The sequence below is a fragment of the Rhopilema esculentum genome, chromosome 4, assembly GCF_057945365.1.
Source record: "Rhopilema esculentum isolate cy_ngs chromosome 4, ASM5794536v1, whole genome shotgun sequence".
NCBI lineage: Eukaryota > Metazoa > Cnidaria > Scyphozoa > Rhizostomeae > Rhizostomatidae > Rhopilema > Rhopilema esculentum.
In genome coordinates, this window is record NC_142818.1 from 2,538,894 (window position 1) to 3,598,611 (window position 1,059,718).

At 36.4% G+C, this 1,059,718-nt stretch overlaps 67 protein-coding genes and 3 long non-coding RNA genes across 102 annotated transcripts; 37 read left to right on the forward strand and 33 right to left on the reverse strand.

Moving 5' to 3' along the window:
• Window positions 1–641: 641 nt before the first annotated feature.
• Window positions 642–28,470, reverse strand: LOC135691242 (centrosomal protein of 72 kDa). The gene is made up of 15 exons (XM_065209053.2): window positions 28,316–28,470; window positions 26,398–26,525; window positions 25,925–25,962; window positions 25,330–25,393; window positions 23,874–23,964; window positions 21,079–21,140; window positions 19,496–19,551; window positions 19,053–19,108; window positions 18,377–18,478; window positions 17,445–17,938; window positions 10,385–10,461; window positions 9,648–9,903; window positions 7,299–7,413; window positions 6,397–6,523; window positions 642–4,681 (listed from the first exon to the last, which is right to left on the reverse strand). The coding sequence occupies exons 1-15, from the start codon at window positions 28,377–28,379 to the stop codon at window positions 4,540–4,542; spliced, it is 1,872 nt and encodes a 623-aa protein (XP_065065125.2). The 5' UTR covers window positions 28,380–28,470; the 3' UTR covers window positions 642–4,539.
• Window positions 28,471–39,652: 11,182 nt separating this feature from the next.
• On the forward strand, window positions 39,653–84,374 carry LOC135690552 (uncharacterized). Of its 5 annotated transcripts, none has more exons than XM_065208138.2 (18): window positions 39,653–41,654; window positions 68,022–68,355; window positions 70,499–70,690; window positions 71,841–71,954; window positions 73,085–73,212; window positions 73,879–73,938; window positions 75,106–75,441; window positions 75,799–75,951; window positions 76,250–76,628; window positions 77,285–77,373; window positions 77,737–77,791; window positions 78,331–78,497; window positions 79,169–79,220; window positions 79,612–79,697; window positions 80,262–80,711; window positions 81,345–81,420; window positions 82,222–82,325; window positions 82,751–84,374. In XM_065208138.2, exons 1-18 carry the CDS (start codon window positions 39,780–39,782, stop codon window positions 82,850–82,852), a joined length of 4,752 nt encoding a protein of 1,583 aa, XP_065064210.2. In that variant the 5' UTR covers window positions 39,653–39,779; the 3' UTR covers window positions 82,853–84,374. The 5 variants fall into 5 exon arrangements, with proteins under 5 accessions (XP_065064210.2, XP_065064209.2, XP_065064212.2 ...); XM_065208137.2 differs by having other exon boundaries at window positions 39,654–41,654; window positions 80,259–80,711; XM_065208140.2 differs by lacking the exon at window positions 39,653–41,654 and adding an exon at window positions 47,014–49,099 and having other exon boundaries at window positions 80,259–80,711.
• On the reverse strand, window positions 55,602–59,849 carry LOC135689440 (uncharacterized). The gene is made up of 2 exons (XR_016145314.1): window positions 57,334–59,849; window positions 55,602–56,444 (listed from the first exon to the last, which is right to left on the reverse strand). It is a non-coding gene; the product is annotated as an uncharacterized LOC135689440 (long non-coding RNA).
• A 1,306-nt stretch (window positions 84,375–85,680) lies between the features above and the next one.
• Window positions 85,681–104,421, reverse strand: LOC135690554 (uncharacterized). Of its 2 annotated transcripts, none has more exons than XM_065208141.2 (10): window positions 104,215–104,421; window positions 101,030–101,202; window positions 99,825–100,623; window positions 94,794–94,966; window positions 93,284–94,082; window positions 91,618–91,790; window positions 90,757–91,027; window positions 88,356–88,907; window positions 87,425–87,597; window positions 85,681–86,802 (listed from the first exon to the last, which is right to left on the reverse strand). In XM_065208141.2, the coding sequence occupies exons 1-10, from the start codon at window positions 104,287–104,289 to the stop codon at window positions 85,890–85,892; spliced, it is 4,101 nt and encodes a 1,366-aa protein (XP_065064213.2). In that variant the 5' UTR covers window positions 104,290–104,421; the 3' UTR covers window positions 85,681–85,889. The 2 variants fall into 2 exon arrangements, with proteins under 2 accessions (XP_065064213.2, XP_065064214.2); XM_065208142.2 differs by having other exon boundaries at window positions 104,224–104,419.
• A 5,630-nt stretch (window positions 104,422–110,051) lies between these two features.
• Window positions 110,052–114,321, reverse strand: LOC135690923 (uncharacterized). The gene is made up of 4 exons (XM_065208620.2): window positions 114,189–114,321; window positions 113,295–113,318; window positions 110,932–110,974; window positions 110,052–110,369 (listed from the first exon to the last, which is right to left on the reverse strand). Exons 1-4 carry the CDS (start codon window positions 114,252–114,254, stop codon window positions 110,281–110,283), a joined length of 222 nt encoding a protein of 73 aa, XP_065064692.1. The 5' UTR covers window positions 114,255–114,321; the 3' UTR covers window positions 110,052–110,280.
• Window positions 114,322–128,279: 13,958 nt separating this feature from the next.
• Window positions 128,280–137,049, forward strand: LOC148960302 (uncharacterized). Its single transcript, XM_089115965.1, has 2 exons — window positions 128,280–128,379; window positions 135,767–137,049. Exons 1-2 carry the CDS (start codon window positions 128,373–128,375, stop codon window positions 136,756–136,758), a joined length of 999 nt encoding a protein of 332 aa, XP_088972091.1. The 5' UTR covers window positions 128,280–128,372; the 3' UTR covers window positions 136,759–137,049.
• Window positions 137,050–142,531: 5,482 nt separating this feature from the next.
• Window positions 142,532–146,630, forward strand: LOC135690855 (pyruvate dehydrogenase [acetyl-transferring]-phosphatase 2, mitochondrial). Its single transcript, XM_065208534.2, has 2 exons — window positions 142,532–143,939; window positions 144,942–146,630. Exons 1-2 carry the CDS (start codon window positions 142,874–142,876, stop codon window positions 145,541–145,543), a joined length of 1,668 nt encoding a protein of 555 aa, XP_065064606.2. The 5' UTR covers window positions 142,532–142,873; the 3' UTR covers window positions 145,544–146,630.
• A 2,301-nt stretch (window positions 146,631–148,931) lies between these two features.
• On the forward strand, window positions 148,932–149,931 carry LOC135690888 (uncharacterized). Its single transcript, XM_065208576.2, has 2 exons — window positions 148,932–149,075; window positions 149,645–149,931. Exons 1-2 carry the CDS (start codon window positions 148,932–148,934, stop codon window positions 149,843–149,845), a joined length of 345 nt encoding a protein of 114 aa, XP_065064648.2. The 3' UTR covers window positions 149,846–149,931.
• LOC148960303 (uncharacterized) lies at window positions 149,068–164,937 on the forward strand. The gene is made up of 9 exons (XM_089115403.1): window positions 149,068–149,779; window positions 152,158–153,286; window positions 153,729–153,851; window positions 154,965–155,036; window positions 156,849–156,923; window positions 158,993–159,156; window positions 159,444–159,459; window positions 159,710–161,982; window positions 163,082–164,937. The coding sequence occupies exons 2-9, from the start codon at window positions 153,151–153,153 to the stop codon at window positions 164,798–164,800; spliced, it is 4,578 nt and encodes a 1,525-aa protein (XP_088971529.1). The 5' UTR covers window positions 149,068–149,779; window positions 152,158–153,150; the 3' UTR covers window positions 164,801–164,937.
• An 8,333-nt stretch (window positions 164,938–173,270) lies between these two features.
• On the forward strand, window positions 173,271–202,454 carry LOC135690906 (AP-1 complex subunit gamma-1). The gene is made up of 25 exons (XM_089113609.1): window positions 173,271–173,427; window positions 177,212–177,440; window positions 179,297–179,421; window positions 180,797–180,853; window positions 181,525–181,609; window positions 182,674–182,770; window positions 183,612–183,688; window positions 184,398–184,493; window positions 185,717–185,797; window positions 185,998–186,096; window positions 187,404–187,459; window positions 188,046–188,159; window positions 188,689–188,829; window positions 190,985–191,039; window positions 191,358–191,480; window positions 192,128–192,217; window positions 192,694–192,821; window positions 193,808–193,912; window positions 194,436–194,545; window positions 196,675–196,703; window positions 197,237–197,405; window positions 198,219–198,416; window positions 199,607–199,770; window positions 200,547–200,645; window positions 202,061–202,454. Exons 2-25 carry the CDS (start codon window positions 177,219–177,221, stop codon window positions 202,160–202,162), a joined length of 2,622 nt encoding a protein of 873 aa, XP_088969735.1. The 5' UTR covers window positions 173,271–173,427; window positions 177,212–177,218; the 3' UTR covers window positions 202,163–202,454.
• A 9,531-nt stretch (window positions 202,455–211,985) lies between these two features.
• LOC135690907 (uncharacterized) lies at window positions 211,986–226,350 on the forward strand. Its single transcript, XM_065208596.2, has 8 exons — window positions 211,986–212,636; window positions 213,154–213,301; window positions 219,967–220,136; window positions 220,822–220,990; window positions 221,355–221,553; window positions 222,164–222,559; window positions 223,413–223,596; window positions 224,096–226,350. Exons 2-8 carry the CDS (start codon window positions 213,206–213,208, stop codon window positions 224,163–224,165), a joined length of 1,284 nt encoding a protein of 427 aa, XP_065064668.2. The 5' UTR covers window positions 211,986–212,636; window positions 213,154–213,205; the 3' UTR covers window positions 224,166–226,350.
• Window positions 226,351–227,529: 1,179 nt separating this feature from the next.
• Window positions 227,530–275,062, forward strand: LOC135690904 (uncharacterized). 2 transcript variants are annotated; one of them, XM_089115979.1, is made up of 44 exons: window positions 227,530–227,705; window positions 230,216–230,368; window positions 231,011–231,114; window positions 231,543–231,590; window positions 231,908–232,024; window positions 232,925–232,980; window positions 233,464–233,564; window positions 234,946–235,006; window positions 235,654–236,948; window positions 238,103–238,628; window positions 240,089–240,295; window positions 240,729–240,859; window positions 241,476–241,628; window positions 242,169–242,233; window positions 243,042–243,126; window positions 243,462–243,697; window positions 244,254–244,314; window positions 245,735–245,836; window positions 246,062–246,124; window positions 246,438–246,499; window positions 247,337–247,466; window positions 247,826–248,043; window positions 249,093–249,215; window positions 250,553–250,679; window positions 250,939–250,987; window positions 251,642–251,712; window positions 252,034–252,177; window positions 252,834–252,881; window positions 253,126–253,176; window positions 254,358–254,419; window positions 255,247–255,369; window positions 256,118–256,178; window positions 257,185–257,249; window positions 258,703–258,778; window positions 259,626–259,678; window positions 260,190–260,315; window positions 261,023–261,098; window positions 262,466–262,566; window positions 263,100–263,276; window positions 264,254–264,367; window positions 265,524–265,587; window positions 272,537–272,632; window positions 272,833–272,896; window positions 273,687–275,062. In XM_089115979.1, the coding sequence occupies exons 1-44, from the start codon at window positions 227,655–227,657 to the stop codon at window positions 273,830–273,832; spliced, it is 6,042 nt and encodes a 2,013-aa protein (XP_088972105.1). In that variant the 5' UTR covers window positions 227,530–227,654; the 3' UTR covers window positions 273,833–275,062. The 2 variants fall into 2 exon arrangements, with proteins under 2 accessions (XP_088972105.1, XP_088972106.1); XM_089115980.1 differs by having other exon boundaries at window positions 227,531–227,705; window positions 256,118–256,177; window positions 257,193–257,249.
• Window positions 265,588–269,544, reverse strand: LOC135690908 (uncharacterized). The gene has a single exon (XM_065208597.2). It carries the CDS (start codon window positions 269,356–269,358, stop codon window positions 266,734–266,736), a length of 2,625 nt encoding a protein of 874 aa, XP_065064669.2. The 5' UTR covers window positions 269,359–269,544; the 3' UTR covers window positions 265,588–266,733.
• A 2,773-nt stretch (window positions 275,063–277,835) lies between the features above and the next one.
• LOC135690909 (multidrug and toxin extrusion protein 2) lies at window positions 277,836–293,584 on the forward strand. Of its 2 annotated transcripts, XM_065208599.2 has the most exons (16): window positions 277,836–278,146; window positions 278,826–279,267; window positions 279,512–279,554; window positions 279,802–279,846; window positions 281,374–281,471; window positions 282,340–282,437; window positions 284,093–284,206; window positions 284,467–284,534; window positions 285,938–286,046; window positions 288,251–288,326; window positions 289,664–289,733; window positions 290,659–290,791; window positions 291,351–291,388; window positions 291,985–292,041; window positions 292,420–292,609; window positions 293,281–293,584. In XM_065208599.2, exons 1-16 carry the CDS (start codon window positions 278,029–278,031, stop codon window positions 293,466–293,468), a joined length of 1,887 nt encoding a protein of 628 aa, XP_065064671.2. In that variant the 5' UTR covers window positions 277,836–278,028; the 3' UTR covers window positions 293,469–293,584. The 2 variants fall into 2 exon arrangements, with proteins under 2 accessions (XP_065064671.2, XP_065064673.2); XM_065208601.2 differs by lacking the exon at window positions 279,802–279,846.
• Window positions 293,585–293,663: 79 nt separating this feature from the next.
• On the reverse strand, window positions 293,664–306,441 carry LOC135690911 (solute carrier family 22 member 15). Its single transcript, XM_065208603.2, has 8 exons — window positions 303,675–306,441; window positions 302,422–302,525; window positions 299,555–299,878; window positions 298,324–298,539; window positions 297,705–297,839; window positions 296,990–297,090; window positions 296,047–296,155; window positions 293,664–295,443 (listed from the first exon to the last, which is right to left on the reverse strand). Exons 1-8 carry the CDS (start codon window positions 303,984–303,986, stop codon window positions 295,206–295,208), a joined length of 1,539 nt encoding a protein of 512 aa, XP_065064675.2. The 5' UTR covers window positions 303,987–306,441; the 3' UTR covers window positions 293,664–295,205.
• Window positions 306,442–306,583: 142 nt separating this feature from the next.
• Window positions 306,584–317,633, reverse strand: LOC135690913 (solute carrier family 22 member 15-like). Its single transcript, XM_065208605.2, has 8 exons — window positions 317,322–317,633; window positions 316,069–316,172; window positions 311,247–311,570; window positions 309,997–310,212; window positions 309,176–309,310; window positions 308,462–308,562; window positions 307,518–307,626; window positions 306,584–306,926 (listed from the first exon to the last, which is right to left on the reverse strand). Exons 1-8 carry the CDS (start codon window positions 317,631–317,633, stop codon window positions 306,704–306,706), a joined length of 1,524 nt encoding a protein of 507 aa, XP_065064677.2. The 3' UTR covers window positions 306,584–306,703.
• Window positions 317,634–322,558: 4,925 nt separating this feature from the next.
• On the forward strand, window positions 322,559–354,158 carry LOC135690910 (multidrug and toxin extrusion protein 1). The gene is made up of 16 exons (XM_065208602.2): window positions 322,559–322,857; window positions 325,899–326,340; window positions 327,534–327,576; window positions 327,777–327,821; window positions 329,907–330,004; window positions 331,037–331,134; window positions 331,802–331,915; window positions 332,667–332,734; window positions 333,681–333,789; window positions 335,207–335,282; window positions 335,794–335,863; window positions 336,538–336,670; window positions 337,142–337,179; window positions 338,289–338,345; window positions 339,699–339,882; window positions 340,560–354,158. Exons 1-16 carry the CDS (start codon window positions 322,779–322,781, stop codon window positions 340,745–340,747), a joined length of 1,842 nt encoding a protein of 613 aa, XP_065064674.2. The 5' UTR covers window positions 322,559–322,778; the 3' UTR covers window positions 340,748–354,158.
• Window positions 342,105–354,158, forward strand: LOC148960304 (uncharacterized). The gene is made up of 4 exons (XR_016145284.1): window positions 342,105–342,244; window positions 343,362–343,439; window positions 344,569–344,625; window positions 345,062–354,158. It is a non-coding gene; the product is annotated as an uncharacterized LOC148960304 (long non-coding RNA).
• A 1,178-nt stretch (window positions 354,159–355,336) lies between these two features.
• On the forward strand, window positions 355,337–367,403 carry LOC135690920 (saccharopine dehydrogenase-like oxidoreductase). 2 transcript variants are annotated; one of them, XM_065208615.2, is made up of 12 exons: window positions 355,337–355,561; window positions 357,577–357,683; window positions 358,045–358,125; window positions 359,165–359,294; window positions 360,192–360,241; window positions 360,537–360,658; window positions 361,032–361,269; window positions 363,054–363,110; window positions 363,722–363,783; window positions 365,549–365,589; window positions 366,486–366,561; window positions 367,040–367,403. In XM_065208615.2, the coding sequence occupies exons 1-12, from the start codon at window positions 355,393–355,395 to the stop codon at window positions 367,149–367,151; spliced, it is 1,245 nt and encodes a 414-aa protein (XP_065064687.2). In that variant the 5' UTR covers window positions 355,337–355,392; the 3' UTR covers window positions 367,152–367,403. The 2 variants fall into 2 exon arrangements, with proteins under 2 accessions (XP_065064687.2, XP_065064688.2); XM_065208616.2 differs by having other exon boundaries at window positions 355,338–355,561; window positions 365,549–365,595.
• Window positions 367,404–370,571: 3,168 nt separating this feature from the next.
• Window positions 370,572–391,251, forward strand: LOC148960305 (sperm microtubule inner protein 8-like). The gene is made up of 10 exons (XM_089115981.1): window positions 370,572–370,728; window positions 376,797–376,931; window positions 378,311–380,834; window positions 385,692–385,750; window positions 386,006–386,052; window positions 387,963–388,030; window positions 388,409–388,482; window positions 389,756–389,820; window positions 390,325–390,357; window positions 391,002–391,251. Exons 3-10 carry the CDS (start codon window positions 380,678–380,680, stop codon window positions 391,033–391,035), a joined length of 537 nt encoding a protein of 178 aa, XP_088972107.1. The 5' UTR covers window positions 370,572–370,728; window positions 376,797–376,931; window positions 378,311–380,677; the 3' UTR covers window positions 391,036–391,251.
• An 8,228-nt stretch (window positions 391,252–399,479) lies between these two features.
• Window positions 399,480–438,629, forward strand: LOC135690890 (uncharacterized). 3 transcript variants are annotated; one of them, XM_089116094.1, is made up of 37 exons: window positions 399,480–399,640; window positions 399,885–399,961; window positions 406,848–409,677; window positions 410,235–410,460; window positions 410,825–411,046; window positions 411,301–411,339; window positions 411,455–411,510; window positions 411,697–411,814; window positions 412,168–412,254; window positions 412,748–412,813; window positions 414,169–414,240; window positions 415,106–415,233; window positions 415,714–415,789; window positions 416,423–416,535; window positions 416,716–416,770; window positions 417,606–417,669; window positions 418,954–419,228; window positions 419,397–419,477; window positions 420,205–421,035; window positions 421,270–421,458; window positions 421,850–421,957; window positions 423,259–423,452; window positions 423,684–424,279; window positions 425,047–425,170; window positions 425,631–425,800; window positions 426,175–426,305; window positions 426,706–426,779; window positions 427,094–427,192; window positions 427,482–427,603; window positions 428,265–428,347; window positions 429,048–429,163; window positions 429,933–430,069; window positions 430,422–430,654; window positions 431,185–431,439; window positions 431,749–431,809; window positions 432,047–432,312; window positions 432,765–438,629. In XM_089116094.1, exons 3-37 carry the CDS (start codon window positions 406,910–406,912, stop codon window positions 437,361–437,363), a joined length of 12,834 nt encoding a protein of 4,277 aa, XP_088972220.1. In that variant the 5' UTR covers window positions 399,480–399,640; window positions 399,885–399,961; window positions 406,848–406,909; the 3' UTR covers window positions 437,364–438,629. The 3 variants fall into 3 exon arrangements, with proteins under 3 accessions (XP_088972220.1, XP_088972221.1, XP_088972222.1); XM_089116095.1 differs by having other exon boundaries at window positions 426,178–426,305; XM_089116096.1 differs by lacking the exon at window positions 411,301–411,339.
• Window positions 438,630–441,498: 2,869 nt separating this feature from the next.
• On the forward strand, window positions 441,499–451,555 carry LOC135690916 (protein LSM14 homolog B). Its single transcript, XM_065208609.2, has 8 exons — window positions 441,499–441,754; window positions 445,217–445,383; window positions 446,889–447,364; window positions 447,733–448,019; window positions 448,291–448,484; window positions 448,696–448,838; window positions 449,893–450,128; window positions 450,349–451,555. Exons 1-8 carry the CDS (start codon window positions 441,631–441,633, stop codon window positions 450,354–450,356), a joined length of 1,635 nt encoding a protein of 544 aa, XP_065064681.1. The 5' UTR covers window positions 441,499–441,630; the 3' UTR covers window positions 450,357–451,555.
• Window positions 451,556–454,720: 3,165 nt separating this feature from the next.
• On the reverse strand, window positions 454,721–466,002 carry LOC135690917 (heat shock factor protein). 4 transcript variants are annotated; one of them, XM_065208611.2, is made up of 14 exons: window positions 465,799–466,002; window positions 463,216–463,324; window positions 462,023–462,147; window positions 460,831–460,946; window positions 460,098–460,173; window positions 459,749–459,804; window positions 458,983–459,085; window positions 458,204–458,258; window positions 457,451–457,829; window positions 456,670–456,775; window positions 456,134–456,181; window positions 455,695–455,760; window positions 455,194–455,269; window positions 454,721–455,079 (listed from the first exon to the last, which is right to left on the reverse strand). In XM_065208611.2, exons 1-14 carry the CDS (start codon window positions 465,904–465,906, stop codon window positions 454,982–454,984), a joined length of 1,521 nt encoding a protein of 506 aa, XP_065064683.2. In that variant the 5' UTR covers window positions 465,907–466,002; the 3' UTR covers window positions 454,721–454,981. The 4 variants fall into 4 exon arrangements, with proteins under 4 accessions (XP_065064683.2, XP_065064682.2, XP_065064685.2 ...); XM_065208610.2 differs by having other exon boundaries at window positions 460,831–460,949; XM_065208613.2 differs by lacking the exon at window positions 455,695–455,760 and having other exon boundaries at window positions 455,194–455,266; window positions 460,831–460,949.
• A 2,105-nt stretch (window positions 466,003–468,107) lies between these two features.
• On the reverse strand, window positions 468,108–474,336 carry LOC135690914 (RNA-binding protein 28). The gene is made up of 5 exons (XM_065208607.2): window positions 474,144–474,336; window positions 472,691–472,864; window positions 471,128–471,781; window positions 469,800–470,580; window positions 468,108–469,087 (listed from the first exon to the last, which is right to left on the reverse strand). The coding sequence occupies exons 1-5, from the start codon at window positions 474,307–474,309 to the stop codon at window positions 468,220–468,222; spliced, it is 2,643 nt and encodes an 880-aa protein (XP_065064679.2). The 5' UTR covers window positions 474,310–474,336; the 3' UTR covers window positions 468,108–468,219.
• Window positions 474,337–474,338: 2 nt separating this feature from the next.
• Window positions 474,339–494,258, forward strand: LOC135690915 (conserved oligomeric Golgi complex subunit 4). The gene is made up of 30 exons (XM_065208608.2): window positions 474,339–474,546; window positions 476,094–476,176; window positions 476,668–476,782; window positions 476,939–476,989; window positions 477,164–477,214; window positions 477,508–477,583; window positions 477,872–477,989; window positions 478,412–478,487; window positions 478,839–478,893; window positions 479,189–479,290; window positions 483,507–483,544; window positions 483,806–483,874; window positions 484,269–484,333; window positions 485,237–485,333; window positions 485,839–485,878; window positions 486,606–486,664; window positions 486,966–487,025; window positions 487,654–487,739; window positions 488,154–488,210; window positions 488,499–488,567; window positions 488,733–488,823; window positions 489,130–489,192; window positions 489,672–489,728; window positions 489,879–489,932; window positions 490,433–490,525; window positions 491,130–491,213; window positions 491,657–491,758; window positions 492,013–492,141; window positions 492,321–492,412; window positions 492,858–494,258. Exons 1-30 carry the CDS (start codon window positions 474,448–474,450, stop codon window positions 492,898–492,900), a joined length of 2,274 nt encoding a protein of 757 aa, XP_065064680.1. The 5' UTR covers window positions 474,339–474,447; the 3' UTR covers window positions 492,901–494,258.
• Window positions 479,303–482,517, forward strand: LOC148960306 (transcription factor Adf-1-like). The gene is made up of 2 exons (XM_089116098.1): window positions 479,303–480,187; window positions 480,440–482,517. The coding sequence occupies exons 1-2, from the start codon at window positions 480,010–480,012 to the stop codon at window positions 481,135–481,137; spliced, it is 876 nt and encodes a 291-aa protein (XP_088972224.1). The 5' UTR covers window positions 479,303–480,009; the 3' UTR covers window positions 481,138–482,517.
• On the reverse strand, window positions 493,355–498,684 carry LOC135690918 (tubulin beta-1 chain). The gene is made up of 6 exons (XM_065208614.2): window positions 497,998–498,684; window positions 496,846–496,960; window positions 496,137–496,247; window positions 495,327–495,784; window positions 494,323–494,817; window positions 493,355–493,494 (listed from the first exon to the last, which is right to left on the reverse strand). Exons 1-6 carry the CDS (start codon window positions 498,052–498,054, stop codon window positions 493,366–493,368), a joined length of 1,365 nt encoding a protein of 454 aa, XP_065064686.2. The 5' UTR covers window positions 498,055–498,684; the 3' UTR covers window positions 493,355–493,365.
• A 2,388-nt stretch (window positions 498,685–501,072) lies between these two features.
• LOC135691299 (nucleolar protein 9) lies at window positions 501,073–512,509 on the forward strand. The gene is made up of 7 exons (XM_065209120.2): window positions 501,073–501,876; window positions 504,135–504,408; window positions 504,993–505,182; window positions 509,312–509,602; window positions 509,949–510,179; window positions 511,781–512,194; window positions 512,372–512,509. The coding sequence occupies exons 1-7, from the start codon at window positions 501,174–501,176 to the stop codon at window positions 512,465–512,467; spliced, it is 2,199 nt and encodes a 732-aa protein (XP_065065192.2). The 5' UTR covers window positions 501,073–501,173; the 3' UTR covers window positions 512,468–512,509.
• LOC135691300 (solute carrier family 66 member 2) lies at window positions 512,398–515,758 on the reverse strand. The gene is made up of 4 exons (XM_065209121.2): window positions 515,499–515,758; window positions 514,671–514,804; window positions 513,939–514,155; window positions 512,398–513,714 (listed from the first exon to the last, which is right to left on the reverse strand). Exons 1-4 carry the CDS (start codon window positions 515,756–515,758, stop codon window positions 513,528–513,530), a joined length of 798 nt encoding a protein of 265 aa, XP_065065193.2. The 3' UTR covers window positions 512,398–513,527.
• A 1,055-nt stretch (window positions 515,759–516,813) lies between these two features.
• On the forward strand, window positions 516,814–528,502 carry LOC135690891 (geranylgeranyl transferase type-2 subunit alpha). The gene is made up of 16 exons (XM_089115411.1): window positions 516,814–516,954; window positions 517,967–518,077; window positions 518,374–518,498; window positions 518,952–519,139; window positions 519,708–519,905; window positions 520,484–520,567; window positions 520,988–521,076; window positions 521,565–521,712; window positions 521,995–522,096; window positions 522,767–522,821; window positions 523,470–523,558; window positions 523,943–524,071; window positions 524,935–524,984; window positions 525,801–525,833; window positions 526,065–526,263; window positions 528,312–528,502. Exons 1-16 carry the CDS (start codon window positions 516,952–516,954, stop codon window positions 528,464–528,466), a joined length of 1,758 nt encoding a protein of 585 aa, XP_088971537.1. The 5' UTR covers window positions 516,814–516,951; the 3' UTR covers window positions 528,467–528,502.
• Window positions 528,503–528,798: 296 nt separating this feature from the next.
• Window positions 528,799–545,226, forward strand: LOC135690892 (uncharacterized). Its single transcript, XM_065208581.2, has 14 exons — window positions 528,799–528,938; window positions 532,944–533,030; window positions 533,596–533,784; window positions 534,090–534,164; window positions 534,790–535,035; window positions 535,834–535,917; window positions 536,545–536,609; window positions 537,823–537,827; window positions 538,508–538,584; window positions 539,998–540,186; window positions 542,241–542,315; window positions 543,666–543,905; window positions 544,223–544,306; window positions 544,823–545,226. Exons 2-14 carry the CDS (start codon window positions 532,968–532,970, stop codon window positions 544,883–544,885), a joined length of 1,455 nt encoding a protein of 484 aa, XP_065064653.1. The 5' UTR covers window positions 528,799–528,938; window positions 532,944–532,967; the 3' UTR covers window positions 544,886–545,226.
• A 178-nt stretch (window positions 545,227–545,404) lies between these two features.
• Window positions 545,405–547,304, reverse strand: LOC135691302 (6-phosphogluconolactonase). The gene is made up of 2 exons (XM_065209126.2): window positions 546,572–547,304; window positions 545,405–546,206 (listed from the first exon to the last, which is right to left on the reverse strand). The coding sequence occupies exons 1-2, from the start codon at window positions 546,795–546,797 to the stop codon at window positions 545,716–545,718; spliced, it is 717 nt and encodes a 238-aa protein (XP_065065198.2). The 5' UTR covers window positions 546,798–547,304; the 3' UTR covers window positions 545,405–545,715.
• Window positions 547,305–547,456: 152 nt separating this feature from the next.
• LOC148960307 (ATP synthase F(1) complex subunit epsilon, mitochondrial-like) lies at window positions 547,457–553,122 on the reverse strand. Its single transcript, XM_089113829.1, has 3 exons — window positions 552,986–553,122; window positions 550,858–550,997; window positions 547,457–547,636 (listed from the first exon to the last, which is right to left on the reverse strand). Exons 1-3 carry the CDS (start codon window positions 553,015–553,017, stop codon window positions 547,620–547,622), a joined length of 189 nt encoding a protein of 62 aa, XP_088969955.1. The 5' UTR covers window positions 553,018–553,122; the 3' UTR covers window positions 547,457–547,619.
• A 1,502-nt stretch (window positions 553,123–554,624) lies between these two features.
• Window positions 554,625–581,320, reverse strand: LOC135691298 (integrator complex subunit 8). Its single transcript, XM_065209119.2, has 31 exons — window positions 581,165–581,320; window positions 578,965–579,038; window positions 578,393–578,493; window positions 577,818–577,881; window positions 577,050–577,126; window positions 576,336–576,395; window positions 575,222–575,270; window positions 574,025–574,309; window positions 573,119–573,205; window positions 572,627–572,791; window positions 571,025–571,249; window positions 570,484–570,551; window positions 570,112–570,193; window positions 569,510–569,600; window positions 568,904–569,037; window positions 567,901–568,011; window positions 566,932–567,095; window positions 566,368–566,426; window positions 565,819–565,937; window positions 565,045–565,132; window positions 564,376–564,481; window positions 563,906–563,939; window positions 562,453–562,512; window positions 562,058–562,119; window positions 561,196–561,317; window positions 560,943–561,046; window positions 560,188–560,238; window positions 559,977–560,053; window positions 556,045–556,109; window positions 555,423–555,466; window positions 554,625–554,818 (listed from the first exon to the last, which is right to left on the reverse strand). The coding sequence occupies exons 1-31, from the start codon at window positions 581,283–581,285 to the stop codon at window positions 554,699–554,701; spliced, it is 3,069 nt and encodes a 1,022-aa protein (XP_065065191.2). The 5' UTR covers window positions 581,286–581,320; the 3' UTR covers window positions 554,625–554,698.
• LOC135688418 (uncharacterized) lies at window positions 556,309–559,806 on the forward strand. Its single transcript, XM_065205259.2, has one exon. It carries the CDS (start codon window positions 556,435–556,437, stop codon window positions 559,675–559,677), a length of 3,243 nt encoding a protein of 1,080 aa, XP_065061331.2. The 5' UTR covers window positions 556,309–556,434; the 3' UTR covers window positions 559,678–559,806.
• A 57-nt stretch (window positions 581,321–581,377) lies between the features above and the next one.
• Window positions 581,378–611,123, forward strand: LOC135690894 (uncharacterized). The gene is made up of 23 exons (XM_065208583.2): window positions 581,378–583,837; window positions 586,309–586,701; window positions 587,543–587,630; window positions 590,833–590,946; window positions 591,290–591,403; window positions 593,591–593,704; window positions 594,237–594,350; window positions 594,743–595,108; window positions 599,988–600,430; window positions 600,663–600,750; window positions 601,191–601,304; window positions 601,806–601,919; window positions 602,591–602,704; window positions 602,943–603,056; window positions 603,316–603,689; window positions 606,446–606,886; window positions 607,124–607,211; window positions 607,321–607,434; window positions 608,189–608,302; window positions 608,669–608,782; window positions 609,122–609,235; window positions 609,479–609,592; window positions 609,801–611,123. The coding sequence occupies exons 2-23, from the start codon at window positions 586,348–586,350 to the stop codon at window positions 610,172–610,174; spliced, it is 4,098 nt and encodes a 1,365-aa protein (XP_065064655.2). The 5' UTR covers window positions 581,378–583,837; window positions 586,309–586,347; the 3' UTR covers window positions 610,175–611,123.
• A 6,550-nt stretch (window positions 611,124–617,673) lies between these two features.
• Window positions 617,674–622,933, reverse strand: LOC148960308 (uncharacterized). Its single transcript, XM_089113780.1, has one exon. The coding sequence runs from the start codon at window positions 619,146–619,148 to the stop codon at window positions 618,063–618,065; it is 1,086 nt and encodes a 361-aa protein (XP_088969906.1). The 5' UTR covers window positions 619,149–622,933; the 3' UTR covers window positions 617,674–618,062.
• A 4,869-nt stretch (window positions 622,934–627,802) lies between these two features.
• LOC135691353 (inactive serine/threonine-protein kinase ULK4) lies at window positions 627,803–645,849 on the reverse strand. The gene is made up of 7 exons (XM_065209192.2): window positions 644,080–645,849; window positions 638,825–640,594; window positions 637,550–637,765; window positions 636,851–636,993; window positions 635,989–636,505; window positions 635,219–635,718; window positions 627,803–634,407 (listed from the first exon to the last, which is right to left on the reverse strand). The coding sequence occupies exons 2-7, from the start codon at window positions 640,527–640,529 to the stop codon at window positions 633,511–633,513; spliced, it is 3,978 nt and encodes a 1,325-aa protein (XP_065065264.2). The 5' UTR covers window positions 640,530–640,594; window positions 644,080–645,849; the 3' UTR covers window positions 627,803–633,510.
• LOC135691356 (uncharacterized) lies at window positions 640,603–646,731 on the forward strand. Its single transcript, XM_065209196.2, has 6 exons — window positions 640,603–640,793; window positions 641,459–641,484; window positions 642,472–642,668; window positions 644,143–644,217; window positions 644,928–644,971; window positions 645,846–646,731. Exons 1-6 carry the CDS (start codon window positions 640,624–640,626, stop codon window positions 645,979–645,981), a joined length of 648 nt encoding a protein of 215 aa, XP_065065268.2. The 5' UTR covers window positions 640,603–640,623; the 3' UTR covers window positions 645,982–646,731.
• A 217-nt stretch (window positions 646,732–646,948) lies between these two features.
• Window positions 646,949–657,346, reverse strand: LOC135691355 (uncharacterized). 3 transcript variants are annotated; one of them, XM_089113793.1, is made up of 2 exons: window positions 656,840–657,346; window positions 646,949–649,254 (listed from the first exon to the last, which is right to left on the reverse strand). In XM_089113793.1, exon 2 carries the CDS (start codon window positions 649,229–649,231, stop codon window positions 648,512–648,514), a length of 720 nt encoding a protein of 239 aa, XP_088969919.1. In that variant the 5' UTR covers window positions 649,232–649,254; window positions 656,840–657,346; the 3' UTR covers window positions 646,949–648,511. The 3 variants fall into 3 exon arrangements, with proteins under 3 accessions (XP_088969919.1, XP_088969921.1, XP_065065266.1); XM_089113795.1 differs by lacking the exon at window positions 656,840–657,346 and adding an exon at window positions 653,958–656,824; XM_065209194.2 differs by lacking the exon at window positions 656,840–657,346 and adding an exon at window positions 653,789–653,931.
• A 476-nt stretch (window positions 657,347–657,822) lies between these two features.
• Window positions 657,823–668,911, reverse strand: LOC135691357 (uncharacterized). Its single transcript, XM_065209197.2, has 5 exons — window positions 664,654–668,911; window positions 664,181–664,264; window positions 663,816–663,907; window positions 663,330–663,441; window positions 657,823–663,008 (listed from the first exon to the last, which is right to left on the reverse strand). The coding sequence occupies exons 1-5, from the start codon at window positions 664,654–664,656 to the stop codon at window positions 662,757–662,759; spliced, it is 543 nt and encodes a 180-aa protein (XP_065065269.1). The 5' UTR covers window positions 664,657–668,911; the 3' UTR covers window positions 657,823–662,756.
• A 661-nt stretch (window positions 668,912–669,572) lies between these two features.
• LOC135691354 (uncharacterized) lies at window positions 669,573–674,762 on the reverse strand. Its single transcript, XM_065209193.2, has 4 exons — window positions 673,969–674,762; window positions 672,822–673,081; window positions 671,198–671,927; window positions 669,573–669,909 (listed from the first exon to the last, which is right to left on the reverse strand). Exons 1-4 carry the CDS (start codon window positions 674,234–674,236, stop codon window positions 669,740–669,742), a joined length of 1,428 nt encoding a protein of 475 aa, XP_065065265.2. The 5' UTR covers window positions 674,237–674,762; the 3' UTR covers window positions 669,573–669,739.
• A 2,496-nt stretch (window positions 674,763–677,258) lies between these two features.
• Window positions 677,259–679,663, forward strand: LOC135691337 (uncharacterized). Its single transcript, XM_065209176.2, has 3 exons — window positions 677,259–677,478; window positions 678,086–678,186; window positions 679,123–679,663. Exons 2-3 carry the CDS (start codon window positions 678,105–678,107, stop codon window positions 679,647–679,649), a joined length of 609 nt encoding a protein of 202 aa, XP_065065248.2. The 5' UTR covers window positions 677,259–677,478; window positions 678,086–678,104; the 3' UTR covers window positions 679,650–679,663.
• A 1,342-nt stretch (window positions 679,664–681,005) lies between these two features.
• On the reverse strand, window positions 681,006–681,901 carry LOC135690895 (putative histone-lysine N-methyltransferase set-23). The gene has a single exon (XM_065208584.2). The coding sequence runs from the start codon at window positions 681,899–681,901 to the stop codon at window positions 681,095–681,097; it is 807 nt and encodes a 268-aa protein (XP_065064656.2). The 3' UTR covers window positions 681,006–681,094.
• On the reverse strand, window positions 681,874–684,571 carry LOC135691338 (trafficking protein particle complex subunit 2-like protein). The gene is made up of 6 exons (XM_065209177.2): window positions 684,427–684,571; window positions 684,081–684,174; window positions 683,368–683,446; window positions 683,112–683,199; window positions 682,579–682,658; window positions 681,874–682,013 (listed from the first exon to the last, which is right to left on the reverse strand). Exons 1-6 carry the CDS (start codon window positions 684,457–684,459, stop codon window positions 681,968–681,970), a joined length of 420 nt encoding a protein of 139 aa, XP_065065249.2. The 5' UTR covers window positions 684,460–684,571; the 3' UTR covers window positions 681,874–681,967.
• A 1,139-nt stretch (window positions 684,572–685,710) lies between these two features.
• On the reverse strand, window positions 685,711–692,776 carry LOC135691334 (homocysteine-responsive endoplasmic reticulum-resident ubiquitin-like domain member 2 protein). Its single transcript, XM_065209171.2, has 8 exons — window positions 692,595–692,776; window positions 690,244–690,321; window positions 690,025–690,099; window positions 689,232–689,341; window positions 688,754–688,915; window positions 687,788–688,230; window positions 687,510–687,538; window positions 685,711–686,952 (listed from the first exon to the last, which is right to left on the reverse strand). Exons 1-8 carry the CDS (start codon window positions 692,724–692,726, stop codon window positions 686,740–686,742), a joined length of 1,242 nt encoding a protein of 413 aa, XP_065065243.2. The 5' UTR covers window positions 692,727–692,776; the 3' UTR covers window positions 685,711–686,739.
• Window positions 692,777–694,181: 1,405 nt separating this feature from the next.
• On the forward strand, window positions 694,182–699,902 carry LOC135691339 (nuclear envelope phosphatase-regulatory subunit 1). Its single transcript, XM_065209178.2, has 6 exons — window positions 694,182–694,370; window positions 695,809–695,880; window positions 696,475–696,548; window positions 696,997–697,106; window positions 697,499–697,553; window positions 698,666–699,902. The coding sequence occupies exons 1-6, from the start codon at window positions 694,310–694,312 to the stop codon at window positions 698,702–698,704; spliced, it is 411 nt and encodes a 136-aa protein (XP_065065250.1). The 5' UTR covers window positions 694,182–694,309; the 3' UTR covers window positions 698,705–699,902.
• LOC135691333 (alanine--glyoxylate aminotransferase 2, mitochondrial) lies at window positions 698,716–753,915 on the reverse strand. 2 transcript variants are annotated; one of them, XM_065209169.2, is made up of 20 exons: window positions 753,663–753,915; window positions 736,869–736,996; window positions 736,331–736,423; window positions 734,951–735,042; window positions 734,268–734,391; window positions 733,461–733,555; window positions 732,289–732,382; window positions 731,644–731,709; window positions 730,752–730,779; window positions 730,236–730,336; window positions 727,321–727,413; window positions 725,842–725,914; window positions 725,078–725,137; window positions 724,233–724,321; window positions 723,446–723,595; window positions 722,344–722,442; window positions 705,097–720,062; window positions 702,857–702,897; window positions 701,703–701,751; window positions 698,716–699,019 (listed from the first exon to the last, which is right to left on the reverse strand). In XM_065209169.2, the coding sequence occupies exons 1-17, from the start codon at window positions 753,703–753,705 to the stop codon at window positions 719,961–719,963; spliced, it is 1,530 nt and encodes a 509-aa protein (XP_065065241.2). In that variant the 5' UTR covers window positions 753,706–753,915; the 3' UTR covers window positions 698,716–699,019; window positions 701,703–701,751; window positions 702,857–702,897; window positions 705,097–719,960. The 2 variants fall into 2 exon arrangements, with proteins under 2 accessions (XP_065065241.2, XP_065065242.2); XM_065209170.2 differs by lacking the exon at window positions 753,663–753,915 and adding an exon at window positions 747,317–747,471.
• LOC135691335 (histamine H2 receptor) lies at window positions 714,358–716,986 on the forward strand. The gene has a single exon (XM_065209173.2). It carries the CDS (start codon window positions 714,358–714,360, stop codon window positions 715,567–715,569), a length of 1,212 nt encoding a protein of 403 aa, XP_065065245.2. The 3' UTR covers window positions 715,570–716,986.
• Window positions 753,916–757,362: 3,447 nt separating the features above from the next.
• LOC135691336 (dehydrogenase/reductase SDR family member 4) lies at window positions 757,363–763,360 on the reverse strand. The gene is made up of 9 exons (XM_065209174.2): window positions 763,173–763,360; window positions 762,066–762,243; window positions 761,613–761,690; window positions 760,871–760,894; window positions 759,999–760,069; window positions 759,619–759,667; window positions 758,489–758,623; window positions 758,029–758,084; window positions 757,363–757,617 (listed from the first exon to the last, which is right to left on the reverse strand). The coding sequence occupies exons 1-9, from the start codon at window positions 763,319–763,321 to the stop codon at window positions 757,503–757,505; spliced, it is 855 nt and encodes a 284-aa protein (XP_065065246.2). The 5' UTR covers window positions 763,322–763,360; the 3' UTR covers window positions 757,363–757,502.
• A 4,396-nt stretch (window positions 763,361–767,756) lies between these two features.
• LOC135691032 (uncharacterized) lies at window positions 767,757–777,538 on the reverse strand. The gene is made up of 12 exons (XM_065208760.2): window positions 776,213–777,538; window positions 775,082–775,279; window positions 773,760–774,115; window positions 772,979–773,066; window positions 772,306–772,539; window positions 771,296–771,369; window positions 770,779–770,952; window positions 770,436–770,606; window positions 769,826–769,969; window positions 769,343–769,423; window positions 768,584–768,764; window positions 767,757–767,893 (listed from the first exon to the last, which is right to left on the reverse strand). The coding sequence occupies exons 1-12, from the start codon at window positions 776,267–776,269 to the stop codon at window positions 767,834–767,836; spliced, it is 1,818 nt and encodes a 605-aa protein (XP_065064832.2). The 5' UTR covers window positions 776,270–777,538; the 3' UTR covers window positions 767,757–767,833.
• Window positions 777,539–777,686: 148 nt separating this feature from the next.
• Window positions 777,687–785,806, reverse strand: LOC135691046 (protein AKTIP homolog). Its single transcript, XM_065208785.2, has 9 exons — window positions 785,616–785,806; window positions 784,112–784,335; window positions 782,591–782,655; window positions 781,336–781,436; window positions 780,634–780,722; window positions 780,041–780,139; window positions 779,721–779,831; window positions 778,970–779,030; window positions 777,687–778,557 (listed from the first exon to the last, which is right to left on the reverse strand). The coding sequence occupies exons 1-9, from the start codon at window positions 785,643–785,645 to the stop codon at window positions 778,420–778,422; spliced, it is 918 nt and encodes a 305-aa protein (XP_065064857.2). The 5' UTR covers window positions 785,646–785,806; the 3' UTR covers window positions 777,687–778,419.
• Window positions 785,807–787,333: 1,527 nt separating this feature from the next.
• Window positions 787,334–808,356, reverse strand: LOC135691028 (bone morphogenetic protein 1 homolog). The gene is made up of 12 exons (XM_065208754.2): window positions 805,440–808,356; window positions 800,629–800,763; window positions 796,828–796,942; window positions 795,777–796,008; window positions 794,959–795,157; window positions 793,911–794,303; window positions 792,704–793,060; window positions 791,915–792,049; window positions 790,962–791,081; window positions 790,346–790,468; window positions 789,223–789,527; window positions 787,334–789,002 (listed from the first exon to the last, which is right to left on the reverse strand). Exons 1-12 carry the CDS (start codon window positions 805,546–805,548, stop codon window positions 788,592–788,594), a joined length of 2,634 nt encoding a protein of 877 aa, XP_065064826.2. The 5' UTR covers window positions 805,549–808,356; the 3' UTR covers window positions 787,334–788,591.
• Window positions 808,357–808,503: 147 nt separating this feature from the next.
• On the reverse strand, window positions 808,504–829,741 carry LOC135691040 (flap endonuclease 1). The gene is made up of 17 exons (XM_065208777.2): window positions 829,547–829,741; window positions 828,400–828,502; window positions 827,735–827,794; window positions 826,696–826,738; window positions 826,007–826,070; window positions 825,290–825,327; window positions 824,761–824,832; window positions 823,798–823,848; window positions 822,325–822,410; window positions 821,127–821,193; window positions 818,156–818,207; window positions 817,189–817,268; window positions 816,677–816,709; window positions 815,323–815,376; window positions 814,117–814,181; window positions 809,581–809,701; window positions 808,504–808,834 (listed from the first exon to the last, which is right to left on the reverse strand). Exons 1-17 carry the CDS (start codon window positions 829,626–829,628, stop codon window positions 808,760–808,762), a joined length of 1,146 nt encoding a protein of 381 aa, XP_065064849.2. The 5' UTR covers window positions 829,629–829,741; the 3' UTR covers window positions 808,504–808,759.
• LOC148960309 (uncharacterized) lies at window positions 820,329–823,225 on the forward strand. Its single transcript, XR_016144944.1, has 2 exons — window positions 820,329–821,292; window positions 822,113–823,225. It is a non-coding gene; the product is annotated as an uncharacterized LOC148960309 (long non-coding RNA).
• Window positions 829,742–832,467: 2,726 nt separating the features above from the next.
• LOC135691030 (uncharacterized) lies at window positions 832,468–850,239 on the reverse strand. Of its 3 annotated transcripts, XM_065208759.2 has the most exons (19): window positions 850,104–850,239; window positions 848,928–849,111; window positions 848,347–848,380; window positions 846,879–846,974; window positions 845,447–845,497; window positions 842,493–842,652; window positions 841,741–841,878; window positions 841,186–841,293; window positions 840,913–841,035; window positions 840,228–840,287; window positions 839,354–839,424; window positions 838,744–838,792; window positions 837,827–837,936; window positions 836,537–836,648; window positions 835,972–836,031; window positions 835,069–835,145; window positions 833,690–833,899; window positions 833,058–833,169; window positions 832,468–832,649 (listed from the first exon to the last, which is right to left on the reverse strand). In XM_065208759.2, exons 5-19 carry the CDS (start codon window positions 845,491–845,493, stop codon window positions 832,524–832,526), a joined length of 1,563 nt encoding a protein of 520 aa, XP_065064831.2. In that variant the 5' UTR covers window positions 845,494–845,497; window positions 846,879–846,974; window positions 848,347–848,380; window positions 848,928–849,111; window positions 850,104–850,239; the 3' UTR covers window positions 832,468–832,523. The 3 variants fall into 3 exon arrangements, with proteins under 3 accessions (XP_065064831.2, XP_065064829.2, XP_065064830.2); XM_065208757.2 differs by lacking the exon at window positions 848,928–849,111 and having other exon boundaries at window positions 850,104–850,236; XM_065208758.2 differs by lacking the exons at window positions 841,186–841,293; window positions 848,928–849,111 and having other exon boundaries at window positions 850,104–850,236.
• Window positions 850,240–850,266: 27 nt separating this feature from the next.
• Window positions 850,267–874,070, forward strand: LOC135691034 (uncharacterized). 5 transcript variants are annotated; one of them, XM_089116045.1, is made up of 8 exons: window positions 863,624–863,953; window positions 864,734–865,165; window positions 865,525–865,578; window positions 866,163–866,255; window positions 866,904–867,047; window positions 867,485–867,652; window positions 872,656–873,324; window positions 873,954–874,070. In XM_089116045.1, the coding sequence occupies exons 1-7, from the start codon at window positions 863,890–863,892 to the stop codon at window positions 873,309–873,311; spliced, it is 1,611 nt and encodes a 536-aa protein (XP_088972171.1). In that variant the 5' UTR covers window positions 863,624–863,889; the 3' UTR covers window positions 873,312–873,324; window positions 873,954–874,070. The 5 variants fall into 5 exon arrangements, with proteins under 5 accessions (XP_065064838.2, XP_065064837.2, XP_065064839.2 ...); XM_065208766.2 differs by lacking the exons at window positions 863,624–863,953; window positions 873,954–874,070 and adding an exon at window positions 850,267–850,377 and having other exon boundaries at window positions 872,656–873,830; XM_065208765.2 differs by lacking the exons at window positions 863,624–863,953; window positions 873,954–874,070 and adding an exon at window positions 863,427–863,586 and having other exon boundaries at window positions 872,656–873,830.
• Window positions 874,071–874,736: 666 nt separating this feature from the next.
• On the reverse strand, window positions 874,737–879,275 carry LOC135691043 (regulator of microtubule dynamics protein 1). The gene is made up of 8 exons (XM_065208783.2): window positions 879,090–879,275; window positions 878,541–878,930; window positions 877,532–877,621; window positions 877,110–877,165; window positions 876,648–876,735; window positions 876,288–876,318; window positions 875,845–875,978; window positions 874,737–875,286 (listed from the first exon to the last, which is right to left on the reverse strand). Exons 1-8 carry the CDS (start codon window positions 879,240–879,242, stop codon window positions 875,248–875,250), a joined length of 981 nt encoding a protein of 326 aa, XP_065064855.2. The 5' UTR covers window positions 879,243–879,275; the 3' UTR covers window positions 874,737–875,247.
• Window positions 877,615–905,004, forward strand: LOC135691027 (uncharacterized). 2 transcript variants are annotated; one of them, XM_089116043.1, is made up of 20 exons: window positions 877,615–878,135; window positions 882,109–882,562; window positions 883,471–883,542; window positions 883,965–884,451; window positions 885,009–885,166; window positions 885,902–886,190; window positions 886,471–886,570; window positions 888,676–888,841; window positions 889,622–889,848; window positions 890,711–890,968; window positions 894,003–894,327; window positions 896,306–896,684; window positions 897,283–897,606; window positions 898,543–898,772; window positions 900,417–900,718; window positions 901,686–901,755; window positions 902,260–902,385; window positions 902,689–903,134; window positions 903,938–904,127; window positions 904,356–905,004. In XM_089116043.1, exons 2-20 carry the CDS (start codon window positions 882,127–882,129, stop codon window positions 904,787–904,789), a joined length of 5,019 nt encoding a protein of 1,672 aa, XP_088972169.1. In that variant the 5' UTR covers window positions 877,615–878,135; window positions 882,109–882,126; the 3' UTR covers window positions 904,790–905,004. The 2 variants fall into 2 exon arrangements, with proteins under 2 accessions (XP_088972169.1, XP_088972170.1); XM_089116044.1 differs by having other exon boundaries at window positions 902,263–902,385; window positions 904,356–905,002.
• Window positions 905,005–905,470: 466 nt separating this feature from the next.
• On the forward strand, window positions 905,471–946,004 carry LOC135691023 (uncharacterized). Of its 3 annotated transcripts, none has more exons than XM_065208745.2 (50): window positions 905,471–905,709; window positions 906,336–906,543; window positions 907,478–907,573; window positions 907,885–908,045; window positions 909,586–909,703; window positions 910,064–910,237; window positions 910,336–910,467; window positions 911,625–911,711; window positions 912,413–912,540; window positions 912,811–912,966; window positions 913,547–913,632; window positions 914,452–914,494; window positions 915,185–915,302; window positions 915,868–916,029; window positions 916,769–916,822; window positions 917,648–917,709; window positions 919,205–919,342; window positions 921,907–923,868; window positions 924,270–924,347; window positions 926,605–926,757; window positions 927,023–927,148; window positions 927,316–927,456; window positions 928,050–928,113; window positions 928,895–928,969; window positions 929,589–929,662; window positions 930,131–930,286; window positions 930,680–930,732; window positions 931,195–931,293; window positions 931,922–931,984; window positions 932,845–932,932; window positions 933,065–933,130; window positions 933,660–933,758; window positions 934,650–934,739; window positions 935,374–935,461; window positions 935,885–935,967; window positions 936,479–936,600; window positions 937,373–937,473; window positions 937,688–937,891; window positions 938,423–938,527; window positions 938,847–938,904; window positions 939,293–939,358; window positions 939,703–939,808; window positions 940,213–940,405; window positions 940,597–940,772; window positions 941,862–941,921; window positions 942,125–942,181; window positions 942,880–943,025; window positions 944,275–944,404; window positions 945,156–945,214; window positions 945,332–946,004. In XM_065208745.2, exons 2-50 carry the CDS (start codon window positions 906,372–906,374, stop codon window positions 945,477–945,479), a joined length of 7,176 nt encoding a protein of 2,391 aa, XP_065064817.2. In that variant the 5' UTR covers window positions 905,471–905,709; window positions 906,336–906,371; the 3' UTR covers window positions 945,480–946,004. The 3 variants fall into 3 exon arrangements, with proteins under 3 accessions (XP_065064817.2, XP_065064819.2, XP_065064818.2); XM_065208747.2 differs by having other exon boundaries at window positions 907,903–908,045; XM_065208746.2 differs by having other exon boundaries at window positions 905,472–905,709; window positions 912,811–912,963.
• Window positions 946,005–947,310: 1,306 nt separating this feature from the next.
• LOC135691048 (ciliary microtubule inner protein 1) lies at window positions 947,311–950,007 on the reverse strand. Its single transcript, XM_065208788.2, has 3 exons — window positions 949,678–950,007; window positions 948,542–948,623; window positions 947,311–948,403 (listed from the first exon to the last, which is right to left on the reverse strand). The coding sequence occupies exons 1-3, from the start codon at window positions 949,731–949,733 to the stop codon at window positions 948,128–948,130; spliced, it is 414 nt and encodes a 137-aa protein (XP_065064860.2). The 5' UTR covers window positions 949,734–950,007; the 3' UTR covers window positions 947,311–948,127.
• Window positions 950,008–951,108: 1,101 nt separating this feature from the next.
• Window positions 951,109–962,668, forward strand: LOC135691035 (uncharacterized). The gene is made up of 6 exons (XM_065208768.2): window positions 951,109–951,253; window positions 957,033–957,085; window positions 958,181–959,327; window positions 960,235–960,497; window positions 961,564–961,824; window positions 962,443–962,668. Exons 1-6 carry the CDS (start codon window positions 951,226–951,228, stop codon window positions 962,527–962,529), a joined length of 1,839 nt encoding a protein of 612 aa, XP_065064840.2. The 5' UTR covers window positions 951,109–951,225; the 3' UTR covers window positions 962,530–962,668.
• A 2,166-nt stretch (window positions 962,669–964,834) lies between these two features.
• On the forward strand, window positions 964,835–971,861 carry LOC135691045 (regulation of nuclear pre-mRNA domain-containing protein 1B). The gene is made up of 7 exons (XM_065208784.2): window positions 964,835–965,079; window positions 965,737–965,866; window positions 966,119–966,225; window positions 967,181–967,275; window positions 968,650–968,776; window positions 969,771–969,946; window positions 970,929–971,861. Exons 1-7 carry the CDS (start codon window positions 964,929–964,931, stop codon window positions 971,079–971,081), a joined length of 939 nt encoding a protein of 312 aa, XP_065064856.1. The 5' UTR covers window positions 964,835–964,928; the 3' UTR covers window positions 971,082–971,861.
• A 94-nt stretch (window positions 971,862–971,955) lies between these two features.
• Window positions 971,956–978,393, reverse strand: LOC135691039 (uncharacterized). The gene is made up of 5 exons (XM_065208775.2): window positions 977,796–978,393; window positions 974,835–974,949; window positions 974,317–974,558; window positions 973,593–973,830; window positions 971,956–973,120 (listed from the first exon to the last, which is right to left on the reverse strand). Exons 2-5 carry the CDS (start codon window positions 974,929–974,931, stop codon window positions 972,468–972,470), a joined length of 1,230 nt encoding a protein of 409 aa, XP_065064847.2. The 5' UTR covers window positions 974,932–974,949; window positions 977,796–978,393; the 3' UTR covers window positions 971,956–972,467.
• Window positions 978,394–982,617: 4,224 nt separating this feature from the next.
• On the forward strand, window positions 982,618–988,721 carry LOC148960310 (uncharacterized). Of its 3 annotated transcripts, none has more exons than XR_016144827.1 (2): window positions 982,618–984,555; window positions 984,873–984,918. XR_016144827.1 is itself a non-coding variant. In XM_089113464.1 (1 exon), the coding sequence occupies exon 1, from the start codon at window positions 982,823–982,825 to the stop codon at window positions 983,906–983,908; it is 1,086 nt and encodes a 361-aa protein (XP_088969590.1). In that variant the 5' UTR covers window positions 982,618–982,822; the 3' UTR covers window positions 983,909–984,918. The 3 variants fall into 3 exon arrangements, 1 of the variants encoding a protein (XP_088969590.1); XR_016144828.1 differs by lacking the exon at window positions 984,873–984,918 and adding an exon at window positions 985,776–988,721 and having other exon boundaries at window positions 982,621–984,555; XM_089113464.1 differs by having other exon boundaries at window positions 982,618–984,918.
• Window positions 988,722–988,868: 147 nt separating this feature from the next.
• Window positions 988,869–1,003,637, forward strand: LOC135691041 (calretinin). 2 transcript variants are annotated; one of them, XM_089113470.1, is made up of 12 exons: window positions 988,869–990,287; window positions 994,305–995,548; window positions 995,953–996,023; window positions 996,828–996,917; window positions 997,908–997,994; window positions 999,190–999,246; window positions 1,000,486–1,000,566; window positions 1,001,407–1,001,462; window positions 1,001,637–1,001,679; window positions 1,002,090–1,002,146; window positions 1,002,576–1,002,647; window positions 1,003,184–1,003,637. In XM_089113470.1, the coding sequence occupies exons 2-12, from the start codon at window positions 995,443–995,445 to the stop codon at window positions 1,003,319–1,003,321; spliced, it is 858 nt and encodes a 285-aa protein (XP_088969596.1). In that variant the 5' UTR covers window positions 988,869–990,287; window positions 994,305–995,442; the 3' UTR covers window positions 1,003,322–1,003,637. The 2 variants fall into 2 exon arrangements, with proteins under 2 accessions (XP_088969596.1, XP_088969604.1); XM_089113478.1 differs by lacking the exon at window positions 988,869–990,287 and having other exon boundaries at window positions 994,115–994,381; window positions 995,390–995,548.
• Window positions 1,003,638–1,006,770: 3,133 nt separating this feature from the next.
• On the forward strand, window positions 1,006,771–1,013,255 carry LOC135691029 (phosphoenolpyruvate carboxykinase, cytosolic [GTP]). 2 transcript variants are annotated; one of them, XM_065208756.2, is made up of 7 exons: window positions 1,006,771–1,006,946; window positions 1,008,704–1,008,958; window positions 1,009,654–1,009,838; window positions 1,010,229–1,010,617; window positions 1,010,940–1,011,255; window positions 1,011,678–1,012,154; window positions 1,012,392–1,013,255. In XM_065208756.2, exons 2-7 carry the CDS (start codon window positions 1,008,750–1,008,752, stop codon window positions 1,012,679–1,012,681), a joined length of 1,866 nt encoding a protein of 621 aa, XP_065064828.1. In that variant the 5' UTR covers window positions 1,006,771–1,006,946; window positions 1,008,704–1,008,749; the 3' UTR covers window positions 1,012,682–1,013,255. The 2 variants fall into 2 exon arrangements, with proteins under 2 accessions (XP_065064828.1, XP_065064827.1); XM_065208755.2 differs by lacking the exon at window positions 1,006,771–1,006,946 and adding an exon at window positions 1,008,383–1,008,540.
• Window positions 1,013,256–1,013,399: 144 nt separating this feature from the next.
• On the forward strand, window positions 1,013,400–1,041,839 carry LOC135691036 (uncharacterized). 4 transcript variants are annotated; one of them, XM_065208770.2, is made up of 6 exons: window positions 1,013,400–1,014,946; window positions 1,015,561–1,015,639; window positions 1,016,351–1,016,379; window positions 1,020,981–1,021,064; window positions 1,039,052–1,039,203; window positions 1,039,612–1,041,839. In XM_065208770.2, exons 2-6 carry the CDS (start codon window positions 1,015,588–1,015,590, stop codon window positions 1,040,726–1,040,728), a joined length of 1,434 nt encoding a protein of 477 aa, XP_065064842.2. In that variant the 5' UTR covers window positions 1,013,400–1,014,946; window positions 1,015,561–1,015,587; the 3' UTR covers window positions 1,040,729–1,041,839. The 4 variants fall into 4 exon arrangements, with proteins under 4 accessions (XP_065064842.2, XP_065064841.2, XP_065064845.2 ...); XM_065208769.2 differs by having other exon boundaries at window positions 1,013,400–1,014,752; XM_065208773.2 differs by lacking the exons at window positions 1,013,400–1,014,946; window positions 1,015,561–1,015,639; window positions 1,016,351–1,016,379; window positions 1,020,981–1,021,064 and adding an exon at window positions 1,028,052–1,033,041.
• On the reverse strand, window positions 1,023,310–1,026,272 carry LOC135691042 (uncharacterized). Its single transcript, XM_065208782.2, has 3 exons — window positions 1,025,996–1,026,272; window positions 1,024,040–1,024,488; window positions 1,023,310–1,023,621 (listed from the first exon to the last, which is right to left on the reverse strand). The coding sequence occupies exons 1-3, from the start codon at window positions 1,026,270–1,026,272 to the stop codon at window positions 1,023,310–1,023,312; spliced, it is 1,038 nt and encodes a 345-aa protein (XP_065064854.2).
• A 3,196-nt stretch (window positions 1,041,840–1,045,035) lies between the features above and the next one.
• On the forward strand, window positions 1,045,036–1,056,906 carry LOC135691047 (anamorsin homolog). Its single transcript, XM_065208786.2, has 10 exons — window positions 1,045,036–1,045,405; window positions 1,047,300–1,047,440; window positions 1,048,333–1,048,397; window positions 1,048,917–1,048,961; window positions 1,050,275–1,050,335; window positions 1,051,635–1,051,711; window positions 1,052,484–1,052,553; window positions 1,053,023–1,053,068; window positions 1,053,493–1,053,568; window positions 1,056,494–1,056,906. The coding sequence occupies exons 1-10, from the start codon at window positions 1,045,252–1,045,254 to the stop codon at window positions 1,056,605–1,056,607; spliced, it is 849 nt and encodes a 282-aa protein (XP_065064858.2). The 5' UTR covers window positions 1,045,036–1,045,251; the 3' UTR covers window positions 1,056,608–1,056,906.
• Window positions 1,056,907–1,059,718: the final 2,812 nt, after the last annotated feature.

Here is a 1,059,718-nt window from a genome sequence, read left to right on the forward strand (position 1 = left end):
TATGAAAAATTATAAGGCATAATTTGATCCATTGCAACTTGTGCAAATGATCTCTCAGGTAGCTTATGGTACTAACAAAGGGTATCGTGTAATTGTGTGACTTCTGACAGGTTATCAGAAGAAACTAGCGAAGAAAAGGATTGGAAACGGTGTCAAACGCAAATCTACCACCTGAATGGCGGAGAAACATGTGCTCTACCTTGCTCTAGCCATGACAATATCTACGAGCCTTTGAATTTCCAGACTGCTCACCCTGTAGGGACTTTTATTTAATTGTCCCCAAAACTCTCTTTCAACCACCCAGTTAGCATTTGCCAATCGCAAAATTTGTCATGGCCACTTTGATGACCCAAAAATTGTAAAGAAGCTTTTTATGTAGCGTTTGAAGAACGAATCTATTAGTTTGGAGTCCAACTAACTCCTTCAGCCATTGGAAAAGTTTCCTTGTTGAGAAAAATTGCATAAGGTATGACACAACTTTGAAGGATGATTCAATAGACTATGTTGTACAAAGGTGGCCGTTTTGTAGCGACATAGGGAAGTTCAGGTAAAAAAGCTACAAGCCATTCCTTGATAGCTACTTGTCCTTAAGGCCGTAAGAGAAGAATTCTAAAGAATAAGCAAGGAGTACGTTGTCTCACCAAGTTTATCCAACACAGCTTCCAGGGCTTTAAAGTAACGATTCGTGAGGTTTTAATGCATATTTGAATGATATGGAATGCATGAACGCAAAGATGCCGCCATGATCACTCCAAATACGTAGCTATTTCTATTGCCATCTTCCCCCAATATGCCGTGGTATCAAACAATATAATCCTCTCAAAATGTTCTATTTATGCAACATAAAAGGGGGTTTACTAACTCTCAAAAAACTGTCTACCTTCCTTCTTTTGTTTTAATGAATGGACAACAAGATTGAGCTTACTTTATAAAACAAAGACGACGATGAGCAATCTTAGACAAGATCACTGTGCAAAATCTCTGAATTAATAGCATTTGCTAGCAGTCCCTCCATGCTCTTAATAAATAGTAATCTTTAACGCCAAGGGACCGCTTGGTATTGCTTTGGGAATTAGTGGCAGATACAAGAGTGTTTTTCTAATATGCAAAAGTGTAAGTTTACATTAGTTTTTAAAACTCATAATAAGGGAGAAATCCCTATAGATCATCAGTATGTATCATGAATGCACCACTAGCAACCAATTTATTAATACAATATGCGGGCATCTCTTGAGCTGCATCAGCCTTACAATTAATGCACAAGGGTCAAGGGCTGCAACATTGTCAATACTGGGGGGGGGGGGGGGTCGTTATTCGTTCGTTGACCATCAAGTCCAGCTAACATTGGTCTGTCTTAGAAATAGACCGATCTCATTATTACGTCACAAGTTTTGCCACACGCTATGCATTCTGGTAGTAATTAATAGGTTAACAAATCTTGAACAAACAAAGTAACATTTTGATAACAAGCTCAAATAATCATCAATATGACAACAAACATATACAGATAAGAGTTAAAAAGGATAAATCTTTTTGATAAAATACCAAACTTCGATATAGTAAACCTGAACCTTAGAATTATATATTTATATGATATAATCATTCTAGCAATTATGTCAATTATAGCAATCTGTCAGATCGGTACCATCATGTCTAGAAACGAACGCTTAATCAACGTACCAGATTTGGTACGTTTTGCCATGCCAGAATTCACGCATCTATATGAAGAAAACAAGTAGAGACTTTGAAAAAATAGACTTACGTAAGCTCCAGACTCATGACCAGCTACCAATTTATGCAGAAATCTCAGAAAAAATTCTTGGAACAGAGTGGCCCTTCAATTAAGCTACTATAAATCTGGGGAAGGAAATAGGAGCAGCACGTAGCGTTATACCAGGGTTTTAAAGCCATCCTGACTCAGATAATTCATTCCATTTTAATAACTTGACATCATTATGCCTTGAACTTCCGTGTTTGCACCTTAAGAGGGCTTCCAGTATGACTGGGGCAACTATACAATAGCCAGCCTGGATTGGCAACACTTTGAGTTAGGCTCTTCAAACATAATCAATAGAACAAATCTGGTCTGGAAGCCTTTGTTCGTGTTTATTGCAATCATGTGGCCTAAGTAAGGGAATGCGTGTTGAGTTTTGATTGTTTCTCGAGAATGTTGGTAATTTTACAATCTATTCTGTGCTGATATTATGAAAATGGCAAGCTCATAATGTGCAGTTCAGGGCTGTAGGCATTTTAGTCATCACTCTTACTCGGGATAAACGGTATAAAAAGAAATACACGACTGTAAACAATTATTTATGCGTCAAATTGAATCTGAAGATGTTATTGTTTGTGAGAACATCGGCGTGGGGAAAAATGGGCTGGGATAGTTGCAGCTCCCCTTATCAGACAAAATTTGTCACATTTCGGGCTCCATTCGGACAGTTCTATCTCAATGAAGAAACGATTTTCGGGGAGATCCATGCTTGGCCCCCCAAAACTTTTACATCCGCTACGCCAATGTGCAAGAACCATTACCAGAGATAATAAATTATTTGGCTTAATAAATTAAGAAAGAGTCAACGAAGAGGACAGAACAAAAATATATTCAACGAAGAGGCATTTAGTCGAAAATTTGATAGATGAAAAAGCAATAGATCAATCAGTTTCAACTTTTTTGCACCCACATTTAATCAGCTATCAGCTGTTTTCGGGTTGAGAAATGGTTTTTTGAAAGTAAGTATTTCAATCGCGAAGCCAGACTTTGAAACGGAGAATATCTTTGTCTCTGACCCGTGTAAATGAGCGACTTTGTCAAAAGCCAAAATATCATTGCTTTTGAAACACATTGGTCGCCTAAGTGAGCTGGGCTTAACGAAACTGTCTGCATCTGCCATTGCGAGGTTAGAGAATGTTTCATCTTGCTCTTTTACTTAGGTCACGTGATTAGAATAAAAATCTAGATGAGAACAAAAGAACAGAACAATAGCCTTCCAGACCAGAGTTTTTTTCTATTGATTATGCTTCAAACAACTGCTCGCTAATTTTTGTTTACGTGTACAACAATATAGGATATATGAATTTTACATCATTATTACAGCTGGATTGTTCAAACGTTAGAAAAGCCTGGCATTCGAAACAGCACAAGAAATTTAAAAGGAAATTGAAGGACAACTGTCTTTAGAAGTGACACACTTCAAAACATAAAGAAATGTAATGTCACAGTTTAATGAAACAGCCTGATTAAATGCTCACAGAACCAACATTTCATTACCGTATCTCCTCTAATGAACGCCACCCTCTATTGAACCCGGCACCTTCAGCCAACAATTTGTGAAAAACACAGCTCTCTGATAAATGAATGCCCTCTTTTAAACGCCGCCTTCTATTTAACGCCGCATTCAAAAGTCGGAGTGCGTTCTGTAGAGGAAATACGGTAAGTGTAGTGCATTTTGCTTGCTTACGTAAGTAAAGGAATTACCCAGACTCTAACTCTCAGAAGGTCATAGTTCCCTTGTACTAGCAATATTGGACGGTTTTAGATGCAAAAAGTTTTTAAGATTAGTGATAGTTCTCATTAATAGCGGAAGTTCATGTCAAGCAGTATTGATCTGTGGGAGGCTTAGGTTTAAGAATTTTATAGAAGGGGCAGCAGGTTTGTGAAAACCAAGTCGAAACAGGTGGAAAGTTGCATAAGCTCAACCCTCTTCAAAATGTCGAAAATAACATAAGCAAGGCTCTTGTTATATAATATTTGGTCGAGAGTTTCAGCGCTACAGTGTACATAAGTGGGTACAACCAATGCAAGGTAGTAGAAAAATGTCTCAAGTTAACAGCCCCAGGCTAATATTGACAAACAAAGTATGGGATCATCCAGATTAGTTTGGCCAAGGCTCTGAGAAAGTCTTTGCACAGGTTTAGTCAAAGATGGATAGTAACTCTGGCCTGGCCTTAATTTGCCATAAAAGAGCGAATGTGTAAAACACGGAAATACACGCCATATACTGTAATTTGAAGAAGGTGGACGAATTTGACGCATCCATGATTTGTTCAGGAAAAAATGATTTCGCGACGATTGAGGTGTTTCTAATGGATAGGCAACCTTTTCTCAAAACAAAGCATTTTTGCACGTTGGAAAGATTAATGGAAAGTGAGCTTTTAATCAGAAGATCGTTGCTATAAATCTCTCAATCACTACGGCAGTTTTAAACTGTTTTGTCAATCAATATTATTGGAAAAAATAGCCAGCAAGCGCTAAAATACAAGTTTCACCTAGGTTTGTAGCGTGGGGATGCTGGGGTTCGGCCTGGGCTAGTTCACCCAGGGTTGAGCCTGGGTGAGTTCTCGTGATACCTCTGTTATAAAATCTAAAATAGGCTTTTGGTGTGCCTTGCGGCAATTACGAAAATTCTAAGATACAACGTATAATAACTATGGTTTTCTGTAAGATATATTACAATTAAAAATAGAAAACCAAATATACAACAGAAAATCGCAGTACGATTAGGGACAAATTACAAGGCATACTGCCAGAAATCCGAGTTACTTAACTGATCTTGGCAACCAATCAGCTGTTTTCTTTAGCTGCTCATAACTCCAGTGCAACTGCTGAACTTCTTGCTGGTGTCTCTGTCTTGTCTCGTCCAACTCTTGGAGAAGATGGTCATTTGTCACGACTAGAGACCTGAAATAAGACATTTTGGGCGTCGTTAAATGGGATCAACTATTAAGAAGATTTCAGCTTAAGCAGATATCGATTGACCTAATAAATGCACGTGACTAAGTCAGTCCGATGGCCATTAGTAATATCTGTTGACTTTGCATTAGTATGATATTTAATGACTTCGACACTGTAAGGATTATAAGTTGGTCCTTTATGTACACGTGAATTAATGAATCAGAACACACTGGGTCTTCTAAACCCGTCTAGCAAACACACAAAGAAGACTTTCAGGTCATGCATTCGTTTGGAGAAGCTTTCGAATGTGCAATTCCACGAAGATCTGTGTCAAAGGAAGTCCATTCAGATCTGATCTCTTGCAAACACCAGAGAGACAAAAAGTTTAATTACTAAATAGATTCAAAACTCAATTTACAATTGGGCTTGAATTGTCATCTCTCAGGGATGTTGAATACGTCATAGAACAGCATAGAGCTCGAGGCGAGCTAATGTAAACCGAGCTGCATACCATAAACCATTTTTCTACTCGGCAGCTCGCTCGATTATTATCTATACACTGGCAACCCTTCAAATCAGCTGTCGATAACGTCGATACACTAGTGCCACATTAGCCGGTCATATGCCAGCAAATTTTGCCTACCTGGGAAAATGCCGATGTGACCGATTCTATAGGTTGGCGTTAACATAGTTTTTTCTATTGACTATATTGCTAAAGAGTTGGTTTATTCCTGGATACCAAAACATCGGTATAGATGAAAATATTTCTAGACGAGTTAGTGATAAAAAAGCAGTGAAAGAAGACACAAGTTCAAAATATCATTTCAACAATCTTTGATGCCTGTCATCTGGACCATAATCAGACTCTCTTTTCATTGGGACCATGGTATTTGTCTTTCATTGCCATTTCTAAGTTCCTAATGTCAAGAGATTTACCATACTTGTTCAAGTCTTTTTCGCAAGCTTATTTACGTTAAGTCTCTTTGAGCCTCCAGAAGATCTGAGGTTGAAGCTTTCAAAAAGATCTGGCACTGAAACCCTTGAGAAGATCCAGTACTAAAACCCTCTAGAAGACCTATCACTGAAACCAACGAAAAGATCTGGCACGGAAACCCTAATAGAGATTTGAATTTAAAACCTTTGAGAAGATTCAGCATTAAAACCCTCCAGAAGATCCAGCACTGAAACCCTTCAGAAGATTTGGTACTGAAAATATCTGGAAGCTTTGGCACTGAATCTTCAAGAAGATCCGGTACCGGAACACTCAGGAAGATCTGGTTCTGAAACCCTAACGATAATCTGATACTGAAACACGCGAGAAGATACAGCAATGGAACAAACGAGAAGGTCTGATGATACTGAAAACCTCAAGAAGATCTGGTACTGAAACATTCGAAAAGATGTTGTACAGAAACCCATAAGATGACCCAGTACTTGAACACACGAGCAGATCTGATACTGGATCCTTTGAAAAGATCTGATACTTGAACTCTGGCACCGAAGCCCGCAAGATACACTCTAATTTACGCCATAGTGAAGCATTATACAAAGGCGTTAGGTAGCTGTTCTTTGAAGGTAGCTTCTGCAAGGTTATAACCGTTGGAAAGCATTTCAGAACAATATCTATTTGCGTCTGTTATCTTGCGTTATCTGTAGATGAAGGTTGTAGGGTATAAACAAGAATAAGTAACAAATAACACGAATGATATTTATAGACTTGCCTGTGGCTTTCTTGTAGCATTGAAGTGAGTTCTTGCAGTTGAGACAGCGTTGTTGTCTGCTGTTCACACTGCTGGGTAAGTGTTCTGTTTTCTCTTTCGAGAGCATCTTTAACACGCCGCAGTTCGCCTAGGGAAAGCAATTCAATTTGCTTGAGAAGCATTCAAAAGATTTTACTTATAAACCACCATGATTCATATGTCCACCATATTGTGCAAATCAAAATATTATCTGCTTGGCAGCCTGAAACCTGTCAAGGTACATACCTTGACAGGCAAATACTTGTCAAGACAGATTATGCTTTTCATGAGGCATTTTGGCTCCTAAACAGCCTTTCAGTATTTTCCTTGCACTCTGAATCAAAATAATGTTTTGCAGAGCTGATTGTCTTTTATGTTTCCTTTCTCAACATTGGGTTTCGCTTCACGCTTATAGTGACTTATGGACTCATAGTTATTCTAGGACCTATTGTTGGCTTGGCTATAGCGAAGTTGTGTCCTCACACATTCTCTGTGTTACCTGTTTTGTCCTTGTAATCAGGTTGTAGTCTTATAATATTGTAGCATTGTAGTAATTCAGTATTTGAATCATTTTTAATATTGTAGAGTCTATTATTTGTATCTTGAAATTGAAGAAACGTAGTTTTTGACATTGTTTATAAAATAAAATGTCTTAAGACACTATTAATCATAACGGTGACAAATTTTCCATCGAAGAAAGCAGAGAGACAAAAAACACAAACCGGGGTCAGTCGTTGACAAAGTGAGGCAGAGCCATTGCCAAGGGATTATTTATCATAATTTAGAAAATCGCAGGAAAACAAAAGTCATTTCCCTTGGAAATTGTCGACACAGGTTTGTTTGAAGTGGTACTAGCCAAATATGATGCTTAACGAAATTCTTACCAATTTCAAATTTGGTCCTTTCCATATTTTTTCTTTCGGCATCAACATCGTAAGTTCTTGCTTTCAACTCTTTGTTCTCTGCTTGAACCTCTTCTATGCGGACTTGAAGACGTCTCTATAAAGGAATTGAAGAAAATACAACGGTGTTGGATAATGCATTAAACCATAAAGAATAACATAACTGGCAGAGATAAGGTATCTGGGCAGAGGGCCCAAACAGTACCCTTGACGTACACCAGATTTCACAAAGAGTAAGGCTTACAAATTGCACTAGATGTACAAAGTACGCGAAGGCTTTAATTTAAAGACTTTCGAGACTGTACTCAGATTCCTCCTCAAAGTCGTTAAATATTTGTGAAAATAGATGCAGCATATAGTGAAAATGATATCAGTAAAACAAGGCGGTTCTGGTCAAGGATTATTCAATGTTTATGAAACTCTTGCCATTTTCTGATTTAAGGAAGTAGAAAGATCAAAACGAAAATATAGGTTTTAAGGTATTCATTGCAATGTGTCTTACGAAGCCCGGAAAATAAATGAAAATTTGAAGGATCTTCATAATTTATGCCTAAAAACAGATTAGCGAGAATAGGAGGCGGGTCTTATCAGTCATGAAAAAATTTCCTTACTTTGGAACCAACTACATCAATAGTTTTTTGTGAAAAGCAGGGTATTTTTTACGGATTTTTCAGTAGTGGGGCATTATTCAAAAGGGGCCATGCTTACGACAAAAGATTGAACAGTGCTTCAAATTGCAGTATGATTTCGTTTTCTCTAAAAATTCCAGATATTGTTGCAACAGCTAAATGGGATGTTTCACGCGTATTTCTTGAAGACATCTTTTTTGTTAATATTTGCTCTTACTAAGGACATAGCTGAGGGATGAACAATGTAGCTTAGAATGAGGAATTGTAATCTTGGTGCTTGGTATTCATAACATAATGATCATGCTGTTTCGATGCCGAGTTATTGTAGGATTGAGTCTTAGGTTTTAAGATTTTACTCGAACTACTATAATTTCTTTATAAGTTTCTTTAAAAAGTTCTTAGAGATTGTTTAGAAACCAATTAGAAACTTTTGTTTATGAAATGTTTCAGATCAGGAACCAAACTAGAAAGATACTCTATTAAAAAGTTTTCAGTGAAGAATCCGGATGTCCATGAGAAATTTTTTAACAAAGTTTCCAGGAAGGTTAAAAATGGCTGTTTCTAGAAGCCTGGCTACAATGATATTATTCTCTGTTTAGTTGTGAACAGTTTAGCCGATAGGGTTTGGAGACCCTGTGGCCCTCCCACTCTCTTTGCTCATTTCGTATGGCACCTAAATTTTACCTGAAGTTTTAAAAAGTGGAGGGGGCATATTATCTCTATGTCCCCAATCCCTACTTCTATGAGGCAGGACGACAGAACTATTCAGGAATTAGACAAAGTTGACAAATCCATTATTAAAACAAAATAAGTATTACGTTGGTCATATATATTGCAAGTGTAAGTGCGCCCGGGCCCCATTTCACCAAAACACCTCATTGATATATTTACCAGCACATCTGCATTATGCTCGTTCTTTTGAAAGGGCCCCACAATGGCCTAGGCCTTTGAAGGTAAAGGAAGCATTTGGTCGTCAGTGGTGGGGGAAGTCAGAGCCCCCACCAATGCGTAGGTCAAAAAACGCTCTGGTAGAAAGTTATCCGAAATGTAAATTGGAAATTTTCTTGAAAAAACAGAAGCCTTGATTTGGAATTACTACAACATAAACAAATTTCCAATGCACCTTAAAATGATTTAATAGGTTCAAACAATGAATACCATATTAGGTCAGTGTTCCTAGATTTCGAATCGAAACATCTAAATATTTTTCAAAAAGGTGTTTTATGTATTGGTAAACATTTTTGGGAATAATAATTGAGCTCCAAATAATAGAAAAAAATGTAGTAAGTGTCAGTCTTCAAGAGGCATTGAATCCAGAAAAAATTATCAGGAGAAAGAATTTAATACAAAGAAAACTGACATAGTTTAGACATTGGAAAGATAAAGCGAGGGAAACGATGGAAAATTGCCATTGATGAAAATCTTATATAAAAAGTCGAGTTTCGAGATTGATGCACTCGTCAGGCAACTTGAACATACTTCGTTACATTAACATTATAATATTTAGTCATTAAACCACTGAGATATCGTCAATGTTAAGTATCAGGTGATATTTATTCAGGCTAATGGGTGTATACAGTGCAGTACAGATCCAAGCAGAAGTCATGCTTGATGACATTCATTATAGAGTCGAGCAGCGGTGAAACAAAATTCGCTGCTATCTGGCATTCATTCGTTTAAGAATAAATCAAGTACAACTTACGAGATCTTGATCTGCCAATTCAATAGTACGCTGGATTTCTTCTTCGTTGTGTAGCCTCTTTTTGAAACGCTCATTCTCTGCCACTTTTTGGCTCAGTTGGCTGCGAAGGTCTTCTATCTCACTGTCACGCTTTGAAATGTCTGCGTGTACGTTGTTGTTAGCATCCCCGTTGTCTCTTAGATGCTTAGTTATCAATTTAATAGCAGTGGCTTGAAATTTGGTATCGGTTTGCAAAGACCCAGAACCATTCCAATACCTGTGAAATTATAACAGAGAGTACAGTTTGGACAATACAAGAGAAGATGTAGAATAGCATGACGATGTAAATCCAGAAGATGCAGTTTGATTAAATGAAGACTGTTCGGAGCTTTGCAACAAGGGTATTACAAATATTTGAAAATATCAGATCAGCTAGATTTTGCAAAGGTTTTTTACTCGTGGTAGTATCTGTTATAATCTCAGTTCTCTGACCAGAAGGCTCATATGCTGGGGCAAAGTACTGGGCGCTGTTTTGTTTGTTCAACAAATATAGAAATGATGAACATTCGATTAACCATTATTTTGGATTTTCTGGATTTTCTGAATAGTTTTTTATAAATTTGCATGTATACGAGAAAGACCATTTTGAAGGTGTTTCCAAGTTTTAGGCAGCAGAGAGATAGAGATAGAGGGGGAAAAGATTTTAGTAAAAACTTTTTAGGGTTTTCTCTTAGCTATAACCAAATTTAATAGCTTACTTGTCGACCAACAGCAAAATGTTTTGTAAGAAATCTTGTCTTCCTCCACGGGAAACTTCTTCTTGTGAAAGTGCGGCCTGCAAATTTAAAGAAAATAAATCATAGAAAAAATGTTTAAAAAACCAAATACTTCATCAAAAGCTAAGCTAAGAATGAATTTCTTACGACCAGATTCATTCTAGTTTTTGACCTTAAATCAATTTTTTAGCAGTCTGTAAAAACAAGAAAGTCAGTGATGAACTGCTTTTAAGCTGAAAACGCATGGGCTTTCAGTATTAAGCTTTTGTAGAATTCTACAACCACTATATTCTCATTCATGACTGAGACACTTTTAGAATCGCAATTCAATAATGAACTCATTTTGATAATGAACTTACAAATTTATGAATTATTAATTGCGGTGTTTTACTAATAAAACTCATTCATTCACAGAAATGAAAGGCTGCTGCTGAGGCCTGTTTTAAAAATTTCGCTTTGCACATATAGGTTAAAATCAAAAAGTGCTCTTACAAATTTATTGCATTTTTGAATGATCCTTTTATAAAGAAACTAATAGTTACAAATTAACATTTAAAATAAGACGTTGTAAAATATTCTCAAAAATAAAGGAAAATGAAAATACCAGATTCATGGTCAAACAAATTGTCCCATAACATTTTGGAAAATCGAAATTATATCCCTAATTTCGTTCATTTTCTCTCATCTCTTTAATCTTTGACTATTTGGCATTGTTGTGGATTTTGCTCCTTGTGGACATTGTCTTTAAAATGTTCAAAAATATCCCTAAAAATCATAGAGTCCTGTCGCCATGAGCTGGTGCACTAGTCGAATCTTGTTTTTTGAACCTCTCGTATTAAAGTTGGATAAAGAGGCGATAACAATTTAGGTTTGCCAAAAATACGCGCGAAAACGATTTGCTGACGCCATTTCAATATTTTTTTCTTCCTCGCGTTGTTTGGTTTACAGGCGATAATTTTTGCAAATATTTTGAAGTTTGGCTGCAGAATTTGAAAAGTGAGTTCCGCTTCATTTTTGACTGTATTTTCCGGCAGGGTAAAATATCATAAATCAAATTGCAATACTTCTGCAGCCCTGTTAAACATTGAACATTAAGAATTTGAAAAAACTTGTATTTTATTCAATATAGGCTACCTTGAAAAAAGGGACTTTTTTCAGACCACTTTTTACTTTCCACACGTCGCTATAGTGGAACGCCTCGGGAAATCCACCCCGGGTCGTCTGTAAGGGCGTCAGCGCACGGGCAGAAAAAATCTAGAGGGGCTGCTCGACAAAAGTTCCATTGTTTACAAAAAAATTTGCCGGACTAAGAGAAGACTATTACCTGGTTGGGGTTGGTTTTAAACAAAATTCAAACGTTGGGGGCTAAAGCCCCCCTCCCCAGCCCAATGGCTTGTATCCCCTCTAACGATCCCCTTTTACAGGTTTAGAGTATTAGAAAACCAGAACTATATGTTATTATTTTACAAAATAGTGCTGTTCTATGCTGTTAATCAAATGATTGCAAATAAACAAATTCTTACACCCCAGTCTTTGTAGCGGTGCTGGCGCACTTGATTTTGGCGGTGCATTTCTTTCACACAGTGTTCTACTTGTTAATGTTTGTTGTACGGAAAGCAAATTGGATAAATCAAAGAATGATTCAAAACATCGTTTTGAGGATACATCAAGGTGTCTTTTAATAGTGAGTATATTTTTTATAAACTTTTGTTCAAACAAGATAACACCTATTTGCAAATAATGCACCAATTCATGGCGACAGGACTTTAGATGTAGACGCTCCACTGGATTTTTTGACGTTGATATAATAATAACAACAACAACAACAAACATTAGGTAGGAACAGCAAAAACGATGAAACAATCCAACATAAATGAAAGATTATTTCAAAACAAAAATACAAAAACAAAAATTAATTGCAAATACTAGAAAAATAAATAAACGAAAGTAACGCAATACAAAATCATAATGAAACAAATAGACAAGCTTTAATGAGCAAAGAGCAAAAGAGAAGTAATTGGAATTTTAGCAATGGACTGCAACCCTCACGAAAGAGGAAGATCCTTAGTATCATCAAAAATTTTCACTCAAAGTAGGGCTGACTTTGAAGAGAAGATATTTTCTGGCCTTCCAACAACCTCTTCGATGTACGGGCAGGCTTCTCATGAATTTAAACATCAATTAAGTTCAGAATTACGTTTCAAAACTATAGCTCTGACTAAAATGATTATTAGAACTAAAACCAAGAAGCTTTGTGATACGCCATCAAACAGGAAAAATGAATTTGACAGTGTAGGAAAGACTACACGACAACAAACATCGAACAACAATTTAAGTTGCTAGGATGACTCTGTGGTTTCTGACATAACCAAACCTTCACAAAAAGTGAGGGGTGTCACAAGCTTTCTTTAATGCTAGTCAAATTAATAGAAATCCGGGGTAAAGTCACATCGAGAAGAAGGTCCGGGACACTGCTCGTTGGTATAACTTCTCAGTGTTCTGAAATCTACCTTAGGGTGTTAGGTAGTACGTTATATCCGAAAGTACGTAATAACCGAGTACGTTATAACATGATTCTACTGTAATAGTAAATTGAACATTTTTTCGTAACTTCATTTGTTGTTTCTGCACGGGAATATGAACCTAGGTTTTATCATAACACATTTTGCTGCAGAATATTAAATGTCCAATCCTTGCTTCAAAAACAATGTAAAAGGTTTCCATTCAGATGCACAATAGAATGCTTAAACTATTGCCGTCTTCTTTTCTGAAACTTTGATTATCAAACGTTATTTCCATTCCTTTTTAGTTCTGAGAAAGTAAATTACAATATGAATATTACAAGGCTATACCCAATTATATAGCTTCCCTGTGGCGACTTCATCAAAATTTAACCAATCAAAACAAATTGCTACATTCAGCAGGTCGTTATCTTTGGCGAGGGGCATTTCACTCTTGCAAATAGCGTACGAGATTTTCCCTGAAACAAAAGGATTTCCGGAGATTTTCATATAAAACTATTGGATTTTCACACATAGTGTACGAGATTTTCTTGGAGTGATTTTCCCCTCGATCTTTGGTATGGGTGAAGCAACAGAACATAAAATATGTACAGCTTTTTTAAAGAAATGTCGCAATAATACTACAGGTGAAGAGCATTACAGGTGTAGGTAAGGGTGCAATAAAGAGAAGCATTGTAATGTACGGTCGATTTCAAAATACATTATATTGTGATGTACTGCAGAGACCACGGAGCATATTACAGATTGAGGGGGCAAAAACGTTTTGGGGAGTGGAATAAACATGCTAAAAACCAAGAGCAAGGCAATTTTTGGTACGTTTTAAGTACATTTTGGACGGTGTAAGTACATTTTGTACGGTTTTAAGTACATTATTTACATTTTAAATAATTATTGGCAGGGCTAAAGCCCCCTCAGCCCCCCCCCCCGCTTTCGCGGTCTTTGGTGTACGGTGTATGGTCACAGAATGTAATATCGCCGTTACATCGATTTCGAAATAATATTCCATTAGGTACACATGGCAATCAATTACTTTGATTTAAACACAGTCAAGAGAAAGAAGACTATGATCATATGGATGGCTCCTACCAATAGATATACATACTTATAAAAATAAAAATAATGATCTCAGCGCAATAAAACCATGATCAATACCTAGATTGCAATAAAAAAATTTGCTTACATTAGTTGGAGATATGAGCCGTATATTTTTAGCTCTCTCCACTTGTAAAGCGCTTTATGTCCGAACCGTGTTTCGCAATTAATAAACGTGACACAAAGGCATCGCAGGCCGACCTATGTATATATGTATAAAAAATGCGACTCACCCACAGATCAAAAACCCAGTGTGCACCAAAGCGTACAGCGACGACCGTTTTAGAATCATTGGGCAAGCAAGGTCATCTGTTGTTTTAGGAGTTTTGGAATCTGTTCACATCAAAACAAAGGACCCCGACATATGTAGACAGAAAATAGTTCCTCTTTTGGGCTCTTCAACTGTGTGAGAAGCTAACGGTCGCCGATTGCTCAAGAACAAGGGAGCAATTAATTAAACTTCTCACGTTACTTTCGATCCACATTGCATACCTCCTGTAAAGCAGACCGAGGGGTATTTCACTCTTGCAAATAGCGTACAAGATTTTCCTTGAAACAAAAGGATTTCCGGGGATTTTCGGATAAAACAATAGGATTTTCATAAAAAGTGTACAAGATTTTCTTGGAGTGATTTTCTTGGAGTGATTTTGCCCTCGAAGCAGACTAAGTTCTTTGTTGTAGTTGTTGCTTCTTTTTCCTTGTTTGTTTTGGCTAAATTTACATAAATGTTAATAGTTGTCGCTTAATCGTGTTCGTACTGTTACTTGTTGTTGCTGTTAATTAATTAATTTTTCTTTTTTCCGTAAAAAGCTCTAATTTGTCATAGGTCTTATGGTCTGGTTTTTACGGTGTGCCGATCCACACCTTGATACATCTTTTATGCTTACTTTGGTCATTATCAGATATTCTGAAGCGTGTCGGAAGAAAAATACTAGAGTATGCCGTTTTTCTGCTATTTATTGTTGTCTTTAAATTTTGCAGTTCTACAGGCTTTTTGCTTTATATCGATTTTGTTTTATATCGACACGTAATGATATGCAACGAAGCTGCGAAGCAATGTTTCGAGGATTAAGAAAAGGCAATGGGTGATTAATTTCTTACCCGTTTAAAGGCCCTGGGAGAAATCAAGACAATGCTTCGGGAAATTAGGAAAAATGTACAGAAAACTAAATAGAAGTAGACCTATGAACACGGTATCATTGCGACTTAATATGCCATTCTAATATTGCGATCTAATATCCTAAGCTATTATAGCGACATAACATTCCAAGCTATAATTGGGATTTAATACTCCATGCTATTATTGTGAACTAATATTCTATGCTAATATTCCAGCCTAATATTTCATGCTTATATTGCAACTGGATGAATATTACATGCTATTATGCTGACTTAATAGCTATGCTAACGAGAATCTTAAAAATGTGGCGCAAGCGATGTTTTGCAGAATGGTAGGGCTAGAAGATTCTCTTCAGCAACGGACAACTGTGCTTCGTTTTCACCTGCTTGAAGAGCTGCAAATTGCATAATACATTTCGAAATTTGAAATACTCGAGTAACTCTGCCGTGTCTATTCTAGACAGCTTAAAGCGACAGTGTGAAGCGCACAGTCAAAATGAATTGTGTTAAAAACTGTTTTCTCCGTAGCTTCGAATAACATTTTAAATGAGGAACACACTTTTGGGTGTCGGTTAGGCCAAGATCAAAAAACCGATTGTGGAAAAACAGTTCTTATACCATAATTAGACATAACCTAGAATAATGAGTTAAAGCGTGAGTGGGCGCGAATTGTCACTAAAATACAGAAGCAATTAATAGAAAAGTTGGCTCATCGGAAAAAAAAGTATTTCAAAATGATTAGCCGCTACTTGTATTAAATGAAAGAGTAGAGTTCATCTTCAAGGTCATCCTTTGCGGGGGTAGGCAAGCGCAGTCGTGGCTTTAAAAACTTATTCAGTCATAATGGTTTATAGCAATAACTCGGTATATTAGAAGACTTGGAATAATTAATAGTCTTTCCTCCAGCCAAATATAGCAACTGGAGAGAAGACGACCTTTTCAAAGACACACTATTGTAAACAATGATAATCTGTTCTACCCAGCTATTAAAAGGCTCCGGTTAAATTTAAAAAAATTAAATCTCTTCTTTGCCTTAGCTTTGTCTGTAATATCGTTCTGATAATTCAATGTCCCAGTGCTGGGTATAATTCAAGTTGTCTAGAAAACAAGACGATAAGCAAAAAAATCAAAGAAACACAATATGATTTCAATATTGTCAAACTGTTGATTTTTAGCAGTTTGATGCTAGCCAGAATGCAGAGTGAATTGAACAAATTCAGATTGAAATGAGGATTTCGCCATAAATCATTTGTCCAAAATTCATGCCACATCATTCATTGGTTGAAAGACAGGTGAAAGAGATAAGCAAAGAAGATGAAGAAAAAAGGACGATAATAGTAGATAAGAGAACGAAAAGAAGACAGAAAAAAAGTAAAGTTTAAATACAAAGATGATGAGAATGAAAGAGACAAGGACAAAAAACAAGACGAATAACAGAGAAAGAAACAAGCAAATACGAGAAAATCAAAAACATGAAAGGGCGAAAAGGAAAGAAAAAGGTACCGCATAAGAAGAGCATAAAACGTTTATGAAAGTTTTTTAATATGCGATTTGAGGAGAAAAATCGAACTCATTTGGCTTTGGGAATCCTAATAGTAACTATTGACATTAGCCATGGAACGTTGTCTATCAATTATGGGTAATCACTGGCATATGAAATAAGTTATTTTTCAACAAGTTATTATACGAAGAAGATAAACAAAACTTGACGTATTATTTTGGAGAATATAAATGAAATACTGGTAAATATAAATGAAATAAAACGGCCATTTGGCAGGAAAGGTCGTTATTTCATTTAGGATTTTTGTAATCTTGTTACATCTGGACGAAGGATCCTGACTCGAGTAGACAGAAAAAGATATTTTTCTCTTATAGGCTCTTCAATTAAGTGAGAGGTTAGCGGTCGCTGATTGGTCAAAACAAGATAACCAATCAAACGCGTCTTTCTTTCTTTCATTTTGTTTTCGATCCACACCTGAATGTAAATTTTATGCTCACTTTTGGACATTATTCGACGTTTATACTCAGTGTCAGACGGAAAGTATTTCAATATGCTATGTTTATTCTATTTCGCTACATCTTAAAATAAAATTAGATAAATGAAAAATATACAAAAAATTCAATCAGATAAGACTCAGATCACGGTAAATTAATTCATGGCGATCACAAAATCCTCAAACTCCTGACTCGCACTTAGAGTATCAGTAATGTAATTACATACTAAAGACAATAGGCCAAATTGACGATAGGTCAGCTATGTCAAACTTTCGATCCAATTTGACGTAGCCTACTCAATTTCAGTGCCTTACCTTAGGAGATTGGAGAGAACCATGACTCAATTCTTCTGCTGCAAAATCTTTGCTGCTTACATACGACTCTTTGCTATCATTCTCCTTACGACTTTTACGGTTGCTGTCAGTTCCCCGCACTGCTTCTCTTTTCCTTTCTTCATAGAACGGACTATGATACTCACGAGAGTGCAAAACGCCTCTCTCCGGTTTTATCACGGAATTGCTCGATGAATCTCTCCTCCCATAGCCTAATTGGCCAGTATCGGTACCATCTTCATGTGCCAATTCAGAAAAGCTCGATTTGCCCGGCACAGAACCTCGTGGATGGGCTGTAAAGTGTCCAGCAGATACGAATGGTTGGTGATCAAACTGTACATCGTGTGTAGCATATTCATTTCGGGCCTTGCTGTCTGAAACCTGCCTTCGCTGGAACTGCGTCGCTGCCAGCTCCTCCTCAGAACTATGTTTTCTTGCATACTTTTCTGCATGTGGTGATGGTAGCCGCCTTAGTTCTGTTTGGAAGTAAATAAGAACAAAAAACCGTAATAGCAAAACCAGGCAATATTAAACTTCTTATGGATTTAAAAAGAAGATGAAATCGATTGCAAATGAGCAAAATAGCAACACGATAATTACAAAGAAAAGCTTGATCTATACTATGCACATTTAAGATAAACCAAAACAGCAAAATGACAAGAAAAAACATCTTTCAGCCTATTTATTCATAATAGCTCGGTGAAGTGATAATGACATAATCATAAGAAAGGCTTAAATATACCGGATTCGAAGTAGGTGTTAACAGTCATCATATTCTTCTAGGTAGATAATGTAATGTTGATAAAAGACGAGACAAGACAGGGAAAATTGTATGAGCATCCCGGCTCTACGAAGAATCATCTTAAACAAAAATTCATCTTTGCAACATAGAATTGCAAAAAACTTAGTATTACCTGGAACCGCATACGTTTCTGCATGATACTTGCTTTTTGCCTTCTTGCTCAAGTCTGCTTGTGACATGAGGTCGATTAAGGCTACATCATCATCGTCTAGAACTGATCCAGGGCACAAGAAAAAAGCCGGATTCAAAAGCTTTTCACAATATGAAACTTTAATGAAGAGAAGGCGGCAAAAAGCAAGTAGTCAGTCAAAAGAGTGAAAAGTAAAGGGCTAATAGAGCTCTGTAATTTGAAGTGCTCTAAAGAAGTTACAATTTTAATGAAAATAAAGCAGGTAGGAGGGTACGGGATGCACTAAAACAATTAGTAGAATAACAAGAGCAATGAGAATGCAGCTAATATGAATGCAGCAGTTATCTTATTGTTTAAACAATACAAAAAATACACATATGCATATTATAAAGGTGATTTTAAAATGCTTTTTTAACTTTGGGAGCTAACAAAACCATGCACAAAATATAAGTAGCTGCAAAAAAGATGTGGGAAAATTAAACATTTGCTTAAGAGAAGTTGATAACGGGGAGTTTTTCTTTATAAGACTTAGGATTTAAACTTTTGCAACATGCTGGAGTGAACAGTAAGTGGGGAACCTGTCAGTATTTTCTTCATTATATCCATTTTGGATATAATTATTATATTCATATTTAGGATTTATACTCATATAAATTACCTGATGGTCTTGAACCTAGAGACTGGACGAGATCGGCTCGAGAATGCCTTTGCGCTCTAGAACATATAATGAAAAAAGCTGTTCATTGAAAAAATATCCTTATTCTAAATTAACTGTAGACATCTGCTTATCCAGGAATGATGTAAGAAGTATCAAATATACATTTGTTAAATACACTGAAAGTTGAATATAACTTTCCTCTATACCAAGGAATGGGTACAAAAAGGGCTGTGGACCTAGCCTTGGGCCTAATCATTACCTCGAGGAGGAATATGCTGCTTCATGTAAGAAGATATAAATGGTTTATGGAAATGTGTTATGAAAGAAAGGTTAGTAATGTAAAGGAAAACCAACTTAATGAAATGAAAATAAACCCAAAGGCCAATTTCCTAAGATCTTCACAACTCCAAATACAGCAAACAGTGAATATCTATTTAACTTACTTGGTTGATCCCTGTTTTTGCCTCGATACTGGAGGTGATTCTTCAAATTGTGCAGCCTGAAATGTAATCATTATAACTGCTTCTCGTCTCTCATCTTTCTAATTTTTTTTTTAAAATACCAAGGAGTACCAAGGAATAAAAATGCTCTCTCTCTCTCTGTAATGTTTTCATAATAAAGTTTCCACGTGTTTCAGGATTTTCGCAGGACTGAAGAGTTCTTAATAATAATAATAATAATAATAATAAGACCATATTTATACAGGTAAACTTGTTCAGCAAAAATGAGTTTGCTGCTATCAATCAAGGACCTGTGAAACTAATGTACCTACGATATAAATGTTACAACAATATAGTTTAAAAAGTTTTTACAATAATCAAATATTGAGAAAAAGTTAAAAATCAAAGTCCTTGCAGCAACTCTTGAACTTCAGTATAGATGTTTCACTTTGTATTTTGCTAGGGACTTGATGGCGTTATGAAAAAAACTACATTCAGAATCTTTAAACTCGTACCAAATAACCTTTGTACCTAAGAAAGAGCCTCATAAAATACTTTTGAATGTCCCAATTCAGCTAAATATGTTAGGAATTGGCTGGCATGTGGTCACATGAGAACAGGCTCTTTTTCATCAAATTATTTCAATTTGGTTTCTTTTCATAACTTTATTAACCAACCCAAAATAACAGCAATCGGCTAGCAAATCTTTCATTGGCGAAATTCGACCAAATTCTTGACATATTTGACTGATTTTGCATTAATAAAGGTATTTTATGGTGCATTTTTAGATCAATAGTCAAAAGCCTGAAAGTCTAAAAATATATATTTCAATGACGTAATACTTAAGAACTCTAATGGGAAACAAAGAATGGGATGCTAGAGGAAGTTTGTAGAACGCGAACTCGATGTTGGTTATATTGACAAGCAATCAAGTTTTCTACCTTCTTTATCATATTCTACACATGGGATGGGTAATATAAGGTTTACCATTCCGAGAACGCAAACAGCTTCTTTTTTCATGCTAATTTACCATCCTTTAGTGTGTGAAAAAATCAACATCGAAACACTAAATTGTGCAAAAATTTTGTTCATGGCAATAAATTTTATCGAGATGACATGCAAAATTTGAAAAAATATTTTGATATTGAGAAACTAATCGGCCTAACAAATGCTAGGGGATATACAACATGAGCCAAGTTTAAGCTGTCGTATATCATTGAAGCCAAGTGTGCTTTGAGGCATGGAACAGAGGGGAGGGGGGGGGGGGGTGGTGGTGTGATGGATATAAATTGCAACTCCGAGTTTCAAGTTTCAACGAAACCATTGAACATAAAGCAAAACAAACATTCAGGAATATACGAAATTTTTTATACTGTGGCTAATGTTATGAGACAGCAAGCAAATGGTGCACCAAGAACATTCAATGAAAATAATAACAACAAGAGAACAAGCTCTAATAGCTGTGGTTTTTTTAAAAGTTTGTTTTGTTTTACAATATCTAATAGCCTACTGTTTGTTTTGGTAGCTGAGACAGGCTAGAAAAGTGCCTTTGATTATCTTTAGGTAGAATTACATGAGTAACAAACCTGGTCAGTGTCAAAATGTGATAAGGCAGCTTTTCTTTCGCTGTCTCGGACAGATCGATCATCTACAAAGAAAACAAACTTTTACTACCCGACAAATCGACTGCGGTCGAAGAAAAAATAATAGCCTTTTTGGTAAAGCATCATAAGCTATATAAGAAAAAGAAAAAAATATGGCCTCGTGAGACATACGACAGCAAAGCTACAGCTATTGCCAAAACCCCTCGTTTCTGATACCTCAGTCTACCAATATGGAGCAAACAAAAAGAAGCATAAAATATCAATAGACTAATTATCACATTAAAGCAGTAGAAAATTTTAAAAACAAAAAAAAATAAATATCAGGGCCATTCCTACAGTGAGGCGTAGTGGGTGCTTGATCAGCAAAGTTTCAGACTTGGGACCTGGCACCCCCTTGGGGACAATAGCTAGCAATGGCCCTAATAAACATGATATAAAACTTGATATAAAAAACAATACTTTCAGCTTTTAAAATTCAACCATTTAACTCACGAGGCTAACTAATTGAATATGATGGAAAAAATAGACAGTATGAATTAAGTACATTTCATAGAAGTTTATAAAAGTAAGTATACAAAAAAGTTAAAGAAATTTAAAAAAAAGAAATCCAATGAATTCAAACTTATCTACAAAAAAGTTTGTAAATCAAAGGCGCAAATGTCAAATAAAATGTCATGAATAATCAAATGATACAAAACAATTCCAAGAAGAAAAAATGGGTATGTGAACCAGAAACTGATTGTCTATCAAAAGAGTGATTACTTAATTCGTGAATGATTATTTAATTCGTGAAAACGCAAATAAATGCTTAACGAAATGAGAAGAATAAATAAAAAAAATTCTAAAAAAATCAACCAAAATATAAGTTAAAGCAAGGGAAAAATAAAACGCAAAAGAGCAAATGAAAGGAAAATAAAAAAAACAGTAATACAAAGCTATCAAAGATTTTGGAAGGTAAGAATAAACAAAAAGACTACTGCAAAAATCTACAACAGGAAAAGGCAATTCAGAAAGTATTACATGTCGTGTATTAAGTTCTGTAAATAATATGCTGTGTTTTGATTCAATGCAAAAATTTCAAAGAAAAAGTAAAACGAAGTAAAAGGTAATACAAAGAAAGGTAGAAAATAAACAAGAAAGAGTTGCATTCTTCTGCCAAATATGCATGCCAAAAGAATCATGGTTAAAGAAAATGGAGATTAAATGAAGATTTCGAAAAGATAGGCAAGAAAAATGAAGCCAAGAGAAGAAAGCATTGAGAAGTCTTAAGTAAAAATATATAGCAAAGAAAAGTACATAAATTGTGTAACAATTGTAGCAAATAACAAGTAACAAAGAAGGGAATTAAAAACAAGAGTACAGAAATCCAAGTGATCTGCTATCAGAGAAGTATGTGTTTATACATGGCCGAGAGAAAATGGAGGCCCTGGGGCAAACTTGAAACTGAAAGATAAACTTTCGGAAAATTTATGCAGCCATTTTCTCACTCCGGTTTGGATAATCCGATTAACCTCGTGTCGTACATGTCGAGGAGTTTTTTTGACTGCATCGATGAATCACAGGTCGCCTTGGGTCAGGGAACGCTCTCCTAAAAATATGACATTTAGCAAAAAATGATACTTATCCAGATTCTTCATGTCTGCCCAGATTTTGTTACGTTTCGTTATTTCTATTCTTCAAATGGAAATTATTACTTCATAAGCCCCCTCCTAGACTTCGAAGCCCTATGGCGATTTGCCCCCTCCTACCCCCACCTCTTGGCGGCTCTCAGTGTGTAGATAATGTAGGTAAAAGTCATATTGCAAATATTCCTCGTGTTCCTCACCTTAGGAATCATGAATTCAAAAATGCTTAAATATGTATATAAAACTTATATAAAAAATCAGTCTAAATAATGATAAACTATTGATAAAGAATAAAACAATTAGAAAAAATTTGATTAGAGAAAGAAAAACTCAAGGCAAGATATGAATTCTAAACTGCTCTGAATTAGAATTCAAAAATTGACAGAGAAAGGATGAGGATCAAAAATATACGAATCTCATAAACAAACATTTGATTTTAATTCATCCAAACCTTTACAGGCAAACAAACATTTTAAAGAAATAGATAATAATAAAGCAATTCAAACAACGAAAAAAATTAAAGCAAGAAACTGGCATACAAGAAAACATACAAATTTTACCATTTCTTTAGAAAAAAAGTTGAAAAAACGATGAAAAATATTGTAGAAAGCAAAAAACCTACACAAAAAAGATTCAGAAAATATGTTCATATTGACATGCAGTGCCAATTTAAAAGCAACCGTAAGGGTATATAAGCAGTTGAAAATAAACGAAATAAAATAGGAGAAAATCTTCAATAGCTAATGTAATTGATTTTAGGACTCAAATTCAATGCAAAATAGAGATACAAGCGATTAATGTATTACAGATGTTTGCAGGTCGATAAGAGATCATGTTATGTGCTGTTTATCAAAGATTGTCAATTTTAATAGTCATGAGGTCCATGTCCCCGCAAAAAATATATCAATATTGATAAAGAAAATATGTTGCAAAACTCTGCCCTCCCTTCCATAGAGAGACACCGTAATGTATGGCATTTATGTTTCAAAAAACTTGATTGGAAGGAAGGAGTTCTATTCTACAGAATCAAAGAATTTCGTGCTCTATATTATATGCAATAGAGCGAAACACAACTTTTTTATAAGCCATGAACAATGTAAAACATTTGCATTACGTGAAGACTTGAATCTTCACGAATGAAAATAAGCATACCTAGGACTTTGAGTGTTGGTAGCATGTGAATGACAAACAGTCGGTAATCTGGTTCATTCTTTGTTACTGGGTTCAATCGAATGTCAATTTCCTGTTCAAAAAGAAAAGTTATAAATAATAAAGACATAAGTCTATTTTTCTCTCCTGAATACCTTCCAATAATTAACTGATATCAAAATTAAGCTAAAAACTATTCTTCATGCCAATATGATCCAGTAATTACAAATCTCTTTGAACCTCTTTAACAGCAGAGACTCCGATCGATACCACAGCGGTGATCTCAACGACCTTCTCACTCCTCTTCATCAGAAAGACCATATTTATCCAATGATCCTTCCCAAATGTTTCTACTTTTTCTAAAAAGCCTTCCTCCATTACATTTCATCCTCCACTTAATCAGACGGATCGTCTTCCTTTCTTGTTTCATTTATTTGCCTTGTATTTTTAATTTATTGGCCATGTTTTCCTTTCTTGTATATTTATTTGCCACGTATTCTCAATTTATTTTCTGGTGGTGAAATGTTTTTGCAAATCATATCTTATTGTTCTTCTTTGACATAATATAAATACAGTTATATATAAGTACTTTGTTGACCTTATATAAAATTGCATCTGTTTATTATTGGTTTTCTTTAAATTTTCGAATGCTTAAAAGAAGTGAATCAGAAAAACAAGCGTTGTAAACGCTTTAAAGCATGCAAAAGCAGTAGCCACAAGAGCAGATTGTGTACATGCAAGAAACCTTAAGTATAAAATTTTTCAAAAATCGTACCAAAGAAAATCTCTTGTACCGACAGGAAATCGTTACTAGCCATCATCAAGTCATTAAAGAGTTTCTTCAAGTATACTTTTCCTCCACTGCAAAACCACCGATTTCTCTGATCAAGCCTCAAAAAGCTTTTTAACCCACATGTTTCTTGTGCCTCCCTTTTTTATGTCAACGTCGAGAGGGCCTTGCATATCTCTTGTTGTTCATAACAGAGCTATGTTGTGACTCAGATGAAGCGCTGAGATATGTATCAACAGCAAAGGAGTGGATACTGGTATGATCAGAGGAAAGCAGGTCGTTGCTTAAAAGAGAGATTAAAACTAGACTGGGGCTTGTAGCAAACAAGCGGAAATATACCGAGAGAGTAGGGAAGTTGAAAAGATTTCATTGGAGAAGGGCAAGCTCAAAGGCACAAGTCATTAGAACGATTGATGACACACGATTAGGAGCATTTAATTTTGAGGCATAAACAAGTAGAGGAAGTGAAAGAGAGTTGTAACGACAATAATGCCATCAAGACTAGAGAGGAAAGAAAAAACAGATGAAAAGCAATTGGTCTTCACATAAGCAGTGTTGGATTTCAAACATTCCAGCCCCCCTTAGAGTGTCAAAAGAAAATAAAGCAACATATATTGTCAGTATTCAGAGCTAACCAAGGACTACAAATCAAGATGAAACATAGCTTACCTTTAAATTGTGATTGTGCCTCAGCTTATACAGTTCTTTCAAACTGGTAATATTATTATAATACCTGATCAAGAAAGTCAAGTAAAACATCTAGCAACAATGATGACTAAATAAAGGAGCTCAGACACGTGGTTTTCTATGAAGAGACAAAAAGAATGTTTGGTTTCTGAGCTGCAATTGACTTCTAAAGGACAGTAGAACACTTAGCTAATAAACACTAGCTAGCTAATAAATGTCATTAGTTTGTAGTTATATGCTTTGGAAAGAATGGTAGAGCACATAAAATCGGCATTGCTTCAAGTATTCTTCAAGTATTCAAAAGAACCAAGTCTGTTCACAAGAACTAGTCATGCTTTGGTGTCTAGAATGAGAGGGTTTGCAGTGTCTGCTTCAAAGTTCGTGTTTAATGTAATCATCACCTGGGACAACAGCTTAGAAGCATATATAGGTCACTATTTGCTTGAAAATCATGGTTTGTCTCTTTGGAAGTTAAGGTAACTATAAAATATTGTTTTAGAAAAATTTACAAGGTTGTGTTTCTGTTAAATGTGAGAAAAATTATTAAAAAAATCAAGAATTATGATAAGAAGGATACAGATTTAGTGTTTCCAACAGATTCAAATGATCAATACCCTGTAGAAAAAAGACAATGTTATTCTAGAAAAAACATAGCATTTTAAGCTTTAAAACAAACAGGTATCTTAACAATTTTTGAAAGTATAAAAAAGATGGTAAATAAAATAATTGCAACAACAAAGGATGTTAACTGGGAAACTGGTTGCATTTCATGAACACATAGAATCTGTCACAAATACAAGGCTCATTTTGAGCATAATCTTAGAAATTATTTTAATCAAAAAGGTTCCTTGTATATTTCATCAACAAAAGTCTTTCATGCACATAGTATTGAATATAAGAATGAACTTATTATATATATTACAATAAAACATATTATTCTTTGGTAGCAGGTAAGAATTCAAGAGTTGCTTAAAATATGAGACATCCTTTGATGATAATAAATATAGCAATAAAGGGAAAATATAGGAAATTTTTTGTGTTACAGCTTACATCCAGCACAGAAATATCATTCCGTGAAAGATCCAGGAACTTCAGCCTTGTGAAACCTCTAAGTGAATTTCCAATATGAGAAACTTTTTCATGATAGGAACCAGGCAATGACAAGGACTTGACATCATCTATAAAAATATAATGTTAGTCATCACTGATATTGAATAAAAGCCCAAATTTAATATGCACACTTAGTGAGCAAAAATATTTATCAAACAGGTTTAACAAAAGAGCTATGAGCAAATAATCTTTTCATGGCTACTGCCCCAAAAGCCCCGTTAATTCATCATCAATTGATTCATTTATTCCATACCCAGATCTTCAAATCTCCATCCTCACTATTGCTTGGGTCATTGTTTCTAAGTAGTAGCGATTCAATTCAATTTCTGACCAGGAAACAAACAAGTGGGTTGCTAAACTGCAGTCTAGCCCATATTTCTTTAGCGTACCACCCATCAAATTTGCTGGGCAGGAAATTTTCAGCTAGTTCATTGATGGCAGTCAATGTGTTAAAAATGCTAGAAGCACTTTATGGCAATAGCCCAGTGTATTATAGAGCATGATGATTGCACACCCAAGATGAAGAAATGGCAAGGCTGGAGGCACACCTGAAAACTAGATCAAGTTGATAATGCTGGTGTACCTGGCATTTTTTTATGATTGTGTGCACTCTACCATCAACATCTTGTCAAAATCAGCATTACATTGCATTAAACTAGCCACCAACACAACACTGAATCATTATGACTTTTCTTCTTATCATTATTATTTTTAATTTCTGACTTAATACTTCTTAAAAAATCACACGTTTATCCTTCTCAAAATTTGCATTCAGGAAATAATCTATACATATGAACGGATATTTCCATAACGGGACAATTTGGATCATACTCATATGGGGATAATTTGGATCATACTTTGGATCATAATTTGGAAATGCTTGTATGCACTGCACACAAGGTTGCCAAGTCTCACAGTTTGGCCGTGAGACTCACGAATATTCACCTCTTTTCACAGTCTCATGATGGGAGTTACTTTTCTCATGGATTTCTTCCTGGGCCTCATACTTCTTTTAATTCAGATCAAACGCCTCAGTGCTTGCTGAACACATTCCATTCCACTACATTGTTTGTGACAATCACTTGCCCAGACCTGATGCGCGAATGATTGTCAAATGCGTTATTGTATCAGTATTATCAGCATCATACATAATTATTGTTTGTTGCTTCGATTGTTTATTCTTACGTTTAAAAGCCTGTTCTCTTTGTTTTTCTGGAATGTTTTCAATGTGAAATATACAAATGTTTAGGCACTCTGAATGGTTTAATCTTAAGCCATTCGACCACTTCAGATTTACTAAAATTCGGAATTCTTCTGCCTCTAACTCTGGACCCCAGTTCCATTGTTCACTAGCTGCGCTCATGAAATCTCACAGGTATTATTTTCCAAAACTTGGCACAACATGAATCATGAATGCATATTTATGATAAATAATGTGTTGGAGACTCTTAAGGATGCAACTAAAAGATTAATGCGATATTCAAGATGAAAATATCAAATTTTCCACACAAGCATTGAACAAAGAGACATTATACCCTTGTTGGCGTACGCCCCAAAGAATTGAAATGAAAATGAATCTGGAGTTGGACAATCGAAAGTCACCTGCTTCTTGAAAATATTTAGTTTCATTTCAAAAGGAATAAACTTTGGAAACGTAGCTTTTGCATTGATATTTCAACTTGGAATATATGAAGAAAATCAATCAAACAGTGTAAACAAAACAAAACAGGTCTTGCTTCGCGCTTAAACGCTCAATGGTCGATCCACACACTTCTTGCATTAGAATGGAATTCATTTGAAACCATGTGGTTAGCTGTATGCTTAAAAACATTAAATTTTCAAGTTAATCAGAACTTACCAAGATTTTCATGCTTTAAATTAACTTTATCGCAGATCCACTTCTCTGTGATTGTGACCGCCATTTTCAAAATTTGAACGCGGGAAAACTTTCCGTTGCAGAATGGTAACGAGGCCGTGGAATTGAGATCGTTGCTGGGTAACCGATGAAAGTAGACAAAATTGTTGCAGAATTTGTTTCAAATTTCTATTGAGCCATAAAATTCTGTTGAGTCCAAAGATGCATCCCCTCCCCGATTTGTGTTGGATGTAGTCCCCCAGACAGATTGCTTGTCTGCAAGCTTCCATTATGTTACACATTTTCTATAAGAAAGAAGTCTATAAGACTATTGGCAAGGCTCGATGATTCATCAAGCCTTAGAGTGGACAGTGAAGAAGATCACTTCATGGATAACGAATTCTGTTTTGAAGTATCCAAGCTTTAAGCGAGAATGGTTCCTCTATAGCCCTGGTATCCGGGAGCACTTGACTAGGAATGTGACGGGGCTGTGTGGAAAACTTTTTGCACAGTGACTCTGCCATGTTAGAATATGCCAAAAGCATACCCTGTCCTATTAAAAGTTGAAAAGAATATGGTAGAATTATGCCAAAACATACCTGAGTTGAAAGAGGATCTGCGATGTGACTAACGTTTGTTGTTTGTGGGCGCAGATAATTGACAGAATTTCTGTCTTCTGCTTTTATATACCCTGTCCCAAACAATTTCTGTAATTTCAATGCCCTGTTCCTGAGTTTTGATGCAATTTAAAATACCCTGTTCCGTAATTTAAATGGGAAACTTTTACCCTGTTTCGTGGCAAATCTCTTCAGGTGAAGTATGGGAGTGCCTCCCTCGGGGGGTCTAAAGAAAAATGTGAGTGCTTTGATAAAACTCTTGCCTACATATCCTCTACACAGATCCACTCCCACTCATTCTTGTACTTGAGTGCATGGTGGAACGCCTCTACAACAAGATCTCTTTGAGATAAGAATTATGACTCGAATTATCATAAAACAGGGAAGCAGAAGAATTTTGGACTGAGTTTTCCAAAGAGGTTGAAACGACGTTAAATCTAAAGAGTTTCATAAAAACCATAAAATGATAAACGAACCATGAAAAAATACAGTTCGTGCTAGAGCAAAGGCTCATTTAAATTATTCTTTTTAATATTTTACTATCATTACCTCCTTGTAGTCTAATTGGTTTAATTTTTTGATGTAAATTCTATGAAAACGAAGCTTCAATTTTTGCAATGCTTTTCGGTAAATTTTTGGTTTTTTTCATGTTATATTTTCACTATTGTAATCTTACACTTAGAGTGACTTTTTGGAAACACTGAATTTCTATTTTCGCATACTTTAGCATGGCCCACAGTGAACTTGTCCTTTGACTAAGGAGCAATCACAGGGAAAAGGATAAAATGATATAAAAATGTGTCCATCGCAGCAGATTTTTTAATACACGCATCATGTAAGTTTGTTAAGGACTAAAATGATGGTGTCCAGAGGAATGTTTCTAAGAACCATGCTCTTTAATCATTAAAAATCGGTACATGTAAATTTTGCCACAAATCAAATTAGTTTTTTGATAATGCTGTAGTAATAAATTGGAGTTTTAAGTGTTCGCTAAGCAAGTTAACTTTGATAGAGTTGGTCACCTAAATAATAAAGTTACTCGAGAGAACTGGCTCAGTTTTTAGAATCTTAGCTATACTTTGACAAGCAAGACTTTTGCTAGGTACAAGTACAAATGAGAAGATTTGCGACTGCAAGCTCTGATATTTAAAATCTGGTTAAACTTGGGATACGTACATGATTTCCAACCTTATTTCCCAATTTCTACACTAGCAGACTGATTTGCAGAATCATAAAACAATTATTAGTACAAATTCGATCAAGAACCTACTCCATAAAACTATTTCTGTGAACCAAATAATGTTACATTGACCTTTGGAAAGTTTCACACCACAAAGCTCTCCCATATAGGAATTCTTACTTCTCGCTAATAGTATTTTTCTGCTAAAAATAGGGCTGAGCCAACTAATTATTATTATTTATTATTATAAAATTATTTACAGTAGGCGAAGCAAATTTTTTTAGCTAATATAGCAGTTTATTAAAGCCTACTATTTATACTACATTTACACATCTTAAATCAATTACAATGAATGGATAAAATAATATAGAAAATGTACAAAATTAAAAGGATAACTCATTAGATAAAAATATACAATTATTCGAAGACTATTTCAAAAATCCAATCTGCGCAACGTAAGGTTTGCATAGTCTGCAGTTGCATTTTGTATCTTTCCAAGTTTTCATCTTTTTCTTAAATATTGCGAGGCTAGAAGATGTTTTAATGTCATTTGTAAGCTCTTGCCAGAGCTTGGATACCATAAAGGTTGTACTTTCTATACCATAACAAATGAGTTAAAATAAACAAAATGGCTCCTTTTAGATAGAGACAGTCACTTGATAAAACACCTTTTCATATTCAGTGTTTAATTCGTCAAAGCAAGTATTTCTGCCATCTAGGGGTGCTCGGAAAATATAGGAAGGTAGAAACTAGGATAGGCTGCCCATCGAATTCTGTGAATCCTGCTATTCTTGCCATTTTTAATATTGCACTGATACAAAGTAAAAGTCGGAAACAATGCAAAACGACGACGAGAACCCAATGTTGTAAAATATAATTTAAATATAAATTTAATATATACTGATACATCGCCCCCCCCACATACTTCATCAAAGTAAATATAACAGACCAGTGTAGGCTTGCTTAGTCGTTAAACCTTCAAACTTTTCGGCAAATGAAGGATGGCTCACCCTGTTTGCCGGCGAATGGGACCTGGAAACCCCCCTTTAGCACTATATTTAGCGATGCCTTTTGTTTCTTTTTTAAGAATCAAAAACACTTTGGGTCTTTGTAGTGGTGTGGTCGTAAATTTTTAGGAAGTATCACACAAACGTTAAAAAACAAATCAGTGTTTTACTAGTTCTTTTTAAAAAATTTCATATTTTGTGCTTTTTGAGACATCTCTGCGTTGAACATTTTACTGCTTGCGTTATACTTCATTTCTGCAGATCATCTTTTGGTCCCTTTTCAATCTTTTCATCCTCTCGTTCGCGGCGCCATAGGTGGGTTCAGCCCCAAACTTTTTTGCAAAAAAAATTCTTTTAAGAAAATTAGAAAAGAATAAAAGATAAGAATAAAGGAAAAGAAATAGAGGAAATGAAAAGTGCAATAAATCCTTTTATTGCTTGACTTCGAAGGAATAAACAGAGGTCTATGGAGCCTCATAAAGTAATGAATTCAATTTTAAGAGTGGAATTAATCAAACATAACAAAAGCATGTCCTAAAAACAGCAAAATATTTTGAACAATTGCAAGAAAATAACTGCAAGAAATATTCTGGAATGTATTTTAAGCTAATCTTAAGGGCGTTGTCGCAAAAATTTCTTGCTCGCAGGGAAGCCTCTTCTTTCGAATATACCCAGGGCCTCAGACAACCTCTCGCCGGCCCTTCCAATGTATCGTTAGCATAAGGAGTACCAGATAAAATCATAGGCATAACATATCATGAAGTATTTTGGTGCGTTTTTCAAGAGCTGCTTTTTTAGTTAGATTTTGCTATCAACTCGAGAACCCTCCCCTCCCACTTTGAATTTCCTGTTCCGCCGTGATGTTTTCCTGACTTTTTAGATTTGTCCCATAGAGTCGCAAAATGGTCTTTACTACGTATAGTGAACTTTGAGAAGTCAAGCATGAGCTCATCAGTTAAGATTTAGGAACTGGAAAAACGCACAGACAAATATAGTAAATTCAAACATTTTGATCACCAGCTAGAAATAGAAACTGGAAAATAACATAGACAAGATTATGTCAATAGAAGATAAAATACGATAGCAAAGACAAAAACATTGTACAGTCTTGACGCTGTAAAGTAAATGAATCTTAACAAAATAAGGCGTTCGCTAAAATACTATCAATGTATAATGATACTTCAACCATTTTGATAAGATAACCAGATTCATTTATTCAATAAAAAACGACTGAATGTACAATGAGACTATATATCTCTTTACAACCTAATGTTTAGCAAATAATCTTTTACAAAAGAATGACAAAATTCCTTTTGTGCTTTGTTTGTTTCTTTATATTAAACTGTAGCTGTTCTTCATTCCTGTCAAGCATTTCTTTTACTAATTACGCTTTTGGAAACAGAAAGGTTCAGGGAATTTTAAAGGATTTTCGAGGGGTAGGGCGTTTTTACCAAAAGTTGCTGAATATAGACAGTTGCATGCCTAAGTGGAAGGTCGACTGCAAGCATTGTATGGAGTTATCAATTTCTTGAAAATTTAAATTGAAAAATTGAAATTATCAGCAAATATATCACTTTGTAAATAGAATATTTTTATTGCTTTTGTATTTGATAGCATTATAAGAAAGCAACGTCCTATCGATCTTGAATTATCAATCTTTCCTTCAAGTACTAACTTCACGAGACCATTACTCTGATATTGTAGCCGAAAAATCTTAGTTGCTTTTAAGTTATTCTTTTAATCAGTTACCCTGACATTTCCAAGTCCTCGTCATTCTTTACTTTGTTTGTCCAGGACATCTTCGTCATTCTTCAACAGCACTACATTTCCATTGATTCCAATTTCTTTTTCATGTCTGTACTGATTGTCCATGTTTTACTTTCATAAATATAATTGACCAAGTATAACATTAAAAATAGCCTATCCTATTTTCGATTGATATAGCTCTTTTTGTTAAGGCCCTCTTATTTCCATAAATTTTGCATTCTCCATTGCAATTCTGCGCTTTATTTCTTTATAACTTCTTCCATCACTAGTTAGGGTGTTACTTAGATACCCAAATTCATTCACTTGGTCTATTTCGCCGACATTTTTAACTGGAGATGGCACCTAGTAAATATCTTGTTTTCATTGAACAACACCTCCTTTTGTTTTCTTCTTTCTTAAACTTAAACCTTTTCTTAACTCTCTGCTTTTAGACTGCCGTAAAAGTTCTATTAAGCCCCCGACGGCTTATTTATTTTGTAAGTCCTAGAAGGGGTGCTTAAAAGAGAGGAAGGCTTATTAGAGAGAGAGGGCTTATTAAAATTTTGAAGCAAAAAAAGTTTTAAAAATACCCTTCGACATTTTATGTTATGAAAATGTTATAAAAATGTTATCAAAAACTTTGCTAGCAGCTTCAAAAGTTTAATCAATGAATTATAAGTTCCTCTTCTTCATCAACATCACCAGGATAAATTGATAACCCTTGGACATCTTCAAACAAATTTTGACTGACTACTAAGTCACACAAATCAGTCTTTACATGGGCCGTATTTAATGCACACGATCTTATCATCGTCACACCCATCAAGAGACCCACCAAATGCGCATGATTTATATATTTGACACCAAAGGCTAAAAAGGGGGACTCAATAGAGAGCGGGGCTTATTTAAATTTGTATTTATATTTGTTATCATATTTGTTATCTTATTAATATTCATATTTGTCCAATCACAAAGCTCATCATCTAAAAAAAGCTGCAACCTATTTCCAGTATAACTCTTTTAGCAATATTAGGTCTTTTGTAATGTTCATAGGCCTTCATATATACTTCCGATTACGCAACGATTGTGAGCTGCAGGAGACTTCCTTGTGTTTTTAAGAAAGTAGTCAGTTCTGGATTTGGTGAATAAAGAGAAAACACAAACTAACGATTATTCTCTGAGCCTTCTCCTGCGAGCCCTGAAACGCTACACTTTGTAAAGTTATAGCAAGTCCTTCCTTATTACTTGATGCTTTACGTATCAAATGCTGTTTTTGGAAGCGGATAACGTACAACGCCATTTACAGTAGAAACCTGATAAAAGAACCTAGGTTTTTTTCTGGCAGCCTGAATAGGTTCTTATTTAACTATTCTAAATTCCAACAAGGCTCCTATATACGTACAGGCCTTGCACACATTAACAATGTTCTCCAACGCAAGAATTCTAACAGACACACTTAAACCAGCTTTGTTTTTCATGTTAAAGTTCAAGCCAATCAAATGAATTTGTGTTGTTAGATTGTCCAATTAGAATGCAACATACCATAACCTGATTTACTCTAAGCTGGTTTAATTTGCCAGTGTGAATAGGGTGTAAAAATACCTTTTCAAAAATACATATCAGAACCTTTCTAAATAACAGCCTCTTGGGGGTTCTTAATTATGAGGTTTAAAAGATTAAATTTCAGCCTCAAGGTTCTTATAAAAACAAGTTCTTTTATGCGGATTTCTACTGTAATAGATTTTGACCCACCTCATCAGAAATTGACTTAATACTTATTAATATTTTCATGGTATGCGAGTGTCTTGAAGATCATTTCAACAGGTGACGACGTTTAGCGAGCCGCTAATCATTATCTTTTTGCCAACATCAAGCATCTCTTCCCAGGCTAAACGTAACTTTACTGCAAAAGCAATCCTTGGTTCTCCGGCAAAAGTGAGAGTTCAAGTTTTGTACCTCCCATAGCTTTTATGTGAGTGTTTTGAGTGCCTAATTCCTAGCGCCAACTGGCATAAAGTTGAGAGTTGCGCCATACCACGCCAAAATAACTTCCTAAGAGGGGGTCGATGGCTATGTCCCTTTTTTAAGGATAAGTAAAAGCCCCCTCATAAAAGAATCTTTCTTAAAATCAGTATATGAATAAAAAATTTAAGAAAATGGTTCTTCTTAAGGTTTTAAAACATGGTTGAAGCAAATCAGTCGTCACCCACAAAAAAATAAAGTTTAGCAGCGGAAATACATTTTACTTGATCGAAGTTTAGAAAATAGGAAGTGTTGCTTTGCCAAAACCAAAATATAATTAAGATGTAGCTGAGCTCTTGCCTTGCTCTGATTGATGTTAATTTAAGTTTAAACATATGTTTGAAAAGACCAATAATGTGAATAGGTAATACTTTTTATTTCCAAATATTTGCCTTAATATTGTGGTTTCTTTTCTGGCAAAACAGGTGACCAATACAAGGCAGACATATCAAAGTAAATATACTAGCTTGCATGCTGTACAATATAGTTTAATATAACTAGAAATTTAAGTAAAATTATACAAGGAAGCAAATCAAAAGATTTATATCAATAATATTGAGAAGAACTCATTGGTACTTGGAAATAACTGACAGATTTATTGCTTACTCTTTATACACATTTTTCTAATTTTTTCTGTTCAGTAAGCATTGAAAATGGTGTGCTTATCTTGAAAGAACCCTCAAGCTTTCTTGCTGACCTATTCAAATTAAAAATTTACCAGCTAGTAAAAACTTAATTTTTTTGTTAGATATGTTCTTATTTAAGTGATCAAAATCATGCAATTTTAGAGTAAAAGCTCTTAAGATTTGTACTTCTTTTTCAAAATTTTCGATCCATGTTCTGACGTTTTAAACTCTAAAGAGTGTCAGATAAAAAGCTTTAGTTTACTCAAATGTTTGCTTTTTTCAAAACCATTTTCAAGTTTTGAACCACCAAACGATTGTTTACTTTTTTCACTGGTTTCACTGATTGTTTTCACGTAGCACAAATTGTTTTATAATACCGAAATTAACAGCGAGGCCTAGTATAGTCTTTTACAAGCACTGCCTGTCCTTTGTAAATCTAAATAGCCAAAATTAATGAACGAGTTTCATCAAGTGCTTTCTCAAGACTCTTGAGCTGAGTAGTTAGCATCCTCGTATCGTCATAACCTTTCTTTGTACCAGTGAACCATTCATTACATCTCTCTCGTCATTAATCTTAACGAACCTCGACGTTTGTTTATGTCAACCAAATACAGTTCTTTTGCGTATTTTTTATGATGATGAATCTGTAAGATAACTGCCGACTTTGCTTTTGATACCCCTTTCTTTGTCGCATTTGTGGACAAGGTAGAAATCCGTTAGGATAAAAATCGAAAGATAAAAGTTCCCTAGCTCATTGTTTCTGTCATTCTCTCATAGAAAGCCTCAAAATTGCCATTCTCTTCACATTCAGCTGTAGCTAGTGTTTGAAGTTTCACAAGTTTTGTGGACGTGGGACATTTCTTTGATGCTCAACAATTCTCTGAGTTCCAGACCCCTGGCTAAAAGTACAGAGTATGGGGCTCAGGTACTCAACATATGTTCAATATTAACAGACACGTGTCTTCATTTGAACATTGTTATTGATATGTGTGCAACACAATTATATAGCCAATGCTAGTTTTAAGAGCTCAACGGTGAGGTCATTTAACTGTGCTTTCTTCATTTCGGCTTTAGTATCAATTACAGTAACGAATTTAGATTAGAAAAAACCTATCAACCTGACAAACTATTCTTGTTGTAAAAATAAATGAAGTTTTTTCTTAAAATCTTGTCAGTTTTCAAACATTCTTACGTCTTTTGGTAGATCGTTGAATATTTTCGCTTCCATGTAGACATTTTGTGCTAGCCATTTGTTATTCCTAATAATTTTCAAAATGTACCTAAAACCATACAAAAAGTCACCTTGCTCTTGATTTTAAGCATGTTTCCTCCCAAAAACTTTTTAGCCCCTTTAATCCGTAATGTGCTCCGCAGTCCCTGCATATATTCAAGATGTTTTGCACAAGGACATATGCTCGAAGACATGACTGTCATCTTATTTAAACTATACGAAAAAGTTCAAAACATTCCTTACATCAAACTAATAAATTATTTCATTGATGCACTAAAAAAGTTAATCCAAGCGAATGTTTTAGATTAGATTGCTTGTGTCCAGTATTCATCAAACCAGCTCCTTATATGGATTCTTGACTCTTTCTAACTAATTCACTTCAACTAAAACCATATGATAGTGTTTATAGTTATTTGCCAAACCATATACGAGTCTCATGATAAAAAAATCAATATTCTTTTCAAATTAGTTGATGGAACAGTCTTAAAAATAACCTTAGCTTTAGGGCAATGTTAAATTTTTATGGAAATTATTCAGAAAATTTCCAACCTAGCAGTTAATAATTATATCGTGGTTTCTCACTTAAATTTTTACTTGTTAGTTTTTTACTTATACAGCCAATTATTTAATTAGTTTAGATAGGTAGTCAGTAGGCTTCTTTTGACTGATTGATTGATTGAAATGACTGATTTACTTAAAAAACAGTATATCTTTTCTTGGCGCTGTTTACATATCGAAAGGCTGCCAGTTGACACATGTTTACAAAAAAACCTGAATTCTAGTATTTCTATGTTGGCTGTGTCCACTTCAACTTTTGCTACATTGTTTGAAATGATTGATTGGTAGGTTGAAATTTTATGGTATGACAGGTTGGAGTGTTAGTGTAATGATTGATCAATCTATCTATCTGTTTATCTAAAGGCACGCGATTTTAACTGAAAACACAGTAACAATTTAGATCTACTACCTTCTAAAGCAGTAATAAAACGTAATGGCCGGGAAGTTAAATTGATAAACCTTTCAATTTTTAATAAATGTTTTAAACATTAAATTTAAAAAAGGAATTAGAATATGTTAATTGATTAAAGCAATATCTGGTAGAAAAAATTTATCCATTCGTCCGGGCAGCAAATTGGGACGTTTCGGAACACAGATCAGTGGTGGCGCCAAGGGGTGATATGGGAGAAGGTAATTATCCCTATCATCCCCCGACTTTTTTCAAAGCATGGTTTACATAATTTTTCTAAAAATTGATATAAATACTCCACTGGGGAAGGGTAGGTCACGTTTTTTAGACTTGCTTAAGGGGAATACACATAGTATAAAGCACTGGAATAAGGCAAAAAACACTGGATCTATGGGTCACGTCCACTACCCTCTTACTTGGAAGTGACTGGTGCTGCCATTGATCCAGATTGACCAGTAACTATGTTTTCGCCCGACATCGACATATTTTTCCAAACACTCTTAGTCTTCGGTCTCCTCGAAAGTATCAAGAACTCAAGGAACATTTAAGGTTAAGGGTAAAAAGGGAAAGTGTGCAGTACGATGCCCAATTTAAAAAGCTAACACTTTCAAATAGGTATCCCAATCATGTGTTTCTTCATTTTATGCACATATAGCTCCATTGCCGCTGCTTCAATGGGTTGGTAGAAAGGCACCTTTAGCACCAAATGGATGATCTTCATCCAAATTTAATAATAAGCAACGTGTATTTTGTATTTGTATTGGTATTTTCTAGTCTCTAGATTCCGATGGAAGTTCTTAGGACACTGGAAAGCTGCCCTTATTGAGCATTGTCTTAGTGCTTCCTCTCGATGTGAGCACACCTCGACTCTTATTCGCACTTTAATGAATGTCAGTAATTAAAACCGTAAACCCTTGGACTCTAGTCTGCGACCCAAACCACAGGGCCTTCGTTATAAATTATAAAGAAATAATATACTTTTCAGAATTATCAATAAAATTACATTTGTACCAAAGCATTACAAAGTGCGGCATATTGCAGCAACCACATAGCTGCAGATGTCGGCTGGGGTGGGGGGGGGCAAACTCGAGCAAGAGCCATACCTGAGGGGGGGGGGGGGGGGCAGGCTTTAAAACAAGAAAACAGATATAAAACAAACAGAAATATTTGGACTAAATCAAGGTCATGGAATTATAAATATGCCAAATTTTCAAAATATCATTTGGAAAAACTGTAGCCAGAGGGAACAAGTTTTCATTTAGGAGGGCACAGCCCCCCGTACCCTTTGCAGCTACGTGGCTGTATTACAGACGCTACATTTTCCGAAGAAAAGAGTCAAGCATAAAAAGTGAGTTTCCAACCTGGTCCTTCGGTGTTTAGAGGAAAGAGAACTTGGGCAGTGCCAAGCAGCTCCTTTCTTACTGCTGAAGTCTTTCAAATGAAAAAAAAATCTAAAAAAGAGGTCCCTTTGAAAAGCCTTTTTCCCTGATGTTATTTCCTCTTAAAGATTACAATTTTACCAGAAGGGTTGTTTGTCACCACGAAATTGACTTATAAAAGGATGTTTTCTATAAAATGCATATCTCTCATTTAATATAGGCTTAAGGTTTTAGCTTTATTGCAGCCCTACATTTTGGTTATCTTAACTTTTATACAATAGTTTATGTCACTAAAACACTAAGATTGACCAACTTACTGTACTCACGTCTCAATAGATTAAGCTGTCTCAAAAGATTCAAGTACAGCACCAAAATCGTGTAAAAATTTCACCTGTTCGACTTTCCTTAAATCATGACATGTTTCACAAATCTACTTGGATATATTTTCATAAACCCCATTCTCGATCAAGTCTCCCATCGAATTAACCCCCATCCAAAGAGGAACCAACCCCGTCTATCGATTCTTGATGATCAACTGATAGCAACATCAACCACCGCTTGGTCAGAGAAGCCACTTTGTTTATTTTCGCGGGATGATGTTGATCGCCGAACGTGTAGATGAAACTTGTACACAGAAAAAATAAATGCCTGGACGATAATACTAAGTGTTTTTAAGTCTTTTTAAAACAAACATGGTCGAATGTAATATTTGTGGATCAGAACAAGCTAAATGGCCTTTAAGTTCAAAACAAGACTCGAACGGAAAACCATTCTTTCCGTTTCTTGATCACCACAAGGCATCGTCAGATAAGCCTAAAAAAGGAAAGGATGGCGAGTACTTGGTTTGTAACATATGCTACTCGTTTCTTATTCAACAGTGGAATACATACGAGGAGAATGGTACACCTTCAGGGAAACGATTATATTGGCTGAAACACCCGACTGCCCATCAAGACCAGCATTTAGGCCCGGATAGTTTGTTCTTCGACTCTCAAAGTAACATATCAGAAGATGAAAGACAGATCTTGTATGAGCAAACGATGGGATCAAATTCTACAGTACATGTAGATTCATATCAAAATGACAGTGTTGAATGTGTTCTTGAGGATTCCTCAAGTAGTGTTGGGGCTGGGAAAGTGGAAGAAAAATCAACCGAAGCGACAAGTGAAAGTGGCATCACCAGTGATGACCAAAAGGTTTGTCTTCTTTGTGGAAACTCAACGCCTGTGCATTCAATAAAGCCAGTTCATACCAAACCACAGTTGAAAAAGGACACCCCCTTTTTCCCAACACTGTTATCTTTTCATAAAGATTTAAACAACAAAATTGACTCACAAGGCCGCATACTGTCTTGTGAAGAATGTTTTGAAACATTGTTTTTGCAATGGGATATGCATTCACAAAAAGGAACTCCAATTTCTGAACGCAAGTATGTTTTTGGGAGGAGTACATCCAAGCCATTTGTTTGCTTCATTTGTGGAAAAAATGATAATTCTGAAGCAACACTACTGAAATGCAAACTTGTTGCTAATGGTGAGCCATTTTTTCCATTTTTGAAAAATCTTAGAAAGCCACCAGGTGCAGAACCAATCAATGAAGCAAACAATGTCAAATGTTGCAATAAATGTGTTAGTGTTCTTTATAGCCAATGGTATGATTATTATGATGCAGGAATACCTGTCTGCGATCAGCTTTATTCTGTTGTTGGTAAAACCAAGAACTTGAGCAGCCTGTTAAGTCTAATACATGCACAATTGCCAGATGAGCAACAGATTGTATGCATAATTTGTCATCGCAGAGAGATCAGGAGAGAGATGAAAGAAGTTTACTCAAATCCTTTTGCAAATGTGGATTTGAGTTTTCTTGAAAATATTGAAAAAGTTCCAGGATCATACTTTGCTAAAAAACTTGGGCAATCATTAGTTTGTTTGAGTTGCTATAGAAATATCACTTGCCAATGGGACAGGTTTGATAAAAGAGACATTCCCTTTCATTTGCGAGAATACAGTCTTCAGAGATTTGAGGGTGATGTCAATGCCAATTGTGATAGATCTAGCATTGAGACTACTAATAAAAAGGTAAAGTGTGAAATATGTCATACTTTTGTTACTGCAAGGCAGACACAGGAGCTTGACATTGTGCCACATAACAACAAAGTTGAGAACCACCCATTTTTTCCTTGTTTAGCAAAATTGAAAGACAGTGTAGTTGACAGAGAGCCAAAATTGATGGCTTGTGAAGTTTGTAGTCAAAATTTGATGCTTCAGTGGCATCACTATGAAAGGAAATCAAAACCTGATGATGACAGATGGAAAAGAAATTACAAGCCCCATCATTTTGTTTGCTTCATTTGTGGTAGTGCAGCACACTACTCTGATGTAACTTTGCTAGAAAAGAAACTGATAAGATCCTCTTTCCACCAAAAGCCATTACTGGCGGTGGAATTAAATGACATGGTTGTTATCTGTCTTCAATGCAAAGATTTGTTTCATTCTGAAAAGCAGGAAAGGGTCATTGGTATATCTGGTTCACCACATATTACATCTGGAGGGGTCAACATCAATGAGGTTAGTGCTCAGTATTCTTGCTACTCTGATCAAAGTTGGTAACCACTACCTTTCCATGTGTTGATATTAGATTGAATGTTTGGACATTTCTCTGTTTTAAAAATTGATCAGAATATTAATTATTTTGCAAAATGATATGAGAGCTATCTTATTCGGCTACAGTATATTGCCAATATTGAGATATTAAGTGAAATATTTAATTTTAACTTGGTAATTGTATCTGAACCCTCTCCAGCTAGTGCTTTGAGTGTATGAAGTTTATCCAAGAGTGCATGATGGTATCTTCGGGTGCTGTGTCAGTGATATTTCTGAGGATTTCAGTATATTTCCAAAATAAAAAAATTGAACAAAATTAACAGTGTTCTTTGCAAAGATATACCAAAATGCGTGCGGTACAATATGATGAATTTAAATATCGATCAATGTAAGTAAATTGTACCAGGAAATTTTTTTTTAAAATAATTAACATTTTTCTTTGCAAAGGTCAATTAATTACTGGCACATGTTATATCAATGTATTGAAAACATGATAAAATGCATAATTAATGTGCCATGAAATATAAATCCGATTAGGATAAAAAATTGGCAATTTCCACATTTTTTTTATATCCATATAAAATATTACAAACATAGGCTACATTCTACATACTTTAAATATCTATGCAACACTACAGGACGATGGCATGGGAGCAAAAATAAGTACGTCTAAGTATGTCTAATTTCTGCATTCATCTTTTATTCAAAAAGCCTAAAGTGTTATTTGATAATTTACAAGACCTTTGATTTTTCCAAGAAAGCGGTTCTGTAACCTCTGAACCCATTCAAAAACAGCAACAAAAATATTTTGTAGTATCACATTTTGAGGTACTTGAAATCTTCATTTTAGGCTAGTTTCGTATTTAATTCAAGTTTTAGTATTTTCATTGTATATTTGCAAGACCCAGTCGTCAGTTATGCAATCAGTATTATGTTACTATTAGGGAAGGCCATGCATGCCAATGCCCGGGTTGGCGTAGGCCACAGTAGTTGAAGAGAAACTCTCGTTACTGACCTTGATGGCTCATGAGAGTGCTATTATTTGTGAAGATTGCAAAGTAGCTGTGGTTGTGGATAACAAGAGTGAGGGGAGTCACCCGCTCTCTGCAATTCAGGCATATATATATTGCAGTATAACCACATTGAAAGAAAGATCAGGAACTGCTCTTTAATCATAGCTGCCCAGTGTCCTAAAAACTACTTCTGTATGCTTGGTAGAATTAAGAACAAATACAAACAAATACAAAATACAGATGATCTTTAATTTAATGTCAGGGTGACATTCAGTATAGTTTTTGGTATTCTGTCACCAAAATCTGCGCTTTCCATTATTCAACCTGATATTAATTTCTCCTAGTTTTATCAATCCATTTAGTTTCTCACACTAAGCACGTAGCTTGGATTGCAGCTTTGAATGGTCTGTGATAATGGACTTTTTTGCTTATGTTTTTATGTCCAGTGCTTCTTTTAATGGGTAGTCATTTGAGGAGTAGATGTGTAAATATTCTAAGGCTTTATTGCACACCATCTATTTATCAACACAAGGTATCACCTGCAGGGAAGGATTTAGCGAGGGGGGGGGGTTCTGTCCTGACTACTACTAGCCCTGATGCTACGGTCATTTGGTCCGTGTTTAATTGCATTCAAGTGTCGTCACAACTTATCAAGTTGACCCAGTACAGTGGACAAGACCGGTAAAACACATCAAAATAAAAAACACAAAACAATTTCTTGAGGTTTTGTCACCTTATTAGTTTCCAGCGCTTTGGTTAAACAACGTACGAATGATTACAAAAATAGGCGTGTGATTAAACGCACTCTTCGGTGTGGGAAGGCGTGTACCAGCGCGTGCGACTGCGATCGCACGCGTTTCCCGGGAAAGCCTGTAATCTATTCCAGTCAAGGTAACAGAAAATTTATAGTTTAACTCTTTATAAAAAGTCCTAAATGTCATAACGCTTTTTATAAGAAACAAAGGTCGGTGTTGTGTATTCCAGTTTCTTAATGTTCTGGAAATTTCAATACTCACTGTTTCTTAAGAGTTTCTTAATTATAATGTCATAAATGATGTTATGAAATGTTCGTGACCTTTTTTTCATGTCAAGAGATTCGCTTCCGTTCTGACGCTGTATTTAGACGTGGAAAGTATATTTTTATCCCTTGTGTCTTAATTTCTAGGCCATCAGGGCAATCATGTTTTTGGATTTTAGAAAATTAAGTTGTTCTCAGTTTTATCACGATTTAAGAGTTTCTTAATTTATTGCTTCGAGTACTGAAGTTTCTTAATTTTTTTCTGACTGTCCAGTACTCGTTTCTTATAGCCAGTTTCTTATAAAAAATGAGTGTATCAGACTGCTTTTTATTTATATTTTTTTTTCAAGAGATGAGAAAAGATTGGTTATGTTTTGGAAAACAGCATAGAAATGATTATATATTAATCATTTTAACGTCTATAGTCACTCAAATTTCTTTTCTCATATGGAGAAGACAAATCTGCGATAAAGAATTTTAGCAGCCAAATTTCTTGAAGAAGGGTTTTGCTGCCCTCTGAATTAGTAAGAAATCCATATGCAAAGACTCTATTAAAGGGTCCTAGATCCTGCAAATTATTTGGTTTTAAAGAGAGCTCTCGTTCTGATAGATATATTTTACTTCTTACACATAATAATTCTACCGAAAACCATCAGTCTTGTACATTTGAAAAACTTCCTTCAAATGAACTGATCTAAGTGTTCAACTTTCTGCACAAATTTCTTACCTATTCAATTTCTTAGCTATTCAATTTCTTACCTATTCATTTCTATTCAATTTCAATTTCTTATCAACTTCTATCCCCTGACAATGAATGTTTGGAACCTATTATCTTCTTCAAGAACTAAACGGATATCAGAGCCAAACAATGTAAAGTAAAAGCAGATGTTCCCCTTTTTTATTTGTTTATGTATTTCATATTTCATACCTTCGTACCTCGAAAATCCAGAGGACACTCTGTATTTAGGCTTAGCATGCACTTTGGTTTGAAGGACCCGACTTATGACAAGATTTAATGAATTTGCATCATGTTATCCGTTTTTTCCTTTTTCATGCACTCTGAAAGAAAATTTTGTAGCTTATCAGTTTAATAAGAGATGTTATTATAAGGCACCTGACGTTTTGATTTCGGGATATTACCGTCGACGTATCTATTAACAAGAGAAGAACAATCGAAAGTCTGAGGAGAGGCCTCTAAACCTACTACCAGTGCTTTTCCAAATGCTACACTTTGAAAAGAAAGAAACACATGTCCCTATTCTGGATTACTGTTGCATCTAGCTGCTTCTAAGGCCACGGCTTCCAGTTTCACTTCTAGAGCCCTGAGTGATCCGCACCATGTACCACGAGCCATGATCCGCGCCATGTACCACGAGCCATATCCGCACCATGTACCACGAGCCATATCCGCACCATATACCACGGTTTGTTTCGATATGTAGGCCTAGTGGTAAATTATAAGCGTAGAATTAAAGAATTATATATTTAAATCAAAACAGGAGTATGCAATGTTTTTGGAGAATCATGCTAAAAGTTCCTTGAAATAAATCAGGTAATAGGCACAGCTATTGACGGCGTTGATTGCTTCATTGCTGAAACAGGTTCTTGCCGCAAAACTAGTGAATAAACATTTCAATTTTGCCCGACTGTCAGCCTGCTTCAGCCATTTGATTATGCCCTGATATGCAAAACCATTGCTTTAATAACAGCCTTGAAGCTGTGAGCCACCTGCAGTTTAGATTTTCCTGGTCCGTTTTGATTTAAAACTACTTTCCAAACTCTTTGAATAGAAATTAAGATCATCTTGTCGGCTAATATTACACTTGCCTTGCTAGATTCGACAATGTTGATAACACAAATTATATCTGTTTGCAAACATACCTGCTTTGCACTTTGTGTCAGAAAAAGCTTGCAAAAGACATTGCTTAGTAATCAGCTTTCATGCAGAATAGATTATCCTTCATTAAACACAGTCAATTTTTACGAAGAAGTGATTTTGAAACAGACGTTTCTTCAAAATTGTATTCCACATTCTGGCAATAATTGCATACCTGCCCCCAGAGTATGCTACAAGACGCTAATTATGAAAACTACACAATTATAATGTTTTCTTGAAAAATCATTTCTTGAAGTCATTCTTCAAAAATATTACAGCTCCACGCTGCTAAGTTCAATTTCAAAGATGTTATTTAAGATGTGTGTTAAACTATACACGGTATTTTACACAATCATTTGCAAAGCCACCTTGTCACAATTAGCTTGTCTCTGTTGTAACTGGTAGACCCACTGTGGAGATATTCACTTTTATTCGTATAGGTTTCACTTCAAGTACTTTTGACACTAATCTGTTGAATTCTTTGATTTTTTATCGCTTTAGTATGGTCCTTCCCCTTGATTATTTCATTTTATTTGTTTTTCTTATGATCCATCTGGTCCATTTTACTTTAATATAATTCTTGGGTTTGCATTACGTTTTGTTTGAAAGGTATGGTTCAATTTTTGCCTTCATTTTTGTCTCAGTTTCATTTCGCCATTTTAAATTGAATTAAATACCACCCCTTCACTTGCATTTTGCTCTCCATATCTGTTCTTCCATTCACCAAAAGCATTTGTCAGTGTATTTGCTGTTTTCCATCTCATTTTTGTCATTCCAAGTCTACAGTGACTAATTTCCATTTACATTTTGTCTTTGCAGTGCTCAGTTTTTGTAAATTTTATTTAACTTTATCCTTTTTCTTCGTTTTGCAATTTGGGTTTTAACTGTCCTCATATTTTTATTCAGCCTGGATAATTCATCAATCCCCGTGTTGTTCTGATTTCATTTTGCAATTTCAAAACGAAAAGCTGTGATAAACGTCGTTTTTATGTATTTGTTAATAAATAGGCCCCATTGTGCACTTGAAATTATACTTTCCTAGTAAGTCGGTCAGTCTGTAAGTTAGTTAGTCAGTTAGTTAGTTAGTTAGTTAGTTAGTTAGTTAGTTAGTTAGTTGGTTAGTTAGTTAGTTAGTTAGTTGGTTATTTAGGTAGTACATTAGTTAGTTAGTTAGTTAGTTAGTTAGTTAGTTAGTTAGTTAGTTAGTTAGTTAGTTAGTTAGTTAGTTAGTTAGTTAGTTAGTTAGTTTGTTAGTTAGTTAGTTAGTTAATTAGTTAGTTAGTTAATTAGTTAATTAGTTAGTTGGTTAGTTAATTAGTTAGTTAGTTAGTTAGTTGGTTAGTTAGTTTGTAAGTTGGTTATTTAGGTAGTACATTAGTTAGTTAGTTAGTTAGTTAGTTAGTTAGTTAGTTAGTTAGTTAGTTAGTTAGTTAGTTAATTAGTTAGTTAGTTAGTTAGTTAGTTAGTTAATTAGTTAGTTAGTTAATTAGTTAGTTAGTTAGCTAGTTAGCTAGTTAATTGGTTGGTTATTTAGCTATTTCCGACATAAGTTAAAAGGTTACCCTTGCCTTCTACATGGTAAAGTTCTGTACTCAAAATTCTCACTTAAATTTTCGTCTTACTTTATCTGCATTTGCAGTCGCGCAGACCAGCAGCTGTTAAAAGACTGGCATGCTTGCTTTCACTAAAATTGCATTTGATGTGTGTTATATGATGCAATCAACTATGAGATCAATCTTTATCGTTTAATTTACCGCGTATTTGCAACTAAGACGGGTTATACTTTGATAAAATGCTAAAATATATAGGATTTGTTATTTATGTTGGTGTAAATGTATGAAATGCAAGTCTCATAACTATGGATGTAGCGGATGCAACACGTTTTTGGGGTGCTTAGTATGGGTCTTACCCGAATGTTATTGTTTGATTCAGATAGTACTCCCCGAATGGAGCCTGAATGGCGATAGATTTGGGTGGCTGCAGTCCCCAACCTCGGTGTCACCTACGCCCATGGTCATGATTGAACAGAAACCACAAGTTACAGCGATTCTTGAATTGAACCCTTCTCAGTTTTCATAGGCAAATGGACCGGGGCAGAGACAACAGAAAATTGGTTACTCCGTTGTGAACTCTTTCCGTCTTTGGTTACTCTTATCAGTAGATGTCAACCTGTTTTTTAGATGTTATTTATAAACATGTGACTTTGAAGGTTGAGCCACGTGTTCTTATTCTTTGTGATATCCCCCACGCACTGGGGAAGTCTGTAAATCACCACAAATGACGCTTTTGTTCGAATATCTTCACTATTGCCCCCTTTTAACTACTGAGCTCCAATTCACTCCCAATACCAATACCTTTTAATTTGAATTATGAAACAATGGTCTATGGTCTTTAAAAATCAACTGATTTGAACCAAAGCAAGAAGATAAAAACTTGATAAAAATTTGTTCTTGATTGTTTTTTGTTTGACAGTGAAGAAGATGAATCCTTTTTACCACGGCTATAAACTACGATTTACTATCTAAAAAATCTCGCTAATACTCTTCTAACAAGGACCTTTACTACCATGTTTAAATACCAGGCCTTTATCTTAAATAATATTACTTCACAAAGAATCATTCTACATTCTATGTTATCAATTGCCCGCGAAATTTCTCTTTTCGGAAGTATGGATTTCTCCTAGTAACAGGTACACGTTTTGCTTCTGCTGGAGACAATCAATTTCGAATATGTACTCGTGTTTTCTTCCCCTATACAGGTGGCACACTGTGCCCTCTTAGGGTACATCCACACACATGCTGTGTTGTATCTCTTTCATTGTCTATCAAAGGGGATGTGGGCACGCTCGCAAAGGCCTTCTATCATGTTTAAAAGTTACAGCTATTATTTATTAATTTGTGTATAACAAATTCACGGTTTACAAGTTGTAGAGAAAGCTATTCCTCAAGTATTTATTGTGCTATCAAAGAAGATAGGAACAACCAGCTGCGCCCATTCCGGTTTCATCAAAGAGAGTCCTGTTAAAGCCTCTTGACCATAATCTTTTGTTTAACAATGACCTTGGTTTGAATGATAATTGTCTTTGTTACACGAACAATGCCAACATTTGAATAGGCAGGTGGCTCGCCCTTATGTGGCACATGTACACATTATTACTAGATTAATAGCCCATCAGCTCAGACATAAGCATGTCGCATTGTTTAGCCTATCACCTGCAAAATTTCCTCCGGTAGCTTGTTGTTTGATAACTAAAGTAGGATTGCTCTTGCCGTTCTCGCCTGCTGTTTGTTTTTATTTTCAAAGAATTTCGCCACTTCGATCGACTTTCTTCAGCATTTCCTACGCAGAAAGTGGATGGCTTCAGCTTTAAAAGCTTGAATGCAACATCCGTATATATTACAATGTGCCATTAGATACACGAACGAAATCAGCTGCTTTTCAAGAGACTACATTAAACTCGCCTCTTTTTGTTCGAAATCATCATTGTAAAACGTTTGGATAGGTAAGTGTGAATTAAATCTTTTAAACATTCATATCTGCTTAGTTGTACAGTTTGTCAGTAAGCGTTAAGCAAGATCTGTTGATTCATTCATGAATCATTTTGGATTTAATTGTATTCAGTTACTCAGTATCTTAACAAATTTGAAAGGATTGATATCCAGCTATTTCAACAGCATCCAGTAGCTCTTCAGAGCAAATGGATGAAGAGTACAGGTTGTTTGCAGGCATTCATGTCCTCTATATCTTTTTTTGACCGAAAGTTGATGCCGACGTAAAATCTTCTTGAAGTGTAGATGTTATCTCAACCTGCCCTCTCGGAAAAACTACAACGGCATTCGCTATTTATCAAAACATCGAATCTCCTGAAAAGTCGTACAAACTGTCTGAACGAACAATTTGCGTAGGCGGCAGCCTCTATTGAATTCCTTCACCTTAAAGGTCTTTACCTGTAAATATTCTATTAGGTATTAATATCATATACTAAGTTATACATTGATTCTGATAATGTCCAGATGCGTTATCCATGCCCTCTTTGCGTCAAAGGCTACTCCCTCCGCAATTATATAGCTTCAATTATTGATTACATTTGACGAATCGTGTGTAACGGACATCTTCAATTTTCTGGTGGCATTTTGTTTTGCCTTTACAGGGAAGAATTTGTAATGCTTATTGTCTTGTGACGTGATCACCAGCTATTATGCTTACATGCGCACGCTCCATATCTTAGATATAGCCTCATCATGAAATGCGCAGTTGCCGTCTTCTTTCCAATGCTCCGTTCTGATTATCTGGTACAAATATTGTGTAGTGATGAAGGATGAAGACATGCGTGTTTGCCAACGCTCTCTATTACTGCGTGTATAACAAGTGCCATTGTTAACGAGAAATTATTAACACAAAAGGTTTTTTGCTAAAGGCGTACGAGATTTTCATAGAGTGATATGCCCCTCGAGGCTATGTATATCTCAGAGCTTTGTATGACAGCTATCACAGAATATTTCTCCTTTCCAGCTTGTGAGCTTAGAGGGTTTATGTGGAAATCAAGTCAGCGCGGTAAAGTGAGATTCCACTGCATGAGAGGCAGGGTCTCACTGAGGTGGGATAAATTTTTTCATATAAACGCTGGAAGATGGGATGAAGCTGGAAGATGGGATTAAATATTCATACGCGATCAAATTGTGACCCACTTATCAGCACACAACTGGAGGGTGGGATGATTTTCTCCTTATACAGCTGGGAGGTGGGATAGAATCTTCATGTAAACATTCGATGGTTTTATCCCACCTTTCAGATTCTGGGCTGAGAGGTAGGATACATTTGCTCATATAAACAGGCCCTAAGAATCAAAAAAGAAAGAAGGAGAGAAAGAAGAGGTAATTGAAGTTACCGATAAAGATGTCTATGCCCGCAAATGTTGTTGTCGGCTTCTACTTGAAGAAAACTGGACGCAGAAGAGAGCCTTGTCAGAGTAACATTTACTGATTTTTACCAAAATGATGAAAACAAACGGGAATAGCATATATTAATGGATACTTTAATTCAATACACCAATTCGACTTACGGTCTCATTTTGAAGAATTCTCCGAATTCTTTTTTACAAAATTTTTGACCTCAGATTCGGATTTTCATTATGGTATTGCTCACGAAATTGATTTTATGGCGAGATAAAGATGAACATTTTATAAGGGATTAGACCGTGATTGGCGGCTAGGGGGGTAAAGTTTCACCCGGAAACGATTTTTGCGGTCAAATCCTTCACAAGTTTTCAATATTCATTTCTCCGTAAACTCTAAAATGCAAGCACAAACAATATGAAAAATTGCATCCGACCTAAAATTATAGTGATAGAACCAAATCTGAGCTTAAAAGATTCGCATAATTTAAGTTTGGAGAAATTTCCAAAACTAGGCCGTAAGTCGAATTGGTGTATGCAATCCACATTTAAGATGAAGGCAAAGATTTTCACATTGATTTGCAGGATGTGTTTAAAGATGGCAATGTATCCATAAACAAGTAAGGAAACAGGGATACAATATCAAAATCTGACTCCTTTCATAGGAGCCCGAGAGAAAGAATTATATTAAGATCATTTATATTTAATGTGATTTGAATAGTGTTAACTTTAAATGCTTTAAAAGTGGATGGAGGTTTGTAAACAAGCTTTTCCATGGATGAAAATTGACGGTATACACAAAACAGATCTTTAAGTGTGCTTTTACCGCAAATTAACACCAACAAAAAAATATATATTGAGTTTTCTGCTGTTATCTCATATCTGTGACGTTTCTAGCTTGCTTGTAGAATCATCTTGGGGATGATCTGTCTATCTTTACTTGAAACGGTAAAATTGTTCTTTTAAGAAAGAAGTTTCTGTGTCAGAAGTTCGATTCTGAGAAAAAAGTTCTTCCGGTAGACATCATTTCGATTCTGAAGCAACGCTTGATGCGGTATACTCTACAAATAAAATATTCGTGTGATTAGGTGTAAACATTCCTCATATACTAAAGGTTGGGGTCAACCCCAAACCATGTCCTCTTTCTCGGTAACCTTGCTCTTATATGGATACACTGCTGGTTGTGCTGCTATGGCTTTTCTGCAAGGGGCTCTTTGCTTCTCGTAGATACTAATCTCTCCCCGGGTTATATCCACCAGAAACCTTGCCGTAGCCTTAATCACAAACTAGATTGACGGCCAATGACCCCCCTCCCCCTACAACAGTTAGTGCGTTTGGTAGTTATTCGTTTTCATGAAGTAGCGCAACATTCAACTTGTTGCCCAGATTTGCAAATTTTGCGTGAAGCGCATCAGCCAAATTTGATTTTCACATAAATGTCTTATTGTATCGGACGCACTGCCGGGCTAATATATATCGATCTTTTGCAGCGCTTTCAAAGGCCAAGCCCCTAAACCGGCATTAGTTACATGCAGCTGTACCTCTTTCCCATTCGTTGCCTCCTTTTGATGTCGCATCTCATGTTATGCCATTGACTAGAATTAGCACCTGTTTCTAGAGCATTTCATTTTGACTTAAATTCTGAGCATTTCATTTGATTGAAATCTTTAGAAGATTGACATTGCCTCTTTACATTGCACATAATCTAAGCAATTCGTAGTTTTAAGAGGAAAACAATACGCAATTTCCAACAACCCAAACATTGGCAAATGGTTCGCAAGCAACGGAGAATTCTATTAACATAAGCAAATACTATTTTCCTTTTAATGGCTTGAATTTAATTGACTGTTTTCATAATGTTTGTATTAAGTGTTATAGAAACGCAATATTGAATACTAATTGTAAACTATTAAGGCTGGACTATAGAGAATCGAGTCCTGTTAATAAGCAGGACCCTAGACAGTCGGCTGTATAGAAAGGAGCCCTGTTGGACGAAAAAGGCACGTTTGTTTGATATGTCCTTGACTGGCTTTATGGGGAGAGCTTCGTTTGGCGTGCATCGTGTACACACATATGAAGGAAGTAAGTTGAGGAAATTGATGAGCTTTCTTTGTATTTAAGAGACGCAGGCGTTGTTATTCGCTTTTCTAAATGAGATAGGATCACCAATGGCGGGCAAAATATGCCTGGTTGCCAAGTGATTTGTAACTCACACCATTTCTCATTCTTCATTTTTCAATCACATACTATATATTTGAATATTTGCTAAGATTGCAAATTCTTTTAAAGGCCCGTCCCTTACCTGGAGGGGAGGGGGAGTTATGGAGTTATGACTTAATTTCTCTTCCACTTTTCTGCTAAATAAATGTTTTAAATTGACCCAAGTTTTAGTTAGTTAATTAATTAATACGTTAGTTATTTAGTTAGTTAGTTAGTTAATTAGCTAGTTAGCTAGTTAGCTAGCTAGTTGGTTAGTTAGTTAGTTAGCAAGTTAGTTAGCTAGTTAGTTAGTTGGTCCATGATGTTCATCAGTTTTTGATTTGTTACCCCGATATCTTTTCTCAACTCACCTGTGTATGTTCAAGCTGCTTTTCCTTCCTTTGGTTAAAGCTCAAATATTAATGTAGATAAACCTGTAGATTTACAAGAATACACAGAGTACAAGGATACATATACAACATTTATGTAGTGCATAGTTCATAAAATTATGTGGACTGTATTGTGGCCGTCCTTATATCCTATGATGCTTTAGTAATAGTTGTCCATTTGGTTTTGGTGCTTCCTATGATGCCAAATATTTTCAAATTCATAATTCCATAGTTGATTAATAGTAAGATTATCTTTTGTTTCTTTCAAATTTCTGGTGTGATATTCTATTTCAACCTGCATAGCTCCGCAATGAAACTGATTTCCGTAAACTTCCGTTCTTAAATTAAAGACATAAGTAACTTCATTCTGTGAATTTTGCCGACATCGCACCGAGGCATTGTCACTTAAGTGGTAAGCAAAAAACATAGAACAAAAAACTGTTTGAAAGAATTGTTTCTTTTAAATTTCTTCTTCTTTTGCAAGCCGTTGATTCGCAGCAGATGGCGATGAGACTTTTGGCGTAGCCAGAGTTCTCTGAATAAAGAAATGGTTCAAGTTATGAGCCTTGTAGGAAAACAGTTGTTATTAATATTTTGTTGAAATCATTCTACACAAATGAAGGACGTTTAAAAGGGGAATCATTGAGACGGATTATCAAGATATTTTGATGTTCGATAAAAAAATTGCAGTCCTCGTTATTGTAACTGATTATTGTTTTGTTTTTACCTTAATACCATTGCCTCTGCGTATGGTGAGCTCATTTGGTAAGAAGAACCCTTGCCATGTCAGGGGCGGATCTAGAAATTATTCTGAGGGGTTCTAAAACGTAAGGCTTGGTAACCCAGGGTGTTGCTATGCACAAACTCTGTACCCCTGCTAATAAGCCATAATGAAATGAAAGTCTTCCATAAACTAAAAAGCCTGGATGCCTTGATTTATATAGTAATTTTTGGTTTCAGCTTTCATGCCAATTGAACGCAATTTGCAGCTCGCCCCTCTTATATTCACTTAGGGTACAAAAGTATAGAAACTGTAGTCAAATATGATATGATGGCCCGCAGTGGCAAAAGGCCCGAGCCCACAAATTTTCAAAGCAAAATTTAATTTTTGACTCTTTGCAGCCATTTATTAGAACTTGATCAGCTTGACCAAAAAAATAACGTGGCTGGTGGAATGAAGCCCTTGAAGTGCAGTGCAAAAGTTGAACACAGGGATTCAAACACAGCATGCATCGACATATGACGCCGAACCAAACAAAGAAGGCCCTGAATGTTTCGCTATGGGCCTGGCGTTTTGAGTATTTTTATGTATTTGAAATTCTTAGAGAAAAAAGTATTCGCAGGAATATAAGTAGGTATAAAAAGGAAACCCCTTTTGGTCAATAATAGTAAGGGCAAGTTTTTGAGATGTTTTTTATGTAGTTCTTGAATTATTAAAAAAGAATAACAAGGGCTCGGGGCTCGGGCAAGCTTTATCCTCTGAATATAAATCATACCTCATGGTCTATGAATAAGACGTGAAACACGGAGTTGAAACTTGAAACCGTTCTGTTATATAAACCACAGCGTTTACAAGTTCTGCCGTTCCAGCATCGAGCATCAGGTAAAGATCGTCAAAAGATCCACGAAAACATATTGCAAATTTGCGCCTAAGCATTCGTCGCGTGCTGTATCATAATTCAACTCCCCCTGGTCAACCTCAACTCCCCCTGGTCAACCTCAACTCCCCCTGGTCATAAAACCACTTATACATTTGACTGTAGATTGAAGCGAAGAAACTCCCCCTGGTTTGTCGGTATTCTTTGATGTTTTGGATTTTTGAAATCCATGGGTTCTCGCGCCAAAGTTTAGAACCCCTCGACCTGGCACCGTGATTGGCTAGATTCACTTCCACGGGTGCAGAAACTCGTATAATTTACAGGCCACGGGTTCCTTAAAGGGCTACTCCAGCCCAAAATTTTTATTTCAGAACACGATGTAATCAGACCTCCTGAAAACGAATCTGTTATTATTTTTTTCATATCTCTAACCGTATTGTAGTTATTAGCGTTTGTAAAATGGTCATTGAGTTGAATTGTTTTTCAACCGTGTTATCGGAGATCTCCGGATTGACGTCACAGGCATTTTCGGCCTCGGTAAGTTCGCGGCAAGTATCATCGGCTGTCCAAAGGGTCAGCGAGAACCTAGCGAAATGGCAAACAGGGCCTAGCAGCGGCATGCTTTTTAGAAGGCCAGACTTTTATCTGGAATCGATATAAAGAGAGAAGTATCGCTCATCAGTCTTGATATTCTGATTGAATATGGAAGTTTTTTATCGCACGAATCTTTCTGACAGAGAAGTCAAATTGTCAAAGTAGGCCAGCTTTCGTGGAATGTTGCTTTTGAAGCAATTTATATTGGCAGGCCAGTTCCCTGATTTTAAAAAGAAGATTCGCGCTTTTTCATCAGCTCTTCCTTTAGTGCAACAGCTAAAAAACCATCGCGCAATTAATTCGAGAGGAAAGACCAAAACAAAACCAGTATACCGGGAATGAAAGCTGTATGAATTGATACAACATATTCATTAGGATAAAGAGCTTCATATCAACATGACTATGACTTATTAGAAATAAACCAGGACAATCGAGGGCATGGACAAGAAAGTATACAAACTTTCAAGACAAGACTAAAAACCTACCATTAGTCATGAGTCAAACAACTTTTTCAAAAATTATAAATTTGTTTTTATACAAACAAAAAAGGGATTTGAGATTATATTAATAATTCAACTTTTTCAATATACTTGTGTAAATATAATTTTCGTATTTAACCTTTAAGCTATTACAGGGGCCTTGTCAGCTCTTTTAAGCTGTCAGAATTTCAACCTGCTATATTTATGAATAATAAATAATACATGTTTGATGTATTTAAATACTTGGCTACATTGAATTATATATTCAAATATCTATACAATCAGGCCAGTGAACTATCTAGAAATTTGTAATTTCTATTGCACATGAGAAATGTTCTTATAAAAGTATCATGAAACAATAATCTATTGCAAAATTTCTAGAAAATACCTATATGTTGTTTCTAGTTTTAAATAATAGCAGTGGATTTGCAAACATTATATAGATATGACCAAATTATATATAAAATTTTGATAATTTTAAAAATAGTCTCCTTTGTAAAAATGTTAATACAAAAACAGAATACTGTATTGAGGTCTTTGTGGTAACTCTTGCATGGAAGAGAGGGGCAAGTTATCACTCCCACAAAGCCAGTAGCCAGATAACAGAATGCATGTAATCTCCAACCTTCATCTAGCATTTTTTTGCAAGATCCTTTCTGCTGATCCATAAAAGAGTTTGTTACCTTTTTTATGCCTAGAATAATAAGGTTGACAGGGATAAATACTAACATACCAGTGAAATTTACTTTTGAGTCATATTAAAACATAAAATGATCAAAGAAACTTGGACACTCAGGGGCATTCAGAGTATAGATATTTAAAAGGATCAAAGAGAAATTTAGGGGTGAAAGGGCAACCACTGTTACTATAGCAAATAGCATCTAAGGATATTAACTTGAAGTAACACAAAGATGAATTTAAATGATATAGGCCATGCTTAAAGGTAATTTTAACAAATATAAACAATTCTGCCTTTAAAACATTAGAATGAGGATATGACACATCTTTTTTCCAAAACCAAGGGTGTACATTCCATGTTTTTTCTTTGGGGTAGTAGATCTTTTGCCCTGGATATTGATCTGGCAAAATTTTGAAATTGTGCATCAATTCTATGATGAAATAGGCAGAACTCCAAAATTGAAGGCAGAACATGGTTGAACATGAAGAAAAAGGGTTCAGGGAAACATCAGACAAACCTTGGGAAATTTTACACATCTATACCTCGGGCAAAGGTGTAGTGCACAGATCATTGGCAGGGATGTAGTGCTAGGAGGCTCAGGCCCCCTTATTGGTACAAAAAAGTAGCAAACTTCTACTTTTGGTACTATTTTATGTGACATTTTGCTTGAGAGCCCCTGTTGTACTTTTCATATTACCACATTTCTGACTATTTGGGGGACAGTTCACAAGACTGTTAGAAAACTTGTATTTATAGTACGAAGTTTTTCTCAAAGCCCGGCAAATTGCGTTGCTTAGGGGGTGCGTGTCACACCATCCCCAAACCCCCTCCAAACCTCTACACCCTGCAGTTTCGCCTAAAATTCAACATAGTAAAATGATAATAAGGATGAATTGTGACTTACGGGAAAGTTTCCATCTTCTGAATGGGGTTCTTCTTCTAATGCGGTGAGACATCAATTATTATTCAGCTCCCTGGAAATTCCTGAGATGACACGACGATAAGAAATGCCTTCGGTCAGAAATCCATTCACATCTGAAAATTCGTGAAGCATTCCATATCAAAAAGCTTGCTGCGTTGCCAAGATAAGGGCATGCGTTCAGGTTGAAGCTTCCATCTTTGATTTGTCGAATTACTAGTCCATGTTGGCTGGAAGCCTCCGCTGAACATCAATCGCAATGTAGGAAAATAAATAAAACGACAACCGAGATTCCGACATGACTCGCCTCTTCCGAGCCTCTACCGAGTCGTGCGAATTTCAGTGCGAACGTATAACAATAGCGCCGAATGTTGAAACAATGGTCCCTTCATACGTCACAAGGTACTTTTTCCGAAAAAAATTTTGTCGTATTTTTACGGTGATTCTCAACTTTGAGCGTCTATATCTGGAAAACGAGTTAAGCTTTTCGAAAAAAAATTTCACGATAGCTTCTTTTTCTCGACTAACTACCAATTTATGCAAAAATCTCAGAAAAAATTTTTGGGCTGGAGTGGCCCTTTAAGTGGCTGGATATAAGAGGAGACAATGCTTTCCGAGTCTGTAGAATGCTATACAGGACAACCAGGGGGAGTTTCATAACACTTCAATGCATGGACTGAAATAACAATGTTGAACAGTTGTGAGACGGGGCATTGAAGCGGAAATAACAATTTCAGGAGATGTGCATACTTCCCGGTATTATTTAAATGGTTTAAATAATAATAAACAAAATTGCGGTAGAATAAGCTTTAATCCTCAAAAAGTTTGTTCTCAAATCTGAGGGGTGCTCGAGCCCCCTTCGCACCCCACTGGATCCGCCCCTGCATGTTAATCCAATACAGCATATCGAAGTCCGAAATCTGTGAAACTGCCATTGAGCTATTCTTGGTCAATTCTGTGGAAGCTGTGAACTGCTTGCAACCAGTGACTCAAATTTTCTAACCAATAGCTTTATGGTGGCAAGGACTCGCGCGTGCAATTTGTCGAATGTTATCACAATTCCAGCATGGCTAGTTGAGAAGCAAAATCAGTACAAGTCTGAGCTGATTGCAAAAGTAAACAAAAAGGTCGACCACAACAGATGCAGCTGATGAAAGCAGTGTTTAGTACAGGTTATACTTGTCTGCTCTGGGTTTTGTTACAGTGTCAGCAATACCTTTTTAATCGTATTGGGATATCCGAGGACATGACTCTCAAGCTTGGCTTGCATAATGGCTAAACACATGTCTTTAATTATTCATAAATTCCCTATGGTCGGTAACCGCAAAACGGAGATAGCGAGATCATTAATATTTCTTTGCATCGTCAATGTGTTGCCATTGTGAGATTTGGTGGAGTATTTCACTGAAATTGCCTAAGGTAGGGCCTCGCTGCATTGCTTTCAATCTACTTCTTTTTTCAAGATTCTTCCATACAAACACAAAAAAAACCGGTGTACAACTAACTTGCGCTCTATGGCATACGGTATCGAGGAATTCTAAACATTTTGTCGTTACCAAATGTTCTGGTATCATTTTATACACAAGTACCTGCAGATTTATTTTCAGTTGTTCTTATGATAGGTATTTATGCTTGAAGTGAGATGCGCATTGCAATACCAACTGCGTCACTTCATTTCTATATGTTCGAACTTCTCTCCATTGTAATGATAATTTTAATGCATTGTTGCAAATATTAATCTATTAATCTCTGCACCTTATCTCTGCATTATAAGAATCAGAAGCTGCAGTTCTTTTTCACTGATGAAGCCAAGCAGTCTCTTTGATTGCAAAGCAGCGGGTTGTAAAGCATTGTTTTAGAGCTATATGGCGATAATTAACCGTGTTATACTGTAGTATTATAACAAATGTAGGTCAGCTGCAGTTTTATATGAAGAAATTTCAAAAGGAGCCTGACAGCACTAGCTTTTTCCGGATGGTCTAGGTATAGATTACGCATGTGCACTTGGTGTGCATTTGTGCCTGTTGAACATGGTGTTTGTGCACTGTTTGCTTGGATCTCTGTGATTTAGAGGCTATATCTCGCCCTGAAAACTACCCGGCCTACCCAGGAGTGAATGATTACTGTGAATTCCCATACGGCAAAGCTGGATGTTCTTGCACGGATCAATTGAAAAATTTCGTTGTCTTAGCGTTGATATACTTGGATAGCCTGAAGGCCCATAGCTCCTATAGATGTGTTTTGTAGTAGAAATGATCTTAAGATTCTGTAATAGATTGCTGTTTGATTATGGATTTAAATAGAAAACGCATTGAAATTAAGTAAAAGCGTAATTTACATCGATGAGTGAAGAAGTAAAACAGTATTCAATTTAGTTGAGGAATAAGAGAATTTATGAATATTTGCTTAAAGCTTTGCTAAGCCTTACAGCCTTGCAAGCTAAATCAATGAACAGGAAGCGGGAATGCAGAGATGCCTGAGGAGCTTTTATTTATAAAGCTGGCATTTAGCATGAAACTCAGGGTAACACCGGAAACTTGGCGTACTGTTGCGTAATAAAAGTGTGAAGCACGGAATAGCAACTTCGAGCCGTCACTTTCTATACACCAAAAGCGTGTACAGCAGTGGTGGCTCCAGCCTGGGATAAGTGTGGGGGGGGGAGGGGACAAAACGTGTGTCAGGAACAACGCACTTTTGGACCACGCCCTTTCCCCCTGTTTGAAACTTTTCTTCTAGAGGAAACACCTGTTGTCTCCAAAGAACTGTCATTTACATGTGACGATCTAGATAACGTACATACCCCCCCCCCCCCTCTGAAGTTTCTCATCGAGTTTGCAAGAATCTCAAAGACCAGCTTTCTGAAAAAGTGGGGGGAACTAATCCCCCCCATTCCCCCCCCGTATACACTGGTGTACAGCTCTGTCTAAACGGCATCGAACACTTTTTGACAAACCAGTAAACAACATTTTTCATTAAATGTGCCAGTTAGATGTTTTCAGTAAAAAGTAAACTAGAATATCTAGCACGTGTCAGAGTACAGATAAAATAGAGGTAGTATTTTTAGCAGGCTTCAGATTGCTTCCCAGATTTCCAAAAATTGAAAATATGTAGAAATGTTTGGGAGTTTATTCGAATAATAATTTATTAGACCCAACATTTTCTTATCATGCAGTTAGCTGTCAACTGAAATTGTACACACACTGATAGCAATAACAGCTTTTTTTGCTCGCAAAAAGCAGCAGGCATTGGAGACTAAACATTATTAGTAAAAGTTCTTCAGTTCATTAGTTAGTTTTCAAAACTTCATGCATGACAATATCCCTATACATTTGACAAGTTGCTATTTTGGTTGCATTATTGTTATAATAACAACGCAATAAAAAGTTTTGTTTGTTTTTAGCTATTAAATTAGTTTTAAAAAAAGCTTGTCTGTATGTATATGTTGTTTTGACTCCGGTGGTATAAGCAAGATGGCAAAGTGGAATAGTTTATAAAAACATACACACAGTGCTTAAACTGATTCACAACTTTATAAAATGATACTGATTTACAATATATACGGTATATGGATAAGAGATACTATATATATACATTGTTTTGGTGTAATACGACACTACAGCTTGGAAGACTACAAGATGCATTAATACTAAAGCATGAAGCAACACTTACTTATCGTGACACGTTCAAACTGTTGTTGTAAAATCTAACCCTTCATGGGATGCTCAAATTACATAACTGCAAGCTGCACTTTTGGTTGCCTAGCAGTTTGAGCAAGGCCATTTTTGTATAAAGAACTATATTACAATATGACGATAACGAGGTTAATTAAAAAGGGAAATTGATTTGAAAAATCTCTTTCACCTCATCATCAATAACCTGTTGCTTGGAGAAAACGCGTATGTATTTAAAAGATGCAGATCAGGCCCCATTGAAACACGTGTCTATTAATTATATTGAAATGTCGTTTGTGGTCTTTGTGCAGTTAGTTTTTGGTAGCATGGATTGTGCTGTGTCCAACATTCTTGAGATCTTCACAGTTTTGAAGAATGGAATTGCGCCAACGGATGCCTTTGTTAGTGCCGGTTTTCTTGTCTCAGCTGATTTATTTTAGAGTTCATGATAAATAATTATGGCTGTTTCGCTGTTATAAATGAATATTCTTAGCATAAAGTTAGCAGCTGATTATAATGCGAGCGCCGATGACGGGATTCTTCAAAAAGAACATTCATTCTTTCTAATAACCTTCATCATCTACGTTTGAAGCAAGCAAAGCGAAGATGCATAATGCTAGAGACGGCGTACAGAGGTTTTACATCCCTTCCCCCCCCCCCCAATATTTTGTTTCGTTCGGTTTGTTATGTTTTAGTTAGTAAAATATTTTTGTAGTTAATAGTAGGTAAATGACGCAAGCAATTTACTTTATTTACTTTTTGCCTTCTTTATCTTGTATTTGACAATTGAATATTTAGAATTGGCGTCTCCATAATTTTCTAAAGCACAAGAGGGGTGTGGTACCGTAATCCGATATCTAACATCCCTTTCCTAATCCTTGTCTTCAGAATACGTCCCTCTAAAAATCATTTTAAAACCGCGTGTGTGGGAGGGGGCAAATTTAGGCAAAAAGGGTATGCTCATGAGCAGCAATTGGGCACCGTTAATCTGTTTTATAAAAGTTGGGGAACGTGGCTCTGTGCCCATCGGTACATCCATTGGCTAAAAATAACCACCTGTTTATTCCAATTATCTTTCCTTGTATATGGATTTATGTATATTGCATAATCTTAGCTGTTATTACCTTTAATTTTAAAATCCAATTAAGTTAACAACTTCTGGCCTTTCGGTTGGAAAATATTTTAAACTAGAATCTAATCCCAACATTATTTACATGGTTCATGGTTCGTTGTGTGAGCCATAGGAAAAGAATGGTTGGACGGTATTTTGACAATTCTAGTGTAGCTTCGTATTCGTTGTTTTACTAGAGTTAAATATTGAGGTAATTGCTTTGCAAATATAGTGAGTTGGGACATACTTCACAAGTATACAGTTCAAATATATCATTCTTAAAGTATCAAATAGCAATCTATATTTTTCCTTTCCAAGCTTTACTCCGGCAGTCACTTTTTACGCGATTACGTTTATTTAAAAAGCTAATTATTTCCAGCCACAAGTTCATTATAATCTCTAACCCTAAAGGCCTTGAACAACTTTTTTGAACAATTTCCAAACCAATGTTTCTTTCACATCTCGCGCATAATGATAAATGACTTTTTTGTAAGTCGCTACACGTCATGCTAGCAATGTTGTCTGTGTTTGAATGCTGGAAATGGTTGGATTCAATGCAATCAAATTTATCAGTTATATTGTATCTATTTCAGGGGGTTCCATAATCTCGCTTTTTCACAAGCTTTCTCGCATTGTCAGATAGGTGTGTCAACCAGTAGTGCCCGGTCCCGAGTAAAAGATACTTTGCGGTAAAGAGATTAAGAAGTTATTATTTCGTTTGAATCGTATTTGTGGTTGTTTTGCTCGCTATATTCAGCCCTGCAGTCTTAATAATACTGCAGTACACAATAATGCAAAAATTGAGTCCTGAAGGACATTAGGCTCTCTACATGACCATGTTTCTTTTAGAAAGTCTACTCCTTTTTCGGTCTTAGTGTTTAGGACACTGACCCTATGTAAACTCGGTCATTCGATTTAAAGCATTAAGCCATGAGCTGTACATTTGAGCCTGGCTTTGATTGATTTTCATCTATATTGACCTCGAGGCTTTGGAATTTCCAGTAAGATAGCAGGGAGACATCCAGCCTCGTTCATATGAAGTGCTACTGTTGCTCCCTGTGACCCAAATCAAGACGACAATGGGCTGCATGAGAGCTTCTATGTTTAACCTTTTTTTTGTAAGAATTACCGTACATGACAAAGTAATGCATTTGTTCCCGCTTTGATTAGTGTCCTCTGATTGCGACTTCGCAGCCAATGTTGTAGCTTAGCGCGATTCTTTGCTTCGTTTGCTTTGTGGCTTGGACAAGGTCATCTTTCATACAAAAGGCAAGGCCAAGTGGATTGACCCTTGTAATTATAATATTTAAGCCGCATTGTTACATACTTCACTGGTCTTTTATATCACGGATAATGCTCTTTAAAGCTCTCAGACAGAAATAGATAATGACAGACCACAGAGAGATGGTCCTCAGCTTTTCAAGAATTCTAATCTCACTTCATCATAACAGATCGCAACACTCCCTGGAACAACCCTCGTTACTTCTCGAGAGTACTATCCGCAAAACTTGGAGAACCGAAAGGGAGCTCAAGCAAGCCTTCTTCTTCGAATGGTATGTGTAAACAATCGATTCAAGTCGTAAACTTCGTGATCTTTCCGTTAAAACCAACTAGAGCGAACAAGCTAATCCGCTTGCCATCGTGGCCCGTTATTCTGATTGTCAAGCATTTCATTATTATTTTTGCTTCCTTCACAACTCCACTTATCCTAATAGCAAGTCTCATTTTTCAGATAAGTAATTAGTCCAGGTCTTCGTTGAAGAGGACTACCCGAGAGTTTTACCGTAGTGTATCGATTTTCAATGGGCTTGTTTTTAACTCTACACAAAGCGGCTTTCGTCCAGGTTTCCGGGATTTGTTTAGCTTTAGTCCGACCACGGCAGGCCAATAGTACCTGTTTTTAACACGACTGATATCCTAAATGCGGATTTCTTGGGAACATGGACTTCGTTTAGCCAAAAGAATGCGAATCAGAATCTCCCTGCTGTATTTGTTATTGTGTTGACTCAAAAGATTAGGATCCATTGCCGTTCAAGCCTAGATCCAAATTGATAATGCTCTAAACGTTTTAGCTCTTGCTTCTCGATGCTTCCCATTGGACAAAGCTACACCTCGGGCGTTTTCTGTATCCACCTGCGTTGTGTAGCCAGTATTAGGCCTCGTTATATTTTCCTGATGAAATTCTGTTTTCAATTCAAAACAGCAATGTTTTGAATAACAAAGCAATTTTCATTAGCGCTCAAAGTCTAATGTTGGGTTCATAGAGCCAATTAGAATTGAAAACTAGAAAATTATGGAAATAATTCCTAAATTAAGTGATTCAGATCATAGAACTTATGATGAAGTTAATCAGAATGGTGTAATCCATGATATTGCCAAATATTTTGATACATTATTGATGGCTGGCTTTCGTCATGTAAGAACCAGGTGTAGAGAGTTGGTGTCACTACAGAAGATTATTAATCTACTATCAAAATCAGCTGATAGGAGGTGTACGTTGTTTGGAAGTGTCCGCTGATGAGAGGTGTCCGTTGTTGGGAGGTGTCCGCTGATTGGAGGTGTCCGTTGTTTGGAGATGTCCGTTGTTGGCGTGTGTTTGTTGTTTGGAAGTGTCCGTTGTTGGGGTGTGTTTTTTGTTTGGAGGTGTCCGTTGTTTGGAGATGTCCGTTGTTGGCGTGTGTTTGTTGTTTGGAAGTGTCCGTTGTTGGGGTATGTTTTTTGTTTGGAGGTGTCCGTTGTGTGGAGATGTCCGTTGTTGGGGTGTATTTGTTGTTTGGAAGTGTCCGTTGTTGGGGTGTGTTTTTTGTTTGGAGGTGTCCGTTGATTGGAGGTGTCCGTTGTGTGGAGATGTCCGTTGTTGGGGTGTGTTTTTTGTTTGGAGGTGTTCGCTGATTGGAGGTGTCCGTTGTGTGGGGATGTCCGTTGTTTGGAGGTGTCCGCTGATGGAATGTGCCCGTTGTCGGAAGGTGTCCGTTGTGTGGAGATGTCCGTTGTTGGGGTGTATTTTTTTGGAAGTGTATGTTGCTTAGAGAGGTGTCTGTTATCGATGGAGTCTGTTAAAATTTGTTCATGGCAGCTAACCTTGCTCAGTATATGAAGCATTAACTGCTAGTGTCATTGAAATGCTATTTTTTGTGGTCTCTTGAATGAAGCTGGCGGTATGGTTTTTAATCCACTGTGCCGCATGCCCTTTACCAGCCCGGCCAAGTTTGGACAATGCCCTATTGTAGATTCTTGTTTTAAGAGCAATTCTATTTTTGGAAGGGTGTCTTCTTACTGTGCTTTGCTGCCTCCTAATTTCTAAGTTTCAGTTATTTTTCAATTGCACTGAAGAATACTGAAGACAACCTTCCACTAAGAATTGGATAGTAATGATACTACAGATCTGCTTTTATTAGATCACAAATCTACAGAATGGCGATGAAAAATTCTATTGTTTTATATTGTTGGTTTAACATAATACGTATTTTGTTATGATTTTGCAAATGTCAGAGTTCACGAGCTTTCTAGTGCTGTCATTATTAGGTCGCCTACAGTTAAGGTGCTAGTTCCTTATGAAAAGATGACCATTTGTTCTGTATCCACTTTGATGCAAGTACAAAAATCGGTCTGGCATCGTTTGAATATAAGTCGAAATGATTTTTCGCTAAACGTTTTCGGTTTGTCCTCAAATTGTAACAAGATTACTACGTGTTGTTTGAACACAGCAAAAGTCTTCTGTTACAGGATTTCAGATTTTTGTGGTTGCTTGTCATTGTTTGTCGATATGAGATTCTAAGATGTATTTTAATTCGCTGTGTTTATTTAGTTTGGCTGGTACCAATCTATTTCTTGTGCGTTTTTATTGTCCGAAGCATGCTTATTATCTTTGTTTTTGACTCTGCAAAGAGAAACGGTTTACACAAATGTAAACTTGTTTTACAATGAAATCGTTCCACAAAATCCAAAAGTCTTTCCTGTTGCAGCGTGGATTGATCAACTTTGATCCTTTTTAATGGTAAGCGCAAATTGTATGGTAGAATGATTGCGAAAGCCATTTTATTCTTCTTTAAAAGCACCGATGAACTCAATGTCTTCGATAGTCTTTTAAGCCAATATTAATGTCTGAATGTCACGGATAAGGTCGTGCAGAAGGCTGATAAGTCATAAAGACGTTAGGCCGTTTAAAAGGCCAGTCAGCATAAGAATCAACAGGATCTTCTTTGGACTAAACTATTACTCTGTTAAATAATCTTTATACAATTTCAATGGAATTCATATCTTAGATTAATCGTACTGAACTCGCAAAATGTTCTTACGGATTATCTGATGTCAAACAAGAAACCTTTCATGCTGTTCCTGCACGACTTTGGATCAATTTCAACGACCTCTGGTTTACGTAACATATTCTTTAACTGCGAATCATTTGCAAACATCCAACGACTGCCTTTGCGTATCTGGCTTACGCACCTTTGGTCTAGAGAGTCCAAGGTCGGATGATTCGAAAAGTCTCTTGGCAACATGATTTTTGCAGTGCCAGCCTAGCTTGTTCAAGGCATTGGACAATGTAGTTGTTTTGAATAGAGTAGGAGAGTACAGCTTCCCCGTGTCCTTAAAGATTTCATCTTGAGAAGAAAAGTTGGTTATATGTCAAGGTAGTTGGGCATTTCTTGGAGTCTTTTTTTGACAGTAAAGGTTGGGGATTCTATTGCAAACATAGAGTTTCTCGATTTCAAGTTTGTTCGTTTATAGTCGGAAAGGGCCGGAATAATTGCATAATCGTGCACTTAAACACTTTGAAATGATACGATATGTCTAATAGAATTAAAAAGAAGAAACCAATTGACACTGTGACGTTATTAGCCTCGTATTTATGTTATGTTGGGCATGCGCCCGGTTCGTTATGTTATGTTATGCGCGAGAATACAAAATGGAGTATAGAAGTTTGAGTTGGGGTGTTCTTTCGTTGTTATATACCGGATAATCTTACACACACTTTTTAGATGTTGACAAAGCTACTTGATTCAGTAGAGAGAAGTCTGTTTTCTTTGCTAGAAAGATTGCCTAAGATAGCACCCAGACTGCCAAGACTGCCTATCCCTAAGCTCTCCCAGCTGCAAAATAAAACCTACCGCACCTCCGCAATGCCTTCTCTGATCCAGGCTTTAGTAAGGTGTACATTCCGAGCCCATGCAGACATGAAGCTTGTTTGGGAAAGTTATAGTTAATATTTCATCAATCATCCATTGAAAGCAACCCTAGTCTAATTCGTGACCATCTTTTTTCATGTTTCTAACATAGTATCAGCTTGATCTGTCGAAATTTCTTGTTTCCCTAATAAAAAGTTGTAGACTGAAAGTTTACACCTGGGTGCTGATCCAATTAAAAACATGCTTAGAAAATCACCGCGTTTGATTGGTTCCTTGTATTGACCAACCGGTGACCACTAACCCCTCACATAGTTGAATAGTTAAAATGAAAGAACTCCTGTCTATGCAGATTTTAATTTTAATATAGAGAGTTTATCTTGCTTGCCACCAGTTTTCGTCGACATATGTCTCTGCGCATTCTTTATTTCCGAACAAGCCTTATCCAAAGGCCGAGAAATATTTTGTTTTGGCATTGAGACTAAAAATATTGGCTGCTCTTCTCTGGTGAATTTTTTGAGTGACATTCGTAGAACATCAGTTAGGGTTAAAGACTTTGACAAATATGACCGCAAAACAGTATTTATAGAATCTAGAGATAGTAAAAAATTAGTTTTACTTTAGAGTTGATGTAACTAAAGCTTCGAATCAAGAATACTGTTGCAATCATAACAGTGTTGCTACTTGTCATTCCAGAAATAGAAAGGTTTTTGTCACTGCTTTGTTTATGTGAAGTTAAGAATATCTTCTTTTGTTTCGTTGTAGACAGGTGATTCAACTGTTTTGACTAATAACGAAACACTGGAGGAAGACTTGGTTGAGGCGACTGTCAGACATCGGAGATCTTCACCGAAGCCCAAAGATAGCAAAGAGCTTATTGGAATGAAGGTAACAGCCACAGTGCCCCCGCTTCCAAGCTTAGTGCAGAGAAACCAAGATACAGCTAACATGCAAAACCAATCTTCGGGGTCTCGCAATGATGACGAGGGCAGTTTTGCTGCAGCATTGCGGAAATTAGCGCAGCAAGCGATTGTTCCAGCCGCACGAAGGCCAGTAAACAGGGAACGTCAAACGAGCCCATCAAGCGCATACAAATCAGGTACGTAATCGAAGTATGTTTATCATCATTTTGTGACGTTGGTGCATTCTGAACGATCAGTAAAATAGTTATTGAGGATGATAGAAATGACTCAATATAAGGCTGCACGTTATGAACGTACTTTCAAGGAAAAATTCTGTTTTGGATTGACAAGGACGTGTGGTACTATGGCGTCTTCAATATTGAGCAACCAGTTCAGTGAAAAGGTATCCTTGAAATACTCATCGCAGCACACTTTTGTACATCTGCACAATCACCCTCACTAAACATTATCTTATAAACAAACTACTTATTTTTTGCTATGAATGTTGATGCATGCTGCTCTGTTGCTTAACTTATTTATTTGTTATTATTTGTTGTTAAATCTTTGTGTGTTTCTGTTTTTCTTTACATCAATAGAGCCCTCAGTATTGAAGTAGTTGATTAAATTCGTAGTTATAGAAGTAGAAGCATGATTTCTGTTGTTATTCTTGGCGAATTGCTATTTTTTCTATCGGCCTTGCTAATGTTGCTATCTCGGTTACTCCACCATCAATATGTCGACTGCTTGTAGCCTAGCCACATAGACTGCTTTTTATAACGGTCAGTAACTAGTCAAGTAAGTCAATTTCCCTGATATTAACCTTTTACGGAGGCGGGTAGATACAATAAAGATGTCTAGCGATAAGAAAAGGGCATGTTTTCGAAGTTTGTGGAATAGACTCCTCCTTCGTCTTTCAAATTATTTGATGGATCCGGCCCGGCTTACAGAAAGCTTACCTGATTTTTATAGCAGTCCATTATCTATGATCAGACATTTTCTACATCCCTAAGTTGAACCTAAGGCTGTTGGAAGAATCCTTAGTTCCCTAGAAAATTGTAATATTGTGTGGGTACTTTTATTATGAATAGACTACTAAATTCCATTGATCCAAAGCGAAGCGATAAGAGAAAGAGACATAAAAAGGGTCATTAGATTGTTAAAAGGAGTTATCTTTTTATTTTGTCATGTGATACACTTAGTGACCAAAAGTATTGCACAGCCTGAGACAGAAATGGCCGCGCCGCAGCAAAAAATTTAAGCGGACCAAAATTCAAGTGACCAAAGCAAGTTTCATAAAAGTTTTGAGATGACTTTTTAACTGGAATATGTTGAAAAATTTGATGGTGAAAATAGTAAATGCATGAATATTCTTGATTCTTGCCTATTTCTAAACAATATCGACATGTCGCAAAAACACAAAAATTGAAGAAAAGAGTTCATCTTTGCACCAATTTGCGATATCTTATTACAACGAACTCGGGGTACTTACTTTATGCTTGGGTGTCTAGAACTGCTCATTTTCCTCACTTTTGTTGGAGAATATCCTAATCGTTTTGGTCGGAAGTTTTTGGAGCAGCAATGGGCCTAATTGCAGCGGCCGCTTCGTGATATGTTGCAGCAATATTCAATCAATAAAATGTGTCACAAATCGTAAAGTCCACCTTTTCCAACCGGTTTCGATTTTGTAATGTGAACAAATAATGCGGAAAATTACGTAAAGCAACGTTTCGTCTTCTTGTTAATTGAAAATACCAAAATTCCCGCGATAAACAGGTTCACTCAAGTGCCTCAAGAGTTGTAAAAGAGTGGACATAATAAAATGGCTTAGTATATGCCACTTTCCACCAAATACAAGGCCATTCATGATCAACTTGGTACTTCAACAACTAAATGTGATCTTGCAAATGTTTTTCTGAACTTAGCATTTCGCGATTAACAGAACCTGTTACTAAACTTTGATGAAGTTTTAGCAAGTCTCACAAATGTTTCAAAGCTAGGAGACTGTCCAATAAAAATTTTTAATTTTTCAAAAAGTAACTTTTTTCAATTTTTAAATTGAAAGTGTTGTCAATGGTTTGAAGTTTGGTTTGATTAGATTCAAACCATAAAAAGACGCCTAATGGATTCACAAAAGTGGTTTGAATTTCAATCGCTTTGTTGTTGACAACGCGGTCGCCATTACTGAATTGTCAAACCTGTGCAATACTTTTGCTCCTTTGTGGTTTAACCTTTTTGCCATCTTCATAGCTTATTCCTTGTGTTGTTTGGTAAGTAATTTATCTCGGTGTCTTTTTGGTTTTCTTTCTTGGTTTATTTTTACCAAATATTCTTTTCTTGTAGGACCGTCTTCCCGAGAGGCCGTAAAGTCACCCCCCAGAGCAAAAAGTAGTGGGCATCAGGCACGCAGTCCATTTTACCCAAGGGGCAGTATTCATCCCAGTGGGATCAGTGTTTCATCTGTTGCATCAATCGCACCTCCTTCTTCTGCGTTCGATAAAGAGAAGGCAGACCTTCACGTCACTTCAGCTTTCGGTAGGGATTATTTTTAATATTTCTTTGATTATGTTCTGTTTTAGAAAGAAAGCCTAATATCTATATGATTTGTAACATCATAGGTTCCAAATCTATGTTTGGCTGAGCAACCAAAATTCTTCATGGCCCGTTAACCAATCATAATTCAAGAATATGACAACAAACGTGCCTTGCAGCTAGATTTAGGCCTATCTTGGACGTTTTTATCACTAGTCACAAAAAATAAACGTGTAAAATGTGCTGAAGGATAACCTACATTTGTTTTTGAAAATTGAATCCTTGATAAATTTATGAAAAAACTGCCGTTGTACTCAGTAAAAAATTTTCCGCTATCATTAGTTACAAAGGCTTGAAACTGTCTCTTTCGAACCCTTATAATAGTTAGGGGGGAGGGAGCACAGAAAAATAACAGTTTTAACTTTAAAAGTTGTTTTATCCACTTAAATAACAAATATAAGCTTACCCGTTCAAGCCAATGTTAAAATATTTTCTTGTTGGCATTGATGCTTGTGTTACTGACAGAAAAACCGCTAAATTCCACTGAGAGAAAATGCAGCCCATCTTTCTCTTAAAATAACCATAATTGTACAATTTCTTTTCCGCTCAGGTACTTTATATATACATTTTAAAGACTTGAAGATCGATGAGAAGCTCACGTCCGGCCGGAAATTTTTTTACTGAGTACAACGGCAGTTTTGTCATAAACTTATCAAAGATTCAATTTTTTAAAAAAATTAGGTTATATTTCTGTACATTTGACACGTTTATTTTTTTGTGGGTAGTGGTAAAAACGTCCAAAATAGGCCTAAATCTAGCTACGAGGCACGTTTGTTGTCATATTCTTGAACTCTGATTGGCTAACGGGCTATGGAGAATTTTGGTCACTCAGCCAATCAAAGATTTACTGTATCGAGAATCTCACTTAATTGCATCTTGAATCCAGCTTCTTCTCTCTGCTTACTTTCTTGGAATTATTTGTAAGGGTGACGAGCAAGCGAATTTCCTTTTATATTTGAGCCATCCTAGTCTCCTTACAGTCAACCAGTACGCACAATAGCAAAGGAAGGCTCATTTATGAGAAGAATTTCCCTTTGTTGCCTTTACCAATAATTTCCAAACCAGCCTAATAAACTTTATTTTTTGATTGAAGGAACTGCCTCCGGATTACCAAATGAACTCTCTTCAAGACGTTTGCCTCGCCCTGTTGTTCCAGGGATTTTCGGAAGACACGAAGCAGCTGATAGCTCGTACAGACAAAGTAGAGGTTGGTATCCAACATTTTGTCGACTCTCTAACTTTCATAATTTTTTGTGAGGACAGTGTTTCAGTCCTTCCGATTTATTGTTAGAAGCATTTAGATGCAGATCGAATAAATGAAAGTTGAATGTCAGGAAAATTATACAGAATTCTAAAGGACTTAAAACTATCTGCAAATCATTTAACACATTTGCCCGATTGAGCTTTCTAGATGGTTTTTGAAGCACAGCAGTTTAGCAGAAAATATCCACGTGGTATAGATACATATGTAAAGAATCGTGTAAAGATTATGTGCGCTTTTACAAATCGTACTTTGTCAAGCCACTCTGATTCTTACATTGACCAAAATCCCTTGCACTTGACCTGTTTTAGCCTTTGAATTAGTCTTTTAAATCCATTTCTTTGTGTCACGCTTTAGGACAAGATCTCCCTTGGTATGGAGCCATTGATTAATTGACGTCATGTTTCATTTCACATTTTCAATGATCTACTATGCAACAAATTCTCAGAAAACTATGTCCTGTATCGTACTGTAGACAAATACTTATTTTGTTATGTTTGTTTATATCTACTAAAAGATTGCAATATAGATTTACAAGCTACGCTACTTTCAAAATTAATAAACAATTATACGATACAACTTTGTCGATAGCCCGGGGAGCAGAGAGATATGACTACCCCGTGGCTATTTTGACACAGAGATTGAAATCAAAACTTAGTCACTAAAAATATGACCTAAAAATGAATAAAAAAAGAAGACTACTTTATCAAAATGGGACATGGTTGTTGCATCAGGATGGTTTATTACGGAATGTTTAAATTTTCTAATCAAATCGACCAGATTTAAATTTTCTAATCAAATCGACCAGATTTTTGGATAACTTGTAGAGTTAGCAGGAGAATATTTTTATCTAATTCGTCGGGAAAATGTTTATCACCATACAATAAAATCTGCATTAGAACCATATTTTGAAGATTTGTGTATCCGATTGGTCGTAATAAAGCAAACACTGACTGCAGCGAATGGGTCTCTACGTGGTACTGCAAGAACACTGGATATGTCATTACCCTGGTATTGTCGCAGTATATTGACACATTGTGCAGTGAGACACCTTATGATTAACTCTTTCTTATCAGATGAGGGAATGCTCCACGGAGAAAAAGGCTCAGTTAGAGATCCCGGAGATGCGGTATCCATGGGTCATTCAGGAAGTGGCATTGTGAATGGGCCTAGCAGTGGACCATTGAACATTCTTGGTGTTAAAGTAAGATCTATTTCTAAAGCTTTGATAACTAGCCTGAGCTTTTTTATCTCTAATAAGAATTTTTGATTCGATCAGATTCGATTTGAGCAACATCAAGCTAGTTCATCCTTACCTATCATATATAGTATTGCTAGCTCTTTTCAAAAGATGTCAAACTATACAGACCTTCAAGACACAACCTTCATTCGTTTGCTTCAGTTATAACAATTGCCTAGTTATTTTGTCCAGAAAATTTCACCGAAGAAAGTGATACCATTTATTTTGTCGAAATTTTTTTGCTAAGTTTTAAATCATAAGGTCCACCTGTTTGTTTTTCACAATCTACTAAATCTGCCTAATTTCAAAGCAATCAAAATTGTGTTCTATTTTGAGATATGCTGTTGGGTTTTAATTCTAGCAAACAAGATATTTCTGACTTGTTGATAGTTTGCATTAGCAGCCTTTGTAGCGTCACTTTATTTTTTTGTATCTAAAATAAAAGGAATGGCAATTCTGTCTAACTATCTGTCATTGACTGCTTTCATTATAATCAGAGCTGTGCACGCCTCCGTACTATACAGTTGTAGCAACTGAGAAACGTCCGTACCACAGCGCCTGTTACCCATATCTTATGATAAATTATGTATAATCCGGTTTCTATATATCATCAACTCCTTTTTGTTGTAGGATCGTGGGAGCAACATTGGCTTAGTGCATCCCCAACCAGTCAGAAAGCTTCCGGACGAGGTAAAATTTTGTTGTTGCGTTGTATTTATGCCAACCAAAGTGAAACCTCAACTAAAGCAAGTCTCCCGAAACGGATACTTCCAAATAAGTAACTTCGTAACAAAAAGTCTTTCCTGTGGCCTAAATTGTATACAAGTGACCTCTAGACAAGCGACACCTTCCTTAAACTAGAGTTTTTGGGTTTTGAGGTTTTCTTTACTTGCAGATGCATGACATCTCATTCATTTTGTGCTCTTCACGATCTTGTAAACATCATCCATTTATCCTGGAATGTTTACTCAACTTTACCAATTAGTCCTTGGCCCAAAGTCTATTGTCACAGACTAATTTTTCTGTATAGAAGTTATAAATTCACTAAGTACTTTAAGCATTAAAACCGCATTTATGTACCTTTCTTCCTTCTGCATACTAAACCACGGTAACACATAATTTGATTAAATTCTAAATATATTTACGTTTGATAATCGATTTTTTATATAAGCCAGTACCAAAAGCTATATTACTACACTATACAATATTAAGATACAATAATAAATATTACAATATTACAAATACTGCAAATAATGGATTACTACAAGACAAAAATGACGATACTGAAGCTTTACTATATAATTTGTTGGCGGGACAAAATTTGAAAGTGAAGTATGTTGTAAAATTTTTTTCTTTTTTCAAAGTTACTACAAGATCATAAGACAAGCCGGGTTTTTCTGTGTAGAAGTTATAAACTCGTTTAACACTTAAAGCGTGCAAAGCGTCTCGTAATAAGAAAGTCCTGAGAAATAACTGTAGGTCAAATGTTAAGAACTACGATTGAGGTGTTTGAAACTCCGATGCTTTTATGTTCTTTGCTTTTATGATCACAGATCATAGTTATCAAGGGAGTCATAGATGGAGGTGGATGTTATGTAAAAAAATCGAATCCCCCGTTACAAAGCATAACTTTGACTTATACAAAATTAACAGTTACGGGTTTTTATGCTATTTGCATGATTAATTTTTTGTCACCGAAATGAAGTGCTTTATACGAGGTTATTCTCATTCTTCCGCAGTCCAATGCTATTCGGATTTCTTTATGAATAACCTTTCAAATAGTGTTGTCTTCTATTTTCTTCTGATAATAAATGCCAACCTCTTTAGAAGCATAAAAGTTGTGTACTACTCACGCAGGACGCTGTCAAGTCCGGACTTATCAATGGTGTTCGTTGTAATCCGATTGAATCTCCGGCCAGTCTTTTTCGCCCGCCATCACCATCGGACAACTTTTCTCGTTATCAACTTGCTCATGGTATGCATCAGCATAGTGGACAAGGTCCCTGTCCGGTGCATGGCCACGAGTCTGGACATCATCATGGAAGCCCTAGAGACCATGGCTCAAGGCCAGGTCGTCTTCCTTTTGAAGGAATTACTCCAAGGAGTGGTCCGCTCCCTGATTTCAGAGGGATACATTCTCATCATCAAAGAATCAGGGATGAAATCTATGGCATGAACCGAATTCCTGTCGAGGTAGGTCCTTTCTCTTATATAAATGCAAACTTGTCAGAACAGCATGGAATAACAGGCCTATTGTTTATAGATAAAAGCTAGCAAATATTTGAATACAATGGATTTTTAGATTGAAATAGACGTAGCCCTAAATTGCACTTGAAAGGTATTTGTGAAAAATATTTTGCAGTAAAAATTTTGAAAAAGCGGCTATGAATAGAGGAAGCATTTTATAATTTACTCAAGCTTGAGCTTTATAACGACTAAAAGTGATTGTATGCTAGGAAAATAATATCTTGGAAATTTCTTGAAAAATCAAAAAGAAGGTCAGGCCGTCCAAAGCGTATATAAGTTAACTTGGGCTCCTGCTTTTCACAGCGACGCGAAGGTCTGCAAAGTCATGTTTTGGAGGAGGATATGCGAAGACGAGGCTACGACTGGCCATGGCACATGCAACACCCATTCTATGAAGGCGAACAGCACAGGAGACATTTTGTTAATGGCTACAGGGGCAGTGAGCATGCGTACAAGGTGACGTATTATTGTTTAAGTATTCGACTGAGAATCAATCAAGCAGTGTATAAAAAATTATTTCATGTACCACCCAACTCCATGGTAATATTATATCATTTTTCCTTATACGTCTTTAAATTCACAAGAAACTCCCTCTCAAATGTCTTTCAGTTTTTTACGCGGAAGTGCGGGTCAAAAATATTGGGCCAAAAAAGTGTATGGCATTTTTAACAGATTTCAAGAGTTCCAAAAATTTTGCTTTTGTTTGCCATTGCATTGCACGGACGAAAACTAATGCTTTCTATCTTTATTATAGGACATGGTGCACGGGCCCCAATACTTTTCACCGCATCTCTACTACCCACCAGAATACCCTTATGTTGACGGGTATCCACATTCGTCTCTCGCCCACTCGGATATGTATACAAACAGATATGGATCGAATCAACTCAGTCCTAGACTAGCTGATTATTATCGACGAGAGAGATCGTTTTCCGATCGTGCTTCCGAGAGGGAAAGAGGCGATTCACGACGACAAGGCTCGGCCAGCCTAAAACTGGACCCGTCTGAAGGCGAAAGGAGAACTGCCGACAGTATGATAAATGAAAGTCGTGGATTGGATGAGCGCACTGCTAGGAGACATGAAATGTCCGACTATTTTGCGAGCTTATCACGTGATCGTCTTAACTGTAAAGGTAACTTTTTTGTTATTAAATCACCCGTACGACGAACCATTGAGCTTGACCTTGACGCGTAAATACGGAAGACAAATGTTTTGATATGTTACTAAAGTATACAATAAGAAGATCATGGAACTGATAATACAATATAAAAATACTATTACGATGCTATAACGATTGTATAAAAATACAAGCGTGAAAGAATTGTGGCCTGCCTCCTATCTATTTGATAAGTGATTTTGTATAGTTCAACATAGTTACAATTTTTCCAGTTGTGTCTAGTAGCCTAAGTTTGTTATTATGAGGGCAGAGGGTCAAATAATGTTTTGTTTCACAACCAGATCTGAAGGTGAAACGTCTAAAAAGAAGCTTCGAATTGGCTGTTCATTGAGTGGCAACATTTGAGCTAAAATGATAAAATACCTTTGATTTTCGTTTTGTGCTTTGATGTTTGAATTTGTTTTCGATGTCTGTTTGGGCCATTTCTCGAGTTGATCCATTGCTAGGATGAGATTTTTGGTATGAAATAGACACAGAAAGCTGCAATAGGTTTGCGCTCATAGTCATTTGTGGCAAAGTTTTAAGCTTTGGGGTGAGTAGAATTTAATTACCAGAGTCTGTACCGAAAATCGTTGCGTATTTGATTTATTTTTTTTTTTAATTTTCTTTAGACGATATAAAAGATAAAATGACAGTTGAAAGCATAACCGGAAATATTTTATCTAAAAGAACAGGCATAGAAAATGATGAGCCTAAAAGGGTAAGACATTTTTATTCATATTATCATATATTGATGTACCGCTATGAAATTAGCATTGAATTATTTTGTAACTGGAGTTCGAGGTCTTTGTGTCATCTTATCGAAATTTTCAAATCGTTTTTATTTCCCTGTATGTTGTGCCGTGCTGGATATCAGGCAATTTTTTCTGCATAACATTGTATAATTAGGTTGCCTCGTAATAGCGTGCTGCCTCGTAATAACATGTCTCATAATAACATGCCCTATAATAACATACTTCACAACGATGATAGTAACGTGCCTTGTAATTCTTTGTGGAAATCGAAATATTCTAATTCTCAGTCGTTTCAAATATTGATTTCTGTACCGAAATGTCTTTTGCAGAAACTTCGCATAATGGAAAAACTGGATCTTATTGCAAAGGCGAATGATGAACGAGGTACGTGTCAAGATTTTTATTAGCGCGATCTTTTCTGATCTTTCGAAGTTGTGTAAGTCTTTTAACGTGACTCTTAGCAGAGTTGAAATCGCCTGGTTTTTTCCATGGTCTCTTGTATACCAAGTAGTTTTTCAGGGGCTGTGTTTACGTAATCATGTCATCAGATTTGTCATATCTTCATTCCACAAGGCGTTTCATTCTATTCGCGATGAACATTAGATAGATTGGATTCTTGCCTGTTTCTTTATGACAAGCCTCATTCTATTGTTTTACTTTGTAACCAAATCAAGTTTTAATTGAAGACTGTGTTCTTCATTGTATGTAAGCGGTTTTTGATTATTGCAATTCACCGAGGCTCAATAAACTGAAATTGGCTATGAAAAAGCAAACATTCGAGTTGACTAAAGCATTTCGTCTGACACTTTCAGAGCTTAAGACACCAGAACATAGATCGAAAACTCTACGCTATGAAATAGATTTACACAGTATAAGTCATGTTTAAAAAGTATAATTACCTTTTTAAGTGATGATTTTTTCAGGACCACAAATGAATACAATTGTAGTCAAGGAGGAGCCTGTGACAGAACTTGCTGAAGACTTTGCCGTCGAAGCGTTGCCCCAAGACAAGATGGAGCACGACGAGGATCACATGTTTGCAGAAGATTCGAGCGATGTTATGAATGTAGCAACGGAAGACATGGAAAAGGTATCTTGAATTCTGATGTAAATTGATGTTAACTCAAGTTCATAAACATTTTAAAAAATTCATTTAATGCACATAACTAAGAAACATTATAAAATATGTCCTCTTATAAAATTATTTAAGCATGTTAGCTTCAACGAACTGATGTTAGGTTTAGTATACTCTTGTCATGCTGCTTTCGTTCGTATATATTTTGAGTGGAATTTTCTCTTTAATTACAACTGTATGAGACAATTGACAGATATGGAAGTCATCTGTCATTCAGGAATTGGCCAATTGATAAGCGTCTGAGTGGTATCACGGTTATTGATTGGCAAATCTTTGATTGACATATGACTTCCATATCTTTCATTTGCCTTTAACGGTTGTAATTAAAGATAAAATTCCGCTTAAAACAAAGACACTTCAATTTTGGTCGATTACCTTTAATGAGGACTTGATTTTCAAACATTCATAGGACTAGATATTTATATTGATGAAATCGTCTCCATCGGTAATGCTTCTCTTTGATTTTTTCTCCGTCAAGAATTCGCCAATTGTGCCATCAGTACAGCAAGGCATTGTTTTTCAGCCTGTATTCACTATCACATACGCCGCTACATGATCTTTTACACGCCATTTGTCTTTCCATTCCGAACATAAAATTATTGCATTAACCCAATTATTTCCTTTAGAAAGCTGATTTCATGTCATGCATTGGCCTAATTTCTCATGGGAAAAAGAGAGGTTAGTTTATGTCTGCGCCTTCATTTTATTTTGTTCAAGTTGCACATACACCGTTTACTTTTTCCCTGGAATTGTGCTATTCTATACAAGTAACGATGGATAAGACTTCTCACAAATTGTATTTACTCGCAGCATATTATTTTGAGATGCAATCTTAAGATCGATCAATTTTTGTGCTATAAATCACATATGTCCTATCCTGATTTTTAAAGCTAATTTTTGTTTTGCTAAGGATCTTTAGTATTTGCTATATTCTTAAATGTAGATTCTCTCAGCGAGTGTTCAGAACTGAAACCTTTTTTCCTTGTATGCTGTTAATTACTCATTAAAAAAGTTCCCCTGCATTTTTACATCTTTGATTTTTATAAACGAATTTCATACTTTATTTCAGTCCTGGAAGAGGATTTTGAGCGGAAACGTTGGGAAAGAAAGGTTGCAAAAATGCGGGGAAGACCGAGAAAGAGAACCCGGCGAGAGGTATTGCTTCTTTTACTATATTTAGGATTTTATCTGTTTCTATTGATATTTTTGTTTGAAGAGATGAATAAATGCTTAAGAGGTTATTTCGTTTTAAAAATTAACGGTGCCTAGATTCTAGCAATATAAGAAGTCAAGGTCACTTGTAACCATTTTTCTAGAAAATACCCGCCCCCCTCATTGTCACTGTTTTTCTAAATGGGGACACGCCTTGTTCTCGTCGTCTTATAATCAGTGTTTGATTTCAACATTATTTTATCACTCACAAGAATCCTGTTCTTCGCATTAACTGTCGTTTCCTTTTCAACACAAACTACAAAAACTTTAATTTTTGTTCTTTTTAACCAGGCCTGTTTTCATAACAAGTCCATGAAATCTCTTCATTTTAGTCTAAGTTTCTACTTTTAATTGGACTCTTGTTAAGATACGGGCAGCTTCCAGTAGCGTCAGCCATTCCATAGCTAGATCTTTCCTTAACGATCCTACTTGATTAATATCTTATAGTGATAAAGTATTGTAATACCTAACATTAATAGTAATTCTAATTAATTTCCATTTTAGCAGACTGATGACAGTGATGGCAGACCATGCTCAGAGATCGACTTCTACAACGGGCCAATGACGAGGCACAAACAGCAGCTCCTTCAAGAACAAGAAATGCTATTAGAACAAGTCCAGAAAAACAATATGGAAAGAAATGGCGTCAAGGATGCAAACGGCAGTTTAGATAGTAAGAATTTCTTGAGTTCCAACTCATCAAGCCCAACAAACAGCTCTGTTACAAGTACAACGCCAAATTCGATTGGAGAACCGTCTTTTACTACAGTGCCACGCAGCAAGAGACATGACGAGGAAAGAGCGAGCTTTGGCAAATCTCAGAGCTTTAAACCGTATAAAGACGGAGACAGCAGTAAGGAGTTGGTCAATGGAACCAGAAATTTCGGGAAATTCGATGAGCTTTCGTCAGTTAGGGATTGCCAAGAACTCGATAGCTTTGTATTTGGTTTGCCTCAGGTAAGTTGTGTCAATACTATTCTTGCTGTTTTGTCACACTTGAGGTTCTTCCCAAGTTCTTTACATGAAGTATTGTAGCATTAAGTAGCGCAATGTCTGTGACTCGTGCTGTTCATTCCAATTCGAATTTAAATTCATACTGTGACAAAAAATTTGCAATGTAAATGAGAAAGTTTCTGCAGATGCCATTTTTTTAATTCTAAAAGTTACAAGCCATTATCATCTCGAGGTAAAAGACAAGGGCGATGCTTTACAAGGATCACTTCGGGTTCCCTAAAACTACCTCGAAATCACCCAAGAACTGGAATTCCAAAGCATCCTTAAAACATTTGCGTCGACAGACAAATCCAAATTGCGAAATTATTTTTAAGAATCTACTTTGACATTTTTGTAATATTCTTTGCAAGTTTACAATACTATGACTAAATTTATAGATTTTCTTGAAAGACATTTTTGTCAACTAAAGTATTAAGTGTGGTTGGGAAGCTGATTGTGAAAATTCGAAACATTTTTCTCATTTTTATATTTTTTGTATACCCTGGTTCTTTCCTATCCTGGAATTAAAGGTTGTTATTATTAGGCAAATATGTGCTACAATTTCATAATTATCGGTTTTGGTTTTTCTTTCCGCAGCTGGATGTTTCGGCCGTTAAACCACAGTGGTCAGGGATTGACTGTGTTGCCAGATCTTTCATTAGATACGAAAACGGTAAGACTGCCAGTATCATCGTTCATTTACTAGAAAAATTAATTATTTATTTATTAATTTGTTGCTGTGAGATGTTGAATCGTGGCCAGGGAGCATTTCGGCCCAAATCCTCGTGAAGACAGAACAGCCAAACCCGCAAGACAATCAATTTTTAGCTCTTAAGATGAATTAACACTAGACGCGATTTATTGCTGCGATAGGGTCTTCGAGGTTGCCAGTAAAATAGCAGCAATAAACCGAGTTTGCAAGGCTAAAGCCCAATCTCCAGTGAGAAAAAGTCTTGCGAAATTTCGCTGCGAAATACTTCACGCGACAAATGCCTTTGAATGCTTTTGTTGACCTCACGACATTGGAATGTAAAGTTTGGAAGCGTGACAAAGGGATACGGAATATGATTGGCTGTTGAAGGATTTCGCAAGCGAAAAGCGAAAAAAGTTAAACTCATTTTAACTTTTTTTCGCAGAGAAATTCTTCGCGAGAAATCCCAGCAAAAGATTAATGCGCATGCCTAAGACGTATTTCGCGCGAACTTTTTCGCATTTCGCAGTATTTTTTCTCACTGGAGATTGGGCTTAAAACAAGCGCATGATGACGCATTAGATGCGAAGACTCCAATGCGTTTTTGACGCAACACCAAACTACCTATTGTGACGCGTCTAATGCGAGTTTAGCTTTACGTGCAACATTAATGTTTGCTTCTTTTAGCAACAATACTGTAAAAGATGGCTTATCTATCGCACATCTTGCTTAACGTTTTATGACAGAACACAAAAGCCTGAAGTTGAATTTTTTTCATTCTAGAACGAGAGGTAAAGGAAAATTTGGTACGAAATACATGCGACAAATTACAATATGAACGTGAAAAGTTGAACCAACAGAGACAGCAATACCAAAAAGACATTATGGTGAGAAATTTTACATTTCATTTCATAACATTTCATTTTATTTTCAACACCAGTGACAGAAAGCGCTTTCGTGATAGAAGAATTGTATGCCTTCTTGAGATAGTCCCCTGGTAGTACGATTTCCGAAATGTAATCTGAAAGCAACTTTTGCATGTCTGGCCCCCTTTCGGTCCCCGGGAGTTATCAATCCACCAATCAACCTCAACCCCCCCTCTCCCCCTACCCCCTCCAAAGAACAATGCAACTAATGCCAACCCGTTCCAATTTGAAAAGTGTTCACAGCAAATTGCCAGTTCTAGTTTCAAAGCCTTCCGCTGACTTAAGAATTGCTCTAACCTTGGTATACCCCATATTTCTAGCCTTTTGCATCTCTGCATTGTAATTTATGATGTACTCTAAATTTGTCTATCATTTTTAACCAACAGATGCTTCGTGAAAAAAGAGGCCAGATGAATGACAGTATTCGAAGGCAGCAACAAATGGCAAAGAATCTTCGCCATGCTCTCGTGAAGCTCTCGTCTGTTTGAAAGATAACGGTACAAACAAATATCAGTTGTCTTAACAGAGAAAAGTAAAAGAATTATTGAGTTTTATTATCATTATTACTATTATTGTTATTTTATTATTTTATTGAGAGCAAATATATTAAACAACGACATTCCTTAGAACGGATCTTATACTTAAAAAAGTTGTTGAACATAATTATGTAGTCGGATTCCTCGAAACGGCGAAAAAATTTTACTTGTTTTATCTTTGATAAAGTAAAACATTATTTATTTCTACTGTTATCAGTGGTAATCAGACAAAGCAAAAAAAGGTATTATTATAGTATTATTTGAAAATAATATATTATTATAAACCTTTGAAAGCTTTTAATCTGTTGCGTGAGCCCCCTTTACGCTGATCACTTTATAAACTCAGTTCCTTTCAGTGTAGTAAGTCATCCTCAAAACTTTTTATTGTATCATTCAATTTTATTTATTCCAATTTTCTTCCTGCATGTTCATTCGAGCAAGATTTAAAAGGAACGATCTGTTTATATATTTTCAAGTGAAAACCAAACATTTACATTTGCAAGTTTGTTCACATTTATCCGCTGGTCAGAACAAGCCAACAAACACCAACCCTTTTCAGGTTGAGGTGTTTTACAGCAAATTGCCATTTTTGGTTTCTTCCGCTGACTTCACTTAGCTGTAACTCTGTCGATAAAGCAAAAATAGCCCTTCCCCTTAAACCGCATCTCAATCTGGGTTTTGTAAATTCTTCTACCTTATCAATGTTCCTTTACAAGCACCGTCGTTTTCTTTTTCAAGGATCTCTATGAACACGATGGTCATATTTTTGCCTTTTTTAGAGCTTGATTACCTTTATCTTTAAAAATATATTTATGCTTTTTCTTCATTAGCTAAGTAAACTAGCGAAAAAATCTCAACCGCCCATTTACATGACTGCTATATCCTGGAACAACTGTTCAACCCGTTAGACCGGTCTGAACTCGCCCGAAGCGTGATTTTCCGTGTAAATGAGTAGACCTGAAACAAAGATTTTATAGCTGTCGGGCTGAAACTCAGCTCAAGCTCTCTTCTCTCTAGCAAAGGCGAAAAACTTGGTATCTGTTTTAGTAAACAAAAGTTTGAATCCTTAAAGTAATTAAAAGCTGCTTTTATTTTCGGTCTTCAAACCTGATTGCAGCTTCAAACTTGATGCCAAACCTGATTGCAGCTTCAAACTTGATGCCAAACCTGATTGCAGCTTCAAACCCGATGCCAATCGAAATTTCAATTCGACACTGTTCTCGCTGTCTGCCAAGACTATATATTAGGCTATAATGCTCCCAAGAAAATCTCTGCTACATAATTTATTTTTTTGTTTGATATCATCGTCAGACGTGATATCTGGTCCATAAAAATCCTCATTAGGATGTTTTATTAGATGTGTATTTATTTTGACATTACGAAACGTGTAATGGTAGTCGTTTAATGTCTTGTATTTATTCCAAGTGTAGATATAATGAAATCTTAACTTATGAGACTGAAAGTTTTAGCGAAATTTGATGATGGTGTTCTTTTTGCATCCCACTTCACCCATATTTTATGCATATTTTATGTGGCATTTTCAGATTTGTTTTATTACAGATTACTTAGCTAAACGCCGCAGCGGCCGTTTGGTTTTTTGCCAGCGCGCAACCCTGCTATTTCTGAACAGTTTTTTAAATCAACTCAACGTAAAGTTGTAAGTAGACCTACTCCATGAGCCTCTGTTTAGCTACTGCCTCACTTGAAAGACGTTACAACAGAGGCTAAAAGAGAAATTGTAGCTGGTCATGCGTTCCAGTCCTGGGCACAGATCAGCGGTCCTGGGTTGGCATATGACTGAATGCTTCGTTATACTGGCTTTAAAAGATGAATGCCAGAAAATATAGCTTTCGGCCATTTGATAAGCAATATGTCCTAGCATGTGACAAATACCAGGATTTGCTTTCGATTGTGATTGGCCCAGAGTCCCTTATGTCGAGCTAAGTTAACAGAATAAAGGCTAGAGGGGATTTTTTTTCAGAACAGTGTATCATGCTATAGGCTCAAGATCCGGCAATTTGTGCATAGAAAATTAATACGTGGGTCTCTGCTTAGTAAACTGATTGATTGAAGAATCGCATACCCAATCCGTTTGAAAATGCATAACTAGAAAAATAGACGTCAAACAGTCCTATGTAAGAAAATCATATTAACATCGCATTTTCAGATAGGCGAAGCTCTGTTGGTTTTAATAGCAAATCCAATCAATTGGATTCGATCAGCATATCGCTATATAGAATTTTAAAACTTACATTCGGGGAAAAACCAAAACATGCTGCCTAAAAAGATAACATATGCGACCTTTTTATGTCATTTGAAGTTATATGCAAAGCCCATCCAATATTGAAATATGCCTATTGAACATTAATACCACATTGAGACAATATTTTGCATTGCTTATCAGAAGCAAAACGTTAAATACAGGACTATCTCTAATTGTGGCCTGCCCCATTCTGCTCAACTTGCCCCTCTATTAAGGCCGATTTCCACTTGAGCAAACTCTTCAGTGAATTTGCCGAGCGTTTTTCCATTCAGAGGGAAGTTGTTTTTGGCTGGGAAGATGAACTCCTCTCAACTTTCACACTTCGCCAGCGAATTCGCCTATGCAGGAAAAAAATAAAATTCCAATCGCTGATAAATTCGCTGAAGATTTTGCTCAAGTGGGAACCGGCATTCAAGAGACCGTTATATGTTTGTTCGTTCTTTGCAAACTTGACTGCTATATAAAAAAGGTATTGAAAATTTTGCAGATCTGGAAAATGCTTCAAAAACAAAAGACATTTTAAAGCAATATAGAACATCATATCATCTTACATCAAATTATCACGTCAAATCCGAATAGCACTTGATATCCAGTCAAGCAATCTTTGCATTAGTAAAAAGATCAGCGATAAAAATTGCCGGTGTCGAAATAGTTTGAAAAGCGTTTTTGTTCATGTAGTGCGATGTAAAAGTGCTGTGTTTATACTAGTTATTCTTAATAGTTACTTCACAAAATGGAGAGTGCCGTCAGCAAAGTAGACAATGCAACAAGCATAAAAACCGGGTTATGGCCTGCAGCAGTGCCACCAGGATTTCCCTTGGTGGTAACACCCACTCGGACTGTGGTGGGTCTTGGTGTAGTTCGCAGGAGCTCTGTGGAACGCCGGATGAGCGCAACATTCGAGGGACAATTTGCCTCTGCCTGTGCACTGATCTTTAATACACTGAGCTGCAAAGGGTCGCGTCTTAGTGTGCTGCCATTGTACGTATCAACAGGTACGCCAGGGTACATCCATGGATTTTGGCTGCCGAACAACACAGACCACTCTTTTTGCAGTTCGGGGGTCCAGGTTTTACTCGTTCCAGCAAGTGAGCTCAAAGCGGAGTTCAGTTTCGACAGTGGTGTAAGGTAATGCTCAAAAAACCAGGCTTTAGGTAAAATTCTCCCCTTGCCAAAGGTAGACCAAGACTTTCTGAAAGTTTCATTGACTTGGGTCATATTTTGGTCGCGAATAGAGACCATCCATGGCTTTAATGATGCGGGAACGTTAGCGAGATTCGACAAGGAAGCGCCGTACCTTTGAAGGAAACCATTAGCTTGTGACCGTACACGGCTCCATGTGAAGAGGTCGCTTGACCCCAGAGGTGAAATGTCATTAGGTTGTAGCCATGCATTGTGTGTAAACGCATCTTGGTTGCTCTGGTAAACACGATAACCTCTGCCGAACGAAAGCTGCTCCACTACCCAAAAAACTTGCTGTTGCCAATCCAATGAAAAGCTATACAAAACTCTTCCTGGTAAAGCACTGTTGTTTTGAAAGATATCCAAAAGTTGATTGCTGGACACGTTGAAAACTCCCTTTGCAGATAACTCATTGAACTGATTAGACAAGCCAGTGAGAATTTCGTTAATCCAATAACTTGAAAAAAAGAAGCACATATTAGCAGAAAAGACACTGTATGTAATTATTTATATCAATTCTGATACTGCATTAACCTCTGATTAAAGATATGATATTTTCATTTATTTTTAAGATGCGTTTCTAGATGAGTCTGATAAACAACATCAAAGTGTATGGGATTTAAGAAGGTTTGCTCCATAACCTCTTTATTTTTGTTCAAAACCAATTTTTCCTGTCACCCGAAATTGTAGAGGAATAACAAACACGTATCTTTTTTAAATGACATGGGTTTTTAATAAGTTTTCGCCTAAGTACCGACGTGATAGGGAGGCACAGAGCATCGCATACACGTAAACAAGGGTCTGTCGGCAAACTGCTGATGTCCTCAGCAAATCTAGCAAACTTCCATTCAAAAATAAATTAATTCTAAGACCAAACATGTCACGCCAAAATTACCAGCAAATTCCGTAACCTGCAACAACACTCCCCCTCCAGGGAAACTCACCAGTGGCAACCCTATCTCATAAACTCAAAATAACTTAAATGAGGCTGAAATTTCTAGACGTACTATTTCAGTACTTAAATCCTCAAGTAGGACAGCGTTGAACAAGGAACAATGTAAAAATCAAAATAGCCATACTTTGGGTGCCCAGTGGTAACAGCAGCAGTTGAAGATGCTTTGTAACCCTTCATGATTCTGACAAATTCACTTTGATTTGTACCTGCCCTTATTGTCTCCAGCATTTTTTGAAGCCTTGTGCCCAATTTCTTCTCAAACTTCAGAAACTCCTTGACACCGTCAAAGAAACAGTGCTAGAAAGCAAAGGATTTGCAATAATGATAACCTGCTTTTCTATCCATTGCATTCAAGGCAAAACTGATCATTTTGTATTTTAAATGAACTAAATAGGCCAAACTAGAAAGCAAAATATATGCAACAAGCATTTTATTCAATGCAATAAGGTATCAATTACATGTATTAGGGACAATATTAAACAAACTTTATAGGCCAAACCTGAGTACATTTGGTGGTATTTTTTCTATATAAGGACAATACACAGAGCCACAGAACACCACAAAGAATCAAGTTCTTTAAATAAAATTGACTACCAAACTACCTAACAACAATTGAGCTAATATGCTGCTCAAATTCAAATCAAGAACAAATTTTGTGCAGAGATAACTCAATAAACTACTCGTCCCCTAACAAATAAATTGATGAATTCATTAGGAGGGGGTTCGTAATCAAAGCTGCACCGAAACTTTGATGTGGATGTAGGGTTATTGTTATGTTTAGTCCGAATGATAGTTTGAATCCCTGTCGCACGTAGGAAGGATTTCAAGAGATTCAGATCCCAGAGGACAAAGTATTTTGAATACAGATTCTATGGCTACTCACAAAGTTTCATTCGCTTTCATTCCTTCAAACATAATGGATTAAGTTGAAGTCGTTTCAAGGAAGACAGTGCTTGAATTGGCAAAATAGCAACACGTTGTGGTTAAAGTAAGTAAAAACCTAAAAAAACTTTAGAGCGAGTTGAAAAGAAAGATTTAAAACATGCTTTACGTACCAAACTTCTCTCAAGAATGGCTCCATTTGCAGGACAATTTCCTTCAGCCATTTTACTTTCATCGACAGTTTTAGAGGGGTTGATTTTCAAAACCTTGACTTCAAGGGCGTATTTCTGGCTAAAAGTTGCTGTGAGTTGATTGAACGGGAACCCGGGATAGAGAACTGGATTCGGTGAGCCAAACAATGAAATCCACTTGTCGTGCAAGGCCTGGGTCCACGTTTTTTTTGTACTCACTAACGGTATTATTGCCTCCGTCAAATTACCAAGTACATACACGTAATTCTTGAAGAAAAAATCTTGCTGCCAAATCTTTCCTTGACCAAATTTACTCGCTGCAAGTTTGAGATTTGCTTCAATTTGGGTCATGTTATAATCACGAATGAAAACAAGCCATGGTTTCATTGCACAAACAGACGCTGGCAGGTTATCTAAGTCGTTCATTGATCCGCCGTGGGCCTTCAGAAAGTTTGCTGCCATTTTCACAACATCATGCCATACAATAACATCACTGCCAAACATTGGCTTCAAGTCTCCAGTAGCAAGCCAAGCCTGATGAAAAACAATGCCCAAAAATGCAATATATAATCAAGACATCATATCTTTTTCATAACATCATATCAACCAGATCTTCCAACCAGAAATTTTGTAGGCATGGAAGTCCCTTCAAGTTAGCAGATATTTACCATAATTACAAAATATGTTTGTAAGTGTATAATAATAATTAAAACTATATTCAAAAATATGTAATTTAAAATTATAACAATTATGTATAAATGACTTGAGAAAAACTAAAGTGTTGTAGGTCGAGAATCAACTGACTTATCAATTCACAGTTTCACACACATTGAGTAAGCAACTCTGTCAGCAGGGCATTACGCTAAAGAAAATATATATGCATACAAATGCTTTTTAGTCTTATATACTAAAAGGTTCCCTGTACAAAACAGTTTTGTGGAACGCAGTTTTATGTAAATGATAAACAGGAGTAAACCCGATCCTTAAGGTGCATCCGACCAGCAATGTGATACATTTGTTTTTTTTTTGTATTTGTTTCTACCTAGCATCCGAAGGTAGTTTTTAGGACACTGAGAAGCTTATGCTTATCGAGCTTATCGAGCAGTGTCCTGGTCCTTCCTCTCGATGTGACCACACCTCGTGATTCCTGTGCCTGGAATTACAGAGAGCTGGCGACTCTCCCCACTCTGGGTGAAAGTTTGGTCATGCCAGGGACTCGGACCACGGACCCTTGGGTCTGTAGTCAATGCCTCTAACAACTGAGCCATCCTCGCACCTCTAATACGAACTTGAGAACGTTTTGCAAGATGCTTGCTAGGGTGTAATTTCCATAACACCTGCAAAAGAGCTAAACCTTTCTCTTGCCTCAAAGTCTCCAAACGAATTGTGGCGTTACTCATAGTGCAACATGTATTGATATATGCAATTTGCACCCTTGATTTTAGCCAAATGATTAATGCAAAGGTAAAAACACGTCCAACACTTTTATAAAATAGAAAAATTTGTCAGTTTGTAAACATAATCATCATCCCATATCACGAATAAATTTTTTTGAAGATAAGCTCTAATTTTCTTTTGGAAACGACTAAGGGCATTTTTGCGTCATGAAAATGCCGTCTATTCATTTTTTATTCCTCAAGAAATTTAGTGTAAACCGTAAATGACCGGTTAAGCGCCCTGGGCGTTTATTTAATATTCAAGCTGATAGGATTGGCGCTTTTTCGGACAAGGGGCTTAATTGAGCCCAAGGCCCTTAATTTACGGCAAATTGTAAAACTTTTCAATTTTGTAGTATCTTAAACAAATATTTTGTGACCAAATGTTATAAAATCATTCCCAATGACATCAGGAACGATTATAATTGCCAATGTAAAGGTGAACATCAAATATTTGTTTGTATGGTCAGCAGATAAGAACATAGCTGATTTACCATGAACAAGATAAACTGAATGTTTCATTCCCAATATTCTGTAATTGTGAATATGGGTGAAGATGATGGGGTATGAGGTGACGTCACACAACCCGATGTTTTTGAAACTGTTGATCAAGAACACAATTTTGTGATGCATGGCCTCTCTCGATTCGTGTCCGCAGGAGAACTTTTTGTTGACTGTTTGTTGAGTGTTTTTATCAAAAACCATGCATTCTCGTTGAGAGATGGTTTCATTTGAGGTTACACCCCCGTTATTTCTTGTTTGTGGGGATGGTCTGTCAAGAAGCAAGTACTTTTGATATTTCAACCTATTATATGATAAAAAATATACTATGAGCCAGTGAAGGCTTGATGTGAACATTATTTGAATAGCTTTCAATATACACTTTTGTTTTGAAAGTGAAGCAAACAAGCTTAAGTTTATCTGAACAAATCGTGTTAGCACTTTACCTTCAGAGAATATGCATTGTTGTAGCTTTGATAAACTCTGTATCCACCACCAAAAGGTAATTGTTCAACAAGCCACACGTGGTCTAGAGGTCCCATAATCTGGAACTTGTACAAAATCCTCTCTATTGATCCAACGTTTCTTTGAAACAGATCGATAACTTTGGCTCCAGTCACATTGACAAAGCCAGCTGCCGTTGTCCCGCTGTTATTTCTGCTTACCAATTCAGAATACTGCTGAGGTAATCCCTGTAGAATTTCTGCTATCCAGCTCCTATTGGTAAGAGCATTTTATGTAAAAAGAAATATGGAAATTTGAAATCAGAAAAACAGACGCTACCAGCTTTAGTTTGCCATATTTAATAACGGTCTACTCTGACTGAAATGAGGCAGCTATCGTCTAAGAGGGGGCAATCATCAAGTAGCTGCTCTCTCCTTTGATTATCAGTCGACTTATGAGTCCTAGTCTTCATTTTACCAAGCTTGTTATTCTTATTTTCTTAGAACCATCACTCTAAAAGATGTTATTGTATTATGAATATAAGGGGAATGTATATTTGTGCATTGAAAACTCTATCCACACTCCCCTCCCCCGCTCCTTCAAGGATGAATAGAAGTGGTGGCAATTAAGAGCCTTGTGTAAATTCCACCGGCTACCGCTGTTGTGCACGTTTATCGTTCTTTAAGCAAGTGGCATTGGTATAATAGTGTTTTTTTCAATTGCATGATCACCTAGGGGTCTCAATGTGGAAGAGCTAGTTTCAAATTTTGATTAGTTTTAGCCTCATGTTTCTTTCTGCATGAATACCAAAAAACACACGTAAATTGAAACTGTACACCTGTACAATAAAAATACAGTAGTACCTTGTAAAGCCACACGCGAAGGCTTTGCCTGACGATTTGATGCTTCGCATGATTCTAAGCCAATTTTCTTTGTTGGTTCCAGCATTGATAAGATTGTACTTTTCATCTAGACGTGAATTCAGCAAAGCATCGAAGTTGGATAGCTTCTTGATAGTGTCGAAGAAACAGTCAGTCTACAATTGTAGTTTAGAAGCAGTAAGTGTCATTGACATCAATAAGAGAGACACAAATGGCAAGAAGACAAACAAGGTAACATTAATTATTATTTTCGTGGTCTAACACCGTATCAACCTGTTTGCACTTCACCTGTTCTTAGTAATAAAAATGTAATAATAATAATAATAACAATAATAATAATAATAATAATAATAATATAAAAATGATAAAAAGCAGGCGCTGCGCACTAATTATACCAAGCACTACATTGATAAAACAAGTGATACGCCTTTATGTAGAATGTGCTATGACAAGGGGGAAACAGTTAGTCATCTGGTGCGCGAATGTGCTAAACTTGCACAAACAGAATACAAAAGACGACACGACAATGTGGCAAGGTATATTCATTGGTTGTAAGCGGAAAAGTGCGGATTTGAAAGAGCCACAAAATGGTATGAGCAGAAACCCGAAGGGGCTTTAGAGAATCACAAGTTTAAGCTACTATGGGATTTTATGATTCAATGTGATAGGGTTGTTGAAGCTAGAAGGCCAGACATTGTTGTTGTTGACAAAAAAAAGGATGTGAAGATAATCGATATTGCCATTCCTGGTGATAATAGGGTAAAAGGTAAAGAACAAGAAAAAATTGAGAAATATCAACCATTAAAGGAGCAAATCGGAAATCTGCAGAATATGAAGAAGGTGACAGTCATCCCTGTTGTGATTGGGGCATTAGGATGTATATCATATTGTTTTGAAGAGCACATGGAAAAGATCGGAATTTATGTAAAGTTACAGGTGATATAAAAGACAGCACTGCTAGGAACAGCCAGGATTTTGAGACAGACATTGTCTATGTAATTAACTTGAGAGGACAGAATAGGACCTTTGTCAGCTTGTTGCTGACTGCTCCCTCCTATATTATCCGGACCAATTAACATCTAGGTGTCTGTGAATCACTTAATTAGCTATAATAATATGATATTTATAAAGGTTAACTTTGTTCAGCAGCAACGTGCTGTTATCAATAAAGGACCTGTTATAAACATGAAGAAGATAAAATATTGAAATTCAAAGGTTAAATTTTTAGAAAAAGTGTAAATCTTAAAATTAAATTTTTACTCTTCATTTTCTCTATAAATTTATTAAATACCTCTGCTTCTTGAAAGGAAAAGGCATTTTTAGATTGCTTTGAACAAACTACTGATATCGCAATGTTTGTCTCTAATTATAGAGCAAAACTGTCAGCACATGAAGGTTTACCGTAGCAAAAGGGTGACCATGGGATCAAGGATAATTAACTCTATTTCTAATAGCGTTAGGGTCTATGAATGCACAAATCCAGGCTGTACGTATAGAGACGAGTAACTTCCATCAATGACCAAAGCTTTCCGACGGAAGATGATTCCTATTGTTATTGCTTTCAATTTTACTGTTGGCTTTTCAACAAACAAGCCGTCAACCTATATCTATGATATGATAATAGATAATATATGATTATAAGACATACCAAACTAGCAGCGAGAATATTAGCATTTGCCTGACACTGGGCCTCCGCTGTTGAGTTTATCGCCAACGCTCTCACTTCAAGTGCATAATTTTGACTGAATTGAGCTGTCAGGGTATTGAATGGGTACCCTGGGTATAGAACTGGGTTCGGTGCTCCAAATATTGACGTCCATTTGTCATGCAACTCCCGTGTCCATAGTTTCGTGGTGCTCACAAAAGGGATTATGGCCTCAGTCAAGTTTGCCAATACTTGCAAGTAGTTCTTGTAGAAGTAATCCTTCCTCATAATACGACCTTGACCAACAACAGACCAGGCTTTGCGAAATTCGCTTTCAACTTGTGTCAAATTGTAGTCGCGAATGTGAACCAACCATGGCTTCATGCCCAGCAATGCTACTGGCAAGTTGTCAAGATTCGACATTGATGCGCCATATTTCTTAAGAAAATCGTCGGCCATTCTGATTACGTCATGCCAGATGATGATGTCCGTCCCATGCAGTGCTTTCAAGTTGCTCTTTGCGAGCCAGGCTTTGAGAGAATATGCATTGTTGTAACTTTGGTAGACTCTGTACCCTCCACCCACTGCCAACTGCTCCACCATCCACACGTGGTCCAATGGACCAACGATCTGGAACTTGTACAGTATTCGGTTGGGCGAGTTGAGGTTCGAATTGAATAAGTCGATGACCTTGTTTCCTGTTACGTTCAGATAGCCTGCGGCAAGCGAACCACTTTGGCTCCTCACTTTGAATTCGTCGTACTGCGAGGACAGGCCTTCGAGAATTTCTGCGATCCAGCCCCTGGAATTCATCAAGGTTGCAAGAAGAACAGAAAATTAATAGAATATGAATACAAAACATTGTGTTGATTCGGTTAGCTATGATAACAATATGATTTAACACCAGCGTAAATTTGGAGCTTGAAACTTAGGAAATCTAACAACGATCTTTGCAAACATGGGTAAGGACTAATACAGAAGAAGGAGTTAAAATTCTAACTTTTTAAGACTCAGTCTCTCTGGGAAACTTTTGAATACCACATTATAAGCAACTTCAATAGCATGCAAAAATACTGGCTTGAACTTTCCTGGAGAAGAAATTAATTCCTTGAACCACAAACTTCAACAAATATTTTAAACTTCAAAGCAGGTGATGTTTGTTAAGGTATAGTTAAAGTATAGTATTGATTTTGTCTCAAGAATTTGCATGTATCTTCAAGTTTATTATAGCAATCTTTTCAGCAGCTACTGTTTGCATATGAATTATTAATTAGAAAAGATCTTGAAAAATGCTCAAGCAGCTGAAAGCGAAAGTGTCAAAGTGGCCCATTATGGAATGTAGGAACCGATGCAAAGTAAGCCCATTTTCTCCAAAAGCGACGAAAACTATTGTAACATGTGTGGCTTTTAGTCAATATGCAATATGGGAACTGCTTCAGAAAGTTTGAAAAAAATTTTAAAAGGAGTTTGTGTATGAGTTCAACTGGAGTGTTCTATTCGTGACAAAACCCACCTTGTGTACCCGCAGGCAAAAGTTTTTCCTGATGATTTGATGTTAGTCATGATTTCGAGGTAGCTAGCTTTTGATACATTTTTGGAAATCAGACCTTGCTTTTCATCATGTCTTGAATGCAGTGGAGCGTCAGATGATGCCAGCTTTGCAATGTTGTCATAAAAGCAGTCAGTCTAAAAAGAACAGCACCAGAAATGTTTATTTTTTCTTCCTGAAATGATCACATTGTCCTAAATTCGACAAAACTCTAGGGGTAAAACAACATTACATCTCTCTAGAAATTTAATTTCATTATTTGCAATATTCTGTCAAAAGAAGCCTTAAGTCCCACAAAACGGGTTGAGTCATACAGATTTTGATACCAACATGAAACTCCAAACACTTAAACAGTTTGATATGTAAAAAAAGATGAGAATTGGACTGTGGCTCAATTTTTTCCGCTTCATGCTTTTACTTGACATGGGTTGTGGAATCCTTGATAGAAGTATCGTTAGGACCTGATTTAGGGCAAATAAAGCTTTGTGCTAGTAAAGTTATGTGGCCTCTTACTTAGGCCCTGGATTCATACGCAGGCACTTCGCCATATATCACAAAAAGTTTACAGGTATTTAAAACATTATCTGTTTCCTGGAAAATATAATCTTCAATATAAGCAAATGTTTAAAAGATCAGGACTCAGATTTGGAGAAAGCTTTTTGGAATTTTAAGGGAAAATGTATAGACTCTAGGTCAGAAATATACATTGAACCAAACTAGAAAACTGTTTGTAGAAAACTTGAATTTTTCAGATGAGATGAAACAAATTTGTGCTAATCATAAGCGACTACACAAATTCTGCATCGATAAGCATTCACAAACATACACACAGATTTGTTATTTGTATTTGTTTCTACCTAGCATCCGAAGGTAATTTTTAGGACACTGAGAAGCTTATGCTTATCGAGCAGTGTCCTGGTCCTTCCTCTCGATGTGACCACACCTCGTGATTCCTACGCCTGGAATTACAGAGAGCTGGCAACTCTCCTCACTCTAGGTGAAAGTTTGATCATGTCAGAGAATCGAACCACAGACCCTTGGGACTGTAGTCAGCGCCTTTAACAACTGAGCCATCCTCGCACCTAAGATTCACACACAGATTTACACACACAGAAAGAGACAACGCCCACAGGCTGGCCACCGAGAAGTTTTTGGTGGTCCAGGGACAAAAAAAAAGACGAGGTCCTCAACGAGCGAAGCGAGCAGAAAATTTATGCGACCACGCCCTTAAGATTACCTTGAAATAGGTTTTCAGAATGTTTATTGCAGTAATTTTTTGCAATTGTTTAAAAAGTTTTGGCATACTTTCGTCACGTTTGATCAGTTCAATTCCTAAAAATGGAATTCATTACTTTATGAGGCCCCTTAAAACCTCAATTTCCTGTGGCAATTTAACACAGGCTATTTAACCTTTGTCACCTCCCTCTCTTGTGGGCCTTGTACAAACACTTATTGTGAAAACTTTTCACTTGTTAGTTATATATTTTAATGCATTTAAACAGGATTTTGGAAAATGTTTTGAAAGAAAATGGGCCCCTCCCCCGGCCGACGGGGCCCTGTATTTAAGCACACCTTAGCACAATGGTAAATCTCGCACTGGGTATCGTCTTGTAGAGGTTCAATCATGCAGAGGTGTCGTCTTGAAAGAGGAATCCCTCATAGCGGCATCATATAGACCATCGTAAATCCTGGCAACAATACCCTTCCAGGTTCCTTCTAGTTAAGTTTTTGAACAGTTTGTTGAAGGCAATGACTGATTGGGAGAAACAGAGAGAAATAATGAAGGGAATATATAAGAGTCAGTGCAGCCCATTTAAAAACTGAATCACACTGGCGTAGTACGCGAAAGGGGGTAAAGCGAAAGTAATGATCTAATTGGTTGATGATGAAAGAGTATAAGAAAGTGAAAATTACAATTGAGCCTGTAGTTAAAGGACCTTTGAAGAAGATTTCTTGATTCCCTTCAGCCATGCATTATGAAACCGAATTCATCGAGAGGAATCCCTTAGATTCTCTGGTAACTTTGACACATTTTTTTCAAAATTTGGAGATTCTCGCTTGTTTGAAAAATAATGCGTGAGAAGGAAGAACCGCATGATAGGCTGTCTGCTGGATTCTGTGAATCTTGCAATGAGTATAATGTAAATACGAGGATAAAATTCAGAAACAAAGCAAAACGGCGACGAGAATCCAATGTTATGAGCTAAGTTTTCAAAATAAATTAAACTAAACGAATACTAATATTTCGTCCCGGCATACAGGGCTTCATCAGAGTAAATGCATTTTGAAAAATGCCGTTGAAGAACCTCGATTTGGAAAAAAATCTCGTTGACAGTTGTCCTATTTTGCCGAAAAATATTCCCACCGAAATTTTTGGTACTAAATGCACATCTTCTGACATCTTCAACTCTCCCCTCCATTCAGTTTTATACCTTCTGATAATAAAGCTCAATGGTTGGGGTAACGGACTACAGATCGAAAGATCTGGGTTCGAGTCCTTGCCATAGTTTCTCTCAAAATGAGTTTCGAGTTCAGTGTAATTCCAGATGCTGGTACCGCGTGGTATAGTCACATTGAGAGGAAGGTACAAAACACTGACCAATAGCCATAGCTTCTCTTTGTCCTAAGAACTACCTTCAGGTGCTCGGTAGAAAAAAAAAACGAGATTTGTTATATTCTTCTAAACTTCAAGGAACAAGAATGGAGCTGTTTTAATTTCTTCGATATCATTATTGTGCAGATATTTATGCTAAAAGTTTTTTCATAGGGCAAGCGAAACCCGGGGTCGGGAGGGAGGGCACGGCCACTTCGCTTTTCTGCAAAGCAAAATAATTTTTCTTGGCAAAAGTGAACAAAGATAAAGTCTACCATTCTATAGGTCATTGTGCCTAGTATTATCGCGGAAAAAGAACCAAATGAGAAACTATAAAAATGTGCACTTCAACAGGAGCATAAAAGGGGGACTACACCCTTGGCTCGATATTTATCTCATTCTTGGACATCCTTGGAGTAAGCAGCTATGACTTCATTTTAAAGGAGTTTTCAATAAAGCTTAGAAAAAAAGCCCGATCAGCTTTCTACTACACCAATCTATTTTCGACCTTGACAATCTTTGGAAAAACCTTTATATTATTAATGATTTTAACTTTTTATGCGATTTTAAATTTAAAAACAAATGAATCATAACTGAAGCAACTTTGCACCTAGCCGGGCCTGTCTATCCTGAGAGTAAACTCAATGTTTGAGAGTTAACCCACAACAATGTATGATCGTCTTGTTGTTTTCACTTTGCTGTTGCAAAACGAAATCTTTCTCCTTGTTCAACAAATCAAAATTTTACTTTGACCATAGTCAATGGCTCGACTAAACCCTTAAATTTGTAATGAGAACATTGTATCGAATGAAATCGACTATGACCTGAAAAGGCTTGAAAATGAACTAGCAACAGTATTCCTAATTTATCGTAAACTAGGTATAGGTTATCCAATTCACATAATGAAACATCGTCTTTAAATTGATGCCTTTTCGACTACAAGCCAGTAATCTGTTTCCCACTCCACTTAAGCATTATGGTGGTTTCCATTTGAGTGATTCTCAAATGCATCAAAGGCAATTATCTTCACATCAATATGCAAAATCAAATCACTTAGCAGAACGCGAAAAGAACGCTTGTCCTGTTCCATCAAGGGGGGGGGGGGGGTTATGGGAGGTGCCTCCTCATGGGAAGGGTTCAGTCAATTGGCGAGGTATGGGAGGGGTTCAGTATTTTTTGATTTTACACAATGTTGAAAGAAAATGACCTTGCAAAAAAGTGCAGAATTCTGCGCAGCATAAAAAGATGACATGTCTCCTAACATCACTGATGAGTAACTTTTTCTAAGAAGCATCAACCATTGCAGCTGTTGAACAAGTTTAAGCATTTGAAAATAAGCATCAGCTGAAAAATCGTTCAAATTTTCAACCAAAATTTCTGAAAAACTTGACTATGGCTCCATCATTGACCACAAATACAAAGATTTGGAAATTGTTGTGTTAACTAGCTAGAAAATTACTCAAAGCTACTAGCTCTGTATGACAAACATAATGGGGCTATAATAATGTTGCTGCTTCTACCCTATTTCATTTAAAGGCTTTTCCTATTATTTTTGCTATTATTAACAGGTTTTGATAGTAGAGTGGCTGAAATGCTAATTATTATTTCGTTAGTTAAATTTTTATCTATGGGCCCCTGAAGTCATGGGCCCCCGGGTCAGTGACCCCCTGACCCCCTCTCCTCAGCACTGGGGGTAGTTCCTATTTCCTAAGAAAAATTAGCCTGGTACAAAGCACTGAAACGAGGCAAAATGGGCGTGGTCTCGCTGGCCATGCCCATTACCCTCCTACTCTACAGTAGCTGGCAGTTTAAATATTCACTGGCTAAAACACTCTCAAATATTCACAGAGTAAAGCTATCATCCAAGGGGCACGATCATAAAACATTTTTGAATTGCGGTTTGAACATAAGTGGAAAACATACAGAACATGCTTTGAATACCGTTTTTCCTCTAAAGAGCGCCGCGGCGTTTATTCAAGAAAACAAAATTTGGATGCGGCATTTATCAGAAGGCGGGGTTTAATACAAAATAAAAGTTTGTCAAATGAAAAATGACCAGAAAAGTGCGATGAAAAAGATAAACAATGTTTCTATTTCCAAAAAACATGTAATGAAGATTGTGAAAAAAAGTTCACAAAAGATGTTCAAGCTATGAAAATGTGAAGGAATGTCACATAACAACTTTCATAGCTTTCGAATAGTAAGCGAATAATCTATTCGTTACTTCTTGTTGGGTGTGTTTTCTAATGAACGATGTTTTTCAAGATGCGGCATTTAAAAGGGGGCGGCGTTTATCAGAGGGCGGTGTTGATTAAAGGAAATATGGTAGTTCTGCTTTTCAGTTTAAATTTCAGCGTATGATATGACAGAAATGAAACAAAAAATTCATATATAATACTTACCAAACTAGCAGCGAGAATATTAGCATTTGCCTGACACTGGGCCTCCGCTGTTGAGTTTATCGCCAACGCTCTCACTTCAAGTGCATAATTTTGACTGAACTGAGCTGTCAGGGTATTGAATGGGTACCCTGGGTATAGAACTGGGTTCGGTGCTCCAAATATTGACGTCCATTTGTCATGCAACTCCCGTGTCCATAGTTTCGTGGTGCTCACAAAAGGGATTATGGCCTCAGTCAAGTTTGCCAATACTTGCAAGTAGTTCTTGTAGAAGTAATCCTTCCTCATAATACGACCTTGACCAACAACAGACCAGGCTTTGCGAAATTCGCTTTCAACTTGTGTCAAGTTGTAGTCGCGAATGTGAACCAACCATGGCTTCATGCCCAGCAATGCTACTGGCAAGTTGTCAAGATTCGACATTGATGCGCCATATTTCTTAAGAAAATCGTCGGCCATTCTGATTACGTCATGCCAGATGATGATGTCCGTCCCATGCAGTGCTTTCAAGTTGCCCTTTGCGAGCCAGGCTTTGAGAGAGTATGCATTGTTGTAACTTTGGTAGACCCTGTACCCTCCACCCGCTGCCAACTGCTCCACCATCCACACGTGGTCCAATGGACCAACGATCTGGAACTTGTACAGTATTCGGCTGGGCGAGTTGAGGTTCGAATTGAATAAGTCGATGACCTTGTTTCCTGTTACGTTCAGATAGCCTGCGGCAAGCGAACCACTTTGGCTCCTCACTTTGAATTCGTCGTACTGCGAGGACAGGCCTTGGAGAATTTCTGCGATCCAGCCCCTGGAATATGATGATAATGCATGCAAATATGTTAGGGATATCATGGATCTTGGAGATGGATGATTCATTAAAGAATCACAAAGATCTAGTTAAACATTCATGTCAAGACAAAAAACAACACGAGGAAGCTTAGATCTTTCCGATTTCTTATTATTGACGCAAGAAAATCCAAGAGAAATAATAGCTTAGATGGCTAATCAAAAAAAATATTTTTCAAAATTTGACATTCTTTTGAAATGGCTCAAGCCGGTTTAAGTGGCACACGATACTGATTTGATGATCGTTGACTCTGCCTGTTCACTCACGTTTGGATACAATGTTTTATGAAATACAAAAGTTTCTCCAGAAAGTGTTAACCAAATATAAATATTTCATGTGCTACCTAGATCTGCATGGCAAAACCCACCTTGTGTACCCGCAGGCAAAAGTGTTTCCTGACGATTTGATTTTTCTCATGATTTCGAGGTAGCTAGCTTTTGATACATTTTTGGAAATCAGACCTTGCTTTTCATCATGTCTTGAATACAGTGGAGCGTCAGATGATGCCAGCTTTGCGATGTTGTCATAAAAGCAGTCAGTCTAGAAAGTAACAGAGCCAGAAATTGTTAGTCTTACTGGAAAAGTTTGAAAGGTGGAATTTAGAAGGCAGAATCTTAAGAAATTGAACAGAGCTGATACCTTTAGATGTTGCAAAATCCTTACCAAATGCCTTGGTACACTCCAAAGGGTGCACTGCAACTGCACCAACTTTGGCACATTTTCTATTGCATCTCCCTCTGCTGTTTTTATTTCCTTTTTAGAGATGTGAAACATTTGATTCTGGCTATATATTTATGGCATCTAACTCTACAATCAACATTGTTTTTAGGGAGTCGGTTTTTTTTTACCGAAACAGTTAACTGTTGTTGAAGGCAATGAATTCTTATACTTTTTTCTTTATTCCATCGTGGTTGTTACATTGCATTGCCGTATATATCAGTAGGTAGCTAGTGAAAAGTAAGTTTATATATCATAAACGAAAATCCAAACTGGGGCAATTCATTTATAACAAGTCGCAATGGACTGGGGAGGGGGTGGTTGTCACAAGAGCAATGGTAAGGGGAGTGTTGCAAGGAACTCCAATAACATGACAGAATCTTGATCAATCTTGCTAAATATTGACTTTGGTCATGACACGGCTAGTCTGCATCTTCCCCTCTCTTATGATTCTTTCAAAGATGGTTCAAGAGTATTTCCCCCAAATCCAAGAAAACGTTTTCCACTCCTTTGCAATATTCTATCATCACTTTTGCTCACTATTTTCAATGACGTTCTTATCACTATAGAAACTCTTTCCACTTCTTACTACCAAAATGATCCACCTCATCTCATTTCAGTATGGAAACCAGGCTTTTAATACTTCCACGTGTATTTTTGACATGATCTCAGCCAGGGACGTCGCTAGAAATAATTTCTGGTGGGGTATACGCTTAATTTACGCCGATCACAAAGTATTCCAAGTAGGCAGTAATGCCAAATCTGTGAAGTGAAAAGCTACTTTATGACTAGAGGGGAGACATGAAGCACCAACCTTGCTGTCAGCTGTTTATGTTCGTAGGACTGAACACTGTACGCGGGATGTAGATTTAGGGGTACATCCATTGAAAGCTCGGGATGTAGATTTAGGGGTACATCCATTGAAAGCTCGGGATTTAGATTTAGGGATACATCTATTGAAAGCTCGGGATGTAGATATAGGGGTACATCCATTGAAAGCATCCTTTCTCGGCTCTTTTATATGATTTAATAAAAAGAAGGATTGGTACAAAAGAATAAAACTACAGAAATCAACAACTAACAGGCAGTGACCAAGCAAAGAAGGGGCATAGGGGTAAGTAGCCCCCACTTTTGTCAAAACATGCTCCACGTGATTCTTCTAAAAGTTGATAAAGAGGCACTGGGTCTTTTTCGCCAACAGATAATTGGTGACAGCGATAGGTGGTAAAAGGTCTTTGAGACCAAAATTACTTAGAAAGACAGTGTTTCTGTGCAAACTTTCTCATAATTTTGTTGACTGTGTATTTTAGTAGATGTAAAATGCTTCCATTATTATCATTTCTCACAGTTCTGAAGCCTTTCTCTGAAATGTTCAAAGATTTAGAAAATTTTCATAATGTCCTAGGTCCCTGGTTAAAAAATCAACTTTTAGTGGCAAATCGTCCTCACACTTTTATGTCAACCTATAGAGTCCAGAAAACATTACTGTTCCACGGCTGTAAGCCGAATGAAAGTCGTCCAACAAGGATGCAGGGAAGGTCATCCAACAAGGATGGGCAGTGCCCAACTTGACAAGAGTACATAAACTGAGAGGACTTTAATGTTGTGCTTGAACTTTTCTTTTTCATGACAAAGTGTAAAGACCAAAACATAGATGATTTACTTAAATTCCGTTTCAATCTTTTCGAAAGATAGAAGGAAAATTTTGAGGAAGGCAAACAGGGCAACAATTCATCCAGAGGAAGGCTGAGGGGTTTTCTAACTCTGTCAACATATATTTAAGCAATCTGAGAAGAATCATGCACAATCAGAAAACAAACAGACAGAGGTCTTAAAACTTAACTGTTTTGCCGTTGATTAGCCTGATAATCCGCCCATTATTCTAAAGGAAAAAGTGGAATAAATTAGCCTGGTTATCAGGCTACCGATTGGCCTACAATTAGACAGCTGACTTTTTGGCTTTTGTCACGAGAAAAAAGCTTCCTGAATCGGTTGAGACTTTGTTGACATCAATGCAAATCTTTGTTTACATTTCTCTGCCGCTGCATCTTCTCCATAGTTCTGCCATTTCGCTTTATTTAATCGCACTCTGGGGGAATAGCTTAATCCGGTGATGTGTGGCCAACAAAGTGTTTTTCATATTAAATTTTTATTGCGTTTTTATGAACAATGGGCTATTTGATGTACACTTGATCGAGCTATAATTACCAAAACAAGACTGATACAAAAGTGTTAAATCGCAAATGTCCTTTCAATTTTAAGGCGTTTCCCTTATTTTAATACATACCACTGCTCTGTTGGTAGGGTCAGAAATTAGAGGTTTGGATAAAAGTCAACAAATTTCTGCAACTCTGGCACAGCAGCTTTTCTCGAATGCCAAGCAAGCTCATTCCCTTCCATTTTCACGAAATCTTAATTTCCCCTTTATTGCAATGTAATTGCATTTCAGAGGTTGTGTAGCAACTCATTAATGCAGAATATATCGAGATTTTTCTTCTATATCTGCTATTATTTTTTGAGAATTTGTCCTTTTAAAAAGACTTTTTATAGCATCACACCGCTTAAGTGCAATTACATAGCCTGCGCGCAGACTCAAAATTTCCTACGTGAAATTTTGAGGGTACAATGGCTACAATTACATTGCAATAAAGAGGAAATTGAGATGTCGTAATGAAAGGCTGTAGAATTTCTCTAGGATCTAAAAGGACTATGGTGGTGATGAGTGTTGCAATATCGGACGATCACCTCGCTGTCTTGAACTTTGACAACAATATCCTAAAGGTCAAAAACGCAAAAAAGGTTCTACTTCTTGAAGTTGAATACAAAAGAACTTGCCCTACTTACTGCGCACAATGAATTGATGAACCCAGCAAGCACCAACAGCACTGCAAAAGTAAAACCTTTCGCCATGATTGCAGTACTGCAGAACCAGGTCCTGTAAAACTGCTAACTTGTACAGCGATGAAGTAACTGGAATGTTAAGTGTTAATTAAATATGCAGGTATATTGAAGAGATGAGACAGGGGGTTTAAACTCTACCGGCTTTGTTCCTTAGAAACGCAATGAGATGAAATAGAAGCAAACGGTGTTATTTTGTTGCCCTGCTTTGTGTTCAAGCCAGACAAAGAAGTGCATACGATTTGGTGTATTAGGGGGAGGGATGCTAGTAAAAGCTCTCTGAACACGCTCTCTGAAAACTGGAGCTCGCCAGGCCCCCTTCTCCTTCAGAAGCCTCTTACGACCTACACTCTTGCATTCATGTTTTATGTAAAGTGGCTTTTATTTATAAATAAGCTGAAAGCAAGCAAAGTGGCTTACAAATGCCTTTTTATTTTGTTCTTTTAATTATTTTATGATTTGAGTCCTTTTTAATTTTCAGAATTCAATCTTTGACATCTTTGAATTCAACCCCCGGTTTGTTTGGTGCTGTAAACAAAAGCATTAATATTGATTCAAAACCATATTCAAAACCTACTTTGATTTCTGATCCATGGCCTCTGAAATGAACTATGGCGTCGTGCCGCAAAGCCGCATGCCAAATCGTGCAGTCGCTCGTTATCAAATATGGTTACTGAGCGACAAGAGACGGAATTTATTTCAAAAAAATGCACCTTTCTGAGAATCCTAAACTATCCTAATCCTATCCTAAATTTTCTGAGGGATTGTCTTTTTCATGGTAACCATATCATTTTCATGGGCTCCGACAAGGGTTGGAAAATGGGGAGGGGGGAGGCCTTGAAAAAGGAAGCATTTTGCGTCATCCTTAAGCTTCTCATCTCACACTTTATAGTATAAAACGTCAGAACATAGATCAACAGTAAGGTAGAAAATATAGGCCAATCAGAAACGCGAGCACATGACTGTTGAGGTTGCCCAATCAGTGCCGCTTGCCTATTGTACCCTGTGCTCCAGACCCCTAGCTTGAAAGTAGAGGGTCTGTGTAACCGGGAGCCAAGTCCACTGATTAGATCTAAAAAAGAATGACTGAAAGGTTTTAGGTATTTTAAATAAACGTCAAATTGGCATAGAATGTTAAATTCTTAAATTTTTACAAAGTTGAATTATTTCAGTAACGGTAGATTTTTGAGTGGCTGGGCAATTTTAGTGAGTTTTCTTGTTTCAGCATATTTTTCTCTTCTACTTTCTATAAAAAAATATTTTATCCCTTTAAGGAAAATACTTTCGGGATGGGATGCTGTTTCCTCCTACTCAACCTTCATTATTTATACCACTGACATCTAGTGATAATCGATGCAATTTCGATTAAAAGTTCTCCAATCTCAGGTAGAAAAAAATATCTCATTATTGAAGACATTTTCACAACGTCCTAATACGTTTTGAACTGGTCTTTGAGCTCTAGACGGGGCTGAGGTATCTTCACATCCAATGTTTCGTTTCACATGAGTTATTTGCACAAAAAGTATTCTATATTCCCACTTTTATAGCTAGCATAAAGGTTCATAGGCAATAAAACGAGGTACGCGTATTCTTTAAACATACAGCCTTTTAAAGATGTAATTTTCAGATCACCACGTATTTCAAAAGTTAGTTTTTCTGGGTCCAATGATATATATAGTTATTTCAAAAATCATCTAAATATGACTCATCAACTTTTACCAATCACATAATTCATAATTTTCAGTTCATTTTTTCTATTTAACAGAAAAAAATTGATAATTTTGCGATACAGCGTTCTAAAAGTGACAGAAATGATACAATATCCATCGTATATAGGTCAATCCGGTCTATAAGTCGACCTTCCCCCTCTCCTAGTTGGAGACCCAAAAATATACATTAGTATCAGTAAAGGAGAAGCATCTCTTGTATAAGTCGAACTCTGTTTTTGAGACATTTTTCATCTCGAAACCTCGAGTTGCACACCGGTATTTACGGAAGACAACAGAAGCTCTATCCTCCCGTTCTCAGCCCTTGGTTAAGAACATGTATTTCCTGATGATTTAGCAGAGATTTTAGAAGAAGATGATAATGGTGATGGTGCTGCTACAGAAAAATCACAAGGACCTGATAGAGAATAAAGTAGTGACGGAGAGGACAGTGATGTGATTTGAGATAAAACTAGATATATATAATAGCTACATAAGAATAGACCATTCCAGAATAACTTCAACTGACTGGATGCTTGTTTCAGTCAACTCTTTGGTCAGCATTTCACGTGCTTTAAAGTAGGTAAAATGTCGTAAAAATATGTGTCAAGGTATCACGGAGAAGGCTACCCCGAAATCAGTGACAAAGAAAATTCTACCTAAAAGGACTGATTAAAGATTTGATCCCCGTCTTTTAAAGTGTCAGTTTTAGATTTTTTATAATCTGCTATCAGACTGCATTGAAATACTTCTTAACTATAATAGAATCATGTTATTTCGAAGTGAAATAAGGGTAAATACAATAAAGGCTGCAGTGCACGTGATTCAAACTTCGCCGTAACTCTCGGTTTGGGAAAATTCCCATATCTGGTAAACGCAGTAGGTATTCGCCGTTGACCAAAAACTTTCTCATTACCAGAGGATAAGGGTAGCTAAAGATCATAGTCGTTCTTTAGCACTACAGCACGAAACTTCGCGATATAGGGCAGCTTGATACGCTAAAAAAGATAGGATATAGACCCCGATTAAAAATTGCCCTTTGGGCTATTTTTAGACTAGGGTGCTTTACCGCATGACTCCACTAACGACGTTATTTTGATATCTCTTCTGTAAGTAGATACAATAGCAGGAAACTTTGCGATAGGTGGCAATTTGATACGCAGAAAATGATAGGATATAGAGCCCATCTAAAAATGGCCCCCTTGACTTTTAGACTAGAGTACACTGCCCAGACATTAATAGACGGTATAACCGTATTTCAGTCTTATTTTGGTACAACAGTATGAAACTTTGCAAAAAAGGACATCTTGATGCGCTAAAAAAGATTGGATATGGACCCTGACTTAAAATTGTCCCCTTTGGCTATTTTAACTGTAGTTCCAATAGCGAAAAGTAATGAAGTCCGTTTTTAAATGGCATTGGTTAAAAGTAACAAATTTTGCCTTGAAAAGTAAAACCTTTAAAATGTTTGCAAGAAGAAAATGAATGAATTCAAGGTAGTCTTAAGGGTGTGGTAGCAGTCAGAGCAATTTCATTTCAGCCAGGCGTGTCCCCCTCACTTCAAATTTTCAAAAATCTCAAACTTCTAGAACTTTCTGATATTTTTGAACTCCGTCTCTTGACTTTTGTCTTTGATTCTGTCAATAAAACTTCACCTACTTGCTTTCATGACTTTTTCCTATTGAGTTCCTCAGTTCACCAATATTCCACAAGACAGGCCAGTCAAGGTAATTTATATTTGTGTCGTAAAAACAGTCTTCAATATGGGCTAAAGTTGATTCGATATCTTGGTGCTTAATTGTGGAATAATTTACCTTCTGAACTGTGAAATTCTCAATCAAAAAAATCTTTCAAATCGAAACTTAAAATTTACATTTGTTGAACAAGATCAACCAGTTAGCTAGTATAACTGCTAAATTCCCGTTCTGAGTTTTTCCAGCTGATTTTAATTAGCTGGAAAGTCCCCATTTTTATGTGAAAAGAGCATGTGCATTTTAGCCAATTACTTTGTATTGAAACTCGTCAAAAACTGCTCAATTATTGTCCTAGAATAGTAGGGGGGGGGGGGGGGTCTCTCCTCGATTAGTTTACCTATTGAGAGATCTACTCCTTTAAGAATTCCCTTCATACAATTTATTTTGTCCTGTATCTGTATTTATACTATTATGTAGTTTAGTTTAATAATTTCTTTGTGTTAATGATATATAAATTGTATGTTGAGAATTTAAAAATATATGAAACTGAAAAAAACTGTGGTGGCAAAATTTGTCTGCTCCCTTCGCTCGCAGGGGCTCGTCTTTCCGTTTTGCCCTAGGGCCACCAGAACCTTTCGACGGCTCTGGTTATCGTACTAGCATCATTGTCTACTTGTTATTTTCTGTTCGAACTCTGGCACCGAAAGATGTTAGAAATGGGAAATCGTTCACCATCTGTTCACAGCCTTTTTCTCAGCTTATCTATTTGTCAATTTCTACCAAGTTTCATACTGGTATCACAATTTTACGTGCAATTGTAACGATATCTTGCTCAGAAGGCTGGAACCTGGCATCCTAGTCTATAAATAGAAGAAGGGACTATTTTATCGAGTCGGCCTACAGATTATCTTTTCAGCGTAACAAACTGCTTTTCTCTATCAAGTTCCACGCTGGTATCGCGATCTAAAAGTTAAAGTATGACAATTATTGTTTAGCGGTCTGGAACATGGTACCCCAGTCATTAAATAGCATACGGGGGTTTTATAAGCGTCTATTCACACCCTATCTTCTCTAGCGTATCAAACTGACTATCTCTACCAAGTTCCATGCTGGTATCGCGATCTAAAAGTTAAATTATGACAATTATTGTTTAGAGGTCTGGAGCATGGTACCCCAGTCATTAAATAGCATACGGGGGTTTTATAAGCGTCTATTCACACCCTATCGTCTTCAGCGTATCAAACTGCCTATCTCTACCAAGTTTCATGATGGTATCACGTTTTGTACAATAAGCAATTTTTTATGTTTTAACAGCACTTACTGTAGCTGAATTCACTCTGCAAATCTTAATGCGCCACTCGCCCCAGGTTCCTTTCGCACGACCTACTCGCAAAAACATTCAGTAAAACCCTACTTATGAGCCTAAAATGAAAAAACCTAAATCAGCGACGTTTAGTTTATCAGAATTAACTATACAATAATTTTTTTCATTTCAGTGGAACTTTAAAAAACTTTTTATAAAGAATATAAGATACCTGATCCCTTTACAGCTGGGAATGATACTTTAACATGCTTTATTTTTTTCAAAAAGAGAGTTACTTATCAGTTAATCAACACCAGCTTTAACAATTTAACTACACACTTTTTTATAAGGATACTTAATTTTTTCTGAGACTCAATGTTCTTAAAAAATTTCGATTTTGTGCTTAAGGCTATTTAAAAACTATTCTTCCTCGATAAAATGCATTTTCCACAAAGCAGAACAACTTTCGCGCAATATTTGAAATACACTCATTACCCTGGGTGATGAGTCAGTGACTAGATTTTGTATTTTAATAACCATATTTATTGTTCTCTTCTATTATTGCTAAAGTTTATGATGAAGAAACACGTCAAAAAGGATTTGAATTAAAAGGATTTAGTTTTAAACTAATAACTTTAGTTCTACATTTAATTAGATTGAAATTTGAGTAATACTGTAACAGTAGGCATTCATTAGCTGTAAATAAGCTTTGTTTTCTTTTTCAGCCTACATGGAATAATAAACTTTTTAATGTTGCCAATTAATGTATAATTTTCAAAATGTAAAGAACCTTGTCCAAAGTAGGAAATACCCAAATAACAGCAACTGGACCATAATTCCTCAAGAAAGCAAAACCAGACAATTCTTTTAGCATCAACAACACTAGAACCAGTTGCAGTGGCTTGAGAAGGGTGCTACAGCCCCCAAAATCTTCAGGAATCGCCAGGATTTCAAGGAAATGTGAGCTTTAGGACCCCCCACCCCCTAGAAAAATTAACTATCACTTCAAACCTGATCTAGTAGGTAGCATAATAGTTATTTTTGAGGATAGAAAGACATGAAATACAGACATTTAAAGCAAAAAGTTGCAATACATCTATACATCTATACAAAATCACAAAGGGTAACCTATAAATTGACAATTTAATAAAAGTCTTGCACTGCACCTTAATAGATAAATAAAAACTCCCACATGGATGTTTCCCAGCCAAAAGACAGTCATTGGAATCAACATCTTAGTCTTTCTGCCTCATTGCTTGCCATAGGAATCAAATTGTCACTAATAAACTTCTTCTTATGGCTATTTCTCAGGTTCATCCAGCTCTGCTTGTTTCATCAGATCCCCAATGTTCTTTTCTAGCTCATCAACTCTTTTCCCCATTTCATCAAGTAAATTAAGTCAAGGTTAACACAAAATCAAATAGTTAAAAAAGACATTTAAAAGCAGTCTGTCCCCTATTGTGCTCAACTTTCACGGGAGTGCAATTCAGGCACTGTTGAGCTTGATCGACAATTAAACAAATTAAACCAATCAGATACAGCTCTATGATTCCAGAGCTTTTGAATCAAATGGTTGTGTTGAATCAAATGACCCTTGTAGTGAAGCTGTGGCTAGAAAAATTTAGTTCCCTGTTTTGTTTGTGTAACAGATATGTCAACAGTGAAAGGAAATGCTTCCATTATCATCATTCAATTCCTGTAATTAAATTATCTTGCCATTTCTGATAGCTTTTTGTGATAGTTTCAAATGTCATCCACTACTGCTGCCAGGTCAGCCAAGGCAAGCACCGTAATCCATTAAGGCGGGAAAACCCATTGTTCACATTAGCAAATCATTGAGGGGCAAACTGCCTTTAATCAATTGGTTATGAAATCCCACCTGTATATAAAACTTGGAAGTTTCTATTTATGTGTACCAAGCAAATATTAATAACATTTTTGAAAAGGATATTTCTCACAAGGATTTGATCTGACATAGTAGCAAATTTGTCTTGCTGCAAGGAATTTGGTTATTTTGAGATGAGCGGATGTAATCAATAATTATGAAAAGCACAAACATAATTGCAGAATAATTGAAAATTTCTTTCATCTTTGATAAAAAGAATACAAGTTAACATCAAGTGTGTACTGCATCTTTGCCAAAAAGATTTTCTTAGGATTTAGTGCAACAAACTAAAACTTGAAGCAGGGGATGGCAACACAGGAAAGTGACTCAAATTTTTCACATACAGGGAGGTCCATCTGCAGCTATCAAAATTCACCTAAATCAAAAACAAATTTGGCAGACCCATATTATTAGCTAAAAAGTGTTCATAAGACCTAAAAATATCAAAATAATATTGATAAGACATCTTGTTGTTGAGTACACAGGAGACAACTAGTCATGGAGATTTAGACTGTTTCCTATAATAATGAGTTTAAACAGATCTGTTAATTTTTTTTTTCTGTTTTTGATATCGTTATGTGCTGGTTGAACCCATAAGTATCAACATGGTGTGTTGTTAATTCAGGTACCCAAAAGTATCAGATCATAAAGTAAGTTCTTACCCATTATTATCAGATGGACCCACTGTATATAAAAAGTTCAAAGGAGGGTTTGCAATCACACTGCAGAATACCAAAATTGCAAAAGTCGAAAGAAATAGCTGTTAGAAATGTTTTATCCTAACCCTTTACTGACTGGTAACACTGTGATGTCACAGCACAAAATGCAGTCAAATTGCTAAAGCATTCATTGCATCTATATCTATAAAATAAACTTTGTTTATAGCTGAAAATAGTTCAAATGGATACCGCAATTCTAAAGGCTGGTTCTCATATGGTGTAATTTGTCTTTGATTGTTGCCCAACATTGTTTGCCACCCTCACAGACAATCACAGACAATCAGCTTTTCTATCATATTTTTCATCTGCGATCATCACAGGCAATGCTTTAGGCTGATCACAGACAATGACAGGCAACCAGTTTTTATATGATGTAAGTGATTGGCATTGGTCTTCTCAGACTTCAAGAAAAACACAGACTTTTAAGATTATTTGGCACTTTTCAGGAAAAAATGGATGAAAACTTAAATCTCTGTTGCTGTATATGATGGCAACAGGCACCTTGAAGCATTGAAAAAGTGGGGGTCTAAAAGAGTGGAGAGGGGCCCAAACCAAATAAAAAGAGGCTTGACTGGTGGTTCATTTCTTAAAAGTTTGCCACCTCCCCCTCCCAGCCCTCCCCTTATCCAAAGTGTCTGGTCAAATTGTGTCCTTATGCTTTCATGTAGTCTTTTGATGATACTTACATATCCTATGACTCAGTTCAGTTCATTTCATTTTAAATTCACCTACATACAAAGACTCGAAAATTAAACATACTTTACTACAATTTGATTAACTACATAAGACAATACACACAAAATTAAAGAAAGATACACAACACTAAAGGATTTGTATGAAAGGGAATTCTTAAGGCGGAACTCTCTCAATAGCAAAGCTAATCGAGTAGAGAGCACCCCCTTTTCAGGTAGTATTTTTAGAAACTATGGGTTAATTGTGAGCTGTCTATAATACACTTTTAATAATTCTTATCAAAAAAGTAGGTTTTGAGTTTAAGACGAAAGACATTGACAGATAGTGACCTTTTAATATCTACAGGAATGACATTCCAGCACTTTGCTCCATGGTAGCGTACTGATCTGAGACTATGACTCTTCAAGACAGCCTTCCAACAATTTGATTTCATGGAAACCCTTATTGTATCTCTGAAGAAAATCTCCAATAATCTTCATGGATTGCACATGGCTTTCTTTATGGAATCATGTAACTTGGTTGTAGCCATTTAAACAAGCAAAGCAGAGTTGTGCAAAACAAAAATTTTCAATTAACATTTTGATATTGTAGCAGACAGCTGCTGATAGGGTGTTTACATTAACTTTTTTACATTGCAGGCAGTCTGAGACAATCAGGAAAATCAAAGTTCCTCAATTCCTTGAATGCATTGGAATAGATGGCAGACAGTGGTATGTAACAATCACCGACAAATTACACCATATGAAAACCATGTGACACCAGTGAAAGCCGTAAGTCTAGTTTTGATTATTTTGGTTATGACCAGAACCTTGCACTTTTAGAACAAAACCTTTAAAAAATTCCAAAAACCATGATCAGCAGGGCAAATTCAATTAGAGAATGAAGATCTTTTTAAAAAGTCTTTATATGCAATAAATATGTAACAAAAATTAACTTTAAAAAAGACTAATATTATGAAACATATCATGGTCAATTTGAAGTATAAAAAAATTTGGGTTGGGAATGTGATGTACTTACCATTTGCTGCAATAAATTTTGAACCTGCAAAAAACAAATCACAAGTAAAATGACAACTCAAAAAGTCTTTGAAATCTTCAATACAATTTTTTTAACAAGAAACAAAGGTTGAGGTTGAGTGCTCTAGTTTCTTAATGTTCTGGAAACTTCAATACTCATTGTTTCTTAAGAGTTTCTCAATTATGATTTCATGAATGATGTTATGAAATGCTTGTGACCTTTTTTATCATGTCAAGTGATTTTCTTCCGTTCTGATGCTGTATTTAGATGTGGGAAGGATATTTTTATCCCTTGTGTCTTAAGCTCTAGGCAAACAGGGCAATCATTTTCTTGGATTTTACAAAATTTTGTTGTTCTCAGTTTTATCGTGATTCAATAGTTTCTTTATTTTTTGCTTCGTGTTTCTTAATTTTTTCTGACTGTCCAGTACTCGTTTCTTATAGCCAGTTTCTTATTAAAAAAATGAGTGTAAATCTCCAAGAATTTGACCCTTGATTTAGCAGCATGTTATTCGTATTGAAGAAAAACTTTGTTGTGAACTTGTAAGTTTGTAAAACTCTTAAGGTTTTGTACAACATTATGAGTTGTGTTTTGCCATCGCAGTTTGTCCTTGTAGTATGTGTTGATTGTTGAGCGTGTTATATAAAATCTAACCGAAACTAAAGGCCCATGCATTTCATTCGCCTTTCAAAAAGTAACAAAAGTGTAACGTTATTTTGCCTGATCAGGTAACAAAGAAGTGGTTATGGCTTGTTCTAAACAGATTTATCTAAGGTGGGGACGTACCTAATTCAATCAAATTGATTGTGCAAGAATAAGAATGTGTCCAAGAAAATATTTCGATGCTGTTAACGCATCAACGTAAGATAACGTGAAAAGTAATTATTTACATACAAACAAGGTGAGATCTTGAACGTTCTTAGGGTCAGCTTGCTCGCCATCTACCACCTTGTCCGCCATGACTACTCAACACAAATGAACAACAACGGTTGTTGCGTTGTCTTTGTCGGTACCTTCATGGAACTGGTCAGCGGAAACCTTTGAATAGAGGGAGTACCGTGATTACTCGATTATAACCATAGAAATAGTAGAGCTAGAATGCGCGCTCTATTGTTCGCCTATTGTTTTCTGCGTAATACCAATGGGCAGCAAAGATGGTAGCAACATGTTGGCAAAAAGCTTTTGTGGCGTACGTTGTACACAAATAAGAAGTTATGGACTTACCGATTCTGCGTGGTGATATGAGGAGAAAAATTTCATGAAACCTTTCCAGCGCCAAAATAAAAGAAGGTAAAGGACGTTTTTACTTTTTCCATACGCCACAGCGAGTCGTTTTACGGTTTTTCTTCGTATTTTGTTTGGACTCCTTTCTTTACCAAATTTCCTTTCCTAGGGCAGCTTAGTAATTAATTATGGCTTTATTCAGTTCAAGTTCATTATTATTAGACAACCTTTAACCATTATAAATGGGTATGCGATATTATTTTTGAGTAGTACTTAATAAATTCCTCAAGTTTTTGGCCAGCAGAAACGCGGAAGTTACTGGTAAACAAAAGTGTCAACAACAGCGTGATTCAGTGTCTAGAAAGTCTTGTTGAAACTTGATGCATTCAAGACTTGGAACAAAATTTGCTTAAATTACCTTGAAATCAAATCCCAGCCGTTAGGTCTCTGATAAAATTTCGAAGTTTTGAATCAACTTTTTCCAGTTCAAATTAATATATGTAAACAGCGTTGTTGTTTTCAGGTCTCTTTGTATGCTTTCCAAATTCACTTTTTGCGTTAAGCATATCAAAGATATTGTTCATCAGAAGGATAAAGTCGCAGGTTGCTTTGCTGTCCTTAAATTCCTTCAACCCCAGATTTCTCAAAAAAGTTATTGCAGATGCCACAGAATGGCTTAAAGTCTGTGCTGCAACACTGACCTTCATTTTGTGATTCTGCCACTGAAAATCCTTTGCCTTAAGTTTATTTGCAAGATTTAGTATGTCATTTTTTGTGTTCTACAGAGTGCAAGAACATACATCCAAGATATTCTTTGTCCACCTGGGGTACAAAAGATCTTGAAGGTGGAAAAGGCATTTTTTGCAAGCTTCAGCATGTGGCAGATATCAAGAATTACAAAGATATTTTCATTAGGGTTTGATGGATATGGAAATAATGTGCAAAGGTTTTTTATATCACATCCAAGTTTCTCAGTCATGCTAACATTCTTAAGAGCACAATCAAAGATGACTGCATGAACTTTAGCTCCTCTCTCAGCAAGGAGGTTAATTGCTTCACTTATGAGCTGTTTCAATATTTTTGCATTTAGGTTATTTGTTAAAAAGTACCCAATAGGGACATACCATGGTATTTCTTCAGGTCAGTAGTTTTTCGCAACCCACCCCCCCCCCACCACCCCTGCTTATTATAATCTTGTATAAAAAACAGAATAGGAATGGAAATTTTAACCTATCTATGCATTTCCACATAAACTCATTAAATAAAGAGATATATGGTTCCGCATATTTAAGTATGTATTTACTGAAATACATAAGAATACGTTATATGCCCCCCCCCCCTTCCACCAAAATTTGTTAGGAAACTTTGCTACAATGTAAGAAATTGTAGGAAAATTTATCTTCGGCATCCGAGTAAATTCACCTATTGCACCCTCTTTGAAGAATTAATGCCACGAACCATAAGATGACTTTTAATTTGGTTTACTGCCCTCCCGATTTTATGTACCTACTGTCTGTTTGTGAACATAGTAGAAATATCATTAATGAAAATCATTTCGAATACTTAATAAAAGTATCATAGAATTTTTGGAAGATATTTTTTTTCTATTCAAATTCCTATCAAGAATAACGAGAAATACAGTACACACAACGGGCCTACTTACTTGTGTTTGTTTGACCGGGAAGCAAGTCTTTTTTAGGATTCGATCGATTCTGGCAGCCGAAAGCAGCACACGACACTACCATTTCTTTTATCAAAGTTCAATTACCATTCAAAGTTAGCAACAGTGTATTAGATTAATTAGAAATTCAAGCGCGTATACGGTGATAGGGGTAGGCTATACTGTCCGCTGTGATTTCCCGCGTATTTTTTTGCCAACTTGTTGCTACCATTTTGGTTCACCATAGTTCGCACGCGTCACGTGATAGACCACGCATTCTAGCGCTACTATTTCTATGATTATAACCCGCCTTCAGTAAATGGGGCTCTTAAAAAATAAAAGCCGCCCTTTATTTTAAAGCCGATTATAAGCCGCACCAGCAAAACCTTGCAGAGATACTTTGTTTGAAACGACGGACCAAAAACTGATAAAAAATCTGATATGATTATGTACATAAAAAAAATAATAGAAGTTAGAAGTTCAGATCGTAACATTGCTATCCCACACCTGACAGCAATGTAATATGGAAAACTATGTGCACATATTGCCCTTGTCGGTGAAGAAAATTACAAGGAATGATGACATTTGGCGAGCGGCTAATAATTTTCGTTCGTTATCATTTATGCAGTCATTCCAGGCTAAATATTTACTTTTCAGCTAATACAATAATACAATCCTAGGTCCTCCGCATTCTCTCTATTCGAAACTTACAGCGAGGCCCAGCATAGTCTTTTACAAGAACTGCCTGTCCTGTAAATCTGAATAACAACGAAATATCGACGAGCTTTCTCAAGTCTCTTGAGCTGAGCAGCTAGCATCCTTAAATCGTAATAGCCTTAACACGTACAAGTGCTTCTCCACACGTCTCACATTTCCCTATGTTCCCAACGTATATCTGCTTGAATCTCTATGTATCTACCAAAATTCAACTTGCCAATTTGAATATATACGTATTCCTACATTCTGTTGTTGCCACAGCAGCTATTTATGGTAAAGCAATATCATCTTCTATCAATACAATAACGGGAAGTAATCTGATACGTCAATGCACAAAATGGAAATACAACGTTAATAGCAGCGATCGAATGGTAACATGAACACATGGTGTCTAATCATCTTTTTGAGAATTATCTTATTATCTTTATCATTTTGAGTGTTAATTTCTAAATGCTTATGGTGACAAAGATGCGATTACATGTGTGGGGCAACATAACAAAGAAATACAGGTAAACAACTGTGACTAACACGAGAATGAATGATATGGATGAAAGTATTATTAGACCAGGTTCATTTTGAGGTGGTTGCCACCTTTAATTGAAGAAGTTGATGTGGTTATTTTCAAGTACCCACATATATAGGGATTTACAGAAGTGATGGTGAACGGTGATCTGCTGGGACCTAAGGGATTAAGGCGAGGGGCGATTCACTCGTTGCAAGTAGCGTACGAGATTTTGCCTAAAACAAAAGGTTTTCTGGGAATTTTCAGATAAAACAATTGGATTTTCGCAAAAGATGTACGAGATTTTCTTAGAGTGATTTGTCTCTCGGGTTAAAGTTGAGGTGAAACAGTAAGCACTCAGATGTTATGCCTCTGCGGAGGAGAAAATTTAATATTTTCTTTTGGATACAACACAAGTTACATTGATGTCCTAAAAACTTTGGAACACATATTCCTTCTTGCAAATTCTAACACATTTCAACTTTGGCTTATATACAAATCTTTTTGGAATAACATTCTATAAAAAACGACATTACCCTCCCACTCTGTAATAGCTGGCGCCGCCACTGGCTAAATGTATCTTGATTCACGTTTATTACAACATATTTTATAATACATTAACTGTTGTATATTTAGTAGCTCTTCTCCATCCGTTGGAGTAGGGGCGGATCCAGAGCAAATTTGAGAGTACGCTGTACACAGCAATTTTCGGAATAAACAACATAACTTTGAGGTAATCCTGAAAGCAGATTAGCCTGTCAGTTTCAGAATCTTTTTCATTTGGTTCTCATTCTTCAAAAGGGGCGCACAATTTCAAAAAAGGGGCACCAGACTTGCTTCAACTTGTTGAGGGAGGGGCAACTGCCACTTGTTGGAGTATGTTAAGGTAGACCTAGCGGCACAATTATTGTTCTCAGTGTCCCTTCCTTTTTTCAGCTACTGCAATAGAGTGTATGCATACACTCGCAAACTTGAACCCTCGCAGTAGCATTTGACCTTTTCTATTTAACGTTTGAAAGATCTTGACGCTTTGCTTCCTGCGACCATGTACTTTTTTCCCCTGTTGTCATTGCCCAAACTTGGTACTAGAACGATTTTACTCTTGCTGTTTATAACTTCGAATGCCTTCTTTTGATGACAATTGCATATATGATTGATGGAAGGCCGATGCTTAACTTTATCGACAATGAATGTATTGAATTTTGTGCTACTTGTAAGCATGTTTCTGAAATGCTGATTCTTTTCCATTTCTTACTTCATCCAGCGAAAGGTTATTGGAGGCTGTCAAGGAAACTTTTTGTTTCTCTGCTGTCCACTGGCACCATAGGCTTTACCATATAGTGAGTCTGGTACCAAGGGTACATAGGCTTAAACTAACAGATAAGTACATCGTATCTTCACTAAATCTATAGCATAAAATTGTACCAGTGATAGCTTTAGCTATCTCATCCTCTCGCTGACCACAGATTCCCATACATTTTTAATGAAATGTGTCTTTGATATATCATTTTTTCGAAAAACCAAAAGAGGCTTTCTTTGTTGCTAGCATGGAATTGACACATTCAGACTTATTTGTGTAGACCCGTTCTGTTTTACCTTCGATGTCACTTGGCATTCCACTTTTCTCGCAGGCATCCTGGATAACTTTGCGTAGGGCTGGCTTTCCTGCTCTTTCAGATATGCATGAAAATTCGATTTGTATACTGACAAATCTTCAACTATAAAAATTTCTCTATCCAGCTGTGCTAGTTTGCTTCTGTTAGCTTTACCATTAGATCTTTTTTGTTTTTTGCTTCTACAAGACCATCCTTTCCAGAAACAATATTCAGCATATTGTCTTTGCCTCCGCCTTTCACCCCAATTACAGTTTGTGTAAATGTGTCTTGTATATCGCAACATTACTGCTTCGCTGAAAGTATTTTTGCATGCATTATGCAAAGCCTGCTCTCCATCGGTGTCCAATAAATGCAGCACTTTGCCAAGAATAAGGGAGGTTTTCAGATTTGGATTCAATGAGTCGATGTCTGTATGTCAATGATGTTACCTCAATTTCCCAAAGTTAAACATAGGGTTCACAGATACAGGTTTACTCTAACACAACTTTGGATAGTTTACTTTTATGTAGTAGCAGTTCTTCTTGAGTGGAAAACCTTTTTTGTTTATTTTCTAGGTGTTTTATTTTGTTAAATGATATGATGTATTTTCTAGCTTGGTTAGCTTGGTATTTTGTTACTCTCAAGCTAATTTTATTTATTTTTATAGTTATTGATATCTTTTCTGAACCAAACTGTTTATAAAAATTGAGTAGAAATAAGCAAGTATTTTCTGTTAATGTAATGTTGCGTTTCTAAACGAGGCGTTTTCCGGCGTTCTAGAGGGTATGGCCTCAAAAGGTTTTCGGGCACATCCATTTCAGCCCCTCTGCGCGGTCCCTGCGCAGATAACGGTAGACCTCCTTCAGAGCGACGTAAATCAAACAGAATGCCCATATTTGACAAAACCCACAAATCACTAGGAAAATCGCTTTGGAGCAATACAATGCCATCATCTCCAAGCTATTCGTTTTAGGCCAATAAAGCTTCTACTTCATTTTTGGGTTTACTTCTTTCTCTAGAATGGCTGGCATATGATAAATCTATGATTTGCCTCTTTGACCTTGGTACATCTCCGTAATCGTAGTCTATATTAATGACAGTTAGTTACTTCAACGTAATACGACCAATGTTGGTTTTTTCACTTGGACAGATAGCTTGGTGTACACTGTACAGCATCCAATGTCCTTTTTTTCAACGGATGAAATCGGAATCTCCTTTTGTTGTGTCTAGCGTTCCCATGAGCCAGAACAACAAATTGAACTTCTTCAATGTTTCCGCATATTGCTCGACTAACGAAGTACTGAAGCATTATCGTGTCACCTACGCTTATCGAGTCATTCAATTTTGTCATCTGCGCCTAAGAAATACATAAGGTTCAGAACGAACCCCAAATCGTTTTTCCTTCGGTTAACCATAAGATACATGCAGTCTTCTTGAAGCTTTGATTTTTTCGAGCTTTTTCTTGCAATGTGACGCTTTCATCCTATGAGTTATTTTTAATGTAAACTGTTTATCATTTTACTTCATGGCAAATTCTGAAAACCCCGTTAAGATCACTCTTCACATCATTTGTGGTATCTTTCTTGCTCTTGAGCAATTGGACATGAGCAATGCCAGTGCTCCTTCACTCTAACTTCCTCGAAACCTGAAAGTATGCTATGTGACATGGTCCCCATTGGTCCTGGCACATTTTTTCCCATGTTACGGGAACATTTAATGCATCATTTATGCTTGGTACGTTGTTTGTGATCTGCCCCAATATTTCCTGGTTATCGCCTAAATTAGTTTCTTCATCTTCATTGACCGACGATTGGCATCGCATTTCTATTTGATGATCAACTGTTTATCGATCCTTTATAGATAAAAAATACAGAACATTTTTCAAGAAATTTTCACTGCTGGGGAAAATTTGCAAACCATAGAAAACAAGCACTTCTTTATTTATTCGAAACCATAGAAAATCAAGCACAGCTAGGGAAAAAATTAAGAAAAAACTGTGTAATGCCAACCTCAGCCAACCTCAGACTTACACTGTCACTCATCCTTAAACTGTTAAGGGATCAGGGGTCCAGTTACCTTGGGTACCAAAGCCACGTAAACTCGCGCTCAGAAATTGAAGATAGAAACGGCAAGTGGAGGAGTGTCTTTCTGAGAAGAGTGAAAAGTGGCTCTTGGCTAACCCTTTTTCTCAGATAGACCCTCCCCGTTTCCAACTCTTATCTTCTATTTCCATTCACGAATTTATGTGGCTATGATACCGAATTTATGTGGTAGGATCCAGTTTGTTATTTGAGTATTGTGGCTAAGTAAAAGGAGCACATGTCCATTCGAGTAATGTGGCTAAATAAAAGGAGCACAGCATCGCCATAGAGTTATATGTAATGTTTCTGATAAAAGCAATGTACTATGACATCGTAGCGTGAGTAGAAAGGAATAATTTGAGTTGGATATAATGAGATATGCCGTCATCCTTTTTCACAGGACCGGAAAAAAGTGTGATACAATAGGGGATACAATATAAATCTAATCCATAAATTGCAAAGAAAGTACAAAGTCAAGATATACATATAATGCCATTAAAAAGTTTATTTGAAAAAACAACAGAGGTCAATGGAAATCGCCAGGGCCCCAAACTACTGGGGAATTTCTGTGATTTTGGCTCTCGCTCCTGGAAGGCATTGGGCCTACTGGAGAACTTTTCCCAGTAATTTCACTGTTAAAAAGATGCTCTAGGAAAATATTATGTCCCAGCAACCTCAGAATCAAAAGAGATGCTAAGATGATTACCATCTTCGCAGTCGATTGCCTCTAATTTTGTAGATGCAGATCTAAAATTTGCTTCTTCAAAGGACCGATCCCATTGTTACGTCACAGATGTTGCTACACGCAATGCATTCTGGTAGTTGTAGTTACGCGCGCCGTTGCTATCCACTTTGTTCACTGTGTTTCTCACTGCTTCGCCCGTTATCAGAGTATTTATGTCAAAATCATGAATGGAAATATTGAAAATTATGAGATTTTATTGAAAAGAACATCTCTAGTTTTTTTTCAATGGAGCAACATTGGAACGTTGTTAGGCCTATTGATACAGAGAGCGGGCCTAAAAACGCAACAGTGGGAAAAGAGGGTTTACAAGTTGTGTGCCAGAATGTTTCAGCAACAGTCGTATGAATCGGGATTTATCCTTTTACACTATTTCTAATGGTAAAAATAAGGAAAAAACTTTGCCGAAAACACCCTGGTTGCATATGATCTCCAGGAAGGATTTCAACCCCACTGCAGCACAAAGGTTGAATTCTGACATGCAACATGTAAACCCTGCTCTCTGCATTTCACTGGTGAACGTACATAATAAATGCACCAACCATTGTTCTGAAAATTCGAAAGAGGAAGCCCTTTAATGAAAGGGCAACTTTACGCTCAAGAAAGAGAAGTCCTTCAAAGCTTTTTCTTAAAATTGGAAAATATTTTGCCAATGGACCCAATAATTTTCCCATACCCCACTGCCTTTCCCTTTGTTTACCTTCAGTAGTCTTATCAAATACAAAGTTGTTGTACTTGAAACGTTTTAATGGCTGGTGTCCTGTTGGAGGAACGTTCAATCTTTGCCCAACCTGGGTACATTTCAAATCCCCCAGGCACGGCACCACTAGGGGGGCTTGGGTGGCTTGAGCCCCCCACTTTTTCAAAAATAGACATTTTTAACCGTTTTTTTATTATTTTTTATTTAAAGTGTGAAATATAAAGAGAAAAAACTGGTTATTTGATCTATTTCCTAACTTATTTAGGTTTATTCCTTTTATTTGTCTATTATTTGCATCAATTCAAGATAGCCTTCTGTTTCATTCCAATGTCTTCATTTTCGATGCGTAAACATGGCCTACTGAAAATGCTTGGGATAAAGAAGATGAATATTCCTGTTCAGGACGTAAAATTCTCTCAGTCAATACAACAGCTTTTTGTATATCACATCGATGCGTAATCAACGTATCTCACATATTTCATGGATGCATGACCTCTTGCCTTCACTAAGTTTTGACAGCTTTAAATGTGGGTTTTACCAACTTCGTCCAACCACCTTTATCATCTGACAACTTGTCAACATGTAAGCCCACTTCTTCAAATTCAACGACATCAATTAGTTTCTCTCATCTTCTGGTGTCGCTCCATTGACAGCACTGTCAGTAGCACCTGTGCCCATGCAAGTTTTGCAAAATTAAGGATGTCCTTTTTCATAAATCTCTTTGATTTTCAATATTTCCGTTCATGATTTTGACATAAATACTTTGATAACGTGGCGGAGCAGTGAGAAACAAAGTGAACAATACGGATAGTAACGGCGGGCTCAACTACAACTACCAGAATGCATTGCGTGTGGCAACACCGGTGACGTAATAATGGGATCGGTTTGATTTCATCAACACTTTCGATTGCAAGATGGATTTTCATAGTTTGCAGTATTGATGACTTTACCATATTTTCAGCAAGGCGTCTCCATATCCAATGCGCTGCGGACTCGTCCATTTTCATTTCCATTCCCCCCTAACGATTCATCAATCACATGGCTGTCAATGACAATCCACTTCTTAAAGACTCATTGCTAACAATGGGCCTTTGCGAGCGTGGCGATGGTCCAAACAATAAACTTACTTCGGATTAACCAAAATTGATTTCAGACAGTGTAAAAATGCATTATGGGATGCTTGCGTAGCGCAATGGCAAAGAAACTGCAAAGAACATAGGGCCCCAAGAGAGTTCTAAAGTGTGACGTCATCGAAATCCTATTTTTATAATTTTTGAATTTTAACCACATAACATAAAAGATCACCATGAAATACTTTCAAATATGCCAAATTGGCCAAATTTGTCTAAAATCGGTTGAGATGCGGCCAATGAAAGATTTAAAGTTTGCTAACGAATCACTGTTATTTTGGCGCTGTTCATAAAATTATGAACAGAGACTAAAATACAGATATTTGCTGGGGAAAGAGCCAGTGCACATGTAGCCATATTTCAGCTAATCCAAAACAGATTTGACTAATTTTGCATAGTTAGAGGTATTTCAAGGTGTTCTTTCAGGTTATGGGATCCAAATTAAAAAATTCTAAAAGTATATTTTTGTGACGTCATCACTTTAGAACTCTATGGCTATGTGCGAAGAAGGAATCTGGTACATAATAGAGAGGTTTAGATTCAGAACGAGGACGAAAACGCGAACGAATTCTAATCGCAAGGGCTTCTGGGAGCTGATCGTTCTCGTTCTCTCCTTGAACACTGTTTAGATCTTTTCGAGAGAAAATACGCATCCAACGAAAACAAACATGGCCAATGATGATATATTTCTCGCAGCGATGTCTCTCTACAATGATAATATTATTGAAAAAGAAAAATTTTTATTGCTTGTTGCAGAGCGTAAAGAGACAGCCTTTGTATTTCCTTATTGGAAATACCCACGATTCTCGCTTTGTTGTGTAAATGAGGATGAATGCCTATCTGATTTTAGGTTCGAGAAAAACGATCCACCCCGTCTTGTAAATGTGGTGAGAATACCTGACAGAATCATACCTCAGGATCTGACAGGCTCTTCAAATGGCGAATGAGAGAGGGTGGGTGGTGGTGGTGGAATGAAAATGTAATGGGGATAAAGTACTATAATATGAAATAATGATAATGTTCATGCCGTTCGGTAAAAGTAGTAGACAAATCTGGTGTTGCAGAACACTTCTGTAGCCCAGAAAAAACCATCAATGACTTTACTGTAACACCTTTACTGAAACTCAACGACAAACGAGAGTCTCCGACGAGCCAAAGAACAATACCTCATTGGCCTAGCAAACACTCTCACACCGAACGGCAAGAACAGTACTTCATATTATAGTACTTCATCCCCATTACATTTTCATTCTACCACCACCGCCCTCCCTCTCTCATTCGCCACCCTTCCCTCCTCCACCACTGCGCTGCATTCACACCATTCCACATCAGCTAATCCGACACCACCATCGCCTCTTTCAAATGTGTACATTTTTAGCCCGTTAACTTTTGCTCTGATGAAGCCCCGTATGCCGGGGCGAAATATTAGTCTTCACTGATTTACGTGTATTTGCTGTTTTTCATTCTCGGCGTGTTGCGGTGTTTCTTATTTGCTACATTTCTCTTCAGATGTTAACGTTTCCAATCGCCAGTGAAGGAAGATAGCAATAACTCTACAAAAAATTGATTACCGTAAAAGCTCTATTAAGCCCCCTCTCTATTAAGCCCCCTCTTTCTATTTTCCAAGTTTTCCTGTTCTAGGTTTAAGGAAAAGACCATCCCTTTCTCAGATGTCTTCCGAATGAGCTTGAGTACACCTGACAGTGTTGTCGGGATTGTCTAAACTCCGGCCCGCGGGCCAACTCCGGCCTGCGGGCCAACAGCTTTGGGCATTGCACATTGAGACACTCTCATAATTTTTTAATTTTAATTTTTGCGGCTCTGGTACCCAGGGTATTGTTTCGTTTGCAAAAGCTGCAAAACAGTGCTGCTAGGCTTGTTACAAACAGCTGTTTCGACGCACCCAGCCAACCACTTTTTAGAAAACTTGGGTGGAAGACTATAAAAGAACTAATCGAAACGAAATCCAAAACGAACTTGCTCCTCAATACCTACGCAATTTGTTGACAAAAAGCTCACAATATGCCCCATATAGTTTGCGTAACACTCTAACTGACCTCAGGTTGCCAAAGAAAAGCACCACAACGGGTCAGAAGTGTTTTTCTTTCGGAGGTGCTCAGCTTTGGAACAGCCTTTCAGCCACCCTGGGTACCAGCCACACTATATAAAATAATGTGAGTCTGGTACCCAGGGTACCTTTCAGCCGACTGAAAACAAGCAACCTCCCTAAGGATCTTTAAAAATCTTATTTGAGGTATTTTAAAATTTTGGTTTTTGTTTTTGTTTTAGTTTTGTTTTCTAATATCAGGCTATTTATTCTATATACCTTATTTTACGTTATTTTATAAGCAATGTTTGATTGTAAGTAAAAAAGCTTTTTTAAAAAATCAAAAATTTGAAATCATTTATGTAGTATGTAATGTAGATGGAGGGCCCCTTGAAAATCAGCTTTTCCGCTGAAAATCACCCTCCCTAAATAATTCAAATGAATTTAAATGAATGAATCCCTTTAACATCTAGCCAGCATCATGTTCCTAAATGTTATCATCGCCCTCCCTTTTTCTCTCATCCACCATTCCAAAACTTATTTCATGAAATTAAGCGCATGAAAATAGATTTTACGAATATAGAATCTAACAAGAAATAATAGACCTGCCTATTTTATCTCTATATTAGCCTGGTAAGTATGAGATCCGAACTCATACTTACCTTACTAACTCAGTGGCCCCCGGAGAAAATCCATATTTTTTTTCTGGCCGCTCAAAGCAATTAAGAACCCCTGGTCTAAAACCTGCAAGGAGATAACAAACTGACAGTGCCCTAGAAGATACTTGCAGCCTTCAGGGATTCGTCAGTGTGAATTAAACTGAAGATTAAAGGAAGAAAAAAAGAGCTTTCATTCGAAAAAGCAAGATGCAGGTGTTGATCTCCAGATTCTGTTGTTTCCACCTGCACCTGTGTCTCTCAGTCAGTACAACAGATGATGCCATCAGAAGGACTGTCTGTTAGGACTAAATTGTAGGATGCCACAAGTGACAATCGATGGCTTCGGTGAACTATCGCCTTCATCACTACACCTTTTCGATATCCGCGCACATAATTTGCATAAAGAGACTGGGGCAAGAATTTGTGTGACAAATTGCCATGGGCCTATGTTTTCATATCGATGCAGCGTTTACGGGAGACCTATCACTTCTCGAATTTATTTCAAAAATATTCGAAACTTTTTGAATTTGATTCTTAAACACCTATCGCAGTCTTTAATCTCGAAAAAAGCTTTTAAAAGCTTTTGTCAAGTATCATGCACTTACAGGCTACGTAGGGTAAGGCCGGTTTCGAAGACGGTCAATGAATTTGCGCCGCCCTTTCGTGCAGAAATAGAAACAGCCGGCTAAAACTTTGGAGAAAACAGGTTTGCGACATTCATGAAGGGTTGATGAATAATGATTGCCCAATGCTTACCCTCATTTCGCCACTTCACTTTTCCAGGGTCCACGCCACCGGGGGGCCGAAGGGACTGGAGGGGCTATGCCTCCCCCCACTTTTTGCGAAGTAAGTAGTTTTAAAGCTGCAGTAAAAAGGGGAAGCCTTGGTCCCTTACTTTTGCTAGCCTTGGCCTCCCACCTTCAAATTTGTGGCGTAGGCCCTGTTTTCTGAGTTTCATGCTGTTCTGCGCTGCGATATTTGCATCTGCTTCCTCTGCTCCTTCCATAACTGGGGCAATGTTTTAATAATCAACGAAAGCTCTGGAATCTAATTCCTAATTTTCCCCCGTAATTTTGAGTCCTCTCAAACTCAGAAACAGTGATATAGTGGTGGGGGCTCAAGGGGGGGGGGCAAAGCCCCCTTGTTAAAATTTTCGAAAAAAGTAGGGGGTGCAGATCCCTCGTCATTTGTGCTTGGACATAGCCAATAATCATGTAACGCAAAGAAAGCTGTGAAGAATTGTTACTTCACCACAGGTCAGCTACTGACGATTAAACCAGAAAATGAAAAGAGAACAAATGACAGATTTAAACGCATTGCAAACTCTATACACAAAGTTTGAGATACATAGATAGAAAATTCCTATTTTGTTGACACAAGAGAATATGTGTCAATTCAAACCCTCTCAAATCTGCCCTCTCAAACAATCAATGTACCTGACTGCTCAACCAGTGATCGGAAAAAACATCAACGTTCGTCATGTTCAAATTGCCATTATTACATGACCAGAACAACTTAGAAATTTCATAGAGCCCCCCCCCCCCTTGTTAAAATTTTACGACTACATCCCTGCTCAGGAAACTTTTGAGCTCTTTCATTTGCGGAAATCTGTTGATATTTATCGTGCGTCGTCTTTTCGATCAGCGACTTCCCTGGCCTATTAGAGTACGATACTTGATACAAGCTTTTAAAAAAGCTGTTTTCGAGATAAAAGACTACGAACGATGTTTAAGAATAAAAATCTACTAAAATGCGAATGCGAATGTAAACATAGGCCCGTGGCAACTTTATCACCCAATTTTTCGCCCCAGTCTCTCTATGCAAATTAAGCTCGCGGATATCGAAAAGGTGTCTGATCCAGTTATTCTTTGATTACTTGCGCATTTCAACTGTCTTTAAAAAGCAGATCTTCAACTGTGATTCGCATGAAGTAAGCTGACACAAAATCACAAAGCACAAAAGCAGACGAACTCACATTAAAGTTTGGATTTTAACTCGCTAAGGAGACTGCCACGATCGCAATGAACCGTAAGTTATATATTACCTTTTATGTGTTACATTACTGAATTTTTAATGGTTTTAATACTGTCATATCAGTTATTTTATTTTGGCTAAGAGATTCTAGCAGTTAAGATTTTTGTGACTTAGAATATGACCTGCGAATCTTCAGAACTAGATTTAAATCTTTGCCAGAGCCTTAAATTGAATTAATTTTATCTACTTTTATTTTTAATTTGCAGAAATTATTTTCTTAGAGTTTCACTATTTTAACCTGCTTTTGAAAAATTTATTGATACCAATAGGGATTTGTTTTGATTTTTAAGGAAAATTTGCGATATTTTTAATCAATGACTCCTTTCAAAGATAGAGGGGATCAGAAGTGGCGAAAACCATATAAAAGTAAATTGCTAATTTGTCGGAAAACTTCTGGGTTCTTCGGAAATTTAACATGGTTGTCTATTTTTTGTTTAATTCTTGTATTTTGATAGGAAGATTTTAATACCAAATAAACAAAAAGAATATCTGAATACATCAAATATTTTTTATTTCAATTCTGATGTCATCAAGTTATCTTCAAATTTATGTCAAAATATAAATGGTTATTAGATTTTTGTCGGAAAATATAAGTTTCTCGCCCTCCTATGAATTTTCCTATCTACGCCATGGTTTGCGAAACACCTATTAGTCCAGCAGAATGGTGAAATAGTCATGGGTTTTGAGTTAAAAGCAAACAATTTGGCACAATTATAGAACTTGATATGCTGATCATTTCAAAACTCAGACCCACTTTGAAAACTCAATTATGCGACGTCACAATGACGTCACAATGACGTCACAGTCAGAAGGTTTCATGATTAAGTTTATGTTAGCTCAAGTTGGAAAACATGTTAGTTTTGAATAACAGAGGTTTGTAGCTATCTTGGCTGGTCTATGGATAAATTATTGTAAAATAATGAAACAAATTTACGGCCATAGCTATGTCAAAATGACATCACAATGACGTTATGATGACGACATACCTAAAATTTTGGCTGGTCTTCAAATACTTCAGAGGAATTCTCATAGAACGACAATGAAGTTTAAGGAAATAAATTATTATTATTATTATTATTAATTTGATTTAAAGATGGCTGTTCGAAATAGCTAAAAAAAGCTAACTAAGGCCAACTATTTACAAAAGGTGTATATAAAGGAAATACATAATAATTACAAAAAACCTAAACCATATATAAAGTTTTGCAAATCCTACAGTTGCAATGTTTGCATTTTGTTTTCTTAAGATGTTTTTAAAAACAGCCGTACCGTTAACATTGGAAGCACTTCAAAAGTGAAGAGGGGAGGTCTTAAGCAATAAAAGGTTAACCTAAGGTGCGCAAAAGTACTTTAATTTACTCTTTGCAAAGTGGGAGGGCATCTCATCTTGAAACATCTGCCGAACTGATGTTATCGCCAATCTAAATCCCGCCTTTTTTTGTGAAATCCCTTTTGACTTCGCGTTACAATTTTGCTTTGAGAAATATTTGCATTTCTGCAAGGGCGTGTGTTTCTGCGTGGCCTGAATCGTAAATGCGTTTCAAATACTGTAATGTAATGGCGGACATGCAGGGCCTTGCTGTGAATGGAACAACTTTTAGTAAGGGTTTGTGGGCTGAAATGGCCTAGCGCCACAAAAACTTAATTACAAGTTTAAACTTGTAAGTTAGAAAACAGCAACTAGCTAATAATATGTGTAATAAGTTAAAAGAACATTTGATAATATCAGGCGTTATACAAATAAAATCATGTAGATTTTCACAAAGAGCTTCCCCCAAATGATTTTATTAATTCAAAGCCAACAATAAACAATTAGCTGTTGATAAATGAATATTCTTTTGGCTAAAGAACCAGATAAACTTGTCACACAGATTGAGGATCAAATTTTAGGCAATTTTGAATAGATCATAGATAACATAGAATTCCTACCCTTCTAATAAAAAGGTAAACCAGTAGTAGTTGATTTTCATCCTCCACAGCTCTATTTTTAGTATTGCTAATATTCTTTGTTTTAAGGTTTGCAAATGAATTATAGAAAAAACATAAAATTTTCTATTAGAAATTATCTGAGAAATACTTGTTACAATAAACAAACCTAAATTTGAATAAAATATCTAACATTGTCTGATGTTGCAAGCTTTGCATTTACGGGATTTTATAAATATATATTTTGAATATCTAAAGGGAGTCTGAGTTTTCATTTCTTGTCATAGTGTTTCTCATATATTTTCCTATAAATATTTTTTGTATTGACTCCAAGGCTTGTTGGTAATTGTAGTTGATCAAGAAACGTTAGATTGTTAGGAATTTTTTCCACCAAAACTAGCTTTTTGAAGCTAGAAAATAGTAGTGATGTTATTTTGTAGATCTCCACCAAAAGCAACTACAGGTTCAACTGATGAATGGTTAAAGAGCTATCAGTTTCAAATAATTTTTCAAAGCTAAAAGCATTATCAATATAGGCTATTATGAGCCCCTCTCGTGAATTCATTTATTCTTCTTGTTCAAATTTCTTTCTCGAGACATCAACAGTTTTAGTTTATCCGGCTCCATGAAATTTTAAATACGAGTTGAAGCATGAAGACATTGTCTAGCTGTTTTACTGAGCAATTGAACATGTTTTTCAAAGCTTAATTTCTTATTCAGATTGATGCCTAATTGCTTCTACTCATCACCAAGGGTGTCACAACGGAGTGTATGAGGTTGGGGTGTCACATCCCCCCAATTGTAGTTTTAATGGAAATTTCAGGGAAAATCAGATCAATGGAAGTAAAGGTTTTAGTTAATCAAGAGCCCTTACTTCTTCAGAGATGAATAAATAATCAGTCAATAAGTTAATGCTCCGTAGGTTGCATATGTTATTCAAGGACAGATTTACTGGGAGGGGGTATAGGGGTTGCAACCAGTGGCAGTGCCAGGGGGTGGTATGAGGGGGTAATTACCCCCCCCCCCCCCCACTTTTTTCGAAACATGGTCTACATATTTCGTTTAAAAACGGGTTAAAAAGCACTAGGTAGGGGTAGATCATATTTCCTAAGGAAATTTGACCTGGTACAATGCACTGAAACGAGGCGATTAGGGCATGGTCTCACTGGCTACGCCCATTACCCTCCCACTCAGCAGGAGCTGGCGCCACCACTGGTTGCGACACCTCCCAAAATTATTGTGTCCTTTGGTAAATTTTATTTTGATTCGGTAAAAATAATTTCTTTGTGGCCAGCAGTAACAAAATAAAATAAAAATCCATTATTTATCTTCTCATCTTCTTTACCTTGAATTGAAAGCTGAATTGTTGATGGGCTTTCTAATTATTTTCCGGTGACCTGAAGGGTGCGGTACCAAAATCTAATCAAACACCTCACAACCTTTCCGCTTAAATCCATCCCTGGTGATATTCCCGCGAAGGTTCCAGAATTTCTTGTTGGTGCTAAATCGAAAAAACCAAGCCTTCTTCAAAAAATGTCGAAAAATTCCTACAACTGTTTGGAGGATGGCTCAGAAGCTAAAGAATTGCCAGATTTTTTCAAATCAGGATTTTTCGTAGTTAACACCTCCGCCCTCCTCCCCACAGCAAGGCCTGCCTCGCAATGACCCTGCTAGTCACTCTTCCATTTTGCCCTTTCCTAGTGGCGGCTTTCTGAATAAATTCGGGGGCAAACTTTTTACTTTTCCGAGCACCATTAATACTCGATTTAACCCAGGGGGGAGGTCTGTAATTTTGAATGTTTCTGTAATGGGCTAAAGTAAATTCGTTTTTTGACAATTTAGTAGCGCTGCCTGAAAAAATACAGCAATGTATTGGAATCTTACTGTATGCATTGACTTTAAAAAAAAGAAAATTATCATAAAAAGTTTCTTATTTAATATATGAGTGTGGCTTAACGATTTGGGAACTGATTTGTGGAAGGCTTATATGGTAAGGACCCATTGGTGGCTTTTTCTACTCTCTGCTACATTGTACTTGCCTCTTACAGAGAGAAAAACAACAGAATTTATGACAATTCCAAATGCATGAAGCATTCTTACACAAGGAAACAACCAAACTTATAGCTTCCGAAAGCCACATGCAAGGCAAAATATTATAATAACTTTCTTATGCAATAACTTTCTTATGCAATAAAGCACGCAAAAACTAAAAACGGGAAAACTTTTTAATTATTTATCATCTGAGCAAAAAAATTGCTTTTAGTTAATTAGTTCAATCTCAAGATTGAAGTTTCTTTCAAGGATAGATCTTTTTGATAAGAATTTGTTTTTTAAACTCGCTCTGATATACCATTTCAAAGTGATATATCTGTTGTAGAAAGCCTCAACTATAATGGATTTCTTCGGATGGAGTATTTCCACTTCATTTTGAACTTCCTTTCAAACACTTTTATTGTATATTTTACAGATACCATGGATATAAAGTTTTATTCCAACGTTTAGTGAAAGTTGGGTATTTGTACCCGTTGCATTCTTTAATCTTTTTATTGCCAAATTTCAAAGTCTAACAAAACTCAAACTTCATCTTATTTTTCCTTTAAACCTTTTTTATTATTTTGAAACTATTTATCTCAACATTAAAGAACGAGCAAAACTAATTTATCTCGTTTACTCAGAGGGGATACTCAAACATTATTAGGATACGGGTGCTCAAGTTACATCAGGGACGCCAGAAATGGGGGCGCGGTGGAGGGTGACCGCCCATCGATAGGAGGGGCATGGGCGGCCAAAGTGCCCTTTCCATATATGTGCCCTTGGTCTCAGCCTTTTGTAATTATTAAACAGATTCATATGAAATCCTGACAGTAATGTTTTTTTATGACAAAAATGCGCAATACTTGTACAAAAAGTTCTTATGACAGCAGTTAACCCATTAACAAGATGCCTACAGGACATCAAAATAAAATAACGGTTACAAAAGAATTAGTAGAAACTTGGAATTTTTTTTAAACTGTTCGTTTACTGAATCCCGGCGTGTCTTCCTTCCATTCTATGTCTAGAATTTGTGCGAAGTTATTTTTGGGTCAGTCAAATGTACAATTTATTTTTGGGTTAGTGAAGTTCTGAATATTTTGGTTGTGGTTGTGAATATAGAAAGAGATTAGAAAAATAGAAAGAAGAATGAAAACTTTCTTGCGCATGGCGAGAAAAACTATTTTTAACTTAACTAGAGCTGGGATATCAGATCTTTAATTTTAGTTAGCTATTGAGAATCAAGCTATCTTGGCATTATAATCACTGAAAACATGACCTTTGGACTCACATGGCTTCATTGCAGCCGAAAGTGGTAAAAAGAATAGGTTTGATAAAAATACTAAGTTGCCTAACCCCAACTTTTAACATTATTTAGCAACAGTTTTGAACAGTTTAAACCGCTTTTAAGCCGTTTTGTGATAGAACGATTCTTTCAAGAATTCTATACAAGATTTAAGTATTTTCATATTTTTATCTAAACAAATACAGAAACAAATACAATTTTATGTAAATGAGTTTCAACAGTAAATTAAACAGAGGACCCTCATGAAAGCACTTTTCAGTTGTTGAAGCTTTCCTCTTCCAGTATCTTTTTATTATAATTATTGAAAACCCGAATTAGCCAAAAATACCAGGCCATCGGCATAAAAAGGGAACAGACAGTTTTACAACACAATTTAAACCAGCATTAACATCATTAATTCTGAGTCTAAATCATTAAGATATAAAGCAAACATAAAGAGACTAAGCAGGAAGCCTAAAAGTTTTGAAAACGACTGCTTTTAATGTTTGAAAGGACGTGGTTTTTTCAATTTTTCCAGGGGGCCTAAGGCAAATTAATAGATTTTTAAAAAATACGACTTGCGTCTTACAATCTGAACTAGATCAGATCAGACTAGACAGCTGAAATCAGAACATTGATACCATTGGAAGGGCCAGGGGGAAACTTCATTGCAAGTTGGGGGGCATTGATATATTGTGAGGGGTTTAGTGAAAGCCGCCACTAAAATTCTCTATGCGTAGTTAGGAACTGAATGTAGAAGCGGCACCTTTGGCCCCAGTAAGGAAATTTTGTTTGATGTGCATTGAATATGTATTCATATACTGTTCGCAAAAATGAGCGCAAAAATTTGATTGTTTCAAAAATTGTTTTTCCTACTATTGGCCATGACAATCCGTGTTACTTGTATTTCATGACGATAGAACCAGACTTGAGCAATAGAGTCGAAAAATATTGACATCATAACTTAAAGATTTATTTCTGAATCTTCCATTTTAAACGCACAAACAGGAGAAAACGTTTAAGTGTCTGTAAAGGTTGAAAACCAGTTAAATCTGTTGCATATTTTTTTGCGGTACGGCCATTTGAAGTTTGCTGATGGATTCCTGTTAATTTGACTTTGTTCAAAGATTTTAAAGCTGTACCAGGTCCCATAAACGCAAGACGAGATTCAAAAAGGATTTTAAAGAAGAGTTCGATCTCACCTCTCAGCTCATAGGCTGGAAGGTAGGATGATTTTCTCTTGAAAACCCAATATGAGATAGGTGACTAAGGAAAGTATCGTCTATATGAAATTTAAGCTCAAAATCGCTAAAATTTAAGAATAGTTTAAGAATAATGCAAGGCTCAAGCTTTATCGGGAATTAATTTTGTATCGAGAATTGATTCTTTTAGTTTTATGAAAAGCAGATCAAATGGGAGTTTCACGCTATATGTTTTAAATACACGTATCAACCCTTGGCCACTATAGCATTAACACTATAGGCCAGGGCCCACGCCACTCGGGAGGCGGAGGGGTCACGCCCCCTCTACTTTTTTGGTATGCAAAAATATTTCCAAAGAGGCTCTGTTTTTGAAGCACCAAATTTAAGTTCGACTTATAAAACTTGGCCCCTACACCTTGAAATTCGCAGTGTGGGCCCTGTGAGGCTCAGCAACAAATTATAGGGATTCTTATAAACAAAATTTGTATTTACACGGCAGTTGCGCGAAAAGGTTCAGTTGAAATCTTCTTTTAATTTCTTGTGCATCATTTTACCAATCTCCGCTGCCTCCAGTTAGCTACAAGCAGCCATGATAATAGCTAACTCTTTGTCGAAACTTGTACAAATCTGTTGTGGTCCCTATACACCTTAGGTTGATACTGTGCTAGACTTGACCGTTTTGTGCATTTTTATTCCATCCAGCATTGCAACAACCTGATTCAAAAATAAAATATGTCACAAAATTATAAAGGATTGTTTGCACCATGCAATTAATAATGGCTGCTTAATTTCACTATGTTTCAGATATTTTTTGAGCATAAAGGAACGCTAATTCGATTAAGCCCTTCTTTCAATTAAGCCCATCTCACAATTGCCCCCCTCCACAATAACCCCCCTTTTTGCATTTATTTAGCATATACTTTGTCATTTTTTTCAGCAAACATGACGTCAGTAATTTCCAACGGCACCGTCCACGTGAATTCTACCATTGAATGTCCCAGATTCCCTTATCTCCACATACACAATAACACTGCGATGCATAATGGCTTATTGGCAGTCACTGCGATGTATGGTATTGTTTCTTTCATAGCAACAACAACCAACGGTTTAGTCTTATGGATCGTGTCAAAACTTTCTCCGAGTAAGAAGAAAACATTGGTTTTTCTCTCTGCTTTATCATTTGCAGACTTTTTAGTTGGCCTAGTAATGGTACCTTCAACATTAGCAGCATCTCTTCACCATTTACATGGAAATGGATTCTGTTTCTTTGAACGAATTCATCGTTTTTTCCTTGGCCTTTTGTGCGGATGGCAGTTCCTTGCCATTTTGATGGCAGCAGTTGACCGATTCCTGAATGCACGAAGTGAAGATTATGGTTCAGCTCCTGAAAGGTATAAAAAATGCATATTGGCGATTGCATGTACATGGGGGGCGTGGTTAGCATTATGCCTCTTAAATTTCTCTGATACAATCATTGGCGTTTGGATTGTTAAAACACTGTTCATCGCTAACTTCTTTTTTTTGCTCATTGGCACCTGTGTTATCTTTAGTTGTTACAATTATGTTATTAATAAATTACAGACTCCAATAGTGATAAACAATGGTCAACTTGGTGAGACTGGCGAGGAGTCACTTGCAGTTCTAAGTAGGGACTTTGAACGACACTTGATTCGATCTATTCGCATTTTGCTTCTGATCTTTCTTCTAACATATCTTCCTTTGCTAGGTAATCCTATAATCTTGTTCATAACTTCAAATAATCGCCAGTTGCTATACATGTATTCCAGGTGGTCACTGCTAATTTTATATTCAAGTAGTGCTTACGATCCATTCGTGTATTTGCTTAGAATAAAAGATGTTCAACGGTATTTTCGTTTCTTGATTTGCACTTTCTTTTGTTCCAATAGTGTTGTTAGCAGTGAGAGTTAAAGGTAATGTGTCCAGCTAAAGCAAGCGACTCTGCGGAGTTTTTTAGAAACATGTGATTTTTCATGTCATCGCCCCATCGTTTTGTTTATTTTTACTGCTGCGAGATTAGCTTTTCATGTGAGCAGTTTTGCATCGCAAGAATACTAGCCAATCGCAAACCGTTATTTTGATGGGTGGCTTGACAAGTTGGGTACACGCAGTCCTTTTATATGGACACATTACCTTTAATGGAATCAGAGCAGTACAGCAAAGTTAGTACCCAAGCTTTAAGTCGTATCGTTCTGTGACACAAAAAAGTAGAGCAGTAAATAACAACGGGGGCTCTCTGCTTTTCTTGCCAAGATTGTAGAGGACTGTGAGTCTTGACAAAATGAGATTGTACTGATCTAAAATGCAAAGTACATATTGGGACAATGCAAACTACAGTGTAATCCGGAACGCAACCCCCTGAGCATTCCATTTTTTGGCCAAACGATGTGGTACAGTATGCATCTGTCCTCGTATGAACAGGGCTTTAATGGTTTATTTCTCTGTAAATCTCTCTTTGTAGCGTAAACAGCCATCAGTGTTAAATCATCTAATATAAACGACTAAGTTTGAATTTCTTTCTGTGTCTAGCAAGTCAACCTTTGGTTTTTTCCCTATTTTTTGCAAAGCTGAAACTACTCTTGTGATATCACAACGTTCTGTATGCTCTGTTTTAATAGCCTCGTTTGCTTGTAATCCTTGTAATATTTATGTAACCACGTTTCGGGTGAAATTATTATAAGAGGTGATGGACTTACAGAAGCCAGCTTATAGACTCTACTGTCGTCAACTTGGCTCCATTGTTTCCTATTTGCTACTTTTCTGTTCAGTTGAATTGTTTGGCTCAAATGAATTTTTAATTGATTTGAATGAATTTTTAATTCAACTCAACGGAAAAGTGGGAAGAAGGAAACAGTAGAGCCAAGTTGAAAAGAGTAGAGCCTGCATGCAAGCTAGTCTCTACGTGGCCTCTTTGCTTCTATGATGATCCTATTCTCACTCTGACACATTATAACATCCGTAGAATGTAGTCCTTTTTGATTGGTTTGCTTTTAAAGCTGGCATGAATTGTAAATAAATCGAGCTAATCGACGGTTGCTACCAAAAGATAATGTTAAGAGTAGAAAAAAGGTTTATATTAAGTAGAATTTTCCATTAAAATCTTAAACATGATAAGGTTTTGTCAAAGATGCTAATATGAGTATCTGTTAAAAAACAATTCCATTTCGATACTTACACTATATATACCTGCGCTGAAACATGGAAACAAAGGACTGTCTGCAGAGTGTTAGATATAAAAAGACCAATCGAAAATACGAGAAACTCAGGTAGATAAAACAGAGAAGAAAAACGTCTGCTGTAAAAAACTGCTATTTGAGTCATATAGAGTTTTTGCCTGATGGTCGTTGAAGATACCTAGATAAAAGAAACAATCATATTTAAATCGAAGCGTGGATTTGCCACGATTTAAATCAATAGTACGTAACGTAGAGTTTGTGTTCACTAAGTCACTGCAAACAAACAACACAAGTTTAGTTAAAACATCATTTGAAAAATAACAATATGAAAATTGACGAGCAGTGCCAGAAATGCTCCGTGTTGTTCTGTTCTGTTGTTTACTTAAATAATACCCTAGTGTTCTCTTGTATTTGCCAAAAAGAGTGCTGGACACTTCTTATATTTCTAATGAAACTTAGATGTAAATATAACGAAAGGGGAGAGGAGTCGTGAAGTTTATTTGTAAACATGTAAATAGTTTATGATATGTTCTGATTATATGAAATTAATGATATGTAGTCTTTTATTGCTCAAAACCTTTAAAAAACAACACCTTGATTCGTTGGTGATAGGGTACGTTTTGTCTCCAGTGTATTTTAAACAGGGACACGCTGGTCAGTCAGGTGACCGGGCAGCATTCCGAAGGCCCCTCACAGTAGGGGTTGAGCCACTCTGTTGGCAGCTAAGTGTAGCTAATCAATGCCAACATCCGCTACAGTTTAGTCTACAACAGCGCGCGCCTGGTAGAAAGCTTCTACACTATTTTCAGTTGCAATTTTTCCCATTCCATACTTCAATGTTTTGCTTGAATTCCGATAGCGTATTGGAATGTATTATTTCTTTTGGTAAAGAAGGCCAAAAACTGTTCCCTCTGTACTGGACTTTCCTGTACCATAAGCCAACGTCGCAACTATCATTGATCTTTATTTTCTAGTTTTGCACTACATTCTTGCATACCAGCCTTAATTCTTTTTCCTGAACTTGTTCTTTTATCAATGTCTATGCCTTTGAACATTCATTTCAATCGTAATTGTCACGTCAATGTCATTAAATTTCATTTATCATCATACAATTCATACAGTTGTTGGAAAACCAATTACCCATCTGCTTTTAAATTTCTTCAGCTCAATTAAAAACTCGTATTTTTTACAAACACTTTCATGCAAAGCCGTTTTTCCAATGCTTCTTTCTTATTTTGCAATAGCTGCTTGCTGCTACAAGCTAACAGCATATCATCGACATATAAAGCAATGATTATAAATTCTGCTCCCATACGCTTGACATACAAACAAGAATCAGCTTGACATTGCTCGTAGCCGTTATTCTTCATGTATGCATCCATTGTTTTGAACCAACATCTCGATGCTTGCTTCAATCTATGAATACTTTTCTCTTACTTGCAAACATATTTCTCTTTGTAGCTTTCTGGTTGTAACATGAAAATCTCTTTTTCTAGTTCTCCATTAAGAAACGCTGTTTGTACATCCATTTGATGCAGTTCTAAATCCAACTGATTTGCAATAGCAAGTACTGAGCGAGTCAATGTGTATCTTGCCACAGGAGAGAATGTATCTTCATAAGCAATACCTTCTTCCTGAGAATAGCCTTTAGCAACGGGACGTGCTTTATATCTCTCAACTTCTCCATTAGCACCGTGTTTAATCTTAAAGACCCAACGACATCAGCTTTGGGAGTTCAACAAGATTCCAAGCTCTGTTCTTGATAAGTGATGTGTATTCACTATCAAGGGCTTCTGTCCACTTTACTTTTGCAGAGGCATTAAAGCTTCTTGAATTGTTGTAGGTTCTTCAAAATTCTCATAAGTATCAGCATTTAAAGACTCTTTAAATTCCCACCAATCACCAGTAATAAAACCATCTCTTTCTGGAGGCTTTCTTGTACGATCTGAGCGTCTAGGCTTTTGCAAGTCCTCAGCATCTTGACTTTCAGCATTTCGATTATTTTCATCTGTTTCTGTTTCTGTTTCAAGGTCTGCAACTATTTCATCATCCTCAGTTTCTAGTTGTTCTCCATTAGATTTGAAAACTGGTTTAACAGGAGAATCTATCTTCTTTGTTTCCGCTGTTTGATGTTGAATACGACCTCCAAACTCATTTTCAACAAACACAACGTCTTTAGATTCATAATGTTTCTTTGTTCTTGGATCAAATAGATGATAAGTCTTTCTGTAGAGCCTGTACCCAATAAAGATGCACTTTCTAGATCTTGAATCAAATTTATTTGTGAGCTCCTCTGGAATGTGCATGTAAGCATCACATCCAAATACTTTGAATTGTGCAACATCAGGTTTTCTTCCATAGAAACTTTCAAATGGAGTCATGTCCTTCACTGCTTTAGTCGGACTACGATTCCTCAAAATGACTGCTGTTGCTCCCCAAAAAATCATTTGGTAATTTAGCAGCATGCAGCACTGATTTATCATCGATAAAAGTAACAAAATATCGATGTCCACGCAGACTGGTTGTTTGCATGGTCCACATACATCACTGTGCACAATCTCTAGTAGCTCAGTGGCATGTGTAGCTTTACTTCCATTTCCCTTCAACTTTGACCTTAACCTAAACTGACCCTGTACCTTGTGCCAAAACAACTCTGTTAACACCCAAGTTTACTTTCCCTTGTGCAGCAAATTCACAAAAATTCAATATCCTTTCATTACACAATGACATGTGCTGAGATGCACCGAAGTCAATAATCCAGGTATTAGCTTCTTTATTGTCTGTACTGGCTGCGGCCCAAAACAGAGCATGCGTAGCTTCCATTTCTGTAACATTAGCTTGCTGTCTCTGTCCTTCGCTTGACTTTTCAGGTTTCTTACAGTCTATTGCCCAGTGTCCTTTTAAACCGCAGTTGTAGCATTTCCCTTTCTTGTTGGTGGATTTCATTTGGTGTCCAGCGACTTTAGACATCTCCTTCGTGGTAACAAGTGCCTTTTCAATCGCAATTCCAAGGTCAGATGAAACTTCATATCGTTTCCCAAAAGTTTCTGATCAAAGATAAACTTTTTCTTTTGATGTTCCATTCATTCTGTTTTGTTATCGTTTATGCCTTTCCATCATGGCATAAACAGTTCTGATCGATCGTAGTAAAGAGCTATTTCGAAGCTTTTGCTAACAACCTTCATTAAACCCCCAAAAATCACAAAATGCCTCATCCCCGCTTCCAATGTTTTGTCAACTCTCAATAAATAAAATGAAAACTTTGAGAAGGCATACTTTTTCCAAGAGAGGCTCGTGGACCGCCATTTTGGGTGTTTAAAGCGCGGAGCCTATGTTATCTGCCAAACGTGATGTATACCTCCTACTAATATGATATAATAACTTTCTTACTGAAAATTGTCATAGCAAATTTATTATAATACAACATAACTATGGCAACAACAATAAAAATACTTGAGAATGGCTTTGAAAAAAGCAAACATTTCATAACATACTACAGAAAGCTTTTTCGTCTGACACTCATCACAGTGAAAAACGTCAGAACAAGGGTCCGAAAGAACACGATGTAAAATTTATACCCAGATGTGGATCGAAGTAAGCCAATCAGAGAAACTCAAAAAACCTGTCCTAGTCCAATCAGTGATGCGTGCCTGTAGAAATATTAGCACCGGAGTCCAAGAGAAAAAGCGAACTCCTTCTGTCTACATATTAACTCGTTTACTACTTAATGCAGATTAACTCGTTTACTACTTATGATAAAAATACTGTCTAATTTCTTGTTTCTTTTTTAAAATTTAGATTTTTGTGCCAGAAAGGGCTCATTTTTCTCATTTCAAATTTTAATTGAAAACTTTAGCCATGATAATGGTTTGTTGATTGGAGACCTTGTCTCCTATGAAATACCAACATTACAGAAAAGTTCAACAGTATTTATTGATGCAATGTGTTACTAAGAAGTAACCGTGAAAATTGGTAGAGTCTAAATTGAAAAATAGATAGTTCTAAGGCAGAGTTGAAATTGCTTAAAGCTCACAGATTTGAATATCTAAAAAAGTAGCATTTACAAGCTGAAGAGGAAAAACCGTGCCCTCGTTGTTCACATATAAATTAATACAAATTGGAGTACACATGCCAATGTAAGTACAGTAGAGGCTGATCTACTTAACATTGATATGAAGGAAAGGCACTAAAAAGTTTAACATCGATGTTATATATAAGCAAAAGTAACCAATGTGTTGAGAAGTAATAGAAGCTGTGATAGAAGTGTTTAGAAAAATAGCATTGTTAATTCTAGGAGCGTGACGCTGCTTGAAAGACTGTTTATCATCGGTACTTTGTGGAGAGAAGATCTACAATTATTGATAATATTGGGGCCCATCCCATAATTTTCTTTGAATTTCAGAATTAGGGCCACTGTGTCTGAGAACTTACGTAGTTTCTGGTTTGCTGTTTGGTGACTATCAAATCCATTATCTCGTTGCCATGAAAAACTTTGCGATAAAGAGGCTACTCTCCTTGTCCTGGTCCTGGTAATAATGATTCATAATTCATATCATCTGTCGCTTCAGAATTGATGCCAAAGTGAATTGAAACGAGCTGTGTTTGAATTATCGCCGGTGTCACAATTCTTACATGTTCGGTTATTATTAACAGGTCTATTGAACTATTTTACAGTGATCAAATCAAGTTTTAAAATTTTTATGGGACAGAGGGGAAACGCATCGGTAGCCATCTTGAGGTGGTCAAGTTAGGCCGCACCGACATGGCTGCTGGCAAAATGTAATTCAGAAAATGTACGAGAAAGTCGGGACGATCTCTTTAACAAGTGGCACCACAGGCTGGTTTGGCAAATGATGAAGAGGTCGGTTTTCAAGCTTAGAATGCCAGCTAAGGATTGGGTCTGGGGGCCTAGCCCTCATTGGAAAATATACTCCTCTGCCAAGAAGTCATTACAATCGAGAAATGTTTCAGTGCTGAGAGATTATCAAGAAAGTGTCATAGAGGCATACAAGAATATGCTAATCAAAGCAAGAAAAGCGATGAAACCAAAATTCTCTACTCTTCATAGACAAGGAACATTTGGAACAAGTACAAATTTCTTGTGGATTAACAGCAAGAAGAAAGGCGAAAGTTTCAAATCACGAAGAAACTTTATGAGTGAAAGGCTAGAGGTGTTGTTATCTTCTGAGGAAATAGACAAGACGCTACGATTCAAGGAAGAGACTGCATTTTTTAATACCCAATTAACAGCACGAATTGACTTCAATGAGTTGTCATCTAATAGGCCCATGGAAGACCAGAAGTTTGCTTTCAGAAGTGTTAATGATAATGGTATAATTGTAGGCCTTTTAGATGGGCATGGAGGCAACTCATTTGCAGAGAGAGTAAAAAAATATCTACCCTTGTACATTAGTGCAGCACTTGTGGATAGTCAATTTGAAGCTATTGATAGCTTTTGTAGCAGTAGCTTGGTGGAGCCAATTATCACTGGGCCTAACGTTGAAGAAGACAGCTTTATTACCAATTACCTTCTAAATTATATAAAAGAAGTTGCGGAGAAAACCCCAGTTCAGAATGACCCAGGAACATTTTCCATGTATGTACGTCAGTTGCTTGGACCTACAATGCTGTTAAGCAGTGAAGAGATGCTTGAGAAGAAAGACATATCTGACTGCCTTAAGGAGGCATTTGTTAGGCTAGACCTTGATATGGTTAATAACATTTTAGAATCATCAAAGTCAGGTAACTTAAAGCAAAATGATCTAGGGATGACTTCATCAGGCTGTTGTGCTTTGGTGACATATTTAAATGGATCAGATTTGCATGTGGCAAATAGTGGTGATTGCAGAGCAGTAATGGGAAGTCTTCATGATGGAATGTGGAGTGCAATACAGCTTACACTTGATCACACTGCCAGTAAGTTCTCATATTCATTTTTTAAATTAAGTTGATTTTGCATAAAACACTGTACCAGTCTGTATCTTGTAAGCAGTGAAAGTATCATTAAGTAAAATATATCCGTACAAAATGAAGGCTGTGTATCTGTAAAATATTCCATCTGGAAAATTTACATGGTTCCTGTTTAGGTTTAATTTGTTAGCTTTGAACTTCTGGGATGCAGGGTACCAAATGGGTAGCAACGGAGGCTTTGTATTTTCTTAGCCACTCTTTTATGATTTTAATGACTCTAGCCTTTTTGAGGGTGAGTCACAAAACAGGCTAGTTAATTGAAGGCAGCAAGTCAGCTGCACAGATGCCTTCAATTATAATGAACTGTGTATTTTTGCTCTTTTGTGGTTGTAAGAGTATATACAGCCTTTATCCAGGGGGTAACTTCAAAAGGCAGAGGACAGGGTGTGCCATTTTGAAATATGAAAACATACCCTAAAATTTAGATATCACATATATATATGAAATGCATGCCCTTAAATTGAACTTCAAATTTTTTAAAATTCAACAACTCAGTCAAGTAAATGAAGACATATTACCTTTCTTATAAAAATGACACTCCAAAATTTAAGGTCATGCTAAAAATCAACCCCAAAATTTGTGACCATTAAGAAGAAAAATTATTGTGAAAAAAATAACATTCCCAGTGTTTAAATTCTTAAAGTTGTATTTCAACCATTATAGAGCTAGAGATAACAAGAGATCTGTTATATACTGATTATTAGTGGAATGGACTTGCATTCAGTTTCGTTCTCAAAAATGTTAAACCTCAACTCACTAAAGCCCAGCCAATGTTTTTAGAAAGAAGTTTATATTGGAGGTGGGCTGCGAGTCCAAAAGAAATAGAACAAAGTTTGGCAATTATTGAAGGCTACAGCCTAACCCCCCTCCCCCCCCCCCCACTAACCACTTGTACCAGACCAGATCTGCTTGAAATACGTGGTTAGTTGTTAATGTTTTTACTTTCAGACTCAAATCCTGAAGAAGTACAGCGAATTTTGTTAGAACACCCTAAAGAAGAGTCCCGAACCTGCTTTCAATATGGCCGTCTTTTAGGCCGGTTGGCGCCTTTACGTGCCTTCGGAGACATTCGTTTTAAACTAGATGCTGAGCAGCAGAAAATGCTCATTGGAAGCATTGATCCAAAATTTAAAAGCTTTTCGAACTTAAAGACACCGCCGTACCTAACAGCAGAACCAGAGGTTTTCCGATACAGGCTTGAAAAGAGCGATAAATTCGTCGTAATGGCGACTGATGGTTTGTGGGATATGCTTAGCAATCAGGAAGTCATCGAGTTAGTTGGCAGCTATATAGAAGGCCGCGCGGCCGATATGATGCTGAAGCGGGCGGTAAGTGCGTCCATATCGAATCTAGATGAAGTACTGGCATCACAGAATACCTCCGATCCGGAGAAGGACAATGTTGCGACGTTTTTGATTCGCTGTGCCCTGGGTGGATATGACACCGGTAACCTAAGTGCCATGCTGACTTTGCCATATCCAGACGTGCGTATGTACCGCGATGATATCACTGTAGCTGTTATTTTTTTTGACCACGATGTAAACAATTAATTTTTAGTGTTTTAAATGATGGATTTATCGATCATGGTGTGTGATTATTATACGAATTGAGAAACCTGGTATTCATATTGCAAAGACAAGTTTCTTTCTAGGCTGGGTTACATTATCATCTTCAATTTGCTTCCAATTTTTCCTTCGACAACTGAAAGCGAGTTTCAGTGGCAGTTTAATGCCCCTTATTACAAGTTCAAGTTTTTTTGTAGTCGTCAGCTCGAAAACTTCATGCTCCAATTGTCTTTCCAAAAACGCGTTCTTTCAAAATATGGACCATTTGAAGATGATAATGTAATCCGTCCTTTGAACTTTTTATGGTTGTAAAAGAACAATTATTTATTAAGATCGTGGAATTTTTGCTTTTTAATTTTACAAAAGTTTTTATGTATCTTTAAAACGAGTGTCTGTGGTTTGCCTTTGCTCTTAATGTTTGCAAACGAGAAATGTAGTTCATGTTGTGTTTGATAAAACTGCCTACCTCCAACATGGCACAGGTTTGTAACGTGTCCAAATGACCAAGTATTGTTTAAGCAATAGCAGTAGAGCTGTAGAGCTAGTTTTGCACGATGCAATCTTTCTGGCAACTTGCCTCGCAATGATTATTTATGAGGTTCAAATTTCATGGAAGGCCTTTTACACTTAGTAACGATCCCTGCAACTGCTGAGGTCAGAAAACTGTGATGGAGACTGGAGATAGTCTGTAAACAGAGTCGCAAAACCTCAGATTGCAAAACAACTAGTGAAAATCAATGTTACACGGTGCAACGAAGTTAAAATATATGCAGTCATTTCCAAAAGTAGAACTAACTTCTATACAACCGTTGCAAACGCATAGAATCTGCGTTGGCACTAGACAGAAGTGACGTGCTACGCAAGCAGGGTAGACATACCTCGTATTTTGAAGGAATACTTGCGAATTTACTGATTCATTCTGCGAGATTTTTGTAGCTTTAAAATATACCACGTAGAATTTTAAGTTGTGGTGATTGATATTTTTTGCATTTAAGTTATATTTTAACCTGTATTTTTAGGTTATATGTTAGACTTCTTAAGTCATTTATGTTTCATAAAATGTTTCTTTAGCTCCAAGTTTATATTCATTGGCTTTCTTTCTGTTTGTATATTCAAAAAATTAGCTCGAAATTTCCTAGGCTCCCATAAGTGGTTGAATTGCTTTGGCCGCGTCCGTCTCGTCAAAGAACATGCGCAGTAGCGACTACAAGTCATTGCGCATTCTCATCGATCCAGATGGGAGGAGACCGCGGTTGTTCGCATCGCCGAGAAGTCAGATAAATACTCTCAAGGACCGAGATACAACTTTTTGTTTAGGGGGGCCAGGAGGGCCGGCATGAAAGGGGGCGTGAGGGGTGTGAGACACCCTTGAAAAAAATCATATTTCAAAAGCGTAGAGGTTTTGCCATCAAGGGATGCCTGGTCGGCAAATTTTCAAACCTGTTGGCAAATAAATGATTATTTTTCAGCAAATTTGACGGTCCTGGGGATCCCTGCTGAATATATATAACAATAGCTGTCACCGGCAGTGCCCAACCAAATTAATTTTGGTTGTGAGAAAAGTTTTATTACTGAAAAAAGTTTTATTCTTAAGAGGTTAAATGGTCACACATTTTAAGATAAATATCAGAACTTAAATAAAGATATGCCATTAGATTTCTTAGACTGAAAGATCTACGACAAAACGTCTCTAAAATGATTTGTGCTTAGTATTGGAGTTTATAAGTGGTTTCTTACAAAAATATAAGTATCCAAATGACGTTGCAATCGGTAAGTGGGACCTCGATAAGTGGAACTTTTGCAGTATTCATGGGAATTAATTCCTTTGAAATGTGCAAATGATATTTCCGCCAATATTAACTCAATGGAGGTTTTTAATAGCAAATGCTCGTCCTTGCCCCCACTTACCCGGAGTTTTGATTCTTGAATCTTGAAGACTTGAATCCTAACTATTTCTCAAACTACTAAATAGTAATACAAAAGTGTTTTACTTATGGTACAAAAATTTTGGCCCTTGCCTCCCCGGCCCCCCTTTATCTCGGTCCTTGAATACTCGTCAAAGCTGGTTGCATCGAATTCCTTTGGATCATTTTTATCGGCTTTCTTTGTTTCCATCGGAGCTACTAAGAATAGCAATGCATGGGTAATAGGTACTTTTCAGCCAATTCACGTTCAACTCTCATTCAAATACAAAATCAATCAATATTATACAAAGAATTTTGTCCATGTCCCTTATCCTCATACAAAGAAGATTTTTAAACCTATGAATTTATAGGGCAATAAAAGCTTTTGGGCCATCCCTAATCATCAGTTGGGTACAATGTATTTTTTTTAAATATTTTGTGAGATAATATTGAACAATACTGCAGTATAAATGTAAAATAATACTTTCTAAAAGCATCTAGAGGAGGTGGTATGCAAATAATATCCTGAACATTTAACCTTTATATCACCGCTTTCACCTGCTCTTAGATAATCATTCTCTTGCTACGGCCCAGAATAAAATTTCTTAGTTTTTAGCAACCATAAAATTTATTAATTTACCAACATTGGGAGGGGAAAAAACATACAAAACTGTTGAGTACAAGGATTTTTCGTGCCTGCGAAGGAGTAATCACGTATGGCATTTGGCCATATGATTTGACGTAATATTGGATATAAAGCTAAGTATAAAAGACGTCGCTCATTGGAAAACAACTTTGTTGAAGTCAGTGCCCATGCTTTGTGGAAGTTTTTTGGATAAAAAGGTATGTGTTGATAAAGCATGTTTTGCTATTGATTTCTGGGATTTGGGCAGTGATAGGTTGGCTTGATTTGAGCAGTTAATAACAATATATTTTTATCTTTCAAGCTAATTGAAATGCACCAGTTGAGTTTTTATTATTTATCGATAAAATTTATGTTCAGACATTGAGCACTTATCGTACCATCAAAGCCTTTTCGAATGGAAATTAGCTATGGGGACAAGGCTTTGTTTATATAAAGAGGAATATGATAGCCAACTGTTCAAAGCAAGGAGGTCGCTGGGGCTAGAGGGGCAATTGCCCTACCCCTAGTTGATATGTTAAAAAGGTCCTATGAATCATCTTTTTTGTTTGTGCCAAGTAAGGTCGGTTGATGTGGAACTGCCTATAGCTAAACTAAAAACAGTCAACAGTAATCTGATATAAAATTTTGTCTGTAAATTAAAGTTTATTTTTTAAGTATATAAAGCTAACTTTTGTCTCTGGCAGTTTTATTACATGACTCAATGATCAGGTCTCTTGATTTAATATGGCCTTTTTCTAATCCAAGAAAAAATTACTTTTTTAGAACATGGCTGGTTGAGAAAATCTACTGCCAAGTTTCCCCATTCATCGTATTTTATTGACATATGGCATATTCTTTGCTACGCATCTTTATTGTGGGAGTAGCTCTCACCATAATTCTTGATGCCAAGATAATCAAACTAAGCAATATTTCAAGCGGAGAAAGTGTATTGAAACCACGTTCTCTACACCTGAGGAACAGTATTCAGGTAAGCAGAAATTATTTAACTATATTTTCAGTTTCTGCCTTCCTACGATTTGTGGAGGTTGTTCTAGGTCTGGTTTTGTTGGGGAATCGGAAAGTTTTCTACCGAAGTTCAATCAAGTATCTAACCTTTACTGCAGGCACCGCGGAGCGTTGAGAAATGTGGGGGATCTAAAAAATGTGCGGGAGGGGAGGGCTGAAACCGTATAAAAAAGGCTTTACTGGTAGTTTATTACTTAAGATTTGGCTTTTTTTGTAAAAAGTGAGGGGGGAGCTAAAGCCCCCTAGCCTCCCCTGCGGTATCTGTATTGCTTCTGCTCTTTACAGATGCGTGACTTTAGAAGGTATGGAGTGGTTAACTCGGCCCCCGACTTTGGTACAGGTCAGTTTTTAAAAATCGACAATTCTAATCTTTCTTTGTCCGAAATTCCGGTACCAATCATTTTTTACTATTTCAATATTTCAGTGCTATTGTCTGATATGACTTCGCCTTTACCTTCGCCAAATTTAGATGATCCTGTTTTGAGCTAAGGTTCCGTATTTTGTAGTTTTTTATGTCCTTTGCCTTTACAGGGAAATGTGGAGATTGCTGATGATGTACTTTGGAGTCTTGAAGTCAAGATCACGGGTTTCAACGAATTTTATGAACAAGATGTCGCACTTTATTGCGGGGTGGACGAAAAAGACTCGATTCTTGATATCCAAGTCGTGAGTAGTGCTTTTATGACATCTATGAGAACAGGGGAATCGAAACTGAAGGCACAAGGAACATGAAGCGCCTACCTTTTTGGAAATTACCCGCTTTTTTAGAAGTATCCTTTTTAGAACATTTGAAAAGGTACTCCTTTTAGACATGGTGCCCTTTCCTACCTGTGCCCCTATCTTCCTTCCTCCTTTTCTACCTTCCTACTCTGAAATGCTACTGACAATGAGAAGCATTTAAAGTGTGCATGCCATTGGCAGGAATAAAGGAATGCTGAGGGCATCTGCCCCCTCCGTCGGAAGCATTTAGCCCCCCCCCCCCCCCCCATTGGAGGATGTTTTAGGTTATTGTCGGAGCAAATTTGACAAAATAACGTACGAAAACTGCTTATTTTAGTCATTTTAGCCCCCCTGTTGGAAGCTCCAGCCCCTCTGTCGGAAGATTTCTGCCGCCACCTCTGGTCGGAAGTTTTTATGAAAACCTTCCAAAAGTATTTATCACATTATAATGTGTAAACATAGAGATTTGAGTTATGATTCGTTGCGTTGAATTTAAATTGTTCTTAGCTAGGATTGCCACATAGAAACCGTAGAATACAGAATATAATATTTCATGTCCCTTGCAAGGCAGTAAAGTAAAGATTGTGTGAGTCTTAGCAGTGAAAAAATTCCAAATGAAAAAGGTAGGCGCACACGAGAAGCAAAGTGTCACGAATGACAAAAATTTTCAAACATGTTTGATATCTTGACATTGATCGAAAGCGATCAGAATTATGTAAAAGTTTCACCGCACACGGGAGCAAAATGCTTAAGCAAACTGCCACGAACGAAACTTTGCTTCAGCATTTTGCTCTCGTGTGCGCCTACCTTTAGGCACCAACTACATAGGGATTAAAAAAGGAGGCCCGAACCCCTCCCCTAGGTATCGTTAGAACAGCCTCAGCCTTAAAGTAGTATAGCTATTTAGGAAGCAGCAAAATAGCAAGGTAGTTCTTTATTGAAAAACTGGAAAGCGAAAAGGTCCTTTGAGCAGCCGAGATTCTGCATAGAAAGGACTTGTCTAACAGCCGGGGGGTGGGATGGTAACTTCCACATACACAGGTAGAGGATGCGCAAATTTTTGTGTTTTTTTCGTGTAGAAAAGAAATTTTGGGGTATTGATTTTAGCAAAATAAAACATGGCCATTGTGGGATTGATTTTAGCATGACCTTAAATTTGGGGGTGTCATTTTCAAAAAGAGGGTAATACGTTTTCATTTTCTTGATTGAGCTGTTAGAGTTGGGTTAAATTTAAGCGTATGCATTCACATGGTATCTAAATTTTGGGGTAGAGATTTTGGAAAATCTACAAATTTTAGGGTATGTTCTCATATTTCAAATGGCTTACCCCTGTCCTCTGCTTATTAGGGTTACCCACGGGGTCTGATGCTGAGATGTAAATGGATTTTCTATACTTTGCAAAGATAGAAATCCTTTTTATACGATATTTTTCTTTTAAGTTTAATTCAACCCCGGAAACTTTGATGCCAAAAAAGAAATAAAGTGGAGTTTGCTGCTGTATTTTCTTCTCTTTCTTGCTTTCAATCTTCTCCTGTAACCAGCAGACCACCATGTTTTCTAACGCTGTTTTTAAAGTTCTTGATGTATGTCTTTACATAATTATAATGAATAATTATAATGACCCAACCTGTTTTGAGAATAATCTCATTTAAGCGGGTCTCACCTTTTGTGCGTCTCATGCTTGAGAAAGCTTGATTAAATGAAATTTAATCACGTCTAATTTGTGACAAGGTACGCCTTTTCGGTGCCTTTCGGTGTCCTACTCTATCGCCGCGACTATAAATTTGATTCGCGCGAAAGAATTCGCCCTAATGGAAATCAGGCTTTAGTTATTTACCGTCTTTGCGATTGGCGCACCGACAATCCAAAAATAAATGGTCCAAATGATGAGATAAGGCCACCTTTAGTCTTATGATTGACAATGTTATAATATTATGAGGACCATCTTACCCTTATTTGCTAACGGTTTTTGTTTGGTAACCTGGAACAAATATTAATAGAGGATATTAGGAAGGTTACTTTGAAAATAGGCCGTTTGTTTTGATTCGCAGATTTTGATCCGAAAGGCATTCTTATTTTAGACTTGTTTATATAGAATTTGCCTCTTCAAATTATCTTTGTTATTTTGAATTTGAATCTGGCAACTTTATGCAAGAAAAAGCTGGGTGATCTTAGTTTCCAACATCTTTTTCGCTGTATTATTATTTATATTGCCTTCTATTCTTCAGACATAGAAGGTTACATATTTGGTTTCGTCTTTTTAAAACACCATATTTGGTCATTTAAGGAATTCTCTTAACTGTCAATTATCCATCTCTCAACAGTTCCAGAAGAACCCTCCATCTTCACCCCAAGCTGCATCCAAGACGCTGGTAACTGCCGATATAATTTTGAGGGGCCCCGGCTACTTAATCATGCCTGGTTCGAAGATTTTCTTCAAAACCAAGAGCACTGGACGAGTTTTTCTAAAGCACTGGAGTGGATATAAGGATGCAATCGAAGTATATGGTTAGTGACATTTCAAGTTTGAGTGATTTCTAAAACTCTTGAAGCTCAATTATAATATGTTTGGAATCTAACAAGTTTGTTAAGGGCAATTTGCGATAGAAAGTATCGTATTATAAGAATGATGTTCAGATAGCTATATCAGAAACGAAGTAGACATATATCACTCCCCAAAAATCTGGCAGTTGCAACTGCAACGGTCGCAAACGTCTGGATCCGCCCTTGGCAAGAGAATGAAGCAATAACAGACAATAATTAGCGTTAAAATAGCACCTTCTGTCTGAACGGTAACATTCATGATCTCTTTGGGAAATTGTTTACAGAACATGTCTTTCAATAGAACAAGACTTGAAGATAACCCTAGATTATGAGATGAGACGAAGTTATCAAATATTTGGCGGTGTTAAAGGAACTTGTAATATAGTCAAAGCAACGGATGATAAAATTTTACAAAGTTTACAAATGCTAGATTGAACAGAACAACAGCCCGCTCATTCTAGTCCTCTTGTCTCTGATGTGATGCCAAACGAGATGAGTTGCCATTATCATTGGTTGTGTTTGTCAATCTCTAAAAAAGGCATTTCAGAGATAAGTGGTTGTGTTTTGTATTTAGTCTTTTGCCTGAATACGAGGTTAAGAGGTCCTTTTAATGAAAAGAGGATATGCCGTTCTAGGCCAGTCTAGGTTAGGATTAATCCTCTCACATAAGTTAACTGTTTTAACCATGTTTTTATGTACGTATTCTGAAAATCCTGTCTGAATGTTTTGCCCGTAATTCCCTTTCTACTCTAGAGGTGCCGCCGGTATACCGTATGCTTGACATTTCCCATCCATGTTATGATGCCTGTGAGAATGCTTGCGATGTTCTGGATCACTTTTGTTTGCCTTGCAAAAGAGGCTTTGAATTTGACGCTGGGAAATCAGAAAGGAATGACGTAGAATGCAAAGGTAAAACAGCAAGTTCTCTGAATCATGAAATATCATATCACGTGACATATAGCATATGGTTTCCAACACCACGATATTACTTAAAGGACGTAGTCAATAGAAGGCTAAGGAGATTAAAATCTCCCCGCCCAATTTCCGAACAGGTGATAAAAAAAAGATATGCAAGAAAGAAAAAAATTTAAAATTCAAATTTTATACTCTGTTGAACAAAGATAACAGATAGGGTCCTGCCCAGTTTTTTATCTTCCACCAATTCTAGTTGACCTCCAATGGTTGTCCTTTCTTAGGAACATGCTTGTCCTTAATTTTTAGGAACATGCTACTAGATGTCCTTGCCCAAAGTCACAAAACACTACGGCTAAAGTGCAAATGTACATTTCATTTATACTATTGACCATATGATTCACAAACATATAATTGACCATATGATTTACTTTTCTAGATATCGATGAATGTGACATTGGCACGCACACCTGCCCAACAAACACGCAGTGTGAGAACACAATTGGTGGCTACAGCTGCAAATGTCGTGAAGGTTTCTTTGGAGATGGGCTGAATTGTCAAGGTAGAAATTCCATTTGAACAATTCTTGCTCGTGTTCTCAAATCACTGCAGTTAAAATTAAGGCTCTTATTTCTAATTCAAAGTCTGCAAAGAGTCTTTGTCCTTTAACACAAAATACATAGCACCCGTAAGCAAAGTAATACGATGGTCTTTTGCTCCTTCACAGCCACCGCCCATGTATATCATTTTTGTCTAATTTTTTACCTCCATTATTAACTATTATATTCGAAATAATGGCTCGTAAAAATATTGATAACTGTTTTGAAGTTTACTTCTTCTATCAACGTTATCTCATTTTAAAGAACAGTAAGCAAGAGGTAATATTGCGTTTTTCTTAACAAACACGATTAACGTTTATGTCTTCTGTACTCTTGCTGATTTAGTTTGACTTTTGTGATTCTAACTATCCTTTCTAGCAATCTCCTTGAATTTCAGAAAGGTGCAAGTTTCTGCCCTTTTTATCTATGATTAAGTGTTCTCTAGATATATATGTTGTAAACCAACATTGTTTTATCAATCAGTGGTAGACAGTTTACATGTTTACTGCTTTTTTAAATCAACGGCAGTCGACAGATACTAAGTGGTATAAGACATCTGCAATCCTTGCCAAAATTGTTGGAACACTTGTGCAAAGCTGAAGCTTTTTTTGAAAAATCCCCCCCCCCCCCCCTCCCCCCTATCCCCTATTACAATGTTGTTCAATTCGGCTGTTTTGACGCTGAAGATAAAGATTTTTTCACTGGAAGCTGTATGAAAGTACTGAGAAAATAAATCAACATTGTACGTGGGGAGGGAGTCGAAATTTTTGAAGCGGCAGTGATATTTTGGTGAGGTAGTTTTATACTTGCATTGTTTGTTTGCATGCTGCAATGGGAAGGCGTTCCAGTTATTTTTGGCAAGGATTGTGGCAATCAGAAATTGGCCAATCAATAAACATGAGACAACTAAGACGCTTATTGATTGGACGAAAGTTGATTGACATGTGTCTTAAGCCTGCTTAGAATCTGTCGATTGCCTTTAAACGTCTCTATTGAAAGCTCTCTGTGCCTGTGATATTCTGTGTGATCGAATCGGTAATACATATTTTGCCATTGCTGCTTGTTTTTTTTTCTAGCGTGTAAACCTTGCCCATCTGGATGGTACGAGTTTTTGCCATGCAACGCAACACATGATGTAGTTTGCAAAAGTATGTCTGTCATCTTTGAATTTTGCATTTTATCTGATTTATGTTTTCAGGACCCGCGCAACAGTGGTGGCCAGGAGGGTCATGGCTTCCCCAAATTTTTTGTAAAATAAGATATTAAAATCAGCTCAAATTATTTTAGATGGATGAATCTGTCAGTTACAATAAATACATTGACCCAAAGCCCATTAGTGAAACAGCGTGAGAAACAAATTTTCTCCTCATCTGGGGCTAAAGAATGTAAGAAAACCTTCTTTTCACTGCTGACCCCGCCAGTTTAGTATCAGTGGCGCAGGCCCTGGTACTCCTCAAACGATTTTATCATACCAAACCAGCATCCATTTGAGAAATATCCCTTTTGATCGGGTCGGTTTAAGGTGGGTGCTATTGGTGCTGCAGCATAGGTCCATTCTTGAAATAGAGCCAGATAAAAAACAGGCGAAAATTTTTCAGAAGCTGAATTGGCCTAATAATTGGCTACCTTTGTGCTGCAGCATCAGGCCCGATTCGAGCTCAGTTCAGGCTTGACTGTGAATTCTCCTGTATTAACATTAAGCTAAACCGTTGCTGTTGATATTCACTACACACGTCTTTGAACGTTACACAGGTTCCAGATTTGAAAGTAGGTTTTGGAAATCAAACGCCAATATGATCAAAGTTAATTGTTAGCCTGTAAAACACGGGACTAGCTTACTTGCCTACTTTCCTTGTGCAAATAAGCTGGCTCAAAACGATGCAAATCCAACAAACAATTGCGATAATTGAATAGTTTCATCAACATATCGCAAGTTTACCACTATTTTTTTGTTTGGTCACCAAATTTTTTTTCTTGAAAATCAAAAAATTCCACCTCCCCATAAGACCCAATCTTATTGTCGGTGCATTGATTCTCCTAATGTCCCGTTAGTTGATGGGTCACTTTGTATAGTCATTGAAATTATAACTGCATTTAAACCCAATACTTTTTGTGCTGATGTGGAGCTCGGTATATGAAGCTCTGTAATCAGAGATTATTAGACCGAACAAAGCAGAATGTTTCCACAAGCATTAAGGCCGATTTCCATTTGACATTTTTTGTGCGCGCGGGCGTAGCGCCCAATTCTGACCATGCGTAGTTAAAATCAAGTCTCGATTTTGCGTCCTCTGTGAGCGCCAGAAAGTTGATAGGGTCTCAACTTTTTTGTGCGCTCGGCCACTTGACAGCAGCACTTAGCTACGCATGCTCAGATTTCGGCGCTACACCCGCGCGCACAAAAAATGTCAAATGGAAATCAGCCTTTAGACAAGAAACGGTGCCACAAAGAAAACAGCGGCGGCATTATTGCAAAAATCAGAATGTCCAGATCAGATATGATTCAGCCTGGGTCAACATTTATTCGAGCATCCAGAGTTCGCCAAAACAAAATATCGTATTGCATACTGGTCAAAAACGAGCCAATCAAAATCCCTCGGGATTCTTGATTTTGATCAGCACCGGGATATGTAATTCCGCTTACCTTATTGGTTGTCATTCGGCATAGAAGAAAAGTGCTTTAAGATATTGTGTTGCCACTTTCTGTGTTTTTTTCTACGTTTTGCGGTACCAGAGGCCGATTTAAATTGAATGCTCCTTCCCTGCATTTCCAGCAAGTTTTTTACAATAAATGTGGAGCTATTGAGCTTTATCTACCCAGACATTGGTCTACCTAACGTATCTTGTATTCCGAATAAGCCTCAGATATTGTCAGATAGAAATAACTTTAGTATGCTATGTTTCCATTGTTCGATGATATTTTCGTATTTATTTTGATTTCCCTCTTGTCATTATTATCATAGAATGCAGTCCGCCATGTGAACGCTACGCATACGAAGTCCATTCTTGTGGAGTTGGGTATGACAGAAAGTGTGAAGGTAAGATTGCCTAGAATCCGGTATGCGCTTGCTATAAAAGAACAACATCGTACATTTGTTAGTGGCATTCCGTTTTCTCTTCAAGGTGACAATACATACAAATTACCGTCAAAGATTTAATATTCCTTAAACCCTTTCCTGCATAATGTTGTTGCTCAACAACAATCTTTGGAAAAGTTGCTGTCGCTGCACAGGAGACTAGATTTGTCTGAAAACCATGTGGTCTGATTTGCCACAGGTAGTCTATATGAAAAGTTAATAAAACCTTTATTCTGGCGTTTTACATGAAGTATTGGTTAAGTTGAAGTTTTGGCCTAAGGGCAATCGACGGATGCCAAAAGCTCTGTCAATCTAAATTGGTCAATTAATAGGCGTAATACTACTGACACATTTATTGATTGGCAAAAAATTTTGATTATGTTTGTCACATTTTTTGATAATCTATATGAAACTAATTGGATTATATTTAGGTGGTTTCTTTTAGGATCTTTTTGGTTTGTGTTGATATTTAAATTAAAATGGTCGAGTACCTTTGTTTCTTTCTTTATTTGAAGTTGATACAATTTCTAGCTGTGCATACTCAAGCTAGTTAAAACCAACTAATTTAAACTAGAAATAGCTCTTGCTAGTACTGCCCGCAAACAATTAGTTCCTTGATAATGATTGTTCTGAAAATTTAGGACAGGATATTCGAAGAAGACACCATCTTGGGTTTTCACAATTTTATAAAAACAGCTGCTCTAGTTGATGCTAAACTATTCTTTTTATCAAGAATTTTTGGTGTTCAGTTTGCCTTTGATTTAAGTCCAACGCCCTTTTGAAAATCATGAAGTTTTTCTAGGGTTTGACATTTATTTTTCGTTTTCGTGAAGCAAAGACGTATGAAAATGGACACGTGATAGAACGGGTACAGCTAAAATAGATTGCGATAGATGATTCGTACAGCGATGTACAGGCGATAATCACGACAATCATAACTTTTGCTCGTACGGTGTCTAGTTTTTGGGAGAAAGGTGTGGCATTCGACTGGTTTTGATTCCCAAAACTTCGAATCAAAACTTCCATCCATTGCGGAGAACCGAGCTGTGATGCAGCACCGTTTTCGTGCAAAAAAAACCGAAGGCCTTTAACAGAGTCTTGGCAGAGTAACGCTCCGAAGATAATTCCCTTCCGCACAAAGAGGTGGCGGTTAACGACCTCCTCGACAAAGCCGATTGATTGACAATAAAATTGATTGACAGTTGTCATGGCAGCAGAAAAGTGACAAAATCTGCTGAAAAAGTGCTGACATTATGAACTGAAGCTTCCATATGCTACTTATACGCGGGGCAGACTATAAGCCCTTCACTCGCGCGCTATCGCGCGCGAGTTGCGGGCAATTACCAACGCTAAATAAAATGTAAATCAAATATAACCGATGTTGCTAACGTAATCCTTGCAAAGATTACAATTACAATTGAGCAATTGAACAATCGAAATTCTGAGATTTTTTTCTTGAATATTTGTTTGTACTTTATTTCGTTTGGAACTGAGTTCTTTATTTGCCTATATCTTTATGATACGGTATTAAATCCATATATTTTGTAATGTGGCACAGCTATTTTGAATTGGAAGTTTCTTAAGTAATATGGACATTCTAAGTTGATGGTCTAGTGTTACTCCCAAAAGTTAAACATTCTTACTTTCTTTTATAGCAGAACCATTTATTTGAATTTTAGAATTTTCTAAATTAGATCGGTTGGCTTTAAATGTTATAAGCTTACTTTTATCGCCATTGATCGCAAAAAATTTTTTGCTTAATTTTAAGTCGTCAATTAGTTTATTTATATCAGTACTTGACAGCCAAATTGTATTGTCATCCGCATAGTTGCATAAGTTGCTTTTGTTCAAATGCATAAATGTATCGTTTATGTAAATATTAAAAAGCAACGGGCCTAAGATTGATCCTTGACGGCAGTATTGTCAAAAAACAAACACAAAGTCAAATTTTTTCTGGAATCCCATCACCAAATTTCTTTTGAAAACATTCAACTTCAATAAACTACTTCTTAATTTATTTTTCTTAATAGATATTCTCACAGGTCTTCAACCAATCGATGCTTCTTCGATGTTAAAGCCAGCTAAAAGTGAGAGAATATCCTATTTTCCATTTGACCCACCAATTGCCACAGTATTCAGGAAAAAAAGATTTTTAACAGAATTGCTTAGCATAAAAAATTTCATCTGTCTTGATGCTCACTGAAAATAACTATCAGATAGTGATTGTGCGAAATACTCTGTTAGTGACTCTTCTTCGAGACTTTCAAGTTAAAAATCCTTACTTAGTTGAAAAAAGTCTTCTTTTAAATTTCCTTATTTTTCTCCACTTGATGTTTATGTAGGCGTAACCTTTTCAGTTAACAAATAAGCAAAAACGTATCATATTTTCAAAGTGCTTCATGTAACATGCATGATCTTTTATTTATAAGAATATTTATAAGAAGCATAAAGGCTAAGATTCTGAAAAGCTGAACATTTCAGGAAATGGAACCTGGTTGTAGCTCCTTGAGCCACGATTTGAATTTGTAATTGATAAAAACAGCCTCTAGTAATCACAAAATACTTTATTTCCTTTCCGTATCCCATACTATTCGATTCTGCCTTCTTTAGTTTTAGAGAAGAATTTGAAAGCTGTATAAAAATAGTATCAGTGGGTGTTATAATATAAATTAATGCTCGATATATAATTCATGTATGCTAATAAAATTACTTTAAACTGACATCTAATTGGTACGCTGTTATGGTAGTTTTATATGGGTTACCAACAATTTTAGGTTTTCCCGGATCTGAGCTCGCTCCTTTTGCTGGCCTTGAAGAATACATCATAACAGATGACCGAATGCGTTCCACAGCACCCGAGACGAGTCTCGAATTTGCAGAGAACGTGGACAGGGAAGCGACAATATGGCGTTCGAGTTACTTGCAGATTGATTTGAAACTATCGCACGTTAATGTCTTACCAACCTTTGCCGACTCCGCTCCATTGATACCTGAACAGGACAGGTTCTTTGCAGATTTTAGTGGGTTGGTGGAGATAGAAAACTCATACTGTCGCCATCCCATTGGTGATAGCTACGCCTTAAAACACGAGTTTTATAATGATTATAAGACTACAGTGACAAAGAGATATTGCACGACGAGGCAAAAGGATCTATGCCCTGATGAAGCAGCGTTCGGCCAGGTGTATGCAAAAAGAAGTGCTATACCATGTGGCAATGAAAATAAAATCAAGCTCGATCATACCAAGTTGGTTTGCAGTTCATACGTAAACATAGCTTCAGTATTCGGGATTACAAAGTATATGTTTGACGATGCCCTAGTGTGGAAATTTCAGGAGAAATCATGTTCTTATTTATACACTGCGTGCAGTCAGTGTAGGAAAGATAAGTGCACGGGAGAAAAACCGAGGTTGTCCTGCGAGAAGCAATGTGATTACATTTGCCAATGTTATCACAAAAAGCATTGTGCAAAAACAATGGAGCCTTGTGCCACGGGTGATCTGAGTGAATGGACGCTCACACAGAGGTTCGAAGGTAGAGATTTGTCTGAAAGGTTCAATTGCTATTTAAAGAGAGTCATTGCTGACAAGCTTTTTTCAATAAGCTATCGCGTTAAAGTTCCTAATACTGAACTGAAGAGCGATTGGATCCGTGTCAGCGAGAGACAGGTTCAAAAAAGAAAAGATATATTTAAAATTGGCAATTTTGAAGTCAAGTACGAAAGAGGCGAAACACTCACAGACAATATCGTCCTAACTGGGCACAGATCAGGCCAAAGAAGTGCTGCCAAATATTTTTTTGACTTGCGTAACATCAAAGGACTCGTTCAAGCGGACTTTTTGCAAACAAGAGGTGAAGTTAATTTTGTACCTGCACAGCCGTTTTCCCACGCAAGGCACCAGTGGTCGGACGAATCAAATTGCCGAGTGTTGTCATTCTGGGAAACGTATTTAGCAAAGACCGAGTCCCCCATTCTTGATATGGCTGTTAACAAGGTAGGAAAATCTGGTCAAAGTTTTTTATACACAGTGCAAAGTCACAAGGAGAACACGAAAATTAACATTTCGTTTTCAAGCAGTAAACCTGTACTGAACTATCTTGGAAAAGTAGCCAGAATTATAAAGCTGAATTCAACAGCAAAAGCAAATTCTAGTCACTGGATATTACATTTGAAAGCAAATATAACCGCTTGTCCGGCGTATTACGAAATAACGGTCATCGAAAAGACAGCTAGTGCTTTGGTTCTAAAGCAAGATATCTTGGTGCTCTGTCCATCAAATCATTTTCATGTTGTTGCGGTTGTTCCAAAGAAGATGTTACTTCCAGCTTACAAAGCGCGTTTGTTTATGGTTTACATTTCAAATGGGAAAAACGTTTACGAGGTCCACATTGAGAAGTTGGATGAGCTGAAAGTGGAAGGGCGATTTGACTTCAAAAGAGCCACGGAAAAGAAGTCGGTGTCAAAGAAAAACTTTGATGTACGCATGCTCTCAAAGTTTGATTCAATCATTCTTCTCACCGGTGTCTTTATAATTGGAATCATTACGCTGTTAGTGCTTGCGTGTTTGATTAGGCCAAGTAAAGAGCAAAAAGCCCGCCAAAAGGGACGTCAGCATGCCGCAGTGCAACTTGGTCAAAAGGATGATGTGAGGAAGCAGCTTGATAACGAGGACAAACTTCAATGGAGGCATCTCATTCCAATTGTCTTTCTGGTGGCGTTTCGCGTTGCTTATAGTTTTGTGCTCACGGTTAGTTTTGTTGTCATCGTTTTCAACATTGTAAACAAAAGCGATCTTGAAGATGTCCAAGACTTTAAAGAATTTGTCCAGTTAAAAATCAACCAGAGCAATCAGATTTCCCTCGCTTTGGATCTATTTCGTGAGAGTGAGACTAAGATAATGACAGACAAAGCAGCCTTTATGGAATGTGCATGTGATTATCACATGGGAAGAATAATGAGGAACATGCGTGATAATATGACTGCCATGATACAGCTGCACGATTTGATAGCTTTTGACAAGGTAGGAACAACAACAATTTGAATTTTGGATTTTTGGTGTCTTGTCACTGCTAAAAGATTTCCTTCCTTACAAAATGAAATATCAGAACGTTTAATAAATGTGAATCCTAACTTTGTACTCATGTTTCAATCAAACGTACAACAGGTCTTAGGCAGCCAATCCTTGTTGAGTTAAGTGGAGATTTTTGACAATGGTATCGTAAAGAGCCCATGCTGTACCTCCTCAACTGTGTCAAGAGAGCCCATGCTATTCTGCTTCAAAGTCTGAGCAACAATTCGAAATAACGTTTTTACTTCCCAAAAGAGCCATTTATATTGAGACAGCTTTTAACAGTGATGCTTGTGATCCGTTAGCCTTTTTTAGCAGTTTGGATCCCCACAATGATTAACAAGTTCCGGTTTGAAAATTATGAGTTGTGAAAATGGCCCAAAATTGGCACATTCTGCAAAACATAACTTTATATTAGTGCATAAAGCCTAGTCCTGTGTAGATTGATACCTCTAGTCTTCTTTCGATCCTACCATTCTACTGTCAATTTTTGAATAAGTTTGTTCAGTAATTCTTTGTCAAAATGTGCAATTTTATATCTCCCTTCAAGGCTGCATGTCAGTACGCCAATACATAAATTTTTGTTATCCAATCGTTGGTCGTTGAAAAAATGCGATAATTTTCATGTGTCTTTGCAGCTTTGACGTCATCATTTAAGCTGCTTGTCCAGAAAATTATTTCATGTTTGGGACACCATATTTCTTGAGAACAACTTGATTTTATATATTTGTTTCGACTAGCTCCGGCGAGAAAGATGGTGTCCTGCAAGTTGGTATACAGGGCCGCCGAGAGCCACACCGAGCAACAAGGATAGGCCAAATGCTTGGGCCCCTTCCTACCCAAAGCAATAAACTTGAAATACTTTTAACATGGATGTAAAAGGCAAAAAAACATTACTTACTTTAATTAATTATTATTAGTAAAGCATTCTTATAAAGAGACATATTTTGAGTAGTGTCAGTTTGATTACCAGCGGACCCCTCTTTGCTTAACCAAATGAGCTTGTCAAAATAGTCTGCTCAAAATTCTAATCTTCCTTTCTTCATTGCAGATCAGCGAAGCACTGATGAGAGTTGTACTGAAAAGAGTTGCTGTATTGTCAGCTATTAATGGCAAGATGTACCGTTATAAGGGAAGGATCGCCAGGACATTATATCACATTGAGAGCAGACTAAACGGTTACGCTTATAGGATTTATAGGAATAAGTATTTTACGATGGCCCGGGGCTTATGGGGGGCATGGCAGGACTTCAGATCACTTGATTTTCTCAGTTCTATAGGATCTTTTGATTCTACAAGATATTATCAGATTAAACGTGAGATTGCTTGGCAACTGAAGAAGTTGAAAAACATGTTTAAATTTGATTCGATCGTGAAAAGGTTGTTGAAGCCTCTCTACCCTATTGCCAATGCATTGCTGGCACCCTTACGAAACATGAAGAGAAAAGTGAAGGAGGCAGTTTATCATAGAATCAATAGCATTAAAGACAAAATCCTTAGAAACATTCCATGTATAGGCAATATTGATATGAAGAAATGGCAGCGGTATGATGATGATGATTACGACGAAGAGGCCAGGAAGAGGTGTCGTATACAAGCAGCTAATAAATTCATGGAGAGAATTATTGACAATATAAAGTCAGCAAAGAATAGTTCGGGTCAATTTGTTGTCAGTTCTGTCAGAGATGATGCTTCATTCAACATCCTAGAGGGAGACGCGTACGAAGAAGCTCACGAGAATAGACAAGAAAAACGACTAGCAACTTTGAAAAAGCTTGCGGATTATTACAAAGGAAGCGAAGAGGCTAAGGTAGCATTAAGGCTGCTGAAGTCACATTCGGTCATTTTAGTTTTAATTTTTGACGTATTGCTCATCACATACAGAAGCCTTAAAACATACCGATTTGCTTTTATGATGGCATCAGGGTATGAAAAGAAGGTGGAGTATAAACGCATTGGGGAGAAACTCAGAGGCGACGAAATCAAGAAAGAGAGATCAGCTGGAAGGAAAATGGTCGACTGCGTGGCAAAATTCATCTCACTTTTCTTCAGTACTTTTACATTAATGCTGAAACTGATTTTCACGACAATTCTCATACCAGTTTTGGTGATAATTATAGCAATAATAGTTTCATTTTACCTGACAATAGCATTTGCCTATAATGGAATGAATGTAGATGCGTTGGAGAAACTTGGTGCATTCAAATTTCTATCCAGTCGCTTGGATCTGAACTTTAACGTGACAAGAGAAGCGTTGAAAGAGCACGCTTTGTATCTCAACAAATTCGATGTAGGCATGTACAAAGAATCTATTCGCGTGCAGACTGAAGAATTTCGCAACACTGTCAAGGAATTCAATGCAGATGAAATTATACGCGTGCAGCGTTTGCACGCAGAACTTTGTGATACTGAAGATAGACAAGCGTGTAACATAGACTTCAAAAGACTGATGGAGAAGCTTGAGATGAATGTTAAACCGTGCGTTTTTCCGGTAATAAAGGCGCGAATGCCGGACAACATTTACGACAGTGAGGCTTATCGAAAACAACTGAAGCACGAATTGAAACATTATGTTGATTCTGCTCGAAAGATTTGCATCAACACTCTTTATATAATTGCTGGCATTGTTGGAACTATACTTTTAACGGTAGTTGGGTCAAAGCTGATTTTCAAATTTTTAATGAAACTGGGTATGATAAGAGTAAAGGAAAGACATATTTACCACGAACTACCTATAACGTTAAGAAAACGATACAAAGATGGCCTATAATGATGAGAGCTGTAAAAAAGAACTCTACTTGCACCTCTTCACAAACTGCGCTGCATAAAAGAGTCTGGATTGTAAATAATTTTACATTCCTCATTTTCAGTGATGCTTAAAATCTCATAATTGCTTTATTTATTTGTTTGAACATGCCTCCTCGATGAAATTGATTCCAAAATTTTTTGTACCATAACAAAATTTAAATATGTAAAAAGTTTCGCAAAAGAATCAGTTGGAGAGTCGGTTTGTTGTAATTTTCATAATTTGTGCACAGTTGCTGTGCATGTAGGCAATGTTTTGTAAAAATTACGAAGAAAAGTCGTTTGCATAGAAACTATGGTATGGTTGTGTGTGTGTGGAACATGTAGATTCAGAAGAAGTGCGACCATATTTGAACGGAATGGATACTGACGTAATGTCGATGCTTAAAAAGCTTATATCAGAGATATATCAATTAATTTACTATTTGATGCTGAATTTCAAATATCCTTGGTCAACAAGAAAAGATGAGCAAAACAAGAAAAGATAAGCAAAACAAGAAAAGATGAGCATAGAAACTATTATTCCATTTATCTTAGTGCAGACAATAAACCATTGAGAAAGACAATTATTCAGTGGCATCAGTTGGAATTGAAGTCTTAATCACCACCTTCAAATTTATTTATATACAGTAGGCTAGAAAGCAGATACAGCTAATTTAAAACTAATTAAGGCCTACTATTTATATTTTATTTGAACCATAATTGATCAAAAATATAACTAGAAAATTGAAATTTTTGCATACGAGATTGCAACACACTTTAACGTATTTAGCGTCAATCATCTTCATTCTGTGAACATTACCGAACCAAACAGCCGAAATAAAATACTCCTTAGCAAATTTTTTCTTTAAACATTCATTAACAAACGTTTTGTTCAACAAAGAATCCATCCAGATGTCCAGTTAAAACATCATCGTTGTTTACTTGCATAGAATCAATTTGAATAGCGTTGCTAGAAATCTATACGTATGCCGTATACCTTAAATGTGTTGTCTTCAGTAACAATAAACAGTCAGTATACTGAAAACTTCTCATAGCTGAGACACAGTCCTTTGATGCCCAACACCATAACATATATTGTTGGTAAAAGTCAATTTTAAGAGTTGCCCATTAATGATAAATTAAACTATTAGTTGGTCTCGTCTAAAATAAATCAGCCTATTTCATCAAACACAAGCCAAGCAAAAGGCTGAATTTAGCGATTTTGCTCAACTTTTTTAGCCATCTTTTTCTTCCAAAACTCCTCGATTAAGAGCAAGTGAATTTGAGCCCTTTGTTCCAGGAAAGAGTTCTCTTTTCCTTAGGCCAATAAGTCAAAACTTGATGCTTGATGCTTGAAATATGATGGAATAAAAAAGTGATTAAGACGTGGCAGCTGAAATTCTTCAAACATTTCCTCACTTCCTTCTGTCGTGCAGCCAGCATATTTTTGGATTCTGGCAAGATTTAGAGGACACTGAAACAGTACACAAAGGAATCATAGAATGTGTAAGAAAATCAAGTAGAAATAGATACAGAAACCGGGAAATGATACTTTTTGATCACACATGATGGTCTAAGTGCAAATTAAGCTCGCTCATTTTGTTTGAATGTGCCCGATCTAATTTGCTTAGTAGCATTTCTTGAAAAATGCATGTCGATTATTTTGTGCTAGACAGCTTTCTTTAAATTTTGGTTTTGTTTTATTGCTATTTCTTAGTATTCTCTGCAGCAATTCCAAAACTTCCCGTAATTCTCTTGGAGGATATTTCCCTTAATAATTTTGGGTAAGTTCCAAAAGACAGAAATTGTTTTACTGATAGAATTATTTTTTATCATATTTGGTGGAGACGGATTCGATTTGCCGTTTTTTTATGACACCAAAAAACAGGTATATTTTTCTTCCAGATAAAAACTATTTCGGATGCATGAGGCAATTATCGTCTCGTTAAATTGACTGAGAAATTATGATTTTATTTTCTGACTGTAAAATGCTTTATGTACTGGTGGATTATGCAGCAAAACGAAGATCTGAACAAATTTTGGTTTTCACATCTATCTTTATAAGGAGGAGATGTCTAATCTTGCATAATCACAGTGAGTTTGTTTCCTCGCAAACCATTCCAATCATGGCAGAAGTTGGAAGATAGCGATTGGTCAAAAACATGGTAATCAAACGTCATTATCATATTGTCATATTTTTCATTTGACACTAAATATTTAGGCATACTTTTGTTCCTCATCCAGGATTTAATACTCTGATAAATGAAAGCTAGATGAAAATGACTTAAAAGAATGCATCTTCGCATTTCCTTGTGCAGTGCATCGAATTCCATTGGTGTTTGGCAACGAGTAAGCAAATGGTAAATGATTATCATACGCTGAACATTACAGGCCAATTTCTTTTCATTTAAATCTTGCAACCCTTTTTAGACGCAGAGAATTCGCTTATATTCATCTTTTTTGGAAACTGAACGAGAAAAACGTAGCGAATTAGCAACCTGGTGTGCTCAAATGGCTGAATGGCTTTCAAGATGTATCTACCACTTCTACAAGAGATTGAATTTTCATAACGAATTGCTCTCCTTAAAATCATGTCTGGTAATTAGCAACCAGATAGCACTGCTTTGCGGTGAGCCTTCTTTGCAGTTTTCTTGAGTAGCGCTCTGTTAAAACTCTGCGATTTCGAAACAGACAAATCCCTGAAGATCGAGTCATACAGCTCTACATGAATAATTCATCCTCGCAAATCCTGTTTTTTTCGTGCGACTAAATCAAATTACAGCAAATCTAAAGATTCTGTTGTAAACTTTACTAGGATTTTACTAGAAAATGCTTGCATCCCTGGTTGGCACCTTCCTCTTCATTCTAGCAAATTTGCAGGTGTTGAGGCTGGCCTAAAATTGGCAGCTACAAATGTTCGTTTGTCGGAATTCTTTTGTGTGGAGAGCTCATCGGTAAAAAAGCATGAAGAGAGTGTTTGCCAACTGCTGTAAAGAAGAAAAGATCTTATGGAATGAATAATTGCGAGGCGCAACTGTTGGTAATTCGAAATCTGCTCTTCAGAAGAAGACTTGTTCTATTCTACTTCGAATTCTGTTGCGTTGATTTTAGTTGATTACCGTAACGGTTGTCGCACTCGGTGTAGTTGCGTAAACAAACCAATAAAGGCCATTCAACGCTGGTGTTGTTTGTTGAATAAGACCGGTGCCTCTCTGTAGAGACTATACTACAAACGAAGAACTCCAATTACATCAACAGACGGTTGCAAGCAGCTTCTACGTAAAAAAATTATCAAGGCCAAGCATCTTTATACTCGACAAAGTAAGTGCATTTTATGTGCTTTTTGTAAGTAGCCATGTTTACATTTTTCAGATTAATTTCACTCATTTTCGGCAGTGCAAAACAGTCAGGAATAAGAGCGGTCGACCTCAAAATAGTTTGACAGATTAGCAATTGTTTTACGAAAGGGTTATCCTGGTTTTACCTTAGTATAAACAGACTCTAGACAGCTACCGAAAGAGCGATAGGCATGGCACTGTATGAGTTTCACAGATAAATACTAGCATAAAGCAAGCACACACAGATGCCGGGTATTAATACTTGCTCTGCCAGTGAATGGATTGATTGCCAATTCATAAGAATACAGGAGTTTTGAATTCAGAGGAATCGGTATGTTGGTTTCTGAAACTCTTTTTGAAAGAGAGCCTTAATGAGTGTATCGTTAAAATCGCTTCATGCCTTTTGAAAGTCTTTGCTTTTTAAACTTTTCATGTAGAACCGCACGAATCTTTTGAATGTATTCATAATTACATCATATTGCTAGTAGCCAAAATACTGCACGTACGTTTTCTGTCCTGAAAGTGGATAAACATTGATGCTTCTAGCAAGATGGCAAAAATCTATCTATCTATCCGAAATCAGTGGTGAAGAATTAGGTGTCTATATAGTTCATAGTCAAAGTTCTAACCATGAGTCTTGTCTAAGCGAATCATACCTAAAACTGATCTTTCATATCAGAACTCTTTATGAACTATTTACGACAAGCCTATCATATCGTGCGGCATTTTAAATTTTACCGTAAGATTTTTACATAGATTAAAATTTACTAGTCGAAATATCTTTGCGGTTTGGTTGAAATAAAAGCTTCTGCATATGAGGTATGTAATCTATTTCCAATAATTCTAAGACTATTCTCTGTATTTTTCGGGCAGTATTGAATGATCCTTTTGCGCTAGCAACTAGCCAAACAATAATAAATTAGGTAACATCAGATGTTTTTATATTCAATCTGAAATGAACAGATTTGTTGGCATAAATTTGTTCTGTCAAGCTATGTTCAAACTGAATACGCCATTGAATTGAACCTTGATTATTACTAAATTTTCTATGTTAAATTATTGGTTCCAAAGCGCGAAACATAAAAAATCCAACACTTAGAGCATTTAGCTTTAATTGATAAATGATCGATTGTCAGATTACACGATGCCATTGCGAATAGTTTTGGTAACTAATGATTTTGAGTAATAATATAATTGATTCCACCTGCATTTTATGTTGATGATTACTTCAAGTGATTACGGCAGCTGCAAGCAAAGGCAACTATTTAGATGATCTTATAGCAGGCTTTCTGACGTTCGTTTTACACTCTGAAGAGTGTCAGACGAAAAGCTTAAGTCGTGTTGTAAGATTCTTCCTTTTTTCAAAGCCATTTTAAAAGAAGGTTTGGTTGATTTGGTTTTGTTAGTTTAATTCCAATGAAATTTAGCTTAATTTTGGTGAATTTTGCTGCAACAACCGATCGTCGCGGTGCGAGGATGGCTCAGTGGTTAGGGTGTTTAAAGTGAGGGGAGTCGTTAGTGGTCAAATTGAGCGGATGTACAAGGACATTGCTCGATAAGCATAGCTCCACAGTGTCTTAAGCAAAGCATCGCTTACAAACCGAAAACAGCTTTGTTTTCCTGCTTTTGTCTCAAATTTGCCATTATTTTTCTTTTATCGTCATAGATGAATCTCTTGATAGATCACTGATAAACCAACTTAAACCGTCTTTTTTAGGCAAACATTTTGACAAACATATAGCTGAAAGGAAAACATCTTTTGTCTGAGCAAAATTTGTTGCTATTTTAAATTATATTGCTTTGAAAGGAAAACTGCTAAACAATTTTATCTTTATATTCGGTGAAGTCATATCTTTGTCTGAGTGTTGGGATTTTGGTGATCAAATTTGGTTCCAAGTTGCCATAAATACCATCTTAGCGTAGTTTTACCATTAGTAAAGAATCCAGACAGAATTGTTCCAGGTGGTTTCTGTGACTTTAGCATAATGTATTTAATGAAATTCTTTCGTCGAAATCCCATCTTCCTTGATCTGAGGTGCACCCCAAAGTTTAGTGTAGCAGACATTTCTAATTTCATTACTTTATGTCATCTCGATTCGTGGCTGCTTGGTTTCATCACTTACTGAAAATTTTAGAGGCTGGAATTAATAGCTTATACGAGGAATGAAAAATTGATATTTTGCACAGCTAGTTTTCCAGATTTTATGGGTATATGCTGACTTCTATTTAAGACTCATGTCTTGGTTTTGTAGGTCTGTTCAAGCGCCTAGCAAAGATGGACAAGATTGTTTCCATGGGAAAGCAGAAAGTGACGGAGCAAGGAGCCAAGCTTGTTGCCATGGCTAACGACAAGAACTCTCCAATTGGAAAAGGTAAAGAAGCTATTGTCAAGGGTGGCAAGCAAATTGTAACAGCTGCTGTCAAAGGTGCATTGAAGTAGAAATGACAGTTACACAAAGATCGATACTGTAAAATAGAAATACATTTGGCATTCGCTTATATTAACGCTTACGCTTAAGAGCATAGCATGTATCTGTAGAAATTAATCTTCCACATAATTCATTCACGTTACAAGATTGATTCCATGTAAATAATCCATAGACAAAAATATGCATCGTTCTTTTTTTCCAAAATTGCTGCTGAACCACTCATTTTGAGAGTCCAAAGGGGGAAAATAAAATATGCATCTCTGCAGAACGTGTTAATTCAATTTAGCCTTCTCCCAGTTGTAAGGTATTTTAGCTATGATTATAACGAAGCATGGTTTTTTCCATCCCCTGTCCTTCCCTGCTTTGCAAGGCAACGGAGGTAGACTGATACAAATGTGAGTGCGCTTTAGATGACACGGTTACAGGTACTGTAAAAATCCGCGTGTAAGAGCCTAGGGATTTTTAAAACCTTCTGGCAGAAATTTGCTTTTCTAATACTCCAAAAAAATGAACTTGTTAGCCAAACCATTTCCAACAGGCACTTATTTGTGGGGTTTCACCATTTAAATTATATATTTTTTTCCAAAAGCCAAAAAGGTGGCAAAAAATTGAATTTTCAAAATATAACTCAAAATGCATCATGAAACACTTATTGTTACTATTTTATACACAGTATTGTTTCATTGATCAATTTTTGGTGGACTTTTGGGAACATTGTTACACTAGTAAATATCTAGAATGAAGAACAGACCAGATTTAATACTTTTCTTTGATAATCAACAACAAAATCTACTCTGAAGGAATTAAGAACCCAATTAAGAGCCTATTCAGCCTAAACTGTCAATAAGTACCCCATAATACAAAAGCCTGTTTTGCCAAACTCTGATAAAGGAGGCTCTTACACGCGGCTTCTTACTGTATCACAGCCCGATTATTTCCTCACAATACTGAGAGTGTGCATCCCCTTCCATTTATTGTCATCTAAATCAACGAATTGTATATCTCGATGTCATTCATTACATTCCATATTCCGAGTAGCAAAAGAACCAATTTCAATGCATCTAACTGGATTTCCTAACTACAAGTCAAGATTTAAGTTCTCGTATAGGTCCCAACTTAAAGGTGTACACAGGTTCTCCGTCGGAGGGGGTTGGTTGGGGGCTTGACCATGGCCTCCCAGTTCTTGGCAAAGCAATAGAATGCTTTTGTGTACTCCCACTTTCGAACTGGCGTTGGAGCTCCTGGTATAAGTAGTAGAGGGCATTTTGTCCCAAAGGGCCTTTTCCAAAATCTATAGAGAGGATACAAATAAAAAGGACTTGACTCATATGTCTCCGTTGGCCAAACGTTTTCCAGGATATGCAGGCAACAAAGACAGTAACAAATTACCAACATGCGGACCAAATTCTAAAGCTTATTCAATAAACTAACTAACTAACTAACTAACTAACTAGCTAACTAACTAACTAACTAACTAACTAGCTAACAAACTAGCTAACTAACTAACTAACTAACTAACTAACTAACTAACTAACTAGCTAGCTAACTAACTAACTAACTAACTAACTAACTAACTAACTAACTAACTAACTAACTAACTAAATAAGCGATTTCCTCAAACAACAGTTTAACTCAATTTGCCTCTTACCGTTATGCGTGTATTTGATCTTCGAAGCTGGTTGTCTGTTTAAATGTTTGATATGACGGAGCTTTGACATGATAAAGGGAGGGGAATCTGTACATTCTTACCATTCAGTAACAATTCTCTCTTTTTACAAACTAGTTAAATTACAATGCATACAGAATACATAGTTAAACGCTAAAATAAACTACTTTACTATTAAAGCAAGTTCTGGATATATAGAAAAAGTCCAGCCACTAATGAGAAATTAGTGGAACAAGGGTAGTCTAGGGTAGCTAGCGCAGGTTTCATATTCCTCTTCAGCTTGTTCTTGTTTCAGGGTTCGAAATGAGCGCTTTAAACATCATTTTCTCAAAGTTTTCTTATAGCCTTTTGACTCTTTAATCACTACTCTTAGGTCCCGAATAAGCGGGGGTCCTAATAAGCGGGGGAGGGGTTGGAAAATTTCTTGAAATTCAGTAAGTAGGGGGTCCAAATAAACGGGGGGATGGAAATTTGGTGTAATATATTCGACTGCAATAGAGGACGGGCTGCACTGCTCTCAAAGATCTGCTCAGGCTACTAATCTAGAAACTGTTGAGAATGGAAGATGCTCATTTCTGATCTGAGTAAACTCAACCTCAGTTGTTCAACCTTTTTGAAAGGCTCTCCTATTAAAATTGGAAATTTAATTAGCAGAGGGAAGGGGGGTCCTTATAAGAGCGGGGGTCAGAAATTTCTTCGAAAAAAATAAGCGGGGGATACTCATTCGGGACCTAAGAGAACTTGGTTTTGTAGAGGAATAATCTAAAGTATGAGTTTACACATCGCCCTTTACATTCCGATTACGATTCCTTGGTACTACAAGTTTTATATCTCAACTTGCATGTCTAGTATCACATTCTGCTTCATAGATTTACTCTGAAATTTTCATAACGAACTTGCAAATTGCGTGTCCTTACTCTCCCTTCGGGTGGGTCCCACTCCCACGAGCATCTGGCCCTTAGTTCTCAAGAATCTCGTATTGCTTCGGCTGCGAAGGAGTATTAAGTTGCAAACGTAAAGATGATTGCTGCTCATGCGCAATGTCGATTGCTGCGATCACCTCTTTGCAGAGTTTTGAAATGGGCAGGCCGAAAATTTGAAAATAGCTGGGTGTTTGACGATTGTTTGGCACAGTACTTGTCCACATAATACATAGAAGGGAGGTTTTAACCAAAAGGTTTGTTAAGTTCGAATATCTGTATCGTGTGGACACTTTTTTTGTGATTATATTTGCATTGATTAGCTTCGTGCTGGCACATGACCATCTCAAATGATAGCTTAGGCCTGTTGTTTCATGTTGGTAGTCTTTGATTTGCCAGGGATTCTTATATAGAAATAACAGCCATTTCAGTTATGAGTGTAAATTAAACCTCAGATTTTTAGAAAATGCTAAAAATTATCAATTTTCACTATCTTTGTTCCTCGAAAAAGGTTGTATTACTAGTTGTAGAATGTCCGGAAGTAAAATTAGAAGCAACAGATGACGTTTATGGAAACAGCTTCAAGAGATAAGACACAAGAGAGGCAATATAGTTAGAAAAGTTATCAGAAGATGTTCCCAAAATTAGTAAACATTTCACAGAATGTTTTGAAAATGGGTAAAAATGGCTCTACTTCGGAGAAACTTCATATTCAATGACTCAGGATTTTGATTTACACTCTTTTTCTTAGAACCAGTAGATTTAAATTCAGGCTGACTGTTCTTAATTTTTTCGAAATTCCGAGGCTTTGGTTTGTTCATAATTTGTTCTTAATTCAATAGGGTGTAAGCAGTGCGAGTGCTAACTTTTTCACTCTAGGGCCAGATTGGAATTTTTGCCTTGTGCTGGGGATAAATCCCCTGCCCACATCAAGTATCAGCCATTATTGCAGCAGCGCAATTTCTATTAAAGTGATTCATCCAGCTACACAGGATTCTTCTTTAACTGTAAAACGTATCGTGTATATATGTACTAACATTTGACATTTTTAATGAAATTTGAACTTGAATACCCTCAGAGTTGCAGATCATCTGGGACGTCATTACTTTTTGCTTGTGTACACATGAGGCTGGTTTTTGTACACACATATGCCAAATAAAAGCAAACATGTGAAGGGTAATTTTATCATTTCTGGGAGTAAAACACACGTGGGACAGGATGATCAAATTTATTACCATGCACAAAGTTTTCAAAGTTTGAGCAGATTTTGGTTTATGGAAACTATTCCCATCTGGTTTGATCCCCCTCGTTCTTGTTTTTAGGAATTATGAAAAATGTTTATTGTTTGCTATATTGTTTTTATCACCACTAATGATGTTACTAATGTTTTTCTTTGAAATGTAAAACCTAATACCTGAAAGTTGCATACTGTGTTTTTATGGTAATTGGTCTCAGCTACACAAAATCTTTAGCTGTGCTATTTGCAAATGCGCATTTTTCATGGACATGAAACAGATCCTCTGTGCATCTTTCTCTTTCAAAGATTCCAATCTGGCTCTAGGGTGGTAGTCAGGCCTCATATGCCAACAAAGTGAATGAGACAACCTTCATTTGCTGACAGGTTTGAATATTCACTGAAAAACACTCACACATGGCTAAAAATCTTTGATTTTGAGAAAAATCATTGTAGAAGCTCAGCCTCAGCCTGTTCTTAATTTGTTCTTAACCTTTGACCAATTTTGAGGCTCGTGTTCTTTTAAAATTGTTCTTATAAAGAAGAGTGTATTTTCTGCATTTCCAAATCTTGCTCAGCCACCATTTCAGTTTATTTGATAGGTCACAATAATTGTCTAGCATATTTACAGATTAATAACACTGATAACACCATTTTATTTTTCTCAATTGAAATCAGGATGTTTGGGGTTGTGAAATATTTAAAATTGGACAAATTTTAGCAAAAGGTTTCCTCCTTATATTTTCATCTGCAATTTTATAAGTTGTATCAAGAAACATACACAAAATATTCATCTTTAATTGTTGCATATGAATTTGTATTTGGAAGTGCTTCAACTAAAAACTAGAGAATTTACATCTTCACTTGTTGGCTATTAGAAATAACTCTCTTTTTTAAAGTTATCTTCTAAAATGGGAATAGTTTTTGGAGAAAGCACTGATTGCAGAGGGCTGTTAATTTAAGAGAGTTACCAATACAGTCATACTTGTAACTTTTTAATGTACAATTTTTATATTTTGCAAAAGCAATGACTGTTAGAAAACATAGTTCTGAAACTAGAACAGATTTATCCAAATGTAAATGTATGTAAGATAAGTGTAAAAATTAATTGACAAATATGCCCTTATGTAGAGTGAAATTACTAGTTGTAAGTATATCAATCTTAAGTTAATCTTACCCAGGCACACTTCATCAAATTTTATAATTTGAATCTATTTTGCTTTAGATTTTTTTATTCAAAGCCTCTTTGACACAGTGAGATTTAAATCAAAACTGTTTGGAAAACAAAGAGTCTCATTTTTTCAACAGCTAAAATAACTGCCTGCAGTTGTGGGGAAATATTAACAAAAAGTAAAGTGTGCCATGATAGCAAACCTCATCTCTTGGGGCTAATGTGCTCTTTGAAGAAATGAGCTGTAATAAATATCAGAAGATATCTGGTGAACGTATTTAAAGATGTTGTCTCTAGCTGTGGTTTTTGTGATCAATGGAAAATGTGGCTTTTGCAATCTGTTTTTAAGTTTAGGACAGGCTGAGACCATGAACAATTTGATTTGATAGCATTAGACAGCATGTAAAGTTGGATTTTCTTTCATTTGTTTCCTGAATATTTAACTTGAGTGTCAAAAGACCCCTTTCTACTTGAGACTTTCTTTGTTTGTGATATGATTTAGCAGGTATTAATTAATTTATTTTAATCAAATCAGTTTGTATAAGAGGGACCTAAGACCTATGTTTTAAATTTAATTTTTTTGGAAACTCTTTGAAAACATGGCTAGAGTAAAACTAAGTGGGGAGTTTTATTTCTTTCGCTACCAGGTCAAATTTTGGAACAGGACACTGCATTTGATGTTTTTAGCCTTAGATAAGATGCCTTTCAACTTTTTCTCCACTTGTTAAGTTGTATGATTTGGAAGGGGATTCTGTCTTACTCATTGAAAATGGTGAACAATTTAAAAGTTAACAAAGTTAATCATTTTAAGAAGAGCTTTCATGCAAAGAATAAATGAGCTATTAAATAGAACTGGTTTCCAGCTATGTAATTTGCAATGACTTGCTCTATGTCAGTGTAAATATTATGCAGAGGGACAAACATGGAAACTAACTTTTAAGTTCATGATGTTATCATTGTTTGGTTCAATTACAACTGATTTTAATTTTTTTTATCATAGGCTATATTGTTGAATTGATGTCATGCCCTTGAAGTTTTGTGACATCAAAGTGACATTGTCTCAATGACATATTATTTAATTATTTTATCATGAAATGATTATAGTGTGATGATATTTTGCATATGCAAGTCTGAAAGAAAATTGCTAGCTTTGAACGCAAAGAGTTGTTTCTTGAGTTTGATTTCAGATTTAATAATTTAATTTTGTTTATCTGAAGTTTAACAACTAAATGGTTGGATCAAGAAGTTGTTCAGCATCCCTAATTGAGCTTGCTTAATATCTAGAAAACCTGAAAAAGAGACCTGTAAGATGTTTTGTCTTGAACTCAAGAAGTATGATATTAAGTGCCTTATGATGAAATATATATCAACCGGAAAAGTGTTTGGTACTTTCTTTTCAAATAATTTTGCTGTTGCCACATTTCATTTGGTTTTTTGTCTCAATCTTTGTTTCTGCAAACTATCATCATATTTATGCAAAAATTGAAGGCTGTGTTTATTAATACTGAGAATTATTGAAAAATATAATTTTTGGCAGTTTTACACAAGCAAGCTCTCCTAAACAATTTGTGTTTTCTTCTCTCTTTCATCTTTACAATCTCTCATATTAAAAAAACCTTTAAATTATTTTCAACAGAATACAAATGAGTGCGATATTCAATAAAATGCCAGCTAATCAAAAGCTGAAAGATTTGATTCGATCTATAAGGGCTGCAAGGACAGCTGCAGATGAAAGATCTGTCATATCAAAAGAATGTGCAGTCATAAGAAGCTCGTTTAGAGATGAGGATGCAGAAGCCAGATGCAGAAATGTTGCCAAACTTCTCTATATACACATGTTGGGCTACCCAGCACATTTTGGCCAGGTCAGTTGTGGTTTTATTGAATATAACATTGAAATTGATAAGATATTTGCTATAACATTGAAGACTGCTTAGTTTAAACTTTTTTAAAGAGGCATCAACACAGAAAATTGGCATTGCAAAAAGATTTTTCATTGTTCAAGTGTGTTATGTGAACAACAAAGACTATCACAAAAAGACTCAAAATTGTCTGGAATTCAGAAAGGGGGTCTAATTTAGGGGGGGAAAGTTGAGGTGAGCAAGGGTACAAGTGCCTTCAAGCGTAGGTCATCAGGAGGCTGATCCTGGAAGATTTGACTGGGCGCGTGTTTATCGCTATGCTTGCTGACAATTGCAAACCAATTTTGAACAAACATGGCACAGTAATGAGAAAAGAGGAAAAAACGTTTTCTATTCTGGACATGCTCTCACCAGTGAGGGTTAGCAAGTAGTATAATTCTATCATACAAACTTGAATTTACAACAGGAAAGTGTAGCATCTTATGCCTAGTAAGCTTTAAAGAGGTTGGCTGGGAGTAGTTTGAAACATTTTTTTGACTGATTTGATTCTTTTTTGTTTAAATCAATATCTTTTGTTTAGTCTACGTGAGCAACTTGCCTTGTGCCCGAAAATCCCCAGCAACTGAGAGCTTTCATAATTTTTTTACGGATACACATTTGTTGATGACTTTCGGACCGTAAATTTATTAGGTTACCGAAAATTCAAGCATACTAGTTTCTCTCGCTTGTTTGTCGCAACATGTATGTGATACAAAGCATGCAAAACCATTTTTCAGTATAACTTTTGTCCCCACTTCATGCGATGCAAATCTTTTGCAATTTTCAGGGGTCAAAATTTTGCGTTGGTGCTTCTTTTAAGTACCAGGTTAATATGATTATGTTATAAAAGGACTTATGATATCTGGTTGAGTATAGGCTGAATGTTTAACAAACTAGGAATTAAATTTAAAAATCTTTGATAAAAGCAACAGTCTTCAGACATATTTTGTCTGACACAATTGAGAGTAGGAAAATTAGAGCAATGTTTGAAAATGTTATGTTGAAAATACATGTAGATTGAAATTGGTAAGTCAGAAGCACATGGTATCTAAAACTACCATAGACATTTCTAGGCAATCCCGCAGTCAGATTAAACGGGTCATTGCAAAATGTTTCTTACCTGTTCATTCTCATATTGTTAACAGTACAAGGAAAGCCTTTCATCCATTCAAAAATATTGACTTCTCACTGCCTGGAGAGTTTCATCATTTATTAGTTTAAAGGCCCAGTTAAAATCCATGTACATAAACATAAAAAGCCCTTTTATGTGGACATAAGAAGTTTTAACCTTGGAATCTGTTGGTAATATTTTATTACCTCTAATGTGGACATTTCTGATTGGACTTCTTTATCTACTACAGCTAAGTCTGTTTTCTTCACAATTCTTTAATTTTATTCTCTCAAAGTGTAAGAAATGTTAGTATGTCTTAGAAATATTTTCATTTTGTGCTCAGATCTTTTAAGAAACAAAGGTAAAGTGCCTATTTGCAGCTGATAGAGGTGCCCCCTTCTTGCCTAAATGTGCCCCCCCCCATTTTCAAAGTGCTTTCTGTACCTTTCAGTAATAATTCCTCAGTGATGAAACTTATTTTACTAAACATTTTTATCTTGTTTTTAATGCTATTTCACTTTTGCAAATTTTGACAGTAGTCTGGCCATGTCATTCAAATTTCTATTTTATGCATATTAATTTGGGTCAGCTAAAAAGTATTGTTCATCTGACCAGCAACTGGCACTATGTTCTTTGTTTCAGTCCTTTTAATGAATCAGTTTCATGTCCCTACTTTCTCTGTTGTAATTTTTATTGCCTCTTCCAACAGCTTGAATGTTTGAAGCTGATCGCATCCAACAAATTCACTGATAAAAGAATTGGGTACTTGGGATGCATGATGCTGTTGGATGAAAGACAAGATGTTCACCTGCTTGTCACTAACTGTTTGAAAAAGTAAGAAGTTTGATTTTTTAAGCTTGATGAAGCCATCAGTAATTTTGGGCTAGTTGTCAGTAAAAGCTAAAAGTCAAGACCTTGGCCTGGCTATAATGCACAACATACCGGCGGACATGAATAATCCGGATAGGTATCATGTTTTGTTGGATGTCATATTCTTAGGAGAGCGTACCCTGACCCTAGGCGACCCCTGATTCGTTTATGCAGTCAAAAAGCTCCTTGACGTGTATGACACAAGGATAACCTGATTATCCTGACCGGATTCTCCAGTTTCGCCAAATGTACCTTTCAGCTCGTGGTCGCCCTCATGTAAACATCTATAAGGTTAGAGTTTGGGTACGGACAACACTCAAGAGGTACGTTAATACATTAGCACCATCTGTGGACTATTTACCGTCAAGAAAGTCATTTCATAGAATAAATTAGAAGGTGCATGGAGTTTTCCTCTGCTAAAACGTATATTGGCCAGGCAAAAAGCAAAAATATTTTGACATAGACTGCGATGCAGAGACGAGAAAGCTTTAGCTTTTGCAAACTGTCGGTGAATTTTCGAAGCATCTCTTACAGGTGTTGGTAGTTTTTGTTGATGTCAACTCTTTTTTCGTCTTCTTCTTTCGCTGGTTTTAGTTCACACTGTCCCAAGGTGAGCTTCACTGATCCTTGCTCTCCACAGTTCCCTTCAACCTTTATATTTATTACAGTTCTAGCTGCTAGTTCTTTCTACAAAGCACAATAATTGTTTTCAAGCAGCGATAAAAAGAACCGAAGTTTGGCATTCTGTGCACTTTTATAGTTTATTGGACAACTAATCAAAATAACTGAAATTTGCCCAAAATTAATGCTGTTAATATTTTAGATGCACTTTGACCAACCGCAATTTGTCGTTTGACTGGCGGCCTCCACGTAATCCCCGAACAATCCTAACTTTTTGAATTTTATGACTACATTTGCTACCATCTTATGTTGAATGAAACACGTTCTTGACAAATTTGAAACGCCAATGTTTTAGCAAAAAGACAGTAATCTATAAATCCCAGCTGCCATGTTTTATCATTTGCTCCCACTATGTGTCCCGTTAGTTTTGTACAATTTAAAAAGTCCACCTAACATCTAAAGTTTAGTAAGCACAAACAGTATTGCATTCATAATTATCTTTCTCGCTATTCAATCAAAGTCTTTCTTTTGCTTATTTGTACTTGCTACACAGGCAGATCACGGTTTTGTGTTCCAGAAAAGGGTTGCAAGTCACTGCTGACAAATGACATGCCCCTTCATTGCGTGAACAATAGTCTCACCTCCTTGTCGAATTTCCTGTAATGTTTTTATTAGAAATGCTTAGATATCTTACAAACAATTTCTCTAAACATTTTAGCGATTTGGGACACTCTTCACAGTACATCCAAGGCCTTGCCCTTTGTACATTTGGCAGGTACGCTCTTTTACTTCAAATATTTAAACATGAAAACCCTCATTTATTTAAGCATGAAACCATATTTTTTTAGCACCATATAGTTCAGAATATGTACATTTTACTGTACTTTTAGATTATTTTCTGCATGGATAGGTATCCTGTTAGGTAGGCTTTGAAAACTATAGTAATAGCCAAGTTTATACAAGGCAGTCATATCAACGTCAGATAGGTTTATCCGCTTGCCTGTAACCCTCACATCGAAATACACATAATGACCCACAAAGACATTGCATGCCATAATTTTTCATGAATTATTACTATCAAACGAAGACAGCTCAAGATTTGTTTGTTATTTAATTGTATACAGCTGATTCAAAGACGATTAAGAAACGAAGAAATTTGTCTGCAAAAATCACAGCATTTCGCCACATAGTTGTCAAACTTAGCATCTTTTTGTGCAGGAATTTTTGTTTGCACAATAAACTTTTAAATTGATTCAAATTTATGATTAATAATTTAGATGCGTATTGAATGTTATTAATAAGTGATAAATAAATTGTGATTTAGATTTAAATTAAACCAGATTGTATGTCTGAGATGCTTTCCCAAAAAGTGTATCATTTTTTTAAAATCATTTTTCCGTGTCATATCATCGTATTATATATCAATCATAATTTTATTTTTTCCAGCATCTGCTCAGCCGAAATGAGTAGAGATCTTGCTGGGGAAATCGAGAAACTTTTGAAAGGTGCTAACGCACATGTCAAGAAAAAGGTTGGTTTTTCACCAGTTATTTCTTTGCCGCCCTTATCTTAGGTCTGTATTTGCTAATATGTGAAAGGTGTTTTTTTATCTACCAACTTTAACGATTTTTGTGCAATTTTGGCATAATTTTGGCGTGTTTCCTGCCAAAATACCGATCACTTTTTACCGAAGTACTGCAGCTTCTGCACCCACCAAAACACTAGGCCTCACACAGAGCCCCACCAAAACACTAGGGCTCACACAGAACCAAACAGCCCATTAAATAATCATCTTGAATGCTGATCCTCTTTGCTTCCTTGCACATTGAATGTCTCTATTCACGATGACTGAAGGTAGCCAGGGCAGTTTTCTAACTTAGACATAAAGTACACTTTATTATGGGGTTTTCAATGTCTTCTTGGCTAATGAACATTGCTATAACGTTCTTGTTTTTATCACATATGCAACGCCACGATCACGGGGCGCGAACAAAAAGGTAGCTCCGAGCCTCTTTCTTTCCTTTGCTTTAATCATTAGACAATCCAGTTTTTTCGGAGGGGGGAGGAGGGGATATTCCACGGAAAAATCGTTTAAATATCGATATCCAGCAAAGAATATTTTTTTGCCTGGGGAAAACATGATGTGGTACTCTATTACCCAAAACTTGGAAACCAACACTGTAGAAGTCATTTTATTTGAAATCATGATATATCCTATAATTAGCCTTAGAGGGCGTGTGATTTGTAAAACGATGAAACCACATGATTTGTAACACATTGCGTCTCACAATGTTAAACATTTGCACGGGGTACCAAAACGCATATTACACCGGCATTATCGGGCAAGATTTTCAGAAAACAAAGTTTTCTTGCTGTGATAAAAGAATCTGCATTGTGAGTATTTAAGTGGCTTTTCTTATTGAGTGGCCAATTTTCCGTCCTCTTATATTTCAAGTTTTTTTAATACTCGCCCTGCCCTTTATGTAACAAGTTAGCCAAGAGTATTACATATCATGTCTTTATAATAGACTTCATTTCCTTTGCCAAACTTCCGTACATAACTAGTTTCTTCATTGATGTGTCCTTTTCAATCAGGCTTGTCTTTGTGCCACTCGTATCGTGAGGAAGGTTCCAGAGCTAATGGAAATGTTTATACCATTAACAAGGAACCTTATCAGCGATAACAATCATGGTATGTACTCTAAATTTTTCTCTTGTCTTGAAATATTCGTTTATTTCCGTCTTTTTTTATTTGTCTAACTATTCTTCGTAGCCGTTGACTTTTCTTTAGACAGATGTGTTTTCTTCAACTTTTAAGACATGAGCGTGACCTAAGTGTTCGTAAAGTTCTGATAACATTTGTCAGGAGAATCATTTTTTTTTATTTTTCCATTACCTAAATCTTTAGATTTAAGCCATTTAAATTTAAAAGCAATAAAATTAAGCCAATGAAATTATTTTGGTTTTAAATTGCTTTGGAAATGAATAATAAAATGATGATGACCTAGCAAGGCCAAGGATTCACATTTTTGACCAACGAAAAAAGAATTCTCATGATGAAGAGTTATCCTCGAAACGTCACACCCATATTTAACTTCTATTTCACAGTCGTACTTTAACTATGTCAATTTGTATTTATTATTCATACCACGTACAAAACGCTGAAGTTCATTGAATTGATTTGAAAATCACTGTACTAAATTTTGGTTCTGTTATTATGTTCTCAGTTAGTTTGGTTTTTCGCTTAGAAAATATCGGAAGTTTCCGGAGAATGGGTAGAATGACCTGGCCTGCCATAGTCATTAGAAACCTTCTACTTACGTATTTCTGTAAAACAAAACTTGCTGTTTGATATGAACGCTCTGCTTTGGTCGATAGTTTCCAGTCGAATACTCGAAAGACTCTTTTCATTGCCCGGCAGTTCTGAAAACTTTTCTACCTTGCCTGGTTTTTTTATTGCTTAACCTTTGGCGCTTTTTCAAGAGAATCTGCTTCAATTGATCGGCAGTAATTCTTTGTTTAAATTCTTCCAGGTGTTCAACTCACTGGTTTAGTATTGATATCAGAAATGTGCAACATGAACCAAGATGTCATTCCACATTTTCGACGCGTAAGTTTTAAAATACTTCATACTTCGTAAAATTAACTTTTTTTCAATTCATCTGTATTCTTTTGTATCTGCAATTATTTTGTTGAACTTTTGAAGAGTTCGTCAAAGGAACAGCATTGGCCGTTGCTTATTTTATTAAAGTCACAAATTGACCATATGGTAGCAATTGTTCCTAACCCCTTTCAAAGCATCCAGTATTAATCGTAAGTTACAACGCAGCTCTGATATAAAACATTGTAAGCATTGATTTATTATCTTCACGGTGTCCATTATATCGTAATTAAACTCTTTTTGTACCATGTTGTTAGTATTATTGTCATCTATGCATTTTGAAATAGGGACAGACTCTGGCAAGCGAATGTTCAATCAGCTTCCCTGATTTTCAGTGAGCTTTCGAAGGACATTCAGGAAGAAGAATCCTGAATGCGTTTTAAGTACAAACTAAGCCTTAAAAGTTTGGAGCAGTTTTAACTTAAATGTAATTTTTAATTTCTTATTTTATCCTTTTTTGTTCAATAGGTCCTTGGTTGACAATAGAATATCATCCTGAACAAGCTTTTAATTTTCCCCCCTTTCCCCCTTTTTCCCAAGTTGCGTTCCCCTTTTCTAAGTTCAACCAAAGGGATAACTGTGCCATCTGCTCGTCGTATCATATGACATGTATTGATTATTTCTTGATAATTAACCCAGACACCCTCTTTTTCTCTAGTTGGCGCCAAACCTAATTCGGACCTTAAAGAACATGATCCAGTCGGGCTATTCACCAGAACATGACGTTGCAGGAATCAGTGACCCCTTTCTTCAGGTTGGTAAACTTTGCTTGATTACCGTAAATCGCCTCCCCTCCCCCTCGAAAAAGCCCCTACCCTCGAATAAGCCCCCACTGATTTGTTGATTGTTGCCATCTGAGGTTGTTTTCGGTGTTTTATTGAATTACCACAAAAATTCATACTTTTGGTAATAATTAATCAAATGTTTATAAAGAAATTCCTACTGAAACTTACGAGGTCATTTAATAATGTCTTCTTGATGTCTGCTAAGATTTTATAAGGCCTCCTCGTACACGCCCCCCTCCCTAGAATAACCCCCCATCCAAAGATTTAAAGAATAAATAAGCCTTCGAAGTTCTGGATAGGTCCCACCAAGTAGCAAGGCCGCTTATAAACACTTACGTTCAAAAAGTATTGGGACACCTTTGACAAAAGACCATGGTGTTGCGTTGAATACGCTTTTGCAACGGAAACCTATTTAGACATGAGCAGTCTTTTTTCAAATAATCTAGGCCTATATATCTCAAAAATGTGGCTAGAAGTTTAAAAAGCTTTTGAATCGTAACTATAAAAGCATTGCAGTCTTACAGTTTTCCTGTATATAATAGCGAAATGTGCATAAGAGTTGTATGCCCTAAAAATGGCCTTGGCAATTTTTTAGAAATGCCCAAACGTGTTAAATTTTTTAGACAGACTCAATAAAAACGTTTTGAGTGAGTGCTGTGAAGCCCTTAGCGAATAACTTTGTTGTGAAGACTTTTCGATTGCTAAAACTTCTAAAAATATATAAGAAGAAGCATTTGCCTGTTTCAACTCTCGTGCTTAACGTTATCTGATATATAACCCACTGTTAAAGCCCGTTTCAGGCGCTGGCACGCTCGTCTTATCTAAACACTTAGCTGCTTTATATTTGATTTTATGTGGCATTGTGATAAGCGTGCTCAATGCCTGCGTTCAATTTAGGCCCACTTGTTGACCACCTGCGTTTCAAAGAGCTAGTCTTTTGCCTACAAGTTAGGCAGTCCATATTAGTGTTTATCATTGGGAAGATTGATGCTGCTTTTTCTTTATTGCAGTAGTCCTGTTGGGTCTTCTGTAAAATCTAGTGCGAGATTCGCATATGCAGTAGATTCCTGAGTAAAGGGAAAGTTGCATTTAAGACTAAAAAAAATTTTCAATGATTATCGAAAGTGAAAACTTGCTTTTATATTCCTACTATTCAAATTTATCTCATATTTATTAACCTACTTTCCACCAGGTCAGAATCTTGAGGCTACTGCGAATTCTAGGCAGGCTAGATACGGACATCAGTGAATCTTTGAACGACATCCTGGCTCAAGTAAGTTCAAGAGAAACCTTTCTTGTTACTAAACTTTCTTAAAAAGAACTTGCGTGATTGTTGAACTGCTTCTTGCAAGCAACGGAGATTAGAGAAGAGACATATTCGGAACCTTAAAAAGTTCTTTTTAAATGTTTGCCCTTAGTGGGTTTTTGTTCGTTAATATAATGATGCACACCTATTTTATTGAATTCCTGTAGGTAGCAACTAATACAGAGAGCACAAAGAACGTAGGGAATTCAATTTTATACGAGACTGTTCTAACAATTATGGATATCAAATCTGAAAGTGGTCTGAGGGTGAGTAACAATTTAGTGGGAAATGTTCTGCTGAATTCTGGAAGTACAGTGGCATCCTATTATGACGAACTCCACTTGTTTCAAACTTCTCGCTCCAGCAAACAAAGCTTCTGTTCTCTTAGAATACTCCCTTTATATTAAACCAACGGTAGAATGAACTCCAATATTACAAACATTTATTTTGTCCCAACAGAATTCATAATAGTCGGGTTCCTTTTTTTATTTTATTTTTTTTATTTTATTTTGAATTCATAAACTTCTGCCTATCGGAGTAACAATTGTATTTGAGCTGAATGTCTTTGTAGTTTTAAAACAGGTTGATAGTAGAATGTTTTGCCTCACCCGCATTCTTGGTCTCTTGTCTAGTTCCTTCCCGAAACTATCGTGTTAGTCTGTTGTGGCTTGTGAGGGAGGGGGAGCAGGGGGCAGATTTCAGACCCGAGTTGAGAGGACCCCTAAGAACTTATAACAAAGTTTCTAACAATAGCAACAGCAATTACAATCCCAGTTATGCTGCCATCATGACGGGTCCCAACTTTCTTTTTGGCCCAGGACCTAGAAAAGCTCTCAGCCGGCCTGCTTGTGAGTCTGCAACCAACAGAGCCTTTTTTATGTCCAACCGAAATATTACAATACAATCTACATTCTACTTTACTTTCTATTTACTCTACGACACTACAGTTACGATACCACGGGGAGCAAATGACAATGGCAACCCCATGGCAATTACATGCAACTAGACTAACAACCACGAACGCTACACGTATACATGATCAATGTTACAAAAAAGAAGGAAACAGATAGAAACTATCAGATACCAGATGATGCGTCTTTCACAGAGTTTTTCATATTCATAAGATAAGTGGACGCAGGAAGGACCTTTTATGAAAACCATAAACATTTTTCCGCTACGTCATGCCATAAATTTGCGACCATTTTCAAAGGGAGATTCTAATACCATGATTCCTGTCGCAGTTTTACTTATCTTACTCTCGAAGAATGCTCTAACGTATGATTTATTCACTCCGTCGTAGTGATAATTTCATGCAAAGGGAAATTGACCCCTACTGAAAAACTGATGCTAAAATTGTGTTTTTCATTACCAAGACCCTTTGTTTCTATCTTGAACTCATGATATGTTTTTTGCTGATATTAAACTCAAGCCCCCCTTTTATTATATCATCTGCGATTATTCCCTTAGCTGATTGATAACTTTGTAATCTCTTGTTCGTTGAAACATTATTATTGGTATCTTCTTAATTAACTTTTTAAAAGAAAATCAACATATTTCATTTGATCTTTTTCAGGTACTTGCTGTAAATATTTTGGGACGATTTTTGCTAAATAACGATAAAAATATTAGGTAATTTTTTATCCATTTTCTACTTTTACCTTAAGTTGAAAATTCCCACGGGACCTTTCTGCGCCTCTGAAACTTCTAAAACTTTGTTGTCAAAAAGAGTAATGTTTTTTAAGACCTTTACATTAGAAATATTGATTTCTGTTTTATGTCTTATTATATGCTTTAAGCTATAAGGTTTATTAAAATCTTTAAATCACGTGATAGTGCACTAAATGTTTTGTTGTATATAGTTGTGAACAGGTGCGAGTTTACGTCATCCGAATGACTTGTGGTAATCACGTGATAGTGCACTTAATGTTTTGTTGTATATAGTTGTGAACAGGTGCGAGTTTACGTCATCCGAATGACTTGTGGTAATCACGTGATAGTGCACTTAATGTTTTGCTGTATATAGTTGTAAACAAGTGCGAGTGTACGTCATCCGAATGACTTGTGGTAGTCACATTTGTTCTGTGCAATATGCAGTTAAGGTTTTTGTATAAATGTATAGCTTTTTATGATAGTCTTTTGATAGACAAACATCTGTGTGATAAAGAGTAGCTTGGCAGCAAATTCAAAACATTGCCTCGATTATTCCTATTTCTAGGTATGTCGCTTTAAACACACTGTTGAAAACAGTTCAGTTTGATAACAGCTCAGTCCAGCGGCACAGGGGCACCGTACTGGAGTGTCTTAAGGACCCGGACATTTCAATCAGGAGGTATGTGGATATGCGTAAAGATTCTTTTCGTCTTGCAGTCAAATCAGTCTTTATTTGAATTGTCTTCCAATGAACCAGACAAGGCACCTCTCTATTGCAGAGGATTTTCTTTGAAAAATTTATTAAAAAAACTCGCGTTATACCTGCTAGAAGACCAATTTTAGGCGTGGTCTTCCGAATTTAGGCCCGTTCTTTCGATTTTAGGCCCGTTCTTCTGATTTTAGGCCCGTTCTTCCGACTTTGGGCATTGGCTATCAGTAAAAACCACAAACAAGGTTTATCGTCAACTGCCTAAAATGTTGAATCATTTGATTTTCCTAAATTTTTTTTATATAGTTTAAATTTTTTATTTTCTTGTTTCTTGCAAGGCTTTTTCCAAACGTGTTTCCTTCTAGGTCTCTTTTAATTAGGCCAGTTGATGCAGTTACGTTTCCTTAAGCCTATTTATTGCTTGCTTTTACGAATCTGCCTAAATGGCAGCTTGTGTGGTGCCAAATGCTTGGTAACTGGATAAGTAACAATTTTTTAGGAGGGCCGTTGAACTGTGCTTTGCATTGGTGAACACAACAAATGTTAGAAGCATGGTAAAAGAATTGCTGCACTTCTTAGACCACTGTGACGTTGAATTGAAAGGATATGTCACTTCAAATCTTATAACTAAAGCGGAAAAGTAAGTTTAATTTTCGTTTTTGTTAACACGTGCAGTGAACTCGTGCAGTTGTAACAGTCCCCCTGCGTAGACCAAGGCCTTTCTTAACAGTGCATCCCTGAAAGCCTTTAAAGAGAACCTTTTTCTATGAGTCCGTCCTTGTATACTGCTTTTAACTAACTCCACTGAAGTCTTATCTTTTTCTTTGCGATTCAAATTTGATTATATAGTCTTAAAGTGCCACTGAATTGAAAAAATCAAAAAAAATTTTATTGATGTTCTAAGTCAAGTCAGTGCTCCTGAATCCGATGGTGAAGTTCATTTTTCGGAATTGTGAAGTGTTTTGAAGCTACAACGCTTCAAAGTTGCGATTTTCAAGACTTTTTGTGCGAAAATTTGTGCGCGGTCTGTGAGGAATTTCAGGAATGTGTGACGCATTAACGTTTATAAGTCGCGGAAGTGATGCGGGCTTCAGTACTGAAAGCTGTATTTCGAGTGCGATAAAAAACCAAAAAACGTGAAGTGGATGAAAATAGTGCGATACTTGTGCTCTAAATATCACTAGCTATCTAACTACAAGACATGTGCAAGGTATTTTCTTGCGAAAATTTCGAGCCGATACGAAATAAGCAAACTTTTTGCGTGCAGTTTTTACCAAGACTTCATCCCGATCATTTACCTTTTGTGAATAATTGAGCGTGTCGAATAAAAATGCTCTTACAAACAGCTTTACAAATTATGAATAAAAGTGAGCAAATTGATCAAGGGAAAAAGTTGCTCTATTAAAGAACCAAACAAATTGCACATTTTTCGGCACTTTTCCCACTTTCCAACTTGCGTTGCCACTGTCAAAGCATCAGTTATCGCCAGGGCCGTCAAGATGGGATAAATTGCCCCGTGGTCAGGGGGCCTCAAAAAGTAGAGAAGTTCATTTTAAATGGAATTGATTAAAAGTAACAAAATTATGCCTTTAAAAGTAAAACTTTTTAAACGTTTGCATGAAAAAGAATCAATTTAGGCTAATCTAGAATTCGTGGTTGCAAATATCGCCTATCCGTTTTGGCTTCCAGAATGTCTTGGCGTCCCTGGTTATAGCAGTAGCATCATTGTTAGCATCATTGTCATGGTATCGTGATCCAAAATGAAAATTATGAAAAAAACTTGCTTTATCTGGAACCTTGTTCTCCAGCCTATAAGTAGCACGGTGGGATTTTTCAGGGTCAATTCATATCCTATCTTTTTCAGCGTATCAAACTGCTTATCTCTACAAAGTTCCATGCCGATATCGCGATCTAAAAGTTAAATTATGACAATGACTGCTTAGAGGTCTAGGACCTGGTATCCCAGTCTATAAATAGCACAAGGGGGATTTTTCAGGGTCAATTCATATCCTATCTTTTTCAGCGTATCAAACTGCCTATTACTACCAAGTTCCATGCTGGTATCGCGATCTAATGGCTAAATTTTGTCAATTACTGCTTAGAGGTTTGGAACCTAGTACCCCACTCTATAAATAGCACAAGGGGGATTTTTCAGGGTCAATTCATATCCTATCTTTTTCAGCGTATCAAACTGCCTATTACTACCACGTTCCATGTTGGTTTCGCGATCTAATGGCTAAATTATGTCAATTACTGCTTAGAGGTTTGGAACCTAGTACCCCAGTCTATAAATAGCACAAGGGTATATTTGTCAGCGTCTATTCACACCCTATCTTTTTCGGCGTATTAAACTGCCTATCTCTATTAAGTTTCATGCTTGTGTCATGTTTTACACAATTTGTATCTTTTTATCTTCTTACAGCCCTCACTATGGCTGAAATGACTATATAAATCTGAATGCGTCACTCGCCCCAGCCTCTTTTCGCACGACCTACTCGCAAAAGAACCCCAAAAACCCCTATTTGTGGGCCCCAAATTAAAAAACTAAACTTTTTTTCGAAATCAGCGATGATAGGTCTACCAGAATCAACAATAAAAAAAAATTCATTTTTTTCAGTTCAGTGGCACTTTAAGTGAATGCTATATTGATTTATCCTTAATCACTGTATTGCTATGTTATATAGTATACCTGATGCTTAAAACCACACTTACCCTACAACAGAGGATGCCTAGGCCCTCAAGCAAAATCTGTAAAACATGCTGTAAACATGCTGTATGAATTATTTGTATTGCAGATTTGCTCCTAACAAACGTTGGCATATTGACACTGTTTTGAAGTTGCTAACCACGGTAAGGTTTTGTTTTTGCTTAATTTGCTAAACAGTTTTTGCTTAATTTGCTAAACAAGTATTACCTTCTGTGTTTTTTATCAATTTTGATTGAATGTGAAAAGGAGCAGTAGATTAGGACAAATTATGACAGCATGGAAATATTGATGGAAAAGTATTGAAAGCAAGTTTAAATTTATTTGTGTTTCTATCTCTTACTAAAAGAAATTTGTTGATTTACTATCTTTTGTTGGTAAGGACTTTGAGAAGCTTTGTCAGTAAATAATGTGATTTTTAAATTTGTTTTGAGTTTTGTGACGCTCGTGTATCTTTTTCACAGGCAAGTCAATATGTGAGGGATGATGCAGTTGCGAGTTTGATTCACTTGATTTCAAGCACAACAGCATTACACACATACACTGTCCAGCAGTTATTCAAGGCGCTTGAAGTCAACACTGGACAGGTAAAGATTCGATTACTAGATAAGCCTTTGGTACCAAAAATTGGAAGATAGCAAGAAAAAGCAAAATCTAGCTACTTAAGTACTTCGTCTGACACTTCTCAGGGTATAAACGTCAGATAATAACTTAAAGAAAGCAGAAATTTATCAGATTCCAGAAGAAACTAGGGTTCCAAGGCTGTGGGCCGAAGGAAGGAAATCCAACGATGCTGTACTTTTGAGACAGGTCAAAGCATAAATTGAAAAGATTTATGAAGCAAAAGGAATTTAGTGCTGTGTTTCTTTTTATCCTGACAAAGCATGAAGTCCAAACTAGAGATGGCTTTGCTTGATTTTATTTCTAAGAAACTTTAATTCAAGCGATACAAAGAATATTTTGAAGAAAGCAACAGGGCAAAATTTCATCTGCAGGAAGGCTGAGACCGTTTCTTCAGATGCGGTTTTTAAGAAACGTTAAAGGAAGAGTGACGTGTTTGATTGGTTTCTTGTTTTGGAACTGGCCTCGCTGCTTCCATTATTATTGGACGGAAGCAATGTCCCTCAAATGTGGATAATACAGGACTTCATTTTAACGTTTATAATGAATACATTTTAGTGTTTAATTTGGCATTTTCCAGGATTTTCAACGATTTTTGACTGTTTTTTCATAGCAATCGCTGATTCAGGTCTCATGTTGGTGCATTGGCGAATTCGGAGAACTGCTCTTTTCTAAAGACCTTGAAGATGACGAGCCCCTTCAGGTAATTTTTGTTTTCTTGGTGTGAGCTATCATTTCTGTATGCTGGATATCACTAGGATTTCAATGAGCTACGGCTAATGATCATACGTACGCAGTTGAATGAAGATTTTTATTGGAGCGTAGAATTGTTATTCCTTCCGCTTCACATTTTCACGCAGCGGAATATGTCCGAAAATGCCTCAAGCAAAAACCTTAGATTGCACTGGGCCAGAGTCTGTGACGTCATAATCCAAGTCTTACATGATTCTGAACCAGGGCTATGGCTTTTAAGTTCACTATGAACAAGGAAACCGAAGGAATTTGTTAACATGGATCATTTTAGGCCATTGACCCCCACTAGTAGAAAAGTCTAATTCACGTTAGAATGAATAACACAGGATATTATTACGTATTGATTTATATCATATTATATTATTGATAGTATTATTTGTTCGCACTTAGCAATCTGTTACCACATTTCTTCTTCTCTCTGTTAAGCTCACAGAAATAGATGTTGTGCATGTACTGGAGCGGATCCTGGCGAGCTCATTCACGACCCAAGTTGCTAAAGAATTCGTTTTGACCGCGCTCATGAAACTAACAACCCGTTTTACAACCTGCACAGAGTGAGTAGGCCGTTTTCTTTGCATATGCTTGTTCACCTCATGAAATTTTTCTTCTACGGCTTGTTTCTTAAGTTAGTGATAGCTGGAAGATGGCTGAGGCCACTTTGGCTACTGATTGTAATAATGAAACCGTTGATCCTATTTGAGGTCAAAAGATTCTTTTGGGAAACGGGAGGGGTTATTTTTAAGTATTCTGTTAAGTTAGAGATTCGATGCTTCTGCAAATTTTTTATTGAAATGTGGCCAGCAGAGACGGGATGAGGTAATGGCTTGTATGTTGTTTTGTGTGAAATACGACAAAGAGATAGTAGTCATTAGGTTGTAGTCGAGAAAAAATGGATGAAAGAAAAAATAGATGTGAGATAAACACATATGTATCACTGGATAATGGTGTTTTTTTCTCTTTAGTTAAGTAAGCTTCATTTAGCATTACTGGGAAGTTGTCTTAACATTCTTCAATCTTTTTCAGAATACTTTGAGAGAATATAACCTTTTAGTTTTATTCGGTAGGAAAGCTAAGTGGTTTTTGTGCGTGCTATCCATGCGACCAAACGCTACCGACTGTTATTTTCAAACCTTGCTGTTTTCAAAGCTAGAGTCTTGATCACAGGTGTTAAGACGAGCCCTAAAGCGAATACAGAATAACATTCATCTACGGTAGAACAAGTTACCCTCTACATTCCTTTGTGTTTTGAAAGCAGACATTTTGATAGCATCTAAGGCGCTCATTTGCTGCTTTTTCAACCATTCATGTCATGTGATTCAACGCTTATCTTTGCAAAGGTCTCAGGGGCATATAAATTAAAAAATGAGACGGCACACGAAAAGGGGACAACACCTTGTATTTTAGAGACATGGACAGGGGCATTTTTCAGATGAAAGAGACACTTTTTAATGAACAATATTGGAAGCAAAATTAATCTTAGTCGTTGAAGTTTCATGCCCGGCAGCACTTTGCTTACGTGTTCTTCACTTCCTATTTTCAGCAAAATAAGACACGTGATTAACGAATACGTCACAAATGTCCACGTGGAACTGCAACAACGATCAGTGGAGTATGATACGATTTTTCGCAAGTATGACCATTTAAGGTGAGTTTCAGAAATATTGCCATCCTATTTTATCTTGCGATGAAATAAAAACTCTTCTGTAAGTGTCAAAAAATGGTTTAACACATTTGTTCATTTACAAATTATTGTTTTGATTATTTATCCAGGCTAGCGATTCAATTATTTATCAATTGTTTTTGATTTGTTAAAACTAATCGAAAATCTACCAAGCCGTTTCTTAAATTAACTAATGAATTATACGCTAAGCTTATGTATTATTTAACTATTAATAGTGAATCAAAAACAGTATTTAGATTATGAATAACATCAAACAGCATTAAAGGTGATTTTTCTTTGAACGCTGTTTCCTAAGTTCGCAGTGAATTTTGTTTAGAAAAAGGCTTGGTTCGGAAAGCGCAGATTTATTTGATCACAAGTTTAGTCTTTTACCTTTAAACCCGCTCAATTGAGGTATGAATTTCACCATAAACTGTCTTTATACGAGGCAAGACAAGACGGCCTGTTGTTACAAAATATTGATCAAAGGAAATTTTACACATTTTAGGGCCGGTTTACTTGAGAGAATGCCCGCCATGAAAGCCAATCCGGACAGCCCAGAAGTGTTTAACAACATAACAAACGGAGAAGTTGTCACTGTGCCTGAGCCAGTAAAAAGTGAGTTGGTTCATTTGTTGGTTAATTTGACAGATAGTTAATGAAACTGACTTTCGAACTATGTCAAGGAATGCCAGCAGAGCCGGGGGTAAACTACGCCAATTAATGCCAGCAGAGCCGGTGGCACTGGGACGGTCACAGCAAAAATTAATTGAGGGAACATTTCTGGCCCAAAGCAAAAACGTCATATTGCCCCTTCGAGTTTTACCGGCCTTTCTTCAGGTCAAATGGCCTTGCTCTGATATCTAACGTATCGGCGTATTAAAGATGGAAGCTGATAAAGCTGTGAAATAACTGCTTTCTGTTTGGGAAAAACGAGAGTTTGATTTCTTGTAACTCATATGAAAGAAAATATGTATGCCAAATTGGCACCTTTTCAGATAGGGAACTTTCACACAAAAAATACTAATGGGAGTTGATGATTTTCTTTGAATTTTCATTCTTTGAAGTTTGAAGGAACATTTTTTTGGTTTAAATTGATGGCACCGATCTTAAAAAGTTCATTAAATTCGGCTACTTCTGGTATTCGCTAACAATTCCGTTTTGCTCAGTCTAATCTGACTTGCGTTTGATTGTCGATTGGCAATTAATTACTTGGTTTACTTTCTAGATTGTTTTATCTTGTAATTCCTATTTCTGTAGTTTCTTTAGAACTCTCGTGCATTGTGTATTTAAAGGAACAATGCAAACAGACACCAAATCTTTGTAAGAATGATTTTTTTGATCCGTGTATCAATGGACCATGGGATTGCCCTGCTTTAATATTTGTTTCCATGTAAATTCCAAGGCCAATTTTCCTTCTAGGCTGGGGTTTATAGCTTACAGGTGACTGGTAAATCGGGTTGATATTGGATGATACTGCTTGGTCTAAACTCAAATTGTTGTTACCCCTTTTTCAGTTATTATTAAGATTAAGCGAATAATTGAAATATGTTTTCAGGTCTTTTTGTATTTCTGAATGAATCTGAAAATTGGTAGCAAAATAAACTCTTGTTGACAGTAGCTGGCAAGAGTATTTCGATGCATTGTCAATCTTGTTTCTTGCCTAGCGATTTCAGCTGGTGTCGTTATTGTAACTAAATTATCCCAAAAAAGTGTTTCTTTGATTTTAATCTCCAAGATTAGGTTTCATTGCATCTTGAACAATATGAAATGTCTGAATCATGGTTTTTGATGTACAGTTCTTTTGCGGTTAAGTGTTGAAAATTATTTTGGAAGTCACAATAAAGATCTTCGATTTAGTTCCTTTTTGAGGTTTCGATTCCATCACGATGGATAAAAGATGAATCGTGGCTCTTTTATCACGACTTTCTTTGTTCATTCTTTTATTCTTAAACCACGCTAAGCAAACATTTTGTCATAATGATTGATCGTTTGAAGTGTATTTGGACTTTATCATTCAATGTCGAGTCTGCTTTCTTCTGCTATTCTTTGTCAAAAATCTCATATCGTTTTTCGGACGATGAAGGCGTGGTGTGCATACAGCATCTGGAGTTTATGTTTTCTAACTGACAACTCTGTCAAAAGACTCAAAACACTAACGTCGGTTTTTCACGGCCAAATTCAGCCATCCCTCTCCCCCCCTTGGGAACTATTTTGGTTTTCTTTCAAACGACATAGGTGATTCGGAAGCACATTTTTTCTTGTGACTTGTAAGTTATTTGCTTAAACTATCATCGATGTTTTTTTTGGGGGGGAGGGGGTGGAAGAAGTAATATTTGCCCAAAAGAAAATGAGAAAAAATATAAAATTCGATGCCACTTGCTCAAATGATTTGCATCTGTAAAAGATCGATTAATCTTTCGATTCTTTGTATTTGGAATAAAGTAAAACTAGGATAACTTGATTGTTGGTCCTTCTCTTGTCATTTGCTTATTCGCCCTTCTCGTGTGGCTTGTTTGTTTGTGTTTCTCTCGCCCCCCCCCCTCCTCATGTCATTAGCTTTCTTGCCCTGCTCCTGTCACTTGTGGCCCTTCTCATGTCCCTTGCTTGCCAGCCCCTTTTCATGTCTCATGCTTGTTTGTCCTTCTGGCTAATCAGACTTCTACGTCACTAGCATGAGCTTGGCATCTTTCAATCTATACCTGCTTTTCAGCTTTATCATCTAATGCAATGTCCCTTTTCTTCAGGTGTTGAGCAACCAGAAACGAAACAAGAGGTACGTTTAATGTTTTCTTATTCGTTAATCCCGGAGGTGTTTGCAAAGACAATTCAATTGATTTAATCGTCTCCCATTAATTTAATCATTTAATCCGTGCATTGGATTAAATCAGAAATATACTTTGTTGATAATTTTGACAGAACATGGCGTTTATCAACTAATGCCTGTGAACCAATCTCTATAAACCATTAAATGTTTTTGGTAGTTTCTAATTATCGCTTGAGGCTGTCTCTTCAAATATGTGACCTCAAATTTTTTAGAAAACATTCTATAAATCAACGTCGTATTAAATTCAAATACCGTATATTTTTTATTGACTATATTTTAAAGGTGATAAGTATGTTAGAATAATTATGCAACTATATTTAGGATAATTGAACATTGGATCTCAAAAGACTGCCTGCTTCTTTTACTAGAAACTTTTAACAGAACTTTGAAAGAAATGCGTTGGTTCATTGCATGATAGTTTCACGTGTGTAGTAGTCGATCTCTATTGGCTGCACGTTCACATCGTCACAATTTCCCTTTAGTCTGACTCCCTACTGGATCTTCTTGGATCAAGCGGTGACGTCCCCTTGCCAGTGTCAAGCCAGGCTCCCCAGCCTGCCCCAGTCCAAACATCAACCGGAGATGGTGTCCTGGACTTGTTAGGAGACTTAGATATGGGTGGACCTTCAGTTCTACAAAACAATCTACCCGGTAAGTAACTGATGATTCTTCACTAGGCTTTGCTACGTTACCTGGTTAAAACTGACAATAACAGGGGCGATGAAGGGTGGTGCTTTTCAGAGAATCTTCTTATTCTAGAGAAACAGTATGACTATTTTTACTACTGTAGGTTTTTGTTTAAATAGTATTTAGGGTATTTCCTAATTTTTTCCAACCGCCTAAGCTCAGGAAACATTTCTAGCCTTCGATACCTGGTTTGTATGTGTTTCAGTCTTCACATGTTTGAAGCTTATTTTAAAGACACACGGCGATTATAAAGCCAAGCTGTTAAAAAAAAGTTCCATTGTTGGAACATCCTTGGAATGACGAGATGGCAATCAAAAGTACTCCATTTTGTTGTCATCAAACCATAAATTCCAGTGGCTTTCTATTGTCCCATAATTAATTGTTCTGTCTTTTGACAAAGAGAACAACAACACAAAAGACGAACATTAATCACAATCAAAATCTCGCAACCGACGCCTGTGGGTTGTTATTTTTAGCTTGCCCAGGCCCCTGGCACAAGACATCTTTAGTATCTATTGTGTGTCTTTAAACTCCATATACCCACTTACCCTTATGATGTTTATGGCTGCTGATGAATATAACCCCACCTTCGAATAACCCCTCCCCCTCGAATAAGCCAAATTTTTGCAAAATATGGCCTCTGGGGGCTTATTCGAGGACTAACAGGTTATTGAATTGTCGATCTCAATGCAGATCGTGAATAAATTTCAGACCCAGGGGTACATTATAAATGAGGTATAATGCCGAATTTTACTATTTACCGCTGCTTTAATGTAGATGTCACGCCAGCACCAACAATTGGACTTATGGACGGAGGATTGGGCAACGACCTGACAGATTTGCTTGGCGGGCCAGTATCATCACAACCAGTTCTGAACACCATTAGCGATGTACAGCCAGCAGCACCAGTTTCAACAATGGGTATGGGAATGACAACAACAGGGATGCCGAATATTGCCACTGTTTCGCCGCCAGGTAATTGCAGCCCTGCTTATAATTAGCAACTTATTCACTCATTCTTTCCCTCATTCCCTTATTCCATTACTCACTAACTAACTAACTCACGCACTAACTTACTCGCCAACTCACTCACACACTCGCACACTCACCTATCCAATTCCAATCAGCCACTTGATCTCTCAATTTTTAGCAACGTTGTCTTAGGAATGATTTACTGAATCACTCAGTAACGCGGACAACTGACCAACGCCAATGACTGACCAACGCGAATTACCCACTGTCTGGAAACACTCACTAACAAAAATCACTCATTGCATTTAATTTTAATTCATTTAAGGAGGGTTGCCCTCCAGCCGGAGCTGGTTTACAAGAGTCCATCTCCTTAAAAACTTTAATTACAATAGAAAATTTCAAAAATCGAATTCAAATACAATATTAGAAATGTAAAATTTGTTAAAAACCTTATACACTCACTAACGGGAATCACTTTCTTACCGCGAATCACTTACAGGAATCATTCTCTTAACACGAATCACTCAGTATGACAAATTTCTCAGTAACATGAACCACTTACCGATGTTTATCACATACCAACACAAATCATTCACCAACACAAATCACTCACCAACACAAATCACTCACCAACACAAATCACTCACCAACACAAATCACTTACCAACACAGATCACTCGCTAACACAAATCACTCACTATTGCAGTGCAAATCACTCACCAACACGAATCACTCGCTAACACAAATCACTTACTAACACGAATCACGTTCTCCATCACTAACCCTTTCACTTACTGCAATGCCAATCACTCATCAAATCATCCTTTTGCTCCATAGTCGATAATAAACTCAATATACAGCGAACTTCTTTATTGAAACAACCCGCATTTGTAACAGATGTTTTTCCCATAAATTCTTGCATCCATATAGAAAGAGCATCATGATGTCAGCTTAATATTATGTAAATCTTAGGTTTATATTATGTCAGCAATAATATAATCTACGATGCCAAAAAAGATTATAAGAAAAGCAGTAACAACTGGGTAAATGCTGTTATAATTTTTAATAGCATTATTACGTAAGCCAATTGGCATAACTTTCTGCATACTGTTTAATCAGAAAGATTTGAAATATACCATGCAATCCTTGGAGCGAAAACCAATTTTGCTACAACTCGTAATCCCCTATTGTAGGCATCCCGGGCATAACAGCGTTCGCGAAGAACGGCCTTCTTATAAGATTCGACTTCGAAAAGGTTGTCGGCAATCCTAACAACATTGTCTCAGTAACGATGACCGCAACGAATTCGCAGCCATCTCCGATGACTGATTTCGTGTTTCAAGCAGCTGTGCCAAAGGTTTGTTCTTTTAATTGGAGATTTCTGGTCACAAATAAAGTATTTAATGCTGTATAGGCAAAGCTGTGCACGTGTAGAGGAAGACGACTGAATGCTTGAACCTTGAGTTTCACGCGCAATGCGATCATAAGGCACTTGTATATCTTACTGTTTTCGTTGGTTATTCCTAGCCCTCATTATCATTTATTCCGTTTCAATTTCGATGCATCCTACCCAGTCCTCTCCTTAAGATGATAAAACAAACTGATGTTGGTCTTTCATACACTCCAAATGCTCTTGTTGCTGTATCAGATTATTGCAAAGCATAAATCGGAGTGACGTGTGCATAAATATCCATTATAGCCCAAAATTAACCTCAAAACCGTTCTACTAGTAGTGAATGAAACTAAGTCCTTGACGGTCTCAACAATCGATGTTCGTATTAGTTCGTTGATTAGATTCTTGTATTTTATCATTTCATTTATAAAGCAAGAAATCAGCTCCTATCTAGTGAGCTATGTCAAATGTTGTTAGTATGCCCCCATCAGTTGAAGGAAAAGAACAGCATTAACAGACTGCAGGGACAGCGCATGCTCCAAACTGCAGTCCCGCATTCTATTACTGGCAAATGTTCATGGGATGTTTCTTAGTTCTATTCAGTTTTTGCACTGGTGTGAACACAGCCAAAACAAATTTTTAGTACTCAAGTAAGAGTATAACGGAAACCAAATGGGCCTATTCTTTTTCTTTCTGCACTGCAGACGGGCCATTGATGTTGTATTTCTTTCTGATTGTAGAGCTTCCAGCTGCAACTGAAACCGCCATCCGGAAACTTGCTCCTTCCGAACAACACTGGAAGTATCCAGCAAATCATCAACATCGCTAACCCACAGAAGGTATTCAATTGTCGTAACTTTAGTTCCGGGAAATAAACATCGCTTACTCACTAATGTTTTGTAACTTTAGTTCCGGGAAATAAACATCGCTTACTCACTAATGTTTTGTAACTTTAGTTCCGGGAAATAAACATCGCTTACTCACTAATGTTTTGTAACTTTAGTTCCGGGAACCAAGAAGATTTCGCCAAATTAATTTGAATTTGAATGGCTTTTGCTTCTATCTGGTATTGTGTGGAAGACTGTAACTTTATGCTAAGGAATGAATTTTTCTATAGGTTGTACCGAAACTCGGTACAGCCAAAAAATGTTTAAAAAGCTAGTTGGCGAAATTACTAGTTCAAGTGGAAGGTACGAGCTGATTTCAACACTGTGATATTTTTCTGACAGGTAGGTATGTGCAAATATTACACATGTATTGGTTTTCTATGCCGAAGCTTCTCTCCATTTCTGTTGCGTACATGTTACAATTTATCAATGTATGGATTTAATATGTTTTACACTTGCGCAGAAAATCAATCCCATTTCCCATGAAAATTTTCAAGGGAATTAGTTTTTCCCCTGTCACAACTAGTTTTTCTTGATGTTGAACAGATTGTGGTTAACTTAAGTGAAAACTAGCAAACAATGAAATTGGGTTTTCTGGCCATTTTTCTGTTACGTTAGCAATCTCTTTGTATGGTAAGATCTTGTTCAGTATAAATCCACTTGTTAATTTTCCGTAAGCTTTTGTGAAAATTAAGCAAGTTAATGGGCAGTTTTGTTTTTGAGATTGTGTGTTTGTTCCACCGTTAGCAGACAAAGAAAAGCAAGGTATCTAAAGAGATCTAAAAAAATCTTTTAGACGGATCTAAAAACCTAGGAGCTCTTTCAAATGCGTAGTTTTAGCAAATGGTTTTGTGGTGCTTAAAAACTCTCTTTTCGTTACTATTCGTGAAACATAGACGAAGATGCCAAAATACCTTTCAAATAAGTTCTTTTAATAGAGCGAAAAACAAGCATAGCTTTCTTCCATTTTTAAGGAAGCCCTGCCGACTTTTGCTGTGGTTAGAGACCCTAAATAGAAAGAATTGCACTTAAAGGCGCCGGTTGGCCTAATAATGCGAACAGCCATTGCAAGTTTACTTCGCGCAGCCCTTTGAGCGTTGAATTGCATTCAGCCATTCTAACTTCGAAAAGAAAACGACTGACAGAAAGCGTTTCAGACTATAAAGAGCAGGTGTTTGTGTTCGCTTTGTTTGTAGTTTTGTCTTCAGTCTTGGCCTGCTCGTAGCTTCTAGGTGTTTTACCGTTGAACATTCCAGCCAAACATTCGCTTTTTCATCATGATCAAGCTTCTTTTGCCAGCTTACTCAATTCTACGTCAAATTTTATGGCTGAAACTAGGTCTCATTGTTAGTAATTTTCCCTTCCAGCAAAACATACGAATGCGTTTGAAGATTAACTACTCCATGAATGGGCAACTGGTAGAGGAACAGGGACAGTTGGACAATTTCCCGCCAGATCTGATGCAATAAGGTAGTCGTCATGTATAATGTTGCTCAGCAAGCTCCTTACGAAATGCGCACCTATGCAATGAACCTAGTTTTCATGGAGGGGGCAATTCTGAAATTCATAGCATTGATTTTCTATTTAATCTCCTGTCTATCAAATCGTTTCAAAATCCAAAGGCTAATGCTTGATAATTGTCTGTTGTTTTGTAAAATTACTCGTCGTTGTCGTAACTTAGGATATCAGTATAAATTTGATGGATTGTGTAGGATTTTCATTGTAGCTATAGTTTTCTTGTCTATCAATTTTCCTTTTTTCCTTTGATTCTCCTCCTTCGCCCCTTCCTTTCAATTTAACCTTGTGTGCTTCTGCGAGACAGTTTCCAGCACAAAATTGGTTTAATGTTCCATAACGTAGGTCCTTCTAAGCTTTCTCCATCATCCGATCCTTATACCTGTAAGCGAGAAGGCGTGCTGTATCTAGTGGGAGCACATTAGAAAAGGTATTTCTAGATCAATTCATAACTGGCTGTTGAGGCGAATTGTTTTTGAATTTTTGCTCAGACTTTTCTATAATCGATGTCTTGTATTGGCAATATGTCTTTTCATCGATAAGTTTAGTTTTGATAAATCCTGGTGGACATAGAGCAATTCAGAAATAACTAAGTATTTCCTTGATGTATCTACAATTTAAAAGTTGTATACATAGACATCAATTATCTTCAAACATTTTATCAAATTGGCTATTTTTACAGGTTTGATCTTAACTTCAGATTAATTTCAAAGATCGAATTATGGGCTGTGAGTTAGGTAGTCCTAAGCCACATCATCTCATGAAACCCAGTTAACGTTAGAGTAATGACAAACCTCATTGTTCAAGTCGCTGTTACCATGGCCATACTTAAAATACTGAGGGTTTGCCTTGCAAGCACAATTTTAAGTATGCCATTCAATCACCTAGAGTATATTGTTCTTAAGTGTGACGTCATAGAAGAACAATGTTTAGAGTATTTTACTCTCGAGTAGATTTGAAAGATTTGAAGATGCTTCGCTGCTATTATGCATCCAGGAATAATTATCAGTTAGTGTGGAAAGCCGAAGCGATTTTCTACGACATGATATAATAATTTATTTTATGTGTTAGTGGGGATGTTGAAAGTAAAGGAAATTCTGGTTGATTTTCCAAGATTTTGTTGTCGAAAATTTAGTAATAATGCAGGTTATGCTACACAGAAACGGTAGGACATCTGGTGTCGAGGTGTTGTCTGCGATGGGGAATTCTCGAACCCGACAAACCTTCGCCACAGTTATACAACCAGAGTATCTATCAGAGTATCTGTTGCGCCTGCGTATCAAGCATTTGTCTTGTCTTGTTTTCATGGTACATGGGCCTCGTCGACTTGAACCGACACTCAGTTCTGTTCCTTCTGGCCCACAGTGCATTGACAATGTGCCTCAGAGTAAGTCTGTTTGTGTCAAAAAGCACATCTAGAAAGCACGGGAAAACATTTTTTGTTTCTTTTGCCGCGATAACAAGATACCTATAGTACGAGTTAGAAAGCAAAATTAACTTAAAATTACGTATGTGATTCATATACATAGAATTGTTTATACACTTTGGTGTGTACAGCAAATGATTGAACTACTAATCCAATATTTCGTTGCGGGAATAGGGGATTCGAATTGGCAGGGGAAACGTAAATTATACAATTTCAAATATTGCCTTTGATACAAAAATTTTGTCTGGGATTGAAGAAAACTAGAAAGGTATGAAAATCTTATGATGAAGATGGTCCTGTGCCTACCTTGAGCCATCTTACCAGCTAGAGCTGACAAACAAACAAATAAGGTTGTCACACCCAACATCCCCTACGTTTATGCGTTTATGCTGAGTGCTTTAAGCAGAAATATGTAGCGTTTGAAATTCCTATCTTTTTTCGTTTAGTTTTTGTAGAAAGTTTTTAAAAAACTAGGCCATTGAAAGTAGTATTCTATTTCTGGCCAGTTCGCCCTTGGGCAAATGAAGGAGGCATAAGATGTCAATTGAGGTCGAAACAATGAATGTTTTTAAAGCTCGGTAAATAATTTACGATTTTGGTAAGGTTTATTGTGTTTGTTTCCATTCCAGTTCATTTCTTACATTCTTTTTCTTATAATATTTCAACTGCTTTTCGACAACCATGGAAACTAACCGCTGATGAACATATCAGAACCTCGTTTAGGTATCAGTTCCCAATACTTCTACCATTTAGTGCATATGTTTGAACATGACCAAAAACATTAGAATTTACTTTAGTATCCTGTAAACATTGCAAATATTCTATATTTTTGATAACTGACGAAACCTCTAAGATCATTTTGTGTATACTATTGTTTCATGTAAAGTCTTTACATACACTCATTTTTTATAAGAAACTGGCTATAAGAAACGAGTACTGGACAGTCAGAAAAAATTAAGAAACTTCAGTACTCGAAGCAAAAAAATTAAGAAACTATTAAATCGTGATAAAACTGAGAACAACGAAATTTTCCAGGTAAAATCCAAGAACAAGATTGCCCTGTTGGCCTAGAACTTAAGACACAAGGGATAAAAATATACTTCCCACATCTAAATACAGCATCAGAACGGAAGCGAATCTCATGCCGTGATAAAAAAGGTCACGAACATTTCATAACATCATTCATGACATCATAATTAAGAAACTCTTAAGAAACAATGAGTATTGAAATTTCCAGAACATTAAGAAACTGGAGTACTCAACATCGACTTTGTTTCATATAAAAAAATGAGTGTATTTCAATCTTTTTTCGTAAGAAAATAGATGCCACAAAAATTATGAAAATTTTCAAGAGAAAACTCTGTCCTGAAGAGCCACTAAAAAGTTCATCAAGGTCTGCCATATCAAAATACAACAACAGGAAAATGCATGATCTCAATGTTTTTTGTAATAATTTCCCGCAATCCATTAGAGATATCGATTCACATCGTTCGGTTAAAAAGCTAAGATCTCATCTTTTAAGCTAATAAAAATCCATTGAAGATCAGACAATATTTTTTAAATCTTTGAGAGCAACCTTAGCAAATTGTTATTGTATTTTTGTATATCATAACTGAATGGATATCCTGTATAAGTAATGAATGAAATGAAATGATCAAATGAAATGAATTGAAAATGAAATGGAGGATTTTAAGAAACAATGTTTTAAGATCAAGACAGAGCACCTGCCCCGGAGCGAACATGTTGTGTCTTTGGGACTATAAAAATGAAACAGAAACTGCATTCACGGAAATTTATCATTTCTTACAGACAGAACCGTCGCTAGCTGTTGTCCTAAAAGGGGGGTGTCCACGTTCAATTTGCCGACAAAGTGGTCGAACGACCCTTTATTTGCAAACGTTTGTAAATTTGCCGACGAAATACCCCTCAAGCCCTTCATAGTGACGCCACTACTTACAGAACGTTGGTTAGTCAACAAAACCATGGTTTTGGTTTACAATTTCTTGAGGAAAAACTACCCAAATGTTTCAGCATACCCATAACCGAAGATGACAAGATAAACACCTAAAACTTCTGTTGTGGGTTCCAGAGTCTTGCCCGGCTTTCGCTCCCTGTTTATTCATCAATCATGCCACCGTGAGCAAATTATCAAGAAGGCTCGGATTTATTTTGATAACATTAAAAAACGCGTGTACGAAAGAAAACTACCAAGAAAAAGTTTGAACCTAATTATGCATGAATCTAGGGGTGTAGTGCTAGAGCCCTAATGTCAAAAATTAGCAAATTTCTATTTTGGCTGTTGTTTTTAGCGAGGGGTAAATAACTCCAAGAAAATCTCGTACACCTTTTGTGAAAATCATATTGTTTTATATGAAAATCCCTGGAAATCCTTTTGTTTTAGGGAAAAATCTCGTACGCTATTTGCAAGCGTGAATTGCCTCTCGGTTTTTAGCAACATCTTTTGTAAGAACCCCCCTTGTTCTTTGATAGCACTACACCACTGATAAAATCTAACCATACTACACAGTGTGATTTAACTGTCCTTTATGACAAGGATTTTTGTTTTGGCCAAACACTCAAATCTACTTCTTTTTATTTTTGATAAATTCTTAAATAGCATTTAATTCGTGACCAAATGCGGAGAAATATTTGGCTCTTTTAAACTTGTTAATACCTACATGGTGATAAGCAGTGTTACTAAATCTAGCAGGGAAGAGTACACAGCACGGGTGTACATCGCAACATCACATAAGAGACCCTCCTTATAAATTCTTGACTCAAAAAAACTCTCGTTTTGAAGTTTTTCTGAATCATTTTATAGTCATTTTTATACCCTAATTTTTTCTTGACATGTTACCCATTTGGCAATTATTCGAAGCAAGGTACACTTTTTTATAAGAACCAGTAGAATTTGATTGTTCTTAATTTTCCCAAAAATTTGAGGCTGGATTATTCTTAATTTGTTCTTTAATCATGAGAGTGTACGCATGGCAATCTTTAAATTTTGTGCTTCGGGCCCCGTTTGCCAAGAATGAGCCATCCTTCATTTGCCGATAAGTTTTAAGACTTTGTTCAAATTTACATTTTACAGTACCTCAACCTCAGTATGTTCTTAAATTGTATTTTATTTTCGATAGTTTTAAGGCTCGTGCTCTTATAAATCGTTCTTACTAAAAAAGAATGTGCCCCTTCGTAGAACTTTCTAGAGAAGGGAAGCGCATCTTTTCTCGAGAATGTATCACTTGGACTTACGAGCGTGAATTTTCTTTTAAAGTTGTATTTTCGAAAATCATTTTGATGAACCTGATGGTTTACAGTATCACCAGTTCAATTCTTTGATTAGTGTTTCTTCGATAGAATAAACGTGTTTTTTCGGACGGATGATCTCGAGATAAAATCGTCTAGCAACTCATCAACTGGAATTACGATATCTTTATGGACGTTCATAAAAGCAACTGCGTTTAGTCCTTCTTGGGACATTCGCGATCTCAAGTATGTTTTTAACCTCCTGAGGCCAGAGGATGAACTCTCAGCAGTACACCTGGACACTGGTGAAGTCAATACTATTCTGAGCAGTTTCTTTATTTCTGGGATGATACTGCAGAATGCTTTTTCCTCTTTGAGATAATCCACCACGGATTATACCTTTTTTAGCTGTTCTGCGCTGAAACTTCAGCCCAGTGGCGGATTACAAACGAAATTCTCAGGGGGGCTGAGCCCCCCCATAGCAATGCCCAGGGGGGCTCGAGCCCCTGAGCCCCTACGTAGTCGGCGCCTATGAGCACTCTAAGTGTGCGGATGTACAAACATTGTTTTACATCTATTAATCAGGATATATTTTTGACGATAGGATATTTTGCTATTGTTATTTGAAAGTGATACCTGATTATGCAGATCGTAAATTCTCTTTAAAGCTCTTTAAAGGGGCTTATTGTTTTCAGCACTTTAAAGGGGGCTTAAAAGGGAGGGGGGCTAAATCGAGAGAGGGGACTTAAAAGAGAATCTACGGTATCCAATGTATTTCTTCAGATTTTGTCTCGTATTTTACTCCTTGAATAACACTTCAATGATTTAAGAACAAATAACAACATCCCAGCCTCAAAGTTTTGGAAGAATTACGAAGTGCCAGCGTGAGTAGATTGTTTTTCTTCCCTCTCTGCGGAGCTACAGCAAACTACGCCCCTGTATATTCATGCATCTACAGGGCCGTAAATTGAAGCACTTTTGGGAGGGGGAGAGGTGGAGAAATTAAAGCATGTCGGGATGTGTCTCTCTTAATTTTGGTACCTAGGGTAAGGCTCTGGTACCCAGGATAACTTTTGCTTTGCTGGCCTCCTAGATACCTAATCACCAGAAAATTCGGTGTTTAATTGGTTCTTCCTACTATAATCCTACTGTTATCTAAGGTGCTTTCACGACCGTACAGACTCTTATGTACATCCAACGCTGAAACCTAACGAAACCGACTCTTACGAGGTTCTTCAAGAAGGGTAAATAAGATATATGACTATAGATAACTTCATGTTTCTAACGAATAGATATTTTATGTCTCTTTTTCAAGGGGCTTCGTTGATCTTGGCAAAAAGGTGGGGTGGGCCTAGTTCTCTTAACCGTTATTTCTTCAAAGCTTTTTATCATATTTCGTTATGGTTATAGTCAGAGGTGTCAGAGACGAGAAAATTGAAAAAAAGCTTTTCTGGATTGTCATTTGCAGCAGGTCATTTTCTTTAAAAGCTTATTCTATCAAAATCATGGACGTTAAAAGGACCCTTGGGATAGCTCGAACACACTCCAATCAATTAATATATTACTCCAATCAATATTACAAACCATCACTTATAAAATGGTCGAACTAGGAATTTGAAAATTTGAGATGATCGAACAGAGTAATGATTTCTCCAAAAATTTCTATCAAAAATTTGACCCAGATCTTTTAAAGCTACCTAGTTGCAAGCAGGGGTGCAGTCCTAAAAGTTAGGAGGGGGGGGGCTGTGCTGTAGAAAACCACAGCCATGTTCACAGCTTATATTGTATACTTGAATTTGTGTTGAAGGTTCTCTGTTGGGTATATAAAGGACACAAAAGGTTCATAGGAAATTGCTCATTGACGGAAAATCGATAGCATAATAAAGAGTTAATTCAAATTTCAAGAAGGGAATTTGCCGAACCAAACATATACTGGCTTGTTAAATGGGGAGAAGGGCTCAGCCCAACAAAATCTCTCTAAATTTTAACAAAGGGGGCTGAGCCCCCCTGAGTTCCCCTCTACGGCAACACTGGTCGCAAGAAAAGTCAGGCAATCTTAAGCTGAATTGCAACACAACAGCTGTTTCATGGCCAATCCTGCTTGTAGACCAGGCTACAGTGGCGGTAGGTGCCACCTCAGGGCGGAGAAATTCAAATGGATATTTTCAGGTAGCTATTGGTCTGGTTACTTGGAAAAGTGATGGTGAACGGGGAATTGTTGGGGTTTAAGGGGTAAATACGGGGGTTAAAGTTCGTCATATTAGCATATTATCTCTGCGGAGGAGCCACTGTTTTGTTTACGACTTCAGAGCATGGCAAGTGCATGTTATCATAAAAAAGTAATCTAGAGGGAGTCTTTTAGAGCCTCTTCTTTAAATTCCGACATATTGCTACAATAAGAGTCGTCACGTGACCAATTTTTACCCCTTACCATATTTGGAAAATGAGCCTTTTCTAACAGAATACCTGAACTTTTTTTGTTTAAAACTCTTAAATGTTACAATAATGTACAAATCAGCAAGATTATTCTACAACCGAGCTTTTGTTTATAGATACCCTGAATAACTTTGAGTTTATGACTGGTTTTAACTATGTGTAGAATAATGGTTGCGAAGACATGATAATTTATTAGGTCCGTTTGATTTCATGCGCATTTGGTTATTACGTGATGACTCCACATCTCCTTCAGATGCTGGGCAACTTTTTTCGCAATTCATCGCTTTGAAAATATTTGTACAAATAGTAACACAAATATGTAACGCAATGAACTCAAGAAATCATGGAAATACATAGCAGAACAAAAAGACCTGTGTGCATCATTACCAAGAAGGAATTGTTTTGCTCTAAGCGTCATTTTCAGTATTTAAGTTGCTATTTTCGCTCTGAAAATTGGATACTCTGTGTACCTTTAAAGTATTGAGGGGGACCTGTTTTATTTATATTTTTAAACATGCAAGGCCTAAGCTGTATTGTTCATTACCCGAGCAAAGATTGTCTGTACAGTATTATTAAAGATTTGTCTGACATCAATAAAGATAAAATTTATGCTGCAAAGGCTACTCGTTTACGACTTGGTGGCAAAAATCTCCACGAAGAACAATGCAGCTCCATTCCTGACGAGGTAGATCCAAATAAGCACGGAGTTCACTTAGAACCTTGTTATCAAAAATTTACAAAGATCCTGTTCCATGAGAAATTCCTCGCAGAAACTAGCACTGAAGCTATTCAGCGTCCACAAAGACTAAAGACTGCAGCTACTCAGAGACCAGATGTTTATCCCCAGATGTGTAATTTTTGCCAAAAGTACCGGGTAAAGAGGCAATAGAAACATCATGTACCAATAACGATCACGACGAAGCAGGCCGAACTAACGTAAAAGAAGCTGCTGAAGCCAATATCGATCAGAACATTTATTATGAAATTAAAGATGTTGATCTCATAGCTAAAGAATTTTAATACCATGAATTCTGCTACAAAGAGTTTACAAGGAAAAAAAACGCTTTAACTGGGCATCCATCGAAAAAAGTTGTTGTACGCTCTCCATCCTCAGACATCGACATCTTGGTAATTTTATTAAGTATTATTAAAGAGCAAAGTCAAGTATATCTCAATTTTGGAGTTGGTTTGAATAGAAAAGGACTATTTTTGTCTGATATTGAGATGGAAGATGGTTTGAAGAAGTGCCTGATAGGCTTTCATGCATTCACAGGGAATGACTATGTGTCATCTTTTTTCCACAAAGGGAAATCAGAATGTTGGGAGGTGGTCCAGAAGAACAACAGATTTGTTAACACATTTTCGCTACTTGGGCAGGTATGGGAACTTGATGAGCAAATATTTGTTAACCTTGAAGAATATGTTTGCCATTTATATGGATACCGGCAAAAAAATGTCAATGATGTGAGGAAAAAATTACTTGACAAGAAGTATTCAAGGCAAGGTAAAGCCATAGACATTTCACTCTTGCCTCCATGTCAATCATCACTGAGGCTACACATATTGCGATCAAACATCATTGCAAAGATTTGGAAGTCATCAGGTGAAAGGTTCATAAATTTGACAGATCTTTCTACTTTTGGCTGGAAAGGGAATCTGAATATAGACTGGCAACGACAAGCATTTCCAGACGAACTGACTGACTTGTTCCTGGATCTTGAAGAAGACGTGACCTTCGGAGATGATAAAGAAAGTGAAAATGAAACCTACAATGGATAAACAATGACAAATGCAGGTATCTTTGCCTTAACTTGCATCTTTTAACATTTAAGAGTATCAAACAAAAGAATACGTGGTACAAAAAAAAGAACAAAGGTATTCTGTTAAAAAAGCTCACCTTCCAAATATGGTAAGGGGTAAAAATTGGTCACGTGACCACTCTTATTGTAGCAATATGTCGGAATTTAAAGAAGAGGCTCTAAAAGACTCCCTCTAGATCATTTTTTTATGATAACAAGCACTTGCCATGCTCTGAAGTCGTAAACAAAACCGTGGCTCCTCCGCAGAGGTAATATGCTAATATGACGAACTTTAACCCCCGTATTTACCCCTTAAACCCCAACAATTTCCCGTTCACCACCACTTTTCCAAGTAACCAGACCCATAGCTACCTGAAAATATCCATTTGAATTTCTCCGCCCTGAGGTGGCACCTACCGCCATTGTAGCCCGGTCTATTGGGGCCGTGTAACCAATCTAACTGCAATTGTGATTTGTGATGAAGTAGGTGATTTGCAACGTAAACCAGATTATCACTGCAAAGTTGTGTTACCTCCCCACTTTTTTTCACTGGGCTTTGATTGCCGCCCTGTAGAAGACTCAGTTTGTTTTTTGTTATTTACTATCCTTATTCGAATAATGTGGCTCGATTTTCCCACATCACACATGTTGGCTCAGTTAGGCCCATTCATATCGGATATCGACTCGGCTTTGTTTTATTTGTTTACTTCTCCGCCGTCCTATCATTTTTTTTGTTTAAGTTATTTTGGACGGTTGTCAAATCACGGGATTGTAGCTAAGCAGGTCTATCTTTTAGTGAAAACAGCAAGAATTATACGTTGCTTTTATCTATGAACATAACGTCTGTCACGCGCCGTTATTCCCCAGGCCATTCTAAAAATTATCGACAGACTTGTTACAGTTTCTACAACCGAACTGAAAAAAATTGCAACAAAGCTGCAACAAAATCTTTGCAAATCAAATCGTCACAGAATGTGTTTACCACATTTGAAACGCTACAATGACAGGAAACCAAAATTAATGCCCTTGTTTGAGTATTTTAAAAAGCTTGTAATTATGCAGAAAAGACACCCAGTTGGGCGGAGAAGCTGTCAAAATCGTCTGAGGAAAATATAGACAACAAAAGGCCGAATGTGAAGAACACAGACAACAATGGGCCTATTGTCTAGAAACATGTTCCTATCTGCCAATCAAAGTTGATTTTGCTTGTTGCTCTTATCGCTGATTGGTTGAATAGGCATGTAACGTCATGTCGAAAAATGTTCACGATCAATAACTTGACAGTCTAGGGAGATGTGCAGATTCGCGAGGAAATGTCGGTGATTTTAGGCAATCTATTTACAAGATCCAAACTTTAGAAGGGCAAAACATTGCAAAAGGACTTCTGTTGTTTCCTTCTTCGCATTTAAATCACAATCTGTGCGTGAGGTTTTAAATAAACTGCTAGAATTGTTGCTGGCAAACTGGGAAGTCGCTGGGAACATTGATCACGCAAGAAAGCAAAACAAGATTGAGCTACCGGTGAGTTACCTCTACAGATTCATTATTTGTTATTTGAAGAATGTTTTACCTTTTAATTCACTCTTACCTGCTGGATTTTGCAACCAGACCTTGTGGAAGGCCCATCAAATTTACACACAAGACAATGCATTGTCTTGTCTAGTGCAGTGAGATGATGTCTGGGATTTTAGGACAGAACCTATGTTTATGAAAGTATTATGCCTCATTTTTTAGAAGTTTGTTTATCAAATGGTGTCATATATTTTTCTTAAACCTTATTTTGATGAACTGATGGTTGCTTGTTTGCACCAATGCAAATTTTCGCCACATCTCTGTAACGCCTTGTCCTCGTTCTGCATGTCTGGAGGGACACAGGTGATGTGAATATCGCGTCTTATAAAACCAAATGTAACCTATAATTCTATGCCCCTGAGTGCACAAAAATACCTGGAAAATGTTTAATAAATTGTTTATATTTTATTGTCACGTGGAGATATCTTTTGATGTTTTTGCGTTCTAATTCAAAGTCACTTTCCAGGGCGTTTGTCATAAGCACCGAATGGTCTAGCATCGCCGACAATTGGTGCAGAATGATTCCTCAGAGGGCAGATATTTTGCCAAGGTCTGTCGCTGTTAGTGAAGGTACCCCACTTGGCAAAGGCATCTTGCTCCCATTGGATCAGACAGTGAGTAGAATTATTCCTTTTCCTGTTGGAGGTGCTCTGAAATAAAATTGTAATCACATAATTTTCCCGACGACATCAAACCCCGATTGCCAAGGAAGCAACGCCTGTGCGTCAATATTTCAGAACTATAGTGACCCAAAGCCAGACATCATTTTGCCATCCAAAGTAAAGTTTGAGAAACACCAATCTGTTCCATGTCATTTTGTGAGACTGCATGCAGGCAAACACTTGCGTTGCCTGTACATATACCAATGGGTCAACTGATTTAGCGTCTGACCGGATTTATGAGCTTATGTATTGTTATTTCCCAGTGTATTGTTTGGAAGGCGTAAGGCTGTCATGAGCACCAGTAGATTATGGACCTAAACGTCTCTTTTGTATGGTTTGCTGCCGTTGTCAAAAAGCACATGTTGTGTACGTAGTTGAACCTATATTCGAGTCTCCTAGCCTATTTATGCTTTGAATGGACATTTTAATTAAACGCGGCGCGTGCTGTTCAGTTGTATCTTTGCTTGAATTCAGATGGCGTTCAAGCACTACCGCGAGCATTTTCATCGAACCGTTTTGTTTGCCTGCAACCTTTTCTGATTAAATACAGTTTTATTTCAGCTAAAGGGTTATTTGCTACGACATTTCTTATTCGAATATTCTAAATTGACTGAGTCTCATATTTTAGCGACCCGGGGGGCTTTGGGATGGAGAGGTACGTTGGAACTGGGTGGGCCCCTACCCCCCAAATTTTGGGGAAACGCCCCTTGTCCAAATTGACCTCTTTGGAACCTTTGGAAAGTGCCTCTTTTTCTTAAGTTCATTATCCCTTCTTTCATCTGCCCCCAACTTTAAATGCTCCTGAAGTATCTGGGGTTACTTTCTTAGAGAACTGCAATAGAAGTTATTTACGCTTCCCGTGAGAATTGTTTGTAACGAAAATCTTGTGTAATTTCAACTCACAAAATGCACAGAGTATTTTAAAAATGTTCACTATAGTCAATTGTTTCATGGGTGGGGGTGGGCCGGGGATGGGGTGTTGCAGCTTTTAAGGGCAAAACCTCTGTCTGTAGATTTGAGTAAATTGATGGGGTCAAAAAAGCTGCACTTTGCAACTTGAGGACAAAATCCCAAACAATATTTTTACTTTTTCCAAGTTTAGTTTTGTCTTATTATGAATCTAAATAAAATCAGGCCAGGTATAAAAAGAACCCCAAAAATGAAAAACAGTTTAATCTAAGGCTTTTGCTTAGTTTTTTTATGTACGAAGAATGAGTACATGAAATGGGGGTGCTCGGTTTGCTTGCAGGGATGAGTCTTTAATAACAGGGATCTGAATAAGATTATGGGTGTGCTACAAGTTTTCAAAACAAATAACTGGGAGGGGATTTAATTATTTGAGTCCAAAAAGTAGTTCATAACTTTATTTTGCATTGCAGCACTGTTTTATCCTTTAATGTTACAGTACCTGTAAAATTGGTGGGATTGCATGCAAATAAAACAAGCCTTGCTGTGTTGAAATTGACATATATCTTGTTTGAACAGGTTTTTCAAACTATGATAGGGATAGTGATGGGATTTGAATTGATAGTTTCTAATGATAGTCCTTATTTTAAATATTTTACAGAATCCTATTTCATTTTCTGTAAAAAGATTGCCTCTAAGTTACCTGTGTACAGTTTTTTGTAATTGTCTTGTCATTTTGTGTGAAATTTTCAATACCCCACAGAATCCACTGTTGCCTCTGGATCAAATTTTATTGGAATCCAATATAATTGTAAATAAGAAAATAATTCAAGTTAAAACAAAATGATATTGAGTCAAGATTTTAGTTTTATTTGCTAATCTTATGATTGAATTCTAGAAATCTCAAGAAAACTCACTCTAGCAACTTGTTTTATTTTTTATCAATACTCAATAACATTTGTAATAGTAATAATAATAATAATAATAATGAAAACTTTTCAATTCAATTAAACTACAATTACAAACCTCTCTATTACCTTGGTAACTGGCTAGCCTGGGTTACAGAATAAGACTAAAACAATCGTATAGTAAAAAGGCAAACTAAGAAAGAAAGAAGAGAGAAGCTAAAATGTATATATATAAATATATCAAAGTGATAATGGAAACATTTCATTTTCAATTCAACTTAAACTACAATTACAAATCTCACTATTACAAGGTAATTTGCAATTGGCTAGCCTGGTTTTACAAGAAAAAACTATAACAATCGTAAGGTAAAAGAAAAAACTGAGAAAAATAAAACAACCAAAATTAAAACGGATGTAATTCCGGATTTGTCCATGGTTTATTTTTGCAACAAAATATGTAGTACGTAGTACGAATGGCAATTTTGGAAAGTTTAGAGATGAGATACCGTTTTTGTTGTTGATCGATGGAGAGAGAGTCACACATTTTGAAGAAAGAGATGCAGGAATTGCCAAAGATGCCAAGAGAGCTCATAGAAAGATTCACAAAAGAGACACATTTGAACTTTCGCTGTAAGTCAGATAGGAGAGGAGCATACTTGCTGTGTTTTCTTGTTGCATTTGTGTCAAGATTGGATTCAAAACCAACAGTAAGCTCTAAGATGTATAGGTAATTGTTGTTAGTCTTCAAGAGAAGATCTGGGCGAAGGTTTTCTCCAGTTATGATTGATGGTGAAAGATAGCCAGGTATATCAGCGTAGATGGTAGATTCATTAACAGCTTTAAGAGACGTAGCTAGAAAGTTTAAGATAGAGTTATGACGCCAGGTGTATCGGCCTTGTTCCAGGTATGTTTTGCAGCCAGAAACAACGTGAAGGAGGGTTTCTGGCAGAAAACAGAAAGAACAATCAGAAGTCTGGCTCAAGTTCCACTTTTTCAAGTTTTTCTGTGTGGCAAGGGTATTGTTCAGGTACCTTATGGTGAAATTGAAAATATTCTGAGGCATGCTACTTTGCACCTTGGACCAAAGTTTGTTTATTTGTGAAAGATCCTGGTTAAAAAGATGTGACAATAAAGATCCTTGGGAAGTTAGAATGTTTTGCAGACGATCTTTATGTTCTTGCTGGACAGCCTTTAATGCTTCTTTCGTGTTCCTATATATATCATATTGTATATTTGTGCTACTGCTGGTATTTTTCCATAAAGAGCGAATGTTATCGTTTGGTGAAGATTTCAATGCGTTGCGTAAAATAGTTTGACACTGTAGGAATTTGGCGGATGGTAAAGTTAGGCTGAGTCCAAACTGGTTTTTAGAAAGAATAATGCTACTCAAGGTAGCACTTATTGGGAGGTCGAGCCACTGGCGGATGTATTTGGATACGAGGCTGTCAAGATTCTCGACAACCCACGTCTTTGAAAGATCTGCTACAGTAAGGTTCCAAGAGATTTTAGAAAGAACAAAGTTGTGATAAAGAAGCAACTTATTTTTTGCATGTAGAGGCTGGGAATCAATTTGCTTGAGCATGTTGGACAGTGATGATAAAAGATCAGATTTATGTTCTTGGTTTGTCATTTCAAAGTCAAAATGACAAAATGATATTAATAATAATAATAATAATAATTCCATAAAACCATTTCAAATGACTTTTGTACATTCATTATTTGCAAAAAGTGACTGTATGCTATATTTGCTATCATTGTTAACCAAAATTTGAATATTTGCCAGACGGTCGAATGAACAATTGATGCCCTTTGCGGGGCGTTTTAATCATAATTATGAACCGGTAATCGGTGTTTCTTTTCAGAAAGGACAAATGGTCTTTGCTCATAATATGGGGGCTCTATCTAGCTCAGATTCACGTTTTTGTCAGAAATCCTGTCGAGCCTGTCTTCTTGTCCGAAAATCGTGGGCCTAAGCCACCCCCCCCCCCCAATAAAAACTAACCAATGGTATTCATTTTCCACCATTAATCAGTGGAATTCATTTTTGCGAAAAAGTTGACATTCTTCGGTAGAAAAAAACCGACAAAACCCTGGACAATACTGAAGCTTCGCCATTTAAAAAGGGGAGGGGGATGGGATGCTATTTGCAGTTTGACAAATGTTTTAGACGGCACTTCAGTTTTTCAGCTGTTATGAAATGAAAACGAATCCATAAGATGGAAGAAAATGCCAACGAATTGTCGATTTGGTGCTTAAGGAGGCTTTTGCCCCCTGCCCCCAACCACTGGGCCCTTGCCTTAAAAATAGTGCTGTTGCACCGATAATGCAATGAGGCGAGCCAGGCATGAGATAATCCTTGCGACTGTGGTATCGTCTGGTAAATTTGTGTACGTTTTGTAAAAATTTTATGTGAATATAAGGAAAAAAAATCCTTGCGACCTCATTGTTAAGTTATTTATTACAACATTGGCGGTATTAATCCTTGCGAAATTAAAACAAGGTTTTTACGTGCACTAACATCTGCACAGCATACTTCCCATAGTTTTCTTTTCTCATTTTAGCACCTGCTTGTGGAGAAAAATCTGGCCTAATTAGCGTACATTCTCAGTGTCCTATTTAGACTTTCACCGTGTTAATAAGGCTAAACGATGGAAAATCACAGCTAGAAAGCTCTTGACCCCAGTGGAAACAAATTAAGAAATATTTATAATTCAATGGTTTTCATTATACTAGAGGAAATGTTGATATTGTCTCCAAATTAGACGACCTTGCTAACATCCTTTGATTCTTCATGAATTTTTGACAAACATGATGAAGAAAGCATTTTAAAAGTTTGGAGCATATGTAGGAATCGTCTCATGTAGGAATTAAGGTGCGAGCTGCAAACAAGCACGCCAATTTTGTAAAAGTGAGCGGGGCAAGAGCCCCCTTGTGCCCCAACGAGAATCTTGCAGTTTTTTTAGATACAATAGTGATTATGTAGTAAGCAATGTCCTATACAATTTATAATCAAGATCCTTCTGACGTGGTATGCAAGCTAGGCCCAATATACTATCTGAATTGGGTATACGTCCAGTTGCAGATGCTAGGGAAAACCTTTCGCGTCTTTGACTTAATTTTTGACTTTGTACTGATGACTGCTTCTGCCTCTGTGGTATGCTCATGAATTTGGTCTGGATGAGCAAAATTTTTGTGTATTAAGTTTTCTATACGTGGCTGTTCAGATATTTTTTGGGGGAGCAACAGTTTTACAGTGTCACTGAGGAACAACAACTGTGACGGGTCCTTGAAACAACATGTTTATAAGAAATATTTTATTATCATTATGGTTTAGTAAATCTTGGAAAAACTGGAGCCAACTACAAGCACGGACTATTGAAATATTTTATTTTTATAGTATGACATACCCATCCTTTTGATCAAATAACTGCAGCATGCAGTTTAACGATCATGTTAGAGAGATTGGTGTTAATTGTGAACTAAGTATTCTAAAATCTAATTCGCTTCTCTGTAAATATCGATAAACCACGATATTTTTTGTCCCTCAGTATCCCATATCCGTTTATTTGTCACTCGTTTTGGGTCTCGCTAACGGGCCTCAGTTTATAAGAAAGACAATTATTATTTTATCAGTTGATAAAAGACATTGGCGTAGCTTCACCTTGCATACTGGAGGGGCCTGAGCGTCATTAAGAGTAAAATTTGACTAAGAAGATATTTACATTTATATATATATCTATAGATGAAGAAAAAATTAGGTTCTATTCCACCAACCGATAGGCGACTTACCGACCAACTAAGGGTTTGGTGAACCAACTGAAGATTTACCGACCAACTCATGAAGAATTGGGGAATGACACAGCCCCCATGTCCAATACTAGCTAACCCAGTCAAGGCATGGCAGGTCCATACTGAGAGGAATTTATTTAAGAGGAGTCTGGGAATAAGCAAAATTTTGGTAGACCAGCCCCTCTGAATACTCATAGAATGCTTTGTTTTACATTTACTTTACAGTGTCTCACAAAATGTACAGTTTGGCTGGTGGATACTATAATCTATAGGTTATTGGGGGCTGTGACCCGCAAGCATCCGCTCTCAGAATATTTTTGTTTACGTTTAACAAAGTCAAAAGGAGCAACCATATTGTTTTTCTGAGCACCTTTGACCTATAATAGTTTGTTTTTGTTTTGGCCTGCTTCATAGATCATAGAACCAAGGCCAAATTATAGTGATATGCTGAGGAAAGATTCTGTGTTCATGTGGCCATATCTTAGTCAATATAAAAAAAATTAGCTGAAATTGCTTATTTAGAGGTACTTCATAATGGTCTTTCAAGTTATAGGATTCTAAAGATATATATTTATGACTTCGTATGGTAAGAGATTTACTAGACCAAAGAAACATACATTAAATCGACACCCCATCTTTTTTTGATCATTACCATTTGTGATTATCGACATATGTTATTTTGATATTCACTGTGTAATGTAAATTATATTTTCAGAGCGGCAAAGGCTATCCAAAAATATCTGATTTATGGGTTCATGAGTTGCCGTGGACCTAACGTGTCGCACGTTGCAAAATAAAATGCTCATTTGACTAACTGCGCTATATTGTTAAGTTTATAAGCATTTTCGTGTGTTTAGTAGTGGTTTTATGTCTATTATCATGTTCCCTGTAAATATTTTGACAAATATCCATGTGTTGTGTTACACTGATTTTTACGTCACTTTATTTAATGCGATTTGTTACGTCACTGTGTCGCACGGCTTCTGATGTATTCACCTATTTGTGTTGCGACAGGGCAACCACTTGCTAGGCATCAAAGAACTGGCAAAGCCACTAAACGCCGTTTCAGGAGAAATTCGTGACCAATGGACATACATGGCGCACCTGACAACAGCAGCTAGATATCCTTACGAAACATTCCTGTCTCCATTTGGACGCGGTGGTATCATAGGGGGTCGAGACGGGTGAGTGTTCAAATTTTTTTACCAAAGCATTCCTTGTCAAGCTGAAAATATTGTATTGAGGACACCGTTCTGCTGTTTTTTGATTATCGGGTTTAAATTTAGTAATACTGTTGGAGTTGAAAGCACAATCTTAAAACATTTTCAATTTCATCCCCATGAAATAAGAACATGGAATTTTTTTCTGAAGTAAATTTGAATACGTCATTTTGAGTTTTCTCATTAGCTGAAGGGATGTAGCTGTTTTGCTATCATCAAATTCTCTTCTACTTATGGTTGATGTTTGAAACAAACGGAAGACGTCGATAATTGCTTGTGGGTACTTCTTTAAAACTGTTGGGAAGGATGACCCGAAGACGCACTTTTCTGTTTTCCCCAGAACCGTCGCTCGTTAGCTGTTTGCAAAAAGGCGATATTTCTCAGTTGGCCTAGCTGTCGCGAAAATTGAAGTTTCCTTTGGCATTGTGTAGCACAGTTTTCGAAACTCGAAAAGAAGCTTTCTTCTTGTGCAAGATGTGTTAAGTTTGCGTTCGTAGCCTGTTGCTGTGCACTTTGCGTTTTTTATGCCCTGCTGGGATTCAAGTTGTTTGATGTTGTTTTTGCAGCTGATCTTTTTAGACTTTTAGACTCGTGTTTTTAACAATGTTATTTAGCGTTTTCCTTCCTAAAATCCTGTTTTTCTTTTCAGATATGGCACGCTAGATTTAGCCTTGCTTTCTGGTGCGAGACGAAAAAATGCGACAAGGGAGACGACCAGCCCTTTGAAAGCTTGGCTGCACGAGCACCGCAAGAACCCATACCCAACTAAAGGAGAAAAAATAATGCTAGCGATCCTCACTAAAATGACAGTCACACAGGTAGGCAAGTGTGAAACATACTCCACTGGTTGCTAATTTCCACCTCTTTTCCGTAAGAAACACCAGCTATATTTCTAGTTATTGTGCTCATCGTTTGCTAAACCCAAGAGAAAGAGAATGAAAAAGATGCACAAATAAATGGTTGGCAGGGCTCATGCTAATTTGTTTGCCGGAAAATGTTTGGAAATGCAAATTTTATTCCAACAAAAAGGACTTTTCAGAGCTCTAGATAGAAAATTTCGCAAGGACTTCTAACCAATCTTGCTTGAGCTATTTCAAATGGCCTCTGTAGTCACGTGCCGTGGCACGTCATTTTTTATGACTTATGATTCCATGCTTATGTTGGGACACTTTCGAATTCCAGATTTCAACATGGTTTGCAAATGCACGGCGAAGACTGAAGAAAGACAACAAAATGACATGGTCACCGCGAAATAAATCCACAGACAAGAGGGACTCTGTATCAAGAAGCTCAAAATTTGAGACAGAAGAGTCAAGGAAAGGTTCTGGTAGTTCTACTGATGATGAAGATTTCATTCACTGCATGGATACAGACGAAAATGGTAGGTGATTTTTTAAGGCTGGTTGTTTGCCTGTTCTTCCAAAGATATTATATGAAGAGTTTAATTCAGGACCACATTGTCTTGTTCTCTTTAGTAAGTGGAAATCAGGCCTTGATGTAGTTTTGCAAACATGTGTAATATCTTTTGGCTAGATTTAGCTTTGTATTGTATTGTATTGTATTGTATTGTATTGTATTGTATTGTATTGTATTGTATTGCATTGCATTGCATTGTATTGTATTGTATTGTAGATTATTTAACGTTAGTTTTTACAATAGTGAATATACACTAATTAAGACTAACATGAAGCAATTTCAAGGATTGCATAAGAAAGTTCATTTACTGCAAAACGAGCATGCGCACTTGTTTTCAAGGAACCAAGTTTTGATCAAATTCTTAAATTGTCTAGTATTTTGTGCTGTCTTTATTGATTCCGGGAGTGAATTCCAGATTTTAGGCCCTTGAAAACTTAATGATCTGATACCATTATTGGTAGTTCTGGCTTTTGGAATATATAGTTGCTCTTTCGTGAAAACTCTCCGTTGCTTTAAGTAAAGAGAAGTCTTTCGTGGCACCTGTGACATTTGCTTTACGATTTTTCTTCTGATAGAGCAACATAGCCCCGAATTTTCCAAACCTGGCGATGTTAGGATGGAAGATGATGTTTTTTCTGAAGACGAAAGACCAATTTGCATCAGCGACAAAACAGAAGCGAAACGCGAGGCTGCTTGCGAGCAAGACGCAGAGCCCAAAGTGAAAACTAATTCAGAGATGTCAACTAAGCAGAGCCAGGAAGGTCTGTTGAAAAAGATCGATTTCGGGGGCAACAATTCGCCTGTTGGGAATTTACAGCGATGGGTTGATGGTCACTTTGGGAACCAGTCTCCTGTCGATTTTCCAAGAGAGCTCACTCCACCGCGTACCCCAGTGGAAGAAGTCATCTCTCACGGGCTGTATAATGTTAAAGAAACCCTGAAAAGTAAAGAAAAAGTAAAAAACAACCAAGGTAATTAAAAATTATTTTGATATTTCTTTGAATTGGCAGCAATGTTACCGGACAGCAACTAGCCTGTTCTTCAGACCTCCAAACCCAGTTTGGAAATTTTTTTACTAGCTTTTTTATTTTTTATTTCCTTTTTTAGGGAAGGTAGTTTTAGGTTTTCTAGCTGTTTTTTATTCAATATAAACGATCCAATAGTAGGCCTCAATCATTACTTAGAACTCCTAGGCCAGCAAGAAGATTTGGCAACTGATTGAACATATTTACCACAATATAAACTGTGCATAAAGAATCAGAAATTCTGTCATTTATTTTTGCGTTCTTACGTCATCTGTATGTTCTATACCCGTTCTCTTTTGTGTGTTATCACTGTGATTATCGGCAAATATAATATTCGATGACCCGTTCGGCACCTTTGATGCGTCTTCACTGACAGACTCAAAGAATCTGCACATGCTCTTTATTTAAAAGCAGACGAGCCGTCTAGAATGGATTAAAAACAAGATTTGTTTTCAAATAAATTCTAGTCTCTATTATAAGAACGTTTTTGTCTGAACGTGTATTTCCTATTATCATTCGTATTTTTCCAGACGTTATAACTTCACTCTTTTTAAGACTGTTCATCTTTTTGTCAAAGAGATTAAGTTTTTACAATTTGCTTAAGGAAGTGGGTTAATTGTACAGAGCTTTTATAGGCAAGCGTCTTTTACTTGTTTGATTTGGATTAATTCAATGTAATATATCAAGTACTTGAAATGTTGCTTTATAAAGGGCAGCATTCTAGTTTTAATAACAGCATTCTGCAATCATTCCGAACTGGATTGTACCGATCTTTGTACAAACGTTCCTTTCATGTTAGATGCGGACAGTGGTAGAAAACTACGCGAAATCGTATTGAAGGACAAGCAGTGCTCAGAGGGTCTACCAGAACATCGAAGAAATAGAGATGATTGCTCAGATTTTATCAATAAAGCACCCCCGTCATCGGAGGATGTGTTTCGCTCTGTGGCAGCAACTGAAAGCGGCTTGCCGAGCCAATTCAAGTAAGTTTTGTTTAATTTTTTATGCCCTCGCACTAATTTGTCCATCAGATGATGTCATGACAGAATGTATGAAGACCTGTGCCAATTCATGTACCCTCCAATGTTATCTTTGAAAAACGTTTTGTACATCGATAAAGCGGCATTAATTGTAATGCCCCTCTCCTCACAAAGCAATGTTGTTTTGCAATTTAGATCAACCTTCCAAATTTTACGAAAATCAAATCAACTTCATTGCTTTTTTGGGGAAGGGATGAAAATTAATGCAGGCTCATCATTTTGGTGAGCAACTACTTGTATTTATTGTCAACTCGTGGGGGAGGGGGGGGGGGGTGGTAAAATACAATATTTTGGCAATATATAAGTAACAGTTTCTCAATTGCCAAAAATTTTTGAATTTGCAAAGATAATATTCTTTAAAAGTCGGCTTTTCGACTCCAAAGCTCGTAGTCTATTAGATGACTCTTAATTGTTGTTATTAACGACATTTTCCTTGTTTTAGATCATGTGGCCTAACAAGCCATAGAGAAATAGATGCTGTGCTGGCCTTAACATCATTAGCTTCCAGATGATGATGATGATGATGATGTAGAAAGAAAATCGAGACTGCACTTGAAAATACTACAAAGAAGTATTCAAGTATTCAATTACTCCCAGTATTAGACATTATATTGTTTTCTGAATAAGGCTATAGCGTCTTAGATTGTTTAATCAAAAGCATGTATATCTTGCGTTGTGGTAGCTATTTTAAACTCACCAATAGCTCGAGGTAGGCCTTGCCCCACATTTCATTGTTTCTATACTATTAAGTTCAGTTTCTTTTTCTATAGTTAGTTATATTGCCTTGACAACCAAAGCCTAGCGTTTATTCTTTATATTCCTCGGCCCTTGTTTTCCAAGTTTTCTACTTAGTCCTCCTGTCACATTACATTACGAAGCTTTCTTCACCACTTTCTACTTCAATTGCATAAACTTTGTTTTCTCTCCTTCATCCTCGATAGTTCTTGCCTCGATACTAATGCTTGTTCTTGCCTCACGCTTTTGTTCTCGCTTCATCGCTTCTTTTTGCTGCTAGGATTTTACATTTTTGTCCATATTTCACAAACGTAAAACATTTGATTTTCTTTGTGCTTGATGCATTTAGCTATATAGAAACTTGTTGATTCAAGTAGAAATTACCTTTTGTAGATTTTTTAGATGTAGATAGAATTATAGTGTTAGCTCAAAGCGTCTAGATTTCCTAATTTTTATTTTTTCATTTAATAAGGTAAATGTATGTAGAAGATTGGGGGGAATTTAACCATGAAGTTAATTTACTGTTGTTTTGTTATGTGATTTTGTCGTTTTGTTGTGTAACGAGAGCGAACCGAAGGGGATCCTCTTTCCGTTTTCGTGACTGAGGTCTCGTGGCTCTCTCTTGGCAAATTAAGTTCTTTAAGAATTAGAAGCAAGAAGCTTTTGGTTGTGCTTATAAGAATTGCAACTAAGAAGTAAACAAAGCATTTTACGATTTATATGCTTTATCAACTTTTTATGTTATTTACTTCATGTATGATATTGTGTTAAATTTTTACTTTCCTCTGTATACCCATTTTCAAATCAAAATAAGTTTCGATCCATCACCCCACTCATACTTTCATATGATATCTCAAAAACCTGCTAATTTACCTCTCTATAGAACCTTTCCGTCAAAAGCAGGCTGTGTTGCCAGCTGCACAGAACTGCCCTCACCTAAGAGATTGGCTTAATCGCGAGAGTCCCCTTTTCTGCACCGCCAAGTGGTATTAGTACTCCCATCCAGCTTTATTCTATTACAATGCACCAGAAATCCGAAATAGCCAATGTTCGCCCTCTTCCTTATCATATCTGCAACCAACCTCTATTGTAAATGATCTAAGGCAAATTCAGTGAATATTTCGCTCTTTACTGTATTTCTTTAGTAGTTTGTTGTTATTCTTTCTTAGTAATTTTTGACGTATTTTGACGTAGAGAATCACTCTGAATTCCCCTTGCACCTTAATCAGGCCTTGATATTGTCATTCCCTCTCGATCCATACCCCTAAAATGTATCCCTTCAGTATCTTCTTTAGTCTCAGAAAGGATATTTAGGCAATCAGTCACTCAATACTTCCCTTGTACCAATATATGGCTCATAGTCAACCCTCTACTTTGGTCATGTTCTGCTAGCTCCATTTAACTTCCAATTCTTGTTCTCCGATCCAGGTTCTTTGATTGTATAAGACATTTCCCGCTAGAGTAAGATACGGAAGGATTGTAAAAATTGTCCTCTTTCCCTCTTGATATATAGAACATTATTTTCGAGACCAGAACCTAGAAAAAGCTACACAAAATTTCTTCAGGACCGCAAACAGCCATTCGATTTACACTGGCTGATTTAAAGACGAAACATGTTGTTGTGGATTTTGTTGTCACGTTTTTAAGTCATGATTTCATCGATGCTATATTGCAGTTCTAGGAACCAAATACTAAGGCAGCATGTTCGTTATTTCGAAAGGAACGGCCAATTAGAGCTCTAAAGTCTTCATCATGTTTGAGCTGATGTAACTTTTTATGGCTAGTGTAACTTTACGAAGGTACTCACTCTGGTTGGGTATTTTGCAAGTTTGACATTTATTTAATAGTTCATCATAGATGATGTACAGTAGACTATGTTCGAAGTTTGAATTCTTTTGATATTGTGTATATATTATAGAACATTTAATTTATATGAGTAAAAGAGCGCAAATTCAAATAGAATCTATCTTTGCGTGAACTTATCTCTGGTACTATTTTGAATTTTTTGATTTTTTCGCTTGATATGGAAATCGAGTGAAATGGAAAAGACAGATACAGTTCAATCTCGTGAAGTCTACCCTGGATAACTCAGATTTTTCACTAAGTCAGACCAAGGACCGAGATACCGAGGGCCGGGGGGGGGGGGGGCGCCTTGGCCTAAGCCAAATATTTTTAATTTGTAAAATATGGCTGTTGTTACATGTTGTAACTCGGTCTTTGTGTCAGACCATTTCCTTGCCCCCTTGAAAGTCCAACTCTACGGAATTAAATTGTATGAACAAACGATGTGACCGGTTCGTTGGAGTGATTATGCCCCTACTTTTGTCAGAATGCTATTGTGAATCCAGTGCATCTGGACGACACAACATCCACCAGGAATGCATCTTCTGACGAGAAAGTGGTTTCAACTGACAGTAAACGATGTGAAGTTCTGATCGAAAATAAACAATGAAGGACTGTTTTGTTAGATAAAATCATAGTGGTAAAAAAATGTTCCTTCTTTCTTTCTGGTGGACACATTTTGTACGATTTGTCCAACTCCCCTTTATTGAGAATGCAGACATTTATATGAATTGTCCCTTTAAATTGCATGTTGTTCAATCTAAATTTCATGGATAAGTTTGTCCTTCTCCATGCATCCATATTTCGTGCAATTATATCTTTTTTGTTTATGTCGATACTATAACATCATTTAAACTATTAGAATCAATAATCTTATAAACGAGGGGCTCAAAAACAGTCTTTGAACTGCACATTATATACAATTATTTGTGTACTATTTTATATGTTAGCTTACTTAATCTAGCTGTAGCTTAAGTTCTTATGATTTTGTATTGTAATTTTCTTATATTTGATATTCGCTATGGTTTTTTGGTAACTATTATTTGAGAATGAAAAAGTTTTTTTTCTACCTAAGTTATCCTTCCTCATAGGTGTATGAGACACAGGGGCTGGGGGGAGGCGGCAAAAATTTATCGAATTTCAGGCCCACTTGGGAAATTTTATCTAATCTTAGCCCCCCCCCTCCCCGCCTTTTTAGCCTCCGCTAACCCATAACTACGCTGAAACTTAAGTTGCTTTGCAGAGAAGATTTTCATTGAAGTTCAATTTATCCGTAAACTTTCCTATCGTAGAGAAACCTTTTAAAAACCTTTCATGAATAACCTTCAACAATTTTTAACGAAATCTGGAAAGAAAAACATTGGATACTGCGAGGGCGGTGTGTTGCAGTTGCTGTAACTGGAGCCAATCTTGGCACCACGAGGATGGAGAAAATGAACCATGATAGTGATGGCAGATTTGTAAACGTTCTACAGGTTGGTTAAATTGCAAATTTGTGAGAATTGCCCTAAACTTCAACAGCATTCTGAGTGGAAACATTCATTTATTCTGCACAATCTAGAACAAAATACCCGGAAATATTCCACCTTACTTGTTGTGTTTATGATCGATTATTCAGATCTGGATTTCATTTAGTTCATTTTATTTATGGCAATATCCTAACTAGATATTGGGAAGTCAACTGCTGAAAGAAAAAAGCTCTTATAATGGTGTGAACTTGAATACTTCAACACACAGCTCTTAAAACTCTGAAAAAGTGGTCATACTTCAAGGGTGAAATAGAAAGAATATCGGTCCTGTGGCCCCCTAGGACAGGGTCACAGCTCATAACTGTTTGATTGTTGACTCCAATAAGAAACGATTAAAAAATTTATTTACAAAAATTAAATTACAGAATCTTCAAAATGAATCAAGCAAGTTGAGATGAATATGAGAAAGAGTAAATAAATAATGAAAGACACTGGATGAAAACAAACACTTGCCTTTACACTTGTTTATCATATCCTGAACACCAGCCTCAAAGTACAATGACATAGATATTTTTTTCATGGGGCTCTTAGTATTTGAACCAAAGGTAACCTTAGTCTGTTACCCGATCGGTTACTTGCCAAAGTATCACTTTCTACAAGAGGACTCTCCAGCAAGAGGACTCTCCTACAAGAGGACTCGCAAGGAAACAAAAAATGCTTTTTATGCAGCAATGTGTTTTAATTCCTCCACAATTCTCTGTTTTCAGGGACATTCGTAAAATTGTATGACCTTTATTCTAAGGTGTAATCAGGCCTGTTGCTAGCTTTTTTACCAAAGGGGGTTTTCAGGTCCCATTTGCTGACAAAATGGGTGAGCCATCTTTTCTTTACTGGAAAATTTTGAAATTTGCTGACCAAGCTCTCTTTGAAGGCAATTGTTTGGAAATTTGCGACCTCAATTTTGCAATTGAATTTATTTTTGTGGGGAGCATACAAGCTTGACCCTATCTAAGCAGGTCCTCCTTTAGTGTACCTGCGTCTCTGACATTTTAAACTCTGCCGGATGATTGTCAACACGTAATACTTGGCCCTGCATGAACTAGAGTTTTCTTGCTGTTGCTATTTACCGTATTTTGGCGGGAAATCACTTCCCTTTCCAAATCTTTGCCTAAATGGCCACCATGTCAAAGTTAGGGAAAGGAACTTTGAACTATTTTTTCGAAAAGCAGCAAGAAAGAACTGCTGTTTCCAGCAAGTTATCAAATAATCAAGATATAAATTGACTGAACGAATCTAGTAAGGATCAGGGAAATGGGAATATAATTGCAGTTTCTACACGCAATAGCGTCTTAGGCCTTGGCCTAGTGAACAAGAAAAATGAGAAAAATCAAACTTGAGTTGATGGTTACATGCAAGAAAAATCAAAGCATAACGATACTCTCTCCTTTTCGGAAAAGGAGAACGAGCAAATCAACCAGGCACAGATTATGTTTTCCCAAAATGTAACATTGCAGGTCGCCAAAAGTCTTTTCAACACACCCCTCATGCCCCCTTTCATGCCGGTGTCATATGCGTTTTGGTAACCTTATGCATTTCGGTCCGGGTACTCAAACGCATGGCAATTTTGGTTATGCAAAATCGTACCCAAGCTCTAAAACAATAGGGTACCAAAAAGAATGGTGGAATTTAGCATGCAAAACGGTCCAGGTACACAAACGCATGGCAATTTTGTTTATACAGAAACGTACCCAAGCACTAAAACAATAGGGTACCAAAACGAACTTGGAATTTCGCATGCAAAACGGTCCTGGTACAGAAATGCATAACAATTTTGCTTTTACAAAAACGTACCCAAGCTTTTAAAAAACAGGGAACTGAAACAAATGGTGGAATTTAGCATGCGACCTGGTCTGGGAACACAAATGTTCTGATTCATAATGTTCAGAATGTAAAGAACAATAGAACTATTTCTAACAAGGGGGTACTAACAAGAAGCGGTGCTGTGATTTCCCTTGTTAAGTTTATGCAAAAAAGTACAACATTAATGGCGACTCCAAAGTTTTCTTGATTAAAAAGTGTGAAATTTTAAACAAAAAAAGCATTGTGTCCTATTTTTTAATTTTATTGTGTCATAATATCGCACTACGATGAAATCACTTGATTTGAAACACATTGCGTTTCACAATGTTACACTTTTTCATAGGGTACCAAAATGTATATGACACCAGCTCTGCTGGCCCCCCCAAACAAAAAGTTGTATCTCTGCCCTTGTTATGTTGTTATTTTATTTGACATGTTTAGGTATGGTAATGCCAAACCTCAAACAAAGTGAGTCTGACGTAACAATTTTAACCAAACATGGTCACTTTTGCCTCTTTAGTTTTTTGTATTGCCAACTGTGTATTACTGATAGGTAAGACTCTTCCTAACGATATTCTGTTGAGCATTAAATTTCAATTTATTTTTCTTAAGTGTTATTACATGAAGTCTATATTTCTTAAGTCTTATTCCTTTAGGTAATCCAAGATGGAGAATTTATTGCAACTCCAATTGCTGGCCAGAGAGGCTCTGACAGTTATGACATCTTTCTTGCTGACTTCAATAATTACATGAATGAGATTACACAAAATGGAAAGCTCTTTTCCAGTCAAAATTTTAAAATTGGGGAGGTATGAAATTAATTGCAGTGCTACTTGTGAATATTATGTCTTTGATGTTTTTACAGCCATTTGTATTTGTTGTTACCTAGCTTTAGAAAGTAGTACACTGGAAGGTATAATTATCAAGGACGATCCTAGTCCTTCTTCTTGATCTGACCACACAATCTGATTCCTGTGCTTGAAATTACAAAAAGCCTCCAAATTTCCTTACTCTATGTGAAGGTTTGGTCATGGCAGAGACACAATCCCTAGAATCTTGGATCTGTATTCTGCATTCCTAACCACTGAGACATCACAACTGTTTTTGTATTGCTTTCTGTATAACAAACCAATGTGAAAGCGGAAATATTTTTCATTATTTGGTTTTTTTCTATCTTAACATGTTTACTTATAAGCAGTGGCTTGTTATTATTTTTTGGCACGTTTTGCTGCAGTTTATAATCAAAGACAGCTTATAATTATATTGAATTTGAAAGTCTAAATGTTTGGATAACAAAACAACGATAGTAAGGAAATAAACTATTGAAAAATGTAATGTTGTGGCTTTTTTGCATTTTTACTTCAATCTTGTATTTTTGAATTTTAACTAGTAGCAATTTCTTGAAATAAAGACAAATAAAGACAATTTTAATTTTGAAATTATTTTGTTAGGTAGTTGGAGTTTATTGTAAAATACAAGCTTCAGATCATGACAAATTATGGTACAGAGGAAGGGTACTGATTAAATTTTCAAAAGTGAATGGCATCACTTCAAAGTGAGTTAATTGCTTAAAAGAAGTTAGAAGTTATTTTGAGAAACATTTGTTTAGTAATATGTTATTGTAGGCATTTAAAAAGCTTTGAGTTCTGGTCAGAGGTGGCAACAGCTGCTGCAGGGTATTGCCCTCAGAAATAGTGGGTATTGCCCTCAGAACATTCTGGTGGTGAAGCCCATTTGTATTACAGAGATGCTTCTTAATTTGCATCATTAGAGTCCTATGCAAATTCAAGCTAAAAATTTCAAAGGTATCTGGAGAAAAAGATGATTATAATTGTTTTTCAGTATTGGATTTGTCACAGTTATATATGAGCTGTTTTTAGCAGTTGAATGCAGTATTGTGTATGCTAATCAAATTCATGTAATTTTAGTTTGGATCTATTTTTAGTTCTTTTTTGCACCAGTAATATTTCTTCATTTTGCTAGAGTTCTCCTTGTGGACCACAATGCAACAGTACTGGTGCCAGGAATACAGTATGTTTTCTGTATTTGTTATTATACCATTTTTGTTAGATTACTTTATCATTTTCATTTGCTTGCAAGTTTTACTGAAATTCATTTGTTTATGCTATTTGCTCTTTATATTCAAATATTTTGCTGCAGTTTAATTATTGTTATTTCTTGATTGTGGGTTAGGATATTGGTATTCTCACTCTTTTGATATATCATAGCTTTCTTTTGGTGTGTCATAACATCTACATTTACCTATCAAATACTATTAAATAAGTACCAACTGTAAGAGCCTATTTTTCTGGCTTGGTCAAAAATAATGATGACTAATTCATACCTAGTATGGCAAGGTTTGATGCAAAATATCAAGATTTCCCATATCAAATGATGAAGTGCAATTTCTATGGATTGAAACCATTGAGCTATAAATCAACTCCAGATAGTCTTGTCAGTCAACAGTAAGTTTTCAATGTCTCTTATATGTTTTTCAGAGTTTAGGGGCTTTCTCTTCCTGTTTTCACGCAAACACTGATCATGCAAATAAGTAATTAAGCTGTAAGATGTAATTCAAGCTAATGCAACATGAAAAATTAATAACAACTTTATTCATCTATTCGTCTGATTTTAATCATTAGCTTTTATTGATTCATTCGTTAGTTTGCTTATTCTTTTATTCAGTCATTAGTTTCATTCATTCATTTGCTAAGTCAGTCATTAGTTTCATAATTTATTTGTTCATTGAATCATTCATTAATACACTCTTTAATTCACTTTGTAGTTTTTCAGCAGCCCAAAAAGTTTAGAAGGGGAATGAGTGAAATAGGTTAATCTCGTTATCTTCCTATAGGCTTCCAAAATTTCTTCTCTAGTATATTCTGGGATGCATTTTCTAAAGTGCCTTAATTTTGTCAATGTTCCTTGCTATTGCCAACTGTTTTGGTACAAACCCTTTTAAACCCCAATTCTTTGATTTGGTACAAGCTTTGAATTTACTTCTTACATGTAAGTTATTTAACACAAAGGTATGTTTAAATGACTTTACCAAAATTATGTTAAAATAAACATTCTTGTTTAGCCTGCGACTGTGTAATCAGTTTTCACAATGCAATCAGTTTTACTGCTAATATTAGTATGTTAACGTATCCTCTTCATTGTAACCCAAATATTGAAATTGTTATTATTATATAAGGTTTTATTACATGCAGTTTGAAGCAACGGAAAGTGTTTACAGTTTAATGTCAACATAAACTAAGCTTTTTTTTACCATGTGTTTGCATGAAATTCTATGCTTGTACCTGGTGAAATAGCACCAAGTGTTTGGACTCTTGATTCTAACCCTTTTCAACTTTTTTATGCAGGATTTCAAAACACTGGGACTCTTCAACTAAAACTCGTCTGCAAGAATTCACTCAGGGTTTGCATCTGTTTATGTTACACTGCCTAAATTAAATTAGTGTTTTTGAAATAATAATATTATCTGATATTATAGTGAATATATCTTCCTGCCATTTTTGTGCTTGCAAGTTTCATTTTTAAGATTACAAGAGCATAGAAGATTCTGAATAATGACTACTGGTTAATCTCAATCTGTGTTTTTAATTTTTAAATTGTTAAAAAACTTTTACTTAGATTTGTTACCACAATAATAAACTTGATCAAGATAAGCTTAAAGGGTAGATTTTTCTCAGACCTGTGCCAATGAAAAAAGTCTTAAATTAATGGATGTCTGTTCTTCAAGCTTGTGATAAACTTAAGTTTTTCAAGCTTGTGAGTAGGGTGCCGGATATTCAGTAATAACCAGGTGTACAATTATGTTGGTATTGAATCTGTATAAAATCTTATGTCTACGCGTACATGAAGCTATTTAACATAATTGCAAGTTGATTGTTTATTTTAGGTTGCTTGTGTCGACTGCATGTTTGTGATGTTGACAAAGAAGGAGTCTTCCACGTGACATTGTACAAACTAGAGTTTGATGCAGTTGGGCGACAACAAGAGGTAAGCACAACTATGTATCTACCCTTAAAGTTATAGCATTTCTGATTTGATGTAACAATCAACATGTTCTTGCTTCGGCATCTTGTTTTCTGCTTGCATTTGGCAAATTTAAGATTTATAATTGATAAAATTACATATCTACTTTTAGTGTATATAACAGGAAAAGGTTCTAAGTTGCTACTTCGAGTTTCACGCTTAATGCGACCATCATGTAACCGTCCTGTAGACTGGTAAACAGTATTTGCCATCAAATACCTAAATGTGTTTTAGATAGCAGTTTGCAATTGACTAGTGTTTGCTAGCACTTCAAGAATCTATTTAATCTGCATGTGGAATGTATAAAATCAAGTAATGGTCCTAAAAATTTGTTCAAATATGAGTTTAATCATACCAAGTCTTTTAAGCTTCTGGAGGTTTCCCGGTGCGAAATGCCTTCTGTTTGTTCAAACAAAGCTGAAAATGTTGGCGGAAAGAGTTACTTGTTAACCTGCATAAAGTTTCTATTTGAAGAGGAAAATTGAAAGATGAATGACAGTTCAATTCAAGAACATGGCATGGAGTTAATATTAAAGGCCCTTGATTAATTATATCAAACAATTGACAGACCGCAGATGAATATTAACAAAACTAGGCTCTCCAGGTTCTTGCGTTTCTCAGGACAAGTATGAACGTGTTTTCATAAACCATCCCTAACAAGACGTCCACGATTTTTATGATTTTTAATACGACAAGTGTGAACTTTTAGCACTTTTCTGCCAATTTTATCTTTCCAACGTATTTTGATGACTCGGAGTTGAACTTTGTGGCTAGAAAAGTACGTTTTAGAATTTAGCATGCCCCACTAAAGGCTCTTTAAATGTTGAAATCGGGGGTCCTTTTCATTGCAATATTGCAATATTTTGCCATGGCTCTATGACAAATTTCTTGTCACTCAATAATGTCAATCTGTATTATTAACTTGAGCTTTATATCTAGTAGATTTTTCATCTTGATTTTCTGCCCTCCCCTACGTTTCTTCAACAATGAATATCGTTGATCTCCAAAGGTTCCAGCATAAAGCACGTCTGTGCAGGACTGTGTCCATAACACTAGAGGACTGTGTCCATAACACTACGCTGCTTAAAACACTGGTTAGAATTTAGGCAAGAGCTACGTCTAGTATTTACCACCTCGGTTTTTAATTGCAATTACAACACGTGCTTTTAAGAAGTTCGTATATAAACTGACTCATGCAGATACGAATCCTAGGATATGAACAAAAGCCTTCACTTACTTACTTCTTTTCATCTTGAACATTTCACAAGATGCATTCATGTCATAACAAATGAGTCTTGGATGGAGGTTCTTCAGTCATTACCTTAGAATTTTATGCTTGTTTTAGACAAACATCAATGAGCTTCTTGTCAAAGAAAAGTACGCAGTTTTTGAAAACCCGGGCCAAGGTGAGTCAAAAGCAACTTTCACTGTTCGTCCTTTTCTGTCTGTTTGTTTCAAAAAAGTTCTCCTTAAGAAAGAAAGACAAATTTAAAAAGTGCGATCATAATCTTTAAGAAAATTCTTGAGGAGAAAAGTACTATCGAAGCAGGTGATAATTCTTTTCGACTTGGCAAATTGCATGCAGTAATGGCTGAAAAATGGAAAGATACAGTGCTCATTTCGTAAGGTTAATCGATGTACCTTTAGGTCAACTTTTCAGATTTGCGTTAAATGTCCTTCTGCTATTTTGAAATTGCCTTCTTATGGGGGCTGTTTGGCCTCGTTTCCTACACAAATTCGCGTTATTGAGTCAAAATTGATCAAAAGCAGCTTAAGATTTGCTTTGTAAAACGTACCACCAAGATGACTTTTTGCAGCCCTACCATTAAAAGGAAATGATTTTGGGCGATATGAGACTCTTTTTGAGTGTCTCATACCGATGTAAGATATACAGCGTGCCTAGGGCTGTTCACTTTCATTTCAATTTGCTGTCATTTTGTTGACATTCAACTCAATTGGATTTGATATACTAATTGTTTTCAATGAGATGGTTTTATTGCCCAAAGAAATAAAGAAAAAGCTCCATAACAGATTATTTTATCTCTTCTTAAAGGAAAGCAATTTCCACAGAACGGTAGCGATGACGCAGCCAGCACAATCAGTGGTGATATGAGTGTAAATTCCGACAATGAGTCGACAAAGATGTCTCAGGAAGAGCTAGAAAGGATGCTGGAACGAAAGAGAATTGCAATGAAACGATTTAATCTTGGAATCGACTCAGCATTAGACGAGTACAGGGAAGCCTTTGGCCGCCCACCTCCTGCTACAGTTGAAGACAAAGCTGATTCTCCGCTTGGAGGGACAAATGGAATGAGTGCACCGGAAAATGGAATGGCCCAACAAAACCATCCAAGCAGCCTGTCGCATACAAAGAGTTTGGATAAAGGCTGGGCCCAAAAGACGCCCAGAATGGTTCCAGCCAATTGCAGTGATGGAGTTAACATAGATGATGATTCGTCGCATGTAGACGATATGTTTTTAGCTGTAAATCGCAGTGCAGAATCCAGAAGACTGCTTGATACTTTACTAGGTAAACAACACATCGAAGATAAGCCGCCAGGTCTGCAGGAAATTCAACCTGAAGATAAAGAAGATGCTCCTATGTTAAAGTTTGGTAAGAAAGACGAAAAGTCTGTTAGGCCGGTACCAAATGGAAAAAGTACAGGGGAAGGTGGTGCCACTAAAGGGAGTTTGATATGGTCCAGAATCAAAGCTCAGGATGGAGATGCTGATATATCTTCACTTACCGATACGGACACTGACAATGAGCGCGAAAAGAGAAGATCTCGCTCACGTGATAATGCTAGTTACACGAGTGACAGCTCCTATGCTTCCACAGAGCGTATTCTGGAAACTCTTTCTCAGGATAGAGATGTAAGCTCAAAACATGGAAGCACGCCTTTTAAAGCTATTCGCTACGAGAATGAGTGTCATAAGCAACATTTTAAAAACAAAGGCGACGATAACTCGTTTAGAATATCTGCTGACTCGTTGGAACTCCTGAAAGCCTTAGGAGGTAGCTCAGCTGCAAAAGTTGCAGAGACGTTGCCGAGATCGTTTGAAGATGTCTTGGTATCAGGAGACAGCAGGCCAAAATGCTCGCTGTCGTTTGAGGAACTGGGGATTCCCTCGTGGCTGAGATTTTCGCTAAGGGACAAAGAAACTAAGACTGTTTTCACTAAACCAACAGTCTTGCAATCTTACGTTTGGCCAGCAACAATGAGAGGAAGACATGTTGTCGGTATTGACAGGGCAAAAAGTGGGAAAACCCTTGGATATCTGGTGCCAATCTTAAAGCAAGTCATTGAGACACCACTCATTTATAAGAATCTTCCAAAGGAAACCGGGGTATTTATCACTTTTTCTAATCCAATTTTACAAACAATTATGTAACTTGGGCTGGTTTTAAACATAACTTTAAACTTTTGCTAGGGGATTCTTGGATTTGATGCTCTAGGCTTTTATCTTTAATTTTCTTATGACATAATTCCAATGTCATTTTTATTATTCCATGCAAATCCGAGCTAAACCCAAACATGCCACTTGTCTCCGGTCTCGAGCAGCTCAAGGGGACCCAATATGAAGGGTACTAACTGCATCACAGTCTTGACATTAGAAGCTCGATCAGGTCATTTTTTAGATCAATGGCACAATAGAGTCTCTTTTTGATAGCTGCCTCCTTCAGGGGCGGTAGATCATCTGTTAAACCAGGGTTGACTTTCATTGTGGTTACGACTCCACTGTTTTTATTTCAGGTCATCTGTAATTTTATTTTGTTTTCTGCATTTCTCTTAATTTTCTTGATTGATATCTGTTTAAACGTCCACCCCTGCGTTTAGATATATCAATTTTATTGCTTTGTTAATTTTATTAAGGTTGCCGTGTCTTTTATAGAATATTATTGTGAAAAATTTGTTTGTAGACAAATTGTTCATAGGCCGTGTTCCGACCCAAACTTGAGATCAGCAATGTAGTGAAGTTCGACACCTGTGTAGAACAAAAGTTTGATTTTTTTAATGGATTTGACCTTGATCGTTGGCTTGCGGCAAAAACCTTTCGATAATTTTAGTTCATTGTTGGTTCACCTTGCAAATTAAGGCTGGCCTAAAACAGCTTGTTTGTCATGTATTAACCATTTGTTCTTGTCTGGAACGTTTCGCAGAAAACTACTGCAAGCATCAAGTGTGAACTGAACGAATAAGCCCAGTTAGGTTAAGATTTATTAATATATTTAAATGTTTTTACTGTTTCTCTGCAGTTTTAGAACATTCATAATCGTCATAAGGAGCATTGGTAATGAAGAACAAAAATTTAGACTATGTTTTCGATTATGGTGATAAGCATGGACTTTGTGAAATGAAAACTGAATAAGTTCCAAATCCTCAGAGTTGATCGAATTCGTATTTCCTCAAACTTTTTTCTCGTGTTGTAGATTCATATAAAAACAACGTTCGTGTCAGTGCATTAAAATGCATGCTGATAAAGATCATTTTTCTTCTTAGCCTATTGTCCTCATTTTGACAACTGACTGGAACGAGGCAAGGAACATTCATAGCACTTGCGAAAAGATAGTATACACACACCGCAAAAATTACAGGGCGAAAATTTTGTATGGAGGCCGTGGAAAAATGGAAGAGGAAATGGTGGATTTGATCAACGGCTGTGAGATACTAGTTGCTACTATACCATCCCTTTTAAACATGCTTGAGAAGCACTGCACGAGTCTTGTGAGACTGTGCCATCTTGTATTTGATGACGTCAACGTTCTAGTTGAAATGTTTGCCGAAGAAATCAAGGTTCTTATGAGGCAATACGCAGATTCCTTGAGTAAAACGGTCGCTTTAAATCTTCCACATCAGTTGGTTGCCATGGGAACTGAGTGGTCACGTGGTGTAGAGTCACTGGTCAATGCATACTTTGATAACCCACTCATGATTATACCAAACATGATGGAGGCATCAGTCTTCAAGCATGTTAAACAGCATGTTGAGATTTGTCCTGCAAACCAAAGGATTGACCATTTAGTTAGTAAGTGACATCTTTCTTTCATTTTTTGGCGGTACAAAATTTTAAATTGGCTTGAAAAGAGCAAACATTCTCAAAAATACTGAAGTACTTCGTCTGACACTCTTTGATCATATTTCAATCCACATCGATTGTGAAACATTTCGATGCACAACTATGACCACGAGCAGGGCACTGTCAGGCCCTCATATTTCTATACATATTTCGTAGCTTAGAGTTTTGGATCAATATTCTGACGTTTTATACTCTGAAGAGTGTCAGACGAAAATATTTAATATGTTTAAAATGTTTGCTTTTTTCAAAGTAATTTTTATTTCATTTCTTGTTCCATCAATTTGGCTTTATTCATCATTTGCTAATCAATAACTAATCGAAATTCATTATTAATCTATGTCAATGAATTGTCATGAACATTATTTTAGACTTTGTTTACTGGAAATCATTCAAGCCTTTCTTCCTTGGTGTTTTTTCTCCCATAAGTAATTATTTCCAGACCTGCTTCTCCGTTTTCAGTATTTCTACATTGTCTAATTTTTTTGTCTATTTATATATTAACCTCTGCTAATATTGTTTTCCTAATACTTTCGCAAAGGAGGTCTGCATGGTTGCCTTCATTACATTGTATATAATAAAGCTGAATATTGTACATTATAAACAATTGAAAATTATTTGCATTTTGAATATGATAATGATATCCAGCATTTTCATCGACATTGAATATTGAATAATGTATCTATTGTAGGTTGTGGTTTAATCTAATTTAATTTTAAGTGGATACTGGAATTTGCTAATAAAAAGGTTTTTACTTTGATAGTGTTTTTATTTCTTATTCAATCAATCTGGCTTTATTAATCATTTGTTCCAAAACAACTAATCGAAATTCATTATTCGTCTTTATTAATTAAATTTTCTTCATGAACCTTATTTTAGACCTGGGGGTCATTCAACTCTCTCTTTCCTGGTGTTTTTTCTCCCATAAGTATTTCTATCCAAACCTCCTTCTGTTTTCAATATTTTTATATTGGCTTATTATTTGTCTAATTATATTTATTTCTATAAATCATAGTCAATAGAAACACCCTGTATTTCTATTGACTATGTATAAATGTTGTTGTCCTAATGCTTTCGCTAAGGTCTGCATAGTTGTCTTCATTAAATTGTATATAATAAAGGTGAATATTGTATTTTTAGGACATTGAAAATTATGGTGGTTTTTGATATTAAATACTTGACTTTGACTATTGAATATTAAATACTTGAATACTATCATCGACATTGAATATTAAATACTTGAATTTTCGAATTAAAAAGGTTTTTATTTCATCCGTGATTTACCTTGCCTAACTTCACGACACAAGTAATCAGCAAGTAATATATAGGTGACCATACATAATGATGACACACCAGTGATATTTAACTTGCTGCATGAGACGTTGTCGTGAGTGACGTATTCTCTTTCCCAGGTTTCTTACAAAACAACGGCGCAGATGAAAAGAGTGTTATCTTTGCGAATTCAGCAAAAGAAGTTGATAGTCTAGCAAAGCTTCTTGAGTCTCAATGCATTGCTGTCATCAAGGCCACAGAGTTCATGTCACCCACGTCACTCATGGATGCCGAAGCTAGTTGGAACTTCATTGTCCAATCAGGGGAAACAAAAAACACTGTTTTAGGTACAGTTCTATATTTACAAAAATTTCAGTTTTTCACGATCTATTTTTAGGTTGAGTAACAGCTGTTCTAGTTTCCACGAGTAACGATTTTTCCGCATGAACATTTTTTGGACTTAGGCAGAGCTCAACATTTTGCGCACCCGAATACTGAGTCCTTTTCGCACAAGAGTTTAAGCAAGTTCAAACTTGGCACTTTACGATCGAACTTTGCCAAATAACTTGAATTTTCACCTCGGGGTAAAGTCTCAACCCTGTTGAGCGAATTGAACTCACTCCTTTGTTGCTCCTTTTTTCAAGGGCCTCTTAATTGATTTATATGTTAAGTAATAATGATTTATATGTAAAGTAATAATGATTAAAGCAAAGCTAGAAAGGTTGCATAATGATTTACTTTGTCGTTGGTAATGATTTTAATTTTCATTGTTTCCTACAGCTATGACTGATCGTGGAGCTGCTCGCATGTCCGTGAGAAATGCTACTTGTTTGATTAACTACGAGTTTCCCACTAAAAAATCCGATTTTGCCAATCGACTTGCCTGTTTGCTTGGAGCCATGAAAGAGAAGGTTGGTTGAGCTATATGAAGTCCTAGCTAACACTTTACAGGTCATGAATTACGCTTTTTCATGTTGTATCTCCCAGACAGCTTTAAAAAGGATAAAGGGGGTTACCAAGGGTCAGTGGTACTAGTGCGATCCCCGCTCCGCTTCTTGCATTCAAAGTAAGGCGCAAAGAAAATAAGGAGAAATTGGTATTGCCGCTTTTTTTTCTGAAACCAGGCAAGATGAATGTCATATTCTCTGCATTAAGGCTCCCCAACTCAGATGTCATATCAATGTCCCATTTTTTTAAAAATTTATCTCATTTCCTACCCAAACCAAGAGACCTCATCTACATTTTACTTTTTACATTACTTTCATTGGTAAACAGCCATTCCTTCGTATTTGATATTGTAAAAATAATTATCATGAAATTATGACAATTTTAATGCAACATTTGAAATTTGAATACTCGCATATTGTAAAACCAGTTGAATCAGTTAGCGAATAGCAAATACTGCATGTACATTTTTCTCTCATTCTTCTAATGTTTTCCCAATTTCCTAACGGTATTTATAATTATTTTTATGAAGGAATTGTTTATCATAATTTATTATAATTTATAATTCTACTGTCTCCACAGAATGAGAACATGCCTGAGCAATGCAAGGCTTCTTCTTTGATACTGATTACCGAGCAAAATGAATTCTGCACACCCTCAGTTGTGAAATTTCTGACCCGAGCAAGGCAGCCCGTACCAGTCACTTTAAATTCGATTGCAGAAAGCACCACCCAGGTATATGATTTTGAAGTGGAAGTTGGTAATCCACAGTTATAGGTTTCTTAAGTGTTACATGACAATATTCTTTTTTCTTAAATTTTTGAATTTTGACCAAAAAAGAACACTACCCAAGTATAGGTTTTTGAAGTGAAAGTTGGTCATTCTCAGCTCTTGTCATATAGAGTCATAATCGCTGAATAGAGTCAGTCTGCTGAACAAGGCGTTTCGCTACAACATTTCAGTTAATAGTGTTAATAGTTTTGATTTCCCGCAGATGTCCCGCAGATGACTTTCTAGCGCAGAGTACCCTCTTCTGGTTTTGGTAGCGTCATCTTTTATCATTTATTGTATTCGCTGCTATGGGCTCCACTTCCTGATTAATTTGAAGATCTAAGGGTTTTTTTATTACGGCTTGCAGGTTTTTTATTACATTCATTACAGTTATTTTTTGTAACTAGCCTCCCCGTTATAAACGCGCTCTACTTCAAACGTGTTTCACTTCCGATTCATTTAGTGCGAGATTTTTTTGATATCGGGTTTTCCCTTTTTTCGTAGCATAAGGAAAAGAGAGCAAAGATATGCTGTATTTGCGATGACCTTAAGTTCTTTGGCAAATGCAGGTATGAATGTTATTAAGCATCGAAGCTCTGTTACCATTGTGACTTCAAGCAGGCCTTCCAATATTTTTGTCCCGTCAATGCTTTAGATTTGCGACGATGCTGAATATTCAAATGTCGTGCTCTCTAAATTACATAAATGTACTGGGTATAATATAATAGGAAATAACTATGAATGTAAGTAAATTGTACCAGAAGTAAATAATAGATTATTTAATAACGATGTTCCGAGCATAGCCCGTTATACTCTCTGAATAACACTTATATAGATCAAGAATTGAACCAATCTTTAAATCCAAAATCATTTACCCAACATTTATTGTACTTCACAAAAGTCCTGCTCATTTCCATAGTAGCTAGACAGAAAAGAACCGGCCGCGCAGTTACAATGAATTTTTGGCCTTCCATCACAGTGACAAAATTAGCCTTTCCAAAAAAGAATTATAGTCCAATCATTTTTAGTGTTTCCGACCCCTGACGGTTTTTTAGTACAGTTAAAAACTCATAGCAACATCTTTGCTGCAACTTGTAAAAGATAAAAATGTAAATTGCTTAAATGGGCAACGTTGTTGAAGACGATACAATACAAAACAATACAAATTGATTATACGGGGCAGTAAATCTGAAGCAATTCAGAAAAACAGTTGGCTTGAAAATTTTTGTTAAGATGACAGATGACAGGCTGGTGCAAATCCTGCCAACGTTTTTATTTTGCTTTCTTCGTACAATCCCCCTATGATTACCCAGCGATGTTCTATAATGCTATAATTTGGCTGTTGGTCAGCTTATCTTGTTACTGTCTACATTGCAGAGACCTTCAAAAATGCCAGCAAAGACATACAATTTTTGCTGATTCTGACGAGCCAAAGAATATCCCAAAAAGAGGAGTTGTCAAGGTATTCTTTATGCCTATGTTATTTACCTCGTAGTCATTTCACTTTGATTTTCTATTTTGCGGTGGAACAGCCATTTTTTCTCCCAAATATGTTCTGTTTTCATCACCGTATATTATGTCTGTCAGCTCTTTTGGGGGTATGGTATGAAAATAACGAAGTAGCACCGTACCACTGCAAGGCTACATAGTTTGGTCACGTTTTTAATATATCTACCTACTTAATAAATTCTAGTATTGGCTTTTCAATATGTAAACTACAGTTAGAGGTTGGTACAAATATCTAGATTTGTGTACCGTTTAAATGGTGAAAGTAATTATTGTTTTGTCTTGGTTCAGGTCAAAATACTTGATGTTGTGCATGCCAATGTTTACTGGGGCAAAATAATGGAGCATCGATTGCCAGTTGGAGCTGATGAGCGCGAAAAATATGACACAAAGGCATACTTTAAACTGGCTTGCGACATGCAGATATACTATGCAATGAAACAGAATCGAAAGAGACATGGAACGTCGCCAGAAGGAGTCCTAGTAGATGATTTATGTGTCATCGAAGCAGAGGAGACATATAAAAGGTATATCGTCTTTTTAGGAAAGTCTGAAATTTTCCTGTTTATAGGTAACCTTAATGCCGATGCTTAGAAACTATAATCACTTTAGAATATTATTGCACTTATTTATGCCTAGAATATTTAAGATTTATTTATTGCTGTCAAAAATCAGACCAAATTGTCTTTCAGTTCTTTAACCAGTATTTTGCTTTGCTTAATGATGCGACCAAATTGCCCCCTTCAAGGCTGCCTATACAGAGATACTCAGTTTTAAATCGTCTATTCTTTTAATGTTAAAACTGTTAATTAGAGAATGTTTTGAGTATCAACAAGACATGAAAATAAATTTTCTTTAAGCGGGGCCAGCGCTTTGTTTTTATCAAAATAGGGACAATAGCCTATTGTTATAAACAAAAGAAGGTCTTTTGAGCTGGCGGGAAATTGCCCCTAAGCTCAAATGTTAGAAATTGCCCCGAGACATGATCTTTCAGAAGTCTTTTAATCTGTAGCCGACCTGCATTTCTGGAAGATAAATGATCAACTCTAAGAAATTACTACATTAGGTTCACCTCTTTTGTAGGGTGCGTGTTCGGTCAATTGTGCGACGTAGTGCGCAGACTGGTATAGCCACGGAAGTAAATGTAGGTATATGCTTATTCTCCTTGCTATCTTGGCTTTAGCTATCTGTGCTATTTATGAAGGTATTTTGTCTTTCAATGAGATCAGGAATGATGTTTAAGGTTACGTCTATAATTACTTCATACAGTTAGCAACTTTGAAAAGAACCCAGGCAGGTACGAAAGTTTTTATTCCAAGCCTACAATGATGATATGATTTGCTAAATGGTGCACATTATAAAGAGAAAGGGTTCGACTTTTGAGGTATAAGTCTTGTTAGCAATACCCGGTGGAACGTCCAATAGGTACAACATTTCGTTTTGAATTTTTTTTACTTATAAGGGACAAAGAAACGTTTTCTTTATAACTATGACTCTATATAGCAACTATGTCACAGTTGGTCGCAATTTTTTGTTTTATTTCATTAATTTCCTTTCATATGTTTTAAGGAGGGTAGCTCTTCAGAAATCATGATTTTCGGTAGACCTTGAATAACTTAACGAATTTTCTAGAAAAATTTTATTTATATAAATTTGAATTTTATGAAAAATTCAATTAACCTAATTGCGATTCGATATATGCATACTATCATAAAACCTTCTATAATTTGAAATGGGCATCTAAAAAGCGATGAAAAATCAAATCGCATTAACCTATTTACAATATTGTTGACATCAATTCAGGGAAGTTGCTTGGTTACACTCAACTGAAAGGGCGTTCCAAGACCTAGCACCTCAAAATGAGTTGCATTTCTGTCCATTTTTGGAATTTTTCTTTAATAACCTCAGGTCAGTTGGTGCATTCCTAGGATTCCTAGAGGCTAGCTAGGATGTTTAAGTGAAAAGATTATACATGTTTTGTGCAGGCAGCCCTTGATGAGATTTGAAGACTATGATATCAGACTAACATAGAACAGCAATACTTGTGTACATAGTATTCAGAATTTCTTCTTACAGAAAATAAAATTAAACAAAATTAGGCAAAACTTTTTGAACTTTTTATATATTTATTGTAAATTTTTTTTGTATATCTTTCAGGTAATGTTATGAATTAGCTTTGTTTTTATTTGTTATGTTTTAAATTAAATTGAGGGCCCCTAGTAAACCATTTGAAAATGAAAATGAAAGGATTTTGCATGCTTCAAATGCCAGTTCCCCTCGAGACCTTTGGAAGTGACTTTTTTAATGTGTTCCTTCCAATCCAAGTTGGTATCAATCTCTATACCAAAATATTTGGTTTTTCAAACAACTTGTTATCCCGATTTTTAGCTCTTAAAATTAACTTAGCTCTAGAAATTTGTAGATCGGTTGAGAAGTATTAAATATTATACCTCAAAAATTGATTTCTTGGCCTTGTCCTTTTACAATAATCATATATAGAGGCAATTCCCTTATTTGCTCGAATTCCTTTCATTATAACCTGATGTGACATGGAATTTTTGCAGGTTTTTGGAATAGACTGTGCATTGTCAAAAGATATGCCGGTTGAAGAGCTTTTTATTTTACCAAGTAACAAGCAATTTTCGTTAGAGGAGTTACCAGCTCAGGTGGGTACAGCACCAAGCATCTGCTGATGCTGTTACTCTAGTTTTGATAAATCATCTTCTTCTCTTATTCCTTATTGATTCTCAAATATTTGTTATATACAAATTTTATCTGCTATATTTAGTCTCAGTTTTTGAAATTTATTTTCGCAGTTAAATTGTTTGAAGTTGTGATCTAGATGAATTGATGTCGTTTATTTTATTCTAAAAAATTATATCCTGTAACAGGCGATCGAACTTGTTGTTTCTGGTGTGAAGCCTGTGGACAGCTCTTTTTCTTGGACAATTGAGGTATTAGTTGTTTTCATATGTATTTCGTTTACATTTCAATTATATATAGAAGGATCAGAGAGGCACAGCTTTCTGTGTGTTTAGACGAAGATTTCTCCAAGAGGGGCCTGTAAACAGTTAAGCGCTTGCTCATTTGTTAAGTTATTCCAGTCGCATGCATGGTTATTTTATTGCCCAAAGAATTCACACCATCCGCCAGTTTTAATTGCTTTTGGTAGTCACTTGGCGTAGATGAGAATATTATTGAGAACGTATAAACAGGCTGAAAAGTTGGTTCGAATAATGTGCCAAAATTTTGAGTGATTTCTTGCAGGCCTGCCTCAAAGTGAACAAGCTAATTTGTGGCAAGACACTCGAAGGAAAGATAGCCTTGGGGTAAGTTTGACTTGGCAAGGACCTTTGTGGTTATGCGAAGAAGAAAATGTGCTGTAAATATTCTATATAGTAATTATTTTCCTCTGCCCGACAATTGTGACGTAAGCAAAGTTTCTAGAATGCGTTTCTCATGTTTGAGGTTTTATTTAAAGACAGCTGTACTTTTAGGTAGAACTTTCCTTTTCGATGCGTTTAAAGATAAGATTGGCGTTTAATTAGTTATATAACTGCCAATCTGGTTGATATAATTCTTCAAGGATTAAATACAACATTCAGCAAGGATTAAATACAAAAAACATGATGTCACCCTTTTGTTGTTACTGTGTCTTAATTACCATACCTGTTACATTTCGTTAGATCTTTACCAAAGACTTAAGTTTACTAAGATCTTTTGAATGACTTTTTTCGGCTTTTTGAACAATACTTTCTATTCATGTATTTTCAAAAAAGACAAACCTTATTTACCTTGAACCAGATTTAGCGAGAGTGCCTTTATGTTGATAAGGAGTAAACTTTCAAAAGCATAAAGTTAACGTACACAACACTCAAAGACCTTGCAATTTCCTGTGTTTGCTACACACTTACAAAAGTGCTTTCTTTTTTGCAGCAGCTTTCCTTCAGCTTTCTTTTGATTTTTTCGTTTACCAGGACTTTATATTCCCTATACCTGATCATATTCAAAATCAGAATTGATTTTCGTTTCTTTCAGGAGTTTCCTTAGCAATACTGTCCCAAGTTTAAAAAACTGTTCCATTTTTCTTAATTCAGATACTTTTAATTAGCAATACTTATTAGTAAAATCCAATTTGTTTTACTAGTTATCTGATTTCACTCTAGACTGCGAAATACTCTTTGGCTTGATCCATTGGTTGAAAAAACCAAATATGACAGTTTGAATGCCAATGTGGCTAAACTTCATGTTGGTGCAGCTCTTATCGAGTTTGGTTTTGCAGAGAAAAACAGAGCTGTGAGTGGTGCTATTTGCATGCCGTGTTTATAAATTCGTGCTAACCTTATAATGTGGATAATTTTCTTGTTGTTATCGGTTGTAATAAGTACACGTCCCTTTTGCTATGTCGCTTTATAGGTATTGAAATGACAAATGAGATTTCTATTCGATTGGTGAATGTTTTTAGTATGTCCAACGGTATTGTGGGTGAAGTCAAAGACTGTTACATTCAACTTTCTCTTTCCTCTTTCGCTACCAATGCATGACCTTTCACTGATTAGCCAAACATAGTTTCATTTTGCTTTTGCCTAAGTTATGTAAACATGTTGACGAATGTACTATTGTATGAGCTTTGCCACAACCCTCCGTTGTTTCAGCATGTTTCGAACCTTCGCGAGCTATGCAAAGATAGTTTGCCCTCGGTCGCCAATGCGACCATGGAGAGTGAGCGGCCCAGTAAGCCAGTGACGTCAGACAGCGCCGATTTAGAACACGATCACGTTGAATTGCCTGATAGTGGTTACCAAGATGTCTATGTTGCTGCTGTTGATAACCCAGGCCTCCTCTTTGTTCAGTTATCGCAAAATATAGACAGGTACGACATTCTACTAGAATGCTGCAACTCTTTAGAGTATGATCTTGGAATCAGAATCTTCATGAAGGGGCGTACTGATTGCACGTGTGCACGTGGTACGAAATAATGTTGACATGCTAAAAAGAGAAAGCTTTAAACAATAAGACACTACAGTACTTTGAGAGCATTTAGGGATGGGTTAGACATTGAAAGTCTTCGCATCTTTTACACTTACAGGTTATGAAACATGTCCACCTATGGTTTGTTTATTTAACGTGATGAAAGTTATGAATGTCATTTTAGGATTATTCACAAAATTTTCCTATGGTCAGAAAGAAAGCTGGATATAATATCCTTCTCTCGTTAGCTATGTTTTCCCCAGTTAATACTAAGTGTTTTTGTTTCCCAGTTAAGTGTTTCCCAGTTAATGCTGAGTGTAATGCTAAGTGTTAACGATAAATGGCCAAAAGGCTTTTTCTTATCGCGGTCCAAAACTGTGGAACAGTCTAGAAATAGTCTAGAATTTGCCCTTTCCCTGAAAACCTTCAAAGAACAGCTATAGTCGGAGACAACTTTTATTTCATCTTTACGTTCTCTTTTTATAGCCTTAGTTTTATATAATATTTTAAATTAGGTTAGGTTAGCAAATTTCTTTTGTTATTAGAATAAGTACTTTTTTAATCTTTTAAACAGGTCAGGTTGAAAAACATATATATGTATGAACCTTTAACCTGTGTAAATATTATAAAATGAAAAAATGAATGAAAAAATAGAGCTTCTTGCATTAAAGGTTTAAATCAACGTTGAATGTATCAATCAATATTTTTTTCCTGTCTATATTGCTATTTCCAGGATTATTGTTATACTGCCAGGCCGCTGAGTCGTGAAACTATCGTTAAGAGCACATACATAGCATTATTTTGTAAGCACATGCAACTGCTTAATCGTGCTCTTTCTCTGTCTGACGTTTATCATAGTGTTCTGAGCAACCAAGGGCTTCGATTTTTCACATCTCAAAGTACGCACAAAGGGTTATTTTTGTGATTACGTCATGTCATAATATTTTGCAGGCTTGACAAGCTGGAAGACAAAATTGAAGCTGTGATGAATGTGCTTCCAAAACATGAAGAACCCGATATTAAATCTTTAGGCCGTGGATCAGTTTGTCTCGCAAAGTTCACGATCGATGACAAGTGAGTTTGGATTTTGTTGTTCATTTAATGTATCGCCTGACGAGAATCCTTGGCTGGAATGGTATAATTTTGTAATCTTTTGCGAAAGAAACACTTGAACCCTGGCTGTCCTGTTTGCCCGCAATGCTAATTATTCACAATAGTTAAGAAAGAAACCGTCTATAGTGCAGGGCCGTAGAAAAACCCTTTTTTAGGGAGGGGGGTTGCAAAATGGGGACTATAAACAACTTTCCCAGAAAATGTACAGAGTCCACACTCTCTAGATGAATGTTTTAAGGATGCTTTATTTACATTCACATCGCAATGATATCCTATGTTATCCCCCAAAATGCACTGGGTATTTTTAAAATATGAACGATACTCTATTAGTTTTTGGGCTCCTTGTAACTGCTTAGGCCCTGCTATGTTGCAAAAAGCTAGCTTAAAGGCAAAGCACCGTTATTGAAATGCGTACTTTGTTTTTCAGTCATACATGTTGACGCAATAGTATGTTTCAATGAACTTGACAATAAAGCTGTCATATAAATACGAAAATAAACAGCGCTGTGATTGACCAAATGTTTTATATACATGCAAACGATATCCAAGGCAGTCCAGATTCGCACTTTCCCGCCTTTTGACGAAAATGAATCACGTGCTTGAGTATAGCCCTGTTTACACTACAACATTTAACCTGGGTTAAAAATTTTGCAATGTAAACCAAACTAACCTAATTTTAACCTATGCTAAGCCAGGTTAATTAAGTGTCTTGCGTCATTGTCAAAGCAAAAGTTTTCTAGGACTAAGATGAATAGGTCGTTCCATTTGAAGTAAAATATTTCGAAAATAAGTGAAGCAAAGGCCGAAAGAGGGACACTGTGGGGCGACGATGAAGTCATGGCGTTAATTGAAATATGGGCCGACAACAGCCAGATTCTTGTACAAAAAAAGGGCCTATGTTCTATGTTCTAGAAGATTGCAAGAAGACTGCAAGGGAAAGTTAAATACATTCGAACCACAGTGAATTCATTCCCCACAAAAAATTCTCATCAATGCCCTCCGCCATTTACATAGTAGCCAATATGTGCCATTCCCAACGAGACGCATGTGTGACGACACTAACCCGGGGTCAACCCAACTTTGCGTTTACACTGAACGTTAATGCAGTGTAAACGAAAGTGGTTTCAACCTGGGTTCAATCCAGGTTGAGGTTATCACAGTTAAGACAACCCTGTTGTTATGTAAACAGGGCTTAAGTCATTGGCATAGCTATGGGAGTATCCGGTAAAGCTATGAAACCTATCTACTGATGTGATTTCGCTTGTAAGTTATCTGACACTTCGTGTTTTAATTCTCAGGTGGTATCGTGCACGTGTGTTGGAAATTAACGAAGATAATGAGTATCACGTGTTCTATGTTGATCACGGTGATCGAGAGTGGATTCCATCTTCAAGGTTATGGAAAGCATGGCCGGAAATTTTGGAGGTAGACTGTTTCCCTGTCGTTGCACAGTTAAAAAACAATCGACGGATACTAAACTGGCTTAAGCCATCTCTCAATTGATATTTAACAATCGTTTAGCGTGTGAGTGGTGTCACGCTCACTGATTGGAAGATGGACAGATGGCTCAAACAACTCAAGTATCTGTCGACTGCCTTTAATGTTTTTTTGGATCCTTTTTTATCACTAAACGTAATAAAAAATATCCCTGTCTGCAAACTAATTACGTAATTTTGTCTTGCAGCTGCCTTTCCAAGCGGTCGAATGTTCGCTTGTGCAAATTTCTCCGAAAGGTAACTGTTTCCTATTTAAACTCAACTCTGTTGCTATCGGGCAAAGGAGAGTATAGAGCTCCGCTACGAATGCGAATAGTTGTTTAATTGAAATTATTCTAGTAGTGAAAATGTTTGTCCTAAGAGGAGTCTTTCCTTGAAACCTTCCACCTGTACATATTTGTCTTAATGGTCATTTATTTTGGCACAAAAACAGAATTGAATGTTGTCAGATTGAACAGTATTGGCTAGAGGGGGCGGGGGAGAAGGGGCGGGGGGAGAAGGGGCGGGGGGAGAAGGGGCGGGGGAGAAGGGGCGGGGGGAGAAGGGCTTGGTGAACCACAGGCTGATAGCTACAACCCTTGCAAGCATGCAGATTTGCTATCCCAGACTTAAACTACCTTATCGATATATCTCTGTTACTTACAATCCTTCCAGCTATTTTCTTCGTATAATGGTGATTTCTTTTCACGTTCTGCCTTATGCTTTAACTTTTTACTTTGTCAGGTTTTTACTTTTCCTGCAAAAGTTTGATACTTTTCAACATTGTAACTGAAGAATGAAAGTTGACCGTTGTTTTTCTTTTGGAGTTGACTGACTAGCTTAACTTATAATTTGATCACCTGGTTTTTCTATATTTCTTGCTTTTCTTTATGAAATTGCTTCTTGCTACAGGATCTGAATGGACAACTGAAGATGGTGATTGCTTATGGGATCTATGCCAAAATAAGCTTCTGGTTGCTCAGGTAGATTTTTAAAATAGTTCTTGCGGATGCTTCGACATTTTCGATACGTAAATTTGTTAATTTTAACAATACAGTAAGGGTCTTCATTGTATTTAAAAGCTGTTAAATGAAGAGAGTCGGGAAATATTGCCATGGATATCAAGATATCCAGGTCATAAGATGCGAATCTTTGTAGGAATAGGAGAATTCAATATCTTGTATCACCAATGGAGAAAAATTTGGACAAAGAAATTTTAGCTCTTCCTGACGTTTGGTAGTTTTGATGATAATTATAAGATTGAAGGATCTGTGCTAACATCTAATGTCCTGAGGTTTTTTCAGGTGAAGTCTGAATTTCCTTCGAAATTTGCTGGAGATACTCGATATGAAATTGAGTTGCATGATACTACTGGTGAAGTGACTATCAACATGAGCCACGAGCTCGTTCTTCTAGGCCGAGCACAGGGGTCACAGGATTGTATTCAGGTAATTATTGTTGAGTTCTGCATGATCCCGCCATCCAAGGTTCTTCATTTGGGAGATTGGTTTTTTTGTTGGGGTAAATCGTTAATTTCCCAATCAGGCGTGTTTCGTATGAAATTTATCTACAATAAACTACAGTTATAGGCAGCAAAAAACTAAATTGAAAAGCTGCCAAAAATTTTCAAAAGGCAGACTGTCTGACTATGGTTAATTTTTCTCGTCGTATTGCGGTGTTTCTTATTTGCTACATTTTCGTCGATTTTTCGCCGCAAGAACTCCTTGGAGTCCGTCGAGCAGACTGTTATCGTGACCTTTTCTTTATTCACACATTTACTGACAAACTCGTTGTTTTTAGATGTCTGAAGATGTCCACTGCTGAAACATTGTTCATGTATTCAACTTGTATAACGATCATAGGCACATAGTGTCAAAATATTGGAGCGGTTTGATAAAGCTCAGTATTTTGTTTAAGGCTATCAGTTTCTTGCTGTCGATAAGGCCATTCTTATTTATGTATCTAAAACGAATCAAAGGTAAATAGGGAGAGCTGGACGCCAAAGTTTGGTATATGTTCTAGAGTTCAGTTCATAATTTTGAACGCTTTCCCGTTCCTTTTAGCGATATTTGCTTCCTGTAGCGTTTCTTCTTCACTCTTGCAGGAAATATTTCCTGATGCTTTGTGGTGCTCTGAGGACCGGCAGTGGGAGGTATGAATGTTGGCTTTTTTTCTATTTTGGCTACGACATCGGTCTCTATACGTCGAAAGTGTCTCACTAAATATAAATTATGGTTTTGACTGCATTGTCAAAGATGATTATATAATGGTCTTAAGGAGGGTCGCTTGGCATAGCCACATTTACAAGTTTTCTTCATTTGTATTGAAAACACGTACCTACATAAAATCATACTTCTTCAAAGTCATTTTCTATTGATTCAATAAAAAATTTTTAGAACGAAGTTGAGTGCCTGCCAGACATTTGTTTGCAGATATACTTATCAGAGGTTTGTTGATTTATTTGTCTTTTTTCTTTCTTTGATTTTGTAACTTGTACCAAAAATGCAACGTGATCCATTGAAGAATAAAAAATTTTTTAAAGTAGCTAAAATGTGGCAGCACTTTGAGCATTTCTGGAACTTACAAAATTGCCTCAGCTCTTGGAATATCCTGTTTCAAATATTTTTTTTAGAATAGATTTTAATTATGTTGACTTGTTTAGTTAGCTTTTGTGTTATCCATGTTTATAAAGTGCTGCGCAACTTGTGTTGTCAACCTTTAATTGATCTGAAATGGAATGAAACAACAACTGGCTATTGCTTATTTTACGTGATTTCTGTCATCAGTCCGGAGACTGCAAAATACAATAAATAGCTTGTATTTGTTGTTTCATTCCCTTACTCACTTAGATTTCATTCAATACTTTAGAGTTGCAAAAGTTTTGAACCAGTATGCAAAATGGGGGTTCAAAATATTCAAAAATATTTTACGGCTTAGGTCTTGTCACTGCGAGCCGCCATTTTAGCCTATCGTTTCGGCACTTTTTGAACGCTACCTCATTACGTTTCTTAATATAATTTTATAAATAATTTTAATTTATGGAATTATTTTGGATTAAGATTAAATAGACTGCAAAAATTGGGACAATTTGTTGAGCCCTCTCAAGATATGGACTTATAATAACCTGTAATATGAAAAAAGTATGTACATTAAAGCGCAGTTTCGTACTAGACGCAAACTGACTATAAGAGAGGCCTCCATAACAGAAAGCCTTACATTTCATAACTGTTTTTCTAATGTTCATATAAATCAAGAGCTTTACATCAACGCTATAGGCCATGCTGGATAGCCATTTTGATTTCATCGATTGGCTAGCCACTTCATTTATTTATAGTTGGAATATTCTGTTCCCGATGTTTTTAATAAATGATTTACTTTTTCTTATAGATTATTCATTTAATTAAGTTTATGAAGTTAGTCAGTGATGTACAAGTTAATATTTTTTGTGAAGGTACCCCGCGACGTACAAATAAACAATTTACGTCTCTGATTGGTACTGTATTTATGTATAAACATCAATGGCATTCTAGATTTATACAATTTGTTTATTTTTCAAATCAAGTGTGAACTCTGTAAAATATTATTACAAGAGACCTTGGAACTTTATTTGAGATTTTGATACTTATAGGCTGTTCCTGAACAATTGAAGCGAACTAGAGAACTTCAAAGAATCCTTAATGATTTTAAAGGGTATGTTTTTTGTGCTTATTAATACGTAACCTCTTTTAGCACCCGTTTTTTCGGTTTTGTAACATGACATAAGCATGCATGGGTCTAAAAAGTTCTGAGTTGGCTCCTTCAGCTTATCATTTTTTCCAGCTGATACAAAACGTATTTATATCATTATGACAAAACATGCTTTTAGCCTTTCTTGTTTGCAACCCGCATATTCAGTAAGGGTTATTAACAAATCTTACTTGAACGCTTTACCAGATATTAAAGTTTGGGTTGTGGAATATGGCTCTTTGCCAACAGAGGAGGAATTCGCCCAATGTAACAGAGAAGATAACGGGATGAATTGTGTCTTAAAAGTAGGCTAAAATGTATTATACGAAAGCTACCCTACATTTTTGTGAAGTTTCTGTCTCTAGATGCCAATTTTGTACGTGTCTGCGTAGACATTTAAACTAAATGCCAGTCTAACCATTTTAACCAGCCCCCACACAAGGTTATTACTATGTTGGTTGGAAGCATCTCTTTGCCATCCACCAGAAACTGTACAGATAGACTACCAAGGCCTCTTTGACAGCCTGTATTTCTCTCGACGGTGAGGTACCTAGTCCCGAAACAAGAATCTTCACCCAGTACCGGAATAGACCTTCTACCCTTTTAGCCAATCATTTATTCCGAGCTAGTTCTTTTATTTTATTCATGTTTTTATGAACACAGTTTTTGATACAAGCGGTCTTTGTGACAGAAGCCAGGGTGTTGGCTTCCATGCTTGCAAAAATTTATTAGAGGTTTGGGCATTGAAGTTTCTTTGCTAACGAATATGCTTTTCAAAATTTTAATTACAGGGAGACGAGTCTTCTAAACAGTGGTGTAAAGTCGATGTTAAGGTTACTGGCCATGACCAAAGAGCCTGAAATCAAAACCTTGTTGATTGACAGTCTGTTGATGATGATAAGAAAAGATGAAAGGTAGGGTTATTTCTTCATTTTCAGCAATAGACAGTAGATTGCCGCTACTTGAACTGTTCGTTTGGGTGTGTCTTTAATATATTTCTACTCATTTGCTACTTATTTGCAGCCTCGCCCATTATGGTCAATGATGATACTTGCCCCTGCGTTCTCATTTTTGTCCCCTCTTGTTTACGTCACAGTGTACGAATTGTCCTTTTGTGTTGAATTCCTCATCTGTAGATATTCCTTAAAAGACTTCGCTCCTGGTGGCGAAAACCACGATTTTAACTCACAAAACTGTTTTCGTCACTTGACTGTTTTTGTCATTAGTCTAGTATTGCAGTCCGGCACTAAAAGTTAGTGGTTAAGTGTCCATGAAAGGAGACATTAACAATTCCGCCTACTAACGATAATGCTAACAGGCAAAAATCTCCTTAGATATCAAACTTTCGAACGAAATTAATGTGATGTGAATATCTCCCTGATAAAATGATAAATCTCGGTACAGTTTTTGTTTCAATAGAATTTAAGGCTTGCTTTAAGCTTAATCAACATTTCTATCATTCTAAATTCCTTAACTTAAGAGAAAATCAGCCCCGCGCATTTACTGTTAGTTAAATCTCCATTTACCATTGCAATGCTAGTTTAAATTAATTCTGCACTAGTGAATAAGGCTTCAATAAGAAACTGAGGTATGAGTTTGGTTTGAGCATAACTCAAGCAAAGTTTTGAGACATTATTGTCTAAATCTTGGTCATTATTAAAGGCTATGCTTGGAAATCCGACGTGTCGGTGGACTACAAATCATTTGCTCGATGCTATCTGAGGTAAGTTCCTTCTCTTTTATATGGTTTTAAACACCTGACTCCTCTTTAAACCAAGCAACACCTTTAAATCAAGCAAATAAGGTTTGGATCACCTTTTGACAACTTGTCCATTTTTCCTTGTGTTATGAAACTTTCCTTGATATCAAGTGTGTATAACATTTAAAGCTAATGTTGGAGGAATAACAGTAAAGGAATAATAGAAAGCAGAAAAAGTAACTCTTGTAGTTATTACTTTTAACATAAATTTCAAATCGCAAGGAAAATCTTGCTTGGTAGCTGATTATGAGGTGAAAGATTGAATTTTCGTGGCACAGAGTATTTTTGTTACTCTTGATGCAGTATCACCCGCGTACAGTATACAGTAAATAGCCGCGTACAAGGGCCTAGTGGATTAAGAAACGTCTGGCTGAAATTATGAATTCATACCCCACTTTTATAAAAACACCTCTAGCCTGAAATCTGAAGTAGGTTCTGGTTTTTAGAGATTACCAAGTTTTATTATTTACTCTAGTTGCTTAGTCCTTCAGCTGTTATAGATGCTTTAAAATATAAATGCAGTACTCAATACTCTGTTCAATATTTCAATATTTTTCAATTTAGGAATTCAACTTAAATTTGAAAGTCTTTGCTGGACTCCTTTTAACTTAACTTTCCCAACAACTTCTGCAGAAAGTAGGGATTTCCACTAATAAGTTTGTAATCCACTGGAATTTTAAGACCTTTATCCCCAGTAAACATCCCAAAATGCTTGAAGTTTGAATTAATACAAAATAGATTTATGAAAGCCCTGCATCAAATAAGAACCAATTCCTATTACTAAGGGCCTTAATTCCTATTATTTCCTATTAAATATCCAATGTATAAGAACCTAGTCAGGCTGACTTGCAAATTTGTAGGTTCTTATATTCGGGTGTTAACTGTATGTGTTTTGACGAAAATATGGAAAAGCCTGTTTCTTCATTACCACAATTCCGCCTTTAGTTTGAAATAAGCCTTTTGATTTCAGAAACAAATGGAACCAGTTGCGGAAAAAACAATCACAGTTTTAAAGTTCTATGCTACAGATAAAAGGTAATTAAGCTTGTTTTTGTATTCTAAGCAATAGCTTCGTTTTAATTACTGGTATCCATGTTGACAATCTGAATGTTATTGTTCCAAACTGGTATGACCCATTGAACCGCTATGAATCCAGCGCCATAGAAAAATGAATTTGGGGCTTCTATAATTGTCTGGGTCTTAGATATAATATTGATTCTGGTTTCATGTGGGCAGAGCTTTGATTTAACATGTGATCAAGTAGAATTATTTATAATGGCAGTTTATGGTATTTGATGGTTCAGGGGGTTTGTTATATACAAACGGCCTTAGCTATTATCAGATACCAGTTTCCCCTTGGCCTTGATATTTGTGCCGTCTTTGTTTGTTGAAAAAGATTCATGATATTTCTTCTAATTTCTTATTTATCGTTATGCAACCACAGGATTTCGAAGATTTCGAGTCCTTTCAAAAAATTGGGCTTGATTCATAGCAGGGCTTGATTTATGCAAAAAATTGAATAAAGATGGGCTTTATTCTACCCTCATTATCCCGTGAGTCAAGGTCAATTGTGACCATAGCTTTGGGTTGTTTTAAGGTCAGGTTGTTTTAAGAGCTGCATTTTGGTGTCAGCATTGTAGAATTGTTTCAATTTATGCTAAGGTTTTCGTCACCAAGAGACGGTCTATCGCAATTGAAACTTTGGTATGACTATGTGATAAAATACAACAAAGAGGCATCAGTCAGGCTTTTCCCTTCGAAATAATTCTATTATGACCAACTATTATGATTTATTCCTGCTGGCTTATGCGAATGACGATAAATCAAACACATAGTTTTATGCCAAAAAGCTTTTTTGCTGTGGGCTTCAAAACTATTGATCTTTGTCGAAAGTATGCATGGTTGCTCAGTTTGAATCAGTCTTTTGTAGGAATATTTCCAATTGTTTACTGGTAAATAGTTACGTTCTGGAATTAAAAGTAGCAGGGTTTTTTACATAAGAGCAAACCCAGCTTGATTTTCGAATTTCTCATCAAAGAATCTTTTTAAATGTATATTTGCGTTAATTGTTCTCTCTACGCATTAAGCATGTCTGCCCAGAATGTTAGCCTCCTGTTTTAAACTTACTTTGTTGAATAGGTGAATAGGCCTTTTCTCGTGATTTTGAGATTTTCGTGTGAAGTCTGTTAGTGCATAGTCATGTGTGAATTATTTTTGGTTGTTTAGGATCAATATATATTTCTAATCTGTCATCCATCGTTAATGTGTAGATTCTTAGAGCTTTTGGTGATATTCCTTTTCATTTTTGATTAAAAGTCTCTGTTTTGTCTGATTTCAGTAAAGCGTCTCAAAGTCTGCTTAATCTGTATGTAAAAATTTCTAATTTACTCAGTAAAGCTGTGAAAATATGCGGTTTTTTGTAAGGTGTATACAATTTTTTAACTTTTATTTCGTTTGATCCAGTCACTAATAAGACTCTTATGCGCAGAGACCAAGATTTGATAAACCAATATGGCGGACTAAAAGCAATTTGCAATGTTTTAAAGGAAAACCCTTGCAATGAGGTGATTAATGCTTTTTGTACTTTTAGACTAGTTATGATAAAAGTATGTGAATCAGAAGCAAATATATTGTCGGGCAAATCAGCAGCGTACGTTTTTGCTATGATTCCATGAATGTATGAACAAGTGAACATATTGTTACCCTGGGTGCCAGAGCCTGAGAGAGCCAAAGGATGAAGAACGGGTGAAGGAATTGCGAAGGAGAATGGAAGAGGAAAGGAGAGAGACGAGGCTCTGGATCCATCACTCAACAACCTCCTTCTCGCTTACAACGTAGGCAATTTGGAATCACTTGTTGAACGATGGATCCAGAGCCTCGTCTCTCCACTTTCCTCTTCCAGTCTCCTTCGCAATTCCTTTCCCCGTTCTTCGTCGTCTGACTCTCTGAGGCTCTGGCACCCAGGGTAACGTATTGTATGACACCCAAATCATTCACCGAATTTATGATACAAGACTTAAATTGGAAATAATCAATGCTTGTGCTTGACGAAGATTCAAGTTTGATTTAATCTATTAGACCTGTAAATCACCAGTAATTTCTTTATCCTTCTCTCATTCTGCATTAAGACTGACGATAAGCTATTCTAGTACATCAGCTAAATACGTAGTAAAAGTTTCCGGGAATTGTATTGATGCCTGGCACTTTGATTGACAATGTTATAGCAATGCTCGTCATGTGTCTATCTAAAAAATCTTAATATGGTAGCACTACTGATGCTTCGAGAAAGGAGTTGGTATTTTTCATTGCTGCTCCTTCACAGCAGATGTTCGGAAGAGAAGCACGAGAACCTAACTCAAAACGAAGTCCTGTAGCAAGTCAAATTAGAGTATTTATGGTGTCATTTTTTAGGTTGCCGTCGTTGCTTTGGAATGTCTGTGCGCTTTGTGCGAAGAAAATGACCAGTAAGTAGAAATTGTTTTTTGTTTTGTCCATTTTATTTGTCTATTTGAATGTAAACAGCACTAAAGCAAATGCCCCTTCGTTTGGGCCAAATTGAAAATAAGGAGCTAGGATAGCTTTAATGTGAAGGGGACCAATGTTTTTATAGTATTGCTGGGAGGATAGCTCAGTGGCTAGAGGCTCTAACTACAGATCTAAGGACCTGTTGTTCGAGTCCCTGGTATGGCCAAACTTTCGCCAAAAGTGAGGAGAATGCTCTCTGTATTTTATAATGTAGGAATCAAGGGGTGCGTCACACCGAAAGGAAGGACCAGGACACTGCTCGATAAGCACAACTTTATGATATTCAAACTGAAACTGAACTGAAAAGTGAAGAAACTCATTCTTCTAAAAACTACTTTCGAGTGCTAGGTATCAAATACAAATAGTACTGCTGAGGGATGTAACGGGAAGTGCATGCGTTAAATTTTATCTTTGTCTCATTGTCTATTCAAATATAATTCGATTTTGCAGAAACTGCCAACAGTGTTTTGAACATGGTGTCCTTGGAACATTAATCTCGTTTTTACAAACTCCTAAAGAGGGAACAAATCTGGATCAATGTACCTATGCGTTATCGGTCCTCGCAAAATGTTCAAAGTAAGAGCTTGTTGCCGTTATTAAACTTCTTTCTTTGTGTACAATCCGTAATGAATGGGAATTAACTAGAATTTGGCATGGCGTAAAGTAAAGTCTTGCCTTTTGTTTGATAAATCAGATCTTTCTAATTTTGAAGATATAATACTGAGGGATATTTCCACCTTATTCTAAAGTATGACACAAACTCTATTGGAAAGAAGATTTTTCACTGTTGGCTTGTGTTATGGAATCACAGTCTGGTTCTGAGACTTCTTGCGTGTAATTGATACAGAAATCAATATCATATCAATATTTCTTACAGTACCATTTAAGGCACTGTTTGCCGTCAGTTGATTTGTTCATGCTAGCAAGAGGCTCTGCAGCCCGTGTAGAATATCTGAATTGGAAACCGTTAACCACGAATAACCAAAAAGACGTTAGGCAACAGTTTGTATACATTTCGTTCCTTCCCGTCATGCCACTCGTACAAGTTTCGATTGATCTCTTCTTCGTTTATTTGGATTTAGTCTTAGTCCCCGTTTTCTTGCCCCCTGTTGTTGTTCTGTTCAGCTTTATTTGCTTTCAGAACATCCAATCAATCAGGCATTGATCGGGAAGTACAGCAGTAGCCTATAGCATAGTTTCCTTTCAGTGATGGTTTAGGACAGGTGATCACCTAAAGTCATCGGGACATTGCGCCTTTATAACTTTCACATTTCATTTTACAGAGTGCGAGAGAATCTTTTGCAGCAAGGAGTTTTAGATGTTCTCGGTGATTTACTTACGAAGACTCTAAACAGGAAGGTAAAAATACTGGTGATTGTTATTGTCAAATAAAGGAGAGAGGTAGATAGGAAGGGAAGCTAGGAGGGAACGTCGAAGAGGAGGATTGAGAGGAGGGTAGGGAAGGAGGGAAGGGAAAGGAGAAAATGAACGGAAGGGAACGAGTGGAAGGTAACGAACGAAAGGGAAGGGAAGGTCGAAGAGGAGGATGGAGGGGAGGGTAGGGAAGGAAGGAAGAAAAAGGAAGGGAATGAACGGAAGGGAACGAGTGGAAGGGAACGAAAGGGAAGGGAAGGTCGAAAGGAGGATGGAGGGGAGGGTAGGGAAGGAAGGAAGAAAAAGGAAGGGAATGATAGGAAGGGAACGAGTGAAAGGGAACGAAAGGGAAGGGAAGGTCGAAAGGAGGATGGAGGGGAGGGTAGGAAAGGAAGGAAGGAAAAGGAAGGGAATGAACGGAAGGGAACGAGTGGAAGGGAACGAACGAAAGGGAAGGGAAGGTCGAAGAGGAGGATGGAGGGGAGGGTAGGGAAGGAAGGAAGGAAGGAAGGAAGGAAGGAAGGAAGGAAGGAAGGAAGGAAGGAAGGAAGGAAGGAAGGAAGGAAGGAAGGAAGGAAGGAAGGAAGGAAGGAAGGAAGGAAGGAAGGAAGGAAGGTAGGTAGGAAGGAAGGAAGGAAGGAAGGAAGGAAGGAAGGAAGGAAGGAAGGAAGGAAGGAAGGAAGGAAGGAAGGAAGGAAGGAAGGAAGGAAGGAAGGAAGGAAGGAAGGAAGGAAAAGGAAGGGAATGAACGGAAGGGAACGAGTGGAAGGGAACGAAAGGGAAGGGAAGGTCGAAAGGAGGATGGAGGGGAGGGTAGGGAAGGAGGGAACGGAAGGGAACGAACAAAAGGGAGGGGAAAGGAAAGAAAGGGAGGGAGGGAGGGATGTTATGACACTCTTGTTAAGCACAGTACCTTTTTAAGGACCATGTTTCTGAACGTTTTTATTCTTGTTTTATATCACCTGTAGTTGTAGCAAAATCAAATATTACAAGATCATGTGTAGACTTTAGGTCACCAAATTTTGCCGAGAGGTTTTTCGTCATTACTTTTAAAATCAATTCGTTGTACCTGGCTTTCTGTTTGTTTTCTGCCCTAAGAATCACAAGCTCCTTCCCAGCCCAATTTTTCTAGTTAGTACTACTGACGTGTGAACAAGCGCAGTAATATTTGTTACCGTCTGTAAATAATTTCAAGCACTTCAAATGTTATTTACATTGATTATGTCTCCATTGGCAAATGCTGAAATTATTGTGTTAACATATATCCAGAAATGATAATTTTATATATTAGGGCTTTTCATGTGTGTTGAATTATAGAGTCATTACCGTGTTCTTCAAATATTTCTTTCAAGTGCTTGTTGAACGTGCTGGAGACGATGAGAACGGCTGTAAACAACAACCAGATGGTGCGAGAGCATCTACGAAAGTCCAAAATAAGGCTGAAGATCGAGAGGTGAGAGTTTATAACTCTTGCAGGGTCTACCAAATTTCCACTGCTTTCTTATTTAAAATTGATATCTGTAACGTGAAAATAATATCAAATTTTTAAGACTATTCACGTTTTGATATTCTGTTTATATTTACATTTTAGATTCCTTTAACTGACATTTTAATGCCTCGAATCTAGGAATACGTTTTCAAATAGAAGAGGAATATTTTCTTCCTGTGTCTACCTTCCATCACTTTGACAAGGATAATCTAAACACAGTCATCTCAAAATGATTTTCAGAATGAACATATTGAGTAGATGGAATAATATATTGTTTCTGTTTGGATTCAAAGCTTTTTTACACGCATTATTTTGGAACTCATCCATGCATCTTTGCTCCGTGTCGTATGAAAAATATTCCACGTGAATTCTAACTTTACAGCGGTATTTGATCTTCTTGGCACTGCAATAAATTTCCATATCATTCCATTACGCATTCCATATACTGAATTCAATTTTTTTTTACAATTGGTCCATCTAAATTCATCTTTTGTCAGCATCATGTATAGGCCATTGTCTAATGCCAGTGAAATCAAACGGGCGTGCAGTGATATACTAACAAAGCTCCAGCATTCCTTCGAGATGACTGGATCCGGACAGAAGAAAATCCTAGTTCCTAAGATTGACCCAAACCACAAACTGTCACCATTACTGGAAAAAGACGGCCTTCCAAGGTATGACTTCCCTAATGTATTTAATAAACCTTATCTTAGAAATTGTGTTCTTAAATGTGACGTGACAAAAAAAGCTAGTTTTGGAATTTTTTAATTTTAACTACAGAGCATAAAAAACATCATGAAATGCTTCCAATTGTGCAAAATCGCTCAAATATATCTAAAATCGGGTGAGATATTGCCATTGAAAGATTTAGAGTTTGCTAACGAATCACTGTTATTTTGGCTTTGTCCGTAAAGTTATGATCAGAGACCAAATTACAGAGGTTTGATGGGGAAAGAGCCAATACACATGTAGCCATATATCCGCCAATTCGTAGCAAAATTGACTGATTTTGTACAGTTACATGTTCTTAATGATGCTCTGTCAGGTTATGGGTTCCAAATTCAAAAATTGAAAGTTGATTTTTTTGGCGTCATCACTTTTGAACTTCATTCCATTGCCTTAAACGCTGCATACAATGAGTGAATATAGTTGAGCTTGAGATGTCATTTTCTCGATGCGTTCCATGTAATAGCTATAAAAAAGGCTTAATTCGTGTCTGCTTTATTGTATTCTTTGGTACCGCAAAATTTCAAAACAGCACAGAAAGCAGAAACATGTCATACAGCGGACGAAAAGTACTCTAGTATGACATGTTACTGCTTTTTCGTGCTATTTTCAAATGTCGTGTTGTTATGGCTTTCATATTAACAAGATGTAGTCGAAAACGATTGCTTATCAAGATTATTGATGAAGTTTTATCGATTTTAAGTTGTTGTCACTGATGAGCAAATGCATTTCAGTTTGGTCTATGATTGTATTTACATTCCCTGAATAGTTTTTAATCGCACCACAAATTTCGTAATATATTTCGGCGTTAACGCATTATCTTCCCCTAGCTTGCTTCCCCCTAGTCCCATTCTCTAGATTGTCCTATTTTGCTATTAAAGTTTTCTTATCATAGATTTAATCTACAGTAAAAGAATTTTTACAGGCTTTCTCCGAAAACTCTTTGGTCACAAAGCAAGAAGTCGATCACTCTATCAATACAGCTCAGGGATGTGCGCAATGAAATAGTAAAAATTACTGAGAAAAGACTAAAGTTCAGGTGAGGACATTGTAGTCTTGCTTTTATTATGTACAAATAATTTTGGTGGTACAAAATTTAAACATGGCTTTGAAAAATCATTTACTTTAAGACACACTAAAGCTTTTCATCTGACACTCTTCTGTGTTTAAAGCTTCAGGAAAAAGATCGATAATGTTAAATTAAGAAATATATACCCTATTGTGGATCGAAATAGACCAATCAGAAAGACGGCCACATGACAGGTAAGGTTGCCGAATCACATTTTCTTGCCAATAGAGAAAATTACCAATGGAGTTCAAGAGTGAAAACGAACTCCTTCATCTACACAGTAGGGTTTTTTCATTTTTTCGTATATCGATCCAAAAACTGCTCGAAGGAACGACGGCCGGGCTCTTCTAATTGTCGTAAAAGGATTGTTGCCATTTTTAATTGATAATGCCTTTTTGTAAGACTTGCAAGAGTTTATCCCATTCAGATTTTTAATAGAGCTTGAATTCCTTGAGCGCCTATCAGATTGCAGACTTGAACAATTAAAATGTTTAATAGTTGAAGCGATTCTTATCAGCTTGATTCTTGTCAAGTTTCTTTTCAAATCAGGCCTTTTGGGCAGTTATATGCTCATTTTGGCCCCCAACAACTTACTCTAAAACAGAACTTGCAATACCCATGTTGAGAACTGGCAATGGCCAGAAATCCTTTGCGTATCGTGGGGCCAGTCTCTGGAACAGTCTCGATTTTGACACAAAAATGGCTCCCTCAATCAATGCCTTCAGGTCCAAACTCAAGGAAAATAATCATTTTTTAAATATACATCTTTGATTCAGCCAAATTCCGACCTTTTTATTGTAAATTGTATTGTTTATAACTTTTTAATTTTGTAAATATTTTTTTTTCCAGGGTCAATTGTAAAACAGTATTTAGTCTGAATTTGTACCCTGGGTAAATAATTTTAAAATAAAATGAAATGAAAAAATGAAAATATCATGAAGGGGACATGTTCAGTCGCATTGAAGGGCCCAGTCGCCGAAGCTGTCTTTCAGTAACAATCATTTCCCTCACACTTTAAAACCCACTAGACTATTGCCCTTTAAACGTCGTGTGTTTTAGACATGTTTGGTAGGGGGTTCAGTTGCAGAGAATAACAGTAAGAATGAAAATTTTATTTCATTTACAGCTGCTCTACAACTGGTTCTTTTTACGAATTGGATCTCGAACTCTACGCCGCTGTAGACCCAGAGGTAAGTTTTTATATTCTAATGACATTTTATACAGTTTTTTATAATATCAGCTGGCACGTGCTGTGATTCTGTATTGCAAAATTCATGTTCTAGAGCCACAATGTAAGATTGATTACTTCAGTCCTCTAATGTTTATATTTTTAAACACTCCCCTCTTAACTACTGTCCTCTAACGAAGCATTTTCAAATAGATATGATATGAAATAACGTTGCTGTATCCAAGAGTTTAGTAAGTAGTGCGAAATAGAATCGCATAAAGTGGCTATCTCAAGTATCCCAACATTTGAACTTCCTTTGTCGAATGAGCTACTCCCTCGTGGCAGTCAAGAGCATTCGCGTCGAACCCAATCCACATTGCGCGTGCTGTTAGACTTTAAGACAGGGGTTGCGTTGAAATTTTTGGTTCTTCGTCTCCCCAGCAAAGAAGCAACAATCGGAAAGAGCTTGGAAGGCTTAGTTGTACTTTCAGATAGATATTGCATTTAGCATTCTCCTTAAAGTGCAAGTGTAGAAATATATTTTAAATCATTATCGAATTTATTTAGGGCAATTATATTAAACAAATTTACTGTTCTATCTTTCACAAGAATGGTCATTGTTTTATGCGAACCAACTAAATGAATTGTCAAGCCAATCAGGCCAATCATCATTGATTATACGAATCACAAGCCTACCAAACCAATCAAATCAGTCGTCATTGTCCATACGAACAAATCAGTAACATTCTTAACCCCACTTGCCAATCATATCAATATTAATTTTTATAGTGGTTTTTGCGCGATACAAGACGTTAATACTTCATGTCTTTATGCTGTTTAGTTTGAAATTTATTCAAGTCGGTCATTATGACCATAAGCCTTTACTTATTGTAGGAGTCCTTTTGACCATGCATGCTCCGAAAGAAACTGTTACGTTCCATCGTCTTGAAAATCTTATTCCTTTAACAGGTATCTTAACTATACTTTAATTCGCCGTGCTTAGAATAACAAAGATTTGAAAGAAAATTGGAGCAATTTAAGTTAGCCGCTCCCCACACCCTCTTCTCCTTTCCAAAGCTATAATCTAGTTTTTCCTTCGCCCTGTTTGGTAGGCTTGCTATTTGGTTAATCTTTTTTATGCGAAATGTACTTTTATGTGAACGTATTTTCAGTCTCTATCTTTGCAACAGTTCAGTTGGTGTTTCAACTGTTGTTGTTCCTCTTGCACTTGTCCAATATCATGAACACCGGATGCCTCTTTGATAAACTCAGCATCAGAAATCAACTGGTTGTTCCATTGGGAATCTTCAAGAACTTCATGCTCTGTGTATCCTTCACCGAAGATTCTGACTTTGGCGCCACCTACCTCTCTTCCGTAAAACTCATTCTTTGCCGCATTGAAGTGTGAAACCTGGCTTATCGTGTTCTGGAAACTGTGCCATGAATTCGATGTTGTGTTGCCATAGTAACATTTTGCCCGACGGCCTACCCACTTGTTTGTGTATTGGCCGCAGAGTGTACGGAGAGTCCCATTTTTTACAACAACACTTGAATAGTTAAGATGTGAATTCTCCTCCTTTTTGTACGAAAACAAAAATCTGTAATTTTGATTCTTTTGTAAAGACGTTCTTTCTATCCCATCGCCCTCAGCGTTAAGACATCTTGGTCTCTTGCAATAGGATATTTCGTCAACAAGAAATTGGCCCTCCATATTTCTTGTCATTTTCCGAAGGCTATTGTCGCCATCTATGCCCATTTGAATCACAAGAGAGCGGGAGTCTCTGAGTTGTAATTCTGGGATATGAACTACATGCTGAGAAGGTGATGGTGAAAATGTTGTCTCTCCCAGGTCGCTTTCCGTGCCATTGATACTCAACAGTGACATGTACGGTGGTAGGAAGAGCCTGAGCATTATACTAAAGGCTCTTCGCCTTGTCGTGAAATGGTCATGATCAAGATGTACCGAGAAAGTAACGTTCTCCCCAACGAAATATTGTCGACTACCGACTATTGTCGTATTACATACCAAGTTGGCTGTCTCATTCCCTAGCCACTTAATCTCAATTTGGCGGTCTATGCTCATCAACAACTCGTCCATGTAGTTTACAGAAACGGTCATTGTAGTGTTTTTCGGCATCCCAAGCTGCAGATTCTGGTGGTCATATATGCGGGTTGTTATTCTCACCTCACCGTCGGAAAGCAAATAGTTTCCGAGATTCAGTGTTACAGTGTGCCAACGCTTAGAAAAAAGGTTCGTGGAATTCTTCACCGCTGACGTTTCTACACTGCCCCCGCACTTCATACTTACTTTAGTACTTCGGATATAGAGGAACGAGGACCCGTTAGCTACTGGAAAATTTATAGAAATTGATAAAGGGCGTTTTTTAGAAGTATAGAACCCTCTCAGCTGTATTTGGAACTTCATGCGGTTTCCCACCGTTCCTGTCCCGTCGTGGTCCAGATTTAAAAGTGTGACATCCATGTTTTTGTGGCAAGGCGGCGCAGTTCTGACGTCATCGAAAATCGTTCTCGTGGCTGTTCCTTCATCAACAAGTTTTATCTGCGCGCATTTATGTTCGTATGGCGTGACGTCCCACCAGTATCTTGCTGCATGAACTGAGCCATTTGGACCATTGTTAAGCTTATTTGCCCCAGAGGCAGTCATTATTTCCACCCCATCTACAAAAAGCGCAGCATAGTTAGCAGGACGATCACCGCCACCAACCAAAAAGTGAATGACGCCAGTACGTATTTCGAATTCAGGTGACGTCAGAGTTCCCGTAGGCAAGAAGCCAGCAGTTGCTTCGGGGACACTTTCTGGAATGCTGTCGTTTTTGCGAGAGAAGTAGGTATCTATGAGTCTGTCGCCGACTTTGCCCGTCAGAATTCCATCTTGACGCTGACTAACAACCGGCTGGTTTAGAAAGGCAGTGCCTGTTTGGGTCCATTTGGATATGTCATCTTCCTCAAAATCAAATATCGGGCACCCTGTTCCTACTCTGATGTCGTCGTTTATATCAATGGCAAACTGGATTTTTTTAGTAACAGCAAGGTGCTTCAGCTTTACCTGGTTGTAGTAATGCCTTGCCCACTTCAGTTTGACCATGTCATTGTCATAAACGTTTTCTGCTTTCCAAGCATCGCCCTGCTCGTCAATTACCCATAGAGTGTTTGTGTCTGAGGCTGCTAATCCTGCAACTCCGTTTCGAATTTTCTGCCATTTTAATGGTCTGGACAGCGTTGGAGAGTACCCGCTTGGAATAATTCCCGAAGTAAACAGACTTTTGTCAGGGGAAACTGTGAAACAAACTCTTGTGCTGCATGTCATCTTAGAAACATCTGGCGCTAAAAACTGCCAACCTGTTCCTGCTATTTGACTAGAGGTTATTCCGGTCCGAATATAAGATCCTCCTTCACTGTTATAATGAAAGAGCAATCCTGAACGCCCAAATGCAGCGCCAAGCCCCACAGCATCTATTTGGGTCCACGAATCGCCTCGTGGATTCGCTGATGTTATTCCAATACGGACAAACAGCTTTTCATTCAGACCTACCACAACCAAGCCATTTTCTTCATTTACCTTCACATCCTGTAATCCTGTCCCGATGCCAGCAGGGTTGGACTCAAGTTCCAAAACGTGCAGAGCGTCATCTTTTGTAATCGTATACAACGCTTTGGTGTTGGCTGCAATGAGTTTGGCCTTACCTCCCTTGTTTAGATATTGCCAAGAATCTAATTCTGCTTTTATAAACACCAGGAACTGGATGAGACATAATATCAGTTGCTTTTTCATTCCGATTTTGAGTCACAAACGGCTGATTTTGTTTGTCTGGATCCTGATTCTCTCGTTGATGTTTTAATGCTGTTTGGTAGAATCTCTATAACTGAAATAAACATTTAAACAGATCAGGCAGAAATCAGTTTTGTGATTCTCCTGTCTCGTAGCTGTTCATTAATTTGTAACTCTGTCGGTTTTCTGTCTTCTGTGATTGCATTGCCATGGTATCGATACATTTAGCTGAATTTTTTATGATGCCGGGGGACAAGCTAATATTTTGCTCTGGCTTGTGTTTTCAATAAAGCTCAAGTTTAAGGCACTGGGCTTTGGATATTCCCTCATTTTTCAGATAGATGTTACGAAGATGTTGCCAGATGTAGCAACCTTTTTGCATTATTCCGAAAAATGTTTGGTTGACTTCTGTTTGAAAGGCGATAGCAAAAGTCGTTTTTTAATTTTCAAAACTCATTTTGAGTAGCCCTTCCGTATTGGAAATATCAAAAAACGCAAGGAATAGCGAAAATATGTGCATGCTACTGATGTATAAAGCACCGAATAACTGGAATTTAAGGTCAACTGGAATTCATACTCAGGTATAGATCAAAATTCACGTCAGTGGAAGAATAGGGCCTTTAATTGGTTCCTTGACCAACCAGCAACTGATAAACTTTCTCGTAGTTCAAGAAAGATAAAGAAATTGTTCTAGCTGCACCAATACTCTATTACCCCGCCTAAAAGCGCATGTCCTTATAAACGAAAATTTATGATTTTGCCTTTCTACAGGGTACAAAAAACGATTCAAATACAAGGGCATGCTCCTATAAAAATAGAAAATTTTTAACAATAACATTGCACGAGAAATGTCTCAACAATAGAAACAGAATATTCTAACAGTTGTCAGCTTCCTCAGGATCCGAATCGTTATAAATGATAATTAGTTCTTAGTTCAGAACTACACAGTTGTCTTCGTCATCAGGTCAGTTTATACTCAAATGACAATTTAAAGAAATTGATAATGCAAGAAAATTAATCTAGGAATCATGTAAACGTTGTTAAAGAAAGATTAAATAGCCATATCGCTGTTTCTCGTTTTTTTTTCATTTTTCTCGCACAATCGATAAGATTATGATCCACTTATAAGATGTAAGCGCGTGCGTCTTCAAAGGAGTTGCGCCTGTAAGCGGGGAAATAGGGTAGGGATTTTCCTAATGTTGACAGTTTCGTAAACGGAAACAAGAAAAGACGGTCTAAGTTTAAAATTGTCATCACTAAAAGTTTTAGAGCACCAACTATTTTTGTTATAGAATTGCAATCTTTGTAAACTAGCACTACAGTGTCACCATAAGCCCTTCGCAGAATTATCATTGAATTTTATTCTTTTTCCAAATTTTTATTTAAGTATGGCAGGTCACTTTTCTGGACCATTTTTTAACTGAAAAATAGCAATTACTCTCCTAAGCGATTGGAATTGTATCCTCTGGGTCTCATTTTTTACAAGATATCTTAATTTTGTCAAGTTCGTAACCAACTTTAGTTAGATCCTTACGTGCCCTATGAACCAACGTTTGAGCGAAACGAGATTTCCTTTCTTTTGGAGGAATTCCAACGAATATGAGACCAAGTAAAGGTTGGATTTCTGTTGTCGCTAGAAAGAAACCCAGTGTCTTATTTTCCCACACATTATTTATCAGTCAATCCACCTTTCCACCATCAATACAATTCAGCCATCAACAACCTCCTTCAATCCACCTACCAATTTTAGAATTGTTTACAACTTTTGTGGCGATACCCTAAGAATGTTTACCTGCTTTTTATTCATCATCCATATGTTCTGCTGCTATGGAAACCCCAATGTTAGTTATTTCGTTAAGGAGGCCGTCGAGTCTTAAAGACTCATTTCGTTAAGACTCATGCATACTTCTCTTCATTTCAGCAGTACGCCCCACATGCATTGCCACTGACAGCCTTGCTAATAGCCTACATCACACAGCAATATGTCACATACAGTCTAGCTGTGCTGTTAATTATGCTTTAGTTTATTTAGTTAATTATGCGTTGTTTCGTTTATTGCATTCATTTTTCATTTTCACAATTTTTCCCCACGAATCCTAATCTGTTTTTAATTTACAAAATATACTTTGTCAAAAAACTGGGAAAAGCATCTACATCATATTGCTATTTAAACAAGTTATAATTAATGTGCTGCTCTTCATAGGAATCGTTCTTCGGGGTAAATGCTAGTGCAACGAAAGTTTCTTTTTATATTCAAAAAATGTTGGACGGTTCTTTTTTTAAGGTTTCTCATTCCGCATATCTCATTCCACAGTTTTGCACTGGAGTGGAGAAACTATTTTTACAAATCCCGCTGAGTTGGTGGTGAATTTTCACTGGAAACTGCTTGCTGTGGATAGTTTTTGTAGGCCTCAGACAGCAAATATGGAACACCGCAATACGCCGAGAATAAAGAATAATAAATATACGTAAATCAGTAAAGGCTAATATTTCACCCCGGTATAAGGGGGTTCATCAGAGCAAAAGGTTCATCATTTATAGGTTGTTGGGGTTGTGGGAGAGCCAATAGACCGGATGAACGGTTGGCCTAAGTCAAATTTCAACTGCCATACCGTTTTTCAACACCGTTTTGTTGTACATGCAATGATTAGTCAAAACTAGAAAAAATAATCATGTGATAAGCTTTCTTTTGAAGCAACAATCAAGTGAATCTAAATTTTCTAGTGTTAGCCCTTGTTGATTCGCTTCCACCCAAATAGTGTGAACATGTAAATCAAAACTGGCTTTTATTTTAATTTCAATTATGATGCCCAACCTCATGATGAAGCATCTAGATTTTAAGACTCGTATTTTCATTATGTTATATGATTTATCTCATTTTCATTATGTTGTAAATGTAGCTTCTGGTTTAGTATCACATCAGGTGTTTCCACAATGTTCTGTTCTAGATCCTTTCATGTTTGATCCTTTTATGATGTAGTATTTGTAGCTGTAGCCATATAAGTAGTGCTAGCCGCAGCGATTGTGACAGTGGTTGTGGTAGTAGTGGCAATGCTATGGTGCCCATTCGTTTATAGGTAAATCTAATGCTAACATTGAATTACTAGTTTAGTAGCTTTTATGCAACGTTATCTCATTGTTTGAATATCGACAGTAAAAAAAATCATATCTCTTGAAACAGCGGAGCCATTGGCGAATCCTTGGTGGGGAAGTCCTTGTGACTCTCGTAAAGGCTGAAGAATTATCTTGGCCAAGATTGTTGTTATCGTCTCTCAAGGTAATCAGAGAACACAACTTGTTCTTACTTTCTAAGCTATTTTGTTCTCTTAGCCATTCTTGACAAATCCTGATAAAAATGCCTCAAACCGACAAGTATATCTTTTAATGATGCTTGATTTGGACGGCAGCTTTTTGGCTCAGAGCATTTGTGCGTTTGATTTTGACCTCTTCTAAACCCTTTTTATTCTCATTTCGTAGCCTCCATACCTTCATATTGATTTCTCAAGATGGCAAGCCGATGGGGAGGAGCGACACGGTTTCTGTAAGTTGGCCTTGCAAGCCTTATCTTCATCTTTTAGCGAATCTGTTATTTGTTTTTCACACTGCATTCTACGAAATTGTTCAAACCTGCGACCTTGTTAAAAATAATTTCTCACTTGACAAAGTAGATGAAGTATCTCGTTATTCAGAATGGTTGCTTGATCTCTTCAGAAACCAATCTATTCCTTTTAAACCCAGTCTTTTCCCCTTAAAAAATTATAAGATATATTGGTAATATTTCTATAGATTTAGCAACCGTGGAAGCTGGAGGTGATAAGAACTTTTGCTTACCAAAACCACAGCTCTTTGAATCGCCTTGCATCATCTACAAATGTATTTCTTTCATATTGGATATGAATATTTCTTCATTTGCCGTGAATTTGATCCTAGTCGTGACACTGTTAGATCTTTTGGATTGGCTGTATCAGTTTTATTTGGGCAAGCGTAATACCGAAAATCTTTCAATTCAGCAGCCAGGTCTAGCTCCTATAATCACCCCATTAGTCAAGTGTTTTGTATTTACGGATGATTCTAAGGTCACCTTACCAAATCATCTATCAAAGGCAGATATCTACAGATATAAAAGAAGCTTAAGTTATCTGCCAAGCAAAATTAACCAATCAATAAGCGAGTGAGTAGAATCACACTCAGTGATTGGTCAATTTTTTATTCAAAGCTGGATAAAGCCCCTTTAGTATCTGTTGATTGCCTTTGAAGTTTCTTGTATCAAAATTCAGGACCTTAGCCTGTTATGCATGCAGCACTCTATTTTGTCTGAATTTTCCCCTTAGTGCCCGAAAGCCTTCTAACAAAGCAAGATGGGTCGTCCAATTTGACAGGGTGCGTTCCTGATTCGTATTACAGTGACACAGATTCGTCAGACGATGAGGATAGCAGTGATGAAACGATTTATGACGACTTCGGTTCCCTGCAATGATAATCTTTTGCACTGTGTATATAGTCACATTCATGCAGCCAGCTAGCGACCAACCATGGTACGTAAGAAAATATGTGCGTCTGGGAAACAGTAATTTTCATTGCCAAGTGCAAGTGAATGAGTAACTAAAGGCCGCATTCAGCTGTAAAGAGAGAAAACCCTCGTATATGTTGATATTGTCCAAGCAATCTCTTTTCGGATGCTAGAAATGCTCAGTTGCGAGCCCAAGCGTCGAATTTGCCGTACAGAGATGGAACGCTTGTTCTACATTTATGATTTCCAATAACAGTATTTGCTTTGATGAAAAATCGAACCAGTGGGTGAATCATTTAGCTAGACTTACTACTTTTCAAGATATCCAAAGCATGCATTTTATATATATTTTCTATCGAATTTATACACATCTTTTCGCAAAATTTAAATTCTCGTTCAAGAAAGTCAGAAGCAGATTGAAAGAGGCTGCAATTTGCGATTTTACGCTCTATCAACTTTGAGAATTGGAGACGAGGCAGCCTCATTTCAAAAAATCCAAGATTCCCCTTACATAAATGCTGTAACGTTTACGTCTTTTTATGTATTCTGGAATAATTTTTGGTAGAATTTGTAATATATGTAAACGTGCATAGATTATTTGTTTTTGGTAATCATAGATTGTTTTGTTCGCTTTGTTTTATATTTATATGACTGATTCTGCAGTAATTACTAAACAAGCTTGGGTGAATGATTGAAGGCTCCTTGAGTGATTCGCTTTGCCTTTACAATGCAGTTGCTTTTTAGATATGCTTATTTACTTACTTCGCACAGGCATCCATCTCTCTTTAAATTTGACTGACAAAAGCAGGAAAAAGTGCCCTCGATTTAAGTTCTATCTTATTTACAGCTAAGCAACAAAAATGGGTCATAATTTTCGGAGCCCCTCTAAGCTCAAAGTCTGGTGCAGCCTACCCGTCCTGCCTTCTGCCCAAAAATCCACCTTTTTCATATCGGTGAGCCCAGGATCTTTCCTTTCTTTCTCAAGCTTGTTGTAAAAGCAGTTTGGATTAAAGGAGTTTGTATCTGTTCAATGATTACGGAGTTTGTGCATTGTTTACAGCAGTAATTTTTGTAACATATACTGTGTTGGAATATAAATCTGTTGTATTTTCGTTATAAATACCAATTATGTTGCCTTTGCCAATAAATTGATCTCTTATCAAAAAGTCTAGCTGAGTTAGTCTGGCTGGATTTCGAGACTTGGAGTCTTTTATTTTGCTTTTTCTTTGTTTTCATTTTTCATCACAGCTAGCGCCGTCGCCTCCAAAATGGAGTGAAAACTGAAGTTAAGATATTTTCATAAGATGTTATAAATTGTTGAGATTTCGTTCTCTAATGTTTCATTACTAATATTAACCTTTTCTAACTGATTAATCAACCAAGCCCAAGCGGTTGTCCGTAATGAGCCTCTGAAAGCTTTTGGTTCATTGTGAAGTAGTTCAAATTGGAAAAAAATTAGCTACCTCACTCTTTTTCTAACCTCTTTTCTTCTTCTTTTTTTCTCCTAATTCTACTTCTCCTCACTCTACTCCTCATCCCTCTACTTCCCCTCCTTCATCTACTTCTTGTTATCCATCCTGTTTCCATCGTCGAGTTTCCATTCTATTTTTTTACTTCAAGTTTTTTTTCTCAAATTGCAGTTCTTATTCTCCTTATTCTCTCGTTTTTCCACTTCTTTGCCCTCTTTTCTTTGTTCTTTCTCTTCTTTGTTTCATTCTTTGTTCACCTTCATCTTCACTTTTCTGTTCTTCGTAATCCTCTTTTCTTCTTCGTAATTAAAAATTAAATGAAAATGAAAAAATGAAAATGAAAGACTATAACATTCTCGTTTTTCTTCGTGTTTCTATTATCCCTCTCCCGGTGTTTCTGTTATCCCTCTCCCGCCTCTTCCCCCTCTTCTCCTTTTTTCTTTCTCTTCTCAGTTTCACGCTTTCTTCACCTTCATCTTCACCTTTTTCTTCTTCGTAATCCTCTTTTTTTCTCTCCTTGACAGCCACCTTCACACCCACCCCCCCTATTCTCCTCCCATTTCTCTATTGCTTCTTCTGCTTCTTATTCTTCCTTGTGTGTTTGTTATCCTTCTTCTCCTGCCTCTTCCCCCTCTTCTCCTTTTTTCTTTCTCTTCTCTGTTTCACGCTTTCTTTACCTTCATCTTCACCTTTTTCTTCTTCGCAATCCTCTTTTTTCTCTCTCCTTGACAGCCACCCCCCCCCCCCTATTCTCCTCCCATTTCTCTATTGCTTCTTCTGCTTCTTATTCTTCCTTGTGTGTTTGTTATCTTTCTTCTCCTGCCTCTTCCCCCTCTTCTCCTTCTTCTTTCTCTTCTCAGTTTCACGCTTTCTTCACCTTCATCTTCACCTTTTTCTTCTTCGCAATCCTCTTTTTTCTCTCTCCTTGACAGCCACCCCCCCCCCCCCTATTCTCCTCCCATTTCTCTATTGCTTCTTCTGCTTCTTATTCTTCCTTGTGTGTTTGTTATCCTTCTTCTCCTGCCTCTTCCCCCTCTTCTCCTTCTTCTTTCTCTTCTCAGTTTCACGCTTTCTTTACCTTCATCTTCACCTTTTTCTTCTTCGTAATCCTCTTTTTTTCTCTCCTTGACAGCCACCCTCCCCCCTCCCCCTATTCTCCTCCCATTTCTCTATTGCTTCTTCTGCTTCTTATTCTTCCTTGTGTGTTTGTTATCCTTCTTCTCCTGCCTCTTCCCCCTCTTCTCCTTTCTCTTTCTCTTCTCTGTTTCACGCTTTCTTCACCTTCATCTTTACCTTTTTCTTCTTCGCAATCCTCTTTTTCTCTCCTTGACAGCCACCCTCCCCCCCCCCCCTATTCTCCTTCCATTTCTCTATTGCTTCTTCCCCCTCGTGTTTCTTCGTGTTTCTATTATCCCTCTCCCGGTGTTTCTGTTATCCCTCTCCCGCCTCTTCCCCCTCTTCTCCTTTTTTCTTTCTCTTCTCTGTTTCACGCTTTCTTCACCTTCATCTTCACCTTTTTCTTCTTCGTAATCCTCTTTTTTTCTCTCCTTGACAGCCACCTTCACACCCACCCCCCCCTATTCTCCTCCCATTTCTCTATTGCTTCTTCTGCTTCTTATTCTTCCTTGTGTGTTTGTTATCCTTCTTCTCCTGCCTCTTCCCCCTCTTCTCCTTTTTCTTTCTCTTCTCTGTTTCACGCTTTCTTCACCTTCATCTTTACCTTTTCTTCTTCGCAATCCTCTTTTTTCTCTCTCCTTGACAGCCACCCCCCCCCCCCTATTCTCCTCCCATTTCTCTATTGCTTCTTCTGCTTCTTATTCTTCCTTGTGTGTTTGTTATCTTTCTTCTCCTGCCTCTTCCCCCTCTTCTCCTTTTTCTTTCTCTTCTCTGTTTCACGCTTTCTTCACCTTCATCTTTACCTTTTTCTTCTTCGCAATCCTCTTTTTTCTCTCTCCTTGACAGCCACCCCCCCCCCCCCTATTCTCCTCCCATTTCTCTATTGCTTCTTCTGCTTCTTATTCTTCCTTGTGTGTTTGTTATCCTTCTTCTCCCGCCTCTTCCAGCAAAATGTAGAGCCTTTGTTGTTATCAGGCACGATCGATCAAAATTTGTAATACATTTCGATTTGGGCGCAGAATGTGGGTTTGCATCCTAAGCAAAACATGTTCGCCTATGGCTAGGAATGCGATTTAACCACAATTCTGAAACCACAAAACTCCACTATCAAATTCGTCAACCTGGCAATGATTGCACTTGGAATCATAGGAAATTCATCTGACTCTTTTAGCATTGGAACTGCTACCTGACAATAGTGAGGTGTATATGGCTAACAAATACAGTAGCTACAATGAAAAACCAATTTAGGCCAACTAAAAAAAATGCTTTATGCATACAGTAAATTGTTTTAAATTGGACGTCAAACTAATTACAGACGATAAAAAGTTTTGGAAAACTGTCTTATTCTTTTGGGTCAAGCCATGCGCACCTATGCGATGCTCCGAAGGCGCGAAACCCCACTGTCTAGACACACAACTCTTGAGCTGATGAATAAATTGTTTTGTCTGGCAATAATTGGTTTGTTTGGCAATGTGGCAGTGCTGTGTGGTGCAGCTGCATTTTATTGCAAGGATGTCTGGCTCAGTATAGGTGCTGTCCTGAGCCTAGATAAGTGTCTCTTGACGAACTTGTCGATCCATGAGAGAATTCCCTGTCATTATGGAGGAGAGGGAATGTCTGCACGATGAGCATTCAAGTGACCAAATATCAACAACAGAATATGGGAAAGTTAAGGAACAGCACATTAAAGAAACCGGTAGGTGAAATTAGTTCAATTCCAATATTTTGGTCATAGAAGTAGGTTACTGCTACTTGCATATTAAAAGCCAATTGATTATATTACCGTTTGCTTCTTGACGTTTGAATCAATTAAGTCTGTGTAAATTGTTATTGTAACTTAATTAATTATTGTTTTCTAAAGGGGACACGCAGACTTTCTGATTTGCAGACAAGAAGGGCTCAGACACGCCCCCCCCTCCCCCCCCCCCCCCAGTTCTCAGTAGAATCGATTTTGTATTTCGTCTAAATTCGTTGAGAAAATGTTGAGGGAGCAGTAATTTTTTGACACCATACGTTTTGTGATGTAATCCTATGATTTTCAAACTGCTAATTTTCAAACAAAAGTTAGTCATAGGCGTTCCCTTCGGATAAAATTGGCGTTCCCTGTTGGTAAAAGGGCGTTTTCTGGTGGTTAAATGGGCGTGGCTTAAATTTATTTGGTTTGCCCCCCCCCCCCCAGGGCTTGGTGGCTGGCACCGCCATTGCTCAGACCCCTTGTGCTCCCTAGTGGAAGTTAAATCTTAATTGAGCCACTAAAATTCTAGAATATTTATTGTAAAACATATTTTATCTATTGATGAAATGAAAAATAAACAAATATTTTCTATCAAGGTTGATGCTTGCGCTTATATGTTGTTTTTTTTAATTTGTTTCAGTTAAGGAAGATGTACCATCTGGCATACTTGCATATGATTGCTACAATTACTTTAAGAAAAAGCTGTTTCCTCCTCACATCAAGACAGAGTCCAAAGCCTTAATGAAACTAGCATGGGGAACAAGCCTGAATTCATTTCTTTCATTTTTCATCCCAGTCATTTCAGTGCTTATTGTTGGCCACAAGGGAAAGAATTACCTTGCAGCAGTGGGTCTTGGTATATCTGTATGTAATGTGACAGGAAATGTCCTTGTGGTTGGATTGACTTCAGTGACAGAAACATTGTGCTCCCAAGCATATGGTGCTGGACAATACAAGCGATTTGGAGTTGTGATACAAAGATCCCTAATCATCACATTCTTAGCAGTTCTTCCGTCATGTGCCCTGTGGATAAATTTAGACAAGACACTTGTGGTCCTAGGACAAGACAAAGAAGTTGCCTTGTATGTCATCAAAAAATTTTGTTAAATATGTAGTCAAGCATGTTCACATAGTATACATAATGAATATAAGTTCAATACGTGTAACTTTTTGTGACTTAAAATTACTTGGCCTTTGTGACTCCTTTATTGGAACTGGGTAAATTTGAAATATAGACATTTAGGATATCTTAATTTTTATTTAATTTGAACCAATAATAATATATCATGAAAACTTGTTTGTTAAATTTTTAAATTTTATTTTTAGGCTTGCTAGTTATTTTGGAATATATTACATCCCTGGATTACTGGTGAGTTTATTTTATCTCTATTTTTGTATTGCAAATATATACCAAAAATTGTAATCAGATGTTCCAGTTGCATTGTGCATAAAAAAGTATTTCACAAACTGTTTCAGTGGTTTTGCTTCCGGATCAGTTATATCAGATGTTTGCTTTATATGTTATTGTCTCTTTAAGTGAATGAATTTAGATCATACAATTATAAACATGTTCATTTAAATTGACAGACAGTGTTTAATATTTGATTTTTTTTTAGTTTTACATCCTGTTTAATATACTTACAAGGTACTTGGCTTGCCAGGCAAGTATTTATCAATGTTTTTTCCCATAAAAACTATGACCTAAAAGTTTATCCTGCAGCTTTAGTAGAATTTTTATGCAAACTACAAGTAGGTGGGGGGGGGGGTGTACTTCCTGGCCAATGGTAGCAAACATATAGATACCTGTAGTATCTAGTTTATGCAACAAATGTCTTTATCAAAAGCACATCAAACATGGCAGTTTTTGGCTTGAAATTTGTCCTGTTAGAATTATTTCTCCTTAGTTTTTTTCAAATGGATTTTTGGATTGCAAAGCCACCTCCCTGCTAATGTCTTGCTTGCTACGAGCTTCCATCAGAGTTTCCTCAAGCTTCTCCCTACTCAAGCATAGTTCACCATCTTTCAGGTCCCAGCATGTATGCTGTTACTCAACCATTTTAAGAGTAGAACAGGTGTGAGTTGACTGAAACCCTTTTCACCGGTAAATGTGCACTGCACATAGTGGGCTCCCACTGACTACGAGAGAGCAACAAGATGCCTGCCCTGCCAGTGGCAGTGTTGCACAGCTCGCCTCTGCCAGCAGATGCACTGGAGCACCAACAACTATAACAATACCCAGCAAACCAGGTGCCTACTTTCGATAGTGCACAGCTGGCAGTTGTTGACACACTACTACAAGAAATGTGATGGACCCAAGACCAGGCGTCCAGCAGCAGTCCATTTGTACCCGCAAACTTACCATCTAACCAGGCTACCATCTGAATTTTGCATCATCGTTGCTAACTGTGTCCTGTTTCCCGTCCAATGGTTTCACATACTTGTTAACTCTCTTTTCAAAGTTCTTTTCAACTTTCCCTCGTGGTACTTGTTTGGTCTCATGGCAGTATTTAGCTTTAGATGGAGTCTGCCACCAATTTTGGGCTGCATTCTCAAGCAACCCGACTCATCAAAAGGGCATTACAAATGGTCTGCCCTGCCTTGCATGAGATTGTCACCCTCTCTGGTTCGCTCTTCCACGCAACTTTGGCAGGGTAGATTGGTTTTTTGACACTTCTCAAGACTACAATTTGCTGTTGCAAGCAACAGAGATTTCCAGCTTGAGCAATTCCTGCTTTACTAGCCTTTACTGAGGGAATCCTTGTTGGCTTCTTTTCCTCAACTTAGTAATATGCTGAATTACAGCAGGTAGGCTTGTCTGTTCTGAGTTCAAAACAACAAGCAGGCTTGGCTGCATGGCACGCACATACACAACCATGACGGACAACAACCAGACATCATCATCCAAACCCAAGCACACACCGAGTGTAGCAGACGGTGGTATATTGCTGCTACAGTATTTTGAGTTGACGATGACTGTGTGCGTCTCACCGCCGAGTGTGAATGTGCACAGCTGCTTTGTATTTAAGTGTTAATGTTAATTTCAGGTGGCATCAAATATCCTAATGTAAGAGAAATATCTTATCTAACAGTTTACCCCATGTCCCATCTGATAGTTTTTGGCTAGCATAAAAACCATTTTAGGAGCTGTTATAATTGTGATGTTGACATTTGTTGTTGTTATGTTACAGAATATTGTTTACCCAAGTGTGTATGGCTCACTTCTTGCTTTTGTGGTCAATGGAGTATTCTGCTACCTCTCTGTTTATGTTTGGAACTTCGGAATACAGTAAGTATGTTAGTATCATCCTGCTTCTCTTTGTCAAGTCCTTTTCTTGAAGACATCAAGTCATCAATAGTAAATAAGTACCCTGTATGGGTCCCTGTTTTTTTTGTGATCAGCATAGTTTCATGTACCATATTTTGTCGTGTATAAGACGTATTTTTACACCCTTGATTCCATGTTTGAATTCTGAAAAATAGTTTACCGTGCACAAGACACAACCCCCTTTTCTCAGTTCTTGTAATGCATATGTATTTTAGTCAAAGAATAAATCCATAAAATTATTGTTCACTATCCATTTCATCAACCCTCCAATTAAGAGAATGCGGGGTACATCCCTTCCATCTGGGAGTAAAAAAGCTTTTCTCAGATAAAGATGTCTATCGCGTCTGGAGAATTTCAAAGTTTTTACTAAATTTCCGGTAAAAGTGAGATTATTCAAATTAAGAGAACAGGTGCTCCAAATATCATAATATTTTGGTGATAGATGATATTTTGCCTTGAAAAGGAAATGATGTGACAGCCAATGTTACCATGTATAAGACACAAACAAAGCAAACTTTAATAGTATGTTAGTCTATAGAAACTAATAATAGGTAATTATATGTTAGTCTTGAAAGCTCACCAGATTAATAGAAGGTATGATGTGATATTAGAAATTGGAGACATTTTGAAAGAAAGTTTTAATCTGGATCTAAATCTATCAGCATTTGTCTTTAGCATTTTCTTATAGATGACTGGAGGCACATTAGAGATAAGGGCTTGGTAAAAAGGGGAGCTTAGTATCAAATTATATGTTATTATGCATCATAGCTTAAGAATAAATACCTTGAATTGTGAAATGTCTCTTCAAGCTGTAACCTCCTTTTTTCAGGGGTGCTGCCTTTGCTTTGGATTTGTCATATTTTTCTTTCTGTGCCTTCCTTCTCGTTTTCATTTATGTAAAAAAGATGCATAAGAAAACCTGGAATGGTATGTTGCCTACGTTTTATGCAACTTTTGTCACTTACCGCAGGGTTGAGCAACCTACAGCTCGCTGGCCAGAGTCCGGCCAGGGAAGAGAATTTTTAAGCTCATTAAAGGTCTGAGCTATCTGGTCGTTATTAATGTGAATGGAATGATCCTTTTTAATTTTAGTTGGTTTTTTTAGTTTTCCCCTTTTCATTTACGACTGTAACAGTTTGTAACAGTTAACAGTTTGTCTGTCGTTGCAAGCTATATATGTAAAAGAGGGATTTTTAATTGTAGTGTAATTGAATTTAAACGAAATTTTTCATTATTATTATTATCATCATTTTATTACAACTATCGTATTCGTTTTTCTTATTACCTTTGACCTGCTTAAAGAAAAGATTTGAAGGAACTGGCCCAGGCTCAAAAAAAGGTTGCCCACCCCTGACTTACGGTATTCAGTAGAATTGTGTAGTTAAGTGCTAGCAAAACCATAACATTTTAAACATTTTTAGAAATCATTCTTTATTTGCTCCCTCTACTATAGATGTGAGTTTGAAATGTCGATGTCACTCTGAAACTTATCAACCAGGCCTTTATGAAGAGTTTTTCACAATGTTGACAAACTGCTCGCATCGATAATCTTACGGCGATATCGCCTGTCCTATAACCTTTTTATGAGGTAGTCTGAGGCAGTAGCGGCGCTGCGGGGGAGAAGGGGGGTGGTGGACTGAGGGAACGACCCCCCAAGCTCTCAGTAGGATCGATTTTGTATTTCGCCCAAATTCGACGAGAAAAAGGTTAGGGAAGGGGTAATATTTTCGCAATGTATTTTTTTGATGTTATCTTATGCTCTTGTTGTCTTTCTCAGGCTAGATATTTTATTGCAAGAGCCGTAAACAGCCCACGCCAATAATTCAGCAAGGGCAATGGCGAGGGCAATTACATTAAACAAAAGGGACATGTTATTAACCTGCAATATTTTTTAGGATAAACAAGCATATACAATTAGTCCTTGCAAAAAGAGGCGCTCTAGCTCGATCAAACACCTCCACGCACACCTAGAAAGTTCTAGAAGTTTGATTAATGGAGCACCTATTGTGTTTATGTCTAAAAATTAAATGCAGAAACCAAAAGTTGTTGTTTATGATATTTGGTGATGCTCAACCGAACGTCTAGAAGGTTGAAGGTGTTCAGTTTGTCAATCACCTGGTTTTTTGCTCCTCATAAGGCCTGTATACCATCATTCATTATCATCATTCTTATTTTCACTGGTATTGTCACATTTTTCAGATTCATTAATAAGCAATATGATACAACTGAACATCATCATCATCATCATCATCATCATATCAGCCCTTAATGCCAACCCTGGCAGATGGCCTCCACAAATGACTCCACTTTTGGCGATCTTGGGCCTCTTGCATCCATCTCTTTTCATCCAACTAAACATATTACAACTATAGTTGGCACTTAGTTGAGACTTACACAGTCTAATCATTTCAACAACTGTAGTATTGGTGTTGCAGCTACTACTGTAATCGTGAATTGTTGACTGATTGGCACTGTGCTTTTTCAGTATTTTACAACAGTTTGACGATTAAAGCCAATGCTCTCAACCTGTATTTTTCAAATTTTGAATTTTTCATTTAAAACATTGTCTTCAAATCTTTTAGGCTGGTCAAAAGAATGCTTATTTGAATGGAAAGAGTTCATCCTATTTGCTATCCCATCTACTTCTATGACGATAATGGAATGGATTATTTATGAAACAGGCATCATCACAATGGGTGGCTAGCTCTTTGATTTCTGTGTCTATTTGGTGGCTAGTAATCGTTTTTCAGATTTTTTAATAAATTGTGACCATTAGCATTTTTTATTGCTGTATTTAATACAGGAGTATGTTAATTAAGGCAGTTTCATCTATAAGCCTTGAGGTGTACTTTAAATTCTATCTCTTTTGTCTAGTTGTTGCTGGTGTGGAAGGTTTAAGTGTGAATTCATTTTCATTTGAAGGTATTTCATCCAACGTGCTTATACTTCATTGTAGGTATCATTGGAAGCTTGGAGCAGGCTGCCTTAGTTGTATCATTTTACCTTGCTGGGTCGATATATTTTGTGAGTAAAGTGTTTGATTATTTCCTAATCTCTTTCTAATGGAAATGAAACTGAGTCTGATGTTCTTGTACGAGACCTGTCTTAAGTTAATAATATACTTGAGTATCAACTGACATTAGGAACTACAATCGTAGCCGAAAGCTATTGGAATGGCTGGCTAAACTGAGGTATTTTTGCATAAATGCCCTCCCACCCCTACATGTAATGTTGATTACTCATTCTGAATGCCAGAACAGATGTATTGTCTAAATAACCAACATGGGGAAAGGTTTAGTGTCATCATTGGAAGGTAGAATAATACCCTGTTTTAGTTTAAACTTATTTTTGTCTAATCCAGTAACATTTTGCCACAATTTTAGGGCATGTTTACATGAAGCATTTATAATGTGAGATTTTTGTCATGTTTTTCATTTTAAAGGTCATTAAGTTTTTGATTCTCCACTTCACACCCATTCTCTAGGTTCTCTATTTGATAAGTGCTTTTCTTCTATGCTCGTCCAAGTCGAGAAAAAAATGATTTTCAGCCGTTTGTTTTTAAGTTTTTTGGTTAGGACTTAAAAATGTGTTTTTTGGCAAGGAGATTGATTAGGAAGAAGTTTTTTGCTAGAGGCTCAACAACTCTGCAATTGGCAATGAAATCTTCTCACTGTTTCCCTGCCTTTTAACCTAGTTACTGAATAGCACCGTGACAGTGGATCTTGTATTTTAAGTTGGAATTCAGTTTACACATTCAAGGTCAATTGAAATCCAAGGGTTTTCAAAAATTTGTTTTATTTATTTGCATAAACATAATGATTAACACCAAAGAGAAGCAAAAGTGAGCCTCGTCAATAATCAAAAAATTAGAATGACAGCTAAATGAAATCTAGTGTTCCTCGATTATTCGAGTTTCGTTTATTTTGGTAGAAACTTCTGATAGAGACTTGAATAGGCTGGAGAAAGTTCAATATTTTAAAGAGTTATAAAAAGAAGTAGCATCCTGTTTCCAACAATTCCTGCCAAAAGTCATGGTACACTTCATTAAATTTTTGTATGGCTAAATGCATCCCCCTACTCTCCTCCCAATTTCTATTTTATACAATGCTGAGAGCTTTGATGTTCACCAATTGATTCAGATAAAAAAGTTCTGAATGTTAATGCTATAAACAGACCATCCTTGAATTTCTGGTCTGCTTTTAGGAATTCATCCATCAATTCTGTATTCTGGATTTCCTAAGCCATTTTTTCAAACTTCTGTCCAATGAAGGCCAGATGTTCAGAACATATTTTCGAGTATAGAAGAGATTTTTGAGAGTGAAAACTTTTTAAATAATTTTGTTGATTTATGTTTTGTTACTTAAGTTTTCATTGAGTCTGTTTTGAAGATTGGCCAATTTTTTTACCCTCTGATTGCTATTCCTCAGGTTTCTTATGGTGTCTCAATTGGTACTGCTGTCAGAGTTGGACATTTTCTTGGAGCAGGAAATCCTCAACTTGCTAGAAATTCCTTAAAAGTTAGCATTATGATAATAGGTAACATGAACGCTTTGTGACGTTTCACTTGAGTGATATGAAATCAATTCTATTTAGCTCCTTGTTACGTGACTTTTTAAGTGTAAAGAATGGCTAACAACGTGGAATAATCGATTAGGTAATGAGTCTATACCGATCAGATTCTTGTTGGTCTACCAACGGTCTAACAAAATTAGAGATAACTCTTGAAAGGAGATATGCAGATAAGTTTAATGTGATATACCAAGACTTTGTAGGTTTTATTAGAGATATTTCCTTAAATCACAACACCTTTTCTTAAATTACAGTAATAAACGACCTTTTGTATCTTGTTTTGGGATTTTTGGTATCTTAGTTTCTTCGAGGAAGGTTAAAATCAGGAATACTTTCCTAAAAAGTTAAGAGGGGTGGCTGTGCTGTAATCAACTTCTAGAAAAGCACACCCATCACCACACCCAATATACGTACATTTGTGTAAAAGATTCAGTTGTGTTCATGAAATCATTTAAATTATTCACCGACTCAAAAAGGCTGATATGAAATTGCTCTCATTCATAGAAAATCTATAGCATAATAACGGGTTGCCATTATAGAATTTTTCCAATGCCAATCTGAATTTTAACAAGAGGCTGAGCCCCCGAGCCCCCTTCAAGCCCCCTTGCTTACAATCCAGCTGCTTGATTTCAATTGAAATTAACGAGGATCGTTCAGGCTAGTCCAGTTTCTCATCTTTAGTGATCCTGATTTTTCGATAAACTTTTCGTTTTGTTTGGTAAGAAATTCTTTCTATTGAGCTCTAATGATCCAACCTTTGCATTAGAATTAACAATCTTCCAAAACAAATAATTCCGAAGAGCCACAGTATTTGTGATGTTGTGATGTATGTCGTCCGGTGAATGGTCATTTTGCTTGCATGCTGAAACACTGAACTTCGTCTATGGCTTTGAAAAAAGCAAACATTTAGTAAACTAAAGCTTTTCGTCTGACACTCTTCAGAGTTTAAAACGTCAGAACATAGATCGAAAACTCTACGCTAAGAAATATATATACCCAGTTGTGGATCGAAATAGGCCAATCAGAAACACGAGCACATGACTGTAAAGGTTGACCAATCAGTGCCGCTTGCCTATTAGAATGTTACCAGTGGAGTCCTAAGGTGAAAACGAACTCCTTTTGTCTACACAGTAGCGGTTTTTTCGTGCTTATGTAGATAGATTCTAAAACTGCTAGGTGGAACGACGATCGGGCTTTACCAATAATCCGAAACATGTCGCCATTATAGTTTTTTGCACAATCTGGGTTTTCTAGCAAATGCTTCCCGATAGCAGAATCGCAGGTTTTATTGGTAATTTTGGATTTGCAAGACCGAGGTGGCTGTCTACATAAGCACGAAAAAACCGCTACTGTGTAGACAAAAGGAGTTCGTTTTCACCTTAGGACTCCATTGGTAACATTCTAATAGGCAAGCGGCACTGATTGGTCAACCTTTACAGTCATGTGCTCGTGTTTCTGATTGGCCTATTTCGATCCACAACTGGGTATATATATTTCTTAGCGTAGAGTTTTCGATCTATGTTCTGACGTTTTAAACTCTGAAGAGTGTCAGACGAAAAGCTTTAGTTTACTAAATGTTTGCTTTTTTCAAAGCCATTTACAAGTTTTGTACCACCAAAAGATTGTTTGCAAACTTCGTCTATATTTAGATACTGAACATTTTTTTTATTTTGTTGAGCGGAGTTGGAAAAATCTGCCAGAAAAATTTTGCAAAATATCTGTGCTAAACCTTGAAGAGCCACAATACATGTTAAAAATGTAGGGTACATGAAATTACTTCAAATCCTCGAATTAGCCCCCTGGGGGCCTTCTTTATTTTATTTTAAGTATTTAATTTAATTACATTATTTTTGATATTTTTGGATGGGCGCTTATTCGAGAGGGGGGCTTATAGAATCATTGTTGACATTAAGAAGACATTTTTAAAAGACCTCGTTTATTTTAGTAGAAATTTATTTATGAGCATTTAATCAATTACTACCAAAAGTATGAATTTGTTGTGATAATTCAATAAAACGCCATAAGCGACCTCAAATAGCAAAAATCATCAAAAAGGCTCTTTTTATTTAAATTTTAAGACACGGAATATTAAAATTTTAATATTCCGTGTCTTGAAACATTCGATATTTTTTGATAGCTATTAAATTATATTCTCCTTTATTTCGTTTCAGTGGTTTTTACAGTTTCGATTGGCTTGCTTCTCGCTGCACTCAAAGACGTGATTGGCTTTGTATTCACAAGCGACCAGTATGTTGTCCTTTTTTTCATTCCTCACTGAAATTTATTGTGCCTATAAGCACAACATTTTCTGCAAGACTTGCCTGTTGATATATATTTGTATGTTATGTCTGGAATCGCATCTATTTTAGTACTTTTGGTGACACATCTTGCCATCTTGCTTATTTTAAAAGCATAGAATAAATGTAATACTTCAAATGACTTCTATGGTTAAACAGGCCTAAATTTAAAGGCTTAAAGTATTATTAGACTTAACTGATCTCTCTTTAAAAAACTTTTAGATAAAGCTATAATATGATTTTTTTGTTTCATTACAATGGTAGTGATATTGCCTTCAGCTGCCTCCCATTTTTTACGTATCACTTTCTCCTCAGAAATAGTTACATTTATTTCTGTAAATAGTATTGTCGATTGGACATCATCTAATGAACAAAAGAGCAAAAATGCTAACATAAGGCAATATGAAATTATCTCAGGTTAGAATTACACTGGTTTCGGCAATAAATTTGGTATTTTACACAATATGGCATCTCGAAATAGTTTGTCGCAATTATGAAAAACAGTTATTTTTAGGGGTATAACTAACTTTTTAAACATTTTATACGTGAGTTCTCACCATACAAAAGCCCATTTATCATTGGGTTCCTCTCTTCTGTATGAATCTTCGTGTGCCAAAACGAATTACCCTACTGCCTAATTAAACGAATTAAACAAATTCATTTTATTTCATAACTTTTCAACCAAAGATGGTGTTAGGATATATCTTGAATTCAAATTCTTCGCTAGAACTTAAACCCCCCGAAATCACCGTGTTTCAGGCCTGTTAGTGACATCACATGGACGTGTGAAGAGTTCAAAAATCGATTAATATTTGTTCCAGGCTACCGAACAAAAACTGTTAGCAAATAAGGGTAAAATGGTCCTCAGAATATTTTACCAGTCTAACTTCATGTTGTCTTGTAACGTGTGAGAATGAAACTATGCCAGCACAAAGTTTATCTACCCACGACCAATGCACACTTCCACGCCTGTTGCTTTGGCCGTATAAAAGACACAATGTAATGCTTACTCGAGCACTGCTACAATAAACACAAACTCCACAATCTTGCAATCTGTGCCCAAAGTAGAAAGCCCAAGAGACACCTATCAGGCTTACCCTGTCACATATTAAACGAGATTAAATTTCATTTAATCCAGCTTACAAAGATAAAGAGATGTACCTTGCAGACATAGAAAAGTACCGTCGTAATTATTTGTTTGTGGTATCAAAACCTTTGTCAATTTATTTCTCTTATAGCTGTCTTTTTCCTATTGAGTTTTCATTATCTATATTTTGTATCCTATAGATCAGTAGTTGATCTAGTGTCAGACGTGGTTGTTTTAGCTGCTGCCCATCAAATTTTCGATGGAATCCAGGTAACATTTTACAATAACATTGGGTTGAAGGCAGATAAAATGGGCCTGTGTTCATTGATGGGGGGAGGGGAGGTTGAGAGGGGGGTGTAAATGCAGTATTATTTCGAGTTGTAGAGCGCCATATGCAAAATGGTTTTGACTAACTTTGTAATTATTGTATAGCATTTATTGGTACCGCTAGGTTTGTTTGTTAACGTGTAGCATCAATTGCCATTGAAAACAGGAACAATAGACTGTATGACAAGAAACCTCCTTTTTTCTGTCTACCTTTGCTTTTGCCCATCAACAATGCCAGTCGAAATCAGTTTCTTGCTCCCCGCTGCCCTCTCCTCGAACAGTTACCAAGGAACGATATTATATTGTATGGTTTCGAGTTATTCCTATGACGTCATCCTTTTTTCTATTTCAAATTGAAAGCAGAAAAGGATCTTTCAATGTAACCAACGCTAAATATGAAATGAATTTGAGGGTTTAGAAACATTTCCCATTGATAAAGTCAAGCATTTTAACTTGAAACTTTGATACTGGATCAGCGTCATTTTTTTCCTGAAGGATTCTGTCCATGTAGTTCATTAATACTAATCGCAAACGTGTCTGCATTCGTACTTGTGCTGTTCTGCTTGGCCTTTAAATGATCATACCAGAAATAATATCCATTAATATTTTATGCTAATAAACTCCAATATTTTTCATAGATAATATGTATCGGAGCTATTCGTAGTATTGGATACCAAAAGTATGGTGCAGTGATCATACCAGAAATAATATCCATTAATATTTTATGCTAATAAACTCCAATATTTTTCATAGATAATATGTATCGGAGCTTTTCGTAGTATTGGATACCAAAAGTATGGTGCAGTGATCATACCAGAAATAATATCCATTAATATTTTATGCTAATAAACTCCAATATTTTTTATAGATAATATGTATCGGAGCTATTCGTGGTATTGGATACCAAAAATATGGTGCAGTGATCAATTTCATTGGCTACATGTGCATTGGAATACCGTTGTTTCTTCTGCTGATTTTCAAAGCCAATTTAAAAGTCTTTGGTAATGAAAAATGTTTTATTTTGCATTAAACGTTGCCAGAATTAGGTGTATGGTCAGTTAAAGCGGGTTGAAAGCATGTGTCTCAAGTTAACGGCAATTTTATGCTAACAGCAAAATTTGTGATGTCAAGGTAACTGTTTTTTTTTTTGTTTTTTTTACATGGGTTTGTGAAGTGGATAGAATTTATTGATGGTTGTGAGCTGCCATGGATTCTTGGTCGCTCAATATTTGTATCGTTGTGAAACCAATGCGTAGATGTTGCAAATGGAACTATGTATTAGTTGTTATAGATTTATTTTCCATCAAGCTTTGATTTAAGGTCATGTTTTGAATGTATTTAATTTTTGAATTTTGGCGTAATGAACCCAAACTGTAAATGCAACTAAGCTAGAAGAGGAGAGGTACAAAAATGCCTCAGTCCTAAGAAGTACCCCCGTTCAAACTTTTGCCTCTTTGAGGCGCGTTGCCTCCGCCAATTTTGACCAATTTGGTTTAGAAAAAGAGGTTGCAGCAGTTTCCCCCAGACCCACAAAAATATATTTCATTTTTGTACTTGTAGGATTTTGGCTGGGAGTTGTGATTGCTGTTATTTTGCAAGTGAGGCCAAATTGATTTAAATATCTTTGGTGTTTTGCTTTCTCGATGCTTATACAATCTAATTACAAAAAAATCTTTCTCTGGCCAAGAGAGCTTTACCTATAGATCATCAAAAATAGTTCTTTAAAAAGAAAAACACTATTGGAAACTTAAGATTTAGAAACTATTCGATGAGTTTATTTACATGCATGTATTGTTTGCTTTATACAAATGCTTTTTCTTTGCCAAATTAGGACCCTCCCAAGTATATTTCTACTCGGTTCTCGCATCTATGCTTCTGAAAAGGCAAGGCAAACAATTCACCCTCATAATACACTGCCTCATTCATTGGCTTATGAAAAATTGTTCCAGTATGTTCTCATACTAGTTTGGTAATAAAAGATCGAGATGTCGATATTGCTCAGATTTTAGTCTCTTGTGAGATATCTAAAAAGTTTAACCATCTCTTGATCTTTCTGGCTTATCCTTAAAGGCCAATGTTGAAAAAACGTACTGAAGTTTTATTGCTGAAGAAACCACTCCTAATCATGTACTTTGTTGGTTTTTTTAAATAACACTAACGTATCTATTCTTAATATTTTATTTTCCTTCTTCAGATTTTGGGCCTTGGCATTTTGCTTCATAAAGCTGATTGGTCAAAGCTTTCGAGATTAGTAAGTCCTATATCTCTAAAAGCTGCTTATTTTATACACGAAACTTCAAACTATTTCAAGCGATGCAGTATAGCCTTATAGACAGTCAAAAATTGCTAATTGCTAAAGTTGCTTAAGCCATATGTCAATCAATATTAGCCAATCAAAAAGCGTGTATATAGATAGCTTAGATAGCTTGAAAGATAGCTGAGGCCACTTTAATGTCTGTAGGTTACCTTTAAAGAGCTCAGTATCGTAAAGAACAGTTTATCATGTTGCTTTCGCCCAATATGTTTTACGTTTCGTACTTTCCTTGATTTAGCGGAATGCAGCCTCATTTACTTGTGAAATGTGCCTGTGTAGAGAATCAAGTTTTGTTGTATTATTTTTGTGGCACAGGCAAGAGAAAGGGCAGGTGTTTTTACAGATACGCTTCCTTCTGAAAGTGATGGGCCTATTGTGGAAACGGGGGACTACGGTGCAACCGAAGAGCAAATTATTGAAGAAAAATACAATTGTACTAGCCAAGAAGATAATGTGAGTGAGACTTCCTTTTTAAAAGAGGAAGGCCCATGTCCTGCTCCTCAAGGTGAGTTTTATTTTGTTTATTCCAATGAGCCTTCGGCAGACAGGATATTTTTCAGTGAGAGATAATTTGATTTTTTAAGCGGGCATTCACATTATCTTGTTTTACAATCATGTACTAAATTGTATGAATGAAAATGTCAGTTTGCTTGTCTGTCAGATGGTGCCCGATGCCGTACATGTAGAGCTGTACACGCCCATATAAAGGGCGCACATATAAATATACATAAATAATTTATAAATATATCAACGAAAAAATAAGTTTTCCAGAACTTTTTATTGTCAGTGACACTGATAAGTCATGATTTCTCAGAAAGGGATGGATTTCTTTCAAAGGGGGGGGGGAGAGTTCAATAATTCTAAGGAGTGGGGGCTACATATTTTAAGTTGAAACTGTTGAGATCTACTGTCATTTGTAAAGTTTGATAGCTGCCACACAAATTATTAATTCATACTATTACAAATAAATCTTATATACTGATAAACATGATAGTTATAAGAGCGTTTTGTTCTAATTTTCTCCAGGATCATTTTTTGAATTTTCCTCGTTTCACTTCCAGCATTTGACAGGAGAATCTCATGCAAAAACAACAGTTTTTGGCTTATTCAAGATGTATGGGTAAAATGGCCTACGTAAAATGGTGAAATTCTTTATAAAACGTGTTTGTTTTTTAGAGCATCCAACAATTCCCCAAAATGAAAAGCAGATTCACCCACAAGATGCCAACGAGGTTCAAGTATTCTTTGTGAATCAATCGCCAGCAGCTCATTCAAAGTTAGAGATTTTTGTCAAAGTTTTCGCTGTTTCTCTCTTATTTCTTTTAGTAATCTTTTCATTGATTTTCAGACTAAGTCATCCTTAGATACTTCCATATCTTTTTATTATGCATTATGCATTTTTATTATGCACTTATTATGCACTAAAATTTTATGTCTTGTAAAATTTTATATTTTTTATCAAAACTATTTTGAAACATAACAGAGTGAATATATCCTGTATTTCTCAAGAGTCAGAAAAAGATGGAACTTAAAGAGAATAAAAATCATTATGGAGCCATACTGCAATATACTGAAGTAATTTATCGACTGACACAACTCTAAATACAAAGCGTTGGTGGTTTCAGTAGGTGAACTGTAATCTGTATCCTGTTGTTGAAGGGCATGACTTGTGGGAGAGAATGGCGCTGTTAATTGGCCCTATGTTTTTGACCCATCAATGTCGAATAACCTCTTGTGAGATTTGAGAGAGAAAGCAATCTCTCTATTTACGAAATGTATCGTCTGTAGTCAAATTTTATTTAGATTATTTTATTTGCTAAAACTAAAGTCGTTAGTATGATTGACACTGGTAATTATAATAGCTGAAGAGATTTATCTATTGGAGAGAGGTTATTTGAAGTTTCGGAATTCAACCCAGCGCTTGAAAATAGGGCCTAGTTCCGTTTGAAAAATTAGAGGTAAAATCTTTCTGGTCCTCCGAGCCGGATATTTTGAATGAAACTAGCGGGATATAGCTTCTCGAATTGAAGAAATTACGAGGGACAGCGGAAAGATGCGCATCAAAGATCCAGGGAAATGCATTTGATTTGAAGGAAGATATTGATCCCTTGGCTAAAGCTAATTTCGAGCTTTAGAGAATTTATTTGTGGAAAGATGAGAAACTAACAAGGAGGTTGACAACAACCTTTTAATTGTAACTGACTATCTTTTGGCGGAAGAAAATGGGAGGGATGGTTTAAAAAATTGCAAGTAATTTTACAACTGATAATGTTTTCGGAATTTCTTTGGAAGTCCAAAGAGTTGGCAGCGATTATGGAGTTGGCAATGACGCTTATTACTAAGATAGCTTGACACGTCTAAACCACAGAATATTCTGGGTTTTAACTGTGGGATAGAGGTCGAGAGCTCGTTCAACATCGTGTTAGGATCACGGAAAATAAAACCTAGCCCCGGTTGAGAACTTTGACACGGATTTCTTTCTTTGTGCATTTGGCACACTATCTGCCCGCACGATTTTTTGCTTATGCTAATTTTAGGTTTAAAGGAAATCATCCATCGCTTCCAATGGTTCTGAAATTGTTGCCAGTTTTATGTTTGGCCCATTTTTGTCAAATAATGTCTTATGGCCGAGCCAATTTGTGTAGGGACATCGTGCAAATTGGCTGTCACAGCCTTGATTCAGCAAGGGTTACCAACAGCTCTTAAAAATTCCATTTTTGGGCATACTACGTTTGTTAAGCATGGTAAAAAAGGGACTTGTCCAAAAAGCATACTGCTCCGTTCGCCTTCCTTCTTATTTCAATATTTTTTCCAAAACTTAAAATGATCATATACTACACGACCAAAACACATTGTCATTCTCTTTTTAGTCAATGTTTCGTAGAGGGAAAATAACCGACTCAAGCGAATCTCGAATTCACGACCCCTGACTTTGTACATCAAGTGCTCTACATCAAGAAAATACAGGCAATTAAATGCAGAAATTTACTGTTAACAAAATAAAACCAAATCTTCAAGATATGTCAGCAGCTGCTCAAGCAGTTACGTCATATGCTCAAACAGTCATATCAACCATTTTCATTCTTTCTCCGCACAAATTTTCAGCTTTCACTAGCTTTCACATTGTCATTCTCTTTAAATTGATCTCCCAACGATTCCAAGGTCTTCTTATCGGCTGTTTCGGGAAGCCAAAGCAACAGGATGGCACAAATGACAGCGGAGCCGCCCATTATTGAAAAAGGCAGCACCACATGGAAGACCGCGAGCGATTTTGCAACCCAAGGTGCCATTGCAGAACCAAGTCGACCAGCGATTTGCAGATAGCCCATTCCAGCACCTCTGTATAAGATGAAATTTGCAAGGGAATAAGCAAGGTAAGAAGCTTGATCGAAAAGGAAAATTTCATTTGGTTGCCAAATATTTAGATTGTCTTTCCAAAATAAATGAACATCACCATTGAGTGACGGCCTTAGGTTACTATAAAGCAGACAGAACAATAAAACAGTTATATGTCTTCCTGTACACAGACTGCTGGAAGAAGCATCGCCTCCCCTTTGTAATGATTATGTTACTGCAGTAGTGTAGCAAGGGGGCAAGGGTGTGACCGGCCCATAATGCTCTGAAAATTAGACTCTGAGAAAAGCAAAAATCTGCAATAGAATTAGCATCTCACGAGAGGGCTGTGATATTTTAGACACTCCAGTGCTTTTATCTGTCCCTAAACAATCCACTAGCCCTGCAGATGTACACCATTCTTCTTCTATTCGAGGAAGAAACTGTAATCTTATGAAAGAGCCATTGAAACCTTGAACTGCCACTTGGACTAAGTGACTTGATGCTTGATGGTAGTTAAAATAAAAGATTCTTTTTGAGACCAAGCTTCAGCGCTCCTTTAAAAAAGTGCCCCCGGCGACAGCTCTTTCCAGGGAGACAAGTGCTTACCTTATAACGGTTGGATAAAGCTCAGCAGACCACGTGTAGATTGAATTGAACGACATAGTGATGCTAAACTTTCCAAGTACACCAAAGAATACACGCAGCCCGATCAAATCTAAAAGGAAAACAATGTTGATTGAACCAATGATCATCGAATCAAAAGAGCAATTACACTCAGGGAATTAAACTATAAGTTAAAAAGAATATGGAAACATTTTACATTGACATTTAGAGCCTGCGATCTCTAAAGCTTTTCTAGTCAAATTCAAATTTACTGATTTGATACTCTGGCGTAGATAGATGGTGGTAAGAGGTGGCGAAAAACCTGCCTGTTAGGCTTAATTGCTATTTGTTGGAAATGCCCCCGAGGAGAAATCCAAAAAAACCTTGAAGAATTTTGATTTATGACACTGGAGTTTCAATACTTTTTAAGAGTTTATGTTCTGTTTTATCTCGGTTCTAATGTAGATATGTTATGTTCAGATTTATGAAGACATGTAGGCTGGATTTAAATTCTCGCCCCTCCTTTAAATTCCCCAACTACACCACCTATTTAATTACATCCACACCCCGGATGGACTCAAATACGAAAAACAGTGAAATCGTCATGCAGAATATATCGGCTACTGTTTTTAAAGAGGCCGTTTCAAGGAGGGGATCACAAAGAGGGGTGCCTTTATTATGGATATCACTATACATCTTCTAAATAGTTTAAAAATCATTCCTGTCATCGACTTTTTAATGCCTAGGGAATTGGGGGTGACTAACCAGAAAGTCATTTCCACCTTATTAAGAAATGATGAACGACAATATTAAAATCTTCTTACCTTTTTCAGACCTTTCTAAAATTAAATACTAGCTGCATTAATCTACCCTCCCCCTTCTCCAAAAACTCGATCGTTCCCCTTTCTTAAGGCATTGCTTCACAATTAGTATGGCGTCAACGTACCTGATGTCTTTCCTCCTGTCTTTACAGGAATCAAAGAGACCGCAATGCATGATATTCCGGATATAAACATGGGAATTAAAACAGTCTTCTTTCGTCCGATTCTGTAGAGAGAAAGTGCAGTGCGTAAGTCATTTTAGTTACCATCTAGTATGCCTATTATGGAGAAATATGGTTCAAGGTGGGACCTCTCCAAAACGTCTTGTTAGAAGAAGCAAAAGTGCTTTTTAAAAGCACAGTTGTCTGAGATTTATTTTAAAGAAGCAAGAATGTTTCCTAGAAGAATATTCAATTTGTAAGAGACAAGTATCTTTAAAAAACGCTCCGTTATAAAAAGCTTGTATTTGCAGAATTTAAACCTAGCGTTTTAAAAGGGTGACAAAAAAATCGTGTTTTGTGTATAATGCATTATTCTGAAGTCAACAGAAGCCACAGGTACCACAAAATTTGAAGACAGCATGGAAAAGTGGGAACATCGCATTCTAAAGTATTTTTGATCCACCACTTCTAAGAGTGTAAACGGTCGGATGATGACAAAAGGTCAGCAGAATGTTGTATCCAGATTACACTTAATGGTGAAAATGGCCTGTTTGATCATGGTTTGATTGGTTCACATTTCTTCTTAGAGTGAAAAGTATTGCAATATGCTTTGTTCACGCTTTTGCATGCTTTCTTAAAAATATTCTAAACTCGAATTACAGCGAAAGAAACAGTATACTTGTTGCAACAATATATCGCAAGTGTAGTTGCTGGCAAGTCGACCAGACTTGCGAGAATGTAGTCACGATACATGTTCCCGCTAAAGTCATCAGCACCAAAGGAAACGCCGAAAAAAACCAAGCCACCGACTACCCTGAAAGTAGAATTAATCGAATATTATTCTGAACAGCATAGCCTTCAACAGGGTGTGAACCAAAGTTTGCCCAAAGAAGCGAAAAAGGAGGTGAGCCTAAATTTGACGACACAAGAAAAGAAAGACTGTAAATTACTGAAGCGATGTAAACAAAATGATAATAACCAGAGAACGCCAATCGAAATGTTTGGCATTTGTAACTTTAGAGTAGCTTTAGCAGCTTTTTAGGAACGCAAAATATTGCTTTGTATTTGCAATCCAGTGGTCTTTATAATGGTAAATGCAAAAGTAAACGAAGAAACTGAAACATGAAATAACTGTGGTCAGAAGAAAATGAGGCAAAGAGAACGTGGTTTCTTTTGTTACTGCCATTAACCTCCTAATCAGTATTAAATGTTGCCACCGCTAACCGGCTCGGCATTGCTTCATCGTCATCTGTTTGATGAACGTTGCCAACGATGCATGCCCGTAGAAGTATACTTACCAAGCACATCCTTGGATCAAACTCCTAATAGCGACTTTCTTAGGCTTGAATAGATGGAGATAATGTGTCAGCCCAGGCGAGCAGTCCATTGGAACTGGCTTCAATGTTATATCCGGCAGCTCTTTACCATTAAACTTGGCAATCCTTCGAAATATCGCAACCGCTTCGTCAGTTCTTCCATTTACATGAAGCCATCTTGTGGACTCCGGAATGAACCTTGCATCGAACAAAGAGTAAGCAATAAGGAATAAAGCAAACAGGAATGTGGGGTCGGAATCCTTCCAGGGCAAAAAATGTGAAACTGCACCATGTGGATTAAATAATTATTTTGTTCATACCCTAATTTGCAGAAGCTTTTGGTTGACAATAATTACAAAAATAGAGAATTTAGGGACATTAATTTATCAGGTAGCACAAAAATTAGCAGTTTTCTGACTTTAACCCATAACCCTTGGTGCAATAGTTGCAGCTGTCACAAAATATGCAAAAAAGCTTCTCAACGCATCCGCACTAGCTAATAAGGTCAGTTCATTCGTTACTTATGATTCCAAACTCTTAGCTATTTTTAAGGTGCAATGATAGCTAACTTAAACAGTTTTATAAGAACAGTAGCCTCAAAAGAAAAAGGAAGAACAAGCTGAGCTAGTGTAGAATGTAATTTCTAACAATGCTGTAAAATGTGTAAGAAGCAAGAAACGCAAGATATGCTGTCTGCCGGATTCTATGAACCTTGCAAAGAGTAATAATACGAATAATAGCCGGAAACAAAACAACACGACGACGAGAATCCAACGTAGTTAAAGAGAATTTTATAATAAATTAAATTTAATAAATACTAATAATGCACCCAGGCATACAGAGTTCCATTAGATTAAAATTATTAATGTTGTGAAGTCCCCTTAAAAGGTTTTAGTTAAAAAACGAGGAGCTTTTTGCCATCCAGGGGGGCTTTTAAAGTTAATTTTCAAACCTCAAGATCTCGAGAGGTTTTTATAAACATTGTAAGGAACAGGGAATATATTTTGAAATGTTGTCGACGAAAAGGAGAACACATACACTTTTGGGACAGAAAATATCGCTCATAGACATTCAAACTAGTGTCAGTTATTGTATTGTCTTTCAGATTTTCAGCAGTCTGTTTTGGTTCCAAGACATCGGACCATTTGTTTCAAAATGTTTCCACATATTCAACTCAAAATCTAATGGTAAAATTTCACAAAAACTTACTCACTTGAAAAATAAAAATGTAACAAAATATGGGGCTGTAACGACTATCATCAAAATCTTCCACGTTTGAACGAAGATTGCTATAACTCCAAGCAATACTACGCTGAGAGCAAACGAAAACCAAAGGAAGATCCCAGCGAATGGACGCCATTTTGGGCCTACAAACTCTGAAATGAGCACAAACATCTGTATACGTGCTCCAGGAAGGAAAAAACCCATTAAACTGCGTGTTAGAATGTAGAACCAAAGGGTCGGAGAAAACGAAGTGATGAAGCCAAGCACGACGAGTATCGCCATGGAAGGCAGCAGTGTTAACCTTCGTCCATACCTGGAAAAAAAGAATTTAAGTTCAAGCTAAAAAGTGAGCAATCATATATTCTATAGTTTTGTCTAACAGAGAATGAATGTTCTTCAGCTAGAAGCTTGCAAGGATATACCACAAGCATGCCCACTGAGTTCCATTCTATTTAGCAACAACATATGACATGACGGCTGTGGATCTGGTCCTTCAAGCTCTTGTTTGGCCTATGCATAATTGGACTCGCTAAAGTCAATAATTCTCCAGCTGAATATGTCACATTCTGTGATGATTGACTTAAAGTTCATGTTGAACAATGTCGAGCAATTCAGACGGTGACGTTTTGCAGTGGACATGAGCTTGCTGCACATCTTTATTAGATTAATGATGAGAAAAACAAAACTGTAGAAAGGATCTTTCGCATTGCCTCTAGCCCTCCATCGGGATGTTTATATACTCCATCGGCCACAAAAGATCCTCATCGCCCTCAGTAATTATTAATCAAACTGCCTCTGTCATACTTTGATCGTTGTCAACATCGACATCTTTCTTTTGTTCATTTTCTTCAAATCATCCGGCTCTATTCCATCAATTTTTTAATTTTCTTGAAGTAATGTTGTAAGGTGGACAGGATACCTCGGCTTTCTATTCCACCTATGGTATTAGGGACAGCCAACGACAATCTGAAAACGTTTTAGCTCTCCAACCATTATTAGCAATGACATTGATTATTGGCATTGTCAATGTGTCAATGTCAATGTTGTGTCCAGCTAAAGCAAGCAACTTTGCGGGGGTTTCCAAAAGCATGTGATCAGGGACGGACTTAGTGATAGGGGTGTAGGGGGTGCGACATCCCCCAATATTTCTGTCTCTTTCGGTAAATTTGGTTCCATTCGGTAAAAGCCATTTTCTGGTAGTCAGCAGTAACAAATTAACGCCAAGATTTTACTTTATTTATCTCCTTAATATCAGTATTTATCTTCTTATCAGTAGCGTAGCGGGGGGAGGCAAGGGGAGCGGCCGCTCAGAAAGTCGGTGTCTTAGTACAAAGTACAAATCTGCAATAGAATTAGTACCTTAAAGGGGGACTTTATATTTCAGACAATATTAAAACATTTTTAAAGACTGCAAACGAATGGAAGAAATAATCTGAAATGTATTTCAAGCTAATCTGAAGGGCGTCGTCGCAAAAAATTTTCTGCTGGCTTCGCTCGCACAGGGACCCTCCTTTATAACTCTAAAGAATGTTCAACAATTTATCCCACGTTATAGGATTTAGATAGAAAAGTATTTCACGTTCTCTAGACAATCCCGCTAAAATAGAAACTAAAATGCTAAAGCGCTTCAATCCTTAAAAAAATGTGCTTTTGGGGATTTTGCTCCAAGGAGAACGGAATTAGTTTAAAACATTTTAATCCGGTTTGTTATTTTTAGATATTTGATTAAAACTGTGGAGAATCAGTTTTTACACGTAGTGCTTCCTTGCCTTACACAATTCAGAATGTAAGGGCCTTAACCCGGGTATCTTTTGACCCACCTGCGAGTTAATGGAAACGCCGAAACCCGGATAACTTCTGACCCACTTGCAACAACAGCAACGTTTAAAAATTGAGATGGCGCCAAAAATAAAAAAACAAAATCCTCGATGTCGATGAAACTTCCGTTGGCCCATGATGGAAATTGAAGGATTATTCATGCAAATACTGATCTCAACTTACAACTCTGTTACCCTGGGTACCAGACTCACTTTATATGAAAAAAAATTTTTTTTCATATATAGTGAGTCTGGTACCCAGGGTACAACTCTGTGCGTTTTCACCAGAGGTGGCGCCAGAAATCTTCCGACAGAGGGGCTGGAGCTTCCGACAGGGGGGCTAAAATGACTAAAATAAGCAGTTTTCATACGTTATTTTGTCAAATTTGCTCCGACAATAACCTAAAACTTCCTCCGATGGGGGGGGGCTAGATGCTCCCGACGGAGGGGCTGTAGCCCCCCTAGGCCTCCCCTGGCGCCACCACTGTATTTCACCCTGGATACATTTTAACCCAGCTTAGTTGGAACGATCAAAAACGGATTAAAAACGGGTCGAAGAAAAATGCCGTTTCCATTGACTCACTTTAAAAACGGATAACTTTTAACCCGATAATGTTTTAACCCGGCCTATAGGCTACCAAAGTTTTTGTCGTCCTGCCCCAGATCAGGACGAGATCTGGAGAACGGAAATGTTAGCAATTAACGCATTTTTCTGGTGCCACACAAAACCCAAAGTCAAATCATTCTTTGTTTTAAACTACATTACATTAGCCTAACAGCAAACAACCACTTCACATACGAACTGCAGCGCGCACGAATTTCCAAGCGGAAATCGGATTATCTTTGTCAAACTTGAAAAAGTATTCTCGATTTTCCACTGTGACAAATATAATGAGTTTTATGTTAAGTCAAAAATCAGTTCGTCTAGGGCCTATCATTGGAAATGTAGTTAATTATTACTTAGTACAAAGACGACAACCTTGTGGTGAATTACATAACAGCGTAGGCATTATCGTGAAAAGTTGTTGCTCTTGCTTACCGATCTGATGTCCATCCCAGTACGATCGCACCGACAGCCCATGAGACAAAAACCAAAGATGTTGCCAAGTAGCTGTATACTTCAGTTTCGCAGTATAGGTCAAACTGTTGAAAATATGTTTCTTTGATCACAGACTGTTTGTGACTAAATAAGGCATAAACCATCGAATCAGCCCCCTGGAAAGCTTAATATTTTTGGCACTTTCGTAATTCAAGGGGGGCTCATTTGAGTAGAGGAGAGGGGCCTATAAAAATCAACTGCAAGTTGTCATAAAAGGAACCCCTTTCGTAGCTTTTTCAATTTGTTCAAGATAATTTTGTTTGCAGCTATACTTGCTAACACTTTTTTAGGTATACTACCAAAGTATACATCAAAGCATTAAAAAATATTTTAGTCCTCATCATTGATATTTTTATTGTCTTTTCGTCAATGCCTCGTTTTGTCTTAGCTTTTTCATTCCCCACTTTAATGTGCCATCACTCATTAGCTAGAATGGTGTATCTTTCCATTATATCTCATTCAAGCCCCCCATGGGGCTTATTTTGCCGTAAGGGTTGGGGATTTTTCGAGGCGGCCTTATTCGAGGCAGGCTTATTCAAAGCGGTCATATACGAAGCGGGCTAAAGTGATGAAATCACAAAAAATTATTTTTAGAATTTTTGAATTTGGATCCCAAAACCTGAAAAAGCATTATAACATACCTCTGAATGTGCAAAATCAGTCAAATGTGTTTCAAATTGGCTGAGATATAGCCACATGTGCACTACATGTGCTCTGGCTCTTTCACTATCAAACCCTTGTATTTTTGTCTTTGTTTATAACTTTTTGAATACGAAGTACGAACAGAGCCAAAAGAACAATGATTGGTTAGCAAACGTCAAATCTTTCATTGGTCATATCTCACTCGATTTTAGACATATTTGGCTGATCTTGTATATTTAAAAGCATTTCATTGTGTTCTATTATGTTAAAATTGCTAGAATGTAGTTGGATTGAAAAAGTCTAAAAAATTTCACCTAGCCGCAAAACCCACTGCTTTGGATAACCAAATTTCTTCCAATTTTCCTCTTTAAAACACGCCTTTAACCATTGTTGCACTGCTCATTTTAGTAAAATTTTCTTGTGTGTTCCCAGTTATAATTTGTCTAGCGTGTATTGCAAGTTATGCAGACAATATTGTCAAAAAAAGTTGATTTTATTTTATCGAAATTGTACTGATTGTCAATACGGGGCCGCAAAGTAGCAAGGCATACCTGAGTCATGATTGAATATTCCTTCGGCTTTGTGAATTGCCATTCTGACCTCGGCATTTTGCATCTCTCTTTGTAAAACTTACTCTGTGTATCGTATGTGCCATTTAGATGACAAACTGTGCTGTTGGCGACGCACATCCAGGGAGGGTTGTGTTGCGCAAAATATGGTATGAGTATAAGCATTGACCCTGGGAAGACCATTATACAAAATGCTATTTCAAGAAGAATCTGAAACTTTCCGAACTCACCAATTAAAGGCAAAACGTCATCAATGCTCAATGGTTCCGTCGGGATATTGGATGGTGTGGCCATTTCGAGTTGATTTTGAGTAACGAGTTGCGTTTAGCGGGCAGTGTAGAGCGTCGAGATAACTCCCAAACTCTGCTTGTAGTAGCTTCAAAACTCTAACATGGATGGCGGATCTCAACCTTATCTCGGTCAATTAGTTTACGGTTCATCTGTTGTTGCATTGTATTGTGTTGTTGCGATGTATCTTTGTTATTTATCCGACAGTCTCATTCCACAGGCCTAGTCTCCAGACGAAATTCTTTTATTTTATATAAAAGGGAGTCTGGTACCCAAGGTACCAGCGATAATGAAGAGAATGAAAATAGGACGAACCGAACTACTCGAATAAAACATGTTATACCAATTAAACCATAAGAAAATTAGTCGGAAATCTTGCTACAGACCTATTTTCTACGTAAAAATCTCAATGTCTAAATAGTTTCCCCATTTCTGAAATTCTGCTTGCAGTATAACGGAAGTTTTATCGTGTTTTGTTTTCGCCGTGTATCGAGCTGGGATAACCAAACTGACTTCGCGCTTTCGTTTACCAGCGATTTGGGCGTTTATTGAGTTGTCTCCTTGCTGATTTAGGAAAAAAATCCAGCACCCTTGACCATTGTGATTAATGCTCCATCTGCTTTATTTACACCCTCAATGCTTCTTCGCGATTATCTTTCTTGATTGAAAGAGACTCATTCAGTCTTTAACTTAGCCGCCTTTGTAAATTGTTTCCCCCTTAGTGCTGCACTGAACTTTACCTTTTATTCCATAGTGAAACTGAAATCTATCGGTGTAGCACGAGCCATTTTTTGCAAGATGAAAGGACTTGTTGCTTATTATAATTGAACCTTGATTCTGGTTTACGTCCGGAAGACTAGTTGCCATGGAACCCTCCCTCTCGTTACCCTATCACAGTGACCTGAGCCCCACTTCCCACCGGGCCAACAAACAGATAGGGGCCCCAATAATTATTCGAAAGTTTTATATGGTACCATAGGGTTTCTCTTGCTCGAGCTTCTTATCAGTGCACAAATGCACAACCTTAACGAGAGCAAACTTAAAAAATTGATATGTATGATTCCATCTTTTACGAACTGAAAAATGGCACCCAACTTCACGAAAGAAGACCTCTTCACAACCTAATACATCTATCAAGCAATGTAAAATTATTAAATGTCTTTGCCAAAATCTTTATACAATATACAACAACAGGTCCGTCGGAACCGGGGAGCTGGAGGGACTTATATTTGTCAAACTGTAGCATATTTTCTTCATAACAGTAGCCTGCGTGCAGACTCGACTATGGGAAAATCTGCGATACTCCGGATTTCAGACCTGGCTTAACCTGAGTTCATCTGTACCAACTTGAACCAAACCACACACTAAAAGCCTGAACCCACAACAGCACAGGTGTCAACTCTTCATTGGCTGCAATAGGAATCACCAAAGCATGACTCCCCGTCAAATTTAGCTAAATCAAGTTGTGAGAAATGAGGGAGGATCTTCTTACATCTTATTGCAAATTTGTCCTTGAAGCACTATATTCACATGCTGTTGCTCATTTTAAAGTCATATGCCGGCTAGAATAGATTTTTAACTGTATGAGATTCAAAAAATTACTTCTCAGAGATATATCTAAGCTGTAAATCTGGTATACAATTTATAGAATTATTGATTATAAATGTATACCATACTTACATGAATATATCGTTTATTATCTCCTAAACGTTCTTTTATAAACATCTTTCATACATCCACATTGAGTTGGTATAGATAAGGTAACAAAAACGGATGTCATGTCAGATAAATGTGTTTATGTTCTGTTTGGAAATTTTTTACTGGGCTTGCCTTCGTAATTAATAGTGTCCAAAGTGGGTAGAAAATTTCAGACCAAGATATCTTTCAAAACTGGTACATTTACCATATGGCATGAACTGATAAGATACATAGCATAGTGCGCATACCCCACATGGAGTCTACTGCAGCCGAGCGCCGTGGGCGTTTGCTCACTCTCCCGCCAGAATCCAGCTCATTCTGCGATTCTACATTTTTAGGAATACAAAGCTCCATGGGATGCAATTTCTGTATTGGTCGATTAAAATAATGAGGCTTACCTTTTACATTGTCACAAACCTTGGTCCCTTGAACAACTCCATCTTTCCCCCTTATCAAATCTACTAGCTACTTTTGCCTTTTTCCACATTCCATGTTTTATAACATTTCCTTGCACCATAAACAAGTCTCGCACCTTTATTAAGTGTGTTCCTTCCAGATTTAACAAGTCTGTGTGACCACACTAAGATCTGCTAAATGTGCTACCTACTTCAAAAATGGGATAATTTATGCGTTAGATAGAAAAGCCGTTTTTACAGGGAGTGTCATCAACCACCTTACCATCAAATTATTCATCAACAAAAGAAGAAAATTATCTTCCAAATATCAGATGGTCAGGGGTTTCTGCTTTTTAGAAGAGGGCGTATGCATTGCCTACGTTTGTACCAATTTACGCTCATAAACACAAAAAAGCATAACGTTGTTCAAGAATGTGAACCTTTTTCACATTCCATCTTATAAACATGAATCATTGCCAGGGATTTCCAGAAACACAGAAACACGGGCAATTATATGCAGAAGTTTTCTGTTAACAAAATGAAACCAAATCTTCAGCATATACTCTAGCAGTTACGTCATATGATCAAACAGTCATATCAACCATTTTCATTCTTTCTCCGCACAAATCTTCAGCTTTCACTAGCTTTCACATTGTGATCTCCCAACGATTCCAAGGTCTTCTTATCGGCTGTTTCGGGAAGCCAGAGCAACAGGATGGCACAAATGACAGCGGAGCCGCCCATTATTGAAAAAGGTAGCACCACATGGAAGACCATGAGCGATTTTGCAACCCACGGTGCCATTGCAGAACCAAGTCGACCAGCGATTTGCAGATAGCCCATTCCAGCACTTCTGTATAAGATAAAATTTAGGCAAGGTAAGAAGCTTGATCGAAAAGAAAAATTTCATTTCGTTGCCAAATATTTAGATTGTCTTTGCAAAATAATTGAACATCAACATTGAGTGACGGCCTTAGGTTACTGTAAAGCAGACAGAACAATAAAACAGTTATGTCTTCCTGTACACAGACTGCTGGAAGAAGCATCGCCTTCCCTTTGTAATGATTATGTTACTGCAGTAGTGTAGCAAGGGGGCAAGGGTGTGACCGGCCCCTAATGCTCTGAAAATTAGACTCTGAGAAAAGCAAAAATCTGCAATAGAATTAGCATCTCACGAGAGGGCTGTGATATTTTAGACAAACCAGTGCTTTTATTTGTCCCTAAACAATCCACTAGCCCTGCAGATGTACACCATTCTTCTTCTATTCGAGGAAGAAACTGTAATCTTATGAAAGAGCCATTGAAACCTTGAACTGCCACTTGGACTAAGTGACTTGATGCTTGATGGTAGTTAAAATAAAAGATTCTTTTTGAGACCAAGCTTCAGCGCTCCTTTAAAAAAGTGCCCCCGGCGACAGCTCTTTCCAGGAAGACAAGTGCTTACCTTATAACGGTTGGATAAAGCTCAGCAGACCACGTGTAGATTGAATTGTACGACATAGTGATGCTAAACTTTCCAAGGACACCAAAGAATACACGCAGCCCGATCAAATCTAAAAGAGACAATGTTGATTGTACCAATGATCATCGAATCAAAAGAGTAATTACACTCAGGGATTTAAACTATAAGTTAAAAAGAATATGGAAACATTTTACATTGACATTTAGAACCTGCGATCTCTAAAGCTTTTCTAGTCAAATTCAAATTTACTGATTTGATACTGTGGCATAGATAGATGGTGGTAAGAGGTGGCGAAAAACCTGCCTGTTAGGCTTAATTGCTATTTGCTGTAAATGCCCCCGAGGAGAAATCCAAAAAAACATTGAAGAATTATGATTTCTGACACTGGAGTTTGAATACTTTTTAAGAGTTTGTGTTCTGTTTTATCTCGGTTCTAATGTAGATATGTTATGTTCACATTTATGAAGACATGTAGGCTGGATTTAAATTTCTCGCCCTTCCTTTGAATTCCCCAACTACACCACTTATTTAATTACATCCATACCCCGGATGGACTCAAATACGAAAAACAGTGAAATCGTCATGCAGAATATACCGGCTACTGTTTTTAAAGAGGCCGTTTCAAGGAGATACTATCACAAAGAGGGGCGCCTTTAGTAAGGATATCACTTAACATCTTCTAAATACTTTAAAAATCATTCCTGTCATCGACTTTTTAATGCCTAGAGAATTGGGGGTGACTAACCAGAAAGTCATTTCCACCTTATTAAGAAATGATGAACGACAATATTAAAATCTTCTTACCTTTTTCAGACTTTTCTAAAATTAAAAACTAGCTGCATTAATCTACCCTCCCCCTTCTCCAAAAACTCGATCGTTCCCCTTTCTTAAGGCATTGCTTCACAATTAGTATGGCGTTAACGTACCTGATGTCTTTCCTCCTGTCTTTACAGGAATCAAGGAGACCGCAATGCATGACACCCCGGATATAAACATGGGAATTAAAACAGTCTTCTTTCGTCCGATTCTGTAGAGAGAAAGTGCAGTGCGTAAGTCATTTTAGTTACCATCTAGTATGCCTATTATGGAGAAATATGGTTCAAGGTGGGACCTCTCCAAAACGTCTTGTTAGAAGCAGCAAAAGTGCTTTTTAAAAGCACAGTTGTCTGAGATTTATTTTAAAGAAGCAAGAACGTTTCCTAGAAGAATATTCAATTCGTAAGAGACATAAATCGTTAAAAAACGCTCCGTTATAAAAAGCTTGTATTTGCAGAATTTAAACCTAGCGTTTTAAAGGGTGACAAAAAAATCGTGTTTTGTGTATAATGCATTATTCTGAAGTCAAAAGAAGCCACAGGTACCACAAAATTTGAAGACAGCATGGAAAAGTGGGAACATCGCATTCTAAAGCATTTTTGATCCACCACTTCTAACAATGTAAACGGTCGGATGATGACAAAAGGTGAGCAGAATGTTGTATCCAGATTACAATTAAGGGGGAAAATGGCCTGTTTGATCATGGTTTGATTGGTTCACATTTCTTCTTAGAGTGAAAAGTATTGAATTATGCTTTGTTCACGCTTTTGCATGCTTTCTTCAAAATATTCTAAACTCGAATTACAGCGAAAGAAACAGTATACTTGTTGCAACAATATATCGCAAGTGTAGTTGCTGGCAAGTCGACCAGACTTGCGAGAATGTAGTCACGATACATGTTCCCGCTAAAGTCATCAGCACCAAAGGAAACGCCGAAAAAAACCAAGCCACCGACCACCCTGAAAGTAGAATTAATCGAATATTATTCTGAACAGCATAGCCTTCAACAGGGTGTGAACCAATGTTTTCTATAAAGCGAAAAAGGCGTGAGCCTAAATTTGACGACGCAAGAAAAGAAAGACTGTAAATTACTGAAGCGATGTAATCAAAATGATAATAACCAGAGAACGCCAATCGAAATGTTTGGCATTTGTAACTTTAGAGTAGCTTTAGCAGCTTTTTAGGATCGCAAAATATTGATTTGTATTTGCAATCCAGTGGTCTTTATCATGGTAAATGCAAAAGTAAACGAAGAAACTGAAACATGAAATAACTGTGGTCAAAAGAAAATAAAACTTACAAAAATACACAGTCTTCGTGGTTGTATTGCTTAAAATGGCAGAAGAATGAGCCATATTTGACAAAAGCATAAAAGGATGAAGGCCTATTGCTTTTTATGATGAGCTAGTCGAAACAATTGTATACCATTTCCAAGTTATATGCAATTCCTTAAATGGAATGATACAAGATAACACCTGGTTTACAAGACTGAAATGAGGCAAAGAGAACGGGGTTTCTTTGTTACTGCCATTAACCTCCTAATCAGTATTAAATGTTGCCACCGCTAACCGGCTCGGCATTGCTTCATCGTCATCTGTTTGATAAAAACGTTGCCGACGATGCATGCCCGTAGAAGTATACTTACCAAGCACATCCTTGGATCAAACTCCTAATAGCGACTTTCTTAGGCTTGAATAGATGGAGATAATGTGTCAGCCCAGGCGAGCAGTCCATTGGAACTGGCTTCAATGTTATATCCGGCAGCTCTTTACCATTAAACTTGGCAATCCTTCGAAATATCGCAACCGCTTCGTCAGTTCTTCCATTTACATGAAGCCATCTTGTGGACTCCGGAATGAACCTTGCATTGAACAAAGAGTAAGCAATAAGGAATAAAGCAAACAGGAATGTGGGGTCGGAATCCTTCCAGGGCAAAAAATGTGAAACTGCACCATGTGGATTAAATAATTATTTTGTTCATACCCTAATTTGCAGAAGCTTTTGGTTGACAATAATTACAAAAATAGAGAATTGAGGCACATTAATTTATCAGGTAGCACAAAAATTAGCAGTTTTCTGACTTTAACCCATAACCCTTGGTGCAATAGTTGCAGCTGTCACAAAATATGCAAAAAAGCTTCTCAACGCATCTGCACTAGCTAATAAGGACCCTATGCTCTAATAAGGTCAGTTCATTCGTTACTTATGATTCCAAACTCTTAGCTATTTTTAAGGTGCAATGATAGCTAATTTAAACAGTTTTATAAGAACAGTAGCCTCAAAAGAAAAAGGAAGAACAAGCTGAGCTAGTGTAGAATGTAATTTCTAACAATGTTGTAAAATGTGTAAGAAGCAAGAAACGCAAGATATGCTGTCTGCCGGATTCTATGAACCTTGCAAAGAGTAATAATACGAATAATAGTCGGAAACAAAACAACACGACGACGAGAATCCAATGCAGTTGAAGAGAATTTTAAAATAAATTAAATTTAATAAATACTAATAATGCACCCAGGCATACAGAGTTCCATTAGATTAAAATTATTAATGTTGTGAAGTCCCCTTAAATGGTTTTAGTTAAAAAACGAGGAGCTTTTTGCCATCCAGGGGGGCTTTTACAGTTAATTTTCAAACCTCAAGATCTCGAGAGGTTTTTATAAACATTGTTAGGAACAGGGAATATATTTTGAAATGTTGTCGACGAAAAGGAGAACACATACACTTTTGGGACAGAAAATATCGCTCATAGACATTCAAACTAGTGTCAGTTATTGTATTGTCTTTCAGATTTTCAGCAGTCTGTTTTGGTTCCAAGACATCGGACCATTTGTTTCAAAATGTTTCCACATATTCAACTCAAAATCTAATGGTAAAATTTCACAAAAACTTACTCACTTGAAAAATAAAAATGTAACAAAATATGGGGCTGTAACGACTATCATCAAAATCTTCCACGTTTGAACGAAGATTGCTATAACTCCAAGCAATACTACGCTGAGAGCAAACGAAAACCAAAGGGAGATCCCAGCGAATGGACGCCATTTTGGGCCTACAAACTCTGAAATGAGCACAAACATCTGTATATGTGCTCCAGAAAGGAAAAAACCCATTAACGTGCGTGTTAGAATGTAGAACCAAAGGGTCGGAGAAAACGAAGTGATGAAGCCAACCACGACGAGTATCGCCATGGAAGGCAGCAGTGTTAACCTTCGTCCATACCTGAAAAAAAAAGAATTTAAGTTCAAGCTAAAAAGTGAGCAATCATATATTCGACCGTAAACATTTGTCTAAGAGAGAATGAATGCTCTTCACCTAGAAGCTTGTAAGGATTTACCACAAGCATGCCCACTGAGCTTCATTCTATTTAGAAACAACATACCTTAGTCCCTTCAAATTTCGCCTGCCTTTAATTTTCGCCCCGGAGGGGGCGGGAATTAAAGAGGGTGAACTATGAAAATATTTGATGGGGCGAAAATTAGAGGTAGCGAAAATTAAAGGGAACTTAAAAAATCTATTTTCTATAATAGAACCTTAGTCTTTAGGCCCTTCAAGAAAACTTCAAGTTACCATCTTTGCGCGCGTCAAATTTTCATCATGCGTTGATTGCTTTCATTGTTACAGTTCTCATCTAGTGACTTTCTGGAAAAATATCCATACTGAAGGTCATAAAAAAAATTTCTTAATCCTTAAAATTTTGACAAAGATGATAAACTTATGTCTTTTTAAGGGGCCTTACTGTAGTTCAAAATAAAATCCATTAATCTTCGATAACGATAATATTGTCCTCTCCAATGTCTGTAGGGTGATTTTGTTCTTCCATTTCCAAAGTGTTCTCATCCTCAGGGCCATATTCGTCCAAATCATCAGCGGCCAATCTCTTCTCGCCTTCAGTTTGGTCAGAAGATACTATCATCTTCTCTGGCTCAATATAGTAGTCTTGCAGATATTCTTTCATTCGATTGAAGAGAGAACTTGGCGCCTTATCCTTTTCAACGATTAGTACAATCGGTATTTCGAGTTAGGAATTGGCGATCTTCTATACTTGTTGTCTCGTACACGACCTTCTAAAGCACCTCCAGAATTCAAGAGAAAATGGCAATAGCGATCTTGGAAACCAAATTTCCAAGCAAAAAAAGATTTTTCAGAGGCCCGAGTGTAGTTCCATGCAGCATGAACGTTCATTTCTTGGAAACTGATTAGGTCAAAGCTTTGAAATTTAAAGTTTTTGGGGGCGAAAATTGAAGGGAGCGAACTTGTGCACAAAAGGGAGCGAAAATTAAAGGGGCGAAAATTAAAGGGAGCCAAAATTGAAGGTAGGCTTAATTTGAAGGGACTAAGGTATCACATGACGGCTGTGGATCTGGTCCTTCAAGCTCTTGTTTGGCCTATGCGTAATTGGACTCGCTATAGTAAAAAATTCTTCAGCTGAATATGTCACATTCCGTGATGATTGGCTTAAAATTCATGTCGAACAATAATTATAATAATAATAATAATAATAAATTTATTTACAGTAGGCGGGTATAATATAGCTGTTTATGTACAATTTGTGTACAAGCGAACAATGTCGAGCAATTCAGACGGTGACGTTTTGCAGTGGACATGGGCTTGCTGCACATCTTCATTAGATTAATGATGAGAAGACAAAACTGTACTGAGGTTTTGCTTTTGAAGAAAGGATCTTTCGCACTGCCTCTAGCCCTTCATCGGGATGTTTATATAATAGCTTTGGTTTGAAGATGGCACATTACATTAGCCTAACAGCAAACAACCACTTCACATACGAACTGCAGCGCGCACGAATTTCCAAGCGGAAATCCGATTATCTTTGTCAAACTTGAAAAAGTATTCTCGATTTTCCACTGTGACAAATATAATGAGTTTTATGTTAAGTCAAAAATTATGTAAAACCACTTAAAAAGGGGGTTTTACAAATGTGAGTTCGTAGGTCGTTCGCAGAAACGTACACGATAAATACGGCAAAAACTGTTATCCAATTCTCTATACACTTCTTCTGATTCATCAGTTCACGGCAAACGACTAAAAATATCTTAAATGGCTAACGGCGAAAATGTAACGGCAAACACAATTCTGCAAGCTAGCGACAAGGTACACTGAGTTCGACAAAGCTTACGGCAAGACTAACTATAAAGCCACCCCTTATATACCCTGAGCAGGCGCGCAACTACAGGGGGGGTCCTGGGGGTCTAGACCCCTGCCCTTTTTTCAAAAGGGGAAAGTGCCGTTTTTCTTGGAAAATTGCTTGAATATTTTTGTCATCGCGCTAAAAAGAATGGTCATAAATGACACATTCCGGCGATGTAATGGACCTCGCAGAAATACAGGTAAATGATTCAGTCAGACTTTCATGTATTTGTTGGGTCGAACTTTATCATGTTGTAGTAATAGAGCCTACGTTGAAACCCCAACTCTACAGCGTGTTTAATGATGCGCTACGCATTGGTTTGAAGAAGAATGGTTCTAAGACTCAAAAACCTCTATGACCACTCGTAAAAAGCTACAAGAAAGAAACCAACACATAAATCAAGCCTGTCCCATGGTCCATAAAATTTACAGGGTCATAGAGGACTTTTGCATGGAACGAGCGATTGTAGAGGAACTTTCGCGGACTGGTATTAGCAAGCAGTGAAGACGGCACAATAAGTTGATGTTCAACTGTTCCATTCCTTGTCAGTATTACAATTGAGCTGAAGTCGCGACTTGCAGACAAAAAACCAGCTGAACTCAAAGTTCGTGGACCTGCTCAACCTCCTCCCATCTGTAATGCGAAGCAAAGAATTAAATGTTCTTAAGGCCGTTCACATTTTCAAGAGCAAATTGACTTCGAATATGGAAGATGACGGGCTGCTTTTCAAAAGTGAGCTGGTACTGGGAAAAGGAGATGACAGCAGGGTCGCCGAGAGGAGGTAAATTGCCCCTCTCGGGGCTTGAGGTTTAGGGGGCATCATAAAGCAATGAACTCCGTTTTAACATGGAATTAATTATAGAAGTAAAAAAGTACACTTAAAAAAGTAAATCGTTATGAACGAATAAATAAATTTAAGCTATTCGTAAGGGCGTGGTCATAATTATTTTGCTCGCTTCGCTCGCAAGAGACCTCGTCTTTTCAGTTCCCCCTCGGGCCTCCAAAACCTCTCGGCGGTCCTGGATGACAGACAGAAAGGGAAAGTCCGCTGAGATTGGAGAAACTGGACGAAGCAATCACAATATTTCTCTTTTGATCAGTTTTCTTTGCCTGGCGTACAATATTTACAGGTTTGCTAACTGCTCATATTTTCTGCGTATCCAAACAAATGCCCCGGTGGACCTTCGGCGTGCATGAAGTGCACCCTGGCATATCTTCTGTTTCTAAACGTGAAAATATAAAGCAGGCTATGACTGAATAAAGTTTTTTCTTAGTGCCCTTTTTGTGTCTTAGACCCCTGCCCTCTGAAATTTCTGGTTGCGCGCCTGCTAAGAATAATACAACCGCAGGATAGGCTGTCCGCCGGATTCTGTGAATCTTGCAATGAGATTTTAAAATGAAAGCTATACAGGAACAAAGCAATACGACGACGAGAATCCAATGTCACGAAATAAATTTTCAAAATAAATTAAATTTAAGAGTATACTAATGAATGGGAACCCATTGTTCTAACATAGCCCCCTCCTTTGAAAACAAGCCTCCTGGCTTGGTCTTCTTGTGGCGTTTCTTCTTCGCATTTATACAACATGCCTTGAAACTCTTTTCTTTTTGGTAATGAGAATAATGGTGATCATGATCTGCACAGATGTGATGGGGCTAACAGTATATCGGTGATTGACGTCATTTCTTTGAATATCGTTGTCAGGGGCGTTTTGAAAATTTCTGCCTCGTCGAACTCTATTGTTTGGCCCAATTGCTCTTTCATCAAGTTAGCAAGCTCTTTTGTTATGTCTTCTAACTCGCGGAACAACTTGCCCAGAGCAACGAAGGGTTCAGTTGTGGTTTGGGTTGTCATTCTCGTCCGAATTTCGGCTTCAAAAACTGGGCCCATTTTTGCATTCACAGGCATAGAAGCTTTTCCTTGCAATGGTTGCTGCTTCAACGGGCGTCTTCTGCAATATTTGACCACGTGTCCCACTCTTTTGCAGTAATTGCAAATCGGCTGGTCGTCTGTGGTTCGCAGGTATCGATAAGTGCTCATCTTCTGTTCCTTCGGCTCGGCTGTCCTCACACGGGGTAACCAGGGGGTTTTACAAATGTGAGTTCGTAGGTCGTTCGCAGTAACGTACACGATAAATACGGCAAAAATTGTTATCCAATTCTCTATACACTTCTTCTAATTCATCAGTTCACGGCAAACTACTAAAAATATCTTAAATGGCTAACGGCGAAAATGTAACGGCAAACACAATTCTGCAAGCTAGCGACAAGGTACACTGAGTTCGACAAAGCTTACGGCAAGACTCAACCTAACTATAAAGCCACCCCTTATATACCCTAAGAATAATACAATTTACAGAAGCTGATGCAATTGCAGCGCAATGATGCAATTGTCATTTGATGTCCTGCAATGAATGGGAACCCTGTGCTCTAACAATCAGTTCGTCTAGGGCCTATCATTGGAAATGTAGTTAATTATTACTTAGTACAAAGACGACAACCTTGTGGTAAACGATATGTGAATTACATAACAGCGTAGGCATTATCGTGAAAGTTGTTGCTCTTGCTTACCGATCTGATGTCCATCCCAGTACGATCGCACCGACAGCCCATGAGACAAAAACCAAAGATGTTGCCAAGTAGCTGTACACTTCTGTGTCGCAGTATAGGTCAAACTGTTGAAAATATGCTCCTTTGCTTACAGACTATTTGTGACTAAATAAGGCATAAACCATCGAATCAGCCCCCTGGAAGCTTAATATTTTTGGCACTTTCGTAATTCAAGGGGGGCTCATTTGAGTAGAGGAGAGGGGCTTATAAAAATCAACTGCAAGTTGTCATAAAAGGAACCCCTTTCGTACCTTTTTTAATTTGTTCAAGATAATTTTGTTTGCAGTTATACTTGCTAACACTTTTTTAGGTATCCTACCAAAGTATACATCAAAGCATTAAAAAATATTCTAGTCCTCATCATTGATATTTTTATTGTCTTTTCGTCAATGCCTCGTTTTGTCTTAGCTTTTTCATTCCCCACTTTAATGTGCCATCACTCATTAGCTAGAATGATGTATCTTTCCGTTACATCTCGTTCAAGCCCCCCATGGGGGCTTATTTTGCCGTAAGGTTGGGGGCTTTTTCGAGACGGGCTTATTCGAGGCAGGCTTATTCGAAACGATCATATACGAAGCGGGCTAAAGTGATGAAATCACAAAAAAATGTTTTTAGAATTTTTGAATTTGGATCCCAAAACCTTAAAAAAGCATTATAACATACCTCTGAATGTGCAAAATCAGTCAAATGTGTTTCAAATTGGCTGAGATATAGCCACATGTGCACTAAATGTGCTCTGGCTCTTTCACTATCAAACCCTTGTATTTTCGTCTTTGTTCATAACTTTTTGAATACGAAGTAGGAACAGAGCCAAAAGAACAATGATTGGTTAGCAAACGTCAAATCTTTCATTGGCCATATCTCACTTGATTTTAGACATATTTGGCTGATCTTGCATATTTAAAAGCATTTCATTGTGTTCTATTATGTTAAAATTGCTAGAATGTAGTTAGATTGAAAAAGTCTAAAAAATTTCACCTAGCCGCAAAACCCACTGCTTTGGATAACCAAATTTCTTCCAATTTTCCTCTTTAAAACACGCCTTTAACCATTGTTGCACTGCTCATTTTAGTAAAATTTTCTTGTGTGTTCCCAGTTATAATTTGACTAGCGTGTATTGCAAGTTATGCAGACAATATTGTCAAAAAAAGTTGATTTTATTTATCGAAATTGTACTGATTGTCAATACGGGGCCGCAAAGTAGCAAGGCATACCTGAGTCATGATTGAATATTCCTTCGGCTTTGTGAATTGCCATTCTGACCTCGGCATTTTGCATCTCTCTTTGTAAAACTTACTCTGTGTATCGTATGTGCCATTTAGACGACAAACTGTGCTGTTGGCGACGCACATCCAGGGAGGGTTGTGTTGCGCAAAATATGGTATGAGTATAAGCATTGACCCTGGGAAGACCATTATACAAAATGCTATTTCAAGAAGAATCTGAAACTTTCCGAATTCACCAATTAAAGGCAAAACGTCATCAATGCTCAATGGTTCCGTCGGGATATTGGATGGTGTGGCCATTTCGAGTTGATTTTGAGTAACGAGTTGCGTTTAGCGGGCACTATAGAGCGTCGAGATAACTCCCAAACTCTGATTGTCGTAGCTTCAAAACTCTAACATGGATAGCGGTTTTCAGCCTGATTTTGGTTAATTAGTTTACGGTTCATCTGTTTTTGCATTGTATTGTGTTGTTGCAATGTAACTTTGTTATTTATCCGACAGTCTCGTTCCACAGGCCTAGTCTCCAGACGAAATTCTTTTATTTTATATAAAAGGGAGTCTGGTACCCAGGGTACCAACGATAATGAAGAGAATGAAAATTATGAAGTTAGAGCCTATGAAGTTAGATCCTGGACAAAAATATGAGTCGTGGTTTCGGCACCTCACCACTGTGTTTCGTGGATTCTATGAGTCGTTTTAGACATTCGATGCACCGAATCGCTTCACGACAACGTTGTTCAGCGCGTTAGTCCCCTTGCCTTTAGACGAGTCGACGCACTGTATTGCACCTATGACGACTCGACGCACAAGTCGACGACTCGACGCACAAGTCGACGACTCGACGCACAAGTCGACGACTCGACGCACAAGTCGACGACTCGACGCACTCCCACTATTTTAACCTGTCTTTGCGTCGAGGCGTCGACCTCGTTTTGGCGAAGACGAAATTCAACATGGAAGCCCAAAACACAGAAATTTTGATGAGCTCCTTCGGACAGCAATACAGTTAGTATTGGATTCAATGGAGCAAGAAATTCACGAGAATCCAGAAGGCTGTGATTTTCTATGTACCCACATGGATAGGCTATTATATATTTTAGCACAAGTGAATTTATTTTTCTGTAATTATATCCCACCAGAGATTGAGAATAGTTTGCAGATAGCAAGAGAGACATTCGCATCCTCAGGAGATATTGAACACGAGCAAGTTTTTGAAAAAACTGGAAGTCGAGGTCGCCCTACTTTACTAATTTCCAAGGATTCTTTAGAAGTATATCTAAGTTATGGAGACATGACTCTGGAAACTACTAGTTGCTCTACTACCGCTGGAGGCACCCGGCCTAGGGTCTACGGGGGCAAAATTTGCTGAAGTCTGTTCTGATGCTGCTGCTGATGCGTGCATCGTCGTGACTATTGTACGAGTATCAGTTGAATTCGTGGGCACATTTGATATTGAATCGATACGTTGCAAAGCATTCTGAAGGATGCTTCTAATTTTTTCTCCATCTCGTCTTCTTGCTACATTTGGCGGGAATTCACAATGATATGGAAGGTCTCTTCGCCAAAACGAGGTCGACGCCTCGACGCATGAGGTTAAGATAGTGGGAATGCGCCGAGTTGTCTCCTTGCTGATTTAGGAAAAAAATCCAGCACCCTTGACCATTGTGATTAATGCTCCATCTGCTTTATTTACACCCTCAATGCTTCTTCGCGATTATCTTTCTTGATTGAAAGAGACTCATTCAGTCTTTAACTTAGCCGCCTTTGTAAATTGTTTCCCCCTTAGTGCTGCATTGAACTTTACCTTTTATTCCATAGTGAAACTGAAATCTATCGGTGTAGCATGAGCCATTTTTTGCAAGATGAAAGGAGTTGTTGCTTATTATAATTGAACCTTGATTCTGGTTCACGTCCGGAAGACTAGTTGCCATGGAACCCTCCCTCTCGTTACCCTATCACAGTGACCTGAGCCCCACTTCCCACCGGGCCAACAAACAGATAGGGGCCCCAATAATTATTCGGAAGTTTTATATGGTACCATAGGGTTTCTCTTGCTCGAGCTTCTATCAGTGCACAAATGCACAACCTTAACGAGAGCAAACTTAAAAAATTGATATGTATGATTCCATCTTTTACGAACTGAAAAATGGCACCCAACTTCACGAAAGAAGACCTCTTCACAACCTAATACATCTATCAAGCAATGTAAAATTATTAAATGTCTTTGCCAAAATCTTTATACAATATACAACAACAGGTCCGTCGGAACCGGGGAGCTGGAGGGACTTATATTTGTCAAACTGTAGCATATTTTCTTCATAACAGTGTATTGAATGAGAAGGAATACAATGGGCAGCCAGCCAAATATGAATTTCGTTCCGACGGTACTGTACAAACTTTTACATTAGCACTTATTTTACGAATGGAATTGAAAGAGCAGAGTTTTTGCAACCACGCCCTTCTTCTACATAAAGATCAATGTAAATAAATAAAACAGTTTTTAAAAGGCTTCAAGTACTTTGCTATTAGACAACACAACACCTTGCTATTCGAAAACATCGGAAACGTGGACGCTGTTCGAGACATTTTTGATTATATTAGGAAAATAACCTAGATTTCATAGGAAATGGCAAAGAAAAAGAAAATATTTGAAATCTTTCAAAAAGTAAAAAAGGATGAAATTGTACAATCTGCCGACAGATGAAGCGAAAAGCGATGATATGGTCAACGAAAAAATTGAAGCAGACTGTAAAATGTTCGTTCAAGAAGCACAAAATGGTGAAGCACCTCCCCTACGAGGTTTTCGCTAGAAATAATTTCAGCATTAATGTCAATGTGCCATGCCCCTGCCCCTTTCATGGTTATGTTCAGCAGAGGTGTGATGAAAATCCAGTTATTGGACATGTGCTAAATCAATCAAATCTGTTACATATTGGCTAGTGGAAACCTCAAGACATTGCAAGTAAACTAGGGATAAGTGCAACGCCCGAAGTTTACAAGCAGGACTACAGTTGTTAAGATTAGGTTCATGAATCTCAGAAGCAAGGCCAGTTGGCATAAAACTAGGGACACAGGCGATGAAAATATGCTTCCTTCATCTCTGAGCAGCATTAGGGCAGCAGCGGAAGCAAATATCTTGACAGAAATACCACGAGCATTTAAAAAGAAGAGAAACATTGAAGTTTCTGGTTGAAGAATTCCTACCATGAGAAGTTTAATATAGAAATAGAGCCTCCTAAAATTGGTGATGTCATTAATAAGAAACTTTTAAGAAACGAGCATTGGAACAGCGTTAAGAAACTTGAGCACTCAACCCCCTCAACGTTATAACGCCCCACTTGCTTTGACCCTTGACGCTCTGGGATCCAGGGTATCAACGTTAAAAAGATTAAACATATTTTAATTAACATTCAGGCTGTATTAATGATCCAATTGCAAAATCGTTTGAGTAGATTTTGGTGACGTCATTACCTAGCAACCCTGAAATGTAAGGCACTTTGGTTAGTGGTTTTTATAGTTATGTGTTCTATAATATTCTGGAGAACCTCCAATCAAAATTTCAATCTATTTAGAACATTTTTTACAAAATTACAATTACGAACGTCTTTCATCTGCAAAACTCAATATTATTAGGAATATGCAGAATTAATGACAGCTAGCCAATTAACTCTCCGGCTACCCGGCACGCTCTCGTAAACTTGAATATGGCTGGGAAGAGCAGGCACGTAAATAATAGGGGGGCGTGGGGGGCGTAACGCCCCCCCAAAGTTTGGAAAATCCAGTTACAGTTGGAAAACTTAACGGTTGACTTGGAATTTTTTTCTTAAGTCCAAACTTGTGAATTTTATATTTTAATAAGTTTTTTTATTTCAAATGTAAAAATTCTAAACATCAAAATTCACAGGCTGAAGCTGACCCATCCACTAATCGTTTTCTATTGTGAATCCAGTCTCCACTGGATCCAAATTGCACAATTGCCCCGTTTGCTTTCTTTCTGACGGGAGTTGAATCAAATTACGAACAGGCAAGGTGAATTTCTGGATAAGAAACTTGAAACTTTACAGTTTGGAATAATAATACCCGCATTGATCAGAAAATATTAGAGTGGGAGTTTTTTAAGAAACTACGAGTAGTTAATTCAATAAAAGATTAAGAATCTTTCAGTACTAAAAATTCTCAACGCTTCTTATAAAAAACGAGTTTATGCTAAACTTATCATAAATTCCTATGACAAAACTGCTCTGAAGCAAGAACACCTTGCAAAACTGCAGTAGAAGCATTTGATCAAAAAAAAAATGTTTCATCTTTCGAATCAGGCATATGCACAAGTTTGCTCTCAAATCATAATTTCAATTGTAAAGAACGAAAAGGCATTTGGTCCTCTAAAAAGTGTTAGTAGTTTTCTTCGATCAAGAACGAAAATAAAAGGCTCGAATTCTGGGTGCTTCTATATCGCGAAAAAAAATATAGGTATTTTAGATAAATAGATCTGCATCAATTGATCAATTTAGATAAAATTGATCAATTTATCTGAAATAATACTGCTAATCATTAAGGATATCTAATACTGGTTTTGCTTGAATGTTGCTTTACTTCTTACAGTAAGTTTAAATTTTTGTTTCATGGTAATCAAAATTTAGAGATTTAGTCTTTTATGCTTTAGGCTAATTGTTGAGTAAGGTTTTGGTAATTATAAAGAAAATAGAGCTATGGTGTTCGGGCTATTTACAAATATCAATTTGATGGGTACAGTAGATTTACTGGTCGCATGAAAAATTTCTCACTTAAAGTTGGAATTTTCATCCTTCCACGCCCCTCCAAAAAGAGCAACTTATTTTCGTCCCTGGGGAAGAGACGAAACATATGAGCCCTGATAGAACAGAGACTGCACCAAGAAGTGCAACTCGAATGATTGGCAATTTATAACAAAACCCTTTTTTCTTGTTAGACGTTTTTTTTGCCAGAACTTTTAATTAGAAATGTTGATTTATTGCAATAACCTGTCCTGTTCGTTTCTTGAAAAAACTCTACTGTTTTTCAATACGCAGTGCTCACACTGCGCTGTGTGTTTTGTTATTGACATCGAGTTTTCACTCTACATTTGCTTTGGAACAAATAGATAGCGACTAACATTCATTATACACAAACTTAATGTTTGGTACGCAAACATCTTATGGCAAGGCACCCCAGTGTCCCGAAGCATCTCCATATCTGGCGGACAAAATACACCATGACGTAATGTATTTTGAAATTGCACGTGGTGGTGCAATGTCTGGTGTGACATCGAAATCAAATTATTATCTGCTCCAGATCCCTGACTTTATTAGAAGTAAGGGTAAATCTCGTTGCACCATTGAATTGTTACGCAACATAAAAGAGGCTTACCTCGTGGCCACAAGACAAAACAACGTGCATTATTGTGTCTAGTCTGTGGTCGCTGGAAGTATGGCTGCAGCAGCATGCTCGCGGGACAAGGACTCGATTGCCTGGTTGTCAAAGAAAGAAGATGAGGGCACACAAGAAGGTATGCTTTCAAGTAGCGATTTACTTCTTAAACCGTGAAGGGGGGCGGACATGAAGAAGCCGGAAAGGTACCATGTTTTGTACCTATTTATCGAATCTCGCCTTCTCTTTGCTCGGCTCGTTTCTAACCCCTTGATAACGAGTACATGCTCGAAACGTCGTGTTTTTAACAATCGAACTATTCTATTTTCATTTTGGTACTAAATTGACTTGCTAACTATATTATCGTTTGACCTGTGATTTGTTGATGCAGTCAAAAAGTCCTCGACGTGTACTGTATGACACGAGTTATTAATCAGATTTTCCGAACCAGATTCTTCATCTTCGCCGGATTATATTCTCAAAAATATAAAATCACCTTATGTGATATAGGCCATAGGCCTAAATATAAGTTTTATCTCGTCGTTCAAAAATTGTGTCCCTCATAAAACCTCAGCAGGAGCAAAGCTTGAGAGCCATGTTACAGCTCAATTGCAACTCGATACTCAGCGCCTCTAACAACTGAGCCATCCTCGCACCCAAGGAATGCCCCAAGGGAATGTCCTCTGTCCCATTCTATTTCTTTGTTATATCAGCGTTCTGTCAGTCATTTAGGAAACAGTGAGAGTTTTGCAGATGATACAAAAGTTTACTCAGAAGTTTACAATACCAGAAGCTTGAGAGCCATGTTACAGCTCAATTGCAACTCGATAGTCAGCGCCACTAACAACTGAGCCATCCTCGCACCCAAGGAATGCCCCAAGGGCATGTCCTCTGTCCAATTCTTTTTCTTAGTTATATCAGCGTTCTGTCGGTCATTTAGGAAACAGTGAGAGTTTTGCAGATGATACAAAAGTTTACTCAGAAGTTTACAATACCAATGACTGAAAAACTTCTCACAACCAATGACTAATCTCACAGAAGTCAGTGGCTGAAGAGAGAAATGGGGACTAAATTTTCATCCACAAAATGTAAAATATTGCAAATTAGGAAGAATAACCCCCAGTGTGATTACTACATGATAGTCTCCAATGGCAATAAAGTAGATTTAGGCATAGAACATTGTTGTGACCTTGTTGTGACCACAAAAAGTAAGCTCAATTTTAGACAGCATGCTGACTGGATTGTCTCAAAAGCAAACCAAATTTGGGCCTTATAAGACAATCTTTTAGTTACATTGATAAAAGGTCCTTCTCTATCTAAATCACTAGTAAGAACATTACTCAAGTATAACAACAGTCTTGTGTCCATGCTTTAATACCATCAAAACAAAAATTTAATCAGTGCAAAGACAATAACAAAAATAATCCATGGATTAAAAAAATTAAGCTACCTTGATTGTATGCAGTTTGTCAAATTACCAACACCTGTTCTTGGTTGCTTGCAAGGTGACATTATAAGTATATAAGTACCTTAATGGACTATTTGGAATGTATACCATCAGGGCATCTTTGGGTGGTATTAAAGGTGCTAGTCTGATATCATTTTATCAAAGAAAGGGTACTTTGATTCTCTAAGATTGCAAGAAATTTCTTTTGCTTTGAAAATTCCTTTGACATGAGCCTCCGAAAACTAATATCACTGCCCCATAATTCCTTGTTTGTTGTGGCCTGCATGATATAAATTTCTTCTGTTGAGCTATGGTAGAAGAATGGGTGAACAGCTAAGAACAGTTAAGGTATTTGTTTTTCCTTTCTAATACTATGAGGGCCACATTCAGCGGAAGAGACAGTGTACAGAGCCTCAGCTTATAGAAAAAACCTCACAGAGCCTCAGCTTATAGACGGTGGACAGAGCCTCAGCATATTTTGTAGGCGTGTTTACTATAACAGGAAATAACAAGAAACAACAAGAAACGAATACAAACGAGAACAAACGATAAGGAAACAACATGAAACGATTTGTGACTTTGCAGAAACAACTAGATCTCCAAAACAAGACAAGCTTATCCATCCACGTGGGCATTGTCATCTTTGTTGCAGTGGCCTAAGTGTTCGGTCATGTTGTTCTTCACCGCAAAAGCTGTTGTTTTAGATGAGGTTATGGAAACCCAGTGATAATGCTTACTTATGTTTCTACAACGCTAACTTTAGCAAAAGAAACAGGAACTAAAAGAACAAACTCCAATATACTAGAGGAACAAGCTGTATAGGTTGACAATCTACTTCTTGAACAATTTTTTGTTTGGGAGCCTAACCCTAAAGCCTCTATAAAATTTCAGTAAGTTCCTAAAGCAGTTGAATTCAAGAGGGGGGGAGGCTTGATTATTAGCCAAGAATTTAAATTGCTTTATTTCGACCTTCCCGGTAGTTGGTCCATGTTAATCCCAATGCCAGTGAGATTTGCTCTTACAATTGCTGCTCTTACAATATCAGGCTTTCATAGTTTAATTCCTTTTACAAAAATACCATATCTACATCTACTAACATAGCTATTAATGCAGGATTTCCACTAAATAAACAAAATTGTGCTGCAGTTAAAATTTTTCCAAGTTGTTTCTACTTGTTTCCTAGTTGTTTCTACTTGTTTCTACTTGTTTCCTAGTCGTTTCTACTCATTTCCCGTTATAGTAACCACGATTTTGTAGGTCCCATCCTTAATCAAAACCTAGATGGATGAACTATATTACCACATGAACATCATTATTTGGAGGGGGGACAATAGAGGCAGTGCCTTCAAATGATTTTATAATATGATATTGCGGAAAGTTATTTAAAACTGAACTGACCTGAACTGAACTAAACTGAACTAAACCATCATATTGAAAAGCTCATTTTTTCCACCTCCCTAAATCAAAACATATAAGCTCCAGCCTTGTTAAACAGTTTTACGACCTTGAGTGGGGGCCTTCCTATGTCTTAATTTCAGAGGCTAATACCAATACTTTTATACTGCCAGTCGCCCCTGTATACCATTCTAGCCGATTTTTCCAGAAACTTCAAGTTCAGTTAGGTACCATACTCCCTGGTCATAAAAGAATGACCTCTTTACCAATACATAATTTTTTTAGCTTGATTCATGTAAAACTCAGTTTCCTTCACTAACGCATATTTTTATTTTCAGAAAAAGTGGATGGACAAAGTATAACATCTGTATCTGGTTGCTGCAATAAACTGACGAGGAGGCTTTTACCTCATCATATCAGAACGGAATCAAAGGCCTTGTTAAAACTGGCATGGGGAATATCTCTGAATTCATTTCTTACATTTTTCATACCTGTCTCTTCAGTGCTTATTGTTGGGCACAAGGGAAATGTTTACCTTGCTGCACTAGGACTTGGCTTGTCAGTATGTAATGTGACAGGAAATGTCTTTGTGGCTGGACTGACATCAGTGACAGAAACATTGTGCTCCCAAGCATATGGTGCTGGACAATACAAGCGATTTGGAGTTGTGATACAAAGATCCCTGATCCTTACATTCTTAGCAGTTCTTCCATCATGTGCCCTGTGGATAAATTTAGACAAGATACTTGTGCTCCTAGGACAAGACAAAGAAGTTGCTTTGTATGTCACTGACAGATGTACTAAGTGTAATTTTTATCAGTAATTTTAGTTGTAACAAAATATTTGCTATTAATCATAGGCACCGACTTTAAGTTTTCCCAGAAGTGGCTCAAAATTTATAATGTAATATTTGTCGTGAAAAAGGGGCTCATATTGTTTGCAAGGTGCTTCTAATTAATTTTGTTCCCAATTTTTTTAACAGTTTAAGAATGTTTTGTTAACAGAGAGACTTCTAGAATATCTTTTTTGATTTAACTGTAGAAAATATGCTTGATTTTGCTGTCTATCAAAATCTGTTTTGCAGCAAAATGCTCCAGCTGTGCTCTATGAAAGCTGCCAGTGGAGTTGATCTTGGTAGTATGTGTAAAGCGTATTTTATGTTATTAAATGTTATAGACAGAACTGTAGTTAGCATATAAAAGTTCCACTATATGGGATCCAATATATCAACTTTTTTGTTTGACCCACCTTTCTCTAAAATAAATTCAAAAGATGCCTTTCTCATCAATACCAAGAGCAAAATACACCTTGAACCCTGTGCGAAATTAGCCACAGAGCACACCGGGCACTGTGCCCATGGCCACTAGGGTAATGCAAGCCCCACTGATTTAATGTCTTATGATCAATTTAAAAATTTTGGACAAATATATTCTACTTCAGGCCCTGTCTACAACTATAGCTATTATTCCATTATCGTACAGACATTCACATAAAGACCCCAATTATATTATTTGCCCAGGGACTTAAAATTCTTCATGCAGCCCTCAGTGGTGTCACCACAGGGTAGCTGGGGTGGACATGTCCACCACAGTTTTCCCAGAAGTCAATTGAGGGCTGACCAGATCAATTTTCACACTGGAAAAAGAGCCACCGATACGAAAAATGCTTCTTGATAAAGTTGCTTGTCCAAAAGTTTCAAAGTAGTTAAGAAATACTGAAAAAAGGATTTTCCAAGAGTCTGAAGGGCGTGGCCAAGAAAATTTGTTTTTGTCCACCCCAGTTTTTTAGAGCCAGTGACGCCACTGACAGCCCTCCTTGAACCACAAAATTTGCAACTTAGAATCATCTTCTTCTACATCTCAAAGTCTTTAAACACTTGTAATGAAATTCTCAATTCACTTTGCCAGAAAATGGCATTGGTCATTTTAGATGTATTACCTATCAGTATTAATTTGTTTAATCCATTTTTCTAGACTTGCTAGTTACTATGGGATTTGCTTCATTCCTGGTTTACTGGTAAGCCATAACCTTTATTTTTTTATCTAATGTTATCATTTTTTCAATAAACTCTCATTGCAGTTGAACTGTTGGTAATTGTAATGGAATGAATGGTATAGCAAAGCACCCAAAATATTTGCCAGCAGCATTTTATGATACTTATTTTCGTTTCATTTTGGTCCAATTTTTTTGCAACCATGAATTTTTTTTTCTTATAGTGTCTCATACTGTTCAATACACTGACAAGGTTTTTGGCTTGCCAGGCAAGTAATTTTACTTTTAGTCCTTTCAAACACCATATGCTTAGAAAAATTATCAGTTTACCTTTCCTTTATTTTAAAATCATTGAGTTTTGCGCTTGGATTCATTCTATTGTTTCTTGACCTTGTGTGTTATTTAGGTACTTTTTACCTTTATGTTTCATTACAACAAAACATATATCAAAGGCAGTGTGGCATTTTGATAGATAGAGGGCTGATCAGATCGATTTCGATTTTCACACTGGAAAAAGAGCCACCGTTACGAAAAATGCTTCTTGAGAAAGTTGCTTGTCGAAAAGTTTCAAAGTAGATAAGAAATACTGAAAAAAAGGATTTTAAATGTCAATAAATGCTTTGGAATGTTGCTTGAATGGATTAAACATAGCATGGTAGTAATCTAATAGCAACTGTGTGTACCAGCCTACATAATCTTGTCCAACCCTTGTATAGACGAAGAGTTTATTTTCTCTCTTGGACTCTTAAATTAGGTGAGAGGTTAGCGGTCGCTGATTGGTAAAACAAGACAACCAATCAAATGCGTCTTTCTTCCGATAATAACCAATCAAACACGTCTTTTTTTCTCTCACATTATCCGACGTTTATACCCTGAAGAGTGTCAGGCGAAAATTTCTTTAGTATGCTACGTTTCCGGTATTTCGTACAATCTTCGAGTTTTGCCGTACCAAAAACGTACCTAGAAAAAAGTAAGTTCGCGAAGTCTGCGATATCCGGATTTCAGACTTGGCTTAACCTGAATTCATCTGTACCAACCTGAACCAAACCACACACTTAAAGCCTGAACCCACAACAGCACAGGTGTCAACTCTTCATTGGCTGCAATAGGAGTCACCAAAGCATGACTCCCCGTCAAATTTAGCTAAATCAAGTTGTGAGAAATGAGGGAGGATCTTCTTACAACTTATTGCAAATTTGTCCTTGAAGCACTATATTCACATGCTGTTGCTCATTTTAATGTCATATACCGGCTAGAATAGATTTTTAATAGTATGAGATTCAAAAAATTACTTCTCAGAGATATATCTAAGCTGTAAATCTGGTATACAATTTATAGAATTATTGATAATAAATTTATGCCATACTTACATGAATATATCTTTTAGTATCTCCTAAACGTCCTTTTTTAAACATCTTTCATACATCCACATTGAGTTGGTATAGATAAGGTAACAAAAACGGATGTCATGTCAGATAAATGTGTTTATGTTCTGTTTTGAAGTTTTTTTACTGGGCTTGCCTTCGTAATTAATAGTGTCCAAAGTGGGTAGAAAATTTCAGACCAAGATATCTTTCAAAACTGGTACATTCACCATATGGCATGATCTGATAAGATACATAGCATAGTGCGCATACCCCACATGGAGTCAACTGCAGCCGAGCGCCGTGGGCGTTTGCTCACTCTCCCGCCAGAATCCAGCTCATTCTGCGATTCTACATTTTTAGGAACACAAAGCTCCATGGGATGCAATTTCTGTATTGGTCGATTAAAATAATGAGGCTTACCTTTTACATTGTCACAAACCTTGGTCCCTTGAACAACTCCATCTTTCCCCCTTATCAAATCTACTAGCTACTTTTGCCTTTTTCCACATTCCATGTTTTATAACATTTCCGTGCACCATAAACAAGTCTCGCGCCTTTATTAAGTGTGTTCCTTCCAGATTTAACAAGTCTGTGTGACCACCCTAAGATCTGCTAAATGTGCTACCTACTTCACAAATGGGATAATTTATGCGTTAGATAGAAAAACCGCTTTTACAGGGAGTGTCATCAACCACCTTACCATCAAATTATTCATCAACAAAAGAAGAAAATTATCTTCCAAAAATCAGGTGGTCAGGGGTTAGTGGCTCTTCGCCTAACTTATCAAATAAATATGCAAGTGGCCTGGCATAAAGTAAGAATATTATCGGATTGTTACATTGAAGTCATAGACACATCGTCTTATAACACTCGGCTAGAATCTTGCAAAAATCTTCATGTCGAAGTCCTAATGTTTCCTTTATAAATGTTATCCATTTTGGGAATTGTCATACTAAATGTGGTAACTTTTGTGATGTTTGGTTACAGAACATTGTTTACCCAACTGTGATTGGCTCACTTCTTGCTTTTGTTATCAATGGAGTCTTTTGTTACGTCTTTGTCTATGAATTTGATTTTGGAATATGGTAAGAGATTTATAATTTTTTAACATTTTAGAATAATATAAGCTTTGTGTACAGTGATCAAGTACTACCTCTTTGGCTGCAAGCATTCACCACCCAGCTGTTACCGTATTTTCGCTAATTTAATTTCATCGTTGCTTGGGGTTGCTTCTAAAAACATTTTTTAAACCTATAGATGCACTGACAATATTTAGCACCCAAAACCATGCACAGTGTTAGGTTTGCCCCCTTAATTTGAATCTTATGTATCTTCCTATTACCATAAACTAGACTTGTTTGTGCCTTGCCTCTTACTATTTTTTCCTCCCTCTGTGACAGAGTTTCTTTGATTTCTTTCAATAGATGATAAATAGTTTAACAACCGTTTGAATATATGTTGGTGAATATCTTTCTTGACCCCATCAAGTATAGAGACAACTTAATGTAATGGTGCATCGACAGATTCAGTGAACCAAAGCATGGTGGCAAAGAATAATTTCTTCTTGGGAACCTTTACGCGAGAGAAAAACCTTAAAATGCTAGGGGTATATTTCACACGAAATAATTTCACACAAGCACCTGGATTGGATTTGTAACTTTGAGTAATTGAAGGTTTCAAGGAGATTCTTATGCTGTAGTAGCCCAATTTAGAATATTTTTCTTTCTTTTCTTGTGGAGTTTAACTTAACATAGTTCTATGTTTCTAATGCCTCTTCCAACTTCCGGACAATAATATTAAGTAGTGACATCTTGTTCAAATACTTGCATTATTTCCCAAATGTTGTATTTTTTTTGCAGAATATTATTTTTACACTTTTTAAGCATTACACTTTCAATGAATTTTTTTTTTTCAATTTCCACTCGATCTTGAATTTCAAGGACAGAACATCTTCCATGCTTAATAATCTGCCAATTTTTAAATTGGGTATGGTCTGATCAACTGTCTAGTATATATATCGCATTTTAATGACTCCTTTTGGAGCATTATCAGATAATTTTGTTGTATGTATTAGAATTATCGCCCATAAAGCTAAGGGTAAATTTTCTACTTTTCAGGGGTGCCGCGCTTGCTTTGGATTTGTCATATTTTTCTTTTTGTGTCTTCAATCTCGTCTTTATTTACGTGAAAAAAATTCACGAAAAAACCTGGTATGGTATGTTGCCTTTTACAATACAATAATATTATGTTCCAGTAACCATTTACCTGTTCATTATCATCATCATCATTTTCATCTTCCTCCTCGCGTCAATATCATCTTCCATCAAAGCCATGAATTGATTACTATATCAACCAATTTATCTGTGAATCACCACCATCACCACAATAATCAAGAGAATTGTTATTGGCATTTTTTGCATGTATTGAGAATTTTCCCTTGTTTCACGGTACACACCTAGCATAAGGCAAAGTTGATCGGAGCTAGTGACAAGTGTAAAATGGTGAAGGGCGTATGTTTGGTACAGTTATGAAAGTTTTGGGGGCATTCCTGATTTTTTTTGTCTTAGACCGTTTTTATCAGAGCTGTTACTGACGTTTTTGAAATGGAAAAAATTCACTAGGAGCGAGGACCCTCCATACGCATTTCAACAGTTCATTAGATGAAAACAAGACTAGATTGCCAGGCATATTGAGACCTAACATGTGAATCAGTCAAAGTTTCTTTTAGATGCCCATCGATGTGCAATGTTACCTATGAAATAGAATATTGCATAGTGTAACAAACTTACAAAGCCTGTTCCTTTAACTCGCAAGTTTGAAATTTTTTCATAGTTTTTTCTTTCTTTCTTTCTTTTGAAAACAGTCCTCTTCGAATCTTTCAGGTTGGTCAAGAGAGTGCTTATCTCAATGGACGGATTTTTTTTCTCTTGCTATTCCAGCAACCAGCATGACGTTAATGGAATGGATTGTTTACGAACTGGCCATCATTTTAATGGGTACCTATTTTCTCCACTTATCTCTTCTTTCTTGATATCATATAATATAATATCATTTCATATACCATAACTATATCATATATCATATCAATCATATTATATCATATCATATCATATCATATCATATCATATCATATCATATGGTATCATATCATATCATATCAATAATATCAAATCAATCATATCATATGGTATCATATCAATCATATCATATCATATCATCATATCATACCATATCATATCATATCATATCATATCATATCATATCATATCATATCATATCATATCATATCATATCATATCATATCATATCATATCATATCATATCATATCATATCATATCATATCTTATCATATCAATAATATCAAATCAATCATATCATATGGTATCATATCAATCATTTATTGTATCATATATTATATCATATATCATATTATATCAATCATATCATCATATCATATCATATCATATCATATCATATCATATCATATCATATCATATCACATCATATCAATCATCATATCATATCATATCATATCATATCATATCATATCATATCATATCATATCATATCATATCATATCATATCATATCATATCATATCATATCATATCATATCATATCATATCATATCATATCATATCAATCATGTTTACCATATCTCCACCGGTCTGGTTATCAATCAAGTTGATTGCTGCCATTTTGTGAAAACAATTTGCGATCTTTTGAAATTTGCAACATATATCCTAGGTATTATTGGAAACGTGGAGCAAGCAGCTATGGTTGTGTCATTATACATCGCCGGATCTATATATTTTGTAAGTAAAGGAGAGAGGTATTTCTGCTCGTTTTCGAGCTTCAATCAACTTCATTTTCATAGCATATGATAGCACAAACCCAGCGAATAGTGTTTGTGAAAATCAAAGCAACTAGTTTGTGCAGTACAGCCCTGAGAAGAATGAAGGACCTGCTAAACCATAAAAATGTTAGCAGAACCTCAGTGGCTTTTACTGTATTGTATATCAAGGCTACTTGTGTAAATACTGAAGTAACCCGTAAAAAAGGGGGGTGAGCCACCTATCAATCATTTATTGGCCAATGAATGAACGTGTGGGTAATACTACGCTTATTGATTGGCCAATTTTGATTGGCAGATGACTTAACCCACTTCAGTATTTGTCCATTGCCTTTAACCTGTGATCTGTCTATTTTTATATCAAATTATTGTATAGTATCGAACCATTGTTAAATATCTTATCATTGTTAATTTCTCGAATTCATATCATCTTAGTTGTCACTTAATTACTTACTTTTCCTTTGCCTTCTTTTCTTATTCCTTTCTATGAACTATATTATCTTTTCTTATAAGAGTGTTAACTGTCTTTGTCAACGTTGTGATTTTTGTGTTCAGGTAATCTTCAGCCTCTCGATGTTTTCCATTAAAAAGGCACTATGCATGGTCTCTTGCAAAATTGCCTTATGGAGTTTTAACCCTTGAAATGTTGGTTTGATTCGCATCTCTTGTTGATACTGCACTTTTTAAAATGGCTTTGAAAAAAGCAAACATTTGAGTAAATTATATCTTATCTTATAAGCTTAAAAGGCTTCAAATCTGGTAGGCTTAAAAGCTTTAGTTTACTCAAATGCTTGCTTTTTTCAGAGCCATTTTCAAGTTTTGTACCACCAAAAGATTGACTGTAATTTTTCCTAAATAAGAATTTATTATTAATCCATTTGATTGTGGGTTCTGTCATTTTCCCTCAGGTATCTTTTGGTATCGCAATTGGCATCGCTGTCAGAGTTGGTAGCTTTCTAGGAGCGGGGCTTCCACAATATGCGAAGCATTCTGTAAAGGCTGGTTTTTTAGTGTCAGGTATGCAGTGATCTTATCATTTTCAGGGTTTAAACATTCTCATTTTAATCGCAGAAACGTTTTTAATCATCGTCAAATTTAAGATTCGTTTCTTTAAAATGAGAATAAAGCTTTTCCTTCCTTGTTCATATTAATATTTTATGCCTTAGTGCAATGACACGATTGCATGACACTACAGCGTGACAAATAGTTCAAATTTTCTGACACGATCGATCGATCAGACTCATAATGATCTTTTTAATTTCTAATGCATGTGAGTACGTCCCTGACATTATGTCAAAATAAAGAGAGGTCGTTCATGAAGCTTGACCGATGAAATACTCGAATAACGAAACACTTTTGATTTACAGCGTCAGAATGTAATCTGACTATTTTGGGTCTGGCGTCTGGCTATTTTGTAGCAAAGCCGCAAATATTGAATTTTATAGGACCCACAAACGTGCACTGAGAACTTTATATAGGGACCATGATTCCACTTGAGAAACTTTTCCACAGGATTGAAACAAGTATAAAACATATAAAGAACTATCTTTTGGTGGTACAAAACTTGAAAATGGCTTTGAAAAAAGCAAACATTTGAGTAAACTAAACCTTTTTGTATGACACTCTTTAGAGTTTTAAACTTCAGAACATAGATCGAAAACTCTACGCCAGGAAATATATATACCCACTTGTGGATCGAAATAGGCCAATCAGAAACGCGAGCACATGACTGTAGAGGTTGACCAATCAGTGCTGCTTGCCTATTGAGAATGTTACAAATGGAGTCCTAAGGTGGAAACGAACTCCTTTTGTCTACACAATAGCGGTTTTTTCGTGCTTATGTAGATAGATTCCAAAACTGCTAGATGGAACGACGATCGGGCTTTACCAATAATCCGAAACATTTCGCCATTATAGCTTTTTGCACAATCTGGGTTTTTTGATAAATGCTGCCCGATAGCAGGATCGCAGGTTTTAGTTGTACTTTTAGATCGGCAAGACCGAGGTGGCTGTTCTCTTTGGGGATGAGTTTTGTTTCTAATAGTAGAACCGTGTAGTATTGCGGAAGGATGGGTCAATGACGTATTTTTTGTTAGCTTTAGGGGGCTCTTTGACGTATTGCAGCTTACCTAGATTCAAGTGCTTCGTTATGTTTAGATATGGCTTGGTGAAAGATCTCTTTATCGTATGATGTGTCAGATATGCGTCTGCAGATTGCTGCTGGCAGATTTTTGTTTATGTTATGAGGATGGTTGGATTGTTAGGTTTTCCGTAGTGGTGATATTTACCACGTGTTAGGTAGTGGTGTTATATCTTAAAAGTTTACGACTTCAAGGCTGGTTTTTATAGATATGTTTCAGCCAAACTTTTTAAACGCGCTTGTATAAGCTCTTTTCCTGTATATATTTATGTAGTTATTCTTTTTTGGTTCTAGCGGCATTTACAGTGTCAATTGTTTTGATAGTCGCTGCAACCAAAGATGTTATTGGCTATTTATTTACAAGTGATCGGTTCGTCATCCATTTTGCCCTTGAGTATTCCTGTTGCATAATTCTTTTCTGTTTTGATCACATTATGATTATCTGTTGGTGTAAACCTTAGTGGTATAGTCAAGCCCTTTCTTGAATCTTGTCCATCTATTTTTAGATATTTCTTCCACCCCTTCCCCATTATGAAGCCGAATTGATTACAAGGTGTTTTCGTTTTAGAGCACCTATTAAAATGCTTTTTCTTCTAGTTCACTTACTGTCTATTTTTTTAAGGTTTAAAATCTTGTTATTTTGAAAATATATTTTGCGTGTCAATTAAGCCCTCCCCTTTGAAAAAGATAGAGATTTGATTAAGCATCCCTTTCTTGAATAAGCACCTTCCACTTTTCACCTTTGAGTCTAATTTTGATGCGATGTATTTATAAAGAAGTACTAATGATATTACTCTAGGATATTATCTAATCTTTCATTATTGTTTTTCTCGTAAATTTAGTTTTTGGGTACTAATGACGTAGATCTTTTCCCTCCACAGAGCTGTGATAGAGATGGTATCAGACGTTATCGTTTTAGCAGCATCACATCAGATTTTTGATGGATTGCAGGTACTTTTCTGTGGTTCCTTTGAGCTACAATCCTTGTGCATTGCTCTAAACTTTTGAGCATTTTCTATTGCGTCCCTCTCCCGTTCTGAACAATGTTGGTTTCTGCAATGTTACTGGATCCGTCTAATGGATTTCACACATTGATGAAGGAAAGGGGTATTCTCAAACAAACATTGTTTTAAGGGGAGGGGGTAGCGTTTCGGTTTTTTTACCGTTAGAGGTAAATTTTTTAAAAAGAACGCCTAAGCAATAAGATGTTCGATGGGGATTGTAGATTTCGTATATATGTACCCTATTTTGCCTACCTGTAAACTTGAATAATAAAGAAAAGTAAAGGAGGGTTATGATTTTGCAAGGGTTTATATTTTGCCAGAATTAGTACACAGGATTGCAGGTGAATCGTCCCCTTAACCCTTCAGGAATGTTGAGAAGAAAAATACAGAGCATCCAAAAAATGTTTCCAGACTTTTTCCTGTGCTTCACTATACATTTTTTTAAATTCTGTTTTAAGCTGCGATTTTATCGATAGTGAAACTTATGCTCTAGTTCTGTTCTGTTCTGTTCTGTTCTGCTCTGCATCTGTATATGTTTCACTTATTTGTTGTATATTTTTATCTGCATGTACACTTTTATCTTTTTTCTCTATATTGTATGCAATGCTGGTTAACTTTTAGACGATATGTATCGGAGCAATTCGTGGTATTGGATATCAAAAGTACGGCGCATTGATAAATTTTGTAGGCTACATGTGTGTTGGAATACCCTTGTATATTCTGTTGATGTTCAAGGCAAACATTGGAGTGCTTGGTAAGACCTTATCTTTTAGCATCTTCAAGTCACTTAAGGACCATATCAGCTCTTGACTAAATACTACTGAATAAGGAGCTGTAAATGAACTGAAAAGCACTGCAAGCAATCACTACCAAGTCGCTTTTAAATTTGATTCAATTTGGCCATCATTTTGCTTTGATGCTCATTATTGTAGCTCGTATTTATAAAATGGCGTATTTATAAATTATTGTATAAATTATCATTATTGTAGCTCGTATTTATAAAATGGCGACATTGATACCTTACCTCTTGTTTCATGTGATTTTGGCGGCCATTTTTTACAACTGACCGTTGACGAACCCCTGTCAAAATCAGTACGAGGTCGTCGCATTTGGGTATTCGAGCTTCTTTTGTTTTGAATCGATGCCTTTAGAAGCTGAAAAATAAAATGCTTGCGACAGATTTATGTTTTCAGAATATTCTCAATTTGCATTGTTTTATATTTAGGATTTTGGTTAGGAGCAGTGGCTGGAGTGTGGTCCCAAGTAAGAGCAATTTTTTAATGACCTATTGAACAACATTCATTGCGTCTCAATCAAATAAAATCAAATACAATGAATTTTATGTTTAATCCATTTCGAATTTGGACAAGGTCAATTTTATGCCATGTTTTTAACCGTTTGGAATCCCACAACTTCTTACACTCTTATGACATAATTTTTCTGGGAAAAAACCTCTCCTAATTCGAACTTTCGCGAATTTTTAGAAATACGCTACCGATAAAAGTACTTCATTTCATTAAATTCTTCTGAAATTGATGTTACTTTATTTTTGGCTGTTGTTCAAGTCATTTCCTTCAATAGCTAGTTGGATTAAATTGATTTTATAGGTAAAGTCGATAAAATTGATATCTAGGGACAACCGAGGCAAAATCCAGTTTTTTTAAAAAAATCGAGTAACTCAAACGTTTTATTATTCGATTATTTTTACCATCCACCGAGAGCTCTAACTACACAGAAGTGAAAGTTATTGGTTACCATGCCGCATATTATTTGTCGAACTAAACAGCAAGCCTTAATGATGTAGTATTTAAGCACATGAAAGACACTAGACCCAGACTTCTTTTTATGTAAACATGTTTTGTTCACGTTTGATGAATACATCGCGGAAGCCGAGTAAACATGTATGTTCTATATACACCTCTGCGCAATACCTTTTAAGGCCACCTTATTATAAACCATGAACATTAAAAATGATATAATCGAACCTTGAATAAATAAAGGCGGACTCGATAATTTGCATATCCTTAAGTTTTTCTTTTCATTTTTAGTCTATGGTCAGTGTAGGCCAATCATGTTTATCATTTTCTTTCCAAACATAACAATTTGGAATGTTTCCATGTTATAGAGTATTAGTCATCACCCAATCAAGCTGTGATATTTAAGTAGTTTTCTTGGTGACTATTGATCTTTCTTGATATTTTACTCCAGCTCTTTTCTTCTGAAATCCAAATGAGGCACGAAAATAATTCTTTTTGTCCCTTTTTGGGTACATTTTCACTGCAAAGTTCAAGAACTTGTTTGCCTTTTTGATGATTAATTCCTTTGGAATTCAGTGTTAAAAATGTTTAATAGAAATTTCTTAATTTTTTTAGTTGTTTGGAGAAATCGTTTTACTGTATAGAGCTGACTGGACCAAGCTTTCGAAATTGGTATGATTGCATGTCTTACAGTTAAACATTTGCCAAGAATTTCGGTAGATTAATTTTCGGTGGAAAAAACTTTCGGTCATATTTTTGACATTTCGGTCTAAATCTCGGTGAAAATTTGAAAAATTTCGGCGAGTAAATAAAAGGAAGCACTTTCTGTCAGTTATTTCTATCTTCAACATGAAATTACTGAAGAGTAGGCAAGAATGTTATGAACTCTTATTTAAAGGAGGTCTTTCCTATTTCATATTTTATAACCTATGGGGGAAATAAATTGGAAGCGATAACAGTTCGTTTACAGAATCGATAGTGAGTTAGAAATTAAGGCGCCCAAATTGAAAGCCATGGAACGTCAAAAAAAATTATTGGAAGAATTTGTGAAGAGCCAGTAGAAGCATTATTTCAGCCCATAGAGAGCTGTAATTTCTTGTATATAAAGGGCGAAAGAGAAGAAAATAAAGATGAACTGGATTTCATTATTTGTTGATGTGCTGAAGATGGGCATGTATTGGATGAATAGTAATACTCAAACAAAATCAAGGAAATAATTTTTCGTCATTTTCAAAGCCCATCGACAAATAACGAGATTTTTCTAGTGTTTGATAATTTCGGTAAGAAAAAATTTTGTTTTCAAAAAAATTCGGTGGGATTAATTTTCGGTGGCTCTGTTTCACTGAAAATAAATCCCACCGAAATTTTTGGCACTTAATGTATGGTTTTCTGTTTTTTTTATATTTTCAAGTAATCGAGTGTTAGAGGCTGTAACAAACAGAAACCTAATTTTCTTTTCGGGATTTACAGTTTCCATTGCCAAAATTTCATCGCTCTTTTTACCTGTATTCACCATCAATTCATCCTGATATTGGCTCTGCCATTTTAATTGCAATGCCCATTAGGTCACAAAAACCTACTGTTGTATTTTTTATGCCACCAAGAACAATTTTATGGCATTACGTCATATGTCTTTCCAGGTCTCAAATATTTCGAGCTTTTTAACGTTGCGAGCATTGTAGAAGATTTTTGCCGGATTCAATAAAAAGTAATGATGTTGGAAGTGCCTTCCCTATATGCATAGTTCTTCATAAGGCTTTTGAAAATTCGCTGATGATCTGGCTTGTTAGTCTTGGATGGATTACTAGTACAAGTGAAGACTTTGTTTGTCTCATTGTCTAGAGTAACCATAAGTTCGAGCGCACTTCCCAGCTTCCCCGCTCCCTGCTTGAATGTCGGTGCTCGAATTTATGAGGCTGTCCTACCAAGGGTAAAGTAATCACAATAACCGATAAGAGAAAATTATTTGTATCCGTTTTATGACTGTATCTTGAAAAGCTTGAAACTATTATTTTTGTGGCCCAGGCAAGAGAAAGAGCTGGTGTTGTTACAGATGCGCACCCTTTTGAAAGTAATGGGCCTACTGTGGAGAACTACTGTGCAATTGAAAAGAACGTTGAAGAAAACAAATACAAAAGCAGAAGCAAAGTCAATGACGTAACTGAAACTGCCTTCATTAAGGAGGAGAATTCTAGTCTTTTCACGCCAGGTGACTTTCAAACCTTATTTTATCTTCAATGGGCTTCTTTTGTCGTTACTTGAGAAAACATGTTTTTGTCCATTTTATTATCATGAAATGAAAGGTCATAATATGATGTATTCAACATACAGGGATGCAACAGTGTTTCATGCTGTTGCGTGCCTTCTGTTGCAAAGCTACGTTTTGCTTCTAGCGAGTGAAGACAACGTACTTGCAAACATTCTTGCATAATTGTAAGAAAAAGTATCAATCAAACTTTATTTCTCATTATGTAACCCTCAGATTGTGTTTTCAACAGACCTTTCCACCATTGGTATATTTTTCAACTTTTGATATCTTTTAAACTACTTTATCTTTTCAAAACGATTTTTGCAATTGAGTTTGTTATTTTAAGGCCTTATTAAAATATCAACAGTTTTTTTGGTATTGGTTTGAAATGAATTTGTAAATAACAATAAGTACATTAACATGTAAATCAAGGAACAAATACTTTCTTCTCAAGACAGTAATGGGATTCCAAGGCTCCGACCGTACTAATGCATTTTCATAGAAAATATCAGCATTTTTGTCGGTATGTCCGTGTTCTTGGTTAATTTAAAAGGAGGACCATTTGCGCTCCTTACCTACGACCTTAATAGCTCATGCAAATAAGTGTTTTGAAACGCAGTTGAATTCTTTTTTTCTAGACTTTCCAAGTACTGCCAAAGGTGATCACGGAATTTCTTCGCCGAATGTAAACGCGGCTGAGGTATTTTTTACGTATCCACCAACAGCAGCTCATTCAAAATTAGAGATTTTTGTCAAGGTTTTAGTTGTTTCTCTCTTATTCATTTTAGTAATTGTTTCGTTGGTCTTCAAAATGACTCATCCTTAAATATTTTTATATATTTTTTATAATTATTTTTATCGCTGTATAGCAGAATATTCGTTAAGATTGTTATAAAAGATTAATAATTGATATCATCTATAAAATATGATATAACTAAGCACTAATTAATATAAACTTACTCAATAGTTTATTAGATTATTAGAAATACTTTATAGAATATTAGAGATTTTATATGATATTAAACTGTGAAGATTATGATGTTTTAATTGTCGTTCTCGAGTTACTGATGTGCTGCAACCTGTGTTTTTTTCTCTTGTATTCTTTTCAGTCCATAACAACGAAATTAAACTTTAAGTTTCGTTTCGAGTAAGTTTCGTTCAGATTTAAGTTTCTTTTCGACTCTCGCTTAAGCTAAAGTCTGAATTGCGCATGTTCTTTACATTTGAAAGCCTCTGTATCCTGACGCTACTCCATGTTATCAACACACCCCTCTCTTCCCTCTAAAAGAAAGCCCCCCTTCCCCCTCCCCCCTAAGAAAGGGAGAGGAAGGGTGGTGTGAACCTGCTGGCGTCTTTTCTATCGATTCAAGAGAGGGAAATATGGAAGAGAGGAAGGAAAGATCAAGCTTGTTGATTTTTGTTTTATAAGAGACAAGTTATAAGAGTCAGGGAAGCAGGAGGAAGATGGAGTATTTCAAAGTGTACAAGATCTGGGATGGAAGGATGAGTTATGACCTGGGATCATATCTCCTGACAGCAATGTCCGTAGGAAAATCTATAAAGATTGAGAGTTCAGCTACACAGCGCTGATGGGAAAGGGGCTGAAATGACTTTGTAAGGGTGCAGTTGTTGATGAGGCGAATGGCTTTGGATTGGATTTTTTCAAGGAAGCACAAGGAGAGTTAGGGAGCAAAACCTTAAATATGAGAACAGTACTCCAAGGAAGGACAGATTTATAGATTGTTAAATTATACAATCTAATTAAAAAGAATTTTTTCTCGGAAGCAACAGAGCCTTTCCTATCGATCAACCGAAATTTTGCAAGTTTTTTCAGGGAATGGCAAATGAAAAGATAAGCAACTATTCAACCGATTTGTTTACGACCAGGTTTTGTTTGGTTCATACAAATCCTTTTTCTTTGCTAAATCATGACCACCCCAAGTAAACCTATAATCCTAGACACTTCCAAGATTCTCTGCATCCCTGCTTCTTAAAGGGCAAAGCAAACAGCTCACCCTCATAAGACACTACCTCATGCATAGAAATATGAAAAGAATGTTCCAGCATGTTCCCATGGGATAGAGGTTCCAGGTTATGATATTAGGCCCCTGTGATATATCTTTTAAGCTCAAACATTCCCTAGACCAAAGTAAAAAGTAAACCTATTAAAATGCTAATGCAAAGAAATACTTTTAATCATGTATTTTTAACTTTTTCTTTAGAAACTTACACCTATCAATATTTAAAATTACAATTGTCTTCTTTAGATTTTAGACCTTGGCATCCTGCTTAAAAAGCTGATTGATCGGACCTTTCGAGACTCGTAAGTTCACGAAACCTTCAACAGCTTCCCGTGCAGCAGTATCGCCCAAGTTGATTATGTTATCTCTGGTAGGAAAGCACTTGTTTTGCCAGTTGAGTTCTTGTCTTTCTTTGGCAAACTATAGTTTCTTTCGACAGACATCATTGGTTCAAAATGGGCCAAAACATAAACTGACAACAATTATAAAACTATTGGACGAGGAAGATTATTCTCATTTGAGTCTTTGTAACTGCACGTGTAGAACATCTTGCAGGTATACAATGTCCAAAATACACAAAAAAGAGCTCTCTCAGGGCCACACTGGAAAACATGTATGTTACGCCAAAGATCTTTGCGTACAAAAGCGGCACTTGCGCCAAATTTGGTGTATTTCTTCGACAAACCGGAGGGCTGTTTTCTGCGAAAACCGGAGGGCTGTTTTCACAAACTGCACATTTTTGTCTAAGTTTCGAAGACTTTCATATTACTTGGAATTTTTATTTATATATGAAAATATGAAAAAACAGTAAAACTATGGTATTTGTTATGTTTATAAATGAAATCAGTCCTATAGATTTAGTTAGTCAAAAGTTATCAAAGGAAAACCGGAGGGTACTCGAGGTTACTTTAACATGTTTGAAGGTACGGGGACGTGCCATTATTTATTTACCTTTTTTCTGAAAAGTGCGAAATTATCGGTCACAGTTTTTGGATTATGTGCGGAACTACGGGTACCATTTGAAAAAAGATGCAGAATTGTGGTTGCCATTTTGGGAAAATATTGCAAAATTTTTAGGAGGGAGATTTGGCATTAACAAATGGATGTTCAGTTAGAAATGAAAGTATGATATAGCTGTAATATTGAGATTTTAGGCCAAGGGACATGAATACATGCTGATTGGTCATTCCCGAAAAGTCAATAAAATTAATGTCTCTGAACTGCTAATACTGAAAAACTCAGAAATAAAGCGCGTAAAGCAGACACAGTCACTTAGAATCATCGTAGATGATGGTTTGAACTGGGAACAACATTTCAAAATTGTTAAAGGTGAGGTTCGTGGATGTCTTTCATCTCTTAAAAAACTGAAAAACCTTTTGCCACCAAAACAAATAGATATTTTATATTGGTCCTTTATAGAAAGTCAACGATGAAGATTTCAGATGTCACGCAGATGTCATGCAGATGTCACGCAGATGCCACGCAGATGTTGTACAGGTTTATATATAGTTACAAACTGATGATCAAGTTTAACTCCACGATATAAGATCGAAATATATTCTAGAACTGGGCTTTTACAGCAAGAGAATTACCTTGAAATTTCGAGTAACTCAAAGTTGCAATATGAATATCTTCCACTGCATCCTCCTCTACTCTTGCGACAAAGTTTTCTTTGCAATGTGGTCCAATGGTTTTCTGTCAGACATTTATAATGTTAAATTTTACAGATAACATCGTTTTGAAGGGGAGGAGGCACCTTTTTGGCCTTTTCAATAGGAAGCAGTTGATATCTTTCAATATATAGTAGCATTTAATCAATATTGTGTTTAATGAAAATATTGTCAGGGATTATAGCTTTCGTACATTTGTACCCGATTTGGCATTTCTGCAGACTTGAATAGAAAAGAGAAATAATGGAGGTATATGATCTTACCTGGATTTTTATTTAACGAAACCCAGTACACAGAACTGGGGGTGAACCTTCCCATTTCCCTTGAAGAGTTTAAACCAAAAAATGGTTGCTGAGAAGACAAAGTGCTTCCGTGTTTCAAGCAAAATTGCTTCCTGACTTTTTTCATACTTTGCTAAGCATTTATATATCTTTCGCCTCTGCTAGAAGCTATAATTTTTTCGATAGTGAATCTTTTTCTTCTAGTCTGCAGACATGCCATATAGGGTAACATTATATGAGAGCTATATTCCCTGGTATTGAACACCATTTTGCTTAAATGCTATCACTCTCATTTATAAGAGTAACCCTTATAAGAAACATCAGGCTGAGATTTGCCCAACTTTTGGGAAATCGTGTTTATAATTTTTCTTTCTGAAAATGAGCTTATCCACATAACAGAGTCTTAATCATAATAGTATGACCACAAATTGTGATATTTAGGTTATTGAAGACAATGTTAAATACAAATGATCGTTTTTTAAGTTATGCTCCAGCCCTTACTTGTTAAAGCAATTTTTTAGATCCATCAAGGCAAATTTCACCGAGAAACGTTTTTGCCGCGTTGAAATTTCTTGTTTCACTATCTAAGCAACTTGAGAGCATCTAAGATGATTTTTTATGCAATTACATTGGAATTATGACTTCTAAATGTCTAAATTTCTTTATTTTATTTAGATTTCAGGTCAAGCTATTTTGTTTTAAAAAGCTGGCTGGGCTGAGCTTTCAATATCGGTATGATTGCATCTCTTACTGTGAAATTGATATATATATCTGACTTTTTATATTTTCAAGAAAGCAAATAATTAGAGCCTCTGAGTGACAGAAGCCCGATCTTCTTCTAGCAATTTACAGTTTTCATTGCCAAAATTTTATCGCACTTTTTGCTCGTATAAAGTTTCATTTTATCCTGAGATTGGCCTTGCCATTCACGTTACAACGCCTGTGATAAGGAACTTCTGATATTATTGTAATGTCACTTTAGGCTACTCATGAACTTTTATGCGTTGCGAACATTGTAGAATCTTTTTACTGGATTACAATAAAAGAAATTTTTATGGCTCAGGTACTCGGGGTAAAGTAGTCACGAATGACAAACAATAGAATGCAATAATTTCTATCATTCTTTTATGACTGTATTTTGAAAAGCTTGAAATTATTATTTTTGTAGCCCAGGCAAGAGAAAGAGCTGTTGTTGTTACACATGCGCACTCTTGTGAAAGTGATGGGCCTACTGTGGAGAACTACGGTGCAACTGAAAAGCACATTGAAGAAAACAAATACAAAATCAGAAGTCAAGTCAATGACGTAACTGAAACTGCCTTCATTGGGGAGGATGATTCTAGTCTTTTCACGCCAGGTGACTTTTAAACCTTATTTTGTCTTAAATGGGCTTTTATTGTCGTTAAACAACAAAGTATGTTTTTTTCCATTTTATTATCGTGAAATGAAAGGTCATAATATGATGTATTCAACATACAGGGATGCAACAGTGCTTCATGTTTTGCGTGCCTTCTGTTGCAAAAGCCACGTTGTGCCTTTAAGAAAGGCTGAAGACAATGAGCTTGCAACGTTTTTGCACAGTTGTCGACAAACAGTATTGATCCAACTTTGTATTTCATTATGTAACCCTAGGATTGTTTTCAAAAAACCAGCACATTCCACCGTTTGGGACATGGAGACATCGAGACATAGAGACATTGAGACGAGACATATAGAGACATAAAGAGACAATATTTTTTATTGATTCAGTTTTTAAATCACTCAAATGTCATAGGGAAGAGAATAATTTTCAATATGCTGATCTTTTTTCCGTAAACATTATGATGTTTTTAGATTGACGAGCTGCGCATGTTCGGCAAATTCATTGCTCACCTGTAGAAAAAGTATCAGAGCTGCGCATGCTTGGTATATTTGTTGCTCACGTTGTAGAAAAAGATTCCAAGCTGCGCATGTTCGGTGTATCCGAAACCTTCGTATCCTGACGCTCATATCAACAAGATTTATCTGATTGGCGTTTAAAAGAAGTTCCATTTTAACATGATAAAGGGGTTCCCATTCAAGGGAGTGTAGAAATCAAAGAGGGAGTTTACTCGAAACATGAAGATATCCCGTTCACAAGTTCGTTTGGATATCTCTACGATGCCCTGTTCCGACGACCCTACCAAGCCCCTCTCTGTTCTGGTGATATCTAATCATGTTACCCCATTGTCTGATATAACCCTTTAGTCTTCGTCGTTCATGGCCATTAAACAAACGCTATCTGAAGAGGTTTTAAACCAATCTTTCGTATCATTTGGCAGGCAAAATACTTTATATGCTCCACAGACCACATTATTGTTCAAAGCTGGTAGTTTCGAGTGTTTGAATGCTATTATCAATCCGATATAATTGTAAGTTTAAACAGTATACATGTTTTGATATTCTTTAACTATTAACTTATTGAATCAATTCTACCACAATTTTTATAGGCCTTTTGAAACACATGTTGATAAAATAACCTTTTATTCAACCTCTAAGGTCACTGACTAATTGGCAAGTGATATAACTCGCATTTTACCTGTATGCAGAGCATGGCAACAGCGCACCCAAGGCGCAGAAATGGCTACGCTCGTGGAGCACCTAAAAACTAGATACATAAAATTTAAATCTGGAAACATTCGCACCCGCGACCGGGTTGCGGGACTGCTGGCGCACTCAGGACCTTGTCAAAGTCAGTCATACTCTGCAAACTGGCACATTTTCAATTTAAAGCTTCGTTTTGGAAAGTACTCCAAACCTCATTCTACGGATTTTTTAGTTTCGATTAGCATTTTCCACCCGAAACAATTCATTATCCTGTCTGTGTTTCTATTACATAATTAAAGACAATATCCAGTTTGAAAAGATTTATCAGGTATTAGACCATCAAAGTCGTTCCGGGTGAATCATTTTCAAATCCATCATAGACTATAAATTCTAATATCGTCATAAGGTCGATCTCATGAGTGCTACAATCTTGAAAGCTAAAACGCAGACTAAAATTCTGGTCTTTAACCTGAACCAAATGCGGATGTAAATTAAATTACTGTAATAAAGTTCAACTGGCCTAGGCTCTGAATCTTTGATCGACTGAGTGATCTGAATTCTCTACGAGAGTTAAAAACGCAACGAAACCAGATATTTGCTATTTTCCGCGCTTTCATCTTACCAAGAATAACTAATACTGTGAAATGTGGCTGAGAAAAAAGCTGATTAATTTTTGAAATTGCGATTTGATGATAAATATGGTGATTATACAAATAGATCTTTAAAAATAAATTTTATTATATAATGATGATTATATAAACAAACAAAGTCATTAAGTTAGCTGTTCCTTACCCTCTTGATCATAAGGAGTAGGCAGTTTTATTTGTTTTTTGATGAAAATTTATTTTTACTTGAACCATATCAGTTTTCTTGATCTTATTCAAGAGCAGGTATATTTTTTGAGAATTTTATCTAAGCAGGTAACACGCTATCGTGATTTTAGTCCAGGACAGGGTCATAAATTTTTTCAACATGGACGTCCATGTCTTATTTCTCCAATGTAAACGGTAAACTTTAAGCATTTTGATCGCAAAGAAAACAAGAATATTTGTTCATGCTGTGCTAGACCTGTTGAATCCAACCCAATTTTGTCTTCGAAGCAAGAACAGAATGTTACCAGCTGAGCTAGCGGTGCTGGGAAAGAGGATGGAACACCTGGGAAAGAATGGCCAAAGTGAACAAAAATTGGACTTTTTAATATGAGCGAGAACCGTCAGTTTAACTACGGATCTTAACCATGTCAAAAACAGTAGAGAAGAGGTACAGATTGGAACATAAAAGTTCGAAGTTTGCGAAAGAAAATCGCAATAAACTACCTCACTACCGAATGTTTCCGAACTATTCGTGTTTGAATTATTAATGGAGTGCTGCTCGGAACTTAGTGAAACAAAATGAAGTCATGAATACTTTGGAACTGAGACCAAAGAAATCAATTGGTATGATAAGGATGAGGGAGAAATTGAAGAGAGTAGAGAGCACAGCTAGAGGGCATTTTTAGATGGAATGAAATCAGTGACTTTTGGTTGATTTTACTTCTCACAGTTTGGCTTCTCTCTCTACACAATGGTTTGGTTTCGCTGTCTGCTTCCAAAGCAAGCGTTTCTCATTTGTTGTATTCGAAGATATTTGCATGTGATCACACGTTGGTTGTAGCAGAAGAAGTAAAATGGATGGTAAAAAAACCCTGATGCGTCGTTGCGATCAACTCTTAAGAAGCGGCCAAGACCATTTTTTCGAATTAGTTTATGAGTAAGCGAATGAGATATCGGTGCAGCCCTTTTCCAGAATCGTTGCACCGGGACTGTCCGGAAAGTCATCGGCCTTCCTACGCCCTGCCACTCCTTTTGCTCCTGCCTTGGCTGTCCCACCAGAGTCTCCTGCCTATCCTGCCCTTCCGGCATCTCCTGTCTCTCCTTGCCTTTCCTAACTCTCCTGCCCTTTCTATGCCCTTCCTACATCTCCTGTCTCTCCTTGCCTTTCCTAACTCTCCTACCCTTTCTACCCCTCCTGACTCGCTTGCCTCTCTTGGATTTCCTGCATCTCTCTCCTTTTTCTAACTCTCCTGCTTTTTCTACCCCTCCCGAATCTCCTACCTTTCATTGCTTTTCTGAATCTCATGCCCCTTCATCCCCTTCTGAACCTCCAGCTCCTCTTTGATCTTCTGCCTTTGTCTTCCCTTTCCTGACTTTTTTGCCTTTTCTGCCCCTCCTGACTCTTTTGCCTTTTCTGCCCCTCCTGACTCTTTTGCCTTTTCTACCCCTCCTGACTCATTTGCCCTTCTTGGATCTCCTCCTTATCCTTCCCTTTCCTGACTCTTTTGCCTTTTCTACCCCTCCTGAATCTCTTGCATCTCCATCCCCCCTGCCACTCCTGCGTCTCTTCCCCTCCTGCCTCTCTTCCCCGTCCTTCCCTTTCTACCCCTTTTGATTCTCTTGCCTTATCTGCCTCACCTGCGCTTCTTCAACTACGCCGCTGGGGCTGGCAGATGTAGGGGGTCAGAGGACCACGGCCTTCAGCTACTTGTCATAGAATTAAGATATAGTACTTTTTGTGACATTTTGCCAGTTTTCAATTTGAATAGTTTATCCATTGCTTATCATTTGTTTTTATTTCATCACTGTGATATAATTGCCGATTCAGTTTAACATAAGGCTGTGTTTAACCCCCAGCCAATTTCACGCAGACATTCTGGTGATAAAGTGATGAGCAGGGAGAAGATTTTTAAGTGTTTCCAATGATTAGAAGTCTAATATGGCCTCCAAATCTCCATGAAGTCGGAAACTCAGCTCTTCTTTGCAACTGTTATTCCAGAAAATCTCCACCTACTTAACAGAATTAATGACAGGAAAAGCTTGGCTACTTGGATAATTGTCAAATAAAGCTTTTTGAGCTAGCCTATGTTTTTCAGCAACTTAGCCCCAAACGCTATACGTGAATACGGTAATGTTTCAGCTGTTTCTTAAAAGCAACTTTGCATTGTTTTACAAGAAATGATAAATGATGAATATTTGTTAATTCAAGTCAAGAAAACTTATTTGTAAAATTTCGATAATTTTAGTTTAGTTTGGTATAGTGTCGTTGATTTTATCTTCCCAGTTACTTTTTAAGTTTGGCTTTAAATTTTGTAGGCTTAAGGGGTCCTAAAAGGGATTTTCTAGACTTACATGCAAAATTATAGTCTAAATGTTTCTTTAAATAACCCTTTATTTATTTGCTTGTCCAAGCTTAGTCTCGACGTGTTGGGTTTGGGTCTGTTTCCAGTTTCTTCGAAAATCTATTCTGAGACCAATGTAAAACGGGGGAAGAATGTATCGTCGAGACTCCTTTGATAAGACATGAAATAAAGTGAAAATATCCATTATGCTTCATTTTGTTTCTTCTGATCAAGTGAATTCATTTGACTATTTACTTCAAAATAAACTAAATAAACAAAATAATGACTACAAAATACACCATGAATACAAACAAGCCTGAAAATGTGACTTTAATCTTCAGTTTAGAAACCACCTGTGCTCGCAAATAATAACTGGGGTGTGAAAAGGGGTTTTTTGCGAATAGATGGAGAAGGTAGAAACTTTTTGAAATCCCATTTTGACTCAAAATTTTACAGTATAACGTTCCATCGATTTCTATTCCGTATTTCTTATTTTGAAAACGCCATTGTAATGTGTACGGCGTTAGTTTCCCAGTACTTTTATTACAGGTTGATTTTGTTTTTTTATTTCAGTTTGTTTATTCGTTTGTTGTTGAAGGCAAATTTAGAAGCACTTTTTTCTAAATTAGGAATGTATTTTAATTGCTAAATAAAAATTAGTCTCTGGAGTTTTTTGGTATTTTCTTAGCAAGCGTTTCTGTCCATTCAAATTCTCTAATGGGGAGGGAAATGGCATCAGGGAATTGCATCTTGTTATCATGTAGTAAAAATCATCAAAAGGATAAACAAAAACAAATTGTTTTCATTGGCGTGGTAAATACAATTACAAGGAGAAATGACGTCCGCACTAACAGAAACGTGAAACTTCGCCGTATACAACATTTATGAGCGAAAAATAATTGTCAAAAAATATAAGATATGGCTTGCCGAAGAACCTTTAATATCTAACAATATTTTGATTGGTTTAATTGACTTGATGGTTGGTTGTTTGTTTCAGAAGAATACGGGACTCTTGCAAAAACTAATTTCGAAAACATAAAATTGATCAGTTTTTGCATTTAAAAGATGAGGTTTCCCCTAAGCCACCCCTAGCAGCACACCCCCGTAGCCGCGAAAGGGGGGTGTTCAAATACCAACTTCAGAATCATGTGTAATAAATACTGTAAGGCTCCTTGCTTCAAGAACCTTTTTAGCTTTGAAACTAATTTGATGGTCATATTTTTCTGACATCCTTTACGTGGGCAAAATCTATATTATCATCGACGCCCTTCATATCCACTAGTATACCCGCCCTGGGCAACTATTATTTGTTTTGTTTTTAAAATACTTCACACGTGCAAACGTGGTACATGCTCGCCTCTGCGGGGTTCGCTCAAAAAGCACGTGATTTGCTTCATTGTTTGAATGTTGTGGTTTGGGCGGTGGCTGGTCATGTGACAAAAACAAGTTTATTTTAGGAAACCTGCCGACTAAAAAACATAATGCCGAGTTGGAGCTTGATGGTGTGGTAATCTCTATGTTGCATCAGGTTATGAAAGGACAGCAAACTGCACAACGTGGAAGCATTTTAAATCCATAGAACTCAGAGATGACTGCAAGCAAAGATCGCGGCGGTCGGCAGATGAGCCCCGATGTTGATAAGTACTTCAATATGCTAAAGGAGCAGTTTTCTTTCGACGGCCTAAGACGATCATCTTCGGCTGGATCGAGCAAAGAGCACAGATCTATTGTATTTCGAAGTCGTTTCGATAGTCTAAGCAACGACATTTCACACAAATATCACAGACATAGCATGGTTGAGGGTGGAAGTTTGTATGTTGCAAAACAACGAAGTCTCGATTCAACTCTAAGTAAAAGTGCAAGAGGCCTCCACATCCAGTCGGATCACATGGCTCACCAAGGAAGGCTATCAACTTCTCTCACAACTGGCGAATTTCGCGACCTTATAAATAATAATGACCTTGGTTCCGAAGATCTGCAGTCCAGGCACATGGAAATGGCTTTAAATCAAGGAAAATTGAACAGTGTCTCAGAGCAAAACAGGAAGAAGCGAAGGAAAGTATTTGAGAAGGAGCGAAAATACTCAAAATAATACATACGGTCTGATGCCGGCCTTATGTTTGAATGGGATCTGTTTGACAGTTCTGTCCTCTCAGAGCTATTATTAGAGATTTTCCAGGATATCTCTAGTTAATTGTTGGAAAACGTTAATTTGTGGTTTGTTGTCGTCGAGGATCAGTGTTTATTGTTTGCTTTATAAATGCTGTCATTGGTCAGTGGTTACTTCGTCATGATCAAGTTACGCTGGGTACGTTTTGATTTACGAACTTCAGTATTTTAATTGCAAAAAACGTGTAAAATACTGTATTTTCTAACCATTGCAAGACAATTAAATCTGTAAACCACCCAATAATAGTCTAATATAAGCACTTATGCAACTCAATTTTTAGCTGGAGACCCCAAATCATTGCCCTTTATGTAAGTCGGTGATATTTGAATTCTCAAAATTGAAAAATTATTCTCAGGTCTTCTTACCATTTTCCCCACTGCTGACAAAATATTAATTTATCTATATATCTGCCAGTTTTATCACCATCCCGAGCTTCATAATGGGCCTCTCCACCATTACGAAAAACTATTGTTTGCAAATCGGAGGACGTATGTCGCGACGATATCGTGCAGACAGGATCACATATTGAGGAACACGAATTCGTGACAATCACCTCATTGTGTACAGAGCCTTTCTCAACAAATTTACTCGGAGAGGGGGGGGGGTCAGTTGCCCCTTCAACCCCCAGTGACTTTACATTGTTTCAAACAATTAGCTATTGTCTTTTTTATATGAACAAAGTTCGAAAAATTGTGTACGATCTACAAAAATAGGATGCTGGTAAATTTTGTTTGAAGTGTCTAAATTTGGTGATCTGTTTGCCTGATTTGCATCAAATTTTGATGACAGGTTACAGCCCCTAAGCACCCCATATGCATAACACAATGAAGCAAAGTAAACATAAATATGCCAACCTGAGAAATTTTTTATACTGATAAATGTACATCACAATCTGCAAAAACTGCAGTTGTAATGAGATCAGTATCAAACCAAATAAGTAATATAGAGTCATACTTCATGTTCCTTCAAGTCTTGATAAATGTGAGAACATTTATTTGATTCTTAAGACAGAATTCAATGTGAAGCTGAAGTCTTCAATAGATAACCACAAATAAGGAAAATACAAAAGAAAAGCAAATTCAAAAATGAAAAGGGAATATTTTTCAAAATAATGTAAAATTTCAAACATTAAACCACACTTAATAGAAGTTTGTAAGCCGTCTCTAATTGCCTTGAACTGGTGTTGCACACAGATTCAGGTTGTTGCATTCAGCTTATTCTTCAATGTAAATAGAATAGTTTTTCAATTCATTTCCAATCAATAACTACATGTGAGCCATTTGAAGTAGCAAAGGCCAAGCTTGCCTGAAACTCGCCTAGCAAGCTGTTTTGTGGTGATTAAATTTTGTGTTATATGGTTGTCCTGTTTCCTTTATATTTGAAGTTCTTTCCTAGATTTATAGTCTAAAAAACAATTCTTGAAAAAATGATGCACAGCAAACAATATTCAAAGGATAATGTTTTACTTTCCTCATTATCCAATCAAGAATTGGTAACTGGCTAATTAGGTGTATGTACAAAGTGTCATGTATTGTGAATATTCAGATTTCCGTTATACTGTAGATCTTGTAAATTGTAAAGTTAACTCATTGTTGCTAACTAAGCTTTCTCTTTTGTCAGGACAAATTTGTAGAAAGGCGTTGAAGATACCGTGTAAAGAAATTTGATTTTTAAACGCTAGGATAAACTGAGAGATTGAGCTGTGTTCTTGAGTTGATGGAGACTGCATCATATTGAATTCCCTGTCCACGTTGTCTCAATGTCTCAGTTAATCCAAGCAGTTAATATTTGTAGTCATGTGTATTATAGAAAACGAATGTATATTTTATCGGGCGAGCGTCATGCATTATTGCCACGCAAACACGTTCCCATTTGTTGCATTAGAATTTAGTTCTGTTACTCATAATTAGTTGTTTTAACACTTAACGTTCCAGTTTCATAAGCGTGATTTATCGTGCATGGCAAGTTTCAAGTCAAAACCATAATCAATTCCCCATTTATTTCAACTTCTCGATTAAATTCCTGTTTAAAACATACATTGATTTGATTTCGAGGCCAAGGAACTCTCGAGACTACAGTTCATGTCCTTTTTTAAAATTATTTTTTTTCTAAATCTTTATATATTTCGAACTCCGTTTATGTCTGAGCCATTCTCAGTCTTCCCATATTTCCCGCCCGTTGTTGGTCTCAGACACTCATGGAGATACATAATAACGAACTGGACAATATCATTCAAAAATGCCACGATAAATCATCACTTATGAACATGATACAGTTTGGTTTTTGCTGTGTTTTTTGTTTTGCTGGTGTATTATTGTTACGTTGAAAATACCGTACAAAAACGCATATATGAAGTGATATCACATGAAAACGCCACGTCAAGGTCTTTTTTGTTGTTATCTGCCCTTGTTATTCGCGTTATTACTTTCCGTGAAAATTTTAAACAATGTCAATACAAATTTTTTTCCTGCCTAAGCTTTGAAAACCTGGCTTTGTAAAACCCAGCTTTGAAAAGCTTAGGAAAGCTAAAGTTGGGTGTGTGTGGTAAGCGAACCTCTTTTAGCTTCTATTGAAAATCGTCCCATCGTTGGTGTGACAGCCAATTTTTCTGACTATTGAGTTTTTATGAAACCATCAAACTTCATGGCTACGCTATGCTATAACGTTGAGAGATTTGGTCCATTTAGTGATGGTCACTTCTTATGAATAATCTAAATCTTGACAAAAGGATTCTATTACAATCTTCCTCTCTATTCTAAAGGTTATAAAGTTGTGCGTAGGAAGTGTATTATAATAGGCAGAGTCAGACCCCAATCACTCATTGGAAATAACACCCCCAAAAATGTTTCTGATTTGAGCCTCTCTGTTTCATGTTAGTTTTTTTAAAGCAATAGATTTGTAAATGAGATTGTAGGGTTTCTTTCTATCATTGAAAATTGGCAAAGATAGAATTTTTATGACGTAAGAAAATATATGAATGAAATCAAAAGATGGTTAAGAAATGATTTCGAATAGCAGAGCAGGTTTTAAACTACAAAAGATCGAGGTCAGGGACCGCGCACCAATTTAAATGTGGAGGGGCTGAAATGGATGTGCCCGAAAAAGTTTGAGGCCACGCCCTCTAGAACGCCGGAAAATGCCCCTTCTGGAAAAAATTGCTTATTTCTACTCAGATTTTATAAACAGTCTGGTTCAGAGAAGATATCAATAACTATAAAGATAGATAAGATTAGCTTGAGGGTAACAAAACACCAAACTAACCCAGTTAGAAAATACATGATATCATTTAACAAGATAAAACACCTAGAAAATGAACAAAAAGGTCAAGAAGAATTGCTACTTCATAGGAGTAAACTATCCAAAGGGTTATAGCCCCTGCTAGCCCAATGGCTGCGCGGTGCCTGATCGAAGTGCACTGAAAAAAACCTAACGACGAGGTGCACTGGGGGAAAAATGACGTAACTGTAAAAGTGGGCGGGTCATTGTGGTCGATGGAGAGTCGCAGCCCTCCCACATTCAGCCACTGTCCAGGAGCATATACCAAGAAACAGAAACACTGGACTTCGAGCTTGGACACTGGACTTTGGTACTTCTTCGGGCTCGAAATAAAATGGGTAGAGAGTTCGATCTGATTGTGTTCGGGGCAAGTGGCTTCACTGGCAGATATGTTGCCCTTGAAGTGGCAAAATGCAGCAAAGCAGAGGGCAAGAGCTGGGCTGTTGCAGGAAGATCCTTGAGCAAGTTGAAACAGGTTGTTGCAGACATTCAAGACGAGCTAGGTCAGTCAGTACTGCACACGTTTCAAATTTATGTAATGAATAAAGAGCATTGAGGCTTAAAATATTTGTTACAATAAATTTGTAGAAATGCAAGCTGCAAAGGAATAATAATAGCAGGCATGACATAAAGGCCCAGTAGCTTGTAGGATAGGAAGTAAAAATTGCCCAGTACCAATTGTATGTGACCAGTACGAACGGAGTCATGTCGCCCATATGTACTGGTTGGATCTCTTCAAAATCCCCAAATATTGGTCTGCAGACTGCATTGATTTCCATAGAAATGGGTTAGCTCATAGTATATCAACTATGGTTGGCTTCACTGTTGAGAAACCTTAGGGACCAGTCATTATTAACGGTTGGGGGGATGAGGCAGAAGATATTGAGGGTGGGCCATCAATAATTTGGCTACCTTCAAGAGAGGGGGGGGTAAATTAACAAAAAACAAAAAGGGGTCATGAAAAATGTCAGTCAAAATTAAAAATGGTGAACATTAAACGGTTATAACTATAAAAACTGAGGAAATACTTCTAGTGAATGTTCATAATTAAAGTTATATGACAGTTGGGGTTATTCAGTTATATGTCATTGTCCCTTGATTCAGAGCTTGAATCTGACTGCTGAGCTTTTTTTGGCACCAAAGCAGCAAGGATTATCAGCTGCTTTCCCACTTTCTCTTCTTCCTAGATATTTCCTTTCTTGTCATGTTTGACACACCATCTTTTGCAATTGATTTTCTGCAAATTATTTCCTTGCTCAGTCAATAGTCCCTTTCTTAGCAAAAACTTGAGGCCGGCTCTGAGCATTTTGCTGCTTGAAGGACCAGATTGTGCTGTTGCAATATTAAATGAAAAATTTCCCTGCTCAAATTTCATCTTGACTTATTTACTTTTTTCCCCTGGAAGCATGGCACCAATTAATGACAAGCAGCTTCTCAGGTCACATTCAACTTTTCTTTTCTTGCCTTATCCTTCATTGCCTGTGGCATTGTCAAGTTTGCTGCTAAGTACACTAGCTCCAACTTCAGCATGGCTAGGTTCAAAAGAACATCACCCTTAACTTTGATAAACTTCCACTGCAAAAATGCAGACCATTTTATTAAATTGTATTAGAAAGATAGTTCATTTAATTCCCAAGGCTTAATATTCATGTCCTTCTTAAAAAATTTTGCTTTCAATGTTTTGATTTCTGCTATGCAGTTCTCAATTTTTCTCAATACATTTTCAATGAACTGCAGAGACTTTTCAGCTGGCATCTGATCTTTTACTGAAAGCTGCCCCACCCCCCTCCCACAATTAATAATGACAGGTTCTTTATCTCTTTGTTTACACAATGTAATTTAATATACCAGTTGTAGGTTGTCATTTTTCTGTCTCTTCAATGCTACTTTGCTTTCATAAACCTTAGAACTGGGTATTTTTCTCTCCAAAGCCCTAAAAGTGAGCGATTTTGTTATATTTTGAATGGCACTCTCCTTTGATTCCAGTTACCCCCTAGAAGGGAATATGAGTCCAAGAGCCCCCCTTTGCCTAAATGCCTTTCATATAGAAATATTTTGTTTTTGCTTTGCAATAAACCCCCTCCTATTGGTTAACATTCCCTGTTTAGCTCAGCTACTCTGAAATATCTAATAATCAGCCCAATTTGCCCACAAATTTCTACATAGGGCATTGTTTTTTCCATCTCCTGAAAGAAGGATCCCCCTTTTAAAGCATAAGGCTTTTGTATTTATTGCTGTCTGATGTTATCCCATACAACCTATTTGCATTTTGTAATATATTTGTATTTTGCTACCTACCACACCAGGTAGTTTTTAGGACCCTGAAATGCTAGGCTTATTGAGCAATTTCCTGGAATTTTTGCTAGATGTGCTCACGCCTCTTGACTCCTACGCCCATAATTACAGAGAACTGGTGACTCTCCTCGCTGGCGGCTGATGATGGCCTTATAACATGAATGCCAAATGAAATATTACCCCAAAAGTTATGTTGACTTTCTCACAACCATCTGGTTTCCAGGAGAAAACTTGAATGATGTTGGAATCATTGCTGCTGATGTTAATGACAGTGGAGCTATGTTGGAGTGCTGCAAAAAGGGAGATATAATTCTTGACTGTGTTGGACCTGTAAGTATTTTTATTTGAATTAATTTGGTTGGAATGAAACAAAAGATACAGGTGTAGGAAGTGAAGAAGAGATTATTCATATTGCTGCTGAATCATACAGAAGCAGCAGAAGCTGCCCCTTCTCGACTGTCAGGAACATTTTCAATAATTTCAACATTTCAAGAATATGAATAAGGGAAGGATTATTTTGGCTGTTTTGAGATTATTAAGGTCCTTTTTAATGGTTTAAATAGCTCAAAATAGATTTAATGTTTAAGTTGCTATCTTCTTTTTCTTCAAACTGTCTATTAAAGTATTATATTTTTATTCAAAAAGAACAGCCTTCTATGGATACAAACTTTAATCATATCATTTTTTGTAGTTCAGGTTCTATGGTGAGCAAGTTGTCAGTGCCTGTGTGAAAGCAAAAACAAATTATGTTGATGTTAGTGGGGAACCTGAGGTAGGGTTGTCATTGCAAATTGTTAATTATAGTGAAGAGATGACTATCATAATAATAAATAATTAATGTTTATTAACAATTCTTTCAAAAGTTATCACTTTCTTACCTTCAGTAATGTTAGCTAGGAGACATCCCAATCTTTTATGATTTACTTGGATCTTTTCGGATGTTCTGTATTTCTAAGATAGTTAAAACTTTTAGAATTTTTGTCTTTTAAAATATTAAGAAAAAGTAATTTTGTAACTAGCACTCGATTGGTACAATAAGCATTGTACTATCTTTTGAAACATAGAAAATTTTTCAAGCAATTTGATGTGGTTTATCTTGGAAATATGAGTATCACTGTAAATTCTATGGGCATATGCGAACACTGTTCTCTTGTTAGTTAATTATATCAAGATTTTATTCCATCCTCCCTTGCTTATATAGCTCATTTGTTCACCCCATTATTTTTGCAAGCTTTGCCAAAAATATTAAGGAGCAAACTTGCATTCCTTATTTCTGCAATTGAATGACCAGAGGTTATTTAATTTTGTTTGGTCTATTCAATTCTATGCTGCAGCTGTACGAATATACTTTATGACAAGGCAATTATTACCATACATTATATTGGTACTGTACTATATAATACAATAGTTTTAATATATCCAGGAAAAGTATGTTTTTTTATGTTTGAACAGTTTACTAAATATTATGGCAACCTCATCAAATAAATGATGTCTTGTATTACTGCTTTGAAATTGGCTTCAGTATGAAAAAGAACTTATCTCAATGAAGAACGATGCCTTTGGAGGGGGATAGGGGAGGGGGCCTTTGGACCAATACACCAAGCACTTTATGTAAGGGTAAATTGCATTGATCCATGAGAGAAATTGTTTGCTTTAGGGCTGAGAAGCAATTTTCTGTCTACTTTTTATATAAATCTCCAGAAAGCATGGTTTTATTTGAGTGTTTCTATGTCTTTTATTTGCCAGCTAACTAGGTGGCCTTTTTGTGTTTTAGATGCTAGTGATATTATTGCTAGTGATATTAACTTCAGTTTCTAGAAAATATGCAGTTCAAGTATTCAAAGCAGGCTGAAGAAGCTGGGATTCATATTGTGGGAGCATGTGGGTTTGACAGCATTCCAGTTGATTGTGGCATAGAATTTTTGAAGCAAAAATTTAATGGTATGCATGTGTGTGCACCCTTTTTTACTATTATTAATAAAAATTGAATAGGACAGAAAAGGGGAAAGTTGGCTTAGTTTGTGGCTGATAGTGCTATTTCAAGTCTGTGAGAGATTTCATATTTACATTCTGAGATCTTAAATTGCTTTCAGAAGACATACAAAATTTTCAAGAAAACTTGAAAACATATATTAGTTAAACAAGGGAAAGATATTCACGTTTTGTGGGAGTATATATTAAAGAAGATGGCTTCAACTGTACCCTACCAAGACCAAACCAGGCATATATGCAAGAGAGTTGTGAAAGCAACCTCCTTCTAAGTATATTAACAAGGTCCTTAACCACCTTTTTATTCCTAACAAAGTGGATGAAAAGTAAAATACCCTGACAAAACAAACGAAATCAAATTTTGTCCCTACTTAACGTTCTGTCCGGTGATACACCGACCAGCTAATGAGTTCACTGACAAATTAGCGATTGAAATCACGATTTGCACAGAGAATTGATGATAACTCTAATCATTTTGCTAGTTTTGCAGCACAACTTAAAAGCTTTTGTCTGCTGTAACCTCCCCATACCCTCACTTTGAACAAAAGATCTAAATTTCTTTGAATTTTGTATCGCTTAAGTTAAAGATGAAATCTGTCAAGGCCAGCTGAGGGAACAGTATATTCAAACCTTGTTGTGGTTTAACATGAAAATTTCATATCTAACGTCGTATGAACATGTTCAACGAATCTGCAAAAAAACAATTTTTCCTAATCAGCTGGATTTAACTGAATGCGAATGAATCTCGTCCGATCATTCTCAGATAACAAGATAAATCAATTTCAATTCAAAGACCTCAGACTAATCTAACCATTTTTTTCATTTATGTATGATTCATCAATTTTCCAGGCGAGCTAACTGCAGTGGAGTCCTATTTGAAATATCACGGAAGAATAAAGGTATATTAATGTCGAGATAAGAATCTCTTCTCCTGTATTGCATTGTTTGCCTAGGATAACGCCAAATAAACAATTTATCCCTTTAACGATTGGTCCAAACGAATCGTGAACAAGCCATCTGCATATCTGGAGAATGAAACCCGCTTTACACAACACCGTGGGTATCACGTTCCCCCAAAATAGAAATTGTAAAGTATATATTTACTCCCATTAGATTAACTCTTGTACCCCCAACCCCTACCCAATTTTTCGTTACTTTTGGTGAGTCACCCTGCAAAAAGTGTCTCATTTTTAGGGAAATATTGGAACGTTTGAGTCTCTGATAAATGGCGTTGCTACTGGTGATAATCTGAAAAGCATTCGGAAGAGGCTGATGCCAGAAAAAATGAAGTATGTTGGCCAAAGACTGGAGAAAAGGTAAATTTTGCGTAGAGTTTATCCATGTAAATAGTCTATCATGAAGTATATGGTGCAGGCAACTAGGTTTCTTACACTAAAAGCGCCTTGTCTTGAACTTTTCTTGTGACACTTGCCTTTCCTGCAATGTGAATCCAAATTCAGCTTCTTTGCGAAGTTTAACAGGCTGTGGATTATTAGCAGTTAACCGTTTTGAAGTCTCGAATAGCTTATAACTCGATTAACTTGCGTCCGTACAGTGAAATAGCTTGAATTTGCTTTTGATGAATTCCATCATCGAACTACAGAGAAAGTTATGTTAATTCATAACATTAATCTTTATGTGATATATTGTCATCTATTCCAAATAATTTTATATTTTTCATATTTTCAGAGGATCGTTGTTCTACAGCAAATCAGAAAATCTTTGGACAGTTTTGTTTACGGGTGCTGATCCATCAGTTGTCCGCCGGACACAGTATTCCTGTCAAGAATCGTGCGGAGAAACGCCTGTCCAATATGGCTCGTACATGTGCCTCAGTGGTATACTAGAACTGGTTTGCCTTCTGATTTTTGGTGTTTTCCTTGCAATATTGACCCCATTTCAGTTCGGCAGAAACCTGCTAATGAAGGTAAACGAATAGCTCTTTCGTTGTTTGCTCTTAGCTAGTTTTTAGGTTGCATCTTCTGTCTGATCCTAGTCGGTGTAAACAGAATATACAGCAAAAACGTTTAAGGTTTTTGGTAACTTTTTGAAAAATGTTTCAAGTCAAGTGAAAAAAGACAAGTCAATCAGCTATAATGCTTTTTGATCAGCCAACTTCAAGTTATCTTTGAGTTTGTGTCGTTTTCTGTTTTGTTCTTTTTTTCGCCGAGCTCACCCAATTCCTGTCGTCCAAAAACTACGTTAATACTATAAACATCTTTAACATATATTAGTGAAGGCAATTTTGAAAAAATTCACGCTAGATAAATGTGGGCAAATTCGTAACTGTATGATACAGAACTGTCAATACGAATTCAAACACCTGACATTTTTAGTAAGGAGTTCTGTTTCAAACTCAATTATAAAATATCTTATTTCACAACCCTTAAAAATTCTTCTTCCTTTTTTCAGCACAATTAAACGAATTATCTTCTTTTTGTTACGTCCTACCCTAGTATATAATTTATAGTTTCCTTGGTTTTAAACTTTTGTTTGAAGCTTCTTTTGCAAATTTCAAATATGAGGTTGATTAGAGTCAGTCTGTGTTTGGGCAACCGAAAATTGTCGATTTATTGCTATTTTTAACAATTTGATTACCATTAGGCGGACTCAGTTATTATATCCAATCAGAACAATACATTGCTGAAAAGGCTGTGGTCGCCGACCCTGTTCCCTTGGAGATGACAAACTCTGTTTTTCATGTTTTTCATGACAAAACTATGTTTTTCAGTACAGGTGGCTTGTTGTTACAATATTTCAAGTTTTGCTGGGTTATGATATTAGATTTTCTGTAACCAAGAATGATACACAGTGAATATACAAACGCAAATGAACCACACGAAATTAACGTGAAAATATGCGCTTATGAACTAACAAATCACAGACTTAAGCAAATAAAATCTGGAAGATAACAAGTGACACAGAAAAAGACAACTTTTTGCAATTCTGTTTTGGGATTTCTGCCATACCAAAAACCCAGAGTCAAATTTCCTCAATGCATCGCAGCGTAAAGAATCAAAATATAAGATATCAACCCCTAGGCCTTTTTAATATGCTTTCAAGGTAGAGATATGTCCTTCCTTTACACAGTAAACAGAGGTATGGGAATGTCTGTTTTAAGAAAAATAATTTTCTTGGACATATGGCAAGTTGCTTTCCTCGCCGCTTTTTGCCTTTGTCGTCTTGCCACTTGATATCCATACGCTGTTGGGTGGAAAGGAGGCGAGTCTCTCAATCACGGGTTGAGCCTTCAACATGATTATTATTATTATTATTATATTATTTCAAGTCAAGCACTATAACCGCGTTGTCACTGATGGGTGTTTACTACGTTTAGAATCAGTTTTGATCAAATAGTTTTCTTAAGAACAGTTTAGCTATGAATAGATTTTTCCCTTAGTCACTAAAGATTTTGACTGTTATGACTATAGTTGCCTAGGATGTTGCATTTTGTTGATATGATTTCAGCTTTGCTTAGTACCAGCTTTTATACACGTACAGAATTCATTCGGGCTTCTAAATATTGAATTTGGAAAGCTGACGAATTTTGAAAGCTGAAGAATTACAGCTCAGTCACTATCTCTTTTCATTGTTAAAAAGTGCGTTCTTCATGCATTGTCCTTTTAGCAATTTGTTGGCACCCTTATTATTAATATCCAACTCTTTTGCTTTTAGCCCGTTGTATGAATAGTCTTATTTCTTTGTTTTTAGTATCCAAAATTATTCACATTCGGTACATTTTCGTATGATGGCTTAACCCGAGAGGAGGTAAGACTGTTAGTGATTTGAACGAGCATAAAGGTCTCTCTTCAGTTTTATTTCCACTAATTCTCAAATTAAATTAAAGCTAGTATGTCCGTACAAGAAGTTCTCTTTGGGGGAGATGCAGATTGGACTGAGCTAACCAAGAAATTAGTAACTTGGTTCAAACCAATCAACGTACAAATAGCTAGGTGTTAGCCAGTCAAATCACAGAACTCTAAATTCATGTCAGCATTTTATCAGCAGTTTAGGACAACTGTTTGGACACTTTTATTCCTGGCCTGCTGTTTGTAGTATTGCATTGAACCAACTTGTGATACAGAATTAAGAGAAACAAAAATTATTTGCAGTTTAGGACAACGTATCTCTTCAAAAGCACTTAATCAGTTATTGTCATTGTAGTGAAGATTTTTTCTCCCTTGCTTTTCATCTTTGAAATTTAACTGAAGAATCTTATTTTTACAACCTTGCATCCTTTCCTAGGTAAAAGTGTTTTTCTTGCAATCTTCTAGAGGTAGTGGCGTCGCTTAAAAAGAAATTGCTGTGTGAAGTTTTGTTTACAAGCTTAAGTACCATGTTAACGAAAATCTGCTGAGGGCCTATTTTCTTTTTTCTAGTTAGCTGAAAGGTCCTTCACCTTTGTTTTCTATGGTCGTGGCTATAGCTCTGAAAGTCAAAAGTGAGTAGAGACCATTCTTGAATTTCGAAACATTGGGTTCGGGTGATTTCTATTGTACAAACAAACTAATGCATCATAGTTCTTTGTATTTGTTTTTACCTAGCCTCAAAAGTAGGTTTTAGGACACTGGAAACCTAGACTTGTTTAGCAGTCTCTTGGTCCTTTAGCAGTCTTTAGATGTGATCACACCTCGTGATTCCTAAACCTGAAAATACAGAGAGCTTAACCACTAAGCTTCCTTGCATCGCAGTTGTTGTTAATCGTAAACGAGAACAAAATTCTGTTTCGATGTTTTTGCAAATAAGTGTTTTCCGTTGCAATGTCAAGTGCCGAAGATTTAAGCGTAAATAAGGAATTCCAGATGTATATCACTCATAAGCATTTTATTTAATTTCCAATCTTGCAAAACACTTTGTATAATATTATGGAAGCCATTATTTTTACGCTGCTCAGTGTCACTGAAACGAAGCTGCACGTGTTGGAATTACATCACTACATAATTTATTTTTACCCATAAAGTGATCACCAGACAACATTTCTTCAGACTGGTTTGATGTTTTTGTATCACATGCAAATGCAATGGCACATCGTGTGCAGATGCACGATCTTTAATTCTCTGGTAATGAAACATGGAGGTGGCATCACAAATTTGTATGCCTTCCTAATTTGGTAATATTGTGTAATATTTATTTCATACTACTCGCTCGGGGATATATAGGGGTCTGCTGGTAAATGATTCAAATGGTTGACTTTTGCGGTCGTGGCTGCACGGGTCGTATTACAAGCACCTGCTTGTCACTGCCATTTTTCAACAATATGAAGTTATTTTTGTTTGCCCGTTGTAATGGTTTTCTTTGGAAAGAGAACGAAACAAATTGCCGCCTACTGAACTGATTTTACTTCTATGATAGCTTCTCGGTGTGTTCATAGACATGGTCACTGGAAGTGTTTTATTAATAAAAGCTTGATACCTTTTTGTGGTTATAAGCTTGAGATGATCGCTTGCTGTCTGTGCTTTCCTGTTTGTAGTTTTCAGCTAGTGCTCCGTCTTTTGTAAGAAATAGAATTCAGATTGTTGCACTTATGTCAGTAAGACTGTTGATCATATAACCGTGACAAAAAAATCGTCTTATGAATAACTCCTCCCCTTCTCTGCCCTTATCTTCCATTTCCGTGCTTGAATTTTTGTGTATGTGGTACCCAGGGTAGCAGCCGGGATGGTACCCTGTATTGAAACTCTCCCACCCTAGAAAAGGTACTTAAACATTACACCTAAACATTGTAGATACACTGTCATTCTCCTAAAAACATTCAAGCCAGATCTACCTGATTTATAAGGTATCTCACAGCAAACGATATATCTAAACAAATTGCTGTCGGTCCTACATTGCATCAGTTATAAGATCAGTGAATAAAAATTATCATGACCACAAATTTTTAAAACTCAGATTCAAAAATTATGAGATATGTCTTCCGTATGTAGATTCTTAAGGTCCTTTCTTCTATGACTTTTCCTTTTTTTTGTAGGTCAATCCTATTTCGAATGATTCCTGCTTATAACAGATTTGCACTTTATCGAAATATCCCATGTTTTCAGACGCGTATCTTTATGTTGGCCACCATTGCTAATTTGCTTCTCCAAGAAACCTAAGTGGTTGTTTCTTATACCCTACTTTATCAAGAGAAATGCATTTGCTAATTAATAACTTTCATTTCTTGAATAACTTCTTTAATGTATCTAAATCTAATTTCATCTTGATTTTAGAACTGGGAAGCCAGACAAAGCAATTGGATTGAAAATTAATGGTCCAGGTTTGTTTTGAGTGTTTTGTGTTCTTCATTTGCGCTTAAAATACTCATTCCCCTGTAGTCCCTGAAATTCCTACTATACAAAAAGGTTGAGTACGAGTGAAGCAAGATAGGAGTTTTAAAATCTGATCGACCAGGCAACTAGATCGCTTTAGAATTAGCGTCAGTTTTGTCGAATTTAGATAAATTATTTTTCTAAATAAAGATATGCAACCGATAAAACTGTTTAACGTTTATTTCAAGACAAGGTTGTCAAATTCAAGGTTTGCGAGCCATATCTGACCCATGACAACATAAGTGTGAGCCACGAAAAAATTACACATTTTCTTATAAAAAGCCCCCTAAAATGTTGTGCACTTGGCTCCATCTCTTTGACTTTGTTTGATTTCAGCTTCTGTTATAAAATTTTTACATTACTGTTAATTGTCAACGTAAAACCCCAACCTCTTTAGGCATGGTCTGTTTTTGGTTGTAAGATAGATTTGCACATTCTGTTTGTTCCGTAACTCGAGCCATGTTTTACGCTTTTGCTGTTTCTGTTTGATTGGAACTCTCGCTGTTGTCCATTGACATGCCCAATTCTTGCGTTGATGTTCAAAACAGCAATGCCTCACTCAGTAATCCTAGATACTATTAATTTTGTTCAATTATTTAGTTTCTCTATGAATAACATATTTTGATATACGAACTGCCTGGAATAAAGGAAATCCTTCTTCTGCGTTCCCTTGTTGTTGAGCTTTCACCCTTGCTGCAACAACAACGTTTTGTGTTTGAACATGGGATCGCAAAGTTTCAATTTTTTAGAAATAGGTACATGTAAATGGTATGTAGGTAATTCTGTATTCTAGATTGAACTTTCAACCTTCGACTTTATTATTTATTATATCTTGCAGAGCCTGGCTATGTTGCAACACCAATATTCTTGGTTCAGGCTGCCTTAACCATCTTGGAAGGAAATCTTCCAAACAAGTAAGTTTAGTAATTATTTATAATATTTACATCCAATGTTAAATAAGAACGAATGCAATTTTTAATTGTTTCAGTACTATAGTGTTCACACGATGTGCCAATTTACATATCTTGTGTATCTAATACTTTCTTGAGACACTGTTATATATTTATACGGAAGCCTTTGTTAAGGATCAGGGGCTTCCAACTCGAGGTGCACGAGTTTTAGTATTTCCAAGCAAACATTTTGGTCTCTAGTGAAGATCAAATTAGCTTGCAGTAAGAAGATGTCGTCTAAAGTTGTTGACAAACAGATCACTGCTGCTCAACCCAAATTAAAGGTGCATTTTATTAAGCATACTTCAAAAAACGTGTAGCTATTGCTATGGGCAAGGATACAACAAACTTTTTCTTAACATTGTCTTTAGCGACTTTGGTTCAAGCAAAGTTGTCTGTAGTTCGAAATAGGCCAGGTTAACCCTATCTTTCCTAATCACAGGGGCGGTGTGTTCACACCCGGAAGAGCCTTCAAGAACACATCACTGATCGATCGGCTCATCAAATCTGGCATTGAAATATCTACCTTTCAAGTGGACACTAAAGATTTTTGAGGAAATGCCGATGCTGGTTTCTGATCTACACTCGCTTATGTAAGCACTTAGCTGTAGAAAAAGAATGCCTCGTTTAAATGCAACGCTTTTCATGCTGCTGTAGTGAACTCCTCGCAAAAATCTTAGATTTGTCCTCTAAACATTATATCATTATAGATTGATGCAGTATCATTCTTCTCCAGCATCATCCATATAGCAAAATATAGTATTGAATATCAGTGATCTAATATTTATAGATGATTCATTGATTCACTACTTTAGTTTTTATAAAAGCTCTACCCACTCAAAATAATGACAAATGACTGGCTAAGTGATAATGTGTTAATGGCGATTTGTGGTGAAATATTTTTGTGACTTGAAGATTTTGACAATGCAATCTGAAACACCATAATTAAAGAGTTTTACATATCTATAAAGAAACATTTTAACCTGCCGAAAGCTCCAAGTAAACTTTAGGCATTTCTCTGGCAATATCTCAGCCAGTATTTAGCAAAAGTAACTGAATTGTCACATAAAGGTATTTTTTGGACAAAGTGGACCGGGTTACCAAGCTGAATAGAAGACCATATTCCTGTCAGTCCCACATTCTTTCTTCTGCTTCCTGTGAAACCTTGAGCCATTCGATAATACCCAGACAATTTCTTAGGCAGGAATGGAAAAAATAGCTGGATTGAATTTGTTTATAGCTATCAGTTTATCTTTGAAGTTTAAGGTGTAAAAATAATAGACACTAAATTTAGCATCTAGACATTTGTTTTAATTTGCCAACGAACCAGAACTTGGAGGGGTGTTATCTAAAAAAATCGTTTCAGAAAACTTTCTGAGCCTGTCGAAAAGTTTTCTAAAATTAAATCGTCCTGAAAGAAAATGCAAATCTTGTGAAACGGTTGACTCCATCGAATCCATCTTGCTTGGTTTAAGGTATAAAACCCTGTTTCGAGACTCCTGTATCGAGTCCACCTCCTACCAATCATTATTAATGTCTAAAAGTTTCTGGTCATGTTGAATCGACTCTGTCTGATTTTGGTGTGATAGGTTCGCCTTCAAATTTGGCAATTTTGCAAGCCTATAGATCTTGTTTTTTTTTACGAAAAGTCTACGATCATAAAAGGTCACCAAAAATTTGCATAATCAGCAGTCTTTGCTAATCTATATTGATTGATCATTTTGAATCACATCTCTTTATTTTGTTCTGAAAAAGTAACCTTCAAATCTTCACTATATTTGCATAACCATAAACGAAAAATTGACTGTCATAAAAATTCAACTTCGTAAAAACAGCAGTTATTTACCAATCTGTATTTATTGAAAACACTTTCTCGTTGTATTGAACCAATTTTATCTGATTTTGATGCAAAATAATTTTCAAAACTTAAACATTTTTGCAATTATATAGGCATATTTTTTTAAGAAAGACGAGTGTCATAGATAGTCACCAAATCTTTGTAAGAACACCCGTTTCTGCCAATCTAAATTGATTTAGTTAGCTTTTATGTTGTACTGAGTAAATTCTGCCTGATTCTGATGCAGAATTTCAACTTTCTGATTTGACCATTTTTGCAGGCCTATATGCATACATTTTTTACAAATTTTGACACTGACATTTTATTTTTATCGAATCCTTAATCTTCTTTTGTTTTAAAAAAATCTCGAAATCTTGACCGTTTTTGCCAGCTTTTAGACTTTACTTTTTTAAAGTATCGACACCCATAAAGAGTAAGTTATTCTATATGAAAAGTAGTTTCCTTTCCCAAATGATCTATTCTTAATTATCCTTAGGTCTATCCAAAGTCACCTCAAAGTGTCAACTAAATTTCGACAGACCTTAAATTATCAATTAAAAAGTTTTGAGTATTTATAAATTTATCATAAAGAATTATTCATCATAGCTGATCATCAGGTAGTTGAGTTGCATCAATATTTACAATGTTAGGAAATTGCATTCTTGTCTGGACCTTGCCACCATAATCTTTTATCTTATGTTCCACACATTTTTTTCCGCTATGACGTTGTCAGGCCGATCTTGGAGCTATACTGCCGGCAAAATACTATATAATAAAGTACCGATCGGTTAAGACAATGAACTTGCCATTTATTGCCCTGGGTATTGTTATAATTTATTTTGTCTGTATGATATTTTTTATCGGGTATCACTTCCAGTGTGAATTAGGGTGGCGGTGTGAAAATCAACTCGTAAGTCAAGTCTCTGTGACTCTCACCCAAACAGTTTCAATTAATTTTTTACTGTAGTAGTTTTTTGTGTATTCTAAATTTCCTCGTTCTAAAAAAGGATGGAAGAGACGATGATAGACTTTAGCAGTGTAATGGACCTCAACTTCAAAAGGGGCCAAAACATCTGCAATGACAGTGCCAGGAGGGGAGAGGTGTTACCAACAAACTGCGTGAAGCGTGGAAGGCATGAGAATTGAGTACAGAACTCATAGTAGGGCTAGCTAAGGATTTGTATGGTGGTGGAATACAAATCTGGTACAGGATTATACCTTCAATCCGTTTTTCCAGCACATGTATGTGAATTGGAGATATCGCGTATCCAGGTATCATGTTTTCAGAAAATTATTCCAAGACAGGTATCATAACTTCAAAATTTCATAAATTTTGAAAGGGTCATAAATTTTTTCTGGCAGGCGGCACATCCCCCAGGCCCGTAGCCAGGTGGTGGCATGGGGTGGCAATACCACCCCTGGAGCAAGAGAATACCAACTGTTTGCCAGCCGTATAGTTTCTCTCCAATTTTCTTAAATGGCTTTTTCGTCGTTTTCATTGGATCGTCATGACAATTTGAGTCTAGATAACTCTGACGGAAGGAAAATTGTTAAGGGCTTTTATTATGAGACCCTGATGCCCCTGTACAAATATGCAGCGTAAACATTTTCTGTTCTGGAGAATACATTCGAGGAGCTTGATGTTTTCTCTCCAAGCAGTGTGCAAATCTTCTCTCGAATGCCTAAAGATGTGAAGTGACCAGAAAGCGAGTTCATCTAGCCGATCTCGCTTTTTATTAATTTCTAAAAGTTGCAGTTACTGCTGGCTTCACATCAACACATAGAGAGTTTGAAAAATGCTGCACAGACAAGGATAGATTCCTCTCAGCGAAGTTCTTTGCGGACAGAGAGGGAGAACAATCTTGCATGTCTTGCGTTTTAGAAATGAAATCTTGATGGAATACATAACATTTAAAAATTTTCTAGCTGTTTAGAAATTAAGAGGAAAAATGTTGTTTAATTTCTGAAGACGTTTTACAACTTTTTTGCTTCTTTGTTTCCACTAACTCTCCGTACCTCGCTCCCCTCCCTACACAAAACTCGTCATTTTGACATCCCCGTCATTATTCTCCAGCGTAAACCCCCTGGGACATGTCAAGACGGCATGGAAGCAAAACATGCTAGCGTGAAAATAAAAATGAGGTAGTTTCCACCGCAGTGACACAACAGGGTTAAAGTTTAAAATAATGGGACGCAAAAAGAGCAAGCAAAGTAAAGAATCTTTAGAAATAACAAGAAAAACTATGCAAAATCCTCCGGATTCAAAGAAGAAAAAGAAAAAGAAGGTTCTAAAGGTATGTATTGACAGTAAGAAATATATCATTATCACTGCATCACTGTAATCCAAGCAAGAAAATTTATTATCATCAGTATTTTGATGAACATAAAAGCTACATGAAAATGCTATGGAAAGGAATAAAGAGCATAATAAGCATAAAACCTAGAAATGCTGAAACAATTTCATGTTCAAAAGATGCAAAAGGCATCAAGGTTTATGTATGACCCAGTCAAAATGGCAAATGAATTCAATAACTACTTTATTAATGTTGCTAATGGTATTGTAAAAAAATCCCAAGAACTCCAAAAAAGAACTCCAAAATCTCCTCTGGATTACTTGTTCAATCCCAATCTAGATTCCTTCTTTATCTCCCCTTACACATCTAATTTTCTTCTCTTATATAATCATTAAAGCTTATTAAATCAAGTGGACCAAACAGTATTCCTGTCAAGCTTCTAATGATTCTTGATACACTCATCTCTACTGATCTTACTCTCCTCTTCAATGATTCCTTTGTGTAAGTGATATTCCCCAACAACTTAAAAATTGCCAAGGCAGGCCTTCCTGGAAAAGGTGTGTGATGGCACTCGCACGCGCTGGTACACGCCTCCCCACACCGAGGAATGCGTTTGATTGCACACCTATTTTTGTAATCATTGTTCGTTTTTTAACCAATGCGCTGCAAACTAAACAAGAAATTTTTTTGTGTTTTTTATTTTGATGTGTTTTACCAGTCTTGTCCACTGTACTGGATCAACTTAATCATTTTGAATAGCTGTTGTGACGACACTTGGATGCAATCAAACATGGACCAAATGACAGTAGCATCAGGGCTAGTAGTAGTCAGGACAGAACAAATTTTTTATCATAGACCTGTGTTAGCATGCACATTTTTCTAAAATACCTTTTTTCAATTGGTAAATTAAGTTGAATTTTCAAACAACAGATTTGTGTCATATTTCTTCTGATCTATACTCGTAATTTTGGTGTCTTCAACAAGAAATGTAAAAGGGGTCACAAAGGAGCTTGCCATTTTCTTGAAATGGGGCAACAGTGACATTTTAAGGCTATACTATTTAAGTCCACGACAGTAGGCAATATGTAACAAAAATTTGAAGCAAGTTGTGTGTGAAATATCAGATCGCCAGGCATCCATTATTCTAAGGAGCTGCTGTTTTTTGAAAGCCTTTGCCAATGGCCCCTTGCTGGAAAGCTCGCTTTCTGTACGCTATTCTTTTACGCCCCTGATTCAGTACCAGTTGCTACCGCCAGCTGTGTTAAAACAAAGATAATGGTTAAAAATAAACGGAGTGACGCAATGCTAAACAACCCTCCATAGAAGGGCTTGCGCAATATGGCATATTTGTCTGACAAGGATGGCCCGTTCTTCCACAAATTATTCAATGTTATATTGTTTTCATATGAAAATGGTAACAGTTGGAAAACGGCAGGTTGTGACAAAAGCATGAAATTTTCAGAAGAAGTGAAAAAAGAAGGGTTTTTGGGTCCAAAGATTTGGAATTCTCATGCAAATGAAATAAAATCATTCAAAAATGCAATTCAATTGAAAGTTCTTATAGAAGATTGTTATTTTGAAAATCAATGTGCCTGTAACGCTTGCAGTCAATAACTTCCATAATGCAATCTCTTAAATTGCTTCATGTTAGTGTTCACACTATTGTCAAACTAACAGTAAAAAAGGTATTATCATTATTATATTATTATTACACTTGGAGACAGAAAGATAGCACTTTTAATTCAAAGAAGGGAAATCTACAATAGAATTGTTCTGTTTCAAGCGTTTGCACTGATAGTTTTGTGCCACTTTCAAATCCTGCCATTTTCAAATTGCACCGTTTTCAAATCATACTTCTTTCAAAACTGTTTTCAAAACTGTTTTCATATACCTTTTGATGAGACATGATTGAAAGTTGGGGTCAAAATTTGAACTTTTTTCAAGGGTTTCATGAAGACTGCCACCATGGTTGGTGGCAAGAGGGATTTCCAGTAACTGCATCTAAAATACTTTCAGCATCAAATTTAGTAAAGATCTCTGGCAATATCCTTTCCCTTCCTTTACCGTTTTGCCACCAGAGATTTTATTGCTAAAGTTGTGTGAAAACTGAAGAAATGACTTAAGAATGGGGTTTTTTGAGGCTCCATATGTAATTAAACATTTGTAGAAATAAGACAAAACAACACGAGCACTCCATCACACATCTAAAACAGCTTAGGGGTGCGAAATGCCACACTTCTGCTAATTTATTCCCAGGAAGGCCTGCAAGGTGATACCAATCTTCAAAAAAGGGCTTGCCACACTAAAATCAAATTACAGACCAATCTCTCTCCTCTCTATCTTAAAAAAACTCCTTGAAAAAATAATGCACCAACATCTCTACAAGTTCCTTGAAATCTGTGAGGTACTTTTTTCCATGCAATTTGGCTTCTGCACTGGTGACTCAACTCACCATGCACTTATTAGTCTGACTGAAACTATTAAGTCATCTCTTGACAAGAGCAGGTTTGGTTGTGGAATTTTCATCGATCTCCAAAAGGCATTTAATTCAGTCAATCATGACATACTCCTAAAGAAAATGGAACATTATGGTATCTGAGGGACTCCACTAAATTGATTTAATTAATATCTCAGTAGCCGAAAGCAGTTTGTTTCGGTAATTGGTCATTCCTCTTCTCTATGTGACATATCCTGTGGTATTCTCCAAGGATAAGTTCTTGGTCCACTTCTGTTTCTTATCTACATCAATGATTTACCAAATTCATCGAAATGCTTCTCTTTTTTCTCTTTGCTGATGACACTTATATATATTGTGAATCTGATGATCTAGCATTACTGACTAGAAAAGTTGATAAAGAACTAAGGAAAGTAAAATTGTGGCCTGACTCGAACAAACTTTGTACTGTTTCGATTCCCCCCAAAAGAAACTAGCAGGGGACGTCAGGCTTAAAATTGGTAAGCATGATATCCAAATAATAAAATATGTGAAGTTCTTAGGAGCACTAATGGATAAGCATCTTTTGTGGAAGCACAACACAGCTGAGCTCTGTAAAAAGCTATCTAGAACTTCTGGCTTTTTCTTTAAAGTACGGCATTACTGTCCACTCCCTATGCTTATCTGTTCCTATAACTCCCTGTTTTTTCTTTCCTCAATTATGGCATCGCAGCATGGGGACTTACTTTCGAATCTTTCCTAAATCCTCTATTCCGCCTGCAAAAAAGTCTTCTTCGCTGTATCAAATTCAAACCATTTACAGCTCCATCCGCACCAATTTTTCAGTCATTAAAAATTCTTAAACTTGAGGATACTTTGCATTTAAATATTCTTACTTTTGTTCACAAGGCAATAAATAGGTTATCTCCTTCCTGCTTTCACAATTATTTCTAGACAAACTCAACTATCCATAAGATTGAAACTCGTCAGGCAACCAGAGGTGATCTCTTCAAATCTATTAAGAAGAACACTACCCTTTATGGTCCTCAAACAATTCAATATTTTGGCTCCAAACTTTAGAACACCCTTCCACTTTTCATTCGTGTTGCTAGCTCCGTTGCAGTTTTTCGGTCCAAATTGAGAATTCATTTCCTTGACTCACACTGAAAACTCACTTCATGAACTCAACCTTGTTTCTCGATTAAAATTCTCTCTAAACTGTTGCTATTCATTTGGTCTTTTTAGAAATACCTGGCAAACATTTTGTCTTGATTCAGAAAAAATATGTTGTAGTTTTATTATTTCTACAAGGAGGGGGGGGGGAGGGAGGTGTTGGCGGTGGCTCACTCTCTCTTGATTAGTTAACCTACTTGTAGAGCTCCTCCTAAATCAATCAATCTTAAACACAATCATGTAAAGTTTTTTTCTGTTATCTTTAATTTTAATTTATTTTTGTGAAGTGCTGTATTTTTGTATGTATTTAGGTGTAATGTATGATGTAAAATTGTATTTAGGATTGATTGATGAATGATGAAAACTGAAACTGAAACTGAACTGAAGATGTTTTCAGAGGCTTGTCTAATGCTCACAAAAACGTAGGGCTGCACACGCATTTTTCTGCGAAGAGAAAAAATTTCTAGTGCCACTCTCTCTTAAACGTTGGAAAACCTTGGTTTCATACCTTCTGTTATACAACATGTTCGCAAAAAATTTAAATGCTAATGGGTTCTGATTTTTGGATTGGAACCAAGAAATACCTGAGGAACATCTGGAAGGAGAATCTATTGTCTCCGTCAATACCTTGTTTATTTTAGTTTTGATCACTATCCTCTGAATGTGTTATCACATGCTTTTTTATACGGATTCACTTTATAAGCAAGCGTGGCATCAATGTAATAGGAATACAATAGGAATACAATGGGAAATCATTAGCTCGTGCCAGATATCTTTGACATAAGCTACGTGGTATCCACATTGGTTTATAAGGAACCTACATGAAGAGGGCAGAAAAAGTAAAGAATCGTCATAATGTGTTGCATCACAATGCATAATTTGGTGTTATGTAAAAGCAACGTTGAAGCATTCACATCTATTGCATCATCACAAACAAATCCTTGATACTAGTGGCCTTGCAAGCTTGATTTATTGCTGCTATTTTGCTAGCAGCCTGTCTGAAGGATTTCAACAATTAACCTTCTCTATAAAGCTAATGAACAAATTAAAATAGGATGGTCATATCCATTCCATATGATATGTTACTCTACAGTTTGTGGCAGTGAATCTTGCCTTTCTTTAAGCTGTTTCTTGGTGTTGTATGACTGCTAATAGACATCAAAGCAAACTAACCAATTCATCTTTACCTACTTTCTTCTTTACTGCATAAATGCAAATAGTTTCTAACTGCAACCATTCTGCAAGTCAACTATTGTTCTGAAGCATCAAGCTAGAAACTTTGATGCATTTTGACATATAACTGAAAAAACTGCTGCCCTTTCATCATGTCAAAAAATCTTATATGGGTAGCATAAAAAACTTGTCTAGTGTAAATTTGCTGATTTCAATTATATATATTGAGGTGATTTTTTTCTTGCTGAACCATCGAAAATTTTAGGCTGAATATCCAATTTTTATGTTTTCAACTGTGACAAAGCGTGTGTTATCTGTGACGTCACAAAGTTTGCAAACGAAGAAGCAGTTGGCGTTTAGTACACTAAGCAGTATGGGGGTCGCTTGGAACGACAGTTAAAATAGCCAAAGGGGACAATTTAAGTCAGGGTCCATATTCAGTCTTTTTTAGCGCATCAAACTGTCCTTTTCTGTAAAGTTTCATACTGCCGTACAACTGAAATTCGACAGTTGCATCTATCAAGGTCTGGGACAGTGCACCCCAGCCTAAAAATAGAACAAGGGGGCAATTTTCAGATGGTGTTTATATCCTATCTTTCTGCGTATCAGATTGCCACCTATTGCAAAATTTCCTGTTACTTTACCTACTTTCAGCAGAGATATCAAAATAACATCATTAGTGGAGTCATATGGTAAAGTACCCTAGTTTAAAAAGAGCTCAAGGGAGATTTTCAGACGGGGTCTTTTTTAGCATATCAAACCATTCATTTTTGCAAAGTTTCATGCTGTAGTACTTCAGTATGACTGAGATGCAAGAACCCTGTCTATAAAGGTCTGGAGCAAAGCACCCAAGTCTTAAAACCGAAAAAGGGGCCATTTTTAGTTAAGTTCTATCTTTTGTATCATAAAAAAATGTCCCTTTTTGCAAAATTTTATACTGGTATTAAAATTTTGACCATTTTTTTATTAACAGCCCTGACTAAATGGTATGGTGTGTTTTTGTGAAGATTGAGCCAACTGCAAACCTTGTGACATCACTGATTCTTATGCTTTGTCACTCGCACCCATTGTTTTTGAAAGCCCCAAAACAAACTTTTCTGTTCAAATTTTTCGAGTTAATTTTTTGTTTATATTGCAACAACCTGTAGAAGATTCAGTTTCTTTTAAAAAAACTATGTGGAAAATTTCCTTCATAGGCACTACTTTAAAACTGATATTGTTTATTGGTTAATCGTACACAATCTCTTATTTAAAATGCTCAAAGAATTTCTCTTAACGATCTTTACAGATAAAGGGAGAGAAGATGAAGGAACAAATAGCCAGCATTGATAACCATTTTGCTACATTACAAACAGAGATGGTAACATCACCTAAAGATAGTGGCAGAAATGTGAAGCAGGATGCTACCACCACCACTTTTCTAGTATGTACTAAAAATTTTTATTTTGTTTTCTGTTCTACCATGAGCAAATTTTATTGTTAACAAAAGTTAATGACAAAACTAGACCAAATTTTAACAGGGTTTCTATAAGGACATGGCCTCATATTTTGTCAGCAGTGCCCTTAATTTTTGCAAAGAACTCGGCAACATTTGCTTTCCTTTTGATTCATAATTGTAGGATTTACTAATAAGGAAGGTTATTAAAGATGCCTGTGACCTAAACCAGAAATTATCAGTTATGAACTCTAAAAGATTAAGGTCTATTTCCTGCCCTTCAGACGATAAAAACTCATTTGTATAATCTGGTTACAGCAGAGGAAAGGCCTCCTCTGTATTGCATGATTTGATTTAGATTCCGTGCTTTATATGTACCCAAAGGATTTGTTAATAGACCAGATAAGCAATTTACAAATATCCAGCAAGCAAAATTGATGGACAAATTTAGCTTTTTAAAAGCAGTTAAAGTACAAATTAAGAAATATTAATTAATTTTCTTTTATTCTTAAAAATTTCCCGTCTCTGTGTTCTATAAACTCCAAATGACAATATTTTTGACATCCCTTTATTTCCTGGCAAAAATTATCTGCTGCTTTATATAAAACCTCCTAAAGCCTCTATTGCCTATCAAATTAGGCTATTCAAATGGAATCTGTCTCATGAGCCAAGTACATGAGATCCTTCTTCCCTGGGTTTGCAAGGCCAGGTAATGAAAATGAACCAACAGTTCATTAAGCTTCTTGGAAAGTTTTCTTATGCGTTAAGATCCTTAGACGTTGTATTTTTTGCGATTCTGAATTGTATTTAACTGCAGGTGTTTGTCTCTCAACATTTTTGATTGCTGAAAGTATGCCCTCGTCATTGTGCAGTGGTAGCCTTCAATGCTCAGCGGTTTGTATGGTTCCAGGGTGCTCATGAAATGGGTTCAAAGAGGGTTCAAAGTGCTCATGAATTGTTTGTATAAAAAAAATTGAGAAAAATCAAATGTCATTGCCTTGACATGGTTCTTTCTTGAAAAACATGATACAAAAGGCTGCCATGACTACGACAGGGTTCCTTTCTTTAGAGAAATACAATATGTTACAAAAGGGTACCATGGCTATGACAGGGTTCCTCTCTTTCTTAATACCATATTTAGAAAACAGCAAAGGCTGAAGTATAAAGTCAATTTTGCTGATAAGACTGGTTGCAATTTCTCAAAACTAAATGGTGAATGGTTGTTATCTATATCAGGAAATTATGACAGGGTTCCAGAACTCTGCAGCAGGCTAAAATTAAGTGGTTCCAAACAATACATGTCTTGGAAACATATATTCTTTTTGTCCTTTTTCTCATTAGACAATATTCCCTTCTTTCATTTTCAGGCTAAGAAAGTAATATCTGACCAAGATGTTGAAGATGCTTTGGATCAAATAATATCATTATGATGGTGGAGTTCATCAGTCCATACTTCTAATAGGACACCACCTTCAGGCCATGGATGTCATACAAGCATAAATTTACCAACCAATAAAGCTTTGCTATCTTGAAAATTTCATAGAAGTAAAATTCAGCTTGTGGCATCTGCCAAAAGTGGATAGAAGCTGGAGCATGGGCGAAAGTTATGAAAATTCCAAATAAAGCAACTGGTTCTATTAAGAAGAGAACACCAACAGTTTTCATGAAGGACTAAAGAGTGTTGAGTTTCAATTCAGGTTATGCTTTCAGAACCATCTGTTGACAAAAACTTTATTTTTATGCGAGCATGAAAGATGTTCATAATTGTGAGTTTTGACATTCATTATAAATTTTGAGTTTTCAGAATTCTTTTTCTATTTCAAACTTATTGTATACCCTTATTATATTACTGGGGGTTGTAATTCTTCAAATTTTTAATGGCAAATTTTCAGATTATCTTGGAGAAAGAATTTTGAGGTCTAAACGTTTCTTGGCAAGTTGTATTTTTGGATTATCCTACACCTCTTTTTTGCATATCAAATGATAGCAGCAAAGATTAAACCTGATGATTCCCCAAATGAAGGAAACTTACTTTAATCAAAAGTATATGGCATTGCATTTGGCTTGGTTTTGCAAAAAAATCAGATTAGTTCATGAAATGCTCATAAAATGCTTGGAAATTAAAATAAATTTTTACTTTTATATTATAAGCATAAAAACAAATGACTCTTTTAATGTAGATTTATATTTAAATATATACATTAAGACCTTATTTTGTATTTTTGTATTTGTTTTTACCTAGCATTCGAAGGTAGTTTTAGGACACTGAGAAGCTTATGCTTATCCAGCAGTGTCCTGGTCCTTTGTCCTGGTCTTCCCTCTTGATGTGACCACACCTCGTGATTCCTATGCCTGGAATTACAGAGAGCTGGCGACTCTCCTCACTCTGGGTAAAAGTTTGGTCATGCCAGGGACTTGAACCATGGACTCTTGGGTCTGTAATCAGTGCCTCTAACAGCTGAGCCATTCTGGCACCTTAACTGACTTTTTACTTCTGAACACTCAAAGAAATCTATATGATGATTAATTTTTGTTACCAATGTACATGCTTTCTTAGGCAACTTGAAAATTCATATAGCTTCTGATTATTCCAGCTGCATTTTTGCTAATTTTTCAAAATTTCGCCTTTTCAATGATATCTTTCAATGATTGAAACCTTTTGCTTTGCAATTAATTGCAATTCCTACATAAAATACCACTCGTTGCAAAACCTTTTTTATTATAAACTGACTGAATCCTCTGGACCAATTCTCAATACATTTCCCTACCTAGTAACCAATATGATTCTGAAGTTGTGTCATGTGCTCTCATCTCAGGCAGGTGCCGTGCCAGCGCCAAAATAACGGGATGGACATTGAAGGGGAAGAGCTGATAAAGGGGTCGTTGCAAGAAACCGGTGAAACTCCTTACAGCTTAAAAAGTTTTGGGTACAAGTTTTAAAGTTAATTATTGCCAAAAACCATCATCAAGGAAGGAAGGATAAGACCAGACTTTAAAAAATTAACTGTTTAGCACGATTAAGCTGTGTTTTATAGATCATCTTCATTTTAGTTTCTCACCATTTACGGAACTGATGATCCAACACACATACTCTATGTCAGCTACGATCTGAAAAGAACCGTAACTGACCATCAAAATGAAAAAAGGTTGCGATCTCTAAGAAGAAAACTTGCATCACCCTCCCCCTAATGTTTTTAATCCAGTTTTTGAAAAATTAGAAGAAAATCAATCATAAAATAATGGGGTGGACATATCCACCCCAGTCGACCCCGTGGCGCCGCTTCTGATCTCAGGCTATTTATTTAAAAACCATCTGCGTTCTTAAATTCTTAATGCTACTATAATAAGCAATCAGCTACAAAGCCAATGACAAGGTCTGGTGTGTAAATAATAGTTGTGCTAAGCTTTTGTGTGAGAAAATATGCATGTTCTGTTTCTGTTTAAGATGATTTAGAAGAACAGTGGTGTTTAAAGTGATGGTGCGAGCAGCTTGAAATGATAAACCTCTTCAGCTTTGTTAAAGAGCCTGGTGGGGTGAAAAATGAATCATTGTTTCCGTGGGTTTTACTCGTGATCGACGTTTGAAATTTCGCGCGTTAAAGTTTATGAGTTTCCGAGTCCACGTGATCTTCAAAACGAGACCCGATCAATGGTAGTTATGGTAACTGAATTTTGATGCAGAAAATTTTCACGCGTGGTTGTTACCAAGAGTTGAGATAGAAATTGCTTCAAAGATGGCATTGGATTACGGATTAAGGTATTACCAACTTGCTGGTGTAAAGGAATCCTTGTATCACCCCAAGCTACCGACATTTCGGCGGATGGACATGGATACAGCGGCGCATAAACTTCCAGACGAGCATTGTAGAACTACCACCCCTTGCACCAGAGGTGAGAACCAGCCCTTTATTTACAGCTACCCTGCCGTTTTTTATAATGTAAAGGATTTAAAATATTACTTAATAGTTTGTGGCGGACAAATTTTCCCCTCAGATTTTTGAAAATTTCAATTTGGAAACTCAGTTTAGAGAGATGAGTTCGAGAAATTTTCCATATGCAGTTTTGGGTTTGTTATGAGAGGACGGTGTTATTGTGTAGCTAGAGACTTTCTTTAAGTTGAAGTCAGCAACTCATTGCTTAACCCCCCACCCCTTGAAAACTAATTTCAGACCACAATGGGGCGTTTCCCTCTTTCCAGTCTGCATTGGGATCTAATTTGCCCCAGTTCTGGGTCGAGAACGATACTTGATAAAAACTTCCCATTTGTATTTTGACGAGTTTGATCTGCAGTTACGCCAAGTTAATGTGTCGATAAATATGAAAATTCGAGCACCAGTTCTATTGTCACGCCATACTTTCTGGATAAATTTTAGCTAGAATCTGTGGCAACCAAAGTTCCAGAATGCATACTGGCCTCTTTCCGCCCAAAAGAAATTATCATCAAGGAATGTAAAAATTTTAGAATAATGCCAACCCATAACAGCATAGTGCATCTAATTTGTCTGGAAATATCCCAATTTGTATTTCTCACACTGAATTGTGGGAAATATTTTGTCACCACCCCCCTCCTACCCCTCCTCCTCCCCCTCAGAAGAAACTGAGAATTAACTCATAGTGTGCCCCCCCCCCTGAACATGAGTTTCAAGTTTTCATTACGTAAAGCCAATTTTTCTTTTTTCTATCGATATTCCATGTAACCTTCCTGTTAATATTTCCATTAAAGAAATATGTTTGATATGTTTAAGCAACATATCCCAATGAGGAATGTTGTTCTCCAATATGTAAGAGAGCTGATTCAGAGCTAGCACTTAAATTTCTCTATTATTTGAATTTTCTTTTTTAAACCAGCATGGGTGTAACAGATGCAAAACTTTTATGAGGGCTTATTATTGATCTTGCCTGAAAATTACTTCTAGATCAATGCAGCATTGCCTGAATGGAGCCTTAATTACCATAATTTTGACCTGATTGCAAGTGCATCCCCTATAGACACCTTATGTAAACAATCTGTTTTGAATTCATTTGAATGATTTGAATAGCATTTTCTTCTCACAACTTCTGCCCCAGTGGGCCCTAAAAATTTTTTAGAAGACAAGCAAGAGCTTGTACTCTTTGCAAGCATTATACTAAGCTCTTCAGATAAGAAGTCTGGCTAGTGCTGCCATTGGTAAGAAAGTTTTTTAGGCTGAAAGTGGTAAAAAGTTTACTTCAGGTGCCAATGCCTAGATTTGCTGACAAAAAAGGGAGTGACTGTTGGTAATTACACAATGGATTTCATAAGCCAGACTGCTTTCAGCCAAATAGTAATACACAGATAGTTTTTAAACAACAAAATATTACAGTAGGCTTAAAGAATAGCCATTAGAAAGCTTGAAGTTATACACCCCTAGAAACAGCATATAGAGGACATACAGTATTTTTCCAATATGATTTTTAGCTGACACTCCTTGTGGCATCTAGGAAACCAGGGGCACTGTTATGAAGGTATCAGACCGCTTTCCTACATCTTTATTGTTTAAACTCAGATGAATGCACTATTATTCGTATTGTTTTATGGGCTCCGTTCTCTGGCATTTCAATTACAGAGTAAAAATGTTCCAAGAGGGGTGCTCAGATCCCATTTGCCCAGAATATGAGCCATCCTTTTTTTGCCAACAAGTCTGGAAATTTGGCGATTATGCACCCCTGGATGGTAAAAAAATTCCTTGTATTACAAAGGAATTTTTTCAAAAGGGGTGTCACACACACCCACACCCTAACATCCCCGTAGCAACGACCCTGAAAAAACCACTACTCCATTTCACAGATAAGGTTGATTGTTCCAATGGTGCTGCCAGCCACTAGGCTCAAGGGGAGAGAAAGCAAACAACTCGGACCAAGCCTTTTTACCGCCAGAAAAAGCCCTTTTACCAACAAGAAGGCCAATTTTACTTGAAGGGAACGTCCATGACTATTTTTCGGTTACGTAAAGAAGGCAGGTTCAAAATCATAAGATTACATCACAAAAAGTACGTTGCAAAAATATTACCCCTCCCCCAAAATTTTCTCATCGAATTTTAAAGAAATGTAAAATTGATCCCGCCGAGTCTCACCTTGACGTTGCTATTGGGTTTTTCGTCTAAAATATTCAATTTTGTCTATAGAATTAATCACTCATGTTTTTTTCTTTAATAGCTCATGCTACTTCTAATTAGTTAATCCTTTCATTTAAGTAGATGCAGTTGGAATCATTTTTTTATTATTCCTTACAGGACGAATTATTTTATCTAATGCCTCTTAGTATTTTAAGACTCTTACGTTAGGTACCAGAGCCCAGGGACATCGAGGGGGGGGTTTGGAGGGACAGAAGGTCCGGGGCCCGTGCTCCGATGGAACCCGTAATAAAGTAACAAGATCTATTTACAATGCAGAAAAGCTACTATTTTAGCTACAAACACGGCATCAACGCCTGCAGGTTTATCGCAGAGAAATGTCCACATATCCTTGATTCGTGCAAAATGTTTTAATCCATAAAAAATCCTTAAAATTTTTTTATGAAGTGTGCCTAAAAAGGACATTTCCATTGTTCTCCGGGGGACTTAAGGGTGTGGCCAAAGATAGTTTCTTTACGGGGTCCCGCTTTATGGATCACCCCTGGGCCCGAGCTGTCTCACGACGGCCCTGTCAGATCCACATAAATTCGAGAGAATGGCTTTGAAATAGCAAACTTTTATACGATGATAGAATACGATGAAAACTCTTATTCTGACGGACCCTTATTCCGACGTTTTATGTTCTGAGGAGTTTCAGACGAAAAAGCTTTAAGCCAATATGTTATAAAATGTTTGCTATTTTCAAAGCCATTTTCCAGTTCTGTACCGCCAAGTTCTGCAAAGCTGTTCAAATTCGAGAGAGGAAATTGAAGATAGGAGTTTTACGCGCTTGAAATTTTGTGGCGAAATTTAGTGCCCAGGGTAAAAGTCTCCATGTGAAATAAATTGGACAATTTTTTCAGTTGAAATTGTGCAACGACTTTTGCCTCGGATACAATGCTTTTTCGCACAAATTCATAATTTCATTCCATCATAGTTTTATTCCACGTATAGATAACCAGAATATTATCCACAACATCAGTATTAATTCCTATATGTGCGCTTTATAGCTTTGCCCTTTGCTTCCTATGTTATCGTCCTTGCATTTTTGTGTAGTAAATTGAGTACAGTAGGAGGCCGCCAGAGGGGGGGCTGAAGGCTGGTGCCCATATTTTTGCAAAAAGTGCTTTGAATAAAATAAAAAGAATAAAAGAAAAGAAATAGAAAAAATTGAAAGTGTGATAAATCCTTTTATAGCTTAATTTCAAGGAATAAGCCAAGGTCTATGGGGCCTTCTAAAGAAATGATGCCTTAAAAATAGCAAAATGTTTTATACGATTGCAGGAAAATCAGGAAAATGACTGCAAGAAATATTTGTAGGTCGCGGTCTCCGACAATTTATCGCCGATCCTTCCAATGTACCGCTAGCGTAACGATTGCCCCATAAAATCATAGGCATAAAATATTGTGAAGCATTTTAGTGCGTTTTTTAAAAGTTGAATTTTTAGTCTAATAATGCTATTAACTCGAGCCCCCCACTTTAATTTTCGTGGCACCGCTCCTTGGTATAAGGAAAAGCTAGAATCTTCATTAAGAAATGTTTATGAGCTTGATGCTTTGATTAGGATATGCAGAACTGAATTATTTTGTATACATGGAGACTTTGTAAATATAATCAGAGAGACTGACTCATTTACAGATACCGTAAATTCTCTTTTAAGCCCCGTCTCAATTAAGCCCCCCTCTCTTATTAGCCCCCCTTTTCAGAAGGAAAAATTTAATTAGTCCCCTCTCAATTTAGCCCCCCCCCCCCCATTTTTACTGATGCTGAAATAAGTGAACTTGACAAAAAACAGAGATTTTCATTTTATTCATTGGTCGTACTTCGAATTGAATCAAAATCCACACCATATCTCTTCCAGTCACGGCAAATCCGAAGACAAATATTTAATTTGCATTAATCACGGGCTATGTGAGAGCCTTTTACCAAATTTACAGGCCGTTGGTACTCCGAGGGATGAAGTTGACCTTTTCGAATGCTCGATTTCAGAAGGCGACATGGCCCAAGAAGATATTTTAGAATTAATAATTGATGACGATGACGATGACAATATTATTGATATAGAAGGCTGATCTGATGTTTTTCTATTTCGCAAATAACAAAAAATTAGTTTACCAAACCACTGTAAATGGTCCTTTATTACAAAATTTTAATTAAGCCTACTCTCTCAATTTAGCCCGCCTCTCATATAAGCACCCCACTTTAAAGTTCTAAAAAACAAAAAGCTCCGGGGGGTTAAAACGAGAATTTACGATATAAAAGTAGATATCTTGAAAACATGGAATGCTGGAATGTTGGAATGTAATAGTAGAAATTTAGCCTTTGCATGGTAGTATCTTGCTATACGATAGATTCTCGTATCAATGAACCTAAATTAGATACAAATGTACTTGTTAGCATGTAGTTACATAGGTGTTAGAAAACATATTCCAGCATTCCAATATTCCACATTCCATGTTTTCAAGATAGCCAAATAAAAATCGAGATATCTGTCCCTAGCCTGTTGATAATACATGTTTAGATTTCTTTTTAATTAAAAAGCTAAATTTTCCATTTATTGTTCCTGATAGCGAATTCGCGTGAATTATTAACACAAAAGTTTGTCTCAAATTACAGGAGACTTCACCAATCGTGCGGTGACTATGCAGTGGAGATGCTCCGAGCCCTTGTACCAGGTATGTGGCACGAAGTTGTCTCTCTACTCAAGGACATTCCTTATAGCCCTTCTGTTTTTAGAAGAATTATATGCTCAGTCAAAGAAATCGTTTGAAGAGAAAACTGATAATCATTACTTGCTTCTGGAAGTCTTGCGCCCCTCCCAAAAATATGGTGGTGAAAATTCATACCATATCAAATAATTATTCATGAAAATATTTTTATGATCAACCTATTGGAAATGGATCTATTTTGCATTCATCTATTTTTTCTAGACTTTTCCACAAGTAAACAGACACTGGCGTTACAGAAATTTGTACAGGTAACTTCAAGCAAAGTTCCCCTAATCTATCGTGATTCGTTCACTTTTATAATGTCACAATTCAGCTACAGACCATTAATCTGGATGTTCCATGACAAAAATATTAATAACAAGATAAACAGGATACAGGAAAGGGCCCTTCGAATCGCATACAAAGACAATACTTCTCCTTACGAGAAATTGTTAGAAAATGATATTTCGGTGTATTTATACATCAGAAGAAGCTACAGTTGCTCATGGTTGAAATTTACAAAACAAGAAATCACTTGAATCCCTCGTTTATGATGGAAAAATTTTTGAGGAAAAGAAAATGCCGTATCAACTAAGAAGCTCGAGCAATTTAAACCTACCAAAAGTGAGAACCACATGCTATGGTACAGACACCGTAAGGTTCATGGGTCAAAGAATATGGGCAAAATTCCCTATAGAAGTGAAAACTTCAGTCTCTTTGACTTTTTTTAAAAAACATCTTAAGAAAAAAAAATGCAAACATTGCAACTGTAGGATTTGCAAATCTTTTATATATGGTTTGGGATTTTTGTAATTATTATGTATTTTCTTTGTATACACCTTTTGTAAATAGTTGGCCTTAATTAGCTTTTATTTTTAGCTTTTTCGAACAGCCAACTTTGAATCAAAGTATTAATAATAATAATAATGATAATAATCACTTGATTTTCCAAACACGATTTTGAAAACAGTCAAATCTTGTTGGCTTTACCAAGAACTGCTATTCACAGCCTTTACAACAGCGTTTTTCGCATTTTTCGAAGTCTACTTTTCACAGTTAACTGAGCACGTGCACCTGGAAAGACCCCTTTTCCTAATGTGCAAGACGAGGCAAATTTTAAAACGCCAATTGCCATTTACGACACAATTATGTTATTGACTCAAAGCAATTTGTACTGTAAACCAGTGCATCACCGCACCTGCAAACACTAGAAGGCTGCCAGGTAATACATTCAAGGTGTATGTTGTATTAGGTAGTTCATGCTGCACAATTCAATTTAAAGAATTTATGGTGGAGATAATGCAGCAAGACCATAAGTTTTTTCACTAATTTTCATGACTTAGAAAGTTGGGTTGACATATCTTCTTACATCCAGTACACTCATTTTTTTATAAGAAACAAAGGTCGATGTTGAGTACTCCAGTTTCTTAATGTTCTGGAAATTTCAATCTTCATTGTTTCTTAAGATTCTTTTAATTATGATGTCGTGAATGATGTTATGAAATGTTCGTGACCTTTTTTATCACGTCAAGAGATTCGCTTCTATTCTGATGCTGTATTTAGATGTGGGAAGTATATTTTTATCCCTTGTGTCTTAAGTTCTAGGCTAACAGGGCAATCATATTCTTGGATTTTACAAAATTTCATTGTTCTTAGTTTCATCATGATTTAAAAGTTTCTTAATTGTTTCCTTCGAGTACTGAAGTTTCTTAATTTTTTCTGACTGTCCAGAATCGTTTCTTATAGCCAGTTTCTTTTAAAAAATGGATTTATGTCGCTTTCTTTACTGGTAATGTTTTGGCTTTGAATATGCTCCAGCTAATACTGTCATATAAAAAAAATAACCAAAATTCTTTGATAACCATGTTGGCGCTTGGGTCAAGCTCCTCCACCCTCTTCTTCAATCCCGTCCCTCCCCGAAGTTATTTTTTTGGATTGCTGGTAAGAGAGGCTGCGACAATCTTTGGAAAAGCAATGACGGTAGTTCGTTCTCTGCTTTTATATAAAATGATTAAGCATGTAAAAGCCCTCTTTTATGTTGATCTTTGTTGCCTACTGTTGAAAGCGATCTTTCTTTTAACCAACCACACGCCCCCACCCCCCCCCCCCCCCCCTCCAACAAGAAAATTGAAAATAGGCATTTGTGCTTCAACTTGCGTAAACTTTTCTTCATTTTCAGTTACCGTCTCGATGACCAGAAAGCTGACAATGATGAATGTAACAAAGCAGGCCAACCAGTAAATGGTGGTATGTCTTTCATTTCTTTGATGCTTAGGTATCGCCAAAACATGAAATCCAACATAATACTGGCTTCATGTTTACTTTCACTCCAGAAAAGTATTTGATGCTACTATTTCCTTACTAAATGTGATTTTATTTTAATTTTAAGAGGACGTTAAGCAGCAAAGGCCCTAATTTGGAGCTTTGTGAAACACCTTGATTTTATAAACAAAACGTCATCGTGTTTTATCTCGCAGTTTTTATTGGTTAGAATCATCATGTCTTTTCTATATAATGTACTTATACTGTCTTTAATTTAATGCCGGTGGTTTACCGATATGTTCTCCAGTAGCTTAGAAAGTAGTAGAAGCTTTTCTGATCCTCCGTTTACTTGATTCGTTTCAGTTGCCCCATTGAAAGCAAGCAACCAGGCTGCGTTGGCTCCTAATATTCTCCAAACTGGACCACATCCTTGGAAGGTAATTTTACACATGCAATAAGTACGAGGGTCAACTTTTGCAGAAAATTTATCAAAATAAGGAAATCTTTAGGTCAAAGTTGCTTTATTAGTGGAAGTTTCTTAATTCATTTTGTTGGTAGCTGGAATTAGCACTTAGATTTTCTAGTATATTTTTTTAATTGCAGTGGGTGGATGAGCAAATAAAAAGTGAAAAGTTGAAGTACAAAAAACAACATTTTAAATTCTAAATGATCTTCATTCAATGCTAACTGTGTTTTTATTTTCATGTAAAAATATACTTTTTTTTTTGAAGACAAAGACAAGAAAAAAATCAGAAAGAGTATTTACTCTTAGACCTATCTGTTGAATTTAATCTGCTTCGGTGATCATTTTAACACCTCCCTGGGCCCTTCTTGCCTGGCAGCCATTGGCTAAGTAAACAATAATGCAGCAGGACATATTATTATTTATATTATTTAGCCTCAACGCGAGAAAAGAACTTGAATATACCAGACTTCTTTAACGTTATCTCTTAATGGCAAAATCTTTAGGATGGCTCTCAGTTGATAGGCTTGTTGTCCATAGGCAATCATCTACCTTGGTATACAAGTCCCTAAATGGACTTGCTCCCGAAAACCTTTGTCAGATCTTATCCCGATTATCTGATGTTCGCAGTCGGGTCTTACGACGTCCGAAATGCGATCTACAATTCTGGCCAAAAATAGCTGAGACATTTGAAGAAAAAATGAATTCGCGTGCTATATTTTCATATCATATGCGCTGGTGACCTAAACCCCCTGATTTGTAACGGGTGATTTGTAAGTAGCTTCTTTTTTTGCAAGTGCCTCAGCAATTTTTGGCCAGGATTGTAGTTATACCTCGAATGAGAACAGCTTATGGTCAAAACTCGTTTGCTTTTCGCGGAGTTGATACATGGAACAAACTCCATTCTGGTATCAAGTTAGCTCCTTCCATCCAGTCATTTAAAGCCAAACTGAAAGCTCATAATTTAAAATATTCAAGGAAAGCTGGATTTAATTTTAATATTCAAGGAATACTGGTTTTTCTATTCAATTCTTTATTATTAAGTATTTTGTATATTTATAGGTTTAGACGATTATTGTGATAGGTTCTTTTTATTTTTAGTTGCAGGGTATATTGTAAATCAGTTATTAAAACTGAGTTGTAGCCCTTGGTAAAGAATTTTAAAATAAATAAATAATAGATAAGTAAGTTTAAATGTTCTTAACTCATTCGCATTTTTATAACCATCAATACAACATTTATTTCAGTTCGTACTGCAGCAAGAGCCATTTATTGACCATGCCGGGCAGAGGCCAATACCAGCAACAACATTGTAAGTTAGCATCGTACGAGACCGCTGGTTTTCTTAATCTATTTCTACCAAGACAGCGAGAAAGTACCTTATTATAATAAGATATATCATCACAAAATTGGCATTTTAATGGGAGAAACTTGATCTAGAGTTTTACCATGAAATAAAGCTATACTGTTATTGGTCAATGGTTACATTTTTCGTAGTTTAACCGACATACAAAACGTAAGGACGTTTATTGTTATTCATGATATGGGGAAATACTTGTATTATGATGATTAAGAAACCAGTTGATTGAGTTCAGGATTGCAGTGGGAGTCAAATCTGTGGAGGCTACTAATATATTTTCTCCGCAAATTCTGATCACAGTAGCAGAATTTCTGAAATTTCTTGACAGCTTTGGTGCTTTAGGGGATCTTCCCTTGTGTCGTACACCCTCTGTGGTGCAGGCCCTGCAATTAAGAGACGATATATAATGTTGGTCAGTAGGTTTTACTTAAGTCTCTGGTTTCTTCTTTTATACAGTAGCCGATACAGATCAACGTCATCACGATACGGGTGAGTTTATATCTGTATCTACATGTTTTCTAAAATTAGCTATTCACTATGGATTGTCTTCTTAATGATACAGTGCTCGATTTCATTTTGACAGACCTGCGTTTAGTATTGTGTAGGAAAGGACGGTTTTTTGTTGTAACTCAGAGTTTCATGCCTGTTTCAGTGGTCATACTAAAGTTTACTACAAATTGTTGATGGTCTCTTTGTGAAACCTCAACTGTCTTTTTAGCAGTGCTCGGTGTCATATAACCTCATGAAGACAAATTGGTATCAGCCCATGTCATCCTATTTATTGTCATTTCGAGTGGTTTGTCTGCTAAAATGTTTGTGTTTGTTAGCTTAAGTGTCCTCTGTAACATTCATATTTGTGCACCTTTCTAAAACTGTTTGGAATGTGAAATTGTCATTCTGTGGTACCAGATAGATCTGACAATGTTTATTAGTTCTATCAAAGATGTCATTATGCTTTATCAGCTTCACATATTTTCTGTGATTTGTCCAGACCAGACATAACAACCTTCTTTATCAAATATTCCAAAGGATGAAATTTCAAAATTTCTTTCAAAAGCTTTGTTGACCATGAATAATATTGGAATTGGAATTGGACCATGTTTGTATCGATACATTTTCGTTTTAATTTCTAGCGGCCAAGTGTCATCTAGATCATGGAGACCATGAGGGAGGCTGTTTCTTCATGAAATTCTTTGTTTCATGGATGTAGTAAAAATATTATTGCAACGGATGATTTAGTAACTTAAATTATAAATAACAAACGATCATGTTTTTTATTCTGATAGATGTGTAAATAGAGTCCTAATGTATTGATTAAACTAGCAAACACGTAATGCAAACACCTAATAAATTTTAAGTTATCTGACAAAAGAGTGAATGATATCTTTCTTGATATTCTGTTTTTATTGCCCTTAAATTTTCTGTGTAGAAGTGTTAAATGTATACTCAAAGAGGTTATCTAAGTCAATAACAAGTAGGGAGTAGGGAGCCTCATTGAACTCAGATTGTCTATATATAAAATTCCTTAGCAATATCACATCCGAATGTATCCATCATGCAGTACTGTGAACCAGTACAAGGTGGAGACGAAGTATCCCTATTTCAAAAGAACAACACGATTTATGTCAAATTTATGTCACATCATTGTCATTCTTAAACGCATAATGTTATACGCACCAAATCTTGCGTGGAATCGTAATCATATAAGCAAATTGGAATCCTGGGATGTCACATTCTATTGCTGTAGTTAATCGACACACTATCATTTGCCAAGCCAAAATGTATCAGAGACTTTTATATTGAAGTTCACAGGTATACAGAATTTGATAAAGTTAGCTTTGAGCTACATTGCAACTCTAATTTCAAAAGCGGAGGAAAATGAAAAGTAACACATCCGAATATATTCATCATGCAGTACTGTAAGCCATTTCTATTTCAGAAGATTCACACATTTTTTTGTCAAATTATGACCAGTAAGGGACGCCCTCCTTATAATGGGCATTTCTCAAAATGCTTTAGTATTGTTTCTAGACAGCCTCCCCCCTGCTTCACACGATTTTGTTGTAGTTAATCAACACACTATGATTTGCCAAGCCAAAATTTATCAGAAACTTATTCATTGAAGTTAAAAGATTGAAAAACAATTTGATAAAGTTAACTTTGAACAAGCTTGCAACTCTAATGTCAAAAGCGGAGGAAGATGAAAAGATAATATTTAGTTAAAAAATATTTAAAAGATTTATTAAGCTAAAATCATATTTAGTTTTGAAAAACGTTGATATATACCCTTATAGATATATATTTTTGGGGCAATGATAATACCTTTGCGAAATCCTCGTTGCATCCAGAATTAAGAAGAACTTCAATCTTGTTGGAAATGTCGATAGTTTCTTGAGGGATAATTTTATCAAATGAAAAAACATACTAAGTTCGACCATGCTAAATCTGGCAGAGGAAAAAATGTACCACAGGAATCAGCCAGCAGTGAGACAGACTTCCATAGATATGACTTCGGATGTAACAGGACTTTTACATTGATTACAATGTGATTTAGTGATCATGAACGAGAAGATGAATTTTTCATCTTTTAGCGATCTTTCAGTTGTGAAAATTTTGAGAAATGTTAATCAGACTTGGAACTAGCAAAGCAACTATAAACTTTTGCATGCCAATATTTTTAATAAGAGCCCACCTATTAATCCATTAGGCGAAAAGTTTTCCATATAGAGAGAAACAACCGGTAAGAGCTTTGCACTTGCTACTTCCTGACAGCTTCACTGCAGAGTTGCTTTCTATTTTCATCACAATCTTTAACAATTTTTTAAGAAAAAACTCTCATCTCAAGCTACGATATTTCTTGTTGGGTATCTGTTTTCGTTAAGTACAATAGTTTGGTAATATGATAATAGGAAGCGAAATATATCAACAGAAGAGAAAATAAGCTGTTGGCCAGAAGATAATAAGAAGCCTGGAGACGTGAATTCTTGATAAATGATACCCAAGTCGGTGATGATGCAGAGGGGGAAATGAGGTTGAATCTCATTTCAAAAGGATGATGTCTTCAAAAACAAAGGCTAGAACGCGAAATCGAAAATATAGCAAGGCCTGGAGCTGAATAGCACATTGGGGAGTGGCCATGCACCACTGAAATAACTGCAGTAATGAAGTGGAACTTTTCCATGGCCTTGAGTGAACTTAAAATTGTCCCTGGACATTGGTAAGTAACGTTATAGCTTGTTATGATATTTGCATATTACCTTATGCGTTCTTTAGAGACCTAACAATTCTAAATTGTTTCAAAATCGACAAGTTCTACACAGTTCTTCATGATACGCCACAGGCAAGTATATAGCCTAACTAAAATTGCAGCAGCATGGGTTGACATTCTCTGCATGAAGATTTTCTTCATACTCATAGAAACCTGATCGATGCTGCGTATAATGATGATTAAAGGGGATAGGATTGAACCTTGAGGAACACTATAGCCAGACATCGCTCTTCTTAAGGTAAAACTAATTTCATCAAAATATTTTGAAACAGGTTTTTCCCAAACTGCTTGCGGGAGTTAGACAGGCTTAAATATGAGATTTGATGTTTAACGATGTCAACATTTTAAAGATAGTTATTTTAGATTTTTTCCATCCACTCTCAAAACTGGTAAACCGTTTATGAACCAAAGGGCTTATTCATCACAATACAGCTAAGTGTTAGACTTAAAAAGTAAATTTTCACAAAGTTATGCACAATTTTGATGACACTTTCACCGTTTCGAAGATGCTGTTGGGGACTTGAAACACTATTTCCGCTCTGTCATACTTTAATCAAACGTTTTTATCTACCAAAAGCAGTGTTGATGTTAATGCTGAGAAGAAGAGAAGGAGGGGGGGGGGCCTTTACGACAGCAACTGTATACATAGATCTAGAACAGATAAAGGTCTGCAGGGTTGTGACCCCTCCCCCTCCCTTATCAAGCAATATTTAGTGCATTTCAGCCATCATTTGGGTAGTTCTATCTCAATGAAGCAACAATATTTGGGCAATATCCAAACTAGGCCCCACCAAGAAAACATTTTGCATCTCCGAAGCCCATGATTGCATAGATTGTGATACCGCCATAAATCTTCGTAAAGTTGCTCAATTTCGTTCATTGAAAAAGAAGCATGGTAAAGATATGAAGAGCCCTTTAAACAAGTTCATCTAAAATTCCAACCCTGGATGCTAGTTGAAGTTTCAAGAGGAGAGCAATCATTCCTATTTTTGTCGTTCGTTCCACAACATTGGGAAAGACAAGCTTGAAAAAAGTATATGATTTGAATTCTTCTAAGTTAGAACCGAAGAAAGGATAGAATTATTTGAGCGACACCATTTATAACAACAGGCACAAAGAGGGATGATTTGTTGGAAAAAATGGTTTCTTGTAGATTTTTTTGAGGAACATGCCTTACTAAGAACAGTAAGTTACAGCCCTGTAAGTTTGAGTGTGTTGAGGGATCACCCTGGAACAGCATACATTTTTGGCTAATTTGTCTCCTTCATTGAATTAAAGTTAAAAAATTCAAAGCTAATGACATTGTTTTTGTGTTCCAATTAAGAGAATTCGTAGACAGGCGCAGAAGTTCAGGAATTTGACATCTTTTCACATCTTAGTTTTCTAAATTTGGTTTATGATGAGAGCTTCATATAAGTTTCGTATAAAACAGATGTAGCTCAATTGTGGCTCAATGTTATTTTTAATTCAAAAAGTGAAAAAAGAAAAAATCCTTCCTTTTGTCTAGATATCTTCAACACAGCACACACAACACATAGTCTGACACAAGTAAGATATGGAAAATACCGTTCATACTCAGTTCATCACTAGTTGGAAAAACTTATAATGGTTATAATGAGAGATAAGAACATTGAGAGATAATGAGAAATTATCTCCCAACTATATCATTTTAGCCATTTTCTTACGTTTCCGAACTTGTCTTCTAAACTATTGAGCCTTGTTTCCAAAAATTGTAGATTTTCTTTGTTTAATTGCCTCGATTTCAAATTGGCCAGACCTGGCTTTTTTCGTAACCGATTTTGGCTTCTCTGCTAGCAGCACAAATGTCTTAAAACATCGAAAACTTGCTAATCTGTAAACAATACAACAAGTTTGACATTTTCTTTGAAGGAAGGGTTCTTTTTCTCTGTGTTTCACCCTGCCTCTTATGGTAATGTTATTAATGCTAGGTTAAGAGATCGGACAATGACAGGACTGTCGTTAGCTGTTGTGCTCAAGGGAGTTGCTCCGCTCAAGGGGTTTTTGAGATAAAACGTTATTCAAACTTGCATTTTACAGTAGCTCAGTCTCAGCTTGTTCTTAATTTGTTCTTAACTTTTGGCCAATTTTGAGGCTTGTGTTCTTATAAAATTGTTCTTATAAAAAAAGAGTGTAGTTCCTGAAAATTGCATTGCGTTGCAAGGCTATTAAATACTCTTGACTTTTCCATCACAATTTTTGAACTAGAGTTCATCCTCCCACTTCTTTTCAAAAGCTTCATTCCTCTATTGCTCAGTGCTTCAAGTATGCAGAGAATATGTTTATTCAACATTAATATTTAAATGACGATAGAATATTATTGGTTTCTTGCAAAGACTGTCAGTAATGTGTACACAACTTCCATGCAAATCGGCCAATCTAAGATTGCATGTTTGTATTTACCTGCCGTTGTGTTCAGTTGTAACATAGAAAGCTATGCAAAACCTGTTTTCGATCAGAAACGAAAACTGTGTGTCAAGTAACAGGTTGCATACTTTTTACAAAGGACCTATTTTGTTCTTTGTTGAAGAACCCGCTGACTTTGTAAAATGTACAAAGAAATTGCACCTGTCATCAATCAACGCAACCTGCATTTTTTCTCTCAATCTTGCACATTGTCTTTATATACATTGCCTAGTATCTTGCACTCCTGAAATATGTATTTCTTTGCAATTTGTTCTTTTCTCGCATGTTACAAAAAATTACTTGTCTTCTAAAGGTAGACTATTGTACACGGAATCGAAGCAAGACATCAAAAGTTCTTTCCCATTGCCTGATCTGTTTCCAATTTAGTTTTATAAAACATATCGAGACGATTTTTAGTACTATTTAGTGCTTTGCAGATGGCCCCTTTCAAGAATTTGGTTCCCGCCCTCCTCCTTCACAGGGGCAATATGGAATGTAGAAATTATGAGTTTGCATAAATCATCACACTTAACATCATGGAACGAAAAAATCGTAAAAATTCAAAGCCAACTCATCACTACAACGGGAACCAGTCTGGTTTGCTCCCTCTTCTAATCAACTCACCAATACACTTTTTCTTAATGTGCAGAATTACTTTATTTTCGCATAAACGCTCGTGCTCCAAATACGTTTTCGATGAACTGAAGCAGTGCACTAATCTCAGTAAATGTCTTTTAAGTTTCGGCAAAGAAGCCGTTACCGTTGTGATGAAGGCTGAGAGCCTTTAGCACCCCAAAAAACCGAGTGGTTCAGGTGAAGATTGCAAACAGAATAATCAAAAACTTTAATTTGGTATTTCTGAAAACTTATTTCATAGTTATTCTCTTTGTTGCCAGGGGTGTAAAAAAGGGCTAGTGCTGGGACGAAAACTTCATCCTGCAAGCGTCAAAAGGGCTAGTAAAGATTCCTAAAGAAGATCTATGTAAATGACATGTATTTAGAACCTATCGCATATTATATAACATGAACGATATTGGATTCCAGGGCTCGAGCTGGCCATTGATGGTCCAGTCCTTTGCCATTGAAGAAAAAAACGTCTAGGCACATCTTATAAAGCAACTTGGTGTCCTGGGCAGGTTTCAGTTTTCCGTTTTCAGACGTAGATATACTATGTAGCTGCATGGCTTGGTTTGGTGAAGCCAAAATTTGTTAAACATTTACTCTGCTCATTGATATCAAACACCTCCTTTCTTTATCTCACAACCAAGTAGTTATTGTAATTTTTCTGTTGGTTAGCTCATACCACCGAATGCAAAGGTAATGTCTTTTCAAACTAAAAACAACGGTCCAAAGGTAGATCAAGCTTTCTCTGAGCCTTTCCAAATGGAGCTTGAAAAGATTTTCCCTCACTCAGAGAAGGTAGTTGGCCATAGCTTTTCGAATACGTACAGAATGATGTTAATACAAGGACAAACTAGCATTGGGTATGTACTCAAGTTCAAAGGCTTTTATAATAATTTAAATTTGTACTTGACGACTAAACAACAATTTATGAAGCTTTTTTACAGGAAACCTTTTTCTTCAAAGATAACTTCAAAGTACTTATTGGATGCAAAATATAGATTTTAAAATTCTTGAATTTTTCGAAGATCTTTTCCTCATTTTTATTTCTCTAGAGCAATAGAAACAGATTTCAAGGTAAGATTTTGAAAACTGCTTAATAATGCATCATTTCTTTGATTAAAAGGTTAGGGTATGCAAAGCATCCAGTCTTAATTGCACTCCAGTCTCAACAGAATCACACCTTTAAAAAAACTTTGAGAAAAATCTTCAGTTGAATTTTATGCCTATCATTTATAGGATACTCCTTTACCCTTTGTTCTCTCGAAATGTTGTTAAATTTTATCATCAGAATTCATCATGGCTTCAACTTTGCTTTCGACCAAATTCCAGATTTCTGTAGTAGAAAAAACCACAATTCTTACGATTTTTTGTAGACTCAATCACACTTGCAGTAAATTGTAAGCATAAACCTTTTAATCGGTTAACGTCTGCTCTAACTTGAGCCTTTAACTCAATTTGAAAACTTACTAACTCACTAAAAAGTAAGGGACTTCTGCCACGGTGGTTCCAGTTTCTGTCTCAGAAGTAAGGGACTTCACACGTGGTTTTGATCAACGCTGAATTATTCACTTACCTCTCTTATAGGTAGCCATTATTCGATGAATACCTCTGACCGTAAAAATAATAATCATGCACTCCCTATATCTTTCACTAATTCAAAATTAATATAAGTCCACTTAGCTAAACATTTGAACACTAAAAGAAGGTTAAACATCATAGCACCATCTCCCTTGTAATCTATTCGAAGGGCAATTAGCTGCGGGGACAAGCCTTTGTTTGCATGAAGAGAAGAACAATAGCCTATTGTTCAAACAATTAAAAGTCATTTGGGCTGGAGGGACAACTGCCCCCCTAGTATGTTAAAGAAGGCTGAATTCTCCCTGAAAAAAGATTTGGTATTAGTGAGAAGGGCTTTAATTTTGCTAGGAAAAGTTGAGGGAAAGAGTTTAGAAAAGGGTATGAATTACAGAGTCAAATGGCAAGCCAACCAAAAGCCCTTCAACGGATGTATTAGCCAGATGGCTGCATTTTTGGACGAAATTCAGAGAGAAGATCTTTAAGAAAAGCTTTGATCTTTAAAAAAGTCTCTGAGTGAGAAGCTGAGGGGGAAGGGGAGGGAGTAGGAGGGGGTTATGAAAGAGAGGCCATTACTTTGAAAAATCTTCATGCTAGCCACATTCGTCAGCGCGTTGATTGAAAGATATGTTCGGTGCACAACTCAAGCTTTAAAGTCGGTAACTGATTGCTCCTAATAGACATAAAATATAAATATCCAATGGAAATTCATAGCAAGATCTTTCACGGAGTTTATTGGCATTTATAAAAGAGGCAACAGATAAGGTGGAGATGGGGTGTCCATGATCCCCATCCCCTAAAAGTTTTTTCTAATCATTTCAACTGTTTTTCTTTTTTCATGGCAACAAAGTAAGTATAACCATTTATTGGTTCATATTGTCCATTTTTTCAATTATGCATGGATAATTTTTCCATCCAGCTTGCATTGTCATCGACATGTAGCATACCTGCAGTAAAAGGTATTTCAAGATTTTTTAGCATATCATTGTTGAAAGAACAGTTTTAGTGGCCATGTAAGAAGTCATGACAATCGCAATTTTTCAATGATGATCAATGCAGGAATCATACACAGAAGATAGCATTATAAAGGACGTATAGGCATTCAATAATGACAACATTATTGTCCTGGTTTTAGCGTGATTTTTTGCTAAGATTCCTAGCCAAAACATGAATTATAGCCGCATATATGATCAATATGTTAAGGGCTATAGAATTTCATTCTGAAACTCATTTTCTGTCTCAAGAAATTCACTTATAAGAAACTGCAGGCTGACTTTTTCAAGGCTATGTAACGGCAAAGTGCAAAGAACTGTTCGGTCTCAATTTTCCCGTTTCTGAAAACTGTTAATTTTGTTTTCCAGAATCAAACTAGCTTTCAATTTTTTTTAATTAAACCCTGCTCTCCAAAACTATTTACTTTCTGCCAAAATGTATAATTGCCATTTATTTTCAGGATGGTCCTGCTGTTTTCTCAATAACATAAGTGATCAATTTTTAATAAGAAACTTATCAGCCTCTCCTTCAAAATTTACTCCTTTTACAAGAAACTGTACAGCCTGATCCCGAAAAAACGAATCCTTGATATGCGGGGTTTCAATGTTTTTGCATTGCTATAACCAGAAATATTTTGTTCAGTTTTTTCTTCTTTGTTGAAGAAAGGCAATGTTTTGATCGGATGCTCCTTCACATTGATCAATTATGCTGCGTAACAACGTTCATCCGGGACTTTTTACGATTGAAAAGCTCTCAAGCAAACGTTGCTGCTTTTCCAAAATGGAGAACATTTCACAGCTTTGTTTGTGTTGCTTTGAAATGATCGATAGAAACCAAGTGCAAAGTAACTAATTTCCAGTTGGATATTATGTTTATCAACTTAATCGGGTATGTATCATTTCTTTAACGATTTATAAATAATATATGTGTAATTTATGACGCATTGTCTATGGGTAAAGTCGCAGTGATCTGGCCCAGCATTTGTGAAAGCGGGCTCCATTTCTGTTGTGTTTTGTGTATTCACTCTCTCAACATGTGATTCTCCCAACTGGCAATTAAATCCTATCCTCTTATCACTACATCATCACAATTAGATTGTCAGTCATTCACAGTTTTTTATTATTTCCCTTAGATGCCGGTATACGAAATGAGGAGTCATTGCCACTGGACATCATTTGAAACGAACCAGACGCAAAGGCAATTCAGGAGGTAGGCAAAATTTAGAGCTCCTCGCCACGATCAGGTCCGCTCGCAGTGGAAGAGCATGGCCTTTTTCGCCAACGTACACAATCTTAATTGTTACAAGTATAATCATAGTCATGCAGTGGAAAGCCAGATGGCGGCCTTTTTCCATCGCAACAAACTGGCATTTTTAGGCCTAAAGTAATGTTAACTTCCTGGAATAACCCTGCGACTAATCATTACTTGCTAAGAATAGTGACAGAAATCAGTCATTCGGTTGTGTCTAGACTTACGTGTTGAAACTATTTCCCACCACGGATATCAATATTTTGACTTACAGATAAACATCTAAGTTTTGACGATTAATTCTACGCCTCCAATACCCGTTTCCAAATAAAGATTTTTTAGGATACCTCAACGCTTAACTAACTTGATTTGTTTCACGGATTAGCTCGACAATATGTTTTTTCTGCAGGAATGGCCTATGCTAATTAGTCGCTCGTTATTTTTTGTATGATGATTCCAGGAGTCTTGAATTTGAATGTTTGAGGGCACCGCTGATTCCATTTTGTGGCCAAACATTGCGAATCTGTTTTAGGCTTTCATCTCCGGACGTCCTTAGAGAAGTTAAGTTTATGCACAGTCGACCGCATTCATTGCTATTACCACTAGTTTCTCTTCAACTGATTCTTTTGCTAGAAGCCTCCATAAACTCTTCTTCTTTTGCTAATGACAGTTTCATTTCGCCCCGAAATCATTCTGGATTAAACCGGACATAGCTGACAAGTTTTGCTTGATTCAGCAACACCCTTTTATGTGGTTATCTAAGTGATTAGTACTCTTCTCTACTGAACCTTTCATAAAATTATTTGCAATTTTTTGAGAACAATGCTGTCTAAAATATTTAATGATCGTACAAACTTCATGACAATGTTGGAATAGGAAAGTAGGCTTGCAATATCAACGCATCGGAGGTCGGTCGGGTTGATCTTTGCTGTTAGGTAGGTGTGACTTGGTTCTCTATCACTCTGGTAGAATGATACTAACATTTGTGTACATTTAAAGCATTTGATCTGAATTTACAACGTTTTTATCTGCTGTTTTGTTGGACATGCGTGTTAGTTTTGCTTGTGCGGCCTAATACGTCCGATGGGTTTTATAGGCCTAATGATTCGTGACAAGTTTGACCTCAGTAAAAGTTCTTTTCTTCGTCGCATTTATGTCATCGAAGCGAGTGGCATGCGTTGAAATTTTTGTATCGTTTTTTCATGTTTAACTCCAGACTTTAGGTTCTCGCTGGGTTTTGTTGATGTGATATTTGAACAGCCATAACGTTAGTTGTTGCCACATGGATAGTCCAGGTGTGCTGTCATTGTGCAGTTTTCTGACATATTGTGAGCTCTTTAACGTAAAATGATTTTTAGTTAGAACTTTCGATGTTAATTTATCCAGTGTGCTCTTAGGGAACGATTGTTTAAACTCGTAATTATATTCTGCTATAGATTAAACACCAACCTGGTGGTTATAGTTGTAGTTAGGGTTTGAGTAGAATCATGATTGCATAACTTGAGGAATAAGTGATCAAAACTGAGTCAAATAAAATATAACAGTTTTCAAAGTTATTAGCTTTATTCTTGTTTTCTTTAAAAGGAATTGTTTATTTTCTTGTTTTAAAGACCCTTGTTCTAAGACCTTTGATATTGAATATGTACAGCAAATTTAATTAATGTATTTATGGGTTATATATGCTATAAACATCATGAGTGGTTTGATTTTTGTATGTACAAAACATAGCTTTTTCTTTTAAGATGATATTTTTTATAAAAATTTTATTATTTATTTGACTTTCCTAATTACTTTTAAAGCCTTTTTATCAGTTTTCTTAAAATATTCAAGGCAATAATGTTGAAGTTTTTATAATTCAAATCTTGAGGTTTTAAATGTTAGAAGCCCTAAGGATCTTTTCATTGAACCCATCAGCAAACACTACCACAAGTTATACACATCCTCTTTATGTGTAATTTTATCTCTTTGGGTTCAATTTTCCATTTCACTGCAGAGTAGAGAGCCAAAGATTGAATCACTTTTGATATAAATATAATGGTAGCCAGCAGTAACTATTTCCATATTAAATATGTAGTAACAGCTGCCATTCTTTCGATAGAGATAGAAGATGCGAATAAAAAAGTTTTGACATTGATGTTAGTGGAGTTAGTGTGGTTTAGATTGGTGTTTTAATGCAAATTGTGTTTCTGATTTTAAATGGTTGTTCGAAAGTTTTGTTGTACCCCATCTGTTGCTTGTCTGGAAAATAATTTTTTCACTGAGAACTGAAAAATTGTTGCAGCTTTTTAAGCAAGAAAGACACAGTTCATATCCTTACATCTAATGGAAATCATATCATATTTTTTCATGATTATTTTTCCTATAAATGTTTGTAAAATTGATTATCATCCTTTTCATTTCTGTTTTTTATGTTTGCTAGCTCATGAGTACTTCAACTAATTTTGGAATGAATATTGTACTACTTGCTGCTGTTACATCAAGCAGCCTTCTAAATTTTCATCTTTTTGCTCTTCAGTTTTTTATTCAAATCCCCTTGTTCTTTTGAAATTAGAATGCGTGGATACTGTTCCTTGTAAAATGCCCCAGTTTTGGGAAGTTTGGTTTATTCTAATAACAAATGCTGACAAAAAATTACTCAAATTTGGTTAGAAATCCTTGCCTGATCTATAGCATGCAATTCTATCCATAAAGCTGTCACACTGGTTTGATTATGCAGGCAATTACAACTAAGAGTTTGACCTGTTATTATACCAAGAATGTTAGTTATATATGTTAGTTATTATACCAGGAATGGTATTCTTATAACCCTGACAAGCTAAATTATGATATAGTACATAAGGTTTTACCCAGACTATCAGACAGGATGGATTATGAAAGCCTTGAAGATACCATCACTGAGATACTTAAGCAACACATACCAATAAAGAAAAAGTATATACGTGCCAACGATGAACAAAGAATTACGAAAAGCAAATATGCATCGTTCTAAGTTAAGAAATATATGTAATAAGACCAAAACTGAGGAAAACCTCACTGCATACAAAAAGCAAAGAAACAAAAGTTTGAAGCTACTCAGAAAAAGAAAACATGATTATTTTAGAAACGATCCAAAGAACATTACCGATAACCGTAAAATTCTGGAAGTCTGTCAAACCAAACCAATTAGGCTTACATGGGGCTTAATCAAAGTTAGTTTGGGATAATTTTGTAATTGAAGATTTTGTTGGTTGTTTGTTTGTTTTCTTGTTTTTATTCTTATTTTATTTTGCCCGGCAACTTCACTACATTTATATCATGTTAAGTTTTATCTGAAAGAACAATTTTCAATTCCTATTGGGTTTGTTCAAGGTCAAAGTTATATCCTGGATAAGTCAAGCAAAAGCAAAGTGATTTTATAACCCCCCCTCCTCCCCCCTTAAGGTCTGGTTAAGCAAGATTCAACTTGATCACAATGTATCTAACTAGAAATGTCCTTTGATACACTTTCAATTAAAGCTGTCTAAGCTTTTTCTCACTTGATATTTCAAAGAAATTAGATTCAGATTCCCTAGATATTTCATACCTTTAGGTGGATTGCTGAAAATTGTTTAGGTCTGGTAATTCTGGTAGTTTATTGAATTTGTCTGTTCTAACAGTATGTAACAATTTAATCTACTCCTTTTGAGATACAATAAAGCTTGCCATTTAGTGTGTCAAACCCTTTGAGCCAGAAATGAGTTGCAGACAACAAGTTTAAAAGAAATGCATTATTTATTTTTATTTGGTGTCTCTCAAATCATCACAATGTTAATACCATGGCAGTATGATTTGGAATAAATTCCAATTTAAATGACGCAAGGTTAGGGGAGTTTTTTATTATCTTTTCTACCATTCAGTTCACATATGTCCTTTAAGATAGCTAATAATGCCCCACAAAAAGTCCTTTTTTTAAAACCTGAAAGCCTAGTAGTGCTGTTAACTGGGATAAGAGGTAAAAAGAACTTCAGGGATATGAGATGTGGAAGAACTTGATGTCGTATAATTTATTTCAAACTCTATTTTCAGAAGTTTTGGGACATCTAAAGTGATATTTTAGGAATTGAATAAGGGTCCCAGGAAAAGGAAATTCATTGCCCTTTATAACACAAACTCAAGTGATTATCAATTTGTTGTAAGCTATGTTTCATGAGTGTCAAAGTAAATTTCTATTGTTGTATTGTTTTACTTCCATGGAATTTTAGATTGTACTTTTAATGTTTTTAAGGTTTTCCTGGTGCTTTTTCAAAAACAAGTTCCTAATTTTAAAGTTTATAAAAGCTACAAAATCTAGCTACCAAAATGTTCTTATATTTTCCTATCTCTGTGAAACTTCATAATTCTGTGAGCAACTAGCTGTGATTTTGAGGCTGTGAAATGTGTTCATTTGCTGCAAACATACTTGTGGTTGTGTTAGTCTATGTATGAGTCATTTATTTAAGTCCTTTTGATTCTTTTACCAGTTGGCTATTTGAACTCATCTTGAACATTTTTACAACTTACACACAGTCATTGATCACTGAATTTAACATCTTTGGCACTGTACGAGCATGTGCAAGGCTTATAGCCACAAAAGCTATTGTCTAGCTTTCCAGTTTGATTCTCAAAATATTACAGTTATTGGTCCTTTTCATTGGTTTATAACACTGAGCTTCAAAACCTATTGATATTGCAAATTCTGATTACTTAATTGATATGGACATTGCAAAATTGATAATTTAGTTCAACAGTTTCCTATAATTTAGAAGAAAAGCTAGTTAGTTTTCTCAGAATTTTCCAAACCAAATATATTGCATTGTGGTGTTATTAATCATTTTGGCTGCCCAGCCTTCAACTTGATTTGCCATGCAAAAAGTATTTTTATTGTTCTATCTTCCACTTTCTATTTCATGCTACTTTGATGCTCATGTTGATTCTCTTCCCAAAGAATTTCACTTTTGATGATGAGATCTTATTTAATTTGAGAAATCTTCCATCATTTTACAGTTACACTTTCTAAACATATAGGTGCAGATTAAATTCCAACAAACTCCTCGCTATTGCAGAAATGTATGATTCTGCGTGTAGTCTAATCCTTAAAGCCAATATTGCTGTTCTGCCTGATGCTTGTAAATCTTTGCAGACTTACATAGTAGTTCTCAAGTATTTAACAGTTTGATCAATCCCATCTCTAGAAGGGGACGACCCTTGTTAAATACACAAAAAAGAGATTTGCTTGAGTTGGCTGGTTCTTGTTCTTTTTCTTGTTTCTTTTGTATTATTTCTTGAGGTTTGGAGAAGCTTTATATCCAAGAATGGTTGATACCATAGTTACATTTGTGGTGGCTATCATGCGAAGTACTTATTGTCCCTGTTTCAGCTTATTCAGGTGTTCCAGTGCTCATTCAGGTGAATCAACCACTTCATTCACTGCATGATTGACTAGCCTTGGTGTATTAGCGCTCTTCGTGTCTTGCCAAGTGAACCATTTTGTGGTTTTTCGGTGACTGAATTTTACATTTTATTGATGGCCAGTTTTGATTTTGGTCATTAAGAAGTAATACGAATGGCCATGCGCTAATGCCGCTAGTTTTTCTCTTCTACATTAGATTATCCGGAACAAATTAGCATTTTGTATATTTATTGTTGACTTAAGGGGAATTCTCAAGGAAAGAAGATAAGCCATAGAATTCCACTAATTAACGCCAAAATTCCTATCCATTATTGAGTGGCTTTTTCTTGAAAAACTGTCGTCTTGAAGTTTATTGTTGCCTGAATTAGGTCTAGCTGTTGCTTCTTATCTTTTGCTGTTCCTTATCTCACGACCGACCGAATCAAAACCCCGATAACGGTTTTTACAAAGTGTGCACGCTTTGGCTTGAAATTTCAGTGATTTAAACGCAAGAACGATCCTGAGGGGTTGCGTGGTGCTCAACCTTCTGGTTGTTCTGTACAATCACGATCTGAATCAACTCTCTCATCAAAGTTTACAAAATGAGAGCAGAACCACACTCGAGTATATAGAGCTTTAAATTGAGATGGGTCTTTCTGGTTTTGAAATAAAAACATCGTTTTTGGAAAAAGCTTCTAACGACTGAAACTAGCGAGACGTGTTTATTTTTCCTTTAAAGTCCTTTTTGGGTTATTGATAATACAAGAACCGCAAAAATCCCAACCATATTTTATTCACACTCAGCATGTCCCTATTAGAAGTTACGTTCCTGTTTTACGTCCCGGTGAAAGACAGCTGCGTTTTTGTATTTTAAAGTCACTTTCTGTTTCATTTAGATTTTTTTAATGTCACAAATGTTATGAGTACATTAAACTCGACAGCTAGATTAAAACATGCCTTCTTTGTTAAGTGTATCATTAGCTTGAACTCCGCTGTTTATTATGTATTTCAAGTGTACATGAAAACACAGTGATTAATTGCTTAGCATTGCTTTGGCATAGGAAGGGACTATTTTAAAATCAGGTCGTTCTCTTCATTGTCTGCATTCAAAAGATGCTAGAATTCTCTGTTTTAAAGTCAGTTCACGTTTCCCTTGATAGCTTACATAGCTTACTTGATTGGCCAATTACAAAAATATGATTCCTAAATTGCAAGTCCGGTTATTTTGCAAGAAATGCTGAGCTGAGACGGACAAGTTTGAGGCAAAATATTGCCACGTAGATTTGTTGTCTATGTGGAGCACAATGCATGAGCCAATTATGATTTTCTACTATGCTCTCTTTAACCCGACGTCAAGGTCTTTCTGGCCTAGCCGCGTCTCAGATCATAGGTTAACTTTCTTGCATCTTCATGATGTTAGTGTTCGCTGAATTGTATTGTTTATTTATTTCTAATTTTCAGATGACGGAATCCGAGGAATATTCGCACAGAAAAGTAGATTAGCTGAGAAATAAGGCCTCAGAATGAATAACAATTTTATGGGGTATTTTGGCCCCAGTCACAATAGCATGGGCATGAGCCCCGATTTTGGGAGAGGCCCTCCTGGGCAGCAAGGTGGATTTGGTGGCCTGCCTCCAAATATGAATCCACACGGGGGTCTGAATATGCCAGGTTTCCAACATCACCAGAGGCTACTTCATTACGAGAATAATCACATAATGGGTCCGCTGTCTCCAGGCATGTCAAGCATGCCCCCCGGCTCCGGTATAGGGCCGCCGTCAGGGCGCTTGATGGATATGAATTTTGCTCGCTTGCAACACTATAGAGCTACTCAACAGTCCCACCTTCAGCATTCACCTGGCTCGCTATCGCCAATGCCCGGCATGAGTTCTGGTCTCCCAAGCCAAAGTCCGTACGGTTTGCGAATGCCAAATCTCGCTCCAAAGCAGCAAATGCTAGAGGCCAGGCTTCAATCAAGTCTTGGAAATGGTATCACAAGGTGGCCTCGTATGCCATCAGGCGCTGGGCTGACGAGACCGCAAATGCCACAGCTGCTGATGAACCAAGGCCCGATGCCGATGCTGCAAAACACTAATGAGTTTCAGCTGGGTGGATCGCCAACTTTTTCAAGTGCTGATATGATGCGATATATGAAAGTAGATGGCGACGAAATTTATTCTGCTCCAGGTATGTCAATGAATTCTTTCGATTTCCCACCACCATCACATCAGTTTCAATCAAGTCAAAATCCATTTAGTATGGATTCGCAGATGAGTCAGCCCCCTCCGCTCAAGCAGAGTGATGGCAGCCAAATGCCAGCTATGTCTCCGAGTCCTTTGTCATTTGGACAGCCACAGTCGTTGGGCTATGGACCACCTGTATCAAAGTCTTTTGTTGACAGTTATTCGAAATTCATGAATCAGGTCCCACCACATTCCCCAAAACTGACTCATTTTGGACCAAGTCCAAACAACGATATTTTTGATCAGCCGTCAAACCCGCTCACGCCGCTGACTTCGCAGGAAAAATCGCCATTTTCGCCTTTTGGTGGAGGTGGAACATTTAATGATAATCTAAACTCGCCAGTTGGTATGAGAAACATGCCACAATCATTGCCAATGCAATCATCATCTCCTGTCATCCAGACAAGCTCGCTGAATCTGCGCTCCCCAACCAAAGTCAACCCATTGCTAACTCAAATTCAGCAACTAAAACAGCATATCTCTCAGTTAGAGGATAATCCAATGAGCCAAGGTTCTCCAGATGTATCATTGCTTAAACAACAGCTAGAACATACCTATATGCAGTATATTAGCCAGCAAAGATCAAACGACTTTCCTCCAATGAAGGACTCAAACAGAGTGCCCCAGCCGCATGACTTTTACCTTGATAAGCCGCCAATGACACCACGACCCCAAACCGACTATTCTATCGATAAACCCCCTCCCACTCCTCGACCTCAACCCACAATAAATGACTTCAGAATGGAGAAAATGCCGAAGGGCCCAGTTAGGGGAATGCCTCCAAACGACTTCATCTTGGAAAAAAGCTTAAGTCAGCCACATCTACAACAAGATTTTCTGTTGAAGAAATCCCCACAGACACCAATCGCACCTCCGCACCACGATATTTTTGACAAACCCCCGATGACGCCAAGGCCGGTGTCACAGCACGATTTTATGATGGAGAAATCACAGCAACAATTATCTCAGAGCGATTTTATGATAGACAAACCACCACCAAATACGCGACAAAAACCTCAGCATGGATTTGTGTTTGGAAAGCCACAGTTACCTATGTCCCAGCACCAGCTACCCTTATCGCAGACACAGTTACCCTTATCACGTACTAATATGCAATTATCCCAGTCGCAACTTCATCTCGCTCAGTCGAATTATTTCGATAAGCCTCCGCACACGCCGAGACCTCAGCCTATGCAGCAGGAATCTATGTTGGACAAACCTCCCCCGATTTCGCATCCAAATGCAGGAGCAGATTATGTTTTAGATAAAATGCCACCGACTCCAGGATCGTTACCATCTAACCAAACACAGTCGAATTTCAACATGGTCAAGTCCCCAGTTAGGACGCAAGCACCAATACAGCTATCGATGCAGCAACAGCCACAGAGGCCTTCTCATATCCCTTTACAGTCTCCACTGCGATCTCCTCCGGCGTTCTTCTCACAAGCTTCACAGTCACCATTATCAACAATTTCAACTCCAATCCATTCGGTGTCACAACAGCAAGATAATGATATCGATCTTAAAGACGATATTGCATTACTCGATGAATTATTACAAACTAAACTGAATGAGCCACCTGAAAAACAGGAGCCTTTAAATCAAACTGCTTCCCGAACGAATTCCATGAGCAGGCCAACAAATCCAATGCCTGTGCTTGATGGTATGCCATCATCGGCAGCATCACCAACCATACCACCAACAATGCCTGTTTTAGCACCATCTGTCCCGCCTCCTTCGTCTATGTCAAAATATGAAAATGCTTTGCATGACCCGAGTCAAGGTATGATGCAAAACGTAATGCCATCGATGCCAATGCCTTTCCATATGCCAATGTCTGCAGGGCCGATGTCTGCAGGTCCGATGTCTGCAGGGCCGATGTCTGCAGGGCCGATGTCAATGGGTATGCCAGACAATTCCATGATGTTTCCTGGGATGTTTGGTCTGAACTTCGGAATGATGCCAACAGGTAGGCCGCCTCATCTCAAACAGCCAGGCATAAAAGAGAGGTCTAAAGCGAATAAGAACTCTGCTTCTAAAAGCTCTGGGTAAGTTTGAGATATCATTTCTTTTTTTAACTGTAATCGTATTTATTTGATGGAAACATCCCACATTTATTGTTTTATTAAGTTAACATGTATTTGTATTCCGTTAAAATTGAGTTGTACGGTGTCTGTGTTCTTTGATTAGGGTTTCCCCCTTTTTCGACCGTTAGACCTAGCTGTTTAGGAAAACTTAAACCAATCATTCATAGCCTTAATTATGTTGAATAGACATTTATGCTGCAATGCATTAACCTATGGTTTTAAGGTAATCAGGTTGAGGGCAAGAGGTTATAAGGTTCATACCTTGTTCTATCCAGTTTAAATGCATTTTTGTGTAGTTTGACATCTTATTTCTACTCACCATCACCCCCCCCCCCCACCCCAAAGCGCCCTACTTCCCTTAGGACATTGCTTTGGTCCTAAATCGCAAAATGGGCAAATGTGGATAATTTTTGTTTGTATTTAGCTGGCGTAATAACGCATCTTTTCTGCCACTGCTTTTTTTACTACAATATCCAAGCTCTAGTTTTACCATGACATGATTTCGTTTGTTCTAACAGCCTGGCCTCTGCTCCTAAGAAGAAGAAAGTGCGTAGGAAATCCTCAGAGTCAGACAACATACCAGCATCGCCAAAGACTCCAGTAACACCAGCGACCCCGAATTCGACTTCAGGCACGACCGTCATTAACCCGTCTTCAAACGTGTCCAGCGTCAATTCAGGCGAGAGCATTGCAGCCATAAACCCATTCACTCTTGATGACAATCTTGCTGATAATGCAGCTACGGTATGATTTTGTATAGACTATCATCAAGTAATTGTAACAGGTATCCTTTGAAGTAATAAATTGTCTCCGGCTCGTTTTTTTTTTAACCATTGGTATGCTATTTCAAATGGTTAGATGTAAGACAGAAGGATTCCTGAATTTCAAAACTTGTTGCTCGTTTATCATTAATCTTCGAATGGGCTTGTGGCCTTGTTTTGATGACAGTTTGGAGGAAAAAGAGACTTCGTTTGAGCGATTATGTCTCTCGCAAGTGGAATGGAATTTAATTTACCAATCAGAAATTTTCCTCGTCAGTCTCGATCTAATGAATGACATAATAACATTGTGCATCACTCTGCATCACGTTTTACTTTGTTTCAAACAGAGGCGATCACTTCGCGAGCGCAAAAAGAAGAATTACAATGATGATTATGATTACAACATATCTGATGACGAGGAAAAGAAGAAGGCTGAGAATGGAGAGCCAATGAGCGTTGACATACCTGGGGGACATAAACTGATACCGTACAAGCCCAGCGATGCTGTGGAGGGAGAGATTGCCATCATCGAACGCATACTCGCAGGCCGTATAAGGTCAAACGCCAAGGTATTGTCAAGTCATCAGCCTTTTGTAGTATATTTATTCCATTTTGGTTATCGAAATCCAATTTTTATATATAAGTATTCTAAATCAATAGTGTACTTTCAAACTAATAGCTAAATTAGCTGGTTTTGATTGCGATTATAGATATCAAATGTTGAAGGGCGACTGGCTTATTCCTTTATGTGATCTTGATTTGACAGCAATTTTTTACTTGAAGTTGGTTATATTGTCAAGAACAAAAACTCTTTTATAATTAGGAAGGTGATCAACAGAAGATAGCTTGGCCCTTGACAGTGGTAAGTTTAAAAGGAAGTTATGTTTCATATCTGCTTGCTTCATTTATACTTTTAGTTGTAATTATGCCTATTTGATCAACTCTTATTTAATGTGGTCACCTCTTTCTTTTAATAGGACGAAGAGGGTAACGACATTGAAGATGAGGAATTCTGCGTCAAGTACAAGGGATAGTACGTAAACAAATCCACATTTTTTAAAACTTAGTGGTCATTGTTTGTTTGCATGTAAATTGTTTAGAAATTGTTCAGTTATCTATATTGCCTTTTGCTATTGAAAATATAATCTTTTCTTGATCAACCAATTAAGCTGGTTCAAAAATCTATCTGTTTTTGCTAATTCCTATTTGATCTATGCAGCTCGTATTTACATTGCGAATGGGGTACTGAGAAGGAGCTATCGAAGAAAGACAAGCGTGCTCCTATGAAGATCAAAAGATTCAAAACTAAACGAGATCCAGTTGCAATTCTTGCCGAGGTTGGTACACAGTTTGCCCTTCATCTACATGTGTATCTACCAGCTTGATCTGCAAGTTATCGAGTAATCATAACGATATCCTTAATGAATTATTCGATGCCTGAACAAATCTATCCATTTTAGTTCGTAAAAAAGCCAATTAATTTTTCCTTAGATGCCTAGGGTATCTGTATTATTGAGGGACTTAAATGTTTTTATTTATTATTGCATCTTTCCCTGAAGCATTATTATATAATATTTTGCTTGTTTTAGCTTATTTCTTATTTCGATTGTTTTAGTTTTTGGTTTTAGTGCAGCATTCCCTACGAATGCAAGTTAATTATATTGTAAATTTTGTGTTTTTTTCTTCACAGCTCGACGACGAACCATTCAATCCAGATTTTGTTGAAGTTGACCGTGTCCTAGATCAATCGACATGCATGGATCAAGTCACTGGAGAGGTAAATGATGTTGATTTATTGGTTGGGTGGTTAAAAGTGATTTTCTTGTTAGACTGTTGCTAACATTTACTGCAATAGAACGATTCAGAAATAAGATTGCTTTGTCAAGCTACAAAATGAGAAGGAATCATCTTGGCCTGAGATGAAGATATTGATAAAAAGCAAACTTCTATTTCCGTTCGTTTTAGTAGGCACGCTCTTTTGCAGATAACCCTAGATGAGCAAAGCTTAGTTTTGCTATGTGTGTGTGAAAATCTATATTCACTTAATAGAGGGCTATACAAGATTGTACTGTAAATACCATGCCGAACTAGAGGGCTAAACAAGATAGAAAACAAATATTAGATAGCCATACAAGATTCCACTGTATCAAAGCAAAGCTAGAGGAGGAAAACGAAACTAGAGGACGATACGAGGTGTAACTTTAGACATTAAAGCGAAGTTTCATTTGTTAAGAATTGTAATGTTCTAATTGTGCCTGTCTTTTCCACAGCCTGTTACGCATTATCTCGTGAAATGGAGGTCGCTACCGTATGAAGACAGTACATGGGAGCTTGAGGTATATTTTTCTTCATTTTATGCCGACAAAGGAAACTTGTTAAGGTGGTGTTGCTTGTTAAGGTATTTCGCTGCTAGACAGAATCGATCTCTTAAGCACTGTTCAAACGCTCTCGACTTTTCACCCGACGAGAGTAAAATTCGAGAGCGTTTGAACACCTTGTCGAGAGCAATCTAGCGAAGTCGAGAGCAGTTGAGTGAAGTCATAACACTTTTAAAAAAGTCGAGCGGAGTCGCACGACATTTCTATTGTTCAAGGTGTTGTTGAGCGTTTGAGCGTTGTCGAGAGCGTTTGAACACCTTGCTCGACAAAGTCAAGCTAGCGCATGCGGTCTACTGATCATCTCATTTTACCCATCACAACATAACACAGTTGAAAACATATTTAATGTACATAAAGCGGGGAGAGCTTGGCGTTTTTTGCCATCAATTTATCCTACTGATTCAGCTATTTTGTTTTCACAATTTAATTTGTTTGGCGCTAAACTATCAGTTTTCTTTCGCAGTGTCTTGCCACTACGAAGAAACGATATTATAATCAAACGGAAATCGAGTAAAAAGTCGAAAACATTTGAACACTCCCCGCTCGACTACACTCAACACTGCTCGACAACGCTCAACAAAAATCGAAAGTAGTCGAGTAAAAGTCGAGGGCATTTGAACAAGGCTTTACACGCTAAGCCTAGCTTTTACAACTGGTGTTGTTTTATATCGTTCAGGGTTCTTTGAACAGCCGTTTCTTAGTCTCCTTACGTCACAGTATAGGCATTTTCTTTCCAACTGCTTTGTTTGATCTGCTGTTTAATCTCATGCAGCATAGTTCCTGGTGGTGCTAAGTTTATTGGTAATAACAACCTGTTGTTTACACAGGTGACAGATGGACGAAAGGGAAGAGGAGGGAGTTATAACTAGGGGGCAGGTTGTTGGCTAGAGGGGTGTAATAATATAAGTTTAACGAGCAAAGCTATTAATGTGTTATTGTAGTTAGCAAGCACAAGCCTATTGTTGATTGGAATTACCATTACAAGCAAATTTCTTAATTTTATATCCTCCTAGCTTCGAGTTGTTCAGGTGGACGGGTTTAAAAATATTCACTATGCCTTGCCATAGTACATCGAAAAAACGTTCCCGGCGTCCTTTGAATCGTATGTTCTTTGGTAGGGGCGTTCATTCGAGAGACCCTTAAAAGAGAGGGAATAATCATTATAAGGAGGCGTTGGAAAGAAGTAGGGGTTGGAATGAAAGGGGCGTTTACTCGGAGTAATACTGTGGGGGTATGCCAGCAAGGATTATTCATATATAGAAAATATTTGGGTTCAATGCGTACTATGTTATGGTTTCTATCCATTTATGTAGGTAAACGTCGATGAACCAAAGATCAAGCAATACCTCGAGCTGAAGAAACCTCCTCCTCCAGAATTTCAGCAGGTTAGTACCTTATTTGTTATTGCTTTGTGGAGTAGATCATTATCAATGTATAATATAATCAGTATATGATTATTGCATTATGATTTGAAGAATCGAAAATAATTAGTGGTTTTGCAGGGAAAATCTAAATTTATCCAGAATGTGGATGTGTTGCTGAGATTTCGCCCCCATTTATATACACGTTTTCTTTTTAAATCTCCGTTGCTCGGCATTTTACTTTCACAATAGAAGAGAAGCTTTTCTGAACAGTTCGCTGTAACTTAGCATTGTTTGAAATCGTCATGGAGAAAACCGAGAGCCATAGCTACCTGTCCTTTAAGTTATGCCTGTTCATTACTATTGTTTATGTGTGTCCTGACGTCGCTGTCATTTGTAAGTTGTTTACATACGAATGGTTGCCATGACATACATAGGTTGGAATGTAATGGAATGAATGTAAACATCTCGGCATCTGACAGCGCTCTGCAACTGGAATTTAGGAAAACCATCTTGAATGTTTGATATATACTGGAAAAGATTTTACACCTGCAACCGTCGAATGATGAAAATATTCTTGGTTGCATAGAAAAGCAGCCCCTTATTCAGAGGAAACGTACTTTCGATGCGTAATAGTATATATGATGATTCCGTTTGTTTGTGTGGTCATAAAATGCTTCCAAAATGAAGTTTGCTACCGCTACTCTTTGTTTGTATCAGTGGTGGACACTTGGGGCCCCCCCCAATACTTTAGAGTATGGTCTTGTGTTCTAAAACAATGGGAAATGTGACGTCATCTTATTAAAACAATAGGCTTGCCCCCAATATTTGACCAAGTGTCCACCCCTGGTTTGTATGTATGCATTATCTGAAAACTTTTGTTCCCTAGTATGTTCCCAGGCCCCAGGCTTTCCAATGGAAGAAAATCGAGACAAGCCCAGTCTACAAAGATGGCAACACCTTGCGTGATTATCAGCTGGAAGGACTTAACTGGCTCACATTTTGCTGGTATAAAAGGTTAGATGACAAGAAAGCATCTTAATCCTTTCCAACCTTTTTTAGAACATTTTCTCAAAGGTCATTTTTCAGTAGACGCTAGATTTTTTAGTGTCACGGTCGTACCAACAAATATAATGTGACCTATTTTGAGGCTATTCGTGGAAATCGCTCAATAAAATGTTCTGTATTCCTATTTTCTTTTCAGCGACATAATATATTTCTGTAGCCTCCCCTTTGTCTGAGAGTGGAGTTGCTTTTGCACTGCACGTTTTGATCTTCTAGCTGTGACAGATCTTTAACCACAAGGGTTGTGGCGCACAGTGGTCACCAGACCTTTAGGCTGCTCATCTACATTGTTGAGGTTTTTGTTGGAAATATTTATTAAGCATGAATTTTCTAAATTGTTCCTTTAAAATTTCAGCTATTTCTGGTCCTTCAGCCTAGATATGGTATTTTTTACCTCTTACTTCTATCGTCATTTTATCTTTTCTGAAACAGGCAAAACTGCATCCTTGCTGACGAAATGGGTCTTGGTAAAACAGTACAGAGTATTTCCTTTCTGTGTGAACTTAAGGTAGGTATTTACGTGCGTTTTACGCTACTTTCCCTTTGGTATTAGCCAACATCCCAACCTAACTCCAGCCCCGTGCTTTTTCACTTTATTCTAACTGTTGTTTCTGAATAGGTTTCCTCCCTTCTCTGTAGTATTCCGCACCATCTTTTTTGGACGTTTGTCAAAGAGTCTGGCTTGAACAGCAGTTCCTGATTCTCATAAATTATTGTCATACGGAATTATGAGCAATTGTCCCGTTTTAAGGGCCGTGGGTGGCTTCTATCGTTATGAATGAACTTAAACCGTTATATTTGAACGTTGTTTTGTGCTATTCGTGAATGCCAAAGGCTCCCTACTCTTGTCTTGTTTACTCTTGTTGCCACCCGCTCCTCCTGATAATCAAAAAATTATGCGGTGTTAGGTCACCTTTTCTCAATGTCGATGCTGTTTGAGTATTTTTATCTAAGCTGTTAAGGTGAATGTGAAATATTTTTTTCTTGAATAAAGACTGGTTGGGGTCTGACTCTGATCTTTTTCAGCTCATCAAACTTGGTTAGTGTACGAAGTTTCATGCTGGTATCACAATCTGCATTATCGATGTTATTAGGGCCTCTGCTATCGTAGCTAAATTCAATGTGATTTTTTTCTTTCTAGCGTTACGGTGTGCGTGGCCCATATCTTGTTATTGCACCATTGTCAACAATTGTACATTGGCAACGTGAGTTTGAAGCGTGGAGTGATATCAACACCATTGTGTATCATGGAAGGTATGGATCTTTTTGTCAATTTTTCTATATCCCTTTTGAAATTGTGGTAGTTTATTGATGATTATTGCATGAAATTGATCATTTCTGTTGTAAACATTAGCCTGAAAAGAAAGTGGGTGTATTGTCTAATTTTATAAGTCTAATCTAAGTCTTGTATAACCCGATCGTCTTTGATTTCAGTTCGCCAAGTCGCTTGTTGATCCAGCAATATGAAATGTCATACACCGATGAAAAGGTCAGTATCTCTTATGTCTCTGTTTTGTGCACATTAAATCGAAGTGTGGGAAATGGGTTATCTTAGCAGAGTGTCTTTCGAAGTTCCAGAATTTTACGGGTTAAGTGTCAGAAAGCTTCATTGCAGATCTTACCTGAAAAAACGTGTATTAAAGAAGACAATAAAAGTGCTTTAAACAAGCCTAAAAAACAATTAAAACTAGCTGAACATGATTGTTTCAACCAATCTGCGTTTGAAAACCTGATTTCAACGTCCTACAGCTGTACATAAATGCAGTCATCTTTCATTGTTTATCCATCATTTCATGACTGTTTGACTAAAGGTGACTTAGATATACAATGGCAGGCATTATAACAACTGCAAATAGTTGTGTTATCGATTGTTGGTTATACTGGTAATTGGAATAAGAGCGATCGCCGTCAGAACTTTTCTCCTCCAATTTGGACTCAAAAGAATCGTATTCAATTGTACGCAGGATTGCGACCCTGTGGTATATCCATTCCTAGGGAAAACTTTATCAAGTCGCGCTCTCACCAAAAATAACCTACCACTTCGTTTGATTTAAATATGAAGTTAGCTATTTCTCAAATTTTTTGAAGTGTTGCTATTTGAGGATAGTCTTAAAAACAATTTTGGTTTCAGGGCCCCTGCCCCCACTTTTTGCAAAGCAAAATATTTTTTTTGCCAAATCTTCGATTTGCTAGTCTGTAATTGGCCTCCCCCTTCTCCCCCAGTCTTCAACACTTCAGAGCTTACGTTATTGGTCTTCTATGCCATTCAATCCCTCTGCTGAATCCATTGGATTGATCTCACGGGCTTTTGATTTTTCTTGCAGGGTGAAAAGATCCCAGGCATCTACAAGTTCGAGGCAGTTGTAACCACTTATGAGATGATTTTGAGTAAGTAGGCCATGTCGTTTGCTTGCCAGAAGTATTTCCTTGCGGCTTTCCTTGTTTGCAACTTGCTTCTTAGAACTCAACAAGTTTCTAGGTTTGTAAGATATGTAACACCTAAAGTCTGTTAATTTATCCTTCCTGAATCTTTTTATTAAAAATGAGAATCTTTATTTAAGTACATCAAATCAACTGCATAGACCTATCATGTTCAGCCTATGATATTTAGTTTGGTTCCCCATGAATCTCATATCATAGATAGGATTGATTTAAATCCATGTAATAATCGACTGGTTTTTCCTGGTCTGACTAACGCTTGAATCGGCAATAAAGATTGGTTTCTTTATAATCCTGGCTGTCAGATAAAACCACGACAAATCTGGGCTGGCTTTTATCGTTGTTCCTCGATGTTTGGATGGGGCTAGCGAGTCTGGGTAATTCGATGCACAGTCGACTCAATGGCTTACTGTTATTTGCCGCAGTTTACATTCCCTGTTAAAAAGTTTATTATTCTAACTTTGACAGTAATTTGATCATTTTCATGGTATAGTCCAGAATTATAAGATCATTTGAATTCCGGTGTAATGTTTCAATGAATTCATTAAGTCCGGTGTAACTGAACTTGTCTCTTATAGATTTCCACTCTGAACCTTCCCGCTGAGTTTTTCTTGCGTGAGAATGACCTACGCTTTAATGCTATTTCTTTCACCGGCGTTGCAAGCCTCCTGCTATCTTCTCGCTGTTATTCTAGGCAGGGTTTTGGAGCAGGGGGGCTCAGGGGTTTAAGCCCTTTGTTAATGCTGAAAAGTAACCATTTTCTTTCTTTTACTATTGTTTCTGGAGGATTTATTCCTGAGAACCCCCGTGCTTTTTCATAGCAATAAAGCCTTTGTTCTTTTATCTCTTCGGGTTGTATTTCAAGACGATCTTTTTATCTTTTCCCTTAGTAACCCCAGCCTTTCTCGTTGAATTAGATCCAGCAATTTTTAGATCCATATCTGCCAAAACCTGTTTGTACCCAGAATGAATTAGTCTAGCTTTCTCTATGTGGTCACGACGACATTTTTGTTAAAAAAGCAGTGATAAAGAACAAAGGAAAAACAGTGCTTGTTTAACCAAATTCAATTAATGCTCTAAGAAATATCTAAGGGATACACATTTCGAATTGAAAAATTTATCCAATTTTTCCCCTACCCATTTCACCCCAAACCTACTCATTTTACACCAGTAAATCCTGTAGTTTCTTGACTTCTGATACCACTGTTAACGAATGACATTCTCTTTTTGTAGGTGACAATGATATGCTGAGTAAAATACCGTGGCGTTGCGCTGTAATAGACGAAGCTCATCGATTAAAAAACCGCAACTGCAAGCTTTTAGAAGGCTTGAATAAACTGCAATTGGAACACAGGGTCTTGCTCACAGGCACGCCGTTGCAGAATAATGTCGAAGAGTTGTTCAGTTTGTTGAACTTCCTGGAGCCCACGAGATTTCCATCCCAAGCTGCTTTTCTAGTCGAATTTGGAAAGCTGGAAACCGAAGCTCAAGTTGATAGGCTGCAACAGGTTTGTCACTTAACTTATGTTCTTCATCTTCATTTGCTCTTCATCTTCATCTGCCACTGGTCTTGCTTGTTCATTTCATAAAATAACTTGAGATCTTGAAACGGTCCCTCCCCTCGCGTATATCTACGTTTGCATACATCTCTAAACGTCCCCGTCTCTCTCTTCTAGATTTTAAAACCAATGATGTTGCGAAGACTAAAAGACGATGTTGAGAAGAATGTTCCGCCAAAGGAGGAAACAATCATTGAGGTTTGTATCTTTTTTTAAAAGACTTTCAGCCTTACCTTTACTTTGCGTAAAATGTTGGTGTTAATGCCAAATTGTATTTTAAAAGTTTTCTCCAAAGAAGGTTGGTTTGTTACTTGCAGCCAAAATTTGTTTTTGAGTTAGCAGCCCCAATTTTCTCGACCTATTTTCACTTTATTTGTATTTAATATATATTTACTGTTCTATTTCATAAACAGTTTTACAACTTGTTTTCATATCTTCAAATGACACTTGATTTCATTGTCTTTGTGTAACAAGTTTTACGACTTTTGTTTTTTTTGTTCTGTACTATGGCTTTTCGTCCTCTGTGTTAGTAGCCCATTATTTTGTTGGTAGCCAAATTAGTAACTGTTGAACTGAGGTTAAAACCTTAAAGATTAACATTGGTTTGATTTCATCAAAGGGTTCATCATCATCATCAGTTTTGTGATTTTTAACTCTGATGTTTTTTGTATTTATTGCCATTTGCTAAAAAAAATCATTTACACCCTACCTTTTTTGGAACCTAAATCCAAAGGGATGACATTCGAAAAACAGATATCAGACACAGAATTTCTAACCAAACCAATATTGAAATTGCAACCATCGTTCAGAGAATAACCCCTCAAATTTTTTGTTATTCTTCCTTTTAACCTTTCTCTGAAAAATAGAAATCTTTATAGAAGGTATCGACTGTCATTTCAATGAAACCCCCATCTTGTCTTTACAGGTTGAGTTGACAACAATTCAAAAGAAGTTCTATCGTGCTATTTTGGAAAAGAATTTTGCATTTTTGACTCGTGGCCTGTCAACAGCAAGTAACACGCCTAGTTTAATGAACGCTATGCTGGAGTTGCGAAAATGCTGTAATCATCCTTTTCTAATAAACGGTGCTGAGGAGCGTATAGTTTCAGAATACACCAATGGCGCTGAGGGCGTCGAGACTATAACCAAACATTTTAAAGCGATGACAGAATCATCAGGCAAAATGGTACTAATCGATAAACTACTGCCAAAGCTAAAAGCTGGTGGCCATAAAGTTTTAATGTTTTCACAAATGATTCGCGTTTTGGATTTGATAGAAGATTATTTGCTTTGCAAGAAGTACACATACGAAAGAATTGATGGTCGTGTCCGTGGTACCGCACGGCAGGCTGCAATTGACCGATTTTGTCGTCCGGAGTCGGACCGATTCGTTTTCTTGCTATGCACAAGAGCAGGTGGCGTTGGCATAAACTTGACTGCCGCCGATACTGTGATTATTTTTGATTCGGACTGGAACCCACAGAATGATCTACAGGCCCAGGCACGATGCCATAGAATTGGGCAAAGTAAGCCCGTGAAGATTTACAGACTTATTTGCAGAAATACTTATGAAAGAGACATGTTTGATAAAGCAAGCCGGAAGCTTGCTCTTGATAGAGCTGTTCTCCAGAACATGAGTTACAGGGAGCATTCCCCTGCTCCAGTGCTTCCAGGAAATACTATTCCAGGGGGTGCTAGTACTGCTAACGGTGCTATTCCGGGTTCCGCTGCCAGTCCTGGAAATCCAGCGCAAGTGGTAAGTTTTTTAGAAGCTCTTTAGTTTCTTTTACTCAGGCTGTAGAAAGTAAAGCAGTGTGTTATAGTGTTATGCTTTCGATTCTGTGGCCAACAAAAAGCAATTCTACTTGCTTTTAATACATTATGAAGAAACGATAATTTGTTAAACATCAAAGCAATTTTTTATAATGCATTTATGTATTTATGTTTGTTTTCGACAACAATTTGGTTTTAAACAAACACTTAATTACAGCAGCCACAACCAATGATGTCAAAGAAGGAGATCGAAGATCTGCTCAAGAGAGGTGCCTACGGAGCTATAATGGACGAGGATGGTGATGCCAGCACCAAATTCTGTGAGGAGGATATTGATCAGATCTTAGAGCGAAGGACCCAGGTCATACAAATCGTTGGCGAAGGAAAAGGCTCTACATTTGCCAAGGTGAACCTTTCTTGTATTTTTGAGGCAGAGCAACTAACGAAAACTGGAGGTCGTTGAAAAATTTTGGGAAAACTCAACTAATTGCTTTTCCATAGTTTGAAGAGGTGTTCAAGGACCATTTTTATGCTTTAGTTCAGTATAAAGTTTGGATGTAAACGTATTCATGCGCGCAAGCATTATAATTCTGAAGTAAAAGAAGTTCTTCTGAAATTTAAGTTCATTTGGAGTTGTGTAAAGTGGTTAATAAATTGATTCTTTTTCTTCGTGCACTCAATTAGAAACACTTATACCAATCACGTTTGCTATAGGAGTTTTCGTTTTATTTTATGGTTAAGTCAGACTAGTTTGTGCTAAATCCATCTGGTTAAATCCTGTGTTTGTATGTTTGCAGGCGAGCTTCATATCAAACACCGCCAAAATGGACATTGATGTTGATGATCCCGAGTTCTGGACCAAATGGGCGCAAAAAGCTGCCATCGATGTTACGGATATTGACAAGGTAATTAGAAGTGGTTTTCAATTTCCTCTTTCAAACAGGAACTGAAAATAATTTTGCAAATGATGCCTATAGTACTTAGTATTGTTAGTAAGCTTCTTTAGGAAGTTACTTTAAAAGCGATTTCCAAAAAAACCAAACATTTTGAAGCACACCAAAGCTTAGTTTTGTTAGTAAGCTTCTTTAGGAAGTTACTTTAAAAGCAATTTCCAAAAAACCAAACATTTTGAAGCACACCAAAGCTTAGTTTTGTTAGTAAGCTTCTTTAGGAAGTTACTTTGAAAGCGATTTCCAAAAAACCAAACATTTTGAAGCACACCAAAGCTTAGTTTTGTTAGTAAGCTTCTTTAGGAAGTTACTTTAAAAGCGATTTCCAAAAAACCAAACATTTTGAAGCACACCAAAGCTTAGTTTTGTTAGTAAGCTTCTTTAGGAAGTTACTTTAAAAGCGATTTCCAAAAAACCAAACATTTTGAAGCACACCAAAGCTTAGTTTTGTTAGTAAGCTTCTTTAGGAAGTTACTTTGAAAGCGATTTCCAAAAAGACCAAACATTTTGAAGCACACCAAAGCTTTTCGTCAACACTCTTCAGTATATAAAACATTAGAACATGATTGCAATTTCTAAGGAATAAAATTTACATACCAAATTGTGGATCAGAATCGTGACCACATGACTGCTGCTGCTTGCTCATTGAAAGTAGTGTTAGGCTGAAAATAAACTCCTTCTGTCTATTCAATAGCAGTTTTTTTTATTTTAATGTAGATATATTCTGAAACTGCTAGATTGAATGGCGTCCGGGCTCTACCAATAATCCACAATTTTTGTAACACGAAAAAGTTGAAAGCAATTTCTTCCAATGTTTTATGTTCTAAATTACGAATGGGTAGGACTTGGCATCCAAATGTGCTGTTTCCAGAGCTTGCTTTGTGCTGCATATTCAAAGTTAGCGTAATCTTGCTTTCAAATATCCTGTAAAACCCGCATAAAAGTACCAGTAATTCTTCTATTATAGCTGAGACGGCTCCTGTACCTTTACAAAATGATTCTTATATATATTGAAGGAAATAAATTTGGAAAATAAGCCTACTGGCTCTTGATCTGCAGTTTCTTTCATGCAGGTTTTTAATGTATCTGTCCATAGCTAGTAATGTTGGGAGTAAACCTACACAAAGCGATTTCATAATCATATAAACACAAGCCCCTCGTTGGTGTGAGTTCATTTCTTGCTACCATGCGTGTTTGCTGCCAACGAAGGGATATCCTTAGGTGTTATTCAGTGTTATGTATGAATTTATTCGCAGGAGAATTTGATTATTGACAAACCCCGGGAAAGAAAGCAGACAAAGAGATTTGGAAACGAGGATGGATCTTTAGAGTTGTCTGACGCCGAATCGGTCGAGGATCAGGAGGAAGAAAAGCCTGTTATCGATGCAGTTCGCAGTGCTTGGTCACGTGTCGAATGTTTCCGGGTTGAGAAGAATATGTTGATTTATGGGTAAGAGATATTTGACTTAATTTTCCCCATGGCACAAATTTGATGTGATGGCAGAATAGTTAATGGGTTTAAGAATCTAAACACAGTTTTTATAATCTATATTCTGCCCTGCATTAATTTGCTATTTACAAACTTGAATTCTATATTATTGATAAGCCATAGTTTTTTTGTTTCAGTAAAAAACACAGTTGACTATTATTTTTTTTCTTAAATATTTATTTTTTTTGTCAGATGGGGTAGGTGGCGAGACTTTTTGCTGCATGATAACTTCAAGACTCAAATCAGTGAAAGGGACCTTGAGGCGATTGGAAGAACAATACTAGTGTTCTGTTTGCATCACTTCAAAGGAGATGAGAAAGTAAAGATCTTTATCAGCAGTCTGATAACAAAATCAGTGACAAGATCACGAATTATCGGGCATGATATTGCAATGAAAGAGGTCGTGAAGGATGAGCCTTACACCCCGGATGCATCTGATCCAAGCAAACTGAAGAAGATGCCAAAGTTGCCAAAGAAAGGAACACAAAACAGCAAGCCAGTCCTAGTCGAGGCTGGTCCGGATTGGAAAACAGTTGATACGGACACTCTTGTTATTGATCAAGGCTATCGTAAACATTTGGCCCATCACTCAAAGAAAATTCTCACCCGCGTGAAGCTGTTATACTGTTTGAGACATGAGATTATTGGTGGCGTGGCAGACAAGATCGTTATTGGCCTTCCAGCCTCAGACATTCCACTGCAAGTGCCGCATGTTGATGGTGAAGCACCAACGTCTTGGTGGGATGTCGAGGCAGACAAGTCTCTGCTCATTGGTGTTTTCAAGCATGGTATGTGCTGTATGGTCCTGTTGTGAAGTTTTATATTTCATTTCAACACCAACACATAAACACCTACTGACTAATGATAATCAAAATTTCCAGGCAAAGAAACTAAGGAATATTTTTCCATCATTTCATTTAGAAATTTTCCATCATCTCAAAAAATGCATTAACGCAGGCCTGGCCATTTTAGGAGAGCCAAAGCTCTTGCTAATTTTAGACATTTAAAACAACTTTTTCAGAGGAAATAAATTATTTTATGCTTCTTTTAATAATAAATAACATAATTTGGCATAACCAAACACGGTCCAACACTTAAAGCTTAGTTGCTTATTTAAAAAAATGTGTAACCTATATATAAGAAACTTTTACCCTGATTATAAAAATGTATCTTAAAATAAGAAACGTTCTGAGGCCTCAATTTAAAAAGTGGTTTCTTATATACGAGAACCTACTGTACTAGGAGAGCTGTTTACTGCTTTGCTACTAAAAGTCTTACGCTATAAATTTAAAGCTTCTTTTATAACCAATTTTTTGTAGTCTAAAACAGGCGATTGGCAAATAACTTTTTTTGAGGGCATATGAATTCTTGATAACGTTTTTTGTTTATTATCTTTTTCTCTGTTCTCCTTCCTTATAATGATCAAGTGCGCATCACGTAGGTCACTGTTTATGAAAATCAATAGCTATCTTGTAACAACATTCCACGATCAAACTCATACAGTTTCGCAGAACGCAATAACAAAATCATTATAACTTGTGTCTTTTGCTTATAGGGTATGACAAATACAACTCGATTCGGACGGATCCTTGTCTCTGCTTTGTTAGCAAACTGATGTTGTCCTCGTCAGAAGTTGAGAAACTGTCAGCTGTTTCCCCGGATCATGGTATTTCAGAAAGGTTTGTAAAATAAAACTGTTTCTGCTTAATCTGACATTGATGTTAGCACAGAAGAGCGAAAACGTGTTATATCAAGACAAACAATTTCTTCTTGTTTAGACAAAAAGAGCTTGTTTTCTCTTTAGGGCTCTTCAACTAGGTGAGAGATTGGCGGCCGCTGATTGGTCAGAAAAATAAAGAACCAATCAAACGCGCTATTCTTCTTTTCGCGTTACTTTCGATCCACATCCTGATATGAACTTTCTGCTTTCCTTTAAACATTTTCCGATGTTCATGCTTTTCCGAGTGTCGGACAAAAGTACTTCTGTGTGATATAACATGTTTCCACTCTGCCTTGCTGTTTTCAAATTTTTCATTTTACATTGATGTTACTGTATAAAAACAGGCTTTTCCCTAATTTGCTTTTAATTGGCATCTCTGAAACCCAACAAGCTCATCTTCAAACTAATGTTCTTCACAGACATGATGACGTAGGAAACTTGGCCTCTGGTAAACGGAAGCGCAAGAAACGAGCTCACGAAGATGATGAATTCAATTCAGACATGGACGACGTTGATCGCGATGATGATGAGTCTTTGAGCATGATTGAGTCTCCATTGTCATCTGCCTCACCCAACGTACCATCAGACAGTAAGTGTTGTCATTTGCTATTCTGCGTCATTTATTGTTAGTGTTGGATTTTGATTCAAATGTAGAAATACGAATTTCGTGTAAGATTTTAAAAAACATTCTCAGTTTTATTCAGAATGATTGTACCACCGTGAAATAACGAAGATCAGTAATGGCATTGACCCGGTTGCAAGATTTTTTGGCCAAACTGAATGCGCAGAAAGAAGTTTTGAATAAACTCACATCATCATTTGTTCGAGTGTGACTGAAAATTTGCCCTTTCTCTCTGTATCAGTTTAAATAAGTGAAACTTTGTCGACTTCAAACGAATAGGTTTTCGGTTGTTTTCTCATCCATAATCTTCACAAGTGCTTATTTATGTGTTGCTTTCCCAGCAGCTCATTCGCAAAACCCAAGGTTGAAATGGCCACAGGCCCCTGACTTAAACACTCGCTTGAGAAGGCTGATCACGGGATATCTGAAAGGCTGCGAGAAGGAGCAAATGAAGCTAGCGCAACAGGAAAAGGTAAGTCTGATTATTTCTGTTATGATACAGATTATAGCAGGCAAATGAGTAGTTCTGTAGCAAAGGGATTTGAGCTCTAGTGTCGTAAGGTGCTGTTTATTTTAATCAGTGCAGTTTGAAAACGTAGTTCGGATGTGTTCCTCAAAAACTGCTTTTTATATAAACCCGCCTGTTGTTTTTCTTAGTGCACATGTTTTTAAAGAGCTATGGAAGTTCTTGTCTACATGAAGTTAAGATTGCAAAAATATAATCTGACTTTAAAGCAATTTATGTTCAAGAGTGTCAGACGAACGTATGAAGCCAATACTAGAAATCTCGGGTGAGCCCTCAAGGAAGTGGGGATTCCCTTGGATATTTATTTATGAATTGACAATTAAATGGCCTTTTCAACCACCCACAGGACAAAGAACGCAGGGAAAGGCAGGCACAACAGATTCGAGAAAAACAGCTGAAGAAGGCCGAGATGGCACTGAGGTAAGACGCTTAAATTATTGTCCCCCGCTTTTCCCCCATATTGTCCATTTCTACCGCCAATGTTCCCCAATTCTAAGCCAATCCAAGTAACTTTTAAAAAGCAATACATTCAAAATGAATCATGAATTATTTTAGTTTTTGTGTTTGAAAAAACTAGTTTACGATTTATAAAAACTAATTTACGATTTATCATTCTGTGCAATTACTCGTACACTAGTAAGCTTTGTAAAATAAATGCATTTAAAGGACTAGCTCATCTAGCAAGTCTTGTTATCCTGTCATGTTGTTATAATTACGAAATTTGTTTATGTTAGGTGGTCAAGGAGAGAAGTCACTGATTTCTATCGCGTTGTGACCACCTTTGGTGTCATTTATGACGAAGAAACGAAAACATATGATTGGTCCAAGTTCAGGTATGTAAATTGACAGTTTTTTTAGGTTAGAATCGAACGTAAATCTCTCCTTGTGTTCCTACAAACCTTAAGCGGTGTGCTGAAATCGCCCTACGTTTTGAGTTTTGCTAACTACCACTTCACTGCATTGCCACTAATTGTATAGGTGTTGCTTTATTAGATCGAAATGATGCTCTTTCTTTGTTTGGGCTAATTATTGTCAATTGTATCATATAAGCAAGTTTGAAGTTGTTTCATAGGCCATCATCATACACACATTGTCATTACTGGTAGAGTGTTTTCATTACAGGAAACTGGCAAAGCTGGAAAAGAAAGATGATGAACGAATAACTGCTTATTACGAAGAGTTTTCAGCTATGTGCCGAAGAGTTTGTGAAAAATCAACTCCAGATGACCTGGAAACAAAGAGAGGTATTTTGAAGTTATTTGAAGTTATAGGTTTTATCATTTTTGCTGACATGCTGGGTGTGATAAAAGTGAGAAAATACCAAAATAATGAATCATGACAAGAAAATTGAATTTGATTTTCCACGTTAAAGAGATAGCTTTTTTGTTCCTGATCACGTTTCCCAAAGGGCACTGGACACACTGTCACTGTTCTGTTGATTTTGAAAGACACAGAAAAGGTTTGGCATGGCCTTTAAGAACCTGAGCAAAAACTGCAAATGACTAAGGAAATATACTACTATTAAAACCAATTAAAACAAAGCTTCACTTTCTTAGATGTTGTTAATTATTACGAACATAAATTTGATGGGCTACCAGAGTGACACTGTATGGATGTACAGTGCCGTAAATTCTTAAATTTGTTTTTTCGTTGGAGTCTTATTAATAGAGGGAGTTTTTCGATGGGGGCCTACAGGTGGGGGCGATTCAAAATTTAACTGTTGTAGCTGGCACTGCTGTTGATTAGATGAGCAAGTGCTACTTCAGGGGACGATTTAAGTGAATTTTTGTAATTTTTTTATCCTCTGTGCTCAGCAACAAAAATAATACTTAACATTTGCTTGTTTTCTCATCTTTTCTTAAACTTATGTTATTGTATTGACTCATGATGTTTTGTATTTTGAAGGTGAAAATTTGGAGCCGATTTCGGACGAGAGAGCTCATCGTGTCCTTCACAGGGTCGACCTTTTACTGACCATAAGGAATAAAGTGAGTGTCTCTTTGCTGTTTGATCAGCATATCAAGGATTGAGAAGCCAATTGTTTGGCATTATTCTTGCTGGATCTTTATTTCTGTGACGTGTGTTTCCTGTTTCCTTTCCCGTTAAGTGCCTAACATTGCTAAGATAACAATCATGCAGCCGCGGTAGCTTCCCTTATCCCAACCCTACCCTGTCCCTACCCTACCCTTCTCCATTGAAGGCGAGTAAACCTGGACTGCATAGCCTTATATTGGCAAATCAAATGACAGCCTAAAATCGTCGTTACTAGTCAAATGTCGCCATCAGGATTGGTTATTTCAGTACAATGTAACATTCAACAGTTGTCAAAAGTTTACTTTTCATCACTGAATTCCTTCTTTTTCAAAAATGGCAGATTCCCATTAGGAAATTTGTTATTTTCTTCCAAAACCCTAGAATGTTTTCTACAATAATTACCTTTAAATAGTAACATCACCTAGTGTATGTGAAACATTTTTATCACCCGATTCACTTTTACCCTCAATTGCATTTGATAAGAATCCTAGCCACCACTTTTTAAGTGTGAAATCACTTACGTTGGAGCTGATAAATCACCTTTGTTTGAAGCTGATAAAAATAATTCTTTGAGAGAATGCTCTTTCTAGACAACAAGATGACTACGTATTGGTTTGCTATTTTGTTACAAAAACCTTTGTTTCTTTTAAACAGGTGTTGACACATGAAAACTTCGATGAACGAATTTCTCTGTGTGAGCCATCAAATGACTTTCCAGTTTGGTGGAAGGCAGGTGTACATGACAAAGAACTTTTGGTTGGTGTAGCAAAGTAAGTTTCAATTTGTAAACATGTTGTCCTTTGTTGTTTCTGCATGTTGTATTTATAGCAACAGATGTCTTCAATTGATGGAAAGGAAAGCAGGTGGAAGTTAAAGCTTGTTTAGGAAGAAAAATTAAAGCTTGCTTTGAAGGAAAAATTAAAGCTTGTTTCGTTTCTCACAGCAGCTCTGTGAAGTTGTTTTTGTGGCGTATCTGAAAGTTGACTACTAGCTTTAGTTGCGTTCTCTCACGCCCATTGTAAGCTTCAGTTTATGAATAGCTACCACAACACGAACATCTCATTTTCACTTGCTTCTTCACAATCAGAGCAGTATTAATGAAATATATTGCTTTTTCCTTCTTATGTTAAAAAAGAAAACATAATGACAACAGACACCGCACTCAAAGCGTTCTTAAATACAAAAATGTAATGACGCCAAGTGTGATATCTAGCTCTCTTTCCTTTGACGTTTTTTTGCCAGCTAAAATTCTGACCTGTATGTATGCAGGCTTAAACCACCCAGCCCCCCCCCCCCCACCCGCCTAGATGCGGTCCTCCTTTCAAACGCATTTCCCCCTTCAATCAATGATAAACACTTCCGCGGTAATACCTTGCAAACCATTATTGCGCAGTGGGCATTCGGAAAATTCTGTAGCAATGTTGATATTCCGACTATTACTTTCTCTAAAAAACCTTGAGGACTAAAGATTTAAAGTCCGTCGTTCTCGCAGTGGCTTTAGGAGCTTTGTCTTTACGGAAGTTTGTTATCTCGTTTTAGGCATGGTCTTGGCAGAACAGATTCGTATTTGTTTTCGGACGAGACTCTCTGCTTCAAAGGGATTCTTGACAGCTTGGCATTGCAGTTGAAGAAACGCAAGCAGGAACAACTTGCCCAGCAAAGTCAAACCAAAATAGGTTTGTTCCCTGTTACACCAAAACTCTTTGGCAATGATGCAATGCTTTTGGTATCGGCGTAACTTATGTTGGGCTTTGGTAGAAGCCTGCATACTCATCAATTGTGCTTTGTACTTTCCTTTCTCTTGCACTGATAGATGGTCAGAGTTGGCAAAACAGAGCCAATGGGATAAAGTTTAGCTAAAGATTCTTTGTTACCTTAGGCCACTTTCTTTTGTGATGTATCCCAAATGTCATTACAGAGTCTAAAGCATTACAGAGTTTTTATTAGTGCGCACGAGAATATGATAAAATTTTCAAGGTCAATGCAATTTGTCTATGTAGCAAAATTTGATTTTATTGTTTGTGGTAGATGCTGGATTGAAACCTGCAGACGAGAAAGAAACGTCACAGCCATCTGTGAACAGTACTGTGCCTGGGAGCGAGACTACAAGCATAAACGAGACACCGTCGTCAGGCGTCATCGTGGATAGACAGCCAATAGCAACACATGACCCGAACCCAGCAGTGCTTGAGGAGAAAGGCGAGGCTCAGGATGAGTCCGTTTCGAAAGAAGTAGCTGAAATCATAGCAGCCTGGCCCAAGGTCAGTTTTTAGCAGTTTGCCCGCTGCATTTTAGTAATACAACATTGTTCGTCCGTTAACGTCCCTTGTTTAAAGTGATTGATCATAGATGACGTCATTTCAATATTACAAGTCGGAGAATCACTTTGCTCCAGCTTCTTCAATACTTCTTTTAATTTTGTTTGTATTTGCTTGGTTACTTGTGCAAATGTTTAGGCCTGGCCGATTTTTGTTAGGAATTGTTTGTTTCATTTGTCTCGTCTTCCCGGTTCTCTGTCGCCGTATTTGTACTTATTAAGTTGGATTATTTACGATGTTTTTTGTATGAACCTATCTTCTATGCGTTTCATCAGAGGTACTACGATACAAACAGTCTTTAGCTGAAAATATCTTGAAACTCCTTTAGTTTAGGGGGGCTAAATCCGGGCATTGTGAGCAGGTGTTTTCATGTCCCCCAATTTCCCCCTCCAACATTCTCCCCTGCTGCTTCTGTACTTTATGTAGAATAAATTTTATCTCAATTTTTGAGCGTGTTGTTTCGTATTTTGCAGGACAAAGCTATGCTCGGTAGATTGGAGAAAATATGCCAGTGCGTTTTAAACAATGCGTGGCCTAAGAATGTTCGCGTCGAACCCAGCGGGAGATCTCATGCTCAAACTGGACAAACTCACCCAACACTGCCTGGCTCATTTGATCGTGCAGATTTAATGCGACAGCCAACAGTGAGTGTTGGGGGTGAGGATGGACCGAGAGGGGAAATGGCCAAAGGAATACTCAGCCCTGAAAAGAACTTCAAAGTTACTAGTGTAAGTGCCTTTACTTTCTAGATAGACTGTTTATTTTTTGCCTTGTCAAGATTTCCTTGTCAGTTTCCAACGCTGGAACTCTTTTATCTTCTTGTTACAACAAGGAATAGTAATAAAACTTTCGAGTTGATCTCCATAATTTATGTAGAGATCTTCTTTATCTTTAAAAATCACACAATCATCTATAGGATCAAAATGTTTTTCAAGGTGTCTCAAGTATTGTAAACCTACAACGTTACCTCCCTGCTAAACTTTTTAGCTCGTTAATAAGCAACATTTTGTTAATTGTTTCCTTCTGTTGGCCTATAGCTGGATGGATTGAAAATAACGGTGAAGAAGAAACGAAGACGAAGAACCAAAGAACAAATGGGTAAGTTGAGCGAATATGGAATGTAGAATATAGTGTGTGTTTAAGGATAAGTGTGTGTTTAAGAATCGTTAAACTTAATGGTATTAGATTGTTGAACTGCATAAAATTAAAGAACGCTGTATAAATGAAGCAGAAGTTTCGTATTTATTATTTAAATCTGTTGTATTGGCAAGTCATTACACATTGTAATACTATGATCTTGAGGATGATAATTTCATGTTCGTTTTCTATTTGCAGCGGCAGCAGCAGCTGCGAAGGCGCAACTTGCCCAGGTACCACCACCCGAGCATCTGAAGTTCCCTGTCAGTGATGTACAGGCTACTGGTGGCACTGTGTTGCCAAATGACAAGGTCAAGCGTAGACGCAAGCGAAAGGGTGACTCCTCAGACGCGATGTCAAAGAACTTAAGCTCGCAATCATCTTCTGATGAGCCACCGCTCAAAGTAGTGCCTCACCCAGTCAAATACACACCAGAAAACGATTCTGCTCATGCAGATCTACAGGCAAGTGTTTAATGACAACTTGTACTGGTCACTGTTGTGGCCATTGTGGTTTTTTGTATTGAATTAATTTGAAAAGGACGGCGCTTAGGTTAAATATCTACAATTCGCATATAGTAATAAACAGATAAAACACAGAAAGATGTTCTTAGATTATAAAATAGAATAAAAAGTAAACAGTAACTTACTAAAATTTGCAACGGATACATTTAAAAATTGTCCATTATTTTATCTTATGTTGTTTTTATCCATGAAGTAGCAAAAAACAATTTCTTGCTTACACCTGCAGTTGTCTATTTCCCTCAATTCTCCATAATGTCAGAAATTCTGAAGCAGCAAGCATTGTAAATGTGTGCAGCATACGCGCTAATCAAGGCTGGTGTCTTTCTTCTGAAGTAGAATTCTTTATTTCTCTTTATTTACAGATCCTTTTTAATCGAATCATTTGCTTTCAGATGACACTTAACCCCTCAATCATTCTACACGTTCCTGCCAACATGGATCAAAAGGTGCATCGTGTGCCGAATTCAATAGCCAATGTTCCCGGCGACTACAGTGCTGCTGTCGCCTACAGTCACAATCCTGAGAAGACTAATGTAATCCCACCCACGATCAGTCACAGTATAGAAAGTTTGGTGCACAGTAATCCGCACCCAAGCAGTGGCTTCAGTCCGTCTCCTCGTAGCTCTGTTGTTGAACACCTTCCTAATACCAGCCGGCATAGTGCAAGTGAAACCCCCTCTTCAGCAACCATTTCAGCAGCATCTGATACTAAAGCTTTTAGAAAGCCAGTCATGGAAAACTCTGATTTTTTGATGAATGCTCAGAAAGGCATCAAGGCATTGAAGCCAGTCGCCCCATCAGAGTTTGTGGACACAAAAAGCAAAGAACAGCCTAAGATAACCAGCCAACCAAACGTTAATCGGCCTGTTGATCATGCAACAGTCATATCACCAAATGTCAATCCATTTGAAAAGAAACATCCTTCAATTGGGGAATCAAATATTTTTGATATGCTTCCACTTCATATGCAATCATCTTCCGGTAAGGATTCAATGATATATGGGAACATTAATTCCACTTACGCTGCTAAGACTGGCAAGCAAAAACAAAGCAAAGATGAACCAGGTACACCACCAGCATTATCCAAATACTTTGAAGGACATAAAGCCTCGGCTGCAATGGCTGCCCTGGCTGCAAAACTGCACTCCCAGGCTACGTCGCAAGGTTCAAGACCAAAACAAGAGCACCATTATCCAAACATTGACTCAATGTCAAAATTCCCTGTTCCAAGTGAGGAGTTTCCACCCAGGACCTCTTCTGCCATTGGAAATATAAGAAGTCCTCCATTGGAAAGTTCAAAACCAAACACAATCAGTTATAGAAGCAGTAGGCCTGAAGACGAGGCAAAAGAATATCCAAAACCGGACAAACCATCAAATCCTAAAAGCAGTTTGAATGACGGGCCTGAAACGAGGAAGAGCAGTCAGGAAGCTATTTTCCAGGCCAGTGGAAAAGTGAGTCCAGTTGATACGAACAACAGACAGAGACAAGGAATAGCTGGGCATCCTCATAGCATGGCATCACTGCTCAGCTCGCAGCCTGTGAGCAAGTCACCAATCCCATCTGCTGCTAGCCCTTCTATGCAGATCCCAAACTTTCACAACACCACAGAACAGCGCAGTTATGCACGTGATTCGCAAATTCCTTCGCAGGATTCTGGAAACTCAACGAGTAAAGTTTTGAATACAGGCAGGACTGCCAGTTTACGAAAGCAATCATCAGTGGAACCACCTTCAAAGAAACACGCCCATTATATCCCAAATACTAATATTTCTAGTCCAGTCCAATTCCAGGATAATGTTAACACTTCCACTCATAATGTTTCAGCCCCACTGCCAATGAGCTTTAGTTTACCAACAACAGCACCAGAGCAAGCCAAGCAAGCAGCATCTGTACCAAGTGATGTACCACGGTCCTCTCCTCTTGCTACAGGGGCTGCAGGACAGGTTGCAATGAAATTTACTCCAATATCCGCTCCTTCTCCGATCCCAGGAAATGTAAAAGTTAAGCCAAAATCTGTAGTGTCGCAAAGTCAAGGAAAACCAACAGTGTCGGGAAGTATCCCCAGTGGCATGTCTATAACTGACAAGGTTTCACAGCTCCGAAATAAAGTATCAAAGGGTACCAAGTCTTTTCAAGGTAAATCTGTTATAAAGAAGACAACACCAGGTACGGTGCAACAAGCCCCCAAGGAGGAGAGTGGCGCTTCAAAGAGAGCTACTTCGCTGCAGGCAGATGTTAATGCATCAAATGATAGGACAAGCAATATTATGCATTCAAGTTCTGGCAGCATCTTAACTTCCACCCCTGTCAAAACCCCGTCACCACATACCGAAAATCTTTCTAAATCTTCTCTGGATGATATGTCAAGGAGTAAGAAGCCAAATTCTATGGCTGAGTTGCCTGTAGTGACAACTCAAACTGATCCATCGAAAAAAGAGCACTTGGTTATGTCTAAGAATAGTTCATCAGCAGTCCAAGCTAAGCAGTTAAAGTCCACTCAAGCTGTGCCGATTGCGAGTCAGTCTCCCAGTATACCGTCTTCTGTTCCACGATCAGAAACAGCTGCGACCTCTCAATCACGCCCACCCACTCATTCGAAACCAATTTCGCAACCCAAAACAGCAACAACAACAATCACTAAGATTGTTCCACTTACAACACAGGTCAAAATGACAACATCAGTGCCAACAGCAAGGTCGGTCAATATTTCTGAGAGCAGTTCTCTGTCTGTCATCAAAACATCGGTAAGCATGCTGTCATCTGCTGCGTCTGTATCATCAACTGTGCCAGTCATAACACCATTGTCTGGACTTATTAAAGTCGTAGATGCTGCCAACAAAAGAAGTATTCTCACATCTGCCAGCAAAGCCCGGCCGACCAGAGTGTCACACTCTGCCTCTCAGTTATCTTCTCAAGCAGCTTCACAGTCTGCTTCAGTAATCACAGTGGCCACTTCATCGGCCTTGAAGCACACGGGCAGCTCATCATCAACGTTGTTCACTGGTGCCACCTCATCAAGCAATGCCATTACACCTAAGCCGATCAGTTTGCAAATAGTGACTGCAACGTCAAGCATTGTTGCATGCTTAGCAGGTGCTACTCTGTCACAAGTTGCGAGCATTGTCAAGCCAAGTAGTGAAAAGCAGAGGACAGGCAACCAAACATCTGTTGTCTCTACAATACTCAAAGTCATTCCTTCTGTTGGGCGAAAAGCTGATAATCGAGTAGAAGCTTCTTCTTCAAACAAACCTGCGAGTACCAACCAGAGTCCAACTGCAACGAGAAAAACAGTACCTGTGTCACAGCCTCCACAATCCTTACCAAAGACACCAAGTTCAAAAACAAGTGCCTCAACTGTACCATTTTCGACTGCAATCAAAGTCACGGTAACATCCTCCACAGATAGAAGTAAACACGAACCTTCTATTTCGCTGCATTCCGATTCTTCCCTCTTAAAAACTGTTTCAGCTGCCAACTCAACTGCAACAGAAAATCCCTCCTCAAAGGCATCAAATCAAAAGATTGTACCATCTACCAAAAACAGGACATCATCAGAACGACAGTCTCACAAACCACAAAAAGCCTCACCAGTTGCAACCAGCTCTTCCAGTGAAGATACTCCAGATGTAGGAAACAATGCACCTGTAGCTTCTCGCACTCGGCCATCAACAAGACGGATCACTACTTTGTCTGCATTAGGCTCGGGTCATATCAAAAAAGGAGTCAAAGGAACACCAGTTACTTCTCCAAAAGGAGCAACATCATCGAAAAGTCTGGCAACATTGCCTACTGGAGTCAAGACAACTGTGATGTCTACCCCAGCAACAATATCAGGTATTGTTACGACAAAGTCAAGCTCGAAATCTAGTCCCCAGTCCTCGCCCATTGCATCAGACAGCCAGAAAACCAGTGCAGGGAAACATACAGCCAGTGGTGAGAAAGGAGTGGACATCAGTACCAGCAAACCAGTTTTGGCGCCTTCCAGCGATGAGGTGAAGGATTCTGCCAGCCAATGTGCATCTGCAAAGGCTGACCATGGATATGCGGCTGCTGCTGCTCTGGCTAAGTTTAACGAAAGCATTGTTATCCAGACAACAAGAACTGTAACATCAGTATCAGATCGTCCCAAAACACAGAAGAGAAGTCTTGCAAGTATCGTAAAGGATCTTGCTTCAAAGTCTAGTGCCCAACACTCAGTCACACAGACCTCAAAGCAAGATCCTGGCAAGAAAGAGAAAGAATCTGCAAAAGCTAAGGATCCAGTTACTACCAAAGATAGTGGAACTGCAAAGGATATTGAAAATGTGAAAAATGCTGTAACTAAAAAGGAAACTGTGAGTGTGAAAGAAGTTGTCGCTGCAAAGGATGCTATCACTGCGAAGAATACTGTTATTGCGAAGGATCCATTTCCTTGCAAGGAAGCTACACCTAAGAAGGAAATTGTGAAAGTCCAACCTATCACACAAGGAAAGGAGGTTTCAAGCGATAAAGAGGCCGCTAAAGGGCCTGTCAAAGAGCCTGTCAAAGAGCCTGCCAAAGAGCCTGCCAAAGAGCCTGCCAAAGAGCCTGCTAAAGAAATTTGTGCATCAGTCAAAGAGCCTGTCAAAACAAAAGAGTCTAAATCCCCACAGATAAAAGACAGTCAACATGGCAAAGAGGCGACACCAAAAAAGGAGTTACCATCAATTCGTAATATTGAGCCTAAAAAAGATAATGTGCAAAAAGAAGAGTGTGTGAAGGGAAACAAAGAATTGTTGGCCGTTAACGCCAATGTTGGCGTTAAAGCCAGCGACAGTGTTAGCGAAAAATCAAACGTTTTGCCTAAAACTACCAAAGAGTCAACGGAAACGCCCAGCGATGCTGCTGTGACAAATACAGGCGCAGGGGACTCGGCACGAGCCAACCTCAAGCAGAATGATACTGATAATAAACAGACTGTGAAGTGCTCCTCCGAGAGTGCTGCCACTTCACAAATAAATCTCACGTGACCGTGATTTTACTTTTCTAGATGTAATAACTATGCCCTAAGCGAACTTTTAAATGCTATTTCTTATCGGATTATTGTATTGCTCTTTTGATACGAAATCAAGGAAAACATCTAGATAACCAGGATACGCAAAGACCTTTGAAATTAATATATGAATACATATTATATATTATATTTCCTTTGTACTCTAGTCGAGTGAGGGGGTTGCTTCAGGGTCACTGGTTACAAGAAGGCAATATTTTACACCCGCATTTACCCCCTGATTGTACACAAAATGATAGAGCGGGGGTTGGCACGAAGTGCGTCAATACATATGATTTCCTGAAACATCTAGTATTGGTCGTTTGCCTAATATTGATAAAATCGATGTTAGAATAGGTCGGAGTTTTTTACCTATCTCACATGAAGTGCACGAAAAATTTAGGCCATGCTTCTCTAACTTTCTGTAGCTCATTTCAGCCCCTTTTGCTCAGACTCATCATGTATTTTTCAAAAAACAAACCAGTTTTTTAGCATCATTGCCATTATTTTCTAGGTTTTAAGATACTTCAAGTCTTTTGAAAATAGCTTGCATGTTAAGTGGAGCTTGAATTCCCTTTTCACAATTCACGTTGATGTCCGGATCGCTTTGTAGGCTTTTTTAGCAGTACAGTTCGTCCATTCGTCTCAGGTTATGCTGAAAACCTTATATTGAAGACCAATTGTAATTCGAAATGCCTGATATCCTATGGCACTCTTAGCTAAAGTTGTTGTTTGCTACCTTCGAAAAAGAGTGACTACCCCGGATCATTAAAGAGATATGTAATGTACGTATTTAATCCAACCAAAGCCCTCGACATTTGGATGCCAAAGAAAAGCTTCACCAGTGACCCTTGATTAAGACTGCGCCTAAGGGAGATGCGGGCATGGGGCTTCTTCATATCAGCAAGTTTTAGTTGCAGTTTTTAAGATCGCCAAGCCACGCACAGTTAAACAATATATTCAAGCAAATTAGCTGCAGTCGCTTCAAACTGATGTAAAGTTGTGCGTGATCATTTATATTAATATTCTTATCAAAGGCCTGAATTTTGTCCATAGACAATAACGTAGCTATGTGTTTTTATTATTTTTTGTAGTTGTATGAATACCAGTATTATTAATATTATCATTGCATATAGCAAGGTGATCGATCAATTGGCTTGTAGAAGTAAATGACGGCTAGAAATGGCGATGTCAACCTTGATATAAGATTTTTATTTGTCACGAAAATGTCATTCTATTTATCTTGTTTGCCGGATATTTATTCACTCCATCTGAAAATTTTTAACGTTTTTTGCCCCCATTCTTTTCATACTTGTCAGCCCTGATGAGATTCAGGACCCTTGTTCTTATTCGGTTTTTTGGAAACACCATATTGGCCGATTAGTACCCAATAAACGCGACCTGATGCATGTATTGATAACCGAAGTAGCGGATGAAATAGACGAGGCAGTCGTGATAATAGCCTGCGTGCAGACTTTACTATCCGTTGCTAAAGGAGAGCCAATAAGAACTTGTAAGGCGATCGTGATAAATACTGCTACTGTGTTGTTTTGCGTTGGTCGATACGAAAATTGAACGGCAACGATGTGAAATGTAACGGTTAGGAATGAAATAATGTAAATAACTTTTTATCATTTGGTGGCTTAACATTCAGAGGTATTTCCAGCAAATGCTTCAGATGTGATCAAACATTTCAGTTCAGATAGTTAATTTCACTTTGAAGAAGTGTTAGAGGCTCTGCTTGTTCTATGCGTTACGCAATGAAATGAGACAATATTTCGGGTTTCATGGGAACATGCATGATACCTTCGTGAGGACTGGAACTAGTTAGCTCGTGACGTAAAAAGAGGTGCGTCGCCCCCATAGAGATAGGGTCGCCCCAGAGCTTTTAATTCTGCTCACGTTATCAGTCGTAAAATTAGTGGTATTTTACCTTACAAAAGACAAGATAAAATCAACCAGCAACATTGCTAAGTTGCTAGGATAAACAGCATTGCAAAGGGCGGAGGCAAAACAGCTTGTATGATCTTGGATGCCCGACTATGTTCAACTGAGCCCAAAAATGCCGTTGTCAAGAAGGATCCTTTAGAGATATAATGAAACTCGGTTCAATTTTATATATATTTGTCATTTTTTACGATTACGCTACGATTTTTCCCCATCATTACCCCCCCCCCCCCCCTTCCCCGTCCAAAAAACAGCAAATTTTCCAAAGATAGCAAACTTTCATGATATGGTAATTCCTGAGAATTTTTCTGAATCAGATCATACAGACTGATTAAAGACTCATTGCGCTACGCAAGCATCCCATAATGCATTTTTAGACAGTCTGAAATCAATTTACTGCCATTGAAGACAGTTTACTGCCATTGTTTGGATCGTCGCCACGCTCGCAAAGGCCCATTGTTAGCAATGAGTCTTTAAGTCACAAATAAAAAATGTGCTAAAGGCACTTTGAACAAACCTTGAATCAGAGGCCAATGATAATGGTGTTCAATCCTTTTGAATATAACTATTCAGATAATATCAGATTTTTTGTTTATGTTTTATACGTTCAGCTTTAGGTAAAAGTAGGATTATATACAACATTCTGCTTCTAGCAGACGATGTTGTTCGAATTTAGGCAAACGAAAACCCACATAAGATCAGCAATGAAACCAGAGCAGTCGTCCAAGATGAAAATTGACTAAGAAATTTAATTACTGTTTGAAACGCTATTCTTGTTTCTGCTTCTTATGTTCGTACTTGATGATAAAAAGAATTCACCACTTATATCATTTATATATTTAAAGATGAGCGACTCTATTTCAGAATTTTTATACCTTGGTTTGCAATGATCAAAGTAAGGGAACTGGCCAAGTTTCTAAGAAATTGACAGTTATTCAAGGTATGTAGCATCCACCGACACAGTGAATACAAAAGTAGAAACGTGTCAGGCGATCGTCCTGCATCGTTTCATTGAACAGGGGTCTAAAAGCACTTCTGCTTCTCCGTATGATGTACAATTTTACTTTAGCCGAAAGATACAGTCTATTTTGAATTGAACTTCGCTCGTGTATCAGGTCATTTTTGATAATTATCGAAGGCTACTCAAAAAGAAAATATAACAGAGCAATTTCTTGGCTCATACTCTATTAAGGCTTTGAAGGGCAAGGGCAAGGGTAGCATTTGCATTAGGTTGTGGTCACCTACTCGTGAAATTATTGACCACACCCTGATGCAAATGAAATGAATATTATAGAATTTGATGGCTTCTATAAGAAAGTTCAACCAGGGGGGTCTCCCTTTAACTAACAACAGACTATAAAATGCCTCCTTTACCTTTCTTTTTAAAGACTGTCCATGGGCTTTCCAGTCCACTAAGACAAATCTATAATTTCAATACCGAATTTAAGTGTTATCATATCAAATATTTTCAATGCTGCAGAAGACAGCAATTATCTCTTGTTCTTCCATGATTTCTTCATAGATTTCTTGACAGTGTTTTTTTATTCTCTCTCCCAGATATTGTTTTTAGGTAGCTTTACACCAAAAGATGTTGTTTGTACCGTTAACAAATATTTCTTTGCTCTAAAATCTCGCATCCGTATTCCGTACTGCTTCTGTGATTATCTAACTTGTTGTTGTAAAAGCTCTAGAATGTCACTTTCGTGACGTCGAGTTTAGTGTATATTTCATCTTTATCTTTTGAATGATGACATACCAGTGATTGATGATGATGATGATGATGATGGTTGGCGACTTGGCATATCTGTGGCTGTTAAGAAGCAAGTCAAAGATGTATAATGCAGTGAGAGATGGCTTAGCAGTGTGTCTTTGGGGTTGGGGTCAGCGGCCACAGATGAAATTATGGCTTGGGGAGGGGCAGGGGGTTAAAACTTTTTGGATCTGAACGCCAAATGCAAGGGCCAACTGCAAGTTTACTTTTGCACAGTTTTAAGTACATTATTGAAAGTTATTGGGGCTCTTAAGACTCCAACCCCCTCCCCCACTCAATGAAAAGCAAATCGAGAATTTGAATGACTCAGTGTATGTTTTGGGTATATAGAGTCAGTAACGTTTCCATTCCCGGAGTTTACGTATGGAATTCAAAATTGGTTTCCAGACCCCAAAGCGATTGTTGTTTTCATTTGCGCATTGGGAAAGAAAGAAGTGGAGAAGGTCGAAGATGCAGTGGTAAGGTTAGGCCCTTTCATCGATAAAAATCCTCCCCATCCTTTACTTCACTCGCACCAAACGTCTTCAACATGAGTTGTGGAGGTACACCGTACATTGGAAGCAAAATTAGCTTGATATCTAAAGCTAAAATCCGGTATGAAGGATATCTTTACACCATCGACACCGAGGAATCAACGGTGACATTGGCTAAAGGTAAGCTCTAATTTCGGAAGTAGAACTAGCTAAATGTGTTTGAACTGTAACAAGGAATTGTATTTTTTGTTTATTTGCCTTAGCAAATGCTTTGTTGCTGGATATATTGCGGCTAACTCAGTGCTCTTTTGATTTCGTCTGGAGGAATGCTTTGGCGATGTCGCACTGTTGTTTATTTCATTGTGAAGCTCTTGCAGGTCGAAGGCACTCCTGTTGGTTTTATCTTGTCATATCTTATCAGATTATTCGACCTTCACTCCACGAAACACGATTTTAGCGGGGTAAGTTTTTTTAGCGGAGACCAAGTCCAGCCGACGCTTCCACCCAAAAGAATTAACTCTGAACTCTGAACAACGCTCGGAAGGCACTTCAGTCTGTTTAAAATTAGTTTCCTAAATCTTAAATGGAATCATTTTGTTTATAAAGAATATTTCCTCTTAAGGGCTGTGGATTTGAAACACTGCCATGTTAAGTTACCAATGCTTTTTTGCAGGTAAAATGCAAAATTGCTGTGCTAAACTCATTGACCTGTTGTTTCAACCTGAATCACAATTTTAGATCAATAACAATATTAGAAGTAAATTCATACAGCAAAAAATGCTATTTCTAAACAAAATAAAGGACAGGCTCTGCCTGACTTTTAAGAAGAAATTGTATTTGCAAAGAAAAGTCTTAAATGAACACAGAACAATTATATAAGTAAGATAGCTCATGGTATTAATTTCTGAGAAGTATATTTTCAACAACCAAATCTGCAAATTTAGTTCAAAACCATTTGTATTTTTAAGTTGGCACTGTGTTGAAAATATGGAAAAGTCACACAAACTTACGAAAACTAAAAACTGCAGAAAATCAGTTCTTAAGATGATGGAATAACAATGTGAAAGTTCAGGTTGTATTTCCTTGCATTGCTGAGTCTGTGATAACAGAAGGTTTTATGTCACTTCTGTCAAATGGAAGGGAGAATATAACAGGTCAAGGTTGATATTTTATCTTTTAAATGCATCGAGAAGCTCTGAAAAGTTCACTAAAGAGACCCAGTAACATTGAAAATAGGTATTCAACCAAAGCAACTTTATGAAAATGGATGCAAAGAGGAATACAATTGCCATTCAAATATTTTGGAAATTCAAAACAATATATAGACTAAAACAGAACATTGTGTTCTGAGTTTGTGAACTTACTTGCTGAAAGACTTCCCCGTCTGTTTCATGAGTAATAATTTCACAAAATATATTTTTTGTAATGCTTCATTCTGGATAACATAACCTGAAGAATCATCATAAAACATTTCTAACTGTGCAAACTATGAAGGCCGGCTAATAATGAAATGAAGCTACAGAGAGGTCTGGAGGTCTGAAACCCCCTTAAATAATCCTGTTTCAAATCTGATGAGTTTTTGCTGCCTAGGGGTGCATTGTTGGGAAACTACCAAATTTGTGTGGAAATAATAGCTGACTCATCCACTTCTCAGCATTTATGACTTGGGCATAAACCAACCCCCTCCCCCTAAAGCTGCTGACAGCCCTGACAATGCAGAACATAACAAATTGTTTTTTACAGACTCGGATGAACTAATTGGCACAATTAATTACCAATTTCTTTCCAAGTAAATGCTTGTGGATCAGTGTTCATATAACTGCATTGTATCAGGATACAACTGATTTTGGATATCGTACTGTGTTGCGAAAGAACTTTGCATTTGATATCGAAGTAAGTTTGATGTTGGTCTAGATGTACAGCAATGGCATTTGTCAATTAAAAAGGAAAACCCAGTGACATGGCCACATTGGGGCTGTAGGGGACCTAATGGCTTCCCCTTTGCATGTTTAGCATTTTCAAAAGTTTTCAAAAGTGCAAATTTATAAGGTTTCTCTAAAAAAGCTATTTATTGATAAAAGTGTTTGTATTCTCACACATGCTTCCAAAAGATACCCACTTAAAGCCAAAGAAAAAGGCATTGAAAAAGAGCTTCACTGCAGAGTCTTGCCTTCAGACCTTGCTTTTCTAGCTTTACCAAGGCTAAGCCTCTTAAACACAATTTTGGAACTCTAGCACTGTATTTTTAGAACTCAGTCTTCCTGCTTTTTTGCCATGCTTCCACAAAGTCTTTATTAGTAAAGCAAATGTATGATAAAAGCAAAAAAAGTTTATCAGTTAAAGGGATTCAATTGAAATAGGTTACTTGCAAATTTAATTTCAAATCTGCAAAAGAAACCAGATGCTTACTTTTCTAAACTAGCTGTTAACAATAATTGTGTCTCTGTTAGCAACAATTTTATATCTATCACATGTTTTATACTCTACTTCAAAGTAAATGTCATTGGTGTTCAAATTTTGCAGCAAATTTGGATTATAAGGTAGCAACCCATAACAAATGATGTTTCCACATTGAACTCTCCTGGGGTCAAAAAATTAATTGCTTTCTAAAGCTTTTGTAAGCAATATTCTATATTTATGTCACAAATTGCTGATTTGCAATTTTTCTGCACTTTTACCCTAGAGCTTTAGGGTTTCACATCATGATGCTTTATGTTGCAATTAAATCTTAGATAGTCATCTCATTTAAGGTGAGTGAGAATAAGGCAGTTTAAGCTTTCTACAAAGGTGAAGGCATTAAAATTTTTGTGGGGTTGAATCAACATTCTATTTTACTGATAGTTTGTTATTTTTGGTAATATTTTTTAAAGAAGCAACTCAAAATTTTACTGTTAGAAAAAATAAAGGTTTGGAAATATTTATTTAGGATTTGCCTTGTTCTTTGTGAGAATATCTGTCAACTTTGGTTTGTTTTGTTTCATTTTCTCTAATCAACACTTACTCTTTTTAATACAGTTTTTTGAAGGATACTTTACATTTCCAAGCCAAAAATTTACCAAAAATCAGAAAGCAGCTGCAAAAGCTATTGGTAGAATTAGAGATTAAAACCAGTCCAGCTGCTTCTGTTATTATGTTGCTATTAGCCCTTACCTATGGCCTTTTGTATTTGCTTGTCATTAACACTGTAAGCTCATTAAAAATAATCCATATACTAGATGATTAAAGGAAATCACCAATTGCAAAAAGTCATCTGGCAAATCACAAATATCCTGTCAAAATGGGTAGCAATGGAAAGTTTCCAATTATATCAATTTACTTTCTGAACTCGTAACTCAAAAGAAGCAAATTCATGGATAAAGTGAAAGGACAAGCAATAGCTCTTGGTGACTGAGTTAGTATGCATGTTCACTGCCAATTGAGGGTCACATAGATTTGGTGACAATTTTGAAGAAACAACTGGATAATTATTCTGATTGATTTTTGCATAAAGTTTTAGGTTATTTTAATTGCCTTAATTTTGATCAACTGATGTGCAGTTACAGAGTTTGACTTATAGCTGGAGTTGGATTTAAGCTGTAGTCAACTTATCAAGGTTCCATTGTATATATATGATGTTTGTCAAATCATTGTTTTCTTTTACAGTTAAGTCATTTGGTACAGAAGATAGAAGTGCACCAAACAGAGTTCCAGAACGCAATGAGATTTATGAATATATTGTGTTTAGAGGAAGTGACATTGATGATCTTCATGTAGCCGAATGTCCCAAAGGGAGCAGATCCCAAGTGGCAGAAGATCCAGCCATAGTCCAAGTAAGCATATTTCTGACATTACTTCATAACCTTATGCTTATATTTACATGGATACGCAAGGGTACTTCTGAAACAGCTGTTCTTAACCTCAAGCCTCCTGGCAAGCTCTGGCCCGCAACAAAGTTTCTTCTGGCCTGCCAAATGCTTTTGCTTCAAAAAGTTTTCCTTTCCCAGACCCTCCCTGTTTCATGTCAACTTAAAATAGATAAAACAATAGAACCTAGTTATAAAAATCCTTAAAAATATTGCCCATTGAGAACATCTAAAATCTATTTAGATGTAGTTTCTGGCCATCCTTAGATAAGTATAATTTAAAATTTTTCTTGCTGCCAACCATGGTGGCAGCCTATGTTAACTTCACCCACAATCATCACATTTTGCCATCTCTTTCAAATATGTTTAACAGTCTATTAAACTGACTTCAAACCCTTCAAGTTGACCTAACAATAGTCTAACAAAAGATTAATGTTCCAACTTAGAAATTGCACGGTGGGTTCAAACAAAGATCTTCTGACTCAAACTGTCACAAGAGATGTTAAGTTGCACAATTTTGTGTAAACCATTTCTTTTCGTTATATACTATGCCATGGTTTGAGGCTTTTAGCCCCACCCCTCAACCAGAAAGTATCCCTGGCCTCAGGCCGGTGAATCCACTGTGGATTGCACATTGAGCGAACCCCTTCAACATCCAGCCAGCGCCATGTCCTATCATCCACCTTCAAAAATTTATTTCACCCTCTGAATAGATTTTACAATTGTAAAACCTTACACAAAATAATGGTCTGCCTATATAATCAGCCTGGTAAGTGTGAGATTTGAATTTCATTTTGGTCTGTTTTTTTACACATGGTATTTTAAAGTTGAAAACTCACTTGCCCCCAAAAGAAAACCTTGCAAACATTTTTTCTGCCCAGCACTAAAAATACTTAAGAACCCCTGCTCTAAGATATGTCACATCAAGTTTTTCTGGATCAAATTGTGCTGCTTCAATGTGAAAATTAACTTCAAATCCTAGTTTTGAACTGCTAAACTGGATGATTAAAGGGGAATTGCTTCAAAATTTTGTGGGCACTGTTCCAGTCTCTTTTAAAAACATGCATATAATGTAATTTCCTGCTCACAGTTATGACAGAAACTCACCATGATTGGCTCCCATTATCAAAATGTCATTTATGCAGGGTGTGTTTAGTAGAGGGAGGTGTGTAAGTATATTTTTGAAGGCAAAAGGGATATGTGTATTTCTTGCTAGGTGTTTTTTAGAAGAACCACAGCAACCAAGTTGATAAGCATTTTATTTTATGACCATTTATTACTCATTTATGAATGTTCCCATTTCATGTCAAGCAAATTGCAGTTGCTGTAACGGTCATCCCTAGAGTCAAGCAAAAAAGAGAAGCATGTTTAAAACACTATATATTTCTTGTTTTTTTTAATGTTAATGTATTTTTAGCTATGTCAAACTAGAAGATATCTGTAATTTAATATTATTTCTCTTTTTTTGTCAGACTGGAAACACCCAGCCAAGTATGTATCAGCAGCAAATGCAAATGCGGTTAGGCACTCCAATGGCCCCACAGAGCTATGGACCTTTTGGTGGAATACCCCCATATGGCTACCCCATGGGCTTCAGACCACAAGGAAACATGCCTCTTTCATCAGTAATAGGGCAGAGTGGCATACCAGACCGGAGTCAAAGGTCATCATCATTTGATCAGTTTAGAAGAAGCCCTTCACCCCCCAGTGCTGGGGTTGTTGGCCATAGATATCACAACAAAGAGAAAGCAGAGAGGAACAGGTCTCCTGAAGGTGACAGGAATGTTTCACGACACAGTGAAAGTCAGCGGTCATATGACTCCCAGCCTGGTTCTGCAAAGCCACAAAGAGAACAGAGGAGCAACCAGCGTCAAAAGGATGGTGATTATGAAAGGACAAGTGAAAAGAATAGCTCAAGAAAGCTTAGCAGAGACAATGACCAGCAGAGGTATAAGATTTTCTTTACCTTTAATCATCACACTAAAACATATCGTATTAATGGCTAAGTCTGTTGAACTATGCTATTTGGTTATAACTTAGCTTTAAAGTCTTAATTATTATCAAATATTGTTTGATTTTAATATCTAAGTAGACTACTTGAGTTGATATTAAACTACTTGCATTGTTTATCGTTGCTACTTACAATCCGAGGCATGAAATATGTCCTGAAAGTATCATAGATTAGGAGCCATGTAGAATGGTGTTAATATGTCTTTGGTTTGCTGGAATTTGTCAATTGTACAAATATCACCTTTTTGTCATGACCTTGGTTTTGGTTCAGGAAGCAAGTCTGTTATTGTTGTCTGTTGTTTTCAGGCATTCTCACCGTGACAGTGAAGATACAAAGGAACATGGGAAGGCAAAGGACAAAGATCCTCCCAAAGAAAAAAGTAAGGAATCATCGCGTGGACCAAAGAAGCAGTATGACGGTAAAGAGTCACAAGGAAGCAAGGGTGAAGTGTCAAAAAACAGGTCAGAAGGTAGAGAAAAAGGGGGGCACAGAAAGACGGAGAATGAAAGTCAGAAAAAGGATGTCGCTAATAAAGATGTTGAATCAAACAGAGATTCGAAGAAGGAGGCCAACAAGGATTCAACCAGAGAGGGTATTTAACACATGCTTTCGTATTTAGTATTTTGTCAGACTACTGTAGGTAGAAGTTAGTTACAAACGGATGGGATTTGTTTTGAACTCTCTCTTTTTGAATGATATCCAGTCAGGCTGTCTATTACTCAGAAAAATTTCGAGCGGTCAACGCCTTGCAGGTGCATAGGTCAGACCGTGTCTCATTTTGTTTTTTTTTTTGCAACTTTTGCGGCATGTTTTGTAGAATGTTGCTGGCCATAAATTGTTTTGAAAAGTGAGTGCGTTTTTAGGTTATGACGGCGGGAGGGGTCATCATAGGCCTAGAGGAAGGGGCCGCCCCAGAGGACACGGTTCAAACAGCAAAGCCAGGTTTGACAAGGACTTCGATTTCGAGCGAGCCAATGCCAAATTCAATAAGGAAGAAGTGGAGAAGGAATTATTGTCTGCTCTGAAGAAGAAAGCCTCGCTTAAGGATGATGATGACGTAAGTGAATTCTTAGGAAATGCCTGTTTATAATAAGGACGTTTTATCTTGCCAAATCTTGTTGTGATTTAAGTTCCAAACAGGAATGTTTGTAGCGAATGCTTAGAGAAGAATTTTTACCTGCTACTCTTTTTATGTTTGTACATTTTCGTATTCAAATTGATAAATTATTGAAGCTTTTTATTAAGAGAAAAGCAAATTGTTCATCCAGGTGATTGTCGAGAAAGATTGCCAAGACGATTCGCATGACGAGTTTGCAGATGGAGAGATGAACGGCGAGGATGTGTATTATGACAAATCTAAATCGTTTTTTGATCAAATATCTTGTGATGCTGGAGGCCCAAAGAGCGAGGGGTGAGTGCGATCAACTCTTCACATCTAATCATATTTACAGATAAACTTAGAGGTCGTGATACAGAAAGAGAAAACATGTTAGAATCTATCCCATGTATAGTCAAACAGGATCTGTTAAATCCGAATACACCCCACTTTGCTGCACTTTTGATAATAACAACCTAAAGCAAAGTCCCCTTCTCCCCAAATATGACAAAATGTTTATATGAGTTTAGGGGCCAAAGTTTATATAAGCTTGTGGGTTGGATTTCAGTACAATCTGCTTTATACCCTTCACCTGTTTGTCTTGGCCAGTATTTTTTTGTGATGGCTGTTAACGATTCAGTATATCAAATTCAGTGTATCACAAATACAGTTTAGTCTTGTCACATTTGATATTAATTAGATTGCTGCCCTCTGAGAAATTTTCAATCGGCAGTGGATCCAAAGACGGAGGATATAAGAACGATCTCAGCCGATTCGTAGCTGCAAGATCGGATACACCCCTCCAAAATCAATTTCAATTTTGAACACCAGAGCTGATGAGAATTTCAGTCACTGTGGTACTATAAATTGAAACACGTTTCATAGGAATTATCTTCTGCTTTCCGCTATACTTCTTCGCCCTTGTAGTCCTGGAGGCAGCTGTCTAGACATACCCTAAACATGAACCAGGTGGCATGCATGTATAGTAAAAGAATTTAGGCCCCTCCCTACTCGTCCAGAGAGGTTGTATATGTTGGTTAATAGCAGGGGTATCAGTGTTGAGCATGATCTAGAACTTTGATTCAGTGGAGGGAAAAGCTGTGATTCATATTTGTGCAATTTGTGATGATGAATAATCACTTGTCAGTTTTTCCGTTTGCTTTTACCTGCGCAATAATTTTTTTGCATGCACAGGCTACTACTCTTTAGCTTTTCACCGACAGCAGTTGCAAATTAAACTGTTTGCGTTGTACGCTTTGTCATATGGGATTCTTAAACCCATCTTTGTGAAAACGGCGTGCCTTATAACTTGGTTTACTGTGTGGATGACGGCGTTTTGAAACGTACCTGCCTTGCTTTCTTCGTTCAGGTTTTCAAAACGAAAAGAAAGAGCATTAAATGTACAAACGTTTGGATTTGTACCTCACAACTACAGAGGAAGGCCTTACCGTGGCCGTGGGGGTAGAGGCTCAAGAGGCAGAGGGTATGGTCGAGGAGGACAAAGCGGAAGGACGGGTCGTGGGGGCAACAGAACATGGGTTGACTACGACTTTGATTTCGAAGCTGCAGGTATCAGACAGGGGAATAGTTCAAGCAAATCCGGAGGTAATGGCCTTTAGGCTCACTTTATATTACCATTAGCTGGAAATTGCTACTTGTGATGTATTGATTTTGTTTGGAAGACGAACCGCCATTTGTTCGAAGGTCGTGTTTGTTTAAGAAAAGGGCCCAAAAAAGGATTGTACCTTGGTTAAGTTTGTTTTCTTGCAGTTGAATTTTTCATTTCAAAACACTCTTCTGATAGGCTAATATTTTTTTATTTTAGGAAGTTGACCTGTTGATCCATGAAGCGTAATTTGAGTTTAAAGATGAATTTTAAAGAATTTAAAGAAGCCTCGGATGGCAGGTTTTAATTGTTTTCCATTGGATTTAAAAGCTTGTTCTGGCGTCCGAACAGCCAGGGGGGCGACAGTCAACTCCAATTAAGCGGTTTTCCTACATTCATATACTGTAAATAGGAAATCTTATACACAGCATACCAGTAAGTCGACTGACCAAATCTCATTTCTAGACATATTTGTTCAGAGATATAGCTGGGATGCAGTTTTTTCTTCATCGACTGTCAAGTTCTTTACTCAAACATGATTAAATCGCTAGCCACATTTTGATGTTGTTGTTTTGGGATACGAATGAGTCAATTATGAATCACAGCATAAGAATCAGGATATAATTCCAGCCTTTCTCCGTAATGCTGCTTCAATAATTATAAGAGTCAGTAATTTCCTAGTAAAGGCTTACGGTTGTTTGCTTACCTATTCCGGTGGTTTAAAGTCTTAGATATCCTTCCTGCTTGACAGCTCGGACCCCTAATTTTCCCTTATGGGGTTTTTGTCCAAAAATTAATGTTTCAAACTGACAATATTTCTTGTTAACTTAGTAAAAAATTTGCTTATGTTAATTTGTGTTTCTTAAATTTCATGGCCAAAGGCCTTTTATAGACAAACGTTGAAACATAAATAGCAAATTTATGTTTGGATATTAAACGCTTCTTGCATGATTTGAATATACGTGCTGCGAAGAGAATGCTTGCAAGGCATGCTAATGGCATCGCCTTTTGTTTTGCATTTTCTATACCGCACTAGTGAATTTTCACACATACCTTTATTAAAAATGAATGTAAAACAACAAAGCAATGCTTCGACGCTCTCGTGTTTTAATGCCAAGTTGCCAATGTTGAGTTTATCGATTGAGCCAAGTCTTCCCTTTTCTGCCCTTAGAAAAAAGCACTAGGACTTTAAAGGAATTCGTTAATTGCTTCAAACATTACAGTTGTTTTAGATGAAACTATGAATTGACCTGTTTTCGAAGAACCCTGTTGTTTCCTCGACTGCTTTAAGGCGCAAATCTGCGTTGTTTGATTACGACATGAGGTTAGTTTTCGTCAATATTGATTTCTTATGTATGATAATGGTATGCTTATACATAGCATCTAAATGCCCTTTATTGATGAAAACTTGAGTTTATCGTCAGAATTCGTGTTTTGTCTCTTGTTTTTCCCTAAATTTCTTAATTTTATAAGAAGTTTTCATTGGTTTTTGAATAAATCCCCTAGAAATTGAGCTTGTAATCGAGACCTTATGAGGTTTAAAGTCGAGTCATTTTTTAGATGAACACGCCAAAGGTCCGAGTTTCTCATGAAGCCAAAAACGGGATTCTCCAAGTTGGTCCTTTATTTCTATTGCTTACCACGCCGAACCGTTCCTTAATACACAAGTCTCGACTCTTGAATTCGGGAAGTAAGATGTAAGCTATTGACTCTTTTATGGGTAATTACTTTGAAATTGTTGACATTATGTGCATTTTCTCATAGTGTTTAAGAGTAAAAAAGTTAATAATTATACCATTTCATCCTAAATTACAGTTTGCAAGAATAACACATTAAAACTCGTTTTCCACACAACTTTTCTAAAACCATTTGGAAAGTTGGCCTGTTTCAGAGTTTCGACCTTCTTCGACTATAATTTCGCCCTTCAAAATTTTCCTTGTATGCTTTGAGTAAAAGGTTTCTTAGAAATTGAATTTAAGTGAAATAAACCATGGTTTGGTCTTTATGTTTTGTCAGGAAAAAAAGGAGTCCCAGCACAATAGTAATTTCTTCCTACTTTATAAACTCTAGAGTTGTTACTGTGCCCTCGGTGCTTTTGCATCGGCACTACGACCCATTTTTTTTCGAGGTACTCTCCCTTTACCCTTGTGCTTCCACTCATTATCTTCCCTATTCTCCATCCCTCCTTTTGCGACTAGCAAATTTCTTACTCCATCCACCAAAATGCATTCCAAGCTTTGGGCATTTTTAATCTTTAGAATTGCCTGTCTAGCTGTAGAAAAATCACCAAAATACATACTTTATCGTTCTCTTTAAAAATGCCTTCAGAAGTCAGTTCAGGGAAATAATTGTCTATATAAATTACCTTTAACAGTTTAAGAAAACTGACACAGCTTTTAAGTCAGTTTAAAGTATTTAATGAAAAAATTTGCTCAAAAAAACTGAACTTCAATATTTCTGACCAGCAGTTTGATAAAAAGAATATTTTTAACTCAGTTGAGTGCAATTTTAGATCCATCTCTCAAATTAGATATATTTGTTTGGTTCTGCTGATTAAAAATGTCTTCTTTATTATAGCCAAAAACCCCAAACGAAAAGGATTACCGTAGAATCTTAATGATGATTAAATGAAATTTTACGAGGGGCTTTTGCTGTTACCCCTGGGTTGATTATTGGCTGTGATTAACTTTTTGGTCTCTTGTGCCACGTGGTCCGCTTGTATTTGCGCTTCTAGTTTGTTGGTATTGCGTGGTGGTTTTGGCCTCCTGGGGATTTGTAAGGTAAGGCAAGGTAATGGTTCGTGGCATTTTCATTCCCTTGGTTATTCTAGGGGCGTTCAAGGTTTTTTGGCAGTGTGGGTCTCACTTTGCTTGGTGAAAGACGAAGCACAGAGTGCTGTTTATTTGTTGTTTGTTCTATTCTTCGCGAGATGTCCAAGTATCGGAGTCATCGAATGATTTACCTATGAAGTTTTAATTTTTCATCTCTGGAGTGTCCGCTAGAGTCGGCGTCTTAGGAAATGCTGTGTTGGAGATGCAGAAAGCCTTGTTTCATTGCGTAGCCTTGTTTCATTGCAGAGCTCGTCGTTTTCAAATCAAGGTATGAATTTGAATGTTCCTTTGTCTTTGAAACAGAATTTGCCATATCGTGTTCTTAGCTAAGTTTTTTACGGTGTCCTCGGCAGTAAGCTCAATTCCAATTTTCTCGGCCCCGAGTTCACCAAATCATTCGACTGTTCATGATTTTTTGGTAAGCAGTGCTTCAGCATCTATCGCCACGCCTTCTTTAGTTTTACCTAAAGTTTGGTTGGGATTTACTTCTCAATTTTTTATGACCCAAGCGGGGAGTTCATGACTTTCAGTAGCTGGTGCTCTTCCGCCTATTCTTGATTATTTGGTGCAAATGGTGTCGAAAGATCTGTTTGTTGAGCTACACTCTTTGTTTAAAAAGAACAATTTTATAAGAACACAAGCCTTACAATTTGTCAAAAGTTGAGAACAAATTAAAAAGAAGCTGAGGCTGAGCCATGTGTGGGTGCTTTTTCGGTGAACATTCACACGTCTTGGCAAATGAAGGTTGTTTCAGTCACTTTGTTGGCCTGCACACCTTCCTAGAGCGAAAAATCTAGCAATCCCATTGCTTGCACCCTAATAATTTAAGAACAAATTAAGAACAATCCAGCATCAGATTTTTGAAAAAATTAAGAGCAGTCAGCCTGAACTTAAATTTACTGGTTCTTATAAAGAGTGCAGTTTTGCTCGGACCGTACATTTTGCTCCAGCTTCCTCAAGTAAAACCTGTTGGTGCGCAACTCATCAAATTGGGCAAATGCGAAGAAAATTCAAGTATACTACCAATTTGTTTTAATCTGGATTAAGAAATATCGGATTTTTTCCCGATTATTGACTAAAGAAATAAAAAAGGCACTTATCTTAGGCTATAGTCTTTCTATTCCCGTTGTTTAATTTATATTTCTAAACATATAAAAAATGATACTTTGACATTAATAAAAATTAAGGTATCGAATAAAGGTTCTTTCAAATTCCACTCGTTTTTGAGGTAAGAAAAATAGTATTTTTGCCCATGATTGACGACTTCCCTTACTACTGCCTTAGATATCCATCAAAAGATTTGTAAAGAAACCTTTAAAAATTGAAATAGTTTTTCCGAACTAGTGGTTTAATGGAGAAAGGGATTTAGCTAATTTCTTTCAACTTTCTCTTCCTAGGATAAAATGTAAATGATAACATGCCATCTATACGAAGAAGATATCGAACAAAAAGCTTTTTGCAAATTTCAACGCCAAAAAATAACGATTTGCCACTACCAGTATTTAATATGAAACGAAAATACAACGACATCGAATGAATTTATAGGGTTTATGTTGGGGTTTGTACCATGCGAGAACAGTAGTTGAAACACTTCCTGGCACGAAATTCGATTGTCTTGAGACTTTGTAACAACACTCTGTGACAGAAATTGCTAATTTAATAAAGGGATTCCTGTTATGTAAAAAATATATGCGGAAAGAAGGCTCGATTTTCCCCGATTAACAGAAATATAAAAAACAATTCGGTAAAAAGCAAGAACATTTAGCTAGGTAGGTTTCTATCTTTCATATAAATGTCATTCTAACAACGATGTATAATAAAAATAATTCTGCACAGAAGGTGACAAGACGTAAATTACGAAACAATTAACGACGTGGTCATTATCAAATACACAGAAATATATGGAACAAAACACTAAAAATGGCGGCAGTAAACGTGATGTAGTGTTACATCTCATAGGAAAGAGGCATGACGTGTCCGAGTGTCAAAGGTGGGAATTTCATCACCACTTTCTACTCAATCTAATGCTTCTCCGATTGTTCGTTAGCCAGTTCTCCGTCATCATTTAAGAACATTCCAGGGGAGAATGGTGAAAGTCCATCCATATCTTCGTTTTCATCTAGAGAGAAAAATGTAGACAAGAGGTTAAGCTACTTCAAACTGAAATACAAATGCTATATAAAACAGGGAACTTGCTTCTATGAATGACACAAGTCTAACTAAGAATGCTTACCAACTCTGTGGCCATCAATTTCTTCCATCTCTGTCGGGTCAGCAGAAGCCGCCTCCAGAGCTGCAGTTATTGCCTGCTATTTGAAAGAAAATATTACTTTTTATCGTCATGTCAACGTTTGTTATGACTTGTAATCTAAAACTGGCATTTGAGTAGAAAATTCATAGAGAGTGCAGAACATGTGTTGGTCAGACAGCTAATGACGTGACACACATGAAAGAGGAAGGAAGGATCTCACGTGGCTCACTGGCCGGAGGAGGAAGGAAACTCTTTCTGTATATTGCAATTGCATTCAAATTTCAGCTAGAAATAATTCAACAGATGTGCAGAGAGAGAAGATTGATAATCTGCAACAAAAGCTTGGATTTTACCGGTGAGAGAAATAAGATCACAATGGTTGAGGTTAAAGATACGATCGAGAGAGACCTGCAAGCAAATGGCCTAACAGATAAAGATTAATGAAAGAAAGACCTGGTGCATGCTAAGAACCAAAAAACAAACCCTTAATATCAGGGATAAAGCCAGCGGATAATCATTGGATATGCGTGATCCTGTTTTTGAAGTTTGCTTTAACGAAAGAAATATAATCTTAATCTGTTAAGAGCTAAGAAGCCTACAAAGTGACATTGAGGAAAAGAGAATAAAGCTTTTATTTCAGGCTATTACATTTTTTCCATCAACAAGCATCTGACCATTGGAAAATTTAAGTTACGGTTTAATTTGTCAAATGTGATGAGAATGATTTTACAAAGTACTGATATCTATCTATATATCGAAGAATGATGAAAAAAGGAATACTTGATTTAAAAGAAAATGCAGAACAAGAGTGACAAAATATTCTTCAAACTTGAGTGCTTAAATCGTTTTTAGTTATGGTAAATATTAAACTGCAGAACATTTCGTGCGTATTCCAGTAACAAACAAAAACCAAGTTACTCACGTAGGGTACAGTGGTTGGCGCCGAAAGATTTTCCTCTGAATTGAAAAGCTAAAAAGGAAAAGTAAGATATGATCAAATGTTTGGAAACATGTTCTCTTTTCGCATAAAGTGTTTTACTCAAGTTTATAGCTTGGCTTACAAAGTACACTGTTACCGGTAAAATTCATGGCAAAATACAAAGTGTCACATTGAACCTATTAAAAACAATTTCACTTAAACTCTCAGAGGATCAGGACAGGACAGAGTTATCTTTGTATGTAAGTTATTTACAAGGGAGCATACAACACAACAGGGAAATTATTACAGATAAGATGTTAATTAATATCACCGAAGAAATTACACATGCAATTAAGAACAATAAGTCTTAGCTTTGTTTCAACGTACTGCTATGAATTAGCCCAGCTGTTACTATTTTTGCTCTAAATTGATCTAAAATCTATGAGAATTTATGAGTGATAGATCAGAGTTTGATCATTTTTTTATTAAAGATCCACTGTCCACCTGTAAAAAATTCTAGGTAAATTTTCCACACATACCTGTAAAAGCGTCTCCGCATCCAAATTAAACTGGGGACCTGACAGAATTCCTTGCAGTGAATCCAGACTACTGGTTATATGATCCACATCTTGGTCAATCACGTCTCTACAAGATAACATTCGCTCATTAGCAATGAGTCAATTAAACCTTACTTGAACCAAACAATACGGCAACTCACTATTTTTCAACAATCAGTTTTGAATTTGATTTAGAAATTCTTCTAACCCTATTTTAATATAGTATTTCAGCAAAAACGTGCACTGAGAAACAATATTTCATTGCTTTGTTGAAATGAACTCTGTTCAAACGTTTTTGGTTTTGATACCCGTAAAATGTTTAAATATATCATTTCACTCTGTTTAAATACATATGAATATGTCCAATAAATAAAACTAATGAATATATATTGCTATTTTCTTTAATTTAGAGATTATATTTTGAACTTTGAAAATCAATTTTTTTGAATATCTAGGGCAAATGCGTTTTCTTCCCTTTCTTTTGCCCTCATTGTACACCACTACCCTCCAGAGGCTTTTATACGACTTTTGCCAGTCAGGCTTTCGGAGAAAACCATTCTAAAAATCTTATATCATTTTGCTCATGATACAGTATCAATGAAAGGATTAGCTTTAAAGTTTTGAGGGGAAGAGATTAGCTTAGAAAACACTTAAAGCTGACATGGTGTTCAAAAAGTTTTGTGAGTTATTTAATATTTTTAAAAACTGTACATTGGAAGGAAGTTTGGAGGCTAACGTTTGTCCTAAAAAATAACAGCCTTACTTGTCAGCGCTGACTGATCTCTTCAGAACAACTGCACTCGAAGGATTAAAAGAGTTCTCGAGTTCTTCAAGAGTTTCACTCACAGCCGCGTTCGGCATATTAGTGTGGGACGGGAATGCCGGTGCAGGACTATCGAAGATGCTTGGAGAGAAGTCGAGGGTTGGTTCTTTCGATAATGAAACCATGGTTGGCATTTTGAGTTTCAAGGAGTCTTCGCTTTTTGGCTTCGAATTGGTCTGGGAATTCCTTTTCTTTGTTTTTGTCGTGCTCGCGCTTTGTAGAGCAATGGAACTGTCACGTGCTTGGTCAGTGCTGATCACTGGTTTTGAGGTTATGTCTTGAACAAGTGGTTCGTCTGGTAGCAGTGTAATTTGCGGACCTTCAAAAAACATCAGAATAAAGTAAGTTACCACTTCTCTAAATGCAGAATCAATAGAAAAGTGACAAACTGAGTAGCGATATGAGTAACTGTTTACAAGATGATGCAAAGATTTGGATACAAACATGGCTTTTTAGCCAATTTTGAAGGTACAGCATCATATGTCTTGCATCAACTAAAATAAACTGAATCATTAAATTCTATTTTTCAGTCTTTTTTTATATCTCATGATGAATAATTTTGTGGCCGCAACTTTACAGAAAAACATATTGCCTATCGTATGTTTCAAGACGGGGGTATGTTTATTTGATCAAAAATTTAAAAACCCATTTTTGTATGCATTTATAACAGAGAAAAAGTAAACATAATTTTACCAGATGACGTAGTTTCAATGTCAAAGTTTGAAAGGACGCTGTCCACTGCCTTTGGCTGAAAAAACGCATTTGCAAAACATTAAAATGATGTAAAAACAATTTATAGACAGGGATGATAAATGCAATATAACAGGAGAATGGTATATGCTCTAATAAGGAAAGATTGTTGTCAATACATAGATCATTTAGGCTGGGTATGTGATAAGAAAAGGGTTCGGAGAGACTACGGCCTAGCTATTTTGGACTAGGAGTGACCTAAACTAGATTTTGGTCACTGCAAAATGACACGAGAAAATTCAGGAATGCGATTCCTCTGTTACTCCTCCGAGTAAAAAATGACGGAAAATCGTCTAGCATACAATGTGATATACAATGTGATTCGGTGATAGGTCGAAATTGACTTGGCGAACTAGGGTGCATGCAAGCACATATTGATGACAAAGTCAAATTCAAGCAAGATCGTCTTTTTATTCAGACGGTTCGGGACCTGACTACATCAAAACAAAAGATTTGTGTAAACAGAAAGAGTTCGTTTTCTCTCTTCAACAAAGTGAGGGTATTCCGGCTACGGAATGGTCAAAAACAGAACAGAATAAACGCATGATTCCTAATCTCGCATTTTTTCGATCCGCACCTTTTGGGGATTGTTCAGCATTTTACTCAGGGGACCATGCGTTATGTTTCAGATCTTTCGTTAAAATTCAAAACTTAAAAGTATCAAATTTTGAATCAGCTTTTAGCAGTAAAAGAAAAAGAAATAAAAACAAAAATCAACATACTGATTCGACCACATATTTTAGGCTCTCAAGCTCCTCCACCTGGGCCTGGGATCCTGACGAACGTCTCCGTTTTGTAGATGGCTGACCTTGCTCAATGGCAAGCCTATCAATTGAATACAAAGTAGGTTAATTAAGTCGTATAGGCAGTTTTATATCCACTGTACACATCAATTAAAGGGGGAGCCATTTCAAGAAGGATACTTAAAAGATATATTGTCCGTTGGAGGGAGGTATCTATTGGCTTGAGATTACATTACAAGTTTTGATCACTTTAAGTTTTTCAAGAAAATTATGATCATACAGAGAAATATCTTACTAGCAAAACTTGTTTTTTCTTTGTCAAACCTTGGCAATTTTTGCATTTTGTGTACCTTGGTATGCGAAAATTGGTATACCTTGGTAATTTCTGGGTATCAAAACAGTTGAAATCAAGGACGTCTTGACATAACATTCACTTCCAATGACATGCTCACATCTTAAGAATGTTTTTTGCAAGATTTAGATGCAGCTTTGGGATAAATGATGTGTGTGCCTTTCTTGGAGGTGTCTGATGAAATAGGGGTTCTTTTAGGCATCACTGTTTGTTCAGCACGAAAACAAATCTGAATATAGCAGTTTATGAAAACAACAATTAAAAGCACGAGATAGTCTTTTCTTATTGACCATTCTCCACTGTGGTTATATCATAGCAAAGATAATTTTAAAAGTAAAATACATGACCAATCTCACATACCAACAAATCAAAACATAATGAAATAAAACCTACCTTTTTCTATTCTTGACACCTTTGCGTCCATAAATGAGGATAAGGAATTTGATCAGCTAAAAAGATACACAAATGAGACAAATAAGTTAATGACAATAATAAGGATGCATTGAATATAAAACACAAGGCTACAGAAATAAATAGGATTCTTGTATATATTCCAAACTGTTCGTGGGCAATGTCAATAAATTGATAAACTAAAAGGCATATCATAAAATGTATTTTTATAATCATGAAAGGTGGCATGTTGAGTATTATTCACATCGAAAAGGTTTAGAGCTAGTTGACTGTGACTATATTTTGATCCTTGGAGAAATATTTCCCTAACATTGGGCATATAACTATCTACCTTATTTAGAACATGCTGTTGCTTGTGGTGCTTCATCCTGAGTTCTGTGAGTTCACGCCAAAGCATTTCATTTTGCCTGTAAGTTGGAAAATTAAAATGTGACAACGATTATTAATTGGTTGGTAGGGAGGAAATCATTAACCAGCATTTCAACATTTCATAATTGCAGGTTTGGAAGATAAAATTACATTAAGATATGCAACCAACATATTACTTTAACCAACTGAAAGTAGCTTCATTAAGATGTATTACCAATGTTAAATATAATATTTGACTTGTATTGTAAGTAAATTAAGGTAATTTATAAGGTAATTTATTTTGTAATAATTACAATATAGACAAAAATTACTTACAAACTTTCATAATGATAATTTCATGTCAAATAACATGCAGACATTCATTGAACAAGCAGAAAATTGCTTTAGATAATAACAATGAGAATGACGATTTACAAAGCTAAAGTATAGGTTGCAAAAAAATCTTATAGTAAATATAATAATCATTGCCAAATGTCTTGAAACATTCACATCAAATTTCAAGGGTTCATTCAGCTGTACCCCTTTCCTTTTGAAACATTCTGGTTCACTAAAAAAATGAAGTAAGAGATTGGGTATAATGTCTTTTGCATGTCCCATACGATGGTGCAAAAGAAGCAGTACGTAAGAAACATTGATGAAAAGATAAATAAATAAAAATGTTTTCAGAACCTGAAGAGGTTTTCCAAAATACATACATTTTCAAATTTTCAAGCTGACTCTGGACAACACCGTGCTTTTCACGCAGCTGCTGCACATCCTCAATAACATGAGAAACATCTTCACTTTTTATCTTCTTTTCTTCTGGATGTACCTGCTGACAAAAGTGGAAGCATGAACAATTTGTATTTTACATTCTGGAATGTCATTGCCAATTCCCTATGCTATATGTTCACATTTCAAATTCTGTAAAAAACAGAGACCAGTTTCCTTTTCAGTGTCCTTGTTGGGAAACACCAAGATCCAATTTATAGAAGAGAGAAGGATCCCTAGTTACTTATCAGTTAGTTGGTAAACCTTTAGTGGGACACAAAAACAGCCTGGAGGTAAGTAAAATATAATCATGTCATGATCTTTCTTTGAGACAATTACCATTCTCTGCTCAACAATTTTGAGGGTCAAGGTATGCAACTGGGGGATGCAATGAATATATTAATGAATGAGACAACTTTCATTTTTTGAACAAGAGCAAAACCTATGATTACCACATTTCAAGAAGTCACAGGGCTCAATTAATCTTTATTTTTTAAAACAATCATTTTTTAAAGAAGTCACTTATCTCAGCAGTTTTCTTACTTGTCACAATAATTTTAGTTTTGGACAACTATGTCACAATTTAGAATTATTGTTAATATTTGGTACTATAGGGAAAAATGCCTTATTGATTATCAAAACAAATAACTTTTTCCTTATGATTCATAGACCTTTTACTAAAATTGAAAAGAATCATATTGAGAAGCAAATATTGTAAACAAAGTAAAAATTGAAAAAAGCAAAGGTCCCAAACAGAATGAATAAGGGATAAGCCTTCAAGGTAGCAAAATAACAAATAATCAAGCCTGCTCTAATAGTAAGACGAGGCCTTGTAGAAGGGCTTTTTAGGAAACAGAGGCTATCATATTTTGATTATCACCAAAAAATTATCATAATTGACAAAAACAATGCAGACATTGTTTTTGAATGTTTTTATATCAATTGAAATACATAGAAAATAGAAATGGAAGGATATAGTATCTATATTTCAGGTAACTAGTTTTGCTGTCAATTTTTTCAGAAATGCTCATGGCTCCCCAGATCAAACAAACAATATTTTATACACATTCAGCTCAAAGGCCTATGGCATTAGACTGGATGATTTGCCAACCTCAAACCAATAATTAGATCACAAACCTTCCTCTTAACAAGTTCAAGCAACTCTGATTTTTCCCTGGCAAAATATGGATGATGAAATTCCCACTCCGGATTATCAGATTTTATTCCACCATGATCAGTTGAAACTAGCTTTTTGAAGCCATCTAAAAAACAGGATAATATGAAAGAATGTTGATAAAATAAAATATTTATACTTCAAATAAAAACATTGCACATATACCTAATGCAAAGAGGACCAAATGATAGAATATAAATGTTGCTATCTTGTAGCAAGGACTGTTTTTGAGATTATTTTGAATAATCATAGAACTGAATATCTTTAGAAGCAGTTGAATATGATAAAAATGAAACAAATATGCTGCTTAAAAAATAATTTGACTACTGAAAAATTGATGGATTGTAGCTGTATGTGTGACAATATAATATGTACTTTACCCTCTGCAATCTGAAGGGTTATATAAACAAAGCAGAGGTTGGTTATTGTCATAAAGATTAAATATCAAAGTAAGAATAACAAAATATTTTTAGATATATAATTGATAATTCCATATATAAGCAACAGGTTTTTCATTATCTTTCTGATATTAGAAGGAAGCCTGAATCTTTTCAAAGCGGATAAGGACTGATTCTTTTCGAAAACGAATTCAGGCACACTTAAAAGTGAGTTACACTATTGTTTTGAACAAAATAAACTTCTTTTGTTTCTTACATACTCTACTGCGAAAAATAAGAGCAAAATAATTGGGAACACGACATTTCTGCCAAAGAAACACCACAGGGCTGATGACCTTTGCTATTATGGTTCTGTTATACAATCAATATGTTTTGTCATATTTTGTACACAAATTGTTCCAAGCTGAAAGCATTAATTTTAAGGGAGATTAGTGACTAGAGCGATGCCCCAAGGGAAAAGAGGGAAGGACAGAAACATGTTATAAGAATCATGAATAAAGACAGGTTATGTATTTGATTTCCATAAAGATGAAAATGCAATTTTTTGAAAACATTTCCATTATATATGGCCTTAACTGAGATAAGACTAAGCTGTGATCATTTTTTATGACTTTGCAAGGCTAGCTGAGCTTCTGTTTGCGGGGGAGTGTCTTATGACTTGTGAGGAGGGGGCTTTTATGGTAGTCAGTTAAATCTAATATTTGTTTAATCATTTGGAAAATCACCAAGCATGCTTTGAATACATTGAAAATACTCACACATATTTAACTGTCTGACAAAACTTGTAAAGTTGTTATGCTTAAAATAATGTGGAAGGACATCTTTAGCGAAAGAAACCGGATCATGTACACAAAATGCTGTTCCTTCCTGGAAGCAAATGAGACAATGAAAAAAAAATTATTCAGTTCCATCTTCAATTTTCAGATAAATGCAAAATATATATTAGACCTACAATAAAGTGCAGAGAAAAATTCTGAAGCTTATTCCTAATGCCAAAATCAAGTCCCTTTATAACACTAGGGTGTATGAATGTAAAAATGTATTTTCTGATACATCTCATCTGGTGAACAACAAAGTGTACCTAACAAAGTTGTCCGACACTAAAGAACAGAAATTATTTCAACTCAACTCTAAACTGCTTTTTGGATCAACTCAAAGAAAGTTACTTGACACAGTTAACAAAATTTCCTGTTGGATGGACAGAAAAATCAAAGGGAGCTATCCAACACTTTATGCAAGATGTTTGCTGTGAAAACAAGCCATGTATATAACATTTTTGGTCTGAGATCTGAAATTCCAGTTGAAATAAAAAACTCTCACTTGAAAGTTTCATTTAAAACTAAGATAAAGACCTACTTTCTGTGCAATAATTACACCCAGTAATTCCCATATTATTCTTTATATATCAGGGGCGGCTGGGAGTAGAAAAGTATTGGTATTAGCCTCCGAAATTAAGACATAAGAAGGTCCCTCCGCAAGGTCCTGAAACTATTTAACAGGGGTGGAGCTTATATGTTCTTATTTAAGAAGGTGGGCAAAATGACCTTTTCGATATGATGGTTTAAAATAGCTTTTGGCAATACCATATCTTACAAAATTATTTGAAGGCACTGGCCTCCGTTGTCTCCTCCCAGACACTGATAACCCTGTGGTAATGTAGTTCATCCTACTAGTTTTGGGTGAAGGATCGGTCCTACGAAATACAAATGAATTATGGCTGCGGCAAATTACTCGATTGAAATCGTGTTTTGATACAGCGGTTTGCTGCCCAGTAATGGAGCCCCAAGGTATTAGCCCATTAATTCTAATACCATGAGGCTTTTGGCCCGCGAATGAGATTCTATTACGATAAAGCGAGCGATTTACTTTAGAGTAATGCAGCAAAAAAGCGTAAGATGTATCATTTGATTTGAGAAACCGAGAGAAATAATGTGAGAATGTTGCCTGTGACTCTACGCTCATATAGAATCAAAGTTTTACAAAACATACAGTTCATACAAAACAACTTTTACAACTGCCTTTAGCTTAAACAAATTATTTCATGACTGTTGCTCTTTATATTCAGTGTCTAAATTTTGTCAATCAAATTATCCATCCAAAGGCATTGCTAGCAAAAGTACAGCTACATTTTGTAAATTCATAAAGTTAATTTCCAGAAATATTTTTTCTGTAAGCTGAGGCCTTATAGAATAGAGCTGGGGCTCTTTCCACCGTCCCTTCCACTGACAGTGGCCCTCGTAGTATTAGAAATGAAAAACTAATACCTTACTGCTGTTCACCCATTCTTCTACCATGGCTCAACAAGAGAAATTCACGTCATGCAGACCACAACAGACAAAAGAAATTTCGGGGCAGTGTATTAGTTTTTGGAGGCTAATACCATGGCCAGGGCTGCTGATTACGGCATTGATTACACTTTTCAAAGATTTCAATGAGGATTAGGAAAGCTTTCATTCAACGAACAGAAAAGCAAATATAGCTTGGCTATATGAATAGAGCTGGTCGCATCGATAAATTTGTTGTGAAAAAGTGGCAGCGTACAAAAAGCAAAATAAATTTCCTGCAATCTCAGAGACCATAAGTCGCCTTCCTTTGAAAATAAAAAGGTATTAGACTAATACCTTTAATACCACCCCACGCCGCCCCTGTTATATATACTATTCCTTATCTTATAACACTGTCTTTCTGTACCTGTTTTGATAACATCTGAATAAGTCAACTCTCTTTTAGGTAGGGGGTATTCCCTCCTCGATTAGCTTGCCTATTATGGGAGTCCCGCATTTAAGAAACTCCTCTGATCTCACTGCAGCTCTTCCTACTCACCTATTTACTCTGCCAACATTTAGCTTTATGTATATCATCCTGTCATTTGTTTTATTTTATTGTTATGCGTTGTATTTAACTTCAATTTGTTATTGTTGTGTTAGTGTTGTGTTAGTTGTATTTAAATAAATGAAATGAACTGACTGATCTGATCTTAGGCATGAAGGGAACTTTTAGAATGTATTTAGGCATAATATATTGTAGATATTAAAATCTCGGGAGTGCTAGTGTCAAATTTGCAAATCGGATGAGATTACAAAGGAATGTACATAATTAAATCCTTTGCTTTGCACTATGAAAGTAGTCGCTTGCTACAACAGAGCCTACTAAAACGAAAACCCTAGCTAAGTTGATTTTACCGATGTCAGACAATGGTATTTAGTTAAGCTTTTTCCAGCACTGACCCAGGCTTGAAATTTATTGAGAGATTACATCATTTTTGGTCCACACTGTCGTACGACGTGCGAGAATTAGATTAGGCCTAGTAGGCCATGCAAAAAGTTAGGCTCGATTCTCACCTTACTCCAAGATATCATTTCATCGACATTTGGGTCTTCCACTAGCTTCCAAAGCTTCAAAACAAATGCTGCAACGTTACTTGGTACGACGAAAGTATTTTGACTCATGATTACAGTTATGTATCCTTGTCTCTTCGCACACTTACTTCGCCATTTCTCTACAAGAACTTGTTATCCAAACGTTTACCCGCAATTTCCTGCGTTCTCCCGCGCAGTCGTCCGCCACCAAAATGCAAGTTTTCTAAAGCGATGACGTCATTAACCATTTTAAGGTTACGGTAAACGTTTGTGACACGATGTTTGGTTTTTCTCCCCAAAAGCAAAACTGTTAACGGAATCAGATTAAACTATACATCATTCAATATACAAGAATATGGTGATTCCAACCATATTAAAATAATTGGCAAAGATTGTAAAATGATACTTTCCAGGCAAATTTATTGCTTGAGTGAGTGTACCACCTTAAAAAGCTATCTTGTACCCTTGCATTTGAGGTAACAAAATCTAACTTACATCAGCAGAAAGCACATATCCTTAGCTACCAAAGTGTGTCTCAAATTATTCGAATTCCTCCTCCCCTTGAAACCATACCCTGTCAAAAATTGGGGAACAATTTTTCTTCTCTCTCGTAACTATACTTTTCTATTAAAGACGGACCAGAGCAAATACAAAAATTTTGAGACACAATTTGCTTACCCGACATCTGTCCTGGCCGTGTACAAAGTTTGAGCCATTTGATTGGTTCCTTGGGTACAAAATAACTTTTTCGTACCTATATGTAGAGGAATTGTAAGTCCGGAGAAAACAGGATTTTACTGATCGCACTTGCAAGGTACACTCGTAAACCATAGTGTAATCCGGGTCAAGTCACTTGAAAATTTAAGATCAATAAACCTGTTTAAATAAACACGACCGTACATTGGATACATGGATGTGCCATGCGATGTTGTAAATGAGACATGCGACCACAACCGCAAAGCAACGATAATCGGCTTAACAAGTCAAGAGATTTTCAGGCCTCAACTAAAAGTTCTGATAAAGAAATTATGGAAACCTTATTTTACATGGGATTTTTTCTATTTTAAAAATTTCTGTTTGTTTCAAATTTGGTATCATTGTGTGCCTTGAAAGTTCGGCTACTTGAATGTAAAGAATCTAAAAATTGATGTTTTCATCCAGAAAGCGTTTACCATAACCACAAAGCGTTTGAAATTTGTACAATACTATTTTTTATCGAGCTAATTTTGGACCTGATTGTGCTTTACCTTCTCGATAATTCTAGATATTGGGGGGGGGGGGGTGTGCAGTAAAGAGAATGGTTGATAGATTTTGGGTTCGTTCTTTAATCCTTTTTTAAGAGAGGTTTAAGAGAGAGCTTAGCCTGTTTACAGACTTCGAGAAATTGAGCATGGCACATAAAAAGGTTGCAGATTTGAGATACAGGCTTTGGCGATAAATTTCCCTTCAATTTTATAAAACCTGTGGCTTTTAGGGAATCGTTATCTCTTTTTGGACCCTTAAAATAGATGTATTTATATTTAGATATAATTGAAAATTGTAAATGTCACTCATAATGGAGACTAGATGACCTTGCGTCCTTCACTATTGTGAGTGACATGTATTTGAGTAGCTTTGTTGTAGTTTAAAATTTTAAATTATAAAAAAAAGAAAAGAAAAAAAAGTAGATGTAAAAGATACCGAAAAGAAACGTCGAGGCGAGATTCAGTTTTGGTAGAAGCTTTGTACACTCTCAAGTTAGTGAGGGGAGATCGAGAGATTTTTCATCAAGTCTGATATTATATAGAAAGTAATTCTTTAGATATTTCAGCATTGGATTTTTAATCAAAAGACATTTGTCCATCATTAATGAGTGAAATTTTAGATTCTTGATTCAAGAAGCTAGCCCTAAAAATAATAAACTTTTCCTTATTTTTTGGCATTTCATTAGTTTTGCACTGTAATAGTCTTTTTCTTACTTTTGAAATAGAGTGTATAACATTGCTAGATGTTTTAAATGTTCCCCTAATCTCTCCTTTTCTATTCTTATTTCCTTCAGTAGAGCTATCCCATCCATTACATAGCTTATTTTGTCGTGGAATGATTTAAATGCTGTGTTTATTTCATGAAATTCAGAATAATTTGGAAATTCTAAGAAACGGTACTTTGATTAATTTTTGAGCGAACATATTTTTATGAAGGTGCACGAAAATATTCATTGCTGCCAAAAAAAGTCTTCTCACAGATGTACCAGCCTTCAATTTGTGAAACAACGAGGGAGCTGACAGTAAAGATAGAAAAAAATCACAAAAAATGACACAAATTGTTGATAAGGATCACAAAAATTTCTGAAGATAAACAGTTGAAAGGCCTTTATCCAGTAAAATCAATTAAAAAACATAATACTCTGTAAAAGCAACGCTATTACTCAAACCACCTCTTAGCTGAGGCCTTCTTTAATGAATCACGTCCTCCGAAAAGTTTCTCTTTGTATTTGTTTACCAAGGAAGAAAATTTTTGCTCCTCAAAATCAGTTCTTCGTTTCTTCTCTTTCTTACCCTTCCCCGATATCATCTCATTATCTGCATCAGGTTGTCCCTTCCGCTTTCGACTTCCGCCTTGGTGTTTACCTTCATTACTAGAAACAAAACGTTTCTTTTCAGTTTTTGCCTTTTCATTCCCACTTTTACCTTTGCCTCCTCTAACTTCTCTCCCTGCAGCTGATGTTGACTTCTTGTTTTCCTTTGGCTTTACTCCTAACCCCCCAGAACTAACATCATTTTCTCGTTTTTCAAATCTTTTCTTCTTATTTCCAATATTTTTTCTATCTTTCCAATTTTTCTCTTTATTCCCCTTTCCCTGAAATTTTTGTTGACCTGCTGCTTGACCCTCAGTCCTTCCCTCTCCCCCCTTGAACTTTTCCCCACCAGCCGACTCAGAATCACCATTCCCTGCCGACACAGCTTTGTGCTTTTGTCTCTCGCGTCGTTTTTCTTGCACATCCAAAGCGGCTTTATTCTCGACAGAGAACTCCACAATAAGCCTTCTGTTATCCTCAAAAACACTTGGATTGTTATTGGTTGCTCTTAACATTGCTAAAGCATGTTCATGGGTGTCCAGTTCCATGAACCCATAACCAAGAGAGCGAAACGTCCCAGTCTGATCAACTCTTTCCTTATTTCTCATTATCAATACCTTCTTTATTCTGATCCCCTTCTTGTTGACAGCCTGTGAGAACGCTTTCTTCAGTTCATTTTCAGTTGTAGATAAAGGTAAATTGCGTATACTCAACCTGTAAAGAAAAACAGTTTTGTCAAAATTATTTCCTAGAAAAACGTTTCTCTTCCGAGATTACAAAATATCCTTCTGACCCTGGACTATTCTAAAAATCGTGGTTTAACTTGTTAAAAAACACATCAGAAAGTTCTAAAGATTAAGGAACTTGAAGAGTTAGAAAAATAAATTACATTAATTATTTGACAAAAAAGATCATGAAGTGTGAATCTGGATGACCAGGATGGACAAAATTGAAGACATTAAAAAATCAACAAAAACTAGCAAAATTAACATAGAATTGGTGCATCACATTGCTAATTAAATCAAAAGAATCATCAAAAAAACTAGACTTTTCAAATCTATAACTTTTTCACTTTTTTCACAAAAGCTCTTGATGGTAGTTCTTCAAAATTATTCTTTCTGGCGCTAACAGTAGCAGAAATGTCACAGTAGAATAATTTATCTTTGGGTGCTTTTGAGATTTGTACCATCTATTCATACGGTATATCTTTCTCTTGCAAATAAATGATATTCCCATTTAAACCTAATCGCTATTCGTGCTATTAAAAAGACAGCAACGATGGCCTGACTTAATAAACGTATAAATTACTCCACATGTCGATACAGTTTAAAGTATATGCGATGCTTGAAAATCGTTGAAAACTTCTACTTTATCCAACAAAGAGAGAAAAAAATACAAACTTGAAGAAGGAGCATGGACAACTAACCTGGTTTTTGAGACGAAATAATTTTGATTTTTCAATTTGGTCTTTTTATCCGCCCATGCTTTTTCTCTTTTCTTCATATCTGCCTCACTAAGCTCCTTTGCAGCTTCTGAGTTAGGGAATATTACCCCTTCTGTTGCCAATGCTACGTTTCGTTTGTCTTTAGGCTCCTTCTTAGCATCCTTTTTCTCCTTTTCGATTTCCTTCACTTTGCCACGAGTAACTGCTTTGACAATAAACAGTCTTCGTCCATTAAATTTAATACCTTCTTCCTTTGAGTCAGTGTCCTCTGATGCGGATACAGCTGCATCTGTTGAGCTGACATCTTTGAACTTAACGAAGGCCGTCCCACGACTATGTCCAGTTTCTCTATCCACAACCAACTTGCAGTCATCGACGGGACCAAATTTGCTGAACAATTCAACAAGCTCCTCTTCTTCTGTTTCAAATGGCAAGTTCCTTATAAATACTGTCCTGCCTTCCTTTGCATCATGTGATTGCTTCCTCGCAGCCTTTGAAATCTGTCTCTCAATTTCGCTGTCATCATTATCCGAATCTTCTTCATCATTGCTGTCTTCTACGTCGCTCTCATCATCCTCTTCTTCTTCCTCATCATCATTGACATCAGAGCCATCAACACTGTTGTCTTCTGCATCTTCATCATCATCATCATCCCCACTATCAATGTCATCATCACCACCACTGTCGTCATCAACTGTTCCTTGGTCTCCTGTGTTCTTGCCTCCAACAGCCTTTTCTTTTTCCGTCTGTTCTGTTACGGTTTCTTGAATAAAAATATTTTTAAAAGCAATGGAACCAACAGTCAAATAACCTAACTTTTGCTGCTACCAAACCAAGAAAGTAAGATGCAATTGATGATTAGAGTTAGAATATATTCACTCGAAAAGAACTTAGCTGCTGCAAGCTCCATTACAGAAATGCACCACACAGGGTAACAGGATGTGGCAACCAAAGTGCAGAATGACAAATGAAACATGATACAAATAATAACACTGAGCAGAAAACACACGAGTTTGACAGAAATGTTGGGGAAATTTAAATAGCATGTTCAAGGAAAGAAGTCAAGTCAATTCATACATACAACCATGTCTGTAATTTGATAACCCCATAACAGTATATTTTTGGACACAAGAAGAGGGTAAAACAGAGCTTTACCTTTTAACTGGGTATACTTGTCATAATTATCTGAGTCAAATTATAATATGATTGATCAGATTCCAGATATTATAATTTGCCCAAAAGATAATATGTTAAGGAAGAAACATTGTTTTGCTTACAGAATATTTAATATTAGCTTGTGGAGCACTCACCATTTTTGGCTAAAAACTCTTCTTTCGGTACTGCCCAGTCAATAATCATTGGTCGGCCAAGTAATTGTGTTTTATTTAGTGCCTTTAAAGCTGAATTAGCATCTTCTGATCTAATAAACTGCAAAAATGCAAAACCCATCATTCGCTTACGACCCTTTTCATCCATTTTTGAAGGCAGCTCAATCTTTGTGATTGTTCCATATTTACTGAAGGCATTGCTCAAGTCATCCTCTTTACACTTATATGCAATATTTCTAACAATCAATCTGGACTTATCTAGCACTTTCCTCGATGGCTGCTTCCCTTCTTTTGTTAATAGGCAAGAATAAAGGGTGTTTTCATCAATTTTACTTCCATTGATTTTCTGAAATGCCCGAACAGCCCCCTTTACAGATTTAAAAGTGACTATTGATGTATCTTTGCTTTTGTTTGGGGCAGGATGTTGTATCTTCTGGACCTTTCCATGTTTCGAGCAAAGAAGCTTCAATTTGGTTTTTGTAAATTTCTCTGGAAGTTTAGATATTATAATGGTCCTTTTTGCTTCTTCCTGCTCCCCTTCCATATGCTTTTTTGTAGTTTTAGTCTCTTTCACAACTTTTTTGCCATCAACTGCAGGTACCTCTATGTTTTCTTCTTTGTTCTCTGAAGTTGCCTCTAGAACACAGTGGAAATAAATATCTTGAGATTTAGAGGGTTTCAACTTTAAAAATCCTAGTTGAAATCTAAACGCATCCGGAAACATTCAAAAGCATTCAAAACATTGCTGGAAATTTCTACCACCAATATATAAATATAAAAGGCATCATGAGTCACAATTTTTAAGAATGAATTGAGAATACTGCTAGCAAAAGTGTACGAAAAGCAAGACAAGTACACACAATAAATGAAAGAACTTTACTGTGTTGAACAAAAGTAAAACTCTGCCCATTACAATGGAAGAGGTTGTATTACTGTGAAGAACAATACTTGCATCATGTAGTGAAGATTGTAGGGGTGCCTCTAACTCAGAAGCTATTATTTATTCAGATCGAGCCATGATGATGATAAGATCAGAGACCTGATGATGATGATATCACTAAACTGATAAACAGGTTTAAGTTCTCAAAAATTCTCAATTTAAAAAAAACACTACATTTTGCTCATGCTACTTTCAAATAACGGCGAAGGTGAAGGATCCGGTTCGGATAATCCGATTAACCTCGTGTCATACACGTCAAGGAGTTTTTTTGACTTCATCAACGAATCACAGGTCGCCTAGGGTCAGGGAACGCTCTCCTAGAAACATGACATCAAGGAAAACATGGTAGCTCTCCGGATTGTTCATGTCCGCCCAAATAACATGTGGGCCTTGTTATATGGTTACTTTTCCTGCAATATGTTGGGAAGTCCTATAGACTAAAATTAACAAAAGTCAAAAGTAGGTTTAAGTTATTTAGATTCTAGGTAACCACAAAAGTTTAAAAAAACTGAAATGAAACCAAACATTTTAGCAAATTTGTAAAATTTTCTTCTTGAAAGCTGAAACATAGAAAGGACAAATAAATCAATTTGGAGAGTCCATACCTTCGTCAACAGCATTCTTAGGTTTATAGTTATCTCTCTGTCTGGGTTTCTTATCTGCAAGTGATACCGACACCTTCCTGCCACCAACAACAATCTCAGTATCGAGTGCTTTAGCTGCATCTTCTGATATTGCAAATACTACATAACCAAATCCTCTGCAACCTTTGCTTTTATCTTTGAATATAATAATCAGAATCAAAACAAAAGCCATATATTTGAGACACTTTAATAAAATTATATTCTTAAATGATTGTAGATTTAGTTTAAAAAATTATTCTGGAGCCTTCTCAATCCGGAAAAACAACTGGACAAGGTAAAAATCAAAAGTCCTTAAACCAAATGTAACCAAAGGAAGGAATTTCTAGGGTTGTGTTAGGACTAATGGCATCATCATCTTGTTCCTCAGGGGTGTTTGGTGATCGCCGTATATTATGTTGCCATCTTCCAGGAAAACTTTCCCCAATATGCCAGAAAAATTTATGGTTATATAAATCAGCCTTTTGTTTTTCATCAAGACAATTTTCCATCTCATACAACACACCAATTCGACTTACGGCCTCATTTTGAAAAATTCTTTTGTACAAAATTTTTGACCTCAGATTCGGATTGACAGCAATGATGTTAGTCTACTTGTAAGTTTTCATTATGATATTGCTCACGATATTGATTTTATGACGACATAAAGATAAAAACTTTATAAGGGATTTGACCGTGATTGGCGACTACGGGGGTAAAGTTTCCCCCCAAAACGATTTTTGCGGTCAAATCCCTTACAAGTTTTCAAACTTCATTTCTCGGTAAAATCTAAAATACAAGCTCAAACAATATGAAAAATGGTATCCCGCCTAAAATTATGACGATAAAACTAAATCTGAGCTTAAAAAAGTCGTATAATTAAGTTTGGAGAAATTTCAAAAACGAGGTCGTAAGTCGAATTGGTGTACTAAGGATAACAAGGGAATTTTCGGCTGCCAACTGAATCCTCACCCTTCTAGGGCGTTCTCAAAGTCCAGATCCAAAAGTAGTTGAAAATGCCATGGATTTTCTGGTTTTTACAAAAGATTAAATGACTCGAGATCCTCCGAAGACCAACCTGTATTCCTCTCAATTTCATTGAAAATTTGCTGAGGTCATTCCCTGGCCGGCCCTATGCTGCCCTTTTGTCTCGTGAGTACCCTCACCAAATATTGAAGTTATTCTATTGATAAAATGAATTATGCACTTAAATTAAAAAATTTAATGTAACTTACACTTTGCTTTATGATTGGCTAAAATTTTGAAATGATTCCTGTTGTCATTCTATAAATATAAGCAATTTACTTTTTCTTTTGTTTTCATTAATTTGACCCGGCACTGTCGCAACATTGGCTTACGTTCGAATACTTTTGGGAGGGGAGTGTAATTTGGTATGTGTGTAGGCCTACTGCAAGTTGATTTTGAAATACTATCTTACCTCTGTCCTTTACAACAAAACATCTCTTGATTGGTCCATAGTTACCAAAGGCATCTTCAAGTTGTTTGTCTGTTGTAGTGAACGGTAAATTTCTCACAAACAAAGTCTTTCTCCTGATAGCTGAGGTGTCTTCTTTTCCTTTTTCGACCATGCTTTGATCGGCCATTTTGGATTACTTGGAAACTAATCTCATCTCAGAGTCGAGGTTGATAGAAGCTCCAAATTCAAAATGGACACGTCAAGAACGTCAACATTCGGTTTTATATAGTTACAATTTGAGTAATTTTAGGTATTAAAACGAAGTATGGCAGCAAAAATAGATGCGATCGAAAATATAGATATTGATTCTGTTTCAGATATAGCTGAAATTAAACGGCTGTATACATTGCTGCAACAGAAAGAGGTATGCTTTGACATGTTTTTATTTGACTTCGATTTCATTTTTTATAATTGCATTTCTGCTCTATACGTTCCCCATGCAATACAAGCAGATTTCCTGAGATCAAGAGTGTGAAAAGCTTTGCTTCATAATACATAGGCCATAACAGCTGTTTTGACCAGCCTGAACAGAATTAGGCCTATGTAAAATATATTTCCCAAAAAAGCACACCCCCTCCCCCAAACCCTAAGTTCCAGACTGGACATTGCCTCAAGAGTGCGCAGCGGAAATAATAACTTTTACCGCAATTAGGTGCACCTGGCTTTGGAAATGTTTGCTTTCTACGGGCGCACTAAATGATTGGTCCCGAATGGCCGGAATCGTTGTATCCAGACTTAAATTACCCCCAAAAGAAACTGCGCTAATAAAAAAAGTAATGTCCAGGTCTGGTGGCCCAGATTTCTTTTATTATCGATTTGGTGCACTGTCGAGGTACTTTCCAGTCTGGAATAGAATGCAGACCTGTCAAGAAAATGAGTGAGATTTTGTTAAAAGGGAGGGAAAATGTTTGGTCCAGAACGAATCCTGACAGCACTGTGGACCAAGATTGCAGAGGAAGGGATGCAGGCATACAAGCAAGCGGAGCATCATAGTGTAACTGCAACCTCAAATATCATTCTCGAGAAAAGTTACTTTGTTCTGACAACTCCGATTGCAATCTGCTAAATTGAAACTCTAACTTAAGGGATATTATGCTCCTCTTTTACATTTCGAATCAATTTACAATGTGTCATAGTCGCGAAAAAGCTAACCTGCTATTTGTGTAGGCTTGCCAATAAATTTAACGTTACTTTACCATCCTGTGCAAATTTGCTGTTATCTAGTCATTTTATTATCTAGTTTCTGTTATTGTGCTAATATGTCTAGTTACAAAAGAGGGATTTTGCTAGGATTTGGAATAAAATTTAAAAATTTAAATAAACCAAGAAGTTTGTTGCAAAATGCCTGAGGGTTCTGCTTTGATGCCTATGAGCGTGTGAACGGACCGAAAAGTGTGTGTCTCACGGTCTCACGCAAAATGCGTGTGACTTGGTAGGTCTGAGAATGCTGTTGATCTGTTGACATGAATTTTGTGATTCTTGATTGTGACCGACTTCCAGGCTGGAAAACCTGCATATGCTTGCAGGGATGCTGAACTTCTTTTGCTCACACCTCAGACCCCAAAATGTCAAGGAATTCGAATATTATACTATAGTTATGTATAGAATGGGCATTGTTGCTTGCAGCTCAAATGCTTTGCTTGCAGGTTGCAGCTGATAATGTGCTGTTGGTTGCAGTGAAGTGTCTGCAAAATTATACAATAGATGTTTTCCAACCAGGACTGACTTAATTTAATTTAGGCAACTATTAGGCTCCACCAAACAGTAAGATTCAACCTGAAAATAATTGCTCGATAGAAAGATAAAGTTAAAGAAAAAGTATACTACAATAAAGAGTTGTTATATATTGTTGTAGATTATGCGTTTCTTTTCACTAAAATTGAGATGGCTTTATTTTGTTTAATTTTGCAGCAAGAGCTTGATGAAGAATTGGACAGTATTCTTGACAACCGTTTAATTGTTGATTCAAAGGTTGAAGCCATACAAAATCTTGTGTAAGTTTCATTCAAGGAAGTTTAGGATAATTTGTTCGTCTGGTAAACAGACAGAGAGAGAGAGAGAGAGAGAGAGAGAGAGAGAGAGAGAGAGAGAGAGAGAGAGAGAGAGAGAGAGAGAGAGAAAGAGAGAGAGAGAGAGAGAGAGAGAGAGAGAGAGAGAGAGAGAGAGAGAGAGAGAGAGAGAGACATTTGTCAACACTCTAGTCAAACATTATTTAAAACTGTCAAGAAGTTCTCAGAGAGCACAACAAAATGGCATGATGGAATTGCTTCATTGACAACCAGATAATATATTTTCAAAATTTAAAGGAACCATCAGCTAGCTATTGTAGCAAAATCTACTTATATTCAGATAAAATTATTCTTGAATAGTATGGAATGTAAGGCGAAATGAAACTGTAAATAGCAGCTTAATTTATTAGTTTCACATATATAGCATAAATTTCATGTGACCCTAACTGTATATCCTTCATATGCTTTAATTTTAGGCCGAACATAGAGGTTCTGACTGAAAATGCTAAACATTTAGAGCATGTTATATCAGATACAAATCAGTTAGCAGAAAAGGTTAGCAGCAAAGTGAGAATATTGGATCTTGCAAAGGTAGAATTAATTTTATGTTGATTTTTCTATTGTATGTGTATTGTTTCTATTTGTACTTTAATTTCCTTTTTTGATAACAAAATTAACTATGATCTTAATTCTTTGTAATAAACCATGAACAAGGCCTATTTCAGCATCATTTTGTTTTTCTTACAGAGCAGGGTTCAGGACACAATAAAGAGGGTAGATGACATTCTTGACTTGAAGGTAATGAATTATAATGATTTGTTTAATATGTGATAAAACATTTCATCATTTTTATTGTTGCTTCAGTACCAAATGTGATGTAAAATATTCACTAGTTTTAATACTAGCTTAAAACCTATTGATATTCTTTTTGTTACTTAATGTATTGATAGATTGCATTTGATACCTTCATAGTCTTGTGTGGAAGGAGTTGAAACTGCTTTACGCAAAGAAGAATTTGAACAGGTATCTGTGTGTTTCTTCTAGCCTACTACTCCTATTTTTTCAAAGCTTTGCTATTTATGCTCAATCAGAGTTATTTTTCCAGTTTGTCATTTTAACCTCCCTGTTTGTGAAGAACCATTCCTTTGTAATATTTTCAAAAAGCTACTTTTTTTCATAAATACATTCAGGTTGTCATATTTCCATTTCTCTTATTAATCTCCTATAAATCTCCTATAAACTACCCTTCAGCTTGCACTGCTCTTTAAAGATTGATAAAATTATGATAGTTTAATAAATGGTTTGACTTCTGTTAGGCTGCTGCATTTATACATCGATACCTCAATCTTGATGAGAGAGCCTTAAGAGAGATCCTGCCAGATAATTCTGAGGGTTTGTCAGATTATATATCTAATAATGATACATTTTATGATGATTGCCTTTTCTTCAAAGCATATTTTTCAGTCATTTTATATAGCTTCACCATGATTGGCTCTATAGCCTGGTGTCTTTGCCTCACATTATGCTTACCTCAATGTCTTAAAAGGATTGAATGTGCCAAGAATTGACTGCCAAGTTTGTCTTCTCTCACTCTTCTTTCCAGTTGGAGAGTCATTTTTCCTCTCATTTCTTTCCTGTTAATAACACTAAGATTTATTAGATTCTTTTTTAACCTTTTAGGTACTGATTTGAAGCATTCATTCAATTTCTTGCATGATGCACAAGGCAAATTGCAACAGATTGTAAGGGACAAGTTTGATGCTGCAGTGAGCTCTAACTATAGTGCTGCTGTTGAGAGGTATTCTGATTTGGCTCGTTAGTCCATTAATATGTCTCTGTAGAAGTAAATAAGAAATAAACCACACAATTTATCTGTATCTGATTACAAGTGATCAAGAAACCATTTTTGATTACCCCCCCTTGAAATACAGAACATATAGCAAAAGGTACTTGAATTGGTCAGGGCTGATTCATATTCAATTATTGGTTCCTTCTGCTATTATTCAAAGAAGATTACTCCAGACTTCTTGACAAATCTTTAATATATGAAATTTGACAATAAAGTGTATTTGTAATTCTTTGTGAAACAGTTTTTGAGACCTGCAAGTAAATTTTCAAGTAGTTAATCTGTTATACAGATCGCCTGTGATCAAAATATAAATGTTTTTGTCATTATTCTTTCACTTACTAATCGACCTTATCCTTGGGATCATCTTTCAGATTTTTCAAGCTTTTCCCACTGGTTGGAATTGACGATGAAGGCCTTACAAAGTTTTCTCAATATTTGCGGAAGCAGGTTTGTCCTTGTGTGATTTCTCACTAGGTTTGAAGAAAACTTTCTATTCTATGACAGTTTTCAGTCGTGAGTTGATACATAGAAGACTTAAATTTGTTACCTCCCCAAGCAAGAGTATTGCAATGCTTTTAATCATACTAGCTTGGGTTTTTAAAAGTATCATGTTGTAAATCTTCATAGTTCTTAAAAAACAGTTTAGTTGTAAATTGGCAATTTAGATTCTGATAAATACATTGTGTCAGTGGTATTAGCCAAGCTATTTAGACAACGAAAATTCTGCTCTTTGGACGGCATTAACTATTTTTGTGGACTCCACAAGTATATGCATTATTTTCCAAATTTCTGTTGTAGATTGAAGCAATGGGTGAAATCAACTTGGATACTGCCATCAAGATTAATCCACAAGGTGCGTGCTTAGAATATAATCAATTTTATATTTATAGTCAAATTTTCTTTTTTTCAAATTCTGGGGTTTATTTGACCTTTTATATCCTGAGGACGAAAGGCTCTAAATGTGTGGGAAATCCTTTCGTCAAGTGGTGAAAATTTGCCCTGTTAATTGCAATTAGTTTCGTGCAATTGGTCTTTCGGATATATCATACTCATTATGCGAATGCTTTTAAAGTTTTCACTATGTATATTTCGAACGTAGGTGGGTAAGTTCAATTACGTATTTGATGCTTTCTTATGATTTATTCTAGATAGAAGAGCAAATGTCATCTTTGCAGACACATTGACACTGCTGTTTGAAGGCATTGCAAGAATAGTAGAAGATCATCAGCCGTTGGTTGATACCTATTACGGTAATACTGTCTTTATCACTGTTAAAATTACTTTTAGCATCGTCTTTTAATGTTGTCAGAAATCCATCACTCCTTTACTAGAGTGGAATCGAGACGGCGAAACAAATATGGCGGGCAGAGTTGCCATAAACAATTGAAACAAAAAAAGGACAAAAGGAATAGGCTTAGTATTTGGCGAAAATGGCTACGCAGATTTTAATCTGGCCCCTTTATTCTGGATAGAACTTAAGATCAATGTTTGCTGTAAGCAATAAAAATTGTACTTGTAAAGGGTTATCTTTGTTATATACATCCTGGCATTTTTGTATTTTAGATTGCGAAATTTTAGTGTCTTCTCTTTTTGGCAGGTTTAGAGAAAGTATGTTGTCACATAGATGAAACTAGAACGGCTCTTTATCTCGGTACAAATAAAGATTTTTGAATGTGCGCTATTTAATGTACAAGGCATCTTTTAAGTCCAGAAAGGTATGATTCAGCCAGAGAAACGTGAAACTAAGCTAGACTAGATTTACCAACCTCTGAATAAGATTGTAAAGCTGAATTCACACTGGACGCGTCACGGCGCGGCGCGTCATGACGCTGACCAAATATGGTTTGCATTAATTGCTGCTATGCGCACGCATCGCGTTTTTTCAGCCATGCGTCACGACGCGTCAAAGTTAAATAAATTTAACTTTGACGCTCGGTGACGCTCCAGAACAATAGTAAAGTCAAGAAAGATGGCAGCTAAAAACATAAACAAAGAACTTCTGATCGAAGCTGTTCGGAAATTACCGTGCTTGTACGATACTAGCAAAAAAGAGTACAAGGATGAGATTGTCCGAGAGAATGCCTGGAAGACTGTGTGCCAAGAAATTTTTAAAGAACGGTATGAAAGTGCAAAAGAACTCGGCGAAGGTTTGTATTTTCTTGATGTTTTTTTACTCAACAGAACTTTGATTACTTGAAAACCTGTTTTTTTAAATAAGTTCGTCGATTTTGAAAGTTAATGATCATCTTTAAGCAATATTATATCTCAAACGAAGGAAAATATTTTTAATTTTGAGCGGCAATTTTAAAAAATGTTTTGCTTCAATCAAGTGATAGGATAGTTCTTATAAAATATATCTAGTTGAAAGTATCCATCATTGACACACTGTTTTTTCTTAGATATGAACCTTGCTCGGAAAACATTTAAAAGCTTAAGGGACAGATTTATGAAAGTGAGAAAGGAATACAAGCCATCTGGGAGCGCTGGTGGGGAACCAATAGAACCAGCATGGCCATTCTTCAAGCAGTTGCTGTTCCTTGCCCCCTTCATGAAACATAGAGAAACAAGGGGAAATTTTGTTCTTCAAGAGCGGGAAGGCCACCAAGAATCGTCAAAAATCAAAAGCACCATTGACACCGAATGTCTGCATGATTTGATTGGCGAAGCAAGAAAAGGTAACGAGCCAGCATTCCAAATTTCGGATAGTACCGTTACCCAAGATTGCACAGAGGATTCTTTTGTAGAATTACCAGCCACTCCGCTTTCCTACGAGAGTGCTGTGCCTAAAAATGATAGAGCTGCAGCTGGATCTCCTGTGGCTCAGTTGGACTCTCTACGAGAAAGTACCCGACCAAAAAACCCCAAACGCCCCAGACAAGAAAAGACCCCTGACAACAGCCAGTTTTTGATGAAGGTGATTGAAAATACCAATCAGTTCATTTCATCGGCTAGCAAAAGAGAGGAGCCAGATGAAGACGATCTTTACGGTCAAAGTATAGGAAAAGAACTAAAAACATTGTCGGCCTATCAAAAAAGTTTGGCGAAATTGAGGATTCAACAAGTTTTGCATGAAGTACGGTGGAGCACTCAAGAATAGACTCCTGACTCATAGTAATCTGGCTGCTTGGTGTGGCAATTTTATAATCCTGATTTCCTTTGTATCAATCATTGTTGACAAATAATTAAATATTGACTCATGACTTCACGTTGTTCACATCTATTTTGAATACAGTATTGCGTCAATGTGCCTTCCGATAAGATTAAAAAAGCATACTTTGATTCGCAACTCACTTAATCAGTGAGTAGACATAAATATTTGTTTGTTTTCAATTTTCTTGCAAAGAAAGGGATTCTAAAATATAGGATACGCAAATGTTCATTATAAAATCCTTGTCCTTCAAGCATAGAATAAACTTTATTTAATAAGTTTGAAGTAGAAACACGATTTTTTTAGTTTTTATCCTAGAGTTCTTTTAAGTTAAAAAAACATTTTGTTTCCAAGTAGATTTTTTTTAGCAAAATATGATGCACAAATGAAGCCTTGAAAATCAGCTACAGCAGTCTAACTTTTACAAAGTTTCTGCCTTTCTAACTCCTTGAAATACATAATTCTAGGATGGGGGCTACAAACCATCACTTTATGACCAAATAAATGATGCGAAACATTCTATGCTGTTTAATGCTAAGTAGCCAATCCCCTTTAAAATGCAAGAAAAAAAGAAAATGATGCCCCTCACGGCTAGCCAATTGTTCTATCTAACAAATAGCTTTTTGGAAAAAGGGTCCCTAATCTGAAAGATGTCATAGGCCCCTCAACCCCTCTCTATATATGTTACACCCCTTCATCCAAGAAAGTTGAATTTTAAATTAAGAAGGCCCCTCATAACATAAAACGTTGCAGAACTTCTTTCAGAAAAATCGATTAATTTCTAGAAACTTGACCATGTTATCAAAATATTAAAAACATTAGAAATAATATTCTGTTAAGAAACTGGATCGTAAGAAGTTCTGCGAATATAATCATATTGCCATGGGAGTTCACCTTGAGGAGAAAGAAAATAATCTGCAAGCAAAGATCTATAATATTCTGCAGCTTTTGTATAGTTATTTGTTCCCATTTTGCCAATATTCTGTAGAGCTCCAGATTCTGACACTTCATTTCGCCAAGTGCCCTTGTGAAGAATTCCATGTGAATCTTCGTAGTCAGTATAACCTACTGGGCAGTAAAAACGACCGTAAACTTGCTGCGTGTCTTCATGTTTCTTGAGCCAGTTGTGAAGAGCAACCGATGCCAAAACATTTTTAATGGCTTTTTCTGGGTGAGCCTGTATTGGTGATCTTAGGAATCGCCATCTTGCTGAAAGGATCCCAAAAGCGTTCTCGACCACTCTCCTAGCTCGAGAGAGTCGGTAGTTGAAGATGCGTAATTTCTCTTCAAGGTTTCTTCCAGGGTAAGGACGCAGTAAATTATCTTTGAGAGGAAAAGCTTCATCTCCTATAAAACAATACTTGGCTTTTGTATCAGTGTTTGGCAAGGGACCATGAACTGGAATATTCAAGCGTCCTTTATTCAAAGATTCACCAAAAGGAGAATTGTTGAAGACGCTAGAGTCACATTGACGTCCAAAGTCACCAATGTCAACAAATGTGAACATATAACTCGCATCAACCACTGCCATCAATACTATACTGAATGTACCTTTATAGTTAAAGAAAGCACTGCCTGAGTTTGGAGGACAGTTAATTACGCAGTGCTTGCCATCTATAGCCCCCAAACACAAAGGAAAACCCCACAAATTCCAAAAGTCGTCAGCCAGGCGTTTCCAGTTTTCAGGAGTGTTTGGTTGGGCCACAGAAAGAGGGCTCAGTGCTTCCCAAATTTTTTCTGGCACCTCGTCAAGTATTTGGCATACTGTAGACCTCCCGATTCTGTAATTGAATGAAAGTGAAGCTTGAGATTCTCCAGTTGCCAGGTATCGTAAAGCTACTGCCATTCTTAACTGTGGAGGCAACGGCTTCCGTAAGTTTGTTGTCTTTCTGACCAAAGATGGGCCTACAAGTCCAAGCAAATCATCGAATGTCGAAGGAAGCATTCGGAAATAATTGAAGTACATTGAATGGTCTTGTACCCTCATTTCTTGAATCAGGTTATCATAATGCCCCTGACGTTCACGCTCCTTCCATAATTTTCTTACCCAAACCGAACGCCGTTTCTTTCTTTCTCTTAATAACGTTAAAGCAATAGCTTGGTTTTGTAATGCGAGAGCAATAAGCACATCTTGCTGATAGGAAGCCATTTTATCTAGCTAAAAACGCATGACGCGACGCTTCGTGACGCTTTGTGTGTGAATAGCATGAAAAAGTACTTGACGTGACGCTCGATGACGCTCAGTGACGCGCCGCGCCGTGACGCGTCCAGTGTGAATTCAGCTTAAGTCAATACTTGATAACTTTCTTTATATTCAGGTCCTGGCAGGATGGTTACTGTTTTAAAGGCATTGCAGGTTTGTTTTTGTAAACTTTTAGTTGACATGATAACGAAAATTGATGTTTATTAGAACGTCATGTATTGCTGTTGTCATATAGTGAGTTATTGTGGCTCACTGTGTCAAATATCATTTTTGCTTTTTAATTGTTTACGTCATTTTGTGTCAACCGGAAGGGATTATGTTGCTCAGACCGGTCTATAGGCTTTATTTAATACCTTTATTGATCATTGGTATGTCACATGTTTGTGATTTAAATCTGATATTTTTACCTTGCAGGAAGAGTGTGACATCCAGTCACAAAAAATTGTTGATCAATTCATCATATCACGCAAGTTTAAGACAATGGTACCTTTTTATCTAATTGCATTATCTACGTAACGACTGCTTAGAATATTGAATATAAATATGAAAGGTGAATTAATAACAAACTGTCTGTTATATTCTCTATAAATTGCTTGGATAGTTTAAACTACAGGCCCATTTCATGAGCAACAAAAATCTTTTGATATCTGATATAAATAGCAGCCACTACAGTTGATATACTTGAAATCCAGGGCCTCCAAAAGTCACTAGATCAATTCATCATATACTTTTAGATAGAAAGTCATTTTGTTTCATTTGGCATGGATCCTATTACGTATTTTAAGGGTTAATTTCAAAGGTATAAGCTGATTGGCTTTTAGTTTTGTCATTTTTTGGATCTATAATCATCACTTGCTGAATACTCTTATTCCTTTAGTTCGATGCAGTAAAGAAAAGCACAGCTGCCACTAAGTCAACATCTTCTTCCACATCTCAGCAAAGGTGCGTGTATATCTTTGTTTGTAGTTACATTATATTGTGTTGTGTATTGATCTTGTCAAAGCTTTATTTTAGCCTGGGGAAGGGGCATTTGCAAAGTACGATGGCATGTCATGAAAGGCACTTATGGGTACAAATTCGACTTTTTTTCTGCAAGGTTTCATGACATTTTTGTCCATGTCTTTTTTCACTCATAGGTGATAGATAGTTATTAAGCTTGTACAGAAGGGCGGCAGGAGCCAGTCACAAAGCACACGAGCCTGCCCCAGAAAAAGTTGGAGGGTTCCCTTGCCGCAGGGGGGGGGGGATCGCAAGATTGCCAAGAATGTCAGGATTCTTGGCTTACGTACTTTATTGATATCGTATCTAAGATTAAAAAATAAAAAAGTGGTTGATATCTCTCTTTTGTTAGCGCAAAACTCCCTGTCAGGACTTAGAAAAGTATCAAAGTACGTGAGAAAATTTGCACCCTATAAACTTTTATCAAAATATCTTATGAGATATGAAGTGTGTATAGTAATTTGAAGGTAGGGATAAAGTACAAATTAAAAGTGAAATGAAGTGAAGGAAATTCTCAGGTATTTGGGTCTTGCTGAGGGGAGCAAATGTTTTGGAGGCCTTCTACCACCCTTTTGTTAGTCAAGACATTTTTGATATATATATAATGAACTTTTGCTGTAATTAAAACTGTTTTTTTCAACAACTGTTTCATTAATCCTTTTTTATAGTATCTTTTCACTTTTGAAAGTTCTATATTTGGGATCTCAAATGTTTGTTATTTAAGCATAAAACATTAACTGCATTTAAACCAAAAGTGCTTCAAATTCCTTCTTTTAACGAAACCTAGTGTGATTTACAGGCCGTGTTTAATTTTAATCAAAGCAACGCATTGCTTAAAACTTCCAGGCTTGATCCACGTGAGTTGGACATCCTTCTTGGTGAAGTCGTTTTGCTAAGTGCAAGAACAGAGCTCTATGTTGGCTTTTTGCGCAGAAGACTAAGGGTATCGTTTGTTTTTTGTTAAATTCTCAGTAAATAGTTTACCGTTTCTCTGCCTCACGATTGCTTGACTCTGCTTTTCTCCTGTCTAATTCCTATTTTCATATTTCATATATTTAATTCTTTGAAGAATGGTTGTCCTTCAGCTTAAGCTGGTTTTCAAAGGGCTCTCCGATAAAGACATTGAATGAAAGTTGTTAGCATAAACCAAATATATTTATTATGTCCAATTTTTAAGACCCTATTAATAATTTCTGAAACTTTTAAGCACAAATTGAAGTTAGAATTTGAAACCACCCTCGGTAAATGAAATATCTTTGAAACAATACAAAGTGGATGCCTGTTTTGACTCGGCTAAAAGATTTTCCAAAGTTTTGTACAACTATATGAAAAACAGCTCAGACCTTTTTCATGCAGCATTTAAAGGTGCTGCTTTGACATATAATTTGATTTAGCATATATTTAGATATTTTTCTCTTGCATTTTGTAATATCATGTTTATGCTACAGGCCGATCTTAATGGCATACAAAAAGAGGAGATGGGAGAAGGTAACTTTTTATCCCATCGTTTACTTTAAGTATTGATTAAAGAATAGATTAACTATTAATTTAATTATATTAAATTCATCTTTGCCTATGATCAATGTACTCCCATATTCGTAGATGATTCGTAGTTTTATTTTTCTGTCAACGCTGGTAAACAATTAAGTATATTGTCAAATGATATATAGGATCTGTCAACCTTGCTCCAAAGGCTCTGGCTTTAATTTCCTGTTTCTGGGTCACTTAAACCCCCCATTGTGTACTCTCAAAACACCCATTACTTGATTCATGGATATTCTTTTGAAAAACTGTTCTGAAACAAGAGCAAAACCTTAAAGGCAATCTGTCACGACGTTGATTGATTATAAGAACAAAGTGATTTTTTATTGTTTCCAGTCCCCCTTTAATTCACCTCATTATAAAAAATATGGCGGAGCGCTGGAATTGTGTTTAGGCTATTGTTCCAGCTATTGTTCTCGTTAACCAATCCACAACGAGACAGATTGCCTTTAAAATCAAATCAATGATGGATGTAGTATTTTGCGTGCATTGCCAAGTTGCTTTCTTGGTATTGAATATTTATTGGTGATTGTGAACTATCAGTGCTTATATCTCATCTAAATTAATATTTTTTACATTTTAGTTTCATTTTAAAAACATAAGCCTCATAGTTAATAGGCACTTTTTACATTTTTCGTGCATCAGAAATTTTTACAGTATCTTGGCTTTCCAGATCTCACTGCTTTGGAGGCTCGTCTCATTTCGAATTCTGGCCTAAGTCAAAAGTTACAGGTATTTTCGTGATATGTTCAATCTACATTTTATTGTGTATCTACTTAGCAAAGTATATCTACAGGGTTTCTGTATCTCAATGAATTAAAACTATTTCGAGCAGCATTCATGATATTAAGTGAAGGAATTCAGATGTTGATTTATCATGATTTATAATATTATAAGGATAAAGTAGGATTCAACTACCTAAACACTCTCAGCCATCAGTCAGACTAATACGTGTCCAGTAGTACAAATGCTATAGAATGGGGATGTATTTCCTAAAAGTAATAATGGTTTTTCTAAATTGCATTTGCAATAGACTTTGATTGGGGACTACATCTTCATGGAAGAATATTTTATGAAAGAGATGATATTCAAGGTTGGTTTGCTTTCTTAAACTTTTCTCACTCTACATCAATAGAGAATTTCCTAAGATACTTTATGAAATGACCGATATCTTGCTTTTTGTTTCTCAAGGATTATTTTCGTTTAAAGGACTCTCATCTATCTCATCTCCAAAAGCTACTTTTGGTAAAGAGGCTAGTTGATAAGGCTAGATGTCTTTGTTTATCTTGCCTAATCATTTTCAGTATGGAGACACGTAATCAGAATTAACGCTTGTCTATTCAAATAAGGACTACAGATTTATTTGAAAATATTTATTCAAATAATCTTTTGGTTGTACAAAACTTGAAAATGTCTTTGAAAAATGCAAACATTTGAGTAAACTAAAGCATTTCGTCTGACACTCTTCAGAGTTTAAAAAGTCAGAACATAGATCGAAAACTCTACGCTAGGAAATATATATACCAGTTGTTTTTTGATCCACAACTGGGTATATATATTTCCTAGCGTAGAGTTTTCGATCTATGTTCTGACGTTTTTAACTCTAAGGAGTGTCAGACGAAAGCTTTAGTTAACTCAAATGTTTGCTTTTTTCAAAGGCATCTTAAAATATTTTCATTAGGTTCGATGGTAGATTCTCATTAAGTGTCTCTTTTCTGCAGGCCGTATCCTTAGATTCAACAGAGGATGATACTTTGATATCAAGCATGGTTGATGACGTTTTCTTTGTCATGCAAAAGTCACTCATGTAAGTTGTGTATGTCACTGCCTTGAGTTTTTAGCTATGGGGTTGACAAAATAGCCATGGGTTTGGGGGTAAAACCGTGCGTTTGCATTACTGCCATCTTGTTTTATCTGCTGATTCAATACTGTTTATAATATCACAAGTGAATTTCTGCATCTTCTTCGGCTTTCTAATGTATTGTCAGTGATTGTGAATTTGAGATAATGTTTTCTGTTTGAATTGCTGTAAACCTGCCTCATATGCAGTCCAGATTTGTACTAGTTCGATTTGTGATGGTTATATAATTATCTTCATATTTTGCCATCCGATATCTACTGTAACAACACCTTATTATGTTAAATGTGTATGAACAAAAGCAAAACCTTCTTCTTCGTAGATGCAATCATATTATTATTACATAACTCAATTTTTTGTTAGGCGAACTATTTCGACATCAAACATGGATGCAATCTGCGCCATGGTGAATAATGCGAGGTGAAAACTTTATTAATGAAAATAATTAATTTTTTCTGTTTTTCTGATATTATTAATTGAAATAGGGAGGTTTTTTATATATTTTTTCCAGCTCAATATTATACCAAGTTTTTTATAACCTTATCTAATTTTGTTTAATTAATGAATCATTTTTTAGATTTATGGAATGTTGTAAATTTGATCTGATAATGTTTATTTATTAGTAATACTGTTTGTAGGTGATAGTCTTGGCATTGATGCTTCAATTGAAAAAAGTTCACTTTAAGGAGGTTATCTATTTATTTCTAGCTCAATACTGCTTTCAGAGTACAAAGATGTTCTACGGGTCAGAATCAAAAGTGGGTACCCTTCATCGAGGTGAGTAGTTACAAATGATGCTCTTTGCCCTTTAATTAGAATCAATAAAACAAACAATAACCCTTCGGGCAAAATTCTGCGATTAACAGAGCATTCTCATGTTTAAATATATTATTTATTATAGATGATCCTGTTGTTTTGAAACTCACGTGTCTAATTTTTCAGTCTCGATATATCAGGGATGATCCAAGGTGCGGTCAAAATGCAAACCAGTAGCCAAAGTCAGGATGCAGCAAAATTAAAAAGAAACTTTCTGGTAGGTTGTTTGTTCTTTATTTTACGTTTCGATGTTTACAATTTTAGTTCGTTAACCCGAAAAAATAGTTAAAATTTGCATTTCAAAGATGTACTCATTATTTTCGTCAATTTCTCGAAAAACGTGTCTCGAAAAACATTGTTGATAGGGTCAATATTGACAGAAGAATTTTATCTTGTATCTTTCTTTCTTTGTGTATCTTTGTGCCAAATCACCTCATTTTAGCTGATTTTAAGTTACTATTCTCCTATATATCAAAATTAAATTAAATTACTGTTTACGTTTGCTGTTTGCTTTTTCTTTCAGATTGCTCTAAATAACATTGAAGTTAGCATCAATAATTTAAAAAAGCTAAGAGCTACAATTGAGGTATTTACCTTCGTTTTTTGCTTTAATTTCCTTCATTTTTAGCTTTTTTCTATTTGCTGTATTATAAAAATTGTTGCTGAAGCTGAAACAATAACTATCCCGAGAAATGTTTGGTTCACAATTTATTTGAGATTTCAATATGGTGAATTTTTGCTTGCTGTATAGAAACTTTCTGTTTTGATGCAGTTTTAAGTAATGATTTAAAGGTCTTTCTAAACTTTGTAACTGCAGTTAGAGCTCAGTGCAAAATTTGATAGTTGCGCAGCTGTTCTCCTTAAACTATTAGAAATAATTGATAGTTTTAAAGTATTAGTATTTCGTGCTGATACTGCTGCTATAGTCTGTCTAAATATTACCGGGAAAGATGGAACGATACTATTGCAGGCTTATGCAAGCCTGTTGTTGTGACATCGTTTCGCGCGTTTCTTCAGCCTTGCGTTTTACAATTCAAAAGGGTTATTCTGTTTGTAAACTTTCAGAATGAATGCCGGAGACTGTTCGATCAGATTGGATCACGAGGAAAGGATAAAGTAGAGGTGACAGAAATGTTCTTTTAAGATGTTTATTCCGAAAACAGTTTAATCCAGCATTATTTAACTTCCATCTTACATGATTTACAAGGTAAAATTTCAGACGATACAGTACGATATTTTATTGGTAAATTATCTTGAAAATTTCAATTTCAGAGCTGCCTTACTGATATGACATCATGCACACAAAGTTTGAAAGACCTTTTACAGGTATTTTTGCTAAATTAAGTATGGAACTTCTTCGTATAGAATTATTAAAGTATAGAATTATTTCTTTCTATATCATCGAATACCTGGTTTTATTTTCTTGAACATATCAGGCATGATCTACAGATGAAGATTTTCTCTAACATAAGATAGATGACAGGTGGTTGAAAATCTAACAAATGAGCTTAGGGTATGGTATCTACAGTGTGAATAAAGTTGGTGTCACTGTTACAGTAAAGCAATTTGATTTTCTGGAAATGTTGAGAATTGGGAATACGTTTCACAGCTAATTTCATCTAGATCAGGCGGTGAAAGGGGGGTATCGTCCCCCTTTCACCGCCTGGTCTAATCTTGTCTCACGTAGAAATGATTTTTCTGTTAACGACTGCGAATGAGGGAATGTCTCTGTAATTTCAATTTTCAGTTTAGGCTGCTTGCCACAGTTTTTAACTTGATACTTCAAATTATCCAATATACTACGATTTTATTTTTGCTTTAAATAGGCGGGAATTTCACAGCTTTGCAACAATGGGGTTTTACCTAAACTGTCAAGTCTTATAGAAGGCTTTTCAAGCATTAACCATGTTATATCTGAGGTAGGTGTAATGTCCTTCGAAATGGAGACAGAGAATTGAACAGTGTGAATTCTTATATTATCAAAATTACATATTTACCGTCTGTTGTATGTAGCGCTCGTTGCGGTATAGACAGCAGTAGATATGCTTTGGTTTAAAGAAAAGAAGACTTCCAACTTGCAATTCCATGTTGACAACTGACATTAGGCAACTGTAATGATAATAACATTTTTACAAACATTATAAGTTTCAGTTGCTAGATGCTACAGTTGCCCTTTACCAATAGAAAGTGTGTATCAACTAACCAATACATTTGTAGACAACAACACAAGCCTTAGTCGTATCAATTGTATCAAGATTTCATGAAGTTTCAGTTTTTCGCAGTTCAGTTATTTCTTTAAAAGAATTTTTGGGTATCTTTGTATCGTGTTTTTTATACATAACACATAACAAGCTTTTGAAAGTATTTTTTACTGCTTTTTATAGACTTAGCATCTTATTTCTACATTTTTGTATTTTAGGCCTATAATATGTTTTGCCATTAATCTTGGTAAGGTATACTGACAGCTTTTGCTCTTAATATTTCAGGCCTGCTCTATTTTTCACCGAATCGATTTTGTTCCAGGATGAGTTTTCTTTATATGAAGTCAACGATCCCTTTGTTCAGAATTTTATCGCAAACTTAGACAAAGGCTTGTCATCATTAAAGGTAAGATATGGCTTAGTTGCTTCAATGATAGATTTGTTTATCTGCACAACGCTCAAGCGATAGTGAAAGACTGTTAAAGTCTTTGAGACAGTGGATTGTTTAACTACTCCACCGTATATACTTCTGTTGAAATCATTTCAGCTCTAATACTGTTGTGTTCCTATTTGCATGATAGTAAAGAGCAATGGTCTTGTTGCCAAATTACATCCTTCCTATTGCATTCCGTTAACTAGTGAAATATGAAATTAAATATTATGAGAGACAGCTTTAAGGCTTGCAGAACAGCGCGTATAGTATGAATTGGAAACAAATTGGATGTTGTGACATGCATAAGATATTCTGCAAATAAGAATAATCTACAGATTGTTAAGAACATGTTTACTGGGCATAAATTTTTTTGTTTGTGCTTTTAATAATCACTGGTGTATTCTTTCCATTTTAAGGATTCTCTGACAACATCAAATCATGAAAATGTAGTCAACCTTGTGTGCTCTGAATTAGCAACAAGATTAGAGAAATCGGTGATGAAAAGCTCTTATAACAGGGTTAGTAAGCTTGAAAATTCAGGAGCTTTTATGCCGCTTAAATGTACTTTTATAAACGTTTTTTCAGTTCTTGTCTTCTTTCAAGAATTCCAAACACTGCTTTCCAAGGTCATATTCTTTGCTTTCTGAGGTCATTAAATTCCATCGAACGATTATCTCTCCTGACATTAACTCAACTAGTTTTTCAAAGATGACTTTAAGCGTTTAAATTGCTGTATTTTTTATAACTAAAAGTTTTTTATTAAACGAAACAGCTTGGTGGCCTGCAGTTTGACAAAGAGCTTCGTGCACTTGTTGGTTACTTAACAAATATAACTGAATGGACAGTGAGAGACAAATTTGCAAGGCTAACTCAGATCGCAACTATTTTGAACCTAGAAAAAGTAAGCTTATGTCTTATTTCTTAAATTTTTCTTTAGCTTATTACGAACGACGTTTTAGAAGTGAAAAGAGGAATTGGGATTTGTTGTAAGAAATTCTTCTAGAAGCTCGTATTGTGAGAAGTTCCCTTTATTTATACAAATAGGTAACTTTTAGTTGACTGTTACCGTGGTTTTTGCAGGTCGGAGAGCTGCTGGATTATTGGGGTGCAAATTCAGGTCCTATGACTTGGCGGTTGACACCAGCAGAAGTACGCCAGGTTTTGATTCTAAGGTGAGTTCTTGCTTTTTTCCAAGAAAACACGGGCGACTTGCTTTATTGAAATGCGTCAGTTTCCCTTGTAAAATTTACAATGACGTCATTTAATCTTCAAGGTCTGTACTATTCGGACACAGCAGCTCTATTACAGCTGTCTGTTCAACCATTTTTTGAACTATTTCATTCATAGCGTTACTTCTAATGTTTGTTTTTAGTAGGCTAAAGATGCATTTCCCTGTGCTAGTACATAACAAATTATTGGTAGTTGTTAATATTATGATGTTTTGAGGTGCCTGAAGTTAGAAAATCTGCTTGACTTGTTAGCTTTTTCAGATAAGAATTGTTAGTTTATACACTGCAGCCAATTACTCCGTGCAGTTCAACTTGTTCATTACACGTTATAACTTTAAGTCTTCTTGTGAAAGAATGAAAGAAAATGCGTATTTTGTTTCTTTTCCAGAGTCGATTTTAGGACTGAAGACATTCAACGATTGAGATTGTAACTTATAAATTGAGAGGTCTGGAGTTGAAAGAAAACTAAGGGCAGGTATCTTTCAAACAAGACTCATTTTCATCGTGTATTGTATCAAAATGAACACAATAAAGCAATTTGCAGACATTAACAGAAATTCGCAAGCTGTTAATGATGATTTTCTATAGCTAGACGCACGCAATCAGACGGGAGATATCTCAACGCCATAATAGATGACTTCTGTCGTTAATTTCTACCTTCTTAAAGCCCAAGCAGCTTCTGTCGAAAAGACTATTACATTGGTTCTATTTGCCATGAGTTGATAAACTAAAAGGCCATCCCTGTCATTTACCTATCGCTTAAGATTGTTATTAGATTAAGAGTTTCATTATTCCTCCCCCTGTTCCCTTCTGCCCTGATACAGCACGGCCCTTCTAAATTCCACTGATTGGCTTATACACTGATCAATTGGCAATAGAATCCCTATCTTTTGCCCTCAAATCCCGAATCCAGAATCAAGGTCCTCAAGCGAGTCATCAAGATTTCCGTCCAGGACTTTGCTGTCCACTGCTTCTTCGGTATACTGCTGGTACTCTGCGATAAGGTCACTCAGATTTGAACTGGCCTATGAAATAAAACATCGGTTACCAATTCAATATAGAACGTCCTGATTTGGCTACTATCGCCCATCTTTCTAGAAATAAACAACCGATTTTCGAAATCTCTATGTATTTGTTTAAATCTCTATCCATTCAAAGTCTGTAATGCTCAAAGTCCGATCACAATTTGCGTTCGTCAGTAGATGTAAAATTTGGGTAGAGAAGCAATTAATTTTGTTTTTGGGCAAGCTAAGACTTAAAGCCCTGGCCAAACGAATAAGACATCATACAACATTGTTGCACAAAACATGTTTTATTCGTTTGGCCACCATGTTTTACGATGTTTTACGATGTTTTACGATGTTTTACGATGTTTTACGATGTTTTACGATGTGTTATGATGTTTTGCATAGTTTGATTTCCATCAAACATCTCGTAAAACATCTCTTTTGTTTTCATGTTTGATCAACAATGTTGCGTTCGTTTGGCCACCCCTTAAAACATTTATTTTACGCACGCAAGCGTAGTAGGTTAAAATTCGGCAAACACAACGCAGTAACTGTAGGAAACTGTGCGGGAGCGCTTCAACATCACAGATGTTTTAACAGTTGTTTGATTCGTTTGACCAGGTCATAAAACATCGTCCAACAATGTTGGTACAATAATGTTTGACAATGCTTAACGGATGTTTTATAAGTTTGGCCGGGCCTTAATATGTTTTTTTCTAGCCTAAGCAAATGTAGAATTTCTCAAGATGAATATTGAATATTATATAGCAATGACTGCAGTATTTCATTTGTTATTTGATCGGTGCTAGATATTGCATAAAAGCGCTTTGCATGTGCAATACTTACATCATTGAAGCTCAGTGGATCCAAACCCTCGTTTGTGTACCAGTGCACAAAAGCTTTGCGTTTAAACATCTTGCAGAACTGGTCCCTTATCCTCTGCATAACATCTTGCAGAGCGGTGTTATTGGCCAGGAACGAGGCACCGATCTTCTGGCCTAAAGGTGGTGCGTTGCACACAGATACCTTCGCATTATTGGGTATCCATTCCACAAACAAACCGCTGTGCTTGTGTTGCATTTTCATTATGGCCTCCTCTACCTCCCTCATCTCAACTTGGCCTCGAAACATGGCAGCGAATGTTAGATATCGCCCAGCACTTGGGTTGCACGCGCACATTATGTTCTTACCTTCGAATAAGTCTCGTGTTATTTCCTCTACGGATTCTGTGTAAAATGCTTGAGAGGCACTCGAACGGAGTGGTGCCAAGCCGGCCATAAAGAAATGAAGACGTGGAAATGGTATCATATTGACTGCCAATTTTCGTAGATCCGAATTCAGCTGAAATTCACAAAACCAAAATGATTGCTAAAGCGCGTTTTTCTATATCTGTATATTTTTATATGAAGCAAACTCATACAACAGATGAAGATATCTTGGTATAAGCATATTTTGGCTTTATACTATCTTATAGAATTTTGTCATGTCTTTGCAAGTTCTACTGTAGCGATCTGTTAATGTTTACTGATTTTTTATACACTACATATACTTGTTCCCCAATTAACATCGAAAATAGTTGCTCGTGACAAAATTAGCATTGACGAAAACTTTATTAAAGATACTATCGCTGAAGTGTCTCTCATTTTACTGTAAATGCATTCATAAGTTCTCACATTTAACAGCTAACAAGAAAAAGTAATCATTTGCATTCTTTTGTATTTAATGCATCAATAAAAACAAAGACAATAAGAATGGCATCAACAATCATTATTGGCTACCCTCCCCATCTCTTCCCGCCTCGGAGTAACATAATGCCAATATTAACACTTCACTCAAGTGCGTCTTCTTACCTGCCCTGGAAACCTCAGAGTTGTCGTCACTCCGCTTAGCGTCTGTGCAATCAAACTATTCAGGTTTTGATACGAGACTTTTTTGTATTTGAAATTCCTTGTGCATATATTGTAAAGTGCTTCGTTGTCCATGCAGAAAACCTCATCACTCCATTCAATCAGCTGATCCATAGCCAATAAACTGTTGTATGGCTCAACTACAATATCAGAAACCTTTGGTGATGGCAGTACGCTGACGCAAGAGAAAATGCGATCGGGATACTCTTCTCGTAGAAGATTAAGTATCAATGTGCCTAGGCCGGAGCCTGTTCCACCGCCAAGGGAATGGAACAGTTGAAATCCCTGCAGGCAGTCTGCTGACTCTGCCTCTTTTCGGAGTATGTCGAATATTTCATTGACTTTGGATGCCCCTTTTGTCATAAATCCAGTTGCCCAGTTATTGCCAGCACCGCCACTTCCTTCAATAGAAATCCATTCCAGTTCATGTGAATTTGATGAAGATTTTAGCTACTAGGTAAACACTCATTAGATAACAGAAAGGCCATACCATTGTTATGTGACGTGTTCTAGAGCACTAGTTACTTTGTTGCTACAATGATTTAGGCCTAAGATCTTTTATGGGAATTTACTTTGAGTTGTCGCAATAGTTTGGGTAAGGGCGTGCTTCTTACCCAGATAAAAGAGCAGAAAAATAACCTCAAATGAGATGCTATGTGGCAACGATCTACTATTTAGGACAATTTCAAGTCTACGTAATTTTATAGAAGTTTTTAAATCAAAGAAGCTTAAAAACAGAGAGATTTTGCTTACCATATACAAAGTTGTCTGGACGATAGAGAAGTCCATTTGGCCCCCCTCTTATTGCATCTAACGGACCAGGTTCTAGATCAATCAAGGTTGTCCTCGGCACATATTTTTGATCTATGAATATAGAAAACAATCGAAATAAAAAGAAAGGCAAATGGTAAGTAAAAAAACGATAGAAGACTTTCTCTGGTTCTATATTAAATTGGCGAAAGGAATATTTGGAGCTGTAAGCGTGTCACTTAGTTAACAGCCGATTTAGCAATGAGAAGTAGTAGTAGACACATTAGCAAACCCCAGCATAAAGTTTTTTGGTGCATATGAACGACATTCTTATCGAAAATATGCTGACCAGTGCTCTTCAATACTTTAAAGCAATAGTTAGAAATAATTTATATGTAAATTGTACGAGCCAGTAACCTACACTTTGAATGGTATGCCCCTGCGTCTTTAAATTGTGAATTTCTACATTTTAGTGCATAGGTATTGTAGATTCTATTTGCTTTTTCTTAATCGTCTCCGGACTGCTATCTTAGGCACATTAGATGCGATTAGATGCGATAAACAAGCATAATGATGCTCAACCAATCTCAAGCTGTACTGTTCATATCTATTTATCCCTCTTATAGCAGACTTAACTAATAGCTTATCGAGTAGAGCAAGTCGCTCTATTTCTATTGCCTTAGCTTGCCATTTTATTAAATCCAGAACTAACCTTGCAGCTCATGGAAAAACACTTCGGTTCTTCCAGAGATTTCCTCTCCATCTTTAAGGTTAGATTTATGTCCATCATTGCCAATGTTATGTTCTTTGCAAATAAGATCCCAGAACTGCAAAGAAACGGAAAACGAAATAGATCGGGGTTAGGAACGTTCGTTTCAATCCTGTTCGAAGAAATTCAATTTTTTCGTGTATCTTGTCACACGAGGCCTAGGTCAATGCAATTCTTTTTTCATCTTAGCATGAGGCAACAATCATCGTTCCTTGCATCTCGTCAAGTGGCCTAGTCAATTGGATTCCTGTTCGACAATGGAAAGCCAATCGATGACCATACCTGGGATGTTTCCAGACTAGACTCATCTCATAGACAAAATAACAAATTTGAAACAATTGGTTAGCCTGCTAGTCGTGTAAAAAAGAACGTTTTTGATACGATAAGAAATTGGAATGTGCAAACCCAATAGATAATGTCTCCGCCCCATAAACGAGGAGGGGCGAAAGAAAGCCTGTCTGTCTAGCTCTCAAAGTAAACAAAGGAAGCTTTCTACTTTCTCAAGCAATGATAATTAAAGCTACTTTTCATGCAATGCTCGACCTAATTCCAATCTACGTTTACTGATAACATATTCTTACAGTTTTCTCAAATAGACAACAATTTCTGTCTTTTTGCAGATTTTAATCCTGCAGAACTGTATTGTAGGATCAGCTGCAAGTTAGGTTACACTGTGATGATTTATTCATGATAATTTCACTTTTGTTTATAATTTTAGCATGCATAAGCACATTATTTCTTTCGTTATTTGGTCTGCCAAATGTCATTGTTTTCATTGCTTCCAAAGTTGCAGACCGTAAAAAATCGTTATTCGTAAAAAATCGTTATTCGTAAAAAATCGATATTCGTAGCATAAATTTGGTTCTAAATTCCATTTTAACTTTTTTATGCAAATAAAAATATTTTATGAGAAGGAAATTTTTGCTAATTATTAAATTTTCTTGTTGCATGTCAATATTAACAGCGGCGTTCCATCGGGGCAAAAAAGGGGCAAATATATCAGGTTTATTTAAAAAGTATTCCGCGAGACTTCCCGCGTGAAATCTTGCTAAGTTCAGTGCATGTTTTTATGAAATATTTAATATCGAAACGTACCTGATCACCAACTTGGTTGCCACACTGCCCGACCTGAATCGTTACTATTTCTCTCATACTCAATACCCGAACGAATAAAACCTTGTCTTTGTCCAATCGACCATGGCCTAACACTGTCAACTTTTTCTAAAACAATTCTTCAAGTCTCAACTAGAAGCAGTCCTCGATTTTGGTTGGCAACATATAACTTTCCTGAATTGTGGTTTCAACAATAACTCCTTATTACCACTGCACCGACCCCCATAGTCTTCATTTTCTTCATCTTGGTCCTAAGTTATCTGCTGTTTGAAGTCATATGCTCATAATTCCAAATAATACGATGTAGTGGCATTTCTTATTACGTATCACTCAAAGTTTCATAATGAATTGCACATGTTTCTACAGACTGGTAATTTTTGCGATCCTTTATTATGAGTTTGCCACCTGTCAGTATAAAAGCAGATCAGAGATCAAGATGCTCGCCCACAAGCTCTGCTAACCAGGTTTGAACTCAGCAGCGCTAAGCTTGAAGCTCTGCCGCGAGTGAGCGATCTTGTTTATTCAACATCGAATGCTGAGTAGAGTCAAACAAAGTTGTGCACTCTCGCCGTAAAGGACATAGACTGTTTCTAATGCACATATGATTTTGTAGCAAATAAGTCTGTTGAATTTCAGGCTATTCTCGAAACGTTGTTAATCAACAATAAATTATTTATAACTAGTACAATTTCACTCAAGTTCCTAGTTATTTTCTATTTTATTGTACAGCACGCAACCTAGGATATTTATGGAATCCTTATAGGTTATAAGAACAACTTATGTACGATAAATTGGTCAATAGAATAGAAAAAACCAACTCGAATAAATTCTTCTTTTAAATTGATAGCGTACATAGATTCCAAAACTTTTTCCAAATTGAATGCCAAAGACCTCCATGATCCATTGCGAACATGTTATCCACTTCGTGCTTAACATGTTGCGCTCCAGGGCTCTGTCCTCGCTACTATGTTTCCCGGTTTGCGTAAATAAATCACACCCCCCATTCTTTATTCTAACTTTATCATAATTATAGTTAACAGTAGGATTGATGATGGTCTACATGTGATACAATATAGATGGCGGTTAAAGACCATAAAAAAATTTGACACACGTTAAAAGCAAGATCCAAGATAAATGACCAATAACAATTTATCTTTATTACTTCTCAATTTGCTTTTGACAAAACTTAGTAGTCTGTACACCACTCCAATGTACAATATTCTGATCCAAGTATCGTGTCTCGGTTTTTATGTTGCAAAATCGTAGCTCTTGCTATTTTCACTTTACGAAATCTTGTTTACACCCACCAAAGTTGAAATTTTTTTGAATATTATAGATTTAGAAGAACAAAATAACAAAGATGAGCAAAGAAACATGCATCATCCTTCACTAGAAAAGGAATGCAAAGGACTGCAGCGTTGCTATTGCTCGCTAATTGGAAGGACAATTCTTGGTCTGGAGACTGGATCAAGATAATGGGTTCCGAAGGTTACCATAGTAAAGTGTTACATTCAGTTCAGTTCATGCTATATTAATTCATTGTTAGGTCTTTTTGTCCATTTCCTTTTTGTAATTTTAGCTTAGGACACCTGGATTGAAAATGGTCTTACCAATGTCCTCAGAAGTGTCATTTGAAAGAACAGCTAGTTTGCTATTGACTATGGTGAATGAAAGTTTAGCATCCCCATTGAACATTTAATCTGAAAATTTTGGAAACTTCGGATAGATAGACAACTTTCGGAAGCATTATCGATAAATTTGGACAAACAGTTTTGAGATGATGGCAAAACGGAGCATGATTTAAGGAACTATTATCGCTGCACATTTTCAATAAATACAATGCTGATTGAAGCACAGCATGAATAAACTGATGCCTACACTAAATGATTTTTTTCAGTAAATATATGGTCATGGGGGTAGCCTAATGGTAGTGGGGTAGAATTATCATTGTTAAAAACTTGTGTTTCTGTTCACTGGAACGCTCTCTTTCTGGGAATTATCAACAATCCAAAAAGGCCTTTGGGTTGTAATTTCTGCATCTTAATTCATAAATGGCATCAATTTATTTGCACACAAAATGTACGTAGAAGTTTTGTTGGATAATATATTTATTTACCCATAAATCTGGAAAAAGAACGACATGAAAACAATTTATTGCAATTTATTGGCAAATCAATTTAATGGCGAATCAATTTACTGCAGAAAGTAGAAACTTTGTGGCACATCGAATTTTGCCTCAAGTCTGCAAGGGCCTCAAGTCTTTAACTTGACAATGACTTGTATCACAGTACTAGGTAGTTCATCAGGTTTTCTGCCAATGAGAAAGACATCAGAGATGTTCATATATTTGTATTGAGCCTATTGCGCTTGGTTTTGATCTAATTAAATATGTACGTTGCGTGTGGTACTTTATCCAGAACAACGACAATATAGTTAGCGAATAAATTTAGTACCAGAATGAAAATATATTAGTTTGATTGTTAAAAACACGACGTTTCGAGCATGTACTCATTATCAAGTTTGACTTTGTGACTTCGTTGAACACGACGTCGTGTTTTTAACAATCAAACAATTGTATTTTCATACTGGTACTAAATTTTTTTGCTAACTATATTATCGTGGTTTTGATCTAATAGCTATTGCTGATCAATATGATGATATAGAGAAAAGTTAAATGCATCACATAAACATAAACAACGAGAGAAAGAATTATACCAACAAATAGCTTAAGTCATTGGTCATAATCTTGCATGCAACTCCCATTCAGTTGATTTTGAGCGGTTAGTCTCGGCTATGGTCTCGGCACGTTTAATAAGTGTCTGTGGAAGGTAAATTCTTGCCACTAAACAATTTTCAGACTAAGAAAGTTTTCGGACAATCAACGTTTTGGTTAAAATTCTGCCCGGACGTTTGGTCTTCCGAATGTTTTCGATTTAATTATATCATATTTTAATTATATTCAATTATGCATGATATCTACTGACTGGGGACAGCGGTGATATCATTCATGTCATAATCATAATGTCGACTCTATTGTGGGTGCCCTCTTTTTGACGTAGAGGCTATTAGAAGATGTTCAGTTTCAAGTGTCTTTGGAACATGTGGGTGCAAGTGCTTTCTAACTGATCTGGCTAAACCTCTAAAATTTCTCGCCGAAAATGGCCGATGAAAAGGCTGCCAAGAAAGCAATGCAAAAAGAAAAAGGTACCCATAAAAAGAATTCAGAGAAATATTTGGAAAATAAACCAGATCGTTGCGAGGAGGCTAATGATCAAGAAGACAACATCGAAGACGATAAACAAAATTTTAAAGGAAGGATTGATGTCCACACCCTAAATTATTTCAAAAGGGTTGAAAAACTCCTTGAAGATGATAGTTTTGAAGATGCAGAAAGCAAAGAGCTTTTTCTCAATAACGTTTTAGACCAAACAGGCGAAGGGCCAAGAACTTGCCAACTTGCAAAGCATAGGCTTACTAGCAAAATTTTGGAAACATTGATTGGAATGTGTAATTCAAGGCAGTTTTTATCACTACTAAAAAGTTTGGTGGATGGAGCTTTGTTAGTTTCAAGTGATAGATTTGGGAGTCACGTCATCGAAAAGGCAGTTAGTATGGTACCAGTTCATTTAAATTGTAAAATGGATGATGTTACTACCGAGATTGAACAAGTATTTTGCAACTTTGTGAAAGTAATTAAGAAAAATGTGGCAGAGCTGATGAGAGATACATATTCAAGCCACATTGTTAGTACAGTAATCCAGGTGCTCAGTGGAATATGTGTAGCAGATGCTGTTTCAAGGAGCCGAAATTCAAGAATAACAAGAGGAAAGTTCTTCAAAGGAGCTGGATCAAAAAGAGTGGGTATGCAAAACAAAGTTTTAAATCTCATAGCAACAATCCGGGAGATCAAGTTTCAAGTTTATTTTGTTACCAATGAATCCTAAATACTTTCCTTATGCATACTAAAAAAATTAATAAAAGTATAATATTTAATAAAAAAGTAATTACAAATTTTGGAAACTCAGACTAATACTGTGTCTTATGTGCTGTAAGTCTAAGCTTGAAGACCAATGTTACCAATGAATCCTAAATACTTTCCTTATGCATACTTAAAAAATTAATAAAAGTATAATATTTAATAAAAAAGTAATTACAAATTTTGGAAACTCAGACTAATACTGTGTCTTATGTGCTGTAAGTCTAAGCTAGATATTCAAGATGTGGTATTTGCAGGAAAGATACTCATCAATAACAAAACACAAAAATTTGACATACCGTAAAAGGGTCATTCCATGTGAGACCCCATGCCAAGTGGACTAGGGGTCCCACATGCACCACCTCAGATTTACATAAAAATTTGTGTCAATGTTCATATATGTAAGATAAAAGCATCATTGAAATTTCAGCGTGATATTCTATACCATCCAAAAGATATGGTTCTTCAAAGTCTCCTACTTTGGCTCTGATGAGGAATTCTGGGAGATGGAAACAAACTTTCGCAAACTTTGAGGTCCTATTGTTCTTGACCCGATTTTGACAGCCTCTTCAAAATTGATACTCTGGAGCATTTTTGGGAGCAGTACCAAAAACAATTTACAAAAAAAAAATTACTTTTCAATAGTTGGCCCATAATGGCAGCAAAAAAATTGCTAAAAATTTACTTCCGGATATTAGGAATTCAAACTTTGAAGGGCCAGGGCTTAAATTCAGACTATCTAGAGCTGTGAGAAGTTTTGAAGAAATCAGAAGGTATAAATTATTATTTGAGAAATTACAAGGCTTGGTTCTGGAGAAAAATTTGAAAAAATTGGTCATGTTTGTGGGACCATGCAAATCTGAGATGGTGCATGTGGGACCACTTTGAAAATTGATCCATTTGGCATAGAATGACCCAAAAGCTCTATTAAGCCTCCCTTATCAAGCAAAAAGTAAAAATAACCCCCCCTCTCTATTAAGCGCTCATTCTTAAGCCCCCCATGTCAAACAAAGAAGTCATGTGCATTGAATGGGTCTCTTGACGAGCATGATGAGGACAAGATTTTGTGCTTTAAGTACGGCCCATGTAATTACTTGTGCACTTTAGAAATCAGTCAAAATTTGTTTAGAAGATGTCCCAGGGGATATAAATTGATCCTGGTGACTTTGAGGATAATGAGGACATTATAATTGATTTATTTTAAGAAACTTTTGAAGCTGCTAGCAAAGTTTTTGAGAACATTTGTGTGACATTTTCTTAAAAAAAATACATAAGGGAGTTTTTTTAACATTTTAACATTGAATTATTAATAAGCCCTCTCTCTCTAATAAGTCCCTCTCTCTAGGACTGAAAAAATAAACCCCCCTGGGGGCTTAATAGAGCTTTTACGGTACCTTTCTAAATTTCTAGATTTAATGCTGTAACCCTCCCCTTAAATTTAAGGCTTATAATTTCTGGTATAGCTTCAGGGGAATGACAAAAAGTCTGTGAGACTGAAGAAGAGTTTTTATAGCATGGGAGATTATTGTCTAACCCAGGCCCTTGCGTTTGATGCAAGCGCTCACTCATGATCTGCACTTCATAAACCCAACCACACGTAAACCCAACCAAATCTTAGTGGGAATATGCAATTGAAAATCAATTCCACTGGAAATGTTTTGGAATACTGTAGGCACTTAGTATTTTAACTACAAAGCCCTAAGAACATCATCTGGGCAGTAAAAGGGGTTGTAAAAATGGTTTGGAACAACATTTTGTGACCATCCTGCAATAATGCCTATAATATGACCCCCATGATGTACATAAAATTTATAAATGCAGCACATTCATATTAGGTTATTGATCTTTCTAAGAGTGCATTAAAGATCATTTTAAAAATTCATTTTCATTTGATATTACCTTAACAAAAAAGTACCTTTTAACAGGATCGTGCAGTTTTGTAAATAAACATTACAGATGTGTTAAGCATTGTTGATTATAATTATCATTTTAGAAGGATTGATTGTGCAAGAGAAAGCATGCAAGTGCTGCGCCACTCCTGTGGGCTATTTCTTACGAAAAGGCCTGCTAACCCTTCTTCTATAAAATTGATTCCATGGTACTTAAAAAAAATTAAGGTATGATACAGTTATTTTAATTTCAGGTCAGTCAAATTTTGGTAAACTATTTGAAAAGTCAACCAATCCGACGCCAGAAATTTTCAAGAAACATCTTAAGAAAATTGCCAAAAGCATATGCAAAGATGACAATTTTGGCGAGCTTCTTTGCCATAAAAGTGGAAGCACTGTTATACAGATACTTCTTTTGGCTTTGAAAGAGAAAGATCAAACAATGTGTTCAAGAGTTTGTAATATGGTTGTAGAACGAAGTAAATTATTAGAATGGGGGAGAGCAAATGAGGAAAATACAACTGCAAGGTATCAATTTAATAATTTAGTTGTTAATGAAATACATCCATCTTTAGTAGAAGTTTCATTTTTACGATGGTATAGGCTAAATTGTTTTTCTTATGGCTTAGTTCTTTGCTGATCTGGATATTTTATCATCTTTTTATCATTGTCAAAAATCTGATTTTGTAATAGGCTCTTAAAAGCATGTTTCTGTAGACAAAAAGGTATTTTTGCTTTCCACTGCTGTCCTATCTAGATTTGTCCTATCTAAATCTAGATTTGTCAAGATCATTTACCAATTCACTTGCATACTGCTAATCATAAATTTATTAGACCAACAGTCTGATAGAATGTGAAATGTTATTACCAACCCTACTGATTACAAAGTTCTTGCCATTACAACTTGATCAGCCTATTGGAAATTCAATACAAGAAAACATTGTGTAACAAAATTGTGAACAATTGGCTGCTATGTTTAAAATCTGTAAAAATGTAAAGAAGGCTTATTTGAGAAGGGGGCCCATTCAAAACAAAGCCTGATGCTAAAGAGGGAGTTTATTGAAGAGGGAGTCAAATTGTTATTCAAATGACATGAGGTATTTGCGTTTTAGTGTCCCCATATTATTTGCTGATGAAGTTGGCAGCCACGTTATGGAAAAGATCTTCCATGCTGCAACCTCGGATTTGTATGAAGTTCTCTTTTCCAAGTGTTTTCAAAATCATCTGCTTCAATTTGCATTGCATCCACTTGCAAACTACATTCTCCAGCATATGATGACTAGTATACCTACAGTGGAAATGGTAAGTCCTTTCATTACACACATTTTATTATCTAAGATATTCTTGCACACATATAATAATATTTTTCTTACACATATAGGTCTTTACTGTTTTTCGTTAAGGAACATCCTTCATAGGTAACCTTAGACTCAAGAAAACAGCCATCTTTTGGGATGAAGTAGGCAAACCTTGAGTGGTAAAAAGACCAAATAAGTATTGAACATCCCGTCAGGACAGGGTCCAAGAGAATGAATGTCAAAGGAAAAGTTTAAACAACCACACCCTATAGAGCATCACAGAATAACCCTTGAATAATTTTGTATCTCAACAATCTACATCTGCTATTATTTAAATATGTATCATCAACAATCTATATATAAATTATGGTTATTGAGAATTTTTCTCAATTTGGCATAGGTTAACACTGTTTTTGATCAGATTGCAAAATTTGAGCAAGTCTATTAGGATGCTAATGTGTATTTCGCCTCAACAGACATATAGGAATAAAAATAAAGCAGAGTTTATGAGGGATCAATTTCATCCAAAGCGTTTCATTGTTCGCAAGTGATTCAAATTTTGGAGTAAAATTGATAGAAAGCAAGGAGAGACCATAGTTAAAGTTCCTGAGCTTCAATTACCAATCAAGCTAGAAGACCAGCATATGGTTAATTTTGAAGTTGATACCGGTGCTAGAGATAATTTTATTGGCAAAACTGCATGGAAGGAGCTAGGTGAATTCTAGAAGCACCAAATCAGCAGTTTGAGTCAGCAAGTCAACAAAAGCTACCAGTTCTTGGTGCCGTTACATTACAAGCGGAAACTGAAAATTACGGAAACTTGCTTGGATGGAGTGCCATTGCGCAACTCGGGATATCAGTTGACATATTCATCAAACAGAATAGTGGTGCGCGCTGCACATTGTCATGCTGTATTTGAAGATTTAAAACCTGACCGAAATTACAAGCTGAATGTCGCAAGCTATGTTAAGGATTTCCAGATCTAGTCAAGCCGGAGCTTGGGAAACTGAAAGATTTTGAACTGGAAGTGAAATTCTAACCTGATGCGAAGCTAAATTTTTGCAAAGCAAGAACAGTTCCTTTTGCGCTTCAGGAAGATTAAGTTCAAGCATACGTGGCCGGCACCAGGTGTGGTGTTTGGCAAAGAATCTATGATTACGGTACACCAGCGGTATCCATCCGTGAACCGTTGCTTCTGGGACAGACAAAATCAAAACTTAGAGTTTGTGGAGATTCCTCTGTTGCTGTCAATGCACAATTAGAGATTGAATGTCAATGCAGAAAAATCAACATCCAATTTCTACACCGGAACACCTGATGCAAAAGTTGTCAGGATGATGTGAATTTACAAAGATTGATCTTGCTGATGCATATAACCAGATTGCACTAGTCCCAGAATCGCAAAAAGGCTTGCTTTGAGTACATATCAAGGTGTTCTGCTTCAGATACGTGTTCCATTTGGAATAAGCTCAGCACCTGGATATTTCCAAGAAGTAATGGATCAACTAACAAGTGGCCTACCAGGTGTTGCAGTTTATCTGGATGACATATTGGTCAGCCGTTCAATTGCAGAAGAGCACCTTACAGACTTGAAATGGCTGCTTAAGTGACTGAATGAGGAGGGACTACGTTGTCGTTTCGAAAAGTGATCATTCTGTCAACCATATGTAGAGTACCTGGGACATTTCTTGTCTAGCCAAGGAAAAGCAAAAAGTCCAAAGGTTGATGCTGTTTTGAAGATGCCTGCACCCAATGATATTTCTGGTCTATGATCATTTCTAGGATCAGTACAGTTCTAGAACAAGTTCCTGTCTAACTTGTTCACACTTATAGAGCCACTTTACAGACTGAGAACTATAACCAAATACAAAAAGAGGCTCTAGCAATTATATTTGCTCTCAGCAAGTTCCATCATTTCCTTTATGGAAGGAAATTCATTTTAATAATGGACCACAAGCCATTGCTTACATTATTTGGTCCTACAAAGAGAACATCATCACTAGCCGCCAACCGTCTAGCAAGATGGGCACTGATGTTGAGTCAATACGAATATGCCATTGAGTATAGGAAGATTTCGGACCACGGAAATGCTGATGCACATAGTCTTCTGGTGGGGCCAGATGCCCAGGTTTACGGAAAGGAAAGTGATAATAATGCAGATTACATATATACCATCAAAACTGTCAGTTTACAGCTCAATGCAGAAGATCCAATACTTTCAAAAAAGACATAAAAAGACCCAGTGCTTGCAACTGTAGTGCTGTATACAAATGAGGGTTGGCCTTTCAGCAAGATACACGAAGATAGCGCTAACAGTGAAAGCATACGTTATACAGTGGATACTTTTAGGAAAATCTCTGAGTCACTGTCGGTAACTGATGGGTGCTTGTTATACAGAGCAGTGTGGTGATTCCAGTCAGTCTACAAGTGCAAGTGCTGGAGATCTTTCATCTAGGACATTTCTGCATGCAACATGAAACAGCTTGCCAGGACTGCTGTCTATTGGGCTGGGATTGATGCAAGTATTGCTGATGTTAGTCGAGCTTGTCAAGCATGTGCTGAGCACCAAATCTCCCGCCCAAACCACCTGTCCACCCTTGGATGTTCCCAGAGAAACCATGGAGTCGCCTACACGTAGACCACGCTATTAATTTCTTGGGGTCAAATTAACTGTTACTGACAGACGCATACTCCAATTATCTTTGTATCCACCAGACCAGCTCTACAAGTTCCAAAGCAACCATTGAATTGCTGGAACAGGACTTTGCACACTTTGGTTATCTACATACACTCGTCTCGGACAATGCTTCAAGTTTTACCTCAGAAGAATTCCAGGAATGGTCTAAGACAAGAGAGATAATTAATGTCACAGGACCTCTGTATCACCCAGCAACTAATGGTGCAGCTGAGAGACTTTTAAAAAGTTGATGCTGAAGTCAACATTACATTGAAAGCAGCCCTTCAGCAGTTATTGATGCAGTACCAGAGAACACCACTGGCTTGTGGTTACTCTTCCAGTGAGCTGCTCAGTGGATGCCAAATAAGGTCACCGATAGATATCCCGATTCCTTCTCCTGCGCATCAAAAGAAAGGACGTCAGAATAAGTAAACAGTGAAGGTTGTGCGAAAGCTAGCTGGGAGATTTAATCCAAAATACAAAGTGGGTACAACTTGCTATGCTCTCTATTGTGAACCTTGACGAGATAATGATCCACGATGGGTACCAGCAGTAGTTACCAAGGTACAAGGATCACAGACTGTGTTTGTCGGGGGGTTTATCCAAAGGGACCTATATGGTGCAGACATGTAGAGCAGTTATGCCCGAGATACTTCTCAGTAGAAGATGATGAGTCGGGGGATATGCTAAGCATTGCAGTTCCAGCCAGTATATCAGAGGCGGCAACACACACAGAAACAAACATTGAAAATTGTCATAAATTGAGACTTGCAGATCCAGGACTATCTTTTAAACCCAAAAGACCTAACCCCCAAACGACAACCTGAACCGAATATAGCTAGGATAAGCCAAGAAGATCAAGGCGTTTAAAGAAACAATAAAGCCAATCATCTAAGATGGATGTTTTAGGCTAGCAGGGAGATGTTGTGGTTTTAGAAAATACACTTTTATTTAAAGGTGTTAATCACAATGCTTGATTGAACACCATTTCTATAACTGAACATACTATTTCAATAGCATTGTTTTTTAGTTGTTTTTGTACTTGGAAAACTTGTAGTAAACTGTTTTATTTTTATTCTTTTATGTCTGTTAATGCAAAGAACACAAAAGATTCAAATTGATTATTTTAAACAAACCACCTCTTGCATCAAAGCTAGTGATGCTTGGTATAAAAATTTAAAGACCATCATTCCATTTCTCTGAGAAACTCCAGCTGGAGTTTTCTGTCAATATTCCATGTGGTAGCTGGTCAAGAAGAAAACTGCCTGTATGTTAATAAAACATTTAGAAAGGTTTGAATTACAGAAAAAAGGATTTTTCAAAGAAAATGCACTTTGCAACTGATTAAACTAGGTTCCCTAAAATCAACAGAAAATGATTTCTGCTCAATTATAATTCATATTTCTTTATGTATCTAATTTTTTGTATCTTAATGCATGTGTTGGTTTTCTGTTAGGCCAGTGAAACAATACAGGAGCTATTTCCTTTCACTGAGGATATTTTGGCCAGTGGAAATATGGGTGTTGTTGTTAGAATGGTAGAGCTGAGCAATCAGTTTCAGTGCAAACAAAAAGAGCTTCTCAAGGCATTGATGAAAGCTGTACATTTACCTAGTGAAAAGGAGAAGCAGAGTGTATTTTTGAAGTTATTGCTGACATTATCAACATATGACATTATGTTTGAAAATTGCATTGAAGAAAATGTGAAAGATACACCTGAAGATATGGAAAAGAAGCTTGATAAGCAGGTTTGTGAGTTACATAATTACCTGAATTTCAATCAACTGCTTACTCAAATATTTTCTTGAAGGAATAAGATTGAATTCTTCATGCTCAGTGGTCAGTGAGCTAAATGTAGCGAAGCATTAGCGTGAGTTTTTCTATGATGACCAAAATTTTGCTATTTGTCAAGCAGGTTTGTCCCACAACGACTTAGATCAGTAAACAGCTAACTTGGGCATGTTTATTTTAAAATCAATGTGTTTGAAGTACACACCACTGAAGGCCTACACAAAAATTCACTTTTTTATCTAAAGATTGACATCTGAAGTAAGTTTAGTAAGTTACTTGTCAATTTTGTTATTGCCTTTATAGGTTTTACCTGGTACATTGACCAAAGAAACATTGAATTATCATGGAGCTTGCCTTGTAAAAACATTGTTTTGCTTTGAGAACCCAAAAGTTCTCTTAAAAGGTCTTATGAAAATGGAAGAAGACTTGTTATTCATTTCGACACATGATTATGGAAGTTTTGTTATTGAACAGTTTTTGACAAGTGAAACTGTAAAGAAAACCTATAAGAAGAGATTTCTACAAAAAGTTAAGGTAAGTGTTGATATTTGTGAATTCAATTTAGTTATCAACAGTTTATGAATTATATGTAAGGTTCTTGTCTGATAACCTAACCAATGGCAGTGGTGTAATGCTCTTCAGAGATTTTTTTAAAGACTATGCAGTACATGTGCGAGGTAAATTGTGCTTGAGTCAGCCTGTCTTAATTTACAAGCAAGCACAAGTTTGGTTTAATGAATTCTGTTTTTTACCCTCTGTCATGCTGTAGATTTTCAGGCCTTTTCATTTGACGCGAGTGATCACTCGTGATCGGGTCAGCACTTGTGCAAACCCAACTGTTTCATTGCTCGTGCAAAATGGTAAATTGTGAGGAATAAATATCTTATCAATTTACAAAGTTCTAGTCATCTTTTGTGACCCAAGCAAGTGACATAGACAAAACAAAGCCGGTATATCAAAACACAGAAAATATAAGCAAGCTCACTTAACCTCAACTCAACAAAAAATTCTTTGAAAATCAATTCCACAGCGAATGTTTAGGAATACTTTAGGTACTCAGTATTTGAACTACAATAGCACTTAAGACATTTTCTGGGCAGTAAAAGCTCTTTTAAAAAGGTATGGAACAACATTTGCAATCAACCGGCAATAACGTCTATATGACCTTTGTGATGTACATAAAGTTTGTGGGCAAAGCACATTTGTACTGGGTATTTATTCTTTCTTGGAATGCATTAAGGTCATCGTATGACAAAAGGGTACCTTATAACAGGAACAATTTTTTCACTATCAGAGTGATCGCTCATGCATGAGGAATCAAACGAGTGGGCAACTTGCGTGAGCTATTTCTCACGAAAATGCCTGGATTTTCCATGAATGAGCAATTTCATAAAATTCTTTTTGAGCCATTGAATACTTGAGGAGTGATTTTATATCCACAACAGATTATCTTCAAACATGCAAGTATATTTGGTGTGGTAACAAGTTTTGCCTTACGAAAATCTAACCCCCTTGTTACAATTAGGATGGCACACAAGCTTGCAATGATACAGTTTTTGATATTCTACCTTCAATGTCTATCTTAGACCTTATTTTTGATTCAATTTCTTTTTTTTTGCCTCAAACCTTTGTTATCAACATTTCTCCTCAACTTGCGCAGACACAGAATATAGATTTATTTTTCTTTTTTAAATGTTGTTGTCTGTAATGTCGCAGGTGCCTAGATAACTAATGCCATTACCATCCACAGTTTAACACCAAGCTTAGTTTCAGTCAAGAAAGTTTCTGTTGTTTCCAGGTTCCTAGGCCTTCTTGACCTAAAACTTGATCGAAACTTGACCTTCAATTCATTTTTTTCTGCTTCGGGGTTGTCATCCAAAGCGGAAAGAGGCAGCAGTGTTACCCACTAAGCCACTGGGGAGACAGGATACAAGTTGAGACTATGTACTTATGCACAGTTCCTCTACTTCTTGACCTTTCAATGTTGTCCCAAAGCATCACCCAAGTAATTGCTACTAGTTACGATTATAGCTCCTGTAGCTTATTTTTACAGAAAATCCCATTTCAGGCTTTAAAAACAATTAAATTTAAAGTTGATGCCTTAATAATAACCTTTTTATAAAATGGTATTTCAGGAACTTCTAATTACATTAGCAATGGATAAATTTGGTAGCCGTGTCGTTGACAAGCTTTGGGTTATTGGAGATGAGGAAGAAAAGAAAATCATAAAAGAAGAATTGTATAGAAGCAGAAGTCGCCTTAAAGGAAATATGTATGGAAGAATAATTCTTAGGAACTGTGGTATTGAATCCACACAGTTTCAAGCAAGAAATGATGATAGCAAAACAGAACAATTCAGTACAGGTAGTTCAGCTACAAAGTCTAAGAAAAGGATCAAGGAAAAGCCAACAGATAGTTCTTTGGATGAAGTTTTAGTTAGGGAGAAGAAGATTAGACAAATTGACAGCTCAATTGATGAGGTATTTCAAAAGCTAGGTGCTGGAATGTATAGTGATGGGACAGCTGTGATTGAAGAGCTTGAATCTGAGGTGAGAATTCATAGCTGCAAATAACATTTTGATTGTCATATCTGTAAGAGTACATTTTGGCTTAAATTCTCATCGTCAATAAATGGTAAAATTTGACTAAGCTTCTGTAGTTTGACAAAGCCTTTGATTCCATTCCATTTGATTCCAACAGAAACCACTCCTTTTATTCTGTTGCAGGCCAAAAATGAAATGACAAACAGCAATGAAATTGATGAATTATTTGCCAAAGTGAAAGTTGCTCAGAAAAAGAAAACAAAAAGGACAAGAAGTTAAGAGCATAAACAAACTACCCTGCATAAATGCGTTAGCCTTATGGTGAGTAGAGTTTGGATCATGTTGGCATTGTAAACATGTGTTTATAATAAAACACAAATGAGAACATCAAACTCCAACATGGCATTTTTTGTTTCTTTAAGATACTTCTACCACTACTTCAGATAAACACACAGAATGTTTGTTAAATTACTATTTTTCTCTCATGTATTCCCACTGCTGGTTTATTGATTAAACCTTCTATTTATATGCGGGATTATTAGAGACAGGATTATCGGAGAGGCAAGATTAATTTTCAATCATTCTTCCAGAAAGTGGAATTAATTTTTCAACATGTTCTCTTTTGTTTTGTATGGAAACTTTGCATGTAATTTGCAAAGAATGTTGACAAAAATTTATTAGAAATTTATCCTGTCTGATTGAAACATAATGAAAACAGATAGAGATAACACTTAAGGTTTGAAAATCATGCAAAATTCCTTAAGTATATTTTTAATGCAGCGGTTTCTTTCATTCATCGAACCCTTATGCAGGATTATCAGAGGCGGGAATAATTTTCCAAAGGAAAAAAACAAAAATATGATTATAAGGAAGAGGGTGGGAATACAAGAGAGAATACAGTATTTCAATTTTATTTCTTGTCATCCAAATTATATATACTCAAAATATAGCATATTTAGCCGTAAACTATAAAACTTTCTATAATTCTTTTGTTAGAATGTTGTGTAATAGTAACAAAGCATTTACTTTTTCTTTTAATTATCAAGGAATGCTACCTAAACCCATTTGTTTAGAATCACAAAAACTTTGACACAAAAAACTAAAAAGCATAATAGTTTTTTTGATGTTCTGAAAGAAAATGAATTTGTATTGTACATTGCCCTTGGAACAATTTTGGCTTATAAACCAAAATTTGGCTTATAAACCAAAAGTAATAATTATAAAACCTAAAAAGCTATTTGTGTTAAATAAATGACACAAATAAAAATTGGATAAAAACAAGGGTTTTGAGAATACGTGAATATAAAATAAATAAATATAATATTAAAAATAAATTGCTTTAATCTTTGACATTATGGGTCTTGGATGACTTTTGGTTCTTGTAATGATAAACCTGATAAAGGATGGCAATGTCAATTGTGACCTGAAGCATTCCACATATCCCAAACTGGATTGGTGCCTGCTTCACTATGAAGTATCCTGTTTTGAATGTGTCTCCACAAAACCACATAGCTACCATTTTGATGCTAAAATATACAAGAAGATATCAATTAGAATCACAGTCCTTTACTAATGGCATCTAAATTATAACATAATAAGTATCTGAGTGTCACAGCAAAAATATTAGACAAACCAATGCCATGACTATTGCATATGCCTTGTGATTTCATATCATCTACTCAACTTTGTTAAAGCGGCTATTTTTTATTTGTGAAGCACTATATTTTAGCTATGTAATTTTCAAACAAACCTCATTCCTTCAGTTGATTTGTTCTGGAAATTTCTGTAGAATTGTGGGGCTCCTAGCATTGCTTCAGTGAAAACTGATACAAAACCAAGAGTTTCTAAGAAAACTTTGACATCTAGTAATAAATATGTAAGTGATGCTCCAAAAAGTATGAAGAGAAATAGAAACTGCAAATAATCTCTGAAGTTTGTCCAGTTCCAAAAATTGGCATATTCTAGATCTAAAATAGAAAGAAAGAAGCATCACATTAGACATAGATAGGTATCATATTCTATATCTTCCAGTTTTAATTTGGTTTCTTGTTTGTCAGAAGAAATTTGGATTGGGATCTAGGTAAATTATTTTGGAATTTTTGTATGTGGAAACGACGAAACTATCAATAAGGTTTACCACAACCTGATTGCCTTTTGCACTGCATATTTTTATTAGTCAAATTAATTTCTAGACATGGAAGATATTGACCGATGTTACCACAAAAAAGCTGCAAAAGGATGCTGTCCAACCTTTATGAAATTTGATGACTATTTTTTCTACCTGTTTTATGATAAATGTAGCATATTATTAAATACTTACAGCTTTGTGTTTTTACCTTCTATTTTTGTTTTAAAATGGCAAAACCATTTTATCATTATCTCTTAAAGAAAGTGTTGGACTAGTTTTATTGTATCTTTGGAAAATCTGAATTTCATTAGATTTTATGCTTGATAGCTATATAGTATATAACAAAATACTCACTCCAAATATATCTTCTTTTTGCAGACATTTCACTTTCTCGTTTTATTCTTGTACACAGCTCAAGTAACACTAACATTGCAAATGTCATTATGATGCTCTGTGCAAGCAGAGGAAGCTCAAAGGGGTGTCCATACCTAAAATCCATAGAAAATTTTTATTATATACCATAAATGACAAAAATGTCCATATGGTTTAACAAAATGTCAAAAACAGTTTATCTGTTGAAATATCTAGAAAAACATGTATCGAAGAAGCTTTGTCTACCACTCTACATGTATGTCAGCTTTAGTTTGTCTTGAACTGTTTGCTTTTCTCAGAGCAATTTTTAAATTTTTGCAACACCAAAAAGTTTTCATTCAAAATTATTTTGGAAAAATACCTATAGTTACACCAATGGTTCCTCACAAAAAGGTATTAACCAATTATTATTCAAGTCTCTAATAGTGTAATGCGATTTGATATTGTGGATATATATTGTTAACTTTGATGAGATAAAGGTAAACAATGCCAGCAAACTTTGCAAACAGTGAGATATGAATGCAGTTTTATATTCTTCAAAATCATAGATTTATGTCTACTTCTTCTTTTCTAAACGTGCACTCTCAGAAAAGTGTTGGTTGAACTCCTGATGAAAAAGATTGCTAGAAAATTAAGTTACTTTTGCTTTGGAGAAAGGGGGGGAGGAATTTTTAAATTATTTGCTCATCTACCAGAGGTGGGAGGGAGACTTCAAATTTAATCTCTCTGCTCATCCCACAGAACATCAACATTATGGATTGTTAAATTTTTTCATGAGAGCTATCATATTAAAAAACAAATTGAACATGCCAAAATAATATCCTTAAAACGTTTGCAACGAGAAGAGCCAGGCAAACATGGGTAGAGAATCCATCTGTATTTCTTGTTTTATAGATATCATAATACTGTGGTATGTATGGTACAACTCCGCCAAATACCATTGCTGCTGAAGCAGCAAAAGAAACAAGGCTAATTATGTTTAATGATGAAAACTCGGGTATTAAGTGGCCATTCTCTATGCTTTGCACACTTCTTGAAACCTTGTTAAACAGTGTGTCTTTCTTCTCCATCTTTTTCTTTCAGCATTGACTGCCTTGTCCTGCAACAGTGAACACAGATTATAAAACAGTTTATAGATAATTTGAAATAACATTTCTTAACATTTAGATGTTCTTGAATCCAGTGGTGGCGCCAGGGGAGGGCTAGGGGGGGCTACAGCCCCTCCGTCGGAAGCATCTAGCCCCCCCATCGGAGGAAATTTTAGGTTATTGTTGGAGCAAATTTGACAAAATAACGTACAAAAACTGCTTATTTTAGTCATTCTAGCCCCCCTGTCGGAAGCTCCAGCCCCTCTGTCGGAAGATTTTTGGTGGCACCTCTGCTTGAATCTATATACATGGGCACAAATTTAAGACACAAATTTAGCAGTTAAAAAGAAAGTTAATGGCCAATGTGAAAAACCAAAGAAAAATGCTTTATTTGAAACATGCTCAACTAAACAATTCTTTTACTCCGCATTTGTATCTTGGTATGAAGCTTGCTCACGTTCAAAAATTTCAAACTCTAGTGAGACAGTTGGATAGAATGGATTCATACTATATCCATGATATACTAAGAAGAAAACAGGCCTTTCGGTATTCCTACAATTTTCCGCATTGTTAACATTCGTATGCATTGTATTATCGCTTTCTATTCTATTCCGTAGTTTCCATTCCAGTAAACACAAAACTTTAGGAATTAACAACGTTCATAAAATTAAAAATAGAACCGTTAGGGTATACAATGTCAATAAAGTTTATTCTCGGCGTATTGCGGTGTTTCATATTTGCTACGTGTATTGTTTACTCTGTTTATTTACTGTATATGGGTTCGATTCCCTCGTTCGAAACGACGAAAAAAATTGACATGTATACCCTAAATCAGTAAAGGCTGTAAATATACATAAACAATACACACTGCTTTTTCATCAGCACAGTAATGTAAATTTACATAGATTCACCCACATAAATCCCTTGTGCCTGTTAGTAATTCATCAACGATTCCTTTTATAACTGACCATTTACTTGTTCTTAACAACAATCATAAAAAGAATTCAGAAAGAATTTGTTGTTCTTGCTGCAAGTACTACGTTTCCAACTCATCACGAGGCTTAACTATAATGGTTGCTGTTTTAGGTTCGATGTAGCCTGTCAATAACGGGAAGTAGATTGATGGAATAAGAATTGTAATCAAAATCATCAAGTGGTACTTAAAGCTAAGCAGCATGGTATTTATTCACTCTCGCCTTTTTTTTCTGAGCCACATTTAAAAGCCTTTAGGAAGCTGGGACACTTTTTGCAGAAGAAGCTGCTGGGGGTTTTCCAGTCCTTCAGGCATGTTTTGTAATTGCAAAAATGCTTCAGCTGAAGGGGAATAGTTTCCAATTTGCAGAGAAGCCAAGGTCCTCATATCTAGTAATAATAGTTAGCCAGTTAGGCAGCTTCACATAAAATCTTCGTGCTTGCATTACCCAATTGCTACAATCTCATTTTAATTTCTCCGCTTAAAACTTTAATTAAAATCGAAAACATTGAAGTAAAGAAATTAAGTACAATATTAAAGAAAAGAAATTAAAGAAAATATTGAGAATGCAAAAATGCAAAAAACTTAGTAGATTCAGAGTATAAAAGCACACTGAAAGAAAATAAATATATTTGTCTAAATAATAAATAATTGATAATAATAATGTTTGACTAAATAATTGACTAAATATATATTTTGAACACATTTAGGGAAGATGCTTGTTAAGTTTTGGCAGGAAGGTCATTCCACATTCCACATTATACAATAAAGGATGTTATATTTTTAAAGCATGCACATCCACTAATGACCAAACTGCAATGTTTGGGTATGCTTGGGGAAGCATTCCCCTTGCAATAATTTTTCCCTCAAATTCCATCACAGCATTTTCATCAAAGTCAGATTAATCCCTGCAGTTGCATCACAGATCTTTATGCAAATCACGCGCACATCCTCAACAAATGCCTATAAATGATATTTAAAAAATCCTAAGCTTCTAACCTGCTATTTTGTAACTTGGTTTGTTCAATGCAAGCACAAGAGGCAGAAAATGATTCCCTGTACAGAAAAGTACTTTGCAGTCTTGACTAATGATACCTGTGATTGCATATCAAATGTAAGCCAGTAGAATTTTGAAGTATTGTATCTCAAACAATGCAGGATAGCTAGCAAGAAGTTTAATAACAAGGAAATACTATAATACCTTTTTTGGATTTCAGCATGGTGTATTGAAAGTAAAGACGACAGCTGAACAGGAAGCAGAGAGAAAAAAGGAAAGAGCAGAGAAAGCTGAAAAATTTAAGACTCTAACTGAAGAAATTTTTAATAAGGTGGAATTACTTATCCATAACTATCCAAATGGCATAGTTTTTTATAAACTGACTTTTTGATTTGGCATCAAAAAAACGATGGAGTGAGAATTAGTAGATATGTTTTTGGATAAAATATCAGATGGAAACTTCTCAACATTTACCTTGTGAGAAAAACAAACTTGTTTATTTGCATAACATGACATTCATTGTTTTGAAGTTTCAAATTTTGGAATTAATTTATCATCTATTATTTTTTTCAGTCAAATTCAAACTTTTTACAATGCCAACATGTCAGGGTATTTTTTCCTTAATAGAGAAAAAATGAAGAGCTTGATGATGAACTTTTGAAGCTTACAGAAAAACTCCTTGGTTCAAATCCAGACTTCTCTACCATGTGGAACATAAGGAAAGAAATATTTCTAAAAATTAAGCAGCAGAGGTTTGTTGTGCAACATTTTGGTAACAGCTCTGCTGTACAGACTGAATTTAATTGAACTTAACTGGATAATAGGGACAAATAATTTAGATACCATAGAACGCTTGATTCTTCCCATCCAAAAGTTAGTTGTTGGTAAGATGAATCAGAGCAACTTTTCCTATGATTAACATGTATCTTTTTTTTAAATGATGTTTATAAACTTTTATCAAGAAACTTTTGAGGGTTTGGAGTATGATCCCTGTCAGAAGCTGTTAATAAGATCATAAATTCTTCATCTGCTACATAGGCCATCCAGGATACTCTCATGATTTAAATGAAAACATTTTGCAACCAACACAACACAAGAAAATGCTGATGAGTAGTTTTAAATGATAGCTTATAAACAAAGGAAGGGGATTTGTTTAAAGACTAGTTGTTATTGTGTTTGCATATATCTTGTTTTTTTCTTGTCAGGTCTGATGATGAAATGAATGAATTATTTCTTCATGAACTTAAATTCTTGCAAAGCTGTTTGCATGTTAATCCAAAATCATATGGTGTTTGGGAACACAGAAGGTTTGCACTACAAAATATGCCTAGTCCAGACTGGAAGAGAGACTTGATGTTATGCAATAAGTTTTTGTCAATGGATTCTAGAAACTGTAAGTGTCCAATTTTTGTACACCTGGAAACACAAAATCATAGGTTTTTGAGAAAAAGCAAAGTAAAACGCCAGAAAAAGATTGCTTGGGGTGTTGTGTAGATCATATAGGTAATTTTTCTTGACACTGTCTTGCCTAAGATTTCCTATATACATTAAACAGATGTCCAGTTTAACAACACTTCTGGCAGATCATTTTTTGCTTGATTTGGCAAATATGAAAAGCTTAGATCAAATACAATGCAAATGCAAATTTAAGTTGCTGTTCAGCTTCTTCAGTTTGGTTTTTCCTTAGCTTTTCAAACGTGGAACTCTTAATTTAGTGCTTTCAGTTTTGTCTCTCTTGGAAACCACTGCTTACTTGCATTTCAGAGTAACTGTTTTAGCTTTCTGAACCATTATTGCTATCTATACTGAGTCTTTTCACAAGTTCCTTGCCTCAATAAGGGCTCCTTCCATTTTTGAAATTTTTTTTTGTTGATGTGTTTGCCATAAGAAGACACCTGTTAAAAATAACATTTTTTCATAATTTCTTAACTAATGTTATCAACTTTTTGTTTCATTTCAAGTTCACTGTTGGGATTACCGTCGCTTTGTTGTCAAAAATGCAAATGTATCAAGTAAAGAAGAATTTGATTTTACCACCAAAAAGATTTCTGAAAATTTTTCAAATTATTCTGCTTGGCACAACAGAGCAAAGTTGCTGCCACTTGTTCACCCTGATCCACAATGTAAGGGAAAAGTTGAAGAGACTGCTTTGTTGAGGGGTATGTTAAGAATTGTAGATGTTTTTGTAATGATTTGTGTTTACTTGTAATTTTATGTTTGCTTAGTCACATGTTCAGTTGTGATGTTATCATATAGAAGTCATTTCTCTGACCTATGATCAGTTTACATTGATATAGGAAACAACTCCAAGGAAAGGTTTTCTGCACTTTTCAATTGTCTTTTCAGTGCTTTGAAATGCATCCTGGCATGTATTTTCCATGTGATCTTTTCTAATTGATAGGTTTGCACCTGTCATATGTATTTAAAAATTATTACCTCTGTTTCTACTAACTGATTCAATCCAATTGAAATTAGACTGTGATTGTTTGCATAATAAATGCCTCCAGTAAAATAATCTTTATCATAGATCACTTATGCTGAGACTAAAAAATTGCTTGGATCATTGCAGTTTTCTAGATTTTCAGAGCGATGCATGTGTGTCTTTAATCCAATTTATTTAACAGTTTGTACAGACAAGCTGATATTAAAATATACTTTATGACAATTATTTAATGTCCCTTTTTCATAAGCAATTGATAAGTATTGAAAACGCCCAAATTAAAATTACCTTGTTTAGAATTTGGACTTGTCCAAAATGCTTTCTTCACTGACCCAAACGACCAAAGTGCTTGGTTTTATCAAAGATGGCTCCTTGGAAGAGGTATGTTAAGGCAGGATTTTTAAATTGTCATATATCTTGTTCTCAACAGAAAGTTTTCAAAAAGTTTAAGATATTGGAATATTTTAGCATATAGAAAGTACCAATAACCAATAGTAATAAAATCTGGCTAATTCTTTATATTTACATTCAGTATTTCGCTTTTTAATTTATAATTCACTTTTACATTCAGTATTTCATTTTTTTAATTCATATTGCCTTAGTTTTTGTCCATATCGGTTAATCAGTTTAAAACTGCTATCTATTGAAAGTGAACACTTTGTCACTGAGTGTCTTTGCTCAAACAGAAGTCAGCTCTTCAACAATTTCACCAATTTCACCATCCTATTAAAATATTTACTCTTGTCATACAAGATAGGATTTATCTGTCGTGTTGATCTTTATAAGACCTTTCTTTTGCAGAGGAACAAAAGCTAGATATTTTGTACATAGGAATAAAAACAACAAGCGACGGTTTGAGGCTGGTTGTTAGTCTTTCAAAAAAAGTCCAAGTACGTGCTAAAATTTATTTTTATGTATTTATATCGATGTTGTTTTGAACAGGCAACATTTTCCTTTTCATGCAGTAGTAAAATGGATATGTTTTTCTGCATCTGAAAATGCAATTGTTAATGAATTCTACCATCATGTTCTTATCATTATTTTATATCTAATTGTTAGTTAAAGATTCATTGCTAATTATGGGTCTTTGCGAGCGTGGCGACGATCCAAAAAATGGCAGTAAACTTCTACGGATTAACCAAAATTGATTTCAGACTGTCTAAAAATGCATTATGGGATACTTGCGGAGCGCAATGGCTCATTGTTAGCAATGAATCTTTAATAAAAGTGATTACTTAACTTTATCCTTGAACTTCATAGAAAGGTGAAGGATTGAACTCTGTGCCAGTCAATTTTGAAAGTCCCCCAAAGACTTAGAATTTTTGTAGAAATATGCCATTGATAAAGTCTTCTTTTTAAGCAATCACATTATTTTCAGCTCAACTCACAAGCAACCATTGATATCTTCATTAATGACGAGAAGTTCGATAATCTAACATGGTCATCAAGTTCCCAGAAGCAAAGCCCTTCGCATGTTTGGATATCCTTTTCAGCAACAAAAATTTCATTCTCCAATGCAGTTGTATGAGATGTGTCTTTGTTTGGACATGTACTTAGATTGATCATATTTTCTTTACCTTGAGTTTCTAGTACTTATTTGAAAAACTCAGGTCTTACTAAAGGAGTGAAAAAGTAGCAAATCGTTATTAAGTTTTATGAATATTGAGGTTTCCAGTATAAAAGAACAATTTCTATAGTTCAAAACGTTCAAAACTTGTAGATTTTAATGGTGAAGACCAGTACAATTTTTCAAGGCATTTAGAATATAAAGTTTTTTGATAATGCACTTCGATGTTTTTTGCCTTAACTGTCACAAATAGCCAACATTAAAAAAAATTTGGAGGATTCTGAAAGCAGGGTTATAGTGGAAATAGGTAATGGCATGAAAAAAGAATGCACTCTTAAGCAAGGTATGTCTTTCGTATGTTTCTTTATTTTAATCTGTAAACATATCGAATAAAGTGCGGAAGCAAGCGCATTAAGTTAGTACAGAGAAAGGAGAAGAAAGATAAAACATATTTGAGTACCTTTCGTCCGACACTTACCCAGTATAAACGTAGTGATAAGTAGATGTTTAGAATTTTGTACGGAGTAATGTTGAAAGCAATGACTTGGCAAGCAAGGCTGTCTTTTCATTTAGATGTTTTGAGCTCTAGACAGAGACTTGTGTAGACAGAAAGAGTTTGTTAGGTGTCTTGGACTCTTCAACTATTGGTCAATAGAAAAGAACCAATGAGACCTATCATTATTTTTTTTATCTTCTCTTATATTATTATTTTTCAACAATCCGCACCTGGATATAAATTTCTCCTTGCCTTTTTTTAATATCAGACGTTAATTCCCTTATGAGTTTACGCTTTTCCATACTTTCTTCAAATCTCCAATCTCTCTGTGTCTAGAAGAGCCTCTTTTTATAGTACAAAAATTGTAAGAAAGGTTGCTGATATTCTTTTGCCGATCTTAATAGTGCATCTGTTTATAAAATCGCACCATAATTGGCTCGAGGCAGGCCTTTTAATGCTTAATATCTCTTATCCACAGATTAATAATGGAGTGCTGTGAAATTTTTTTTTATTGCAGGTGAAAATGAAGCTTCGTGGAGTTGGCACCTTGAAGAATCACATCTTATGTTTAGGTAATATTGTATCACTGATACATAATGTCAGAGTATTTTTTTGGAGGCTACAACTCGAAGGAGACTTGTTCGAGATCTCTAGCTTGAGCTGCTGCCCTCATAATGAAACCAAAGTCTATTTCGTCATGTTCTGTCTATTCATGCAAGACAGATTCCATGAAAGGATCTTTAAGACAAACCGATATGCTTTGACGTCACAATGCTGAAGATTTTAGCTACTGTTCTTACTTTTTTGGTATGATGAATGCATTTTCCTTTGAAATAGAGAGTAAAGAGCCAGACAACGAAAACGTGTTTCAATGCTTCTATTACCTGGCGTAAATAAAGGATTGACAAGGCATCCCAAAATGGTGAAATATTCCGCTCACACATCCCCTTTCGTAGGTTTGTACCTGGAAGGGGATGACCACATAAACAATGATGCCATGAATGAAATAAATAGGTGGCTGCTTCCTTTTAGAAATTTCGGAACTGGATTGATGTAAGAACTTAAGATGATCAATTAATGATTGAATGAGGAACGACGATGTAATAATATGTCTTTAGAATAATGAAAGTTTACTCAGTCTTTGTCTTGAGGTATGAATCTAAACTGTGTAATAATTTTTTTATATTATTGTAATCCTAAAGCGGAAGATTACATTCCAGGGATAACCATACTGCTGCCAAAGCCGACGTGTTGAATAATGAGCTTGAATCTTGCAAAATGCTCCTCGAAGAGGAATCTGAGAATAAATGTACGTTGCTTGTTGCCACCGCTGTAATTTTGTATTGCAACTATTGGTATTGTAATTGGAATTGATAACAAGAAACAGATTTTATGATAATTGATATTTTCTGTAGCGTTGAGTGGCATTTTGTTACAACTGAGAATGGCAATGAAACGTTTGGCTATAACTTCATTATAATGGCTCATTATGATATTTATAGCTTAGGGCTGGTCTCTTGAAGCATCGTGCTGATGAAGTTTTGAGATCTCATCACAACATATTCTTTCAAAAGGAAACACTGAATATTGAATAGATATATTAGTCGTATTTCAAATTATTTCCAAAAAGCTGAAATATCTCAGTTATATATCTTAAATTTCGTGAATAATGCTTTTACCTATTATATTTTAGGGGTTATGTTAACTGTTGTATTTTTGATGAGGGCACTGAACCCAGAAAAGTATAGCGATGAAACTGAATCGCTCCTAAAAAGACTTGTAGACTGTGATGGCATGAGAAGAGAATACTATCGAGACTTGCGTATGTGACTTTCACCTCATTTAATAATTTGATTTCCTCTGATGGCAGCAATGATGGCATAGTCTCTTTTTGAATGCTGACTCACTTTGATGTTTCTATGGTTTGATGTAGCGAGTTCGTGTTAGAGCCTAGCATTGTAAAAGGGTCATTCCATGCCAAGTGGACTAGGGGTCCCACATGCACCACCTCAGATTTGCATGAAAATTTATGTCAATGTTCATATGTGTAAGATAGGAGCATCATTGAAAATTTCAGCGTGATATTCTATACCATCCATAAGGTATTGAAAAATGATTAGCTTTGTAAATTTTGTCTGATAGTGCTCTCAAAAAAGCTCCAGGGTATCAATTTTGAAGAGGCTAACAAAATCGGGTAAGGAAATATAGGACCTCAAAGTTTGCAAAAAGTTTGTTTCCATCTCCCAGAATTCCTCATCAGAGCCAAAGTGGGAGACTTTGAAGAACCATATCTTTGGGATGGTATAAGATATCAAGCTGAAATTTTCAGGATGCTCCTATCGTACATATATAAACAATTACACAAATATGAGGTGGTGCATGTGGGACTACTTCAAAAATTGGTCCATTTGGCATGGAATAACCCAAAAAACGAAGAAAGCTGCAAAGCTATTAGGGTATGCTATCGAACTAGGAAGAGTTGTGCCCCTCAAAAATCCTAAGTATGGCTTTTATTTGATAAGGGAGCTTTAATTGTATTTTCTCGTTGACAGTTTTCTTTAAGACTTTACGCTCCCTTATCCTTGCAGACTGATCTGTTTAAGTTAAATATTCATATACTTAAGCCAGTATCGTCCGTCCAGAACTTTATATTTCCCTGTCATGTTTTTTATCATTATCATTAAGGAAGCAAATATCAAATCGAAGATGAAATACGGAGGATGAAACAAACAAAGGTAAGTAAGCTTCCAGGAATATTGATCCAATGTAAAGTAAAGTTAATTGCATTCGAAAGTTGTTGCTTATGTTTTTCCAGTTAATTGAAGATGGCTTGCTGCTCAATATTTCTCTCTACCTGTGATTGTGTGGAATTCATTTTTCGTTAATCTTTAGTATACACATACTTAAATTGTAATTGCTCGTATGAAAAATTGGTAATGTGTGGTGTATGTCACAAGATGTTTTTATTTGGTGTAAAGTTGGAAATAATGATTCCCAAATGCAAGCTTCATTCAAAAGCCATTTCTATAATTGCTTTTATGGTTTCTTTTAATACAATTTCTATCGTATCGTAGCTATCGGAAATAGTATCTTTTAGAAACTATTTCCTATGAAAAAGAAAGCAGTGCCATAAATTATAAGGACGTTAACTACATATACTATTAGATCCTCTTTTTGTAGGGAATTCTAAAAATTTACATTTTAGAGGGCTTTAATCTAAAAGATTTGATTAGTTAAAGATTGTAAAGAATGTATGTATGTAGCATCCTGTAAGGGTCATTCGGTATTTGGTTTTTTAATTCTTTCCATACGCTGTTATGCTGTTTTCTGATGCATTGAAGCTTTTGGTTTTTAAATCATTGTGAAAAAAGTTGACTTGAAATGCACATTTCTTTGCAATAAATATTTATTTTCCTTTGCTCATTGAGCTTCAATTTTCCCGGTTTTCCTTCGCCAGACTGATGAAACAAATATATTTGTTGTTTAATTTTCCATGCGACTTTTCTGTAATTGTCAATGACTTCTCTCATCAATGCATGTTTTTGTCGAAGGATGATTTTCAAACACTGAATCTTGAAGAAAAGGTAAGCAATTCACTAGCTTTTTTAAATTGTAGTTTTCTGTGAGTTTAATTGTTGTAGTTTGTAATTTGTTGTAAAATGAATTTGCCCCTTTTTTATTGCTTTTTTATTGCAATTCTCTGCTTTTTGCTATTTATTGCTCTTTCAAGACAGGAGATCTTTTTACTTTTCCACCCACTTGAGGATTGTAAAATTCTACTCGATTTTGATATTTCTTGTTTCTTTCTGCACCAGGAATTGACTGCATTATACCATTTGGAATATCTAACATCTGTAGAAACCATCAATCTTTCATCAAACAAGATGACGTCATTACACAATGTTCACATGTTTCAAAATTTGACGCAAATAAACCTAGATGCAAACGAAGTTGATTGCTTGGATGGATTTTCCTTGGTACCTCACCTGAGAGACCTGTCTCTCAAAGGAAACAGTATCTTTTTCAAATTTGCTCCTTTGCTGTTAGTCAAAGTATAAAGTGAAAAATTTTATTAAGTTTTTAGTGCTGCATTTAAATTTCGGATCACTTGTTGATTATAGTTTTGATTATCAAAACAGAGTTTGATACATGGATTACAATGATAATTTTTAATCAATGGGTCATGTTGCTCCATTCAAAAGGGCGGTGTTCCTACCAATAAGAAAATTTAGTTGTTTATGAATTTTCGTTTCGATTCGAAGTTCGGTATGTAGGACTCACTAGACAGTGATTAGTTGAATCATAGTCAATTGACTGAATAATAAAACATTTATGCATAATTATAATAATAAAAATATGGTCAAATGAATAAAACCTGTTCCTGCAAGCATCAGACAAAAATGATTCCGAAAAGAGAACAGCCACGGCGTTTTGCAAAAGTCCTCAATGCCCAAGTAACATGTGATCAATTTGTCAACACTGCTCACAAAAGTCCAGAGTGTGCCAAAACGTAGAGTGACGACAATTTCTAAATCGTTGGGTTGGGAAAGTCATCTTTTCATCTAAGGGTTTTGGGATCTTTTTACATCAAAACAGAGGATCCTTTCTTATGTAGACAGAGAGATTTCGTTTCCTCTCCTGGACTCTTAGTAAAAAGTCCTCACGTTACTTTAGTTCCACACCTGGATATAAATTTTTAGCTTACTTTTGGTCATTATCTAACGTTAACACTCTGAAGAGTGTCAGACGAGAGTAGTTTCGTATGCGATGTTTCTGCTATTTCTAGCCATCTTCAAATATTGCAGTACCAAAAACTTATTTGAGTTGTTTATAATCGCCATCTCAATATCGACTCATGAATAAAATTATCACAAACTAAAAATATAGTGTCACAAAGCAAATCAATTTTTATGCTTTTTGATACTTTTTATTTATTACGAACTACAAAATGAACTGACCAATCAAGTGTTGATAATCAGATTTAAACAATGTTAATTAACTTTCTATTTAAGCTAGATTTTTATGGAAAATTTATTAGCATGGTTTGGTATTTTAAAATAGGCAATGAATGCACTAGATAGTTTTCGAAAATACACTTTGACGAATGAGCATAAAATGAGAATAGCAAACAAGGCTTGTAGGAAGAGGCACAAAAAAGAAGTTTTAGCCATGGTTAAAAACTGGTGTATCCCATGAGTTGTGTAGAAAAGCTTGTTTTGGAAAGGAATGTAGCAAACACCTAATGACAAATTTTTATTCCTGCCCGTTTGAATGCTATTCACACAAACATGCAAATGTAGCCATTAAGACATCAGCTCTAAAAGAGGCTTATTATTGTTTATTCGTGCGCTCGCATTGTCAGTTGACTCTCTAGTTCTTCAACAAGGTTTATTCTTACCACTTTTTTCAGAAAATGTATCTTAGTGGGCTCTACAGCCAGCTTCCATGCATAATTTGAAGCAGCTACAATGTATTTTTGCAGACGATTAACTACAGTTCATTTACATAAAACTAGGCTGTAATGTAAGATTGCCCAGTTAATTTTTAAGCGTTTATCTTATCTCCTCCAAAGAGTTTGCTTCTATGATTGTATCATTAGCCTCGTCAGCCGCATAATAGGGTGAGTAGCATCAAAGCGATTCAAAACAATATTGGTACAATAGTAGATTCTTGTAGGACTCCACGATTTAACGACCGTTGGATGAGAAGTCCGTCCATTAAAGGCAATCTGTCCCCTTTAATGCTTATTTTTATTTTCACTTTAGTAAAATCATTCACGGGTGATGTTGATGAATACTTAGCAATTGTATACACGGCTGGTTGGTTCATTGTCAATAGATAACAACAGCCAATGGCTAAGGGAACGGATTGCTAAGGGAACGGATTGCTAAGGGAACAGCTAGGCCTATGCGGATCTATCAAGGCTAACTTATAGCAGTGTCCCTTATCAATCAAAAAATTACATTTATCACTGTCTTCTATATTATTACTTTTACACATCTAATTATAGGATTGTTCTCTTTTGAGCATCGAAGTAGAGCATTTTTCTTGACGTTTTTCAGAAATAGCAAAACTGGAAGAATTGCAAAAATTGAGAGATGCACCGTCTCTTAAGCAGCTTTGTTTGGTAGATAACCCTGTTTCCAGATCACCACTTGCAGAAACTGAACAAGACTTCTTATCAAAACTAAATATGGTAGATTTAAAGTTGAGTTGATTACTAAGAGATGGTTTCTAAAAATTTCAGTATATATCATGGTGTTTTACTTGCGTCATTTCTCTGAATAATGATAATATTTGTAAGTAATAGGATTTGTAATGCTTCAACAAAATTAGTTTATTTTAGATATTAAACTAGTCAGATATTTCGAACGAAGTCTTCTTTTGAATTTTAAAATTGAAGATAACATTAGGATGGGGGGAAAAGGTTCTTGAAATAGATGTATTTTTTGCAACGAGGTGAATACACCTATGCACAGATAACTTAACTCCTTGTCAAATGCCCCCCCCCCCCCTCCCTCGCACGATTACACTACCTTCCATCTTCCTTTTTCTTCATTCGGGCCTCTTTGGTCAGCGGTTGGCATTACGTCACTTGATATTGCCTCTTCAAACGCATTGCGCATGGAATGTTGGGTGTTGTGCTGAAGGCTGAGGTAAACAGTTGAAAAGTTCGAGTTAATGCCAAAGTGAGTAAATATGTCATTAATCTGATACGCTAAGGGTTTAGACTATCGCTTTGTATGCTTAGATATTGTCTTTGTGCAAGCTTTCTACTGTACCAACGTTTGGGCCAAGTGATCGCGTCATTGACCTTTCTCGTCAATTTATTGCGTCTCCTAACTATTTATCTGGTTAGGTTAGGCCATACTCCCGTTTCTCTTTAATTGACATTTAACGACTTTAGAAAAACCTGGCATCTGCATTCATTTGTCTGTCTGATATATTCCTAATTCACAGGTTTGCTCTTTAATTTACTACCTATATTTTATCTATGTTTCTTTCTTATTGTACTATACCAATTACCAACCAACACAGGTATTATGTACGTACGGTTTGTGGAATTCAGGAAAGTGAAATTATTAAAAAAGACGGAAAACAGTATTTTGGCAGTGAGCTAATATGTTGATTGCTTCAATGGTACGTTTTTGTCTTTATTAAATGGCACCCTAGATATCAGCTAGAACTCTTTTCTTATACCTTTTTTGTTGTGTTTATCGTCATCCAAATTCAAATTTTGATAGCTTCAATGAGTATCTGCAAGAAACTCTGTCCAACCTAGCTATATTTAATAAAACTGTCTTTATCCTTGGAGATTTCAATATCAATCTACTGAATTATAACTCCAGTACATCTATCACAAATTGAGTTAATTCTCTTTTCTCGAAGCAATTTCTGCCATTCATCATTCATCCATCTAGGGTATCTGCACATTCTTCTACTCTCATTGATAGTATTCTTTCAAATATCACAGATAATGAAAACATAAGTGGTGATATTTTGACAAAAATAAGTGACCATTTTCCACAAATTTTTATTGTCAAACATGCTGGGATCACTTACAAGAATTTACTTATTTTCAACATGATTTTCTAAATTCAATGCTGAAAATCTCATAAATGATTTTGCAAATCTTGACCTTTCATACATAAATGACAGTACTCTAGATCTAAATGCTAAGTTCAACAAACTCCTATCCAACCTTGATGAGTTGGTAACAACCCATGCTCCCTTGAAAAAACTGACAAAAAACCATCAAATTCAGAAAAAAAGCATGGATTAACGGCAGAATCAAAAAAATGATGCTAATGGCCGATAACGGCAGAGATCGAATTCTTAAAAAACTTAAAAAGAACAACAATCAAGATCTTATTGATCTTTCAAAAAATTCCGAAATCAGATTTCAGTATCCCTGAAGAAAAGTAAAGCCAGCTACTTCTATGACTACTTTCAAAAGAACAGCAACAACATGAAAAAAATATGGTCAGGAATTAAATCAGTTATTGATGTCAGGAAATCAAGTAATATAAATGTGATAAATAAGCTTAAGGACGCAAATGGTAACATACCAGACATATTTATATGGTCTGGTTATTGCAAACATATTGACATATATTTATTGTAAACATATTTAATAAGTTCTTTGTTAATGTCTCCCATGATATCACAAAAAATATTCCAAGAACTAATAGTCACCCTTAGACCTCATGGGTGACAAAAATAGAAATTCCTTTTTCACAGCACCTTCAGTTCCTTTTGAATATCTGATTTAATCTCTGCACTAAAATCTAGAAAGTAACCTAACAATATTCCTATGAAAGTTTTGAAATGTATCTCTCCACTGATCTCTGCTCCACTCTCTCAAATCATAAATGAATCATTTCAGACTGGAATATTTCCTGACCAAATGAAGTTGGCAAAATTTATCCCACTTTTTAAGAAAGGCTGTTTATTTACAGCCTCAAACTACAGACCTATTTCTCTTCTCTCTGTTTTCAGCAAAATCACAGAAAAGGTCATGTATGAGCGTCTCTATAACTTCCTAGAAAAGCATGAAATTTTATAAACATTGCAATTTGGTTTTCGTGCTAGCCATTCCATTAACCATGTCCTGGTTACTTTAACTGAAGCAATCAAAAACTTGTTAGACAATAGAAAATCCGGTTGTAGAATATTTTTTGATTTGCAAAAGGCTTTTGACACATTGAATCATGATATTCTCTTGATGAAGCTTGAGCATTACGGAATTAGAGGAACTGCCCAAGATTGGTTTAAATCATATCTCACAGATAGGAAACAGTATGTTTCAATAAATGGCTCTAACTCTAGTTGTCTCAATGTTACCTGTGGGGTTCCACAGGGCTCAGTTCTTGGTCCTCTCTTTTTCTTAATTCACATCAATGACTTACCTCTTGTATCTTCAAAGCTAGCCTTCTATTTATTTGCTGATGATACTAACATCTATTATGAAGCTTAAAGTTTTGCTCAACTACTTTAGTTGAGTGTTGTTAGCAAGGAATTGAAAAAAATTCAAAAATGGATTGATGTTAACAAGCTGTCAACTTTATTTAATTAATAAATTAATTAATAAATAAATAATTAATAAATAAATTAATAAAACCAACTTTATAATTTCTAAGTCTCCTCAACATTCTTGCCCTGAAACTGCCAGTATTAAAATTGGAAATCTTCCTGTGAATCAGACTCGTTACGTCAAATTTCTTGGTGTTCTTCTAAATGAAAATTTGTCATGGAAGTATTACTTAAACGAGTTGTCTAAAAAACTGGCTAAAACTTGTGGAATGTTTTCAAAGTAAGACACTTCTTACCCAAAAATGTTCTGCTATGTCTTTACATTTCTTTATTCTCACCTTTCCTGCAATATGGAATTTTGGTTTGGGGTCTCACCTACGAGACCTACATCAATCCACTCACTATCTTGTTTCAGAAAAGGGTTGTTAGAGCAATTACATTTGCATAATTCACTTCACCATCCTCTCCCATCTTTTCCGATTTAAAGATTTTAAAACTACATTATCTCTTCAAGTTGAAACTACTTAGTTTTGCTTATGATTGTGTAAATAGGAACTCTCCTTCTTATTTCCATTCTTTCTTTGACTTTGTTGGATCTGTTCATCAATATGGTACGTGGCAAGCTACAAAAAATGATATTTTCCTAACACAAAAAATACTCTGCAATACGGTATTAGGTCAGTGCGCTTCTACGGAGCTAAATGCTGGAATGAAATTCCCATACATATAAAAACATCACCTTCTAGTAATAATTTTCGACAAAAACTCAAATATAGCAAAAATCATGACCAAGGTCTGCCAAACTATGGGATGTCAGCTGACTTGAGTTCACCATCTTTAATCAACCTTGATTTTCAGGTCCCTCAATATACTTTGAGCTAAAAATTAGTCATTTTATTTATGAAACCATCATTATTTAGTCACTTCCTTTAAATGATAAGAGAAACAAAGTTTTTTTATAATGTATAATATTTTATGGGATTCTCATTTGTACAGGGTACTTGTTTTAAAAACTAATTTAAAAATTTGACTGATAGGATAAGGTATTCTGGTGCTTTGACAATCCTGATAGATTCTTTTATTTCTATTATCTAAGCCCATTTACCAAACATGGAGTGGACAATTCTTTTATTTCTATATGTTGGTCATTGGATATGCCTTTAGCCATGTGCTTTACTGGGTGTTTGTCTCAACAGCTTTATCATGGATCAAGTTATGATCTTTCAGAATTATTTAATAAATGTAAAAGTTATAAAGGATATGTAATCAAGACCAGTTCAGTTAATGGTTTGTGTAAATATATTGAAGATGGCATAAAGGGTCAATGTTAGTGCCTCTATATGGATAAGCTGGAACTAATTATTACGTTACTAATTATTACTGGAACATTATTATTACGTTAGATCCATCAACTAGTTTTATTTAGGTAAAAACCCATCACATTTTCACTTGCACAACTTATGCACATTGCAAAAAACCAAGTTGTAGAATAGATGAAATTCGAGGCAATCATGTATATCAGAACTCCCTTAGAGTAAAGGCTGATTGAGAAAGAAGCCTCCATCCAATTTTACAGGTAAAATATCATCCTTTATTATGTTCCTTTTTCCACTAGTTTTTAGCTCAATAAAGAGACAAATGGTTATTTTCCTTCACTTTAGGTTTGCATATCTTGAACAAGCAAAATGGTTGAAGGCGGACTGAGTTGTGTCAAATACTTGCTGTTTGGTTTCAATTTGATATTTTTTGTAAGTAGAGACTTTCAACTGGAGATTTATTAGCTGAAGGGAAGGAAGTTTAGTGCTACCATAATATATAGATGTCATTGCTCAATCTAAATTACATTTAATCAGAACAGAAATCTTGGTCATTTTAATTGAATTCATGATTGCAAACAAATGCATTAAGTCTAATTAAGTCAAAAAAGGGGCCAACCCTAGAAGGCAAATAGTAGGTTTGTAACAGTCAAATACTTTGGTCTTGAATATCGATAAGAATCTTAAAATTCATATGTTAATAAAAGTTTCAACAAACCTGTGACCCAAACTAGATACAATCTTATATGGGAAGCACATCCTTTTTATAATGTATCCAGTTATTCTAATAAGCATCTGGCTTGGTAAATATCAGAAATGCTCTGAATTGTTACTTGTGTAATGATACATCATGTTCTGTTTAAGATAACAAAAACTTGGTAACTTCAGTGTATTTGATTTATATTAATCTTCAAATCTGTATTCTTTTTTTCTGAAAAATTAATTTGAAAACAATTAAACTATTTTTACAATCCAATTATGGATTATATTTTCATAGCTCTGTGGAGCTGGAATTCTTGGAACCGGGATTTGGCTGCGTGTTGAAAAGGGTGACTATGTGTCATTCACTGACTATGAATTTGCGACAGCATCAAACTTGGCTATTGCTGCAGGTGTTGTCATCGTTGTGGTGACACTTCTTGGAGTGGTAGGCTCAATCAAGGAAAACAGGATCATGCTTCTCATGGTATAATCAATATCTACAATTTATATTTATATCAGCAATAACTTCTAAACTCATAATGCAACTATGGGAGCACTTATGCCAAGATATTCAACTTTATGTCAAAGTTTCTTAAAGTATACATTTTAGACACAAGTAATTTGCCAGGTATACAAAGAAGCTATAAAGGCAAAACATTAATTAGTTCCTCAAATTTCAAGTCATGGCCATCTTATTGAGGGTCATTAGAAAACCAGTTGTTCACACATAGAGTTCCAATGTTGCATACAGTTTTTTGTGTTTTCAAAATTTCGAATTTTGTTTTTCAGTTCTTTGTTTCCTTGCTATTGATTTTCTGCCTGGAGATAGCTGCTGGAGGGCTTGCCTATGCTAACAGAGGAAAGGTGAAGAAGCTACTTAATCTTGTAAAGTTTTGTCTTCTGCTTTGGGTCTTCAATGGCCTCATATATTGGATCAGCTCTCCAAATACCTTTTTGTTACCCCTATATTGAATTTCCTTGATGGGGTAAAGCTCCAGTTTTTTCACGTGTTTCAAAAAGACAAGCAAATGCATTTATTTGCAAAAGGTTATAATTTCTGAAGATTTGCCACATTTCTTAGGCTATTTAGCTCACTATTTTATTTCTTTTATTCTGTCAATAGACTGTTGATATTTATCTTATGTGTTATATTGTAATAGTTAAACAAATAGTTATCCATTCACAGACTGAATTGATCCACAATTAAGAAGAACAACTATTTTTTTGCTAGTTAGTTTTATGATTCCTTTTCTAAAAATCTATTTGAAACCAATCTATTTCATATGTTGCCTCGGTTTTAAATTCAAGCATCCTTGCTTGTAAGCTGTCACAGTGATTTTAAGCTGTCTCCATTTTTGAATCAAAAGAAAAAAGCTTTTTCTAATCACAAGGTTAAATTTGAGAACTTCTTTAGAAGTTATCGGCTACGTCTTTGGAGAATTATTAGATGTATAGGAAAGGAATACAAATACTGTTTTCTGCTTTTTAGATTGAAACAGAAGTACGAAAGGACTTGAATGTAACCATCCATGAAAAGTATAGCGTTGAATCGGGTGCCACACAAGCTATTGACAAGATGCAGGAATTTTTCAAATGTTGCGGAAATAACAACGTAGATGACTGGAAATATTCAAAATATTATGTCAGCAAAGGGTATGTTCCGGAGAGTTGTTGTATGAAGGACAAGCGAAATACCGTTGATTGTGGCAAGGACCTCAAAAACGTGAACACCAGGGTAAGTATTTCTGATATTTATTTAAATATTTCAATTATAAATATATGTGTTTCAGACAAGGATTTGTCTTGCCTTCACTCTTATTCTTTAAGTTATTTCTATTCTTGTAATTATACTTATTCTTATGTTTTCTTATTTGTATGATTTTCTTTTTTTTATTGTCTTAACGTTTTATATTAGAATCTTACATTGAAATTTTAAGATTTAATTCATATTCAACTTCACACAATATAAATTATGTTTTCAAAGGAGGTTTAAATTGTTTATTGAGAAAGATCTTGATTATCCTATAAATTTGTAGACGCCTGTCAACTAAGTTCAATTCAGATCGTTTTCATCATCAAGATCACAGCATATAAATACCTATATAAAGAATACAAGGATCCACATGTTTAATTTAACCAAAGAATAGAATACAGTTTGCAATATGAATGTGGTTGTCGGACATGTTGAAAACACTTGCAAGAGCTACAAAACCACGGGTCCATGGTTGACATAATTCTATACAACTGAATTTGTCATACCCAGAATGTCTCAGCTAACCTCATTATGTAATTTCATGGTTTTTGTCTTAAGTACCCGGATTGTCGAAAGGTAAGTAGACAAATTGAAACGAAATGGAATGTCAATGTACTGATTTTTTTTTCAAATGGATTCACGTCAAAAGAAGTTGAAATACTACTAACACGATGTCTTTTTTTTGTCGCCATACTGGTTCTGTGTTTACAAATTTAATGACAATTTTCAATGACATTAGTCAAAACTAAACTTTACTCGGATTTTTTATTTAATTTTTAGGGCTGCTACAAGGAGGTGAAGCAGTTTCTCTTGGATCATCTTCTCATCATCGGCGTCACTGGCATTGTGTTTGGTGTCATTCAGGTACGGATTTACATTGATATCGCTTTTTTATCTCAATGCTTACACTGCTTTAGGGTAGTCAAGTTAAAGGGCATGTCTCGTGAACCTGATTGGCTAATGCAATACAATTATCTTTATTGTTTAGTACAAAGCACGGGATCGAGGCTGAATTTTCATGGCAGTAGAAATTCATGAACCAAAAATGAAAAGTCACGAAACAATGGAATTTCCCTCCAAATGTTTTTGTTGTTTTAGCCAACTGCTAATGTGACATATGTCCTTTAAAGAGAAATAGCCAATTAATAAGCATTTGAGCGGAATTACCCTCACTTATTGGTCAATTCTCAATTGAAAGTTGGCTTAAGTCTCTTTAGTATCTGTCAATTAACTTTAATTTCGTATTAGTGCTTGCAAAAACTTCCCTCAAAGAGAAGCATCACCAAACTCTGGCACATAGCTTAAAGAAGGTGATGCTTGTGCTAAGCTGCAGAAAATGCTAGCCATATTTGGCCTGCATCGTGACGCGCCACACCGCACTGCTCGTGCAGTCTGATATCATTTGTGGTTTATTTCGTCGCTCACTCTTTTTGACATTCAAATGTTTGTAAATGATCAAATGATATCTATTCGAATTTCTTTTATTTTCAGATTCTTGGGATGATACTATCCATGTGTCTGTTTTGTGGAATTTCAAAAGAAGGAACTTATGCTTAAACTGATCAATGGTTGACAATTGCTGATGTAATGCTTAGGAAAGTCGTTTTCCAAATGAACTTGTTTGCACAGTTCACTCGTTAAATGTAATCTGTGCATATTTTCTTTTTGCATCCATATTAAAAATGCATATGTCTGCAGTAATGTAGACATTGTAATTATTTGATCACCGTGCATATCGCTTTTGGAATATGACATTTGTTTACGTTGAAGATTTACATTCTATGTCAGTTTATAATATATATTATTGCCGCCTTATATAAGCTGCTGTTTAAGTCCCCTGTCTCGTTCTCCTTTGTCTTTGAGCGTTTGTTTGACTCCTTGTGATATGGCCGTTTGCAGCAGACCCTGATATTTATGGGACCATGGCCCATTGTCCCAGACTGGAAAGTACCCCCGAGATTGTAGCGATTGCAGAATTTTGGCGCACCTGGCCTGGACTGTTATTGCGCTTTTGACATAGCGCAATTTTTTATCGTTTTGTTGGATGAAGCTCATTATATTTAAAATATATTCTGATAAACGGTGTAGAGCACTTTCTGCTTGCACCTAAAGAAAATCCAATCAATTTTCCGCATCGCACTTTCGTTAAAGGCTTCTGTGGCACCAGAATTCTCGATTTAAACTGCCCCACCTTCCAGTCTGGCCATGGTCCTCTGCTGAAATCTGCAAAGTTTAAACTTCCTCTAATCGTGTTTTACCGCTTCGTGATAGGGTACAATTGCATAGAACACCACCCATCAAGCACTTATTTCTAAGAAATCATTTCCTTCAAGCTCTACACGAAAGGTTCTCTCTCGCGGTTTTTTTAGTTTTATGCAGAGTCGAGTTGTATTTCACTGAGCACAGCAAGGGGCATGAAAAATTAAACCAGTCGAATCACTTGCCTTTCTTCCCCACTGTTCATCTTCCGCAGTCCAAAAGTATTTTTGGATTCTACCTCTTGAACCACAATTGGGTATGCATTTTTATGTACGAGGAACGAGTACATATAGTTCTATAAGCATGCTGCTTTGATGAAAAGGTTGGTGAATCTCTTAAAATTGTGCTTTTTAGATACTTTGCTCTCTGTACCCAGGTCTGGAACGATATGCTCTAATGCGCTAGAAAGGAACTTAAATTTTTTATTGTTGTATGTAAGATTCAACATTGATTTTTATTTCTTGCGCTTCTCTCTGCTTTTAATCATTATTTTATTAGCTTTCCCATTAGTCAAAGTTTGTCATTTCCCAATAAATTTTATCTTGCCTCTACATCCTCGTTCTGACAAAGTGCCTCGTTAGAACGTCCGGATGCAGCATGTGGTGAATAAAAACAACACAGACTTTGGGTTTTGCGGAGAGATGGTTCTCTGGTGCAGTATGGATTTTTAGAGAACGGATAACGGTAGCTACGAAAATACTTCTTTTTCTTACTTGATGGTAGTATTGACTTATGATGCAATCGTCATAAATGCCGGCACAAGTTGCAATGTTTCTTTGACAAATGAAAGGCAGATGTGTGGCCTAAATCTGGACAATCATTGCAATATTTCATTGACAAATGAAAGCAGATGTGTGGCCTAAATCTGGTGCTAATGAGAGTGGTTATGATACTACGTAGATATTTGCAGGGTTACATTTTTTAGAGAATACTGATAGGATAAGACTGCATTATGGAATTGAAGATTTCTTCCTTTTTCTTCAGTTCTTCAACTGACAATACTAGCTGCACATTTCCCTTCTGGCCTTATTGAGCCTAATGAAAGGTGCTATTTCCTTCACAGCGTTCTCTGTCATTAACTTAATAAGTAATGCATGACGAAGAAAATATGACAAGATAAGAAGTATCAAACTAAGAAAAAAATTTGAGTGTACACAAATGTGAATTAGATTTGAATAAAGTTTTTTCATTTCAGGACGAATAGAAAAGATGATTGATCAGCGCCTAAATTGTATCAAGTACTTACTTTTTGGCTTCAATCTAGTATTTTTTGTAAGTAATTTATTTCTATGGTCTTGTTTCTTGAATTTCTTTTGGCCTACAAGAGGTTTGTGGCTTTATGGCCTAAATCAAATTTTGACTGTGGCTTACAGATTTGTGGTTTTTCTTTTCATCATGGGGTTTTGGCCTCTGAAACTCTGCTTGCATCTTTCTAGTGGGTTTTTCACTTCTCTGTGTGGCTCCCAGATTGGGAAGTTTGCACAACTAGGATTTACAGCTAAATATATAAGTAAATGGATATAAATATATAATGTATGTCACTATTGTCTGGCAGCAGCCAATATATTGTAAACTTTCCAACCTGGCATCAGTGGCAGTTTCAAGGGGGGCTCAGGGGGGCATGGCCCCAGGCCCCACGTTTATGATAACCAACAGAGGTCTAACACCTAAGAGAAAAGATAGAAATTGTAAAGAATATGGGCCCTGCAGATGTTTTTGGCCCCAGGCCCAGAAGTCCCTAAAACCGCCACTGCCTGGCATGGCTATTGCTTTTGCAGTGTTTTGTTTTTATGGTTGTGAATTGCATCTTGGTGGTCAGTTAACAGAGTATAGAGTATAATTTTACAAGACCTCTTGTCCATTAATAGCTCTGCAGCTCTCTACAACTTTTTCAGTATATGTGTATGGTTCATTATATCTAATTTTTAGTTGCACCCTCAGCATTGCCATCTCTGTATCTTTGATGTGCAATAATCATGCTCTCCATACTAGCTTGTTGGTTCACTTTCTATTTTCTGCTCCTTTGACCCAATTTTATAGGTCTCCTTAATATTGCTTGATTACTTATATTAAAGTATTTAATTTGCCCTCTTGAGGACCATATTTCCACTGTCTTGTCCAACTGCTCCAGGCTCTTTGACAGTGATTATGTGCTGTTGTCATATCACAGTGAAACCTTCTCTTACTGAGTTTAGAAAAAACTTTCCATCTTTGTTGCTTTATGCATTTTTAGTAAAGGTCCTATAAATGTCTATAATGATATTGGAGAAGCTATCACAGAGACAGGCAGACTTTTATATCCTTGCTGTTTAATAGAAAATTTTCTAACAAAGCAGTATTAATTGGGATATCCAAAAAATGATCATCATTCATTTTATTGGCCAGTAGATAGATTTTTGGTTAGTAAGATGTGTCTAAGATGCAATTGTGATATTGCTCTGTACATAGTTAAGTTTGAATAAGAAATACCCCTTTTTTATTCGGACTAGGTTTAAAACTTTTTAATCTTTTGTATGGTTAATTTCAAAGTAATCTGCTTTTTACGTTTTTCTACTGAACGAGGTTCATGGTGAACATTCATTTGTTGCATTATTTGTTAACTGGATTGTAATATCATTAGCAAAATCACAATTTGATTAAAAAATTTGCTTCAAATTTTTTGATGATTTCTATTACTACCAACAGCTTTGTGGAGCTGGAATACTTGGCACTGGAATATGGCTTCGTGTAGAGAAAGGCGATTATGCATCATTTTCAGATTATGAATTTGCGACTGTATCTAACCTTGCAATTGGTGCTGGAGTTGTCATTGTTGTGGTGACATTCCTTGGTGTTGTCGGGTCCATCAAGGAAAACAAAATTATGCTGCTAATGGTAAGAAAACTTTTTCATGCAAATGACCACATGACCACTCAACATTTAATACTGGTTTTATATATATATTCATTTATTTGATTGGACACTGTAATTAATTTATTATATCCAGTAGAGTAGGTTAATTGAAATATGTTTTCTTGGTTAAAATGATGGATTGTAGATATATCAATATTTAGATATATTTTCATACTTTTCATGATCTTGTAATTTTGTCATATTGAAATGAAACCATATTTTCAGTTAACAAATCACATCTTTCAATATCCAAAATCAAACAGACTTTGAAAATTTTCTATGTTATGGTCAAAATGGCAGAGAGTAAGAAAAGGTATGAAGGAGAATCAATAGGTTCAGATGTTACCTTACTCTCTCTTCAAACAGACAGCCAATCATAAAGAAACTCATTTTTCTTTGGAAATATTCTATGCAGTCATGTCTTTGGATTTTAATTTTTTTAAGAAGACCAGGATTTCTATCCCTTAATTCTCTCAAAATTTTTATAGAATGTTAAGGTTCTATTAAACTTCATTTTTAATTTGCAAATATACACTTACGTTCAAAAGGTATTGGGACAAATTCGATAAAGAAATTATTGGATTCGGTTTTGCAACTGAAACTTTTTCAGATTTGGGCAGTCTTTCTACAAATAATCTAGGCCTACGTATCCCCAAAGTGGAATAAAAAGTTAAGAAAATGCTTCAACTTATAAAGTATAACCTTGAAAACATTAGCCTGCGTGCAGACTCTGAAATTTAAAAGAGGAGAGAAAGTAGAGTCTGTGCAACAGTGCCGTTTTTCTTGTTTGCTGACATCAACATTTTATTCTAAGCACTAGAACAACAACTCCATTAGCATGCAATGTTTTTCTGTAATTTTAGCTGTTCAAAAAAACAGACAGACCTATTCTATTATCCTGATACCATTCATTTATACTTCTGCTCGAAGGCGCCACTTTGAAAACTGAAAAAAGCAATTGAAATTCCCCCAACCAATCAAATTCGGTTCCTTGATTTTGAGAAACCTGTGAACAAGAAAATCGGCTCGGCTTCGGCAACAGAGTCTGCACGCAGGATAGAAAACATAGGATTCTTAAGATTTTCCTGAATACAATAACAAAATATGCAGAAGGATTGGATGGCCTAATAACGGGAAAGTCACAACATGACCTTCACAAAATTTTAGAGATGTCCAAACAAATTCAACTTTTTAATTTCACGTTTGCATAACAAAGAAATTTATCAAAGAAATTACAATCGAAATTTTAAGCTTCAAATAAAGTTTGCTACATCAACAAAAACGTTACAATTTTATTAAATTATTGCATCGAGTCACTTTTAAAACTGCATAACATTAAAGGAGAAGCCATTGTATTCGTCGGCGATGTTTCATTTTCTTCCTATAAAGCTGGAAAATTGGTATTTTTCATGATTTTTATAGCCATGTTTTTGTTTATGTTCCAATATTTAGCTTCTTTTTACATGACAACATAATTTCTAGTAAGGATTTAAACCTATTACTTCGCAGTTCCCTCAGTAAAGACCTTTTGTCCCACGGTGTTGTGAACTTCTTCAGTCTGCCATCCCTTGGTAAATTGTTTACTGATCTTGTACGGAAAATCTTTATACACACCAGAAAAGCTGCATTCATTGAGCAGCCGACAATTGATGCAATTTCACGAAATCCATTTGCTTTCGTGATTTTCGTCTCAAGGCCTATAGAAATGTTATGGTCGACGTTTTTTTAATTGTTTGGCTGCATAAAATGCTTCGAAACATTATCAATGTCTTGTGAAAGTTTCATGGAAATAGCTGTTGTACTTATTTAATGAGAAAGATTTTAAAACAGTCTATCCAAATTTGTTGCCTAAAATGTCTTCCAAATTTCGAAGTGTGTCCCAATACTTTTTTATCGCAAGTGTAAATATATATTTATTAGCTGGTACTTTTTCAAAATCTTTCATGAAACAACTTCGAATTAATGCAGTTGGAGTAAGCATAATGTAAAGTGACAGTATAGTTTTCTTAAACCTTTTTTTGTTTTTTCTACTATAGTTCTTCATTTTCCTCCTGTTGATCTTTTGCTTGGAAATCTCTGCAGGAGGGCTTGCTTATGCAAACAAAGGGAAAGTAAGTACAAAGAAGTTGCTAATCTTTTTCATCAAAAGACTGTTTTTTTAAGGATATATATTGGGCAATTGTTCGGTACACAGTGTAAATGTCTTTTATCTTGCTGGCAAGAGAAAATTTTTAGTAATTTGCAATTTCAGTGAATGCATTATGATTGTTCCCTTAGGCAGCGTTTCAGGCAGGATCTAGCCAAAATTTTGACCTGTTTTGGAATGCTTTACCCCCTGACAGCCTTTATGTTATTGGTCCATAAATATTGCTAAAAGTTGCTAATGAAGTTAATAAAATGTGATTAATTTGCCCCCACTTTATCTGAAATATCACAATTTTACTCCCTTCAGTATGGCCTTTGATCCTCTTCTTGCAACTGTGATTCTAATTTTCATTAATTTTTCCGAGAAATAAATTCTAGTCGCGCAATACAAAACCTCAGATTCTTGTTTGAATCTGTATTTCATTTTGTATCATTTTCTTTTAAAGCTTTTTAGCTACCGGTTTTTTGCATATGGGCACCGGTTTTCACAGGTTTTCAGAAAACAATTATCCACTGGTTTCAATAATGGTGCATAGATAGCATTCTCTAAACTGTCACTTTGAGTGGCGACTGATTTCTTGATTTTTTATTCCTCACATACTTTGGGATAGAAGATGAGTTTAGTATGTAAACAGAAGAACTATATTCAGTCCGGGAGAAAGGCACCAATTGTTGCAATTGAATATTAGATAAAAAATTCAAACTTTACAGAGAAACATATAGATCTGCACCTGGCATTTCTACGAGACCAGTTCCATTAAATGAGCACAGTTCAACTTTCTGTTTACACGGTACCTGTCGGAACCGTTCCAAATGGAACTGCTAGCTGTACCAAAAGGGGATCACTTAGAAAAAAGGTCCATTTGGAATCGTTCTCATGTCGAGGCAGCCTTATTGTTTTGTCATTTTATTATTTGGACATAGATTTTCCTTTGCTCTCCTGCTTTCTGTCCGCTATAGACAGCTGTCTAAAAGAATCTTTTGTTAAATAAAAGATTTTAAAATTTGCATCAATCAAGCATTAAAGATAAATGTGCTTTCATCCATAAAAATTTTGAGCTACATTGTCATAAGGTCACCTTTTCCTGACTTGGGAAAACTTTGATTTGTCAATTATCCAGGCAACATGGAGCAAGGGGGCTTTATCACTTCTAGGGGGGGGGGGTTAACCAATGGATCACTAGGCAATCCTTATTGTTCTGCTTTAGCCCTCCCCTACTTTTTAGACCCCTACTTTTCTCAATGCTCCTTAGTACCAATTATCTCTTGATCTTGATTTTTATTTGTAATTAACATGTTTACATTTTCACAAATAGATTGAAAGAGAGGTTAGGAAAGATTTAAGTCTGATGATAAGTGAGAAATATGGTGATGAACCTGGAACAACTGAGGCAATTGATAAGATGCAGACATATTTCAAATGCTGTGGAAATTTAAATTGGAATGATTGGGCCAACTCCAAGTTTCAAAAGGGTTACCCACCTAAGAGCTGTTGTGTTGAAGAACAGCAAAACAATAACGACTGTGGAAAAGATCCCAATAATGTCTATACAAAGGTATACTGATTTTCCTTTCTCCTGTAACTGACTCAAAATATGCTTCTTCTTTATTCTATTTTGAAAATTTTTGTAAGCATATACACTCAGTTAGTAAAACGGTGGTTTACCAAAATACCTTTTTAATCTCTTTGTTATTATTGATTTAATTGCAGTAGAATGGTACAGTAATTACCAAAACTGAAAATGGTGTCTTTTTTCTATTACAACTAATCTTATATTGTTAATGAATCTATATTGCAATGTTCCCTATAATCAATAATTCTAGACAACATCAAAACAGCGTTGAAAATCTAACAGTTTTTTTTATTTTTCAGGGTTGCTACAAGGAAATCAGCAAGTTTCTGTTGGAGCATCTTCTTGTAATAGGTGTTATCGGACTTGCCTTCAGTGTAATTCAGGTTTGTTAATATTCATTTTAATTTAATTGTCAAGAAAGTGGAGAAATTTCAGTCATCCTAATTTCCTTAAGCTTCATATTTTAAGTCAATCTCTATGCTTCTTCTCATTAAATAGATATACAGTCTTGAGCTCTAATTAACTTTACCATGCAATGGATAACTGCTTACAGCATACCTTAACTGTTTGTTTATGTACCTTAACTTAAAGAAATTGAGTCATGATAAAAGGAGAGGTTATACCCAAATTCAATCCAGTCAACAAAGCTCCATTGCTTTTGGTGAATCTTAGATCGAGATCTGATCACAGAAAGTTGCTTGTTACTGATTTTGAAAAGAAGTAAGGTCAACGATCCATTCTAAACAATGGCTACCAAAATCACACTATTACTACGATGATCACAAAGAAAGTTCAGGACCCCCTGCAAAGGATTCCTATTTACCATGGCTCAATGCCTTTAAGAAGCACATATCCTTATCAAATACAAACACAAATGTGTCATGAAAATCTATTTTTAGGTCCTTGGCATGATATTCTCAATGTGGCTGTTCTGTGGAATAACTAAAGGAACATATGCATAAATAGGATGTCAAATGAACTATAACAGCACTATAAAAAGGATGGTGTGGTTTGCAGTGTTTCACTGTATTTAATCCAGTTTTAAGAGCTTCATTAAAAACCAAAGTACTTTATCCAAAGAACTTAATTTTAATATGCCCTGGCCTGAGAGGTGTGAGCACCTTCTCACAGCTTTGTTAGTTTATCTTCAACAAGAAACATGTTTTAAAGGTTGATTTGAATGTTTTGTTGCATAAATGTGTGTTTATTTGTATAAAGTTTATTGCCAAATATTTATTTATTTTGCCTATTTTTAAAGAGCTAATGATACGTTGAGAGTGAAAAGATATAAATCTTGTTACTATTTTTGCTGTTGATGATCTATTTACTTCAATTCTCTCTTTTCAAAAAAGTTTACTGTAAAGGTTTAATATATGAAAGACAAATAATTTGGTTTTGTTAACTTTAAGAAATTTTAAACATAAAAAATTCAACAAAACAGCTGGTTGATAAGGATTTGCAACAATGAAAAATTACATGTGTGAATAAATATAGAAAATAATATTATAGAAACACTTGATTGTAACAATGATATAGAAACAATACTTCAAGGAGACTTCAAGGAGAATTTTTTATCAAAATATTCATAAACAATATCTTTATTAGTGTTTAAAGGTTTTGCGCATTGTGTTGTACTTGTTACCAGACAAGTTGCCAAGACTGAAATGCTCCTGTTTGGTTTAAAATTTGTAACCACGAAAAGAACAGCTTACTCTTCAGTGTTAAACACTTGTGCGCCAAGTCATGTAAAATGTGCTATTGTTGTTGAAAGCAAATAATACAACTGCATTGCTCAAGAGAGAAGTTTGGCTGCATCCTTGTCCATAAACCAATGAACTTCTCCTTGTGAATTTTGAACCATTGATGCTGGGATGTTTTTATCCAGTGGTCTCTGCTGAACATTTTTTACCATCTCTGCTTTGCTTCCACCAGTAACAGTAAAGCAGACAGCCTTCGCATTATTCAATACAGGCAGTGTCAATGTTATCCTTTTAGGTGGAGGCTTTGGGGAATCAGCTACAAAAGCTACCCATTTATCTTTTTCATCTAGCAAAGGATGGTTTGGAAACAGTGAGCATATGTGTCCATCAGGCCCCATTCCTAGGACAAGTAAATCAAATTTTGGAAGCTTGATGTCACCAAAAAGTGATTGAAGCTTTTTTGAGTAGTCAATGGCAGCTTCCTCAATTCCAGTTTCAGCGTTTATTGTGTATATCTGATCCCTAGGTATTGGGACCTTATCAAAAAGGCTAGCCTTTAAACTATTGTAGTTGCTGTCTGTATCTAAAAGATAACAAATGAAACACAAGTTATTGTAGAAGTATCAGAAACCAGAAAACTTCCTTTTAGCCACCCCAAAACCCGTGACGACACTACAATGCCAGTTACGACTGAACAAGTGCATGTAAAAGCTATTTCTGGCTACTAAGAGCAAGTGGACAGAAGCGGCATTCGCACAAGCTATTAGCGATAGACATTTAATTGTTATCACCGTCCATGGCCAAACAGACCCCTCCACAAAAATGTCGCTAAGTTGTTTATTCAAGCACCGAAGGTCTCAATACAGAATCAGAAAGCATTACCTTGATACAGTTTAAAAAATTCTACAAGATCCACATCACCTAAAAACATTTGTTTAATTTTCCTACCTGACAACTTGACAAATCTTTCGTCGCAGAAAAATACATGCCACTTTGCCCATTCTAAGTTTGTGTTTGAAAGAGCGTTCCCAACGATATTTGCTGAGCTTCCTCCGGAGAGTCCAATGGCAAAGTACCCATGATCTGAGATTGAAGTCCTAGAAAGATCTTCGATGAATTTGGCAAAGTTTGCACTTAATGTCTCAACGCCGTCAAGGACATGATACTTCGCCATTATTGTTCGAAGCCTTGCTTTCAGTAACGGTGTTGTTGCTGCTGCCGAAGATTATGCTGAGTGCTCAAAATTTTGATTTAAACCATAGGCCAGACAGTAACAAAGAAACTAAGTGCTGTCAATCAGCCAGCATTGAGTTTTATCCCCATAGTTTTATTAGTTTTTATAGAAAGGACCGTCTTCTGCTCTTGCCACCTAAACTGTATTGGGAACTTTACCCCTATATTATTTCAATTATTTTTTGATTGGAATGAAACTATACGAAGTGCAGCAAAACCCCTTTAATGTATGAGATGGCAACATAATTATAAACTGAGTCCTAAAAGCAACTGTGTTTTCATCCTTTTGGTTTAAAGCAAACCATGTTGCCTTTCAAACTTGCTAAGGTTGAATGCATTACTGTTAATCGAACTGGAAATGCTAGTAAAGATGTTTCATATCAACTCAAATCATGAAAATATACTTCAGAGAAGCATAGCTATTAAGGCTAGCATCCAGAAGATTTTTATTTCAAGGTTATTATACCATACAAAATACAATAAAACTAAGAAATGAACTGTTGAAGACTTGCAACATAATTATCAATCTTTGGATGATATGTGAATAAAGAACACTGACAGAGCATCCGGTTACAGAAGAAGGCAAACTATCTAGAAAGCTACAAGGTAGGGCCTAGACCCATAAAAAGTTTCCATCAATGAATGTACAAACTTGAATTTCATGATAAGAAACAGAAAGAATAATCATAAATTCTGTTAAGTAGGCATAACAGAAATGTCCACTCTCCAGGGTTCACAAACGCTAATCAAGGTTCAATCTTCTTCAAACTTGGATGTTCTCTACAAGAGACAAAAATTGTGGTTAGGTTTCTTGAAAGGAGGAATATAGCATAAATCTCTGAAACTTTAGTCTAAAACCCCCAAAATTTTCTTTTCTGGGTACCAGATAACAAGTTTCAATTATTCGCAAGGTCCTCTATCAGATGTGTCGTCAGACTTACAGCCTGTAGACTTACAGACTTACATCTGGCCTCTGAAACAATGATTTGTGGCATATAGGACATTGATACACCACTAATTTTATAAAAAGCTTTGATCTTATCAAAATGTATGTTTTTACTTAATTCATTGCATTCTAATTTGTTCCCTGGAAATTATTTTCAACATCTTGGACCTCTTTACATTTCAAATTCTGTTAAATTGATAATCTAATTTGGTTCATACAATGAATTCAGTTTCAGGCCTTTCCTAGAGACCCCGGCTATAGCAGTTCTTTATAACAACTATATCATTCAATCCCCTTTGTTTCACTCCCCAATTTTTTAACTACTTACTGCTATATACCAGGGTATTTATGAATAACATCGTGTCAAATAACGAGATATATGGTTTCGTTATAAATATCGTTATAAAAAGGAAAGTTCTGTTTCGTTTGACATCAAATGTTAACAAACTATAATATTACCTGTTAAAACTAGCAATGGAATAGGAAACAAGTGTGCAGGAAATGAACAACAGATAGCATAAAATAGCAAGAATGACAATTGTTACATAAGAAAAGAGTACTGGGCAATTGGAAAAACTTTAAAAACTGCATTTATCAAAGCAAAAACAGAAAGAGTTCGTTTTCGCACTCTTCAACTAAGTAAGAGATAAGCGGTTGAGATTGGTCAATAACAGAGAACTAATCATTCACGCTCTGGCATTAATTTCGATCCTCATAAAAATTCTGCTTACTTTTTGACATTAAACGGCATATATACTTTGAGGGTGACAGACAAAAGAGTTTCAGTACAATATTTTTTCACTCTTCTGTGCTATTTTCAGGTTAAGAAACACTAAAGAAAGAATGGGTTTTGGAATTTTCTGTGCCGTTAAGAGACTGGAGTACTTAACTTCGACCTTCAATTCTTATAGAAAATAAGTGTATTTCAGTTATATATATTTTATTGAATTTTTAAGGCAAATCAACTTTATCTTACTCTTTAAATAATACTTTATTGCTCTTTATTTTTATATGTTCTATATTTTTTCAATAAAGATGAGTTTTGTTGAATCCTACTCAAAAAATCTGTGTTCCTACACAAAACTTTTCCATCTTGCCAAAAAACCAGATACCCCTTTTAAGGAATAGTTATGCACACAAAACTGTCTTCTAAGGATAATGAATGTTTACAAGTAGACAAGATAATATATTTTGCCTTGTTTATACCCAAATAGAAGTAGATAAACAACAAATTCTGCAAGGGCTAAATAGTCCACACAGCCAAACCACCAGGAGTCTTTTAAGCCTGTGTGCTGTTTTTTTCCGGAGAGGCCTGCAGTTTGGCCTCATGACTTGAACCAAACTTTAGGTTTTAGCCAGGGGCGGCTTGGAGTCAAATTTTTTGGGTATTAGTTCTTTGAGCATTTTTCACATAATGATGTTGGGGGATTTTACTCCAGCAGGCTTGATGCTTGTCCTGTATTGAAGAGAAAATACCCCCAAGCACCCTTACTCATGGCATTTCCATTTTTCATTTTTTGTCTCCGTATAAGAAAATTGAAAAATCGAGTTTTTGACTTTGTTTACAATCAAAACGAATTGTTAAAGAAAACCATAGCTTTTGATTAAAGAACCTGAAATTAGTGCATTTCTTCTTCCCTACCTAACGACTGGATAACAAATATTCTGCTTTACATGTATGCTTTGTTTAAAAAAAAGGTATCTTGTTAATACACCTCCTTTGTTTCCAATTTCAAGGGGCTGTCTAACTGCCTACACTTAGGGAGTCACTGGTCTAATAGCCGGTAGCGGGCTTAGGGGAAGGCCGGTTGACATAGGAAACATAGACTACGCACAGCTCTTGCTGTATCGCCACCTCAAGGGCACGGTATGAGAATCGTTATTCTAATACCATGGCCAGAGAACCGCTAAAGAGCTTGAAGCCACATCTAAAATCATTGCTGGTGGCCTAGAGCCCTCTCGCAATTGCCACTAACTTATCAGGGTAACAAGATTGCATATCCAATAGCCGATACTAGAAAAACTCGGTGAAAAGTACTTCACCCCAACCAAAACACAACAATTGGACCTATCAACCCATACTAATCACCATCCCTTTTTTACTTTCTAAAACCCAATCTGGAAAAATGCTACTTTGGGAAACTATGTTTTACCTTGAAAATATTGAATAATCTATGTGAAAAAATTCACCTTCAATAAGTCATGCATAAAGCGACATGTGCATCAAAAGTAGATACTCCTCTACATCTCTACAAATCCATGGAAAATTCTCTTATGTATTGTTTGATTGGCCACGGTATGAGAAATCGAAAACTTATACGTACCATGGCAGATAAGTCACTCTTTTTTATGTTAGGATAACAACAGGCCTCGACATAGAGCAGGGCCACTTAGACAAAAGTCTAATGACATTACAATTTGTGAAATGGAAAAAAATAGTGGGCCATAACTGCCCTCGAGATTCGATTGCTATCAACAGTATGAATATGATTCATTAACGGATTAGAAGGCAATTAAAAATCTTTTGTCAGGCCAATTCAAACACAAAGTTATGTTAATTTTTACATTTGAATTCTGCTTCTGTGTCAATGCAGTACAAAACGGATGGAAGAGATATCTCTCCAAGAGCTCATGAATTTTAAGGTTTTTTCTAGGACAAACTCTGGAAACAAAATGGTATGAGGCTCATACAGTTTATACCACTGCGCGCCCCCCCCTGGTTTAGCCATTTCTTTCATTGAATTTGAAACCTATTTCTGCACTGACAAAGACCAGCCCTTCCTCACTAGAGCAACTTGTTCCTTCCATCTTGATTGTCAGCTAACACGAGAAAGCCATCCAAGACAACCCTAAAGCTCAGATAAGGTACCCGTCAAAGTAGAGGCATGAAAAGCCAGAATTTTTGAAAGGAAAAATCTCATGGATTGGAAACAGGCAATCCTATCTTTTCAGGGTAATGAAAATAGAAGGTCCAGATTATAAAACAATATCATTATAAGCTAGCCCCTTAAAACATATTTATACAAATCTGGTATGATGAAAATTATTAACATACTTGATTCTTTTAAGGGCTTTCCATCCTTCCACTTTGTTACTTTCATTATACTATCTTCCCGTCTTAGAGCATCAGCCCTAATCTCAGGCTTCAAGCATCTTCTAAATGCTTTTGCACAAATTGATGAAAACTGGAGATAACTGAAAAACAAGTTGAGCTATATTAAAATTGAGCTATATTTATTAAGCTTTTAGTTGAGCTATGTTAAAAACATATCTTACCTCAAATGAGCAATGGAATGCTTAATCAACACAATGAAATAAAATTCATTCATTGAAGGATTGTCAGTGAGTGGCCCTTTTGTAACAGGGCCTGCTTGCTGAAAATCTATGTCTGAATATTTGCTGGCTCAGGGGCAGTAGCATCTAAAAACTATTTCCAACTATATGACTTCAAAACTTAACATTGATTGAAAAACCTTGAAACTGAAAAATGGGGGAAACCTTACCAATAATGATTGTCATTAACATGCTATCTTATCATCAGCCAGGGTACATTTTATGTCAACGGTATGCCGAAGGTCCAGTGAGGCATTTGTTTAGCAGTTAGTGAACATATGAGCAGTTAGTAAAACTGTAAATATTGTATGCCAGACAAATAAATCTGATTAATAGAGAAAACTATAGTGTGTGACAGGGTTGCCAGGTGGTATGGGTACTAGGTAACCAAACCGTTTATGAAAATAGGCCAAATCAGGTCAAAACAGGCCAAATTTATCCATAACACAATGATGTCATAATGCACAGGCTAAGTAAAAACAAGCTTAGTTTGCAGTATATCCGTTGCCCTTTCCATCAGCAGACTCTGTAAGCCAAACATATTGCGCTTCCTAAGACTTCTTGTCACTTGGTTGACATAGATTAGAAACTCGAGAAAATAAAGGATCATTCACTATCTATTGTAACTTTTTACAAATGGGTAGATCAATCTCTGCGATTATGCGTGTTATTGATTACTAAAAAATTTCCAATTCTATTTCAAAATGACTTTGAAAAAGTAAACATTTTGAGTCATACTAAAGCTTCTAGTCAAGCACTCTTCAGATTATAAAACGTTAGAACATAGATAAAAAATGTTTAAAGTTTTGTACCACCAAAAGATTGTTTGCAAACTCAATTTAAATAAATTATCCATGGGCACCGACACAGGTTGAAAAGGGGGAGGAGGGGGAGCTAAGGGAAACTTTAACAGCCATGACAGGAGATTCTGAAAAAGCTCTATTGTTTTGGAGGAAAGTGGGGGGCATGGTCACTCAGCCCCTCATTCGTCTGAGGCCCAGTTATCAAAGGAAATACTCAAAAAGTAAGTCAATAAAATGTTGAAAAAATAAAGTATAGCAATGACTTCACGTCGTTACATGAGAAATTCAGAGACTGATCCATTTGGATTGAATCAATGCTACCTCAAGTGTCTGTCTGGTTCATGGACACATTATGATTATCCATTTCATGATTTTATGGGGTTTTAATCTCGTAGCCAAACATTCTTAAAAAAGGCCAGATTTATCAAATTTGGCCTCCCAGTAGGCCAGTTGGCAACCCTGGTGTGTGAGTCTTTGTTTTAATCTTTTTCATTTTAACTGTGTACATGGCTTCTTGTTTTACTTCGAGTTTTACGTACACCAAACAATTGTTTGTTGGTTTGCACGCCAAATGTCAAAAAACCTGAGTGTACATCGAAGTTTTTTGGGCCTAAGTACATGGAATGCACCCTGGATCATTAGTTACTGATAATGTTTTTCTTTAAAAAAATCTTACATTTCCTTTGGATAGCAATTACACCTATATCGCATTACAATTAGAGTAGCCTAAAACAAATTCTAACGAGGCCTGCCAGATACCAGTGTCTCACGAGATTCTCAAGCATAAACTGACGAACATTTCTCTACTATTATGGTTTTTCTAGGAGTCAAATCGTTTTGAATAGAATGCCTGGTTGCTAATTTTGCTTATATCGAGTTAGTTTGAGTGAGATGAGAATGCCATGTCCAATTTTTTAGGCCATTGCATTAGCTAAGTGCACCGGCAGAACTAAACGCGCCCGTTGTTATTCAAATACCATGGTACTAGCATTTAAAGAACTATTTCAAAACTTATATACACGTCAGAAATTGTTTTTGAATACTTACTTAAGGCCTGCTTGTCGCCACTGAGAAACCATCGTTGTGGACAATTTAGCAACTAGGAGAGCACAGACTGCCAACTTATCATTCAACGGAAAGAGGCCTGTTGCTGCAAAGTACTCTATGTAAAATACTTAGCTCCTTCACAATCACCCTCGTATTATTGATATTTTCTCATTTTTAATGAAGCCCAAAAGTAAGAAAGAAATAGAGGAGTACGTCTCATCCAATAGCTAACAAATTCATTGCTGCAATTTTATCAAAATCTCTTTCAAATACTAAAAAAATTTTTTTGTATCAACAGTCAGTATCTTAAAAAAATCGGAATTTTTTGTCCACGATGAAACTTCGGTACTGAAAAAGATAAAGACATGTTGAGAAGTCAAGAATGGGCAAGATGTGACCCTAGCAGACAATTCTTTGACTTTTGTCATCAAATTCTGATCATAGGCTACCGTAAAACAGGAAGACAATTTTAAATCTTATCGGAATAGGAGCACTCGCTCATATTTTTGAAGGTCACCGAAATGGTATTGTAAACTAAGAATTAACCATAAAGAATTTAACATATCTTGTGTTGAATATGAGGAGGCATTCTAGACCTTTTCCCATCCAGCTTCTTCTTGACTGATTTGAGCTAATTACTAACTTGACTGTCCAGATTCTTTTGACTGTCAAAGTAGGTTTGAGGGTCAGAAATTTCAGCTGAAGAAATTTCTTTGGTTCTCATTGTTAAAACGTACCGTAATGCTTCGATTAAACGCCCCTTCTTTTAAACGCCCCCTAGAATAAAATCCTTCTATTTTAAAGGATTTTTTTAAGAAATGCCCCCTCTATTAAACGCCCCCTCAAATGGATGCCCCGACTTAAACGTAATCGAAACAAACAGAACAGTAAAAACAATATACTACCATGCTTCTTTAGCTTTATTTCGCGAAATAATAAGGAAATTTACGATATACGACGTTCTTTCTAAATTTAGACGTTACAGTGGGAAATTTCATCTTTCTTTTCAAAAGTTCCTTCTCTAAAACTTCCGAATAGCGTTTTTTTCTTCTGAGACCAGACTTCTTTAGTTGTTACTCAGATTTTCGCGCTAAGTGCGATCATCATTAGATTCTTTTTTAAACATATTGCCTAGGAAGAGCAAACAAACTCGATAAACGCCCCTCTTTTTAACGCCCCTTCGAATAGATGTCTCCTAAAATATAGAAAAATTAATAAACGCCCTTAATCGAAGCATTACAGTAAATGGGAGAAGGAAGTGAGATTTTGCCATCTTGCTGTAGAAATAATTGTGTATCGGGAGAACGGATATTTTTTTGGCTCAAAATGTTAAAGGAATAAGGACAGCCAATTCGTAAACCATTCTATTCATTGCAAAGTTAGGCAAATAAATGCATACTCATGAATTCAACTACAAGCTAGTGGAAGGGTAAGGGCACAATGAAGACTCGACATTATAAACTTGGGCCTAGCCTATGCATTTCACTTTTGCTTGTATAACAGAAGAGTCTCTTGGTTGGTTTTGATTTTTAAAAAACTAAACAATAAGGTAATTCATGGAGGATCTCAAATTGAATTTCCTGGATGAAGGCAAAAAAGGGCATAAACGATGATGAAGGACATAAAACAAACAAAATAGTAATTGAAATTTTCATTTTCTTCTTAAAGCATTGCAGGTGAAATCTAACTAAATCTTTAAGAAAAAGCTTCCCACTAGTTCCAATAAAATTTGGCAAGGAACCTTAAGAACTTGCACTTCTTCAGGCCCGAAGTTTGCTTTAAAGTCTCTGGACTATTACAAGAGTTTATTTCTGGCTGACTGATCATCTTTACCTGGAATGAAAAAATACTGATTAGATCTGAAGGGTGTCTACAGTCTGCAAACCTGTGATCATTATTGGCCTATTATCATTATTGGCCTATATTCAACATACATATGGGGAGCAGAAGGCCATACAATGAATTAACTAAAGAGTATAAACCAAAATGAGGAATATTCGAGCTACAATCTTGGCAAAAAATAGCTGAAACTTTTGACCGAAAAAGGAATTCGCGGCCATACCTTTCTTTATATTATACACACTGCTGACCTAAATCCCCTGGTCAATGTTAGTTGAGATGGTTATAGAAAAAGTGGGGATTGCAGCACTGGTTACCAATCCAATCGCAAGATTGATCTGAGGGTAAGGGGGGAGCGGATGATGTGTGAGCAGCTTCTTTTTTTGCAAATGTCTCAGCATTTTTAGCCAAGTTTGTAGAACTCTGCATTTCATGACGACATTAACCAAATGATCAGTGTATAAGATGGTAGTACCTTAGGCATAAGTTTAAACTTACATTACAAAAATGGCATTAAAATTTCATGTTCTGCACAAAGCAGGAAATTTTCAATGGAAATTGTTTTGCAATGGTGCAATGGCAACAACGTTACACTTACAGCAATTTGCTTTTTCTCTTTTTCCCCACGTTTTGAATGTGAGTCTTGTTCGAAGTTAAGAAAGCTAGATTCACAAAAGTATGTCTTAAAATACAAGATGTTCTAGGTGCAGCTTGGCAGTAAACATATGTCTATATATTTACGAAAGACAATGACAAAAGACAATTTATATTTTTCCGGAACACGTTTCATCCTTTCAAGGAGGAATTATCAGCCATTTTTCTTTAGCACTACTGATTTTTGTGAAACAAAAATTTAGTTATATATATTTATATCGTCATCATATCGCCAATAAAACAACTAAATTTCTGCAAAAATTGGTGCCTCGAAAAAATTATTTCAATATACCAAAGGCGAAAGAAATAGACTTAAATGGGGTTTGCACAACAAAGTTGAATACACTCGTATTAAAGACGACTTGCTAGCTCTCTAGGAGTTAAAATAAAAAAGGGGAGAGAAAACTCCAAAAGTTAACGAGACGCTGACAAAAACGAAGATATTCTGAAATTTGAACGGAAAGTATATCATCAGAGGAACGACCTAAACTTTGAAGGTGGAAACAATGAATTTTAGGTTTGAATCAAAACTAACGTGAAGTTGACTAAACTTCCGAAAAGGATACAAATTAAGAACTCGAGAATGGTTGGATCCCATATACAGTCATACGTCGTGTCGATCAGATCACATCTGAAACAAAAATTTCAATAATTATTATGACCGTTGCATATAGATAAGAATTTAAACCGATCTGACAGCAGGTTATAAATTCAGGTATTCCGACATTCAGGTATTCAGGTATTCAGGTATTCAGGTATTTGACAGCAGGTATTCCGATTCGATTCGTGCCGTGTGCGAGAGCAGACGTGTTTTTAATGGCGGGGAACAATTTCTTGATTTTGTTGCTGAAAACTTTGGTGAAATTACTGAAACATAGTTTACGGTGACAGAAAGATAAATCAAGTTATTTGTTGCAGTTATGGATGCTTTTCTGTCAAAATAAGGCGGCGTTTCGATGGAAAGATCTGAATACGTGCCTCCCGGCACTAACTCGCAGCTTTTTACTGAATCATTTGGTTGCCAGTTTTGCTCTCGATCGTTTAAGAACCAACGAGGTTTGAGCCAACATTTACGCTGTTGCCGAAAAGATAAACAAGGTAACATATCTAATTTGAATTCAAGTAATAACGCAAATTTTCAAGGGAGTTTAGTAACAAGCTTCTGTTCAGATTTCGTTCAAGATTTAACCGTTAATTCGAATGACTTTCCGAATGTTCAACCGAGCACCAAACGTTCTAATGATGCGCTTGCAACTCGAACGCAGAGTTCTTCTTCGATTCAACCTGAATTGACTTACAATCAACGAACCCTGCCTCTTTTTCATCCTATGCCTGTCTCGGAAATTGGAGAGCCTGGTGATAGTGCTCACACATCAATATTGTTAGACAATGGTCCAAAAGTGTGGGGAATACACTGCAAAAAGGACGTTCAAATGGTCATTTCTGCCATTTACGAAGAAGTTGTGTATTGGAGGAGAAACATATTTATGCTTCCTACAGGTTCAGCAGGAAAGAGATATATTGCAGAGATGACTCGTCTTATCAATGCCTGGAATGAAGAAGTGGAGTCCTTAAAGGATATCGCTATCAAAACAGTGATGCCAGCTCTCCTACTGCAGAAGCCATCTTTCAGATCAAAGGCAAAACAACATGGCGAGTGTTTACGACGGAGAATGGATTTGTGGTTAGAAGGAAATTTTGATGCACTAGTTAGAGAATGTAGAACAATCCAGTCCAAACTCCCGAGTTATAGCAACAACTTCTCTTCGGGAGATCTCGCAAAGAAATTTGCAAATCTGGTACTTGAAGGGAAAATCAACGCAGCGATGAGATTATTAGATGCCAATAATGCCAGCGGTTTATTGAGTCTATCTGACAAGGTTATTGACGAATTGAAGATGAAACATCCCCCTTCAGCACCAGCGGATCCTTCGACTCTCATGGCTGGAGAGATTCCTTTCATTGACCCTATAATGTTTGAGAACATTGATGAAACAATTATTACTAAAGCTGCGTTACATACAAAAGGTGCAGCTGGTCCCTCTGGAATGAATGCTGTTGGATGGCGGAGAATTCTAGTATCCAAAAATTTTGGAAAGACGGGTGAGGAACTGAAAACAGCTTTAGCAAAATTCACACGCATACTGTGCATAAGAGATATCAACAAAGGCTCGATTGAAGCATTTGTTTCCTGTCGCTTGGTCCCTCTTGACAAGAATCCTGGAGTTCGACCAATCGGTATTGGAGAAGTATTGAGAAGGATCATTGGAAAATCAATTATCCGTGTCATTAAGCCTGATATACTCGAGAGTGGAGGATCTCTACAGTTATGCACTGGATTACCTTCAGGCTGCGAGGCTGCTGTACATGCAATGAAAGATATATTTGAAGAGGAAGAAACTGATGGCCTGCTTCTAGTGGATGCATCAAATGCCTTTAATAGCTTAAATAGAGAGGCACTATTGCATAACATCAAATATATATGTCCTCCAATGGCTCAATATGTAAATAACTGCTATGGAAAACCATCTCGTCTCTTTATCACAGGAGGTAAAGAAATACCATCTGCCGAAGGAACGACCCAAGGCGATCCATTTGCTATGCCTGTTTATGCAATTGGAGTTATGCCACTTCTATCATTGATAAAATCAGCTGAAAGCAAGGTAAAGCATGCAGCTTATGCAGATGATCTTGGTGGTGCAGGGACGTTACTTCACTTAAAATCGTGGTGGGAAAATGTTCTGCACTATGGTCCTTTGATTGGTTATCATCCCAATGCATCAAAATCATGGTTGGTAGTGAAAGAAGAGAACTATGAGCAAGCTTGCAAGATCTTTGGCAACACTCAGATCAATATCACAACATCAGGACGAAAATACTTGGGTTCATATATAGGGACGGCCAATGATAAATCAGAATATGCAAACAAAGTAGTGAATGGCTGGATTGAAGAGTTAAAAGTACTATGTAGAATAGCACGCTCAGAGCCGCATGCAGCATACACTTGTTTTGTTAGTGGATTTCGTCATAGAATAACTTATTTAACTAGAGTCATCCCTGATTTTTGCAAAGCACTTAAACTGCTCGATGCTTATATAAATGAACAGTTTTTACCGGTGCTAACTGAAGGCTATCACTGCTCTGAAATTGAGCGAAAACTAATCAGTCTTCCGGTACGTCTTGGAGGACTTGGTATACCAATATTTTCTGAGTTAGCTCATCAAGAATATGCTTTTTCAAAGAGAGTGACCAGTCAGTTATCAATGAATATCAAGCAACAAGCAACTGAATTAAGGCTTAACAACAATGAAATGAAGAAAACGAAGATTGAAATTGCCCATGAAAGAACAAAATCGCATGAGGAGAAACTTGCACTGCTAAGAGAATCTATGACACTCGATCAACGCAAAGCAAACGAGCTGTCTTGTATGAAAGGTGCGTCTTCATGGCTCACTTCTCTTCCTTTGAAGGCTGAAAATTTTGTTCTCAACAAGTGTGAATTCCACGACGCAATCCGATTAAGATATAGATGGCATCTAAAGTTCATGCCAACTATTTGTGTATGCGGAAAACACTTTTCCGTTGACCATGCGATGTCTTGTCAAAAAGGTGGATACATTCATCATCGACACAATGAAGTACGTGATCTACTCGGCAAGTTAGCAACAGAAATTTCAAATGATGTTAGAATTGAGCCACCTCTACAACATCTCAGTGGTGAAAATCTCCCAAGAAATTCCAACATATCAGAAGAGGCAAGGCTTGACATCAGCATACGTGGCTTCTGGCAGAAGGAACAAAGTGCATTTTTTGATGTAAGGGTATTCAACCCATTCGCACCGTCATACCGAAATCAGAAACTAAACAACATTTTTGCAGGGAATGAAAGAGAGAAGAAACGCGCGTACAGTCAAAGAGTTTTACAAGTTGAGCATGGTTCTTTTACGCCATTGATTTTCGCTCACAGTGGTGGTTCAAGTAGAGAAACTGAAAAGTTTATATCAGTTTTATCAACGAAGATATCAGAGAAACGTGATCTGTCAATTTCACTGGTTACCAATTGGATTCGTACCAAGCTGTCATTTGCACTACTTCGAAGTGCCATACTGTGCATACGCGGTTCCAGAAATAGGCAAACAAAAGTTCAAGTGGACACAGCCAACATAGAAATTGTACAAACAATATCCCGGATTGATTAGTTAAAATTGTTGGGAAAAATAAAAAGATTCAAGTTTTTCAAGTTTTGTTCTAAACATTTGTGAACCGGCGGCCTTTCGGTATATAAACAGCGCCAAATGTTGAATCATTGATGAGAATTTATTTGTTCAAAAAAATCTGACAGCAGGTCGACAAACCTTAAATATGTCAAATAAAAACGTTTGATGAGTCAATGCCTTATTGAAGGAATATAAGAAAACTTAAAACAGGAAGAATATATTTCCTAATGTTTAAATAATATCGAAAAAAGTGTTACAAGTGACAAAATTTATCCACTTACGTTTTGCCATTTTCCTGGATTGATTTCAAAACCGTTCCATAGTCGATTGGATCAACAAACTGACACAAGACGACAGCCTTTAAAAGACGATGATTTAGTTTACGAAAGATATTAAAGCAAATTAAAAATATTTTCTTTGAAGATGACGTCGATAAATGAAAATAAGCTACAGAATTGATAGGTAATGCAAGTACATCTACGACTGTCATACCTGTGAGTAAAACTTTTGCTTCATGCAGCAGTCGATCATACGCTGATAAATCTACAAAAAGACAAGAAAATCATGATTTAAGCTCACGATTTTGTCGGTCACGATATAAATCATTTAAAAAAAGAAAAAGCTTAAAGATCCATGGGCCCAAGAAGACCGAAATCATCTTGGAATGAAACATGGAGTAATAGTTGTATTTCACAACAAACAAACAAAAATAAAAATAAAATATAAAGAACAAAGTATTCTGGCAGAAAGTGACAGCCCCATGTTTTTGCTAACTGAGAAAATCAAATTACTTGATCTCTCTCAATCTACATTACTTTTGCTCTATTGAGTTGATGCATTGGGTCGTGAAAACAGCTTTTGTAAGAAATGAGGAAAGTAAATGATGAACTTACCATTATAATTCGAAGAAGAACCGGGGAAGGGGGCTTATGAAGAGGAGGGGGCGTCTTAAAAATTTGATATTACCTAAGAAAATCTTATTTAGCACGCATAATATATTTCAAAAACAACAAAATTCGGGGCCTGAAAAAACTATATAAAAATTAAACTGGACAAATAAGCTCTTAAATTTAACTATATGAAACTAGCAATAAGTTCTCAATGAATGTAATCAATTGGGTGCTCTTTCAAAACCTTGCAGCATAATAGAAGAAGGCTTAGTAGAGGGAAACTTGGCTTATTTACAACTTGCCAATATAATTATAACGGTATGACAAAAGCTAAGCTTCGTATATGACTAATTTTACCTGATCGTCCCAAGCATGAAATGGGACTGGTACGCTAAACATGTTTGACGTCATAGCTCCGACTTCTAAATACTGCCTCATCGCATCCCTGTGTTTACCTTCAACTAAAAAGGAAAGCATTATGATAAATAAAGTAAAATAGACCAAGGTATGACGCAATCTCAGAGAAAATAAAACTAGAAAGAGGTGCAAAAAGGTTTTTCATTGTGAAAGACCGCGATAAAAAATAGTTACATGTGAAAAATAGTGTTACCTAAATAAATGTCAGCTTTGTTCCTCAGCCATGCTATGTTTCGCGGGTCTGACTTTATAATTTTGTCCAGCAGTGGACTCAAAACGGACAGAATCTGCTCGCATTTGCCATCCATGTTATCACTAGCGATTTAAAAAAACCATGTTTAATTCCTTGTAATTTTTTAAACAAGCTGCGCTAAACGAAAGACAATTTGAAGACAGAATGAATTTTGTGTAGAATATACAGTAGCTCGTGTAGTCGAGAGATAAGCTCGTATTGAGTATAAAACGTCAGAAGAAGAGTCCGAAAGTACAAGATGGAAAATATATACACAGTTGTTGACAACGCTATCACGCAGTTTTCATCTAGCAGTTTTGGAATCGATCTACAAACAAACGAAAAAGCCGCTATTGTGTAGAAAGGGGAGTTAGTTTTCTCTCTTGGACTCCAGTGGTGATTTTTCCTATAGGCTCGCAGCACTGATTGGATAATTATATTGGTCATGTGCTTGCGTTTTTTTAATATTTACAGGCCTTTCTTAGAAATTTTCACTCATCACACCTGCACTTCATGATCATTACCTAAAACCATAAGTTTTCTATCGTCATATAGTTGCTACTCCACAAATTGAAACTTGAAACTGGTAAAGCAAATATTGCCAATCACAAGAGCAATATTCAATTTTTATTATCAAGAAAAAACTTGATCTTGAAAAAATATATATGTTATAAAGGAATGTACGAAACTGTCACTCTACAGCATGTGAAAATTATGAAAAACATTACGAATCTTGTGCTTAAAGTTCAAAAACTTCAAAAGTTCAAAATTACGATTTTCTAAACAGCTAAATCATGAAATGAAAAGGATAAAAAATACTTACAAGTTTAGGGTTGTAGGCCAAATATGACTGTATAATGCCTTAAGCTCAACTTGACCGTTGTTCTGTTAACAGATGAAGTATTTTCATTTTTATATTTCATATTTGATTTGTTTAGGGAGGGTTGCCCTTTAACAGAAGTTGTGTTTCAAGGGGCCCTCCAATAAGGTATCACCTCTAATACAAAAAATTATACCAAAATATTTTTGTTAGAAATTCCTTTGCAAAATATCTTGTTTAAACCCATGGCTACTTAAGGAATATTTGATAATACAATGATAAAACTCATTATCAAGATGACAATATTCTCAAAATTTCATTCTCAGACACGAACATACAAGCTATAAATAAAATTTGTGAAGCGTCAACAAGCCTTTATCATGGGTTGGTTGACTTACCTTCAACAGATTCATTATAGATATCAAGCAGGATGCCACCACAGACAGCACGGTGCTGTTCTAAAAACGAAGAAACATGGAACAGTCAGGTCACCGTATAGAGATAGTGAACAACTTAAATTATCAGCAAAAAAGGTTTCACTGAAATTGTTCCATTGGCTCTGTAGTAAAATGTATCTGTATTGGCTCCACTATCAAGTTTTTATCAAACTAGCATGTTGGTATCGGGTTTTAGAAATGATAGGAAATTCATTTTTTGTTAGAATGAAGATATACCAAAAAGAAAAAAATACAGTAAAAACCCGCTTGGAAGAACCTACTTTTTCAGAGCTTGGCAAAACAGGTTCTTGTATTATGGGTTACTTATTAACAGTTTAGGCTAAATAGGTTCTTAGTTAGGTTCTTAATTTCTACAAAGTAGGTATTGTTGTTGATTATCAAAAAAAAGTATTAAATCTGGTCTTTTCTTCATTCTAAATATTCATATTGTACCAATGTTGCCAAAAGTCCACAAAAAATTGATCAATGAAACAGTACTGTGTACAAAATAGTATCAATAATCGATTCATAATAACAGTACAAATTCAACATGCATATTGAGTTTTATTTAAAAAATTCAATTTTTTGCCACCTTTTTGGCTTTTGGAAAAAGTATATAATTTAAATGATGGAACCTCACAAATAGGAGCCTATTGGAAATTGTTTGGCTAAACAGGTTCTTATATTTTTTTGAGTATTGAAAGAGCGAATTTCTGCTAGAAGATTCTTAAAGCTCTGTGTAAGAAAATGCTGGTTTTTACTATAGAAAAACCTGTAGCTTGGGAAAACACCGTGTTTTTCAAACCTTTTTGATCCACGGCATATTTTTTCATAGCAAGAAATCATGAGGCACTCCACCGACAGACAATGTTACAAAATGAAACCTGGTGGCCTAAAGTCACAATATAAAGAGGTTCTCGTCGAAGCATCTTGAATAAGATTCAAACAAAGAAAAGTATTTTATGATAAAATATAATATTTTATTCACACAGTGTGAAATCAAGGCCTTTTCGATAAGCACAGAGTTGATAGCCTTGTAGGAATGGAAGAAATACTCTTCAATTGTTTTAGATCAATTAGTTGAAATTGGAGAATTTCCCACGGCACACAAGACAAAACATCACGGCACAGTGGTTGAAAAACGCTGCACCAGCAGATCATAGCATTGATTTCAAATATCAGATCTTGACAGTACTTAAGCGGAGGGAGCCAAGTAGAGAATAACTGAGTCCAAATAGCATAGACAATCGATTCATACAGTCAAAATGGCACCCCTGTCTGTCATATGAAGATACTGAAACCTATCAAATCAAATAAGGAATCTAGGTGGAATTGATATTGGGAGAAAATGATAATTTACTAGGTCTAAAATTCTACCAGAATAAAAATTTTTCGGAATAAAGTATTTAAATACCTTGAGTGTTTTGAGAAACATAATGAAGTCGTTCCTAAAAACGTAATAAAGCATTCAGAAGTTAGGATGTATAACGACTGAAGCTTAATATGCACTATCAAATTCAGCCTTAAAATGGGTACTTTTTAAAGAGGGTGATAGACATGGTCTAATAGAAACAACTTTTGAAAATACACAGTAAATTCAATGCCTGCCAAAATTAATTGGAACAACTAACAGTTTAAGTTCGAATATTTTTTCATTTCGTTCCCAAAAAATACTCGTTACTGGTGATATAATCTAGACAAATATCATACATGTAACAAGAAAAATAAAAACTTCCTGATCTCTTTTTCATTTCTTTATCAAACAGATATTGTTTCAAGAGAATGATATATTGACTGAAATCTAAGTATAAAATTGACGTGGGTAGATCAAAACGTATGGCAGTGATTGAAAAAGAGAAAAAATAAAAAAGGGGTTAAACTAACTTGGTTACGGCAGCAGGACTACGCCTGGTACCCTGAGGAGATCTTTCAAAGGCCATCAGAGGTTGTCCGCTTTTGTTACTAACACAGTCGCATACGATTGTAATAACTGTCATAGAAATCGAAGAAACATGATGGATCACAGTGATTCAATGGCTATTTTAATAGACTTTTTTTATAGTGAGGTCATGCAAAATGATGCAGTGAAGCTCCATCAACTTCAACGATGAGATGAATGAGGTAATATTTGACCCTTGCTAATGGTGGGTCATATGTTTAGGTACCCCCGTCAAGGTACCTATGCTTATGGGGGAGGTGATGGTATCTGATTTACTTAAACTGTCTCACGTTTTGATCAAGATCTCCAAACCAAAGCACCTACTTGACTTGACAAACTGAGGTAATATACGACTTGAGCGAAATCTTTATTTGAATAAGGTAGGAAAAATCGGGAAAAGAAAATCAGTCCGACTAAGTGAAAGTTGTACGGCAGTGTACAATCTTGCGGGATTCAACTGGATTGTCAATTACGATTCATTCTGGATTATCAAACACAACGGAGTTTTCTGCTACATGATAGAATTTAAAAAGAAGTAAATTTGATTTAGCAGATAGATTTGAAGGCTCCCGCCGTAACAGTACCTCCCAGTCCATTCGCAATCAACTTCCTACCTGTGTTCCACAGTTCACTTGCGTGTTTACAGACTGCATCACCTGCTTTTGATAAACCAACAGAAACCGTTGCAAGCTGACAACCAAGCTGCAACAAAGATAAGACGGAAGAGTGGATGTTAAAAAGCATTTTACAAGAACATCTTGATGAGGGTGACGATGCAGGCAGAGGGTGACGTTGCAAGTCCATGCCTGAGGGCGCAGATGAGGAAATTAGCTTGCGAGACCAAGAAGAATTATTTCTTTAATTTACTGTTCAAATGACGAAAACATCCGAAAGAGCTTCCAGACATTTGGTATATGATGAATAGGCATAGATGATATTCACTGAGGTTCTACCAAAATATGTTGCAGCTTTAATAGAATGGTTAAATACAGGAATGTATACGCTGCTTTAAATGCTGAAATATAGCTCTATATTGTGCACGTTTGGACCTTAAATCTGGCGAAAAACTGCTGAATCTAAGCTGAGTTATAAGTCAGACAAATTTATTATTCAGGCCACAGAATTTTCTTTTGACATGAAGGGAACAGTTTCTTTTTAGACACCTATCTGTATCTTGAAGATACACAGGATAGGATAGTTCCAATTCCTTGTTAAACATTTTCAGTGGATGCAATAAATAGAACACTTATAAAATCTGAAGTGGGAAATTTCATTTGAAGAAATCTTTGCCTTGAAATAAAATAATATTTTAGGTTTACATAAATGGTGAAATTAAAAGTTGTTCTAAGCTTCCAAAGCATTGAATTAAGTATCAATATGACACAAACCTCCATGAAATCTGCTACTCCTTCAAAATTTCCCCTTTCATCAATCAGAAATTGCCACTCTTTGTTGTTTAAAAGGTACGACACAATGTGACAATAAATTTCCTTTTTAGGAAGGGGATCTATAAGAAAAAGTATATTTAAAAAAATTCTGAAAGGAGAAGGCAAACTCTAAAATAATACCTCCAAAGAAAAAAGAAAATATCTCTATGAGATCCCCAAGCATACAGAAGAAAGCATTATGCCAGCATTTTGTAAAAGTATTTAATGATATTGGAATATTACAACTAGATCTTATTTTAGACAGTTGTGAGAAAACACTGCTACAGTATATTGCTAATTGGCGAAGAAGGTGCTTCTTAGTGCGTCTTAAAAAATTAGAAACATTCCAATATTGTTTAACAGAACTTGTTATCAAAAGAGCTTGTTTATACACAAGAAATGCAAAATACGGTCGCAGTTACAAACACCCAGTTTACGATTTCTAACCACAAGAATGCTATTAACAGTGGCTAGAAAATGCTTAAGTTCTTGTGGAAAAACCACCATTACCTTGCTCTCGGTGGTGGTAGCAGGCTTTGCAGAGGCGCAGAGTATCAACATTCACGACGCTAGAACGAAGACTAAACAATGAGCTGATTAAAAAAACCCATTCACCTTTTTGCTGATGCAGTAGATCTGGAAGGCGATTGCTTATGGATATATATTTCTTTATAAGATAGCACCACTGAAATATGTTACAATATAAAGAGAGCAACGAATAGATGCTTCATGGGGCTTGATTTTGCTCAATTTAAAATTCAGGGTGACAAAAATAATGTGATTCCCACTTTAAAATATGGAAATCTTTAGCCAAATTATGCTAATAGAATGGAATAAATATTCTAACGCATCAATTAATTATTAGAAAAAAACTTCAATCAATAAAAGACAAACAATTCGTTTTATTTACTTCTCGCAAGCTGTGCTTAGGTATATCAGGCAGACAATACCCTGTGATGTATGACATATATATTCTATACAGTAAGTTGGGCAGTCATAAAATGATGATGACTATTTGTATACAAAACAGCGGCAAAGAGACGAACACAGTGTTGCAAACAGTCAGAAACAAACCTGCCGTCTTGTTTATTTTGCTCACGTTGGACTTTAGCAGACAACATCTCGTGGTGTATGACATTTTTTATTCTATTTGTCTGACTGTTGCTCCCAGACTGCAGACAGTATTGATTCAAAACTTCCAATGCACTTGTCAGCAGACTCAACGATTGACCAAGGTCCTTAAACAAAGAGAATTTATAATGGCTTTGAAAAAAAGCAAATATTTTGAAACATGTTACTAAAGTTCTTCGCCTGACACTCTTTAGAGTATAAAACGTCAAAATATAGAACAAAAACTCTACGCTATACCTAGTTGTGGGTCGAAATAGGCCAATCAGAAACGCGGGCACATGACTGTAGACGTTGCCCAATCAGTGCCGCTTACTTTTTGAATATGTTGGCGATGGTGAACACGAACTCCTTCTGTCCACACAATAGTAGCTTTTTCATGTGTATGTAAATGGATTCTAAAACTGCTAGATGGAACGATGATCGGGCTTTACCAATAATCCTGTCGCCATTGCAATCTTTGTGTCGGACGAAAAGCTGTAGAAACATGTTTCAAAATGTTTGCTTTTTTTCAATATACAATATAAACTCTCTCATAATCAATACCTCTACGCATTCACGTGTCAATGTCACGTGTCACGTGTCAGCCCCATATCTCAGGCCATGTTCCTAGCATTGGATAAGATTCAAAGAGTATAAGGCTACCATATTATTGTTTTCCAGCAACTAAAAATATTGGCAAGAAGGCAGTTGTAGGAAAATACTGTAAGTGATATTGTTCTGTTTACAAAAACGCTGTTGCAGATATTACCAATAAACAGCTTGATATGCCGAGGCTGAAATCCATGGTCGCGAATGTTGTTTGCCAGGCTCGGTAAAAATCAAAAATCAAAACTTATTGTAATTTTACTAAGGGCATAACTTTTTAAAAGAAATGGTAAAGAGAAAAAGTTTAAAATGAGAGTGATACAACACCTGTTTGCCAGCCAATTCTCGGGCCTTTGTGAGGTAAACGTGAAGAAGCATTTTGGTAATCGGATCACGAACTTCGCTTACCAGTTCAGTATAGGGAGCGCACTGGAATCCCTGGAGTGGAAGGAATACAAGCATTTAAAAGAATGGGTACCATGTTTTAGGAAAACAGTTAGGTTTGAATTTCTAAATTGACTGAGATGCTGGTATCATATGGAAAAAAGTAACAAAAAACAGAATGTGATAAGTTAAGGTAAATCAACATGAAATTAAAGAAAATCTCGCTGCATGTTATTACTCCCGGCATATTTGTATTTTCGCTTTGAAATTACATGTCATTAAACATAAAACTTAAGCCCTCTTACTGATATATCACACATCTGGACACCAGGTGTTGTAAATGTCAAGGGGTGTATGTGGTTCTGAAATACCCCACACGGCCTATATCACTTGGAAGGTATTGTAGACAAAGTTATTTGTCATCTGTTTGGAGATATTGGCTGTAGAATGGTGCTTTTTGTCTGAAAGCTCTTCTACAAAACTCTGACTACAGGAAATCTGGGGGTAAATTTTCTGGTCTACTCCTTGGAGGCTGTCGTTAACGGAGGTTTTAATACAACTTTATAGATCCTACTTCAGTATTCTTGTTTAAGAAGATAAAGAAACTTCTCAAACACCTTGTGGACTATGTTCATTTGGAAAGTCCATGCCTGAAAAGTCTATCAATACGCTTTTGGAAATTCCAATACTCATTGTATCTTAAGAGTTTCTTAATTATGAAGTCATTGATTTTACCATCAAATCTCATGAGGTCTGGGTATTTTTCAAAATTCAATTGTTTCTTAACTTCCTGATTCGGAAATTGAAGTTTCTTAAATTCTCTGATGGGCCAGTACTCGTTCTTATGGCGAGTTTCTGAAAAAAATGAGTGTGCAGCAGACAAAAAATGCGAGAAGGCCTCTTGCCCATTGAGCTGACACATAACAACATATAAGACAATCTTTACCTTGGAAATATCTTTACCAGGGCACAGTTCCCCGAGACGTGCTGCCAGCTGTTTCAGTTTGTCAGGGCTCGTGCAAAGGGCAACCTCACGTTTTACAAAATGCGCATCTTCTTTGGGGTTGAAATCACTAACAGCTTTGGAAGATGCAAGAAAATATTTTGCCATGAAAAAGGATATGGTTTCGCAAGCTAATAAGGTGCGAATGAAGAAAATAAAAACTAAAACGTCATATAAATATCTGGACTAAGACTTGTGAGAATGAGACTTGTAAAAAGGTTTATCTTTCAAATCAGATTATACAGCAACAGTTCTACTTTCTTTCAGGTTTGCCCTTACACTTAATATTTACGTAACTTATCCCCAAAACTAATACAAACTGGAGATGCGGTCATCACCTGCACAAGCCAATATCAGTATCAGCTGGATTTTGAAATACAAAATTTCGCTCGAGAAATTTATTTCCGTAGATTCTATATTCCGTGAAACGTAAAACACTGGAAGGCTAGTTATGTTTTCAATAAGAAGTGTGAATAGTTACAAATGTGCTGGCAGCTTACATGTAGAGATATATAAAAGTAACATTGGCTGCACCGCTTGATGTCCTACCTTCCAGAAGCGAGCTCCCTCCTAGAGAAATACACAATATATTGTTGTCATCAGTTTCCATAGCGTCTTTTGCAATTGTGCCAGAACCACCCTACGCATCAAGGAGACCGTAGAAAAATCAATTTTCAGGTCAAAAATACATTTAATGAACATTTCTAACAAACTATAAAACACGTCTAATATATTACAAAAATCATACAATAATGGAACCAAAAATATTACCAGCAAAACTTACAATAACAGTAGCTTGCATTTGCACAAAAATTGACGTTAGAACTTCTTTAAAAGGAGGTACAATGGCTGCCAAAAGTCTTGGAACAGTGACGTCAGTTTTCAAGGGCAAAGTCACCCCTTTTGAATAATGTAGTTTGACTACAAAACCACGTAAGAGATAGGGAGGTACGTTTTTTCCTGCGACTTTTATGATATTTTTCTAAAATATCAACAGTTCTTTTAGAGGGAAGGGGGCGCGGAAGTAGGAGTATTCGGGAGAAGAATTCAAAAACATAAAAACACAACGCATATTGATGGATGTTTCAAGTACTTTTCAAGTACCTTGAGTGCTATATTGCAGTAGTCAGTTAGAGAAGAAACTTACAAACCTTTAGAGAAAACAAGGGAGAGAGTTGCTGGTCCGCAAGCAGGACTTCCCGCATGTCTTTTGAAATAAATCTAGAAATGGTCCTACAAAAAAATAGTCTGGTGTTGGTATGAGTTTGCAGAAGATGTTGACAGCGATGGGGAGTCATGAAATGATAATGACTATTTGTATTGTATTGTATTGTATTGTATTGTATTGTATTGTATTGTATTGTATTGTATTGTATTGTATTGTATTGTATTGTATTGTATTGTATTGTATTGAACTGTACTGCGCTGTCCTGTGCTGTATTGTGTTGTATTCTATGCAAATCGGAAATGGAAACGAGTATGCGAAGAAGTAGGGAAAATGGAATGAACATATCAAAACTTGCCTTAGCAATCTTTTCAAATTATCAGTATCCGCTCTTCTTGAGGCGTTGGAAATTATGTCCTTACAAAGCTGCAAGATAGAATTGAAACTGATGATATTTTTAACAAAATAACTTGCACGGTTTTATGAGTAAAGCATTATAAGAAAAGTCTTCACCTACAAGTTGCGCTTTTCTAAGGTTCTCAAGCAAGTTTGGTTTTTGATCACATAACCTGAAAGAACACCATAAAATACTCTAGAAGTATAAAATAACTTTAAACTGTTGCAAATTGAGATAGAAAAGTGAGCTAGTTTTGCTAATGGTCATTGATTACTGCAGATGGTCATGCGGTCAATTTGTCAATATTTCAGTCAATTTGTAACGCACTTAACTAATTTTGCATATTCAAGAGTATTTCATAAAGGTTTTTCGGTCAAAATTAAAACTTTCTAAGAATAGATATTATGACATCATCTCTTAAGAACTCTATTTCATCATGTCTTTTGTCAAAAAGGCATTTATAAGCTGAGTAGATATAAATCCAGCGTTATTAGAAAATCACCTCTATAAAAATAACGATCTCTTCTTTTTTAACACTCTTTAAAGACTTTAAAAAGGGACTAGGAAGCAGGTTTCCTGCCAGTGAACATCTGACAGCATTGCATGCGCATACGGAGAACAATAGGTCTTTGCGTTGCTCAGCAACAATAAGAGATTCAATGTTGATTCGATAATCCAGAGGTAATTCTTTCTTCAAGTTATCTTCCCTCAGAAGTTCATACAGCCCCTAAAAAATAACATTAGATTTTTATGAACAATTGTACCAAAGAAAAGCTTGTCAGAGAGCAGAAAAAGCTCTTTCCGTAACCCGTTATCTAGACAAGAAGCTTAGAGGTGCAAATCCTTTAGGGAATGACTGTATAAAATTGAACACAGCGTCGCTTTAATCTCTTATATCCCCCAGCTGCCTTTTTTTCTTTGCTTAGCTGTTTTGGTTTGTTTGCTGCCATGAGATTCAGGCCTGGTTACCTCAAGTTTTTGTCTTGGACCCAACCCCCCCCCCACCCCCAGTGGCGAAGAAAGTTGAGATGAGTGGAGGGGAGATTTCTGAGTGGAAATAGATTAGCTCTAAAAGGGTTACGAATAACGTAACCGAAAGATTGCAAAATATTTAATTGTTTTTGTTTCATTACCATTTCGAAGGGAGAAACATGCTTTTAATTGAAGGTTTTTCACCAGAACGTGCGGTATTCTTATAAGGACATAGTTGAAAATCGAAAGTTGTTTGTTATATGACTTTCTTTGCTGCAGCACATGCACTCGATGTTAACTCAATTTCCTTTTGACTTCTGCATCTCTGTCAAGACTAAACTTAAAACATTTGGGCTATGTTCCGTCATTCACTTTTACAAACAACACAAGAGGTGCCTTGATAGCCGCGAAAAACTAATCTACGTAACAACAAACAATATTAATCTACGTAAAAACAATTAATCAAAACAGAGTTGCACAAAGTTGTTGACCTTCTTCCAAACCTGCAATTTATGTCCTAAACCTTTCTCATTCTAACACATCGTAAAATTACCTAAAGTACAGCTGAATAGTGTTTTGTACCAGGCGAATTAATGTAATGGTCTCTCCAAGATATTTTTCTGTTTCAGCGCAGCATCAAGGCTCTTACCAAATTTATCAAGGAATCAACTTTCCTGACTTGTCAATATTTTCTCGTAGAATTTCTTTCTGTTACCATACCGACATTTCTAGCCTGATGTTTTAACTTTGAATAAAGTTTTAGTATAACCTCACAACTATAACGGATTTGACATGATTTCTTGTTTTTTGTACTAATGGTGATTTATTTTCAACAATTTAAAGAACAAGAACATCTTGTCTTTGTCAATGAAATTTCCTCATTTTTGGCCAAAACATTCCTCCAAACCAGGTTTGTAGGTTTGTAGGGATTTTTGCATCTCTATCAAAAATGATAAGAAACCAACGAAAACAGAAGGTGCTTTATCACAATTTGCAGGTTCTTTCTCATCTATTTTCAATCTAATATATATAAATCCATCGACCTTCTAGATTAATCTGAAAAATGAAACCTAAACAAGATCATTATCAACCTTATACAATCCTAATCAATCTGACAATAATCTATGGTTACCTCAAAATTCTTTGAAAGACACCTTTCAGCTCTCAGCATCAACGAGACATTTCCCTGCAGTAACAAATCATCACTTATTGTCTTACTGCAAATCATCGAACAGGCAAGAAAGGCACCTTTGATATCTGGTAGACTCTTCATTGCTTTGTATTCCTTTTCTTTTTGCTAAAATAAAGTCAGATTGTAAACATTTTATAGTTCAGTAATCTCGTTGTAATTGTAACATCGCTTTGATTTACTGTCGTTGGCATGCTTAATTGAAAGCAGTTTGTTTCAAGTGAGTTAAGCTTAAGTCACAGTCTGCTGTGTTGGAGAAGAACAATAATTACAAGAGAGCAGGAATCGGAAAGTAAACAGTTTTTAACATGAGCATATCAAGAAATTATAGCATTTTCTTGGGTTGTAAAATGACATACTATCTTAGCTTTGCTTTTGCAACCCCTCAAAATTGTAAAAAAAAGGTAACGAAGGTAATAAAGATTGTTTCCGTACCATATACTCAAAGAGTTGATTGAAATGCTTGAATGCATCGTGGTAGTCTTCTTGGAAGAAGTGAAATAGGCCAAGATCTGCAAATATCTGTGATAGAATTGAAAATATATTTAGCCAGATAGTTACGAACCAAGTAAAATGCAGCTGCCAAGGAACATGCCACTATGATATCAAGTTTTAACTGAACAAGGTGTAGGGCAAAAGTCACTATAAAATTTAGTTTTTAATTTTAAATGTATATTTCTTTATTTCAAAGAAGTTTTGCAACCAAAATAATGGAAGAACAGCCTCTATCCACCATGAAAATTTCGCTGGTTTTGTCCCACCTGAACGATTTAAACTATCAATCGAGCAATATAATTCCATCATGGCGCCGCGAAGTCCGAAATGATGTACTTCTAGGAATAATATGTGTGTTTGGGCAGAGATTTGCTTCTATGAACATAATAAACCGGATTTTGTATGGTTTTTCTTCCATCTTCGTAACTCCAGAATCTAGAAAAGTGTTTATACTCCATACTGATCCTCGGACAATTATATTCTAAAGCTCTGAAAGCCTTTCTCAGAAAAAATGGAAACAAGTCGTGATTGGGTGTGGCACTTATGTTTCGATTGGCCTTCCTCGCAGTCAATGTCTGTATGATCGCTATTTGTTCTCGGCTCTACACAATCATACAACTGATTCAATATGACTTTGAAAGATTTGAAAGATTGGAGGATAGAACAAAACAACATGCCCTGTCTAGTCCTGATGTCATGTTCTGACGTTTTAAACTCTGGATAATGTCAGACGAAAGCTTTAGTTTACTCAAATGTTTGCTTTTTTCAAAGTCATTTTCAGTATGACTTTATACAAAATCGAAAAGACAAGTAGAATATCAGTGAATAAAAGACGGCTTCACTTACTTGCATCTTGATATGTTCACATTTTAGAGCTATCACTTCATCATAAACATTCTCAGTAGCTTTAGTATCAGTAGCCAGCTCAACAGTGTCAGCAGCATCATTTTCTAAACCACTGCCGTCTTGCTCCTCAGCTATGTCCATCTCAGCATTACTGCTACCTACACCTATATTTGATTCAGCTTTTTTATTGCTATCATTCAAGCGTGGAAAGGGTACTTCAAGGTCTCTTTCAAGCACGAGGCACTGGTTCAATACATGAAGAGAGTGCGGTAGGTAGCCATATAGCTGCAAAAAAAGATATTGTCTTGACGAAGGAGATAAAGCCTTAAAACACGAGAAGTTCGAAGACATTTTCAATAGGCAAGCTGCACTGGGTGTATATATTTCCGACGTTTGTATTGATATAAACGACATACAAGTAACGATAGCAAACCAGTAGGTCTTGTAACAGGGGAACAAGGTAAATTACTCCCTCAATTGAAATTGGTAAGGAATTTAACATATGCTCGTCTGTTGAAAATAACTACAATGAAAACTGTCAATGATAAGCTACAATCCATTGCACACGTTGTGAAATGAAATCCAGGATAAATGCTGGGCAGCATGGACAGGTGAACCATAATATCAACCATTCTCTTTCCATCGAAAGTTGTATTCAGATGTCAGAAATATCGACATTCAGGCTGATGGCTTATTGGGTGCAAATTTTCTACGCCACCTGCCCTGGGTTGTGTCTCTTGCCAATCAGTTGAGATGATTGTGAAGCAAAGACACAAAATGTACTTTTCAGGCTCTACGCATCAGAATTGAAAGAAAAAATTCAATAAGAAACCCCACGCATGCTGGATCAAGCTTGGCACTCTCCGCTTTTAAAAATATATAATGCTTCTCTTGCAGAACTTCAGCGTAACACTATCAATGGAATCTCATTTACAGTTTACTTTTACAGTTTGAAGATCACATATGCAGAGGAACGGTCTAGATGATTCTAGACGCAATTTAGTCATTTAAATATGTTACTTAACTCATCCCTTTAACAATGTAATTTAGCCACTTAACTTTACTCGATTTCTTATTTCCACCGTTAAGAGCGTTTTTTCTCTAGCAATTGCATTGCTTGTGTAGCAATTCCTTAAATGATTCAGGTGAATTACTTCTTAATATTTCTTAATTATCTTAATATCAATTCATATCTACCATGGGGATCATCTGCTCTTCTTGTGAAACACTGTTTGAATTCCCAGGCCTTTAAAACAAATGTACATAAGAGTAAAACAATGTGAAGGACAATTCCACAATAAAATTAAATTCCATAATAAAGGGTGATCTTCTTCACATGATTGAGTTGTCTTTATACATATATTGTCTATATGTATAATGCTTATAATACTCAATCAGATACAAATAAATTGGGGGTGTAGTGCAAAGGGGCTCTGATTGGTAGGTCTGATGAAAGGGGGGCTGAACTCTCCTTGAAAAATGCCTAAAAGTGACTAGATTCTACTGCTCCCTTTTGATTTTGGGATTTGCTTAGCAAACACTGAGCCCCTGGAAGATATGCATTGCAAATGGTATAAGAGACATGTAAAATGAGACTAATCATAAAATGAGCACCCAAAATAAATAATCAAAGGTACGACCAGAGTTATTGTGCTAAATAAAATTTCTCCTACGGTTTTGTTTTCTCTCAGCCTTCAAACATGAACACAAAAGAATAGGTTTATAAAGCAACAAGAGTCAATAGCAAGTAAGAGATTTGCAGAGATTTTGATGTTTTTTGGAAGAACCTTTTATAAATCTTCTTTATTTTTTCTTCTTAACTTTCAATGTTTTGTTTTTTGATCAGGCTAATTGAGAGGGCTAACTCCCAAGGTAAGGTTAGTAGATAATGTTTGTGTCAATTAAAATTTTATTAGTGGTCAAAATTTGATGAGCAAAAATAATACGAATAAATAATGATATTGTACACAAATGAAAGATAAGTACGACTTTGTATCAATTTTTGCTCAATACTCAACACACAACACGCTCAACTACATTGATTGTCAGAATTTGATGTTTGGAGATGTGTAATATATTACACAATGAAATTAACTTTCAAAAAATGTTCTAAGATATTACATTGAAGCTCTTACAAACTGGAATGCATACTTAAAACTTCTGTATCAAAAATTTATTTATTTGAATTTCAGAAGGTTTATATCAAAATAAAATTAGCATGTATTATATATATTTATTGCAACCACACTTTGGTGCAGTTGGTGGGAACTAGATTTTCAGTCTTTAATAAACGTACTTAGAAAAACAATACCTCATTCTGCTTTTTTCCAGCTTTCTGCTCTGACTTATCTTCACTATAGAGCGCACAATCCTAAAAATATATCAAAAAGGCAAACTTTAGAATTTTTAAGAAAAACCAACAACGGAAGGTACAGAAGTTTTCTAAAAACAAGTTTTAGTGGTTTGCGTTCAGGAGTGTTAGAGATAAGGTGGCATATTAAGGGGGCAATAAAGCATATACTAATAAGTAACAAAAAAGGAGAGATGATCCTCAGTTCAAAAAACACATGCAGGAGTATGAATGAAAAACAGCATCTGAGATACATAAAAGGGGAAATCTGGTTGATTAGAGTAAAAGATTGGGCAAGTGACTTTGCTGCTCTGTAGTTGCTTTGCCTAGGATAACTGCAAACAGGTGATGATGAAAAAAACAACAGCAACAAAAACAATAAGAATAGACTAAATCTCTTCTAGATCTTCAAGAGTGTTTAAAAACTTGGGGTGAGATCTTTTCTCTTCCTCAGACATTTCATGGTACTGTCCCAAGCAGTTTACTGGTAAAATGCTTTCTTAAATTACATACTTAAGTATTTTTTAGACTCTATTTTGATCTAGAACAGGGGGATACTTCTAATCATTTCATATAAAAAATCTATGAAGGTTTTGATGAAGAAGTAGCACAAAATCTTAAAAATGATATCATTCTCATAATATGGTGCAAAACAGACACATCATTATCTCATACCATCTGTGAAATAGAATCCAAACCATAAGCAGTCTGTTGTCCATACCTTCAGGCTGAAACATACCAGTTATTGTATTCTGCAAGAAAAACAAGAAAGGGGACTATCAAGATCGTTTCGGGCAGTTACTTGTGTATATATGACCACCTTTGAGAGAGCCATCAGCCGGACCAATGGGGCTAGTTGGGATTTTGACAATAGGTGCCCAAATTCTTTTTACAAGCACATAGAAATGACTTTATCAAAAATAATGGACCAAGGTAATATACAAGCATGTACAAAGCGACAGAGAGGATTAAGAGGCAACATGTGCTCATTTTTGGAGAGAGAATTAAGAGGCAACATGTGCTTATTTTCTAGCATACTACATCTACATATAGCAATTTACACACTGTGAATATTTGTTCTTAAATCTGCAAACATTTTCTATTGGGCACCCTCTAGGATATTGGAGAAGGGATCAGGCCTCTTCTTACTACCCCTCTGGCCTGAACTATCTAGCAATCAACCTCCTGTAAACTAATGATTAGCAAAATAACAAACTTTAAATGGATGATGCATATAAAAGTAGTTTTATATAGCCAAAAGATGATATTATCTATAATTTTAGTAGATTTTATCTAAGCATTGGATGAATAACTGACTTAAAAAGAGCAAGATAAAAATATACCATATTCATGTAAAATGTAATTACTTCTAAAGTAACCCTAAATGATTGTCTGATAAAGGATTCAAACAGACATTAGAACTGAGAACGGAATCAAACTTGCCTCTGATAAACCATAATTCCGTAGAAGCTCAACCATCAATAGATATTGGAACGGCAGTTGAATGCTAAACAATACAAAATGGAGATTATGTTGGAGATTTTTTTAGCTTATGAAAGATTTCAAGAGCTTTGATATTCCACAAAAATCAATGATGCAATCAAAAATTGTGATTTTAAGAAATTTCCGCAATAAACTGAACAGATCTCTTTATTCTAAAGTGTTTTTAGAGATGCAACTTAAACAGGAAATAAAGGAAAGGTGCTATCTGGAAGCATTCTTCATAGGAAAATATCAGTATTACAAATGAGAAACATCTAAACTAGTATTAACTAAAATATTTCATCAGGGAATCAAAATTTTTACATTGCAATCAGTTTTAATTATTTTATATCTTTGCTCACTATTGAGATAAGAAATAAGAAATATCATATTACCCAATTATTAAAACCTCTCACTAACCAAGATATTTGACTGGAAAACAACATATTGTCAAAAAAAATGTCACAAAAATATATTTGTTCCTGTCTACGATCACATTTAAATGTATAGGAAATAAACAAACAATATTTTGATACCTATCGTCGATCTCATCCAAATCCCAGTGTGTGTAGGAGGCAACAACAAGTGCAAGAAACCTAAGCTGTTTTGTTCTTTCATTCTCTGCGGGCATTTGAGGCTGCAAAAACAACAGATGTTGCCTAGAGAATAATCTACTTTCTAACAAAAACTCTTAAAATATTAGAAGAAATAAACAGTATTCTTAATAATAACACTAAGAACGCATTCAGAGACTTATTTAGAAGATGTTGAACAAAAATTAGGTAAGTAAGCTACTTTAAAAATGAAAAAGTAATTCAAGGCATAACACCCCTTTTAGTCCTTTCTTGTGCAGCATAAATTCCCACATGTCATTATTTATAACCATGACAGCCCCCCCCCCAATAAAAAATTTGCTCTGACGACACCGTTAAAGCTTTAAAATTACTTAAAAAATTTAAAGGGGAAAAAAACCTTAAAAATCTTTATCGAATCACTCAGTTGCAGTGGATAGTCGTTGATGCAGCCAACCTGCTATCAGGAAATCATCCCTCTGTACTGGGAGATGCTAGGCATAACAGGAGAACTGGAAAGGGCTGAAAGTCCTTACCTGGCCACCAGCTATCTGGGAAGGCATAGAGCATTTCTGGAGAAATGTTTTGCACAACTGTAGTGGTGAAGGATCTAGGGGCAAGTAACAATTACAGGTTAACAGATACATCAATGTGGGTGATGCACACAATCATAATGTTTCCAGGGTTTAGTGCTAAGGAACAGGTTGATGGATCCAGGTCGAGGACGCTGCACCAGTGTAGAATCCATCTAGCTTATGTTGGATTTTTGCCCTCCTTCCATTTTCCAACCTGCGTTGGAGGCCATGAAAAAGGGGAGATAAAAGAGCAGAAGGGTCATATTCCAAAAGCCGTAAGGACATGTTACCTGTTTTAAGCATAAGCTACATTTATAAGGTTTAAGCAAATTTACTACCACTTCAAAATCATTTTCTGTTTTGCTGACTTATAAAATTATCATTTTTTCATTTCCATTGATCTGGTATAGGGGCGTAGCTACAATATTTACCTTTCTAACTGGTGACAATATCTACAATCAGAATATTAAAATTTGCTAGAATGCAGGTGAACGAGTATTGTATTGTAGATTGTATAGTAGATCATTTAATGTTAGTTTTTACAATAGTGAATATACACTAATTAGGACTAACATGAAGCAATTTCAAGGATTGCATAAGACAGTTCATTTACTGCAAAACGAACATGCACACTTGTTTTCAAGGAACCAAATTTTGATCAAATTCTTAAATTGTCTAGTATTTTGTGCTGTCTTTATTGATTCCGGGAGTGATTTCCAGATTTTAGGCCCTTGAAAACTTAATGATCTGATACCATTATTGGTAGTTCTGGCTTTTGGAATGTCAAGGGGTTTTTGAGTTGAAGGTTATGACCTGTTGTTTTGGGTACAAAATGGTCTTTCATGAAAACAGGATTAAGGTTGTTAAATGTTTTATAAACTTCGAGCCCTAAAATTCTAACTGATTGGACATGTATGATAGTTTCTTTTGAGTTAGCAAGTAAATAGTTGAATTCCGAATAGTCCGAATAGGCTAGTCTTAATGCCCTCCTGTTAATTTTCTCTAGCTAATCCTGACTTCCTTTACCACATAGCATCCATACCAATGGACAATAATTGAAGTGACGTAGTATAAATTAATTCATAATTATCTTTTTTTCTCTGTTGCCCATAATTCTTGTCAATCTTTTTAAAGAATTTAACTGTTTAGCTGCTTTTTACAGACCTTATTGATATGAGCATCAAACTTTAAATTTTCATCTATCTAAACACCAAGCAAAGTAACATTTTTCTCTATTTGAATAGCAAATTTTTGGTCAATTTCAAACTCATTTATGCATTTATATTTGCTGCCTGTTGTGATAGCTTGAAATTTAGAGGGATTCCCAATCATTTCATTAGATTTAAACCAATCCAAACATTTTCTGGTGTTAATTTTTACAAGTTGCAATAGTGCATCAGAATTTGCTGCAGTGACAGATATCGTGTTGTCATCAGCAAAATTACATAAAGACCCTTAAGTAAGGCTGTAAAAAATATCATATATGAAAATATTGAAAAATAGAGGTCCAAGTATTGATCCCTGTGGAACTCCTTGTCCACGTTTACCCCAGGAGCTGTAATGACCTTTCACTTGATGGAGATAAAATTGTGGAGTGTTATTTTTGGGTAATGGGGGCAGGTATTAGAATAAACATCATCAAAAAAGCCTAAAAAGGTTTATCGCATGATATCCTTGTATCCATGGAAGTTTTTAACAAACTACTTGATGAAGATACATGTCAGAACCCTGATGAGAAGAAATTAATTATGAAAAGTATAAGAATCAGTAAAACTCACTGTGATAGGCAAGATGTAGGGGCCTTGCATGCATCAACAAAGCAAAAATTTGCAAATTTTTCAAGGATTTTGTAAATTATAACAAAGATTCTTAAGAGAGATGAAAAAAATGTAAACTTTTATCAAACAAGTATTTTTAAAAGCATTCTCTTAAGGGTTCTTAGGCAGGATAATCATTATAACCTGTACAAGGCACATACATAAAACGCATACATACAATAAGATACGACCGTCCCATCACATGGTCGGGTGAGTTTTCATGCCCTGAACTTTAGTTTTGAAGTTGGTAAGGTATCTACAGTAGATCTAGCAGGGAAGCAAACAGAGAGGCGTTTACGAAAGACATAAATCAAATGGATGTTATGACTGAAAGATTTGCAGACCTGCATTTTTCGATGCAACATGTTCTTTGAGAAGTTTGCCAGTTTTATCCAAAAGAAATTCAAACCATGAAACGTATGGGGTGCTACTTGGTACCCGGCCCAACATCTTTTCTGCCGCCATTACAGTGAATTTCAGTGGTTTCCACCTTATCGGCAACGACCCACCTTATATTTACTGGCGAAGCGAGCTGAATGAACGTGGGGCGGGGGGAGGGAGGGGAGGGGAGTTATGGGGGGAGAGAAGTGGGAGGGGGAGTTATGGGGGAGAGAAGTGGGAGAGGAGGGGGTTTGGATCTTGGCTGAGACGCCTAAATGAATCATGCGATTAAAAAGTTAAGAATTGCTTTGAATTGGAGTCTTATCGTCCACCAGACGTCCTATCTATGCATCGACATATGCACTTACCTAAAAAAAAGTATTGGGGCAACTTTAAAATTTTGAAGACTTTTTATGTAACGGCTAACAAATGTTGAAAGAATTTTTTTAATTCTTTCTTATTAGATATAACGATGCATATTTCCGTAAAATGTTCTAAAGATGTCGTCAATGTTTTGAAGACCGTCAGGTATGCCAATAAATCCGAAAATATCCACCGTATTTATTGTTTATCAAAGTACAGGCACTGCGGAGCGTTGGGAAAAGTGAGGGGTCTAAAAAAGGGGCGAATAAAATGAAGCTTTACTGGTAGTTTATTGCTTAATATTTGGATTTTTATGCAAAAAGTGTCACCTCCCCCCCCCCCTCTGCTCCGCGGTGCCTGAAATAACGGGAAAGTTATCGAGGAATGGCAGCGTTTTCCGACTGCTCAAATGTGCAGCTTTTGATTGATGCAAAACGTTCTTCCACACAATAACTGCGAAAAGTCAACCAATGAAAGTATCAATGAAAGGATCAATGAGAGTGCATTGCCCTTGGGGTTATTATTGATAAACATTTAAGTTGATCAAGTCAAGCTAAAGAGAGCAAAATGCATCATACTTATTAAGAAGCTATGTCAATGTGTTCTTAAGACTATCCTGAAAAGTCTATATCATGCACTTACCATGGCACGCATTGGCTAGGCTTTAGTTCTTTGGATAGTGCTAACAAAACAACTCGTGATCCTCTAAAGCTATTGTTGCGGAAAACAGTTCGAATCTTTGATTTTGCTGAAAAAAAAACCATGAACAAAGCTGACCAATTTTTTAACGACTCAACTTGCCAAAACCAGACTGTCAGCTGAAGACCTACTTCTCTCCCGATTGCATCTAAATTTTGGAAATCGCTTTCATCAGAGATAAGGAATGCCAGTAGCAAACACATTTTCAACAAGGAACTTAAATTATATTTTACAACCGCGCTTTGATTTTTTATTGATCTATTTATTTAAGTAGTTTCAAGTATTTATTTAAGCAGTGCAAATAGTTTCACAGTAATTTATTGTTTCTTATTTTTGTCTTTTTTATTTATTTCCTTTTTCTTAATCTTACAGCTTGCTCTTTATTATGAAAAATAAAAAAATGTCCCCTTACACTCTCTAAAAATCGCATCTGAAGAGCATAGGAGTCATAGCTGGATAGCTCTCCCGGGTTAATTCTATGACTTACTCATCAAAATAATTTACATCTGATTAGTTAATTACTCAACTATTCTATTAATCAAATCAACACGGTTTTCTTTAAAAACAAATTCTGGCGGTACAAAATTTTAAAATGGATTTGAAAAAAGCTAAAATTCCACAACATGCTGAAAAAGGTTTATCAGAATAAGAGTCCGAAAGCACAATATAGAAAATACAAAGTTTCAAATTTATTTTTATAAATGTAGTCAGGGACGCCGGAGAAGGGAGGGGCGCGGTGGGTCAACCACCCCTGCTGCCTTTTGATAGGAGTGCCGAGAGGAGCCAGAGTGCCCTTTTTCATTAAAGTGCCCTTGAAACCGGCCATTTGTAATAATAAGAGAGATTCAAACGAAATTCTGGTTATATTCCCTTTTTCATGACAAAATTTCTCAAAACCTTAGTTCCTTTTGCCAAAAAAGGAGTTAGTAGAAGGAATTTGTAGAAGCTGGGAATTATCTTTCAAATTCCCTTTTAACCAAGCCTGCCCCGTTGCCCCTTTGTCGTTCCGGCGTTCCTGAATGTAGTGCTTTTTTACTTGTCACATTAACCTTTTACACTGTGTAACATTTTCTAATCTTGATATATTGAATAATATGATTTGAGAGTTTGCGCTTCAGTTTGTGTTATTAAATTTTAAGTCACGAGTGGAACAGAAAACGCCAATTGACACTTCTGGTTATAGTTATTCTGTGGTTGGGGCAAATATCTTTCCTTAGAGTCACCACTGGAAACAAACCAAACTCAAAAGCAAATCATTTATGGTACTTTAATTTCTTACAGGTATATCAATTGCCGGAATGTTTTTATAATAATTGATAGTTCTTTACATATACAAATAAAGCAATTATTTCACCTGTCAATAAATACTGCAACGCTAAGGTAACAACTACCACATACATTCAAAAGGTTTAATATTTCATACGCTTGTTTAATGTTGGTTAAGATCCTGAAAATGAGAAACTGGTGCTATCAATTCATACTGAATAATTATCATACAGAAGTCAACCCACATTCTTAATGGTCACCAACGTAATTCTATGCGTTTGTTTATTTTCATGAATTTCCCTTACCAGGTCAGTATTACTTCAGTTCACCATCACATTTTAACTCGCTTAAAGTTATGATATTTCGAGTAGTTCAAAAATCGTTGCATTCGGTTACTATCATGGGCTCCGACGCAGGTTGGAAAGTGGGGGGGGGGGGGAGGGTGGCAAGGGAGATTTTAATTATCATAACAAAAGATTTTTAGTAAACCTCATTTGTTTTGCAAAGAAGTGGAGGGGTCGGCCCCTCTTCGTCGGAGGCCCTGTACTATGCTAATAGCAGGGCCGTAAATCCCGGGGGGGGGGGACGGGGGGGACTGGACCCCCGCAAAAATCTGGAGCAAAACGATTTTTTTGGAGAAATTACCAACATTTTTCTTGGAAGAAAGAAATCCCTGGTAGCCGGTTAGAACCAAACTACGTTTTCTGTGTTATTGCAACAAACCTCAGCCACCAAGGTTATTTTTGTAAGCAGAGTGGTTTTTATAATTTTTACAATATAAAAACTTACCGTTTTCTACCGTTTTTTGCCGTTTTCTACTGTTTTCTACCGTTTTATTTTTGAAAACAGAGTATGAAATAAAAAGAGAGCAATCTGTCATTTTATTTGACCTATTTACTAACTTATTTACGTACATTTCTATTATTTGTCTATTATTTACTTTTATTTAGTAAATCACTTTTTGTATCATTAGAATGTATTCATTTTTGATGTGTAAACATGGCCTACTGAAATCAGTCAAAATAAGGAAGACGCACATTTCTGTTCAGAAAGTAAATTTCTACCAATCATTACAACAGTGTCCCATATTTCCCCAAAGTCTGTCACTAAGGTTTAAGCATGACTCTTCCCCTCCAAAATTTCACCCAATAAACAATAATCTGTGTTCTTCTGAGAAACGCCAAACTTTCTATCCTGAGCAATTCTAGTATTTAATTAAATTTAGTCTGGGGGGTGCTTTTTTAGCCTTTCTAGAAGGTAAAATTTCAAAAATTTTCTTCCGCGTTGGACCCAACCATGGTGGGTCCTTCTACGAGAGTAAACTTGATTCTTAGCTCCCAAGGTTCAATTTCTTGGGGCCGTCTCTGAAAAATGTTATCAATCCAATCATACACACAAGTCAATGTACTAAGGAATATCTGTAAATACCTTCTATAGAGCAGAAGGTCTTGAGAAATCCAAAAATATTGACTTTTGTTTTTAAAAAAATTTGCCCCTCAACTGTTTCCATAACACATACCATAAATCCCTTGTGGTGCCATGACCCACTGCATACTTTATATTCATTCGCTTTGCTGACCCCCCCAATTCACATGACAGATTTACGGCCCTGGCTAATAGAAATAGAAATAGCTAGGACAAAACGTCAATAATCAATTCCGTGTTTCCGAGTGGAAATACAACAACGGTTCATTGCATAGAGTCCATTCAACGAGAATTCACAGGTTATCGAAGGAGCATACTTAGAAGTAAATCTATGACAATTAACCCCTCTATATAAGAACAAAATATCGACATCTTTTGCTTCCCTATTCTTAGGTGAAAGATTTGTTGACTCGAAAGTATGCTCTTCTATAATTATGCAGGTTGTTAATTAGTTGCGTCGATACCTTGTGGAATAATGAATCTTACAGGTGACAGGTGGGGTACCAATATAAGGAATTCACACAGGAGTAGATAAAGCTAATGCTTAGCTTCCCTATCGTTGAAGATAGCTTCAATGAACTTTATGCAAAAGGGCCATTCTAACATTACGTAACACCCAAATTGGAATTTCTAAACAAAGATCTCCAAGGAAATATCATGTAACATGTAATTATGATATTTCATATGTTTCTAGCGTTGCAAAATGATGCCTCTTTTACTAGACGAAAACGGTACTATGATTATGGTAAATAATAACCCTAAGGGGCTGCTTAGCAATATTTCAAATCTTCATATACAGCTGTTGAGGGTCTGATGCCTATCTAGTCTGTGCCCCAGACGAACAACACTTGAATTTTGAAAATCTCTATCAATATCCTTCATCATAAATCTTGGTTTGGTTCTGTTTCGTCTGACATTAATATTTTCCTGAAATCATTCTGTCCCTCAAAAAGTATTGTTGTGACCTTTCGAATTTTAGTATCTGGAAGGTAAGTAACAAGAAAGACCAATATTCTCAGTTGCAGAATACTAAAACACACATTTGCTTCTTTCTCGTGCTTTTTTTCGTTCAAGTCTCCAGTGAGCAAGTAATTCTTTTAAAGAGCAAAACAAAATGATTTTTTTCAAAAGTTGTGTCTGGAGCCCACCAATGTAGCTGGGTGAGAAACAAAGCAGTAACTAAACATGGCATTAAATGTCGAAAATCAGGGAAGAGTTTTTTAAAAAAAAGCTTCCCTGTAGATAAATATATTAATGCAACTCGTTCATGGTAAGTAGGTCTAAATTTGAAGCCTAACCCTTTTGCTCGTCAATTATTTATGCCTATTCTCATCCTATTCTTTGTATTTTGAAGCAACAGCATCAGTAAATTGTGATGTCACAGTGAACAGTCATGGCCAAGAACAGCACAGCTTTATCTCAACTTTTTGCTGTATTTCTCATTTCCAATACTATCTACCGCGTCATTGGTAATGTGTATCGATCAGAATGCCGGAGAGATGCACTTTTGGTTGCAACAGACAGAGACAAGGTTGTTTCTCAAACTGTTGGTGGTGTTTTGCAAACAATTAAAAACATCAGATTACCTCTTTGTGCAAAGCAATGTACTGGAAACAACCAATGTCAATCGCTGAATTTCAAGAAGGCTGCAATAAGTGAATGTGAAATTTTAAGCTTTAACAAAACCACTGCTGGAGCTGTAATAGAGAACAAGCCGGGCTGGATTCACTACGAACCAATCAACCAGGTAACTCAATTTCCAACTCCTTAGAATGCTAAGGTAAAGAGATTTTGTTATTTTTGCTACCGATGGGGCAAAACAAGGCTAATCAAGCAAGCTGCTTTTTTGGAATACATGTCTTTTTCATAAGGAAACATTTTATAACGAACCTACATGTAGAAGCAGAAAGAAAATTAAAGAACCGTTAGTACCAAAGACAAAAATCCTTCAGGAACTTTTAAATTTTGAAGTTTTTAATCATTGCAAACAATCAAGAATTAGGAAGCCGGTTTCAATCATTTTTAATTAAAAATCACATAAATTGCGTGTTGCGAAAATAGCTATCGGTTGCATCATTGTTTAGTTTCCAGTGTTTCATTTTCCTTCTTCATTGAATTTCCACTTTTTCATGTTTCAAACCTCTTTCTAGTCTTTGCAAGGTTTTTCATCTAGTTTTTTAGCTACAGGTAAAAATCCAGCAACGCTAATACAAAACTTCAATGTATTATGTTGAATTTTCATGGCACCAAATGTACATTTAAATTGAAGATCCATTTAGGCAATTTTTGGAAGAACTTATAGGCCTCGAGCTAGGTTCCCTATAGAGAAAAGTGTATTTCAGATCAATGCTTGAATTCAATATGCTCAGTTCTTGTATTTTCGACACCGACTACAGGGACCGCGGAGCGTTGAGAGAAGTGAGGGGTCTAAAAGAAGGGGGGGGGCCTAAAACCGCACAGATATAGGCTTTACTAGTAGTTCATTACTTAATATTTGGCTAAAGCCCCCTCCCCTAGCCCCTTTGCTCCGCGGTGCCAGAACTGTACGGTACAGACCTGTAATGTACTCTGCTGTATTTTCTTTTTAGACTGGCCCAAGATGCCGCCTCGTAGATTGTGAGCCTGGCTATCAGTGCGTTGAGAGGTGCAGTATATTATCTGGGTACGAGTGCATAGGTAAGGCAATTTTATCTAACAATTATCAAGAATCCCACAAGCTTTTTCATTAAACGCTGAAGTTTTTTGTTTGAAAATCTTGTGTAAATCTTTCGTCAATGCATAATTCATATTTTCTTTAAAATTATATTTACTTATTTTTGCTTTTAATTTTTATTGTATGTAGAGGTGGCCCCGGTGAAGCGACAAGCTCACATCATCCCCCATACTTTTGGCAGGTGCATTATATTCGACAAAATTCTGATTAATTACAACATACCAAAGAAAAATAAATCCACATTAATGCAATCATTCATGCAAAAGTAATAAAAGCATACAAGTGAAACCGGAAATATAATGTACAAAAATAAAAGAAATTATCGAATTTTCAGGCTCTGTTTCATTTCAAAGCAAATTCCCAATCTCTGTCTGTTTCAAAGCAAGTTTTCAGTCTCTATCTATTTCAAAATTTGGCAAGACAAAAATAAACAGCTAAACTTTTATCTTTAGACCAATTGAATTTCCGAGATTGCATACACTGCGTAGTAGTGTGCCGGTTGACCTATGAATTTGTTGCTACCTAGCATCCGAAGGTAGTTTTTAGGACACTGAGAAGCTATGCTTATCGAGCAGTGTCCTGGTCCTTCCTCGCGATGTGACCACACCTCGTGATTCCTACGCCTGGAATTACAGAGAGCTGGCGACTCTTCCCACTCGGGGTGAAAGTTTGGTCATGCCAGGGACTCGAACCACAGACCCTTGGGTCTGTAGTCAGCGCCTTTAACAACTGAGCCATCCTCTCTCTAATGAGCACCCTCCCAAAAAATTATGTAAACATATGGACAAAAGCAAATCATCGCAATAGTCAATCATCTGCTAAATATATTTAAGAAATCCTATGCTGTTTCAATATGAAAAGGTTTTCTTCAAATTCTGAAAGAACCAGATGCAAATTCATTCGATGGTATTGAAAATTTGGATATTCAAGATACCACATGAGTATTTATGCAAATCAACGAAGGTTTCGACTCGGAAGAATTGGCATCTTGTAATTGTTTTGCCTCAAACAAGTATGAGCCAAATGCAATATTAATTTTTGTAAAAACAGTGATCGTTTGAATTTCAAAGCTCATTATTCTATTGGTGGACTTCTATCTATTTCAATGAGCGCACCTCTCTATTGAACGCCCCTTTCTAATGAGCACCCTCTCTTTGAGGCAAAAAAATGAGCAACCCCAAAGTTCCTTAGAGAGAATGCGGTGTGTAACCAGCTGAGAAACTACTGGCAACCCACCGAGGAAATTTTTCTTGCCAAAGAGACAGTCTCCTTGGCAGTAGATGTTAGAAATTGAGAATCGCAGAAGCAACGCCTTGATTAAAGTTGTTTTAATTGGCGTCTAAAGGCAAAATATCTGGCTGTGGCAGTGTAAATAGAACACGCAACATTTTTTTAAAGATGGGCACTTTTTACATTTTTTCCAATCAGGGGAGCTTTGCCCCCGTTGCCCCCGGCTCCGGTGGTCCCGTTATTTAGGGCCAAGTGATTGGCAAAGCTGGTATCACATCACTTCTTGTCGGTAGCTGAATAACAATTTGGCTACTTTAAATTCTTTTTTGTTCTCTTCTTTTAATATTCCATCTGGGTCTTCCAATTAAATTATATCGCCGCTCATTGCCAATGTCTCATATTTAAAAAGATGTACTCATTCGCAGAAATCTTTGACGCGATCAAACTTTCATCTTGTGCTTTGAGTCTATCAGCTAGTGATTTAATCATCAGCAAGTTTTGCCGATAACAATAATGATTTCTCCCAAGATAAATTGATAAATGAACACCGAAAATGATTAGGCATAAATAATAGATGAAGAAGCTATGGTAAGTTCATTATATCGAGGGTAATTACGACGAACGGACCCAAAGTTGGTTCGTAGTATCTAGAGTTCGTTACATCCAGGGTTTGTTATACAGAGAGAATTTGTAAAGAGCTTGTCCAAGGAACCAAACATTTAGTTCGTTATACCGGGAAGTTCGTTACAATTGGATTCCACCGAACCAACAAATGCGGTGCCAAAATTTTGGCGATTTGATTTTCGGTGGAAAAAATTTTGGTCATATTTTTTTTAAATTCGGTGTAAAAGTAGGTCATATTATTTTTAATTTGGTGTAAAGGTAGGTAAGCACTTAAAAAATTTCAGTGAAAAGAAACAACTTTGGCGAGTAAAAAATGAAGAATGAAAATTTTGATGTCAATGCAACAAATGGAAAATTCATGGCAATTGCAATGAGGGGATTAGATTTTCGGATAGATTGCGAGTTAAAAATTGAAACGAAACTGGAACGTTGGAACGTTAGAAAGCAATTTTTTGAAGAAATTGTGAAGTGCCAGTAGAAGCATCAGTTCAACTCCTAGAGAACTCAAAATGGCGAAAGATGGCGAAAGACAAGAATGTAAAACTGGATATCTTTTTTGTTGACGATGAAGTAGAACCAGAAGCTGAAACTGATTAAGGGGTGGGCCAACGGCTCGGGCCTTTTGGGCCCACCCCTTAATCCGCCCTTAATTTTTGCATTAACATATGTGGTGACATGCCCTGAAAAAAGACGGTTGATTTTTTAATTGGAAAAGCAAGTAAATTCCTTTGCTTATAATGGCAGTATGAAATTAATATGGCTCTGGTTCATCCTTCTTAAGAATATGGCACAATGAATCGAAATGGTTCAAAGGAATAATGAGTGCATGCTTTGTTTTAAGTGATTATCGTGCAGAGGTGTTATGAGTAGAGGTCTAGTGTAGCAGAACAGAATTATTTATTAATTAAGAGTTGGATACTTTTTAATAACGTCAATTATCATGTCATTTTAAGCATGTTGATAAATGTTTCACTTTTTAACTAGCTTATTGCTTTCTTCTGACTACACTACAAAGCGACGAGAAATTCAAACTTTAAAGAGATTTCCTCTAAGTTAATTCTTATTTTCTCTCTCTCAACTATTCCAATCTAGAACATGATCAAATAGGCAAATATGCTTACGACTTTAAAACCTTCTTGTGTTATTGTGTCGTGCCAAAATGGAAACTTCTGAACTTGGCTGCAAATTCTCTGCATTCAGGGGTAGCAGAAAAATGCCCGGGGGTCATTCGATTATTTGAAAGGAGTCTCTCTGACGATATTTTTAATTCAAAGTTTTATTGTAACGGTCTTGGACCATTTATACAAATAGATATCGATGAGTGCCAAAGTGGACCATGCCAGAATGGTGGAGCTTGCAGTAACTTGGTGAATAAGTACACTTGTACCTGTGTGCCAGGGTACACTGGTATAAATTGTGAAACCGGTAAGTTCATTTCGTTGTACTCTAATAAACCTCACTTTCATACTTTCATAGGTAGCATCCACTTGATAATGTAAAGCACAAAGAGTAAATTAACAAACGAAGACTTGATCAAAGAAAAATTCATTTTTGAATACACCTTCTATCAAACGATTATCCCAAACTCAAGTTTTTGCAGATCAACTTCAACCCAATTAATCAAGGCCCTGTTTGTTGAATGAAACAATTATTACCTTTTAATTTTAGTATAAAATAATTCAGCCCGAGTTAGAAAAAAACACAGTTTGTTGCTTTATAGTCACATAGAAAAGATTGAATTTCCTAAATTATATCTAAATTAATACAGATATCAACGAGTGCCAAAGTGTACCGTGTCAGAATGATGGAACTTGTTATAACTTGGTGAATAAGTACAATTGCTCCTGTGTGCCAGGGTATACTGGTTTAAATTGTGAAACCGGTGAGTTATCATATCTTTGAACAAACCATTGTAATGTTAAATTGAATTTAACCTACAGTAGAAAAAAGTTGTAGTTGTTGTTTTGTTTACGTGTATGTAGCACGGGTGCGGAGTGAGATTCTTTGCTTGGGGGTGGGTGGCTCCTGCTGTCCTTTGGGTAAGGCTGTCCTGATAGTTGTGGGGGTGGTGGTTGTGTCCAAGGACCAATAGGATTGCCCTTTGTCAAATTTTCTTAACTCTAAATAATGTAGCACCATTGACACCTGCAGTTCATTAGATGTTTAAAACTCTATGATTTTCAACTTTTTTATAGCCGTTCTTTTTGGCTGTTTGGACATTTTTGCCACCTCCGGTTGTTGTCAAGGTAGCAAAAAGGGCTGGGGGCGATGGCTGCCTGTATGCGGGTTAGGGGGTCCAGTCTGCATGTTTTCTTGCGCTCGTGTTATGTATTTTTTCATGTACATGTATTTTGTTTCTCTTTATTTTTTCTTTAAACACTGATGTTAGGCTTCTTTTTAGAAGGCAATCAGTAAATTGGTAGAAGTAAACCGTATCTTTTTAACAACCTTCCTATTTACAAAAGCACTAGTCACAATTAGGGGTCCTGTTCGCAACAGTAGTAGTAGCTCTATATAATGAATAACAAGAACCTCTTTGTCTTAAGCTAAGGACAGGCGCAGTAATTTGCCTAGAAGGAACCAGGGGTTGTTCTAGAAATATTTGCAAAACCACAACTTCAAGTTCTGGTAAATGTTTTGAAATGCTATAATTTTACATAAAAAACGAACCGAAACAACGGTAGAACCAGAGCCACTGGTCTAAAAAAAAATCTTTCGTTTGACTTCATTTTTGGCATTGGCATAGGAGACAGAAAATATTCCGGGGTATAGAGGATGGTGTGATTTTACCTGATACGGATGCAAACAATAAAAAAGCAGTAAAACTGGCTTGAAATGTAGCAGATGTGCACGAGAAAATATGCCCAGATGTGGAAATTACACAACTGGCATATTGTTATGCAATAAGTTTTATGTTTTATTTAGTTTCGTGATATTCAGTTGCCTGTTCTTTTGATGTTCTTGATAGTTCCGTTGTTTGTCACCTTGCCATCAACATTCCGTGTTATTGCATCATTCCATCGCCACTATTGTTGTCATCAGTCCTTTGTTGTTTGAAGTAATTATTTTGTTATCCTAATTAAGGTGTGTTGTCATGTGATTTTTATGCAGTGCCCTTGTTTGTGAATTCAGTCGTTATGTGAAGCCGTGGAGTTGAGTCGAGTCGTATCGTTCAGTCGAAGTCGCTTATATTCGAATTTAAAGTTGCCGTTAAATAAAAGTCGTTTAGTTATTGGAAGCTTGGTTGAAACCGCAGTCGTTTGATAATCAAAGAAAACTTTGGTACATATTTTGTTGTCCTTCTTTCGTCTACGTTCATCTGTAAAACCATATAGTTTTACAATATAGTAGTGCTATGTATGTCGTATTGAAAAATATAGAAGTGTATGTGCAAATTTTGTGCAAGCATTGGCTAGGGTGCTAGCTACAAAGCCGCAATCGTGTGAATTTAAAAGAAAATCTGTTCATGCAATCATTTGAAAACTTCCATGTGATGTTGCTTTTGCCATAAAAATCCTGTATCTTAAAAAGAGAAAGGGGAAAGTAAGCGTTGGTTTAGAGGGGTGAACACGGGTACAGAAATCGTTACCTTACATGAACAAGGCGAAGAAGATAAACAGCCAAGACCAAAACTTTTTTAGATTAAGGATTGACTGATTATTTATCTATCGTTTGAAATAAACTCTTCTTTTGTTTTTTTAAACGATTTCTACATGCTACGAAAAATTATTCAAGATTATTGATTTTTAAAACACAACACCACATTCCACAATCCTGCAACAAAACCAAGTTAGAATAGCCCCTGGAAAGAACGGTAGAAAATGTACGAATAAACTTAACAAGCACAGCTGCTCCAGCACGTCAAACCACTCTGTATCGTTTAAAATACTTCGATTAATTAAAAAAATTAATTGATTTGACTTAACGCCGAAAGCAGTAGTTTCAACCCACATGGAAAGCATTAACACGGCTTTTCTTTAAATAAATCACGTGTTATATGATTGTAAAAGTTAGTCTTCTCTTGATATTTTATGCACTCAAACAAGGGATTTAATTCATATACCAACAGATATCAACGAGTGCCAAAGCTCGCCTTGCCAAAATGGTGGCACTTGCACCAATCTGGTCAACAAGTACAGTTGCTCCTGCGCAGCGGGTTATGTAGGTACAAACTGCGAAATCGGTAAGTAAAAAATTCCATTTCTGGAATAATATTTTTTTCAAAGAAACCCACACATAAGAATTGATGATAAGAAGAGATCCGTGGATAATTTTTCCAGATTTTCAAGAATATTCATTAAAGGCTCATTGCTAACAATGGGCCATTGCGCTACGCAAGCATCCCATAATGCATTTTTAGACAGTCTGAAATCAATTAACCGCCATTGAAGACAATTTACTGCCATTGTTTGGATCGTCGCCACGCTCGCAAAGGCCCATTGTTAGCAATGAGTCTTTAATGCATCTGAATAATTACAAATTGTTTGATTATGGAAGCACGTACAGACCTCGTTAAAAACTTCGCAAATAAACCTCGTTGACCTCGTTCTTTATGCAAAGACTTCAATGAATGCAAAGCATCTGAATATTTCCGAATTGTCCTATTATATAAAAAACCAATAATGAGTGTCTTTTGGATATTCAGTTCAATCAGTCCTTGATCTCGTATTTAAACTGCGATAATAAACTTTTTTAACCTCGTTCTTTTTGCAAAGACGTCAATGAATGCGGCAGCTCTCCATGCCAAAACGGAGGAACATGCAACAACCTGGTGAATCAATACACGTGCACATGTACCGCTGAATACACTGGGACCAACTGCGAAACACGTAAGAACTTTGGTTTGAGTTATAATTTGTTTTAAACAAAACTTTTTGATGATTGAATTGAAACCATTAGTGTTCATACCATGATGTAAAATATATTCTGTAATGATTTCTTAACGAGGCCTTTGTACCTGTAATTGATCTCTTTTGTCTATGCAATCATAAAAACTCGAACATGAAATAGATATAACAGTTTTTGCATATGAATAAACAAATTACGAATCTGCTTTGTTTTAAATGATCGAGATCAGGAAGTTACCATCAACATAAACTGGATTCATTTGCACAGGTCAATGGCCCATGCTATCACGTACGTACTTTTTGTTTCACGGATGTTATCAAATGCCTAAAAAAATTGTAAATAAAAATATTTTTCAAACTCTCATCTTTTTTAGTAAGTACAGAGTGTAATTCATATACAACCTTGACTAGTGCTGATAGGAATATAAATTACATTGACGGTACAACTTCTTGTGACAGTAGCCTAACACTGGGATGGTACCGTTTTATGGGATCAGCAGGGAACATGATGTACACAAGTTGTCCGCCAGGTTATGGAACTGATTACAGGTGTCAAACACACGGTGGAGGCTGGCTGAATGGGGCTCATCCCTCAACCAGTGAAGGAATAGTAGAGAGAACAGTTTGTTTTGCATGGTCAGGTTGTTGCGGTTTGTCTAATGTGATAAGAGTAAAAAATTGTGGAAGCTACTACGTTTATGAGCTTAAGCCTACAACTTCATGCAGCTATCGCTATTGCGGCTATTGAGTTCTAAAATATGACTGAATGGTATGTTGTCCAATTTATAAACTTTTGTAGCATCTTGCAATTTAACCTCTAATTTCGATAAAAATTAATGCAGTGCATTATTTTTTTTGAAAAAAAGGAACCTAATATTAAGAAAAGGTATAAATCACCCTTGTCCTTGATTATTCACTAAAAAATTGAGTTATTCGCAAGCTGTTTCTGTTGTTGATTGAGAATTGTGAAATAATGGGACTGGTCGTCTTAATCGTTTGGAAATGATAAGTGTTTATAGTGTAACTGTTATTTTTTCAGAAACTAGGAAATATATGCAGTTAATGAGTTCTAACTTAAATCCATAAGAACTTAGAACCCAAACTATCATCCAATCTCTCTCCTTCCAATATTTGGTAAACTTTTAGAAGAACTAGTATTTAATACCCTTTATCAGCATTTAGACATCCATAACTTACTCGACTCGAACCTATCTGGTTTTCGACAAGGTGACTCAACGATTAACCAGCTCTTATCCATTGTTAACCATATATTTAAAGCATTTGGCTGCAAACCCACTTTAGAGGCTCGTTCTGTGGTTCTGTTTACCTTGAAAACTCGAAGGGTTTTGATCGATCTGGCACGAGGGCCTCGTATACAAATTGCATCGCTGTGGCATCTCTGGTAAACTGCTCATAATAATCCTAAGCTTCCTTGCTAACAGAAAACAGCGTTCTGTTTTGAATGGTAAAACATCTCATATCTTAGGACCTCTGTTTTTCCTAATTTATATTGATTGCCTAATTTATTATATTTTCCTAATTGATATATATCGATTTGACAGATGGATGGAAATGTAACGTTGAACTATTTAACCTTTGTCTGGAGAAAAGTTGTTAACCTTCCTCCAGACAAAGACATCCCAGAAGGCAAACCTTCCTCACAAAACAATTGAAAGTGCGCGTGTCTTGGGTGTGTCGTAGGAGCTTCTATTGTTTTTCGTGTACCTTCCTCCGGTCAGTGGCCGTGCGACCGTAATGCTTCCCTGACTCTGGACGGCACATCCATTTTCCCCGTCGTTCATGATTCAAACTTAGCTGCTGTTGACATAAACCATGAGGCTGAATAATCTTTGGACTCACAAATGAAGAATGTCCTTCAACCCGGACACTAGCATGCAGGCAGTCGAGGTGACATTCTCCAAAGATATCCACCAAGTAATTCACCTATATTTTTAACGACGCCCCAGTCGAGAACGTCCAAGAGCGAAAACACCTTGGAATCACATTAGACTCTAATAAACCTTTACCAGTCATATTTAACCAGTTATTTTAAAATCCAGGCAAGGAATAGAAGTGTTGAGATACCTCTCAAAATACCACGACACACCCTCATGAAATGTACAAACTCTATGTTCGACCGCATATAGACTACGGTGATGTTGTCATATATTTAATCCCACAAAAATTTTTTGAATAAAGTGATAGTGTTGTCTTAACCTGCGCTTGGAAAGTCCTGTGAAAAAAACCTCCGACGATAGAGTAGATGCCTTATCCTCTTCTATAAAATAATCAACAGTTTGACTCCAGATTTCGCAAGACTTCCAATTCCACACCTTTAAGAGTCAAACTACAATCTTCGTAAAAATGCTACAATAGGGCAAATATAAACAAGAACACAAGCCCTCAATTTTTTTAAAGGAGGCATCTCTGAGACATAAGACAGATGTGTCTATAACTATGCCTACCGACCTCTTAATAGCTCTAGAAAGTTTAAGTGTCTTCCTTTAATGAGGCCAGCTTTTTGAGAAAAATGCTTTGATTAACCGCTTTAGGGTAACTACATAACCTTTGTTGATATATAAAAGACGTTTTGAGAATGCACCAGTATTTGCAGTGTAAATTAATAGTTTCAGTTGCACTATTCTTAACATTTAAAATGAGCAAGAAGCGTAACAACTAATACAAAAATGATTTTTTCTGTTTCTTTGGACCACTTTTTGTCAGTTCGTTTGAATATAAAAAGTTTCCACTGCAAATCAACACCAAAGCAAACTTGGCCTGTAGCAGAAAATATGAAGTTCACACATGAAACTCTGACAAGCAGGCCGAACTAAGCAGAACGTTATTTAATGTAAAATGAACTAAAATGTCTGAACAACATAGAGATCAGAAATCTTGCAAACCTATCTATTACGATACAAACAGGGGATGGGGGTTGCTTTCTTGAACCTTTATTCTCCTTCCCAGCTACGCAGCACAAAATAGTCAAAGAAAGTATCACTACCCTAGCCATGAGCCTGAATTAGAAAATATTCAATTAGAAATAAAATAAAATAAGAGTATGATTGTGATTGTATAGAGCTGAGCACAGGGTGGTAAAATTGATCAATGAAAGAGCAAGCATGCTACAGTTCACAGAAAAGAAGGCTGTCAGCTTAAGAATCGCGGAGAAACATTAATTACAGATTATCTGAATTGAAACCAGAAAATATTATGTATCAACTATTCCTGTTAATTTTTATGCTGAATTAAGTTGGTACTTTTGCATATAAAAGTGTGTTGCAGGAGTTCAGAGATGGAGTAATTTGTCACATTTTATCGGGATATACCCTCCAAAACATGCTTTTTATACACAAAACAGCATTTTCAAGAATAACAGCCCAGATATTTAATACTCTAATCTTCGATATGTTTCTTAATATTCTTCTATTTTTATTGCATATTATTATAATTGCTTGTTGAGTGACGCAAACCATCTCTTATAAGCAGACCTAGTCTAATAAATCGACGATTCTCTTGTAAAAACGCTCGAAATTTTCAAATAGGTTTCAAAAATCAGAAACATTGTTTTGGTATAAAATTATCCCCTCTTGAAGATTATACTTTCTTATTTTCTGTCATAAGACACAACGGATAGCAGCTAATTTTGGACACATTGTCGTTTCCTGACATTTATTTGTGAAAAACTCTTTTTATGTGGGGTTGCAATACTTTTTTCTAGATTTTCATAGCCTTAAATTTTTTAGATTTCCAAGATACCTTGAATTGTCTAGCAGTGTTTAATTAAAAGTTTTCAAGTCAAAAGGCCAAGCCAAAATAGGTTTGTCTTGCCAAAAGGCCAGAGGCATGCCAGACGGAGACCATTTGGAGCTAAAGCCCCAAGGTCCTTCTTAGTCACTGCTAGTGCAGTTTAGCGTGTTCAAATAACGATTGTCGGGAAATAATGGAGTATCTAATAATTTAAAGATACTTATATAGAGGAACGAAGCTATCTCCGTTCGAAAGAAGGGGCCATATACTCAAGGTAGCTTCTTAGACCACTAAGCCAGAAGGCACTTCCAGCGTAACCCCAGTTATGTGTTTTCTACTGATTTCAATTGCAACATCAAGAGAGATTGACTTATGGCTGGGAGAGTAAAATATAATGTAGTTATCTATTCATGACTGATAAATATTTGTTTGCAAATTTTAGTACTTCGTCTAATTTTTGACATGCTTGCTTGCTTGACATGTTAAATCATTAATGTAGATGAGAAATAGCAGAGGACCATGTGCCGAAACTTGTGGGACAACACAACAAAAAGCGGCTGTCGTCACGTCTGAGTCATAGCCATTTGTTGTAACTAACGAATTAAACACTGATATAATGGTAACATCAGAGTTTAGCTTTTTCGAGGCATCTCCTATAATAGCACAGTGCTTTAATCGTGCTAGCAAAATATCACATTGACTGCATCAAAGCTTCCTAACGATCAATGAAGGCTCCACATCCAATTTGTTTGTAACCATGAGTGGAAAATGGATAGGAGAGAAATTAAAGTATTACTGAATTGCTACTTTTGACTTTGGAAGTTTCTTTTCAGTTTCAAGTTTCGATGGAAAAATACCTCGAGGAACTACTTGTTCATTTAAATAAGTGGTTGCGATACAGTAGGTCCTAAAATTGTCAATTATTTTGTTTGCTTGCTGAAAGGACCGATCGATTTTGATCGATAGAGGTCTCCGATTCGTTCATGTACTTCAGTCTAGAGGCGCCTAGAAAAAGGAAGATTGAAACGAGATATCTTTCAGTACGATATTTTATTGGCGTTCTTAGAAATTTAATAATAGAAATGTTAATATTGTGTGCAACGTTGATGAAAAAATCCTCAAGTATGTTGAATGTTTCAGTTTGATTTGACCTTACATTGTAACTTTTGTTTACAAACTTGTTATTCATTTCAGATCATAAGTTTTGCCTTTTTTCCCTGTTGTCCGTGAAATATTCTGAAGTATCTTATTCAAGTTTTTTGACTCGCTGACTTCAACTTTTCTGAATTTTTTTGAAGATTATAAGGTTACTCTCTGATTTAGTTTGTTTTGATTCCCTTAATCTGCTTTCCCTAAATCTAAATAATTCGCATTATTTCAACTGGAAGAACCATAATTTCAACATTGTGGTTATTAGCGTTAATTAACGAGTCATAAACTGAGAGAATTGTAGGGATCTCAATGCCGGTTTTATGCTGCTGAATCGGTTGCTGGTTGGTGCCATTTTGGTTTCATGTCAGATGTTCAGTATCGTGCTGTTTCTGGTTCATTCAAATTAACATGGTCAATACGACCAACCAGCAAGTTTATGTGAAAAAAGCTTTCGTGGACTTCTAACTTCAGAGGTTTTTCAACAGAATTTATGAAGGAAGCAGGGTAGCTAGGCGAATTGACTTCTCTTCAAAACAGAACATTATTTGCAGCATCGTTGTTACATTAAAGTCTCATACTAGCAGTAGAGTGCTGTTTTAAGATATTTTATAGTTACAGTCACGCGTTGGCATTTTCTATGGCATCAAATTGATATCGTGAACACGGAAGCGTTTGTGAACAAAGAACAGAGATTGCTTTCTGAATTATTGTCATAAATTATTCACAAAAGCTACTTGTGCATTGATACCGCCTTTGTAAATTATTACACACGGCATTTGTTTACTTCGATCCCAAAAAGAGCAGACATGGACAAGAACAGCACAGTTTTATCTCAACTTTTTGCTGTATTTCTCATTTCCAATGCCATCTACCGCGTCATTGGTAATGTGTATCGATCAGAATGCCGGAGAGATGCACTTTTCGTTGCAACAGACAGAGACAAGGTTTTGTCTCAAATTGTTGGTGGTGTTTTGCAAACAATTCATAACATCAGATTACCTCTTTGTGCAAAGCAATGTACTGGAAACAACCAATGTCAATCGCTGAATTTCAAGAAGGCTGCAACAAGTGAATGTGAAATTTTAAGCTTTAACAAAACCACTGCTGGAGCTGTAATAGAGATCAAGCCGGGCTGGATTCACTACGAACCAATCAACCAGGTAACTCTATTTCCAACGTATATAATGCTAGGGTTATTTTGAGATAACCTTATTTTTGTGTTGCTGACTAGGACAAAACAAAGCTAATCAAACGAGCAATGTTTTCTTTTGGGTTATTTCAAATCGGCACCTTAATATATCATCATCCTCACTGGTTGTATTTTCATCATTTACCTGCTCAAAAAATGTTGTACGTCGTTCTGCATCATACTGTTCTCAACTTTTGTTGTAGACAGGCCCAAGATGCCGCCTCGTAGATTGTGATCCTGGCTATCAATGCGTTGAGAGATGCAGCAGATTGTCTGGATACGAGTGCATAGGTAAGATATTTCTTTGAACCGGAACAAAAATCCCATTGATTATATAAATAAACCGTTTTTTCATGAAACGATCTGCTTTTGGTAGCTTCTTAACAAAAACCCCTGTGTAATAAACTCGGCTACCGATTTCTTCATCAGTGGTTGCAAGTAGAAAGGCAAGGCAGCAAACCTTATGGCTATCTACTTGCAAATAATCTGACTTTGTGCAAAAAAAGAACTGAAGACTGACCAAGGACTAAAGAACTAAGCTTTAAAGGAACGTAGGGGGATGGAAAAATAGATTATCGGACTCTCCGGTTCGGTGATTTCTCACCGGAAACAGGCTTTAACGGGCTTGCTGCAAAGGGGATATGATGCTTTTTCGTTAGAAAATAAGCGTTGAGAACCTTCTTTAGCGGTTTACCGAGGAAAACAATTTTACATATTGATATTGCCCATAGATATCGACGAGTGCCAAAGTAATCCGTGCCAGAATGGTGGAACTTGCAATAACTTGTTGAATAAGTACACTTGTACCTGTGTGCCTGGGTACACTGGTATAAATTGTGAAAGCGGTGAGTTCCTTTCATTTCACTCTTACAAGCCTCATTTTCACATGTAGCATCTACTTTTTGATGTAAAGTCACAAGAGCAAAATCCACCGACGAAGACTTGAGCGAAGAAAAATTCATTTCCGTTTTCACCTCCCATCTAGCGATATTACCAAACTGAAGTTGCTGCAGATCAACTTGAATTCAGTTGATTAAGTCCCTATTTATTGAGAATGAAACGTTTATCACCTTTTTTTTAAATTATTCAGTCAGTGTTATAAAAAAGCACATTGAGTCATGAACCGCGGAGCATATTACGGATTGAGGGGGCTAAAATGTTTTTGGGTGGCTAAACATGCTAGAAATCAAGAGTAGAACGTCTCTTTGTGTGGTTTTAATTATATTGTGGAAATTATTGGGGGCTATAGCCACCCCAGCCCCCCTTCTTCTGCAGTCCCTGCATTGAGTTGCTTTATAGTCACATGGAAAATATCTCAACTGACAACTTAAATCTAAATTAAACAGATATCAATGAGTGCCAAAGTGGACCGTGCAGGAATGGTGGAACTTGCAATAATCTGGTTAACAAGTACACTTGCTCCTGTGCGCCAGGGTACATTGGTATCAATTGTGAAAACGGTGAGTTCTAATCATTGGTATCTAATGTTTAAAAAAAGGCTTTTTCGTTTAGACCACTCTCTTATTCAAAAAGCAAAAGTTGGCTATGGTAGATGCAGTTCTGTGAATAAAAAGAGTCTCTTTATCAACAGATTTGGTGGCGCGCAAAATTTCGGGGTGAAGTTGGTCCCTTTGTTACCAGATCCAGGAATTACAAAATCAAAGGGAGGGTGTATGGGGGTTTAAACCCACTAATAATCTTAAAAAGAGTACATCACATAATGCAAAAGTAATCTTGCTTCCGCCTGGTATTCTTGGCTTTTATTAGCCTGCGCGCAGCCTTTTTGCTGCTGCTGTCTTGGAAATGAACGAACGGGTAAAGCCCTCCGTTTAGCAACAGCAACAGCAACAAAAGAAGGGTAGTTTCTATTAGTTTTTGGTCCGTCATTTCAGACAGGTACTTCTGCATGGTTCCGTTGGTGTAGCTTTTAATCAAGAGTGGTTTACATTTTCCATGAGCCCAATTCGCAGAGCTTATAAACGAAGGCGGCTAATAAACAACAGCTTATAATCGAATAGATTCTAATTTATTTAAATTAAACTGTGTTATATTACCGAAAAGCTAAATCTTTTCTTGATATGCTGTGTGATGTTCTGCATTATACTGGGGATTTGAATTCAACTATCAACAGATATCAACGAGTGCCAAAGCTCGCCTTGCCAATATGGTGGAACTTGCAGTAATTTGGTAAACAAGTACAGTTGCTCCTGCGCAGCAGGTTACATAGGTACAAACTGCGAAAGCGGTAAGTAAAAATCCATTTTTCTGAAAGAATTTCGGCATTCAAATAAATTCGTAAATACGATGCAATGATAAGAAGAAATCCACGCATAATTTGTCCTTCAAGAATACATTTTCAAAGCATCTGAATATTTACAAATTTTCTGATTACATAAGAAAATATGCTTGTTTTTTAAAATGTTATATTTCATCGATCACACATCTCTAAAATAAACTTTATTAACCTCATTTCTTTTTCAAAGACTACAACGAATGCAGCAGCTCTCCGTGCCAAAATGGAGGAACGTGCAACAACCTGGTGAACCAATACTCCTGCACATGTGCCTCAAGGTATAGTGGGACCAACTGCCAAACATGTAAGAAATTGGGTTTGAGTTCTAATGTGATTTAAACAAGTATTTTTAACGATCAAATTAAAAACCACTGCTTTTCATATGATAGTGTAAATATGTTCTTTGATGACATGAACAGTATTTTGTTCCTTGATACAGTCATTATTTCTTAAGTATCTTGAACGTGTAATAGATGTAGCGATTTATGAATCTGTTTTATATATAACTAGAAGTTATCATTTATGTCATGGAATTTTTTTAGAATCTCATTGTTTACTTTTAGCAAATACAGGATGTGGTTCATATGCTCCAATGAGTGATCCTGATAGGAATATAAATTTCATTGATGGTTCTGTTACTTGTGACAGTAGCCTAACACTGGGATGGTACCGTTTTACGGGAGCAGCAGGCACCATGATGTACACAAGTTGCCCAGAAGGTTATGGAGTGAAATTCAGGTGTAAGACACACGCTGGTAGCTGGCTGAATGGGCCACTTCCCTCAACCAGTGATGGGATTGTGGATAGAAAAGTTTGTTTTGCGTGGTCGTCAAACTGTTGTTATTTTTCTACAATGATAAAAGTAGAAAATTGTGGAGGCTTCTACATTTATCAGCTGAAGGCTCCTCCTGGATGTAGCCTTCGCTATTGCGGCTACTAAGAGTCTTCCCGTGACACCATAGGTTGTACTTATTCTATATTTTAGCAACTAATGTCGTTTTCTTTTAATATAGCCATCCACTGATCATTCTAATTTTGCATATATTTATAGGTCAGAGGCAGGATAAATGTACATTATCTACAGGAACTACTTAACAATAGCACATAATTGGTTTTTGCTTTCTAAAACAACTGTAAAATGCGCCCCAAAAGGAATAGTAAAAATTTGATTGAATAACCCGAAGGAAAAGAATTAAAAAGGAGCAGTCACAACATTTTTTCCTGTATCTTTTATCTAAAATTTACTTTATCAAAATTTAAAAGTTGAAATTTTTATAATCTCATGCACCATCAAATATCAATATTTCTTGATTCCTTTAGTTATGAAATTAGGCCTTTTCTTACTAAGGAAAGTCTAATTTAATTTTCTATACATACTAGTGCTTAATTTTTCTGAAGCAAAAACTGATCAAGCTAAATTAGTTTCTGAAGTGTATTGTACTACTTAAGTTTCCTTTCTCTGTAACTTGTTACGGTAAGATTTCCTGCAAAAAACATTTATTTGTTTATATGACAAGATTCTATCTAAAACAGGAGCATCATGTATAAGAATTTCAAAAATAGCCTGGATCAGACGCCACCTATACCAAACGACGTTTGCCTTAGGCACACGCGAAACAATTGGGTCGACCCAAATCAAATGGCTCGACCGATATATTCGAGTTGCACGACTTTGGCACGATTTCAAATCGAACATCGAGCCTCTTATATGCCGAACCTGATGGATAAATTATCATTAATGACGTTCTGTCGCAAAATGATGTTGGGGATGCAAAAACAATTGAAGTTAACTTGGTAGCTAAAAATTAGGACAATCTTCAATACTCCATGTATCATTTCAAGATGTAATTGGCTCGACCTGTTTAGTTCGATGTTTGATTCAATGTCGTGCCAGGTCTGAAAACCTGGACTCATAATAAGAGAGTCTGCCATTCTTACCCAGTTTACGAATGGGCTAAGAAATCATTTTCTCAGCTGTGAAAATAGATCTTTCTGCGCACAAATCGATGGGAAGAACCGTACTGGTTTTATAACTTTTAATTTATTTTCCTTTTTAATGTTATACTTTTTATTATTAGGATCAATACTTTTTTTGTAACTAAGATTAATACTGAATGGATATGGTGGTTGGACATTTTAAAATGAATAAAAAAATGAAGGTCGAACGTTTTATTATTAAGTTCGGCACATGACAGGCTCGACGTTTGCTCTAGGCCTAAGATCGTCGCTCAATCAATTATATTCAATTATTGCAAATAAATTTTTAATATCCTTTTCTTTTGCTTTGTTGAACACAAAAATATAAACAGCAAAGCCACAATGAAGAAAAGAACTTTTAAAACACATTCAGTAGTGTTTTTTTCTATTAACTCTTCAACATATATGCTTTTTGAAAAAAGTATTATAGATACTTATAAACTCGTTATAAGAACGGAGTTAGCTAATATCAAAATACGATGCCACATATTCAAGGTAGCTTTTTAGACCGCACAGACAGATGACTCTGGCTGAGATTTTTTCTAAAATATGTATTTTCAATTTTGTTCTTCCTTACATCTTAAAACGCTCTCCTTTTCCACTTTTGACAACTTGCTTAGAGAATCACGAGTAAAGAAATTTTTTCATCATTTGCAAAAAGAAAAAACTTGCGATGTTTAAGGTTTCTTTGCCTCTGGATTGCTAAAGATAAAATGTTTTCTATTGCAGCTACTAGGAGTTCCTCTTTGATAAGTTTCTTACTATTAATTCTGTTCTTCCTTTATGTAATTAATTGCATACCGTTCCATCTTGTTCTTCTTCTCGCTTTCAAGTAGTAGTCAAGTAATATTTTCTGATACCGTCTCTGTTGTTGTTTGTGAAATATTTCTGAATTTCAACCCCTCTATCTTTCTCCTAGATCTTAAGATTATTTCAGGTTTTAAGTTCGTTCTTATAGCTGTTCCCTCTAAATCACAATGATTCAATGCTTGATTATCATCATTGGAACAACAAGGTATTGTTCGAGTATTAATGTCGGGAGCATTGAAGGCAAAACGATGAAAAATGTATGGGAGAATAGCCGAGTCACAAACTGAGTCACTTCAAGAGTCCAAACTGTTGGTTTTATCGTGGTAGAGCCGCAAAAATGTGAACAGCAGCAAAAATGAGAGTTCTGGCACCACGGGCCGTAGACACGACGCCTGAGAAGCGTTCAACTATAATTCACAATAAGCTTGAGATCTTTCTTACAAACTTAATCAGAGAATAACCGAATCACAAACTGAATCACTTCAAGAGTCCAAAATGTTGATGTTATAGTACTGAATACTGAATCGAGTGCTGGTACCGTTCTAGTGTAGCTGTGTGTGTCTAAAATCACACCTGTTCAATTTCTTGCTGTTTTTGGTTCGTTCAAAACAACATGATCATTGCGACCAACCAGCAAGCTTGACAGCAGGTAGAAAAAGCAATTGCAGATTTTTAGCTCCAAGTAGCTTTGAACGCATTGTCACAAGGAAACATTTTTCACTAATGCGCTGTTTTAGATTTGATGCAGCCTTGTGAAAAATTTCCTAAGAGAACGACATTTATTGCTAAGTGATAATTACATTATTTGATGTTATGCAAAGGCATGTTCTATGTCATTCAATTGCTGCTATAAATGTGCTTGTAAACAACGAACAGAGATTACTTTCTGAATTATTGTCATAAATTATTCACAAAAGCTACTTGTGCATTGATACCGCCTTTGTAAATTATTACACACGGCATTTGTTTACTTCGATCCCAAAAAGAGCAGACATGGACAAGAACAGCACAGTTTTATCTCAACTCTTTGCTGTATTTATCATTTCCAATGCCATCTACCGCGTCATTGGTAATGTGTATCGATCAGAATGCCGGAGAGATGCACTTTTCATTGCAACAGACAGAGACAAGGTTGTTTCTCAAACTGTTGGTGGTGTTTTGCAAACAATTAAAAACATCAGATTACCTCTTTGTGCAAAGCAATGTACTGGAAACAACCAGTGTCAATCGTTGAATTTCAAGAAGGATGCAATAAGTGAATGTGAAATTTTAAGCTTTAACAAAACCACTGCTGGAGCTGTAATAGAGAACAAGCCGGGCTGGATTCACTACGAACCAATCAACCAGGTAACTCTATTTCCAACGCATCGTTTTCTTTTAATGTTGCCGATGGGGAAACCAAGGATAATCAAACAATTAACTTTCATTTTTAGCTACTTCAAAGCAGCGCTTGAATATAATATCTTCAACTTCTTGTATCCTGTTTTTTCGGCATCGATTGTACTGTACCGTACTCTACTGTACTGTACCGTACCGCACTTTACTTTGCTATACTGTACTGTACTCTACTGATTCTTATTTTAGACAGGCCCAAGATGCCGCCTTGTAGTATGTGATCCTGGCTATCAATGTGTTGAGAAATGCAGCATATTATCTGGGTACGAGTGCATAGGTAAGATAATTATTTTATTTGGGAGCAAAGATCCAACAAGAAAATGAAGCTTTTTCATAAGACGATCTGCTTTAGGTAGCTTCTTTAGCATATCAATTTGTTTTTACAGATATCAACGAGTGCCAAAGTGGACCATGCCAAAATGGTGGAACTTGCAATAACTTGGTGAATAGGTACAGTTGCTCCTGTGTGCCAGGGTACAATGGTATGAATTGTGAAAACGGTAAATATCTCTTGCTAAAATATTTTTTATTTAACAAACAGCATCAAATTGAAAACATGAATTAAACATTAACAACAAGTCAGACACCCTGTCCTTTTCAAGTGATGACGGCTGGTCTTATATCCTGATTGATTGAAGGAACCAATGTCGACTTTTTAATGTCAACATTGGCTGAAATAATATCTAAATTGATGAAACGAACCAACATCTTTCATGTCAACATATTCAAAGCTGATTCAAATCCGCTATCATTATAAATTTGCAGTTATTTTTATAAATTTGCAGAATTATCGAAGTTAGAATCGGTGATGAAAACTGTATCACTTTGGATTTTGAGATACTAAATGTAAATTTGACTGATGGGCGCAGAAGCCTGTCAAAAATTACTTGGAATACCGAACAGTCTGCGTTGTATTATGATATCTATGTTTGTATTTTGATATCTTTATTTTCTTTTTCGCATGCTACCTTTTCCGCCCTTCTTTTTCCCAGAAGAATGTTGATAGCTTGGATAAATATCATGCATGTCACACAGAAAAAAGGAATTCCCAACTTCCGATACGTTTCTCTTCTTACCTTTTGCAAATGCAGCATTATTGCAAAAAGGGAAAGGAGGTGGCAAAATTTGCACTTCAAAACCAACTATCCTGTGCCAAGTCTTTTCACAAGTGTTAAAAAATTATAATAATCCTTAGTTGTTGCAAAATCGCATGAAGAACATTTTATTTGATAACTTAGATTTTGCTTATAACAGATATCGATGAGTGCAAAAGTAATCCGTGTCAGAATAGCGGAACGTGCAGTAACTTGGTGAATAAGTACACTTGTACCTGTGTGCCAGGGTACACTGGCATAAATTGTGAAAGTGGTGAGTTCCTTTTATTTCAATGAATTTAACATTCATACGTACCATCCAAGCCACTTGATAATGTAAAGCTACAAAGATTACGTTTCACCGATGGCAAAGCAAATAAATTCTATAATCAAAGTCAGGCAGGTGCCTTCCAAAAACTTGAAAGTTTGCGGCCCAACTAAGGATTCACTGAAGAACTCCTGGAAAATATTGAAGAATGTTTTCTCTCAAACCCCTACATCCGGTTAGTAACGCCCCTGTTTATTTGATGAAGCATGTCTATTTCAAATTTAATTCATTGTTCTAAAGAAATTCTTATACATATTTGCTGGATAGTCTCATAGAAAACGTTCCATTTGACCTAAAGCTGACTTTATATAGATATCAACGAGTGCCAAAGTGGACCGTGCAAAAATGGTGGAGCTTGCAATAACTTGGTGAATAAGTACACTTGCTCCTGTGTGCCAGGGTACGCTGGTATAAATTGTGAAACCGGTAAGTTATCAAATCGATACAAAGGTCTATTTTAGAACACCCTTTTACTTATAAAGTAAAAGTTTGATTTAGGTGTCCTGTTGGCTACAGTAGAAGAGGTTCTACATAATCTGGATGGATACAATATGCCTTTTTTATACTTTGGTTATATGTTATGTTGCTGTCTTGATTGAATGGAAAGTCTTTGAAATTCATTTTAGATTTTTAAAAGTGTGTCAACAACCCATGCATTGAGTGATTAAACAAAATATTTAGTGATTGTTTTGAATGATTTTTGGAATTTGAATGTGTTGCATTTTATTTAATACATAATATGCCTTTCGATTCAACTATCAACAGATATCAACGAATGCCAAAGCTCGCCTTGCCAAAATGGTGGAACTTGCACCAATCTGGTCAACAAGTACAGTTGCTCCTGCGCAGCAGGTTATGTAGGTACATCCTGTGAAAGCGGTAAGTAAAAACCTCCAATTCGTAAAACCTCGAAAGAGATTTCATTGATAAGATATAATGGTGGAAAGAAATCCATCCATAATAGTATTGTTTCAAAGCATTTGAATATTTACGAATTGTCTGATTAAACAAAAAACCAATAAAAAGTGTCTTTTGAATGTTCAGTTCAATCAGTCATTGATCTCGTATTTAAACTTGGAAAATAAACTTCATTAACACATGAACCTCGTTCTTCATGCGAAGACTACAATGAATGCAGCAGCTCTCCGTGCCAAAACAGTGGAACATGTAACAACTTGGTAAATCAATATTCGTGCACATGTGCCCTTGGGTATAGTGGAACCAACTGCCAAACACGTAAGAAAGTTGATATGATTTCTAATCTGATTTAGAAAAAATTATTATGATCAAATTTAGACTATTGTTGTTCATTCATACGACGCTGTTAAATACATTTTTTGCTGACTCTCTAGATTTGAATAGTAATTTTTCTCTCAATAAATTATATTTCTCATCTGAGGATGGTAATGAAAAAAATCTTTAGACTCTCACTGTTAACTTTTAGAAAATTCAGATTGTGGTTCTTATACAACCTTGACTGGTGGTGATAGGCACGTAAACTTCATTGACGGTTCTGTTGCTTGTGACAGTAGCCTAACACTGGGATGGTACCGTTTCATGGGAGCAGCAGGCACCACGATGTATACAAGTTGCCCAGAAGGTTATGGAGTGAAATTCAGGTGTAAGACACACGCTGGTGGCTGGCTGAGTGGGTCACATCCTTCAACCAGTGACGGGATTGTGGATAGGACAGTTTGTTTTGCGTGGTCGACAACTTGTTGCTATGGTTCTATTGCCATAAAAGTAAAAAACTGTGGAGGCTTTTATATTTATCAGCTGAAGCCTACTCTATGCAGCTTTCGCTATTGTGGCTACTAAACGCCTACCCGTGACACTATTGGCTGTAGTTATTCTATATTCACTGATCATTCTAATTTTGCATATATTTATTGGTCAGAGGCGGGAACAATGTACATCATCTACAGGAACTACTTAACAATAGCACATAGTTGGTTTTTGCTTTCTGCATCAACTGAAGAATATTCTCCAAAAGTAAGACCACAAATTTGATTGAATAACCCAACGGTAAAGAATTAAAAAGCAACAGTCATAAATTGTCTATGCGTCTTTTAGCTAAAATTTATATGATCGAAACTTCATTGTTAAAATCTTACAATATCACACACCAACAAATGTCAATATCCCTTAAATCCCTTGGTGATCAAATTTAGCTTTTTCTTGCTTATTCAAGTATATGGTTGATTCATATAAGGCAACTGAACAAAATAAACGAATTAAAAAAATCTGACCCTGCATATATAACTTAAGGTTCTTATTTGAGTTAATAATGAAAAATATTCTCCAAATAAACCCCCAAACCATTATCATTCATTTAATTCTAATATACATCATATTAAAACCTCCAAATTTAAAAGATTTCTCTTAAATAAACAGCATTATTGATAGGAGGTTCAAAAAGAGTCAAGTAACTAAGATTACTTGTCAAAAATCTTTGTAATATTTACTTTTTCTTTAGTGAACTGCGAAATATAAACATTAATGTCACAATGCAGTAAAGAACTTGCAAAACACATTCAATGGCATTTCTTTCTATTCATTCTTCTTAATATTATTTCAAATTTTTCAATAAATGTATTTACATGTAGTAGTGGTCATTAATGCTTACTCCTACCTTCAAGTAAAACTTTGAAACTTTCGTTTAAACTAGTGGCTGCTAATCACAATAAATACATAATGGTGTGTTTATATCACAGATGAACAGATAAATATAGATATAGATTTTAATGAATGTAGATAAAATTTATCTAACTGGCAATCTATAAGAAAAAGTAATAACAATCTAAAGAAATAACAATCTACAGGAAGAAAAGATCCTTTCATATCAAAGCATATGCGAGAATCGGAAAAATGATGGACCTGCTGCAAGTCTGATGCTCCTAAATAGAGAGTCCAGACAAATAACTAAGCAATGACAACAATAACGTCTTAAATCATATGATTTATTAGGTCATTATGTGAAAAGCAAAGTCAAATCAATGGTATTGATTTCGATTCATGGCGACAAAGCATTCATAATTGAATATGTCATGTTTATGCTCCGTCATAGCCTTGACAATTTTGGCTTGTGCAGTCTGGAGAGAGATATCAGAGTGTTTCTGATCCCTCGACATACATCGCCAGAGAGGGGCGGTCTGGTGTCAAAATCGCAGGTTGGCTAGCAAACTCAAAGGGCCCGGTTAAGGGCATGGCGGAAAAAGTTTGACCGCACCCACTGAAAAAGTAACCTTAAAATAGGGTTAATTCAATAAAAATTGATGATAAACCAATGTGATAAACAGCAGCAGCATATCGATTTTAATGCGTAAATTCTGACCCAATTGAATCCATACCTTTCCTCTCATGTAAAAAGGCCTTAAAATCTCATGTAGAGTTAAAAATCAAGAAAAAAAGTGTCATCACACATTTATATGCATTGTAGAGTGAAGAGTATGCTGCTAAGTGCATGTTGTACACTCTCTTTTATAAGAACCAGTAAATTTAAGTTCAGGCTGACTGTTCTTACTTTTTGCAAATTTATCTTAACTTTAGACTGGATTGTTCTTAATTTGTTCTAAAACTTATAGCGTGTCAGCAGTGCGATGGCCAGCTTTTCCACTCTAGGGTAGTGTTCAGGCATCATTTGCCAACAAATTTGGTGAGAAAACCTTCATTTGACGACAAGTTTGAATATTCACGAAAAAGCACCCACACATGGCTAAAAGTTCTCGTTTTTGGTTTGAGATAAATCGTTGTTCAAAATTGCATTTTACAGAAGCATAGTCTCAGCTTCTTCTTAATTTTGTTGTTCTTATTTTTTGAACAATTTTGGGGCTCTGTTCTTATAAAATTGTTCTTATAAAAAAAGGGTGTAAAAATTTAATACTGCTAAAATTACCGTAGTTGAATTAAAAAAACTTCCGAAAAGAAGATTGAAGCATGCCGAATCCAATTCTGAGGTTGTCTTAAGATATCAGTCCATATTTTTGAGATATTAACGTTTCCCGATTTGACCCCGACTTCTCTATTTGACCCCGTTCCCTATTTGACCTCGAGCACTGCCAATATGATTGGCAAACCATGGTGACGCTAGAACAAGTTGTGTTCGTTACCACAGATTTATTGCCCGCAACTCGCGCGCGATAGCGCGCGAGTGAAGGGCTTATAGTCTGCCCCGCGTATAAGTAGCATATGGAAGCTTCAGTTCATGTTGTCAGCACTTTTTCAGCAGATTTTGTCACTTTTCTGCTGCCATGACAACTGTCAATCAATTTCATTGTCAATCAATCGGCTTTGTCGAGGAGGTCGTTAACCGCCACCTCTTTGTGCGGAAGGGAATTATCTTCGGAGCGTTGCTCTGCCAAGACTCTGTTAAAGGCCTTCGGTTTTTTGGCACGAAAACGGTGCTGCATCACAGCTCTGTTCTCCGCAATGGATGGAAGTTTTGATTCGAAGTTTTGGGAATCAAAACCAGTCGAATGCCACACTTTTCTCCCAAAAACTCGAGACCGTACGAGCAAAAGTTATGATTGTTGGCACGAAAACGGTGCTGTATCACAGCTCTGTTCTCCGCAATGGATGGAAGTTTTGATTCGAAGTTTTGGGAATCAAAACCAGTCGAATGCCACACTTTTCTCCCAAAAACTCGAGACCGTACGAGCAAAAGTTATGATTGTCGTGATTATCGAAAAATAAATGTCAAACCCTCGAAAACTTCATGATTTTCAAAAGGGCGTTGGACTTAAATCAAAGGCAAACTGAACACCAAAAATTCTTGATAAAAAGAATAGTTTAGCATCAACTAGAGCAGCTGTTTTTATAGAATTGTGAAAACCCAAGATGGTGTCTTCTTCGAATATCCTGACCTACATTTTCAAAACAATCATTATCAAGGAACTAATTGTTTGCGGGCAGTACTAGCAAGAGCTATTTCTAGTTTATAGCAACAGGTTGTCAAATGGTTTTGCAATAGAGTTAAAACTGAGTGCAAACTTGTAAGTATTTTAAAGCCAAGGAAACCGCCGGTCTGTTTCTAGATATTCAAAACCGCTGCGATTGACCTTCAGGAATCTTCCACACTCATTAAGGCCCCGTTTACATGGGAACGGATCCGCATAGATCCGTACCCAAACTGGCTACGATAGGCCTTGCGTTTACACGGGCTGGGTAGGATCCGTATCTTTTCTGGGAGAGATCCGTACCTTTTTTGGGTATGATTCGAAAGCGAATTCATTTGGATCCGTACCTTCATCGGCGCCGTGTAAACGGGAAGATGAGGATCCGCAAAGGCACGGCAGAAAAACGAGACTGTTGCTGGGGTCAATAGAGGTTTTTTTCAGTTGTACGGAGCACTCATCATACAACAAAGAAACTACTCTCCCACCCCCACTCTTTTTTACACAGTCGACAACATTTCTGAACCCTGTCTTTATCTTGTTTATTTTCTTTTCACCTTTTTTTAATTTTTTCTTTATCCTATCTATTTGGAAAGTCCTCTGTTGCTGTTTCTGGATAGGTCTCGATAAATTTAAGTAGAATGTCTTCGTATTTCGACAAAACAGTCCCCCAGTCTTCTCCATTTTGCATTTTGGCAGCATTGTAATCCATAACTACTTTCATCAACAAAGCTGTCTCCTCGTCTGTCAATGTAAAAATGAACGCTTATCGTTGCTTGCAAATGACGCCATCTTAGATACTCTCCCGCCAAAATTAACAATTACCTTGTCATTGCGCATGCAAAAAAAGGGATTCGATTTTGGTCCGTTCCCGTGTAAACGCTTTATAATTTAGGATCCGATCTCGTGTAAACGCTAGTGGATCGTACCCATCATCATCATCATTAGCCTGTCACACCACTGCTGGCGGGTGGCCTCCACATCTTTCTCCACTCATCACGGTTTTGGGCACTCTGGGTCCACGTGCTGCCTGCCTTTTGCTCGATCTCATCTCTCCATCTTCTCTTTGGTCTTCCCTTTCCTCTCTTCCTGTCCCACGGAGTCCATTCTGTCGTTTTCTTAGCCCATTCGTGGTTCTTCATTCGTGCTACATGTCCTGCCCACTTGCCTTTGACTTCAATCACTTTCTCGATGACATCCTTCACCCCTGTTCTTGATCTTAAGTCTTCGTTCCTGATCTTATCTCTCCTCGTAACACCCAGCATTGATCGTTCCATGCTCCTCTGGGTGACTGCCAGTTTCTCTCTTTGGCGGTTGGTAAGTGACCATGTCTCAGCTCCATACGTCATTGATGGCAGTATGACAGTGTTCATGATCTTCCTTTTGAGACACATGGGCATTCTTTGATCTCTCAGAAACGTGCTGTACTGTCCGAATCTCTTCCAAGCAGATGTTACTCTCTCGTCTATTTCTTTCGCCATCTCATTTCCTGGTGTTAGCAGTCTTCCCAAGTACTTGTACTCATCCACCTCCTCCAGTTGTTCTCCATCCACAATTATTCCTTTCCTTCTCCTTTTCCTAGCTATTTCATTGCACATGATTTTCGTTTTCTTTCTGTTCATTTTCATGCCATCTTTTCTCCCTTCCTTGTTCAGATCGTTGAGCAGCTTGCTGAGATCCTCTTCCTTTTCTGCAAATAAGATGATATCATCTGCAAATCTCAGGTTGTTCAATCTCTCTCCGTTGATGTTAATTCCCACATCAACTTCCATTCTCCTGAATATTTCTTCCAACGCTGCTGTGAACATCACTGGTGACAAGGTGTCTCCTTGCCGCACTCCCTTCATGATCTTAATCTTTCGGCCAAGTGATTCGTTCCGAACCTGAGCAGTGCCTCCATCATATGTCTCTTTCAGGATGTTGATGTACTTCTCCTCTACGCTGTGCTGTTTTAGCGCTTCAAAAACAGCCTTGTGCAGTACAGAATCAAAGGCTTTTTCGTAGTCTACAAACGCCATATGAATGGGTATTTTATACTCATTAGTTTTCTCGAGTATTTGCACTACTGACTGCAGATGGTCGATGGTTGAATGACCTCTTTTGTAGGCAGCTTGTTCTGGCGGCTGGTGGTCACTCAGATTGTTATTCAACCTGTTCTTCAAGATCTTCATGAAGAGTTTGTAGACTTGGGAGAGTAAACTGATTGGTCTATAATTAGCAAGGTCTTTCTTGTCTCCCTTCTTAAATATGAGTGTTATAATGGCATTTTCCACTCATTGGGTATCTTTTCTTCAGTCATCACTCTATTGAAGAGTGTTCTCAGCTCGTACCCATATCGTACTCAAAAGGTCCGGATCTTTTGGATCCGTTCCTTTTTCTCTCGTGTAAACGGGGCCTAAAATGACATTTCACCATGAATCGTAATCAATGCTTTTAAATTCTTTGCCGTTGGGTTATTCAATCAAATTTTCTTAGTCAATATCAAGGACCGTTGAGCTGTGAATATGACATCAGTTGTGATAAGTAGCAATTTTCTGTTTTCAATCATCTGGTGCAAAGCAGAGTTATAAATCAATATATCTAGTTCATTTTCAAGATACTTAAGAGAAATATATATATATATATATATATACCCAGCTGTCGATCAAAATCGGCCAATCAGAAACGCGAACTCATGATTGTCGATGTTGCCCATAGAGTCCTAAGGTGAAAAGGAAATTCTTCTGTCTACACAAAAGCGGTTTTTCGCGTTTATGTAGATAGATTACAAAACTGCTAGATGGAACGACGACCGGGCTTTGCCAATGATCCGCAACATGTCGCCATTATAGTTTCTCACACCATCTGGGTTTTCCAGTAAATGGTGCCTGGAAAGCAGAATCGGGTGTTTTAGTTGTAGTTTTTGATTTGCAGCACTGAGGCAGCTGTTCTCTTTGGGGTTGAGCTTCAATGACTTTAGGACTGAAAGGAGGCATGATACAAAATATGTAATGTATGCTTGTGAAACCGGTATGAGCATCGTGTCAATCGACCTTGACAAAGTGATAACAGATTTTGAAATGAGCTGAAAAATATTTCATATTGGATGTGGATTATCAAACTTATTTTGAAGGCACTAAACATAAATACATGCTAATTGTCCAGGTAACAGCAGGAAGCTGCATTAATATACAGGAAAACCAATTGTAACCATTGCTTTAAAAGCAAGAAAACACTTGTTGAAAACATCAGACCTAGATTTTCATCATTTTAAAGGCAAGCAAATAGAAAGCTTAACTAGAAACTTTCAAAAACAATTTTTTGTTGATACATAATTTCAAATTTGCTTTGATAGGACCAACATCGAAAACAGATTTCAGCTTTTCCTCTTACACTCTTCAGAGCATAAAACTTTAGAATAATGATTAAAATTTTAAGCTAAGAAATTCAGTTACCCAGTTGTGGATTCAATTGCTCACTGGCCTATTTCCATCCATTTCTACCAATTGTGAATCTCATTCTATCATTTTCTTGAAAATTTCGGTCATGAACAAACCAAGATTACGCTGCTGGATGGTTGCAGATATTTTTTCTCTAATAAAACTTGCCTATTAGTAAAAGCGAATTATTTCGGTGTAATTTTAAGCAACTTGTTTCGTTGCTTTGTGAAAAGCAAGCTATTTTGTTATGACAGTATGACTATTCTATGAATAGTGTTTATGCCATTTTTTGTGCTGCATTATAAAGAGCCAAACCAACAGACAACACTTGAATTGCAACTTCTTACATATTGGACTTCCTCTCCTAGAGTGATTTATCGTTGACTGACTAAGACCCCGCTCACACTGCTCCGTATTCATATGAAAGCGGATAAAAAAGTATCCGTTTGTGCCTTGCGTTCACACTGCTCCACCTTGAAAACGGAGACTTTTGAAAACGCACTTTGAAAACGGACACTTTTGAAAACGGAGGCTTTTGAAAACGCTAACAACAACAACAACACAGCAAGATACTTAGACCGCGCCAATTTGAACAACTTTTCTTAACATGGCTGATTCACTCGAAGTTAGCATACTACTCGGAGGAATATAAGTGGCAGTGAGGTGTTTGAAAAGATTATTAGCAGTGGCAAGTGCTGTAAACCAGTTCGTGGCGTTATCTTTTTTATCCAGAGCGGAGCAATGTGAACGCTTCATCGTTTTCGTACCGTTTTCAAATCTATCCGGAGCAGTGTGAACAGGTAAAACGGATCGATATGAAAACGGATAAAAATGAATACGGAGCAATCTGAACATAGCTTAAGTTTCAATCTGGCGCTGCTTATTATATAATCTCAATCTCTTTTCAATTAACTCCGAGAAAGTGTTTGTTAAGTTTCAATCCAATGTTTTTCTATTTTATTTCATTAGTAGTTGCAAACTATCAAAATTACCATTTTTTAATTAACAATTCAAAACACGGTATCATCGTTATCACCGCCATTATGTATCTTCGGTGATAGCAAACAATTTGTTCATAAATACATTAAAAAGGGAATTTAAAATTGATCCCAGAGATAAGCTTTTCATGAAATGCAAAGAATCCGTTAAGAATTCTAGCCCTTTCATGCAAAATATCAAACACAGTAACTTTCTACTATTATAACCCATAATACTTATTGATAATATACACGTAGGTTACTTGGCAAAAGTGTGACAAAGAACGCATTTGCTACAACCTGGATACTTCACGTAGGATTTACCAATTCAACTATGAACAGTTAGAAAAACCATAACTTAAAGGGATCTATGCTAGGTCACTTCTTGTTGGCAGGTCATTTAAACTACTCGGTCAAATCAAGCCCACAGGTTGTCCGAGAAACCAATGGCAGCAGATCTTCCTCCAGAATTAACTCTATAACGATTGTTACCACGAATGGGAACGCAATGGTGGTGATGTACAAATAGAAGTTTGCACGGGTTCAGAACTCGGTACTTCATTTTTGTTTGAAAAAACCAAATAAAAAGGTTTTCCATTCCAGGCAAATCGGGTGAAATCCCTTTCAATTCTTGGAAAGTGCTCTCAGACCATTCTTTCATTGCCTTCAAAACAAATGTATCATGAGAACCAAAATAGATTTCACCATCGTCACAGGTAGCACGTTTTGAATACCTAGTACAATTTGAATTTAATGCTGGATGTCTTGTTAAAGCATATACTGTACGAGAGTCTCCGATAACTTGACGCCAGGGCAGATCCCATCCTTTGCCTATTTTGTTATCTTGGTTGGTAATTGCAACTAACTGGCCAGGAAGACATCTTGCAGCATAAAGCAGTTGACATTTCAGTCCCACATCCTCGTTAACTACTCGAAGAACGAGCTTCTCACTTCGCTTTAAAGGAAGCGAATGCAGATATTCGGCAGTCTCCTGGTCTCTTACCAGAACGTGAACCTCGTCGATCAGTGTGTGATTAAGATTCGACTGCAAAACATCAATAATTTCCATAAGCCTTGCTTCAATCTTTGCGTTGTTTTCCTCGGACGCTACAGCTAGGTTTCCGAGCGTTTTGCGATATGTCTTGCTCTTCAAGTCGATAAATCCCGTTATTAGAATGAATTTCTCTGTATTTTCTCTGCTTGAACATCCCTCCATAACAAATGTTGCTTTATTGAAGGAATGCATTGGCTTGTAGACTTTGTACGTAAAAGATATATTGCTGTTGAGGAGCCCCGCTCTAACCTTTATTGTCTTCTCTAATTGTACCTCCATTTTGATGGTTTTCTCGCTGCTTTTTTTCCATAGCCCGAAAAAAAGTCGTGGATGCACATTTTTATGATGCTTTGTATAAAACGTAGGTGCTTCATGATTGACAAGTATTATCAGAGAGATAGCTATTCCACAAAGAAGTAGGATGTAAATTTTAATCTTTTGTCCTAGCATTTCGTCTCAGCTTCCTTTCTGATGATTTGTCTTCAACACATGACCTAACATCTTTGAAAAAGACTCCTATTATATTAACCGCCAGAAACAGGTATCCACAGCTACAATGTATAATTAACATAATGAAGTGAAACTGAAAGCCCTACTGACCTGTGAATCGTCTTCGCGGCCGTTCGCCGTTACACGAGTCCACTCCGCGATTCATCGTGCCCGGAAGCAGAGACCAAAATCTGTAAAGGATTTGGAATTTAAAAGCAAATTGACTGTAAAACTAATTTGTAAATACTTTTGATGTCATTTTTGTGCTCTGATTATGGCCATAGGGAAGCAGAAATTTGTTGGTTTTTTAAAAGAGAAATTGCTTTTGCATTTGATAGAAAATCACTTTGATAGAAAATCACTTGAGAAGCTACTGGTTAACGTCATTGGCTGAAATACCAACGTTCCTTATATTGCCAGTGAATGTATTTGAATCGTGCATGGACCAATTGATTTGGATGTACCATTATCTATAATATTTGAATGATTTCGATTTGAGTGAATGGTCACAAAAAGAAGAATTCGAAACATATATAAACAAGATATTCTAAAGCTGACTTTTATATTTCAACTAGATCTGATGCTACATTAGCCTGTTTGTCTTTAAACTTCTATTTTCTAAAAGAGACAGAGCTTTATAATTCTTCGTTTGAAACTTTTCTAGCAAAGCTGCTTTGGTTACCATTGAAATCTTGGGATAAAGTGTATTTCTGGCTTTGATTGAAGGCGATTTCTTTGCCTCTGGATAGCTAAAGATAAAATGTTTTCTATTGTATCTACTAGGAGATCCTCTTTGATAAGTTTCTTACTATTAATACTGTTCTTCCTTTGTGTAATTAATTGCATACCGTTCCATCTTGTTCTTCTTCTCGCTTTCAAGCAAAAGTCAAGTAATATTTTCTGATACTGTCTCTGTTGGTGTTTGTGAAATATTTCTGAATTTCAACCTCTCTATCTTTCTTCTAGATCTTAAGATTATTTCAGGTTTTAAGTTTGTTATTTAACGCAATAAATGCTTTTTATCAATGATTCTTAAGTCCATTTTAGATTCTTTTGTTTATATATGTTTCGAAATTCATCTTTTTGTGACCATTCACTCAAATCAAAATCATTCAAATATTCTAGATCATGGTACATTCAAATCCATTGGTCCTTGCACGATTCAAATATAGTCACTGGCCATACAAGGACCGTTGGTATTTCAGCCAAAGACTAATAGTGAGGTCGTGGAGCGTTCAATTTCAGGTCAACCGGGAAAAAAATGGTAGAAAAGCGAATTTTTCCAGCATCCAGTGCAGAATTTTTTCCTCTATAACATACTCAAAATCACCCAAAATCGACTGTGGGGAAAAAGTTTTATTGAGGTTTATATGAAATACGAGGCCAAATTCGATAATCAAGTACTTGTAGCACAAGAGATCCGCAGAGTATAGAAAAGCAAGAAATCCGTTTTTCGTTTAAAATTGTAGATTTACGTGAGGAAAAATTCTCCTATTCTAGGCCTGAAAAATTAATAAGAGGGCTAATAAAGGAAGAAGTCAGTTTTTTTCTGATTTCCCTAAAAACATGGGCGGGAATTTTATAACCGACAGGCAGTTTTTGAATGCCAAAATACGATATTCGTTAACGCACCATATACAAGGGATATTTATCAATATTTTAGGGTACATAAAGTTACTCAATGCCTTAGCAATTTACTCGGGGGAGGGAATATTTTGGGTATTGGGGATATGCCGGCCAAAGATGTAATGTCCTTTTGTGATTCCGATATCAACACAGGTCATTATTTCCAAATAATCGGTACAAATGAACGGCTCATTTTCTGGAAACTCGGACTAAAACTTTGTGATATTCAAGCTAGTTTTTAAAAATGGAAAGGCAGTACACGTTATGAAAAAGGTACCTCAAATAAGTAAGACAACTTTATAAGTAAGACTCGTAAGACTTTATTCAAACAATTATTCAACAGAGAGTAAAAAACTCAAAATGGTAACGTTTTAGTTCATCAAAACTGTCGTCGAGACTTTCTTAACCTAAGAAAGGTATTTTGAAAAAGTAACGATGTTATCGCAACACCTTGTTTTAAAAGATTGCAATCAAGTTTTACTGAGTTCAGGTAGAAAAAATATTGCTTCCTTTGTGGTAATGCTGCAAATGACTATATAACAATGATGCGTCATTACAGATAAGGCTTTCTCCCGTAAAGGCCCAAAAATGCCTGAAATTAGGTATTAAAGTATTTGAAATTAATATTGCCTTTTTGTATGTTTAAAGCGTCTTTTTGACGGTCTTGAACGCAGGCTAGCAAAGTGGGTCCGTCAAAATGACAAGGAATGATGGCTAGCTGCTAGCTGAATGACTTGGCTTTGCTGCGTATTGTATTGGATGTTGCTTAAAAAAATTGAGTTTAGTAATGTTATCGACGTTTCTGCCTTATCAAAGCTTATAAAATGGTACTGTAAAGAATGGAAAATTGAGGAGCAACAGTTTGAATAAAATATTTTCAGGAGGGGACGGGGGCTGGGTTCATAAGTTGACTTACTTTTATTTGTCGCGTAACACTGCATTCATATCGTTTTTGTATAAACAGAACCCCAGGCCGAAGATTCGCGAAAAGGTGTTTGGAAAGATGAACATTTTAGCCACGCTAGAAAGCAATACCTTGAAAAAGCCCATTTTAGCCTTCAATTTCAGAGCAAGGACGTTGGGCCGTCGCTGCAAATTGGCGAGTCGTGATGACTTAGCTCCAGGGCCCTTACCCCCTAGCAGTGGCGCTAGAAAACTGTGTCACAACGATTGCTGGGCAAAGAATTCCAAATACCAGAGGTCCTTAAAAGACAGAACTGATCTATCTGTAAAATTGTTGAAAAATTAATACTCTCATTTATAATCAAGAATTTTCAAAAATTTAGGCGGGTTAGCAACAAGACTTAATAATTTTGCTACTGTTCAACCTATACTCAGGGCCCACGCCACGAATTTCAAGGTGGTGGGGCCAAGTTCTATGCGTTGAACTTGAATTTAAGGCTTCAAAACAAGACCTCTATGGAAATATTTTTGCTTACCAAAAAAGTAGGGGGCCATGGCCTCTCCGCCCCCCCCTTCTGGTGGTGCAGGCCCTGATACTCAATTTTATTTCTCAATTGTCGACTCGAACACCTGTTTAGCTTCCAAATTCAGAATTTACGCCTTGAATTGTTGCAAGCTTTTCATATCTTACAGAATTCCTAGGCAGATGATATTGTGCATATGGTCAAAAAGCTCATGTTTTTAAAAGTTCTAGAAAAAATCTTCCCCAAGTTGGATTTTAGGCGATTTTCGACATGTTATAGAGGAAAAATTCTACGTAAAATGATGTACGTTTTGCTTTTCTACCAATTTGTTCCTGGCTCATCACTTCAACGACTGCACTATAAAGTCGTAAACCAGTCGCTTCTCAAGTGCCTTTTCTATAAAATTCCTAAAGATGCAAAAGCAATTTCTCTTCTAAAAAAGCAACCAAGTATTACAATAAAATTATACCTTCGAGATTCATTCTCAGCTTACTTTAGCACCACCTCCGGATTTAAATTTCTGCTTACCTATGGTCATACTCAGAGCACAAAACTGACAGCAAAAGAATTTACAAGTTAGTTTTACAGTCAATTTGATTTTGAAATTTCAATTCCAAATTTTCTACAGATTTTGGTCTCTGCTTCCGGGCACGATGAATCGCGGAGTGGACTCGTGTAACGGCGCAGGGCCCCGAAGACCCGAAGACGATTCGCGGGACAGTAGGGCTTTCATTTCATTATATTATTTATACATTGTAGCTGTGGATTCCTGTTTCTGGCGGTTAATATATTAGGAGTCTTTTTCAAAGGTGTTAGGTCATGTGTTGAAGACAAATCATCAGAGAGGAAGCTGAGACGAAATGCTAGGACAAAAGATTAAAATTTACACCCTACTTCTTTGTGGAATAGCTATCTCTCTGATAATACTTGTCAATCATGAAGCACCTACGTTTTATACAAAGCATCATAAAAATGTGCATCCACGACTTTTTTTCGGGCTATGGAAAAAAAGCAGCGAGAAAACCATCAAAATGGAGGTACAATTAGAGAAGACAATAAAGGTTAGAGCGGGGCTCCTCAACAGCAATATATCTTTTACGTACAAAGTCTACAAGCCAATGCATTCCTTCAATAAAGCAACATTTGTTATGGAGGGATGTTCAAGCAGAGAAAATACAGAGAAATTCATTCTAATAACGGGATTTATCGACTTGAAGAGCAAGATATATCGCAAAACGCTCGGAAACCTAGCTGTAGCGTCCGAGGAAAACAACGCAAAGATTGAAGCAAGGCTTATGGAAATTATTGATGTTTTGCAGTCGAATCTTAATCACACACTGATCGACGAGATTCACGTTCTGGTAAGAGACCGGGAGACTGCCGAATATCTGCATTCGCTTCCTTTAAAGCGAAGTGAGAAGCTCGTTATTCGAGTAGTTAACGAGGATGTGGGACTTAAATGTCAACTGCTTTATGCTGCAAGATGTCTTCCTGGCCAGTTAGTTGCAATTACCAACCAAGATAACAAAATAGGCAAAGGATGGGATCTGCCCTGGCGTCAAGTTATCGGAGACTCTCGTACAGTATATGCTTTAACAAGACATCCAGCATTAAATTCAAATTGTACTAGGTATTCAAAACGTGCTACCTGTGACGATGGTGAAATCTATTTTGGTTCTCATGATACATTTGTTTTGAAGGCAATGAAAGAATGGTCTGAGAGCACTTTCCAAGAATTGAAAGGGATTTCACCCGATTTGCCTGGAATGGAAAACCTTTTTATTTGGTTTTTTCAAACAAAAATGAAGTACCGAGTTCTGAACCCGTGCAAACGTCTATTTGTACATCACCACCATTGCGTTCCCATTCGTGGTAACAATCGTTATAGAGTTAATTCTGGAGGAAGATCTGCTGCCATTGGTTTCTCGGACAACCTGTGGGCTTGATTTGACCGAGTAGTTTAAATGACCTGCCAACAAGAAGTGACCTAGCATAGATCCCTTTAAGTTATGGTTTTTCTAACTGTTCATAGTTGAATTGGTAAATCCTACGTGAAGTATCCAGGTTGTAGCAAATGCGTTCTTTGTCACACTTTTGCCAAGTAACCTACGTGTATATTATCAATAAGTATTATGGGTTATAATAGTAGAAAGTTACTGTGTTTGATATTTTGCATGAAAGGGCTAGAATTCTTAACGGATTCTTTGCATTTCATGAAAAGCTTATCTCTGGGATCAATTTTAAATTCCCTTTTTAATGTATTCATGAACAAATTGTTTGCTATCACCGAAGATATATAATGGCGGTGATAACGATGATACCATCTTTTTAATTCTTAATTAAAAAATGGTAAATTTGATAATTTGCAACCACTAATGAAATAAAATAGAAAAACATTGGATTGAAACTTAACAAACACTTTCTCGGAGTTAATTGAAAAGAGATTGAGATTATATAATAAGCAGCGCCAGATTGAAACTTAAGCTATGTTCAGATTGCTCCGTATTCATTTTTATCCGTTTTCATATCGATCCGTTTTACCTGTTCACACTGCTCCGGATACATTTTAAAACGGTACGAAAACGATGAAGCGTTCACATTGCTCCGCTCTGGATAAAAAGGAAAACGCCACGAACTGGTTTACAGCACTTGCCACTGCTAATAATCTTTTCAAACACCTCACTGCCACTTATATTCCTCCGAGTAGTATGCTAACTTCGAGTGAATCAGCCATGTTAAGAAAAGTTGTTCAAATTGGCGCGGTCTAAGTATCTTTCTATGTTGTTGTTGTTGATAGCGTTTTCAAAAGTATCCGTTTTCGGAGTTCACACTGCGTTTTTGCGTTTTCAAAAGCCTCCGTTTTCAAAAGTGTCCGTTTTAAAAGTGCGTTTTCAAAAGTCTCCGTTTTCAAGGTGGAGCAGTGTGAACGCAAGGCACAAACGGATACTTTTTTATCCGCTTTCGTATGAATACGGAGCAGTGTGAACGGGGAATCACTCTAGGAGAGGAAGTCCAATATGTAAGAAGTTGCAATTCAAGTGTTGTCTGTTGGTTTGGCTCTTTATAATGGAGCAAAAAAAATGGCATAAACACTATTCATAGAATAGTCATACTGTCATAACAAAATAGCTTGCTTTTCACAAAGCAACGAAACAAGTTGCTTAAAGTTACACCGAAATAATTCGCTTTTACTAATAGGCAAGTTCTATTAGAGGAAAAATATCTGCAACCATCCAGCAGCGTAATCTTGGTTTGTTCATGACCGAAATTTTCAAGAAAATGATAGAATGAGATTCACAATTGGTAGAAATGGATAGAAATAGGCCAGTGAGCAATTGAATCTACAACTGGGTAACTGAATATCTTGGCTTGAAATTTTAATCATTATTCTAAAGTTTTATGCTCCGAAGAGTGTAAAACGAAAAGCTGAAATCTGTTTTCAATGTTGGTCCTATCAAAGCAAATTTGAAATTATGTATCAACAAAAATTGTTTTTAAAATTTCTAGTTAAGCTTTCTATTTGCTTGCCTTCAAAATGATGAAAATCTAGGTCTGATGTTATCAACAAGTGTTTTCTTGCTTTTACAGCAATAGTTACAATTAGTTTTCCTGTATATTAATGCAGCTTCCTGCTGTTACCTGGACAGTTAGCATGTATTTATGTTTAGTGCCTTCAATATAAGTTTGATAATCCACATCCAATATGAAATATTTTTCAGCTCATTTCAAAATCTGTTATCACTTTGTCAAGGTCGATTGACATGATGCTCATACCGGTTTCACAAGCATACATTACATATTTTGTATCATGCTTTCTTTTCAGTTTTAAAATCATTTATGTAGATACTCATAAAAAAGGATTCCAAGCACAAGCCTTGCAGAACACCAGTCTGAAGAAAGCATTCTCTAGAGCTACATCCATTATCAGATAAGATGTGAACCATCAGTGGGAAGAACCCTGTGAGCCAGAATCCTGTCGTTTTGATAATAACGTTCGTATATTTCAGGGGCGGGCAACCTACGGTTCGCAGGCCAAAATCCGGCTTGGGAAGAGAATTTTGTGGCCAACGCGATAAAATATCCTATTAAAATTTTTTTCTTGGCAAGTTAATTTTCCGATGGGTCTCAAATATTGAAAAAAACATAATCTAAAATGGCATTGAAGTTCATCCCCAAAGAGAACAGTTGCCTCGGTGTTGCAGATCAAAAACTACGGCATACGATTCTGCTTCCCAGGTTCCATTTACTGGAAAACCCAGATTCCAGGTACCAAGGCCCGATCGTCGTTCCATCTAGCAGTTTTAGAATCTATCTACATTAAAACGAAAACCGCTTTTGTGTAGACAGAAGGAGTTCATTTTTACCTTAGGACTCCATTGGTAACATTCTCAATAGGCAAGCGGCAATGACTGGGCAACACCAACAATAATGTGCTTGCGTTTCTAATTGGCCTATTTGAATCCGCAATTGGGTATATTTTATTTCCTAGCGTTGAGTTTTCGATCTATGTTCTGAGGCTTTATATTCTAAAGAGCGTCAGATGAACTTACTGGGTGCTTTCCTGGCAGTTGCGCAGAGATAACAGTTGTCCCTATTTTGTCAGGTCTCAGCCGCTAGGGTGCTGAGGGGGGTCCTAATTTAGATAAATTGGTGTCTAAGTATGTTGATGTGGATGGTCTGAGCTAAAAGGTCGATGTTAAAGTGTTGTATTTCCTTGCAAAGGTGATTTATCCAAACCCTGAATCACATCATTTTCAATTCTGGTTGGTTTTTTATTTTCCGTTTTTGTATTCACAGTTTTTACATTCTTTCGTTGCAAAATATCTATGTAAAAGAGAGGTTTGTAATTGAATTTTAATTGAATTTAAATGAAAATTTTTCATAATCTTATGTTATCATTCTTTTACAACTACTGCATTCGTTTTTTCTTATTACTTTTGGCCCGCTTAAAGGAAAGGATTGATAGATCTGGCCAGTCTCCAAAAAGATTCCCTATCCCTGGTAATGAAAAGATGCTTTAGAATCAATGCTGCATTTTTTAAGAGCCAATTCTAACAAGGTCTCCAAAGATGAATAATACAAATCAAGGTTAGGCCACTAATTTTTATAGAGAAACGTTTCTTCTAGAAATATTTCTGCACGACGTCTTGTTGCACGACGATGAATCGTGTTGTTCTAAATTGATTATAGCTGTAGATGCATTACCAGTTGTAGATTTAGTTTAGTATCCAAACTAGGCCAGTTACTCCCGCTACGCGGGCACGCTGCAGTCCTTCTGTCCAAGAAAGTAAAATTTCCCTCAGCAAAGAAAACAAGTCAGTTAAAACCCCTGATGAATAATAGGAAAATTAGCCTTGGTAAAGACAAGAATTCTGTCGAAGCCCCCAATGAATTATAGGAAAATCTGCTTCTGGAAAAAATACAAAAATGTCTAGCCTCTACATCAAATTGAATGGACACGCCCCGTAGGGGTCACGTGATAAAAAGCAACTTGCTCTGCTAAAGAGTTTGGTAAAAAATTTCAATCGCACTCCTGTGACTATCGCTAGGAAGGGGGTCGTCTAGAATAGAAAGGGGGTAGAGGCTCCCCCCTTCCTAGCGATAGTCACAGGAGTGTGATTGAAATTTACTACCAAAATTTTTAGCAGAGCAAGCTGCTTTTTATCACGTGACATGTGTGAAAAATTCTTTAAGTGGCTGGCCAAAGCATGATGTCAAACTTCAGGTTTGAAAATTGCAATCAGGTCATGAAGATTTCTAATTGGCGATCTAAGCGTATTTAGTTTCTACCATATAATACATATTGTCTTGCTTAATCTTGTTTATAAATGTAAAAGCTTTCTTTAGGGAGGTCACTTGAGTTGTTATCACATTAGGTTTGTAGACAGTTCTGTAAATGCAAGGAGATTTCATCCAGCTTCACCTTCTAATATAACCAAAATCTAACCAAAAACTGGAGCTGGATTTAAGATTTATGCCCAAGTTTAAAGGCGAAGTAACCAATAGACATGGCAATTGGCAATGGTAGAACCGTGGCATTCTTATTGCTAAAGTGAGGTTACTTCTTTGAAGGCAGCACGGAAAGGTGGAAACATCGTATACCAAAGTACTTTTCATCCGACAGCCCTAAGTATTATTGGCAGGTAATGACTAAAGATAAGAAAAAATTTACATTCAGATGCGGATTGAAAGGAATACGAGAGGAAAGTGGTGCCCTCGATTGATTCATTGTTTTGACCAATCGTCTTCTCCTACCCTTTTGCCTAGTTGAAGAGTCCAAAAGAAAAAACGATCATTTTCTGTCTACCCAATACGTGACGCTTTGTTTTGATCTAGACAGCTCCTGAAAGACGTAAATATAAAGACAGCCTTGCCTGTCTACAGGAAGAGTTCGTTTCTGTTCTTCTTTATTTAGAACTTACTCTCGAGTGTTTCAGAACAAGAGCTATTTTATTAATGAAACCAACTTTCAAGTCATCCTTTGAAGCAATAGTTAAAATGCATGCATAGTTTGAGCTGTAAGGCACGACTCTAAAAAAAGGACAGTTCACCTCTATTTAGGCATGTTCCGATGCGTTATGGTAATTACTGATCGAAGTGCAGCCTGCTTGAAATCAAAAGAACGCCATTTTATTGGATGATGATCAAATCTATTTTAGGAAAAACAGGAAAAGCTTGGAGATCCAAACACTTAACTAAGGTCAATTACTTTGAAGAGTTGAATAACTTTTTCTCTGTGTCTTCATATAAAACACATGAAAACGGGGCCAACATGTCATGAAACATATATTTATTCATGTCCCTAGTCGGAAATTAAACTAAACCCTGAGATTGGTAAAAAGGGGTTATTTGATTTATTATATATAATTTAATGCTTAGGTTAAGTTAATGTAATGTACGTGTTTACGTATTGAAAGTATAATTGAGTATTTACGTAATCGAACTACGACAACAATTAAGAAATAAAATGTAATGAGACGTCATCAGCAAAATGAACAGTCGTTACAATAATGGATTGAGTCTGTTTTACAGGAGGTGATTCTGCTATTACGAAGTTATGAGCATTTATATAGATAAGCCTCCTTAATTAACTCTTGGATCAAAGTTTCCGGGAATTTTATCGGCTAGTGTATTACTTTCAGAGAAACAGTTAGCTGCTTTGCATATAAAACGCTAGGTGGAAGCAGTTGTCGAGATCTTTTGAAGACATCAGTGTACAGATCTATCGTTTTAATCCTTACGCCGGGGTCGATCTTGTAGAGATTTGTGCCCGAATATTCGTTAACACACTTCATTATCGTTAACACACTTCATTATCGTTAACACACTTCATTATCGTTAACTACATCATTATGAGAATCAGAAAAACAATGGTTTATCTAAGTGCGTGTCTTTTTATTATGTCGACATGTGCAGTTGAAACATCTTAGACAGTTGTCTTGTGCGCACATTGTTGTAAAATTTGGCGACATCTTCTTCCATGGGATACAATACGTGTCTTGCCAAATCAAGGCCGAAGACCGAAAGTTGAACCTATCGCTATTTATAAATCCAAGAGGGCGATAAATTTTCCATTTCTAAGCCCTGAACAATATGTAATAATTACATTCTTCAAAACTGGGAAACAAAGAACGAATCACCTCATTATGAATTTTGCAAAGGACAGTTAAATTCTGAAAGCCAAATATAATTTTCAATTAGTGCAGCAGGTAAAAGCAGGTTTTCGTATAGATCTTGCTAATTATAATTCTGTCAAAAAATCAAATATCATTTACGAAATCGATTGTCGCGATCACTTATCTCAAAAAAAGACTTTAGAGCCCTGGCAAAACGACTAAGCATTTAATTAAACATTTCACTCAACTTTTGTTTAGTCAAATGGTTAATGAAAAGTTTAGTCGTTTTGCCACTCTGTTTAGTGCTGTTTAATCGTGTTAAGTGTTGTTGAGCAAAGTTTGATCCTGGTCAAAAATGTTTAGCGTTGTTTAGTGTTGTTTAGCAAATGTTTAGCCGTTTTGCCACCAATTATACATTTGTTGTGAACGCACAGGCGCACTAGCTGTGGAAATCCAAAGGTTTTCGTCTGTTTTCGTTGGTTTTCCTGTCTCTACGTGACCCAAAAAGCCTTTATGAAACATCTGTTTATCTAGTTGTAGGTCAATGTCTCTTCTTCAGCAGTCAACTTTGTTGTCAATGATCTAAAAAGTCTTTTCTTTCCGCGTCGCTTCATACAATTCTTATTTTTATCCTTTGCTTGTGCATGGAACAAAATAAACCAAAAGCAAATTCCTATGCAAGATCCCCTACAACCCAACAGCGTCATAGACAGCTCGCAGTTCAAAAAAGTAGAGTTAAAGACTCATTGCTAACAATGAGCCATTACGCTACGCAAGCATCCCATAATGCATTTTTAGACAGTCTGAAATCAATTTACTGCCATTGAAGACAGTTTACTGCCATTGTTTGGATCGTCGCCACGCTCGCAAAGGCCCATTGTTAGCAATGAGTCTTTAAGTTTAGTGAAAAGTTTAGTCACGTTTTGCCATCCTCGCTAAACTTCGCTCAACTTCACTGAACAAAAGTTGAGTAAAATATTTAGTCGTTTTGCCAGGGCTTAACAAAAATTTGACCTTAGGCAATTAGATAAAGGTGTTCCACAGGGATCAGTACTGGGCTCCATACTGTAAATATTTAACGTAAATGATTTGCCAAATGCCACTACTATTAACCCAATTATGTGTATTTTTCAGCTGAACTACGAAATAATTCATTTTAAACTTAATATGAAAGATGGACTTGATAATATGATTGATTGGTCTAGAGCTAACAAACTCTGCCCGAATACAACTGAAACTGTCTTTCAAACTGAAGATGGGAGACGAAGGTGAAAAAGCCGACAGCATGAATTATCTTGGCGTGATAACATTATATCATATTAAGCAAATATTAACAACTTTATTTTTTCCCTGTATTTGTTGCTACCTAGCATCCGAAGGTAGTTTTTAGGACACTGAGAAGCTTATGCTTATCGAGCAGTGTCTTGGTCCTTCCTCTCGATGTGATCACACCTCGTGATTCCTACACCTGGAATTACAGAGGGTTGGCGACTCTCCTCACTCTAGGTGAAAGTTTGGTCATGCCAGGGACTCGAATCACGGACCCTTTGGTTTGTAATCAGCGCCTCTAACAACTGAGCCATCCACGCACCCAACTTGCACCTCGCACCTACAACTTTATTCTAATATTGATGCTTCCATTGCTAGTGATTTGTACTTTTCTACATATTAAGACTCTTTAATGCTATTGATTTTGCTGTTTTTGTTGTTAATGTGCCTGGGCTATATAAGCTCTGTTTTTCCTGTGTGGTGTAGATCATTATTTTAATTAATGTTGTTAGTGCTCTAGGAATAAATTTTATCAAAAGAGTAGTATCCGCAAAGAAAGGGTTTGAGCATATTAGCCTTATTTAACGATAGAATGTGGAAAATTTCAGAATTTTTTAAAAATACATTCATTTCAAGGCATTGAATTGTCTACATTTACATCTACCGTGCGATCAATGTATGCGGTTTAGGAATAAAAAGGACTGGATATTAATATCACTTTACAAAAGTAGCACTGGGGCGTGCTTAAAATTCCCATACTCTAATGTCACTCACTACATCAAATTTTCTATACATTCCAGACCTCGTGTTAATATCTTTCCTGTTAAAGAGTAAAACACAGGAAACTGTGCTCTAGTACTACCGTCTATAAATAGAACTTGGGGAATAATTGAGAAATTTAAAAATCTAATCTTGTTTTGTGCATCAAATTGTCTATATTTACCAGGTTTTGTGTTGTCATCTGTTTCTAGATGGTAGATAAAGGTGTACCACGTGTCCTAATAGAACACCACGAATTACCTCGGTATATACAAAATCAGTTCAATATGTTACAGAGTGGACAAGATATGGCCAATGATTTCTGCTGTTTTGACATGATTCATCAAGTTTAGATCAGGGACAAAATTACAGTGATTTAACGGGACAGGGCTTGTGCTCACGCTGCCATATCACAGCCAGTTTTTAACACGATGAACTTATTTTGCAAATTTATCAATCATGCGGAGGAGAATCCATTGTAATTTTCTTTCCGCTTTTTTATTTTAAGTTGCTGTCTTCAAAATAGCTACAAAAAGCTAATTAAAACCAACCAACAAAACTTAAACAACATAACGCTGTTTGAATTTGTCAAATCAGTTTACGAACCAAAGTCTACATAAACATTGAAGCTCTTCTTGTGTAATTGACCCCCTTACTGACTGACAACGCAATTTCCTGTTTTAAAAATGCATTTCAACAATTTCCTCTAAATTTCTTAGAAAACCCTTCTAAATTCCTCCTAATTTCAAACGCCTTCTTTTCCCTTCCAATCGGCCAAAAATATCGGGAAATGGACACATCCTTCCAAGTGGAAGCACTTGTTACAATTACACGCATACACAATGTCACGTAAGAGGAAGAAAGACGCGTTTGATTGGTTCTTTTGTTTTTTACCAATCAGCGACAGCCGACCTCTCACTTGATTGAAGAGTCCCAGAGAGAAAACAAACTTTTTCTGTCTACACAAGTCGGGATCATTTGTATTGATGTAAACAGATTCGAAAACCTTTAGTGGTAAAAATTTACTCGATAAGAGCATTACCAAACAGCTAGCTTGAATTCACGTCAACTTAGATTTACTTTGCCTCCCATTCACATCGAGGCTCCTGTAGTGAGCACAGCTTAACACATTCTGATCCTAAACCTTATAGCTTGCAAAATCAATAATGCGTGGAAGACAGACAACATAAGAAATCTTACTTCTGATTTCTTTAAACAATGATAATAGACATTAGTTCATTTTAGAACAAATGTCTTTAATTCAAGCCAGATTCAGTAATGTTTTATAAGAAATTTCCATACAAATGTCGATGTTTAAAACAGTAGCTGCAAGGATGATTTCACTAGACGGTCCTTTGAAAGCAAGGCACCGTTAGAGGTGGAGTGTATAAGATTGAGTGATCGAGTAACAGAATACCGTGAAAACCTGATCAGTTGAGGTTAAACTTTAAAGGGAAGGAATAATAAAAGAATCTATCTGTCGCCCATTCTGAAAGCAATGTTAGCACAAGCCAAAAACCGTAAGGCACTTAAAACAGTTTTTACACAGAACGATCTTATGAATACCGACCAGAAACAACAAAATGCTACAAAAATACAATAAAACACAATTTTTGTGAAGACAGTTCAGTTGCTATCTATCAGTGCGAGTATTTCAGATCCAATTGTCTTGACAGCTTTCACATCTGCGTTCAAGACATTTGATGAAGATGATGAGCATATTTGCTTTAAATACTCGCGCAAATCATCGCCGTTGTTTTTTAGCTCTCTTAGCAGGTTGACATTGGATGTAATGAAGCGTTTTACGATTCTCAAAAGAAGCTTCTTCCTTTTGTCGTCAAACAGTTGAATAGCATCCGAAAGACATTCGAGGTTATCATCAGAGAAACATTCGTCGTACTCACCTCCAAACATTTCGGCAGACAAATACAAGCATTGGCATGATATGTCTTGCACATCCCGGTCATCAAAACAAAGCAATGTTATCAGAATTCCATTCAGTTCAGATAGAACTTTACAAGCTTTTAAGAGCTCTTCTACAAAAGCCACGTCTTTTGAAATGTCGCTTTGACTTCTTTTTTCCTCTTTTGAACGCACGATTCTTTTGACTTGTGCCTCTAAACTACGCAGCAATTGGCGCAAAGTGTCTAGCAGAGGGATAAAAAGTAAAGAAGCATGATCAGCTGTCGTGTCTTCTTCCAGCACCGAAGATATTGCTATAAACGCAGTCATTAGATACTCCACTATTCCTTGTTTGAGCAATGGAGCGAGATCGAATTGCTTCGCAGCTACCATGCTAGCGATGACGTTGACAATTGCCACTAGTACTGTACTCCTTGTATCGTTTTGGTGGACTTCAAATAAGTCGATAATCTTAGCCAACATCCCGTCATCCACAAGCAAAGTACCAACGTCTTTAAAGTTATCGATAAATGCGTGAAGCAGCCTCATGCCATAGGCGGGTATTGGGTCTTGGTCTTGCAACACTGCATCAATTCTCTCCAGGAAATATTCCGTAACCATCTGTAAACAAAGAAAAGAGATGCAGTGAAACTGATTTTCGAACTGATCCTTGAATCAAACTGCGTGCATCTTTAAACTCTTATGTGACACTATGCTTGAGTGCTTAAGTGAAAAATTAACTAGCGCAAGCATCATTTGACAGGCTTTGCAGTCTAAAATCTGTACCTTTCAAAAGAAATTGTCAGGTCTAAAATTGAATCTACACGAAAAAGATTCCCCACAAAGTATTTTTCACTGCCTAAAGCAGATTTCCTGCTTATTCCTATTTCAGAATTATATAAACTTGCTAGTCTATAAAGCATAGTTTTAGTCAGATTTTTACCAAATGTGATTAGTCTTTTGTCAAATTCTCAACTATCGAATCTGAAGTAAAGAAAACGACTCAAAATGTACTTTCTTAGTTTACAAACTCATTGTTGGGAGCACTGTCTCCCACACTCTTAGCAGGATACTTTCTGTTTATTTTTTGAATGCTCATTTTAGGAGATCTGTTTTCTGTTTACCCCTACTCCTACTCTACCCCTACTCTACATTTCCAATTTTATCCACCGTTCTCTCTATTAGATGGTAATTGGCTGAAAACGAAACCTCCACGCTTGCAGAGTTTTGTAAAATGCAGATATATTGCATCTTTCTTGTCGAACAATTTTTAATCGCACCATTACGTACAAAGATATTTTCCGTAATTTTGACAGTTCACAGCTTCATTAATTTATAAAACACTTTAAAAGATCATTTCAACTACAAAAGGGACCCTGAAATATCATCTATAATGATTTTGCTTTAAGGAGAAAGACTATGCAGAACTTACTTGGTTCAACAATTTGCCTGTTTTGTCACTGGTGGTATCCCTTGCCGATTTAATGCATTCATCATTCTCCAAATAGAGGGACGAAACATCTGAAAATAGCTTCATTGCCAGCATTCGATTGTCACCAGATGAACTTGAGCAAAACGCTCCAAGGGAAGGCAGCATTGCTTCAATGACCATTTCTCTGTTATCAAGCAACAGAGGAGGGTGCTGTGAGACTGCCTCGACAATTGAGAAGGTAGTACGAATGACCTCTTCTAATCTAGTCGAGCCTAAGCCTGCACTAATGTTCGTCTGACCCTCATCCACGCTCTGGATGCAACGAAGCAAAGCTCCGAGTGAATCGATAAAGTTGTCATTAACAACACGTGGTCTGAAAAGTGGGCTCGTTATGACGTGGAGAACTACAGGAAGGTTTGGTAGGGAGGAGCGAAGCTGTTTCAGATTTGACGAGGGTGGATGATGACGCCCATAGACCGCTTCAAACGCCTTGACGATTCCTGTCGTAAGCAAAAAAGGAACAATACCGAGCATGAAAAAACAATGCCTTGACGATTGCTGTCGTAAGCAAAAAACGAACAGTACCGGGCATAAAAAAATATCCATTATGAAACATTTATGACGTTGTCGCCAGAGAAGTGCCTGCCATTGAAAATGAAAGTAACCGATAGGCCAAAATTAATATATTCATACCAGGGACCATTTTTAATGAGTAATTACCCTTTTTCGAATCTTCTACGAACACATTTAACACGATTAACATAACTTACCTTGAAGAAAGCGAGGAACCTGTTCAAGAATTACATTCACACACTTGTCTTTGCACTGTTTTAAGTAGGATAAGACCTGGGCCTCTGACTTTGCACTGTTGCCAGACGATGTTTTTCTGCTGTCCCTCTCAATGTAGGTTACTAGCTTGGCTTGGCAACTGTCAAGCAATGCATTTTGGGAATTTCCACAAATTTTGGCGACGAAGAGATACACCTTGCCTCTAACTACAAAAGATGGGGTTTCCAAGATCCGTGTAAACTTGCCAATTGAGATCGAGTCTTGAGCAATTCTTTTATAAAATGTTGGTACTTGTAGTAATGTAATAAGTACTGTCAGCAATGGCTGTTGTATTCTTAATGAACAAGCAAACAGACTTTTCAGCACTTCTTCAATACCAACCCGCTCGACAACTTGCTGGAAAATTGTATTAGAGTGCATGGCCAATCGGCTCAAGGCTGAAATAGCTGTGAGTTTTTCCGCATCAGACACAGCGTGGCTGAACAAACTCCATAGATTCTGAAGAAGAATTATTGAAAAGCTGAAAAAATCTACAGTTCATACACACCCAAAAATTCAGTTCAAAGATTTGAAGGCTAATATTAAATTGGTCCCAAAACCAAACTCTAAGAAAAATAACATTATTTACAAGAAACTACTTCGAAGTTTTTAAACATATTTTGATTATTATCTCATTAAAATATCAAAATGATATGACATGCTGCTGTTTACGTAGGTGTGTCAGCAAAATGTAGCTTTAAATGAAACGGGACTCTGCCTCTGTCCAAACATTTTGCAAATGACCCAAATTAGGAATGCCTTAATTTGAACGAACATAACCTGACATAAAATTAAAGGCTTCACCTGTCCAACGTCCTTCGCCAAAAATTTTTTGCAGTATCTCCCAGCTGTTGTTGCAATATTCTCAATTATTTTTGCAGCAATGTGTTGCACAGTTACATCTTCAGATGACTGCAAACACCTTGCCACCATAGTGAATGAAGCACCTAGAATTAAATTGCCTCGTGAATGACAAAGCATGCACAAAATTGTGGAGGAATACATTTATCATGCTGTTATTTTAGGGGCTCAACATTTCATGAGCATATACTAACAAGCTTTGCATTCAAAAAATATTGTGTGATGCCATGGACTGAAGATCTGCCAGCTTAAAGAAAACAATTCCTCTCATTCTGGACATTATTAAAGACCAAAGTAGTCTAAAGATAGTATAGTGAAACTTACATAGCCATCAAAAGGGCTGAATGATATAAATTCATAACAAAGTAAAGTAAGGCACATATTTGTACAAGCTAAAAACATACCACGCATTAATAACAATTTGGGTCTTCGTGCCAAGCATTATAAGCATTAATTTTTAAAGCAGTCCCATCTCAAGAAAAAATTTGGCCCTTTAGAGAGTGACACTTGCAGGTAGTCTTTTCACCAACATACCAATCACAAAACAAAGCTATAAAACTATACTTGTTGTCCTTTACTTTCAAGCTTTCAAAGGTATCACATGTTACTACCTTACATGGGGTCTCTAGTTGAAGATCATACCTGGGGGTTCCCAAGCTGAAATGATTTTATCTTCTCCTTCTTCTTGTGTTGCAGCATAAAACATGAACTCTCCTAAAGCTGGTAACACCACTGTTTTCAGGCTAGTCACACACAAATTGTCTCTAAGACACTCAGTCAAGGCACCAAACACTTCTGTCATTTTAAAATTTGGAGATATGTAGGTTGCAGAGCAAGCCAACAAGCCAAGGAGCCTTGCTGCAAGGAAAAAACATTAACCATTTGAAGATTGATGTTTACCTGCTATATGAGCTTGATTGTGCATAGCTTGGCTGCAAAGAACAGGGAGGTTTTAGGTTGCAGCTTTGAGTTTCATGCTCAAAGCAACTGAAAGTAAACTTTAAGTACAAAGATTATGCTAGTCTATATACATGATCAGTATTTACATAAGAAGTCTTATGTAAAGGCCCATGGCAAACCAAGAAGGCGAAACTCTATAGCCAGCCTTTGAGGATACATCTTTCGTTTAACTGTGATTCATCCAATGTTGTGTATCTTATGGAATGTAAAGTCTGTGGTGTACAGTATGTGGGTAGCACTTGCACGCCGTTTAAGCTTAGGTTTAATAACTACAAGGTGTGCAATCATAAGTTTATTGGGGCTCTTCGAGTATACTTCAGGCTGATTTTCTCCGCCATTTTGCAGGGAAGGATCATCATGGATTTCTCGAAGAAACTAAAAAAACAATGATTATAGATAGAGTTAATGGGAATGGTAGGATGCATGAAAGTTTCTGGCAGTATAAGTTGGAAACTTTCGCACCCCGGGGCCTCATTATTAGGTTAGTTGACACATAGTTTAATTTTTTTCCCCAATCATTTTGTTTATTTTCTCCTTATTACTTCTGTTTATTATTTCCAAGTTTTTATCTATTTTCAGCGCATGCATGCCAGACTGACAGAGGGAAATTATTTCCACAAGGTTGCTGCCCAATTGTAAAAATAATGCACCTGGTCGGAATTGAACTCCAGTTTCCTGCATCAAAAGCCACGATTATTCCACTGAGCCAGAAGGCCCAATGATTGGTTACTTCTGAAGCCACCCTTGGTGATCTCACTGTAAACAGAGCAGTTGTTTCTTCTGTTTCGGCTTTCGAAGCCTTTCTCAGATTTATATATATAATTGACCTGTTTAATGATATACATGCAACATCTATTCATAAAAAGTAAAATGAATTCATCAATTCTAGGACTTTATCATATTTATCACAGACTTCATTATATACATCATAACTCATATTCAATAAATGGATCTTACCTACTCTGAGCTTCACTTCTTGTTGTGATGGACCTTTGAGATCATTGAGAAGTAGTTTAGTGGTATTTTTTTCTAACATCATATTGGCTACATGTTCATTTTTTGCTATGCTGACAAGATATCCCAATGTATGTAGTTTTGCTTTTTGACTTGTTTGAGAATCTGCTGTCTTGTTGCCACTACTAAATGACATCAAAGCACTAGTAATCTCATCAATGTGCTGCTCTACTTGGTGTTTTGTATAATTATTAATTTTGTCGACCCTGTGAGTTGAAAATGGAACAGTGTGTGCATCCCACTTTGGCGAAATCTGTTTGGTCACCTTTGGGTTATCCACTATAGGGGTGACCTCTAGGTCTGAAGGATGATATAATAAATCAATAAAGGAGACATTCAAATCAAAGTGGGTTATGTCTTTGTGTTCCTGGTTATTTTGATCTTTGCTAAGCATTAGGCTTTGATCCAAGGATTTGTCGATGTCATTCTTCCTTCTTGATTCTCTTGATTGAGAGTAATTTTCTTTACTCCTTCTGAAAGAAGTGGATGTATCCAACGATATTTTCCCTGCATTACGTAGGTCTAATGTGGCAAACCCTTTTCCTAAGTTTCCTCTGTGTTTTTGAACATGGTCAATAGAAGTTGTACTATCATTCAGCTCAGAGATATCCGAATCTTCAATTCTTCTAGCTCCTATTCTATCTGACTTTTGTTCAGACTCACAGTCTATAAAACCATCTGCATATTTAGAAACAAGACCAACATCTTTTTGCACATCAAAGCTCCCTCTAGATTCCTCTTCAAAATACCTAGTGTCATCTTCAATCATTGTTTCATTGGCTTCTTCATCTAAGAGATGAGACAGTGATCCATTCCAAAACTTGTGCATACACAAGTCTTGCATACAAAGTCTCTTGCTTGGATCTTTAGAGAGGAGGTGCTTTATCAATGACTGTAAATCATCTGATGCCTCCAAATGAGACTGATTATGCTCTTGAACTAGCTTTGGTACATCACTGGTAGTAATGATTGAAACCAACTCTTCAAATTGTGTAGCTACATATGGTGGTCTCCCAGTAAAACATTCATATAAAAGGCAACCAAGTGCCCATATATCACTTTGCTTTGTGTGAAAGCCACCTTGTAGCACCTCTGGTGCTATGTAAAATGGCAGGCTCTTCACCAAACGCTTTGAAAACATTTCCTCGTGAGATATACCAAGTCCAAAATCAGAATCTTCTGGCTCGTTGTCAAGCGCATCCTGTTCACCATCAACTTTCGATACAGTAAAATTGCTGAGTTTTAGACAACCAGAGCCATCTAGTATGATTTTAGAGGGCGACAGATCGCATAACAAAATGTTACAGGAGTGAAGGTAGAACAGAGCTTCTACGATGTTTATGCCGAATTTACGGATAGTTTCTTCTGGCAGAAAACCATCTTGATGCAGGATCTTTTCTAATGTTATTCCTGTACATAGCTCTACAACCAGCCACAAATGATTTGATGTTTCATACCATTCAAAGAACTGAACAATGTTTTCGTGGTGCAAATTATGACTGATTCGTACACTATTTTGCAAATCTTCTCGCTTTGACTTATCTACGCAATGAATTGCAAAATAATTTACAGTTCCTTTCCTTCGTCCCTTGTAAACAACCCTTTGCTCACCGCGACCAAGCTCATCATACAACACGAAATTCTCCATCCCTTAGTGACTGTCGTTACTTTACTGCCATCTTCTCATCGGCCTCGACGTCTCGTTCTGAATTTCTAGGATCGATGGAATCGAGATTGTAAAAATGGTAGAGATGTTGCCTGCGTTAGTGAGAACTTTCAGAAAAGAACTTCTCCCACATTTTGGGCAGGGCGAACGCACATTACAGAAATTCTGCACTTGTGCAATATTGCAAAAGAAGGACAAATATTCATTAAAAAACATCGGCTCAAATAAGCCCCAGGTGTCTGGCAGGTAAATTTTGAATGGTTTGTTATTGATCGATCATCTCATTTCACAACATTCATATAACACAAGCATTACTTTCCTTTTTCACGGCGGTTTGTGTTTATTTAGCTTGTTTTGAAGAGAAAATACAGTGCTTAGTTGTTTTGGAGATATTTCTGTGCTAGAAATTTTTTAAAATGTTTGCTATTCTGTTTGCTATTTAGACAAATTCTGTTGCATATTTTAATTACATTAAAATCAAAAAACTTATTTTGACTATTAGATGAGACAGTTTGAAAGCCAAGTGTTGTTGGCTGTGTTTAGTAGCTATGTCTTGTGTTTTTATTGTATTATTTGATCCTTTTTTATGTAGGCCTATTTAGATATGGTACTATTTCAATAATATTTTGTCTATATGAATATAAAATAAGATTGCAGGTAGTGAAATTGTGAAATGCAGAATTAGAACTTAAACAATAAATTATTTAAAAAATCTCAGATTTTACACCGCACAAATCTGGCTGCTCATTTGGATGATTCAATCATTGATTTTGGACATTATGCCTATGAATTTAGTGTTGATATTGAAGTTGCTGGAAATTTCATAAAATTTTGCATCATTAATAAAGTAATTTTAGGTTTAAAAGTTTCTTGACAAATAATCAAGTAGATCATCTCTGGATTTATTGTAGGAGAAAAAAAGCTCCAGACTACAAGAGTAAGTCTTGACTTGGTTTTTAATTTGAAATATTTCTGTGTTTGAAGATTAATTTTCTCTGTCCTCCAATAAGGATATTATGTAACTGTCACATCTAGGCTGGTTCATTTTTGTGTACAAAGAATGAGTAAACTGTGTGGTATATGTATGTGTGAAATTTAGAATGGTCTGTCCAGGTATTGTCTATTCTATCATTGTTTTACTTCCCATACCAGGGCCTTGTGGTCCTACCTAAATATACTGAAATATATACTATATATACTACATTCTATAAACTGAAATCCCAAGCAAGATCCTAAAACGTATCCAGGCATGATCACTTTTAATGGTTTCCACTCCTAAAAGCAATAAGTCCTGCAAAGGACCAGGCATTTGGATCTGTGGCCAAAAGCTAACCCATTTGAAAAATAAACAGCTTTTGGCTAAAAAAGGTTCCCTTCAGCACATGAACAGCAGGGGTGAGGAATAATGGAATCAAAGAAAGCACATCCTTTTTAGAAAAATTAACATTGTGTCAGTGGTTGGCTCTTTAGAACTGAGCTGTAGATCTGTGCTGTGCTCTGAGACAAACACAGAGCAGAGTTGTGACTCTAAAACCAGACAGAAAAATTCCATTTATAACTAGGATGAATCCTTTCTATTGACTCTAGATGGACCTGATAATGAAGCAGTGTTTTGAACTTCTGCACCAATGCACCTTCGTTACTAACTCTAGGGAATTAATGTTTTAAGCACATCGTGACTGCAAATAGTTAAATACTTAGTAACTGTTTCAATTTCAAAACAGAAACTCAAGTTTATGTAAAGAGCAAAAAGCTACAACAGCATCATAAGAGTACCAGTATTCTTTGTACACATCAACAGGATACTTACTTTATTGTTAAACTGACAGATGTATAAATTGCCAGATAATTTGCTAAATTCTATCAACTGCTGTCTAAGATACATAGCGTCTTAAAACCTGAACCAATTGTGATTGTATTTTAGGGTTTGGTGGGAGCAAGGAATTCCCAGTATCTGTGTTTCAGCTGCCAAGGCTGGATCAGAATGAAATAGACCTGGAGAGTGGATCCAAGCACAAAGCTATGATTGAAAATGCCCTGCACAGTGCAATTGAATGTCTAATCTTTTCTAATGAATTGAATGACGATGTTCTAACTGGATGTCCTATAGAAATAACAAAGGTTACTTTACATGCTATCTATCTCATTTTAACAAGCCTACAACAAAACTGCTAGATGATATAAGCAGAAATATTTTGCATCCTCAGTGATGTGAGGGGCTACTCTGAAATCTATAACTAGGTATGAAAGAATAGAATAATAATGACTGCTCTAAAATGCTCTAGAAAAAACCAATAATAGGTAAGGTTTCAAAGTGAATGGAGGTGATTGGAAGAAGCAAGTAGGTTAGAATAAGTGGATAGGGGTTTCTATTGTTTCTCAAAAGGTTGGATCTTTGTGTTACTGTTTCATCATTTTACATGTTTTGGGTCAGAAACAAGCAAGAATAAATAGGTTGGGGAAGGCTGCACTAACGATGTCATCGATAGAATTTTTTCTTTCAAAAAGCGTCACATAATTATTATTAGCAATTTCAGAGTAGCAGTCTTTGATTATACCTAAAAAGGAACCAATACACACTGCATTCTTCCTTTCATGTCACTTTCTACTCATATCTCAATATAAATTCCCTTTCTCATTCTGTCGGTGTCACTATCCTGTTCTTCATACTATGACGAGTGCAGTTAGTCTAATGCAAGTTTTAAAAAGTTTTTTTTAAAGTGGAAGGGTCATTTACAATCTCATTGCAGATGGTATACTATACCTAAGTTCCTCTGTGTTGCAAAGAATATGGGGTCAACCCTTGAGATGTTAGAGGCTCCTTGATTGTTTGGCGAAAATTACTTTAGTACTGTATAATTTCACGCAACTCTCGTCATTTAGAAATTTTGGGTAACATGAATTGTACTCATTTGATAGTTTTTAAGATGAGCTTCGTATAATAATTGCAGTTTTTCAATTGGCAGATGTTTGAAGAAATTGCCCGTAAACTTCTTCTGGTCTTGCTCTATACCGTTTTCCTTTCTGATACTGTCAAACGTACCAAGTTAAAAGCTACAATACAAATACTTTATGGGGATACACATAGAACGAGAATGGATGAGAATTAGCCAAGAGCCACTCCTCTGCTTCTACGCTCCTACTTTCTAATTCCGCGCTCGAATTTATGTGGCTCTGGTACCCAGGTTACATTTAGACACAGCAAATGTTTCTTGAAACAGCTGTTGTTGCAAGCAAAGTGCGACCCTAAGTTGAGCTTAATTGAACAGTTTTGCATATTTGGACCTGAATTTCATGTGAAAAATAGTGTCACTTTAAGCACGAAAACGAGAGTTGACTTTAAATCTAAAACGATTGAAATATACTGACTCTTTTAAAATGACTTTTCAGGCTCTGCTATGCCACTAAACTTCGTTAAATGAAAATCGTAGATATAAAGAATATTCATCAACTGCTACGATTTGCAGAAGATTAAGAAGCCTTACTTTTCTTAAGAAACTAATCTGACTCATAATGAATATAATCTCATTACCCGTGCCGTGATCCCTCAATCTCTTTTTGACTTTCGTATTCAGAAAGCAATTATTTATTCTAGGTTGAGCTTGCTTCCAATTTTTCCAGCGCCTTTGTTTACTGGAAACTTGATGACGTTCCTGGTGGCCCAACTGAGGTAATTCGAACTAACATTTTATTGCTTCATTCTAAATCTTCATCCATTTTGAAGTAATGAGGTTTCCAATGGCTGGTTCTTTCCTTGAAGGAAAAAAACATTTTCTTGTGGTTTGTTGAATTTCATTGTAGCAATTTGATTAATTTTAACTGGTCACCTCGGCAATTGACTCAGCTATTATCCTCTTAACATGTTTTCCTCTGGCTGTTACTTTAAAAAAAGTAAGATGAAGCAATATATTTTTGCGTTAGAGTAAAGAATGGCCTTCAATGATTCGAATATAAAGTCAAATTGGCTGATTATTGGCACTTCATTTTTGTGTACGAAGAATGAGTAAACTATGTGGTGGGTGGGCCAAGGGGAACGCATACATATACATACCTATATTCTGTAGTTATGGTAACTGCTCACTTGAGCTAGGCCGAATTAAAGCTCGGACGAATTTGAGCTTTTGTCGGCTTTCAGGCCAATGCAAATCGCTTGTACAAAAGTTTTCATGTCGTGGCTTGCAGATTTTGTGAAACAGAATGAAATGGCATTCTGACATACGTTTTACAAATTTGACATCAGCGAAACGGTTGGAAGATATGCATTTGCGTGGGAAGTATACAGACAGACACTTTTGAGTTTTACATGAATTTCATTTTCAGTACAACTTTTTCATGCAATCTTCTATTTTGATTTCTATAAATCTCTGTGTCAATTTTCAGGAAGAAATTTCTCAAGCTTTCGATCAAAATCTGGAATTTATCAGGTATTTTGTATTCAGGTATTATTTGAATCTTGTACATCAAGATGAAACAATCAGGGTTTATCATTGACTAGATTTGGGGTAAAATCGTCTATCTATAACATCAGTCAATCCTTCACTCATATGTGAAGGGTGTAGACCTTGTTCTAAGACCCTCAATATTTCCAGTGCATGGCATGTAAATGTTTTATATCAATCCGATGCATACTCAGGATTCAGCCACTCTGTGTTGTAAGTCGAAAAATGTTTTCGCATACCATAGAGCTGGCAAACACAGCCCCTTTGATATGGTTTACTCTGTTGATTAGGCTACTCCATTGATTCCCTAGGTATAAAGCATTAAGTACCCCTAAGAAGGAAATGAACCAATTCTTTCATTAAAGAAAAGCAAGCAAGAATAGCCTTAAGGCTGATATATTAAAAGTGCTTCAACATAAGCCTGTCTGTTATTCTCATTTTCTTCTAGATTATGAGAGGAAGCCAACCATCCAATGTTTATAGCGTAGTTATGACGTAATATCGTAGACATAGTAGTACAATAAAATACTTTGGCTCTTGTGCAGTTGGCTGGCGGACTATGCATATAGCGTCTTATTTTCTAAAAGAAACGTTTCGTGGTTTTTATCCTTGAAACGTGTTTGATTGTCTAGTTTTGCACTGGCGTATTTGCACAGAGAGGGAAGGTTTATCTAAGATCAAACTCCGATGAATCCTCTCTAAGCCATTCCAACGTATAATATTGATTATTTGGCCTGTCTTAGTTTTCTTGTCTTATTTTGATGCCATCAAGTCGTTTATTTCGTGTCATTAAACTAAACTGACGTTTTTGCTTAGCCTTTAGTTTATTGGTAACACTGACACACCAATTTCTTTTCAGAAATATGCTGCCAGCGTACCACTCAATGACGCATACTCCACTTGTGACATTTGTTAAAGATTTGAAGTTAGCAAAGGAAAGGGAAATTGATAATCTTTTAAAACAGATAGAACTAAATATCCCGAACCAAGGTTGATGGCAACTAGTGCAAACAGACTACAAGTCAAATTTGAGAATTTTTTACATTGAGCTAGATGGAAATTTTCTGAATACTTAGTTTTTTTGGTATTTATTTAAGTTGCAATATTATGACAACAGGTCTGGATGCAGTTGGTGTATGAAGTTATGATAATATCAGTAAATATCAGTTCTGATATCAAGGAAAGACGCAGTTATCGAGTCCACGGCCTAGACACAAGCCTAGTAGAATGCATATAAAAGGCCTAGTATCACCCCCACCCAGTACCTCTTTGGACGTGTGAAATCAAAAGCACAGATATCAGTTTTGACGGGGGGTGTCGTAGAGCACGCTGTCTGGAATCTCGTACGCTTCTAGGTTATATAAGATTTACCCTAGGTATTACAAATACCAAAAAACAGGTACAACCTTGAAGCCCCGATTAATAATTTTCAGCTTTGGGTGACTGGTGTTTTGAGCCAAGTATTTGATTTGTTCCCCAGTGTTATACGACAAATTATATGTAGGTAATTTCATACCTTAATCGAGTTAAATCACAATTTAAAACACTAATATTCACGTTCACGCGAATAGTTTATACGCTCACTATTTGAGAGCTATGAAAGTTTTATGTCACAGAGACGAAAGCAATAACGAACACAGAGATATTGCTATTGCTGTTAACGTAAACAAATTTTTGTGTAGTTAAAACATTTTTCACACAATCTTTATTGCGAGTGTTTTTGGGAAATAAAAACATTGTTTTGAGTCTGTTTTTACCTTTTTTATCGCTTTTTTTTCATTTTTCATTTCACACATACTGTTTATTTTTGTGTTAAATGCTGTACTCTGGTAAACGCCGCCCTCTATTAAACGCCGCGGCAGGAATTTTAGAGGAAATGCGGTATGTAAATTGTTTTCTTGTAAGGACGCATTTGCCTCGAGAGAGTATAAGTTGGAAGAGAATGAACAGCATGGATAAGTCTTTTTGGTATCAAGATAGGATTTAATTTATAGAATATTCTTCAAATGTATACAATTCTGCACAGCTTAATCACAAAGAGGCATTCACAACTGACATCAGTCAATATTTTACTCATTTCGAGGCCCCTTGCTGCCTCTCTTTGGCTCTTGTCAACTTTAAGCAAGTTTAACCCCTCGCCCCCTGGAGCCCATTTTCTATTATCTTATGTTAGGAGACCACCGTGCAGATAAAGATTTCAGAGAATTTTAGTAAAGTTTTGTCAATTTCCTGTTTATTTAAGTATTTTCAAGATATTAAGAGTTATGTTCTAAAACTATGCGTAAGGATTGTTGTAACCATCACCTGTGTCAACTTTAAATAGTACCCCCCTCTCCCCTTATGGCAACTTGGAGGTATCACCCTCCTCCCAATAAGCATTATATGTCAATTGTGAAAGCTCCCCAATATGCTGTCGAACGTTCTCTTGCAGTATTAAGATTTTCCAGAAATGATAGAACACTTGCTGATGTATCATAAACTGCCAAAATAGGAGTCTCTTTATTTATCGGGTAAACCGATGTGACTTCTTTACTGGATTACTGGCCTTCGTTTCGACAGTGGATGCGATCATATCTTCCGTCAGCTAATCACGTCGAGTTTTACGATTAATTTTTTAATGAGGGGTTTTTAATGAAATTCGATAAATGTTTACTCATTCAGTTTCCCAGACAAGCCATGCCTAGGCAGTTGGTTTTGGTAGGTGCGAGGAACCCAGTTTTGTCCGCGCACAGTTATGCTATGGCTGAATTTCCGCGCCAAAATGTAAGAACGATTTGCAACATTGGGAAGGATAAGATAACAAGACAAAATGATAAGAAAAGTCACTCTCGCAAAATGATGTTTTGCGGCAAAATTAAAGATAGATAAAGGTTTCCACGCGTTAAAGAAAGATGACTGTTTCCGCGCGGGGTTTAGGACGTCAACTGGGAGGCTCAGCATTTTGATAATGACAATTGTAATGACGATCATTTTAGAAACAGAAGCAGTTAAATAAAGGTTTGATACCGTATTAAAGCGGAAGTTTTTTGGCCGAGGATGATAGAAGATCCTATCGTAACGTCCTAATAATGACATGGTCTTATCCAATCGTTTGCGTATTTGGTAACGGTGTCTTAAAAATCAAATGGCTTTGACTAAATGTTGACAGTTTACTAGTGCTCAACTTCTCCTTCGCAGAGGTCCACTGGAAGGAAACAAATACTCCTCTCTCTAACCCTACCCGCGACTCACTCCTTTTATAATTGACCGTCGTTTCTGATATCATTATCAAAAAGTTTTAGTAAAAATTTTGCACGAAATTTGAGAAAATGAAGTTTTTGCGCGAAATAAAGAAAGATGGAGTTTTCCGCGCAATTTTAAGCAAAATAAAGCTCCGCGCATGCGCTTTGGTACACGTACGTATTTACGAACCAAAACGGTATTATCAGATATAGATATTTTTCTGTACTGATCATGCAAATGCTGCATGCAATCTATGCCGGCAGTCGCTGCATCGCATCGAATTGATGTCTTCATTTTCCTAATCTACAAGCCATCTTGAGAAGTTTCATTTGCCGTTTCCTGAGTTTGTCCTCGCCTATGAAACCATTTCAAGCCGAAGGACCTTTTTCTTCGTCTTCTCTCGATTTGAAAGCCGTCCTTTATGTCTGTGACAGGTGAACCCATACGCAGGAGATACTCTGCTATGTCAAAATGCCCATGACAGTTGGCAAGCTGTAACGGTGTTAGATCCATGTGATCTCTTACGTTGATATTAGCTCCATTTTTCACAAGCATTTCCACTATTTCTAAATTCCCAACTATACACGCTTGGTGTAACGCAGCAGTACCGGGCGGACGAAGATAATTCACGTTAACTTTGGAACGCAACACGCCTTTTAGGAGCTCCAAATCACCTTCAATTATTGCAAAGTGCATAACGTCCTCCTCCGCAACATCAGAATTTACCCTGCGAAGTCTAGGACTATCTGTCACTTCCTCTTCCACAAGTTTTCTTATCTCTTTATTAGTACACTCATTTTGCTTCCTTGACTCACAAATGTCTTCGATTTTCTCCGGCTCTTCATGTGAGATTGAAAAACTAATCTTTCTTTTCATATTTTGCCACAGGGTCGGAGGCTTTTGGTCTCTTGGAATTTCAAAACTTTCTGGTGCATACCTCTGGGCTGGCAATGAAACTTTTCGACTGCGTCTGCCCTTTTCGTCAATATGGCCACCTTTGACAAGGCTTCGAAGGGTCTTCATTTTCTTCCCTTCACAACCGGCACCTGCAACAATTTAATGGACAGTTCAGATTAAAAACCTTGTGCAAATGTGTGTTTATTTGCAGCAGCGCCAAGTTCCTGTTCTACACAGAGAGGGAGGATAAGGAGGGGGAAAATGGTGCGGGGCCTGTGCTCCAAATTATCTTAAACCATGTTACTATCAGTAACATGATAATTATCTTACAACATGTTACTATCAGATTGTTACGATTACAATCAAGTTATGATTACAACACAAAAGCCTATTTTTTCCGCTACATATATGCAACCAATGCCTGTAAGTTTATTAAAGAGGAAAGCGATGTTCACATGTCTTTGATTCATGAATGTTTTTGCAGAACCTCGTTGAGAATTGTTAAAAAACTTTTTCAACAATTGAACCGAAAAACTTTCCAAAAAAACTGATAATTACAAAAAATATTTTGGGCCCAGTTTTGTAAGTGACTCCTGGGCCCGAGCTGGGTCTCGACGACACAGTTTTATTTGAAGTCTCCGTTTATTTTAACAACGAGACACCTTTTTGTTAAATACAACTGCAAGAAAGAAAGTTTCTTGAGAAAATTAATGATTACAGCTCTAATTTTCTTGTGCCCCTCTCCCATCTTTCCACAAACAGTAATACAGAGGCACATACAAATACGGTTAATATAAAGAGTCCCTTTTCTTATAAATTGTAATTCTATCAATCTACATTTCTGAAATTTGATTTTCTGTTGTCTCTGTTGTGTGCTACAATTGAGTTTGTAATCTACCGTTACCATTCGAATTGTTTATGTTGTGCCGTGGCTAGACTTGTGCCCTCTTACCTCTGATCTTTCTGATCTCATACCCTCTTTTCCCGAAGCAAAGGAAGCCTGCACTCGAAGAGGGCAACAGGGGCAAAGCGCCAGGAAAAGGGGCAAAACAATAGTAAAATAAAGAAAAATGCTTGATTTAGCGAAGGCAAGCTGGGCCAATACCCCGCTGCTCCCCTGGCGCAGGGGTCCTTGCCCAAGGCAAGACAAATAAGAACGCGAAAAAGATGTCCTGAGATCTCTATTTCGTCCCTTTTCTTTTTCCCTTTCCCCTTAGTTCCCCCTTTCTTTTTTCTAAGGATAAAAGGGTGTGTAGTCAGATAGATTCACGAGATTAACGACTGGACATGGACTGAAAGAGCTGAAGCCTGATGCAGTATTGCTGCCTTCGAGTCTCAGTTTCAAACATAGCGCAAAGCTGACATTTCAAGGCTCATTTGCGCATGCGAAATCTGATCTCGATTGATAGATATGTTAGATCGCCTGTTTTTACGTCATCGACAAGATGAAAGTTAGAATGCTTACCAAAAACCCTTTAAAAATGATTTGCTTTAAAAACGGCTGAAAGAGATTAGGAAGAATTCATAGGAACGGGTAGCCACAGAGCTGTGTTTCAATTACACGAGTCATAATTTGTTTTCGCCTGCAAAACATTACACCCATGTAGATTAGATTCTTCAATTTGAATAACAATAATAGCCCGTCTGGATTCACGATTCAAATAAAACAGACACCAAGTCAACCTCTTGTCGGTTTTATTCTTGTATATCATGTAATCTTGTATATTATCGCAGTAAAGTTGTGCTACCTAATTTTTATGGCCTTTGCAATTGAAAATGGTTGTTTATATGTGGTGAATATAGCCAATATCGGTTTTCAAAATCCTGAATCAAACACGGTGGCTTGCTTAATGCTCATATTTTTGACTTTGATTAACAAACTAATATCTTTTGTAGACTAAAGATAAGGTCCCGCCATTGAGTTAATCCTTAAACTCTTTTACTTATCTTTGGCAAATATCTCTAGGCACAAACTTTGGCCTAGACAAGATACTCAAGTGCAACTTCCAGACCATATCATTCCTGTGACGTCAGGTCGACCGTCGTCGAAAGCCTATTTTTCCCTACTTACACCACCCAATAACTGCAAAACTCGCATTGGCAGACAAGTAGGTGTATTCTTTCCGTGTGAGTAGGAAGCAAACGACTGCGACTTTGAGACAGTCAGTTGGAAAAAGGCCTAAAGGTGTCAACATTGCTCTTACTCAATATTTGTAGCCAGCATTCATGATAAGTCAACGTAAATGTTTATCAAATGAATCCTTTTTTAAAAAGAATAAATTTTATAAGAATATTGGGGCTCGTAATTGGAATTGCTAAGATTAAAGAACTAAGAAACTATAGAAAAAACAGGCTCAAAGCTCATCTCCAGCTCGACGTCCAAGCTGAAGGGGACAGAGGGTTCTTGAAGAATCCGGATAAATTCAGATATAGGGGGAGAAGGTGTTTACGCAATCCGGACGTCCAGGTCTCTAGATATTAGAACGAGACATTTCAAGTCTCAGTTTGCATTGACCTTATCATTAAGTATTCGGACAGTCAAAAAGAAAAAGGTATCTTACAGGCCACCCTGGGTACCAGATTCAGTGACTCTCGTACCCAGTATACTTCCAGGCCTACTTCTCTTAATAAGAAATTTTGAAGCTGGGCTGCAGTTGGCTAGTATTTTGGAAACAACCTCAAAGAAAGGGGTCAAAGAAAGAAAGATTTACACGGGTCTTCTGCAAACTAATGGCAATATCACATCTGAAACAAGAAGGCTACGAGCAAGTTGACTTGCCGTATGACTTGTTCTGTCCATTTGTGCAAAAAAGCATTCAAAAAAGGTGGCAGCAGATACCAGTACGGTTTTGTGAAATGCCGGTAAAATGTCACCTCTATAGAGCTGGCTAAAATGAACCTCAAGATGCCTGGCCACAAAAGGTTGGCACTGAAGAGTAAAGAAAAACACAGAGTGAAGCAGCAAATGAGGAAGATGAAGTAGAGGGGGATGAAGTAGCAGTTATCCCCTCTTGTGGATATTGCCACCTTTTTGAAGCGCCATTCACAGAAAACGATTATGAAGAGTGAAACACGACTTTTGCTGCTTATATTTAATACAATATATCTTATATCTAATGCATTTTTTAATATGACATCATATAAAAAACGTACTAGAAAATCAAAAATTGTTTATCAAGTTAGTTTCTGGTTGGAACAAAGGGCGGAATTTTACATTCTATTTACATATACATGTTTGAATAGCTTTCAGTATGATATCAGTGGAAGTTTGAGGAAGGGGGAAGGGGCTCTTAATACGGACAATGCCGGACAAAAGGGGGGGAAAGGGTCAGAAAATTCATCTTGTTGGTGGACGTTCTTTGTGAATGGCCCCTAAGCCAATCTGTCTCTTTTAGCAATAATAATCGCCTTGTGGTAGCTAAAATATTTCAAAATTCGATTTTGCATTTTTTAAAAATATTGATTTAACATTTGGCTCATGCAACCAAGGAAACGGTGAAGTTTTGTGTAGAAAGAATGTTTTGAGCATTTAACAGCCCAATCTGGCTTTACACCAGTCATTGGGCTTAACTTTGAAGAAAATATATTGAATTAACGCCTGGTCAAAAAGGCATTAGAAGCTGAACCAGAAGGTGTGGGTTGCTGAAACTCGTAGCAAGCACGGTTACCGGCTTTAAATATTATTTTTTCAAAGCTTTTATCTTGTATGTTGTTAATAGCTAAAACAAAAATTTAGTCGTTAAAAGTGGATCGATTGTTTTGAAAACCAAGTACCACTTTGGGTCGGAGCCCGTTTCAAATGAAACTGGTCCTCCTGTTTCCCATATGCTGATTCTTAAATTAAAAAACCTTTAGTCAGTTGCTAGTTTTAAGCAAGCCCAGGCCCTTTAGCAGACGACACTTAACTTTTCGTGTGTCTAAAATCAACAGGAAAGTACCATGTGATAGCGCTTATCCGAGAAATAAAATTTGTTCGTGTCCAATTATGTTGCTGATACTGGGCTTTCCTTTTTTCAAAATAAAGATTAGAGTTTTGTCTATGCTTCTTGCTAATCTACGATTTTGAATTGATAAAATCTTGCCAATCTCCCGCAAAAACAAAACTCAGCAAGTCTCCTAATTGCTAGATTGGCTGCATATAAAATACACGAAAACCTCCTTTTTCGTATTTCGCACGTTTAGTATTTTGTTAAACAGTCTTTAGATGGGTATCCAAACTGGTCTGGCAGCCCAATTAGAAAATTCTTACTCTACTGTGTTATACTTTAACGTATCTTTTCCCCGAACTATGTTCCTTTGCCTCTCGAACGTTTGCCCCTAATCCTTTCCATCCTCTTAACATTTTAGCTGGGTAGAAACTAGAAACGTCACCTCAAAATGATGGAACAGAATCATGAAATTATGTGTTTGTCGATAGAGACATGGCCTAATGAGAAAATATAGTTTGCATCGCTGCGGACAGCACTTTAGGGAATATGCGCTTGGCTTTGTTTCAACACTATGGTTTCAAGAAACTCATGTTAAGCCATGTGTTGGAAAACACTTGTTTGGACTTTAGTTAGTATTAGATGCATTAATGTTGCTAATTGTTTGCTCCCTATTATAAAGAAATCCAAGAGTACCCGTCTCCTAAAAACATGCCCCTTAGAACATAGAACAACCGTAATTACAATCATTCCATACCAAATAAGTTGCCAAGAGAAGTGTATGCTTCATGTTTCCTGAGCAGGCCAGAGTCGCAATACATCTTAGCAACTTAGATGCTCGCCAACATGGCATTTTGGAGATCACATTGCGTTTTAAAAGAACAATTATATTCCAGATAAACAAAGAGGGTATGTAGCGTTCTTACCAATTTATGATGTTTTATTTGTCTTCCACCTAACTTCATCTGTTTTATCGATTGTTTCAGTAAACCGAAGGAAGAAGAAGTCTTTCTACGAAATTTCTTATAAACAAGGAATAAAGTTTTCATCAAGTTAGTATGATAAAAGAATGACTGCTGCATGTAGAGAACTTAGCTAGGTGGGGGAGAAATTGTGAAACTTCTTTATGAAGAACAGTTGGTTGTCTGATAACTTATAATGTTTTTCAGATAAAGATGGCTGGTTTTGATCACGAAGTTAAGTTTGTAAGATCACCAACTTAGAAGGTATTTGCTTTATCTGTTCGTACATCAGAACAACTGTGCCGTGGTAGAAATAGGTCTTTGTCTAGCATCAGTATGGAGCAAATAAACTTTCTTTTGACAAGTGGCTCGCCTGGTGCTTCTTTTGATGCCAGAGCCCACATAAATACCATTAATGCTAGCTCTGCTCCACACCAAATTTGTATCCGTATTATGCACAAGGCGTATAGTGGTTTCTTGTCGTATGTATAATTTAACATAGCTCTCAAACAGCCCCTGGAATATTTTACAAATTCACTACTATGAACTTGAATTACACATCTTAAAGGTTGAATTACAAATGCAAGGTAGACAAGCTTCACTGAATGCAAGGATCAAATAACAATCAATCGATGACGTCACAGCAAAGATAAAGAGCCAAAACGAGAGGGTAACCAATAGGTCCCTTAAATCACGAATTCCCGCTACGTTTTCAGCCCGATTCCGACCATCAATTCCCGAATCCTGGTGTTATCGATTGCCGACTCCGATTCACAAATATTCGCAAAATCCCTATTCCCAACACCAAAAAATGACAATTCTCGCTTCCCCGAAAAAAATTGGGTACCATCAAGAGATGATGATCACACCCACCACATGTAAATGTTTTTCTAATCGGCTGAACTATGGCCAAATAAATAGCTAAAACTGTTTCCTCTGTCATTCTTCGCATTATGAGACACTGCTGCTTTGATTTGCTAAATGATAATTGACAATAACTATTGCACTAGCTATTGGACTATGCAATCGAATTTGCAAGGAACAGATTACAGATCATGTTCTGTAGTTTTAAATTCATGGAAAAAATAACAAAAACGTTGTCACGGCCAAAATTATCTGGTTCCGCGCTAATTTTCTAGGCGCTTTCTTCCGGCAGCATTTAGGAAGGGACGAATAGACAAAGATAGATTTTACAGCTTCTTCGTTGCGGTGTTCGTTAGTTTCACTTTCAGAAAATACACACTTTTTATAAGAATATCTAATTTTTTTCCGGGGCTTCAATTTTCTTATTCTTTTTATTTTGAGCTTAAGATTATTCTTAATTTATTCTTAAGCGACAAAAGGTATAACCGGGTTGCTATATAATTTTAATGACTTCAAGGCCGGAAACGTCCATCTCAAGACACATAGCGTGACTCACATTTGCTTTGCTTTCGAAAAAACTCAACAAGCAAATAATTTAATCCTTGGTGAAGCTATATTCTTAAATTATCCTTAAATTTCAGTGATTTCGAGCCTCGATATTCTTATAGACTATATTCTTATAAAAAGTGTGTAGGTGCCAAACATTTGGTAGTTAGATCCTAGATGAAAAATCTTAAAAAATTTCTACAGGTACATATCTTATCTTATTGAACTCCAAAAACTCCATCACCTGATAAGAACTGCCACTGCTACGACACTGGTGAATAGAGTCCCAGATAGTTCCCTTGTTAAAGCAAAACGGGGTTCGTCATATTGGAATGAAATTTGACTGTGTATTGCGACAACTTTCGCCCTATTGTCGGAGTGTTAAGATATAGCGACTTGGCGCCAGCTCAGAATTCGCCTGGAGATGTTAAAATAGATTTTCCAACGATGACGTAAAAACGTTGCGTGACGTTATTGCGTAGAAATCCCTGTTGTCGCGAAAACAACCTGTGTGGGGTGATTGGAAGAGGAGTGAGTGAGGTCAGTTAAACAAAAATAGAATATAAGGGTAACCAAGGGAGATTAACCTGTCATGGCTTATAACTAAAATAGCTATTTGAGAAACCATCCTCCTATTACCAGTGAACGAAGTTCCTTTGAAAATTCAATGCGTGCGAACTCAGGATATTTTGGGGTGTCTTCCTGCCGGTACTCTGAACTCTTTATCACAGTAATTTTTATTCTGTGCTTTCATCAACACATTTCATTACAGCAAATCGTTGTGAGTCAGAACTGAGTTTTTAAGAAGTGTGTGAGCTGAAAGAAGTTTGACGCCAGTCTGCAGAGTATGACAGTTCTAAAAGGAAATCTTGCGCGTACACGGTCATTTTAGCAACATTTTCCGCGAAAACTTCCTTTTACCAATCATATCGTGTGCAAACAGAAGGTTTTCCATAATAGAGTAACTGTAAATTTGGTACGCAATTTCAAATTTCGGATTGCGGTGTTATATCGACCTCGAGTGTTCACATATCAAATCTGCAGACCTTCAATGCACGTTCTTAAGTTTCAAGATGTTGTTTGTTTGTTACGGTCCTGTTCTGCTCTGTTTCGAGATAAAGGAAAATTAAATAGAAATAAAGAAAATTCGGGATAAAGAAAGATATAAATTGAATATGTAGCTTACTTTTTCGATTGGGATTTTATTTAAGTGAAACTCTTAAATCTTGCGATTTTCAGCGATCACAATCCTCTAGATTAGTCGAGCCGATTCAAGTTCACGGCTTCTCTGACATAAATAATCATTTTTAGTCGATCTAATGCTAAGTCGATCATTATAAGTCGATCTGGTGAAAAAATAGCTTAACATTCTTAAACTTCAATTCTCTAATACATGATTATGTTGTGATTACTAATTAAGAATCACTGATAATTACCTTCCGCAGTAAAATGATTCCTTGTCCAATATCAAGCCTTCGAGTTGAAATTATCATCCGCTTAGCTGTATGCCAACTTTTTTGTTTATTTTGCTTAGCGATTCAACAAAAAGGAGATTTGTTCAAGACTCCTGTGATCAGCTGGGATGCCGTGTTCAACTATAACAAATTAGATTATTTTCGTGCAACCAGCCGAGCTTCATTCATAATTGCGACGATCTCTGGCTGTTAACAAGAATGCTGACGCAGTTCCCCGTGTCAATCACTGGAGCATGTGAAAGAAATGGCAGAAATGTGAACAAAGCTTCTAGAACTGACAAACTGACAACATAGACGGTGAATGCACAGCCATCCTAGCAATTTTATCACATTAAACTGCCGCATTCTCTGGCCGTATAATTCCAACGGAAACTCATTTTCTCAGTTTCGGCCAGGAGATTGTCACTAAGGCTCAAACAACAACGTTTTCCAAACTCTCAAATTACGAGCATGGCTGACGGAGGATGTATGTCGGAGCAAATTCTGAAATGGCAGGCACCGCGGAGCAGGGGGGGCTTTAGCCCCCCCCCCACTTTTTGCAAAAAATGCCAAATGTTAACTATCAAACTACCAGAAAGGCCTCTTTTTATACGGTTTTAGCCCCCCCCCCCCGCACTTTTTTTAGACCCCACACTTTTCTCAACGCTCCGCGGTGCCTGAATGGGGGCTCCACACAATTAGTAAACCATTTGCCACCATTATATTTGATGTCACAACATCCTTAATATCATACAGCAGGGGAAAAGTGCAGTGCTGTCGGAACGAAATTCATATTGGGGGGGGGGGGGGGCTGTCCATTGTTTTCCTTCTCATTCACTACACTGTTATAAAGGAAACATACTACAGTTTGACAATTATTGGGGGACTCAAGATTAACTCACATTAAAGTGTGTCACACTTAAGGACTCTTTCAAACTCAAACTCGAGCAAGAAGGGGGCAGGCTTTAAAATAAGGGGGGCAGGCTTTAAAATACCTGAGGGGGGCAGGCTTTAAAATAAGAAAACAGATATGCAACAAACAGATATATTTGGACAAAATCAAGGTCATGAATTTAGAAATATGCCAAATTTTCAAAATATCATTTGGAAAAACTGTAGCCAAAGAGGGCAAGCTGTTGTCAAAATTTTCATTTAGGGGGCACAGCCCCCGTGCCGCCCCTGCAGCTACATGGCTGAATTGAAAATGCCGCTATTCAGTCCAAAGTTACCTACGATTTACAAGGTATATGAAATAACAAATATACTACGCGAATTCATGAAAAATTGACTAAAATAAATATCTCTTTCAGTTTCACTTTATATACATTGAATCCAATTGTCCTTGTAAAAACGACAAGCTTATAACAATTGTTGCCAATTTTACAAGAGAAATTATCAGAGTATCTCTTCAACTATGCATTCTTATTCATAAGAACCATATAATTTTTCCGAAGGGCAAGTATTCTTTTATCTGAAAATCCCTGGAAATCCTTTTTTCATAGAAATCTCGTTTGCTGTTTGCAAGGGTGAATTTCCCCTCAATTTCTTCCGAGTCTCGGTGTTCTTAATTTTTTGAAAAGTTGAGGCTGAGATGTACTTAGTGCTTTTTGTATATAAATGTTGATATTTCTACATCTACAAACTACAAATTGTTCCTAAGACAAATAAATAGATGTTTTGCATAATCTTGATGATAGTAGCTCGGTTGTTTAGCTGAAAAACATTATTTTTTCTTCTTACATTGCATCGGAGGCTGGGCATGTTTGAACGTTGTTCAAGGGTTGCCAGATAGAATGATGATGATGATCCTATTTCTATGGCTTAAACTCTTTGATGGTTCTGTAGTGATTCAATTTAGGCCATTTTACACAATCCATTATTGCTTTTTCTACATACCTACGCAATTCTACATTCCTCTTTCTTTACGCTTATTACACTTCATTTTATCCTAATCAATCACACCATTGTTAGCCATCAAGCACATCCTCTCCTTTGTATAACGCTTAATTAAATTTACTAGTTTTCTATATCAATACGCACTTTTGTAAATAATAGTCAGTCAGCAGGGCCTCCGACGAAGGGGGGCCAGGGGGGCCTTGGCCCCCACATTTTTGCAAAACAATAGAGTTTTATTCAAATTCTTTTGTTATGGGTGTTAAATTTTCCCTTGGCCCCCCCCCCCAACTTTTCAACCTTTGTCGGAGCCCATGGTCAGTAGAAATCACGTTACACACTGCACAAACAGTTTGCATCTCTCTGGCTCCGTGTCCTCTGCACGTTAAAAAAGATCGCACTGGTTGAAAACAGCACGTTTGTCGTTTAATGGAAAATTTAGGCAATCATCGATCGATGTCCCTTCTCTACCATTATAGTAAGCTTTTTTCTTTCTTTCTTCTACGTGCGGACTCATCAAAATAAGTCATCCAACCAATTTAACATTGTCTCGTTATATCCAGTCGTGACAAGTGATTAATCAATAGTACTTCGTTTTTGTCGTTCGCTGCTATTTTCGAATTTCAAATAGCATTTTGACAGGCATGATGTTTTTAAAAACCAGTTGTCCTCGAAAGTTTCTGCAAGAGTCCGTCTCTAGGACTTAAATGGATTATGGGGTATCTAACATTATTCATTTGGAATTGTCGCAGAAAAACATGGCGCAGAAAAACTGCACAGCGAAGGACGCCCAGGACCGGGCACTCTGGAGGCAGGCCCAAAAAGAAGAGCCACGAAGATCCAGCCGTAGCAGAAAGGGCCAAAGGCAGAAAGATCCCGACTTCATGTACTAACTCTCTTTTCTTCTCTCTTCTTTTTCGGAAGTTTTATTTTTATTTTTGTAAAAATCACAACTTGTCACCGAACCCAATGAATGAATTCATTTGGAATTACGTTGCACACTGGCAACATAAATTCTTTGACTTCCCATCCCATGCTTTATAATTCTTTGACTTCCCATGCTCCATTGGCATTGGACAAAAGCTTCATTTGCTTTTACGTGTTTCTGATGAATTGGTGGTATTCGTGACAAGGCTCATGGAAATAGAACTTTTTTTCCAGCAACGGCATTGTTATAAAAAACGGACTAAATTTTAGAATTTCTGAATTCTGATCTCAGAACCTGAAAGAGCATCATAATATACCTCTATATATAAACAATCAGTTAAAGACACTACGAATTGGTAAAGATATGGCCACATGAGCACAGGCTCTAGCCCCATCAAACCTCTGTAATTTGATATTGGTTCTTAAATTTATGAACCAGGCCAGAATAACAGTAATCCGTTAGCAAACTTGAAATCTTTCGTTGGTCATATCTCGCCCAATTTGGAACATGTCATCTAACTAATTTTGCATATTGTATTTTATGCTGTTCTTTCAGATTATGTGGCCAAATTTAAGAAATTCTAAAAATTGATTTTTTGATGACGTCACACTTTGGTACTCTATTCAAAAAGGCATTTAGAATTCCTTCGACTTTTTGAACATATTGGATATGGGAATATTTGGTAGAACAGACAGGGTTTATTTGAAGAATAGAGGGAGTAGAGCAGGGGTGGGCAACCTTTTTGGAGGCCAGGTCCTTCAAACTTTTCTTTAAAGGGCCAAAAGGTAGTAAGAAAAAGAATATGATAGTTGTAATAAAATTATAATGATAATGATGGAAAACTTTCATTCAAGTTCAACAACACTACAGTTACAAATCTCTCTTTTACATATTGAGAGAGTTTGCAACAATAGATAAGACTATTACAATCGTAAGTACAAAAGGGGAAACTGGAAAAACCAACTTAAACAAAGAAAGATGTCACTCAGGGTTAGGAGAAGTCATCCTAGGAAGAAAAAACAGAACTATCTACCAATCAACGTTTATCATCGGCCTTTTAGCTCAGACCGTTCAAATATATATATACGTAAACACCAATTTATCCAATATAGCCACCCCCACCCCCACCCCCACCGCCCCCGCCACACTAGCAAATGAGACAGGACAAAATAGGGACAACCGTATTCCCTATTCAACTGCCATGAGTGCACCCGGTAAGATTCACCTTTGTTGTGTTTGTTAACTTTCGTCTAGTCCCTAAAAGCAAAGCTCGATGATTCTGCTGTCCTGTCTTTAAGCAGGATGAGTTCGTGACAACGGACATTAGACAGTAAACAAGCTAATATCAAATCGATATGTTTCATTCAATATTTGTGACCCCTTTGAAAACTACCCTTGCCAACAAAAAAAACGATAATATGACATTTTTCATCTCACGAACCACAAAAATTGTCTTCCCTGGACGGATTCTGGCGATAGCTGGCTTAATCTTTTCCTATTTTTTCATGTATCTGCTGGTTTTCGGACTGAGAAACACATTCAAATACTACTAAAAACCTTCTTCAACTATTTTCAAGAATCACTGAACAAAAATCTTTCCTTTAAAAATGAAATATTTTTCAAGCCGTAGAATTACATTTTGATGACAATTTGTTTTACCATATTTGCCTATTTTCGTAGGATTCTAGTTGTTTTGGACTGGCAATCAACGTCACATGCTATAAAAAGCCTTTACTAACAGCTTTCAACAGTTTTTAGGCAACAAAACCTTTCTTCAAGATTGGTACTTTTTCCAAGACTATCAGGACTATAGGCTTACAATTTCATCAAAAACAGCTGGTTTAATATTTTTCTATTTTTACATGTATCTGTTGGTGTTTTGACTGAGAAACACATCCAAACACTATCAAAGTCCTTCCTTAACTTTTTTTCAAAACTTTTTAAGCAAATAAAGTTTTTATTAAAAAATGAAAATATTTCCTGAGCATATATGCTTACATTTTCACAAAAACTTGATCCAATCTTTGCCTATTTCGACAGGTATCTAGCGGTATTTGGACCATTAATCGCAATCAAACGCTTTTTAAAGCCTAATTATCCGTTTTCAACAGATTTTAAACATTAAAATGAAGTTTTTCAAAGCTTCTTACATATTCTTTAAATTTTTTCAGTCCAATTTTTAACCTATTTTCACAGGTGAATACAGTTGTATTTGTACTGTCTATCAGCTTCAAAAGCCATTAGCAGCCTTTATTAAACATTTTCGAAAGCTTTCATACAAGAAAAGTTTCCTTCAAGATAGGGTTTCTGCCAAGCCTATAGGCTTTAATTTTCTCAAAATTTGTTGATCCGAACTTTTGATTTTTGTACAAATATCAAGCTTTATTATGGCTGTTTGTCATATTCAAACACTATCAGAAACCTTCCTCGACCATTTTCAATAGTTTTTAAGCAACAGAGGTTTCCTTCAAAAGTTTTTCTTTCCAAGCCAATAGGCTTAATTTTTTGTGAAACTTGTTGGTCCAGTCTCTGCCTATTTGTATAGGTATCTAGTGGTATTTGGGCTGTCAGCAAGGGTGCCGTCCTAAGAGAGGAGAAGAGGAGGGGGTGTGCTGTAGACAGATTCAAGAGGCCACGCCCGTGACCACACCCATGATCACACCCTTACTACAAAACGCATTCTTCAAGAATATGTTTTTAGACAAATAATGCTGTCAACTCGAGCTTCCCCACCTCTGAGTTTGTTTGTGCAGTCATTGTTTATTTTTCTTCATTTCAAAACCTAATCCATTATCTGGCTACCTAACTCTTGCTAAAATGTATTAGCAAGATAATAAATCAACTTGTTATCAAAATTACTTGGATCCACTGGTTGACCAAAATATGGAGGCCAATGTATTTTCTTTGTCGCAGATGGTTAGGATTTCCATCAAAATTCTTGAACGCTTATTTCCACTGCTTCAAGAATTTTAAAGATCTCAAATCAGGAAAAAAGCTAACGTTTTTTATGATTCCTAATATAATTTGATTGATATTGATCCCAATGTAAATAATTATTGTAATTAATGTGTCCATAAATTAATTAAAGAAAAAACAAGGTCTAACTGGATTCCCGTAGAAGATTCCATTTGTTTGTGCCAAATGCCAAGGAGAGGGGTGTCGTATTACACTGTACGGTGGTGCCAATTGTGGAACTTGAGGCAGTGGCACCTGCCTTGGAGTATCAGGTAGAGGCCTAACTTCTTGCATCAGTGGCAGCTGCTTCACAGTCCCTTTTTTAGTGAAATATTTCGTCGGCTTGATATCTGCAGGTAAAGTTTCTTGGATGTTCTATGAGAATAAATAAGAGACAAGATGAGTATTGAATATGAGAAATGCAACGTAGATTTCCTTACGTTACTTGGTTGCTGGAAAAAACCTAAATCTTACTTAAACGGGATAATTTTCTAGAAAATTCCCAACAAATTTCAAAATAAAGATTTTCTCGCAAACGAAAGTGTTTCACCTATATTTACTTGTCTAAATAACCATCCCACTATTTACAATTGATGATAAAATTTGATGGATGGAAAAGAAGGCAGCAATTTTAAGCTGTTAGAGCTAGTTAATTTTATGAAATACGGCATTGCTGTTGATATGATATATACTTACATGCTTCTTAACTGCAGGTGCGATAGTTATTTTTCGACCTTTCAAGTAAATGGTCCCTTGCTTAAGAACGTTGGCAACTGCATCTTTTGAGTCGAATGATACGAAACCAAAGCTGTTGAGAATAAGAATATGTTTCATTTTGGTGCAACAGAGAAGTTAATATTTAAGGTCCTAGTAATGACAATTGTTTCAAATTTGATATAAAATTTTCTATTTGTGGACACTTTTACTATTTAAATGGACTCTACGTACAAATCAGGCAAAAAGTGGATAAACAAATATAAAAAGATGTTAGGGGAGTCTTAGAGCAGGGCGATGGCAAGATTTCTAAACATAGCCTAACTACAGAAAGATTCACTTGGTATCCGAAGAAGCATCTTTAATTCTATATTGTTCTAGATGTTAAATATAATGGGCGTTGAGTTCCAACCGAGCGAAACAACGCCTGGAATACCCTCGTGTTTTTCGTACCTGGTTAAAACTTACCCTCTTGAACAGCCATTTGAATCTAGAATAATCTTCGACTCGATGACAACTCCGAAATTTCTGAAGAACTCTGCAATTTCAGCTGGAGTTGTCTGTTGATAAATCAGTAAAACATTGATCAAAATTGCAAACTGGCACGGGGAGAAAATTTGCATATGGCATCAAAAATGTCTTTCATTTGACGTCTTCAAGAAACACACAATGCAAATTTCAGCGTATTGGATACTTAATGTCTGTCTAAAAATTTTGACAGGACCAAACAAAACTGTATACAACCAAGTCAATTCATCATTGAGCCTACAACTGGAAAATCGCATTCAAAATGATGTGATTTTCATATGAATAATTTTCAGCCAGCAACTCACTTCTCTTGTTAGTGATCCAACAAAAATTCGATGAGGAAAATGAAGGGCTAGCATCGAGTTGACTGATTTGATCGTCTGTGCATCCTAAAAACGAGAAGTAAAAATGGCTGTAGAATGGAATAAAAAGAACATTGTAAGCACAAGCCACGTGTTCTGGCTTCTTTGGGGCATGTCTTACAGCTTGCGTAATGTCCATCGTGGGGTAAGGTATCCGGTTTCAGGTCCGACTGCTATGGCAGCGATTGCAAACGCCTTTGTATGAAAAAATTATGTAATAGAATCTAAAAATTAGCAATAGATAAACGTAATCTCATTTTACATCCCTTTTCAAAGAATGGTGTTCCTAGGCCAGTATTTCGTAATCCCTCCATACCTGAAGATCATCTGCAGATTTAAAGCTTCTCGCCTAACAGTTTGGTAGCTTTAGAGTGTGTTATGATTACTTTAACTATTGTTCTAGCAAACCTACTTACCATTTTTGCTCTCCTGTGCTTTTCAACAACCGTTAGAATCTTGAATTTCTGTTTGTGTACGTCTATTTATAGGCACACCATATCAGCTCTGCACGAAACCATTGACCAAAATTGAAAAAGTCGACGATATATTTTTATCAAATTTGAAAATGTTTTTGAAACCCAACGATCATTTTTCATCAAAATATTCTTCTGTGACACAAGTTGTTAATTCTTAAAAGCTTGTACAAAATAATGTCAAATCAAAATGGTGAAGAACTCGTTGACAAATATTGACAATGGATATAGGTCGTCACGCCCATAAAAAGTTTTTTGTTATTATAACCCAAAAGTTCAGTTATAACCCTCTATTCTGCAGGTCATGGATCTTAGTGTGAAGTAATTACATGCAATTTTTCTTAAATCTCTTGAAAAATTTATGTGATGATTTGCCTTTCAGCATACTGCACGAAATTGCATGGACAATCTTCCTGAAACCTGTAACCATATGATCCCATCAACTTAACTTCGAAAAATTCATTTTTGATGAACTAGGCATTTCTATTTTCTCCTCCATTGTTACGTGATTTGGAATCAATTGATGATAAAACCTTGGCTTACTCACAGCATGTCCTAGCTCGTCACCAAACCATAATTTGTTCAATATTACCTAACAGAAAAGATTAATACAAGGCTCCCTTCACACTTCTGAATGACCAACGGAGCTTTAATCACTTTCTTGGAACACTAACCGTCTGTTTTCATAGGCAAATTCAGTCACCCCCTTTCGCCCTAGGCGCAAATGGAGTTCGTTTTCTCTTGTGGCTTGTGTGATATTTCTATATACTTTCAACATTGTTCTGGAGGGAAAGGGGAACGGAGGTAGGAGGAGGTATTTGAGAAAACAAACGAAAGAAACACGGCGCAAAGTGTTGGGTGTTCTAAGTAATTTTGGCAGTGATTTCAGATATTTCTTCCTTTTATAAAAGCGGATTGGACTGTCGCACCATTCGCACGTGTGAAAGCCACCTTTCAAAAACATGGTTGCAGTGCGTCTCAAAAGTCTTGAGTCTTGAGACCACAAAAGAGCTTTTGCATCTCGTCATTTTTCTCCCAAGTTGAGTTCTTAGTAAAAAATCTCTCATTTGTATTCTAGTTCTGATTGATCCAGGGTAAAAGTTCCAAAAGCCGCCATTGTTGATCAAAGTTGACGCGGTTACCGTCGGTCCAAAACAAAATTCCGAAGCGGTCGATCTAGGCAAGGACTAATCGTATAATGCGCGCACGCTCAAAATGGGTGCTTGGGACAGAGTTCATACACTACATATATAGCAACCTTGATGTGATGTGAAGTCCGCAGACGGAATTGTTTTGTGCTTGAGAATTTTTCTTACAAATAATTTGAAATAATCAACTACAATCTTATCAAGGTCTGTCGCTAGCTATTGTGCTCAAGGGGGGTTTTGCCGAAAAAAGTGGGTAAGCCATTTTAATTGTGTCTTATCATGAGGTTACAGTAGCAACAGTGCAAAATGACGATTGCACATACATGAAATTGGATTTTAAACATATGATATAGATTGAATATTCCTGTTTTACCGGTTGGTAATGAAGTGCTCGATGCCGTACAGGCAGAGCTGTAAACTGTTGCCTGATTATCGCATTAAGCGTAGCCTGCGTGCACTCTGTTGACAAAATTGAAAATAGGAGAAAAAGTAGAGTCCAGAGTCTGCGAAGCGGGTCTGTTGCGCAGACTCTACTTTCTCTCCTCTTTTAAATTTCCGAGTCTGCACGCGGAGTAACAACTTAGAACTGTCATGTTCTGCATACCTATGTTTACCAATGTATATGATATACCAAACTTTTCCAACAATATTCACATACACACATATCCCATGTGCTTGCCTTCATGTAAATACATCCACCAATAAGAAGTAGAGCTAATGTTCTAGGGCGGGCAGAAATTTCAAATTTCCTAATGAAATTATTTTCACCTGAAAATTGGTATACATGTCCCCAAAATGATACTGAAATTTTTGTGTTTTCAATAATAAGCTGCCCCTGCCTACTGAGCCGAAAACCCTTGACTAATTATTTACTTTATTTGCTAATTATATAACCGAGGAAACAGATCTTCCTTCATTAGGCTACCCTGTGCTGTAGACCCCTCCTTTCAAACGAAGATAGGCGATTCCTATCTTTAGGCTTAAAACGATTAAATGTAAGTTAAGTTGAATTCCCCAGTTTTGTTTTCGTGATGATCTTGATTCAAAGCATATACGTGGTATTCTAAGTTAACTCAAGAGCCGTTATTTTCTGGTTATTTAAGTAAATGTTATTATTATCTGGTGAAATTATCAGACAAACCAACCATGGCCAAACTTGCAAAATCTTGTGGAAAAGAACAATGGTTGAAAGGTGCTTGAAAAGTTATTTTAAGAAAAAAACCACTATTGAGTGTTGAATTTCAACTTTCATGGAGAATAGAATGTATATTTGACTAGGGTTTTTCTGGTAACTGACACATCGTAATCCTATAGACCAAACTGGACACTAATTATCATAATGGTAATTCTTTCTGTATCATCTCTATCTTTATCAACTTCCTGTATCAATCCAAATACATCTTCGTCTCTATACTGGCTACACTACCGATGCTCATTAAAACGACCATTCCACTCATGTGTTGACAGGCACCACTCCACCCTTACTTGTTTATTCTATATACATTCATTTTTTTATAAGAAACAAAGGTCGATGTTGAGTATTCCAGTTTCTTAATGTTTTGAAAATTTCAATACCCATTGTTTCTTAAGAGTTTCTTAATTATGATGTTATGAAATTTTCGTGACCTTTTTTTATCACGTCAAGAGATTCGCTTCCATTCTGATGCTGTATTTAGATGTGGGAAGTATATTTTTTCTCTTGTGTCTTAAGTACTAGGCCAACAGGGCAATCATATTGTTGATTTTCAAAGTTTTGTTGTTCTCAGTTTTATCACGATTTAAAAGTTTCTTAATTTTTTGCTTCGAGTACTGGAGTTTCTCAATTTTTTTCTGATTGTCCAGTACTCGTTTCTTGTAGCCAGTTTCTTATAAAAAAAGTGAGTGTACTCGTGTATAAATTAATTACAGATTTCGTTATTCCTGACCAGTAAGATATTCGGAATCAAAATCAAATTGTTAGTTCGAATGTAACATTCTTTGTACCATCAATAAAAGACAAGTTCAAATGAAACATAGCAGCAAAGCAGAAAGGATGGTCATTCCAGGGGGCGAGTCACTTTATTTAAATTTCGTGCACCTTTTTTGGAAACCATTTGGTTTTTTTTTCAAGGAAATTTAGTACGCTATTTACATCCCTTGGCTCAATCAGCAAGGTTAAGGCGCGTGGGACAAGGTACAGGCATCGTGCACCATTCTAAAAGTGGGTTGGGCTGAAAAGAGCATGACCGAGAAAAATGCCCCTTTTAGAAAATGCTTGCTCCTCTTAACTTATTTTTATAAACAGTCCGATTCAGAGAAGATACCCATTACTATAAAAATAGATTTAACAAGGTAAGCCATCAAGAGAATGAACAAAAAGGGTTCTCAGCAACGATGAACTACTACTACTAAGGATCCGTTAGAGTAAACTTCCCAAAGTTGCGTTCGAGAAAACTTTCTAAAAATTTTCATAACCTTTTATTGCAAAAAAGTGGGGGGGGGGGCTATAGCCCCTGCTAGCCCAATGGCTGCGCGATACCTGACAAGGTATTGTAAGTTTTATTGTGTCACTATCATTTTAAATACTATTGAAGCATTGTCCAACTGGAATTGAGAGAACTCTGATACATACTATTAATGAACCTTGCTTTAAGTTTGGAATTCACTATTCTAATTAACTGTAGCTTTAAAAATGAGTGTCTGTTTACATTCTCACTACATATTTATTCATAAATCCATTTGGTATTCAGGGGCAATGAAAGGAAATAGCTCACTTGAAATCCAGTCTTGAAATTTTACTAAGGTGGGACTTTACAAATGAAATCTTTCCAAGAAAACAATAAATTACATGCAATTGGGCTTTGAACATTCGTTTCAATAGAGAGAACAAATGATCTGGAAGGTTTTAAGCATGTAGGATATCGACCTATTTTCAATACCCTTGCGAACTAAAGGGAGAGAGCAGTCGGTTCGTGTGAAGACGATAAACGTTTATGATCGTCAAATCAAAAGCCACTGGTCCCTGTTTTACACGAAACCTTTTCAGAATTAAACAAACAGAACTATTTTGAAAAAATAGTTAGATGTTGAAAAATAAATCATTTCAATATAAACTTTTCAAGTTTCACCTTTATACTAATTATGTGTGGTTTCTGATTACAAAAAAATGAGAAAACGCTTTGGATATCAATAGAAAAATCTGGCTAATAATACCGAATATTGATGTGAATAATATTGATCAAATGCTCTTCATACAAAGTTTAGCCAATAACCTATCAAAGATAGTTTTGCCTGATAATGAAAAAAACAAATTTAAAAATTTTTGAAAATTAAAAGCTTGTCACAGTGTGGGTTTCCAGTAGGCGTTGCCAGATCGACGTATCGAGGCAACGGATGTTGTTCATGATTGCAAAAGTGCAAGAGATTCATGGGATATCATGTAAGAACTTCATACACGTGCTTTGGTCAAAGGAAATCAGTGTGGCTACATACATGCTGATTGATATAAATTCATCAAAAAATCACTCTTCTAAATGATAGAAAAGCTTTTCGGTGCTTGTTATGGTGAAAATACAAATGTAATATTGCTAAATTAGGTTCAATAATATATTGCTTTGGAAAACTTTAGAGGCAGTGTCGCGCTGTTCATTAGCAATTGTTATTTGAATGTTGAGGGTCCTCGATAACAGAAAAGCGTTAGGGCGAGAAACACTGTTTACAATTAGAAGGCACACACACCGACAAGGGTTATCATAAAAAAATATACAGCACCTTTTGCTATAAATGATCACCTTATGCTATAAAAATTTTGAATTATAGAAAAAAAGTAACAGAATCATATGGCTTTCATCGTTGATATAAAATAGTAAAAGCGCTCTATCATGAGTCCAATGAGGATAATTTTAATCATCATCCGACCATGAGTCTGAACCATCTTCCCAATCATCCTCGTCTTCACTGTCACTCAGTTCCACGGCGATTCTTCTGGCCAAGATTGATGCAACGTCCATCACTTGCTTATCCTCTTTCTTCTCATTCAGTTTTCTTTCCTGTACCTTTTTCAATTCCATACCTTCAGAAAACAGGCATAAATTTAATCTGATTTCTGGTTTTGAAAGTACAGTTCTCAGATTGGGACAGGAAAAAATGAATGTAAATAGCTTCAACCTGTGGTTCACACCAGGGGTGACGTGCTAAAAAGTTATGATCAGGGCTGAGCAACAGGTAACTTCTAGAAGCTACACCCGTGACAACACCAAATATACTTGCATTTGTGTTTCAAAAAGTCTTTATTGTGTTTATGAAATCATTCAAACTATTCATCGACTCAGAAAGACTGATAGAAAATTGCTCTGATTCACAGAAAAAAAGGGGCGCCGAAACAGAATGCGTTCATCTAAACATGTGCTCGCCTATTAAGGGGGTACCAGGATTTAGAATGTGGCTGGATTGGTAAGGCAGGAACAGATAGGTATAAATTATCATTTTGAGGTTTAAAGAGGGGAGATATAATCCTTACCTTCCTTCTCTGAGTTAAATGAAGCAAATATATTTTGACCTACACTATTTCTTATAAGAATATTGTTCATAAAGATATTCAGGCATGGAGTCAGATCATAAGTCACGTTTTTAAGAATATTATAAAAAATTTGCTCAGCCCCAGCTCGCATATTTGCCTAATTTTCCAGCAGTTGTCTGTTTCTTGATGTTTTTAACAAAGAATTGCACGACTATGTTAATATCTTGTTTCGGATTTTTAGTCAAAGGCAAGTGATATTCTTTTGAAATCATATCATATTTGAGAAAATAAGAATACTTTAAAAATACATTCTCATTCAAAACGAACATTTTTTAAAAATACCGATACATGACACAACTTGGAGCATTACTATAAAAAAGAGTATATGCCACAATCTACAATCCACGATAGATGGTGTTGAGTTTTACAACCCTCCCCCCCCCCTCCCACTTCAATATTGACATCTCTACTTAAAAAATACATATGCTCTAACTTTAAATGGAAGGAGAGGAGCCACCAAGAAGGGGCAGGGGAAAATTGCCCCAGAATAATCAGACACAACAAAAATAAGCCTTAAAACAGAACAACGTTTGAAATGATTGCAAGAAAATGACTGATCTATGTGCTTTAAGCTACTCTAAACGGAAAGGCTCCACGGTGCCTTGTCTTTCACTTTTGCACCAGGATCTCCTTAACCTCTTTGGAGCCCCTGGTAGAGGTTGCACTATACATTCATGCTACCAGGAAAGTGCCTAGGGGTTTGTCTCAACAGCTCTGTCTAAGATTATAGTTTATGTACAAGGCATAAAAATGCATTGGTGTATAAATCAGATCAGAATACCTTTTTTAATAGCATCCAAAAGAGCATTTCTGGAATCTTCAACTGGTTCAGGTGGCGGAGTTGGCTTGAGCTTTGGTTCTTTAGGAATAACAAGTCCCATTGACTGCTGTGGCGGTGGAGGTGGCATTCCACCACCAGGAGGAGGAGGGGGTGGAGCTGGTACTCCGGATGGGAGAGGAGGCGGAGGTGGTGCACCTGGTATTGGTGGAGGGGGTGGTGGTGGTGGAGCATTACTAGCAGCAGGCAGCGGAGGTGGTGGTGGGGGTCCTGAAAGTTGTTGAGGTGGGGGTGGTGGAAATCCTGGATCATTTGACATCATTTGAGGGGGAGGTGGTGGCGGTGGAATATTGGGTTGTGGTTGTGGAGATGCACCTGGAGCTCCAAGGTAAAGAGGGGGTGGAGGAGGAGCAGGAGACCTACTTGGTGATGCTACTCCTGGGGGTGGAGGAGGAGGTGGGGCTGATGTGGGCCTTTCTATAAATGATCCACTTGATGTTCTCAAAGGTTGATGGGCCAATTCAGAAGGGGGAGGAGGGTAATGGTCGTAATCGTACTGTTGTGAAGCTGCAGTGGACGATGGTCTAGATCTCTCCGAAGATGTTAGTGTCTCAGTTGTCACCTTCTTTGTTGCACTGATTTCCCAATCTGGAACATTCTTGTTCTGTTTCTTCTGAATATCTTTGACTCTTTTACCACCATCATCACGCTGCTTCTTGACTCTCCCTTTTTTCTAATAAGATCAAAATATAAAGAGCCATAAAACTTTCAGAAATAATTCTGCTAATGCAAGGCCAAATTAGGATAAATGCCTAGTATCAAACCTACATTAACGGTTTATAGATAAATAAAAAGCTGAGACTTTCTTTGAATATCATGTTTTACACAACCTCAACTGACTCAATATTTAGAGGATAAACTTTACTACTGATGTTAACACTAGAATTTATGCCAGATCATCAAATAATAGATTTCAGATATTTGCAAATAACAGTAAATCCAGCCTGGGATAAAGTTAACAGCAAACCCAGAAGAGCATTCCTATTAGCTGAAGCCAACTTTCAAAACCAAAAGAAAGGGGGGCATTTCATGGAAGATGCCTTTACACACCAATTCAACTTAAAGCCACATTTTGAAAAATTCTTCGAATTCTTTTGCAAACACAAATTTGTTTACCTCAGATTCGGATTGAGAGCAAGAAGCTTAGTTTACTTGGAAGTTTTTATTTTGTTATTGCTAACGATATTGATTTTATGACGACATAAAGATAAAATATTCATAAGGGATTTGACTGTGATTGGCAACTAGGGGGGTAAAGTTTCACCCAGAACGATTTTTGTCGTCAAATTCACTTCAAGTTTTCAAACCTAATTTCTTCGTAAAATCTTAAATACAAGCACATACGATATGAAAAATTATATCTCACTTAAAAATAGGGCCATAAAACCAAATCTGAGCATTAAAAAGTTGCAAAGTGAAGTTTAGAGAAATTTCCATGACAAGACCATATGTTGACTGGGTGTGTTGAGGAATGCTAGATAAAAAAATTGGCATAACAAATTCCTAGGATGACTAGAGTTGAAGACTAGTAAGCCTCTTCAAGGCATTTATATTTCAAAAAGCATACTCTTCTCTTTTTTCTTGTTTCTAATTCCTTGTCCATTTTCTCTTTCCAGAGCTCAAAGAAGTGTGTAGGATCAGTGTAAAACTTCAAAGACATCTTCCCATCCTCTCTAAACTTGTTCAGGCCGTTTAGATCAGGGACAGGTTCACTGCAATTGTAAACCTCTAGCATTGCATCGGGCATTGTAGATCTTGCTGTGACTTGGCTGTCATTGTGTATTGTCATCTTAAAGGCCTTTTGCAAGTTTATATCTTGCAATGAGACTGGCAAAAGACAAATCAGATAAAATCGTTACTACCTGGGAATTCCAACAGCAAAAACACATTTAATTTTTAAGTTTTCAACATTAAAAGGACAACCCTATTTTTTATTTGCATATTAACCTTCTATTTATTTTCTTTGTGCATTTGTTTATGGCCAAATGACTTGCAACTTTTGCATTAAAAATATGTTGCTAGTTGGTGGAAGAAGGCCATTGTTTCTTCTTCTCAACCACCCTCAAAACAGTTGGGGTTTCCTTTTATGGCTGTCTTTGCAATCAGAACACTGGAAACCCAAAATTAGATGGCCAAAAATGATGAGAAAATACCACTGTCACAATTGGTGTAAAATGGTAAATTATTCTGAGCACCATATTACCCTTCTTTGCTAACTTTTTTTTGTAGGGTAACCTGGAACAAACATCAAAACAAAAATTTGCAAATAAATGTTTGGATAATGTAAATTAGTGGCTACTGATGGAGTAGAAACTTCCTATTAATTATTGGATTTTTTTATGTAAATTTTCTTTGGATATTTTTTGGCATATATAGATGTTTATTAGAAATATTTTGGAATAGAAATCGTGCTGTGTCAAGCTAGGCAGATCAATGTAGTAAAAAATCCATCAGTATGGGTTATCTAAATAGATTGTAAAAAATGCGTTTAGAGTTAAAAAAGAGTTAAAACTGCCCTGATTAATCCCATCTGCTTACAAGAAAATAAGAATGGGAACTTTCTTATTTATTTTCTAGTATCATTTGATATGGTTCTTTATTTCTAGCAAGCGGACCGGTTTTTAAAATCACTGCAAAAACAACAAACAAGGAAGTAATTTTTATCTTGAAAAGGCAAGCGTAACATACTTTACAAAGTTTAATGTCCAACTTACTCTCTTCTTCAGCAGAATCTAGTTTAGTAACCTTAATTGCCAATTGATCTATCCTTTTTTGAGCATTACAGGTTCTTTCGAAAATCCCAGTTGCTTCCTTAAAAAGTTCACCGAAGATGTTCTCGGCATGATAGGCCAAAGAGCTGAGTTGGTAGATTACACCACTCAAAGTGTTAACAGCCACAGCTTCAAGACCATTTTTTGCATCACGAGGAATTTCTCCGCGACTGACAAAGATTGGTTCGACAGAACGTTTTACTACAGGCATCTTTCAACCACCGGAATCTGACATACGTCGTAGAAAGCTTTTCAACGATATCGGCACTCCCAAACCACCGAAGCAGATTCACTCTTCATAAAGTCTCGCTTCCGTGCGGCTTTCGCTCCTAACCCAGTTCATGGTAGCCTGATAACCAGCCTATTATTCTAAAGGAAAATTCCTTTAGAATAATGTTTTGGTTATCAGGCTAAGTTCATTTCATGGCTGCATAGTTCGTGGAGTTTTCTCATGCAGCATACTTTTTTAACCAAATTGATATTAAAGTAGTTATTTGACCATCTTAGCTTGCATTCTGTAACTTAGTCTAATGCTGCTGAAAAATTTTTGATCTTGACTTTCAGTTCAGCTCTTTTTCTTTTTTTTAAAAATCCCACAACATACGACATTCAACATATAACACAATTGTAAAACCACAACTAGATCTCAATTGGATAAAGTACAGCAATGAAACTAATTTATGAAATATAAATGGGACAGTTATATGCAGGGGTTGGTTGAGGAGGAGCTCTCTCGGTAGTTAGGCTAATCGAGGAGAGAGTATTAAGCCCCGGCAAAACGACTGGACATTTTCACTGAACATGCACTGGACAAATGTCCAGCGTAAATGTTGCGTCGTTTTGCCACCTTGTCCAGTCTTGTTCAGCGATGTTGAGTGTTGTTCAGTCGATTTTGAAGGTAGTCAAAAATGTTCAGTGGACAGGATTAAAATTCTTTTGTTCGTAGATGTTGTAGAGAAATGTTCAGTCGTTTTGCCACTCTACTGAACATTGTCCAGTTCGCGCACGCGCAATGAATGTAATGGATAGGATTTGGCGCGAATTTATTTCCATTATTCAAATCTTTAACAAACCTTCCTAGTCAACACCGCGAACGAAATGGAAACAACGTGAAAATTCAATTCGACCAATAGCAGAAAGGCATTTTATTAGTAACGACGAGTCTTCCGATCAGATTAGCTTTGGTTCCGATAAGGAAAGCGATGTCAGAGAGCAGGAGTACGGTGATTTTGATAAACCTAGCTGTCCTAGCCACTTGTCAATAATACACTCTAATTCATACGATAACACGGTTAGGGCTATGAAAAGTGTATTTTCAAAGGTAAAGAGATGCCCTGTTGCCAGTTTTCCCACCCGCATTCTTCAACAGGGAAAAAGTTCACTGGACAATGTTCAGTCGTTTTGCCACCACCAATATTTTTTTGATGTCCATACTCTAAACAAGTGAGCAATGTCCAGTTTGTGACCAGCGCAAATGTCCAGTCGTTTTGCCGGGGCTTTATATGTTTTTATAAAATATTAAAAGAACCTAAATAGTTTCACAGACTTTTGTCGTTATTGTTTCTATTGTTGACATTTTGAGGTAATGAGGAGGCTGGAGCATTGCTCAGAAATTTTTTTAATTGAATTATTATTTATGGGCCCCTATAGCCAAGGGCACCCGGGTCAGTAACCCTCCTGACCACCCCTCTCCTCAGTACTGAATATCACACAGGAAGACTTAAGACCATATTAATGAGAATTTCGCGGTGCTACATAAATGTCTGTTCTGATAGCTTGCCGATTATCATATTGATGAACACGAGCAATCTTATTAACACAAACATACAGCAATTTTACAGTCAGAAAAGACTGGTGAAGATGCAGAAGTAAAATGTTCAAATGAGTTTTTCCTTAAAACCCGTTTCTGTAATAGAAACTCTGACATAAGTAAGACCCCAAGCTAAAATTCCATAATACAAGAAAGGTGAAAACAGAGTGCTGTAAAGGCGGATCAGAACACTAGTATGTACAGGTATTTTACTTTAAAGTTAGCCTTTTTTAGTTAGCCCTGTTAGGTGCTATTTCCATGAACGATTTTCATCCAAATGAACGCCAAGAAAGTTGACATAACAAGCCTGTTTGATAGGAAGGTTACCAAGCTCAATTTTGACGGTTTCTAGAGCAGGGTGTTGAGAAGATATGAAAAAATATGAATTGGTTTCATCGATATTTAGTGACAGTTTGTCAGCATCCAGTCACACATCTGAATTCTTTATCGACCACATTTTGAAGTTGATAAAGACTTTCAGCTTCACAATAGATGTTGCTGTCATCTACAAATAAGTAGGCTAATTATGTGTCCCCAGGGGTGTACTCACTACTTTTCTATACCATGTCAGCATATTTTTGTTGACCCCCAAACATTGAGTTACAGTTTTGAAGAACCCCAAATATCGAGTCTCAACATTTTGAGACCCTGAATATTTTTACATATTTACAACTTCGTTTTCACTTCTCACACCCCAAATATTGAATTTTTCTTAACCTGTAGTTGTCAGACTCCAAATATTGAAATTTTTCTAAGCTTTAATTGTCAGACCCCAATTATTGAATTTTTCTAAACATGTAATTTACAGACCCCAAATATATTTTTTTTCTAAAATCTCAGACCCCAAATATTGACATGGACCCCCCTGTATAGACAAGTAGGGAGTACCCCCCTCCCCTGGGTATGTGTCACACAGCTAAGTTTGAACACACACACAACAGTTTGACAACAGAGGTTCACACACGAAAATTTGAACATACATGCACAAAAATTGATTTTACTTGATACACAACAATCATTTGTTGATGTGCTTTAGCAAAATTTACAATATTAAAGCTCAAAAATTTATGTAAGCATACACAAATGTTTGAATGTGCATTCACATTTTTTAAAACTGCGTGCACAAAATTAATGATTTTTGCTGCAATGGTGTGCCATACAGCCAGTCCCACATCAGCTTTGACCTTGACGTAAGGCATCGAAAGATAGCTTACGTAACTTTTTATTTCTAAAAATCAAGAAAAACATGTTTCCTAGACACTTAAGATGAATAAAATTGCTTTGACTATAAGTGGAGTTAATTCAATCAATCGATTTGGTATCTACTTCAATTCCCTCAGTAAAATGAAGCTAAATTTTTGTAGCAGCTGCTAAAAGATGAATAGTGTCTGCGAAACAAAAACAAAACAAATGTCGTGTAAGCAATTCTCAAAAATCATGTAAGCATATTATAAGTGTTACTTATCAGTCGACACCAACTGAAATCTATAGGTTAAGCAAAAACGATAGGATCTGCTCAATAGAATCCTACAATCAAGATATCCAAAATTTTGTTCTTGTAAGGGATTTCAGTCTGTATAAAAAGTTTATCAATAGCCAAATTCAGTTGCAGAAGAGTACTACTTCAATCAGCAGCTTTCAAGGTGAGTCATTTTTATATCTCACTTTCTATATATTTGCTACTTTATGTTTTTCTATGTTTGTAATAGCTCGTTTGATATATTGGGTGAGAAGGAGGTCTTTCATCTACGATGTTTTGGACGTCATCGGTGTTAACTTGTTGTTACATTTCAAAATAACGAGTTCCTTGACATATAACTATTTTCGATTTCTCCATAAATAAAAATAACAGTCAATACGGAATATATCACGAGGCATCTGAACAATCAAGCTAAATTTTCGGGCCTCTTTACAATGAAGTGTGATTGGTTGGGTTAACCAAGCGTAATCTGTTTTTCTACATAAGTCAGGGTGTTAATAATAATCTTTAGCTCTAAGATTTAAGCTTAAGGTAGGAAAACCTTTTCTTAGACCTATTAATAAGTCAAGCTAAAAGATTGTTTAGAAAATGCTATTGTTTAGCTTGCGGTGAGATCTAAGTTAAGATTAAGCTAAAAAAATGAAGACTTAGGACTGCCAAGATCCTCGGTTATTCTAGAAAAGATGACTGTTGAATAAAATCTGCATCGACCACTTTTAATAATATCATTCTAATAACATAATTTTAATATCACTCTTGATTCAATCCAGGTAAAAACTTATAATAACTATGTCGAAACTGTTCACAAAGCTAACAAAGAAAGATAGCAGTGAAAGAAAGGAGAAGAAACGCGAAGCAAAAGGCAGCAGTGGTATGGGATTTTGGTTTTGAATACTGTTATTGATAAATGACCCTTTATTTAAAGATGATACAGAGATACTTCCGATAATTATTTTACATGAAACCAAGCAAGGATCTTACTAGATGCCGTCATCTAATTTTACTGGATATTGCTACGAAAGGTTCAGGAAAAAAATTTAACAGAAAGAATGACAACGATGAAAAACAGAGTGGATTACATGTAATGAAATTATAAAATTTGTTAAAAATTTATGAAAAGGTCAAGCTAGCCCAGCCAATTATTCAAACAATTTAGGCAGTAAAAATATTATGAAAATATAATGAAAAACAAAACAACACTGAATGAATTTCTTGAAATATTCCATAATTAAGACGTTGAAAGATGTTAGGAAGTAATTTTGATTCAAGATAAGGGTTTATCCTAGACATGATACTTCATACTGGTACTTCATACTAGACATGATACTTCATACTGGTACTTCATACTAGACATGATACTTCATACACAAACAAGAAAAAGCAGATATATGCAGATTCTTGGAGCGTTTTATAATCGTTCAGTGCCTTTACTATAGTAAGATTCTTATAAACGCTTAACTTACAAAATATACGTGTTTATAATTAATGAAGATTTCTAGATTCAGAGTTGCTTATTAAATGCAAGTAAAGTTTGGAATTCCTTGTCATGTTTATACGATTCTGGTTCATTTCAAGAGTTTAAAACCAATGATTTTTCATTCCTTGGTTATGACAATACTCGAAAGAATTTCAAAAGATGAATTTTCAAAAGAACAAAATAAGTTACCACAATGCGTAAAAACAGAACTTCTAAAAGCCAAGTTCTATATATTCGCAATTTTTTACCTAATTTCATTTATAAACGTCAATAGATATGGTGGTGTAATGTCGTTATTCCGTCTTACTACGTCACAAACTTGAATTACAGGTAAAGATGCTGCCCCAAAATCTGACGTCATTTCCGCAACGATACTTGGAGCAGTTTCAGATAACAAAGCAATTTTAACATTAAGTAGGACACTAAAGAGAAATTCGGTGTTACATATTGATAACCACGCCAGTGTAACTGGAACACAGGGGGATGATGAAGCAACAAATACGAAGTCATTATTGGATTATCTAAAGAGACCAAACACCAATTGCCTGGTTGTCGTAGGCTCGCCCGAGCTGCAAAAGGTTTTCGATGATAGCGGAAACAGTAGAATACATATAGCAGGAGGAAACATTGCTTTCTGTGCAAAGACTTTAAACGCCCGATTACGAGATGAAGCTAAGGCAAAAATGATCTTAATATCATTTTCTGATCACCCGAAAAATATCCCAAAATGTTTTAAAGGCTGTGAATGCTTAATCCTAAAAGAAAGCCAGCCAGAAGCTGAAATTTCAAGATTGAATACAGAGAAGCTTGTCAGTGCGTTGAGGAGAAAAAGTGGTCATATGGGCATATCGACATAGAGTTCTTAAGTTATGACGTAATAAAACATATTTATAGTATTTTTAACTTGAGCCATATGACCTGAAAGAGCATGGCTGAATACCGCGGAGCCGGAGGGGGGGGACTGGGGGCTACAGCTCCCTCCTTTTGAAAAAGCTAAAGAATCAAGAAATTGAACACCATTCAAGCGTCTTTTAATTCGGTTTTAGCCCCCCCCCCTCCGCCTCCCATTTTCTCAACGCTTCACAGTGCCTGCCTAAATGTGGGAAAACAGCTAGAGGGGTTTCAAATTGGCTGCAACATGGCAGTATGAGCACAGGCACTTTCCAATCAAATCATTATAATTTGGTATTAGTTATAAAATGGATAATGAACTGGATCAAAACAACAGTAACTACTGGCAAACTCTTTGTTCTTTCACTTGCTTTACTCTGTTCTTTTAGTTAATTTGCGACAGATATAGCTTATTTTTCATGATGCTATTTAAGCTTATTTCGAAGCTTATTGAAAGCTTATTTCTTGAATGTCAAGAAAATGCTCTTTAACGTTCTGAAATCAAAGACAACAATTCTAAAAGTATAAAAATATATTTTCCTGATGTCAAACTTTAGGACTCGTATGTTACTAAATAGTTGGTATTTTTATGACTTCAAAGATTAGCACTGCCGACCATTTCTTTGCACAACTAACTGTACATATTTTATTATCAGTATAAATTATAAATGACGAGCTACGGGCGTCAACATCACCTGCGTAATTAAACCTCATCAAACAGACATCCTGAATCACTAACAGTAAAAGTTAAAATGTGCATGCAAACAAGAGTATGTACTTTCTAAAAGGTCTCTGCAACAAAAGGCCTTGAGCGAATTTTACGCGACTAGTTCATACCTCGTCATTACAATGAACAACCTTTTGGACGAATCAGCTTCATGCCCCAAATTATGGTAGCAGACAAAAACTGATATTAAGATTGTTTGATTGTTAAAGATGACGCCTTTTAGCGATTAATGGAAAGAAAACTCACTGGAAAAGGTCCAGTTGTGAAATTGGCATCAAATAACAGCTGCCTTAATGAAAACAAAATCTACTAATTAATCCAAAAATCTTTATTATTATATTCTTTTTTATCTTTAGCCCAGTGTAACCCGAGGGAGGAAAGAAGAATTTAAATACTGTATTCAGATGTTGCACACAAAGTTGCCTAAGGCCAGTATTTTACAGCTCTAAAGTTCTTTAAATTTGCTCCCAGATCAATAAGAATTAGCAACTAAAATTAAGATGTGGCTTTTTTCCTGCAAATAGGACTAATAGTACATCGAGGCTGCTTTTTTAAAGCTGCAGAATAAGAAGAAAAAGTAAGAAGAATCTTGTAACCTTCAGACCACAGAAAATTTTTTGGTGGTCCACCACAATGGATTGTTGAGCATAAGAACATTCTATGTAAGGGTAAACACATCATCTGCTAGTTCAACGGTTCTGCTGGCAAAAACCCTTGGCAATTAACTGCGTTGCAACAACATACTATGTTTTTAGTCCCACTCGAACTGCGCTGATTTGGAGCTCCGCCACCGTAGTCGAATGAAAGCTCCTCACCTACCAATATGTCACGTTTAGCAAACAATGCCAGCCTCGGAATGGAAGTTTCTACTCGAACTGGATGAAGCAGAAGGTTTGGGGAACAAGAATGGTTTATAAACCTTGACACGTTACCAAATTTAGCAGCATCTATAAAAGTTTGAACTGATTTGTCTCCGAAATTTTCACAAACTGTTAGCAAATAGTTACTTTCATCTTCCTTTTTGGTGATTATTCTCTTTCTTGCCTCATCCATAGACAGCAACTCTCCTGCATAATCAATAACATAACTTCCCTTTGCAATATTTTCTACCGCTATTACACCAAAGCCTTTTCCGGCAGTCTCACAAACTCGAAGACGAAACTTCAATCCTTTTTGTACGACCCTATTTCGGCACGATGCAGAGCAAATGCAGCATGAATTGCATTCAAAAACAGCCTTTGAAAAATACGGATCAGTTAGGAGATCATCGATAAATACAAGAGTGCTGTCTCGGTTGTAATTCTCTGAACTTTGAGCAAGACAGATACAGTCTTTTTCGGAGCAGTCACCTTCACAGCAGCACCCAACAACTATATCTGCACAATTGCTTCCTTCCACTGTATGAAAATTGTCTTCAACATATTTATAGGCCTGCAAGAACTCTTCTGGAACACAATATTCGACATTGGCGTCACCATAGAAACAATTCATTATTACAAATAATATTCAAACAATAAAACTACTATTGTAAAAAAATGTTTCAAATAATCAATAAGCTCACGGTTCCTTTTGCATTAGACTGGTCACCAATCTGTGAAAGGATCTGAAACAGAAAAAAATCACAAATGAGACATTCTGAGTGACTAAACAGTACAAAACACTAAACTTGTTTTTAAACTTCACTTTATTGTTTACCAACCTTCAGTTATTGTAACACTATGAAACCCTTTTCTATCGACATGACCTCTAAAAGGACTTTGAAAAAAGCAAACATTTTACAACATATTGGCTAAAAGCTTTTTTGTCGGACACTCCATTATCAGAATAAACCAGACAGAAAATAGTGCATTTAAGAAATAGGACAAATAATTTAAGCATTATTAAATACAAAAAGCAACATAACACAACAAATCAAAAACAATTTTTTAAGGCAAAATCATCACACAGACAACAGAAGAAAATGCAACATAAAAAAATAATAAAATACATGTATGTACAATATAAGCATGCTTAAAAAAGTAATCATAATTTTACAAACAATTCAGTAATGTTTTGTAATAAAACCAAATAATTGTTTAAATGCAATATTATGGCAACACAAACAATTTGATGATAAATTTATATTTAATTATAGGAATACAATAATTACAAAGCAATCTAACTCTTACTTTGATTTAATCTGATCGCCGGGATTGTAAAATGGACAACAAATCATATCAGTGTATGCAGTGTGTAACTTGCGGAACATCTAGAAGCAAGGAATGAAACTAAGCTTTTATGCATGAATTAACTACTTTTTAAGACATGCTAACACTGAACCTCCAGAGTTCAGTGTAAATTCAAATATTTTTTAGTCAACAGCAAGTGAAAGCTAATCAATGTTTACAACCAAAAAATAAATATACTACAAAAGAAAATCCAAACAGCTCTGAATATCTGTGATTAACTTTTCCAAGTTCAAGCATAACCATGACAAACTTTGTGACTTTGAATATAACCATTTTAAGCTTTGAATATAAGCTATATATATCCTGAATCTGATCTAGAATGTCAAGTTTTTCAAAAACAAATCTTCTGCAACTCATATACATTTCAAACATCGGATGTTTAAAAAACCGGACAATCATTTCCACAAGAGTAGAAAAAATGACACATAATGGCTGTTAAGCAGGCTGTCCAACATATAAATTTGCAAGCTTACTGTTCTGATGTCACCATCTCTCAAAGACGTATTGGCTGCTTCAACAACAATCACAAATTTGACTTTTGTATTTGTTACAAACCCATATCTTGAAATTGAAATTAAGGTAAAAAAAACAAGAGCATAGATGACAAAGAAAGTTTTCATGACATGAAACATTTTTGTAAAAACTCAAATTAAATGATAAATCACAAAATGAAAGTCATTTAATGTTGGTCTATCCCAGTAGCAGTTTGCATGAAATCTGAAAAGATACACTTTATAATCTTCTGTTGGATATAGAAGCCCTAAGTAGAGTTCTCTGGGATCATTTGAGGCTTTTGTCAGTGATGAAGCTGCATAAGATTAAAAAAAATGTTTCAATATATAATTATCAAAAGTATTTTCTTGTTAATTTGGAAAATAAATCAGGCAAAAACTTCGAAATAAAAAAACCCAAAATCATTCAAAAAATGTATTTGCTTTTTGAAAAGCAGAATAACAGCACAATACATTTTTCTTTGTCTTGCCCTGAATAATTATGGCTTTCATCTAGAAGGACAAAGCCAGTTTTCAGAGTATTGCAGATTTTGACAAGGTCTTGGGTGCAGCAACATCCCCACACTTTAATGTCTGGTGCACCAACACTATCAACTTTTCCTAAACAATTTATAGATCTGGTTTGCATTCAGTGTGACCATGTGTTTATAATTACCATGCTCTGCATACTGGCAGCACAGGAAACTGGAAAAAGCACTTTCATTGTTGCCAAATTGGAAGCCCCACTCATCTGAACTCAATTTTGATATGGAAATTCTTGTTTAATAAGGATCAGATTATGCTCTGTGACCTGCTACCATTTGATTCTATTGAGCATATTGAACAGCAAAATCAAATTCCTTTGTCAAGAAGAAAAGTTCAAATAATTGGCAATGCAGGTCATAGTCATAAAAACAAAAATAATCTTTAAGGCAAAATCATGCAAGCTACCTTTTTCTTCAATGACATCTAAACAAGTGTGCACAATATAGTGAAATTTCAGCTCCGGTTGTGGACTTGTTGTCAATATGTACAAAGGATAATTCTGTTGGGATAGGGAAGAAATACACAGACAATCTTGTAAATAAAGATGACTTGCCAATGCGTATTGAACATTATAAATACTACTATGTAGATGAAGAAGCAAGTGAAGATTGAGCACTTGCAGACATCAAGGGTGATTCAGCTTAACAAATTTAGATTTTATCAGCAAAAAGAGGCGCTACACTGGACTTAGTTGAGCATTAAATCATTATAATGAAGGTTTATCAGCAGAATTGATATATAGCGTGCAAACCTCATTCGCTATTACGGCTACACAGACAGCCATAACAACACCAAGCCAAATTTCAACTTTGAATTTCCGAATAATTTTCTCTTCCTAGTTAGGCCGTAGCTCCTCCACACACTCTACAATTCAGCTCCTCCACAACACTATTGCTCAGGCATACCGTAAATCCTCGAACTGCCCCCCCCCCCTCCTCGAAAAAACCCCCCTCTTCGAATGGCCCCCACCCAAGGACTACAAATTTTAAACAAGCCCCTCCCTCCTTGAATAAGCCCCTACTGCTGCCTTGAATTCTCGAATTGGCCCCCTCGATTTGTTGATTTTTGCCAACTGATGTTGCCTTTGACGTTTTATTGAATTACCACAAAAATTCATACTTCTAGAAATATTTAATCAAATGCTCAGAAAAATTCCTACTAAAATTTACGAGGTTTTTTAATAATGCTTTCTTAATGTCTACTATAATTCTATTAGCCCTCCTCTCGTATAAACCCCCCTCGAATAACCCACTCCCCCCATTCAAAAATATGAATAATAATTTGCAGTATGCGGCAATATGAAATAGCCAGGCTCTTTAAGTCCATCTAGTAAACACAGCCGTGGTTCAAATTTAACTTATAAGAGAGAGAGAACTCTTCTATGAGAAATTTGCAAAATTTTCATAGTTATGTTGGATTGTTGGTCGTGATTAAAATATTCCACTTTAGTCATCTATTGAGAGAATCCTATTGAAGAAGTTCTCTATAAATATACAAATTCCCTCAGCTTTCGTAGCTTTTGTATACAATCTCTATATATACAATATCTCATGGTGGCTTTTGTTATTATAAATATTAGTATGCGTTGGCCATCCACATCCATTCGAAACAAGAAACGCAAACAATGTTGAAATCTTTAAAAGACTATCAAAGCAGTTTTCAATCCCATGCTTTGCAAATCATGCAGCCAGTATTTACCGCATCCAAGATATATTACTTAGAAATATTATATATATTTAGTTTAGTTTAGGAAAAAATTTTTTAATCAACACGAAAAACGAACTATAAAAATTAATTTTAAAAACGTTTGACTTGAAAACATGATTTTTTAAAATTCATTTTTATAGTTCGTTTTTCGTGTTGATTAGCTGATTATTATCTAGGTTTGTGCTAATCAGCTGATTATATTCACTTGTAATAAAACTAGATTTTCTAACCCACGATAATTAGAAAGATTGCTCACAATGCAGAAGATGAACATTCCAAAGAAGATGGGTGTGAAAGAGAAAGAACACGCAAAAGGAAGCTACGAATCTTTCAAACTGTCACAAAGCCTGATGCACTAGGCAATCAACATTTGACTTTGTTATTTCAGGTTTCTTAATAAGAAATATATTTGACATAAATTAAGTCAAGTACGTACAGACTTTAAGGAGTTGCTCAAATAAACTTCAAATATTCTAAACCTATGCTTGTAATTATTTCAAAATATCATAATAGATTTTTCGACCAGTTACACTTAATAATCAACTCCAAACTCTGAAATAGTCGAAATATTAATAATTAACACGATTACGAAAATTATTTGACGACAACATTTTACATATTACACAAACGAAATACGCATTTAATGGGAATTTCCCAACAAGAACCCAGTGACTTATTAAAAGTAAAATACACAATCGCCTTAATAACTTTTACCTATGTTGTAAAAAGCTTTCAGATTGTGGAAATGAAGACAGTATGACAAATGTATACTGACATGTCTACCTGACAGACATGTATTCGAATTATATAATGAAATCCAAATTCTAGGTCAAAAGGACTTTAGTTACCTTTGCATGTCCGATGCATTTGATTGGTTGAATGTGATGGGGATGCCTAGTTTGGCGATTCCTGTCACAGTCGATCAATGTTTGGCACCTTTCTTTAAAGTGGAGTTATTTTTTCAAATTCGACGCTTTTTCTCAAGCTCGATCGAGGTATCATGAAGGGTAATGTAAATAAGATGCCTGGAATATTTAACTGTGCAAAAATCTGATGCTGCAGTTTATGCGAACAACAAGCGTCGCTAAGTGCCAAAAACAACAAAGTTAAAACATTATTTCACCCATGTCATTGCAATGGGACGAGCTGGCTAGGGGCTGACTTAAAATTTCCAATTTCACATACTAAGGGCCAGTTTATTAACAGTCTCGCATAAATCCATTCGAGTGTTAGCTGAAAGATAGATAACAATTAGATAACAAAGTATTCGAGCATGCTGAGGGTCTCAATCTATTCCGTACTCAGAACAGTAGCAAGCAGTTGTCGAGGGATCATCGTGGGATGTGGAGCTAAGCCTTTATTGAGCTGCTTGTGGCACTAATGAGGTAAAAAAGGAGGTCACAAACGTATAAAGAAGGTTTATATGTGCTCTAAAAGGGCTTATTTCAGGTGGTTGGATATTTTCCTGGGGTATATTTGAGTCATTTTCTTCATCTCCCTCTGCTGATTCACTTCTTTCTCGATTTTCATTTCCACCAGGCTGCTGCCTATCTTGGTTATCTTCGTTTTGCTAAAAGAAAATATCAATAACAACAGTTGTAATTTTAAGGGAAAGACTCATAGAAAAGGCCTATGCCAGCAAGACTATTTTAATTATAAAGCTTTGCAAAATATTCTGGTTCTTTATAAAACTAAAAGCTAGAAAAAAATAAAACATTGTAGTGTGGGTCTTTTTAAAAAAATAGGTTTAATGGTCACTGTATCAACACAGTTTCATTGTTATCATATAAAAGCTGTTTGCCACCAAGAATAGTAATCTTTAATAGCAAATTCTTCACAAATTTGAGTTTCTAGCACTGAAATCTCTTGATGTGTGTACTTATAAGTTAAGGAAAAACGCCATCAAACTTTAACTGCAAACATTGTCAGACTGTTTATTAAAAACTGCCAGACTGTCAGACTGCAAACACTATTAAAAAAACTGTTATCTCGCATCATCATTTCTAGACATACTCAAGCTTTTCGTCTGATACTCTTCAGAGTGCAAAACGTCTGAGCAATGATTGAAAATGCTTGGATAAACTGATAAAGATTAAATTTGATCAAAACAAAGACAACAAAACCTACTTGATTCTGTTCATCATTTTCGACTTGATCTGAAACAAAAACCTTTTGTTAATATCTCTATATGATAAAGATAACTATAAATTAACCCTTTAATCATCTAAATAATCAAGCCATGAAAATTTCAATAATTTCAAAATTATTGCAGGACACGGGAAAGAACTTTGTTAGCTGCTATCTTGAAAAGCATTCAAAACTTTGATATAACAGATTGGAACTAGATTCTTATGTCAAAAGGCAAACTCTTGTTATTTATGAATTTTTACATCATAAAATATCACCTCTTGCTTGTCTTCGCCAGTTTAGCCAACCTGCTTGATACAAATAAACGATGAAGCCAAGTAGTGATATCATTAGGATTCTTGTTGTGGACGAGTAGAAGTACATGATGCTAAGCATAACACTTAACCGCAGAAACGTATGGACCCAATCAAGCCAGTCACGTCGCCCATCTCCATTCTCATCCTCATCATCAAACATGGCACCTCCAGCATTCATGGGCACATTTGCATTTCTCTGTGCATTATTGGCACCAACTGCTTCCTGTTGCCCAGGCACATTAACAGGAGGCTGTCCACCATCTGGCTGCTCATTCAAACCAGCGCCTTGGTGAGCTTGCTCAAGGTTTGGTGTAGCAGGAAATGTGTGAGGTGTGATGGGAGAAGGTGGCTGTGACATGGCATTGGTGAGTGGGTAACTACTAGTCCTCTGATTGTACATTGCACTGCAATAAAAGGAATTTATCATTTACATTCTATTCAGTTTTGATTTATACATCATATAAACACTTTTAACTTTGCTTCCTTAGATGATACAGTTTTTGAAAAGCTACAGAAAATTTTTGACTAAACTTTTGATAGATCAAAAATGGTGATAGTAGAACTGCAAAAACTATCTGAGAAAAAACATGAGCAAGTGACACAACAAGGGCAGGACTTGAACCTGTTACTAGTGACACTGTGGGTGTTGCTCTTTCAACTAAGCTACAAGTCTGCATCAACAAGATTTAAGTAAGTCAAATATGTTATAAAATGAACATTTTAACTGTGGAGCTGAAAAGCTGCTAAAATTCTGTCACAGATTATCATAGTCATCACCAAACTTTGTTTCAGTTGGAAATGAATTCATGTCTGAAGAGGGCAAATGTTTAAACTTTAAACTGGTACACTCAAAACTGGTATTTGTACATACAACAGACAATTCACTTTACAATGCTACTTCTGATATGAAAAATTGTATTCACTCACTACATATTCATTTGCCATTGATAAAAACTGTTAGCTGCTGAGGCTCCAGGCATCTGATGGACTGGTATTTGGCTCGATGAATGAAAATTTCTATACATTGCTTCATAATAATTTCGCCAGTATGCTTCATATTGACTATTATATGTTGTCCAACCTCCATAGCTAAAATAAAAGGTAAATTGATTTAAAAATCATTGTCACAGCAGGAAACAGGAACTTCTGCCTCCATTGTTTGAAGAGCTATTGGTTATAAACAGAATATTTAAAATAGGGAGACAACAATATATTGATCTCTTTACAAGTAGTTTTTTGTCACAAGGAGAGAGAAAACAAATAAGTATTTGACTAGGGGGCAGTTTCAATATTCCCTGAAGGTACTTTTCTTAATAAAATAATGTAACTTGTGAGGATACATGAAGTGTTTATTTTGATCATATGTATCTCTTTCTTAACAACACATTTTGTCCTAAGTACTCACATTGGAGCACCAGCATTTTGACTTGAATTACCAATGTTTCTATGCCTTACTCCTTCACTCTCAGGTAGATTTGCATCATTTGATTGATTCGCCGTCCTTGATGGTGTCCCCTTTATTTGAAAAAACTTGAAAATTAGTTTTGGATTAGGAAAAATCATTCAACCAAAAATATAAATCATATAGAGGAAATTTTAAACTGTACAAATTTTTTAATTAAAACCAAGCTCCATACTCAGGTATCAGTGTACTTTGCAGGGGCGGACACTTGATCAAATATTAGGGGGGCAAGCCTATTGTTTTAATAAGATGACGTCACATTTCCCATTGTTTTAGAACAAAAGACCATTGTCCTCTAAAGTATTGGGGGGGGGGCCGTTGCCCCCCTTGCCCCCCCCAAGTGTCCGCCACTGGTACTTTTTCTATCACTAAGCTGTATTACAAAAAATATCAGGGATGTCACTTTTGAGGTGGAATTCAAAGAAGGGAGGGGAGAGGTAAGGAACCTCAGGGGTTTTGTGCAAGATACCACCATGGTTGGGAGTACAAAATGGTTTTGAAAATATCACTCTAGGGTTCACAAGAAATGGAATCTAAAATGTTTACAACAAGGCAATATCTATAACCAATATTCATAACAAGGCAAAAATGCATTTTCCCAAGGGAACATGATCAAGAATATGAGGATTCATAGATATATCAAGATTCAAAGATATATTTTATTCAAAATCATACTTTGATAAGCATAACGATAAATACAGCATAACGTAAACTTGAATTAGAGAGAACAACTCACATTTGATTGGTTCTCATTCGTGTTTGCTTCAGATGCACTTGGACAAACAATGTGGAGTGTGTGTGATTCATGCTCCTTAAACAAAGTAATGTTCATTTACTTTAACAACCTGCTAGCTTTTACCATCAAATTGTTAAAATGCATGATCATTTTCTAATAACAAAAACTTTGGTAACTATTTAATTTCAAATTGGAGCAAAAATTATTGCTGATTATTACCTTACTAAGTACTTCCTTAAGCTGTTGCTCATCTTTTAACAAGTGCCCAGAATAAATAAGCCTCTGTGAAATGGTTTCCTGAAAACAAGTAGAAAAGAACATATTATATATATAACAAAAAAACTTCAGGACAAAATAAAAATGAAATTTTACCAGAAGATGATCATAAAAACTAGCCTTAATACAGTGATGAAAATCCTTATAAATCCTGGCACAAATGGATTTCATAGTTGGAGATTGTGACAACAACAAAAATCCGTAGCCAAAAATTTTGGTAGATTAATTTTTGATGTAAATTTTGGTGAGAATTTGAAACATTCTGGTGGAAGGAAAAAATTTTGGTGGAAAGAAAAAATGTCTATCTTCATCAAAAAGCTACCTGGAATGCAATCATAAAAGTTGCTAAAACCAAATATATATTGCCCAATTAATTGAACTGAAGAGTAGACAAGAATGCCATAAATTATTCTTTAGAGGAAATCTGTTTATTTTATTTTTTATATGAACCATTGAGAAAAAATAATTGGAAGCAGTTATATCTCCAGTCGCAACAAGGCGATTAGAAATTCTGATAGATTGTGGGTTGAAAATTGAGGTGCTGGTATTGAAACGAATGGAGGGTTTAAAAGAAATAATTGAGAGAAATTATGAAGAGCAAAGCATCAGTTCAGCCCTTAGAGAAGTCAAATTTCTTGAATGTAGAGAGCGAAAGAGAAGAAAGTGAGGATGAGCTGGAAGCTGGATATCTTATTTGTTGAGGACAAAAGAGAACAAAAACTGCAATTTGATATGTTGTGGATATTTAGTAATATGCAAACAATATTAAGGAATTATCTTTTTGTTATTTTTGAAAGTCCATTGGTGTAAAACAAGATTTTTCTAGCATTTGAAAATTTCAGTAAGAGAAATTTTAGTTTCAAAAAAATTTGGTGTGATTAATTTTTGGTTGCCCTGCTTCACCAAAAATAAATCCCACATAAATTTTTGGTACTTAATGTATATAGTAAAGACTAAGCAAGCTATTTTCAAACTTTAGGTTTACAGATAATTTATATCTTTTCATGTGAATATTTCATGCGAACAAAAATTATTACTATTATCCAAAATCTGAGGGAAACAGAGACCGGATAATTTTCATTTATAATTTTTTATTTTTGTTTCTAAGCTTATAAATTATTTTTAATTCAGAAAACGAAAAAAAACTGCAGAGTTCAGGAGGTTTTCTGCCCAGATCAGTTCAAATCAGAAAGTTGACATCGAGGTGGTGTTCGAGATAACCATATCAGGAAAGTAGAAGTGTCAACATGTCAACATATTACATAGGGATGTAAATTAGGCTCTGGTCAAATGATCCAACATTTCACCCAGCATGTTGCCAACATTTTTGTTTTTTGTTGGAAGGTGACCCAATGATGATGGTCAAATGATCCAACATTTCATCCAACATTTTCCCGCACAGATCGAAAAAGGACTAGGTAGAAGTTCCCGCTGAAGGCTGCACAGTTTTGCGACATTTCTATCAGAAAAAAAGAGAGGCAATCACTGCCTTCTCTTTTTACTATCTCTTCAGATATTTTCACTATCATCGTGGTCTTTCAGAACAAGCATTGTATCCCCTATCAAGGTCGTGGCCCAAATTCATTCCCCTGCACTTTCTTGTAGCTCCTCTGTGCTACAGTTTCTTCATTGACGGCTGATGCACATAATTCGTTATATTGTGATATATTGTCCATAATTAAAGTGTAACTGATTGTAAGCAAACACGATTGTTGAAACAAAGGAAACCAGCCCAAGAAAAAAACAACGATGCAATGATTGAATGTTGGCACTCTTCAACCAACTGCACGTACACCCACAGAGCCAACAAAGTTGGCTGAGGTGTTCAAACGACCCAACATTTTACCGAACACTCCAACACAATAGAATTGTTGGATGTCGGTTGCTAACATTTTTTAATCTCAGTCAAATTTCATCCAACATCAAAAATGACGATGTTGGATGACCCAACATGGTGGTCAAACCATCCAACATGATGTTGGGCGAAATGTTGGGTGAAATGTTGGATCGTTTGACGAGGGCTTTAAACTTCCTCCAGGATTTTTTATTTTTTACCTATTTTGGGCCAAATCATTTTATGCTTGGGAGTAGGACCACTCCAGAATGACAGTAAGATAAAGATTAAAGGAGGTTCGGTGAAAACCAAACTAAAAACCAGTTGTATATATATAGCGCCGTGAAAATTCAAGCTTTTGAAGTCTGGTTTCTAAATCGAACGAAGGTGGCTAGGCCAATCAATAACATCGTTGGTTGCGAAGATCGTTGGAATGTTAACCAAGATAAGCAGTAATTACCGGGTTCGTTGGATGTGCATCAGCTAAATACTCTTTCACCTTTTTTACAGTCCATCCAAGGTCACAATCAATGTGAATATCCTTGAATCTTTGGTTCGGAGTTTTAACCACAAGCCTTATCGACGACTCCATGTTTACTTCAAAGGCGAATTATTGCATCACGCCAGTGGTCATCGAACAAACGAAACAGAGACACGTAAATAACGCTCCTCCGCGAGGCAAACTTTGCTACACGAAGCAGAAACCAACCAAACTAAAGTCTTGGCTCTTGCAATTAGAATCACATCCTATACTCAACCTAGGTGCGGTTCAGAGATCTGAAAATAATATTAAATGAATAACTTTAAGTAGTTCAATTAATATCATTTTTCTAATAAACGATTCACCGTACCAAGATACCATACGCATTGCCATCGTTATTCGTATGATGCTTTGACAGTAATGAACGAAATCCGCACTCAACGAATTTGAATCTGAGAGTAGTAGTTAACCAGCTCTTATCAGCTCTCTCACTTGGTGCGTTCAAAAATCTATTCTTAATAACATTATACATTATTCTTATTTTTTGTATATTTTATGAATTGTTGGCTTCATTGTTACTTGTTTTCTTTTTTTCAACTTGAATTTTTAACCCGTCAATTTGAAAACAAGATATGATTCTTAAACCTGAATGAAGAGGTTACAAGATTAAATGATCGAATGAATGTATGATGAACAATGATATAGAAGCGCTTGTATATCATTGGTGGTAACAATAACTGTTTGGGGGGATTCTTTTCTTGCTACGTTGGAGTCCATTTTGTCGGTCATTATGAGTTACTGGCTATTGCAACATTTCGATAATCACGAATCTTCAGTCAAGCACTCAATTATATCGTGAATATCAAGTTCAACCTCCTCCAATGCAAGCCATTTTTGACACTAACTGCAATGTTCCCTCTCTTATCTTTTCTACCGTGTTAGTTCTAGTTTTTTTCTCTTTTTAATTTTTATTTTTATTTCTACCCCATTTTTTGATTTGTTCTGTTGCTGTTTTTTATGCTTATGAAAATTCAAATCACGTAAAACCTTAAACCTTGATATTTTTCATGTACACAAGTGAATTACATATTGTAAACCAAATTATTTGTATTTGTAATCAACCCAGGAAGGGCACTGGGTGCGAAAACTTTTTGGGTTTACCTCAGTGCCCTTGGCGACGTTTATTTAACTATCCTAGCAATGTTATGTAATTTTTTGCGTGTCTATTGTAATCTTAGCAATTTTATACCTTTAAAGCTTGTACGATTGTTGCTGAATGAAAAAGTTTGATTCGATTTTATTTGATACTGCCAGTTTGGACATTACTGATATGTGCCCAATAGTTAGTGACGTCGGAAAAGGCGGTGGGTCGGAAATTAAAGCATATAATAATACCAAAATGAAAATCTCTATGGGGTAAGTATTCTAAATACAAGAAAGAACATCGATTGACAATTTGACAAAACTATGGAGCGTATAACAGACTGGAGTATTTATAACAAAAAACAATCAGTGAAGAAGTAACCAAGCAGAGTTTGCCATTTACTGCGGAGGATTCTATCTCTCTCCCATGATTAGGCCTATTGCTTTCTTGCCAATCTGTTTCAAGGTTTCAAGCACTAAAACGTCTTTGATTGTTTGAATGCCGGTTTCTAGAAAGGCAGGATAAATTAACGTGACAATTTGAACAGAAGATGGAGAATGGGTGTTTTAATACCTGTCCGGATATGCCATCCCAGCAAGTGCAAGCAGAAGGTAAGTAAGGAAGAAAACAGCAAAGCAAAACAAGAATTTACGACGTTTTTAGGGTATAGTAAAATATATAGATCATAGTACATAATGGGATATATATTTGCAAAACATTGGTAGGTCCTGAAACATTTTCCCTGACTACTTCAAAAAAATGTAAGGCCTAACTTCACTATTGCGTTGTTTGATATAAATCCCAGGCCATTAACACCACCCAAGAGTTTGATATCAGAATTAATAGTATAATAGCCTCTACTCCACATCAGTCTTTACGATTTTGTCCCAGTTGACGTCATCAAAACTCGATAGAATTAAATGTTGCATTGTGAACGTCCGGATTCCTATAATGAATTACAAGTGGGCAAGGCTATCTAGGGCAAGACACCCTGAAGTAAGGAAGGGGCTTTTCAACCCAGGTTGGAATCTTTGAAAGATGTGCAGGGGATCTGTTTCATGTCCATGAAAATTGTGCATTTGCAAATAGCACAGATAAAGATTTTGTGCGGCTGAGACTAATTACTATAAAAACACAGTATGCAACTTTTAGGTATTAGGTTTTACATTTCAGAGAAAAACATTAGTAAAATCATTAGTGGTAATAAAGACAATATAGCAAAGATAAACATTTATCATAATTCCTAAAAACAAGAACGAGGGGGACCCAACCAGATGAGAATAGTTTCCATAAACCAAAATCTGCTCAAACTTTGTGCATGGTAATTAATTTGATCATCCTGTCCCATGATGTTTTACTCCCATGATAAAATTACCCTTCACATTTTTGCTTTTATTTGGCATATGTGTGTACAAAAACCAGCCTTGTGTGTACACAAGCAAAAAGTAATGACGTCCCAGATGATCTGCAACTCTGAAGGTTTTCAATTTCAAATTCCATTAAATGCGTCAATTATTAAGTACATACAAGATAAGTTTTATAGTTAAAGGAGAATCCTGTTCAGCTAGATGAAACGTTTTGATAGAAATTGCGTGGCTGCAATTGCGGCTGATACTTGATGTGCACTGGGGATTTATCCCCAGTGCAAGGCAAAAATTCCAATCTGGTGTTCAAAAAGCTTTGTTGTCATCTTCCTTATTTCAGATAGCCTATTCAAAGGTGTGTACCCCAGTTTGGTGTGGACCATGTCTTTTTGATGCTGTACAAATCCCCAACTCATATCCCAATCAGTCTATTAAGAATATCCCCTGTTTATTAATGTTTAAGAAAATTCCCAGCCCCTGGTTTATTGAGATACTGAATATTATATTAACCACTGAACAGTGCATTTTACTTTTGTTCGGGAAGTTCATTTCTGGTGTGTGTTCTTCTTCACACAAAAAAATTTTTGTAACTGAACTGTGTCAAGAATCTATATTTGAAAGAATGATCTGATGAGAAAATTTTTTATATGTATGTAATATACTTTTGAAGCTTTCATCCTTTCAGATCTAAAGGCTTTTGAAAGGAGGGTGGTTGAGTATGTGTCATCTCTAGGCCCACAAGCAAACAGATGGAGAAGTATGATAATTGTTTAACCTATAAATTAACTTTTTTTATATCATTGTTCTGGTCCACAATACATTCCAACAAAATACCCAGTTGTATCTTCATCCTACCTTTATAATCAATACTTTAAAAGTTTGTTTTTTAAAGGCTTGTATAGTGTATAAAGGGCTTCTATTAGTTTTTTTGTCACTTTTTTCATGTGACCAGTTGACATTCCCTTGAGAGAGTAATAGTAGCGGGTTGAAAAGTGCAACATGGCTATCTGCCAGTCAGTAACAAAACTAATATGTTCTTTAATGATGAGTCAAGCCAGTTTAGCAAGGATGATTTTATTTCAAATACCAGAAAGTTGATATTTTATAGGTTTTTCAATATTCAGTTTGCCATGTCTTGTCTAAATAGTCTTGTGTACCTTGGAATATGCACCTTCCATAATTCCTGTAAAAAGAGGAAATGAATCGCTAATGCATTGAAAATGTGAAAATGTATTTTTGGTTGTTTAATTAAGTATTCATTGTAACCATTTGCGAGGTTGCCAAATCTTTATTAATAAAATGCTTAGTTTTTTCTTCTATCATTTGTAAATTGATATTTCATATTTGATAGTTCTACTGGCACTGACTTCTGTTTGCATTGCAATTGGTAGTTTTGGCTGGGCAATGGATGAAAAAACAGTAAAGGTTTTGTAACCTTTGGAACTTTAATTGTTTGAGACCTATATTGTCTCTTTTTATCAGAACATAGCAACATTTTTATTATCATAATCATCAAGTTCTGCTCATTTCAAAGTTGGATGCAATAGTCCTCCACCTTTACCCATTCATTGCTGCTCTTGAGGCTGGGATGTACCTTGAGTCTATCCTCTCAATGATTTTTATAGACCACAAGGTTCTTGGTCTCCTGCAACCTCGTCTGCCGTTCATCTAACCATCATGAAGGGGTCTTTGCAAATTTTTGTCTTTTTATACGTCCAAAATCATTTTTTATCTGGACCACTGAGCAAAGATGCTGTTCTATGCCAGACTTTCATATATCTCATCTTCATTAGTAATATTATTGATGGCATCCTTCCTTGGATGTTATGAAATCCTATCCTATTAACTGCTAATATTGTTCTGTTTTTTCTAGATTTCATTTCTTGAGTCGTTGATGATTCACAAATTTTTCACAATTAGCTGTATTTCACTGATCATACTCATCATTTTTGGTGCACATAAAAGAATAAGGGCACCACAACTGTATCCTTTTCAGTATTTTGATAGCAAGACACTCAGTTGTAGCTGCCAAGGAATAATATAAAAGGTGTATGATGAATAATATAATTTGCTGTGACTTTTATGACAAATGTCGTATCTATACCTAGCAAATTATCCTCACCTCACATAGAATTATTTTCTAAAGATAACATTATCATTATAGGATTTTCTGGCTTGAAGAAAAGTGTGATGTTTACAAAAAAAGTTTGTCATCTCCTAAATTAAAACTCATTGTGAAATTTATGAGTATATGTGACATTTCTGTTCACTTAACCTTAGGCAAAGCTTTCTTTTTGGCATCTCATTAAACAATTTGAATGAATTTTATGAAGTTTAATCCCACATCTGTCCAGGTTTTCCTTAATGGCATTCAGAATCTTAGCTAGAGTGCAGCTAACACTGCAAGACTTTAATATGTCATGTGATGAGGTAAAGAAAATTTAGTTTCATTATTTAGCTCAGTTATTGTTGTTTGTTACTGTAAAGAATTTTTATAGGATATCAATTACAGATTCATAGAAAATAATCATGAGAAACTCGTTCACTCGTATTTTAATGAATAGTTAATTTGTGAATGTTTTGATTGTCTAAAATAATATTTATCAGTCAGTACCTAAGCTGTTTGTTGCCCTACACTCTAAAAGTTCAACTCCTGCAACTGTGTGAAAAACATACTAGATTTGTCAGGCTCAAAACATTGTTAAAAAATCCACCATTCTAGTTCATTAAACTTAATTAATAGTTTATACCCAACATATAAACAGCATAAATGCATTAAATTGATATTTTTCTAGGAGCAATCACAGGCAGCTGAAGTATGTTTTTTATGAAAAAAATTAATTTCAGAGTTTTTTTCTCTAAAACATATTTTATATATTTCGGGATTTCAATAGAAATTAAATGCATTTTTTGTAGCCTTTGGAAAGGACCAATATGCTTCTTCATTTCTCTTGCCTTTGGAGTAGCAAGCCCATGTGCAATTTCCCCTAGGAACAATTATAAATTTATTTTTTTAATCTTTATGTAGGCATTTAACAGTTTCTTTCTGGTTGCTGGAGCCTAATGACATACTTTTTGTTATAACTTTTCAATGAATTTTCTTTTTTCATAAGTAAAGAATAAAGTCTCCTGTCTTGACCTTATTATAAAACCACTATGATATATCTTTTACAGCTATGAATGAATATTTTCCCAAGGCAAACAAGCCCCTCCCAGTTAATCCCTGCATATTGGTTTTCTTTGTTTGACAATGTAAACTTTGGTACCAAATAGGAATTACCTTGGCCAATTGCTCGTTTTTTTAACAACTTACACAATAAAACTTCGCTTGTAAGGCAGAAGTCAAATAAAAGAGTATTTTTAATTGAGCAAACACTGGAAATTCACCAGTTTTGTGGAATGAAACGTAGGGTGTACATTTGGCTTGTCTAGCCTTGATCAAAATTAGACATCGTTGTTCATATCGCCCTGGGTGTACTTGCCATAAAATTTTTTTTGTTTATATGTAACTTGCTATAAATGTATATTGTTTTTTTTTTCAGCGTGGTCGATTAATTTTGAAGAAGACACAAGGGAAGTAGCTGGTGTCGACCCTTGTCACTAAGATTGAAAACTATAGTTTAATTTGCCGTGCAAATAGCTTTCCCTTGAAAAGGACCCATAGATAGTTCTGATTGTGAGAAAGCTATCATAATCGCTAATGTCTGTATGATGTTAGATATTGTTTTCAACTCTTTGTAAATTGAAAATATTTTTTTATCTTACCTCAATAGGTTGTTGTGAGAGTACGTATAGTATGAAACGGCATAACACCTAAAAATGTATAACTTCCTTCTCCTTTCAAAACATTGTTTGGTAGTCCATTCAGCAATGCTGGTTTACAAGGGGTCATGCATCTAAAATAACAGGAAAACAAAAATAAATAATTCAATAGATCTAAAAACAATACAATACAATACACAACCCCTCCTGACTTTACCTTACTCTACCCACGAAATTTTCGATACTTTTTTACAACATTTTCTTATTTAGAAGTCTGAACTATAGTATTAAAACAAAAAAATTTAAACAGATAATTTTGAATCTAATCAGATAGGTACCCTGCTTTGCTTCGGTATCAAGGTCATACAAAGTCTAGAACCCCCAAACTTGAAACTTCGTTTTTTCAATGAAACATCTAGGCTATTTCGAAGAAACTTTTGTTTAAACATTTCCCTTTCTATTTCTTTTTAAGGTTATGATTTCTTGTCTTCGCCCAGTGATTAAACTCCACTGTCTGTTTTCGCTTATGCTGTGTTTGAAATAATCGACGCCGCGAGATCTAAATTAAGATAATCGTATATCGTACAAATTTAAAATCCAAGATAATCCTAGATAATCCTAGATTGAAATAATCATAGACATGAATCCCAGATTAAAATAATCATATATCAAAGTTCTGTTTGAATTTTTTATATTCCGCTAAAAAATCACATACTACAGGCTACACTCCTACCAAAAACTACTATGCAACGATATAGGGAACGACACCCTTGGGAGCGACACCCCGGGGCTATTACATTTATCTGTTGGAATTGTAATCGATATTGCTAGATTTCCAAATGTACATTTGACTTGGAGACGGTTTTTGTGATGCAATATATCACTTATGGTAGTTTATTGGCGGTTGATAGATGTACGCTTGAGATGTCATTGAAAATTAGCTGCTATTACCTCAAATTATAATTATCTCAAAATTAGATGAAATGTTAATAAAGCAAAAATATTTATATCGTGAAAGATTTGCGTTTTTGCAATAATTTCTTAACAAGTTATTCATTCTGCACCAATTGTATTGTCATTTGAAAAAAAATCCACTTTAAATGATACCAATACTGAATAGCCCTGCTTGAGGGTAAGTCTTTTGCAAGTTAAGCTTTGTATAAGGCTACACTAGCGAGCAAGGACACTGTGACATTACACTAATGATGACCAGAAGGGGGCAGGGGTTATATTCAAATGCATGACAAAATCTATAAAAACTATGCTGTTTGTTATAACGTGGAACAAAACCTAAGGAAACCATCCAGATAATAATATATAGTACAATGTTGAGCATATAGGCTCCCTGCCTTTTTTAGCAATCTTTCTGCAATGCTCAGAATAGATGCCTAACGACCACTTGATCATGCTATGCGTGAAGTTAGAACATAGAACCGTCCTGTTGTTCGCGTGTAGAGCGCTGCGCATATGACGTCAAGAACTAAATGACAGAACGATGAATCGGTATCTTCATGCCAGAAAAATTTTTCGAGAACAACACCTAGGGATATTTTACTTGGTTTGATGATTTGCTTAATTAACTAAGGCTATACATTCAAACAGTGCTATTATTTGAGGCACTAGTCCCCGAAACTTTGTATATAATTTTGCAACTATATCGCAAGGCGAAGAAACATCTTTGTAATAGGCAGGGGCGTCGCCAAAGGGGGAGGGGGTAAGTAAATGTGAAGAAAACGTTACCAAAATTCCTTGGTCAAAGAAATTTAACGAAATGAAAACATGAATAAAAATATTAACTGTAGTCTTATAATAATATATTCTAAAGAATAATAGAATAAAAATATATTCTATGTCTTGTGCAAGGCAATATTATGTTTAAAAAAGATACTTTTTTGAAGGGCTAATAATACCGTATGTTCAACTTTCCCTAATAGTAATGCGTATATTTTGTTAATGGTAACAGTATGTTACCAAAAAACAATTAACCTTGGCAGTTTCCACTGTGGTATATAGGTATAACTGATAAAAGACGTGTTAACATTTGGATACTTGAGGATACTTGAGATTGGAATTTTTCAATGATGAAAAATGAAATAGATATGCATGAAAGCTGCATATAAAATTGTTCACGTGACCACACCCTAGGGGAGAAAGACACGCCTTTTGGTTGGCAAAAATAGCTGTACCCCTGAAGAATTCTTTTCTTTTCTTTCGATAAAGATTCCTTGTGAACCCCTCCAATAATCCCGGACAAGTGCTTTGAATATCCTACCTACGTTTTAAAGATGATTTTTGGTAAAAATTTTAGACCAAACAAAAATTGCAATATGCCCTAATGTTTTTTGATTGAAATATCTGCTACAAATAATCAGTCTGCTTTTTATACACAATTCATCGAATTATTTTTGACAGAAGCGAAAAGAATTGGAAAATGCATGAACTTTATTTCTATTTTGTGTTATTCGAGATTGCAAGCATTTAATAGTTTGAGCAGCTGTTCATTAACACAGGTGAGAGAAAGCCACTGCAAATTACAAACTGACGTACATACGCAAATATGATTTCATATCTTCGTCTCTGAATTCCTGTCAACCCACGTAGAGATTCTAAATTTATAACTGATTAATTTGTTCAACAACAAAATTTCTTGCTATCGCTTGCTTGATCCATAGTGACCCATGTCGTTTGGTTTCATTCGTCAAAAACGTCTGTTTTTCGAAATTTCATTCTTCGGAACCATTTCTGCAGATATTTTTCGAAAAATAGGCAAAAATTTCGGGCAAAGAGGTGTCTAAGTCAGACTTAAAACACACATACCTAAAAATGTAAGTAGGTCAAGACCAAAACATCTGCTTCTGTCGCACACCTAAAATATTAAAAGCAGTTTTAAGAGAGTACCAAACAATTTTCGTAGTTATTATCAGGGAAAAATTGAATTGAACTCACAAACCCGAACAAGTTTACTCTATAACCAAAAGCAAATGTAGCACCAAGTAGAAAATATCTTGGCTCTGACTTGGACACCCCGTTCTATTGTTACCGTAAATTCTCTACTAAGCCCCCCGGGAGCTTATTGATTTTCAGCACTTTAAAGGAAGGGCTTATATGAGAGGGGGGCTAAATTGAGATAGGGGGCTAATAAATATTTTGTAATAAAAACCATTCATAGTGGTAAACGAATTTTTTGTTATTTGCGAAATAAAAAACATCAGATCAGCCTTCTATATCAATAATATTGTCATCGTCATCGTCATCACTTATTATTTCTAAAATATCTTCTTGGGCCATGTCGCGTTCTGAAATCGAGCATTCGAAAAGGCCAACTTCATCCCTCAGAGTACCAACGGCCTGTAATCTTGTTAAAAAGCTCTCACATAGCCCGTGCTTAATGCAAATTAAATATTTGTCTTCGGATCTGCCGTGACTGGAAGAGACATGTTGTGAATTTTAACTTGATGCGAAGTATTGAACGACCAATGAATAAAATGAAAGTCTCTGTTTTTTGTCAAGTTTACTTATTTCTGCATCAGTGAAAGTTTTTAGGGGGGGGGGGGGCTAAATTGAGAGGGGGGCAATATAAATTTTTCTTTCTGAAAAGGGAGGCTAATAAGAGAGGGAGGCTTGATTGAGAGGAGGGGGCTAAAAAGAGAATTCACGGTAAGTCCGTGAATGAACAAGCATGGCGTCAATGGCTAGAATATATTTGGAGTCAGTTGATGTCTTATTGGAGGATACAGTCACAACTTTGACTAAAGATATGGGTTAGAATTCAATTCTCTAATCAAATGCAACCTGCTTTACAACGCAGTAAAGCAAAAGGTTCCCAAAACAGTTCTGATACAATGCCTGCTTCAGACGGTTTTTCACATTAGCTACATAAAATACTAATTTACTGATCACGGTACCAACAAGCTACTCTACAATACTAAATTTCAAACAAGATGCAAAGGGGAACAAAGTGTTTTGCTTACCATGTGGCCATTGCTGCAAAAGGTAAATATACGCGTACCTACTGTAAGAAGAAGGAATAGTATTACTGTAAATCCTCGAATTTTACTTTTGGATGAAGGCTTATTCGAGGAGGGGGGTTATACGGGGGGAGGCTTATAAAATTATTGTAAACATTAAGAAGACATTGTAAAAAGACCTCACTTATTTTAGTAGGAATTTCTTTATGAGCATTTAATTAATTACTACCAAAAGTATGAATTTAGTGCGGGCTTATTCGAGGGCGGGGAGGGGGGGCTTATTAACAATTTGTAGTTCTAGGGTGGGGGCTTATTCGAGGTTGGGGCTTTTCCGAGGGGGGGGGCCGATTAGAGGATTTACGGGATCATATATCAATATAAAAACAAAGATAAAATAATTTGCAACAAAATAAAATATTGGCAAATGTTCATTCAATGTATCAACTTATAGCCCCCTCCTCTTTAGATTAAAAGTTATTGAGATTGCTACAATAAAATAAATAAGAAATGCTCATTTTATCTCAAAAGAAATAGCATAGCTAGTAGAATACAATAAAGTCAAAGCAAAATAAGAAGGGTGCCAAAGTAACAAATGAGTTAACATAGAATAATAGATATGTCATTTGTGACAATACTCATACCCAAGGTGGTCAGGACAATTGATAATACAATGAGTAAAGGTTGGGAACCTGAAAGTTGCCTTTGGCATAATTATTGAATAGATTAAAGGTTAATCTTGTAAAAAACAGTTTATCAGTTGAAAAGTGTCCTAGTCTTTTGCAGGTTGCTCTTGAACTTATTGAGTGTCAACTTTCAGTGGGAAAATATTAGAAACTATTTTGAGTTAAAACCTTCTGCTTTAGATTATGAGCTGTCACATCACGTTCTTGAACTTGCTATAAATGAATTAAGTTAAATTTTGTGATAAGCACTAGGTTAATTGGATAATGTATCAAAGGCAGTGATGGAATTTAGCCGCAAAAGCACTGCGATCGTAGAAAGATGAACAGTCAGCAAAGCTAGCTTTCGTGCCAGCCATTCAGGGGTCTTTACTAGGACAATTCTAAGTTTATAGGCATCTAATTATAAGTTTCTATTTAAATGTTCTAGTTTAGAATTAGAAAATTTTGTTATATTCCCTTGGACAAAGTAATCCATAGGTACAACTGAAGTGGAGTTTAGAAGTTATTCGTCTCCCCAGACCTGTTTCAACAAGTGAATTCTGGTCTAGTTGAAAAATCATATGGTTCTTCTTAGGTATTGACATTGTCCTTCAAATTCAGGGCTTTAATCTTGTTGAAAATTGGCACCGGTAATAACTTTTAATGCGCTTGGCACACATCTGCTTCTTTCCTGTTTCGTTCAAACCACGTTCAAAGTCATTTTTTCAGAACAATGGGATATTTCGGGACTCTTCGGGGATTTTCTAGCTAAAATAATTGATATGCTCCTTGGAGTGGTGCACACCTCAGTCACACCACTTGTCAGAAATAAAAGATGAGCTAGCGTAACGAGTAGTTATTGAGATGAAAAGTTTTCTAAATAGTTTTTGTAAAATATATTGGAAAAAGAAATGCGTTAATTCTGATTATCGTTTTTGGAAACTAAATATCTCTAATCGTATCAATAAAGTTACTCTGTCATCAGATACTTTGTAGCTCAGGCCCTGTAAGTATCACTGTTTCTGCGACCTGCAAACGACGCCACTCATTTCCAATGGTTCCTGTGTTTTTGTGTCTAAAGAAAATGAGTTGAATTGTTTAGGTCTTCATTAAATCAATAGGAATAGCCTCATATATCAAGGCTCCAAATGCTTAGAGGGGCTGTACGTAGTGTAAAGATGCATTTTGACATTCTAGGGAATATCAGCAGTGCGACGAAACAGCAATGTCACTGGGCAAGCAGGGCTGGGCCCTACACTTTATTCGATAACAGACTGACAACATCACTACATCAATGATGTTTCTCCATCAATTAAGCTGCCAAAAGCACAGCATACCGCAAAGGAAACTTTGAACATCATTTTCCCACGATAGGAAGGGTGTTGTCTCAAAACCTCTTAAGGGAGCAAGCTTGGTACCCCGTTTTCTATGCCAGGCAATCTAGTAAGGAACCTAGTAAGCTTTGAAATCATACCGCCCTCCTGAAAAGTCTCACTTTGTGGTTTGAAGGCTATCTTTGTTAAGATGAAGCAAACTGAAGAAGAATTATCAAAAATTCCTTTGGTGGTTCAATGTACTCACAGCTTTTCGTCTTGTCGTTGCTTACCAAATTATTTTGCTATCATACGTAACTTGAATTCGGTCTGACGATCAATAGTTGCTTCCTCTTTTGTAGACTTAACCACACTGTTTGACTATAAGAGACACAGGTCAGAAGATCATTGCAAAAGCTACAGAAAGTAAGTACCGTCCCATTCAGAAAATCAGCCCTTGTGCTAATGAAATACGAACGTGGATTCAGTGTTTTGAATTGTATCAGAAATTCTTTTTGTAAGTGCTTTGCCGAATGCTGCACCTATTGTTCCTCAACTGACGAATTGTTCTCTGCTCAGTTCCAGCAGATCACGCCGCAAACATGATAAGCTAGAAGGATTTCACTTTAAAGCTATCGGTAATTAAGAGCTGGTCCCAGAGCCAAAGGGAGGAATCGAGAAGCGACAGAGTGATCTATTGTTTGGATTTGCTTTTCCATCAAGAATGCCCTGCGTTTGACTAGCTGGAAATCTGAGAACGCTTAAACATAGTTCATTGATATGTTTGGTAGACCGTATTGATTTGAACACATTCGCAGTGACATCCTTTTGGATCCAAGAACACTTTTCAGGCTGTGGTATTAGAGACATTTTGACGGGAGAAGTGTGAGGATGATGACGTTTGTTACGCCGCATCGCTAGGCCTGTCATCATTATTTATCCAAGAACTGGAACAGTGAGTAGCATCAACTTGTTTTCCCATCTGTTACCTTGATACTAAAACATGTTCTCCTCAACAACATCATCGACAAAGTACCATAATAAATTTGTTAGGCAAGTCATTGCATAAACATAAAAGGTATTACGTCATACTGTTATTGCCTTCCACCACACATTTGCAACGCTAGCAACATAAGAAATAATATCTGGTTTTATACCTATATTTATATTGATATATGGGATACATTCCAAGAAAGCTTAATTATTGTGGCTACATCTTCTTGGATCTTTAGGTACCAGAGTCATGATTTTAATTCAGCTAATAATTTTAAGAAAATTAGCTCTTTTTGACGTTACAAGAAACATGAAAAGTTATGTAAAAGAAACAGGTTGGTTATGAAAAGATATTTCAGTTCCTTTAAAGGGTAATGCTAATCATTTGATGGTGCTTTATCATTCGCTAAATATTTATAGCTTTGTCCCAAAAAACATTGTTTACTGGTATCATGTTTCATGAAACCTTATGATAAATACAATAATCACACCATACGCTATGTGGATTCACGTTCTATGCAAAACAATCAATAGAATCAAGGCGTAAGTTAATCTTTGAATCAAATTTTAAGACATGTCTTTGCTTTTGTATACCAAACAAAATTAGGCTGATAGCAAGGGAATATTATTTAGGATGAGTAAAGATAAATAGAAAATAGCTTAAATTACTGGTTAAATTATGTGTTTCTGCTGTCATTCTGGTCAAAATTCTCAGGAGATGCTTATTCGTTGTTCAAGCGAAACAAACAGTAGGCCTCTTCTCATTAAATGTATGAAAGCATTCCGTTGAAAGTGTTTGCAATTTATATTCTGCAAGTCATACATTTCCTGGATGAAAATTAGTTCGGAATAAGAATTTCAAAATGAGCGCAAAGAGTTTTTCCAACATAAAAGGGTTATATGCGGGAGAATAGTTTGGTTCTTCAGTCCATTTGTCACATCATCCACGCTGAAGGTTTTGTAAAATTATTAATTCTTCCAGCTTGGGGTTCTTACGAAGGTTTCACTTACAGAAAATCATTTGGGTATGTTTAGTTATGGCAAGCCTTGGAATGCAGTCATTTCGTAAGTTGCATAACATCTTTTAGAATTGCCAGCCAAGATTTTCAACTTCAATTTTCACTCCAGATAAGGGACACACCTTTAATGCTTTCATAGTTAACTTGTAAAGTGTTATTTGTCTTTTATTTTATTAAATATCACACCGATTTCTGAAGAGATGCTAAAAAACAATGATAATTTCACGTTCAAGAATTAACCTAAAACCATTTTGAGATAGATGCTTCTTAACCTTGTATTCACGTGACCATTGACGTCAGATATTCTCAAAAATCGATTTTTAATAGATTCAATTCGTGGTTATGATGATATCAATACAAATCTAAGACAATATCTTTATGCTAGGCAGGTCGTACGCAAATAAAATGGCAGGCTGATGACGTCACAAGTCCAACTGAACTTTAGATTTAACACGGGCCCTTGAAAAGCAGTTCTCCGCAAGTAACTGGGCTACTGTGCTTAAAAGATCAAAACATGAAATTAAAACTTTAACAATTCCAGTTCAAACTACAGTTGCAAACCTCTCTATTACATAGGTAATTTGTAATTGGCTGACCTGTTTTCACAAAATTAAACTTTTACAATCGTAGCGATAAAACGAAAAGATCAACAACAACAAATTAAATTCAAAACCCATCATATTTAAAAAGCAGTTGCTCTAGGTTAGTCCAAGTTTAGTTTCTACAGCAGAATGGAAAGGCTTGAAAGTTTGGAGATAAGATAACGTTTCTGTTGATTGTCAGTAGAAAGAGAGTGACATATGTCGATGAAAGAGCTGCAGGAGTTACCAGTTGGCATACTTGCTGACTTTCTGCTAGCGTTGCAGATGAGATTTGTTTCAAAGCCTATGGTTAGTTCTAAAGCGTACAGACAATTTTCCTTGGTTTTGAGAAGCAAGTCAGGGCGTTGTTGATCTCCAGTTATGATAGAAGGGGAAAGAAAGACTGGTATTGAACCTGACAGTGGAAATTCAGGTCAAACTGATCTTTTGAGAGGAGTATTCCACTCAAGGTAGCGATCAAGCCACCGGCGAATGCAACTGAAATTTTCATACAGGATTAAAATTAAACACTACAAGGCTGCTGCTGTTAAATTATTGACATTTTCAAAAACGGCTTATGACAATAGGCTCAAATTTTTACAGCTTTTCAAAATTCTCTTCATCAGCATCAATGCAAAGTTTCATTCTATTAAACCAAGTAGCAAAACAATTTTTCATTTGTCAACAGGAAGGTCCGAAATCGCTTCTTTAAATGCTTCCACGGCTTCATCCGGACTATCAAATTTCGTTCCACGCAGTTTTTCTTTGATGGTAGGGAAAAGGAAAAAGTAACAAGGTGCCAAGTCGGGTGAATATGGTGAGTGGGTGACTAAAGCCCCGGTCAAATGAACGGAACATTTCACTGAGCAACGCTCAACATGCCTGCTCAGTAAAAAGTTCAGTTCGCTTGACCACTCGCTCAGCTTTGCTCAGCCCTGCTCCGTCTTGCTCAGTCTTGCTCTGAGATGTTTGACGGCGATCAAAGATGTTTAGAGAGTCATTAAACATTTCTCGCCATGAATCTAACAATTTTGGTATGAACTGGTTTACATACCAATCTGCATTAACTGTGCGGTGATCACCAAGAGGAATTGTTGCCACATGGCCTATTTTTCCGAAGAAAGAAGCGATCATCTTTTTGCCGACGCTTCTGGAGCGCTTGAATTTTTGTGGTGGGTGCTCCTCCCGAAAGATCCAAACTGACGACTGGCGTTTTATTTCTGGGTCAAATTGGTAAATCCAACTTTCATCACCTGTGACGATGTCATATACACTTTTGGACCTTCCACTATCAAACTTTTCAAGCATAAATTGGCACCAGTTTACCCGATGGTCTTTTTGTGCCTCTGTTAGGCAATGGGGTACCCAGCAAGCTGCAACCTTTCTCACTTCAAGATGATCGTGATAAATTGTTTTTAATGCTGTCGATCCAATGCTCACTTTTTCCGCATCCCCTCATAGGTCACTCGGCCATCTTTTTTAAGTAGCTTTTCCACAGCAGCTTTAGTTTCGGGGACCACAGCCGTTGGTGGTCTTCCCGGGTGGGAGTCATCTTTCAGACTCTCCCTCCCTCGTTTGAATTCTGCAAACCATCGAAAAACAGTTACCCTTGATGGTGTACGATCTTCAAAAGTTGCAACTAGTTGTTGTAGAAATTCCTCATGTTTAATCTCTTTTTAAAATCACAATATATCATTGCACAAAAATCGCATCTTTCAAGCTCCGTTTGAAAATGAAAGTCCCCTCTTTTAAAAGTTTGTTAAAAAAAATATATTTTGGTTAAAATGGACAAGAATTTACAAACAAAGTTTATAAATGTGTAAGTTTAAGGAAACCTGTTTTACAACGTTGGATTTGGCGCGAATTTTGAAAACCTCAATAATTTCGGAGTGACCCTCGTATCAATGCGTCCTGTCAAATGTAAAAAATAGAAAGTAAAACCACCAGAACCCTATAAAAGCATGTAAAAACGAATGTATAGAACATAAACATTTACAGCTTTTAATTAAAATCATATATAACATAAAAAAGTTGTTTTGAAATGTTGCATAAGTCGCTGTTCACAGGCACTGAAAGACTCGTTGTTCCCATAAAAGAGACCTGACCAGTAACAGAAATAACCACGACAATCGGTAATAGACTTTACAATTTTTCTACCGGCAAACAGCACATTATGCAGGCATTTTTGCAGATGTCTTAAATCGTCAGTAAATCTTGTGTAATCAAGGTTTTGAGGACAAGTTTCTGCTGAATGGTGGACGCATAAATGTTTTATTTTTTTTTATTTCCAGATAAAATGTTACAATACAAATTACATTCTACTTTACTTGCTAATTACTCTACGATACTACAGGTACGATACTATGGAGAGCAATAGACAATGCCAACCCCATGGCCATTACATGCAACTAGACGCATAAATGGCAAACCATACAGAAAAGATAGCTGTTAAAAGTTTCGAAAAACATGGTTAATTGCCAAAATCGCTTAGTTAGCTTTTTTATAACTTCTTATGGGTGTTTAGAGTGGATGTTATATCTAAGTCGAGGGCTGTATGTTCAGGAAAAATTCCCTTCAGTTGAAAAATTTAGGTGGAGGAGTCCTGTTTATAATTGCTACATACTGATAAGGATAATCCTGCACTTAGAATAAAACGTTGTACAATTGCAAAAATACAGGATGTGAAGGTCTTTTCATACGAGAGGCCCCATCTGATTACAGAACTAGAGTGTATCCTTTTTACCGGATTTAGTTACTTTGTTATTTACAGTTGGACAGCCTTGAGCCAAAAGGGCAGCGTAAAATGATATTTGAAGTATTCTTTGCCTTTGGATGTTATTACAATGTCAATCCATGTGCCATTATTGACCCAAGCTTGTCAGAAGTAGTGGGAAATTTGAATTAACACTCCATTAAACTGCTGGATGATATTCTGTCTCATTGTCATTCGACAACTAAGTCAGAAGAAAAAAGGTTCAAGAACCAAAATCTGTGGGTTCAAGGTTTGAATAATAAGCGATAAAATGATTCCACGATACTGAAACCAAACTAGGCCAAGCCGCTTTAAAGACAATTAGAGACGTATGATGATTCAATTGACAGCTATCAAGCGTTAAGTGAAGGAAATTTTGGATGGTATGGATATGTCCCCGAGTGTATCCTATGAAAAGGCTGGTCAGACAATTATGACAAATTGATAGCATAATTCCTAGTAGGTGTGTGATGGCTTGCAAAGGTCAGGCTGAAATCAGCTCACCATCATAAGAAGATCTCTTTTCTTCTTATCGAGACTAATTGCACTAATGTGATGTTTACTTTTAACTTTTGCAAGTGAAATAACGTGCACAGTAACTCAACAAGTGAAATAAGGTTAATTTTTGCCCGGGTCGACAAAGCTGACATCCCGGCAAAATTAGCTGCCTCGATATGGTGGGATTTAATTCACGATGAGGCGTTCAATGGCCATGATAACAACAAAACATATAACTTAGGGCTTTCATTGACGAAGATTGATCTTGGTGTTTACACCAACCTCTGTTCTACAAGGATACGCGGCTCAAAGCAGCTTACTAGAAATAAAACCACTTGTGTTTCAACAAAAACTTAGTTCTACAAATTGCCAACATTGCCTGAAGTGGATGAATACAGCGCATAAGGGCCCAGCAAAACGATTAAACATTTTAACCAAACATAGTAAAACCCGATCGTTGTTCCATCTAGCAGTTTTTGAATCTATCTACATAAGCACAAAAGCCGCTATTGTGTAGACAAAAAGAGTTCATTTTCACCTTAAAACTCCATTGGTAACATTCTCAATAGGCAAGCGGCACTGATTGGTCAACCTCTACAGTCATGTGCTCAAGTTTCTGATTGGCCTATTTCGATCCATAACTGGGTATATATATTTCCTAGCGTAGAGTTTTCGATCTATGTTCTGATGTTTGAAACTCTGAAGAGTGTCAGACGAAAAACTTTGGTTTACTCAATTGTTTGCTTTTTCAAAGCAATTTTCAAGTTTTGTAGCACCAAAAGATTGTTAGAATCGACGTTCTTGAATAAAGTCCACATTTATTGTACGTTTTAAATAGACAGAGATATCAGGTAAGCGTCTAGAAAAATATCCGTTGTCTTGAAACCAGACATTCTATTATCTTGGTCGCGTACCAAGATGTAGGAGTCAGACAATAGCTGAAACTGGTTTGCAGATCTATCTTGAGTCGCAATGTTTTGGAACATGCAAGGAACTTGAGCACGATGACGAAAGAGTTTTGCCATTAAATACTGTAAACGACTATATTCTTGGATATCAGGAACTCTTATAATAAATTGATAGACGTAAACAAGACGTCTTTGGTAAAAATAATCGCAAAAGATATCGCCTTGGTATTAAAAGCATTAACCTTTTCAACCAGAAAGTGCAGAGAATGGTTAAAATGTCCAACTAATATACATGCTATGCAAATTAACATATTGATGAGAATCCGAACACACGCAGTTAAAAAATATCACATGTGATTAAATAATTCATAAGATTTATAACCTTTAAGTAAAGCTAGCATTGCTATATATCGATGAACCTCGCTGGCTTCTTTGAATGTAGAGAATGTGCAGTGATATTCCCGAGAATTTTCCATTTCTTTTGACATAATATCGTATATTTGGCAGAATTTTTTAAATCTAGCAAAAAATAAACATTTCTCATTATTTTGTTGTCTGCCCTGTCAATTTTTGATTTTTAAAATATAATCATTGGCTATAATCATTGTTTCTATTAAGCATAATTGTACCTGTACTAAATAGAAAGTAATTAGGGGAAGGAGCACCTGATTAACAGGATTTTGCAATGTTTACCTCGATCATTCTAAAAATCTTGATAGCGGGCTATGCTCAAAACGTCGTTAATAATTTCGCCATTTTTTCCTGGTACAATTTTGCTTAAATTCCTAGTTATATTCTTTTATATTATACAGCATGCAACTTAGTATATTTACCTTCAAGTTATATATAACAATGAAACTCTGGTCTATTAATTTGGATTAGGAAAATAAGAAGCTGCCACCATTTTGAAAATTAAGCTAAAAGTCCATTAGTTTGAGTATTTCCATCTTAGAACGTTGGCGGTTTCACGAGCAATTTTGATTTAATAGTGGTCTTAACATTCATGACCATAGCTCAAACTTTAAAGAGAAACGAGTCAATACAGTTTATCCGTATTGGCCACCGCCGTCCATGTCACAATCACCTTGCTCTCAGCGGCTTAACTCTTTAAAAACAAAATGGATGTGGTGCGACAGTACTTTTATTGGAAAGTAACAAAGATAAGGCGACGGGCGTCAATAGGTAGTTGTAAGGAGGGTAAGCCAGCCTTGAACTGAAGATTAATTTGGTCAATATTCAAAATTTTTCTGACATGGTGGCACATGGCTCTTAGGCCACAAAAGACCAATTGGCGGTTTAGGTCAACTCAGCATTTCAGCACCTTCCTTATGGCCCTATTTTTGACCATTCCTTGTTTCTCTGAAACGATATTTAGAAATGATGTTTTGAGAACTGACATAGGTATTTCGACTCTGCCTCTTTATAAAAGCATACTGTGCTTTCATATAGCTTTTTCCTAAATCTTCCACAAATGGACATGTGTTATGAAACTGAGCACGAACTATCTTTTATGATACATAAAAAACTGTTCTATGATAACTGATACAAACAGCAATTATTTGCCAGAATGGAACACTTCGAGCATGCTGCTAGCCAAGGTTGGAAATCGCAGCTCTAAGCGCTAAAAGGTTTCAATTTCAATGATTGAAAGACAGATGTGAATGGCACACTTATCCTTTCGGATATCCGTTTTATTTTTCAAAAATCTGAAAATCAATATCCCTAGGCAATTTATTCGGCTTCTTCACTCGACTGTAACACATTGCTTTGGAACTTGGTATATATTGTATGTTATAAGTATACTCCTTATTGAAAAAAACTTTATGGAAGATCCAGCATTCTTCATTACATAAAAAAATCTTATTCAACAACGTGTCCACATTTGTTTGTGCTAGCGTAATTCAGTTACTTAGCTGAAAACGATAAGTAGACACCTTGTTACGTTGACTGCTTGAATTCGTTTCCCAGCCCTAAGGAATTTGCCGCAAGATGCATCTCTAAGTCATAACTTTACCTCGCACAAACACCGAGTGACCTGGGAGCGAGGCAACTTATATCGTTGGAGTCGCCAAAGGGAGGTCATCGTTTAATGATGGCTTAATGAGCTCGTTATTTTCAATTCAAAATCTATCGTCGAAGGATGAAAAAAATTAGACCTTTCATTCATTTACGTTATTATTCATATGATGAAAAATAGAAAATAAATTGGTGGAACTTATACCAGATGTCATTTCAGAATATACTACCAGCAATATTTGCTTATATAATGACTCAAGCAAAATATGTAGCATACATACAATGTAGAAATTCCACACAATTGCTTTAACTGTCTATATATAATGCAAATATATAGAAACGTTTGTCCATATTCGCAGTTTTGCAATTATGAAAGTTGAGATTGAACGGCCTTGTGCAACAAACGTCATTACTTTTTACATAGAAAGCTTTTTTAATAACTGTGCTCAAATGAACGACTGAGGTAGTCTAGAAACTCACATTTGCACAGGTGTATTCATACACACCAGTATACGATCAGTAATATACGATCAGTTATTAGGCGACGCTTGGAATGACATGCTCTGATATCATTCTTTTCAAGGTGTTTGGACATCGCATAGGTTGATTGAATGCAATGATTGCTTGGAAACTGATGAAACACCTGAAGTAAGACAGCTGCAAAAAGATGAATTTCCAAGGAAAAAATTGAATTGAGTATCAAGGACGACTTTGAGAGAGCAGAAGACAGCACGCAGCGAAAACGGCATCATTTAGAGCAGAATGGCACCGAGAAAGGCCACCAAGATTGTGTTTCTTCTTATTATTCAGATGAGTAGCTGCGCTTCGTCAGCAAGCTCTAACTTCAGCAACAGCACGGCATCGAATCAAATACAGTCATCTTGTCAAACATCGAAAATATCTGCACGTGGCATCGGCATAACTGTGTTTTTGATCCTAGTCATTGTAGTTGCTGTCGTGGGTAATGTTATTGTAATTGCTGGAATACTGTATTCTTCGTCACTTCGTTCGCAGGTCACTAATTACTTCATAATATCGTTAGCTGTCAGTGATATACTTATTCCGCTTATTGTACTGCCATTTCGAATCATGACAGCAATTAAAAATGGATCTTTCTGTTCAACAGACATTGCCTGCAAGACTGTACTTGTTCTGAGCACATATTTCGACATCGCTTCCATAACAAACATCCTGATCATCAGTATTGACCGTTTTATTGCAGTCAGTTTTCCCTTGAAATACTCGAGCATCATTTCTGAAAAACGGGCACTCGCCTCAATTGCATTCGTCTGGCTCTATTCTGCCACGTGGGCTGGCCTTGGAATATTTGACTGGAGATCGCCAAACAGAATAGCACTGAAAAGTTTGGTAATTCGAGGGGCTGTTCGATGCGGTATTGAGAATAAGTATTACTGGGTATCAGTCTACACGATTGTCCTGCTAGTACCACTTTTTGCAATCGGCATCATATACCTGGTGATACTTCACGAGGCACTTAAACATGTGCGTGCGATCGGAGCTCTGGAAGTAGAGTTAAAGCGAGAGTGCAAAACAGCACGAAGAAGAAGGATGAAGCAATTCAATTCAATGAAATCCGTGTCAGTTGTCTATGGCGCATTCCTGGTATGCTGGTTGCCAAGCTGTGTTATAACGTTGCACGCTCTCCTCAACGAAAAGTGGTGGTCACGCTTCCAAAGAGAACACCCCGACTTATTTCATGCTATGTATTATTTATTCATCCTAATACTGCCGCCACTGAACTGCACGTTGAATCCTTTCATATATTCATTATTGCACAAGAATTTCCGCACAGCATTCAGCTTTACTGTCCACAGAATGCTAGGAAAACGATTCAACAGACGTTTAACGGAGACGTCCTTCAAAAACTCTTATGAAGTCAAATCAAAGAGAAAAAGAGATGCATCGAAAAGCTATGGTGTAGGCGAAGATGGAACAGAAGAACACAAATTCTAAACGATTTGACTCAAAATCAAACGGACAGTACACTTGGTATTTGTGGAAAAAGCAAAAATGTTTCTTCCAGGACAATAAATTGCTTTGTAGATAAAAATTGCTGGTCAAAAGGCCTGTTTAGACGTTGCGGTGATGTAAGTAATGAACATCGTAAACTGTAAGAGAGTTAACACCAGAGAGAGGATCAAAGCCAAAATTACAAAGTGAAAATCTCATTGTAGAAATAAATTCCATTTAAGAAGAATAGCAGGCTGATCCATATAAAACTTGCCAAAAACAATTCCAAAAACATAGCTTCGCATAGAGCATGGTTTGAACGAGTGTTGATTTGGTAACAGACACACGTTTATGAGTTCGAAGGGTAATAGTTAAAAATGAGTTTTGTAGGAAAATCAACCTAAATTTGAACGGTAAAACATTTGTAAAATAAATTCAAGATAGAATAAAACCAGCTAGGAAACTATTTCCACATCAAACCAGCTACAAACAGATTTAGTTCGGCTTGTCAGCAAAAAACATGATCAATAAAATTCCAAGTCGGCAAATTCAATGTCGGCAAATTCCACGTCGGCGCCCAGACAGATGATAAGAAATTTGGGCGTCTTCTATATTCGGCAGAAACATTTTTAGCAATTATCTGACAAGTTTTGAGCAATATGATGTACGGTTTGCGAGCGTTTTTGCAGTTAAACTGATATAAAATCTTTTACTATAGTATTTCCATCTCAGCACGCATTTCGTGGAAAGTGAAGATAGCGTCGACATCAATATGACATGAATTTGTGAAGTAAAGTAATCTAAATGAATTTGCCTTGCGTCATAGCAATGAGCCTATTGCGTCATAGCGTCGTTTCTCGCTTTAACATCGTTTCTCGTTTTCTCATTCGAAGATCAGTTCATTGGTTATCTTTTCGCTGGGATGCATCTTTTAATTTAACTGAGCCCTTCAAAAGCTCAAAGAAATGATGTAAGCATTCGTGAAAATAATAAGTCCTTGGTGGATGATTTGCATCTTCGAGAAGCTGCAGTCTAGCATTTTTGATGATCTTCTGTAGACATCGTCAACGTAAAAGCTAGCGACTTATTACTAGTGTAAAATCATCAATATAGTAGAGTGAATAATACTATTCAGCTATCAAAACAGTTTCTATTGTAAAAGTAAAGCATTTTAGGATAGTTCTCTTACTTTCTTGCCATATTATTAAAAGCTTTGTAAATATTGTCTCGACATGTTGTATGAGTTGAAGCTGTAGATGCTGCACAAATTGATTTAGATTTAATGTGAATAGCAGTCACGAGTAAGATGCACTGTAAATAACTGAATGCATTCGTTCTCAAGTAATTGCAAGGGCTAATGCCTGTTATATGTATTCATTTATGTAAATATACTGATATTCTACGATGTTCAAGCTATAAACACCGAGTGATTTTTGTTTTATCGTGCTTGCAGAGATAACTGCTTTACGATGGGAGTTTTCACACAACGGCAGCATCACGATACGAAACATCACGATACATCACGATATCTATGAGAGGAGATGAAGACGAGAAAGCCTTCAAACGACTGAGGCAGCCCCCCTCTTAAGGCCAAACAGCACTGAATACAATCAATACTAAACAGGCTATTTGACGTCATTTCAACTATAACGGTGGCTATTAGCCCATATGTGAAGTCATGCACAAACGCATTTTTTAGAAGAGAATCTTGTTAAACACAACGACTCGAGCGTATCATGCTGAACGCAAGCTTCAGCCAAATCAAAATCGAAAGAACTTGCCTGGTTTTGAACCACAAGTTGGTCAGTGCAAAGAAAATAAGTGTCTGCATTCAACTGAGTGGAGATAAATATATTTGCTTTAAAAGGTTTGAAGAATTCAGTATTGAGGAAAGGACTCTAAGAATGTGCCCTTGCATAGCACGAATGTCTTTGGACAGCACACAAATACAGGATAGCACATAATTCTTTATAAAGACTTGAAGGTTTAGTACACCCATACACTACTTGTATGTCTAGCCAGAAACCACCAGGACTTTCAATAGTGAAACATAAAATATATCAAACATTTCATTTTAAATCGCTTTTTATCGTCCGCTAAAATTTGTTTTACAAAATCAATGCTGAATACATGTTAAAATCACGGATGAAACGATCGCTGGAATGCATACAATCATGATTAAAACTTTCAGTTGGAATTTAAAGCGGACCTTCTTAAACACAGAAAGGATCAGTCTAAATAATAAGAGTCAATTCAATATATATGATTTAATTCAATATACAATTACGTGACAAAAGTATTAGGACGATCGCCTCAGCAAATATGGTTAACCCTTTGCTCAAAGAACAACATAGAAAATCGGTGGAACATAACGAGATTGCTGGTTGAGATTTTCAATTGCAAGTTTACCCAATTGTAAAAATAAACATGTATAGATTCCTTAGACAAGTTCAATTAGCTTGATCTCGGATGTTCTCCAGGAATCTGGCAGCCGCCATTTGCATTGGAACTCACCGAAATAATTTTGCAATGAAATATTTTCGGATACAGGAGGAAATCTCAAGAAAATGCTGAAAGAGCTTATTTTCGGTCTTAAAAGATTTCATTTCTCTAAATTTTTCTATGATGACTAGTTGTTTTCAATTACATCAAGGACTTGACTTTGACGGAGTTATTGAAAGACCATTATGTTGTTATTTTTGAAATTTTTTTCACAATTTCAGCATATCAAGGTTTATTGTTTTGCTTAGAAATAAATGGTCTTCGCAAAGAATCATTACTTGTTTCTGTACTTGCCTGGAGACTTTCCACAAATAATTGGACAAAAATATTCAGCGTTGATTGACTTCGCACACAACGCCAGTTTGCAGATGCCATTAGGCCCAACCAATAGTCTGCCTACCCTGGCCTACCATTCTTTTAATTTTAGTCGGCATTGTTAACTTATTGTTCATGTAAATAACATGTGTTGTAGACTTGCTGCAACCAAACTTTCTTGCAGTTTCAGCGAACAAATGACTCGCTAGGCCCAAATATTTAATTGCTTCTCATTCTCTGTCTGGTCACTTTTGTGTTTTCGGCATTGAAGCTAAAACGTTGATATTTTCCATTTCTCCCTGACATTTTGTTACTTTTCTATCATAGAAAGGTAGGAAATAAATTGAATTTGCTAGGAATCGCGTTTTTGCTGACACCATTTCTAGAATCCCGCCAAAACAGCAAGATTTGTTCAATGAATGTTAGAATGCTGGTTTGGAGCCGCCATTTTGTTATTCATCGTCCTAATACGTTGTCACGTAAGTGTACATATATGGATCTCATCCTAAAAATTACGTTGGATATAAGTTATTGGACAACTGTTTCTTAACGATGCGAAAGAAAACGCATATAAGAATATCTAATTACAGCACAAAAAGCCAGCATAAGGTGTTCATAAAGTCAGTCATTTAAAACTAAATATTTTTATGGTAATAAAAGTCCTATTATAAGCAAATATTTTTAAAATACGCTATGACATTTATATGGAAAACTAATTGCCAGAATTGGCTTTGATTTTACTCCGGTTAAAGAACATTTGCAAACTATTCTTATGAAGAAAAAATCCTTAAGGAAGTAGTTTGCCAAGAAGAGGGGTATTCACTTTTCTGTTTACCCCAGCTAGCTCCTGAGCAAAGCAAAGGTTCTAAACATAAAAAAGATGGACGTAAGTAGCTTTCAGCGTGATGAAAAACAAGGCACATCGGAGGCTTTTAAGACAGTCACTAGACATAAGCTGCCCTGGCCAGAAAAATGCAACAGGATTTGAACTAGTAGCCTTAATGCAATGTGATAGCAAATGGCCGCACAAAATCAAAAGCAACTTATCTATCTGTGAATAAGCAACTTATCTATCAACCAGGATAAGAAACTCGAGAAATGTTAACTCAAACAGATACCTCAGTACACAACTGGTACTTTGCATCTGTTGAAATCCAAATTGTTGAACAAATGAAATAAAATCAACTAAGAGCTTGATAGTTTTAATGGAATGATTGGGAAATGGGTTGGAGCTAAATGTAAGTGCAATAGTTGCATGATCATCACACTGTAATCACTTATTTAAAGACATTTTCATTGAGAAATCATTGTTACCCATTTTAGCTACAAAGAAAAGGCCGGATTTGAAATGAGCACACATATTCACACAGCTACACAGACAGAATTCAAAGCCTCCTTTTAACAAATCAAAAAATGGATACAAAAAGCTACACTCAGTCCAACTCTAGATATTTCTAAATTCTCTAGCTTACAACACCCGCTCCAAATAATGGATTCGCACATAATTTATTAGAAACTACCGTTGCTTTGTATTATTTGAATTGCCAATGTATCAATGTAGAAATATAGAAACCTCTTCATAACCCCTCCAAATGCTCTCTGATTGATTTACGGAGTACTGCGTAGGAGAAATCGGCATCAGCCTGGGTGATGCACATCGGTGGCTTGATTCTAAATACCTGGGTGAAAAACAACACAGCCTTTTATCACAAGAAACAGACATTTGGTGAGGAATGCAGCCCGAAACAAACATGAACTTCGGAATATTCTTAATCAGAAAGGATCTCAAACCAATTTTCCTCCTAAAACCTCGAAGTACAACACTAAAACTAAACATATAGGGCTAGGGGGCAGGATTCCCTAACGGTACCCCCTGTCTGAAGGTTAAAATCAAACTAGTTGCTACAAAGTTGAAAGATAAAGACATTTCAGCCCTCGCAAAGCCCCACTCTCGGAAAACTTCCGGTGCCATCAGTGATATATTTCATTTTTTAGATTTAGCTTAATTATTTCCTTGGAGTAGCCTCTTGGCAAGATGTTGTCTTAAGACCAGACCAGCCAGTCTCGAAAGAGGTTGGGCCCTTGGTGTGCTTTGCTGACAAAGTTAAGAAGGAGAACGGACTGTTGAAAAAAAACTTTTTGAAGAACAGGTTTACTTTTTAAACTTATAGGTCTTGTGCCTTATCCGTGTGACATAACCTAGTAAGACGACAGCAAAGAATCGATTTGTTAATAAGATTTTATTCATAAACAGACAGTCAAAATTAAGAAGCCTTAGATGAAGCGGAACAACAGTGAGAACAACTTGGTTATTCAAATAATTCAATGCTTCAATAAAAACTTGCAACATCTTACAGGACAATATTCAAACATTTATAAATACATATTCATATCATTCAATTTCTTTCTACTAGTAAATTTTTTTTAAGCTGCTAGTTATTAAAAGAGTCAAAGACATATGCACAAAAAACTGATCTGATTGGATATAAAGATCAATGAGGTGACTCAAGTGAAACTCGATGCGGCGCAGCCACCACAAAACATACGCAGCTACCACAAGTTTGCGCAAAATGATAAGAAAGCAACAGCGTACACTTGTCAAATAGTGGATACGAGTGAATCCATGGTGTGTCAAATATTCTTCCGAAAGAATTTCATTTGCAGGCTAGATCGGATCCATCTGGTAGGCAGACAACTTCTTGTTATATCCTAGCAGAAATTCGTTTGATAACCTGGAGAGGGTCTTTAACCTCAATAAAGCGGAACCTCGATTCTTTTCGTAACCAAATGATAGTGCCATACAAATACATATATTACCCAATCGGCCAGCTTTACCAGACAGTACACCATTCTAATTCATTCTATCCAAATGCCAGTAACCAAATGTCCTCCTCTCTCTGCAACCTTTCTCCAGCCAGCCCTAAACCCTGCTACAAATCTCCCCAAACACACCCTTCAGTTCTCCTCAATGCTAACATAACGCGATATCTAAAGCATAGAAATCTGGCTCTAAAGGCTGCAATACACTATCAGTTTTAACTGATCGGTTTCAAGTCACAGATTTTTTTCGTCAGTTATGCCTGATCGATCTACCCGTTGACACGATCAGTCAAAACTGATGACATGGTATTAGTTTCCTTCATTTTCACGATGGACTGGACAGCGACCCGGAAGGTGCTGCTGTGGCTTTAATTATAGCTTTCAAAACGAAAAAAATTTCAAAATGGAGGGAAAGATCTTCATTGGTTAAACCATGGCTTCAAAGACGAGTACAGTTAGGTGCCTGTGCTAGTTTGTTAAATGAGCTTCGCCTTGAAGATGAGAAAAAGTATAGAAAATATTTTGCATCGCGATCTTTTTATAAACAAGATGTAACATCCAACAAACTTGGTTCTTCCTCTGAACACTGATAAAAAATTCTGTTGGCTCGATGTATTTCTTTTCGAAAAATAGATTCTCCACATGATGCAGTACAAAGAAGGGATTAACACCCGCATCGTTTTCAAATGATGGTCGACATTCCGTTTTGATTGCAAAGTTGAACATGTCCAACTTTAAAAAGGACTGACAGTTCTAAACTGATTGCTGAAAAAACGTCTGTTTTTAGATGTTTACACGATCAGTTTTTCTGCCACCAGTGAAAACTGACAGTTTAAACTTATCGTGTATTTCAGCCTTAAAGAAATCTAAGGAAGGACCGATGAAATCTCGCGTTGCATGCGTGGCAGCATCTTTTATATGTGAATTCTTTCAATCTTTCTTTTAAGCTTGTTGTATTTTACTGAAACTATAACCATTAGTCTAGCTTATATGGTATTTAAATGCATGACCCCCTGTAGTTTAGTTTCTTTTAACTCAGGGGCTACTATGCCTAAAAAAAATTTACAATGAAAGGCATGAAAATCAAAATAAGGGTGGGGTTCACTTTTAAAATTCACCAGTATAGAAAAGAATACGTACATTGCCAAATCGGCCACCTTTTCCAAACAACACTCCATAGTTCTTCGTTCTCTCCCAAATGTCAGCCATCTCTTCTGCTGGCAATGGTGTTTTCGTTTCCTATAAAAAGACAAATGCACGAATAAAAGTCTAATGAAGCTCGAGAATCTCTCTAAAAGAGAAATCTAATATCTGGTCCTCTATATTATCTAGCAACAAATTTAGACCTGGCGTTAAGAATACGATCAAGATTCTCAATAGGCCACTGTATGGATAGCGCGACTTGATTACATCATTGTGCATACAACATAAGGAACATTCCTACTGAGTTGCATTAATTGGGAAACGAGAGCATTTGATGAAACGAACCACCTCCGAGTTCCAAAACGAATGATATTTGACAAATTCATGAGTACTCCACTAATCAGGGTCGGAAAAAGTTTCGGACCATAGGACCACTCGTTTTAGAGATATTTTACACACAGAAAGAAGAATTGAAACAATGATACACAGGTAAAAACTACAATTTAGAGCTATTAAAGTTGAAAATACTATTAAACAGTGATTGTCGAAAAAGCTAGTACAACATCATAAGCTAAATAAATAATGTTTTCAGAGCATAATAATTCAGTCTAGATACTATGATGTTTTATTGTGAAGGCTCCTTCAAGGATCCGTGTCTGGAAAGAGGTTCTATATTAGTAAAAGTGACATATTTTGCATTAAGCGAACGAGTAGAAATGCATTATTCTTAATGTTTTTTAAGAAAACGATGTGAAACAAATAGCTTTTATCGTAGTTGGTCAAATATCTACATTTCAGATCATTAACAAAGTCAATTCCAATGTTTCAGCTACCTTTCCTTTCTGTTGTAGAGCAGGAAATCAAATTCCTCGTTTGTTGCCTCATTAAAAGAAAGAAAAATTTGCTAGCCTTTTCTTCTAAAATTCCCTGCCCTCTAAGGATGCTTGAGTAACTCATATGTAACAATGAATGGCATAATTGAATGAAAATAATGATGGGGAACTCATGTTTAGAATCCGAAGATAGATGCTAAGATTCGATTCAGAAGGATTGAGAAAGTTTGTCACCAATCCGGACTGCGAGAAGAGCATTTTCTTACCTTGTCAGATACCATCTCTATTCCAATCATAAAACCCTTTCCGCGTACATCACCAACAATGGGGAATTCGTCTCTCAATTTCGCATACTTTAGCAGTAGAGATGTGCCAATATCATTTGCATTTTCTTGCAACTTCTCTTCGTCAATTACCTTAATGAAACAAATTGCAAATAAAAAATAAAAAATAATCAATGCATATAAAAAACAAGTCGATTCTGAAGATTCTTTTAATTTTGTTCCACAAAAAAGGATCACGGTTACTTTATGTCACGAGTGTACACATTCTAGGAAATTTCTAATTTCCTTCCTTGCAGTCCCTGTCAAAAATCCAAAAATCCGCTCTTTCCTAGACCCTTTCAGAATTCTGCTTATAAATTCCATGTCGCATTACCTACCTCAAATTTTAGGAAAATAGGCAACAGTAAAAAATGAAAATGCCTTTAGTAGATGGCACCTTTTTTATACAAAGTACTCCCAAAAGTCCGTACGTAAACAAAGTTGCTGTTAAGCAAACTAATTTTCCTGCCCTTTCACTGTCACACTAAGATGAATGAATTTGAGAAGTTAATGTGATTGAAGCGAAACTCTGGTAGTGAAAGTTTCCGTATTTAATACTGCAAACAACTTTCTAATAGAAATTTAACATAGACCCTCGATGGGGATTTTACTTAACAGCTGATACATAGCACATTTGTCGGAGAACCCACAACGTTTAGATACGTAAATACTAATTTAAATAAAAATGCTTCTTTAATTTCAAATAGCAGCAGAAAAATTAAAAACATACATCCATCACTGTTGAAGCTACTTCAGATGCCACTGGGTTACCTCCAAATGTGTTGAAGTGAATTCCTGTCGTTATACTTCTCGCAATCTCTGAAAATTTCAATGAATGTATGAGTTACAAAAATTAACGCTATGGTTAGGACCCATGTGACTTTGCTTTCATTAAGGATAGAAGCCACGGCGAAACATATTGAAGATTTTCTATAACCAAAAGGGGTTAAGATTCAAATCAACGCAATCACATTACTTCTTCACTAAAAATTGTTATAGGCACTAGCACTATAAAAGATACTGATAAACAAGTGGAGTGGTGGCTGAAAGTTCGTTTATGCAAACACATGAAACTGCCCTTTTGGAGATTTGTTTTTAATAAGCATAAGTTAGACGCTTACAAACAAGGTGTTTGATACTCTCAATTTATGTTGATAGTACAAGGCCATTCGCTTGGCTATTACCTACTTTGTAATCAAAACATAACAAATTAGATTGCAGGATTTTGCAACATTTTCTGTGTCTGCGTATAATAAGGTCTATGCTTAATAATTTGTAAGTACTTAAATAGCTACTAATGATGAAGGAGTAGACTTTCCCAAAGTCTATTTTATGTTAAATCCGTAAGGCATTCGTACTACTGCGAGGGTATATCTAAACTGCGGAGGAGACGAGAAAGTAGATATGCCCTCGCAGTAGTACGAATGCCTTACGGATTTAACATAAAATAGACTTTGGGAAAGTCTAATGAAGGAGCAGCCTTAAATACGCAACAGCTGATATCACCACGGTGACGCTTGATGACGTGCATAAAGTGAACAGCTAGTCAAATGGAGATATCATTTTAAAACATACCCGGTGTAGTAACAACTGCTGCCATTGGGAACCCGTTTCCAATGCCTTTAGCCATGGTGACTAAAAATTATAAAGATAGCGAGGAGGTATAATACAGGTGAATCACTGTACATAAATCCCTATGTATCTAGTACAAAAATCCCTGGGAAGCTTATACTGAATAAAGCAATGAGTAACTCTGTTTCTTTTATCCATATGTGAAATGAGTTTTGAAGGCAACAAGACATCTAAAAGCGTATCATTTTTGCATTGAGATATCTCCTAACATCAGTGTATAAAAGGGATCATGAATGTGGCCATTGTTTTTCAATTCGAGGTCTCTTCATTGGTGACGCCAGGGGAGGGCTAGGGGGGGCTACAGCCCCTCCGTCGGAAGCATCTAGCCCCCCATCGGAGGAGATTTTAGGTTATTGTCGGAGCAAATTTGACGTACGAAAACTACTTATTTCAGTCATTTTAGCCCCCCTGTCGGAAGCTCCAACACCTCTGTCGGAAGATTTCTGGCGCCACCTCTGGGACTCTTTAGAAGGTTTTTAATAAATAAGCTTGGCAGTTAAGTCAAGCTACGTCACTCTAGATCAGAAACGGTATAACCATTATCTTTAATATTTCTATCACCAAAAGAAAGAACCTTGACCCACTTGCTCACCATCCGATTACGTCACTGAATGGACCACTACCTCAAAAGTTTTACTGGACTGAAAAGCAACTGATTAACTGAATATTAATGGAAAACGATACTGTCCTTTTTCGAGATAACTTACCAATATCAGGGATGACGTCATGACCTTGGAACCCCCAGTAGTGTTCTCCTGTTCGCCCAAAACCAGTCTGAACCTGTAATTTACAACCATATTATTTTGTAAAAATTGTCATTAAATTACATAATTTGAAAGAAAAAATTTAAGTTTGCTATAAAAATGAAGAAAACTTGTTCAGGACACAATTTATATAATAACGAGTAAGGGAGTACGAGGCTTGCAGCTGTAAAACCCTTTAAATTAATATTTGCGTTGGTAACTGAAGCTGTTGGTAATAACTTCTGGTAACTTGTTCCACAACTCTGCGATTCTTTGCGAAATTTTGTCTTACATTCAAGCGATTCCTTTGTTTAAAAAGCTTGAGGTCGTGTCCTCTTGTTTTATTTGTACAAAACTTGAAGAAAGTTGTATACTTCAAGTCGACGATATCCTTCATGAAATTGAAAATCGATAACATTTCTTTTCTAGCTCTTCTATTGACAAGAGTTGGGAGAACAAGGGCAATAAGGTGCTCTTTGTAAGGCAATCTTTTCAGCGATGGCACTAATTTTGTGTCTCTTCTTTTCACGCTTTCGAGCGAACGAATGTCTTTGACGAGGATTGAGCTCCAAATCGCGCCAACACATTTTAATAATGGTCTAACTAAAGCAATGTACAATGTTTTGGAAGTTTCAATATTTAAATACTTGACGGTTTTTCATTGAAGCGAGGACACCGTTCGATCTTCTTACACAAGTGGCGATCGTTTTTGTAATGTTGGATTGGTTTCGATGAGAACTCCACGGTGTTTTGTCTATTCCGATTCTTTTATTTCGATGTGATGCTTGTTTTTTGGACAACAATGTAATAAGTATTTGAGCCTTCCCTCTTTCCGTTCTTAATTGTTTCGCGCAATTTAGAACACTTTTGTGCATTTAGAGACAACTGTCATAGGCTGAAACTTCGATTCGATCAATGTCATCCTGAACTCGTTGGTAGCTGCCCGAGTTTATTCGGTATGATTTCAAAGCATCGGCATATATCTTCAGGTAACTGTTTTCAATGCAATCTGGTAAATCATTAATATAAATAAGAAACAATAAGGGCCCAAGGATGCTTCCTTGCGGGACACCATTAAAAATGTTTGACCAAGGAGACTTGAATCCATTCAGTAACACTCTCTGCATACGGTCTTGGAGTACATTACCACTAATTCCATACGAATTTAATTTCAAATGAAGCCGTTGATAGGGTACGGAGTCAAATGCCTTTGCGAAGCTGAAGTAAATTACATTTCTTCTAAAACCATATTGATCCTTTGAAAAAGATCATTTGCCTCTAAATGTTTCACAATTTCATAAATTGTGATGATAGAGTAGCGATCAAAATTTCAAAATACTAGAGCAACTTTGAAAGGTTTGTTAGGAAGTCATATCGGAGACTGAAAAAAGAAGATTGCCTTCTGTTGGATAATGGTTAATAGGCATGAAAGTTTCAACTTACCTCATCTGCAATGCATAAACCTCCTCTCGACCTCACTTTCTCATAGACCTGTTTTAAGTATCCTTTTGGGTACTGGACGGTTCCGCCAACACCCTAAAAATACAGGAATGTCAAGGTAAAAAGTACAGGAATCACAACCAAAATATCAACTGTCTTCGTCCTGAACAAATTTTGCTTAACCTCGAGACATGATTCCTACGCAAACAATTCTCTCGCATATAGAAAAAATGTTAAAATCTGGTATTGTTTTGTATTGTATTGCATTGTTTGCTACCTAACTTCCGAAGGTAGTTTTAGGACACTGAAAAGCTATGCTTATCGAGCAGTGTTTTGGTCTTTCCTCTCGATGTGACCACACCCCGTGATTCCTACCCATGGAATTACAGAGAGCTGAAAACTCTCCTCACTCTTAGAGAACATTTGGTCATGTCACGGACTCGAACCACGGAACTTTGGTCTTAAGTCAGCGACCCTAACTACTGAGCCATCCATGGTAAAATCCATTAAATTAAGGAAGGTCATTCATTCTTGCCAGGGAGAGACAAAGACACCTTCAGATGTATGATGACACTAAGAATCTATGCTTATAGAAAAGTGCCCGGTCCTTCCTCTTGATGTGACCACACCTCGTGATTCATATGCCTCGTGACTCCTATGCCTGGAATAACAGCGAGGTGGCGACTTTCCTCAATTCTCCTCAATCGATGTTAAAGCTTGGTCATGACTCGAGTCTTGAATCCGTATTCCACAGCACTAACTTCTGAGCAATCCTCACACCCTAAAACTTGATCCGATTCCACAGACCTTTAAGGCCTGTACCCTAATAGTGACGAGAACAAAAGCCCTCGACAAGTTTAAAAAAAATTAAAGACTTTTTTATCTAAAATTTAAAAATCTTTAAATTTCTTAAATTTAAAAATTAAATTACACCTATCATCTCCAAAATTTCGTCTGCTTTAGTCTAAGTATCATTTATATTTTTACACATACTTTGTAGACAGATGCAGTAAAGAAGGGAATTAGAAGACCAATTACTAGATTCAAAGATCTTTATTTTCTACATCTGACAACTGCCTGCTAACTACTAGGGAAAACATCTTTCAAACCAGCTAGGTTCTAAGATTCATCACTGTGTATTGTACAAAGAAGGGAATTAGAAGACCAATTACTAGATTCAAAGATCTTTATTTTCTACATCTGACAACTGCCTGCTAACTACTAGGGAAAACATCTTTCAAACCAGCTAGGTTCTAAGATTCATCACTGTGTATTGTACAGTTTCTAGCGAAAAATGAGAATCAATTCGAAAAGAGTTCTGCACATTAAGAGATTCCTATCAAACTTACACATGGGAAGAGAAAATATAAAAGATGCATAAAAATAATAAGTGAATATAACATCTACTATTAATTGCACAAACTTTCTTGGATTCGAAAAGCTTTCATCTTAATATGAACTATTCACCAGTTGAAGAAACCACCATTCATACAGCGTGAACCAGAGAGAACATAAAAAAGACGAGGTACTCATTAAATCGAAGAAGGCTTTCTTACTTGAATTGGCTCTGCAAAAAATGCAGCAATTAAAATGCATTAAAATTTGGTATCGTTTTGTATTGTATTGCATTGTTTGCTACCTAACTTCCGAAGGTAGTTTTAGGACACTGGAAAGCTATGCTTATCGAGCAGTGTTTTGGTCTTTCCTCTCGATGTGACCACACCCTGTGATTCCTACCCATGGAATTACAGAGAGCTGAAAACTCTCCTCACTCTTAGAGAACATTTGGTCATGTCACGGACTCGAACCACGGAACTTTGGTCTTAAGTCAGCGACCCTAACTACTGAGCCATCCATGGTAAAATCCATTAAATTAAGGAATGTCATTCATTCTTGCCAGGGAGAGACAAATACACCTTCAGATGTATGGTGACACTAAGAATCTATGCTTATAGAAAAGTGCCCGGTCCTTCCTCTTGACGTGACCACACCTCGTGATTCATATGCCTCGTGACTCCTATGCCTGGAATAACAGCGAAGTGACGACTTTCCTCAATTCTCCTCAATCGATGTTAAAGCTTGGTCATGACTCGAGTCTTGAATCCGTATTCCACAGCACTAACTTCTGAGCAATCCTCACACCCTAAAACTTGATCCGATTCCACAGACCTTTAAGGCCTGTACCCTAATAGTGACGAGAACAAAAGCCCTCGACAAGTTTAAAAAAAATTAAAGACTTTTTTATCTAAAATTTAAAAATCTTTAAATTTCTTAAATTTAAAAATTAAATTACACCTATCATCTCCAAAATTTCGTCTGCTTTAGTCTAAGTATCATTTATATTTTTACACATACTTTGTAGACAGATGCAGTAAAGAAGGGAATTAGAAGACCAATTACTAGATTCAAAGATCTTTATTTTCTACATCTGACAACTGCCTGCTAACTACTAGGGAAAACATCTTTCAAACCAGCTAGGTTCTAAGATTCATCACTGTGTATTGTACAAAGAAGGGAATTAGAAGACCAATTACTAGATTCAAAGATCTTTATTTTCTACATCTGACAACTGCCTGCTAACTACTAGGGAAAACATCTTTCAAACCAGCTAGGTTCTAAGATTCATCACTGTGTATTGTACAGTTTCTAGCGAAAAATGAGAATCAATTCGAAAAGAGTTCTGCACATTAAGAGATTCCTATCAAACTTACACATGGGAAGAGAAAATATAAAAGATGCATAAAAATAATAAGTGAATATAACATCTACTATTAATTGCACAAACTTTCTTGGATTCGAAAAGCTTTCATCTTAATATGAACTATTCACCAGTTGAAGAAACCACCATTCATACAGCGTGAACCAGAGAGAACATAAAAAAGACGAGGTACTCATTAAATCGAAGAAGGCTTTCTTACTTGAATTGGCTCTGCAAAAAATGCAGCAATTCTGCTAGAAACTGCATAATCTAAGACTTCTTGCAATTGTCCAACGTATCCGTCGCACGCTTTGCATTGGCCTAAGAATAACAAACACCTAGTTAACAACCGATACTTTTGAGTTGGGTGAATTCAAAAAGTAGTTCTTATTTTTTAGGTACTAGATAAGAAGACTTCGTTATTCTGCATTCTCTCGTAGTTTGATGCAACTTTATTCTAAAAATAATTTGGTCATAGATATTGATGTTGGTTAGTTTCGATTGGTTTCGTTTGGTTTCGATTGGTTTCGATTGGTTTCGATTGGTTTCGATTGGTTTCGATTGGTTTCGATTGGTTTCGATTGGTTTCTATTGGTTTCTTTTGGTTTCTATTGGTTTCTATTGGTTTCTAAGGATTACTCAGGGTTTCTCAGGGTTTCTAAGTTATCCTTTTGTCTATCGGGAGGCACGCCTTCACATCTGAAGACACTACAACGAATGAAAGTTGAAAACCAACCTGGATTGCAATCACAGTCTCTTGAAGTCTGGAGAAAGAGAAAAAGGACTAAAATTAAGAAAAACTACTGTTACATGATTGATGTTCAACAAAAAATAAGGGAAACTAAGGTGGTGAATCAACAATGTAGTACTATTTGAACTGATATTTCTCGCAACATTTAATGAAGATTACTGTGTACCAGTATGTTTCAATGTCCTCGATAACATGCAGACGGAGCAGTAGATGCTTTAGTGAGTAAGACAGGACAGTTTTAAGCTCAAACTGAGTTCCATGCTCAATAAAGATTTCTTTGGATAGTAATTAAACATAGGGACAGAGGAATCAGTTTGTAAGTATCAGTCTGGGTGTCAACTAATGACAAATATACTATTTGTTTCAATATGACTGTTCACCGGTCTGTCATTAAGTGCTCGATAACATATAGGCAGAGCTGTACACGCTATTTGGTGTATAGAACAGGATGGTTCTAACTAATCAACTAAGAACTATCCTGTTAATCCTGTTTTATTATACGCAAAATAGCGACTATTTGTTTCAATAAGACGTTACACTCAAAATTATTTTAACGTATAGCTAAAGCCATAACACTAAGAATCGAGTACAAACACAGATTTCATTCAAAAAACAATATAATTATGAACAAAAGTTTAGAATAATATCGAAATAAATCGAAAAGTCGCATTAAAATATTTTCATATGAAATAAAAGACAGGCCGATTTCACACAAAAGGTTATGGTCGCGTGATGACTCAAATTATGTCCTTGTTAATTCTGTCCCAGAGTTTCTGAATCAAAGGCTATATGGGAATGTGCAGAGGCTTAGAAAAATTCCCCTTAAATTCAAGAGTAAAGGGGTTAGTGAAAGAAAACAAAGTAATCCTTGAATAACCTGAACAGGAGAGTCTCGACAGTTTTTTCCACCCCAGATACCTCTATAAACATCTGGATTCATTGCCTGTAGAAAAAAGAAAAACGTGTCATAAATGGAAAAGAAAGAAGGCTCAACCTTCTTGATGAAATCTAAAAAGCTTACAATCCGCAGGATTTCGCAGAAAAGGGAGAAAATGGTCAAATTATTGCCTTATGCAGAAACAAAAATTCCGGCTACAGATTCGAGACTAAAGATATAATGAATTGCATTTTGCACTAAATTGATGTTCCCAACAAATTAGAAGAAACAGACTTAAATTTTTGTAAGCCAATAAACTTTACACAGAAATTGGCCACACTAATTGAAATCTGTCAAACTCAGGATTTTCTTTGTTTCACCTGAAGGGTCATTATTGCGCTGTTTGCAGGAACCTCTATTTTGCTCTGAACATGCACCCTAAATCAACCATAGCCAACAAAAAGACTTTGTTAAAGCCCTAGCATTATTTCGATTTGCTGTGGCATATATCAGCATAGGTATTACTTGATTGTCAAAGATTCTGGCGATAATTGAACACATCTACCCAAAAATCAAAATTCAAAAGCCAAAAAATACCACACCATTATTTGATTTTACAGCACCATAAAATAAAAGGATACAAACCGCAGAGTAGCCAAAATTGAGTGGAACATTCTGCTTCCAGTTTGTCTGTGCCAGGATCCCTAGCAACGACGGACTGGTGCCATGATAAGAATTTCTGCAACAATAAAAAAATTATAAAGTTAAGCAACCATGAAAACGTTCCTTCTTGACATTCCTTAGATTTGTAGTAAACACTCACCACTAGCAACTTGAATCGCATCTCACGATAGTTTTCATCTCTTACCATGTATTCAAATTGATTTACACCTACATGGTCTTTTTGGACTAAACATTTCCCCTATTTTTCAAATAGATTCATTTCAAACAAGCGACCAGGTAAGAGAGAAGAACTGATAAGACCCCATAAACTGTAATGTCACCACCCCGTCATTCAAGAAAACCAAATAAACACAAATTAACCGTTCAGTTTTTTTGATATGCCAGTTGTAGAATATTTCTTCCGGAGAAAGAAGAGGGAGATAGAAGAAATATACGAAAGATGAAAACTTTAGCTTCAAGTTGGTCAGTTCAATTCATATATATATAACAGCAAATTTTGATCAAGCCCAGATTGTATTTTAAGAGATTAAAAAACACTCTTATTCGAAATTCTAAATCAAATCAAAGAAAGTGATAAAACATAATGGCGGATGTCACCCCGGAAAGAATTACATTAACGAAAATCCCAAGAAAAAACTATTGATAGATCAAGCAGGCAAAGACCTTAAGTTCGAATATTCCTGTAGTTTAAGGAAAGTTCAGAATCCTTCGCCAATTTAATTAAGCACCCGAAGGGCAGGGTGGACCTGAATGAAAAAATGGCTACTGAACACACTTCCTTCTCCAATCTTAAAGGCTCTTTCGCAACCGGCACGCTTTGCGACTATAGTTCAAAGAGCCGGCTTAATATAGTACTGAATGAAAATACAAAACACAGTCAATTTCTCAAGACAACTGCCGCTAAGCATGCTAGTTGCGCAAGAGCCTTTAAACGACGTGTTTTTTATGTCATTTATTTGGCTTTTTTATTTACTTTCAAATACACCTACATCAAGTTTACAACTACAGTAACTGCTAGAGCCCTAGAAACTTCCGACGAATTTTAATATTAACAAATTCAATCTACTGTAGTAGCAACAAACAGCATGACACTAAAAACCTCTTTATATGCAGGCAACATGAAAAGCTCCTACCTTAAATTGATTATGTCGAAGCTTCTCGTATAGGCTCGGGCCATTAAGGTGGCAAGATCATTTGCTTCAGAGCCACTGTTCACGAAGTAAACAACCTTTTAAGAAAAAAAATAAAAGTTAGTAATAATGGCACATTTGGTGATTAATAAATCATAATATAAAAAAACCATGTGAATTCATAGGTTCGTAATTCAGATTCATAACTTTTCGACCAAGACCATAAAATAAAATGCGTAAGATACTGTAAAACAAAAAGATCATTCAGCAATATTAACCTTTTTTAAGACTTTCTTAAAACTTCTCAAACATAGAATACCAGGACTTTCTATAGGTAGTAATTCATTCAAAGTGACAGGATTTCCATGTGTAAATTCAAGTACTGTAACATCAATTCAAATTAAAAATTTCTAAAAATATATTTTTGTGACGTCATCACTTCGGTAAAATGTGTAAGAAGGAAGAAACGCAGGATGGGCTGCCCGCGGATTCTGTAAACCTTGCAACGAGTATCGATGTAAAGGTCAGTAAAATAGTCAGGAAAAAAGAAAAACGACGACAAGAATCCAATACTATGTAATATGATTTAAATATGAATTAAATTTAATGTATACTAATATTTTGCCCCAGTATACAAGTTTTAATCAGAGAAAAAGAACGAATGGATGAATTTGTATACATAAAACTATGCCCCTATTGATTTTCTATCTAAAGATTTTCAAATACAAAGTAGGACGGTAGTAAAAAGGCCTCTATGGCAAATTTTCGTCATATAATTCCACTGTATAATACAGAAAAAGACGACCTCACCTTCAGGTCTCCGGGCATTTTTGAAGCAAGCTTTTCCCCAGCTAAAGAAATCTGGCTGTTCATGTATATGTTAGTCGTGTGCCATAAACGGTCGACTTGAGACTTCAAAGCTGCATTGACACGCCTTAAATTAAGAAAAATTGCTTCAAGGCATACAGAGGAAAGAGGACATTGGATTTAACGGCTGCTCCCACGTGATTCTATAAAGGAAGCTGGTTGGGCATACAAAAAGCCAATCACAGCACGCTATGATGGTAACAGCATACATTTACTTTTAAATCAGCCATGCTGCACGAAAGGCCAGATCACCTTGCCAGATCACCTTGCCAATGAGCCAAAAAGCTTCAGTAATATTAACCAGGCTATTGGAAAATCCCAACACAATGCTTACAAAGCGAGCTGCTAATGATCATCAATTCGCAATCATAAACCCACCTTTACACATTTCTCAAGACTATGGAACTGAAGCTCTTTAGCAGAAATTGATCACTGGAATCATCAAATAACATTTGATATTGCCGTTCTTGATAGTTTATACTCAGATTTGGACACGAGAGCCATTGGAGGAGGGAGGCGTAGAAGTGGAACAAAACAGGGGCAATATCCGGCCTTATTCGGGAGCTTGCCTCAGCACCTGTTTTCATTAAAGAACTAGCAGCAAGTTACAAAATATGAATGCTTACGGATGACAGTGTCCAATGCTGACCGTAACAATCCCTGCAAACATATCCAAATATCGTTTACCATCGGCATCAAATATCCATTGCATGTACCCCTGAAATAACATTGGAACAATCCTCACTCAATTGCTTGACAAAACTATCAACCAACATTGACAAAAGACATTACAGAACACATCTGTGTCTTACGCTTTAGATAAATGTGCCTTGTCTCAAGAGCATGAGCACAAACATAGATACAGACTTCAAATTTTTCAACCAGGTAGCTCAAGGTCAGGATAAAACCGTATTTACTCTGTGTCACTCAGGTGGGCTAGGCCCGACAGCCCACCCCCAAGGGCATCTCGAGCTACCAAGCCCTCAGCTAGCAGCTATGTGTCCCAATGTCAAGGAAAAACAGCATGGATGTATTCGCGCACTGCCACTACGTCACGCACCTTCTCAGAAGCAAAGAAGTTAGGTATAAAACGATAGCATTTTGGCTCTAAGCAACATAATTTCGGCACTGCCAGTAAAATCTTTCATGGTTCTTAACAAAGTTATAACCCACGCTTATCTCACAAAATCCTATTGGCTCTTGGAGTTTTAAGAGCAAACATTTTCCCATATTTCCAATTTAGTAGCTACCAAAAATGTTCCCTAGCCTCACAGATATATTCAAACTAAGTTAAATGCCAGTTTAACGAGATGAAGGCTATACAAAATGATACTTTGAGCCACAACAACGCCTCAGTGACCACCTTTTGATATTCAAAAATATAATAGCACTTTTATAATAACGTCAATGGTTGCCAATGTAAGTCAAGCAAAACTTTACTTTTTGCATACATTTTTATAGATTGTTGCTTCTGAAACTACAGGGTCTATGGTATTCATAAAATCTAAAATGTTCATGGTTGTGCCTTAAAAGTCTTTCTGTATCACAATATTTCAATGCACAAAAAATAACCACATTTGACTTTTTTCGACAACCATGGCTAACAAATGCCTAACAAAGAGACGCGTAGGTTTATGGATTCCGGTATCCTTGTAAACAGTCTCCTTTTTATTAGTCTTTCCTAATCACAAAAACAAAGAAACAGAAAGTGAGATAAACTTTGAAAGAGTGAAGGTACTACAAATATTACAACTTTGTCTGACTAGCTGAACCTTTCCAATCAAAATAGCATTTATAATTGACCAAGAATCGTTTATGCAACCAATCAAAGCCACGACCTCCAGTAAACAGGCAGAAAAAGGAGTTCTCTTTTTTTAAATCATTCATTTGCAGAATTTCAATAAATCATGATGAGAAACTCCACTAATCACATACAACATGTAACTTTTGCACTGCCAGCTTTGTCAAAAAGATTCTACACAAAAAATGTCAAACTAGTTCAATACCTGATGAGCATGCAATGGCTTTTTGTAATAAGTTAACAGCGCTGGAGAGAGATTTTTCTTTCTTAGTTCCAATGCTTTCTCGTACGACATTCCCTACAAGATGAAAATGTTTCGTGTTATTCAAGATTAAATTACAGACATAAAAGCTAAATAGAATATTTCTTGGTGAAAGAGATTATCAGGCATTTTTCTCTATATTCTTAGGTTTTTAAAAAGAAGATAACCATTCTTCGTTGAGTTTTGCACTGATCTGGTCAGGACCGTTATATTGAAATTATTTGAAAGAGGATTGGAAAATTAGTTACAAATTTCTCACTCAAGACGATATCAAAACAACAGAGCACAGTGATAGAACTGAGTTTATTGAATTTTCTGAGGTTCTTTTATGAGTAGGCTTTTCTCTTCTACATCTTACAGTATAGGCCACGGACGCCTGAACAAAGGGGCAGAGGGAGGCAGTCCCTCCTTCCCTTGTTGAAGCTTAGCATTATTCTAAGCATAACTAATTAAATATATGACTTCTTCACAACGCATTTACCTTATAAGGTTGTGGTTGAAAATCGCATTCAGGCATCTGAAGATCTTCATCTTGCGGTGGTTTATATGTTGAATGCTGCTGTGTACAAAGGCGTGAAGTTGTAATCCGTCTCACATGTGAAACACTAACTGCAACAGAAAATGAAAAACAAAATGATTTAACAACATTGACTCTGGGATCAAGACAGCATGGGAGCAAATTTTAGAGTAAGGGGTGGGGTGATGAAAGCAGTGAAAAGACAAAAGTTAATTTCTAGTTCCAGTTTGGGTGTAGAGGCGTTCTCAACCCCTAATACTGTAGCAGTTATTCAAAACATCTATGATGAAGTCAAAAGGAATTATTGTATTAATTAAATTGTATAATAAAGAAGCTTCCGAGTGGCTACATCAGCAGAATACGGGGATTGGGCTAAATGTTTGATACCGCGCCCTTTCGGTTCGTGATAATCAAAACATTAATGCATTCGAAACTTTTTCGTCAAGTTCCATTCATAAGAAAGAAAACTATGCTTCTACGACATCATTTCTGTTCCCGTGATTTTGTTCTGACTCTCTTCCTCGTCCTTTCACTCCCCCCTGTTCCTTATTCATTGCCCCTTAAGTTGTTCTAGTTTTCCTTCACGTCCTGTCCTGATTGCTTCTATCACGTACTGTTAGGTCACATGATTTACTATCTGATCTCTTTATCCTTTCATACTTATCAAACTTTAAGTAATTGTTGCTGTTTTTATCACTTTACTGAAGTGACTCTATCTTATGTCGAACTGATTATGCCCAACTGATATTGTGAATCCTGCTTTGTTTCACTGAAAATTAGATTAATAATGTTATCCTCTTCTACGACTTTTCTAACAATTTTTAGAGCAATCGAGTGACCACATTTTGACAAAAGTGGTTAGAAATCCCCACATTTCTGCAACTTGAAAACGTTAAGTTCTTTCAAGAACGCAAACGGACGAAAAACAACTAATTGACAAAACAGGGGCGTTTGGAAGGTTGATTACGATAGAAAACAGAGAGACGCTTAGGTTTATGGATTCCGGTATCCTTATAAACAGCCTCCTACAGGGACGCCAGAGAAGGGGGCGCGGGAGTCGACCGCCCCTGTTGCCTTTCAATGGGAAGGGTAAGGGGGTCAGAGTGAAACCAGCCACTTGTGATAATCAGAGAGATTCGTATGAAATTCTGAACTTTTCAAAACTTATAAAAAATAATTCCTTATGCCAACGGTTAGCTAATGTTCAAGATACCAACAAAAGATGTAAAAGCTGAGGATTATCTTTCAAATGTCCTTTTACTTAAGCCTGCCCCCCCCCCCCCCTCTTGCAGCATGGTCGTTCCGGCGTACCTGGCCTCCTATTTATTAGTCTTCACTAAACACTAAATCAAAGAAACAGAAAGTGTAATAAGGTTTGAAAAAGTAAAGGTACTACAAACATTAGAACTTTGTTTGACTAGCTAAGGTGGATAGCTGATAACTTACACCAAAGCTTCATCAAGTACATCAGACAAACCAAAACTACGCCGAAGAGTACTGTTTGCAAGGAACTGAGATAAACATATTGAAGGAACAAATGCATTATTGTACTGATAAATCGATTTCGCCTAGCAACACAATATATCTTCATTAAAAACCTGTGTCATTGTTAATTATTGACAATGATGCCAATTTTTAGTTTCCAACAGGTGGCTCAAGGTTAAATGACAATCTTGCTACAAATGGCTTCTCGTCATTTTCACTGTCACATTTTGATTAATACAAAAAGGTCCTTTTTGTAGAAAAAAAAGAAAATGCTTAATGTACCATTTTTAGTTCACCGATACTTTAATAAAGAAAAATAAACTTTCATTTTTTTTGTCTTTTCCTTGAAAAAGTTGCCTTTTTTGCACAAAGCAGCCAGGGAAGGTTGAGCCCCCCTCTAAAAGATTCTAGGATTCGAGCCTGGTGCCTCCAAAGCCCAAGGGTTGCTTTCTGTGGTCATTGGCGTTTTTTCCGTGTCTGCCATATCATTCAGACATAGAAAGCTAAACCGGCAGGGCCTTTTTATAGGCATACCGGAAAACAAGGACCCAGGACCTTAAGGCAGGACCCAGGACCCAGGACCAGGACCGAGGACCAGGACCGAGGACCAGGACCGAGGACCAGGACCCAGGACCAGGACCGAGGACCAGGACCGAGGACCAGGACCGAGGACCAGGACCGAGGACCAGGACCGAGGACCCAGGACCAGGACCCAGGACCAGGACCCAGGACCAGGACTGAGGACCAGGACCCAGGACCAGGACCAGGACCCAGGACCGTATATGTTTTCGACGATGCACTCGCTGTTTCCTTTATAAGAATACCAAGTTATAACATTGCATACCATGAACAATTGTCCATAAATCCAAAAGTTTTACACATCGAACAAAAGACTGCACATCATTGCAAGGGGGAAATGAATCTGATTTTATTCCGACTTTGTGTGAAAAACGAAAACTCGGGTAGCTCGGGAATATGTAAATGTACGATTTAACGAAAGCAACGCCTTGAAATGTGAAATACTCATATTCAGGCCCATCGGAACCGGGGGCTAAGGGGGGGGGGCTGGAGCCCCTCCAATAATTGTCAAACTGTAGTATGTACTAAATGAGTGTACAGTGTACTATAACAGTGTACTAAATATAACAGTGTACTAAATGAGAAGGGAAACAATGGGCAGCCTCCCCCCCCCCCAATATGAATTTCATTCCGTCGGCCCTGTTATTGGCCATGCAAACCTGACGTGGTTGTTTTAGCATAGATGGCTAGCACAGCAATTTCTAATCGTTAGTAGAATCGGGGTATATTTGATGCACACTGCAAACCTTATAACTTTAGTAAGCCCACATCATTAAAAAGCCACCAAAGCATAAGTAGTCCTAATATGTTTAAATAGCAAGACATTAGAACTGTCGATCGCGACACAGAATTCAACCGCGATCTCCCCATTCTGTGATCCTGGCGAGTGATTTTGCTTGTCTACAATTGGCACTGCGCATATCGACAAATCATGTCTGTCGCGTGACAGATCATGCGTGTACCTCTAATGGCACTCATTTGCTGTCTAGGTGATCAGAAACTTTGCCAAGTCATTGCTGCTATAAGTGCTCAAAAGTGAAATTAGGTGGATTGTCGCCACTTTTCTTTTTCAGAGCAGAAACGCTTTCCGGAATACAAAATTTTTAAAACTTTTTTAAATCAAGATCACGACTTCTGATGCATATTACAGCCGGCAATTACAAGCATACAAAAAAGCCATTCCTACTTCTAGAGCACAGAAGGCAAAGAAACGTTTTGCTGACAAACCATTTCTGTCTTTGACATCTTTAATGTCTAAACACTTTTTAAATTTATAAAGACTATTTACGCTTTGATGGCTTGTTAATGATGTGGGCTTACTAAAGATATAAGGTTTGCTGTGTGCATCAAAGATACCTCCATCCTACTATAGAATAGTAATTGCTGTGCTAGCTAACTATGCTAAAACAACCACGTCAGGTTCGCACGGCTAATAAGAGTATTTTGAGTGTGAGTAAACGTTGCAAGCAGTAGTGTAGAGCTAAAAAAGGGAGACGGGGCCATAAAGCTTTCTCAATATTGTATACAAAATGAACGTTTCAGTTGTTTTCGTTTGCATGGCATCAATTTCTTTACCTTTCCACTTTTCTCTAGGGTTAGAAAATTTTCAAATGTTTTCAAAATTTTCAGGAAAATTTTTTGCACGATGCAGGTTGTTTGGTCATTTTAGTTCCCAGGCATGCCTCAGGTTCTGAGTCCTGGGTTATGAGTCCTTGGTCTCCTCTTCCGTCACTTGAAAAATGGCACTCCTTTCTTGGCAAACATTGGCTGCCTGGGTCATCAGAAACCTTGCCAAGTCATTATGTACTGCAAATGTTCAATAGAAGATTCAAATTAGACGAACTGTCTCGGGACACCGCTTTGTGGGTGTCACGATAAGATTCCAAAGAAATTTCCTTTCTGCTCTTTTTCAGATGCATTAGTTTCTTTTTATTTAAAAGGAGCCCGCTTTAGAAAGATTTAGTGGTATTTTTCAGAGTAGAAACATTTTATGGAGTAGTAAACCTTTTTCAAATCCAGATCAGGACTTTTGACACAATGGTTCAATCTGAAATGATAAACATACTGGCACCGCGGAAGGGGGCTGTTTTTAAAACCATACACAATCGACTTGTTCTTGATTATGAGCATGCTTAGCGCCCCTACCTCAAAAAAAAGTTTCAGCCCCCTCACTCTTTAATATGCTCCGCGGTTCATAAAAAAACATACCAAAGGGAGTGCAGCCATTCCTGCTTCTAGAGCACAGAAACGTTCTAATGTCTTGCTATCATTGGCGGATCTACAGGGGGGGCCGGGGGGGCCATGGCCCCCCCCAAACGATTCGACAACGAGAAACTTTGAATGAAAAGACAGTAAATACATTAACTAAACATGTAAATTGATAAGGTAAAAGTTTTTGCATAACAAGAAACTAGTTGTTTATATAACTAACAAACCAAAATTACTTATTACATTACATGAGAACACTAACTGCGAGCATAGAAACATGAGAGCTTTGATTGAGTAATTTTGTGGAAATCAGTGATCCCAACTGATGTCAATATATTCAGAAAAGAATTTGAAAAGGAAGTAGCTATATCGTAGCAAAAACGTTATCGGAGATTTTGCCTTTGAAACGAAAAGCTACATGCGAGCTCATTTTGCGCGAGAAGTGGTGTGTTTCAATGTTGAGTATTGCGATATAATAGCAACGTCATTTTGTCCATCTTTTAACTACTTACAGCTTTAATGGGATTCGTCTTGATTTTAATGCTGCGAATGAGTCAATGAGTTTATCGCTCGTTGGTGTTCTGTCACGGTGAACTTGCAGAAGAAGTAGGGATTCTAATCTCTCCTCAGACATTGTTGACCGAATTGCTGTCAGGGTACTATTCAGTTTAGAAAATAGTCGTTCGGGTTCTGCTGTTGTCACCGGTAGCACAGTGAGAATGTTGAGTAATGTATGCAAATTAGGAAATACATCACCTTGGCAGTCGCCTAAAGCGCCGATAGCGGTATTTGCTACTGTACTTGTTCCACGTGACAGCCATTGCTGCTTCCAAATTTCATACTCTCCTTCAACAATGGACAAGGGGTCTAAAAAGACTCCGTATTTTAGTGCTGCAGGCAAAATATCTTGCCAAGTTGATTCTTTGACGAAACAAGGCAGAATTCTTGTAAGCGTCGCAATCTTCTGCTGATGGGGACCAAATCTTGCTTTCATATCTCCAGCCACTTCATCAAGAAGAGGTAAAAACACATTGATACGATAATAATCAATGGCTTTTTGATTGGCTTCACCTGCATTTGATCTGAACCTGGATTGACTGACTGCTCGAGGAATTGCGTGCATCTCTTCTCTGGTCACTCCAATATTTTCGCCAAGAAGCATTGCCTCTTCAAACATCGAAGCAAACTCATTTTCTTCACCTTTACGCCACGTGTAAAGCTTTGACTGTGTCGCAGAAATCGTCGACATTGCTTTCACAAGATCGCTACCAATTTGTTGCAAAGAACGGGACACTGGGCGAAGTACAGCAGACACTTTCTCGGCCAATACTAGCGCTACAAGGAACTGAGGGTCTTGCAAACTTTTTAACAATCTCCTGGCATCTTTTCTTGTATCTAATGAGTCCCAAGCGAGCATTTCCTCCAAGCACACAACGATGTAAGGCAAAAGCTGTCGTGCAACCAAAACTGATTCATGTCTTTCGACAAATCTTGTTTCACAGAGGGTCACCAACTGCCGTCGCTGAAGCTCTTCAATTGATTCTCGTGCTATGACTGCTTGCAAATAGCTGTTTCTTTTCGCATGCTTGAAGAAATTGTTGATATCTTTGATGTCATCCATGCAATGTCTGATTGCTGGTATCTTTGCGGCTCGAGAACAACTTAGATTTAGCGCGTGCATGCAGCAGTGGAAGTAGTCAGCGAGTGGCGCAGCAGATTTGATAAAGGAGCAAACACCAACTCGCTCACTGGACATCGATGCAGCACCATCATATCCTTGACCAACGAGGTACTGCAAATCCAACCCAAGCTCACTTATATGGCGGAGTAGAGTCTCCCCTATTGCCTTGCCACATAGCTTAATTTCATTGTGCTCTGTTTCATCTGATTGGTCACTGCTTTTTATGTCTGCAATCAGGTCTAAAATTGCGACCGGTTCTTCTTTGATAATTTTTGGCACATTTTTTGTGTCAACGTAACGAATTGCAATGACCAACTGTTCTCGTTTCGCACAATCTTGGGTTTCGTCGGCCATTATTGTCCAGAATTTTGCATTTTTTACATCTCTTACTATGTCCTCTTTGACAATATTTCCTGCACAGGCAATTAGCTCGTTTTGTATCGTTTTGCTTACCAAAGAAGCATTGCGTTTGCAAGATTTCAAGTGATCTTTCAAGTTTGTATCTCCTCCCCGTACTCTCAATCGCAGCAATGCCCTGAAGTTTCCATCATTGTGCTTGGGTTCCATCCCAGTTGAATCTACTGGTCCATCATCACGATGGCCTCTAAGCGCAATATTTTGCCTGGCGCATGTTAGAAGGGTGTCGATGATGGGAACCAGCGCAGTCCTGTTTCTTTCAATCTCTTTCTGCCTTTCAATGTTCATTATTGATCGAACGTCCTTCTCACTCCCAGGTGTTGCACGGCTCAAGAACTCCGTGTACTTTATGGCACATGTCTTATGAAAAGATGTTTCTTGGTGACTTGTGAGGGCTCCATTTTTCCCTGTCAAGTCTGAAAAGTTTACAAGAGGCTTGTTAACAAGTTTGCCCATTGACTGGCCTGCTCCACCTCCGTATTGTGCACCTCTTCCACCTCCACTCTCGCACGTCTTGAATAAAACGCAATAAACACACCAAGCACCGCAACATTTTGGCTCTCTGCTGACAGCTAGCCAGGGGAAGGTTTTCAAGTGATTTTCACCCAGAAAACGCTTCGTTGTCGAGGACATACCAACCATGAGCTGATTCTTTGGTTTTTTCTTTTCAGAAAATGGATATTCATCCCTTCTCTGCGGCACCCACCTCTTCGATAAATATGCTTCCCTTTCGTTATCTGTCAGCTGTTCTCCTCGTTTTGTTTTCATTATAGCTCTACCAATGTCATATCTATCAGATATTGCAACATTTACTTGTGTCGCCATACAACAGAGGTCTGGGTGTGTTTCCTCTTCAGGACAATCCTGGACTACCGCAACTTGGCTTTGTGTGTCGAATTCTTCACCAGTAGATTTTGATTCAAATTCTTGGCAAGTGGTAGTTTCACATGTTTTAGAGATTTCAGGGTTATCTCCAACTGAACTGGTGCGGCTACTTTTTGAGAAGAATGATTCAAGAGTTCTTGATTTCTTTGGCGGACCAGACATTTTAATCAAACCTCCAGTCGGCTTTATTCTCTCGCTTTCAGTGAGGCAATAAGTTGCAAGTGGATGTGTAACACAAGAATTATGATAAGCCTAAAACAATAGTTCAATGCAAAATTAGATGTGACCGGATCTCGCGGCTCATATGGACTATGGTTTAACACAAATCATGACTGCGATCATGAATGAATGACGTCTGCAAACGTTAATGGTTGAGAAAGTTATGGCTAAAATGGGTTACAGTTCAAACATTGTTCATCGTGTTATTGCGATTGTGATACCCAAAAAGCGTCACTATTTCCAACAAAAGCAAAACAGTACCTATAACTACTCAGCTTTGCCTGTTATGCTGCGATGAATTTTTGGTGACTACCCATTTTGAAAATTTACCATTCAAATTATACGCACCAAATACGTGGGGACTTTTGCTCATTTTCTAAATCTTTTTTTCATCTTAAGGGTACGTGTCTTATGCCGGCTTCTTGAACACAGGAATTATAATGTCATTCACGAACTCTGATGCGTCATAGTTCCCCTCCCAAGTCAAGCGCGAAAGCTGCTGACCAAATATTCAATATGAATATTTGTAAAGGCTGAAATACACGATCAGTTTTTTATGTCAGTTTTCCCCAAAGTTATTTCTATATCCGTTTTTCATCAGTTTAACTAAAGAAGCGCGTGTTTACACGATTAGCCAAAGTTCATCAATTTTTCATCATGTATTTTAGCCTTTACTTCGCTTGGAAGTTTCTCGCAGCAATGAAGTTTCTTAATTTTCAGTGTTCTGAGAGTGTACCTTCTTATGAAATTTTTTGATAGAAAGGGGCGTTTCCCGCGTTCGGTGAGACTTTGAAGGGCGTGTCTGTGAAATTTTCGCAGGCCTCCTCTTCTTTCATAAATGGCCCTCCCCAAACGCAGACGCTGGATCCGCCCCTGCTTGCTATGTAAACATATTAAGACTACTTATGCTTTGGTGGCTTTTTAATGATGTGGGCTTACTAAAGGTTTGCAGTGTGCATAAAATATACCCCGATCCTACTAAAGAATAGCAATAGCCATCTATGCTAAAACAACCACGTCAGGTTTGCATGGCCAATAGGAGTATTTCACATTTCAAGGCGTTGCTTTCGTTTAATCGTACATTTACATATTCCCGAGCTACCCGAGTTTTCGTTTTTCACACAAAGTCAGAAATAAAATCAGATTCTTTTCCCCCCTAAAATGATGTGCAGTCTTTTGTTCGATGTGCAGTTTTGGATTTTGGATTTTATGGAAAATTGTTCATGGTATGCAATTTTATAACTTGGTATTCTTATAAAGGAAACTGTAAGTGCATCGTCGAAAACAAATACGGTCCTGGTCCTCGGTCCTGGTCCTGGGTCCTGGTCCTCGGTCCTGGTCCTCGGTCCTGGTCCTCGGTCCTGGTCCTCGGTCCTGGGTCCTGGTCCTCGGTCCTGGTCCTCGGTCCTGGTCCTGGGTCCTGGGTCCTGCCTTAAGGTCCTGGGTCCTTGTTTTCCGGTATGCCCTTTTTATATACCATCTTAGGGGACAGCTGCCCCTTCACTCTTGAAGCCTAGCGCACACTAGCGATTTTTGTCGCCAGCGACGGCGATTTTTGTCGCCAGCGACGGCGATTTTTGTCGCTGGCGACTAAAATCGCTAGTCTGCGGGGAAAAATATCACAGGATTTTTGTCGCCAGCGACAGAAACAAATATCTAGCATGCTAGATATCTGTTTTCGTCGCCAGCGTCTAAAAACTGAAAATCGCAAGTGTGCTGGGCACAACAACAAATTTTTGTTGATCAGCCAATCATAAAGTATTTTCAAGGCACGTGGAAAGTGTGTTTATTTTTAAGAATATTGACAAGATGGAGGTCACAGGAACATGCTCGTTCTCTTGGACAACCCATAAAGAGGATTTGTTAGTTGATTTGTGACGCGAGAAACCCTGTTTGTACGCCATATCCTTTCGACAATACGACGATAGGACGGCAAAAGCTGCAGCCGTGGCTGAGCTTGCTGATGCTCTTAGTGCCACGAGCGGGTACTACTGCTCTCAATTATTTGTAAACGTATTTGGATAAACACGAACAAGATTTCTCTCTCATTTCACTAACAACTGCACTTCTATTAACATATCCTTTTAGCAGTATGGGTTGCCTATAAAGCGAAAAATCTCGTACGATGTAGGTTTTACTATCTATAGCAACTACCAGTAAAACAGATAACAAACAAATTGTGCATAAAACCCATGTGTTAAATAAAATAAGTAGCTTAATTTAGGCTAAGCTAAATCTACAATTTTGGGCCTAATTTTTTGCCATTAAATGTGGCCTGGTTAAATCAAAGCTGGCAATATTTTTCATTGTTTTTGTCTAAATTTTCCCATCCCGTAATTTTTGAGGATGTCCAGGCACATGCATGGGTTATAAAAAATTTGATTGTTGATTTCTGGTCATTTTTATCGAGGCTCAATACGAGGTGGAGACCAAAAGTCATTGGCCAAGGCAGAAAAGATCTCAAGTGTGCGGGGGAAAACATTTAGTCGCCAGCGACAAAAATCGCCGTCGCTGGCGACAAAAATCGCTAGTGTGCGCTAGGCTTAACGTTCTATATTTCGCACAAAACACATATGGACATTTCATGTTTGAAGTACTAAACAAATAGAATGTAAACTCAAATGAGTAAAAAAATAAAGTAAAAATAGAGTAAAAAATAAATTAGCCAGCAAAATTTCACGCTCCTTTATGATCTTCTTAGGTCATTGAAATATAGCTTTACAACATACATAAATCTCACAACCCCTTAGATCTCAAAATCTGGTGATAGGCTGAGAAAATATCGGCTGATTCGATAATAAAATGGAGCATTCTTTGACGTTCAACATGTGCGATCGCACAGGCTCACATCGGCACAGGCTCACATCGGCACACGCATGGAGCAATACAGATAATGCGATCGCACGAATGAGTCAAATATTTGACTGTTGTTTTTTACCTTTCTTGGACAGCATATCTTCAACGAATGGTAACTTTTGATTCCAGAAGCAGGGCAATATTGGCTTATTCTTATAATAGTGTATCTTTTGCCTTCCTATGGTGGTATGCTTGTAACAACCGATCGACAGAGTTAACTATATTTGCTTTTGAATATGTTAATCGATTTGCTTTGTTTAAATTCCGTTGTTAAAAAGGCAGTCGTGCGGATACGCGGTCGTGCGGCAGACGTGCGGATTTCTGCTTGCTCTTCCCCCAGACTAACAGACTGTTTTAGTTTTCCTTTCCTTTTTTTCAATTGCGCTTCATCGAAACAGCAACAAGTAAAGGTAATAAAAACGATCTGCGAACCATGGTAAATGTCACCCTCAACTTCAATAAACGCCTCGACAAAGACTGGGTGGAAATGTTTCTTTCTGGTGATAAAGTGCCTACTGATAAAGTTCTCACAATTAGATGCATTCCAAAAGTTAGCGCAATCTGGAACCGAGCGTGATCTTTAATTTCCGGGAATACGCGCAGTGCTGAGAGAGAATGCAACGAAAAGTGGCGTTTTAAAAAAATCCATCGTGATGCGTAGATTGGCAATAGGGGATAAAAAAACCACTAGAGAACTTGGACTTTAACAAATGCTTCGTACAATTGGACAATCAATTACGTACTTACTCTAATTAGGATTGCTCATGTTTGAAATGGTTGGCGACCAAACATTTCTTAATTTCACAGGTCACGGCCAAATTCAGCTAGCCAAACAAAACATTCAAAATCATGTAAATTTATTGAAAATTGGGAGGAAAAGTGGTTTGATTAAAAAGGCATTCAAGTAACAGATTTTTTTCTATTGTCTGTTATCGTTTACTTTGTTTCATGTTGCGTCATTGGATATATGGTGTTTTTTTGGCATTTTGTGGTGGTGCCAGAAATTTTCCGATGATTGATTTTGCGACAGGGAGGCATTTGGAACGAGGACCTGAAAATTTATAGTTAGATGATCCACAAGAAAAAACGTAATAATAGATAGTTTATGCGTTGTATGGTCTCTTCGGAGGTTTTTCTGTTTTCTAGCGCTTCAATAATTAGAGAGGGGGCTGTCAAAAGCCAAATCCAGGGAAATTAAGAGGAGACCCATATTCTACTAGTAGTAAGGCCCTGGAAGGATTGTATGGTACAATAATGCGATAAACCTGCTAACATTGGCCTTTTAGCTAAGGTACTACTGGTGGTGTAAATGCAAAAGTTACATTAGTCATCCAAAGTGGCCCAACACGTGTTTTGAAATACTGAACAACTGGCTTTGCTTGTTTCAATGTGATTTCCCGGTAAAATGTGCAAAGTTTGTTCTTCTTGATTTCAAATATACAGTTGGCTGTTAAATGTATGGGGAGAAAACACACGCTGAAAGATCATAGAGCTTTCTGTTTTTGTCATTGCTGTTATCTATCAGTTTATGAAGGCTGGGCAAGCCATTTTCTAGAAGGATAATATGAACATCAATGTCACCAAAGGAAAATCTCGCATTTAGATTTGTTCGTATAAGTTTCGGAAATGTATTTGCCACGCTGACAGTTGATCAAATGGCTGCTACCAGATCAATAATGCAGAAGATACTGGCATTTTCTGTGAGATCCTGGTGCCAGTCAAAGGATGAAGAACGGGGAAAAGAATTGCTTCCACGCATTTATATGCAACGATATTGTACCGTAATTTCTGCCTTAAGGAAAAAGGGCCTTCTGGAATTCTATGAAAGACAACCAGGAGTTTCTAGCGGCTTATTGTATTTTGCGAAAATTTTCGCATAATGCGAAAATGCGAAATTTCGCAAAATACAAGTTTCGAGGTGGTATTTTGTAAAATGCGAAAACTGATTCTAAAAACTTTATTTGCCCATATCAACGACCGAAAACAAGCAATTCATATTCAGGGCGACTCTGTTCATGCAAATAGCCTGGTTCATGTCCCATTTAACGTTAGATAACTCATGGACACATATTGGAAAATGGTTCAAAAACCAACCACACCAAGGCCATGAACGGCCTAATTGTGAATTGCCCATTCCAGCGAAAGACGATAACAGTAAGCATCCCGGTGCTTGCTAATTGGTAATTGGTAAATACCCAACATTCTGCGTGTTCTGTGTTGTTTTAGGAGTAATTTACGCCTTTATCCACAAGGCCTATTTTCCTGCTTCCTTCCCGGTGAAACCCGCGTGGCTGGAAAAGGACGGGGGTGATGTCAAAAGATTTTCGCAAAATACAAAATGGCTGGGGGTTTTTGTATTTTGCGAAAACTCGCCAAACATTGTCGAAATGTTAGTTTTTATTTGAGAAAATGTACGGAAAGGCTCTGGATTGTATTTAAAATTTTGTTTTTTTGAGTAGGCATCAAAAGATTCGATCCAATTAAAGAATTTTCGCAAAATACAAAATGGCTAGGGGCTTCGCCCTGAATATGAATTGCTTGTTTTCGGTAGTTGATCTGGGCAAAAAAAGTTTTTATAATCAGTTTTCGCATTTTACAAAATACCACCTCGAAACTTGTATTTTGCGAAATTTCGCATTTTCGCATTATGCGAAAATTTTCGCAAAATACAATAAGCCGTTTCTAGCAACATTCAGTTAGCTTGACATAGTCGTTGAGCCAAAAGCCAATGTTATCAAAGGTTTGAAGAAGTACGTATGTAAGCTGTGTGGGGTAAACGACTTTTTAGAAGAACATTTGCAAGAGTTAAGAAAACTGCAGATCTAATTCTATGTCTCCATGCAGTTTCAGCTTTGGGAAGCACGTCTAACGCTCTAACTATATTGCAAACCTTCGGAGACCGGATAGAAGAGCCATATCCAGAAAAAAAGAATAAAATTCATTCAGTCAGATTATTGTCAAGAAAGTTTAAATGATAAAGATAGTTAAACACACAACAATTCAGTGACAGTGCAGATGAAGGAGAATTTAAAGACATGATAGCTTATGATCTTTAAATCATAATCTTTGCAATAGAAGCTAATGTAAAGCTGTTATGGTTTCAGGTTTGAAGGTTGTAGCAATAACTCACATAGCAAAATGATTCACCAATTTCTTTTCCCAAACCAAATGACCCTAATTTTAAACCCTCTACCTAAGAAAAGAGCCCCAGTGCTAACAGCAACGCTACTGTTTGTCCACTGGAGATGATATTCAGGACCTATGCCACAAATTTGAAAGTGGAAGGGCCAAAGCTAAAAAGTAGGGGGCCAAGGCTAAAAAAGCAGGGGCAAAGGCGTCTTACCCCTTTCACTGCAGCTTTAAAACTTCTTGCTTCACAAAAAAGTGAGGGGTTCCATGGCCACCCCAGCCCCCCAGTGGCACGGGCCCTGATATTTCGAACATGCATGAGAAATACAACTTGATCTATTCAAAGGACATTCCAAGGCCTTATTCCAGTTTCTGAACAAAGCCCCCCATATCTCGGAAAAGCCTCCTCTGCCACCCAATCAACATTTAGTTTTCAATTCTACATCAAAAACTAGTCTAGAAAATGTTGGTTTGGTAAAGTTTCTCCCCAAATGGTCATTGACAGCACATTCAAAAGCTATATACCAGTTTTTGACAATACCCCCAGTATCTCTGAACAGCAACCTCTTCAGCTCAATTAACATCCAGCTTTGAATTCTGGGCCAGAAACTAGTCTCGAAAAGTTGGTCTGGTAAAGTCCCTCCTCAGGTGGCAATGCCCCCCCCCTTGTGCCTTATACTATAAGTTACAAAGCATTTTAGAGAAGTTGATCTTGAGTTACAAAAAGCTGGAAGAAGTAGCCATTGTGGCATTTCAGGTGGCCATTGTTAGCTCTTTGACAGGCTGCATCTCAGTTTTAGACAAGATGCCCTGTAACTCGGAAAAGGGTCCTCTCCTGCTTGATCAACATCCCGATTCAAATTGTATGCCAAAAACTGATCTGGCAAAAGTTGGTCAGGTAAAGTTCCTCCTCAGGCAAGCAATGCTCTCCCAAGCTTGAAAAGTATTTACAAAACAATGGATTGCCTTTTCATTTGGTGTAGTGAAAGCATTATGGAATGATTACACAATTTGTATGCACAATTTGATAAATTGTCTCAGAATATCTTATAATAATGGCCCCAGAGAATCACTTCTTTCCCAAACATTACAAGACATAAAACACTTTAATAAGAATGTTTAATGGGAAGTTGACATACTATAAAGTTTAAGGTTGCAGTAATTGATCAACAGAAATATGACTTCATAGCAATAATATGAAGAAACTCAAATTTAAATGACATGTCTTTGTACTATATCAGTCAAGGAAGGGCTATGTTTCACTTCACAAAGCCCAGCCGCTTCAACCATCAATCAACAATATAATGCAAAGAATAGCAACAAAGGCAATGATCAAATTGTATCACTTACGAAGCACTAACTCATAATAAAGGGTCTGATATTGACACCTCTCCATGGTAAGAAGGCAAACAAATGTTGACAAAAGCTTTTTGAAAAATTCAATGTATCAACCCAATCCATATTAGCTTCATACAAGGAATGTGTAGCAGACCCAAGGAAATCTTCCAATATCTTAGATGCTCTTCCAATTCAAAGTATAACAAATGCTATAGAGCTTGAGAGAGTATTTTCAATAATGAATATTTTCTGCAGTTTCAAACCAACAATGCACATGGTAAACAACATTTCTGATTTGATGTTCATTTCAGTCAATAGGCCAATCCTACACCTACGGAATACAGAGAAGGCTTCTTCCAAATGGCTTTTGCAACATCCTCTATCCAAGACTGCCAAAGCAGAAAAATTGAATTCTGACTTTGACGATATAAATACCATTCAAAGGTTTTTAAATCAAAAAGTCACGGAACAATTTTGGCTATCAATGATTAACATATAACTGTCAAAACATTAATACATTTATTCTTTATTCAATATATAAATACCATCAACAATCATTTAGCAGGCCATTGTAAACATTCGTTTGCCAGTAAATCCGACTGACCACAATTTTTGGAGCCGCCCTTTGTGATACTTAACTAGAAATAGGTGCTTCTTTGCTAAGCTTTTTAAGAAATTGACAAACATAGTATAATCTTATTCACTGCTATATAATGAAACAGTCAGGGCCGTAAATCTGTCATGTCAATTGGGGGGGTCAGCAGAGCGAATGAATATAAAGTGTGCAGTGGGTCATGGCACCACCAAGCAATTTATGTATAGAGTGTGTTAAGGAAACAGTTTGAGTTGCAAACAACTTAATAAACAAAATAAGATTTTTAGATATATAAATCTTAGCATGTTGACTTTTTTATAGTTGAGTTGATAACATTTTTCAGAGACAGCTTGAATAAATTAAACCTGGGGGGCTGAGAATCACACTTAGTGATGTAGGGAGGACCCACCATGGTTGGGGCTGACGTGAAAGGTAATTTTTGAAATCATACCTTCCAAAAAGCTATAAAAGCATCTTTATAGCTATAAAATTAAGGAGCTGTTATGGAGGTCTTGGTACCGCAATTTGACTAATAGAGGTTCAGAAATTAGGAACTTTAGGACCTAGGTTTTGAGTCAGGATTTTTATAAAAAGGCGTGGATGAATATATGTGTAATATGGGTTTGTCGAAATTTATGGCGACTTAAACGATTCTTTTCTTACATGCTTTTTGAGATTTATTCAAGGGGAGACCGGTGGATAAGATATTTGGGGCTAATCCCCTCCATGAGCATCGTCACCGACTCGACACCACTCTGCAAACATAAATAACAGCCATCTACAATAGTCACCATGACATAGTGGCTGATGTTACAATAACTCAGCAAAACTTTGTTAGGTTCTAACCCAGCTACCGGGGATTCCTTTCTTTAAAAGCAAATGACGATAATTTCTAAAAAAATTGTTTAGCTCCAGATTTTTTTTGGGGGGGGGGGGGGGTCCAGTCCACCCCGTCCACCCGGGATTTACGGCCCTGGAAACAGTTCATATAACTACCATTTCGCGACGTAAAAACATTATTTTCGCTCGGGGGTGTAACCTGTTCGGCGCCGATCACGGCGTTCCACGCCACATCAGATTATCGACTCCCAACAGACAACTAAAACAAATCTAAAGAGATTTCAAGCCTCTTTGATAATTCTTCTGGGCTCAAATACAGTTTTGGTTTTTTCTCCCCTGGGCCTGGGGAGTCTCGAGTCAGGGAACATATTTTTCCTATCCGGATTAACAATGCCCACCATTTGTTTCCTATTCGGTATTAAGTTTCTCAGATTATATATTTAGCTGTTATACTGTATTTGTGGTGTTAATGTATATGTTGCTTAATAAAAACGAGCTTTGACTTTGAGTTTGCAGTAATAATTACCTGTTATCAGACGGCCTTTAATTTCACGCAAACGTGGCATCATTTTCCCTGGTTGATTCAAAACGGCTTGGTTAGCTGCAGTGTTAAAGGCTGTTAACGTTTGATTTCTGCAAGGTGTCGTAGACGTCTTTGCACAAAATTGAGCTCTTATTTCCAACAAGATCTCTCACGTGTTTGAGCTGGCTTCGACAACAAAACATCTATCCCAATATACTGTGCCCACAACAGACCTGGACACTCACTGGTTTCCAAACCCTTGAGGCCCACACAACAAAGGCGCACGTGATCCAGAGACCAAACAGACCAGGCTAGGCTATGGTGGTTACGCGTTTACGGCCACTGATCCCACAAATTAGTTTTGAATGCACAGATGCACAAACATTGTTGGGACCGACTTTTTTCGACAGTCATGAAGAAAGACGCCGTTTTCCCAATATTTTTATCCTAAAATTTTGGGACGGGCACAGAGGGGCAAAAAATTCTAGTTTGGCGGGCAATGCCCCCTGTGCCCGCCCTTGACTTCGCGCCTGATCTTAACCTCATTTTAAATATTTTTACAGGTTGCAAGTTTCATATCAAGATATGTTTTTCAAACCGATCTGTTTAAAAGAAAACACTAGACTGAGAATAAAATAAATTAATACACCTAATTTACAATAAAATACACGTATTTTTTTATAAGAAACTAAGGTCCGCTGCTGGTAGGCAGTTTCTCAAATTTTCTGGCCATTTTGCTATCAAAATTTCTTACATGTTTCTTAAATTTCTTAGGTATTGAATTTGTTAAACGTGCTTCCAAGGTAAAGTAAATAGTTCACTCGCATTCAGAGATAAACTAACAAAGTGGTCAAAAAATGTTGCTTTCCAAGAATGACTAACTCTGTTGAGATCTGTAAACAGTTAAGCTCATTGAACTTCATCAATGTCAAGTTGAAGTCAAAACAATATTATTAAATGGAAACTCTTTGAGTGTGCAATTTACTGAGAATTAATGCAATCTGCAAGTCAAATCCTCCGCTTCTTCACATGGTTTTTCATTTTCGTGCTCAAAATTTGGTGGCTCTAGCATCCAGGGAAGTGCAGTGTTGCAATATACATGGATGTTCAATATCAAGATTGCTTTGAGTGTCAACTCAGAAAATTAAAACTGCAAATTATAAAAGTTTCTTAGCTTTTTCCAATTTGGGTAGTGTTGTTTCTTAACTTTCGAAAAATTGAGCCTACCGTTTCTTATAACCCGTTTCTTATAAAAAATGCGTGTCTAATATATACAAAATCTTTGAAAAAGAACGTAAAAATGAAATTAAAGTTACAACCCCTTCTAAAGGGAACTGTTCTTTGAAGATTTCCAGGGAGGGTGCCAATTTTTTTCTCTTTCTCTTCTTGCTTGGTCAATATAACATAACATTAGATCGTGTTTTGATGGTGTAAAACAAGACCCAAGAGACTAAGAAGAAAAGCCCCCAGCTCCAAGACGTACCAACAGATTCCCGTTTACCATCGCGATCCTGAACACCCAGGTCTATAGCTAACAGAAAATGTCTATCACAATTTCTCAGGGCTTAGGTGGTACTTGCCGTAACCCAGTGGTGGCGCCAGAAATCTTCCGACAGAGGGGTTGGAGCTTCCGAAAGGGGGGCTAAAATGACTAAAATAAGCAGTTTTCGTACGTTATTTTGTCAAATTTGCTCCGACAATAACCTAAAATTTCCTCCGATTGGGGGGCTAGATGCCTCCGACGGAGGGGCTGTAGCCCCCCTAGCCCCCCCTGGTGCCACCACTGCCGTAACCACAGCCTTGTTCCAGGCTGAGCGACCTAAATTCTCCATACCACATTGACCAATCAGAATTCAAGCATATGACAACAAACTTGCCTCGCAGCTAGATTTAAGCCCATTTCGCACGTTTTTCAACTACCCGCTAAAAAACCAACGTGTAAAATGCGCTATAAAATTTAATCTTTGATAAATTTATAAAAAATCTGCCATCGTTCTCAGAACAAAAAAATTTTCCGCGATCGTTAGTTACGAAGGCTTGAATCTATATCTTTCAAACTCTTCTAAAAATTAGGGGGAGGGGAGAGGGCACTGGGAAATCACAGATTTTAAACTTAATAAGGTAAATAATAGTAAAAGTAAATAACAAATTCTTTGTTTAAGGTTGGCGTAGCTGATAGCACAAGGCTAATTAATGCCAATTAAAATTTATACAACAGATGAATAACTAAAACGAATTAATCTCATAGAGTTGATGGTAACTCTGCCCCAAGTTTGCTTCAATAGAGTGACGATATGATACAAAGCAGTGGGGACTTTATTTTGAAACTTTTCTATCGGAGAATTCTGGCATTAAGAATAGTTAAGTTTCTGATCAGTGTTCAGTTTGGTTTTTTGAAGAGCAGTATACTGCCAGGATATCAGCATAGGCGTAGGAGACAGAGCACTAGAGTGCTGAGGTCCCCCGAATCAATAACATTGGCTCGGGGGACCTCGTTACAAGTTTTCTGTCTCGTTAAGCCCCAGCCAAACGACTCGATTTTTTACTCGACAATAAAACCGAGTGAAAAATCGAGTTGTTTGGCCACCTTGTCGAGCAAGTCGAATGGCGTCGAGTGATGTCGAGTGAAGTTTGATCTCTATCAAAAAATTCGAGTGAAAAAGGTGTTGTCGAATGAAAATCGAATCGTTGGCCCACCTTGTCGAGTGAGTCGAGTGAGCGCGTGCGCAGTTATCATCTCTTATGCTGGGCAGGGAAGCATACTACCCTGGGGCCTCGAAGTCCAGGGGACCTTTTTAAGTGACGAATTCCATTTTAAGGATCAAAAGAAAGAAAATATTTTGCCTGAAAATAGTTATTTGCTTAAACGAAACAAGTACTTGATGGCGGTTCCAGCATGAAACGAACGAACAGGGTCGCTCGCGTTCGTCAAAAGATTGTAAAAGGATATTTGCACGTAAGGTAAACACGGCAGCCGATTTGCGTTTCTTTGCCTTCATTTTGTTGGCCCAGGGGCGAAGCGCGCGGGAGGGGGGTGTAGGGGGTGTACACCCCCAACTTTCAGAGCACTCGTCGGTAGAATTAAATCTATAACAAAAAAATAATGTAACAAAAGAATTTCTGTCGGTAAAATACGGTTTTGCATCTCTCACACCCCCGGCGAGAATGGTCACGCGACGCCACTGGGCGTGAGTGAAAAGTCGAGTGAAAAATCGAGTGAAAGATCGAATCGTTTGGCCACCCATGCTCGACTTCGCTCGATTTTGAGATCAAATGTCGAGAGAAAGATCGAGCGAAAAATCGAATCGTTTGGAGAAATCCTTTTTTTAAAGAAGTATTGAAGCTGGTTATGTCAATACAAATTGCATATGCTGGTTTTTGAATAAATAGTATCGATAGTAATTGTATTAGAGAGTTTCCGATTCAAGACGACTCAAGGTTGGACGGCTCATGGAGGTCTGGGTACTAACTGAGTTGAGGTGCCCTTATTCGCGTGTTCTACAAAATGGGTTTAGCAATAAACATAGAAAATGGTGCCCCTGCAAATTAATGATTGACAAGTCACGTGATGTGTAGGAGGGACATAAGAAGATGGAGTGAGGCATTCAAATGCTTATTTTTCTTTGGTCGTTTATCCCAGCTTTAGCCAATCGTTTTAGCGATAATCTTTGATTAAGGGAAGTAAACAAACAGTGAAGGCGGCTTCTCTATATATCTATATAAAATCATCTCACTAAATTCATTTATCAGCGTTTACAAAGCAATTACGGAAATGCAAACATATTTTAGAATCTTTTTTTTAAATTTCAAGTAATACAAAACAGTTGTTTGGTATTACAAAGTTCACAGTCTGGAAGGCATTCCCCCACTCGCCACAATGTTCTCTCCAGTAATGTATTTAGATTCGTCAGAAGCAAGAAATGTTACCAAACCAGAAACATCTTCTGGTTCGCCGATTCTTGAAGAAAGATGAAGGAAAACATTAAAGTCAAAAGAATGATTCAACAAAAAGAAATTACTCAACAAATAACAGTAATTAAAGTTAGTAAACAAATCATAATCATGAAAAAGACGAAAAGAAATCTCCAAACGACAGGCATATGATTGTATTGTAAAATTTCTTGCAAGCAAGGTATTCTAGTCTGTAACTAATGGATACCTCTCTACAACAGACTTTAGGTTTAATATTTGCCATTAAACCAGCTATCGACATTATACACGATGGCATTGCTTAGGTTTTCTCATTTGATACCCTATGTAGCATTGTATTAAACAATCTGTGGGTTCTTGCTAAAGGCTATTTGTAATGCTTTATCTCTTGCACTGGAAAAGTAACTTGAGCTACAATCAACAATTCACTTAGAAATACCTTTGAAGAGGGATTTGCTTCATAGCACTTTTCAAGATTCTCTCGCTACTCCACAACTGAAAAGCAAAAAAGATTTAAGAAATACAGCAAAAAGTGTTTAGTAGGGAGTGTTTTACCCTAAAAATTGCAACCCTCCATTAGATGAGATTTTAATCCATGTCTTTTTTTCATATGCATTTACATGTCAAATATCAATACGGGTCCAGGTCAGGCCACACTACATTCATAACTATATTCAATATAGAAGAAAAATAAACGAAGTCCGAAAACACAGTGCGTTCATATATTTAAATCGTGTTGAGATCTTCTATTTAAACGCCAAAAGGCTTACGCTGTCAACCGAGTTGAAATTCAGCCCGCTATGGACTCAGTACGGATTGAATATTCTCAAGCAAAGATCCACAGCAGTTGGCAAAACTGGAACAAGAATAATTGTCAGTTCATATGCAAATGTACTTACGGCGGAGCTGAATTTAGTTTTAATGACACCAGGTGACACGCAGTTCACTCGTATGTTCATTGGTGCGCACTCGACGGAAAGAGCTTTCGTTAAGCCAAAAAGGGCTGTTTTTGATACAGAATAAGCACCGAGACCCTAGACAGCAAAAATATCCAGATATTGATATAGGATAATACTATACTTGATTTGAACGGACAAGCAAAATGTTTCGTAACCACTTCTATGACCTGACATCGAAACTTCCCCTTTCTCTCACAAGTAAACAAAATAGAAAACATTTTTAATGTACAGAACAGGACGGTTCTAAGTTGCTACTCCCAGTTTCACGCTTAACGACAACGTGTACAGCTCTACAGTAATTTTAAAATTGAGCAAAAATATTTTTCAGACAATTTGGCTAAGGGCCAAGCCCTCCAATATACCATATGCACCTAAGGTTTACTGGGTTTCCAGCCATCACAGGTTCCCAAAGTTGTTAGATTCTCTGTGCATATTGGAAAATTGTACGACCCTCCTCGTTCTAAAGTAAAAAATTAACTTTGGACCAAATTAATAGGATGAAGATGCAATATCGATTTATCATTATCACGTTGCATTGGTAGTGTTAGTTGATGGGAGCTGTGACTAACAAAGCCTAGTGTTTAAATACGCTTTTTCAATAGCATTATATGACGGGCCATTCGGTCTCTTCATTTGACTAGAACTGTCCATGTGGTTAAACATTTCAGGCGGACTACAGACTGTTACAGAGACCAGCCAAATAATCCAAATCACAATTCTTTTTAGATCGTATATCGTCAAGATAATCTAATAAAACCTTTACAAACCGGTTACAACCCGCAAATTTGTGGTCCCAGAGGCTTTCAAATATTACATCACAGTAGCTGAAAAATTATTTACTAGTTTTCTTTCGAATCAAAATAACATCATTTGATGGCTTCACACCACTGCCGTTTTAGTAACTCGTAAAATAAATAAAGGAAAAGTCGCCAGTATATGCCGTGGAAGATTCGCAACAGAAGAAAAATAAAAATTGCAATGTTATTAAGAATATTTCAGCTTAATTATAATAATATTGATAGTATTTTAGCGTAATTTTAAATATTTATTCTGAATACAAATTGACTCACAGGCATGGGGAGGAATCCAGCAATAGAAGAAATGAAAACAATGGAACCTCTGCCGAGAAGAAAATGTAAAACGGCAATAGAGAGAGTTAGTAAGTAATAGATTAGAAAACAAAAATTAAGTTGGCAGACAGTTTTACACATGCTGAGATTCTCAGATTAAGATATTAAACAGTTGGCAAAGTGTCAAAAATATAGAATAAAATCTCTTTTTTAATAATCGTGGCGTCGAGTTCTTTCAAATATCATAGGGGGGACTGAAAACCTTCCAATGGATTCTCAAAGCTTCCGTAAGAAAATCAATAAGAAGAAAATTGGAGATTCCGATGTTAAGATACGTACTTGCGAACTTACAAAAATAAAAATAACCAAAACTAGCATACCCCTTCTTTTGCATATGCTCGATACAAGATTTTGCAAGGAAAAATGATGATTTTACATTCACGTCTAATATCTGAAAAACAAGATAGGCTTTGATACAAAGAAGAAAATATTTTGGCATAAACTGCCCAGGTACATAAAAAGCCACAAATCATTGCAAGATGGAAAGAAAGATTAGAATTTAATGCATCATACTGGAAGTAGTTTTTTCCAACACCCCTAAAAAGAAAATGATTGAAAGAAGTGTGGCTGGACACTTCTAACCAGGCGTGGGGCAATAACTTGCACTTGATAGGCATTTTTAAAGGTAAAACTGAGCAAAATCAATTCTGTTTCTGCATGCAAATCTTTAGGATTTTACATTTATAAACATAGACAGAGACTAAAATGACAAAATACCATTCTGTTCTTATAAGGGTTGAAAATAGAAAAAAATTTAAAATTTAAACGCAGAGGGCAACATCTTTTTTGAAGACTTACTGACCTAAAAGAAGAGCAAATTATCTCCTTTATATCACCAACCAGCATTTATCAATCATTACCTTTATCAAAGACCAAATTCTGAGTGCATATTTGCATCAAAACTAAAGCTTTAATTTCAGAGCTTCGTTGTAATCAAAGATCCCTTTCCCATCTAGATAAGACAACTTCTCTTTACTTTTTTTATCTGCAAGTCTCATTTGCAAAGATAAAAGATACAAGAGATTCTAACATGCTGATACTGTGGTCTATAAAGTTATATGATTTTTCTCTGTTGCTATCGTACAATCATGCTTTAAAATGTTGAAAGATGAGAGATAATATGTAGTTGGGATTATGTCACAATGCAGCTTAATTGAACAATCTATGATAAAAAGGGTAAAATTTAATCTACCTTGTCCCAAGCATCTTCATTAGTCTGCAATATAAAAGAAAAGAATTGCTAATCTTCTGTCATTTCAGAATTTCCAGTTATTCCCAAACATACCTTTTACTTTGCACACTTTTTCACTTTTTTCTAGCAAAAGTATTTGTCAGGTTAAGGCAGAACAAGCAAGAAAGATTATAGGAGGGACGGTTGGGAAAAACAGCAATTTTGCAAATGTTGTGTGGTGCAATGATGGTGTGAGCCTTAAACTTGGACAATGAGACCATGAGGCAATTTACATAATAAAAGGGGAGAAATATGTGATTGACACCCTAGTGACTGTATATGTGCCTGCCGACACAAACCTAATAAGGGACTACAGACAATTAATTCCAAATGCGTTGTTACTGGGTTGTTCTGCTTGTTACTGGGTTGTTCCACTTGTTACTGGTTTGCTCTGCTTCCTGAATTTTAGAAACAGCAGATTATTCTGCTGATAAGGTACACATTGATATGCAAGATACTCTTTGGAGTATAGAACAGGACAGATCTAAGTTGCAACACTGAGTCTCATGCTCAGTGCATTCACCATGCATACAAACATACATACATACTTAATTCTACTTGATATTCAGGTTTTGCTAATTGGCAGCATGTAGCTGATGTGGACATAACAGAGATCTCAACCTATATAGCATAAAGCACTAGAAGACAGACTAGTAAACAGTTATTCATTTCATTATAATGGTACAATTAAAAATATACATACATCAAGTATAGGTCCAAATACAGGGTTTGCTGCAGCATTAGAAATGAGTACATCAATTGATCCATATTCCTTCAATGTCTGTAATCATTATTATATTATATTTAGATGTTGTTTAGGATTAGATTATCTACTTAATTAGGAAAGAGGGAAGATGACAATACTCACTGCAACTTGCAAGGACAAATAACATAAATAATGGAGCTATCTGTTGCAAAGAATGAACATAGCTATCTTTGTTAAAAAATGCCTTGATAATGCACCCTAGCTCTAAAATTAATGACAGTAAAAAAACAATAAATTTGTGAAACCTAATAGTATGCAAGAAAATATTTAATTATATGAATGGAATCAAGTATTTCAAAAACATGAACCAGTAGAGCTGTTGATACAAGCAAGCACATTGATAAAAGCCAATTCATGCAATCACAAGTTAATTGAAAAAAATAAACTTACATAATTAACAAGATTCTCACGATGCTCTGGCTTACTAACATGACAGACCACACCTTTGACATCAATGCCTTCCTTTGCAAGTGATTCAATAGCATTTGAAACATTTTCTTCCTTTCTGCTGCTAATCACAACCTTTGCACCATTTTTCCCAAGATCCTTTGCAATGGCCAATCCAATGCTAGGAGTTTAATAATTCAAATTTGAGAAACAGTACACAAACCTAGAGAATCACAACAGATAACTTTGCTTTATTCAAAGTTGCTTTATTCAGGCCTTGCTCTAAGCAAAATGAAGGTGCTCTATAAAACGTGCCCCTCAGAAACTCTAAGCGCTCTATTTTGCACCTCTAAATAAATGTCCTTGAGAGCATCCTTTGAAAGCTCTGGAAGATTGAGATCTTCATATCGAAAGCTTCGGAAGAGTGTGAAATAAGAAATTCAACGGTGATACCAAAAAGCACTATAATATGAAATATTAAAACATGCAACAAACACCATCTTAATATAAATATAGAAATATAATAAAACAGAGACCAAATTGCTGCTTTCAACATTATTTGAACGCAGCTTTTTTAATTTGTGAGAGTCAGATAGGTCTGGAGCTCTTTATCTAGGTGACCATAAAAATCCCAATTCATACATAAGCATCTTACAAAACAACAAACGAGTTGATAACCCATTTACAGCAAGACTTTTGGATACATAATGTTTCAAAAATGATGTTTTGAGTAAAATAAGGAAAGCAGGGTTTTCAAACGTTTCAAAAAAGGTTGGTCCTTAGAGATTTTCCAGTCCCAGAAGAAATGTGTGTTGCTCTACATTTTAGTGTGCATTAGACAACCTTCTGAAAAAATCTTGTGTGTGCACACATGTCAAACTCTGCAGATTGGGGGTGGGGTCAGGGGGACCTTTGAGACTGATCAAATGGGGTTTCAGTGTACTGTTTTTGTTGCAGAAATCACATGAAACTATAGTAATCACACAGAAAGCAAGTAACCCCCTGCATTTTTTGCATCTTCTGCAAACTGGGGATGGGAGGGAAAAGGATATGGCCATGACCCCATGTGACCCTTTTACAATTTAAGGGTGTTCGAACAAATAAACATACCCTTCTGTCGATGCTGTGACGATTGCAACTTTACCATCAAGCCTCTTGCTTTGGTTTATACTTGAAGTTGAAAGTGCACAAACCTGAGTATTAATGCTACTCTTAAAAGGTTGTGAAATACGAGCAAAGGTCCGGGATGTGGCAGCCATTTTGCGAAGTTGACAGCGCAGCCTCTATGTCATTGCGAGGCATGAAACAAGTACATTAACTACAAAAATCATCATTGTCGGTTCTTGGATTAACTTTCCGTTTCAGCATCTTTCTTAATGTTTCCTGCTCAACTCGCCTTTGCCCAACCCCTTCCCCCCAAATCTTACCACCCTGGCTATGCTACTGTTCTAACTGTGTTTCGTCGCCGGTTTCAAATGATTCCATCTCTGTCTTTTTTAACTCAACTGTATTATTTATTTCATTATATCAAGATATTCGCACTTTCACCCAAATGTTGAACTCTACAGGAAGCACAATTTCGAGACCAACCTTTTCTTTTGGAGATCTTTCCGAATCTTGTGCTTATATTCACACTAATAACTTAAATTATGCTACTACTTTTTATAAACTTCCACGCCTTAGAGATATAGAGTAGAGACTTTCGAAAAGCATTTCTTTTGACTCCACCCTTGCATTAACTTTAATGTGGCTTTTCCTGACATGAGGTTCCGTGTGAAAAAGATGTCTGGGGGATTAAGCCAAAGTCCGAACGGGTGCCCAAGCTCCCAAGCCTCCACGAATTCGGAACCCTATAGGACTGAATATAAAGCAACCTGCATGTGTTTGTCACTCAAGATTTTGATATTAGGCTGCTATTTTTGTGTTAAAAATCCACGACGAAATTTTGTCACGACGAAATTCTGAAAAATTGTCCAAAATTTTTTTCGACGATGTCTATCCGCCGAAAATTTGTCTGATGAAATTTTTTGTTGCTAATGTAGTAGTGGAAGCTAAATGTCATAACTTACGAGGCCCTATAAGGGGTATTTGAAATATGAGATAATTGAGATTTTCGGGGTGAAAATATAAATATTTAGATTTCGAGTCTTGAAATATGAAATAACTTTGGTTCCCAGTATGAAATGTGGAATAACAAAATAACTGAATACCTCTTTAAATGTTTTGTGAGAATTATCTACTTGAAAACAGCATTGACTTTTTATAAATTCCAAAAAGTTACATAACAAGTTACTGTAATACCTTAACTACACTTAACTACTTTACATACACTACAAAGACGATACCCCGGGGAGCATCAACTCTGACTACCCCAGGGCCAGAACAAAGAGAGGAAAAAAATGCACGTTTGTAGTTACAAATACTTGAAGATATAAGAGACTATTGATCTGTAGACCTGTTAAGATACCAACCATATTACACCTGGGTTGTTCTTTTAATCTGTTCAATCTTTTTAGGGGTTCAAAAGGCCTTTAATACTCTACTTTTATGAAAAATACCAATAGCATGAAATCTACCGCAAATATTTTTGGCTTATATTGTCTCAACGAAATAGACGAGAACATCAAATAACATCATAAACATGTTTTTATCTACATTGCTTGTTCCACATGTACTTACTAGGAATTCTTCCTAAGACCACTAAACCACTGTTTTGTAAGCCATTTAAGATGCAGGATTGATTTGCCGATAATGATATTCAGAAAGATATTGTTCGTTCTTCAATTTTTTTATCTAGAGCTAACATGTTCACCGAAAAGTCTTTCTTATCTTGAAAATGTTGTTTCCGACCATATCTTTGATTTCAGAATGGCTCCAATAGGTAATGCTAAAAGTGATTATGAGTTACACAAAAAGATCAAATAATAAGGCAATATTATGAAAAGCCACAACCACGCAACCGTAAAGAGAATTTGGCCCACTCCAACTGTTTATTTCAAACTCGATGGAAGTTTAAATCATAAAAATGAAGGCCACTGATCATTTTAAGCTTTGGAAACATTCTGGTAATTGACCAGAAGTCGCTTTACTTGAAGCATGAAAAATGCACGGTCAGCAAAATTGCGACATTAGAATTTTTCAAATCTGATGATACCATCAAAAAAGCTTGTAGCGTGGACGTGACTTCCGGTCTTCTGCCAGAAGGTTCCCAAGGCTTAATGATTTAAACCTTAAAAATTTCGGTTAGGCTGGTTGCTAGATGGTTATGCAAAATTCCCTGTCTAAAAAATATCTACTCTTTAGAAACATGTAGTCAATCTGCAGCATTTATTTTGATTTCTTCTTGAGAACATTGTAAGAGTTGATTCATTAAGTTTTAGCTTCGCATTAACATTACTTTAGAATTATTTCTTGCTATTGAATGCACCTAAGACTGTAAATGACTAGATATTTTTAGTTGTTTCCAAAAAATAAGTTGAGAAAACAAAGATAAATATTTCATCCAGTGTCCTTAGATTCCCCTTGAAAGTACCAAATGATTCCACAGTTCAAAGAGAATGAATTCCCTATTTTTACCAAGTACGGAATCCATTTGATTTTTTATGCACCTATTCTTTATACATTCTCAATATTTGTAACTGCAAAGATTTGTTTTGAAGTCTCGGTCTATTTTGTATGTGAGTCGGTCCAACTTTTCGTGACACCTGAAGGCAAAATGGAACATTTTACAATTTTGAAATATTTTGCTTTGTTAATTTTGAAACATTAAATAATTGTGAGATATCATCATGAAATATGAAATAATGTCATTTTCCCTCACCTCACCTATATGGTGCTTATTAATTAAGCTTCAAAGCATCGAAATAAGAGAAAAATTTCACGTTTCATTAAAAAATTAGAACATACTCGTGGGACGCGAATAGAATAATTTTTTAGGGGGGGGGGGGGGGGGGAGAGATGTCAGGACATTATCTGGATCGACTCTTCAAAACTAATCTAAGCAGAAAAACAAAATGAAAATGTGTCAAAATTACGTTTGAGAAAATGCCAATCATTTGGAATTTATTCTCTTTGAGACTTGTGTGGTAGTTTAGCACTTTGAAAGGAAATCTAAGGACAAAGGAAATAATATTTTCCTCATATTTTGCTAGACTGGCTGCTTGGAGCAACTAAACAAATGCGAAAAATACTTATATCAAAACAGTACAAGTCTTTTTGGTGGAGAGGACACAACTCTGAAGAGGCACATAGATAAATAATAGAGACGCTAAAGTACAGTCTAAAGTCACTTCCATGACGGTACAATCTTAGGTGCATTAAATAACAAGAAATAATACTAAAACAAAGTGCATGCAAAGGTAAAACTAAATATAACTCACTCTTTCCCTGTTCGATAAGAAGGGTAAAGAAGATAGCTCACTATAAATACTACACATTGACTTTATGTCTCTAGGTTTCTTGAGCATAAAATGAGTTTTAAAGAAGTTGAAGTGGGCCTGATTCTCTTTATTGTTTCGTCCTCTTTTGCTTTTCATGAAAATTTCTTTTAGTTTGGCAAAATATTTACTTCGTTTTATATCAAATCCCATGCTTTTATAATCATTTCTAGTAAAACATCACAGACATATAACATTCGCCTTAAATTAGGATTGTAGCGTGGGTCCACTTTTTAAAACCTTATGTTTGAGAATCATCTGTTTAGGTGGTAGCAGCAGCTTAAAATTTTATTTATTTCTTCTAAATATTGGATCTCTCAAGACATTTTTGGATATTATCACGAAACTAGAGCTAAGAGCCTAGTCAAGCAAAATAATGTACACAGTGCTAAATTTCAGTTCCTTTATCTCTACATTGAAAAAATTTTCTGCGTTGCAAAAAATGTAGGGGCCATGGTGGATAATGGGGAGACATGATATATGCAGGGCCTGGGTAGTTTAGGTACGTAAAACACCAAGGCTTGTGTAGCTCTGTCATTAACATACACACAGCATCGAACGATTTGTAACAGCATGGTAAACAGTTATCTTAATTAACTTCATCAAATTTGAACGACTGAAAATCAAAATAAATAACAGGTAGCAAATCGTTTTCAGTTTAATTCAAAGTTTAGACATCTGCAAGTCAAGAAAGCAAAGAAAACGGCTGGGAGCATTTAAAGTGGACACAAGAGCTTATTTTCTTTGCACATTATTAGAAACATAGCAACTACTGCATTATTGCAATGATTTCAAAACATTAAATTACTCTAAATAGTAAAATAAAAATTTCGATTTTCTATTTTCAAGAAATATGTCAAAATTTCTTTTAAAGTGTATTGGAAGTGACGATCTTAACAGTTGAAAGAAGATGCAAAGGTTTAGGTTAGGTTCTTCTCAGGAATAAGAGGTAAAACTGCAATTAACTAAACTTAGTTTTGGACGGGAACTTTCCATTCTGGTTCAAAATTTAAACCCATAAATTCCAAATTCTTAAAGACACAACAAAATTATCAAAAAACTTTTGTTTGTCTTTTGCCCCAATTTTCAATATCATCTTTTATTTTTAACTGGACATTCATTTTGTTAATGCAAAATTTCCCTCATGACAATTTTGCAATGTTTTTCTAAAATAGTATCCATAATTCTGCATGTTTCTTTAGCTAAATGGTACTCATAATTTCACCCATATTTATAAAACTGATACCGATTATTCCATACCATTAAATAACGGCACTTCATCGTACCTCAAATCCATAAAGTTACCTCCCCCCCCCCCCGCAGGAAACACAGAACTTATAATAACTCATCATTGCTCGCTACGGTTTTATCTTGGTAATGTTTCGTCCTCAGGCACTACAACGAAGAAATACATTCTAGATTAAAGAATGCATACTCCAAACATTTCAAATTGACTTGTGTATCTGTTTGTCAAATTATCTATCAAGATCTTAATCTGGGGTAAAAAAGAATAGGATTATTGTTTTGGAAGCAATGTGAAATAATAAATTAACGAATTTAGAAGAAAAAAGTTGGCTCTGCTATCGAAAAATGCTATCAGTATATGAAAGACACCTAGGACAAGATATTCAAACAGAGCACCTCTACAAAACATTTGGTATCATTATTCGGGGAGACGACTGTGATTCACGTGAATGTGCCATTTCAAAATCCAATGTTTGGCACGTGATAGGGATGTTATTCTGAGGATTTGATGCAATTTCAAGTTGTTCTCTTCCATTGTCATGCCCTTTAGCAGCTTATATGTTTGAAGGATTGTTTTTAATTTGGCCCCATGTGTGTGCCCATCGACAACAGTCTGGAGATGACTGGGATTGGAACAATTATGTTGTCACCAAAACGTTTTCAACAAACTCCGGAGCAAAATTTATGTTTTTTGTTCGATTGAAATGTTTCATTTAAAGTATCCAAAAGCAATTTGAATTTAGTATAATCAGGGCTTCTAACACGTTATAAAACAAGCAAGTTTGCCCCTGCTTATTATTTTAGAGGAACAAAAATGCTCCTTGGTGTAAGTGCACTCACCGTTCTTTTTGTTCTCCCGTTTTCTATCTTTACTGCAAAGCGTAGTTTCGCAATATCATACTGCAGTACGGCGTTTTGTTTAGCTGTTGAGTAAGACTCACTAAGCTGTGCAATCAGCAGATTTGTCAAGATTACGCTTGAAGTCATGGTACCAACTAAAATCAGAAAAGTAGCCAGGGGCCTGAAGAGAAAAATTTGATCATAATGAAATGAGCACGGTGAATTTCAAATAGCTTTACTTGCGTAGAAGAGCAAAACATTTCTAGGAAAACGTTTATCTATATTATTCTGGGTGTTTGTCTCTAGGTGGTGGGTTGTGAGGTGGTTGGTTCTAATATTAGCTGCTTAGGGTGACTCAGTGAATCAGGCAAAAACGAGAAGATACTTAAGATTAATATTGGAAGGAAGAATATTGATTTAAGCTCAAGTTTACGAGTATAGACTTTTTGAAACTAATTTAAAATTTCATTTACAGTTTATCAACCCATAAAAACCCATCATATGAACATTATCATAATGACATCATGTCATCCAAAAGTAGTGACCCTGCTTAGGGCTGCTTGCAGTATTTTTTTTCAATTTCGAATTGATAAGGAATAGAAACATATTATAGAAACATATACATCGCAAAAAGTATTCCTCCGTGTTTCTAGCCTTTTATTGCTCCTTTATCTATTTTTTATTTTTGCAATTTATACAGCAAATAAACTCGTCTGTCTCAAATGATGGTAACGATGAGGAAGAAAAATTCAAACTAACCCAATGCCACTATATGATTCAGCAAACGCTTGTCCCTCGGTAATACCGCGAATCTGCCGCAGAATAACATCCTCAAAAGGGCTGAAAACGATAAATTGGAAACAAATAACAAAATACAATTTCATACCCAATGTTATTTGACAAACATAAATTAATACTCTTAAATGGATTCTCGATGTCTTTTTGTAAAAAAGAATTTACATCATGAGTTTCTTAGCTAGTTTTGATTTGTGCTAGTTTTGATTCGTATTGTTGGCAGATAAGCCTAGCCATTTCAAAATCACTATAGCTGAATCGTTTGTCATCCTTAAGGCCTAAATAAATAAGAATGTTGTAACTAAAGAAAGTCTCTAGATTAGATTTAGAAACCAAAGCTTCAGGGATTGAAGATGGTGAGCTAATGATGATAATGATGAGCTGAAAAATGATGAAGATAATGATAAAGTTAAAATGCCAATAAATGGATATCATAAATAAACCTACAGAGACGTCGCTGTCCCTTCACCTCTGCTCGCTATGAACAAGCTGCCAGAAAATGCCACCATTATGATTGCATATACGGATGTAAACACTGGGAGGTTTTGCTTGAACAGCAAAGAAATTGTAGCCAGATAAATACCAGATGCACTAAGGTTGGAGACAATACGAATCAAGCAAAGAGTCTAACTGGTCGATTAACAAATAGCGATTCATTGGTTTTTTGGGGCTATATGGGAAAGTTTTACAATAGGGCAAATCAGTTAGAATTTGTCGTGGAAGTTTTATTTATTTATTTCAAGACCTCTACGTATTACTGATGGTTGAAAATGAGGTCTTGGTGTTGGATATTTGGATAAGAATATTTGGTTCCACTTGATTAAAAAGCATAGTGTATACTTTTGAAATTTTGAGACTGATTCTATGACTTGATGCTTCAAAAAGAACAGCATAAAAAGTACAGGTTTAAGGAACTGATGAAGCTCAATGTAATAGAAAGTTCAGATATTCCAGCGAAACCTTTTTCCTTGACCATCTGAAGAAAGGCGTTTAGAGCTACACCAACTTGATGTTTAATGAGTTCAGTAAAATAAAATACGATTGTGCTTCTACTTACCTGAACGCAGCTAGAAACTTGAAGAGACGGAAAAAATTGACGATGAAGGCAAATGAGGAAATCAAATGCTGGTGACAATTGGACCATCGGAGTAGCAAGGCTAGCATTAGTGAGGCAATTCCCAAAATATCGAGATAATTGTAAACATCATAGAAGTAATACTTCCTTTCTCTGAAAAAAAAGAACTTCGTTTCTCGATACTTTGAATAACATTTAGGCTGTATATTCAATTGGTGAAAGAAATTTGGGATTCAAAGTAATTCCAGAAACTCATGAAGAGCACCTACAGTTGAATATGCAGCGATGAGTTGAAAAACACTCCTGGCGCAATTCTGTTACTCACCTGCAAAACTGATCCAGTTCCATGCCTAGATAGGTCAAGCAAGCTAAAAAGCAAAATATCTCGCCAGAGAGAATCAGTCTACCAAGATTTGTGTGGTAAGTCTCCTGATAACATGGTCCGATCAACGCAAAAGACATCACAAACAAGAACGCCCCGTATACTGCTAGATGAAATCTGAAAAGAACGTAAAGCATAGTATAGGAACACAGAAGTTAAGTGCCAAGAGAAGGTTCCCGGAACTGTATGCATAGGTTGAAACTGAGAAATAGTATTCTTAAGTTCTAGCTAGTATTTCAGAAACCTAGAAAGAACATGAAAAATATCTGCGAAACTCGTAACTTCAGAGCCTTGAAATTGGGTAAATTCATGAAAAATCAAAAGCGATGATTCTTAAAAGAACAGGAATTAATTGAGAACCAAGAAACTTTTAGCTGTCAACCGTTATCTTGCTGAAAAAATCCTCTTTCGAAATATTTCTGCAGGCAGTGAAAAAGAAACTGTTTTTCAAAATCGTTACCTGACATGAAATCGTCCAAATAAATTCCATTTTCGCCTGGCAAGAAGTCGAACAACAGGATGTCTCATAGCAGCCTAGAAAAATCGTTTATCACATAGACGTTTTTGTAGGAAATGAATACATATATTTTAGTAAAAAGAAACAAAACAGAGTTTCAAGGAGGAGCTCTGAGGTTATCTCGTGGTAGGAAAAATCAATCGCGAGGCAGTGATATCTTTTCAAATGGAAAAATTTCGAATAGAGTTAGTCTCAAGTGTATTTTTTACAGACAAAGTGTGCAAAGATTGCCATAGTAAATAGAGCACAAAAGGGCGACCTAATTAACACGTATATTTACTTCAATTTTTTTTGCAGTTGCAAGTTTAGTCTTGTTGTATCAATGTAAAAATTCAAGCGTGAAGACCTTTTCCCTTTCTAGATTAAAAAACTAAAAAAACCATTTAATACCAAAAGCATTGAAATTTAAGAAAATGTAGCTTCTAACGCCTTTTCTTGGTTTCCTATTCATTACGCGCATCAAGTTAGAATTCCAGTGATATAAATTAAAACAAAATGTTTTCAGATACATGTTCCTGCATTTTCATGTATCTGGTAAAAGCATTAGCAATCATCTTTAATTGAACTAAAATTTATATCCGGGACTCATTCTATACCTTTAGTTATTCATATGACTTGCGAAAATAGTAAAACATGATAGATTCATGAACAATGTTTTAGAGACGTTTTAAGTCAAACGGAAAGATTTATCAACAAATTCTTAACAAACTGTCAGAAATGTTTGAGCATGAAAACCTACTTTTTTGCCAAAATATTCAGGCTAAATTCCCGAAGTTTCTGAGCTTCATTTCTGCTAAAGAAAGCATTAGCGTGATTACATGACCCCAAATTTGTCTTTGGTCTTTGATAATATAAAAATAATAGCTTTGGAGTCGAATTCAAGGACTCTCTAAGATGATAAGGCATAATTTTGATTTTTGAAGCTAGTAATTACAGTAAGGTATAATAGCTACCTCTTTGTATCTGGACATGCAAATTGCTTGTAAACAAGACATTTGGTTCCAGTTGAAAAGAACATCATTGCTAGAGTCGTCATTGTAAGGCTTTCTACCATTTTGATCGCCATCCAAAATTCTGAAGTAGAACTGATTTTGGGGCGCAGCAGCTAAAAAACCGCTGGCTTCAAGGGAAGGCAGCATCGTCGAGAATGGGCTTGCCAAGCTATCAAGAACAGCCATTACCGTTTTCTACAAGGTGGATAAAAACTGGCAATGTTTCAAAAGAGATAGGCCAAACCCACAAAGAAACATGAATTGTGATGTAAAGGCAAGTTGCATAGGATTTCAAAGAGTGACTTATTTTACTGTCCATTATAATACAGAATTGTAATAGTTTTTTTGAAAATTAAAGAAAATACAAAACATTATCATTTTAAAGTGTAGATAATCGTGTAGCACTTTTCAAAACATAAACAAAACATAACTGGTAAAGCAAACATACCTTGAGAGTTTATGTCTAATTATTATATCTTTTCGACATAGAAAACAGACGACAAACGAGATTAAACATTGCTTACTCTTTTGATACAAGCAACTCGATCAAATCACACAAAGGTTTTGAAACTTAAAGCCACAAAATGATAAAGTAACAAAGCCTGGCAGGATTTGCTTGAAACTCGTATCTTACCTCCATTCCAGGTTTGCTGATGAAATCAATAAACTTGAATCTTGGTCCAGAGTTTTGACTGTAGTCGTGCTCAAACAGCATACGTACTCTAATCAAGAATAGCAAAATTTTTCAAAATGAGGGTTTGAAACATTGAAGCACGGAGATTTTACGTGCGTATTATCGCTATCCTATGTAAATAAACAGAATAAAAGAAATAGGTTTGCTTATTACTAGAAAATCACCTAGTTAGGCTGCATACAAAATTATTAGCGACAGACATATACTAGGACGAAACCATGGCAGAATTCAGCAGAAGCAATTTTGATTTTACGGAGAAATGTTAAAGCTAATTTCTAGAAACTGTCGATTGTTTAATAATTTAGATTTTTTGATAAAATTCCTGATACTTTTTGGGTAGAAAGGTAGCATGCGGAACAATAGGAGCTCCAAGATTTTAATTAGATTTCGTTAAAGGAACGGGAATAAATTGTAATTAATATTCCCTGGAGGTAGGTTGTGAAAGGGAGAAATAGAAGCAAATACTATCAAACTAACACTGACTGTTTTTTATGTATTGTAAAAAAGTAACTTAGTCAGAGGCTTGCAGTAGCTGGGAATTAAAAGCAATCTGAAAACGGGGAAAGGAAGGAAGTTAAAAATATCTGTAAGATTAACAGTTTTTGCATTAACTTTATTTCAACTTAGAACTCTGGGGGGCCCATGAACACCCCCTCCCATAGCTCTATTTGAGGCTCTGTAAAGGCCATGAATAGTATCTGTGTATCAGGTGTTTTCTGACCTGCATTTGTTGCTCATTGTCTGAAGTAGTAACGAGGCCATCTCGTCATCATAGTTCTTCAGTGCAAGTTCTACGGGAATTCGTTCTAATGGCTCTCCTTCTGTTGTTGAATATACCAACGAAGGATCCCATCTTAACAGCTTTTTTGCAATTGGAATAAGATTTCGATTCCACTTGCAGCCTTTACCATCAAATTCACCTTGGCTCTGGTTCTTCTCCGCAATTTCGTGAAGAAGAGTCATAAAAACGCCCGTTGCCTCATCTACGACGTAATGCTTTGAGTATCGGCACAAATGCGGCTTCTGCCTTTCCTTCGTGTACTCATTTTTGATAAGCATCTCAGCTATTGCTGACACCTAAAATCAGATTCATCATTCAACCACCAAACAACCAGCTCCCAAATTGGCTGTATCTTACCTACGCAGAACCTCCTTACCTCTACATGTTAAAAGGCAGTCAAAGCTGGCATATCAAGTCAAAAACTGATTCGACTCTGTTCGTCAGCCCGGACCGGACTGTCTACTTACACGATATTAACTTCATAACCGAACTGAGCTGGACTGGTTGTAGCAAATTACAGAATAAAGGACGCAGCAAGAAAGCAGTAAAGCGTTTTCTATTCATTTATTACAAAAATTATAAATGGCTTTCGAAAGATGATTTAATAGTCAAAAGAGCGCAGAAAACATTCATTCTGCCATGAGCTCAACTTCTGTTTTACAAATCTTATGCAAAGCAACAAGTTAAGCCAGGGGTGCCGTCCTAAAAAGTTAGGAAGGGGGCTGTGTTGTAGGCAAATAAAAGAGGCCACACCCTTACCACACCAAATATACTTGGATTTTTGTTAAAGACTCTCCGTTATGTGTAGACATTCGATGACACAAAGGGTTGCAAACACAGAATTCGTCCAAAGAAATATAAACTCATTTGTTAAAGGAGGACTTAGCCTCCCAAAAATCTCTTTGAATTTTAGCAAAGGGGCTGAGCTCCTTCTCCACGGTACCACTGAATTCAGCACCTAAATTTCTAAAAAAAGCTAAAGAAATCCGGAAACAACCTGAGAAGTTCTCCAGTCAGCTCAATTTTTGTTCGTTCTAGTTTGTTCTGTTTGCTATATTTTTTATATTCTATAAGTACTCTTATATTAAAACTTTTGCTGTCATGCCTTGTATAACGTAGTGCATTTTGCATTTATGGTAATAAAAGAAGTTAATCAAAGTCTTGCAACATATATTGGCATGCCTAAATAAATCATACAATCCATAGACATCCGGGACCGGGACGCAAAATCCAGGACCAGATGTGTTGTAGCGACCCATTACCTCGGTTCTTAAAACATTGAATTCCAAAGGTTTGGCTTCACAATTCTCATACTCCTGATACCAATCGTTAATCATAACCCGGATCGGTTCTTTCCCTTGCGCATCAAAGTCGCGCATTATTCGATCTGCCCGTACTTCAAGCATCAATTCATTTATATCGACGACTTTGTTTTTGCTTTGTTCTGCTCTCTCTTCAACCTATAAAAGCAAGGAGCGAAATAAAGCATTTTTACAAGAAAATCATATATCTTCAAACACCAACAAGAACTTTGAAAATTTTCGCACATGTCAGAGCTTTATGTTGTACGTTCAGATGTTTATATTCAGATGACGTAACACCAGTAGCAGTTATTCTATATGCAAATCTAGCGGTTTTTGCAACTAGGTCTTTGACTGGAAACTTTTAGGCCTTAGCCCCCCGTGGAGGGTACTCCCATTATGGCCTGACAGGGGGTACGGTCAGGGTCAGAGGGCCAACGCTAAAATTTCAGAAAATTACCCTCTCGAATGGTTTTTGACAAAAACCCTCAAACGGTAGCATAAGAACCGAAATTATTTTCTTTGTAGCATCCATTTCTTTGTGTTCCCCTGGTCCTTTTTTGACAAATTTCTTCATAATTGATTGTTGTTGTTCCGGGAAAGACAAATCTTGTTCATTATCTATAACAAATCGCAAGCTAAACTGAGCAGTTCAGTTATTATCGAAAATGGGCCATTTGGTAGCCATTTGGTAAAACCTTCAAACGGACTGGACCCCCTTTCAGGCCTTAATGGGAGTACCCCCGGGCCTTGACCCTACTGGTACTGCTACAATACATTTTTTACAGTTTATTCGATATATCATCTCCTTTAGAATTATCATAGTACAAACATTTATATTATATAACGATTATGTAGACAAAGCAACCCAAAAATTTGAATAATATTTCCATCTTTCTTATCTTATTATCTTTATGCATTCGTCACAATCGTTTTAAAAATTTAGCCCTAGCCCTAACCATATTAACCCTTACCCTAAAATGTCAAACGTTTACGCATACTTTTGAAGAAATACAAAAAGCAAAACTTAGAAGGATTTTACAAACGGTAATGCGAAGATACGTCGAAAAATACTAAAATAATTGTTGTTACCTCGGTCCAAAAAGCTTGATCCTCAGTAGGGTCTAAATACTTCATAAATGACGACATTTTGAAACTATCCGTGAATTTTATTGAAATGCAGGATCTTTTCCTTTAAGTAGGCCTTTGTTTAAGATCTTGGGCGAGCATAATGGAGAAATAAATTGAAACACGTTTCTTAGATTGCCATATGATACAAGTATATTTAATAATTAATATTAGACATAAAATAGCTGTAGGATCTAAGGCTTTTTCAAGTGGCTTGGGAAAATAATCTCCAGATATAGAAGTCCAGATGGTATCAAAAAAGCAATTAAAAACATCTGGATTGGTAACATCCTTTATTAAACCAACATACTGTCAAGATAGATGGCTATTTGCAGAAATGCTTGTATGAGTTCAATGTTGGTTCATAGCAAAATAAAAAACCTAATGTTTCCACAAATCAAATGTTGGTGGCAATTTTCAAAAAACAAAAACTTCTGTCCAGTCCATCCAATGTGACCACTCTTAACAGGGCCACCGAGAGGTTTTGGAGGCCCTGGGGCAAAACCGAAGGACGAGGACCCTGTAACCACACCCTTTAGATTAGCTTGAATTCATTTATCGTTTATAATGTTTTACTATTTTAAGGCATAATTTTGTTACCCTTAATGAATTCCATTTTAAAATGAAATTTATTACTTAATGTGGCCCTCTAGGCCTCGAGGCCCTGGGGCAATTTGCCACCCTTGCCACCCTTGGAACATGGAATTGCCATTTTCCATCAAAAACACCAGTGTATTTCTCATTTTAAAGGTTCTTAAACATGCGTTAACGATTCAAAATCCTCTTTTGTTTTGATTTTTAAACGATTGAAACGTCCATTTGACAGACTTCTGAATTTTGTAACAGGCCCGGTTGCACCAATGATCAACGGCACAGAAGTACAGCAAGGTTTTGGGGATGACCATAGTAATGATTATTGAGACAATGAGTATTCTGACAACACCTGTCACGATTATATAGAAATGGATATTAAAATAAAAAAATCATTTGACAAAAGCTAGTATTTTTAGAAGGCAGCATTGGACCATGGCTACGTAGGTAAAGGAAATTGAAAGTTATTGAGAAACAAAAAAGAAACCCAGAACAGAATTTTAAATTGAAGAGGACGATTAAGTGACAAAAAATGACACTGAAGTGACAATCAAGTGACGAAAAGTATCAATCAAGTGACAATAAAATTAAAAATAGAGACAAAGCGTGACAATAAAGTGGCAATAAAGTGACAAAAAAAGACCAAGAGTAACAATAAGGTGACAAAAAGTGACCATAAAGTCACAAAGGTGAAAAAAGACCAAGAGTAACAAAAGATCACAATAAAGTGACAAAAAGTGACAACAAAGTTACATAAAGATGAGAATGAAGTAACAAAGAATGGGAAAATATATAAAAGATAGGAAGACAAAGCTTTTACAAGACATGCTCTTTCAAGAAATCAAAGTAGTGAGAAACGTTTTCTGTCACAACGATAAAAAATTACATATGTTATAACAAAAATGTGCTAAAATACAATAACACCCTAATTTAAATACATACAGAAATATAAAAAAATGCTGTTAAGTTTTAAGATTGTGAAAATCTCTAGCAACTTTAATGATTATTTATAACCTTCTTAAAGTTTATCTCACACTTTATTTACAGAAAGGTTCGTGCAAAAAACTATATCAGTGTGCAACGGTACTGTTTGTATTACATAATACACAGCGATGGCTACCTGAGGGTTGAGTCGTGAGGATAAGAGATGGGGCTGAAATTAAATCCCCTAATAAGGCCTTCGATTCAAAATGAAGAGTTGAAAGAGAGGGACGGGATTTCAAATTATAATTGAACTGCGAAAGACTTTCTGCCTAAGCTTCCTTTATATTGCAAAACGTAAGACGGGCCATGCCTTCCCGGCTCATACCTCTCCTATCATTGAAGGCTCTGTCCAATACCTAATCCTATCGTAATTGGGGCAGAGCAACAAAAATTTCTGGTGTACTTCAACGGACTAAGAAATTCCAAGTTTGTTTTCACATAGTAAAAAAAGATCGACAAAGTACCCCCGGCATAATACACCGTTGGTATTTTGAAGTTAGTCATAGACTGTGCGTTCCTCATTATCTTGCAGGATATACTGGCAGCAACATTCAGTATATGACTTCTGAATCTGATAGCTAATAAATTCAAGCCAATTAGTCGTATTCGTCTTTGCTGAAAATAACAACCGACCCAGGTTCCATAAATGACATACCGGACAAGTTCGGTTTCGGTTCAAAATCGTTCCCAGTCTCGTTATCGTGTTCATTTGTTTTTCCGGGCTTTTCCTCCTCCTAAAAGGAGCAAAGTATGGCAATAACAACAAGGAAGTAATAATTAGCTTTTTAACGATAGTGCCCTGGATCCATAAGAAGTTTTACAGTGGAAACCTTGACGGCCTTGCCTCGTTTCAATGTGAAAATGATAGGTTATCTTACAATGCATCTAAGCTGTCTTTCTCGAAAAAAATTTCGATGGCATAGTTTCTACCATAAGCCATCATAAAAATAATTTACAAACTTGTGTATTATGTACTTGTGAATGATCTGCAATGGTCAGATTCTGAGATATATATATGTTCTCCTTTAATGCAAACCTATAAATTTTGGTTCACTTAGAAAACTTCAGTTGTAGATAGGATGCAACCTCTAGTACACAAATAAAAAAGAAACTCTATGCCTAAGTAAGAATGAATCAGAGTGTTACCTTTTCTCCAACTATATCCTTTAGAACAGGATCATGTACTTCAGCATTCCATTCAGTAAATCTATGAAGAGAGTAATGCATCAACTAAAAACACTATTCAAAAATAGGCGAATGAGTTTTTTTCTTCATATAACACCTCTCACGTGCATTGCCACTGGTATTCTAAAGACTGGCCTTTTATCAAAATTGAATTATGATTAAGTTTTGCTATACTTATGAGCTCTCAAATATGTCTACAGCTGAATGATTTAATGGTTCTCTTACTTTAAAAATCCATCTCTTACTATCCCATTGCTAAATTTACCAGCAAACTGTTTAGATTAATACTTAACTTGGGGCTTCTCCATGATCTCAGATCTAGGAGAAGCAGACAGAGCAAACACAAATTGACTGATATCCTGGCCTATGGAGCGGCCTTTGAATAAATTGATGATAAAAAATGAATATTCCCTCTCTTATATATCTTTTATGTTTATGTAAATATATTTTATATTATGTTCACCTGTATCTCTCAATTGTAATTAAATTAGTTATATATGTTGATTGTACATTGCCACAGGCTTGCAATGTATTCCTATGCTGCCTGTGGTATCGTCTGGTAAACCTGTGTATTTTGTAAATTTTTATGGGAATATAGAAATTGATTGCACTTCTAGAAAAATTCATTATAGGACTAAGCCAAAGGTTCTTAACTGTGTCTCTGCTCATGCGGCATTTTTAAGACTCTTCCTAAGATCAGAACAGTGCATACCGGATCAAATGTTGATCGTTGTCTTCATCTTTCGATTGGTAAGCATTCTCAACAGCAAACTCCACATCTTTTCCCACTCTTTCCTTGAATTCTTCTTGACTTTTCTCATACCTGCACCAAAACACAGAATAAAAACATTAAATGCATTATCAAGTGAATATTGTAGGCTTTCTTGATCAAAAAACGAAGCTTCACATTCTGTCTTACAAGGAAAAAAGTTATAGCATTCATGAAAATTATTAAAATATTTTCAGAATATGCACTTATAATGAGATTTTAATATGTTTTCTGCTGTATTAAAAAGTATTAACAATACTTACAGCTGTGCAGCCTCAGCATTCAAAGGAGAGGTTGCCTCGATTTTGTAAAATATTCTCCGAACATAGAGAAGTATTTGCCATAGGTGGTTAACATTGGGCCTAAAATAGCAGAATTCAAATCAACATAGATGGTCTATTATAAGGACAACCTAGCCTTCAAATTTCAGATTGGCTTGTAAACCAATGGGTCTTTAGGGAGGCTTTCCAGCCATGTAGATGTGACATAAAATGCAAAACTGTTATGTCTAGGGATAGGTTTGTCAGCATACTAGAATTGTATACAAGCACTCACTTGAGATAGTAAACATAAAAACCATAAATCTATAGAAAGAAATGATGTAAAGTCCACATGTCTGAACTCATAGTAAAAGCAAGTGAATGAATTTAACTAGGGTTGTAGCCACTGCATTTGAAGCCATTTTGTGAGTAACATATTAGCCCAATGATGCAAAAATGTTCAGTTTAGCTTGGCTTACAGTGTTTTGAGTCAAAATTTATATAGCAAAAAAAGAAATGGCTTTAGTATGATTATGTGTGCAAATTTTCATAATTGTTGTGGGGAACATGATAACGATGCAGGCAATGAATCTTACCTCCAAGTCTTAAAAGCTCTTTTGACATCTAATTCCCCTGTCTCAGGATTCACAGATGGATGAAATATTGGTGGTGTAAAAGTTACAGCCTAAATGAATATATGAAAAAGAGCTCTGTCAAAAATATTACCATTTAACAATTTTACCATTTAACAAAAAAAAAACAAAAAAAATGTAATACATTTACAGTAAACTATACCAAAGATAGGCTGTCTTAATGGTTGTCTTAATGAGAAAGTTGACCTTAAAAGAACATTTGTTTGTGGCCTGTTACTTCCTGCTATTATTTATCCAGCAACTGCAATGATAATGATTTAATATATACATCTATATATATATAGTTCTAAAAATCAAACTATATTTAAAATTAAAAAACTTAATTGTAAATGTACAGCATGAAGTAGCTAAAATTTATTCCACTATAAAATAAAATATCAAAACAAACTACAATGCAAAAACTTAAGTAATTCTTACATTAAAATAATTCATTAATATTTCAAATCAGAAAAAACTTCCCTAGCTTAGATTTTTTTATCTATGTTCTGACATTTTATACTCTGAAAAGGTGTTAGTTAAGAAAAACTTTAGTATGCTTTATTCAAAGCCAATTTATACATAGTTTTATTCATTTCATAGATAATTTACATATCAATATAAATCATTTCACTTATTTAAATATTTGTTCCCAGTCTTGTAACTTACTGGACAATCTCCATCTGGATAATTTGATGGAACATTCAATTTGAACCGAAATACACCATCTTGATAGATACCCATTCGAACAAATATAACTCCATACCAAACTAAAGAAGAAATGACATCATAAAATGGTATACTCAAACATATAAACATGATTGCCTTAATCAAAAGTAGCAAGGTAGCAAAGAAAAGCAGAAATAAAGCATACTAAAGTACTTTTGTTCTGTAATTCCTCAGAGTAAAAATGATGGATCATGACCAAACCAAAGGTAAGCAGAAAATTTATTTTCAAGTGAGTATCAAAAGTAATGTTAGAGGCAGTTGTGCATTTGATTGGTCATTGTTTTTGACCATTTTGCAAAATTATCAAATAATAACAAATAAGAACAAAATATTAGATAAAGCTGAAGAATATGGTTTGAATAAGACATTATATGGCAAGATGTTCCAGTCAATCAATCAATCAATCAATCAATCAATCAATCAATCAATCAATCAATCAATCAATCAATCAATCAATCAATCAATCAATCAATCAATCAATCAATCAATCAATCAATCAATCAATTGATCAATCAATCAATCAATCAATCAATCAATCAATCAATCAATCAATCTTTATTAATGTGTCAAAAAATATTTAGCTTACAAGCTAATTGGGGACACCTTGGACCAGTAATCAAGAGAGTATTATAGTGTAGCATATCAAAGCAAGAAAGTGCATCATGAAATGTTATCATGAAGTCTCTAGGGTTCAACAACTCATAAACCTTTAAACTGGTCCAAGGGTACAATTGATATTTATTATAAATAGTTGAATGCTGGGACAACGCAAAATATCAATGCAAAAAGTTCAAGCTTTAATTGGAAATAGTTACCAAATATATACACAAATTTGAGAGATAAGACTTACAAAACATTAGAAGTACAAAGATTAATGTTAGGAGAAGAGATACAGGTTTTTTAAGCTCATACTTTTATTAATGGCTCACACCATGTCATTTTTCAAGCTCATATAAATAAAATCATTGTTTTTGAATCGTAACGTTGATTCCACAATAGTTTGATTGAGCCTTTAGGGTATATTTAAGTGGCTGGGCTTATTCAAAATATGAGAAGGAGGCCTTTAGTGAATCGTTATAGCATACAGATATATTTTTACCGTTGATAGAATACTTTATCAGCCATTTTTTATTGATTACATTGTTATTTATGTTAATAATAATTCTCTTATGCTAAAAGCAAAATATCAGCTAACCTAGAGGGTTCTCACAGGATGGAATCGCATAAATACCAGGCAGCCTTTGCTTCCTCAAATGGTTGCTAAAAAGACAAAAAAAATCACTAAACAATTGTGGATTTAAAACATTGATGACTGACATATCAAAGATGTAATATATTTGTTAATTCTAATATGTATACAGAAAAAGTTTTTCTACCATGATTCTCAAAATGGCACCTATGGATGTTGTATTGTAGTGATTCCATTCATTCTAATTTTTCCTCACCTATCGCCATCCATTTTTACTTTGTTTATTTTACCTACAGTAATTTCTTCACATCACTACCTCATCACTACACTCTACGAGCATATCACTATGTCAACATTTCCTCTCTTTTGTTTAGGCCCTCATTAACCCTACACATCTACCTAAATCTCAATTCATAAACTATTCACACTGGGCCTAGCCCTTCCTATCCTTTGTTTTCCTTACATCATTCGTGTTAATTTTAGATATTCATTTCTGTATATAAGCATGTTAATTTTTATGTTAGTCAGTTCAGTTCAGAGTTCAGTTCACATCAGAGTTACACAGGCAACACACACTCTCTCTCACTGGCTCCGTGTCCTCTGCACGTAAAATAAGATTCACTGGGTTTGGAAATGACACGTTAGTCAAGGATGGATTTGTTTAGTGTTTACATTGATCGCCGTTCCGATGTACACTAAAGTATCAGTTACTAATGCACAAAATGTTTACCCTGGGTCTTATGAAATTTATGATAAACATGCATTGTCTACTTGCCATGTGCTTGCCATTTTGGCAAACAACTAGTAACTAACTTAATGGATACATACTGTAGTAACAAAACTTTGACTTTAGGCTGGGCCCATTACATTCATTCATGCCAGTTACTTTTCCTTTGTGTGCTTTTTTTACAGCTCCACAACAATCAACAAAGCATGTCACTTAGAATACTTGTGTGTTTCACAACAACATTCTTATCCTATCTTTCTTCCCAACCATTCATCACATCATCATTAACTGCCTAGCCCCTTTTCCATTTGTTTTGGCCAACAACTTTCATCAAAGTACTAGCAATTAATTTTTGTATAAATGGATGTCAAATTCAGCCTGATAGTCACAAATAATCACAGTACATCATACACCTGCTGGTTTTCTCTATGGCTCTGTTAACTCTGCATGTAAAATAGATGCAGAGCAAGTTGGAAATGACATGGTAGCTTTTGTATGGATTTGTTAGTGAAAGAACAGCATCAAAGAATCACATAACACTGTGCGATTCTCATTTCACTAAATTACCTCTTAGTTTAAGGCAATTGTAGGAATAATTCTATCATTGTTGAAAAAGTAAAAATCTAAGAATTACTTGTGCAAGCCAATCAGTGAGTCTTACTGCATTTTCTGACACTCTGATTTGGTTAACCATCTTTTTAGATCTATTAGATAGAGCAATTTACAGTGTATTGAATTGAAACTCATCTTTTTGGCCCTTATTTTAAATGCAAAAAAAGCAGATAAAAATGTATACTAACAATTCTGCAAGCATAGAATATTCCAAGAAAAATGGGCCATAGGCGGTCAAGTGATGTGTATTGATTGGGGATCGCATTCTAATTGACTGCTTCATACTTGACTGTTCCTCCTTGGTAGGAATGGTTGGTAGCTTCTTTTTACCATCTTGATGGTGAAATTTTTTCATGTGAACATCTTCTTTTTCAGACCCATGGCTATCTCCAAGGAGTGAGCTAAGAGATAGCTGAAACATAAAGGTTGCAAGTAACTAACAATTTTCTTGGCTGATTTTCATACCAAATGCTGCATGAAAAGTCACTGTAAGCTAGGTGTGCAGGAAGCACGCTTGATTGAGCAGTTTGGGTCTAAATTTCATATGGCTTTAACTGGTAGTATGACTTGAAGAAAAGTGAGTCTAAAGCAGAACAAAGGCAGTTCCCCGGTGGGAGACCAGCAGCTGGGTTGTGACAAAACATGGCCTACGCCATTGGCGTACCTTTAAAATGATGCAAACTGATGTCTTTGTAATTTTTTGTTGGTGCCTGGTTTCCAGGTACGTACCATTTTTGGCGACCTGCGATTTGTGGAGATGAAGAGTGGGCCCCCTTATAATCATGTCTAGGACCAGAAATTAAACGCCCCTGCATTTCACTACCAAATTGAAAACCAGAGTGAGGAGCTTTCTGCATTTTGGTGTGAATCATGGCAAGTGATTGCTATGCCAAATTGATCTGTTGCTATGCCAAATTGATCTGCTGCTATGCCAAAAGGCACGCCAACAGGTAGGCCAACCCTACGCCAAAATGTATGTGAGTGGTGATGAAAGGTTGAATGCCATGACAGCAAGGAAGATGAGGACCTTGAGCAAACTGGGTGAGAAATTTTAAAAAAGTTGAGTGGAAAGAGAGGGGCTGAGCTGTGCAGAAAGTCAAAGGACCTGGATGACTGGCTGCACCCACAGTCTAATCAGCTAAGGACCAGATGAAGATGAGATGAAATAACAGGACAAAGGAAAGCAAATGCTGATAGCAAATATAGATTTTACAAAATTTTGAAAATTGAACAGAATGTTTCAGGCTTTGGCTGATAACTTATCCTTGGTTAGTATATAAACACTAATAAACTATACAAATGTCACTCATGAAGGAAATTTGACTGCTTGAAAACTGAAAGAAAGGGATTGACTTATGGATATTATAAGCTCTTAGCATGGCTTTGGTTGATTAAGTTGTCTGCGCCTTTTTTTTATCTATACTGAATCTTGAAAAGTGATAGCAATCAGTAAGAAAGTTTGTCTTTCTAAACTAGTCCATTAAAATTGAATGTACACATGATTTTAAAGAGACCAAACAATGACATCATTTCCCTAATTTCTCATATCATTGACAAGTGTTCATGGCAAAACATGACAAACGTGTATGTCCGTTTAGATGAGATCTCGGCAACGCAGCAGGGTCACCTCCCTCCTATTTACCTCCTATAGGCCTAACACACATAAACACAGCTAGAAAGAATATTGCTGACCTTTTTAAGCTGTTTCGTAACACGACTCATGCTCAGATTTTAGCTATCGGTATTTCGGCACATAAATAACAAAAAGTTCCAACATCCACACTTTCCAACTACATTGCACCAATTCTGTGAACTATCAACACGGTTGAAGGTCACGCCATATTGAATTCTGAAAGCCCGTTTCGGTGCTGCACAGCAACCCCGTCCCGAAGGAAGGCATAATGGTAACGAGGATCTCTAGGGGACACAGAATAGAGCGTGGACTTGGCGCCGGTATAGGGGGGTGGGGGTAATACAAACTATCAGTTGCTTGGAAAGGATCAACTAACTTTCGAGAAATCTTTCTTTAAGTTATACCAGATTGGATGTATTCGCTTATATAATCAGATTTATCTTAACCAATAACACCGAACATGGTGGAGTGTGATGATAGTGCTTTACATAACGAGAGAAAATTGCTAACACTGTCTACATTGCTATTGATTTCTCCTGAATTTCGGTTTTCATCCCCATGATCAGAAGAGCATCAAACAAACAAATATCGAATGAAGCAACAGACGATAAAGCATACGTAAAATGTTTGATGCCTTTCCAATATTTGTGAGTCTTATTTGATTTTTCTACAAAGGATTCACCTACAGAAAGATCTACATTCTACAACTCAAATATATCATCCAAGATATTTTCCGTTATCTTTGAATATGTTTACCTGAAGTTCATCTGAATTTTTCTCGCATCTATTCTTCTAATATAAAGGTTTGCTGAAAATAGGGAATTGCCTGAGATTTTATGGATACGTACACAAGACCCTGGTAAACATTTTTCATCAATTCTAGAAATTTTTCATTAGCCTAATTTTTATTTCTTCCTTGATCATATGTTTGCAACCTAACTTCGCCTTGAGTCGTGCTGGTATCAACGAGATGCCTCGAGACAATGAAACGAGTTCGTAGTAACCAGTAGAGGGCCCAAACAGACATAGCCTCTATTTATTGGTGTCTATATTAAACTATATAACCTTGAGAAATGTCTATATTAAACTATAGCTTGGCGTCAGGGGGGCTTTAGGTGTTTTCTGGCTCTAAAACTAACTTTTTAGTAATATCATCCTCACGTATTAAAATTCCTTAAAGTATGAATCATTTTGGTTCAATACGTAGACCAAGTTGCAGGGGGGGGGGGGGGGGCTCTGTTTGTCAAAAACTTTCAGAAAGCGTTTGTGTGCTGTGCTGTCACTTCTTGTAAAAGATGTAGAAGCTGGTTGATTTTTGAAAATATACAAACCGGAAGAAAAACTCTAAAGACAAAGGTTAAAAAACAACTGTAAACATCTACGAATCTTGTCATTGATCCGATGGTTAGCAAGACCGCTTCAACTCGCTATTGCGCTCAGGGTTTGTAAAATTCTGGCAATTGAAATGTGACGATTTTGTCAATTTCACTGCATTTTCAAAGACGTTTTCAAAAAAGAATTTAGGAACTTGTCCAGGGCCGTCGCTAGATAATGTGCTCAAGGGAGGAAGGTGCGCCGATCCCTTCGCCGACAAAGTGGAACAATGGCCGACGCAGCACACCTACATGGCAAAAACTCGTATGCACAATGGATATTTTTCAAGAGAAACCTATCTTTTGAAACCCCCAAAAACCTGTCTGTAGCGATAGCCCTGATGTTATTCGTCTCTCTTAAATATGAATGAGTAAGGAGACGGAAAATATATCAGAGAAAAACCTTATCTATCTGATAAAAGACTGCTACTGATTTCATCGTGTCAGTTAAAGGATACTTTATTCCTCGATACATTTGCCCTCTCAATATGCAAGGACTTTTACTCTAGTAGCACAAATTCTCATTAAGGCCCATTGACATTAACAATAAACGGTTTACAAAATTCTTATAGCGAATTGTTAATAAATATAAGGCAAAACATTAAACTCAGAGTGGACGCCCTACATTGGACACCAAAAAGTCAGCCCTTTACTTTCTACTTAACTATACTCAAGTACAATGCCTGCCAAAAGTACTTAGAACACCCAGCAATTTATGCTGCATTTGATATATTTCATTCCTTTCATGAAAAAAAATTCTACTTCCACCCCCTTCCTCCTAAAACAATGTTGATAATTTGGAGAAATATTATAAAAGAATCGTAAAAGAAAGTGCTTCCTAAGATCCTAACCCGTTTGATAGTAAACCAACATTGTTCTGTAGGGGAGAGAGGGGGATGATTGATTTTGACCTTGGAAATTGATACCAGTGTTCCAACACTTTTGGCAGGCATTGTACCAGAGCTACTCTTAATGGCGGGAGATAAACGTTAATTGAAGGTGCCCGTCAACAAGAGATGCCCGTCAACAAGAGGTGCCCGTCAACAAGAGTTGCCCGTTAACCAGAGGTGTCCTTTAACCAAAGTTGTCCGTTGATGGAGGCTTAATGTAGTAGAATAAAAATGCAATATCTAAGAACACGAGATGAAAAAAACAACACCAAAGTACTATATGATACTTTGAATAACAGATAGCAAACAGTGTCGTAAGAAAACTGGTGTATTTGATAGCCTTCCAGAATAAACCTGATGAAAAAGCGTATGCATTTGTCTTTCGTGCAAAGTCTCCTGAGCTGTAGCCAGCTCTTTCTCTCGACTGTATCAATTATTCAGCATGCCATGGTACATCATATCCAGTCGACATGAGCTGTTGTAAATAACGCTGTATACAGTCATTAGAAACAAATATTACAGGAGTAAATATCATAAATTCTGGGGGTAAGTTTTCCTTGCAGTGTTATGTGTATAAGCTGTTGTAAATTGCAGCTATTCTAAAGTCTAAAAGGGGAGGCTTCAGACTCATGTCTTTCTTACAGGATTGTTATTTAGTACATAATAATTCTTCTGTACAAACATCTAAAACTCACAGCACTGCTACGAAATGTACAAATGAGTTGCCAGTTCCATTACAAATAGAAAAAAAATAGAACAGTAAATATGACAATTACAATCGCGTATATTGAATTTGAAAACCTCGTTTCCTAACTGTAGCATCTGATACAAATTTGATGTGAATGTCATTATAAGAACTTATTACAATGGCCGGTGGAAGGTCATCTCCACAAAATCTACCTATTCTTTTCGCTACTGACTGCTTTGAATTATATTCTTCTATTTCAGCATAATCATATAAACAATTTCTACTAAATTCAACACTAAAATCAATAAATGTGATTTTAGTCCTCAACCCCTTTCTCCCTTGTATTTTCCAAATGCAGTTGACTTTGTTTGGATATCGAAATGGGAAGCCTGGTGTCTTTATTAGGCCATGTTTCTTTTTTACTTCTCCTCCACACAAATCACTTTGTAGACGGACACTGCGATATCGCACGGTGAATGACTTCATGTACGGTTTCTGCAAACAAAGATTTGATATTTTTCGTTATCAGCTCTGTTTTTACTTAAAAAAATCCTGTAGAGACTGAAGGTGGAGCCAGCCAAAAATTCTAAAGAAAGATTTGTTTCAAGAGGTAGAAAATTTGAAACAGATATTACAAAATTAACGGGCTACTGGTTTATAGTCACGTTCACAGAAGCTGATCTGCATTTAGGTAGTAGAATTTGAAAATAAATACCTCTGTATGGTATTCAAGGATGACAGAATTTGATTTGAAGGTAAGCTCATCCAAGACGTCTGACTTTGAGCAGATCTTTACGTTTCTTGGTTCACCGTTTCTTCCACCTTCTGATTTCAAAAGTAAGTAACTCTGACAGTTTTGAATTAATTTCCATGGCATTTGGAATGACATTGCCAATCCAAAATGTTTGTCCACCTTTATGTGCCATTGACAATTTATTTCTCGTGTGTATGATAATGGAACCACGGGAGGCTCAATGATGCCTACAGTAGATATCAGTTTTCCTCCGCACCTTGTGAGTTCTATGGAAAACGAAGAGAAAAGTCTTTATTGTTTATGAACAGACAAGAAGCACTCGAGAATGTAGTCAGCGCTGGGACAAGAGAGCCAAAATCAGTGCCTAATTTAGTGTGGTCTTGTACACTAATAGTGGTTTTGAAAATCCAAATTGTGGTCTTGAAATCAGGAACTAGTGGGAGGATTGTCTCTCTAAGCGTTATGTTTATTAAAAAATCTTAAAAGCAAATGTAAATTTAATTCCTCCATGAGGTGTTTTTCACATCATATTCTAATCATTTTATGTCTCAGAAATGCATTTTTAGCCAATCTAAGGCATTCAGTTTTAAAAATTTTCTGGGCCCCCCTAGAGGGGCCTAAACATATTTAGACATAATTAGTTGTATTGTAAAAGTCCCTTGAATTAGGCACTGGCCAAAATGACGAAAAAGTGCCAGAGAACTCAGCGGGTGCACAGCTTTACAAGAAGAACATAAAAGCTTCTCTTAAGTTTTTTCATGCAGACCTTGGTATGGTATTTGAATCCTATGCAGAAACAATTAATTTAAGCCTCTAGAATGAAATCACACATTCGAGCGGGTTGAGGCATCTTTTCTTTTCGGAATGGATCTTTGAAAAATTCCCAAAGCCTGCTGTTCTTTTTCTGCATAATTGGAAATCAAATGTTTGTGCGAAAAAGGCTAGTTTCACTGTAGCGTAACAAGACGTCATGGATCTGTGCGTAGCGATGTACTATCATGCCTTTGATTGCAGATTACGTAATGCACGAACATTCCTACAAAAGGAGAGTTTAATATATTAAACGAGACTCTTCTGCACTAACCTTTGCAGGTTTTTTGATCATCTTGGATGATGTAACCTGGAGGGCAAGAACACTGGTAACTACCAAACGTGTTCTGACAACGATGAGAACAGAAGCTGAATGGGGGGCGGCATTCATCGATATCTGAAACGAAACAAGATATGTTAACAATAATAGCTGGCCGTTTGCTGATTTAACTTCTTTAATTCTGTAGAAGCAAACCCTCGACACTCTGTGGAGGTTTCTTCGCTTAGTTTATTCTTCTCAAACAGTTCTACTTAAATTTGAGAAGGTACATTGCCCATTGGAACGCTGTTAAATGAATTTAAGATCTGTATTGGTATTACGAAGAGACCTTTAATTTTTCAAAAACTCTTGTTGCATATATTCGTCAGCTAATCCATAAAGAGATTTGTAGATCACTGTTGCCATTTTGAAGTCAAAAAATGATCTTAAAGTTAACCACCGTAGCTTTGCAATCAAAGAAAACGATGATGCATAATAAAGGCAGCAATTCAGCGCCATTCAGAGGTGTCTCAAGTGAGGTTCAACAATCTTGCAGACATGCCCTTTACCATTTATAACGGGAATATTAAAGCATACCGATAGCTTAGAAAATTGTTCGACTATCACTTACCAACGCATGAATAGTTTGCTGCTAATGTGAGACCGTTAGGACAGGAACAGAAGAAGCCACCATCCGTATTTACACATTTATGGGAGCATCCACCATTACCAACAGCACATTCATCAATATCTAAGATCAAATATTTAGTCTCCAGTTATACAAGCGTCGATCCGACCAGGATCGAATCCAAAATAGTACGCAAATGATTAAGATATTTTAAAATGCGATCGTACGGATTTGGATTGGATTCCGTGTAACCTTCTTTTGCCAACTAATCTTTTGAATACGCATGCGTGTAGCTTGTAGATCTTATCCGAGTTGGGTCCTGAGTAAATCCATGTGGTTTTGGATCGGAACTCGTGTAAATGATTGGGGTACTGTTAAATCCTTATAAATGCAATCTGTATCGAATCTTTTTTGACACGAGTTGCGTCTCGGCCTACATACAGAATCTGAAATTCATGAAATGTAAAGGGAACCCGTTTTCTTCACTGTAGATGTACATTTTTCTATTTATTTTCGCCTAATTCAAACAATCCATTAGTTTAAACAATAAAGTGGTTTCAAGAGGCTCCACAACTGAGTGGTTTTGAGAGATCTCAGCCAAGAGGTTTTACAAAAAATTTAAAAATTGTCGCATTTTTCATCAAAAATTTCAGAAAAGTTTAAAGAGTGGCAATATTGGGTTGGTTTATTCTAAAAAGGGTGAAATCACAAATTTTTCTATAAAAATATCAACCCCTTACTTTTTCAACCGTGGATAGCATCGAAAAATTTGGAGGCTATTAATAGATTATTTCTTTCTTTTTTAAAAAATTCAAGAGAATGAATCATCCGTTGCTTGCTAGTTGTTTCACAAAGCAAAATTGTAAAAGATGAACAAAATCACAGTAAGGTCAAAACCATTTTTCTAAAATAACAGGATAACACATGAATTCGAGTCTAATCTATGCATCACTTACCAACACATGATCCTTTCGGTCGATCTTTAATAAACACAGTTCGATACCCAGGCAGACAAGCGCATGCGTAGCCTCCTTCGTAGTTGCTGCAGGATAGATCACATTGATGCTGTCCAGTTTGACACTCGTCTACATCTTCAAAAAACAAGAAATACAGCTCAGGGTAACCTGATAAGAATTTATGTTCTAGAAACCTTACAGAAACCTTGCAAAGGCCACAACTTCAAAATTAAGCAAAAACGTTGCACTGTTCAATATCATTTCATATCTATCATTCTAAAGCTTTGAAAAAAGCACGACAAAACTTGTCTGTAATTTTCTAACTGGCAATATTTTGGTTTTGATTTTTCTGTGATACACTGTGCGTGGAGCTTTGTGACTTTTTGTGAATTTCATCAGCATTGGCCTGAATTGTCCTATGCCACCATCTTTCACGTACATAAAGACATTTTATTGAGAGCTGCAGATTTGAGATTCCAAAGAGCCTAACCTTGAAGTAAATTATTAAACCTTGACAAAAGAAATAGGGCTCTATAATATCAATCAAAGTTCAACTTGTTTGAAGCGTTTAACTTCATTTGACGAGTTTCCGCAAACTAAATTATAGGTTATTTCTAAGTAGACAAGTTCTGCTGCTATATATAAACAGTATTACTGCCTTAATCTAAACTATTGCTAAGCGGTGGTTGTTGCTGTGGTATGAAACCGCTAGCAAGCATCGCCAATTTCAAGCATTGCTATATCTTGAAAACATCACCGTTACAAAAAAATAATAATAATGATTGTTACCTTCTGCATAGTAAGAAGCACTGAACCCAGCTGCAGCATCATCGCTTTGCGAATCATTTGAAGTGTGCAATCGTATTATGGCTTCGTTTGTATTAAACCTAACCTCGTTTGGACTATGTGACCCACAATAACGTCCTCTGAAAACAGCCTCGCTACCACCTTCAATCAGATCCAGGTAGTCTGGGCACTCGTGTTCGGTTGCTGATAAGCGCAAACCGAAGCCGTGAAACTTCAGGACGATTTTGTACCCTTTTCGAAGTTTGATCTTCCACAGACAGTCTGTATCTGCTGGATATACTAAAGGGAATCCTGGGCTCTCTATATTGTCACTCAAACCAACAAAGGTTTTTGAACACACTGAGGGACAAGAAGAAAAACGTTGCTGCAAAGTCAGACGCTAGTCTATCTCAACTGTTTAAAAAGACTAAAACATTACAGTTCCAAGAAAAAGTCTGGTTTTTATAGCCCCGGTCTTTTGTTTTCAATCTATTTTTCAATCTATTTCTTTGTTTTCATCTCTCATTTCTACTAATTTATGGAAATAGCTAGGTCGAGATGGTCCATAACCAATATTGTACACTTGAATGTCCACATTGTTCTACACTGATTAGTTTTAGTTTATATTTCTAACTTTACATTCTGTACAACAATTGTACAGAATGTTTAGATATACTTCAAAAATGAAAATTGTCTAGAAAAAGCAAAAGTACTCGCTTTATCCAGTACCTGTTATCTCGAATATCTTTATTTGAATTTATCATTGTAAACGGCTAGGAATGCTGATTGTCCCTTGATTTATCAAATATATAATTAGCTAATTCAGTATGATGCAATTGGAAATGTTATGAAACTAATTTTATGGGGCTTGATTACTTTAACGCTACTGGTGCACAAGTGGAAATATACTGTAATAATTTTGGGCCTTTTAAATTCAAACACTGTAATCAAAATCAATAAGGCCCATTCCTCAAGCTGAGAGTGGCCCTATAAAGTTATACCAAAGATTCTAGCAAAAACAGCTACAACATCAATCACTATTTTAATGACGTCATCACGGGACTAATGTCGTCTTTCTTTTCCCCCAGGCCCTAAGATAAGCTCTCGGCGGACCTCAGTTTCGTGGGGGTTTTACTAGACAACTTTCGAGTTTGAGATCAACCGAGAGAAATAAAAAGGAATTCTTATTTCATACACTGGCTTTACTTACCGTCAGACTTGTAACGGATCTTTATCTTAGGAGGCGTTTTCTGTAAATCATTTCCATCACTTGTACGATGCAACTTGATGTAAACACTTTCTGAAAACGTCGTTATAGGCTCCGGAATTCCATGACCGCACAACCGCGTAAGAAATGGAGACAGAAATCCTTTACCCTCCCTAACTTCAAGGTAATCACCCTCGCAGTGTCCTTCTGTCGGGGTGCGAAATCCAACATTGAATTCCTCGAATAATAAAGTGAAAGTTGCTGTGATTTTTGTGCTTTTTGGGTTTTTATCTCTGCTTATAATCCAGGCACAATCTTTTTCTTTGTTTTTACCATCCCTTGGGCTCGAAGAAGACTTGATGTAACCATTGCTGCTGAATAATGTACCTCCACATTCTATGACAAAAAAATATGGTAAATGGATATTGAGCGCAATGGTTCACACCGCTTTATTGAATTGTGGGCATAAGAAATTGAAGCCTCAAATGCATTCTAGGGCCAGAGGACGACCTCATAAATCCATAAAGGAAGACGCTACATCAAAGCACAAGCTATATCAGGGCTCACACAACTGGGGGCTGGAAGCCATGGTTCCCCCCCCCATCTTTTTGCAAAGCAAGTAATTTCAAAGCTGCAATAAAGTTCGAAAGAAGCCTTGGCCCCCAACTTTTGTTAGCCCTGGCCCCCAGTTACAACTTTGTGGGGTAGGCTCTGCATGTCCTTGGCAACCCTCTTTTGTTTACTGTTCGTGATTCTCCAATTGCGTGAATTACTTATCATTAAAAACGCTATGAAAATTGCGTTGTATATTGGGGTCACAAAATGTCATGTCAGAAGGAAGCTTGTACTATAACGTATCCACACACTGGTCACCAGTACTTAGATCATGTAAGAAATTCAAAAAGGGGAAAAAAGAACTAAGTTTTGAAATCTCGTTTTTTTTATCTCGTTTGTTGGTGCAGGCAATGTATCAAAAGCATATTGTACCATAAGTTGCTCTTATACTATTGTCCGATTCATTCTCTTAAGTAATCTGTTAGAGAACACTCACCACGCACTTTGGTACACTTATACATGATATTTGCCTTCATGATGTCCAGCTCACTGAGAATATCCCCAGAGTGGGAGTAATATCGACTGCCGATTACATTTGGATCGATTCGGTAGAATTCCTTAGGCCTGATCGTATCGCCGCCATCTTTGTTAAAGAACTTGGAGCCGTAGTGCATAATCGATTTATAATCATAATCCTGCAAAGAAAAACCATTTCAATATAATAACTGCTAGAGATTCATGAGAACACGAATTCTTTTATTGACTTTATAGAGATGTGTTGCACACACGGAACAGGAATTTTTTTCTAGAAACATTAAGTGGAAAATCTGTTATAGGTGTCAAAATAGATGTAACTAAGATTATCAATCAATAACAGACAAATTTCATTCATCAAGACCTAAATTTTTTATTAGGAATTAGGAAAATAGGTCAGACATGGGAAAAACCTCCAAAATATAAAAACAGGAACCATAAAAAGAAATGTAGGTCGAAGAAGGCAGATTTTTGCAACTTATATTTTCCCGTTCTGCAACGTTAATGTTTGCTTCGAATGAAAAGCGGGTAGCTTGTCCCCTTACCTAGCACTGGGACAAATGGCATTAGATTGTGTAAAATAAGACTTTGGTACCTTAAAATTTGAAGAGAGCATCAAAAAGTGCTAATATATGATGCTTGAGTACTATTTGTCTTTAGAGTATAAACGTCGGTAAATCACAAGGAAGTCATTATGATTAGCATTACGTTTCATGGCAGAGGAGCTCTTACTTCGAATGCCTACAATATTTGTGCAGTTTCACAGCAAATGAAGAATACCTGATCAAGAGTGCGAACGCGGCCTTCTTCAACTAAGTTGAAATTGATAGCCTTTCCCATTTCAACGTTGTTGTAAAGGATGTCGATGAAACTGCCGCGGTCAGGACGGTTTTGTTCATGCCAAAAACCGATTGCATGGCCAAGTTCGTGAACGATTATGCCGTGACGCAAGCAGCCGATACCAAGAGAGAGACTTTGCTTGCCTCTTCTCCTTCCCACATGAGAGCAGCATCTTGAAAAGAAAACGCAATACAGGTGACGTCACCAGCCTTTCTTTCAAAGATCAGAAGAAGAAGAGGTTTTTTCATGTGTGCAACATGAAACCGAGAAAGGAGATGCGAAAGTATGGGCAAATAACATGGATGTAGGTATTAAGGGCAGTCTGTGCCCTCAATGATTGGCTAGCATGAACAAAAGGTTTTCCCGCCATAACGAATTTGGCTGGCCTAGCTGCGGTAGCGGACGACATTTGAAACTGCGAGCAAAAAGCAATCGGGAATGGCAATAATATTAAATTGCTGGAATTGACTGATGATAATGGAAGCATTTACTTTCGCTGTTGACACATTTGTCGCAAAAACCAAACAGGGAACAAAATTTTTCTAGCCACATTTCACTTCAACGGGAACACAGCCCTTTGATTCAAAAGCTCTAGAATCCATGTTATCTCTGATTGGTTTAAATCGTTTAATTATCGATCAAGCTCAACGGTGCATGCAGCCTAATATAAGGGAGATTCTAAATTTAGTAATTATCAGAAACATACTATCTCGCGCAGTAAAAGGACGGTTCCCTCATCTTTAGAAAGGTCGACAGATGCAACAGCATAATGTCTATTAGAAAATTGCAATTGGCTGAGGAAAACCCTTAGTTCGTCATGCCAACTCTAATTCTTCAAATTTCTGATGACCAAAGAATTCATTAACGTTTTCCCATAAGAAATGGTAAAATTATTGTCATCTTGCAATCCCTGCTCCATTCGACATATATCAGTAAATCGATATTTCATCGATATTACATTAACTAAATCTGCAAGTATACATTTCCATACCCTCTTCCTCGATACATGCTAACGTAATCAGTCTCGTTAACTCTCTTCTTAAACCGGATGCAAGTCTGCTTTTCCCAGAGGTTCATCGCACGTCGCACTAGTCTCCGTCCAGAGGCTGAAACGAAAAGGAGACTATTTAAACTGATGATGTTTAAAGCGAATATTCAATTTGTTGTATATCAAGGAATGAGAAATAAAAAAATTACCAATGATCAATAGATCTTTATTTAAATAGGCACTCGCAGTATTTTTACAACATTTACGCCTTTCAGACAGTGGCGTGCTGGCAAGGGGCAGGGGCAGGGGGCCAAAATGAAACTTTACCTTGTAGGGGCGCCAAACGCCAAATAGTTAGGAAAGACAATTTGCGTAAAAGAACCCAACAGTACTAGAGGCTGACAATACAATCCATGATAAATCGCTTCGAACAGAACAAGAATAGTTTTGCAACAGACCACCTCTTCTTTCCTACCAACTTTGATGTGCTCAACAACGATCACCATACAGGACCTCGAGATCTCAAGCTGAATCTACATGATTTTTGCACAAATGAAATACCAGGAGCGTGTGAAGGTAAGAGGTGTAGGGATGTTTTTGAGGAGCCCACCGACACCGATAAGAATGTACCATTGGTGAAAGTTCAGATAAAGATTTCCGTTTGTCTATAATTGTGAACTACTATTCATCGGAAGCGCCATTTCATAAAATTACTGGGAGGGTGCAAGGAGTTTTGATTTACTGAAATGATAAGAAATGCTAGGAATAAAAAGCTGAGAGATTATGTTCCAATCTGGAGAAAATCATGTTGCATAAGCTAAAATGTATAACAACGACACAATAAAATCGATTAAAACTATCAAATAGCTTTCTGCCTGTAGGTATTCATTTAAGGGAAAGCTTGCTTTACTAAAAATTGTTTCAAAAGTGCATTTTCCAACAAGCTGGAAGGAAGATAATTCAATTATTTCCTTCAGTGGCAACCATGGTGCCGCCTCGGAATGTGGTTTCATCCTGGGTATGTTCCGATAAACAGATCTAAAGAGTAGGATGGTCTGATATACTCAAATAAGGATGACTTTGAAAAAAACATTTTATAACGTATAAAGAGATCTTTTGAATTGACCCACTGTTTTGTGGCGTATGGTGTCAATAGCTAAAGAATTCCAGGTAATTTTCTTTAATCAGGCAAATTCGTAGTAAACCCAAACAAGGCTTGCCTCGCAACGGCCCTGGGCTATGAATATTGTCTAGGGTCTTTCATGAGTCTAGAGGTCTAGATGTTGTAAATATTTAGAAGCATTTTCCTACCATCCCTAGAATGTTTCCTTTGCAATTTTCCTTTGTCGTCAACCATGGTGGTGGCCTTCATTAAAATTCCTGAACAATCTTAACGCCGCCTTCATACCCCTACCCTCACTCAATAGTGATGTCCCTGATTGATAATACAGCCTAAACACACGTATATGCAGCCTGTTACAAAGAAATATATTACGACCTATCGGCAACTGAATACACCTTCTCCTCTCTTCTCATTTGAAGGTCTTTCGGCACGCCACTGATAGATATGGATCAGCGTGCTTCCGAACTCTTGCACTTTACTGTGCTTGTTCGGGGGATGAATCATGCCCGTCCAACAGACATGCACTAGCCCCCGTTTCGGGGTCATTGCACATGCGCATTATCACTTGAAGCCCTGGCAGGAAGTTCAAGAATTGTGTGGTCGCCAATGCGGTATACCTCATTGGTGGTCGCAGACAGAATAGCTGTGCGAATATTGTTATTAATGCGCATGTGCTATGACCCCACAACACTAATTGGTTTAAGACGGTATTGTTTCGAAACAAAGCATTAATAGTTGCGTCTCCCGAACAAGTGCATTTCCAAAACTTTTAAAGAGGAAATGAAACAAAATATTTTATTCGCTTAATCGATTTCTCCAGCCACAATTGTACAGGAAAAATAATTCGCATTACAAGGTAATTTTTGGATTACATATAAATTTATCACGGCGATTCAGGATTTAGCAAAAAAAGTTTGGTTTAATTTCTTTTTTAAGGAAGTTTGAAGATGACTATGCATTTAAATTCCCTAGAAAACATAACTTGAAATAACAATAAAATCTTTGTTCTTTGAAAGAAGTACAAGGAAATACACTTTAGAACCAGTGTTTTTTGTAGAAAAACTTTCATTATCTTGAATAAATTGTTAAAGGCTTTAACCTAAAGAATATTGACCTCAATTCACATTATTGATCTAAAGATTATTGATTTCGAAACAAAATCATTTGTCCGTTGTTTACAGGTGCCTGTTACTGAAATCTGATCAAGATGATAACAAAATATCTTTCAGAATTTGGTTGTTTTCAATTCGAATGGTAAATAACGGTAAAATAATTTGCTACAAATTCACGCTCATAAGAAATTAACAAAGAATGTTTTCATAGTTTATTCAGTCAGGGATGATCCTAGGTAAACGATTGAATTTGAGTTTACAAATATAACGGGCATGAATTGGCAAAATCGCAAAACACGACATTGAATTACGCGTTGGTTGAACTATAAAACAAAACTTGTGTCCAAAGGCGTTCACTTTATTTTCAAAATAAAATAAGCTTTCTTCATTTTTTAAAAAATATTCGATAATTTTTGCGCACCTGTTTTGCTTAGAATTTTCCATATTTTGAAACTTTGGTTGTTCAACCAAGAAAACCTTTAATTTGTAATTCGATTTCAACAAAGAGTAGCTTTTCAATTTAAATTTTCATTTATATTTTATTGCAATATGATTATAATAAAACGACGATTATAGCATATTATAAAGTATTACATTCTGGCTTGACATGTTATATTAGATTTTATTAGATTTTATTAGATTTTATTAGATTATATTAGATTATATTAGATTAGATAGATACTCTTAACGGTTAATGGATTTTGAATCCTCGTGAATAAAGGGTTCTTGTTTTCAAAAAAATATACTCTACTTTGATATTCTTAGGCAATGTGATATGTGAGACTCTTACCTGGAGCATTTTTAGGACAGCAGTGCTCTTCTAGGCACAATGCTAATCGAAATTTTGCCTTAAGTATATCAATAGGTTTTGTGAGTTGTTAACCAATACCATATAAAATGACACTCTCGCGGTAAGAAACTTCCAAACTCTAAAAAATCCTTCCTGTTAAGACATTTTTTCTACTTTTCAAGTACAAAGGCATTCAAATCTAAGGTCAATATATTAAAATCCTTGTCAAAGTTTGACTTCTATTTCGGAGAGCCTCAAGTGTGCTTCACTTTGCCCTAGGACTAGTTCTAAGATATAAAAGCTGCCAGTTCTGAAAAGTATGCGAGAAAAAAGAAGTTGGTGCTCCTACTGCTTAAAAAATACCTTGGCCTCTACATAGTTGATGTTCGTGAAAATTTTACCTTAGTTTTTCTACGTATATCGGTGTCCAGTAACTGATATTTCAAATCCAAGAGGTCTCAAAAATACTTTCTAACTGCAAATGCTGCTTTTAGAAAATGGGCACGAAAGTAAAATCTCAAATTTGAAAATCAATGGTCTGCGATTATCGATAAAATGCCTTTTGCTTCAACATTCAAAATAAATATCCAAGAAAATATTTGGAAAATTACCGTACTCTACAAATCGGTTTTCAACAAGTGACGAGAAATTGTCTTCGCAGCAATGTCTTGGGTTATTTCATTATCATACCCTTAATGTGTACACTTGAATTGATTGATTTCTATCTTTTTAGATGATGCTAGAGTATAACAAATAGTTGGAATTGTTGGTCAACTTACCTGATATACTGTTATCAAAAACATAGGGAATAATTCCATTTGGCCATAATTTGGAAGAATCAGCAACGACAGCACGTCGACTTCGTTTGCTATGATACTTGTAAACACCAGGAATGGGAGCATCAAACAACTGGCCTAAATGCAATAACGATATTTTAATGTCACAAACGGCACTTTTTCATGTCACAAACAGTACATTAATGTCACAACTCACTTTCATGTCACAAACGGCACTTTCATGTCACAAACGGTAATTTTTATGTCACAAATGGTACATTAATGTCACAAACGTCACTTTCATGTCACAAACGGTACATTAATGTCACAAACGGTAATTCCATGTCACAAATGGTACTTTCATATAAAAAACAGTACTCAAATGTCACAAATGGCAGTTAAATAGCACAAATTGTACTTTGATGTCACAAACGCTACTTCAATGACACCAAAACAAATATGCAATTAGCGCTCAAGGGAGTAGCACAAGAAAAGCTGGCAAAATTAGGACATTATCTTTGACGCACATATGATAAAATATAATGCCTATGGAACATACCCTAACCCTGTTGCAAGTAATAAGACCCCAGCATTACTGATTCTTAACATTAATGTGACAGTATGTCTAACAAGAGACTGCTATTGTCGGAAGCGCCAGCCCTTGTGTAGAGCCAGCACTCTGTCCTTTATGGCAGAGCGTGATAAGAATTGGAACTTTATAGATTACCCTATAAAAGTCAATAAAAGGTTTGAGAACAATACAGCTCTTCATTTAAAAACTAATTTAAAAATATTAATCATCAAGATAAGACTCTTCATCGAAGGATTCAGGCTGGTCCAATCAGATAAGATCTAATGAGCAAAATAATTTTTTTATAATCCAAAAGACAGTCTGCGATCTGAAAGGCAGTTGTCCGGAATGTATGGCAAGTAATGTGTGACGCTGTTACTACATTTTTTAAGCTGTAATTGTTTTAAGGCTGGACTATTTGGTTGGCACGCATGCCAGTCAGGATCAACAAGGAGACGTCTCCGTGGATTACTCCTAAAATTGATATCGAATGGCTTAAGGCTGAATTTCATTTAAGAAATGAATATTTCCTGCATTTAATAAACACGAGCAGTCAATTCAATCTGCTTATTTATTCAACAGCCTCTGTGAAACTGACTTGAATTTATTTGATAGGAAACCTTTTCTGAGAGTATAAAATGGAAAATGCTCAACTTAATGTTTAGATGATGTGGATAAGGCTATAAAAAAATTTAAGGGAAAATGAGGAAAAAACCTAGGACCCTTGGGGAAACATTTTCATGCGAAATATAAATCGAAAAACAGGGGGAGGGGGTATAATTTAAATAAGTGTGACGTTATGCTGTAAAATTCTTATGCTGAGAGAAGGTGGACAAAATTGACGTTAGAAGCAGAATGATCAGATGCCAACAGCCTCTTTAGCCCCTCCCTGGGTGTTTGTAGAAGCATTTTAGGTTGTCAGTTTATCAAGATATCTCCCAGTTTTCCACACTTACAAGTGACCGTCTTATAAAAAGGCATTTTTCGCATCTTTTGCATTCCATATGTGGCATCCTCACTAGTTTTTAGTTTCATCACATTGTTGTTGCAATGTAGTAAGTGACATAGTGGTGGAAATTGCGGGGGTGTGTGGGGGGGGGGCAACTGCCCCCTAGGTTTTGCCAAATTGTTGGTTTTGTCGCCAAAATTATGTCATTTATAGGCTAATTTGCTTGTTTTTGTGGACATTGCCCCCCTCCCCATTTGAAAAATGAGCCCACCACTGAGTGACAATGAAGGGAGAAAAAGATTTTGCAGGCTTTCACTAAGGGCATTTATTATCTGATTCTCTGAGGGTTGGCGCCGATGGGCCTAACCTGGGGCTTCACCAGTTACCCGTCGTCTGACGGTGAAGAAGTCTTTGATCTTTCGACATCAAATGCAGCCGTAATCATGCTAGATTATGCAACATTTTTATTAAAGATCCAAAAATAATTTTACAACTGTATCGTTAAAACCAACGCTATAAGTTAAAAGAGGCTTCCCTGATTCGATTTCAACTTAATTTCTCATATCGATCGACTGGTCGTAATGATGTGGAACAGCGCCTCAACGTTTAAGCAGAACAAGGGTCTGCCATTAGTTCGGTAATTGATATCGACATTTTAAAGTTCTTCCTCTGCAGAGGCATAACACCAAAACGCTGAAAATTTCCCCCATAAAAAGGGAACCACTTACGCCCCTCGATAAAATTCCACGTTCCCCTAGTCTGTGTGGCTATTCTATACTTTGCCATGTCTTCTCTGAAACTTCGAAAATAGGTCTTGCCATCTTCCGAAAATACACTCATTTTTTTATAGGAAACAAAGGTCGATATTGAGTACTCCAGTTTCTTAATGTTCTGGAAATTTCAATACTCATTGTTTCTTAAGAGTTTCTTAATTATGATGTCATGAATGATGTTATAAAATGTTCGTGATCTTTTTTATCACGTCAAGAGATTCGCTTCCGTTCCGATGCTGTATTTAGATGTGGGAAGGATATTTTTATCCCTTATCTCTTAAGTTCTAGGCCAACAGGGCAATCTTGTTCTTGGATTTTACAAAATTTCGTTGTTTTCAGTTTTATCACGATTTAATAGTTTCTTAATATTTTTGCTTCGAGTACTGAAGTATCTTAACTTTTTCTGACTGTCCAGTACCCGTTTCTTATAGCCAGTTTCTTATAAAAAAAATGAGTGTAGGTCTTTACAGGAGACCAACCTCGTTTTCGACAGCAGGCTCAAAAAGCAGTTACTCAAGACAAGTGAACTCTTTGTCGGCTTGTACAACTCCGTCTATAGGCCATCGGGCACTTTATGACCGATCGGTAAACAGAAGTTTTCATCATTGCTACTAAAGCTTTGCCAATATTTTCCCGTTAGGAAAGAATTTAGATGTAAGCGTGCGACAAAACGACACGATTTCTTATTCATATTCGACAAAGAACTATAAAAGTTCAAACGTGGTATGGCCTGAAAACACTTGCCCTGGGGCACGGCGTATTGAATGAGATTTCAATTTAAAAAGCTTCATAACAATGATTAGATGATACACAATAATGATTCATTTTTGTTTAAATAGCCAGTATGCTTGCCAGTTCTTGCTTACTGATCGATACAACTTTACCGATGAGATTTTGCGGCTTTGTGGGTCCCTATCGCCATTGTTTGTTAAATGTTTTGGCACAAGCAAGAAGAACATTTGGCATTCTTTCAATAGAACTTTATACCTCTTGTAATAAAATCAAACTGGTTGCCAAAATTAAAAAAAATTATTGGGTGAAGGGTTAGAGTCTTTGTTTTCTCACTCACTCTCCTCTTCATTCTTCGACTACATAAGCATTCTTCTAGTCTGCCCTTTTTAAAAAATTCTTTTCAAGCTTAGACACAAAATTCAACAGGGCATTTCGCATCATACGCTGTTTTGTTTTCTAATTCCGTGGAATTTCTTGTTATACTCGGGAGATTGTTTGTTGGTATTGCTTTTTATGACAGAAAGCGGGTGTTAGATTTCCTGCTCCATCATCCTGATCCAAAGCGGGTGTTTCGATGCAACAGGACATTTTGATACATTCCGAAACGCCTTTTCGGATTCAGTCAAAAATTGACATTGGTATATTTTATTAAGGACATGAGTAAAACATTTATATTAAATTTCAATACAACATACGAGAGACAGTCAATTGTCGGTAAATCGACAAATATAAGAAAATAAGGGGTCCTCAACTCTAGCTACAGCACAAGTGGGTTGAGTATTTTTATGGTATACAAATAGCACTTGAAAGAGAGGTTCTAAACGATAATAGCAACCAATTGTGCTAAAACGGTCATAATTCTAGTTTGAAACAAATGTAATTATTTTCTGATGATAAATTGATAAGGGATTGAAAGACACTTGTGCTTTAGATTAAAAATAGCAGTCATGGGAAAATTTTGATTTTGATTAGAAACCTTCTGATAACTGAGGTAAAAAATCTGTTACGGCATTTTCCCACAATAACAAAACGTATTTCACACAATAATACTGAATAGAAAGGCGATGCTTCTACTTAATCTAAAAAAATGGTACATTCTCATAGAAAATGACATTCGGTAATTCAAGAGATTTAGTGATAAAGAAACACTGGCAAAAGTTTATCTAGATGGAGCGAAAAAGACGCGAGCGAAAAAAGTGATAACGATAAGAAAAAAGTGACGATGGCTTTTTAATAAACGAGAAAAAGAAGATGACATCGTGTTTGTTTAGAACTTTTAAAATCTACCAACAAAATTTTTGTAGGTCGAAGAAAGTTTTCACCCTTCGTAAAGTTTTAAAATGAAAAAAGGTCGATGACAAACCATGAAAGGGCTACGGAGGCGCGCTGCGAATAAATTTTTTTGGGCTGTATATTGGACTAAAACCAGCAGAGAAGCGCTATGATCTGTTTTGCATTGATGGATGGAAAGGGAACTCCCACAATTGACCTATAAAAGACTGTTTGGATGGGCCTCGAAAGCCAAGTTCGTCACCTAAACACGCTGAGCTAATTTCAATATAATCTTTAACAAAGTTCGGAAGGCTTTTTAGTGGTTTATATTAAACTCCTTGAGCTTGATAACCTTTAAATCGATTAGTCTAATTAAGACAGACATGTGGAGTATTGTTTCGTTGTAACTGGAATAGCTGATTAAGATTCAATTTCCCAAATAACCAAGTTGTCAACAAAATAATATGGGTGATTATTCCTGTCAGAAAAAAATGCAACTTTAAAATGAACAACTTACCAGATTCTCCGCACCCTTGCCCTGCATCCAGTAAACTTTCCTCGTTATCGCCGTAAATGCCAGTCATACAACAAAGAACAAAAATCGTAAGCAACTTTCCGCGGGCCATCCTTAAGCTTCCTGGTCAGTACTTATAAAAATCCTACAGTGCACGCGCATGTTATGCTTATTCTGAGATGCAGATGGGGCTGACGGCTTGAATACAGTCGACATGGAACTGATCAAACAATAGAAAATTGATGAGCGGCCAAGAAGCTTGCTAAGTAAATCTTCTGCATTGACAACACACGGATTTGTGGTGAGCTTTTCACGATAAGGATAGTCACGAACAGCACCCAACTCAAGCTGAGCGCCCGCCCGTCGACTTCATTGATGAAATGCACAGGAAATCTGGTCGTGCTTTTTTTGTTTCCAACAACTTTACAAGGCCGAGTAAACAAATGATAATTTTGATCTCACCTAATAATAATCTCTTTGAGGTTTGTCAGAATACTCAAAATAAACACACAGGCGGGTTTGTAACGAGCTTCTATCTTCCTCCGACATGCTGAATATGTGGACAATTGCCATTTCCGCGTGATTATGTAATAAATTTAATGTTAATTATCATTTAGCGATGCGCCACATTACTCGCTTACTGTTGCGAAGTATGCGTGGATGAGGTCGTTAGTTAAGATTCGACTGTAGGGCTAGTGTTCTGAAGCAGAAAAAGGGCAAAGCAAAGCCCGAAAAAACCCAGAAAGGAAAGGGTGGTCGATACAGCTGCATTTAGTGGCTCAGGTAGGAAATTCCAATTCACTAATTTTGAGCCCAAAGGGCTTTCAAGACAGGAGAGAACCCCATTGGGTGCTTGCTTTTCTAGAGAAAAAAATGACCTACATTGAATAAGTATCATGGAAAAATAGGGACTAAAACCGATGTTTACACAGAGGTTACTATCGTTACTTCGCATTGAGTAGGATGCTATCGTTACTAGGCCAATCTCCACTGGGCGAAATTTTTTCGTTTTTCGCCGGTGAAAGGTTATGAGCATGCGCATTTGAACCTTTTCGTTTCCTGCGCTGTGCGCGACGTTCGCCTTGAAAGTTCAAACTATTTGAGTTTTTTTCTTTTTCGCCGGTGAATTTGAAGTCCTATGCAAAATGTTTGCGTCGAAAAGCAGCTTCGTGTTGGATGAGGAAAAAATAAAATTTCTTGTTACAAGTACGTTACATGTTTCTTTTATAATCCTACCAACAGTTGTGGGGCTTATCCTATGGCTCTGCTAACTGATACATGCGAATCACCATAAAAGGCGCTTTAGAGTCACACATAGTCTCCCTTAGCACCTATTGGTTTGCGAAACTTCGATTCGTTCACTAGATATGGAACCACCAAAGACAACAACAGGTAAATAATAGTTGGTAGTCATATTATTGTAGATCTATAAACATTTTTGTAAGCTCCTAGCTCTTGGTAGAATTTACGTACCCAAAACCTTTTATTTGCTTTTGGTTTCTTTGTTTCTTACGCTTCAACAAATAAAGCAAAATCAGAATATTCGCTGATATTTGCTTTCTATTTGGCACGCAAATCTATTGTTAGCTGGATTGATTGTGCGCCATGTGGTTTTCGCTTTTCGTCAGCGCAAAAGCGAAAAAATTTCGCCAAATGGAGATTGAGGGGACAAATCGTTTCCCAGTTCTTCGCGGTACCAATTTGGTATCTCGTCAAAATCCGATTAGGAATTAGGGAAAGGAGCAACATTTCAACAAAATAAATTTTGTGATGTGAATCGATGATTTGACAAATGACAAGTTTGAATATGTGAACAGGTCCTCCTTTCTAATAAGCCCCCTCCCCCCTAAACAAAAAAGGCTAAACCGTAGAGATAAGAAACCAACAAGCTCATAGAACGGAACAATGGCCTGAGATTGAGGGCTCTCTGATCTATTTAAATATAAGTTGCTATAATTCGATTGAAATCTTGGCAGAGATACAAAAAATTCGAAATATTTCATCATATGATATCCTGTTTTTAGGCAAACAAGATTTATGTCTTCAAAAGAGATACAAACAAAGATCGTACGTGAAATCTCGCTAGAATAATGTATTCATGGCCTAAAGTAACCGCTTAGACCAGTAAATTAAAAAAAGGTACACCATTATTCGTCATTTAGAGATTGCTTTCCACTATCATATTAGGTTCAACCATAATCTCGTCAAAGTCTAGTTATATCTGGGCATGTCGATAAGAAATAGAATTTGGCAAATGGTGGAACAGAATATTTTGATCGTTCATGTGAAAGAAAAGTCTTTATTGTCACTAGTGCTTCGAGCTATTGTGGATGTGAGGCTACGGGAGCATGCCCCCTCTACTTAAGAACGTAATACCATTTCACGCAAGGTAAAATGACAAATGAAGGCTATTCTAATCTTTCGAGAACTCAGCTCCTATCGCAGAAAAGCCTTGATTTAAAGACAATAGTTTTTACAATCATAAACCCCACTTTTTCTAAAAACAACGGTTAAGATTATGTTGGACATCTTGGTCAAGGATTTTGATAACAAAGCACAATTCAAAGCCCTTGGGAAAGACTGGTTCCCTTTGATGATTCATCTTTATCGAACAAAAGTTTTTTATAAATCAAAGCTGGCATGTAGCTTCTTAATGGATAAAAAACTTGTTTTAGGCATTTTCTTTAAGGTTTTAACACGTTGTGAATCAGATTTCCTGTTGACATTTTGCAATAATGCACTGTTTGTTTCCATAGCTGCCTCGAATCCCTTTAGCAAGGTTTTCCAAATGTTTCATCTTTTCAATTGGCATCGCAAGGTATGAGGACAAACCAGCGAAGCAGACTAAAATCTCATCTTTTCAATTCTACATTTGCATTCTCCTTGAAGTCAAACTAAACGTATATTCTTATAGAAAGGTGTTCGTAGAAACGAAGGAAAAAATGCAAAATCCTTGGAAAAAAAGAAACAGAGAAGATGGAAATCATACCATTCAACGAAAAGTAAACGATAAAACATAGAGAATGTTTGAAATTTTAGATTTAAGGAAAAATTGAAAAAAACTGAGTGACGTTAAATCGTGATTGGATCCAATGAAAATACAGGGGTACAGAATTCTCACGGATACTTCACAGTATTTTGTGAAAAGAACAAACATAAAAAGCTAAAATAAACGTGTTACCGACATTTTGTAATTGCAATGTTGCAGAGTCTGCCTTGTTAGTCAATAAAGATGGTAGTTAGATGTTACTTCGGCAAGTCCCACCTTCGTATACGTCTGCATACTGGTTCCATTTGCTATCGGTTGATACTCCTTAACGAAATCATCTCCTTCCGAATTTCCCACCAGCCCCTTTTGCCTTTTTTGATGCTGGTCCCTTGCTCGCTTTGTCGTTTTGCTGGAAACGAAGCAAATATAAATATTTTTGCCCGTAGCAATTAATGGCTGAGAAAACTAGTTGAAGCATCAAGTTTGCATATATATATTATTCCTTTTATATAAGAGAACATATCCCCCTCCCCATTAGATATCGTTGGAAAGGAAAATGAACATTTCACTAAACATCTTATACATCGTTTCCATTCCCAAATCACTTGTCTCTATTTACTAGTCAGAATCTAACAATGTTCAGGGGTAGGGGAGACACTGACTAAGAGTTGTATGTTATTGGGAGTTGTCTGTTATTAGGTGTTCCTCGATGGAGGATCTTAGAATTGTTCTGATAGGTTCACTAAAAGTTGTTTATTGACACTAGCCTCATTCAAAGACATATTGCTATAACAATGAGCCATTGCGCTACGCAAGCATCCCATAATGCATTTTCAGACAGTCTGAAATCAATTTTGATCAATCCGTAGAATTTTACTGCCATTGTTTGGATCGTCGCCTGGACAATTTGCCACGCTCGCAAAGGCTTATGTTAACTAGTTTAAGGGAATAAGAGAACACTTTTTTATTTTTCAATAGAGACACGGGAACAAGTATCCCCCCGGGGGAGAATCCCCCCGGGGGAGACCTTCATTGAAGACTATTGCTTTAATGGTCATAAATGTGACATCAACCTATAAAACATATAAGGTATTTTGCCATTCAACAAAGTAAAGGACGTGCGAAGGTTGGAAAAAGATTGTCAATTTTAGATACCTTCCTCTTCACTGGGGGAGTCGATGAAGGAATGACTTTAAAGAAACTGTCTAAGCGCCCTTGGGTTGAAGAATGTCGCGCTTTTCCAAGCTTTTTAGATCCATTCCGAATGCGATCTTCACTGAAAGATAGAACGTAGAAACACATGCAGTAATTAAAAAACATGATCAAAGGAGATATAATTTTAACTACCCTCGACTAAGCGCCACTACGAAAGGGGAGCACCAGAGAGGGGGGGGTTTGCAGAGGGGGCTTTAAAGAGGAGCACTAGAGATGGAGAGATTTAGAGAGGGGCAATTATGAGGAGCACTAGAGAGGGGGGGATTTAGAGAGAGGGCACTAGAGAGGGGGCACTAGAGAGGAAGCAATAGAGAAGATATAAGAAGGTTGTATGAAAGAGGGGATGAGAAGAGGAACCCCCTTTCCCAGTTAGTGGTTTTGATATATCAATGTTAAAAGTAATGCATTGAAGTGATGGTGGTATTGAACGGACCAGTGGATATGGTGGCAGCAGCTAACGTTCACTATACAAGAAAAAACGTTACGTCATTAGCTTTAGGTTTCCTTCGTCTGCTAAGCTAATCAACATACAATTCAATAACATAGATAAGCGAAAATTAATATACTAGGTTTTCTGGTTAGAAATGAAAAAAGATGATGCTTTACAAGAACTCTCACAACCTTTGATTTTTCAAACTCAAAACTCAAACTCAAAATCTTTTTCAGCAAGCAAACAAGTTAATTACAATATACTGATTTAAAATACAATTACTAGAAATTTAAAATTAGAACAATGAGTAAGATCAGGAAAATAACTGGAAATTTTTCAATGCTGAAGGACACACGAAAAAACTCACGATGAGCTATCGAGTCATGTGTCCAGTTTGACGTACTCAATAATATTATGTAGAGATTTTAGTTTGAATTGAACATAAAAGAACAGTAAAACAATTGATAAAAGAAGAATAATAAAAAGGTCATAAGAAACCAGTAAATGGGTGAGGAGGTTTACTCAAAGATTGTTTCAGTAAATTGTTGACAATAGCCGATGAAGGGGCATTTTTATTTCAGTTCTTAGTTTATTCCACACATTCACACCTCGATATGTGAAAATACGTTGCCCGTAAGAGGTCGCAAAGCAAGGTATTCTAAGAACCGTGTCGGTTTCTCCACAACAACCCCACACCGAGCAGCAGTTTCTGAAATGCGATTCAACTATACTTGTATAAACAATCTTTTGGTGGTACAAAACTTGAAAATGGCTTTGAAAAAAAGAAACATTTGAGTAAACTAAAGCTATTACACTTATACTTGTATACATGCTTTTTAAAATTTCTAATGGGGGATATTTTTTAGCATATTTAAGCATGCCAATTGCTCTGGAAATCTTGCCTATAGCAAAAGTTATATGTTCTCTCTACTTAAGTTCTGAATCAATCTGAATGCCCAAATACTTATTTTATCCAATCATATCTAGGTTGTTCTCGTTCATATGGAGAACATATGCACTATTTTGACCTTTTCCAAACAATCGCTATTATTTAACTGAAATTTTTTTCTCAGTCTGGGTCAGATCGCATTTGTTTTGCCGCTCAAAGGCACACTTATGAGGGGATTGATAAGATAAAAGGTCTCGTTGAAAAAAGAAGCACACGCGAGGATATTTTAAGAGGAATAGGCCGCAAGGAAGATTAGATTCGGTGGGTTTCTGAGATCAAAAGATTAGCTCATGGAATGCCGGACCCCTGCCTTGTCTGCCATATTGTTTTTCCATAGCAACAAGAATATTTAAGCGAAGTTATAAAAAAGAGATATATTAGAGTTTATGAATAAGATGTTTACATACTTGGATGCATTCTTTGGTTGAAAAGGATATTCAAATTCTACTCCAGTTAAATCTCTAAGTCTAATCTCTAACAGAAACATTGTACTCGTTTTCAATCGGGATTTCGTTTTGAGATCATGTTTCCAGAAGTTGGCTAACAGTTGAAAAGAGAGAGAGGAAGGGGGGGGGGGGGGTGAATCTTGGACTTAAAAGAAGACTGGCCTTAGATAAGTAGGTTGTTGATTGTCATAAGTTACTCCAAATTCAAGCCTAGTTATGGCTTTGGTAGCCGTACCTTTTGTATAAGGAAAGAAAATGTTAGAGCCCAGAACACATGGCCTAGCAGTTGAAGACCATGAACGCAAATTAAGCATAAGCAGTAGAGTACCAATCTTAAATCCTTCCTTGTTTTCTGTTATGAGGAAGGTTTCCAAAACTTGAGGGTCCTTGAGGAAACTTTCCAGAGCTATGATCAACACTTTTCTGGATTGTGGTACAGACAGCTGGGAAATTTATAAAAAATCAATTTGCCTTGCACATGGTTTGGATCAAAACGATATGACTTCGTAATACGTGATGGTGAATTCGCTTGCGACAGTCTAACCCCTCCTCTAAAGGCTAAATATTTGTCAAATTCTAAGCTGGAAATGTATGACATCAGTGATGAAATGTAAACTTTTATACATACGCCAACTGCTAGGTTTATCATGAGACATTCAGTTTGTATCTGAGGTCATAAACATTTAATACGAAAGCGCGGGACTGGATGGTTTGCCATTCCTATCAGCTGCTAATGACTGAAATGGCCTGCCTTTGTGGCTTAGCCTGAACTAAAATATCTTTCAAAAAACCGAAAGATCAAAAGCCTTTTTTCTAGGCCATGAAATTTCCCTCACACTTCATTAATGCGCATTCTTCTTAAAGTCAATGGTGTGTGTGACCCTAACACATTGGGTATCAAAATAGATCGCAGCAAGTAACTTAGAATGTAGAACAGAAGTAAACTTCACAAGAAGAATTATCCCGAAGGTGCTACTGCCTCTAAATTATCTTTCATCTTTAATACTGTATTCATTTGCAAGAAGAAATTTTGCCAAGAGTTTAAGGAACATTTATTTCTAGGACCACAGAATAGCCGACATTGGATTCCCAAAGTTCTTTCCAATACTAGAGGTTAGATGAAAATAAATTTAGTGCATTAATTTCTTATTTGCAGCTTGGTTTGGATACTTAAATGATAAATTCTTATGACGACACTCGCCATGCAAAAAAGAAAAAACAGGGGACTAATCGTTGATTTGTACAAAGGCTTCACAGGTTCACGTTAAGGCAAAATTGCTGATAAGAAAAATCATGCTGAGTGCAGCCGTGGTAAAAATAATTTGGATGGCCAGAAAGAATGTCTTTGTGGGTTTATGAATGTGGGAAGGAAGAGGGTGGGTCTGCGGCATAAGACACAGCGTAGCTCGATGTATTGGAATTCTAAGTAGCATAGCGGGGTTTCGTTCCTCCTTGATTTCAATACACTCATAACAAACCGTGTACAGTGGAACCTCCATCAACGGACACCTCTATACAACGGACACCTCAAAGCAACGGACAGATATTTGAGTCCCAAAACAAAAGTTATCAAAAGATGACCCCTCCATACAGCGGGCACCTCTCTACAACGGACAATAACATTGGTCCCACTGGTGTCCCTTATATGGAGGTTCCACTGTATATAACGCTCAAGTAACTTCCTTCAGTCAATGGTCTACTTTGGTTTTCGTACTTCAAACCGAAATAGACCATTGACATTAACTCTTTAAAACATCTAGCAAGAAATACATTACACAGAGATGACTACTGTTCATGCTATGCCTGCTGAAAATATTGTGCTTATTTTACATGAAGAACTATGATGAACGGGGTTAAGCAACTCTAAAATTTTTGATAATAATTGTAAGGGCCTGTGATGTCATGGGAATCTCTATTACATTTGGCTATGTGAAAAAATTTCGCCTGTTTTCCTGTAGTCATTAAATTTTCAAAACCTGTATACAAGGGAATATATTACTCCATTGATACTGGAATGTGCGCAATATTTCACATGTAATAATTTGAAATACGTGGTTTGGCTTAATATGATGTAGTTTGAATAATACATTTAACATTCCTCAATTTTTTCATAAAGAAACACTCAAACAAAAGACTACTGGACTGCAGACAGACCCCGACGAAGGGAGGCCGGGGGCCATCGCCCCCCCCCCACTTTTTGCAAAACAATAGTGTTTTTTAAAATGTTGTTGTTGTGATTGTTAAAATCTCTCTTGGCCCCCACACTTTCCAACGTGCGTCGGAGCCCATGGCAGAAACAGAAAAACTGGAAAATTTGGAGGCAGTACTCTCTTCAAAACATCACAGAACACTTTTATCAAGATAGAGCCTGTGCAAAACACGTTTTGTAAACAAACATGCCTGGAACTTTCAGTAATTCTTTTAGAATTAGACAAAAATCTCCTCTAGCAGGAAGCTCATATACGCCCCCCTCATAGCAGAGTACATTGTACGTGTTATTGTGGCATACATAATGTACACACGATATTATTGCCACGCAAAGAGTTCTTTTATTCTTACCTATAGTGTGAACTGAAACGATTGCAGGCAATGTTACGAAAATTTGAATGAGGGTACATTTCAATACATAGGTAGAACGAAGTTGCACTCACTTGAACCCTTTCTCTTCGCACATGAATTTGATGAGACCCTCTTCATCCGGATCAGACCATTTAAGCTGCATAAATTGATTCATAGATATAAATACTTATGACAGGTTAAACGTTTTTGGAATTTGATTTGATAAAATTCTCAAGAAACCGATTTTTTATTTTTAAGGGGAAAAATAACGAAATAAGTTACGTTAACAACTCGCCGCTACAAATAAATTGCGTTCGACAATTCTGATAACCATGGTTCCAGGGAGAAAGTAAATGAACTAGATTTCGTCTTCAAAAAACAAAGCATAACATGAAAATCGTTGTGTATCAATGGTAAGGGAGAGTCGATCAAAGAGCAAAGTTTAAAATGACAGGGCCTCCGTGGTCCTAATATATCTCAACACGGAAAACCTTTAAGTCACACAAGCAATGAAACTGTAGTGAAAGACCGAATCCATGAAAAATGGCAGTTTGCATTTTATCAAAATATTGCAAAAAACGTGAGATGGTATTCAGTTTCAAAAGCAGTGGATAGGATCATTGAGGAAAAATAAAAAGTGTCCTTTATAGAAAAACAGGTCTTTCGATTTTCTTACCATAAATGAATTTGCTGGATGTCTTACAAACGAATGTTTATCAATTTTGAAAGTCTTTGATTTAAAGGTGAACACAAATAGATTTTTTAAAGATTAATTAAATATCATTGCAGAAGATGCATTGATCGTTATACATGCTGAATAATATTGAATGAAAATATTGAATGAATGTCCAATATTGAATGATAATGAATGAAAATTACTGTTTTATCTGGCATGTGGTACAGTGCTCAACACTGTATAGGCCAAGCTGTACAAGCTATGGTGTGTAGAACAAGACGGTTCTAAGTTGATTTTTAACTGGACTTTTAACAGATTATTCATAGAGTGGATTTACTGGAGGCCTTTTGCCAAAATATTCCTAAAGTCGGAGACATAGCTTTAATCAAGTTCTGGTGATAAAATCGTAATATATACTCTTTCTTCTTAAATAAACCATAAATTTCTTAAAAGATGAAGGGATCAAAGAAAAGCCGAATTCAGAAAAATTCCCATCGGCGGCTTAGTAATTCATCATGATATTATTTAGACTTGGTTTCGTATTTGGTCAGGGAAAAATGAGCAGAAAAAGACGGGATTTACTACTGATTATGATTTTTTTATAGAGTGCAAATGTTCTCACCTCTATTTCTGCAGCCGGAGTGACTTCCGGATTCTTAAATAGCTCTCTGGATTCCTAAACACCGGGAAAAATTGCAAACATTAAAATCAACATTGTTTCGATTCAACATGGATAAAAACAAGACATTTCAGACACAGGATATTTGACAGTCGCTAACTTTTGCCTATTCTATTGTTAAAACGTAATTAATGCAGGTTTTCATAGCTTGGCAAAGAAAAAAATTCACGTTTTTTTAAAAGGAACCACTTTATAAGGAACCTACATGTAGAAGGCCGAAATATTTAAAGAACTCATACTACTAAAAACTAAATCCCTAAGGAACTTTTCAATTTGAAAAATTTTTATAACTGCAAGCATCAAGAACTAAAAAGCCGGTTCCATTCATTTGCAGCCAATACTCGCATAGATTGTTTGCTATTCGTGTGTCAAGTGCTTCATTGAGTAGTTTATGTCTCGCCCCTCTCTTTATTAAGTGTTAAGGCTTATTGTAGCCAAAACACCGAAAGTGAGATTTTCTCTATACATAGCCTTCTGTGTTTTTGCTCCTGAGTTCTAGCCACAAGTGAAGGCAAAATTCAAAATTTCTATGTTATTCCTGTTTCTGTACAATTTTTTACGGAACTTGATGTACAGTGAAATTTGAGGAACCATTAAGGAACTTTTGGTACTACAACTTGATGATCTGACGAGCGTGTAGTATACACTGATGGGGAACATGCATTGAAATTTTCGTTGAAGAAGCAATCAAAAGAATAATATTTTTTTAAAAAAGAAGGGGACCCAAGGAGGTAGAGGATGAAGAATTCAGCAATGCATATGTGGCTAATCAAAGGTAGATAATTTGTCATAACTTTTTGCTAAAACGGAAGGGAACGAGCAGGAAACAAACAGGAAACATGAGTTCTTCAGTTATTAACAGAGTTCTAGAATTAGTTTTCTGTCTCTATGAAACAACTGTTTTGTCTGCGGCAATATCATACTTCAATCCAAATATTTCTTGCTTCAAATACACTACAAGGATATTGTGGCCGCCTTGGCTTTGCAGGCATGTAGCTATTTTGTCGGACAATACGAAAATAGGAATCGGTAAAACACTTCGCAAACAACACTTACGACGGAAATTGTCTAGACATTCACTATAACCCGATAACTTGAAGTTTTCCAAATATATTCAAACGCCTAATAATTCGAATAATGGTTAACTCGAACAATTTCCATCGTTCCCTTGAAGGCTCGAGTTAGCGAACACGTGACGTGTAGGTTGGTTGAAGATAACCACTTAACATTGTCTTGAATATTTTTCTGTTTTAAAAGGAAATATCTTGACAAGTTAGCAAAAATTTGAGTCATATACCTTGAATTTCCAGTCCTCTGGTATAGGATATTTCTAAAATGCAAAACAAGCTTTAAAGCTTGACGAAATTAACTGTAAGGGTTAAATTAACAAAGATCGTGCGAAACTAACGAATATTTGGTGATAGACTAACAGCAATGCCTAAGGTCTATCAAACTTAATTAGGAAACACATTTTTTGGAAACACTTTATTTCGTATTTTGTAAGTGTTTATGAGAACAAATAGTTTGGTTGTGGGCTATCTCAGGTTCGATAAGAGAGTTACCAGAAAATGAAATGTAACAACAGAATCTCGCCTTAAGAATAAAAGACCACACATAAGGAGACGTAAATGCGTTTGATCCATTGGAAAACAATTTATCTCGTTGAAATATAACAAGAAAATTGGATATCTGTTGACTTAACTATGGAAAGGACAAAGCTTGAGCACTGGCCATGTGTTTAAGAATCTTATCATTTCACTGCATCATAAAATTTTTTTAGCTCGGGACTCAAAATTAATATCTACTTACAGATTTATCCAAATTTTTAATGACTTCCTCGATGTGTTTATGTTGCTTGATCAAAGTAATCGCTTTCTTTGGGCCAATACCTTAATTGGATAAAAAATACAAATACGATGAGGTAAGATTAAACTGCGGTTATAATTTACAAGCATAACGAAGCCCGAAAAAACATGTGGTCACAAAGCCTAGATCTGGGGCTAAGGGACTTCAATATCAACTCACTTTGTTCCGCCATCAGGGAGCTGGGAAAAATAAGGAGACATTATGTTGAATGTAGTTCTATGAAAGGGTACGGGGGTTTCTCATTCTCCAAAAACAATAACAAGACATACAAAATGGTGGCTTTTTGAAGGAGGCCTGGAAGAGGGCCAGCCCCATCCCCTCGCCCCGCTTCCCTCGCCCCGCTTCCCCAGCCCCGCTTCCCCAGCCCCGCTTCCCCAGCCCCGCTTCCCCAGCCCCGCTTCCCCAGCCCCGCTTCCCCAGCCCCGCTTCCCCAGCCCCGCTTCCCCAGCCCCGCTTCCCCAGCCCCGCTTCCCCAGCCCCGCTTCCCCAGCCCCGCTTCCCCAGCCCCGCTTCCCCAGCCCCGCTCCCTTGCTCTAGCCCCCTGTTATAAAGTTATAACACACACACATACACACACACAGATCTGACTCATCTCAGGTAATGCTAGATCATAACGACTGTTTGAGATTTATATGCATTTTTCACCTGATTGTATTCATGAATGTCAAACTGGCAGGAAAAATCTCAATAAACGAGCGTAACTTGCTGTAAGCATTGGAAAATGAGAGGTGATTTCCAAACAACATACATACCTAATTAAGAACGCAATAAAGAAAAAAGACACATCAAAAAACTAAATTCCATTGTTTTTATAAATTAGAATCGGAACGTTGAAGATCTTCAGAAGAACAATTAGAACATCAAGTTTAAAGAATCTCTGCAAAATTTTAAAATAAAAAAGCCTTCATACCTTTAATGGAATTACAGTAATCACAGCCGAGCAATATGCACAAGTCGATAAACTAGAACAGAAAATGCATGCATTACAACATCGGGAAATATTCATTACATCAGTTCAATGTCTTGAAAGATAGTGGCAGGAAAATAGAGTAAATCGCCGTAATAAAAAAGCCTACAAATTTAAGTCTTTCCTTTCTGATTAGCCACCTTGTGATTCAATTTGAAATAATTGTGGACTTAAGAATTATAAAGCTTTTGCTATTAGGGCATACTATCAGCAGAATATACCTTTTAGATAAAAACTAATGTAAGAAAATTAGATCTTATGGGTTTTTGGAGTAAAAACCAAGATTAGGGGCGTCATTTCATGATTTTAGTTTAGGGGGGGGGGGGGGCGGTGGCTGCACATATACCCTGAAAAAAACGTGACTATCTCCCTATACCCCATCAAGTGATAGCCCTCCCCAAAAACAGTCTGAATTTTGAAAAAGCAGGATTTTCTGTACGAGGATTTTCTGTCTTGTGCAAAGATAAAAAAGGGGAAAGAACATTAAAAGTTACATTAAAACAGTAGATTTTATACTTTGCTATTTATCTTAAATATCTGGGGTTGCAGCTAGAAAGCATCTACACGACTATCATTTCCATCGCAAATAGGTTCTTAATATTGGTGAAAAGCATCCCCATCAAACAAGTCATAACAATTTTGGCAAAATACTCTAATCTTCTAATTCTCCTCAAAAAGCTTAATCCCTCACTCGAAATCTGGAAAGGATTCGTTAAATATTTTCTCGGAAAGTAGATTAAAGGCCAAGAGCAGACGCAGCACGATATAGCATTAAGGCAATAGGATTTTGAAGGCGATAAGGAACTGGATAACTCATTGTCTGCCATGTGCCACCCAGACACACAGAGACTGCTCTTTTGGAAACACACGAGGCAAACGGCAAAAGATAAACAAAACGTTAAAAATAATCTGTCACAACTTAGAAAGTAGGAGGTTAACAGATACAAAGTATAAACTTATCGCAAAATATCTGCAAAAAGATACCTTAGTGTTTTTGTGTTCCAAATATGCGAAAAATGTAGGGTTTGTGAACCCCCACCAATCTCCCACTGCCCCATCATCAATGATCCTGAGATACACCTTATTGGTTTTATGAAAATCTTTCAATTTTGTAAAAGCTATGCACACTTTTTTCATAAAAACCTGACAATTTTTACCGAGGCTCGATGATCTCATTTTTTGAGTGATTTTAGGCTCATGTGTTCTTAATATCGTTTTTATCTTCTTTTTTATTTCACACACTATAGAATGTTGCTAAGACTACTAAATAAACGTTCTGAAACCAATTAGTAACAGTTTTGCCTAACAAGTTTAGTAGCACGGTTGATTAACTGATAAAATCTTCTCTATTTTGTTAATATGCGAGAAAATTCTAAAAAAATATTGTTTTTTCTTCAAATATTCCATCTGAAGCTGGCCATATTCTTACGTTGTTTTAATTCATTAAAAATCGAGCTTCAGTGTTTTTATAAATTGTGTTCTTACAAACAAGAGTGTAAACAAAGTAAATCGGAATACATAAATTAATCTTAAAAATCCGCTTACTTTGTAATGATATTGTAAATACTGGTAAGTCGAGTTAAAAATAGTCATGTTTGGGTTGTCCTTAGGAAAACAAAAGAGCTATATCTGCAGTGTTTTTCAGAGCGGAAGACATCATGGACGTTGAGGGTTCAAAAGTAGTTTGCTTCTATTCGATTAGGAAAAAAGGACATGATATCAATTCAGTCATTAAAGACTTATTGCTAACAATGAGCCTTTGCGCTACGTAAGCATCCCATAATGCATTTTCAGACTGCATAATGCATAATGCATTTACTGCCATTGTTTGGATCATGGCCTGGACAATTTACCACGCGCGCAAAGGCTCATAGGCCTACATAAGGGTTTTATTGCGATACAGTAAATCTCTGCAAAGAAGAACTTAAGAATTTATGCACCTTGCAGTTAAGACTCTTTTTTAGGCTGTGAAATATATATTCTTCATGAATTTTGCATATTGATCAAGGATCATTTGCAATTTTGTTCTGCGGCAAAGGAGCCTGCGGGAGAGGAGTCTGCAGGAAAGGAGTCTGCGGGAAAGGAGTTTACGGAAAACTTTTTTGTAGACAACTAAGGCTGACGAAATTTGCGAAAACCCAACTGTCAGAAATGGAATTACACAATGACCTGTGACAAAATTATGAAATTCTAGCATTTTTCTTTTATGTTGGAATGTGGCCCAACGATGGTGGTCAAAGGATCCAACATTTCATCAAACATTTCACCCAACATTTTCACGCGTAGATCGAAAAAGGACTGGGTGAAAGTTCGCGCTGAAGGCTGCACAGTTTCGCGACATTTCGATCCAAGAAAACGAAAGGCAATCACTGCCTTCTCTTTTTATTTTCTCTTCAGATATTGTCACTGTCATCGCGGTCTTTCAGGACGAGCGTCGCATCCCCTATCAAGGCCGTGGCCTAAATTCGTCCCCTGCGCTTTCTTGTAGCTACTCTGTGTTACAGGCTCTTCATTGCTGCTTTACGCTTTTTCTTTCGCACAGAATTCGTTATATTTCGTTATATTGTCGAAAATTTAAGTGTAACTGATTGTAAGCAAATGCGATTGTTGAAACGAGCGAAACCAGCCGGAGAAAACAACAACGACGCGATGATTGAATTGCGGCGCTCTTTTACCAACTGCGCTTGCGCAGAGCCAACAATGTTGGCCGAGGTGGTCAGATGATCCAACATTTCACCTAACACTTCAGAACTGTTGGATGACGGTTGCCAACATTTTTGACCTCAGTCAAATTTCATCCAACATCGAAATAGATGATGTTGGATGACCCAACATGATCCAACATTTCACCCAATTTTGACCAGGGCTTAAAGGAGAACTTGCCATACTAAACAAAAGGTGATTAAGCAGTTACCTCCTCTTGTGATAACTCCAGACCGCTCAAAACCTGGTCTAAATGATACTCTTGTATGGGCATTTTCCTGGATAAAGGAAAGGGAAAATGGGATAAGCATTTCAGAAAGCAAATCTCAAAAATTGCAGAAGCTGATTCATACATAGCCTGACCCTCCTATACTAAGGTAAAGTATACTTTATTAAACTAAACTTAAGTAGGGTACCTACGATACTAAGGTAAAGTATAGTATACTATAGTAAACTATATATATTAGACAACTGTGCAATGAAATTCAAATAAAACAATGGTATGTTGAACGAATCTTTTTTATGACAAATTATCAACTTCTAAATTATTTTCCAAAATCGCACAGTTTTGGTTGGGAAGGTGACTCATACATAGCCTGATAAACAGACCCTACGGTAAATGATAGTATACTGTATTCAATTATACTTTAGTTTAGTCTGTTTATCAAGCTAATTCGTATAGGAATACCCAAAACTACAAGCTGTATTGTAACTTTAGGGGAGGATCAGCGAGCTCAAATGTTTGGGGAACGACTAAGATTTGTTTTCGTGACAGATAATTACTCGAATTAGAAGACAGATGTGCTAATGAAATTCAAAGAAAACAATGGTAGGTTGAACCTATCTCTTTTCATGGGAAATTATCAATTTTCAAAACGGATACCATTAAACAAACGGCATTTTATGAATGTCCCGTTTAGCAGGGAGTTTCAATAGCAGGGATCATACTTTCTCTATAAATCTATTAACATTGGTCATACAATCAATGGAGTGGGATGGTATAGAGCAAATTGATTGCATAACTGCTGCTGCTACAGTAGCATAAAGCTATACGCAAATTTGAGAGTAAAGCATGAAGGGGAATGGCATTGCTTTGATATGTTCTCTCACTGACTTATTGACATACAGTAACGTTCCGCAAATACTTCTTCTGTTTTACTTATTTGTATTTCTTTCCTTGCACACCTGACAATAAAGGTTGAAAATATGCTGAAAAAATGGAAGCTCAACCCTCCTCTTATTAGAGAGAAACAACAGAATAAGACAACAATATCTGATATGGATGCTCTAAGGGTGTTAATCTGCACTTCTGAAAAAAGGAAGAGTAGATGGTGATAACAGACATTCAGTGCAAAGTTGCAAGGAGGGTAGCAGATAAAGTTATTCCAGATGAAAATGAGCCTGCTTACCGGGCTTCACTGAATGTCAAGTGCCGAAGAACGATCGACGACCCGAATGTAAGAGAGTCCATATCTTCTGTGGCCGTGGCATAAACCTATGGGAATTTCAGGCGATAAATGGTGAAAAGCAGAATTCTACAGCAACAAGGTCATCACTCCGGAAAACTGGACCGGGCAACAGCACTGGACCGGATGGGTTCACGAGGGTTATGCATCCAGAGAGTTTATCCTAACAATATTTTCCATAAGTTTCAGTTGTAGCTTCTTTAAATTATCAACAAAAGGGTTCTGTTGTTTATCAAAAAATGAAGAAAGCTATCTATTGTCTCTTAGCCAAATAAATATGATGCGATAAAAGTCATAAGTAAGTCAATTAAAAAAGGCATTTTGGAACAACGAGTTTGAACAAAGAAATTCACCGTTAAGACTGGTTAAAAAAAGAAAATTTTCAAATCGAAAAGCTTCTTATGAAATCCATCGACGAGATTTCAGTATCAAGTTTCAAAATATGCAGTTCAGGCCCTGTTAAGTAAATTTATTACAGTAAAATCTTTATGCAAATAAGAACTTATTAAAACAAAGACCCAATTAGATTGATACTGAAGATGCAAATGTACAAAGAATTATAAGTGACCTACAAATATTGGGATACCTATTGCATATTTAAATATCCTACTTCCTTACTAAGACTGTCAATTGTTTAAAGATAAAAATAAAAGAAATGCTTGGATTATAGACCATGAAGAGGAAAAGGACAATGCTGAGATTGGTAAAAAGAAGGAAAATGAAGAGGAAAACAATGATTACTCAAGGTTTCTACAATCTAGGGGTTTATTAAAGGCTGTGTTACACGTACACCCTTTTGTAGATTGTTTTTTTCTTCGTTGCATTGTCAACAAGTGGTTGCGAGGCATCTTGCGATAATTTCAGACTCCATGCTTACGTCTACTAGGGGATGAGAATTTATTCTGGTTGCAGTAGAACCCAGGCCTTTAAGCACAGGTACCGCACAGAACAGTGAAACCTATCTCTATTCTATGCCCTTATAGCTGTAAATGCTGATGAATCAACTTTCTATCTTACAGCTACCTTTTTTCTAATGCTTTATCAATTGTTCGTAAATTTTTTTAAGGCTGGAGACTCAAATTTATTGTATAAGACTCAGAAACGATGGCTTAATTAGGGGGCAGTAGCAAAAAATGGAAAGACTCAAAGTGAAGTTTTTTTTAGCATTGAAGACAGCTTTTATTGTGTTTGTGCTCCTAATTAAAATCAAACTTAAAAATTCCAACCATATGGCATTAATTGGGTAACAAAAAGGAACTCGCATCACAATTCTTCCAAGGAGTATTCACCACACACATTCCAGACAAATTCATCATCAGCAGATAGATTCTAGAAACATAAAAAGGTGTTGAAACTTAAGGCGAGAATAAAGAGAGAACTAAGAGTCAGCAAATAAAAAACAGAGGCAATAAATACCTTTCCACCTTTTACAAGTTCAGCGCATTGGGCCTCAGCCTCACAGGGCGCCTGTAACAAAATATGTTTGAGGAATTCAAAAATGGAAAATTCAGAAAACGTTAATGAGGTGGGCAAGAACGATAATGTCTGCACAGGCTACTCGCTACTCGATCTTCTGTAGTCTGGAAATCAACTAATTTTTGGCATAAGAAATTTCCTGATAGGTTTTGAGAAATATCGTCATGAGTAAGTCAGTACAGTCAAAATTTAAGATCAATCTTTTGATAATTTCTTCAAACGGAAGGTGTAAAGGGCAGTTCTATGAAAAGTGCACTTTGGCCCCCTTGCCCCTACTATCAAAAGGCAACAGGGGCGGTTGACCGGCCTCACCCCCCATCTCCATGGTCACTGTATATTTGGCAAGCAATGAATGGCGCTTTGTTCTAGGGTTAAACAAGGCTTCTTAATTAAGTAAGCTTCAATGTTTGAGAAACGATGCCAGCTTATCATTAACGACTATCACGTAGAAAGTTTAGAACAAAACATATCAGCTATAGAGTCATCTAGATAATCAGGTTTATCATATGCTGCTAATCAATATTTCAAAAGTCACAAAAAATCTTTAAGAAAATAACAACAGAACCTTTCGATTGATAAAGTTATGAAAATATCGTGCAAGGCGGATCAAGTGTCCCATGCTGTTTGAAAACATAAATACTAGATGCTCTGATGAACAAATCTTTAAAATGTTCTTACCATTAACACTTTCTACTCCATACTAAAGAGGATTTATTCAATATCAAAGTCATAGCTCGCTTTAAATGGGTCTTTATCAATAGAAGAAGCTCAGATCACATGGTCCTTAGTCAAAAACGTATGCTGAAAACCTTTGAAGTCCCGAAGAATAATTTTGGGGTATTTTTCATTTTATCAGTGCCCCTTTTCTGCGGTAAGGAATGAAATTATTTTTCGTTTACTCACATCCACATATGGAATACCCATTAGGGTCAGCAATTTTTTGCATTCCTCGTTATGTACTGGCGTAACTTTCACCTGGGAAGAGATAGCAGAAAAAAGTTTGGTAGTCTAGAGGATGAATAATTAAAGAAATCGTTGACCATTCCTAAAATGAAATATTGTTGCTACAGGCTCAATACAAAGTAATGAATCTACAGACACAATCAAAACTACCTGAAGCAAGAAAACCAACTCAAAACTGTTATCAGGTTGCCTTTATATCATCTACAACTATATTCATTTCAGGGCCAACACCACCAGGGGGCTCCTCCCACTTTTTTGTGAAGCTAATAGTTGTAAAGCTGCAGTAAAAGGGAAAAAGCCTTGGTCCCTACTTTTGCTAGCCTTGCCCCCCCCAACTTCCAAATTCATGGTGTAGGCCCTGCATTTAATGCCAAATCATTGCATACAACAGGGTCACATAGCTGAAATGATTGGAAGTCATGCTTAGCATTTATCAGTCTTGGAAAATTTTTGCAAATTCTAGACATACCAGTCTCCTTGAAAACTTTTCAACTGTCTCTGCGTCTCCTTAAATGATAAATAGGAATTTAGTTCAAATTCCTAAAACAGATGTTCCTTACATTTAAAATTGAGCATATCTGCATGGATAAATTTTAAAAATAAACTTTCAATTTATTCTTTTATCTTAGATATAAGAAATGAAGATGTTAATTAATTTGATAATTTTGTAGCATATATGACAGTTTGTAATTACGAAGGCTTCCTATGATAGAAATGACAGTAAAGAATGGAACTGTTTGCAACAGGGGTGTGTACTTGGTCAAATATTGTGGGAGGGGGGTCAAGCCTATTGTTTTGATAAGATGATGTCTCATTTCCCCATTAATTTAGAACAAAAGACCATAGTCCTCCAAAATATTGGGGGGGGCCACTGGTTAACAAGCAATACCTATATAGAAGCTTATATAATTAGTGCTTAAAGGTAAAAAGACAAATAATAACTTTATTAAAGCTCAAAAGATTATTCTTTGTAATTCTAGTAAATTAGATTTTGGTAAATTGGATTTTGATCATCTTGTTTTAGGTGAATTTGGTTTTAGATCATTTGGATATAACTATCAGACATGGTGTCCGATTTCATACCAATTCAAATTAAGTAATCCTTTATGGCACAAAAATGTTTCTGCTGTAAAGATTACTCATATCATGTTGTTTTTATGAAGTAAGGCTTTAAGTTTGGCAATACCTGTTTCATTTGCAGCTTCCAATTGTTTCTGGGCTTCAGCTCTTCTTTCTGACCGTTTTGCAAGCTAAAACAAGAACATTTTCCAAACATATTATATACAACAAATTTGAATTAATGATAAAACTTCATCAATTGTTAGGTACACTTGAGCCACATCAAAAATTCTGTTTAACTACTTATATTTTCTATTTTAAACATTATTTGGTACAGATATGGCAAACCTTTGATTTAACAACATTTTCTTTTTAAATTCTCATCTAATGTACACCCCCTGATCACTTCAGATAAGTGAAATAAAATCCATTTTTAACTCCCGGCAATTGGATATTGTAGGGGGCATCAACTAAAACAACCAGAATTCATTGCTTGATAGAAAGGTAACCAGACATACAAGTCAACACCTTATACAGTGGGAAAAATTCTTATCATAATTATAACAATTATAAAATTCACTTTGAAGAAAAATTAACACCAGTGATGATTCTTATGAAAAACTAATAAGATACTGTGCACAATCAGTTTTTACAGTCTTGAGAAATAAAGGGTAGTTTTGCTTCATAATTTTTTATTAGATCATTCAGAGGTTCTCAGGGTTGTTATTCATTTCCTAGGCTTTTGTATTGTAATTGATTGCCATTGTAAATTTCTACGAGAATATAAAAAAAAGAGGTTCTCATTTGATAAAATACCTCTCCAGATTTCATCTCTGGTGGCTTGCCATCAAAAACATATCTATAAAAAAGAACAATATCTTATAAACATAAAGACATATCTAAACGATATACATATGAAACTTAGGAGGATATTATGACATTAGCCTACATAAACCAAACATCTTGGATTGCCTATGTGATAAAAGAAACTTAAAGCTTGTTACAAAAAATAGCTGTAAGACAAAATTTACTCTCTGGAAATGAAACATAGCTTACTACAAATGAACTAGAAAAAGGGTAAGAGCTAGTGGAATGATATTGTCTCAGAATAATTCTTGAAGTGTATCAAAGAAAGGAGAAAAAGAGGAAGTTACAAAAACACAATTGTAGCTCAGACAGATAGTATATCAGTGTTCGACAGTGGTATCAATGTATTTGAAGAAACTGACTGTTTGAAAGGGAGATTTCTTGGGATTCTACAATCTGGTTTTCTTTATTTCAGTTGAAAACATTAGAATGAACAGATAGTATTAATCTGCTGGATTCCCCCATTCCTATTATCTGTAATAAAAAATGCCCACCTAGCATGTAAATCTTTGGTTAAACACTTTGAGAGTAAAAGCCTTGCATCATACCTTTCAAGGATTTAATGTGTAAAAGGAGATTGGGATGGCCTAGACATTGGTGTTGCAGAGAATAAAAGAAGTACACCAAGAAAGTATCTGAGATTAAAACATAAAAAAAGTGACCAAAACAGATAACTCAAAACAGAGCCAGAAGGATACCACAAAGCACTTGAATCTAGCTAGGGTAAACACCAAGGAGAGAGGAGATGGAATGAACAGGTAGAAATAAGAGGCTTAACCCTGCTACCCAAAAGAAAAATACAGTGTTTTCAATTAAACAGAAAAGCATTAACATTTGTACTGAGGAATCTCTTTGACAGATATGAAATAAATATTGAGAGCAGAATTGATATTTTAGGCATAATCCTTTGGCAACACAGCAAGTTACTTAATAGCATCAAAGAATTAACAATTCTTAAAGAAAATGATTATTGAATAAGTGTACATACAAAGGTTTGATTCCATTATCCACCATTCTTATTGTTCTATAAAACATTCCCATTAGATGACTGAAAAAAATGAAACATCAAATATAAAGACGATAGTCATTTATTTTCTCAGTACAATTTGTGCTTTTCTGAAAACTATGCTTAAACATTAAGAGAACCTTTGAATGGTACCCAAAAGGATTTCAATCTTTGAACAGAACAACACCTCACAATAAAATAAACAGCATCAAGAACTGATGATCAAACAAGTTGTTCAGAAAAAATTATAAAGCACTGCACTATTGGCACAGGCTTGGGCACTGAAAGTTTTGTTCAAAGATTTTTCAGGATTTGATCTGAAAGGTACTTTCTTCCAAAGACGCATATAAGCCAATTCATTTGAGTCTTTAGAAGTATTCTAATCACTAAAATATTCTAAAGTATATTTCACAATAAGCAAAAAAATATCATAAGAATTACAGGTAAGGTTTAATGGTCAAAACAACGCAAAAAACTGTATTTCAATTACTAAATGTTTTCTAGAATTACACGAGACATTTTCTGATTGAAATTTCTCTAATGAGATGGATAAATTTGTCTCCATTGAATTTCTAAGAAGTTTGAGCTTGATTCAATCAACCCCAATTATCAGAAACATTTAAGAAATGGTATAAAGATTGACATACCTTGTTGTTTCACCTTGCTCATTAGTTAACTGACTACCATCTGCTCGAACAGCAATAAGAAACTGATAAATGCTCATAGAGGCATCAATAGCAATTTTCCTTCCTGGAATTCAAAATATTATCGAAATATAATCATTTTAGTGATTTTATTTTACAATATAATCAAATTATGAAAAATGAACATTACAATCCATGCTAGTGACCCATGCTAGTGACCATTTCATCAATAATGTTAGAAATCTATTTTAAAAGTGCTCAACAACAATTAAAGTTTGGTTAATCTACTTTTTATTCTAACCAAAGTAAGCAATAAGCATCACTTAAATGATAACAAGTATTGCAACAAATAACCAAAATTTCATCATTAAAACTGCTAGTATCATAAACATGACTAATTTGGTCCTCCAGTATCGAAAAAATGTTTGCATTCATCAGAACTTATTTCTTTCAATATTTTTAACCCTAACAATATAATTTTTATGTTTGCTCTATCTTATGTACATGGTAAGCCGATTGTAAGTTACCAGACACGATTTTTATAACAATTGACACTATTGAGTACCACACAAAGGAATAATTATTGTGAAGGAAGTGCAACCTCTTAACATTATGTGCAGGAATCACAAATAAAAAGGACATCTTGAAATTGGTCATTGCTTTAAGCTGAATCTAAAAACCTTGCATTTTTTATGGAAGAAATTGAAGCTTGAAAGATTACTCCATTAGGAAGAGAATATGAGTAAAGTTAGAGAATTTACATGAGTGACAGTTATTTTGCTATCAAACAAATGCAAGATTATGTCGATCCTGAAGAAACTTAAAATTCTTCATTTGCCCTAAACAATAGAACACACCCACACCACGCCCAGATTTCAAAATGCCACACTCTTTACCAGGTGTGCAGGGACATTTCTGAAACAATAACTCTGGCGTGCAATTGCCATACTCTGCAGTCTGGTAGCAGACCAGACAGGCAGCTAGACAAGAAGCAGCAGCTGCAAGTAAGTTGGTAAAATCACTTCACAGTTTGATTTCAAGAAATTTAAGATTTTTGACAGAAACCCATAGATTTTCCATAAAAATGACATGACGTTTCATGACAAGTCGTGATGACACGATCGCGTGAACTACATAATTCAAAACTCACCGAAATAATTCTTTATTTCATTTTCCTTCATTGCAGAAGGAGCATTGTCGCCTAATAACTTTGAGAGCTGATGAATTCCCATGGTTGAAATCAAATATCGTTTGGGGGAATCAACTTTCTTCACGAAACGCTATCTTTTCACCATCAGCTAGTCCACAAGAAGAATTTCTTTATTTCGCGCGCAAATCACTAATCAGAAATGCTTCAGCCTCCTTCCCAAGACGAGAAAAATAAATGGGACTACCTATAAAGCTCTATGAAGTCCCCTCTTTTAAGCCCTCTCTCTAAATAAGCCCCCTGTTAGCACCTGATTTCAAAAAAAGAAAATACTAAATGTAAGAATTTAGTGATAGCTTAAATGCTTCCAATGAATTGTGCTTCAAATGTCTCTAAACGCCTTCGCGATGGACACAATGCTGTGTATGTTCCTGGAATAACCATTCCATCCTCTACCCTTCTTGGTCCGAATGTGAGGGAACATCGAAACAGCTTTCTCGCTCGACAAATTTACAAAGCAATTTGAAATACGAGTCTCTTAACGGGTCAGATGATAAGATAATGTGCATTAAGGCCCTGGGGATCGGATCCTACATTATCGGATCCATTTGGATCCGAACTCTTTTATGAGGGGATGGTTACACGGGATCGGATCTGAAAAAATTTGCGTTTACACGGGATCGGATCCGTATGGATCCAAGATGCGCATATTTGTGTGCTCACTACAATATTGAAATTTTAGCGGCCTCAGAAAGCTTTATTCAACCTCAGAAGGGAGAAAAAAATTGATCGTTTTTAGCGATTGAAGGCTATTGTATCTGTCTTCGTATTTTTGTTTTATTGTTTCTCAATAAGATGCTCCTTGGATTTTTTTAATTTTATTTTCCAGCACAACTTTCAGCAGTAGAGCAGTCTCCTCATCAGTCCAACCAAAACCTTTGCTCTTTGGTCCTTTATCAACCTCTTTATTTATTTTGAAAAAGCAGACATTTTGATAAACAGATTTGATTGCTGAGGATAAACCAAATCGAAAGATTCGAAACAATAAATTTCTTATAATGTACCTCGAAATGGAAATCTTCCGCCTTATTTTGTATCCGTACCTGCTTAAACCCGATCCCAGAAACCCGAGACCTTTTTGGGATCGGATCCAAACGGGACCATCTTTAAATGCGATTCCAAACGGGACGGATAGCAGATCCAAATGGGATCGGATCCACCAGATCCCGTGTAAATGCAAAGCCTATCCGTACCACTTTGGCTACGGATCCGTTTGGATCCGATCCCGTGTAAACAGGCACTAAAAACAGCCCATGTAAAGATTAACTTGTGGGCGTTAGAAGTCTAAAAGATACCGATACTCATCTTTTCGAAGAGTCTCAGAGGACGAAGTTAGTTTAGAAGATGTCAAAGGTTATCAACTGAACCTAATGATTATGATGAGAAAACCATAATTGACTAACGTTAATAAGCTTTTAGAGCTGATAGCAAAGTTTTATTCCATATAAAATAATGCAGAAAAATGCACAAGAAAGTATTGATATCATTTTATACTTTGAATTTTTAATAAGACCCCCTCTCTGATAAACCCCCCTCTTGGTCTGAAAAAATAGCTAAGCCCCTTGGGCTTAACAGAGCTTTTGCAGTATGTGTTAAGACTACTTGCTTGTTTCAACTAATTAGTTTCATATATTGCTGCTCCATTTGAATAGATTCATACTGCTCTAAAACAATCCAAATGGTGGATATTTATCGTTTGGTATCTGAACTGCACAAAATAAACCTGGTTGTTTTACAGAACAACACCTACTCAACATTAAATCAGCGACTTTCCTACCTTTCTCAATTTTCACTTGTTTGCTGACAAAATGCGCTTCCTGCTTAAACTCAAAATGTTCAAAAGTATAAACATATGTTCTTGTAGAATCGCGAGTCAGTTAATTTAAAGAAAGGTTGCGTTTCTTGAGCAAATAATATTGCTTTTAGGAGTTCCATATTTGAAGATATTAGCTGAGATACAAATACTGCCTTAAAGTCACAGCGTATTATGTCATTTGTGCTACAAACTTTCTCATAAGAATACCTAAACTTTTTGTGAGCCTTAATATTCTTCATATGTTTTTACTTTGAAACTAAGTTATTTTTTAAATTATTCCTGAGCGACATTTGATGCAAATTTACCCGAGGGTGAAAGAAAAGAATTAAAATCTTTGTTGATGTGTTCATTCATCAAAATGAGAAGAACAGAGAAGGACAATAAATGTAGTGAAATGTGGTATCAAAATACAGAACCTTGACCAAAAGAATTATTTCAACTCTGTCTACTTCGTTAATTCAAATGTGGCTCTCAGTAATACCTGCATATAAATGGCATTTAACACAGTGTGAAAGTCACATCTGTCTTGCACTCTTAAAAATTCAAATAATAAAAAATATAAGTCTTGTTGAAGCTTTGGTCTTCATTATCCTCAAATTATTTTCAAATTTCAGCGAATTTGAGCCGTAATATTCTCGAAGTCTTAATTATTAGCTAGAAATTGTTAATTCTACGTTCCACAGCTAAAAGAAATCTAATACAGAAAGATCACACGTTGTGGAGAATAAACTAAAGAACAGCAAAAGGGCAGACATCCCCCTATTGTTATCTGCGTCTATGTTATTGGAAAAAAATCTTTTGTTAGCTGGCGCAAAGCCAATGACATAGCTTCAAATCCGATCATTGAAATGGTATTTTCGATCAACACTCTTCTGGAAAACGCCCCTAGACTATTTCAGGCGAGGCCCGCTCCAATTGCTTTTAACTAGTCTTGTTACTTTTGCTACGCTAGTGCGAGGTTACGCTTACTCGGGGTTTTGATTCAACCAAGGAATAATGTACACAAAAATATTCCTAAAAAGTTGTAGATCAAAAACGGACTCAGTCATTTGTGTCATAATTTTTAATCATTCATTTTTAATCAAAATATAATACATAAAAATTTTAGCCTACTTCCTCGACTTTCTTTGTAAATAACCAGTCTTCAATGACTACATACTTAAAAATATCTGACTGCGAAGAGTCTAAGATCTCCAGAGCTGTGCTGAGACGGTTCAAGATTGGCTTTCCCTAAGAGAAATGTGGTTCATCAAACAAAACATCCAAGAATCATACAGCTATATCTCAAAACCTAATTCTCAATGGCTTTTAAAAGTATTCAAAAAAAAGAGAAATTAAAAAATAAGTAAATGAAAAAACAAATTATCGGGTGAATAAAAATTTAATCAAACAAAAATACATGTACTATAGATTTTATTTCATCGCAAATTGAAGGCATGTTTTTTTACAATTTCAATGAACCTCGACTTGCTTTTATTTTACATTATTGCAAATTCCAAAGCAGTATCTTAATTATGAAAAAAGGGTAGAATAAGAAGCCACCTTCAAACATAAGTGTAGATGGTTTTATTACAGATATTCAGGCCTAAACAAATGTTCGCTGATTAATATTTTATGAAAAGCAGGAATGTACCATACCTTTACATTAAAAGATGTATTTAGTAATATTTCATAGCCTCCATTCAGTTTGCCAACCTCTTGCAGAAGCGAATGATACCAAGGCTCGTCATCTTTGGTGACAGTTTGCAGTCTGCAAAGTTATGAGAGGAATCCATTGTCAAGAATGTCAAAGCTTAGAAAAGGCAGCCGTATATCAGCAAACAAAGATGATCCCTAACTAGCAGCGGCGTAGTTTGATCTTCAAGAGTAGGGGTAGGGTGTGGAGGGTCATGAGAAGTAAAATTTACCCATGAAGACAAAGAGAAAGAAAAACTTTGGTGCTTTTTCACCTACCTATAACCGATTTTACCGACCATCCCATACACCCCCTGTAGCTAAGCCCCTATTTGCTTGATGTCTTATCACATCTTGTAAAGGCAAACAAAATAACTAGGCCATTCTGTAAAACAAAAGGGCATATAACTTCCAGTCGGACAATTATTTTTCTATAAAATAAGATTTACTTTAAAACAGAGCAAGTATAAGCAGGCTAAATTACCTGTAAGGAGAATGCGATGCATGCACTGGGACCCCGAAAGAATTTCAATTCTGTGAGGTTAAACATGAAGGATGGGACATTTTACAAAAAAGGATGTTGTTCTTTTGCTTACCTAGAAGTGCCATCAAAATGGCTTATTGCAGGAAATAAACATTTCGCTTTGTCAGTCAGTTTAGGAGCAAATGACATGTATGGAGATGGTGGTATCTTTGAGTTTCCATCACTTTCTTCACTTTCATTACGTGCTGGCTTGAATATACACTTCGAGCATTCTAAGGTCACAGATGGGCACAAAGGTCTAAACCATTCTCTGGATTTGAATCTGCAACGTTAACAAAAGCATAGGATCAAATTTCTTACGAAAAAATGATTCTCAAAAGAATATTTCTTCTAATCTTTTTTGACAAAAACGGTAGGGTACGTAGAGGGACTTGATCCAAAAAAATATTATGAGTGGGGCCTGTATGGGGTCCTTAAAATGCAAGATAAAAGTCGTTGAAGGATTCTTTAGCAGAAGGGCTGTAAGAAGTTCCAAAGATTAAGGACCCACATGATCGGGTGACGTATTGTGAATGTTGCACATTTTGGAAAGCATGAGGCACATCCTAAATTTATATAAATGTAAATCAAAGAAAAAACTCAATTATCCTTTTGTCTTGGAGGAGGGTATATAAACAAGCCAGATATAATAGCCCATGCCAAATAATGTCTTACAATTGAAGTTTAATATGTCAAATAAATACCTAAAAAAAGTCTCTTCCCCCCAATTTTTTTCCAAACCCTTATAACATGCAGAATCTTGAATCACTACAATCATCAATACGAATATGTAAAAGTTTTTTAGCTGTTTAAAATATGTCTGCTTATGGATACACATTTCCGAGCTCCTTCAATTGTTTCAAATCCCAAATAACTGCTTTATTCAAATAAAACTACCCCAAAATTGGTTTTTTCTATTAAAATGACAGGCCCTAAATTAAACACCGTGAATCAGATCCAAAGCCCACTTAAAAGGTACTAAGTACTAAATTGGAATATTGACTGAGCAAGAACATTCCTATTCATTTTAAGATTACTGAGCCCCGTTGTCAACCTTTTCCAATTCCGATGATTCGTAAATATCAAATTAACGTACATCACAACATTGTAATAGAGCCCCCCTCCCCCACATCTTGACGAGAACCCCTTTAAACTAAATTCAATGCAGTTCAGCTCAAAAAATGTTATTAGAAGCAAAGTGCTGTGATAGGAACATGTCAAAAAATTAATTATCAATAATAAACAAACAGAAAAGAATCGACAATCTTATGCCTGAAAAATGGCTTTGAAAAAAGCAAACATTTTTCAAAGCCATTTTTAAGTTTTTTACGAAAAGATTGTTTGCATAATCTTATGACTCTATTTGTAAATAAAATTCGTGGTGTTCAATCGTTCAATCTTGTTCAAGCGTGATATTCCAATCACATATAGACTAAAAGGGCTTGGACTCACTTGTTGATAAGATCCTTCACTTCTTTTGTGTTTGGATAACAAATGATTGATCGGTGACCTAACGCCCTCGGACCAAACTAGAAGATTAACAACGCAAGAGCACAAATAAATCTTGAATGAAATGTTTGTGTAAATCGAAGGACTAGATACGATGATCGTGAAGAATATATTGTTTATGAAATTCTTTTTACCAGTATTATGGTTTAATGAAAACTGCTATGAAAATTGTAAATGGTTAGAGATCCCCAAAAAATATATGTATATAATCAACGCTGTTTGAGTTGTGGAGACCAAACTGTGGAAACACAAGTAAATGCAATACATCGTGAAATATTTGAGTGTCTTTGGTACTTTGGAAAAAAATTGCATTAACAAAAAGCTGCATTGCTATTTTATGGACGTAATGTGCCTAAAAATAAAATATTGATGTAGCGTGGAAAACATCGTCGATTGCGTTGCCATATCAGGCCCGTCAGAACCAGGGGACTGGAGCCCTCCCAATAATTGTCAAACTGTAGTATGTTTCCTCTATCAAAGTGTACTGAATAAGAAGGAATACAATGGGCAGCCCCCCCCCCCCTAATATGAATTTCGTTCCAACGGCACTGCATATCAAAGAAGTATTATACTACCAAGGCTGAGACCAATTGGGTTTAGAAATGCTACATAATAAGCAATGCTGATACATTAGGCCCCTCCCTATGCAATTACCAACAAATACTAATTGGTTCAGTAAATTTCAAGAAGCTTGTAGAATGATGGAGTTTATGCACACTTTTAAAGCCCTTTTAGCCATAATCAGACGATACTTTGATGGTGTCGCTAAAACCCGGAACACTGTAGACCTTTATATAATGTCTTGTAAGGGTAGGAAAGATGGAAATCCATGGTTAAAGATCATACCTCTTGTCTACCTCTAACAAGGCCAACAGCAACCTTTTCCTCGACCAAAATACGTGCAATCTGTTAATGAAAAGCATACAGAGCAGGATAAAACAAATGAAGGCACAACAATAAAAAGGAAATGCAGGGCCTGTAAAAGTATACTTGAAAATTGATATTCAAGATGTGAGTGAAATTTACTAGGGTTTACAAATTTAACAGATGACTAGAAATAAGCGGGAGTCAATGAAATACGATATTTATTATAAGATGCGGATAATCAAAGTCTTTCACGCAAGTTCGCGATAGTGATTTGCTTTGTTACTTAGATCATGCCATTCTTGATAAGCTTTTTGTCGTGATGAACATTTGAAACAGTTAGAAATACAAATTGAAATAAAACCGGAGGAGAATGGGTGCAATTCCTTTGAAAGAAGATGAGATTTCGGGAAGCCATATCATACCAATATATTCACTTTGAAATATATTCTTGCAGTGAAGCTAATTCGATAAGAATACTCGCTGAGGCAAATTGCAATGTCCTTAAACCAATCAAGCGCATGTCCTAAAACTGCAAAAAGTTTACCTCAGATGTTTCAATCTTTCTAGCGCCTCGTTTCACAGCAATGCCTTCGAGATATCGATGGTCAAAGAGAGGCATTCCGGAGTATTGCAACTGTTTTGGCTGGTGTTTAGGCCTACAAAAAGCATCCAACATTTGTCCACAGCAAGTGTTTACACTTCGCCATTTTGCATCTCAATTAGGAATAGATAGAAAGTTTAAAAGACGATATCGAAAATAATAGGTACGGAGTTCCATGGCCTAGTGTCGAAAAACCCAAATTTCAGTTATTACCAACTAAATAGTAGCATCAAAACACCTTCTAGATTAAAGCTTGATGTATGAAACTTCTACCCGACCCCTCCCACGTCCATCTTTAAAAAAAATCGTATACTAAAAATAGTTTGTTTATTAAAGTTGGTTATTTTATCGACGGGATGGCAAAGGCTTATTTTAAGCTCATGTGATCAGGAGGAGATCACGTAAGGGAAAAGTTGCTTTAAAGACTGATCGAAGAGAGTGTCTAAATCATTGTCTTAAAACTACTGCTCGTGTTTAGAGCTTGGTGCAAAATTTTCAATGGAGAATGTTTCGAGGCAAAGGGCATATAGTTGGTAGTGAGAAGAAAAAGAAAGGGTCCAAAGATTTCACCTTGCGGGACTCCACACTTGGTTTTAAACAAATTTGAAAAATTTGATAATCAGTATTTCATGATCGATATTAACAAAGGCTAAATCAAGCGAAATATAGCACTAAATGTTTTTATTTTAAATTGTTTTTATAAGTTCACTGTTTGATAAAACTAGAGTAGTGTGCTTATTCCTAAGGAAACCGAACTGATGTTCGAATATAAATTCATGTTTATTTATAGTACGATAACTGTTTACTTCAGCTTTGCTTTTCATGTAGGAATCTTTTTCTGTACAGTTAAGCCTTTCGGGAACATTCTGGCAAAAGGGTATCATTTACGCAGGTAGCAAGTGGGCCAGTTAAAGGATCACTATCGCACTTAATTAATTTTAATGATATGTCATAAGCATCTGCAGTTAATCTATATTAAGGGAAACTAATGGGGTTTCATCTTCAACAGGCGAAACTTAAGTTGCTAAAAAGGATTCAATTTTAGTTTTTTTCAGGTATTTAACATACTTTTAGCTAAGATAGAATGCTAAGAATGTGTGATTACATAGATATTTACATTAAGCTTAATTCTTTAGCAATATTGTATAGGTTCTTGCTAAATAAATAATTCATCATTTCCAGAATTTTTGGAATCGTTTGCTTATAATTCACAATATTTTTGGTAACACTCACGGATCGATTGACCAAGCGGCTCCTACTGAAATGCCACAGTCATTCGGTGCTGATGGGACATGAACTGGCAATAGAAATCTCTCGAAAACAAGCTCATTTGCGTGTACATTCTACAATGCAAATTTTATTTGAAAGCAACAGACACGATTGGTGTAAGCCCATGAGCAAACATTAGTAGATTATCAGCTACACGCAAAGGTTATCAACTGCATATCGAATTCTTTCAGAAGCTTTTCCCTGGTTATCCAAGAAATACTATGAGTAAAATTTGCTCAGAAAATTTTTTCAAGGGATAGGGGGTTTTGGCTGAAATTTATCAAAATATGAACCTGGAAAACCTGCATAACATCAAACTCAACATAATGCAAGCATAGTTTTGAATAAAACCCAGGAACGACGTAAAACTAGGGACGATATAAAGCAGCGAAGTAATACGAGCGACAAAAGTAATGGAAAAATTGAGTTCTACATTGTCAAACTTGCAATTTATGTACCAATTGATACAACTTAATGGGCAGAAATGTTTTCAAGAATTAATTTCTGTGTTTGTGGAAGCAGAAATTACATTGAAGAGTTTGAATAATCAACAAATCGACGATACAAACAAATGAAAGATAATGTAACACAATGTTTCACTGTCTTAATAAATATTACCAATATCCAATCAGTTTAGTTTTTGAGATATTCATTTGAAGTTGCTAATTGGCAAATAGGATTCCTAAAGGGTGTATATGTCCCAAAAATTAAAGAGACCTAGTGGTTTCTCTTCTTAAATGATAGAGAAACAGTGCGAATGATAATACATAGACAAGCATTCAGAATTGGTGTGATTATTTCGCTCAATATGAGTTAAGAATATCACAGTAGCGGACAAAAGATTATTTCAATGAATATTTACAAAATATTTGAAGACTTACCAATGCACAACCTCCAGTCAAAACAATGCCATCTATTTTATTTCTGAAGCTGAAACAAAATGAAAAAAATCATTCTGCGCACTCAGAAGACTAATTGTCAGTTTTCATGCACATCTCACTTCACAAGGTCATTATAAAGCCATCGTTTCCTGGTAAATAGGCGTGCTCCGCTGGGGTCATCTTCTTTCAGCGTCATTGACAAATGATGGTAAATAGAGCTTGTTTTTCAAATCAAAACGAGGGGAATTCATGTGATCAATCTAAGGTCGACCAATAGTAGGCAGCTTTCCAAATCAATACGAGGTGAATTCATGTGATCAATCCCAGGTTGCGCAATAGAATGCAGCATATTCAGGTACTCTTTTCATTGAGCCTCGAACTGATAGGAAGTTCATTGAAACCCATAATTTTGATACGCCTATCTTGTAATTTACAGACCTCAAATATTGCTTTAGCGTGAAATTTCAGACGAAAAATAATGTCCGATTCAATTACAAAGTACAGCATAAAACAGTATCATTAACGAAAGTATCATTTGAATATATCATTTGGATGATGAAGTATCAAATCAAATATCAGAGAGTATAATTTGGAAGGAAAATGCATTTACCTTTCATCATCCTTCATTTTGAGACTTAAAAAATAATCAATTTTCTCACAAAGTAACTTCTCGAAAACATGCTGGAAAAAGAGAAATGGGTCATACGATGCATCAAAGCAAAAATTTCGTATCTTGTCAGATACACGTGAAGCAACAGATTGCTACGACAAAAAAGAGCGACAAAAAGAGCGGTGATTGCTACGGATACAGAATCTATGAGCCTTTATAATTCACAGTGGCGGCTCGTGACTTTCACAGTTGGGAGGGCAGACCATCAATATTGCGATAATCGATAGAAAGGTCGAGTTTGCAAATTTTTCACTGTATTCATGGTTCGATGTTGATCGTCATGGAGCGCAGAAGAAAAAGCATATATAGATGTGGTTGTTGTTTAGCGATGATGTCATTTTATGGGCAAAATTTTTCTTGCCCCGAATTTCTCCAAATAAGCCAATCACAGGCCGCGTTTCGCAATGCTCGAGGTCGAAAATTAGCTTGTGCGCATGTCGGCTAGGGGCAAAAAACACTTTGCCCGTAAAATGACATCATCGCTCAAGGCACTAGCGGGCCAGAAGCGAGGCTAAGGATGAGACGGGATAGCAAGGAGCGTTTTCTAGAAGAGACACAAACTTAAATAATTAACCACAGTAAGACTATCTTCAAAATTAAATATGAATATCATAGATTTCCTTTGAATCTTTTTGAGGGGGCATTGCCCCAGATGCCCATTAGCAAGAGCCGCCACTGATAATTCAGCGCATTTTCCCAACCGTGTTTCGCTGTGGCTGTAATTGGTGAAACAAAATTTATTCTATCTCTTCAGCTATGGGCTATAGATTTGTCAGCTGCTCTTAAGATGCTTAGTGACCAAACTCCTCCCCACCTGACTTGTGGCCGCTACATCTCTCGCATCTTTGGCTTTCAAACTATTTGGTTCCATTACCTGTTACGTAAATATATTTATTAAAGACTTGTTGCAAACTGGAATACACATTGGGCTGATTATCATCATTTCTAAACATAATTTTACACGTAATCCTTCTATCAAAAAAGGAAACATTGACCCTGAAAATCTCGTTATATAACCAAATGCAAAACATTTCCACCGTTCTTTGTCATTTACGAGAAGTGGCATGAAGAGAAAAGAAAAAATACAAGATTGTTGTTCACATCGTTCCCTCGTCCCTATTTCCACCTCTGCATTTCGCCACTACTTCTCCATCTCGGAATGCCAAGAGAAACAATAAAGACAAGTACAGATTACAGAAACAGCATTTTGTTTTACTAGGTCGCCAGTAAACACAATTAATCGCCAGTACACGCAAGTTGCAAGCAAGGGAGCACCATAATGATTTCAAGCATTCTGATAATTTTCTTTAGGAATAACTGAGTGTATATAAAAGCAATCACAACAGGAACACGTTTCTAAATATTGCAGCACTTTGGCCGCCCGTATCCCTAATCCCTAACCCAACTAGCATTGGCATAATCGCGTCAACTCAAACATTTTCCATCCAAAAAGATTGAAGGTAAAGATGCTGCTTTTTAAACGATTTCAAAGAACTTACCAGTTTAGTTCTCTCGCCAAGCGTATACATTGCCTGTAGGGGACTAACAAACTGTCGATAATAGATATCAAAACCATCTACCCACTCCTCTCTTATGCTTCCAAGTGCTGCATATCCCATGACCTAAAAGATACGATTTTGGACTACGATTTTGTAAGTAAATAATGTTTGTAAGTAAGCAATACGTGGTCACAACTTTCTGGAAATTTTTGACCTGAAATTTAATAATCTAGTGATAGAACGGAAAGAACTCGAAGGATTAAGGAGACATACCCCCAACTTTTTGTGAGACAAAATAGCTCTTCTGAAAACACCCCACTTTTTTGTAATTAGCCATTGCCCTTTCACATTCTGGTCGGAGATCCAAGAATCGTTGGGGTGCTCCGTGAGAATAATAAAAACAGACATAAGCAGGGGGTTTCATTTACATAACAGGAAACACAATTAAAAGAGCTAAATTACTACATCTGAAGAATGTCCATCAAAGCCCATATCAATTTTGTAAAAATTTCAGAGCTCGTCTTCCACTCTCCGGGGAGCTCGTCTCAGAGCTCGTCTTCCACTCAAAGAGGTTTTGTGAACGATTGAAGTCAAAATAGGGAAGATAAACGACAGAAGAAAACTTAGACAAAGGCATTTTAGATTTAAAAGGAAGAATATTTTGGAACATGACCGGTAAAGGGGAATATTCTCTTTTTAAAACAGGGGCTCAATAATCCTACATAAAATATTGCTGAACTTTAGGATGATTTTGGCAATCAACGCCTTTAAGATAGTATGAACTTGTTAGAATTGAGAAGAACTTGATGATTAAAAAGCAAAACATACTTTTCCAGATAATGCAAGTGGCGCAAATCTCATATAAGTTGTGAGATCTTTCGTCTCTTCACTTGTGCCTTTGCCCCCAGTCACTTCTGGCATTGCTATAGCAAGCTGCCTGAAGGGCGTCCCAAGATTAAGACCAACCTGTAGCAAAAAAGGTGTTTTAATCCCCGGCCAAGCAATAAAACATTTGACGCAACCATCATTGCAAAGGCAATGTTGCAGCGTTTGGATACTAAAGTTCAAAGAAACTAGTTACACGAGAATATATAATGTGACATCAACGATTATCACCCAGTTCGTATCAAAACAAACTGGAAACGAGATGCTGCGCCGCTTGGTCGACCTTCGGAGTGCGAATCGATGCATCAAATGTTGATCCACAAGAAGGCAACCTGTTGCTTCGTAATCGTAGCAGTTGACCCCTTTCCTCCTCCCCCTTAGATAGTAAGATGTATGTGTGTAAACTTAAGAGGCACGGAGGGCCAATAAGGTTTGACATTCTATCGTATCCATTGTATTCCCTTGAAAATGATATCGAGTACACCGGGCCTTATTCTTATTATGTCGGTAAATGTTCTTGGAAAAATTAATTATAATGCCAATGTTCTCGTGCCTTTTACTGCAGTAATAGACATGACATATTTATGCATTAACTTCTAAACAGCCAAAGAAATTTAATCAGCAGTAGGAACCTTGAATGTTCATGGCCCTGTTGAGGAGAGCAGAGCTCCATGTAACGTATTTTTTTTACGAACCCATTTTAGATGCTTGATTCCTTTATTTCTGTCTGCATGATACACATTGAATGTTCCATCGTTTCCACCTCCATCATACGAAAACACAAGAGCAGACTTAAAAGGGGAGTCATAGAACCCCAGAGCTGCATGCGCGAGGTGATGGTCTACTGTGACCCATCTGCAATGCAAGAAAACAGAAATTAACTTGAAATCGATATGGTTACCCCTGCGTTAGTTGCTATAAGGTAAGGGGCGGCAGATTTACGAATTATAACAAGTAAGTGAGCAATCTTAAGACTATAACAGAAAAATCGTAAAATTATTCTGGAAAACTTTCCAGTAACCCGGAGCCCAATTTGAGTATTCGTCCCACAATGACAAACAGGTGTCGGGGTGTCAACCAACTTTAAAATAACGCGGTCGACAAAGAATTCAAAACAGCAACATTAGCGATGCGCCATTTTTGTTTAAACCTTACATAAATAAGTGACAGGCGAAGTATGAGGAGGTGAGATAAAACGGTGCAATGCTAGGCTTACCTTTTTCCAATGGGGGCCGATAACTAATTTTGTTGCGTAGAGGCCCAAAGAAAGTTTGGGAGCAGCTTGTGTGTGTGTGTATGTATGTGTGTGTGTGTGTGTGTGTATGTTTATGTGTGTGTGTTGTACTTTGAAATTAGCAGCCTGTCAGCAGATCTGCCAGGTAAAAAAAATTTAGGGCACATGATCAATCTATATATCTACATTAACGACATTTTGTATCTGGTAAAAGATACTAATTCGTGTAATCATGCGGATGATACTACTATATTTGCATGTGGATCCGATCTGGGCGTAGAATTAGAATCACTCGAGAGAGACGCTTGACTGTTTTCCTAATGGTTTGAGGATAATTACATGAAAGTGAACGAAGAAAAATGTCATCTTCTATGAGTGTGTGATAAAAGACGGCACTGAAGAGACACTTCTCTGAGTAGCCTTAGACAAAAGGTTAAGCATCCAATCTCGTGTTGATAACTTCGGCAAGAAAGGCAGTCAAAAACTTCATGCTGTAAATCGCTTACCAACATTTATGGCTGCACCTCAACCAGCTATAACAGTGACCTAATTTATAATGTCTCATTTCAGCTATTGCCCACTTGAATTGATGTTCCATGATAGCAAATTAAATAAAAAAATAAACAAGATTCATGAATGTGTCCCTCGAATCAGATGCAAAGATAGCACCTCCAATTTTGATCAATTATTAACTAAAACAAAATTAGTGTCTATTCACCAGAGAAATTTACAGCTACTCTTGATCGAGATAGATAAACGGCCAAAAAATATGGCAAAAGCTCCCGTCACTACAAAATCTTAAGAAAACTTCGAATGCAGTTCTGGATTGTGCAAACCATATATTGTACATAAAGGCTTTGATAAATAATTACTTTTTATAAATAATCATATTCATTGTGAATAGTTGGCTTAGGTACACGAAAAAAAAATTTAATTGCCAACTGTAATAAATAAACTATTTATTTATATTATTATAACAATTCGTTGCTTTGCAGCTAGGTGCTTTCTCATCCCCGCATTAAGGGATACTGCCAGAAGAGGTGGTATCATATGCTGCAGGATTGTACATGTGAATATCCACAGGCACGAGTTCAAGATTTAATCGATATGGTATAAGCGTAGAAGTGTATGAAAGGCTTTTAAAACGGTTTAGATTGATGATGTTATAACTTGGATGTATGCAGCGATGCTGCATTTCCCTACCAAGATATCGGTAAACAGATAATTGATGTTTCTGGCTCTTAGACTAAGTCACTGTGCTTGGCCTAAGATTTAGGACTCACTGTAAACCTGAGAGAGAATGCAGATCCTACGTGTAGAGGTTGGCTGCTAAGCCATGTCTGACACTTTTTCAATGGATGTACCTATCCATCTTCACAAATTATGACAAGTCAGTGGATTCTTTGAATGAGGATTGTCTACAGTGAACAATCTCCCCATCATTTGTAGTTTCAAAAAACATTTATTGAATTTCTAGGGTTGTGTCTGTGTATGTGCATATATAAAGATATTTTGATTTGTGCTGTTTGAATAATCTACGTAAACGCATCTATAGATAGTGCCACAATACATCAAAGTGTGATTTCAAAATGCATTGCTCTTTTGCATGTTGAGTAACGTACATTATTCTGGTTCCTTCAGGAGGAATGCAATATACAACGCTAAATTTTTCATAGAAACAAGATGTGTCAAAGGCCAATAAGTGTAATGGAAGTTAAATGGGAATGGTTGTGTGTTCGTAATGATATATAATGATTTGAGCAGGCTCGCTGTAAGAATGATGCAAATTTGAATATACATATGAAATATTTGGGAGTAAATGCAAGTGTAGCGTACCTTGCTTACTTACAGACATATATTATTATTATTGAAATAGAAGACTCAACTTCAGAAAAATACTGACGTTATTTAATCCTAAAATAACAGGAGACTAAAAACCAAAATCTTTATATACAGTTTCAAAGTAATTATACCTGTTTCCTGAAAATAACTAGCCATAGTTATACACGAAATTAATGAAAGGAAGGTTTCTTATACAGTGTCAGTTTTAAATCCAAAGCTCTTAAACACTAAAGAATATTCTCTTACACACCAGAGGCATGTATCGAATTTGGCAGGAGGCTCTTAGGCCAATTCCTAACGATATATTTTTGGATTAACGATATTTTTTATGATATATTTTTGCACATAAGCGGTGTATCATGATCCCTACTTCTCTTTAACAATTCTGTTGGGTACTGATGGTGTTTAGGCCATACAAGGATTAACTACAAAAGCCTTAAGAATCGGATTCTGGGACTATCACGAAATCCAAAAATACCCTAATAATACAATAAAAAAATACATAGCCGTTCTGTACCTTGAGCAAGTCACTCAAATACGCTGCTATGTACAACTGGAACTATTAAAACAAACCTTTTAGCTTTTACCAACGATGAGAGAATCTCTACTTGCGTTGGCATGATCCTAAAATTAAAGTTTGGTCTGTTAGGAATTGCGGAAAGGCAATTTGCTTCGTGTCAAAAATGAACTACAAGAATAGAAAAACAATATGTACACGTTTCGTGAAAGATTAGATTTCCTTACGATTTGTCACACGTTTATACCTACTTTGCAACAATTAAAAATTAGCAGCCACTGCATAAAGCTGTTGCCATTAGCAATAAACACCGGAAGAGAAGGAAAATAGTTTTTCTAATAACAATATTGCCTAGTATCCATTTCAAATAGATGCCACTACAACATAAAAAAACTTGTATACTCATACTAGTTGATCTAAATTTTTGAAACCATATAATCAACTCCCTGTGGTCACTGGTCAGATTGGGCCTACTACATAAGATGACACATCTTTACAGTGTCAACTTCACATAATACTTGAAATATAAAAAAAATAAGAACGTTAGAAATGTTCTCATAAAAAGATAAACTCAATTATGATGAATCGCATAAATGAAGAGAGGCAAGAAGATAACGTCATATGAATTATTTCTAGGATTTTTCATCTCGACAATTTGACCAGAAACAACATCACATAATACCTCTAATTGTGGCCAATTATCAACTCTGTGTTGCCAATTTGCTGAGATACGGTAAGTGAAAGACAGGCGCGTCGGCAAAGCTGGTACTTCCCCCCCCAAAAAAAGCTTTGTCCATTGGCACAAAAAGGATTTTTGCCGGGCAAAAGAAGGTTTCTTTTTCTCACCCTGTAACCTTATTGCAACAATTATAACGTATTAACATTTCATTAGAAACTGAGCTTTCAAAGTGTGACAATAAAGTATGAAATTTGAAACAGACACGCATAAAAGCAGCATATAAGATTATTTATCTTATTACCACACCCTTAATATTAGAAGAGAAACCGCCCTTTTTATTGGCAAAAACATATCTGTACCCCTCTGAATTTTTTTTTTGGCCTCGCCCCTGGCAAAGATATTGTTTGGTCTTGCTCGTCAATTTTGGAACAAAGACTAAACAAATTTTGAACTTTTTTATTTTGATTTGAGTTTTTGACGAAAGTCAAACTTGTGTGATTCTATTTTCATGGGGGAGTCAAAAATGTTTCACTTACTCAAACACACAACTTATAAAATCTGACCTCCGCAATAAAATTTGATAACATTTATACCGATAATGGGGCCATGCATTTTTGTCCGAATAATGAAATATCCCACTTAATAGAATCCGACTTAAGGGAGTTTGTTTATCGAATATCTTGTGTACCTGCAGTACTTCACTGCTTCCTGAATCCCATGGTTAAATTAAAAGACCCCTTAGTACCTATGACGTTATCCCTTATAAATAAAATCTACAGAATTATAAATACAATCTACAGTACAAATACCATGATGCGACTGCAACATCGAAATCATGAACTTGTGTGAAGGATGTGACATGGTCAACTGCTTGCTTCCATTGCTCAATGAAGATTTGCTTTCGCCTAAATAAAACGTCACCTTGTAGCAAACGCACTTACAAAATAAAATGATTCTTGCAATATGATCGTGTGTATGTGTTATTTAGCTATGGTTTTAAAACTCAATAAAGGCACCAAGTTACTTAAATATAATTGGTCTTATGGCACACGGAATCTCATAAAATCAGACAACAAAATTTTGGGGTCCCATCCTAACCCAAGGGCATTGTGGCTCCTAGAAAAGGGCCGGGGGAAAATGATCATAAGGGGGCCCGCTCTTTTGTATGACATCTCCAATCACAAACCACAGGTCGCCAAAAATTGTACCTACCTGGAAACCATACACCTATGAAAAATTACAAAGACGCCAGTTTTTATCATTTTTAAAGGTTATTTGCTATATTTGTTGGGGTGTACCCCCTTTTCTCTAACCATAGTCTTTTTATGACTGCAAGCGAAGCGAGTAGAAAATTTTTGCGGCCACGCCCTTTAAATTAGCTTGAAATACATTTCAGAATGTTCTTTGCAGTCGATTACCAAATTTTACAATTTTTAGGCATACTTTTTTGCGTTTCGTTAAATTCAGTTCCTAAATTGGAATTCCCTGCTTTGCGAGGCCTTCTAGACCTCAAGGCCCTGGAGAAGTTTGCCCCCTCCTTGTCGCCCTCTCGGCGGCATGTTGATATTCCATAATTAAGGGGTGTTCTCACCAAGGTTTTGTTTATTCAAATATTTTCTGGGGTTTTACAAACTCACTTTAAAGGGTCCCGCCTAGCCACAACGACCCTGTCCTAACCAGTCCCATCAACCATCAGGATTTTAACTAAAATTTTTCAGAAAGCCTACTTGCCGTTTCAGCAACAAACCTAATCTATACTAGCATAGTCTTATCTTACTCAAATGAGCTCTAGAACAGTGGCGAAAACCTGACAGGGGTGAGGAAGGGCAGTCGCCCCCTATACTTTGGAGGGCAATGGTCTTTTGTTCTAAAAAATTGGAAAATGTGACGTCATCTTATTAAAGCAATATGCTCGCCTCAACCCCCCCCCCCTCCCAATATTTGACCAAGTGTCTGCCCCTGCTTTAGAACAAAAAAACTTTAATTTCCATAAACATAGATATAATTGATTGATTACACTCCAACAAAGTTGGGTTCGTAAGTTAACTAACTTTTTGTAATTTTGAAATGATAAAAAGTACAAAGACTTTTATCTACAGGGTAAATTAAGTGATAAACTTTGATAAATGATTCAGAAAACAATATTTATAACAACTGCAAATTGTTTTCTGATTAGATGTGAACATAAAATAATATTTTACAATTTATGAATGAATATGTTCACTTTCTTCCACATTTCACTTTGCAACCTTTGAACTGAATACAAATTTAACTTACGGGTTACTGCAGAAATATCTTTGCTCAAATAGCCCTACAACAAAAAAACACAAAAGTTATGTTCAATGTTATCAAAGTTATTTTTTTCCTGTTTTCCATAATTTCCTGAAAGACCTTTCCTGCCAAGTAAATTCCTATGCACTACCATATTTGAAATTTCTACCTTCTGCAGTCTTCAACTTGGCAATTGGGGTGCAATTATCAGAGGCCTATTCCCTAAAAGGCCTGTTTCATACCTGCTTGCTTTCCCCAATCAGAGTTATTTTGGTCCATTTCCTAAAACCCTTAAAAAGCTTTCAATGTACCCATAAAGTAAAATAGAAAATAGGGATCATTAAAGCTCTCCTAACCATATATAAGCATCTTGTGTTTTGATCTCTAGTTAAAGTCCTAAATGCTACGACCTGAGAATACATTATAAACCATAAAACAAGAAAATTGGATTGAAGACTGGCATACCTCCACAATACTAAATCTTGAGGTGCATATATAGGTGTCAGCATTTGCATGTATTTTTGAATATATCAAGTTAAAGTGATATTCTTCTAAAAATAACTTTTAGCTCACATAATGGCTCTTACATGGTTTTCAAGAGTCTGTTTGCATGGAGAAAATTTGCCTGACAATACCATGGTGAAGCAGGAATCCTGGTAAGCCAAGATTCTGCTGCATATACCTTAACTGAACAAAATAACTTTAGCGTTCACATGAAAAAGCATTCTCCTGGGTAGCAGCGATCCGGCCTGTGCACTTCTGGGATTCTGCCTAGGCGAGGAAATATTTTCCCATATGATCAGAATTTCCCAGCAAAGCAGAGAAATAGATTTCTTTTGCACATAAATACCACAGTTAGCATTCAGAATGGCTTTAAATTTATCCCAGCAAGGCAGGAAAATGCATTGCTGATTCTCCACTTCATTTGTATTGGCTGATCTAATTAATTTGTAATTTACTTTCACTTTTACTTAAAATGTATCTTACCTGTGGAATCCTATACTAGATATACAAAAGTACCAATTGTACTATTGTTAGGTATGACAGCACAATTAAAACCTCAACTTTAAGTGTGTTTATCTATACACAATAGCATCTTATCATTTATAAATTCTGGCAATCACTTTTAAAGACAGCAGGTACATGCTCTCTCCCCAGTTAGCCTAACCACTGAGAGAGCTCCCCCTCCTCTCCCTTCATGAAACTTGTCTCACTTGCCCTTGATTGATTAGTAATATTGTTGTATTTAATCTAAATTATTTGCATTAATTATTGAATGCATTGATTTTATCTACAATGTTGAAAATTGTATTTCGAGAAATTTAAAAAAAAAATAAAAATGAAGAAACATATAAGCATGAGTTGATGTTTATTGGGAAACTGTAGAATGGCCCAGTTTCGATAATAATTCACCTGCTTAGTTTAGCTTGCGCTTTATTGTAGACAATGAACAATATTTTATCTTTCCCGAAACAACAACAGTCAATTGTGAAGAAATTTGTCAAAAAAGGACCAGGGGAGCACAAAGAAATGGATGCTACCAAGGATATAATTTCGTTTCTTATGCTACCATTGGGTTATTGTCAAAAATACTACCCTTTAAGGGTAATTTTTTAAAATTTTAGCGTTGGCTCTCTTTGACCCTGACTGTACCCCCTGTGGCCATAATGGGAGTACCCCCGGGCTTGTTTCTTCTAATCTGGTGAGGTGTGCACAGTGTGTGTTGCGTCTGTTATTTCATAATAGATCATAATAAAACTCACTCTCCAATTCTAAAACAACTAGAACATTTCCATCGACAACAACAGAAACGTTTGCGTCATGCAGTGCATGAAAAGAGATAACTGCTGGCATCGTGTGTTGTAATCCCTCAATGATACCCCATATTACCATAAATGCCACCACCTTATCTGGCTGATAGCCTCCTTAACACTTCGAAGTTTGAGCACGTGGCGGTATGAAATGGGGGCACGGGAAGGCTAAAACTCAAACCAAGAAGGCCGGGGCGCCTTGCCCCCAAGGAAAAACTTAAATATTGTAAGTAATATACTTTTATTTTGTAAAATATGGCTGTTTTTTCACTTATTTATCTTGGCTGACCCACCTGTATCTCAGCAGTCTTTGCATTGAACAAGAGGCAGTGACGTCGTAGAACTGGGGTGTAGGGGGCTGCCCTCTTGTCCTGAAAAAGTTAGGCAATTTTTTTTATGTCGCTAATGTTTTGCTTTTGCACTTTTCCTGGCGCTTCCCCCCTGTGTCTCTGACAAGAGCTGTGTTACAGCCTGTGTATAGCATGTGGTCCGCAATTTACAATGCGACATTCGTTTACACATTCGATTAGACATTCGCGTTCTCGTTTACACATTCGGAGGGTTTTGGTTTGGTGTAGCAAAATTATGCTTGTAATGCAATAACCAATTGCAAAAAAATTAAGCCACACTATTGAAATTTGTTTCAGTTGCAAAAAAATCCGAGGAAAGTCTCTCCGTTTTCAGAAAACATATTGGTTTTGACAGTGACCCACTTAGGCCCAAAAATAGACATTCGAGAAACTTGACGAACATTCGAAGCAAAAACTCTTTTTCTAAAGAAAAAACCCAATATAAAAAAAACTCAAAACAAAACATATAGCTATATTATTAAGCTATGCTTATTAAGCAGGGGCGGACTGGCCGGTTGGGCTACCGGGTGATCGCCCGGTGGGCCCTCCCACAATTATTGCAATTTTTCTTCATTTTACTCTTAATTCGCTTTGTATTGTTTGGTAGGGGCCCTCTTCTCTTGCCATTACAACTAGACTCTCTCGAGATAAGTAGATACAGAATAAATAAAAATATCACTCTGAGGTATCTAAGTACTGAAAAAGACATTTTCCAAAATTTGGGGCCCCACGTAAGCACACAGTATTCTGGGCTCAGGGCTCGCTGTTCCTAATGCAATAAGACGGTACTTAATGGGAGTTCCAAAATCGCAAAAAATTCTCTTCGGGCCGTCAGTTTCAATGTTTGCAAGGATATGACAGATTTTTGACTCAATTCCTCGAAAGGTAGATTACTTTATTGCCAACCAGATAGATTTGAGAATAAACATCAAAACAGCGGATGGCTCAGCCCCTCTCCTTGTTTGTTCTTCGGTCAGACAAGAATCGTGTAACGCATAGAAAGCTGGCACAAAAATTTTGCTCCATCACATGTCTACCATTGTAAACTGAACAAGAAAAGGAGACGAGATGCAACTGGAAGACTAAGATGCATCACAAGCTTTATACTCAAAGAAATGTAGACATAGTTTGACATCTAAACAAAGAATAGAATGACTCTCTACTTTTGAAGATATCTTACTGAGAATATTTAGTTACGGTCTTCTACAGATTATACAGGGTTTTTCATTGTTTCATTTAGAAATTTGCTTAAAGTTATGTGTGTCGGAAATGTTGCGCTTGTCGCTATAAGTTGAGATTATGATCTTGGTTTGTCAGTAGTTGTGAACGAATTATCATCAGGGACGTCATTTCATAGAATTACTTGAAAAGTTTAAGGAGATTGGTTTTACGCGAACACATTTCACTGGTCAAAAACTGTCATCTTTAGCCACAAATAAGGGTGCAAGGAAGAGAAAGCTAAAGCTGTAGCCTTTTCTACATGCTCATTTGAGAAGGGAATCTTCGCAGAACATTTTTAAGACATTGCTTCTTTTTGTTGTACTTCAAACCTTTTTCCAATTCCTTCTATTTTTCTTCAGTTTTGTTTTGTTTTGTTTCAGATCCGATTATACTAGAGTCAGCTGCTTTGATTCTGACTCTTCACATTTGCATTGCTTGCACCTTTTCTAACTCATTCCTCGTTGTTAGAATGTTGTTCTTCGTAGTCATGCATTGTTAAACGCTTAAAGTTTATTATAAAACCAACTCCAACTTCCTTCCCATTGTTATGTCAAAATCAAACCTCTTTGAACCATGGGGATTTTTTTGAAAGAAACCTAACAGGCATTGCCCAGGATCCTCCTTTAGTCAAAATTGATGTTTAGTTGTAAATATTTTAGATGCCTTTTCTGCCCAATCCCTATAATGTCATATTTCTAAACTTTTTCTTGAATTCGGCCAAAATTCCTAACCATGGTGATGACCTCTAGTAAACCCCGGAGCAATCTAAACATGCCAGCCCTGCCTATTCTACTGATGTTTCCATCTTGACTGCTGCTCAACCAATCAATTAACCTGGCTGCTCAACTAATGATCGGAAAAACTATCAACCCCCAATGTGCTTTGACTGGGAAATTACATATCAAGATTTATTTGAATAACTGAGACATTCCATTAGGCCCATGATTTGCTCTGTTGGATGATACTATTTCATTGCAGACTTTTATGTTTTAGGGGTTTAGCCATCCACCAATCAAAAGTTTAGTGGTAGAAACACTACAGCGACGCGTAATGCAGCCAGATTTTACCCTAGAAATTCATAAACTATAGAAAAAATAAATTCTCGATCACAACTTGCCGTTAAATCTTCTTTACTACATTCTTCTCCCATTTAAAAGTCATGTAGCTAGAAAACGATAACTTTTCCCCAACAATGGCATGATTTTCTCTTTCCTCTTAGCTTACATCACAATACCCAAATAATGGATTGTAGAACCCCCATGTTTATCTTTTACGCCAATGCCTACATCCCTGGTTTTTTCTTTCTTTATTTATTAAGAGTTCCTTGCAAAGATCACAAGTACAATTGAACGATGAAGATTCTGAGATTTTTCATGAATATTTGTAAAGTTGTTGAGTATTTTATTTCGTTTGGAACTGAGTCCCATATTTGGCTACATTTGTATGATACGGTATTAAATCCATTTCGTTTTTAATGTGGCTCCACTGTGATGAATCTGGCGTTCCTTAAGTTATGTGGTGTAAATTAAGGAAAACTAAAAGCAATATTCCAACAGCCTTTTAGGCCAGCCTTAAAAATGTTGCCACAAAAGATACCCGTAAAACTTAATCTGAAATTCGGGGCCCCTTTCTCGACGAATTTGCCCGGGCCCTAAATTTGGAGCCAGTCCGCCCCTGGTAAAAAGCACCACTGGTTGTCAATTGAGATCCCTCTTTCCATACTAGCAATCCTTTTGAATGTTGAAAAAAATCTGGAGCTCATCGTGAATTGCAGTTGACGCTTCTACCGAAACTTTAGGGGAAATGGACACAAGGCACAATTTTACCTAAAGAGGGCCTGGATTTTCGGATTTAGTTCAAACAAGAAATCTCATATCATTAACTTAGTTTGTTTATAGTCATTCATATCAAGGAATGTCATATTTAACCAACGGAGCAACCAACTTTCCTTGATCCTTTATTGATTTTAAGATCTGAAGGTTTCTGAATAACCTAAAGCGACACCCTGCAAACCCCCTCCCCCCCGGTCGCAACGCCCCTGATCCAAATATGCATATAAAAATTGAAAATAACAAGGAGAATTCCACAGTGAAGATTTAAATTCAAGCTTCCTCAAAATGCATGTATATTTTGCAAATCTTTCAAGCAAGCATGAATAACATTCAAGTAACATTTTAAAAACAAAACTATTTTGCGGTGAGAAGAATCAATAAGCGTAAAGTTACATCAACCAGTAAGTTATATCATCTTGAGTGCTTGACCAAGTAGAATGTAGTAAATAGCAAAGCTAAAAAAGAGGAAATCTGGTTATTTTTAAAATTCCGAGAAATAGCTACTGCTACATGGCCAAAAATGACGATGATTAATTTTTTGATCCATCTTATTACATTTATTTCAACAAAGATAATGGAATTGATTATTCCAGGCGCAAGCAGAAAGGAAATTATAACTCGTCGAAACGCATTATCGTAGAATTTTTCTGATGAAACCGTAGAGGGATCTCGTGCAAATGTAATTGTAATGACTCTTTAATCACCAGACTGGAGAAACTACATACACACTTCATTTTAAATCATCTATTAGAAATAGAAAAATACCCCCATGTATATTTTTTGTTAATGCTCAGATGCAAGTCCTTATGCAAAATTTTCATTGCCATTATTTACAGTGAACTAAAGCAAAGTTTTGAGAGTTAGTAAGGGCGATGATAGGCTTAAAAGAAACAATGATTTCCAGAGGCAAGCGTCTATTGGCTACTTTTTTATACTTCATGTGGCTTACTGAGAGTTTTTGCAGAACACAATCTTCTTCAAAAAAACAAAGAAAATTCCAGATAGAAATAAAGGCTTAAATCTCTCCTTCAAATGATTCTTTTCCTGTTTTCTAGATTCGGTAAAGACGCAAATACCTCTTGACAATACTCAGTACCGTAAATACTCTAAAAAGCACTCTTTTGAAATTTTGATGGTTTGGAGGGTGATTATTCAGGGGGGCACCTTTTCGAAGATGGGTGCTTTCTGTACTATTCGTCACTTCACTCAAATAGTTTTTCAACAAAAATAATTGTAAAGGATCAATTGAGAAGTAATTTCTATGTCCAAAATTTGTTTAAATCTTGCAAAATCTAAAAACAAAATACATTCACTTTAAATTTAAGTATGAAAATTCATATAGCCTAAGTGCAATACCTTATTTAGAATTTTAATAACCGGTTACAAGCATTTTTTCTATGCTGTTTTTATCAATTAGAAATTTTTGGGTGAGCGCTTTTTAGGGTGGGCGCTGTTCAAGCTTTTGTTTGTTTCAGGGGGGCGCGTAATGCGGTTTGTCTCCTCCCCACTATCAATGGAAAAAATGACCCATTAGTCTTAACCGAAAAAGTTGAAGCGCGTAGCAATTCTCTTATGAGCGCCTTCCATGGCTTACCAGAAATGTGCTTGGCTTCTAAATCAACTGGGGTATGATAACTTAGAAACACACAGATGCAACAAGGCGTATAAGAGATGCTCTTAAAAATAACAAAAACTGTTTATATCAAATAACTGGCATTTTTGATACCTTTCGCTTATATTGCTCTTTTCATTTTAGCAAATGCAATTGTTGCATTTCATTCTTGCATCTACCAGGGTTTCTCAAACGCTTGCACCAGCTGCATCTATAGCATTTATATCCGCTGCATTTCTGCTTCGATGCTTGCTTCTGGCATCCCTTCTTCGCCTTCGGCCAGGAATGGCATCCATTACTTCGTAAAAGCAAGAAAAACTCTTTAAAATGAGAATCACTATGGTAGAGCCAGAAAAGCTTTAAGAAGCCCTACTTAGATTCCACATTCAAGCGTGACCGTTTGATTTTATATCAAAGAGGCTTTGGGGTAGGAATAACCATCAAGTGGTTCGCAAAGAGTTGGATTGTAAAGTCGACCAGACTTTGGAATTGATAATAACATCATAAGACAGCACACAGCGAAATGAAGAAACGATAGCGAGAGTCATAAGTTCTTTTGGTTTGACATTCGATAGATATATTTGAAAGAGTTCAGTCAGACTTACTTGATGTTTTCTTCAATGGGTGTTTCAAAGACAACTGTTCCGGAGCGTTACGATAAAAGGTTCTGCTATTGCCACACTTAATAACAACATAGTCTCATATTCCAGATTCATTAATAAAAGTTGTTTGCCTTTAACTTTTTCTGCCACAGCTGCTGGATTTTGATTCTCACGATAAGTTCTGAAGTATAACTCAGTACTTTCCAGCTTTCGCCTATTGTGCTGTCAACCATAGTTTTTATGTGATTGTACATATGGTCAACTGTACGTAAGGTGCCTAAAGGTTTGTCATTGTTCTCAACCACCTTGTCAGTGGTGCCGTCCTTAAAAATTAGGACAGAGGTTTGCTTTAAAGGCAATCTGTCACGATGTTGATTGGTTATAAGAACAAAGGGATTTTTTTATTGTTTCCAGTCCCCCTTTAATTTATCGCATTTTAAAAAATATGGCGGAGTGCTGGAATCGTGTTTAGGCTATTGTTCCACCTATTGTTCTCGTTAACCAATCCACAATGAGACAGATTGCCTTTAAGCAGCTTCTGGAGGCTACAACCCATAACCACGTCCATGCCCACATCCAACACTGTAGAATCACCAACACAAAATTCGTCAAACCCAATATCAAAGAGACCTCTCTGAATTTTGACAAAGAGGTATGAATTTTATGAGCCCACTTACTTGACACCCCCACTGCTTGTGTATATTTAGGCAATAATTTCTATGTGGCAGTTGGTATCCACTTACTCATGCTTTCTTCGTCCATTTCATCCTCAATGTCATCTGCGTTTCTCAGGTCTTTAGAATCTTCATCGTAGTCTTCAACCTCGTTAGCTAATACTTGAAAAAGGTTCAAAGTCAAAACCATTGCACTTTTTAAAGATTCAAAAAATAAGAAAATTCAAAAGCAAACGGACAGCTGGTACTGAGCGATATACCTTGGGAACTGAAAGCTACGACTAGTATCGTGAGATAAAGTAGTGTCTTCATTGTTCGTCGAACTCAACCTATAACTTAAAAAAAAGACATTTCCATTGGTTAAATAGTCAACAGGGAAAACCTTTTAAGTGTAGACGAATTGAAACAATTTATGGCTAAAAATGTATTAAGACCCCACATATGGGTATATAAATAAAATAAATTTTCAGCAAAAAAAACGGGGGGAGACGCACGAAATTGGAACTAGGGGGGCAAAGAAGCAAGTATAATGACATAGGAGGACCCACCGGCTGGGTCCGAGGTTGAGGACGAAAATTTTTAAAATTGAGCCTTCTAGAAAGGCTGGAAATGCATCTCCCAGACTAAAATTTACTAAATTACTGTACCACTCAGAATAGACTATTCAGAAAAACACTGATTTTTAATTTTTAGGAAACTTTTGTGAGGGGAGGAGTCATGCTGGAACTCTAGTGACAGACGTTGGGGAAAAATATAAAGAATGACCATTGGTTCAGCGTGCATATCTATGTGAATAACAAGAAGCTGCTGAATTGATTTAGATAATTTTACTTCTTGAACAGAAATGCCCCACAGTGGCGCTGTGCCTGTCGTAACGTTTTATGAATGGTCTAATAGCACCAAGTCAATACGGGACGAGCGATCGGGTTAGGCCTAAGCCCTAATGTAGAAAACCCTTCTTTTTCCTAGCCTTTCTGGATCTGAGACTGATCACAGGCTATTTTGCCCGCTGACTTAACTATATAACTTTGCCCGCTGACGTAACTATATAACTGTATCAGTAAATGTAGTTTTGATTTTGGCAGGCATTCTCAGCTACTTCATGTATGAGATAGTTGTATTCGTTAACAATGCTGACAATTTATGTTCAGATTACCTTCTAGTATCAATTTTATTAGTCTTAAATATAATCATCGGAAACCTCATGAGCATGTAAGTATTAGTAACTTCCTTAAGAAGGAAGAGTTCATTTTTCCAAAAATTTGGGTTGTTGAGGCGCCAGTGCTTGAGCAACAGCCGTCTTCAGTGATATCGATGTCATAGAAGAGAAAAATCATCTTTTTGAGGTTTTCTTGATTTTCCTAAAGCATACGATACTGTTTACAATATAATCCGATAAAAATATAAAATATTATGGTGCTAATACATGATAAAGGAGAAAACAGAGATCAATTTGTCACTGGTGCCTTTCTGCTGTACCTCAAGAGAGCATTCTGGGGCCAATTCTATATTTTCTGTATCCCAACACTTTCTCGTAACGTTTGTTATAATAACATATTTTTGGTAAGTTATTGTATTGCTTTTGCCTACTATCATTTCAGTACCTGGCAAAATATCTTTTTATGAAAACGTTTTGTGTGAAAACATTTTTTTGAGGGGAGTTTATCAAGGGTGCTGACTCCATGTTACTACCAAAATTTTTGATAAATTTTGTTAATTTCTCCATCACTGGTGTTTCTGTTACAGTTACTTTTTGGACATGTAACTTGTGAGATAGAAACGGTTCTCTGGGGCAACATTTGGGAGGTTGTGGTACCCTGAGCCCCGGAAATTGGTTTTGCTGACCAGCATATTGTTACCAAAGTACATATGCAAACAATAATATGAGGTCAAACCTACTGTAGAAAGTGGGGGTGAAATCTTCAGATTGTTGGCTCCGCGGCTACAGGTGACAAGTGCATCATAAAGTTTGCCTTTCATGTTTACTTTAACGGTTAGAAAAAGCAAAATGTGATTGGCGACTAAAGGGGCAAATTTGTACCCGGGACGATTTTTGCTGGCAAATCCCTTACATTTGTCTTCGTGATTGGTGTTTAACGTATAATGGCATCTTCTATTTACATATGCTTCACCGTTGACCGCATATGTGAATTTAATATTAGTTAATTACGGGTCTGTCATAAAGTGATCGATGTCGTATAGGCAAAGTTGTACAAGTTTTTGGTGTATAGAACAGGCCGCTACTCCGAATCCGGATTGGATAGTCCAGTTAACCTCGCATCATACACGTCGGAGAGTTTTTTGACCATCGAATGTTGTAAGTTTGATTGATCACTGGATCGCTCACTTTTGGATAGGTCAGCGGATGCTCTGCTGCCAAAAGCGAAAGCTCGAGTCCGCTACGTGCCATCTAAAGGGGTCCATTAATAACTTTTGTGGATGATTTAGTAAATACAGTTAAGAAATAATGATATCAATTTGTACATAAGTACTTACAAGACCAGAAGTTCATCAAGCACCAAGCCAAAGCAATGTTTTCACGGGTCTATCGTTTCTGCCCGTACCCCGTACCTCTATATATTTATAGAAAAGACGAAAATTGCCCAAACAATGCATTCAATCTGCCATTTGAAACTGAACTTTGACATTATTTTGTCCAATGAATTGCATTTTTGCATTAATTGCATTAAATTCTGAATTTTCTATGGTAGCAATTACCAAGAAACAATCAAAAGAAAGCTCTCTTTTTTTGAATTATCCTCAATAGTTCTCAGGGACCGAGTCTGACACCGGTTTTTCAACCGGATTTACGTGTTTCGAAAATTACAAATGGCCAGGGGCGGGTCCAGTCCAATCCGATGAGAATTTTCATTAACTATTGTTGTTCTTGTTCGCAGTTTGATATTTCAAGTTTGTATCTATACGCATGGCAGAAGTAATGCGCTTCTGCAGTGCCCTTTTCCCCGTTCTTCATCCTTTGACTCTCTCAAGCTCTGGCTCCGAGGGTAGCAGTGCCCCTGCACGACGATCCTTCTTACAAATTCGTGGGCGATATTCATATTCTTATGAGGGCTATTAGAGTTATGTTTACACGGGATCGGATCTGCTTGGATCCAAGATTCGCGGATTTATGTTGGCATTTGAGAAAAAAAGTTGTCCAAATGTTGGGATTGGGATTAATTCAAATACTGACATTACGATCAGAGGCGGAAATTCATTCAGCTTTGGAGAGGGGGATCCTCCAAGAACAAACAAATTTGCCCCAAATTTGCCGAGAAATGACAAAAATTAACGACAATAGCACTCAAAACTGTGTTAATGACGTTAGCAAAAGCTAGGGGAGAAGCTTTTGCTCCCCAACACAACACCCTACTGTTTCTGCCTCTGATTACGATCCTTTAGATGACATATTCTATACTTGGGTTGAGTAGCCTGTGCCCCAGTCCACAAATGCTGCCACATAGATTTCATATTCAAAGCTTTAAAGCCCTCTATTGAAAAATCAATTGCAGCCAAACCAACAAATAGCGTCGTGCCTCTTAAACTGTACCTGTCGTACTGATTTTGAGCCACAGGAATGCATCAATTTGTTACACCAAACCGTGATACAGATCGATGTATACAGATAGTCCAGCATCAAGTTATCCTGCAAAGACTAGTTCTACCAATCTAGTTTTAGAAAAGAAGAGGAAAGGTCGTGGTGGACACAAAGTACGTTTAGAGAGAGCAATTTGAAAAAGAAGGACTTCCTTGGATGCTCAACCTCCCTATGTATTGTCGTTGAGGGTGTCCTTGAGGATGTAGAAAAATTAAAATCCTTAGAAATCAGTACCAAGGGTACCAAAACCCCCGAATTTGAAAGGGAGCCTAAGTAAAGGGTTGAAGAGATTTTCGTGCTAGCTACATGCGACACTGAAGCTATGATCATTATGCTGTTTCTCGTCCGTGGCGCGAACACCATGATATTTTGCCTGACATCTATGAAATAATTTGCTGGATTAAATTTTACTCTGAAGCGTCTTTGTAGAAAGACAGAAGGATGCTGGACAACTAAGGTACAAAATGAAGATACGACAACATGTTATCATATGTTTTTATCAAACGACAATAAATGAAGAAGTTTTAAGGATTGCCACCAGAATTAGAAAGAAAGTTTCAGCCGAAACATTTGGGCCTGTAAGGAGATGAAAGTGCCGATTCAGCTGAGAGATTTTAGCGCTCACACGGCCCACTAAAGGGACAAAAATTAGAGGATCAAGCAATTAATGACTTTGATTTTTTACCATAAGATTGAAGTGGGGAGTTTGAAGTATGAAGATACGCTGAGGAAAAAGGCCCGTTGTTAGCTAATATGCTCATAGGGATTTCCAAGCGTGGTAACTATAACAGGAAATGAGTAGAAACCAGTGGCGTACCCAAGTGGGGGAATAGGGGGGTCTGGACCCCCCACTTTTCTAAAATATGGTCCTCGAGATTTGTCCAAAAACGATGTAAAACTCATTGGGGGGGTGGTAGTATACTATTGCTTGTGTCAATAACAATTGTAAAATACTTTGCTATTTACCGTAGCTAAAATGATCAAATAATGGGGGAAAATTTAGCAACAAGGGCGTTGCGAGTGTTTGAAGGGCGTGGCCCCAAACAATTTCTGGGGGCCACGCCCCAGACCCCCCACTCCTGCAGCCCTGGGTACGCCACTGGTAGAAACAAGAGGAAAAAACCATCTGGCGGCGAGTACTTTAGGGAGGAGTGTAATCAATTTACTTCTGCTTCTTTGCAACTGGTTTTATACCCTTTTCGGAAACTGCCCTGGGGAAATAGGTGGTAATTTGATTGTTTGGCCGCAAACTAAAAGAAATCCCTACAATTCAAAAGTATCTACTTTTCTTGATTTAATCCCGTAGGTTTTCCCTACACACTTCTGAAAATCCCTAAAGTAGGTAGAACGAGGAAAGAGATTTCGTGAAATATTACCCTGCAAGTAATATAGCAGCAACGAAATGAGGAAAAGTAACAGTTCCATGGTTTTAAAGGATTGATGTAGCAAAATAAAAGTTGGCAGTGGAACAGATTCTTCCTGTTGTGGACTATATTTGCTAACACATATTTTTAGGCCTGTGTCAACGAGGGTATGATATGCACGAACTAGGCCTACGGCGCCTGATAATAAGGCAGGCAACACTCATATTGCAAGAAAAACAATGAAACAAACTGCCTGGTTTTAATATCATTATATTGCTGTGCTGATAATTGGCAAGCCCAAAGTATTCCATGCTTTGATAATGGAAAGGCTGGTGGACTTACATGCTATATTTCCATTGAAATATTCAAAATGAGTGTCTCTAGAACTTGTTGTTAGTAGAAGAAACACAAATGCTTCATTGTTGTTGCTCTTTAGAGACATGCAATGCAAGTTTGAGATACAACGAGGCATGAAATTAATGTTGTCTTAACCTTTTCAGTATTTACGTTATAATTGCTATTTTTGTTAATGATTTTTGTGAGATGAGAGTATTGAGATTGTTTCAGAGGAGAACTATCCATTTTCTGATTATAATCTGTTTTGATAAATTAAGAATAATGAATTTAAAAAAATGAGGTGTAGCATGAACATTGACTAGGGGCATTAATTTTTTTATTTGTAAAATTGCACTATTTGTACTTGTAAATACAATAATTCTAAGAAAGGAATTAGGGAAGGGTCATCAAAAGTGTATTTATCTTGTCAGAGCAAAAGTGTATTTATCTTATCTTTGTCTTGTCAGTGTATTTATTAGAGCAAAACAATTTGGAAATTTTATATATATACTGTTGTGAGAATAAAATCTAACTGTGCTGTGTTATCTAAAAAAACCTTCCTTCATTATCTGACAGTTTAATCATGTGAATAAAACTGCTTTTGAAATAGTAAATATTAATAAATTTAATGTCAGAGTTTAAAAGCAAGTTAACATTAAAAACAAGTTGAAATTTTAATTTCAGAATTTAAAAACATGTTTAGCACCTAAAGCCAAGGTTTCTTCAAAACATGTCTCAAGAAAGTTCTGAAAATTACTCTTTTGCAAATTTTTAAAAGTTTTCTGGGTATTTTCACAATAGCTGAAAATACTTTTCTCAAGGAAACTGATCTAACCTTAACTTAAATTGGGTACCTTGCTGTGGTGTCAAAAACCCTGTTTATATTTTTGCCCAAGTGCATGACCAACTCTCCAGAGCTGGCTTCGCCACTTGCCTCGTTTTGAAGACTGGTAGTTTCCGCTAAGACAACGATCGTTTCATGTTGTTTCCTTGTCGTTTGTACTAGTTTGTACTAGTTTCTGTTGTTTCCTGTCATAATAAACGCGTTTGCTCAGCATTTTAATTTGCTTGTTTTTCAACGTTCTCGTTTTTTTAACCAACTCAGTAACACATCGTGTATTTTCTCGGCATTATATCTTTTAATCCTATTAACATTTATTTGTCCCTTGAGCCATACCATTATGTTGCACAATTATGTATTTAGATTCTAACACAATTAGTTCAGTTCGTTTAATGAGAATGCTCGTGAAAGGTTCTCTGATTAGTTGTAAAAGGATATATTAGAATTTTGCAAGACCTTTCTTATTTCATATCGACAATGCAAACCTGCGGGGCACATTGATTTTGCCCTATTTAAACTGCAGTACTACTAGTAAAAACATTTCGTGGATACATATCTTGTTGTTCCGAGACTTTGTCGTTGTTCTTTCGTTTGATTCTGGAAATAAGTCCTTAGACCGCGGAGCATACCGTAAATCCTCGAATTGCCCCCCCCCCTTCGAAATGCCCCCTCGAAAAAGCCCCCCCCCCTCGAAAAAGCCCCCCCCCCCCCTCGAATAAGCCCCCACCCTAGAACTGCAAACGTGAATAATACAAACATATTAAATATTTGTAATCTTCAAGAGGGTCAAAGGGAGCAGAGGGGGTAGAATGGCCAGAAGGGACAGTGGGGGCAAATTGCACCAGGGCATGGCATGGAGGTCGACGGCAAATGCGGTTCATGGGAAATGACGTCATTATAAAGTGAGGCTAATTCTCGGAAAAAGAAATGAGTATGCGCAGGGCCAATCTTGGTTAAGATCTGTGCTAAGACCATTGCAAGGAAACGCTGGGATCAAGGCCAAGGGTATGACTTTTATCGGTTAACTTTTATTATTTCGGCTACATAATAAAAGTTGATACGTTGATTATTCCTCCAGAAAAATGTAAGAGTGATGGAATCGAAGGTTGCTTCCGTGATTCTAGGCTGTCGCGTAAGGTATTAGGTCGGGCATAAACAATCCGGTGTGGTGCTATGTTCTGCTTGATGTCATATTCTTGGGAGAGCGTTCCCTGACCCTAGGCGACTTGTGATTCGTTGAAACAGTCAAAAAACTCCTCGACATGTATGACACGAAGTTAATCCCGAACCGGATTCTTCCCTTTCGCCATGTTTCTCATCGAACATTTTATCCGCCTCTGCGCTGTTTTCCTGCCTGAAGGGCCTGTAGTTGGTAATAATTTTAAATGATTAGTTCTTGATTACTGGTCTATGTATTCATCAGTTCTTGATTACTGGAACATGTCGCAGAAAAATTTCAAACCTAACTCGATTTCGCTATTGAGATATGAATTTGTTTTGCATACATCATGCAATAAATAGGGCAAAAATCAATTTGTCCTGCAGTTTTGCATTGTCGATATGAAATAAGAAAGGATTTGCAAAATTTCAATATATCCATTTCAGTGGAACGAGTATAATGAATTCTTTTAACAAAACAGAAGCTGAACTGAGATTTTGTGAAGTTGAAAGTTTTGTATCGTTTTTTGGCACACCAAAAAATAACTTCAGTTGGTTATTAGGAGGACAGGGAATTCAAATAGCATCCTTCAGAATTAATTATTTCTTTCAGCAAGCTAAACTCAGCCGACACCTTATAAGGCTTTCTGTGCTTTTTTGCCAAGTTGATGACTAAGCTACAAGTCGAAGGGGGGGGGGGCACTCAGCACATAGACATACGGGGGTCAGTCCGATATTTTTGGGTCAAATGCATACCCAAAGTGATATTTTTGTGTTAAATCTTTATCAGAAATGATGTTTTTGGGTCCTGCAAAAGCAATAGATACAATTCTGATATTTCTAGGCATCAAATTTAGAAACACTGATATTTTTGGGTTTTTGTCAGATTTCCATACCTGAATCATTATGAAAACCCATTACCTATAAGTGAAGAGTAAATACTCCTTGTAAACACTAATAGCACAACACTTTAATTTAAATGTGTTTTTCTTAGATATGATGGCATCTAAACAAAAAGAATGGGATGTCATGATTTCTTATGAATGGAAAAGTGGAGAGGATTATGCAAAAAGACTTAATGAATATCTGAAGAGAGCTGGTTATACAGTTTGGATAGATAAAGAGCAAATGCTTGGTGACATGCTAACAGGGATGGCTAAAGCAGTTTCATACTCTAATATAATAATCTTATTGATATCAGAGGGTTATTCTAAATCCCACAATTGCAAATCAGAATACCACCATTCACATACTATGAAAAAAATTATTATTCCAGTGAAAGTGGAAAATTATCACCCTCCAGGTGATTCTGCACTTGGTATCTTGATTAGTGGAAAAATCTACTACAAGCTCTTTGAAGATTTTGAAGCTAATGCAAAAAAAATTCTTCAAGAGATTAGACTGGCCAAAGAAAACTTAGATAAAGGTATTTTTTTTATTCACTCATTTGTCTTTTTGCTTTTTTTCATGAAGCAGTGATTTTGATTGTCTATCTTTTATTTATTCTCAAGGAAGAATATTTTTGTGTCAAGATTGTTAGAAGCTATAATAATTTGGTGGTAATTTCAAAGTGGTAAAGTGGTGGTAAAGTCAAACAAGTAAAACCGGTTTATACAAAGGGGGATTTTAGTGATTCTAAAAACATATTCTAATGACGTCATGATTCGAAACTCTATAACAAACAGTTGTATTTGGGGCAAACTTTACATAAAAATTGTATGGATTTTATTCAAACTTTTCTTTGATTTTCTTATTATTTAGCTAATTGAATGATTGTTTTTGCAGATAATATGAAGAGTAAAAAGGAAGATGAGTTAGCCCCTGAAATGAAGGAACCAGGTATAGATCAGTTCGTAAAATAACAATTCGTAGAGTATGTAAGAATGTTCAAGAGGCTAATAAGAAAATGGCAAGCATCGGGACCTAACAAATGGGGCTTTGAATGATAGACCTGCAACTATGTTAAAAGTAAACAGGAAAAATTAAATGTTTGAAGAGGATGTAAGAGTAGCAAAGTTTGTTGTGCCCTTTATTTTATGGGTTTATTTATAGGCAGTATGGGATATAAGTTTATTAACTGAACTGGTTACCATCAAAGTCACCCAGTTTTGCTGGGAATCTCCAGTTTTTATCATTGCCTTACTTGTCATTTGGTAATCCATCAGAGTCTCACTTGAAATTTCTATGAATATTCCACTTCTAATTGTTTTTGAGTGTGTAATATCAAGTGTCAGCCTTTGCCTTTAAACATTAAAATCCCCCACCATGCTTGGAGGATTATTAAAAAAAACAGTTGAGCTTATAATGGTAGCAAAGCTACTAGACTTAAAGAATTTAATTTTTCCATTTTTAATTTTACTTTGTACATTAGAATCTAATTGGATTAGTGGCATTCTCCATTAATATTTTCACTACATATCTAGTTGTTGAAATGCCAAATGCTACAAAAGACAAAGAACAACTTTGCGGTACAGATGAAGTTTCAGATCAAAAACCACCAAAGCAGGAAAAGCAAGGTTAATATTTACATTGCTTTTTCTGGTTGATCGTTTCAACAAAAAATATTGACTGCAGGCTGTCAAGTCATTTATCTGAAAAAATAAACCAGAACAACCTGTAAGCAGAACAGAGCAAAACCTAGAATAATATGGGTTTATTTGAATTCATTGGTGTAGTGGATTGCTGTAGTGGGACTTAATATTGTTTGTAATGTACAGGTGGACCCATCCCAGTTTTTAATTAATCTTTTGAATTTGATCAGATTTTCTGCAGATTTTATTTCCTGTGGTAAGCAATTCCAAATTATATTGATCTTGTTATTTCTCTATTGAGAAAGTACTGCTTGAATGGAGCCTACAATGCAAGAAATTTTTCCTGATGGCAGTTGCAACCCTCCCATACCCCTAGAGCAGTACAGCATCATATTTTTATATAGTGCTATGAACATGCGACTGAGGTTATGCTTCATAGATAAAAACAGTTGAGCAGACTCATTATTTTGAGCAACTTTTTTAGATTTTGTTTGGTCGGATCATGTACAGCAGATTTAGAGTCATCAAGTTGACTTACTCCTATGCCTATGTTTGAATCATTACAATCTAATGGTTTATTCCCCATGGTTTGATTCATCTAGATCTAAAAGATCTAAATTCTTTACAATATAGGTGTCATATATAACTTCAATTTCTATGGTTCATCAGTACAAGTTGGTGATAATAACAGAATGGATGTTGTCGCTGATGCTAACACAACAAGCAGAGCTTTTAATGACACATCTTTCAAGGAGAAAATAAAAGTAGCAACCCATGGTAAGTAGTAATTAGTACGATGGTAGCAGAGATTTCAGGTGCCAGAGTTAAGTCACTCAACAAAGGAAGCAATGTTGAAGGACTTCCAACAAGACTCTTCATCATGAATAAATACAAAGTTCAGTATTCTCTAGGTACACAATTTCCTTCAGAGGGCATTACGCATATTCCACGAGCTTGCAGTGGGCGCGGTCACAAAATTGTCCCAAATCCAAAACCCAGTCGGTATCCGCCACTGCTTGCTAAATCGCCGAGTTATATTAAATTTCCATACATTTATTTTTTAAAGGGGAGATTCTTGATTAATCCAGGGATTGTTTAGCATTTAAAGACAGAGGGTTTTTAAGACCCTTATGCAAGTTTTTTTAGGCTAGTAATTAAATTAATGTGCCCGTATCATTTCTTGTGGTGGGAGCAGTAATGTAATTTTTTTATAGATTTTCCACTCATGTCATCAATTGATAAACTTCAAACTCAACAAAAGACTGAAGTTACTGCACCAAACATTCCAGCACAAGAGACAACAATTGTTGATGGCATGCAAAGTCTTGGGATTTCAAAAAAAGTGGATGAAGCCCTTACACCTGATGAAGCATTAGCTATAGGTAAGAAAACTGCATTCTTTTCGGGTCAATAAAACAACAAGGGCATACAGGAATGGAAGCGGAATAAAATGAAAAAGAGAGAAAATAAAGGCTTAAATAGGGAAATGAAGAGAAGGGAGGAAAATAAAGTAAAATATTTTCTTCTACAATAAGCTGAAAACAGGAAGCTATAGCTAGTTAATAAAAAACTAAATTTAACCTATTCCAACATTTACTCTTGTCCCATTTGATTTTGATTGGCGATTTGAATTTCTTGTGACCAACAATTATGTGCAACTTTTCCCTACTTTGCGCTACTGAGAACATAGCTTGATTGCTCGCCTTGAGTTTTCTGAATGTTCATTTTCCAGCTATTTTGCATTGCAATTAATATTACCTATAAATTTTACCTTTTGTTGAAAAACGAGTTTGAATTTGAATGAAAAGAAGAAGGAGAAAGGAAAATAGGAGGACACATGATATAAATAAATATGCGGAAGGGGATGAAAAATATGAAAATATTTAACTAAAATAGTAAGTGGCTTTGAAAAAAGCAAACATTTAGTAAACTAAAGCTTTTCGTCTGACACTCTTCAGAGTTTAAAACGTCAGAACATAGATCGAAAACTCTACGCTAAGAAATATATATACCCAGTTGTGGATCGAAATAGGCCAATCAGAAACACGAGCACATGACTGTAAAGGTTGACCAATCAGTGCCGCTTGCCTATTAGAATGTTACCAATGGAGTCCTAAGGTGAAAACGAACTCCTTTTGTCTACACAGTAGCGGTTTTTTCGTGCTTATGTAGATAGATTCTAAAACTGCTCGGTGGAACGACGATCGGGCTTTACCAATAATCCGAAACATGTCGCCATTATAGTTTTTTGCACAATCTGGGTTTTCTAGCAAATGCTGCCCGATAGCAGAATCGCAGGTTTTATTAGTAATTTTGGATTTGCAAGACCGAGGTGGCTGTTCTCTTTGGGGATGTGTTTTGTTTCTAATATTAGATGGAACGTGTTGTTTTATCCTATCCTCCAAACTTTGGGTGGTGCGTCCTACGTAGCCAGAATCACACTGGCACGTAAATTCATAAACAACAGAACTTTTTTTGTGGCAGGAATGCAGTCCTTTTGAATGGACGGAAGGGCCTTTTTGTACTGTAAACAACACGTGGGTTAACCGCGAAGAAACAATTAGTTATGGCCTGTTTTATTTGGCTTTCAAAACGTAGGGAGCTGTTACCGATCCAGGGTAGTTTTAGATAGACCGGGCACTTTTGAGGAAGACAAATTTTACGTCAGCCGAGAAATTTCCTATCTTCTCCTTAAGGTACTTTACCACTCCAAAAAGGCAATTTTTGGGAGAATTTCACAAATCGAGATTTCATTGCAAAAATGTTCGATCGGTATTCATCTTTCAGTGTACGAGAGGTTTTTGCTATATCTCTACCCGTTTTATTATTAGAGAGGATAAAGTGCGTCATGGTATGACTTTCAGTTGGTTTTTATTGCAAATGTTGGATAAAAGCTCAAGAAAAAAGTCCGTCCCATTCGTGTCAACTTCGTCGGTTTCAGGCAACCTATATATTGATGAAAAGCTAATTTCTCCTCTGTTCGACATCGTGGTAAATTTAGGATTGTTTTTCGCTTTTTCTTTTGTTTTTAACTGATTTTCATTGGCCAAATGTTCGGGATCTGGATTGTTCTAGTCTGCCATTTTGACGTTGGTGTGATTTGATTGGTTCACTTTGAACAACAAGCTCTCCCATTGGTCAGGCTGCCTATACTGATCAGCTGACAAGAGTGTTCCGCCATATTTTGTTTTGATAGCCACCAAAGTGAAATTGGAAAAGTTGTAAAATTTAGAAGTCGCAAGCCATCTTTGGGTCGAAGAAAAACTAGAAATTTGCGGACCAAAGTTGCTACGGTTATAAAGGGACATGATAAAGCTTCACAAGACGTTAGCACTGTTATAGGCGTGCGAAGTCAATGTGATGTTTCGATTAGGCCTTCCTCATCGCGAAGCGAAGATGAACATTTTTGGAATTGATCTCGATATATCAGCTGCAAAGGACACTTCTAAGAGGGATACTGATTGCTATTTAGTTATTCAAAAGTTGGTTTTAATCCAGCTTTTCAGTCACATTTTAGACATTGGGGTTTTATTTGACGGATCAAGGATGATAAGAGGTCACTCCTCTCATAATGGCCTGACTGCAGTGATAGATTTGGAAACTGGCCTACTTATTGATTTTGAGGTCTTATCAAATTTTTGCATAAAATACAAGATTGCAGAAGATGAAGATCAAACCGAGGAGTGAGGAGAAAAGCATACAAGAAATTGATAAAAAAAACTACAAGGGAACTGCAAATGCAATGGAGGAAGATGTGCCACTCTTGAGGAAATTCTTGAGAAAATTTTTGCAATTCTTTTTCATTTAGCCTCTTCAGATGCCAATCCCAAGCATACACATTGTCCCCCAGGTGCTACTACTGGAGTTTCTGGCAGAGAGACCTTGCAAAAAGCAACAGCCCTGGTAGTCACAAGGCTCATGATACATTGTCACCAGATGTGGCAAAGAAACTTGTACCAATTTTTTAACAGCTTTCGGATTAGGATTTTTTGAAAATATGTTCTTGTGATTTGACGCAAGACAGAAATGAATCCTTCAACAGTGTTGAGAATTTGCCCCAAAGCTATTTATGATGGAAGACATACCCTGCAAACAGCTGTCTCAATGGCTGCTTGCCAATTTTCAAAGGGAGCAACATTTAAAACAGTTCTTTGCAAATGTTTAGGTACTAAAGCTGGAGAACACATTAGAAAAGCATTTACAATAAAATCTGTCCAGAGGCTAAAAATTTCAAGAAAATCTTCCTTTGAGATAGCAAAGTAAAGAAGAAAAAGACTGAATAACAAGGGTACTGCCAAAGAGGTTCAGCAGAAAAAGCAAAAAGGGGAAACATATGCTGAGTGTGACTTCGAATGAACTATAGCAACTTTTCATTAACGTTCATGTTTGAATTTTCTTTTTTGCTGCTATAATGATATTTATTTGATTTAGTAAAACCAACAAGAAGCTTCAACACAAACTAAAATACCTCAAAATTATAAAAATCATGGATAGTAATGAACTTTTGACAACATTCACTAGTTTTGCATTGTTTTTTGCATTCAGACTTTTTAAAAGTCATTTTGTCGCAATCTGTTTTCTGCGTCACTGCCCGACTAGGTCACTGCCTCATTTCATGATAATTTAATCTATATAGTAAAGCTGTATATCAATTTGCTCACTATAAACTGAATAATGCAATAAAGATGTCTGTTTTGATGTATATTTAAAATGAACTTTCAAAACATGGTCTATAAGAATAATGTCATGATGAAATTTTGAGACGGCTGAGTTTAAGTTGCTTTCAAACCAATTAAATGTCAGAAAATCAGAAAAAAAATGACATTGTTGCACTAACCAGCTAATAAGGAATGTGTCAATATGAGTTTTATGTGAACCAAAAGTTCTTGAGCAAAATGAGGCATAGCCTAACAGAAAGAATAAAATTTCTATTGTTTGTAGGTTTCCATGGTAACGATGAGCAACACCCAAAAACCAATACCAAATTTGAATTCCCAATGCAAAACTACATATGTTTGTAAATTTGTGAGTCAATAGCTTGCAAAACAACAAAGTTCACATCTCTGAGTGGTAGAGTACCATGTAAACTGAAATAACATGTTCTGGATAGCCGTTCTCCAGAAAAATCTTAGTTAGTTTTTCAAGTTCCGAGTCGAGTTTAGACTTGGAACAAATCATCAGTGCCCTATGTGTGAGCGTTTTGATGAGGCTTATTTTTCTTTGTTTTGGGCAAAACGAACTCCATCGAGTGTATAACCCCGAAAATGTGGGTTTACGGTATACACTGGTGAGAAATCCAGTGTCAGATTTTTCAACCAAAACATCCAGAAATGGCAAGGAGTTATTTTCTTCCTTTTCAAATGTAAAATGTAGGGCTGTGTGAAGACCATTAAGGCGTTTTAGGAAAATATCACACTCAGCCTCTGTTTTGAAAATAGTATATGTGTCATCCACATACCGAAAATAGACACCTGGCTTTTGGTCGCAGTCAAACAAACGCTCTTCATGAAAGCCAACAAAGATTTTGGCCAAGGCAGGTCCCAGAGGGCTACCCATAGCGACACCATCCTTTTGTTGGTACATTTCATTGTTAAAGCTGAATTCAACTGAACGTGTTGCAGTTTCCATCAGTTCAATGAATTATTGGTAAATAATTCGGTTTCGGATTATTGGTAAAGCCCGATCGTCGTTCCACCTAGCAGTTTTAGAATCTATCTACATAAGCACGAAAAAAACCGCCACTGTGTAGACAAAAGGAGTTCGTTTTCACCTTAGGACTCCATTGGTAACATTCTAATAGGCAAGCGGCACTGATTGGTCAACCTTTACAGTCATGTGCTCGTGTTTCTGATTGGCCTATTTCGATCCACAACTGGGTATATATATTTCTTAGCGTAGAGTTTTCGATCTATGTTCTGACGTTTTAAACTCTGAAGAGTGTCAGACGAAAAGCTTTAGTTTACTAAATGTTTGCTTTTTTCAAAGCCATTTACAAGTTTTGTACCACCAAAAGATTGTTTAAAATAGTAAGCATAGGCAGAAAGGAAGGAAAAAGAGTTGTTTGCCAAGAATGAATATTGGGTATCAGTATGACTGATAATTATGATTGGTGATACCTGTTCATTAGGCCCTTTGGAAAGCATTTATTGATCCAGTGTCCCATTTAACATCCACATGCTAAGGTAGAGACCCTTGAGTGCTAAAAGGCTTTTTTATGTTCATAAAATAGATAAATGACATATCCCAGCATGCTAAAATATAGTAATATTTTATTTGTATTTGCAGGAACCTGGCAGTTTTCCTTGTCAGATATTAAATTTGACATTATTCATAAGCTATCCTCAAAACGTTTTAATTAGAAAAAGCTTTCTTTCATTTATTGTAGGCTTGTCGCGTAAAATAATTGACTTTGAGGAAGACTTTCGTGAAGAATTGGCCGGAAGATTATCTTCAGAATCAACAGTGACTGGAAACTGGGCAAAAGCTGCACACCTCTTGCAAATTAACCACATTGTTATTGATAAAATGAGAGACAAGGGTGTGGCACATAGATTGCTTTTCCTGAAGCTCAGAGACGACAGGCCACACTTGAAAATTTATGAAATCAAACATATTTTAGAGGAAAAGATGAAAAGAAAACCACGACGAGATGTTTTTTATAAATATGCAAAAAAAGAAGGACTACCTTCACTAGATCGTGAGATCGGAAGCCTGAGTAAAGAAGAGTTTGAAGCCATTTTAGAAAATATTGCCGATGAACTAATTGCTGATAATATTCGAGGTAGCTGGAGAGATCTTGGCGGCCATCTTTCGTTTCGACCAAATGTTCTTGATGAAATAGGGGAAGCAGGAAAACCCAGCAACGCTACATCTTCAGCTCGCATGTTTATAAACTACTTGTGTTCAATAAACTTAGAGGTGAAAAAGCTGGTAGACGTTCTTGAAAAAGTGCGTAGAAATGACATAAAGGAGCTCATTACAAAGCGTCTTCAACAGGATGACTGCTGGATTGAAAGCTGTGCAAGTATAAAGGACCAATAGGCACAAGAACAAAGTGGGTAACTAGCATGGTTTTTGCTTCAGTTTATATGATAAGGAAAAGGAGTAATGATGACTTTAAGAAAGACATTTGCAGTTACATTTAAGAGACATTTAAGAAAGACAGAAATTTGTAGCAATTTTATCTCTGTCATTTTTAGTAAAATTCTTAGCCATGATAATTAAGGAATTCATATCACGTTGCCATTTATAAGCAACCCAGTAACTATACTCTCAGCAAATAATTTATGTGAGGTATTTTTAGAATATTAGAATATTGAGAAGTCAGCATATTATGTTCCAAATTGACAGTGATAATGATTGTTTTGCATGGTAGATAGACTTTAGAACCAAGACCAAATTACATCTATTGATTCAGTAAGAACCTGTTCTTATTTGCTCATCTAATTTGTAACAAATTCAACCATGGTTTTCAAGATCTAAATCTTTACATTTAATAGTGCTCTTTCAGTTTTTGTGGTCCAAATTCAAAAATTGTAAAATAAAATTTTATGATGCAAACGTTTTTAGTATCATCTCTGTCACACACACTTTTAAAGGAGAACTGACACACAAAAATAACTTTGGCATATTTGATGCAGAATGTGTCGCTGACTTCAAATCTGCTAAAAATTTTCTTCTTAGATTCACTGTTTTCTGATATTTGCACTTTTATCCATCAATTATGTCACAGCCTGGACTCAGGAATTTCCCGAAGCGGAAACAAGATTATCGCCAGAAGCTGTTGAAATTCTCGGTTGATGTCACAAGTAACAATTCTTGAAAGAGCTCTGTTGCTTTGTTTATGTATTTCCATTCCAGAAGCTTAAAGCAAAATTTCACTTTTCCGCGTGTTCTACGTGTTTCGCGTTTTCTCCGTTTTCGACCTGGCCTTTGTCCACAGCATTTTTTCAAAGGTTTCACATTCAAATTTTTTTATAGAGAAACACATATGTGGTGAGAACATGTCACTTGTGACGTCAAAGATGATTGCCCACTTGTGATGATTTTCACCTCAAGTCTCAAGTTGTCGGCACAATTGTCGTTTCTCAACTTAAAACGCCTATATTTCAAAAACGGTTACTGTGATTTAAAAAAAAATTTTTGATCCCGGAATTTGCTTGACACAAACTATCGTTCAACAAGCCTTTCCAAAACATAGAGTGATAAATGGTTCGATCAATGATTACAACTAAAGAAATAATGCTCTCCAAATGATTCTGAATGCTTTAGCATCTGCAAATTATTGTGGAAACTGAGATGGATCACGGTGCAGAGGAAAAACAGATGATCACAGAGTTACTGCAAGCTTTTGACAAGTTTTATACCAATTTAGAATTTTTTTCCTTGAAATTGTCAAACATTGGCAATAAGACTTTATATAGGGGGTCAAAAGCCAGAAGCACACAAAAATGAAAAGCTGAAGGCTGCAATCTGAAGTCATTCAAAATTATGCCACACAGTTCATATTTTTTTATAGTAAGTTAAACACATTTATTCAAATCCATAGCCACATTTAAGACACAAAACAATTTAAAATTCTTATCAAAAGAAATAACTGATTTTGGCAGTAATATCAAAAGAAAGAAAGTTTGTAAGACAAGGTTAAAATCATGGTTGATTTCATCAAGCCATAAACCTTGAATAGGCCCTCTGAAAGTCCTTGGTTGACAGAAAGAAGCCTAATTTTTTCATAACAGTGCTGACAAAAATGCAAGACGTTCTACAGATATAATTAAACTAAAAAGTTACATAACTTAGACCAGCTTCAGCTCCGGAAACACAAAACAAGATTGCCTTGAGGCATAAAAATTTCCTTGTATGACTGAACCTGTCAAATATATTTAGCAATGAAACTTTAAATCATTACGCATAAAATCCTGCAAAGCCATGGATTTTATCACAACTATAGCATCACCAGGAGAATAACTCACAAAAATCACAGTGTTTTTGCTAAACTTTCCCCTTCTTCCATATTCTGAAGAAGAAAAGGGAGAATGTATAAATGGTTATAAATTGAAAAATGACCTACATATTTAATACCATGATCATAAAAAATTTAGATGTACATTTCATTTGAGTTATTCCTTTGTATTTCTTTGTTATGAATATGATAAAATAACGCAAAGCAAAATTACACTTGAAATATTCAGGTGTAATGTCATTATAGCTAAGCTTTCTTAGAAATTTTAAAAAGTATAAAAGTCCTTATGCAAAATAAGAAGATGCTGGTTATTCAAATGGATGTAGACTAGCTGCGTGTCTTGATGTGATCAGCATTTCAGCCAATCTATTCAAAAGGAGCTTCTTGTCCTTTCATTTTTTTTTCGTACATAGAAAAACTCCATAAACTTTCATGTATGTAGCTCATTTCCCACCACCAAATATTACACACTAACTGCTACTTAAAACCAATATTGATTGAATTTTAAGTGCTTTTTGCTTGGTGACTTTTACTATCCAACCAAGACACCCACCAAACATGCTTACAGCAGTTAAAATTCAAAAGGATCAAATACGTAAAAAGTTTGATTACCTTTTTATCTGATTCAGTTTTTGCTTGCAATTTGAGCAATTTATCAAGCCATGACTTTGCCTCTTCTTTCTGCCCAAGCCTAATGCAAACCTTTGCCAACATCAGCTGATTGGCAGTATAGAAACCAGGATCAACTGAAGAAGAATTAAAAAAGTAAGAAGCTAAACATCAAATAACACTATATTTATAGGTTAATATTTCAAAGGAAATAGAAATAATATATAATAGTGTGTAATATCATGATTTTTGTTGCAATAAAATGATTAAGTGTTGTATTGATTTTGTAAATCAAAATGAAAAAGTTTTACAGTGCTTGCTATTGACTTGTCTAATTCTAATTATTAATATATTGTCCTATGGTTGAGGTTTCATTCTATCATGAATGTTGATGTTTTGCAAAGAATGATGTAAAGAACATTAAAAATAAAAAATAACAACTATACGTGATTCTGCATGTATGAAATGGCTTTTTGCCTAGAAAAAATATATAGCAATTATTAGGAGCAAAGAGTTGATTTTCTAAAAAGCTACAGTTAAAATCAGAATTCTGGTTAATCTCTTATGAAATAAGCAGTAGCTAAAACTGATAGTTCCAAAAGACCTTATACTCAAGATGGTTCCAACTTTGACAGAACAGTATTTACATCTAAAGGCAAATATTAAGAGCTGAGATTCTTTAAATTTTCGTTTTTATGGTAATCATTTCTGAGAAGCCTTTTCATTATAATTTTCATTATAATGAGTAATCATTTGAAAGCTGTTTGTTTTCATTTTGCAGGAGTTTAAGGATGTGATGCACATACCTCTTCATAAGTACATGATGGCGGGGATGCGAAAATTGTTGCTGCTAGTTTTCTTTGATACCAAGGCAGATCAGCAAAGGTGAAAAACCTGAGAGCAGAATTTACTATCAAATTCAAAACTAAAAAAATGCTGATGATAAAATGAAATTTTCGGTATAGCATTGCTTTTTGGGTTTCTTTTACGGCGTCGTTAAAACCTCTCAAACCTTTAGGCACCTTTAGGCTCACCAACAGACCCACTAAATGTGCATGTTTTCTTTCTTTGGCATAAGGGGCTAAAGAGGGGGGGGGGGCTTAAAAGAGATACAACTTAAAAGAGGGGGCTTAATAGAGCTTTTACAGTAAGAATTACCCTCAAATACTGTTCCTTGAAGGAGTACATTCTAATCAGATGCCAAAGTAAGTCATTTTATGGAATACCTGAATTATATTTTAACTTTTATAAATTTGAACAGACCTTACCATACTCCTAGTAAGTAATGTGAAGTTGCATCTGAAGGGTTCAACTCGATTGCTTTCTGTAATAGAAGATAGGGGTTAACAGAGAATCAGAAAGTACCATATAAACTGCTTCCATTGCTAATTACTGTCACATTCAACATATGGAATCTGGCTTTGCAATTTTAAATTTTTTAGCAACATTAAGTAGAATAAGGCCAGATGTGTAGTGCTAGGAGGCTCAGGGGGCTGCTTAAAATTGGCAAATTTCTATTTGCTTATTGTTTTTCGTAATATTTTGTGCAAGAGCCCTCCTTGTTCTTTTGATAGCACTGCACCACTGACTTTTGATAGCAAGGCCATTATTTTTTTGCAAACAAATAACGTGAAAGGCATGGGTTTGAGAATCAAACTTGCATTTGTGCTATTTCAAGCAATAATCTTACCAGGAAATGATCTCTTATTTTGTAAGAATTTTCTATCTTCCTTTTTGTTCCTTCATAGTCTCCAATTTCACTAAGCATAATACCATACCACTAATGGAAAAAAGAAGATAGATTTCAAGATTTCAAGAGAAGTTTACTTATACATAACAAGCATCCTAACTCACAATTAAAAAAGGAAATTATTTGGGTCTAAGGCTAAAAAGGTCTATTTAGCCTAGAGACCCAGGGATCTGTTGTTTGAGCTAATGATACGACCAAACTTCCACTTAGAGTGGGGAGAATTCCAAGCTCTTTGTGATTTCCAGGCATTATTTTGCAATCAATCTAGCTGTGAAGGAGACTTTGTTTGCCAATCATTAATGTTGATATTATTCATTTGAGTTAATTGAGTAATGCTGATAATAATTTTTTATAGTTAAGGGTGGAGACTGGTGGGCTTTGAAGTTTTAATTTTAGTATTGCATCATATGATTTTTCATAGAAAGTGCCTCAAGGCATTCCAAAGTTGACTGCACAAAAACTGGCTTAGACAAGACCATTGAATGGCACTCAACAAGGCCTGCTGGAAAAATGTGTTCATCTACTTATATATTTTTGGCCAGAGGTAGGTAGCAGTTAAACAGTCTTTTCATGCAGGCTTTTGTTATTATATTTAAATTCTGAGATGTACCAATGCTTAATTTTCTAAACATGGCTCAGTTGTTAGAGGCGCTGACTACAGACCCAAGGGTCTTTGGTTTGAGTCCCTGGCATGACTAAACTTTCACCCAGTGTGAGGAGAGTTGCCAGCTCTCTGTAATTCCAGGCGTAGGAATCACAAGGTGTTGTCACATTGATAAAGGACAAGGACACTGACTGAGAAGCATAAGCTTCTCAGTGTCCTAAAAAATTACCTTCAGATGCTAAGTAGATACAAATACAATACAAATACAAAACAGGACAGTTAGAATTATAAAGAAGTGTTGCTATGCTGGTGGGGCCTTTAGCAAAGATATGAAAGAAGAATTACTTTATGGCTTCCGAATGACTTTTCATCTAAGGAAACTGCCTCTTCTGCTGCAGAAAATCCTTCATATATCAATTTTCTTTTCTCGTCCTTTGCTGTACTTGATAACTGCGAATAATCTCTTGCTGCACGGGCAAACCTCCAAAGAATTTCTGCATTCTTTCTGTTCTTCTCTTTCAACAAATATGAATAAAGCTGTTGTGTTTCATTCTTTTCGTAATAAGAATCTGCTATAGAAACAATTGTCTCTTCGTCTCTGTCTCCATCATCCGACATTGCGTTTAGACAAGTTAAAAAGGCTAGTGAATGAATTAGATGTCTCTTACTGTCGCTGAAACTGCCGTCAGATTTGTCTTTATGATTTCTTTCTGTGGGAGAAAGGTCCAAGGGAACCTAAGTATTGAGGAGAGATACAAGGATAAGTAAAATTAATGGCCTGAAACATAACAAAACGTAATAATTTGAACTTTTATCATCTCTAGATACATAAACCCTAGTAAAGTTTATTTTTGCAGTAATCATTCTGCGCAACTTTGCAGTGAAACAACTTACATAAGAATCTTCGGATTTGAGATTCCGACTGACAATTGCATCTGCGTCCCAAATAACTCTAACTTTCCTAGCAGATGAGACTAAGCCCCTTTTCAGAATAAATCCCCTAAGCCTACATCCTAAGACGAAATTTCGCGATTGCATTGTCGCCATGTTGTTATCCTGCACAGAAGATATGTTTTCTGGAGCCGCAGCTCCAGAGCGGCAAGTGGGGGAAATAAGGCGATGCGGGACCCCACTCCCTATCCTCGACTTGACGCTATGGAACAATACAGCAGGAGCCCTTCAGTTTTTCCAAAGTTGTCTCTGACTGAGGTGCCCATTGGGTGTCGCTTGCTTTCTCCTTGACTGAAAGAGAGCATTTATTAATGCTAGAGATTCAGCGGCATTCAGATATCATGTATCTCATTCTCAAAAAAAAAATGCTCGAAAGTCCTTTGAAAATCTGATTCAGGGAATGCTGATATACAAGAAAAATAACTTTCTTGCAGTCTACAGAGCCTGGTAGAGGCTTTTCGCTTATGAGCCTAGTTTGTATACCTGCTCGATCAGATCTTGCAGGGACAGGTTTCTCGTCACTTTTTTCTCTAACATAAATGGACTTCAACCAATCTTATAAAAGAGTCAGTTTCCAGGTAGCTTTTGAGTCACAGATCAGCAATTACACTCAAGAGTTGTCAATAAAAAGAAAGGAGCAACTTTTCCCACAACTTGCATAAAACTGAAAAAGAAACGTTTTGTTCTGTTTGTTTTATCATTTGTTGTTCTTTAGTTTTGATATTATGATATGTTACAAACACTCACGAGTTATTGAGACTTCTTGTTTTTGTCTTCATTTTTATGGGAATGATCGCAAGAAACAACATACCCCTGATGACCCTAGAGCCGTCCTTTTGTAAATTCCTATTTAAGTTGTCTGGAGGGGTTTGTTTTTCTATAGAAGATTGCAATCACATTTTCAATTCAATTCAACGATGAATCAAGACCTCGTTTTTCAAGGCAATTTGACGTTAGATAGTATTTGAAGTGTTTAAGGTTTGAGCAAAATAAGAATTGAGATCAGCGTTAATTTTACGAAATTAGTTTTCTGTTGGCAACTGAACCTTTTTCGTTAAGGAAACATGCCAGATATATTTTACAAACCTAAGATAGACGACTCGGTGAGCTTTAAATGCAAACTTCGAAATCTGGTTCACGCTGACAACGACCAGTGCTCTATCATCGTACCCTATGGAATCCAAGAAAGATGCAAGGTTACAATACCCAAGCAAATACGTCTGTGCTTGCATTCGACATTGCCTGGTGCCCACAACATCATCGTCCACTATGGAGCTGGTGTTTGTAACAAAGTCTCGGTGTGGACTTTAGATGGCGATTGTTATAAAGCTCGGAAAGTGGTACCTGCTACAACTCTTGAAATTACGGTACATTTGATAAAATATGATTCCTTTGATACATTGATAACGTCGATAAGAAGTCTTTGGCAACGTCATGTGCCACCGAGCCGACAAACGGAACTTTCCCAAAGGCCTTGTCCGTTTCGACTGATTTTTCTTCTTCGAAAGTTCAAGGCCTTCTCTCCTTGAGAATATGTTGAAATAGGGTTGAACATAGAAACCTTGCTAAAAAGTAGTTGGAATACAACAATAGTATCATTCAAATGCTTAAAATGTCAGGATTTAAATACCTATCCAAGTCATCAATGTGGTGCTATTTTCTTCCCCCTTCCTCTTGTGTCCAGTCCTAGTAAGATTTTCACTGATAATCATGCATGATATTGTTGATTAACATTTCAATGGAGAAACAATACAATTTTTGCAAGGATTTTAGCTACCAGTGTAACAGTTTATTTTCCATTATGTTACTATACTGTTCACATACGTCCCTGGTTTGCGTCACAGACGAAACTGTCTGTAAAGAACTAACCTGTTACTGACGGCTATTGTGCAATCCATCTGAACTTCTCGTGTCCACTCCATGATGCCCTTCAATAAACGGTTTTCATTTTGATCTCTTTCATGCATACTTCCTTTTAAAATATGTGTGCTCAGGTTATCAGCTTTTGTTACTTGAACCATTCTTGAACCATTCCTTACTTGAATTCGTTATAACCTGTATCTGACTTGAAGGGTCGACTTATTCTTAAACCTGAAACTTTATATTTGCTAGAACAGGAGATATAGGCTCCACTTGATATAGATGGGTGTTAGATAATTCTGTATTTCTTATGGGTAACCCAGGCTCATTTTGATATTTATCTGTGGAAAAAACGAGCTCATAAAGATGCAGTTACTGGCAGTCTGAGACCAAAAAAGGCCTCTTTTCATGTCATCACTATAAGCTTGAATTTCATCTTTTTAACGCAGCTTTCCTCCTTGCTCTTTACACCTTCCTCCTTGCATTTTGCTCCTTACACCTTGCTCCTTTCTCCTTGCTCCTTGCTCCTTGCTCCTTGCTCCTTGCACCTTGCTCCTTGCTCCTTGCTCCTTGCTCCTTGCTCCTTACTCCTTACTCCTTGCTCTTTACACCCTTCTCCTTACATTTTGCTTCTTGCACCTTTCTCCTTGTACCTCTCTGCTTGCTTCTTTCTCGTTACTCGTAACTCCTTGCTCCTTACACCTATCTGCTTTCTCCCTGCACCTTTCTCTTTGCTTTTCTCTCCTTACACCTTGCTACTTTCTCCTTGCGTTTTTCTCCTTGCTTTTTGCTTGTTGGTTCTTGCTCGCTGCTTCTTGCTTGTTGCTTCTGACTCTTTACACCTTGCTCCTTGCACCTTGCACCTTGCACCTTGCACCTTGCACCTTGCACCTTGCACCTTTCCTCAGCTTAGACCATAATATAATAGTCCGAAGTACCATTGTTCATCATAATATTGGAATTTGATATGTTGTTATTTCTTTTCAAGTTGCCTAATGATCTTTTTTACATCAATCTAACAATTTTCAGCAAAATGCGCAAATCACCTCTTTAATTTTTATCGCTGGTTTTCAACTGATGCAATCGTTTCACTGCATTTCAGATACTGCGTCTTCTCTACATGCCCCAATACTTTCTTTACATTGCCGCATGCTCAGATATGACAATGAGGACATATGGAAGTCAATTCAACGTGAATGCAACGAAAGAGCTTGGCTATACCGTCCTTGACATGATCTACTGCGAGTGCTTTGATGCAATTATCACTAGTGGAGTAGGCTTCCTTCAGGTATTCAAACTAGGCCAGTATCTACATGATCCTCCAATTGCAATCAAGGAACTGAAACTTCCAGTGATAAATAATGATAAACCTTGGGTTTTCCAGTTACGTGTAGATAACAAGAGCATGGAACTTCTTGCTGTAGGCCAACAAGCAGTGTTTTTCATATCTGGAGGCAGCGTGAACGAGCTGCATTGCAAAAGAGTGCTAAAGAATCGCCACTCCCAGTCTATATCATGTGCAATTACATATCCATGCAGGAACTATATTATAACAGGTAAATCTATAACAGAATTGCATCTATGGAAGCATCATTTCCCTGCTGTAAGTCAGTCTTTGTTTTTTTGAGTACCCAATGCAAGCTCCAGATTTAGTGCTCGACCTATTAATTTTTCCTCGTCTTGTTTCCATAAACACTAAAAACGAAATAATTAAAGAGCGAAGCATGCGACTTTATCGACTGTTTGGCCTCCTCGATTTTGATTGTGCAGATCAAAAACAATACCAAAAACATGCGATTCTTCAATCAAACAGCCTTTATTAGAAAACGTAGATTGTGCCAACAAATACAATGCCGACATATTTCGTTAAATGGCAGAGTCCTTTCCTCGTGCGATCTGGCCTTTCAAGAAGTCATCTACATAGAAACGATGGAACCACAGTTGTATAGCCAGAAGAAGTTTTTATCACTATTGGAATCTAGCGGTAATATTTTCTATGCCTGAAGTCATCGAAAAAGCTCCCACCTTCAAAAAAGCCTACCCCCGCTCAAATAAGCCCAAACTACCAAATTTTTGTTTGCAAAATAAGCCGACGGGGGCTTATTGGAGGATTTAATAGACACGCGGCACTGATGGGGTAACCCTAACAATACCTGTCATTTGCTCGCGTTTTTTATTTTCCTGTCTCGGTCCAGAACTGGGTTTATATTTTCTGGAGCCTAATCTGAAGATTTTTACTCTGAGCATAGTCAATGGAAAAATCTTCTATTGACTATGCTCTGAGAGGCGTCAGTATGTCTTAAAATGTTCGCTATTTTCAAAGTCTTTTTCAAAATAGAAGCATATGGAACCCATCATTTTGACCCCGATGTGACACACATGCAGAATTTTTTAATTATCAATGTTTCTTGCTGGAAAAGTATTTTTATTAGGGCTAGACTAACGTATTTAATCTACATTCCAGGCTCAAAAGATGGTACGATCAAAGCTTGGAATACGACGATGCAAAGATTTCCGCTGTTTGGAAGTTTTCAAGGTAAATCTGCTCAAAATCATGGAGCCAATCACGTCGCTTGCCAACAATATATTTTTAAACCCTAATTATGAATGTTGCCTTTAGGCAACTGCTTTTTAAACCCGAAGTTATTTTTCAAAGAGAGTTCTCCATGATTCAAGTGGTCCGTTTAGACAGAGATCTTCCTTTCAAATGGGAGCTTTACTTTTGAACAAAACATTTCGAGATATGTGTACATATAAATTGCAGTCGCATACACGATTGACCTAATTCTTCATTCAGAATTTCTCGATTTTTACAAAATCTGTATTAAAATTTGAAATTTTGATATCATTTGATAATATCGTTGATATACTACAGTAGTGCTGCTCACAGCAGTGCTTACATTTGTTTTTGCCTTCCAAGGGGAGTGCAATCTAAAACACTTAATTTTGAATCTTCAGGGCATACGAGGTCGCTTCTCCAGCTGGCAGTTCACAGTAATGCAGCACTGCTATTTTCATTGGCAGCAGACAACAGCATCCGAATCTGGGATATTGAAACCTTCACAGAAGCCTATAGATTGAACTTACAAGAGCCTGTACTGAGTTTTGACCTTATGAGTCCGACTTCATTGATGTACACGACGTATAAAGAAATCATCATCTGCGAGGTTAACCTGTTCTATAGCCTCTTTTCGAATATTGGTGCCCAGGCCTGTCGGCTGTCACGTGTCTACAGTCAAGATATTCCGTCAAGGATAGTGTACCAAGGAAAGGATGGGGGAATTCGACTTGTTTCTCCTGTACATGGAAGCATCATAAGCATGACTTTCCCAGTTATAGGCCATCATCTGATAAACGTTTTGCATGACCCAAGAAATGATACGATCTATGCTGCGTTAGATGATGGTAACATAATGGTATTTTCGACAGAGACAAACCCAAACAGGTATTCAAAAAGGTTTCAGTAAGCATCAATTTACAGTCGATGTTTTGTGTGTCATCATTGGGTCATTAGGTCTACATGTAACTGGTCCTTTACACTACTACAATAAGGTGTGGGGAACCCTTTCTGAGACTAAACTCACACAGTCTTTAACCTGCATTGAGGCTCGATGGAAGAGGGAGAAATGGAAGAAAGAAGAGGAAGATATATACTAATCCAGGGATGTCGCGAGGCAAGCCCCCCCAACACCCCCCGACACCCCGACACCCCCCTGACACCCCCCCTGACACCCCCCCCTGACACCCCCCCCCCCCGACACCCCCCCCCCGACACCCCCCCCCCCCGACACCCCCAATCCCCGATACCCGCGACACTCCCCAATCCCCGACACCCCCGACCCCCCCCCCCCAACAACCCCCGGTCGCGACTCCCCTATACTAATCTCTCTTCATGTCTCCTTCGTAGAGTCTTTACTCAGACTCAATATTCCGCTTCTCACTTGTTGTGCCTGCAAACTTTATTCATATACATTTTTCTAACACCTTCTATCTAACACGTAGCACGATACAGCTGTGGAAAGCAAAGAACATTGACCAAAAAGTTTCCTCTCTGGAATCACTGGAGTCGACAATACTCAGCAACGATCCAAGGTTGCCCTTGACAACTCTTATCTTTGGTGGCCATCTTAGCGGATGCATCAGTTTGCTGAAAGGGCAAAGTGGGCAATTTTCAAAGTTATTCAACTCATCCATAGCATTATATTCCTTAGCATTTTTTATAATAATATTGTTCATTAGACTTTTCAAACTCAGAGTCATCCAACTTTTAAGAATGTTTAAGAATACTGCTCAGCCTTTGCTCACATATTATAGTCTCAACTGACAGCGTAATAGTCGCTTTCGTTTTTTTCTTTGACAATCCTCTCAAGCACTATTTGCGCTATTGCTGTTCTTGTAGCCTGTCCCCCAGTCCACAAATGCTGCCACATTTATAAATTTGACAACATTTGTGGACTGGGGTTCAGGCTATGTTTGTGTCCCTTTTTTGTGTTTTCACACAACAGTTTTCTTCAACATAATTCCATTACTGAAAGCGCTCGCGATTGCGGCCACTTTATTCATCCAAGAGATTTATAAACATGTTCAAAATGTAGTTTTCTGATACTTTCTGTCTTTGGAAAAGGCTCCTGCCCAATTTTTACCCGAAAAAATCAGCTGCCCGAACCCCGTACGCCTATGTTAAGAAGGGAGAGTACAAGAAAAGGTCCATCTTGCACTCGGCATTTTTTGTAATGAAACTAAACATGCTTTACTAAACATGGATAAATGCGCCACTGAGTATCGAGTACATCAAGGCTTTGGCTTTGACATAGAGTCATTTGTTTAATATTAGTACTATCGGGAGTCTTTGGTTAATGAAAAATCTGGCCTACAACGACTTTCTTAATTTTCAGATTTTCATTTTGTTCCGGTCAAAGGGCACCAAGGAAGTGTAACGATGATTAGGTCTAGGAAGCACTCTGGCGATGGCTGCTTTAAGACAGCTGCTGAAATTGTCAGTTATGGCACAGACAATATCATCAACGTGTGGAATGTCAGAATCAAAATTGCAGAAAATGAGGAGCCACATGAGCTAGAATTTCGCATCGTTTTGCAAATTAGCATGACCGATCATCCGATGGAGCTGCTTCTGGCCAATGAAGTATTTATTGTCTCTACGAAGAAGCATGTGGCTTTTCACATGTAAGTTGCGAAAAGTACTTTGTGTACCGTTAATGTTTTTTACACCATTAGAGAACAAGATCGCGGGATGCAATGTATTATTTCACAAAATGAAAACTGCGGTATTACAAAAAATAAAACAATCTACAAATGAATACAGGGACGGATTTACCGGGGGATGTAGGAAGTGCACACTTCTTTGTGAACTGGAAGGATCAGACATTGATGGAGATTTAAAATGCATGTATACGTTGAATTTACAATTGTTTAACTATTCATTGTTTTCTCTTTCGATCCAAAGTTTGCCGCAGAGAATCAAAGGGAAGAGTTATATGACATATAACCAAGCCGACTTTTTGTCGAGTTCGACGAGACATGTGCATTCTGGAAACATAAACCAGGTATTCTCTGATAAAGTGTTTACATCGTACGCGAAATTGATGTTGTTGTCTATAAATTGCCATCAATATATTTTAAATTGTCTTAATGTTTCCTTTTATCGATAGTTTATCCTGACTGCAGGGGCGTCACTTCATACTTTTTGTTAAGGGGGGGGGGGGTTGCTGCATATTTGCCCAGTAGAAAAAGATTTGCCCTGGCAAAAGTTGGAAATGTTGGGAACTGGCCCCAGTCCCCGTAACACTAAAATACCGTAACATTAACACATAAAATTCGGTAAGTTGTTATGCCAACATATTCATGACAACAATAGAACAACATATCTTGAGCAATGCCCAATGGGGCGTAGTCGATCATAATCTTTGTAGATTTATCGATCATAATCTTTATCTGGCAAACACAAGCTTGAAAACCTACAGGAATTTATAAAATACACCTTATGTCATCCACAGAAAATAGATATAAAAACCGTATATAGTCGGCTCCCTTCTTAAAGTCACGCTTCTGGTTATAGTCAAAGCAAATTTAGACCCAAATATGCAATACTATTCCATCATACTTTTACCCAAATAGCCCCGTTTATAATGTCTTAGTTTTCTGGCAAACGGGGCTTGTCTTTTTAGTATGGTTTTAAATAAGACACAAATATCAAGCAAGAGTGTAATCATAGAAATGGGTGTAACACTTAAGGTGAAAGGAAATCAGGATCAATTTAGAAATCTATTCCATCCAGCCCAAGATCACGCTGGCAATTTCTACTTCGTGTCACTGGTAGTCTGTATCATTTTATTTTTGGAGTAGACAAATTACAAGCATAACCTACTATCTTGTTACAGTTACATAAGAAAGACAACAAAGCAGATCCGTTGGTAGAGAATATTTGCCCTGCAAAAATCAGTTTTGCTCTGCGAAAAGGTCCTACTTTCTTGAACCACCCCCTTCCCCCATATCCCCCTCAAGTGACGCCCTTGCCTGTCTGTACATTGGTGCTATTTGCACATGACTGTGAGCTATATTTTCTTCTGTCTAATTTCTTTTCTTAATTATTAATTAAAGTATATTTTCTTAATATCAATAACAATAACAATATCAATGTCAATGTTAATATCAATAACAATAACAATATCAATAACAATATCAATAACAATATCAATATCAATAACAATATCAATAACAATAACAATATCAATATCAATAACAATATCAATATCAATAACAATATCAATGTTAATATCAATATCAATAACAATATCAATAACAATAACAATGTCAATGTTAATGTTAATATCATTAACAATATCAATAACAATATCAATAACAATAACAATATCAATAACAATGTCAATGTTAATATCAATATCAATATCAATATCAATAACAATAACAATGTCAATGTTAATATCAATATCAATAACAATAACAATAACAATATCAATGTCAATGTTAATATCAATAACAATATCAATAACAATAACAATATCAATATCAATGTCAATGTTAATATCAATAACAATAACAATATCAATGTCAATGTTAATATCAATAACAATATCAATATCAATAACAATAACAATAACAATATCAATGTTAATATCAATATCAATAACAATATCAATAACAATAACAATATCAATGTCAATGTTAATATCAATAACAATATCAATATCAATAACAATAACAATATCAATGTTAATATCAATATCAATAACGATATCAATAACAATGTCAATGTTAATATCAATATCAATAACAATATAAATAACAATTACAATATCAATGTCAATATCAATATCAATAACAACTTTGTCGCAGTCACCATGGAGCAGGGGGAATCAGGGGTTATAGCTCCCCATTTCATGCCAAAAACGTAAAGGATTAAGAAATAAGCCACCTGTCAAGTCTCCCTTTATTCAGATTTAGCATGACTATTTAAGACTTCCTTGTTGCCAAATATTCAAGCAACGAAAAGTTTGGTTGTTGAAAAGAGTTACATGTACTTGTTGTGAAGATCTTCCAGATATACCGTATTTGAAGGATTGAGCTGCATTGGCAGACGTTACGGGAGCTTTATGTTGCTTTCTGTTCACCCATCAGTTCCATTTTTCAGATTTGCTGCTGTGAGTCACTTTCGATCATTGCAACAAGCGGAAAGGATCGCCATGTGCGTATTTGGGATCTACAGAACAACTTGATCAAAGAGCTGTGTTTTGATGACGATGTTGAAGGCATATGCTTTGCCAATGACAGGGCTGACTTGCTTATTGCTATTAAGGGTGAGAATTTTAAGTTTGTAGTGATTCAATTTCTTCCGCAATACTTCCATACAAAAAGGCAAGTATTGGTACATTACGATTCAGTTAACACGGAACATCCGTATCAAGTCCCTGATCAACTCTGATGCTCTTTTGCTCTTGCAAGATTTCAGGTATCAGGCGTCAATTAGCAAACTGCATTATATGTGGCGAAAACTATGCTACAATCACTGCCAAAACTCTTGGAGCACTTGTGATATTTTCAACGTTTGCATCCATCTGTTCCCCTTCCCCCTACAAACAATGTTGTCTCACAGCAAAGTTAAGACATACTTTTATGGCAAACCTCTTTCTACCGATCGCTGTGATATACTGCATTGTAAGCAACATTGTTTAAGGGGGGAGGAGGTTTAGTCTATTAGAAACACGGGAAATATACGAAAAAAGCAAAAATTTAGCAAAATATGTAGGTGTTTCAAGGGGTTTTGGTAGAGATTGTACATAGGCTGGCACCAGAAAAGCGTTTCTCCTTCTGCTGGACAATACCCTTAAGCTCTAATCTTATTGATATTTTTCTCTTTGCATATCAAAATGCACAACTAAGGTCAACCTTATCAATCTACTATCGTCTAATATGAAGTTGGAAAAAACAGTAGATTAGTTGTTTTTGTTACAGGCTGGCTCTTGTATTTCGTAGCTTTCTCATTTGATGTTTTACTTATTTAATGCTGAAGAAGTTGCAAAGAACCCCATTCTATCCTTCATGCCTCTGACGTTATTAAAAATGGATTTTTGTTTTAGGAAACCTATACCACGTTCCGTCATGGCATTGCCTGAATCATCATTACATGAATAAATTGTTAGAAATGGACTTAAAAGATGACGTCACTGAAAAATGCATTGCGTTTGATCCACTGCTTAAGTTTTGGTATGATGACTTCTGGGTGCAGAAAATACCCATCGGTCGAACAAATACGACCAACAGTCGTCGGGTTGGACAGAAGTCTATTGGTCTTACAATGGAGGACGTGAGTATTTGAATAAGATAATTTTGTTTTATCGACTTGGATTAGTTTACTTTGTACTTATGATATTGTATATAGTAAGCTAGAATATTGTATATAGTATATAGTAAGTATAACAATTTAGATTGACAAGGCCGTCGGTGAAATTTTTTTGCAAGAGAATTATTACAGTGAAATTTTTTTGCAAGAGGGTGTTACACCCCTAAATCCCACGCACCGACGGTCGTGTAGATTGATTCATTTATCCACCATCAAACACACTAACAGTTGCTTCTGACTATAGTATCACTGAAGAAATCGAAAACAAATCACAATATTTGGAAGAATGCGACCCCTGCTATTATCTGTAAGGTTCAGAAACTACAAGCTTTACCCCGTAAATGATGGCTTGAAATCTAAGACGGGGTTCTAAATAGACAGGGTTGGAAAAAATGGGGGACGGCGGGAAAATCTAGAATAATACCGAGGCGAATCCCTCTATGGAATAAAGGTATAAAAGGCAAGGGAGAACACCAACCAACAATAAAACATACGATATTAAACCTTTATTTAAACCATCTTTTAAACTGGAGAATTTAAAGTAAAAATTGTCTTTATGGGTGTGTTTGTGTGCGTAGTGTGGGCTGTGACACCCCCTTTGAAAAATTTTTATTGTAATAACGAGGAGTTTTTTGCCATCAAATTTTCCATGCTCCGTCGTAAAATTTACAAACTTGTCGGGAAATGAAGGATGGCTCACTCAATTTGTCGGCAAATTGGATCAGAGCACCCCCCCCCCCCCCCCTTCCCTTGAGCAAAATAGCAAGCAACTGCCTTGGCTGCGAGATGAACCCTCTTAACAATTTCTGTTGTTTTCAATCAACAGTACACTCGCCTGAAGACAGTCTTGCTCTTTAGCACCAAGTTCCAGTGTGAAGACATCGACGAACTTTCATTTATATTCAATGACCGGCTCACCAAAAGGCGCCAAACGGCATTAAGAATCGACCAAACGGAGCTATCCATTAGAAGAAATACGAAAGCAGCAATTGGTCCTTTACTACCAAGCAACTCTTTGTCAACATCTAACGATTCCGATTCCACAGGACAAAAGTCTGATAGCATTCTTGAAATCAACAGTACGGTAAGTAGAGCAACTTAAAATGTATAAAGGGAAAATATCGTTAATAAAGAAAACCTTCAAACTTTCATGTAAACAACTTGACTACTGCAAATTTGTAGAATGTAATCCTGTTAGACTGTCTAAGCTAAAGCAAGTTTCCCTACATGACATGTGCACATATATAGACATTTCTCTTTGAGATGGATGCATGTTATAGTTTCACTTTGGTGTGTAGAACCGGACGGTTATTAGTTGCAACTACGAGTTTCACGCCTAATGCGAGCATCTGACGATTGTTCTGAAATGAAGGACATCGCTAGATTGAATCAGGTTCCGTACCCTCAGGATAGAGCAATGAGACTCATCCATCAGTTTGTGCCCAAATTTATAGACTCGACATGGATTTTGTCAACCTAATTTTTGGAAGTAAGGTTTCATATGCATTCTAATACCCAGAAGCCTTCATTCTTATAGGTCATTAATTATACGTTCCCTCCGGTTAGTATTTGGTGTTCATTTCGTTTAGAAAATCTCTGCTTTAAACCCCATGTCAGTCTGATGCTAACGTGCAGCCTATTTTGGCCCTCCTGTATATACCAGTGTAGTTCATTTGTGACGTCATCGGGAAATACCACTGAATCTTTTTTCATTCCTTTGAAACCTATTTGAGAAAGAGGATTCGCGAACTACATTAAGCATGTTTTGATGATGTTGATGGTCATCATTCCAGCAAAAGGATTCATAAAAAACCAATTTTTATTGTAAATTATATTCAACTACAGAAAACGTTAGTATAGAGTGAGTAAAACCGATCCATATCGACTATCTCATCGTACATTTTTATTGCTGAGACAATTAATCAAAATTGATGAAAGCAAAATCATAAGTCTCGTTGCAAAGTAGTTGCTGTAAAAGTGACTGTTAAGGTTAATGTGATCGCTAGGCCTTTGTTTCTAAGTCCCTAAGCATAATGTTTTGTCTCTCGTTGTTTTTGTAGAAACGTGGAATTGGTACAATGGGACAAAAAACAAGGACTCTTTTATAATTTGATGCCCTTTGCCAACCTTTCTACTCTTTTGCCCATGTTTGACAAAACGTGATTTCAAACGTATTTGATACACAGGGGAAAATTATCTTTTTACACTATTTATAACAACAACCTTCATTTCATATCCTTAAAGCCACCTGAATGCCAAAGCATGAGAAACTGTTATGCAAAAAATGCTAAAGAAGACGAGATGGTCATTAAGGCCCATATTTCTGAACATGTCTCCAATATCAGGGATCATAAACAGGAATGATGCAACTAACAGCCCGATAAAAGGTCATCTCCTCAGTAAGAATCTGAGAAGGGATCTTCTTTATGTGAGATTAAATTGTCGATGTTATTGCATCGTTTCCTAAACCGGTGCCCCGTGTTAGCCTGCAATTGCACCAGGGGCGTAACCAAAGGGTTTGTGGGGGCAGAAAATTTAGTCTGTCAGCAAATTTATAGTTTCTCTTGGCAGATACAAGTCCGTATAGATTATAAGTTTTACTATCTACTGCTCCACAGTGTCAAATTTCGCAGACATATTAATAACGATAAACGAATTCATCTATGTTTCATCTATGAATTCATCTATTCCAGCCTAAAAATTGTCTGTGTATTCTCAAATAGTTCAAAAGAGTGGAGATTTCGCTGAAAGGCAATTGGCCAAAACGAAAGGCATCTGAGAAACGCCATTTTTGTCGTCGAATCTGTAGATCGCGCCCCCTCCAGCAATATTCTTTAGTTTTGATCCCGGACTCAACCCAATGACGAAAACGCGTTCTGGCTATAGGTTTGCGTAAAGCAAAGCAGGTGCTGTAGCCTATTAAGCAAGACACATTAATTCCTTTACCAGTTTTAGAGCAACCTTCAAGGTAAAACAATCGAAGCCTTTTGCAACCGCACATGAATGATTTCACGATTTTGGATTTGCAAAAGTGCAAAATGTCCTTAAGGAGTTATTTCTGATATCGCCTTACTCGCGACACTATTGTATATGTATTACAGCTAAGAGCAATAAGAGCATCCGAACATAGACTATGATCCGAATAATGTTGTATTTCGAGAAAACTGACGTTTTGATAATCAGGGAGATAAGGAAATCTCAGAGGATCGATACACAGTGCGTAGATATTCGCTAGTGTCAATTGCTGCAGTCAAACTATGTCGGGCTTAGAAATAGTATTTCACTATGGTTTTATGCCTTTATTGCATCTTTAGACTGACAGGAATAAAATTACAGGTAAGTGTACAGTTGCTAATCAATTTTAAAAGCAAAGTTATTAACGCTCATTGCTAAACATGTAAACTTGAATCGCATTGTGTTTGAAACTCGGAGTAGCAACCAAGAACCGTCCTGCTCCTTAAACTGTAGGGTAAACTTTATTTCAGAAAATTTTCGAAGCATCGACTTCTTGCTTGCTATATATGAATGCTTCTACTGAAAATTAGAGTTTTTCAACGAGTAGCTAAAATTGTTCTCTGCATCCTTTTTTGAGAAGAACATTTGAAATGAAATCTTAATTGTTCACATGTTATAAATTTTGCTAAATTGGAATAATCGGAGGGATTTCAGCTTCTTTAATCCTGAAATTTCTTTTGTGGATTGCAAACATTCAGAACAAAATTACACCCAATACTCAATGTTTCATTTTGTTCAAAGTGTTTTAAAATTCATGGAAGAAATTTCAAGATTAAAGAAGTTGAAATCCCTCCGATTATTCCAACTCATCCTCGACTGGATGTTTTTAAACGTTAAAAACCATAATTGATTGAGAAGTTAAAGATTTACATATACATTTGTTATCATTCATGCTTCGAACTTGGTATGGAAATAAATAGGAGAGTGGGCAATTCTTGCAAGTGAGTACGGATGCTAGTAAACAAATTATTTTTGTGCATCATCGTGGTTACATCTCCAGCCCTTTGGTATTCAGTAAGCTTTCACATAACCTTGGTATTCGTACCTATAATTAAAGCAAGTTTGATATATTCTTTATATCTGGTAACTATTTTTCATTACAGAATAAACCTGTTGAAAACCGACGCGTTTCAGAAGAGCCTTTTAAACATGAAGTAAGTAAGGAGCAAGCCATGACATTCATTACTTGTAGTTGCAGTAGTACGGAACGCATTGGTGATATTGCGAAAGGACACGACTCGACTGTGTACGGAAAAGGGGCCTACAAGCACAGTGTGGCTTGCCTTCCAAAATTCTGGCCCTGTGCTCCGGATGGATTTTTACCCAACTCCGTCGTGAGAAACATCATCAAGCCAATTGCACCGCGGGACTATTCTGCACTTATCAAAGAGTTGGACGCCAAAGATACTAGTGCGAAGCTAGCTCAAGGTAAATAATTTCATGGCCGTAGTTATTATCGTGATTAACGTACTTCATTGAAAAATGCACAGATTTGATCCAAGACGGTGAACACGATATGGTATCATTTCACATGTTGGAGTTATCTTAAAATTTGAGGTCGAGGCCAACGACGCCTTTAAAACCTAAGGGTCTTTTAAATCAAGTGAAGTTTGTTAGAGAAAGAGCATATCCCTACAATGACTGTGCAGCTAGGATTCAGCACAGTACTTCCTAGGCCTATAATAAAAGATCATTGCCAACACCATTGAACTGTCTTTAATGCCTTATTTGGGAGTGATTTAGAAGATTCCTTTAGAATAAGTAGTGACAGGAGAGTTGCAGAAAGGATTTGCGTGCACGATGCTTAATGCCCTGGGAGCAAATTCATACCCCTGATTTAGTTTCATTATTAGAATTTAGCTTAGCCAGGGTACATATGCCATCTACAAAACACATTTATTGCGAGTTTGAATGTTCAAAGAAGCCTTAGAATGGAGCAAGAGTAATTATTAATGGGTTATAGCAGTTCTAAAATCGTTTTACGCAATAATGAAAAAGCAACTTTTGTGTAGACAAAAGGAGTTCGTTTTTAACCTTGGCCTCCACTGGTAATATTTTTATAGGCAAGCGATACTGATTGGGCAACCTTAAGGGAAATGTACTCACATTGCCAAGTTTGTGTGACTTACTAACTTGTTTCGGTCCACAACTGGGTATATATATTTTCTAGCTTAAAATTTCGAGCATCATTCTGACATTTTATGGTTTGAGGAGTGACGAATTAATAACTTAATCACGTTTCCAAATGTTTGCATTTTCAAAGCCATTGTTATGTGGAACAGAGAAGAACCATATTTTTCAGGTCCTCAATTTCATTTACTAGACTCCTATGGTCGAGTGTTCGGGCCACTTTTGCATAAATGGGTACAGTAAGTACTCAGAGAAATCCACCGAGGAAACAATCCTGGTTCTGAATCATGCAAAATCATCGCAATGGCACAGAGCCTTTCGTTGTCCTTTTTCATGGTTTGGTTTAATTTGAATCTCAAACATTTCTAAATATCATGTTTGCATTATAAGTAAGCCTGCTAATAAAGTTATTCCTTAACGGATCGGTTGAAGTAAACACGTCTTTTTTTCAGCAGTTTGTTCAGGTCAAACATTAGGCATGCACTTTAAATAGCTTATCGGTGAATGCATTGTGTTTTTCATAGCAACTACTGTTTGACTCGGTTCATAGGCGAAATGCTTAAAAACCTTGTTGCTTATGCATGAGTTCAATTTGAATAACATGACAGATTGAATTAAAACGTTTTTTGCACTGGAGTGAAGGAGTACGAATAGGCAGCCTAAGTTGCTGTTGACGTGAGTGCATCGAGGATCATTAACTAATGATTTATCAAATTCATTGGGTATGTTGTAGTTTCAAAATCACTATAGTCAGTTTATCAAAACTTTTGTCAGCCAGCCAATAGTAGTGCCATGTTTGGGGTGAGGGGTCAAGGAGAGCGTATGAAAAATTATATATTTCTTATTTGGTTTATTTATTCATATTTTTCTGTGCAAAGGATTGTCCATAAGAACGGAAAGGAGTACGCCAAGACTACAATATGAGAATTTCTTTGAAAAAGACCCTGATTTTCTGTCTGGTAGATGTAAAGAAAAAGCAAAAGGAAAAGTTAACAAAGCGTGAAATGTAAATAAACTAAAGATAATTCCGTCAGAATGAGCTGCACGAGCAAGGATATCTTCTCAAAATGACGCTTACTTTTGTATCACGTGAATCCCAATCGTATTTTGTCAATTAAAAGTGAGATTGCCAAATACTGAAAGGTTGCTCTTCGGGATCGGCGAACTTCTCTGTTTGTTATCATTATACCAAAATAAAGTTTAGTAAAATACATGCATTGGAAGATAAGAATAAGAGCGAAAAACGTCTTACTAATGCTATTGTCCATCTTTGCAGTGATCTTCGACATATCAAGATTTCCAAAGTTGATAAAAAGTGAAGAAGAGATTCAGATTGCATCTGTGTCCCCAGAAAATCCAAGTGAAGGGGCTTCTATGAATGAATACCGGAGGCGTTTGCTTTTAACTGATGATGATTCTGATGATGACTTCACTGAACTTGAGAATGAAGACGAGCTAGAAGAAGCCACATGCTTGCTTTCAAAAAGTCCGGAAGTTCCTAACGACATTTTACTTGCAATAAATGAGAAGAAAAGCATTCTTAAAGGAGGAAAGGGTGTGGAAACTGAAAAATCAACAAAAAAGCCAACAATGAAAAAGAGAAATAGTGTAAGAGTTAAAACTGACAAGGAGAAATTTAAGGAAAAAAAGAAAGAGTAAGTATGGTTAATCTATTAAACACATCGCTCTGACTCATAATTCATTGCCTAAGGTCTCAAAGAGAAGGTCAAGTGTTGATAGAAGTTCCATTCTCTTAAGAAAATTTCAATTCTTTTTTTAAATACAAAAAGGAAATTGAAGAACAAGAACCTTACAATCTCAATTCTAATATCCTTCCTCTATGGACAGCAAGACGCAGTTTCCTTGTGCCCCCATTCAGTTTTCATTGCTTTCATGCTTCCAAATTTTCAAAGACGATTTTTGTTAACCATATTTGTTATGCTGTTGAATTGAACTCACTTTAGGTATTATATAATGATCATTTTTTGTCGAAAAATCGTAGAAGCATTGACTTGCCCGAATAATTGATCCAACAACTGGAACTTGATCATGCTTTTCCAACCTTTTCCGGTAAAGTCTAGGGCCCCTAGACCACTTTAGAAATTTATACCAAAAAGTTCAAGTCCCCTCCAACACCAGAGGCCCTGGACAAAGTTAATGCAACACTGATCAAGGCTAATCGAAGTTGAACCTAAATGGTGGTTAACTTTAAAGGAATCGTTAATTCTTGTGGCTGTTTCACATAATTTCTAGACCAAAGGCTTCAAAAAGCAAAAAGCAAGACTCGACAGTTACTAAGCAACCAAAACCAGAAGTAATCCCTGAAAGTACGTCATTACCAACACCGACGAAGAAGGTTTTGAATGACATAGAGATGGTGGAAACGTCCAACGCTGGCCTTGGAGTCATCGAGAAGTCAGTTCACGAGGTACTTCAGAAAAGAATGGACAAAGACTGGTTTCCAAGGAACATTGAACTGAATGCCACCAACGTCGTTAGAGAAAGTATAAAGAGGCTTAGTGGAAAGGATGCAATCACAGTACGAGAAATTTGTGCCCTTCTCGTTGACATCAAAAAGTAAGTAAAATGTTGAAGATTCACCGAAAGGAGTTTTCTGTAAACAGAGGGATGATTCTTGGGGCTGGTGAAAGAGAAGATGAGCGTGAAAGTAAACCTGATTTCAACTAAAACCATTCAATGAAACATTTCATAGTTTGCAAAGAAATATGACACAGCCGAGCCTTTGACTCAAGGAATTTCAAGATATTAAAATGACCGAAAGATAGTTGATTTTCCTTCTTAAAAATACTGACTCGATATTGCATTTACGGGTTATGCTGGCTCTTGTAGCCCGAGCTATATAACACCAACATTGTGATTCAGGTTAAAGATTTCTATTTAGTGACTGTAGACTTTAATAGAATTTGCAACTGGAGACGCAGTTTATTTTGTTCATGAAGCAATGTAATATAATCATCCCGATTGTCTATGCACCGAATCAATGACAACCTTCAACTTTGCTCTTTTGAGAGTAGCGTCTGTGTCTTTTGGTGGGAATCGCCACACAAATGATTTCTTTTCTAATGTAAAAGTGGGATCATTGCATTAGGGCCGTCACCATGGTGAGGCGTTGATGGTGTAACGCCCACTTGAAAAAATTTCCGTTTCAAAACAAGAACTTTTGCCATGTAGTGCTGCTTTGTTTTCAGCGAATGAGGGTTTGCTCACCCATTTTGTCGGCAAATGGGACCCAAGCACTCACCCCCTACCCCTCCATTGGCGTAATAGCTAGTTCTCCGACTTAACCATTGCACAAAAATTATCTTCCCATACTTTAAAAAGATGGATGTAGATGATGGATGTAGATGATGAACTGGCTTTTCCAATAAACATACATATTTCATTAGCCAACTTGTCATCGTAAAGCGCTTGACATAAATTCCATTTGAGAAAACAATCAATCAAAGAAACGTTTCCTAAGACTTAAAGGATCAACAATTTCATCATTTATAGGCACCTGGAAATCCCAACTCCAATCCTCCATGAAGTCATTAATGCATTACGAGATATAATGAAGTGCAAGTCACCAGCAGTAAAATTTGCTGCTGTCAAGACGGCTGTGGAGTTAGCAGAAATGGCTGGCGATCAATGTGATACAGTCCTCACAGATTTGATCAGCATGCTTGATGACCCAGCAAAGATAGTGCGGGAAGAGGCAAAGAAAGGACTTTTATCTTTAGCAGGTATTTTTAGCAGGAAATGTCTACGACCCAGTGTCGTCAGAACAAATTTGTATTTAGTTGGGGGCTGCTTATTCAATTATTTTAACACATAGCTCGCTGCTATGAAGGAAATCGTACACATTTAGTAGTGGCTGGCAGTTATTTGGACTTGCTACAAGTCTCTCTCTATCCATTTAGTAATCTGAAAAATATAGAAAAGGAAAAAAAGAAAAAATAGAAGGGAAGGAGAGAGAATAGTGTATCTCTCTCCTTCTCTCCCATTTTTTCTTTTTTCCCTTTCTTTATTTTTCAGAGGGAGAGACTTCAGATTGCTTAATGGATAAAGAGAGACTTGTAGCAAGTCCAGCAGTTATTGGGCAATGGCTGCAGCTCTATATCCACATTGAAGTTGCCACGTGACGCCTGGTAAATCCAAAGTGTCAAGAGTAAGATAAGCTTGAACGATTTTAAGTCGGGGCCGGCGAAACTGGAGAGGGGGCATGGCCCTCTCACTTTTATGCAAACAAGAATAATTTTCTGGGCAAAAGTGGAAGAAAATGTAGTCTACCATCGGTCAGCAGCTAGGCTGATTATTCCCTAGAACATGACCTTAGCTCAAGCTTGGCTACAATATCTTTTCCACTGAAGACATTTTAAAGGGATTTGATCGAAATAATCAGTCATTGTTCAAGTTGCACAGTGAGTAACAGCTAGGCTTTTGAAAGAGATCGTGAACCCTGACCCAGAATAACCAAATGATGGAGTTCCGTTACTTCCATGGCCTAAACGCAACTCACAAGGTCTATTTGTTAATGGAAAATTTGGCAAAATCGTTAAAAAAAGAAGAAATCAGCTGTTGAAGGAAAAGAAACTGCAAGAAAATTTTTTTTGAAAATATTAGGAATAATCAGCAGGTTTGTTCTTTTCAAAAAAGCATCAAAGTGTGATTCTATCGATAATCCATTCCTACTAAGAAGGGAAAAATCTAGACGTAATTATAAATTCTATTAAAACTCGTTTTGACCAGACCAGTTTGAAAGTTTATCAAATTTAGAGTCGTTTTGTTAAAAGCATTTTATTCCCCAAAAATTTTAAAATCTGATTCTACAAAATAATATCCCAACTGTATAGAATAAGTCAATCTCTTATCTTTTGCTGATAGTTCTCCTGTTAACATTTCAAGGTTATTGTTTTTTGAGTCATGTTTCATTTATTTTTCTTTTTTTGGTTCCTGCTTAACTCTTAAAAGCAGTTTTTCTACGAAGTACATGAAGAAAGTTATTCTAAAACTTTGCAAATCTTTCCTTCTTCAATTGCAATATCTATGGAACATCTTGATAAAATAAAGCTCAAAATTATTGCCTTGGATTCGCCTCGGAAATCATTGTATCTCTATTTTAGATACAGTTTCTCTAAAATAAGCCACCTAAGATAACACATTTTCAAAATCTTTTTAGCCGCCAGTAAGAGGCGGCCTTTCCTAAAACGTTTCAAAACTCTGATATTTTGGCCCCTCCACTTTCAAATACGCTTCGCCAGCTCTGTAAATGGGCCATTTGATCTTGAACCCCGGGGGTTATTCTTCGCCGGCCCTGTTATTAAAATGATATTTAGTAAAAATTGCCTAACAACTTAATTTAAATTCCCAACTCATATTTTTTGCAGGAATAAATGACTTTAACACACTTCAAAGCGTGGCTACACGAGTATCAGCTTTAAAAAGGGGCCCCACTTTAAAAAAAGATGATGAAAATCTTAAAGACTTGAGAGAGTGGACAGACACCTACTCAAAAAAGACAGAGGCATCTGGGATTTCTAATCGCAATATAACGGACTGGTTGATCGGCTCGCAGCCTAAACCGCTGAAGGACGATCTATTTGAAGAAGGGTCTTGCGAAGAAACTATCGACAAAGAATGTGCTGTCTCACAAGAAAAAGTGAACGAAGTTAAAAGCATCGAAGAAAAGGTCTTTATTCTCTTCATGATCCCTTTAAATGGAGCCGGCTGTTTGTCAAAAGAAATAAGGGAAAGAGGAAGGGCGAAGAGGAGAGTGGTTTGAAAAGATAAAAATTGGAGCAGTGGGTGAGGATGGGGAGGGTATAGATAGGAGAGAGACGGGGGTTTAGAAGGGGGTTTTAGAATTGGAAAGTAGAAAAGGAAAAATTGGGAAGGAGGAGGTTTGGAGGGGAACTGGAGAAAGAGGAGGCTGAAGGTTGAAGAAATTGGAGAAAAGGAAGATGAAGAGGGAAAGGCAAGGAGGGAGGGAAAGGCGGAGAAGGGGAAGATTTAACTCTTTGAATAACATTAAAGGCTTGGGATAATGGTGTGCCTTCTTGATAACATTGCAATTTCTCATAATTTAGCTTCTAAGATATTAGTCATAGGAAATTTAGCTTTACAATTTAAATGAATTCAAAAACTGAACGTCATCAGTATCATAGCAAGGGTGTCAAGATATAGGGTGTGAAGGTGATTTGAGCAAGGGAAAATGAGCGTCTACATTCTTTGAAATGCCAGAAAAAGCCCGTTTTCAAAGAAAATTTCTGCCATAGGGGGGAGGGTGTGCATCCGACTTCTTCTTGCCTCTCCCTCACTTTGCTACTGAACGTCATTAAGAATTATCTGCGAGAAGAATTTCCAAAACATTTGATGCTGTCTTTTGGTATAAATGGATTGATTTACAGCTAAACAGCTAACAGCATTAAGTGTCGCTCGTTCCAACTACAGACTAAGTCTGGCTAAACAGCTTAGATTCTCTTCTCGGAGGAGTAAAATGATAAACACCAAGCCATTTGCTTGGCTGTCTTATAAACTACACACGTGATATAATATTGCTGCAACCTACAAACGTGATATGATATTGCTGCAAGAAGTGACATTCTTCAATTTTCGAATCAATGAACTGTAAAACTCGCTTATTTTTGCTCTTCTAGGCTACAGACTCCCCGAATTACATAGAACTCATTGCACCGAGATTGGCAAAGAAATTTCAGCAGTTAACTGGTCAGATTTGTCTAAATTGTCGATTTTATCTTTTTAATGAAAACTCTTGTTTTTCGACAAGTCACTACAGCTTGAGTAAAGACTGCATCGAAGGACACCTTCCATCAACAGACACTTTTACCACTTTGGATTTTACCTTTAAAAAAGAAATATCCCATTAAAAGACAGTTACTATTGTCCTACATTTTAATTTGTAGCGGTTCCACTGCATAAGAATTCGCCTAAAGGATCTGAAAGGTGATATTTGTCTGTTGATGAAAATTGAAGATGTATTTGCCCTTTTCACACACGTGAACATTGTATGATAGAATCATCGGTGGCGTAATCTGATGATTTTTTGATAAATTTTCTAAAACCTTGGTAGTACTGTAATCAATCAGTAACTGTTAGCATCAATGGTCAAACTGTAATAGACAGTTTTGGGTAAGGTAATGTCCTAAAGAGTCAAGTTGTATCTGCATCCCTTTATACAAAATTTATATTTATCCAAATTCTTGTTTTCAGTAGATTCAAATTCAGATTGTTCATCTCTTGAAAAGATTAGTGAAGAAGAATGTGACATGAAAGAAATTCTGCTAAGACTTGACGATTTCTCGACCAACAGCAATGTTTCCTTTGAAGAAGAAGATAGTAGGTTCTATTTTCTGCAAGCCGATTAATGTTCAAGAATGTACTGATACTTTTTTTCTTCTAAATGTCAAATCCAATTTTCTACCTTGCTTACTTCATGACTGATTGAATTACATTGTCTTGTAATATTTGAGATTCATTAACTTAAGTTATTTGGTGGAAAATATTGATAGAACTGTTTCATTATAAAGTAATCAGAGCATGAAAAAGAAGAAAAAGTATATTTACAGGACTGTCTACCTGTTTCTAGTCTGATAGGGGCCTGATGGTGACGTCACCACTGTGTCTTTTCTATTGATACAGGTCCTTCTCCAACTCAATGCACAGAAAGCAACGTGACGAATGAAATTCCAAACAACACTGGGCCAACAGGAATTCGAAAAGTGAAAATTGTAAAGAAAGTTAAGGAAGTAAAGAAGGGAAGGAAGCTACCACATCATAAAAAACAGGAGCTCGTGTCTGCATTACTTGAAGCTTCCACCTACATGCTTTTGACAAAAAGAGCTTTCAAAGACCAGAACAGGGAACCTAATGACGAGATTGTTTTAAAAAAACTGACATTGATCTTAAAGAACTTAGTTATCAGAGAGGACTCGAAAATTGTTCCTGTTGCTGACCAGGTACTTCAGTTTCTTGAGAAGTTAAAAGACAAAATGCAAAGCGATGTCCTCAAGCTGACCCTTGAAGGAGTTTTACCAAGTAGAAAGAACCTTGAGTGCAATGGCACACAAAATGATCCCACAGACACAGTCAGTATTCTCCTTCTAATATCATTTTGCAAAGGGTTATCTGTCTGGATGTCATTTTACTTGAAGCAGCTTTTTGCTTTAATTTTAATTTTATGCTATGAAACATTTTATCATGTGATTTAAAGAAAAGCAATATTTATACTTCAGTAAAGAATATCAGATCATCGATATTCTGACCAAGTTTTGGAATTGATAATCAATAAAGTTGTGCGTGTTGTACGTCAAAAATGAACAAAATTTGATACAATAAAATAACGACTTTGTATAAGAAATGAGTATTTGGTACGACGTTTTGAGCATAACTCTTCATCAGGAAGAAGAGTTATGAAGAGTTATGCTCGAAACGTCGTACCAAATATTTACACTTTCTTACACTGTCGACTTTCTTATACAAAGTCGTTATTTTATTCAGTGACGGCGCCAAGAGGTGGTATGGGGGGGGGGGGTAATTGTGGTATGGGGGTAATTACCCTCCCCCACTTTTCCGAAAATATGGTCTACCTTTTTCCTTCAAAAAAATCGATTAAAAAACAATGGGTAGGGGTAGATCAAATTTCCTAAGGAAAGTTAACTTAGTACAAATCACTGAAACGAGGCAAAAGGGGCGTGGTCCCACTGGCCACGCCCATTACCATCCCACTCTATAATAGCTGGCGCCGCCACTGATTTTCTTGTATCAAAGTTTTGGAATGTCTAGACTACCAGTCTAAAATTTGGTTGCGCTTGTGATTATGTAGAAAGATGAAAAATTCATTCAATGATGTTGCGATCAATCAACGTAACGTTCTCGGTCTACTTCCTAGATTATTTCTCAACCGGTTCTTCATCATCGACACCTAATTCCAAGCCCAATATCACGTGTTTTAGTTCCAGGAATTCGAGGGGAAAGAATAGCCAATGCTATTGAATTTTCAAATGGTTTTCCGTCCACCCAGGCGTTGCCAAGGGAGCACCAGATTCTCGGAATACCAGAAAGACTTGGCAATGTTGCAAGTAAGTTAAATGATTAGCAAGTTTCCGGGCGGATACAGAATAAGACTTCATCTATTTTAAAACCTTTAGAAAGTTTAATTACAACTTTTGAAAAGGGTTCCCCATATTTTTTTAAATCATTTCAGATCGCATGTAGGTATCTAGAAACTTGTATCCAAAGCCTCTCCAGTAAAGTACCTGAATCTTATATTTTGCATCGGTCTGCATTGCTATTTCACTTTCCTTTAGTTGCTGATTCTGGCTTTTGTCAGTTCGGAAAGATGAAATTGTCATGGACCTCCAGGGCACCTTGCTATGACATGGATTTAAAAGCATTGAATGAACAGCGAATCAAGCCACTGCTCATTCCTCAAAGGACTCTTCCCGATGAGGCAGAGATTTACGACAAAAGAGTAACAAGCAATTCAATACTACCTCTGCTTTTTAAGCAAAGGATGAACACATCAACTCAGCAAATCAGAAGAACAATTGCTAGAAACAGCCAACCCAGGAAGAAGATGAGACGCAACGTTATTCGTCTGCCTCGCATCTCGTTTGAAAAAGAGAAAGGACAAAGACCTGAGAGTGTTGCTAGCATTTGCTCTGATGTCATGGAATTCAATTCATCAAAAGCAACGTCAAACCCACCACCCCCTCCCAATACTGCAGAACTTAGGTTATAGTACTCGAAAGGCTGAAGATGTAAAATATTTATTAGAATGCCTATAGATGTCACAAGCAGTTAGTAAATTAGAGCGTACTGTTCTTATATTGATCTTGTGATTTTCAGAAAATTTTATTTTCATAACATTATGACAAAAAAGTAGATATAAAATTCGACGGAGATATGAAAATGTTGCATAGTCTGATAATGATGAATATACAATTTAGTATTCCTTTTTCAGTAACGTATAAAATGGATTTAGAAAATTTCTTTTTTCGCAAAATATTAATTGAGATCTAATAATCAATCAATATGTTGACTTGATGTTATCAAGGGTGCTTTGTGTTTTTTGTCGTTTTTTATTGATTGGCATTGAAAAGAGAGGCTCAGCCGCCTGAGGACCCTACACCCCTGATGAAAGGTTGGTTTATAATAGGTACGTGTATTCTCAAAGTCGTTATGGGCCTCGTAACTGAAGCATCCAAAGGGGGTCACTCACTGAAGAAGAAAAAAATTTCCAAAGTCTTTCTAGTCATATAGACTATTATTGATTGACAACTTATTCTAGATGGGGGTGTCTAAATTGGTTCCTGAGCCCGCCGATGAGTGCGGAGCATCTTGCCTCGCTCTTACCTTCACCTTGTTATCTTGTTATTTGTTCCCTGTGAAGGAGATAAATTCACTTCAATTTAGATAATGATTTGATTTTTTATACGCGCCATATACAAATTGCTTCGTTTGTACAGACAGTTAAATTATCGGTTATGTATACATTTTGTACTACAAACCAATTTAAGACATCGTCTACTGCTCAAGCTATTATACTTTCGTGATTTTGACAACAATTTAGTAAAGAGAGGGAGATTCATGCTTATTGCCAAAACGCGATGGAAGCAGCGAGTTGATTTCAATGGAGATTTGATTTGACTGACAATTGTGGTAGGACTGTTATTTTACAACGGGATATCATATTTCAGTAACATTGTTGATGACTTTGAACTGTTAAGAATTTTTTGGATTTTTCGAGTGTATATGATATATTGTTTGGTTCGTTTTTCTATGTCTCAATCTCGCATTGCTTGAAAATAAGTCCGTTCGTTTTGGCCAATATTTATACGCTGTGTAAGAGGATTCTAAGATATTTTTCAAGCGTGCATTTCTCATTGAAGCCTAGGTCGTGTAAGTAATATAAATTTCATATATATTATACACAGACCATTTAGCTTTAAGAGTACAGCTGCACACATCTGATCATTGTTTCAAAATTTTATGTAAATACTGAGAAACAACATGAAAAAAAGAACACTAACAAATTATTGAGCCAAAATAGTAACGAAGTGCACTGAAATATTTCCATACCAAATATAAATAATTTGGATTTTTTATTCTCAAACACAATAAGTGCATCATTTTTGCATTTCTGGATTACTGCAAGGAGTCACAAGCATTGATTTATGAGCATTTTTTTTTCTAAGAAATATTGTAACCTTGAGAATTTTAAGATCAACATACTATTAGAAGGCTATTATCATGTTTCACATTTCCCCACTTTTTTATCTTTGCAGCTCATCCTTGCTGCCTGTTGACATTTTCTTCATAAAATGGCTAGCAAAGAAGGCATCTTTGGTAATGACTTCAATTTTGACGAAGCTTCACAGACAAACATAAGTGAGATTTCATTCCCCTCTCATGTGAGTGGACTAGAATCATTCACAGAATTTGACAGGACCTTCTCTGAATTTCAAGATGAGCATTTGCAGACAACCCATAAAGGTAGGTTTATATTAAACAATTAAACTTACACTTAGGTTTATCATTATTTTAAAAAGCAAACACGGGTTGCTATAAGTGGTTGAAAGGTCTTGTTAATGATCCTTTTTGATAGGTCTGGTTAATGTAAGAAAAACAACAATGAAGTCATTGATACACTGCAAATCATGGCATGCTATGAAATTCATAGTGAAAGAAATTTCGAGATTAAGTTTTTGGTAATCTAAACTTTGAAAATTGGCTTTGAAAAAAGCAAACATTTTACAAGATACTTGAAGCTTTCTCACCTGATGCTCTTCAATATATAAAACAGCAGTATACGTTTCTCAAAAAACAAGATGGAAAATATATTGTTGTGGATTGAAATAGGCCAACAGGAAATATGCTTCCGTTTCTCTGATTGGCAAATTTTCTAACCACAACTGGATATATATTTTCCATCTTGTTTTTCCAGAAAATTATTATGACATTTTTAGAGGAGTGTCCGACCAAAACGTTTTAAGTATGTTGTAAATATTTGCTTTTTTCAAAGCCATTTTTCAAATTTCAAGACTGTTTTAAATTTATAACTTTTTGTATATTATACTGGTAAAGATGTTTTGACCTAAACTTGGCTCCAAAAGAACTCCAAATGTTTGCATTTTTTAATTCAAGGTGTGTGTCTGGTTTTGTTTGACTGAATTTAACCATAATTAAAATTGTTGGAATACATAAAGAAGATAGATTGCAGAATGAAAAATCCTTTTAGCTAGTTCCACCAACTAATATGTTAAGAATTATCAAAGGCTGAATACAGCAACTTCACACCAAATTCCCCTCCTGGTTTTTTTCAACTTAATATTGGAGGAAATTTGCTTTTTTCTTATTCAAGACCAAATTGAATACTATATTTTTGCGATAAAATGTTTATGTTTCTTTACGTTATTTGTCTTTGCAGAATCTGAAAATGGTAATGACAGTGAAAACATGAGTTACTTCAGACTCAGCCTACCCAATGTAGCTGAAGCAAACTCACAAAATTCAGATAGCTCAGGTAAGTTCATGATACTGTTCAACATGTCAATGACAATGCTTTTTTAAGCAAAGATCAATTGACTCAACCATTTACTCAATCTACTCTTTAGCTACAGTAAGGTCCCTCGTTTTCGTTTTTTATTGCTACAAATTGCTGCTTCAAATAATTCATATTATATGTACAATGACAATTCTCATTATTGTTCTACATTCTTAAAACCATGATATCAGCTTTATTCATGTATATTTTTAAAAAAAAATTCATTTTCTAACAATTGTAAATGCTTATATGAGATCAGGTGTGTGCTAGCAGCAAAACAAATTTTCTAGATATCCTACAATTGTCAGGGGAAGGTCTCCTGCATACACCAAGCACTGGGCGTCAACAAATTGTCATGAAGTTTTTGACTGAAGATAGAATTCAAAGGCATTTGCCAAACCCCAGCAATGAAGATAAAACTGAAGGAAATCTCATGGAATTCTCTTCCAAGGTTGGTTGTGAATAACTTGAGCTTATGATGGGTGATTCATAAGGCAAACCTTTCTGGTGCCAGCATAGATATTATACAAACCATAAATTTTCAAATTGGTCCCCCTGAATAAGCCTCTGCCTTGACTTTGCCTCACTCTGGAAGCAAAAAATTTTGACAAGCTCAAAAACCCCAAGTCCTAAATGCTAATTTTATCAAGACATGATTTTGTCCACAAATAATAATACAGTAAATATAAAATTGAAAACTGAATCTGACAGGGAATGGGCTAATTCAAGAGAGAACGGGCCCTGTAATTTTTCAAATTCATAAAAGGCCCAAATTGGGAGGGGCCGATTTGAGAGGTCCAGAATGGAATTATTGCTGGAAATCTATGTACTTTTTCATTTAGGCAACAATCTGTTGTTATTGATTAATATTTGCCAATTCTAAATCACTCTTTCATGATTAGGCTTCTTGGATTCAACTTACTAAATATGGCTAAATATGATCGTGTATAAAGAAAAGTTGAAAGTGGAAAGTCCCTTCAGACAATCGAATTAGATTTTTCATGAATCGAACTTATTCTATTCCTTTCGAATAAATCAAAGAATAAGATTTAACTTCCTCTCGCTGTCATTTATTGCCACTTTTTCATGGCATCTTCAACAAGGCCTAGATTGAATAAAGAGCAAGTAAACTGGTACATCAATTGAAGAATACCCAAATGATCGAAGCTCACTCTTCGGTGTAAAGAGCATCATGAGCCACAAAAAATGGCGCTGTAATTGTAGAATGTTTTTATCTTATTTCGACATTTCTCGAAACTAGATTCGTAATTATGCCTGCCGAAACGACACGATTACCCGTTTTCGAAACAGTTTTTGTTAAATGAATCCGACCATATCTTAACGTGCCAAAGCTCACGATTCGACAAAGCCTGCTGCGAAGTAGATTGGACCAATCGAAGTCGATGAAGTCTGACCCTGTAGTAGAGTGACAGTTTGGTATTGACTTTCATAGAGCTCTACCCTTGGTTTGGAAGTTTATTTCGTTCCTTTCCCGCACTCTCCCTCACCACACCTTTTCCGCCAACCATTGACGCTCTTCTGCTCCTTAGCTTTTCTGTCATCAAGTTTCATGGATTTTCGTGTTTTTTTTTGCCATAAATTTGTCTAATAGATCTTGAGATGATACTACTTTTATGCTAATCTTATTCACTACTCCAGATTTCATGATCCAAACAAAGCTCATTACTCTGATAAGATTCCCATCCAACACTCGACTCCTGATAAAATCGCTCCGTGTAAAGTTATACTGCTTTCTACAGCCAGAGGTCACATTCAAGCCATCAAAACTATCGAGTTAAGCTTTATTTGCAGCTTTGATTTCTGAAAAAAGATTTGGTTTGACTATAACCAACGTCAACTTCACCGCCAACAAAGTATTCTTGCAGAAAAGGAATAAAAAATTTCTCGTCTAAAGCTAAATTGTATTTAGAATTATTGTTAGCAGTGGCATTACCAATGTCATTCAACCAACATCTCTGAATTCTGTTAAGGTGGACAAAGAGTTTCAAGATGAACAAAAACGAAGCGGGATGGATAGAGAACCTGTAGCTCATGATGAAAAACAAGCAGTCGCTTCAAAGGTAGAAAAAAAGAACTTGGAACGATCTGGTAATTGAAGTTACGCAAATTTTTTTTTGATCCGATGTTTATTATTGTTTGTAGCATTGGGTTGGTTGGGAGTGGGGCTAATGTTTTTACCGACATATTGAAATGACTTTATTAAAAATCAGGTAAAAAGGCAATACATGAACATGTATAAACCAACACAGTCTTGGGAGAGAGGGTTAAAAGGCAACATGTGCACATTTTCAAACTCATTACGATCTGCAAACGTTTTGGTTTGGGGAGCCTCTAAAATATTTTGGGGACAGGCCCACATGTCCCCCCTCTTGCTACCCCCTGGTTATTCGAAGTTATAGAGAAATAACTTGCGTTATTCGTGACTTATGACTTGCAAACTTTCCGCAGATTTTGACAAAGGTATTGAGATTCATCAGAGGCCTTGTCTTGATGGAAGTAGTAGTGACAGTGATGATGGAACAACCTTGAATTTTGCACGAAGCAGAATCGGAACCATCAATCAGAGACAGCTGGGCGCTTTCCTGGATGAGAGAGAGCAAGGAAATGAACTAACTATCCTAGGTATGTATTTGAAACTTAGTGCAATGTGCCTTCATTGAAATGCTATTTTTAAAAGACTATTTTTAGCCATCCGTATCACATGTGTTTCTCGCTTGCAGAAGAGCGACAGTTAGCAGAAGGGGACGATGTATTCTCAAGGGAAGTGCCTGGTGACGGGGGTGGTGGTGGTGATGGAAGTAGTGGCCATAGTGACAGTGATGTCGATGGAGACGGGGGAGTTGCAATACGAGGTATGAAAGCAATACGTTACCGTTATTCGTTGCCTAGTTTTGCAAGAATTCAGAATTATTTCTTAAGATGTATGAGAATCAAGGTATTAACTAAGCATTATGTGTTAGTGGAGTCAAATGTTTCATTCGTCGGGGATTTGCCTATTCAAAAACAAAATGTGTTAATTTGTTTCAAGATCGCACACAAAACTTCATATTTATCTAAGTAATAAGCGTTTTGTGGAAATAAAATATTTTTTGTGCTGAATCCAGCAAGAACAGCTTTTGTTTTTGCTTTTGTTGGTTAAAATAGAGCAAGCTCCACTTGCAAAAGAAATAGATAGCTTTCTGGCAATCAAATCGATTCAGCATCATTTCATGAAATAGTTATTGACAAGAGGTTAACACAGCTCTCAATGCGAAATCAATTTTTTCAGCTGTTTGAGCCAGTTCTGTATTCAAAAGCACTGTAATTTTCTCTTGATATAATTTGTAACTCTAAGAGTACATTAAACTTCCAATAGCTCGAACCTTCAAAGGACCAATGAAATTGTTTAAGTTATCGAAGGCTCGGTTATCGAGGCTCGTATGTGTCCTAAAGGGATAAATTACGTTTTGTCAAAACTGTAAGTTTCTTTCTACGAAGTCATTCTGAAGCAAAGAGGATTGTCCAAAGAATTGGTGCGCGGTGCCATCTTGGTGATGGAGAAAAAATTGTTGTTCTTCGCAGTCTGCATATTAAGGAACTAAAGAAATATGTTTCGAAAATATGTTATGAAAAGAAATATTTTATTTTAATGAAAATACATTAGTTTGTTTTATCTATGGTTGCTATTTTTTCCTGGACACCAAAAATCAGTTTCGAGTTTAATAGCCCATATGGGAATCGATAATGTTCGAGGTAGTGAATGTTCGAGTTATCGGTAGCTCAAATTATCCGGGGTGTTTCTATATTAAAGTGTTGCACAAGGTTCAAAGGGAACACAAAATTAGTTCGACTCAGCGACCGTTCGAGTTATAGGGGGTTCGAGCTTACTGTAATTCGTTTCTATCAATTTTCATTAAGAATGCACTGACTGAGTAAGGAGAAGCTGATATTTTACAGGAGAATTTTTCATCATAATAGAGAAAATAGCTTTGGCGATACAAACGATTCAAAAGTTGTGTTTTGTTTGTAGTGCGATCTCGTGAAGCGCGATCCAGGTCACGTGTTCGAGCAACAGCTACTGTTCAGCCAATCACACAATCGAGCGAAAACTTGCCCGGTAAGACAATGCCAAAACTTAAAAGCAATTTATTATCATTATAATGTGTGCTTATTTTAAATTAAGCCCACTCTGAGGTGAAAATTGGCTCGAGTTGTTTGTAACTGCAGGCATTCCCTTGTTGTTGATCGAACAATTTCGTCGATTTGGAGAAAGGGAATTTCACTGATTCTGTATCTTTTTGTAGGTATGCGTTTTTGTAGGAATATCATGACTATGTTGTGTCTTTTTTGTCAAGCTATGCTAGCTAAGGTATTACCCTAAACCAAATAATATCACGTGAGGGACAATACGGTGGTTTTCCTGTAAGATATGGTTTCATCAAAGATGCAGATAGATAAGCGCGATCTGACCAATCAGACACTTGTACACTGGCTGAAGACCCCATTGCTTAGGCAAAACATGATTTGACCGAATGCCCATATAGCCGCCAACCTCTCTCTTTGTAATAGGCTTTTTACGGTTTCCTGCTAGACCAGATAATTCTTTGCAACTAGGAGCCGAGTCCAAGAGCTTTGTATTAGTCAGATTGAAAAATTTTAAGGAGATATAGCCTCCCTAGGCTAAACCACATAAAATATAAGATTTTTTGAAGGTACTTTGGAAATGCCACGAATTTAAATCTGCAATTTTTTCTTTGAATAATAGAAAGTTTTCAAAGAAAGTTTTCATTGAATAATAGAAGTAAAATTTCTTTATAGAGCGAGAAAGACCTGTCGGAGACTCGGTTCCAGCATCTAGCCAGCAATGGCGAAACCCTGCAGATATACGAGACAGCATCGAAGATAACCAGTTTCTTAGCAATTTGACGCCTCGCAGCGATGTTTTGGTTAGTTCGATTGCATATGATTTGTATGCCTACCATGATTCAAGAAGACTCGTTGATCAGTTTTCCACCCACCTTTAACAAAATCCCTTTTTCTTGATAGGAATGCCATAAAGGAAATTCACCATCTCTTATATTTGTTATCAATTATTGATCGTACTTCTTTGTTATGATGACCCCGGCTTGCATTGTTTGGATTCAAGATCTTATTTGATCTTTAATCATTAGATTAATTACAGTAATGCATCTTTCAGGAAACCCTTCTTCTTTTAGCCAGCAACAATCGATGCCGACTCAAGTGAAGAGTCAAGATTATCTGCAAGATTTTTTATTGCTTCAAGCACTCCTGGTGTTATGCTAAGACAAAACTCAACGCCACAGAATAATTGGATGGATGAAAATACAACAATGTTCAGATTTTCAGAGGTGGTAGTATCTATCTACCTTGTAAAGCGTAATTGTTTGGGTCGTTGTCGCTTTTAAGGGTATATGCTTATCAGTCCTTGTGATATTTTCCAATGAAAGGGGTAGGCTTCTATCTTACCACCGACTGGTAAGTTTCAAGAATGCATTATTTAGTTAGAGGCACTACCTTACTTGTTCCAAACAGCTTGAACTTTTTGCCATAACCTCGCTGCTGTCGTCGTTTAAAGATTCTAGAAACATACAAGATTATGTATTTTGGTTGCAAATGCTACTTTTAACAAGACACCCTTTCTCGGTCAATGTTTCATTCTAAAAAGCAATTTTATCTTTTAGTGTCAAACTTAAAAGATTTATTGCTAACAATGAGCCATTGCGCTACGCAAGCACCCCATAATGCATTTTCAGACAGTCTGAAATCAATTTTGGTTAATCCGTAAGATTTGACTGCCATTGTTTGGATCGTCGCCTGGACAATTTGCCACGCTCGCAAAGGCTCATTGTTAGCAATGAGTCTTTAAGTGTCACATATATTCTTATGGATAATATCAATTTTCACAAAACATGAAATTATGCTTTTTTGTAGTCTGCCCCAGCCACCCCAGGCATCGGAAGTGACACTCAAGACGCGACAAGTTTGCTTTCAGATGATCCAGTATTTGATTCACCGAGGTGATTCATTATTTTATCCCTGCCACCACCAATGTCAATGTTACTGTAAACCTTGCAATCAATAAGCTACAAAATAAAGCAGTTTTAACGGATTCTGAAGTTGTCATGTGACGATTTTTTCAGTTGTAGATGCATGATGACGTCATCTTTTATCGTTTCAGAATTTTCCGAATTCTGACTGCATGTTTTGAACGAACATTATATAATTTTTCTAGATTTGCGAAAGCTGGCAGATTGAAACAAAATTGGCTGAGGTCTTTCCAAAAGATCTCTGGCTTTTTCCTGTCAAGCACTGTGTTTTGGGCTTTGTTCTAGAATTTGCGAATCAAGTGAAACAAGCAGTTTCTTATGGTTCACTGCCACATATAGATTTATTTACCATGTTTTTTAGATCTTATAGTCAAAATTTAACAAATTTAAGAACAAGTTTTTAAGACATCATCACCAGCCTCCCAATGTTCGTTTGTTGCTTTGCTTCGTAGAAAGATATTCCCGATGGAGAAAGTATGCCAAAAGGTTTTTAATGGGCTCGTTTTCTAAAAATGCATCAGAAAAAAATCGTCCATGCCTCGTGATATAAGCAAGACTATACTACCTGATGAATGCATCGTCTTTTTTATAACTGGACATTGACAAAGAGCAACCTACCTAAAAGGGACAAGATCTAGATTCCTCTGTATAGTTAACCGTATTCAAGTATAAAGTTTATTTAAGAGTAACAATGCCAGTTAATTGTTATGCCTTTTATTGTTGCTAAAATGCGGATTTTCACATAATTTTCTAAAATCAAGGCAATGACATATGAGTTCTGTTTTACAGAAATAAAAGAGATGTTGTGGGAGATGATAGTGAAGGCGACAAGGTAAATCAATACATCTTAAATTCCTTTTTAAATGTATTATTCACTGCGAAAATCTGTTATCAGTAACATCCATCTGTCGTATTAGATTGATTGGTTGAATGTACCGAATGGGCGGGAATTTATATTTATTGAATCGTCTATGAAATGATAGAAAGAAACTGAAGGTAATAAATAAGTAGGACGTGATTCCGGACGAAAGAAATCAGTGACATGATTTGCGTTGTTGATTTTTCCACTTCTTAGCATATAAGTTCTTCATCTTTGGCTATTACTCCGCCTACCAAATAATAGAAATTGAGAGTTAAGTTGCAATGATTTTTAACATACTCTTTTTCCTTTGAAGCTAATGTAGTTTTGCCAAGCTAAACTTACCAAACCGTCGTGTAACCGTTTCTGTCGAAAATGTGGAAGATTCCACGAAATAAGCATTCTCTATTAAAAAAGCATAAACTTTCCTTCTGACTCGAGTCTTTGTTCTGAAACTTGAATGCTCGATGATGAATAGAAAGATGAAAATGGTGCTAAAATTAATCCTTATGATATGAGCAACACACTATCAATTCTATCTCTCTAAAAGATCGTCTACAATCCATGCCAACTTATTCTATTTCGTTAAAAGATCATCCTCGAAAAACACCGTTTACAGAATGCTTTATGTTTTATCAATTTATACGCTTTTAATTTTTGCAGACTATCACAGGAGCCTTTCCGTTCTCCATGGAGAGCCTTGAAACTCCAACAGTCGACAGAGAAAGCTTTCCAGCAGATACCCCTACGGGAACAGCAGCAACAGTAGCAGCGAATAACTGTAATTATTTCAAATTGACACTACGGTTTGAGGAATTTTCTTTATGAAAGAAAGTCTTTTGGATATTATAAAGATTCTCTCTGAGTTTAGAGGCTCAATCTATGAACAATGATAAAGGAAATTGTATTTTCTGAATCTTGCTCTAAAATGAGTTTAACGCATCAAGCTCTCTATAACTACTCACAATTTCGCGATTATTTTCAACGTTGTTTAGTATATTAACTTCCAAATAGCCGTACTCGTTGTCATCAAACGTGTTGACAAATTTTTTGCATCTAAAACGTACCGAATACCTGATGCTCTTTCACTGGCTGCCTTTGTAAGCCAGCAACACTGATGGACCTTCTCAAAATCAGAATTTAAAGCATTGCATTTCTTCCCTCGTATATGTATAAGCAAAAACACCCGCTTCTGATCACCATGGATTGTTAATGATTCAAGCTCCCTAGGTTAAGTGTTTGAAACGACCTGAAAATCAGGCGTTACATGGGGAGCGGAAAGAGGTGATCAGATTCACAATGTTTGTTTAAATTAATTGTTGAATATCTTATTTTTCATTTTATAGGGGAGCCCTCCATGGAAGAAAGCCTCTCGTCTAAGAATCCTTTTCGGAAATCTATGGATACGTCAATGAATCCGTTTTCCAGCTTCGCATATAACAAGAACCCCTTTGATACAATGGATATGAGTGAAAATAATAGACTGGCTATGTCTTTCTCGGGTTTTGGTGAGTGGATGATGTTATGTTCTTCACTTCATAGAGCATGATGGAGAAAGGATTGAAATGTATCAAGTATAACCCTGGTTCAAACGTAAGCGCCCCCCTCCCCCCTTCTTCGCATGCAGGCACAAGAGGAGCATTCGCCTCGTTGCTAGCGATTCTTGTTGGTTTTGCAGATGCTTAAATTTCTATTATTTTAGAAACTATATATTTAATTCTGCTAATGTTCCCCACCAAATATTGTGCTTTATATTTTTAAGTTACCTAAGAAAAATACTTAAGTTCAAAAGGTAGGAATGTTTTTGGGTCGTGAGTCAATTGAAAGATTACGAATGGGGAAAATATCGTCCTAAATTTTTTTGGGCGTTGTCTTGGATATTCATTTCAATTTTCAGTCATGAATATGCTGGCGTAGTCTAGTACAATTGGCGTGAGCTCTTGCCTTGCCGTCTATGTTCGGCTATATCTTCTTTGCCTGAAAAAACGTTTTGCTTCAAAGATAATATTACAAAATTTCTATACCCTTTAGAAAAACATAATTTTTTAGTAATGATTTATAATGACTCTGATTGCAATTACAGTCTTGTCTATTCATCATAGCAAAAGCATGAATTTTTCCAACAAGTGTTTGTTTTTATAAGGCATTGGATCTTACTTGATCATTTTCTATGGTAAGCACTGGTTCACATCAAGCATAAAATTTCTTACTATATTCGAATTTGTAAGCTATTTTGCTCGTTTTCAGGTGTACAAAATGAATCTGAGGTTGGGGATTCTGGCTTCAAAATCAACAGCCAAGGTGAGTCTAGTATGTGTTATAAACACACATCACAGCCTCAAATTGTTTTTCAAACGGGCTCGAGACAAGGTCAATCAGCCCTCAATTTGAGACATGAGTTTATACATTTTTTTCAAATGAAAAATCTAACCTATACTTTCGGCTTTGTCTAGTTGACCAGTGAAGCGTAAAGCATCAGGAACTTTTCTCACAGAGTAGTGCGTTTCAAAATATTGTATTCTATTTTGTGATATTTGTTTTATTTCAACTGGATTACGTTGGAATTTAAAAACAATGCTGGTACAGAATAAAGTGTCTTCTATCCTTTACTGACAGTTAGAGTGTGTTATAACACAGCCTGGTTCATCATTTCTTAAGTAAACTACAAATGGCTGTTAATTGTCCATGGAGAGCTCCTTCCCAAAATAAGTCCTTATTAACTGTTTTAGTGCTGAATCTTTCGTGGATCAGTTAGTCTTTATTAGGATTATTCAAAATAGTTAGACAGAAGACACTCGTTCATTGGCGTAACATAGGCATCTGGGACAACAATGAAAAATCGAAGCGGGGCCCATATTTCCGGACTGCAAGAAAACCCCATCCAACGCTGTAAAGCATGCGAATCAAAATAGCAACTTAAAATAACCTCTTGTTAACTAGGATGAGTTGTAGCACCTTCAGTTGAAGAACTTTGAAAGTTTTTGAATGTGGGGTAATGTTGAATGAAGTCTTAACATAAATGTAAAACTTATTTTGGTCGGGGGTCTTTAGTGATCGATCAAAGATACCTGCGTTACACCACTGCCCTTGTTACATTCATTTCCAGCTTTGATTATTTCCATTTAGATGCCGAAGCATTATTTGATGACGATGAAAGAAGTTTTCTACATTCTAATACAATAAGCAAGGTCAGTTTTTTGGGAAATTGTTTCATACGATATTCATGTTTACTTTTTGATTTGTTATGGAATGGCGTAGCTTCACAGAAATCTTCATATTGTGTCATTTCTGGAGCCAATTACGATTGGTGACGTATAGAAATGCTTTTTGGTGTATTTATGTTTTATACTATATTCATGTTTACTTTTTGATTTGTTATGGAATGGCGTAGCTTCACAGAAATCTTCATATTGTGTAATTTCTGGAGCCAATTACGATTGGTGACGTATAGAAATGCTTTTTGGTGTATTTATGTTTTATACTATATTCATGTTTACTTTTTGATTTGTTATGGAATGGCGTAGCTTCACAGAAATCTTCATATTGTGTAATTTCTGGAGCCAATTACGATTGGTGACGTATAGAAATGCTTTTTGGTGTAGTTTGGGGGGGGGGGCTGCTACCTAAACCGGAATTTCAACTACATAGAATAAAGAAGGGGTTTTTTTTATGCGAAAGGTTTCCCTAAAGTTCATATTTGCATATCTTAGGCTTGGGCAAATTATTGTTGTCTAAATCTGCCAAGCAAAGACTGCAATCCATCATGTTGACTAAAAGCAGAGTTTTTGGCAGGAAATTTGTGAAAATTTTGAAAGCTGCCCTTAATGATATCATGTCAGTTTGACATTATTTGTTCGTAAACCTTAAAAAACTATTTTTATGGTAAATGTCAAAAGTGGATTGCCGATGAAGCAAGTACCCTAAATTCTTATTGATTTCAAATTTCTTCAACAAGAGTTAAATACTTTTCAGGAAACTATAATTTTTTGTACGTAAAAGGGTTTACATATGGCTTCCCTAAATTGCCTTCAACCGCTCCCTCTTTATAAGGAACATTGTTATAATGATCGCAATATAACCATAATGCACGGATATCGATACAATTTTATAAATGTGGTTAGGCACTTGTGACCCGGTTCGAGTGCAGATCAATCGGCTTGGAAACAAAGAAATATGCATACAAACACGACATATTTCCCCGACGCAAACCTTCATAAAATCGAAACTCTTTGCAACTGCTTACACAACTGCTTACACGGTACGCCTCATATTCAAACTTTCTCTCACTCAAAATTAAAAAAGAATGTTCTCTTCCCGGGTGCAAGTCCATTCTTGTAAGATGTAGGTTTCTGTATTAAAAGGAGGGTCTTCGAAGAGGACCTCACACACTTTTTTGATCGTCCTCTCTTTTGAAAAAAAATTTCTGATGATTGGCAGATGTTAAAGAACTTTTTTCCTGGTACAGAGTCAAGTTGGCCAATAAAAAGATTGTGTGCATTAAGCATGGGTCTAAAACTGAATGCTGATATGTTATAGTGCCTCAAAATTAGTTAGAATCTATAGTGTAAGCCTTGTATTTGCTACAACTTGAATCTCCATGCTTTAAAATGCTCTAAAAATACTCTAAGAATGCTAATCCAAAATGGTGAAAAATCGTCTTTTTAATTCTGCTCTTTTTAATAGCTTGCGAACATGTCTCACGAATCAGAATGGGAACTGGATACTGTGAATGAAAAGGGCGAAGTTAGACTCAGCAAGTACTTCAATGCAATGTCAGAGGATATGGGAACCTTCAGTCTGGACAGACCAGACAGGCCTAGGGTAGGTCACTGGTTTGAATTTTGTTAGTGGTGACGTCATACAAAGCCCTCGTCAAAGGCACACCTTGTTGTTTGTAATCGAATTCTAGGATTCAAAATTTATCTTTTCAAAAGTTGTGAAAGTCTATGTCTTTATGTCATAATTTTGTACCTCGTCTATTTAGGAAATAAAACATCTTTCTTGCTGTATTTTAGATAGCATATGCGAATATGCCAATATGCGAATTTGTACTTTCTGAAGATAAATCACCAATAAAATACAGGATTTCGCTTGGAACTACGAATCGTCAGTTCGAGCCTCTTAGTCTATCCTCATGTTTTAATTGATTTGGCAAACAATACTATTTATCCCTGTAATAATGATCAAAAATGATATTTATAATGATTTTCACTTGGTTTGGTTTTTATGAATCTATATTAGATAGACCCTGATGTGTACATACGAATAGCAGAAAATTCATTGTGCGTAAAGGAATTTATTTATCAAAATTGAATTACGTTAACAATTAGTTTTTTTAGGCCAAAGTGATAACTATACTCTAAATCCTTTTAGTCAGCTTGTAACTTTGAAACCTTCAAAAGCAAAGTCTCTGAAGCAAGTCAATTTTTCCGATAGCTAAGCCAACGCATTTTGCCTTCAAGATCAAACTTTTGATGACTGACAAAGGCTATATTAGATTATACTGTCACGGTTATTTGTAACTTGATTGGTCCTTCACTAACGCTTACTTTGTCTTTGATAAATGCATTATGTGTTTCCTCGCCTTATTATATGGTCTCCAAATATTCGGTGATTAACTTTCAGATAATCAGCCTGACTCTGAAATTCCATCAAGTTTTCTTTATCTTCTGCCTCTTCTCCTTCTTTGTCTTCTCTTTCTTCTTCATTTTCCTTTTTATCTTCATCTTATTCCTTTTCCAGTTCTACTTTGTTATCTTCGTCTCGTTACTTTTCTTGTTCTCCTTTTTTGTCTCCTTTGTCTTTCTCTTCCCCTTCTTTGTCTTCTCTTTCTTCTTCATTTTCCCTTTTATCTTCATCGTATTCCTTTTCCAGTTCTTCTTTGTTATCTTCGTCTCGTTACTTTTCTTGTTCTCCTTTTTTGTCTCCTTTGTCTTTCTCTTCTCCTTCTTTGTCTTCTCTTTCTTCTTCATTTTCCCTTTTATCTTCATCTGATTCCTTTTCCAGTTCTTCTTTGTTATCTTCGTCTCGTTACTTTTCTTGTTCTCCTTTTTGTCTCCTTTGTCTTTCCCTTCTCCTTCTTTGTCTTCTCTTTCTTCTTCATTTTCCCTTTTATCTTCATCTTATTCCTTTTCCAGTTCTTCTTTGTTATCTTCGTCTCGTTACTTTTCTTGTTCTCCTTTTTTGTCTCCTTTGTCTTTCTCTTCCCCTTCTTTGTCTTCTCTTTCTTCTTCATTTTCCCTTTTATCTTCATCTTATTCCTTTTCCAGTTCTTCTTTGTTATCTTCGTCTCGTTACTTTTCTTGTTCTCCTTTTTTGTCTCCTTTGTCTTTCTCTTCCCCTTCTTTGTCTTCTCTTTCTTCTTCATTTTCCCTTTTATCTTCATCTTATTCCTTTTCCAGTTCTTCTTTGTTATCTTCGTCTCGTTACTTTTCTTGTTCTCCTTTTTTGTCTCCTTTGTCTTTCTCTTCTCCTTCTTTGTCTTCTCTTTCTTCTTCCTTTTCCCTTTTATCTTCATCTTATACCTTTTCCAGTTCTCCTTTGTTATCTTCCTCTCGTTACTTTTCTTGTTCTCCTTTTTTTGTCTCCTTTGTCTTTCTCTTCTCCTTCTTTGTCTTCTCTTTCTTCTTCATTTTCCTTTTTATCTTCATCTTATTGTTTTTCCAGTTCTTCTTTGTTATCTTCGTCTCGTTACTTTTCTTGTTCTCCTTTTTTGTCTCCTTTGTCTTTCTCTTCCCCTTCTTTGTCTTCTCTTTCTTCTTCCTTTTCCCTTTTATCTTCATCTTATTCCTTTTCCAGTTCTACTTTGTTATCTTCGTCTCATTACTTTTCTTGTTCTCTTTTTTTGTCTTCTTTGTCTTTCTCTTCTCCTTCTCTCTCTTCTTCATTTTAGTTAGTTAGTTTAGGTAGGTTTAACTCCTTCTAATTTATCCCTTTCTCTTTTTTCTCCTATTTTGCTCCTTTCCTTTTGTCTTATTCTTCTTCTCTATCTTTTTGCTCTTTTTCTTCTCATTCTTTATCCTTGTTCTCTTTGTTTCCTACATCATCTTCGGCTCCCTCTTTTTGTTCTTCCACCTCAGGGCACAGTCACGGATTTCTATTCTCTTTCAACTCCTGCATTTCTTAGCAGACTCAGAGCTCTGAATCGTTTTCCCTTCATTCTCGTCATTTCCCTTGTCACTTCATCACCATACCACCTCAGGCGGGCTTATCTTGATTTCTGTTAAGATCTGACGAATATATTTTTCACGTGCCTGGACCTGTGCAGCCGTCTCTCTTGTTGACCGTACGTACTTGAATTCTTCTCTCCTGGAACTGCCTCTTGCAACGGCTGTATGCTCCCCTCAGTTTTTAGTAATGATTGTCACTTTTTCTATTTTCTTTAGCCAAACTTTGACGACTACAAAGTGGTTAAAACACCGCCGGCACTTGAAAAGCCTGCTGTACTCTACCGACCGTTGCCAAAAGACTCTATTTCAAGCATTGCCAGTGTCTCCAAAGCACAGGCTAATGCTAGGCTCGATTTCTCTACTGACAAGAACGGGTCTGCTTCTAGTCTTGCATCAACCTATGTTTTATCGAAGCCTGCTAAAGAGCCTTCGAACCTAAGCAAAATATCGTTTGAATCTCAAAGTAAAGACGACAAAGTCGCCGAACATGTGATCCACGGACAGGAAGGGAATATTAATGTGCCAAAGACAAATGATGAGGCCGAAAGTCTTTTGCATGATATTGGGGTTGGGCGAGTAAGTTTGCGGGGTATTTCAGGAGTAAATATATCGAATTTAGCAGAGAAAATTGCCATTGCGACAAACAGTGATCAACAGTTTATCTTCAAATTACTTATATCACTGATTGAAGGCGAGAAGAGGGCGACGCGAGATGCTGATAGCACTTGGAAAGATAAGGGTCGGGAAAACATTGAAGCAAAGTCAAAGGAGTCAAGCGATTATCGACCTGCCTCGGGTTTTGGTCAGAACAAGAGTGATGTTACGGTTTCCCATAGCCAACAAAAACTAAAAGGCAAACATGCTTTACCAACCGTGGTGCATGCTAACAGTCAAGATTTAGAGAAACAGGAGCAAAGCTCACTGAAAATGTCAGATCTTGATGATACTCTGACAATGCCATCTCCTAATACGTCCTCTTTGCAATCCAAAGCTCGTTCAAAAACACCCGATTCTCAAATTGTTCCTGTTCGTTTACGTTCGGCAGGAGATAAAGTGCCCAATAATGTAGACCGACCCAATTCAAAGCAAATTCTATTCCAAGACCCAATGCAAAGAAGTCCGAAATCTTCAAAGGGTATTTCTAAGGAAAACCTAAAGGTATCTGATAAGTTGCTTGGAAATGCCAGACCGATTTCTTCCGTTATTCCGCTTATTGCGCCTCGAGAGAACCGTGCACTGTACAGGGATTCTGGTGTTCAGTGTTTTACAAAACAAGCAAATGATCCTATGCAGTCGGTAGAGCGGGGTGCTAGTTTTGAGAGGTCAGCAGCAACTGCAGGTAGTAGGAATGTTACAACCGTAGATGCTGCCGTACAATGGGATGGCACAGAGACGAGGCAGGGTTTTGATATCAGCATGGACGCTGTTGTTTCGCGTCAGTCTATGAAGAAGACAACAGATACCTCTGCTGTACAGTCTTCATTGAGAAGCACAGCGGCAAGGCAGTTGAGCAGTACGACTATTGAACCTGGAGAGCCTGAAGAAAAGCTCTCAAAGGGGTTAACTCTCAGTCCAGTAGTTTCTGAAGTAGAATCTGCTGCTCTGGGAATGGAGGATGAGCAGTGGAAACCGCTTCGTCTTTCAAAGAAGCTTTCGAACGAAATGATTGCCCCTGATTCTGCGGATGATGCTGTGACGTCATCTAAAAAGCATATGAATGACGAGTTCCGAAAGATGTCTGATGAGAAAATCCAGGAAATCTTGCCTCGCATATCGGATATTAGAGTTCGTGAAAGTAACGCTACATTTTATCCGCTTGTTGCAACAAATCAAACCGTTCTTGGGCGACCACTGGATGACAAAGCAAATGCCACGAAAGAACAGAAACTGCAAGTTCAGGAGAGATTCGCCAACAACCAGCCCTATACACAGCTAAAACCAGAATCGGCGTCTCGCGGAAATAAAGGTGAACAGAAACTACATAGCTCCGGTGGGGAACTGAGAGCCAAGAAGTCATCTTTGCCAAGTATTAAGATCGTTGTTCCAAACGAACTCTGTTTTCAGAATGTACAATGTGTTGGTGTGCCTATCAATGAATGCCTGCCAGTGCACAATCCTAGCAGCAGATGGATACAATGCCTTATTGAAGTCGCTTTCTACTCTGTTAATGGTTCAAAGGTAGTGCTTTAGTGTTCAAAGATTGTACATTTTCATGTCTATCTCACATCATCTATATCTTGCTTACTGTATAACTGAGCAATTTGAAGACTTTTTTCCGCGAAAGCCCTGTTATAGATTTCAAAGTTTACCATATTTTATTATGAATGACTCATTATCCAATAAGACTGCATTGTTACGATTTCATACAAGCTTCCTTGTGATCAATTATCTCGACAGCGCATGAGCACAAACCCCAACGGAAGCAAGCTGTCAGTTATTTTTAGCATTGACTTTTGAGCTCAGGCCGTTCACTTTAGGGGGTTAGCAGCCCCCAAACGCTTTACTGTCTTAAAAGTAATCAAAGAAATCTACTCTTTTCCAGTAATCTTCTACTTATATTTTGCTGCGTGTTTTTTTAGGCCGATGCAAGTGACTATTGTGCATTCAGCTTGCAGCCAAAAGTCTTCATTGCTCCACATACCACTGAAGATGTAAAGGTACGTCAGAATAACACTATTAATCACAATTATAACCTTGTAAACAAATAATGCTTAAGTCATGTCAGTTTCATGATTCCGGTTAATAGAATAGGGTAACATGTATTCTGTACCTTTGTATCCCGACATATACATCTTTTACTCACAACTTGATCCAATCAATTCCATGCTTTTACTTCTTAAAGGTAATGTGTCCAGCTAAAGCAAGCGACTCTGCGGGGGTTTTTAGAAACAAATGATTTTTCATGTCATCGCTTCAGCCATTACGGTCGTTCTGTTTATCTATCCTGCTGCGAGGTTAGCTTTTCATGTGGGCAGTTTTGCATCTGAAGAATACTAACCAATCGCAAACCGTTATTTTGATGGGTGGCTTGACAAGTTGGGTATACGCAGTCCTTTTATATGGACATATTACCTTTGAGAAACATGGAACAAGACTTAATGATAAGTTTTTCATTTCTCTCAAAATGTCTGAAGCAATGGGTTATAGAAATTTTCAATATGATTTCACAATCGTGTTTAGAGCTTAAATTATTTTCAAACGGAACAGACTGTTGCAGTGGTTTTGAAATTCTTTGAACTGAATAGTGTGCGATGAGAGATCCCCTGCAAAATTTTTATTTTTAAAAGCTACAAAACTGGCCGCATCCAGCAAAACTTTTATTTAGATGATCCAAAAAATCCATGGATAATCTTGGTATCCAAAAAGTTAAGCTTGTTAATTTAAATAAAAGTTAATGTGCCTTTTTTAATTGAAATATAACATGGCATCACTTTGGACGAATTGAAAAACAAATTATTATTTGCTAGTGCACATCACAATAGGGATGTACCGGATATCCGGTAGGCCGGATAATCCGGCGCCGGATCGCTGATTTTTTGAAAATCCGGTTCCGGCCAGATTTGTTTCCGAAATCCGGCCAGTTGCCGGATTTTCCAGAACTTTAATCAAAACTAAGAAAATTTGGAAAACCAAGTCAGACTCCCTTCATACAGTGATTAAAAATGGATTTTCCAGAACTAAACAATATCGACGATAAAACAAGCGCCTTGAAAACAGATTTGAAATGAAAGTGCTCGTCATCACGAAACAGGAAGACTGGATGATATAATTCACAAATTTGGTCCAGGGTTGCCAGATCGGCTTTTTAGGCCAAATTTTTCATTTTTGGTTTTTAGATTTAGATTGCCTGGAAAAATTGTTATTTGCTTACTACTTAAATTTGACCTTGTTGGCCTTTTCAGCAGACGTCCAAAATTAATAAGCAATTACTACATTCATAGAATAATTAGTAGTTAACTACAAAGTGTTAACCAAATTTCAAATTTTATCACCTAACCTAAATATTATCTTGATATTAGCAAAGGGTTTTGGAAAAAAGTAAGATTCTTATCAAAGTTAAGAAATTATCTAACAGGCACAAGCGTAGAAATATAACCAGTGCCTGCTTGATGGATTCTCGAGAGAGTTTTTGATTTGGCCTTTTTATGAGCATTTTGGCTTAAATTGCTCACCAGTCTAGCCTTCGTTTGTAAATTCAATCTGGCAACCCTGAATAGGTCTCTTTGATCTTCTCGCTATACATTTTTTCGCAAAGTGGCTCAAAACTTTTTATTACTGAAAATTCTATAAATGGTCAGATTATCCGGTAGAATCCGGCCGGATATTCCACGAAGAAATCCGGTAAATCCGGTTCCGGCTGGATTCTGAAAATCCTGATCCGGTACACCCCTACATCACAACCCCATTGACAAAGCAATTAATTGTATGATTAGCTGTCTGTTTTAAAAGATTGACAATCTCAGAAATCAGTCTTATGGGCTATAGCAGCGTGGTCCAGATTTACTTTTCCAGGAAACAGCCAAACAACATTTATTGTTTTTGTACTTGTGACTCGATGTCCTTGTTTTTAAATAATACGAGGTTCAGATTTTCTTAGTTTTTGTTTTTCAACATGGTTTTCCTACTTTTGCATGCAAAAAATTATTTCTAAGGCCAGTTTTGCATCTTACTTTCAGAAATAGGGTTGATTTGCTGATCAAAAATCTCCTTGGTTTTTTACAAGGAAGAACATTTTTTTAAAAAGTGAAAATGTTTTTCTTCTAATTTTTTGTCTGAGACTGGACATGTTTTTAAGTTGCGTTTTTGGGAAATCGAGTCTCCAAAATGTCTTTCAAGGTGCATTTTTTTCATAAAAAGAGTTTATCAAATCTTTCTTTTCACTTCAAAGTTTTCATTCACTTTCTTTGTTTGCAGGTTACATTTCTTGCTGAACACGCCGGTGTTTATATGGCAAAACTGAATTTAATAGCCAGCCCGGTTGTAACAGATGATTCCATTCTGTCTGAAGATGAATTGTTTCCAAACGATGTTCACATCGAAGGAATCGCCGAGGCTCCAAATATTGAGGTGTGTGGCTTAACGTTTGCAGCATGGAACAAAAGAGTCTCTATATAAAGGATTGCGTCGAGCCTATCTCAGCATACCAAACTGCCATTGTTTAGCTGCCTATTTAATGATTTTATAGGTTTAAAAGGCTTTTTAAAGCTTTGACTACTTGAATCATTTTTGTTTTGTACCTACTCCAATACCCAGTCTATTACATCCCGCCCAATTTTTGAAATACACTTGTTCCTCATTTTCCACCGCTAAATAGATACGCGATTCTTTCTAGATGTTTCAAGAGGACGGTGGAGTGATTGATTTCGGCGAGATGCCTGGTGGTATAAGCCGGACCAGAGCAATTAAATTATTGAACAGAGGAAGAGCGGACATACCATTGAAACTGGTCATATCAGGTGTAGGTTTCATGTTTATCTTTATCAATACTGCATCTAGCCAAGCTAACTAATTTAAGACCTTCTTTGGCGCCTAGCTAACTGTTGATCTATCTTTATGATGACGTCATAGCCATGAAAATCTATTTTGTGCGTTGATAATTGCCCTACTTCCTATTTTCTTACTTAGATTTCGAGTAAATTTCGAAGCTTCGCATTCGTCGATTCAGACATGACGCCGATTGGATCTTCAATGCCAAACCAGAGTGCTGAAACGGAAGGTCTCAATGCTGCAGTCTTGAACGTCATATTACCTGGTGGCAAACAAATGGTAGGAATTTCCATATTCCTTCTTCTTTCTTCAAATCTATCTTAGATATAACATAAAACAAAGCTTCTAGTTAAACTCTATACCCGAAGGCACTTATGGTAAGACCTGTATGACAACTTTTTTCATCAACCTTCATAAACTGCAGGTAGATAGTACTATCATTTAGACAAAAGAATTACATTTTTGGTGTCAGTCCAAATCTAGTGTCTAAAAGTTTGGTGGCTTGAAGTGGGTGGGGGTGGGGGGGAGAAGCTTCAGCCCCCGAGCTCCAAATCCTGGAAATCTGTAAGTTTTGGTAGTCGGTCAGAATTTTGTAGAATTGTTGCTTAGGTGTCATGAACCTCCATCTTGAAAAATTTTGCGGAAACTGTTTACCTCTATGAACATCCACCTTCTCAAAATAAGACTCCAGCGTGCCCCCATAGGTGAAAATTTCGATGGATGTTAAAAATGGGTACCCATCTGTATGTTGGGATAGACACACCCTTGATCTCACACAGCAAGCATTCCCATGGTTGTTTATTCAGATTTCCATAATAAAAGAGTCTTTTTGTGCATGGCGAATTTTGAATCACTTTCTTTTTCTGGTCCAGGGGAAAACATTCGAGCCGGAAGTTACATGGATACAATTCAAAGCCCCAGAGTATCAAGATCGTGGTAGGCAAACTGCTTTTCGGCTTTATTATTTACTGAGCTTTTCCTTGTCTAGTCTATTAGAGTAATTAAAATATATACTTCATTAGCCAAGCAATGAAGATATATATAACGAATGACAGTTACTTGTTGTTTTCTTGTTTTTGGTGCGCCTCTTTTTTCGTTTTCTTTTTCAAACTTCGTATTTTTACTTGCTTTACTTCTTAATACCTTTATCATTGTATACCCAAAAGGTATCTGCATTTCGGCTTTTTTTCTCCAGAACTGATCGAAATACAATAAATTTAACTAAATACCATATATGCAAGCTTTCTTATCTTCGTTCAATACACTGTCTTGTTTCTGTTGTAGTGATAGATTTCCTTTTAAGGGCCGATTGTGAAATTATCACAAAAATATGCCTGGTAATTAAAAACTTAATAGTATCTGCCACACGTACCCTTTTGTCTCAGATGCTCCAACACAATGCACCATGTCTTTGTATGAACTGTCTAGTTTCAAAGTGCTAGCTAGTTTGTATGTGCGAAACAACTCTGTATCTGGAAAGTTTCTTTCCTCGTGCGTATTCATTGTAAACAAAGTGTGACCCATTGTCTTCGCCCTTTTTCAAATGAAATTTAAAAAGCCTTGCATAGTTTCTAGTGTGATCCTTTGTCGTGGTAGAAAAATATTATATTTATTGAATTTAAATTTTTCTTCCCTTAAATCTTATCCCGCACCCACTTGAGTTTAAGAATGATAAAGCCCTACAGAATTTTAAATAACAAAATTGATTCTTTTTAAGGTTTTCCAGAGAAACTTGGTCCCCGTAATGAATTCTCGGCACGTGTTGATATCGAGATTGACAGTAAAGGGAATGGTATGTTGGCTTTTTGCTTATCAATTCAGCTCAATACCTTGCTCCTGAGGTAATGTTTATATTGTCTCGTAATAGCTGCGATAAAAGAGCATTGCTCTTTGTTTGTTCTTATACCATGGTCAATGTGGACGTGATGCTTTTGACAACGATTCTGTAGCGACCCGTCTTTTTCTGTTTACGATTTGCTTCATAGATGCAATTCTTAGGATTTTTATCATTAATGGGATGGTAAAATCTTATTTACTAGGTTATTTCGCAAAGAAGTTTCATGTTTTCAAACTATAAAGGAACTTTCACAGATTATACGTGCATTCTTACGTTGTTATGTTGAATCTCTGCAAGTCTAATTAACAAATACAAAAGTGTCATGAACTTTTCAAATGAGGGAAATTGTAATACGAATTTTAGATATGTAATTGTAGCAGAATCGCTTTGCTCGAATCCCTTGTTGCTCGAAACCCAAGTAATCTGAACCCCAATAACTCGAACCCCTAATAACTGTTTTGCATTTCTCTTGAAACTTTCCAAATGCCTTCGGACCCCCAAAGCCCCATGGTCATTCTTTTGCCTGAACAATTTTCATCAGATCCTACTGTATTACGATTTTCTTTCTTCAAAGGCGCTGTTGTTGGTAGTCTTTTGCTAAAGGCGTTCGTGGGCATAGCTAGGCTGCATGCTCCTCGGTCACTGCAGGTTAGTACTGTATGTGCTATCTAATAATTGATATCTAAATGTTGTTTGGCATTATCTTTAATTGGAAATTTCTGTACAATTCCTTTGCACCTCGCATTCATCCGCGGTATTGCTTTAGCTGAGGAATGCAAGGGCCTATAGATAGTGAGAAAGCAATCTTATGAATTATTGACAAGAGAATTCATGAATCCTGCAGGTATAGAAAGTGAATAGTTTGTTTCCCTTATTCGTACGATATATCAAATTACACATATTCACTTAAACTTTTGAGCCAGTGTAGGCCATATTTGTTGCGATGGTTTCTGGGAAGATACCTCAGTACAATTGAACTTTTAAAGCTCTAAACACTACCATGCACGTAATATTAAAATTAACATCTAAAAGCATTATAATAGTTTTCGTGTCAGTTTTGCCATGCAGACTTAGTATTTGCAACCCATTTAGTCGTGATATGAATTTCAAATTTAGGCCATTTCAATATCAGCCCAAGAGGGCCAGCGTGTCAGTCGTGGTATCCCATTTCGAAATGCTGGGAATATTTCCTTGGAGATTCATCTTCAAGTTTCTACATTCACTGATCTTTTCAGTGTCGTCCCGGATAAAGTCTTGTTGGCACCTGGTGAGGTATGGAAAATGTCTGATATCATTGATGCATCATTGACACTCCTCTCAGCTAAATGTATCGATAATATTTATTGAAGAGATGTTTTGAATAGATTCCAACCATCTTGAAAGTGCATTGGATTTCTTACTCTAGCTCAGATATTTTAGTTTCCACCTAACCTCTCAAAAGACATTAAGATGTTATGTCTCTTCCCAAAGGGAACTCGTTCATATGTTTTCTGAATTGTCATACCAACGTCGAATGCTTTCCATGCCACTGCCCTGTTGCTGCGCATGACTCATATTCTAAACTTCGACTGTCTTTTGTCTCAGAGCCTGTTTGCTCAACTCTATTCTCACAAAATTATCATTTTCCAAAAGTATTAACAAAACACTTTACTTTCTTTGTCTTAGAGTACAGAAGTATTTGTCCATTTTATGTCCGTCAATAGCATAACAGTTGAGAGGTGAGTTTTTCTGTTATATTTAGAGCTCTTATTATTTTGTGTGCTTTTGTGATCCTGAACAACATACTTCCAGTACCAACAAAAAAAATGAATATTGAAGAAACAAAGAAAACATGAAACTATTTTTGGTTGATTTTCGATAAACTGAACCCCAATTTTTTTGGTATTCCAAATCAGAAAGTTTCCCTCCATTAATCGCAAGAAGTTCACATTCCAAAATTTCATTTTAGTAAAAATTGGAAACTAAATTATTTTTGATATCACTGGTCAACTATATTACAACAAGTTTTATTACCCTTTTAGAAAAAATAACAAATTTTGCAAGTCTGTGGCTGTACATTCAAATTCAAGCTTAAGTAGCCTGGTGGAATCTTTGTATTCAGGAACTGCTATTAATAACAAAAATCAATTTCTTGTTTCCCATGAACAAAAACAACTCATAGCTTATCTTACTACTTCCAGCTTTCTTTTGGTGTCAGTGCACCCAGATGGTCCTCAATATGAAGTTGTCCTTCGTGGTACAGCAACTGCACCAAAGCCAGTCAAAGAAAAGGATGAACCGTAAGTGTCCCAGCAGAACAGGGGGTCATTCAACTATAGAGTTTTGCAAATTGAGATTGTTTTAATCTTTGAGTGGATGTCTGTCACAGGCTTAATTGACTGTGATAGGGTCATCATGACATAATACAAGATATTTTGAAATCTCCCTCCAGATAGCTGGAAATCATATTCTCAATAGGTACAAGTACGATACTTGATTGTAACAGCTTGGTGTTTCTGAAAGGTGTTTTCCTTAATCTGTTGTGAAAGACTAGAATCAATTTCTGTTGCACTTTAGAAACTATCCTACTTAGAAACATATGTATACTACATGCATTACTAAGTGTAGTATATTAGAGTATTACAACTTTGGGCTGAATGGATTTAGTATCTGGCTACATTTTATCATAGCAAATAGGACGTAGATCAATTTATCCACTACAAAGTCGAATGAATTCAAGGTTGTCAACATTTAGTGTCAAGATTTAAACCCATCTTACAAGCTTTTGATGGTCATCCTTTTAACATTATGTTTATTTTCCTTTGACGTTAATAATACGAATAATATGACACGTATAATACTGAAGCCTGTCTATCAAACTGTCAATTTTCTTCGACTTCTTATTTTCCACTCTATCTTGTCTTTCAGACCAGTGCTACTTTGCAGTAAGCCAGTTTTGTGCTGGGCTGGAGTGCCAATTGGAAGATCAGTGTATGTTGATTTTGCAGTTGTCTTATAATGCCATGCCGTTGCTTCTTTGTCATTTTTTTCATATTTATCAATGCAAGGTATGGCTGCTTTTGGACTTGTGACTCATTAATAGCTGATCTCAGTATGAAATTTTAGTCAAGCGGAGATATAACTATGCCATTCTTCAGGTGCTCAATGTTTGCTGATTATCTATAATTGACGTGAAAGTTTTAATTTGACTTGGATCCAAAATTTCTAACTGCAACATCTTAAACATTTTGAATGATTCATTTGTCTTACTTTTGTCTATCTAACGTTAACAGATTTATCATATTTCTTTTTTCTTTTTTTATATTTCTAAACACATTGTAAATTTATTACCGTTGTTTTGATGCTATAGAAATTGTCACTGTGTTTCAATGTATTTGTATGTCTCCTCTTGTGGTGTAATTGTTTCTCCGTGTTAGTTGTTTGTTATTACGAGACTAGGGAAAGTGCTGCCATTGTTATTACGAGCTATGTTCTCGGCAAAGAAACAGGACATAAAGCCCTGAATTATTGACTGCACCAGCGTTATTTAGCATTTCAGAAAGGAAACGCAATCGTTAAAGTACACATATTCTTTGAAGACTCATTGGTCACTTCGAGCCATTGCGCTGCGCAGGAATTTCCCTAGTAGTTTACCGCAATTGTTTGGTCACCTGCGCAGAGGCTCATTGTTAGCAGTGAATCTTTAAGGGGCTTGAAAGAAGTTTCCAATGCAAAGATACTTTGGTTAAGATTATCGAAATCGCAGGAGACTCTGCTTTTGGCACCATAGTGAAGTAAGTAGTTACGTTTTGCATTTGCTTAATAAATTTCAATTTCTGCTGTTATTTTAGGCAGCAGAGGGCGTACTTGAGGAACAATTCATTGAAACAAGATCTGAATATGTGCATTTCAGTTGAAGGTGGTCATTCGGATTTTCAGGTATGAGTTCTATTCACATCTTTGCTATCTAAATCACTAAAAAGCATGGGTGTATTTAAACAATTTGGATTGTACGCTGCCATGGAAGACTCACGAGGCTGTGACATTTTATGATTTTCTTTCTTTTAACAGGTTCAAAATACCTTTGATTTCAAGAAAAGAGCGGAAAACAGCCACGAAGTCACGTTGAAACCTCAGGTGAATAATTTGAATTTTAAGCCATCGTAGCCACAAGGTATTTCATAAAGACAAAAAACAGCAAAACATGTTGAAATGTCTTTTTCACTATGCGAACAAATCTTTCTGTGGAGAATTTTTCAAATGAATATTGCACTTCACCAGCACTGTATCAACATCTGCCAAAACAATATAAAAATTCTACATTTTATATAAATTTTATTTTTCTTGGATTTAAATTCTTCGCTTTTCACAGATCTACGTTTTATTTACCACATTTGTATCTGATAAAACCAAATAAATATAAATTGTTAGCTAAGAACTTTTAATAAGACTGGAGAATTTTTCAAATTAGATAAGATTAGATAATTAGGTACAGGAACAAATTAGATACGGATTGGTAAAAGAGAATCAATTGTTCTTGAAACCAGATAAGAGTAAGAAAGTTATTTTTCTTGGCCCTATTTAGGTGGAATCATTTTTCTCAGCAATGTAAATCTTTTTCTAAGACAAACGATAACTTGATTCTTTGACCCTTATTTACTTCCAGAGCGAGGTCCCTGTACACGTGCTTTTTGTTCCATCCACATTTGGTATGATATCCAGCTCTTTGGTCATTCGACCTACCGGTGATGGACCAAAATTTATGGTACTGAAGATCCTCAACGTATTTACTGTGTATTCCTTTTGCAAATTTAATTGAAAGGTCAAGATATCCAATTTTTCCAAAAATGCTAGTTGCAATATCATGTGGCATGTTAATCAGGTAGAAGCATCATCAAACAGGCCATTTAATTTTTGCAATTACATTTCTTTTGTAGAAATGATTGTTCTGTTCAAATCATATGGACAAATTCTTTGACTCTGTTTTGATTTGGGCTTATTAGACCAGGACTACATATGAGCATTTTCCTACAATAATACGCCCCATTGTTGATTTACATTTTGACCGTCTTCTAAAAGTAGCGCCAGATACCGAAGTAATAATTCCACGATGGCCTCTCAGTGTATCTATAAAGAATTTACAGACCAAGTTCCCTTATAATTCGATATTCAGATTTGCAAAAAAATGATAATGTGCACAATCAAGTACGTCATTAATCACGTGATATAGAGGCTAATTATAAAATTCCTATTTCATTAATGGCACAGGCTCAATTTGAGTCTGTTGCCATGACTTGACTTTTGAGCTGCTTTTACAGTTTATTGACCTTATTTTATGCAAAAGGTTGCAACTGGCAGAATTAGAAAATCAAGTATTCGCAGATGTCCTTGGATGGTTTAATTTGATAATATAATTCGATAATATGATCATATACCTATTTTGGTTCAGAATATATGTTTCTGTTTTTTCTTTATTGAAAAAATGTCACGATGTGCAAATTAGTGCCATTATACATTTATCATTGTCACAATCCAATATTTTAATTGATCTCATGTTTTGTAAGCTGTATTACTTTACAAATACATTAGTTTCCCAAATATAAAAGACTCTAAGCAGGTTCAATAATCTATAAATTTGAACTATTTTGTTATGTAGATCCCCCTGCATGGGTATGGTGGTTGTAGTAAACTGCAGTTGACTAACGCTCAGAAAGTGGGGGACAATTACTGGATTGATGCTGGCGAGGTAATCTTATTGTTTTGATCCGTAGAACGTTCCGTTTGTAGCATTGTATCGATTAATCTATCTTCTAGGCCGTTTGTGCACCCATTGCCTGACGCTCGCTCGTCACCGTTCCCTGCCTGTTGTGAGGTGGTAGCTTTGTATATCCAGTGTATATTAAGAATACGCGTACAAGTATCTTTAGTCAAGAACAACTGAAATCTCTTTCCATTCCTGTAATAAATTTGCTTTACTCATTAATTTATTGAGAATAGGGAAACTTATTAACGCTAAAAGATATATCTGACTCGCGTTCAAGTTACTAGCTTCTCTTTGAACCGGATCTTTAGTAAGTTATCAGTGTTCATTGGAGTATGTTATAGGAGGTGAATTCGGTTTAATCGATTCACCCACCGGTTCAGTATAAATACCAGACCCAGATCGGTACCTATAAGATGCAAAACAATTTTCTATGGTAACAAGACAAATATGGGTTGTACCGCACTCAGGATTCAGCATCATATAATTTGGACCCACTATGTTGCTTTACTATTCACGGCTGTTAAAAAAGGCTTCCTCGGGGATAGGATAAGTGAGGCGATTGTCTTCTACAGTATCTAGCAGTAGGAAATGCAAATTCTAAATATTGTTTTTACAGGTGTATGCAGGGAAGCAGAACATTGTAAACCTTTCTCTTCAAAATGTTGGCAACAGAGCTGCATTTGTCAAGATTGTCTGTTATTCTGGTATGTTTTTTTTGTTCATATGGAGTCTAAGTTACCACATGTAATAGAAGCCTATGTTGCGTATCCAGTTCCAATCTAGGTTTCGTTGGTTTCAATAACAGAAATTGTGAAGGCCATTCAGTTATCTGAAATTGTATCAAGCAACGCCAATCACCCAACACCAATCACCCAACACCAATCACCCAACACCAATCACCCAACACCAATTACCCAACACCAATCACCCAACACCAATCACCCAACACCAATCACCCAACACCAATCACCCAACACCAATCACCCAACACCAATCACTTTTCTCTCTTGAGCTTAACTTTTCTACAAACATTGCTTTTTCGATAGTCTCTTATGAAATTGCAAACAAGCGCATCTTTTTTGTACTTGATGTTTTTTCTTCCTAATGATTGATGATTTTTTATCCAGATGTCAGTAAGCGAAAGTTATACCCAAGCAGCCATATTAGCATTGCCCCTAATGACTTCGTTCTTCTCGAAAAATGTTCCAAGGTAGGTCGCATAACAGTCAAGATTCCTTTCTTTGCCTTGACAGATTACAGCATTTCTCCTTTCACACGCTGTAAGCTTTATTTTAAGCCCAATTTGGACTAGATTACTAGGACGAACCATTTCCAACCTAAAGAAGGACTACTCCAAAAGTGGCATGTTTTATTGCTCATTCTGTACTCTTATCTGGTCCATGTACTAATGGGTAAGAGGCTCTGGTTAAAAGAGGCCAAAACCTAATGGGATATGTTGCCAATGCGTATCTAAAACTTCTTGCACCTGCATTTCTATGTAATGCGTTGTACAGTCATTAAGATCATTTTGTTTTATTATCTTTGATCTTTATCATGTTGTAAGTTGCTGTACAATGTTCTGTGAACGTGTCATTTGCCCTTAGGACTCGTTGCCACTTTCCCAGCAAAATTGACACTGTATTTTCTCAATTTCCCCATCGTTGCTTTCTCATTTGAGAAAAACAGCTCACAAGTAAATTATCAATATTTTCTGTTATCAGCAACTTGTGATCGTAATCCAAGCAACAGATTCTGTACTACAAACAGCGAGCGTTAAGCCATCAGCAGCTGCCTTTTTAGCTGTTTTCAGTGGTGATGAATCTTTAAGACAGCTATACAGAAAGTAAGTCTCCTTGCCTTTCACCATTTCTCGTGTAAATTGACCTCTTTCTTCAGAAATGCCTGTTTCGATTTGAAGTTTTCCGCCCCTGAAAATCGCTACTGCGCTAAATATTGCTACAAATCTTGTCTAAAGTGATCACTTCATTTTTTTAGGCAACTAGCTTCTGTTTATTTGTTTTATTTATATCTTAGTTGCTGTGCCACGTTAATCCTGCACCCCACTTTTGATAGGCTCTTGAGCAACCTGTATGCTTTGTGGTAGCTGTTTTCTTACATGAGAAGAAATATGCTGTATTTTGTTTTTCCACGCAGTACGATATTAGGCCGGATTTGAAAATATAGTTGCAAAGCATCCCGGCTGCACAAGAGCCTTTAATGAGTTTTAAAGCATGTTGACCATTGCTTACGGCATGATTGAACTCAAAACAATCACTGAGTTCTTACCAATACCCTGTTGATGACTGATGATAACATATCAGTATCTATGTGCATTATGTGGTTTTTTATCTATATGGCAAATGTCCCTTTTGGTGTATAAAACAGGGTGGTTCTAAGTTGCCACTTCGAGCCTCATGATTAAACATATATGTTGGAATATAGAGAAGACAAAGGAGGAAAAGGGAGAGAGTTCAGAATGAGATATTACCGCTCGATCAATGTGGCAATATTTTATGGGAGATAACCTTGGCGTATGTCATTGAAAAAATAAATGAAGGTGAAGGTAAAAGAAAAATCTGGCATGTCTGTTATATTATTGCTCATTCTTCTCATAGAAACAAAACTAGCACAAGCCAAAAGCCAATCATGAGGGAAGGACCGTTGCAGAATCTGGTATTTGACGCCCCGTTCATGGATGAAGATAAAGTAATCAACGGTTAGTGACTGAAAAATTCAGTTTGCTTAATTTTACATTTTAATTGCATTTTTTCCATTTTCTTTACTAGTTGAGACCTAGAACAATAATTTTCAAATAATTTAAAAGCTGTTTTGTGGATAATACCGAATGTGACTTGTAATTGTAGAATGCATGTTAATGTAAACTGGGCAACTGATATGCAAAATTGTTTATATTCCAGTTTGCTTTTCAGAAATTAAGTATCCGGACATTCCTAATTGGGAGAGCTTCTTCGTGAGTGCGATTTCAAGGACTGTTGTCAGTTTGGTTTTACGACCCTCTGCCACCGATATGCACTCAACTCAGTCATCAACAGCACCACTAGGACTCGATCCTAAAGATTTGATAGTGAATCAAACTCCAGCCAGGCCACTGCCAAAAGAAGCCCCTCGACGAGGTACTTGATCGATGTTTTATACAAAGCATGAAGGGCCAGAAAAATTGAATCGTCCAACTGGCTGTTCCTTCCCGTCTTTCAGTTATAATCAGCTATCGTAAACATCAAATCTAGTATTTTTTTCTCCATGCCATCGCTTTCCTTTCGGTTGTTTCCTCTATGACGTCAAGAACTTGGCCTTTTTGCCATAAACTTCATAAATTTCAATCCAATTCGCTTTGTAATTAAAATAACTGTTTACCGGTCTGTCATAAAGTGCTCTACACCGTATAGACAGAGCTGTATACGCTGTTCGGTGTACAGAACAGGACGATTCTATGTTGCTTCTCCGAGTTTCATGCTTAATGTTCTCAACTGTTTAATTCGCTTTGTGCATTTCTCTGATGTGACGATCCGTCCTTGAAGCTATTCCTTAATTTCAAATAAGAATATACCCGCTTACAGTGAGGTTAATCAATGTGTTTTGCCACTTAATATTTTTGTTTCCTTAAGGGTTTAGTTTGTAATTTAGCGCTAAAATTTGCGTTTAAGGTGAGAACGGGCCTAAAGATTTGTCATTAGACCCTGATTCTGAAATGCAGAAGGACATTTGGGCTGTTTCACCGGAGCACATTGTCTTAACGGCACCGAATACAGGTACGTGGTTTTGTTTTTATACATGAAACGAAAGGTTGATTACTGCGATTTTACGATCATCACTTGTGACAAATATAAAGCTTAGCATTGTAGGCTATAATATTGATGTTGAGGGCTTCAAGGAACAAGGTTTCGTTTTAATTTCTGTTTGAACTCAAATCGAACAATAAAGAGATGTAGAAATAGGTCTCAAGTATTATTCAATTTATATTTATTGACAAAAGTGGCTAATAATTCGTGCATGAAATGGCAATAAATTACCTATATTGAACCCTCAAAGCACCTTGCCATCTATTTGATTAGCCTTTCTGTGATTCAGTTTCAGATAAATCAACTGCAAGAATACAAATGATCAATTATTCAGATAAACCTTTAGGGTAAGTAAGCATTTGGGGAGTAACATCAACTTCGTATTCCTAGTGCAGCAAATATTTAATGCAGTTTCTCCAGGCACATGAAGTTTTATACGGAGATTAATTGTGTCAAGTTTTTCGTTGTTCTGCAATGGGTTTATAGAACAAAATGATGGTGATGAACAAAAAAAGATTGACAAATGTAAACTTCACAAAAGCTCTTTTATATTTATTGCTTTGTTCCATTCGTTCCTTTGCTTCTTTTCCTATTTCTTAGTTGCATTTAAACAAACTCCTGGGTTAATATACCTTTCTGCAGTGCCCCAAAACCCCCAACGTTTCTGCAGTATCCCCAAACTTCCCATAATGCTTCTCTTTTTTATGGCTATTCTCAAAACTTTTCTTTTGAAAGGTTTGAATTCAGCTGGCCGGCACAAAGCCTTATCATAACGCCAAGTAAAGACAATGTTCCTCCAAGGTTTGTTCGCAAAGTAGTGCGATCTAGAATTGTTTCAGCATTTCGGTCCTTTGATTTTTTATGACAGAAAATGTGTCGTGAGTGTGGATGCTATTTACAAGAAAGAGTGCATGTTTTTCTACAAAGCTCCCTAGACTGAGATTTGTATCTCCAATTTGATCAAGTAAAATGAGAAAATTTGGCCTTCCAAAGGGAAGCTACGTTTGACCCAGCCTTACATTATGTGCAAATTAAACTATTTCCGGTCTTATTTTCACTTAATTTTGGATTCATTCTTGATTTTTAAAATGTTTAAACTTTTTGCCGTGCTCGCAACGTTTAATTTCGTTAACATCTTTTTTCAGGAGTCAGTTGATCGTTTTTGTATCGACCAAACCATCTTTTTTGTCAACTGGAGGGGAATTACCTTGGCGTGGATGTATTTACGTTCAATGTGAAGGCACCCAAAAGGTAGCCTTGCGTGACAGCAATGCAAAGTTTTCTCTTTTTTACTTCATATTTCCTAATGCTACTTACGGGTTCTTCTTTATAAAAATGACTAAGATACCAGCTTTGAGTATTATTCCGTAGAGGTTTATGATTTGCTTATATACATACTCGAGTGATGTCTTTATTTTAAAAATGATATTGTAGACCTATATTTTAATGTTCTAGTATATTTCATGTTGATAATGTTGTTCTGAATATTCTTGAAAATCGATTTGACAACTCTAGTTTTGTTCTGTGGCTGTTTATAATTGATATATTGTTTGATTTGTTATTACAAAGCAATGTAGTATGTGTAAATCGAATGCACGATGCAATAGGACAACTGTGCTTGAATTTGCTCCAACTTCACTTTGTATTCTTCCCAGTGCATTCGAGTTCAAATAAGGGAAGACTTAGCACTGGACAGCTCGCCCTTCACTGGTGTTGCTAAGAGACTCGCACCGCTCAATCCGTCCCATACGCCATTGCAAAGCAAGCAGCCGGTCAAACTGAAATCTCTGGTTTTGGTCGAACCAACAAGTGTTGTGTTCCCAGTCACCATTGTAAATAGATTTCAAGGTGCGTATCTTCAAGCGTTGTATTTGTGGATATTGACAGCTGAGATAGACAAATTATTATCGCATACTTTCGAATTTTACTACGAGCTTATGCATCAAAGACATGTTTGGTCTTTTAGTAGAGACGGTTGCTTCTAGAATCATTTCATCATCTGAATTCAATGGATTGCTTTTTCTTTATTTTCCACTCAGAGAGCTTTGTGAAGATAGAGAGCAACTCTTCATTAACAATGCAATGGGTTCTCAGCTCCATTGCTCCGCCATACTTCAAAGATATGAGTGAAAACGGTGATATCTTTCGAACAACCTACACTGCATTTCGTTTCACAAAACACTCAGGTACACTGCAGCCGAAGGAAATCACCACGGTAAGAAGTAGCACATAAATTTATGTAGCAGAAATCTCTGTTTTTAGATTTTGAAACAGAAGGTCAGACAACCAAAAACAATTTTTCAAAAATTCTAGATTCTGCAACAATCAATAAGAAATTGGGATTTAGGCACCGCAATATTATTACCAGTCAAGCAAACTCATCGTACTTCCTCTCGCGTTACTTTCGACCCGCTCCTAAGACATTACAACAACTACTTAATTTTACATGTGAAAAGCGTTTAACATAACTTATTTACATGTATAATAATTAAGTAAACAAAGGAAAGGAAGGTAGGGACTTACTGACTAAAATAATTTCGCAAAGGGCTTAATCAAACCGCCAGTTTTGTGGATGAAATTTAGCAGTCAATTTAAGAATATAAGAGGCAAAAGTTATATTTTGATATGTTTCTGTTTTCCGTACAATTTTAAAACCAAGTACATCTTGTGACATGAAAAACTGTGCGCCAAGACTAACTTGATCACTTTCTAACGTGGGCCAATAAAAATAAGAAACTTAAATATCACTTATCAAATTCCAAGTATCGAATTCTTTCTTGTGTGATCCACATCTCTGTCAGCCACACCAGCTTATAATTTCTGCCATTTCTTTCGCGCCATCCGATTATCCTCCAATCCCATACCCCTGTCTACGCCATTTGTCCTGTCATCAACTTTCTTCTTCAGTGATTAACATCTCCGTCAATCGCACCAATTCATCAATTCTCCATCTCATGGTAATCCCGCAAACCCTTGCCCCTGTCCACGCAATTTGTCTTTTCACGTCTTCGTCCTTCTCTTCTCCTGATCTCTACCATTAGCTCAATGTTTTTCTGCCTCTGTCAAAACATCATTCACTGCACATCCATCACCCTTATCTAATCACCCCAACGCCCCTTTATCTCCTTCCTGTTTTATTGCATTCACCTGAATCCTTACTCTTTTGGCATTCGCTTTGACAATATTCACAGAAACAATTATTGTTAAGAAGATCGCTGTGATCAGGGTATGACTCTCTTTTCTAAAGATCCTTTATCATTGAAGGACCTCAATTATCATTAATGTTAATTCTTTCTTCCCGTAGATTCAAGTGACTTTTCAGCCCCGTGACTCTGGGGAGTACTCACAATTTTGGGATTTGCAGGTCAGTTGTTGCTAAGAAAAGGTGTCTTTTAAAAGTAATCTGACAGAAAAGTATTCAAAAGAACATGTTTAAGTATTCATAATCTATAATGTTTTGTAAAGCGTTCTTTCAATTTCCTCACTTAAATAAATTCAGATGCTTAGTAGAAATCATTTCAAGCAGCGAAGAAGTAGGTGATTTTGTTGTTTGTTGTTTCCTAATAGGTGGCAGTCGATGCAACAGGAGAGACTGGTAAAGCCAGAATTGAACTTAGAGGGAAGGTGAGGGATCTTTTCATTATCCACTAATGCACCTGGAACTATCAGAGCTGGACTGCGTTACTGAGTCCGAATATAATTTTCACAGAATCGTTAAACAATCCTTTAATACTGTTTTCAATTGATCGACTGAAACAAAACATTCGGAGTAATAACAAAGTATCCAGTATGTCTACAACAATAACACTATATTACACAGTTGTATTTTGTAGTCGTTGGCTTATACTGTTCTTTCTCAGTGAGAGAGGTGATTTTCAATGCATTGGCCATCATGGGACATTTGCCCAAGTAGTTCCTTTTCTTGCTTCAGTAGTGTTTTGCCGCTCGACAGAAAAGTTCTTGTCTAAGTAGTTTAAACTAAAGCAGTTTTCACCACTAACAGGCCTACATTTATACAAAACCCTCGCTTTTGGGAAATTATGACTTTCAGTGTAATTGTACATGTAGGAAGTTAGGTAGAAAATTATATTCCAAATCCATAGTTATTAAAATTGACAGTTTCTTTTTTCCTTAATTTGCTAAACCAGAAGATGGAAGAAGCTAATTTTTATTAAATTTAAGTTTTTCTTCATATCGACAAAAACCTTTCTGCAAAATGCAAAGGCATGAAATAAAATAATGTGTGCAGAACCCAACACAAGTTGGGCCTGTGATGCAAGGCCTGTTCTTTTTCTTGTAATAAGACATTCTACATAACACAGGGAGTATTTTCCGAAGCAAATCTGTCAAAGGAAGATGGTAAACTTGTTGGTAGAGCTCATCCTATCTTGAAACCGCCGGAAGACTCAGATGAGTCTAGCGAGAATAGCGCAAAGGAGACTTCGAAGTCAGTTGAAGACGGAGCTAGGTATGCATCGTTATTCCAATAGAGTGCTTGTTGATATATTGCTGGAAATGCTTTGGTCCATTTAGAAGCAATTGAATTCTTAAGTTTGATATCGTAAAAAGATGTTATCAGAATGTTTGAACCATAACCAGTAAGACGCCTGGAAATACCTACAAAAGTAAATGAAGTCAATTCTGTTGGAAATCGACATAGATACAGCCAGGGGTGTAGAGCTAGGGGGGCTCAGAGGGGCTGAGCCCCCCTTGTTAATGCCTAAATTTGGCAATTTCCTACTTTTGCTATTGTGTTTTGGAAAATTTTGTGCAAGAGCCCCCCTTGTTACTTTGATAGCACTACACCACTGGATACAGCCAGTGAAAAGCTGAGCTTTTCAAATGAATTGATTGTTTTACCAGGTTAATAGATTTGAGAAACAAGACCTAGTACTGGTGATGCCAAAAATCTATGCTGGATGCAGAATAATCTATTATAAATTATTTTGTGCACTTAAAAAATTGTCAAGACATCACTGCCTGGCATACTCAACCATCGGTAAATAGTGGTATTATGTGAACATGGGTAGTGACTTCCTATGGGCAGTGTTTTGACAACATTTCCGAGTCAGCATGTAGATCTTTTTGAGTGTCTTCGGTCTTAAGTAATTAATTATTTTTAAGAACCATTTTTGAAAGCATAGCATTGATTACCTAAACATTACATACGACATAAATTTTTTAAATTTTTTTGAAAATTTTTAATTTTCTTATAAATTTTTTTTATCTTTTTTACTTTTTTTAATTTTCTTAATGTTTTTGAATTTTTTATTTTTTTTATTTTCTTTGATTTTTTTATTTTTATTTATATGTTTAATTTTTTTGATCTTTTTTAATGTTTTTTAATTTTTGAATTTATAAATAGTTAACAATATAGACTTAAACAGACTTAAACAAGTTCAGAAAAACTACGACAATGTTTGTAGAAACTTATTAGTTTAGGACACCTGGAAAGTACTTAGAGCCTATACCCCATTAGCATGAAAATTTGTTTGATTTATTTTCAAAAGTAACATTTCAAACGGTAAATTGATTGTCATGCAACGTTATTCATTATTGTAAGATTGTGTTGCAAGGGTGCACGATGTTCTCCTTGAATCTTAGTTTTGTTTATAAATACTCTTGCTCTATATTTACTAAACATTTTCTGTGTGCTTTTTCAAAAATAAACATGTCTTTGTGTTATATGAAGGAATTCTAATTGCTTGGTGTTTTAGATCAAAAGCTGAAAAGAAAAACCGTGGCATTTTTGTCAAGGACGACACTCTGAATTTCAAAATGACAAGCATCGGAGACACAACTGAGATGCAGTTTAAGCTTTGCAACGATACCAAAGAATTGCAAAAGGTAAATGTTTTAATTGTATTAAAAAGCTGTGTTATTTAAGGCCAACGTTTAAAATGACGCTCGAAAACAGAAATATTGCTGTCAAAATCCTGCGATGGCGCATACAAATAAATATAGTTGCATTAATGTATGCATTAATATTTAGTTGTAGAAACACGTGTTATAAAGTTGAAGATTAGGTTGATGTTAGGCGAAGGCATGTTGTAAGAACACTTCGATTAAAAAATTAGGGATTTTACTTCCCGAGAACGCTTTTAATTCTGTAAATAGTTAATAGATATTTTTAGTTTAATATTAATCAGACAACTTCGAAAGCTTTCTCTCTGGACCCATTATATGAGCAAGCTTGAAGAGACTTTGGAGATCAAGGAATAGATTATTACTGCCAAAACTGAGTGAATCCTGGGCAAGCAACTTTCACAATGCATATGCCAACATTTCCGTCGTAATTTCCACTCTTTAACATATTAGTGACAAGGGTCTGAATATTTATGGTGACTTCCATAAAATCTATGCCATTTCCCATTTGCTTTTCTCAGTTATTTCTTTTCGCGATTGTATTAAGCGTGTATTTTCGTTCTAAGCTAATATTAACATTAGAAATATATACTTACTCATCAACGGTCTGCAATCAAATTACAATCTAACCTTTTGACATGTTAGGATTTCGCAAAAAGCTCAATCTTTAGCTCTAATTTCATTAAAGTGGTTATTGAATTTGTGTATTGATTTCCTATTGACTAATTTTCAGGTGAGGTTTAGTGGGATAAAGCCACCATTTTCGATGAAGCTCAACAAATTGGCCATCAAGTAAGTCTCTCAGCATCCTCTGTTATGCCAGGTCATTTTGACCTTCCGTCTAGATCCGTATCTTTTCTAATTTTGTCTCTTCTTGCTTTTAACGGGTAGTATTTCTACTTTTCCCAGGCCAAAAAGTTTCATTCGTATTCCAGTATTCTACACGCCAACTGAACCAAACTCGCGATCAGAAGGACATGTCGAGGCCACGTGTTTATCTGGGCCAGCAAGAACGTCGTATGTTAAATTAATCGGGACAAGTCAAACAAAACGATAAGTAGGAATCTATACAAGAGGTCACCTAATGTTTGTTAGTTTCGGTTTAGGAAAGTCAACTTCGTAACCATTTTCAGATTCCGGTTTGAAAATTTTCCATTAAGAATATTGTAATATAGTAAAAACCTCGATCCATTGAGGGGATTTTGAAAGGTGCACTTTACAATCGTATTTCATCTTTTTTCCTAAAAGACTCAAAATAAATCTGTTTCATTTCTTTGAGTTTCAAAATTTTCTACTTTGGCAGTTTTACGTTTTTTTGCGAGACGTTTAAAAGATTATTTTTGGCGGGTATTGGCTAAAATGAAAATTAAGGTATGTTTTGCTATGTATTAAGTTTGCGTTTTATGCAGGGGCCAAAAGAAGAATATGTAATTAAATTTAATGACATACAAGACTTTGTGTTTTGTTTGCAGTATATAATTTTTGGTCGGTGTGAATCAACTGTTGTATTGAATAAATGTATTTATTAGCTTTCTCCTAATTGGTATTACTATTCATTCTCTTAGATGAATGATTCTTTAAATTTGCTTTTTACTTTCTGCAGAATCTGCTGTTTTCATCTCGATCCAAGATTCGCTATTCTCGTCTCAAAATTCAGAAATAATAGATTTTGATTCAGCTTTCCATAATTCATTTTTTCTTGCCTGACCCTTAATTTAAATCAAACTCAAACTTGATAGACCGCTGAAAACAACTCTTTGCTAGCTTTAGTCCTATATATTCTTTATGAAAACTTCATTTTGACTGGTTTCTATACATTCATGTAAGCCAATTCGATAGGAGAGTCATCATTAGTCATTAGAAAGATTCCTATAAAATGAAGGTCTTTAGACTATGTTTTTCAACCCGTAAGTTTGATAACGAAATGGGTACCACTGACTGGACTAACGAAATGACCGCTCCACAAGTGTGAACCAGTCTTACAACACCTGCCAGGACAATGGAACATAATTGTGCCACCCAGAAACACCTGGATATTATTTCATAACTGAGCAGCATGGTGTCATTCCCCATGGAATGTCAATTTGTCTGTCAGTTAAATGTTACTGATATTCCAAACATCGTTGTCCAAAGGATCTTATTTGATCAGAACTTATAAAGAACATTTAAATGTTGTTTTAAATTTGTGTCGCATCGGTATCGGTCTACAGCCTATCTATATTTTTCAACACCTTGAAGATGTCGTTCGACCTGCATAACGAATTTACGTTGTCTTCGAACATCATAAAATTCGGACCATTGAGGGTCTACCCAGGGGTGTAGAGCTAGGGGTCCTCAGGGGTGCTGTTGATGTCAAAAATTGGCAAATTTCTACTTTGCTATTGTTTTTCGCAAAATTTTGTTCAAGAGCCCCCTTGTTATTTTCTTAGCACTACCCTACTGGATCTACCTAATACACGGCTTACCTGGGTATGCGCATGCCAACAGAGCTTTATTTTTGGCTTAAAATTCTGGGACAGGATTATGCATTTTTGCTCAGTTTTCCAGCACAGGAATGGCCATTAAAAATACGTGAACATGAAAATGTTGCTCAATACAAATTCACAAAATGAATTATCAGTAAAATTGTTATTAGATCAACCATCTCAGTTTCCTGGGTCTTAGGTGTGAAATGGTATTATTTTAATAACCTGATGCCAGCACAGGGATCATGTTTTCATAGTTGAGAAATGGTATTATTTTTAAAAACCTTATGCCAGCACAGGGATCATGTTTTCAGTAGTTTATTCCAGAACAAGGACATTTTTTCTGGCAGGCCCGCTGCCATACTGCTCAATCCTAAATGTTTATTCATTTCAGACATGGAACAAAAACAAAAAGCTGAGATATCAAAAGTTTACTCAAGCAATACAACAATAGTAACAGTAACAGTAAAAATCAATTGACAATGTAAATTGTTTGCATATTTATATTTAAAAATGAGTTTAAATACAGGTATAACAAATTTATTTTAGCTTTTTAAAGTATAAGAAGAAGAGAGCTAATTTATGGAATAATAAGTTAGCTTGGGATGCTGCCATACTAAAAGTGCCACATTCTTTTTGAATTTATGAAAGAAGGAAACCCAGCAGAACAGTTTTTAGATCTGATTCAAGATTGGAGCTTTTCACTGCAAATGGTGGTGATAATCAGTATTTGCAGAGATGATGGAAGTGTCTTCATACAGGTACAGCTCCATTTAAGCTATCCATTTTGTCTTTATTTCTTAATTATTCCAAATTTGATACTACCAATATATCTATAAAAGCAGGCACATAAATACCTAGGGTGTGGGTTGTTGCCCCTTCTCAAAATCTCTGATTTTTTTGAATTAGTCGTATTTGAGAGTTATCTAAGTAATAATTCTAATGTTTATGAAGGTCAAAGAATATCAAAATACAATGCTAATACCAAAAATTGTCTCAGTTAAGAAAGGAATGACCCTACCAAACTTGGTTAAGGTTTTGTAAGTTATAACTTAAGCAACAAATTGCAATAAGCCTACTGTCAGTAGAAATTTGTACCCTTCAGCCTTCTGAAGATTCATTTTATGTCTCGGTATAAATACAGAGGCAAACCCTCTATTTAAAGACCTCTGCAGCACTGCCATTTGAACTCCCAGCTCCAATGCTAAAAACATATTACCTCAGTTCCCTTAGAAAAACCCTAGATGATTGACTCTAATGGCCATTTCATGGATTTTAGAAAGTTTTGCTGCTTTTTTGTGTATCTCCCATATCGCTCTAGCTGGCACTGCTGCTCCGAGCTCCTCCATCCAATCATCTTTGATGTGGTTTTTGGCACACTTTGTGTTGGTTTTCCCACAGAGAGTTGAGTTAATGCACTCTGATCAATGGGAGGCAACTTCAATGCCTCCCTTCTATTCTTGATTCTTATTGCTGCCGGCTCATCATTTTGGGTGTCTGGAGCTTCTCCAGCTATCTGGAAAGAAGATTTGTTCTTTTATGACTTGAAAAAGTTCAAGATTACTGGTCAAACAAAACTTGGCAAAAGTATAAAAATATTCATATCCAAAAACAATGAATATCTAAATTTATCAACCTATACTTTTCAACTTACTTCTTTGCTCATATCTGAAAGAAAACCCCAGTTTTCTGGCCAGCGTTTAGCAGCACTATGTTCATGGTGAATATGGTCCTTCCTAAAGTGTAAAAGAAAATTCAATGTTTAATTGTGCTTTTTCTTGGTTAATAATATCTTGCCTGTTACATTGAGAACTTTCTTTAACATCATTACAGAGAATGAAATTACATGCAGCAAAGCTGGTGGTTGTTTTATAACAGCAGGTGAAGTTGTTTTCAACATAAAGTTATTCATTTGATGTAGTTAGTATTTATTTGATGTAGTAGTTCTAACAGTTGGCTTGGATTAGCTCATCTCACTGTAAATAGCTATGTAGTGCCAACTTTAAATAAATTGATTATTATATAACTCAGAACCTGGTTTGCTGGCTGAACATTATAATCACATGATTTTACTGGTAGTGAAGTCGCTTTAATAGAAATACTAGAAATATGTACAAGGGGTATTCCCTATTTCAGTTACCCCCTGTGTGGCAGTAGCAATCTTCCATAATTTAAAATTCTTTTGCAGCTCATCAAAATTTAGGTAAACTCTGTGGAATAAAATACTGGCAGGAAAATTTCCTTTTTATAGCTTCTAATGAGGATTGTAAGTCTGCATCTGACAATTTAACATTTTATTCTGGAATTTTGAAACATATATGGAAGTCAATTTTAAAGATTCCATAATAGATTTTTGGCACTTCTCAGTCAAACGAAATTCAAGTGAATGTGGCCTTGACTTGATATTTCAAGGGCAGAACGGTTGATATTACGCAACCACAAAGAAATCACTGAAAAACAATGCACCTTAGTTTGAATATCAATGCACTGCTACGGAAACAAATATAAGAACCAGCCAACTACAGAAAAATCTCAATCTCTTTTTCTCTGTTGATTTGAAAAACTTTGATTACATTATTTCTACACTTCTTATTCTTTAAGTAAGAAAAATCCCAATCGAACTTAGGCATACAAGTAACTGAAGCAAAAGCCTAAAAACGGAATGATAAAAAAGCATATTTCAATAGGGTTGCTATTTAACTTTGTTTCATCGCGGCAGAAAATAAAATATTTTTTCAACTGCAAGTATAAGGTTTGTAAAATATCTTGCTTTTTAATAGCTCTGCTTACCAGATTTGATCATCAGCGACAAGATTTCCAGAAGTTGGGATGGAAGGGCGAACCATGTCGTCTTACTTCTCTGTGATTTTGCTCTAATCTTTTGGGCTTGAAAAGGCTGAAGATAAGTGCTGATTTATCGCCGACTTGTCCACTATCAGGCTTGCTATAATCTTGCGTGTGAAGAGGCTTTCGAAGATATCTACTTCTTTAATCCAATCAGTTATGTTTTGATAGTAGCGCAGGTGTTTTGATGCGAAGTCAGTGCTCTCCACTCAATTAACATGGACATTTTTGTTTAGGGTTGTTGTTGTCGGTCGCCGTGGTTACACACTTGGACAAAATAGCTGCTCTTCTCGTGCAAGTACATAGATTCATTCTTTGCCGTTTGATATTCTTTAAGTTTTCAGCCACCACCGAACAAACCGAAAATCATAAGAAAATCATTTATAAATCAATCAATATTTTCATAAAAGGGAACATTAAGGGCTTTCGAAAATTTTTTTTGCAAAAAGCTCTTTTGTTTTGCAAAAAAATGAGGGGTAATGGCCAGCCTCCCTCTATATCCGGGTATAAGCCCATGGGCCTTTATACAGGGTGATCTTATATTCGGGTTGATAGGGTATTTATATGCAAAGAAACAGCTGCTTATAAAATCATGGCTTAACAAAAATTACAAAATAAATATTACAATGAAAAGTATAATAAAAATTATTTTGACAAGTCAGGTTTGCAGAGTATTGCTAATAATTTTGATAGGATCCCGTGTGGGACAACAGCCCTGCAATTCATGTACGGGTGCGCATAAATCACCCAAAAATGCCAAGTGCTGCAGAACTATAAAAATTTCCAGATTTAAATTGAATTTATCTAGTTGTTAAAATGCGCCGTCAACCTGCAACTTGGATGTGCCATTGCTCCCATCTAGTCGACTTGGGCTTGGCCCATTGGCTTGTCGTGTTACACTCTTTTTTTATAAGAACAATTTTATAAGAACACGAGCCTCAAAATTGGTCAAAAGTTAAGAACAAATTAAGAACAAGCTGAGGCTGAGCTTCTGCAAAATGCAATTTTGAACAACGTTTTTTCTCAAAATCGAGGATTTTAAGCAATGTGTGGGTGCTTTTTCGTCGAATATTCAAACTTTTCGGCAAATGAAGGTTGTCTCACTCACTTTGTTGGCAAATGAGGCCTGAACACCTCCCTAGAGCGAAAAAGCTAGCACTCGCACTGCCTACACCCTATTAGATTAAGAACAAATCAAGAACAATCCAGCCTCAGATTTTCGAGAAAATAAAGAACAGTCAGCCTGAACTTAAATTTACTGGTTCTTATAAGAAAAGAGTGTATTGGATTTCCTCCATTTTGTCCATTTCCTTGTTTCAATTTCGGATCATAGTCATATGCAGTAGAATTTGCTTTTTCGAACAGCGCATGCGAGGTAAACCCTTTCCGGAAGTAAATGGGCAGAATAGAGACAAAGCAGAAGCAAGAGACGAGACAGCATTTTTGGCCGAGAGTTAATAGGGGTTGCACGTTTTCTGCAACCTTGGCCAAAAGATGAGAAGCTTAATACTCCTGGCCTTTGGTGAGTAGCTTTATAAAATTTAGTATATTTAATCTCGTCCGGTTAGTTACTGCGAAATTAAATTGCGTCCGGCAGGACACTCCGCTTGTCAGTATTCGCAAACCAAGCCGAAGATTGCTTTTGGTATCAGTTTAGCCATGAAGCACGCGGAATGTTGTGCTTGTTAGGCTTCATGAAGCAATAACTCCTTGAAGGCAATAAAAACTTTTTGCACTGCCTAGCAGTTTGACAGCATTAAATCTGTAAGTTATTCGATATGGTATGGTATTATGGCAGGTCGGGGGTGTAGAGCATCCCATTTAATTCGTCGATTACTTTATTAGGGATTGTGGTGTGGCAAGTTGTCATGTCCCCACAAAAAACTTTACATGTTTTTTTACTATTATCCTGGTGTTCAGGATATGCTAAACGAATTTCAGAGTACAAAGTAATTTTTTGTGCGCGGGGAATTATTTTCTTCGCTTATGCTTGCGCAGGAACAAATAATGTTGCAAAATAACAGGTTTAAAGAAGCTGTGGGATTTTATTTTTGAATATCATTTGTAAGCCTTGTGGTGAGGCTGTGCGGGGGATTCACACGAAAGTCTGTGCCTGCACGGATTAATCTATATTTGCAAAAATGCGCGGATGGGAAATGAGGAAAAAATAATTATGCGTTCCTCGCGCATACCTAAATCTGGAACGATTTGAAGGATCCCAAAGCATGTAGTAGCATATCAGTCCAAAAGAAATAGAAAGTCTGTTGAATTCAGTTGATGTTTCCTACTGTTTTTCTGATGCTAACAATTTTGGGAGGGCGTAATGAAAAATCCCTAGGGGCCCCTGCTGCCTCCGCTACGCCACTGCCTGGCATCCTCTTTCTCGTTAATGTTTCTCCCCTTGACAATTCTTTCTGCTTTGCTTTTAGTCATTGTCGCCGGTAAGTGCAGGGCGTAGCTACCTCTGGAAGTGGGTTGACCCTCCACAAAACTGTAAAGGCGTAGAAGAGTGCATGTGTTGCTGCATGTGCAAGCTTTCTGCATGGGCTGACACACACAAAAAAGATAAACGCTATTGACGGCAGCGGCATTGTCGCAATTATGTTCCTGGAAGGCTATTAAAAATTATAGACTCATTGCTAACAATGAGCCATTGCACTACGCAAGCATCTCATAATGCATTTTCAGACAGTCTGAGATCAATTATGGTTAATCCGTAGAAGTTTACTGCCATTGTTTGGATTGTCACCTGGATAATTTGCCACCCTCGCAAAGGCTCATTGTTAGCAATGAATCTTTAAGGGAAAAGTTTCTGATGTTACTGGAGGTCATGCGCGCTCCGTCCGATGATTCAGGGGGGCTTGTCCGTATAATGGAGCGTACGCCTGTGCTGGATTGGTGTTTTTTGAGGTAGTCGTATTCGAGGGGTAATTCACTCCTGCAAATAGCGTACGAGATTTTCCCTAAAACAAAAGGATTTCAAGGGATTTTCAGATTAAAACAATAGGATTTTACCAAAAAGTGTACGAGATTTTCTTGGAGTGATTTGCCCCTCGGTCGTATTTTTCCCGATGAACTGAAGAGTGTTTAAGTTTTCAATCAGTCTCGATGAATAAGCTTCTCGTCACATAAAAATATTGTTCAAAGCTACTCTTCAGTCTAAAAAAGCGGATATTTTAACTTTTTAAGAAAGAATTAACAAAGATATAATCTGCAAAGTTATGTACTTTTTAACGAAAAGTTCATGATGCTATTTTGATACTTCAGTTAACAGCTGGAGTGTCAGGAACCTCGCGCATAATGTATTCAACTTAGGCAGGACGTATAGACAACAAACACCCTTGGTAGACATGGACACAGACACCCCTTTCAATGATATAACCTTTAAGCGGCTCCCATCTGGTCTGCGACGTGGGCAACACCGACGCAAGTTGGAAAAATTTAAGACCCATAACAAAAGATTTTGATGGGGCTTTCATCTCTATCAATGTTGGATATCGAAAGATGATTGAAATTAATTCAGCTCACGAACTGACGATGATGCCGATCCGATGAAGATGAGGGTGATGATGAACATAATAACAATTGGGATGAGGTCAATGAAATAATTAGCTTTGGCTGGATAATTTGGTTAAAGGACCCTCAACCCGCCAACTGCTTACGCAGTCCCTGGCCCTTCAAGAGATACAAATGGCCTTGCAGCAATTCGTTTACAGCATTAGTGATTTTTCATCTGTACCATTAATCTGTACCATTAACTCAATTCATATTCAAGTAAAAAAACTTATTCTACCTAACCTATAAACATATGCATTTCTATCTGCAATAGGTAGATTATTGTTGCATTGTATAGTTCATTACTCTTTTAAAAGGAAATGTTACAAATCATTTAAGCGAAACTGAAAGTTTTCGACTTCAACTCGACGACCCCTTTCTCCTCGTCAAGCCGCAGGTACAAAATTCCCCTTGCAATGTGGAAAATGAAGCCTTTTGGTTTCATTTTGTAACATTGTTGTTAATATATCTTCATCCAGGGGTGTATTGCTAGGGGGGCCAGATGGACTGAGCCCACTTTGTTGATGCCAAAAGTTAACCAATCTCTGATTTTGCTTTTGTTTTTAGCAAAATTATGTGCAAGAGCCTCCTTTGTTATTTTGATAGCACTGCACCGCTCTCGTCATCAAATATTTCATTCGTAGTACACAGTTTACCTGGTAATTCACAGCTTTGGTTGGAATAATCTACTACATATCAGTCTCGACCTGTTAATCTTACTTCGGGGCAGCAGGTCTGGCGACAGGCCTATTTTCGTAAATAGAAAGGGGTTATGACTAGTTCGTGCGTGCGCTTTGAAACGTGCTAGAACAATGCTTTTTTCTAGATGCTTCTTGGATCTTAGTCATCAAGCAGTGTATGACTTTACCGTCAGATGTAGTATAATCTTGTAAATTGGTTTAAAATTTGAAAACCAATCCCATAAGTGGATAACCCTTGTAAATGGCTTTGAAGCAAGCTTTAGTACAACTGCTGGTTCAAAAATTTTTTGAAAACAGTTTTCGTGCATCCAATTTTGAACATCTTTCAACATAATGGCACAAGCGTAACTGGCAACTCAAAGCCCCTTCCGAAATCAAAACTACACAATACTAGATAGAAGCATTAGACCCTTGGTTTCATATCTTTCACTTTTCCGTTCGTTTGGCCTAGGCCTTATCATTTCGTTGCTTGCTGTCAAATTGCCGTCGGAACGACTTTCAGCAGCGCTGATTTCCAGGCAAAGCTTTGTGAAAACTTTGGAATGTGCTTCTGGGTATATTCTGCCGTATTTTTCAGGCTGGCTTTTTGACTCTTAGTAAAACCATTATAACCATTGAGGCTGGATTGTTCTTAATTTGTTCCTAAATCATGATGGTGTAAGCAGTGCAATTGCTAAATATTGTGCTTAATGTATTCTAAATAATAGTATTCAGGCACCATTTGCAAACAAAGTTTGAAAAATTCAGCGCCAGAGCACTTCTAGATGAGAAAAACTTTGTACAGAATTATATTCTAAAGTACCTCAGCCACAGTTGATTCCTAGTCTCTTGACCAATTTGAATCAATTAAAAATAACAAATTTGGAGGCTTTTGTTTTTATAAATTGTCCTTTTGAGAAACGGTTTTATCAAAAACTGTCGCCCAGCTCCATGATTTATAAGGAATCTGAGAGGCATCATAGACATCAAATAACAAGGGCCGCAAAGACGGGGGGGGGGGGCAAGGGAGCAAATGGGCAAATTTCCCCTTGGCTTCAAGGCTCTATATTGCCTTATAAATTAATGAATTCAATTTTTAAGAATAGAATTAATCAAACATAACAAAAGTATACCCAAGAATAGTGAAACAAAAAACATTTCAAACAATTGGAAGAAAATGGCTCCATAAAATATTCTGGAATGTATTTTAAGCTAAACTAAAGGGCGTGGTCGTTTAGGGAAAGTCTCTTCTAATGTCTTGCCCCAGGGCATGCTCTAACTATCAAATGCGTAGCCATTTTCACTGTCAACAAGATATGTCCATGATATTCAGTCAAAGCGAGGCAAGATGCTTCACCTTAACGCTGTCGTCGATCTTTTTTAAAAGAAGGTACACACGATTTGATTGACGGAAAAAAACTTTTTTCATTCATTTTCAAAACATTTTAGAATTTAAAGACACTGTAAAGGAGAATTCATGAAGTATGTCGGCAACCATTTTTACAGTCGTCGGCACTTGAATTTTTCTAAGATTGTCGGCACCTCGTGGTTTGGTTTCTAGCGCCACCCCTGCCAAAAATGTTTCACAATAACTTTAAAGTCAGAAGGGATACCAGAATGCCCCTCACATCACATTTACTCTTTCTCGAGCAAGATCGATTGGTGGGGTTGGTTTTGAGTTTAGACGTGGCACTGATGTCACCGTTACTTCACATTTTTTTTTTACCTCCTCCGTTTTGTGGAGGGTTGAGAAAAATTATGCGGTTCTTCATGGCTGGCCATGTACAAATCGCCAAGTGTTCTCGAACTATTGTACAATTTCAATTTGTTTGTCACAACTCGACACGAAATGTCAGAAAATTTGAGTCGATGTTAAACAAGCACTCTCCCTCGCCCCCTTTAAGACCAGATTCATGAGTAGACTAATACCTTCTTGCATTTATTTGATGTAGTTTGCATCTTTTTCTCAAGTGCCGACTTGACTGATCTAGATAATAAATGCTAACAATGTGACATACCGTAAATCCTCGAATAAGCCCCCTGGTACCCTGGGTACCAGACTCACTATATATGAAATAAAATATAGTGAGTCACTATATATGAAATAAAATATAGTGAGTCTAGTACCCAGGATAGCCTCCTGAGGGCTCATTTATTTTTTATTTTTCTGGACGGGGGCTTATTCGAAGGGGGTTTACGAGGGGGGGCTTATAAAATCATTGTAGACAATAAGAAGACATTATTTAAAGACCTTGTTTATTTTAGTAGGAATTTTTTTATGAGCATTTAATTAATTACTACCAAGAGTACGAATTTGTCGTGGTAATTCAATAAAACGCCATGGGCAACCTTAGATGGCAGAAACCGTCAAATTGAGGGGCCCGATTCGAGAATAAACGGCAGCAGTGGGGGCTTTTTTGAGGTGGGCCTATTGAAAATTTATAGTTCTAGGGTGGGGGCTTATTCAAAGGGGGGGTTTCGAGGGGTGGGGGCCAATTCGAGGATTTACGGTATACTTTCTTTGTAGTTTAATTCCAAAGTAAGTGGCATGCTTTGGAAGGGGTTTCGTTTGCCCAATGTGATGTATTTATTTTTGTAAAAGCTTTTTGCAGTGTTCTTAATTGAAAAATAGCACCAGAAGATCACTCAATTAAGAAAATGATTGAAAATTCATATAGGATGGAATAGAGTGTATTGTATTTTTCTAGATTCTTATTTTACGGGTTATTTTCTGTTGTCAATAAATATGTGTTCCCTGTTTTGAGTGTCGTCATATCCCATGTTTGGTTTTTGTTGTTTTAGATTTCCTTTTGCATTATGTGTTATTGTTTTCTGTTGCATTCTGTGTTGCAAACATTCTCGTTAGATAACATTTTCTACCTGTAAGAAATTAAAAATGTCACCAAATTGGGCTAGCGATTGGCCATAGGACCAACATTGCCTTTAGAAAATATAAGGGTACTTGGCTTTTGACCCGCTTGTCTTTCAGCTCGTTTGGACGTGAGTATCTATGAAAAATCTTGGGATAGTTTAAACTGTTAGTTTAATGCGTACTCTTTTATTTAGGCCTAGCACTATTGATTCCCGTATTGGCTTCTCAAGATTCAAACTGCGCAGAGGTAAGTAGAATAGAAAATTCATCAATATTTGTTTTTATAATTTTTCTCGGACCTCAAATATTCTGCATTCAGTGCCTGCTATGTTCAAGGGTCTCGCTACTATTAAAGTAAAACTAGAGGGTGTTGAGGTTTGTGATCCCCATGCTACTAGCATAATAAATTCACAAGACCTTACAAAAAATTGCTTTCCAAAGCCTTACCTTGGTGTGAATTGACGATTTTGTTCGCGGTTGTTGTTAGCTGTTTACACCAATTCGACTTACGGCCTCATTTTGAAAAATTCTTCAAATTCTTTTGTACAAAGTTTTTGACCTCAGATTCGGATTGACAGCAATTATTTTAGTATACTTCTAAGTTTTCATTATGATATTGCTCACGATATTGATTTTATGACGACATAAAGATAAAAACTTTATAAGGGATTTGACCGTGATTGGCAACTAGGGGGGTAAAGTATCCCCCGAAATGATTTTTGCGGTCAAATCCCTTAGAAGTTTTCAAACTTCATTTCTGGGTAAAATCTAAAATACAAGCTCAAACAATATGAAAAATGGTATCCCGCCTAAAATAATGACGATAAAACCAAATCTGAGCTTAAAAACTATTATAATTAAGTTTGGAGAAATTTTAAAAACGAGGTCGTAAGTCGAATTGGTGTATTAATCTACGATTTTGGCGTATAGAGTAGGACGGTCTTAAGTTTCTACTCCGAGTTTCACGCTTAATGCGATCATCAGGCAACAGTGTACAGTACCAGGCACTATCTGAAAGATTGGTGAACAGTAATTATATTATCCATGTATCGTTACAATGAAATTTGTCCGGTATATCAATTTTCAGTGTTGCTAATATCTCTTTTTGGTTAGCTTTTTGCTTTTCTTTTTGTCTGTTTCATGTTTTTGTTTGCTCAAAATAAAGCTTATTTGTAACTGCTTATTCGAGTGCTTTTTGGTAAAACTTAAAGAGCTCTGATCTGATTTTTACTAAGTTACTCTTAAGACTGTGGGGGCTTAAGATAAGCAATATGAGGGTATTGGTCATCAAAATATGCTTCACTGCCCATATTTTGTGATTCGATTTTCACTTGTTTTCTAGGACGATAAGAGTTGTATGCAGAATCCCATTGCTGCTGAGCAGTCAAAAAATTCTGCTGATATAAAAGAGCTGGACGAAGATTTTGATGAGACTAATTCCAAAGATACTCCTGAAGATTCAAGTGAGACAAGCGATGATTCAGGGACTGATGTTGAGAGCCTTGCACAAAGAGACCCGAGAAGAGGTAGTCGTAGAAGAAGTTCTTCACGGCGAAGGCGTTCCGCACGACGAAGACGTTCCGCACGACGAAGACGTTCCGTACGACGAAGACGCTCCGTACGACGAAGACGCTCCGTACGACGAAGACGTTCCGTACGACGAAGACGTTCCGTCCGACGAAGACGCTCCGTTCGACGAAGACGTTCTGTCCGACGAAGACGTTCCGTCCGACGAAGACGTTCCGTACGACGAAGACGTTCCGTAAGACGAAGACGTTCCGTAAGACGAAGACGTTCCGTAAGACGAAGACGTTCCGTAAGACGAAGACGTTCCGTAAGACGAAGACGTTCCGTACGACGAAGACGCTCCGTACGACGAAGACGTTCCGTACGACGAAGACGTTCCGTCCGACGAAGACGCTCCGTTCGACGAAGACGTTCCGTAAGACGAAGACGTTCCGTAAGACGAAGACGTTCCGTAAGACGAAGACGTTCCGTACGACGAAGACGTTCCGTACGACGAAGACGTTCCGTACGACGAAGACGTTCCGTACGACGAAGACGTTCCGTAAGACGAAGACGTTCCGTAAGACGAAGACGTTCCGTACGACGAAGACGTTCCGTACGACGAAGACGTTCCGTACGACGAAGACGTTCCGTACGACGAAGACGTTCCGTACGACGAAGACGTTCCGTACGACGAAGACGTTCGGTACGACGAAGACGTTCCGTACGACGAAGACGTTCTGTACGACGAAGACGTTCCGTCCGGCGGCGAAGACGTTTTGTACGGCGCCGAAGACGTTTTGTACGGCGCCGAAGACGTTTTGTACGGCGCCGAAGACGTTTTGTACGGCGCCGAAGACGTTTTGTACGACGCCGAAGACGTTTTGTACGACGCCGAAGACGTTTCATAACCAGACGAAGAGTAACGAGAAGACGAATAACAAGACGAAGGTTTTGGTCAAGAAGGAGAACTTCAGGAAGAGGTAATAATATTCAAACTGCTATATGATTTAGCTTTCTTGCTATGACGATCCAAAGTTATCTTCCACCTTCCACATCTCGGCTGATAAAAATGTTACGTGAATTCGATGTGTTAGGATGCGAGTAATGATCGTCTTTAGGGACTTGATCTTACAACTGAGAGGAGCAAAAGAGAGGACATCGGGAGCTCTATGGTCATTTTAATGACAAAATTGAAAGACTATATGTAGATTATATTTTACATACAATTGAATGATTGAAGAGCACCATTGGTCATCTGAGATCTGTTATTTTTCTATTTTCGACACTAAACAATTTTACTTCAAATTGCTTTTTAAAAAATGAAATTAACTCTCCAAAAAGCTTTCAACTCATAACTGGTTGCATCAATAGATCTAGGGGGGACGTTTTTTAATAAGGACGTTTTACCCAATCACTCATTTTCTAATCTTAAATTCAATCTTTTTTCTCCTCTCAATCCTCACTGTAAATATCGGGTTGTATCTAAACGTTAATGAAATTGCAATTAAATATTACTCATACATGAGCGAGTTATTAGAATCTTGGTCAAATGGCTACTTGCTCTGAACAAACTACAAATTTTGAAGTATGGCTATTGATGCCAAATTACAACCTTTTGAGAAATATTGCTAGGACTAAATAAAAGTTAGTGAAAAATATTATTTCTTAAGTTCAAAGTTCTTTATAAAGAACCATTTCCTCAACATTAAATAGATTTACCTATAAAATTCAGTTTTATTTGTATATTCATTTGGAATTTTATGAAGATGAGGAATTGTCTAGTCTTAAGCAAGAAAACAAAATAATTGAAAATTTCTTATCTATATATCGCAATAGAGTTTATATGGCATGTCAGTTTTCACCATGGTGACACCTCTATCGCTACAGGGAACTATTTGAAGGTCAGGAAAGGTCAAGTTACATTCAATTCTGAAGGAAACAACAACAAAAAAAGCAAGTATTACAGTCGTAAGCCACATGTTCCTGGTAGATGGTCTGGAGTCACAATCGGCAGAGGATACGACTTGGGTCAAAAGTCAAAGAAACGGATAATAAAAGATCTTACAGGCGCAGGGATATCAAAGGAACTAGCCAAGAAGTTGGCTGAAGGGGCAAAGTTGAAAGGCCAGCAGGCAAGGAACTTCCTCAAGGTATGCTGCAGATACTTCTTTTTTGAGGAAACAAAAGCGTAGTATTGGCAGTGTTTTTTTCCATTTTGTTGCTTTTCGAAGTAGTATTTCATTGCATTGTTTGCGGGTGTATTTTCTGGTAAGCGTAGTAATGTTCAATGAGTTTCCATTTGTTTTTCTTTATCGTTATACTGATTGGTTCCTCGTTGCATTCTTTGTACAATTTTCGTTACATACATTCTTTACGTTGATAACAGATCTGAGTTTTCTTCAATTGGTGACATCAATTTCGTGTTTTGTTTTTACTTCGTCAAACACCATGTCCCTGAATTTTAAAGCAATAATGGATTAACAATTGATTTAAATAGTTTCAGTTTCTTTCTGACATGTATCTTTATGTGTTTCCATACTTTTGGTGTAACCTGCAAACGATAACTGTATTCTGCATTTCATATCTTCTTGTCTTCCTAGCAGACTTCTTAACTTTTTAGTTGCTCTCCATTCTTCTTTTATCTTATCCCTTCTTCTCATTTTTGTTGTCTCTTAAGTTTTCTTTTCACTTACTTTTAGATTCAGCTCAGCTAGGGTAGCTTTGACAATTCTTTTGAGATGTTCTTGTTCTTCCTTACTTTCAGTGGGGAAGTCACTATCATCAACATAAACTAATTCTTTTGGTAGCTGGGATTTGAATGTATATGAATGTTCTATATGTGGATTTTGTTGGTATAAATTTGTCGTAATGATTTCAAACGTTCTTCAAACGCGATGTTAAAGAGCGTACCACTGATTGCATTGCCTTGTAGAGATCCTACATTTGTACTAATATCATCATTTTTGTTGTATTGGTGAGGAGTAGCCTTGCCACTCTACATTTTTCTTTATTCAAAGAAGTTTGTAATTCATCGATCAAGTCATGCTTTAAATTTTGCACTTCATTTGCCAACTTGCCTAATAGTTTTGAGAACTTTATTTGAATGATGGCTTCGCATGAACCATTCATGCTGCTTACTTCAATCTTTGGATTAACGAGTGCACGTATTTAATTAAACATCAATTGCCAGACTTTATCAATTAATTTTCCCTGTAGAATAATAAGCTCACCAAGATCGAAATCACTGGGCAGCAGCAGAAAAATCTTTTCAAAAAGACCTACACAAGACAAGAAGCAGAGGCCAAACGCTTGACAAAGAAGTATTACAAAAAGAGCTGGAAGTCAGTAAACCCAAAGATGCAAGAAATTCTTGTTGACATGAAATACAGAGGAGATCTATTGCCACGGTCAAATTCTGCGGGGCAGAAAGCCTTAAAAGCCGCTGTGAAGGAAAATAATTTGAAGAAGTTTAAGGAGGTGAGAGAAGGTTTCTTAGAGAAAAAAATGTTGCAATAATTGAAGATTCGATGAGAAAGTTTTTGCAAAATTAAACGAATTCCAACTTATTGGCATTCATTTAATTCGAAGTTGAAGGTAATTGACCTTACATCAGAACTTTAATAATATTTTTTGTCAACCAATGATTTTGAAAGAGATAAGTCGAGAATAAATAAAAATTAAGCAGTACTTTATGCTTACAATGTTTATAGACATACTGAGACCTCGACAAGAAATTATGTGAGCACATCGGCCACTAAATTCATCGGTCATATGATTTTGATTAAGAAATACAGATATGACGCCCAGGACCTGTCTTTTCAAATGGCTGCAACAAACACAATTCTTTGAATCTGCCTTCGTTTCTTTTGATTTTAAGCTTTATTCTTGTTTGTTCTGAAGAATATGTTTTTTTGAGATAATATTAACGAAATATTCTAATTTGAAAGAAATGTTCCAAAAATCTCTGACATGCAGATAAATTTCCTTTCTATCAGCTGAAGAAATTTATATAAATACAGTTACAGGGCTATTCAAATATTTTAAGAAACAAAGGATTATTTTAAATATTTTATAAGAAAGTTTACTTTTTTCTAGGTTATGAGTAACAGAGAGTATTGGAGGAATGTCCCCAAAGATCGGTTTGACCGAAGAGTCAAGTTTTTGGAGAAAAAAGCTGGCTGATTGGCTGCTCATTTTGCCTTTTTAATGTGCAGGCGGATTGATTTTTGCAATAATGGATTTTTAGCATGTTAGATTTTTATGCTTACGCTTTTACGCTTGTTAGGCTTATACATTATTAGCATTCATAAGAATATTTCTACTCTTGTATGTTTTTTGTATGCAAGGCCTTGTTGGGACAGAGAATTTCTAACTTTCTCTTACAAGCTTGACTGCCTGTCTTGACGTCACTCATTGCAGACCTTTTGAATCTGTCCTTTTCCAGATTTCCGGAAATTTGTTGCCCGGTCTAATTATCGTCTCATATCCGAGAGGCGATTCACTCTTGCAAATAGCGTACCAGATTTTTCCTAAAACAAAAGGATTTTGGGGACTTTTAGACAAAACAGTAGGATTTTCACAAAAGATGTACGAGATTTTCTTAGAGTGATTTGCCCCTCGCTCATATCAGTCCTTTACCAGTTTTGTTTCGGCTGAAAAACTTGTATATGATCAGTGGTACAGTTACTTTAATTTCAAGCCAAATGCTGGTTTTGCAGCCATCAAGTTTCCTGCCTATGGTCTCTTCTTTTCATTTTGTACGTAATTTGCTTTCCTTTGTCATTAAACAGTCAAGAGTTAACATGTAAGCTGACGATACTAGCATATCATTTTCAGCAAACTCCAGCCCTATAATCAATGGACGTGTTAATGAGTACCTTCAGAGTCTCAAAGCGTGAAAGTTTGATTGCGTCAGAAATTACTGCAAATGAGTACATTGACAATATATCTTTACGAATATCTTTTTACATACGAGACATTGGCAATGAGTGACGACAAACTTTTATTGAGAGACCCAGATGGAGAACCAGAAGACAAATAGAATGTAAAGTAATTGAAGAAGTCATTCAGCCGCCAACTAGAAGTGAAGTGGTACCAGCTTTGCCAATCTCTTGTTCCCAAAAATAAGAGAAACATAAAGATTTTCATTTTAAATGACTAGCATTTAGAAACATTTGAATTCAGCTTGGTTTTTTGGAATTGAATGTGCACAGTAGTTGGCGATAGCCTAAACAAGAAGCCCATCGCGGGTTTTTAAAGTGTGAACTTGAAAAAGATCTTTAAAAAACGTTTTCTTCCTGTTTAACGAACTCCCGATATAACGAACTGTTTTCTGGTTCTCTTTAGAGTTCGTTATATCGAGATTCCACTGTACTACAAGATCGTAACCGTAGCCAGAATCGTAACCAACGCTCCTGCTCATCAAATTAAAAAGCAACTAGGCTGACAGGAACATTCAAAATGGTGTACAATAACGGGTATTCACAAGGTGATGCTCTCAGCTCTCTCGTATGCATCCATGCTCGACAGGTTGTCAGAAATCAGTCATCGGGAATTTCAAATCACAAACTCCTAACTATGTGTCCCGTTTCACGAAAGCATGTGGCCAAAATTGCTTTTCTTTTAAGAAGGGGTATGTTATGGAATGCAAAATCAAAGTTAAGCGCCAACAATTTAAATGCCGTCTTAAAAACTCTAGAACATGAAGGAATTATTTTTTTATTTCTGCTGATCGTTCAATTATTTTTCTACTTTGTTTTTACATACTACATATTTGGATTTGAAAATTTTAGGGTTTTATCTTTTTCTTTGTACTAGAGGGTTTGGAAAGTAATTTTTGCATTTAACTGTTAACATTTCCATAATGATTTAAAATTAAACGAGTCCCTGGTGCAACCCGGGTTTCAATGTCCCAGGATGTATTGTCCCAGATTTTTGGCACTTACGGTATAACCTGTTATGAAGAGCAATAGCGTCTTATTCTCAAGTTTCAGTTTCATTATATTGATTCAATGCTACATGCAATACAAATTAAATACAAACAGAGCAAATTAAGAAAGAAGAAAGAAATAATAGCATACATATCCAATTACACGAGAGGGAATTTCTTAACGAGGTACCCTCTCAAGAGCTGGGCTAATCGAGGAGAGAACACCCCCTGTTTAAGATTGGATCTCTAAACATCTTTTAATTTAATATAAGTTCGAAATAATCTAAATCAGGTAAAGTATTTACTTTCAAAAAACAAGGTATTTTAGTTTTCACTGGAAAATATTTTTGCTGGAAGATTTTTTAACATCAATAGGTATGTCATTCCAGCACTTTGATCCAATGTATACCTACAATTCAAAATTGAAGTTGAAAAACTTAGAATTTCTGACAACTTGTATGGTTAAGGTGTGCTTTCACTAATCAGCCCTTTCCCTACAGAATAAGCCCCAGAGCCCTGAGTCTAATTCAAGTGTAGAAACGAGACTCTATTGAAATCGAGGTCATTTCAAGACGGTTAAACTATTATGGTTCGTGCTCGAACAAAGAGCTAGTACAAAGTTTTCACTAATATCTAGATTTAATGCAAAAAGATGTCGTCGTTCTCAACAACAGCACTAGAAAAAAAGATTAACGATTTAACGAGTACCCAACAAAGTGTGCAGACGCTATCATTATGGATAATCCACCATCGGAAACACAACAAGGCCATCGTTCAAACATGGTTGAAAGAGTTGCAAAAAGGTAAGTAAAGTTGGCTAGTCAACCCTTCATTCGATGGTAAACTTTGATCCCATCACCTAGCCACTGTATTTTGCAAGCTTGCATACTTCCTATAAACACAGCGTAATGAAAATTAAAAACAATGCCATTCAGAAACCTTGGGCTTGTTTCATGACTAGAACATGAACAATAATTTTGGACATCTATCCAGTTTATAAATATTGTCCTTAGCATTTTTATCTTCTGAACATTTGTTGTCTTTTGATTTGATTAAGATAACTTCCAAGCTTCATACTATGCAAGATGCCATTATGTTGGCAGCATGCAAGCTTCCATTTTTGCTACCCGTTCAGAGTCTATCTTGGATTCCATTTAATTTTCTGACTCAGGACAGAAGTTACAATGCAAGTTGTAGGGCGAAAATTCTACCTTAAGAATGCATGCAATAGAAATCAATCTATCGACCATTGACCCAAATCTATCGACCTACCATGAACTCTAACAGGAAGTAGTTACACAAAAATAAAAAATATAAATGATATTTGGGTGGGAGTGGACAAGAAAAGTACCTTTTCCACACTGTAAGCTGGTGTATCAGTCCTACCCAAAGACACCCAAGTTTGGTTTAAAGTCAATAGCATAAAAGATGCAATATGATTATGACAATATTTTTTGTAGCCAAGCCAAAAAAGAAACTTACAATGATGTACCTCACGAATGATATTCTACAAAACAGTAGAAAAAAAGGAACCGAGTTTTCAAGGGAATTCTCCAGTGTGCTTCCCACAGCATTCCGGCACTGTGCTAAGTGAGTCAACATTATTGAATTTTAGTTTCATTGAGGAAATATTGTGTTATATTTATGCAATGTGTTTGACTTGAAATTATGAATTAATAGCTAAGCCCTGTTTGCCGGCTGATATATTTTCTAATTATGTAGTGTTCAAGGCTGATTTTCTTGGGAATCAACACATGAGAGCTTCAAATTTAATTTTTGTAGAAATTTAATATCTCTTTTGTTTACTAGTAGTATATATTTTGTATTTTTGTCTCTTTATAGAGAATGCAGCTCAGATACTACAAATGCTCTTGAAAGAATTTTGGGGATATGGAAGGAAAGAGATGTTTATGATCAAATTTTTCTAGACAGACTGAGGAAAGGAATGGGTATGACAAAACTTTAACTGCATTTTGAATATTAAATTATTGTCTTCACTCACCCTATTAGAGCTAGGTGGCTCAATTTGCCAAATGCAAAAGCATTTTATTTGAGTTTGCTTCATTCTTTTGTGGATGGTCTTTGTGCCTTTTAGCTTTTAGAGCATGCGTGGCCAGATTCAAGTTATGTCATCTCAGATATTTTCCAAAATATTGGACTGTACCCCAACAGGGTTGCTTTACTATTGTTGTCAGTGAATATGTTGGCATAATTTGAGAAAAGGATCTTCCCATTGAGGTGCCTTGAATTTTTCTTTAAAACTTGCTGTTAAAGGCAAAATCATCATGTCTGTGAATAGATATCAGAATTTGATGATTTATTTTATATGCAGCGGGGTAGTTTCCCAATTATGATTAATGGCATCAAGGCTTAGCTTCAATACCCTCATCTTTAGGAATGTTTGTGTGTGTATAATGATTTTGCATCTAGGGTAACCAACCACGAATTCAGTGGAATGCTAGTATGCATGTGGAAAGTTTGTTGTAGAAAAATGAGTTGTGTCTTTTGTATGCGAAGCACTAATAGGCCTATGATTATTGTTATGATAAAAGTTTTTCTGTAGGAGAAACACAACCTGACAGTGTTTTAAGGCAAAGTATCAAAAAGTGGTCAACAACAAGAAAAGTCTTAGAATAGAAAAACCATTACAATGTATCATTCTTCAAGAATAATGAAGCTTTAATGCCTCTTTTGGTTTATTTTCTTTGGTAGCTTTTTCAACTTTTGATAATGCAAAATTTATTTGCAGGGCAAATGTGCAACAAAAAGTTACGCCCCCCCCCCCCCCCAACAAAAAGTATGAAGTGACGCCCCTGATGCCCAACAATCTAAGTTTTTAACATGCTATGAAGACAGTAAATATGTCATTGTTTTTTATTATTAATTAGAACATTTTTTATTTAGCAATAATAACAGCACCTGTGGAGGAATCCAACAGCCCACCACCTGTCAAAAAATCTAGAACTGAAGATCTCAAGCCTCCATCAAAGATTCCAGATGTAAGTTGTTTGTTATCATATACGGTAAATCCTCGAATTAGCCCCCTGGGGGCTTATTCATTTTTGATATTTTTGGCTTGTAAAGTTATTGTAGACATTAAGAAGACATTATTAAAAGACCTCATTTATTTTAGTAGATTTTTTTTATGAGCATTTAATTAGTTACTACCAAAAGTATGAATTTGTTGTGGTAATTCAATATAATGCCATAGGCAACCTCAGATGACAAAAATCGTGAAATGGAGGGGTCCAATTCGAGAATTTATGGTAGCAGTGGGGGCTTATTCGAGGGGTGGGGTTTTTCGAGTGGGGCCAATTGAACAATTTACGGTGAGGCTTTGATACTTTGATATCGCAAGGTGAAGCGAAACAGCGGCAGCATTCAGCATTCAGAATCTGTCTATATTGAAATATACGTGAACAGAAACAGTCCGTTTTCTCAGAAGGTCAAATAAAGGAACTAAGTAATTATTTCATCTCAAGTTGTTATAAATGGTTTTTTGAATAGGATTTTACGCTTAGCTTGCAATAAAATAGGTTTAAAATTTCACAGGTTTTTAAATATTGCTTGCTATAAACAGTTTTAGTAATGTTAGTAAATAATGTAGTACTGTCCCTGATTCAGTTTTCTAACCCACAGCAGATGTCGACAGACACATCCAAGTCCGTGGTAGTTTAAAAATGATAATGTCTTGTAGATTCTTTTTACGTAACCACTTTTCATGTTATAATAAGGAACTTATCGCTTTGTGATAAATCAAAGCTCTTGTTCAAGCCAACTTTTTAATCATCTGTAACACTTGTAGCAGTGTTTAAAAGAACAAGGCACGTGTTTCAACAGAAATCATGAAAATCTATATCTTGCGGTTCATCTCATACCACCAGAACGGAAATAGCTCAAATATATAGACAAATGGTTACGCCTTTTGTATAACTTTACGACATTGATTTGTATAAACTGGAGTTTCTTCGTTCATTTTTTACTGTATTCGCAAAAATGGCGTTTTCAAGCGCTTTAAAATTGGACACTTTTAAAATATTTGTCCTTGGTTATCGTTCTTGTAGTTCCTTGTTTTTTAATGATTTTAACGGTGAAATCAATGAAGTCACTCTAACATTGCCCATGGACGCATGCACCAATGAGTAAGCGAGTAGGATTGCTTCCTCGCCCTACGCAATTTAGAAACTTTCTTGAATTTCTCTAGCTTACTCTAGTTTACTCACCTGGACTGAGGGGTTCCTGGCATTGCCTGGTCTTAAAGAAAATCCTTGAGAAACATTTTTATATAGCACCAAGTCTACTTCCCTCTAAAAATGGTTGCTATGCATCCTTAACGACGGACTGTTGATGTTATTTTATCTTTTGAACTGTAGCCAGATGAATTAATAAAGAAATTGACAGAGCTGGAACACTCAGCATCACAAGATGCCTCGGCACGAGAGAAGATTGCAAGCCTGCCGGGTGAGATTACAGATCCAGCGAATCTTGACAAAATAACTGGTATGTTGACTTTGATATCTTTCCAATCAAGTATCAAGAATACCTATATTTATTTATTTATAATTTAACGTAGAAGTATAGGAAAATCAATTATGTGTTTTGGCGTTTCGAGTATATTTCCACTTTTCAGGAGGAAAAATTATACCCTGATGAGAAAGTTATACTCGAAGCGTCAGAATATCTATTTACTTTTCATGTCCGTAGTCACTTTTTACTTTTGATCATATACTGGCTCGTTCAACGACATGCAAAAGCGTATTTATTCTCTTCTATATATAATCACTCAGCAGATATTTGCAAGATAAATCTTTGATTTTTCTGTTCACATTCCCACCGCCCCAGCTCTTCAAAGTCAGGTAGAAATAAATTTACTTTGCTTTAGGCTACCGTTAACTGTTTCTTAATGAGAAACAAAAAACAGTTAAAGAAATTAAATAATTTGAGCGCCTTTAATACAACTCCATTTACAGTTGCTGCTAAGTTTTCAATCATGGCCGCCAAGGGGTTTTGGAGGCCCTAGAGCAAAAACAAAAGACGTGGCCCCTAGAAACCGTGCGAGCAGAAAAAGTTTGCTTCCACGTCCTTCAGATTCGCTTTAAATGCGCTACAATCATTTCTTGGCATCGTTTGAAACGTTTTATTTTTCGGCACATTTGGCTACGTTTGATTAACTTCATTAAAATTGAATTCATTACTTTTTTACGCCCCGTAGAGCTTGAGGCCCCAGAGGAATTTGCCCCCTTTGTCGCCTCCTCCTCTCGGCGACCCTGCAAATGACAGTGCTTCAGAAAAAGAACATATTATTCTAACCTTGACAATCTTCATTTCAATTCTTTTTGTTGTAGCGTAAGTTCTTTTGATATTATTTAGTAATAAGTAAGGCAGTTATAGTAGCTCCGCTACCTTCTCCTGACGGTTACGAATTTCACTACGTTATCACATGATTTCGAATACCCCTTCTTCTAAACTTAAAAGTGATTTTGTCCAATAACAGAATATGAAGATGGAAAGAAATTGCTGAAATCGCTATCTGAAGCTTGTCATCATCTTTCGGAATACAACAAACGGCTCTCGGCTGAGCTGGCAGACAGGCAGATTGTGCAAAAGAAGCTTGCTGAATACACTACATATCAAAAATATATGCTGGCGCTAACTGAAGATAGATTAGAGGTGAGGAGTTTGTACAGATATCAAACAGTGTGTCCCAACACTATCACAGGTGTCCCAGAACTATCATAGATGTCCCCCCACTGTCGTACAATAATATGTATCGTATTAAACCCAATGTGTCCTACAAACAAAGGTGTTAAAATGCAGGCAATTTCCTTTAATCTCTCCTACTTTTGAAGTTCGATATTAAAATTTTGCTAGGTTTTTTATAATGTTTCAAACCACAAATCGAACTTATTCACTATTTCTTTTCAAACTTGAAGTGAAGATTTAGATGGCATTGCCATCGATATCTTCAATAAGAACTGCATTCGATTTTATTTCACCATGATATTATCTATTGAAATATTCTCTTAATATTTTGAAAGTCTTTCCTGATATCAGGATAATATCTCTTTCCTCATACCCGAAGAAGCCAGTAATTGCTTCGACCCTCCCCCCCCCCACCTACTGATGCCCTACATTAGCGATTCCTTTTTTGACTTTTTGGATGTAATGATATTTCTTGTGCGGGACTGATAGAATTTTTATTATATGGTGATAAAGATGTTATTATGATATTACATGGTGACTGCCCTCAATAATATTTTCAATTTATATCTATAGAATCAATTTTTTCTTGTAAATACCAATTTTTATTAAGAAAAATACTGGTCTTGATAATGATTGATACCAGTGATGTAATTTACTAAACAAATTAACCTGTGTAAATACCAAAAATTATTATTTATTATTTATACGTTAAGACTCTTGCAACTTGGAAGACTTGTCACCAGGCTAGCCGATAGTGACTACCTGTAAAGTGAGATTACTGTTGTAAGTAGAAAAATATAAAATAAAAATGCTTCATTATTATTACTATCTAGTATTATAATCTGAATCTAAAACGTCACTTAACGGAATCTTTATTGATCTACGTCATCAGCACAAATGTTTTTATAAATTTTAAAAACAGATTTAGAAGATTCATCTTTCGTTTTAGGAATCCAGGAAGAAGCTTGCTAGAGTAACACAAGTAAGAAAAGGACTCGAATCTCACTTGCACAACTTACCGGATCTTACAAAGTTGCCGGATCCAAATGCTGGATTGGCCCCATTACCGTCCGCTGGAGATCTATTTGCAAAATCCACGTAGCTATTTCCCCCAACTTCTCGTTTTTATAACTCTCGTTTCAAATATTCATTGCCCGTCGCAAGAATATTCTTCTTAATTTTTATTCTTAAGGGATCTGATTTCCACTGTGAAGTTCATTTGACTGTACAGTGTTGGTAGGAGAAGCTCTTGAAGATTCTTGGTACATTGTAGATAAAGTATCATAATTCTTTTATCTTTTTATGAATAAGAAACACAATGATGACTTCAACCTGTACGACGGTCCTACCAATATCCAATGCATATAGGTTTTTCAGTGCCAAGTGCACGCTTGAATTCGAAATAACCTTCGTTTTTATGCCATCTTACATTAATGCCATTGCAATTACCTGTTCTGAAAATCATCTCCTCAACAAATTAAAATTGCAAACTAAGGTAGTAAATTGTCACAACAAATTCCTAAACTACCTTACATGAACGATACTTGTGACAACTGATAAAAATGAAAATTTTGCAATTATGTCACGGTAAACGCATATACCAGAGAATCATTCATCCGTCCCAGAGAATACTTGGTTAGTATTGAAATTAGTTTTATTTGGTATACAACACTAGAGGGCAAATTTTATATTAAGGCTCCCAGCTGGTTCGTTAGGCCAGCGACGAAGTATGAAAAACCTAACATCAGAAAGTACAGTCTTTGACGCGGATGTTTCATTGGTGTTAAGTGTTTGTTATTGGCCTTTTTTCTCCATCTTATGTATGTTGTTTAGCTGAAGCCATATGTTTTTGATGGCAGTCGTAGATCGGAATGGTTTTTAATGGAATATTTTCTTGTGGTAACTCTTGGAATTTGAGTGCAAATTTTGCACCAGGGACGTGACTGGTCAAGGAATTCGTTAAAATAGAAAGGTACTTGTTTACAAGTTATTTATTTTCTTGTTTGAAACATACAATTATATCTTTTTATGGTAGTAACTATCAAATCTATTTTGTCTAGTTTAAAACAGACAAATAGTTGGGCCTCTTCTGAGCTGTAAAGGCCTATTTGGTACATTCTTCACGTAAATAGCAAAACAAGTACTAGCCAGCTTTGGGGATTTCTGTATTATTAACCAAATAGTGTTACAATAAGCCTCCCGCATTTGTAAACAAGTCTTTACATAGAATTTTAACCTGCTCGAGCATAATGAAAACTGTTCCTTCTTTGTGTCGTCTATCAGGCTATTAACTCGTGCTGGAGTTGGCCTTTGAACCTGCTGCTGTCATTTATACATTTCAGTTTTTTAGCATAAACCCTCTTGTAATCTATATATATATATATATTTCAAGTATTAAGCTTATTAAATCTGAAATCATGGTAACATATAGAACAATGAATATGTTTATTTTATTTTTACTTAAAAAAAGCCACTGCTTCTGCACAGTTCAAGCAATAGGCCTGAATGACGGCTTTGCCTCTCTAAAGCGACACATGTCCTCGTGTTTGATTGCATTGTAGTGGTAATAATTTTGAAGATCATGCACCTGTGACGTCATAGTAATTGGCAATTGTGGGTGAAAATGTTTCTCATAGCTTTGTTTATGTTCTGATTGGTACAAGTCAAAGGATTTATCTAAATGCGGTAAATATGGCGTGGTCTGATTTTCACTTGCTTGCATGTGATGCCAGTTTTCGTAGTAATGCCTCGATTTATCAAGGTATGGCCTTGTAGCTGCTGGAGATCCATGCAGCCCCCTAGTTGCTGGGGGGAAATGCATGTCACTGTGATGCCTTTGCACGCTGTGCGGATGAGCAGATTTTCGGTGACCGCTTACAGTTGACGGATCGCTCTTGATAGTACATTGTGAAATGTGCATGCTAGTTCTGTCAATATTTATTTTGTCTTTGTGACTATATACCACATCTAGACGGTTATCGTTGGTACTCTTACTGCTTGGTCTCGTTACTGAACATTGGACTTTCTCAGTGCACCTCTCGCGAGGACTTGAGGAGGATTCTTCGCTCCTCTCTACAAGACGTTTTTTCCGAACAATCTCATTTGCGTTGTTAGCAGTAACCTTCCTTTTGGCGTTCAAAGCTTAAAAAAAGAGTAAAATTACTTTTATTGGAAAGAACTTTTCATTATATATTAATGCATCGGTTTTTTGGGAGAGCTTTTTAGAAATACTTCTATATTTTCTCCCTTATTCATTCGGGCTATACTCTTTCGTTGCTGAAATAATATTTTCAAATGACGATATCGCACTTTTTGAACCAAACAGCAAAGAATATCAATAGAACGAATTGGCTTGTGTGCAGTTGTTTTAGAAGCATTTCCTAAATTTCTAAGCTTCAAATTATATGGTAAATCAACAACAACAACAACAACAACAACAACAACAACAACAGGATGATATTAGAAGTATACAATGAATGTAGTTAAAAAACGTAGATTATGTTTCTTGATCATAATATCAAGCTAAGTATATCTGGAAATAACTCTATGATGAGCCTGATGCCTAGATGCCCTAGAAGACAAAATCAGTGGGTTGTTCACTGCCGGTACATACCTTTACTGTCATTCCAGGCCACAGGCAAGCCCAGTACCTGTGTATATTTTGTATCATACCAGACTAAAAGCTCAGATCCCGGTGCTATTTCCCGTATGGTACGGTAGTATATACAACCATGGTACTGGAAGACAACCATATTTTGTTCCTTCTTATGTCTCGCACATTGCACATACGGCATCCACGTGTGGAGACTCAATCCATCGAGGAAATGACTGACTTCACCATCGTGAAAAATCTTCGTGAGAAAGAAATTTTATTTGATTATACTCTTTATTCAGTCTATTATGTACATTTTTCATTATCTGCTTCACCGCATTATAAGATACTATGTCATCGACGTATTTACAGCCCCTGCCAAAAATCTTGGAACATTAACATTAGATTTCAACAAGGGAAAATCCATCCATTATCTCATTCCCCTTGTAACGGTCTTTGTTCACTATTGAATAACGTAGGTGATTAGAAGGAGATTGTTTCGTGTGACTTGTATGATATTTGCCTAAACTATCAACTAGGGTGTAGAAATATTAGTATTCCGGAAAAGAATTTAAATGTATGCAACAGAGCGTGTTTGAAATTATTGAACATTTGAATGGTAATTATTAATTCTAAGCCTCTCCATCTATGTAATGTCGCTCATTTTGAAACACCAAAATTAATTTTTATGTATTTAGTGGTTTTAGATATGTATTGTATCTATCAGCAAGTTCTATAAACTCACCTCCCACATAAACTCCGACAATTTTCCTTCAACAGCTTCGTTTCGTCTGACGAGCTTTCCTTCGTAAGGGCCAAACCACGTTCCAGCCGGTATATCCCGCAAAGCGCAAGCACCATATTTTGCCTCGGGTATGCTCGATATGCACAAAGCTATCCCATCCGGTGCTCTTATTTTTCTTTGGACTTTAATTTCTCCTTGTGTCTTAGCATCACCACTGGGATCTATCTGCGGTGCGTCTTTTTCTAAGGTTGAATGAATTTAATATTAATCATAAAAAAACAGTTCAATAAGAAATTTCGAAGGCAGTGTGATCAAAGTTCTGTCTGGGGCTTACAGTTTAAATATTGAAGGGGCGCTAAAAGGTGATAGAGGAGAACCGATGGCTTGTCTACACAATAGCCAGCCTAGGCAAGGAATAATTCACGTGTTTTACAGCGTCACAATTCAGCTACATAAGTTTGAATTTAAAATGTGAAAATACCCAAAAGACACAGAAGTTTGAATTTAAATTTGCTAACCTGGACATTGAAATGAGTTTATATCTTCTTGACTTGCAAGTCGCATTGGTTGGTAACCATATAAATAATGGTAAACAACTGATGCATCTATCTTCATCTTCTCTCTGTTTTGCTACTGTTGATAAAACAAACTTGTTAGCATTTGTTTGTTTAGACTAGTCTTTCTACAATAAGCTCTAATATGCTGTGTTGAACCCTATGGTTGCAGGTAGGGCAATGCGGTTGGGTGACGTTGCTTTGGGTGTAGGTATACATAGATTATAAGAGTGTTGAAATCATTTTTTCTTGTAAAGTAGAACACAAGCCCTGATCTGCTGTTGGTAGAAACAATTAAGCTCGGTTTTCATGTTTCAGCAAATATCATTCCCATTTGCTTTGTCTCTTATGGTAAGATCGTTTACAGCCTATAAAAATTAGGCACTTTTCCTGAAAATCTGGCATGGGATTTCATTTTTAGGAAATCAGAAAGGTTTGTTTCCCTAGGCCAATAAGGATGTGTGAGGGTGCCATACAATTAAGTGTTTTCGTTATATCTTTAAATCGGGAACAAGAAATACGATGGAAACTTCAGCATATGAAATGTGACAACCAGCCTAAGCTTTCTTACCTCGTCTTAGAAATAAAGTCAGAAGTTAGAGGCGACTGAGTTACCAGAGCAAACCATTCACGTGCATTTTAATTGAAAATTGTTATCGGGCCTGAGAATGAGCTGCGTGGTTGTACGCCAGTTGTATGTTTTCTGGTGAAGGCACAGCTTTTACAACCTATCCTTAATTTCTTTATGATCAGAATAAGCAGATTAATAATGTGAAACTGTGGAAATTTTTTCAACCGGATAAAAATTTAAAATTTGAATCATTGACACTAAATAACGTATAAAAATTTAAGGGAAGTAACGCATAAGGCAAAGACGTTGTCTGGGTATGAAACGTCAGTAAGCCTAAGCAATAATTCATAAACAGCTGTGGATCGAAAGTAACGTAAAAAGAAAATGACACGTTTGATTGGTTTCTATTTTGACCAATCAGCGATCGCTAAGTTCTGTTCTTCAATTTTCAGACGTTTCCTCATTGTTATAGCTTCCTGTCGTGTATTTGTTATTCGAAAGCAAATGAACATTATACGCAGAGATAGGCTTTCAAGTATCTTCTTAGAAGTCTATTATAGTTTCGTATTCGTATCATTGTTTTGTTATTCACAATTGTATTTTTTATATTTTTTTCAAATAAAGGAAACTTTTCAACGGGCTGGAATCTTAGCTCCGGAAACTTAGCATGCTGTTACTTTGCTTTATATCATCAAAAATCATTTTATCTCAAAATAATTTCACAAATCTTTCTGCAGATGTTTCATGCAAGTTAGGTAGAGTATCAACTTTAGTTTTAAAGCAGTAGCTTGTTATTTCCGGCAGACTGTTTGCTCGAAACTTGTTCTCATCACCTACGTTTGCTGAAAACATTGCCTTTCTCCACATCTAAAGTTCAGCATTTAAAGTCGTCAAATCTGAGAGAGCAGGACTTAAATGGGTAACTTTGAGTGAATTGTATGAAATGTAATTGCCTCTCTATTCCCTACGACATCAGGTCTCCTTGATGATTCATAAGAATGAGATCCTTTGCATTCGTGAGGATTATGGTTTGAGAACTTGGCTTTTTAATCAAATCAACTTTCCAATCAGTATATGTTCTCTAAAGTCATATGGATTTGTCTTGAAGTGTTATTTTTCCCCATTTTCACAGCAGGTTAACTCTTATCCAAGTGCAAAATGTGTGTATTTGTTACCAATACCGGTTGAAACCTCACTTTTCAATTAGCCAATTGATAGCTGAACATTCAATCTAGCACTAATGCCAATAATAAGAAATCGTTATTGGAAAACAAAATGAATGTTTCACTTTAAAGATACTTAGAGTAGAGAAGAATGGAGCAAATAAATTTACTTTGATTTCGCATTTTGTTGGCGCATGAAACAAACAAACGAATCGTACAGTAATGCCAAGATAAAAGCCATGATGAAGACTGTAAGGTCATCTTCCTCCGTTTGAAGTTTCCTTTACACTTTCTTGGATTGTTTACCCACACATCGTCACAATAATTTACGTGCGTTGAATAATTAACGAAGGCAAAAGGAAGAGAGAGGGGATGAAAATGTAATGCGTGTGTTGAAGTGTGTTGAAGTCGTAATAATAAATCGAACAACTTTGTATTCAGCGATAATCACGAAAACTTCGACAACATCTGTCACAGTTAATTTTTTGCCGAACCTTTTCGCTAATTGATTATTTATAATATGATAGTTAGCTGTTTTAAAGAGTTGCCGACGATATTATTGTCTGGAAAGAGAAGCATGATATTACAGTTTTTAAGCTTATCCTGAAGTTTATTTCATCATTACGGTCGCACAAATAACCGATATCATTAGTATGAACTGCTGTCTGCGTTGAAACTTGGATAAGATATCAATAATGATTCTTTAATTTTTTGGCCTTCACTCGCAAATTAGTAATCATCCACGTTCTACAAAACCAAATAGAAATATGAATCCAAAATAAATTTTCATTCTTAATCAAAAATTGTTTGTATTAAGTTACAAACAATATACAGCACTAACGAATAGTTTATGACTGTTAAAGATTATGTGCAGATTTTTGGCACACAAATAGCAAGTCCTTTGAATGAATTATCTCAAGCGCATTCATCTGTATAGGTTTTTATTTAACACACAAGTTTCTTCTACACAAAGTGAAGTATTTTATCAAATTTGAACTATCTATTAAAACAATCGCATTTATTTTTTAAGTTCTCTGAAAATGGAGATTGAAGATCGAGTAGTCGAGTAACGATAACAAGGAAATCTGCTTTGTAGGCTACACCAGCAGAAGATTTTGGTCAGATTAAGTAAGGTTTTTCAAAACAGCACAATCAATCATTCATAAATTACCAAACAAAACTAACACTTACATGCTCGTCTTTGATTCTTTTTTACCCGATCCTTAAGATTCGTGAACAAAGGACACGAAATCTTTGATTCTCTTCTCGTCAACTTGAATTTAATCCTTCTGATTTTCTTGGCCGATGAAGTCGCAAAATACGATCTTATTTGCTTAGACTTGCCTTCACATTGACGGCACAGACGAAAGGCGAATCATGGCTTGGAAATAATCGCGCTACGGCGTGCTATTTTGGCAGTTTAATCTATTATTTATTAGCATCAAATTTCGAGAGAATACTTAATGAGAACGCGGTCCACTGAGCAGTCAGTCAGCCGGTGAGCAACTCAAATTCCCAATCGCTTTTTACATTGCGGCATATTTAGAAAAGCAAGCAATGCAAATAAGATAATTTTTATCTAAATCTTAATCTACAAAATGCACAGTTGTCTAGTCCAAATTTCCTTTGAAGTTTCCAAGCTGTTAAATACATCAGTGCATATAGACTTTTCTTCTTCAATTACGTCTTTCTATCGAGTGCAATAAAGAATTAAAATGAGCATTCTGTCATTTCTATTGTTAATGAGTTGGTTTAATTCTAGGTTCTATGCACTCGGCTTAATTTGGTTTTTTTCCTGTAAAAGCCACTGTTTAAGGTGATATAGAATGGACGATTTGAATAATTATCATCTTAGTTTCCTGTTTTCAAGAAAGAAATTCTAAATGTCATTAATGTATTTAGAATTGACCTTTTTACATTTACATTTGAGATTCTTTATTTCACATCTTCAAATATAATTATTTTTTACTTCAGGAAAGCCAATTTAGCCGTCAGTTGAACAAATTGTGCGATGAAATCATTGAAATCTGGTTAGGAATGCAAATTATTATTGCTGTTCTAACGAGACAAAACTATTTCCTCGGGATGCAAAATTAAGATTGTATGGATGTGATTCAGTATGGTAAATTTTGCTAACGGTATCCCGGGACTTCTACCTAAGGTCCGAACTGAATTATACCAACGCCTCAATAGCAGAAGCATTCAGGTGTAAAAACAGTAGGGGTCTTTCTCGTGGTTCTTTACAATCAGTATGTCGGAAATTTCTATGTGGTATACGTTATTAAATACCATATTCGTCGGTATATGTTGACTTCTTTAACCAAATAACACCAGTTTCCAGAACAAGAATAGAGATTATTCCTGTGGCCAGGTGTTGATCTTTTAGAGTTTTAAATTAATCAAATATATAATACCATGCACTATAGCCTAGCCTTATGAAGGACTCTCGAATTGGTGTCGCATTTTCCTTGATGTGCGAGCAACCCAAACTTTTCTTCCGTGTACAACTTCAGCGTTAAAGTAATGCCATCATGGTTTTTCAGAAGGTCCAAGCATACAGAGAAAGATGAATTTTTCAAAAGAATCGTCAACAAAAAATGAATTGTTCCCTTTTATTTACTTAAATATTGCGAACTAGATTAAGGAAAGAGAGTGGTTGTATTTACCATAAATAACGCGAGCATTTCCTATTTATGAAAATTAACAAGGTCTGTGTGGGAAATAAATCGAAGTTGGCAGTGTATGTAAACGTCAAAGTAGACTAAAGTAGATCTACGCCACATTGCCAGGGTTGGGACGGCCTGAATGTTGGGAGACAATTACGTTTCCCAATAAACCAGACTAGGGTACCGCATTAATCAGCGTAAAATAAGGGATGACCCTAAATTATAAGCCCGATCTTGGACATGACCTTGGAACCTTTTAAAGGCCTCTGCGCTAACAATTTGCGATTACTGAATGTTGCGTTGGGCTTGCAATCTTGTTTCTCTTTACTACCAATCCAGCCTCACATTGAAAATAAAGATTTTTCCGCTATGCCCTGGCTTACGCTACATACGAGAAATTACAGGATTTTGAATAAACCAAGCAGTAGAACGATCACAGCTGGTGGCTCATATGGCGTCTGCCAGTGACCTATCTTATTCAAGCGAGTTCGTTGCCATGAATAGGGCACTGGCTCGTGTCTTCGAGACCTGAAACTCCATTCATTATTCAAATTTTAGCTCTTTCACCCAAGTGAATCGTAATTTTAATCGCTAGTTGGTAATTGATGTTAAATACAGCCACCAGGCAATGATTGCAGATAATCCTTGTCACGAAAATCAATTTTTAATGAAGTATACTTATGCCACAAGCTGAAATTTACTAAATCGCGGCTCTGTTTGTTCATTCGATTTCAGCATGCTGTTTCATGCCTACAGCCGTGTATACAAGATTGGTGTACAACGAAAATAAATCACTTGAATACTTGAGATAAACCAGCTTTATTTGGTTTCTCATCCTATCCCCCCGCTTTACTTTCACGCTAACAGGTGTTACTGTTCAAACAGCTATTGCAGAGAACCGGGTCAAAGCAAACTTCGAAACTGAGTAGTGTATTTTATGCTTCTTGTGTGTCACCACTACACAGTGATTGTTCTCGTCTCACTGTTATAGTTTTTTGTAGTAAATGTATGTTTCAGGGAAAATTTCGCGTTTTTACATGAACCACTGTCTTTCGATGTAAAGAAACCTGCCTTTTGAATTGTCGAATTCATGCATTTGTCATAGTAACTCTCACCAGCACATGTTGCGTTGTCTCTTTATATTCATTTTGCAGTTACGGTTGCTCCGATATCTTGTAATATCTAGTTAAATATTAATCATCATTAACAGCAATTGAAGCTATTGAAACCAAAGTAGATAATTTGCTTATTGGCAGTAAGAAATTTAATGCGACGTCAGACGTTTCGGAACATCTTTCCAAGCTATTCAAGAAGCAAGGTTTACTAAAAAAAACAAATAATGCGTCGACTAAAAATGGCTGGTAATAGAAAAAGTTCAAAGGCACGAATAATTTGCCTCATTGTTAGAAAACTGTAGTGGTTATCTTGATATTTTTCCACGCGCTTACTAGGATGATTATGGCCCCACCAACCATAATGACAACGTCTCTAATTCAAAATTTGAGTATTGTTTCCCAGCAAAATTTCTTTAGGTGTTTGTAATCGCACACTTGGTGTCTTCAAGATTCACACAGGGCACCAATGTTGTTGAATCGAATTGATCAACTTTGGTTTTATAACGAGAGAAACATCCAATGGTGATGGAGAATCTTGTTCGGAATACACTCGGTGAGCAAAAGTATTGCACCACTTCGACAAGTGAATAATGGCGTCAGCGTTGTGCACAGCATGCCCTTTTAAATTCAAACCATTTCTTAAGCCATTAGGCGTCATCCCATGATTAAAACTCAATCAAACGAAACTTTTGACCATTGGCAACATTTTTTATTCTAACTTTGAGAAAAATTTCTTTCTTAAATATCAAATAAAGTAAATTTTTAATTGGACAGTCTCGAAACTTTGTAGCCCTTATAAAACTTATTAAATTCAGTCAAAAACTTTTGCAGCAGGCTACTTTCAACGTCACACGATTATTTTAAAAAAACATTCGCAAGATCACATTTAGGTGTCTGAGATTCTAGATCATCATTAACGGCCTTGAATTTTGCGGAAAGCGACACTTATACGACCGTTTTTTAATGAGGCCTTTTTGGGCACTTGTGGGTTCACGACTGGATATCGCAGAAATTTTGGTATTCTCATTCAACGAGAAGATGAAATGCTGTTTTGAACATATTGCTGCAATATTTGCTCCCTAAACAACATCGCAATTGGCTGGAAGAGATGGGGTTAAAGGCTACTCACATGCTTTATCGATTGTATTCTGTTGCAACATGTTACAAAATGGCATCCGAAATTAGGCCTTTTGCAGTACCAAAAATGTGCAACCAAAATTTTTGAGAAATACTTTAATAACAGCCAGAAAAATTGACATCTTTGGGCAACCAAGCAAAAAGTGAGTATTTCCAAGTTCTCCTTAATGAAATCTTACAGGTTTGTGCAAAGAAAAACCGTTTTTGTTGCAAATATATTACAGGTACTCCTATCATCATTGCTCAGTTTTCATGCTTTCGCGGTGGTCGATATTGTTTAAAAATAAGAAGAAACAAAGGATATATTTGCATTTTTCATTTTCAATATAACATCTTGATAAATTTTCCCTCATTTTCCACTCTAGCGGTCATCTTAAAACTTTTATGTGACTTTATTAAGCGGTTTGCTACTAAAAGTTCGCGGCGGTATGGCCATTCTGTAGGGGTAGTGCAATACTTTTGCTCACCAAGTGCAGATAGGAACTTGAGAAAACATAGATCATGATCATCACCATGGCAAAATTACAAATTAAATTGTATACAGCTTATATAAAGTTGTTTACCCTAGGCTATTCTAGAAAAAAGGATTTTCAACAATAATTCATAGTACTGATACGAACCATGTTTCACAAGCAACAGCATGCAAACAAATTTAGAAAGAATCAATAACTACGCAATGGTTAATATAAATTATTCTTATTAGGCCCAAACACCAGAAAGTTGAAATATTTCCGTTTACAGGAGTTCCCGTTTTTATGTATCTGAATGGTTATCTTATAAATTTTGCAGCCTTTCCAGTTAGCTGGTCTTGACTTTGATTCATAAATAAAGAATCAAATTTATACGAGGTCACATCACAGGGGAGGTCTAACGGATCGGAACTCCTGTTCGAGATGAAGGGAGGTCGAGAAAGGGCATTGATGGGAAAGTTTCCAGCTGGGCCAGCAAACAATTCAAATTTAGCTTTGAAAAATTGTGAAAATTTGCCCCTTCCACTGCCCCAAACTTTCTTTGATTTACAATGTCCTCTTACAAAACACCTTCTTTTCCCCTGTGGCCAATCCCAAGATGCAACTGACATTATTTCCCAAAATGCATTTGCAGAAACGTTGCTGGTACGTTCGTTATTTCCAGGTTGTGGTGTAATCTCTTCGTTCCGATCTATAAAAGTGGAATAACGTTTCATAATTTGACAGACTACGAGAGGTTTTTCCGTACAAATACTAGCAAACGTCGGTTCCTTCTTTGGAGGGATATATACGTCCATTTTCAGCATTGCATTATTTCTTATCGGGAGAAAATGAGCATGGATAGAGACATTTGCAACAAGGAGTTCGATTTTGGCGCTTTAGATGTTGAAATGGCGGATTTGAGAGGTGATTTTGAGAAGTACGCTCCCTCTGAACAAAAAGAATTTGGATTCGGCGTGTCACCAAGCTACAGTTCTGATAGTGGGGTTGATAATATCGAGGAAGATTTATTTCGATTTTACTATGATGGCCTAAACAATGGAGGCGAATTTGGACGACTTGCTAACGACGAATTATGCCCTGACACCCTTGACGCATTCAGTAAAGAGAATGCAGATTTTGGAACGGTCTTGGGACTTGATGGCAGTGGGAGCTCTTGGGAGGAAGCAGGTGAGGATAAGGTAAAAGGGGCTATTAATGAAGATCACTGTTATACGTCTAGCAAGTGGTTGAACGACGTGATAGCCTTGGATGGTAACGACGAGCAAAACGAGGGATGTTTGATGTCTTCCAGCTGCAAGGCTGAAATTTCAAAGGATTTGAAAAGTCTCAGAGAGCCTCCTAAGTTCCTGGAGCACAAGCGGAAAATCAAGGAAAGTAAAATTGCTGAAAACATAGACGATGCAACAAGTGAAAAATGCTCGAATAGAAATGCCATCATGGCAAGGCTCAACAGACAGAGAAAGAAGAGGTATGTCAGTAATTTGGAATCAGAGGTCAATAACTTAAGAAAACAGAATGCTGGTTTGTTAGCTGAGAACAGTGACTTAAAAGTGAAGGTCACAAAATATTTTGAGGAAATGGAATATTTAAAGGATGTGATTCAGAATCAAAGCATGTTGTCAACAGTTATAAAAGCGGTTGCAAGTGCCCCAGGGATCAAGCTTAAAGGGGTTGTGCCATTCACAAATAAAGCAGGAGACACCCAGGCCGATGCTTCAGATGCAATAGATACAACTAAAGGAAGCTGCTCCACAAGCTCAGTTTCTGCTGTTAAACACAGTCAGGATCATTCCATTCCCAAAATGGCTGCCAAAAACAAAGGAGGGATTTGTGTCCATGTGCAGGAAGAAAATGTCTCAATTGCATTTTGTCACCATTGCAGTTCACATGCAGATTCAGAGATGACTTCATAATCTTTACTGCCAAAAATTTGGATGAAGCCCAAAAAGCACTAAATATTTACTGCAATGACCCTTGAAGGTTGTATTTTAACAGCTATTAACTGAAAAGGTGTTATTTTGAGTATGCAAGACAATCTCAACCAACAGGAAGAACTAGAGTTAAATGATTTAGATTTTGTGTTTGTTGTATACAAGGCAAAGCTAACTCTAGGTATTCATAAGCTTGATGATTGCATAAGTAAGTTTGCCCACTTTAAGATAACCATGAGGAAGTGGTTTATGTATAAAGTCTAGCTTTGCCCTGTGGTCTTATAGCAAGAACAGACTAAAATGATAGGAAGAACATTGGTAATTTAACAGTAAATATCAGTTTCTTCCTTGGCCTGAACAGAATGTTCTAAGGCCAATACTGATTTCTTAAAAACTGAAGGACTTGCACAAGTTCAGGAAGTTCCTTATGCTGCTAGTAAAGATGGACACTGAAAGAACTTCTCATAGAACTATCCGTCAAGAGACAAATGGATTCTGTCATATTTTGTAAATATAACGTAACTGGTTAATTAAAAATTTGTACTTGGAAACTTTCTTTTACTTTTCAGGTGATTCTGTTCAGTACAAAGAGCATTGCAGCCATATGTTCTCTGTGCATCCTATAACTGGTAAGAAAACTTAGTACCCCAACTTTTTATTGTAATGGAGCAAGAACTGTTTTTGTCACATTTTTAAATGCATAAAGATATATGGTACTTCTTGGTGAAAATTTGCTTGTTAATATATATATGTTATCATAGCCAAATTTTGTTTTTAGCACAAAATTGCCTATCAAAAACCAGTTTTTGTATTTAATGGACAAGGAACTTGTTAAATATTACAAATCTCAATAGCCTCGTAAACCTTGTTTGCCTTAGAAAAGGCAATTTATTTTGAATATTTTGGAAGGGAAAGCAGTAATTCTTAATTATACACATATACTTAGGTTGGAAAAATTATGGGACCACTATTTTTGTATGGCATATGCAATTCAGATCTTGTGAGCAAACATTATACATCTTTTGATATAAATAAAAAACAATTGCCTCTTTGTAAGACAATAATATATACATATAGATATAACTAAACTTTTGTCTCACAAAAAGCAGTAGTGTTATAAAGAAAAATGTTAAAGAAAAACAATGAAAAAATACAATTTTTAATTTTTCCAGAACACGTTTCATCCTTTCAATGAGAAATCATCAGCCTATTTTGTAGCCCATATAGATATATTTATATTGTTAAAAAGCTGGCTATTTTAAAGATTGAGTAAGAGTCATAAACTACTGATGAAGGGTTTATTTTGAACCAGGGTTTTAGCAAGAGAATAAATAGTAGGATGCTGATAGATCTTTTAAAAGATTTGGTTTCCATTCATCATTACATAAGCTCAAAACATGATCATTGTGATTTTACCAAGAACTCCCATGTTGTTTATGCATGTAAAAGCATTTTCAATTGCAAATATTATTTGTTTAATATATTACTTAGGTATGATGTTTCCTGATTTTTGAAGATCTTTGAAGTGGATCTGTTTTTATAACTTTTTATCATGGTAGGTGACCATGTGAAATGAATGATGTCAAAATAAGTTGATTACCATGTACATCCTAATGAAAATGTAATGTAAAGCCCAAGGAAATGAGTGTGCCTCTGCAATTTTGAACTGTGTCCTGCAATAACAAAACAGTTTTGAACTGTCAAAATGTGTTTACAACCTTAAAACACACTCTTTTCTTGTGCATTACATGTGGCACAAATAGTTACTTGTTCCATTGCAATATTCTCCCCTAAAATGCTAGCACTAGGATCTAATGGACAGTTTCTTTTTTTCCCACAAAACACAAAGGTTGGCAATTTCAATTGAATGTGTTCCTTATGTATCACACATTGGATTTTTTGCATCATAAAAGGTGGTAGATTTTATTCAGTTTATTAGTTTGGTGAATTGCTGTTATGATTAATATTGGCTGCATGTGAAATAAATCAGTTTCCCGAATTGGAAAGAACATTATTCACCTTAAAAACTTCCATTTTACTAAAAGATTGTAATTTTTATATTTTGCATGTTGACCTGAAACTGATTCATTTCAGCAATTCACTAAGATCAGCCCATTGTGTCTGTGCAAGGCTAGACCCACTCAGGTAATTGCCACCAACCTGCACAAGATTTTTATAGACTTTGAAATGCCTTGGCATAAATAATGACCTGAGATAACTACTTCAAAATATTTTGGTGATCCTTCCTTTTATTTGTCTGTGTCCTTCTTGTGCATATTTTAAAGGAGCCTTTTTTAACTTGAGGTCCATGTTAAATGTCACTTGAAATATTTAATATTTCCATAGAGAAGAAGCTTTTTGATTTGCTAAAGACAAAGTTCTAGTAAGCAAATAGTATGTGTATAATTTTCTTTTTTCGGTTTTCAGAATATTAGTTCATTGGAAGATATCCAATTCTTAATCAGTAGCTATAATCGTTTCACTGCTATTTAATCTGTAAGGATAAAAATACGTATGCAATGAAGAACATGATGCAAGATTTTTCAGATATTTGAAATTGAATTAAGCTAAAGAATTTTGGGCAACAAATGTCATTTTGTATTAAACAAGGTTTGGTTCTATTCTTCGTGAGATGTTTTTAGCAATGTTCCTAACAATAAAAATTTGTGCAAAAAAGGGATATTGTTCTATTGAAAAGGTACCAGCATTGTCAACAATCAGGAAACTAATTTTTCTCAGATTTCTGTTAGCAGGTGTGGTCTTCAAGTAAAAAGTAGATTCATTAGGTAAGTCTTAAAGTTGTCAGTTGCAGACAAAGTGCATTTTCCAGTTCTGTGGTGGAGATGCCTTATGGGACAGGTAAAAATTGTCTGGTGTTGAGCAATTCCTTTTACTGCTTAAAGTATAGAAAAACAGCCCTCTGTTCTGTTGGTTATCCATTGTCAGGCAAAGAATTGTTGTAAAAATTTGGAAAATGATTTTCCATGAATAGTGAAAACTTCATCAATTCAAAATATATAAATAACAAGCCTAATTCAGATATTGTTGTGTATGTAGTTAAAAGGGAAGCAGTTGAGGGTTATTCTTGTTCCTACTGCAAAATATTTTATTGGTGTGTGTCCAACATCGATGGAAAGAGAGTCGCACATTTAAAGGAATGACCGGCATGAGTCACTAAAGATGCCGGGAGAGTAAATACAGAGATATTTACAAATGTTTCAGGCTTTGTCTTAAAGGTTATGGTAAACATTTTCTTGAAAGAGACATCTTTTTTTGATTTATTCACATCATAGTAGCAGAATTTTAAAGGCACAATGAAACCATGCTTGAAACTTACAGAATTTTGGAGTGGAATGAATCCAATACAAACAAATGTTTCCATAACTTATTTTTTGAATTATTTTGTTGAGGTCTAAAAATGGCTTGGTGTGTTAATCTGATAATCTTTGCTTTGCAGTTATTGTCTCGTCTCATTTAGGATAACGAGTTGCAATAGGATTGCATGTCCATATATTTAGGGTAAAAAGGCTTATTGATCTTTGAAGGCTCTTGTGTAACTGGCATGCTTTGCGACTATAATTCAAAGAACCGGCCTAATATTGTACTGTATGAAAATACAAAACACAGTCAATTTATCAAGATAACTTGCGCGAAGCATGCTGATTGCACAAGAGCCTTTAAGCCTCAACGACTTGGTCCTGATTACACAGTGGTTTACAAGATCAACGTGTATCTTCAAAGTGCAACCAGTAAAATCCTTTTTTCTCAAGACCCACAATTCCTCCATATACAGGTATGAAAATGCTAGTTTGTACCCAAGAAACCAATGGAATGGCTCAAAAATTGTACACTGCCAGAACAAATGTTGGGTAAGCAGTGTGTCTTGAAATTTTTGTATTTGCTCTGGTCCATCTACTTTAGCCAAATACAACTGTGGGGGGGTGGAAAAATTGTTTGCCAATTTTGGCAGGGTATATTTTTAATGGCAAAAGGAATTTGAAAAATCCAAGAGAAGTTTCGGTATCTTTGGATTTGCATTTCCTGATGATGTAAGTCAGATGTTGTTACCTTGGATGCCATGGTAAAATGTAGCATTTGAAAGGTAAGTCATATTTTTTTACCTTGGATGCCATGGTAAAATGTAGCATTTGAAAGGTACACTTTAGCAAAAAAATTGCAGGGAAACAATTATTTATACAATGGCCAATTTTTTTAAGGTTTGGAATCACCACATTGTATTTATTATGATGTAGTTTAATCAGTTACATTTAATATTTTGGCTTTTAAGGGGGGAGTAGGAGCAAATATTGTGTCGAAAACTACCTTAACCTGAAGGCAGAGGAGCATGGTGATAATAATAATGATGGAATAATAATAAATTAGCCAGGTTCCCATTTTGTATCAGTAAAGCACAGTGGAGTGTGAAGAAACTGTCTAATGTCCAATAGGGGGGATTCTTGAGCATGACTTTTATCTTAAGGTTGAACAGATTAAGGAAGATAAGTGTTGTTATCAATGTAGCCATTGATGTTGAAAAATTTAGTAGTTGAGATGCCATTGACTTGAAAGAATAGCATTTTGCTGCAATCAGATGTTGCACAGGGGAGATGTCAAGAAAATTTGTACTTCTGGCATCATGGAACAAATGGGATGAGAATCTGACATTCCTGTTATATTTTTAGAGAGAGACAGCTAAAAATGTGTTACCTTTAGTGATGGATTTTTAGCATCATAAGAAAGTTGGCAATTAGTTATTTACTGTAATTTTGAAAGTAATTTGCTACACTTTACTAAAGTATTGATACTTCATTGCCTGTTCTTTGGGTCAGACCTGGAACCATTTTCCTAAGTTTATGTAGATATATATGGTATAAAGGTTTTTTGCTTTTCTTTTCAAGTAATTTAATTGCTTAACTGGTAACATGGAATATTGTAGAAATGGTAGAATGATAGAAATAAAGAGGTTGTTGATTGGAACAAAGGTTTTTATAATTTCTAGGGGTATGATTCTTCTAGTTACAGTAAAGCCTTGTGCTTGTGTTTAGCTATTCATTATTATACATTATGTTTTAGGGTGTGAGATAAGCTAGGGGTTATAAATACTGGTTGTTGCCACATTTACTGCTCCCAAGTATGCTGCCACGACCCCTTGACATTTTCATTTTAAATAGAACCAAATAGCTTCATAAATTGACCCTTGGCTGTCTTTTGGTAATTACACTTTTTACAAGAGGTAGTTAATTTTTACTAAAAAATTTTTATTAGCAGTTTCTGGTCATAGTAATCTTATTTCAACAGACTTTTTACACTTGTACATACTGTAGAGCTTTCTGCGACCACTGAATACAGTTTTGTAATTGTTTCTATTAGCACCATTCATTTGCTTATAAAGTCTGCTCTCCTTTTAATATGAGAGATAATTTTCGAAAACCTTTGTTTTTCCTTCTCATTTTTTTATCTGAGACTGGAACTTATGATGTTCTTACAGTTTTTGGGAAAATAGAGTCTCTGTGTTCTTATACAGTTTGTTCCAAAGATGGTGTCAAATGTCTGCCCCTGTTTTATAAAAGTCTTCACAGTAGCAAAATCGAAAAATTCATTTTCAGTAGAATAGAAGACTAAAATCTGGTAATTTCATGTCTTTAGCCAGTTTTTAATATCATAATTAAGAGTACATGGACATATTCACAATTTCTTCCTCAGTACTTTTTTAGAGCCAATTAATCCACTAAAAAGTGTCATTTCGTGTCAAGTAACTACAATTTTTGCAGCATTGATTTGAGAATCAAAGAGCACAAACTTTAAAAATCTCAAGAGAAGTAATGGAAGTGATAAGAGAATTATACCCAAAATTTAGAACAAAATTTAGCTTGTATAAGTTCGGATTGAAATAAATCAAATCTACACAATTGCTTATGATTAAAATTCTCATATTACCAGATATTGTTCATGATTTGAACTGGTGAAGAGTCGTCTTTTACTTTCTGTTTTTCTTTCAAATACAATATCTACATTTAACAGTTGTTCCTAAAACGTACGGGCCAAAAACGTTCCTGAAATATTGGCGGGAAAATTGAACCTCGTATGCAGTTGGTTGAATTGGCCGAAAGGTTTCGCGGAATTTCTCGCATTCGTGAGATATAATTTGCAAAAACTGAAACTTGAAATGGAAATCATTCTTGAATCGGATGTTAATTAATTACTTTTGGGATTGCGATGCAAAATGAAATCTCAGGGAGGAAGCTCGAGGTGACTTCAACAAAGAATAGCAAGTCTGCGGTGAATCGCAATTTAAATCAAGATCTGGCGTGAGGCAATTGGGCAAGTCATGTGTTTGCCATACTGGAACAGAAATGTTTTGGTAAGCAAAAAACAGCAAAGTACGTACATAAATGCATAAATGTAAATAATGCAAAATTTGTAAAAAGTTTCTTTTTGTTAGGTAAAAACCCAGAAAAATGGAGACCGACTTCCCTATTTGACCCCGTTCCCTATTTGACCCCGAGCGCTACCAACGCTGCTCAAATCTTCTGCTGTCCCCTGATTTGTGGAGCATAATAAAAGTCCCCAAAATATTGTTACAAAATTAGAGTAAACCAGACTTTTTCGAAATTCAACAAGGGTATAGACTAGACTGTACCGCGAGCAAATTTATAATGATTCAATGTGTAAAAGCATTTTGAAACTTCAATAAGTTTAAGGGTTAAAATTTAATATTTTTGTTAAAAATTTCAGTAGAAATAACTAGTTGTACCGGAAGGCAAGTATCGTAGTAGAGTACTGAAAATAAAGTGGCCCAAAGCTAAAATTACCAACGAATTTGAATTGAGAAGACTTGTTTGGTGAAAGTTTGAATCCAATTCGAATAAAAAAGTATTTGGAATGCTTTTTGGGATTTTTAAGTAGTCGTTTTGTAGCTTTGCATAACAACCATCCATTTTAAAGAAAAAAAATTGTCCTGATTGATCAAAAGCTAGTTATTTCACTGTTATGTTGATCAGTTATTGACAATTTGAGAAGCCCCATAAATGATAACTAAATTCACAATAGATAGTCTTATCTGTATTAAATAGCTTCAAAGTACTTGAGTAACTAAGCAGCCCACGCCAATGTTACTTCATTTTTGGTACCAAACCTTGATGGTCCAGTGATGTGAAATAAATGACAAAATAATAATGTTAATACCCAAAACTGCTACAGCTCCTAAATACACCAAATTATTGGAAGAAAATTTTTTTCTTTAGCCCCCAATAATTTGTTAGGAAAATTTGATCCTTAGCCCCTAAACAATGTAACTCAGTTCATCTTTGTCTCTAAGAACTGTATTAACAGATCGCTTAAGAAGCTAACAGCAAATTTTAGTAAAATACTTAGCAAGAATTTAAAGATGACTATGAAAATGTACTCCTTACTTTCAGATAACTTTCACAGTGCCATTTCTTAGAGTGTGGTTGTTATCCCTCCTTTGTTCCTAAAATTTCCAAGCCTTAATCCTTAAACATCTCATATGTAAAAGTAGACAAGGGAAATATTTTTGTTTGGACAAATTGTTTGATATAATTAAATTTCAGAATATTTTGTCTAATAGTTGAAAGTGTAGCAGCTTTTTCTGATTCTACCTTTATAAATAAAGCTGAAGTTAAATAAATTGTTCTTGTTCTAAGGTAGAACTCCTTGTCTTGCAAAAACCCTACAAAATTTTGAATGCTATTGTATTAAAAATGGAAAATTGTTTACCAAAAGATGCAGATTGAGAAGTATTTGGTAGCATGAGAGAAAGGGTCACCACCTCCAGGGGCCCTTCTAAATATGTCTACAGAACTATTTGGTTAAGGTAAAACAAAGACAGAAAATTGATTGATGTGTCTGTAAGATGTGCTTTGATAGTGATTACTGAAAAAAACAATGATGCCACAGTGAAATAATGGCTGCTAATTACAATCTTTGTTAAAAATAGTTGGTACACAGGAAGTTCCTTTGCTTTAGCAAAGAAAAATAAAGATGTTGTGAGTTTAAACAAAAGTAAAGATTCTAACTGAAAGTTTGCCATCAATGTTAGAAGAATAAAACAAGTTAACATTTGCCTGGAGAGTTTTATATAAGATGACAAATTTGCTCTATATTTTGTTTGAAGTAGGAAATCAAATCAATGGCTAAGAACATATCTCTTGAGATTCAAGAATGGAATATAATTTTTTTCATAAGAAACTTGTCTTTGATTATTTTTGTGTAGGCAGGTAGTTATATCAGCAATTTATTATTCCAGGAGCCTTACTATTCATGGTTGTCCTTTTGATACTCTCCTACGTTTTTATGATGCTATAGATACAAAATATCATTAGATACAAAATATCACCCGAAAGTGATTCCATGACAATATCACTTTCTTACTGAAAATAATTGTTGCGAAATTTAAAATTCGCCCAATCAGCAACAATTGATAGCCATGCCACTGCGTAAATAATGAGATGTGTAAGGTGACTGGCCTGCCGAATTGGACATGACAAAATTAGGAGATAAAATCTAGTTCAAAATTCTTTTTGTATAAAAAATTCTCTTAACAAAAGCTTGGTAAAATTCACTCTACTAGCGTGGCCACTCATAAAGTCCAATTTCTGTCACTGTAACCTGTGAAACCAAATAAAATATTAATGACTGGTGACCTCCTTTCAAAAAATATTTTGCTAACTTGGATACGCAATAACAACACAAGTCTCTAATCTGCAAGAAATCCTAAAGGTGATATCGTAGCAGTTAGTGATATCTAAAGTTCTCTGAGAAGAAAACATTATTTCAAAGAATATCATCGAAACAAATATAGGGAAGGATTTACAGAGAAATATGTTTGTTTTGAAGCTTATGCTGTTAGATTCTGGTATCCAGTGTAGAAAAATGTACGAATTCATGTACTATTATTCTTAGACTTGTTTTCACACACATTTCACATTGTTTAGTTCGAATTCACCCGCAAGTAGTACTTCCTGACATAATGGTACTGTCTTTCTGTCCAGACCAGTAGCTGCGACTGTGATGTTTTTTCTGATGTTATTGGAATGAACAAATTTTTGGCTTCTTTTTTTTTCTTTCACATTTTTTTACTAAAGCGACACACCAATGCTTCACAAGGTAACAATTGTGTTAATTTCAAAGTGATCAGACTGGTCTACCTCAGTACCAACTTTTGTTTCTACAATGCAATGCATCAGGTTTTGTTAAATTTTGTGAAATTCAGTCTGATATTCTGTAACATGATCTAATGCTTAACCTATTTTCAAAGGTTTTATTTTCATAAAACTTTTTAGATTTTCTTGACATTTTACAGACACCAACGTAACATAAAAGCTTAATTTTTTCACGATTGTATATGTCAAAAACGTTTATTTGATTGGAAATGCTATGTTGAATCCTTTCTTTACGGGTTAAACTTAGCTTGGCAAACAACATTTTGAAGCTATTTGAGCGGTTTTTTTAAATCATTGAGTCATGGTAAATAGGCGTTTCTATAGAGGGTTATTTGGTTTCGGCGCGATTACTGCACTTTCGTGTGATATCGGCAACCGTTGTTGACATCTTGCTTGCTATTGATGGGAACTTTTTTGTTAACCAGTAAGAGGTGAGCTCATGTGACCAGTTCCAGGTCAACTAATAGCATTGAGGCACGAAAATCATGACTCAGCTAATTTGGATTCATTTTGGTATACCCTCGCCGTTTTGGTATACGTTAAGTTGGAATTTTTATCCTTCCACGACCATCAAAAATTAGCCACTTGTTTTCGCCCCTGTTTTTTTAAAAGGTACTTTTGTAAGCGCTCCATTCCTTGCCGATTGTATAGGTCACTTGAATATTGATGTCACTTGTATATTCATTGTCAATATAACAAGGCTTGTCTAAATAGATTCAAACACCGTGAATGAGTTTGAATAATGTAGTTGGAAAAGGTATGGTATTTTTCTTAAATTTGTAAGCAAACAGTTTCACATTGGTGCTACCTGCTTGAAGTTCCCGGCACCATGAATGCACTTTTAACCATAACTAGCAATTGAAATGAATTTCAGTCCCTGTATTTTCAAAAGCATAATTGCAAGTCGTGTATAGTTAAAGATATAACTTGATCAGGGGGTAAGCAAATCTGTATTTCTTTTAAGAGAGCGCCTCAACCAATTCTCAGAATCATAGATGAAATGATATCCATAGTCTAGTTGTTGTTAGTTCTTGCAAGGGATTATTTTTAAAACTTGTGTTGAAAATGTCTTAAATAGATTGAAGAATATCATTGAGTCTGTAACGATCTAAGATTAATTTGAAATATGAGAAAGAATCGTCAATATTTTTGTAGCCATTTTATCAAATATATTATGAGATTGAAATTATTTTTAGATTACAGAGGAAGAAATTGTTGATAAACAGAAGAAAAGTATTTTCCTTGCAAGAAAAAGGTTTTTCAATGTCGAACTGTAAGTAGAGCGCACTGCGTCACATTATTGATCTAAAGTCGCCAGGGCGACGGAAAGACAGTTGGGGGAAATTATTAGTTATTATTTTCAAATGGCACGGGGTTTTAAATTATACATGGCCGCCAGACGCAAGTTGGAACAGGGAGGGGGCAAAATGAATGAATAGGGCACAAACGTCTCTTTTCCGAATCATTGGCTATTGCCAAAAATGGTACAGCTTTCATGGTAGTTAAGTCTTTTTGATAAAGAATGATACACAGAGCACATAGCAAGAAATATCTTCGATGAAGATTCACCATTGGGAAAAATTAATGGTATGTGCTTACCAGAAGAAAATTTATGACACTGGAGTAAAATGTTTAAAACATGATTCTAAATATGAAAATTTATGACACTTGAATAAGACCCAGAAACAGATGGCTTGTCTAAACATAATGATACTGATTACACATCTTAAACCTGTCAGCCAAAAATTTTCAGAACCTGGAGATTTTCGATTTTTTCCTACGAAAAACAGAGAGATTTGATCCAGGGCTCCGGCGCCCCTGTTAAATGTTTAATCCAGTGCAAAGTTTTAGAGAATGTTTTAAAAATCAGTGATTTGTGTCATCCCGGGTTACAGAGTATGACCCCAACACCAATTTTAAGAAGGATAGAGAGGAATTCAAATGACCCTGTCAACTTAAGCAAATTGCAGATAAACTTTGAAGACACAACTAAGTATTATTTACAACTATTTATCTTTTTAAGTTTTTCCAGCTATTCAGAAACAATCTTAGCTTCTTACCTGCTCGCTCTATAGCGTAAACAACGATTTTGCTTAAAGTTACTGTTTTAATTAAACATCATGCATTTGTTTTTTTGAATTGGATAACCAGCCATCTCGAAAATCCTTTGTAAAGTGAGTATTCAGCCCCCTGATTTGGCCTCTATTCACTTTGTCGACCTACCCATTGCTTATGAATAATACAGAAGATATATGTTGTTTGACGCATGTTTTTATGCCAGACACATTCGACTGCAATACAGGTCATTGCCACAAAGCTTTAGGACTGTAAGAGATGGCAAGCATCAAAGGTTTAGATTCCTTTGTGTCAAACTGGCAGGGAAAGACTCACATAACATCTGAAGATTTTTTGAAGACATTCAGGAAGTATGACGCGGATGGTGAGTAATAGATCTGCTAATATCATCAAGATAATTTAATCTTGATGTCATAGATTAGCTGATATGCAAAGGATTTCTTGCAAAAACTTGTTATTAGGTTGTTTTCGCAATTTCAGCGATGTATCAAGATTGTTCTAACTAATGTTGCAGATTACTCAGTATACTATAAGACTTTCTTAAAGAATCTAATCTTTACAATCGTCTTGTCTTGCAGCAAAATTGAAGGTCTGCGGGGGCTTCAAGCATGCACGTTTTCCTGCATGCAACAAAAAATATCCAACTTGATAAATTATTGTTTTTGTGGCATGCAAAAGTAGAAAAATGAAAATACCATAGAATGTCATAATGAATAATATGTTGTTTCAATTTCTCTTATCTTGAAAGAAGTTTTTTTCGTGTTTTAGAGAACGGTTTCATCGAAGGCTCTGAAGTTGACCGTTTTCTAGAAGATTTGATGTCAGCGAAAAATTTACAGGTGAGGACAACGTATACTCCAAAAACAAGACACTTGTGAAATGTGAAATGAGGTTAATAATTGTGACATGTGTAAATAGAACTTCTCTGTGTATTTTTCGTCTCCTTTGGAGTCTATAACTTTTATTTAACATTGCCAAAGGTAGTTGTCTCCCCTAGACGCAACGGAGAGTTGTCCTTTTGGAACTGGTTTTTCATTTCATTGTTTCTATATTTTGAGCGAGTTACAAATGCCGGAATTGAACACATTTTTGGTCTACTAAAAATGCTCTTTTTCCACTTACATCATTTAAACGCATCTTTTGAACTCATATTGATTGCAAAATTATATGTTTTTACATAGGGATGCCCTCTCCTCGATTAATCTATCTATAAGAGAGTTTCTCCTTCAAGAAATTTCCCTTATACCCTTATAATTTATCTGTTTTCTTTCAAATTAGAAATCAAATATAGCGTGTAACTATATCTGCTGTTTATATTCTTTTCAAATTAGATTCTAGAGGCTTAATGTATTTTATATTGAAACATATATGTTGTGAATTTTAAAAATGAGTCTGAAATTAAAAGAACAGAACGAAACTGATCTGAACTAACACTGAAGTTAATCAATCCAAATATGCTGACGACTTCTTAACGAGAATGGTATAAGGACGTGCTTTGAAACTTTTGTCGGAGTAGGCCTAAAACAACGATAGCCTTGACGTTGTAGTGGCCCATTCTTTTCAAAATTGGTTATAGCTTTTTATCCAATGAATCTTCTGTTAAAACCAAGATATTCTTATGTTTTCCTATGAATTTTGTCCAGGCATCTGATATTTCGGCCTTGCAAGAGTTTAAAGAAGAATTGTTCTCCAGATATGACAAAAACAAAGATAGAAAAATAGAGCTAGCCGAGGTAAGACGCATATTTTTAAAATCTAACGACTCGTAAGCATAACACTTTCCTTAAGCAATGGTGCTGTTTTGCTTAGATCAAAATTGAGTAAAGTGAAAGCAAACACCACATCACAGTTGAATACCCTACGCGCTCCGAAAATGAAGTCTCCATTAACTGGCTACTCTTTGCTAGTCACAGTTAAAAGTAGCAACAATAGCAATTGATAACAAGTGCTGGCGAAATGGAAGAAAACAACTGGGAAAACATGAACTAGAAAAATGGACTTGAACTTGAACATGAACTAGAAAAATGAAATGCTGCAATAGTGTTCTCTATTTGCGTGTTAAAATAATTTGAAAAAATACAGAGAAAATTTTCGTACTATGATCTTCCATCAAACGAAAAGCAAACAGCTGCGTGGAAAGTTAGAATTCATGGGTCGGTCTTGATACAGTTTTCAAGTTTAAAAAATCGAGCAAACTTTTATCACTTTCCCATTCAACAGCTCTGGGTACCAGAGACACACCTTGGGCACAGAAATTACAAAGGGAAACGGAGACGCAAAAGAGAGTCTAGCTGATAGTGAAATATTCTTATGCACACTTCGAGCACGAATTTTGCTCTGGTACCCTGGGCACTATTTAATAATTTTGCGAGGTGTACTATGTGGAGGCGCGGGGGCTTGTGCTCCGCCGCAATAATTTAACATTACCAGTCGGTATTGTCATGCGGGATTCATAAGAAACCATTGTAGCCATTGTGTCAGGAAGAGTTCTCCCTGAATTGTATACTGTCTCGCTGTATCGCATTTAATTTAGAATGGGATTTTCATTAAATTTGAAATTATAATTAGCTAAAGTTGTTATGCTGTCAATGGCTTTTTATTTTTGGTTTATACCTTAACAATTTACCACAGTGCAGTTTCATCTAAGCATAGCCTTCTGACGCTACTGTATTCATGTTGTTCTACCAATGAACACAACGTTTCAATTTCTTTGATTGTTGTAGCTTGCCAAGATCTTGCCCACCGAAGATAATTTTCTGATGCAGTTCAGGATTCAATGCTCAGAGCTCACCAGTGTAGACTTTATGCAGGTGAGCATCAAAATGGGTATATCCCTAAAACATAGTTAGAGTGTGTACACACTTTTTTCCGAGAACCAGATTTATGCCGAGGCACGATGTTCTCTTTTTTTGGATAATTTGAAGCTCAGGTGTACTTGATGTTGTTCTAATTTTAACATTGGTTTTTCTACATTTATACATCATAAATTGTTTCAAAGACCACTGAATAACAGTTTTGCGTGACATTTTTAGTACAGGGTTGACAACCGAATAAAGTCCCCACTGTTTGTTATCATAAGATATTTTTCAAAAGACTTTTCGTCCAAATTATCCGTTCAAAGGCTGGGCATATTCTTAAGTTGTTCTTCAGTTCTTGGCAAATCGAGCCCCGGTGTTCTCATACAATGTGTTTTATTTCTTGTAAAGAGTGTATGATATTGCTTTGTAATTTCTTTGAACCTTTTTTTGCATTTGTTGTTGTTTACAAACGAAATAACTATTTTTGCTGAAGCTTGAGCAAAACATCTAAAATCCTGACTATTTACAATTTGCCATTAAATTTACAAAGGAATAATTGAAATGGGCTGTTTCAAAGGGGAAATGCCGTTACGTGGGTCGTAATCTTAGACTATGTAGGAAATTCCTCTTCTGTCATTCTAGTGCTGGATAATCCTGTAACAGCGCAACAAAATGCTGTGCCATGCTACTAAATGCTTTTTTGTGTACACTTTGCAGTACAGTTCTACCTAGAAATGAGTAAAAAATTATGGGTTCACGTTGCTTTCTAAACAGAATCTTTCACAAATGTTTTCCCTTTTTTCGAGCAACGTAATGAATTGGCCCATAATGAACTGACAATAATGACACTCTGTGACGAGGTCATAGAATCTTAAAAGAATAGTAAGAAAAATACCTACTTGTGATAAAAAAAATCTTCATTGATTAAAAAATTAAACAGATAACAGCTTCAAATACCTCTGGTTGGTTCATGTGGACAAATGGGCTTTATAAAATGACAGGGAACCTACTGCACATTTATGTATTTTGTCAGTTATTCATTTATTACTGTTATGTTGCTAAATTCGGTCTTAGTTAATGTATTTAGTTGGCTTTAATTAGCTTTAATATAGCTAATAGTGTATGTTTAACAACTTAAAAGAAAGTAAAGAAAACAATTGTAATGAAGAAGTTTCTTTCATACGAAAGTTTTTTATCTTTCTTTCAGATATGGAAGCACTATGATTCGGACCGAAATGGTTATCTAGAGACGACTGAAGTTCAGGTAGGCATCATAAGTTAGTTATGCTCTCTGAAACTAATGATTTATTATAATACTCGGTGGACGCAAAAGTTTCCTTTGATTAAATTCTCTTTGATCAAAAAATGAACAAGCATGAGATATGAAAGTAAATAAATAGGTAAGTGTGAATATTGTTACTTTTTCATAGAGGATTGAGATTTGACTTGTTTTTACAGAAACTCCTGTTTATAATGATATTAATTTTATAGAACTAGTTATGACTGTCAAATGAAAATCTCAGGTGTGGCGTCTTGCTTTTAACTTTAAATAGCTTTTTAGGATAGAACAATTACGATTTTACTATGAATCGAAAACTGTTGATTTGTGAATCTAGAGTAAGATTTATTGTTAGTACAAAATAAAGACATTTAGGTTTTATATTTGTAATAAATTTAAGAGACATAGTTGCCAGTGTTGTTGATAAAAAATAATAATTCCAATAAACAGATAGTAAAATCTTTTCACTTTTTACCTTCTGGAAAGAAATCCCATGTCTTTTTTAAAGTTTGTTTAATCTGATGGTGCCTCTTATCTTGCTATAGATATGCTTAACCCAGTGACGACAAAGCAGATTATGACAATCATAGTTAGAATGAGATTAGAAAAAACTTGTTGCGTCACGTACTAAATGAGCATCAGTAAACTATCATTCAGGTTTTTCTGAGTCAATTGCATGAAACCAGTGGCGTACCCAGGGCGTTAGCAATGAGAGGGTCTGGGGCGTAGCCCCTAGGAATCTTTTTGACCACGCCCTTCAAACACTCGCAAATGCGGGGAAACGCCCTTTTTGCAAACTTTCCCCCATTATTTGATTCATTTTAGCTACGGTAAATAGCAAAGTATTTTACAATTGTTATTGACAAAAGCATCAGTATACTACCCCCCCCCCCCCCAATGAGTTTTAAATCGTTTTTGGACAAATCTCGAGGACCATATTTTAGAAAACAGCATCAAGGCTGTCGCTTTAGTAGTACATTGGGTGTTTGTCACCCCTTCGAAAAAAATTATGTTGCTAGAATGAAGGGTTTTATGCCAGGTAGGGATGCTTTATCTGCAAATTTTCAAACTTGTCGGCAGGTAAAGGATGGCTCGCCCACTATGTCGGCAAATGGGACCTTAGCACCCGCCTTGAGCACAATAGCTAGCGATTGCCCTGTACGGCACCAAATTACCTTCTCGCGAGCCTTATTTTGAATTTTTACATTTTTCTATGTGTTTCAGGCCTTCTGTTATGATTTACTGAGCAAAAAGAAAGGTAGGAGGGTAAAGAGCAAAGCCCTTGAAGAATTCAGTCAAGGAATAGTAAGTTTCCAGTATTAATTCAATTATTTTGACGATTTTCATATTTTACCTATACTATGCAAGCTCACGTATCAGAGATAAGACTTCTGTCCTTATAGATAAAAGGCTGCACTATTATTGAAAAGAAACAAAATATTGAAAAGTAATCTGACATGTTTTGATCAATGTAGCTAATATTCTTCTTCTAAAGCTGAACTCCAGCCTTTCTCTTTAACTAACCGTTTTATTCTAACCAACGTGCCTTTTACGTTTGACCCTTCGGCAAGGCATCGTATTCAATTAGCATCGTTTCTTGACTTGGAATGGTATGATTTCTATGGTTTCAGTTTATTTGATTTTTAAAACGCAGCGAGATCATAGTCATGGTCTTATCATTTTATTATATGCTTAAAAATGATTGCTTATGGTGATTTTGATTCATCATTTTCTTGAAGCTTAGTTTGTAAACGTTTCGCTCAGAGACAGGCTTTGGCCAGAAGAATCTTTCAGCAAATTACCTCGTATTTTCATTCTCTCGAAGCTATTATTTGCAACCCTAAAGCACTTCTAGCACTTGAATTAACATCCTAAGTCAATATCAGCATATAGCAAGCTTGTTTTTATGTAGACTTTTCTGCAATATTATTGATTTCTTGTAACTTGTGCATTGAATCTCTTGGACCTTGTAACTAGAGCAATTTTGCTCACTTTTGCACTTTTGCTCTGATGAAGCCCCGTATGCTGGGGCGAAATATTACCCACAGCTAATCGACGTGTGTTTATTGTTGTTTGTTCTTGGAGCTTTGCAATGTTCCTTGTTTGCTTATTTTTAAATAACCCTATTTAATAATGATCTTTCAGATTGAACTTTACGATAAAAACAAGGATGGGAAATTAGAAATCCGAGAATTGCAGAAGTAAGTGAAATTCGAGAGTCTTTGTAACGCAAAATTTCTACACGATTTGTAATAACGAGTTTTTTTGTAATATCTTACACTCAAATCAGCATTTTGTTACTTTTAGTGTTGCTAGAAAAACATATGTACGTTATTACATTGTTAGGTTTTCAGACATTGTTGCTTCTTTTTCAGGTTAATGCCTGTAGAGAAAAACTACCTTTCGCAAATATTTCAGGTATGATTGACTTTAAAACATTTGGCCACTTCAATTAGCCTAAAGGGAGTGATCTTTTCTCGATTGATTTTATACAATTGTCTCCAGTATTCTGAACGCTTTATTCAATATTTTTAAAAATCAGTAATAAAGTAGCAGCAATGGTTTTTTTACTAACCATCGCTTACTGGAACTAATGCAGACAGCTCAATATAGTTGCAACAGTACCATTTCTATGATAAAAGCTAGATATGGGTAGAAATACATTTAACTTACATTCCTAGCTGATTGAAAGGGCGTAGACGTGAAAGTTACCTAAAAATGTTTAAATAGATATTGTCAGGGAAAGGTCCGAGGATTTTTTATATGCACAAGTTACTTATTATCTTCTTTGTACTTAAACACGTTTCCTTGCCTTTTTTATATTTTAGAAACAGAAAGACCTCACAGAAGAAAACTTTAATGTGATTTTCGATCATTATGATCAGGTATGATATGCTCTGACTATATAATATTCTGATTATCCTTATCACTCGCTTCCCCACCGCCAGAAAATGTTTCGTGTTTTCTTGGTCTTGATGAAAGCTCCCTTCAAATTATCCATCTTTTTAAGGGCACGTAAGAAAGATGAACTTAGTTAAAAGGAGAAGTTATGTCAAAGGGAGAACCACTTACATCCAATGACACCACCTACATAAACCCCTAAGAAATGAATTTACGTCGGTGGAAAAACGGGACGTTGCATCTTCCCTCTGTAGTCATCACTAGGATCTGTGCAAGGTAGAAAAAACCTCATTTACGAATACATCTGAACACTGAAGTGGCTTATCAGCAACCTTTTACTCATATTGTTGGATAAATTCGTGGTAGAAAACTGCTACATCTTTAAGTGTTGACAACTTTTTTTGCTATTACAGAACGAAGACGGATTTATTTCTGAACATGAACTTTCAGCCCTGATTAGAGATCTCACAATACACTCAGGAAAGGTAACATTTAATTTTGCCTATAGTCAAGCACTCTTCCGTTATTCCCCACCCCGAAACGGAAGGTCGCCTTTTCTTTCTTTCCCCAACGTCTGTCACTTGAGTTTTAGCAATTGGCGTGACACCTCCCCTACACAATTTTTCCCAATAAACAATAATCAGTGCTCGAATTGTCCGTCGTCGAATTGTCCTTCCTAAGCAGTATAGTATTTTGCTAAATTTTAGCCTCGGAGAATGGGAGAGGAAAGGGGCTCCTTCGCAATTCCTTTCCCCGTTCTTCATCCTTTGACTTTCTGGGGCTCTGGCACCCAGGGTAGGAAAGTTGTACCCAGGACAAAAGCTGAGTTTAGAGCGAATCCGCTTGGGAGGGAAATTTCTGCCGACTGGCTAAATCATGTTGGAGGAAATTTCTAGCTGTTCAATGCCCCTACACCCCAAATTCTAGTTACTTCTTCATGGAAAAGGAATGCTGCGTCTATTTTAATTCTAGAAATGTGACTGGAAAGTCGTGAACTGTAATAATATTTTTCTTAACGCAGACTGATAACCCAGTTAATGTTAAAGTGCTGCAGAGGGATCTTATGAAACATATTGACAAAAACAAAGATGGCAAAATTCAAAGAAACGAGCTGTCCATCCTTTTTACCCAGAAGAAAGCGTTGAAGATTTGGAAGTAACAACATCGGGGGACATTCTCCTAGAATTTTTGAAATTTCACAATTGACAAGCAATAAAGAACGGCTAATCTATGAATTCTAGTTTATCTTTTTGTACGCACCTATAAAGTTTGTTGCGTTGATTAATTATTTGATTTCTCTCACTTGCAGTAAGATATTTTAATTGTATTTTAGTTCTTTAAATGTTGGCTGTGCAATCCAAACGCACCTTTTTGACGTTGAAAATGTCGCTTTATCGTCAAGTTTTTGCTTGTCGTTTTAGCAAGTGTAGTCTTTCGACATGATACTTTTTCGATTGACGTAGATTATCTAAAAAGGTTTTTTCTTTTAGCGGCCCTTCTTGTATAATGCTGCTGTATTTTTTTGTTTTTTTGAGATTGACCACGATATTATCTGATCTCCGATTAAAGAGGCCCTGAACGACAGAATGGGAACAATATGGGGGTAACTTTTCTTTTTGGCTTTTTAACTTGTGGGAACGACCAGCAAAAGAAATAACAGAAGAAAGTTGCTTTGAGAAAAATGAAACGATAGAAATCGCGTGAAGAGACATTCACAATTATTTTAGGTTCAAAACAGTAAACCTACCAATGTTCTCCTACGAAAAATCTTTTGGTAAACGAATACGAATTGGTGCGGGCCAACAGAAATATGTTGCTGTGAAGCTTTAAAGTAGAGTTCAGAATAAAGAACTCAGCTTTTAGATTAGCCTGCAAAATATTGAAATGAGCCCCACGAGTCAGCGTGGAATAAATAAATAATATTTTGGAAAATTTAAGCACTGAAATTAGAATAAACAGGAGACTTAAACCATTGAAATATTTAAACGAGGACCACGAATAGACCGTGGCTTGCAAAATGTTTTTAAGCGACTTTCAACCTTGCCTCCCCCTGCACGGGATAGTAATGCTAGCCTCAGAATAACGAGAAATATATTGATAGAAAACTGAAACATTAAAATCAGAGTTTACAGAAAATTTTATTGAATAACCCAAGGGCTTGCAAAATGTGTTAAAGAAACTTTCAATCTTGCCTCAATATTGCTACAGTAATGAATCTACAAGAAAATGGGCCAGATTTTACCATTGCGTGAGAGGTGCTAGCATAGGAAGCTTTTCATAACAAGAAAACTTATGTGAGCTGATCTACCCCTCGCGTTTTATTACACTAAACTTGACTTGTAATGAGTACTCAAAGTTCGTCACAAGTTCCATATCACTGTCACTGCGCTCTACGCTGCATCAACTTCGTTTCCTAGAAATATCCCTTGTCATTAGCTTACTTGCGGGCAGTGGTGGCGCCAGGGGAGGTCTAGGGGGGGCTACAGCCCCTCCGTCGGAAGCATCTAGCCCCCCCCCCCCCCCCACCGGAGGAAATTTTAGGTTTTTGTCGGAGCAAATTTGACAAAATAACGTACGTAAACTGCTTATTTTAATCATTTTAGCCCCCCTGTCGGAAGCTCCAACCCCTCTTTCGGAAGATTTCTGGCGCCACCACTGCTTGCGGGAACCAAACTTGCAAATACCATCCTGTAAACTCAAGACAAAGTGGGGATAAAAATTTGATGCGCAGACCAAAACCAGTTCTGCTTTGAGCAGAAATTTAAATTTGGAAGATACATTTTAAAGTAAGAATTCAAACTCATTTCATTCAACAACAGATTGCATAAAAAGTTTAAAAGACTACAAATGTAAACTTGTAATGTTACCAAAGACGAGAGGAAAATCACTCTAAGAAATTCTCGTACCCCTTTTGTGAAAATTTTATTGTTTTATCCGAAAATTCCCAGAAATCCTTTTGTTTTAAGCAAAATCTCGTACGCTATTTGCAAGAGTGAATCGCCCCTTGGTCGGCCAAAGATACTGAGACAAACCCAAAGGTTTTCGACCCAAGTGCCTTTTTTATTGAATTATTTAAATAAAGAATACCAAGGGAGCATTTAAGTTTATACAATATGTAATATAAGCTGGTGAATGAAAACATCAAGGCTACGAATTAAACTCTACACAGTTTGAACCTAATATTATTTTTAAACAATAACAGAACAAAATAAGAAAGAAGTCAGACGATTAAATGAAAAGAGTGATTGGTGGGGTGGGAATTTTAGGTCATAATAGAAAGCAATTTTTGTAATTTTATAATGGAGTTGCAGTAAAAATTACAGAGAAGTTTATTAAGTAACTTTCTATTTGATACAGAGCGAGCTTCTACAAGGATTCGACTCCATATTTTGATAAGGGCGCCTACCCTGGAGGGGCTGCAGGGGAAGCTGCCCCTCCTGCCCTCTTCCAGGAGGGGCAGAGGGGGCAAGCAGTGCCTTTAAATATTCACTCCTAACAAAAGATTAAAGAATCTTGTAGATAATTCGTGACTAGTTTAGCTACTCTGGCTAAGTTAATTTCCATAAGAAATTAAAAAAAGCAAAAAAAAATTCCTTTTTTGCTGTCGGTCATTGATAACGGAAAATTATTTTTTAGAAAATGATAATAAACTTCAAAAGCAACAGTTTCTTATAAGATTCTGACTATTTGGCCTATTATCAGAACAAGAATGTTATGCTAAGTTCATGCTTACTAGAAATATAATGAAATAATATAATAAAAAACATGCGGATGTAAACAATTATTTGATTTACATTAGATTATTGTGATTATTATTTTCCATTCTACACTCTCGATGATTCTGCAACCACAGGGACAATAAGCGGAAAATCAGAGTCTTGCAGCCAGCCCATTTTCAACTGCCATGATTTTCGTAAAACCAAACTTTTCTAATAATGACGAGGCCATTTATTACCCACTTGCATGGAGAACTTTGTCAGCCTATGACTATGTTTAAAGTCTTTGATAGAAAATATCCCAGCTGTATGGGTGAAACAGGTCGATGGATGCCAATATTATATTTCGCACCCATCCCCAAACCCCTCACAAATAATCGATTATGGTAGTGGAAAAAATTATACTCTTTGGCATTAGCACCAACACTGCCCCTCCTGCCTTATTCTTGTGCAGGCGCCCCTTTGATGCCTTCAAAGGTAATAACTTTTTTGGCATTCTCTGTTGTCATCTGAGGAAAAGAAATCATTTGCAACAAAAAGAGTAGAGCTAACGAAAAGTTATTTAGTGCTCGGCAAACGCAGTGCCTTGTCAGACCATCTCCAATGCTATGATGCTATCCGATTTTCGACCGAAGCGTATACAGGGGCCAGACGCTGTCCACTGCATGCACGTGCTATCTTGTCTATTATGATTATGATTACAGCGAACGGTCAACGGTCAAAGTATGATTGTCTTGCTATCAATTTTGATTGGCTGCTTGAGGTTTGCTACCATGGCAACTTGCTCTGCACCGTGACATTGTGCACGGGGAAACTATTCGAGAACAATAGATTGCGTAACATAAATGCACCCGACTGAATATTCGGTTATCTTTTGAGTTGCACAAGGCAAAGGTCCTTTACACTGGTTTGGCGTAGGGCTGAGGTCAGGGTTTACGTTCGTGTCTCCTGTTTCGGAGCTTGTAAGATAGTCGACTGCACTTGAACGTCGTGGAAGGCTGGAGATTTTACACTGAAAGCAGAGGAACGTTTTATTCTTGCCAAGACGATCTCCTCTATCGCTAACGCGTAAGTATAAATTTGCATTTGTTTCAGATGTTGTTGAAGCATGTAATTTTGGCCTAAAAAGGAAGACAGTTCCGTAACAATTTTAAGGATGCCCTTTACCGTTCACTCGGAGAAGCTTGCTAATAAATATCGTTGGCCAATTTTGTCCGCACTGTAAACACGCCCTCTTTCTAGGCAGCCATGTTTCTAGGCCGACACGTTGCCTGTTGTGGCATCCGTGCAAAGAGATGTGAATTGTTAGAATCAGTGTTAGTTATTTTAAGCAGAAATGCCAATTTATGCAAGATAAAGCACATATTCTAGGAGCCTTGCCTTCAATCGTATTTGTGGGTGTTTTTTTCATTTTGATTAATCAAATCGCTTTTTCTTGGACAGCAAGCAAGTCGAAAGCGATGCTACAGGATTTTAGCCACTGGTGTTCTCAGGCCTCATTGAATAGATAGAAATCAGAGAGTTTGTCTGTTCTTCAGCCCACTTCAGTACCGAAATGATTATTTTGTTACGGGCATTAAACCTATGCAGAATTAAGTATTGTATTGGTATACGTCTCAAGTGCTTTCAAGCTTTATTTGTGAAGTTGATGCAGCAACCTGGCGTTGTCTCTTTTATCTGTCTCTCTTACATTTTGCGTCTTCGTTTCTGGCACTTCCTTATTCATAGAAGCAAAATATTATGCTATTTCAAATTCTCATTATTTTGCTCGACAAGGGAGACATTCTAGAATTTTTGTACCATATTATATCTACAATATTGAATCTACAGTGCAGAGGAAGCCTGGTTATTACGCTTTGATTGACAAAGGACGAGGCAAGGGGGAAGGGGGAGAATAAAAAATATCTTAGTGTTGTTTAGCATGTCATTTTGAGACCGCCGAAGTAGTTGTAATTGTTTTAGGTCTTCTAGAAGAGAGGCCTGTGTTGTCAAAGCACCTGCGAATCACTGTAACGAAGCCTATACAGCGAAGCACGCGAATCGCTGCAAGACATGTTTTGCAGAACGTTATTTTTCTTTCTGTCTCAAGTCGTCGTATATGGCGAAGAGGATTTTGGCCATGCAATTATTTACTGTCTTCTACTTCTTCTTTTGATTATTAATAGTTTATATGGGTTAGTTTTTCGGTTAAATAAATTAAAAACTGCAAAGGTTGTTTCAAAAGCAAATTTCAAAGCACAGATTTGATACAAAGCATAGTGTGGGTTAATGGTTTTTGACGAACCAAACCAAACATTTCGAAATTTGCAGATGGCTTGTTGCCCCTACCCGCTCACTTTAGACGGAAATGACAACACCTACCACGTTTATGGACACTTTCGAATAATTTTGTTGTTTCTTGATTCTTATTGGTCTGGCCCAAAACGAGACACGAATTTGATTGGTTAGGATAAACCGGAAATCAATGAACAAAAGTACAATATGAGGACACTTTCGGATTCGAGATTGAGAATGTCCTTTGCGCGCATGGTTTGGCGGCGGTGATGGTATCCCACGACAACTCTTTTCGAAAATAGGATGCCACATCACCAATAGTGAATGAATTAGAAGTTTTTGTTACAATAGCGCTTGCAAATATGACTAGTTGTCTTAATATTAGTAGGTAAGTTATTTCGTCTGTCTCTACGTTATATGCACGCCGCTTCTTGTCGTCCTGTCAATAGGCCTAAGATCAGCGTTTAGATTGCGGAATTTTCGATCGAGCCTAAACTTGTGTTAGGAATTGAAATACTATTTTGTAACCTACTTATGATTCTTTCTTTTAGGTTCCCCCTACGGAACTTACTCAGATCTAACATATTTCGAAGAAACATGGCATCGTTACCAGTTGGCATCACTGTTGTGAAGGGAGACTTTAAAGCCCTTTCGCAACGCATTCAAGACTTTGTCGCTGAGAGAGCAGCTCTTTGTAAGCCAGACAGCCTCCATATTTGTGATGGTTCCGATGAAGAAAACAGAAAACTTATTTCGAACATGGAATTAGCTGGGATGTTAACAAAGTTGACAAAATACGAGAACTGGTAAGAATACTTCGCGTTTTCTGATGAAACACGCCTGTGTTACACCCCCATTTTATTGTTAGGCTACTTTTATTTTAATGTTTATTGAACCAATCCTTTTTAATTCGGCATGTTTTGATTTGCCTCAAATGAGACTGAGACCTGTCAAAACTACAGATCTTCAGTATGATTAAGTCGGAAACTAATGTCTGTGTAGAGCTGCTTCCATACCCTTACATATACAGCTTCATGAAAAGGTATTAATTGTTTTCCCAAAGCTTACAGCCTTTGTTAGTTGTCAAATGAACACCTAAGCAACAATTGTCTGATTGTTAAAGGTCCTCAATGATTTCTGTAGTATAATTGCAATAGCCTGTATGCTGTTAGAAGTGCATATAATGTAACTTGCAAATATGATGTATACATATATAACAGTCAGTTGAAATTTAGGAAAATATTTATTTTCTTATGCAAGTGGACTTGTTATACCTTATTTAACTTGAAAAAATAGCAAACTTGGCATTAGTAAATGAAAATTTTAAAGACACATTTTGGCTTTGTGTATGACAGTCATGACATATATATTTAGATGGTTTAGTTGTTTTTATGTGTTGCCAATGTTACAAACCCATATTTACAAATACAAGATATAAAAAGGTGATTGTCAAACTGGGTAAGAGTATGAACTAATGCTCTATCTTTGACATTTTCTACAGTTATATTGCACGCACAAACCCAGCTGATGTAGCAAGAGTTGAATCAAAGACAGTTATTTGTACTGAGAGTAGGAGGGAAACTGTCCCCATAACCAAAGATGGTGTTGTTGGAAGAGTTGGTCAATGGGCCCGTCCTGAAGAAATGAAAGCCAAGTTGAATGTTTTGTTCGATGGTTGCATGAAAGGTAAAAATTAGGCTCATTTTTTATTTTCATTCTCTCTGTTTGCTTGTCAGATTGTTGGATGCAATTTTGATACAAATAAGGGCCTGGGTGCACTTGCACTTGAAACATGACAAGATCAGATCGTGACAAACATAATCCTTCTTGTCTTTTGACAAGTGGTGTTAATCTGCTATGTAACTATAAAATTCGTTCTTGCTAAATTTGTCAACTTTCACTAAATCCTTAAATCCCCAATTGTCTTGAAATTCCACTTTAAAGTTAACAGAAAGTAGCCAATAAATGATATAAATTATATATATATGTGTTAATAAAGTCAATATCTCCTTCTCTTTGTTTATTAATGATGCCAGTGTTGTGTTTTAACCATTTTCTATTTGCTTTTATCTGCAGGAAGAACAATGTACCTGATTCCCTTCAGTATGGGACCTGTTGGTTCACCACTATCTAAAATTGGTATCCAGTTAACTGACTCTCCTTATGTTGTATGCTGCATGAAAATTATGACCAGGATGGGTACAAATGTTCTTCAGACATTGAAGAATGACCCATTTGTTAGATGTTTACATTCAGTTGGACGACCATTGCCAGCAGAGCCAGATCCATACAACTGGCCATGCAATCCAGAGAAAACTATCATCACTCACTTCCCTCATGAGAAACAGATAATCTCATTTGGCAGTGGATATGGAGGTAATTCTCTTCTTGGAAAGAAGTGCTTTGCCCTTCGAATTGCTTCAACACTTGCCAGAGATGAAGGATGGCTAGCAGAACACATGTTGGTAAGTAAGGTGATATTTCTGGATAGATGATGTCCCTAATGGAAAATTTGTTCCACCTTTAAAATAGATTTATTACCACCTAGATTTGTAAAAATAGTTGTGGAAATCTTGCAAGAAAAAAATAGAACCTTATTCAGAGCAAAGTTTGAATGGAGTTTAGACTCCACTCTATTTGATGGTTTCTTCTCCTTTTTCAAGTCATTAGAGCACCAACTGTCACTGTTTTGGAATTTCGAAGCTGGTTAATGCCCTAACCACTCTGAAAAAATCTGATTGTAACACACTTTTATCTTGACTTGTGTTTTTAATGTTTGCCTCATAGATCATGGGTATAACAAATCCAAAAGGAGAGAAAAAATACGTAACTGCTGCTTTCCCAAGTGCATGTGGCAAAACAAATCTTGCTATGATGACACCAACTATTCCAGGATGGAAAATTGAATGTGTTGGTGATGATATTGCCTGGATGAAGTTCGATGAAGAAGGTAACCTTAGAGCAATTAATCCAGAAGCTGGGTTTTTTGGTGTCTCACCGGGTACTTCACACAAGACAAACCCTATGGCTATGGAGTCTTTGAAGAAGGATTCAGTATTCACAAATGTGGCACAGACAAGTGATGGTGGCTTTTTCTGGGAAGGTGGGTTCTTTTTCAAAAAAGCAATATTTTCATGTTTCTTATTTATAAGTGATGTTACTTGAAAACTTGTTTAAGAAAAGCAGTTGCCTATTTAGTTGAAGAAATTTAACTCCTTCTTTAAGATTGTGTCGTTAGTTTTGAAGCCTTGTTGCAGAAGTTTAATGGCATGTTTAAATGTGTGCTTTGAATATCCATGGATGTCTCTCCGGTAGAGTGTATTCAAATATTGCTATAACAGTGGGTTTATGGTTGTGCAATTGCGTTCTGTTTACTTCACAGATAAGCATATATATATATATATATTAGTTAATGTCTATTGATTTAATCTTGTCCTTCTTTGCAAGCTCTGATATATAAAGCTCAAATTTGAATTTTTTTGATAATCTGTGATACTTGACCTTTATCATCTTCAAAATCCCCAGGACTGGAAGACGAGGTTGATATCAGCAAAGTTGAAGTAACTTCTTGGCTTAGAGAAAGAAACTGGAAGCCTGGTGGTGCAACTAAGGCAGCACATCCAAACTCAAGATTCTGTGCCCCAAGCAAGAACTGCCCAATAATAGACCCTGAATGGGAAAGCCCCAAAGGAGTGCCAATATCTGCTATAATATTTGGTGGAAGAAGGCCTGAAGGTGTTCCATTGGTTTATGAGTCGTTTGACTGGAACCATGGAGTGTTTGTTGCATCATCTCTCTGCTCAGAAGCCACTGCAGCTGCTGAACATAAGGAAAAAGTTGTTATGCGTGATCCATTTGCAATGAGGCCATTCTTTGGCTACAATGCAGGACATTACTTCCAGCATTGGCTAAATATCGGAAAGAGACCAGGAGCTAAGCTTCCTAAGATCTACCATGTTAACTGGTTTAGAAAGGGAGACGATGGTCAGTTCATGTGGCCAGGTAATAAAGTACTTCTCATTTTGTATATCTTTACTTAAGCAAATTACAAGGCCTGTGCTAAGCTGAGTTTTTATTTTGTAACCAAAATCAGTTTATATATATATAGACGAAATATATCATAAGGAAACAATCATTTTTCATGTGATATTTACAGCATACTGTGTATGCAAAGCATATGTTTTTAGTATCTGTACTGATAATATATATCTAAAGAAGTTATTATTAATTTTTATCAAGGATTTGGTGAAAATGGCCGTGTTCTTGAGTGGATCTTCAACCGTGTAAACAATGAAGATGTTGCTCAGATGTCACCAGTTGGTCGTATTCCAAAGCCAGGAACTATCAATATTGATGGTCTTGGCAAAATTGATATGGAAGGGTTGATGACTATTCCTAAGAAGTACTGGCAGGAAGAGTTAGGAAGACTGAAGACATACTATGAGGAACAGTTTAATGAGGACTTACCAGCAGAAATCTGGAACCAGTTCAATGCACTCAAAGAACGCATTGAAAGTATCCCACAGTAAAAGACAGTTGATTTTGATAACATGAAACTTTGAAATGAGACTTTGCTGTTGGTATGCTTTGGTAGCGTTTTATGTAACAAAATATTATAAAGTGCTGGAATCTTGACACGGTTTTTTTGGATAATTCCAGGTGGCCCTAGATCATGAAAAAACATAAAAACTGGTTATGCCAAAAACTATATGTTTACTTTTTAACCGCTTGATCAACCTGAATTGCAGAAACAATTCTTTGTCAAGACAGTATTTTATAGAAATGCTTTTGGTAATAACATTATTTGCTGAGGGTCAGTGTGTAAAGTCTTTGCTGTATTAACTTAACATATAGGCTAGCAGAGAATTGATGTACTTCAGCGAAGGCTTTGCATATTTGTTATCCAGTGTTTGCAAAGGATTTGTGTTAATTTAATTTTCAAAGGATATTGAATCTGTATGTACACATTCACACTACCTGCCCAGAAATGAAAGCCATACATGGTTTTTATGAATTACCTCCAATTTTAGTTATTATATATTTCATACATTAATTAGATGCAACACCACAATTCAATGTCAGTAATTATCAGTTTGTGCATCAGTCTTGTTTCTTGTTTTCTGTCTCTTGTTTTGTAAAATTAGTTTATCCTTGTTAGTTAAAAGCTTTTTAAGAGGCCTAAATGTCTAGGAAGTTGATAATTCAGAGTGACCTTTTCATGTTAAAAGTTTTGTGGAAAAATGAACCTATAATTCTGTACAATTTGCATCATTTCTTTCCATGAAGGTAAATGTTTCTTCTCCAAAAGAATCATTAGTACAACTGTTCAAAACATTTGGAAATATTTATAAGAAACTTAAAGGTCATGTGTCAGGAACCTGATTGGCTAATACAAAACAATTATTTTTTGTTTAGTACAAGGCACAGGATCACGGATGAATTTTCATGGTTATAAAAATTCATGAGAAAGAAATGAGAAGTCACAAAACCGGAATTACACTCAATGCTTTTGTTGTATTAGCCAACTGTCAATGTGACATATGCCCTTTTAAAAATGGGCATTACTGAACTGAATTTCACAAAGGGTCACAGAAAGCCTAAAATGTATACCATTGCATGGATAAATGTTATCAGGTTAATAACATTGTGCTAAAGAGGTTCACAATATCATCATAAATTAAAGCACAACTAGATTATTAGAGATGAAAAATGGTTTAAACATTTTTATCAATATAGGAACTGGTTACCTAAGGTGGCTGGGAATACTTTGTAATTTTTCGTCTGACCAAAGTAACGAACGTAAGAATAAACTGAGAAGTGGTAAGAGAACCTGACCGTCACCAGCTTACCTTTTATGTCTAGCTAAGATGGAAGTAGCCTGGGGTCAGGCTCTCGGGGCGGAGGCTAAGATGGAAGCTAAGGACGTTGGGGAAACTACCAAGGACCAGGTAGTGACATAGGAGCCAAATGAAATCTGGGGGACTGAAGCCCCTTTCTTCTCCTGGCCTCAACAAAGGGACATTTGAAAAATCATCTCCTTTTTCCTGACAGTATTTTTATTTTGAAATGCTAAAGACTTATTGAAAACACCTCTTTAAAAAGTTAGGTGGTTTGCTTTCTCACAGGGGATAGCAGGTAAGGTTAATGGGGACAACCATTTTTTCTTAAACTGGCAAAAGCTGAGTAAAATTTGAGGGAATTCGAGATTTGCTGGGGTACAGAAAATCTCGGCTTTTAGCGACGCGAGGAAATAGAAAATTACCGGATTCGTTCGGTTAATCAAAATAGGACTCCCTGTCAGGAAAGTTCTCACCAGGTTGGCTTTTTCACAGGGCGTTTAATGATGGGCTAGCCTATGTTAATAATATTTTAATAATTTAAAAAGGCCAAAATCAAGAGTATATTTCAAAAGGACATTTTGGCCGCTTTGCGCCTTCTACCAGAAGGCCTAAGGGCATCGGGTGCCCTGGCCCTCTCCAACTCTCCAACAACCCTGGGAGACTGGGTACGACAACACTACGGCGAGGAGCCATTTTTGAAATCAAATATTGACTCTCGCACGAATCTTCCAAGTGAAAAAAGGTCATAAAAAATGCAAAGGTTAGTCATTTTTTCAGAGAAAGAGGCTACTCGCTACTTTGACTTGTGGAAACGTCTCACAACCTGGATTATGAATTTGCTGTTTCCGTGATAAATAAAAGCCGTGGAAAGAAACTCCGCAAGTCTTCTTGACTTTCAGCGGAAGAGTAGAGTAGAGTAATAACTTTTACTCAGCATCTCGACTGTGACAAGAGGTTATAATGGTTGCAATATTGAAGGCATTTGCTTTTGTCAGAAGACAATTCAACAATTTTATCAATAACTTCACATAACTTGAATTTTAAAATTGATTAAAAAATCGATTAGTCATCCTATCAAAATTAGCAAAACATATTTAATAAGATAACTCATGCTGAAAGAAAATTACAGGTGTAAAAGAATCGAAAGCAAGTGGTATTGTACATAAATTAGAAGTTAATCAACATAATAAATTGTTGAAAATATATTTTAATAAGTTCATTGAAATATTATTTTACTAGCATTTTGCAAAGATGCTCATTTTGAAGCCAACTTGTATTAAAAAACATTGAAATGCTTTTGAGCCATACTCTAAAATGACTTTTTTTATCTTTTATTGTAACACGTGACTGATATTTATTAGAGATGTGGTACTTTAGAAAATGTCTTTGAGGCCCTATTCGACCGAAATTTTGAACAAAATTTATGAAAAAGGTTGACTTTTCAAACCACAGTGTCCTTGAACCTTTATAAATTTCTGGGAGACTGAAATCCCCTCTGGAAACCTGTGACAATGAGCATTTTGGTTCCCTCTATGAATATTAAATTTGCATCCAATTTTCTTAAATAGGGTTGATTCAAAGATTCGAATTGTGATATGTTTGTAACTGGATGCACAAAGGCAGAAAGGAGAAATGAGATATGTGAAGGTTAGTGAAAAATTGTTTATTTAATATCTAAGTGAATCTTGGACCATTTAAAGAATAATTCTTGAAGACACATAGCAGCTGAAATGCAAAGTTCTTTCAAAAACTCAGTTTTTAAAGTATTCTTGGAAAAATGCTTGCAAATGCTACTTCTTTTTGTTGTTTTGTGTTTCTTCAGCTATGTTTGAATAAAATTGTGCTAGATCCATTGGTTGACTAACAGAACAAGACAAGATTGAAAAAACAATTACATGCAAATTATCACAACCCACCCACTTTGATTTTCTATTATATGCCTGCCACCCCTGGAACAAGACACTTTTATCCCTGTCCAATATTTGTAAAGTCACAAACTAAGTTTCAAGAGTTTCTACCATGTTAAAGTGATAAACTGCAAACAATTGTTATAACTTATTGCCTTTAAGAAAATAAAATTTAAAAATGGTTTTGAAAAAAGCAAGCATTTGAGTATACTAAAGCTTTTGTCTGACACTCTTCAGAGTACAAAACGTCCGAACACAGATCAAAAACTATGTTCTGACATTTTGACAAAGTTTTGCTCTATGTTCTGACGTTTTATACTCTGAAGAGTGTCAGACAAAAAGCTTTAGTGTACTCAAATGTTTGCTTTTTTCAAAACCATTTTTAATTTTTGCACCAGCAAAATATTGTTAAAATAATATTTTCTAATTCATATTTTTTATTCTATCCCAGAACAGAAAAGGAGTTTGAAGATGACAAAGGTAGCTTAGTAATTTTCCTTTTTCAATTAATTCCACCTCTTTCATATATAAACGTTTATTAATATTTTGTGGAATAATTACATATTTCATGCAAACGTGGCTGAAGTGATCGACAACAACACTCTGAATCTTTGATTAAGTTCTTGGCTAAACTATGGAGATGATAGGCAGCCATAAAGTAGAGTTGTAGTGGCCAAAGGATTAAAGATAATTCCATTAGATACCTAATGCTCAAAAACCTGAGTTTCCCCATCAATTTGCCTATAAACAGAAAAATACGATTTGAGTTCATTTTCCAAAAGACGACTACGCTTTAAAATGTTGGTGCAAACTTATTTCCTAATGAATAATTGGCTTTATCAAAACAAATGATAATTGTTTATTTTATTCCATATGCCATTTCTGCGAAATGTCCTTGGAGAACCTGATGGCTTATTTTTTGCATCTAAATCTTTTCCTGAATACTAACACTTCTTCTTCGCATTTCCTTCCCAATAACCCTGATGTAATCACTATTTGAATAGAAAAAGCCAACAGTGTAAGAAGAGCAGGGCCTAAAATAAGAAATTTTTACAGATCCACATTTTTTTTAAATTGGGCGTGGTACTTTGCTTGGATTGGCATCATGGGGTGGCAAACATAGAAACTGCCATTATAGTGCAAATAGCATGTTCTAATTGGGCAAATTCTTAAATGAATGAAGTATAAGTAGCAAAAGCTGATTCTTTACAATATATGGATTGGGTTAATAAGAAAATTAGCAACATATAGCGATGTCTTAATATGTGAGCAAAAAGTTATCGAAAGGAAACTTTTTTACATGGTTTGTTCGGATCTCTGTCAAAATTATTTGTATTTTTTTTCACTTTCAAAAACTACCTCAAATCGGCCTCGCTTCTCAGACTTTGGCGTTTTTTGGTTTTTTTGGAGCCATATCTTTGCAGCTTTTCTCGGAACTCGAACCTTGCGAGATCAAGCATATTCATTGCAATATTTATCTATTTGTTAAGTTTTTCTGGAGCTATGCTGCTTTCCCTACCTGCTTCTATCTTGTTGTAGGTGGGAATCAGCCTCTCTACATCGACAGAATTAGGGTTTGCTGCGATCTTAGTCGTTTATTTCTCAAAAATTAATGCATGATTGAATGAAATATTTTGTCCGGGGAGAAAGCTGGGTGAAGCTTTCTTAAGTCTTGTTTACTTATGGAAAGTTCTTAACTGCATTCAGCCCATCAAATTCTTTGCCATCAAATCTGTTCTTCACAAAGTTTTGATACTTTAAACTATAAATATATGATACTATAAACGAAAACCTCGTTACAGATGGCAAATAAACCCTTCTCTCACTGATATACAAATTGTGCTTGTTTCTTCTTATTCTTTTTTCGCCCAGTTTGAAAGCATGATCTTTACCCCCATCTTGTTTGTAATGCAGAAACCACTAAACATTTCACTTACTAAACATTTCACTCAACTTTTGTTTAGTCAAAAGTTGAGTGAAAAGTTTAGTCGTTCTGCCACCCTGTTTCTTGCTGTTTAGTCATGTTTAGTGTTGTTGAGCAAAGTCTGATCCTGGTCAGAAATGTTTAGCGTTGTTTAGTGTTGTTTAGCAAATGTTTAGCCGTTTTGCCACCAATTATACATTTGTTGTGAACGCACAGGCGCACTAGCTGTGGAAATCCAAAGGTTTTCGTCTGTTTTCGTTGGTTTTCCCGTCTCCACGTGACTCAAAAAGCCTTTATGAGACACCTGCATATCTCGTTGTATGCCCTTGTGTCTTCTTCAACAGTCAACTTTATTGCTAAAAAGTCTTTTCTTTCCCCGTCGCTTCATCCCATTCTTATTTCTATCCACTGCTTGTGCATGCAACAAAATAAACCAAAAGCAAGTGCAAGATCCCCTACAACCTAACAGCGTCATAGACAGCTCGCAGTTGAAAAAATTGAGTGAAGTTTAGTGAAAAGTTTAGTCACGTTTTGTCATCTTCGCTAAACTTTGCTCAACTTCACTAAACAAAAGTTGAGTGAAATGTTTAGTAAAATATTTAGTTGTTTTGCCAGGGCTTAATGCATGCTCAGAATCTCAAAAGTGGCCAGAGTTGCAATTTGGCTTTTTTGACAACCCAGTGTACTCATTCTTCATAAACAAACAGGCAATTTAGATTTATGGTTTGATGGTCAAATTTCTCCATTTTGGCAGTTTCTCAAAACCCCTTGGCCGTCATAAATCAATTTGGCCGAAGAAGCAAAATTTGGCTGAATTCTGGCAGCATGTTGCAAATAACAACGAAAATGCAAAGGAAACAAACATTTTTGCACCGATAATATTCAAAACTTTCTAAAATAATTTCAAAATTGCAAATGATGAATGATGAAACAAAATGAAAGATAAATAACAGTTTCAGATAAAAGTGAAAACTTTTGTAACCTACAAAGCAAATTTTGATTACGCTATCATTCCCAATAATTAGCAAAAATTTAGCTTTTTTGTATACTGCGTTTAGCTGGCTGCATTTGGCTGCCAACCACAAAATATGTGGCTGCCAACCATTCAAAACAACTGGCAAAATCCTGAAGGTGAAAAAGTCACAATTTAGTCTTTAAATGAAACCACAGATGCTGGTGTAAAGTGTTTCCATTTGGTAACGATAGACAATGGAAACAATGATTCTTTTAAATGATATCAGAATTATGCCAGAGTTATGCTAGATTCCAAATCATGCTAGATTTTATACTAAATGACGATTTTTGGCCAATATTTTGCTAATATTGCGCTAGATCAGGTCACACTGGCACCAGCTCACAAGGGAGTGACTGGAACGGGACTAGGAGGCTTGCCCCTAAATTTTTTACGGCCACGCCCTTTGAAACACCGGAAAACGCTCCTTTCAGAAAATATTTGCTTCTTTCTGTCCTTATTCATAAACAAAACGATTAAAAGAAGATTTCAATTAACATTAAAAAAACAAAACCGAGCTAGATAAAATACAAATTTATCTTTGACCACAAGATAAAGCACCAACAAAAAGAACAAAAACGTGTTCCCAGCAGAACTGCTACTAATGCGTTCGTTAGCGTAAACTTTCAAAATATTTTCGAACCTTTTATTGCAAAAAGGTTGGGGAGGACTATAGTCCCTGTTATGCAACATTCCCAATTGAATGCTCCTCCCAGCTACCACCGAGAGGCTTATCATCGTTCAGCTGCTGTAGCCTTGAGAGGAATTTTTCCAATGATTCTCCAATTTAAAACACCTTAGTTGAATTGCTTTAAAGCTTTTTCTGAAATCTACTGAAAGATATCATATAAACCCTAAAATACATTACTCTTGGTCTTTAGGCTCAGTGTCTTTTTTGAAGCAAATCATAAAAGTAAACTAAATTGAGATGATGTCTTGAAATCAAAGCTGTATACAGAGTTCATATTACTTCAAAATAGCACACAACAATATCATAAAGCGCAATTGATTTTTCTCCGCATGTACTGAAGCTTCGAGCTTAATTCTTCTTTATTGTCTATTGCTTATTTCTTATCGCAATTTTCTTATAAAAAATGAGTGCAATACATTAGGCTGGGATTGGGCATTCACTTCGAATTGAAAAAAATGTTCCCATTTCTTTTTAGGCGTTTCGATTGATATTTTATGCTGCAATTTTAAGAACATGCATTATTTACAAATCCACACTTTCTACAATTACAGTTCCACAATTTTAATTTTCAACTCCACAAAGTGAGTCAGATCCACGCTTATTTTAGGACTGAAGAAGAGTAAAAGGGGAAAGCAATGGTCAACATCAGTGGCAGGTACAGCTACTAGGCTCTGTGGAAGGGAGGCAAAACAAACATTTTTAGGCCACGCCCTTTTTACCACCAGAAAATGCCCTTTTACCAACAAAGAACGCCAGTTTTACCTGAAGGGAACGCCCATGACAAGCTTTTGGCTATGTGAAAGCAGTTTCAAAATCATTGAATTACATGACAAAAAGAAGTTGCAAATTTATTACCCATCCTGATTTATTTTCTCGACAAAATTGATCCTGCCGACAAATGAGGGGGACATGTCCCCGCCCAATTCCCCCCAGTTGTGCCGCTTTTGGTCAATATTGGAAAAAAGGTGCTGTGTTTTATGATATTTGTCCATTGGTAGCACAAAATAATTCTTCTTTCCAGCTTGAATTGTGTCACTTTTTGTAATTTAACTCAGATATAACGAACCCGACTTTGTTTAGGCAAAACATATTTAATATCTTTAACATCTGGGTGACCAATGCAAGCACTCCTCTAGCGCATATCCTGCTGTTTTGAAACAAAGCGCTTACAGATGTTCAGCCCTTTCTTCGCAAATAGATTTTGCACTTCAGTCACGCGTTTGTTGTAGAATATGCTGTTTGGCTGCCGTTGTTGCACATCTTGCGGAAAGGACTTAACACCTCATCTTTGTGAAAGCGTTCTTTGAAACTCTTAAACCGATTATGTTAGTTAACAATATGTACAGTTTCTTCTGCTTATAAAAAGATCTCCCTGCAGGGATTATCTCCAGTTGTATAGCTGTGCTTGTTTCTGTTTCCATGAAAACAATTTACCCTATTTGCGTTTCTTTCAGACTTGGTTCAACAAAATGTTGCAGCAATTGCAGACAGCCAGATACGATGCTGCTATGCACCAAAATATCTACGGACTCAAGCAAGTAAGTTGTTTTTACGTCTAGATTTATATATCATTTGCACCTTATTGGAATCTCTTCTAGGTTTTCAGTGACCTCAACTGATTATTTTAGCTTTGAAATTAATACCGCAGTTCGTTGTGGAAATCACAATTTTTAACTCGCTTGAGGTGGGAAGCGCTGTTCTTTCAGTTATTTTAAAGGGTTCGTGTAAAGATAAAAGCTTGCATCTACAACGAGGAAAATAAAAACTAAATATAAAACGAATGTATCATTCAATGGCAAGGCAAATTTTATCCCACCTTTCAGCCCATAAAACTGCAGGTGGGATGTAGTCATTCTGAGAGGTGAGATCCTGCAAGCTGAAAGCAAGATATTCATTTGCCCTGGATAAAGTGTTTCTCATGTAAACACAAGATGGAAGTTACAAAGCTTAAATAGGAAGGTCAGATCTTGCTTCTCAGCTCATGGGATGAAAGATGGGACGAATTTGCTCATTGAGACAGGCCCATAGTAGAAAGTTGCTTGTTGTTTGGTTAATAATGTGGTACCTCTAGCTAATTCTTATTTACATCAATGAATTCCTTTTCATTTTCGTACAATCCGTTTACTATTTGCAAATAGCCTTTTTCGATCATAAATCGTTAGAGGATCGTTTCAGGCCTGAGAGTTTAAAACTAAAACCTCGAAACCAACTCTTTTTGAATAGCCTAAGTTAGTACTACCGCTCTATTCAAACGTTGTACCGCTAGCAGACCAGAAGAAAACAATAATAATCACAACCATATCACTGTAAATCATTTTCCACTACATGCTATGTGTATTAGTAATTACCCAGCCATTTATTTTCCTAATACAAAATTTAAGAGAAAAACATGAATACCTGAAAGCATATTTGGCTAATATAATAATTACTCCTCTCCTTTTAACAAAGTTGGGGCATATGCACTAAATAGCAGAAAAAACAATATGAATGTATAGAATAAAGGTTGGGGTGAAAGTCCTTAACAGCATTTTCTAGGAAGTTACTTACAATATTGTAGCTATCTATTACCTCATTTTCATCATATATGTACGCTATACGTTGCATTTCTTTATTCTGACATAATGGACCTTTAGTCAGTCTCACACTTTATGCGATCGGATGACATCTTCTTAAAGTTTATTCGTCTAAAAAATTATCGTATCTTATTTAATCGTAGACCAAACGAAAATCCATTTTTGGTTCATTTTGCCTTGGTTCATGTTTTTATATTGTATTTTTGTCAATCACTAGTTTAACAGGAATCGTAGGGCTAATCTATGCAACCTGTACTTTACGTTTTTCTATTTTATTCTCTGTTACAGAGGTGTCTCTCACAGGCCTAAGCGTAGTATTCTCTACGTAAAATTGATGAAATACTCAAGTAATGAGGTGCAGACTTCGTGAGAAATATTGTTGTGTCTAAAACCAAGCTATTTACATCGTTGTTGTGAGATTGGAGTTCAAAATATTAAGTCTCACAAAACACATTATAGCAGCGTTTTAACAGCTAATGTATTGCTCACAACAGTATTTTGCATGCAACAGTTTATTGCACGCAACAGTTCATTGCACACAACGGTACATTGCACGCAACAGTTCATTGCACACAACAGTACATTACACACAGCAGTTCATTGAACACAATATTGCACTGCAAAGAAGAATGTGTTGCACTCAACATTGTATTGCACGCAACAGTGTACTGCACACACCAATACATTGCAAACAACATTGCACTGCACAGAAGAATGTGTTGCACTCAACATTGTATTGCACGCAACAGTGTACTGCACACACCAATACATTGCAAACAACATTGCACTGCACAGAAGAATGTGTTGCACTCAACATTGTATTGCACGCAACAGTGTACTGCACACACCAATACATTGCAAACAACATTGCACTGCACAGAAGAATGTGTTGCACTCAACATTGTATTGCACTCAATAGTGCATTGCATACAACAGTACATTGCAAACAACAGTACATTGAACATAGCAGTACAAGATTAACGTTGCGCACCATATCACATTAATAAAAAGCTCTTCCATGGATTATGGCATAAAAAGAAATGGTACTAAACCTGCTAACCTTACTATCTTTTTATATTAAAGCAAGATCCAAAATCATACCCAGTAATCCACGTTTCATTAGATCAGTAAGTATTAATCAGTATGACTTAATAATGCTGCAAGCTCAGTTTTTCACCAAGAGATTACTTTGCTGCCATCCATTCTTTCTTTACTGACCATCACCAACAGCGTTCTTTCGCAGGCAAGGGACTTTTAGGTAAATAAAGTTTATGTAACGTCGATCCATTTTGGCATAAATGATAGGGAAAACTCCGAAAGAAGCATAAGCGGCCAAGTGTAGAAACACTTTTACGATGCCAGTGACTTCAGGATCAACGCGATACTGCAATGTAGCTATGATACCAAAGGGAATCCACATAGAGTCAAACAGTATTCCTATAAGGAAGGCTACTTTGACTCTTTTTGTCTCAAGTGGTTGAATCTGTTCCCCAAGTGCACTTTCTTTTGTTCTTCTATTGACCTGTAAAAAGAATCTGACAATGTTTTAAACTGTTAAATCTCTTTCATCGTGCAATTTCCTAAAGTTACATAGAATATATTTCTTTTAATCAAACTATGCAAGCAATGCCGTCTTTCCTGGCAATTCTGTGTTTGTGCTATAGTAACTGCACCGAAATAGAGATTTGGCGAGATATATTATTATCATTATATTATTGCCGCTATTTATTTCCTCTATGAAAAAAATATTTTAGAAACAAGCTAGTGGAACTATATTGAGGGCTGTTTCAAAAGAACTTCTTCCAACAAATATCCTTGTCTAGATTTTCAGCTTTTTTCAGGATATCACTTGATATGTTCTATAGACTCGCTGTATATTTTCTGATCGATACAATGTGCAAGGTTAAGCAAAATGCATTCGCCTCCAGGACACCTCTCACCTGCCGTATATAGCGCAGTGTCTTCCTGGTGAACCTAGCCATGAAGATATTGCACAGTGTGATCAGGACAATGATTAAAATGGTAGTTCCATATGCATGACTCTCTCCTTTGCCTTTCGGTTTCTCCAAGTGATTTGCAAAATGGCAATGACCAAACATAGTCTTATTTGAGCTTCTGTCTCCTTGAAAGACTCTCACTGTCATCATGCCAAAAATCGCCAGACTCACATAGATAATTATTATCACGATTATACGCTTAACATTGTGTTTGGTGATTTTGAATCTGAAATTGGTAAGTGCGGAGTAGCGATCAAACAGCACAGTAGCAATGAAATTGAGAACGAGAGCATTGCCATAGAACAGTATGTGGTAGTGTGCAAAGCTCAGGTAATCACAAAGATAGTATGGGGAGAAATCCATGACCAAAAGTGCTGTTAGAATTGGTATTCCTGAAAGGCAAAGAAATAGCCAGCAATATTTTTGAGGCTGTTCTTTCTGTGTATGAGAAGATTAATTATGGCAACACACACCATTTTTGTAATGAAAAAAATGTTCAAAATCAATTACATAAGCATTTCAATGAAAACAGAAATTATGCCATTGCAATATTCTATAAGTCAGTGGTCTCAATGCCTATGTCACAGCCAGAGTTGTAATCACACAGTCCATGGCAATGTTTCAAAAATTTCAAGACCAAAGTATTTCATTTTTTTAAAGAGGGCTTGTTCATTCACCAGAAGCAGGATGAGTAATTGTCTTCGTTTTCATCTCTGACCCTTATTACTAAAAGGTAATGCACCACTTCAAGAAAATGATCTTCCCTGCAGATTTTCTCTAACATTTTATGTCAAATGAGAATTGAGACATTTATCTGAAGATCTGTAGCACATTTTTAGTTGCTGATTTGAAGTTGATATAAGTTTATCAGTAAAATTATTAAAGAAAAGCTATTTAAGTCAGTGTAGATAAGTTTTGGTCAATTTTAGTAATAATAATAATAATAATGATAATAGTTATAATAATAATAATGATAATGATAATAATGATATGATATATTTAAAGTGAATAGTCTACATTAATTAACAACGTGTTAGTTAGTTTTTTACAGAAGGGCCCACTAAAAAGTAAAAGTAGCTGAAAACAAAATAAAACAAATCTAACAATATATTACAGTAAGAAGTTGCAATAGCATAAGACAAAGAAACCTAATGATATAGAAATGATGCGATGCAGCGAAGAATTTTCGCGATTTTCTTACGGTGGATTGCTTTCTCTTTCTTTCTTTCATGGCAAATTCACTTTCTCATTTCTCAGCCAATTCTCTTTTTCTTACGGCACATCCTTCTTTTACAGAAGGCTTTATTCAACATTCTTTGAATGAACAAATATCAAAACCGCAAATTTCTCGCGGGAACCAAAAATGCTACTTTGGTAAATCAGATTCGATACTTTGATTTTGGTAACTGAGAGGTGCCAGCACATGAAGTGACGATTTTGGCTATGGTCCTGGCGTATTTCTGTCAATTTTAGTAATTCATAGCAAAAAATATCACATCTAGTCCTTACTTGAGATAGTGCTTAGCGACTAGAACATTAGAACTTTTTTTCGCTCTGCAATAACAGAAAGAATATAGTATGAAATGAAAGTTATTGCAAATCGATCTGTAGTAGAGCAGGCGATGTCATTTATAGAAAGATCTGTTGGTGCTTCAATGGGTTATAATTTGTTCCAATTTGGAGAGTTACAATTTGTTCCTCTGAGTACTCTCTACTTTCATGTGTGATGCAATCACCAAGCAACTCTGTAAATTCTTCTTTCATTATGTTCAGGCTATTCTGCTCATCATTTTAATTTTGTATATATGACCAAACTTTGTTTAGTTATACATGTAAAGACTGTTACCTTCAGTTTTAAATTCATTTTTTCATCCTGAAAAACAATGCTTTATATCATACCTGTTAGCAGAACCAACGTAGACACAACTGCAATGCACATAATCAGTATACTGGCCGGAGACGTTCTTTCATTAGGGTTCTGCTGTTTTTTATTTAAATGTAGCAGTAGCAGACCGTTAAGTGAACATCCTGCTATCAGAATAGAGGCGGCAATAAAGATCTGTATGCGTCTGAAGACCAGCGGGACGTTTTCTACGTATGCAAGTGAATTATTTAATGTGACATTGGCTGTTGCACTCAAACCGATCGAAGTCATTCGCGTACTATTCTTCTTCATCTTTGCCTGTCTTTCCCTGCTTGGTGTACCATGAATCGACTGCAGTTTGTCACTAAAAAGTATTTAGTCAATCAGTATTTAGTTTTATTTAGTCAACACATCCAACAAACGGAAAATAGTATTGCTCTAATATAATCTTGTAGGATTGAAGAAACGATCTCTACACAACGAATTCCCCCTTCCAGTGGGCAGTGGCTCTTTCCACATATCTCTTGTTCTATTGAAATTGCATCCTAAGATTCTTTAAGAACCTTCCCCGTGAATCGATGATTAACATACTCTAAACTGCTGTTTCTATGCTAAGATTGGATCGTTCAGATTTTTTGTAGGTTCTGCATTATAACAGAAAGAAGCATTGAATAAGATTGCTCAAAATAAATCCACTCACCGATTCTCCAACTTTGAATCTTGGACCAGTCAGGGCGACCCTTCTCTTGTTTTTCCGCGCGCACTCTTATTTATGCCGTGACAGATATTAAAAATTAATGCCACCATAAGTTAAGGAACACTAACTACCCGAACGCTAAAAAAGGTTCTTGAACTCTGATGTCTTTTGCTCGATTTCTGCAGTAATTAAATGGGCTGACTGCATCATTTTACGAGAAAGATGTGATTTTTTCTCGCGACTGGTCGAAAAGCTGCCGCTTTTGTACATTTATCTTCCATAACTCACCCTAATGGAATGAATTATCTGTTTTCCCATGAATTTTATCGTGAGAGTTTCGATATTTGAACTTGTCGAATTATCTACGTTCAGTTAGACCCCATGCGTGTATGCTGTGCAGCAATTGAGTGAAATATAGTCCCAACATTTTTCATTCCCAGTTTATGGTCTAGCAACGTCCCTGAAGTCTTCTAACAGTGTGGCAAAAATTATCCATCTGATCTCTCCCCGTAAGATCAGTTGCCTCATACCTCTAGTATGCATCTAGCATGCATAAAATTTCTTTCTTTTGCCTAATTTTTCTAAAAAAGAGTTATTTTGGATTGTATATGCATCATCAGCTTGGAAACCTCTGCCCCGGTTTCTTTTAAGAGTTTGCACATTTCCCCAAGATGTCATCAGGCAGGAATATCAGAATTTTATGCAAATTTCACTTTTTTGTCATTTTTACATAAAGGGAAATGCTACCATGCATTTCTATCGCCTTCAAAGCTTGAAGTTTCTGCTTCAGAGATTCTACGTAAGCAAAGGAATTTTTATAAGATGCATATTCTCTGTGCCCTCCCCCATTTTCGGGGTGCCAAGGTTTTGATATCATTTTCCCTAAGCATTCTGAGTCTTTTGTCTCCAGCATGTAAATCTCTAAAACACATCCCCAAGTGCATGACGGAACTTCTATTTACTTATTCTATCCAACTGAGCCCAGTTGATTAATATTTAAACAGAAAAACCCGGCACTGATTAAACAAGCTCAACGCGAATTTCCTAACTAACTAGAAAAGGTTTCGCTTTGAAGAAGTTAGTCCTTTCGATTGTTATCCATTATTAATTCCCAGTAGGCTCTTACGATTGCCCACTCGTCTTAACAACTGTGCATATTAAGCTTTTTAATTTTTAATTTGTGAATGCAAATGCTTTTCAACTGTTCTTATGGGTCAACTTCTTAGTTTACAGTTAAATTCTAGCTAGGCCCTCCAGGACAACCTGCTTCTCTACTTTCAAGTTTGGTATGTTTCTTTTGTTTTCTGCTTATTTTTTGCACTGATGTTCATGCCAACTATTGATATAGCTTATAGTGCTGTTAAATGTTTCATAGAATTGACTATGATAAAATTAGATATTTTATTTGGTAGCTCGTGTCTTTTTGCTCGTTAACCTTTGAAAAATATACCTCTTCTTCATTACAATATCCATGGGGTTGTACGTTTAGAAGGAATAGTTGCCCTTAGAAAGTTTTGGAAAGCTTTGGAAACTTCTTATATTGCTAAATTGGAATAAAGCTTAATCATATATAAGATCTTAAGCAAACTACTATACCTCTGTATATAGAACTATCATTATTTTGTGAGTTTGGTGTCTAAAATTGGGAAAATATTGTCATGACAAAGCTAAGGCTGGACACCCCATGGCGTATTATTATTATTATTATTATTATTAATACCTTGATTTAAAGTTGGCTGTTCGAAATAGCTAAAAATAAAAGCTAACTAAGGCCAACTATTTACGAAAGGTGTATACAAAGAAAATACATAATAATTACAAAAAATCTAAACTATATATAAAGTTTTGCAAATTCTACAGTTGCAATGTTTGCATTCTGTTTTCTTAAGATGTTTTTTAAAAACAGTCCAAAATAGGGCGAAGCAACAACAGTTCCACCTTGGTAGTGTTATTGTGAGATCGAAAACCGAAAGACCATTATTGAATATTACGTAACAGCTTCGCGGAGTAGTCAGTCTAACCACTACTCTTCAAACATTTATTGCCATGCTGACCAAGACTTTACATTGCATTCAAAATGACCTTTCACCTTGCTAAATACGGTATGAGCGTGAAGAAAACTGCTATGTGATTAAAGTTTGATTATGCTATCAAATTTTAGGAAACCGTTGCTAAACTTAATACCACAATCTTTCAAGCATATGTTAAACACCCAATAACCGCATATGTTAAACATATTGAAATGCTTATACAAAACTGACAGGGAATCAGTCAGAAAGGATGTCCACACTACAGCAGAGGTCTCCCAGCTTTGTAGACCATTGGCCTGTTCTTGGAATCCTCGATCCCTTCTTGGAATCCTCGATCTCTTTTGTAATCCTCGATTATTTTGCGCCTCAAGCATATACAAAACATACATACTAACAAATATTGAGTTGCGAAGTTTCAAATGCATCTACCAGTCCCTTTGATAACCCCGTAGACTGCTAGGAGTTGATACTTTGAAGGTCCCTGTTCCAGATTTTGTTTGATTTTATGGAAGACAATACATTTGTCTATGTTATTTTGTAATGTATTTTTATTTTAGGGGGAGGGGGATTCGAATTTACAGGAGCACTTTAAAGTAGAACATTGCAAAAATTGCATTTTATCTAAAAATTTTGCCTAGAATTGTAATCTTCTGTTTCATCTCCATTCTAATTTTTGTCCATATTAACTATCTACCAATAGCCTACCTTCTCCCAAACAACATGGCGAACATAAAAACTCAATGAAACAATCGATTTGTATGATATATGGATTTTGATACATTTAGAGTTGCCTTGCTGAGCCAATAAATTTCTTCTTTATGTTCTGAAATTCTCCCTCATCCTTTGTCTTATTTTCACCTCATTCCTCTCTGTTAATGTCAACAGAATTGTTTTTTAAAGTAAGGGAAAAAATTATTCAATGCAAAGTAAATTTCATCGATGACTGGATCACCTTGATGAGGTCAAGAGTTCCTTCAACTGATAACTGATCACTGGCCAATGATCATCATATTAAAACGTGCAAATCAAGGATCTCGGGCGGGGGGGGGGGGGGAACTGACTTGCACAGCCATTTATAAATTGCACCTTTGTCTTGAAGGGAAGCTGGATGTCTTGAAAGAAAATTTGTGGATGTTTCCTCCCAGATACATCCGGGTGTCTCTGATTTTTAAATGAGACATGTTTAGGCCTCGTTTATTTGTCGACGAAGGACTGGTGAATGCACTGTAATTCTCCTGGTCAAATAAGTTGATGTTATTAATTTTTTGTAAATATTTAATCACTTGCTTGCAAAATATTGTTTTTCTTTTAGTAATCCACTAATTCTTTTAATTGCAAGGTCAATCACCATATCAATAGTTGTGAAATCCCCTTTTTGACATTGACTTGGTTGTAAAGATTTGACATGCATAAGTACAGCGAATCCAAAAATAGCTTTTATCAAATTGATCAGAGCACGCGCACAAGAAGGGAATTGGAAACTGCTTACGCAAAAACTCTGCGCGATGCTGTAGGATTTCACTGATTTGCAGAAAGGCGATAACTGTTCACATGTTTTTCTCTGTATGCAATTTGATTGGTCAACCGCTCGTTGAGGAGTGGCTGTAAGCCACTTTTACCTGTGCCGAATGCCTTTAGTTTTGGACTGACCTCAAGCTTCCAAGATTAGATTTTCATCTTTTGAGGCCAGCTTTGCCGGGGAAAAGGGTTAAAAAGAGTGACGGTTTTTTCTAACAAAAGAAAAACACCTAAGGAATCTACCGGACCACACCAAACCTCTAAATTTTACATAAAGTAACATTGTTTTGAGGGGAAGGGTTGGCGAAATTGCTACATGCTGGTGACTCAAGTTTGGTAGTACAACAGATAGAGGAAACGAAAGACAACGATTTATTGTTTAGGCTCAACTTCTAATTCCAATAGCGGACTGGATAATTGCCATCTATCATAACCCAAATTCTAGTTTAAATTCCGTTCCGAACTCTGATCCGTTTTTATTCAAAGTCTAATCAAATCTCATCTAGACTTATTTCCATGGCATATTTCAACATGTATTGTAAATGACTACAGTAACAACAACTGTTAAGGCCTAAGTCATGCAGTAATTTTGTTACAGAGAGAACGTTTGTAATAGGAAATGTTCAAAAATTGACTGTAGCCTGCCAAGAATTTTGGCAGGAAATGTAGAATATTAACAGTCATGGTTATCCAGCACTTTAGTTTATCTATTACAACACCCTGTTTCTTAAATAATCACTTCTTATTCCTATTTTTGTTTTGTCAATTTTCCCAGGTTTAATTTTTTGCCGGCTTTATAGGTTTTTTTTATCTATACACAGTTTTTCTTCGACGCCACTCGAGTCTATTTGAAAGACGCCTGCTCTTCCATTTGGTCCTGTTCTACATAGGTCCATGATAACAAAATGGAGAAGCATCATTATTTCTCATTTCTTTTTTAACCTGGTATTGGAGGTTGAGAACACGCCCTTTTCCGCCACCTCCGTGCTATATATACGGTGGTTTTTCCCCAGACAGATCTCCAAATAACATACCCTTACCCAATGCATTTTTATCAATTTCTTAAAGAATTATGTACAATATTTTTTTTAAGATTGCAGGCCACCCCCCCCCCCCCCCCTCCTTCCTCTATACTCAACTTGGTGCAAGCGCTGAAACCTGGACCTGTCGAAAAATACATGACCACATTAGCTAAGCTATGTGCTACTTTAACGTGTCTGTCCTACATAAATAACATTTACACCTGGCCTGAATTAATTTGGCAGCCTCTTTTACTTGTTGCTAATTTGCAGACATCGTTAATTGGCTGCAAAATCTCAAGTGTACCATTGCAAGCTCCCTTGCAGAGTTCGTGGCATTTTCATTAACACGCTGAGCTAGAAGCGACCAGAATTCTGCTATTTTGCCCTCGAGTATTAAAGAATTGGAGGTCGTCTGGTTGACTCGCGGCCGCAGAAGGCAGTTATCCTACATCCATAATTGATAGATGGATAAATTTAGGTAGCAATTTGAAAGTACCTGTCATTCTTGTTATAAGAGAAAAATAGACATAAAGCCCAATGAAATCAAAGCTTCTTATAACTGCGCTCGTGAGCACTAAACTGACTCCTGGATAGACTCTGTGGTGAGTCTCAGATTTGTAGCTTAGTATATGATTTGTTTGCTTGTATTTGCCGTTTTAATACACTTATATCTATATTCTCAATCAGTGGGTGCGTTTTCTGTGACATAATGCAGCATAAGAAGTCTCTTCTTGTTAACGAGATTGATGTTGGTATATTTGTTGCTGATTGCTGGAAACAGTAGACCAGCCGTGAATCAAGCAGTTATCTTTAGTAAGTACGGTACAGAAACTGCTAGAAATTAACTAGATTCTTCAAATTAGTGTTAAAAGCCCCTTTTTTGAATAGTTGTGCAAAGAAAAAAAATATAAAGCCATTCAATGAGAAATTCAGCAAGGGCAAAAAAGGTTTAGCAAGGGCTCGAATTTATTGATTAACTGAGTCTATCTATACTTAATGATAAACTGGCAAATAAAGAGTATTCTTGCTACCTTTTTTAAGAACGTAATGGAAACAGTGAAGGCGTTTTCGATCCTTGAGCTTTACCAATGGTCGTTGTCTCATTATTTGCTCTTAACAAGCATGTTTTTACGAATACCTTAGAAATTGCAATCTGGTCTTAAAAAATTTGTGAGTACATCATTCTTCAAAGTGAGTTATACTATCTCAGCTTTCGCTTTCCGTTAAAGAAATGGAAGGAAACAATTAAAGGAAATCAGGAAAGATGCTAACAGCCGATTCTATTGTTTCCAGTTTTCATCTTATCTGTCAGTAAAGGCCTAAATGTTACGGTTACGATGTATTTCCAGCCTTCATTTCCTGTCTTTAATTTATCATCTACTCTGCTAGTTTTTTTCTAGAGTTTTGTGCTTACTTCCAATTTGTCGCCAGAAAAATTTATTTTTTTCTTAAATACAGTACTGGTTTCCCTTCTAAACTTATCTTTTCGAATTTTTCTACATTCTTTTGTTGTTAAACCATTGTACAATTTTCAAAAGGAACTATTTCTAGATAATATTCATAGCTTAAAAAGATTACAGGCCCTAATAATCCATTTATATACCATGATGAAGACATGATTAGGTCACACAGATAACAAAATGAATCTCGCAATGTCCTCATATTTAAACAGAGCCCTCAGTCAAATAATAATAATTACAAGCGTTCTGTTGGTCCGGAACTTTTGGTTCGGAAATGGATCGTTACGTCACTGTGCTCGTTTGCTCCATTGCTGCTTCTAGAAGGACAAGGGTAAAGCAGTTGACAGGAACATGGTAGGCCTAGTAACTTCCTGTTTACGTTTCTTACTACCAAGGTATTTCACACATTTTCTTTAATTTTTCTAGTTTTCGTGCTTCATATTTGTGTTATGCTGGACAAACTCTTTTTATTCCAAAAATGTAAAAATTACTGAGAAGAATTTTTCCATGCCAGAATTTTCATTGAAGCCATTTTGGATTCAAAGCTAGACAAAGTTGTGCAATGAGTAGGCAAACTTGTGCTTATTATGACTAATTCTTAATAACTGATAGTAGGACATTAACCTAGTTTACGATAAGAGAGTAACAGACAGCATACAAGCACTCCATTAAAGTTCTACCCTCAGCATAAACGACTGCTTTTAATCGTTACGATCCATCGCATTTATCTCGGCATAGGGCTTTGTGTGTGACAACCAAGATAACCTTGTCATCAAGTTTGTATGGCTTAGATCTTTCAGTCTCCTCTAATGCAAGCATGGTCCTCCTTCATAACAGCCTCGGGCTGAATATCTAGCTGTCACCCGATGATCCTGTTAGAGTGAAACACGGAGGAACAACTTAGAACCGGAGTTGCAATGAAACAAATTCTAACTTGAAAACTTTCTAATTTATCTCATTGCACCTTCTGCTGTCATCCTGCAATCCCTGCCAAAATTGTTAGGACAATTACGTCAATTTTCAAGAGCAAATTTACTCATTCACTACTCCCCTAGGAACAGTGTTGGTTTGCCATGAAACGACGTACAAGATCAGGAAGTACGTTATTTCGTATTATTTGTAAGATATTTTCCTGAACAATAAACCTTTTCTGGGAAGAAGGGTAGCAGAAGCTCGGGGGGGGGGGGGTAAACTATGCCTAATTTTGGACAGGGACGTGCCATTTTAGTTAAAATTTTGGACCCATAATTCCGCAAACATGATGAAAACTATACCCATAATTCTGCAGAGCAAATAAAATTTTTTAAGCACATAAAAATTCATCAGCCAAATTCTGCATGTCCTATGCCCCATAATCTCAATATTACACATATTTCATACTTTTGTTTCTAACAGGACATTCATTTTGTTAATGCTAAATCTCCCTAAAAAGAAATAGAACATATAGAAATGCAACGCCGATTGCTCAGTAATTTCAGCAGGCATAATAAGTAAAAGTAGCTATTTACAAAGTAGAGAGATTGATATTCATATTTTTTAAAGAATTTTATGAAAGCTAAGAGGTTTAAAAAAGTTTTAAACATGCTGTCATGTATCCAAAGATTTTCTAGGGGTCATTACTACTTCACTGATATCTTATGCGTCTTTATAATTTCATACGGCAGTTTCTTGAAATGAGCAGTGCGTCCACTCCGCAGGTTTTAGAAATATTGACTTGGTTTCTAAAATACCACAGAGCACCTAATGTCACTGGTCACTGACAAAACATTCTTTTTGATCCATATTTTCACCATCTACCTCTTCAAATCTCACTTCTTTTCAATTTTACCATTTTTTATCACAAATTCTGATGTCTCCAGATATAGCTTGATTGATAGATACATACCATTTGGGTTTTCTGTATCAATTTTTGAAGCGAATAATATGCCTACAATCTTTAACGGAAAGGAACAAGATCTTTTCAAAGCTGTTAACTGAATCAATTTGAATTTCCTGCTTAAAAACCTAAAAAACCTGTATTTTTTCCTAGACCAGCTCTACATTTACTACTTCTGTTTTTTTTTTCTACACCCAGTTAAATTATGTTCTTATTTATCATTTTTCTCACAGAACAGTGACACCCTGAATCCTTCGTTTGATGTGATAATTATTTCTAGGTAACTGATAGGTCTATTTTGATTGCACTTCTTTCTCTAGAATGGCTTTTGAGTGCATTTTTCTTCACTATTCATATTGATAGAAAAATCAATTCGAAATGCTTTTCTTTGAATTTCAAGAAAATTAGAAAATATCGCTCTAAAAGATACATTGAAGGTACCTCAATGTTTGGCAACAATTATTACAATAATGTTTCTTAACCCATCCGTGCGTGCACCCTTTAATTGCCGTATTTTTTTGGTCATATCTAATAGATTTTCTTCAAAATTTGTGAGTTTTAAGGAAATTTTTATCCTTAATAGGCTCAAAATCATGAGCACTTTTTAAGCTTTTCCCCTGGACCCCAACGAATGGTGTTTCTGCTCCAGACACCCAGTTCCTGGAAATGAGCGCCTTCACTACAAGTTGATTCCTTGCTCGTCAGTTCAGACCTCCGCTTCTATGTTACTATTTTCTCTTTAATTTCATATTTGTTAGGATTAGCTGTTTATGAAAGTTTGAAAATTTCAACTAAAATATAAATTCGAAGTAAAACACGGCTAAGAAGGGTTTGTACCAGGAAGGGGGCGTTGTATGTTTTCATAGAATTTTTTTATAATGTCTTTTCGAGAAACAAAATAATTTTCCCAGCTGATAGATAAGAATACCTACTTTCCAGTATATTTTTCCTCTATGATTTGATTCTTTTTCACTGTTGACAAAGTATGTACTAAGATTGTACGAAGTTGCTCTTATTATACTTTTCGTTGTTATGGCAGAAAGCAGGTAAAAACTTCGATACTGTACAGTTTCAGATTTTTCCACGTCTAGTGATTTTTGTTTTATTTGTTTTATTTAGATTTGTCGTGAGATACGATGTGTTGCTATCTTTATTATAAGTTTTAATTATCGATCCTTGTCTGTCAGTTTTGCCACAAAATAATAATAAACTTGTTATTACACTGTGATTCTACCGCCGCTGTGTTTGACGTTCCTTCGCAACGGCTTTGAATCTATTATTGTTCCGCGCAGGCCTTTACGAACTCATTGAGATAGTATCAATAACAATCTCATTTCTATATGAGAAGAGTTTCTGTTTGCATCTACGGTGAGGTTTTTATAAACAGCTCCCAAGGAATACTTTGATAATAACAAAACTGCTTAAGAGGGCGAGCGTGGATTACGAGATGATCCCGTTAACACAAACACTATGTATTATTTATTGCCTCATATTTCGATGAGGAAATTCGACGCACAATATTGGTAATGAACAGAAGTAGATGCGATGGAAAATTTGAGCTACCCGAGTTGCTTGGGCTAGGCCTTGTGCAAGCCTGCAAAGTGCAGCTACAACCACGAGCTAAGCCCAAGGTATGTTTTTCTCTGTTTCTGAAAAGAATGCATCAGTTATTTCGCTTATCGAATTCATTATTATAAAACTTGGTATTGCATATAATGATGTTTGCTCGCGCATCTTTGAAACTGTAATATCTGTTAATGTTAATGTATAATATTATTAATGTCTGATACTGTTAATGTCTGATATTTTTCATGTTTGATACTGTTAATGTCTGATGCTTGTTTCTATATACCTTTTTTCACCGTTTTGACAACTCCTAGGTTTTTCCAGAGTTTGCCCTCAATTTTTCTAAATACTATGTACCATGTAACTTCAATATTTTGCAAAATATTGATAAAATGATTAAGTGTAAGAATCACAACTGTCTCTATCTAAATCAGTTTGAATTCGCTGATTATAAATTACTTGCTGTTTGCAATTGCAAATCGTTAAACCGTTGTTTGCAATTCATTTTGCAAGAAAGTACATTTCTTATCTGTGCAAGGGAGGTTTGCAAATGTTAGTTGTTGAAAGAATTTCAAGTTCATCGACTAAGATGCGCTTAAAAAAGTATTTTCAAGATATTGTGAAGTTTTCTTTAACTATTGTTATATATTTTAGTATAACCGCTAGGAAATGTCTTTATAGTCTGCAGAATAAATATTGAAATTTTAAGGAGAAGTAAAGTCTTTGTCTCTTGATAGAATCAAATACTAGGCCATTACAACAAATTTATACAAAAGCAGAGAATTTAAAACGGACTTGGGTTTCGTGTGACGTTTTATAGAAAAACTCTTTTCTTCAATTACTGCTTTGAAAACGACAGTATATCAACAGCTAGCATCGACGCCTGTTGCTGAAAGAAAGATTAACTCAAGATCTATTGGATTTTACTTTTTGACAAATTTCATTGATTTTGGAACTGCTAGTTTCTTTAAAAGTTGCTCGGAGCTGAATTTTTAATTCTAAAAAGATTCCCATGATCATATTAAAAAACCACCCGCTGATTGTTTTTGATTTTATTGGTATTGCTTCTTGTGATTCATCGTCTTGCTGTTGCATAATACTATAACCAGTTGTAAATGAAAGATGGCTATAACCGTTTGTTAGTATTTTCCAATTCAACTGTGCTTTCGGTAGCTGTGTGTGAGTCAAATATTAAAGCCCGTTTATTCGATTGTCCTTGCTGCGTTTATGCGATTGTCCACTGTGAATGTGCGAAACATGGTCTAAGACTTTTCTTTGACACTATGAAAAATTTCAAGTCAATTCTCGTCACTGGCGCGATGGAAACAGGCATTTACAATATTCCTTTACATATGTGAACCCCCTTATTAATAACAGCACTGCATTGTTGTGTACTAAACCAACGTCAGGGTAGAAACAAGTTTTTAAATGTTTTGATGGTAAAGATAAGCTTTGCTCGTTGTGACAGTATCATTATAGATGGCTATGTACTCTTTCTCGTGTAAACAGCCATCTGTAACGTGAAGATAATGTTATATGATGTAAAGAAGTTAGAAAGCTATGGTTTTAAGTTTAAGGTGATAATCAATTTGAACAAGGTCAACGTTTAACGTTAACGTCAAAGTTTGATTAAGGTTTAGTAACTTACAAAAATCGCAAGTTTGAAACTATCTCGTTCTCTTCGTGGCATTTTTATAGCATACTAGGCAGGCACCGCGCGGCCATTGGGCTAGCAGGGGCTATAGCCCCTTCACTTTTTTTGCGATAATGCTTTAGAAAATTTCTTGGAAAGATTACTCTAACTATGGTCTAACGCAACATTGAATAGTATACTCCTAAGAAATAGCAGTTTTTCTTTACTGGGAACCATTTTTGTTCATTTTCTAGGCGTTTTCTTGATGTTTTATTATCTCCAATCTAATTTTATCTATTTTTATAACTATTGATATCTTCCCTAAACCAGATTGTTTATAAAACCCCAGTAGAAATAAGCCAGTATTTTCTAAAAGGGGCATTGCCAGCGTTCTAGAGGGTGTGGGCTCAAAAAATTTTGGTCACGCCCTTTTCAGCCCTCCCACATTTAGACTGGTGCTCGGTCCCTGATACCAGGTAGCCAAATGCTTTTCGCAATGAGTTCGACTTTTTTTTTATCCACAGTGAAGGAAACTTATACAGTAAATAAGAAACACATTTTCTGCATCAGGCTGTCCATTTTCTTATTAGGTTTAAAAAACAGGCTGACAAGTGATTTGAAAGAATTTTTGATATATTTACAAGGAAAGGCCTGGAAAGATAAATCTTTGATAGATTCAAAATACCTTATCCAATTATATTTGTTTTCAGCCAAAGGCTCGATAACTTGTATCCTATATCACGCCATTTGCTTCCGGAATATTACTTCAAATATTCATTTTGCTCCACGAGCTTTGTTCTGAAATAGCTTACAGGAAATTGGCTAAATCCAGTCTCGCCAGTAAGCCTTCACTTTTTCATATGAGTTAGTTTCTTACTGCCTTTATTTAGATTGTTACAGTGCCGTCGGGACATTCATAATGAGAGAGGGGGAGCCCGTTTTATTCCTTCTCACTCAGTACGCTGTTATAAAAGAAAGATACTACATTTTGACATTTATTAGATTTAGAGGGATCCAGCCCCCAGCCCCCCAGCCACCCCGGTTCCGACTGCCTTGAGTTATGACACCCATATTAGTTCAAAACGATGGAAGTATCATCTATTTTCACAGCTTTAAAAATAGGAAAATTTTAATCTGATCGTGTTTCGTATGCCTAGTATTATGTTAATAGGGTATGTTGGTGGTAAGTGTCTTGGAACCAGTTTGCTTAGTCCGATGTTTTTATTTCATATATTTCTCTATTCCCTATTCCACAATTCAAATTTAAACTTGAATTTCTTGTTTTGTAGAATGGAAGGCTGTTTCCAGCATTTGACATTCATCGACACGGGCTTGCTGCTGCCTATCTTCTGAATAGGAAATCAAAAGGGGAGATGTTTTCAAAAGTGGAAGATGGAGATACCTGCACAAGGGAAATGACAGCAAGCGATAATTTAAGGAGGTAAGACTTCATTAATTGTTAGCATAAACCTGGAACTGAGTGTATTGAATAGGAAGATGTGACTGACTGAATTCGTTTTGGAGCGGTGTTGTTTTCTATTTTTTTCCGATCTTGCTTTGTAATGTACCTTAATTGTAATGTAATGTAATTTCGTCATTTGCTTTGAAAGCCTTTAATATGAAGTTTTACAGTTGGTTTATCGATAAAAGTTCACTGTAGCGGTATTCTACGAAGTTTGGAAGAAAGCCAGTTTTTTGTGGGTGTTACCAGGTTTTGAAGATAACGAAGAATTTTGGGGAGAAAATCGCTTAATCGTTTTATCGAGGTTTCGGTCTTAAGGAGATGTCTTTTGATTAAGGTAACACTGTAGTGTTGAAAAAATTACTCCTCAGTTTTTATTGTCTCTAGGATCACAGACGGCATTTCTGATATAAAGATAGTCAATAAAGAAGTCTGGAGACCTCTTCCGCGCTTTCAACGTACAAAGAAATTTCCTAAGGAAGATCTGACGGCTGATGAAGACAAGAAACCTTTGTCATCATGTATTGCTTGCAAACTGAAGAGCCCAAAGCAAAGAGATACAGTACCTGACAAAATTGAAGACCTCAGTGCAACAGCAGAAATGGATCTTACTGCAAAGAGCTGCATTGAAAGTGGCGCTGAGTTCAAGGTGCTTTTTGTCCCAGGCTATGAGGTTGAGAGAAAAGCTGAATATTACGAAGATCCTCTTAAAATTGGTGGGCTTAACGTGACGTCGATCAAACGGGCTTCTGTTAACCGACAAGACCCATTTTTAAGTCGAGTAGTAGCCTTACGAAAGCTAGACGACGAGACAACTGCGACAGAGGATAAGCAAAAGAGGTTGGAAAACCTTCTTTATCCATCGCGATACAACGGAGCATACCGAGAACGGAAGATTTCGATCGAGCGGCGGATCAACACGGTAAAGTCGCCGCAATGCGGATCGTCTGCTGACTGCCCGTTTAAGGCCAGAGGTGCACTATCTACTCCGTCGAGGAGAAACAGGGTAACAGGGGGTAAAAAGGGGTTCAATTCTGTCGAAGGTATTTTTGACACGGCAAAGAGTTCACACAAGAGAGTTGTATCGGATTATAAAGCGTTGACTTATGTTTGCGACCGAACATCGAGTGAGGATGCAGATAGCCTTAAAGGTAATGAGCAGTCAAACAATGCAGTGAAAAAGGTATCTGCGAAAAGCCCACGGAGAAGACGCAGTAAATGTGGCGCATCTCCTGATTCGAAAACATCGCAAATATTTGACGCAACTGATGTTACAGTAAAGTACGTCGTCCCTTGCGGCGAGAAAATAAAAGACGCAGGAAAAAGGAAAAGGCAAAACTCTTCGCCTGGAAAAAGTTTTTTTTCACAAAGGAAAAATTCACTGACAAAGCTGAGCAATAAAAGGCCAGCAACGGCTGAGGTAAGAAAGAAGAAGACTAACACACCAAAAAGGCCTAATACAGCCAGTGTAGATACAAGAAAGCAAGCCAGTGAAAGAGTTTAGGCAGTATTCTCTCTCGAATTCATTCAAGGTTACAATTCATTCTAACTCTTTATACAATCTAAACAGTTTGTAAAAGGGGGCTTCTAAGCAAAATATTTTTTGTGGGGTCTTTTTAAGGGTTTGCCAGTCAGTGTTAGTAAGATGTTAATGGCCTACTGTGTTCAAACCAGGGTTGCCAGATGGAGTTTTCTAAAGAAGGCCAGACGGATGACAAACTCAGGCCAAAATGCTCATAAAAATGCAAAATCAAAACATTTCGCAGAAATACACCGCGCAAGCGTAGTTTGAATTTCCACGGAAGAGCCTAGAAAATAATTCAACAAACTCAAACAAAAAACCGAGAAACGTACGCTTTAAATAATCCCTTCGCCAATCATTTGGTCAGGCAATGATATTTGACGTTTGGGTCCACGCTGTGTATCACTGCTCTTTGCATAATTTGTTTGGCCTTTAGAGTAAAGGAACGCCCTTAAAACTTCTGCTGAAAAAGGGCAGAAAGGCCAAATTTAAGAAGTATGCCAAAAACAATTTTTCCAGGCCATTTTACGCTTTAGAAGGCCAAAATTGTAAAATTTGGCCTCAAAAGGGACAATATGGCAACTCTGGCTCAAACCCAAGAATATTTTGCAAACTTGTGCTACTGAGCGAAGCAGAGTTATCTTTTTATTTTTAAACGTGCGGCGAGTGAAACACGCTGTGCAGTGCAGAGTGAAACAAAGTTTGCAAAAGTATGGCTTGGGCAAAGGGTTGTTTGTTTACATATTATTCAGTTTTTCATCATCCCATGTGATAAAACTTAGGTTTTTGTTCGTCGTAGATAATTAGATGTTTATCTAGCTTATAGATAAGCGTTTCGAGTCTATTAGGCAATTGTCAGTTTACAAGGCGCACTTATAACATCATCCATGTAGGGATCTCAAGATTTAGAAAATTGATAACTGGGACAAAATTCAATTATAAATGTAGCGTTTTTAAATGTAAATAAGAGAATGTAAATTTGTCAACTTCATTAACTTATTTACAGGTCTTAAAGTTAGTTTGATAATTTAAATTGATAGTTTGATCATCTTAAAATTAGGAATATTGCAATTATAGACGAGAGGTGATAAAATTTGGTTTATTTTGACTTATTTGTATCTTCTCAATTCTATCATAACTGAATGAAGATATTCAAAATTCAAAGTGAGATTTGAGTTTCAATATTTTAATACATCAAAACTGAACAAAATCAAATTCCAAATTTGCGAAAGCAATTTATATTCCCAGATTTAGCGTGTTTTTGGCTAAGCAAGAGCTCTTATTCACTTCATGGCTTACCAGAAAAGCGTCGGTCTGCAACTGAATTTCCTTAAACTGAACTTCACTAAACGTGTACTTTACTAAACATAACTCAGGATTCTTCTAAAAAATTTTGTAAGGTGTCAAATCTCTATGTCCCTTGTATAATATTTTGATAGTTAAGTCACTGCCCCTTAGCAGTTAAATGGCGATTCTAGCCTTACAAATCTGGGGTGGGGGGCTAGCCGCGGGCCAAACTTTCAGTTACAAGGAATAACGCTAGCCATTACTTTGCGAACTAGTAGAATATAAAGCAGTGGCGTGGTGGCTCAAAATTAGCCAAAAGGCAACGATTTTTAGCGCCCACTAGATAAGTATGTCCTTGGTACAGCTCTATCAAGGCTGTCATCATTATGCCAAATAGTTTTATTTGTGGGGTAAAGAGCAGCTGCGTCCTCTAGGAAAAATAACAAAGAAAATTGTTGCTGGGGGCCCCTAAAGGTTCGGGACCCTTTGCTACTTAACTAAAGGTAACTTAGTTCTGTTACTCCACTGAGTAATATCTGTTTAACAATAATGCATCATGAACATTAGAATTTCAACAGGAGAGCTATACTTCTAAACAATAAAAGGCTAATAGCTTTGTAAAGTTGATTGGTAAAATTTATCCATAGCAGTTTGTATGCCTTCTATCCAACCTCCATGAGATCAAGCAAACCATTCTCTTACACAGAATTTCAAGTCATAGAGTTTCGAAAAGCAATAGTAGATTACCAAGGTATACTGGGATGGCATTGGTATTACCCTGCGCTGGGTTACAGAGCGAAAAGAGTTTTCAATGGGATGCAGAGAATCTTGGTTTGGGCTCACCCTGCGCACCCCACCCCAAGAAGGTGTATCTTCGTGATAATATATAACAAATATAGAATTTAAATGATTGTCAAGAATGAATTTTTCTTGGTAACTACAGAAAGGAACCACAATTTTATTAATGTTAACCTCGGTTACAAACCAAAACGCTTAACATGGCCCCGAGCTTGTTAGATAAACGCAATAAAGATTGCATTGAGCAAAATAAAGAGAGCAACCCTGACATAGTAAAAAAACGATTAAACAGCTTTGAAAGGAAGCTTTGAATATTTTATAAAAACTTTTGAAAAACTCGGGGGGGGGGCAAACAAAGGGCGAATAAAATATCTGCCCCCCCCCCAGCGTAGAAACACCACTGTAGCAGTTTGCTGCATCAAATAGTATTATTTACAGAATGCTACTGTTTTCTAAAAAATGGCCTTTCTCATCTTTAGGAATAGGAATGAAATTGCAGATGACAACTACTAGGCATACCTTTCAGAATGATGGTTTAATGCGAGTAATACAGAAGGACTGAAGTTTCGATTTCAATCAAACATTTATTCTAAAACTTAAACTTGGTCAAACTGAGATACAGTTAAGATGTCACCATATAGATATGTTTTCAGACAAAAACAAGCTTTTCAAGCTTCTAGCTTTCGACACTGTCTACCGCAGTGATATGTGAATGGGGTTAAATCTTGTTGCTTAAAATTTCTTCTCAGTTGCCGACTTTAATGCTAACTGTGCTATTTTCTCCTTCGATGCTGCGACATTAATCAAAATAAAATGATACCAATGATAGTTTCCAATTGACGAAAATTACACCAGTTTTTCTTTTTACACCAGAGGGCAATTGCCACCACCCACAACCGTCCCTCTTATAACCCAGTCCATCTTTCTTGATGCCAGCCTTGCCCTACCTATGTCGAATAATTTTACCATCACTGCTTAACAAAGTTGATAGAAAGAAATGCTGAAGAGCATGGCATGTTTCTGCTTTTCCGTGCTATTTTCAAATATTTTAAAGTGTAATTCGTCCGAGAACAACTACTTTGAAATAAACCCTCAGTATGCTGATGACATCACATGGGCATCTACTGCGAAACATCGAATAGATCATATTAAAGAAACCATTCCTGGTAAACTTGAAGAAAGAAACCTGCGAATAAATGTATCAAAAACGGAAGAGTATAGCATCGAGGAAAAGGGAAATGAAGCATGGAAAGAATGCAAAGTTTTTGGAAGCTACTCGGTACAAAAAAAGACATCAACAGAAGAAAGATATTAGCAATTGATGCCTACAAAATGCTCAACAGCATTTTCAGCAGCAAGAAAAACTCCATCAAGATCAAACTGAGAACTTTTAATGGCTATGTAGCAAGTGTATTTTTGTATAATAGCGAACTGTGGACACTAACGAAGAAGCTAGAAAACACCATCGACACCTTCCAACGTAGACACCTAAGAAAAAGCCTAGGAATTAACTGGCAAAAAAATATTACCAACAACGAGCCCTATGCCAGAACGAAATGTGAACCATGGGGTGAAATGATAAGAGAAAGGAGACTAACATGGCTAGGACATCTCATGCGCTTGCACCCAGAAACACCAGCAAGGAAAACCCTTGAAGAATATATCAGGAAAGTAAAACGGCCACAAGGAAGACCAAAGACGACCTGGATGCAGACAGTAAGGCAAGATCTGGCCAGCATCGGAATTAAACTGGATCTCTCAAAAGAAGCACAAACAGTGAATAGATTATCTGAACTGACACAGGACAGAAAGAACTGGCGTGGCATTGTGAGACGCGTCGTGCAGTATTAACTGCGTGTGACGTCTTAGTAGTAGTAATTCGTCCGAGTATCTTCTACGATTGATTGTAGGTAGGGCTACTCCACCGTGTATTACTGTTTTGCCAACCTAAAAATTGTAATTTGTGTTACTTCCACGCAATTCAATCTTGAAGACAACCTACTAAAACTCTTCACAGAATCGCTTAAAAAATGTTCGCAGGGTTAAGGAAACATATCTATGTTTTACAACTTTAATTGGGAAGTTAACGTTGGGCACTTAGAAATTAAAGTAGAATTATCCCCCCCCCCCTAGGCTCAGGGAGGCCACGGCCGCCTGTTATCTTGATCAACTCGAGGCTTGAGGCATGCCTCGTTCACGTTCAATAAATCAGTAAACTTGGTGGCGTCGATTTAGTTTTGTAATTGACCAAGAAAGTCTTTTTTCTTGTTAACAAAAAGTCAAAATTTACAGAAATACCGTGATAGAAGAGACCTTCCTGCTGTAATAAGGTTTATTCGGCAGGTGAAGGAAGAATTCGTCAAAGAAATCGTCACTGAGCTTTTTTGGAATCTGAATTTAGGACAGAAGAGAAGTTCATCATGATCAGCACAATTTTACCTGGACAAAAGGTACTTGTCCTTTGGTCATCAGCTAACCCTCCAACAAACATTGAAAGTATAGTAGGATCATTGAAAAATCAAACTGGAGCTGATGGAAGGGTTCAAGTTGAGCATGTGGATATCATTCAAACCTGTAAGTTTAAATTTACAGCGTGATGTTTCCTTTTTGCCTGCTAATGAATTTTTCTATTGAACTAGTCGTTTATATCGATTGTCACCTACCTTTGGATTTGAAAGTCAAATTTATGTGAAGAGACTGCATCACTAAGTTTTCATTGTAATGAACCAACCAGATTCTACCAGCTCTGATGCAAACAGTTCTTCTATGTTTTATATTTTTTACTTAGGAGCAATGCCCACCAGTGGACTGAAAATGTCTTTTATGTTGGCAATGCAAATTTTTTCAGGCCAAGGGCCAAGGTAGACAGGCCTTTTTGCTCAAGTTATCAAGATTATTGATGCCAGTGTTGATAACTTGAGCAAAGAATAAGGGGATTAACTTCCAATTATAAAGAGAAATGAAGATAGCATGGTCCTGATGAACATTTTCTGCATGTGCCATTGAACAAGCTATTAGTATGATTGAACAACCTTCACTTGTATGAGTTTCACTTGCAACACTGATTGCAAATGTGTAAGTATACATTTGTTTGCAAGTGTGCCTAGGCATGGGCAGAACAAAGCCTTTTCCTTTGTGTAGAAAATTAGCATTTTGTGTAGTATATCAACATCCTTAAGAGTTTGAATTAATTCAAATAGTTGATTATTAATGGTTTTGTAATCATTATATTAAGAAGCTAAGTTATGAGAAGCTTTGCAAAATAATTAAGAGAGGAAAGTCCTAAAATTACTGTTATTGCACACAAAGAAAACTGATTAACAGAGAAAACTATGATGTATTAGTCTTTGCTTTATTTTTTTATGTTAACTATGTAAATGGCTTTATGTTTAGCACACCAACAAGCGAAGTTTTTACATATGTCAAAAATGTTTTTATTAGTTTGTACTCGGAATGCCAAAAAACGTGAGTGTCCGAAGATCTTTTGACCTAAGTACATGGAATGGACCCTGGCAATCAATATAACAGCTTCTTGTTATTTGCATTGATGTGCACTCTGAACAAAGGTCACTCTTTCTTTCTTTCATTCCCCATTGCATGAATCCTCCCTTTCAAATTTTTTTTAAAAAATCAAAAATATTTTTCTGAGAATTGTCAAATTGTTTTTTTCTGAGCAGTATAGTAATTTGTTAAATTTTAGTCTGGGAGATGCATTTTTAGCCATTCTAGAAGGCCTGATTTCAAAAACAAATTTCGCGTTGGACCCAACCATGGTGGTCCTCCCATGTCACTTAACTTTATTCTTAGCTCCCCTGCCCCAGGCTCAATTTTGTGGTGCCGTTTCTAGGGAATACCAGCTTTAAGCAATTTCCAATATAGTTTCATGTGATTTTAGTGGCCATTGTTTACGACTAGCGAATGACAGAATCTTTTTAAAATCAGTAAATTATTCAAACATGACCAGACACAGGCCAGTTGGTAGTATCACTGATAAATAGTCTTAACTCTGCATATTCGGCTTTCATCTCATTCAGTACTTCAAATTAAACTTACATTTTTTTAGAATATTTACTTTTTAATCATATGTCAAATTAGACACCGTATATCCTTGAATTAGCCCCCTGGGTGCTTATTTATTTTGAAAATTTTTGAATGGGGCTTATTTGAGGGGGGATTTTTTGAGAGGAGGCCAATTCGAGGATTTATGGTTAGTTATTTTGGCATCTGTCATTTATGAATAGATTGTTGTTATAAAATGTCCTGATATACTTTTATTCCACCTTTATGTCCCAGTACAAAATAAACTGGTGCATTTTATCCCATGGTAGCCCATTTCCATGAAATACAATGGAATGCTATAGTAAAATTGATTGTTCTAAAGTAATGTTTCATTCAAAAGTGAATGAAGTGTATATCTCCAACAGTTTACCCATCCTGATTAAAATATGATGATAATTATTTTCTGCAGCTGGACACCAAAATTCAACATTTGATGTAGCAATATCTGGAATTCTCTCACCCTCAACTTACATTCACAACACAGACATATTAGCAGAAATAGCAAGAGTTTTAAAACCAAATGGCAAACTTTTAGTTAGAGAGCCAGCAGGTATTCAAACCTTTTCTAATTCATACCCAAATTCTTCGTTAAAATTTCATATATATTTCCTCAGTTGACCATCTTGTATTATTTGTGTTGATTTCAGAGCAGCACCAGAATAATTTTTTATGGTGTGGTTAATCTGTTAATTTATGCCTATACAAAGTTTGCAGAGTAAGCCATAAATAATGCCAAACCTTGCTGTAAAGAGTCAATATGTGCCTCTTGGTGAAGGTATGACACCCAACCAGGGATGACGCCAGAAAAGAAATGCTGGGGGGGGGCTGTAATGTCAGAGTGCCAACAGTGAGCGTATCACCCACAAAGATGTAATATAACACCATTTCCGCTGTGGTAATTCTAGTTCAAAAAATGAAAAAAAAATTGAAAAAAAATCAAACAATGAAAAGAAAAGAAAACACGAAATGGAAGTTATGAAAGTGCCAACATTACTTAACAATTTTAAAAAATTGAAGTGCCGACGGGGGGGCTCAATGAATTTTTGGGGGAGCTCCTGCCCCCCAAGCACCCCCGGTGGCACCATCCCTGCACCCAACACTCCCATAGCATTTCTCTGGTGGACTTGATTAACACTTAAATAAAACTTTGATGTTCGATTTATCACAATCCCATCCAATAAAATGAACAGATAATGTAAACATACCTGCAATGGTGGTTGGTCCTCAATTCCTTCTACTTACACAGGAATTTTGATGTGTTTATCACCTTTGAACTCCAGGATAGCAAGAAACAAATTTCTTTGCACAAATATGGCTTCAGAAAGTCTTTGGGAACTTCATTTGCTTGACATTTACTGAAAAAATGCTTTGTTGCTTATTCATGTTACCAAAGATTCTTATTTATCGATTGTGTGTCTCAGTTCTTTTGATTCCATATTTAGGAGGCAGATCAGCTGAAAAACTTATTTCTACATTAAGATTATCTGGATTTATAAAACCATCTGAGGTAATCATTACACTGAGACTTTTTATGTTCTTTGCTTTTTGTGGTACTTAGTAAAATAATTTCTGAGATATCTTAAAATACAAGCGGGGAACCATATTAATATAATCAATCATCTGAACTTGTTTAAATCAGAACCAAAAGAAGCAGCAAATATCTCTTACCAATCAAGTGTATGTTATTTAATTTCTGTGATCTTATGTTCTACCTACTTAATGCTATTGTTTAAATTTTACTTTATATTTTTCTTCCCTTCTTGGATGCATGAGGCTTATCCAAAATTTGCTGGGCTTGGTGGATCTGATCTATGCCTATATTACCGCGCTATTGATTCAGAAAAAATGATATTACAAGAATAGATTGTCAAGATGTGATAAACGATGGCTTGATTGAAACATGGGCTGTATGCTTCATAAACTTTTGGGAATCAATAGATTGCATATGCTATGATAATGATATAGAAATTTTCTTACATGAATCTAGAGAAGGAGAATTCTAGCTGTATGTTTTGCTTCATTACAGCCAAATGTGTCTCAACTTGATGGTGAATCAATTCAAATGGTTGAGGTAAGAAAATTTAGCTAAACTCTTGAATGAATTGAATTTCAAATCGACTCTGACAACATGACTCCCTATCTCTAATGTTTTCTTTCTCTTGTTTTACATGGCTCATTTCAAAGGCGATTGTAAATAAAAGATTGACAGAAACATTAGATACATATTTCTAAACAATTTAATAACCTTGTTATGTATTGGAGAAACTGTGTCTTGCCGATCCTGCTGTTATATTGCCAACAAAGAATAAGAACTGAAATAGAGGTAGAAACTCTTTAAATCTGGACCTTTTCTCCGTGGGAGTGCTGAATTGTTGCTTTGAAACATGCCATAAAGGCTCTCCGTGTGTAGTCAAAACTGTTTTTAGAAACAAGGCAAATTATACTATCTTGTTGATGAAACATTTCATCATGTTTATACCTGTAAATCGCAAAGAGTTATTTTTTAGGAAATCAGACAAAACCTTTTAAAAATTATGTGTCTAGAGGCGGGTGTCGATATAAAGAAGCGATCAGTGAAAGCCCCATAAACTGTAGAGTGTGAATCCCAATGGTTTATTGTCACGCCGAAGTCTTGCAGCTTTTGACGGAAATTTTATATTGTGATTAAGACCAGCTACAATTCCGGACAGACAAGTGTTTGAATTTTCACCCTCTCTCCTAGTTCAATGTTGACATCACTGCTTCTAAAGTACTTACTCTCCAAATTTTAAAAAGAGGGAAGGGGGTCGATAGATGTGGGCCTATGGATGCATGCTACTGGGCACAAGTTTAGGGGTTTGTCTCAACAGATTTGTCCAAAATTTTAGGCATAGCAATTTGTAAGCTATTAACTTCTACTAGTTGAGGGGATTTTGTGCTATAACCCCCACAGGCCAAAGACTGCGAGTCAACTATGTGGTTTTGTAGCCTTCTTTTTAGCTTTCAAGCATTTGGTTTTTAGAAAGTCTGTCATAGTAACAAGTTATTCCTAAGCATTGGTATGCGCACATGATTGATGGAGAAAATCGTCACCTAGCCAGTTTCGGTTTTATTGAGAAATTTGATAATTTTCAGTTTCATTCTTGAAATTGTCTTTCTGATTATTTTAAAACAATTTTCAAGGCTGGTTTCCACAAGGCAAATTTCGCACCGAAATCGCTTCAAAATTCCCACGAGACTGTTTTCTACTTAAAAGTAGAACTCTTTTCTACTTTCTTGCGAATTCGCTGCGAAATCAAATATCAAATCTGCGCATGCCTTGATGCCTTCATCAGCGATTTCGCTGCGAAATTCGCCTTGTGGAGCTCATCCTTTATTTCCATTTTTTCTGATGTCTTGAAATAGGTCTCTTGTCAAAAGCCAGCTTTTGAAGTTGGAGCTGGTGCAAAAATAGCATTGAAAACAAGTAAGCCTTTTCGCCTATTATCAGATTTTTTGCCATTGCACCCATTTCTATATTCTATGTTGCATGTATGTCGTATTTATTCGAAGCCTTTTTATAGAAAAATGTAACAGTTCAGTCCTCTTTATTTATTCTCCACTCAAACAATCGGAGAAAACTTAGAGTGTGAATTGCCCCGAAAGAGTCATGCACTTTGTTAACAGCACTACTAAAAACCAGATATTGGACAATCAGACCGAACTTAGTGCACCATGCCAAAACATTTAACCTTTGCATAGCATAAGGAATCTTTTTTTGGTTAGGCGTTCAACTTGAAGATTTACCTGTTTTTGTAATAGTGCGTCAGAGGTATGGCAGAGCGTCTTAGTTTGGATTTTGGAGTCCTCTAAACTAGTACCAAACTGGGAAGTTACAGGAAAGGTCTGATAAAGTCAACCCATCTTTTGCAGATACCCTTATCAGCGAGTCTATTAAATAAGATATTTATTTTCTCAACGAAAATCTAAGAAATATTCCCGAACAACAAATTTTAGAAACAGCAGATGGGCACAAAAGTTGGTATGAGAGAAAAAACTCATATATTTTCAACCCATAATGTTGTAAGAAAAAGCTATTTATGTTTTGAAAACGAATGTATCCGAAGAATGCCATCCTTTATGTTTTTGCTGTATCTTTATCGTCTTTTGCCTTTGCTGGGCTTTTTTTCCACGTAGATAAAACTCAATACGTTAACATGTTTTATCTTTTATGACATAGTGGTGAAATTTATCAGGAACAATTTTATCATTAGAAGTAATTAAACGTTTATCAGGACACATAAATCAATTTACCAACCATCTATCTGCATGGAAGAAACACAAACAGTCATAAAGAAATTCAGATTGTTTCTAACCCGTTTCTTTATTTTCAGAAACTAGTTATATAAAGTTGCGTAAGGCTTTCTTGGCAGAGAATCAAGCTGTTAAATTAAGATCAAATCCAAAGCGGATTATAAATAGGTTTTTCTCGCCGCTAGAATGTTATTTATTCGTAGGGAATCGATCTTGTTCCTTGGGAAAAGAAAACCTTTGTACTATAGTCGCCATTATAGTTACATTTCCCTGCAAGATTTATATCTTCATTCAAAAGTTCCCATTTTAATTTTAAAAGCTACATATTCGATAGGTGTTTGGCTTGATAGCGTGTTCAATGATAAAATTTATATTTCCTTTGTCTGTTTGTTTATAAATTGATTCTTTCGATTTGCATCTGTTTTCTTTGTGATTTTGAAAATCATAATAAGGCTGCAAATTTTGTTTTTAGGTACAAAAAAAGTTGTAAGCCAAGATGTAGCAAAGGTTTGGACACTGTCCGCACAAGATGCAAACGATGATGACATTGTAGGTGCCCTTATGTCTGGTTTTGTTTCTCTTTAATTATCAAACTAAAACTAGCATAAAGTTAATCAAATGTGTTATTGATGGAAAATACTGAGCGATCACGGAAATCCAAAGTCCTGTCAGTTAATAGTTTTTCAAAGAGCAATATGAACTTAAAACAACAGAAGCAAAAAGGTTAATCCACTAAAGTTTTAAAAAAGTTGCTAAAATATAAATGTCATTTTTATTTCAAAATTTCAATTCACACGAAATCAGTTTTTGCACCACAATATTTGTGCATAGTTTTGTAACCAATTTCGCTTTCAAACTCTACGCTTTGATGACTTGTCAATTTAATCTATGATAATAGGCCGTCAATAAGATTTTGATAATGTCTAGACAAGCGTTTGTTGTGAAAGGTGTAGCCTGAATCTAAAAGACAGGGAAATTCATACCCTTCCTTACTGAAGCTAACTAACGAGCTATGCTTTTTTGAAATTGTATTTGTATACCTAGCTTTCGAAGATACTGTATTTTTAGGATACCGAGAAGCCACGCTTATCAAGTAGTTCCCTGGCCTTCCTCTCGATGTGACGTCACCCCGTAATTCCTTTGCCTTGAATAACTGAGAGCTAGAGACTCTCCTCGTGAAAGTTTGGTAATTGCTGTGCCACGAACCTCGGACCTTTAGATCTTTAGTTAGCGACCCTGACCACTGAGCCATCTTCACACCTAATCATGCAAAACACTTACTCTCTCACTCCATCTAAACTGTCTGTATTTCACCTTCAAGGATATAATTGACTCTGATGCCTTGCTTGAAGAGGAAGATCTTCTGAGACCAGATACAGGAAACCTGAAAAGTAAGACTTTTTGTTTCATTAATTGTTAGATAAAGTAGAGGCAAATGTTTAACCCACACATTATTCCGTCGTTTATCGATGATGATTTTGCCTCACTACACTACCCTCGTGGGAATACTTCAACAATTATGCATTATAATCGAACATAAAAGAAAGATCGAACAACAGTACAACAACTTTTGGACAAATACTAATTTTTGGAAATGGAATTATAGAATTCGAAAATAGACAAGATAAACAAATTCATATTCCCCTCAGATTCTGTTTGATTTGTTTTGCAAAGCATTGCTTTTAGGGATGCTAGAAAGCCAAAATATTAACAATCTGCATTTCTTCTTTCTTAAATATATTTGCTACCCATAAATATTTGCAGGAATGTCTTATATCCGTACAACTTTTTATCAACTGAATGTCTTTGATAGTCAGATTTGAAGTGTTGAATTTTTTAATCGCCCATTCTCTTCTTCAGATGAATGTGGTCCAAATTCAGGAAAAAAGAAAGCGTGTAAAAATTGGTGAGTTTCTGTCCTTTGATTTTTTAGTTGTAAATCAAGATTCGTAAGAATTGTAGCGAAAGAAATATTTTTAGCCAATTTGATGTTGAACGCGTTTTGCCGTTAAGTCCTTAGCCAAAAATATTTATATTTTTCGACAGATTGATCGAATGAAATTTCAATCCTTTGAACTGCAAGAAGCAAATATTCGTGCTTCGTTTAATCGTGATTCTATTTAAAAGTTGCCTTAATGCTTCTTACCGCCTTTAGAAAATTTAGATAAAAGATCTCATGGTCTCATGGTCGCTGTTTTATTTTCTCTTTTCTTTTTGCCATACCATCTTGGAGTTTCTATTAATATATCTGTCTCATTTGGATCTTTATTAGCCCTAATATTGAGAATGTGCTTTAGAAGCTGTACTTATCCCCCTTCTCTTTCTTTAAGTACATGTGGTCTGGCTGATGAATTAGACGGTACACAACCCACCAAGCCCAAGGCATACAAATCTGCGTGTGGCAACGTGAGTATATTGTTCAATTAGCATTTATCTCCTTTCTATTCAATTGCTGCTTTAGCACCCTTCATCCCGGCTATCTGAGATTTTTACCTGTGCTTTCACATGAGTTTTGTGAAATGCTGGAAAGAAAAGTAGGCATTCCAAAACACATCTTTCTAAAGGCAAAGATGTGAAGAAAGAAGATCGTGTCTTATGGAGTAAACCATCACACCCTATTTGCATAGAATAAGATGATGTTGTATCGTACGGAAACTTTCTCCAGCAGCAAAGAATATCCTGTGCTTTTATTTACCTAAGTAGAATAAAGCGTCGGATGTAGTTGAAAGGTCTTAAATGGTGCAAAGAGCCTGCTTTGTACCTCGAAAAATTTCTAGAATTGTAAAATTGTGTTTTCCCATTAGAAGTTTTTAACTGGCGCACCATGTTTTAATTTCTAGCTTGGGATTTTACTCACAAGAACATGATTTTGCTATATTTGAATGCTAAAAGTCAAGACTATAGCAAAATTTATTTTACAAATATACAAATAAGATGCCACCATGCTCATTCTGATAACATTCTACGCGTCTTTATTGATGTCCTCCGAACTAGCACGCACATCTGTCGTTATTTGACCTTCTTGAACTGCCAAAACTAGATAGTAATCTTTGTCATACCAAGACATCATGTCACTGCATCCCATTACTATTCAAAGATCTCATAAATCCGAGTTTATGAATAAACTTAACCTTTCATATCACAAGTCAACAGTACTATAGGGTTTACCACTTAAATATAATGCTATTTTATCAAACTCAATTTCTGGCTTCTACCTAACACTGATAGTTAAAACTCGTATGTATGTTTTTATGACTGGCAATCCATGGCTATAGTTTTATTAAGTTGCTTGCTTATGTTTTAATTGCAGTTTTAGCTTAGTATTTTGTTGCCAAATCCAGGATTACAGAAGATAAACGAGAACAGCCTTTAGGATGAAATTTGGGGTGGCAATTTAATTTAAGCATACAGTGTGGATCTTTGGTTTAGTTAATTGCCTCTTTCTCAATGTAAGCTTGTGCTTGCTTTGATAGAGCAGGAAAAACACAAGCTGCTATTCTTGATTTTTGCGCTATCACTACCCCACATTTTAAGCAAGATGACTCTAATAATGAGACTTAGTGACGCGTACAGCAGAAGTCCTTCCACTGGCGTAACCGATGCAAATCAAAATACTATTTTTGCTTTTCCTCTAAATATCTACGTGTCGCTGTGATGAAATGAGTAGATTTAGTATTAACTTCCATCCAGAAAACTTGTGACAATTCTATTCATAATCAAATTCAGATAGATTGATGTCCAATTTGATGTGATAATCAAATTTTTTCACAATATTGCGCATTTCGGTGCAGTCAGGTTACGACTGAGGTTACGATGTAACTTTCATTAAGTGCCCGGTCACTATGAATTGCCTCCACCCATCAATGCAATTCAATCTAGTTTATATCAGTAATTGAAATGTGTCAAATTCAATTCAATTCTCAGTTGTCAAAATTCAATCCATCGAACTTCATTTTGAGTCATTCATTTTGAGTAAATTTTGAGGTTTGAATATTCCGAATTGTCCGTGATTCTGACTGGAGTAAGGCTTATCGTTGAATTTAATTACGAAGTGAAGTATTTTCCATATCAGGTTATGTGTCAAGTTTGAAAGTCTTTTAATCATATGTCTCCGGTATTTCATGTTGTTATGATGATAAGACCCGTCAAATTGAGCCAAAAGCTTTCGAAGGAATGAAACAGGATTATAACCAGGACCATTTAAGACTATATGATTAGGTGACTTGCCCTTGGGGCTGTTGTTAGTCTTTATAAAAGGCAGCCTTGCCATTCTCTGCACCAATGAGAAATATTTGCTGACGAGATAATCGAAACGAGCAAGTGACACTCTAATCCAGTACATGGATTTTTTCGTCCTCGGGTGTTTTGACTGTCTCTAATGAGACTAGATGAATCAGGCACATTTCACGTCTTGCTATTCATTTTCACCAGCGGAGTGTGCTGTGAAACAAGGACGAGACGAGATAAAGCCTTATATGTTTCAATCTATTGTCCGGGCAATTAAACTAACTCCCGCTCTTTATGTGATCTAGATCTAGGGGATTCACTTGTCTGGATTTTCTATGTCTGGTTTGTGTCTGTAGGCTACCATGCAGCCCAAAAGTTTCTTGAATTTGGTACAGGCAGCTAAATGTTATTCAGGATGGTTCTATTTAAAGTAGGATAATACAGATCCTACAAGGACACCATCCAAGTCTTTTTGTAGGCCAAATATTTCCCTAGCTGCATCTTCTAAGTTTTCTCTTCAACTGTCGTTCGCAGAGCCAGTTTACGCTAGCAAGAAAGTTATCATTATGTGACATTATAAAAATGTGCACATCGAACGTAATGGTTCAGTCGGTATTTCATTGAATGTGGTCAAATGCGTAATCGCATAAATATGGGTTGAAATAAATTTGTTTACAAGTTGAAAATTGGTTACTAGGCCTATCATGTTGATTGCAGATTCCCCGTTCACCGCAGATATTATCACCAGTGCGAACATCAGAAAAGCTGGGTCATTTGGAACCATTACGACTTATCTTTTAAATTTATACTGATCATGTGTAAATGTATTATTCTTGCGTAACCATGCCATAACTTTCTACTCAAGCAGAGAAGTATGCTGAATATTCGTAACTTGCTTGAAAAACGAGGCTATAGCAGACAGAGGCTAGATGGATCAGTTGAATTAGCCTGTTGGATGCTGTTTCTCTTGCACGAAAAATGACCTTTTGGAAAAAAATCTTCTGTACCACAAATGCTTTAAGGCTTAAAAAGCTAAGTTTAAATAATTCATAAAATTTGATATAATAATTCATAAGTTATAATCTTTGTGTTTTTCATTTTTAGTGCAGCCTTGGAGATGCTTTCAGATGCGGAGGATGCCCATATTTAGGTATGCCCCCATTCAAGCCAGGGGAACAAGTGCTTCTCTCAAAAAATATGCTGAAAGCTGACATGTGACACTGATTCTAAGCAATACTGTGTTTTTGTCCGAGATGAATTCGTAACTGAGCATTCAGGTATTGTTGTGATGTAACTTTTCTGGTTTGGGCAAGGCATTAAGATAATTTGTCAACCATGTATATGGATCAATATTGTAATATCGTTTACCTAAAGCAGTGACCCTCTACGTGTAATTTATCTGTAGCTTTCAGCAAATTTCTGAGCAATTTTTAAGTGTTTTTGTGAATAGCCATCTAGCTTTGTGTGAAATGTTTCACGAGAATGTGATAGCTAGATCTGCAAAATCTTTTTTGCTTATATTATTGATATCTGTATTCTAATCACTACTGTTTAATTCCATCAACTGTTAGTGAAATATCAATAAGACTTGACAGCTAGATGTTCTTTACTGCCATGAGATGTAAACATTTTATCCACAAACCTCTGCTATAATATGCATGAGCACAGGGGCGGATCCAGAGCAAACTTGAAGGAGGGGCAGTTGGTAGTGGAGGCGCTGAAACATTTTCAAAAATTGATGACGAAAGAACGCTGTATTCAACTCTATTGGTCTTAGAAACCTTTTCACCTGATTCTTATTCTTCAAAAGGGGCGCACAATTTCCAAAAAAGGGGTGCCATACTTGCTTCAACTCGTCGAGGGACTGCCCCAAGTTGCCCCTCCTTAAATCCGCCACTGCATGAGCATACGATGTACATTCTCATTGGTTTAGACAAATGACTAGAATAATGGCCCCAAACAATAGGAATCATGACACGTCTACCCAACAAGCACCCGAATTAGACATCTCGAATTCTAATACCTTTTCCATGTTTGACTCTCTGTCATTTGGATGGGCCTGGTTTATCTTTTCGGGACTCAAGATAGGAGCGATTCATAATATTTTGCCCATTTCACTAACGGCTTCTAAGAACATTGAAACGTAGCAAAAAAATCAATTGTGAAGTTTTTTAGACTTTTTTTATCACAAATTGTGAACTCTTTCTGACTGGCAGAAACCGCAGCTGAGGGGGGGGGGGGGGGGGCAATAATTCTCAAAAGGTGCTTAAAACCGAAATGTATGTATATGCTTTACGGTCCTTCCTCGAATAAGTGTGAATCAGTCACTTGAGCACATGAAACCAAATATCGTATTGCCATTTTAATTTTATTTGGTGCCGATCTGTCCACATAATGGCGATAAGCTCTAACTAATGGCCAATGGCTATTGTGGCTGTGTGTCTTTCGTTATATGACATCAGGTTCCGCTCTTTCCTGTTAAAATGAGATTCATCTTTCCAATGTCAAGAATTTTCAATTTTCTTATTTTGCTTTCTCCGGTCCCACCTCTCCCCTTCACCCTTTTCTAATTTACGTTACAATACATTAATTAACATTTCCTGCTGTTATTGTCAGACAGAGACTTGTGGGCCTGAGTTCGTTGTCAGGAGGCCTTTGATTGACATATTTAAGGTCAGAAATTCAACGGACATAAGTACTTTTCAAATGTTTGGAGGTTTGTCTAGGTGATAGATTTTCGGTAAAAATGGTATTAAGCATTCATCATGCAAAACGCACAAATCAAACTCGACTCACTGTCTGTAGCGTATTGACTTTTAATATGGGCATGGTCCAAAAGAATCCACTTCCTGTTGATGGGCTTGATCTCGGGAACGCATTCTCTTTTTCATGCAGATGTCTTGACTTCAAGTCTCGCGCAGTTGTTGAAACATCTCGTCATACTCGAAGCAAACTGTTTTCCTTTGGTTCTACAAAAGTGATGATCCAAGGGGATAAGCTCTAAATACTTTCTATTCATTTTATGAATTTCGCGAGGTTTCTATAAAGTCAAGACGATAAACCAAATCAGTCTTGTAAAGCCGTTAATCCCTGCGAAAGATTACGCGTTTATCATTAATCCCAAACCAGGCCAGGCAAGAAATATTTGTTTACAATGGGGCTTGCATACGCTAATTTGAAGATTCAGGAAAAGGTAGCTCTTTTGAATATTATAGTGAGGCTGTGGCACTTCAGAAGTTTTGTTAGAAACCTGGCCTTGTCGTATTCCGATAAAGCTTGAGCCTTTTTAAATGGCGCAACCCATTGGAACTAGATTTTGACGCTCCGGAAATCAATATAGCTTCGAGGTAAAGACTTTTGAGTTCCTTTCCATCAAAATTACAAAATTTCTTGATGCTGACAAAATTGTCAAATTGGCCACAAGGGCAGGTTCGATCAAATCTGGAATCCGGCACATCAAAATTTTTTATAGATAAAGATCAAGCCTAAATGTACCCTGGAAGTATTGTAGACAGTTGCAGTGGCCTCAAGAAATTTTCTGTGATTACGTTTTAACTATATTTCTGAGACTAAATTATGGAGACTCTGGTACCCAGGGTAGACTAAATGCAACCATGAATTTCGGAAAAAACTTTACTTCAAATAAATTGAATATTCACCCTGGCCACTCTCTTTGAATTTGAAACAATTAGATTGAGGGGCATATCATTCATTGAAAATCTCGTACGCCTTTTGGAAAGATGCTTTTGATATTCGAGAAAAATTATGTTGTTCTGAGAAAATATCTTGGTTAGGAAAGAATAATAAGCCCCTCGATTAAGACCAGTGGCAGACACTTGGTCAAGTACGGGAGGGGGGCAAGTCTGTTGTTTGGATAAGATGACGTCACATTTGTCAATTTTTTAAGAACAAAAGAACATTGAATTCAAAAAATGGGGAGGGCGAACGCTCCCCTTTGCCCTCCAGGTGTCCGCCACTGATTTAGACCATACAAGTGTGCGTTTCAGAGCCTCTTCTTGAAACATTGTTCATCCATAATGATACGTAGGTCATGAATTGGTTGAGTAACAATAGAATCTTCAGGGGATTGTGGTTACCAGCCCTTTGAACCCCAGCAGGCCATATTCAACCCTTACAGGCAATAATCAAACCGTGATGGCTATGTTCAACCCTTGAAGGCCACGCTCAGTCCCTCCATGTCTTTTTTAAAGCAGTGGAGGCCATTTTAAACAACGAGTAGCTGCTTCTCTGAATCTTTTACTGAGCTGTCTTTAGTAAATTCCAGTTTCACAACAAAATGGCAGCGGTAAATCAAGGCCTACACTCATT

What these genes read in the sequence shown, in the direction of transcription:
- LOC135691242 (XM_065209053.2), bottom strand. Translation starts at nt 28,379, where the DNA reads ATGGCGGTCACAATCACAGAGAAGTGGATCTGCGATAAAGTTAATTTA. An exon ending in CACATTTTGACACTGACCAG is followed by an intron (nt 19,552 to 21,078) that starts GTTTGTTACTCA and finishes ATTACATTTCAG; the next exon opens with GCTGCACAATTTGAAGAATC. An exon ending in AGAAACGTATGCGGTTCCAG is followed by an intron (nt 17,939 to 18,376) that starts GTAATACTAAGT and finishes ACTTCCAAACAG; the next exon opens with AACTAAGGCGGCTACCATCA.
- LOC135690552 (XM_065208137.2), top strand. Translation starts at nt 39,780, where the DNA reads ATGGTCGAATGTAATATTTGTGGATCAGAACAAGCTAAATGGCCTTTA. An exon ending in CAACGGAAGACATGGAAAAG is followed by an intron (nt 78,498 to 79,168) that starts GTATCTTGAATT and finishes TATTTCCTTTAG; the next exon opens with AAAGCTGATTTCATGTCATG. An exon ending in GAAAGAGAACCCGGCGAGAG is followed by an intron (nt 79,698 to 80,258) that starts GTATTGCTTCTT and finishes TTTCCATTTTAG; the next exon opens with CAGACTGATGACAGTGATGG.
- LOC135690554 (XM_065208141.2), bottom strand. Translation starts at nt 104,289, where the DNA reads ATGGCGAAAGGTTTTACTTTTGCAGTGCTGTTGGTGCTTGCTGGGTTC. An exon ending in CATTGTGCGCAGTAAGTAGG is followed by an intron (nt 101,203 to 104,214) that starts GCAAGTTCTTTT and finishes GTTACTTTCTAG; the next exon opens with ACTGACTGCTTTTATGACAA. An exon ending in TTTGCCTGCGGGTACACAAG is followed by an intron (nt 100,624 to 101,029) that starts GTGGGTTTTGCC and finishes ATCATATTCCAG; the next exon opens with GGGCTGGATCGCAGAAATTC.
- LOC135690923 (XM_065208620.2), bottom strand. Translation starts at nt 114,254, where the DNA reads ATGGCGGACAAGGTGGTAGATGGCGAGCAAGCTGACCCTAAGAACGTT. An exon ending in TTCAAGATCTCACCTTGTTT is followed by an intron (nt 113,319 to 114,188) that starts GTATGTAAATAA and finishes TGTTTTTTGCAG; the next exon opens with GTTCAAAATTTATTGCAGCA. An exon ending in AAAATTTATTGCAGCAAATG is followed by an intron (nt 110,975 to 113,294) that starts GTAAGTACATCA and finishes AATTCCTTGCAG; the next exon opens with CAAGACAAATTTGCTACTAT.
- LOC135690855 (XM_065208534.2), top strand. Translation starts at nt 142,874, where the DNA reads ATGATGAAGAGGTCGGTTTTCAAGCTTAGAATGCCAGCTAAGGATTGG. An exon ending in TACACTTGATCACACTGCCA is followed by an intron (nt 143,940 to 144,941) that starts GTAAGTTCTCAT and finishes TTTTACTTTCAG; the next exon opens with ACTCAAATCCTGAAGAAGTA.
- LOC135690888 (XM_065208576.2), top strand. Translation starts at nt 148,932, where the DNA reads ATGGCATATTCTTTGCTACGCATCTTTATTGTGGGAGTAGCTCTCACC. An exon ending in ACCTGAGGAACAGTATTCAG is followed by an intron (nt 149,076 to 149,644) that starts GTAAGCAGAAAT and finishes TTGCCTTTACAG; the next exon opens with GGAAATGTGGAGATTGCTGA.
- LOC148960303 (XM_089115403.1), top strand. Translation starts at nt 153,151, where the DNA reads ATGCTTGACATTTCCCATCCATGTTATGATGCCTGTGAGAATGCTTGC. An exon ending in GAATGACGTAGAATGCAAAG is followed by an intron (nt 153,287 to 153,728) that starts GTAAAACAGCAA and finishes TTACTTTTCTAG; the next exon opens with ATATCGATGAATGTGACATT. An exon ending in ACATGATGTAGTTTGCAAAA is followed by an intron (nt 155,037 to 156,848) that starts GTATGTCTGTCA and finishes TTATTATCATAG; the next exon opens with AATGCAGTCCGCCATGTGAA.
- LOC135690906 (XM_089113609.1), top strand. Translation starts at nt 177,219, where the DNA reads ATGAGTGCGATATTCAATAAAATGCCAGCTAATCAAAAGCTGAAAGAT. An exon ending in CTTATAACTAAAGCGGAAAA is followed by an intron (nt 188,830 to 190,984) that starts GTAAGTTTAATT and finishes TTTGTATTGCAG; the next exon opens with ATTTGCTCCTAACAAACGTT. An exon ending in TTCAAGCAGCTGTGCCAAAG is followed by an intron (nt 199,771 to 200,546) that starts GTTTGTTCTTTT and finishes TTCTGATTGTAG; the next exon opens with AGCTTCCAGCTGCAACTGAA.
- LOC135690907 (XM_065208596.2), top strand. Translation starts at nt 213,206, where the DNA reads ATGATTCCTCAGAGGGCAGATATTTTGCCAAGGTCTGTCGCTGTTAGT. An exon ending in ATCATAGGGGGTCGAGACGG is followed by an intron (nt 220,137 to 220,821) that starts GTGAGTGTTCAA and finishes TTTTCTTTTCAG; the next exon opens with ATATGGCACGCTAGATTTAG. An exon ending in CTAAAATGACAGTCACACAG is followed by an intron (nt 220,991 to 221,354) that starts GTAGGCAAGTGT and finishes TTCGAATTCCAG; the next exon opens with ATTTCAACATGGTTTGCAAA.
- LOC135690904 (XM_089115979.1), top strand. Translation starts at nt 227,655, where the DNA reads ATGGAGAAAATGAACCATGATAGTGATGGCAGATTTGTAAACGTTCTA. An exon ending in AAAATTTTAAAATTGGGGAG is followed by an intron (nt 230,369 to 231,010) that starts GTATGAAATTAA and finishes TTATTTTGTTAG; the next exon opens with GTAGTTGGAGTTTATTGTAA. An exon ending in TTATCGCAAAATATAGACAG is followed by an intron (nt 248,044 to 249,092) that starts GTACGACATTCT and finishes AATATTTTGCAG; the next exon opens with GCTTGACAAGCTGGAAGACA.
- LOC135690908 (XM_065208597.2), bottom strand. Translation starts at nt 269,358, where the DNA reads ATGAAAAAGCAACTGATATTATGTCTCATCCAGTTCCTGGTGTTTATA.
- LOC135690909 (XM_065208599.2), top strand. Translation starts at nt 278,029, where the DNA reads ATGAGAGAATTCCCTGTCATTATGGAGGAGAGGGAATGTCTGCACGAT. An exon ending in ATTACATCCCTGGATTACTG is followed by an intron (nt 279,555 to 279,801) that starts GTGAGTTTATTT and finishes ATTTTTTTTTAG; the next exon opens with TTTTACATCCTGTTTAATAT. An exon ending in AAATTTTCGATGGAATCCAG is followed by an intron (nt 289,734 to 290,658) that starts GTAACATTTTAC and finishes TATTTTTTATAG; the next exon opens with ATAATATGTATCGGAGCTAT.
- LOC135690911 (XM_065208603.2), bottom strand. Translation starts at nt 303,986, where the DNA reads ATGGCCACACCATCCAATATCCCGACGGAACCATTGAGCATTGATGAC. An exon ending in GCGATATATTGTTGCAACAA is followed by an intron (nt 297,091 to 297,704) that starts GTATACTGTTTC and finishes TTCTCTCTACAG; the next exon opens with AATCGGACGAAAGAAGACTG. An exon ending in CTTTATCCAACCGTTATAAG is followed by an intron (nt 295,444 to 296,046) that starts GTAAGCACTTGT and finishes CATCTTATACAG; the next exon opens with AGGTGCTGGAATGGGCTATC.
- LOC135690913 (XM_065208605.2), bottom strand. Translation starts at nt 317,633, where the DNA reads ATGGCCACACCATCCAATATCCCGACGGAACCATTGAGCATTGATGAC. An exon ending in GCGATATATTGTTGCAACAA is followed by an intron (nt 308,563 to 309,175) that starts GTATACTGTTTC and finishes TTCTCTCTACAG; the next exon opens with AATCGGACGAAAGAAGACTG. An exon ending in CTTTATCCAACCGTTATAAG is followed by an intron (nt 306,927 to 307,517) that starts GTAAGCACTTGT and finishes TATCTTATACAG; the next exon opens with AAGTGCTGGAATGGGCTATC.
- LOC135690910 (XM_065208602.2), top strand. Translation starts at nt 322,779, where the DNA reads ATGGCTGCAGCAGCATGCTCGCGGGACAAGGACTCGATTGCCTGGTTG. An exon ending in TCGCCGGATCTATATATTTT is followed by an intron (nt 332,735 to 333,680) that starts GTAAGTAAAGGA and finishes ATTTTCCCTCAG; the next exon opens with GTATCTTTTGGTATCGCAAT. An exon ending in GGACCAAGCTTTCGAAATTG is followed by an intron (nt 338,346 to 339,698) that starts GTATGATTGCAT and finishes TTTGTGGCCCAG; the next exon opens with GCAAGAGAAAGAGCTGGTGT.
- LOC135690920 (XM_065208616.2), top strand. Translation starts at nt 355,393, where the DNA reads ATGGGTAGAGAGTTCGATCTGATTGTGTTCGGGGCAAGTGGCTTCACT. An exon ending in TTCTTGACTGTGTTGGACCT is followed by an intron (nt 357,684 to 358,044) that starts GTAAGTATTTTT and finishes CATTTTTTGTAG; the next exon opens with TTCAGGTTCTATGGTGAGCA. An exon ending in ATGGCTTAACCCGAGAGGAG is followed by an intron (nt 363,111 to 363,721) that starts GTAAGACTGTTA and finishes TCTTTTTTCTAG; the next exon opens with TTAGCTGAAAGGTCCTTCAC.
- LOC148960305 (XM_089115981.1), top strand. Translation starts at nt 380,678, where the DNA reads ATGGCATTGGATTACGGATTAAGGTATTACCAACTTGCTGGTGTAAAG. An exon ending in GCTCCGAGCCCTTGTACCAG is followed by an intron (nt 385,751 to 386,005) that starts GTATGTGGCACG and finishes TATTTTTTCTAG; the next exon opens with ACTTTTCCACAAGTAAACAG. An exon ending in AGGCCAACCAGTAAATGGTG is followed by an intron (nt 388,031 to 388,408) that starts GTATGTCTTTCA and finishes GATTCGTTTCAG; the next exon opens with TTGCCCCATTGAAAGCAAGC.
- LOC135690890 (XM_089116094.1), top strand. Translation starts at nt 406,910, where the DNA reads ATGAATAACAATTTTATGGGGTATTTTGGCCCCAGTCACAATAGCATG. An exon ending in AAGTTGATAGGCTGCAACAG is followed by an intron (nt 419,229 to 419,396) that starts GTTTGTCACTTA and finishes TCTCTCTTCTAG; the next exon opens with ATTTTAAAACCAATGATGTT. An exon ending in AAGGCCGAGATGGCACTGAG is followed by an intron (nt 426,780 to 427,093) that starts GTAAGACGCTTA and finishes TGTTTATGTTAG; the next exon opens with GTGGTCAAGGAGAGAAGTCA.
- LOC135690916 (XM_065208609.2), top strand. Translation starts at nt 441,631, where the DNA reads ATGAGTTGTGGAGGTACACCGTACATTGGAAGCAAAATTAGCTTGATA. An exon ending in AGAGACAATGACCAGCAGAG is followed by an intron (nt 447,365 to 447,732) that starts GTATAAGATTTT and finishes TGTTGTTTTCAG; the next exon opens with GCATTCTCACCGTGACAGTG. An exon ending in CGCTTAAGGATGATGATGAC is followed by an intron (nt 448,485 to 448,695) that starts GTAAGTGAATTC and finishes TTGTTCATCCAG; the next exon opens with GTGATTGTCGAGAAAGATTG.
- LOC135690917 (XM_065208610.2), bottom strand. Translation starts at nt 465,906, where the DNA reads ATGAGTCAAAATACTTTCGTCGTACCAAGTAACGTTGCAGCATTTGTT. An exon ending in CGCCAACCACTGTACCCTAC is followed by an intron (nt 455,761 to 456,133) that starts GTGAGTAACTTG and finishes CTTTCGTTAAAG; the next exon opens with CAAACTTCAAAAACAGGATC. An exon ending in CTTTATCCCTGATATTAAGG is followed by an intron (nt 455,270 to 455,694) that starts GTTTGTTTTTTG and finishes TCTTTCAAATAG; the next exon opens with CAGGCAATAACTGCAGCTCT.
- LOC135690914 (XM_065208607.2), bottom strand. Translation starts at nt 474,309, where the DNA reads ATGGCCGATCAAAGCATGGTCGAAAAAGGAAAAGAAGACACCTCAGCT. An exon ending in AGAGTTTTTAGCCAAAAATG is followed by an intron (nt 470,581 to 471,127) that starts GTGAGTGCTCCA and finishes TTTTTATTCAAG; the next exon opens with AAACCGTAACAGAACAGACG. An exon ending in TATTTCGTCTCAAAAACCAG is followed by an intron (nt 469,088 to 469,799) that starts GTTAGTTGTCCA and finishes TTTTCTTTACAG; the next exon opens with GTTGAGTATACGCAATTTAC.
- LOC135690915 (XM_065208608.2), top strand. Translation starts at nt 474,448, where the DNA reads ATGGCAGCAAAAATAGATGCGATCGAAAATATAGATATTGATTCTGTT. An exon ending in GAATATTGGATCTTGCAAAG is followed by an intron (nt 476,783 to 476,938) that starts GTAGAATTAATT and finishes TTTTTCTTACAG; the next exon opens with AGCAGGGTTCAGGACACAAT. An exon ending in GCCATGGTGAATAATGCGAG is followed by an intron (nt 488,211 to 488,498) that starts GTGAAAACTTTA and finishes ATTTATTTCTAG; the next exon opens with CTCAATACTGCTTTCAGAGT.
- LOC148960306 (XM_089116098.1), top strand. Translation starts at nt 480,010, where the DNA reads ATGGCAGCTAAAAACATAAACAAAGAACTTCTGATCGAAGCTGTTCGG. An exon ending in TGCAAAAGAACTCGGCGAAG is followed by an intron (nt 480,188 to 480,439) that starts GTTTGTATTTTC and finishes GTTTTTTCTTAG; the next exon opens with ATATGAACCTTGCTCGGAAA.
- LOC135690918 (XM_065208614.2), bottom strand. Translation starts at nt 498,054, where the DNA reads ATGAGAGAAATAGTAACGATTCAGGTCGGGCAGTGTGGCAACCAAGTT. An exon ending in TCCAGACAACTTTGTATATG is followed by an intron (nt 495,785 to 496,136) that starts GTAAGCAAAATC and finishes TTTCTATTGAAG; the next exon opens with GAAGTGGCGGTGCTGGCAAT. An exon ending in CTCTGAGGTTTCCAGGGCAG is followed by an intron (nt 494,818 to 495,326) that starts GTAAGAAGACGC and finishes TGTGAATTTCAG; the next exon opens with CTGAATTCGGATCTACGAAA.
- LOC135691299 (XM_065209120.2), top strand. Translation starts at nt 501,174, where the DNA reads ATGGCCGATGAAAAGGCTGCCAAGAAAGCAATGCAAAAAGAAAAAGGT. An exon ending in GTATACCTACAGTGGAAATG is followed by an intron (nt 505,183 to 509,311) that starts GTAAGTCCTTTC and finishes GTTTTCTGTTAG; the next exon opens with GCCAGTGAAACAATACAGGA. An exon ending in GATTTCTACAAAAAGTTAAG is followed by an intron (nt 510,180 to 511,780) that starts GTAAGTGTTGAT and finishes ATGGTATTTCAG; the next exon opens with GAACTTCTAATTACATTAGC.
- LOC135691300 (XM_065209121.2), bottom strand. Translation starts at nt 515,758, where the DNA reads ATGGAGAAGAAAGACACACTGTTTAACAAGGTTTCAAGAAGTGTGCAA. An exon ending in GTTTTAAGGATATTATTTTG is followed by an intron (nt 514,805 to 515,498) that starts GCATGTTCAATT and finishes TATGGATTTTAG; the next exon opens with GTATGGACACCCCTTTGAGC. An exon ending in AAAAAGAAGATATATTTGGA is followed by an intron (nt 514,156 to 514,670) that starts GTGAGTATTTTG and finishes TTTCTATTTTAG; the next exon opens with ATCTAGAATATGCCAATTTT.
- LOC135690891 (XM_089115411.1), top strand. An exon ending in AAGATGGCTCCTTGGAAGAG is followed by an intron (nt 520,568 to 520,987) that starts GTATGTTAAGGC and finishes TTTCTTTTGCAG; the next exon opens with AGGAACAAAAGCTAGATATT. An exon ending in AGAGGAATCTGAGAATAAAT is followed by an intron (nt 523,559 to 523,942) that starts GTACGTTGCTTG and finishes ATTATATTTTAG; the next exon opens with GGGTTATGTTAACTGTTGTA.
- LOC135690892 (XM_065208581.2), top strand. Translation starts at nt 532,968, where the DNA reads ATGGTTGAAGGCGGACTGAGTTGTGTCAAATACTTGCTGTTTGGTTTC. An exon ending in CTTATGCAAACAAAGGGAAA is followed by an intron (nt 542,316 to 543,665) that starts GTAAGTACAAAG and finishes TTTCACAAATAG; the next exon opens with ATTGAAAGAGAGGTTAGGAA. An exon ending in TTGCCTTCAGTGTAATTCAG is followed by an intron (nt 544,307 to 544,822) that starts GTTTGTTAATAT and finishes ATCTATTTTTAG; the next exon opens with GTCCTTGGCATGATATTCTC.
- LOC135691302 (XM_065209126.2), bottom strand. Translation starts at nt 546,797, where the DNA reads ATGGCGAAGTATCATGTCCTTGACGGCGTTGAGACATTAAGTGCAAAC. An exon ending in AAGATTTGTCAAGTTGTCAG is followed by an intron (nt 546,207 to 546,571) that starts GTAGGAAAATTA and finishes GTTATCTTTTAG; the next exon opens with ATACAGACAGCAACTACAAT.
- LOC148960307 (XM_089113829.1), bottom strand. Translation starts at nt 553,017, where the DNA reads ATGGTTTCTCAGTGGCGACAAGCAGGCCTTAA. An exon ending in TGGCGACAAGCAGGCCTTAA is followed by an intron (nt 550,998 to 552,985) that starts GTAAGTATTCAA and finishes CTTGTTTTTCAG; the next exon opens with TTATCTCCAGTTTTCATCAA.
- LOC135688418 (XM_065205259.2), top strand. Translation starts at nt 556,435, where the DNA reads ATGGAAAGATCTGAATACGTGCCTCCCGGCACTAACTCGCAGCTTTTT.
- LOC135691298 (XM_065209119.2), bottom strand. Translation starts at nt 581,285, where the DNA reads ATGGCGGCAGAAAAGATGTTGGGCCGGGTACCAAGTAGCACCCCATAC. An exon ending in AGCAAAAGTTTTACTCACAG is followed by an intron (nt 560,054 to 560,187) that starts GTATGACAGTCG and finishes CGTCTTTTAAAG; the next exon opens with GCTGTCGTCTTGTGTCAGTT. An exon ending in CATTCTCGAGTTCTTAATTT is followed by an intron (nt 555,467 to 556,044) that starts GTATCCTTTTCG and finishes ACTTCGAACAAG; the next exon opens with ACTCACATTCAAAACGTGGG.
- LOC135690894 (XM_065208583.2), top strand. Translation starts at nt 586,348, where the DNA reads ATGGCCAAGAACAGCACAGCTTTATCTCAACTTTTTGCTGTATTTCTC. An exon ending in TGGTATCAATTGTGAAAACG is followed by an intron (nt 601,920 to 602,590) that starts GTGAGTTCTAAT and finishes AACTATCAACAG; the next exon opens with ATATCAACGAGTGCCAAAGC. An exon ending in TGGGACCAACTGCCAAACAT is followed by an intron (nt 603,057 to 603,315) that starts GTAAGAAATTGG and finishes GTTTACTTTTAG; the next exon opens with CAAATACAGGATGTGGTTCA.
- LOC148960308 (XM_089113780.1), bottom strand. Translation starts at nt 619,148, where the DNA reads ATGCTAGGACAAAAGATTAAAATTTACATCCTACTTCTTTGTGGAATA.
- LOC135691353 (XM_065209192.2), bottom strand. Translation starts at nt 640,529, where the DNA reads ATGGAGAATTTCGTGTTGTATGATGAGCTTGGTCGCGGTGAGCAAAGG. An exon ending in TGGCGAAGGACGTTGGACAG is followed by an intron (nt 636,506 to 636,850) that starts GTGAAGCCTTTA and finishes ATTCTTCTTCAG; the next exon opens with AATCTATGGAGTTTGTTCAG. An exon ending in CAGGCAAATTGTTGAACCAA is followed by an intron (nt 634,408 to 635,218) that starts GTAAGTTCTGCA and finishes CTTTGTTTACAG; the next exon opens with ATGGTTACGGAATATTTCCT.
- LOC135691356 (XM_065209196.2), top strand. Translation starts at nt 640,624, where the DNA reads ATGGTAGAGATGTTGCCTGCGTTAGTGAGAACTTTCAGAAAAGAACTT. An exon ending in AAGCCCCAGGTGTCTGGCAG is followed by an intron (nt 640,794 to 641,458) that starts GTAAATTTTGAA and finishes GATTTATTGTAG; the next exon opens with GAGAAAAAAAGCTCCAGACT. An exon ending in TTCCTGGTGGCCCAACTGAG is followed by an intron (nt 644,218 to 644,927) that starts GTAATTCGAACT and finishes GTCAATTTTCAG; the next exon opens with GAAGAAATTTCTCAAGCTTT.
- LOC135691355 (XM_065209194.2), bottom strand. Translation starts at nt 653,852, where the DNA reads ATGTATTGCGACTCTGGCCTGCTCAGGAAACATGAAGCATACACTTCT. An exon ending in TTCTCTTGGCAACTTATTTG is followed by an intron (nt 649,255 to 653,788) that starts GTATGGAATGAT and finishes AAATTGTTGCAG; the next exon opens with GTGCCGGTTGTGAAGGGAAG.
- LOC135691357 (XM_065209197.2), bottom strand. An exon ending in TTGGATCACTAACAAGAGAA is followed by an intron (nt 663,908 to 664,180) that starts GTGAGTTGCTGG and finishes ATTTATCAACAG; the next exon opens with ACAACTCCAGCTGAAATTGC. An exon ending in CACCTGCAGTTAAGAAGCAT is followed by an intron (nt 663,009 to 663,329) that starts GTAAGTATATAT and finishes TTATTCTCATAG; the next exon opens with AACATCCAAGAAACTTTACC.
- LOC135691354 (XM_065209193.2), bottom strand. Translation starts at nt 674,236, where the DNA reads ATGCCTGTAGTAAAACGTTCTGTCGAACCAATCTTTGTCAGTCGCGGA. An exon ending in AGATTCTGCTGAAGAAGAGA is followed by an intron (nt 673,082 to 673,968) that starts GTAAGTTGGACA and finishes GTCTTTTGCCAG; the next exon opens with TCTCATTGCAAGATATAAAC. An exon ending in TTTGGATGCTATTAAAAAAG is followed by an intron (nt 669,910 to 671,197) that starts GTATTCTGATCT and finishes TGTTTTCTGAAG; the next exon opens with GTATGGAATTGAAAAAGGTA.
- LOC135691337 (XM_065209176.2), top strand. Translation starts at nt 678,105, where the DNA reads ATGTCGAAACTGTTCACAAAGCTAACAAAGAAAGATAGCAGTGAAAGA. An exon ending in CGAAGCAAAAGGCAGCAGTG is followed by an intron (nt 678,187 to 679,122) that starts GTATGGGATTTT and finishes CTTGAATTACAG; the next exon opens with GTAAAGATGCTGCCCCAAAA.
- LOC135690895 (XM_065208584.2), bottom strand. Translation starts at nt 681,901, where the DNA reads ATGAATTGTTTCTATGGTGACGCCAATGTCGAATATTGTGTTCCAGAA.
- LOC135691338 (XM_065209177.2), bottom strand. Translation starts at nt 684,459, where the DNA reads ATGGCTGTCTGTGTAGCCGTAATAGCGAATGAG. An exon ending in AGATGTCATTGAAGAAAAAG is followed by an intron (nt 683,447 to 684,080) that starts GTAGCTTGCATG and finishes AATCTTATGCAG; the next exon opens with CTTCATCACTGACAAAAGCC. An exon ending in GGCGATCAGATTAAATCAAA is followed by an intron (nt 682,014 to 682,578) that starts GTAAGAGTTAGA and finishes TTTCTGTTTCAG; the next exon opens with ATCCTTTCACAGATTGGTGA.
- LOC135691334 (XM_065209171.2), bottom strand. Translation starts at nt 692,726, where the DNA reads ATGGAGTCGTCGATAAGGCTTGTGGTTAAAACTCCGAACCAAAGATTC. An exon ending in CAATGGCAAATGAATATGTA is followed by an intron (nt 688,231 to 688,753) that starts GTGAGTGAATAC and finishes CTTTTATTGCAG; the next exon opens with TGCAATGTACAATCAGAGGA. An exon ending in AAAATGATGAACAGAATCAA is followed by an intron (nt 686,953 to 687,509) that starts GTAGGTTTTGTT and finishes ATTTTCTTTTAG; the next exon opens with CAAAACGAAGATAACCAAGA.
- LOC135691339 (XM_065209178.2), top strand. Translation starts at nt 694,310, where the DNA reads ATGGAGAATGGGTGTTTTAATACCTGTCCGGATATGCCATCCCAGCAA. An exon ending in ACAAGCAAACAGATGGAGAA is followed by an intron (nt 695,881 to 696,474) that starts GTATGATAATTG and finishes CATATTTGATAG; the next exon opens with TTCTACTGGCACTGACTTCT. An exon ending in TTAATATGTCATGTGATGAG is followed by an intron (nt 697,554 to 698,665) that starts GTAAAGAAAATT and finishes TTTTTTTTTCAG; the next exon opens with CGTGGTCGATTAATTTTGAA.
- LOC135691335 (XM_065209173.2), top strand. Translation starts at nt 714,358, where the DNA reads ATGGCACCGAGAAAGGCCACCAAGATTGTGTTTCTTCTTATTATTCAG.
- LOC135691333 (XM_065209169.2), bottom strand. Translation starts at nt 753,705, where the DNA reads ATGATGCCACGTTTGCGTGAAATTAAAGGCCGTCTGATAACAG. An exon ending in GTTTATGCATTGCAGATGAG is followed by an intron (nt 725,915 to 727,320) that starts GTAAGTTGAAAC and finishes TGTAAATTACAG; the next exon opens with GTTCAGACTGGTTTTGGGCG. An exon ending in AAGGTGGCCGATTTGGCAAT is followed by an intron (nt 720,063 to 722,343) that starts GTACGTATTCTT and finishes TTTTTCACCCAG; the next exon opens with GTATTTAGAATCAAGCCACC.
- LOC135691336 (XM_065209174.2), bottom strand. Translation starts at nt 763,321, where the DNA reads ATGGCTGCCACATCCCGGACCTTTGCTCGTATTTCACAACCTTTTAAG. An exon ending in TATTTGGACCTATACTTGAT is followed by an intron (nt 760,895 to 761,612) that starts GTATGTATATTT and finishes TTTATATTGCAG; the next exon opens with ACTAATGAAGATGCTTGGGA. An exon ending in ATGAAGATGCTTGGGACAAG is followed by an intron (nt 760,070 to 760,870) that starts GTAGATTAAATT and finishes CTTGTTTTTCAG; the next exon opens with ATATTAGACGTGAATGTAAA.
- LOC135691032 (XM_065208760.2), bottom strand. Translation starts at nt 776,269, where the DNA reads ATGTCGTCATTTATGAAGTATTTAGACCCTACTGAGGATCAAGCTTTT. An exon ending in TCAATGTTTTAAGAACCGAG is followed by an intron (nt 774,116 to 775,081) that starts GTAATGGGTCGC and finishes ATCTGATTTTAG; the next exon opens with GTGTCAGCAATAGCTGAGAT. An exon ending in TTTGGACGATTTCATGTCAG is followed by an intron (nt 770,953 to 771,295) that starts GTAACGATTTTG and finishes CGTTCTTTTCAG; the next exon opens with ATTTCATCTAGCAGTATACG.
- LOC135691046 (XM_065208785.2), bottom strand. Translation starts at nt 785,645, where the DNA reads ATGAGTCGTGTTACGAAACAGCTTAAAAAG. An exon ending in TATTCTATGCTTGCAGAATT is followed by an intron (nt 782,656 to 784,111) that starts GTTAGTATACAT and finishes TTGTCTTTTTAG; the next exon opens with CAACCATTTGAGGAAGCAAA. An exon ending in AACGATCAACATTTGATCCG is followed by an intron (nt 779,031 to 779,720) that starts GTATGCACTGTT and finishes CTCTCTTCATAG; the next exon opens with ATTTACTGAATGGAATGCTG.
- LOC135691028 (XM_065208754.2), bottom strand. Translation starts at nt 805,548, where the DNA reads ATGGCCCGCGGAAAGTTGCTTACGATTTTTGTTCTTTGTTGTATGACT. An exon ending in AGCATGTATCGAGGAAGAGG is followed by an intron (nt 796,009 to 796,827) that starts GTATGGAAATGT and finishes TTTCTTTTCAAG; the next exon opens with ATGCTGCTCTCATGTGGGAA. An exon ending in GATCCGTTACAAGTCTGACG is followed by an intron (nt 793,061 to 793,910) that starts GTAAGTAAAGCC and finishes CTTGTCCCTCAG; the next exon opens with TGTGTTCAAAAACCTTTGTT.
- LOC135691040 (XM_065208777.2), bottom strand. Translation starts at nt 829,628, where the DNA reads ATGGGAATTCATCAGCTCTCAAAGTTATTAGGCGACAATGCTCCTTCT. An exon ending in TGAAATAAAGAATTATTTCG is followed by an intron (nt 828,503 to 829,546) that starts GTGAGTTTTGAA and finishes TTTGAATTCCAG; the next exon opens with GAAGGAAAATTGCTATTGAT. An exon ending in GAGCAAGGTGAAACAACAAG is followed by an intron (nt 827,795 to 828,399) that starts GTATGTCAATCT and finishes CATTTTTTTCAG; the next exon opens with TCATCTAATGGGAATGTTTT.
- LOC135691030 (XM_065208757.2), bottom strand. Translation starts at nt 850,233, where the DNA reads ATGGTAATATGGGGTATCATTGAGGGATTACAACACACGATGCCAGCA. An exon ending in TGTCTCACAAAAAGTTGGGG is followed by an intron (nt 841,036 to 841,185) that starts GTATGTCTCCTT and finishes CGTATCTTTTAG; the next exon opens with GTCATGGGATATGCAGCACT. An exon ending in GCCGCTTGGTCAATCGATCC is followed by an intron (nt 836,649 to 837,826) that starts GTGAGTGTTACC and finishes TGCTTTTTGTAG; the next exon opens with GCCTAAACACCAGCCAAAAC.
- LOC135691034 (XM_089116045.1), top strand. Translation starts at nt 863,890, where the DNA reads ATGTTTCTCATCGAACATTTTATCCGCCTCTGCGCTGTTTTCCTGCCT. An exon ending in AATAAAAGTAGCAACCCATG is followed by an intron (nt 867,048 to 867,484) that starts GTAAGTAGTAAT and finishes ATTTTTTTATAG; the next exon opens with ATTTTCCACTCATGTCATCA. An exon ending in TGATGAAGCATTAGCTATAG is followed by an intron (nt 867,653 to 872,655) that starts GTAAGAAAACTG and finishes CATTTATTGTAG; the next exon opens with GCTTGTCGCGTAAAATAATT.
- LOC135691043 (XM_065208783.2), bottom strand. Translation starts at nt 879,242, where the DNA reads ATGGCGACAATGCAATCGCGAAATTTCGTCTTAGGATGTAGGCTTAGG. An exon ending in TCAAATCCGAAGATTCTTAT is followed by an intron (nt 878,931 to 879,089) that starts GTAAGTTGTTTC and finishes CTCAATACTTAG; the next exon opens with GTTCCCTTGGACCTTTCTCC. An exon ending in AGTCATTCGGAAGCCATAAA is followed by an intron (nt 877,622 to 878,540) that starts GTAATTCTTCTT and finishes TTTTTCCATTAG; the next exon opens with TGGTATGGTATTATGCTTAG.
- LOC135691027 (XM_089116043.1), top strand. Translation starts at nt 882,127, where the DNA reads ATGCCCCAATACTTTCTTTACATTGCCGCATGCTCAGATATGACAATG. An exon ending in TTCTTGAAATCAACAGTACG is followed by an intron (nt 890,969 to 894,002) that starts GTAAGTAGAGCA and finishes TTTTCATTACAG; the next exon opens with AATAAACCTGTTGAAAACCG. An exon ending in GAAATTTCAGCAGTTAACTG is followed by an intron (nt 901,756 to 902,259) that starts GTCAGATTTGTC and finishes TCTTGTTTTCAG; the next exon opens with TAGATTCAAATTCAGATTGT.
- LOC135691023 (XM_065208745.2), top strand. Translation starts at nt 906,372, where the DNA reads ATGGCTAGCAAAGAAGGCATCTTTGGTAATGACTTCAATTTTGACGAA. An exon ending in ACAAAATTCAGATAGCTCAG is followed by an intron (nt 907,574 to 907,884) that starts GTAAGTTCATGA and finishes CAAATTTTCTAG; the next exon opens with ATATCCTACAATTGTCAGGG. An exon ending in TATGTCTTTCTCGGGTTTTG is followed by an intron (nt 916,030 to 916,768) that starts GTGAGTGGATGA and finishes GCTCGTTTTCAG; the next exon opens with GTGTACAAAATGAATCTGAG.
- LOC135691048 (XM_065208788.2), bottom strand. Translation starts at nt 949,733, where the DNA reads ATGGTTCGCCCTTCCATCCCAACTTCTGGAAATCTTGTCGCTGATGAT. An exon ending in GTCGCTGATGATCAAATCTG is followed by an intron (nt 948,624 to 949,677) that starts GTAAGCAGAGCT and finishes TTTACACTTTAG; the next exon opens with GAAGGACCATATTCACCATG. An exon ending in TTTCAGATATGAGCAAAGAA is followed by an intron (nt 948,404 to 948,541) that starts GTAAGTTGAAAA and finishes TCTTCTTTCCAG; the next exon opens with ATAGCTGGAGAAGCTCCAGA.
- LOC135691035 (XM_065208768.2), top strand. Translation starts at nt 951,226, where the DNA reads ATGAGAAGCTTAATACTCCTGGCCTTTG. An exon ending in AAGGAGAACTTCAGGAAGAG is followed by an intron (nt 959,328 to 960,234) that starts GTAATAATATTC and finishes CTATCGCTACAG; the next exon opens with GGAACTATTTGAAGGTCAGG. An exon ending in AGGCAAGGAACTTCCTCAAG is followed by an intron (nt 960,498 to 961,563) that starts GTATGCTGCAGA and finishes TTTTCCCTGTAG; the next exon opens with AATAATAAGCTCACCAAGAT.
- LOC135691045 (XM_065208784.2), top strand. Translation starts at nt 964,929, where the DNA reads ATGTCGTCGTTCTCAACAACAGCACTAGAAAAAAAGATTAACGATTTA. An exon ending in GTTGAAAGAGTTGCAAAAAG is followed by an intron (nt 965,080 to 965,736) that starts GTAAGTAAAGTT and finishes TATTTTTTGTAG; the next exon opens with CCAAGCCAAAAAAGAAACTT. An exon ending in GCATTCCGGCACTGTGCTAA is followed by an intron (nt 965,867 to 966,118) that starts GTGAGTCAACAT and finishes GTCTCTTTATAG; the next exon opens with AGAATGCAGCTCAGATACTA.
- LOC135691039 (XM_065208775.2), bottom strand. Translation starts at nt 974,931, where the DNA reads ATGAAGATAGATGCATCAGTTGTTTACCATTATTTATATGGTTACCAA. An exon ending in AAACTCATTTCAATGTCCAG is followed by an intron (nt 974,559 to 974,834) that starts GTTAGCAAATTT and finishes ATTCAACCTTAG; the next exon opens with AAAAAGACGCACCGCAGATA. An exon ending in GGCCTGGAATGACAGTAAAG is followed by an intron (nt 973,121 to 973,592) that starts GTATGTACCGGC and finishes TCTTTTTTTAAG; the next exon opens with CTTTGAACGCCAAAAGGAAG.
- LOC148960310 (XM_089113464.1), top strand. Translation starts at nt 982,823, where the DNA reads ATGAGCATGGATAGAGACATTTGCAACAAGGAGTTCGATTTTGGCGCT.
- LOC135691041 (XM_089113470.1), top strand. Translation starts at nt 995,443, where the DNA reads ATGGCAAGCATCAAAGGTTTAGATTCCTTTGTGTCAAACTGGCAGGGA. An exon ending in CCAGTGTAGACTTTATGCAG is followed by an intron (nt 997,995 to 999,189) that starts GTGAGCATCAAA and finishes TCTTTCTTTCAG; the next exon opens with ATATGGAAGCACTATGATTC. An exon ending in TAGAGACGACTGAAGTTCAG is followed by an intron (nt 999,247 to 1,000,485) that starts GTAGGCATCATA and finishes TATGTGTTTCAG; the next exon opens with GCCTTCTGTTATGATTTACT.
- LOC135691029 (XM_065208755.2), top strand. Translation starts at nt 1,008,515, where the DNA reads ATGACTAGTTGTCTTAATATTAGTAG. An exon ending in AGTTGTCTTAATATTAGTAG is followed by an intron (nt 1,008,541 to 1,008,703) that starts GTAAGTTATTTC and finishes TCTTTCTTTTAG; the next exon opens with GTTCCCCCTACGGAACTTAC. An exon ending in GGCTAGCAGAACACATGTTG is followed by an intron (nt 1,010,618 to 1,010,939) that starts GTAAGTAAGGTG and finishes TTTGCCTCATAG; the next exon opens with ATCATGGGTATAACAAATCC.
- LOC135691036 (XM_065208770.2), top strand. Translation starts at nt 1,015,588, where the DNA reads ATGTTTGTAACTGGATGCACAAAGGCAGAAAGGAGAAATGAGATATGT. An exon ending in GGAGTTTGAAGATGACAAAG is followed by an intron (nt 1,016,380 to 1,020,980) that starts GTAGCTTAGTAA and finishes CGTTTCTTTCAG; the next exon opens with ACTTGGTTCAACAAAATGTT. An exon ending in GCAAGCGATAATTTAAGGAG is followed by an intron (nt 1,039,204 to 1,039,611) that starts GTAAGACTTCAT and finishes TATTGTCTCTAG; the next exon opens with GATCACAGACGGCATTTCTG.
- LOC135691042 (XM_065208782.2), bottom strand. Translation starts at nt 1,026,272, where the DNA reads ATGAAGAAGAATAGTACGCGAATGACTTCGATCGGTTTGAGTGCAACA. An exon ending in TACGTTGGTTCTGCTAACAG is followed by an intron (nt 1,024,489 to 1,025,995) that starts GTATGATATAAA and finishes TTTGCCTTTCAG; the next exon opens with GAATACCAATTCTAACAGCA. An exon ending in CACTGCGCTATATACGGCAG is followed by an intron (nt 1,023,622 to 1,024,039) that starts GTGAGAGGTGTC and finishes TTCTTTTTACAG; the next exon opens with GTCAATAGAAGAACAAAAGA.
- LOC135691047 (XM_065208786.2), top strand. Translation starts at nt 1,045,252, where the DNA reads ATGATCAGCACAATTTTACCTGGACAAAAGGTACTTGTCCTTTGGTCA. An exon ending in TGTGGATATCATTCAAACCT is followed by an intron (nt 1,045,406 to 1,047,299) that starts GTAAGTTTAAAT and finishes TATTTTCTGCAG; the next exon opens with CTGGACACCAAAATTCAACA. An exon ending in GATTTATAAAACCATCTGAG is followed by an intron (nt 1,048,398 to 1,048,916) that starts GTAATCATTACA and finishes GCTTCATTACAG; the next exon opens with CCAAATGTGTCTCAACTTGA.